This window comes from Pleurodeles waltl, chromosome 8, assembly GCF_031143425.1.
Source record: "Pleurodeles waltl isolate 20211129_DDA chromosome 8, aPleWal1.hap1.20221129, whole genome shotgun sequence".
Lineage (NCBI taxonomy): Eukaryota > Metazoa > Chordata > Amphibia > Caudata > Salamandridae > Pleurodeles > Pleurodeles waltl.
In genome coordinates, this window is record NC_090447.1 from 1,051,230,361 (window position 1) to 1,052,383,793 (window position 1,153,433).

Genomic DNA, 1,153,433 nt, shown 5'->3' on the forward strand with positions numbered 1-1,153,433 from the left:
CTCTTGTTCATTGACAATGACTAGAATACTCACTGCAAGGGGTGTTGATGTGAACCCCTTGGTTTAGCAGCTACAGAGGGGATAAGTTCTTAATGGCCTCTTCTCACTGCAAATCTACAGACAAAAGTTCATAATGAACAGACACTAAAAATTATGGCTTGATGGACAAGCTAATAAAGGATGGCTGGCAAAAAGAAAGAATGGGTGAAATGGTAAATGAGTGTAAGGATCTGTGGGTTGGTGAAAGGAAAGAATGCATTGGTGAGTGATAGGAGATGCATGGGTGGGTGAAAAGGTAGATGAATGCGGTGAAAGAATGCCTCAGTGGGTGAAGGGTGGATGGGTAAAGGATGCTTGGGTAGGGATGGGTGGATGGTAATGAACAATGCATGGGTAAATGGATGAATAGGTAAAAGGGTGGTTGAAAGGATAGATACTGGATGGGTGAATGTATTGGCGGACAGGTAGATATATAGATGGCTGGACTGGAATGGTGAAAGACTGGACAAGAGCGTGTAAAGCTTCAATGGTGGTTATTAAAGAGTCAATAGATGAAAAGAGGAATGGATAATTACTTGGATCAAGAAATAAGGAAATTCTTCTGGAGAGGGATGTATCTGCACATTTACTTTGCTTAGCATGGTTCTCTAAGCTTTGGTTCAAAGTGTTTTATTTTTTATTTTCTGCCTACTCCCTTAACTCACTGTAGTTGTTAAGCAAGGCAGGTATGTATCCTCCCAATCATCATCATACCTCCCTCTGCATTAGTTACCCATGCTGCTATGACATATCTGCAGTGTGGTTCAATTTGGCAACACAATCAAACTGTCTGTGTAATGTACTTCTGTTGCAAACGTCTCCCAGTGTCTACTCTGTCACCTCCTAGTACTTCAGTACTTTATTATTTCCAAAGTTCTGTCCCAGCTACACAAACAAAAATGAAAAATGCCATTTGGCAAGCAAAACATTTATGTACAGGTGAATAATATTTTAGCACTTCCATAACAGATTCATGTGAGTTCTAAACTTTACCCATTTGACATTTGCCAACTACAGTGAGACATGTGTGGGCAACAAAATGGCCCTGTGACTCATAATCAGCCACATCAAATTCCAATGGCCCTAGGGGACCAGCAATTTACTGCTACTGTGCCACTCAACCTTTCATGAAATTGTTTGCATAGAGCACTGTTTATAGTTTGTCATGTTACTTTTTCTTTCTTGCTATAGCTATTCCTAGAAGAGATCGTCCTACTCACCAGACGATAGCAGCCCAGCTACAGTGGCATAGGCTGGAGGCCATGTGTACCAAATATCAGTGGCTGGTGACTCTTCAGAAGGAGGAGCAAGAGGCCCAGGCAGTTTCCAACATGCCCGCCGGTCTGAGCTCTTCCAGCTGGCTGCCAGAGCCTCCAGCCTCCCAGCAGCACTGTCAGTGTTGCCGCCTACAAGCATCATCCCATCAGCATCCCACCACTGCTGCCCCCTCACACTTGGAATGCAATTTCTAGTGAGGTGTCCTGCAACTCTTCATGCACCTGGACCACCAGGTGACACACATTGAGGCAATCCTTCTTGACCTGCATATAAAATGCCATCTTTTGACCCCTTTTTTAATTTTTTATTTTGATGGGAGGGACACTTGGGTGTGGAGAGGTTACGAAAGGGAGTTGGAACAGAGTTTTTAGCACTATGGACTTTTTCTTTTGACTTTTATTGTGGACTTTAATTGTGGACTTTTTTGGACATTGGATGGTAATGTGACAATTTGTTTGGGGAGAGGGCTGGGCCTGTTGTGGGTGGAATGGTTGGGTTTGCTATTTGTAAATAATAAAAGGGGATGATTTATTTTACTTCATTTATCCCCCAAATCTTTATTTTGTTATTTTAGTTTACACTGCTTTCTTTTAGTGTGGACTGTTTTTTAAATCTTCTGAAAAAGTGTATGTCAGTTACTTATATCCTTGCTTTGCTGCCCCCTAAAACTGTATTGACCACTAGGGGTGTGATTGTCACTGCTTATTTTGCCTATAAAACCTACATTCACACAAATACCTTCTTCAGTAGAAGTTAATTACTAATTAAATGAGTTCACTTCAATCCACTGTTCTTCTCTTACCTGAAAAGATTAAGTGAGAGCTGCTACATCAGTCTTCTTACTGCAGGATTTTACCAAGGTGGCATCTCATCTTAAGGTAGTAGTAGTAGTAGTAGCATGCGAGCGCGCTAACAGGGAAGACGCAAGGTGCCACTCCCACCTATGCAAACTCCAACTGCAAGATTGATCAAAGGGTTACCCATCACTGTCAACTGAATTGAAAGAAAACATAGTTAGTGGATTATATACTATATCATAACTTTAGAGAGACTGAGACCAGACTACCATCATGACAGTATGTGACACACAACAAAGAAGACCTGATATGATAATAAAAACTAGCAACATTAACTTCTTCTGAGCAGTAGGGAGCTGGTATTTAATGAAAACTGAACTTAGGAAATTAAATCGTCAAGTAAGTCAGAAGAAGTGGCCTCATAGTCAGGAGTGATTAGACAAGGTTAAGTGTTTGCACTTCAAAAGACCTGAATTATGATGTTTACAAATGAAGCATGGGTGGGTAAATGGGGCCGTTGTGGAATGTTGCTCAGATAATAGAAGGTCATGCAGTGAGTTGGTGTCACTTTCACCACATCCGCCCCAGCAAATGTGTGATCTAGTTATGTTGTAAAGTTAAGTCACAACTCAATAAAATTCACACATAAATGGATGGGAAAGGGTATTTGCGGAAAGGGGTGACAAAGACAAACACTACACAAGTGAATCAACAATAATATTCACCGTGGCACTGAGCAGCACACCATCCTCAATCTGTTGTGGAAGGAAATAAAGGGATGAGTATGACACAGTTCAGTTAAATTAATTGTAAACAGTCCTTCAGCCGTAGTTTGACTCTTGCTCTAGGCATGACTGCTGGTTTAAGGATGACAGTACTTATGTTTGTAGGCAACCATGCCAATCCTACAACAAATCATAACTGTTGCTCCAACCCTCCCGGCTCACAAGCAGCACCTCACCAAAAACCCAAACAGAAAAAGGTGATTTGTGGCAGCCTTTACGCATGGACTCTAGAGTGTGACATCTCAGGGAGTGTCATGGTTAAATGGAGATTACCCCTTTCTCACATGAACAACATGTCTCAATCAAATACAGGCAATGAAGAAGATGCAGTAAGGTTTCAATAGGTTTTATTTAAGAAAACTGCAATCTCCGATAAGTTGAATGGGCTGCAATGATAGAATAATAAATAATGCAAGAAACAGAATGGTAAAGACAAGAGTCATTAATGCAAAGACTCCCACCATCTTGCAATGACATGAAGTGACATGAGATGTGAAATCTGTCCTAATACCCTAATATTGTGAACCTAATCTCTAACCTAAAAGAGAGTTATGTGTGTTAAATCTAATTTGCCAATGCCATGTCCATGAGAAGAGCCCCCCCAACCCTCATTACCTTGGAATGAGGGCTCTAGCTCAGACTCTGTAGGGACATGAGACTGGGTCAGCGTCAAGGCGACGTGCAGCATCAATAGCAGTGATGGCATCTGGTCGGAATCCCTTTCACTATCTGTCTAAGAGAGGTGCATTTATACAGATCTGCTCAGATCCCTGACGTAGGTCTGTTCCCAAAAAATAGATAACAAGACATGCTTGGGACGGCAATTTGTGTAAACAATTCCCTCGAAGGAGTGAATAGGGAAAATACCTAATGTAAACACCTACAGTTTGATTATCTTTGTTGCTTGATATTGACGCCTTAGCGCGGTGACACTGATAACGTGAAACTAAAACAATAGCATAACTAGGAATAAGGCAGCCATCTAAAAGATATAATTAAATACATGCGCTAAAACAGAGCAAGCTAAGTAGGGTAAAAATCACTGGGTGACGGGGGCACGAGTCTACAAGCCAAAGGCTAAGCTAACTCCTGTTTCCCATTAAAACAAGATAGGTTTCACTACACTTCAGCCTCAGAGAGACCCACAATAGTATATCTCTAAATGTTCTCTTATAGGTATGAAAATTCCAAATTATGGAGGACTGAAGATAACTCACCCAGTTCTAAAAATTATGAATGGTAAAAGGAAAATGATACTATATTGCCAAATTTGTTGGTGCATCTCCATTCTTCTTGGAATGTCTGTCACTCTTGATTGCCTGGCTGAACCTGATGCAGTGATGGCATCTGGTTGGAATCCCTCTGACTATCTGTCTAAGATAAGAGAGATGCATTCATACAGATCTGCTCGGACCACTGACGTAGGTCTGTTATTAAACAATAGATAACAAGACATGCTTGGGACGGCAATTTATGTAAACAATTTCCTCGAAGGCGTGAAGAGGGAAAATACCTAATGTGACCACCTACAGTTTGATTATCTTTGTTGCTTGATATTGACACCTTAACATGGTGGCACTGATAACGTGAAACTAAAACATAGGCATCACTAGAAACAAGGCAGCCATCTAAAAGATATATTTAAATAAATGTGCTAAAACAGAGCAAGCTAAGTAGGATAAAAGTCACTGGGTGACAATGGCACGAGTCTGCAAGCCAAAGGCTAAGCTAACTCCTGTTTCCAATTAAAACAAGATAGGATTCACTACACTTCAGCCTCAGAGAGACCCACAATAGTATATATCTAAATGTTTTGTCTTATAGGTATGACAATTACAAATTATGGAGGATTGAAGATAACTCACCCAGTTCTAAAAATTATGAATGATAAAAGGAAAATTATACTGTATTGCCAAATTTGGCGGTGCATCTCCATTCTTCTGGGAATGTCTGTCACTCTTGGGTGCCTGGCTGAACCTGTCTGGTAGATAAGCTGAAGTTTTGAACTTTCACCAATTTTGTTTGTGCCGGAGAGGACTAGGGAAAGGCCTACATATTGAAAAACAGGAAATGTATCATATAGTAAAGGAGAAAGACAGAAGTAAGCAAGGTCAGCTTCCTGAGGAGTCAGGGGTGTACCAAGAAGACTCAGAGGCAGAGTAGGAACATACAAAGAAGTTTCATATTGGAGTCAGCGATACAGCAAACACACACTCAGCAGCATTTTCCAAATCAATACACCTCTCTCCAGTCTACAGGGCTGAGTGAGCACTAGGTCTCAGAGTCTACATCATCAATATCATGGATTCATTTTGAAGTTGATAACTTTCCCTTCTAGCTGTTGAGGTAGTCCCGTTATGAGACTTATCAACCTCCTCCTCCTGATCCTGAATAACTTCATCCCAAACCAAGTGAGGTAGGCCTGTTTTGTGTGCTGCTATTGAAGAACAAATAGAGAAACAGAATTAGAGCAATTTGTGTAGATTTGTGATTGGTAACAAAAGTGACTGGTCTGTCTCTGAAGAACCACAAAAAAGGTGTGGATTCTAAGGCAAAGGTCATTACATTTGAAAGGCCAATCATTTTCAGGAAAAAATGATCCCCCAATTGCCCCCAAACATTGCAAATCATCAAAATCAAGTTTATAAATTAGTCGAACTCCCTCCCTCACTATCACCCACCACATACATCATCAATCATCACTCACACTTACTCAATATATCATCACTCATTGGTGCAATAGTTAGTAGTTATTTCTTCCAATCCAAGCACTGAGGTAGATGCAAAATGTTATTTCCTCTTTGATGCTAGCATCACATTGGGATTTGCCATTGTCCTAAAGGGACTGTGCAGACTTCTTCACTGCACACAGGTCTAAATACAATTCGGCCATAAATGTGACTAAACAATGGTGGGGCAGCATAAAACCAACAAAAAAATGTACCTCAAGCTATTTTTTTTTTGCAAAGAAAGAAGTAAGTTCAATGAGAAATAATTAAAAAGTTATATGGTGGCTCTGGCATACTCAGTCTGGGAAGTAGAGGTCAACTTCTGACTCAGATGGTCCACCCAGACTTTGGTCAGCTAACAAGCTTGATTCTGACCAATCATCCTCCTCCCCTTGTGGTGTTTCGGGAGTGGTGTAATCAGGTGGTATGAAATGTGGGTTCATTTTGATCAAGGTCAATCTTTCCACGTTTTGAGGTGAGAGATTAGTCATTCTCACTATAATAAATGTGCCAGCTATACTTAAAACATGATCAACAGACACACTGGCTACACGACAAGCCATATACTTTATTGCCAGCCTACTTTATTGTTGGCCATTTGCAAATCTTCCCATACCAGTACACCAATGGGTTTTTATCCACATGCACATTTTTTGGGCCATCCAGGTACTCTTGTAATTTCCTCTGAATGGTCATTGGTGCTGCCACTGTATTTAAAACCTGCCACTTGAAACCAAGCCAATGCAGAGGTTAAGTCTGATTCATCTGTTGCTGTTGTTGCCCGATGTGGCAAGACTGCTCTCTATGGAAGTTGAAGGTGCACATCAGAACTGTGGAGTGGGACCCCACATTCCAGCTGTTCTTCTTCCTCGTGTCCGGCTTACTCCACAACCCGTATCTTATATTTTGAAATATCCTTTTTAAAAAAAGGAATGAAAGTGAGAAGAATGTTTTTGTATTGTGGATTAAGTAGAGTGGCACAGATATACTCTGCATGAAATAATATCATTTTGAGCCTTGGATTACCACTCAAACAATAGCTTAAGCTCGTTTGCATATACACCTCTGAGCATGATCCTTTCTGATAACTTCTTTAGCTGGTCCTGTAGAAGATGTAAAATGGGATAGCTTGACCCATTGTACTGTCCTCCTTGCTAACTTCCCATGTGAAAACCTCAAAAGGGTGAAGCATCTGTGTCAGGCATTTGACTAGCCCCCATTTGTCCACATCCATGGTTGTAACTTTCCTAATGGCATCCCCTCCTCTTTAAATGACATAGTCATTGATCTGTCTGTACTGTTCATAAAGACATTGCACCATATAATAGATTGAGTTACAATGTGTTGGCACCTCCTGTATCAAGGCTTTAAGTACTATTCTATTTGCATGCTGAAGAATCTGCAGCTGTTTCTGTAACTTTAAAAGAATGGCTGAAATGGGTGCAGATTCGTCTGCAGGTGGTCAGTATGTTATTGACTATTTCTTCTTTTTTAGAAAGCCTTGCACAACCAGGTTGATGCAGTGCATCAAACAAAGAACCCTGAAATAGCCACTGCCTGCCTTGGCCTTGATTATGTCACTGCCATTATCCATGGCAACAAATTCAATTTGGAGACCTCTGGGTCACAGATATTCAGACACCTTGCTGTTAAATTTGTCCAAGATGTTTGCAGCTGTATGTGACTTCTCCACGACACAAAATGGCTACTGTTGCATGCTGCCGAACTCTCCTAAAACTTTCTTCAGGGCCAAGACCTGCAGATAGCTCTTGCTTTACCCCCGCAAAAGAGATCAGTGTGCAGTGACATTCGCCTTACAACTAGTCCACATGTCTGTCATCAGGTGGATAGTGAGGACAACACTTTGCTACAAAGCTTACCTAACCAATTGCAGCACATCGTGATGCAGCGCTGGAGCAGCAACTATGACAAAATAGATCCAACTTGAAACCTTTTATTTCAGGCAGGTGGCTGCCACAAATTCTAAGAATCCACTCCTTTCACAAAAAAAAAATGGAGGAGGCCCTGTGCTAATATTTCTGTCTGCTTCCCATTGTACAAACGTACCACTGAGTGGTTGCTGTGGTAAGGACCCTCCTGCCTAAACATTCCCGTAATAATAGCCTAGATTTTCTTCTTTTGTGCGGCCACTGATAAAGGCAACTTTTGAGAAGTTGGTGGTGATAGACTCAATGCGTGTCATGGTGCAGTTACTGTATGCCATGGTGTCTCCGTCTGACTTTGAGTCTTCTTGTGCCATTGTGAGCTCACTGAGGGAGGTGATTCTGGCACACTGCTGGGTAAAGGGCTGCTTTGTGTGCTTTCTTCCTCACCTTTCACCATGATTTGACGAGTTTTAGCTAATGTCTCCCGGCTCTCCTCACCTTCACTACCACAACTACGTTCAGCAACTATTTTAATGTGCTTCTCCCACCGGATTGCGTGATGTTTTTTCATACGGTTTATCTGGCCTCCAGTACCTTAATGTTAACCAGACTTACCTTGATGACCTTGGGGACGCGCTTGGAAGGCGGGGGAAGGCGGCGGCGGCAACCTCGTTTTCGGGCAGGAGCCCTTTAAACATTGCAACAGCGCTCCCGCCTCGCGGGACGCTCTTGGAGGCGGGGGAAGGCGGCGGCAACCTCGTTTTCGGGCAGGAGCCCTTTAAACATTGCAACAGCGCTCCCGCCTCGCGGGATGCGCGCGGGCGGCGCCGGGGCGAAGCCCAGGCCAAGGGCGGGCCCGTCCTGCGCCCGTCAGCGACCGGAGGAGGCCGGGCTGGGCCATACCATTTTCATCCTGACTTCCGAGGTTGGTGACCAGCGGACGAACATACTTTAGCCACCCGGATACTTTCCCAATATAGGTGAGCAGTACTTTAGGCCCTCCTGGCCTTTCAGCTTTTCTTAATAAAGCCCCAGTAGAGCAAAAACAAGGTGGGAACAGGAGAGGAAGAGCACCTACGGAAATAGACTGTCAAACTTTGGGGCTGGACTTAAGTGTCCTATTAAAGCGAGATGGGTAGACGGAAAGGGGGGATGCCTTTGGAAAAAGCCGGCAACAATAAGACTCTAGATGGTTTCCTCCAAAAAGCGGTAGGGGCATTAGAAAAATAAATTGAATTGGTGGAGCGCCGTCTGACTGCCCCCGCACCAACGGAGGCTCCATCGAAAACTCCACCACAACCTTTTCACCCACCCGCTTTTCAGCCTGCCCCGGCAACTCTACCTCCAGCTACCCAAACTACCCGAATGTCTGTTGCAGAGCCCCTGGACAAGGTTATATATCCTCCAGAAATTACACAGCCTATGCCAGATAGGCCTGCACCCTCCCCAGAGCATAGCTCTAAGGGCAAAAGGAAACGAGGGGAGGTAAACTTAAAGAATAAACGGGCCCGTGTTTTGAACTCCCCCAATCATGCCGTGCCTACTCGGACCGAGGACTGTACACCTGCCCAAGCTACTAATAATGACAGCCTAGACATAGCCTTCATAATAGATTTTATAAAAGGCGAGCTCTCCAAAAAACTATACCCTATAACAACTCGCCTATCAGCTATTGAGGAGAAACTTGACGTTCTCATTAAACTTAATCAGCCAACTATCTCTTCTGCACTAGATTTACAATATTTGCAACAACATTTTCCCCCATGCCCTCCAGCCAACAGTGCCAGTAGCCTTCCTCTATCATCAAGCACGGTCCACAATTTTCAATCGCCTTGCCCTGATTCTTCGCATCAACCAGTGAAGGCTTCTACTGCTAGACTGGCCAATCCCCCTAAAACTTGGCACTTAAAGAGTGATCCCCACTTCCCAAGGCGGACTGATGAAATTGCTTCTTCCATGAATACGGGCACAAAACTGCACAAGGATCATACCCATCCTTCAGCAGATCGGATGCATAGGGATTTAGGAACCAATATTAGAGCTTTACACCTACCACCGGAAGCTTGCCCTTATGTACTTGTTATCACGAATGTTCCTAAGCTTACCTTGATGAACACTTGCATGGCAAATGGAGCATATTGAAATGGTCTTCTCCTCTTTGCTAATCGTCAAAAAGTCCCAAACTGGGAAAAAGTACTTTCTTACTGGACCACTACCAATGCCTGTAGAAAAACTGAAGGATGGTGGCTGTGTTGATTGCCTCTCTGTTGTGCATACTTCTACTGATGTAGGGGTTGGTGCAGGTCTGAGCGTGAGCCTTACAAACATGGGAGCTGGTGGTGCTACCTGTGCCACATCCTTCTGAGCTGTTTGGATAGTAATGTCAAAATCCTCTTGGCCAGTGTCCTCAATGACTGGCTCATCTTTATCATCCTCCTCATCATCCCCTTCCATGATTCTAAGGCTTTCTCAAACTTTTATTTTCTCTTGCCTCTTCTGGAATCTCCTGAACTCTGTCAAACTCCAGTCCATGCTCTTTTATCATCATTAGAAATTGTGTTTGGAGAAGTTAGGTGGAGCAGTATCCTTCCTTTTCCTTGCTGGAGATATTGGAGTCAATGTTTTTAAAAGAGGAGGTCCTAATTAGGAGAGTCAAAGGGCCATTTTTTTACCCAAAGATGCCTCACTTAAAGGCACTGACTGGCTGGAAGAAATTAAATGTAGACTAGCACCATATTAAAAAAAAAAAACATTTTTCTTTTAAAGGATGCACTAAAAAACTAAGGCCCGTATTTATACTTTTTGACGCTAAACTGTGCTAACGCAGTTTAGCGTCAAAAATTTTTGCGCCGGCTAACGCCATTCTGAAGCGCCATGCGGGCGCCGTATTTATTGAATGCCGTTAGCCGGCGCAAGCAGACCGGCGCTGCCTGGTGTGCGTGGAAAAAAACCACGTACACCAGGCAGCGCCGGCGTAGGGAAAAATGGCGTTAGGGTGTCTTAAAAATGGCGCAAGTCAGGTTGACGCTAAAAAATCGTCTTAACCCGATTTGCGCCATTTTAAACGACGCCCAGACGCCATTTACATGACTCCTGTCTTAGTAAAGACAGGAGTCATGCCCCCTTGCCCAATGGCCATGCCCAGGGGACTTATGTCCCCTGGGCATGGCCATTGGGCATTGTGGCATGTAGGGGGGCACAAATCAGGCCCCCCTATGCCAAAAAAAAAATATAAAAAAAAAAAAATTAAACTTACCTGAACTTACCTGAATGTCCCTGGGGTGGGTCCCTCCATCCTTGGGTGTCCTCCTGGGGTGGGCAAGGGTGGCAGGGGGGGTCCCTGGGGGCAGGGGAGGGCACCTGTGGGCTCATTTTGAGCCCACAGGCCCCTTAACGCCTACCCTGACCCAGGCGTTAAAAAGTGGCGCAAATGCGGGGTTTTTTGACCCGACCACTCCCGGGCGTGATTTTTGCCCGGGAGTATAAATACGACGCCGTCATTTTTTTAGACGGGAACGCCTTCCTTGCATCTCATTAACGCAAGGAAGGCGTTCACGCAAAAAAATGACGCTATTTGCCCATACTTTGGCGCTAGACGCGTCTAACACCAAAGTATAAATATGGCGTTAGTTTTGCGCCAAATTTGCGTCGAAAAAAACAACGCTAATTCGGCGCAAACGGAGTATAAATATGCCCCTAAGCATGCACTTTGTGTGGAAAAAATAAAACTAAATTACCTCCCTTTAAGGAGTAAGGCTTTATGAACTAAGGAGTAGAAGTATTCTTGTAGTGCTAAGTTAATGGAAGCATGCTAGCTAGCTCGTTGGGTACTTTGCTACTCTGCAGTCTGCAACTGGGGCAGTTCTAATGGACAATTATCTTACTTTAACAATAGTGGCACTGCTGTTCTCCATATGCCTTTCAATTCTACTCTGAATCCAATGAATAATAATGATACTACGGCACACGTCTCATATAAAATGTGGATATCCTGTCTGCCATAAGTAGACAATGGAGAAAAAAATGTACTTCAGTACTGTGAAAGGAAACATGGTTTATATATTTTATTTGGCACGGTCATCACGGGGTATCCCATTTGCAATACTTGAAATCAGGCATCTGGTCCCACTTTACTCCCTGGCCTTACCCTCTATCACATATTATTTCCAACAAATACATTTGCTTGGCAGTAAGGAAAGGAAACGTAATTTACTCTGCTGCATGATAAATTAGAGGGATTATGCCAGGTAGGTAGAGTTTTTTTATATAATAGTGGGGCGTTACTGATCATCATCATGTGGCTAAGCTTTGGCTTGGTCAGTCACTGTAGTTGACGAATGTTGAAAATGAAAAAATTTGAACAGGCGTAAATCTGTTATGGGAGCCATGAAATATATGCACACTTGGCCAGAAAATTGTGGCACATGCCAAGAATGGATTTTTCAATTTCTTTGGTAGGAACATAGGAAAGAAAGCAAAGTACTAGGAGGTGACTGAGTGAGAACTGGGAGGAAAGGGACACACACCTTGTTTTCGGTTTGCAATACATTGAAAACTTTGTGAATGCTGCAGTAACTGAAGCAGACTGGCACTGCACAGCCAAAACTGCAGTGCCGATTTGAACCATGTGGCAGTTAGGTCATGGGTGGTGAAATTCCATGTGCAGGGAGGTGATGAATGATGCTGAGTAGTGGGTACATATCAGCCTCACATAACAAATACAGCTCCAATTGCCTCCATGTCTTGAACACTGTCCCTGCTGCTTGTCCCTGAACGTGTTGTCTGTGTGGCTAGAAAAAAGCATTACACATTTTATTAGCCAGATACTCCTCCCCGCACTATTTTTTTTTAACAAAATACAACTGCAATACTTCACCCAGCTCAGTTAGCAGTAACTTTAATTTAAAATATGACTTAGGACATCATGTTGGTTGATTATGTTAGAAAAGCCAGGTAGTGAAGCCAACCAAAACCTTTTCATAATCGAGAGGCAAAGCTATGATGACTCTGAGTCACTGAATAGCAATGAAGGTATGGAATAAATTGATCAATGAAGGAGATATATTCTTGGTTTGCAAATGCAATGGGGCCGTCCTCATACTACTTTCCTGCCATACTGCACTGTCATCAAAACTGCTGTGATACTGAATGATAATAGAGATAACTAAACATTGGGGGGGTCAAACATGACCATGTCCACTTTCTTGTTTTATTGTTTGAGCGTAAGCAAGAAAAAGAAAGCCTTCTCAACAAACATGCATAGATTAGCTTACTTGGGTCTGCAATCTTCACAGTAAAGTACCTAAAATCTGTTTTCTCAGTCTTACAGTACCAGTCTGCTAGATATAAATGGGTAGAGGGACAAGATACTAACACAGTGGATGAAAGCTTCAGACAGGATGAAGTCAGCTACAGAAGCATGAAATAAAACAAAAGGATAATGCAGGGATAGCAAGAATTTTACAAACAATAGAAAGAATGAATAGGAGCTGAAAAAAGAGACTATCACAGGATAAAAAGAATGAGGACAAATTATTCTAAAAGGGGAGAGGAAAAAGTTAGGGAAATATTTGTGTATTAACATGAGGACTTACTGGGACCGAAGATCCGAGGATTATGCAAGAACCAGACACCAATGATGGATTCCTGGACCTGAAGACCTGTGGAAGAAGGGGACCAGGTCCAAGAAGCACTGACGAGTTCAGGGAGAACAGGAGCCCCTGCTAACCCAGATGAAGGTGAAAAAGAAGAACCACCGGCGAAGAAGAACAGTCAGTACTGCACCCAAGAAGACAGATGCATGTTCCTGGTTGGTGCAGATGATGCCCCACCATGGATGGAAGACTGCAGTCTGGTTGTCATCGATGGATTCTGCCAACAAGCCTTGGCACACGCAAAGCTCACGGTTAGCAGAACATAGCACTGCCCGGGACCATGGAGGACCTGGTGGCCTCTACCCAGGAGGGGGAGACAGAGGGGGCTCTAGGCAACTCAGAGAGCCAGCGAAGACCAGGCAGCATCCACAGGAGTCCCACAGCATGGGGACAAAGAAGGTGCAAATGGAGGCCCACAGCACAACAAAAAGGGATTCCACACTGCCAGAGAACTACTCAGGAAGCTGTGCATTGCAGTATGATGTGATGAGGCCTAATCTGTGCTGTGCACGAAGCACTTCATGGAAGGTCACACACAATCCTTGGCAACTGCAAATCATGCTGTGCATGGGGGGTACTGTCTTGCGTGGGGATGCAGGCTCTTACCTCAACCAAAGTTAGACAGCTGGTTCTTGGGACTGTCAGGGTGACTTTAGTCCACCACCTGTTTTACTGGATCCACGCTCGTCATCAGGAGATGGGACCCATGCCACCGGTCGTCACAGCAGAGGGGTGCCTGCTGAAGCAGAGAAGTGACTCCTTCACTTCAAGGGAGATTCATTTGCTTCTTCTGGTGCAGGCTGAAGACAGGCCATCCTCAGAGGATGCACAACCTGGAAACAATTGTAATTGCTGGCAGGAGCTGAAGATACAATGTTGCAGAAGTCGTCTTTGATTCTTTGTTGCAGTTTGTAGAGCTCCTGGAGGGTTCAGCTGCGGTTCCGTCAGTAGAAGATGAAGTAAAGGATGCAGAGGATTCCTGCTGGAGTCTTGCAATCCACATCTGAAGAAGCACCCAGGAGAGAGACTCTAAATAGCCCTGAAAGGGGGATTGGTTGCCTACCCAGGTAAGCACCTATCAGGGGAGGGCTTTGACGTCACCTGCTGGCACTGGCCACTCAGATGCTCCCAGGGTGCCCCACCACCTTAGAATCCAAGATGGCAAAACCCAGGGACACTCTGGAGGAGCTCTGGGCACCACCCCTGGGGTGGTGATGACCAGGGGAGTGGTCACTTCCCTTTCCTTTGTCCAGTTTCACACCAGAGCAGGGACTGGGGATCTCTGAACTGGTGTAGACCGGATTATGCAAGGAGGGCACCAGCTGTGCCTTTCAAAGCATTTGCAGAGGGTCTGGGAGGATACCCCTCCCATGCCTGTAAACCCTATTTCCAAAGGGAGAAGGTGTAACACCCCTCTCCCAAATGGAATCCTTTGTTCTGCCTTCCTGGGCTTGAGCTGCTGAAGCAACAGGAGGGCAGAAACCTGTCTGTGAGGTGGCAGCAGCTGGGTCTGACTGGAAAACCTCAGAAGGCTGGTATGGCAGCACTGGAGGTCCACTGTGGAGCCCCCAGAGTGCATGGGATTGTACAATCATTACTAGAATCAGTATTAGGGTACAATTCTCAATTGTTAGACACCTTACATGGCCATATTCAGGGTTACCATTGTGAAGCTGGACATAGGCACCCGTAAAATGGCGTCCCTGCATTCACGAAGACTGGGAAAATAGTCCTGGAAGACGTGAGGGCACATCTGCTAGTGCAGGGGTGCCCTCACAGACAGGTACTTTGCACCCAGCCTTCAAGGTTGGAAGGCCTGCCATATTAGTGACCTGGTGCAGTGAAAATGGCTGTTAAAGGGTGCATGCACCATTTCACCCTGGCTGCAATGGCAGTCCTCAAGAAGCCTTTGCATCAGCTCCCTATGGGTGGCAAAAGTAATGCTGCAGGCTATAGGGATTCCCTGGAACCCCAATGCCCTGGGTACTTAAGTACCATATACTAGATACTTTTAAGGGGGCACCAGTATGCCAATCTGGGATGAAATACTTAGCTACCAGTATGTAGTGACAAATTTGACAGGAGAGAGAGCATAAGTAATGGGGTCCAGGTTAGCAGGACTCCAGTGACACAGTCAAGCATACTGACATAAGCAGTGAAACATACTGACGAGCAGGCCAAAAACCGTAATCACAGGGGCCTGGCTAGCTGGATCCCAATGACACAGTCACACACACTGAGATCAGGCAGAAATTGGGGGTAACAAGCCAAAAAGAGGGTTCTTTCCTACACTTACTTGAACCATTCAGTTCTTCTGCCTGTCTCTGAATACATGTCTGGGGTGGGTGACAGCTGGGCTTTGTACATTCCCTCTAGCCAGTCACAAATAAAGGGAGCTGAGGTGTGTCTTTTACATCCTGATCATCATCACCAGGCTGAGGAGCCTTCCAGGGCTAGATGGGAGTAAGGAAGTGACACTTACACCTGAATAGGGGTGTGCTTGTCCCCACACAAAGAGCTGCAAACCCCCCTATAGACTGTCCAGAGCCAGGGAAGAGGGGCAGGGACCGTGTGAACTTCAAAGGCTTCCCTTTGAAGTCTCCCCCACTTCAAAGACTCAACTGGGTATAAGAACTGGTCCCCAAAAAAACACAAATCAGTACACTTCTGGACCTGGGGACATTCTGCCAGGAAGAAGGACTGCTGTGCTGTCAGGACAGACTGCCTCTCTGCTGAACTGCTTTGCTGTGTTGGCTTGCTGCCTGCTGCCTCTTCCTTGGAGTGGGATAGACTGGACTTAATGCTTCATCCTCACATAAACCAAGTGACTCCAAGAAGTTGCTGGCTTGCCTCCTGTTCTGAAGTCTCACGACCATCAAAGACTTCCCCCAACTCTGCTATAGCTGCTGGACTCTGCCAACTGTGAGTCTTGTCCTGCCAAGAGGTGTCAGTCCAGTCCTGAGCTTTGAAAGGGGACTCTGCAGCTGTTTTCCAGCAGAAACAAATGCATCAATGCTGTTGCATCAATTTAAACCGCTGCATCTTACTCAAGCTGACGCATTACCGCTGCTGCTTCTGAGGTCAAGGACTTAGCATTACTGACTGTGTGGCTCAGGATCGAAGCTTCTCCACCAACTCTTGCGCATCACCTTCAATGTGCGGGTCTATGATGATGGATCAACTCCATTGCAGAGGTTTGAAACTACACTTCAAGGACACTGCTTTGACAACTGCGTGGCTCTCTGATGACACCCCCCCCGGACAGCGTGGATTGGAACAAATGCATCACATTCATATCACATCCTTGGCGTCAGCACAACCCTCCATCCAAGACATTTTTCAGCAGGCCCTGAGTGGGTCCTGTAGCTGGTCAGTCCTCAATCGTGGCCAGCCTGAACTTTGGATTTACCCTGGTCTAGCGGAATTTCAAGTTATGTTTTAGCACTATCGATTTCTAAGTACTATATTGCAGTTTATTCTTTAAAAATTCATATCTTGAGTTCTATTTATTTAATTTTCATTGTTAAGTCTTGTTTTGCTCCCAAAAATATTCTCTTTTTTCTAAACTTGGGTGGATTATTTTTTGTGGTGTTTTCACTGTGTTACAGTAATGTAAGTGTTACACAAATACTTTTCATATTGTCTATTAAATTAAACCTGACTGCTCTGTGCTAAGTTACTAGAGGGTGAGCACAGGTTAATTTAGGTTGTGCATTTGACTAGGATTGTGTTCCTTACTTGGACAGGGTGCATACCTCTGCCAACTAGAGACCCAATCTTAACACCATCTGCATCTCTAGTTCCATGACCTTGCAAATGAACCATCTACCGCAAATCACGACTACATAAAATCACCATAAAACCCACATGTCTATGATAGCCTACAACTGGCCAGTGAACTACTTGCATTGGACAGCAATTTGGATCCCTGTAGAACTAAATTACAATTTTAATCTTGTTCAGTACACATGCATTACTTGTGAAATTTACTGGCTCAATAAACATGGACAACACCTTGCTGAAATTAACAAAATTTCAATATCAAGATTATAGTCATCAATCTTTCAGGACCTACATACATAAACAAAGCATACTACACATCAAATTCCAGAATGCATGAATTCACAACAATGAAGCTTAGGACCGCATACAGAGATCCCCAGTAACAAGGAGTTTTCTAGCTACATGTATCATGTACGTTTGGCGTTTTCATTACACACCAGGAACCAATGTCAGACAGTTAATCACTATAAACGCCAGAGGAAAATGTGCAATGCATGTTAACTAACATAACATTAATAAATGGCAAAGGAATTACGTGTACATCAATGTGTGAACATTTTGAGTTATGCAATAAAACATTTCAATGAGGTTCTGGTTGTGACTGATGTCAAATGTAGTGCCAGCACCTATTCTGATGATCCTATTCTGAGGAAATTGCTGACACCTATAGCTCTCATCAGAGACCAGATTACATGGTAAAATAAGACAACTCCTTTCATATCAATTATAACCTCCTTTTGGAAAGTCATTTCAGTGAGTTACATGCTGAGATGACAAAACAAATTCGATTCCAAGCAAAACTAACTCAACCTTCCATTTTTCTGATTCAATAAAATAAGTAACATTTAATTACGCAATATAATTGTGTTTACTGTGTGACATGAAAAACTATACTAAATGGCATGGCTTATTACTACATCAAAGCAATATAATTATTTCCATCAGAATATATTTAAGATGGCCCACCGTTTGGCAATTTTAGCCTGTTATCCTGATTCCCACTAGGCTTCTTCATAGGACCTTATTATGAGCTACGTCACAATAATACCAGAAACCCCGTTACAAAAACAGGGGTATCTGTAAAGATAGGCTCCATTATTATTGTGAGATCAGTACTTGATCCTCTAAAGGAGATAGTGGAATGGGAAATAGCTTGCAGGAATATTCGTATAGCTTGCAGGAATATGTGTTTCACACCAGTTCTCACATATGAACAAATACATTTGAGTTTTACTGAGGAGAAAATGCTCCAGGTATGATCTGGTGGATTTATATACAGTAAAATATGTGCAATTACAGTTCCCAAAAATGCAGGATATGGTACTCCTTTACCACTTGTAATTCCCAAATACTCTTTTGGGTGCGATAGAGAATAATGGGCCACTCATAATCAGGGTCTTAGTATCATGGTTTACACTAGTATAAACACAGTAACACCAACCTGTGTGAAGGATAAAAATAATTAGGTATTTAGGAGTCAGTGAAAACATTAAGGGCCAGATGTAGGAAGGAAGCAATTTGCGAGTTGCAAATTGCGAGTCCTTCCGACTCGCAATTTTCAACTCGCAAATTGCTATGCAGTACGGTGTCTCAGACACCGACTGCAACTCGCTATGGGGTCGCAATGACCCACCTCATGAATATTCATGAGGTGGGTCGCAAATTGCGGCCCCATAGCGAGTATAGGCACTCGCTAACATGGAGGCCTGCTGTAGTCAGCAGGCCTCCATGTTAGCGACCTGCTTTTCAATAAAGCAGTTTTTTTTTTTTTTTAAATGTAGCCCGTTTTCCCTAAGCGAAAACGAGCTGCATTTCAAAAAATCCGAAACCTTTTGTTTCGGTTTTTTCAGGGCAGGGAGTGGTCCCTTGGACCACTCCCTGCCCTGAAAAAATATTTTGGGGTCCATTCATAAAGGGGAAGGGGTCCCATGGGGACCCCTTCCCGTTTGCGAATGGGTTACCATCCACTTCAAGTGGATGGTAACTGCGACTCCATTTGCGACCGCATAAGCGGTCACAAATGGAATTGCATACCATTGCGAATCGCAAATAGGAAGGGAACACCCCTTCCTATTTGCGATTCGGAAATGCATTTTGCGAGTCGGTAACGACTCGCAAAATGCATTTCTGCATAGGAAACACGCATTTGCGAGTCGCAAACAGCAAATTTTGCCGTCTGCGACTCGCAAAGTGCTTCCTACATCTGGCCCTAAATCCTTTCCTGGAAAAAGAAACACTGTCTCATAATGACAGCACATAATGCTGAGAAGAATGTCACCACATGGAACTGGACCCACAGCAGAGAAGTCATATTTAATGATTGAGGGCTCCAAGATCATACAACGCTACCTCTGATATTGTCACTACCGACAGGTTATGTGGAAGCAAATGGGTTATTAGATGGGAAGGATGTTAGTCCTTTCTAAGTAATAAATTCAAAATCTCTCGAGCGCCATCCGATAATTTCATTACATAAATCTGGGCCCACACTTTACTAGGTATGGCACAGAACAGAGAGGTCTAACTTAAGGAAAAGAGTGTAAAATACATAGCAGTACAAAAACTGCTATAAAGTCAAAACATTACACAGTACAAATCTGTAGTCAACCTCTAGAACCAGAGAACATTTTAATTCTCAACATGACACAAATAAAAGGAACTAGAACAGATGTTTAGGGGAAAGGTGTCAAGAGAAAATAAAACACTCATAAAAACGTTATTGTTTATGGTTGACTGTGATGTAGGCAGTATTACAGGCTGACCACAATGGAGTGAAGCTTGAGTGCACCAAGCGGGCCATTCCAGTCAAAGATTTTAGCTTCTGACTTAGGGCCTCAGAGTTCAGTAGTTGGAGTTAATCCATCACAAATTTGATGGATATCCTGTCCACCGTATTACTGTCATTATATCCTACTGAGACAGGATATCATGACAAACAGGATATCCGTCATGTTTGTGACAGAATAATCCATCCTCCAAACTCTAAATCAGGCCCTGTGTATCTGAAAAAGAAGCAAAAGTCCTCCAGTTGGGCAAATTTGCAGCTTGTATCAGGTGAAATCCTCTAGAGGTTAAATATCCATTGAACGAGGTCCCACTGAAATCATTGTTTTTTTAGGAAAAGATCCAAACAGGAGTATTTAAAATTAGTGGCTGCTATAATCCTATTGTTGTCAAGATATTTGTTGTGCCTCTATCTGGTGAAGATCTCTACTTTTGTGGTTGGCCTCTTTTTTCTGAGGTCAAAATTCACCAGCTGGGCAAGCCTGAAAGATGCATCAGATAGAGTTCTCTCAAAATAAGACACCTTAGCAATGAGGTCCCTCTGAGCTCCGAAGATCTCTTAAGTCCTAAAAGTTTCAACTTTTCAGTTCTGCTTGACAGTTCTCTTTTGTCATTTCTAAGGCTCACTGCACCTCAAGGACAGTACGGAGGAGGCTGGGCAACACAACAGCAGTGTTCAGTCTGGTTTCAGTTAAAATATTATTTTTTTCAGTTTGTTGAGTCTGTGTAGTCAAACAAGAGGAAAATTCTTAGTCCTGGATAAAAGTGGGAGCAGGTCCAGCTCATAAGTACTTCATACAGGTCACAGACAGCAGGTCCAGTAGCTTTCTACTTTTCCACAGGTCCAGATGTATTCTGATGAGATGGGATGGGGTATCACTTTTATAGGATCCTTTAGTCAGTGTGGCGGGTACTTCCTGGCTTCCTGGGCACTCCCTAACAATGAGAAAAGGTTGCCAAGGGCATACCTTTCCACTTTTGCAGCACATCCGTATGTATTACTGCTAACTATCCCAAAGTGCAGAGTTCGGATTAAAATCCTACATGATAGCACCCTTCTGCCCTAGGAGATGGCTGGTATCCCTGCTAGATGTGTGCCCAGGGAAATAATCATTCCCCTCCTTCTCAACCACACCAGACTGGTTCTGGAACCCGCTCCCAATTCACTGAGCTTGTGCAAACCTGGCTACAGTTGGGTCAGGGAACCAAGGTTTCTCTTCCCCAGGTTTCCCTTACTATAAATGGGAAAGTCTTTTCATGGTCCCTTCCAAGTTAATTGAGTTCTTGACCTCATCTATTTTGCACTTCCTGAGCTGTGATGAGTCCCACACCTCTCACCCAGGACATCCTGCCAAAAGGTGTAAGCTATTGTTTCTGCTCTTGAAGCAGTAAGGGCAAGCACCAGCAGGGGTCAGCTAATACTAGTTAGTCATGAGGAGTTTCAGGCAAAGTCCAACTTCTGAAAAGTTACTTTTAGAAATATTTATCAAAATCCAAATTCACCATTCAAATGGATGTTTAAGAAATATTAATAATAGTAGTTTAATCATTTATGTATGTTATCCTAAGCTAGTCCACAAAAATAGTGTTTTATATGAACTTTAGTTTTTTTTTCCCCATAGGGCCTGCTACAGCTCTTTTCAGTGAAAATAGCTTTTGTTGACTAGTTGCTATAGATACATGTAGATATATGGCAACATTATATCCGTGCAAATAACAGGTAACCTACCTTGTGGGTTATAAGGCCAAGATAGTGGTGACTTATTTGATATTTGAAAATACGATCTTTACTCTCAAAACAGTTATTTACAGGTCTTCCTGCAGATTTAAAAGCAGCAGCAGTCACGTCACATAGGTAGGCCTGAAGCAATTCTTTTGCCAGCCTACTGGGTAGCACAACATGTGCTGCAGTCCACAGGTGATCTTGAACTTTGCGTACCATTTATGTATTTTGCTGCACTACAGACTTTGGCCCTCATTATAACCCTGGCGGTCGTTGTTAAAGCAGCGGTAATACCGCCAATAGGCGGGCGGGAAAAAAAATGGAATCACGCCCACGGTGGAAACCACCAACACAGACAGCCACTTTAACACTCTGACCGCCACGGCGGTAGCAACAAACACCGCAGCGGTAACCGCCAACAGCCAGACGGAACCCACCCCATTACAACCCCCAAGTCGCCAGCTTTTCTGGGGCGGTACCAACACCATCAAAAGCACGGCAGAAACAGGACTTGGAAGGGAAACCACTCACCTCTCGACACTCAATGAAGAACCAGGATGCCATGGAGCCCGTGCTGCAGGTCCTCCCCATGCCGGTCTACCTCCTCATCTACCAGGAGTATGAACGGCAGCGGCGACGACCACAGTGAGTACTGCACCTAGTGCACAGGGGAAAGGGGGAAAAAAGAGAGTAACACACGCATGCAGCACCCCCACCCCCACCCTCACTCTCACTCAACACCATACACACAAAAACATGAATCAACATTACATTTACACCCTGTAAACCCCTGGAAGAACGCAAGGACAAAATGAATAGAGTCAAATCAGTGATATTTTAGAAATAGTCAGATATACATAATAATGTTAAAAACAGTATTTACAAAAACATACAATATGTACATAAGGCAATACATTGTCCACTCAAAATGTTCGTGGGCCACTGGCTCAGGGCAAAACTCAGAGGCCAAGCCCACACTTGACTCCTGCCTCAATACGGAGAGAACACTGCAGGGGCATTAGGTCGAAAACACCCAGACACCTCAGGGGGAGGGTGAAGGGGGATGCACCTCAGCCAGAAGATAGTAAACCGCCACTGTTCCTGGAGGGGGCTCCATGCCCACAGTGATGTCCTGGGGCGTGCAAGGCCACAGTCTCTCAAGTGGGTGGGTTGCCCACTACTTGGTCCTGGGGAGTGCAAGGCCACAGTCTCTCAAGTGGGTGGTTTGTCCACTGCCTGGTCCTGGAGAGTGCAAGCCCACAATCTCTCAATTGGATGCATATCTCCACTGGTTCTGGAGGGGGCTCTGTGCCCAGTGTGCTTCATCCTGCCAAGGATAGCGTGAGTGGATGCATATGTCCACTGGTTCTGGAGGGGGCTTTGCGCCCAATGATGCAACACTTGGGGTGTGGCAGTTCACAGTCCTTCACTTGGGTGTCTGAGGCACGTCATTTGCAGGGACCAGGTTGCATGATAGTCCATGGAGGCAGGGCTAGACTCCATCCTGCGACGGCTACGGCTGCAAATTGGTGGTAGTGCCGGTGATGGACGGGGGTGCTGCCAGTGGTGGAGGGAGGCTCCAGACCTTCTCCTGCAGCCTCGGACGTCTGCCCACTGGGGCTGCTGCTGCTGGTAGTGGTGCTACTGCCAGCGGTGCAGGTGGCAGTGCTAGCAGCGATACAGGTGGCGGTGCTGGCCGTGGTGCAGGTGCCAGTGCTGCCAGTGGTGGAGGGAGGCTCCAACCCTTCTCCTGCAGCCTCAGATGGCTGACGACTGGGGCTGCTGCTGCTGACAGTAGTGATGCTTGCGGCGGTGCAGGTGGCGGTGCTTGCGATGGTGCTAGCAGCGGGGCTGCTGTCGGTGCTGGCCGTGGTGCAGGTTGCGGTGCTGGCGGTTATGCTGGTAGCCACCAGGCTTTCACATGCAGTCTCAGACGGCTGAAGTACCTTGCCTGGTGTTTTTGCCCCTTCCTCACCTTGGCAGATGGTGGTGTGACCTTGGGTCTGATAGCTGGAGTCTTTGAGGTGGCCTTGCAGGGTGGTTGTGGCTCCTTCCCCTTGGCGGATGTTGTCCCCCTCTTCACCTTGCCAGGTGGTGGATTAATTTTGGGCATGGCAGGGGTTGGTGGCACACTGGCTGGGCTGACGGGTGCCTCCTTTGAGCCTCTGATAGCTGCAGCAACCACAGCGGACGTCAAGTTGGTGGCTGAGGTGCTGGGCTGGGTTCTGGCCACCCTGGCTGGAGGGGAAGGACAGGGGGAGAGGTAGGGAAGAGAGCAAAGTTTGTTAGGAAAAGCTTCTTAGTGACACTGGGCCGGAAAGAAGGAGAGGGTTTGGGAGTAGAGGAAGAGGAAGTGGTTGTAGGAGGTGTCTGTCTGCTGAGTTTGGGTGCAGGTGCATGGGCTGGATGCTGTTGTGAGGTAGATGGCTGTTGAGTGGGTGGGTGCTTGCGTTTGTGTACTTTGGGAGGAGGGGTCACAGACACACTGGGTGAGGACACAGGGGACGTGTGCATTGATGTGGGGGTGGTGACTGCCAGTGAGGGGTGTGTTGTGATGGGCATCCTGGTGATGGAGGTAGTGGATGAGGATGTAGTGCATGCAGGTGTGAGTGGAGACGCTACTGGGAGGGAGGTGGACGAGGGGGACACAGTGGAGGCAGTGGATGTTAGTGTGTCTGCATGGGGATGGTGCTTGTGTGATTACCTGTGAGATGAAGTGTGGTGCTTGTGTTTGCCTGAGCCACTTTTGTGTGTTGATTTGGGTGAATGATGGTCTGAAGGTGTGCTTGGGATAGCTTGAGGTTGAGGGGATTGGGACTGGGTAGAGGAAGTTGGAGGAGGGAGTCTAGAGTCAGGGACAATGGCTGCCATCAGTGCTTAGGCCAGAGCTTGAAATGCTCTCTGTTGGGCTGCCACGCCAGAGTGAATGCCATCCAGGTATGCATTTGTTTGTTGCAAATGCCTCATGACACTCTGGATGGCATTCAGAATGGTTGACTGCCCTACAGTGAGGGATCTCAGGAGGTCAATAGCCTCCTCACTGAGGGCAGCAGGGCTGATTTGGGCAGAGCCTGAGGTGCCTGGGGCGAAGGAGATGCCCACCCTCCTGGGTGAGCGGGCACGGGAAACACACAGAGGGGCTGCTGGGAGGGAGGTGCTGGTATGGGGGTGGTGGCTGTACCGGTTGTTGGGGTGGGCACAGAGGTGTCCACCACCACCAGGGAGCTTCCATCGGAGGAGGAGTCGATGACTGTGGTGTCCCCTCCTGTCCCCGTCGTAGTGCTCCCCTCGCCTTCCGTCCCACTGGTGCCCTCACCGTTGGTGGATTCGGCCTCCAGGCCCATAAGGGATGCAGCTCCCTCTGTTGCCGGTGCCTCTGCTCCTCCGCCAGATGATGCTAAAGCACACAAGGACAGGGTGACAAAACAAAAAAGGGGGGGAGTCAGAGGATACACTTAGTCAATGCCAGCAACACCACTACCGTTGGTGTACACAACACACAGGGAGCAGCCCTATGCACTAGGCAGTGCAGTACCAGTTACTAAGATAGTCACCAACCCATATGGTACAATGCCTAATGCCATTAGCTGCACACCTGAAACCCACAGGACCCTGCCCAGTAGTAGATGCCCACTAACAGTATTGGGGGTGGAGTGCTTCAGAGCCTGGCTAAAAAAAGGACCTACCCTTCCATGTTTAACCTGGCGAAGGGGCACCCAGAGCCCACATCCCCCACCCAGGTAAACCTTAATGCGCCCACAGTCATGATTCTGAATCTGTACCCACCCCCTTGTGGCTGCTGTGATGCCTTCAAGCGCCCAGCCAACTCCGGATAGGCCACCGCCAGGATGCGGAACATCAGAGGGGTCAGGGTACGACGGGCACCCTTTCCTCATTGGGAGGCCAGCCCCAGCTGGGCCTCTGCTGTCTTCCATACCCAGCGGCGCAGGTCCTCCCACCATTTGCAGCAGTGGGTGCTCCGCCTGCCAAAGACCCCCGGGGTCCACATCTCCTTGGCGATGGCACACCAAATACCCTTTTTCTGATGGGCACTGACCTGCATGGAAAAGAAAGCAGAAAAGGGAATTAGTTAACCGTCCGGACCGTCACACTCATGGCCCCCCAGATCCCTCCTATCCCCTTACACACATACTTTGACCACCATACACGCAGCACTCTGTCCAGGACGCCTCAGCCCCCCCCCCATATGTGGCTTACACACACAGCACTCCATACATTCATGGCCCACGCATCATGCTCACTGTGTACTCCCCTGTTTGTCTGGAGGACCGTAGAGTAACGTGTATTGGGGTGGGACCCCATCCACCAGTTTCTCCAACTCCTCAGCAGTGAAGGCAGGGGCCCTTTCCCCAGACACATGAGCCATTGTTGCTTCCAGACACAGGTCACAGCAAGCAGTTGCAGTGTAGGTCCTCTCCTGTTGAAGGTCAGGTAGCAAGTGAGTGAATAGATAGAAAATGGCAGTCACGTCCGCGGCAGTGCATACCGTCACCACCGGCGTACATTACCATTGGCTCCTGGAACCCATAGGGCCCAATGATAACCAATGCGCTGTTGCGTGGTGGTCGTCGACCGCCTACCGCAATGTAGCACAACACCAGCGGAATTACCTCAGTTCCACTTGTCCCTCCTCAGAGGTCAGGCAGCCGCCATTTCTGGGAGGCACATGGCATCGCACCTAACTGCGTCACAGCAGACATTGGCACAGCAACTGACTCTCTGATTCACATACAGGTTCTGAAAAGGAAACGATGCATCATTATTTCAATTGATGTGTGAATATGACCCTCTGTTCACCATTTCCCCCCATTGGCTTCGACCGCTGAGGATGAAAATGAGATGGCAACATCCTCCGTTGTACAGACCCCTGGTGGACCTTGCGACAAAGGAGGACAGACACATTATCCTAACATACAGACTTGATCGGGCCACAATTCAAGAACTGTGTGCCCAATTGTGCAGGTCCTGTCAGTGCTCAATCTCCTGGCAAGTGGTTCCTACCAAACAACAGTGGCCATGGCATCAGGGATGTCTCAGCCAATGTTTTCCAACTTGTTGACCAGAGTGTTGTCAGCTCTGCTAAAACACATGCGTAGCTACATCGTATTCCCCCAGGTGGAGGATTTGGCCACAGTGAAAGCTGGCTTTTATGCCCTGGGACATATCCCCAACATCATTGGTGCCATTGATGGTACACATGTGGCATTTCTCCTCACCCGGAGAAATGAACAAGTGTTCATGAATCGAAAAATCTATCACTCTATGAATGTGCAGGTGGAGTGTTTGGCGGACTAGTACATCCCCCATGTGAATGCCAAGTATCCTGGATCTGTGCATGACGCATTTATCGTGAGGAATAGAAGTATCCCATATGTGATGGGCCAACTCCAGAGGCACCGGGTGTGGCTAATAGGTGAGCCCAAGGTCGCCACCCAGTATTAGTTGGTGTCTGGGTATTGGGTTGTCCCTAAGGGTTAGTGTGTGTCTAACAGGTATCCCTCGATATTTGCAGGTGACTCTGGTTACTCCAACCTCTCATGGTTACTGACCCCAGTGAGGAATGCCAGGACAAGGGCAGTCAAACGTTACAGTGAGGCACATGGGCGAACAAGGAGGATAATTGAAAGAACCTTTGGCCTCCTGAAGGCCAGGTTCCAGTGCCTCCATCTGACAGGTGGGTCCCTCTACTACTCATCCAACAAGGTGTGCCAGATTATCGTTGCATGTTGCATATCCTGACCGTGAGATGCCAGGTGCCTTTTCTGCAGGAGGAAGAACCTGGAGATGGTCTTGTGGCAGCAGCGGAGCCTGTGGATAGTGAGGAAGAGGAGGCAGAAGAACAAGATGTGGACAACAGAAGTAATATAATACAGAAGTACTTCCACTGACACACAGGTAAGACACTTTAACTTCACTTTACATTTCAGTTTCCTGTTGGACATTGCACAAGGTAGCATGATTTCCCTATGTCCATGTCCACTGACTGTACCCTTTGGCATCTCTATTTTCAGATCTCCATGGCCTACTCTGGCTCCTGGTATGTTTACTACTGCCCACTAAAGGTCATTCAAATGTAAATTTAACTGTACATATGACTTGCAATGCTTTAATAATGTTGTACTAATACATATTTGAATCATTTGACAGACTCCAGATTTGTATTTGTTCCAATGGTGTTTATTTAGGTACTCATAAGTAGAGGGGGATGTGCAATGGGCTGGGGTGATGGTGGAGGAATGTCCAGTTAAAGTCCAGTCTCTTGGTATCACAGGTGCATTGTCCAATGGGGCATGGGAAGGGGAGTAATGACAGTTCACGGTGGACAGGATGACAGAGTGGGACACAAGGGTGACATTCAGGAGAGTCTTATTTCCTGGCGGGGTCTTGGCAATGTTCTCTGGCTTCTGTCTGGATCGCGGGGACCGTTTGCGGGGTGGTTCTCCTTCTTCCGGGGGTGGGGTGCTGGTGGCCCGTTGTTCCTGTGGTAGGGCCTCCTGTCCACTAGTGCAGGTGGAGGTGAAGGGCTGTTCATCGGTGTGACTAGTGTCAGCGGCCCGTTGGTGTGCCATTGCCTCCCTCATGGTGTTGGCCATGCCTGCCAGCACCCCTGCAATGGTGACCATGATGGTAGATGTGTTTGAGGTCCTCCCTGATCCCCAGGTACTGTCCCTCCTGCAGCCGCTGGGTATCCTGCAACACAGCCAGTATCTGGTGGTGAATGGTGGTATGCTCCCAGGATGTTGGTGAGTGCCTCTTGGAGAGTGGGTTCCCTGGGCCTGTCCTCCCCCTGTCGCACAGCAGTCCTCCCAGCTTCCCTGTTGTCCTGTGCCTCTGTCCCTGAACCGTGTGCCCACTGCCACTGACCCCAGGTCCGTGATCGTCCTGGGTTTGTGGGGTTGCCTGGGGTACCTGTAGTGGTGGACACACTGCTGATTGATGTGTCCTGGGGACAGTGGCCCGCTGGGTGAATGCTGTGCTGGTGTTTCCTGATGGGGGGCTCTGTGGTGGGTTGGGACTGTGGCAGGGTAACCGACTTTCCAGAGGTCCCTGATGTGCCAGGTTGGTCATCGTGATCCAGGCATAGAGATGCTGTCGTCACTGTGGGCCTCTTCTAGAGAGGAGAGGATGTTGCTGGCAACGCCTCTCCGGTGACGTTGAGTATGGGTCCTGTGGGGATGCAAATGCAGTGTTATTGTATCTGCATGTGCCATCTTGTGCATGGATGTGTCGCCCTGTATGGTTGTGATTTCCCTGTCAGCTTTGCCTTGTGTGCATGGTGATTTTGTGGGCTAGGTGATTCTCTCTACTGGACATGATGTAGAGATGGGTGTCCATGCAGGTCTGTGATGGGGGTTGATGGATTGTTGTGTTACGACTCGGTCGTCCCATTTCCAGGGGGCGCTGTAAGGGGACTGTCGGAAGCCTGGGAATCACCTTGAACACCTATCTAGAGTCCCTTGCTGACTCCTGTTTGTTTCTCTTTTCTCCATGGTACACTTGTGTAGGACTACATTTGCTTCTTGGGACTGCAAATCCCATAATGCACAGCTTGGTAGTCAGGAAAACCCGGATTCTGTTTCCCATTGTTTTCAATGGGAGAAGTCCAGTTGCTCCTTTTCACTGGATCCTCTCCTCCAGGACTTGCAAGTGTCCGAAACCACACACACCTGAAACCTCTCCTGTGCAGCCCAGCTTGGAACTGCTTATAAGCAGCCATTCCCTCAAGCTCCCCGTCGTGCATCGGACTTCAATTCCTTTGTGTTACAGACCCCTTGTCGGATGGTGTTCCAGTTTTGTTCCTGTTCCTGTCCTGTTCTGTTCCAGCCTGATCCTGTTTTCTGTTTCTCTGCCCTGCTCCTGATTGTTCCAGCCAGAGTCTGCTCCCTACTTCTTAGCCTTGTACCTGTTTGTTTCTTCCAAAGCCTGCTCCCTGTTTCTCTGCCCTGCTCCTGCCTTGTTTCAGCCTGAACCTTCTCTCTGTTTCCCAGTCCTGTTTACTGCTCATTTCCTACTCCCTGTATTCCAGTCCTGTCCTTGCCTGTTCCAGCCAGAGCCTGTTCTCAGTTTCCCAGTCCTGTCTCTGTCTGTCCCAGACAGAAGTTTGCGCCCCGTTTTCAAGTCCTAGACCCGCCTTTGCTTCAGCCTGAGCCTGTTCCTAGTTCTTGCCTCTGCCTCTTTGTTTGTTCCCTTCTGTTTCTTCTTGGTTCTTTGTGTCTGGTAAGTGTTCTATTAGTCTTCACCAGTGTATACGTGTCCTCCTGTGTACTGGGGTTGGCTCCTGGTTTCCAGGAGGCAATTCCAGCCCCCATCCTTGTCCAGTGTTATACGTTGTATTTCGTGCCTAACAGTGACAGTGTGCTATTGCTGTTTTCTCAGGAATCGCCACTGTGTTTCCAGCTGGACCCACAAGAGCGTGTCCTGTGTATGTAAGTACTATCCTTGTTTGTGCTCTAGGGTCCAGAGACAGAATCACTTCTGCTGCCTCCTTTCTATGGGGCTGGCAGGGTGACTATCTGTAAGAGCAAACTGCACAGAGGCATTGAGATTCCCTGTCACTGTGGGAGGTTCTGCGCCTTACTCTGTGTACAACCCCAGCGTGTTTGTCCACTGGTAATCCGTTTCCTGTTTGTTCACACAAGGGTTTCTCTGCTTTTACTTTCCTGTTTCCTGTGCCTATCCATAGCTGTCCTTTCCGTGTATGCCTTTAGCTGCTCTTCTGCCACAGTACACTACCTCTGTAGGATATTCGGTGACCTCAAGGGGTGTCCCAACCAAAGTCCTGATCAGCCCTGCCCGAAACCGTGACAGAATGCACAACCCAAACATTTCAAGCTCCCCTGGCAGTAAAGGCACACACAAACCTAAAGGGCTTTCCTATCATGTTAAGACACCCCTTTCTAAGCCTATACATTCTCTGAAATCCTCTAAAAAAGACCTTAGTTTAAAGGATAGACTTGTTAAAGAAAACCATAACTTGCAAGTTCAGTACTATACTGAGTGGCTTGCTAATCTTTCAATGATAGACTATTATGTTATTTGTGGCTATGACCCCCAGTCCCTGTCTGTAGAAGAATTACAAGGACGTAATGAGTTTTTGCAGTATCTATTAGCTGAAGCCAGTAAGAATGTTCATAACCGTGGAAGTGCTTTTGCTACCTCTGCACAAGACGTTTACTCTCAAGAAAAGATGGTTAATTCCTCGCCTCATGCTAGTGCATCCCAAATTTACTTCCAGGACTCCGTGAAAACAAAGAACCCTGACACTGTTCAAGAAGCCACACTAGGGATTCCCTTGTTTTCTGTTGAGTGCTTCAGCCCATCTAGGCCAGTTTCTCAGAATTCAAAGTGCAGTGCTGACTCTTATAAAGACCTATCAGTCCCTCAGAGCTTTCAAGTCAGCAGGCTAGACCCTGTATCTAAGGGATCAGTAAAGACTGTGGGATTCCTTATTTCAACTCAAATGGCTTGTGCTCCTCCCAAATTGGATGACAGTACATCAGTCTCAATTCCTAAGTGTTGTGCTGACTCGTGTAAAGATCTACCAGTCCCTCAGTGCTTTCAAGTCAGCAGGATAGAACCTGTATCAAATGGATCAGTAAAGACTGTGGGATTCCTTATTTCAACTCAAATGGCTTGTGCTCCTCCCAAATTGGATGACAGTACATCAGTCTCAATTCCTAAGTGTTGTGCTGACTCGTGTAAAGATCTACCAGTCCCTCAGTGCTTTCAAGTCAGCAGGATAGAACCTGTATCAAATGGATCAGTAAAGACTGTGGGATTCCTTAGTTCCACTCATAAGGCTTGTGCTCTTCCCAAACTAGATGATAATACACCAGTCTCAATCCCTAAAAACTCTGCTAAACCCTTTTCTATTCTGAGTGGGTTTGAAAACAATATGGACATACACACACTAAAAGAGCAGTTTTGGCAGATTAAAAGGCAGATATTGGACTTCTATGATGAATATGTTATAACATACACTAGAAATCTTGCCCGGGGGCTCTTTTCATCAATGCATATTTCACTGTTGGCAGAACCAGACATTCTGTTTATCTGTAAGGTAGAAGAAGTAACAGAGCAGCTGATGGAAACTACTGCAAGGCAATTTGAAAACCTGAAAAAAGAAAATGATCACCAGCTTTGGCTTAAAGAACAGTATGCTACCTCATGTGCCTCTCCAAAGACTGCCATAAAGCAGATTTTCCCTGCTATGAATGAATGTCAAAAGACTGCTCCAGTTATAAATATATCAGCCTCTTCTTCAGACTCTCTCTCAGCTTGTAGTTTTCCAGAGAATATCCCTGTGCAGTTGACTGAATCACTGACATCTGTGAGAGATTTGACACCTCTTGATTCAAAGGATGGATCAGAGTCTTCAGAAGGAAGTGTCTCAGCCCCTCTATCAGAACAAATAAAGCCAAAGGAAGAAGAGAGTTCTGATGCAGACTCCAATAGCTGCATCTTAAGAAACCAATATATGACTTTACTGGAGATTAATGGCAAGTTGCGCAACAGTGTTGAAGAATCTGAATCTAGTGATGACAGTGGTTCCTGCCTTGCTGTGAACAAACCTGCAGATAGTGCTGTTCAAATGGCGCACACACCAGAATTTTCAGATTGTGGGGATACTCCTGCCCTTTCAAACAATATCATAGAATTTTCAGATAATGAAGAGACAGTTCCTGTTTCAAGTGAACTAATGGATTTTTCTGACCGTGAAGAAATACCCGCAGTTACTAAGATTGTAATGGACTTCTCAGAAAGTTTAAAAATCTCTTCTGTGTCAAAGCAAACCGTGGAGATTTCCGAAAAGGAAGAAAGCCAGCAATCTGAAACTAAACAGCCTGTCATAAGAAATGAGAGCCTTCTCCTAGAACTGAACACAGTTGCAGCCTCAACCACTGATCCTGACCTGCTGATCCCTGCCAATGTGTATCCTGTTTTCAGCTCCACAATTAGTGAAGAACAGATCTCTGAGCTACCGGTATCTGATCTTGATGTAAAATCAGCCACACCAACGTCACCTGCTGTGTCCCTGAAATTAAAGACTCCTGAAACCCAGCAATCTGAAACCGAAGCTCAAGTACTGAAAGATATAATATGTCCCACTAAAACTAAAGACTTGAATTTGAATCTTGTATTCGAAGATCTGATGATAAGTACTGTTCTTAGTGTTTTATTGCAAGAAACCATCATCAATTCAAAGGCTAAAGCTGAAGCTTTAGATAACAATGTAGAGGCGATTTCTGAAGAGACTCCAGTTCTATTTCAATTCAAAGAACAACCTTTCAGTGTTAACAGAGCTGAAGATCAACTACCTGTAGTAGAAACGCCTTGCAAAGAAACCATTTCTGATACCACGAATACACCACAGAGCACTTGCAATGAAGAAATCTCAGTCTTGTCAGAAGATCACCCTAAAGAATTAGTTTGTGGAACTTCTACATTTTCATATGTTAATCCAGTCTCTAAAGACATGAAAACCCCTGTTGCTCCTGAATTTGATACTCCAATGTCATCCAAGATGAAAGACAATTCTGACTTTTTCATGTTTACCTTGAGAACACCAGTTACCCATGTCTCCCAAGTCTCTTTGCTTTGCAAGCCTCAGACCACAATCAATGTAAATACAGCTGCAGAAACAGACAAATCCTGCTTGTCAGAAGGTGTTACAGACCTAACAGTTACTAATACACCAATCAGCTCCTCCAAAGAAGACAGTACTGAACAGGGAACTAATGTCCTAAAGAATACTGCCCATAATGCCATTCCAGATCTCCTTGCTCCTGAATCCACTTCACCAGAAACCAACTCCATGCACTCCTCCTGTATCGATCGAACAATAAAGAGGAAAGACATCAGAGCCCATATCGGTATTAGTACATGCCTTGCTCATTGGAATATTCACCTATGGCAGGACTGTAAACTTATCAACCAAGGTTGGTGTTGGATTTTCTTGCTGTGGCTTTTCCTCTTCAACTTTTTTCAGCCAAAGGATCACCTTCTCTTCTTGAGCAGACTGGTGGGAGGGGGTATACTGTTACGACTCGGTCGTCCCATTTCCAGGGGGCGCTGTAAGGGGACTGTCGGAAGCCTGGGAATCACCTTGAACACCTATCTAGAGTCCCTTGCTGACTCCTGTTTGTTTCTCTTTTCTCCATGGTACACTTGTGTAGGACTACATTTGCTTCTTGGGACTGCAAATCCCATAATGCACAGCTTGGTAGTCAGGAAAACCCGGATTCTGTTTCCCATTGTTTTCAATGGGAGAAGTCCAGTTGCTCCTTTTCACTGGATCCTCTCCTCCAGGACTTGCAAGTGTCCGAAACCACACACACCTGAAACCTCTCCTGTGCAGCCCAGCTTGGAACTGCTTATAAGCAGCCATTCCCTCAAGCTCCCCGTCGTGCATCGGACTTCAATTCCTTTGTGTTACAGACCCCTTGTCGGATGGTGTTCCAGTTTTGTTCCTGTTCCTGTCCTGTTCTGTTCCAGCCTGATCCTGTTTTCTGTTTCTCTGCCCTGCTCCTGATTGTTCCAGCCAGAGTCTGCTCCCTACTTCTTAGCCTTGTACCTGTTTGTTTCTTCCAAAGCCTGCTCCCTGTTTCTCTGCCCTGCTCCTGCCTTGTTTCAGCCTGAACCTTCTCTCTGTTTCCCAGTCCTGTTTACTGCTCATTTCCTACTCCCTGTATTCCAGTCCTGTCCTTGCCTGTTCCAGCCAGAGCCTGTTCTCAGTTTCCCAGTCCTGTCTCTGTCTGTCCCAGACAGAAGTTTGCGCCCCGTTTTCAAGTCCTAGACCCGCCTTTGCTTCAGCCTGAGCCTGTTCCTAGTTCTTGCCTCTGCCTCTTTGTTTGTTCCCTTCTGTTTCTTCTTGGTTCTTTGTGTCTGGTAAGTGTTCTATTAGTCTTCACCAGTGTATACGTGTCCTCCTGTGTACTGGGGTTGGCTCCTGGTTTCCAGGAGGCAATTCCAGCCCCCATCCTTGTCCAGTGTTATACGTTGTATTTCGTGCCTAACAGTGACAGTGTGCTATTGCTGTTTTCTCAGGAATCGCCACTGTGTTTCCAGCTGGACCCACAAGAGCGTGTCCTGTGTATGTAAGTACTATCCTTGTTTGTGCTCTAGGGTCCAGAGACAGAATCACTTCTGCTGCCTCCTTTCTATGGGGCTGGCAGGGTGACTATCTGTAAGAGCAAACTGCACAGAGGCATTGAGATTCCCTGTCACTGTGGGAGGTTCTGCGCCTTACTCTGTGTACAACCCCAGCGTGTGTGTCCACTGGTAATCCGTTTCCTGTTTGTTCACACAAGGGTTGCTCTGCTTTTACTTTCCTGTTTCCTGTGCCTATCCATAGCTGTCCTTTCCGTGTATGCCTTTAGCTGCTCTTCTGCCACAGTACACTACCTCTGTAGGATATTCGGTGACCTCAAGGGGTGTCCCAACCAAAGTCCTGATCAGCCCTGCCCGAAACCGTGACATGTTGTGGCATGCAGGACTTGGTATTGGGATGGGTGGGTTGTGATAGTGGGGTATGTGTGAGGTGGTGGAGTGATGGGAGTGAGGGTGAGGGTGGGGGTATGTGATGGCATGCAGGTAGGAGGAGGAAGTAGTAAAGGTTTGACTTACCAGAGTCCAGTCTTCATGCTACTTCTGCGAGGCCCTCAGGATGCATGATCGCCAAGAGTTGCTCCTCCCATGTTGTTAGTTGTGGGGAGGCGGTGGGGGTCCTCCGCCAGTCCTCTGTAAAGCTACCTAGTGTCTTGCAACCACGGAACGTACCTTCCCCTGTAGGTCATTCCACCTCTTCCTGATGTCGTCCCTTGTTCTGGGATGCTGTCCCACGGCGTTGACCCTGTCCACGATTCTCCGCCATAGCTCCATCTTCCTTGCAATTGACATCTGCTGCACCTGTGATCTGAATAGCTGTGGCTCTACCCAGATGATTTCCTCCACTATGACCCTTAGCTCCTCCTCTGAAAACCTGGGGTGTCTTTGGGGTGCCATGGATGTGGTGTGAGTGGTATGTGTGAGGGTGTGTGTGGTGATGTGTTGGGGTGTGTGGTGTGAGGTGCGTGGATGGTGTATGGGTGATGGTGTCTTTGGCTCTGATTGAGTGGGTGCTCCTGGCTTGTCTCTCTCTGTTAGCTATCTTTTTTTTCGTTGTAAGGGGTTGTGGGTAATGTGGGTGGGTGTTTCATATTTGGATTGGGTGTTTGGGCGTGGTGTGTGTATGTGTGTCAGGTGTGTGTAGTTTGAATTGTCAATTGTGGTGTAGTTTTGTAAGTGTGTGTATTTTGAGCGCAGCGGTGTGTACCGCCAATTGTTTACCGCAGTTGAAAGACCACCGCAGTGATTCATGGGTCCTGATACTGTGGGTGTATTCCTGTTGGCATAACAGTGTGGGTTTTGGTACCGCCAATTTATCACTGACCTTTGGGCTGGCAGACTTGTGTGGGTGACTGCATAGTAGCGGATTTCTCACTGGGGGTCAAAATACCTGTAGCGGAATACCGCCGCGGTCAAGGTATGTTGGCGGCCATCAGCACGGCAGTAAGCAGCATTTGCCGCCAGGGTTGTAATGAGGGCCTATATGTCTACTTGAAAGTTAAATATGCCATTTATCAATTAGCCAAATTTACCACGCTTAGGAGTTACATAACATAAAGTGAGCTTGACCAGAAGTATCTGAATCAATCAATCAGGATTCTTATAGTGCACAGCTAATGACCTGTTTGGTTTGTCAGCAAAATCAGGAGTGATCAGGCAAAAAAGGGAGGGATTTACCCACAGTATGGCAATACTTTGCTGTTAGGTTATTTGTCACTAAGAGAATCTCTTCATTAGAGACTGCTCTTAGAAGAAGTACTAAAACTAATTGAATACCTGATATACCACCTATGAGGTTTAGCTCAATGAGTACAAACTATATAAAGGGTGAAATAACTAGTACCTCTCAAAAAACACCCTCACTTCACCTCTGACATGGAAAATGTGATACTTGCCCTGAACTTTCAAGATTATCTACCACCTTAAAAACAGGTGTCATGCTAGATACTCTTAGGACTTTAACTTAAAAGATATTAAGTATGTTTTCATGGTTAACAATTTGCAAGTGGAAGGTGCTATAAGAATTATTAATCATTGTTGTTTTTTCCTTTCTGCTTGTTATGTGAGATTGGTAATTTTAGTATTTGAAAATCTGTGGTCTCTCATGGCATTTTCTTTTGGACAGGTTGTGCATGTGCCCCGATGACTTGCATATATCCTCAATCACCATGAGAAATGTTAAAATAATATAGGTCTCATCATATGCCTACATGTACCTGTAAAACAGAGCCTTCCGAGACACTTAGGGCCTGACTTATAGTTTGGTGTATGGGGTTACTCCATCACAAACTTGACAGATATACTGTCTGCCATATTAGGATCATATTATAGCCTATGGACATGGTAAAATGTTGGAAGGGATAGCCTTCACATTTGTGACAGAGTAAGCCATCTGACATGCTTAAACTTAGCTTTACTCACCTACTCTTCAGTAGATTAAGTACAACTTCACATTAGTGTCCTGATGTTTCCACTCTCCAACAACAATTGCCGTGTGGCTTTGCCTGAACATTCTGCATCTTGGATACATTCAAAGGAGAGCTTAAGGACAGTATACATATTTAATTGATATTAATTGTTGAATTAAATGTCAAAGATTCCCTACTGCATTCCTGATATTCTCTCTCTCAAGAAGGCTAACTGTAATTTGGCCTTGACAGGATGTTTTCCTGATTGGCTCTGTTGGTTAAAGAAGTGATATGGGTATATGATATTTCATTACTGTGAATTGGTGCTTTATAGGTAAAAGGTAGCTGGACCTCTTCCGTCCATTGTCTTACTGTGAAATTGGGCACTTGTTTGACTGGGGTGTGAGCCCTGGTCAAGCAGCAACCACAATTCTTCTCAGAGTGAGGCACAAGCACACCCTAATTTAACCTGTGCTCAACCCTCCACCAGCTTGGCACAGAGCAGCCAGTCTTAACTTGGAGGCAATCTGTAAAGTGTTGTGCAACACTGCAAAACAGTAATAAAGGAAAAATACCACACAAAAATGTTTTGCAGTAGTAAACAAAGAATTTAGGAGTTTTTCACTACCAGGACACATATACCTTAAAAGTACATGTCAAACTTTTAAAAAACTCTCTGGGCCGTCCAGAGCCTACACTATTGGTGACTTACTTGTATTAAAAAGGAGTGCCAGGTAGAAATGGCAGATTAAAACTGCACACATACGGCCTAAAATCGCAAGCCTGAGACATGTTTAAGGAGCTAATTAAGTGAGTGACACAATCAGTGCCACAGGCCCATTAGTAGCATTCAATTTACAGACCTTGGGTACAGGAAGTGCCACTTTACTAGGGAGTTACATGTAAATTAAAGATGCCAATTGGGTATAAGTCAAACTAATATGTTTTAAGGAAAAAACACAAGCACATTAGCACTTGATAGCAGTGGTAAAGTGCACAGGTCCCTAAGGCCAACAAAAACAAATTCAGAAAAACATGGAGGAGTGAACAAAAAAGTTTGGGAATGACAATGCAGAATGCACCAAGTACAGCACTTGTCCTGAATACTATTGAATTGTTACAGGGAAATGTTACTGTTAGTTCAATAAATATTATTATTTATTGATAACTGTGAGAAACTGGTTTGCTGGTTGACTGGGATGTGAGCCCCAGTCAAGTAACAGCCACAAACTTGAGCAGGATGAACCACAAAAAGTCACGAATTTACCTTGTGCTTAGCCCTGGTAGGTTGTTACAAAAATCAGTCAGGCTTAACTTAGAGGCAATGTGTAAAATATTTATGCAGCATACAATCAGTAATGAGTAAAACCACAAGAAAAGTCCAACATCAATTTAGAAAACTCAACTGCATTCAAGTAAATTGTTTATCACCAAAATAACAAATATCTAATCAGTAGAGCTTGGCAGTAACATGGAAGCAAAGGTTAGATTTGGACAAGAGGGAAATTATACTAGCTCATTTAAGGTTGCAAAGGGGTAAGACAAGGATGTGTCTTAGCCCCCGTTTTGTTCACATTTTACATAACTGGCCTTGAGGAAGCCCTGATACCTGAAAAAGCAGACCCCCCTAAGTTTGCTGGCAGATCTCAACTTGTCTTAATGTATGCCCATTAATGTGTCCTTATGGCCAGAACTGTGAAGGGCCTTCAAAAATTGCTAAAACAAATTGTGGAGTTTATGACTGTGCTAGGCTTAACTACTAACAAAGCAAAGATGTACACTATGGTTTGTGGCCTCCCGGAAAGTAGAGCGCCCCAGTTCTACATTTCAGGCTCTTGTTTGAATTGTGTGAATACATTCACATACTTGGGGATACCCTATGATAATGATGGTACATGAAAATATCTCAGAGATTAAGATCATGCAATACAATCAGGCGGCTCTGGCTCTGTATAATTTTGTTTTAAAATATTGGCTGTGCTCCATTAAAGCCCATTACTACCATGTATAAGGCAAGGCCAACATCAGTTGCGAGATATGGTGCAAGGGTGTGGGGTTATATGGGTGTACCTGTGTTGCAAATCAGTAAATATACTTTCTTAAGAAGTTTATTCTCATTTCCCCCAGTGTATCTGCCATTATTCCACACAAAGAATTGGTATTCTGTTTATTGAGGATTTGATTAAGTGGGCCCCTTTATCCCTTTGGATGTCTGTTTGAACAAGACCTAAAGCAGCCCTTACCGAGTCATTTCTCACAGACCTCATGAGACTGGACAGAGTACAGAGGTGCACTTGGGTTATGTATGTTAAAGATGGCCTGGGCAGTTTTAACAGAATAAATCTATTTCTTAACCCTAGGTCTATAACCAAAAAGGACGTTATAGTGGTTAGAAATGAATTTCCTGAAAAAATAATGGATGGTAGATAGAGGCGGCAGGCCGGGTTTGTAGCGAGTACCTAAGGCACTTACACCTTATACCAGGTCCAGTCATCCCTTATTAGTGAAAGGTAGGCAGTGGTCTGGCAGCTTAGGCTGTCTAAAGGTAGCTGTAGCAGAGCAGCTTAGGCTGAACTAGGAGACATGCAAAGCTCCTGCAATACCACTATAGTTACACAGTACTTTTACACAATAAAAGACAATACTCAGTGTTACCAAAAATAAAGGTACTTTATTTTAGTGACACAAGGCCAAAAATATCTTAAAGGCAATACTCCATCTGGAGGTAAGTATTATACTCAATATATACACTATTAACCAAAATCAGGTAAGTAAACAATCATAGAATAGTGCAAACAGTAGAAAAGGTGGAAGCATATCTTCCCCTATGGACTACGACAAAGATTGAACCCTATTTGTTAGTTGTTCCACGCCAGTATGGATTTTCTTTAATGAGGTTTCGTTTGGGTCTGGATCACTTCTTGGTGCCTTATTCATCTAAACTATATCGCTCAAAGGATTTAATACCCTGTCCATGAGATGGACGTTCAGAGCACTTTCAACTGCATATGTTTCTATTTTGTAAATTTTATGAAGAGCAGAGAAGGGCTTTTTTAATTCCAAAACTTTGGCTTTTAAACATCAGGATGTGTAAGGAAACATTTGTCTGATACGATGTGTACGGTTGTACAAGCCTGTTTGTGTGAAGGCGAGTATATCCTATGTAGTTGCAATTGGGGCTGTTCTCAGGTTTGCCCCATCCTGCTAGAAGATGGCCCATTGATGGACACTTAGGCCCGTATTTATACTTTTTGACGCTAAACTGCGCTAACGCAGTTTAGCGTCAAAAATTTTTGCGCCGGCTAACGCCATTCTGAAGCGCCATGCGGGCGCCGTATTTATTGAATGGCGTTAGCCGGCGCAAGCAGACCGGCGCTGCCTGGTGTGCGTGGAAAAAAAACCCGTACACCAGGCAGCGCCAGCGTAGGGAAAAATGGCGTTAGGGCGTCTTAAAAATGGTGCAAGTCAGGTTGACGCTAAAAAATCGCCTCCACCCGATTTGCGCCATTTTTAACGACGCCCAGACGCCATTTACATGACTCCTGTCTTAGTAAAGACAGGAGTCATGCCCCCTTGCCCAATGGCCATGCCCAGGGGACTTATGTCCCCTGGGCATGGTCATTGGGCATTGTGGCATGTAGGGGGGCACAAATCAGGCCCCCCTATGCCAAAAAAAATATATAAAAAAAAAACAAATTTATACTTACCTGAACTTACCTGAATGTCCCTGGGATGGGTCCCTCCATCCTTGGGTGTCCTCCTGGGGTGGGCAAGGGTGGCAGGGGGGGTCCCTGGGGGCATGGGAGGGCAGCTGTGGGCTCATTTTGAGCCCACAGGTCCCTTAACGCCTGCCCTGACCCAGGCGTTAAAAAGAGGCGCAAATGCAGGGTTTTTTGCCCGACCACTCCCGGGCGTGATTTTTGCCCGGGAGTATAAATACGACACATTTGCGTCGCAGTCATTTTTTTGGACGGGAACGCCTACCTTGCATCTCATTAACGCAAGGAAGGCGTTCACGCAAAAAAATGACGCTCTTTACTCATACTTTGGCGCTAGACGCGTCTAATGCCAAAGTATAAATATGGCGTTAGTTTTGCGCCGAATTTGCGTCGAAAAAAACGACGCAAATTTGGCGCAAACGGAGTATAAATATGCCCCTTAATCCCTCTATTGTGTGACTGTCTGGGAATTATTCACAAAGGCAGTTAAACCCAGTCATGTGAACCAGGGGAGGCTGCAAGCACCAAATTGTGGCTAAGGGCAGAACAATGCAAACTTTCTAAAAGGGACATTCTCAAAATTATAATTTAGAATCTAACTTTACCTTTAAAGAGGACTTTAAATTACAACTTCATAGATCCAAACAGGAAGTGCTTACCTGTCCCCATATCAAAGATTAGCATGTTAAAATGTAATAAGGCAACCTAATATTATCCTATGAGACAAATAGGCCTCACAGTAATTAAACACGAATTTGGGGTTTTCACTACCAGGAAATTTGAAACTTAAAAGTACATATTCAACTTTTTAATTCCAATTGTGACTTATATGCAATAAATGGGGGACATAAGGCTTGGCAAGAGGTTATATTGCCAAGCCAGTCAAATTTGGAGTTTAAATTGGCATTCAGTCTGCAGTGAAAGACCTGGAACATGATTTAAGGGGCTATCTAAATGGGTGGCACAATATGTGCTGCAGGCTCAATGGGATCCCAGGTCAGAATGTTTTTGCTAGCCCTGGCATCCTGTGCATAGTTTCCCCTGTCTTTTTGCCAGTGCTTCCTGTATTTTTGATTGTGTGTTGGATTTCATTTTTGATGGCTTTGTTACTCTGGGTACTTTACCACTGCTGACCAGTGCTAAAGAGCAAGTGCCCCTTAAATAAATTGTGATTATGATTCATTATCCATGATTGGCATATTTGATTTACTAATAAAGTCCCTAGTATGAGCACAATGTACTCTCAGGGCCTGTAAATCAAATACTACTAGTGGGACTGCAGCACTGGTTGTACCACCCACAAGAGTGCCAAGAATAGACCCCCATTTCTAATATTGGTGATCAGTGGTGAGGATAGGACTTGAATTTGTACTTGACATACAGTGATTGTTATACACTACTGTCTTATTGGAAACCATTACACAACCACATACTGTTTTTTCTCTTGGATATTTGCTTTTCTTTTCCCTTTTTGGATTTCCTCTGCCTTCTGAAACTTTGCACCTTTGGTGAACCTTATCCAGAAACATCAGTAGTTGCTACAAATGTGGTATTTGAGCTGGAGAAGTTGAAGACCTACGATGTGTCTCAGCTCAAGCAGTTTTGCAAGGAGTTCAAATGTCCAATCAAAAGCTCCAGGAAGACGGAGGAGCAGCAAATGGTGCTAGGGGCCTGGTTGGCAGCAAAAGAGGCTGAGGAGCACACAACAGAGGAGAATATTGTTGTGGGTGAGGCAATACAAAGCTTGCATGATAATTTGGTGGATAACCAAGACCTGCCTGGAGAGAGAGCCTCCAGGGCAAGAAGCAGTGTTTATTCTAAAGGTCTGACCAAGGAGGAACTGGAAGACAGGTGGGAAAACAGGGGGCAGCAACTAGAAATGGAGAAGCTCAGATTCCAGCATGAGAGGGAGCTGTAGCTGGCTAGAATTAGAAGAGAGGAAGAAAAAGACAAACTTGCCACAGAGGAGAAGAGACTAATCTATGCTCAAGAGCTGGGTTTGAAGGAGCTGGATCTGAAGGGTAGGTCCAGGACAGATGTTGGTGGCAATACCAGAGTGTACATTCCCAAAGATCTATTGAAGGATTATAAGAGGGAGGATGACATATGCTTGTGGTTTAAGGGGTGTGAGTCAGCTCTCCACATGAACAAGGTTCCTGAGGTACACTTGGGGGGGCAGGTCTATGAAAGCACTTTGAGGTAGAGGATAGGGACACCTTGACAGCCCTAGGGAATCCTCATGGGCTCACCTACTCTACTATGAAGGATGTCCTACTCACTAGTTATGGTCTCACTTTAGAGTAGTACAAGAAAAAAGTTAGGTCTTACAAGAAGGGGGATTCTCAAACTTGATCAGAATGTGTTCAATCTTTTTGCAGAGCACTGGATGAATGGGTGATGGGGAGCAAAGTAGCAACTTACGAGGGGCTGTGCAATTTGATTCCATGGGAGCACTTGTATAGTGTTTGCTTTCCAGAGCTGTGCCAGAACCTGATTGACAGCAGGTTGACTGACCCCAGGAAGCTTGCTTAGGAGGCAGACCATTGGGAGAGTACCAGGGTCCAAAAGAAGTAAGGGGGAGACTCTGCCATGGGTGGGCAGGGTTCCCATCAGAAGAAGAGGAGGGGAAAGGTAAACAGGGGCCTCCCTCAACCTAACTCCCAGAGTAAGGATTCCCATTCCCCAGGTGAGAAGAAGCCTTGGATCTCTACAGGGAAACCTGCAGAGAAAGGTCCCCATCGGTGTTATACATGTGGTCAGTAGGGTCACATGAGGGGTGATCCCAAGTGTCCCAAGTGGGTACCGGCACCCACTGGTGCTCAGTCACAGGGTTTGGCCAGTGTATGGAAGAGGGTACAACCAGCCTGCAGCCCTCATTAGTAGGAGAATACGCCTCAGGGAACAGAAGTGGAGCACAATTGAGTGAGAAACTTTTGCTGTGGTCTGGGCACTGAAGGAGCTAAGATTCTACTTGTTTGTGACTCACTTCTAGGTTCAGACAGACCACAGGTCCCTCAGATGAGTAATGTAAATGAGGGTGAGAACCCAAAACTGTTGAGGTGGTCCATCACCTTACAGGTAATGGACGTTCTGGTGGAACACCGCTCTAGTACAAAACACACCAATGTTGATAGTCTGACCAGATTCTTACATCTTAGTGATGAGATATCCCATGGGTAGTTCTCCCCACTTTCAGCTGGAAGGGACACATGTTAGACCTGGCATCCTTGGCGTAGATTCCCTTGTCTTTTTGTCTCTGCTTCCTGTGTTTTTGACTGTGATCTAGATTTCACTTTTGCTGGCTTTGGTACTCTGGGCACTTTATCACTGCTGACCAGTGCTAAAGTACAAGTGCTCTCCACCCAAACTGTGATTATGATTGGTTATCCATGATTGGCCTCTCTGATTTAATAGTAAGTCCCTAATATAGTGCACCATGTGTGCCCTGGGCCTGTAAATCAAATGCTACTAGTGGGACTGCAGCATTGATTGTGCCACCCACATGGGTAGCCCTGTAAACATTTGTTAGACCTGCCATTGCAGTGCCTGTGTGTGCAGTTTTAAACTGCCATGTCGACCTGGCAAATGCACCCACTTGCCACACCTAAACCTTCCCTTTCACTACATATAACCCACCCTTAAGGTAGGCCCGAGGCAGCCCCATTTGCAGGGTGCAGTGTATTTAAAAGGTAGGACATGCACGGATGTGTTTTACAAGTCCTGATAGTGAAATACTGCCAGATTATATTTTTACTATTGCAAGGCCTATCACTCCCAGAGGTTAACATGGTGGTTGCCTTTAAACCCGTTCTAAGTGCAATTTCCCATTGGGAGCAGATCGAAATAAGGAGTTTGGATTCTCTGAACTCACAATTTAATAATACATCTTTTGGTAAAGTTGTTTTTTAGATTGTCTGTTTGAAAACCCCACTCATAGTGAGCATTTTCTTACTTAGCCAATCTGTGTCTGCTTGGCTGCTGAATCCACGTCTGGGTCAGGTTGACAGATGGGCTGTTTGTGAATTCCCTCTTGACAGTGACACAAAGGGAGCTGAGTTTTGTCCTGCGGATCCTGATGAGTCTTCCTGGGCTAGAGTGGGAGAGAGGAGCTCACACCTGTACTTGAAAGGGCTATGCCTGACCACTCACAATACAGTCTTCAGCCCCCTCAAGTATGACTGGGGCAGGAAAAGGAAAAGGCAGGATCTTGTGCACTACAAAACCTTTCCTTTAAAGTTTGCCTACTTCAAAGGCAGAAATGAGTATAAGTAGTGGACCCAAAACCCCAGAATTTTAGAACACTTCTGGACCAAGAACAACCTCTGCCAAGGAGAATGGCTGAAGAGCTTTGAGGAGGAGTACTGCCCCTTTGCTGTGTGTGTTTTGCTGGGTGGGCCTGCAGTTGCTGCTTCTGCCTTAGAGAAGATAAAAACTGGACTTTGCTTTATATCCTGCTTTTGAAAATCGTCCAAGGGCTTCGCCTGAGCTTGCCTCCTATTAAGAAGTCTCAGGGACATCATAGACTTCACCTGTCAGCACCTGGGCTTACTTGCTGAGACCCCTGATTTTCCAAATGATACCACATCCAGTCCCTGGGCCTTTGAAGGAGAAGCTGGTAGAACCTGAGTGAAAATCCATGCACCGGAGCTGAGCAGGAGAAAAATCAATGCAGCACCTGCACCGTGGCTAATAAATTGACGCACCACGGGTAAAATAAACGCAGCACCAGCTCAGTGCTGATTCATCATTGCAGTGCATCTGGATTTTCCACACATGGTCCCAGGACATCAAATCTTCAAAATCACTGCACTTGTCTGGAAATCGACACATCCTTCCCCTGAGAGGAAAGAATCAATGCATTGCTTATCTGGAGGAGAAAAAATCGACCCATGGCCTCACTTGCGAGTAAGGAATTGGCGCATCGCTTCTTTTCTGACACACACTCACCCCTGCTGCTTTATTTTTTACGCATACCAGTTGCTTTGTGCTAAAACAATGCATCCATTGATTCTTATGTATTAAGGCTCTTTTTACTTTAAAATTTGATATCTTTACTTGTGTATGTTTGATTTCTTTCATTTTGGTCTCGTTTGATTTAGTCCTTTTGTGGTGTTGTCAATGTGTTATGGTATGTGTTTTTGCAAATACTTTACACATTGCCTCTGAGATAAGCCTGACTGGTTGTGCCAAGGTACCAAGTGGGAGAGCAGGGGTTATCTGAGCTGTGTATCTCCCTTACCTTGACTGGAGTGAGGGTCCCCACTTTGACTGACTGCCAGCTAGAGACCCCATTTCTAACAAGTTTTTATTTTGGCTAGACTGGGTGCACCTCACCCCGGCCCACCGGATGTCCCAAGTACACCTTGTTCCAACTGGTACTTACTGCCCATGATAGTTAGAGCTACTGTGTATGACGGACACCCTGCAGGAGCAAGAGGGATCCTTCCCAGCTTCTGCTGAAGACAACTAGGCAGTACTAAAAGCCTCCATTCCAGTCGAAACCTGGTTCACCAGAATATGGTAGGTGGCAGGGCATTTATCAGCCCAAAGGCAGCAACTTAAATTGAAGCTGGCCTTCTGCGGTTAAAATGCCAACCACTCTTTAGCCCCCTCAGTTAGGGTATTCTGCCAGAACCCTGAAGTGAAATCAAAAGTACCCAGGAACTTTACAGCCCCTAATCAGTCAATGAGATCATCAGCTCAGGGACAGGGTGAACATCAGTCTCTGTGACTGAGTTGGGCCCCTGGTAGTCTATGCAGAACCAAAGGGATGGGGTAGTGCCAGGGGAGGGCAGCTTTTGGTACCAGCTTCACTGGACTGGAAATAAGAAAAGAGGAGGGCTATACTGAGTGTTCCCACATACCAACATCAAACCATATAGAGTTAACAGTAGTCCACACAATGGGTGAATGTGCCCCAAAAGCAACAAAGAAGTATCCCTGGAGTAGTGCTCACATGGTAACAGCACCCAGCCATCTAGGGTGCGTGATTCTATTATGTAAGACTGTCCGGACAGCTTATTCAGAAGGTATTGAAGCACAAACTATGAAGTGTTTCTAGAAACTCCTTGATAAATAAGTACAGATAGTCACAGAGTCAAATTGCTCATATTCATTTGTTTATTCATCCATATCTTCTGTTATAATACTATAGCATTTCCTATAGAAGCAGATGATGTGTTTCGTTCACAGAACATTTTGAAGGCTAATGATGCTTCAGTTTCCAATGCAAAACAAGTCAGAGAAGCACCATTTGAAAGGATCCAACCAACACCCTGTGTTTAATGTAAGTCAAATGTAAACCAAAAGGTTGCAATAGGGGAGATAGATAAATAAGTATGCAGAGAGATGAGCATATGTAAAGCCTTGCAGTCAAAGTGGCAACATAAGTCAGACATGCACTAGTAGAGACCCACATATTGTACATGATGAGAGGAATAGTGATAGTGTGTGACTATGAGCAAATGTTTGGCAACAATTTCAGGATACCATCAAAAGTCTACATCTAAATTAAAGACATAGGAGCAAGGTCATAGGCATGGGGCAAAAACTCTAATATGGTATGTTTATAAGCAAAGATGTAAAACTGAGTTGTTCAATGCTCACTAGGTAGGAGTAGGCAGAAATCATGGCAAAAATGCCACAGAGTACATGGTTGTGCAGATAAACAATATAAACCACAGATAAGTATGATGAAATAAGTGTGTAGTTACAAAGGAAGTATTCAATCATTTTTCTAAAAACAACAATATTTCAGAGTGAAAAAGGTGGATAGTCAAACTCACTGCACCAAGAGTTAAAACGTTCCACAGTTAGCAATGCAAAAAAATAAAAAAATAAAAATACAGGCACTCCATCAGAAAATAAGATTATTTTATGTCATTGAAGTATTACAAAAAGCGAAGCCCACATGGGGCACACATAATATGCACAACTGCGATGGTGTGGGTGAAAAATAGTGTGGGCATCACGTATAGCAAGATTATAAAACACATGTAGGTCTTTTTCCACTTCAAAACCAAATTCCATGGCCCTGAGTTTTATGGTCTATTTACTTTCTAGTTGTGTGAGTGTCAGGGTCCTATTTCCACCTCTGGTCATATTGCCATCCACATCAATGCTGTGAAAGGTAATATTGACAATTTTGTTACCCTTATGTGCAGTGTTGAAATGTGCAGGCAGTGGATACTTAGCAGTATAATTTTTTATAACTCTCATGTGTTTTTGTGTTCTGTCTTTTATTGGTCTCACTGTGCTTCCAATGTAAATCTGATTGCATGTGCACTGAAAACAACCAACTTGGGCCCATATTTATACTTTTTTAGCACCGCATTTGCGCCGTTTTTTGACGCAAAATCGGCGCAAACTTACAAAATACAATTGTATTTTGTAAGTTTGTGCTGATTTTGCGTCAAAAAATGACGCAAATGTGGCGCTAAAAAAGTATAAATATGGGCCTAGGTGTTATAGTTAATGAATTTATTAATGACATGTGCTTGCCTGGTGTTGTAACTGAAGGTCATAATTCCATCCACAGCAAAGGGGCAGATGTTGCACATGCAGCGCTTATAGAAACCTACTGATGGAGATGGTAGTCAAGGGTTAGAGAAGCATGCTGCAATAAAAATGGGACAAATTGATTGTCCGAGTGTTTTGCACCTCCCATGCATGAGTGTAAGGCTGTCATTTATAGAGTTCCTCAAAGTGTGATACCTACGACAGGAGGTGCCAGTGCATGGCTAGAATTTTATATACTTCAAGGCTAAGCACAGAAAAAAGTGCCAGTGTTTGGTCTTTCTAGATTTGCTCGAAGTCACAAGTAACTTTTCTCGTTTGATGTCAGTTAGCTTAAGTCATAAGATGTTAAGTATGTTTCTGTCATAACCTCTCTTGCTAAACCTGTTTCAACATTGTCCAGTTCTGAAGTCAGTTCATCCTCTCTACTGCAATTCTGTTTTATCCTTGTTGGACCTGGCCCTTTTGGCAAGTTCATCTCCTGACTTTTTGCCCCCTTCCTCCTCTTTTCTCTGACCTCTTACTGTTGGCTCTAGGACTCTGAGCACTTTATCATTGCTGATCAGTGATAAAGTGCAGGTGCTCTCCCTCCTAAAGTTGGAATGATTGGCTTAGACCTAATTGGCATATTTAATGTACCTGTAAGTCCCTTGTACAGTGATATCCCTATACCCAAGGCCTGTAAATTAAATGCTACTAGTGGGCCTGCAGCGCTACTTGCCCCACCCACTGACGTAGCCTTTCAAACCTGTCTTAGACCTGCTAGTGCAGGACCTCTATGCGCAGTTTTCTGCCACAGGGACCTGGCATCTAAATTGATTTGCCAGGCCCAGAACTCCCCTTTTACGACATTTAAGTCACCCCTAAGGTAGGCCTTGGCTAGCCCTATGGGCAGGGTGCTATGCATGTAGAAGGCAGGACATGTGTCTGGTTGCATGGCCTGTCCTGGTTGCGACAAACAGACTATTTGGTTTCTCACTGCTGTGAGTACTGAATTCTCATAGGATTGCATTGGAAATGCCCTGCCTCATGTGTAGAGGGTGTTGTCTGATTTAAGAGGGGTAGCGTAGGCATGTTTGGTATGGTTGTAATGGTAGTGAGAAATGCTGACGTAAGTGGATTTTGTATTACTATTACAGAAATACCACTAGGAAGTGAGCATTTCTCTGTGCTTATAACTCTGGTGTTTTGGAACTTGACTCCAATCCACGTCTGGGCAGAGTGACAGTTGGGCTTTGTGCATACTTTTCAGACAGACTGTACACATGGAGGTGTCACAGAGGTGCATCTGCATTTTGAATAGTCTCCCAGGGCTGAGAGAAGGGGGAGGCAGGGCACATATGCATTTGTAAAGGCTGTACCCTCGCCTCACACAAAATGGTTGTTTACCCCCAACTGATGTTTGGAGCCTGTGCTAAAGGAGAGAGGGGGCACTCCCAGAACCAGTTGCAACTGATTGGAATCTCCTCTCACCTTCTTTGTGACACCCTTACAAATATGAGTATAGGTACATGGGAGTTTTCCCCACAATTTGGAGACATTTTGGAACTGGACACAGAATGTTGCTGGAAGGACTCACCAGGAACCGCCTTGGACTGCTGTTGCTGTGCTGACTTGTGAGCTCTGGGTCACTTGGAGGAACTGCCAACTGCTTGCATCCACTTGTACAGGACTGGTGTTGAGCACTGCCGCACTGTGCTCCATTTTTGCTGTTGTCCCTCAGGGGCTGGGTGCTGTGGCCCCTGACCCCAGTCATCATCTGTTATAGCGCCTAGGAGAGCACTTTTCTTCATGCCCCCAAGCACTTTGAAAGCGCTCTGTAGGAGGCTGGCCTGGTTGGTAGTGGGTATCTATGGTACTTACACCTTATACCAGGTCCAGTTATCCCTTATTAGTGAAATGTAGGCAGTGTCTGGAAGCCAGGCTCTCTAGGGGTAGCTGCATCTGAGCAACCAAGGCTTATCTAGGAAACATGCAAAGCTCATGATAAACCACTGTAGTCACACAGTACTCACACACATGAAAGAAAATACTCAGGCGGTCATTATGAACACGGCAGTAACAACCGCTGTGTTCATGCTGGTGGTCAAAACACTGACTGCCAGCATCCCCAGATCCCCGCCGGCCACATAAAGAACCGTCCTGTGGGCCGGCAGGTGTAAACATTGCTTCCGCCCGCCGGCCCACAGGAAGGCCTGGCCGTGACATTGACGGCGGCTCCACATGGAGCAGCCGCCAATGCCTCGGTGTGGCAATCGGGCAGTGATCTGCGCGATGGGGCACTGCACCAGGGCCCCTGCACTGCCCATGCCAAGTGCATGAGCAGTGAAGGGGCCCACAGGGGTGCCCCAGTGCACCCTTTCCGCCAGGCTGGAGGCTGAGGAAACATTATCAGAGGGGTAGCATGTTTCCGCCCGCCGCCAGGCTGCCTGACAGAGGAAGCCTTGCGGTGAGTGAGAGCTGTCGATGGCGGCCCTCACTGGGTTCCTTATGTGGCAGTTTGGCCCGCCATGCCGGCTGCCAGTTTCACCCGCCAACGCCGGCATGGCAGGCCAAACCGCCATGTTCATAATGACCGCCTCAGTGTTACAAAAATAAAGGTACTTTATTTTGGTGACACAAATGCTAAAAATACCATAGAGACTATACTCCCTTAGGAGGTAAGTAATACACAAATTATATACACTAGTATGCAGAAACCATATTGTAGAAGACAGTGCAAATAGTGAAAATCACAAGAGTTAGAAATGGGCCTAGGGGGAACACAAACCATATACTAAGAATGTGGAATGTAAAAAGTGGTTTCCCACCTAGTGTAGAGTGTAGAGGGGCACTGAGAGTCTTAGAAAACACCAAAGGTAAGTAATCAAACCCCCCCCAGAGCCCAGGAAATATTGCAGTCTGGTTTGCGCCGTTGGTTTCTGCCAACAAGCCTTGGCACACGTAAGGCTCGCGGTTAGCAGAAAATGGCACTGTCCGTGACCAGGAGGGCTCTGGTGGACTCTACCTAGAAGGGGGGGTTGGAGGGGTCTCTCAGCAACTCAGAGAGCCCTCAGAAGACCAGGCAGCACACATAGGAGTGCCATAGCATGGGGCAGAGAAGGTGCAAAAGGAGGCCCACACAGTACTACAACAAAGGATCCCATGCCACTGGAGTACCCCTCAGGAAGCTGTGTGTAGCAAGAAAGAGTGCTGGGGGACAGAGCTGCAAGATGCATGAAGAATGTTATGGAAGGGTGCCAACAAGCATTGGCAACTGCAAAACATAAAGGGGCTGATTCCTAGTTGCCAAGCGGGAACCGCCAGAAGACCGTACCGCAGTCAAAAGACTGCGGCGGTCATTCTGGCTTTCCCGCTGGGCGGGCGGGCGACCGCCAAAAGGCCGCCCGCCCGCCCAGCGGGAAAGCCACAGCAACGATGAAGCCGGCTCCGAATGGAGCCGGCGGAGTTGCTTTTGTGCGACGGGTGCAGTTGCACCCGTCGCAATTTCCAGTGTCTGCTATGCAGACACTGGAAATCAATGTGGGGCCCCCAGGGGCCCCACGACACCCGTTCCCGCCAGCCTGGTTCTGGCGGTCAAAACCGCCAGAACCAGGCTGGCGGGAAGGGGGTCAGAATCCCCATGGTGGCGCTGCCTGCAGCGCCGCCATGGAGGATTCTGCAGCCCAGGGGAAAACCGGCGGGAAACCGCCGGTTTCCCTTTTCTGACCGCGGCTTTACCGCCGGGGTCAGAATGGGCCTGGATGCACCGCCAGCCTGTTGGCGGTGCATCCGCGGTCCCCTACCCTGGCGGTCTCGGACCGCCAGGGTAGGAATGACCCCCATAGTGCTTGGGGATACTGTCTTGCGTGGGGGACAAGCTCTTACCTCCACCAAAGTTGGACAGTAGGACTTCAGGACAGTCAGGACCACTTCAGTCCATCACCTGTAATGCAGGATCCACACAATTCACCAGGAGAGGGGACCCACGCAGCCAATCGTCGATGCAGAGAGGTGCCTGCTGAAGCAGGTGAGTGACTCCTTCACTCTAAGGGAGATTCCTTTGTTCTTCTTGTGCAGGCAGAAGGCAGGCTCCACAACCAGGAACCAGTTGCAGTTGCTTGCAGGAGCTGAAGATACAATGTTGCAGAAGTAGTCTTTGCTCCTTTGTTGCACTTTGTAGAGTTCTGTAGGGTCCAGATGCAGTTTCTTCAGTGAGAAGGTGAAGTAAAGGATGCAGAGGATTCCTGCTGGAGTCTTGCAATCCGAATCTGAAGAACCACGAAAGAGAGACACACAAAATAGCCCTGAAATGGGGATTGGTCAGCTACACAGGTAAGCACCTATCAGGGAAGGGCTCTGATGTGACCTGCTGGCACTGGCCACTCAGGTGCTCCCAGAGTTCCTTGCCAACTTGAAATCCAAGATGGCAAAACCCAGGGAACCTCTGGAGGAGCATGAGCACCACCCCTGGGATAGTGATGGACAGGGGAGTGGCCACTCCCCTTTCCTTTGTCCAGTTTCACCCCAGATCAGGGGTTGGGGGGTCTCTGAACCGATGTAGACTTGATTATGCAAGGAGGGTGCCAAATGTGTCCTTCAAAGTGTTTCCAGTGGCCTGGGAAGGCTGCCCCTCCCAAGCCTGTACCACCTATTTCCAAAGGGAGAGGGTGTAACACCCCTCTCCCAAAGGAAATCCTTTGTTCTGCCTTCCTGGGCTTGAGCTGCTCAAGCAACAAGAGAGCAAAAACCTGTCTGAGTGGTGGCAGCAGCTGGGGCTGCCTGGAACTCCTCAGAAGTAAGGAATGGCAATAATAAGGGTCCTCGTCCTTTAAGAAGCCCTCAGAGTGCATGGAATCGTACAATTAATGCTTGCAAAAGCATTGGGGTATGATTCCCACATGTTTGATACCAAACAGACAGGCCTATGTTCGGAGTTACCATTATGTAGCTGGACATAGGTAGTGACCTATGTCCAGTACATGTGTAAAATGGCATCTCCGCACTCACAAATTCCGGGAAAATGGTCGTAGGGCACCTCTGCTAGTGCAGGGGTTTCCTCACACACAGGTACTCTGCACCTTGTCCTCAGGGCTGGAGGGTCTGCTATAAGGGTGACTCATAAGTGACCTGGTGCAGTGTAAATGACAGTGAAAGGGTGCATGCACCTTTTCACACAGGCTGTAATGGCAGTCCTGCAGAAGCCTTTGCATGGGCTCCGTATGGGTGGCAAAAGAAATGCTACAGCCCATATGGGATCCCCTTGAGCCCCAATGCACTTGGTACCTAGATACCATATACTAGGGACTTATAAGGGGACACCAGCATGCCAATTTTGGGTGAAATACTGAGTTAACAGTATGCAGTAACAAAATTTAGAAGAGAGAGAGCATAATCACTGTGGTCCTGGTTAGGAGGATCCCAGTGAACACAGTCAAGCACACTGAAATCAGGCAGAAAATGGGGGTAACCATGGCAAAAAGTGGGTACTTTCCTACACGCACTGCTTAATTGCTTGAAAGCGTTGTGTGCCTAATTGCTTAAAAGCGCTTTGTGCCACCGTGAAGAATTCACAGCTGTGACCCCCGGGCTCTGAAAGATTGGCCCCAGCGCTTTGAAAAGCGTTTTGTTGTGTTGAGTTCACCCCCGCAGTCCAGGTGGGCTGTATTCTTCAAGCAGAGGGATCTGTGCTGCCTGGTGCTCCCAGGGCACAAAGAAAAGGGAAATCGGAGAAAGCATGCTCCTATCGTGCCCCCGGGACAAAGCACGCTCCGAGGAGCGCTCCCCGGGGCACAAGGAGGCACCCATTAAGGTGCCTGCCCTCTGCTGCAGCCCAGGCAGACTCTGTTCTGGTCTGGAGGAGACGAGTGGGGAAGGAAGCCTCATCGGAGGCTCCCCACCCCACCGGGTTCCCTCAGTTATCCTGGAGATTGGCAGGGGTGAAGGAAGCCTCATTGGAGGCTCCCCCTGCACCACCGGAGCCGTAATTTTATTTTTAGAGACTGCAGCACCGCCAGGTCTCCCATTGTTTGGCCTTGCATTGTTGTGCTGGTTTTGCCCCCCCCCCCGGAGGGCCAGTTGCGGCCCAGGTGGGGGCCACCAGAGATCGCTGGCCCCAGGAGGGGCCTGGTATAAAAACAGAGGGGTGCATGCTGCCCCCCCCCACTAAAATCACCAGACAGCCCCCGTTTGCTCAGAGGAGAGCCATGGGCCCCTTTTGTTCTCTTCACAGCACTAGAGATGCCTTTTCATCAGGAAAACAGGTACTCATTATGGACATATGTTTTCTGAATATTCGTGGTATGGACATTATTGATTAGTAAGTTAAACTCTTTTTCTTGTATGATGTGACATAGGTGCTGATGCTCCTTTTATGTGCATTCTATGCTGATTTGCCACATGTTTTATAATGTTCCTGGTATGGGCATTTATGATATTTCTATGACTAGTGCATTTCTTCAGTAATGTGATTCCTGACTACTGCTTATGTTGCAGAATAATAAGTAACCTGTGTGTTATGTGTGACTACTGCTGGTTCCTGCAGAGTAACTAAGGTGTAACATTATAACTACTGCTTGGGTAACGGTATTACTGACATGTAGTGTCTGGTCTAATTGTGTTGTGTACAATACAGTTTATTTTTATTTAACTTGGTGTTGTGTATCCTTTGTGGTGGGAATAGTGCATCACATGTGTTGTGTGTGCTGTGCAATCGCTTTACACATTGCCTCTGAGATAGACCTGACTGCTTGTGCCAAGCTACCAAGGGAATGAGCAGGGGTTCTCTTAGATGTGTAACTCCCTCACACTGACTGGAGTGGGTGGGTTCTGTCTGGCTTATGTGAATACCCTAGCCAACCAGAAACCCCATTTCTAACATTCCTAATCATCTCCCCAAAAGGGATGGCACATATCTGTGAAGGGTGTGTGTGCTAGAAACATGTAGGATCAAGTTGCAGGCCATGGGTTGCTGCACATGGTGGTCTCCAAACGTTGGCTCTCAGCCATGATGCTAACATCCAGGTAATGTATTACTTGCGTGCTATAATGTTGTAAGAATGTAATGTTAGCAGTATTGTTATTGAGAAGTGAAAAGAATCTGTGGAAACCTGACCCTGTGGCTACGTGTACTTACCTATCAAGGAATTTATGGAAACACTTCATAGTGTGTTCTTCGGTACCTTCTGCACACCATTGGACTGGACCAGAGACTAATGGAATGCTCATTCAACTCTAATTTTTACATCTTAGAGACCTCCTCTTTAATGGTAGTCCTCACTTTGTCGCACAGCCTCTGTATTTCATTTTTATTGGGCAGACTATCTCCAGTATCAATATCATGGATACACAAATGTTTGAGCCCAGGACTGAGGGAGAACAGAGAGAAAAACTGGCATAGCAAATTATGAAAGTTTCTCTGCTGTTCTGGGAGAAGGGTAGGGGTTAGATTGACACCCTCAATTCTTCTCTTTAATCACAGGAGTCAGGAAAAGGTATACTTTTTTCCTCCTCCCCATCATCGGTCATCCGCAGCATGGTGACCCCAGATTGCTCATAGTAGGGTTTGAGGCACTTGATATGAAGTACCCTTAATGGGTTTCCAAAGGTCTTGACATCCACCAGGAAGGTGGCCTCCCCCTTCCTCTCAACTACGTCATAGGGCCCAGGACTCCACTGGCTTCATCACCCACATTTCCTGTCCAGTCAGAAGTTCCACCACAGTAGCTTTCTTGTCATACCATTGCTTTATGACTTCCTGGCTGGTCTCCAAGTTCTGAGAAGCTTTCTTCCAGAACTTGACTATCAGGTTCCTGAGGGATAGCATGTAGCTAACTGCTTCCTGTGTGAGGGTGGTTTTGGGAGCTTGCATCCATGCCTCCTTGGTAAGACTGAGAGGTCCCCTAACAGATTGACTATACAGATATTTGGATGGGGTAACTCAAACTCTCTTCTGTGGTACCTTCCAGTAGGCAAAAAAAGGCATGGTAAGAGGTTGTCCCACTTCCACCTCATGGTGTAAAGAAGACCCATAATCCTGAATTTTAAGGGTCTTGTTGAATCTTTCAACATGTTCATTGCTTTGTGTTTGGTAGGGTGTGGAGAACATGTGGGTTACCACACTCCTTCCACATTGACTTCGTCTACACAGAGATGAAAATGATGCCCCTGTCAGACACCACTTCTTTGGGAGACCTCACTCGAGTTAAAATCTCCATCAATGATGATACCCACCCTTTCAAAGGGGGCAAGGGGGCAGTGACAGCTAAATGATTCAGGGAAGCATTCAGCATCTTTACTGTGTTTCCACAGGCCTGGCAAGTGAGACAACTCCTACTAAATGCATCTGACTAAGGTCTTGTCCTGACCCAGCTGTCCTGCCACGTGAATTTTATGAGCCACTCTGGCTGGGTCCAGGCAGGAATATATGTTGTAGTTTGGACTCCTGTGTTTCAAAATTCATGCACTCAGCTTTGTCCTTAACCAGTACAGCTGATCATGATGCAGAAACAAGGGTTATATCATGATGGGCTTCGTGGCCTGTGTTTAAAACACCTGCAATGCATTTAGTATAATCATTTTACCCCAACTTTCTCTAGATTAGTGCATAATTTTCAGACAGTTCAGCTTAAAAATAGTGGGCACGATTTGCCTCTTTCTTTTTCTGAGTTGTGCTGTCTAAAATAATGCACTAACTCTGAGCAATATTGAGTTAAATGAGTTGACATTACACACTGCAGACATAAAAACAGAAGCTCTGCACTGATGCCACGGAGCCCATATATAGCCATGGGACTTTTTTTTTTGGAACAATTGTGATTTTCTGCAGTAGTTGTAACCTTTATAGTGTTTCCACCTAGAGTTCATATAATTATTCTGTTAGGTTCAGTATTTTAAATGAGGAATTGCTTGAAGGGCAAACAATTGGAACCATTAACACATTTTTTTTTTCCCCAGGATTGGATGATGTCTTGCTACACTGTCATCAGGGCAAAGAAACTTGAGGGACCCACAACATTCTGAACAGTGTTGTATTTCACTACCGAAGCAGCAGATAGGGGCCCAGTTTCCTTCCTTGCCCTAGGGCCCTTAGCTCTCTTGCTACATCATGGAACATAATAAGTAACATACTTTTGGTGAGTTTGTTAGTGTACATTATGCAAAGAAAGCAAAGGCTTTATAACACTTTATGTAACTTTGGTCTGATTCCCTAAAACTCTTAGAAGTTACCATATTCAATCTGAGTTGGATGAGAATCTTGCTCTAAGCTGAGGCAGGGAATGTGATCAACTCACTTTTAAAGCTATATTTCTTAAATCTTAACTAGTAAATAAGCACATTGAAAGGTTCACTTTCCTTGTCTACCATGAAGAGGAGGTATTTAGTCAGAATATCAGAAATAGGAATATTGAGGATACAAATATCATGGAGGTAAGATTCTGCAGATAAGCAAGGTTTTACTGTCTGTAACTCCACTTATATGTACTTTGATATTATATAGAAGTATATCTATCTATCTATCTATACATCTATATCTATATCTTTATCTACCTCCCTTCCTCCCTCTATATATAGATAAATATAGATGATATATCTATCTATATATATATCTATCTATCTATATATATATATATATATATATATATAGATATATATATATATATATATATATGTAAAAAAGAATAGAGAACTCTGAGTTGTTCCCAAGTTTAGATGAAGAGCAGCTCTAGTAAGGAGCTCTCTCACTCTAGATTTACTAACCTCAAATATCTGTTTATCTAGCAAAGTTTTTAAGCATTGCATCAGCACAGTGCTATCCACGCCGAGCTAGATAGTCATAAAGTCTTTTGCCATTTGTACAGCAAAGTCTTTAAGCATAGGTTTGACACAGTGCCAACCTTGCTGAGCTGTAAAATGACAAAAGTCATTTACCACTCCAGGCAGAGTATTACAGCTTTGGACTGGTAAAATACCGCCCAAGCCAACCTGGAATGAGTAAAAGTAATCCCTTACACATGTTTCGCTCTCATTAGAGCTCAGCAGAGAGGTTTAACTTTGTCCAGACACAAGGAAGCACCCAGTATAAGTCAAAACAAATCCCTTTTAGGATTAGAGTGACGCATAAATTATGCAAAAAAGAATAGAGAACTCTGCGTAGTTCCCAAATTTAGGTGGAGAGCAGCTCTAGTAAGGAACACTCTGCAACACCAATGGCACTCTAGATTTGCTGACCTCAAATGTCTGTTTATCTAGCAAAGTTTTTAAGTATTGGATCAGCACAGTGCTATCCACGCCCAGCTAGATAGTGACAAAGTCTTTTGCCATTTGTACAGCAAAGTCTTTAAGCATAGGTTTAACACAGTGTCAACCTTGCCGAGCTGTAAAATGACAAAAGCCCTTTACCACTCCAAGCACAGTATTACAGCTTTGGACTGGTAAAATACTGTCCAAGCCAACCTGGAATGAGTAAAAGCAACCACTGACACGTGTCTCACTCTCATTAGAGCTCATCAGAGAGGTTTAGCTTTGTCCAGACAAAAGGGAACACCCAGTATAAGTCAAAACAAATCCCTTTTAGGGTTAGAGTGATGCATAAATTATGCAAAAAAGAATAGAGAACTCTGGGTAGTTCCCAAGTTTAGGTGGAGAGCAGCTCTTACAAACAGACGTTTGAGGTGAGCAAATCTAGAGTGTTGCTGGTGTTACAGAGTGCTCCTTACTAGAACTGCTCACCACCTAAATGGCATTCTTTGTATAGTCTTTCTGTCCTCATAAAGACTGTAAATAACAGATGGTTCTTTCCACATTCAGACAGGAAAGTCCAGAAGCCTAGAGACATTTTATGGCTTGCATCATCACTGAGCTGCCATTTCATTGGAGTCCCATTTTTCCCCGTTTCTGTCAGGTCTCCTAGGAGTTGTGCCTCCAATCTCATAAATCATGGGTCTTTCTTTCCCAGACTAAGAGATTATTTGTCTGTAGATCATGGGGCATCATGAATTGATAGTGTGGCTCATTGAATGTCTTCTAAAGTTACCTGCAGAGGGTGTGCCAGCCTGATGAGTCTCAATTTCACTTACAAGCATCAGGGGTGGAAGATATGCCTGGGATGGAAGATGACACCCATTTTAATTGCATATTGGCTCAGTTATCAGACTAGACTGTCCATGTGTGTCCATTCTATTTGCTGTTGACTCAATTCCTGATGATGAGTAGCTTTCATCTCAGGCTGCACTGTTTGGGGAATGAGTTGTGCATGTGCAGATTTTCATTTCAGCAGTGGGAGCCCTGGACATCTGATTGGTTTTAGAGCATCCAGATACTGTATAAACCATGTGGATTTTTATATACCTGTAGTTCACTGTGTTTGAATGACCTGCAGATACCAAGCGAAAGCACACCTGCACATGCTGTATTGTTGAGGCATTTTTGTCAGCCTCTACATTCCCCCCCATTTGTCAGCACCTATCCATAGACACAGTAGGCATTAGTGGGCTGAGATGTGCAGATTTTGAGCAGACCTTGAGGAATATGTTTATGGAAGTTGCTGTGCTCATGGGGAGATGCCTTCAGGTGGTCTCACACGGGGATGATGAATGTCCTCTGATGCTGTCCACTGTGGATGTTTGCACAAAAGAACCAAAGTCCACACCAGATAAGGAGCGGAGCTGATGAGGAGGAGTCACCAGAGGAACACAGGGCAGTGGAAGGAAGCAGATCCTAATGGGGTCATTGTGAGTAGCAGTAAAATGTGGAACCACGAACACACCCTTTTTTGGGTTGGTTTTGAAATTAGAAAGTTAAAAAACATTAACACCTGATAATTGTCTGATCAGTTGACGTTTGACCGAATAGTTAAATTTCAGCAGGTTAAACCTGCTGAAACTTAACACTGAAAAAATAAGATTAACTTACCATGTTTTATGGTGAAAATCTATCAAATCAGTGGACATGAATATGCTACTGGGCAGGGTTGATTTTCTGGTGGCTAGCTTCAAACACAAAGATATCATATTAAGAATGATACTGAAAAGATGGTGTATTCCTCTATCAAAAGGCTGTAAAAAGTATCTTCTTTGGTCTGGAGTCCATGTGGCCAATATGCCTCAGTCTTAAATTTCAGACTTCAGGGCAGTGGAGAGTTCTGGCAACCTGCAGATATGGAGAACCAGACTTCGATCCTCATGTGTTTCTCCTTAGATGTAGTATGACCTTTTAACTTGCCAATTGGCATGGTATCATTTGTTTTCATTTTGCTAGCACCGCCAACCCTTTCTTTAGTTTTGGTAGCTACGTGATTCTTTTCTAGAGCCATCCACAAGGCAATAACAAAACATCCCTTCCTGAGTGTTGTTTTTTTTTTATCTTGTGAAAGATAATTACCTAGGCAGATTCCTTTGATGTTGCAGTACAGCTGAGGCTCCATGTCACTGCACCTAAAGAGAAGGAAAGAGGAGAAAGACTAGAGTCAACAAAGTTTAAAATATTGAAACAGGACAGACACCAGTGCACAAGGAAACAACAGAGAGGACTTAATTTAGGCATGACAGAGATACTTCCTTTCTCCATCTGTGAGAAAACAGGGCTGATTGCAGAGGCCCCCTAACTTTGGGCCTCCATTTTTCACTTTTTTAAGTTTTTGCTGTTGTTTTCCTGACTCTGATGATGCCATGGGGACTGCTAATCAGTTCCAGGGCCTGTGCTCTGTATAAAATAAGTATGCCAGTTAGACTAATTATAATTGGCTATGGCAACCTACCTATAAGTCCCTAGTTTATTGTAGGGAATTAAGGTTTAGGGACCCCGGCATAGGTAGTGCAACCTTAGGTGAACTGCTGAGGTGCCCAGGGTCATTTTAAAGGCAGACCTGCCTTGCTGGCTGCTATTAACTTAAAGTTAAATGCAAATTCGACTTTGGAATTAAAAGTACTTCCAAAGGCTTCAACTACCTTATTTTTACATATGTCACTCCTAAGGTAAGTAGAGACCTTATAAAAATAGTTTTATAAACCCTGGTGAGGTAAAACAGCCAAATTAGTTTTTCCCTCACTGTAGTGAATGGCCTCCCAAGGCTAAAATTGGGAGACTTTATTTTAATTAACAAAGTCCCCTTAAGTGTCAGATACCTCGAGTTTGGTATCAAATTAATTGTTATAATAAATCCCACAACCTACAATTGTTGGATTTCATATAACTAGTTCAGGTGAAAAGTTTTAAACTCTACCTAAACAGTTGCCAACTTCAGCTCTGTAGTGCCCTTCTCTGATTGGCCAGCCTCTGGAAGGCTGGCCAGGCTTCCTTGATGAGGTGTGAAGTGGCCTGGGCTGAACACAAAAGGTGTGCCTGGGGGAGGAGAACTACCTCAGCCGATGGGGAAGCAGGAAGGGAGGAGGGCTGCCAAAGTGGTCTTCAAAGGCAGGGAAGGAGATTTGGAGCAAACCAGCACCTCTCTCACATCCTGCAACCCCACACAATTGGGTGTCCTCTTGATTAGATTAGGAGAGGGCAGATGTTAAGGATTTTTAGCCGAACCAGTGGGTGGGCTCAGCCAGGTGTAACCTCCAAAAATCAGTTTCAGCATTAAAGGATTTTTGAAGAATGGTGCTCCCTGGGATTGATTTTTGCCACACTTCCCAGGAACTGGACATCAAACAAGGAAGGACCCTGAATCTGATTGGGGAACCAGGACGCCCCTGTTTTTCACTCAGGAGCAAGGATAAAACTGGCAGACCTGCACACACACACCTCAGATCCATACCAGATCCCTACAAGGAAGAACATCAAGAGAAGAAGGAATGCCCTGCTGGACCCCTGATCTGAACCTGGACACTGCACTCTGAAGGACTGCACCAACTGCACACTTGGGCTTCACCACAAGAAGGACTTTGCCGGCCTTCAACTGGTTTAAGGAGGGACTCCTTGACCTCTACAGGTGAAAAATAGCTAACCAGAGTGCCCAGCATCAAATCCTGAAGAAACTGACCAGCTGACCACTGCACAGTGGCCGTTTTGGAGTTTGAGACAGGTGTGTTCTGGGAGTTGTAGTCCTCACCCCCATGGAGCAACTCAGAGCTTCTGGAACCCTGGGTTGAGCTGTGGACCTCTAAAGAACCTTGAAAGAACATCTGGGAGAAGATACAGAAGTTTGGAGAAGATTGGAGAACGTTTTGTAAAAAACTCCATAAAGGGACCGACCCGCAGCGGCAACTCTAGCCAGCTTACCTCAACCCTGACCCGGCCTGACTTGCAGGTTTGTCCCACTGAAGAAAATTCCCCGTCAAGTCGAAGGATTTTCATCTGGAAAAAGTCAGAATGTAGAAATCTTCACTGAGGGCTCTCGCCATGCGCATCCAAGGATGGGCTTCAGGGAGGTCGGATCCGATTGACGACTTCATCCCGCTGAAGAAAATCTTCAAGAAAACAACTGAGTCTGAAGGTAAACATTTGACTAAGGCCTCCCGCTTTCTGTAGCCGAGCAGGGCTCCATTTCGGTTGGTCTTAAATTTTGACTTTGACCCAGTCGAGGTGCGACCAGATGACTAGATTGGTGCTTTTTGTTTCTAGGCACTGAAAAACACAAATTCTTTAAAAAATCATATCTCTGCTCCCCCTTATCTGATTTTATTCATTTTGGTGTAATTTTAAAGATAAGAATATACTGTATTTTTGTAAATTGGTGTTGAATTTTTAGTGGGTTTTGTTTTTTACATATTTACTGTTTTGTGAATTTTAAATGCTGTACACACTTTAGGGGTCATTACAACATTGGCGGTAAAAGCCGCTTACCGCCGTGCAGAAGACCGCCAACACACCGCCGCGGCCGCGGAATTCCACCACAGCTATTATGACCCACATCTCGAAATCCGACAAAATCCAGACACCCACACAAGTCCGCCACACCAAAGGTCAGTGATAAACTGGCGAAAACAAAACCTCCACTGTCACGCCAACAGAAATACGCCCATGCTATCACGACCCACGAATCCACGCGGCGGTCTTTCAACCGCGGTATTCCATTGGCGGTACACAATGCCGTGCTCAAAATACACACACACATACAAAACACCACCACATTGGACAATTCCAAATACACACACCTGATACACATACACACACCACTCCCACACACTCAATATAATATAAAACACACACCCACATCACCCACAAACCCCTACTACAAAAAAATTCAGAAAGAAGGCCAGAGAGAGACACCACCATCCACAAACTAGCAGCCACAGGCACTCAACACCATCACCCACACCACCTCCACGCACAAAACACCACACACCACTACATATCACCACACTTATCACCACACACACCACCCCACACATCACCCACACCACCCCATGGCACGGCAAAGACACCCCAGGTTCTCTGAGGAGGAGCTCAGGGTCATGGTGGAGGAAATCGTCCGGGTAGAGCCACAGCTATTTGGATCCCAGGTGCAGCACACCTCCATAGCTAGGAAGATGGAGCTACGGCGAAGAATAGTTGACAGGGTCAACGCAGTGGGACAGCACCCAAGAAATAGGGACGACATCAGGAAGAGGTGGAACGACCTACGGGGGAAGGTGCTTTCCTTGGTCTCAAGACACCACCTGGCGGTACAGCGGACTGGCAGCGGACCCCCACCTCCTCCCCCACAACTAACAACATGGGAGGAGCAGGTCTTGGCGATTCTGCATTCTGAGGGCCTCGCAGGAGTCGGTGGAGGAATGGACTCTGGTAAGTCAAAGCTTTAACTACCATATCCCCCACCCTACCTGCATGCTATCACAGACCCCCACCCTCGCCCCCTCCCCTATCACTCCAACTCCTCACAAATGTACTAATAACACAAACCACACATCCCAACACCAAGCCCTGCATGACACAACAAAGCATGGACACCCATCACTAAAGAATGCCCACTGCACATACCCATAACACCCCCCTCAAACATCATCACACAAGCCCCCACACAGGAATGCTAACACTGGGGTACACAGTCACCCACCCATTGCACACCATGACACACACAGATGCAATAATCATGCTTTTACACCCCTGCAGGACCACTACCCAACGTCATCAGACAGAAGGGTCCAGACATCTCCACCCCACCCACAGAAGAGGCAGACCTTGATGACAGCAGCTCTGTCCAACTGGATCAAGATGACCAGCCCGGACCATCGTGGGCCTCAGGACAGTTGGTTCCCCTCACACAGGCACAGCCCACCACAGACCTTCCACCCTCTAGTAACACCAGCACAGCACCCACCCAGTGGGCCCATACCTCCGTCCCCCGGACAAGTCAATCAGCTGTGTGTCCACCACTACAGGGAACCCAGGATAACCCACCACCCTAACAACAACAGGGACCTGGGGGCAGTGGCAGTGGGCACAAGGTCCAGGGGACGGAGGCCCAGGAACACAAGGGAACTGGGAGGGCTTCTGTGCGACAGGGGGCGGACCGGCCAAGGGAACCCACTCTCAAGAGGCCCTCTCCTCCATCATGGGAGCATACCACCACTCCCAGGAGACGATGGCAACGGTCCTGGCCAAGTTTCAGGAGACCCAACGCATGCAGGAGGAACAGTATTGGGGGTTCAGGGAGGAACTCAGAACCATCAGCTCCGCCCTGGGCACCATCGTAGGGGTGCTGAAGGAAATACTCAACACCAGGAGGGACACTGTGGCACTACAATGGGCCCCTGACACTAGCCTGGACAATGAACTGCCTACCACCTCCGCCAGCGCTAGTGGACAGGAGGCACCGCCACAGGACCACCACACCAGAACCCCCCCTGCAGACAGAGAACCACCCCGCAAGCGGTCCCTGAGATCCAGGAACAAGACAGAGCACGATGCCAAGACCCCCGCCAAGAAATGAGACCAACCTGATTGTCAAACCACTGTCCCACTTTGTAACCCTGTCCATATTGGAACTGCCCCAGCTCCACTTCCTATGCCCATTTGGGCAATGCACCTGTGAGACTAATAGACTGGACTCTGCCATGGACATTCCTCCACCATCACCCCTCACCATTTTACAACCCCCTCCAATATTGAGCACTTCAATAAACACCCTTGAAGCACAAAACAATCTGGAGTCAGTCTGTGATTTCGAAAATGTGTATTAGCAAGACAGTGACAAAATGCATTTTCAAATTTAATGTCAACATACCTATGTCACACATCTCAAGTCCATGAGGAATCTAAGCAGATGACACACGTTGGAAACCACACCTGTGAAACCGTAAGGGAAATGTACAACTCAGTGACCATATACTGGTGGAAATCGACAGACAGGATAGAGGTAGAAGTGTTAAAGTACTTGTAGTAGGCAGGAATGTTTTCTCACCTGTGTGTCACTGGAAATATTGCTGGATGACTGAGTCCCTGTTGTCAATGTCTTCTTCCTCTGCTTCCTCCTCATCACTGTCCACAGGCTCCACAGCTGCCACAACACCGCCATCTGGACCATCCTCCTGCAGAAAAGGCACCTGTCATCGCAAAGCCAAGTTGTGAATCATACAGCAGGCCATGATGATCTGGCACACCTTCTTTGGTGAGTAGAATAGGGAACCACCTGTCATATGGAGGCACCTGAACCTGGCCCTCAGGAGGCCAAAGGTGCGTTCGATCACCCTCCTAGTCCGCCCATGGGCCTCATTGTAGCGTTTCTCTGCCCTGGTCCTGGGATTCCTTACTGGGGTCAGTAGCCATGACAGGTTGGGGTAACCAGAGTCCCCTAATAGCTACACCCGGTGCACAGAGCCAGGGAACATGGCATTTACCTGGGAGATGTGCTGGTCTGCCAAACATACCATCTGTACATTCATGGAATGATAACTCTTTCGGTTCCTGTACACCTGTTCACTCCTGTGGGGGGGGACCAGAGCTACATGGGTCCCATCAATGGCACCTATGATGTTTGGGATATGTCCAAGGGCATAGAAGTCACCTTTCACTGTAGGCAAGTCCTCCACCTGAGGGAAAACGATATAGCTCCACATGTGTTTCAGAAGGGCAGACAACACTCTGGACAACACGTTGGAAAACATAGGCTGGGGCATCCCTGATGCCATGGCCACAGTTGTTTGAAATTACCCACTTGCCAGGAAATGGAGCACTGATAGCACCTGCACTTGAGGGGGGATCCCTGTGGGATGGCAGATTGCTGACATCAGGTCAGGCTCCAACTGGGCACACAGTTCCTGGATAGTGGCACGGTCAAACCTGTAGGTGATGATCAAATATCTTTCCTCCATTGTCGACAGGTCCACCAGCAGTCGGTACACCGGAGGATTCTGCCATCTCCTAACATGTCCCAGCAGACGGTGCCTAGGAATGACAACAGCGACCACAGAGTCAAACAACTCAGAGGTATGTACCCACAGTCTACACAGAACACCATTCGTACACAAAATGTGGCCTGTATTTGTGTTGTGCGACAAGGCCTAGGTCTGTGGGACGCAGTTGGTAATTAGGGCATGTGGGCCCCTGAAATGGTGGCTGCCTGACCTCTAAAGTGGGACAATGGGATGTGAGGTAACTGCGCTGGTGTTGTACACCGTCGCGGTAGGCGGTCGAAGACCGCGGCGCAATGCTGCATTGGTTAACATTGGACCCTATGGGTCCCAGGAGCCAATGACGAAGTACGCCGGCGGTGATGTTACGCACCGCCGCGGACGTGACCGCCGCGGACGTGACCACCATTTTCTATCTGTTTAATCACTCGATACCTGATCTTCGACAGGAGAGGACCTACACTGCAAGTGCTGCTGTGACCTCGGTCTGGAAGAGACAATGGCTCGTGCGTCTGGGGAAAGGGCCCCTGCCTTCACTGCAGAGGAGTTGGAGAAGCTCGTGGATGGGGTCCTCCCCCAGTACACGCTACTCTACGGTCCTCCAGACCTACAGGTAAGTACAGAGGGAGCATGTTGTATGGGCTATGCCTGTGTGGAGAGGGCTGGTTGTAAGAATGAAGGGGGCACAGTTCTGCATGCATGATGGAATGTGAATGCATGTGACACATGGCAAGGGTAGGGATGTGGGCCACTCACTTAGACGGTGCAGTTGTTAATGACTTCTCTTCTTCCCCTGTACATGTCATGTAGGTCAGCGCCCACCGGAAGAAGGATATTTGGCGTGCCATCGCCAAGGACGTCCGGACCCTGGGGGTCCACCACAGACGGAGCACCCACTGCCGGAAGAGATGGGAGGACATTCGCCGCTGGAGCAAGAAGATGGCAGAGGCTCAGCTGGGATGGCCTCCCAACGTGGGAGGGGTGCCCGTCGAACCATGACCCCCCTGATGTTCCGGATCCTGGCGGTGGCCTACCCTGAGTTGGATGGGCGCTTGAGGGCATGACAGCAGACACAAGGGGGTGAGTACAACATCATTCAGCGGACTTTGCGTGCAGTGAAGGTGTCTGGGTGGGGGAGGAGGGCTGTGGGTTTCCCTAGGCCAGGGCGAGTTCCATAGGCTAGGCCCCTCCGTAATGCAGGCCATTTGGCACCCCACCCCACCTCTGTAGAGTGCCAAGTACAGGTATTCATGCCCCTGTGTCATCTATGTGTGCAGATGTTGTCCATAGCCTTGTAGGCCATATCCCAGGAATTGCATCTGTAGAGCCCAACAGCGCGACGTAGTGCAGGGGGCTGCTGTGTCTGTATTGTCCGCCAATGGTAGCGGTAAGTCATGCACTCAACATGTCTTTCTTCTGTCCCCCCCCTTTTTGTGGTCTCCCTGTTCTTGTGTGCATCAGCATCATCAGGCGGAGGTACAGTGGCACCAGAGCACAAGGTTGCTGCATCCCACATGGCCATGGAGGCCCACACCACGGACTCAGAATACACCAGTGGGACGGAGGGCGAGGGGAGCACCACGGCGGTCACAGGATCTGCAACCAGCAACACGGACTCGTCCTCCGATGGGAGCTCCCTTGTGGTGGCGGCAACATCTGTGCCCCCCACTTCTACAGGTACAGCCACCACCCCCCCACTAGCACCCCCCTCCCAGCATCCCCTCAGCGTGTGCCCCGTGCCCGCTCACCCAGGAGGGTGGGCATCACCTTTGCCCCAGGCATCTCAGGCCCTGCCCCTGTCACCTCTGCTGCCCTCAGTGAGGAGGCCATTGACCTCCTCAGGTCCCTCACTGTTGGGCAGTCTACCATTTTGAATGCCATCCAGGGTGTAGAAAGGGAGTTGCAACACACAAATGCATTCCTGGAGGGCATTCATTCTGGTCAGGCTGCCCTTCATCGAACCCTGCAAACTCTGGCCTCAGCACTGATGGCAGCCATTGTCCCTGTGTCAAGCCTCCCCCCTCCAACTTCCTCCACCCAGACCCAATCCCCTGTACCCCAGCCTACCGCAAGCACACCATCAGACCAGCCTGCACACACCTCACCACACAAGGGAAGTTCAGGCAAACATAAGCACCACACATCCCACAGGCACTCACGCAATCATCACACACATACAGACACTGGTCTGGGCAATGAAGGACCGCATTGGCAAGGACCGCTGAACAGGGCAAAGACTGCCATGGAATGCACCGCTGAACAAGTCTGACACTGGCAACTCAAGCACCGCTGAACAGGCCAAGGACCGCTGAACAGGGCAAAGACCGCCATGGAAAGCACCGCTAGCCCATTTGCGGCAGGGGCAGTGACGAAACTGGGACCGTCATGGGGTGTGTGCTGCACTCTGGGCACCAGTCCCCCTCCAGAACCAGTGGAGAACAGCATCCACTCCATCTGTCCTTGGCAGGATGAAGCACTCTGGGCACCAGTCCCCCTCCAGAACCAGTGGAGACCTGCATCCACTTGAGAGACTGTGGCTTTGCACCCCCCAGGATTGCACAGTGGGCAAGCCACCCACTGTAGAGACTTGAGAGACTGTGGATTTGCACTCCCCAGGATTGCACAGTGGGCAACCCACCCACTGTAGAGACTTGAGAGACTGTGGCTTTGTACTCCCTAGGATATGGAAGTGGGCAACCCACCCACTGTAGAGACTTGAGAGACTGTGGCTTTGCACTCCCCAGGATACATCAATGGGTATGGAGCCCCCTCGTGGATCTGGCGTGGTGCACTCATCCGGCTGAGTTGCCCCCCTTCCCTTCCCCCTGAGGTGCCTGTTGTATTTCGATCTGATGCCTCTGCAGTGTTCTCTCCGTTTGGATCGGGTATGTTGTGTGGGCCTTGCCCATGCATTTTGGGCCCAGTGGTCCACGGACTATGAATGGTGCAATACCTGCACTACTAATCGTGGTGTATATTTTGGTTATTGTGTATATATATATATGTATGTATATATTTGCTTACTGTAATTTGATATATTACAATGGTTCTACTCATTTCCTTTTGTCTTTGCATTTTTCCAGGGGGGTTGGGGGGTGTTACTGTAATGTATAGATATGCATTGGTGTGTGTGTTGTAGAGGGTGAGGGTCGGGGTGGGGGTTGGGATGTTGGTTGTGTGTGTCCCTGTGTTTTTGCCTCCCCCCTCCCCTATGTCGTAGGTGCAGTACTCACCGTGGTCTTCGCCGCCTGTGTTGATGATCCTCGTAGAGGAGCAGGAAGAATAGCACTGGCAGAATATGGATTTCCAGCTCCATGGTGCCCTCCTTCCTCGTGGAGTGTGTAGAGGTGAGCGTTTTCCCTTTGAAATGGCTGTTTCCGCCGTGTTTTTATCCTCCCCGGAAAAGGTGGCGGATTGGTAGGTTGTGATACTGTGGGCGGTACATTGTCTTCCTCCTGTCTGTTGGCGGTGACCGCCGTGCTGTTTGTTTATACCGCCGTGGCGGTCGGAGTGTTAAAGTGGCTGTCTTTGTTGGCGGTTTCCGCCATGGTCATAATTCCAATTTTTTTTACTGCCGGCCTGTTGGCGGTCTTACCTCCTCTTTAACACCATCCGCCAGGGTTGTAATGACCACCTTTGTCTCCTAAGTTAAGCCTTGTTGCTTGTTGCCAAGATACCAAGGGTTGAGCTGGGTTTCATTTATTGAGACCTAACTGGACCTAAGTGGATGTTAGTGACCTATTGCTAAGTGTAGGTACTTACTTACCCTGACCAATAATCCACTTTCCAACACCATCACAGCATGGGGAGAGGAAGCAGCACACTGACAGTTGATTCATTCAAGCCCCTTGGAATCATAAGGACAAGAACAATAGCTAGAGGATAATAAGCTGCACCAGAGTCAACCTGAATCATGTCCAAGGAACGTGAATGGTGTCAATCTTATGAGTCACCACTGGGTCACCTTTGATAATCCATAAGAGGAGTGAATTTGGGCAGACCATTGGGAGATATGAGCGCCAAAGAGCCCTAATTAAGAAAGACTGAGGGGCATATTTATACTCTGTTTGCGCCGAATGTGCATCAAAACTTTTGACGCACATTCGGGGCAAACCTAACACCATATTTATACTCTAACGCCCGTCCCCGCGAACGTTCAAATCCCTCTGTGTGCGTCATTTTCTGGATGCGGAAAACCGCCTTGCATTAATGACATGCAAAGTAGGCTTTTCCATCCAAAAAATGACTTTAAGGCCTGTGCGCCTTATTTATACTCCAGCGTCATTTTGATGCACAGGAGGGGGCAGTCCTTAAAAAACGGCGCACAGCCTGATGTGCACCGTTTTTAAACGCCTGGGTGAGGGCAGGCGTTAAGGGACCTGTGGGCTCACTTCCATGGTCTCTGACCATGGAAGCAGTCCAGAGGTACCCTTCCCTGCCCCCAGGGACACCCCCTGCCACCCTCTCCCATCCCTGGAGGACACCCATGGATGGGGAGACCCATCCCAGGTAAGTACAGGTAAGTTGAGGTAAGTATATATATATATTTTTTTTTAAGTGGCATAGGGGGGCCTAACTTGGGCCCCCCCTACATGCCACTGTCCCCAATGGCCATGCCCAGGGAACGGAAGTCCCCTGGGCATGGCTAGTGGGCAAAGGGGCATGACTCCTGTCTTTGCTAAGTCAGGAGTCATTTCAATGGGGGTTGTGCGTCAATAAATGGCGCAGGTCCGGTTTGACCCATGATTTTTTACTCTAACCTGACTTGCACCATTTTTTGACACAACCCCCATTTTTCCCTTACACCGGCGCTGCCTTGTTTGAGTCATTTATTTTACTCTGACCAGCCCGCAGTGCTGGCTAACGTCAATCCTTAAATAAGGTGCCCGTCTGGCGGGTAGGAATGGCTTTACCCGGCGGTAAATATTTTGACGCAAACCAGCACCGGCGCTGGTTTACCTCAAAGAGTATAAATATGGGCCTGAGTGTAGGGATTCTTATCTCTAAAGACATTACTGTAACAGGCCAAATAAATTCTCAGCCCTGCATTATTGGTGAAAAGAACTTTACAAAGGCTCAGTGCACTTTTTATAAAGGAAACTCTGAAGACAAGCGAGGAGCTAGCTTTATGTTACTTTACTGAACCTTTATTTTTCCACCTTGTTAATACTTACTATTACCCCAAGGTCCATTGGCAAAGTGTGCAGTTTCACTGACCTACATCCTGGTACCGGTACCCAGAGGGGAGAAGAAATGAAGTATTCAGCAGAATAGAGCAAATGCCAATCACTCAGCTCAGATTGACAATGGGAAGGCTCAATCAAATATATCTCTTGTATGGCAAGTCAGCATTTGCATGATATAACAGCAATAAAAATACTTTATGCACCCTACGTAAGTAGTCTTGACAGTTCTGTTGTGGCCCACATCTCACTTAGGCCACTTACTGCCAGTATGGTATGGCATTAGAAACACAATGGGGTGATCAAATAATTCCCAGGTGAGTGACTATGTGCAAGAAAGACATATACAGAAAGGCTCATGATGGACTCATGAAGGAAAACATTTACAGGCATTATAAATTATTGACATTGGTCTTTAGCTAAATCCAGTCCAAGCTAATTATTTTGCAAAAAGGAAAGCTTTGTTTGACTTATATGAAGGTGTACTCTATGTTGACAAAAATGTCCCACATCAACCCATCAAACTACATTTTGAAAATTCACTTACTGATCTACAGATACATTACTATTCGACTGAGAGGGCTGAGTGATTCATAAACCATCAGAGGACCCTTCGAGGATTATTAGATTTAGATTTGATGTGGCCTCTTTGGTCTGTGCTATTAGACTGAACGTTTATGTATTGAAAAAACATGAATTGTTGTGTGATTTAGTATCAGAAACTCTGTGGTAAAATAAACCTATATATGTTTTATCCACACCTTACAAAGAGTATATCTCATTATAAATCAATCAAAGCTTTAATGTTTGTATATTATTTTTACTTGAGTTGGATTCAGGTGACAACCAATCCTCACAATTTATAATTTCTGTAGAATTATTACTTCAGGGGCCTCTCTGCATATGTATGGGAATAGCTCAACCCTCTTGACTATGCTGATGCTTGCCCAGACTTTTGGCCAGAGGAAGCCTCGCCACTGAGTCAAGACTTGGGGGGGCATATGTGTTTAGCGTGATTAAGGAGTGTCATCTGATTGATCGGGCCTCCCTGTAGACTCAGGATACCTTCCAGTTCTTAGTCTACAGCAAATATACAATAAAATGCCAGGATGTGCTGGTCACAGATCCTGTGATGAGCAGTGGATGGGATTTTCTTTATAGTAATTGTGGTCCCGAGAGTTGTACAGAGTTTTGGATTATCCATATACTATATTTGGTCAGTTAGGAGGTGCAACCCATCCTGTACACAAAGTAGATATTGTAGAGGATGATTACCCTGATGACAGAACGCAACTTCTTTATCATGATCAATTTCCACTGTGTGCACTTCTGAAACTTTTGTTGAGTCAGCACTTATTTGTCCTGGTCGTGCCTTACCAAATAAAGGGGTTTCATTCCAGTTTCTTATATTTGTGGCACAACCACTATGGAAGCCTAGCAGGTAGTTTGTTCTTGTTTCAGGCTCAGTGGGTTCCTGCTCAACCTTTCAAAATCTCCAATTTGCCAGTGTAAAACATGGGCGTCTTTTGTCCCTTCTAGGTCTTCAACAGACCCAAGATAATCTATTATATGGCTCAAGATCCAAGGCTTCATTTATGTTCACAGTCTACTAGGCACATTTGCATCATTGGCATCTTCTTTCCATCATGATCACTGTTGTGTTGCTAGAATTTGGCAGATGGAGGTGGATGCAATAGCATGGAATACACTTTATTCACACATTTCATGCTTTCCCTTTTCCAGGCTCAATCCACCTGGTAGGATTGCAACCTGCCTCTGCTCTTGTCTCCTCTTTTCTTGCATCCATGTCCATTAGTTAAAGTTCACAGGGTCAGATTGCAGAACAGTGGCCTTCTCTCAAACTTATCAAAGTCTCTTCAACATTCCAATATACCACCAGCCTTGAAATCTTATTTTAAGCGTGTAGGATTTGTATAATAGATATGTGAACAGTCCCTTCCTCTAGTGAAATGGTGGGTTGAATCACTACTCCAATTCCTCTGGATGGGTTTAACATTGATCTTTCTTTCTCTATAGCTAGGTCATAGTGGGTGATGACTGTAGCTTTTCCTGACCACTGGAGTGTGTTACAGGATGAGTACTCTTTGAGAGCTAGGCTTCTCAAGAGCTTTTCTTTGCTTTGTAATAGTTTAAGCTATGTCGCTTGTCATTTTTTCTGTCTAATCTTCAGGTTCATCCCTTGCAGTCCTTTGCCTTCTGTGTCCTCACATTTTTTACATTAAAAGCATTCTGTTGTGTTGTGACCCTTTATTGTTGGTTTTGGAGGGCAGGATGTTATTTATGCCTTGGTTATTATTTAAGGTAACACCTTTATCTCATGAAGTTTAGGAAGAGATTTCCCTATTCTCTTCTTTCACCATCTTCACTTCAAGGAGGAGTGTCTATATTTCCTCAGTGGACGTGGGGCTATCCATCTGCATTTGGACTAGTTGTGTTCTCTCTGGAAGTCTGGTAACTACTTTGAAACTCGTAAGTTGAGAGGTCATGGTTATAAATAATCCTCCGTGTCCTGCAATAGGTAGATGTGTTCTATGATTGCACTGACTTACTTCTGGGCTGACGATCCATTCCCTCTGAGGATCAATACAGGGGATGTTGATTTTTTTGGCTGGGGTATAGGGTATTGCACGTGCACTAATCAGGAGGATGGTAACTTGGTCCTCAACACATACACTTGTACATCATTGCAGGCTTCAGAATTTGCTTCTTAAATTAGTGAACTGTAGTTATTGGTCTTGTCAGTTATTTTCTTTCTTTTTTCAGCCTAAATGTCACATATGTGCTCTGCAGGAGAAATGCCTTTACATTTTTTTTGGTGTTCTCTTAAGTCGGGGTGTAGAACTTTGGTAAAACATTTTAACAATCATTTCAAACTGTTTGTATGCTACATTCACTGGTTCAGCCTTGAGAGGCGGCTTGGATAAATCAAGAGGAGGATGCCGAATTGGATCTTTTGGAAATTTACAGCATGCTTTTAGAGTTTCCTGTCTCAAGGTTCTGTTCATTTCATTGTGGTGAGAAAAAGTAGGACAATTTATGAAGGTTACTTGTAAGTAATCAAGGCATTGACATTTAATGGAACTAAAGTTACCAACATCAGGAAAATTGTACCTTTGCAGTCTGCAATTCACAGCCAGTATTGCAGTGGTCACTATCTTACTGAGCCAGCTTTCTGGCATCACATGTCAATATGTGAATGTTGGCTCCAGTTAAATTCTAATCCTGAAATTACATGGAATTGCAGCAATTGATCCTGAGGTTAGTACTAAGTGTGCTACCCCGGATGAAGAGCCCCATAAGTACTATAATACAGAGCTCTATGAGAGAGTATTACCATGGAGAACTTCCTATACATATGATTGCATGAAGGTGTTTCTGTGTCTGTGCGCATATGTGTCTACATGTGTTTGTGTGTCTGTTTGTTTGTATTTGTGTATGTGTATAGGCACTGAATATGAATGTTTCAAATGTTTTATTACCAAGGTCTTTCAAACTAGCCTGACAACCTTATTTATTTGCAGGCAACAAGTTATCTCTTGAATATAAATGCGTGCTTTCAGACACAAGGAGGTGATCATAACACATTATATTAATTGTGTAGGATTTTACAAAATAAAGCTGTTTGTTGCCAATTTTTATTCGTGTCTCATCAAATCATGTCTGATTATGGTTGGATTCCCTGGTATTTAACTATTATTGAACACCGTAATGAAAGACAGCATGGAGATATTCAATTATCCACGCAGTAGGGGGGTCCTATGCAGAAGCTTCTTTTCCATCCTTTTCTTTTGTGATGAGATAATTACTGTCTCTTGCAACTGCTACCAATATAAATACTCTCTGATTGCAAACTGAAGCCTGAAGGCTGTTTCTGATTAAAGGTTTCAGTGTAAATCTCTCGGGGTGTCATTGATCATTTCCAAACACAGCTCCATCCTCAAATATCTACATAACTATTTTCTGGAAGTATAATTTTTAGGTGTGATATCTCACTACAATACAAATGGAAAAAAGGGAAAACCATAGTCAGCCTGTTTCCACGGAGATCCAAATTTACGTTTTGCGAAAGAAAATGCAAGTTTGTCTGGTAATGTTGTAAGATGTACATATAATATCATGGTTAGTTCATGTACATTTGATGTCATGGTTAGTTCAATTATACTACAAGCAGTAGTGACTACCTATAGCATCTAATGAAATTTGAAAAAGAAAGACATACAAGCTTCTTTAATGTGTTTTATACATTAGTCTGCAGAAGGGAAGTTTTCATCTCAGTAACTGTTCACAAGAAGTTCATAGATCCTTGTTTTATATTCAGAGCTCTTTTCTCATGGTGCCCCGAAACGGAGTTGAATGGATGAACAACTTCATAGAAGCATTTATGAGTGTCACTTTCTGTACAAAACAATCCTGCCTACAATGCAGGCAGCCTTGTACCATGGTACAAGGATGCCTGAGTTGGCGCTTGTAGCCAAAATTGCACCATCACTAGAAAAGGACAGGAATGCACCATATTTTAATAAACATGGCTCATTTTTGCCCTTTCCTTTCGCGCAGAAAGTAAGGTGGCTTGTGTTGCGCTGACAAAATGATAAATATGGGTCATAGTGTCCAGAGAAAGTTCAAAAACCAGATGTGACCATAGACTAATGTAAAATTCATATAGTATATACCTAGGTATCTGAAACTCATGTTTTTACTTTAACAAATACAATGTATGTTTTTTGTTCAAAAGAACTCGAGATTCCGGCAAACCTTCTTTCCTCCTAGAAGGTCAGGACAATCTTATGAAGAACAATGTTTTTCAGTTTCAAAGAAATGGATGCGTAAATTGATCAATCATAGAGCATAATGGAAATAAAGCTGCAACTTAGTTTCTCACAAACTTTGGGCATTTACAAAGGTCGCATATATCCATATGAACTGGGATTTTTGTGTCAAGATTGGGGCTGTCACAATATTTTGTCTGTAACTGTAATTTGTGCTCAGTCATTCAAATGGAAAAACTGAGCAAGAAATGAGCATGCATACACGAGTCCTTCTTCCAAACATAATTACAGTTTTCAGTAAGATTGCCACTTTTAGATATTCACAAACTACATGAAGAGCTTTAACACTCCGAGCTCCACATACTTATGTGCGAGGAGTTCTCCACATCTAGAGACTCCACAATTGGGGCAGAGAGCTCTGCCACATAAGTATAGGGAGGGCGGAGTTATACTATTAAATACCAAGCTTTTGAATTGCATTTTAACGCACGTTTTGTATTACACAAAACGTACAGCAAGGTGCAGTTTGTGAAACTGGTCCAGAATGTTTATAAGTTAACAGTGCAACAAGGTTTCAGAATACCTTCAAGAAAAGGTTTGCAAGATGTGCACTTCAATGCAGAATGAGCCCACGTTACAGGCCCTGCACAGTTTCTAAGTGCATGTGAGCAAAACCTAAGCGAGGTCTGCATATAGATAGCTAAATTGTATGTTACGAGTGCTAACTAACTCTTGAGAGACAACATATGCTAGTGCTTAAGTATGGGAAAAGCGACAACCATCTTAAAATAGAGGTATGCCAATATTCAGGAACTATGCAATCCAGTAGCGATCTTGTTTGTATCCCATCTGTAAACTTGAGGATAAGCATACACAGGACGTATTGTAATACGAATGTGCAATATGTAAGCAGTGCCGGTGCTGCAATTATTCCCTTTTTATCCTCTAACAAAAATGATGTATTCTATATTTCACTAGGAAGCAACGAGTTCTTCTTCTTTGAAATATTAAACTGCAATGGTAATTAAAAGAGACGTGGTACACACCTTTGTTCTAATAAGAGTTTTATTCTAACCTTTGATATCAGCCCTGCTATCTTTTGCTTCAGTGCTTTGCTTTATTGAACGCTCGAGTACAAGAAAGGCAATTAACACCAATGGTAGAAAAATAAGTGGTGTTAATCATCGATTAAAGATGCGCAGGTAAAGAATAATTGTAATTATCTACTCATCCGGCAACCATAGTGAAGAACCTAGCCACAATCCATTCACATCAACACCTAAATAGCAAGTTCAAGAACCATGTCTAATAAAACAGAGATATTCAGAAACAGAAGGAAATAAGCATAGAACACCAATTTTATGAGTCTCATGTTATTGAATACTTTTTTCTAATTCTAAGTTCTAACCTTTTTAGACCGTGGCAGCATTTGTAAACTTAATTTAGTTTATGCAAGCATTTGCACACTCGGTTAAGACCAACTGTACACAGCTCTCTTCCAGTAACTATGTTAAAAGCATTTATAGAGCTCATTACACCTTAGGGCATAAAAGCACCAGCAGAGACCCGGCAGGACAATAGTAGCTCTCACTCAGGACCGTGATGAGTAAAAAGCCATGTTTTTAGTTGTTTTTTTTTAAAGTAGAGAAGTCTTCCACATTTGCAATGTTGGATGGAAAAGTGTTCAATAACTTGTCCGCTCCCAGAGAAAGCCCTTCCACCCGATCTGACTTTGCGAAATCTAGGAACAACAACCAATTTGCGCAAGGAAGACCTAAGAGGTCTAGGTGGGGTGTACCATCAAAACACACAATTAAATTGTTACGTGTTCTGGAAGTGATGGGCTTTTAAGCACCATGCATAGTGTTTTAAAGGCAACTCTCTTTCTAATAGGCAGCCAGTGTAAGGCATGCAACCCCTCTCTCACAGATACCTGTCTAGGGATGTTCAAAGTGATATGAGCAGATGCCTTCTGGACAACCTACAACCTGTTGACACTAGTACAGTTAGCGTTTAAGTATACAGAATTACAATAATCCAACCAAGATGTGATGAGCGTGATGAGAACTGCCTGACGTAACTCCTTAGGAATAAGAAGAAAATCTTTCCTCAAGATTTCAATAATGTGTAAACAAGTATCAGCCCTGAGGCTAGCATGGTTGTCAAAGCATGAAGAATTGTCGAACAAAATACCCACATTTTTGGCAGATTTCACAGGAGTAGGAAGAGGCCCACACTCCTCAGACCACCATATATTGGACCAGATTGAGTCTGTGGCACCGAAAACTAGGATTGCTGTCGTGCCAGCATTGAGTTTCAACGCACTGCTGTTCATCCATTTCTCACTGCTGGACATACAGTGACTAAAAGACTCAGCAACAGCGGTCACATTGATGGAAATCGACATGATAATTTGGGTGTCATAAGCGTATGACTGAACCTCAAAGCCAAAAGACTGCACCAGGGCTCCCAAAGGTGCTGTGTAGATGTTCAAATGGGTCAGACTCAATGTGTAGCCCTGGGGGACACCACACAGAAGAGTGAAGGCAACTCCTTTAATGTCCCTACAGCTAACCACCTGGATGCTGTTCATGAGAATGGACAAAAGCAGACAGAGAGCAGCACCACCAACCCTAATCTCCTCCAGTCACTTTGTACTACCTGTAATATTGTAATCACAGTAATATCTGTTTATGTGACAAGTGGCACACCAACATAGCAGTTAAAAGGCATTTGGAAATGGAAATATCTGTTACTGGTTTTGGGGAAAGTGGCACACTTCAAGTTACACTTGCAAAACCGGACAGTATCAATCATTGTTGGCTGGAACATAACATTGAATGCAGTTAAAAAGGCTTTTGGAAACTCTGAATACCTATTTCGGTATATTCAAAACATGGTAATAGATTGTCTGGTCATTTAGAAAAAGTCAGTAATTCTCACTGCATGTGTAAAATATTCCAGTTTCCTGCCCGAAATGCATTAAAAGAAAACCTGTTAAACAAGGGAGAAAAAAGCAATATATTTGTAGCTGGCCATTGAGGAGAACCTACCTCCCCCTTGCTGTATTTGTCTTAGAAACCTCCTTCATTTTGACCAATTTTATTGGCTTATCTTTATATCTATTAAATTATGTTGTATCTGTTTCTAAGACACAATGGGAAACAAAGCCAAAGCTTCTTTATTGGGATTAATTAACAATCCACATAAGCATAACAAATAGCTAAAACGGCAATTCACAAAACATCCATTAATAAAAATAGGAAATAAAAATAAATTCAGCACAAAGCAGCCTTATATAAATACATATCAGCCCTCATTTCAACCTTGGCGGAGGCCGCCCACCAAGGTTGAACCACCACACAGCCGCCTATGCGCCCGCAAACCCGCCGGCCGCATTTCAACATCCCCGCTGGGCAGTAGCACCTGTTACGCTTTCCACTGTCTGCGAAGCAGTGGAAATCACAATGGGGCTGTGCCTGGGGGCCCTTCATTGCCCATGCCAAGTACATGGGCAGTGCAGGGGCCCCCAAGGGCCCCGCAAGTCCCCTTACCGCCAACCTTTCCATGGTGGTGTCTACCACCATGGACAGGCTGGCGGTAAGGGGAGTCAAAATCCCCAGGGCAGCGCTGCTTGCCATGGCGTTATACCGCCGGTCCCGGCGGTGTGACCGTGGCGGTACCGCTGCTGTCAAAATGTGGCATTTCGTACCGCCAGCCCGTTGGCGGTACGAACGCCACTTTAACTCTGGCGGTCGGTGGCCGCCAGGTTTAAAATGAGGCCCATAATATCTTCAAAAACGTATTGTACTAAACCATTCAAATAACATTTACATAACTAACTTAGTAGTAACTCATCTTTATAATTCATCAAGGAAACCTAAAAGCTACCTAGCATATAAATAAATAAGAAGGGTCACCTTAAGCCCTTCAGCCACGTAAATGTCTATTCCTCCACCCGAGAGCACCTGACAAAAAACTAGCCACACTGCGACAGACTACCTGTGATTGCAACATTCGCAAATAAAGCCGGACAGGACTGACCTGCCAGATACTTTTTCTTTTAAGCAGTGGTGCAATATAACGCTGTCTCAAATATGTTATAATGATCACGGAAAAAAGTAAAATGCATAGTATCCTGAGCTGAAAAGTTATTGCAAGCACGTGGCCCCAGTGTCTTCAAATTACGGTAACCTTGAGGCTCCGCTAAGAGCCAATGCAGGAGACCTAATCTAAAATGTGCTCATATAAACTGATGATACTCTGAGCTTACCATTCGTAGATAGGGCTCCATACCTTGATCCATTCTCAAAATAGAGTGGGCACTAATTATAGATTTTTGTAATTTCCTCCCTTCTTGCTCCAATTGAGACCTTAAACCAGACCTTATGATTGCCTGATTCAATTCCAGTTCAGTGCTGGGCCGGACCTTGAACCATTCGACAATAGAGAAGAGAGCCAGTGTACATGAAATGTAATCTAAGAACTGCTTTCATGGATTACAATGGTAGCATTCGACTGTGGGAGACATAACAACCTGCTCACTAAGACGTTTTCCATTCTTTGCATTTCTCCTCAATATGACCCCTAAATATGGAGAGTTGGAAACTCTTGTCACCTCCTGACCCCACCAAACATTTTCTTATGTGGTTTATTCATATTCCCCATCACCATGGTATGGGACTTAGAATTGTTTACCTCCATATCGAGGAGGCCATAAACTCAATAAAGGAGTCAAGAAGTCTTTGTAGGCCCACCGCAGTTCTGGCTACCAAAACTATTTCATCTGCATATATCAATACGAGGATTAAGTAAGAACCTACTCGTGGAATATCTTTGGTTGCTGAACACAGAAATGGGATAAGGTTGTTAATATACAAAGTAAAAAATAATAATTCCAGAATACAACCTTGCTGCACCCCATTAGGTATCCGTATTGGTGCAGTCAAGGACCATTCATGATTAAACGTCACTCTGGCCTTTAAATCCTGATGTAAGGCATGCAAAAAATGTACAGTGCTATGGTTCAAACCCATGCCAATTAACATAGATCATAGCTTGGTTCCAGTAACGTTATCAAAGGTTGATCATAAATCTATAAAGGGAACGTACACTTGCTCTCTCTTGGCCACTGTGTATTTATCACTGCCATATGCAGGTTAAGGCATTGGTCAAGAGTCCCTTTCCCTTGCTTGCTGTTAGCCATACTGAAAGCCTGATAGCATGTTCTTTTGCTCAAGCCAGTCGGTTAACCTGGCCAAAATGACTCTGCCCAAAATCTTAACTGAGGAATTAATAAGCAAGATCGGTCTATAGCATATGGGTCCAACCTATCATTATTTTTTAAACACCAGGACTATTACTGAACATCCCCATGAGGCAAAAGGGCCTATCCTCCAAGCTATGTTAAAAACTAGTGTCAATATCTTAACCCAGATGTGAGTATCATAACTAAACTAATCAGCAGGGACCCCATTTGGCCCTGGGAATTTATTCTTTGACATGATCAAAATAGAGACCCCCACTTTTTCTTCTGTGAAGCAGCAGACATCATCTTGGCAAGTCGTGAGAACAGTCCTCCGTAAGCTCCCATAAATGTCTGAAATATGCCTCTCCCAAACATCTGCTGAGATTATGCAATCTCTTGCTCAATTAGCCTCACTGGAAAAAAGAGTGATTTTTGATCTCCCAGAATAGAGCACTATTCTTTTGGGTTTGTGGATTCACCAAATCCTCCCCCAATATCTCCTTTATCTCTTTCTTACTGGCTGGCCTGGCAAGCTTGTAGTCCTTACACCTTCTAGATATCATTGCCCCAACTTGAGGGGTTGCCTTCAGAGCCGCTTTCAAATCATGCAAAGCCTGGGAGCAATTAAGGTCAAACCCCATGTCACCTTTATGTTGGCCATGATCACCTGTGGCCCTGAGATTACAATTAATTTGCTTGCAGATCATTCCAAAAGCAGGAAAAAGCCTTTAATCGTGCTAATCATCTCTCATACATATTTGAAAATAAGAATCACACAGTTCAGAAAGGGAGATAAAAAAGGAATTGTGTGGGACCTTTGTTCCAATTTACCCTTCACCCCTGGTCAAACTCATATCTATAGCAATGATTCTGACTGCCCCATTCCATAGTAAATATTAATGGGTTATGGTCACAAAAAATTGACCACTGCACTTCAAAACTGTGTATAAACTGTACCAGGTATGTAGAGACAAAAAAAGAATATATGATCATTTTAGGCCCTGTCCCCTTAAAGGATGGAATGCTAGGCCCCTCCATACCCTGTATGGAAAGAACCAAATTAAAATCTGCAAGAACATCCTCCATGAAGTTGCCGTCTGCTCTATGCTCAAAAGGGGAGCATTGACCAAATCCATCATCAGGGGTATGTTCCGTGCCAAAACAATTCAGGCCACACAAATGTAAATTAAAATCACCCTTTAGAAAAATAGAAAAGGAAGAATTATACTTCCCCTCAAGGGAGTCTAGCGCGGATCGTAATGTAACAAAATGTTCTGTGGAGCGTGTGTTCTAAAAAATAAGCAGCACAATACTTTGAAGGCCGTCTAAATCAAGTTTGACAGCCTGCATGTTACTTGAAGGAAGCACTATCTGGGTAGATGTAGGGTAATTGCCTAACTTTACCCACCAAAAAAGGCTTAAAAGGGCTTTGTGAGAGGAGTCTCAAAACTGCATTACATCAATCATTGCTTTGAAAATGCCCCAAGGGCTGAAATCTATGTCTCAAATCCAGTGGTGCCAGAAAAACCTTATTACAAACAACAGAACTTGCACTATTGTGGGCAAGCACCTGCCTGCAACCCCTTTGCCTTTTGCTCCAAAGCAGGTGTGTAAAAGGAACCCAATGGGAAGACTTGAATACCAGCTCCCCCCTCCCTTTCGTATCTAAATTTTGAAAAATCAGTCATCTGACTATATCATGCTGCCTAATGTTCAGCACCATATAATCACTTTCACAGTGTGTTTGACCAAAGCCCAGCCAGTCCACCCATTGGGCCATCATAATATTCTCAGTCATAGGTAGACAAACTCCCCTTAGGAAACCTTCAATGTTTAGCTCTCTAAATAAGTTTGAATGTGGATTCTACTACCCCCAATCGCAAAGGAAGGACATTCACCAAAATTGTCACAAAGGGAGTAGAAGCCTGAGGGAGATGGAGCCTAGAACCTGGGGACTGATGTTACCTACAAGAATCGTTTGGGGATGCCCCACTTCTATGACTGGTGTTCTCTGCCCCCAGTGTAGGAAACAAACATAGCAGCTGGTGGAACGAAGTGGGCAAATATTTTCCTCCATTTTACCCTCTCCAACTGTCCCCTGAGTAATTCTGGGAGGGTACTCTGGATCAAGGTTAGGTTGAGTTCTTAACTGACTAAAAAATGTCCCAGGTTCTGATCAACTGCCGGCTATTTCCCTGCTTTTCCCCAGCAACAGTTGTTGACTGATTTGAGCTGCCTAATTGGGAATCATCCGCTTAATCAGTAGGACAATATTTCTTCTGCAGGGACTCCAAACCAGATTCAATCTATTTCAAGCAAGACCTTATAGTACCCAGTTGAGCCTCCATTAGCAACTCAAACTGCTTGAGGAGAACCTCCCAATCAGGGAACCCTGTCCCAACAGGAGCAATCTCTCTCCTGTGACCATCCAAATTTGGCTTGGAATTTGACCCCAAGCACGGGTCCCTATATTCTTCTGGTTTTGTGCAGGTTCAGCAGGGGATACATTGGACTCCACCCTCAATGATGTCGAGAGGGAGCTCTCATATTTATCAAAGGGAGAACTGTTATGCATGGAGTTAGGGTTCTGGGAAGGTGATTGGTTTCCATAGATCCTAATGGGGTTCCCTTTTAGATAGCTGCAACCATGAAAACCATCTTCCCCCTACCCTGAAGTGACCGCTCCACCTAAGGATATCCTGTGTTCAGCCAAGTCGATTTCACTGGCCACTACCCCAATGATGCGCTCTAATATCATATCAATACTAGTGGGCTTGCGCTGCACTACAGGGCATCCAGTCACTTTGCGCTTACCCATGGTGCTGCTACAATGTTGAAGAGTTAGACTACAATCCTAACAAATATCTCAGTCAGCAAAATATGCACCAGTAGATCCATGTCAGGGGGGCCCATCCTCGCACACCTGTGGATGGGTGCAGAAGGGCCAGCTCTTGGCCCAGTCTTTGCCTGGACACAAGCCAGGGCATGTCCTGGGAGTGTCCCATAATGTAGATCTCTTCTGCATGATAATAGCACTATGGATGCCCTACCTCTCAGACGCGATGAAGCATGGGGGATGAAGTTCCACCCCGGGCAGCCACCAGGGTTCAGGATCCAAATGGAGGGAAATGGGGGAACAGATCAGCCACAAACATGCACATGCTTCAGGGCTCTTCGGCATGATTATAGTGCTATGGATGCCCCACCTCTCAGCCAAAATGGAGCCTGAGGGACGACGTCCCACCCCAGGCAGCCACCAGAGTTCAAGATCTAAGCGGAGGGGTGAAAAGTACAACCACAAACACGGCAGTGCTGTGGGTCTCTTTGGCACAATTATATTGCTATGGACACCCCACCTCTCAGCCGTGATGAAGCCTGGTAGATCTAGTCACAGCATCAGAGTTGAGAATCTAAGCGGAGCCACAAACACACCCACGCTGCGGGACTCCTTAGTACTATGGATGCCCCACCTCTCAACCAAGATGAAGCCTGGGTGAAGAAATCCCACCTCAGACAGCCACCAGAGTTCAAGATCAAAACGGAGGGCAGAGGGGTTGGACAGTACAGCCACAAACATGCCAGGGCTGTGGGATTCATCGCTCGATTGTAGCGCTATAGATGACCCACCTCTCAGCCACAATGAAGCGTGGGGTACAAAGTCCCACCCCATACAGCCACCAGAGATCAGGATCCATTCGGAGAGGGCAACAGTACAGCCACAAACACGCCGGACTAAGACACATTTTGGGATATTAATCCCACTTCGTATTAAGTGTTAAATTGTAATAAATATACTTTACAGATATGCTCTAAAATGCACCATTTAATCCTTTGGTAATCACTCCAAACACTTAAATGTTAACAATAATACGTTTTCTGTAATGTTATTAGCGGAATGTGTCTCCTCCACCATCTATGTGTTAACAACTTTTGTTAGAAATTGGGTCTCTAGTTGGCAGAAGTATACACCCTTGTCCACGTAGCGACCACAATCCTAGTCATGGTAAGTCACAACACAAACCAAATGTACACAAGAATGATTAGGAATTTTTAAAGAATAAATCCCACTAAATTTCTTAGAAACACAATAGCTCCAACTGGGGTTATCACGGCATCATTGACGGAGTTGTTCCCAATCGTCCAACGACACAGGTGCTGGTCACTGAGTCACAGGTGAGGCCTCAGTTCTGTGCTGCGAGGCAGTGGAGGTGAGGCATCAGTTCCATCTGGTTGCATGGGGAGCTGGGGTGGTTTCAGTGGTGAAGCGTTGGTTCCTTGTGACCCAGCAGGGTCGATGGATCCAGTTAGTCAAAACTTGGTGTGTCAACCTCACAGTGTTGTGATAACACTGCGGGTGTCAAGAGTGTCACGCCAACTTTGGACTTGTGTTGCAGGCCACAGTCATTGCATGCAGCAAGGTCCAAGGGGTTGGAGCAAGCTGTGGCATCAGTGCTGGCGTCGTTGAAGTCATTACTGACGTCACTGCAGTCAAGGAAATAGCTATAAGCTTGTAGATGAAGTGTTTGCTGGCCCTGACAATTCAGAACAGGAGGCAAGTTAAATCCAAGCCCCTGGGAGCACTTTTGGGAGAAGCTAGAGTCCTTCCAGTACAGTCAGAGGCCAGCTGGCAGCTGGTCAACAAGTAGGGCAGCAGTCCTTTCACAGCAAAGCAGTCCAGATGAGTCCTTTGTGCAGCCAGGAAGTTCCTTTGACAGAGTTCAGGTGTAGATCTAGAAGTGGCTGATTCGGTGGGGTCAGGGACCCAGTTCATAGCCGAAGATGTCTTTGAATTGGGGGGAACTCTACCCTTCATTCTCAGGAAGACCCTTTCAGTATGTAGATGAATGCAGATGTGACTGAGTGTCCTGTAGTTATGGCTGTGTGGGTGGAATTGACAAGGGGAGCTGTCAACCGGCACAGACTAGAAGTGGATTGGAGACAGGCTGTAAAGAACAGATAGGAGTAAGTGCAGGGAAGTGCCCACTTTCTAAAAGAGGCATTTTCTAAAATTGTAATATTGAATCCAACTTCACCAACTTTCAATTACCATTATGGCCATACTAAACATGACAGGGCTACTCTTCCTGATCAGAATCTACCACATAAAAGTGTATAAGGGCAGTTCTAATGCTAGTCTATGAGAGGAGATGGCCTCATAACAGTAGAAAATAAATTTGTGAATTTTTCACTACCAGGACATGTAAAACACATAAGTATATATCCTGCCATTTACTTACTATTAAAAATGGGGTCTTTGGTTGGCAGTAAGGTTACCCACTGTCCAAGCAAGGTCCCTCACTCTAGGGCAATGGAGAAACACACTTAGATAACCCCTGCTTACCCACTTGGTATCTTGGCACAAGCAGTCAGGTTTATCTCAGAAGCAATGTGTAAAGTATTTCTACCAACACACAGAGTAATACAATTGAAACACTACAAAACGTACACCACACCAGTTTAGAAAAATAGGTAATATTTATCTAAATCAAATAAGACCAAAACAACAAAAACACAACATACAAAAATTAAAATATGAATTTTCAAAAGAATAAGAGTTTCTAAAAAAAAACCAATGGAAACGATGATTTTGCACAAAGTACCTGGTTAGCGTAAAAAATAAAGCTGCATGGGCGAGCGTGCATTGGAAAAGGCAGCAATGCGTCTATTCTCACCTTGCAAGGAAGGCAGTGTGTCATTTTTTTCTCTGATAGGGTCGGCGATGCACAGTTGTTCTCCCTCACAGGATAGCAATGTGTTGATTTCTGGATGAGGCACCTCGAATCCATGCAGTTAGGTTGACTTTGACACCCAGGGACGGTGCGTGGAAAATCCGGTCACATGATTTAGCAAAATGTGCTGATGGGGTTTACGTCATCATCAGCAGCTGCAAGTGGGTGTTGTCCGTCATTTCCCCAGCCGCAATGCATTGATCTCCCAGCCGTGATGCAGGTGGAGAGTTGATGTTAGATGCAAAGCCAGCGGCGTGTTGTTTATCAGCCGCATTGCAGATGGTGCTTCGAAAATGTCCCCGCACAGCATTCTATGGGTGGATTTTCAGCTCTTGTTCTACCAACTTCACCTTCCAAGGGCCCAGGGACTTGACAGGACACCACTTGGCAGGGCAGGAGTCTCAGAAAAAAGTCCAGTTGTTAGCAGAGGAAGTCTGTAATGGCCCAGAGACTTCAAAACAGGAGGCAAGCACAGCTCAAGCCCTTGATGGTTCTTCACAAGCAGGAATATACCACAAAGTCCAGTCTTTGTCCCCTTTCACAGGCAGAAGCAGCAACTGCAGGATAGCCCAACAAAGCACAGTCACAGGGAGGGGCAGCACTCCTCCTCAGCTCTCTTCAGCTCTTCTCCTTGGCAGAGGTTCCTCTTGGTTCCAGAAGTGATATTGAAGAAATCTAAAGTATGGGGTTTTGGGTACACTACTTATACCCATTACTGCCTTTGAAGTTGGCCTACTTCAAAGGAAATTTTCAAACCAACAATCTAAAAACCAACTTCACTAACAGTATTTTTAAATTGTGAGTTCAGAGACCCCAAACTCCATTTTTGAATATGCTCTCAAAGGGAATCTGCACTTTAATAATATTTAAAGGCAACCCCCATGTTAACCGATGAGAGATAGGCCTTGCAACAGTAAAGACTGTATTTTAGCAGTATTTCACTGTTAGGAGATGTAACACACATCAGTACTTGTCCCACCTTTAAGATACATTGCACCCTGTCCAGGGGGCTACCTAGGGCCTACCTTAGGGGAACCTTACATGTATAAAAAGGGAAGGTTTGGGCCTGGCAATTCAAACTAGCAGTTTAACACTGCACACAAAGACACTGCTGTGGCAGGTCTGAGCCATGTTTATAGGGCTACTCATGTCGGTGGCACAACCAGTGCTGCAGGCCCAATAGTAGTATTTGATTTACAGCCCCGGGGCACCTCTAGTGCACATTACTAGGCATTACTAGTAAATCAAATATGACAATCATGGATAAACCAATCAACAATACAATTTACACAGAAAGCATATGCACTTTAGCACTGGTTAGAGTCATAAAGCCAACAAAAACAGTTCAGAAAAACTAGAAGGAAGGAGTCAAAATGTTTAGGGATGACCCTGCAAAAAGGGCAATTTCCCACATAACCCCCCACAAGCCTAAAGCCAGGGGAGACCAATCAGTACCTTGATGGGCTTCCCTGATTGGGGCAATAGAACAGGGTCCCAGACCCACCACAGCAGGGGTACGTTCCAATTCTACACCTTCCTGACTCTAGTTGGATCCCTCTGTCCATACTCCCAGGGCCCCACTAAGCTAACCCCTGGGGAACCATTCTCCTCATCTGCAGATATCCTCTTTGCAGCACTTAACCTTACTTTGCTCACAGATGTATCCCAGTAAGCAGATAGTACCACCATCACCAACACAGTGGTGTGGCCCACTCTACCCCAAGGGTGTGATTCCTGCCTCCACCCCAGGGGCAACTCTGTCCACCAGGACAGCAAGCCACAGTGGCCACTGACAACGTCAGGGATGAGAGCCAGACCTCAGGCCTTTCAAGGCTCTCCAACCACTGTGACTGTGAAGAGTGAGGGGCAGTAGCCCTAGGTGCCTGGTACCCTTCAAACACTCTCTCTTTCACCAGGTCAGGGGTGACAGCCTGACACTTGTTCTCACCTCTGGGTCTCTGAACCCTCTTACTAGGAGGAGCACCCCCAGAGTCCAGAATTGTCATCATGCTTGTGGAAGCAGTCCTGCACAATTCTCCCACCAGTGCAGGAATGTTAACCTTCAACTGATCTTCCAACCTGGGGTCTGTACCTTCAGGTTGGACCAGGGTCAGAGGTGAGGCTTCCCTCCCCCTACCATCCTTTCTGAGGTTGTACACCCCCTCACTAGGAGTGACCGCCCAAGAGTTCAGAATTGTCAGGTTGCTTGTAGAAATAGTCCTGCACAATTCTCTCACCAGTGCAGGGGTGTGAATCTGCAACTGGTATTCCAACCTAGGGTAGACCAGGGTCAGGGGTTAGTTTTCCCTCCTTCTACCCTTCCTTCTGGGGTCCTACACCCCCATTAGGAATGCCCCCCCCCAGAATTCAACATGTATGGGGCACTGTTAGCAATAGCCCCTCCATCCAGGCCAAGGGAGACACCCTGAACCCTGCCCTTCAACCCAGGGTCTGTACCCTTGGATTGAACTAGGTCAGGGGTGAGTCTCTCCCTCCCCTGCCTCTACTTCCAGGGTTCTGCACCCCCCTCACCAAGGAGAGTGCCCCTAGAGGTTACACTGGAGGGGGTGTGATTGGACAAACCTCATTCCCATCAGGTCAGAATTTAACTCCTGCACCTTAATCTCCAGCCTAAGGTCTGTAACTTCGAACTGGATCGTTGCCTGGCAAGCCAGGACTTCCTGGTGAGCACACCTGCCCCTCATCAGGCAGAGCTTAGCCCCTGAACCTGACCATCTAACCTAGAGTCACCACCCTCAGGCTGGGCAACTGCGTGCAAATCAGGACTTCCTGGGGGGCACACCTACCCCCCACAAGGGAAACACCTTTCCTAAGGGCCACATGAGAGTCTGGCTGGTGCTGGTCCCCTGACCTCTGCCCACCTGGCAGAGCATGGTTCCCCCATCCCAGAAATGGTGTTCCCAGGGTCATTCCTGGGGGGCTCTAACCTCACTCCACCTGGAGGGGACTGACAAGCTAGAGAGGAGCAAGAGGATGCCAAAAGGAGAGCAGAGGATGACAAAATAGGAGCGGAGGACGTCATTACACAGAAGGAGGGCGAGGAAGTAGAAAAGACCACAGAAGAGCAGCTGGGGTCGAATGAAGACTTCCAAGGGGGTCCAGAAACAGCAGAGAGCGACGAGGAGGAGAAGAAGGACGAAGAAAACAGAGGACCACGAGGAGGGAATATATCATCTGGTTTTGGAGTGGACCAGGAGCCAGCCAGAAAGGAGGACACCATAAAAAGACCACACCATGTTCCTGGAGGGAAGTGGCTACATAAGGTACAGACATTTTTCACATCATGTGTACTTATTGGGGCTAAGGGACATGAGAGGAAGTAAGGAAATCCTAGGGGGGTAGCCTCCAAGATAAAACAGGTCAGGTGGGAACGGAGTATATCAGTTTGTGGCTACACAAGGTACGGACATTTTTCACTTTGAGTGTACCTATTGGGGCTAAGGCACAAGGGGAAGAAAGGGAATCCTAGGTGGGTAGCCTCCTAGATAAAACACATTAAGTGGGAATGGGGTACATCACTTTTTCATTTAAAAACGCACATTCTTCACTTTGGCGTGGCCCCTATTGAGAGAACAGCCATAATGTGCGTACATGGGGAAACCCGAACCTATCCTCTAGCCCAAGTATCCCTTGAGTTGATTGTCAATAGAGAAACTCGTCAGGTGGGGGAAATCCCGGGTCTCATGCAGGACCTTATTATAGGAATGGATTACCCTGAGTTTGTAACTTTATTAGAGAGAGCTACTGCGGAAGAAAAATCCTCACAATAGATGTTGGAGGTACCTTTTAGAGGGGAGGATAAACAGCTGGGTAAGACAAAGATGAGGCTAACTCAGAAACAAAAGAGAGAAAATAGGAAACACTATAGTAAAAGAGAATCTGGTCATAAAAAAAATTCCCCTACAGTCTCATCAACGAGTAAGCCCGCAAGGAGCTTCCGTACCTGTCAGCGAGTGGATCCAACCCTTAAAAATGCATAGGCACAGGTGGTTAAAGAAATACCTGACCAGTTAGGAATTTTTTGTTTTTGAAAAAAAGGCTTACTGTATAGATAAGTGAAAACCCCAGAGCAGATTAAAAGTCAATTACTTGTAGCCCTCCCCTTCACACCTCAGGTATTACACTTGGCCCATAGTCAGTGTGGAGGTGGACATTTTGGTAGAAAAAAAACAGAGACTTATCTATTTGCCTGTTTCTATTGGCCAGGGTCTTCTCTGACATTAGGAAATATTGTGCCTCATGTACCCGATGTCAACTGATGAATTCACCCCAACAACCAAAAGCCCCCTATATCCTTTACCTATTAAAGAAGTTAGAGGTCCTGGGACTCCGTCTCAGGCACCCTGGGACTCAGTCCACGCCCATTCCCTCTCCTTTGAGGCTCAACATGGAATCCCTTACCCATCCCACTACACTGGAATCTACCTGAGACACTGCAATCCTTTCCCATCTCACTTAGTTAGAAAATACCTAGACCACTCCCTTCAGGAGTGCCCCCAAATGCCTCTTCAGACCCTCTGGTACTTACCCAGAGGTCTGCCTCCAGTGTAAGTTCCCTGGGATCAGAAAACTCACACTCTACCTGGTGTTGGTCTACCTCTAAAAAACAAGGACTGGACATATGCTCTCCAGCTATCATCACACAGCCCCTCACATGAGTTTACCAAACTACCCTTCACCCAGCCATCTAGTGATTCAGCCTGGAAAAAGTACCACATATCACTCTTCTGAGACTGGTGAGACAGTACCTGACTGTCCCTGACACTCAACCCACACTCTTCTGGGGTGTCTCCACATTCCACAACCAGGACCTATACATGGGGGAACTCCTCTCCCACTCTCACCTAGAGCCAGTAGAGTGTCCCTCCCACCACTAGGAATATGACTCCATATGCCTTTTCCCCAATCCACCTCAGGGACCCTGCGCACCACAGGAGCTACATCATACCTCTGAAACTCCTGGTGTATGTAAACCCCTTTCTTCAAGATGGGCACCAAGTCTCTAGGCATGTGCATCAGTGTTGGAATTAACACTGTTGCTGCCACCATCTGAACTGGACTCAGCGCTCATGGCTTCCAGCTTCAGCTCTTCACAGCTCAGCTCATGAGCTATAAACATTTCTTTTTCCAAGGTCAAGGATCTCTCAGCCTCAGTCCTCTGAAGCTCTTCATCTAGCTCTCTCAGGCTCCGCTCACAGGCTAGACTCCATTCCTCTCTCTGTGGTTCCCTTTCAAGACCACTGCCCTCCTAATCAGAGTAGTCCTCTTCATAATTATCTGATTGGTCTGCCTGGCAGCAGTTCAACTCATATCAAAACAGGGCTGACTCAAGAACCTCCCTTCTGGACCTCCTCTTCACAGCCAGTCCCCTTTCCTTGAAGAAAACTTTTAGCTCCCTTTTTATAGAGAAGAATATGCGCCAGAAGTTGATTTCCATTCTGCCAAGGCCTCACAGGTGCAACCCCTAACCATAGTCCAAGTATCAACACTATATCGAGGAGGTCACCAGAGAACAAAAAACTAAGAAACAGTATGTGGTTGGGTAATAGTCTGCACTGAAAACAGTAGTGTACACTTAATCACTGTAACCCAAGTACAAATACAAGTTCAATCCCAGTGCTGCCACCCATGTTAGAAATGGGGTCTTTGGTTGGCAGTCAAGTTACCCCCTGCCCAAGCAAGGACCCTCACTTTAGTCAGGGCAATGGAAAAACACACTTAGATAACCCCTGCTTACCCCCTTGGTAGCTTGGCACAAGCAGTCAGGCTTATCTCAGAAGCAAACTGTAAAGTGTTTCTACCAACACAAACAGTAGTACAATGGAAACACTACAAAATGGACACCACACCAGTTTAGAAAAATAGGTAATATTTATCTAAATCAAACAAGACCACAATTACAAAAGTCTAACATAAACAAGTTAAAATATGAATTTTCAAAAGTTTTACTCAATAGAAAATGATGGAAATTATGATTTTGCACAACCTGGTTAGCATAAAAAATAAAGCTGCACGGGCGAGCGTGCATCGGGAAAGGCAGCAATGAGTCGATTCCTTCTTTGCAAGTGAGGCCACACATCGTTTCTTCTCCATGTGGGTTGGTGATGCGTTGTTTTTCTTCCTCGCAGCAAACCGATGCATTAATTTGCTTGGACCAGTGCAGAGTTGGGTTGACTTTGACATTTAGTGACAATGTAGGGGATGGTGTAGTGTCCATTTTAGCTGCGAAGCCAGTGGCGCATCATTTATCAGCTGAGTTGAAGATGGTGCATCGAAAATTCATTCTCAGGGCATTTTGTGCGTGGAATTTAAGCTCTTGTTTTGCCAACTTTCCCTTTCAAGGGCCCAGGAAATGGATAGGGCACCGCTTGGCAGGCAGGAGTCTCAGCAGAGAGTCCAGATGTTAGCAGAGGATGTCTTTGAAGACTGTGAGACTTCAAAACAGGAGGCAAGCTCAGTTCAAGCCCTTGGAGATTCTTCACAAGCAGGAATATACCACAAAGTCCAGCCTTTGTCCCATCTCAGAGGCAGAAGCAGCAACTGCGGGATAGCCCAACAAAGCACAGTCACAGGCAGGGGCAGCACTCCTCCTCAGCACTTCATCTCTTCTCTTTGGCAGAGGTTCCACTTGGTTCCAGAAGTGATCTTGAAGAAATGTAAAGTATGGGGTTCGGGGTCCACTACTTAAAACACTGTAACAGGGGCCCCGTTACAGGCATGCAGCCCACAGAGCAGGTTGCCGAGGTAACCTGGGAAGCCGTTCCCAGAAAGTGGCCCTGGGGCACATCCCAGAGTAAAAACCAGACCGGGAGCGAGCACTTCTGAGTTTTAGAGGGGGGCCAGCGTGTCAAGACACAGAAATGCGAGCCGAGAGAGAGGGGGGACTGGCAAGCTAGAGAGGAGCTACAGGATGCTAAAAGGAGAGCAGAGGACAACGAAAAGGAAGCAGAGGACATCATTACACAGAAGGAGGGCGAGGAAAGAGAAAAGACCACAGAGGAGCAGCCGGGGTCGAATGGAGTCTTTCAAGGGGGTACAGAAACAGCAGAGAGTGATAAGGAGAAGAAGGAGGAAGTGAGGAGGCAACCAATCATCTGTGTTGGAGTGGACCAGGAGCCAGCCAGAAAGGAAGACACCGTAAAAAGACCACACCGCGTTCGTGGCTACACAGGGTATGGGCATTTTTCACTTCGAGTGTACCTATTGGGGCTAAGGGACACAAGGGGAAGTAAGGGAATCCTAAGTGGGTACCCTTCTAGATAAAACACGTTAGGTGGGAACGGAGTATATCACTTTTGCATCTAAAAACATGCGTTGTTCACCTTGGAGTGGCCCCTTCCCCACTTCCCTCACTCACTCCTCTCCCAGGTGAAACCCCAACCACACCACCAATTAGTACACTTACCTGATACATGGTTCTCCTTCATTCCAAGGTACATCAAGGAAGAACTTGAAGGGTGTAGGAAAGTCCTCCTTTTTGCCCTGGTCACCCCCACACTTTTTGGACAGGTACTGGTGGTTACTGACTCTTGGCTGTGCCCTGGGTACTGCTTACCAGTCCCAGGGCCAGTGCTCTGAGTAAAATGGATATGCAAATGAGGCTAATTATAATTGGCTAAGTTAACCTACCTATGAGTCCCTAGTATATGGTAGGGCATGTAGGTTTAGGGACCACAGCATAGGTTGTGCTGCCATAGGTGCACTGCTGAGGTGCCCAGTGTCATTTTAAAGGCAGGCCTGCCTTGCTGGCTGCTTTTAAATTAAAGTTATATGCAAATTCGACTTTGGAATTAAAAGTAGTTCCAAAGTCTTAAACTACCTTATTTTTACATATAAGTCACCCCTAAGGTGTGCGCTATGCGCCGCTAGGGCTGGGTGCCATGTAACTATAAGAAGGGACCTTATAAAAATAGATTTATAAGCCCGGGTGAGGTAAAAACAGCCAAATTCGTTTTTCCCTCATTGTAGTAAATGGCCTTCATAGGCTAGAATGAAGAGACTTTATTTTAATTTTTAAAGTCCCCTCAAATGATGGATATTAAGAGTTTGGTATCAAATTAATTGTTATAATAAATCCCACGACTTCCATTTGTTTAATATAACTTGTTCAGCTAAAGAATTTTAAACTTTACCTGAAAAGTTGCCAATTTCAGCCCTGCATTGTTTTTGCTGCTGAGCCCTGATTGACCAGCCTTTGGCAGCCTGGCCAGGCTGCCTTGCTAAGGTGTGAAGTGGACTGGCTTCACACAAAGGAATGTGCCTGTGGGAGGGAATCTCCCCTCAGCAGATGGTGAGGCAGGAAGGGGGAGGGCTGCCAAACTGGTCTTCAAAGGCAGAGAAGGACATTTGGAGCAACCAGCAACACCCCCACAACCTGCAACCCCAGACAACTAGGTGCCCCCTTGATTAGATTAGGAGAGGGCAGGAGAGGGGTGTGTTTATGATTTTTAGCCACACCAGTGGATGGGCTCAGCCAGATGTAACCTCCAAAAATCTGATTCAGCCATGATGGATTTTTGGAGAATGTTGCCTCCTGGGATTGATTTTTGCCACATTTTCCAGGAAGTGGTCATCACAGGGGGAAGGACCCTGCACCAGATTGGAGAACCAGGACCCCCCTGCTTTTCACCCAAGAGCAAGGATAAAACTGGCAGATCTGCACCCACACCTCAGATCCCTATCAGATTCCAACAAGGAAGAACCAAAGGAGAAGAAGGACTGCCCTGCTGGAACCCTGGCCTGCACCTGGAACCTGCACCCAGAAGGACTGCACCAGCTGCACACTCGGGCTTCACCACAAGAAGGACTTTGCCTGGCTTCAACTGGTTCAAGGAGGGACTCCTAGTTTGCTACAGGTGACAAATTGCTAACCAGAGTCCCCTGCACCAACTCCTGAAGAAAACCACCAGCTGGCCACTTTCCAGTGGCCAAAAAGGAGTTTGTGCCAGGTGCATTCTGGGAGTTGTAGTCCGCACCCCCAAGGATCATCTCAGAGCTTCTGGACCCTTGGGGTGAGCTGTGGACCCCAAAAGAGCCTTAAAAGAACATCTGAGAGAAGCCCCAGAAGTTTGGAAAAGTTTGGAGAACTTTTGAAAAAAAGCTCCATAGAGGGACCGACCCGTCGCTGCAACTCTAGCCGGCTTGCCTCAACTGCGACCTGGCCTGATTTGCTGGTTCGTCCAGGTAAAGAAAATCTCAGAAAAAGAGACTAAGGCCCTCATTCTGACCTTGGCGGGCGGCGGAGGCCGCCCGCCAAAGTCCTGCCGTCAGGTTACCGTTCCGCGGTCGAAAGACCGCGGCGGTAATTCTGACTTTGACGCTGGGCTGGCGGGCGGTCGCCTTCAGACCGCCCGCCAGCCCAGCGGGAAAGAGGCTTCCACGATGAAGCCGGCTCGGAATCGAGCCGGCGGAGTGGAAGCTGTGCGACGGGTGCAGTTGCACCCGTCGCGTATTTCACTGTCTGCACAGCAGACAGTGAAATACATGTAGGGGCCCTCTTACGGGGGCCCCTGCAATGCCCATGCCAGTGGCATGGGCACTGCAGGGGCCCCCAGGGGCCCCGCGACCCCCCCTACCGCCATCCGGATCCCGGCGGTCGGACCGCCGGGATCTGGATGGCGGTAGGGGGGGTCGGAATCCCGACGGCGGTGCAGCAAGCTGCGCCGCCGTGGAGGATTCAATGGGGCGGCGGTACACTGGCGGGAGCCCGCCAGTGGTGCCGGTCCGACCGCGGCTTTACCGCCACGGTCGGAATCCCCATTGGAGCACCGCCGGCCTGTCGGCGGTGCTCCCGCGGTCCTCCGCCCTGGCGGTCTTTGACCGCCAGGGTCAGAATGACCGCCTAAGTCCGAAGGTAAAAAGTTGACCGGGACCGCCCAGCCAGCATATCCGAGGATGGCTCCAGGGACGTCGGAGCAAAATCCAGGTTTACCCCGGTCAAAGGATTTTCACCTCGAAAAAACGACTAAGTCTGAAGGTAAAAATCTCCACCGAGGATTCCCGCGACGCGTATCCGGAGAAGGGCTCCAGGAGGTCGGATTGGACTGGCAGGTTCGTCCCGCTGAAGAAAATCTTCGAAAAAGAGACTAAGGCGATTATTACAACATTGGCGGTAAAAGCCGCTTACCGCCGTGCAACACACGCAGAATTCTGCCACAGCTATTATGACCAACATGTCGGAATCCAAACAAAGTGGGCAGAGTCACCCCAGGGGACTTTGTCATATTGGTTCGGCAGGGGCCAGGAGCTACCTCACTCACAGATTTGTACCAGATATAAATTTGACACCTCTGGATAAACTCTTCAGAACACTAAGGCCCATATTTATACTTTTTTAGTGCCGCATTTGCGTCGTTTTTTGACGCAAAATCGGCGCAAACTTACAAAATACAATGGTATTTTGTAAGTTTGCGCCAATTTTGCGTCAAAAAAAGACGCAAATGCGGCGCTAAAAAAATATAAATATGGGCCTAAAGGACCTGTGAAAGACAGAAAAAGACCTACACCTGCTATTGAGGCCTGTGAGGTAATCACTAAGGAATGGACACGCTTCCACTCACACTCAGGACAAAAAAGTGGACTCGAAGGATCAGTTGGCTAACCTCCTCTCAAGCTACAGGGACACAAAAGATGCAGGAATCCCACTTGTCTGGAAAAACCCAGCTAATCAATTTCAACTGGATCTGCCCCACTCCTGCTGGTGGTTTATATGAACTGAGTCCTAAACTCCAACTGTTGTTCCTGTGGTCCTGAGGCCCTGGATGGGTCAGAGTGCCTTTTTCTTGCCTAACTCTAAAAGCGGAGAATTTGAATTTTTTTTCTTCAAGAGATGCGATGTAGGACCAGGATCTTCCTGCCTGCCAATCTGGCGAGTGTGCATCACCAGTGGGATGAGCCTTCCTGCTCTGTTCTTCACAGGACCAATGTTTGGGCAGCATCTGATGATATGAAACTATTTGCCTGCTCCAGTATGCAGCCTTGCTCTGCTGAGGGAATTTTGAGCTCTAGAGCTGTGGTAATGAACTAATGCAGATGACTTCACCGGAACCAGTTCTGACCATTCACTGATTAATGTTAGGACCAATTTTGGTACAAATTTTGATCTTCTTCTGATCTGATCCTCCTTGTCTTCTTCAACAACTGCATCATGACCCCTTCCTCCAGTAGCCTATTGCCTTTGACCCCTGATTTGGCTTCAGCCTGTTGCCTTTGATGTCAGCAAAGCTGTTAACAACCCATTGATCTCTAAGAGCTGTTTCTAAGAGAAGATGATAACTCTTTGACCAGGACTTCTGACTTTGCTCCAGTCTAGCAAGACCAGTTGCTCATGGTTGGTGTTTTTCACTTTTTGTCACAATTTAAAATTCATATCTCTGAATAGTCTTATTGGATTTCTGTTGTCTTCATGTATTTTCTCTAATAAAATATCCTCTACTTTTATAAATTAGAGTGGAATTGGTATTGTGTTGTATTTTTGACTGTTTTGGTACTCCTAAATCCATTACAAATTGTCTTAAGTTAAGCCTCTCTGCTCTGAACCACAGCTACCATGTTTTGAGCTGTGTTTTTAATTACTAAAATATTTAATACTGGATTTAACCTGAATAGTGACATTATGACTTATGGTAGACTACCATCCACCCTAACTAATAATCCACTTTTTCACAATGCCGCTTCTATTAAATATCATAACATTGGCATGCGTTTTACCAAGGAATATTATATAGTGATAACAATTAATTGAGGTTTGTTCCAACATTAACACATATATAAGTATGTGAAAGAGAATAAGCAGGATCAATACAGGCAGCTTACAAGAGAATGTGAAGTAGTCTGGTAGTGAGAAGGAAGAGCTAATTCTGAGGATGGTTGCTGCAGTTCTTCTATTTCTGGAAAGGTAATTGAAAAAGGGCAAACCTGGAGATAAACATGTTTGTATTTAAAACAAAAATAGGGGACCACAGATCAATACTTTTATACAATAAAGGGTGCTGCAAATTTGTCAAAAACTAAAACTCTTAATAAAAGGCTTGTAAAGCTCATATCTTATATATGCTACAGAACATCATGGGTCTCATTACGACTGCCCTAGTAAATCTGGAAGATCTGTTACATAGAGTTCCAAGAAACAATATATTCCGAGATCCATGAGAACAGCAGGCAACCAATGTTTTTCACCAAGACACTTATTTATTATTACAAATTTTCCTTAGAAAGCAATGTAAGAGAAAACCAAATGCCAAAAACGTGAAGCTGTCTAACTTAACTTAGCCAATCTCTAAATTTGTTTTAGAAAAACTGTGGGGTTAATACTCAATCTGCTCCATAATCAGTGAAATGACCAGTGGGCAGTTGTAGTGAATTCTGTAAGATTCCCATCTGACAGGTGAGTATTTCAAAATATTGCTGGAAATCCTCCCCCAGGGAAATAGGAGCCAAAGTTTACTGATCAGCCAGGCCAGATTGATGCTCAAATGGCTCTAACTGGCCCATTGATACCTTGCCAGCGACTTTATTGGTCTTGTTTTTGTTAAACATCTATAAAGTCAAAAAGCCAACAGGAAACAGGATATGTGGCAACCACCACTCATTATATGTTATAATTGAAAGGCAAGTATAATAAAATCTTTAGGTTGGCCATTTGAACAGTCTGGATGTGACAGATTTGGTACTACACGTGACTATGGAGGGTAGGCTTTACTAGGAAATGTAGTTCTTGAAGGATACAATAAACTTGATCCCTCCATTGAAGCATTGATGTACCACATTTCCAACCAACAGCTGACACTGCAGTTTATGTATTTGCAGCAGGCCCACAGCTGCTTCATCCACATCATCAGGAGTAAGAGATTTGCACAATGAGGTCGATACAGAACTAACCCATCCTGAATTACATTGTTCTCCTGATAAACACAAGTAGGATATGACACTTGGCAGTGTGTTTCCCTAGTTCGCAAACAGTAGTCTCTCGCACATTTGGGATATGACGCACAAAGGGGCATATTTAAGAGCCCCTAGCGCCATTCTAACACCTCATTAGCATCATTTTTTATGCTAATGTGGAGTAAGAAAGCCAAAAACGCTGTCCCATATTTACAAAAGTGGCGCAATGAAGGTATAACGTATGCAAAGAGGGTGTTCCCGGTTAGGGGGGGCGAAAAAATGGTGCAAGGAAATCTAATTGATTTCCTTGAGTTATTTTTTTGGCACTCACAGCAGGCGCTAAAAGGGGGCATGCCATTGAATACAATGGGCCCCTACATACTCTGCAGGACTAGCATCAAAATTTTGGTGCTACTCCCACAGAGTACATCAATAGCAAAAAATAAACTGACACTATTGCCCGCTACCGTGTGTAATGGAGCGCCGTGTTTTAAACATGGCGCACACGTGGTGGTGGTATGGTGGCATTTTAATTTGATTATAATTTTCTGTGCCTCATGATGGATGAATGGTACACTCTAATAAAAATCATTATGCAATATTAGCTCCAGGCATTGCATTTTATAAAACACACATACTTTTGTGATTGGAGACTACAACATGTTCATAAATAAACCTTTAATGCAAAATGTTATAGATTGAAAATTGCTCTCTGTGTTCTCTTTTGTACCATATGTATTCACTAACTTGTGAATTCAGTGATTATTGTTTGGGAAATTCTTGTCAGTGAACACTAGTTGCTGATTGGCTAGCTTTTGAGAACGTATACCAGTTCTGGTTCACACGTTGGGCCTCATTTACGAGGCCCATTGTGCAGGGCAGCGCAGCAAGTGACTGTCAGTGCCTCCCTGCACCACCAGGAAATGGCAGAAATGCACCATATTCACAAGATGTGGCACATTTTCTGTCCTCTTCCTCTTGTTTGAGCACAAACTGCTACCTAGCGCCACTGGAGGCACCTTTGCACCATGGTGCAAGGAAGTCTGTGTTGCGGGGATGATTGTTTTTCTGGTATACCATCCTGCACAAAAACAATCACAAGAGGTGTTTTCCTCTTTCTATGTATGCTGCAGAATGCAGCACACATAGGACGAGGAAAAAACGTGGAGAACTAAATATGTTTCTTCCCGTTTGCATGATTCTTAGGCCACCTCTGAGGTTTAAAAAAAAAAAAAAAACTCCGGTGGCCCAGTAAATAAGGTACATCATTTTATGCCTGCATTCCCTACAAATTGCATGCAAGCAGAAGCCGCCACATAGAAAAATAGCTACTGGCATTTACAAACCTTCAAAATCAGTGGTAAAAATATATATGCTACTTCTTTTGCTGCTTCATTTAGCAGGAAACAGGCAATCATATCACAGTAAACATTTTATTTATTCTATTATTTGAAGGGAAAACATTATTCTCTAGAATAGCACGTGCTTTTTTTCCTTTGTTCTGAACAAGCTGTGACATTGTAGGATATTTCTTTGTACCCCGTCTCTTGCTCTCTTTACTGACCCTAATATTAGTAAAAAACAAGATGCCGATTTGGATTGCACAACATTTGTGAACTTACATTATGAAGGCTTACAAATTATTGGACAAAAGGCTTGTCAACCCAGTGGTTACAAGACTGAAGATGGCTACGGCTACTTGCACAAAACATAGCTGCAGGCAGGCTTCAGCTTTGTAGCTGAAAACGGGACATGAACTAGTTTTCAGATTTATAAACTTTGTAGCTCTGCCTAATATGTTTGTGCACATTTACAACTGACAGCCAGCATTTTAAATAAAAAATACAGCTATTCTTTTCTTTCGAGGTCACACATCTAACCTATACTGCAACGGTTATGTGTGTGAATTAGATGTTTGGGTTTTTTTCCCTGAAGACTTACATCTGTTTTTTTTAAAACTATTTTCGCACATCAGACGACAAAGAATTTGTAAATAGGCCAATGTAAATGCAAAATGTGTTGTCAGTTTTAGGAAAGGGTGCATGCAGTTGAAATCTATTCTGCTGTCCCCTGCAGATATCAAAATAATTAATATGCAGAACAAAATTGTAAACCCATGAAAATGGATGGATTTCCTACATTTATCCTAATACATTTATAATCGCTATTACCGTATTTTCGGTAGTTGAGCCTTGGTTCTTTTTATTAAGGTCATAGTTTTTACCAGGGCGTTGACTTCCTAAACACATCCGTAAGAAAATGATACGAAAGGGCACTTTCAGCTGGAATCTATTCGACAGATCTGATATGGGTTTAGCAAGGAGTGATTTTCTATTTGCATTTTTCAGCTACATGTTCCGTTTTATTAATTAACAACCAGTGTGCAGCTGTCTAAAACAATAAACCTCAAATTTAAATTCCTAAACTACTTACACATAGCATATGGTGTGCACGTTTTTAAAAAATAAAATCTGCTATGTTTAAGATGTCAGTTGGCCCAATTCCCCAGTGAAACAAGGAAAAAGCAAAATATGTTGTTATATACCGGCAAATGACTAACTACATCACAAACGTAAACTTGTCTTCAATGTTCATTTAAACATAATTTCTCCTTGAATTCTGAGAGTAGTAATGGGATAGATGCTTGCCACAATGCACGTGATAAAATGAGAAATATAAACAAGGAAATTATTCACATATGCAAAATTAGTGAAGGGTAAATCAGGAATACTGGAGAACATCACATTTCTAGCTGACTCTACCAGAATGACCATGGTCACACAAAAGCAGTGTTTCAAATATAGCAACGAATGTTAGTAAAACTTAAAGTAGCAGAACTAATAGAACATACATTTTATGGTTAACTTGAAACTGAAATAAGTTGATCCTTGTTGTTCATTTGTGAAATATTTTCCCAGAGCGAGAGAAATTCCACCACTTTTAAATAGATATAAATGCATACCATCATTTTAAGTTTTGGAAGATTAAAGAGATTTAGGGCTACATGTACGAAAGAAGTGATTCGTGACTCGCAATTTGTGAGTTGCAAAACCTTATGTTTAACAGTGTCAATGACACTGCGAATCGCAAGGGGGTCGCAAATGCCCTACCTCATGAATATTCATGAGGTAGGTCGCAATTTGCGACCCCCTTGGGAATGATCGCCCTCACAGGAATGGTGGCCTGCTGGAGACAGTAGACCACCATGTCTGTGACTGCTTTCAAATAAAGCGTTTTTTTTTATTTTTTATGCAGCCCGTTTTCTTTAAAGGAAAACGAGATGCATTTCAAAAACAAAAATTGAAACATTTTTGTTTAATTTTTTTAGAGACCACTACCTGCTCTGAATTTTTTTTTTACTGCCATTCACAAAATGACCCCTTCCCGTTTGCGATTGGGTTAGCACCAGTGTGATACTGGTGCTAAATGCAATTGTTTTGCTACTGTATTTGCGGTCACAAAACAATTATACATGGGACTGCGACTCGCAATTAGGAAGGGAACACCCCTTCCTAATTGCGACTCGAAATCCCTTTTTGAGATTCGGTAAATAGCTTACTGAATCGCAAAAATGGGTTTGAACATACCAAAGTGCATTTTGCACGTCGTATGCGGCCCAATTCGCTGTTTGCGATGTGCAAAATACTACATACACGTGGCCCTTGTTGCTGTTAAAACACGCAATTTAATGCAATTTTTAGATCTAACCGATCAATAGCTTCTTGGTATTGTGATATGTACTTAGTACAGTCGTTGAACCCAATGCACAATTGCTAGATTTACAGGAAAACTGTAACCAATGATAACATCAAATACTTCTGAGATGGTATTACAGAAGCAGTAGATATGAACGTCTCTATGACAGAATGCACTGGGGGTGATTCTCTGCTCATTTATCAAGTGGGAAGGTAAAGGGCCCTTTCAGCTGCAGGTTGGCATGCCGTTCGATTGCATTAGCATAGCACATGTTAAAATAAAGGAGCGTGTATCAAATCAACACAGTTTCTCATAAACAAGCAGAATTTAAAAGTAAATGTGGTGTCTAGATTTTGCATCAGGACTTCATATAACCAGGTGGGGAGAGAGTAAAAGAGGGCTCTCTTCCTTGTAGTGTGATGATGACCAAGACAGATTATTTCAAGCATTAGATACGTTTTTTGTTTCACCTACTAAAATGCTCTATCTGTGATGAATATCCCTAGACATGTGTCTATAGTTTATTCTGACACAGGACTTAAGATGCATCTGTCTGGTCAGGACCAACAAGGCCACAGTGATCTGCGGTTCTTATTATTATGATTCGGAGTGATAGTAAAGGGGGCGTGGCTTGGCACCGTGTGAGAATGGCCACTTTTCAAGGAGCTCCATGATGGCGACTGGAGGCAGGGAGGCAGTTCATTGATTCGAGGCATTAGTTTTTATCACAGACAGCAGGTACATTTAGGGGAATATGTGTGCAGTTAAGTGAATACCTCTAAGACTTTTATGGGGATGTTATTTGGGACATTTTTTCCTAGAAAAGCTTGGCTGTCACCTGAGCAAAAGATTGAGGCCACCATTTTTTGTTATTTTTTTCTCTTTTTTCAACTTTTTCCTGCTACTGGCTGTGTATTAAGTGAAGATTAATTATCATAAATTGGATATTTAGTTTAAGTTTACTCAATTTGTTTTCCTATTTAGTCTCTTCTTTTATAAAATGAGGTCATATGTAAGGTACTTCAATATTTTTACATCATAACATTCAACACATTATTTTTTTTATATATGGCAAAACTAGAAATCACCAATTGACTAACAGTAAATTACAAGTTAACAAGAGCTCTGACAAAATTCCTCTAACTAACTAGTTCTCCCTATTATCAAATATGGACAGTGCAGGTGATAATATCCAGGAATTTGCTTCATTTACACCTTCAATGTCTGCGTCTTCATCTTCGGCTATTAATAAATTATCAGCCAAGCTTCCTGTAACATCAACTGCATCAACCAAGAAAAGGGGTAAGAAAGATCCTCCATCACCTATTAAAGCTGTTAACACTATATCTATGGAGTTACTTCTTGAGGGGATTAGAGCTCTTTAACCCTACTTGAAAAAGACCAATAAACAATTACAATTACTGGATGATAAATGGTCCCATGTGGAGAACAGAGTCTCTCATATAGAAACTAAAAATAGAGGTGCTGGAGGATTCAGTTACGTCCATTAAAACTTTGCAATCTGAAGTTACCTTGCTGAAAAAGCATGGAGAGGACATGAAAAATTGAAATAGAATAAACAATCTCCTTAGTTATGGTTTGGTTGAGGGACTTGAAAGATCAGATCCAACAATTTACTTTCAATCATTTTTGCCCAAGATTCTAGATCTACCTATTTCTCCTGTTTTAAATATACAAAGAGCGCATAGGCTGGGTCACCCCTCTCATATCGCTTCCATGTCCAGGAAACCAAGAGGTGTGATCCTTTATTTTTTTGGAAACTGCCAAGATTAAAGGTTGGATCTCATCGTCAAGATCCATTTTCTTCTATGCGCAGGAATATGCCAAATCGACAGCGAACATACACAAGAAATTATTGGACATGTGTCCAGCCCTTAAAGCTCTTAATGCTCGATAGAGACTCTTTCACCCATGTTTTTTCAAGGTGACTTACAATAATATAAAGATCCGTATTTATTGCAGAAGTTTATTGATTCCTGCAGAGGTGAAAACACGGACATATCCAAAGCAACAGAGATGTGACTATTATCACGTTTTTATAGAACTATAGATATGCTAGTATTGATTCCAATGTTGCTCCAATGACTCATTATTTAAAAGAATTTGTTATTGCTAATCTTACTTATATCCTTCTCTTTTTAGATTTTAATTCATCAAGGTGCCCGTTTCTGTGATAGTGTTTTGTGCGACTTGGTCTTCCTTCCCTTTCGTATTTGCGGTCATGGAGTTACAGTTGTGTCATCTCCCTTTTGTGGCTTCACCACCTCATTTGTTTTGTGTTGTAGGCATGGTTTTATTACTTGTCTTATATTTTTTTATTTTTAATAGTCTCTTCAATGATATTTGTATCCCATCTCTCTCTTTTTTTCTTCTTCTTCAATTGTCTTCATTTCTCTTCTCTTTTACTTTTTCTTGGTCATATTTGTTCTCTCTATCTTTCATATCTTTTTATGGTCCTGTTTCATTAATCCTCTGGTATGCATAGTTGATTTTGTATCTAAAATGTTATGGTTATAGCATAACAAAATGTGTTTTAAACGACAATTAGATTTATTTCATGAAATGTTAATGGTTTAGGATCTCCAACAAAACACCAAAGAGTTTTAACACGTAGGCCCTCATTATGACTTTGGCGGTCTTAGAAAAAGACTGCCGAAGCCGCAGGAGCCAACATACCGCCAGTGCTGGCAGTATGGCTGGCCCCCTATTCTGAATTTTCCGCTGGGCCAGCGGATGGAATCAGCATTTCTGTCTGCTGGCCCAGCGGAAAAGTCACATCAACATTGAAGCTGGCTCGTAATAGAGCCGGCATTAATGTTGATGTGCAGCGGGTGCAGCAGTACCTGTCGTGCATATTTCGGGCAGTGAAATACAAGATGGGGCTGTGCCTGGGGGCCCCTGCACTGCCCATGCTAAGTGCATGGGCAGCGCAGGGGCCCCCAGTGGCACCCGAGTCCCCCTTACCGCTATCCTGGACAGGCTGGCGGTTGGGGCCACATAATCCCTAGGGCTGCGCTGCCCTGGGGATTATGACTGCCCGGCAGAAGCCTGGCGGTATAGTGGAGGGGCTGGCGGTATGGCCGTGGCTAATGCACCACAGTCATAATACAGTGGCGGAACACCGCCAGCCTGTTGGCGGTATTACCGCCAGTGTTCCACTGGCTGTCAGGGTCGTAATGACCCTCATGTTCTAAAGTTAAAAGCTGATGTTGCAGTATTGCAAGAAACTCATATTTCTGATACCGAAGCAGGCAAACTTAAGAGACAATGGGTAGGACAAGTAGAAAAAAATGGAACAATTATATTATGTCATAAAGCTTTAGATATTTCTGTTCTATCTCAAGAACCAGATACTATGGGCCAATGGGTTATTGCTTCAATATCTATTAACCAAATCGCCCTATTGTTAACATTTGTGCACCAACTCAATCAGATATGTCTTTTTGGAATTAAATATTAGCAAAATTATTGGATTTTTCTGATAAATACCTAATTTTTGGAGGAGATTGTAATAAATATTTTTATGGATCGCAATTCTAAATCTAGGTTTACACCATCCACTACCTTTTTACAGTTTGCCTCTACAATTAAACAAAGAGCATTAACAGATCTTTAGAGATTATGAAATCCCACCTTACAGGAATATACCTTTTTCTCACCTGCACATTCTTCCCAATCAAGGATAGATCATTTATTTGTTTCACAACACCTTGTACAACATGTATTGGATGCAGAAATGGGTTCTATATTAATTTCAGACCATGCACCCTTGAGTATGGATCTAGCTCTCATACATCATAGCTAATAAAATAATAGATTGAGATTTAATAACTCTTTACTTCTGAAAACTAAGTTTCTCCAACTTTTTGAAAACTTTGCTGTGCAGTTCTTGTTAGATTATGATGCTATTTAGGTATCTGTTCAGATAATTTGGGATGCTTTTAAAGTAGTATCTAGGGATTTTATTATTTCTTATGTTGCCAATAAAAAGACAATTGCTACTAAAAATTACTTCAATCCAATGAACACATCAAACAATTAGAAAATATGTATTACTCTTCTAAATGTACAACCTGTCTCAATGAGTTTCTTCAGGCTATGTTTACTTTTAATAAGAACTTGACAGAAATTGCTAATTCGTACCTACTTAAATCCAGCGCTAAATATTATGAAGGTCAAAATAAGTCAGGAAATCTTTTGGCTAATTATCTTAAAATCTAATAAAATAGAAGATAGAACCTATTTACCCTTCCAATGTGTTACTACATAAAATGATGACATTTTAAATGAGTTTGTTCATTTCTATTCACAATTATATACTCCAGAATTGAATCCTTCACAGGATCAGATCTTTCATTATTTGGCATCTATTAATCCACCTTCTCTTTCAAACTCTGATTTTTCTGCTCTTGAGAAAGACATTATTATCAAAGAAATTCTCAATGCAATTAATATTATCAAGATGGATAAAGCTCCAGGGCTTGATGGCTTCTCTATAGAATTGTATTTGCATTTTCCTAAAATATTAATTACAAGAGATATACCAACTTTTTTCTTATTTTGTTACATCTAACTCAACTGGTGGATCATTTCAAGATGCTTTAATCTATTTTATACCAAAAGATAACAAAGATCCAAAGATGTGTAAGAATTATAGACCAATTTTCCTAGTCAATTTGGACTATAACATTTTTGCTAATATTCTGGCTCTTCGTTTAGAACCTCTTCTTACATAATTAATTTATAAGGAGCAATCTGGACTTATTAAAGGATGTCTACTATCGGATAGTACAAGATTATTTTTTAATATCTTAAGCAAGTCTGTTACTTATAAAGAGTCTCTCTCAGCAATTGCGTTAGATGCCGAAAAGGCTTTTGATCGTGTTAATTGGCTTTTCATTTTTTCATCTCTTTCTTGGTTTGGTTTTAGAGATAAAGTCATAAAACTAATATCATTATTATAATTTAGAACAATGGTAGTAGACCACCACCAATGAAATTTCAATGTCCAATCCCTTGATGTGTGATTATACAGGTCTTCTCTTTATTCTATTCTCTTTTCCAACAATATGTATATTCATACCAGCAAGAGCCAATGCGTTTCGTCCTCCAACATAGGCCTTTTTCAGGGCTGTAACACAATGCATATAATTCACAGTGAATAAACAAATAACAAATAATAAATGACAACTCCATATATCCACAAACATAATTCTGACATAAAGAAAAACATAAAACACAACATACCTGCATACCCTATTAAAAAAAAAAAAAAAAAAAAAGAGAAAATGGCAAGGGAAGTTATAAAATTTTCTACAAGACTATCAATAATATCCCAAATTAAAAATGCAAAAACATATACATCAGAAAAATATAATTCTAACATCACCAACTATTATTCAACAATTACTCATGTATAGACAAACAACACAATTTTTTTTTTTTTTAAATGTTTAAACTATATATATAAAATATATATGGGCAATATTTAAAAACAGAATCCTCCACTCTATTGGTTATTTTTTGTTATCATCCAGAGTTGGTGCAACATAATACATTCCCCAGTAATTAGACAGTCACAATCAATTGCCAAAAGCCGACAATTACATATTTTCAAAATACCACCACCTTTATATACATACCCACTCATAATCAATTATTTGAATATACTTTCTTGCACGTACCTAGTCAATCGATTTCAAACTGGTTTAGCATATCCTTTTTCCGTGCCATTAATGCATTCAATTATACATCTGATGTAAAAGAAAGAAACTACATCACATTTTTACAAGATCCTCCATAACAAATACCACCCCTTGTGCGTTATATTATTTTATTTTCTCCAATAGCATCAAACTTGAACAATCTGCTCAGGAGGAAGGAGGTAAGATATCATTATTCCTTTTTACATTTTATCATCAAATAACACGTCCTCCCTCCTTTTACCAGCAATCAATGATACAACTCCTTCCGGTCAAAAATTACAAACATGCCACCAGTGTATTTGTAACACAAGTCCGAAGTCGCCATAATTTAAACTTTTAAAAACATTTTTAACCAAATTTCTTTTAAACAAGGTTCTCACTATACCATCTATTCCTCTGCATAGCGGGGGAATCATAGTATTTTTTCCTAGGTATTATTAATTATTGGTCTCAGTACAATATCGTGCAAACTTCTAACCTTGTTCTAAAAACAATATTGGATAAACATTTAAACACATCTCTCGCAAGTGATGCCATTAAAATACCTTCTATTGTTCCACAGATTGATACAGCCATTCCGACACCTCCTGTTTATCCGAAGCTCAGAGGAATGATAATAGTATTCAGTCGTCGACGTGCAGTGTATTCCGACAAACCAAACTACACAGGACCAACCGGATTTTAAATAGTCCGCCTCTTCATTGCCCACAGGTGTATATGTCAGATATCAAAATAGCCATAGCCCGGAACCATGGTCCCATATTCTGGAAGTTGTCCTTCATCAAATTCGGCTATATTTGTGGCAGCCATCTTAAACTATGTCATTTATCAATGTTTTTATATTTCGATCAAATGGAAAACCTAACATTCTCTAAACTCAGCCTTATGTCACTAGATCTAATTACTGATTAAAAATAGCAGGCCAATTATTACAAACCCCGCAATCATCCATATCGAAAAAATCATATTTCTACAAATTCTGTTGTGATTGTGATAATCAAAATGAATCACAATCATAACATAGTAAAGTAATCCGCCTTTCCATTGCCCACAGGTACATGTACCAAATATCGAAACCGCCATAGCCCAAGAAAACAATCATATATGCCGAAAGTTAGCCTTCATTGAATTCGGCTATAATCATGGTAGCCATCTTGAACTCTGTCAATCATCAAAAATCTTTCAATTCAAATCAAATTAAAAAACAGACATTGGTGGTCATTACAACCCTGGTGGATGGTGTTAAAGGTGCGGTAATACCACAAACAGGCCGGCGGACCAAAAAAGGGAATTATGACCATGGTGGAAACCACCAACAAAGACAGCCACTTTAACACACCACCCGCCACGGCGGTACAGACAAGCTGCGCGGCGGTCACCGCCATCAGACAGGCGGCAGACAATGTACCGCCCATAGTATCACAACCCGCCAATCCGCCACCTTTTCCGGGGCGGATTCAATGTGGATAACAACACGGCGGAAACAGTTTCTGCAATGGGAAAACGCTCACCTGAACACATCCCACGAGGAAGGAGGACACCATGGAGCCGGAATTACAAATCCTACCTGCCCTTGTATTCCTACTCATCTACGAAGAGCAGCGCCGGTGGCGGCGAAGACAACAGTGAGTACTGCACCTACGACATAGGGGAGGGGGGAGGCAAAAGTCAGGGGGGAACACACGCAACACCCCCATCCCCACCCCCACCCTCGCATATTACAACACACCCACCAATGCATTTCCAAACAGCACTGTAACAACCCACAACCCCCCCGGAAGAATGCAAGGACAAAACAAAATCAGTGCAAACATTGTGATGTATCAAAATACATGCGTCAAATATATACAGATATATATAAATTCATACAAATGTATATACATTACGAGAAGTAGTGCAGATATGCACATCTCAATGTCCGTGCACCAATAGGCCAAAAATGCATGGGCGAGGCCCACACAAGATACCTGTCCACAAACTGAGAGAACACTGCCGGGGCATCAGAGAGAAAAACAGCAGGCACCTCAGGGGGAAGGGAAGGGGGGGGGGTCACCTCAGCCGTATTACAGCACCACGCCACATCCACGACGGGGCTCCATGCCCATTGATGTATCCTGGGGAGTGCAAAGCCACAGTCTCACAAGTCTCTACAGGGGTTGGTTTGCCCACTGTTCAATCCTGGGGAGTGCAAAGCCACAGTCTCACAAGTCTCTACAGTGGTTGGTTTGCCCACTGTTCAATCCTGGGGAGTGCAAAGCCACAGTCTCACAAGTCCCTACAGTGGTTGGTTTGCCCACTGTTCAATCCTGGGGAGTGCAAAGCCACAGTCTCAAAAGTCTCTACAGTGGTTGGTTTGCCCACTGTTCAATCCACGGGAGTGCAAAGCCACAGTCTCTCAAGTAGATAACAGTCTCCACTGGTTCTGGAGGGGGACTGGTGCCCAGAGTATTACATCCTGTGAAGGACAGAGGTAGTGGATGGATCTCTCCACTGGTTCTGGAGGGGGACTGGTGCCTAGACTGGATTAGTCTCCCCGTGACAGTTCATGTCCCGTCACTGTCCCAGCTGTACATGGGATAACGATGCTTGATGTGGCGGTCTTTTCCTTCTTCAGCGATGCATGCCCTGTTCAGCGGTTTTTGCCCTGTTCAGCGGTGCTTCGCCATGGCGGTCTCAGGACTGTTCAGTGGTGCATGCCCTGTTCAGCAGTGCTTTGCCATGGTGGTGTCAGGACTGTTCAGCGGTGCTTTGCCATGGCAGTCTCTGACCTGTGCATTGGTGTGTGGCATGACGGTCCCTCATTGCCCAGCAGGGCTGTGGCTGCCGGGGCCCTCCTGGGCACTGACTCCGGCGGTGGTCTCCTGACCAGTGACGATACTTGTACCCTCCTGGGCAATGACTCTGGCGGTGGTCTCCTGACCAGTGACGATACTTGTGCCCTCCTGGGCAATGACTCCGGCGGTGGTCTCCTGACCAGTGACGATACTTGTGCCCTACTGGGCAATGACTCCGGCGGTGGTCTCCTGACCAGTGACGATACTTGTGCCCTCCTGGGCACTGACTCCGGCGGTGGTCTCCTGACCAGTGACAATACTTGTGCCCTCCTGGGCAATGACTCCGGCGGTGGTCTCCTGATCAGTGACGATACTTGTGCCCTCCTGGGCACTGACTCCGGCGGTGGTCTCCTGACCAGTGACGATACTTGTGCCCTCCTGGGAACTGACTCCGGTGACGATACTTGTGCCCTCCTGGGCAATGACTCTGGCGGTGGTCTCCTGACCAGTGACGACGGTGCTGGCGGTGGCGTCCCGGCCGCCGGGTAGGATGCCGCCCTTCTCCGCCGTGATGCTCATACCAGGCTGTGCAGACTTTTTCGGGCCCTTCCCCACCTTTGGAGGAGTCACAGCTGACTCTGCAATCCCCCTGGGATCCCTGTGAGTTGTTTTGCCTCCAGGAGTCTTCACCCGGTCCCATCGGCCACTTTCCAACTTCAGAGCCTTTACAGGGGGTAGACTGGCAGTGCCTTGGCTCCGTGTCACACTGCCTGCCCTGGTGGCCGGTGCACTCCACACACCTGTAACACGCACCACTGGTACTGGAGGCTTTTTGGCTGAGGCGCTACGGCGAGACTGATGAATTGGAGGGGTGGGGGCAAAAAGGTCAACTTTGCAGAGGGACAGTTTCTGATGAACACTGGGATGGGTAGCTGGAGGGGGTCTGGGAGTGGAGGAAGAGGAGGTGGTTGTTGGAGGTGTCACTTTAGGTGTTTTGGGTGCAGGTGCAGGTACTGGAGGCTGTTGTGAGGTGGATGGATGTTGGGTGTGTGGGTGCCCGCGTTTGTGTACTTTGGGAGGGGGCATCACAGACACACTGGGAGAGGACACAGGGGACTTGTAAATGGGAGTGGAGGTGGTGAGTGCAGTTGAGCGGGGTGTGGTGTCTGGTGAGAGTGTAGACGAGACTGGGAGGGAGGATGGAGATGACGAGGAGGGGGACACAGTTGAGGCAGTGGATGTTGCTGTGTCTGCATGTGGGTGATGCTTGTGTGTGTGCCTGTGGGTTGTGTGGTGCCTATGTTTGCCTGAGCTACTTTTGTGTGTTGAGGTGTATGCATGCTTGTCTGATGGTGTGCTTGGGACAGGCTGGGGTACAGGGGATTGGGTCTGGGTGGAGGGAGTTGGAAGGGGGAGGCTTGAGACAGGGACAATGGCTGCCATCAGTGCTGAGGCCAGAGATGGGCAGCCTGACCAGAATGAATGCCCTCCAGGAATGCATTAGTGTGTTGCAACTCCTTTTCTACACCCTGGATGGCATTCACAATGGTAGACTGCCCAACAGTGAGTGACCCGAGGAGGTCAATGGCCTCCTCACTGAGGGCAACAGGGGTGACTCGGGCAGGGCCTGGGGTGCCTGGGGCGAAGGTGATGCCCACCCTCCTGGGTGAGCGGGCACGGGGCAAACGCTGAGGGGCTGCTGGGAGGGCGGTGCTGGTAGGGGAGGTGGCAGCTGTACCTGTAGAAGTGGGGGGCACAGATGGTGCCGCCACCACAAGGGAGCTCCCATCGGCAGACGAGTCTGTGTCGCTGGTTGGTGATCCGGTGACTGATGTGTAGCTCCCCTCGCCCTCCGTCTCACTGGTGCATTCGGAGTCTGTGGTGTGGCCCTCCATGGCCATGTGGGATGCAGCTCCCTCATGCCCCGGTGCCACTGTACCTCCGCCTGATGATGCTGATGCACAAAAGAACAGGGAGAGCAGAAAAAGGGGGAGGGGACGACAGAAGAAAGACAGGTTGAGTCCATAGCATACCGCTACCGTTGGCGGACAATACAGACACAGCAGCCCCCTGCACTACGCCGTGCTCTTGGCCTCTACAGAAGCAAATCCAGGGATCTGGCCTACATGCCTATGGTGGACATCTGCACACATGGATGCCACAGGGGCATCTATACCTGTACTTGGACCACTACTGAGGAAGGGGTGGAGTGCCACATGCCCTGCATTACGGAGGGGCCTAGCCTACGTATTTCTGCCTGGCCTAGCTACACCCACAGCCCTCCTCCCTCAGCCAGCCCCCCAACAGCGCGCCAAGTACCCAGAAAGAGCTTGTACTCACCCCCTTGTGTCTGCTGTGATGCCCTCAAGCGCCCATCCAACTCAGGGTAGGCCACCGCCAGGATCCAGAACATCAGGGGGGTCATGGTGCGACGGGCACCCCTCCCACGTTGGGAGGCCACCCCAGCTGGGCCTCCGCCGTCTTCTTGCTCCAGCGGCGAATATCCTCCCATCTTTTCCGGCAGTGGGTGCCCCGTCTCTGGTGGACCCCCAGGGTCCGTACGTCCTTGGCAATGGCACGACAAATGTCCTTCTTCTGGTGGGCGCTGGCCTACATGACATGCACAAGGGAAGAAGAGAAGTCATTACCAACTGCACCGTTGATGTGAGTGTCCCCCCTCCCTACCATAGCCATGTGGCACATTCATTCACATGCATTCATGTTCCCTGAACTCTGCCTCCTTCCCTCTTACAACCAGCCCTCTCCACCCAGGCGTAGCCCATACAACGTGCTCCCTGTGTACTAACCTGTTGGTCTGGAGGACCGCAGAGTAGCGTGTACTGGGGGAGGACCACGTCTACTAGTTTCTCCAACTCCTGAGCAGTGAAGGCATAACCTGTCCTGGCTATTGACCCCAGTGAGGAATCCCAGGACCAGGGCAGAGGAACGCTACAATGAGGCCCATGGGCGGACTAGGAGGGTGAACGAACGGACCTTCGGCCTCCTGAAGGCCAGGTTCAGGTGCCTCCATATGACAGGTGCTTCCCTATTCTACTCACCGAAGAAGGTGTGCCAGATCATCATCGCCTGCTCGATGCTTCACAATCTTGCATTGCGACGCCAGGTGCCTTTTCTGCAGGAGGATGGTCCAGATGACGGTGTTGTGGCAGCTGTGGAGCCTGTGGACAGTGATGAGGAGGAAGCTGAGGAAGAAGACATCGACAACAGGGAGTCAGTCATACAGCAATATTTCCAGTGACACACAGGTGAGAACATGATCATTTTTACCATTACATTCACTGTCTCACGTCTTCCTCTATCCTGTGTGTAATTTCATAGCATTATTTGGTAACTGAGTTGTACCTTTCCATTACAATTTCACAGGTGTGGTTACCAACGTGTGTCATCTGCATGCATCCTTCAAGGACTTGTGATGTGTGACATAGGTATGTGGGCTTTACAGCTAGAAACGCATTTTGACACTGTCATTGATAATACATTTTACCAAATCACAGACTGACTCCAGATTGATTTGTGGTTCAAGGGTGTTTATTTAAGTGATCAAAAATGGAGGGGGGTTGGAATATGGTGATGGGGGACGGTGGAGGAATGTCCGTGGAAGAGTCCAGTCTATTGGTCACACAGGTGCACTGCCCATATGGGCAAAGGAAGTGGAGCTGGGGCAGTTAAGGTATGGACAGGGTAACAAAGTGGACAGTGGGAGGACAATCAGGGTGGTCTCATTTCCTGGCAAGGGTCTTGCCATCTTGCTCTGTCCTGTTCCTGGATCTCAGGGACCGCTTGCGTGGTGGTTGTCCGTCTGCAGGGGGTGGGGTGCTGGTATGGTGGTCCTGTGGCGGGGCGTCCTGTCCACTAGCGTCGGCGGAGGTGGTGGGCAGTTCATCGTCCAGGCTATTGTCAGGGGCCCCTTGAAGTGCCACGGTGTCCCTCAAGGTCTGCTGTATGTCCTTCAGCACCCCTACGATGGTGCCCAGGGCAGAGCTGATGGTCCTGAGCTCCTCCCTGAACCCCAAATACTGGTCCTCCTGCAGGCGCTGGGTCTCCTGAAACTTGTCCAGGACTGTCGCCATCGTCTCCTGGGAGTGGTGGTATGCTCCCATGATGGAGGATAGGGCCTCGTGGAGAGTGGGTTCCCTTGGCCTGTCCGCCCCCTGTCGCACAGCAGCCCTCCCAGTTCCCCTGTGTTCCTGTGCCTCTGTCCCCTGGACCGTGTGCCCACTCCCACTGCCCCCAGGTCCCTGTTGTTGTGGGGTGGCGGGTTATCCTGGGTTCCCTGTAGTGGTGGACACACCGCTGATTGACCTGTCCTGTGTATGGAGGTTTAGGCCCGCTGGGTGGGTGCTGTGTTGGTGTTACCAGAGGGTTGAAGGTCAGTGTTGGGCTGTGCCTGTGCAAGGGGAACCGACTGTCCTGAGGCCCACGATGGTCCGGGCTGCTCATCAGGATCCAGTAGGGAAGAGCTGCTATCGTCACTGTGGGCCTCTTCTGTGGGTGGAGTGAAGTTGTCTGGACCCTCCGGTGTGGTGACGGTCCTTCGTGATCCTGCAGGGGCATAAGAGCATGATTATTGCATGTGTGTGTGTCATGGTGTGCAATTGGTGGCTCACCGTGTACCCCAGTGCAAGCATTCCTGTGTGGGGGTTGGGGGGAGTTCTGGGTATGTGCAGTGAGCATGCTTTAGTGAGGGGTGACCATGCTTAGTTGTGTCATGGAGAGCTTGGTGTTGAGATGGGTGGTTTGTGTTATTAGTACATTAGTGAGGAGTTGGAGTGATAGGGGAGGGGGCGAGGGTGTGGGTGTGTGATAGCATGCAGGTAGGGTGGGGGATATGATAGTTAAGATTTGACTTACCAGTGTCCATTCCTCCACCGACTCCTCCGAGGCCCTCTGGATGCATGATGGTCAAGACTTGCTCCTCCCATGTTGTTAGTTGTGGGGGAGGAGGTGGGGGTCCGCGGCCAGTCCGCTGAACCGCGATGTTGTGCCTAGAGACCGCTGAACGCACCTTCCCCCGTAGGTCGTTCCACCTCTTCCTGATGTCCTCCAGATTTCTTGGATGCTGTCCCACAGCCTTGATCCTGTCCACTATTCTGCGCCACAGCTCCATCTTCCTGGCTATGGATGTGTGCTGCACCTGTAAGCCAAATAGCTGTGGCTCTACCCGTAGGATTTCCTCCACCATGACCCGGAGCTCCTCCTCGGAAAACTGGGGGTGTCTTTGGCGTGGCATGGGGTGGTGTGGGTGATGTGTGGGGTGGTGTCAGTGTTGATGTGTGTGGTGATGTGTAGTAGTGTGTGGAGTTTTGTGCGTGGATGTTGTGTGGGTGATGGTGTTGTGTGCCTCTGTGTGGTGGGATTATCTATTCTGTGCTCTCTCTCTGTCCTTTGTCAATCTGTTTTGGTCGTGGTTGTGTGTTTTTTTATTGCATTGGGTGTGTGGGAGTGGTGTTTGTATGTGTATCAGGTGTGTGTATTTGGAATTGTCCAATGTGGTGGTGTTTTGGAGATGTGCGTGTATTTTGAGCGCGGCGGTGTGTACCGCCAATGGAATACCGCGGTTGAAAGACCGCCGCGTGGATTCGTGGGTCGTAATAGCATGGGCGTGTTTCTGTTGGCATGGAGGTGGAGGCTTTGTTTCTGCCAGTTTAACACTGACCTTTGGTGTGGCGGACTTGTGTGGGTGTCTGAATTTCAAGATGTGTGTCATAATAGCTGTGGCGGAGTTCCGCGGCAGCGGCGGTGTATTGGCGGTCTTCTGCACGGCGGTAAGCGCCTTTTACTGCCAATGTTGTAATGACCACCATTGTCTACAATAAACCTTATTTCAATAAATCCAATTCCTGATTGTAAATGGCAGTCCAATCTTTGCAAGACCCGCAATCCTCCTTATCAAAAAAACATATTTTCACAAATTATTTCGTGATGATGATCCAAATTACTCACAATCATCACAGCCACTATCTCACCGATCACTTGTCACAGGTATTGTGCTGGTGCAAATTTCTTACCCAAATCAGTGTGCGTTTGCTCATAACTATTTCAAATAAATAATCATATTACAACAGTAAATCAAACAGTCAGGCAAGTCACAAAACAATATTCAACAAGTTTGTTAATATTTCTATTAGCCCTTTCAGCATAAAACATATGTCGGTAATATCATCTTTCAAAAGTATCATCTCATCTCTGTTAGTCATTCCTTTATATGTTACAGATGGCTAGTAAGTTTCCCAAGCCTCATAATCATCTACTGAAAAATAGATACTGGCCAAATGTACACCAACAGTAAGTTCTAAAAAATAATGAAGTTCGTCATCCGTATTATGACCCATTTTCACTGCCCATAGATGGCATATCCATGCAGTGTCTTTTTGACATAGAGTTAGCTCTCTATTTATACTGACATGCAGCAAATGAGAGGAACAGACAGGGAAGGTTGTAGCATAGTGAACGAAAAACGTTTCCTCACTGTGCCTCCGTACAACTCTGCAAGCTGTTCTAAAACATGGTTTGCAATGGTCAAATCACCCACCATTATAGTACAATAATTTGCCTGAAACTATATAGTTGAGCTGTGACAGTAATAACTGGGAGTGTAGAAAGCCCCCACACAACAGAGGTGGGAGTTCACATTCAGCTCTCTGTTTTCCAACAGACATAGAAAGTGCAACATTGGCTTTGAACAGAGGTGTTTGTTTACACTTCTCCAAAGCCCCTCACTGCTGAGAATACTCCCATGAAATTGATCAGGATCAGGCTCATTAGCTACACCTTCATAAAAATACCATAGCATGCAATTTTGCAATTAACTCATTTTACGAAGGGCAATGTGAGATCAAGAAGGGTTTTGGGTACGGGGATGTGGACAGAGGGAAAAGCTGGATTCAGAGACCGTTTCAGAGGGGCAGAGAAGTTATGAGGGGTCTGGAAGATGGAAAGGTAGATGAACGAGACCTACAAAAATAATGGGCCCAATTCACAAAGGTAACTTTAGATATTTGGGCCCATATTTATACTTTTTGACACAAAACTGCGCCGGCGCAGTTTTGCCTCAAAAATATTACCGCTGGCTAACACCATTTTGGTGCGCCGTGCGGGCGTCATATTTATACTTTGACGCACGCAACCACAGGTGGGAGTCATTATTTTTCATGCACACCTCAGCGTCAAGTCGTAAAGCAAAACGACGTTAACATGACGGAAATGACTGTGGATCGATTTACTACCCCGCAAACCGGTTATGCGCCGTTTGTTTACGCAATAGCGTAAAAAAAAAACAAGAACACTGCCATTTCACAAGAGGAGAGCCAAAATGTATCCCAGATGCAACTACAGACCCAAGGAAGATGACAGCAGACCAGGAACCAGCCAGGAGGACCCACACAAGAACCAGGACACTTTTAGGAAAAAAAGAACGTGTTGCTTTAGTGCAGAGGAGCAGGAAATTCTGGTTAAAGAGGTGACAGAACACCAGCACCAACTGTTTGTCACCTCATAGTTGCCAATCAGTAGGAGAGAGGCTATATGGCAAAAAATTGTCGACAAGATTAACAGTGTGGCAGAAGTACGCAGAACAGTCATCGAGTACAAGAAACGCTGGCATGACTGCAAGCGCAGGACCAAGGAAAAGATGGCCCGGAACAGGATGGCAGCACTGCAGACTGGAGGTGGGTGTCCAGCACACCAGGAGGCCCTGGACCACATGGAGGAGATCCGCAGCCGTCATCCCTGAGGAAATCGTCACAGGGATTCAAGGACAGGACAGCGCAGACTACCAGGCGACAACGCACATGCAGGGTAAGTCGCATGGGGAATTATAATGTAATAATGTGTGAGCAGGGGGGGATACCGACCACAAAATGCATGGAAGTCATCTCATACATGGAGTGGCATGGGTAAAGGGGCACGGCAGGGGGGCATGGCCCATTCTGAGAAGACCTGGGGACACCATTACACAACACCAACAACAGTCCCATGGTGGCATGCTGTCATGCCAACGATGGAGCAAAGGGAAAGCCACGCCAGGAGGGAAGGCCACAACGTAAAACTGACATCCCGGCACACATCAGCCACCATACCCCTACATTAACTAGGGCCCTCTTAACAACCTCTAGCCATACCGACAACTGGAATGTAACTGCGACAACAGTTGCCACTACCACCTCTGCTCTGTGTGCAGCTCAAGTAGAAAATGGCAGTAACCTACCCATGGATCATACACACCTAAATTAGCGGGTGAGGATGACAACTTCAACAATCCCCAGAAACAAGACAAAGGCCCCAGTACTCTCAAATGTCAATGCCCATAGTTGTCGCAAACATCAGCCAATGTAAACAACAATAGGAGCTACACAGCACTAAGGACACACCCATGCTGCATATGTCAGGGTCCATCCTGTGCCTGGGTAACAATGCAACACCCCAAATGTCATACTGCTCAGACAACAGCATTGAGGGGGGGGGCACATGTAACTGCTCACTGAAATACACCTGCACAGTCAGAGGAGGAAATAGGACACTGATACGATTATCAGGGAAATCCAATGTATCACACATTCCCCAACATCAGCAGTACACATTACCAATGTCAACATCCATATCAGATCATAACATTGCCATGCATAGGATATGCCACATGTCAAATACATTTACGTGGATGTGAAAGATCAGAGATTGGGGCAGGTCCAGATTGTTAAGTGTGCTGCCAGGGCCATCAGTACACCCACAGCCAGTGAAAGGTCTCACCATGAGAATGGATGTAGACGGAGGCTTGAGTAGGAAAAGAAGGTGGCAATTCTCTATTTGGCATAAACCAACACCTAGAGGCGATGAGGCTGACAAGTCTGATAACTCAATAACATACATGTGACATGCAGGTGGGCCATAGGCCTGGAAGAATGCCCATCTGAAGGACTGGAGAAATTAACACAAAACAAGATCACAAAGTGAATTCATCAAAAGGCAGGCACGTCACATCAAAATTGCCACAACACAGACACACTAATTTGTACCCTGTTTCATTGCAGAGGAAGATGGATCTCCTGCGGATATGCCTGTCCCAGATTTCCCTGATGACATGGATGACGAGCCGATAAACATTCCCCAGGAGACTATCCAAAAGGTCCTGGAAACCCTCCAGACCCCACCTTCAGTCACAAGGAGGAGCACAGAACAAGCAGCCATAGCAGAGGATCCACCCACCACCCCAATTGTAAGACCTGCCAGCTCCAATACAGCTGAGGACTCAGACAACACTGGCACCAGCTTTGAGAGAACTGTAGTTGGAGTACAGCGGGAGCTGGCCAAGGAGGTGCGGGTGGGGATGCAAACTATGGCAGCCAGCCTTGAGGGGGTGCGTTCGTGCATGATGTCATCTGCAGATCAGGCAGCAGCTATGCAAGCCCTAACATCCATCCTGCAAGGACTACAAGAAACTGTCAAGGAATTCACCATTGCAGTAAGGAAATTGCCACAACACCTCGCACCCCAAACCTTCCACTGCATGCACGAATGCAATCATGACCCCCTCAGGGCCGACCTGGCTGCCTACCATCATGATGTGGCTGCTATTCTCAAGAACCAGCAGATCCTCCTTGCTGCAGTACTGCCCTTAAGACCTTCACAGGGAGCAGTGACCGGGATGTCTGACTCCACGTCTTCTAACACCGGGGTGTGTGTTGCCCCTTCACAACGAACAACAACAAGGAATGAGGAGGCAACACACACATCAGAAGAAGAAAACATGGAACAGATCACATTCACAAGGAAAATGACCCAGAAGCAGTAGTCCCTGCCACATGGCCCACATTTACCAAGGTCCTGCACTTTGTAACTTGCCAGTCTTGCAACAACTTTACTCAAGCACTGTTCTGCAAACCACTGTATATCTTGTCAGCCAGCCCAGTGATTGTCTCTCTCCAACTCATTGGCAAATTCTGTACCTCTGCACTGTCTGAAAAATCAACCCCAGTATGTCAAAAGCATTTTGGTAAACCCTTGTGTTGGATCACAATGTACGATGTCACTATAATGGACTCACAATCATGGACAATGTGCAGATAGCACTACAGCACTTTTCAATAAATAGCACTTACACAACAAATCTGTCTCTGGGTAATGTGACATATCAACTGTGCAGTAGATAACTGAAATGTGCCTACTGTCAAATTAAGTAGCTTGTCAATACAATTGTCCTGATAATATGTAGTCAGAGAAATCTGCACAGTGCCCATGATTGCATCATACTCTGCCCATCCTGAGAGAGAAATCAGATGAAGTGAGAAACTGTAGGAGGCTGGCCTGGCTTGTAGTGGGTACCAAGGGGTACTTACACTCTGTACCAGGTCCAGTTATCCCTTATTAGTGTAGAAGAGGTGTTTCTAACAGCTTAGGCTGATAGAAGGTAGCTATAGCAGAGCAGCTTAGGCTGAACTAGGAGACATGCAAAGCTCCTACCATACCACTGGAGTCATATGCACAATATCACAAGAAAACACAATACACAGATATACTAAAAATAAAGGTACTTTATTTTTATGACAATATGCCAAAAGTATCTCAGTGAGTACCCTCAGTATGAGGATAGCAACTATACACAAGATATATGTACACAATACCAAAAATATGCAGTAATAGCAAAAGGAAGTAATGCAAGCAATGTAAAGTTACAGTAGATTGCAATAGGAGCACATAGGTATAGGGGCAACACAAACCATATACTCCAAAAGTGGAATGCGAACCACAAATGGACCCCAAACCTATGTGAGCTTATTGAGGGTCGCTGGGACTGTAAGAAAACAGTGAGGGTTAGAAAAATAGCCCACCCCAAGACCCTGAAAAGTAGGTGTAAAGTGCACCTATATTCCACAGAGAGCACAGAAGTCGTGATAGGGGAATTCTGCAAGGAAGACCAACACCAGCAATGCAACCAAAGTGGATTTCAGGACAAGAGTACCTGTGAAACAAGGGGACCAAGTCCAAGAGCCGCGACAAAGTCGAGAGTGGGCAGATGCCCAGGAAATGCCAGCTGAGGGTTCAAAGAAGCTGCCACCAGATGGTAGAAGCTGTAGATTCTGCAAGAACGAAGAGGGCTAGAAACTTCCCCTTTGGAGGATGGATGTACCACGTCGTGAAGAAGCTTGCAGAGGTGTTCCCACGCAGAAAGACCGCAAACAAGCCTTGCTAGCTGCAAGGGTTGCGATTATGGTTTTTGGATGCTGCTGTGGTCCAGGAGGGACCAGGAGGTCGCCACTTGGATGAGGAGACAGAGGGGGCGCCCAGCAAGTCAGGGAGCCCTCACAGAAGCAGGCAGCACCTGCAGAAGTGCCGGAACAGGCACTACAAAGAGGAGTGAACCGGAGGTCACCTGAAGACACAAAAGGGAGTCCCACGATGCCGGAGGACAACTCAGGAGGTTGTGCATTGCAGGTTAGAGTATCGGGGACCCAGGCTTGGCTGTGCATGAAGGAAATCCTGGAAGAGTGCACAGGAGCCGGAGAAGCTGCAAATCACGCAGTACCCAACAATGCAGTCTAGCGTGGGGAGGCAAGGACTTACCTCCACCAAACTTGGACTGAAGAGTCACTGGACAGTAGGAGTCACTTAGACAGAGTTGCTGAGTTCCAGGGACCACGCTCGTCGTGCTGAGAGGGGACCCAGAGGACCGGTGATGCAGTCTTTTGTTGCCTGCGGTTGCAGGGGGAAGATTCCGTCGACCCACAGGAGATTTCTTCAGAGCTCCTGGTGCAAGAAGGAGGCAGGCTACCCCCAGAGCATGCACCACCAGGAAACAGTCGAGAAAGCCGACAGGATGAAGCGATACAAGGTTGCAGTAGTCATCTTTGCTACTTTGTTGCGGTTTTGCAGGCGTCCTGAGCAGTCAGCGGTCGATCCTTTGGCAGAAGGTGAAGAGAGAGATGCAGAGGAACTCTGATGAGCTCTTGCATTTGTTATCTAAAGAATTCCCCAAAGCAGAGACCCTAAATAGCCAGAAAAGGAGGTTTGGCTACCTAGGAAGGAGGATAGGCTAGCAACACAGGTAAGAGCCTATCAGGAGGAGTCTCTGACATCACCTGCTGGCACTGGCCACTCAGAGCAGTCCAGTGTGCCAGCAGCACCTCTGTTTCCAAGATGGCAGAGGTCTGGAGCACACTGGAGGAGCTCTCGGCACCTCCCCTGGGAGGTGCAGGTCAGGGGAGTGGTCACTCCCCTTTCCTTTGTCCAGTTTCACGCCAGAGCAGGGCTGGGGGATCCCTGAACCAGTGTAGACTGGCTTATGCAGAGTTGGGCACCATCTGTGCCCATCAAAGCATTTCCAGAGGCTGGGGGAGGCTACTCCTCCCCAGCCCTGACACCTTTTTCCAAAGGGAGAGGGTGTAGCACCCTCTCTCTGAGGAAGTCCTTTGTTCTGCCTTCCTGGGCCAAGCCTGGCTGGACCCCAGGAGGGCAGAAACCTGTCTGAGGGGTTGGCAGCAGCTGCAGTGAAACCCCGGGAAAGGCAGTTTGGCAGTACCCTGGTCTGTGCTAGAGACTCGGGGGATCATGGAATTGTCTCCCCAATGCCAGAATGGCATTGGGGTGACAATTCCATGATCTTAGACATGTTACATGGCCATGTTCGGAGTTACCATTGTGACGCTATACTGTACATAGGTAGTGACCTATGTATAGTTCACGCGTGTAATGATGTCCCCGCGCTCACAAAGTCCGGGGAATTTGCCCTGAACAATGTGGGGGCACCTTGGCTAGTGCCAGGGTGCCCACACACTAAGTAACTTAGCGCCCAACCTTTACCAGGTAAAGGTTAGACATATAGGTGACTTATAAGTTACTTAAGTGCATTGGTAAATGGCTGTGAAATAACGTGGACGTTATTTCACTCAGGCTGCAGTGGCAGGCCTGTGTAAGAATTGTCAGAGCTCCCTATGGGTGGCAAAAGAAATGCTGCAGCCTATAGGGATCTCCTGGAACCCCAATACCCTGGGTACCTCAGTACCATATACTAGGGAATTATAAGGGTGTTCCAGTATGCCAATGTGAATTGGTGAAATTGGTCACTAGCCTATTAGTGACAATTTAGAAAGTAAAGAGAGCGCATAACCACTGAGGTTCTGGTTAGCAGAGCCTCAGTGAGACAGTTAGTCATCACACAGGGAACACATACAGGGCACACTTATGAGTACTGGGGCCCTGGATGGCAGGGTCCCAGTGACACATACACTAAAACAACATATATACAGTGAAATATGGGGGTAACATGCCAGGCAAGATGGTACTTTCCTACAGAAACCATACACCATCATGCTGTGTTGGACAGAAGAATGCTTCCTCAGGGGATAACTAAGGTGGTCATTACAACCCGGGCGGATGGTGTTAAAGCAGCAGTAAGACTGCCAACAGGCCGGCGGAAAAAAATTTGCAATTACGACCATGGCGGAAACCACCAACAAAGACAGCCACTTTAACACTCCGACCACCACGGGGGTACAAACAAACAGCGGGGCGGTCACCGCCAACAGACAGGCGGAAGACAATGTACCGCCCACACTATTATGACAGGCCAATCCGCCACCTTTTCCGGAGCGGATTCACCACGGATAAAAACACTGCGGAAACAGGAATTTCGAAGGGAAAACGCTCACCTCTACACACTCCACGAGGAAGGACGACACCATGGACCCGGAACTCCAAATCCTACCTGCGATAGTCTTCCTGCTCCTGTACCAGGAGCACGAACGCCAGCGGCGAAGACCACGGTGAGTACTGCACCTACGACACAGGGGAGGGGGGAGGCAAAAATCTGGGACACACACACGCAACACCCTCACCCCCATCCTCACCCACTACAACACACACACTAATACATATCTATACATTATAGTTACACCCCCAATCCCCCCGGAAGAATGCAAAGACAAAAGGAAATGAGTGTAACCATTGTAATCTATTAAAATGCAGTATGCAAAAATATACATATATACACTATTAACAAAATATACACCAAGAATATTAGTCCAGGTATTGCACCATTTATAGTCCGTGGACCACTGGGCCCAAAATGCATGGGCGAGGCCCACACTCGATACCAGATCAAAACAGAGAGAACACTGCAGGGGCATCAGATAGAAATACAACAGGCACCTCAGGGGGAAGGGAATGGGGGCACCTCAGCCGGATGAGTGCACAACGCCAGATCCACGAGGGGGCTAAATGCCTACTGTTCAATCCTGGGGAGTGGAAAGCCACAGTCTCTCAAGTCTCTACAGTGGGTAGCTTGCCCACTGTTCAATCCTGGGTAGTGCAAAGCCACAGTCTCTCAAGTCTCTACCGTGGGTGGCTTGCCCACTGTTCAATCCTGGGGAGTGCAAAGCCACAGTCTCTCAAGTCTCTATAGTGGGTGGTTTGCCCACTGCATTATCCGAGGGAGTGCCAAGCCACAGTCTCACAAGTCTCTCCAGTTGGTGGTTTGCCCACTGCATTATCCTGGGGAGTGCAAAGCCACAGTCTCTCAAGTCTCTCCAGTGGGTGGTTTGCCCACTGCATTATCCTGGGGGGTGCAAAGCCACAGTCTCTCAAGTCTCTCCAGTGGGTGGTTTGCCCACTGCATTATCCTGGGGAGTGCAAAGCCACAGTCATTCAAGTGGATAACAGTCTTCACTGGTTCTGGAGGGGGACTTGTGCCCAGAGTGCTTCATCCTGTGAAGGACAGAGGTAGTGGATGCATGTCTCCACTGGTTCTGAGGGGGACTGGTGCCCAGAGTGCTTCATCCTGTGAAGGACAGAGGTAGTGGATGCATGTCTCCACTGGTTCTGGAGGGGGACTGATGCCCAGAGTGCATCACTCACCCCGTGATGGTCCCAGTTGCGTTAGTGCCCCTGCCACTCATGGGCTAGCGGTGCTTGAGTTGGCGGTGCCCTGTTCAGCGGTGCTTGCCCTATTCAGCGGTGCTTGAGTTGGCGGTGCCCTGTTCAGCGGTGCTTGAGTTGGCGGTGTCCTGTTCAGCGGTGCTTGAGTTGGCGGTTCTTCATGGCCCAGCGGTGCTTGAGTTGGCGGTCCTTCATGGCCCAGCGTGTCTTGTGCTGGCGGTCCTTCATGGCCCAGCTGGGTTGGGGCTGGCAGTCCTTCATGGCCCAGATGGGCTGGGGCTGGTGGGGCCCTCCTGGGCAGCTAGGCTGGGGCTGGCGGGGCATTCCTGGGCAGGTGGGATGGGGCTGGCGGGGCTCTCCTGGGCAGCGGGGATGATGGCGGTCTTCTCCGCCGTGCTGCTCTTCCCAGAATTGTCAGGTTTCTTGTGGCCCTTCCCCACCTTGGGAGGTGTCACAGCTGAGTCCACACTCCCACCGGGACCCCTGGGAGCGGCTTGGGTGGCTGGAGTCTTCCCCTCTCCCGCCGGGCACTGGCCAACTTCTGATGCTTCACGGGGGGACTGGCTGTGCTGTGGCTGTGCCACACTGGCTGGCCTGGTGGCTGGTGCACTGCACATACCTGTGACTACAGGCACCACTGGTCCCGGAGATGTTGTGGCTAAGGTGCTAGTTCGGGACTTATGAGATGGACGGTGGGGAGGTGTCTGAAAAAGGTCAAGGCTGGACAGGAAAAGTTTTTGGGACACACTGGGATGGATAGCTGGAGGGGGTTTGGGAGTGGAGGAAGTGGTGGGGGTAGTAGGAGGTGTACGTTTGGTGACTTTGGGTGCAGGTGCATGCGCTGGAGGCTGTCGTGAGGTGGATGGCTGTTGGGTGGGTGTGTGCCTGTGTTTGGGTATCTTGGGAGGGGGCGTCACAGACACATTGGGAGAGGACACAGGGAACGTGTGAATGGTAGTGGGGGTGGTGACTGCACGTGAGCGGGGTGTGCTGGTGGGTGTGCCGGTGAAGGACGTAGTGGCTGTAGAGGTAGTGCATGCAGGTGTGTGTGTAGATGAGACTGGGAGGGAGGAAGGAGACGATGAGGAGGGGGATACAGTGGGGGCAGTGGATGTTGGTGTGTCTGCATGTGTCTGATGCTTGCGTGAGTACCTGTGGGATGTGTGGTGATTATGTTTGCCAGAGCTTCCCTTGTGTGGTGAGGTGTGTGCAGGCTGGTCTGATGGTGTGCTTGGGATAGGCGGAGGTGCAGGGGATTGTGTCTGGGTGGAGGAAGTTGGAGGGGGAGGCTAGACACAGGGACAATGGCTGCCATCAGTGCTGAGGCCAGAGTTTGAAAGGCTCGGTGAAGGGCCACCTGACCAGAATTAATGCCCTCCAGGAATGCATTTGTTTGTTGCAATTGCCTTTCTACACCCTGGATGACATTCAAAATGGTAGACTGCCCAACAGTGAGTGACCTGAGGAGGTCAATGGCCTCCTCACTGAGGGCAGCAGGGGTGACTTGGGCAGGGCCTGAGGTGCCTGGGGCGAAGGTGATGCCCACCCTCCTGGGTGAGCGAGCACAGGGCGAAGGCTGAGGGGCTGCTGGGAGGGTGTTGCTGGTAGGGGGGGTGGCAGCTGTACCTGTAGATGCGGGGAGCACAGATGTTGCCGCCACCACAAGGGAGCTCCCATCAGAGGACGAGTCTGTGTCACTGGTGTCAGCTCCTGTCCCCGCCGTGGAGCTCCCCTCGCCCTCCGTCCCACTGGTGAATTCTGAGTCCGTAATGTGGCCCTCCATGGCCATGTGGGATGCAGCTCCCTCGTGCTCCGGTGCAACTGCTCCTCCGCCTGATGATGCTAATGCACTCAAGAACAGGGAGACCACAAAAAGGGGGGGGGGGGACAGAATAAAGACATGTTGAGTGCATGGATTACTGCTACCGTTGGCAGACAAGACAGACAAAGAAGCCCCCTGCACTACACCGCGCTCTTGGGATCTACAGTGCAATTCCTGGGAAATGGCCTACAAGGCTATGAACGATATCTGCACACATAGATGACACAGGGGCATGAATAGCTGTATTTGGCACTCTACACAGGTGGGGTGGGGGCCACAGGCCATGCCTTACGGAGGGGCCTAGCCTACCGAACTGGCTAGCTGCCAATCGTACAGCTCAGTTGGGATTTGTTTGTAGCATAGGACACAGATGTTACAATACAAAATTGATGTACACTGAATCCAAACCAACGATCAAGTACCATTCAACACATACTATTAAGGGGTTAACCAAATATTTATTAAATGCTAATCACAGAAGAGGAAACTGAGGGAAAAATCTTACCTACCCTAATCTACCCTGACTACTCATTACCCACAACTGTCCCTAACTAACCTAAGCTACACTTACTTATCACATGTAACGAAATGTTCTAAACATCTACCCCCCAACCCCCTTATGAGACGGGACACATGGTGTGCGCAATTGTTTAAGTGTCTGTAATCTATGACTATTATATAAGAATGGTGTGGTTTTGCAGCAGGGAATAACCAGTTATTCTTTGCAGAGACACAGGGCTCTGTTACTTCCTGGAGCTGGGTGTGGATGTGTATCACTTGAGCTTTGGCCTTGTGCCTAACAGGGTATTGAGGCTGAGGCTGTGGTGTAGACCTGATGGGTATTACATGGAAGGGGAAGTCTGCATCCCCCATGCGTGGTTACAGTATGCGGCGGGTGCGACCGCTAAAGCCCAGTTAACACTGTAGGCTTTTTTTACCGCTTCCAGAACAAGATCTGGGAAAGAAGGCAAAATGACATCTTCTCCATGTGGGAGCTTACGGATGTGTTCAGGTGGCCAGAAAGTTACACTAATGGTACACTCTCAGTCTCCCTCAATCTGGATATTTAAATTATAAACTCTGTCAGGTGGGAGAACGTGCCCGTCTGTAGTCTTGACTACAATGAAGTCATTAGTTGCTGTATCATCGAGATGATCTTTCAGACTCTGGCGATATATCATGACTTCTGCCACGCTGTCCAGCAAGGTCACTGCCCATGTCTTGCTCTTCAACAATTTTCTCAAGTTTGCTGACATGCTTAATTGAAACTGATGTAGTGGTTGTTAGACATTGGTTTTTTAAATTATTTTTTCAAATAAACGTTAGGTTGACAATTTTGATGTTATCACCATTTGGAGTATTGTAGCTATCTCGTCTATGTTGGGGCTGATATACTGTGAAATATGGTTACTGTGTTGAGATCATCATAAATGCCATCAGACTTTAGGCTAGATGCTTTTTTCTTTGTTAATTAGATTATATATATTTTCTCGTATTTTCAGCAATTTTATATATTTGTTCTTAAACAACTATTGATTGTAACCTTTTTTTAAAATTACTGCCAAGGGAATATGATGGGTACGAGTAGTTAAAACTGAATCAGATCTTAGATCTTGAGAGTAGTGATGTGGTTTTGATATTGTTTGAAAAATCATTTAGTCCCTTTCTGTACAAAATAAACAGTACTGTACACATTATCTCCTACAAAAATTAATTGGGCTATAATGAGTTTGATTACTAAGCACTAAAATATGATCAGATGAAATTGACATATGAGTGAGCAAGGGATGATCATTCTCAGAATCATCCTATTCTACATCTTTTGTTTTCTTGTTTTTTGTTCAAGCAATTCCAATTGGACCACAAATGTAAGAAACAAATTGAGAAAGGTATGGCTTAATCAGAAGAAGGAAGAAAGGGAACAAAGGGCTTCCAACTGGCCTAGGACCCAGGCCTAACATTAGAGAGAGAAGCACCTGATTTAGAGTTTTCCAGACAGGGTTCTCCATCACAAATGTGCCAAACCATAGGTCCACTCGCTCAATTATGAGTCGAGCTGACAGTAATTTTGCTTACAGTGGTGTCCATGCAAGTTCTTCCAACGGAAAGCATACTCTGACAGCCCACCAGAGTAGGGGCCATGAAAGTAAGGATATCAGTCTGCCCACAATATTTAAAGCAGATAGTCTCATGTCCTTTCTTTCTGTCCATCACCACCAATTAACACCTGGCAGCTGCAAACAGTTAAAAAATAAAGATCCTAACACAGTGGGTGAAAGGCCTCAGTTGGTCCAGGTCATGATTTATTTGTTTTTTATGATCAAAATCATATTTGGGAGTTTGCACTGAAAGGCTGGTGAGCAGGTTCCTGAGCATTCAACTTTCAGTGTCAGTCACTACAAGGGCCAACAGAGATCATAAGATGGCTAGTGATAGTCCAACTGAGATGACAGGAGAGATGACATATACTACCCTTGTGGATAGTGAGCTGACCACCAAGGTCAAATTCAGGACTGAACCAGAAAGCTAATTTCTTATACCCTTGTATAGGCATACTAATGAAAAAATATGACACTATAAACTATTTCTCCCACGCTATACTACATAAATAAGGGATTAAAATGCAAGAAGGTCTTCTGTTGTGCTTGTCCACCACCAAATGGCCACACAATTATTTGAACTAAGTTGCTTGGGAATGGTTAACAGAGTGTGATGTACCAAAGTACAGGGTTTGGAATGAGAGTTGCAGTGTTCTCTACTGCCCAGATGTTCTCACGGGTTGTAAAATAAATAAATTGTTTCAAAATTCAATGTATTTTTTATGTATTGGGTAGTGGTGGAAATCACACATTGAGGCGTTATGACTGGTGGGTGTTCTGCACTGCTATGTCTCCAGAAAATGTCACTTAAGGTGGTCTTCCAGAGCATTGGATCGTCTGGGAAGAATAGTGTGTTCATTTTTTTGTCATTATTAAATTTGGAACATTGATTTATGATCGACGTTTCCACAGTGTTTAGCATTCCATATTTAAAATGTGTTCTAATTTGTGGATCTGAATTAGGAGAGTGTTAGAATTCAAACATAAATTGTCAGATGCATTGTTTCTTTATGGTTGACTGTGGATATAAATGTTCTTCTGTATATGTTTGGAATGACAAAGAAGGTTTGCTAAAGTGATATCACGTGTGCAGCTTAAAATGGTTCCCTTTCTAATGCAAATATTAGTAGCACGCATATGTGTCAACCATTGAGGATATCCAAGGAGATGCATTTAACCCCTTAGCTGCTGGGCCTTACCCCCCACTAGTACTTTTTTGGCTATTTGGGATAGTTTGTGCTTAGGCCCCCATAACGTTTTTGTCCACATTAGCTATCCACAGCAAATTTGCGTACTGTTTTTCCAGCATTCTGGGGACTGTAAAGGTACCCAGAGTTTGTGGGTTCCATTGGAGTAGAACAAGAAATTAGCCAAAATAAAGCAAACATTTGTTTTTTTGAAAAATGGGAAAAAGTGCTGCAGAAGTAAGCATCTGTTTATTTTCCCTGCAGATGGCATCAACAAAGGGCTTGCAGTGCTAAAGTCACCATCTTCCCAGCTTTTACATACAGGCTAGCTTGAATCAGAAAACCTATGTTTTCAATGCAGTTTTGACATTTTACTGGGACATACCCAAGTTTTATTATTTTTTGTGCTTTCAGCCTCCTTCCAGTTAGTGACATAAATGGGTGTAAAAACAATTGTAAATCCAGCAAGGGGTCATTTAAATAGATCCTTTAAGAATTTGTCTATAGAAAGTATCAGTTGCTACAAAAAACATTGACATTTAGTTGCAAAAAACAGCCCTTTCTGACTATGTTTTCTTCTGCAACTCTTTCCAGCTATGATAGATTTTTTAAAGCAATATACCCTTATGTTTTCTGGACCCCCCTGGCTGCGGGTATATATAGGTCTTGTAGGATCATCAAGAATCCAAGTTACTTAGAGACAATAAATGAGCTGCACCTTGAAATGGGTTTTAATTGTATTCCCGGGTATACAGCAATTCATTTGGTAAAATATAAAGAGTGAAAATTAGGTATCAAGGAAACGAATGTATTTCCAAAATGGGTGCAAGATAAGGAGTTAAGAAACAGCGGTTATTTGCACATCTCTGAATTTGGGGGTCCCCATACCAGCCTGTAAATTACAGGGCATTTCTCAAAATGACTTCTTTTTTACCACTGTCTTACATTTGGAAGGCAAAATGTAGAGAAAGACAATTGGAAATTACACCTGTTCATCTATTCTGTGTGCTCCCAAGTCTTCAGCTAAAAATTATTCCTCACTTGTGTAGATAGGCTTAGTGCCCATGACAGAAAATGCCCCAAAATGCAACATGGACATATCACATTTTTCTAATGAAAAACGGTGCCTTGCTGTGGATTTTGGACTGTAGCTTAGCTGGCACCTAGGGAAACCTACCAAACCTATACATTTATGGAAAGTAGGTATCTAGGGGAATCCCAGCATTCCCCCAAGTCTCCCGATGTGGTTAGACATAGTGCCTGCGACAGGAAATGCACAACGTGGACACATCACATTTTTCTAATGAAAACTGACACGTTTTTTGCAAAGTGCCTAGCTGTGGATTTTGGCCTCTAGCTCAACCGGCACCTAGGGAAGCCTACTAAACCTATACATTTATGGAAAGTAGATACCTAGGGGAATCTAGGATGGGGTGACTTGTAGAGCTCTCACGAGGTTCTGTCACCCAGAATCCTTTGCAAACCTCAAAATTTTCCTAAAAAAACACTTTTACTGCACATTTCGGCAATGGAAAGTTCTGAAATCTGAGGGGAGCCACAAACATCCTTCCACCCATCAATCCCCTAAGTCTCCTAATGAAATTGATACCTCACTTTTGTGGGTAGGCCTATTGACCATGACAGGAATGAATTACACAAAGTTCAATGTTAGTCCTTACATGAGGGCAACATTTGACCCTAGGGTGATCCATTCCTGACGCAGGCACTAGGTAAAGGCAATATAGTGGGGTGGTGTTTTTATCATGAAAGGTTGGCAAACACCGGGCAGTTGGAATTTTGTGGATCCCAGCATACTCCTGTAGTTTGTGTAACATAAATGCAAGTTTTTATTCAACATGTCACCTTTGCAGGGTTTTCTGGGTAAGAAAACATTGGATAATCCACACAAACCCCACCTCCATGGACTCCCCCGGGTGTCTCATTTCCAGAAATGTATGAGTTTGGTACTTTTCCTTATATGGTCACCGAGCCCAGGACCAAAAATGCAGGTGCCTGCCTTACAAAACCAGGTTTTTGATGTCTCCACAATATGATTTGGGCAGTGGAATTTGGGACTGAACTAAATTGGGGAGCTTCTAAGAGAGCACTCTCTTTATGCTTGCTGCCGCATGCGCCTGCTCTCTAGGTTGGGCTAACCCACCATTGTCCCTCTGCACAGACTGTGCTTGGAAGGGACAGCACAACTGTCCTCATTACCTCCCTCAGAATTACTGGAAGAGGAGTTGTCGGATGGGACTCCTCCAACCGAAAAATCACTCCCAGAGTCTGCTCCACTGTCCTCTCCCTCAGATGCTGTCTAAGTCTCTGATCCTTCATCAGAGCTGTCCTCCATAACCCAAGTTAGGACTTAAGCAGCAGTCTTCTAACGAGTTACCATCTCTGTTACTGGCTAAACTGTCCCTCTAAAACACTAGTCTACGTAGACACAAAATTGCTGGTGGATGTGTGTGTGTGATGCGTGCAACAGTAAAGATAGGTCACCTTACCTTTGCTTCTTCCCTCAATCAGCACGTTCTCTCAAGACACTCAAAAAAGCAAAAAACAATTATTATTACTTCACCTTGTCACATACCCATTGTAACTGTCTCTATCACCTGTGTCGCCCAGTCTGACAATCATTATTGGTGCTTCTACTCCAATGACCTCCTCCTCAGATTCCCTCACTGCCACCTAGCAAAAGTCATCTTCATCTTTCCATATCCCCCCTCACACATACATTTTATTTGTATTATTATACTGCTGGCTTTACTAATGCACTCAGCTTTTCACATAAAATACAGATATTATCTTTGCAGCAAGCATATAAACCTTCTGCTCTACTCTATGACATCAAAACTGCCACTAGACACAGTCTGATCCTTCTCTAGCAGAAACATAATCACAAGAGTTAGCTTGACTTTTTTAGTGCTGCCAAAAAGCTACTGTTGAAATGCATTGGTTGGAGTATGTGCATTGCTTTGAAGACGCGCGCTGCAAGACAACTGCAAGACAACTGGTGGTGAAAATATATAAATATATATACATATATATATATATATATATATATATATATATATATATATATATATATATATATATTTATAGAGAGAGAGAGAGAGACAGATATATACACATATATGTATATATAGATATAGGTAAACTACATATTTTAAAAAATATATATATGCCCCCCGGGAGGAAGGGGGGCATTGTCAAGGGGCGGACCCGCCTAAGTGTAATCCCTGGTGTCTAGTGGTGTTTCCTGGCCATGGATCGCAGGGCGGCTACGATCCGCGGCCAGGAACTAATTTCAGGAAGCCCACATTTGAAAGTGGCTGTACCTCTGCTTTCATGCTCCGGTGGGGGAAACAAATTGTGATATCTGCGTGCATTGTGGCTCACTGGCATCACAGAGGGGTTGGGGTCAGCTGGAGACATGGAAGTTCTTTTAAATGGAAAAAAATCCTCTGGTGAATCACATCAGACACTTTTTAAAACCCCTCTCTGGTAGTGTAAATAAAAAACAGTACTAAATGAAAAAAATAAAAATATATAGTGTTTTGAGATAAAGATGGATCTTACCATAAATACATCAGTAGAATGTTGGTTAGAGTGTATAAGTACCTAGTGCGAGGATTATTTTCCACCAAAGGAAAATTCACTTATTATTCTCTTTCCCTCACCTGCCAAGTGAGTTTACCTGCCTTTTTGTAGTTGAATAAAACGTCTGAAAAGCCCTTGCATGTCTTCCCTGGAGCTGCTTACTAAATTAATGCAACTTTCAGTCAATACGTTAACTCTTAGGGGCATATTTATACTCCGTTTGCGCCGAATTAGCGTCGTTTTTTTCTACACAAATTCGGCGCAAAACTAACGCCATATTTATACTTTGGCGTTAGACGCGTCTAGCGCCAAAGTATGAGGAAAGAGCGTCATTTTTTTTGCGTGAACGCCTTCCTTGCGTTAATGAGATGCAAGGTAGGCGTTCCCGTCTAAAAAAATGACTGCGCCGCAAATGCGTCGTATTTATACTCCCGGGCAAAAATGACGCCCGGGAGTGGGCGGGGCAAAAAACCCCACATTTGCGCCGGATTTTAGCGCCTGGGTCAGGGCAGGCGTTAAGGGACCTGTGGGCTCAAAATGAGCCCACAGCTGCCCTCCCATGCCCCCAGGGACCCCCCCTGCCACCCTTGCCCACCCCAGGAGGACACCCAAGGATGGAGGGACCCACCCCAGGGACATTCAGGTAAGTATAATGTTTTTTTTTTTTAATATTTTTTTTTGCCATAGGGGGGCCTGATTTGTGCCCCCCTACATGCCTCAATGCCCAATGACCATGCCCAGGGGACATGGCCATTGGGCAAGGGGGCATGACTCCTGTCTTTACTAAGACAGGAGTCATGTAAATGGCGTCTGGGCGTCGTTAAAAATGGCGCAAATCGGGTGGAGGCGATTTTTTGCGTCAACCTGACTTGCACCATTTTTAAGACGCCCTAGCGCCATTTTTCCCAACGCCGGCGCTGCCTGGTGTACGTGTTTTTTTTCCACGCACACCAGGCAGCGCCGGTCTGCTTGCGCAGGCTAACGCCATTCAATAAATACGGCGCCCGCATGGCGCTTCAGAATGGCGTTAGCCGGCGCAAAACTTTTTCACGCTAAACTGCGTTAGCGCAGTTTAGCGTCAAAAAGTATAAATACGGGCCTGATTGTTTAACATTGACAACAGTTTTGGCATGACGACCTAATATTCAAGAATTTTCAGAAGATACCTGATTGCATTTTCTAGGTTATAAATCTCTAAAATAGATTTCCAACTGTACGGTTTTACAGTTTCCTTGAAAATATGCCATGGAAGAAATCAAGCAAAGGTTAGGCTACAAAATTGCCTGAAGTGTAGTTATTTGTCCATTCAATAGATATCAGCACTTTCCCATCAATCATCAGAAGACACAAATATACTTTAAATGGTAGGGTCATATCATACTTGGAAGATTTCCACTTTAGGACATGGAACGCCTGCCTGGATCATTACTTTACTGCCATGTGCTTGTCTGTAAATCATTTTTATGCGAAAGGACCTGAATATTCTGAGCTTTGAATTAACAATAAATTCTGAAACTATTAAATGCAAGGTAGAGTCTGTCACTAATGTCAATGAACAAAGAAACGAAAAGTAGAAATCGTTCCTGGCATCCAAAAAGATTCACTGTTGAATAGGATATTTTTATCAGGTGAACGCCAGAATAGAATATCATTTATCATTGTCAGTCACTGACAACTCCTGCACAATGGAGAGGACTTTGATTGCAGAATAATGTAGGATAATTTGTATACAGTACCCAACTGTAAAAATATGTTTCATATTAAATTGTTTTGCAATTTCAATACTTTATTTTACTTCATGAATATTTTTCTGGGACGTTTTCATAGTTTCTTTATGTTCCCCAAAAATATTATTAAGGTGATGTAGAGTGTTGTCAAAAGTGCATAACTGAGTTAAGCACATATACAACCATTTTCCATCCACTGTTGAATGATATATCTTTTCTTGCAATATTGTGATGGACCTTCACTGTGTTATTTGTGAATGTGTAAACACTTGAAATATATCAATTAGTTTATGGTCTAGTAACCAGTGTATGTATAATACATAAAATAGCACTTTAATGTGGTGTAATTAGTGACCTAGGGAGCACCCGATTTCCTCAGTTTAAGCGAGGGATGCCACCTGGGTGGTGGACTGGAACCCACCTACTGGTTATGTAATTATTGATTGGCCTACTCTGTCTGCAGGTCTACAGACATCATGCTCATAAATAACACGTTTAGGGAATACCATAGCGTCGGGTGTGGGCCGTAATCTGTCATGCATATTTAAGGAAATAGCGAAAGAGAAATGACGGAACTAGGAAAAATGGTGAATTGCATCTAGAACAACTGAACATGAGAGAAATACAAGAAAGAAAAAAAATTAGCTTGAGAATAACTGATGGGTAAATACAAAGAGAAAGCATGCAATGAAGGAAGGCGGGGTGATGGGAAAGAAGAAAAAAAAAGGCGAATGTAGAATGGAAGAGTGAAAGAAAAGAATGGTGAACGAGGAAGTGCATGGAAGGATGAAAGGATAGAATTATGAAAGAAAAACTGATGAATGAAAGAATCAATAGGTGCGAGGCTTAATAGATGAAAGAAGGGAAATGGACAGATAGGTCAAAAGATACAAGGAAGGGATAAAGGATGGCTGGAAGATAAACGAATAAGAGAGGTGTGTATAAATAGAAAGAAAGGTGAAAGGATGAATGTATAGCTTGATGGCTAGAGGATGAAAGGGTGAGAGGTTCTAAGGAAGGCCGGGTTTGTTCTCTTCACATGCTCGTGTGATTAAAGGCATAGTTCAAATGGGAGGTATTTTAATTTTCTGGCCACTTCCTTTGTTGTAAAAGTTAAGTAATAACACTCTCTTGATATGGTGCACGTTCCTTTAGATGAATACCTTTTTGTGAAATAAAATTTAAATGCTTTTGGTTTTAACGCACAGACATGAAAATACACCAATGGCATCAGAACAGCCAACTGAAGCTCACCCTAAATGGATTTTTTAACTCTATTCATATTTATACTTTTTTAGCGTCGCATTTGCGCCGCTTTTTGACGCAAAAACGGCGCAAACTTTCAAAATACAATTGTATTTTGAAAGTTTGCGCCGCTTTTGCGTAAAAAAATGACGCAAATGCGGCGCTTAAAAAGTATAAATATGGGCCAAGTTTGGAACAAAGAGCTCATCGTCAACTAAACAAAAACTTCCTAAAATTTCCTATTCAAGACAAAGAAATATTGGGCATGTAATATTTAGCTTCTTTAAATTTGTGTATTTGGCGTACCACTGTGACAGAGTTATTTTCAAAATGTATGACATTATGCTGTTCAAAAGTATTTACCTCACTTGCCTTGTTGCATGCCCATACAAGCTCTATATATTTGGGAGCCCATTCATGCTTTTATGTTGGCACAATTGTGGTAGCAGTTTCTAATTGTAGGCTGAATTTACAAAGGACTATATTGAGACTGTATTAATTTTTGTGAATGACTAAATTGTCATAGCTATAAACTCCAGAACGCTAAATACAAAAATGATATACTGAATGTTGTGATTCACACATTCCCAATAATGTGAGTTTCAATGGAAGGTGTGGTCTGCCCAGGTGTCAGAACCACTTTCAGATGGCCACAGGGCATGTAGGAGCTACTGGGAGCAACAGTACAGGTTGAAACATTTTATTCCTGATGTCCCAGGATCCGAACTACTATGAGTCCTGAGCAACTGAGCCAAGTACCCCTTCAGCACCTGACACTCAAAAGTAGTGCTGATCGAGAAGTCCAAGAATTATCAGGGTAACAGAAGGGAAAGAACATAGGCTCACAACTTTAAATACTTTCAGCAGAAGCAATAAATGACTTTCCAGTAATATTCGGCATTCACAAATAATACACACGGTCCGAAGAGGTCAGGGCTGTAGTTTTTTTTCAGGTGAGTTGCTGAGTCCCACTCCCTGCTTACTAGCAGTATGAGTTATTCCCCCTTCACTATAGGTGACATTCAGTTTAAGCCCTACTAGTAGACCAAGTCTCAGGAGTCCCATTCCTACTCCTATTAAAGTCAAAAGTGTTCCAACGCCAAAGAGATATATGGCAGGTGGGTTCCCAGAGGGCCATCTAGCCCACAAATCAGGCTTATCTGCACCAGCAGGATCCGCATAACAGGAGTCTCTGAGTGCTCCCTCTTCAAGGGTGCGGAAGCTGCAGCGGCACTCTCCAGTGAGTTCTTCACACGTGGCCATGGAGCAGCAGTTTATGGTTATCTTTGAGTTCCTAACATTCTGTCCTGTGGAGGGTTTGACCAGGCAGTCCTTGATCTTCATCCAGTGCTGGCAAGTTTCCTGGGATCTGCCTCACATGTGGGCGGATGACACTCCTGGTGCTGGGTCTCTGTCCTCAACCTGCACATCGGCAATCACTCACTTAGTGGAGCATTCCCTCCAATGCTCATCTCTTCCTCACAAGGCATATTGACGCTGGCAAGCAGGCAGGCCCTGGTAGTCCAGGCTCAAGTGGAGGGTGGTCTTGGATTCCCTGAGTGATGCCCCTCACACAGCTGGGAGACTGGTAGGCCATGGCCCCAAGTCCTGGACACAGACATAAGTTTTGCAGCTCTTCTCCTCATTCTGCAGCCTGATTGGCTGCTTGATAGTTGACTATTTTGGCACCCCTGGACTCCCTTACTTATAGTCCATTTTCATTTCCAGACACGTAATGTGACTTAGAGTCTGAGTCTTTACAGTTTATGTTGGAAGTCTGCTTCCTTTTTAAGTATACTCTCTTCTGCCCTGCCACTTCTTCAGAAAGCAGTCAGTCAGACCACAAGCGACTCCAAACCCCACAACACAGGCCATAGGAGTGACTAGAGATTAATACCTGCATGTCAGCCCCAGCCCTCTTCTTAAGTATTCTCATGTCAGCCCCACTGCCTCCCTGAGATGTATCCAGGCCTCTTCCTAGTGACCTCTATCTGGATCAAAGATCACCCTTTGAACTGTAGTGAAGAACCCAGCTCTCTCTTCCTACTGTGTGTCAAACCCAGGTCACAGCAATACAGCAATCCACAAATCTGTCTTGGGGGATGACTCAACCTCCTCATGTTTCTCCTGTTATCCCTGGACCACCAACCCTAGCCCCAGGGTCTTCCATGTATTGTACCATTCAAAGACACACATACACCCAACACATGCCTATAACCCACATGTAGTGTCCAGCACTTCTTCTGCTATGTATTGTACCATTCACAGGCACAGACACCCAGCACATGTCTATAACACACATACACTGCAAAGCACTTCATCATTCTTGTACTCTACCATTCACAAGCACAAAAACACTCAGTTAATGTATAACACACATGTAGAATGCCTGGACTACACACCAAACTGATGTAGGCTAAAGCTGGGTTATGCACAAAGCAGTGGAACTTTAAATAAGTGAGTCTGCAGGCCTCCCTCCAGTGTCACTGGTAAAAAGATCTGTTCAGTACTACTGATTACTACATGGTGTGCTGCCACTACTGCAATTGAGTAGCTTAATTCTTGGCAAAGACAGGAGCCGCTCACCAATATGAGGGTAGCACTGTGGGCAACTCCTAGTCTAAAAAGACCACAGTCCATGAGGCAGACTTTTCTCATAGCACTCACACATGATCCGTCAGCCCATGGCAACAAAAATTAGCATCAGGGATCCAAATATCATTACATTTGGGAACTCGAGGTAAGGGTACACGTCCAAAACCGTGGGAGGGACTTTTCAGTCCCAACAGCTGGTAATCGTGTTTTATTAATGCATCAATAAGTTATGGAATAACAGGGTAATGTTTGAATGTATGCCTTTGCTAAGTATTTGCAACATTACTAAGGCATTGACTCAAGGCCCTATGTACCTCATAGTTTTCCATGAGAACTCACAAAACAAGAATATTTACTTTTCATTTGTAGGTGTATAACAGATAAACGTGAATAAGTAGGGTAATTTCCTGCATTTCCTGTTTACTTGATAAAGGTTTTCAGTGACTTTCCTGCAAAACTGTATAGTATGCCTGATGTTGTGCAGGCAGACGCTTTTTGGTTGAGATGATGTCATAATGCTGATTTTGCCCTTGTTTCTTCTTCAAGGGTGTCTAATCCAGTTGCACATGGAAGTAGAGCAAATGTTACTGAAGTTCAAATTCAGTACACACTATGGAGTCTCAGTTGACACCTGATAGGACTGCCTATCTTTTGTCTATCTTCAGACATTATCATGACAGGTTTCCTTCACTGTGTTTGCTGATGCTGTTCATGGCAAATCAGAAGTTAATCACTAGCCTATCACATAATTACCTTTTTTTTTTTTTTTTTTTAATTTCTGTTTCAATTAAAGTTGTTTTGATTTGAATTGTGTGTGCTTATGGCTTTGTAGGACCCACAAGTTCAGTAAAGAAACTTCTGCCCCTCATTAAAGGCCATATTTATCAATAATTCATGCATCTCACTGCAGCAAGCCACCTTACTGCGTGAAAGGGAAAGGCAGCATTTACCATTATCTGGCTCATTCTTGTCCTTTCCTAGTGGTAGTTTACAAAACTATAAATGATGAATTTCTAAAGTTTTGTGCAAGTAAATTCAGAACCTAACTATCATGTTCCTGTAACCTTTTTAAGTGACTTTCTATGTTTTTAATTCCATTCGCTAACTAAAGCATCCGTGTAACCTTTGTTTTTTTCAGTGAATTTCTATGTTTTATTTAACGTAAAATAATTTTTATTACTGTACGTTAATTCAACCACCGGTGTCCACGGCCCTTGATCTGTCGCTGATTCCTTTGACCACCCAACCACGTGTTGTGCATGCCCTTCAGGTGTGCACATTGGTAGTTGACTGCAGGGCCTGGCCTGCAGTCAGGCCCTGGAGCTAAACCCCATTAAGGGCCCAACCCTGCTCTGCACAAGGCTTTGTGCAGTGCAAGGAAGGGGTTGGCCACAGCTCCTGGCCTGCGACCAACACCTATAAGTACCCAACTGAGTGCCACACACAGCCCTTGGCCATGTGCGGCAGGGGTTGTCTGCAGGTACTGCCACTGCAGCCGAGCCCCTATAACTACACAGAAAGAAATTGAGTGAGGTAGAGGGAGAGAGTTTTTTCAGGCTTTGACACATTGAAGCGAAAAATGCATTTCTCAGAGAGTGGAGTGAAATCACCTTTCGGTATGTACCTCAAATATTTGAAGTTGAAAAGAACTTGTAGTATGGAAATAACCACAGTCACAACTAAGCGAGAATCTTAACCACTAGGCCAAGAGTGACTCCTTAGCATGTGGTGTTTAGACTTACCTATGAAATTGAACCCAAAAATTTGGAGTGGAAAAATATTTCAATGTTACATAACTAGGAATGTTTAACAGTCAAAACACATGAAAAAAACAGAAACACTGCCATGAAATACAATGTTTTGAACCTTTAACCTACTGAGTGACAGTCCAAGACCTTTATCATGGGACCAGAAGTGACCATTGTCTGCTGTCAAGCAAAACGTAACATTTGAACCAAATATCTTGCTAGTGTGACACTTTAATGGTTTTACCTGGAGAGACCATTGCAATAAAAATCTCGGTCTCTTCCATCCCAAGAGTGTGACAGGACCAAGGGGAAGCCTCAAGACCCCCGCAGTCCTAGCTGTCTCTCCATGTCCCTCAGGAGCCAGCATTGCTCCGACAAGCAGGGAGCTACTTTAAAAAGCAGCCACCTGTTTGCTGGAGCAAATGCGTACAGGGAAACAGATGAAAACTCCACTTTCTGCCAATGGCAGCTGTTTGACAGCTCCTTCTGGCAGAAAGTGGTCTTTGTTTGCTTTTGCTTGGTGGGAGCTGTTAGCTCGCACCAAGCAAAGGCAAACAGCTATTTCCCGGGGATGGGCACCCCAGCACATAGGAGGAGCTGGTCCTGGGGCTGGCAGTCTCAAGGGCCATCATTGGCTCCTTCAGGGGAGCTATGTGGCCCCCTTCCAACTTGTATTGCCACTGGGAGGTGGTAGCCCCAGGGGGGTGGGGAGGCCATGCGGTCCCCTGCATGCAGATTAATATTTGTCACAGGGAGGTGGCAGTCCCCAGGCCTGCGGGGGGCTGCGTGCCCCCACATATCATTTAACATTTGCCCTGTGGAGGTGGCAGTCCCTGCAACTGTAGGGGGCCGCACAGCCCACTTCATACATAATTAGTTTAGCCCCAAGGAGGTGGCGGTTCTCAGTGTTGTGGGGGGGCTACACATCCCCTGCATATCATTTAACATTTTCTTTGGGGAGGTGGCGATCCCTGGGGCTCCACGGGGGCCATGTGCCCCCACATACATAATTAGTTTAACCTCAGGGAGGTGGCGGACCCCAGAGCTGCACATTCACTAGTATCTTCTCCCTGGGGAGGTGGCTGTCACTGGGCCATAAACTGCTCAAGGATGGGGGCTCTGTGAGCCCCTCTCCATATACATCACATGCCTCTGGGATCTGATCCACCTGAGGGCTTCTTAAAAATAGTCAAAGGAGCCTGCACTTAGGGTTTTTAAAAATGTTTGGTACTGATTCACAGATCCACAGCAAACCCACTTCAAAAATCGAAAAAAAATATGTTTGTTTTCCAATGGGGTTTCCCTCAGGGACCCCAGGACCAGAGCTAGGGGTTCAGGGTGACCCAATCCTGGCCCCTTTTCTTTTTCTACATTTTTCTGCGGGACTCGGCTCAAACAGAGACCCATGTTGGCAGCCAATTAGAGCTCTGCATTTCCCTGCACAAGCTTGTTATTATTGTTTGCAAACCTTTTTCACCTCTAGATAGCTACATTTCATTTTCTTTTAATATTTTAAAAAATACTGAATGGATTTATGCCATCTGCTTGATTGATCAGCCAAAACTTCCCATGCTCAACAAAAAACAAGGCACATTTGTTGGGGGAAAATATTGTGAAGATTTGACAAATGGTGTCAAAGACATAGCAAGTCAAGAAACCCTGTTTTAATGGAAACATGTTCCTAGCTATAACTACCTAGTGGTGATCATGTTATATATATATATATATGTATGTATTCATGGATAGATAGATAGATAGATAGATAGATAGATAGATAGATAGATAGATAGATAGATAGATAGATAGATAGATAGATAGATAGATAGATAGATGGTGGTAAGTCACCTTGTTTACTAAATGACAACATACTGTACTGGATAAGCAAGGCAGATAGCCCCACATCACCTTCAAAGTCCAATCCCTGCTCTTGGCATCTTTTGCTGCATCTCTCATTACCACCTACAACTGCAGTGCAGTGTAATCTTTGGTGCTGCTGCTGCAGTGAGCTTAGGCTGTGATTGAATTCATATGCATACACTGCTGCACAGTGGCCTGACAGAACCTAGCCTGCAATGCACAGTCCACAGACAGCAGACAAGGTGTATTTCCCAGTGCCCACTCAGTCACCTACTGATGCTTCACTTCATCAAATATATTCTATCTTGGCATGTGATGTCTGTGCCACATTTCTCTGCCCAAGTAAAGTTATCTATCTTCCATTAGGGATTGATGATTCTAATCATTGAGTATATGTGGGTGTATATCAGTGGCTAAATATCAGTGGCTGGTGGCCCTGTAACCAAGGCCCAGGTCCAGGCCAGTACCACCGGCTGCCAGCCAGGCCCGCCATGCCACCACCACATCCTGGAGCTCGGGTCTTCCACTGCCACCCATGCTACCACCGTCTTCCCCTCCTTAGATGTAACACACCACCTCCTCCACTACTGCCTACAATGGCTGGCGCAACTTATTAGTGAGATGGCACTGCTCTGGCACAGACTTGGCCTGTGAACCTGATGACCTCAAGGCTCTTTTTTATTTTTTGTTGTTTTAGTGGGAGGGCATGTTGTGAGTAGCTAGGGTGAGAGCACAAAGTTGGGAGAAGGGTTCTTGCATTGGACATTTTGAGTTTGGAGTTTGGACTTTTTTTTTGAGTCATTTTGGCTTGGGAAGGGGTGGACCTGTTGTGGATGGAGAGGGTGGGTTGTAAAAATAAATGGGTTTTACTTTTCTTTCTTTGCCATCATTATCTGTCTTTCTAATGCCAGTTGGTGTAGTATACTATAATACAGCATTGTTGAGTGCACTGTTGTTCCCTCTAAACTTTCTCTACCTGAAGTCCCTTGCCATGTATTATTCCTCAATAGGTTACTTATCTGCAGTCCAGTTATATCCCGCCACCAGAGTAGCACTGTCTAGGACGGAAAACTGGTTTATTTAATTCTGTTTCACTTGATGAGGTTTTGCAACACTGATCCATCAATTCATTAGTAGTAGTCAGTGTAGTGACTGGTCTTGTCTATCACCTCTAACTATTTACCCAGTAGAGAACTGCCAACATAGAAAAAATTGATTTTTTCTCTCCTTCCAAAGAACAACTTAACTACTAAATAACAAGTTTGGCTAGTTGTTTCTTACCTGCATTGATTAGGTGATGGTACCTATCGGAAATCTTCCCAAACCTTATTGCAGGGTTTGCTAAAAGGGCTTTCTTGCTATGGTGGTGGTATTAGTGTTCTCCTCCTGTGCTACCAGGGAAGACATCACAAGCCGAGGTCCCACTCCCATCTATTCCGAATTTCCAAAGAGATGAACTTCATCTGTCGGATTCATCAGAAAAATTATTTATTCATCACAGGCAACTAGACTGAAGAAAAACAGAGTTAATAGGTCTACTATTAAAGACTAAGACCAGGCAACCATGACAAGAAACTCTTGGACTAGTGTGCATTATTGTGCAACACTGGGACAGATCCAGACACTGTTTTGACTCTTCTACATTATGATGAATTGCTACTGTGTTACCCCTTTAATGCCTGGGGGGGGTAAGTAGAGGTGGTGTTGGCTATTATATTGTTCAGGTAAGACGATATTGCAGTGAGTTGCTGTCACATCCACCACACCAAGTGTGTGATCCATTTTTGGTGTAAATTAAGTCAAAACTTAAGAAATCAAACAGCCTGGGGGAAGATGGTTAAGAGTTTGATGAATGGTTGGGAACAGAGAGTTGGGGAAAGGTGTGACAAAGACAAACATCACACATCAATATAATGAGCAGCACATCATCAAATCTGCTGGGGAAGGAAATAAAGGACATGGTTCAATTAACTGCATTGCAAACAGTCCTTCAGCCCCAGAGGCCCAAGTTATTATGTATCTAAATGTTATGTCACCCACACAATTCTAAAAATTATGATTCTTAAAAGAAAAATAGTACTGTATATAAATGGTAAATTGGGCAGTGCATCTGCATTCCACTGAGGTTGTCCATTTCGGGTGCCTGGCTCGACTGGCCCAGTAAGGTAAGCACTAAGCAGGGGTATTATGGAGCTTTTGCCTTTTGTGTAGAAGAAGAGGCCTGTGGATTGTTAAATAGTAACAATATTGTAGAGTCAGGGAGAAGCCAGGACAGGATAGAAGGTAAGCTTAATGAGGAGTAGACCAAGAGACAGAGCAAAAGCATACGTGGCTGCAATCATTCATGATAACTCATTGTTGGAAAATGGGTTATTGGTAAGGGCAGGTAGGTACCGACACTTAGCAATAGGCCACTAACCTCCACTAAGGTCCAGTTAGGTCTCAGTAAATTAAACCCAGCTCAACCCTTGGTAGCTTGGCAACAAGCGTCAAGGCTTAACTTAGGAGTGTAAAGCATTCAAATATCACAAAACAGTATTTAAATAAAACACAGGAAACAGATTACAAATCCAAAACCAACTCATAGAAATAGATTATATTTTTATCTTTAAAATGACACCAAAACGAATAAAATCGGATAAGGGGAACCGGAGATATAAATTTGTAAAGATTTTTTTTTTTTTTTGCGCCTAGAAACAAAAAGCGCCAATCGGGTCATCTGGTTGCACCTCAACCGGGGCAAAGTTAAAGTTTAATGCCGACCGCGATGGAGCCATGCTCGGCTACAGGCCACGGGAGGCCTCGGTTAAAATGTTACCTTCACACTTAGTCTTTTTTACGAAGATTTTCTTCAGCGGGACGAACCTGCCAGTCCAATCCGACCTCCTGGAGCCCTTCTCCGGATACGCGATGCTGGAATCCTCGGTGGAGATTTTTACCTTCGGACTTAGTCGTTTTTTTGAGGTGAAAATCCTTCGACCGGGGTAAACCTGGATCTTGATCTGACGTCCATGGAGCCCTTCTCGGATACGCTGGCTGGGAGGTCCCGGTCAACTTTTTACCTTCGGACTTAGTCTCTTTTTCGGAGATTTTCTTTACCGGGACGAACCAGCAAATCAGGCCGGGTCACGGTTGAGGCAAGCCGGCTAGAGTTGCCGCGGCAGGTCGGTCCCTCTATGGAGCTTTTTTACAAAAGTTGTCCAAACTTCTCCAAACTTCTGGGGCTTCTCCCAGATGTCCTTTTAAGGTTCTTTTGGGGTCCACAGCTCACCCCAAGGGTCCAGAAGTTCTGAGATGGTCCTTGGGGGGTGCGGACTACAACTCCCAGAATGCACCTGGCGCAAACTCCTTTTTGGCCACTGGACAGTGGTCAGCTGGTCGCTTTCTTCAGGAGTTGGTGCAGGGGACTCTGGATAGAAAATTTTCACCTGTAGCGAACAGGGAGTCCCTCCTTGAACCAGTTGAAGCCAGGCAAAGTCCTTCTTGTGGTGAAGCCCAAGTGTGCAGCTGGTGCAGTCCTTCTGAGTGCAGGTTGAGGTGCAGGCCAGGGGTCCAGCAGGGCAGTCCTTCTTCTTCTGTTGTTCTTCCTTGTTGGATGTGGTAGGGAACTGAGGTGTGGGTGCAGGTCTGCCAGTTTTATCCTTGCTCCTGGGCGAAAAGCAGGGGGGTCCTGGTTCTCCAATCAGGTGCAGGGTCCTTCCCCCTGTGATGACCACTTCCTGGGAAGTGTGGCAAAAATCAATCCCAGGAGGCAACATTCTCTAAAAATCCATCATGGCTGAATCTGATTTTTGGAGGTTACATCTGGCTGAGCCCACCCACTGGTGTGGCTAAAAATCATAAACACACCCCTCTCCTGCCCTCTCCTAATCTAATCAAGGGGGCACCTAGTTGTCTGGGGTTGCAGGATGTGGGGGTGTTGCTGGTTGCTCCAAATGTCCTTCTCTGCCTTTGAAGACCAGTTTGGCAGCCCTCCCCCTTCCTGCCTCACCATCTGCTGAGGGGAAATTCCTTCCAACAGGCACATTGCTTTGTGTGAAGCCAGGCCACTTCACACCTCATCAAGGCAGCTTGGCCAAGCTGCTCAGGCTGGCCAAACAGAGCACAGCAGCAAAAACAATGCAGGGCTGAAATTGGCAACTTTTCAGGTAAAGTTTAAAACTCTTTACCTGAACAAGTTATATTAAATCCCACAAATGGAAGTTGTGGGATTTATTACAACAATTAATTTGGTACCAAACTCTTGGTATGCATCATTTAAGGAGACTTTAAAAATTAAAATAAAGTCTCCCCATTCTAGCCTATGAAGGCCATTTACTACAATGAGGGAAAAACAAATTTAGCTGTTTTTACCTCACCAGGGCTAATAAAACTATTTTTATAAAGTCCCTGCTTATAGTTACATGGCACCCAGCCCTAGGGGCACATAGGGCACACCTTAGGGGTGACTTATATGTAAAAATAAGGTAGTTTAAGACTTTGGAACTACTTTTAATTCCAAAGTCGAATTTGCATATAACTTTAATTTAAAAGCAGCCAGCAAGGCAGGCCTGCCTTTAAAATGACACTGGGCACCTCAGCAGTGCACCTATGGGTGCACCACCTATGCTGTGGTCCCTAAACCTACATGCCCTACCATATACTAGGGAATTATAGGTAGGTTAACTTAGCCAATTATAATTAGCCTAATTTGCATATCCATATTACACAGAGCACAGGCCCTGGGACTGGTTAGCAGTACCCAGGGCACCATCAGAGTCAGGAAAACACCAGCAAAAAGTGGAAAATGGGGGCAAAAATTTAGGGGGCCTCTGCAATCAGCCCTGTTTTCTCACACTCATATTTGCGCAGATAACTCAGAGCAGTTTTACAACTGATCTCAGACAAGTAGCTGCATGCATCTGGCTGATCAATCTCTCAATTGTCCTAACATTTAGCCAAGTGCATCCATCATGTGAGGATTAAAGTAAGTGATATCCACAATGTCTGTCTCCAGCTATTGCCTCCTACACCACAATCATATGATAGAGGAGTTTGCACTTGAGCCAGCACACTAGCTACTCTGTATTTCCCAAATCCGTGTACTTTTCTCCAGTCCATAGGGCTGAATAGGCCTCATCATGTTGGTCTCCCTTTTACGTAGATAACTTCCTTCTTCTAGCTGTTGAGGTAGTCTCACCCTGAGCCCTGACTCCAAATAATGAATCAGTCTGACTCACAACCCAAATGAGATAGAGAGAAATAGACTCGTAGTGCACTGAGCTGATGGACAAGAAGAGCAAAATAATTTGAGCATTTTGTGTAGATTTGAATTTGTAAACTAAACTGACTGGTCTAGAATCTGAAGAACCCCAACAAATCTACAGCAAGGAGTGGACCATGCAAGTGACTCTAGCTAAGTGGGAAAGGGCCAGTCACCTTCAGGCGAAATCACCCATCAGCACCCAAGCATTGCAAATCATCAAAATCACGATTAAAAACTAGTTGAACACCTTCACTGTCTGCCACCACATACCTGACTCATCATCACTCACACTCAATATATATATCACTAATTGGTACAATAGTTGTGTGTTACACTCTAAGCTCTGTGGTACACTATTATCATAGATTTCAAGTTTCAGGTTTATTTATTTGCATAGTTAAATAAAACCATTGCAATCAGCTATGAACAAGCAATTTCTCACTATGTCAAATTCAATCATAATCACAGTTCATCAAAACAGCATCAAATCCTAATCTGAAAAAAAAATAAAGTAACACTGTTAAAAATCTTGAAAATGAGAAGGCTTGATGGCCTCAGGTCTTTTTTGACCCAATTTATAAAATACATTTGAATAGTGCAAGACCAGCCCTCTCAAAACAAGTTGTTAAGTAAGAATACGTTGTGCAAAACCATTTCTGTTCCTTTTTGTGCTGATCATTGTGGTCCTTTGACTAGCGGAAGTTAGATCTGCTCGTAGTACGAGTGACTTGTGCCTAAGGAAGTGTTACTATGATTTTGTCTAGGCTGTTACTTCACCTGTCCAATGCCCCTAATTCCTTTACAAGCAGTTTAAAAAAATTAAAGCCAGAAAGCTCCACATAAATTGAGGTGCCACTTAGCGAGGTCGTTACTGCTTGCCTACTGGAGCAAATTTATAGCCACAAATAAATTGGCTTCAGCAACTTTTTTCTTTGCACCATGGTGACTGGTCGGGCACTAACAGAGGATATGTAATATTGACTCTTGCTTACATCTACATAAGTAACAGCGTGGGTGTTGTGCCAGTTTCTTCCAAGTTGGGATGATATCTTTAGTGACTAAAATCCCAAAGAAATATAACATGAACCGCTGCGTGGAAGCTAAGAAGAAGCATGCTAACAAATACTCCTGGAGACATAAGATCTTATATGAATTGATTACTGAAAAGGAGTTTTTGTCTATTAAATGATACAAGATACAAAATGAGGAGTTGGTTACCTGGCAAAATGCAGCTTTTCACATGCTGGAGGCCCAAGCCTCTTGTATGCCTAATTTCTCAATTGCCTGGCTTAAATGCTCTCCTCATGATCCTTTCTGCTTTGTAGACTGTTGCTCCTTAATTTTAATCCAACAAAAGATATTAATAGAGCCCCTCCCAGAAGCACACAGTTTCCAAGACAATTTGACAAAAGTGTTCAACTTTTGAGGTGAAAACCAAACTCCAGACAAATCTGGGTGGGTGAAGCAGATGTTGGAATGGAAAACACAGTTTTTTAAACTTTTGTTTGGAACTTGTTGAATGTTGCTATTTCACTTTTGTGTATGATTTCCATGCCATAAGCTACCACTGGAATTAACTGTGCCAGCATTACTGTGAGGCGATGTCTGAATAATAGACAGCTTAGTTTTTTTTCAGTAATTTATACCCAAAGGTTAGCAACTGTGCTTTGGTCTTCAATGTTGCTAAATGATGTTTGAAGGTCATTTGCTGGTATACCATGATGCCTAAATATTTGTATACTGTGACAACCTCAACGTGTTTGTCCTCCGTGGACCAGGTGAAGAAGTTGAGTAAGGTCTAAACCAAGTGAACCACTTTGGTTTTGCTTAAGTTTAATTCTAGCCCTTGAGGGTCCATGTAGCTTTTAAGGCATTCATGCTGTGTTGCAAGCCTATTGGTGTTTGACTCAGGAGACCAATGTCATCTGTATATTGTAGGCATCCTATTTTCTCTGTTTCCAAGGATAGAGGATGGCTGTTGGCTTGTGGAAGGGACTGTATGGAGTCTGCTAGGTATGAATGAAAAAAATGCATCCCTGTTTGAGGCCAATCATTGTGGTGATTTTATTTGTGACTCAACTGATGCCTCTTATTGTGACCTGTGCCCAAAACGTTGTGCTCAATGCTACACTTGCCCTCCATAAGTCTCTTGGGATGCCCCATTCTTCTGATTTCGGCCAGAGCCAACTGCGATGGATCTGGTCAATGAAGAATGCAAACAACAGAGTTTTCCTCGATTTGGCTTGCTCTGCTAGGATGTTTTATGCCTCTGAGTTCACGAGGGTACCCATATCAGATCTAAACCCATTTTGAATTTGTGGTATTACATTTTGTTCGTTGGCCCATGCTTGCAGCTGTTGGAGCAGAGAAGCAGACAAAACACATATAATTTTGCTTCCACATCAATAGGAGCAATTAACCTATTGTTGCTTGGTGAGTCTGGACTTCCTCTCTTAAAAATTGCTTAAAATATGCTACCTTTCCATGAGTCTGGGATGATATTTGTATGAACAATTTGGTTAAAGAGCGGTGCAAAATAATGAGCCCATTATAGTATGTCCTAATAAAAGAGGGTATTTGGTGAATCATTCAGCCTTCAGCTTTTTCAATATTTTTGGAGCTGTGTTGTTCTGGGGGGTTTTTGTGTATCATCTTTTTTACAAGGTGTGCCTGGCTGTTCCAAGATGTTGATGCTGCTCTTGCTGCCTAGTGATCACCTTTTTTGGGTTTGACCTGGAAGCCTTCGACTTCAATAGCTGGCGGTGCCTTATATTGCTCGAATATCGTTTTCCCAGGGTTCCGTCACAACCCCTGCATTTTGATGTCTGGTCTTTGCAGTTTTCAAACTTCAAATCACTTTTAAAATTCTTTACTATTTGGCTGTTTGTTGGACTATAAGAGCTTTTTCGTGATATTCTCTTGGTGCATTCTCTTTGTTGCCCAGTGTTCCTTAAGATATTGCAATCTCAAGGTAAACAATGTGGACTTATCTGGCCTCTACCCTTTATTAACTTCTATTGCTATTCTTCTCAGTTCTCCTGTGATCTGAGATTTTAGCTTGTGTTATGCACAGCTCTACCAGCGTTGCCTTACGGAGTCCCCTTTTTTATTTGTGCCGACAAAGAGCTTGATGGTTGCATTATGGCTGGGAATTAGGTGATTAGAGAAACAGTTAGGATTACCCATGCTTTATAACGCTCACCGGCTACTATATTTTCTTCCTCAGGATTTTGTGATACTCTTTTTACCTCTTCAAGTGGCCCTGCACAATAGTAGACTTCGCCCATTTCACGATTGCTGATGCGGGTGATGCTGCTGGCGCACTGTTAAGGACAGGGCTGCTTTGTGTAATGCTATCACCCTTTTCTTCTTCATCACCTCCCACCATGATCAGAGCTGATTCCCCTCTCTCATCACCACCACCTGCAGCAATTTTTTAAGATGCTTCTTTGACTGGATTACATGATGTTTTTTCATATGGTTCATTTGGACTCCAGTACCATAGTGTGAACCAGGCTTACCTTGATGAACACTTGTATGGCAAATGGAGCATATTGCAGTGTTTTCCTCCTGCTTGCAAATCGTAAAGAAGTCCCAAAGTGTGGAGGAGAACTTTTTTAGTATGCCACTAGTGTAACTGCCAATGCCTGAAGTACTAGAGGTAGGTGAGTGTGTGGATGATAGACTCTCTGCAGTGCACATTACGAGTGAGGTAGAGGTTGATACAGGTTTCAGTGGGGGGCGTAGAATTATGGGAGCTGGTAGCGGTGGTGGTGGAAACAGGGCCACATCCCTCTGAGAAGGTTAAATAGGAGGGGTAATGTTAATGTCTTCTGAGCCAGCTTCCATGACAATGACTGGCTCATCCTCCTCACCCCCTTCCATTATTTTAAGGCTTTTAGGAACTTTCTTTTTCTCTTGTCTGTTATGGCAGGTCTCAGCCTGGGTCCAATCCATGTCAAGATCATCAGAAGGGGGACTTGGAGAACATGTTGGAGTACCCTTTCTTTTTTTTTATGGAGATCAGGAAGCCAATGGTTCAAGAAGAGGTACGACTTGCTCATCAAGATATGAATTACTCACAGTATAGACAACAGAATTTAGTGAGGTTATCCTAAATAATTAAAATTGTTTCCAATCCATACCATAACATATTATTTTGATCAGGATAACAACTTACAGAACTAGTTGCTTTATGTACATCTAAGGGGTGTGTACCTATGGCAGCCAAGGGGTGCACGGCAGGTGGAATAATCCTTAAAAAAATTAATGCTGGTGTGAGCCTATGGAAGGCGGGCAATGTAGGGAGAATGGAATAATCCTTAAAAAATTAATGCTGGTGTCTGCCTATGGCATTCAGGGGATGGAGAAAAAATGGAACCATCCTTAAAAAAATGAATGTTGGTGTGTGCCTATGGCAGGCAGAGGAAGCGGGGAAAGTGGAATGATGCTTAAAAAAGGAATGTTGTAATGCATCTATGGCCTAAGAGAGGAAGACCTTTGGCAGGTAGAGGGTGGAGGAAAAACGTAAACAAATATATTAATAATTGCTAGTGTATCACTAGGGACAATGATAAATCCAAGGAGGAGGTGCAGGGTCAAATGCATGTAATATTATAAACACTGTTCATACATCCACCACAATTGTCCTCAAGCACATTTAACAGATATCAGGAAAAAAAGTTTTTAAAAAAATGGCATAAACCTTTCCTATCAATATTTCTAGAAAATAGCTTTGAAAACTGGGAAAAAAGGGATAAATACAGTAGTAAACATACTGAGCATTTCAACCAGCCACATGGTCAAACGACTACAGCCAGCAAGGAGGCATGGAGAACAATGAAATCATGCAGGCCTATGGCAAAAGCACATTGACTGGCTGCATAAAATGGCTGCCAACCACATGGTCAAACAACAACTGCAAGCAAGGAGGCATGGAGAACAAAAGACACATGCAGGCATATGGTAAATACACATTGACATGCTAGGCAAAATCACACTGACTGGCTGCATGAAATGGCCGCCAATCACATGGTCAAACAACGACAGCAAGCAAGAAGGCATGGAGAACAAAGAAATTATGCAGGCCTATGGTGAAAGCACATTGGCTGCAGAAAATGACTGCCAACCACATGGTCAAACAACAGCAGCAAACAAGGGGACCTGGAGAACAGAAAACATGCAGGCCTACAGCAAAAGCAAACCTAGTGGCTAAACAAAATGGTTGCCAGCCACATGGTCAAATACCAACAGCAGGCAAGGAGGCATAGAGAACAAAGTACACATTCAGGCCTACGGTGAAAGCACACTGACTGCCGGCACAAAATAGCCACCAGAAACATGGTCAAACAATATCAGCATGCAAGGAGGAATGGAGAACAAAGAACACATGCAGGCCTATGGCAAAAATACACTGGCTTGTTACACCAAATGGCTGTGGGCCAAATGTTCAAACAACAACAGACAAGAAGTCATGGACAACAATGTACACATGCAGTCCTGTGGACATTGACTGCACAAAATGGTTGCTGGCCACGTGGTTTGGAGAACAAAGACAAAACGGTGGCCTATGGCAAAACGCACAGACATAGACATGCACACATACAAGCCAGACAAAGAAAGCATGGTAAACAATGAAGAAAACACTGCTATTAATTTGGCAACACCAACAATGAAAATTAAGTCAGCTATGATCATCTTCCCAAGGCATGATATTACTGCCACACCAAAATACATTTTTTAGAATAAAAATAGTGAAATAGGGAAAAAAATAATTTAAGCCAATGTCATTCCCATCCTAAATCATTGATTCTTTAAAACAACAATACCACAGAAACATTTGTTTCATGTACCCAATTACTAGAACTGGCTAGATGGTCCATGAGGCAGACTAGGCCACATAGTAAAATAGATGAACAGTGCCAATTTTTTTTTAAATAGAGAAAATGTAGTAACTGTGTTACTTTTTTCCCTTACAAAGGATAAAAAAATTAAATGCAAAAAATTAAACATGAGGCCCCACTGCAACTTCAGCCCACCTACCATAAGCACAATGAAATGTCAAAATTTTTAAAATTGAATAAAAGTACAAATAAATATACTCGTGCATGCCCTCTACCAAATATCACCCTAATCCAAACATTTTTGAACTTACTTGTTGTGATATCGCAAAAACAAAAGGCCCATATTTATACTTTTTTAGCACCGCATTTGTGCTGCTTTTTGACGCAAAAGTGGCGCAAACTAACAAAATACAATTGTATTTTGAAAGTTTGCGCTGCTTTTGCATAAAAAAAATTATGCAAATGCGGCACTAAAAAAGTATAAATATGGGCCAAAAGCCTTAAAATGCAATATTATATTTACAATAGGAATTGCAGACAAAGAATGTCATCATTTCACCGTGACATCCAAATGAAAAGTGACCAGAAGATGGAAAAAGCACTGGGAGGAGCCTTCTGGACAGAAAGAGGAAATTGGAGACTCTGGGGCACTTCCTTCCTGTTGGAAAAAAGTAAAATAAAAAAATACCTTTTGTACTTATAAAAAACAACCTGAACTGTCCATTCAAGTAGAATATCAACTTGGAACGGTATTTTTTAGATGAATTAGCTGCTTCTCGAGTAGAAGATCTACTCGAGAAGCAGACACTTGACCACTCACGACCACACTGTTATGTCGCAAATCTTGTTTGTGCTCAGGGGCACGCATTTACCGAGCCTTGCATGTGCCAACAGGAACATAATTCCGCCATGCACTGGGTGGTGGAATTTGACAGTCACTCTACATTACATGCATAACTAGGAGATACCCGAATTCTCCCAACTTTTGCACATGCCAAACCACAGGACAGCAAGGAACAACAATACTGTTCATTTTTCAGAGTTCTTCAACAAACCAATACATGCCATTTGGCTTTTGCAAGCCCATGATCGAAGAGTTGCAAGGGCTTACAACAATTTCTCTTAAAATTCCTTTTCTCAACATGTCTTTGATAAATTTTGTTATACTTCCCACTGTGTCTGGGGCCAATTTCTAAAGTGGTGTTCTCAGAAAGGCTGTATTGGGCTTCACTGTAATTCAGACTGGCGCTTCACCTTTGATTTGTCCAAAACCTTTTCTTGTAAAATTCCATATTTTGGGGTTTGCAGTTTCTCTCAACTCAGGGGGTAACTCTTCTACTGTACTCACTGGTCCTACACTTGCCTCTTACCAAATACCGCATCTTCATCATGAGTTAGAAACTCAACACCATCTGGTTTACAATAAATTGTGCAATTTAACTTGCACAACATATATCTTTCTTATATAATTATAGGACTTGAAAAATACACTACATTCTGGTGTTTGTTTGAAACTGGGGGCCAGATTTACTAGATTATCATGCAGAACAGCAGCAAAGAAATCTGCATTGCATTACGCTGTGTGAGAAGGAGAGAGCAGGAGAGCCCCATATTTACAAAAATATAACTCTCCTCCCGTCTCCTTGTGCCAGCGCTGATATTAGCTGCAGAACGCCATGCACACACCTTAGGGCCATAGAGCTAAGGTGTGTGAGTGAGTCTAGCATAGATTTTCTACTGGAAAGGTACCCTTCCAATACAAAATACTATACGTAGACACACTTTAAAACGTGTCTTACGTAGTATGTGTGCTGCATAGTGCAACATGCATGCAAAGTCAGAAAAGAAAGGAAAAATGAAAAAAAAATCAGTTTAATGCCTGCTTTTCAACATCATTAATTTATGGTGCTAAACCCTGTCTACTAAAGTTAGTAGATAGAGTTTAGCATTAAAAAGCATGGGTGGGTGCATGGGAATGCCCATGTACCACCCATGTAATGCCCCAATGACGCTAAACAATGCAAAATAGTGCTTTGCTTTCCTTTGCATTACTTTTAGGGTACTTTCCAGCGCAGTACTTGTTTGTGCTAGAAAGTAAATCGATGAAAAGAAGATTTTGTGTTGATATGTGTCACTTTTGTGATTCAAACACAGCGTAAAATCTTAGCAAATATAACCCCCAGTTTGTTATCTGCTTATTAGTAACCCCTACAACTTAGATTTACTTTCCCAAGAGAGGTAAGTCTGGGACCTCTGCTGTTCTATCAGTGGAATGGGTAGCTCATGTGTAAATAAGAAATGACACTTAGAGGCCATTTACCTCACCTTATACAAATGGTCCACTCTGGTCTACTTCAAAGACTGCACCATGTATACAATCTTCTTCCTACCTCAGTCACCATCATTGCAAAATACAGGAGTCAAAGCTCTCGCTGGCCAACATAGGGCTGTGTTGAAATAGGTTATTTTTCAGAGTCTGAAATGTGTTTGGATTTACTCTGGGCATCTGATTCACATTAAATCTAGAGTTGTCCATATTTGGGACCCACATCATTGGACCCTGTGTCTGCGTTGACACTTGCATTTGATGAACAGGTACATTTTGCATCTCCACTTGATTCTCTTCTTGCATTTTACACCACTACTAATTCTGTTTGGATTCAGTCCACACTCCCTATTTCAATACCCAATTGTGTTACTTTGAATGACAAGTGATTGATTTCTTCAGCATTTCAACAGCCAAAGCCAAATTCAGATCAACCAAAACTCCTTCACCCCTACCTGGTGGAACAATCTTACTTCTTTGAACACCTTGAAGATCAGCTTGAAACCCAACCCTTACATTCAACCAGAATTGTCTGCAAATGACTGATTCTGAAATCTTTTTGTGCCATTTTTGTCTTTGCAAGCATCAGTTTCTCCTTTAGTATCTTCAGCTTCATTTCTTTCTCATCACTATAATAGTTTGCAGATCGCAGGATCTCATCTAATAGGTGTAACAAGATTAAGACCCAGATATGACTATGGGTGAATATATGACAATGTTCAGCATTTTGTCCATTATCTTTTGTGTGGTAATTTTTGCCCTCAGTGGGATAGGTATTCCCAGACATAGTTCTTATGGAATAAATCCAGATCTGTGACTGAGGGTGAATGTTTGATTTGTTCCACATTTCATCCATCATCTGTTCTTTTTTGCAATTGCCACCTTAAGTGGGAGGAGTATGTCCAGACATGGGTCCCGTGCTTGCTATGCCACTAGATTCAAGTTAACCTGGCTGATGCGGGGTGATACTCTGAAACCAGGCCCAGGGTGCTTGTTTCTTGTCCAGTGTCAGGAATCCCCAAGGTGCCTCATATGTTATCTGTCAGCATCCCCAGGGATTATGGTTAAATCACATCTCTGTTCTTGGTTAAACCTTCATGTTTCTAAGTAAACATAATGTGCTGTGTTACACAATTGGTTTTTATCAATGCTTGTTTTACCAATGCTTGTTTGGTAATGTGAGCAGTAGGTGTAGACATGTGCTTCTAATTGGGCGTGGTGACTCATCTCAACTGCTTGCCTGATTGGCTATAAATAGTAGAGTGAATCAGGCCTCCCTGCTTGGTTTTGTTTTGCTTCCTGATCTCAGCATCTGACTTGGCAGTCCAGCCCCTGCTGTCATACTCGTATTCAGGACTTTCGAGGCAATTCTTTTCTACAATCCTTTACCAGCTGACATAATGCATTTCTCCAGCACACAAGAAAAGACTGCAGCTAAGTGATTAGTATTCTCCAGGGAGTTTGTTCTTTGAGCGCTGCGCTTTCCTAGAACAGCTGGTGTATTTCAGACCTCGTATTTTGGCAGAGTGCTTATCTTGAAGAGACAAATGCATTTCTGTACATTCAACATTATTATTGTAGTTACTTGCCTAAATGTGCTTCAGGAAATCTGCTTGAGCTCAAGCACTACAAAAAGTGACAGTGCAATTTTAAAAGAGCATTTACGTGACTTTTCTTTCTCTAATAACATAACTCTTGGATTTAAATCGTGTCATTCATGCCTCTGTTTCAAGTTTGAAGAATTTGCTTTTTGAAGGGTTTTTCACACACAGAGTGAAACCAAACCAAACTGTACCACCCTAACTGTTTGAACCCAGAGTGGACATTTCTATTTCTTGGATTGTTTTTGTTCCTTTTAGTTTAACCCTATGAATGCAGGAAAGTTATATGTGATATAATTAATGCCCTTATTTGTCTTTCTTGTGCATGATAAGTGCAACCACAGTTCTAATTGTAGTGTGCAACAGTGAATCTCTGTGAAGTCAGCCCAGTGTTGTACAGTTTATGTTTTCCAGAGCTGCGCCAGCACCTCATTGACAGCAAGCTGACTGACCCTAGGAAGCTTGCGCAGGAAGCGGACCGCTGGGAGAGCACCAGGGTCCAAAAGAGGAATGGGGGAGACCACACCAAGGGTGGGCAGGGTCCCTCTCAGAAGAAAGGGGGGGGGTAAGGGCAAACAGGGGGAGTTCCCTAAAGGGCCCCAAACTGATTCCCAGGGTAAGGATTCCCAACCCCCCAGTGAAAAGAAGCCATGGTTGTCCAAAGGGAAGCCAGTGGCAGGTGGTCCCCCACGTAAGTGCTATGCATGTGACAAGGTGGGTCATGTGAGGGGGGACCCCAAATGCCCCAAAAGTACACCGGCACCCACTGGTGCACCGTCCCAGGGTTTTGCCAGTGTAGCGCTTGGGGAGGAGTTGGTTTCAGGTAGGTGGGAACCAGCAGAAATGACCCTTGTCTCACTAGGGGACAGTGAGATGGTCCAGAGAAACCTAGTGCCTGATAACACTAAGAAGTACAGGCAATGGGTGACCATCAATGGACAGAGGGTAGAGGCTCTGAGAGACACAGGAGCCAGTGTGACTACAGTGAGGAGTCACCTGGTGTCTGAAGAGCAGATTGATCCCCGGGTTCTTCACCAAGTAGTTGCGGTACACAACTCTGAGCGCCTCTGCAGAGTGGTTCAGGTTCCTGGAAAGTAGCTGTGAGTCCAACCATGCCTGTTGATTGTTTGCTAGGTAAAGACCTGGAGGATTCCCCTTGGAAGGAGGTGGAACACAGGTTTCACTTGGAGATGTTGGGTCTACCTGGGTGGGTATGCGTATCCACCCGGTCTATGGCAGCCAATCAGGGTAGTCAAGAGCCCCTGGAGCCTGAAACAGTGGCCCAGGGGACCGCCAAGAAGAGGAAGGGCAGGGGGCGTGGGAAACCGGCCCCAGAAGTTCCCACGGTCCGGGAGGAGGCAGAGCCTGAGGGTGATGCCCTGGAACCTACAGGGGAACAGGTGGTTGAACTGGGGGAGGTCCCTGAGCTGTCGCAGTGGCAGCAGGAAGGGGGACCCACCAGGGAAGCATTCTGCATAGCGCAGAAGGAGTGCCCTACTCTTGAGGGGCTACGGCAGCAGGCTGCAGCCCAGGCGGCTGGCGAGGCGCCAGGTACTCACCTGATTTATTGGGAGGATGGCCTCCTGTATAGTGAGCCTAAGGTTCCTGAGCCTGGGTCAGCTCGTATGCTGGTGGTACCCCAGTGCTTCAGGGCCTTCCTACTGGGTTTGGCTCATGATGTGCCGTTGGCAGGACATCTAGGGCAGGACAAGACCTATAAGAGGCTTGTCTCCCACTTTTACTGGCCCTTGATGCACAAGCAGTAAGCTGCTTATTGTAGGTCTTGTCAGACTTGTCAGGCAAGTGGCAAGAGTGGGGGGAAATGCAAAGCTCCCCTCCAACCTTTACCTGTAGTCAGTACTCCCTTTGAAAGGGTAAGAATTGACATTGTGGGGCCTCTGGATCCCAAGACAGCCATGGGCAACAGGTTCATCCTGGTCATGGTGGACCATGCCACACGGTACCCAGAAGCCATTCCTCTAAGGACGGTCACTGCCCCCGTGGTGAGACGTGCCTTGATGGGAGTTTTCACCCGCATGGGGTTCCCCAAGGAAGTGGTATCTGATAGAGGTACAAACTTCATATCTACTTATATGAAGTCTCTGTGGAAGGTGTGTGGGGTAACCTACAAGTTCACCACCCCTTACCACCCCCAAAGTAATGGTCTGGTTGAGAGATTCAACCGCACCTTGAAAGGCATGATTCAGGGCCTGTCAGAGTCCTTGAGGCGTAAGTGGGACGTCCTCTTGCCATGCCTTCTGTTCGCTTACCGGGAGGTGCCTCAAAAGGGACTCGGCTTTAGCCCCTTTGAGCTCATCTATGGCCACCCTGTGAGGGGACCGCTCAGTCTGGTGAAGGAGGCTTTGGAGAAAGCTCCTAGTAAACCACCCCAGGATGTATTTAGCTACATGCTGGCACTAAGAAACCAGACTGCCCGCTTCAGGAGTCTCGCTTAGGAGAACCTGGAAGCAAGCCAGGAGGATATGAAACGGTGGTACCACCAGAATGCCACTCTGGTTGAGTTTCAGCCTGGACAAAAAGTGTGGGTCATGGCACCATTGGAGCCTAGGGCTCTCCAAGATATGTGGACTGGGCCTTTTCAGGTGGTGGAAAGAAAGAGCGAGGTCACCTATCTGGGAGACTTGCAATCCCCCAGGAACCCTTTGAGGGTCCTAAATGTCAACCGCCTCAAACCACACTTTGAGCGAACTGAGCTATCCATGCTCCTAGCGACAGATGACGGGGTGGAGGAAGAGAGTGAGCCTCTTCCTGACATCCTGTCTGCAGGAGAGAAAGATGGGTCTGTGGAGGGAGTGATCCTCTCCCCCTCCCTGACTGAGGAACAGCAGAGGGACTGTCGCCACGTGCTGGGACAGTTTGCCTCGCTGTTTTCCCTGATCCCAGGAGTCACACACCTGTGCACACATGATGTGGACACTGGAGACAGTACAGCTGTTAAACATAAGGTTTACAGGGTGACTGACAGGGTCAGGGCTTGCATTAAGGAGGAAGTCTCCAAAATGTTAACCCTAGGGGTTATTGAGCACTCCAGCAGTCCTTGGGCCAGCCCAGTGGTCTTGGTCACAAAGGTTGCTGCTCCTGGTGCCACTCCAGAACTTAGGTTCTGTGTGGACTACCGGGGTCTCAATGCGGTCAGCAAGACTGACGCACACCCCATCCCCCGAGCTGATGAGCTCATTGATCGGTTAGGAGCTGCCAAGTACCTCAGTACGTTTGATTTAACATCTGGGTACTGGCAGATTGCCTTAACTGAGGGGGCAAAGGAGAGGTCAGCATTCTCTACCCCAGATGGGCACTTCCACTTCAATGTGATGCCCTTTGGGATGAAGAACGCCCCTGCCACCTTTCAGAGGCTGGTCAACCAGGTGTTGGCAGGACTGGATGAGTTCAGTGCCGCCTACTTGGATGACATTGCTGTGTTTAGTTCCACATGGGAGGAACACCTGCAACACCTCTGGAGAGTGTTAGAGGCCCTGCAGAAGGCAGGCCTCACTATTAAGGCGAGCAAGTGCCAAATAGGGCAGGGTTCTGTGGTGTACTTAGGACACCAGGTGGGGAGTGGCCAGGTGGCACCCCTACAGCCTAAGATTGACACAATTCTGGTTTGGGAGCCTCCCAAGACCCAGACTGAAGTGAGAGCCTTTTTAGGTCTCACAGGATATTACCGGAGGTTTGTTAAGGGATATGGTACCATTGTTACCCCCTTAACTGAGTTGACTTCTAAGAAGCAACCCAAGAAAGTGATCTGGACAGAGGCTTGCCAGAATGCTTTTGATGCCCTGAAGGCTGCCATGTGCACAGCACCTGTGCTGCAGGCACCTGACTACTCCAAGGAGTTTGTTGTGCAAACAGACGCCTCAGAGCATGGTATTGAAGCAGTACTCTCACAGCTTAATGAAGAGGGCCTAGATCAACCCGTAGCCTTAGTTAAAAGGAGGTTACTACCCAGGGAACGTAGGTGGAGTGCCATAGAACGCGAAGCGTTTGCTGTGGCCTGGGCACTGAAGAAGCTAAGACCCTACTTGTTTGGGACTCACTTCCGAGTTCAGACCGACCACAGGCCCCTCAGATGGTTAATGCAGATGAGGGGTGAGAATCCAAAACTGTTGAGGTGGTCCATTTCCCTACAGGGGATGGACTTTACGGTGGAACATCGTCCTGGTACAGAGCACGCCAATGCTGATGGTCTGTCCAGGTTCTTCCGCCTTAGTGATGAGAACTCCCATGAGGTTGGGTAGTTGCTCCCCACTTTTAGCTGGGGCGGACACGTGTTAGACTTTTCATCCTTGGTGTGGTCTCCCTTAACTTTCTGCCTCTGTTCCCTAGGTTGTTGATGTGTGCTGGACTCTGATTTTACTGTTTTTGTTACTCTGGGCACTTTACCACTGCTAACCAGTGCTAAAGTGCAAGTGCTCCTGTTTAAAATGTGTACGTAATTGGATTTCCATGATTGGCATATTTGTTTTACTGTTAAGTCCCTAGTAAAGTGCACTAGAGGTGCCCAGGGCCTGTAAATCAAATGTTACTAGTGGGCCTGCAGCACTGGTTGTGCCACCCACACAAGTAACCCTGTAATCATGTCTCAGACCTGCCACTGCAGTGTCCCTGTGTGTATTTTTACACTGTAAATTCGATTTGGCAAGTGTACCCACTTGCCAGGCCTAAACCTTCCCTTTTTTTACATGTAAGGCACCCCTAAGGTAGGCCCTAGGTAGCCCCAAGGGCAGGGTGCAGTGTATGGATAAGGTAGGACATATAGTAATGTGGTTTATATGTCCTGACAGTGAAATACTGCCAACTTCGTTTTTCACTGTTGCAAGGCCTGTCTCTCTCATAGGATAACATGGGGGCTACCTTTAAATATGATTAAAGTGTAGATTCCCTTATAGAATAGATGGGCATGTGGAGTTTGGGGTCCCTGAACTCACAATTTAAAAATACATCTTTTAGTAAAGTTGATTTTAAGATTGTGCGTTTGAAAATGTCACTTTTAGAAAGTGAGCATTTTCTTGCTTAAACCATTCTGTGACTCTGCCTTGTTTGTGGATTCCCTGTCTGGGTCAGTTTGACAGTTGGGTTGTTTTCACCTCGCACTAGACAGTGACACAAAGGGGGCTGGGGTGTAACCTGCATTTCCTGATTAGCCATCTCTGCTAGGAGGGAGGGGTGAAGTGGTCACTCTCATCTGAAAGGACTGTGCCTGCCTCTGACAATGCCGGCTCCAACCCCCTGGTGTGTGTCTGAGGCCTTGCCTGGGCAAGGCAGGATTTCACTAGTAGGTGTGAGTCCCCTTTGAAGAAAGGTGACTTCAAAGACTAAAATGGGTATAAGAAGGGCACCCAAATCTACAGACTTTAGAAACACTTCTGGAACCAAGAGGAACCTCTGCCTGGAGAAGAGCTGATAGCTGAGGAAGAAGTGCTGCCCTGCCTGTGACTGTGCTTTGTGGAGCTTTCCTGCAGTGCTGTTTCTGCCAGAGTAAGAGGGCAAAGACTGGACTTTGTGTGCCTTCCATCTTGTGAAGAAATCTCCAAGGGCTTGATTTAGAGCTTGCCTCCTGTTGTTTGAAGTCTCAGGGACAGCAAAGACTTCTCTCTGCCAGCACCTGGAGTCTCTGGAGAGACTCCTGCTCTGACAAGTGGTGCCCTATCCAGTCCCTGGGCCCTTGAAAGGAAAGCTGGTGGAAATCCAAGGAAATCGACTTCGGACGACTCCGTACCGACGCCGCTGCTAAATCCGGTGACGCCGCCTGCACCCAACGCCGTGACCTTCGCTGGAACGCGAGGCTCTTCGCAGGCCCGATGCCGCTGCAGCCCCGCTGAAGTCCACAACTCCGTGGAAGTCGCCGCACCACGTCGTGACCGACGCCGCTCGAAGTGCGTGGATTCAACGTTTCGCACAGACACCGTAATCTCGACTTCGCGCATCGGCTTGTTTTCACTCTTCACCAAAGGTACTGTACTTGGGGGTCTACACGACTCCGTGTTCGGCGCCGCTGGTGTCGGCTTGCTGGGAACGACTCCGTCATGACGGCGTGTTAACATCTCATTGAAGCATTTTTGTTTCTAAGCGCTATTTTTGAGTTTAATCTTTAAAAATTCATAACTTGACTTGTGTATGTCGGATTTTTGTCGTTTTGGTCTTGTTTTGTTTAGATAAATATTTCCTATTTTTCCAAACTGGTGTTGTGTAAATTTGTAGTGTTTTCATGAAGTTACTGTGTGTTTTGGTACAAATACTTTACACCTAGCACTCTGAGGTTAAGCCTACTGCTCTGCCAAGCTACCAAGGGGGTAAGCAGGGGTTAGCTGAGGGTGATTCTCTTTTACCCTGACTAGAGTGAGGGTCCTTGCTTGAACAGGGGGTAACCTGACTGTCAACCAAAGACCCCATTTCTAACAGTATTCAGTTTGGGTTTTTTGTAATGCAGTGTTAGTAATTGTGGCAACACTTAATATTATCCAAGAAAAGTGCTGGAGCATCCCAGTGTTCTTCTACTGCTCCTGTGCCCATATCATAAAGAGAGATACAGTTTCAAAGAAGTTGAGTGCACTAACTCTACTATCGCTCTGTCAACAACGACTTGCCCCCCAAAAAATACATGGTGCCTGGCTGCACCACCAAGATGTGGCAGTGTTTTGTCTCTTTCTCTTCCACTCCCCTTTCCTTTTGGGACACCTGCCGGGGTTTCTGTGTCCACCAGGAAGTGCTGAGAGGTGTTCCAGGAGGTCGGGGGCATACCATCGCCCCTACAGACATCCTGCTTTTCAGGTGAGTGTCCCCGTCTCGACATCCGGGGGGACCTGACCTGGCAGTTTGGGAAGAATGTGACATTCTGGGATAGCCATATGCCGCACTTCAGAGGAACATCATCACTAGGTAGGAGGGAACCCAGTAGCCCATTGGCTAGAGACCGCGTGGCCTCCTCAGGGCACTTTCCTGGAATTAATATGACACCCCGGCACATTGCTCTTCAGTACTCACTGGACTTGGAAGGAGGACAAGAGGAACATAACTCTGCACGCATTAGGAAGCACACATAAAGACCTTATGGGCCAGAGTTATTGCATCTGCTGCACTTTGGGCTTGCAGAGTTTGGACTCTGTTCTGTGTGCCTGGTTTGGGGAAAAGCTAATTCCCAGCTCCAGACTGAAGCTGGGACTCTAAAGGTCAGTTGGCTGACCTCCCATAATGGCACTGGGGACATTAATTCTGAAAGAGTCCAAGTCAAATCTCTGATACCCACTACAGAGGCCTTCACCAAACATTTACACCATCAACCTTGTGTTGCAAAAGCACAAAGTCTACATCGGCAGATCTTGGAACCTTGCCAAGAGTTCTTTGTAGGAACCCAAGATCTATGGACAGAGTTGCCCCCACTCACCTGTGGACCAAGAACTCAACCAGACTTCTCCCCCTTTGACCGCACAGCATCAGGAGCATCCTTGAGCCTCTTTAGCCTGCATGCCTCAGCATCAGGGCCACTCCATTGTCATCCTATAAAATTTGGATCTTACCCTAAAAACCCTCTGGTGGCCAGGTAACTGTCCAAAGTACCCTATCTGTCCTGCTGAACTGGGTTACCCAACGCTGGCCAGAGTTATGGAACTAAAACTTTTCAAACATTTCCAAACTTTTTTTGGGCCAATGCTTGTTTGCTAGAAAAAGTTATTTATTATATCTAAAATCTGCATTACTGGAACCCTCAAGTAGATTTTGATGATTAAGGCCTCTAAAAATATATAAAATTCAGCCCTATCTTTATAAATTGATGTCTTGTTTCTTTTGTGTCATGTGACTTTCTTGTGCTGTTGTTTGATGTTGTTAACTGTTTTACACCTTGTTCCTTTGCTAAGCCTTACTGCTCGCAGCAACAGCTATCAATGCTGGGCTAACATTAATTAAACATGCCTGACTAGACCCAAAACAACATTTGCATACGAACTGGCCCTTCAGGTGTCTCTGTAACAATCAAATTGTAGAGCAAAGTGACATGTCTATTTGCATGATGTGAAAGCGCAAGTCAAGAAAGCACATACAACTGCAAGAGCATGGGCCATACATCTATATGGAGTAGCTGTAAGGTACATACCTCAAACTTAACACATGCACAGTCAAATGCAAAGGAAGCTTGTACAATTGAACACACTCCATTTCTGGAGAAAAAAAAAACTCTAGCTTCTACACATGAGACAAATGTGCAATCCATATCAAGGGGATCAAGTATGAGAGGGAGGACTTTGATGAGGAAGAGATAGGTTGGGATGTGGGAGGGGGCCTCTTCGGATTAGAAGAGGTGGTGGAGGGAGAAGGAGAAAGTGGAAGATCAAAAAGGAAATTTTCTTTGGGAACCCCGGGGTAGTCTGCAGAAGGGGTTAAGGATTTGGTGGTTGAGGGAGTCGTTGTCTGGTGTGTGGGTGTAGATGTCTTGGGTGTGTTGTGTGTGAGGTATGCTTTTGTTTGTGTACAAGTGCATGTGTGAGTGTTGGTGTTTGCTTGTCTTGGTGGGCTGGGAGGTGGAGATGCTGGTTGATGGAGTGGTGGATTTGTATGTGCCTGTTGGGGTGGTGTCTGTGGGTATGCTGGATGTTGTGGATATTTGTGTGTCAGTTGGGATGGTGTCTGCAGGTATGCTTGGTGAGGTGGATGTGTCTGTGGGTGTTGTGCTGGTTTCTGCGGGTAGGGTGGGTGTGGTGGATGTGTCATTGGCTATTTGGTGGTGTCTGTAGGTATGCCTGAAGTGGTGTGTGGGTCGATGGGGTGGTGGTGGTGTCTGGTGAAGTGGTGGCAGAAGTCATGTATGTGGGTGTATCTTGAGTGCCTGAGCGCTGGTGTGTCTTGTGGTATTTGTGTCGATGTTTGCTGCTTGTGTGTGTTAAGGTGCGTGCATACAGATGTGTTGCTTGGGATAGGTACGGGTATACGGGATTTGGATTAAGAAGAGAGAAATGGAGGGGGCTGAATGTGGAAGATGACTGGCTGCCATCAGTGAGGAGGCTAGAGCCTGAGAAGATCTCTGTAGGCCAAACATTGCACTATGAATGCTTTACAGGAAAGTATTGGCCTGCTGAATTGGGCTTGCAAACTCCTGAATGGCATTCACAATGGCAATTTCACCCTTAGAGATGCTACTTAGAAAGTCAATAGTCTCCTCACAAAAGGAAGCAGAGGTAACAGATGCTGGGGTAGAGGTGCCTGTGCCAAAGAAGATGCCCACCCTCTTAGGTGAGCAGGAACGGCCAACTGGTTAGGGAGCAACAGGGAGGATGGAGATAGAACTGGGGGTGGCGGACAAGGATGGTACAGGAGTAGGTCTTATGGGTCCACCACCACTTGGGTCTGGCCACTGGAGGTAGAATCTGATGATGAGGATATCGATTTAGTCTTCTCTGTGACAGACACTCCTTCACCCTCTGGGCCACTGAGACCCTCCGTATTGGTGGTCTCATGACTGGAGGTGCCTGGGGCAAAGGAGTCGCCCACCCTCTTGGATGAGCAGGTATGGTCAAGTGGGTAGATAGCAACAGGGAGGGTGGTGATAGTACTGGGGGTGGCACACAAAGAAGGTACAGGAGTAGGTCCTGATGGGTCCGCCACCCCCGCCACCACTAGGGAGTGGCTACTGGAGGTAGAATCCAATGATGAGGGTAAAGATTTGGTCTCCATCATGTCACTGCCCTCACCCTCTGGACCACTGGGTCCCTCTGTGTCAGTGGTTTCATGACCAGATGTTCCATGGCCAGATGCTTTACCTCTTGATTGTGCTCTATCTCCTTTACATGCATGGGGTGATGCTAAAATGCAAAGAGAAAAAGGTTCACCACATGTTCCTGACCATACTTGAAAAACAGCTGTGATTAGAAAACATTGCCCAAAAGACCCCACCAGTAAAATACATCAAAGTGTCTCCTACATTACCATGCAATATGTATGTGTGCCATCTGAACTGTCAACAGTTGCCCACAGGAAAATCATGATCTCACATATCTAAAATTGAATTGCAAGGCTGAAGTGGTGCAATCACAGTAACCATTGAACAAATAGGAGACTACATCACCTTCAATGCTTTGCCTCGTGGAACATTCACCACTGACCTGCTGTCATACATTAGTAGGCCAATGCCAACTTCATTCCCACAGATCCCACACAAGGTCATGCAGACATCTATTTTTCACATACTCAATAACTCAGCAATGAGAAATGATGCTCCTAAAAAGTGCCATGTTGCAGACAATAGTTCAGTAGCCTGGAGAAGGTGGCATGGAAATACTCATGTCACACTGGAAACATATCAACAATTGCTACTGTAGTTTCACATGCCAAAATTACATGTTATGATGGATGAGGGTATGTATGAGCTAACAATCACACATATGTGAAGGAATACAGTAATTATCCAATGAACACAGGTAGACCATGCATGAAACAGCAGTGCACACATTTTGGCAAAAGAGAAAGGAACACATGCTAATGTGGAGGCACAAGGTATGTTGGCAACAGTGATGGCACATAAATCATGTCAATGGACATTCTCCACTCACAAAGGGAATGTTCTGATCTGTGACTGACCCAAAGAACAATGTATGCTCTGTCACATGCATGATGGCCATCTTCACATGACAAACAGTAGTGAGGCACCAGCACTCACTACACACTGAAGACAAGTAGTCTCTTGGGGCAGCTGTCAATTTACTCACTTGACCAGGGACATGGCTGAGGACATTGATACATTGCTTCTTTTTCCATAACATGGATGGGTAGTGGTCTGTAGCATAGAATTTACACCCACAACAACAACATACAGTACTTGTTTGATCAATGTACAGAGCCATGTGTTGTCCCTAGAGAGCAAATTGTTTGTGGAATGCACACAATTGTGTCCTACGTCCCCGGGCCCATAGGCAAGGCACGTCAGTATATACCACATTGCCTGTCTACAAAAACAGTTACTCATCTACTGTGTCACACATAGCTCATCCCTAATCATCATAGTTAGATGTCAGAACCTAACATATTATCTTGGCTATGTGACATGCAGCAATATGTCCTGTACTCATCTCCTTATGGCTGCTATATTCCCATAAAACTTCCATCAAGGTCTGGGTATGCCACTGCGGGAATGCAGGCCATTAGGTGGGTCATGCCCTGGCATGTGCCCTACCCACGTTGGGAGGACAGGCCCAGCTAGACCTCTGCGATCTTCTCTGCCCAGCGTTACAGGCCCTCCCACCTCTTGCGACAGTGGGCACTCTGCCTGCTGTGGACCCCCTGGGTCTGCAACTTTCTAACAATGGCTCTCCATATCTCCTTCTTCTGATGGGCATTTACCTGTATGGATGCAAGAAACAAATCACGTGATTACAATCACAAGTTTTTGCCCAAATAGTTGTGTCACACACATGTCAGAAACACCAAGCAAAAAATGGTCAATTTGTCAACACACCACAAGTGTAAAACACACATGCCAATAAGTACAGAGGAATGACTCCACACTTTTGAATCTATCTGCAGACTACCCACTACCCTGCTCATGGCCTACAATGAATAAACAAGCCTACTCGCATCAGGTAGCCCATGCTCCATGTACTGTAGTGTGAGCCACAATGAAACACTATGCACATATGTGGCTTCTGAAGGGTAAACCCCTTAGGTCTGATTGGACGAACACATTCACAGACTGCAAGATTGACTTATTGCACTTAGGACCATATTGATACTTTTTTAAGCACCGCATTTGCATAATTTTCTGATGCAAAAGCGGCGCAAATTTATAAAATATAATTGTATTTTGTAAGTTTGGGCAGCTTTTGCGTCAAAATATGACGCAAATGCAGCGCTAAAAAAGTATAAATATGGGCCTTAGTCCCTACAGGCAACTTCCATAGTACAGACTTCACCCTTACACTTGAGTGACAAAGAAGGGGCTGGCATGGTGGGTACAAGAGAGTGTCGTCTCTGTGCATGTCTAGACATGTGGCCTACCAAATGCAGACTCATGCCACTTCGGGAGCGGGGGTTCTGTGATATGTACCACAGAACACTCCTTTAGACATATGTGTTTAAATTACAGATATCACAAAACACATATTCCTGTGAACCTAATTTTTATCAATTTGTTTCATTGTGGCAGAAATATCTTACTACTGACTGAATCCCACTGTTCTTGGATAAAGAAGTTGGTCCACTCAGTCCAGTGCCAGAATATATGTAACAACAGAAATGTATTAACGCAGGAAAAAAAAACATAAAATGTAGAAGAAAATAGTGAAACAAATGTGCTCTCTAAGTGAAAAAGAGACACCACGACGAAGTGCAATAAAAGAATTGCTAAAATGTATGTGATTCTAAATGTGTCTCAGCATGGACAGCCTCTTATAAAATTGCAAAATAAATCTGTGTAGGAAAGTAGCCTCTTTCTAGCATGGTTACCCCCACTTTTGGCCTGTTTGTGAGTGTGTGTCAGTGTGTTTTTACTGTGTCACTGGGATCCTGCTAGAGAGGATCCCAGTGCTCATAGATAAAAACCTACATGTCAGTGTGTTTTGCCTGTCTCACTGGGATCCTGCTAGCCAGGACCCCAGTGCTCATAGTTTGTGGGCTAATGTGTATGCTTGTGTAGTGCCTAACTGTGTCAATGAGGCTCTTCTAACCAGAACCTCAGTGCTTATGCTCTCTCTGCTTTTAAATGTGTCACTTTAGGTCAGTGACTTCATTTACCAATTTCAATTAGCATACTGGACCCCCCTTATAAGTCCCTAGTATATGGTATCTAGGTCCCCAGGGCATTGGGGTTCCAGGAGATCCATATGGGCTGCAGCATTTCTTTTGCCACCCATAGGGAGCTCAGACAAACCCTTACACAAGACTGCCACTGCAGCCTGCGTGAAATGATGCACACATTATTTCACAGCTATTTTCACTGCACTTAAGTAACTTATGAGTCATCTATATGTTTAACCTTCACTTGCTGAAGGTTAGGTGCAAGGTTACTAAGTGTGAGGGCACCCTTGCACTAGCAAAGGTGCCCTCACATAGTTCAGGGCCATTTTCCCAGACTTTGTGAGTGCGGGGACACCATTACACATGTGCACTACATAAAGGTCAATACCTATATGCAGCTTCACAATGGTAACTCTGAATATGGCCATGTAACATGTCTAAGATCATGGAATTGTCCCCCATTCCAAATCTGGTATTGGGAAGCCAATTCCATGCATCCTGGGGGCTCCACCATAGACCCCCAGTACTGCCAAACCAGCTCTCTGATGCTTGCACTGCAGCTACAGCTGCTGCCACCTCACATACAGGGTTATGCCCTCCTGAGGTCTGGGCAGCCCAGTCCCAGGAAGGCAGAACAAAGCATTTCCTCTGAGAGCAGGGTGTTACACCCACTCCCTTTGGAAATAGGTGCTACAGGCTGGGGAGGGGTAGCCTCCCACAGCCTCTGGAAATGCTTTGAAGGGCACAGATGGTGCCCTCCTAGCATAAACCAGTCTACACTGGTTCAGGGACCCCTTCTCCTCTGCTCTGGTTGGAAACTGGACAAAGGAAAGAGGAGTGACCACTCCCTTGTCCATCACCACCCCAGGTGTGGTGCCCTGAGCTCCTCCACTGTGTCCCAGACTTCAGCCATCTTGCTTTGCAAGGTGTGGGGGCACTCTGGAGGGCTCTGAGTGACCAGTGCCAGCAGGTGACGTCAGACACCCCTCCTGATAGGTCCATACCTGATAAGGTAGCCAATCCCCCTCTCAGGGCTATTTAGGGTTTCTCCTGTGGGTTCTCTTCAGATTCTGCTTGCAAGTTTCCTTCAGGAATACTGTGCAACAACTTCAGACTCTTCTGACCTCGCATCAACCGCGGCCTGCTCCAAAAAATGCTGTAACTGCAACAAAGTGTCTACAAAAGACACCTTTCTTCAGCAACCTCAGCTCCAAGTCAGCAACTGCAACAGTTTCCACGGTGTGCATGCTCTGGGGACTCCCTGTCTTCATCCTGCACCAGAAGTACCGAAGAAATCTCCCGCAGAGTGACGGAGTCACTCCCCTGCTCCAAGCAGGCACCTTCCAAGGTGACGACCCATACCCTGGGACTCCTCTCACAGTGACAAGCCTGCTCCTAAGGACACAGAGGGTGGACATCATCGACATAGACTGTCCTGAGGTCCTGCTTATGCAATTTGGACGAGGAAGGACCTTGCCTTCCCCGAGAACGATGATACCCCTTTGTATTGTGTCTTCTTCACCTCCTGAGGCCTCTATGCACTCTTTGCAAAATGTATTCATGCACAGCCTGGCCCAGCTCCCCAACACTTTACCCTGCGATGCTCAAGTTGCTGAGTTGTTCTCCGGCGGCGTGGAACCTTCTTTTGTTGTGCTGCATCAACCACATTTTGCACCTCCTTTGAACGCAGATCCTGCAGCTTCTGGGGGTGCTTGCTGGCATCCTGAGGGCTCTCTAAAGTGATGAGAGTCCCCTCTTCCTCCTCACACAGACTTGAAGCCCCAGTTCCCTCCTGGGTCCATCCAGCACCATTTGGTGAAAAATGTACTTTTGCCATAGCTAAGGCTTGTTGGCGCCTTCAAACACGAAATCTCATCTGAAACGATCTTCACGCCATGGGACATCTTTTGCATTACACAGGAACCCCCTGGCATCTTCCTAGGGTGCATTTCTGCAGTCTTCAACTAACTGGGGACTCTTCTTTTGTTATGAAATGCCTTCCAAACTACAGTATTTCAAGGCCAGATGTCAGTTGAAAGTTCTGTGGCACTATGCACATTGTTTACAAGATGCTCAAATGAGTCAGACAAGATACATACACAGCTCATGCTGTCAAGCACAAACACGTCTGACATTTACGCCCATCATAAAGAAAGAAATGTCATTGGATGGCAGTAGTCTCCTTGCCTAATTATGTGCATCTAACACTAAGAGCCCCTAGAACCACAAAAATACATCACACAACACAATGTTAATGAACACAACACATAGTACATTTGAAAATGTGATCACAAAGAATGACCACCAATGTTAACGAAATGTTCTAATCAATGATTTAATAAAATGAGATGTTGAATATATGTTAGACTAATGCAGTAATATGTCATATTAAGGGTTATGAATTAAGCTTAGCTTTACTAATTGTAGGCCTTAATTTAGCGAGTGTCTTGGCCTACTTGCCAGGCCTCATGTAAAAGCTGTATTTCTTAGCGTTTAATAAAATTGCTGACCAAGAAAGTTGAAGTGTGAATTGCTATTGTTTTGTGTAAATGTTCTCATAATGAAAGCTTCTCGTGTGATGCAACATTTTATATATAATGTGTGTGAGACTAACTTTCCCAGGACAAGAACAATGAAGATACTGACTAGAGTAGAAGCTGCAATAATATTGTTACCTGACAAGCTGGATGATGAAGACATCGCAAGACAAACCAATTAACGACGTGTGAACGGAGTAATATTAGAATTCATAGATTTGGGATTTTAGTTTTATTGGACAGAGTGTGAACATAGGATTAACTGACCATTAGGGATTTGGGGGGTAGGTTTAATAGCTTTGACTTAACTACACTGCACAGAGAGAAAAAAGGTCATTCTGAGAGAAGACAGCTTATTGCCCAATTTTCCTGACTGAGAGATTACTACTTTCTTATGCGTCTTGACTAGAGAAATGCTTAACTTTAAGGCCCTTTTAAATTCTGATGTCCTGAGGACGAAGACTGATTCTGCTTTGCTGATCCACCCTGAGCATTGGTATATCCAAATTGTGATTATCATGTATATTTGCTTTTTCTTTGTAGGTACCAACTGCGTTGTTTTGGTAGAACCATAGCTAGATGTTTTCTAAATTTGTGTTACTAAATTGTTTTGTATGAAGCCCAACATGCTGATACTACTCTGGTGTTAGTTAAAGATTCTCACTAATTGAATTTTGATAACAGGGACTAATGCTTGATGAAATTCTCTGCTAAACTTCATGTAGATCATAACGTTGACACAGCTGTCTCTGCTACTGATTTGCACCATAACCTTAGAATGTGTTGTTGTTCAAGCTTTGATTAGATTACGTTTCTTCCGCCGCTTTGGACAGCCAGTGTTGTTTCTGTATGTGTTTCATCTGATTTTGAGATTCATTTACATGACCATTGCATTGTTCATATAGGGAAATAAACATTCTAAACTTTTACTAAAGGTGTCGTTATTCATGACTGAAAGTTCATGGTGCGTGATAATTACTGATTCCATTGATTATTGATATTGTTGATTACTAATGATTATTGATTATTGTGTACTGATTATTGATTATGTACTTGAGCTATGGTAAGAACACCTTAATTGCGAGTCAAAATTTTCATCGACCTATTTGTGTCCCCTTGTAAGTTTACTTATTAAGGTCAGGCGCGCTAACACCACTGCTGTTCGGGAAGCCATGTTGTTACTGTGGGCCTCTATCTGTTCCCTCATGTCCCTATGGATGTACCTCTATAGCTGCTTGATTTTCCAGAGTTTGGTCAACACCTGGCCCATCACACCTGGGGGCTCCTGATAGACCCCAATGTGGCTGATTGTGTCCTAGACAAGAGCAGCCCCATTGGTCTCATCCCGCTAGCCCCATCATCCCTCCCACACACCCAACTCCAACAGGTCTGTGCCCTTGACCCAGGGTGCCCTCTCCAAATTGGTCCTGGACCATAGTTGCCTGAGTATTGCACTGCAACTCAGGATCCAGGACTGGGTAGCATGAGATGGTGGACACTGTGCTAGGGACACAGGTTGGGGGGGCAAATGGTTGCCTGTGATGTTGCTGCAACAGGGCTGGGAAGTGATTTGTGGGCATAGTAAGACTCCCTGGTGCCGTCTGACCAGGTTATCCCTGTGGGTCAGAACTGTCCTCCATGTCCACTAGTCTAGGAGTGTAATCTTCACTGATGGCTTTATCCAGGGGGGTAGTGGCAGTCGGTCCGTGACCTCTGTGTGACCTGTTGATATAAAACGTACAATGTTACTGGTTATATTGTGACATCTACCTCCAAAGATTTAGGGTTACAGTTAGCAGAGACCTTGTACAAAGTTACATTGTAGTTAATCCAGTTGTGGCAAGTAACCATGGTGTTGGGTGTATTGACATGATGTGTGAAACATGACAACCCACTGTGACTCACACAGCTGCACTTCGGTGGATGGTCTGAAAATGACATCTTGCCACCAGTGCTGGCAAAACAGTGGCTAGACAAGATATGGTTTTGACCATTTTAATACCTAGTCGTATATAGGTCTGGAGTCATTGTGTGCACAGTGCCATGACAATGTGTCTGCTGCCAATACCAATCTAGTTGTGCATTTTGAGGCATTAGGAACACTTGTTGTACACAATGGGAAAGGTATCCTCAATAATTTGATCTTGGGTTAGCAAGTCTGGATGGAGCTATGTCGGCAGACACCTCTCTGATTTGTGCATGATCTGTGCTTAATCACCTCCAGTTAATTATACTTCATTTGGGAGTTGGCAAATAGGGGTATTTGGACACATGATCACTATGCTGGTGTTTGGAGTTACAGAAATGTGGCCTGCTGGGAGATGCAGTCATGTCAATCCCTATACTACACACATTATACAAATGTTATCCCCCCAGGTGACTACACTTCATTTGAGAGTTAACAAACAGGGATATATGGACAAGTGAACACTGGGTTGGTGGCTGTAAATACGGACACCAGAACCTGTTGACACCAGGTTCCAGAAGGACCGCTGATCTACCTTTTGCACAGCATCTAAAAGTCCTTCCCACTTTGCAGCCTCCCACATTCCTTTAGCTTGTAAATGGCCCTTATATATGCAACCCTCCTAGTTTTGATCTCATTCCCATCATGTCGCTTGATGGCTTGCATCAAAGAAGCCCTAGCTAGCCTGCCGAAAGGATTAAATAAGGTTGGGGGAGACTGCCTTTTTGGTTTTCACATAAACAATTCTGGGAAGCTCATCAAACATTCTTGAATGGTCTTCTCAAACCTTCTCTTGATAGACGCTAGAGTCTACTGCCCTAACTGGGATAGTTTGCATTCCATGTATTATGCTACAATTTTGTAAGTAGATATTGTTAGTTGTCCTCAGTCATCTATCAAAAGTATCTGGGAAGCGGACTGCCATGTAACAGAGTGGGAAAGCCATAACACTAGAAAGTGGGTTCTGATCACTATCTTGTCTTGAAAGAACTACCAGGTTGGTAAGATAAGGCTACACATTCACCAAAATGTAGTCAATTAGATTGACACTAGAGGGATGATTAAAAGTAAGTTTACCTTCCCTATTTGATGCAGCCCTGCCATCACAGTCTCATAAGACCTGGATCAAGGTTAGCACAGTATTTGAAGGGGGAGTGAGGACCATTTCTTAATTGGAGGAATTGCTAACTTGGAGATGGAAATTACCATGTCTTCTTCCTTGGTTAAGCCCACTAAACTACCCTCTTGGGGTCTAAATTGACGATTGAAGTCTCCTTCAACTAATTTCCAGCCTCCAGTGGGGGCCGATGCCAGGTGTGTGCTTAGCAAATATAAAGTGAGAAAACTCTGTTTTGAGCTCCAGGTTTAAGGTACACCCAAAGGCGTACCAAAACTTGAGAGGGCCAATTATCGTGAGGGGGCCACCTCCCATTTGGACTCAGCCAGGGGCCTGCCGCCCGTACCCAGTGTAGTGTGCTGAGGAGACCCTATGGAGCTTGGGGACCACCCTGCACCTCAGGGGCTGCTGGGCCCTTTGTTATACCACTGGGTACACCTTATAAATGTACAGGTTAAATTGCAGAAAAACCAGGGAGATACACAAGTTATCCGGGGCGGAATTTATAAGTTCCTCCACCTTGCATGTGAGGACTGACTGCACCCATGTAGTTATTCCTCCCGTTGTTCTTCCCTTCCCTGTCGATAGAGCTGCCTAACTAAAGTTGACATAATTCATCCAATGTGCCGCCTTGGTGCACCAGCTCTCCTGGAATAGCCAGAGTTCATATGAGTCAGTGAACTCCTAAGCCTAATCAGGGCAATTCCAGTTGGAAGCAAGTCCGGTATCGTTCGAGGAGGGCAATTTGAAAAGGAGAGCTGCACTAGGCAAGGCTAGAGCATCTGTACTGCTGGGTACTTACCTTCCACCTCTGTCTGAAAATGGAATAGGACACAGGAATACACTAATAGAAGAGGCCAGATTGCAGCTAACAGGATTGAAGCTAGATTGGGACATTTGTATTCTCATTAAGGGAGAGGAATAATTTGGGTCCCCCATGGGTGTAGGTGACAATAATTTATCCGGACTCATACAAAACCCTATGGTTTTTTGTTACTACAGGAGGCCTCATGGTCAGAGAACACCCGTGCTACTAACTTATGTTGGCCAATCATAGTGGCATTGGAACTCCTGCTCCCTGATACAATAGACAGCCTCCTAGAAGCCCTCAATGCATTACAAACACCCTAACTCTTTAAATGTAGTTCCTCAGTTCTTCAGTTGGAACATGTCTATGGAAGCTCACTGGATAGTTTGTCAATCACTTCAGCAAGGACATCAAAGTGATAAGAAGAAAAAAAACTAAAAACACCTTGAGCGCGTGTAAGGTCATTGAGTGCATGAACCCTTGCAGGAATAACCCATGTGCATTTGGGCTGTTCAGGGGCTGCACACCTATAAAAGAGATGGGGTTTATAAAGGTGACCCAATGGGAGCAAGCCAATACCTGAAGAACCCTCCAGTCTATGAAGCTGGTGCAATAATAGGCATTTGACTAGATAGGGGGACCTAAAATTGATAACCACACAGTCTCAGGGGCAATCAGTCTTGCCAGGACCCAGCCACCCCAACCTACGAGTTAGCAAAATGCTATGAGCTTGAAAAAGAGTAAAGTTTCTATTTCTCACCAGCAAGTCCAATACTTTTTTGGAAATCTACCCGGGGCCCCTCTCTGACAGCCAGGCAACTGTGAAACTCCTGCAAGAAACACAACATAGGGGCAGGAGGCTGGTGGTAAGTCAATCACTGGTTGTCTCTGAAGGGGAACATGGGCTTCTGGTGGGGGCACTCAGGGTGTTCGATACTAGGTGCACTTCCCTTATTTACCTTACTGCCCATATGGAACACTGACAGCCCAAAATTGCACGAGAGCTAGAGGATAGTGAAAGAGCTGTGGGGTGTGTACCATGTGTGGAGGAAGGGGTAGATAGGAGGCTATTCCCTGTTGTACCATCTGGCACGGCAGGAACCATAGGCGCAAAGGAAGTTGACTGGTCAGGTGCATTCTGCTGAGTATCCCTAGGGGCAGTGTTTGAGTCATGAGAATGATCTGGCATAAGTGCCCTAAGCCCTTATTCAGACGCCTGCAGTTGATCAAGAATTTTAAACTCTGAGATACAATCCTCCTTTATTTAGGCCACCCAAAAAGGAACAATGGCAGGCCCATCGATTGCAGAAAGATTTTTAGAATGCTTTAAAGGAAGCCCTGTAATCTAGAATAGAACAGGGTTCCCCCTTGTTAGTGGATGTCAAATGGGGACTCTGAGCCTGTCACCTAAGCTGCTTGGCAGTCACCTATTAAGGGGGACTGGCCTTGGGGAACACCTCAATAAGCCAGGGGGCTTGAGCTAAATAAGAGAGGGATAACCCTTTCTCAGCATGATCCGCAAGAGCTGCCAGATAGTTAGTTGTAGACAAAGGGCCTTATTACAAGGCATATTACAAGGCTGACGGTCCGAAGACTGACAGACTCATGGTGGCAGTCAGTGTGCCACGGCTGTGGTGGTCCAACCACCACATTACAAGGTTGGCGGACAGATCTGCCAACATACACCTGTCCCTGCCAGGATCAGTGATCTTGATGGACTGACGGAGTTTCAGGTTCTAGTCAGCCAGGGCGTCACTGAACTCAGCATTGCCCTGCTGATTGCAACCTTGTTCTTTGCCAGACTGACTGCCATGAAAAGGCTGACGGAGAACAAGTGCTCAGAGCCACGGGGGGGTACCCCTGCCCTGCAACCCCGAAATACACACTGTCTGCCTTGCAGACAGTATGCATTTCAAGGGTGTTGGTGCTCCCTGCATGCAACAGCATTTCTGCCGGCTCTATTATCAGCTGGCAACAATGCTGCTGCACCTTTCCCACTCGGTGATGTGTGGCGATCTCCTATCAGAAGTTTGGGGGATGGACATTTCTGTCCTCCAAACTCATAATCAGTCCTAAAGTATGGGTAGAAGGAGGAGAAGAACTCACATCTGGCACCAAAACTTGTGAGGGTCCAGAGTCCAAGGACAATGCCCTCTCTGTAAGTTTGATTTCTGGGGAAATAACCCTTATCGCTCTCTGTAACATCCTATCAATAGACTTAGAAGGGAGAAGGATTGGAGAGCCACCCCTGTGGCTTTCCTTTTGCCCATCGTATATAATTCCCAAAGTCAAAAGCAGGAGCAATGTCGTAAGAACCAAAGGTCCAGCATGGCCTCAAAAGGTCCAAAGGTCCCAAAAAAAGAATGCAAAAATCACTTAAGTCACTTGGAGGCACTTGGAGTCACTTAATGGCCCAGCACTAATAGCCCAAAATACTCAAAGATGATACAAATAACAAAAAAATCCATTGTGAGCGTGCAAACGTGCAAAAAGATAAAAAGGAATAAGATGGATGAAGCAATGGAGCAAATGGGCCCAGCAAAGCCAGAGCCCACAGCAGGACCAGTAAAGCCAACTAGCAGCTCAGTAGTGAGGTACAACAACAGCAATAGCAACAACGAACAGCAGCAGCAATTGTCCACAACAACTGTCCACCTACCCCCTCCGCAGGTCTTGCTGCCACCACCTCCACTCACATAAGCCAGAACTGCAGAGGTTGGAAGAAATGGCAAAGATGATGAAACAATGCCAGATGGGAACAAGGAGATGGCAAGTAATGGCAAGTGATGGTGAGTGCTAGAAGGTAGAAGGAGGTGGTAGCCTGCTGTAAGGCTAATGATCCACTGTTGGGCCGCTCACTCACAAAGTCTAGGTTGGCCCAAGTAACAAGTTCATGTATCTGCCCATGGTGCAATTATACGGCAATACCCTTGTTGCCCCTGTTGGGCTGTAAAAAGCCCCACTTACAGCCAGGAAGGTTACAGTTGGAAAAACTGCAACATGGTGTCCCAAAGGCACCACTGCAGCTCCAACAGTCACTGCCCTAATCGCCTTGCCGCACACCTGCATCTGCTCGCCTCCGCGGGTGGACCAGTGGAGTAGCGACAGTTGGGAGCAGCAACAGCACATGGCACAATAGTGGCAGTGGCTGTGGAGGAGGCCAGCATTTGCACGAGCCTTGCACCAGGTCGAGGTCTTGGGGCAGCTAAAGAACACAGCATCGTGACATGACCAAATGCAGATTCACAACCGCCTCAAAACTTTGCCGGATCTACTCAATGCAGTCCCTGCATCTCATTCCCAGTAGCCTGGTAGCCAGGTAGCAATCACAGGAGCAGTTCTCTCCCTCATGGCCCCCTCTTTGCTTCAATCTCTGCATGTGGCATACAGTGTGTGGGTGGGCACTAGCATGGCTTCAGGGAAAGGGACATTTCTTATCAACTACAATGCTATTTCTCTTAAATATTCATATAATGTATTCCCTTTAAAAATGCTTCATCTCTGTATGTGAACTTGTTTATTACCTCACTAAATAACAAAGCCCTATTCATTAGTTAGCAATGATTTTTGTATAAGTAGAAACATATGCATAATTAAATGAAAACACTTTGGCCCTCATTCAGTACTTAATTTGTAAATAAAAAGGTGCCGGTGCTCAAAGCTCTCCTCTTAAACATGCAGCTGCAGCAATTAAATGTGCAAACACAGAATACTGAGGCGACGTAATCCTGAATTCATCTCAGGCCTCTTCAATCCATATAAAGCCACTCCCTTCCCCCTCAGCTCACAATTGCAGCTTTCTACTTTCTCCCTGTGTGACGCTTTTTCTTTTTTTCCTTCCTCCGTCTTTCCCATATGTGTCTTTTGCTCACAGCAAACGCTTGAGGCAGAAGATTAAGCCCTGGCCCTCAAAAATAAGTGTCGGTGTTCAGCACCAGAAGCAACAAGCACAAATTGAGCACTGCCCTCATTACAACCCTGGCGGTTGGTGTTAAAGTGGCGATAATACCACCAACAGGCTGGCGGTAACTACCTCCAAATTATTACCATGGCGGAAAGATTTCCGATAGACAGCCAATGTACCACACTGACAAACCAGGATGGAAACAACAGCCACCACAGCGGTAGCCGTCTACAGCCAGGCAGAAGTCAATGTTCCGCCCACTATATTAAGACAATCCAATCCGCCAACTTTTCCAGGGCGGTACCAACAACTTCAAAAACCTCTCTGAAACTGAGCTCAGAAGGGAAAGGACTCACAATTGGAGACACAGGGAACAACCTCACTATCGTGGAGCCCGAACTGCATGTCTTCCCCATGATCCTCTACGTGCTGCACTACCATGAATACCAACGCCAGCGAAGACGACGACAGGGAATACAGACACCTAGCACACAAGGGAGGGAGGGAGGGAGTAAAAAGAAAGTGACACACCACACGCATCACACACACACAACCACAACACCATACACACAATCAGCTGCATTACTAAAACATTTTAACTCGTAACTCAGATGAATAATGCAAGGACAAAACTATTGCGAAAAAGTGAATATAATGAGAGAAACACATCAAGAAAAATAAGTTAGGCAAGATAATAGATATATATACATATGTACAGAAAAAGGGACACAGCCCAGTCCACAATGTTCGTAGGCCACATGGCCACAGGCCAAAGTCCAAGGCCACACATGTCACCTTCATCAACACAGAGAGAACACTGCAGGGGCATCAGTTGGTAAATAGGCAGGCACCTCAGGGGGACAGGGGATGGGGGCACCTCAGTCGGGAGATGGAACAAGACCACTGTTTCTGGAAGGGGCAACGTACCCTGTGCTTGGTCCTGGAGAGTGCAAGGGCACAGTCTCTTGAGTGGTAGACTTGCCCACTTGCTCTGGATGGGGCAAAACGCCCTGTGCTTGGTCCTGGGGAGTGCAAGGCCACAGTCTCTCAGGTGGGTGACTTGCCCACTCCTTCTGGAGGGGGCATCGTGCCCTATGCTCTTGATCCTGGGGAGTATTGGGTATGTGGGTGTCTTACCCACTGGTTCTGGAGGGGGCATAATTTCCTGTGCTCCTAATCCTGGGATGTCGTGGGTATGTGGCTGTTTTACCCACTGGTTCTGGAGGGGGCATTGTGCCCTGTGCTCTTGATCCTGGGGAGTCTTGGATATGTGGGTGTCTTACCCACTGGTTCTGGATGGGGCCTCGTGCCCTGTGCTCTTGATCCTAGGGAGAGCAAGGTCAGTCTCTTAGATGGGTGTAATATCCACTGCATTTGCAGGGGGCAGGCCGCACAGCAGCCCATGGAGGAAGGATTACATACTGTCCATCAGCAGTGATGGCTGCTCAGTGGAGGTGGTGGTGCTGCTGGTGGGGGGAGGCTTCTGCCCATCTCCTGCAACCTCCGACGGCTGCTCAGTGGAGGTGGTGGTGCTGCTGGTGGGGGGAGGCTCCTGCCCATCCCCTGCAACCTTGGATGGCTGCTCACTGGAGGTGGTGGTGCTGCTGGTGCGGGGAGGCTTCTACCCATCCCCTGAAACCTCGGACGGCTGAACAACCATGGTTAGTGGTGGGGGTTCCATCACAGTTCCTACCCCAGGCCCCCTGCTCTTCCTGCCTGCTAGTGCAGGCTCCTTGCTCTTCCTGGCAGCTGGGACAGGTTCCTTTCCCTTCTTAGCAGCTGCTGCAGGCTCCTTTGTCTTCTTGGCCGCTGTTGCAGGCTCCCTTCCCTTCTTGCCTGCTGGGGCAGGCTCCTTGCTCTTTCTGGCAGCTGTGGCAGGCTACTTTCCTTGAGGCTGCCTGGTGCAGGCTCCTTCACCTTCAGGACAAGTGGCCTGGATCCTTTTCCACCACAAGTGGGTGTGATGAATACTGGACCCGTGGCCTGGGTGGCTGAGGTGCTTGGCTGGGTTCTTCCTACCCTGGCCATACATGCAAGACGGGGGGAGAGGGAAGGAAGAGGTCAATGGTGAAAAGGAACGTTTTTTTCGGGAAATTGGAGCGGGTAGAGGGAGAAGGAAGGGGAGTGGAGGAAGAGGGATAGGATGTTGGAGGTGTCTGTAGGCTGATTTTGGGTGCAGGTGCATGGGCTGGATGCTATTGTGAGGTGGGTGGCTGTTGGGTGTCTGAGTGCTTGCGTTTGTGTACCTTAGGAGGGGGGACAGACACAGTGTGAGAAGACGTGTGCTTGGCTGTTGTGGAGGTGTCTGCCAGTGAGGTGTGTGTTCTGCTTGTTGTGGTGATGATGCTGATAGTGGATGATGGTGTAGTGCATGCAGGGGTGAGTGTAGATGGAACTGGGAGGGAGGCGGAGGCGGAGTTGGAGGAGGAGAAGGAGGGGTAGACAGTGGAAATAGTGGATGTTGGTGTTTCTGCATCTGGATGGTGTTTGTGTGAGTGCCTGTGAGATGAAGTGTGATGCTTGTGTTCGCCTGTACCACTCTTGTGTGTTGTCTTGTGGGCCTGCTCATCTGCCTGTATGCTTGGAATGGGTCGGGGTTGTGGAGAATGTGACAGGGAAGTGGAAGTTGGAGGGGGTACGGTAGAAACAGGGACAATGGCTGCCATCAGAAAGGAGGCCAGAGCCTTTATCAATCTCTGTTGGGCTCCCAATCCAGTGTGAATGCCCTCCAGGAATGCATTAGTCTGTTGCATCTGGGCTGCCAGCCCATGGATGACATTCACAATGACTCACTGTCCTACAGAGATAGATCTCAGGAGGTCAATGGCCTCCTCACTCAGGGCCTCAGGGCTGGCTCACTAGTGCAGGGCCTGAGGTGCCGGGGGTGAAGGACATGACCACCCTCCTGGGGGAGCGGGCACAGGCAAATCGATGAGGGGCTGCTGGGAGGGTGGTGCTGGTACAGGTAGTGGTGGCTGTACCTGTAGCTGGGGTGGTCACAGAGGTGTCCGCCATTACCAGGGAGCTTCTATTGGAGGAAAACCAGTCTCTGCCGTGGGGCTCCCCTCGCCCTCCATCCCACTGGTGCCCTCACCTTCAATGGACTCTGCCTCCTGGGTTCTGTGGGATGCAGCTCCCTCCGTCGCTGGTGCCTCTGTTCCTCCGCCACATGATGCGAATGCACATAAGGACAGGATGACAAAACAAAAAGAGGGAGGAAGAGACAAAGGATACACTTGGTCAATGGCTGCATCAACACCACAGTTGGCGTACACAGCACCCTCACATACAGGGAACAGCCCTACGCAATATGCCATAGCACTACCAGCATTATAGTTAGCAGCCAAGGCATGGGGAGGGGCACAGACAGCCAAATGTAGCACACCTGGGACCTAAGCAGCCCTAACCAGTAGTTGATGCCTGTGAGCTAGGTTGCAAAATTCTCCCTTCTGAACACTATCCACCAGGGGACCTACGCTGCAATGTCAGGCCTGGCATAGGGGCACCCACTGACACATATCCCCCACCTGGATAGCACCCTACCATGCGTAAGTTGTAATTATGGCCACTGTACTCACCCCCTTGTGCCCTCAAGTGCCCATCCAGCTCAGGATAGGCCACTGCCAGTATCAGCGGGGTCAGGGTTCGACAGGTACCCGTTCCTCGTTGGGAGACTATCCCTAGCTGGGCTTCCGGTGTTTTCCGAGCCCAGCATCTCAGGTCCTCCCACTGTTTCTGACAGTGGGTACTCCGCCTGCCGTAGACCCCCAGGGTCGGCACGTCCTTTGCGATGGCACGCCATATACTCTTCTTTTTTTGATGGGCGCTGACCTGCAGAGGCAATACACACAGGAAATTGAATTCTTCAAATAATCCTGCCTGTTATACTTATGGCCCACCATACCCGTTTACATCACCATTTACACACACATGGCCCAGCACACAACCAATACGTCGCCCAGAGGACATCCACCCAACTCCCTTACACGAGGCTTTCACACACACCACTCCATGCATTCATGCCACATGCATCGTGCCCACAGTGTACTCACCTGTTGGTCTGGAGGCCCAAACAGCAGTCCGTACTGGGGTAGGACTTCACCCACCAGTCGCTCCAACTCTGCCGAAGTGAAGGCTGGGGCCCTTTCTTCAGTCACACGGGCCATGGTAGGTTCCAGACACAGGTCACAGCAGCACATGCAGTGTAGGTCCTCTCCCGTTGAAGATCAGGTAGCAAGTGATGGGTGAGATAGAAAATGGTGCTCACGTCCACGGCGGTGGATACCGGCACCACCAGCGTAGATCACCATTGGCCACCGTAACCAATAGGGCCCAATTTAACCAATGAGGAGTTGCACTGCCTCCCCCAATGGCGCACAACGTCAGCAGAATTACCTCACTTCCATCTGTCCCTCCACAGGACACACGGATGCCATTTCAGGGGGTGGGGGTCAGGCCCTGGAAACTTGCTGTGTCACTGGTGAAATTAGTACATACTGGACACATCACACTTACCCATTACAAGTTAACAGCATACAAAGTTCTGTTGTTGCTCTATTGTTCAGTTTGAGACAGGCTCCTCACTCTTTTGCTCCATAGATTGCCACCTCTGTGAATGAATAGGAGATGGAGACATACACTCGTGTACAGACCCCTGGTGGAATAGGCAACACTGGAGGAGAGGCACATTATCCTCACTTATAGACTTGATAGGGCCACAATCACAGAGCTGTGTGCCCAATTGGAGCCTGACCTGATATCTGCTATCTGTCACACCATTGGGATCCCCCCTCTTGTGCAAGTTCTTTCAGTGCTCCATTTTCTGGCAACTGGTTCTTTCCAAGTGACAGTGGGCTTGGCAGCAAGAATGTCACAGCCAATGTTCTTAATAGTGCTAACAAGAGTGTTGTCTGCCCTGATTAAACACATGTGCAGCTACATTGTATTTCCCCAGGTTGAAGATTTGGCCACATTGAAGGCCGACTTCTATGCAATGGGACATATCCCCAACATAATTGGGCAACTGATAGAACACATATTGCATTTGTCCCCCTCCCTCAGAATGAGGTGTTCAGAAATCATAAGAGCTTCCACTCTATGAATGTACAGATGGTATGCTTGGCGGACCAGTACATCTCCCACATCAATGCTACTCACCCAAGAAGGTCTGCCAGATAGCAGTGACATGCTGCATGTTGCACAACCTTGCCCTGAGACACCATGTGCCTTTTCTGCAGGAGGAGGAGGCAGGAGATGCCCGTGTGCCAGCAGTGGACCCTGTGGACAGTGAGGATGAGGAGGCAGAGGATGAGGACAACAGAACATCAGTGATCAGACAATACTTCCAATGACACGCAGGTCAGACAGTGTTACTTCACATTTCATTTACATTTGTTTGAATTTCTGTGGCTCTGTCATGCTGTTATTTCCCACTTCTATGCCCACTTTACTGTACCCTCTGGCAATTCATTTTGCAGATGTTGCTGACCTGACATACACTCCTGGTGTAATCACTGCAGCCAGCTACAGGTCATTAATCTATGCGTATTTTCTGTACAGTTGAATTGCAAAGTTTGTACCTGTTTCAATGAATACATAATTGAAAATATGACATACTCCAGACTTCTTTTTTTCCCAAGGATGTTTGTTGAAGTGCTAGAATATAGAGGGGCAAATGCAATTGGCTGGGGTGATGATGGAAGAAAGTCCAGGGTATTGTCTATGTGTAGTACAGGTGCATTGTCCAAGGGGACATAGGAAGGGGAGCAATGGCAGTTCAAGGTGGACAAGGTGACTGAGTGGGACACAAGGGGGACAATCAGTAGAGTCTCATTTAAAGGAGGGGGTCTTGGCAAGTGTCTCTGGCTTTTGTCTGGATCGCAGGGAACGTTTGCGGGGTGGTTCTCCTTCTGCAGGGGGAGGGGTGCTGGTGGCCTATGAGCCCTGTGGTGAGGCCTGCTTGCCACTAGCAGCAGCAGAGGTGGAAGGCTGTTCAGATGTCTGGCTAGTGACAGGTGTCCGCTGTTGTGTGACTGCCTCCCTCATAATGTTGGCCATGTCTGCCAGCACCCCTGCTATGGAGATCAGGGTGTTGTTGATGGCCTGCAAGTCCTCCCTGATCCCCTGGTACTGTCCCTCCTGCAGCCGGCTGTTTTCCTGCACATTGTCTAGTAAGTGGCCCATCGTGTCATTGGAATGTTGATATGCTCCCAGGATCTCTGCAAGTGCCTCCTGGAGAGTCGGTTCCCTGGGCCTGTCCCCCCGGCGCACAGCAGTCCGCCCAGAGTCCCTGGTGGCCTGTGCCTCTGTCCCCTGAACAGCGTGCCCACTGCCACTGACCCAAGGTCCCTGATTGTCTTGGGTATGAGGTGTGCCCTCTAGCGGTGGACAAACTGCTGATTGACGTGTCCTGGGGACAGAGGTATGGGTACACCGGGTAGGTGCTGTTCTCATGTTTCCTGAAAGGGGAGGCTCTGTGGTGGTGTGTGACTGGGCATGGGTAGCCAGCTGTCCAGAAGTCCCTGATGGGCCAGGTTGGTCATCCTGATCCTGAAGACCAGAGTTGCTATCATCACTGTGGGCCTCTTCACTTGGGGGACTGGATATTGCAGGCACCTCCTCTCCGCTGACATTGGCTGGGGTACCTGTGGGGATGTAAATGATGTGTTATGGTTTCTGTGCCTGACATATTGTGCATCAGTGGCTTGCCCTTTTTGGTTGTATTTGCCCTAGCAGCTTTCACTTGTGTATGGTGGGATAGTTAGTTCTCTATAGTGTGCATGCTTTAGTGATGAGTGGGCCTGCAGGGCTGTGAGTGGTGTCCATGCAGTGGTACATCATGCAGCGCTTGGCACTGGGATGAGTGAGATGTGATGGTGGTGTGTGTGGGATGGAGTGGAGTGATACAAGTGAGGGTGGGGGTATGTGATGGCATGTAGTTAGGGGTGTAGTAGTAGTAAGGAGTTGACTTACCAGAGTCCAGTCCTCCTCCCACTCTGGCCAGGCCCTCAGGATGCAGGATTACCAAGACTTGCTCCTCCCATGCTGTCAGTTGTTGGGAACTAGGTGGGGGGTCCACCGCCAGTCCTCCTCCTCTGTACAGCGAGCTGGTGTCTTGCTGCTATCTAACGTACCTTCCCCCATAGGTCATTCCTGATGGCCCTGCTTCATGGGTACTGTCCCACGGCAGTGACCCTGTCCACAAATCTCCGCTGCACCTGTGCTCCAAATAGCTGTGGCTCTACCCTGACGATTTCCTCCACCATGACCCTTAGCTCCTCCTCTGTGAAGCGGGGGTGTCTTTGTGGTGCCATGGGCATTGTCTGAGGTGTGTAGGAGAGGGTGTATTGGGTAATGTGTTGGGGTGTGTGATGTGGAGTGCGTGAGTCGTGTATAGGTGTGTTTAATGTGTGGCTCTGGTTGTGTCTGTGGCCTTGATGCCTCTCTGCTGGCAATTGTTCGTAATGGTAAAGGGCTATGGATAATGTGGGTGGGTGTTTTATAGTGATGTGGGTGTGTGGGTGTGGTGTGTGTATGGGTGTCAGGTGTGTGTTGTTTGAATTGTCTAATGTGGTGGTGTTTTGTTTGTGTGTGTCCATTTTAAGCGAAGCCGTGGTGATTTGTGTGTCATAATGTAATGGGCGTAGTTCTGTTGACAAAACGGTGTGGGTTTGGATACCACCAGTTTATCATGGACCTTTGGTGTGGCGAATTTGTGTATGTGGCTGAATACTGACGGATTGGTGTATGTGTGTCATAATATGTTGAACGGATATCCGCCGCTGCAGCGATAAGTTGGCGGCAGTCAGCGTGGCGGTAAGTAGGATTTGCCGACAATGTCATAAATGCCTTTATGTGACTACCATTTATTATGAAAAAACATATCCATGGGAAGCTCAGGAAATGAACATTTTTGGTTACGTCAGCATTCTTTAGACATGTCAGCTTGTCAGTCAATGTAACTTCAACTATTCAGGCATAACATCAGTAAATATGTTAGTCTACTACAATTTTTGCATTTAAACACATTTATTTTCAACAAAGCCCACACGTTAATTCTGCACATTATTGCATCATTTTTATTTGCATTGTAATTCTCTTTATCAATGTGTTCATATATTTGGCCCTTCGTACTTCGATGATTTTATTTATATACTCCACTACTTAAAATGACATCACTTGATCATATGAACGGTCATGTGAAGATTGAGCATATGGTCACCTTTGGACATTCCCTTTTTACTCAAATGTCTCTAGCAGGTATCCATGCTGCAACACCAAGAGCATTTGGAAACTCATCATAGTTTAGGAGATTTGCAAGATTATAAGAGGAACAGAAGCAGAGATGGCATTAATGGGTGTCCATCATAGAAAATGTTTAGGATCATGGATAATGGCTTTCCTTCTATATAGATGTTGCCAGTACTCTTGACCACTTCTGACACTTAGGTTTCAACTTTTTTGGGTTATGACAGGCAGAGTAAAAAGGTGGATGTGTGGTTAAACCAAACTCATTGTTCTTCACCTTAATTAGATATGTGTGAATGTTTGGGCTTTCATGGTGGGATATCAACTACATCCACCGTGGAAACTCTTCACGTGCAGTCAGTCCATCAAGTGGCCAGTGGCTTCAGAGCAACAGAGGGCCCCCATTTAATAAAAAGCTTCTAATGCTGTTTATCCCTTCCTGTGTCTGGCAAGTCAGACACAATAATTATGGTTAATGAAACAAAGCAATGACCCCATTACACACAGAAAGAAAACCATAAAGAAATCCTTGATTAGGGGTTTGTTTCTGTGAAACAAAAAATGATGCTGATCAGTCAGCTAGCATTTTCTCTTGCCAAAAGAGCTTTTAAGGCAAAACAGGAGCATATTCAATAAACTAATCTACACTGACATGCTTTGGCTCTCTAAACAAGACTGCCAGTCTTCTGTCAGATGGGCATGCCACCGTCTGCACTCTCTTTGTGCCCCTCATTCCCTTGGAGAAATTTAAGACTGAATGCTTCCTAGTAGACAGATTTGTGGTAGCCACTTTGACAAACCATAGTCACTAAGGATCTAAGTATGAGAATTTATATATATGAAATCATAGATTTTCAAAATCTAGGCAGCTATTGACTTAGGAGGATACTGCACAGGACTCATGGGGTCTGATGTACAAAGCAATTTTATGGTCATATAGGTCTAATTTGAGCCTTTGCGATAGCAAAACTATGTTTTTAAATGTATAAAACCCATATTGCAATTTAGGAACACATTACTGAATCACAATTTGTATTTCATGATGATTACAGAATCCATATTTTGAAGAGATGTGTAAGAGGCACCTTTTACTAATAAATGTTTGTAAAATTATCCATGTTTTTTTTTATTTTAAACGCATCCCATTTTCCTTTTAGGAAAGCAGGCTGCATTTTAAAAAAAATGGTTTATTTACAGCATTTGCAAACATGGTAGTCTGATGACCCCATGAAGCCACTATGTCCCTGAATGTAACTCCTCCTAGTATGTATCAATTTGCAGCCTACCTCATACATTTTACACTTCTAGAAACTGTTTTTATTGTCCTGCCTAAACCAAATGGCTTTACTGTCAGTGTCTGGTTATCACCTGACCCCTGATGGTCCCCCTTTGGTGAGATGTGTTTTATTCCCAGACAGTGAACAAAGGGCTCTGTATGTGGGAAAGAGACCTCCTCTCTTGATAGGATAACCTGTGGATTGTGACCAGTACTTTCCCAAGCTTAATGGATGCCTACCCTGTCACAGGCAGATGAAATTCAAAACTAGGACTCCCTCTCTTTTGACTCTCTAGTCAAGTTAGCTTCACACCCAGTGGGAAAGGAAATAACTTACCCGCATAGTATTACTGGTTTGGGGGGTGGACAGAGGATTTCCCTTCATCCACAGGCTAACTGGGCATACATGTGAATTATTATGTACAAATGTTCCAGCACACACCTCCTTTTAATAAGTAACAATGGTCCCCTGTTAGTCCACTTCATGAGGCTTGGGTCTACTCAACCTATTTATTGATGAACTTATATAGAAGTCCTGAGACAGCCAGCCTTGTTGGGGTGCACCTGACCGCTGCACTCCAGGCTGTCCGACCGCACATTACTACTCTGACAGTCGGAACTCCAGCGCACTGCCGTTCACGCCAGCAACATGGTTGCCGATGGGCTGACGGTGGTCTGAGTTGTTCTCAGCCACGGTGGCACTGAATTCAGCGCTGCCTCTCTGATCACAAGTCCAGTTTCCATCAGCCTTTTCATGGCCATCAAAAGGCTGTTGAAAACCCAGTAGTGGGGGGCCACAGGGAGGCCCCTGCACTCCCAATGACCATGTTTTGGTCAGTGCAGAGGTCCGCCTGCCCAATATTCTCAAAATTCACACTGTCTCCTACAGCAGACAGTGAGCACTCCAAGGTCCAGGTTTTGGACCACCAGACCTGTAATGAGACTTATAATTGTCCCAGCGGCTTTGAAGTTCTCAATCATAAAATGACACCCAGCAATTTCCTAAGCACATTGATAAAAATGCATCAAAGCCTCCTGCTGGCACTACCCCTGGGCTGAGCTATTAGCTAGGGGGTAGCTATTGGTTGGCACACCAGCCTGGCTAACTTCTGAATTTGACTACCAAACTGGGTCAAGCAAGGTATCAAATCAGCTGGACTGCTACTGAAATGTGAAGAACATCAAGGGACACCAATGATTATGGTCAAAGTTGCCCCACTTCATCTGTGGACCAAAAAGCAACCACAAAGAAACCCCCATCGACCACACCACATCCTATGTGTATTTTTGGCCTGTATCTTCAGCATTAGGTCTCTCCAATGATGTTTATGGCGGTTGTCCAGTAAAATTTTGCACATGCCTTAAAACCTATCTGGTGGCTAGGTAGCTGTCCAAAGTGATCACTTTGGGCCCCTACACCACTGTCCAGTGGGATTGGGCACTCAACCTGGGCTGGAGTAGGCAAACTCATTTCAAACTTTTCAAAACATTAAAAACGTTCTTGACCAATGCTTGTTTCTGATTGCTTTTAAAAATGATAATATATTCTACAATCTTTATCTCTGGAATCCTCTGGTGGACTTTGTTCATCAAGGTCTTTAAAAATCCATAAAATTATAATTGATTTTTAGAACTAGGGAGCTTATTTCTTTCTTGTTGTGTAACTTTCTTCTTCTGAACTGTTAAATGCTTTACACTAAGGGCTTGATTATTAGTACAGCGCTCATAAGACTGCCGTACCTGTGGTGGCAATCCAACCAACACATCTTTGCTGCTCAATCCCCAGATTAGGATGCTGGCATTCAGAAAGCCACAAGACTCCCACAACCACCAGGATCATGGATCCCAACGTGTTGGCGGCAGTGAAAGCCGCGGTCAAGCATGGTGGTGCTGATGTCAACACCGCCGTGCTGATCATGATTTTACTTTCCGCTGGCCTTTTCACAACAGGAATGCCACAGTGAACGGGCTAGCAGAAAGGCAGAGTCAGGGTCACAAAGGGCCCCTGAACTGCCCATGTCATGGGCAGTGCAGTGCCCCCTCCCATTAGCACAGTTGGAATGTGCACTGTCTACTATGGTGGACAGTTCAGACAATGTGCATTCCATAATATGGTAGTCCGGAGGCCATCGGCATGGGGTATTCCTCCAGCAAGCTGTATCAGCCGTCTTACTGACAGACCGCCAATGTCATAATCAGGCCCAAAGTTCCTTGGCCAAGCCTTAGTCCTTGCAGACTCAGCTACCCAGGTTTGGGCCTAAGGTTAAGTAAACTAGCTTGATTGGGCCCAAGTCAGCATTTGAGTGTACTGCACAATAAGGTCCCACAACAAAATCATTTAGAACACCCAAAACTTCATGGATGGGCTGAGTGACCATCCTCAAGGGACTCTATAGATGTATATCTTGGGTTCTGAGGTGTAGGAGGGAAGTCTAACTCATTGAGGTCTGTCCATGAGGAAGGATGATATCCACTGGAGAACCAGCCTACTAATACCCAAGTGCTGAAGCTTTCTGCTGAGTAATTTTATGAGTGGTTGAGAAGAATGAGTGTGGCTGTTTCTACTCGGTTGATAATGCTTCTGATATCAGCAGTGGCCGCAAAGAGGTCTGTTTCTGTGCCGTGGTTGGTGTAAAAGCTGAATTGAGAGTTTTCTATGAGTTGGTGGCATTCCAGGTGGTCTGCGAGTTGGGTATTGATGGCTTTTTCCATGTCTTTAGCTGGAAAAGGGAGGAGCATAATGGGTCTTTAGCTACTGATGTTGTTGGAGTCCCCTATTGATTTCTTCAATGGGGGTTGACTCCTGCATTTTATCAGCAAGCCGGGAAGGTGGCAAGGTTATGGGCATGTTGATGATTGTGGTGAGCACAAGGGAGAGGATGGTTCTTTCAAGGCTGTATATGAAGTGGGAGCATGAGTTTGAGGGGGTTCCTGAGTGGATGGTATTCATCATGCAGTAGTGTCTTGTGATGCTATTGATAATGTTTGACCAATGACTTTGTGTTTCACCACTGCGCATATTAGTTGCTTAATGTTCACCAGTAGCACATTATGGGGGTCATTCTGATCTCGGCAGTAAAAGGCGATTACCGCCGGTCAGAAGACCGCCATAACACTGCCGCGGCCGTGGTAAACCGCCACGGTCATTCTGACCCGCAACTTGCAAACCGCCAAAAACCCGACATCCACAAAAGTCCGCCACACCAAAAGTCAGTGAAAAAATGGCGATGACCAAACCTCCACCGTCACGCCAACAGAAATACGCCCACACTATCATGACACACGAATCCACGCGGCGGTCTTTCAAACGCGGTATTCCATTGGCGGTACACACCGCTGCGGTCAAAATACACACACACATAGAAAACTCAGCCACATTGGTCATTTTGAAACACACACACCTGATACACATACTAACACCACTCCCACACACCCAACACAATATAAAACACACACCCACATCACCCACAAACCCCTACGACCCGAAATTAGTGACGAAGGCTAGAGAGAGAGCACAGAATAGACAATCCCACAACACAGAGGCACACACCACCATCACCCACACAGAATCCACGCACCAAACACCACACACCACCACACGCACCACACTCATCACCACAAACGCCACCCCACACCTCATCCACACCACCCCATGGCACCCCAAAGACACCCCAGGTTCACTGACGCAGAACTCAGGGTCATGGTGGAGGAAATAGTCCGTGTAGAGCCCCAGCTCTTCGGGGCACAGGTGCAGCACACCACAATTGCCAGGAAGATGGAGCTATGGCAAAGGATAGTGGACAGGGTCAACGCGGTGGGACAGCATCCACGCAATCTGGAATAACATAAGGAAGCGCTGGAATAACCTACTGGGGAAGGTGCGTTCCATGGTATCAAGGCACAACATTGCGGTGCAGAAGACTGGCAGCGGACCCCCACCTACTCCCCCAGAATTTACAGCATGGGAGGAGGAAGTCTTGCACATCCTGCATCCTGAGGGCCTCGCAGGAGTAGGCGGAGGAATGGACTCTGGTAAGTAAAATCTTCACTACTGCTTCCAACCCCCACCCCACCTGCATGCCAGCACATACCCCCACCCTCAACCCCACCCCCATCACACCAACTCCTTGCAAATGGCTTACCATCACAACCCACCAATCCCAACACCAAGCCCTGCATGCGACCACAAAGCATGGACACCCATCACCAAAGCATGTCCACTGCACACACACATCACCCCCACAAGCCACCCTCACAAAAGCCCCCACAAGGGAATGCCTGCACTTGGGTACACGGACACCCACCCATCACACGAAATGCCACACACAGAAGCAATAACCATACCTTTATACCCCTGCAGGACCTGAATGCCACCACACTGCCACGGAGGGTACAGAGATGTCCATCCCACCCCCAGAAGAGGCCCCCAGCGATGACAGCAGCTCTGTCTCCCTGGACCCAGATGACCAGCCCGGCCCATCGGGGACCTCTGGACAGTCGGTTCCCCACAGACAGCCACAGGCTACACCAGACCCAACCCCCTCTGGGAACACCAGCACAGCTCCCACCCAGCGGGCCCATGCCTCTGTCTCCAGGACACGTCAATCAGCGGTGTGTCCACCACTAAAGGCACCCAGGTTGACCCACCACCCCAACAACAACAGGGACCTGGGGGCAGTGGTAGTGGGCACACCGTCCAGGGGACAGAGGCCCAGGAACACAGGGGAACTGGGAGGGCTGCTGTGCGACAGGAGGGGGACAGGCCCAGGGAACCGACTCTCCAAGAGGCCCTCTCCTCCATCATGGGAGCTTACCACCACTCCCAGGAGACGATGGGTACGGTACTGGCCAGGTTCCAGGAGATCCAGGCACTGCAGGAGGAACGGTACATGGGGTTTAGAGAGGAACTGAGGAACATTGGTTCCGCAATGGGGACCATCGTCGTGGCCCTTAACCAGATAGTCACCACATTGCGGGACCATGTGGCACCCCAAAGGGCCCCTGTCACTAGCCCAGGCCAGGAACAGCCTACCACCTCCGCCGGCGCTAGTGGACAGGAGGCCCCCACACAACAACAGGCCACCAGAACCCCACCTCCTGCAGAAGAAGAACCACCCCGCCAGCGGAACCTGAGATCTCACAAGAAGACAGAGTAGGATTGCAAGACCCCCGCCAGCATAAGATACCCCCTGATGTCATCCCACTGTCCCACATTGTCACCCTGTCCAACCTTTAACTGCCCCTGCTCCATCCTTCCACAGGCATATGGACAATGCACCTGTGAGACTGAGAACTGGACTCTGACATGGACATTACTCCACCCCCACCCATCACCGTTTTACAATCATGTACCTATATGTAGCACTTAAAATAAATCAGTTATTGCACTTAAAATAACAGGAGTCTGCTTGTATTCTTAACAAATGTATTACACATAACGGTGCAATAATGTCCAGTTACTTTGTGATGACAACATACCAATTTCAATAAGCTTTAGTCCATGGGCAAACAAAGCAGAAGTCACGCAGTGGGTCATACAGCTCTGAAAAGGGAAGGGAAAGTCACAAATCAGTTAACAGGAACTGGGGGGAAACACAGACAGTAGAGACGCATGAGGCCTTAAGTAAATGTAAAATGGCGTGGGTGATTCTTACCTGTGTGCTACTGAAAATATTGTTGTATGACTGTATCCCTGTTGTCCGTGTCGTCCCCGTCGTCTTCCTCCTCTTCACTCTCCACAGGCTCCACAGCTGCTACAACCCCACCATCTGGACCATCCTCCTCTAGAAAAGGCACCTGGCGTCGCAAAGCAAGATTGTGAAGCATACAGCAGGCCACGATGATATGGCACACCTTCTTTGGTGAGTACATTAGGGATCCCCCTGTCATATGCAGGCACCTAAACCTGGCCTTCAGGACCCCGAAGGTCCTTTCTATGATCCTCCTAGTTCGCCCATGGGCCTCATTGTACCGTTCCTTTGCCCTGGTCCGGGGATTCCTCACTGGGGTCAGTAGCCACGACAGGTTGGGGTAACCAGAGTCACCAATTAGCCACACACGGTGTCACTGTAGCTGTTCCATCACATAAATGATGCTGCTATTTCGCATGACATACGCGTCATGCACTGACCTAGGGAACTTGCCATTTACATGGGAGATGTACTGGTCAGCCAAACAGACCACCTGGACATTCATCGAATGATAACTTTTTCTGTTTCTGTACACCTGCTCACTTTCTTTGGGGGGAACCAAAGCCACATGGGTCCCATCAATGGCACCAGTGATGTTGGGGATATGTCCAAGGGCATAGAAATCACCCTTCACTGTAGCCAAATCGCCCACCTCAGGGAAAATAATGTAGCTCCGCATGTATTTCATCAGGGCAGACAACCCTCTGGACAAAACCTTTGAAAACATAGGCTGAGACATCCCAGAAGACATGGCCACTGTTGTCTGAAAAGACCCACTTGCCAAAAAATGGAGAACTGACAGAACCTGCACCAGAGGGGGAATCCCTGTGGGTTGGCGGATGGGGGACATCAGGTCTGGCTCCAGCTGGGCACATAGTTCATGTAAAGTTGCTCTGTCAAGCCTGTATGTAAATATGATATGTCGTTCTTCCATTGTCGACAGGTCCACCAGCGGTCGGTACACGGGAGGATTCATCCTTCTCCTCGCAAGTCCCAGCGGACGGTGCCTAGGAAGGACAACATGGAGCACAGAGTCAAGCAACCCACAGGTTCGTTCACACAGCTTGCACAGTACACGAATCGCTATGCATTGAAAGGCTTGTTTGAGTGGCAATGCAAGGCCTAGGCCTGTGTGACGCAGCAGAAATTATGCCATGTGGGCCCTTGAAATGGCGGCTGCCTGACCTGAGAAGTGTGACAGTGGGATGTGAGGTCAATGCGCTGGCGTGGCACACCGTGGCGGTAGGCGGTCGAAGACCGCGGTGCTAAGCCGCATTGGTTAACATTGCACCCTATGGGTTTCAGTAGTCAATGTGGATGGGCGCCTGCGGTCGCGGTACGCACCGCGGCGGTACGCACCGCTGCGGGCGTGACAGCCATTTTCGATCTGATCAATCACTCAAGACCTGATCATCCACAGGAGAGGACCGATACTGCAAGTGCTGCTGTGACCTCGGTCTGGGAGATACAATGGCTGCTGCGACTGGGGAAAGGGCCCCTGCCTTCACTTCTGAAGAATTGGAGAAACTTGTCGATGGGGTCCTCCCCCAGTATGCGCTACTCTACGGTCCTCCAGACCAACAGGTTAGTACACAGGGTGCACGTTGAATGGGCTATGCCTGTGTTGAGTGGGGTGTATGTAAGATGGTGGGGAGGGGAGCGAATGAGGAGTGCAACGCACGAAAGATGAGAGCATGTGCCACATGGCAAGGTTGGGGAGGGGGGGCCACTCACATTGACCAGGCAGAAAAGTGATGAGATTTCCTTTACCACCCTGTACATGTCACATAGGTCAGCGCCCATCAGAAGATCGACATTTGGCACGCCATCGCCAAGGACGTCTGGGCCCTGGGGGTCCACAACAGACGGGGCACCCACTGCCGAAAGAGGTGGGAGGACATCCGCCGCGGGTCCAGAAAGACCGCCGAGTCTCTGCTGGGGATGGCCTCCCAACGTAGGAGGGGTGCCAGCCGCCAATTGACCCCCCTGATGTCCCGGATCCTGGCGGTGGCCTACCCCGATTTGGATGGGCGCGTGAGGACATCACAGCAGACACAAGGGGGTGAGTATCAGCACATTCTGCTATCTTTGCACGCAGTGAAGGTATCTGGGTGGGGGAGGAGGGCTGTGGCTATCTCTAGGCCAGGGCGCATTCTGTAGGCTAGGCCCCTCCGTTAGGCATGGCCCTGTGCCCCCACCCTCACCTCTGTAGGGTGCCAAGTACAGCTATCCATGGTCCGGCCTCACCCATGTGTGCATTTGTCGTCCATAGACCTGTAGGCCTAGTCACAATAACTGAGTAGTGTACCCCGATTGCGCGGCCTAGTGCAGGGGGCTTCTGTGTCTGTCCTCTCCAACAATGGTGTTGCCAATGCATGCACTCAACCTGTCTTCATTTCTCCCCCCCCCCATTTTCTTTGTCTTCCTGTTCATGTGTGCATTAGCATCATCAGGCGGAGGAGAAATGGCATCGGCGCACGAGGGAGCTGCATCTCACATGGCCCCGGAGGGCCATGCAACAGACTCCGAGTACACCAGTGAGACGGAGGGCGAGGGGAGCTCCACAACGGGGACCCGTGGAGACGTCAGCGACACCAACACGTCCTCGGAAGGGAGCTCCCTTGCGGTGGCGGCAACATCCGTGCCCACCGCCACAACAGGTACAGCTGCCACCCAGCGCACAAGCCCCGCCCTCCCAGCAGCCCCTCAGCCTTCGCTCCGTGCCCGCTTGCCCAGGAAGGCGGGCATCTCCTTCGCCCCAGGTACCTCAGGCCCTGCCCCAGTTACCCCTGCTGCCCTCAGTGAGGAGGTCATTCACCTCCTCAGGACCATCATTGTTGGGCAGTCTACCCTTTTGAATGCCATCCAGGGTGTAGAAAGGGAGGTGCATCGGAGCAATGCATACCTGGAGAGCATTCATTCGGGTCAGGCTGCCCATCAGCGATCGTTCAATGCTCTGGCCTCAGCACTGACGGCAGCCATTGTCCCTGTCTCCAGCCTCCCTCTTCTGACTCCCTCCACCCAGTCCCAGTCTCCTGTTCCTCTGCCTATCCCATCCACACCATCAGACCAGCCTGCACACACCTCTACACCCAAGGGCAGCTCATCCAGACATACATCCAGATGCAGACATGCCAACAGTCACTACCACCTCTGTGTCCTCCACCTCCTCATCTCCCTCCTCCCTCCCTGTGACATCTCCACTCACACCTGCATGCACACCACCATCAGCCAGTACTTCCATCACCAGCACACCCTCCATTACAGTCCGCACACGTGCAGTCACCACCCCCACTGCCATTTACACGTCCCCTGTGTCCTCTCCCAGTGTGTCTGTCACCCCCTCTTCCAAACCACACAAACGCAGGCAGCCACCCACCCAACAGCCATCCACCTCACGACAGCCTCCGTCACAAGCACCTGCACCCAAAGACAGCACACTTGACTCTCCTAAAACCACATCCTCTTCCTCCACTCCCATACCCACTACACCTACCCGTCCCTGTCCTTCCAAAGTGCTTTTCTTTTCCAACCTTGACCTTGTTCCAACCACTGACCCACCCCCTCCATCTGGTAAGAGTCAAAAAAGCACCTCAACCACCACCATCCCTGCAGCTACTAGGACCATAGTGCAGGGCTATTGGAGTCCACCAGCTCCTAGGGCAGGAACATCGGCCAGCAGCAAGGGGACAGCCAGCCCACCCCCTGGGAAGAGGACAAAAAAAAATAAGGGCCGGCGCGACAAGCCTGAGACGGCTGCCACCAAGGACAGTAGCCTTGCCCCGTCACCTGCCACATCATCAAAGGGAGGCAAGGGCCACAGAGCTTCAGCGAAGGAGGGCAAGGGCAGCAGGGCGGAGAAGTCAGGCAGCAGGCGAGCTGCCCAGGAGGGCCCCACCAGCCCCATTCCGGTTGTGACGGACGACACCCACGGGCCCAGGACTCCATCACAGGAGGGCCCGCGACCGCAAGGTCGGATGGCGACTGAGCGGGAAGTCTTGGCCAGGTCTGGCTCCCTAGAAACACAGGACAAGCACCGCTGAACAGGGCCACGCCGTGACAAGAACCGCTGAACAGGGCCCCACCGTGAGAAGCACCGCTGAACAGGGGCCCGCCGTGAGAAACACCGCTGAACAGGGGCCCTCCATGAGAAGCACCGCTGAACAGGGCCCCGCCGTGAGAAGCACCGCTGAACAGGGCCCCGCCATGACAAGAACCGCTGAACAGGGCCCCGCAGTGAGAAGCACCGCTGAACAGGGGCCTGCCGTGAGAAGCACCGCTGAACAGGGGCCCGCCGTGACAAGAACCACTCCACTGTGCCCTTCCTGTCAAGCTCCGCTCCGCTGGGCCCTTCCTGTCAAGCACCGCTCCGCTGGGCCCTTCATCTCAAGCACCGCTCCGCTGGCCACCACCGTCTCAAGCACCGCTCTGCTGGGCCCTTCATCTCAAGCACCGCTCCGCTGGGCCCTTCCTGTCAAGCACTGCTCCGCTGGGCCCTTCCTGATAAGCACCGCTCCGCTGAGCCCTTCCTGTCAAGCACCGCTCCGCTGGGCCCTTCATCTGAAGCACCGCTCCGCTGGCCACCGCCGTCTCAAGCACCGCTCCGCTGGGCCCTTCCTGTCAAGCACCGCTCCGCTGGGCCCTTCCTGTCAAGCACCGCTCCGCTGGGCCCTTCCTGACAAGCACCGCTCCGCTGGGCCCTTCATCTCAAGCACCGCTCCGCTGGGCCCTTCCTGTCAAGCACCGCTCCTCTGGGCCCATCCTGTCCAACACCGCTCCGCTGTGCCCTTCCTGTCAAGCACCGCTCCGCTGGGCCCTTCATCTCAAGCACCGTTCCGCTGGCCACCGCCGTCTCAAGCACCGCTCCGCTGGGCCCTTCCTGTCAAGCACCGCTCCGCTGGGCCCTTCCTGTCAAGCACCACTCCGATGGGCCCTTCCTGTCAAGCACCGCTCCGCTGGGCCCTTCATCTCAAGCACAGCTCCGCTGGGCCCTTCATCTCAAGCACCGCTCCGCTGGGCCCTTCCTGTCAAGCACCGCTCCGCTGGGCCCTTCCTGTCAAGCACCGCTCCGCTGGGCCCTTCATCACAAGCACCGCTCCGCTGGCCACCGCCGTCTCAAGCACCGCTCCGCTGGGCCCTTCCTGTCAAGCACCGCTCCGCTGGGCCCTTCCTGTCAAGCACCGCTCCGCTGGGCCCTTCATCTCAAGCACCGCTCCGCTGGGCCCTTCCTGTCAAGCACCGCTCCGCTGGGCCCTTCCTGTCAAGCACTGCTCCGCTGGGCCCTTCCTGTCAAGCACCGCTCCACTGGGCCCTTCATCTCAAGCACCGCTCCGCTGGCCACCGCCGTCTCAAGCACCGCTCCGCTGGGCCCTTCCTGTCAAGCACCACTGCGCTGGGCAACGCCGTCTCAAGCACCGCTGGCCCATTGACAGTGCCGGTTCTGTGTCGAGCAGGGCTTCACAAAGCACTCTGGGCACCATGCCTCCTCCATTAACAGTGGAGTCGGTAATCCATCTGATGGACTGTGGCTTGGCACTTCCCAGGATGGAACAGTGGGCAAGCCACCCACTGTAGAGACTTGAGAGATTGTGGCTTTGCACTCCCCAGGATAAAGCAGTGGGCAAGCCACCCACTGTAGAGACTTGTGAGACTGTGGCTTTGCACTCCCCAGGATGGCACAGTGGGCAAGGAGGCCCCTTGTGGATCTGGCGTCGTGGACTCATGTGGCTGAGGTGCCCCCCCTTCCCTTCCCCCTGAGGTGCCTGTAGTTTTATCATCTGATGCCCCAGCAGTGTTCCCTCCAAAGGTATCTGATCTCCTGTGTGGGCTTTGCCCATGTGTTTGTGCACATTGGCCCACGGACTATGGAACTTTGACAGAATGGGGAGGACTTATTGCCTATGTATAGATTTTTAACTATGTTAATTCCTTATTTTGTATCTTTCATATTGCATATTTCCCATAACTTCAATGGAGCTATATTATACATATATTTTAAAGATCATTTTAATTGTGTCTTTGCATTATTCCGGTGGGTTTGGGGGGTGTCACTCTGACTTGTTGCTCTGCATTGGGGTGTAGGTATTTGGGGTGGGGGGGTAGGTGTATGGCGTATGTGTGTGCCCGTAAGCTTTCCTCCTCACCCCTCCCCTGTGTCATAGGTGCAGTACTCACCGTTGTCGTCTGCGCCGGCGTTCGTACTCCTGGTAGATGAGCAGGTAGAAAATAGCTGGTAGGATGTTTAATTCGGGTTCCATGCTGTCCTCCTTCCTCGTGGAGTGTGTAGAGGTGAGCGTTTTCCCGTTCGTAGTCTGTTTCCGCCGTGTTTTTATCGGCGGGGCTCCCGCCCCGGAAAAGGTGGCGGATTGGTGAGTTGTGATAGGGTGGGCGGTACATTGTCTGCCGCCTGCCTGTTGGCGGTGACCGCCGCGCTGTTTGTATGTCCCGCCGTGGCGGTCGGAGTGTTAAAGTGGCGGCCTGTGTTGGCGGTTCCCGCCAGGGTCAGAATTCCATTTTTTTGACCGCCTGCCTGTTGGCGGGTTGGCCGCCGCTTTATCACCGACCGCCAGGGTTGGAATGACCCCCTATATGTTTTGTTCAGCCTAGCCACCTATTGGCTTTGACATGGCATTAGCCATTACTTTCTGTATCCAGTTTAGCCGCCTATTGGCTTTGACATTGCATTAGCCATTACATTCTGTATTCTGCCTATTGGCTTTGACGTGATATTATACATTGCATTTTGTATTCAGTTCAGCTGCCTATTGGCTTTGACATGATATTAGACATTACATTTTGTATTCAGCTCAGCTGCCTATTGGCTTTGACATGATATTAGTCATTACATTTTGTATTCAGCTCAGCTGCCTATTGGCTTTGACATGACATTAGACATTGCATTTGATATTTAGGTTAGCTGCCTATTGCCTTTAACGTGGAGTTAGACATTGCAGTTGAGAATCCAAGCTGTATTTTTCCAAGCTGTGTTTTTCCCACAAGATGGACCAAACTGTTTTTCGTACACCAGACTAGACCTGATAAGAGAAGGGTACATTTGGTGTTGTTCCTTTCTGCTCAAGCTTGGGAAGAGGAGCAGTTTAGGAGATCTGGCCAGTCTCCAAAGGCTTGCGTAGTTTTCCCGAGTCTGAGAGGAGGGGGCACACTTTTGTAACGGATGAAACGGGCTTCAGAGAATTAGATTCTTTTCTGCTTGACTTCGGACTGGAACTTGGCGCCAGTTGCCAGTCTCCCGTGTGGGTAGATAATCTCTTTCTCGCAGTTGACCGGAGTCATCAACTTGCAGACCCCAGAAAGATGAAGCTGTAAATAGTTTCTCACACGGTGAAGTATTTGTTTTGCTTTGCATTAAATATATAACCTGCTGTGTACATTGCAAATATATTTTCTTTTCATTGAACGTGTGCTTGAAATCTATTAATTCGTCTCCCACGAACTTGTGGGTGGGGAAGAATTAACAACAATAAAAGTCTTCTTTGAACTCAGAAGTGCATTCTTGATATGTTCTGTAAGCTCTGATTACGAGATAAGAAGGAAAGCAGAACATGTCTTCATTTGAGAGGGGCTTCCAGTTGCTTAGCTGCTGTTTAGCATTAAGGGAAGTGTCCTGCTGGGTGTTCAAATTGGTATGCTGTGGATCAAATGTGTTGCAGGTCCGTTGAAGAAGTTTGAGTTATTGCTGTAGAGTTATTGGGATGGAATAATGTCATTGTTGGCAGCTGCGTTGTTGGAGAATTCCTTGACAATGGTCTAGAGTTCTTTGGCATCATTGGGGCAGATTTGAATATGAGAAATCGGGTATTTTCATAGTTATTTGTGGTAGAGGTTGCTGGTTGATCTTTTGAGTTTACCAGGATCAAACATGACCAAATATCTGTGGTTAATGTTTTCTGCTTTTTGGCACTACTTTTAATTTAAACTTTTAAAATTGATATCTCTGGTTCTACTCTTTGGATTTTGGTTATTTAATAAAAATCTGTTTGTTTAAAAACATTTCACTTAATTACTGTTTCAGTACTGCATAAATAATTTAATATTTGCCTCTATGTTAAGCCTAAGTGTTTAATAATAACTATGAATAATAACTGTGAGTGGGAATTCAGTGAAGGAAAAGAAAGATAATGAATTTCATACCAATAAATTAATTGAGGGCATTGAACATCTCAGAATGCTTAATGGCCTCAAGGGTGTTTGACAATATATTGAATACAAATATAGTGATACAGAAATATAGGGCCTGATTTTAACCTTGGCGGACGGCGGAGGCCGTCCGCCAAGGTTCCGCCGCCAAATGACCGCACCGCGGTCACAAGACCGCGGCGGCCATTCTAACATTTCCTCTGGGCCGGCGGGCGCTCTCCAAAAGAGCGCCCGCCGGCCCAGAGGAAATGCCCCTGCAACGAGGACGCCGGCTCAGAATTGAGCCGGCGTAGTTGCAGGGGTGCGACGGGTGCAGTTTGCACCCGTCGCGTATTTCAGTGTCTGCATGGCAGACACTGAAATACTTTGCGGGGCCCTCTTACGGGGGCCCCTGCCGTGCCCATGCCATTGGCATGGGCACGGCAGGGGCCCCCAGGGGCCCCGCGGCACCCCCTACCGCCATCCTGTTCATGGCGGGTTTCCCGCCATGAACAGGATGGCGGTAGGGGCTGTCAGAATCCTCATGGCGGCGGAGCGCGCTCCGCCGCCATGAAGGATTCCCCCGAGCAGCGGTAAGTCGGCGGGAGCCCGCCGACTTGCCGCTTCTGACCGCGGCTGAACCGCCACGGTCAGAATGCTCGTGGGAGCACCGCCAGCCTGTTGGCGGTGCTCCCGTGGTCGGTGGCCCTGGCGGCCACCGGCCGCCAGGGTCAGAATGACCCCCATAATGTCAGGAATATCGGGATGACAAAAATATATTCAACAGGAATACAGAAGGTAAGAATATTGTTTTAAGTGGTGTTATCAATAGATATATTTTTTAAATCATAGGGAAAATATTTCGACATAAAGTTTTTTTGAGTTGTATTATATGTATTTTTGTGTAATGTGTTTTATTTTAGTTGTATGTTAATTTTTGATAGTAAGTTTTGTAAATAATTTTAAGTATTTGTCTAGAAATACCAATCATTTTTAAAGGTATTAATAAAGTAGTAAAATGAAAGTATACATAATTATGTTTTAACCCTAGGATGTTGGGATAGTTAGGGGATAAGGGGGGATTATTTCAAATGTGTAAACATTATTTTGAAAATATGTTATGTTTTTATAAATATGCTAAGAATTTATCTTAGGTTTTTTATAAGTAATTTTTATTTAAAATTCTACTTACATGTCAAAATAAAATGATTATAATTGAAATAACAAGTTGTGTACTTTTTCTCTATTATTTAAAAAATAAATATGTATTTGTGTCTATGTAATTTATTTTTTTAAGTACAAATAATCTATACATTTTTAAAAATGTAAACAATATAATTTGGAAATGAAATACTTCAATTTTGGTTTTTGTAATGTAATAATCTATTTAAATGTGTAACTTTTTGGAACAAAAATAAATAGTTTTTTCATTTAAGTAAAAATTTACCACAATATATATTATTTTGTTTGAAAAGTGATTAGTGTATAAACATATTTTAGTATCACATTTTATTTATAAGTATATGTAAAACTGGACGTCCAATATTGTCAGGCATTAGTTCTGATCTAGAACCCCTATCTGTGTTTTGTAATAACTTTCTTCAACCATTGGTGAGGGACTCCAGCACATTTCTGAGAGACACAAAAGATGTCCTGAACTTGATAGAATCAATTAATTCCACGGTGCATGTCCATGCATTGATCGCACTTGATGTGGAAGCCCTCTATACCAACATACCTCAAGATGCCACCTTACAAGTGGTGGAGAAGGCTCTCCTACTACATCCTTGGACCTCGCTTACCCCAGTGCATTTCATCATGCAGTGCACCACACTAGCCATGACAATTTGTTTTTTTTTCAATTTGAGGATTTGATCGACCATCAGATTCGGGGAAATTCCTTGGGTAGCACCTTTGTTCCAAGTTTGGCTTGTCTTTATATGTATGAATTCGAGAAACGGTTCATACTACCTACCACTCATCCTTTTCATGACAAGATTAAATTGTGGCAGAGTAACATTGATGACATCTTGATTGTGTGGCAAGGAACCCTTGGAGACGTTGACCCAATTATAGGGTTGGTGAACACCCTGGACCCGTTTTTGAACTTTACTGCTCATGTTTCCTTGACACATCTCTTTTTTGGACCTCTTGATCAGGATTGACAATGGCAAACTGGCTTCCTGTATATACAACAAGAGTACAGACCGCAACAGTCTACTACTTTATGAGAGTCTCCATCCAAAGGCTTTATGCAATAATTTACCCTTTGGTCAATTTTTAAGACTATGTCGCAATTGTAGCACCACACAGTCGTTTGAGACCTTAAGATTAAAGTGTATGAGAGACACTATTCACCGCACGTTGTAAATTCCGTCTAGAAGAGGGCTCATAACAACCACAGAGATGCATTACTGATGCCTACTGCAAAGGAGTCAAACGCTCACTTAACATGTGTCTCAACATATATTTATTTGTCAAAGACTGTGAAACAATTGATTGATATAAGATGGTCGATCCTATTGAGTGGTGGAACACACATTCAAAAACCTGTGTTTGCATTCAAAAGGACTGCTAATATCAAGGATATGGTGGTAAATACCCGCCCACGTAAAAGCCACGAAATGCCTAATCAAACTACCTTATGGATCCTCCCGCCTGTCGTGGGCCACTTCCCATGTGACACATGTAACGTTTGTCCTTTAGATAAATGTTTAGAAAAACGGGACCTCGACCCCATAGGTACATAGCACCTCAATAGGCATACCAACTGCAACACGCGCAATTGTGTTTATATGATCACTTGCCTTTGTGATCTGCGGTACATCGGGATGACCACTAGACCAGTCACAAATAGGATTAACGAACATCGCAGCAACATTAGATGTGCCCGTGCTACTAGCAGACTTAGGCCCTCATTTCAACTTTGTGCCGCCCGCCAAGTTGAAACCACTGGGCGGCCACCGATTTGGCCGCACTCCCGTGGGGTCTATTTTGATATCCCCACTGGGCTGGCGTGCGGAAACCTGGTTTCCGGCCACTGGCCCAGCGGGGATCTAGGCCGCAACACGGGAGCCGGCTCCAAATGGAGCTGGCGGTGTTGCAGCTGTGTGACAGGTGCAGTTGCACCCGTCGTGCTTTTCACTGTCTGCTATGCAGCCCTTCGATCACATAAAGTGAGAGTGTGTTTGAGAATTATCTCTATCAGCACTCTCTATACTGTTTTTTAATCTTGGCCTAAACCCATTTCTGATTTATTAAATATGATGGTTTTGGTTTAGAGACAATTTTATTCTCTATTTTTCTTCTCTCCTGACTACGCCTATAGTTTGTGTTCATCCTCGGCATAACTATACTTGGTCAAAGATCTCCGGTTAAGAGCCCCTCTTTTCTAAGGGGGGCCCGTCAGATATTGCAGTGCTGGTCTGAAGAGGACCTTGCCCAGTGATGACGCTTGACATCCTATTGGGTGTGTTAGGGCTTTCCTGCTCCTGGCAATAGAGTTCCCCTGTGCTTTATTTGTGTGTCCACTCTTTATATTTTTGGAACAGTGTACTTTATGACTTTTATACGCTGTATTATGACCACCACCGGATTTCCACCAGAAGGATGGCAGAAATGCAGCTGTGGCCATGCAAGCGGATGGCGGTGAAGTGGCGCTGCTGCCAGCAGCAGCGCCACGCCAAGAGACCTCCGCCGACCGTATTATGACCAATAATACGGCCTGGCGGTGTTCTGCTGGTGGATGCTACTGCTAGAAGCAACGCCCTGTCCTGTCTCCTGCCGGAGGACCCACTAAACACAGGTAAGTGGGTGCTCCGACAGGGGAAGGGGTGGGGGGTGTTGTGTGTGTGTGAATGTTTGTGCATGCATGTACGCGGCTATGTGTTGCGGGTTGGATGTGTGTGCATTTATGGAGGTATGAGTGCATGTATGTTGTGTTCTGTGAATGCGTGTCTGCTTGCATGTATGAATGTGTGGGTGGATGTGTGTGTGAATGGATGTATGCATGAGGGATTGGGTGTGTGTATGCATGTGTGCGTGCGTGAAGGGGGCGTGAATGAGGGGGTTGTTTGGAGAGGAAGGAGGGGTGGGGGGACTCTCGGAAGGGGGTTGGGGAAGGCCTCTATCAGTAGCCGGGAAGGGATTCCCTGTCACTGATAGTGCTTACCACCATGGATTTCGAGGCGGTAAGGGAGCCACAAAAACCATGGCAGTATGTGGGGTCATAATCCCGCAGGTAGTACAGTGACAGCTGCCGGGCTGGAGATTGATATCTCCAGCCCAGCCGCTGTTACCGTCGTGGCAGTCGGTGTGGTACATTGTGTCATAATATGGTGGAAAGTACCACCAGCCTGTTGGCAGGACTTTCCACCACATTACTGCCGACCGTCAGGGTCGTAAAGAGGACCTATGTTTATTGTCAAAAGTACAATTCTTTTTATTTGTCATAAACCAGGTAATTATGAATATGATTCATATATTCATGTGTGTGATCAGAAATTATTACGGGGTCATTAGGAGTTTGGTGGATGGAAACATCTGTCCGTCAGACTCCCAATGAAGAGACTGCCACGGTACTGGCTGGTCTCCACACTGGCCCCATTATAACTTTCTCACTTTGCTGACCGTCGGAAACCAAGGTTTCCTCTGGACAGCCCAGCGGAAAACGTGTGGCAGCATTGTTCCCAGGTCATAATTGAGCCTATCAGCAATGCTACTGCACGCAGGGTACACCTAGCAGACAGTGAGCATTTCAAGGATGTTAGACGGGGGACCCCTGCACTGCCCATGCCAGTGGCTTGCTCTTGTTCTCCACCAGTCCTGATCTTGGTGGAGATGGCAGTCTTTTGGTGGTCCGACTGCCAAACTCTTAATTTGAAGGTCAACTGTCAAAACTATGGTGGTCCGAACTGCAATCACGAGTCTGGCAGTCTAGTGACTGCCTGTCTCATAATCAGTCCCTAATGTAGTCATTACGAGTTTATTAGTCTCTGGACCATCAAGCCGGTTGTGGCGGTCACACCGCTGCAAGTCTGGTGGAGTAGGTGATCCGAATAGAACACCGCCAATACTCTGCCAGTACCCCCAGTGCGGATGGACCAGAGACCATGTTTCTGCTGAGCATATTATGAGATAGCACACCCCCAGGATTTCTGGGGCAGGCGATCAGCCATGAAAAGCCTGACTGAAATGAACAATATAAAAGGAGACACTCACTTTCAGGAACACGGACACGTCCACAGCCGCCATACAACCTGAACTTGAGGTCTTGCCACTGCTCCTGATGGCCTTACAACTCCAGAATCAGCGACGGTGATGAAGACAACAACTGTAAGTACACCCACCTAGCACACACTGGAGGGAAGGCCATTATTACAAACTCACAAACAACACACACATCCGGCACCGCTAGTGATGGCCACACACATGCAAACAAACACCCTTTCCAACACACACACACCTACATACAGACACACACAAGCAACACACACCACTGCCCACATACACGTATGATACACACACCGTTGTCACTGTCAAACACATTCATACACAACACCACATAGTCACACAGTTACAACAGCATCGCAATCACACAAATTAATTGGCAGAGAGGCACAGCACACACCTCCACAGGACAACATATACTGGTATCAATACATAACAAAAGAACTCAACCAATCCAAACCGGAACACTGCCAAACAACGTGTCAGATCACATGCCACATCCATCCAACATACAAAGCACATGACAGATGTATCACTACGCACACGGACGCAGACACCACTACCACACAATGCTACACAACACCATCACAACACAGCACAAGTCCATAGCACAAGTCACCTACACAACTCATGATGCTACACAAACACATTGCATAAACAGAACACACACCCCTAATCATACAAGTACAACACCTACATATGGAAGGAAAGCCAGGACAAGTATGTTACCCTCAACAACAATAATACACAACATAGGCCTCCTGGCCAGTCCAAAAGGTTACATTGCCCCAGGCACACTGTGTAAAGTATCTGGCCCCAACTTGACTCCTGACTGCAAAGGGGCCTCCACATGGCAGGGGCATCAATGGGGCAGGTTGGCACCTCAGGGGTGAGGGGGATAAGGGGGGTGAGGGGGAGCTTGGGTTTAGGAGGCAGGTTCTTTGGCTTAGGTTTAGATTTGGGGGTTTGGGTTTAGTTTGGGGAAGGACTCTTGGACTTAGGTTTAGGAGGGCTGACCTTCTGTTTGGTGGGGGTTGTAGTTTTTGCAGAGGGAGGGTCATGGGCAGTACCAGGGGGCACGAGAGGACTGGGAAGTGGAAGAACTGGGTTTGGGGAGGGTAACAGAACACTTGGGAGAACCACAGGGTGGGACTGTGGGATGGAACAGGGAACACTCATAAAGGATTTTTTTTTTTGTTAAGACAAGGGCGGTCATGGGAAAAACATTTGGGAGTAGAGGGAGTGCTTGTGAGGTTTGTATTTTAGGTGTCTTGGTGCAGGTGTGTGGGTGGAAGCCATGTGCGTGCTGGGTGTCTGTTGGATGGGTGAGTGCTGGTCTCTTTGGGAGGAGGGGGAGGAGATGCAAAGAGATGCCAGGGTAAATGTATGAGTGTCTCTTTGGGTGTCACCTGCAGGTAAGGTGGATATGCTGCATGTGGGGATGTTGGTAGTCGTGGTGAGTGTGCATGTGGTGTATGGGGTGGATGTATCTGGGTCTGCTATTGTGGTAATGATGGGTATGAGGGGACTTGTGGTTGGATCTGAGAGTGTTGATGTGGTGATTGCATGTTTGAGTGGTGTATTTTCTGTGAGGGAGGAGTTGGTGGGGGAGTGTTTGTAAGGAGTGGATAATGTTGTGTTTGCTTGTGTGCATGGTGGTTGTGGGTCCTGTGGTGCTTGTGTTTGTCTTTGCGAACCGTGTCTGTTGAGGTGGATGAATGGTGGTCTGACTGTGTGCTCTGGATAGGTATGAGGAGATGGGTGTGGGATTAGGCACAAGTAGCTGGAGGGGGGACGGAAGGCGAAGGGGCTCTGGCTGCCATCAACGAGAAGGCCAAAGCCTGACAGGACCTCTGTAGGGCACTCGGGGCACTGTGAATGCTTTCCAGATAGGCACTGCTCTGCTGCATCTGTGATGCCAGTCCCTGGATGACATTCACAATTGTTGACTATCCCACAGAGATGGGCCTTCTCATTGAAGGCAGCAGGGCTGACTCGGGCAGGGGCAGTGGTGCCTGTGGTGAAGGAGACGCCCACCCTCCTGTGTGAGCGGCCACGGGCAACTGGGTGGGGAGCTACAAGGAGGGAGGAGCTAGTAAGGGGGTGGTGGACAAGGATGGTGCTGGGTTTGTCCGAGATGGGTCTGCCACAACCAGGGAGTATCCATCGGAGGAGGAATCCAAAGAGGATGTTGTAGATCTGGTCTACCCCGGGGCACTCCCCTCACCCTCCGTCCCACTGGTCCCCTCGGCTCTGCTGGTGTCCGTCTCCTGGGTCACGTGGACTGCGGCTTCCCCACTCACTGGTACCCCTTCTCCTTTGCCTGATGATGCTGATGCACACAAAGACAGAGGAGGAGAGGGATGGAGTGTGGAAGAGAAAGAAAGGGTAGAATGGGACAAGACCTACCTATCATTCACACAGAGCAGCAATTTAATATTCTGCTGACATACCATGACAGGACATGCCTTGACATTGACATACATAACTATGGGAAATCATAGGGGAAACAAGAGCTATGCTGAAAAAACCTACTGATGCAGGAAAATTGGCATTCATTGACTTCATGAAGGGTCTAACAATACACAGTTGCATAGTACTTGCCACATTCCCTTAGTCGATTAACTTGACATATCCTGCACTTTTTACCCAACATAATCCTGCTTTGGGAAGTAGCATGACCACAAATCCATGTTAAATGTGGTCTGTTAAGTTTTTGGCCCCCTGCAGCCATCTACATATTCAGTAAAAGGCAGCTGATTGAGTACTCAGAAATTACCTTTTTCATTGTGACAGAGTAATACTGATGGCAATGCTTTAACACCTCAGGTATACTGATGCTGATGAAAGGAGCAGGTCTCTCAAAATATGTGAAGGGTGTCCAGACAAACCCAAACATGGAATTAGTCCCCTCACAAGTCACTGTATGCATAGTATTGGCACATGCTCAATACAAATCCTGCCAGAGTGGCTGATACCCATAGTCCATGTGCATCTATCCAATGACCTGCACTACATCATTCCACTAGTAGGCTACCCAAACCCATACAAGCATTAGCAAGGTGTGACTGTGTATTTACCCCCTTGTGGCTGCTGTGCTGCCCTCAAGTTACCATCCACCTCAAGGTAGGCCACCGGCAAAATGTGGGCCATTAGGAGGACAAGGTCTGATGGGCACCCCTCCTTCATTGGGAGGACATCCCCAGCTGGGCCTTTGCCATCTTATTGGCCCAGCGTCCCAGGTCCTCTCACTGCTTTCTGCAGTGGGTGATCCACCGGCTATGGACCCCCAGGGTCTGCACTTGCTTAGCGACAGCACACCAAATCTCCTTCTTCTGATGGGCGCTGACCTGCATGGGTGACACAGACAGAAGGAGAAAGTCATATAGAGTGGCATCACAGAAACAGCAGTGAACTACACACATCAGACACATCTCATGCCCACACTAACGTGTCCTAATGGCACAAAAGCACCAACTCCATTTCCACCTGCATGAATCCACTTCGTGTGAGTCTTTCAGCCTCACACACACCATTATCATCTGGTAGGACCCTGTTCACTAGCTTCTCCAACTCCTCCTGGGTGAAGGCAGGGACCCTATTTCCTGAAGGACATAGCATTATGGCTCCAGAGACAGTACACAGCAGCTCACACAGTGGAGATCTTGCTTGCACAAGTGTCAGGAGTCAAGTGAGCTATGCAACAGAAAATAGTGGTCACGACCACTGTGTACATGATCATCACCACCAGCAGTGATCTTAATTAGCCCCAGTCTCCCATAGGCAACAATGTTATCAATGAGGAGTTGAACGGCAGTTGCGACTGCCACTGCCATAATGACTAATGCCGGTGGAATAAGGTCACTTTCATCTGTTCTGTGCATTCAGGACAGACGGCTGCCATTTTACATATCATCTGTGTATTGTAGGTGAATTATAAGTGTGTCATGGATGATACGTAGTGACGAGTGCATAGATTGACTATGTCCATACATCAAAGCTGGATTCACACATGTGACATTCATGGACAGTGTAGTTAGATGGACTTATGACAATGACAGGACATGTGCAGTCACTTGCCGCCTAATAGACAAACTAACCATATCCGTATGTCACAAAGTTACTTACAGCTAATTACCTGGGAGGATAGGGTGTTGTTAACAGGAAGTGTTACATGGTTAGTTTGTGGCATGCTGTTTGTCTGGGGCTGCAACTGTAATCTAGGATGGAATACACATTCAGTCTACATGCCCAAATGGATTGTTTATACTTCAGTGTTACGTCCACATTACTATAGTGTGTTACAAGTACAGTGTTAGGTGGCATGTGAACTGCCGACATCAACCTGTGGCTTTTCCTCTCTCCTATTCCTAGATAACATGTAATGGTGAGAATGAGACATGCACTGGTGTACCGGCTCCTAGTCGACCTTCTCTACCCTGGAAGAAACACACATCATCAGACCTATCCTCTGAACTGCCAGTTGGACCCGGACCCCTTGCATGTCATGCGTAATCCCTATGCCATTCCTCCCACAGTACACATTTTATGAATGCTACACTTCCTTGCCTCAGGCTCATTTCAGGTTGCATTGGGCTTAGCCGCAGGGATGTCACAGTCGATGTTCAGTATTGTATTGAAGGATGTATTGTGTGCTTTGCTCAAACACCTGGACAGCTACATCAGGTTCCCCCAATGTGCGGATTTATCCTTTGTTAAAGCTGACTTCTATTAAATGGGACGTGTCCCTCATGCGAAAGGGGCCATAGATAGCACCCACATTGCTTTGGTTCCTCCCAGGGTCAATGAACAAATGTACAGGAACAGGAAAAACGTTGACTCCATAAAAGTCCAAGTGGTGTGTCTTGATGTCCAATATATCTTCCAAGTGACAGCCAAGTTTCCTGGATCTGTACATGACTCCTACATTCTGCGGAACAACAATGTCCCACACACAATGGCACAACTACAGAGAGAGTGGGACTGGCTCATTGGTATGAATCCAATAGTATGTGTGCAACTGTAATGTCACCTCTCATCACAATCTGCCCTGTGTCCCTACCGGTATTGTGATAGGTCGTTCCTTTGTGTACACATGTGACTCTGGATATCCTAGCCTTACGTGGCTTCTTACACCAGTGAGATACCCGACAACAGATGGTGAAACCCGTATCAATGAGGCCCACAACAGGACGAGACGTGTCATATAGAGGACCTTTGGGCTAATGAAGGCCAGATTACGGTGTCCACACGTATCAGGAGGTGCCCTGCTCTATAGACCACTAACGGTCTTCCAGATCATTGTTGCCTGCTGCATGCTACACAATCTGGCACTGAGACGTCACATATCGTTACTTGATGTTGAGGAGCTGGCAGCTGGACCAGTTGCTGACAATGGTGACATAGAAAGTGATGAGGAGGCAGATGATGAGGATGCAGCTGACTCTAGAACACAGTTGATCCACCAATACTTCCAATTAAATTCAGGTATGTGTTAACTGTATTGTATATGTACTGAACTCCTGTCTGCCTTGTGACATTGCCCCTCCTGATATGTGCCATCAGGGGAGGTGTTACTTTTCAAATGTCAGAGCTATGTTTACCATGCTGTTGCCTAGCAGCATATCTGCAAAAGATTGGCCATGTTTTATGTTCCCAGTAATGCTATGTCAACTGCAAAATCACTGCCAACCTATGTAATGTTATTAGTTTAGCCACTTATCCTCACTGTACACAATGAATAAATATGGTACATAACTTATACTGACAGTGGAACTTGGTTTTAGTTGTGTTATTTCAGCTGTGGGAGATCGACCATTGGGAATACAAGTTTTGCAAATATGGTTCTGCTATGGTAATTTCTGCTAACTTTCCACTTGCCAATTCGCACTTGGGAGCACAACAATGTACTGCATGTGTGTTGAGTGTGCAATATTGACTCCTATCATGATGGTTGTCCCTGTCTTGGTATATTTGCAGCTCACTTAGGTGGTGCTATTCTGGTTCCTGACTAGAGTGGTGGCTCCCTTGACACAGGATTTAAGTATATGTCTGTTCTACTATCAAACTTGCTGCACATTGCCCCCCTTCTGTCCATCTTACAGACTTTTGCTGGTCAATGGGTTAACTGAAATGACATGTTGTTCTACAGAAAATCTTACTTGTTACAATAAAGACACGTAAGCAGTATCTGTGATCACTGTTGTTTAATTTGATTCTCAATGCAATGGGGGAAGAGCGGGGTCATGGTAGATGAAATCATCAGAGCAGTTGGCCCACCTGCAGGTAGCACAAGTCCAGTATCCAAAAGGCAATGGGTAAATGGAGACATGACAGTGTACAGTCAACAGGGTGTGGCAGTAGCAAACAAGGGAGAATGCTCATTTCCTGGCAGTGATTTTGATCTTGGCATCAGCTCTTGCAGGATGTCTGGATGGATGACCTCGTTTGCATGTGAGTTCCTCAGCTACAGAGGGAGGGGTGCTAGTGGACAGTGGGTCCTTTGACAGGGCTTCCAGTCCAATAGCTGTGGCAGAAGTGGATGGGTCAATTGGCATGTGGCTAGAGTAAGGGACCTGCTAGTGGGTTGGTGACACTTGCAGGATGGTTGTTATTTCTTTGAACACCCCTGCAATGGAGGCCATGTTGGCATTGTGAGCCTGTCACTACTGCATGGCCTCCTGGTGGTATTTCCTGTGCAGTCTCTGGTGCTCATGGAAGGTGTAGAGTGTCAGGCCCATCTTGTCCTGGGATTGCTGGTATGCTCCCAAGACTTGGAAGATGGCATCCTGGGCAGTCGTTTCCCTTGGGGACCCATCCCTTGGCCCACAGGTGCCCTCCCACTACCCCTGGCCCCCTGTCTCTGTGCCCCTGGCACTGTGTGCCCACTCTCAGTTACACCAGGGCCTTCATTGTCTTGGTGTGAGGGGTAGACTCTGGTCCCTCTACTGTGGGCACAGTGCTCATTGACCAGTCCTTAGGGCACAAGTTTGGGGACGAGGGGTTAGCTGTGCTGTTATTGACACAGGGGTGGGAGCTTAGGTGTGGGCAAGATGAGGCTGGTGGTGGTGGACGTAAGTCGTCAATGTTCAGACATCAAGAATAGTAGTCCTAACTGGGAGGGCTGGCTGCCTCTGACATCCTCTGCAGGGTGGTCGTAGCAGGTATACCTGTGGATGGAGAGGGAGTGAGTTACATAGTAGAGGTGTACTTGTTCATATCATTGTCTGATGCATACAGTGACTTGACTTGCTTCCAAGGGATGGCAATGACAGAGGTGGCACTGTAGACATTGTTTGTGGGTGAAGGATTGTGACATTGGTTCCAGGTACCATTGAGGGTTGTGGATAGTCGATAGCATTGCTGTCATTGACATGTAGTAGTATGCAGTCAAAGCATCCAGCTGGTGTAGCTGGTGCGATGGTTTTACGTGCAGGTGTTCCAGTGTGAAGTGGAAATAGAATTGTTTCATGTGTAGAGAGTAATGTATTGTGGGAGTTGTAGTGATTGCCATTGAGAGTGCTACCCATGCACTAGGGAGGGACTGTATGGGGATAATGTCAGTGGGGTTGTGTGGCATGCAGGAGAGGGGCATTAGGTGATTGGGTAGGGGAGTAAGTGTAAGATGGGGAGAATTGGGGAGTGATAGGGTAGTGGGGATGCATTCTGTACAGGTGTCGTTGGTGCCAGGGGAGTAGTAGTGAATTACCAGAGCCCAGTCCTCCGGTTATTCAAGTTAGGCCCCCTGGATGCAGAATGGCCAAGGCCTTTTCCTCCCACGATGTGAACTCTAGGGGAGGAGGCAGGGGCACACCGCAAGTCTTATTGATGGCAATCCAGTATCATGATATCATGGAATGTACCTTCCCACGTAGGTCGTTCCACCTCTTCCTGATGTCTTCCCTTGTGCGCTGATGGTTGCTCACTGAGTTTACCCTGTTAATGATCCACTGCTATAAATCCATTTTCCTGGCTATGGATGGTTCCCTGACCTATGCTCCCAACAGTTGAGGCTCTACCCTGAAGATTTCAAGATGCAAGGGTGGAGTATTTTGTACTTGATGTGGTGTATGGGATGCTGAGGTTTGTGTGCTGGTGTGTTGTGGTGTTTGTGTGCAGTTGTGATGTGTGTATAGTGTTTATGGTGCAGTTGTATGGTGTATGCTGAGTTTGAAGTGTATGTGTGCCTATGGTGTATCAGTGAAAATTAATTGGTTTGTGGGTCCTCGCTGTGTCTGTCTGTGCTTATAGTTGCGAAGGATCCTGGGTTATGTGGGGGTGTGTTTTATAGTGATGTGTGTGGGTGTGTCTCATGTGTATATGTGTCTCAGGTGTGGGATACTCCCACTTTCGAATGTGGTGTGGTGTTCAGGCAGAGGTGTATTTTTGACCGCAGTGATTCAAAACGCCAATGGTTTTCTGCTGTGCAATGACTGCTGAGCTGGTTTGCTCTCTGCCATATTCTTTAAGCCTCCCTTCTTATGATCAATACTCGACTTGGATTCTATCTTAGCCTGCGGCATGCTAGGAGAGGCAAGGAGTGAAAAGGAAGATTCTTGAAAGCATTAGAGTTAGGGATGAAGAAAAGGAGGATGGCAAGTCTGATGATGAGCCAGACATCATGGATGTTAGCCTAGCCCCTGTGGAGTCAAACATTACCCCATCTTCTCAACCTGCTCTGAGGGATGTGGCACAGATACCACCACCTGCACCACCTCCACTTCCACCAGCTCATATATATACAAGGCCATGGATGCGAACTACATCCACAGCCACCTCAGCAGAAGAAGGCACTGCAGAAAGGCAAATGCCATCAAAACAAAATGCACCTACTGCCACTTCTTCAGACATTGGTAGTGGCCAAAGTTGACATTCCCAGTTTGGGACTTCTTTGCAGTTAGTGAAAAGGAGCCAAACATTGCCATATGCTCCATTTGCTAGGCAAGTGTTAGTTGGGGTATGCTTGGTACAAACTACGGAACAGGAGGCCAAACAACCCATTTGAGAAAACATAACGCAATCTACTGGGAATCTCACCTTAGCCGGCAAAAGCCTGCCAGTGGTGTTGGAGCAGGCGTTGAAAACAGGGCATCTGATCCAATCATGGTGAAAGGTGAAGGTAAAGAAGAGGGTGAGATTTTTGTTACATAAATCAGCCCTGTCCCCAACAGTGCAGTAGTATCGTAGCCCACATCAGCAACATCACAATGACACAGGAAGACTCAGAGTCAGGTCGAAAAACATGAGGGCAAGAACATACAGTGATTGCCCCTCTGAGACGAACATTGAGCCTCCCAACCCCTTCTACTTTAAAGTTACCTGCATCAGTGGCACCAGTAAAGAAAAAATCCAGGCTTCTACTACTGCCATGTTTAGGCAGGAGGGGCAGTATGAACGCAACCACCCAATGGCACGTTTGTAATAGGGGTAGTAGGCTAAAAAGTTAGCGTTGGACCTCCTCCCTTTTCCCGGAGTAGGTTTTCTAGAATTTGTGGCAGCCATTTGCCTGAAATGGGAGGTTCCCAGCCAGGCCGATTTCACCAGATTTGCTGTTCCAGTGCTCCATCACGAATTGCCAGAATTGGTTGAACAAGCTTTGCTGCAGAGTGCGGTCCACACAATTCACCTGACGACAGTCATGTGAACCAGTTGCCAAGTCACTGATTACATGTACATCACTGCACACTGGATCTGTTTTGTGGGGGTTAGAGAAATTACATCTGCAGGTGTTGACACTGCTGAAATGTTTAATGGTGCTTGGAAGCATGCAAAAGTAGCTTTGTATGCCATGGACAAATCCAATACAGGTGGCAACAATCTTTGAATGACTGCGCCCCAGGGGGCTTAACATTGGATTTGTTGCCACGGATATGGCAGTTATATAGTTAACGGCATGTCCATTGTTGGCTATTTCAGGGTCCTGTGTTTGGCATACTGCATAAACATCATTGTACAGGACTTTCTCAAAAAGAACCCTGAGTCCACAACTTATTGTCCACCTCCAGAAGAATCTGCACTCATTTTAGCCATTCTTTTAAAGCCCACAAGCTGTTGAGGATTATCCAGCATGATAATAGAATGTCTGGTAAAGCCCTCCTACAAGAGGTGGAAACGCATTGGACTTCAACTTATTACATGTTGCAATGCCTCTTTGGGCAGTACAGACTGATCAATAAATATGTCATTCAAAGAGGGGATGCAACTGTGAGATGGACCAATGGGGCCTGGTCAAATGCCTGACAGAGATGCTGCTTCCTATTGAAATTTTCACACAAGAAGTGAGCAGCGAGGACTGTACCATGGCCCAGCATTGGTGCATATGCTGCAGAATGAGCTAAAGGAGGTGTCTGAAATGAAAACAGGAATAGATGAAAAAACAGATGCACAGGAGTTGATGGAGAGCTTAATCTGTTAATGCATGGCTCCAAAGAGACATTGTGTCATCCAAACATTACATCTGTACCGCACTTCTTGACCCACGGTACAAACAATCACTGGCCATTTTAATTCCTTTTTCAGATGGGGATGTCTCAACATACAAGATGTGGATTGCTGAGCAAGCCAGAGACCTAGAAAAAAGAACAGCTGAAAATTAGAAGCCCACTCATGGGCAGAAGTTCTGGGGTGCAGCCTACAAATTCCATAGAGCCTACAGACAGTGCTGTTGGCTCATTGCAGCCAAAATCAACACCAGCAACAACAACAGGAACAGGAGCTGCAGCCACAAAATCTACATTTGATTGGTTTCTAAAGGCATGGCTTACATCCACTGCAGAGGCAAAGGCAAAAGAGGTTGAGCAAGGTGGAGCACCAATGACTACTGAGAGGATGGTCCAGGCCTACCTGGATGACCCAACGGAGGTCTATCTGGATCAAAGCTCATTGGTGTATTGGTATGGGAAGAGGTGTAGTGACAGCAGGCTGGCAATAAAGTATCTGGGTTGCCATGCAGCCAGTGTGTCTGCTGAGTGTGTGTTCAGTGTAGCTGGTGTGGTTGTCACAGTGAGAAGGACCAGTCTCTTGCCCCAAAATGTTAAGAGAGTGGCCATGAACAAATTGAATCCGTACTTTATACCCCTGAATTACAGCACACCTGAAGTACACCAGGAGGCGGATGAGGATGGCTGGTCATAATCAGGTCATGGTACTATGTTAACTGACTAACGTCTGGGTAAACCACCTGAATTTGAGGATGAACTCTACTTCCCTGAATAGACCTGAGGCACCATAGAACCTTCTACCTTCTTCTATTGATGAAGTACTTTGAGAAAAAAAAGATTATAGCTAGCTGGGGGAACATTATTATTTTATATTATTTGTTTCTGTCTAAATAACTAATGAACCACAACTGTTTTAGGCACATGTTTTGCTGGATTAGAGTTGGATAAGTGTGCATTGAAAAAAGCCCCTGCCCCCAAAATCACTTCAAAGTGACTTGAGAGACAATGCCTGTCTCCATTCTGTGCCTATCCATCCTTTTTGTCTCCTAGCAGGACTGCCCAGATATTTGATTTACAATTCACTAGCCAATGTGTGATTTGTTTCATGAATGAAAGAGGTATGTAATGCTATATGCCCCAAAGAGAGATATGAGGGATACTTGTTTCAATATTGAGATGGCTAAGGTGACTCATGTCTAGTGGTAGCAAATAGTGAGCATGGGTGTTTATTGTTTAGCGATATTATGATGCTTGCTTTTGTTTGTGTTGTGATTGATTTACATTATTTGTGGACTAATAATGAGTGATAATTTTTTTCCTGAAGATGCTTTTTTTTCCTTCCCCTTTGACACTTAGCCAAATTTGTTTGTAGGTGTTTTCACACTACTTTGTTTTCTGGTTCACATTTGTCAAAGAAGACCCGACCAGTCCATTTAGCTAACAAACAAAAATCTAGTCTAGAAAAAAAAGCTACTCAATGTTTCTCTTCTTATTAGACACAGCTATGCCCCTCAGGTTGCTCTATCTCAATTGGGTCGGGAGACTGTGACTCTCAGAAGCAGTTGGTTTGAAGCTGGGCATAATAATCTTTAATCAGAATCTGGAGGATTACGAAAGGAATCAGGGCACTAATTGACAACTTAAACAACTGCAAGAAGAATGAAGTTATCAACTTCATGGAAATCAACATAGATGATGATGGATCTAAGATGCCTACTCCAATGTGTGGACTGGTGGTGATAGGTGTGATGATTACTTGATTTGGGAAATGTAATGCTGCTGCGTGTGTGTGCTGGCTGGCTCAAACTTAAAAACTATGTGGTTGATTGGGGGCCTGTTGTAGAGACAGATATGTGAGGGAAGATGTTGATGTCCCATTATGCACGTATTCTAGGCTAAATGTTATGATGATCATAACAGTTGCGAGTTTGATCATCCTGATACATGCTACCACTTGTCTGTGATTGTTGGTTGTTGTAATTGTTCTCACTTAATTGATTGCATATCAGTCATAAAATGGATGATCGCAAAGACCTTTGCTCTTGCTTTGCACCTATGAGTCTTCTTGGTACACTACTCCTCATGAAGCTTACCTTCCATTCAATCCTTCTTGAATCTACAATATCGTGATAATCATTTCTGTTTTACAATCCGAAGACCTTTTCTTCTCCTGCACTACAATACTCCTTATAGGACCGCTTCAGGCAAGCATCCAAGAAGATTTACAGGGTAATTCTAGAAGAATGCAGATGCACCACATAATTTGGCAATACAGACTAGTATCATTTTTCTTTCATTAATGTTTTTTGTTTTAGAACTGTGTGTGTTTACATTAATTAATAATACTCCCACAATGGGCTGCAGATGAATTTTGTGTTTGTGTAGTGTTTTGTTTTTCCCTAAACCCCTTCCAATCCATTCATCATTTCCCTAACCCTCTTACCCTGGACTGTGAAATTTATTGAGGTGTTACTTAATAATTTACACCATTGATTATTCGCACACTTGGTGAAACGGATGTGGTGGAAGCAACAGTAAATCAGTGTGTAGGATCTTAATTTGAGTTCACCTAGGTGGAGTGGTAACTCCCTTCCGATGACTTTACTGTTAGTGTGCTAACATGCTATTACTACACCACCATGGTATCTTGAGAAACCATGCAGCCCTCGCTTCATCTATTGAGGTAAGAGAATTATGGAGCATTGTTTTACTTTTAGTTATGGCAATATAATTGGAATTGTCAAATCTCTCTGCTCCACTCCTATGGGTCAAATTTTGCAGATTGCACTGCAGAGACTAGGAAAGTATTAGGAATAGGGTACCTAATCGCATAATTAATTGTTATGCACTATCAGCAGATTTTAAAACATGCTGTGCTAAAATGAATACACTATCAGCAGATTTGAAAAACACGCTGCATAAAGGCAGTAAAACACCCCAAAAGAGTTTTTACGCATAAACAACTATAAATATTTATTTTCCCGATCTCTTACAAAAGGAATACATACCCACTCCTTCCACCCACAACTGGCCCACTCCATCCCCAAACAAATGTCCCTTTCTGCAACCAATGTCCCAAATAACTGTCAAGTTTTCCATATAACACAAAACAAAGTTGAAAAGTCCCAAGCCCAATAACCCATTCCCATCCTCTCCACCCACAACAAGTCCCATCCACCAAAATAAAAGGTTAAAAAAGGGAAGAGGAGGGCACTAAAGGCAGGTCAGGAGTCTTTTGAGGGGCCCCTCCGTGCGTGCTTGCTGGACCTCTAATAGTACCAGCCTTCAAAGGATGCTGCATTGAAAAATGGTGTCTGGGGGTGCCAGCAGTGATGGTATGGCAGCGGGTGGCTACCCTGGAACTGCGGCACTGGTATTGCTGGGCTTGAGGAACTGGGGACAGGCTGGGAACCTGAGCACAGGCAGTGACTGCTGCTGCTGCTTCCTCCTCCTCAAGGACCACCAGCCACTGATACGCGGTTGGTATACCTCCAGATTCTGCCACCACAGCTAGGCTTCTATTTCGTGTTGTGATGGTGGACCAGCAGGAATAGCTATGTCAAGATAGAAAACAGAGAAATTATAAACAATGCTCTGAGCAAATCAAGTAGTGTACTGGCACAGTAACAGTACATTTGCTGGTCACCTCGGGCCATTCAATGTTAAGGTGATTAGTGTCACAGCCATTATACACTATAGAGTACAAGAATTCCTTCTCTGTCCTGTTGTGCTAAATCAGTGATGGCATTGCTGGCTCAGCTGAAGCCCTAGTCATACTCGTTATTGTCTGCAGCTGGGGCAACAGTACTAGAAAATTATCTTATTCCAATGGCCCTGCTCTTCTCCTAAATAAATGCCTTTCAATTGTACCCGTACTACAAGGCTGATGAATACTATGGATGAAACATGCCACATAGTATAATAAAATCAGTCATGCAGACATCCTGTCTGCCATAAGGAAAGGGTAGGAAAAGCGATGTACTGCAGTACAGGGAAAGGATTAAGCAATGGGACATATATATAGATTTTATTTGGCGCATTTGTCACAGACTATCCCATTCAGGAAAATCAAGGCACTTATTTAGGAACACTTAACTGACTGTCCTCATCATGACCCTCCTCCACCACATTTTGTAATGACTACTTTTTTCTAAAAAAAATACAATTGCTTTGCAGTAAGGAAAGGAATCTTCTTCACTAACTCAAATGCAGGGTATGGTAGGGAGGATTAGGATGAGTACGTAGAGTACACAATTTACTAATCGATCAATTCCTCATCATCATCATCATATGCCTGAGGTTTGGCTAGTAGTGTGACTGACTGTGGTTGGCAGATATTGAACGGGAAAATGTTGAACAGAAGCAAATCTGCTATGGAAGCCATAATGAATTATCTTTTTATCACTTGGCTAGAAAAATGTGAGCAAGCAAAGATTGGATTTTTCAAAATATTTAGAAGTCTAGGACAGAAGTTAAGAAAGATTAAAGGAGTGAAGTACTAGGAAGCCACTTGAGAGAACTTAAGCAGACAGATGCACATTGCACAGCTCACCTTGCAGTGCCATTTCTGCCGAATTGAACCATGCAGCTGTTAGGTCATCATGGGTGGCACTGGTGAAAGGCCATAGCGAGGGAGAGAGGTGATGGTTAATGGATGATGGGATACATATTACCTGCCTCACTTAAAAACACAGTGAGTTAAAGGAATATTCTGAAAATATCATCCAACCCTTTGAATCAAACCTTGGACAAAAACTATTTAAAGCAAGTAAAGTGGGTGAGAAGAATGCCCATTTCTCTTGTTTCTTCAATCCAAGCTTTTACCCATTCATCATTGCAAAAGTGTTCTTCTAGTACTCGAATTCTTCGCTCTTGGCTTTGATATACACCATTAATGCTTTACATTCTCTCATACAGTCCTTTGCCATTTGAAACCATCCAAATTTCAAACATGGCCCTCAACTAACCTTTCACCAACATCCATTTACCCAATACCCACCCATGCATCCTTTTACCCATTCACCCATCCAAGAGATCCAACCCACCCGAGAAGTCTGTTCACCCATCCAGGCATGTAATCCTATCACCCACCTGGGCAGGCATCCTTTCATCCGTAAACACTTTCATCCATACTTCACCCACCCATATATCCTATCATCCTCTTCACCCACCTATATGATTATTATTCACCCTTTCATCCACACATCCTTTCACTCATATTATATTCCAGACATCCTTTCTCCTTCTATCCTTATTTCAATTTTCCAAAGCACATCATAGTTCAAGTTCATTTTATGAACCTTAGTCTTCTGTGTTGAGGAGAGAAGAGGCTATTAATGCTAACTCCCACTGCATCTGCTAAAGCAGAGTGTAGACGAGGGAGTCAACAACACTAGTACACCCTTGTAGTGACAAAATTACTAATTGTCAATAAGCAAGCAATAGGATTTACCACTGCCCGCCACTGCCACCGCTGAGATTCCCCCCTCATCTGCTCCCGCAGTTACACAATTTAGACTCCAGATACGCCTCCCCTTATTATTTTCTTTTGTATCAAAACACAAACGCAATACATCACTAGCTTTCAGTTACAGACTTCTATCAAAATATCAGGTGGGCAGTTTGTTGGTTGGCAATTTTTTTAAAGCCAGGACGTCAAGTAAAAAATAAATATTTCGTAATGGATGGGGAGAACTAGCTATTGATGAATCTGAGTTTTTCAAGAGAAATAAAAGGGTGTAAGAATTGGTCCATGAAGGACATATGTTCTTGGTTGCTAATGCAATGGAGTACTTCCAACTATGGTGCATGGTCATCAACTGATAGTATACTAATAATACATACACAACATTGCAAGGTACGAACAACCATGTTCAAAAACACCTTTTTTAATGATTGAGCTGGAGCAAAAAAGAGAAAGCCTTCTCATGAAACATACGTAGAATACCTTACATGGGCATGCAATCTTCAGTACATTAGTTCTCTGAACCTTACTCCACTCCACAAGATAAAATTTGAAAGTGGCAAGTAAAAGCTCAGTGACAAAACAGAAGAAAGGAAGCTACAGTCAGACTAGTACAGGCGGGCAGTTTGAAATGAAGAATCTCGAAATATAGAAAATAAGTAAATAGGACAATACAGGGATAAGAAGAATTTACGAAACAGATAAATCGTAGCGGAGTTGGAATAGCATTAGGAGACAGGCACAGTGAAAAAGGAAGAAAATAATTCTAAATGTGGAGCAGTAAAAGTTAGGGAAATAAATATTAATATTAACAACAACAGGAGGACTTACAGTGACCAGCAGAGCCATCTACCGCAGCATTTGTGGAGGGGCCAGCTTCACCTCCATCACCCACCTCACCAGCCCTCTTCCTGTCCCTTGATTCTGGATGATGTAAGAAAATCAATTAGAAAAGATTAGTGGTACTGTTAATAAATAATCTCTCCCAGAATTTTATTTTTTTAAAGGAAAAGGCAAACGCAGTAACATTTCTACATCAGAGGTTCCATGATACTTGTATTAATAATAATACGAGTATCATGGACCATCCTATTCTAAATTTCCTAACCCTATTCCAAATGTCCAAAACTACATTTTGGAATTACTAATATATTGCAATTAATTATTTCTATAGTTCTTATCTCATTCTCTATCTCTCAATGCAGAGATTGAACGCATGCATGCAAAACTCCTACACATCACTGGGAAATTGCTTGGCAGTAGGCACTGTACGAGCGACAAAAAATAAAAGCACAGAGAAGTGAGAGAGAGAACATGCTAACTCACTAATACTAATATTATTTGTGAGTTTTTTAGACAGGAGTCTCAGCATTATTTCTTAATCAGCCCAAACAAGCGCCAAAAACAAGTAAAATTAGGTAGCGCTGAGCACCTGTCTAGATGACAATCAAATAATATTACATATTTGTAACATAAAGTTAGCTTACCTGCGAGTGAGCAGCATGCTTACTATAAGGGAAGAAACTATTAGCATAGAACATAACTAAGAATTCATTATTACTCACCGAGCCCCACAAACCTCTAAGCCTAGCAGGTAGAACAGGTCCATATCATTGGCCAGGATACTGGCCCACCGGTGCGTTATCTGCTGCTGGGTGCGCTGGACCGCAAAGCTGGGGTGCACAGCCCAGCACACCCACAGGCTGTACCCAGATCCCAGGCCTGCCACCTGCTGCCAAGGTGGAGGGGAGGTGGCACTGCATAAAAAACACCAAGGCATCCACCTTCACCTCAGAAAAAATGGCACAGTGCTGCCTCCCTTCATGTCACCACTGCCCACAAGGAAGGCAGCTGATGGAGAAGGTTGGGTGGCTGGAGCTACCGCTACCCTTCCTTCCCATGGCACTGGGGACTTGTGGGAGAAGAAATAAGAAAGTAAAAAAGTCACAACAAATTTTTTTTAAAATAGTTAAAAAGTTAAAATATAAAAACAGAACAAGAAAAGTTAATATAATACACAGTAACTAGGGGAAAATAGTTTTTAAAAGTGTGGGATGGGACAGATATAGATGGATATAAAACTAGGCTCCAGCACCATAACAAGCAAAAAACAAGATGGCCTCGCCCCTGCAAACCACGGGGGTGCCATTTGCGTAATAATTCTAACACGAGGACGTACTTCATGTTGTCAGTGACATAAAACATCCTGTGAATGGGCGTGGCAAGAAACTCCGCCCGCTAGCGGGAGGCTGTGTAACACAAGAGTTTTTTTACAACTTCGCAAAGTTCCACGTATCACGGCCGCATGACCTCCTCCCAGGCCTATTTCTGAGTACTTGGTAGGGAGGAAGATCAGTTGAGTGAAACACATAAGGGGGCCCTGATTGGAAAAGGAGATAAACCCAGGGAACAATACTCTAACACAACATGTAAATCTCTCCTACCTTATTTACAATATATCACATAGATGGTTACTATATAATCATTGAAAAAATACTTTATTCAACATATGCATAATTCAATCAATTACATGTCTTCCAAACAAGACTTCCCTAAACTGACTATGACACCATAAATATGGAACACACACTAATGTTAAGGTGTTGTGTTAAGAAGGAAGATCGGCAGCTACGGAACAGTAAGTTATATTTTAGTTATTGCTTGCTTTTAGGAAATGTTATTTTATGTGATGTACGATCCTAGAGATACTGCAGCACTCATGTACAGTCTTTTTATATGTATTTATCAAGATGAGTCTGATTGAAATCAGATTTTTTATTGGTGTTTGAAGCATTGGTTTAACACATAAAAGATGAAGATAGTTCCACATCCATAGCCATCACATGTTTCGTCAAAATAGTAACTTTTCCAAGGCTTAGCATATCAAGTCGTGCCAATATTATGTACACTTCATTGTGCCCTTGTTTGTTGATGTTAAATACCTCAATAGGCATAGGTGATTATTTTCCAATCATTGACAGAAGGTCGAACCATATATATTAAAGTTAGTGTAACACGTGTTTCATCACAATAGTCATTGTTTAAGGCTGTAAAAAATATACAAATGTACAGACAACATATGATGTGAAAACATGTAGAGGATGATACTAATTGTTGACAAATATGTGTTGAGTTGTAAAATGTTAATTGCAGGTGCCCAGGGACTGGTGGTAAAGCATCCGAAAAGGTGAAATGATTTGGCCATGCATTGATCTGAATGTGTTGGAAAAGAACAGAACAAATGATCCATCAGTTGGTGCAAAAAGGAAGGAAAGAGAAGCCCAAACCACAGCACAATAGCATGACCTGTGCCACAGCATAGGAATACAGCATTTTAGAGCAGAGCAGTGATAAGCTGTCAAAAATGTGCATGAAATTGAGTGGATACAATTGTTGTATAAATAAAATCAGGTATTGTTAGTAGTAATAATGTAAATAGCACATATAAAAAGACCTGAAAGACCGAGTTGTACAATTACAGGTACTTCTGTTATGTGTTTAATGAACAAGCATCTCAGCATATCAAGTTGTGCCAGTAATATGTACACTTCATTGTGCCCTTATTGGTTGACGTGAAGTACCTATTGCGATTAATGGACAGCTGTAGGCATCATAGTGTAGCAGTGGCCTAAAAGTATTGATATATGTACACTCAAACGTCATGGTGCCCACATTAATAGGCATAAGGGATTATTTTCCAATCATTGACAAAAGGTCAAAACTCATACATCAAAGTTAGTATCCAATCCTAACTGTAGGAGTCAGATGACCCTGATAAGTCAATTTCTAAAAACAAGAAAAGAAAAGCCACACCTAAGTATACAAGAACAAAATTACAACTGGTCTAAAGCACAATGTAGCCCATGACAAAGAAAAATTTAACTGAAACAGGACAGAACATGAAAAATTAAATATAAGGGAACATAAGTCAGTCTAGGAACGAAGCAGTGAGAAACTAACTGAAAACCTAGAGTATTATATTAACTAGCAAAGTTATACGTCTGTGAATGGGCTACAACAATAATACAATTAAAATAGGTCACAAAATATTAATTAGTTGTTAAAGATGAACTGAGGCCTGCAGTAAGATTAGTGAGACAAGATTGCTTTGGCCATCTAAAAGACACTCCCAGTCCCATAAAAGCCTAGAACAATGCCCCTGAATTCATAGATATAGGCTGAGGTGTGAAGCCGAACTTACCTGGCAGTACAGATAAACAAGGTGGAATCCTGAGTATGGGAAGACGCCGAAATCCTGCTGTTAGAAATGGGGTCTTTAGTTGGCACTCAGGTTACCGCCTGTCCATGCAAGGACCCGCAATCTAGTCAGGGTAAAGGAGAAACACCCTTAGCTATGCCCCGCTCACCCCCTTGGCAGCTTGCCACAAGCAGGCAGGCTCAACTTCAGAGTCTAGGTGTTAAGTATTTGTACCCACACACACAGTGACTCAGTAAAAACACTACAAAACACTACAAAATGACACAACACAGGTTTAGAAAAATAGGTAGTATTTATCTAAACAAGACCAAAACGACAGCTGTGTTGCGTCAATCTTCCAGCCGCGATGCAGGTGGAGCATAGATTTCAGCCGCAAAGCTTCTCAGCTGTGTCTTGGAAGGTGCATCGAAAATTTTCCCGCACAGCGGTCTGTGAATGGATGTTCAGTCTTTGGCTCCCAGCTTCACCTTTCAAGAGCCCAGGAACTGGATACGGCACCAACTGGCAGGGCAGGAGTCCCAGCAGAGAGTCCAGGTGCTGGCAGGGGAAGTCTTTGATGGCCCTGAGAATTCAACAACAGGAGGCAAGCTCAGGTCAAGCCCTTGGAGATTTCTTCACAAGCAGGAATGCACAACAAAGTCCAGTCTTTGTCCCTGTGGCAGGCTGAACAGTATACACCAGACAGAAATCCGATATTCTGGTAAGTAAAGATTTATTGTAAAGACGTTAAGGTTTGTTAATTCAAGTTTATATCATTAAATGTGGCAGGGCCCAGTAAACAAGTCTCTTCTTTAACTTGGTCTTCTTTCTCTCTCTTTTCTTCCTTTGTCAGGTTTCTCGAGGGGCGCGGCAAGGGTCCAGGGAGGTACCGACAAGAAAACAAAAGAAGACTTGGGTAAGTATAGAGGTATGTACTGGGGCTCTTATTAGTGGAGAGCAAAGGGGGAGTGGATAAGTAGGGGAATAGAAGGCAAAGTGCATTCACCCGGGAAGTGTGCTAAAGCATAATTCCTTCTGTGTTTCAGAGAAGTCATAAGGTGCACCCGAGAGGTTTTTGTTTGTTTTAATTAGACTGTGGCCTTTTCTTTCTCCCTCTCCCCTCTTACCCCTGTTACCCCTCCCCACTCCCTTTTCCTAGCGAAGTTTTAGGGTTCCTGCCCCTTGCCCCTAGGAGGGAGCGTACCTTGGTGAGCCACGACCCTCCAGGGTCGTGGCTAGGCTCCTTCGTCTGGTTGTCCTCCTCTTGGGGAATCTTCGGCTCCTTCGTCTGGTTGTCCTCCTCTTGGGGAATCTTCGGCTCCTTAGGCTTGGTGTTCGGATCCTGCGCGTCCTCACTGGTCTCCGTCCTCCTCTTACTGCCGCCGTCCCGCTCTTCGTCGTTGGTCCTTCCCTGTGGCCGATCCTCGGCCGTTTTGTGTACGAGCGTTTCCCCGGAAACGGGAAAACGCACCTGTGGCGAGTTGCGCGTCCCCATGGTTACATGGGGACGCGTAAATGATGTATCGGGTTCGCCCGACACATCATTTCCTCCGGCTGCTGTCACCGTGATCGGGTTCGCCCGATCACATACCCCTTCCCAAGAACGGTCCTGGTCGAGGACCGGAGTAGGGCAAGGAAACCGGGAGAGGTAATCCGCAGGACCTTGTTGTGTACCAGGAACATGACAAACCTGAAAGGAAAAAGGCTGAAGCTCAAGAAACCATCAGAGAATTCTAGAGTTGGAATCCTTATGGGCAGCAAGCCAGGTAAGCGGAGCATGATCAGTATACAGTACAAACGGTCGACCCAGAAGATAATACTGCAAAGTCTCCACAGCCCATTTAATGGCCAAACACTCCTTCTCAATCGTGGGGTAATGGCATTCTCTGGGAAACAACTTCCGGCTAATAAAGACAATCGGGTGATCTCCACCACCCACCTCCGGTTGAGCGAGCACTGCCTTAATGCCCACATTCGAAGCATCTGTGTACACATGAAAAGGTCGGGAGAAATCCAGACACCGTAAAACCGGTTCTGAGGTAAGGGCAGATTTTAACTGTTCAAAACTGTGTCTCTGAGTGTCTGAAAAAGGGACCAATTTGTTGGGGTGTTTTTTTGACAAAAGATCAGTCAGTGGCGCCGCCACCGTGGAATACCCCGGGATAAACCTACGATAGTAACCCACGAGCCCAAGGAAGGAACGCAAATCTCTTTTTGTCTTGGGGGTTGGGGCATTTTGAATAGCTTCTACTTTAGACATTTGAGGCTTTAGCATACCACTGCCTATCTTATAGCCGAGATACGAGATGTCAGTCTTCCCCAAAACACATTTCTTGGGATTAGCAGTCAACCCGGCGTCTGTGAGAGTATTTAAAATTTGGTGCAGATGGTACAGATGGTCAAGCCACGTATTGCTAAAGATAACAACGTCATCAAGATAAGCGGCAGAGAATGAATGAAAGGGTTTCAACAATCTATCCATCAACCTTTGAAAGGTTGCCGGCGCCCCATGGAGACCAAAAGGTAACACGGTGAATTGATATAATCCAGATTGAGTCGAGAAGGCTGTTTTTTCTTTATCTTCGGGGAAAAGGGGTATTTGCCAGTATCCTTTAGTGAGGTCTAAAGTGGACATGTATTTAGCTGTTCCTAGCTTCTCGAGAACATCATCCACCCGGGGAATAGGATATGAGTCAAATTCAGAGATGGCATTGAGTTGGCGGAAGTCAATACAAAAACGAACTGTTCCGTCAGGTTTGGGAACCAGAACTACGGGTGAGCACCATGGGCTGACCGAAGGCTCAATAACTCCCATGTGTATCATTTTTTCTATTTCGGTTTCGATGGTATGTTTCCTAGCCTCGGGAATACGATAGGGCCGTAATCGAATAATCTGCCCTGGGGCTGTTCTTATTTTGTGCTGGATGAGGGATGTTCTGCCTGGTGTATCAGAGAATACACCTGAGTGTTGCGCTAACAAGTCAGCTAATTGTTCCTTCTGTGCTTTTGTCAACAAGGTGTTGATAATGGGCAAGTTTACCTCCTGGGAACTCCCCGAGGGAAACAACTCTATTCCTACTTCCTTAACGGGGGATACAAGACAACTCGCTGCTACTCTCTCACTGACTTCTGGTTCCTCTTCCCATTTCTTGAGAAGATTCACATGATAAATTTGTGTCTTATGGGGATTGACGCTTAGCTCGATGAGATAGGTGACAGGGGAGATTGCTCTAACAATCCTATATGGCCCTTGCCATCTAGCTAGCAATTTTTGATCAGATGTGGGTCTCATAATCAATACCTGGTCATTGGGAAGGAACGTACGTAGTTTACTACCCTTGTCATAATAGCGTTTCTGCGCTTCTTGGGCCTTTTCCATATGTTGTCTTACATTCTCCCATAAGTCCTGTAAATGTGATTTCAATTTCTGTACATATTCTAACACGGGTCTCCCCTCCTCTTCCTCTTCCTCCTCCCAGGTTTCGACTGCCATATCTAAGAGAGAGCGAGGTTGTCTTCCGAAGACCAGCTCAAATGGACTATGCCCTGTAGAGGACTGTTCGTGGGTGCGAATGGCGTACAACACTAAGGGCAGTTTCTGATCCCAATCTCTCCCAGTCTCATCTACTATTTTCTTTAAGAGAGTTTTTATAGTCCTATTGTATCGTTCTACCAGTCCGTCTGTCTGTGGATGGTACACCGAAGTTTTAATCTGAGTAATGCCCAGTGTTTTACAGATTTGCTTCATAAGATTGGACATGAAGGGTGTACCCTGGTCCGTAAGAATTTCTTGGGGAAACCCGGTCCGCGTGAATACTGTTATCATTGCCTGTGCTACCGTTTTCATCGTCATACTGGAAAGAGGTATGGCTTCGGGATACCGGGTGGCGTAGTCTACTATCACTAGTATATATGTATGTCCCTTAGTTGAAGGAAGTAGGGGTCCAATTAAATCCATTCCCACCCTACTAAATGGAATATCAATGATGGGAAGAGGTAAGAGAGGTGCTTTCCGGGGTCGGCCCGGTTCGGTGAGCTGACACCTAGTACATTGTGAGCAATATTTTCGAATGTGCGTTAACACCCCTGGCCAGTAGAATCGTCGGAGGAGATATTCTTCCGTTTTGTCTCTGCCAAAATGGCCCCCACCCGGTTGATTGTGGGCTAGAAAAAGTACTTGGTCTCTATAGGTCTCGGGGACTACTAATTGGAATTTTCGTTCCCCTTCCCTGGTAGTGGTCACCCTATACAAAAGATTGCGTTTTACAAAAAAATAGGGACCCACCTCGTCAGTTTCTTCTGTTTTTGCTGTTCCCCAAGCATGAGTGAGAGTAGGGTCCTCCCTCTGATGCTGTCGGAAACTGATGTTGTCCCTGTGATTCTCCGCTATAACTTGTATGGTTGGAGATTGGTTATTTGTTTCTCGAAACTGGGCCTTGCCTTCCCTCTTTTCCCAGCGAGATAGTTTTCTACGATATGGGGGACAGTCAATTTCGCTATTAGGGAAAGGAGCCTCTGCACACCATTCGAAGTTCTCCATGTGGGTACTATTTAGTAACTGTTGGAAATAGACGTAATCTGTTCCCACAATACATTCCTCTATTAGTTGTTCCATGACCCCCATGGGAAGAAAGTCTCTGTGATTTCCCCATTCCAGTTGTACTGTGGAGAGAGGATATTGGGCCTTATCACCGTGTATACAGCAAATTGTTACTCTTTGGCAGGTGTTTTCATCTACTGAATCTATTAAATCTTGTCGTATTACGGACTGTGTACAACCTGAGTCTATAAGGGCTGAGAGGAGATGCCCATTAATTCGGAGTGTCTGTTTAAACTTGCTATCCCCTGTTCCTGTCGATAAGACTCGGCGTCGGGTGACTCCTATTTCCATAGGTTCCGTCCCCTCTGTTTTCCTGGGACATAGGCGAGCAATATGTCCCCATTCTCCACAGTTAAAACACTGTGGTCCGGACATCGCATGGGTCTCCCCTTGTTTACGTGAAATAGGGTCTTCTACGGGGTATCTCTGGAGGGGCCGTGTTGGAGGGGGAAGGGTTTTGGGATTAGGCCGCGATGAAGTTGATCTTACGTCCGTGGACCTGTGAAATGCACAGGCCAAATCTATAGCCATGTCTGTATCCACGTTAGGATGTTGTCGTATCCAGCTTTTTGTACCGGTGGGTAGTGAGTCCAAATATTGTTCGAGGATAACCGTTTTAATAACATCCTCTCGACTATTGCCTATAGGACCTAGCCATTTGAGGGCCAAATCCTTAACCCTAAAGTAAAAGGTTCGAGGGTCCTCATTTTGACTCCATCTAACCTTACGGAATCGTACTCGGTAATATTCAGTGTTGTGACCAATCCGTTCCAAAATGCTCTTTTTAATGTCTTTATAAGGTGTAGTTCCATCAGGGTTGGCCGCCTGATAGGCTGCCTGGATAAGCCCGGTGAGTAAGGGTGCGATATATTGTCCCCATCGGTCTTCGGGCCACTGAGCCGAAGAGGCGACCCGCTCAAAGTTTGTAAAGAACGAATCAGGATCTTCCCCTTCCTGATACCGTTGAAGAACCGAACTGGGGACATTAGGGTGCACTTTACTAGCAGCTATGGTCTCAGTTAACTTTTTCATGGCCGTCTCGTGAACCAGCTGATTATTTGCTAATATAGTGGCTTGGCTCTTTAGAGCGGACTGTAATGCTTCCCTATCTTCTTTGGCCTCACGCTGGTGAGCCTCCCAGACCAGCTGTAAATGTCGCTGGCCTTCCGCCAGTTGTTTTATCATGTCCTCAAGGCTCGGATGTTCACTCATGGTTATACCGTTCCTCAGCCGCCGGGATACCCAGATCCCACTTCTGACACCACTGTGGCAGGCTGAACAGTATACACCAGACAGAAATCCGATATTCTGGTAAGTAAAGATTTATTGTAAAGACGTTAAGGTTTGTTAATTCAAGTTTATATCATTAAATGTGGCAGGGCCCAGTAAACAAGTCTCTTCTTTAACTTGGTCTTCTTTCTCTCTCTTTTCTTCCTTTGTCAGGTTTCTCGAGGGGCGCGGCAAGGGTCCAGGGAGGTACCGACAAGAAAACAAAAGAAGACTTGGGTAAGTATAGAGGTATGTACTGGGGCTCTTATTAGTGGAGAGCAAAGGGGGAGTGGATAAGTAGGGGAATAGAAGGCAAAGTGCATTCACCCGGGAAGTGTGCTAAAGCATAATTCCTTCTGTGTTTCAGAGAAGTCATAAGGTGCACCCGAGAGGTTTTTGTTTGTTTTAATTAGACTATGGCCTTTTCTTTCTCCCTCTCCCCTCTTACCCCTGTTACCCCTCCCCACTCCCTTTTCCTAGCGAAGTTTTAGGGTTCCTGCCCCTTGCCCCTAGGAGGGAGCGTACCTTGGTGAGCCACGACCCTCCAGGGTCGTGGCTAGGCTCCTTCGTCTGGTTGTCCTCCTCTTGGGGAATCTTCGGCTCCTTCGTCTGGTTGTCCTCCTCTTGGGGAATCTTCGGCTCCTTAGGCTTGGTGTTCGGATCCTGCGCGTCCTCACTGGTCTCCGTCCTCCTCTTACTGCCGCCGTCCCGCTCTTCGTCGTTGGTCCTTCCCTGTGGCCGATCCTCGGCCGTTTTTGTGTACGAGCGTTTCCCCGGAAACGGGAAAACGCACCTGTGGCGAGTTGCGCGTCCCCATGGTTACATGGGGACGCGGAAATGATGTATCGGGTTCGCCCGACACGTCATTTCCTCCGGCTGCTGTCACCGTGATCGGGTTCGCCCGATCACAGTCCCCTTTCACAGGTAGAAGCAGCAACTGCAGGATAGTTCCACAAAGCACAGTCACAGGCAGGGCAACACTTCTCCTCATCTCTTCAGCTCTTCTCCTTGGAAGAGGTTTCTCTTGATTTCCAAACTGATCTAATTTTCAGGGGTTTGGGTGCCTTTCTTATACCCAGTTCTGCCTTTGAAGTAGGCCCACTTTAAAGTAAAGTCTCTCTTGTTTGTGAGTTCCTGCCTTGCCCAGCCCAGGCCCCAGACACCCACCAGGGGGTTGGAGACTGCATTGTGTGAGGGCAGGCACAGCCCTTTCAGGTGTAAGTCACCACTCCTCCCCTCCCTCCCAACACGGATGGCTCATCAGAATATGCATGCTACACCCCAGCTCTCTTTGTGTCACTGTCTAGAGAGACAACTAACCCAGACAAACTAACCAGACAGTTAATCCACCTCCCCTCCCTCCCAACACGGATGGCTCATCAGAATATGCATGCTACACCCCAGCTCTCTTTATGTCACTGTCTAGAGAGACAACTAACCCAGTCAAACTAACCCAGACAGTTAATCCACAAAAATGCAGAGTCACAGAATGTTTTTAGCATGAAAATACCCACTTTCTAAAAGTGGCATTTTCAGACACACCATCTCAAAACCAACTTTACCAAAGATGTATTTCTAAATTGTGAGTTCAGAGACCCCAAACTCCACATGTCCATCTGCTCCCAAAGGTAATCTACACTTTAATCATATTCAAAGGTAGCCACCATGTTAACCTATGAGAGAGAGATAGGCCTTGTAAAGTGAAAACCAAATTTGGCAGCATTTCACTGTCAGGACATATAAAACACATTATATATGTCCTACCTTAAGCATACATTGCATCCTGCCCATGGGGCTATCTAGGGCCTAACTTAGGGGTGTCTTACATGTAAGAAAAGGGAAGGCTTAGGCCTGGCAAGTGGGTACACTTGCCAAGTTGAATTGGTAGTTTAAAACTGAACACAGAGACACTGCAGTGGCAATTCTGAGCCATGTTTACAGGGCTACTAATGTGGGTGGCACAACCAGTGCTGCAGGCCCACTAATAGCATTTGATTTACAGGCCCTGGGCACCTCTAGTGAACTGTACTAGGGACTTACCAGTAAATCAAATATGCCAATCATGGAAATCCAATTACACATACATTTTACATAGGAGCACTTGCACTTTAGCACTGGATAGCAGTGGTAAGGTGCCCAGAGTAACGAAAACAGCAAAAACAGAGTCCAGCACACATCAACAACCTGGGAAACAGAGGCAGAAAGTCAGGGGAGACCATACCAAGGATGCCAAGTCTAACACCTGCCATCTATTAAATGCAAGTGACACTCACATAGAAAATAGACACAAGTGCTCATGGAGCATAGCATTAACGAGATGTGGCAGCCATTTTGAACATGTTACATAGCAAATTCAGTCTGTAACATCCAGGAACTGGGACCAATTGCATGTAAGTGAAACCTAGCAGCCAGATAGCAAAACTAAAGCCCATAGATAAACGCCATCACGAAAGCCATGTAACGAAAGTCAAAACCAGTATGCAAAGCACCCGTGTAGTGAGATCAGTCTTTAACATTCAAGAACTGAGGCCGATTGTGTGCTTATGAAACATAGCAGTCAGAGAGTAGAACTAAAATCTATGGATTAAATACCAACACAAAAGCCATGTAATGTAAGCCAAAATGAGTATTCAAAGCACCTGTATTCATACTGAACAAACATATGTGGGAGAAGTGTTACACACACACCGACGACATAGGGATATGCATAGAAAGGCAAATCCATCACAAAATGTGAAGTCAAATGAAAAACAGATTGTAACATTAAATAAAACAAATTGGGTCTGCATGGTCAAACACAAAGGATAGAACATACAATTTTACATGCATCAACGTAAATCTACAGTTCATAATCACTTGTGAATAAATATGCTAAGTAGAATGTATACATCATAATGGCAAGAATGATTAATGAAAAAACATGTAACTCCCTATCAGTATTGAGACCTTTATCTACTGCACAGAGTTTGATGATCCATTTTGCCTCACATTTTCTAATTTGGCCACTGTATTTCCACCCCTCACATCATTAGTCACACGTGTGATTCCATGGACCCAGGTCCAATCACCTCTGACCCTGCATGTGCAGAATTATAATGTGTTGCCAAAGAGTAGTTGGAATTGTTATTTCTTATAGCTCTGACATGTTCTTGGATGTATTGCTTTAAAGGTCGAATAGTACTCCCCACATAGATCAGACCACATTTATATACAATAAAGTAAACTGTGAATTTGCTGTTACCGTTGATAAATTGTTGTATAGAGAACACATTTGCAGAGTTGTATGAAAAAAAGAGCTCTCTTATCCATGGCAAATTGGCAAACATTCCAATTCGTACATTTGTACAAACCTGCAGGTTGAGGGGTTAACCAAGTGATTGTCTACTTACATGTAGTAGAACTAATATAGCTAGGACATAGTCTATATCTTAGAGTCACCCCGGCTATAAGTGATCTGAGGTTTCTGATTTACAAATTTTTGCAAAGTTTTGTCCAGCAAAAGCAGGTGCCAATGGCATTTCATGATCCAGTATATAGCGGAGCTCTGTGCACTGAATCTCATGATAAGTGTCATGCATCTGTCTTTGGACTGCTTGTCAGTCTTATGGACCAACAAAGACTCCTTTGAGGTATTATTGATCCTGGTTTTGGCTTTAGGTAGGACAAAATCAGTTTATCCCCTCTGGTGAAAAAGTTGCTCCACAGCAGTCAGTTCCTGAGCAAAGATTTGATTGCCACTACAATTGTGATGTACCCTGGTCATCTATCTCAATGGGAAACCATCAGTGTGAGACTTAGACCATAGCCTTCCTGTGATGTCGAGACATGATTCTGGAACCCTAATGGTACAATATAAGATCAAGGAACTCAATTTGTTTTGAGTTCACATGTTTGGTGAAACTAATGTTGTATTGATTATTATTGAGATGGTTGAACAGACACTCTAATTTAGTTAAACTCCCTGTTCAGATGACAATAATGTCATCAATATATCTGCCTCAATACAAAATATGTTCTGATAACTCATGGTGACAAGATATCCAGATATGGTGTTTTTCAAAATGACCCATGTATAAATTAGCATTAGAGGGGGAAAATGTGTTAGTTTCTCACCCCTTCGTTTCCAGACTGACTCATGTCTCATTTTTTACATATTTTACATAGTATACATATTTTAAATTTTCACCTTGCCTAGTTTAGTTTTTCTTCGCCATGGGTTACACTGTGCTTTAGACCAGTTGTAATTTTGTTCTCGTATACTTAGGGGTGGCTTTTCTTTTCTTGTTTTTAGAAATTGACTTAACTGGGTCATCTGACTCCTGCAGTTAGGACTGAATACTAACTTTGATAAATGAGTTATTTTCCAAAACATTCAGATCAATGCATGGCCAAATCATATCACCTTTTGGGGTGCTTTATCACCAGCCCAAGGGCACCTACAATGAACTTCTTTTTACTACTTAACACATATTTCTCAACCATTGCTATCATACTCTTTATGGTTTCACAACATATGTTGTCTTTATATTTGTATATTTTTTACAGCCTTGAAAAAGTCACTATTGTGACGAAAAGCACATTTTACTAACTTTAATATTTGATTTTTGACATTCTGTCAATGATTGGAAAATAATCACCTATGCCTAATGAGGTACTTGACATCAGAAAATGAGGGCACAATGAAGTGTAGATAATATTGGCACAACTTGACATGCTTAGCCTTGAAAAAGTCACTATTGTGCCGAAACACGTGTTGGCTATGGCTGTGGAACTATCTGATTCTTTTATGTGTTAAATCTATGCTTCAAACACCAATAAAAGAATCTAATTTCAATCAGGCTCATTTTGATAAATGAATGTAAACGGACTGTACATAAGTGCTGCGGTATCTCTAGGATCATATGTATAGTGCCACCTTGGCTGTACACTTCTACATGCTTTTGGGTAGTAAGGCATAAATTACCTTTCAGTACCACGTTATTGTGCTATCACTTAACTATTTTTGTGTACTTGTTATAATCATTTACCACTGGTTATTGTAAGGATATGGACATATTGATACCACAGCTACCTACTGAATGTGTGTATTGTATGATGTATGTCAATTTTTTGTGCATAGTACTTGTTAAGTTGTATTTTATGCGTTATAATTATTTTTTCTATTCCATTCTATTTGTAATTTGAGGTTTGTGTTTGGTTGTATTTTCTTTTTTTTAACATAAATATTATACTCATTTGTTGTATATATAATACATCCTGATTTCCAGGTTCCCCAAAGCTTGAACTGAGGTTGCCTCCTGTTGTGAAGTCTCAGGAACATCAAAGACTTAATCTGCCAGTGCCTCAACTCCTCTGCTGAGAGCCCTGACATGCCAAATGGTCCCACATCCAGGCCCTGGGTAAGTGGAAGATGGTAACCTGAGTGAAAATCCACACATTGAGGCTGTTGCTGGAGAATAAATTACACAGCGCCTATCTCATGGCAGCAAAGTTGACACATTGCCTGCTTTAGTGTGGATCCATTGTTGCTATGCAACTGGATTTTCCACAAATCATGTGTGGGCGTCATTTCTCTACATGAATGATGCTCCGCAGCCAGTAATTGGTGCATTGCTAGTCTGATGAGAAAAGAATTATGCATCAATTGCTTTTCCGACGCACCACCTCCTTTGTGGCCCGCATCGTCTTCTTTTTTGATGTATCCAAGGCACTGTGTGTATAAGGATTCAACCACTGATTTCTCAGGATTATGACTCATTTAAAACCTTTAAAAATTGTTAACTTTATTTGTGTATGTTGGTTTTTTGTAGTCTTGATCTTGGTTTACTCAGATAAATATTGGCTATTTTTCTAAAGTGGTGTGGAGTACTTTTGTGATCTTTTCGCTGAGTCACTGTGTGTGAGTACAAATACTTTATACATTGCCCCTGAGTCAAGCCTTACTGTGTGTGCCAAGCTATCAAGAGGGTGAGCAGTTATTATCTGAGCTGTGTATCTCTCTTACCCTGACTATAGTGAGGGTCCTTGCTTGGACAAGGTGTAAACTGACTGCCAGCTATAGACCCCATTTCTAACAATGGTGATCAGCGATGAGGGTAGGACTTGTATTTGTACATTACATACAGTGATTGGTGTACACTACTATCTGATTGCAGACCATTAGACAACCACATACTGTTTTTCCTTTTCTTTCTGGATTTCTCTTGCCTTTTTTAACTTGGCAACTTTTGAGCCTTATCTACAAACATGTCTCTATCTGGGGAGCCATCAGCAGTTGCTGCAAAGGTAGTGTTTGAGGATAAAAAGGTTGGAGACATACTCAGTGTCTCTGCTCAGAAAGTTTTGTAAGCAGCTCCAGTGCCCTATTAAAGGCCTTAACAAAAAGGGGGAGCTGCAAAAGGCGCTGAGGCCCTGGTTGGCAAAGTGGAACGGTGGGCCCACAGAAGAGGAGGAGAATGTTGTTGTGGAGGGAGAGGAGGACAACCTGTAGGATGTGGTGGATAATCAGGATCTGCCTAAGATGAAGGCACCTAACAGGGCATTTTGCAGTGCTTCCTCCAGAGGTCTGACCCCAGAGGAGCTGAAGGACAGACTGGAGACCCAGAGGCATTAGATGGCGATGGAAAAACTTAAGCTGCAGCTTGAGAGAGAACTTCAGCTGGAGCTGGCAAAGAGCAACAGGGAGGAAGAAAAAGAAAAACTTGCCATTGAGGAGAGGAAATGTTTTTAGCTCAGGAGCTGAGCTTGAAGGAGCTGGATCTGAGGAGCAGGCCCAGCACAGATGATGGCAGCATTTCATCAGTGCAGTCTGAGAGAAGGGTGCACCTTCTCAGGAATCTAGGGAAGAGTACACCAAGGATGGTGACATCCACCAGTGGTTTCAGAGCTATGAGGGGGCACTGCAGATGCATGGGGTCCCTGAGAGAGACTGAGGGGCAGGCTTGTGGAACTACTTCACAGCACAGGGGAGTGACACCTTGTTGGTGCTAGGGGTAGATATTGAGCTCACATACACCAAGATGAAGGATGCCCTCATCACTAGGTATGGCTTGACAGCAGAGATGTACAGGAGAAAGTTCAGGGAGAGTCAGAAACTTGATTCTCAGTCCTGGCTTGAGTGTGTGGATTTTTTCTGCAGAGCACTGGATGGTTGAGCGAAGGGCAGTGATGTGACAAATTATTAGAAGCTGTACAATTTGTTTGTATGGGAACACTTGTCTAGTCTGTGTTTTCCAGAGCTGTGCCAGCACTTAATTGACGGCAGTCTTAATGAGCCCAAGAAGCTTGCTCAGGAGAACTGTTGGAGGAGTACCAAGGTCCACAAGGAGCTGAATGTGGGAGACTCAGCCATGGGTGGGAACGGTCCCCAACAGAAGAAGGAGGGGGGATTCAAAGGAGACACAGACAGGTCCCAAGATAAGGGGGGAGAAAAAGGGTCCCATGTCCCTTCTGACAGGAAGGAGGGAGGTTCTGGTTGGCGGTGGCCCAGGCCACCCCATTTTCAAGCCTTGAGTGTTCCCAGGTAGGACACAAGAAAGCGAACTCTGTCTATCCTAAGGAACCCCCCACTGGTGGCCCCTCGACAGGGGTAGCCAATGTGGCCTTAGGGAAAGGTAGTCCCCAGGGACAGGTCATAGACCATGTCATGATATCCTTTAGTTGGGAGGTGGACTCACAGGGTGAGTTGGTGATCTCTGAGGGTAGGAGTGGCCACTTCCACCGGGTGACAGTGAATGGGGTCCCAGTCACTGCTCTGTGGGACAGTGGGGCTAGTCATAGCATAATGGTGGAAATGTTTGTCTCCCCAGAGCAGTACACTGGCCAGGTGTGTAGGATGACACCAGCATATAGGCAGATGTGTACTGGCCTGTGGCCCTGGTATCCCAAAAGCACACATTTGAAAACACATCATTGTGTAAGAATGTGACTGTGCACATTGTTTTTGATTGTTAAATACAACAAACTCCCTAGAGTGATTTGTAAAGTAGGAGATTTGGAGTTTTGTGTATGTAAACAATTGTCAGGTCTAGCCATACTGAAAAAATGTGCATAATATGAAGTTCGTCTTGCATGGAATTATAGGAAAAGAAATGCAAGTCAGATTTAACAAAGGAATGTGCATCAGCTGGGAATATACATTTGCATATTGCAAAAACTGAATTGCTAAAAATAATTTAAATTAGACTGATAATGATAATCCTTCATTATCATATTACTGTTATAGATGTAGAACACATCCCCGATGAGTTCATTTTTTTAAACCCATGAAACGTAATATACAAAATATATTCAGTAGGATTCAACATAAATACGAGAGTGCTTTACTGTTCAGCATTTTCTGAGGAAGTACTTTTAAGATGAAACACTGAAAATATAATAGGATTTCACGAGAAATACAGTAGATTGCTGTACTATTTTTATTCAAATATCTTTATAGCAGTAACACTATAAATCATAAATGAGACAAGAGTGAGTGAGTCAGTCAGTCAGTCAGTCACACATGAGTTGAACTCCAGGGGCGGGTGCGTGGGAATACCCACGCTCCACCTATGGAATGCCTCCCTGGGTCAGAGTAAGACAATGCAGTGATTTGAGCTGTGTTGCGTTACTCTAGATTTATCAAGCCACACAGGTCCACGCAAGGTGGCCTAGTGAGGTTTTATAAATCTGACCTAATAGCTGCACTGCTCTTACATCCCCTTGCATGGTGCAAGGGGAATGCCACTCAATTTTGAATATGCCCCTTAGTGTCCTGTAACATGCATCAATGAAGGTGCACCAAAGTTTCTAGGGCTTCTTTGGTCTTCTGCACATTTCTTGCAATTGACTTGGTAGATAATACCTTTCTAGTTTTAGTTTAAAGTCCATGTATTCTGATCTACTGGGCTTTAAGGGGTGTGTGTACAGTCACCCACATATAAGATGGTTCTTTTTAACTTCTTTCAACACTGACTGATTACTGTTGCAGGCTTCTGGGAGAATTAGTACTAATTCCCCGACGACAGAATATTATTGGAGCTTAAAGGATTGCCTGCATTGTTTTGAATAGTGTAGGCCTAACAGAAGTGGAGACAGGGCTTTTTGTACACTCCACGCTGCCACAACTAAATCTATTTATAACACACAAGCAGGTTCAACTTATTTTGATGGTGCATTTTCGATAATGCAGGTAAATATTTTGTGTGGACTTAACAGTAGAGAAACATGAATCCCACCGACAACAAAGTCTAATCTCAATTGTTGGGCTCTAGAGCCTTGTGGCATGTGAATTCTGCTGATCTTTGTCCGGATTTCACCTTATAATAAGATCAAACCATAAATCGGGTGCAGTGCACCGGGAAGAAACATGATTACTGCAGGGGACACTCTATGCTATTTTCCTTAACAAAAATAAGACGTTCTTGCGAAATCGAAAGGTTTGTGTGATATATTTACCCCCTTTTGAGCACCTGAATGGGTGAAGCCCAGCTGTTATAACTGAGTTAGAGCTGAAACAAATCACATTCCTTGGTCGAAATCACCTAACAGATAAGATAATCAACTTCAGTTCCTCTCACTTGGAGAATTCTCAATTCGAGAACAAAATAGAAACGCACCTTGACCAATCTCCAGACTACCGTTGGCTGGTGGTATGGGCATTCAAAGGGAAGGGCTACCAAGAAATTGGAATAAAGCAATGTACTGGATGAGCCATGTTGTAACTTTGGTGTTTGGAAAACGAGCGAACACATTTTGAAGTCGCCCATCAATAGTAAGTGTGTGAATTAATAACATTTCCTTTTCAAGAGAAAGAATCTATGTATGCTATTACACAATTTTCTCTGCTTGTGTGCTATTTTAGCATGATTAGTCCCATATTTAAGCTTTTTTAGCACCGCATTTGTGTCATTTTGTGACGCAAAAGCGACACAAATTGGCTAAATACAATTGTATTTTGTAAGTTTGTGCCATTTTTGCTTCAAAAAGCGGTGCAAATGTGGTGCTAAAAAAATATAAATACAGGCCTTAATGTTTTATTGTTGCACATCTATGTTTCTAGGTCATTTTCTTATTTCTAGTTTCTTAAAAACAATCAGTATCATGCTTTCATAAACATCTTTTTCTAAGCAATTTTAATTTGTAGATATTACCTTCATATGACATTTAGGACCTGATTTATGAAAAGTTGGTGCCTCCATTGCGTCTTTTTTTGATGCAAAAGCGGCACAAACTTATAAGTTTGCGCTGCTTTTGCAGCAAAATAAATCAGGCCCTTAAATTTACATATGTTAATTCAAGACAGTACTATTTAATGCAGGTACTGCACACTTCTACACTCCATTGATAACCTAGTTTCACCAGCAAAAAACCTGCTAATGCAGCGCTCCTACCTTGCATTGTGCAAAAACCTAGCTTGATTTTCCTTCAGAGAATGCATATGTTTCTCTTTGCAGCTGAAATCTGTATAGTGTGAATGAAATGTACTAAAGCAAGTGCTCTCTGTGCAAGACAAACGGCGCGCAATAGGAATAATAGGCTGATATCACATGGAAAATGCAACTATCACAACTACAAACCATTTCATTTGTATTGCCCCAACCAGTTTCTTATGACACCAATTAATATTTGCAAATGGAGATTTTTCAACGAAGTCCACGTTCTTTTAATACGTTCACTGTACCTGACATAGGCTTGCATAATGTAAAGTGTTGTGGGTGCAGAGTTAGTGTCAACACACCTGTTCAATTCGTTTTGCCGGGTTAGCGAGAGACTGCCACCCTCAATCATTGTTATTTGGCCTTAAACATGATTCTCCCATGTAAATAGAATTATAGTTTTTCATTAAAACGTTTGATTAGAAATTGTGCTTTGTTCGTGTGTACAGTTGAGGAACCTGCACTGCAGCAATTTGAGCTGGCAGAAATCTTTCAATCGTGTAATTTAAATGTTATTTAAATATTCAATCTTGTTTAAATATACTTCAATACTCAAAATTTAAAGATTCAGAAAAAGCACGCTTCCAAACACTTAAATATATCATGCAACAGTATTGAGCACCCCTACCAACATTGGTACACTTGCACTAATAGTAATTGTAAAGTAAACTGCTTTTATATAGCTCTTACTACCCCTGGTGAGGAGTTGAAGTGATTTTATGGTGGGCAGGACTCTGAGTCCAAGTTTAATAATTAGTTCAGTATATTTTGGTTATTTTTGGCTATTGGCGGGTGTCTCACGTCCAAGCAAACAGTTGCTTGTATTCACTTCAGTTTCCTTGTGGGGGATTAAATTAATAGAAGTCAGTTGTAATTTTTAGTTGGGTTTAGTGAGCCCATGGTGAGATTAATAGATGAGCTAGGAGAATAGGTATTGTTAGATTGGAGGGGTGAGACTTTCAGAGGAGGAAGAGAAGTTGAGAATGAGTTGTTTGAAAATTATAGAAATACAATAGAGATTAGTGGAAACATGATTGTCACAATGTTGGTTGTGCTCAGAGAGATGACACATGAAGGATAGAAACAAAGAAACGTGTCACTTGAAGAAAAAAGGACAGGAGACAATCAGCTGTTTTAAGTAAAGGTTACTTTCCCATGCCAAATGTTAGGAGTGAAGAGGGTGATTTCAGAGACAGCTTGCAATTTGAAGATGCAAGACTGTAGAAAGAAAGATTATTTCAATGTAAAGACTGTGCTGTAGTATATATTTTGATATGCACTAGAGTGAAGCAAACAGTTTGTCAACTACTAGACTACTGTTAGAATACCTGCTGAAAGTGAAAAGTAGTGTTTGAAAAGAGCTTTAGGCTGCTCTCATTGGGAACAGTAAACTCTTTGAGATAATAGCAATGTGAGAGAATGTATAGGCAAAAAATATATACATTGTGTTAGACCTGACAGCCTTAGGGTGGACATTCGTAACTTTTTTCCTGCCTCCCTTGGCTTTTTGGACACTGTTTTTGTTGGTTTTAGGACTCTGAACAAATTTACCACTTCTAACAAGTGCTAAAGTGCATATGCGCTCTCCCTTAAAAAATGGTGACATTGGCTAATACCCAATTGGCTTATTTAATCTACTTGTAAGACCCCAGTAAAGTGCACTACATGTGCCCAGGGCCGGTAGATTAAATGTTACTAGTGGGCCTGCAGCACTGATTGTGCCACCCACATAAGTATCCTCTTAACCATGCCTCAGGCCTGCCATTTCAAGGCCTGCGAGTGCATTTTCACTGCCACTTCGACTTGGCATTTAAAAGTACTTGCCAAGCCTTAAACTCCCCTTTTTCTACATTTATGTCACCCCTAAGGCAGGCCCTAGGTAACCCATAGGGTAGGGTGCTACGTATGTAAAAGGCAGGACATGTACCTGTGTAGTTTATATGTACTGGCAGTGTTAAACTCCTAAATTCCTTTTACACTGCTGTGAGGACTGCTCCTTTCATAGGCTAACATTAGGGCTACACTCATTTTACTGTTTGAGTGGTAGATTCTGTTCTGAAAGGAGTAACAAGGTCATATTTAGTATGGCCAGAATGGTAATACAAAATCCGGCTGACAGGTGAAGTTGGATTTAATATTACTATTTTAGAAATGCCACTTTTAGAAAGTGAGCATTTAAATCCTTCTAAATTGGCTGCCCTTGCACCATAGTGAAGGATGGCTGAGTTGAGGGGATATTGTTTTTGGGCAGGAAGGACACCTTCCTCCACAAAAACAATCTTAAATGGCAATTTTCTCCTTCTATGTGTTCTGAAAAAATGCAGCCCACATAGAAAGAGCAAAAACGAGGAGAAATGAAAGCATTTCTCCTTGTGCCACTCTAATCCCACCCCTAGGGTGGCGTTAGATTTTGGCATTGCCTCAGGTTTACGGAAACCCGTTAATCTGGGGCAGCATCAAAATGCAATTGGTGTTGTTGTGGCATGCCCACAGCAACACCCATTGCACGCCCCTTCCACACAAAGTGTTGCACATGAAGGGGCCGTGTTTACAAGGTGACGGTGCTGTGCATAGCACCACCGAAGCACCACCGAAGCCTTACTTAAAGTGACGCTCCGGTGGCGCTAGGGGCTCTGAATTATGTCCCTTAGAACATAGTGGGGTGCTCACCATTGCACCAAGTCAGTGGAGACCATGGCCTCCACCTCTGGCAGAGGGAATTCTGCCACATTTCATAATCCTAGTCTTTTTGTAAAGATATTTAGGATGAAAATACATTTGACTTAACTACAAATTGAGTTTTGTAATAGCTCAGTGCTGAAATTACTTTGATACTTTCGAGGGCTGCTCAGCATTTTATTTTTATTTTCAGAAGCAAACACAATGAGGCCCAGAATTAAGATGACCCAGCACCTCCTTGCACCACATTAGTGTAATTTTTTATGACGCTTATGTGGCCCAATGAGGCCAAATTCACTGCACCATATAGCAGTGTGCCGCTTTGTACCACCTTGCGCCAAATTATGCCTTCGCCAGGCATTATGTATTCAAGGGGGGGTTTCCCCCGTTAAGGGGAACACAAAAATGGCACTGTGGAATTCAAGAGTTTCCACTGAGCCATTTTCCGCAGCTGTTTTTAATGTCTGCACAGAGCAGGTGTTAAAAGGGGGCATATCATTGTTTTCAATGGGCTCCTGTGTACTCTGCAGGGTTAGTGCCAACATTTTGGAGCTAATCCTGCACAGAACATCAATAGTGTCTAAAATTGAGGTGCTATTGCCCCTACTCTGCCCCATGGTGAGACAGATGTTAAATACAGAGCACACATGGTGGTAGTAGGGGGCGGCGCTAAAGGGTGCAAGAATAGTTGTGTTGCATTGGCTGCAGCACCACTTTTCTTAAATTCTGGCCTAAGTAAGAATGAGTGCCAGAGCCAAAGTTACTCAAATGAGTTTTCTCTCTTGTGGGTAGCTGAAAGGATACTTGTCATCGATGTAATGAAAGACAACAATGCCAGGGAGTATACAGGTGAGCTCTAATGTATCTACACCCATTTACTACTGTAGGACTCTGGCTACTTCGAACTGGGAAGCTCCATTTTCAGACAGTGTGTGGAGTCTGCACTTTACTGCAGTTGCAGGAGAAGTGCATACATACTCCTGAGGCAATTAAACCTTCACAGCTGTAAGAGCTTGCATCCGTCCCCGAGATGACTCATGTAGCAGAGATGGTGGTGTAAGAATAACAGAATGGAACTCAGCAATGTTTCAGCAATACGCACCCACCAGAGCAACTTATCTTTTCAGACTTACTTCCATGTCATGCAGTCCTTAGTAGAATGTGGGAAGAAGGAAGAGACTGGAATTTCAATGCAACAGGACTCATGTTCCTTTACTCCTGGCCCTCCCACGCACTAATTAGAGACAGCCTAGGAGCTTAGGAACTACCTGTTATTGAACAAGGGCAAATGGTGGAGGATGGGACAGATCAAGAAATCAAGAATGAGGAACAGGTCTCTGGTTTCACTACTTAAGCCCCCCTCAGTAGACAGTTCAAGAGCTGTACAGGTAGGACAAAGACTGACACTTTGTTATGCCTCCCTTTAAAGGTAAGTGAAGAGTGCTCAGAAACGAGGAAGTTCATATTCTTTGGGTCTGAAGGGGAGCTGGATAGGAGGACAGAGTCTGGCATCTACCTTATGTCTCTTCTCAGGTATCTGCCCAGCCTTCCCCACAGAATGTTTGGAAGCCAGACCCTAATTGGGACTGTTCCAGGAATGGCCCCTATTTGGTCAATACATAAAAAGGGAAAAGAGCAAAGGGAAAGTACTGTGCACAAAACAGAGGTTATAGCGATCTGACTGGAACATGGAAAAATATTCTGGAGGTCACTGTTATATACAGAGGATTAGGCAAAGTGTGTGCCCTTCTCTGTGTTCCAGTGTGTCACAGGAAGGATGTGTTTCAGGAAAGGAAAATGACAATGGCTCACACACCCAGAGAGATTTCTCCTCACAAGTAAGGGATTCTTTTCCCATCTACAGTGCAGTATGCTTGGCATGGGAGACATTGGCTCGAAAATTGAGTGGCAATGGTCCTACCAGCATGAACCTGAGACTATAAGGCTGATGAGGCCACCGGATCAAAGATGTCTCAAGCAGTGGTGTAACAAAACTTGAGTGGGCCCCCTGCAAAGTACCTTCAGATGTCCCCCTCCCCAGACCCAGTCAGGGGCTTGCCACCCATGCACAGTGTACTGTGCTGAGGGGGCCTCTGGAGGTTGTTCCCCTCCACCTCGGGGACTGAGGTGGTTTTTGTTACACTACTGTTCTCAAAGCTCAATAAACTAGTGCCCAGACATATCATACTTTAACTCAGAACTGCATGCAAGGGAAAGGGCAGTGATGCACATTATTCACCATTATACAGCATATTTGTGTTCTATCCTTGAGCTGTTGCATTTGTGGCTGCCTAGCACCAATGCAGCCACCCTTGCTTCATGGTGTAAGGGCCCCTAAAATGCAGGAAGGATTATTTTTGTTCAGGAAGACCTTTCTGCATAAAAGTAATCCTCAGAGGCATTTTCCTCTTTCTAAATGTGATGCTCTCTGCAGAAATATGACAAAAAAATACTCTTCTCGTTACCACTCCCCTGGAAAAGCTTAGCATTTTGAAGCATTCTCAGGTCTACCACAGTTGGTAAATCTGGGAATACACAAAATCCATGATTGGACGTCTGGGAACACCCAGGCTTCACCCATGGGATACATCCCTCTGGAAGAGTAATGCAAGGAAGCGATTTGCACTGCCTTGAGCTACTCCTGATTAATCAAGCGAGGCAGGGCCATGCAAGGTGGCCTTACATTGCATGATAAACCTGACTTTAGTGTTGCTTTGCCCTTGTGCCCCCCCACACTGTACTGCGCTTCAACAGGAGAATGCATTTTTTAAAGCCTACTGTAAAAATGTATTTTATAGGCACATGCTGATAAAATTGATTTTATGTGAATTGTAGGCTACATGTTGTGATATGAGAGCTTGACATAGAGGGGAAGTGTTTTAAAGAATTGCATGTTAGTACTTTAATCATAGAGTCACCAGTGAGGTCTGTGATCTAGTTTTTTTAGATCTATCAGCATAGATGAAGGCTGGAGTTCAGGTGTGCAGCTAAGACACACGCTGCACCACTCTCCAACAGGAGAACACATTTTTTAAAAGCTGCTGCTAAAATTGATTTTATAGACACGTTGTTAAAATTGATTTTATGTGATTTTGAACCTAAACGTTTTGATGAATGGGGAACTTGACATACATGAGAAGTGTTTTTATGAATTGCACTTTAGTAATTTAATCATAGAGTACTGGCATTATTGAAGGCTGGGGCGTGGGATTGCAGCGGACACACACAGGGTCACCAAAGGCAAGCCCTTCTGCTACCATCTGTGCCCGAATGGGAGCAGGGTCCAGGAACCCTCACCAAACTTCTCCAAATAAGTTAGGCTACTCCTCACCACAGCTACTTGCAATAAGGCCCCTGCCTACTATTTAAGTATGTCCACTCCTAAACTTAGAAAGTAGAGAAAACAATGACAAAATTGCACTTTCCCATAACACACACTTAAAGAAGAACAAAAAAGCTGGGGTCTGTTTTGGGTTAATTGCAGATCCCTACCACATCACACACTTGAGAATTTAACTCTGATTGAGGAAGTAGGACCAGATGTCATCTTCCTCACAGAAACCTGTCTACATTATAGTACCATATCAGACATTAACCTAGCACTCCCTACAGGCTTTCATATATGTAGGAATGATTGTATAAATTAATCGGGAAGAGGAATTGCTATTATATTGAAAGACTCCTATAGATATATGTCTAATCCTCTTCCTGCCTCCAACTGTGAGAACCTTTCTTTTTCCATAAACATGCCCCCTACATACTCCTTTTCAGGGGTACTGAGTTACAGTCCCCCAGTACCTTGCTCCAAGTTTTCTATGTCCCTCTTGGATCTGATTACTGGTCTAGCTATTGTAAAGGCAAATTTTACATTTCTTGGGGATTTTAATATTCACTTTAGACGAGACCAACAATCTGGCATCATGACTCATATTATACGACTTTAGTTTCCTTCATTTAACTCAAAGAGTAGAAGGCCACACACAACAAAGGTCATCTCCTAGATCTGTGTTTTAGCAATGGTCCCAACCTTAGAGCAAAAAAAACCCTGTCCTATGGTGTGGACAGACTACTTTCTGATTCCACTCCTGCTGTAATGTAACTCATCACTAATCCAGCACCAACAATTGACCATAGGTAGTTAAAACTCAACAAAGAGAAATGGAATGCTTCCTTAGCCTCATCTAAATCAGGCCTAGCTGACCACCCTATTCCTGCCAATAAGAAATTTGGGGATTGGATTATGCAATTGCTTGATGAAATCATTCCAATTACCTTGGTCAAAAGAGGTCATAAAGAAAAATGTGCACCTTAATTCACCTCTCACCTCTCACCTATTACTTTAAAACAAAAATGCAAAAAGCTAGAAATGAAAGGAAGGAAAACCTAGGAGGAGCAACAGGAAACCCCTAATGGCTTGCACTTGGGATCTCTCACCTTGAAATTAAAAAGGCCCTAGCTACTTACAATAAAACTAAAATTGTTAAGGCAGCTAATTTCCCAAGGGAACTATTTTACACTTTCAAATCCCTTAATACATCAAAGTCAGGAAACAATTTCCCAGTCCATACAGTAGCACGCTGCAATGAACTTCCAACATTGTTTCAGAAAATAAATTCTGACATAGACTGCACATAACAATAGACTAAAAATGCTACCAAGCTCCCCTCTGAGATACAGCTGTCTAATACGCCCTCCATTTGCTTTTCAAACGTCCCCCCATTTCCAGTGAATCACTCCCAGTACTATTCATCAAGGTGAAATCAGAATACCCTCTCGACCTTACACTACCCCACATACTCCTTAAAGGAGCACACTGTATATTCCCTGCACTACTGGACCTCCTCAATCTCTCCCTTAAAACTGGACTGGTCCCTCCTGCTTGTAAACATGCTGTGGTCAAACCTCTATTAAAAAAGAAATATTGACCCTCATGCCCCAGGAATTATAGGCCCATCTCCCTTCTTCCAGCCATAGGGAAGATTTTGGAAAAACATATATATCAAAGACTTTCCCTATCTCTTGAAGAAAATGCTTTCCCTCACCCAACACAGACAGTTGTCCACCCACAGCACAGCATGGAAACCACCCTCCTACTAGTCACAGATGAGTTAAAAATGCTGTTGGACCAAGGAGGATTCGCTCCTATTATCCACTTTGACTTGAGCACGGCATTTGATATGTTGGACCATAAAATATTTATCAAAAGAATGAGTGAATCTAGATTAAAGAATGTTGCTCCTAATTGGCCCACCTCCTCCTTAAAAGACAGGTTGTTTCAAATCTGTGAAAACACTATTACTTGGATGTTCTTCCCCTTAGGAATGGAGTACTGTAAGGCTTTGTCCTCAGCCCCTCCCTCTTTAACTTATACATGTGGCCGCTAGCTGATTTTGTTCAGGAATTCGGGTTGGTGATTGTCTCATATTTCGATGACACACAACTGGATGTTTCCTTTACACCTGGGAAAGGACCACAATAGCAAAAACTGTCTCTCAGCTTAGAAAAATAGCTAGGTGGATAGCTAACTGTTGTCCTAATTAAATGGGGAAAAGCCTGAATTGATGATTCAGGGTAATAGACAGCTCCCTCAACCATCTCTAGAACTGAGAGAGTGAGCAATCCACCGACCCCTTCCTTCCTCCAAAAAAGCTTAGGTATGTGGCCGGACATTTCTCGTTCTATGGATGCACGAGCAAAAACTCTAGTGACAACTTGCTTTGGCATACTTAGAACTCTTCGTAAAATCTCAGATCTTTTACCATTTCTCCTTCACCTGGATAATGGGAGCTTCCTATACATGGACTCCCTTAAATACATAAGCAAAAGACTCCAGGCTGTCCAAAATGCTGCAGCTAGGACTCTACTCAATGTCCCAAAACATGCCGCAGCTAAAAATGCCTTGGCTTCCCTCCATTGGCTCCGTGTGGGGGAAAGGATGAATTTCAGAACACTGTGGGCCTGATATAAAGTTTGACGGATGGGGTTACTACATCACAAACGTGAAGGATATCCCATCCACCATATTCGGATTCTATTGTGTCCTATGGACATCGTAATATGGTGGACAGAATATGCATTTCATTTGTGACGGAGTAACCTGTCTGACAATCTCTAAATCAGGCCCTATGTCTAGCAGTGAGAGGGCTTCACTTCAAAGGACCATCTTTGATTGGGGCACTACTGACACCAAACACTCCCAGCAGGACATTAAGATCTTTTACTGCCCAATTCCTGAAGCTGCTTTGAATTCACAGAACCAGATGGGGTGGAAGGTACTTTTACCATTTAATTCCTAAACGTTGTAACAAACTGTCCTTAGAATATGTAAAACCTAGACAAGGAGACACAGTTCAGGAAATAGCTTAAAACTTAGGAAACAGCTGAACACCTGGCTCTTTCCCTACTAATAAAGACATCTTCATTTGTCCCCTCTAATCTCATGTGCAATGCTTTGGCTCATCCAGCACTGGAGAGCCTCCAGATAGCTGTGAGCTTTGTAAGTCTGCATACAATAGAATAGAACAGACACAGCACTATGATAAATCTGGTCCGAAGTCTCTGCCAACGAGTACCTGCTATTTTTTGTACCGGAAAATGAGGTGGGGCTACGGGTTCAGAATGACAGGAGCTCCAGATATTTTTTGTAAATCTCACACTCCTCTGAAAACTAAATGGCCTTCTTTGTGTTTAATGTCAACATTGAATTATTCAGAACCTTCGCACTGTGTTTTGGTGTGGGGCTGTCACAATATTAATATTGTATTTGTCCCAATCAGTGTGGCACAGTTTTGACACCTGGTGATAATATGGTGTCTGCAAGTTTTATAACCGAGACCTAATTGTACAACACACATTAAAACACACAACACACATACATGTATGCAGGTACATTGTCTCATGTTGCCCAGCTTCATATCATCTTTCAAATATTTGCCCCAGGATAATTTCTCATTTGAATTAATACTGTTTTTCTAACACATGCAGTGGGTGTGTTTTTTGTGCTTTTCATATATAACTGCTTGCCCTTTTTAGGTTTTGTGAGAGACATCACATTTTGGCTTATAGTCGGATTAGAGACCGCTGAATGCTTAGCTTTGGTTGGCGTCATCATCACTCTAATGTTTTTGCTTTTAATTTGATAATGCCTCTCGATTTCACATCTTTGTTCTGTGTTTGACCCTTCCCTGGAACATGGCCAAAGTACTTGAGTCCTTCTACTGCTTTCACTGTAGGAGCTACGTTTTCCTTTATGTTGAAGCACTCCCACAAAGTGCATGTGCACTGTGAGCTGTCTACCTCTCGCTCTTTCACACCCTAGGCCCACACTTGCGTACGTTCCCCTATTTTGTCTATGTGCTTCTTTCTGCCCATTTCGTGCCCCATCTTTTCACCCTCTGCTCTGCCTATGTCTGCTTCCTTACTGCTGCTTGTTCGTACCTTCACTCTCTCTGTTGTGCTCTGTGTTGTTGCTTGCCAACACCCTCCCTTACTCCATTGTGCTTCCTGTTGTTGCATGCTGACACCCACCCTCCCATTGTGATCCATTATATTGCTTGTCCATACATCCACCCTCCTGTTGTGCTGCATTTTGTTGATTGTCCCCATTGTGATGCATGTTATTGCTTGAACCTTCCACCCAACCTCTAATGTGTACAGCTACCCTCCAGGTTGCACATATCTTTGCATGAATTTTATAGGCAGATGCCTCTACCCTTGCATTCTTTCCCAAGTAGAGCCATGAGGAAGGGATTTGGTACCTAGGCTTATTTGTCTCTAAAAGACCACGCCTGGAGGCAATATATCATGTCTCCATCTGTTTGGAAGATGGCACAGATAGACATTACAGGCTTTAGCCTATAGACCTGACGAGCCAGAGGGGCAGACTCCAATCTTGATAAAATACTGAAAAGAAAATAGAGAAAAAAATAAAAATACTCTTGAGGCAGACAATAGTAGTAACATCTCCCTTAGCACATCCACTGCACATGACGTTGTGCACAGGTATAGAGTGCAACATCAATGTGCAGGATGTGTGCTTTTGGCTGGACCATCTGAAATGCACTCACATACTCACAGAGATCTCAATCAAAAGGAAGTTTGTTCTTGGATGAGTACTGTATTTTCACGATCTACCCTCTCGCTAATCCATGCAGCAGTGAACTACTAGATTCTTACCAACATCCATAAAGAGATAGACACTCATTTATCAATCCTTAAATCACTTTTATACATTCAATTTTCTTGCCTTTGTTTCTTTTTACAGTTTTGTTTGTGAAACTTTTATCATATCCAGTCACAGTCAATGCACGTTTCACAAAATGATTTACGTACAAGATATTTTGCCATGGAATGTACACACTTGGAAAAAGCAGGAATAGGTTGCAGCCATCATCACATCACATGGTGGTGGACCTTGGGTTCCACCAACCAGTGATGCCCACTGTTAGAAATAGGGTCTTTGGTTAGCGGTCAGGTTACCCCCTGTCCAACCAAGGACCCTCACTCTAGGTAGGGCAAAGGAGAAACACACCTGGTTAGCCACCACTCACCCCCTTGGTAGCTTGGCATGAGCAGAAAGGCTTAACCCAGAAGTATTTGTACCAACACACACAGTAATACGGTGAAAAATGACAAAATAGACACCACACCAGTTTAGAAAAATAGATTTTTTTTTATCTAAATCAAACAAGACCAAAACACAAAAGTCCAGCAGACAAGTCAAGATATGAATTTTCAGAAGAATGAGCGTCTTACTTCATAGAAAACAATGGAAAATATTGATTTTACACAGGGTACATGGTTTGCATCAAAAATAAAGCCGCACAGGCGAGCGTGTGTCAGAAAAGTCAGCGATGCATAGACTCCTTGCTCACAAGTGAGGCCGTGTATCATTTCTTCCCTGGTCGGGTAGGCGATGTGTCATTATTCTCCCTCCCAAATGAGTGGTACGTTGATCTCCGTACAAGGAACCTCGGACCAGCACAGGCTCACGATGACCTTGACACCCAGTGACGACAAATGAGAAATCCGGTTGCACAGTGTTAGAAAACCGCACTGCAATGGGTTTGCATCGTTATCAGCAGCAACAAGTAGGTGGAGCATTGATTTTAGCCACAAAGCGGGTGGCATGTAGTTTTTTAGCCGCATTGCAGGTGATGCCTCGAACATTTCCCTGCACTGTGTTATATACATGAATTTCAGTACTTGCTCTGCCAACGTCACCTCTCACTGGCCCAGAGACTGGACAGGGCACAACTTGGCAGGGCAGGAGTCTCACCAGAAAGTCCAAGTGCTGGCTGCAGAAGTCTTTAATAGCCCTGAGACTGCAAAACAGGAGGCAAGCTCAATCCAAGCCCTTGGAGATTCTTCGCAAGCAGGAATGCACAACAAAGTCCAGTCATTGTCCTCTTTCAAGCAGAAGCAACTGCAGGGCACCCCAGCAAAACACAGTCAGAGGCAAAGGGGCTGAACTCCTCCTCCAGCTCTTCAGTTCTTCTCCTTGGCAGAGGTTATTCTTGATTCCAGAAGTAATCTAGAAATCTGGGGTTTTGTGTCCACTTTCTTATATCCCTTTCTGCCTTTGAAGTAGACCAACTTCCAAGGAAAGTCTCTTTTGTTCACAGGATCCTGCCTTGCCCAGGCCTGGCCCCAGAGACATACAAGGGGGATGGAGAATGCATTGTGTGAGGGCAGGCACAGCCCATTCAGGTGTAAGTGACCACTCCTCCCTCCACTCTCAGATGGCCCATCAGGATATGCAGGCTACACCCTAGCTCCCTTTGTCTAACTCTTTAGAGGGGATTCACATTCAGTCTGACCCAGACTGGGAATCCACAAACAGGCAGAGTCACAGAATGGTTTAAGCAAGAAAAAGCCCACTTTCTAAAAGTGGCATTTTCAAACTGACAATTTAAAAAACAACTTTACCAAAAGATGCATTTTTGAATTGTAGGTTCAGAGACACCAAACTCCACATTTCTTTCTGTTTCCAAAGGGAAACTGCACTTAAGAGATATTAAGGGGCATATTTATACTCTGTTTGCGCCGGAATTGCGTCGTTTTTTTTGACGAAATTCCGGCGCAAAACTAACTCCATATTTATACTTTGGCGTTAGACGCGTCTAGCGCCAAAGTCCATGGAGTATGCGTCAATTTTTAGCGTGGACACCTACTTTGCGTTAATGACATGCAAGGTAGGCGTTCCCGTCTAAAAAATTGACTCCAAGGCATGTGCGCCGTATTTACACTCCCGGGCAAAATTCACGCCCGGGAGTGGGCGGGTCAAAAAAAATGACGTACGGCCGCTTTTGCGCCGTTTTTTAGCGCCTGGAAAAGGCAGGCGTTAAGGGACCTGTGGGCTCTGAAGGAGCCCAGAGGTGCCCCCCCCATACCCCCAGGGACACCCCCTGTCACCCTTGCCAACCCCAGGAGGACACCCAAGGCTGGAGGGACCCATCCCAGGGACATTAAGGTAAGTTCAGGTAAGTATTTTTTTTAATTTTTTTGGGTGGCATAGGGGGGCCTGATTTGTGCCCCCCTACATGCCACTATGCCCAATGACCATGCCCAGGGGACAGAAGTCCCCTGGGCATGGCCATTGGGCAAGGGGGCATGACTCCTGTCTTTGCTAAGACAGGAGTCATTTCTATGGGGGTTGGGAGTCGAAAAAAATGGCGCAAATCGGGATGAGGCGAAAAATTTGCCTCAGCCTGACTTGCCCCATTTTTTGACGCCCAAGCTCCATATCCCCCTACGCCGGCGCTGCCTGGTGTACGTCGTTTTTTTCCACGCATACCAGGCAGCGCCAGCGGCTAACGCCGGCTAACGTCATTGATTAAATACGGCGCCCGCATGGCGCTTCAGAATGGCGTTAGCCGGCGCTAATTTTTTTGACGCAAAACTGCGTTAGCGCAGTTTTGCGTCAAAAAGTATAAATATGGCCCTTAAAGTCATACCCCATGTTAACCTATGAGAGTGGCAGGCCTTGCAACAGTGAAAACCTAATTTGGCAGTATTTCACTGTTAGGACGTGCAAAACACATCAGTCCATGTCACACCTTTAACATACACTGCGCCCTGCCCATGGGAATACCTAGGGCCTACCTTAGGGATGCCTTACATGTATAAAAAAGGGAAGATTTGGTCCTAGCAAGTGGGTGCACTTGCCAAGTCGAATTGGCAGTTTCAAAGTGCACAAACAGACACTGCAGTGGAAGGTTTGAGCCATGTTTCCAGGGCTACTAACATGGTTGGCACAACCAGTGCTGCACGCACACTAGTAGCATTTGATTTGAAGGCCCTGGGCACCTCTAGTGCACTTCACTAGGGATTACTAGAAAATCAAATATGCCAATCATGGAAACGCAAATTAAACATACATTTTACACAGGGAGCATTTGCACTTTAGCACTGGTCAGCAGGGGTAATGTGCCTAGAGTACCAAAAACAGCAACAACAGAGTCCAGCACTCAGTGAAAACATGGGAAGCAGAGGGAAAAAGACTGGGGAGAACATGCCAAGGATGCCAGGTCTAACAAACACTATGGTGGTCATTATGAACATTTCAGGAATCACCAACAGGCTAATGGGCCGGACCACCAAATAATGCATCACATGAGAAACATGTAGTGGTCTAGCCACACACCGCCAGCATTGGAGTGGCCACGTAGATGGGGAGGCCACCCACAGGTGGGCCGAAAGGCTAATAATAATGAAGCACAAGACTGCCATCAGTTCCAGGGCGGCAACCACGGAAATGAACTAGATAAAAGGAAACACGCACTGGAGGTACACACAACACGCTGAAGTAGACATGGAGAGAGAGTTGCAAATAATGGCAGTGCTGCTCCTTGCCATATACCTCCACGACCGTGACCGCCGACGAAGATGATGACAGAAAGTGCTGCAACCTAGTGCACGTGGGAAAAAAATGCACAGTTACACAGCCACTCCACCCACCCTGCAACGCACTCCCAACCCCTCACACCATCCCACACCATACACAAAAGAACAAGATGTACTTACCCAACACAAGGCAACGAAGACTGGCACCAAAGTAAACACATGTGCACACCATACCGCCACAACGAAGCGATGAACAACGTCACCATATTGTGCCAACAGCACCACTGGGCACTCAAACTTTAATATAAGTAGAACAATGTAATGTCTGAATAAGACCATTGGCCAGTTCATAACGATTCTCTGAAGGGCCCAAATAGGCTGGACTTGACTCCCACATGTGTACGGGGTGTCTGTGAACGTTTGAATGTTTTGAGAGGGGGGGTGGACTCAGTGGGACAACACAGGCTGCCAGTGTACATGGATGTTGTCTGGGTGTCTGCAGGTCTGGTAAGTGTGCTGCATGTGTCAGTCAATGTAGTTGTGGTGAGTGCAGGTGTGATATCTGGGGTGGATGACTGGATGTCAGATTTTGTGGTGACTTTCAGAGTGGGGCAGCAGCAGTGACTGAGGGTGCAGTGCTTGTTGGTGTGCATGGTGAGGTGACAGACAGGGAGGCGGGAGAGGTGGACATGTTGTTGTGTGTGCCTTTGTATGTTAGGTGTGTATATGCCTGTGGTAGGAAGTGTGGTGCTTGTGTTTGTCTGTGTGCTTCTTGTGTGTTGATGTGTGTGCATGGCTGTCTGGATGTGTGCTTGGGATGTGTGAAGGGAGTGGGGTGCTGGAAGGGGTAGAGGTGGTTGGAGGCGGGACGGAAAGACCAGGGACACTAGCTGCCATCAAAGAGGAGGCCAGAGTTTGCAAAGATCTCTGTAGGCCAGATATGGCAGTGTGAATGCATTCCAGGTATGCATTGCATTGCTGCATCTGGGATGCTGGCCCATGGATGGCATTCACAATGGTTGTTTGCCTTACAGAGAAGGTCCTGAAGAGGTCAATAGCCTCCTCCGTGAAGGCGGAACGGTTGACTGGGGCAGGGGATGAGGTGCCTGGGGCGAAGGAGATGTCCAACCTCCTGGGTGATCAGGCACGGGCAACTGGATGGGAAGCAACTGGGAGGTCGAAGATGGCATGGGGTGGCAGAAAATGACAAAGAGTGGGTCAGCCCACTAGGGTCCGCCACCACCAGGGAGCTGCCATCAGAGGAGGTATCAGAGTCAGTACTGCCAGTGGTAGTTGCCTTCCCCATGGTACTCCCCTCACCCTCCAACCCACTGGTCTCCTTGGTCTCCACGACTCTCACCTCCTTGGAACCGTGGGGTACTGCATCCCCACTCCCTGGTGCCACTCCTCCCTCACCAGATGATGTTGCTGTACACAAAGGACACAAGAGCACAGGAGTGGGGAGACAACACATTGGAGGAATCTGTGAATACCTGAATGAATGTACATTTCTGGTTCACACACATTCTCATCTAGCTCACACACCTACACACAGCACCTACAACAATAGGCATGACTGTGCCCCTGACTAGTGGCCACTACCTCAGAATACTCCCCATTACCCACATGAAATACGGACCTGAGAAACTGTGTGGACTACACACATGGGGGACCATGCCCAGCCAATGCACCCACTAGTCCATGAGCTCACAAAGCATCGAGGAATAAAGGAAGGTGAACCCTCATGGGCCTATTTGGACCATCCACACCTGTCTCACACCATTTCTGTGTCTATGGGGGGCAGGACAGCAGAAACACACCTGTCAGAATGCCTGGCACCAGACAGCATACATACCACAACACCCAAACACATCCATCAAAGTAGTATCAAATAGTGTTGGTACTCACCCCCTTGTGGCTGCTGTGCTGCCTTCAAGCGCCCATCCAAATCTGGTTAGGCCACCGCCAGAATGTGGGCCATTAGGGGAGTCAGGGTCTGACGGGCACCCCTTCCTCATTGGGAGGCCTTCCCCAGCTGGGCCCCGCAGGTCTTTCTGGCCCAGCGCCTCAGGTCCTCCCACCGCTTCCTGCAGTGGGTGCTCCGCCGGTTATAGACCTCCAGGGTCCGCACCTCCTTGGCGATGGCTTACCACAGTCCTCTCTTCTGATGGGCACTGGCCTGTATGGGGCACACAGGGCAGAAAAACAGACATCAGGATGTAGGCATCTTATACAGATGACATGTCGGCCCCTATGTAAAGGACATTTCAAAAAGACATGTTACCAACTCACAAACAGTACATGCCACACAATCTACAGCAGTGCAGTTACAAATCGAAGACACATGCATACAGGCATCCGCCCCATCACACTCATCCAAGCAAGACATCCGCCAACTCACCTGCTCCTCCGGTCACCCATATAACTTGGCATACAGGGGTAGGACCCCGTCCACCAGCTTCTCGAGCTCCTCCGTGGTGAATGCTGGGGCCCGTTCCCCTGTGACTCGCACCATTGGAGTAACAAGAGTCAGGACACAGCAGCACATGCAGTGGAGTACTTGCTTGCAAGGGAATCAGGAGTCAAGTGTCATGGGTTTGATGACATGGCGTACGTTCCACAGCAGTGTGCACCGTCACCGCCGCCGGTGATCATGATAGGGCCAGGATCCCCATTGACAACCATGTAATCCAATGAGTGGGTACACGGCGGTCAACGCCGCCTACCGCCATGACGACTACCGCCAGAGGAATGATTTCACTTCCACTCCCTCAGACCTGGATGGCAGGAGGCTGCCATCTTGCTAGCACCATGTACATATATCCTGGCCATGGGCCCCATTCAGTGCCTCCAAATCTCAGCTCTTAGTCACTTGCTCAAATCAGTGACTGATCCTCACATGCACCCAATTTTTTAAATGTTTCGACACTGTGATGCCATTACAACAGAGTTGACCCGCCACATATGTGCCTGATGTTGTACATAATCCATCGTGTCTGTCTGTGTAACCTATGTATTGCACATCCATTCATACATTTACAACCTGTTTGGGACATGTATGTGTGACCTTCATATGTGTTCTTTCATCCCCCAAAGGTATAGACCAATGTGGCGAGGGAGGGCCCCATCTGTATACAGACCTCTTGTTGATTTGGAAACCATGTATGAATGTCACATCATTGTCAAGTACAGACTCAATCGTTCAACAATCCATGGCCTCTGTGCTTTACTGGATCCTGCATTAAGACCGGCAAATCGGAATCAGCATGCCATCCCTACTGAAGTGCAAGTGCTATCTGTAAAGGCCCATTTCAGGTGACAGTGGGCATGGGTGCAGGGTTCTCACAGCCAATGTTCAGCCTCATTCTGTCCAAATTCCTAAATACATTTGTCCAACACCTGCAGACATATGTCCAGTTTCCCCAAAGGGCTGAACTACCTGCCATCAAGTCTGGATTTTATGCCTTTGCTAACATCCCCCATGTGATAGGTGCCATTGATGGAACCCACATAGCTCTCATACCCCCAAGTGAGAATGAACAGGTGTACAGGAATCAAAAGAACTTCCACTCCATGAACATACAATTGATGTGTACTGCTGACCAGTACATATCACATGTAAATGCCAGGTTTCCCGGATCAGTCTATGATTCCTTTGTCCTGAGGAACAGCAGTGTGCCACACATGATGGAACAACTACAAGACAACAGAGGTTGGCTCATAGGTGAGTGTGTATGACACTGGATCAGTACATAGCTGACAGCCAGGCTGCATGCAAGTAATGGCAGTTTGTTAAAGTCCTCTTTCATCCACCTTTGCAGGTGTTTATGGGTAGCATAACTTGCAATGGCTCCTAACACCTGTGAGGAATCCCAGGACCGATGCAGAGAGGAATTAGAATGAAGCCCAAGGATGTACTAGGAGGGTTATTTAGTGCACTATAGGTCTCCTGAAGGCTAGATTTTTTTGCCTCCAATTTTCTGGGTGCTACCTGTGCTATGGCCCTGAGAAGGTGTGTAGAATAGTGGTGGCCTGCTGCATGCTGCACAACTTGGCTGTGAGGAAGGCTATCCCCCTTCTAGAGGAGGAGGGTGCTGTACAACCAGACATGCATCCTCTGAGAAGGGGTGAGGGTAATGGTGAGGATGAAGAGGGGGAAGATGTCAGCTTCAGGAGCCAGCAAATCCACCTATACTTCCAGTGACTATGCGGTACTGTTCACTGATGCTGTTGTCTTCAATGCATAGTGTAAGTCTGACTTGTGTGATTGGTGATTTGGAGTCTGTAGTCATTGACACTGTTAACTGAAGACTGAAGTGGCATGTGCCAGGGAAACCGAAATGGTGTACATTCTGACTTACTTCAGACACTACAGTGTGAGGGATTCCTTTCCTGCAATAAAGGTATGATTAAGACATTGACTGGCTAATGCATACCCACTTACAATTGTATACTCTTAATGACAGAGGACATATGATTTGGTATAGCTGTGTTTTATTAAGTGTCACAAACTTGTAAGTTCGCTGTACAGTGAAATGGAGTGGGCTCATGGTGCAAATCCATACTCTGGTGCATGGGCTCAGCTGTTAGTGGCAGTGGGTTTTGCTCCGTATCTCTCTTGGTAGATGGTGTATTGGTAATGGCGGGTCAACATGGTAGCACAGTGGCACACTTGGGAGACAGTTCAGGGCAGAGTCACTTCTTAGCAGGGTCCTTGGTCTTGGTAGGTGTTCCAGTGCCATATCTGAGTCTGAGGGCACGTTTGAGTGACTGGTGATGGGCTGCAGGGTTAGGGGTGCTGGTCTCCTGTGTGTCTTCTGGCACTGCCACCAGTCCAGTAGCTGCTGTTGATGTAGATGGCATAGCAGTGTCCTGGCTAGTGGTAGGGGCTTGCAGGCAGATGGGGGCCTCAGGCTGGCTAGGGTAGTGGTGCTGCAGCACCCCTGCAATGGTGTCCATGGTGGCATTGAGTTGTTTCCATTGCTCCATGGCCTCTTTGTGTTGTGATATCTGCAGCCTTCGACTTTGCTCCAGGGTGGCCAGGATCTGGCCCATCCTGTCCTGGGTATGGTGGTATGCTCCCAGGACTTCAGAGATCACCTTCTGGGCTGCAGCATCCATCCTTTGGCCTCCCCCTTGGGCCGCTGATGCCCTCCCACAGGCCCTTGCCCCCTGTGCCTGTATCTCCTTCACAGGTCTAGCAGTCCCACTTGCACTGGGGCCATCATCGTCCTGCCTGTTGGTGGGTGGAGACTGTGGCCTCTCTACATGTGGTCTACCAGTTTGTAGCCTGGAGACACTTGTGTGAGGTCAATGGCCCAGAGCTGATGGTGTTGGCTGGGTAGTAGGGCTGTCAGTGGTATCCTGGGTGGGGCTCCTGGAGGGAGACAGTGCAGTACTGTGTGACAGGCCAGGGAATTCCACATTGTCCATACATCCTTCTCCAGACTCCAGAGTGAGGCCTCTGTCTCCATGTGGGGCACTGGCACTCCTTGGTCTTTCTGTCTGGGTGGCATGGGTGGTGGTGCCTGTGGGGGGGGAATGGACATGTATGTTACATGTACTAATTCGGAAAGGGATGCACAGCTCTGCCCTATTTTGTGCTTTTATTCCCCTGTCGGGCCATGCACGGTCCTTATGTGGAAATATCCTTTCGTTTTGCGTTGGGGGTGGAGGTGCATTGTGAGTGCAGTAGTGCCATTGTGAATCCTTGCAGGGGTATGTGACTGTGCACAGGGGGAGGGATGTGGGCCTGTTAGTGGGTTTGTGGGCATGCAGGGTGACTGGATGTGGATGTTGTGGCCTAGGTGGGCATGTGGTCCTGGTGGTAGTGAGAGGGGTGGGGTGGTACATGCATTACAGGTGTGGTGGATGTGAAGTAATTGTAGTTGACTTACCCGAGTCCAGTGCTCCAGTGAGTCCAGTGAGGCCCTCAAGGTGCAGGATAGCCAGTGCCTTCTCCTCCCAGTCAGTATAGTCGAGGGTGTAGGTGGGGGTCCTCCACCAGTCTTCTGTACCGCAATGTTGTGCCTGGATGCCATTGACTTCACCTTCCCACGCAGGTCATTCCATCTCTTGAGGATGTCGTCCCTTGTGCATGGATGGTTTCCCACTGCATTAACCTTGTTGACAATCGTCTGCCATAACTCCATCTTCCTGGTGATGGTTTTCTCCTGCACCTCTGCCCTGAAAAGTTGTGGCTCAACCTTCAGTATTCGTCCACCATGGTCCATAGCTCCCTAACTGTGAAGCGTGGGTGCTTAGGGGGTGCCATTGTGTGTGTTATGGGTGTGGTGTTCTGGGTATATTGGGAAGGGTGCTGTTGTGTATTTGTGTGTGGGACTTTGGTTATGTTGTGTTCAGTGTCTGCGTGTAGTGTTGTCAGTCTCATTCGTGCATTTGCTGTTGCAAAGGATTCTTGCTGTGGGTGTTTTACAGTGTTGTAGATGTGTGTGTCAGGTGTTTGGGTCTCAAACCTGCCATGTGTTCATTTCTTGTTGTGGGTCCCATTGCTGGCCGTGGCGGTCCGCATCACCAATGGTCGACATGCACTATCCGCCACAGTGATTTGTGCATCATTACTTCGTTGGTGGAGGATTTGTCTGCATGGCGGTGGCAGGGTGAAGTGTGCAGCCTTTCCGCCATCATGGGCCCTGGCAGTGGCTGGAGGTTGCTGGATTTTTTTAGGTTTTAGTTTTTGGCATCATTATACGGTGGCGTGCTGTTCACTTCCACTGGCGGTCTTCTGTTCACCGTCACCACGGCGGTCAGCGGTGATTGACGCCATGTTCATTATGAGGGCCTATATAAGGTTCTGGGGACAAAGAAGTTAGATGTATGTTCCGAAGCAAGACATCCTGTTTGTTATTATAAAGGATGTTATTTCTGTACTAGTACTCTAGAGCACCACCACAGTGAATACATTCTCGAAACACTCGTTGGTTTAGGCTGTGTTCAAAAAAACTTTCAACATTTTCCTTCAATAGGTTGTTGGTGGGGCACTCATCCACACGTAGGCATAGATTGAAAAAGACACATGAATAAATATGTACAGCTACACACCACCTTACTCCTAAATTCACAGAAATGTGGTGTTATACAGTCCCAGAACCACACAACACTCCTTAGGCACACACATACCCACAGAGTGACATACACTGAGGCAGCACAAATACCCTAGCAAGACACATAGGCCTTTATTACGACCCTGGCGGTCGGTGATAAAGTGGCGGTTATACCGCCAATAGGCTGTTGGTAACTACCACCAAATTACGACCATGGTGGAAAGATCTCCGAAAAACAGCCAATGTACCACACCAACCGCCAGGGTGGAAACAACAGGCACCACAGCGTTAGCCGCCTACAGCTAGGCGGAAGTCAAAGTTCCGCCCCCCATATTATAACAACACAATCCACCAGCTTTTCCAGGGCAGTACCAATGGCATCAAAAGCCTGGCAGAAACACTGAACAGAATACAAAAGGACTCACCATTGGAGACACAGGGAAGAACCACGCCACCATATAACCAGAACTGCAAGTGTTCCCAATGATATTCTACGTCCTGCTCCACCATGAACACCAACGCCGGCCGGCGAAGACGAAAATGGTGAGTACAGCTGCCTATCACACAAGGGAGGGGGGAGGAAAATTAGAGTGACACACACACCCACCATACACACCCAAGACACACACACCATACACACAACCAGCTGCCCAAGAAAACAAGTTAATCCCGTAAATCGGCTGAATAATGCAAGGACAATAAGAATTCACTAAACTGATTGTAATAAGATCAGCACAGTATAAATATTAATTTTGCCAATGCAACTGATATGTACAAATTTACAAAATGGGGACACTGCCCAGTCCTCAATTCACGTGGGCCACATGGCCACAGGGCAAAGTCCAAGGCCCCACTTGTTACCTGCATCAATACAGAGAGAACACTGCAGGGGCATGAGTTTGCAAATTGGCAGGCACCTCAGGGGGAGGGGGAGCACCTCAGCCGGATGCAGAAACAAGACTGGTTCTGGAGGGGGCAACATGCCCTGTGCTTGGTCCTGGGACGTGCAAGGCCACTGTCCTTCAAGTGGGTGACTTGCCCACGGGTTCTAGAGGGGGCATCATGCCCTGCGCTTGGTCCTGGGGAGTCTAAGACCACAGTCTCTCAGGTGGGTGACTTGCACACTGGTTCTGGAGGGGGCAACATACCCTGTGCTCTTTGTCCTCTGGAGTGCAAGGCCATAGTCTCTCAAGTGGGTGACTTGCCCACTGGTTCTTGGTCCTGGGGAGTGGAGGGGACAGGCCCCACAGCAGCCCATGGAGACTGTATCGCACTGCTACCGCTGGCGGTGATGGCTGCACTGTGGTGATGGTGGTGGTAGTGGGAGGCCCTTGCTCAGCCCCTGCATCCTGCGATGCCTGCACTGTGGTGGTGGGGGTGGAGATAGTGGGAGGCTCCTGCTCAGCCCCTTCACCCTGCGATTCCTGCACTCACTGATGGCTGCACAGCTACGGTTGCTGGAAGGGGCTCTGTGACAGCTGCTGGTGCATGCTCCTTCCCCTTCTTGCTTGCTGGTGCAGGCTCCTTCCCCCTCTTGCTTGCTGGTGCAGGCTCTTTCCCCGTCTTGCTTGCTGGTGAAGGCTCCTTCCCCTTTCTGCAGGCTGGTGAAGGCTCCTTCCCCTTTCCGCTGGCTGGTGCAGGCTCCTTCCCCTTTCCGATGGCTGGTGCAGGCTCCTTCCCCGTCAGGATTTGTGGCCTGGAATCCTTTCCACTGTGAGTCGGTGTGGATGGAAGTGGGTCCGTGGACTGTGTGGCTGAGGTTATTCGCTCGGTTCTTGATACCCTGGCCATGTGTGCAGGAAGGGGGAGGGGTAGGGAAGAGGTCAATGGTGGAAAGGAAAAGCATTTTAGGGACATTGGGGCAGGAAGAGGGAGAAGTAATGGGAGTGGAGGATGAGGGAGTGGATGTTGATGTGTTTGCTGGATTATGGTGCAGGTGCATGGGCTGTATGCTGTTGTGAGGTGGATGTCTGTTGGGTGTCTGAGTGCTTGCGTATGTGTACCTTAGGAGGGGGGATAGACATGGTGGGCGAGGACACACGGGATATGTGCATGGCTGTTGTGGAGGTGTCTGCCAGTGAGGTGTGTGTTCTGCTTGGTGTGGTGATGATGCAGGTTGTGGATGGTGATGTAGTGCATGCAGGTGTGAGTGTGGACGTAACTGGGTGGGAGGTGGTGGAGGAGGAAGAGGGGGAGACAGTGGAAATAGTGGAGGCTGTTGTGTCTGCAACTGGATGGTGTTTATGTGAGTGCCTGTGGGATGAAGTGTGGTGCATGTGTTTGCCTGTGACACTCTTGGGTGTTGTTCTGTGTGCATGTTCATCTGGTTGTATGCTTGAGATGGGTTGGGGTTGAGGAGAATGGGACTGGGAAGTGGAAGTTGGAGGGGGTACGGTAGAAACAGGGACACTGGCTGCCATCAGAGAGGAGGCCAGTGCCTGAATTCATCTTTGTTTGGGCAGCCAATCCAGTGCGAATGCCCTCTAGGAATGCATAAAATTGTTGCATCTGGGCTGCCAGCCCCTGGATGGCATTCACAATGGTTGACTGCCCTACAGAGAGTGTGTATTGTCCCTTCCAGTCTCCTCTCTGGCTCACTAATCCCCTCAGCATCGGTGGACTCTGCCTCCTGGGTTCTGTGGGATGCAGCTCACTCCATCGCTGGTGCCGCTGCTCCTCTGCCTGATGATGATGCTGATGATGATGCTAATGCACATAAGGACAGGATGTCAAAACAAGAAAGTGGGAGAGAGAGACCAAGGATACACTGGGTCAATGTCAGCACCAACACCACTGTTGGAGTACACAGCACCTTCACACACAGGGAACAGGCTTACACACTATGCATTGCACTAGCAGTGATATTGTGAGCAATCAAGGCATGAGGAGGCGCACACACCGCCAACTGCTGGGACCCACGCAGCCCTGCCCAGTAGTGGATGCTAACAAGCTAGGTGCCATCATTTTCCATTCAGACCCCTAGCCACCAGATTACCTACAGTGCTATGTCTGACCTGGCCTAGGGACACCCAAGGACACACACCCACCACCCGGATACCACCCCACCAGGCATAAGCTGTAAAGATAGCTGATGTACTCATCCCCTTGTGGCTGCTGTGTTGCCCTCAAACTCCCATCCCTTTCTGGATAGACCACTGCCAGTATGCGGGACATCAGGGGGGTCAGGGTTTGGTGATGGCATGCCATATACCCTTCTTTTGATGAGCACTGACCTGCAGAGGCAATACAGACAGGAGAACCCCATTAGACAAACAGTCCAGCCTGTCACACACATGGTCCACCATAGCCTTTTCCATCACCATTGGCATATACATAGCCCAGCTCACAAAATGTACACTGCCAACACTAATTCCCCCCTTACACAATGCCTTCACACACATCTCCATGCATCCATGCCACCTGCATCCTGCCCACAGTGTACTCACCGGTTGGTCTAGAGGCCCATACAGCTGTCTGTACTGGGGTAGGACGCCATTAACCAGTCACTCCAACTCCTCCGAAGTGAAGGCTGGGGCTCTTTTCCCCAGTCACACGTGCCATGGTAGGTTCCAGACACAGGTCACAGCAGCACATGCAGTGAATGTCCTCTCTTATAGAAGGTCAGGTAACAAGTGAGAAAATGGCAGTGACGTCCACAGCGGTGCATACCATCAACATTGGCGTAGATCACCATTGGCCACTGTAACCCATAGGGCCCATTATTAACCAATGAGGAGTTGCACAGCGGTTCCCGACCGCCTCCTGCCACGGCGCACAGCTTTAGCAGAATTACCTCACTTCCACCTGTCCCTCAACACAGGACAGGCGTACGCCATTTCAGGGGGGGAGCCCTATAGAATAATGCTGCATCGCAGGAGAAATAGGCATAAACTGGACAAATCACACTGACCCATTACATGTTCACAGAATGCAAACTCCTGTTGTGGTTCCATTGTTCAATTTGTGACATGCTCCTCACTCTTTTGTCCCGTAGATTCCTACCGCTGCAGATGAATAGGAGATGGAGACATAACCCTGTGTACAGACCCCTGGTGGACTTGGCTACACTGGAGGACAGGCACATAATACTCACCTATAGACTTGACAGGGACATAATCACAGAGCTGTGTGCCTAATTGGAGTCTGACCTGATATTTGCTATCCGTCACCCAACTGGGATCCCCCCTCTTGTGCAAGTGCTATCAGTACTCCATTTCCTGGTAAACTGGTTCTTTCCAAGTGATAGTGGGCTTGGCAGCAGGAATGTCACAGCCAATGTTCTCAATAGTATTAACAAGAGTATTGTCTGCCCTGATAAAACACATGTGCAGCTATATTGCATTCCCCCAGGTTGAGGATTTGGCCACTGTGAAGGCCTAGTTTTATGCAATGGGACATATCCCCTGTATAATTGGTGCAATTGATGGAACACATATTTCATTTTTCACTCCACCAGAATGAACAGGTATTCAGGAATCGTGCTGATCGTGTGCTTGGCGGACCAGTACATATCCTACATCAATGCTAAGTATCCTGGGTCAGTGCATGATACATTCGTCCTAAGGAATAGCAGCATCCCAAATGTGATGGCCCAACTACAGAGGCACAGGGTGTGGCTTATAGGTGAGCCCTAGTTCCCACCCCGTATATGTTGGTATATGGTGTGGTGTGGGCCATGTAGGATAGTGTGTGGCTAAATGTTGTCCCTCAGTAGTTGCAGGTGACTCTGGTTACCCAACCCTATTATGGCTGCTGACCCCTACGACGAATGCCAGGACAAGGGCAGAAGAACGTTATAATGAGGCACATGGGCGAACCAGAAGGATAATTGAGAGAACCTTTGGTGTCCTTAAGGCTAGGTTTTGGTGCCTCCATCTAACAGGTGGATCCCTGTGCTACTCACCCAAGACAGTCTGCAACATAGTGGTGGCATGCTACATGTTGCACAACCTGGCCCTCAGAAGACATGTCCCTTTTCTGCAGGAGGACGAGACTGGAGATGTCCCTGTGGCAGCAGTGGACCATGTGAACAGTGAGGATGAGGAGGCAGAGGATGAAGATGAGGACAACAGAACCTCTGTGATCTGTCAATACTTTCAATGACACACAGGTAAGACAGTGTAAGTTTACATTTCAATTACTTTGGTTGTTTGTTGTGTGGAATTGGCATGCTGGTAATTCCCATTTCAATGCCCACTTACTGTTACTGCTGGATATTCATTTTGCAGATGTTGGTGATATGACAAATACTCCTGGTGTGATCACTACAGCCAGCTACAGGTCACTAAATCTATGCTCATTCTATGTACAGTTCAATTGAAATGGTTGTACCTGTTTCAAACAATACATATTTGATGTACATGACATACTCTAAATCGATTTTTGTCAAAGGGTGCTTATTGAAGTGCTAACATTTAGGTGGAAAGTGCAATGGAATGGGGTGCTGATGGAGGAAAGTCCAGGGTATTGTTGCAGTCTGTTAGTAGCACAGGTGCATTGTCTAAGGGGACATTGGAAGGGGAGCAATGGAAGTTCAAGGTGGAAAGGGTGACTGAATGGGACACAAGGAGGAAAATCAGGAGAGTCTCATTTCCTGGCGCAATCTTGCCAAGTGTCTCTAGCTTGCGTCTGTATCGCAGGGAATGTTTGCGGGGTGGTTCACCTTCTGCAGGGGGAGGGGTGCTGGTGGCCTGTGAGTCCTGTGGCGGGGCCTCCTGACGACTGTTGTCAGCAGAAGTGGATGTCTGTTCAGATGACTGGCTAGTGGCAGGGGCCCGCTGGTGTGAGACTACCTCCCACATAATGTTGGCCATGTCTGCTAGCACGTCTGCTATGGAGATCAGGGTGTTGTTGATGGCCTGCAGGTCCTCCATGATTCCATGTTACTGTCCCACCTGCAGCCGCCTTTTCTCCTGCATGTTGTCCAGGATCTGGCACATCATGTCCTGGGAATGTTGGTAGGCTCCCAGGACCTCAGTGAGAGCCTCCTGGAGAGTTGGTTCCCAGGTGCACAGCAGTCCTCCCAGTTTCCCTGTTGGCCTGTGCCCTGAACTGTGTGCCCACTGCCACTGACTGCAGGTCCGTCATTGTCTTGTATGTGAGGTGTGGCCTGGGGTCTCTGTACAGGTGGACACACTGCTGATTGAGGTGTCCTGGGGAAAGAGGTGTGGGCATGCTGGGTGGGTGCTGTGGTGGTGTTTCCTGAAGGGGGAGGCTCTGTGGTTGTCTGTGACTGGGCTTGGGTAACCGGCTGTCCGGTGGACCCTGATGGGGCAGGTAGGTCATCCAGATCCTGAAGTCCATAGTTTCTGTCATCACTGTAGGCCTCTTCATTTGGGGCACTGGAGAGTGCTGGCACCTCCTCCTCAGTGACATTGGCTGGGGTACCTGTGGGGATGTAAATGATGTGTTAAGGTTGATGTGTGTGACATATTGTACATCCCTGGCTTCCACTCTATGGTTGGTTTTGCCCTGCCAGCTTCCACTTTTGATTGTTGGTGTATGGTGGGATTGTTAGCTCTCTATGCTGTGCATGCTTTAGTGATGGATGTCCATGCATTGGTACAGCATGGAGGGCTTGGAATTGGGATTAGTGAGATGTGATGGTGGAGTGTGTGGGATGCAGTGGAGTGATGGGCGTTAGGGTGAGGGTATGTGTTGGCATGCAGGTAGGGGGGGATGATAATAGTAGAGGGTTGACTTGCCAGAGTCCAGTCCTTCTCTGACTCCGGCCAGGCCCTCAGGATGCAGTATTGCCGAGACTTGCTCCTCCTATGCTGTGAGTTGTGGGGGAGGAGGTGGGGGTCCTCCGCAAGTTCTCTGTATAGCAAGCTGGTGTCTTGCTGCTGTGGAAGATACCTTCCCCCGTAGGTCATCATTCCACCTCTTCCTGATGTCATCCCTTGTTCTGGGGTGCTGTCACACAGCGTTGACCCTGTCCACGATTCTCCACTATAGCTCCATCTTCTAGCTATAGATATTTGCTACACTTGTGCTCCAATAGCTGTGGCAATTTCTTCCACCATGACCCTTAGCTCCTCCTCTGTGAAATGGGGGTGTCTTTGGGGTGCCATGGGTGTTATGTAATGTGTGGTGGGTAATGTGTTGAGGTGTGTGATGTGGAGTGTGGGAGTGGTGTATGGGTGTGAGTGGTGTGTAGCTCTAGTTGTCTCACTGATCTTGGTGTCTCTCTGGTGGCAATGATTTGTAATCGTAAAGGGTTGTGGGTAATGTGGGTGTTTGTCTTATAGTGGTGTGGGTGTGGTGTGTACATGGGTGTCAGGTTTGTGTTGTTTGAATTGGCCAATGTGTTGTTGTTTTGTCTGTGGGTGTCCATTGTGAGTGCGATGGTATATACTGCCAATGGTTTAACACCGTTGAATGTTCGCAGTGGTGATTCGTGGGTCATAATGTCGTGGGAGTTGTTCTGTTGACATAATGGTGTGGGTTTTGATACCACCAGTTTATCACTGACCTTTGGTCTGGCGGATTTGTGTATGTTGCTGTATTCTGTCGGATTGGTGTGTGTGTGTCATAATATGGTGAACGGATATCTGCCACCACAGTGGTAAGTTGGTGGCCATCAGCGTGGCGGTGCACAGGATTTACCGCCAGGGTCATAATGAGGGCCATAGTGCTTTGCACATGAAGACACATGCATACATATAAAAGCATACACCAAATGGAGGCTCCACATACTAAAACTGAAAGTAACACAGACAAATGCTAACACACAGACATATACACTGATACACAACTTCACAAACATTATAATAATACACACAATGGTATTCATCCCAAACCTCAACACACAAACATGTATCAGGGACAGAAATCCATATACAAACATGCTTACACGTGTGGCATAAAGCAACATTTCAACAGGTTTACAGTCACACAATCAATTACAGATAAATAGAATCAGGCACAAACATATGCAAACACACACACAATGAAATACTCTGTCATACATCAATGCAAAAGTACAAGCAAGATATACAAACAAACAAGCACCACAGGCATAAGCAACACACAAACATGCTTGCAACTGTGGCATTCAGTGACATGTAAAACACATAGAGACATGCTCAATCATAACCATACACAATCAGACCCACCCAAAGACACATAAGTGAACAAAATAAAAGCCTGTTTCACACTAGCAAGTTCCATGTTGCTGTGTTTGGGGAGGAGTGACAGAATGGTTTTTCCTTTACAGGACACAAATTTAAATCTTAAGAAAATGAACTCCAAGTATGAAACATCTTAATGGAGCATTCCCTGCATTTCTTGCCCCATTCTCACCCTCATTTCTCTCTCTCAGCTTGCTGGAGCTCCTTCCTTTTTTCTCTTCATTCATTGTATCCTTAAAAGAATCAATTATGTCATTCATTATGTATCTGTGCCACCTTCCCTTCCTGTGTTAGGATTCTGTATGCTATATTGTAAGGGTAGCCTCATTAGGTTTCACCTATCAAAGTTCACAAAGTGCCTGGTTTGTGAAAAGAACTATTGTCTGTTCACAGTGGGCTTAGATCCTGTTGATTACTTACTATTGGTTGGTTTTATTGTCACTGTATTTTTCTTGCTTGCACTTTCATTAGCTTGTGTACAGTTTACTTCCGCTTCTTTTGTGTGTGACTCCCCTGGAGCATGGGCACATTGTTAGTGTTCATCCACTGTTTACTTTTCAGGCACTTCTTTTTTTCTTTTTGTGTAAGCACTCCAGAAGAGGACATGTGATTTTCAGGTGCCAACCTTATGTACTTCTCTTTCCTCCTTTCAGAATGCTCCATGTTGGTCTCTCTCTTGTTTGTGTGTTTCTCCGTGCCCGCTCCACGAAGCGCTTGCTCACATGTGTTTCCCTCAAGGGTTGGCTGTGTACTTTTCCTCGCCTTCAATGTTGCTGTCTCTTCCTCATCTTTTACATGTCTTCCCTGCATTGATCATAACTCACGCTCTCTGTCATTTGCTCCCCCACTCATATCCACTGTTGTGCTTCTCATTGCCCATGCCTCTAGTGTTGTTTCTGTCCCTCACCTGACCCCATGTTGCGTAAACCACAGCATTGCTTCTACCAAACTCGTGTTTAAAGAAATGGTTGCACACATTTTTTTTTTCTATTGACTGATCAATTTGCTTTGGTAAATAAAAAAAATAAAAAACGTGTGTAGCATTTTGTAGGCGTGTGCATGAATGAAGCAGCAGCCTGAGATATAGGAATTTTTAAAATTCTTCTTTAGCTATGCTGCTCAGCATGGGAATGCTGTACAGCATAGCTAAAAACATTGACAAAGACATTAATTCCCAAAATGAGACCTATTCACTTTGCAATGCTTGTTTTACTTTCTGTGTAGGTATTACTACACATTATGTACCTCAGGTACATAATATCTGTATTAATATCTGTACATTACCTCCTTGTCAGTCTTACTCACCACATTAATTACACAGTGAGCTTTAGCTCCCCTACAGAGTCCTCCAAGCAAAAATTAGCACTCTAGCCTTTCCCATCCCTCCCCAATATGGGCGACCACCACATCTCTCAACATAGCCATATACGGAAGGTCTACCCAATCCACTTTCTGTTTTTTTTAGTTCTGCTTTGCAGAGTCTTTAGCAAGTTTTCTGGTAAGTGTGGTAAGGTCACTCTTTAGCCCGCCATAATACCCATTTTAGAGGTCCACCATTACAGACTCACAGTTTTGTTGGATTGGACATGACTGCGGTAATTACACCCTGTGAAGCCTTGTTGTAGCATGTTTTCCACCTCAAATGAGGACCTGCTGTCGTGGGTTCAGGATTATCTGAAGCTGAGCTCCTTCTGCCTTTAGCGGAATCCTGGGCAGTGAATGTGGCCTGCTGCCATGTTTTGGGTAGTCCAGGGATTGTTGGTACACAGCCCTTGCGGATGTTCCATTGCAGCCTGTTTAATTGGCAGAGCGGGATGGTGAGTGAGGATGAGTCGCAGCATTCAGTTGTCAGAACAGTGCCCCCACAGGCAGGACTTGTTATGGTTTCTTGGGTGGCATTGTTTATGCTGCTGCCATTGTGTCAACTTCAGGCACTAACCAGGAGATAGCAGGCTCTATAGGTATGGATCTAAGTTGTCTCTGGCTCCCTCTTTGAGGCCAAACAGCTCCTGTTTCATTATCCAGTGGCTTTTGATTGTATGGGTCTTCTTGTCCTACAAAGCTGCACTTGGTATCTTATACCAGTACAGTTCCAGATGTGGAAGATTATGATTTCAGAGGGGCTCTTCTGATAGGGCCCGGGTGCACAGCCGCCTCGCAGCCATGACCTATAGGCCTTTTCCTCAGAGCCTGCCTTCCCAGATTGCAGGCAGAGTAGCGCATTGGCATCCCAAACCCCTAATGGTGAAGCTTTTAAATGCTGAGGATCGCAGGAGTCATAGGAGGGTCAGACACATTCATGTACAACAAATAGCATTTTCCTTGCCTCTGGTGTTGGAGGAATCTGATGGTTTCTTAATACAATCCCACTGTAAGGAGCCTTGGTTAAATACTTTGCTTTCTTCTATTCCAGAGATGATGGAAGTTGAGTTGCTGGACATTGGATGGCCCATTTACTTTTGTTTCCTGTTAGGTGCCTACATGGTATGCCATTCACAGGTTTGCAAAGCCTTCCCTTGGTCAATGCTGTTGACTCTTTAATGGCAGGTCTTTCCTCCCAGGTCCCATCTGGGCATGCCTCCCCAGCAGATCCTGTGCCCGGAAGGTGGCATTGGCACTTCTTTATCATTTCCTCACTCCATTCAGTCACTATTGAGGTCTGGTGAGAAATTGGAAGACGGAAGCAGCATAGTAGCATTGGTGACGAATGTCCTGTTCTCAGAGATTGAATTGTTGGGCGTGCCATTGGGGCACATGGTGATATAGTCGGTGGAGGCCAGGAGGATGACTTTTTGGTGGAAGTAGTTTGCTTCTATGGTCTTTCAGCTCTTTTGTGGAATTGGACACAGCCAGGACATATCTTCCACACTACCTTCTGGTCTCAGTGGTCAGATAGTGGGGCACTCCAGCAGACACACTCCTCTCTGTCTACATATCCCCACATTCTGGATGCAACGTGGTGGAAGTATGCTAAGGTTTCTGGGTGTTTTGAACATGTCTGTCATAGTTTGGTCAGTGTTGAGATTAATCCAATTATGTTATTGGGTAGTGTTTAATTTTCTATCCCCGATGTTTCTCGTGGACACCTCTCTGTCATCCAATCCTGTGAAGTGAGTTATCCTTCTATATGGTATTCAGAAACTGCTTTCCAGGGGGTTTATAGCACTAGTGTCTCCTCTTCAGTGGGGTCTGGGAGTGTATTCTATTCTCTTCCTGGTAATAAGAGGTCTGGTATTTTCAAACCAGTAATGGCCCTCAAGAGGGTTAACTCCATTCCTTTTCAGTTTGGGGTCTTTACTAGAGATGCTTCCCTTTTCCACATCAAGAGGATGTGGTTTCAATGTTGTATCTGTTGAACCTGTATCTTCATGGTACGATCAATCCCTCATCCCAGAGTTTTTTCAGGGTTGTCATGGAATTTTTCTAGTGAATTTTCATGAATATGTTGGTGCTTTTTGTGAGTTTTTCAGTATTCTGGTCTTTCAATTTCTGGGGGACTGGTGTATCTTGGCATCTTTTTATTCCTAACATCCATGTACAGGAGGTAAACAGGACTCTGGTGGCTCCCAGGTTTCGTCCCAATGTCAATTCTTCTTGTCTGGTTCCCAGGCATGATCTGGTCCTCAGTGGAGGTCAACAACTAAAGATAAGTATGCAGCTTCTACAGGAAACAGAAAGATTGTGTGCAGGCCCTTTGCATGTTGGGCCGGTGCTGCAATGCCCAAAGGGCCTTGTAGAGGGGCTCTTTACAGGAGATCTTTTTTACATTGGTGATGTGAATGCTGAGGTGCATAGAATGTATAGTGTTTGGAAAGTGAATAGATTGGTGCAGCGACAATTATAAAAGACTTGGAGTGATTCAGAATTTGTTTACTATTCAGGGACCCTCATGATTAAAAAGCAAAAGGCAAGTTAGTAATGGGCACATTGATTGTGCTGACTCAAAATTGTGGATAAAAAGGGTCAACATGTGTCTTGCCTATTTTAATGTCCTAAAAGGATCAGGGTAATTCTTGAGGACTGGAAACCTAACCTACTTCCAGGGAGGTAGTTCTTAATGGTATTCCATATACAGTCCACCCCCTTACAAAAAGATATAGCACTCCTATTACCAAGAACACAAACACAATAGTGCCACACAACACAGAAATTCTCATGCAGTGCTCTCATGAAGGTAATTTGGTAGCCAAGTAATTAATCGGGTGGCAGAAGAGACGCCCCTAGGCCGTCTTGTCTAAGAGTTAAAAGAAGAAATCAAATCAAATCAATTTGTGCAAAAGGCTTTTAAAATCCAAATAAACATGCAGTCATTCTCACCATGTGCATCAGGGATAAAATACTCACAGGACTCTTGTGTAGCAGATAGCCAGAGACCTACCCTGTCCTCTTCCCCAGACTCAGGATCCAGCGGCTGGCTTATAAATGCATGTTCCAAACTAATTGTGAACAGCTGCAATTCGGAAGCATGCACACTCATAAAAAAAGGCTAAACTGAAAATCTATGGTTTGGAACCAGCAACCATTTTAGGACATCTGCTGTTTGTGAGCCTTTCTCTATTTTCAGCATATGTGTGCTTGAACATCACCAAGCTGATCTGAGTTATATGGCAGCCATTATTAAGAAGATTAGTCAGTAACTGAGGAGTGTATAGCTGAATAACGGGGTGTCAATCAATTAAGATATCATCCAAATTCAATAACTAGTCAAAACACTAAAACACACTACAAGGAATGGGCAACAGGAATCTTCCAGATGTAGTGCACTAATTATTAATATGTTACACGTACAATATAGTGTGTCGAAGAACATTATAAGACTACAAAATAAAGTCACTCAACAAGGCAGTGATCACAGAAGAGTGAGTGAACCACTAATACTGTTGGCAAGCTATTGTAGTGGTCTTTGGAGGTCACCTGGGCATGGTCAATGGAATGGTATTTCTTCGGGTAGCCAGAAGTTGGATTATACTGAGAGAGATGGGGGACTCTGCTCAGTCAGGGCCCAGCTCCTGTGTCCCTGTGGTTGCGGTTACAGGAGTTGGTGGTGGCAGCTATCTATGCTCTTCCATGGGCACAGTTGTACATGTACCCCTCATCAGTCATAACCTGCCACATCAGACCCCGTGTTCCACCTTTTATGTTCTTCCACCCGGGGTGTTTCCCCTGATCAAGAGGGCCTTGGTATGGTGCTTGAACAGCAGCATTGTAACAGGGACCCTTTTCCATTTCTCATGTCTCCATCTTGGGTGGTTAATGCAAATGTCAGCAAGTTGGACTTGGGGGGCAATCTTGGACTCTTGCTTTGTACAGGGGTCTTGTAACCCTCTGCCAGCTGTTCCTTGGACTACATGGCATTGAAGTCTGTCCAGATGGCCCTGTTTGCATCAGGATAGATGATCAATTGGTAATGGGGTATTTGAACCACCAGGGATGTTGCAGGATTCAGTCTCTCTAGCATCTGCCTCAGGAGCTTATGTCAGGGGCAGAGAACAAGGTGTTGTTACAGGGCAGTGTATCTCCCATAAGGGGTGCATTGGCAGCTGACCGTCTAAGCAGGGGTTCGCCTAGATGAGTGACTCTTTACCTTGGAGGTGTTCCTTCTGTTGCAAAGTAGATTTGGGTTTCTGACTGTGACTCTGTTTGCCATGTGAAAAACTGCTCCCCTTCCACACTTCTGTAAAAAAAAAAATCCCTGTGTGGTGGTGTGGATGGCAGATGCAATGATGTAAAGTTGGCAGGGAGAATGCTATGTGCATTCCATTACATTGCAATGATTGTCAGAGTTTTGTACATGATCAAGCAGGACAAGGTCTGTGTACGTTTAGTGGTGCTGGGTGGGTCAGACGGCATTGATACACACTGCTGAGGACTCTAGGACTACAGGTGCCTTGGGAGCTTCGGGATCATCCTTCTTGACTAATGGGGACATACTCTTTTGGGAGGACTGTTGCAGAGATCATACCTTCAGGTGTGGCTATTGAGAGGGTGACTCTATTGGCTAGGGGTTGTTCTGTGGATATGGTGGCCTTGATTCTGTACCCCCAGTGATACAGTGGTTTTTCTCATGGTCTGGGGGTTTCTTTTCCAGGTGATGGGTGGGACATGATCTGAACTCTGTGACATTTGAACCAGTGAAGTTATTGGATTTTCTGGCTAATGGCTTTACATTGGAGATGGCCCCCTCTACATTACAGGCCCAATGGGTATCTTTGACGGCTTTGGGAAGTCTGCGTTTGGATTTGTGTGGTCCCTTGGTGTTTGACCTGATGTTTGGTTTTTGTTCTGCACCGTCCTGGGATGGAGTGCCCAACTCTGGGAGGGTCCCCACATGTTGTTAAGGGTGCTTCACACTCCCACTTTTTGATCCTTTGCTAGAAGTTGATCTTCAGTTCTTGTCCCTGCCAATGATGTTTCTGGTGGCACCTGTGTCGACTACGTGCTTTTGAAGCTGGGGTCATTCTAAATATCCCCCCTTTTTGTTTTTCCAGTTTTACAATAGGATTGTTTTACGACCAGATCCCAAATTTTGGCCCACTGCCCTGTCTTTGTGTAATATGGCACATAAAGCGGTGCTTCTGGTTTTCTCTATTGTACCTTAGCAAGAGGTGGAATGTTTGCTTTCATCTTTTTGATGGGTGCGGACCATGTTGTTGCATCTGGCGGTGACTGCTAGTTTTAAGGGCTTTAAGGGGGCGAACGGCTTGTTGTGGCTTTTGGTACCATTACAACTTGTCTTATTCTTTCCAGCCCCAAATTGTGTTGATGGATTTTGCAGGCTATTTGTCTGGCTTCTGATGCTCAGTGACCTGAGGTAGTGCATCATGTTCATGGGAGGTCTTCACAAAATCTTTCAGTGTATTGGGCTTCCTTTGAAGGGCTTTTTTGTTTTGGCCATTTCCAATGTGGCCATATGGGCTTTCGCCACATGCTTTTGGACCACTATAGGGTGGTGTTGGGTGGTGAAGCATGCATTGAATTTGCTTCTGCAGTTTTGCATGCCATCTGCTGGCTGTTGAGTTTCATTGTGACAGACATTGTGCCTGTTTCTTGTTTTCCAGGTTTGCTTTTTGATTGAATATTGGTGTGTAAAGGCAGGTTTCTTCTGGCGAACTTTACTTTTGGGCATGAAGCCGATTTCAGCTTTGGTATTACCTCACTGTTTAATGGATGAGGTGAGGAACAGGAAGTGGGGTGGGTTGAGCTTCCTTTTCTGGCAATGTTGAGAGATGGGGCTGTCAGCCATATTGGGGGGGATGGGAAAGGCTAGAGCACTAGTTTTTACTTTGAGGGTTCTGTGTTCTGTGGGGGAGCTAAAGCTCACTACGTAATAGATGTGGCAAGGAAGACTAGACTTGGAGTAATGAAGATTACTGATAATTACTGGGGCATGAGCTATAACCAATGCTTAGCTGGTAAAAGGTTACATACTGGCCCAGGGTTTTGCTCAGTAATCCTTGGCTGGCTCTTTTGAATGACAATGCGCGGAATACACACTTAGGCCCTCATTACGACCTTGGCGGTGGCTTCAGATCGCACCGCCGGGCGGCCGCACCCCCGCCGCGGCCATTTGGAGATCCCCGCTGGGCCGGCGGGCGGAAACCTACTTTCCGGGGATCTCACCCGCAACACAGGAGCCGGCTCCAAATAGCAGACAGTGAAAAGCTGCACAGGGCCCTGTCAGCGGGCCCCTGCACTGCCCATACCAGGTTTCTACTTTTTCCCTCCCACAGTTTTTCTGTCTCTTTCTCCTTCACTCCTCTTGATTGTTTTCCACTATTGCTCTTGGTCAAATTTTTTTGAAAAAAATAGGAAAAAGGAATGCTGATGGACCTCCTCTCTAACCACCAGCTTAACTTAGGCTCTGGCTTTAACTGGTATATGAGTTTCACTTTCAGATTTATTTTTGTGCTTTTTAGATACTAATGGCATTGTTTAATAAAAAGATCTAATCTCGTTTAAATAATCGGTACAACTACATAGACTTTATGATCCACCAATCATTACCTTATTCTACAGAGTTAAAATATGTGTCTATGCACTAAGCTAGATGATAATCAAGGGGCCGTCTTTTATGTAAAATAGCTGAAAGGCTTTAGAGTTAAGATGGAAAGGTGTACAATATTGCGCAGATACTGTATTTCACAAAATCATAAAAGCCCTCTATGGTGCATTACTTCAGAAATGAATGATGATCTAAGAATAAATCTGAGAAATGTTGTAGAGGGAGGCAGGCTCATAATGCAATTCAATCGAAACAAATTAGTCAGAAATATGTATCTAACTCTGTGTTATGTTGGTGAAATCATTAATATTTTCGGTGAAGCTCATTTAAGGTGTGCTTGTGATGGATAGTATTTATTTTCCTAAAGACTCTGTTATGATACAATTAATCTAAATTACAGCTATTGCGCACCCCATTCCTCATTATGTGCCTAATTAATTTTCTACATTAAAAATTCATCTTACTTTGTTCATATCAGCCAAGGCAGAACCTTTAATTCCATTCTGCTGAAAAGATTAATTTGCACTCCAATGGTTAGAAATGATAATCTATTCACATTACTCGAATCAATAAGTAAATCATAGATATCCTCTCAAGGTTTCTTCAAAAGATAAAGAGATTCTATTTGAACAATGCACCCGTTCTTTAAATGAATGTGAAGTTTTCAATTGTGTACTAATTTATACCAATATTGAGAGGTAGGAGACAGTTAAGTAATGTCCCGAACGGAATATTGTTCGATTGCGTGTGCATAACATGTACAGTCAATGTACAAAGTGCAGAGACTGGGTAAGGGTGCATTTAGATATCACATTTAAAAACAACGGGAACCATACCTGATTGCAGACACATCTTTGCTAGAAATTGTCCTCTAACCTTTTATGTTGTTTTACAGCACTAACTTTTTAATAGCACTGCTCCACCATGATGATGCATATATTCGTATTATATGTATTTATTGATTTAGTCATTAAAGCCAAATATAAAAAGCGTTGATGAAACATAGTGAAGAAACCAAACCGAAGTTGCTGTGCTGCATTGTGTTACAGGAAGAGAGAAGAACTGTGCCATATTTACTAAGATTTAGTACCATGTCTCTCTTCACATGTGCTTCCACACATTTAGCTACCTTGGGCCAGGCAAACATCCTTGGACAAAGGTGCAATTGTGTCTGGAGATCATGTGAAGTATAGATTTTGTACTTTGAGGGTACCCTTTCAGAAACCAAATATGATTGGACATAGTTCAAATGTTTTCTAAAGTGTACTATACAGAGCAAAATACGTTTTTAGAAATGAAAAACTGATCTCACACATTACTGCTGTATCGAAGAGGCATAATTTTGTGTTGTAAATCCGTCAACTTTTTTGCAGGAAAGGGCTTTGAATCACCAAACCAATTTTGCTGTATGGGAATCCCCAATGTTCCACGAGTGGTATGCCCCTTTGAAGCAAGATAATGAAATGTAACTCAGAGCTTACTTTAGAGCTACTTTCCAGCACATAAAAAACCTTTGTGCTTGAAAGTTCACACCAAACCAACAATTTGTGCTGGTTTACTTATTGTTGTCATACATACCAAGAACAAACTGAGTCTGTTTATAAAAGGAATTTATTCTTCTACTTTTGAATAACTCGGCATAGACTCACACTTCTGCGCCCTCCAAACCTGGGGGCAGCTACATTTATGAATGAAAATTATCACTGCCAACAAGAAATGGTAATAGCTTCAGCACCATACATGGCCGACCACTGGTACTGGCAATACCCTCCATTAGAAAATAACAGCGGTATGAGCTTCAAAACTATTTCATAGAAAATAATGTTAAATTAAATCATTGAAAATAGTTAAAAATAAACATAATGACATGTTTAAACATATATTTCTTATTTAACATAAAGTACTTTTAATTAATTCTATACATTTTAATCATCATTATTGCAGCATGAAAATACCATGTTTAGTTGAATTTGGAATGATTTTTTTAATTTAAACTTCAGAGAAATAGATGTTATTTATTTCAACATAATTACTAAATATTTATTTCAAAATTAAGATAATGCTGTAGACTTTCTGGTTTTGCTCTCCACTTAAACTAAATACATATCATTAATTTACATTAATATTTAGCACAATATATTTTTAATGATTTAACATGAAGTTAAACTTTTTAAAATGTTGTTCTTATTCTTTACTATAAGGAGATGTTTACACAACTGTAGAGACTCCCTTTGGTAAAGTGTAGAAAAAGAAGAAAGATTTTGATTAAATAAAAAAAAGTAAAATTGCTTCTATATTTTGATTTTTTGATTTTTAATAATTATTTATAAAGGTAAGGGATTCTTTTTATTTAAAATTCAGAAATATATTTTGTTATTAATTTTATTAAAATTATCGAAATATTTCGTAAGTTAATAGTGTTGTACTATTTTAATGTTGGTCTATATTAAATATATATATTTTCCCAGGTTGTTGATGTGTGCTGGACTCAATTTTTCCTGATTTTGATACTCGGGGCACTTTACCACTGCTATCCAGTGCTAAAGTGCAAGTGATCATATGTAAAATGTGTGTCTAATTCGCTTTCCATGATTGGCATATTTTATTTACTAGTAAGTCCCTACAACAGTGCACTAGAGGTGCCCAGTGCATGTAAATAAAATGCTACTAGTGGGCCTGCAGCACTTGTTGTACCACCCACATTAGTAGCCCTGTAAACATGGCTCAGACCTGACACTGCAGTGTGTATGTGTACAGTTTTTAAACTGCCAATTCGACTTGGCAAGTGTACCCACTTACCAGAACTAAACCTTCCCTTTTTATACATGTAAGACACCACTACAGTCGGACCTAGGTAGCCCCATGGGCAGGGTGAAGTGTATTTTTAAGGTAGGATATATACTAATGTGTTTTGTATGTCCTAACAGTGAAGTACTGCCCAATTTGGTTTTCACTGTACAAGGCCTATCTCTCTCATAGGTTAAAATGGGGTCTGCCTTTAAATATGATTTTTAAGATTGTGTGTTTGAAAATGCCACTTTTAGAAAGTAGGCATTTTCTTGCTTGAACCATTCTCTGACTCTTCCTGTTTGTGGAATCCCTGACTGGGTCAGTTTGGCAGTTGGGCTGTGTGCACCTCTTGTAGGAGGCTGGCCTGGTTTGTAGTGGGTACCTTGGGTACTTACACCTTACACCAGGTCCAGTTATCCGTTGTTAGAGAATGTAGTAGTGTTCTAGCAGCTTAGGCTGATAGAGGCAGCTATAGCAGAGCAGCTTAGGCTGAACTAGGAGACATGCAAAACTCATGCAATACCATTTATAGTTACACAGTACTTATGCACAAATAAAGACAATGCTCAGTGTTACCAAAAATAAAGGTATTTATTTGGGTGACACAGTACCAAAAATATCTTAGAGCCAATACTCCTTCTGGAGGTAAGTATTATGCACAATATATACACTAGACACCAAAATTAGGTAAGTAAATAGTCATAGGATAGTGCAAACAAAAGGAAATGCTATAGAATGCAATGGGAGAAAATAGGTCTAAGTGCAACACAAACCATATACTAAAAAAGTGGAATATGAATCACAAATTCCCCCCTAGACAAGTGTAGTGGGTGCAGAATCGCTGGGAGAGTAAGAATACAGTAAGGGTAAGTAAATTACCCCTCCCCAGAGCCCAGAAAAGCAGGAGTAAAGTATTGCAAGTTTCCTTAGGACACGCTACACCTCGTTTTTGGATTAATTTTGATGTAGTAACTGACTGTGAGCGCTGTTTCCTATGTTTTCTTCATTTTCGCTAATCTTGTGCTCGTATACCGTGTATAGGAAGGCTGCTCCAGACACTTTCATTGTATAATATTATTCTGATATTATTTCTCTTAAATATGGACTGGGATAAATTGGCAGCGGATATCTTTGCCAGCCTGGAACGCACAGGGTGTGTACTGAAACCCCATACATCTGGCGCTCAACAAGCCACAGTAGGCTTACGAGATCATTTCTTTAGACTGGGAAAATTGAAAAAAACAGGAGGTCTCCAAGTGGTGGGATGGAGCCACGTTAAAACAATATGTGGAAATGAACAGGATACCCAGGGGACTAAGATCCCATATTTTCCCGACTTTTGATGATCTGGATCCGGATTTATTAGATATCTGGGAACAGGAACTGATTTCAAGCTTAGTAAGACTAATGAATATTTTAATAGAGAACTCAGAGAGAAAGGTTACTAGATTACAAACAGAGATCTCGGGTTTAGAGACAGAAATTAAGAGTATGAATTTAGAGGAAGCAACTGCAAAAAACTATAAGATACTAAATGAGATTATTGATCAACATCAGAATGACATCACACAAAGAAAAACGCGGAAGCTTAGAGGTAATGAATTAGACTATAAGAACGGTAGGGTATTCACATTCTCTCACAAATATGATCACCTAGTGAAAAGGACTGAGCATGTACAAACTCAGGATGTTGGTTCCTCATCCTCCCTAAATAGCATTTCGACTAGCAACAGTGAGATGAGTGGGATATGTAACATATCTAGACAGGATGTTACAACACAACATAGCACTCCCTCTTTTTTAGCGGAGGTTCAAAGGATAAGACAAGGCCAATGGAAAACAAACCGACGCAAGATAGACCCCGGAAAAGAAGGAGGGGCAGGAGAGGAGGAACTCGCAGAAGGAAGAAAGGGAATGAAGACCAGATCATGGAACAAGGAGAAATAGGTAATAGGAGCAATGATTTGATCAATATTATCAACCTCTCTAGTATGGAACTTACAACACATGACTTTACATTACTTGGCAGAGGTCTTGGTTTCTGTCCAGGTGACTTCGGTGACTTTCAAAAGACAAAAATTGAGTTATTTTAATTTATCAGACGCTTAAAACTTAAAAAGCACTTTGCCCACCATCCTGATAGTAGAGAGACTAGTATCCTCTCTGATAGCAATAAGGATCATTACTCTCTGTCCATTAAGGACATTTTTGACACAGCCACCCTATTGTCAATTACAGATTGCGAACAAGATCCTACCACTATATCTCAAATTCTAGCAGACCTTGATGTCCCATCAGATACACAGTATAGTGGTTTAAGGTCCAAATCGAGTTGGACACCCACCCTCGCTAGTGGCAATTGCATTGACATATTCTTTAATTTAGTTTGGCGTGATTTAAATGCTCTAGAATCTAAGAAAAATACACAGCGACACATGGGTTATGACAATTTGAGCTATGAAGAACGCAGTAATTTAAGGCAATTGCAGACACGTACAGACATAATGATCAGGGAGGCTGATAAAGGTGGCAATAACGTGATCATGAATACCCCAGATTATGAACAAGAAATTTATAGACGACTTGATGATGCCACATGTTATGAGAAGATTGATGTAGACCCCATTCCTGTACTTGCGAATAGGATTAATACATTTTTGCATGAATGTTTGGGTCAATCATTATTACCAGAGGATGAATATATGTACCTTCATGTTCTCAAGCCTAGGAATCCTTGCATCTATACATTACCAAAAAAACACAAAAACCCTATTTCTCAACCTGGTAGGCCTATTGTCTCAGGTATAGGTGGCCCCACAGAGAGACTCTCGGAGTATGTGGATATCTTCTTGCAGCCATTTGTGGTTAACCTGCCCTCTTATATTAAGAATACCAAACACATATTGAGTATATTGGCAGACATTACTTGGGAACCAGGTATGACTTTAGTGACATTAGATGTTACTTCACTCTACACGAGCATAAATCATGAGCTGGGAATGATAGCTTTGCGTCATTTCCTTCATAAGAGACCAGCAAGTCTGTATGATCATACTGACATGTTACTGAAAATGGTGGAGCTGATTCTCAATAACAATGTTTTTGGTACTGCCAAAAGCAGGGCGTGGCCATGGGATCCAGATTCTCATCAGCCTATGCTAATCTCTTTATGGGATTTTTTGAACAAAATGTTATTTGGAGCAAGGAGGGAATTACATGGAACACTGATATACTTTTTTGGGGCAGATACATAGATGAATGTTTGATGATTTGGACGAGTGACACAGAGAAACTTAATGACTTTATAACCTATCTGAACACCAATTACTTTAATATTCGATTTACCTCTGCACACAGCACGACCAGTATTGCATTCTTAGATGTGGAACTTTTTATCCATGACAATAAAGTTGAGAGTCGTCTCTATAGAAAGAGCACTGCATGTAATTCCATTCTACATGTGCAAAGTTCACATCCAACACATCAGATAAACTCGATACCATATGGGGAAATGGTACGGGTGAGAAGGAACTGCAGTTTAGAGAGTGATTTTGTACAGTGCATAGAGGACATGGGAACTAGATTTAAATCACGGGGTTATCCTCCTCATATCATTGATAGAGCACGTGATAGAGTCATGCACCTAAAAAGGACTGACACACTCAACCATAAATCTAGACTTGCAAACTATAATATCCATTGCATAGTGAATTACACGAAAACAGCTACACTACTACGTATGTGTATGAATAGACATTGGCATGTACTAATAGCAGGTCCTACTCTCAAGGGAATGATCCCTGATACTCCGGCAATTACATTTCGTAGAGGTAGGACCCTGAAGAACATGTTATTCCCCAGTTGTTGCACCAGACACCAACAGGAAAATTGGCTTACGAGCCGTAATAAAGGTTTTTTTAAATGTGGTCATTGCGGTATGTGTAGATGGGCTAAATCAGGCATTTCAACATTTATGAGTTCTACCGGGGACCATTTTGACATTAGATGCAACATCACATGTGACAGTAATTTTGTCATTTACATGATCACCTGCAAATGTGGTCGTTACTATGTAGGCAGCACCATTAGGACGCTCAGGATCAGAGTGAGTGAACACTTTAAGGCCTTAAGACAGGAGGATGATTGATACCCCATAGTGACTCATATGAGGCATTGTTCTAAACAAGGCCAGACACAAGGGTTTGAATTTTTTGGATTTGACCATGTATCTAAGGATCCCAGAGGAGGTAATAGAGAACTGGCCCTCAGAAAACGTGAGTGCTATTGGATCCTGAAACTCAGAGCCGTAGAAGAGGGTCTCAACACAAACTTCGAAATGGAATACTACCTAGGGGATTAGATGGATTAGCTAATCTTTCGTTTGTTTCACATGTATGTACTGTGTGTGTTTATCGATTGTTAACTTCAATTATGAATGTCCCACATAAATAATAATTATTTTTCCATGTGGGGTATGAGATGACAATGAGACATGGGTGAATTGCCCTCGTTGTAGCTACATAGTAGCTTCTTATCTTCTTCATCTTCTTCTTCTTTTTCTTCCCCCCTGTCTTTTCTAATATGACCCGAGTAATGAGTTTGACATTGCCTTTATTACGGTTTTAGGTACTTATTTTGACCTTTTATTGTTGTGGTTTTTACATTTAATATGGCATCCGTTTTTTCTAGATAGGCATTGATACAATGTGATTATGGCATTCTAAACACGTTACGTATTTCCTCAGGCGGTAATGCTTGATTGTAGATAGGTATTTTCTGTCCCTCTAATTTGTGTTACTTTTATTATCTTTATGACGGTATGTGGCCCTGGGTTATGCCATAGCCCGTGTTTGGGCACAATAGCGAGTAATCACCAACTGCTTTGTAGAATTCTTTTTTTCTACCCAAGATGGCACCCGCGCCGAGGACGCTAGTCCTCTTTTACTTTTACTGTACGCGCGTCGGGAAGGACGCTATAAATCATGTGTTCTCCCCGAGTGCCGGTGCTTCTCGTGGCAGTACGATTAGGAACGCCGCGGGAGGATGGCAACGTGGTTTTCCGCCGATATGAATTAAAGGTGAGCGAGTGGGCTGGCAAAGGGGATTTTTGACAACTTTATAGCTGGTAATTCTGACTTGGGTTGAAATTAACTTGAATACCTTAATTACTTACTTGCAGTGGATTGTCTACTTAACTTAATAAACGGCATGACGTAAATTTTGGACAATAACATATGGGGTACGTAGAAATCCTGTTGCAATTATTGGAGTTCATTATTAAAGGAGCAGTTATTTGCATGTTTATTTTTTTGCCATCAAATTTGGGCTTACTTTGAGATATTGTTGTATTGTAGACACCTGAGTACAGTTTGCTTGTGATGGGGATTGCAGAAGTGTTCTTTGAGCTTACCGTTGGGAAGTCCCCTTTAATTAGTATGGAAGGTATGCCTCATATTTCTTATAGCATATCAGTATTTTGGCACTAGGAGGAGCTGTCAACGATAGGATTTCCTTTAATTCTTCTTTTTAGATTCCGGTTGAATCCTGCATATCCTGATGAGCCATCTGTGCTAGGAGGGAGGAGAGGAGCGGTCACTCACACCTGAATGGGCTGTGCCTGCCCTCACACAATGCAGTCTCCAACCCCCTGGTGTTTGTCTGGGGCCTGGCCTGGGCAAGGCAGAATCTTACAAACAAGATAGACTTTCCTTTGAAGTTTGCCTACTTTAAAGGCAGAAAGGGGAATAAGCAGTGAACCCAAAACCACTGAAAATTAGATCACCTCTGGAATCAAGAGGAACCTCTTCCGAGGAGAAGAGCTGAAGAGTTGAGGAGAAGTGCTACTCCTGCCTGTGACTGTGCTTTGTTGGGTTATCCTGCAGTTGCTGCTTCTGCCTGTGAAAGGGGACAAAGACTGGACTTTGTTGTGCATTCCTGCTTGAGAAGAATCTCCAAGGGCTTGAACTGAGCTTGCCTCCTGTTGTTGAAGTCTCAGGGCCATCAAAGACTTCCCCTGTCAGCACCTGGACTCTCTGCTGAGACTCCTGCCCTGCCAAGTGGGGCCCTATCAAGTCCCTGGGCCTTTGCAAGGTGAAGCTGGCAGACAAGAACTGAAAATCTACACAGAGAATGCTGTGCAGGGAAATTTACTGTGCCCCTTCCGCAACGTGGCTGATAAACGACGTGCCACCGACTTTGCTGCTGAAATCGATGTTCATCCTACATTGTGGCTGGGAGATCAACACCCACTTACGGAGGCTGATAATGACACAAACCCCATGCAGCGCGGTTTTCTAACACAGTGCAACTGTATTTACTATGCATTGTCGCTGGGAGTCCAAGTCAACCCGACTCTGCGCAGACCTGAGGTGCCCCATCTGGAAATCGACTCTCTTGCGAGGAAGAAAAATGACTCATCGCGCCGAACAGACCGGAAGAGGAAACTACACACAGCCTAACTTGCGAATAAGGAATTGATGCATCGCTACACCTTTCCGATGCATGCTCGCCCGTGCAGCTTTATTTTTTATGCTAAGCAGGTGCTTTGTGTAAAAACAACATCCTCACTGTTTTCTAAGGATTAAGGGGGTCATTCCAACCCTGGTGGTCGGTGTTAAAGCGGCGACCAACCCGCCAACAGGCAGGTGGTAAAAAAAATGGAATTCTGACCCTGGCGGGAACCGCCAAAAGAGACCGCCACTTTAACACTCCGACCGCCACGGCGGGACAAACAAACAGTGCGGCGGTCACCGCCAACAGACAGGCGGGAGACAATGTACCGCCCACCCTATCACAACCCACCAATCCGCCACCTTTTCCGGGGCGGTAGCCCCGCCCATAAAAACACGGCGGAAACAGACAGTACGAACGGAAAACGCTCACCTCTACACACTCCACGAGGAATCTGGACAGCATGGAACCCGAATTACACATCCTACCAGCTATTGTCTACCTGCTCCTCTACCAGGAGCACGAACGCCGCCGCAGGAGACAACGGTGAGTACTGCACCTACGACACAGGGGAGGGGGGAGGAGAAAAGATTACGGGCACACACATACGCGACACACCCACCCTCACCCTCACCCACAACTACATACACATCAATGCAGAGCAACAACTCAGAGTGACACCCCACAAACCCCCCAGAAGAATGCAAAGACAAAATAAAATGATCATGAAAATTGAAGTATATTGTACGGCTAAGTAAATAAACATAACAAACAACTATAACTATATATACATATGTAAATTGTCTTGTCCAAATTGGGTATCAGCCATTGTACGTGGGCCAATGGGCCGAAACACATGGGCAAAGCCCACACAGGAGACCCAAATCCATTGGAGAGAACACTGCAGGGGCATCAGATATCAAAACTACAGGCACCTCAGGGGGAGGGGAAGTGGGGGCACCTCAGCCAGATGAGTCCACGATGCCAGATCCACGAGGGGCCTCCATGGCTACTGTTCCATCCTGGGGAGTGCAAAGCCACAGTCTCACAAGTCTCTACAGTGGGTGGATTGCCCACTGTACCATCCTGGGGAGTGCAAAGCCACAGTCTCACAAGTCTCTACAGTGGGTGGATTGCCCACTGTACCATCCTGGGGAGTGCAAAGCCACAGTCTATCAAGTGGATTACAGACTCCACTGGTTCTGGAGGAGGCATGGTGCCCAGAGTGCTTCGTGCAGCCCTGCCCGACACAGATCCGGCCCTGCCCCTTCTGCCAATGGGCCAGCGGTGCTTGAGATGAAGGGCCCAGCGGAGCGGTGCTTGAGAAGAAGGGCCCAGCGGAGCGGTGCTTGAGATGAAGGGCCCAGTTCAGCGGTGCTTGAGATGAAGGGCCCAGTGCAGCGGTGCTTGTCTTGAAGGGCCCTGTTCAGCGGTTCTTGACACGGCGGTGCCCTGTTCAGCGGTGCCTGTCTTGAAGGGCCCTGTTCAGGGGTGCTTGACTTGAAGGGCCCTGTTCAGCGGTGCTTGACACGGCGGTGCCCTGTTCAGCGGTGCCTGTCTTGAAGGGCCCTGTTCAGAGGTGCTTGACTTGAAGGGCCCTGTTCAGCGGTGCTTGACACGGCGGTGCCCTGTTCAGCGGTGCCTGTCTTGAAGGGCCCTGTTCAGCGGTGCTTGACTTGAAGGGCCCTGTTCAGCGGTTCTTGACATGGCGGTGCCCTGTTCAGCGGTGCCTGTCTTCAAGGGCCCTGTTCAGCGGTGCCTGTCTTGAAGGGCCCTGTTCAGCGGTGCTTGACACGGCGGTGCCCTGTTCAGCGGTGCTTGACACGGCGGTGCCCTGTTCAGCGGTGCTTGTCTTGAAGGGCCCTGTTCAGCGGTTCTTGACACGGCGGTGCCCTGTTCAGCGGTGCCTGTCTTGAAGGGCCCTGTTCAGCGGTGCTTGACACGGCGGTGCCCTGTTCAGCGGTGCCTGTTTTAAAGGGCCCTGTTCAGCGGTGCTTGACTTGAAGGGCCCTGTTCAGCGGTGCTTGACACGGCAGTGCCCTGTTCAGCGGTGCCTGTCTTGAAGGGCCCTGTTCAGCGGTGCTTGACTTGAAGGGCCCTGTTCAGCTGTTCTTGACATGGCGGTGCCCTGTTCAGTGGTGCCTGTCTTGAAGGGCCCTGTTCAGCGGTGCTTGTCTTGAAGGGCCCTGTTCAGCGGTTCTTGACATGTGTCTCCAGGGCACCAGATCCGGCCATGAGATGGAGTTCACTCGCCACCCGACATGTGGCTGCCGGGCCCTTCGTGCACATCTGTCTTTTCGCTTGCGGGCCCTCCTGTGCTGCCGTCCCAGGCCCGTGGGTGTCCTCCTTCACACCTGGAATGGGGCTGGTGGGCCCCTCCTGGGCAGCTCGCCTGCTGCCGGACTTGTCGGGCGTGCTGCCCTTGCCACCCTTCCCTGCTCCTCTGTGGCCCTTTCCTCCCTTTGTCGGTGTGACAGGTGGCACCCCACTTCCTGACGGTGCCAGGATGGTGCCATTGGAGCCTGTTGTCTCTGGCCTCTCGCGCCGGGCCTTGCCTTTCTTAGATTTTTTACCAGGGGGTGGGCTGGCTGTCCCTTTACTGCTAGCCGAAGTAGCTGCCCTTGAAGGTGGTGGACTCCAAAATCCCTGGACTATTGTCCTTGTAGGTCCAGGGGATGTGGTGGCTGAGGTGCTGATTCGACTCTTAAGAGATGGAGGGGGTGGGTCAGGTGATGGAAAGAGGTTAATTTTGGACAGGAATTTTTTTTTAGGAGCAGTGGGAAGGGTAGGTGCAGTGGGTATGGGAGTGGAGGAAGAGGATGTGGTTGTAGGTGAGTCAGGTCTGGTGTCTTTGGGTGCAGGTGCTTGTGCTGGAGGCTGCCGTGAGGTGGATGGGTGTTGGGTGCGTGGCTGCCTGCGTTTGTGTGATTTGGAAGAGGGGGTGACAGACACACTGGGAGAGGACACAGGGGACGTGTAAATGGCAGTGGGGGTGGTGACTGCACGTGTGCGGAGTGTCCTGGTGGGTGTGCTGGTGATGGACGTAGTGGCTGATAATGTTGTGCATGCAAGTGTGAGTGGAGACGTCACAGGGAGGGAGGAGGGAGACGAGGAGGAGGGGGACACAGAGGAGGCAGTGGCTGTTGGCATGTCTGCATGTGGATGTTGCTTGTGTGAATGCTTGTGTGATGTGTGGTGCTTATGTCTGGATGAGCTTGCCTTGGGTGTTGAGGTGTGTGCAGGCTGGTCTGTAGGTGTGTCTGGGATAGCCAGAGGAACAGGGGAGTGGGACTGGGTTGAGGAGGTTGGAGGAGGGAGGCAGGAGACAGGGACAATGGCTGCCGTCAGTGCTGAGGCCAGAGCGTTGAACGATCGCTGATGGGCAGCCTGACCCGAATGAATGCCCTCCAGGTATGCATTACTCCCTTTCTACACCCTGGATGGCATTCAAAAGGGTAGACTGCCCAACAATGAGCGTCCTGAGGAGGTCAATGACCTCCTCACTGAGGGCAGCAGGGGTAACTGGGGCAGGGCCTGAGGTGCCTGGGGCGAAGGAGAGGCCCACCTTCCTGGGTGAGCGGGCACGGGGAGAACGCTGAGGGGCTGCTGGGGTGGCGGATCTGGTGCGCTGGGTGGCGGCTGTACCTGTTGTTGTGGTGGGCACGGATGTTGCCGCCACCACAAGGGAGCTTCCTTCCGAGGACGTGTCTGTGTCGCTGGTGTCACCACGTGTCCCCGCTGTGGAGCTCCCCTCGCCCTCCGTCTCACTGGTGAACTCCGAGTCAGTTGCATGGCCCTCCAGGGCCATGTGAGAAGCAGCTCCCTCGTGCTCCGATGCCACTTCTCCTCCGCCTGATGATGCTAATGCACACATGAACAGGAAGACCAACAAAAAAGGGGGGGGGGAAATAAAGACATGTTGAGTGCATGCATTGGCGACACCGTTGGCGGAGAGGACAGACACAGAAGCCCCCTGCACTACGCCGCGCACTTGGTGTACACTACTCAATCCGTGGGACATGGCCTACAAGCCTATGGACGACAAATCCACACATAGGTGACACAGGGCCATGATTAGCTGTACTAGGCAACCTACAGAGGGGGGGCGGGGGCACAGGGCAATGCCTAACAGAGGGGCCTAGCCTACAGAAATCGCCCTGGCCTAGGGATAACCACAGCACTCCTCCCCCACCCAGACACCTCCAATGTGTGCTAAATCAGCAGAATGTGCTTGTACTCACCCCCTTGTGTCTGCTGTGATGTCCTCACGCGCCCATCCAAATCGGGGTAGGCCCCCGCCAGGATCCGGGACATCAGGGGGGTCAATGACGGGAGCCACCCCTCCTACGTTGGGAGGCCATCCCCAGCAGAGCCTCCGCGGTCTTCCTGCTCCCGCGGCGGATGTCCTCCCACCTCTTGCGGCAGTGGGTGCCCCGTCTGTTGTGGACCCCCAGGGTCCAGACGTCCTTGGCAATGGCACGCCAAATGTCGATTTTTTGATGGGTGCTGACCTATGTCACATGTACAGGGGGAGAAATAACATTGTCATAATTTTCTGCATGCTCGATGTGAGTGGCCCCCCATCCCCACCCTTGCCATGTGGCACATGCTCTCATCCATCGTTTGATGCATGCCTCAATCGCTCCCCTCCCCACCATCTTTCATCCACCCAACTCAACACAGGCATTGCCCCCAAAGCATGCTCCCAGTGTACTTACCTGTTGGTCTGGAGGACCGTAGAGTAGCGCATACTGGGGGAGGACCCCATCCACGAGTTACTCCAATTCTTCAGAAGTGAAGGCAGGGGCCCTTTCCCCAGTCGCAGCAGCCATTGTATTATCCAGACCGAGGTCACAGCAGCACTTGCAGTATAGGTCCTCTCCTGTGGATGATCAGGTCTCGAGTGATTAAGCAGATAGAAAATGGCGGTCACGTCCGCGGCGGTGCGTACCGCGACCGCCGGCGCACTTCGTCATTGGCTCCTGAAACCCATAGGGTTCAATGTTAACCAATGCGGCTTTGCGCCGCGGTCTTCGACCGCCTACCGCCACGGTGTGCCACGCCAGCGCATTGACCTCACATCCCATTGTCGCACTTCACAGGTCAGACAGCTGCTATTTCAAGGGCCCACATGGCCTAATTTCTACTGCGTCACACATGCCTAGGCCTTGCATCGACACTCATACAAGCCATTCAATGCATAGAGAATCGTGTACTGTGCAAGCTGTGGGAACGTACCTGTGGGTTGATTGACTCTGTGCTCGCTGTTGTCCTTCCTAGGCACCGTCCGCTGGGCCTTGCGAGGAGATGGAGGAATGTTCCAGTGTACAGACCGCTGGTGGACCTGTCGACAATGGAGGAACAACATGTCATTCTGACATACAGGCTTGACCGAGCCACTATACAGGAACTGTGTGCCCAGCTGGAGCCAGACCTGATGTCACCCATCCGCCAACCCACAGGGATCCCCCCTCTAGTGTAGGTGCTGTCAGTACTCCATTTTTTGGCAAGTGGGTCATTTCAAACAACAGTGGCCATTTCATCAGGGATGTCTCAGCCTATGTTTTCAAAGGTGTTGTCCAGAGTGCTGTCTGCCCTGCTCAAACACATGCGGAGATACATCGTTTTCCCTGAGGTGGGGGATTTGCCTACAGTGAATGGTGAGTTCTATGCCCTTGGACGTATTCCCAACATCATTGGTGCCATTGATGGGACACATGTGGCTTTGGTACCCCCCAGAGAAAGTGAACAGGTGTACAGGAACAGAAAAAGTTATCATTCCATGAATGTCCAGGTGGTCTGTTTGGCTGACCAGTACATCTCCCATGTAAATGCCAAGTTCCCTGGGTCAGTGCATGACGCGTACATCATGCGAAATAGCAGCATCCCTTATGTGATGGAAGAACTACAGAGACACCGTGTGTGGCTAATTGGTGACTCAGGTTACCCCAACCTGTTGTGGTTACTGACCCCAGTGAGGAATCCCAGGACAAGGGCAGAGGAACGGTACAATGAGGCACATGGGCGTACTCTGAGGGTGATCGAGCGGACCTTCGGCCTCCTGAAGGCCAGGTTTAGGTGCCTGCATATGACAGGTGGATCCCTAATGTACTCACCATAGAAGGTGTGCCAGATCATCGTGGCCTGCTGTATGCTTCACAACCTGGCTTTGCGACGCCAGGTGCCTTTTCTGCAGGAGGATGGTCCAGATGGTGGTGTTGTAGCAGCTGTGGAGCCTGCGGAGAGTGAAGAGGAGGAAGACGAAGAGGACGACACAGACAACAGGGACACAGTGATACAGCAGTATTTTCAATAACACACAGGTAAGAATCAACACCGGCATTTTACATTTACTTACAGTCTCCTGCCTCTCTACTGTCTGTCCTTTTCACCCAGTGTATGCTAACAGAGTTGTGACTTTCCCTTCCAATTTCAGAGATGTGGGCCCCACTGCGTGACCTCTGCTTTGTTTGCCCATGGACTACAGCTGTGTGACAGTGGTATGTTGTCATCACAATGTAACTGGTCATTTTGGCACGTTTATGTCTGATGCATATTTTCAAAAATACAGGCAGACTCCAGATTATTTGTGTGCAATAAGTGTGTTTATTAAAGTGCTCAATTTTGGGACATGGTTGAAAATCGGTGATGGGTGATGGTGGAGGAATGTCCATGGCAGGGTCCAGATTCTCAGTCTCACAAGTGCATTGTCCATATGCCTGTGGAAGGTGGAGCAGGGGCAGTTTAAGGTTGGACAGGGTGACAATGTGGGACAGTGGGATGACATCAGGGGGTATCATTTCCTGGCGGGGGCTTGGCATCCTACTCTGTCTTCTTCCTAGATCTCAGGCCCCGCTTGCGGGGTGGTAGTTCTTCTGCAGGAGGTGGGGTTCTGGTGGCCGGTTGTTCCTGTGTCGGGGCCTCCTGTCCACTAGCGCCGGCGGAGGTGGTAGCCTGTTCCTGGTCCATGCTAGTGACAGGGGCCCTTTGTGGTGCCACATGGTCCCGCAATGTGGTGACAATCTGGTTGAGAGCCACAACGATGGTGCCCATTGCGGAACTAATGTTTCTCAGTTCTTCCCTGAACCCCATAAACTGTTCCTCCTGCAGTACCTGGATCTCCTGGAACCTGGCCAGGACCGTCGCCATCGTCTCCTGGGAGTGGTGGTATGCTCCCATGATGGAGGTGAGGGCCTCGTGGAGAGTGGATTCCCTGGGCCTGTCCCCCCCCTGTCGCACAGCAGCCCTGCCAGTTCCCTTGTTTCCCTGGGCCTCTGTCCCCTGGACTGTGTGCCAACTACAACTGCCCCAAGGTCCCTGTTGTTGTTGGGGTGGTGGGTTAACCTGGGTGCCCTGTAGTGGTGGACACACCGCTGATTGACGTGTCCTGGAGACAGAGGCATGGGCCTGCTGGGTGGGTGCTGTGCTGGTGTTTCCAGAGGGGGGTAGGTCTGCTGTGGCCTGTGGCTGTCTGAGGGGAACCAACTGTCCTGAGGTCCCCGATGGGACGGGCTGGTCATCTGGGTCCAGGGAGACAGAGCTGCTGTCATCACTGGGGGCCTCTTCTGGGGGTGGGATGGACATTTCTGGACCCTCCTGGGCGGTGTGGTGTCGTTCGGGTCCTGCAGGGGTATAAGAGTATGGTTATTGCTTCTGTGTGTGCCATAGCGTGCAATGGGTGGGAGCCCATGTACCCCAGTGCTGGCATTCCTTTGTGGGGGCTGTTGTGACGGCGGTTTGTGGGGGAGATGGGTATGTGCAGTGGGCATGCTTAGGTGATGGGTGTCAATGGTTTGTGGTGGCATGCAGGGTTTGGTGTTGGGATGGGTGGGTTGTGATGGTGAGACATTAGCAAGGAGGATGTGTGATGGAGGTGGGGGGGAGGGTGGGGGTATGAGTTGGCATGCTGGTGGGTGGGGGGGATGAAGTAGTTGAGATTAGACTTACCAGAGTCCATTCCTCCAGATACTCCTGCGAGGCCCTCAGGATGCAGGATGTTCAAGACCTGTTCCTCCCATGTTGTAAATTCTGGGGGTTGAGGTGGGGGTCCGCCGCCAGTCTTCTGCACTGCGATGTTGTGCCTGGATACCATGGAACGCACCTTCCCCCGTAGGTCGTTCCACCGCTTCCTGATGTCGTCCCGATTTCGTGGATGCTGTCCCACAGCATTGACCCTGTCCACTATTCTTTGCCATAGCTCCATCTTCCTGGCAATGGTGGTGTGCTGCACCTGTGTCCCGAAGAGCTGGGGCTCTACCCGAACTATTTCCTCCACCATGACCTTGAGTTCTGTGTCTGAGAACCTGGGGTGTCTTGGGGGTGCCATGGGGTGGTGTGGATGAGGTGTGGGGTGGTGTTTGCGGTGATGAGTGTGGTGAGTGTAGTGGTGTGTGGTGTTTTGTGCGTGGTTGTTGTGTGGGTGATGGTGTAGTGTGCCTCTGTGTGATGGTGTTCTCTATTCTGTGCTGTCTCTCTCTGGGCTTCGTCTCTGATTTGTGGTCGTAGGGGTTTGTGGGTGATGTGGGTGTGTGTTTTATAGTTAATTGGGTGTGTGGAAGTGTTGTGTGTATGTGTCTCAGGTGTGTGTATTTCAAATTGTCCAATGTGGCTGTGTTTTGGAGCTGTATGTGTATTTTGAGCGCGGCGGTGTGTACCGCCAATGGAATACTTCGGTTGAAAGACCGCCACGTGGATTCGTGTGTCGTGATAGTGTGGGCGTATTTCTGTTGGCGTGACGGTGGAGGTTTGGTCTTCGCCAGTTTAACGCTGGCCGTTGGTGTGGCGGACTTTTATGGATGTCGTGTTTTTGGCGGTTTGCCTCTTGAGGGTCAGAATGACCGTGGCGGTTTATCGCGACCGCAGCGGTGTTGTGGCGGCCTTCTGACCGGCGGTAAGCGCCTTTTACCGCCGAGGTCAGAATGACCACCTAAGACTCTTAGGCCCTCATTATGACATTGGTGGTAAGTGCCGCTTACCGCCATGCTGACTGCCGCCAACATACCACGACGGTATATCGCTACCGGTATTATGACCCACACATAGAAATCCGCCACGATGCAGATACACACATAAGTTCGCCAGCCCAAAGGTCAGTGATAAACTGGCGGTACCAAAACCAACATTGTTACGCCAACAGAAATATGCCCACAGCAACATGACCCACGAATCACTGCGGCGGTCATTCAACCGCAGTAAACCATTGGCAGTACAAACCGATGCGTCTAAAATACACACCCACAAACAACACCACATTGGACAATTCAAACTACACACACCTGACACACATACACACACCACACCCACACCACTATAAAACTCACAACCACACTACCCACAACCCTTTACGACCCAAAGAATTTGACAACTGAGAGAGAGACAAGCCAGGAGCACCCATTGAATCTGAGCCACAAAACACCATCACTCATACACAATCCACGCACCTCACAGCAGTCACCCCAACACATCACCCCACACACCCTCACACACACCACTCACACTACACCCTTGGCACCACAACAACACCCCAGATTCTCTGAGGAGGAGCTAAGGGTCATGTTGGAGGAAATCATCTGGGTAGAGCCACAGCTATTCGGATCACAGGTGCAGCAGACGTCCATTGCTATGAAGATGGAGCTATGGCGGAGGATCGTGGACAGGGTCAACACCGTGGGACAGCACCCAAGAAAAAGGAATGACATCAGGAAGAGGTGGAACGACCTACGGGGGAAGGTGCGTTCTGTGGTAGCAAGACACCAGATAGCTATACAGAGGAATGGCGGTGGACCCCCACCTCCTTCCCCACAACTAACAACATGGGAGGAGCAAGTCTTGGCGATCATGCATCCTGAGGGCCTGGCAGGAGTAGCAGGAGGACTGGACTCTGGTAAGTCAAATGTTTACTACTTTATTACTTTATTACTTTATTACTTTACTACCTGCATGCCATCACAAACTCCTACCCCTACCCTCACCCCATCACTCCACCACCTCACATATACCCACCATCACAACCCACCCATCCCAATACCAAGACCTGCATGCAACACCAATGCATGGACCCCCATCACAGACCTGCATGGACACCCATCACCACAGCATGCACACTAGTGACAATCACTTAGCCAACCAAATCACAACTCACAAAAGCCAAAGCTGCCTTGGTAATAACAACCATAAAGGGAAACATACCCATGCACAAGATGTAACACGATGAAACAATAACACTTCATTTACATCCCCACACAACATCACCAGAGAGGAGGTGCCAGCAACATCCAGTCCCCCCAAGAAGATGACCACAGTGGTGACAGCAGCTCTGCACGCCTGGATCAGGATGACCAACCTGGCCTATCAGGGATCTCTGGACAGTCGGTGACCCAGCCACAGCCGCAAACCACCACAGAACCTCCCCCCTCAGGAAACACCAGCACAGCATCCACCAAGCGGGCCCATCCCTCTGTCCCCAGGACATGTCAATCAGCAGTGTGTCCACCACTACAGGGACCCCAGGCCATCCCACAAATGCAGGACGATCAGGGACCTGGGGTCAGTGGCAGTGAGCACACGGTTCAGGCAACAGTGGCACAGGACAACAGGGAAGCTGGGAGGACGGCTGTGTGACAGGGGAAGGACAGGCCCAGGGAACTGACTCTCCACGAGGCACTCACCAACATCCTGGGAGCATACCACTATTCCCAGGAGACCATGGACCAGATTCTGGCCATGTTGCAGGACACCCAGCTGCTGCAGGAGGGACAGTACCTGGGGATCAGGGAGGACCTGAGAGACATCCACACCATCTGGTCACCATTGCAGGGGTGCTGACAGACATGGGGAGGCAGTGGCACACCAATGGGCCCCTAACACTAGCCACACCGAAGAAAAACCATCCAGCTCCGCTGACGCTAGTGGACAGGTGGCCCCACCACTGGAACAACAGGCCACAAGCACCCCACCTCCTGCAAAAGGAGAACCATCACTCAAAAGGTCCCTACGATCGAGGCAGAAGTGAGAGAACATTGCCAAGACCCCTGCCAGGAAATAGGACTCACCTGATTGTCATCCTTGTGTCCCACTCTGCCACCCTGTCCACCTTGAACTGGCATTGCTACACTTCCTATGCCCCCTTGGACAATGCACCTGTGATACCAATAGACTAGACTCTATCCTGGACAGTTCTCCACCATCAACCCAGCCCATTGCAATACCCCCTATACATATTATCACATAAATAAACACCCTTGGAACACATACAAGAATGGAGTCTGTCAATTGATTGAAATATGTATAACTTAAACAAGCTGAAAATATTGCAATTCAAATGTACAGTTATATTTGCATAGGTATGACCTGTAGTGGGAAGCAGTAAACACACCAGGAGCCAGAGTGTGGCACAGATATCTGAAAATAGAGATGCCATATGGCACAGTAAGTGGCCATAGAAATAGGGAAATCAGGCTGCCATGTACAATTTCCAACACAAAACTGCAATAGAAGGTGAAGTTACAGTGTCTTACCTATGTGTCAGTGGAAGTACAGTTGGATTATTGCAGTTCTGTTGTCCACATCCTCTTCCTCTGCCTCCTCTTCGTCACTGTCCACAGGCTCCACGGCTGCCACACAACCATCCCCAGGCTCATCCTCCTGCAGAAAAAACACATGGCGTCTCAAGGCCAGGTTGTGCAACATGCAACATGCACCGATGATCTGGCACACCTTCTTGGGTGAGTAATACAGAGATCCACCTGTCAGATGGAGGCACTGTAATCTGGCCTTCAGGAGTCCAAAGGTGCGCTCAATGATCCTCCTTGTTTCCCCATGTGCCTCATTGTAACATTCTTCTGCCCTTGTCCTGGTATTCCTCACTGGAGTCAGTAGCCATGAGAGGTTGGGGTAACCAGAGTCACCTCTAAATATCAAGGGATGCCTGTTAGTCACACACTCACCCTTAGGGACACTCCCACACCCATATACCTATATCAACTGGGTAGGGACCATGGGCTCACCTATTAGCCACACCCGGTGCCTCTGGAGCTGAGCCATCACATATGGGATGCGGCTATTCCTCAAGATAAAGGCATCATGCACAGAGCCAGGATACTTTGCAATGACAGGGGAGATTTACTGGTCTGCCAAACACACCATCTGCACATTCAGAGAGGGAAAGCTCCTTCGATTTCTGAAAACCTTTTCATTTCTCTGGGGGGGGAGGAGGCAATATGTGTACCATTAATAGCACCAATGATGTTGGGGATATGTCCCAGTGCATAGAAGTCAGCCTTCACTGTGGCCAAAACCTCCACCTGGGGGAATACGATATGGCTGCACATGTGTTTCAGCAGGGCAGACAACACTCTGGTCAGCACGTTTGAGAACATAGGCTGTGATATCCCTGATGCCATGGCCACAGTCACTTGGAAGAACCACTTGCCAAGAAATGGAGCAGTGAGAGGACCTGCAGTAGAGGGGGGATACCTGTGGGGTGGTGGGTAGCTGAAATCAGGTCTGGCTCCAATTGGGCACACAGCTCTTGGGTTGTGGCCCTATCAAGTCTGAAGGCTAGGATAATGTGCCTGTCCTCCATTGTCGCCAGGTCCACCAGTGGTCTGTACAAGGGTGGATGTCTCCATCTCCTTTTGTGGTTGAACTGTAGAGTGAAAAACGGTGAGTAGAATGTCATATTCAAACATGTATCCAGATTAATATGCAATGTATGTTTTACAGAAACAGTATGTGAACTTGTGAGTCAGTTGATGTGCCTATGTCTGCTGTGACGCAGTTAGGTGCCATGGCCTGTGCCCCCCTGAAATGGCGGCTGCCTGACCTGTGAGGAGGGAAAAGTGAAAATGAGGTAATTCCGCTGACATTGTGTGCCGTTGCAGTCGGCGGTCGACGGCCACCGTACAAACCCCGCAAATGGTGATGTACGCCGGCGGGGACGGTACGCCCTCTGCGGATGTGACCGCCATTTTCTATCTGTTCACTCACTTGCTACCTGACTTTCAATAGGAGAGGACCTACACTGCAAGTGCTGCTGTGACCTGTGTCTGGAAGTGACAATGCCTCAAGTGTCTGGGGAAAGGCCCACTGCCTTCACTTTGGAGGAGCTGGAGGGACTGGTGGATGGGGTCCTAACCCAGTACCCTTTACTTCATGGTCCTCCAGACCAATAGGTGAATACACTGTGAGCATGGTGCGTGGGGCATGAATGTATGGAGTGCTGTGTGTGTAAGCCTTATGTGGGGGGGTGGGCTGAGGGGTCCTGGGCAGAGTGCTGCATGTATGGTGGTCATTGTCTGTGCGTAAGGGGATGGGAGGGATATGGTGGGCCATGAGTATGACAGCGCGGACGGTATGACTAATACCTTTTTTGCTGTATTTTTCCTGTAGGTCACCGCCCATCAGAAAAGGGTACTTGGCGTGCCATCGCCAAGGAGGTGCGTACCATGGGGGTCTTTGACAGGCAGAGCACCAACTGCTGCAAACCGTGTGAGGACCTGCGCTACTGGGCAAGGAAGACGGCAGAGGCCCAGCTGGGGCTGGCCTCCCTACGAGGAAGGGATGCCCGTTTTACCCTGCCCCCCTGATGTTCCACATCCTGGCAGTGGCCAATCCGGAGTTGGATGGGTGCTTGAAGGCATCACAGCAGCCACAAGGGGGTGAGTACAGATTCTGATTCTTAACTTTGAGCGTGTTAAGGTGTTACCTGGGTGGGGAATGGGGGCTGTGGGTACCCCTAGGCCAGGGCGAACATTGCAGGGTAGGTTCCATGATGGGCAAGTTCAGATGCACTCCAACCACAATAATGTTGGTGGGCATCTACTACTGGGAAGGGTCCTGTGGGTTTCAGGTGTGTAGCTAATGGCGATAGGCATCGTACCCCATGGGCTGCTGACTAGTATTATAACTGGTAGTGCATGGCCTAGTGCATAGGGATGTTCCCTATGAGTTGTGTACGCAAACGGTAGTGTTGTTGCTGGCATTGACCCAGTGTATCCTCTGTCTCTCCCCCCCTTTTTGTTTTGTCACCCTGTTCCTTTGTGCATTAGCATCATCTGGCTGAGGAGCAGAGGCACCGGCGATGGAGGGTGATGCATCCCGCATGGGCCTGGAGGCCGGATCTACCGACGGTGAGGGCACCAGTGGGACGGAGGGTGAGGGGAGCACCACGAAGGAGACAGGAGGGGACAGTACCAACAGCGACTCCTCCTCCGATGGAAGCTCCCTGGCGATAGCAGACACCCCTGTGCCCATCCCAACTACACGTACAACTGCCACCCCCTGTACCAGCACCGCCCTCCCCTCAGCATGCTTCTCGTGCCTGCTCACCCAGGAGGGTGGGCATCTTCTTTGCCCCAGGTACCTCAGGCCCTGCCCCAGTCAGCCCTGCTGCCCTCAGTGAGTAGGCTATTGACCTCCTGAGATACCTCTCTGTTGGGCAGTCAACCATAATGAATGCTATCCAGAGTCTGGCAGGGCATTTGCAACAAACAAATACATACCTGGCGGGCATTCACTCTGGCATGTTGGCACCACAGAGAGCATTCCAGGCTCTGGCCAACTAACTGATGGCAGCCATTGTTCTTGTCTCCAGCCTCCCCCTCCAACTTCTTCTACCTAGACCCAATCCCCTCAACCCCAGCCTATCCCAAGTTCACCTTCAGATCAGCATTCACCCAAATCAACGCACAGAAGTGGCTCAGGCAAACACAAGCACCATCGACATGCAGACACACCAACATCCACTCCCTCCACTGTGTGCCCCTCCTCCTCATCTTCCACCTCCCTCTCAGTAGTGTCTCCACTCACATCTGCATGCCCTACATCCTCATCCACTTCCTCCATCACCAGCACACCTATCACTACACACTCCTCGCTGGCAGTCACCACCCCTACATCCATGCACATGTCCCCTGTGTCCTCTCCTACTGTGTCTGTGACCCCTCCTTCCAAAGTGCACAAAAGCAAGCACACAGACACCCAACAGCCATCACCTCACAACAGTATCCAGCCCATGCACCTGCACCCAAACACACCAGACTGACACCTCTTACAACCATTCCCTTTTCCTCCACTCCCAAACCTTCACCCTCTTCCCGCCCCATTGTCCCTAAGATGCTTTTCCTCGCCACCATTGGCCTATTCCCAACCCCTCCCCGCCGTCCTTCACTTCGGGCCAGGGTGGCCAGAACCCAGCCAAGCACCTCAGCCACCCAGTCCATGGCCACTGTGGTTTCTAGAGCTACTGCAGGTGTGAGGGGCTCCAAAGAGGCACCTGTCAGCTCGGCTAGTGTGCCAGCACCACATGCCAAGGCCAAGAAGGGTCGGCCACCTAGCAAGGGCAAGAATGGGACACCAGCCAGCAAGGGGAAGGAGGCACCACCAGCCAGCAAGGGGAAGGAGGCACCAACAGCCAGCAAGAGCAAGAAAAAAATACCAGCTGGCAGAAACAAGGAGGCACCACCATCTGCCAAGGGCAGGAAGGGGTACACAACATCAGCAATAGCACTTCAGCCGCCACCTGCCCCGCAGACAGCATCACCTCTGCCAGCAGCAGCAGCCACAGTGGGCAGCCCTCAGAGGCTGCAGGTAAAGGGCTGGAGCCTACCACCACTGTGGCCAGCACTGCTACCTGCATCGCAGCCAGCACTGCTACCTGCACTGCGGCCAGCACCGCCAACTGCCCCGCCACTAGCAGCACCACTGCCAGCAGCAGCAGCCCCAGTGGCCAGCCATCCGAGGCTGCAGGTGAAGGGCTGGAGCCTACCACCACCACTGACAGCACCGCCACCTGCAGCGCAACTGCCATCCACTGAGCAGCCGTCACCACCGGCAAGCAGTGTGTAGTAGGGACTACATGGGCTGCAGTGTGTCCTGGCCCCTGCAACACCTGTTGGTGTGACACCCAGGTGAGAGACTGTGATCTTGTCCCATCCAGGATGAAGCACACTGGACACAAAGCCCCCACCAGAACCAGTGGAAGAAGGCATCCACTCACCCCCTCCTTGCAGGGTGAAGCACACTGGGCACAAAGCCACCAACAGAACCAGTGGAGAAGCCATCCACTTGAGAGACTGTGGCTTTGCACTCCCCAGGACCAAGCAGTGGGCAAACCACCCACTACAGAGATTGTGGCTTTGCACTCCCCAGGACCAAGAAGTGGGCAAAGCACCCACTTGAGAGACTGTGGCTTTGCACTCCCCAGGACCAAGCAGTGGGCAAACCACCCACTTGAGAGACTGTGGCTTTGCACTCCCCAGGACCAAGTAGTGGGCATGGAGTCCCCTCCAGGCCAGTAGCATTGTATCATCTTCCAGCTGTGGTGCCCCCCCATTCTCCGTCCCTCTGAGGTGCCTGTGTTTTTTTGACCTGATGCCCCTGCAGTGTTCTCTCCATATTGAGGCAGGAGTCAAATGTGGCCTTGGCCTCTGTGTTATGGCCCGTGGGCCACGGACATTTTGGAGTGGGCATTGTCCCTCCGTTTGTACATATTGTACATACTGTTTATTGTTTAAGGGTTTATTTATCTAAAACTGTACTATTACACTCATTTTAATCCATTCCTTTTGTCCTTGTGTTATTCCTGAGGGTTATGGGGTGTATATGTAATGTTGTTGCATCTGTTTGTGTGTATGGTGTTGGGGGTAAGGGTGGGGGTGTTGCTTGTGTGTGTCACTCTCTTTTTCCTCCCCTCTCCCTTGTGTGCTAGGTGCAGTACTCACCGTGGTCGTCTTCGCTGGCGTTCGTGTTCCTGGTGTACGAGGAGGTACACCAGCACTGGAAAAATGTGCAGCTCGGACTCCATGGCGTCATGGTTCTTCCTTGAGTGTTGAGAGGTGAGTCGTTTCCCTTCAGTGTACTGTTTCCACTGTGCTTTTGATTGCGTTGGTACCACCCAGGAAAAGGTGGCAGATAGGCCTGTTGTAATGCTGTGGGTGGTACATTTTCTTCCGCCTTTCTGCATGCAGTTACCTCTGCGGTGTTTGTTGCTACCGCCGTGGCGGTCGGTATGTTAAAGTGGCTGTATGTCTTGGCGGTTTCCGCCGTGGTCATGATTCCATTTTTTTTGTCGCCGGCCTATTGGCGGTGTTACCGCCTCTTTATCACTGACCGCCAGGGTTGTAAAGAGGGCCTTATTCTTTTGAAAATTCATATCTTGACTTACGTATGTTGGATTTTTTGTCATTTTGGTCTTGTTTTGTTTAGATAAATATTACCTATTTTTCTAAACCTGTTAGGTTATTTTGTAGTGGTTCACTGTATTTTTGTGTGTGTTGGTACAAATACTTTACACATTGCTTCTGAAGTTAAGCCTGCCTGCTTCCACCAAGCTACCAAGGGGGTGAGCGGGAGTTAACTAAGGGTGATTCTCCTTTACCTTGACTAGATTAAGGGTCCTTCCTTGGACAGGGGGTAACCTGACTGCCAACCAAAGACCCTATTTCTAACAGTGCCCATTTATAACATATAAGTTTTGGTCAAGCTTTGACACATGGATTACTTTATTGCATTCACATTGTTACAGCAAGGTCATGGTCAATGGCATGTTAACTAATTCTTTTACTATTTTGTCAGGACTGAGGCAGGTATTCCCTTTGTCCCCCTCTTGTTTGTTTTGGCCATCAAACCTCTTCTTGTTACTCTGAGGACTGATAGGCTGATTAAATGGATCTCTGTTCCAGGAGAAATGGGATGTTCTGTCATTGCTTCTGCTTATATGGATGATATATATCTTTTTTTGTTCAGGTAACATTTCCATCTGACAGTTTTGGTGGCATGGTAGTAGGTTTTCTTTTACATCATCATCAATAATTAACCTGGCAAAGAGTGAATGTTTGTATGTGAACTGGAAAACACACAAAATGGTTTGGGGCCTTAAAGTGGCACAAGATCTCATCTAAGTTCTCGTTCTGTTCTTTGGAGAGGGAGGTAGTTTGCAGAGTTGGTCAGAATGCTTGTCCAAAGTCAAGCAAAAGATTGCACTTAGGGGTCACTTACTATGACCAGTAACATTCTTGTCACAAAGGCAGAATTCTTATCAAGCCTTCTGTATGTTGCAGTGGTTTACCCACCCCCAGAACTGCCTGGCACTCTTAGAAAGATGGGTTTTTCAGTTCATTTGTGGAGGAAAGCAAGCATGAGTGGTTCGTGTGACCATGCTTAAACCTGTGGTTTTGGGTGGCAAGAATGTTTAATACATGGAATTCATTTTACAATCCTTATTTACAACATGATAAAAAGGAACATTTGTCAGGACAAGGAACAAAGGAAATGGTCCTTTTTTGCCTTTTTTGGTTACATTTTCTGGTATGCGGAACTTGGGGCATGGTAGTATCTAACAGCATGCCTCATTCAGGATCTTACCTTTGCCTTACTTTTATGCCAGGAAAAGTATTACTAAACACAATTTACAAGGGATACCTTTGGGCTTGATCTCACCTAAGCTCATTCAAAAATCTGTTACTGGGGAACAGCTACAGGTACAAGACGGTGGATTTTCAGATCAAACTTCAAAGGCATTTTGGGGAAATGTTTCTGTATGGTGCTTGCTGAACATCATTTGTGACATGGCATGGTCCACAGTACATAGTTGCCTGCCTCGCCGCCTTTTTTTGTATAGGAGAAGATGTTCTAGGTCCCCATTTTGTGTCAGGGAGTGCTGTTTGTCAGAAGAATCCTGCAACCACCTTTTTGGTACTGACCTACGGCACAAAAGGTGAGGACTGTAGCAGAAGTTTGTCTATCTTACCTAAATTCTGATGTGGTTTTATCTAAACAGGTTGTGGTATTTGGTCTGATCAGATTCTGCTCTCCTTGTCAGAAATTCTGGATTGTTGCTCTCTGGAGGGCCAGGAATCTCCTTGTTTTGAAAATCTTTATTCTAGCCCCACGGGTGATCTATGCTCTAGTACCTTCTTTGGTCCAAGATTATATGTGCAAAGACATATTGCAGAAGGACAAAGTGAGAACTTACTTGTAGTGGTGTTGGAGGGATCAAGGGCGATGGATTTTTTTTTTGATTTTGAGTTTTTTTCAAAAACAAGAGTTACTGTGTTTCATTGATTGGCTCTTTTTTGGCTTATTACTTCTATTCCCAAGGTTTTAATTTTCATGTTTTTAGTTTCTTTCAATTAAAACTGCAATACCATCTAGATGTAAACCTGTTGTTGAACTTGGCACTGTGTGCAGTTTCAATCCGGTCAAATGTCGTGCCACCTCACACATGGGTTGGCTAACATGTATTTTGCCCTTTTAACTGAACAACGGGTATTAAAACTTAATACTAAAAACGTTGTCTGTTTCTGGTCCGGGGGAAAGTGGCCTGATAGTTCAGGGGAACAGGGTCAAGACTGGTTTTTATATGCATGGGTCCAAACTTGGGTGGCATGGTGAATGGTAAACAAAACTATGATGGATTTAACACAGATTTGTCATAGGGGGTGAGTGTTTGAAAAGTTTGAGCGTTCCGTCCATGTCAAAGTCTCCCTAAGTCACTAGAGTATGCCTAGACATGGGTCTCTTGCTCACTGTGCCACTGCATTAAAACTAGCCTTCCTGATGAGGGGTAATACCTTGAAACCGGTCTCTGGATGCTATTCTCTGGTCAACAGAATACCTGGCCTAGCAGTTCGGGCTGGACTATTCCCTTGGGGAGCAGGGCCAAGACTGATTTGCATATGGCTGGATCCAAACTAGGGGCGCATGGTGAGCAAAAGGGCAATGGATTTAACCCAAAACTGTGACAGTGAGTGAATGTTGGAAAAGTTTTAGTGGTCTGTGTATCATCTTTTTGTGTTTCTTAAGTTGCCCTAAGGGACCAGGACATGCCAAGATGTGTGTCTCTTGCTCACTGTGCCTCTGGATTCAAGTTCAGATCCAGTCAGTTCTCAATACATTAATCACTGCTCAACCCGTGGCAGCTTGACAATGAGCAGCTAGGCTTAATTCGGGAGACAGGTGTGTAAAACATCTAAAAAGCACAAAACAGTAAGTAAGTAAAACACAAAACACAATACAAATCTAACACCACTTTTTAAAAACAGATTTTATTTTTATCTTTAAAATGACACTAAAACAACCAAAATCATGTATAGGATACCAGAGATATGAGTTTTTAAAGAAGAAATGTTTTTAGCGCATAGAAACTGAAAGCACCAACCTGGATATCTGGTCATACTTGACCGTGGCAAAGTCAAATTTTGAGCCAACCACGAAGGAGCCCAACTGAGCTACTGTGAGCGTGTGACCTTGGTCAAAGTTTTACCTTCAGACTCAGGCCCTCATTATGAACACAGTGGTAAAGACCACACCGCCGGTGGTGGCGGTAACTACTGCCAATAGTAAGGCGCTCTGGCCTGCCAAATTATGAACCACATGAAAAACAGGCAGCCTGAAAACCACCCACCGCCAGCAGAGGGGTGCCGACAATGACTGCAGAGGCCGCCCACAGGCAAACGGAAAGGCCCTACCCGCTCATCAAATATAGAAGCACTAGACCGCCGTCAGTTCCAGGGCGAGAACCACCACTACGCAAAGCCAGGTGGAAACAAACCAAATAAAAGGAAACACTCACCGGAGGCTCACACAACACGCCAAAGCAGACATTGAGAGAGAGTTGCAAATCATGCCAGTCCTGCTCCTTGCCATCTACCTCCATCACCAAGACCGCCGACGAAGACGGTAAGTACCGCAACCTACTAAACAAGGGAAGAAAAGGCACAATTACATACCCACCCACTCCACCCACCATGCAATGCACCCACAACCCCCCACAACAGCACAAGCCACACACACCTGAACAAGAGGTACTTACCCAACACAAGGCCAAGACAACCTGCCCAAAGTATCAAATCAAATCAAAATCAAATCATTAACATTTATAAAGCGCGCTACTCACCCGTGCGGGTCTCAAGGCGCTAGGGGAAAAAGAGGGGGTTATCGCTGCTCGAACAGCCAGGTCTTTAGGAGTCTCTGGAAAGCGGAGTGGTCCTGGGTGGTCCTGAGGCTGGTGGGGAGGGAGTTCCAGGTCTTGGCCGCCAGGAAGGAGAAAGATCTCCCACCCGCCGTGGAGCGGCGGATGCGAGGGACAGCAGCGAGTGCGAGGTCAGAGGAGCAGAGGAGGCGGGTGGGGACGTAGAAGCTGAGGCGTCTGTTGAGGTATTCCGGTCCCTTGTCGTGGAGGGCTTTGTGTGCGTGGGTGAGAAGTCGGAAGGTGATCCTTTTGCTGACTTGGAGCCAGTGCAGGTGTCTCAGGTGTGCGGAGATGTGGCTGCTGCGGGGTATGTCGAGGATGAGGCGGGCCGAGGCGTTTTGAATGCGTTGCAGCCGATTTTGGAGTTTGGCTGTGGTCCCGGCGTAGAGGGTGTTGCCGTAGTCCATGCGGCTCGTGACAAGGGCGTGGGTCATGGTTTTTCTGGTGTCGGCGGGGATCCAGCGGAAGATCTTGCGGAGCATGCGGAGGGTGAGGAAGCAGGCGGAGGACACGGCGTTGACTTGCTTGGTCATGGTGAGAAGAGGGTCCAAGATGAAGCCGAGGTTGCGGGCGTGGTCTGTGGGGGTCGGTGCGGTGCCGAGGGCTGTGGGCCACCAGGAGTCGTCCCAGGCGGACGGGGTGTTGCCGAGGATGAGGACTTCCGTTTTTTCAGAGTTCAACTTTAGGCGGCTGAGCCTCATCCAATCTGCGACGTCCTTCATACCCTCTTGTAGGTTGGTCTTGGCGCTGGCGGGGTCCTTGGTGAGGGAGAGTATAAGTTGCGTGTCGTCGGCGTAGGAGGTGATGATGATGTCGTGCTTGCATACGATGTTGGCGAGGGGGCTCATGTAGACATTGAAGAGTGTCGGGCTGAGTGATGAGCCTTGGGGTACGCCGCAGATGATCTCGTGGGTTCTGAGCGAAACGGAGGGAGGTAAACTCTTTGGGAACGGTTTGAGAGGAAGGAGGTGATCCAGTCCAGGGCCTGGCCTTGGATTCCGGTGGAGCGGAGGCGGGTGATTAGGGTGCGGTGACAGACGGTGTCAAAGGCAGCCGAGAGGTCGAGCAGAATGAGGGCGACTGTTTCACCGTTGTCCATCAGGGTTCTGATATCATCAGTGACTGAGATGAGGGCGGTTTCAGTGCTGTGGTTGGTTCGGAATCCGGTTTGTGAGGGGTCGAGCAGGTTGTTGTCTTCCAGGAAGGTGGTCAGCTGTTTGTTGACGGTCTTCTCTATTACTTTGGCTGGGAAAGGCAGAAGAGAGATGGGGCGGAAGTTTTTCAGGTCGCTCGGGTCAGCCGTAGGTCTCTTTAGTAGGGCGTTGACTTCGGCGTGTTTCCAGCATTCGGGGAAGGTAGCAGAAGAAAAAGAAGAGTTGATGACGGTCTGGAGGTGCGGGGCGATGATGTCGTCGGCTTTGTTAAAGATGAAGTGCGGGCAGGGGTCCGAAGGGGCCCCGGAGTGGATAGAGTTCATGATGGATTTGGTTTCTTCCGTGTTGATGTGGGACCAGTTGCTGAGGGTGATGGCCGTGGATGCCGGTTCAGTGGTGTTTGGTTGGGTCTGGTGTCCGAAGCTGTTGTGGAGGTCGCTAATCTTGCGATGGAAGAAAGTGGCGAGGGATTCGCACAGATCCTGTGAGGGTGTGACGGCGTTGGCGTTGGCGCTGGGGTTGGAGAACTCCTTGACGATGCTGAAGAGTTCTCTGCTGTTGTGTCTGTTTTTGTCCAGTCTGTCGGTGAAAAAGTTCCTTTTGGCGGCGCGGATCAGGTGGTGGTGTTCGCGGGTAGCGTTCTTGAGGGCAGTCATGTTGTCAGCGGTGCGGTCCTTGCGCCAGGCTTTCTCAAGGGCGCGACAAGTTTTCTTTGATTCTTTGAGGGTGTCAGAGAACCAGAGAGGTTTTTTGGTGTTGGTCTGTCGATGCGTGCATTTGAGGGGAGCAAGGATGTCTGCGCAGTTGGAGATCCAGTTTGTGAGGTTGAGGGCTGCGTCGTTGGGGTCGGTGGTGAGGGTGGGTTGGTTGGCGGCGAGTGCGGAGAAGAGTTGCTCTTCGGGGATCTTGTTCCACTGTCGACGAGGGATGGGTTGGGTGCGGAGGTGGCGGGTCTCGCGTCGGAATGTGAAGTGAACGCAGCTGTGGTCGGTCCAGTGTAGGGCGGAGGCATGGCTGAAGAAGACGTGTTTGCTGCGGAGAAGATGGGGTCAAGCGTGTGTCCGGCGATGTGGGTGGCGGTGTTCACCAGTTGTTTGAGGCCGAGGTTGGCGAGGTTGTCGAGCAGGGTGGTGGTGTTGGGGTCGTTGTTTTGTTCCAGATGGAAGTTGAGGTCACCTAGGAGGATGTAGTCCGGCGAGGCGAGGGCGTGCGGGGAGATGAAGTCGGCGATGGCGTTGCTGAAAGGGGCGCGTGGCCCGGGAGGATGGTAGATGAGGGATCCTCTGAGGGTGGTCCTCGGATCGGTGCAAATCTGAAAATGCAGGTGTTCAGCGAAGAGAGGGGTGTCTTCGATGGAGGTGGTGACGCTGATGGAGTCTTTGAAGACGATGGCGATACCTCCTCCTACCTGGTTGGTGCGGTCTTTTCTGGAGATCTTGTAGCCTTCGGGGATGGCAGTGGCAATGTCAGGGGCCGAGGAGGCGTTCATCCAGGTCTCCGTGATGAAGGCGACGTCCGGTGCTATGGAGTCCAGGAGGTCCCAGAGTTCAACGGCGTGTTTGTGAACGGAGCGAACGTTGACTAGGATGCACTTGAGGTGGTTGATGGCGCGTGGGCTGGTGGTCATTGTTGTTGCGTGGTGGAAGGTGCGTTTGCAGGAGTTGCAGGCGAAGGGTCCAAGGGTGCGTTTGGGGTGAGCTTGGAAGCAAGTGTTGGAGCGTCCTGGGTTGAGGGCGTGGAGGGTGGTGGGGTCGTAGCGGGTCAGCGGGGCTTGGGAGAGCTGGGGTCCAGGGGTCGTGGCGCTGGGCGCGGGACAGGCGCGGACGGGCGCAGACGGGCTTGCCTCTGGCGCGCCTCCGGCGCGCCAGCGGCGCAGACGCGCAGCGGCCGCCATATGAGGCAGGAGGGGGGGAGGGGTCAGGTGGGGGCGAATGGGAGCTGGGGGGCGGGGGCGTGCAGGAGGTCGCGGCGGGAAAGCGCGAGGGAGGGGGGGACTGGTAGAGTGAGAAGAGCTGGGGGAGGGGGGTTTAAGGGTGGAGGGGGTGAGTGTTAGGAGGTTTAGGAGATAGGGGAGAAAGATAGGAGTAGGGTTGAGAAGATAGGGGAGGGGGGTTGTAGAGGTGGGTGAGGGTGAGAGGTAGAGTGAGATGATAGGAAGATAGGTAATAGAGGGGGTGAGGGGGGGAGAGATAGAGAAATAGATAGAGAAAATAGATAGGGAAATCGATAGATAGGGAAATAGATAGAGAGATAGGAAGATAGGAGGAGGTGGAGAGTGAGGGAGTTAGATAGTGGGATAGAGAGATAGAGAGATAGGTAGATAGGAGGAGTGGGGGAGGTAGATAGTGAACGGGTTAGATAGGGGAGATAGAGAGGGGGATGCGAGTGGGGGAGGGGGATGAGGCAGGAGCAGGAGGGCAGGCGCGGGGAGAAGAGGACGGAGGAGGCAGAAGAGCCGAAGTCAGAAGACAAGAAGAACAGAAGACAAGAAGACAAGAAGAACAGAAGACAAGAAGAACAGAAGAACAGAAGAACAGAAGAACAGAAGACCGGAAGGAGAGAAGAAAGGAAGATCAGAAGACCGGAAGGAGAGAAGAAAGGAAGACCGGAAGAACACAGAAGAACACAGAAGAACACAGAAGACCACAGAAGAAGATGAGGAAGAAGAGAAGTAGAGTGAAGACGGGGGAAAGAAGAGTACAGAAGAAGATTACAGACGAGGAGCGAGGAGGAAGAACAGAAGAACAGAGAAGAAGAAAAGAAGAAAAGAAGCAGGAGCAGGAGAGAGGGTGAGTAGCGCAGGGCAGAGCGAGGGGCTGGGAGGTGGGGGGTACTTACTGTGAGGTGGGTCTCAGGAACTCAGGAACCTGGAGGAGCTGCAGCGGCAGGGGGAGCGACCTACCCTTGGGTCAAGGGTCGCTACCACTGTCGCGCTACGGCCGCCATATGAGGTAGGGGGGGGGAGGGGTCAGGTGGGGGCGAATGGGAGCTGGGGGGCGGGGGCTTGCAGGAGGTCGCGGCGGGAAAGCGCGAGGGAGGGGGGGACAGGTAGAGTGAGAAGAGCTGGGGGAGGGGGGTTTAAGGGTGGAAGGGGGTGAGTGTTAGGAGGTTTAGGAGATAGGGGAGAAAGATAGGAGTAGGGTTGAGAAGATAGGGGAGGGGGGTTGTAGAGGTGGGTGAGGGTGAGAGGTAGAGTGAGAGGATAGGAAGATAGGTAATAGAGGGGGTGAGGGAGGGGGGAGAGATAGAGAAATAGATAGAGAAAATAGATAGGGAAATCGATAGATAGGGAAATAGATAGAGAGATAGGAAGATAGGAGGAGGTGGAGAGTGAGGGAGTTAGATAGTGGGATAGAGAGATAGAGAGATAGGTAGATAGGAGGAGTGGGGGAGGTAGATAGTGAACGGGTTAGATAGGGGAGATAGAGAGGGGGATGCGAGTGGGGGAGGGGGATGAGGCAGGAGCAGGAGGGCAGGCGCGGGGAAAAGAGGACGGAGGAGGCAGAAGAGCCGAAGTCAGAAGACAAGAAGAACAGAAGACAAGAAGACAAGAAGAACAGAAGACAAGAAGAACAGAAGAACAGAAGAACAGAAGACCGGAAGGAGAGAAGAAAGGAAGATCAGAAGACCGGAAGGAGAGAAGAAAGGAAGACCGGAAGAACACAGAAGAACACAGAAGAACACAGAAGAAGATACAGAAGAAGATACAGAAGAAGATACAGAAGAAGATACAGAAAACGAAGAACAGAGGGCAGAAGACCACAGAAGAAGATGAGGAAGAAGAGAAGTAGAGTGAAGACGGGGGAAAGAAGAGTACAGAAGAAGATTACAGACGAGGAGGAAGAACAGAAGAACAGAGAAGAAGAAAAGAAGAAAAGAAGCAGGAGCAGGAGAGAGGGTGAGTAGCGCATGGCAGAGCGAGGGGCTGGGAGGTGGGGGGTACTTACTGTGAGGTGGGTCTCAGGAACTCAGGAACCTGGAGGAGCTGCAGCGGCAGGGGGAGCGACCTACCCTTGGGTCAAGGGTCGCTACCACTGTCGCGCAGCGGCCGCCATATGAGGTAGGAGGGGGGAGGGGTCAGGTGGGGGAGAATGGGAGCTGGGGGGCGGGGGCGTGCAGGAGGTCGCAGCGGGAAAGCGCGAGGGAGGGGGGGACAGGTAGAGTGAGAAGAGCTGGGGGAGGGGGGTTTAAGGGTGGAGGGGGGTGAGTGTTAGGAGGTTTAGGAGATAGGGGAGAAAGATAGGAGTAGGGTTGAGAAGATAGGGGAGGGGGGGTTGTAGAGGTGGGTGAGGGTGAGAGGTAGAGTGAGAGGATAGGAAGATAGGTAATAGAGGGGGTGAGGGAGGGGGGGAGAGATAGAGAAATAGATAGAGAAAATAGAGAGGGAAATCGATAGATAGGGAAATAGATAGAGAAATAGGAAGATAGGAGGAGGTGGAGAGTGAGGGAGTTAGATAGTGGGATAGAGAGATAGAGAGATAGGTAGATAGGAGGAGTGGGGGAGGTAGATAGTGAACGGGTTAGATAGGGGAGATAGAGAGGGGGATGCGAGTGGGGGAGGGGGATGAGGCAGGAGCAGGAGGGCAGGCGCGGGGAGAAGAGGACGGAGGAGGCAGAAGAGCCGAAGTCAGAAGACAAGAAGAACAGAAGACAAGAAGACAAGAAGAACAGAAGACAAGAAGAACAGAAGAACAGAAGAACAGAAGAACAGAAGAACAGAAGACCGGAAGGAGAGAAGAAAGGAAGATCAGAAGACCGGAAGGAGAGAAGAAAGGAAGACCGGAAGAACACAGAAGAACACAGAAGAACACAGAAGAAGATACAGAAGAAGATACAGAAGAAGATACAGAAAACGAAGAACAGAGGGCAGAAGACCACAGAAGAAGATGAGGAAGAAGAGAAGTAGAGTGAAGACGGGGGAAAGAAGAGTACAGAAGAAGATTACAGATGAGGAGCGAGGAGGAAGAACAGAAGAACAGAAAAGAAGAAAAGAAGAAAAGAAGCAGGAGCAGGAGAGAGGGTGAGTAGCGCAGGGCAGAGCGAGGGGCTGGGAGGTGGGGGGTACTTACTGTGAGGTGGGTCTCAGGAGCTCAGGAACCTGGAGGAGCTGCAGCGGCAGGGGGAGCGACCTACCCTTGGGTCAAGGGTCGCTACCACTGTTGCGCAGCGGCCGCCATATGAGGTAGGAGGGGGGGAGGGGTCAGGTGGGGGCGAATGGGAGCTGGGGGGTGGGGGCGTGCAGGAGGTCGCGGCGGGAAAGCGCGAGGGAGGGGGGGACAGGTAGAGTGAGAAGAGCTGGGGGAGGGGGGTTTAAGGGTGGAGGGGGGTGAGTGTTAGGAGGTTTAGGAGATAGGGGAGAAAGATAGGAGTAGGGTTGAGAAGATAGGGGAGGGGGGGTTGTAGAGGTGGGTGAGGGTGAGAGGTAGAGTGAGAGGATAGGAAGATAGGTAATAGAGGGGGGGAGGGAGGGGGGGAGAGATAGAGAAATAGATAGAGAAAATAGATAGGGAAATCGATAGATAGGGAAATAGATAGAGAGATAGGAAGATAGGAGGAGGTGGAGAGTGAGGGAGTTAGATAGTGGGATAGAGAGATAGAGAGATAGGTAGATAGGAGGAGTGGGGGAGGTAGATAGTGACCGGGTTAGATAGGGGAGATAGAGAGGGGGATGCGAGTGGGGGAGGGGGATGAGGCAGGAGCAGGAGGGCAGGCGCGGGGAGAAGAGGACGGAGGAGGCAGAAGAGCCGAAGTCAGAAGACAAGAAGAACAGAAGACAAGAAGACAAGAAGAACAGAAGACAAGAAGAACAGAAGAACAGAAGAACAGAAGATCGGAAGGAGAGAAGAAAGGAAGATCAGAAGACCGGAAGGAGAGAAGAAAGGAAGACCGGAAGAACACAGAAGAAGATACAGAAGAAGATACAGAAAACGAAGAACAGAGGGCAGAAGACCACAGAAGAAGATGAGGAAGAAGAGAAGTAGAGTGAAGACGGGGGAAAGAAGAGTACAGAAGAAGATTACAGACGAGGAGCGAGGAGGAAGAACAGAAGAACAGAGAAGAAGAAAAGAAGAAAAGAAGCAGGAGCAGGAGAGAGGGTGAGTAGCGCAGGGCAGAGCGAGGGGCTGGGAGGTGGGGGGTTCTTACTGTGAGGTGGGTCTCAGGAACTCAGGAACCTGGAGGAGCTGCAGCGGCAGGGGGAGCGACCTACCCTTGGGTCAAGGGTCGCTACCACTGTCGCGCAGCGGCCGCCATATGAGGTAGGAGGGGGGGAGGGGTCAGGTGGGGGCGAATGGGAGCTGGGGGCGTGCAGGAGGTCGCGGCGGGAAAGCGCGAGGGGGGGGGACAGGTAGAGTGAGAAGAGCTGGGGGAGGGGGGTTTAAGGGTGGAGGGGGGTGAGTGTTAGGAGGTTTAGGAGATAGGGGAGAAAGATAGGAGTAGGGTTGAGAAGATAGGGGAGGGGGGTTGTAGAGGTGGGTGAGGGTGAGAGGTAGAGTGAGAGGATAGGAAGATAGGTAATAGAGGGGGTGAGGGAGGGGGGGAGAGATAGAGAAATAGATAGAGAAAATAGATAGGGAAATCGATAAATAGGGAAATAGATAGAGAGATAGGAAGATAGGAGAAGGTGGAGAGTGAGGGAGTTAGATAGTGGGATAGAGAGATAGAGAGATAGGTAGATAGGAGGAGTGGGGGAGGTAGATAGTGACCGGGTTAGATAGGGGAGATAGAGAGGGGGATGCGAGTGGGGGAGGGGGATGAGGCAGGAGCAGGAGGGCAGGCGCGGGGAGAAGAGGACGGAGGAGGCAGAAGAGCCGAAGTCAGATGACAAGAAGAACAGAAGACAAGAAGACAAGAAGAACAGAAGACAAGAAGAACAGAAGAACAGAAGAACAGAAGAACAGAAGACCGGAAGGAGAGAAGAAAGGAAGATCAGAAGACCGGAAGGAGAGAAGAAAGGAATACCGGAAGAACACAGAAGAACACAGAAGATCACAGAAGAAGATGCAGAAGAAGATACAGAAGAAGATACAGAAAACGAAGAACAGAGGGCAGAAGACCACAGAAGAAGATGAGGAAGAAGAGAAGTAGAGTGAAGACGGGGGAAAGAAGAGTACAGAAGAAGATTACAGACGAGGAGCGAGGAGGAAGAACAGAAGAACAGAGAAGAAGAAAAGAAGAAAAGAAGCAGGAGAGAGGGTGAGTAGCGCAGGGCAGAGCGAGGGGCTGGGAGGTGGGGGGTACTTACTGTGAGGTGGGTCTCAGGAACCTGGAGGAGCTGCAGCGGCAGGGGGAGCGACCTACCCTTGGGTCAAGGGTCGCTACCACTGTCGCGCAGCGGCCGCCACATGAGGTAGGAGGGGGGGAGGGGTCAGGTGGGGGCGAATGGGAGCTGGGGGGCGGGGGCGTGCAGGAGGTCGCGGCGGGAAAGCGTGAGGGAGGGGGGGACAGGTAGAGTGAGAAGAGCTGGGGGAGGGGGGTTTAAGGGTGGAGGGGGGTGAGTGTTAGGAGGTTTAGGAGATAGGGGAGAAAGATAGGAGTAGGGTTGAGAAGATAGGGGAGGGGGGTTGTAGAGGTGGGTGAGGGTGAGAGGTAGAGTGAGAGGATAGGAAGATAGGTAATAGAGGGGGTGAGGGAGGGGGGAGAGATAGAGAAATAGATAGAGAAAATAGATAGGGAAATCGATAGATAGGGAAATAGATAGAGAGATAGGAAGATAGGAGGAGGTGGAAAGTGAGGGAGTTAGATAGTGGGATAGAGAGATAGAGAGATAGGTAGATAGGAGGAGTGGGGGAGGTAGATAGTGAACGGGTTAGATAGGGGAGATAGAGAGGGGGATGCGAGTGGGGGAGGGGGATGAGGCAGGAGCAGGAGGGCAGGCGCGGGGAGAAGAGGACGGAGGAGGCAGAAGAGCCGAAGTCAGAAGACAAGAAGAACAGAAGACAAGAAGACAAGAAGAACAGAAGACAAGAAGAACAGAAGAACAGAAGAACAGAAGACCGGAAGGAGAGAAGAAAGGAAGATCAGAAGACCGGAAGGAGAGAAGAAAGGAAGACCGGAAGAACACAGAAGAACACAGAAGAACACAGAAGACCACAGAAGAAGATGAGGAAGAAGAGAAGTAAAGTGAAGACGGGGGAAAGAAGAGTACAGAAGAAGATTACAGACGAGGAGCTAGGAGGAAGAACAGAAGAACAGAGAAGAAGAAAAGAAGAAAAGAAGCAGGAGCAGGAGAGAGGGTGAGTAGCGCAGGGCAGAGCGAGGGGCTGGGAGGTGGGGGGTACTTACTGTGAGGTGGGTCTCAGGAACTCAGGAACCTGGAGGAGCTGCAGTGGCAGCGGCAGGGGGAGCGACCTACCCTTGGGTCAAGGGTCGCTACCACTGTCGCGCAGTGGGCGCCATATGAGGTAGGAGGGGGGGAGGGGTCAGGTGGGGGCGAATGGGAGCTGGGGGGTGGGGGCGTGCAGGAGGTCGCGGCGGGAAAGCGCGAGGGAGGGGGGGACAGGTAGAGTGAGAAGAGCTGGGGGAGGGGGGTTTAAGGGTGGAGGGGGGTGAGTGTTAGGAGGTTTAGGAGATAGGGGAGAAAGATAGGAGTAGGGTTGAGAAGATAGGGGAGGGGGGGTTGTAGAGGTGGGTGAGGGTGAGAGGTAGAGTGAGAGGATAGGAAGATAGGTAATAGATGGGGTGAGGGAGGGGGGAGAGATAGAGAAATAGATAGAGAAAATAGATAGGGAAATCGATAGATAGGGAAATAGATAGAGAGATAGGAAGATAGGAGGAGGTGGAGAGTGAGGGAGTTAGATAGTGGGATAGAGAGATAGAGAGATAGGTAGATAGGAGGATTGGGGGAGGTAGATAGTGAACGGGTTAGATAGGGGAGATAGAGAGGGGGATGCGAGTGGGGAGGGGGATGAGGCAGGAGCAGGAGGGCAGGCGCGGGGAGAAGAGGACGGAGGAGGCAGAAGAGCCGAAGTCAGAAGACAAGAAGAACAGAAGACAAGAAGACAAGAAGAACAGAAGACAAGAAGAACAGAAGAACAGAAGAACAGAAGAACAGAAGACCGGAAGGAGAGAAGAAAGGAAGATCAGAAGACCGGAAGGAGGGAAGAAAGGAAGACCGGAAGAACACAGAAGAACACAGAAGAACACAGAAGAAGATGCAGAAGAAGATACAGAAAACGAAGAACAGAGGGCAGAAGACCACAGAAGAAGATGAGGAAGAAGAGAAGTAGAGTGAAGACGGGGGAAAGAAGAGTACAGAAGAAGATTACAGACGAGGAGCGAGGAGGAAGAACAGAAGAACAGAGAAGAAGAAAAGAAGAAAAGAAGCAGGAGCAGGAGAGAGGGTGAGTAGCGCAGGGCAGAGCGAGGGGCTGGGAGGTGGGGGGTACTTACTGTGAGGTGGGTCTCAGGAACTCAGGAACCTGGAGGAGCTGCAGCGGCAGGGGGAGCGACCTACCCTTGGGTCAAGGGTCGCTACCACTGTCGCGCAGCGGCTGCCACATGAGGTAGGAGGGGGGGAGGGGTCAGGTGGGGGCGAATGGGAGCTGGGGGGCGGGGGCGTGCAGGAGGTCGCGGCGGGAAAGCGTGAGGGAGGGGGGGACAGGTAGAGTGAGAAGAGCTGGGGGAGGGGGGTTTAAGGGTGGAGGGGGTGAGTGTTAGGAGGTTTAGGAGATAGGGGAGAAAGATAGGAGTAGGGTTGAGAAGATAGGGGAGGGGGGTTGTAGAGGTGGGTGAGAGTGAGAGGTAGAGTGAGAGGATAGGAAGATAGGTAATAGAGGGGGTGAGGGAGGGGGGAGAGATAGAGAAATAGATAGAGAAAATAGATAGGGAAATCGATAGATAGGGAAATAGATAGAGAGATAGGAAGATAGGAGGAGGTGGAAAGTGAGGGAGTTAGATAGTGGGATAGAGAGATAGAGAGATAGGTAGATAGGAGGAGTGGGGGAGGTAGATAGTGAACGGGTTAGATAGGGGAGATAGAGAGGGGGATGCGAGTGGGGGAGGGGGATGAGGCAGGAGCAGGAGGGCAGGCGCAGGGAGAAGAGGACGGAGGAGGCAGAAGAGCCGAAGTCAGAAGACAAGAAGAACAGAAGACAAGAAGACAAGAAGAACAGAAGAACAGAAGAACAGAAGAACAGAAGACCAGAAGGAGAGAAGAAAGGAAGATCAGAAGACCGGAAGGAGAGAAGAAAGGAAGACCGGAAGAACACAGAAGAACACAGAAGAACACAGAAGACCACAGAAGAAGATGAGGAAGAAGAGAAGTAGAGTGAAGACGGGGGAAAGAAGAGTACAGAAGAAGATTACAGACGAGGAACTAGGAGGAAGAACAGAAGAACAGAGAAGAAGAAAAGAAGAAAAGAAGCAGGAGCAGGAGAGAGGGTGAGTAGCGCAGGGCAGAGCGAGGGGCTGGGAGGTGGGGGGTACTTACTGTGAGGTGGGTCTCAGGAACTCAGGAACCTGGAGGAGCTGCAGCGGCAGGGGGAGCGACCTACCCTTGGGTCAAGGGTCGCTACCACTGTCGCGCAGCAGCCGCCATATGAGGTAGGAGGGGGGGAGGGGTCAGGTGGGGGCGAATGGGAGCTGGGGGCGGGGGCGTGCAGGAGGTCGCGGCGGGAAAGCGCAAGGGAGGGGGGGACAGGTAGAGTGAGAAGAGCTGGGGGAGGGGGGTTTAAGGGTGGAGGGGGGTGAGTGTTAGGAGGTTTAGGAGATAGGGGAGAAAGATAGGAGTAGGGTTGAGAAGTTAGGGGAGGGGGGGTTGTAGAGGTGGGTGAGGGTGAGAGGTAGAGTGAGAGGATAGGAAGATAGGTAATAGAGGGGGTGAGGGAGGGGGGAGAGATAGAGAAATAGATAGAGAAAATAGATAGGGAAATCGATAGATAGGGAAAAAGATAGAGAGATAGGAAGATAGGAGGAGGTGGAGAGTGAGGGAGTTAGATAGTGGGATAGAGAGATAGAGAGATAGGTAGATAGGAGGAGTGGGGGAGGTAGATCGTGAACGGGTTAGATAGGGGAGATAGAGAGGGGGATGCGAGTGGGGGAGGGGGATGAGGCAGGAGCAGGAGGGCAGGCGCGAGGAGAAGAGGACGGAGGAGGCAGAAGAGCCGAAGTCAGAAGATAAGAAGAACAGAAGACAAGAAGACAAGAAGAACAGAAGACAAGAAGAACAGAAGAACAGAAGAACAGAAGACCGGAAGGAGAGAAGAAAGGAAGATCAGAAGACCGGAAGGAGAGAAGAAAGGAAGACCGGAAGAACACAGAAGAACACAGAAGAACACAGAAGAAGATACAGAAGAAGATACAGAAGAAGATACAGAAAACAAAGAACAGAGGGCAGAAGACCACAGAAGAAGATGAGGAAGAAGAGAAGTAGAGTGAATACGGGGGAAAGAAGAGAACAGAAGAAGATTACAGATGAGGAGCGAGGAGGAAGAACAGAAGAACAGAGAAGAAGAAAAGAAGAAAAGAAGCAGGAGAGAGGGTGAGTAGCGCAGGGTCAGAGCGAGGGACTGGGAGGTGGGGGTACTTACTGTGAGGTGGGTCTCAGGAACTCAGGAACCTGGAGGAGCTGCAGCGGCAGGGGGAGCGACCTACCCTTGGGTCAAGGGTCGCTACCACTGTCGCGCAGCGGCCGCCATATGAGGTAGGAGGGGGGGAGGGGTCAGGTGGGGGCGAATGGGAGCTGGGGGGCGGGGGCGTGCAGGAGGTCACGGCGGGAAAGCGCGAGGGGGGGGACAGGTAGAGTGAGAAGAGCTGGGGGAGGGGGGTTTAAGGGTGGAGGGGGGTGAGTGTTAGGAGGTTTAGGAGATAGGGGAGAAAGATAGGAGTAGGGTTGAGAAGATAGGGGAGGGGGGGTTGTAGAGGTGGGTGAGGGTGAGAGGTAGAGTGAGAGGATAGGAAGATAGGTAATAGAGGGGGTGAGGGAGGGGGGGAGAGATAGAGAAATAGATAGAGAAAATAGATAGGGAAATCGATAGATAGGGAAATAGATAGAGAGATAGGAAGATAGGAGGAGGTGGAGAGTGAGGGAGTTAGTGGGATAGAGAGATAGAGAGATAGGTAGATAGGAGGAGTGGGGGAGGTAGATAGTGAACGGGTTAGATAGGGGAGATAGAGAGGGGGATGCGAGTGGGGGAGGGGGATGAGGCAGGAGCAGGAGGGCAGGCGCGGGGAGAAGAGGACGGAGGAGGCAGAAGAGCCGAAGTCAGAAGACAAGAAGAACAGAAGACAAGAAGACAAGAAGAACAGAAGACAAGAAGAACAAAAGAACAGAAGAACAGAAGAACAGAAGAACAGAAGACCGGAAGGAGAGAAGAAAGAAAGATCAGAAGACCGGAAGGAGAGAAGAAAGGAAGACCGGAAGAACACAGAAGAACACAGAAGAACACAGAAGAAGATACAGAAGAAGATACAGAAGAAGATACAGAAGAAGATACAGAAAACGAAGAACAGAGGGCAGAAGACCACAGAAGAAGATGAGGAAGAAGAGAAGTAGAGTGAAGACGGGGGAAAGAAGAGTACAGAAGAAGATTACAGACGAGGAGCGAGGAGGAAGAACAGAAGAACAGAGAAGAAGAAAAGAAGAAAAGAAGCAGGAGAGAGGGTGAGTAGCGCAGGGCAGAGCGAGGGGCTGGGAGGTGGGGGGTACTTACTGTGAGGTGGGTCTCAGGAACTCAGGAACCTGGAGGAGCTGCAGCGGCAGGGGGAGCGACCTACCCTACATGTGCACAACACCCCCCCACCAAGAAATGATGAGCCACGTATCCAGAGTGTGTCAAAACCAACACTGGCCACACAAACTTTTATTAAGCTCCAGGAGCAACAGAAGTCCAACAGAAGGCCATTGGCCAGTCCATAGTCCAAAGTCCGATGGTCCCAAATGGCTCCAACTTGACTCCCACAAGTGCAAATGGTACTCCACCTTAAAGGGGCAACAATGGGGCATCCAGGCACCTCAGAGAACAGGGGCAAGGGGTGGTGGGGGTGGTGACTTATGACTGGGAGGGGGGGCTTGGGTTTACATTTGGGAGGTGGAGGGGGCTTGGGTCTGGCCTTTGAAGCTGGTGGAGCGGCCTTCGACTGGGGTGCGGCAGATTTACCTGGGCCAGCATGGGGTCTCTTGCTCACAGGGGAGGTAGCACGGGAATGGGAAAGGTGGACAAGGGTGGGCTGTGAAGTGGGAGGGGTGGAAAGGGCAAGGAGGTGGGCACATTTAGGGATGAGACGGGGTGGGCCAGTGGGTTCGAATAGGTCAAAACGGGATATGATTTTTTTTTTAGGGGCAGTCGGGGTGGACCTGGAGGAAGGTTTGGGAGTGGAGGTAGAGGGAGTGGTCATGACAGGTGTAGGTATGTGTGACGTGGATGCAAGTGACTGTACAGTATGCTGAGGTGTGGTGGATGTGTGTTGGGTTGGTGTCTTGGAATGTTTGAGTGTCTTGGGAGGAGGGGGGATAGACACAGTGGGACAAGACAGGCTGCCAGTGTAAATGTATGTTGTCTGTGTGTCTGCAAGTTTGGTGAGTGTGCTGCATGTGTCAACCAAATTCATTGTGGTGAGTGCAGATGTGGTGTCTGGGGTGCAGAAATGGATGTCTGATGTTATGGTGACTGTCAGAATGGGGTCAGCAACAGTGAATGAGGGTGCAGTGATTGTGAGTGTGAATGTAGAGGTGACAGACAGGGAGGCGAAAGAGGTGGACACATTGGGGGAAGTGGATGTTGGTGTGTGTGCCCTTGTATGTTGGTTGTGTGTATGCCTGTGGTGGGAAGTGTGGTGCTTATGTTTTTCAGTGTTCTTCTTGTGTGTTGAGGTGTGTGCATGGCTGTCAGAATGTATGCTTGGGATGGGTGAAGGGAGTGGGGTGCTGGAAGCGGTAGAGGTGGTTGGAAAGGGGACGGAATGACCAGGGACACTGGCTGCCATCAAAGAGGAGGCCAGAGCCTGAAAAGATCTCTGTAGGCCAGACATGGCACCATGTTTGCCATCCAGGTATGCATTGGTCTGATGCACCACAGCTGTTAACCCCTGAATGGCATTCACGATAGTTGTCTGCCCTACAGAGATGGTTCTCAGGAGGTCAATAGCCTCCTCTGTGAGGTAAGCAGGGCTGACTGGGGTAGGGGATGAGGTGCCTGGGGCGAAGGAAATGCCCATCCATCTGGAAGAGTGGGCACGGGCAACTGGGTGCTGAACAACTGGGAGGGCGGTGATGGTGTGGGGGTGGCGGAAGATGACACAGAATGGGTGGGCCCACTAGGTTCGGCCACCACCGGGGAGCTCCCATCGGAGGCGGTATCAGAGTCACTGCCTCCCATGGTAGTTGCCTCCCCCGTGGTACTCCCCTTGCCCTCCAACCCTCTGGTCCCCTTGACATCGCTCGACTCTGCCTCCATGGAACAGTGGTCCGCTACATCCCCACTCGCCCCACTCACCACTGCTCCCTCGCTAGATGATGCTGATGTGCACAGACAACACAAGAGAACATGGATGGGGAGACAAAACAGGAGAGACACTTGTAAATAGCTAAGTGGAGGTACATAAATGTTTCACACATACTCCCACCCTGAAAAAATCCACCATGCAGCACCTACCGCTATACACATGGCTATGCCCTTGAGTATTGGCCACAACCCTGCTCTACAGCGATTTCCAACATCACAGAAGGACCTGAAGTACTGCTGACCTGTCCCTTATAACCTAACTTCCCATGGGGGCCATCATGTAGAATGACATCAGTCAGAGTCCCTGCTACTAGACAGCATACATACTATAGCACACTCACACTTCCATCAAGGAGGCATACGATTGTTTCAGTACTAACCCCCTTGTGTCTGCTGTGCAGCCTTAAGCGCCCATCCAGGTCTGGATACGCCACCACCAGAATGCAGCACATTAGGAGGTTCGGTGCCTAATGGGCACCCCTTCCTCATTGGGAGGACTTCCCCAGCTGGGCCTCGTAGGTCTTCCTCGCCCAGCGCCGCATGTCCTCCCAACATTTCCTGCAGTGGGTGTTCTGCTCGTTGTAAACCCCCAAGATCCACACCTCCCTGGCGATGGCCTGCCAGAGTCCCCTCTTGTGAGGGGAGCTGACCTATATGGGACACACAGTAAAAGTAACACAGAGGTCAGACAATGCCCATTAGATACAGCTGGCCATACGTCCCCTATGGGACAGACACTTACAACAGCATAACAGGACCTCACACTTGCAGCATGTCATGAATCCCACGGCTGTACAGTGTCAAATCGTGTGCACACATGTTTACAGCCATCTAACTCCATTACACACATCCATACCCCCAAACTGCCTACTCACCTGGACCTCTGGTCGACCATAGAGCTTGGCGTAGAGGGGTAGGACCCCGTCTACCAGCTTGTCCAGTTCCTCAGTGGTGAAGGCCGGGGCCCTTTCCCCTGTCCTGTGCGCCATTTCCAGGAGCAGAGTCAGGACACAGCAGCACACTCAGTGGAGTACCTGCATGCATGTACTCCGGGAGTCAAGTGAAATTGGGGTGACGAGATGGCGTACACTCCACAGCCATGTGCACCATCACCGCCGGCGGCGATCATGATAGGCTCATATTCCCCATTGACACCATGTTAACCAATGAATGGTGAACACCGCCTTACGCCATTACGACAACCGCTAGCGGTATGAAGTCACTTCCACTGCAACATATCTGGATAATAGGGGGCAGACATTTTGGCCGTTACTACGCAGTTATTAATTTCTCATTTGCCCCATGCAGGCCCTATTGTCCCCAGCCCCCATCTGCATGAACAAATACACATTTACTCACCCCAACAGTCCAGATGTATCATTGAGGAAATGTCATTCCAGTTTAACATCATACTATACATATGTGTCATCGACTTGTATGCCAGCAGTGCTGAATATTCAACATGTTGGGCAGATGTATGTGTGTTCCTCACATGTGTTCTCCACTCCTCATAGGTACAGACCCATGCGGCGAGGGAATGCCCCATTGGTGTACAGACCACTTGTTGATTTGGAGACCATGGTGGAGCGTCACATCATTATCAATTACAGACTCAACCGTGCTACTATTCATGAACTTTGTGCATTACTGGATCAAGCACTGAGACCGGCTAATCAGATTCAGCATGCCATCCCTACTGACGTGCAAGTGCTCTCCGCACTCCATTTCATGGCCACGGGCTCATTTCAGGTGACCGTGCGCATGGGTGTAGGTTTTTCACAGCCAATGTTTAGCCTCATACTGTCCAGATTCCTGAATGCATTAGTACGACACCTGAAGTCCTATGTGAGGTTTCCACAAAGTGCTGAACTCCCTGCCATCAGGTCAGACTTTTATGCCTTTGCCAACATTCCCCATGTGATAGGTGCCATCAATGGAACCCACATAGCTCTCATCCCCCCAAGAGTAAGTGAACAGGTGTACAGAAACAGGAAGAACTTTCACTACATGAACATTCAATTGGTGTGTACTGCAGACCAGTACATCTCACATGTGAATGTCATGTTCCCTGGATCAGTCCATGATTCCTTTGTGCTGAGGAACATCAGTGTGCCACACATGATGGAACAACTACAAGGGGACAGAGGATGGATCATAGGTAAGCGTGTCTGACACTTTTTAGCACATAGATGACAGCCAGTCTGCAACTGAGGGTTGTCAGTGACAGTCTTGTTTTACCCACTTTTGCAGGTGATTCTGGCTACCCAAACATGCATTGGCTCCTGACACCAGTGAGGAATCCTAGGACAGATGCTGAGAGGAATTACTATGAGGCCCATGGACGTACTAGGAGGGTGAGAGAGCGCACTATAGGTCTCCTGAAGGCTAGATTCCGTTGCCTCCATATCTCAGGGGATCTCTGGCCTATGAGCATGAGAAAGTGTGCAGAATAGTGGTGGCATGCTGCTCGCTGCACAACGTGGCTGTAAGGCAATCTATTCCCCTCTTGGAGGAGGAGGGTTCTGTATATCCAGACCAGTTTCCTCTGAGAGGGGATGAGAGTGATGGTGATGATGAGGAGGGGGAAGATGTACACTCCAGGACCCAACTGATCCAACTGTACTTCCAGTAACTAAGAGGTACTATTCAATGCTGTTGTTGTCTGTCCTGCATATTGTTGGTATGCCTTATCCTATATGGGGGCTTCAGGTCTATAGACATTGTCACTGTGTCCAGGTTTGCATGGGACATGTGATATGATGGACAACATTTTAGACATTTCTGTTGGCACCACCCCATGTTATGCGTGGGGTGTGATTCCTGCAATAAAAATATGAATGAATGATTTCAATTACAATTGCATGCACACCTCAATTTGTTTCAACATACTGACAGGGGACATTTACATTGGTGTTTTATTTGGTGTCAGGGATGACATGGTGCTCTTTACAGTGATGGGAGTGGGATTCTGGTGGATTCTGGTAGATGTCCATATTGTCTACATGGTGTCAGCGATTGTTGGCAGTGGTAATGTGTCTATCTGTTATTTGCACATTTTGGGGTTGCTATTGCATGGTGGGGATGGTGGTTCACTGGCACACTTGGGGGACTGTTCTTGTCAGAGTCACTTCTTAAAGGGGGTCTTTGTCTTGGCAGGTGTTCCAGTGCCATATCTGGGCCTGAGAGACCGTTTGGGTGCCTTGTGTTGGCCTGTACATGTTGAGGTGCTGGTCTCCTGTGTGTCCTCAGATGGTGGCACAAGTGCAGTTGCTGCTGCTTATGTTACTGGCTGGTCTGTATCTTTGTCTGTAGTAGGGGCTTCCTGGTCTGTGGGGGTCTCAGGCTGGGACATGGTGCAGCAGCTCACCTGCTATGGTGGCCATGGTGGTATTGAGCAGTTTCCACTGCTCCATGATCTCTTGGTGGTGGGCTATCTGCAGCCTTTGACTCTGCTCCAGGGTAGCCACAATCTGTCCCATTCTGTCCTGGGTATGGTGGTGAGCTCCCAGGACCTCAGGGATCATGTCCTGGGCTGCAGCATCCATCCAGTGGCCTCCCCCCGGGCCACTGATGCCCTCCCACTGGGCCTAGCCCTCTGTGCCCGTGTCTCCTGCACAGGTCTGGCGGTACCACTTGTACTGGGGCCATCATCTTCCTGCCTATTGTTAGGTGGTGACTGTGGCCTCTGTCCTTGTTTTCCACCAGTCTGTATCCTGGATACACAGGCGTGGGGCCCGTTGCCCTGGGCTGTTGTTGGTGGCTGGGTGGTAGGGGTGTCAGTGGTGTCCTGGGAGTGGCTGCTAGATGGTGACAGTTCAGGACTGTGTGAGGGGCCAGGGTATTTCTCACTGTCCAGGGTTCCCTCTCCAGTGTCCTGGGTGGTGCCTCTGTCTCCATGTGGGGCATTGCCACTCCTTGTCCTGTCCGTCATGCTGGCATGGTTGGTGGTGCCTGTTGGGGAGAATATTACAACTGCAAAATCGGATGGGGTGCAGAGGGCTGGGCTATTTTGTGTAGGTTTTCCACTGTTGGGCCATGCAGGGTGCCTTTGTGAGGTTGCCATTGCATTTTGCTTGGGATGTGGAAGTGCATTGTGGGTGGTGTAGTGCCATTGTGGTTCCTTGCAAGGGTAGGTGGCTGTGCACAGGGGGATGGATGTGGGCCTGTTGGTGGATTTGTAGGCATGCAGGGTGACTGGATGTTTTGATTGTGGCCTGGGTGAGGTAGTGGTCCTGGCTGTTGGAGGGGGGGTGCATGCATTACAGGTGTAATGTATATGGGGTAATTGTAGATGTCTTACCTGAGTCCATTCCTCCTGTGAGTCTAGTGAGGCCCTCAGGGTGCAGGATGGCCAGTACCTTTTCTTCCCAGTCAGTGTAGTCGGTGGTGTTGGTGGAGGTCCTCCGCCAGTCTTCTGGACCACAGTGTTGTACCGGGAGGCCATGCACCTCACCTTCCCGCGCAGGTCGTTCCATCTCTTGTGGATGCCGTCCCTCGTGTGTGGATGGTTTCCCAGTGCATTGACCTTGTTGACAATGGTCTGCCATAACTCCACCTTCCTGGCGTTGGGTGTGTGCTGGAACTGGGCCCCAAATAATTGTGGCTCAACCTTGAGTATCTCATCCACCATGGTCCTTAGCTCTCTTTCTGTGAAGCGTGGGTGGTTGGAGAGTGCCATGGTGTGTGTTGTGAGTGATGTGTTGTGTGGATCTAGGTAAAGATGCTCTTGTGGCGTTCAGTGTCTGCTTGTGGAATTCTCAATCTCAGTTGTTCTATTGGTGATGCACAGGATTGTAGGGTGTGTCTGTGAGTGTTTTATGGTGTTGTGGATGTGTGTCAGGTGTGTGGGTTTTAAACTTGACAATGTGTGCAATTCTTACTGTTGGGTCTCATTGCTGGCTGTGGCGGTCTGAACCGCCAATGGTCGTTTGACTTCCACTGACCGCCACGTTGATTTGTGCTTAATTATTTGGAGGGCGGGGAATTTGTGTGCTCAGCGGTGGCGGGGTGGGGTGTCCAGCATTTTCGTCGACAAGGCCCTGGAGGTGACTGGTGGTAGGGAAATTTTTGTTGGATTCAGATTTTTGCATCTTTATATGGCGGATTTCTGTTCACAGCCAATGGCGGGATTCTATTCAGCGTCGCCACGGGACAAAGTTATATTTCAGATCTGACCTCCCTGGAGTCCTCTTCGGATAAACGTCGCAGGAGACCTTAGTGAAAGATTCTATAATCGGACTTAGATGATTTTTCAGGACAGAAATCTTCATCCAGGATGAAATTGAAATTGAAGCCGACCTGCCTGGAGCCCTCTTCAGATACATTGCACGGGAAGCCTCTGTCAACTTTTTACATTCGAATGTAAAAACATTTTTGGAGCTTTTTCTCTCCCATGCTGGACGACCCTCCACAGCAAGCCGATCTTGAATCAAAGTCAACAGATTACCTTTCCACGAGCCCCCGGTGAGTCTGGGGCACCAGAGCTTTTCAGCGGGATGAACCTGCAAATCAGGCCGGGTTGCGGTCAACGTAGGCCGGCTTCACTCACGATTTTGGGTCAGTCCACTTAAAGAGCTTTTGTCCAAAGTTGCTCCAAACTTCTGGATCTTTTCCCAGAAGGCCTTTGAAGGTCCTTTGGAGTCCATAACTTACCCCAAGGTTCCAGAAGTTCTCAATTGCTCCTTGAGGATTAGGACTCCAACTTCCAGAAGGCAACTCACTCAAATCCAAAAATGGCCAGTGGTCACAGGTCAGTGGGTCAGTTTCTTCAGGGATTGATGCTGGGGACTCTGGTCAGCTATTTTCTACCTGTAGTAAACAGGGAGTCTCTTCTTGAAGCATTAAAAGACAGGCAAAGTACTTTTTGTGGTGAAGCCCAAGTACGCATCTGTTGCAGTTCCTTCGAAGTGCAGTGTCCAGGTGCAGGTCAGGTGTCTAGCAAGGCAGTCCTTCTTCTTCCCTGGGGGAACCTACGCCACACCTTATGGGTTACATCTGTAAAAATAGGATAGCTTACTACTTTGGAAGTACTTTTAATTCATAAGTTAAATTTGGGGTTACTTTAACTTTTAAAAAAAACAGCCAGCAAGACAGGCCTGCTTTTAAAATGGCAGTGGGCACCTCAGCAGTGCACCTGTGGGTGCACTACCTATGCTTGGGTCCCTATACCTACATGCCCTACCATATAATAGAGACCTATAGGTAGGTTGACAGAGTCAATTATAATTTGCATAATCCATTTGACACAGATCACTGTTTGACAGTGACCAGGGCAAAAAGGAGGACTTTCCTGCACACAATTACCAACTGGGATCATATATTGATATCTCATTTATAAGCTGGCCCACAATATTAGTATCTGTTGGACTTTTTTCCTTATGTAGGGTCATCCCTAGGCTTTTTGCCTCCTGCTTCCTATTTTCTGTCCTGTCGCTGTTGACTCTAGGACTCTGAGCACTTTATCACTGCTGACCAGTGCTAAAGTGCAAGTGCTCTCCCATCTTAAGTTGGTATGATTGGCTTATACCTAATTGGCATATTTAATTTACCTATATAAGTCCCTTGTAGAGCGGTATCTCTATACCCAGGGCCTGTAAATTAAATGCTACTAGTGGGCCTGCAGCGCTGCTTGCGCCACCCGCTGAAGTAGACCTTCAAACCTGTCTCAGGCCTGCTAGCGCAAGACCTGTGTGCGCAGTTTTCTGCCACAGGGACCTGGCATCTAAATGTACTTGCCAGGCCCAGAAATCCCCTTTCACTATATGTAAGTCACCACTAAGGTACACCCTAGCTAGCCCTATGGGCAGGGTGCCATGTATGTAGACGCAGGACATGTGCCAGGTTGCGTGGCCTGTCCTGGTAGTGACAAACAGCCTAACTTGGTGTCTCACTGCTGTGAGTGCTGCCTTCTCATAGGATTGCATTAGAAATGCCCTGCCTTATGTGTAAGGGGTATTATCTGTTTTATGAGGGGTAGTGTAGGCATGTTTGGTATGGTTGTGATGGTGATACTAAATGCTTCTTACTGGTGTAGGTGTATTTGTTTTTACTATTACACAAATGCCACTTCTAGAAAGTGGGCATTTCTCTGTGCTTATGACTCTGGTGTTTTGCAGGTTGACTCCAATCCACGTTTGGGCAGAGTGACAGTTGGGACTTTGTGCACACCTTTCATACAGCCTGTACACAGGGAGGGTGGAAGTGTCACAGAGGTGTATCTGCATACTGAATAGTCTTCCTGGGCTGGGAGAAAGGAGAGCCGGGGCACACCTACAATTGTAAAGACTGTGCCCTGGCCTCACACAATAGGGTAATTTACTCCCAACTGATGTTTGGAGACTTTGCTGGAGGAGAGAAGGGACACTCCCAGAACCAATTGTAACTGGTTGGAACCTCCTCTCCCCATCATTGTAAAACACTGTAAGGACTGAGTATAAGTACAGGGGAATTTTCCCCACAAATTGGAGACTCTTGGAATCATCTTGGAACTGGACGCAAAGTGCTAGAAGGACTCAGTCAAAACGAAGGAGGGTGGAGAATGCCAGAGGTGCTCGCACATCAACCAAGGTTAAACTGGTGTCCGTCGAAGATAGTCTTAAAAATTGAATCAGCTGGTGATGGGTGCCAGGCTAGCCATACAACTACCACCACAGGTGTTAGAGGTCCACACACTGGAGGAGTGGGTGGTTGCCTGAACAATGAGAACAAAAAAGGCAAGGGCACACCCAAGATCAAAATGTCCTGTGGTAAATCCAAGTGATATTTCAGGAATTGAGTCGATGTCCGGTGAAGCAAGTGATACTTGGTATTTATTATAACAGCAAGTATATAGTCAAAGTCTTAATCAGATGAAAAAGTCCATACAGTAAAACAGCCAGATGTACGAGAGTGGTCATAGTTCAAATCCAAAGACCACCTGCAACATAAATCCATACAGCACAACAGCCAACACGTGTTTCGTCTTCAAGACTTTGTCAAGGCTGTGAAAATAGATGAACAATATATACAAGTGGATAAAAAGTAATGTACAAGGGGATATCAACCATCAAAAAACCCACTAATAGGAAAAGGGGGGAGATAAGACCAACCAACAGTGTGACTGGGAAGATTACACCAATTGGAGTGAGGGATGGGCAACACAGATGTACAATCATGTACAAAGCAAGATGCATATTATCAAAGTAGTGAGCAAACGAAATAAGAGTTAGAGAGTGAAGATCATCACATCTCCCAGGCATTAACCCGGAGGGTGCACCATGCAACAAAAGAGAGGTGATAGTGCCAGTTGAGTGGGCGCCAGTTGAAAAAGATTCTGTGATTTCAAATAAGAAAGCATAGTTAGAAACTGTAATGGTAAGAGAGTATAGGAAATTTATGTATGAGATAAATAAAATGCCTTAGGCTATGCAGAAAAAATGTATGTAGTAAGGATTAAAGTATTTCCAGAGGATGGTTGCAGTAGAACTCCAAGTGAGTCATTCATGAGTGGTAAAGTTGAAAAAATGGACGTAATAAGCATGGAGTAGAAAAACAGAGCGGGATGTAAGCGTAAGTTTATGCTAATGAACTGTAGAATTGGCCCGAATGAAACCAATGCAACAACACAGTTTTAAAACTTATTGAACTAAACTATGGAAGAGCTCTATTGCTGTAAACCAATGGCTGTTTAAAAGCCACGTAAGATATTAACACTAGGTCGGGTTTGCGTTGTTGTCTAAATAATAAGCTGTCTCGGCATGTGTGCCTAGGCTATTGCATAACCAGGAACATTATATAAATAAAAGCAACAAGTTACGAGCTCACCTGTCCAATTAACAAGTAAACTAGGGAATGCAAAAGAACAGCACAGCGAGAAAATCGCTTGCGGTGTCAACTGCACAAGTCTATTGAGCTGAGTAGTGGCAAAAAGCGTCCGGTTGTAATATGCTAGGCAAGACGCCGTCTTGGCGTGGCCAGTAAGACGTATGGCAAGGCATGCAGAAAGTGAGTAATGAACGTGTAAATAAACAACAGCATGATTTCTTACCTAGCGAAGTGAGGCGCAGAACCGTGCCGGTCGCGTCAGTGAAAATTCAGTGAGCCGTCTCAGCGTATTAGGGCTCGGAATTTAAATGCCGGGCATGGGGGGAAAGGATATGGAAATAAACAAAGGACTAGGTGCTGAATAAACGGCCGCGGTCTAATGACACCCAAACGGGGGACATTTTGAAATGGAGTCAGGAATAGAACAAAAAATCGGTTGAGTAGTAGTGGTGAGGCCAAAGGGTGCAAGAGAGATAGTGTAAGGTATTATAAAAGTATATGGAGGAGAAATAGGGAGCAGTCATAGGGAGCAAAGGCTATTATAAGACACAACCGTGAAAAAACTCAACTCCATGATAAACACAGTAGATGTGAGTTGCATAGGCATTTTGACATATAAGGCAGGCATGTAATCATATGAATCATCAGTGAAAACCAGTAATATAGATACAGAATCGCCATCTTAACAAGGTTTTTACAAACAATTGTTGATGATACATATAACACTTGACCAAAAAAACAGGAAAAAGACAAGGTATTGCATTGCTGTGAGGGCATTTCTGATATACACAATGTATTATAGGAAGGTGTGTAAATCTTTATCAATGTTGATGCCCTCCTCTACAGCTCTGAGCCTAATGATCCAGCTACTTTCTAATTGTCTCAGAAGTAGAGTCCTATTCCCACCTCTGGGTAATGTGTTGACCGCATCAATGCCATGAATGCTAATGTCCAATACCTCTCGCTGCCTATGTTTGGCGCTATACTGAACCGCAAAGGGGTAATTGACATTGTTGTTGCGGATGGCTCTGATGTGTTCTTGTAGTCTCTCCTTAAGTGGTCATATAGTACTACCTGTTATAATAAATACCAAGTATCACTTGCTTCACCGGATGTCGACTCAATTCCTGAAATTTCACTTGGATTTACCACATGACACTTTGCTCTCGGGTGTGCTCTTGCCTTTTTTGTTCTCATTGCTAGAAGGACTCACCAGGAACCACCATGGACTGCTGCTGCTGACCTGTGACCTGCTTGGTCGCTATAAAGGACTTGCCACCTGCTTGCATCCTCTGGGCTGGCCTGTTGCTGGGCCCCTCCCCTTGTGTGCCTTTTTCTCTGACTCTTGTCCCCCAGGGGTAGGGTGCTGCGGTCCCTGACCCCTGTGACTATCTTAAGGCACGAAGAGTGCTTCAACATGTGTCTGTGACTAGCGTTGTGGAAAGCGCTGCTTCTGTAGTGTTGATAGAGCTTGAACAGTGCTTTCTCAGACTGTGGCAAGGAATCACCACCGTGACCCGGGCTTAAGATGATGCCCTAGGCACTTTTGAGAAAGCACGTCGCTGTGGCCCGTATTCACCGCCACAACTGGGGCTTCCCTGAAATTCCGAGTGCGTCAGAGACGCGCTGCAACTTGTGCCCCCGGGGCACCTTCAAGAAGATTATTGGAGCAAGCACACTCCTAGCATGTCCCCGGGGCGAGGTACGCTCTAGGGAGCGCCCCCGGGGCACAAGCAGCGATCTACTTGGGTGCCTGCCGTCGGCTGTAGCCCGGGCGGGCGGCAGCGCGCAACTTTAAATCTTTCAGGGAGAGAAACCTTATCCGAGGCTCCCTGTCCCACTAGGCAGAACCCTCATATGGGCCGCATCCTGATCACGGGCCCCTCATGGCAACATAATTGGCAGAGCGGGCGGGTCTGAAGCCTCATCGGAGGTTCCCGCACCGCTGGGCCTCGTGTTGATGCCCTGGGCCCTTCTGTGGTGCCCCACCTTTGTGGAAGGGCTGGTGGAGGCCCAGGAGGGCCCCCAGTAACCACGGGCCCCAGGAGGGGCCTGTCAGCAATACAGAGGGGGTACGTGCTGCCCCCCTCTAACCCAAAGTTGTCAAGGAGGCCGCCACATTACGCAGAGGAACGCCAGGGGCCCCTTCTTCGTTCTTTGGACATTGGAGGTGCCTTCAGCTTACACAGGTATTTCCAAGAGGAACAATACATATAATCTAAATTCTTTCTAGAGACTTTGCTGATTCATATATCGTGTACCTGTTTATGATGACTCCATATGTGTATGCAAATGTTCCTTCTAGGGGCATAACATGCTAATATGTTTTTATGACTCGCCATACATTTTCTAAGGTTCCTAATATTGGCATTTATGATATTCTTATGATAAGTGGTTTGGTGTAATAACGTGTTATATGTGACTACTGCTAGTTTGCAGAGTAACTAATGTGTAACGTTCTGACAACTGCTAAGGTAGCAGGACACTACTGATATGTGATGTTTGGTCTAATGTTTGTGTTGTGTACAATACAGAATATTTTTATATAACTTGGTATTGTGTTTCCTTTGTGGTGGGGTTAGTGTGTCACATGTGTTGTGTGTGTTCTGCAAACGATTTACACATTGCCTCTGGGATAGGCCTGACTGCTCGTGCTAAACTACCAAGCGGGTGAGCAGGGGTTATCTTGGACGTGTAACTCCCTTGCCCTGACTAGAGTGGGTGGGTTCTGTCTAGGTGAGGTGCATACCCTAACCAACCAGAAACCCCATTTCTAACAGTATCCCACCCCCAAAACGAAAACATTGTTCCCCACCAAATGCAATAATCCATGTCATCCAACTGCAATCTCTCTTTGAGGCCTGGGGAACCTGCAAAAAAATGAGAGCTAATCCACCAGTTCCCGACACTAGTGAATCAGATGTATTAAGAAATAAGTAGTCTATTTATTTGCAAAGTTCATCAGTGTCTAGACCTTTGCCTATTCTAACCCGCATTATTACAGGACTGTCAATATTTACCATTTGACTCTTAATGTAATATCTAAGTTTACCTCCATGCATCTAGGAGAGTCAGCAGGCACCCTATTGGATCCCTGATCAAGGGTCTGTGAGTAGGTGCACCTTGTCTGTGAGCAGCTCATGCACTGAGGCCCCGGCATCCAGACCAACTTTTCAAACAGTCCCAGTCCATCTGCAGTATGGTGAACTTAGAACTAAGATTTGGGGGAAAAGCAGCACATATCCAAGCCCCTCTTCTCACAATTTCACTAATTCCAATTATTTTCTGTTTTGTTCATGCGTCTGGGGTAGTCTGGTTCGATTTGAGTCCTGAGGCCCTCAAAATGAACCGTACCAAGTCATCCGGTTCACTGAAAAGTGGTGTCCCAGTCACACATTTCAGAAAGTTAGCTATGATAGTTCTCGGAAGGCCCCCAAATCTTGGAGGGGTGCCAGTACAATATTTTCTCTTTTCACTGAAAAATGTTTTTGCAGATGCCTTTCGGTTTTTATGTCTGCAGGATCCAGACCTCTAAAAAGATTTCCACCAAGTAGCCATTCGCCTGCCACAGAAAAACAAACAATTTCAAATTACTGTCTTGACATACCATCTGCGTCTTTGACACGTTATTGTAGCATTCTCATTAGTTCCTGTAGTTTAATTGCTGTGCTGCATAGTTCACTTATATTTGCCTGTAGACTCAATACTGCACCCCCGCTGCCATGGTTCTCTCTGTCGCTTCCCTGAGGTCATTTCTCAGCAGGGTCATCACCACTGCCATGGTATCAATCTTCAATTTGAATTCTTTGCAGAGATCTGTATTTGTATATGGTACATCTGCAGGTGATGGAATCAGAATGACTCCCTTCCGAACTTCCATTGACGTAGATGTCACCATCGTCTATGCAGTTATCACCATGCTGATTGGTTTGGGTGCCCTTTCTGGTTTTACCCCTCACCATGGTCAAAAGGATGAGGTCATCTCTGCCCTAGCCTACCACAGGAAGAGAAACTCCAGTTGCAAACCCGGACACAGTTCATTTCAGGGACCAACTATCCATCTCTCCTAGCCCAGTGCAGAGAACTGGTCACATGCCAGGATTTCCAGCAGGTCATCAGAGGGAGCCTTGCCCAGTATTAGGCAATGTCCTTCTCTCTCAGAGTCTCATAGCCCCAGTCATAACATGGGCAGCTGGCCCACAAGGCCTCAGAGCACCTTCGACATCCGTCTCTTGACTGAGATCCTGTCTAACCCCTGTGAGATCACACCAGTTCAATGACCATCCCCGTTCTGGCAAGCAGTGCCACCAGCGGAGGCTATAGTTAGTGTGGAGACCACCATAATGCAAGGGTGCCCGTGTAAGGGAAGGATTGTTTAGTGCAGAAGGGATAACCTCCTGGACAAAAAAAATTCAAGGATGCATTTTCTTCTTCCTATATGTGATGTGAAATGTACATTGAAAGAGGAAATAGCAAAGAGAAAAAAAAGATGTTTCTTCCTGTTACGCCATCCTGTGGGAGGCATCCCATTTAACACAAACCCAGGTGTAAAAATATTTGCAACTCTGTAATCATTTCAAATCCACGGGTGGATGCAAGGGAACACCCATGCTTTACTCATCGAACGCCTTCCAGCTCGAAATGTAAATCTAATCTAATCTAATCTTTGCAACTGTATCTGAAGCCTTTGATGCTCTTGTGTTACCTTAAGCAATGCAAGGACAGTAAATACGGGCCTACGTTTGGGAACAAAGGGCATATATTTGTTTCGTAGTGCTATGGAATGTACTTATATGCACGTTCTCTATAGGTTTTGTATCATTAGTATATCAATTTTATCACAGCAATGAAGTTACAGTGAGGTTAATGTGTTTGCTTGATTTACTGAAAGTATTTATGTGCTAGAAGTTACAGCAGCTTGAATCACTGCTAGGGCCCAAGTGTGACCTACATTAATTTCAGTCTTACTAGAATTCACTTTCTTCACACATGAAAATCAGCCTTTTGATAGCGATGGGAGTGTGCAAATGTTTACAGATTCATAATGTCAATTCTATAAAAGACACAGACACTTCAAATATGTTTACTTTGTATTATATACGTGCATTTTAATGTACTTCAGAATCTTTTCCTGAATTAAATAGTAAAAAGATAATGCATGACTAAGAAGTAATTGTAATGAAGTCAATTGTTGGCTATGCCACGAAGAAAAACTAAAATTGGCCAAATGAGAAGCTAATTTAAGTGTATAGATCGAAAGCAAGCGATTATCAGTACTAATCTGCGATCTAAAATAGTTTACTTTCACATACCAAATGCTTGCTTTCGATTATAGGTGTATTCACTTCCATAAAACGCCATAGACTGTGTGGGTGGCGTCTACTTACATCGAGCTTGCAGAAAGCAATAGTTTTTTTTTCAAGTTAGAAAGGTAAAGTTGAGGACTCTTCTGAAATGGCTTATACATTCACTGGAAATCGAGTTACACTTCCGTGGTTTCAATTGTTCAACAGCTAAGCCCAGCACAGAAGTATTTGTTATTTTCCATAATAATGAACTTGGCATGGCGAATGTATCAATAATGCTCTCTGCAGGCTGAGCTCGTTTCCAGTCATTGTGCTCCGCGTTTGTTTTACTGATGTTTGACTTTGAAAGATCCTGTGTAAAGCAGTAAGTAGATGAATGACTCATTACGTTCGACTTCAGATGATGCCAGAATTGACGAACTGCTCGTAGAAGACACACTCAATTAGAATTATATTTTAAAATGTTTTGATGACAGCCTTTAGCAAAGGAGAATTCACGTGTGTTACTAATCTGAAGTAAAATATGTGTTTAGCTTCTTTTGGATATTATAGTGCATGCAGTTGAAAAGCAAAGTAACTTTTTTTTAACAATCGGCCATCATGCTTTCTTTACCAGTGTTCTTCAAACAGTGGGAAAATACGTTTCCAATGCCATTTTTAAATTATTTTTAAAGTGTACCTTTTAACCAGAAATGCTTTGGCCCATATTTATACTTTTTGATGCAAAACTGCGCCAACGCAGTTTTGCGTCCAAAAAATGAGCACCAGCTAACGCCATTCTGAAGCGCCATGCGGGCGCCGTATTTATTGAATGACGTTAGCCGGCGTTAGCCGCCGGCGCTGTCTGGTGTGCGTTAAAAAAAACGACGTACACCAGGCAGCGCCGGCGTATGGGGAAAATGGCGTATGGGCGTCCAGAAATGGTGCAAGTCAGGCTGAGGGAAAAAATTCGCCACAACCCGATTTGCGCAATTTTTTTACGACGCCCATCTCCCATTGAAATGACTCCTGTCTTAGCAAAGACAGGAGTCATGCCCCCTTGCCCAATGGCCATGCCCAGGGGACTTCTGTCCCCTGGGCATGGTCATTGGGCATAGTGGCATGTAGGGGGGCACAAATCAGGCCCCCCTATGCCACAAAAAATAAAATAAAAAATACTTACCTGGATTTACCTTAATGTCCCTGGGGTGGGTCCCTCCATCCTTGGGTGTCCTCCTGGGGTGGGCAAGGGTGGCAGGGGGTGTCCCTGGGGGCTTGGTAGGGCACCTCTGAGCTCATTCTGAGCCCACAGGTCCCTTAACGCCTGCCCTGACCCAGGCGCTAAAATCCGGCGCAAATGCGGGTTTTTTAGTCCCGCCCACTCCCGGGCGTCATTTTTGCCCGGGAGTATAAATACGACGCATATGCATCGCAGTCATTTTTTAAGACGGGAACGCCTACCTTGCATATCATTAACGCAAGGAAGGTGTTCACGCAAAAAAATTACGCTAACTCCATGAACTTTGGCGCTAGACGCGTCTAACGCCAAAGTATAAATATGGAGTTAGTTTTGCGTCGAATTTGCGTCGAAAAAAACAACGCAAATTCGGCGCAAACGGAGTATAAATATGCCCCTTTGTGTTTTAAAAGCCCAATACAAAATGCACTTCGATCTGACACCATGCCCTTGAATGCAATTGCAAACTAAAGGAAAATATTAGATAGCGACCAAGGAAATTGCAGCGTTGATCCCTAATCTCTCCTGGCGATTTAACACAAACAGGCTGATAGCAAAGGAATGTTTTCCTTACTGGTGTTTATGTTGTTTTAATAATTGAGCAATGGTATATACATGCCTTAATCACAACCAATGCAGAATCACATTCCTCACTAATGTCAGTAGAACAGGGTACAAGTTTGTGTTACCTATGTACGCTATACAATGTTTTACTTTTTTTAGCTAATCAGATCAAATCAAGTGAGCTATCACACTTCTAAGCAAATTAAAGGGGATGTTATGCACTGAAGAGTTTTGAGTGACAAAAAAATTGACACTGAGAGCAACGCTCACGTTGTCTACGAAGTTGCTCAGAACTTTAAGTTAAAAACATCCCATTAATTAAAAGGAATACATGTACACATGTATGCTAAGCATTAAACCCCAACACCACCAGTCTCTGGTGGTAAGAGAAGTGCAGGTACTATATGGGTTGTACATGGGCGTACTCCTGCTACCACCCATGCTTTTTGACACTAAATCCTATTCTCAAACATTAGTAGAAAGAGTTTAGTTCCAAAAAGTTAAGGCAGCTGAAAAGCAGGCGTTAAACATAGTAATATTTTCATTTCTCCATGCCTTTCCAAATTTGCATGTACAGCACAGATACATATTAGGAAAAGCATTTCCACTTGTCTAGGCATAGTAATTTGTACAGGAAGGATATCCTTCCTCTACAAAACCTATGCTAGACCCACACACCCACCTTATAACTACAGCGCTGGAGAGGGGAGGAGAGTGCCATTTCTATGGAATATGGCACTCTTCTGCTCCCTCTCTCTCACAAAATGCAGTGCAGCAACTTTGGATGCTGCATTGCCTGTCTCCTGCCAGAATCTGAGGCCTAGACTGGTAATGTTAAAAAAAACACCTCATACCTCTTTAGGCCACTACCAAGCACCCTCTACCCCTCTGTCTTACTCCTGCAGTTTCCTCCTTTCTCCCTTTGTGACAGGGTTGGAGTCTTTCTCTTCCTCCCTTTTGGAAAATGGTCCTCTCTGAAGGGTCCCATCAAGCTTTCTGCCTTCCTCTTCCTCTTTTTCTGGCCTCATGTTTGTTGGCTTTAGGACTCTGGACAATTTACCACTGCTAATGAGTGCTAGAGCTGATGTGCTGTCTCCCTAAAACATGGTAACATTGGCTCATACCCAATTGACATGATTAATTTAATTGTAAGTCCCTAGAAAAGTGCACAACATGTGCCCAGGCCCATTACATTAAATGCTACCAACAGGCTTGCAGCACTGATTGTGTCACCCACATAAGTAGCCCCTTAACCATGTCTCAGGATTGCCATTGTAGGGCCTGTGTGTGAAGTTTTACTGCCATGTTGAGTTGGCATTTAAAACTACTTGCCAGGCCTTAAACTCCCCTTGTTCTGCATATGTCACCTCTAAGGTAGGCCCCAGGTAGCCCATAGGGCAGAGTGCTATGTTAGTAAAATGCAAGACAGGTTCTTAGGTGTTTTACATGTCCTGGTAGGGGAAAACTCACAAAATTGATTTCCACTACTTTGAGGCCTGCTCATCTCATGGGGTAGCATTAGAATGTCTCTTATATATCTTTAAGTGGGAGTTTCTGATCTGGAAGGAGTAGTCCTGTCATGTATAGTATGGCCAGAATGATAGTAGAGAATCCTGCTTACTGGTGAAGTTGGATTTAATACTACTTTTTTAGAAATGTCACTCTTAGAAAGTGGGCATTTCCCTGCATTTACTGCCATGCTGTCCTTTCAGCCTGTTTCCAATCCACGTCTGGTCTGTACTGATTGACAGCTCCCCTTGTGAATTCCACCCAGACAGCCATAGCACAGGACACTCAGCCACATCTGCATTCATCTGCATACTGAATGGGTCTCCCTGGGTAGGAAGGGTGAAGAGGCCTTCTCTTACACTTCAAAGGCCAGTGTCCTGCCCTCATACAAAGGATTGATAACACCCCACAGGGATCCTGGCAGACAATACTGGGCTGAAAAGGGAACTTGTGCACTTCAAAACCGCTCTTTGAAGTTTCCCCTATGTCTAAGGTATTTTTGGGTACATAAACTGGGTCTCTGACCCCACCAAATCAAGCACTTCTGGATCTACACCTGGACTCTGTCAGAGGGTCTGCCTGGCTGCCCAAAGGACGCCTCTGGACTGCTTTGCTGAGAAGGACTGCTGCCCTGCTGCCTGTTGGCATCTGACTCTACTGGAAGGACTCTGCCTTCCCCACAAGTGCTCTCCAAGGGCTTCGGTTGAGCTTCCCTCCTGATCTGAAGTCTCTTGCTGAAGTAATAATTGGCATTGGTAAGCCAGCCAATTATTTTGCACTTGTGGTGCAATTGAGCCTTGAGTCCAGGGGCACACTGCTGGCACCTTTGCAGCTTGGACCTCATACCTAGCTGAGTGTGGGAACTATGATGCTCACTCTGGTTTCCCTCCCACCAAGAAAAGATGCACTACAAGTACACAGACATAGACAGAGACACAGATGTAACACATACACAAAAAATCTGCATGGAGAACTGGCTTGAGGTTGTGTAAGATGTTGATATGTATGTTACAGATGAAAAGTGGAGAATGACAGTCAGAGCAGAGAGGAGCCACAGGCCACAGTGGTTATAGTGCCCGGCCACCGAATAGAGAAGTGCTGATAGGAGAAGAATGTAAAAAAAACAAAGCAAAACCGTAATAGCTGTATGTATGCCTTCTAAACAACAATCTAAACTGTTAGAGCAAAGCAAGGACAATGAACAAAGGGCAGTAAGCCTTCATCAGAACCAGCGTAGGCAGGATTCTAAACAACAATCTAAACTGTTAGAGCAAAGCAAGGACAATGAACAAAGGGCAGTAAGCCTTCATCAGAACCAGCGTAGGCAGGAGAGGCATAGGCAGGAGAGGCATCCTGAGAGACATTTTCCTCTTTTTGATAGCAGAAAAAAGATTCCTTGAGCTTTCCTCTTTTTGAATGCAGCACACAAAGAAAGAGGAAAAAACAAGTAGATATAAAGATATTTCTCCTTATTATGTCTGACATGGGGAGGCATACATTTTAACATATCCTCAGGTTTACCAGTGATGGTAACCTGGTTATGTGCCAAAATCCATGGGTGAATGCTTTGAAACACCCACTTTCCACCCATGGAATGCCTCCCTGGGGTACAGTAACACAACACAGCAATTTGTGCTGTGTTGCGGAATTCTAGATTTATCAAGCCACGCAGGGCCACATGAGGTGACCCTGTGTGGCTTGATCAGTCTGACTTGCCTGGTGCAAGGGTGATGCAAAACACTGATAAATATGCCCCTGTATCTTCAATCCTGGCATTTTCTTTCAGTCATGGAATGAGTAAATCTGCTAAAAACTAAAATGAAGACTGCAAAAGCTGCCATCTCAAAGCTCATACCAATCAGTGGTGTGTGAACTCTGTTACACCAGAGCAACACACTAAATAGAGTCAGGCAGCAAGCATTGGTAAGAAAGAAAGACTCAGCAAGAACAATAATAGCAGCTCCAAAAACTATGTATGAGCAAATCAACAAATATCATCACACAGTCAAGATGTGACTGTTCCTAAAATCCATCCAGGAGCAGTGATTGAGTTCAGCCTACACCTAGAATGCATCAGCATTTCACGCAACTCCGGAAATAAGCTAACAAAGGACTTCAGTAAGGAACACATATCAAATCTAGGCAAAGCAAATCCTCAGTATTAAGCTTCAGGACCAGCAACTGGAAAATTGTAAGATGCAATACAATACTTGAGGGCGTCAGGCCATGCAGTTGAAATATTGCACAACTCATAAGGGAATGGCCATGGCTGAGCACACAATACAATCCACACCTGATGATTGCATGTGACAGATCAAACAAACACCATATGGCAATGAAACAATTGAACTTAACTCTGGTCCAGACAGGATTTAGGAATGGGAGAGTTCATGTCCTACTATGTAAACCAACAGCACTGAAAAATTCAACGGTATAGAACTGGTGCCACTGATAACCGAGCTAAATATGGAAATGGCAAAACTGAGGAAAGAAATCCATGAGCTTAACAATTGAATACATTTGGGACGTATTATAAGCAGGACAATATGATGATGCCAAATATAGACTGTAATTCCCTGCATAATGTTGAAGCAATTACCAAGCTACCGATGAATATGAGAGAGGAACAAAATGAACCAGATCAGGCAAGTCTTACAAAGGTCACGCATGGATGTAACAGCCCCAAAGCAAAAAGCTGGCCATCGACCAGGAAAATCACTGACACTTTAAAAAATCTAATGTATCTTTTAAAAGATGAATTTGGCCAAATTAGTTGGTCATTTATGTAAGGCATTCCCAACCTGGAAAAGCTCATGTGAAGTGAGTGGTAAAAATGGAAAAAAGTGGAGAAATTTAGCAAATTGCAACGTACAACTGAGTATCATGAAGAGGAAGACTCTCCCTGTGAAGTCTGGAAATGACTCACTGTTAAATTAAGGGCACCACTGTAAAAATGAATGACCACCAAATGGTAACACAATATAAACCATTCTTACGTACAGCAACAAAAGCTTCATTCTCATCAACACAAGTTCTACAAATTTAATAAAATATATGCACAAATTCTGTGGGCCTCATTTACAACAATCGATGTGCTAGTTTGCTTGGGCCACCCTGTCCCCCCTAACGATACCATGGTAGTGCTGTATTTACAATAAAAGACACCATAGCACTCGTTAGCACAGCTGTGTCAGAATTTCTGATGAGTTGCAGCACTTTGCTGGGCTAGCATCAAGCATTTTGTCACTAGTCCAGCAAAGCTCGGGAGGCCCATTTAAAACAACCTAACGTCACTTTAGTGCCTGCTCTTTAGAAGGTGTTAAAAAATGACACAAAAATGACACAGTGAAATCTTGTAGATTTCACTGCACTTTTCATGTGGGCCTCCTAGCGAGGGAAAGACTCCCTGGCATACATTATACATGGTTCATGTATAATGTGGCACAAGGGTTTACAAGCTAGTGTAATAGTCCTATTGCCTCAGTTTGCAAATGCAGCGATATTTGATTGACTGTTTGCACCACTGTAATGTAAAATAAATGACACTACGGCTGTGCCAGGAGCTTGTAAATGAGCCCCTGTGTCTCTGGCCAACCCATTATCATCAATCAGAATCATAATCAACTTGAACACTATGTAAATTATCAACGAGCTCCCTCATTTGTCAAAGTTGTGGGCCAACATGCCAATGAGATGTCTCCTATTCAGATCCAATAAAGCAAACTTTCAGCAAACAACAGTACTAGTAGAACATATGAAATATACAGCCATGCAACAGGGCAGGGGCAGAAATCAAAAGCAACCATAATAAAAGAATAAGTATATTTCCAACTGAAACTATGGACAGTCAAAAAAACTAATCTAGCCTAGGAGAATTTATTTTCCTATGGTCAGATGAGGAAAAACGCATGCTTATATAATCACTGAAAAATGGATTGACTATAAAAAAATCCACATTGACCAAGGAAGCCAACTTAGTAGATGGGAAGCAAACACCTTGATCATCTCCTAGAACATGGCACACATTCCTCAAAAAGCAGGCCATATCAATTTCTTAGACTTTCTAACATCCAATGGCATAATAATACAACAAGAAATATTTCTATTGCTGGTTAGTTCACAGTTATATTAATCACTCAAAATGTGTATTAGAAGTGGCAAAGACAAGAAACAGTGGTGGCCAATAGCTACCATTCAGGACTGACAAATAAACCACATCTAAAGGTTGAGATAACATCTAAGATAATATGCAAAGTTGTAATGTCAAATTGTTGACAATACTGTATTAAAAATAATAGATGACAATGCACAGTAGTAAAAGATGGATAGATTAATGAATATTTTAAGATCCATCAACAAAGTAATGATTAAACTAAGTCAGACTGAAATATGTATCTTAATATGTGAGGATTTAAAATGCCAGATGGGTGAGGTGGGGATCAACAATGACCCAACAACTGAACTTAAGTCAGCAGACAGAATCTCAACTTTAAGGCATGTCTTCATAAAAATGGATGTCACTGGAAAACACCTGCCACATTTCTGTACAAATGAGGGCCTCATCTCAACATGAAATTTGTATGAAAATGATGTCTACAACTTTTCAAGAAACAATGCCTGTAGGGCACAATCTGCACTTGGCTACATCCTGAGTAAGGAAACTGATTGTCATAGCTTTTTAAAACTGTGGCTTCAGTGGAAGCTGGAAAGCAATCATAGCACCCTGATCTTAGTTATAAAGCATGATACATTGACAGAGTATAGAGAAGTTTAAAACTTGATCAACACTTGGGATATCGGAGGACAGGCGTGAAGAAAATACATTCCCAGCCTTGAGTCCAACAATGAAAAAAAGATAATAGAACCAACCACTGCTGATCCTCAAAAGTCCATTCTGGAAGGACCAGCTGAAAATAACAACCAGCTGAGAATTACAAATTACTGCTGTATGATGCAATGCTGAAAGTATCTAGATAATGTACATTCACCAAGCAGCCAGTATTAAAAAAATGTCCAAAGACAGAGATTTTGATGAGGAACTTGTGACAATACTCCATATTGACTCTACAAGAAATGAAATTAGAGCTGCAAGGTCCAGTTAAAAATACTTAATCAAGAAGAAAAATGATGCATTGAATACACAATGGCAAGATCTTGAAAAATCAGTGTTAGAAAGGGATTCACTGGCTTTCTTGCAAAATAACAGAGAAGGACTTGGAGTAAGAAAATACTATCTGCGATTAAAGATCACTGAAGGTGATTTGATAACCCACTTCCTTGCAAATGTTTTGATACCACATTATTACCACATTACAAATGCTTTCAGGTGGCAGAACTGATACCAGCAAAGGGGTCAACAAGCTATGGATCAAGATTCTCTCCAAGGACAAAGTGAAGGAAGCAATATTTAACCTACAAAAAGGAAAATCTCTAAGCCCCATCATAATTCCACCAGAAGTGTTTCTTAGGGACCCAGATTGGTGGGCAGTGTCCCTCCTCTTAGCAAAACAGCATTATCGTTCCAATATACAATAAAGGCGTGAAGAACGACCCAAAGACACAAAGGCTGATCAGCCTAACAGATATTGGTTCCAAGATTTTCTCAAAATTGACCACTAAGGGCTTGCATGATTTGTTTACCAATGACAACATAATTTTACCCCAATCAAAAAAGCATTAAAAAAGGACTTTCAACAATTGATCAAGTCTACACACTCTTGCATATGATCTGCAAATTTATCATAGCAAGAAAAATGCCCCTATTTATGGATTTTTTTAGATTTCACTTTGGTCTTCAATCTTGTTACAATACACCTTCTTTGGGAAAAACCTTCAAAAGTGGGTATCAACCCAATCCTTTTGTCCTAAATCAAACTGCATATACTGAAAGAACATCACAGGAAAGAGTAAATCAGAAAGGACACATTAGCAAAAACAGAAAATCAGAAATGGGGTGAAGAAAGGCTTTCTTTTGTCACCCCTTCTTAAAACTAGCAGACTTTACCATGATGTCCTAAAACCAATGGTGATATTCAAGTAATAAGTGGTTTTAAGACTCTGTTACACAATGATGGTTCAGTCTTAATCTCTAAGATCCGCAAGGGCCTCCAGTCACAACTTACAGCTATAGAAGCAATATATATACTGCAACATAAATAACACTGTAAAAACAAAAACCATGACTTTCAAGACAAATCTTCAAAACATTACGTATTACTCATTTCTCATAAATAACAGAAGATTGGAAGGAGTCACATCTTTCAATATTGGGGCAGTAATTGTTAAATAATGTCAGCTGGAGTACTGACATCCAAACAACAAATAAAACTCTGAGGCCTCAGCCAATGCAATCTTGAGGATGGTACGAGAACACGGACAGTGCTTTTTTGTTATATCAATAAAGTCTTTCAAGAAAAAGTGGGATGCCACATTTTGTAAGGAACAGACCACTGGGGCCTAGACAAGTTAACAAGTTGCATTGGATGATTTGCAAAGTAAACTTTGGAAATCAATGCTTAATCTGCCTTCAAGCTTCCCTGCAGTAACTCTGGAATCAGATGAGAGTTACCTCTCTATCACTGCCAAATGGTCCCCATAAAATATGGGCTAAAACTATTACATGTGTTAGACTCAGCATCCTTACTGTGGTTTTACCCCAGATATTTTGCCTTTTACCTTCCTGTTTTTGCTGTATCTTTTTGTTGGCCTTAGGACTCTGACCACTTTCCCATCACTAACCAGTGCTAAAGTGCTTCTCCTCTAAACATAGTAACACTAGTGTATCCACAATTGGCTTATTTAGTTTACCTCTAAATCCCTTGCAAAGTGGTATATCATATATCCAGGGCATGTAAATTAAATGCTACTAGTGGACCCGCAGCACTGTTTGTGCCAACCACTCACGTAGCTCTGTAAACATGTCTCAGGCCTGCTATTGTCAACACAAATATTTGCGATACAACACATTTGCTTGGAGGTCCTGAAGCCTCTATGTTGAAGGTACTGCACCTACAACATAAGCAAACAATAATAATGAACACACAGATTCTGGAATAGAATGTAGCATCACAAGTGGCTTCAAATATCTATGGAATACTGATGAAGAGTCCCACAAGTCTCTGGAGGCAAAAAATGAACTTTATGACAGAGGCTATGAACAATATATGTGGCTATGTGCAGCAAGTCAATGTGATGAACAGACATACCAAACATCACATGGCAATGTGGCAAAGGGCCTTGTGCAAGTAACCACTGCAGTAGAAAGTTTACAGACCACTCAGATTACATGAGTGGGAGCAGTTTGGCCTGCTGAAAGTGAGCAGCTATCTGGTATTAGCAGTGTCTCTGTGAATGAGTCAATAAAATTGCATCACAATAGATCATGAGGTAGTGTTGCTGGTACTGAAGGCTGCACAGCACCTGTACATCAAAGTTCAGTTTATAGTAGGTGCAAACAGTAATAACTGCATATTGTTTTGTCATATTTTTCTATTTCAATGTTTTTCTTTCATTTAAAAATTCTGAAGAGTGAAAGGGATTTTATGACTACCTTTACAACCTGAAAAATAAAGGTTGTATTGAACTTATTGCGTTTATCTTTGTGCAAAATGTACCAAACATCAACACTGTCATACCTCAAAAGTAATGGTTTGTAATGGCCCTATGTTTGTCTCTTCCTTCTACTGTCAATCAACCTTTCTCTTTTCCCTGTGCTGGTGGATTCTGGTGTTCATCATCCTCTTCAGATTCTAAATCAGACATCATTCGTGGGAAACTTTCTTGCATTGCCGTTTAATGAAGTATTTCACAAGTAGCATGATGATCTTGCAACTTGTTTCTGGAGAATATTGTAAGGCACCCCCACTTTTGTAGAGACAGCAAAATCTATTTTTCATTAATCCAAAAGTCCTTTCAATGACAGACTGGGTTCATTTGTGTGCTGCATTGTGGCGTCCCTCACTTTGGTTGGATAGATGAAGATGTATGTCATACATTTACGAATCAGTGTTAGGGACCTGGTAAAAGCGACTGCCAAACTCTGGTCACTAAAATACTGCTTCACTAACTTGTCAGTTCTGTAAAATGTTGCAACAAATCCTTTTAGTAAATTTGAAAATGCCATTTTAGCAGTCAGTAACCAGTTTACGATTAGTTACCAATCCACTAACACTTCGTACATTCAGCCATAAGTGAGTAAAGCTTTTAACAACCTTTCAGGACATTAATTTCTTTTGGGAAGTTAGTGATTACTGTTGTGCCCCCAGCACAACTCTTTACAGCTTGAAAGTATAATTATCATCTAATTTACTTTAGGCTACATAATAATTATAAAAAAATGGAAATTACATTTTGCTAACCAAGTGTGATTTTTGAGGGAAGGACTGCACCCACAATTGTCAGATGTTTATGCAGCACACTCTAGACAGGTGAGACATTTCTGACAGTGGGGAAACACTGCTGGGGTGGAGACGTCTCCTGAGTGGTAGACAAACATGTTCCCCTCAGTTGAGTTCTCAACTGTGAGTAAACCTGACATTCTGACTTGTATTTTGACCTTGACAACACAATGATCTAAGCATGTGCTCAGAGGCTTAGGCCTGTCCCCAGATCTGAGAGGCCCAGGACCTCACCTGTGACCAGCAGGGACCCATAAAATGTGCCTTCATTGTTAATTTTGAACTGCTGTTCGTGTCACGGTATAGCACATAAAACGGTGATGGTAGCACATTTAGTGAAAATAAATAAATGGTGTTACTAGACCTTTTTCGACCACTAAATGTCACTATCTTTCACCCTCTTTCAATGTTTGTTAGGATCACAAATGGTAAATATTTTCAAACGTGATGCATCACTCATCACAGTGTCTCGTTGGGTTCTACCTACAGCTTAAACACACAGTGGTTTACCAAGGTCCCATAACGATGTTACAAGGAAAGTGTTATTAATTATAAGATTCTGTTTCGATCATGTTTTTTTTTTTTCTCTGGAGTAGGTTCACAAGCTTTAAGATGTAAAAGAACAGCTTCTTTGTCTTAGGTAAATAAATAATAAATACAGCAGTAACATGCATTTTGTCAAGTTTTACTGCCATTGCCAATTTATGATTTTGTTCCAAAAGCAAAACTAAAGCTGTAACAGTCTACTTGTGGCTTATGGCTTCGGTCAGATGGAATTGAAGGATAACTTTGATTATTGTAGGTCCTGCTCTTACCAAGGTAAGGGCTGCCCTTCCTGGTAGCCACAGTGCTGCTGACAATGGTACATCAAAGCCAGCCCGCGCCCTCCAGAAGGAGTCCCAGAGGAAAAACCCCAAAGGGAAAACACCTCTATGACTGGAACTTCCTTGAACAGAAAAACACCAAGAAAAATGTCAGACTTCCAATCAAGGAAAAATAACTGGAAGGAAACTGGAACGAGCAAGGAAAAAAGGCTGGAACTGGAAGAAAGCAACTGGAGCGTGATCAATACCAAAGGAAGTGTTGCAGCGCAAGGAGAGCAAGAATCCAACTCCTTAAATACCCCTAAACAGGAAGTGACATACAGGAAAAAGCAAAGATGCCATGTAGGATTGGGAAAAGACTATGGTGGTCATTACAACATCGGCGGTAAAAGCCGCTTAGCGCCACGCAGAAGACCGCCAACACACCGCCGCGGCCGTGGAATTCCGCCACAGCTATTTTGACCCACAGTACTGAATCTGCCAAAATCTAGACACCCACACTAGTCCGTCACACCAAAGGTTAGTGATAAACTGGTGAAAACAAATCCTCCACCGTCACGCCAACAGGAATACGCCCACATTATCACGACACACGAATCCACGCAGCGGTCTTTCAACTGTGGTATTCCATTGGTGGTACACACCGCCGCGCTCAAAATACACACTCATTTACAAAACACTACCACATTGGACAATTTAAAATACACACACCTGATACACATACACACACCACTCCCACACACCCAATACAATATAAAACACACACCCACATCACCCACAAACCCCTACGACCAAACATTCCGAAAGAAGGCCAGAGAGAGACAGCACCAGCAAGAACAACAGCATTCACAGGCACACAACACCATCACCCACAGAACTTCCACGCACCTCACACAACACCCCACTACATATCAGCACACTTATCACCACACACATCACCTACACCACCCCATGACATGGCAAAGACACCCCAGGTTCTCGGAGGAGGAGCTCATGGTGGAGGAAATCGTCCGGGTAGAGCCACAGCTATTCGGAGCACAGGTGCAGCACACCTCCATTGCAAGGAAGATGGAGCTATGGCGAAGAATAGTGGACAGGGTCAACGCAGTGGGACAGCACCCAAGAAATCGGGAGGACATCAGGAAGAGGTGGAACGACCTACAGGGAAGGTGCGTTCTGTGGTCTCAAGACACCACCTGGCGGTTTAGCGGACTGGCGGCGGACCCCCACCTCCTCCCCCACAACTAACAACATGGGAGGAGTAGGTCTTGGCGATTCTGCATCAGGAGTAGGTGGAGGAATGGACTCTGGTAAGACAAATCTTAACTATTACATCCCCCACCCTACCTGCATGCCAGCACATACCCCCACCCTCACCCCAGCACTCCAACTCCTCACATATGTCCCAACATCACAAACCACCCATCCCAACACCAAGCCCTGCATGCAACAACAAAGCATGGACACCCATCACTAAAGCATACCCACTGCACATACAAATATACCCCCCTAAACCATCATCACACAAGGTCCCACACAGGAATGCAAGCACTGGGGTACACGGTCACCCACCCATTGCACACCATGCCACACACAGATGTAATAACCATCCTTTTATACCCCTGCAGGACCCCTACCCAACGTCACTGGACAGGAGGGTCCGCACATGACCACACCACCAACAGAAGAGGCCCACAGTGATGACAGCACCTCTGTCCAACTGGATCTAGATGACCAGCCCGGGCCCATCAGGGACCTCTGGACAGTCAGTTCCCCTCACCCAGTCACAGGCCACCACAGACCTTCCCCCCTCTGGAAACACCAGCACAGCACCCACCCAGCGGGCCCATACCTCCGTCCCCAGGACACGTGAATCAGCTGTGTGTCCACCACTACAGGGTACCCAGGCTAACCCACCACCCCCAACAACAGGGACCTGGGGGCAGTGGCAGTGGGCACACGGTCCAGGGGACGGAGGCTGAGGAACACAGGGGAACTGGGGGGGCTGCTGTGCGACAGGGGGCGGACAGGCCAAGGGAACCCACTCTCCACGAGGCCCTCTCCTCCATCATGGGATCCTACCACCACTCCCAGGAGACGATGGCAACGGTACTGGCCAATTTTCAGGAGACCCAGCGCCTGCAGGAGGAACAGTATATGGGCTTCAGGGAGGAACTCAGAACCATCAGCTCCACCCTGGGCACCATCGTAGGGGTGCTAAAGGAACTTGTGGACACCAGGAGGCACACTGTGGCACTACAAGGAGACCCTGACACTAGCATGGACGATGATCTGCCCACCACCTCCGCCGGTGCTAGTGGACAGGACGCCCCGCCACAGGACCACCACACCAGTACCCCACCCCCTGCAGAGGGAGAACCACCCCGCAAACGGTCCCTAAGATCCAGGACAAAGACAGAGCATGATGCCAAGAAATGAGACCACCCTGATTGTCATCCTACTGTCCCAATTTGTCACCCTGTCCATACTGAAACTGCCCCAGCTCCACTTCCTATGCCCATTAGGGCAATGCACCTGTGAGACTAATAGACTGGACTCTGCCATGGACATTCCTCCACCATCACCCCTCACCATTTTACTACCTCCACCAATATTGAGCACTTAAATAAACACACTTAAAGCACAAAACAATCTGGAGTCTGTCTGTGATTTCGAAATAGTGTATTAGGAGTTACAGTGACAAAAAGCTCTTTCAATTGTAATGTCAACATACCTATGTCACACAGCTCTAGTCCATGAGGAATCTAAGCAGATGTCACGCAGTGGGACACACATCTGTGAAATCGTAAGGGAAAGTGACAACTCAGTGACCATACACTGGGTGAAAACGACAGACAGTAGAGAGGTAGTAGTGTCAAAGTTCATGTAGTAGGCAGGTCTGTACTCTTACCTATGTCTCACTGGAAATACTGCTGGATCACTGAGTCCCTGTTGTTCATGTCTTCTTCCTCTGCTTCCTCCTCTTCACTGTCCACAGGCTCCACAGCTGCAACAACACCGCCATCTGGACCATCCTCCTGTAGAAAAGGCACCTGTCATCGCAAAGCCAAGTTGTGAAGCATACAGCAGGCCACGATGATCTGGCACACCTTCTTTGGTGAGTAGAATAGGGATCCACCTGTCATATGGAGGCACCTGAACCTCGCCTTCAGGAGGCCGACGGTCACTCTCCTAGTTCGCCCATGGGCCTCATTGTAGCGTTCCTCTGCCCTTGTCCTGGGATTCCTCACTGGGGTCAGTAGCCGTGACAGGTTGGGGTAACTAGAGTCACCTGCAAATGCCGAGGGACAACTGTTAGACACGCACTAAGCTGTAGGGATATCCCCAGACCCAGACAACCATTCCCACTGTCTTGCTTCCAGGTGCTCACCTAATAGCCACACAAGGTGCCTCTGGAGTTGACCCATCACTTAAGGGATGCTGCTATTACGCAGGATGTAGGCGTCATGCATTGAGCCAGGGAACATGGCATTCACATGGAAGATGTACTGGTCTGCCAAACATACCATCTGTATATTCATTGAATGATATCTCTTCCGGTTTCTGTACACCTGTTCACTCCTGTGGGTGGGTACCAAAGCCACATGGGTCACATCAATCAAATCAAATCAAATCATTAACATTTATAAAGCGCGCTACTCACCCGTGCGGGTCTCAAGGCGCTAGGGGGGAAAAGGGGGGTTATCGCTGCTCGAACAGCCAAGTCTTTAGGAGTCTCCGGAAAGCGGAGTGGTCCTGGGTGGTCCTGAGGCTGGTGGGGAGGGAGTTCCAGGTCTTGGCCGCCAGGAAGGAGAAAGATCTCCCACCCGCCGTGGAGCGGCGGGTGCGAGGGACGGCAGCAAGTGCGAGGCCAGCGGAGCGGAGGGGGCGGGTGGGGACGTAGAAGCTGAGGCGTCTGTTGAGGTATTCCGGTCCCTTGTTGTGGAGGGCTTTGTGTGCGTGGGTGAGAAGACGGAAGGTGATCCTTTTGCTGACTGGGAGCCAATGCAGGTGTCTCAGGTGTGCGGAGATGTGGCTGTTGCGGGGTACGTCGAGGATGAGGCGGGCCGAGGCGTTTTGGATGCGTTGCAGGCGGTTTTGGAGTTTGGCTGTGGTCCCGGCGTAGAGGGTGTTGCCGTAGTCCATGATGTAGCTCCGCATGTGTTTCAGCAGGGCAGACAACACTCTGGGAAACACGTTGGAAAACATAGGGTGGGACATCCCTGATGCTATGGCCACTGTTGTTTGAAATGACCCACTTGCAAGGAAATGGAGCACTGACAGCACCTGCACTTGAGGGGGGATTCCTGTGGGATGGCGGATTGCTGACATCAGTTCTGGCTCCAACTGTGTACCCAGTTCCTGGATTGTGGCACGGTCAAGCCTGTATGTGATAATCACATGTCGCTCCTCCATTGTTGACAGGTCCACCAACGGTCGGTACGCCGGAGGATGCCCCCATCTCCTCACATGTCCCAGCGGACGGTGCCTGTGAAGAACAACAGCGAGCACAGAGTCAAACAACTCAGAGGTACGTACCCACAGTTTACCCAGAACACCATTCATACTCAAAAAGTGGCCTGTGTGTGTGTTGAGTGTAGGCCTAGGTATGTGTGACGCAGTTGAAAATAAAGTCATGTGGGCCCCTGAAATGGCGGCTGCCTGACCTCTAAAGTGGGACAATGGGATGTGAGGTAACTGTGCTGGCGTTGTACACCGTCGCGGTAGGGGGCGAAGACCGCGGCACAATGCTTCATTGGTTAACATTGGATCCTATGGGTCCCAGGAGCCAATGACGATGTACACCGGTGGTGACGGTACGCACCGCCGCGGACGTGACCGCCATTTTCTATCTGTTAAATCACTCGATACCTGATCTTCGACAGGAGAGGACCTACACTGCAAGTGCTGCTGTGACCTCAGTCTTGAAGAGACAATGGCCCGAGTGTCTGGGGAAAGGGCCCCTGCCTTCACATCAGAGGAGTTGGAGAAACTCGTGGATGGGGTCCTCCCCCAGTACATGCTACTCAACGGTCCTCCAGACAAACAGGTGTTTGTACACCTGTACACAGGGAGCATGTTGTATGGGCTATGCCTGTGTGGAGAGGGCTGGATGCAAGAAGGGAAGGGGAGAGTGCTACGTGCATGAAAGTTGGTAGGGATGGGGGCCAATCACTTTGACGGTGCAGTTGGTAATTACTTACTCTTCCCCCTGTACATTTTATGTAGGTCAGCGCCCACCAGAAGAAAGATATTTGGCGTGCCATCGCCAAGGACGTCCGGACCCTGGGGGTCTACCACAGACGGAGCACCCACTGCTGGAAAATATGGGAGGACCTTCGCCGCTGGAGCAAGAAGACTGCGGAGTCCCAGCTGGGGATCGCCTCCCAATGTGGGAGGGGTGCCTGTCGCACCATGACCCCCCTGATGTTCAGGATCCTGGCGGTGGCCTACCCGGAGTTGGATGGGCACTTGAGGGCATCACAGCAGCCACATGGGGGTGAGAACACTCTCATTCTGCTGACATTGTGCGCAGTGGAGGTGTCTGGGTGGGGGAGGTGGGCTGTGGGTTCCCCTAGGCCAGGGCGAGTTCCGTAGGCAAGGCCCCTCCGTAAGGCAGGCCATGTGGCACCCCAGCCCACCTCTGTAGAGTGCCAAGTGCACCTAGTCATGCCCCTGTCACATCTATGTGTGCAGATGTCGTCCATAGCCTTGTAGGTCATTTCCCAGGAATTGATCAGTGGAGCCCAAGAGCGCGGCGTCGTGCAGGGGGCTTTTGTGTCTGTACGGTAGCGGTAATGCATGCACTCAACATGTCTTTCTTCTGTTGTCCCCCCCTTTTTGTGGTCTCCCTTTTCTTGTGTCCATTAGCATCATCAGGCGGAGGAGCAGTGGCACCGGAGCACCAGGGGGCTGCATCCCACATGGTCATGGAGGGCCACACTACGGACTCGGAGTTCACCAGTGGGACGGAGGGTGATGGGAGCTCCACGGCGGGGACAGGAGCTGAAACCAGTGACACGGACTCGTCCTCTGATGGGATCTCCCTTGTGGTGGTGGCACCATCTGTGCCACCCCCATCTACAGGTACAGCTGCCACCCCCCCTTCCAGCACCGCCCTCCCAACAGCCCCTCAACCTTCGCACCGTGCCCGCTCACCAGGGAGGGTGGGCATTACCTTCACCCCAGGCACCTCAGGCCTGCCCCAGTCACCCCTGCTGCCCTCAGTGAGGAGGCCATTGAGGCCATCCAGGGTGTAGAAAGGGAGTTGCAATAAACAAATGCATTCTTGGGGGGCATTCATTCTGGACAGGCGGCCCTTCACCGAGCTTTTCAGACTCTGGCCTCAGCACTGATGGCAGCCATTGTCCCTGTCTCTAGCTTCCCCCCTCCAACTTCCTCCACCCAGACCCAATCCCCTGTACCTCATCCTATCCCAAGCACACCTACAGACCAGCATGCACACACGTCAACACACAAGGGAAGCTCAGGCAAACATAAGCACCACACATCCCACACGCACTCACGCAAGCATCACACACATGCAGACACACCAACATCCACTGCCTCCACTGTGTCCCCCTCCTCCTCGTCTCCCTCCTCCCTCCCAGTCTAGTCTACACTCACACCTGCATGCACTACCTCTACAGCCACTACTACTATCACCGGCACACCCACCACCACACCCCGCTCACGTGCAGTCACCACCCCTACTACCATTCACACGTCCCCTGTGTCCTCTCCCAGTGTGTCTGTGACGCCCCCTCCCAAGATACACAAATGCAGGCACACACCCACCCAACAGACATCCACCTCTCGACAGCCTCCAGCGCATGCACCTTCACCCAAAGTCACCAAACGAACACCTCCTAGAACCACCACCTCTTCCTCCACACCCAAACCCCCTCCAGCTACCCGTCCCAAAAACTTTTCCTGTCCAACCTTGACCTCTTTCCCACACCTCCCCCACCCTGTCTGTCTCCTAGGTCCTGAACTAGCACCTCATCCACAACATCTCCAGGACCAGTGGAGCCTGTAGTCACCGGAATCTGGAGTGCACCGGCCACCAGGGCAGCCAGTGTGGCACTGAGCCACAACACAGACAGTCCCCCACCTGTGAAGCATCTGAAGTTGGCCAGTGCCCGGCGGGAGAGGGGGAAGACTCCAGCCACCAAAGCCGCTCCCAGGGGTCCCGGTGGGAGTGTGGAGTCAGCTGTGACGCCATCCAAGGTGGGGAAGGGCCACAAGAAACCCGGCAAGTCTGGGAAGAGCAGCACAGCGGAGAAGACCGCCATCATCCCCGCTGCCCAGGAGGCCACCTCTGGCACAAGCCCAGCTGCCCAGGACCGGACGCCAGCACAAGCCCAGCTGCCCAGGACCACACCACCAGCACAAGCCCAGCCGCCCAGGACAGGCCCACCAGCACAAGCCCATCTGCTCAGGACAGGCCCGCCAGCACAAGCCCAGCTGCCCAGGACCGGACCGCCAGCACAAGCCCATCTGCCCAGGACCGGCCTGCCAGCACAAGCCCAGCTGCCCAGGACCGGACCGCCAGCACAAGCCCAGCTGCCCAGGACAGGCCCGCCAGCACAAGCCCATCTGCCCAGGACAGGCCCGCCAGCACCAGCCCAGCTGCCCAGGACAGGCCCGCCAGCACAAGCCCATCTGCCCAGGACCAGCCTGCCAGCACAAGCCCAGCTGCCCAGGACCGGACCGCCAGCACAAGCCCAGCTGCCCAGGACCGGCCCGCCAGCACAAGCTCAGCTGCCCAGGACCGGACCGCCAGCACAAGCCCAGCTGCCCAGGACCAGACCGCCAGCACAAGCCCAGCTGCCCAGGACCGGACCGCCAGCACAAGCCCAGCTGCCCAGGACAGGCCCGCCAGCACAAGCCCAGCTGGGCCATAAAGGACCGCCAGCACAAGCCCAGCTGGGCCATGAAGGACCGCCAGCACAATCCCAGCTGGGCCATGAAGGACCACCAGCAAAAGCCCCGCTGGGCCATGAAGGCCCGCCAGCAGCTGAGTCCCTGCAATGGAGACCTCCGCCTCAAGCACCGGTGAACAGGGCACCGCCATCTCAAGCACTGCTGAACAGGGCACCGCACCCTCAAGCACCGCTGAACAGGGCACCGCCGTCTCAAGCACCGCTGAACAGGGCACCGCCGTCTCAAACACCGCTGAACAGGGCACCACCGCCTCAAACACCACTGAACAGGGCACCACCATCTCAAACACCGCTGAACAGGGCACCGCCGTCTCAAGCACCGCTGAACAGGGCACCGCCATCTCAAGCACCGCTGAACAGGGCACCGCCGTCTCAAACACCGCTGGCTCATGAGCGGCAAGGCAACTGATGCAACTGAGTCCGTCACGGGGTGAATGATGCGCTCTGGGCACGTAGCCCCCTCCAGAACCAGTGGAGAGATCCATCCACTACCTCTGTCCTTAGCAGGATGTACCACTCTAGGCACAAACCCCACTCCAGAACCAGTAGAGATATCCATCCACTACCTCTGTCCTTAGCAGGATGAAGCACTCTGGGCACAAAGCCCCCTCCAGAACCAGTGGAGACTGTCATCCAGTACCTCTGTCCTTAGCAGGATGTAGCACTCTGGGCACCATGCCCCCTCTAGAACCAGTGGAGACTGTTATCCACTTAAGGGACTGTGACTTTGCACTCCCCAGGATGGAACAGTGGGCAACACACCCACTGTAGAGACTTGAGAAAATGTGGCGTTGCACTCCCCAGGATGGAACAGTGGGCAAACCACCCACTGTAGAGACTTGAGAAACTGTGGCTTTGCACTCCCCAGGATGGAACAGTGGGCAAACCACCCACTGTAGAGACTTGAGAGACTGTGGCTTTGCACTCCCCAGGATGGAACAGTGGGCAAACCACCCACTGTAGAGACTTGAGAGACTGTGGCTTTGCACTCCCCAGGATTGAACAGTGGGCAAACCACCCACTGTAGAGACTGAGAGACTGTGGCTTTGCACTCCAGAGGATGGAACAGTGGACAAACCACCCACTGTAGAGACTTGAGAGACTGTGGCTTTGCACTCCCCAGGATGGAACAGTGGGCAACCCACCCACTGTAGAGACTTGAGAGACTGTGGCTTTGCACTCCCCAGGATTGAACAGTGGGCAACCCACCCACTGTAGAGACTTGTGAGACTGTGGCTTTGCACTCCCCAGGATTGAACAGTGGGCAAGCCACCCACTGTAGAGATTTGAGAGACTGTGGCTTTGCACTCCCCAGGATTGAACAGTGGGCATGTGGCCCCCTCGTGGATTTGGCGTTGTGCACTCAAGCGGCTGAGGTGCCCCCCCTTTCCCTCCCCCTGAGGTGCCTGTTTTCTTGCTCTCTGATGCCCCTGCAGTGTTCTCTCCGTCATGGTCGGGGATCTTGTGTGGGCCTCGCCCATACCGTGTGGTCCCAGTGTTCCACGGACTTTATTAGAGCATTACCTGGACTACTATGCTTGGTATATATTTTGTGCATGGTGTATATATATATTTTTGCCTACTTGCTTTTACTATATTACAATGGTTACACTCATTTCCTTTTGTCTTTGCATTCCTCCGGGGCGGGTTGGGGGGTGTAACTGTTATGTATCATGCTGTATTAGTGTGTGTGTTGTCGTGGGTGAGGGTGGGGGTGGGGGTGTTGCGTATTGCGTGTGTGTGTCACTGTTTTTTCCCCTCCCCGGTGTCGTAGGTGCAGTACTCACTGTGGTCTTCGCCGCCGGCATTTGTGCTCCTGTTAGAGGAGCAGGAAGACTATTGCAGGTAGAATTTGGAGTTCCGGATCCATGGCATCCTCGTTCCTTGTGGGGTGTGTAGAGGTGAGCGTTTTTCCTTCGGAATTCCTGTTTCTGCCGTGTTTTTATCCGCGGTGAATCCACCCCGGAAAAGGTGGCGGATTGGCCTCTCATAATAGTGTGGGCGGTTCATTGTCTCCCGCCTGTCTGTTGGCGGTGACCGCCGCGCTGTTTGTTTGTACCGCCGTGGCGGTCGGAGTGTTAAAGTGGCTGTCTTTGTTGGCGGATTCCGGCTCGGTCGTAATTGCAAATTTTTTACCACCGGCCTGTTGGCGGTCTTACCACCGCTTTAACAGAGTCCGCCAGGGTTGTAATGACCACCTATAAAAAGAAATAGATGAGGATGCCAATTTAGACAGGGAACCTGATGCATGCAGGGAAAGAGATAGGAAGAAAGGCATGCTGGGATAAAGAAGAATTTGGCCCCTACTTGGAAAAAAGGAAAGAAGAAAGAGGAAAGAAGACAGAGGAAAAGAAGTCCAAAAAGGAAAAGCTAGTCACCAGGTAAGTGAGGGGTGTGGGGAGCTACTCCTAAATTCAAGGGCATGCGGTGCTCCGAAATCGCTGAGGCCTGATGCCTAATCCAGGGCCTCAGGCGACATTAGGCCGAAAAAAGGGGCTCCGGCGAGACACGCGGCCGGGAAGATGGACCGCAGCCCCAACCATGTCACGTGCCGGCTTTCCTGCCCGGTCTGCAGTAGCCCGCAGCACAACAAAAGCCAGATGTGTAGCAGGTTTGTATACCAAGGCAGGTAGACAAAAAAGGTTTCAGTAAACAAAGCCACCAAAAAACTCCAAGATTGCAGATATTTTCTTGAAACCATCATATTGCAAATCTCTTGCACATTTCAACTTTAAACAGGAATGAAGTATTGTTGTTAATTATTGGCATTTTTTTTCTAACTGTATCAAAGTTTACTCATTTTCACCTTACATTATTTTACAAGCACCTTTCTCTGGTTCTGACTCTCTGGCTGTACATCTTACTGCGTGCATCTCTCCCCAACTGTGCATTTATCTGCATGTAAACCTCTATACCCACACTTCTGACATTCTGCACCTATCTGTGTTATCATCTTTCTCTGCCTTCACCTCTACCAGGCTATACCATTCCACACCTCTCTCTGCCTGCACTTCTCTTTCTCTATAACTTTCCCTATTTACACTTCTTACATAATCATCTCCTTATCCATGATCTCCCACTCTTTCCCACAAATCAAAGAGGCTGTTTCTCTGCTTCCCAGCACCCCCTCTCTTTCTCTCTCTTTCTTAATCCATCCTTTCACATACGTGCCTGTTCATGAAGTTACATGTCCTCACCTCTCTGAGCCAGCATCCAGACTGCTAATTTCACTGCCCTTACTTCTTCCTGTCTGAGACTCTCCCGCATGTACTTTCCCAGGCACAGGTACAATTTTATTACATTTAATAAAAGCCATAATCATTTTAATAAAATATAGTACAGCAATATATATTCATCAGTGCACAAACCCATCCCCTTGGAAGCAACTGGTACAATGTAAAATATTGTTTCCCTGCACACAGTGATGAATTTTCAATTAAATTAGTAGTGCTACACTGTGTCAGTTTTCCCCCTGCACTGGTGCTATATTGAGCAGCCTGTGCCAAAACAGGCATCTTTGCACCATAGTGTAAGGGTGTTTGTGTTGAGTGGAGAAAGTGGTTCTGTGCAGGAAGCTGTCCCTTCCTGCATATAAACAATCTACAATGGCGATTTGGTACTTCTATGTGTGCTGCAGAATGCAGTACACATGGAAAAAGCAACAAACAAGGAGGAATAAAAGTATTTCTCCTCATTGTCCCATGCTAACGCCGGCCCTCGGGTGATGTTAGTTTTTGGTCCTGCAAAGATTTACACCTTTTAGTAAATCTGTAGCAGCGTCAAAAGCAATGGGTGTTGCTGTGGAACGCAGAAAACTGCTTCTGAGGGGCCCAAACATGATGCTCTGGTGGCACTAGAGCCTTGTAAATCTGGCTTACACATGTAAAAACTATTTGGCCTAGATTTACAAAGTGGTGCAGCATGGAGTTGCACCAAAAATAGTAGTGCTGTGCTGCACCCCTTTTAAAATGCAGACATGTGCTGTATCTATGGGAATAGGGTGCACTCTTGTGTTTCCCCCTGCACTGCCACTGAATTAAGCTACCTGCACCAACGCACCATAGTGCAAGGTTGTGTGCATTCAGGGGAAAGTTTGTTTATGTGCAGGAAGATGTCCTGCACATAGACAATCTACAATGGCTACTTGCAAACTGCAACACACATAGAAGTGTAATGTGGAAATTATTGTTTATGTGCAGGAAGGAAAACAATAATTCATGGCCTTTTGCTTTTTCTATGTGTGATGCATTCTGCAACACGGATATAAAGAGCAATAAATGAGGAGGAGTAAAATTATTCCTCCTTGTTGTGCCATTCTAACCCCCACCACTGGGGTGAGATTAGTTTTTGGCGCTGTCTCAGATTTATGCCTTCTTGTAAATCTGGGGCAGCGTCAAAAGCAATTGGTGCAGTGGTGAACTGCCCACAGCAAAAAACTGCATCAAAGCTGCCCATATTTACAAAGAGGCATTAAGTTACAAAAAGTGTCTTAACATCTCTTTGTAAAAATGGTGCAGTAAAGAGCGCCACCAAAGCGTCACTAAAAGTGACGTTCGGTGGTGCTAGGGAATTGCAAATCTTGCCCTTTGAACCTAAAATGTAAGTGCTAAGGTGCCAAAGTTTAAACCAACATCACTAAACTGCAGAATGGCAAACCTTCACCTAAGCATACACTGCTAAAGTGCAGAGTATCAATACAATTCCTAAGATCATCTTTTGAATTGATCCATAAAGCTAAAGTACTTCAAATCCACGATAGCCTATATAAAGAGAATAAAACATCGTACAGCTAGGCAAATAATTAATACCACAACCACTGGATAATAATTTCATACCTACCTTCCTACAAAAAGCACTGTGTCATCTGTAGGCAAGTACCTTCTGTGTTTGACTGTGTTCACTGGGATCCTGGTAACCAGAATTCTGTATTTCATCCCACAATTGGCACACTGTTGCCCCGTTATAAGACCCTAATTTATGGTACCTAGGTACTGAGGGCTTTGGGGTTCCAGGGGATCCCTATGAGCTTCAGCATATATTTTGCCACCCATAGGGAGCCCATGCAAAGCCTTCTGCAGGACTGCCATTGCAGCCTGCGTAAAAAAGTGCAAGTACCCTTTCACTGTCATTTTTCACTGAAGCAAGTCACTTATAAGTCACCCCAGTGGTAGACCTCCTAACCCAAAGGGCAAGGGGCAAAGTACCTGTGTGTGAAGGGCACCTCTGCACTAGCAGAGTTGCCCCCACAAACTCCAGGGCCATTTTCCCAGACTTTGTGAGTGCAGGGATGCCATTTTACGCATTTACTGGACATAGGTCAATACCTATGACCAGATGCATAATGGTAACTCCGAACATAGGCATGTTTGGTATCAAACATGTTGGAATCATACCCCATTGCTTTTGCAAGCATTTGTTGTATGATTCTGTGCACTCTGGGGGCTCCTTAGAGGACCCCTAGTATTGCCATTACAGCCTTCTGATGGTTTCCAGGCAGCCCAAGCTGCTGCCACCTCCCAGACAGGATTCTGCCCTCATGTTGCTTAAGCAACTCAAGCCCAGGAAAGCAGAAGAAATAATTTCCTTTGGGAGAGGGGTGTTACACCCTCTCCCTTTGGAAATAGGTGTTACAGGCTTGGGAGGGGTAGCCTCCCCAAGCCACTGGTAATGCTTTGAAGGGCACATTTGGTGTCCTTCTTGCTCAAACCAGTTTACACCAGCTCAGGGACCCCCAGTCCCTGCTCTGGCACGAAACTGGACAAAGGAAAGAAAAGTGACCACTCTCCTGTCCATCATCACCCCTTGGGTGGTGCTCAGAGCTCCTCCAGATGCCCCCTAGGTTTTTCCATCTTTGATTCAAGGTTGGCAGGGAACACTGGGAGCATCTGAGTGGCCAGTGCAGGCAGGTGATGTCAGAGACCCCTCCAAATGGGTGTTCCCTCATCTAGATGACCAATTCCTTCTTTAAGGGCTATTTAGGGTCTCTCCTTTGGGTGGTTCCTCAGATTTGGTTTGCAAGGCTCCAGCAGGATTCCTCTGCAACCTCCACTTTGACTTCTGACTGAAGAAACTGCCTCTGGATGTTCCAGGATCTAACAAGCTCCAACAAAGAAGCAGGACGCCTCCTGCAACATTGTATTCATGGCTCCTTCCAGCAACTGCACTATTTCCCGGGTCATGCATCCTCTGAGGACAGCCCATCTTCAGTCTGCACTAGAAAGAAGAAGGAATCTCCCTTAGGGTGAAGGAGTCACTTCTCTGCACCTGCAGGCACCAACTGCAACGGCAACTGGCTGTGTGGGTCCCCTCTCCTGCTGAGCTGCATGGATCCTGCATCTGGGGCTTAGACTGAAGTGGTCCTGACAGTCCTCTCTTCCAGCTATCCAACTTGGGTGGAGGTAAGCCCTTGCCTGTCAACACAGGAAAGTAACCCCATGCACCATGTTCTTTGCAGCTTCCATGTCTTGTTGGCATCTTTTCCAAGGGATCTTCAGGCATCTTGAAGCTCCAGCCCCCAGCGCAGCATTCTGCTAAGCTCCCTGAATTGTTCTCCAGTGGCGTAGGATCCCTTTTCGTAGTGCTGCTTGGGCTCCTTCTTTGACTTCCATGTCCCTATCCTGTGGGATTTCTGTGTTGCTGAGGGCCCCCTCTGACTCCCCCCCTCCTGGGTAGAGATTCCTGGTCCTCCCTGGTCCCAGGCAACTCCACCTTCCACTAACATCGAGTTTTGCTTGTGCCAAGGCTTGTTCGTGGAATGTGAAGATGCAAACCCAACTGCAGTCCTCTGTTTGGCGTGGGATATCACCTGCATCCTCTAAGAACTCGACTTCATCTTCTTGGGTGCAGTACTGACTCTCCTTCCTCACCATCGACTCATCTCTTGCACCTTCAGTCTGGTGGGTATGAGCTCTTGCCCTTCCTGGACTTGGCTGTGCTTGTTGGACTTGGTCCCCTTCTTCCACAGGTCCACCTGTCCAGGAATCCACTGTTGGAGTCTTGCAGTCTCTTCTGGGCTTTGCATTATTCTTCCTTTCTTCCAGGTAGGTGTTCTGGGTAATTTACAGTGATTTAAGCCTGCTTTCCTGGTCACTGTGGGTTATGTGGTACTTATCTTTGGTCTTTCCTAGTACTCCCAGCTCCCCTCTACACACTCCACTTACCTAGGTGGGGGATCAACTCTCACATTCCACTTTTTTAGTATATAGTTTGTGTTCCCCCAGTCCTATTTCTCTCTATTGTGATTTTCTGTAATTGCACAGTTTTCTAACTGTTTTTATGCCTATTTCTGCATACTCATGTATACAATTTGTCATTAACTTACCTCCTAAGGGAGTATAGCCTCTATGGTATTTTTGGTATTTGTGTCACCAAAATAAAGTACCTTTATTTGTGTAACACTTAGGCCCTGATTATAACCCCGGAGGTCTTTGACCGCCGGGGCGAGGGTCGGCGGGAGCACCGCCGATAGGCCGGCGGTGCCCCGCAGGGCATTCTGACCGCGGCGCTTTGGCCGCGGTCAGAAAGGGTAAACCGGCGGTCTCCCGCCGGTTTACCGCTGCCCTCAGAATCCCCCATGGCGGCGCAGCTTGCTGCGCCGCCATGGGGGATTCTGACCCCCCCTACCGCCATCCTGTTCATGGCGGGAAAGCCGCCATAAACAGGATGGCGGTAGGGGGGGTCGCGGGGCCCCTGGGGGCCCCTGCCTTGCCCATGCCAATGGCATGGGCACGGCAGGGGCCCCCGTAAGAGGGCCCCGCAAGGTATTTCAGTGTCTGCGTTGCAGACACTGAAATACGCGACGGGTGCTACTGCACCCGTCGCACCTTCCCACTCCGCCGGCTCGATTACGAGCCGGCATCCTCGTGGGAAGGGAGTTTTTCCCTGGGCTGGCGGGCGGTCTTTTGGAGACCGCCCGCCAGCCCAGGGAAAAACTCATAATACCCTCCCCGGTCTTCTGACCGCGGAGCGGTATTATGGGGGCGGAATTCTGGCGGGCGGCCTCTGCCGCCCGCCAGGATTAGAATCACCCCCTTAGTGTTTTCTTTCATGTGTGTAAGTACTGTGTGATTACAGTGGTATTGCATGAGCTTTGCATGTCTCCTATTTAAGCCTTGGCAGCTCATCCAAAGCTACCTGTAGAGACCCTAGCATCTAGACAGTGCCTACATTATACTAATAAGGGATACCTGGTATAAGGTGTGAGTACCCTAGGTACCCGACACACACCAGGCAAGAATTCTACATTGGTAAAGACGGTTGGATAAGCACTTGCAATGCATTATCACCCTGTCACCTTGTGATTTCCACAGAAAAGACCACTCCTAACCTAGAGGTATACATACTACCTAGTGTAGAAATGTAGGGGGTGATTCTAACCCTGGCGGTCGGTGTTAAAGTGGCGGCCAACCCGCCAACAGGCTGGCGGTCCAAAAAATGGAATTCTGACCCTGGCGGGAACCGCCAACACAGGCCGCCAACTTAACACTCCGACCGCCGCGGCGGTACAGACAAACAGCGCGGCGGTCACCGCCAACAGGCAGGCGGCAGACAATGTACCGCCCACACTATCATAACTCACCAATCCGCCACCTTTTCCGGGGCGGGAGCACCGCCGATAAAAACACGGCGGAAACAGACTACGAACGGGAAAACGCTCACCTCTACGCACTCCACGAAGACGGAGGACAGCATTGAACCCGAATTGAACATCATACCTGCTCTCGTCTACCTTCTCATCTACCACGAGTACGAAGTCCGGCGCAGACGACAACGGTGAGTACTGCACCTACGACACACGGGAGGGGGAGGACGAAAGGTTACGGGCACACACATATGCACCCCCCCCCCCCCCAATCATGTACTCACCAATGCAGAGCACCAAGTCACAGTGACACCACCCAAACACCCCTGAAAAATGCTAGGACATAATCATATTTGGAATAAATATTTATGTACCAAAAAGCTCCTGAAAATTATCGTACAACCATGAAAGATATCCACAACAAAACAAATGACATACACATCAGTGTATAACTGAAGTACCAAGTCCTGCACATCCTACGAATTCAGCATGTCCGTGGGCCAAAGTCTTGAGAAACAAGGGCAAAGCCCACACAGGAGACCTGAGTCCTTTGGAGAGAACACTGCAGGGGCATCAGATGTAAAAACTACAGGCACCTCAGGGGGAAGGGAAGGGGGGGGCACCACAGCCACATGAGTCCACGACGCCAGATCCACGAGGAGCCACCATGCCCACTGTTCAATCCTGGGGAGTGCAAAGCCACAGTCTCTCAATGTCTCTACAGTGGGTGGGCTGCCCACTGGACCAACCTGGGGAGTGCAAAGCCACAGTCTCTCAATGTCTCTACAGTGGGTGGGCTGCCCACTGTGCCATCCTGGGGAGTGCAAAGCCACAGTCTCTCAAGTCTCTGCAGTGGGTGGATTGCCCACTGGACCATGCTGGGGAGTGCAAAGCCACAGTCCATCATGTGGATGACAGTCTCCACTGGTCAAGGAGGAGGCATGGTGGCCACAATGAACCATCAACGGTGCTTGAGACGGCGGGGCCCAGCGGAGCGGTGCTTGAGAGGAAGGGCCCAGCGGAGCGGTGCTTGAGAGGAAGGGCCCAGCAGAGCGGTGCTTGAGAGGAAGGGCCCAGCGGAGCGGTGCTTGACAGGAAGGGCCCAGCGGAGCGGTGCTTAAGAGGAAGGGCCCAGCGGAGCGGTGCTTGAGACGGCGGGGCCCAGCGGAGCGGTGCTTGACAGGAAGGGCCCAGCAGAGCGGTGCTTGAGACGGCGGGGCCCAGCGGAGCGGTGCTTGACAGGAAGGGCCCAGCGGAGCGGTGCTTGACAGGAAGGGCCCAGCGGAGCGGTGCTTGAGACGGCGGGGCCCAGCGGAGCGGTGCTTGAGAGGAAGGGCCCAGCGGAGCGGTGCTTGAGACGGCGGGGCCCAGCGGAGCGGTGCTTGACAGGAAGGGCCCAGCGGAGCGGTGCTTGAGAGGAAGGGCCCAGCGGAGCGGTGCTTGAGACGGCGGGGCCCAGCGGAGCGGTGCTTGACAGGAAGGGCCCAGCGGAGCGGTGCTTGAGACGGCGGGGCCCAGCGGAGCGGTGCTTGACAGGAAGGGCCCAGCGGAGCGGTGCTTGAGACGGCGGGGCCCAGCGGAGAGGTGCTTGACAGGAAGGGCCCAGCGGAGCGGTGCTTGACAGGAAGGGCCCAGCGGAGCGGTGCTTGAGACGGCGGGGCCCAGCGGAGCGGTGCTTGAGACGGCGGGGCCCAGCGGAGCGGTGCTTGAGAGGAAGGGCCCAGCGGAGCGGTGCTTGAGACGGCGGGGCCAAGCGGAGCGGTGCTTGAGACGGCGGGGCCCAGCGGAGCGGTGCTTGAGAGGAAGGGCCCAGCGGAGCGGTGCTTGAGACGGCGGGGCCCAGCGGAGCGGTGCTTGAGAGGAAGGGCCCAGCGGAGCGGTGCTTGAGACGGCGGGGCCCAGCGGAGCGGTGCTTGAGACGGCGGGGCCCAGCGGAGCGGTGCTTGACAGGAAGGGCCCAGCGGAGCGGTGCTTGACAGGAAGGGCCCAGCGGAGCGGTGCTTGAGATGGCGGGGCCCTGTTCAGCGGTGCTCTTCTGCACCGCGGGCCCTGTTCAGCGGTGCCTATCTCCACGGCGGGGCCCTGTTCAGCGGTACTCTTCTGCACCGCGGGCCCTGTTCAGCGGTGCCTATCTCCAAGGCGGGGCCCTGTTCAGCGGTACTCTTCTGCACCGCGGGCCCTGTTCAGCGGTGCCTATCTCCACGGCGGGGCCCTGTTCAGCGGTACTCTTCTGCACCGCGGGCCCTGTTCAGCGGTGCCTGTCTCCACGGCGGGGCCCTGTTCAGCGGTACTCTTCTGCACCGCGGGCCCTGTTCAGCGGTGCCTGTCTTCACGGCGGGGCCCTGTTCAGCGGTACTCTTCTGCACCGCAGGCCCTGTTCAGCGGTGCCTATCTCCACGGCAGGGCCCTGTTCAGCGGTACTCTTCTGCACCGCGGGCCCTGTTCAGCGGTGCCTATCTCCACGGCGGGGCCCTGTTCAGCGGTACTCTTCTGCACCGCGGGCCCTGTTCAGCGGTGCCTGTCTCCACGGCGGGGCCCTGTTCAGCGGTACTCTTCTGCACCGCGGGCCTTGTTCAGCGCTGCCTATCCAGCAGGTCAAGGGAGCCAGACCTGGCCTGGACTCCCTGTTCAGTCGCCCTCGGACCGTGACGTATCTGGACCCTTCGGGGACGGACTCCTGGCCTCCTTAGTGTCCTCCTTCGCAGCTGGGATGTGGCATGTGGGGTCCACCTTCTCTGCGCTCCTGCTGCCCTTCCGCTCCTTTGATGGGGCTCTCGGGCCCTTGCCTCCACCAGATGGTGTGGGTGGTGAAGTGGCCGCACATTGCTCCTTGGGGGCAGCCCTGTCGGTCCTCGCACGGCGGTCCTTGGTTTTGCGGGTCCTCTTGCCGGGGGGGGGCTGGACGTGTCCTTACTGCAGCTCGATGTGTCACTGCTGGCAAAGGGTGGGCTCCAGAACCCAGGCACAACAGTGACACCCGAAGCTGGGCTGGTGGTGGCTGCGGTGCTCTTGGGACTCTTTGAAGATGGATGGGGGAGGTCATCGGGGGGAAAGAGGTTAAGGTTAGCCAGGAAAAGTTTTTTAGGGCCAAGGTAAAGGGTAGGAGTAGTGGAGATGGAAGTGGAGGTAGAGGAGGTGGTTGTAGGAGAGTCAGGTGTGCTGTCATTGGGTGAAGGTGCTGGTGCTGTAGGCTGTCGTGAGGTGGATGGCTGTTGGGTGGGTGGCTGCCTGCGTTTGTGTGTCTTGGAAGAGGGGGTGACAGACACAGTGGGAGAGGACACAGGGGACGTGTACATGGCAGTGGGGGTGGTGACTGCACGAGTGTGGACTGTACTGGAGGGTGAGGTGGTGATGGAAGCACTGGCTGATGTGGGGGTGCATGCAGGTGTGAGTGTAGACGTCACAGGGAGGGAGACGAGGAGGAGGGGGACACAGGGGTGGCAGTGGCTGTTGGCATGTCTGCATCTGGGTGTTGCTCGGGTGAGTGTTTGCGGGATCTGTGGTGCTTGTGTTTGGATGAGCTGCTCTTGGGTGTTGAGGTGTGTGCAGGCTGGTCTGATGGTGTGGATGGGATAGGCTGAGGAACAGGAGACAGAGACAGGCTGGAGGCAGTCAGAAGAGGGAGGCTGGAAACAGGGACAATGGCTGCCGTCAGTGCTGAGGCCAGAGCAGTGAACGCTCGTTGATGGGCAGCCTGACCCGAATGAATGCCCTCCAGGTACGCATTGCTCTGTTGCACCTCCCTTTGCACACCCTGGATGGCATTCAGAAGGGTCGTCTGCCCAACAATGAGCGTCCTTACCAGGTCAATGAGCTCCGCACTGAGGGCAGCAGGGGCAACAGGGGCAGGGGCTGAGGTGCCTGGGGCGAAGGAGACGCGCGCCTTCCTGGGCGAAGCGGCACGGAGCGAAGACTGAGGGGCTGCTGGGAGGGCGGGGCTGGTGCGCTGGGTGGCGGCTGTACCTGTAGAGGCGGGGGGCACGGATGTTGCCGCCACCCCTAGGGAGCTCCCATCCGAGGACGTGTCGCTTTCGCTGCTCTCACCAGCGGTCCCCGTCGTGGTGCTCCCCTCGCCCTCCGGATCACTGGTGCCCTCGGTGTCTGTTCCTGGGCCCACCGGGGCCTTGTGTCCTGCAGCTCCCTCGTGCTCCGATGCCATATCTCCTCCGCCTGATGATGCTAATGCACACATGCACAAGAAGATGAAGAGAAAGTGTGGGGGGAGAAAAAAGAAGACCAGGTTGAGTGCATGCAATGTCAACACCGTTGGCGGAGAGGACAGACACAGGTGCCTAATGCACTAAGCCGCGCATTCGGGGTACACTACTCAGTACTACTGACTAAGACAACAGGCCAAGAGACGTCAAACGCGCACATGGGAGATGCTGGACCTTCAATGGCTGTACTTGTCACCCTACAGAGGTGGTGGCCGGGGGCACAGGGCCATGCCTAAGGGAGAGGACTACACTACAGAAAGCGCCCTGGCCTAATGTCACCCACAGCCCTCCTCCCCCATCCAGACGCCTCCACTGCGCAGAAAGATAGGAGAATGTGCTGATACTCACCCCCTTGTGTCTGCTGTGATGTCTTAAAGCGCCCATCCAATTCAGGGTAGGCCACCGCCAGGATCCGGGACATCAGGGGGGTCATGGTGCGACTGGCACCCCTCCTAGGTTGGGAGGCCATCCCCAGCAGTGTTTCAGCGGTCTTCCTTGTTCCGCGGTGGATGTCCTCCCACCTCTTGCGGCAGTGGACCCCCAAGGTCCGGACTTCCTTGGCGATGGCACGCCAAATATCGATCTTCTGATGGGTGCTGACCTATTAGACATGTACAGGGTGGAAAGGAGGAAATCATCAATGGCCTGCATGTTAGATGTAATTGGCCCCCCCCCACCCACTTTGCCATATGGCACATGCTCTCATCTGTCGGGCGTTGTACTCCTCATTCGCCCCCACCCCACCCCACCAACTTACATCCACCCCAATCCACACAGGTATAGCCCATTCCATTAGCACCCGGGGTACTCACTTGTTGGTCTGGAGGACCGTAGAGTAGCGCATACTGGGGGAGGACCCCATCCACGAGCCTGTCCAATTCTTCAGACGTGAAGGCAGGGGCCCTTTCCCCAGTCACAGCAGCCATTGTATCTTCCAGACCGAGGTCACAGCAGCACTTGCAGTATAGGTCCTCTCCTGTGGATGATCAGGTCTCGAGTGATTAAGCAGATAGAAAATGGCGGTCACGTCCGCGGCGGTGCGTACCGCGGCGGTGCGTGCCGCGACCGCCGGCGCACTTCGTTATTGGCTCCTGAAACCCATAGGCTTTAATGTTAACCAATGCGGCTTTGCGCCGCGGTCTTCGACCGCCTACCGCCACGGTGTGCCCCGCCAGCGCAGTGACCTCACATCCCATTGTCCCACTTCACAGGTCAGGCAGCCGCCATTTCAAGGGCCCACATGGCTTAATTTTGACTGCGACACACAGGCCTAGGCCTTGCATTGCCACACATACACGCCTATCAACCCATTGCCATTCTTTAACTGTGCAAGCTGTCTGTACGTACCTGTGGTTTTGCTGACTCTGTGCTCCATGTTGTCCTTCCTAGGCACCGTCCGCTGGGACTTGGGATGAGAAGGAGGAATCCTCGCGTGTACCGACCGCTGGTGGACCTGTCGACAATGGAAGAACGCCATATAATCCTTCGATACCGACTTGACCGTGCCACTATCCATGAACTGTGTGCCCAGCTGGAGCCAGCCCTGATGTCCCCCATCCGCCAACCCACAGGGATTCCCCCTCTGGTGCAGGTTTTGTCAGTCCTCCATTTTTTGGCCAGTGGGTCATTCCAGACCACAGTGGCCATGTCATCTGGAATGTCTCAGCCTATGTTTTCAAAGATTTTGAGCAGAGTGTTGTCTGCCCTGATGAAACTCATGCGGAGCTACATCATTTTCCCCGAGGAGGGTGACTTGCCCACAGTGAAGGGTGATTTCTATGCCCTTGGACATATCCCCAACATCATTGGTGCCATTGATGGGACCCATGTGGCTTTGGTACCCCCAAAAGACGATGAGCAGGTGTACCGAAACAGAAAGAATTATCATTCGATGAATGTCCAGGTGGTCTGTTTGGCTGACCAGTACATCTCCCATGTAAATGCCAAGTTCCCAGGGTCAGTGCATGACGCGTATGTGATGCGAAATAGCAGCATCCCCTATGTGATGGAGCAGCTACAGAGACAACGTGTGTGGCTAATAGGTGACTCTGGTTACCCCAACCTGCCGTGGCTACTGACCCCAGTAAGGAATCCCCGGACAAGGGCAGAGGAACGCTACAATGAGGCCCATGGGCGTACAAGGAGGGTGATTGAGCGAACCTTTGGCCTCCTGAAGGCCAGGTTTAGGTGCCTGCATATGACTGGTGGATCCCTAATGTACTCACCAAAGAAGGTGTGCCATATCATCGTGGCGTGCTGTATGCTTCACAACCTGGCTTTGCGATGCCAGGTGCCTTTCCTGCAGGAGGATGGTCCAGATGGTGGTGTTGTAGAAGCTGTGGAGCCTGTGGAGAGTGAAGAGGAGGAAGACTCTGAGGACGACACAGACAATAGGGACAGAGTGATACAACTGTATTTCCAGTAACACCCAGGTAAGAATCACCCACGCCATTTCACAATTGCTTCTAGCCTCCTGCATCTATACTTTCTGTAGTTCCCCACAGATGTTTTTTATTAATTTATGCCTTTCCCTTCCCTTCTCAGTGCTGTCTGACTCAGTACCTGACTTCTGCTTGGTTCGCCCATGAAATACAGCGTATTGACATTGGTATGTTGTCATGACTAATTGACAGAACAGAAATTGAACAGTAATATGTTATCCCTTTGTTAATAATACAGCATGACTCAAAACAGGTTTGTGTGCAAAATGTGATTTATTTACAGTGCTAGATACCGGTACATGTGATTCTAAGGGTGATGGGTGGGGGTGGAGGAATATCCATGGCAGAGTCCAGTTCTCAGTCTCACAGGTGCATTGTTCTTTTGCCTGTGGAAGGATGGAGCATAGGCAGTTCATGGTTGGACAGGGTGGCAATGTGGGACAGTGGGAAGACTTGAGGGGGTATGTCCTGCTGGCGGGGGTCTTGACATCCTACTCTGTCTTTTTCTTTGGTCTCAGGCTCCTCTTACGGGGTGGTTGTTCTTCAGCAGGAGGTGGGTTTCTGGGGGGCTGTCGAGGTGTTGGGACCTCCTGTCCACTAGCGCCGGCGGAGGTGGTAGGCTGTTCCTGGTCCGGGCTAGTGACAGGGGCCCTGTGTGGTGCACCATGGTCCCGCAACGCGTCCTCTATCCTGTGGAGGGCCAGGACGATGGTCCCCATTGCGGTCCCGATGATTCTCAGCTCCTCCCTGAAGCCCATGTAGCGTTCCTCCTGCTGTGCCTGGATCTCAGTGAACCTGGCCAGTACCGTCGCCATCGTTTCTTGGGAGTGGTGGTAGGCCCCCATGAGGGTGGTGAGGGCCTCTTGGAGAGTGGGTTCCCTGGGCCTCTCCTCCCCCCCCTGTCGCACAGCAGCCCTCCGAGCTGCCCGGTTTCCCCCGGCCTCTGTCCCCTGGCCGGTGTGCCCGCTCCCACTGCCCCCAGGTCCCTGTTGTTGTTGGGGTGTCGGGTTAGCCTGGGTGCCCTGTAGTTGCGGACACACCGCTGATTGAGCTGTCCTAGAGACAGAGGCATGGGCCCGCTGGGTGGGAGCTGTGCTGGTGTCGGCAGAGGGGGTCGGGTCTGGTGTGGCCTGTGGCTGCCTGAGGGGAACCGACTGCCCAGAGGTCCCCGATGGTCCGGGCTGGTCATCAGGTTCACTGTCGACAGAGCTGCTATCCTCAGTGTGGGCCTGTTCCGGTGGTGGGATGGACACTTCTGGACCCTCCTGGCTGGTGTGTTGTCGTTCGGGTCCTGCATGGGGTAAGAGAGTTTGGTTATTGTTTCTGTGTGTGCAATAGCATGCGTGTTGTGGGTGCCCTTGTCCCCCAGTGCAGGCATTCCCTGGAGGGAGGTGTTGTGAGGGTATTTAGTGGGGGGGAGGGGTTAGTGCAGTGGTCATGCTTAGGTGATGGGTGCCCATGGTTTGTGTTGGCATGCAGGAGTTGGTGTTGGGATGGGTGGGTTGTGCTGGTGAGACATTGTCAGGAAGGATGTGTGCTGGGGGGTTGGGGGTGAGGGTGGGGGTGTGGGTTGGCATGCTGGTGGGGTGGGGGGGATATAGTAGTTGATATGGGACTTACCAGAGTCCATTCCTCCAGCTACTCCTGCGAGGCCCTGAGGATGCAGGATGGTCAAGACCTCTTGTTCCCACGATGTAAATTCGGGAGGGGTGGGTGGGGGTCCGCCGCCAGTCTTCTGGACCGCGATGTTGTGCCTCGAGACCATCGACCGGACCTTCCCCCGTAGGTCGTTCCATCTTTTGCGGATGTCGTCCCTATTCCTGGGATGCTGTCCCACCGCGTTGACCCTGTCCACGATCCGCTGCCATAGCTCCGCCTATACTGGTGTGCTGCACCTGCGAGCCGAAGAGCTGGGGTTCCACTCTTAGGATTTCCTCCACCATGACCCGGAGTTCTTGGTCCGAAAAGCGTGGATGCCTTTGGGGTGCCATGGGGTGGTGTGGGTGAGGTGTGGGGTGGTGTATGTGATGAGGAGTGTGTTGGTGAGTGGTGCTTTGTGCTACTATGTGGTGTGTGTGATGGTGTAGTGTGCCTCAGTGTGTCTTGCTTTGGATTGTCTGCTGTGTCTCTCTCTCCTTCTCTCAGTATTTGGGGTCGCAGGGGTTTGTGGGTGATGTGGGTGTGTGTTTTATAGTTGGTTGATTGTGTGGGAGTGGTGTGTGTATGTGTATTAGGTGTGTGTTTTTCAAATTGGCCAATGTGGCTGTGTTTTGGTGATGTGTGTGTATTCTGACCGCGGCGGTGTGTAGCGCCAATGGAATACCGCGTTTGAATGACCGCCGTGTGGATTCGTGGGTCGTAATGGCATGGGCGTATTTCTGTTGGCGTGACGGTGGAGGTTTGGTCATCTCCAGTTTATCGCTGCCCGCCGATGTGGCGGGATGCAGTGGAGGACGGATTTTTGGAGGTTTGGCCGTTATGGGTCAGAATGACCGTGGCGGTTGACCGCGGCCGCGGCGGTGTTATGGCAGTCTTCTGACCGGCGGTAAGGGCATTTTACCGCCGAGGTCAGAATCACCCCCGTAGTCTCTAAAGTTTAGGTAAGCTAGGGTCTAGGCATAGCCCTTGCTCTAAACTTCTTTCAGAGAGGCTAGGAATTAGGTAGGTTAGGTGCACCCTACGCTATCCTAGCAACACCATGGCCCATATTTATTCTTTTTTTGCACCGCATTTTCGTCATTTTTTGATGCAAAAACCCTGCGAACTTACAAAATATAATTGTATTTTGCAAGTTTGTGCTTCTTTGCGCCAAAAAATGATGCAAAATGTGGCACAAAAAAGTATAAATATGGGCCTATGTCTGGAACTGGACAGACCTCAGAGGTCATGGACTCGCCCTTTGAGACCTGACCTTCAAGGAATTGAAGGGACTGTGTGCAGAGAGAAAGCTAGACATGGGGAGGAACCCTAATAATAGTCTGCTCTTAGGCCTTCTCCTCCAGGATGACCAGGATCAAGCTGGTGGCCAGGAGGAGGAGGAGGAAGAAGTAGACCCTAACCCCTCTGAGTTAGAAAAGGTCATTCTAGATCTAAGGGGGGTACCTTACAGGGTCTTAAGGTTCCTAGCAGACCCATTAGCATAGCTGGTAGTGGGAAGGGAAGTCACACTAATAGGGCTCCCATTACACCCAAAAGGCATATGGAAAGGGTCACTAAACCTAGGAATACATCCACCTTAGCTCACTCTCATGTCACTGCAGTGTCTGAGGGATTACACTGTACAACTCCGGGAGATGACTCTATCGATAGGGAACTCAGGAAACTGAGACTGGAGGAGGCCTGGCTGAGGCTGCAGCAGCAACAGCTAGCCTAGACAGGGAGACCTTGGCAGTGGAGAGAGAGAGAGAGACAGGGGTTAGAGTTAATACCCCATGGTGGCAGCAGCTCAGGCCTCAAGGATTACAGAGTCAGGGAGGACTTTTTAGATTCCAGAAACCTGCACAAAATGGTATTGTTCCCCTATACAAAGGGGTTGCTGCACTTGAGAGGGCCTGTAATGTTAAGAGAGTCACTCAAAGGCAGTGGGCTGATATCCTCTGGCTGTCCTTCTCTGACAAGGGGAGGGATAGACTTCACCTTGTCAGAGAAGAGGATGCAGACACGCTTAGTAAGGGAAACCACTGAGGCTGTTTTAGTCACTGATAGCGGCAGTGACCTTGCCACTCTTATTGTTTGTCCCCTTAATATGGATAAGTATAAGCAACAACCTCTAATCAATGGTGTCCAGGTTGAGGCCTACAGAGACACAGGCACCAGTGTTACCATGGTGACTGAAAAACTGGTGTCCCCTGAGCAACATCTACTTGGTCATCAGTACCAAGTGACTGACGCCCACAACAATACTGTGAGCCACCTCATGGCAGTTGTTGATCTCTGCTGAGGGGGCTTACTGGCCCTAAAAATGTTGTACTGTCCACAAACCTACCTGTAGGGTGTCTACTAGGGAGTGACTTGGAGACTTCAGTTTGGGGTGAAGTAGAGTTGGAGGCCCATGCAGCCCAGCTGGGCATTTCTGGACATATCTTTGCTTTGACCAATGCTTGCACCAAGAAGTGAAGAGAACAGGGGAACTTGGATCCTGAAACTATGCACCAAAGCTTTCCGAAAGCAGAGGTAGAAAGGGTAAGAAATTGTCCCATATCCCTCCCTCTACTGATGATTCTCCTTTTGAGGAGGAGGAATCTTCTCCTTGGACAGAACCTACACTTAAAGAAACTCCAGGCTGACAGAGCTGAGCTCTTAGGTTAAGAGGAGCCTGCCAGGGAGGAGTTAAGTGTGGTTGAAAAGACTTGCCCCACACTTAAGGGTTTGAGACAGCAAGCTGTCAAACAGGAAGCAGGGGATGTCAGTGGCATCCACAAGGTGTACTGGGAAGACAACCTCCTGTTTTTAGAAGCTTGGGAAACCACACCTGGTGCCACCAGGAGAATGGTACTACCTCTGCAATACAGAGAGTTTTTGTTGACCTTGGCACATGACATTGCCCTAGCTGGTCACCTGGAGCAAAGCAAAACCTGGGACAGACTGGTCCCTCACTTTCACAGGCCCCATATGTCAGAAGTCACAAAGGAGTTTTGTCGCTCCTGTGCCACCTGTCATGCCAGTGGCAAGACAGGTGACACCCCAAATGCCCCCTTAATTCTACTTCCAGTGGTTGGGGACCCTTTGAAATGGTAGGGGTTGACAATGTTGCCCACCTAGACCCTCCCACAGCTTCTTCAAACTGCTTTATTCTGGTGGTGGTGGACCATGCTACCAGATATCCAGAAGCCTTACCTCTTAGGACCACCACAGCTCCTGCAGTGGCCAAAGTCCTCCTGGGAATCTTTTCCAGAGTGAGTTATCCAATAGAGGTTGTATCAGACAGAGGTAGAGTTAAAGCAGAAATCTCAGCTATATTTTAGTTATAACAAACTAGATAGTGGATTTTACGCTTAGGTCGATGAATCTTTTGTGCCGCTTCAAAGAAAGCGTCAAAGCAATAAAGTCATTTACTAAACAAAACAATATACATCATTATAAAGTCAATAAAGAACACACCATGATCAATGAGACCATTAATAACCACACCAGTTTATAAAGAACTTAAAAAGTTTATTTCCGTATATTAACAAAGCTAAGGTCACGAATATTAATCTCAAAATCAATTGATACATGTAAAGAAACAATATAGGCTCATTGAGTCAGCAAATTAATCTAAGTTTAATCAACGCAATGAGAATAATTATTTTAATAAAAAATACACAAAATTGATAGCACTAATATTTGAGCAAGAGAAATTAAATACATTAAATAGACAAAGCAAATGTCAATGATCATTCACAAACATTGATTGGCATTAGCATGTTGGGCTTCATGCAAAAGTTTTAATAACCCAAATTTAGAAAACACTTAACTATGACACTATAAAAATAAGCAGCAGATTGGTACCTGTAAAAGAAAAGACAAAGAACAAGACATTGTATTACATAATTACCTATCTTAATACAACAGCAAATGGCTCAGCTTCATCAAGGAGACAGCAAGATCAGGAACAAGGAAAGGGGTAGATGGTTTAATAGTTCGGACTATAATGTGCCTAAACCATCTGACTATTAGTTCATCATACAACAGGAAAGTTAAACTCAGAAAATAATAAAATACTAAAAGTCAGTAGGCTAAAGAATAAATTTAAGAATTGCTACCAAAAATGGCAGGAAATGGCTCCCGTAGGTGACTATGAATGGCTAAGGAATCTCAGAGTTTTCTTGTTAGCTATAAAGTCAGGAGAAGAAAGAACAACCAATTACAAAGACATTAGATACCAACATTACATTCTAAGTCCTACTTTTAGATGTTCACAGGACTAAGGTTGGTTGTGCCTCCATTCACGTATTCCCAGATTTATATAAAAGTATCCTAGTAGGTTTCAATGGTTCCTTTTGTTTGGCATTGCCAGTTATGTTACAAACCTTTCATAACAGTAGGAACAGGATGTAATGTTGTCAATCCTCAAAAGAAAACAAGAGCTAGAAACATGTTTTTACATAGATGAATAGAGCTAGTCTAAGAGCGGACATGAAGTCATAGGTACAGAGTACACTATAACATTTTTTAATACAGATAACATTGCACATTGCCCTCGCTCAGCTTAAGGCCGAGCATAGAGCAAGAAATATTCATATTATTTCTGAAAATAAATTCTACAGAAGACAATTTAACTCCTAACATTTCACTAGCTTTTCATAGTTAGTTTTTATGTAGGCCTCATGTTTGATGGTGGCTAATTTAGCAAGCACATTTTGCGCAATACATAACATTTTACATATAATGATATACTATATTGGAATATAAGTATTATTACGTATGAGGAAAATATTAGTACAAAATGTATGCTCTCACAATCTCTTCTCTGATGACTACATATGTCATTACACAAAAACCCCAAATAAATTTATTTCAATACACGTTTAAATCCTAGTTTCTTGCACATTTCTGTACATTTTCCCCATATAATTTTCCCATTTGGAATTCTACCCTCCTCCGATTCTTTTCAAACCTTCGTCTTTTGATCATTTGAAACAATTTATACATTCCCCATATTTAAATTAGACAAAATACAGTAATTGAAGTCCATTTTACAAATTTTATTATTAGAACTTCACCCAGGCTGCTAATCTAATTTTCCACTGATGCAATTCCCTTGCCAGCCTTTTCCCAAATATTAGTTTGAATTCATTACTTTAGTTCTGATTCATATTTCGTTAAATTACTAATGAAGCTTCTAACTACTTTGCTATTGTCCATATGTATAAACAACAGTGACACAGATGTAGCAATTTACAAACTCCGCCCTCCTTTGCTAAGAGAATGTCTAACGCAAGGCGGTTCTGAAGAGTCATAGCTCTTCTCGCAGCCATTTCAGTGTTTAAGAGGAGAATAGCTCCTGAAGCATCTGTTAACATGCTATCTACTACTGTAGACAACCTCTGTATTTTCATTGAATTCAGAACAACTCCCAGTGAAGGAATTATGGCTCCAAATATGTCACCCGCAATGCTAGAAACTGATTTTCACTTGTGTCTAGGTTGTAATTCTGTCAATATAGGAAATTTACTTTAGTCATCAAGATGGTACATTTTCCCAAATAACATGTGCCATACCATCCTCTAGGAAGGTGGTAATGTACATTTTTCCCACAGATGTAATAAATACCAGGGATTGCTGGATCCTGCCCATTCAACATAAATGTCAATTTACTCAAACAAAAAGACATGCCTACATGCACTCATGCCCACATATATCCTATCAAAATAAGATTGTGGCCTATATATACAAATCTTGCTCACATGTTGTGCATCTAAAGCTAACCTTCCTTGTTTTGTGATGTCAGTGTAAGCATGATCAATTCCAGGATTTCATTTAACCATTTCCTTATCTATCTTAGCCTTTACCGTCCTCCTTCTTTCCTCAGTGTTTTCCAGGAAACTCTTTTCAACAAGTGTTAGTAAGAGGGTTAGATTATTACAGTGTGCATACATCATCCCAAATTTCAATGTAGGTTCAAAGAATCCTCTTACTAAAACAATGTCATTATCCTTAGCTATTTTACTCAATTATCTAATTATGGGGTCATAAGAAAATACAAGGTCGTCATTTGAATTAAACTATTGAATACTCTCTTGATTAAAGAACCTTGTTAGTAAAAGACTGCAAGTTATGTCATAATTTAATGTCAGACTGCAATATGAAATTCTCTCCTCAACATAAGTTGGAATCTGCGTATAGACATAGCAATTTCTCACCTCCATAATGTTAACATACTCTTGCAATAAGCGATAGAAAACATTAGACGAGAGCTGTCTCTCTTCATTTCCAGTAAGTATTTTCCATCTATTTTAAACCTATCTATTGCTGAAGGAGTAAGAATTAATTCTAAAGGTGTAGTAGTTGTATGCATAGCTATGGTATGGTATGGTTAGCTCTATTAGAGTCAAAGACGATCACAGTCACAATCATTTACAAACATACTATTGCACAAATGATTGCCAAACCGATACCTATAAATTTACAGCATCTGTTCTTAGTCTGTTGTTTGCTAAAGTCTCCCATGGTCTTTAAGGAATCAAAAGTGAAAGCAAATACAAATGTATGGCTATGCAGAAAAAGAAAATCAAAACAAAAATAAAAGACAACCATTTTCAATTCTTGAATCTTCCCTCCTAATTTTTTTTTCAAAAGTTTATTTAACTTTTCAGGATCCTTTGTCAATGTTCAGAGGAAGCTGACAAAAATCAGTTTAGCAGTTTGTCACATCAGGTTATCAGAATCTGTTCGGGTAAAATTCAACAAAGTCTCTTATCTCCTTCCAAATTCAAATGTATTAGGTTCCACTAAAGTCTCATTTATCTTCATGTACCAAAATACACACCAGGAATGTCTGTCAAAATAAAAATGTGAAAATTCTTCTTGTCATTCATTGGTAGTTGCAGATGCCCATTCAGGACCGGAATATCTGTTATTGGCAACTCCTTTCCTTTTCAATCTTCGACCACCGCTGGCTTCTTCTCCTTTGGTTAAATCATCTTCTTCCTGAATTGGTGGCTCCACACTAATCTTCCCTGTCTTTGAGTTTGTCTCTGGCCAGTTGTCACTTTTCAGAAGTTTCTTCGTCAATGTTCTCTTCAGTATTTGATACAAATTCTTCTCCATTGCCGTTTCCTGCAACTGGTTCAGAAGGAGTCAAACTCTCTAGGCCTGGGTCTGTGTCAACTCCTTCAAATTGGGGTCAGTCACTCGTTAATTCTGGTTACCCAGACCACTTTCTGCAACCAATGCCCTCCGCTGTGTGGGCTCAGTCTGAAGAGATTCTTGCTCTCTCACTGTTTAATTTGAGGATGATTCGTCCTCATCTTCCAGGCTACCCTCCACTTCATCTGACACAGGAGTGGGTAAGTTGACAGAAGTATGTTAAGTCATAGTCCCCAAATCTTCTCTCGCTCGTTCTTGACCTGGAATACGCTTAGGTGCTGGTAATCTCAACAACTCTTCTTTTTGTTCTTTTGGATTATTCACTATCCGAGTGTGTTGGAAATGGCCTTTCTGTAGGGTCACCCCAAAACTTTCTTTGCCTTCCTCCTTCTCTTTTTCTAACCTCAGTTTTTACTGGCTTTAGGGGATTGCACACTTTACCACTGCTAATTAGTGCTAAAGTGCATATGATTTCTCCTTAAAACATGGTGACATTGGTGCATACTGAATTGGCTTATTTAATTTACTTGTAACTCCCTAGTCAAATGCACTGCATGTGCCCAGGGCCTGTAAATTAAATGCTACTAGTGGGAAGCAGCACTGGTTGTGTCACCCATATAAGTCGCCCCCTAACCATGTTTCAGGCGTGCCACTGCAGTGCCTGTATGTGCAGTTTCACTGCCACTTCGACTTGGCATTTAAAAGTACTTGCCAAGCCTTAAACTCCCCTTTTTCTATAAGTCCCCCCTAAGGTAGGCCCTAGGTAGCCCATGGGGCAGGGTGCTATGTAGGTAAAAGGCAGGACATGAACATGTGTGTTCTATATGTCCTGGTAGTGTAAACCTCCTAAATTAATTTCTTCACTGCTGTAAGGCCTGCTCTGTTCATAGGATAGAATTAAGGCTACCCTCATATACTGTTTGAGTGGTACAGACTGATCTGAAAGGAGTAGCCAGGTCATATTTAGTTTTGCCAGAATGGTGATACAAAATCCTGTATGATGGTGAAATTGGATTTTATATTACTAATTTAGAAATGCTACTTTTAGAAAGGGAGCATTTCTCTTCACTTAAATACTTCTGTCTCTTCCAATCCATGGCTGGCTAGGTTTAGTTGACAGTTCCCTTATGCATTCACTCAGACAACCACAAACACAGGATGCTCAGTCACACTTGCACACATCTTCATATTGAATGGGTGTTCCTGGGCTGGGAGGGTAGAGAGCCTGCCATTTACATGTCAAAGTACAGTAGCCTGCCCTCACACAAAGGACTGCCACACCCCCCTACTGGGACCCTGGCAGACCGGATGGAATTGAAAGGGGACCTTGTGCACTTCTAAGCCACTCTTTGAAGTCTCTCCCACTTTAAAGGCACATTTGGGTATTTAAACAGGGTCTCTGACCCTACCAACTTAGACACTTTTGAGGTAGACACTCTACTTCATCAAGACACTTCCTGGAGAAGAAACCCTGAACCAGAACCTGCAACCTGCCAAGAAGAACTGCCTGGCTGCCCAAAGGATGCACCTGGGCTGCTTCTCTCTGAGAAGGACTGCTACCTTGCTGTTGCCCTGCCGCCTTGCTGCTCTCTGGCTGTGCTGAGAAGTGCTCTCCAAAGGCTTGGATAGAGCTTGCCTCCTGTTCCCTGAAGTCTCAGGACCAAAAAGGCTTTATTGATTCACAGCCTGCAAGAAACGATGCACAGCCTGCATCATGGTGATAAAATCACTGCACGCCAAACCAGAACGATGCAGCCTGACTTCGCAAGGAGAAGATCGACGCAGTTCCAGCATTGCAACCAGAATTACGAGGCACAGCCTACTGGATTGATGCAAAGCCGAGCCGGAACGACCCAGACTTCCTGAGAGGAATCGACACAGCGCCTGCTGTGCAGTAGAAATTTCCACACAGACCCACCGGATTGACGCAGCCCCTGTGACTTCATCCTGCAAGTGCTGGACTTTAAGGCATCGTCCCTGGGGCATCCGAAAATCCCGCAACACAAGAGAATCCCAGTCTACGTGCTGGAAATTGACGCAAAGCCTGCCCTGCATGAATGAAAACTCAACGATGCATTGTCTGTGTGCACCGGAAAAATCGACGCACACCTCCCTGTTTTCCACGCATCTTCTCCTCTGCGGTCCCTTGCGGAGAATTTGAACGCAAACTACGTACTTTGTGCTTGCAAAAGACATTTGTTGCTTTTAAGAGACTAAAGACACTTTTTGTCATTTTTACAGTGATATTTCAATGTATACTTATTGCATCTTGATCGTTTTGACCTGCATCTTATATTATATTATATAATATTATACTATTATATTATAATATATTTTCCTAAACACTTTGTGGTGTATTTTTGTGGTGTTCTGTGTTATTGCATGATTCATTGCACAAAAACGTTATACTTTGCCTTCTAAGTTAAGCCTGACTGCACAGTGCCAAGCTACCAGAGGGTGGGCACAGGATAATTTGGATTGTGTGTGACTTACCCTGACTAGAGTGAGGGTCCTTGCTTGGACAGGGTAACCTGACTGCCAATCAAAGACCCCATTTCTAGCAGAGTGTTACTTTCATGGATCCAGGTCAGAAGTCCTGCATACTTTACAGCCATAGTAATGATCAATATCATCTGGAAAGGTCCTTTCCACTGTGGTTCCGAACACGATTTTCTCATGTTTAAAATTCGTGGATGCACAGACTTTTGCCTATTTCGATTTTAGAGTGCCATTCATCTGTTCTATGAGTCCAGATGCTTCTGGGTGGTAATTACAATGGAATTTCTGCTCAATATTTAAAGCTGACCATAGCAATTTAATCACTTCATTGTTGAAGTGGCTTCTCCTATCTGATGCCAAAGAGGCTGGGAAACCAAAACATGGAATTAACTCTCTAAGTAATAATTTTGCTACTGTAAGACTATCATTTCTCCTTGTGTGATAAGCCTCAATTCAATGACTGAAAATGCACACAATCACCAACACATATTTCAAACCAGCACATGCAGCCATCTCAATTAAATCCATCTGCATTCTGCTAAATGGTCCTCCAGCCATGCCAATATGTCCCATATTGACCACTGTCCCTTTGCCAACATTAATCTGTTGACAAACAATGAACCTATGGCAAATTTCTTCGGCAACCTGTCTAAACTTTGGAATAAACCAGTATTGGTAATCTAATCTACGGACCATAGCATCTCTACCCACGTAAGCTTGTCCATGATAGTATCTGGCCATTTGAATCAGTAGGCCATTAGGCAGAACTACCTTTCCTTCTCCCGTTATACACATCCAATCACCCAATCCCTGCGCTCTTCCTTTCCAACATTGTCTTGAAGAGTCTTCAACTCTTTTAAAGTATCAATTATTTGCTTTACAAAATTCACATACACTTCATCATTTTCAGGCAACAATTCCCAGTTCTCTTTGAAGGATATGCCGTTCAAGGCGCAGAATTTTGCGACCTGATCCGCAAATGTGTTACCTATTCACAGGTAATAGTCTGATCTCTGATATGCACTGCCTTCACCACAGCAACCTTTTTGGTCATTTGAATGGCTTGTAACAACTCATGAATTATCTCACCTTTCCTTATTGGTGAAGCAGAGGAGGTCAGGAAACCTATCTTTGACCATATTTGACTGAAGTCATGTACAATGCCAAATTCATATTGAATGTCTGTATATATTGTCACTTTCATTTGATTTGAGACGTGGCAGGCTCTAGTAAGAGCTACCAATTCTGCCACTTGTGCAGAAAACACTCTTGCAAGCTGTGAAGCTTGCCTATATGCCAGTAATAGTACATACCGCATATCTTGCTCTTAATGTGCCCACAGTATCTCTCAAGTAGGAACCATCAACAAAGATAATCTGCTCATTCTCTTTCAGACAAGTATCACTAATGTCAGCTCTTGGTTTTTTACATAATTCTGTAATTTCCAGACAATCATGTTCTGTATCATCCAATTTGTCAGAGAAAACATGTTCAATCAGAAGTAAGGTTGCTGGTTTAAGCACTGTACATTTTTAATTGTAACATTTGGAGACCCCAGGATTGCGGTCTTATATCTGGTCAGCCTAGAACTGGTCAGATACAGAGTTTTAGACCTAGTAAGCAAAATCTCAATAGAATGTCGAACCTTAATAATGAGAGGATAACCCATCACTATGCTCTCACTCTGTGCGAGGCTCTGCCCAACTGCTGTAACGGACTGAAAACATCCTGGTAAGGCTGCTGCGACCGGATCCAAAATGGCTGAAAAATATGCCACTGGGCGATTTTCACCACCATAAGTCTGAGTCAAGACAGACAAAGAACATGCATCACCTTCATGACAAAACAGTAGAAAGGGTTTAGTGTAGTTAGGCATACCTAACGCAAGAGCTTGACACAAAATTTCTTTCAGATCATTAAATGCTTTTACAAGCTGCATCTATCGATACAGGATCAGAAAGATCTTTATGAGTCAGCTTCTGTAAGTGTTTTGAAAGAACCAAAAAAATTGAGAATACGCTGGCGGTAGTAGCCAACCATTCCTAGAAACATCCTCACATCTTTTTGTGTAATTGATACTTGCATTTGTAAGATTGTACCTACTTTCTCTCTGGAAATCTTCCTAGTTCCTTTTTCAATCATATGACCCAAGTATTTCACCTCTTTCTGACAATACTGCAACTTAACAAGGGACACTTTGGCCCAAATTTACAATTTTTTAGCGCCGCATTTGCATCACTTTTTGATGGAAAATCGGCGCAAACTTACAAAATACATTTGTTTTTTGTAAGTTTGCACCAATTTTGCGCCAAAAACGATGCACATGCTGCACTAAAAAGGTATAAATATGGGCCTTTATCTCCATTGTCTCCCAGGAAATTTACCAAAGCAGTTGTATCATATTTACACCCTCCTTTTGTATTGGACACAATTAATAGATCATCAATGTATTGCACCAGTGTTAACTGATAAAGCATCACTAATGATTCCAAATTAATTGTCAGGATCTGGTTAAAAATGGATGGTGACTCTGAAAACCCTTGTGGAATTCTACACCAACAGTAGACCTTGTTCAGAAATTTAAAACAAAAGAGAGATCTGATTTCTTCGTGTAGAGGCACGGAAAAGAATGCTGGACATAGGTCGATCACAGTAAACCATTCAGCATTGCATGGAATCTGAAACATAATCACAGCTAGATTTGGCACAACTGGACAACATTTGACCACTATTTCATTTATTTTTCTCAAATCCTGGACAATTCAAATTTTCCCACATGGTTTTCGCAGACCCATTATTGGTGAGTTACATGGACTGCTCTGCACTTCTTTTAAAATTCCTTTCTCTACAGACTGTTCTATTAATGGTTTCACACCCTCAATTACATCAACTGACATTGGATAATGTGGAGTCTGAGGGAAAACTGCATTTGACTTAACTGTGACTTTAACTGGCTCTGCTCCTTTTATCAACCCAAGATCCTTTCCTGAAATATCCCAAACTTCAGTCTTAACACTTTTCTGTAAATCAGCAGGAAGATCTTTCGCTTAAAAAACTGGAAAGAAACTAATCAGATGAACTTCCTCATTCACTGGCTCATCGATACTGATCAAAGGAAATTTTTAGGGACACTAACTCATTGCTGATAATAACTGTTGAGTCTTCCTCATCATCACTGTTTGTTTGAATTTAAATACCCTCATCTGAAAAAGTAATTAAGCATCTTGTTTTTCACAATAAATCCCTTCCTAGGAAGGATACAGAACCTGAATCACAAACCACAAACTTGTGCAGACCCTTAAAATTGCCAGTTTTAACCAACACTGGTTCTGTAATTGGGTTCATCAAATATTGATTAGCAACTCCCACAATCTGAACTGTTTTCCCTGATAAAGGTGAGTCTTGAAACTTTGCAGATCTCACTATCAAACGTGTAGCTCCAGTGCCAACCAGGAAAGAGACTTTGTGACCGTGCATTTTTCCCTTAACATATGAACCTTTCTGATCCACTTCTAAAGAGGCAGCCAACACACGTTCTTCCTCATCTCAACTATCTGACATCCAAACATTGTTTATTCCATTCTCAATGTGTAAAGGAAATTGGTGGACTACATTTTTACTCTTGTTAATTTTCTGACCTGGGACCACCTGAGAAAGCACCACCTGTTGCCGATCCATAGGATATGGTGGTACCTGTAATTATCTAGGCATTTGAATTTTTTGTGCAGGCACATTTGCACTTGTGGCTGCATCTGTTGCAATTGGGGTAGTTGTACTTGTTGTACTTGCGGTTGTACAGTTTGCATTGACCTTGATTTATTTAAAGTCTGTCTTATAGGTGAGAGTAACCAAATATTTTCCTTCTGGTTTAGAACTCTTTGGTAATCTGCATTGTCGTTGCCTTGATCAAATAAAGGTACAAGTAAACCAATTGTGATAGGCATCAACACTGCATCTGGATTTAATCGTGTCCCTACGTTTTGTGTTTGAGCAACACAAGTGTTCTGACCCATTAATACAGACATGTCAGTCTGCAGGCTTGCTAAAGGAGTAAACTTCGGATTTTCATGTGGCGGCATTTGTGGCAGCAATAATGGAGTTGTTTCTGTCTGGATCAACATCAGCTCCTGTAAGATGTGTCCTGTGGATAGTAGGTTAGTAGCTGTGTTCACAACCTGTACCTCTGGTTAAATCCTAGGAACACTAGGTTGTGGCAGCTGACACTGCACTGATGACACACTCGGCAGACTGACGCTGCTCTGCATTGGTATTTGAGCAAAAGGACTAGTCTGTACTAAGCTCTGGTTCATGTCAGGATGAACCTGTATGGAACTCTCAGTCACATTATTTTGTATAGGACTCTGCACTAAGGGCAGATGTATCAAGATTCCAATTAGCGATTCTCAAATTGCGATTTTTAAGAAATCGCAATTTAAGAAATGCAAAAAGCAATGTATCAAATCTGAAAATCACTAATAGTGATTTCTTAAAATTTGCAAACGCAATTTGCGAGATGCAAATTCTGAATCGCAAAAAAAATGGTGATTCGGTAATTGAAAATCGCAAATTGCGAAAACGGCAAACCAGAACAGCCTGATGATATCATAACCAGGAAGTGAGTCAGCCCATGCTGTTTCCAGGAGCCACACCCTCAGGAGCAGGGAGAGAGACACAGCCCAGGACCAGGGAGTCAGAATTGTGAGTAAGCCAGGACCAAACTGCAACATGGCCAATGCTGGAAATGGGAAGGAGAAGGGAGACAGGAAGAGGAAGCTCAAATTTAGTGAGGCAGAATTGAAGGTGCTTATTGAGGAGGTTGTTGGGAACCATGATAGACTATTTGGAAAAAACTCACTCCAAGTACCTGAGAGTGAGAAGCGGAAACTCTGGTCTGACATCCAGACAAAAATATGCGCAGTGGATTTTGCGCAACGCTCTGTGGAGGAGATACGGAAGCGATGGTATGACTTGCGGTCCCATGCCAAGGATAGGGTGGCCAGCAGGCTTATGGATGCAAGGAGCACCGGAAGCAGACCATCCACCCAGGCACCATCCACCCCTATGGAAGACCTGGTGGAGTCCACATTGCTGCCAGAAGCTGTCAGTGGAGTAACTGACATTGACACCTCAGGGTCACCCAGCACCAGCAAAGGTAAGGCCAGTAATTATGTGTATCCCCACATGTGTATGTACAAATGCACCTTAGGAGATAGAACGTAGCTTGATGCACAGTGGAAAGTAGTCCATGTCACATCTTACATACAACACAACAGTGGCTTATGGGAGTGGTAGTACACAACCCTAAGATGAATACACAACATAAATAGCAAGATAGTGGTCAGCCACATAGAGAAACACCACAAACGACTCAGGGTGACACAATTTAATTGTACATTTAAAGCAACACTTTGGAAATCTGTGAAAAATGCTAGCACTGACATGCTGCACATTGTCCTTGCAGATGACTCAGTCCCTGCTGCTGCAGGATCAGAAAAAGTGGGGGAAGCAGAAACACAGCCACAGTCTGACTCAAATACCAGTGAGTCCTACAGTATTGTTCTGACTAGATGCAGGGCAAGGGTGTTACCACTGAAAGAGTGTAACCTGGACTCAGAAGAGATGCCAGAACATGAACCCACACCACCACCAGAGGCGAGTCCCACAGGAAGACAGTAGTCCCTGCACTAGCTCCAGCACCAGTCAACTCCACTCAGGAGGTGCCACGATGCAGGCAGACAGTGCACAGAAGAAGGAGTGGGCCCATCAATCTTTGAGGGCCTTGAAGCTTCCATTCTGACGGTGCAGCGCCTTCAATGCAAACAATTGAAGTCACTGCACAGACAGTTTGTGTCTCACATTAGCAATATGAGGTTACTACACAAGCAGTTGGAGACTCTGACTGAGGGACAGCAAACAGCTGCTGAAAACACCAAGGAGTTGGGGAACTCTGCATTGAGATACAGCAGGAGCGCGTCAGCCAGGGCAGGTACCATCACCAATATTTGGGAAGGTTTGATAGCTTCTATAGATCCATCTATCGGCTCGCAAGTTCTACAGCCCTGATATCACGGCGTGCCGTTACCACACAGGTGGAGATGGCACATTGCAGTCGGGACATTGCACAGGGATTGGTGCAAATTACCGACATGCTGGATGCCATGCAAACAGCATGCAGTGCCTCAACCAGTGAACCGATTGTTGGGGACAGTTCGGAGTCCTCTAGCCTCCGAGTGATCCGAAGCATCGCAGTGCCAGACACAGTACTGCATGTGAACCTGCTACTAGAGGTGCCAGTGAGGGCACAGAGCACTCAAGTGGAGTGCGTGGACGTAAGAAGTGATGTTGAGGGCTACAGGGGACCACCTAAACATGTAGAAATACAGTCATGCTATGATGCTAATAGTGTGACACTGAATTGTTCATGTCTGCCCATTGTGAATAGCTTTATCCTAATGACACATTGTTTACCTGAAGTCAAGGGAATAAAGATGCTAACTACAGAAATACCTTTCATTTAAGTGGACTTGTCATTACTTACATAAAAAATGGTTGGGCGTGATGTCAGCACGTCTTTGCCTGCCCTCTGCTGCATTGGTCCTGTCTGCTGGTAGAAGGGGTGGTAAGGGATCAACATCCTCATCTGAGTCTGGCTCCATGAGTTCCACTGGTATGCCCCTGGTGGTTGATATTTTGAGCAAGATAGCACATGTGGCCACAATTTTGCATGTTGTCTCTGGGCTGTACTGTAGTGCACCTCCATTCTTATGGATGCACCTGAAGCGGCTCTTCAGCAGCCCAAAAGTGCACTCCATCACATTGCACATTGCCCTATGCACAGCATTGTACCTTTTCTCTGCTGCAGTTGCAGGGCTCAGGTAGGGCATTAGCATATAGGTGCGCACATTGTAGGCACTGTCTCCTGAACGCACAGAGAGTAAAATGAGTACATGTGCTGTCTGACATCACGCTTACATCAATGCATTATTCTGAACTATCAAATTACCTGGTAGGTATCCTTCACCAAACTCCCCAGCTAGCAGTCTTGTGTGTATCCCGCGGTGGCGAAAGATGTAGAAGTCATGTGTGCTCCCTGGGTATCTGGCCACTAGATCGGTAATGATGTAGGAGGCATTGCATATCACATGTATGTTCACTGAATGATGGTTTTTATGGTTGCGATATACATACTCGCTGACCGATGATGGACAGATTACTATATGTGTCCCATGGCACCAGGGCATGTGGGAACTGTGCTATATGGTAGAAATTAACTTTAGTTTGTTGTAATGCCTGTGGGGTGTTGGGGGATCTTATGTACAGTTGTATTCTTCTCAGCATGGCATTGAGAAATGCATTGAAAAATCTAGAGAGGGCACCCTGTGATACCCCTCCAGCTGCTGCTATGACCCCCTTGATAGCTCCATGAGGCTAGTAGGTGCAGGGAGCATAATACCTGCACATGGTAGGGTATGCTGTTGATCCTGTGTGCTGTGCGCTGCAGCATGGGTTGTAGCTCAGCTATCAGGTCAAGTATCATGGCTGAGCTTAACCTGTACTTCTAATAAATTTCCTCCTCAGTCTGGTCAAAAATGGTTATGCACACTCTAAAAATGCACTCCTTTCTCCTCCTTTCTCTCCTCAAACCTGCCAAGAGCCTCATTCTCCTCGCCATGACGTAGAGTGCAGCCATTGTGGAAGAGGAGCTGAGGCATTCTGGGCCCCTTTATATAGGATGCACTTGGTTACCACCTGGTTTCAATTTGTGGTAAATTGCATGTGCAAACGGACATTCTGCGAATAATTGCAAATTGAGATTTTTTGATGCATCGCATGGCAAATCCGTTTTTGCCGGTCGCAATCTGCGTATCGCAAATAGTGTCATGATGTAGCGGATCGCTATCTGCGATTCACTAATCTGTATCGCAATTAGCATTTCACAAATTGCGATTCAGTAAGTCATATCGCTATTTGCGATACGCTGTTTGCGACACGCTAATTTATGTCTCATTCGAGAATTTATGCGGTTTCCTATTTTCGCACTGCGAATGCCTTTCATTCATCGGAAAAGGCATTTTTGCATTCGCAAACGGACAATGGCACCGTTTGCAAATGCAAAAACGCTTCACAAATCTGGCCCTAAGTTCTGTATTGGACTCTGTGTTACTATAACTGATATTGGTGCAGTAGTGTTTGTATCACTTGTACTTAGACCTTCTTGAGCCGCATAAGGTGACAGACAATTTCTCAATATACATAAAATAAACTCTTCATCGTCCGATTCCTCATTATCAGTCAAATACTTTTCTGGCTCTTTTGATTTCTGCTCTTAATCTGATAAAGAGAAACTCTTTTTAGATTTCTTGGAAGCCTTCTTCCATCTTTTTCACTTTCTTTAGAAATACCAGGAAATAACCTAATAACTTGTAAGATCTCTAATCTCCACTGTCTTTGATCAGTATCCCACCTAGTTTCTGGAAGTAACGTAACTGTTTTTCTCATTGTTCGACCAAATTTCAAAGCCTTTCGTTGTCTAGATACTAGCTCCCAGATTGCTAATGCTTCGAACTGAGCTGGTCTTGGTGGAGGTCTTAGACCATACATCACCTCTCTCAGATTCTCCAAAATTCTCAAATGAAATGTTCTATTTTAAGGAAACACCAAACGCCCTTCTTGCGTTGTAATCTTAGTCCAATGTTTTAGCCAAAGACATGCTCCGGTAGCTTTCTCTTTGATTACAATGTATGTCAGAGTGCCTTCAGGTGGACACATTTCCCCTCGCCTATCCAGAATATACTCAGCTCCTCTAAGTGAACTTTTTAAAGCTTTGAAAAACTTAATTTTCACAATTTCTTTCAAAGATCAAAAATCAGGAAGCTAAAGGTTTAATACCACTATCCTCTTCCTTTCCCTTCTCGACCAATTGTGATTCATGTTTGTCCACCAATCCATGCGCAACCCGTCTCACTAACCAACCTATCCCATTGCCGCACAATATGACGTCACAGTTACACACAGAGGCTGACAAAGTCTTTGAGCTTGTCCTCCTGAACTCCAAACCACTCAAAACTAATGCAAAGTTATTTGCAAACACTTCAATAAAACCAACAAAATACATTTGTCTATTTAATACAGGTAGGGTAACCATAATCGCTTCAGGAACCTTATGGAAATTTTCACTGATGGCTTTACTCTCTTGCAACTATTTCTTTCTTTCTCAGTTCCCCAGAATTGCAAGCAAATTTGACCCGCAAATTTACTCTCAACTGAACAATGGGTCTGTCCTGGTGCACATAGGACTCACAAATCTCATTCGAAAAGACCTTACAATCGACTTGAGTCACAAAGTCAACTTGCCAACCATGCCCGATGGGCCTACTAAACAGACAAATTACAACAAAAACCAAGTGCCTCAATACACTTTTAGTATATTCTGAAGTCTTAAACCTATCCTGCGAGGTCCGTACACCGACAACCACGTGGACAATTTTGAGCACCACACACATGTGAAGTTCAACGACTTCCCTACTCTCACACTTCAGAGTACACCAACTCCTTCTACAACATAATTTGGCATATGCCAACTCCCCAAAAATCTTGCAAACAACTCAATCACCTACAAATTAGCTATAGCTGTGCAAGCACATAATCTACTCCATTCTTTCTGACAATAAAACGCTGAGAACATTCCCCATCAACATAGGCAAACTCCAAGGACAGGGTAAAGTCACTTTGGGTGTTTGGGAACACATTGTCTCCATATTATATAACAATTCAAAGACAATAATCAAAACAAATCAAATTGACTTACACAATCTCTAACATCATTTAAAAAGACACTAACCATCACATTCTGCTACCAAAACTGTTAAAGCAGAAGTCTCGGCTATATTTTAGTTATAACAAGCTAGATAGCCGGTTTCGCGCTTTAGGTCGATGAACCTTTTGTGCTGCTTCAAAGAAAATGTCGAAGACATAAAGTAAATTACTATTCAATACAATATACATCATTAAAAGTCAATAAAGACCACACCGTGATCAATGAGACCATTAATAACTACACCAGTTTATTAAGAACTTAAGAAGTTTACTTCTCTATAATAACAAAGCTAAGGGCATTAATATTAAACTCAAAATCAATTGAAACATGTCAAGAAACAATATAGGCTGATTGAGTCAGCAAATGAATCTAAGCTTGATCAATGCAATGAGAATAATTATTTCAATGTAAAATACACAAATTAATAGCAATAAAATTGGAGCAAGAGAAATTGAATACATTGAATCAACAAAGCAAGTGTCAATGACTGGTCACATATATGAGAGTAATACCTCACTATAACCACTGATTGGCATTAGCATGTTGGGCTTCATGCAAACGTTTTAATAACACAAATTTGGAAAACACTTAACTATGACACTATAAAAATAAGCAGCATATTGGTACCTGTGAAACAAAAGACAAAGAACCAGACATTTTATTACATAGTTACCTATCCTAATAGAACAGAAAACAGCTTGGCTTCATCAAGGGGACCACAACATTAGGAACAGAACAGGAACATGGAAATGGGAAGATGGTTAAATAGTTTGGACGATAATGTGCCTAAACCATCTGACTATTAGTCCATCCTATAATAGGAAAATTAAACTCAGAAAATAATAAAATACCAAAAGTCGGTAGACTATATGGCTAAAGAACAAATCAAAGTATGGCTCCTGAAAATGGCATGGAATGGCTTCCATAGATGGCAAAGAATGGCTAAAGATTCTCAGAGTATTCTTGTTATATTAAAACACTATAAACTTTCTATTAGACAATAAAGTCAGGAGAAGAAAGAACAACCAATTACAAAGACATTAGATATCAACATTACATTGTAAGTTCCTCTTTTAGACGTTCACAGGACTCTAGTTGGTTGTGCCTCCATTCATGTATTTCCAAATTTATACAAAAGTATCCTAGTAGGTTTCTCCTGTCAGGTTTCAATGGTTCCTTTTGTTTGGCATTGCCGCTTATGTTACAAATAACAGTAGGAACAGGATGTAGTGTTGTTAATCCTGGAAAGAAAACAAGAGTTAGAAACATGTTTTACATAGATAAATAGAGCTAGTCTAACAGCGGACATGAAGTCATAAGAACATAGTACACTAGAAACATTCAATACAGATAACATTGCACAGTGGCCTTGGCCAGGTTCAGGCCCAGCAGAGAACAAAAAATACTATATTATTTCAGAAAATAAATTCTACAGAAGACAATTTACTCCCTAACATTTTGCCAGCTTTCCACAGTTAGTTTTCATGTAGGCCTCATGTTCGATGGTGGCCAATTTAGCAAACACATTTTGCGCAATACATAACATTTAACATATAATGATATATATATATATATATATATATATATATATATATATATATATTGGAATATAAGTATGATTATGTATGAGAAAAATATCAGTACAAAATGTATGCACTCACAGTAGCAACTTCATGTCTGCATACTTGAAAGCTATGTGGAAAAAGTGTGGTGTAACTTATAAATTCACCACACCTTACCATTCCCAAACACGTGGGTTGTTTGAGCATTTTAACAAAACACTCAAAGGCATGATTTTGGGACTCCCTGAAAAACTCAGGAGGAGATAGGATATCTTATTACCATGCCTCCTCTTTGCCTACAGTGAGGTACCCCAGAAGGGAGTGGGCTACAGCTCCTTTGAACTCATTTTTGGTCACCCTGTTAGGAGTCAACTTGCTCTTGTGAAGGAGGGATGGGAACAACTCCTGAAGCCCCTTAAACGAGACATAATGGATTATATACTTGGCCTCAGATCAAGGATGGCTGAGTAGATGAAGGAGGTCACCAAAAACCTTCAGGCCAGCCAAGAATTGCAAAAGCAATACCATGACCAGAAGGCTGTCCTAACTGTGTACCAACTAGAACAGAAAGTGTGGGTCCTGTAGCCGGAGCTCCCAGAGCACTCCAAGACAAGTGGAGTGGACCACACACCATTGTGGAAAATAAGGGTGAGGTCACTTATTTGGTAGACCTTGGAACTCCAAGAAGTCCACTCAGAGTACTGATGAGGGACAGGAAGAAGAGAGTGACCCTCTCCCTGACCTCTTCTCCAATTCTGCAGCTGATGGCTCAGTTGAGGGTGTAGTCTTAGCAGATTGCCTTTCTGAGTCTCAAAAAGAAGACTGCAGAAATCTCTTAGGCCATTTCTTAGACCTGTTTTCCCTTACACCTGGACAAACCACATGGTTTGATCACACCATTGACACAGGGGACAGCCTACCTGTTAAGAGTAAAATCTACAGGCATCCTGACTATGTAAGGGACTGCATCAAAGCAGAGGTGCAAAAGATGCTGGACCTAGGAGTCATTGAGCGCTTTGATAGCCCCCTAGGCTAGTCCAGTGGTTCTGGTCCTAAACCCCCCCTTCTCAGAATGGGAAAAGAGAGATGAGGTTTTGTGTTGACTATAGAGGGCTCAATACAGTAACCAAAACAGATGCTCATTCTATCCCCAGGGCAGATGAGCTCATAGATACACTGGCATCTGCCAAGTATCTTAGCACATTTGACCTTACTGCTGGCTATTGACAGATTAAGTTGTCAGAAGAAGCTAAGCACACAACTGCATTTTCAACCATTGGAGGGCACTACTGATTCACAGCAATGCCCTTTGGTTTGAAAAATGCACCTGACGGCTTTTAGAGGCTGTTGAACACAGTCCTCCAAGGTGTGGAAGCCTATAATGTAGCATATTGAAATGTTATAGCTGTCTTTAGCTCCTTCTGGTATGATCACCTGGTCCACCTCTGTAACCACCTCTGTGCAAAATGCAAGACTCACTATCAAGGCTTCAAAGTGCCAGATAGGGCAGGGGAAGGTGGTTCATCTGGTTTGTCCTTAAATTGCTTTATCCTCTATAAGTGTTGCTGATGTAGGATGCTGGCCTGGTGTGTGGTGGGTACCTATGATACTTACACCTTATACCAGGTCAAATTATACCTTGTTAGTGTAGCGTAGGCAGTGTTAGAAGACAGGCTCTCTAGAGGCAGCTGTGGAGGAGAAGCAAAGGCTTATCTAGGAGACGTGCAAGGCTCATGCAATGCCACTGTAGTCACACAGTACTCACACACGAAAGAAAATATTCATGTGTTGAAAAAAATAAAGGTAATTTATTTTAGTGACACAAATGCCAAAAATACCATAGAGACTATACTCCCTTAGGAGGTAAGTAATACATAAATTATATACACTAATGACAAAAATACCATAGAGACTATACTCCTTTAGGAGGTAAGTAATACATAAATTATATAACCTAATATGCAGAAATAGGTATAACAACTGTTAGAAAACAGTGCAATTAGTGAAAATCACAATAGTTAGAAATGGACCCAGGGGGAGCAGAAACCATATACTAACAAAGTAGTATGCAAAAATCGGTCTCCCACCTAGGCAAGTGTAGTGTGTAGAGGGGAGCTGGGAGCACTAGAAAATCCCAAGTACTAGAACCTATCTCAGTGACCAGGAAAGCAGGAGTAAATCACAGTAACTTTCCCAGGACACATACAGAAATGAGGAGAAGAATTACGCAAAACCAAGAAGAGACTGCAAGACACCAACAGTGCATTCCTGGACAAGAAGACCTGTGGAAGAAGGGGACCAAGTCCAAGAAGCACAGAAGAGCCCAGTAAGAGTAGGAGCCCCTGCTAACCCGGATGAAGTTGCAACAGGAGAACCACTGGTGAATAAGAAAAGTCAGCACTGCACCCAAGAAGATGAAGTCGAATCCGTGGAGGTTTCAAGGGATGTCCCATGCTGGATGGAGGATTGCAGTTTGGGTTTGCGCCATCGGAGTCTGTGAACAAGTCTTGGCACACACGAAGCTCGCGATTAACAGAAAATGGTGATGCCCAGGACCAGGAAGGACCAGGTGGACTCTACGCAGGAGGGGGAATCAGAGGGGGCCCTCAGAAACTCAGAGAGCCCACAGAAGACCAGGCAGTGCACACAGGAGTCCCACAGCACGGGTACAAGAAAGTTTCAGAAGAGGCCCATGCAGCACTACGACAAACGCTTCCACGCCACTGGAGAACCACTCAGGAAGCTGTGAGAGTGCAGGATAGAGTGCTGGGGGCCGGATCCACAGGATGCATGAAGGACTTAGAGAAGGATGCCAACAAGCCATGGCAGCTGCAGAACAAGCTGTGCATGGGGGTACTGTCTTGCGTGGGGAGGCAAACTCTTACCTCCACCAACATTGGAAAGTTGGAAGAAAGGACCATCAGGACCACTTCAGTCTACCACCTGTGATGCAGGATCCACGCAGCTTAGCAGGAAAGGGGATCCACGAAGCTGGTCGTCGTTGCCATTGGTGCCTGCAGAAGCAGAGGAGAGACTCCTTCACTCGAAAGGAGATTCCTTCACTCTTCTGAGTCAGAGGTACAATGTTGCAGAAGGCATCTGGCTTCTTTGTTGCAGCATGTAGAGTTCATGGAGGGTCCGGATGCAGTAAGTCGAAGTGGAGGATGCAGAGGTTTTCTGCAGGAGTCTTGCAATCCGAATCTGAGGAACCACCCAAAAGAGAGACCCTAAATAGCTATGAAAGGGGGATTGGTCACCTAATCAGGTAAGCACCTATCAGGGGAGGGCTCTGATGTCACCTCCTGGCACTGGCCACTCAGATGCTTCCAGAGTTCCCTGCTAGCCTTGAATCCAAGATGGCAAAACCCAGGGACCCTCTGGAGGAGTTCTGAGCACCACCCATAGAGTGGTGATTGACAGGGGAGTAGCCACTCCCCTTTCCTCTGTCCAGTTTTGCGCCAGAGCAGGGCCTGGGGGTCCCTGAACCGGTGTAAACTGGTTTATGAAAGGTGGACACCAAATGTGCCTTTCAAAGCATTTCCAGTGGCTTGGGGACGCTACAGCTCCCAAGCATGTAACACCTATTTCCAAAGGGAGAGGGTATAGCACGCCTCTTCCAAAGGAAATCCTTTGTTCTGCCTTTCTCGGCTCGAGCTTTTCAAGCAACAGTAGTAGTGAAGAACCCTGTCTTGTAGGTGGCAGCAGCTGGGGCTGCCTGGAAAACCTCAGAAGGCTGAAAAGGCAATACTGAGGGTCCTCTAAGGAGCCTCCAGAGTGCATGGAATCATACATCTAATGCTTCTAAAGCATTAAGGTATGATTCCAACATGTTTGATACCAAACATGCCTATGTTCAGAGTTATCATTATGTAGCTGGACATAGGTAGTGACCTATGTCCAGTACATGCGTAAAATGGCGTGCCCGCACTCACAAATTCCAAGAAAGTGGTCTTTGAGGTTGTGGGGGCAGCTCCGCTAGTGCAGGGATGCCCTCACACACATGTACTTTGCCCCTTCCTTCTGGGCTGGAGGGCCTGCTATAGGGATGACTTATAAGTGACCTGGTGCAGTGTAAATGGCAGTGAAAGGGTGCTTGCACCTTTTCACACAGGCTGCAGTGGCAGTCATGCCTATGCATGGGCTCCCTGTGGGTGGCAAAATATATTCTGCAGCCCATTGGGATCCCCTGGAGCCCCAATGCCCTGAGTACCTGGGTACCATATACTAGGGACTTGTAAGGGGGCACCAGTATGCCAATTGTAATTGAAACACAGAGTTTTGGGAGAGAGAGTATAATCACTGGGGTACTGGTTAGCAGGATCCCTGTGAACACAGTCAAGCACACTAACATCAGGCAGAAAATGCGGGTAACCATGCCAAGAAAGCGGATACTTTCCTACAGTAAATACAAAGGAGGTGCAGAAGAGTTTATTGATGTTTCAAACACACCCTGCACATATTATGAGGTGCCAAAACTACTCATTTTGGCAAATGGTCTAATAAGGAAAAAGACTCCAACCATAGTTGCAGAAGCCCTAATGAAAAATAGCATCTATATCATTCAGCTAAATAGCTTTAGTTCTACAGCCGCTAATAGATATTAAATGCCATCCAGCATTGGATTATTTCCAATTTTTTTATTATCTCCCAGAAATCAAAGCCACTATAATTGCTTATTCGAAGCAAGTTTAAAGCTATTGTATGGAAGGTTTTGACTCCAAGGGCTTTCAATTTCAGCCTGAAGACCTTTGAGGGCAGAAATCAACCCTGGCCTCCATGCATTCCCTAATGCCCCTATCTGCATCCCCTTCCAAATGTATGCTTTTAATGTACTAGCACCTGCATGACTCAAAGAAATTAGTACTTAATCAAAAAGGCCTTCTAGTCTGTCGGCTGTCAACAAGCCCTTTTTCAGGCACATATTCTCTCTGCCTGCACCCCTCTCAACCTGAACACACTGAACATCTCTCTAAGTTCACCCCCTCCCATTTGACATAACCATCCGTCATTGCAGTAGCACATCCCGCTTCAACACACTAAGGAAGCTGAAGATAATTTGCAAGTGGCTGCCAGACAACACCAGATAAACAATCTCCCAAGCCCTCAGGACCAGCAGACCTGACTATGGAAACACAATGGGGCATATTTACAAGCCCCTTCTGCCTCCTTGCACCACATCAGCATAATTTTTTACTCTAATGTAGCGTATGGGAGGCATTTTTATCGAGCCATATTTCATGCACTGAGCTTCTTTGTTAACCCTTGCACCTTATTATGTCTGCGCCAGGCCTAATGTATGCAAGGGGGGGGGGGGGGCATTCACATGCAAGGAGGCCTAAAAAAACGGTACAGTGAAATATACAAGATTTCACTGCACCATTTTTAGCATAATTTTTAACACCTGCCTTAGGCAGGCATTACATTGACGCTCCCATTGTTTGCAACGGGCCGCCCTTCACTGTGGTGGATTAATGCCATAATTTATGGTGCTAATCTACCAAAGTGCCACAATAGCAACCCCATTCTTGATGCTATTGGCCTAATGTGTGCGTGGTGCATCCATATTGTAAATACAGCACACACATGGTGGCTTTAGGGAGGTGCAATGGGGCGCAAGAAAAGTGGTGCATGATCTATAATGAGCCACTTTCTTGTAAATTTGACCCAATGTGAGCAGGGATTACCAACCAGCTCACAAGAAGACTGTAGATCATCTAAAACCAGCATCCAGATTAGTCTTCAACCTCCCCCACCAACCCCACATCACATTACACATTAGGAAAATCTATTGGCTTCTGATGCACAAGTGTACACACTTTAAACTCCTCACCGAAACCTGAAAAGCTCTCCACAACACTGGCTCAGACTACCTGAAGAGCTTCATTGACTTCCACCAACCTATCAGGCATCTCCGGTTTGTGGGACTCTCACAAGCACACACCCCACGCACATACGAAAGCAGAGCAGACAGCTGTACCTTCTCATACCTTGCCTCTAAAGCCTGGAATTACCTCCCAAAACACATATGAGCCTCCTCTTCTCTTCTTGCCTTTTTCAAGAAGCTCAAGTCCTGGCTTTTTGAACAAGCCCCCAAGGCTGGCCTCCTATATCTGCTACAGAGCGCCTTGATACCCTCATGAGTGAAGGGCATAACATAACACGACATGACACGGAATAACATACAATCACTACACCAATCATCCCCACACTTGTTCCCTAGATGATCATTTAATTTTCTTTCTTCCAGTCTTCACCTCTCTCTGTTTGCACCTCTCCCTGTTTCAGGATTTTTTAAATAAAAGCTCTTCCTGTCCATAAATATCCCTGCCTGTTCCTTTGCCTGCCCCAAGTTCTCTTTGGTTGCATCTCTCCCCACCATTGTTCTTTGCCTGTACCGCTTCCTCTCTGTTCCTCTCCCTGTTCACACCTACTGTATACAGGTAGTATAGGTGTGAACAGGGAGAGGAACAGCGAGGAAGCTGTCCACACCTCTACCTGTCCACACCTCTCCTACCCTGACCTTACCCTGCTACATCTTTCCCAGCCCTCTCCCATACCTCCGAAATCATACCTTTCCCTGTTGTACGGTTGCCTAATACTAACTTTCCCTGCACTTATCTCCTCCAAAGGTTTTTCCTTTCCATACATCTCCCAGCCTGCCCCTTTCCAGTCCATCATATCCCTCTGCCTACACCTCACTTTGTGCACTCCTTTTCTTGCCCATACCTATCCCTGCTCATATTTCTCCCGGCTACTATTTCTCCATGTCTAAACCTCTCAAGGCCTTTTGGCGGTCTGTAAATTTACCTGCCTAAATGTATCCCAGCTGCAACGCTTCCCATACTGCATCTCCAAGCCTTTCTTCAAGCCAACATCTTTTCCTGATCATACCTCACGCAAAGAGTATCCCTCTGAACTCCATTTCTCCACAAACCACACTGCCTCTCCCCCCTATCTATCATTCCCTGACCACATCTCTCTCAGCTTCCATTTCTCTTCCTCGCATCTCACTCAGCTTGCAGGCAGACGGCATGTAACCCAGCCAACAGCTCACATACTCTCTTTGATCATAGCACTTGCTGGTCACACCACTTTCTGCCCTTACCTCTGCTTCACAGCCCAATTGCTTCCCATGTCTGTAAGCATTCAATATTAATTCCTCAGCAGAACGAAAATGACTAAAAATAGAAGCCAGGCATGCTATTTCCGCTAACGCTTGATTATTTATTACAGATCCGATTCTTATTCTGAAAAAAAGGTCGAAGCTAATAATTTGTCCTTGTTTTTTTATTCTTGTTTCTTTAAACGTCACTTTTTATGATCAATACAATGTAAGGACACAAAAAGAAGAAAAGAATATCACTTGAAAACAAAAAGAAAAAGTACCCCTCTGCATTTTAACTAGATATCCTCTTTGTAGCTTATTCCTGAGAGTGTCAATGCGAGGACAACACTCGTTTCTGAATATTTGTGGCGTTTGAAAAGACAGTGACAAAAGTGGGACAATCATTTACATATGACAGATTCACTGTAGCAGAGAAGAAACGGGTCAAAACAAAAACATTAACTCGTCCATTTTCTTCTTTTATGTTTTTAGTATTTAGTATTTAGAGCCTGTTAAAATGTTACCATCCATATGTATAACATTTTAAAAGGCATGTTTGGATTATAAACATATTTCACTGATAATGGCAGTTCTTTTAATGTTTTCAAGTGGGAAGAAATTGTCTCCAATTCGCAATATAATACTTGCAGGTTTCATGAACAGTTTTGATTTGCTTTTTAAAGAATCCACCATGGCTGTAAGCTTTTATTCATCTGATCTATCTTAAATTGAAATGAGTTTCTTATTTGTATGACAATAGTATGTTTTTTAGACACGTTTTGAGTAATCGACTTCGCAGCTACTTTACACTGTAATGGTAGATGTTATTATTATTTATCTAAATGTTAATCATGATGTTTCAAAGTCTGAAAGACACATGACCAGTAGGTTGCTCACAGAAATATTAAGAACGCGCATTAATTGCTAAATAGTTACATGAGTTTAAAACGTACCTAATAAAGTTCACTAATGCGTTGGAAGGTTCATTATTGTGAGTAAAGAGGAGGTTGAGGTGGAGGAGGTCAGAGGAGGTCAAGGAGAGCTAGAACAGGTCAAGATAGAGGGAGCGAGCGGAGTCTGAGCAGATTGTAGGGCGAGGAGATTACGTTGGAGGCAGTGAGATATTAATATGAAAAGAGCAAGCAGAGGTGGAAGCGGTGGGCTAAAAGGAGAGATAGGTGGCCAAGGCAGAGGCAGCCTAGGAGGTCACAAAGGAGTATGTCAAAGTGGACAAGCCGTGTGCTGGGATAGGAAGAGGCTTAGATGGCAGGAGCAAAAGCAGTTAAGGCAGAGTGAGAAGAGAAGGCTAAGGTAGGAGGTATTGGCAGAGCAAGAGATAGAGTTCCAGGCAGAGAAAGAGATGGAGGTTAATGAAAGGGGAGAGGGAAATGGTTGAAGTAGAAGGGGAAGTGAAGGGTCAAATTGAAGGAAGAGTAGAAGGGCCCTTCTGGAGGTAGAGGATGATAGTTGAGGGAGAGGAGAAGAGTGAAGTTAGAAGTAAAGGTGACGTGTTGAGGTGAAATAAGAGAAGAAGATTCAGGTCAGAGGGACCGGAGAATGGAAGTGGAGAGAGAGAGAGTACTCAAGGTGGAGTGAGAGGAGCGGAATGGAGGAGACAAATCAAGGCATACAAAGAGAAGAGGAGAAATGTGAGGCAGGGAAAGGGAAGGGGAGTGCGAGGTAAACGTGGGAGTGAGGGGATTAGGGGATGGTGAGGATGGGGCACACAGAGAGGTATGCAAAAAATGAGTGCAAAAGTTTAAGCGACGAGGGAGGGCAGATCAAGTTGGAGAGAGGGGGACACTCAGGGGGAAAGAGAGCAGGAGGTTGAGGAGAAGTGTGGGGAAGGAATTGGGTGATGTAGGTAAAAGAGGAGAACAATGAAGTGGGGAGAAATGGAGGAGGGTGAGTGTGTAAAATTGGATTGTTGGTTCACTGGCACGTGAGCACCGGTCAAGCAACAGCCAGAATCACTTGCAGTGCGAGCAACCAAAAAGTCACTCAATTTACCTGTGTTTAACCTTGGTTAGCTTGGTATGAAAAGCAGTCAGGCTTAACTTAGGGGCAATGTGTAAAGTGTTAATTCAGCACACAAACAGCAATAAAGTGAAAATACAATACAAGAAAAATCCCAATTTAGAAAAATTGACTGAATTTTAATAAACTATTTGACAATAAAAAACAAAAACCCAGTCATTAGAACAGGAGTTATTTATTTTGATTTTTTGTTGTTGTGAAAATTAGTGTTTGAAAGACTAAAGCATCAACCCTACCATCTAGTTGTGCGCGGCGGGGTCAAAGTAGAAAAATATGATCAACCACGATGGAGCACGGTTTAGATTTGATTGAGCCTGGTCAGCGCTAACCGTGGAACTTAGAAGATTTTCTGAGAAAAGTGTTTCTGAGAAGGCAAATTTAGTGGTTCAAGACAACAGGATGCGTCTGAGGAGGAAGCACCACCATCAGATAGCTTTGGGCTCAAGCTGCGGTGAAGATTTCTTTGTTCAGAATTAACCTCTAAAAATGGAAAGTTGACAAACTACAGCAGGGAGAGGGCTGTAGCCGAAGACAGTTCCACGAGGTCAGATACTCCATTGGCGTAAGACCACAGAAAAGGATTTGCTGCTGAGGAGAAGAACATAGCAGGAGAAGCTGCTCTATCAATCTGACTGGCGATGCAAGTTGGGCGTATAGGAAAGTAGGTCGGATATTGGTCTCCCGATGGTTCTCATAGCAATTCTTGGCCCAATTCTTGGGATTTGGCCATCTGGGTGCCTTTAGAACCACAACCAAAGGCCCAGGACTGGTGCGACACCACTTGGGGTTCAAGACTCACTCAGTCAGGGTCCAGGTGTGGGTTCAAGGTGGTTGGAGTCTTTTGTGTCCCTGTGACTCTGAAGAAGCAAGCAAACTAGCCCTTAGAGTCACTCTTGTAGGCCTGGGTTCAAGTGAAGATGAGGGCTCAACAGCAGTGCTGACCTCTGAGGGTTCAAGGCAGGTTCCAGAGATCAAATCAGCCGTTCCAGGTGCATAAGCAGTCGGCAGAGTACACAGTATCTGAGTACCAGGCAGTTCTCTGATAGACCTTCCATGAGTCCAATAGTGAACTGAAAAGTGGATCTGAAGGTCCTATTTTTATGCCCTGGTGCCCTTCCTTTGGAAGGAGGGAGAAGCTTCTATAAAGGTTTTTTGACATGCTGGGAATTTACTGACTCCCATGCCCTGGCTCCAAGCTGGGTGCAGTGAAAATGCAGAGTGGCAGGTTCTTTGTGTGAGGGCAGAGCACACCATATTCACTTGCAAGTAGGACTGTGCCTACCTCCACCCCACTTCCTGCCTGCAGATGGCTCATTATACATTAAGGCACACCTATTCCCTCTGTTGTGTGAATGTCTGGGAGGAATTCACAAAGTCTAACTGTCAGCTCTCCCAATTGTGGGACCCAAGACAGGCTGCAGGCACAAAAGGGCTGAAAGCAGAAAATGCCAATTTTCTAAAAGTGTTATTTTCTAAATTGTAATTAAGAATCTGAATTCAGCATTAAAGAAGATATTCATTACAATTTCATAAAGACTAAACATTAACTGGATACCTGGACCCAATCAGAAGTGAACACTTATTAAATGTACTAAGGCAACCTAACGTTATCCTATGGGATAGGTAGACTTCACAGTAGTGAAAAACACATTTAGGAGTTCTTCACTGCCAGGAAACCAAAAAATTGAACATAGATGTCCAACCTTTTAATTACAGTGCACTATGCCCTCTGGGCTACCTAGGGCCTATCTTAGCGGTGACATCAATGCAAAAAAGGGGAGTTTAAGGTTGGAAAGGGGGGTTATTGCCAAGTCGAATTGGCAGTTTAAAACTGCTTTCAGGCTCCAATGGCTGGCCTTGGATATATATTGGTACATGGGGCATATATTAAAGAACCGTTTAGGTTTGTGGCACAATAAGTGCTGCAGTGTCACTGGTAGCATTCAATTTTCAGGCCCTGGGAATATGGTATGCTACAACACAAGGGACCTACAAGTAAACTCAATATGACAAAGAGGTGTAAGCCCAATTGGACCATGCTTAGGGGAGTGAGCACAAGTACTTTTGCACTGGTTATCAGAGTTCTAAGGCAAACAAAATTTAACTTCAGCACCAGAAATGGAGGCAAGTAGTCAACATATTTGGGAGAAGGCCACTCTAAGTATGACACGTCTAAAGGTGAGGCAAATAAAGGATGAGAAGCATAGTGAGGAGATTAGAGAGGAAGAGGATAGAGGGTAGGAGGATGACAGTGGTAACTGGAGTATTGTGAGGTGGAAAGAGAGTAGGAGTAGGACAGGAGTACAATAGTGGGAAGAGGGATGAGAAGGGGAGGCACACAGAGGAGCAGCAGAGGGGGGCCATGTAAAGGTATGGGTGTGGCAGGGGTTTGAGTAGAAAGGGAAAAGCAAAGTGAGAAGAAGACAGGAAAAGACGGGGATATGATAGAGGAGAGTGACTCAGAAAGAGAGAGAGATGGGCAAGGTGAAAGTGAGGGAAGAGGTCAAGGAGGAAGGGAGAGAGTGAGGTGGTCAAATGGGAGGAGAAATAAAAGGAAGGAGGTGCTGAGGTAGAGGAGAGTGAAGTTGAGACGGAGAAGGTTGAACCAAAGAAACAAAAGGTTGAGCAGAGAAAGATCACAGCAGTCGAAGCAGAGGCAGAAAGCTAGTAAATGTGGAGTAGGAGGAGAAGTAGAATGAGTTGGGGGAGGGGTTGTGGTAAAGAGAGGGAGAACAATCTTGTGGCATATAGGAGGTCAAAGCAGAAAGCAGAGGGAGCGTGAAGAGCTCAATATGGAGTGAGGAAGAGGAGCTTGAGATAGAGGGAGCAAGAAAATGGCAATGTGAAGGGAGTGAGCTCACATTAGAAGAGGCAGCATAAAAATATTGAGGTAAAGGGAAACAAAGCAGTTTGAGGTGGAATAGGCAAGAGGATGTTGAAGTGAAAAGAACAGGATGAGGTTCAGATGGTGGGAGAAAGATGCAGTGGAAACAGTAAGGGTTAAGTGAAGGATGCAGAACAAGGGTGAGGTAGGGAGTAGAGGAGAAGAGACAGGTATCAGTGGAGGTGAATGAGATGGAGAGTGAAGGAAGGTAATGCAAATTAAGGACGTAGGAAGAGAGTGAGGCAGAAAAATAACAATAGTGAGATGGGACTAGAAGGAAGAATGTAAGACAAAGTCACGAGGTGAAGGATGGGGAGGAAGAGAGAACATTTGAGGCAAGAGGGTAGGTGGAAGTGACTGAGACCATGTAAGGATTAGGGTGAGGTTGAACAGGATTAGAAGTGGCTATGGAAAATGGAGGAGTAGGAAGGTGAATCAAGGTGAAGAGGAATTGGGGTGAGGTGGACACCAGAGGAAGTATGAGTTGGAAAAACAAGGCCAGGCAGAGCAAGAAAACAGGGTCACAATTTAGGACCCCAATCCCCCAGAGCCCAGGGGCCATATTTCTAACTGGCTGGTGCAAGAACTTAGTTCAATGCACCAATGCAATATGAAATCCAGTTGGGCTGCAACTGTACACAACTCACTGAGCAGTACTATGCAGGAAGTGTTTTATGGTCACGATCAGCCCCCTCAGATGAGTTGACGGACAACGTATAGCTCTAAACCTTCTTTCATAAGTAAATAGTATATGACTAATAGCACTAAGAAACAGATAAATATACTGTAAAATGTGTATTTCTAAAATCCAAGTCTAGTACATAAAGCAGCAAAAACAGCATGAATGTTCCTATCATGATTAAAAGGTTCTTAACTTCTGAACATACTAAAGCTACTTGTGAGTACTATGTGTCATAGTCTGTGTGGTTTATAACCCTTCCCTTAGTGCTCCCAAGTTGCCCAATCTCCCTCACACTCTTAACCCTTAACTACTTCCAGATACTTCCTCCAGACTCTACTTGGCCAAAGAGCTTTCCCACTGTGAGCACAAACTTAAGTAGATGTTCCAAACTTATATCCATTGGCTCTTTGGTAGTGCTTATTTTTATATCTGGGACCCCCTTTCTGGCGTCACCGGGCCTACTCCCCTCTTGTCAGAGTCACCAGATCCTCGGGGTCCGTGCACGTTCCCAACACTTCCACCAAAAGACAGCTCCAGTACTCTGATTAGATTTATCACAGAGTCTAAGAGAGTCCAAGTGGGGAAAAGGGGATTAGGATGGGAACAGCTGGGAAGGAGACCTGTAGGAAGCAAAAGGTTAAAACACAACATCAAAATTACATCTCATGAAATCAGTACCATGCTACAACTCTAAGCTTTGTCTTTTCCGAAAAAACATGAACAACCCTGGAATAATCCTAAAACTGACTAGGTTTTAGATGACCGAATACCTGAGGAGGAAACAGGAAAAGTTAAATAGGATTTTCAGATTCAAGTACTTTCTTTAGCATGAGAATCAGGAAACACTCTGAGCAATTTCTAAACAACCATATGAATCTCCTTTTATGAATACATATCAGGAACACACAGCATTACATCTAAAATTATGGTATTGTTGTGTTCATCTCAGAAAAAACATTTGGAAGTAAATTGCGCACATTGCAGATTTTTATATGAGTATTAAACACCATAAAGGTTTGTGCATCATGAAATCACACAACGTAGATTCAAGGAATAAATCACGCGACGTGTCAACTTGAAATGCTACCAATAAAATGTCTTAGAATGGTAGCGCACAGTAACTTACATTATTTATACACGAGGAAAGAATTGCGCGTCTTGCCGATTCAAATGTCACCATACAAATACCAAGAAATAGTAGCACACAATGAACAACATGAAAAGCACTCAGGGAAAGAATTGCACATCTTGTCGATTCAAATGTCACCATACAAATGCCAAGAAATAGTAGCACACAATGAACAACATGAAAAAACACTCAAGGAAAGAATCACACGTGTTGCCGATTCGAATGCCACCATGTAAATGCCAGAAAATGATAGCGCACAATGAACAGCATGAATTACACACGAGAAGTGAATCGCGCGTTTCGCCGATTCGAATGCCACCATGTAAATGTCAAGAAAAGATAGCGCGCAATGAACAACAAAGTTAAATGCTCATGAAATGAGTTGCACGTCTTGCCAACTCATAAAACATCATGTAAATGTCGAGAAATATCAGCGCGCAATTAACAATAATGTAATAACGAAGTCAAATCTTTATGGAATAAATTGCGCGTCCTCCCTATTTGCAAACCACTATACAAATGTCAAAAAATGGCAGCGCACAAGTAATCTGTTATTCATTTAAGAATTAAAAGCAAGAATATGAAGATTCTCAATTACGGTGTTGGGAAATGTCCAAACACCGTCTTACCGCCTGGAAACAGTGATCACCAATGAGAGATGAGTGCAGAAGACTGGAAAATCCAAATAGGTCGCCGGGACAGGAGCTCAGGAAGAAGCTGCTGCTCTGCACCGGGCCCTCTGAATAGTGAGCACTGGAAGTTGGGCTGACTCTCTTTTATAGAGTCTTGGCCCAGCCTAGAACCACGCCCAGGCATGTTGCAGGGAAAGTCTCCAGAAGGCCCTGGAAAGGGACCACACCCTAACACACTCTGAATGTCTGCAGCAATACATTGTAAATGTACAGTATTTATAAGCACCTTAAAATGAATCTTTTGGATGGAATTCTGCAATGCAAAAGGTTAAACAATAACATATCATCACAATGCATAAATTACTTTATCTTGCAAGTGTTGGGTTTTTGCATTCTAGATGGCCGTAGAGCGCGCACTGTCCTGGTGTTGACAGTACTCCCCTCTCCCAGGCGCGCTCTAGGGCCTGGTTTATCTGGATTGAGACGATGAAAACGTCTCACAAGTACTGGAGCATGAACATCAGATGCGGAAACCCATGAATTACTTTCAGGGCCATAACCTTTCCATGAGATTAAGTACCATAGGTTAGGCCCTCTCAGTTTAGAGTCCAACACTTTCTTGACTTCATATTCTTCTTCCCCCTGTACTAGAACAGGAGCTGGATGAGGGCGGACCTTTTGGACTGCCTTTTTTAAGAGGGAAGTATGGAACACTGGATGAATCCGTAATGATTTTGGCAATTGTAGCTTATAGGTCACAGGATTGATTTGCTGAAGAACAGTGTAAGGACCTATAAATTTGGGGTTGAACATGTGCTTCGTCTTGAAGTCTATATGTTTTGTGGAAAGCCACACTTTGTCACCAGGTTGATACTGCGGTCCCTCACACTGTTTCTTGTCATAATGCTTTTTGTATTTCTGTTTGGCTTTTTCTAAATGTTGTTGAATCGATTTCTGAGTTTGATGCAAATTTTGAATGATTTCTGACACAGCTGGAGTGAGAGAGCTTTCTTGAGGAATTGTGATGGGCAAGGTGTCAGGATGATAGCCAAACAAACCAAAGAAGGGTGTAACGCCAGTAGAAGTGTGGAAGGAGTTGTTGTAGGCTAACTCAGCTAACCAGAGCATTGCTGTCCATGAATTAAGTGCTTTTTCAGCGTAAGCACGTAGGTATTGCTTTAAAGCTTGATTTAGTCTCTCCGTTTGACCATCTGTTTGAGGATGGTGGCTAGTAGATAGGGTAGCTGTCACTTGGAGTGTTTTACACCATGTCTTCCAAAAGTTGGAGGCAAATTGCGATCCCCGATCGGAGAGGATCACTTTTGGCAGTCCATGATACCGAACCACTCTATTCAGTAAGATAGTTGCCAGTTCACTAGAGGTGGGTAATTTCTTACAGGCAATGAAATGTCCATATTTTGTGAGACTATCTACTACTACCAGAATTACTGAATGCTGTTGAACCACTAGCAGACCTGTAATAAAGTCTAAAGAGATGTGTTCCCACGGACGACTTGGGGTTGGGAGTGGGTGTAACAACCCTTTCGGTTTTGAATGACTTGTTTTAGTGCGAGCACAGACTTCGCAGTTGTTTACCATTGTTTTTACATCCTTTGTTAAGGTAGGCCACCAAAAATAGCGTTGGATTAATTCAAGAGTTTTAGGAGTACCAGGGTGACCTGCTGTAGGTATAACATGCAACCAATGAAACACTATCTTGCGAAGTTTGGTAGTGGGCACGAACAAACGAACATCGTAAAAGGGTAATCCTTGCTTGATTGATCTTTTCGGATCTGCTTGGGCCCACGCCTGCCATTTTTCAACAGTGAAGGAATTGCGGATGTCTTCAAAGAAATCTTCTGTTTTTATGATACATAGGACCTTGTCAGGAGCAATGATAGCTCTGGAGGTTTGAACTGCAGGCAATGTGGTAGACTCTTGGCACGACAAGGCGTCAGCTTTGCGATTATCTTTACCAGGCCGGGAGGTTACCACAAAATCAAACTCGGCAAAAAACAGCATCCAGCGTAATTGCTGAGGAGTCAAAAGTCTGGCAGAACTCATGAATTGAAGATTGCGATGATCAGTATATACTGTGACAGTATATTTAGCTCCCAACAAATGATGTCTCCATTCTTAAAAAGGCGTCACGAATCGCCAGAAGCTCTTTTTCAGCAATGACATAGTTCTGTTCGGCTTCGTTCAACTTCCGAGACATGTAAGCTACAGGATGAAGCTGACCAGTGTATTTGTTTTGTTGTGACAAGACTGCTCCTATCGCCACATCTGAAGCATCAGCTTCCACTATGAGAGGTCGATCCGCATCTGGATGAGTCAAGACTGGGGCAGTGGAGAAAGCTTCTTTCAAAGTTGGAAAGGCTTGATCTGCTTCTGGGGACCATACTAATTTTTCTCTCTTTCCTAATAACTTAGTAATCGGAGTTACTGTCTGGGAGAAATGATTGATGAACCTCCGGTAAAAAATTTCAAAGCCCAGGAAACATTGTACATCACGAACAGTCTTTGGGATGGGCCATTCAGATACAGCTTTTACTTTCCTTTCTGCCATCACCATACCTTGAGGGGTAAGGATAACCCCTAAAAACTCAACTGTGGTAACATGAAACTCACACTTGGTTAGCTTGCAATATAAATGGTGTTTACAAAGCCCAGGAAACATTGTACATCACGAACAGTCTTTGGGATGGGCCATTCAGATACAGCTTTTACTTTCCTTTCTGCCATCACCATACCTTGAGGGGTAAGGATAACCCCTAAAAACTCAACTGTGGTAACATGAAACTCACACTTGGTTAGCTTGCAATATAAATGGTGTTTACGAAGGGCTGTCAACATTTTCTTGACATGTTGAACATGTTCATTCTCATTGTCTGAGTAGATCAAAATGTCATCAATGTAAACTATGGCAAAGATATCGAGGTACTCTCTAAGAACGTCATTTAAGAAAAATTGAAATGCTGCTGGAGCATTGCACAGACCAAAAGGCATGATGGTGTATTCAAAAAGGCCATATCTTGTTTTGAATGCCGTTTTCCATTCGTCACCCTCTCTCATTCTGACCAAATGGTAAGCACCTCGAAGATCAAGCTTTGTGTAGATTTTTGCTTTCTTTACTTGTTCCAGTAAGACCGGAATTAGAGGCAAAGGATATTTGTTCTTGATGGTGATTTTATTCAAGCCCCTATAGTCCATACAAGTTCGAAGCTCTCCGTTCGCTTTTGGAACAAAAAACAAAGGAGAAGCTGTGGGAGACTTAGAGGGGCAGATGAAACCATTCTCTAAGAATTTATCCAAGTATTTACGTAAATGTTGATTTTCAAATTCTGACAGGGCATACACACGACAATTGGGAAGTATCCCCCCTGGGACTAGATCAATTTGACAGTCATAAGATCTATGAGGAGGTAAGTTCTCTGCTTCCTTCTCATCAAATACATCTTCATAAGACGAATACTGTTTGGGCAACTGAACTTCTTTCTCTGCGGCGGTAGCTATGTAAGAAAGGCGAACTTCCGATTCTTGAGTCCTTTGGAGACAATGTTCTTTACATAGCACTGATGAGAACATGATCTTTCGCTCAGCCCAATTAATCTCTGGATTGTGATGAGTTAACCATGGCAAGCCAAGGATGATCCCATACTGGGGAGCATGGATCACGTCAAGGATGAGTTCCTCTTTATGTTTCTTTCTTTGATTTTTACCTTCACAAATTATTGTCAAGGGGACAGTCTGAAGAGTTATCGGACCTCCAGTCAAGAGTTTTCCATCAACTGCCTGGATGGTTTTTGGAGTCTTCTTTTCAATACATGAGATCCCCCATGCACGAACCAATTGAGCGTCAACAAAGTTTCCGGTAGCCCCAGAGTCGACTAGAGCCTTCTTGAAATAGGTATTTTTCTTGACCTGAACTCTTATTCCCAATTTTAGATGTTTGGATTGTGAAGGATCCACAGTGACACCCAAGAGCAACCCTTCTCTGCAACTTGGGTGCTTTAGATTTTCCAACTCGACTGATGCATTGGTTGCAACTTTCTGAACTGGGCCTCGCTTGCTCTTTGTTTTGATCGGAAAATCTTTGGCGAAATGACCTTTCCGCCCACAATAGAGACATTGCCCATTTTTTCTGCGTAGGTCCTTTTCGTCTTTGGTCAAAGGTCTCCTGATGGTTCCAATTTCCATTGGTTCCGGCGTTCTTTCTCTCGGAGTTCTTGGGTCTTTGTTATCGTGAGCATACCAAGAATGTTTTTCAGTCTTATTACACGTTCCTTTTCGTTCATTTAAACGATGATCAAGCCTCAAGACAAGGTTTATTAAATCTTGACAGTTTGCAGGTTGTGGGTCGATTTGCGCTAAGATGTCTTTTAGCTCCTCTTTGAGTCCCCTGTAAAACAAGACCGCTTGTTTTTCTTCAGGCCAGGATGTCTCAGCGACCAGCCGATTAAAGTTGGCTAAATATGACACTAAGGGGGTCATTCTGACCCTGGCGGTAAATACCGCCAGGGCCGGGGTCGGCGGTAGCACCGCCAACAGGCTGGCGGTGCTCCGCCGGGCATTCTGACCGCAGCGGTACAGCCGCGGCCAGAAGCGGAAAGCCGGCGGTGTACCGCCGACTTTCCGCTGCCCATGGGAATCCGCCATGGCGGCGCAGCAAGCTGCGCCGCCATGGGGATTCTGACACCCCATACCGCCATCCTGTTGCCAGGAACAGGATGGCGGTATGGGGTGTTGTGGGGCCCCCTGGGGGCCCCTGCAGTGCCCATGCCAATGGCATGGGCACTGCAGGGGCCCCCATAAGAGGGCCCCACAAAGAATTTCAGTGTCTGCTTTGCAGACACTGAAATTCGCGACGGGTGCAACTGCACCCGTCGCACCTTCCCACTCCGCCGGCTCCATTCGGAGCCGGCTTCCTCGTGGGAAGGGTGTTTCCCACTGGGCTGGCGGGCGGACTTTTGGCGGTTGCCCGCCAGCCCAGTGGGAAACCCAGAATGACCGCTGCGGTCTTTTGACCGCGGTACTGTCTTCTGGCGGTTCCCGCTTGGCGGGCGTCTCCCGCCGCCCGCCAAGCTTAGAATCAGGCCCTAAGTCCTGATTCCCTTGGCGTAAGTCTAATAATTCACGATCTGCTGACTGTGTTACAGTTCTACGATCGAAAACTCTCTCAAATTCACGAACAACATTTTTTCAGTTGTACAACAGGGGACTATTTTTACGCACAAGAGGAATAGCCCAGGAAGCCGCATCTCCAGACAGATATGACAACAAGAAAGCTACTTTAGACTGGGCATCGGGGAAAGTATGTGGTCTACAGGTGAAGTGAAGTTCCACTTGAACCAGAAACGATTGCGCTTTCAAGGGATCACCTGAGAAGCGTTCTGGGGGAGCTAAAGGAATGGCTGAAGGAACATTGAGGGAAATGTTAGTCGGACTACCTCCAGAAGACTGAGAAGAAGTACCTGGCCAAGACACACCTGTGGGACTTTGTTCTTTCTTCTCAACCTTATTCTGTAACTGACTCACCCTCTCAGCTAGACTATTTGTCAAATCCTTTGATGATACCACTTCTGACTGGAGCTGGGTGATAGCCTTGACTAGCTCGTCCAGTGTGGCCATGCTGAGAACATACACAAACCAGGAGGATAATAATTTGTGGGCTCACTATTCTGTCAGAGTCACCAGATCCTCGGGGTCCATGCACGTTCCCAACACTTCCACCACAAGACAGCTCCAATACTCTGATTAGATTTATCACAGAGTCTAAGAGAGTCCAAGTGGGGAAAAGGGGATTAGGATGGGAACAGCTGGCAAGGAGACCTGTAGGAAGCAAAAGGTTAAAACACAACATCAAAATTACATCTCATGAAATCAGTACCATGCTACAACTCTAAGCTTTGTCTTTTCCGAAAAAACATGAACAACCCTGGAATAATCCTAAAACTGACTAGGCTTTAGATGACCGAATACCTGAGGAGGAAACAGGAAAAGTTAAATAGGACTTTCAGATTCAAGTACTTTCTTTAGCATGAGAATCAGGAAACACTCTGAGCAATTTCTAAACAACCATATGAATCTCCTTTTATGAATACATATCAGGAACACACAGCATTACATCTAAAATTATGGTATTGTTGTGTTCATCTCAGAAAAAACATTTGGAAGTAAATTGAGCACATTGCAGATTTTTATATGAGTATTAAACACCATAAAGGTTTGTGCACCATGAAATCACACAACGTAGATTCAAGGAATAAATCATGCGACGTGTCAACTTGAAATGCTACCAATAAAATATCTTAGAATGGTAGCGCACAGTAACTTACATTATTTATACACGAGGAAAGAATTGCGCGTCTTGCCGATTCAAATGCCACCATACAAATGCCAAGAAATAGTAGCACACAATGAACAACATGAAAAGCACTCAGGGAAAGAATTGCGCATCTTGTCGATTCAAATGCCACCATACAAATGCCAAGAAATAGTAGCACACAATGAACAACATGAAAAAACACTCAAGGAAAGAATCGCGCATGTTGCCGATTCGAATGCCACCATGTAAATGCCAGAAAATGATAGCGCACAATGAACAGCATGAATTACACACGAGAAGTGAATCGCGCGTTTCGCCGATTCGAATGCCACCATCTAAATGTCAAGAAAAGATAGCGCGCAATGAACAACAAAGTTAAATGCTCATGAAACGAGTTGCACGTCTTGCCAACTCGTAAAACATCATGTAAATGTCAAGAAATATCAGCGCGCAATGAACAATAATGTAATAACGAAGTCAAATCTTTATGGAATAAATTGCGCGTCCTCCCTATTTGCAAACCACTATACAAATGTCAAAAAATGGCAGCGCACAAGTAATCTGTTATTCATTTAAGAATTAAAAGCAAGAATATGAAGATTCTCAATTACGGTGTTGGGAAATGTCCAAACACCGTCTTACCGCCTGGAAACAGTGATCACCAATGAGAGATGAGTGCAGAAGACTGGAAAATCCAAATAGGCCGCCGGGACAGGAGCTCAGGAAGAAGCTGCTGCTCTGCACCGGGACCTCTGAATAGTGAGCACTGGAAGTTGGGCTGACTCTCTTTTATAGAGTCTTGGCCCAGCCTAGAACCACGCCCAGGCATGTTGCAGGGAAAGTCTCCAGAAGGCCCTGGAAAGGGACCACACCCTAACACACTCTGAATGTCTGCAGCAATACATTGTAAATGTACAGTATTTATAAGCACCTTAAAAATGAATCTTTTGGATGGAATTCTGCAATGCAAAAGGTTAAACAATAACATATCATCACAATGCATAAATAACTTTATCTTGCAAGTGTTGGGTTTTTGCATTCTAGATGCCCGTAGAGCGCGCACTGTCCTGGTGTTGACACCTCTCCATGTCTCTAGGCATGAGTTTGTGTGAAATCTCATGATATTTTAAGTGAGATTTAGCCTGACCACATGATACGACGTGTTAGAAATGGGGTCTCTAGTCAGCAGAGGTATGCACTCTTGTCCAAGTAGGGACCACGATCCTAGTCAGGGTAAGTCACACACAATCCATATTATGGTTCTTTGTGTGAGGGCAGAGCACACCGTATTCACTTGCAAGTGGGACTGTGCCTACCTCCACCCCACTTCCTGCCTGCAGATGGCTCATTATACATTAAGTCACACCTATTCCCTCTGTTGTGTGAATGTCTGGGAGGAATTCACAAAGTCTAACTGTCAGCTTACCCAATTGTGGGACCCAAGATTGGCTGCAGGCACAAAAGGGCTGAAGGTAGAAAATGCCAATTTTCTAAAAGTGTTATTTTCTAAATTGTAATTAAGAATCTGAATTCAACATTAAAGAAGATGTTCATTACAATTTCATAAAGACTAAACATTAACTGGATACCTGGACCCAATCAGAAGTGAACACTTATTAAATGTACTAAGGCAACCCAATGTTATCCTATGGGATAGGTAGACTTCACAGTAGTGAAAAACACATTTAGGAGTTCTTCACTGTCAGGAAACCAAAAACTTAAACATAGATGTCCAACCTTTTAATTACAGTGCACCATGCCCTATGGGCTACCTAGGGCCTATCTTAGGGGTGATATATATGCAAAAAAGGGGAGTTTAAGGTTGGAAAGGGGGGTTTATTGCCAAGTCGAACTCGCAGTTTAAAACTGCTTTCAGGCTCCAATGGCTGGCCTTGGATATGTATTGGTACATGGGACATATTTTAAAGAACCACTTAAGTTTGTGGTACAATAAGTGCTGCAGTGTCACTGGTAGCATTCAATTTTCAGGCCCTGGGAATATGGTATGCTACAACACAAGGGACCTACAAGTAAACTCAATATGACAAAGAGGTGTAAGCCAAGCGGACCATGCTTAGGGGAGTGAGCACAAGTACTTTGGCACTGGTTAGCAGAGTCCTAACGCAAACAAAATTTAACTTCAGCACCAGAAATGGAGGCAAGTAGTCAACATATTTGTGAGAAGACCACCCTAAGGATGACAAGTCTAAAGGTGACGCAAATAAAGGATCAGAAGCATAGTGAGGAGATGAGAGAGGAAGAGGATAGAGTGTAGGAGGATGACTGTGGTAACTGGAGTATGGTGAGGTGGAAAGAGAGTAGGAGTAGGACAGGAGTACAATAGTGGGCAGAGGGATGAGAAGGGGAGGCACACAGAGGAGCAGCAGAGGGGGGCCATGTAAAGGGATGGGTGTGGCAGGGGTTTGATTAGAGAGGGAAAAGCAAAGTGAGAAGAAGACAGGAAAAGATGGGGAGATGATAGAGGAGAGTGACTCAGAGAGAGAGATGGGCAAGGTGAAGGTGAGAGAAGAGGTCAAGGAGGAAGGGAGAGAGTGAGGTGGTCAAATGGGAGGAGAAATAAAAGGAAGGAGGTGCTGAGGTAAAGGAGAGTGAAGTTGAGACGAAGAAGGTTGAACCAAAGAAACAAAAGGTTGAGCAGAGAAAGATCACAGCAGTCGAAGCAGAGGCAGAAAGCTAGTAAATGTGGAGTAGGAGGAGAAGTAGCATGAGTAGGGGGCAGGGGTTGTGGTAAAGAGAGGGAGAACAATCTTGTGGCATAGAGGAGGTCAAAGCAGAAAGCAGAGGGAGTGTGAAGAGCTCAATATGGAGTGAGGAAGAGGAGCTTGAGATAGAGGGAGCATGAAAATGGCAATGTGAAGGGAGTGAGCTCACATTAGAAGAGGCAGCATAAAAATATTGAGGTAAAGGGAAACAAAGCAGTTTGAGGTGGAATAGGCAAGAGGATGTTGAAGTGAAAAGAACAGGATGAGGTTGAGATGGTGGGAGAGACACAGTAAGAGGCAGTCTAAGTTGTGAAAGTGATAGGCAGTAGGTACAGGGGGCATTCTTGGAGGTAAAGGGAGAAGAAGAGGAGGATGGAATGGAGGGAGTGGACCATATTGAGGCAGAGAGAGGTTAAAAGTTGATTTAGGTAAAACGAGAGGTATAGGTTAACGTGAAACGAGATGAGGGTATTGAGGGGGGAGAAAAGGTGGTTGCTGTGGAAGGAAGCATGGCGGCAGGAGAGGGGGGTTCAAAGTATAGGAAAAGGAAACGGTAGTGGGACAGAACAAATGTCAATACAGAAAGAAATAATTGTTGACGCAGATGGATAAACAACAGGTCAAGGGAATGTTAAAGGGTCAAGATAGTGGGAGAGGAGAAGGTTGAGGAAGAGAAGAAAGGTTGATGTGGCGAGAAAGAGGAGGAGCAGAATGAGGCACTGAGGAGGGGGGAAGTTGCATTGGAGAGAGGAGACTGAGACAGAAAGTGAAAAAGGAGATGGTTTGGAGGGAGCAGATTAAGGAAGAGAGAGAGAAGTTGAGGCAGTGAGGTGGAAGCAGATGAGGTGGAGGAAGAGTAAAAGTTGAGGGTGGCAAAGTGATAAGCTGAAAGAAGGAGGTTGTAGCAGAGAGAGGCAAAGAAATTAGGATGGTGAATCTGAGTGAGGAGTAGGAAGATGGGGATGAGGTGAGAAAAGAGGGTGAAGAGGTGGAGGACAATAAAATAGGAAAAACAGGAAAAATTAGAGGTAAATGAAGGGGAGAAGGCACGTGGAGGAGACTAAAGAGGGGGATTGTGAGGTGATGTGAGGAAGAAGAGGAGGGAGGGGACTAATAGAAGAGAAGGTGTGGTGGAGAGCGGTGATAAAGAGGCAAAATGAAGGGATGGGAAGGAGCAGGAGGCTGAGAGCAGAGGTGAATGTTAAAATAGAGGTGAAAATGAAGGACAAGGAAAAGTAATGTGGAGGAGGGGAGAGGGAGGACGAGTCAAGGTAGAAACAGAAGGAGAAGGCTGGGGTAGAGTGATAGGAGAATGAGGAGAAGAGGATAGAGGGCTAAAGGAGAACAGTATTAACTGGAGTAGGGTGAGGATGAGAGAGAGTAGGCCAGGAAGACAAGGGTGGGCAGAAAGATGAGAAGGGGAGCTAAAGCATGAGTTAAAGGTTAGAGAAGAGAAGAGAGGGGGAAGAGAGAAAGGTGGGGGATAGATTACAAGGGTTCAGTGAAGGATGCAGAACAAGGGGGAGGTAGGGAGTAGAGGAGAAGAGACAGGTATCAGTGGAGATGAATGAGATGGAGAGTGAGGAAAGGTAATGCAAATTAAGGACGTAGAAAGAGGGTGAGGCAGAAAAATAACAATAGTGAGATGGGAATAGAAGGAAGAATGTAAGACAAAGTCATGAGGTGAAGGATGGGGAGGAAGAGAGAACATTTGAGGCAAGAGGGTAGGTGGAAGTGGCTGAGACCATGTAAGGATTAGGGTGAGGTTGAACAGGATTAGAAGTGGCTATGGAAAATGGAGGAGTAGGAAGGTGAATCAAGGTGAAGAGGAATTGGGGTGAGGTGGACACCAGAGGAAGTATGAGTTGGAAAAACAAGGCCAGGCAGAGCAAGAAAAGAGGGTCACAATTTAGGACCCCAATCCCCCAGAGCCCAGGGGCCATATTTCTAAGTGGCTGGTGCAAGAACTTAGTTCAATGCACCAATGCAATATGAAATCCAGTTGGGCTGCAACTGTACACAACTCACTGAGCAGTACTAAGCAGGAAGTGTTTTATGGTCACGATCAGCCCCCACAGATGAGTTGACGGACACAGTATAGCTCTAAACCCTCTTTCATAAGTATGCAGTATACGACTAATAGCACTAAGAAACAGACAAATTTACTGTAAAATGTGTATTTCTAAAATCCAAGTCTAGTACATAAAGCAGCAAAAACAGCATGAATGTTCCTATCATGATTAAAAGGTTCTTAGCTTCTGAACATACTAAAGCTACTTGTGAGTACTATGGCCCTCATTCTGACCTTGGCGGGCGGCGGAGGCCGCCCGCCAAAGTCCCGCCGTCAGGTTACCGTTCCGCGGTCGAAAGACCGCGGCGGTAATTCTGACTTTCCCGCTGGGCTGGCGGGCGGTCGCCTTCAGGCCGCCCGCCAGCCCAGCGGGAAAGAGGCTTCCACGATGAAGCCGGCTCGGAATCGAGCCGGCGGAGTGGAAGCTGTGCGACGGGTGCAGACAGTGAAATACATTTAGGGGCCCTCTTACGGGGGCCCCTGCAATGCCCATGACAGTGGCATGGGCACTGCAGGGGCCCCCAGGGGCCCCGCGACCCCCCCTACCGCCATCCGGATCCCGGCGGTCGGACCGCCGGGATCTGGATGGCGGTAGGGGGGGTCGGAATCCCCTCGGCGGCGCAGCAAGCTGCGCCGCCTTGGAGGATTCAATGGGGCGGCGGTACACTGGCGGGAGCCCGCCAGTGGTGCCGGTCCGACCGCGGCTTTACCGCCGCGGTCGGAATCCCCATTGGAGCACCGCCGGCCTGTCGGCGGTGCTCCCGCGGTCCTCCGCCCTGGTGGTCTTTGACCGCCAGGGTCAGAATGACCGCCTATGTGTCATAGTCTGTGTGGTTTATAACCCTTCCCTTAGTGCTCCCAAGTTGCCCAATCTCCCTCACACCCTTAACCCTTAACTAATTCCAGACACTTCCTCCAGACTCTACTTGGCCAAAGAGCTTTCCCACTGTGAGCACAAACTTGAGTAGATGTTCCAAACTTAAATCCATTGGCTCTTTGGTAGTGCTTATTTTTATATCTGGGACCCCCTTTCTGGCGTCACCGGGCCTACTCCCCTCTCCATGTTTCTAGGCATGAGTTTGTGTGAAATCTCATGATATTTTAAGTTAGATTTAGCCTGACCACATGATACGACGTGTTAGAAATGGGGTCTCTAGTCAGCAGAGGTATACACTCTTTTCCAAGTAGGGACCACGATCCTAGTCAGGGTAAATCACACACAATCCATATTATCCTGTACCCACCCTCTGGTAGCTTGGCACTGAGCAGTCAGGCTTAACTTAGAAGGCAATGTGTAAAGTATTCGTGCAATAAATCATGGAGTAACAAAGTGAAAACATCACACAAATACACCACATGTTTAGAACAAAAGATAGTATATATCTAGTTAAAATAAGGTCAAAACAATAAAAATCCAATAAGCAGAAGTTGCAAGTTTACAAAGAGTCTTAAATCTTAGAATTCAACAGTTGTCTCTTGATTACATAAAGTACCTGGTTTGCATCAAAAATAACATGCATGGAAACCGCAGAGTAGGCAATGCGTGGAAAAATATGGTGTGTGTTGGATTTTCTGATGCGGCACCGACTATGCGTTGTTTCTTTCCACACTGCAAAGCATGTGCATCATTTTTCAGCACACAGACTTGGTTCCTCACTGCGATGCCGGGATCTTTTTGACACCCAGGGACGATGCAGGGAAATCCTGGGTGCGCTGGAAGAAGTCACAAGCATTGTGTCAATCCGGTAGGGCGATGTGTTGAATTTTCTGTCGCACAGCAGGTGCTGTGTTGATTTTCCACTCAGGGAATCGACTGCATCATTCCGGTTCTACTGTGCATCGATCCGTTAGGGCTGTACATCGAATTTTCTGTCACAAGGCAGGTGCAGGTACTTTGTTGAATTTCCACTCGTGAAGTCAAACTGCACCATTCCGGTTCAGCTGTGTGGCAATTCCTCAGTTGTAAGGCAGGCTGTGCGCTATTTTTGATAGGCTGTGCATAAATGTTTGGCGCACAAGGAGTTTCCTGAAGAGATGAAGGGGCATATTTATACTCCGTTTGCGCCGAAATTGCGTCATTTTTTTTGACGCAATTTAGACGCAAAACTAACTCCATATTTATACTTTGGCGTTAGACGCGTCTAGCGCCAAAGTCCATGGAGTTAGCGTCATTTTTTTGCGTGGACACCTACTTTGCGTTAATTATATGCAAGGTAGGCATTCCCATCTAAAAAATCGACTCCGAGGCATGTGCGTCGGATTTATACTCCTGGGCAAAAATCACGCCCGGGAGTGGGCGGGTCAAAAAAAATGACGTACGGCCGCTTTTGCGCCGTTTTTTAGCGCCTGCAAAAGGCAGGCGTTAAGGGACCTGTGGGCTCTGAAGGAGCCCAGAGGTGCCCTCCCATGCCCCCAGGGACACCCCCTGTCACCCATGCCCACCCCAGGAGGACACCCAAGGCTGGTGGGACCCATCCCAGGGACATTAAGGTAAGTTCAGGTAAGTGTTTTTTTTAATTTTTTTTGTGGCATAGGGGGGCCTGATTTGTGCCCCCCTACATGCCACTATGCCCAATGACCATGCCCAGGGGACAGCAGTCCCCTGGGCATGGCCATTGGGCAAGGGGGCATGACTCCTGTCTTTGCTAAGACAGGAGTCATTTCTATGGTGGTTGGGAGTGAAAAGAAATGGGGCAAATCGGGTTGAGGCGAAAAAATTGCCTCAACCTGACTTGCCCCATTTCTTGACGCCCAAGCCCCATAGCCCCCTACGCCGGCGCTGCCTGGTGTACGTCGTTTTTTTTTAACGCACACCAGACGGCGCCGCCGGCTAACGCCGGCTAACGCCGGCTAACGTCATTCAATAAATACGGCGCCCGCATGGTGCTTCAGAATGGCGTTAGCCGGCGCTAATTTTTTTGACGCAAAACTGCGTTGGCGCAGTTTTGCGTCAAAAAGTATAAATATGGGCCGAAGTCTTTTTGGCCCTGAGACTTCAGAAAACAGGAGGCAAGGTCAATCCAAGCCCTTGGAGAGCACTTCTCAGCAAAGTCAGAGGTCAGCAGGGCAACAGCAGGACAGCAGTCCTTCTCAGCAAAGCAGTACAGATGAGTCCTTTCGGCAGCCAAGGATGTTATTTCTATTTTCTATCATATTCCTCACTTGTTTCCTTACCTTTCATAGGAGAGGACCTACACTGCAGGTGGTGCTGTGACCTGTGTCTGGAACCTACCATGGCCTGTGTGACCAGGGAAAGGGCCCCAGCCTTCACTTCTGAGGAGCTTGAGAGACTGGTGGATGGGGCCCTACCCCAGTACGGACTGCTGTATGGGCCTCCGGACCAACAGGTGAGTACACTGTAGGCATGATGCATGTGGCATGAATGCATGGAGTTGTGTGGGAAGGCATCGGGTAAGGGAGGATGGATGTCCTCTTGGTGGTGTACACATTGTGTGCTGAGCTATGAGTGTGCCAGTGGTGATGGAAACAGGTATGGTGGGCCATTTGTGTTACTGGCAGGACTGTTTGTCTAATGGTGTTCTCCTGTCTGTATTGCCTCTGCAGGTCAGCTCCCATCACAAGAAGGGTATATGGCGTGCATCACGAAGGAGATGCAGACCCTGGGGGTGTATGGCAGGTGGAGCACCCACTGTCGGAAACAGTGGGAGGACCAGAGACGCTGGGCACGGAAGACCGCAGAGGCCCAACTGTGGATTGCCTCCCAACGAGGAAGGGGTGCCCGTCGGACCCCGGCCCCACTGATGGCCCGCATACTAGCGGTGGCCTATCCAGAGCTGGATGAGCACTTGAGGGCATCACAGCAGCCACAAGGGGGTGAGTACAGTGGCTATCATTACAACTTACGGCTGGTGGGGTGGTATGCCAATGGTGGTTGTGTGTCAGTGGGTGCCCCTAGGCCAGGCCAGACATAGCAGTGTAGATCCTCTGGTGGCTAAGGGTCTGAAGTGGAAATACAACCTTCCTAACTTGTTAGCATTCACTACTGGTCAGGGCTGCGTGAGTCCCAAGTGTGCTGCAGTTGGCGGTGTGTGCTCCTCCTCATGCCTTGGTGGCTAGCAATATCACTGGTAGTGCAATGCATAGTGTGTAGGCCTGTACCCTGTGTGTGAGGGTGCTGTGCACGCCATTGGTGGTGTTGTCTTTCTCCCTCCTTTCTTGTTTTGTCATCCTGTCCTTATGTGCATTAGCATCATCTGGTGGAGGAGAAGAGGCACCAGTGACAGAGGGACCTGGAGGCAGAGTCCACCTACACTGAGGGCACCAGTGGGACGTAGGGCGAGGGGAGCACCACAGCAGACACTGGAGGGGACAACACAGACTCAGATTCCTCCTCCGATGGGAGGTACCTGGTGGTGGCGGACACCTCTGTGACCACCCCAGCTATAGGTACAGCCACCACCCCATACCAGCACCACCCTCCCAGCAGCCCCTCAGCGAGTTGCCCGTGCCCGCTCACCCAGAAGGGAGGGCATCTCCTTCTCCCCAGGCACCGCAGGCCCTACCCCAGTGAGTGCTGCTGCACTGAGTGAGGAGGCTATTAATCTCCTGCAATCAATCTCTGTAGGGCAGTCAACCCTTGTGAATGTCATCCAGTGGCTGGCAGCCAAGATGCAACAATCTAATGCATTCCTGGAGAGCATTCACAGTGGATTGGCGGCCCAACAGAGATCAATCCACGTTCTGGCCTCCTCTCTGATGGCAGCCATTGTTCCTGTTTCAACCGTTCCCCCTCCAACTTCCACTTCCCAGTCCAATTGTCCTCAACCCCAACCCATCCAAAGCACACAGCAAGATGAGCATGCACACAAGACCACACCCAAAAGTGTCACAGGCAAACACAAGCTCCACACCTCATCTCGTAGGCTCTCACACAAACACCATCCAGTTGCAGACACAACATCAGCCACTATTTCCACTGTCTCCTCCTTCTCCTCCTCCTCCACCTACCACCCAGTTACATCTACACTCACTCCTACATGGACTACATCATCATGCACTACCTGCATCATCACCACACCAAGCAGAACACACACCTCACTGGCAGACACCTCCACAACATCCAGGCACACATCCCCTGTGTCCTTTCCCACTGTGTCGGTTCCCCCCTCCTAAAGTATAGAAACACAAGCACTCATACACCCAACAGCCATCCACCTCACAACAGCATACAGCCCATGCACATGCACCCAAATCCAGCAAACACCTCCAACAACCATTCCCTCATCCTCCACTCCCATTACTCCCCCTTCTTCCTGCCCCAGTGTCCCTAAAAGGCTTTTCATTTCTCAAAATTGACTTCCTCCATACCACTACCCCACCCGTCCTGCACATATGGCCAGGGTATCAAGGACCCAGCCAAGCACCTCAGCCAAACAGTCCACCGGCCCAGTTTTAGCAGCACCTACTCATGGTGGAAAGGATTCCAGGCCACAAATACTGAAGGGTAAGGAGCCTGCACCAGCCACAAAGATGGGGAAGGAGTCTGCACCAGCAGCTGTCACAGAGCCCCCACTGCCAGCCGTGGTTGTGCAGCCATCAGAGAGTGCAGGGGCTGAGCAGGAGCCACCCGCAACCACCACCACAGTGCAGCCATCAGAAGGTGCAGGGGCTGAGCAGGAGCCTCCTACAAACACCACCACAGTGCAGCCATCAGAAGGTGCAGGGGCTGAGCAGGAGCCTCCCACAACCACCACCACAGTGCAACCATCAGAGGGTGCAGGGGCTGAGCAGGAGCCTCCCACAACCACCACCACAGTGCAGCCATCAACACCGGCGACTGCCATATAGTCCAGCCTCCATGGGCTGCTGTGTGGCCTGCCACCACCAGAACCAGTGTATATTCACCCACTTCAGAGACTGTGCGCTTGCACTCCCCAGGACCAAGCACAGGGAATGTTGCCCCCTCCAGAACCAGTGAACAAGTCACCCACTTCAGAGACTGCAGCCTTGCACACTCCCCAGGACCAAGCAAGGGCATGTTGCCCCCTCCAGAACCAGTGGGCAAGTCACCCACTTCGGAGACTGTGGCCTTCCACTCCCCAGGACCAAGCACAGAGCATGTTGCCCCCTCCAGAACCAGTGGGCAAGGCACCCACTTCAGAGACTGTGGTGTTGCACACCCCAGGACAAAGTGATGGGCATGTTGCCCCCTCCAGAACCAGTGGTCTTGTTTCCACATTCGACTGAGGTGCCCATCCCCCTCCCCCTGAGGTGCCTGCCTATTTGCCAACTGATGCCCCTGCAGTGTTCTCTCTGTGTTGGTGCAGGAATCGAGTGGGGCATTGGCTTTGCCCTGTGGCCATGTGGCCCTTGGGAACTATGGACTGGGAAGTGTCCCTTTTTTGTACATTTGAACATATCAGTCGCATTGCCACATCAACTTACTATTTTTAATGTTGATCTTATTACAATCACTGTAGTCAATTCCTGTTGTCCTTCCATTATGTTGCTGATTATCGTGGACTAATTGATTTTCTTGTGCATCAACTTGTGTGTTTGGTGTGTGTGTGTGTGTGGGGTGTGTGTGGTGCGTGTGTCACTCTTGTTTTCCTCCCCACCTCCCTTGTGTGCTAAGCGGCTGTACTCACCTGCATTGGTGTTCGTGGTGGTGCATGACATAGAAGTTCATCGGGAATACTTGCAGCTCTGGTTCCATGGCAGCATGGTTCTTCCCTGTGTCTCCAATGGTGAGTCCTTCGACTTTTGTGCTCTGTTTCCACCAGGCTTTTGATGTCATTGATATCGCCCTAGAAAAGGTGGCAGATTGTAGCGTCATAATATGGTGGGCAGAACTTTGTCTTCCACCTGGCTATAGGTGGATAATGCCGTCATGACTGTTGTTTCTGCCCTGGCGGTCGGTGTGGTACATTGGCTGTCTTTCGGAGATATCACCGCCATGGTCATAATTTGGCAGTAGTTACCGCCAGCCTGTTGGGGGTATTACTGCCACTTTATCACCCACCGCCAGGGTCGTAATGAGGGCCATAATGTGAATTACTGAAATTACTCCAGAGTAATTGAAATTCTGCCTCAACCTAGTCATGAGGTAGGAGACTGAGCGGGGACTGAGGTGGGGGGACCAAGAGAGGGTCTAGGTGGGATGGCGGATGAAATGGTGGGGAAGAAGGTAAGGAGAGAGGAAGAGGAGGTGGATGCAAAGGGAGTATGAATGTGAGCCCGTTGGAGGAGGTGGAATAGAAGGCAGAGGAAAGAGGAGGGAAGTAAAGCAGAGAGAACATGTGGAAAAGGAGTAGGGAGAAGGAAGAGGAGACTCAGGGAGGTGCAGATGAGATGAAGTGAGGAGATTGAAGTTAAGGGGGAGGGCCTAGAGGGGAGGAGAAGAGTGAGGGAAAAAAGGAAAGCATGAAGAAAGAAGTGAAGATGAGGGAGTAGAACAAGGCAGAGATAAATGGATGCAGAGGGTGAAGGAAAAAGGGGAGAACTAAGAGGGGAGAATGTGGCAGAGGGTTAGGAGAAGTGGAGGACAATGAGGGAGAAATCAGGAGAGTAAGGCAAAAGGGAGGACAATAAGGTGGAGGTTTAGGAGAGGGGTGAGGTAAAGAGGAGGTTGAAGTAGAGAAAGCAGAGTGAGACAGAGTGCACAAGAGGCAGTCAAAACTGAAAGTATGGAGGAGGAGGAGGATAAGGTAGGAGAGTTGTGTTGAAGTAGAAGGAGACAGGAGGAGAATATGACTGATGGATTAAGGTCCTGATTTAAATTAGAGTAGACAGCCTGGGGAACCGCCATGGGAAAAGAGTAAACTTCTCTGTCCCCATGGTGGAGATGCCACCCATCTAATTTATAAATGATCATGTTAGACATAGAATCCTTGGCATGGTAACCCTGTCTTTTTTTTGCCTATGCTTCCCATGTTTTGACTGTGTGCTGGACTCTGCTTTTTCTGTTTTTGGTCTGGGCAATTTACCACCGCTGACCAGTGCTAAAGCACAAATGCTCCTGTGTAAAATGTACATGCAATTGGCTTTTCATGATTGGAATATTTGATTTACTTTAACTCCCTAGTAAAGTACATTAGAGGTGCCCAGGGCCTGTAAATCAAATGCTACTATTGGGCCTGCAGCACTGGTTGTGCCACCCACATACCTAGCCCTGTAAACATAGCTCAGGCCTGCCACTGCAGTGTCTGTGTGTGCAGTTTTAACATGCCAATTTGATTTGGCAAGTGTACTCACTTGCCAGTCCTGAACCTTCCCTTTTTATACATGTAAGGCACCTCTAAGTTAGGCCCTATGTAGCCCCATGTGCCGGATGAAGTATATGTTAAAGGTGGGACATGAACTAATGCGTTTTACATGTCATAACAGTTAAATACTACTAAATTCAGTTTTTACTGTTGCAAGGTCTATCTCTCTCACAAGTTAACATGGGGACTGCCTCTAACTAACGTTTAAGTGTAGATTTCCTTTGGGAGCAGACAGAAATGAGTAGTTTGGTGTCTCTGAACTCACAATTTTAAAATACATCTTTTAATTAGGTTGGTTTTTAGATTGTTAGTTTGAAAATGCCACTATTAGAAAGTAGGCGTTTTCTTTCTAAACCATTCTGTGACTCTGTCTGTTTGTAGATTCCCTGGCTGGGACAGTTTGACAGTTGACCTGTTTGTGAATCCCCTCTAGACAGTGACACAAAGGGAGTTAGGGTGTAGCCTGCATATCCTGATGGGCCATCTGTGCTAGATTGGAGGGAGGAGTGGTCACTCTCACCTGAACGGGCTGCACCTGCCCTCTAACAATGCAATCTCCAACCCCCTGGTGTGTGCCTGGGGCCTGCCCTGGGCAAGGCAGGATCTTGTGAACAACAGAGACTTCCCTTTGAAGTTGGCCTACCTCAAAGCAGAAAGTAGTAGCCCCAAAACCCCATACTTTAGATTTTCTTCAAGATCGGTTTTGAATTCAAGAGGAGCCTGTGTGAAGGAGAAAAGATGAAGAGCTGAGGAGAAGTTCTGCCCTGGCCTGTGACTGTGCTTTATTGGGCTAGCCTGCAGTTGCTGCTTCTGTCTGCGAAAGGGGACAACAACTGGACTTTGTTGTGCATTCTTGCTTTAGAAGGATTTCCAAGGGCTTGAACTGAGCTTGCCTCCTGTTTTTAAGTCTCATGGCCATTAAAGAATTCCTCTGTAAGCACCTGGACATTCTGCTGAGACTCCTGCCCTGGCAAGTGGTCCGTTCCAGTCCCTGGGCCCTTGAAAAGTGAAGTTGGCAGAACAAGAGCTGAAATCCACACACAGAACGCCATGTGGGGCAATTTTCAACACACCATCTGCAACGCGGCTGATAAATGACGCTCTGCCGGCTTCACGGCTGAAATTGACGCTCCAACTGCATGGCAGCTGGGAGATTGACTCATCACAGCTGGCGAAACGACATTTAACACCCGATTGCTGCTGCTGATTACGATGCAGACCTCATGCAGTGAGGTTTTCTAATACAGTGCAACCGAATTTCTCATGCATCGTCCCTGGGCATCAAAGTCATCCCGACCCTGCGCGGATCCAAGGTTCCCCGCCCATAAAATTATGCATTGCTTCCTTGTAAGGGAGAAAACCACCCATCGCTGACCTGACCAAAGAAGATACCATGCACGGCCTCACATGAGAGTAAGGAATCAACGCATCACTGACTTTTCCGATGGATGCTCCCTCATGCAGCTTTATTTTTGACGCACACCAAGTACTTTGTGTAAAATCAATGTTTCAATTGTTTTCTATGAGTAAGACTCTTATTATTTTGAAAATCATATCTTGACTTATGTTTGTTGGATTTTTGTCATGTTGGTCTTGTTTGATTTAGACAAATATTACCTATTTATTCTAAACTAGTGTGGTGTCCATTTCGTAATGTTTTCACTGTATTACTGTGTGTTGGTACAAATACTTTACACATTGCTTCTGAGTTAAGCCTGCCTGCTCGTGCCAAGCTACTAAAGGGGTGGGTGGGGGTTAACAAGGTGTGTTTCACCTTTGCCCTGACCAGACTGAGGGTTCTTTCTTGGACAGGTGGTAACCTGACTGCCAGCCAAAGACGCCATTCCTAACAGATCCCCAAGCTGAAGGCTATTTATGAAGACATTGGCAGGAACCATTATCTGGGGGTTCCTTCCAATATATTTTATGGAAGGACACAGCCCTGTAGCAAAATTTATTCTTTTTTTTTTTTTTAAAAACTAAAGCCCCAAAACGGAATTCTTTTTAAGAATAAAACAGTAATGCTCTCTCCCTCTGGGAGCCCTTCTTCCATGGTTGGGGGAGCATTATAATGTTTTCACTGTTACTTAGCACCGGGTTTTACATTGTGATGAGAAACAGTAAAAAAATTAATATGGGCAGCTTTATGAGTTTAGTGGTCCATCAACAGGCATTGCTGCGTTGGTGGTCCATACGATGTGGGGTTAGTGGTCAGACTGCTGTATTATGAGTCATGGGGACCTATGGAGCAAAGATAGCTGTGGCCCTGCTAGCACTGCCAGGCGGCACAGACCACTGCAGTCACAAGGCTACTCAAACAGGCCGGTGGAGCCTGTATTTCTGCCAGACACATTATAAGGTTGCACACCGCCTTTGTGACCATGACTGTCCAGCCACCATGCCTCGACAGGTGGAAATGGCACGTACAAAAAGAGCAACTCACCTGTAGACATCCTAACACCTCACACATCGAGTGCCACCATGGATCCCATCACACACATCCTGCCATTGCTGATGATCATTGATAGAGCACAAAAAATCAACGTCTCTGTGGGCGCAGCAAACCATAAATACTCACATCTACCTGTGTCATTATGCTTAACAATAGATTGTTGCACCATCATCCACATTATATGGGGTCACGCTTCGGGCACCAAGTACACTTGTCATTATATCAGACACATTCAGTCACAATATGACCCCCTAGGGCAGGTCACTCACACTGCACAGCAACCATACACAAATCACACACCTGTTCACCTCATGCACAGGGACAATTAGGTGTACACAACATTGTCTCACACAACATCAACAACACAGCAACATCACATCTGCCAATACAACTCACACACTCACATTCAACACACATATGTATGGATGTGGCATGGAACACAAACACCACTGCCAGTAAACAGCCCTGCAATGGAAACACACATCACCCTCATTGCAACACAACGTGAGGACAATGGGATGCAAAATAGACAGAGAGACAAATGTGCAAAGCTCACTATGCGAACAATACCTGCACAATAGGGCTAGGTCTATAAGGGTCAATCAGGGAAGGAGGCAGCACTTGGACACACATCACTTTGCACATGCCCCTTAAACAACATTTGCATAGGAACTGGCCCTACATATATTTCAGTGACAAACAATACTAGAACCAAATGGCATGCCTAACTGCACAATGTGGAAGTGCAAGTCAACAAAGCATATACAACTCAAACTGCATTGGACATACATCTACATGAAGTAGCTCCAAGGTACACACATCTAAATGGGCATATGCACACACTCCATGTCTGCACAAACAAAACACAAGCTGCCACACATTAGGTAAATCCATAATCTATATCAGGGGGACAAGTCTGTGAGAAAGTAGCCTCTTTCTAGCATGGTTATCCACACTTTTGGCCTGTTTTTGAGGGTGTGTCAGTGTGTTTTTACTGTGTCACTGAGATCCTGCTAGCCAGGACCCCAGTGCTCATAGATAAAAACCTATATGTTAATGTGTTTTGCCTGTCTCAAAGTTACTAAGTGTGAGGGCACCCTTGCACTAGCAAAGATGTCCCCACATAGTTCAGAGCCATTTTCCCGGAGTGCAGTGACGCCATTACATGCGTGCACTACATATAGGTCAATACCTCTATATAGCTTCACAATGGTAATTCCGAATATGGTCATGTAGCATGTCTAAGATCATGGAATTGTCCCCCCATTCCAAATCTGGTACTGGGGAGCCAATTCCATGCATCCTGGGGGCTCCACCATGGACCCCCAGTACTGCCAAACCAGCTCTCTGAGCCTTGCACTGCAGCTACAGCTGCTGCCACCTCAGTCAGGGGCAACCCAGTCCCAGAAGGCAGAACAATGCATTTCCTCTGAGAGCAGGGTGCTCCACCCTCTCCCTTTGAAAATAGGTGTTACAGGCTGGGGAGGGGTAGCCTCCCCCCAGCCTCTGGAAATGCTTTGAAGGGCACATATGGTGCCCTCCTTGAATAAATCAGTCTACACTGGTTCAGGGACCCCTTTCCCCCCTGCTCTGCGGGAAACTGAACAAAGGAAAGGGGAGTGACCACTCCCCTGTCCATGACCACCCCAGGGGTAGTGCTCAGAGCTCCTCCAGTGTGTCCCAGACTTCAGCCATCTTGCTTTGCAAAATGCGTGGGTACTCTGGAGGCCTCTGAGTGGCCAGTGCCAGCAGGTGACATCAGAGACTTCTCCTGATAGGTCCATACCTGATAAGGTAGCCATTCCCCCTCTCAAGGCTATTTAGGGTCTCTCCTGTGGGTTCTCTTCAGATTCTGCTTGCAAGTTTCCTTCACGAATCCTCTGCAACAACTTTTGCATCCTCTGACCTCGGATCAACCTCAGCCTGCTCCAAGAAACGCTGTAAATGCAACAAAGTGTCTAAAAGTGACACTTTTCTTCAGCAACCTCAGCTCCAAGTCAGCTACTGCAACAGTTTCCATGGTGTGCATGCTCTGGGGAATCCCTGTCTTCATCATGCACCAGAAGGACCAAAGAAATCTCCTGTGGAGTTACGGAGCCACTCCCCTGCTCCAAGCAGGCACCTTCCAATGCGACAACCATTACTGCGGGACTCCTCTCACGGCAATGAGCATGCTCCTAAGGACACAGAGGATGGACATCATCGACACAGACTGTCCTCAGGTCCTGCTGACACAATTTGGAGGATGTAAGACCTTGCCTTCCCTGAGAATGATGGTCCCCCTGTGTTTTGTGTCTTTTTCGCCTCCTGAGGCCTCTGTGCAATCTTTGCAGAATTCCTTTGTACACAGCCTGGCCTAGGTCCCCAGCACTCCAACTTGTGATGCTCAACTTGTTGAGTTGTGCGCCGGAGGCGAGGGACCTTCTTTTGTTGTGCTGCATCAAATGCATTTTGCACCTCCTGTGAACCCAGATCCTGCGGCTTCTGGGAGTGCTGTCTGGCTTCCTGAGGGCTGTCTAAAGTGCTGAGAGCCCTTTCTTCCTCCTCACACAGAGTTGAGGCCCCAGGTCCCTCCTTGGTCCATCCAGCAACATTTTGATGAAAAATGCACTTTTGCCGTACCCAAGGCTTGTTGGTGCCGTCCAACACAAAATCTCATCTGCAACAATCTTCACGCCGTGGGACATCTTTTGCGTCATACAGAAACCCACTGGCATCTTCCCAGGGTGTATTTCTGCAGTCTTCAACTAACCGGTAACTCTTCTATTGCACACTCTTATGGGTTGGCAGGAGCTTCTGTCCTTCCTGGAAATTCTTTAGACTTCTAGACTTTGTCTCCTTCCTTCACAGGTCTTCAGGTTCAATAATCCAGCAGTTGTTCTTTGCTGACTTGGTTGGCTGCTGCAAAATCCCCCCACTTACCTCCAGAAGGAGTATTGTCTCTAAGATGTTTTTGATACTGTGTCACCCAAATAAATACCTTTATTTTTGGTAACACTGAGTATTGTCTTTACTTGTGTATAAGTACTGTGTAACTATAAGTGGTATTGCATGAGCTTTCCATGTCTGCTAGTTCAGCCTAATCTGCTCTGCTACAGCTACCTCTATCAGCCTGCTAGAACACTACTTCACTAATAAGGGATAACTGGACCTGGTATAAGGTGTAAGTACCCAAGGTACCCACTACAAACCAGGTCAGCATCCCACAAAGTCCAATACTGTACATGCTCACATTGGACAACACAAGATGAAATACTTACCATACCAAACAGTACACAATGCTATGATATCACCACTGCATTTGCACCCACATATCAATACAGTCAACAAATACCCTTGTCTCGGGGGACACCTACACTGCCCACAAAGTCAGATACTGCAAACATAAGGTAAATGGATCAGCAGGCAGGCTGAAACACATACTGCTGAAAGCAGACAGCACAAGTCAATCAGGAACAATATAAAAGTAGAAAAGTAATTGACGGACAAATGTATACCCCCAAAAAAACAAATGTTTTGCACTTTAAATTCAAACTTGAAAAGTCCAAGGCCTTTGGCCTGTCCACACTTTGTTCCACACAGGTATATCACGGTGCTGTCACTTGACTCCTAACTGCCAGGCAACCTACACAGGAAGAGGCATCAATTGGTCAGTCATACACCTCAGTTAACATCTTTGGGGTTCAGATGTGAGAGGGGTGGGCTTGGGAGGGATGGACTGCTTCTAAGGAGGGCTTGGCTTGCTCTTGGGGAGGAGGGGCATGGGTCCTTATGGGGGGGCAGGTGTTACATGGGAAGACTTGGCAGTGGAAGGGATGGATTGGGAGGTGGATCAGGGCTTCTTGGGTTTGGGACGGGGTGGAGGGAACAGGGGAAAGGTCAAGGTCAAACAAAAATACTTTCTAAGGAGCACAGGGGAGGTCAGCAGAAGGGATGAGAATTTGGAGGTCGAGGGAGTGGTTGTCTGATGTGTCAGTGTGGACGTGTCGACGTTGTGGGTTTGTGCGTGTGGGAGGTATGCTTGTGTTTGGGTGGTGTCTGTTGTGTGGGTCAGTGTGTGTATTTGTGTGTATTTGTAGGTGGAGATGCTGGGGGATAAAGTTGTGAATGTGTGTGTATCTGGTGGGGTGGTGTCCACCGGTATGCTGGATGTGGTGGATACTGTGTCTGTTTGGGTGGTGTCTGAGAGTATGGTGGTTGTGGTGAATGTCTGTGTATCTGTTGGGGTAGTGTCTGTGGGTATGCTGGGTGTGGGGGGTGTCACTGACTGTTGTGGTGGTGCCTGTGGGTATGCTTGATGTCACGTGTGGGCCAGTAGGGGCAGTGGGGATATCTGGGGAAGTGTTTATGGGTGAATGTTGTTTGCTTGTTTGCCCGTGTGTTTTGTCATGCTTGTGTCTCTGTGCTGCTCTAGTGTGTTGAGGTGGATACATGTTGATTGGTCTGTTTTCTTGGGGTATTTAGAGGAATGGGGGATTTGGATTGGGAAGATAGACATGGAGGGGGAAAGGAAGGTTGGGGCTGACTGGCTGCCATCAGTCTGGAAGTCAGAACCTGAAAATATATCTGTAGGCCAGACATTGCACCATGAATGCCTTCCAGATATCCATTAGTCTGCTGCATTTGGGTTGCCGAGCCCTGGATAGCATTCACAGTTGCTGTCTGACTCACAGAGAAAATCCACAAGAGGTCAAAGGCCTCCTCGCTCAGGATAACAGGGCTAACAGGGGCTGAGGTGGAGGTGCCTGTGGCAAAAGGAGATGCCCATCCTCTTGGGTGAGCTGGTGCAGCCACCTGGGTGGGGAGGACAGGAAGGGCAGTGATAGAACAGGAGTGGGGGACAAAGATTGTACAGGGGTATTCCCCGATGGGTCCACCCCCACTGGGGCTTGTACACTGTAAGAAGATTCCAATGATGAAGATGATGTTCCAGTCTCCCCTGTGGCACTCCCTCCGGGCCACTGGTTCCCTCTCTGTCTGTGGTCTTGTGACCCGAGGTCGCATGGCCTTGTGACTGTGCCATGTCTCCTTTGCTTCCCAGGTCCGATGCTGCAAATACAAAGAGAAATAGCGTCATCACTTGTCCATGATCACACTTGAATAACAGCTCTGATTAGCAAACATTACCATGATGCGAAGTAGGCCCACGCAACAAACGCCACCAATGTGGCCCATACATGTGCCATACCATGTGCATGCATTCAATCTGAACTGTCAACTGAAATCAGGATCTCAGACAACTACGTTTGCATGGCTAAAGTTGTGTCATCACAGTAGCCATTAAACTAGTAGGGGACCTCAGCACCCTAAAAGCTTTGCCCCATGAGGCATGCCTCAGTTACCTGTTGTCATTAAATAGTGGACCAATGCCAATTTCATTCCCACTGATCCCACACAAGGTCAAGCACACATCTACTTGTCACATACATAATGACCCATCAATAAAAAATGATGCTCTAAAATCCTGCCATGTTGCTGTAGCTTTGAGAAGGTGACATTGAAATACGTGTGTCACACTGGAAGCAGTTCCACAATGCACATTTCACCAAGTGATATGTGTCCCAAAGGAGAAATGGAGGTAGTACTAATATTGCTCAGATAGGCCACACATGTACCATGGAAATGGACACTGTGCACCTCATGTGGAATATGCCAAGGAGAGATGTTCCTAAAATCAACAACACAATGAATCAGCAAGCCCCGGTGAAATCAAAACTAATGGCTAGCACCACTTACAATGACATTATCACCATTAGTCCTTTGGATGTTGGAGAGGCCCAGAGATTTGCAAGTACTTGTTGAACCCTCAGCATGCTGCCTACTTGGAAACCAAATCATTACCTCCATTATGGTCGTGCAACCCAAATATCTGTGGAAGAATGGTTGTGCCCAAACATGTGTGATTTCACAATAACTGCAAGCCATGCCATGATGCATGCCAACAGAAAGGTTAGAATCCTTACACATTCCACATGTGCAGTGCACTTTGCTACATGATACCACCTAAGTGGCATAGAAATGCACGTTGTTGCTCAAAAGTCTTGGCCTACCTGTCAAGTCCCTCATTGCTACTGCAGTTGTACATGCCAAATGACATGCTATGATGAAGGAGGGTATGTGTCAGCCAATAAACAATGGTGACACACTCCTGTATGTGGCACAACATGAAATGCACCTCCATTGTAAATGTCTTACTCCACACACATATTTGAGGAAATGTAGACTTCATCCCTTCAACAGAGGTAGACCATGCATGAAACAACAGCTTTCAAATGTTTTGCTAATGAGAAAGGGACACAGGCTGACATGTAAGCACAAGGAATGTTGGCAACAGTGATGGCACATAAATCATGTCAATGGACATTTCCCACTTACTAAGGGAAAATATTGATTGGTAGCTGCAACGAAAGTACATTGTATGATTTGTCACAAGTATGATGGCCAGCTTCACAATACAGGCTGTAGTGAGACACCAGTACCCATCATACGCTAAAAATAAGTATCATCTGGGTGGCAGATGGCAAAATACTCATTTACCTAGACACATGGCTGAGGACAGTGATCCATCACTTCTTTACCTTTGGCCTCTAACATTGAGAAGTAGTTTAGATCCAGTACAACAATCAGTACTTGATTGATCACTGTACACAGCCTTATCCCTTCAGAGCAAATTATTTGTGGAGTGTACACAGTTGTGCCCTATGTCCCCGGGCCAATAGGTCAGGAATGTCAGTATACAATACATGACATTGCACGCTACATGTCCACGCATTCACTCACCTACTGCATTACACATGTCTCATCCCTAATCATCAGGGGGAGCTGTCAGGACCTACACATTCACTTGCCAATGTGACAGGCAGGAATATGCCCATTACTCTAGATTTAGATAGGCAACCACCAGAATGCGGACCATTAAGGGGTCATGGTCTGAGGGGCATCCCATCCACATTGGAAGGACAACCCCAGCTAGACACCTGTGATCTTCGGGATCATCTCTGGTCCTCCCACATTTTCTTACAGTGAGCGCCCCCAGGGTCCACACCTTCTTGACAATGGCTCTCAATAGTTCTTTTTTTGATAGTCATTGACCTGCATGGATACAGAAAACTAATTAAGAGATTATAATCACACATTTCATCACAAATCTTTGAGTCCCATACATGTCAGTAACACCAAGCTAAGCCTTTTCTATTTGTTAATACTCCCCAAGTGTGAAACATGCAAACCAATAAGTACAGGGACATGACTACAGACATATGTATTTGCATTTGCAGACTAACCTACTACCCTGCTCATGGCCTACAATGACTAAGCAAGCTTACTGACATGAGGCAACCCATGCTCTAGCAACCTGTACTTTGATGTGAGCCACAATGAAACACTGCACACCTCTGTGGCTTCTGAAGGGTAAACATCTTATGCATGAATGGACCAACACATTCAAACTCTGAGAATGACTTCCCTCATGCGATCCCTTCAAAAAAGATCTAATATCATCCACTCGCCCCCCTTCTCGTCCGAACCCTACCTCACAAAAGCAGGGGTCCCCCAAGGGTCAATCATCTCACCTTTGCTTTTCAACATCTACATGATATCTTTACCAGAACTGATCAATGATTTCCATCTCACATGCTACAACTATGCAGATGACACACAAATACTACTTAAATTAGAATGCCCCAAAAACATTGAAAACTCACAAATCTTCAGTTGCCTCAGAGCCGTTGATCAGTGGATGACCTGGAGCCATCTCAAACTAAATACCTCCAAAACTGAAATACTCATATGTGGTGACTGAAACAATTATGACCCTCTGTGCGTCTGGCCTGATGATCTCGGACCACCTCCTCAATTATCCAAGGAAGTTAAAAAGCTAGGAATCACCATGGATTCCAAGTTAACTATGAATGCCCAAGTAGACAAATTAGCACCCACAAGCTTCATCACCTTGAAGACTTTACGACCCATCTTCCCCTACCTCGGATTTCAACACAAGGTGCAAGCTACTATCTTGCTTGTACTATCCAAACTGGATTATGCCAATAGCCTCTACCATGGATCATCTCTATCTGTTATGAAAAAACTACAACGTATCCAGAATTCCGCAGCCAGGCTACTATTACATATAAAGCCGCAAGCCCACATCTCCCCTGCCTTGAGAGCACTACACTAGTTACCCGTTGCCAGAAGATGAACTTTCAAGCTGCTTTGTATCACCCACAAAGCTGTACATGGAACAGGACCGCTTTTTATCAGAAAGAAAATTACCAAATACATCCAACAAAGAACCCTCCGCTCAAGATTTGCACCCCGCCTTAGAACACCACCATACAAGAAAAAGACTATAGGTGGTACATCCTTCTCCGTCCAAGCAGTCAAACTATGGAATTCATTACCCCCAACTATAAGAGCCACAGATAACTTTCTTGTCTTCAGAAAACTACTCAAGAGTTGGCTCTTTCCTTCATAACCACCATATTCATACAACTATGAACTGCATATGCCTATGTTGATAAATATGTTTTCAGATTATGTGTGTATTTCTATTTATTTATAGATTCTTTAGAAAATATGTATTGCTACTATGTCATAACAATAAAATACACACACACTCTTTAAACCTGTTTGACTAAGTACTTTCTACCCATGGTTCTAATTATGTATTGTATGTGCATATGTGTGTGTATTCATGTGTATGTGTGTGTGTGTGTATATATATATATATATATGTATGTATGTGTATATGTTGTTTCTGTGCTTGGCATGTTCATGGATCATTGCATGGCTCCTGGGTGGGTTGTTATACTAGATATCTATGAATTCCTGCTCTCTTCTTATCACACTTATCTACTCATCATCATATGTCATGTCTCTATCAAACTATCCTCCATTCTCACTCGGACTCATCCCAAATCCCTTCTACTACTTTCATCTCCTAAATAACTCTGCCTAAGCTCTTCCCTCCGCTTCCACATCTAACTCACCAAACCTCACTCTACTACTGTGACCTCCCACACAACCCTACTAAATTTTCCTCCATTTATCTCACCCTGATACTATGCTCTCCCTAACCCTTCCACATACTCTTCCCCCCTCCACCCCCCTTTACTCATCCCAAGCCTTTGGGTTGAGTAAATGAAGGATATACTCCCAATTAACACTTCTGGATTTCTTTCCTCCTCCACCCCTCCATTACTCCAGTCAATCTAACTAACAAACTCTCATATCTGCGGCTCAAATTAACTCAAACCAAATCAAATCAAATCAAATCATTAACATTTATAAAGCGCGCTACTCACCCGTGCGGGTCTCAAGGCGCTAGGGGAAAAGGGGGGTTATCGCTGCTCGAACAGCCAGGTCTTTAGGAGTCTCCGGAAAGCGGAGTGGTCCTGGGTGGTCCTGAGGCTGGTGGGGAGGGAGTTCCAGGTCTTGGCCGCCAGGAAGGAGAAAGATCTCCCACCCGCCGTGGAGCGGCGGATGCGAGGGACAGCAGCGAGTGCGAGGCCAGAGGAGCGGAGGAGGCGGGTGGGGACGTAGAAGCTGAGGCGTCTGTTGAGGTATTCCGGTCCCTTGTCGTGGAGGGCTTTGTGTGCGTGGGTGAGAAGTCGGAAGGTGATCCTTTTGCTGACTGGGAGCCAATGCAGGTGTCTCAGGTGTGCGGAGATGTGGCTGCTCATAATAATGTGCTCATAATAATACTAAATACTAAATAATACTAAAACTAAATACTAAATAACTAAATACTAAATACTAAAAGTGTACTCATTATTTAACAATACTAATCCATCACTAATTCTTGTTGGGTTCCAGAGTAGCGTGCTACTCATCGAAAAGTGATTCGACGCTGCATCAGGGGTAGTAAGCGCTATATAAATACGATTACAATACAATTACAATACAGGAAAGTGCCAGAATATGAACTTCGATGTTACATATGAGTAACAATCAAGGGGCTGGCATAGTGGGTACAGGAAGTGTTTTCCTTGTGCATGTGTGGACATGAGGTCTACAAAATGCAGAGTCATGCCACTTCAGGGGTTGAGATTCGGTGTTATGTACCTGTACCAGAGAACACTCCTTTGGACATATGTGTCTTTCCTACAGAGATGGCACCCAAAAAACCAAGGCGTGCATTGTATAGGTTCTGCTATGTCACCCAGCTACTGAGTCACATATTATGACCTCCCAGGAATCAACACACTGTCTGCACTGTGGGACTGTCATTTATGCAATATGCCTGTACAGGACAAATATGACCTGTGTGAAGGTGATAACAGAGCTGTGGGAGTATTAAAGTGTCATGAGTCTAAGACACACATTGACAATGATGCTAAATGCACATATGGATTAGATTGATGATTTACCTCAGTACCCATTCCTAATCTAGTCAAAGAAATTAGGTGTTCAGGTTGTGCCCCCAGAACCTCATATTGGCCACATGGCAGGATCTGCTGAAGTATTGGGAGTGGGCACTGTGCCCCAGTTGCATAGCCACAGAGACTCTACTACAGCCTAGACTAGGTTCCATACAGGGAGATACATTTGACAGGCCCTGTAGACTAAGATGACAGAGCCTACCTGACACTCCATTCCCATCACTTCCATGCACAACAGTACATCATGTTGCAAACAACAATTTGTCATGTGGTGTGTGTGCCAGCCTGAGGGGCAGAGTGACTCGTGATATGCTTTCCACATAACAGATTAGCAGGAACAGATGTGGTTTGAAGGATCTGTGACACTATATACATTGCTCACATGACTCAACTGTCTCATACAGCATGCACACACAGATCATGCTGTCAATCACATACATTTTGTCTCACATTTACAGCAATCATGAGGAAAGAGATGTCAGTGGATGGCAGTAATGACTCCGTACCAAGTTATGTGCATCCAAGATAAGGAGGATCTAGGACACCAAAAACCTCACACAACAAAATATGATTGAACTTGATATAGGGCAATGGCCCCAGTACCTGCATATTGTCCATCCCATTGTCCATCCCATTCAAGCCCCACACACTGCAAGGCACACAAGTAGTCTAACTGGCACACATGGGCACATTCTAGCCTGTGTGGAAGAAAAGGATGATACGGTGAAAAGTTTGCACATGATGTGCTTATCTGTTCCTCTGTTGAGCCATAGAGCTGTCCATGCAGGGGCAGGACCTCAGTCACTAGCCACTTCAGCCCCTCTGGTGAGAAGGCAGGAGCCCTATCACTTGATGGACTTGGCATGACTGCTCCCAGATGTGGCACACAGCAGCTTAGGCCATGAAGGTGCTGCTGGCAGCAGTGTCAGAAGGCAAGTGAGTGAATTTGCAGAACATGGTGGTCACGTCTGCAATGTAAGCGGTCGTTACCACCGGCGGACAGAGTCATTGGCTCTATGGCAGTGTCTGCCATGGTTGCAACTGCCTATCGCCATGACAACTTCCACCAGCAGTCATGGGCGGATCCTTACACCCAGTGGAGCAAGTCAAGCAGCTGACATTTTGGCAGCCTGAAATGCTGTATTGACCTTTAGAAACTGTGTAATAACTACAAAAAAGATTCATGACCTCACAAACATGATTGTCCTGTCTTGTCACGTAGGTCCTACTACTCAAGCACCATTGTAGTATGTTGCAGGGCACAGATGCCATTTAACAGTAGGGCACAGTCTACCATCACAGACGGTCATTTTGGTGGTCGAGATATTCAGTCACATTTCAAGGGGCTATTGTATTTCACATCTTTGAGTTTGGTCCATATACATGTTGTGGACTTGTGTGGGAAACTATCATGGACAAATGTGATCCTTGTGTAATTTGCAGCTGTGATGTGCTCTGGTTGCCTTGGCTGTCCATTCAGAAATGCCTTGTCACATGATATCATTGACCTGTATCATGTATGTTGCTGTGGACACACTAATTAGTGTTACAAATCATGTCTTGTCATACATAGGTACCCTGTCAGAGGGAGAATGCGACAACCTCCTGTCTACCGTCCTCCTCAAGACCTTAAGACCGTGGAGCAAAGTCACATAACATATTACCGTTTGGCGAGGCAAACAATAGTGGACCTATGTTGCCGGTTGGAGCCAGCTCTGATGCCTGCTATTAGTTATCCATCCTGCATACCACCCATTTTACAAGTAATTTCAGTGTTGCGCGTCCTAGCCAGAGGGTCCTTCCAACATATAGTGGCCCTATATGCTTGTATGGCCCAACCTATGTTCAGTCTGGTGTTGAAGAATGTTATCTCAGCAATGTTTAAACACCTTTACAGCTATATCTGGTTTCCCCAACATGAGGATTTAGCCCATGTAAAGGCTGACCTTTGTGGTTTTGCACACATCCCACATAGTTGGAGGCCATTGATGGCACACATATTGGCTTGGACCCACTGCAAGCCAATGAACAACTATATTGCAACAGAAAGAACTTCCAGTCTATCAATGTGAAAGATGTCTTGTGGATTTCTACATTGTAGATGTTTGTGCCTGTTACCCGGGGTCAGCCCATGATTCCTTTATAATGCAGAACAGCAACATACCCCAGCTGATATCACAGCTGTACCGAGAAAAGGCCTGACTGGTTGGTATCTGATGCTACAATCATGAAGTGAGTGACTCTTTGTTGCACATATGTCCCATTACTTAGCAGGATACTCCACGTATCCAAATCATCCTTGGTTGTTGACTCCACTAAGGAATCCACTATGCCAGGGGAAGTCCGCTTTAATGAGGCCCATGGAAGAACACGGCAGGTAGTAGAACTGGCTTTTGGGCTCCTAAATGCCAGATTTAGGTGTCTGAACAGGACTGGTAGAGCCATCCTCCACTCATCTGGAAAAGCTTGTCAGGTCACTGTGGCTTCACAGCATCACCCTGCAGAGGAATATCTCATATGTCCCAGAGAAAGGGGAGCCTGCAGTGTCACTGGGTGAGAATCTTGAAATGCCAATTGAGGACGACAGAGGTGAAGATGAAGGAGCTAACCTGCAGGAAGATCTCACCAACAGCTACTTTTCATGAGTATAAGTATGTCATGTAATGTAATAACTGTCACTGTACAATGGCCTATTGCTGTGAAAATGTGTGGAGTTGAGTGTTTTAGCAACAACTAGGGAGCTGATACTCTGCAATATTAAGACTAAGGCTGCTAGAAGAGTTGTCCTTTGACATATCCTCCCCTTGATGATGTTGCTTTGTTTGTGTCAGTTTCCTTGCAATGTAATTACATTTCTAGTTGCTTTCTTTTTGAATTTTGTTCTAGGTATGTTTTCAAGCCTATATTCCTGTTACCATAACATCCTCATGCGGACATTTCAGAGTTGTGACATTGACAGATAGCTGATGCTCTTCTGACATACAAAGTAGGACATGGTAATGTAGGTCACAGATTTGGGGTGTGTGAGACCTGTGCAAAGGCAGCTTGTACAGTGTTTGGGTGGAAGGTCAGAGGTGCACATTGGACTTGTTTTGAGTGCTGTGTTGGGCTAACTGTATCATGTGTGTCATCATGGGGGCATGAAATATGTAGTCATCGATTGCAAGCAAGTCATTCACCTTTCACATTGGCTAAACACTATTCTTGTATGACCTGTATGTAGCTGTAGATGTGTCTAGTCATTGCAGGCCACAGTGCATGCACCACGACATTGACATATGTTTGTATCATACCCCCAGATGCATGGTCATTGTATTCTGATGTACCTGTGATCATGGAATGTTGTAATCCAACATCACATAATCCAAGATACATCATGGATTATGTGATGTTGGATTACTTTGGTGTGGAATGTGTTAAGGCTCAAGCTGCTGACATCATCCAGTTTATTGTTTGTCTGTTCTTCAGAACAATGTCTGCCAAATCTCTCCATTCTATGGTCTGGGGGCTGTCCCTTGAATAAGTACTTTGACTTAGTGTGAGTCACATTCTTATGTCAAAAAGTTTCAGACATATGTGCAGCCTATGTGCTGTACAATGGAATGAAATGTTTAATGTGACCAGCCACTTGTACGTATGTGTTTGTATGTAATGGTTGTAATCCTGAGGAGGACACTGTGTACCTATAACATATCCCTCCTTGAGCAAGTAACTTATGTCTTCATCATACGGTTAACATGGTCTTAAATCTCTACATCGCATTGTAGGAAAGAAAGCAAGCAGGCAGTTTGTGATGGGTGGATTTATTAGAGTGATGATGCAGTAAATACAATGTTGACAGAAAAGAAGAGAAAATAGTGAAGTGAAGGTGTCAGTCATGGTGAATGAAATCATTGGAGTAGATGCACACCACTGCAAGTCCAAAGTCCAGATTACTCCTCCCACAGGGAACAAAGACAAATTGGTAAAAGATAATACTGCACATCTCTGTGTAGGCAAGGTGATAAAATATGATCCAAGTCAAGAGTGCTTGATAGGCAACAAAACACTATGCTACCCAGTAGTGTTTACAACAAGTGGACAAAGTCCAAAGGGACAACAGGGCAGAAACACCCACAGCACTTCAAATTTATGAGTGGTCTGCAATGTTGAACAGGTCCAATTTTATTTTAAATGCTTACTTCTTCAGATGGAGTCCTTTTAGTCTCAAGGGTATTACAGCTGACAATTGACAAAAGACAACACAGAGAGTAATCCAGCAAATCCAAAATCAGAATACAGCTGACAAGTGTTTTGTCAAAAGATGACTTTTTCAAGGCTGCAAGTTCAATATTAAACATGATTAAAAACTAGAAAATGAGATTAGGAAGTTAAGTAATAGCATTGTGGTATAGCCTCCCAGAAAATGACCCAATACAGAGCTGTCACCAACAAGCACAATGGGGTGAGAGAAAGTAAAAGAACATGTGTGACATTATTGTCAAGTGATTACATTTTATATAGAACAAGTAATGCACAAAGGATCCAGTTAGAAGAGAGAGTCCCATGTGTTTAGAAATGTGATATAATGAAAAGACAAATTAATAAAAAGGTGTCAAGAAAGAACAAGATGCCATATGTATTATTCCAAGGATGCCAGAGTGCCCATGCCATGCATGGGAGTAAATTATGTTAGGCTGGGTATACCAATAAATACATAGACAAGGGAGTGTTGATGCGTACCTAATCCAGTAAATGAAGAATTGTATCGAGGAAGCGAAATGAGTGCAGGAGTTGGCAAGAGTCCAGAAGTCCTACGTGTATTGGAAGTAGATAACAACAATTAGATGTCTGGGCAAACAAAACTAAAAACCCCAGTGTCCAAGGGTAAGCCAAGTGCATTTATACCAAGAGCAACAAACCTTCTCCCTTGAGGAAAGTTAGGTGTAATCCTGATAACAATCACAAACAGCAGGCATGACTGCCTGCTCTGAAAAAATGAAAAGAAAACTTTTTATATATATTTTTTTAAATGCATCTCCTTTTCCTTTAAGGAAAATGGGCTGCATTAAAAAAAACTGCTTTATTTAAAAGTAGTCACAGGCATGGTGGTCTGCTGTCTCCAGCAGGCCACCATCCCTGTGAGGGCGGCCATTCCCAATGGGGTAGTAAATTGCAACCTCCCTCATGAATATTCGTGAGGTAGGTCATTTGCGACCCCATTGTGAATCACTGTTGTTCATAAGGTTTTGCATCTCGCAATTTGCGAGTCGCAAAACTCGGGGTCTTAGATCTGGCCCAGAGTCTCATCCTAATGGTGCTTACCTCCAAAGTGACAAATCACTCAAGAAAGTGTATTCCATGCTAGAGTACCGAAGACGCTTAAAAGACGTGCAGCGGGAGAAAGTAAAGACGGACTGGCGTGATGGACGCTCATTAGTGAGCGCCATCTTGAAGAGAGTCGACATTCTGTTCCATTCCAGTAGGCTAAACCTGCCTCAATATAAGTATGTAAGTTAAAGCTAGGAAGTGGAGGGCATAAAATGTAAAAACCCCAAGACAAGTGTCAGAGCTACGTTCTGTAATATATTAGAGGCACTGCAAGGCCTCATTAAGCAAAAACAAAACAGGAATGCTAACTCTGTTAAACAAAACAGCACAGTGAGTGCCATCAGCACATCTAAGAAGCCGAGATAGCAATTTTATCAACAGAATAAATGAAGAAAGTGGAGAATATAAGGAATTAGGCCCTCATTATAACCCTGGCGGTTGGTGGAATAGTGGAGGTATAACCGTCAACAGGCTGGCAGTACCTACATCCACTATTATGATATTGGCAGTTTGGCCAAAGCCAAACACCAATGTACCACACCGACCGCCACGGCAGTAAAGACGGCCGGGCTGGAGACATCAGTCTCCAGCCTGGCGCACATCACTAGGCTGCCCATGGCATTATAACCCCGCCCACTGCCATGGTTTCAGTGGTTTCGGTACTGCCACTGAAACCATGGTGGTAGGCACTATCAGTGCCAGGGAACTCCTTCCCTGGCACTGATAGTGGTCTCCCCCTCCCCAGAATCCCCCCACCCTCCCCCTCCCTCTCCCAACCCCCCACACATTTATACACATACACCCACATACATACACACACACATACACACATTCACCCATGCATTCATACATTCATACACACTCACAGCAACACTCACAAACATCCATCCAGGCACACATGCAATCTCACGACACAACATGCTGGTACACTTAAACCCACTCATGCACACATGCATGCATGCATTCACACACAGTCACACATACCCCCACTCATGCACACAACAACCCCTCAGCCCCCTTTCCTGTCGGAGAACCGGACTTACCTGCTTGCAGGGGGTCCTCCGGCAGGAGACAGGACGCAGCGCTGCTGCCAGCAAAACACCGCCAGGCCGCATCATGGAACATGATACGGTAGGCAGTGTTTTGCAGGCATGCAGCTGCTGCTGGCAGCAGCACCACCCTAACTCCATCCGCCGCCATGACCGCTGATGGAATTCTGCCAGCCTTCTGGCGCTATTCCGTCTACGGTCATAATGCCATGGATGGTCAGTAGCCATGGCGATGGTGCATTGGTTTCCGTCGCCATGGCGGTAGGTGGTATTTGCCGCCAATGTCATAATGAGGGCCTAAGTGCCTTAAATGGGGACAAAGGAAAAATAATCCCACAATCAAAAAGTTTAAAAATACAATATAGAGGGGAAAAGAACTGCAACAGTGAGTAGAAAATAGATGAGTAGAAAAATATAAAAAGAAATTAAACTATCCAAAGTTGTGAAAAAGAGCAAAAGAAACAAAGAGGGAGAGAAGCATGGCGGTAATACAAGTAATATAAATTAAAAGAATTTATACAATCATCACCGTGCTGATAGAAAATGTTAACAGCAAAAAAAGTTGAAAAAAACATTGGGGGTCATTTTGAGGCCCAGTAGCAAACCTAGTCACATTAAAGATGTGAACGAAGACAACAAGGTAATGATAAAGTAAATCAGTACACATTGATATCATAAAAGTGACAATGAAATGAAGCAACTTAATTTGAGTTGTTTTCTGACAGCCCCCCCAATCTCAAAATTCAGGTAAGTGAGACTTTGAGAGCACTTATTCATCCAAAAAGAACATAGTTTGTGGTCTGTATTGAGTCCCAGATCTACCACCACTAGTTTGGTGATACAGTTAGTTTCCAATTTTCTTAATATTCAGATTTGATTTCTGCCCCTGGGATGCTCCTTAGTCACACTCAGTGCATGAAATCTTACTTGTGCATTGGATGTGGTCAAGGAACATTGGAACTGGTAGGTAGTTCATGATCAGTCAACAGAGTGAATGTGTGGCACACAAAGGAGTTCCTTTAGGAAGAGGTCACTTGCTGGCAGTGGTGGGTGTCTTGCCATCCACACCTCCTTGATTCTTTGCCAGATGTGGCCACTTGCCTGGTGGGCGGTCTGCTGCTATAAAGGAATGGCTGTCTGGAGCTTGTTCCTCTAGCAGGGCCTCCCTTACAGTGGCTGGCACTGATGAAGAAGGGCCTGGTTTGATGCAACAAAGGAAGGGGGTAGAGGGGTGTTGTAGACCCCTGCTCATGGTGGTATTAATGGGATGCCATGTTGGTATTGTGAGCCTCCCACTGTTCACGCATATTTCTATGAAGGTCCCTCTGTAGCTGCTTGACTTCCCAGAGTTTGGGTATTGCCTGGCCTATCACACCTTGGGACTCCTGATAGACCCCCAAGACATGTCTGATGGAGTCCCGTCAGGAACAGCTCTATTGGCCTCACCCACTGGCCCACAGCATCCCTCCACACACACCCTAGCCCCATAGGTCTATGCCCTTGTCACAGGGTGCCCTTTCCCATGGGATCTTGAAACCCCCAGTGTCAGAGGTGTTGCATTGCAACTCATGATCCAGGTCTTGGAGGCACGAGATGGTAGAGACTGTGCTAAGGACACAGGTTGGGGAAGAATAATTGCCTGTGATGTTGAGGCAACCGAGCTGGTAGGTATTGGTCTGGCCACAGTGAGACTCACTGTTGGTGTCTGACCAGGTTGACCAGATGGGCCAGAAGCATCCTCCATGTCCAGACATCCAGGAGTGTCTCCTTCAATAAGGGATTCATCCAGGGGGTAGTGGAAGTGTCTCCTGCAGCTTACGTGTGCCCAGTGGCAGCTCGACCTATGGAAGTGAAAGATACAATGTTACTGGTTGTATTATGACATCTACCTTCAACAATTTAGTGTTACATTAAGCATTGACCCTATACAAAGTTATTTTGCAATTCATTTTATTGTGGCAAGTAGCCATAATATTGGTTGTAATGACCTCACATTTGCGAAGCATGCAAATTCCATCTAAGTCAAGCAGCTGCTAAAATGAGCAGATCATTAGCACTTGGGAGAATGGCCTGACAATGCTATCTTGCCACCATTGCAGGGAAAGCAGTGGCTTAGCAAGATATGTCTATAGCCATTTTGAGGCCTAGCTGATTGTTATGCAGGTAGACCCAGGACTTTCTTATATATTTTACTGGAGTCATCATGCGATCAGTGCATTGTGAATGTGTCTTCAGCTAATACCACTGTGGTGATGCATCATGATCATTGTTTTGCACACTGGGTAAGCTGTCCGACCTTTCCAAATTAGTTTCATCTTGGGTTTGCGAGTTAAGATAGAGCTAGGTGGTCAAACACATATGAGCATGATCTGTATCTTGGTGCCTCCCAGGTGGGTAAACTTCAATTGAGAGTTCATAAAAAGATAGATTTGGGGAAGTGAACATTGTTTTTGTGGTTCGAGTTAGAGACACAGGGCCTATTGGGCTCCCTCTACTTCCCACCCCCATACAAATGTTATCCTCCTAGATGAGTAGACTTCATTTGAGAGTTAAAACACAGGGCTATTTGGACATGAGAACTCTGGGCTTATTGCTTGGAGTTAGAAGGACAGGGCTTCCTGGCATTAGCAGTCATGTCACTCCTTCTATTTCATTCAGTTGATAAAAGCCATCCCCACAGGTGAGTACACTTCATTTGTGAGTTTCCAAGGAAGGATATTTGGAAAACTGAACACTTGACTGGTGTTTTGAGTTAGTGAAACAAAGCATCCTGGCCTTAGCAGTCATGTAACTCCCCGTACTACACACACTATAGAAATAGCATCCTCCCAGGTGAGTACACTACAATTGAGAGTTTAGACACAGGGGGCGGAGGACAAGAGATCACTGGGCTGGTGGTTGGAGTTACAGAAACAGTGCCTGCTGGGAGCTGTAGTCATGTCACTCTCTCTCATACACACACTTGAACAATGTTCTTCTCCAGGTGAGTAAACTGAATTTGAGAGTTCACCAATAGATGTATTGGGGCATGTTACCACTGTGCTGGTAGTTGGAGTTGCAGAAACAGTACCTCCTGGGAGTTGCAGTCAGGTCACTCTTACTACTCCCCAATACTTGGCAAATGTTATCCCCCAGGGGAGTAAACTTCATTTGAGAGTGAGTTGCCAAACAGGAATATTTAGACAAGTGAACTCTGGGATGGTGTTTTGAGTTACAGAAACAAGGTCTGTTGGGAGTTGCAGTCATGTCACTCTCTCTAGTACACACACTATATAAATGTTATCCCCCCCGGTGAGTACACTTCAATTGAGAGTTAAGACACAGGAGGCTTTAGACAAGAGAACACTGTGCTGGTGTTGGATTTACAGAAACAGGGCCTCTGGCCTTAGCAATCATGTCAGTCCCTGGACTACACACACTATATAAATGTCATACCCCCAGGTGAGTATACTTCATTTGTCAGTTACCAAATAGGAGTCTGTGGAGGACAGGACACTGGGCTGGTAAGTGAAGTAACATCAACAGACCCTACTGGCCTTAGCAGTCATATCAGTCCTTCTACTACACTAACTATAGAAATGGTATCCTCCCAGCTGAGTAAACTTGCATTGGGGGTCTTTTGATGGATGAACACTGTTCTGGTATTTTGAATTGCTGAAACAGTGCCTCCTGTGAGTTTCAGTCAGGTTATTCCATCTAGTTCACATACATTTCCAGTTTTCTTCCCCAAGGAAAGTATACTTAATTTGTGATTGACAAATAGGGGTATATGAGCAAGTGACCACTGTGCTGGTGTTTAGAGTATGAGAAACAGGACCTGCTGGGAGTTGGAGTCATGTCAGTCCCTGTACAACACACAATATACAAATATTATTCCCCCATCTGAGTACACTTCATGCTTGAGTTACCAGACAGGAGTCTTTCGAGGAGATGACACTGGACTGGTGTTTGAAGTGATAGTAACAAAGCCTCCTGGGAGTAACCCCCTGTACTACATACACTATACAACCATCATCCTCCCAGGTGAGTACTTTTCAATTAGGAGTTAAGACACATGGGTCTTTGGACAAGAGAACATTGGTCTGGTGTTTGGAGTTACAGATGCAGGGCCTGCTGGCAGTTGCAGTCATGTCACCCCTTCTAGTTTGCAACACTTGCCAAATGGTATACTCCCAGGTGAGTCAGGAGCATTGGAGGGATTACAAACAGGTGTTTGTGAGCAGCTGAACTGTGTTCTAGTGTTTGGAGTTACAGACACAGGGCTGCTGGTATCTGCGGTCATGTAACTCTCTCTAGTACACACACTATGTAAATGTAATCACCCCAGATGAGTATACTTCAATTGAGAGTTAAGACAGAGGAAGGCATTAGACAAGAGAACACTGTGCTGGTGTTGCGATTTTCAGAAACAGGGCCTCCTGGCCTTAGCAGTCATGTCAGTCTCTGTACTACACACACTATACAAATGTTATACCCCCAGGTGAGCATACTTCATTTGTCAGTTAGCAAATAGGAGCCTTTGGAGGACAGGACACTGGGCTGGTGAGTGAAGTAACAATGACAGACCCTCTTGGCCTTAGCAGTCATGTAAGTCCCTCTACTACACACACAATAGAAATAGTATCCTTCCAGCTGAGTAAACTTACATTGGAGGTCTTTTGATGGATGAACACTGTTCTGGTATTTTAAATTGCTGAAACAGTGCCTCCTGTGAGTTTCAGTCAGGTTATTCCATCTAGTTCACACACTTTTCAAACGTTCTCCCCCCGGGTGGGTACACTTAATTTGTGATTGACAAATAGGGGTATGTGGGCAAGTGACCATTGTGCTGGTGTTTAGAGTCAGAGAAATAGGACGTGCTGGGAGTTGGAGTCATGTCAGTCCTTGTACAACACAAACTATACAAATATTACTCCCCCATCTGAGTACACTTCATGCGTGAGTTACCAGACAGGAGTCTTTCGAGCAGAAGACACTGGACTGGTGTTTGGAGTGATAGTAACAACGCCTCCTGGGAGTAACAGCCGTGTAACCCCCTGTACTACATACACTATACAAATATCATCCTCCCAGGTGAGTACACTTCAATTGGGAGTTAAGAAACAGGGGTCTTTGGACAAGACAACACTGGTCTGCTGTTTGGAGTTACAGATGCAGGGCCTGCTGGGTGTTGCAGTCGTGTCACTCGCCTCTAGTTCATAACACTTGCAAAATGGTATACTCCCAGGTGAGTGAGGAACATTGGAGGGATTACAAACAGGTGTTTTTGGGCAACTGAACCGTGTTCTGGTGTTTGGAGTTACAGACACAAGGGCTGCTGGTAGCTGCGGTTATGTAACTCACTGTAATACAGACACTATACAAATGTTATCCTCCCAGCTGAGTCCACTTCAAATGAGAGATCACAAACATTGGTATTTGGAGAAGAAAACAATGGGCTGATGGTTGGTTTTACAGACACATGGCCTTCCTGGCCTTAGTAGTCATGTCACTCCCTCTACTTCCCACATTTGACAAATGGAATCCTCCCAGCTGAGTAAACTTAAATTGTAAGTTGCCAGACAGTAGTCTTTAGAAAACAGTGACCACTGTTCTGGTATTTGGAGTTGCTGAAACAGTGCCTCCTGTGAGTTGCAGTCAGGTCACTCTATCTAGTACACATACGTGACCAATGCCTCCTCCCCCCCCCCCGGGTGAGTCAACTTCAATTGAGAGTTCATTAACAGATGTATTGTAGCATGTGGCCACTGTACTGGTCTTTGTATTTACAGGAATAGTGCCTGCTGGGAGTTGTAGTCATGTACGTGCCTGTACTACATGCCACAGGTGTGTACCCTTAAATTAATAGGTACAAAACAAGGGCATTTGGAGAAGTAACCACTGGTCTGATGTTTGGATTTATGGAATAGTGCCTGCTGGGAGCTGTAGACAATCAATCAATCAATTGGGAATTTGCAAAGCGCACTACTCACCCATGAGGGTCTCAAGGCGCTGAGGTGGGGAAGAGGGGGAGAGGTGCTGCTACTACTCGAACTGCCAGGTCATGAGAAGTTTCATGAAGGTAAGGAGGTCTTTGGTCTGACGCAGGTGGGTGGGAAGAGTGTTCCACGTCTTGGCCGCGAGGTGCGAGAATGATCTGCCGCCGGGTGTGTAGTTCTGCGGACGCGTGTGATGGTTGTGAGGGTGAGGTTAGCGGATCAGAGATGCCAGGTCGGGGTGTAGAAGGAGAGCCATCTGTTGAGGTATTCTGGTCCATAGTAATGCCAGTACCTGTAGGCATATACACTATACAAATGTAATCTCCCCAAGTGAGTACACTTCAAAAATGATTTGCCAAATAGAGGTCTATGGACTAGTGGACACTGGGCTGGTGAGCAGATTGACAGTAAAAGTGGCAAAAGCAGAGCTGTGAGCATGCATGATATAACATTTTGGTGACTTTTTTGTGTTATAACTTACCAGGCTCCACTATCCAGGTATTCCTGTCAAGCCCTCAGGATGTAGGATGGCCAAGACCTTCTCCTCCCAGGGAATGAGATGTGATGGGGCACTAGGAGGGCAACTGCCAGTCTTCTTGACCTGTTGTTGGTGCCAGGAGACCAGGGAACGGACCTTGCCCTTGAGTCATTCTACATCTTCTTAATGTCCTCCCTTCTGTGCAGGGTGGTACCTAAAGCAATGACTCTGTCAATGATCCTGTCCCACATTTCCATTTTCCTATTGAGAGGAGCATGCTTGACTTGTGCTCCAAACAATTGTGGCTCTACTCTTATGATTTCATCCACTATAACTCTTAACCCATCTTCAGAAACATGTAGATTTTTAAAATGTGCCATAGTGGAGTGTGTGTAGGGTTTTGTATGAGACTGTGAAAAAAGTGCTGCCTATTATCTGTACTGTGTGGAAAAAAGGTTTCTCTGGCTTCTCTGTGTTGCAGCATAAATGCAAAGAATTGTGGTCTGTGTTTTATAGCATCCTTTGCATGTTTGTCCAGTGTGGAAAGGTGTGTCAGCTGTGTTATTTTCAAATTTATCTAATGTGCAGTTGTGTATTACTTTGGTAACCACAGACTGCTGTGGTTCGGACCGCCATTGGCTGACCACCATGCGGGTCCGCCATGGTGACTCTGTGCTTGTAAGATGGTTGTGGTTGGTCACAGTGCTGACTGCGCTGGAGGTCAATCTGCCTTTTTCAATGCCTCTGCATTGCTGCCAGTCTGAATTTTTTAATTTGCAGTTGGCTGTCCTGCCTACGTAACTCGTAAGTGGATGGCCTGAAAGACTGCCAACATGGTGGTCTTTTTAGGACCGCCAACATGATGGTCTTTTTAGGCCTGCCAACTTGGCGGTCTGGCGGTCTGACCGGCAAACTGGTAATGAGGTCCTATATGTCTGCCAAACTAAACTAGGTGGGGAGACATGTAGGCATTTCTCCGATGCCCCTTACTCCCTATAGCTGTTACAGACATTTGGCTATAGCAGAGACAGAGTAATCTTCACCATGGCTAAACTCAGGGTCCACCTGCAATTAGATTTGGTGGCCAGCGCACTATATCTAGGCAGGGATGGAACTCTGCCACCTTTGCAACGGAGTACCCTTTCTGCCAATATGTAAATCAGTCCCTAAGAGTGACTGACTGGCTGAAAGTGAGACTAAGGGTGAGTAAGAGACACAAAGGGCCTCATTTACAAGGCCCGTGGCACAGGGTAGCACACAAGTGTCTTGCTGTGCCACCTTGCTCCACCAGGAAACTGGAAATGCACCATTGCTTCAAGATAAGGCACATTTTAGTCCGCTCCTTCAGTGCTGGAGAACAAATTGCTACATAGCACCAATGAAGGCACCTTTGCACCATAGTGCAAGGATGCCTGCATTGCAGGGATGAATGTTTTTGTGCAGGAAGGGACACCTTCCTACACAAAAACGATCACAAGATGTGAAAGATATTTCTCCCCATTTACGTGTTTCTTACACCATCCATTAGGTAGTACAGGAGTTACACGCATTGCCTGAGGCAAAGTGGCTTTGTGTGGCCTTGTAAATATGGTCTGCCATACTGCCCCACTGAAGCATTAAAAAAAATGACACTCGGGTGGTTCAGTGTGCCACTAGGGCCTTGTAAATGAGTCCCAAAGTGTTTGAAGTTCAGACTTTGCCCTATATTTACCCTAGGGAGACTCAACAGTTAGGGTGGGTACCTCCCTATGTTAAAGTATCGGGAAAATATAAAACATATTCTTAAACTTTATAATAAATTATTTTATATTGTAGAAATATATTAGAAGAAATATTTTTTAGATAAAATATTAATGTAAATGTTTTTATTTATTTAAAATGTAGGACAAAATACAAAATAATTCTACTGCAGTCAACTTAATTTTGAACTGAACAGTACATTAATTTATATACCTTTGATTGCAGTAAGATTATTTTTCTGAAGTTTGAATTAAAAAAACATTTCCCACCAAAAGTAAAAATAAGCTTTTTTGATGAAGTGTTAATAATTATTCACAGAATTGGAAATCAGACTTAAATATTTTTCATGAAATGTATGTCACAAACAATTCAAAAAAGTGTATTAAAATATGCAGCAATAAGATAAAAATATGAGTTATTTTTAGATTTGTTTACTATCACATTGTATTTATTTATATATTTATTTATTTTAAATGATTGAATTTGATGAATCATTTTAAGATTGTTTGCCATGGGGTTCTTTTTAAAGTATTTTCCTTAATTGATATCTGCGAGGGAGAGCTGAAGTACCAGAGGTTGGCCATATTTGATGCTGGACTTACTACTGGTACTTTTTGCCAGAAGTGACTTGCACTCATATATTTGGCTCCACTCCCTTTTTCAGGGGGTGAAGACATGTAAGGTCAACACTTTCAAGTAACTTTGCAATCTGATTTTGTGAATAGCTAAAAGTACTACAGTTAAGCAAAAGTGTAAGAAAGCTTACAGATGTAAATTACTCACAAATGTGTGGTATCTTTGTGAAGAGCCCACATTGTGTTAAGCAGTATCAATCAGAGATAACTAACTACAGTAAAAGGGTGCAATATTGCAGTTGGTGTGCAAGGAATGTAGAAAAAAGGAAAAGAAGGAAGATGTGCTCTACAAGGAAAAGAACTTGTAGATTTCTAGTTGAAGATAAAAGGCTTTCAGCTAACTGAATTCTAAAACTTTATGAAAGGATTTAGGGGCATATTTATACTCTCTTTGCGCGAATGTGCCTCCAAATTTTTGACGCACAATCGGCGCAAACCCTGCCCCATATTTATACTTTGACGTCCGACCCCGCGGGAGTCAAAGTTCCACCATGTGCGTCATTTTTTGGAAGGGGGAACCAGCCTTGCGTTAATTATATGCAAGGTAGGCGTTCCCTTCCAAAAAATGACTTTAAGGCATGTGCGCCTTATTTATACTGTGACGTCATTTTGACGCACAGGAGGGGTCAGGCCTTAAAAAACGGCGCCCAGCCTGATGGGCGCCATTTTTTAACGCCTGGGTCAGGGCAGGCGTTAAGGGACCTGTGGGCTCAGAAGGAGCCCAGAGGTGCCCTCCCATGCCCCCAGGGACACCCCCTGCCACCCTTGCCCACCCCAGGAGTACACCCAAGGATGGAGGGACCCATCCCAGGGAAGTTAAGGTAAGTTCAGGTAAGTATTTGTTTTCGTATTTTTTTTGTGGCATAGGGGGGCCTGATTTGTGCCCCCCTACATGCCACTATGCCCAATGGCCATGCCGAGGGGACATAAGTCCCCTGGGCATGGCCATTGGGCAAGGGGGCATGACTCCTGTCTTTGCTAAGACAGGAGTCATTTCAATGGGGGTTGGGCGTAAAAAAAAATGGCGCAAATCGGGTTGAGGCCTGAATTTTGCCTCAGACCTGACTTGCCCCATTTTTTTACGCCCAAGCTCCATTTTCCCCTACGCCGGCGCAGCCTGGTGTGAGTCTTTTTTTTTTACGCACACCAGTCCGCAGCGCCGGCTAAGGTCATTCAATAAATAAGGCGCCCGCATGGCACTTTGGAATGGCGTTAGCCGGCGGTCAAATTTTTGACGCACAACTGCGTTGGCGCAGTTATGCGTCAAAAAGTATAAATATGGGCCTTAGTTTGGAACTTTAAATGGCACAGCTAGGTGAAATATATTTTCAAGGTCTTAATTCTACAAATTTGGTCAGCATTTGTGTGGCTCCCCCATGCAGTACTACCTGTACCTGCTGATGCCTTACATGTGTGAGACTGCTTCGCTCTGAGTTCAAGGCCCTCCTCCACGTGCAGGTACCCACCGGCACCTAATCCCTGGTGGCCTTCTGTCTGTCTCTGCGGCCTTTCTTCTTCTCTCTGCTTTTTCCAGCCTTTTTTATTCTTCACATCTGTTTTGCCTGTTTTTCCCTTTTTTCATCTTTCCAATGCATGGCTCCCAGCTCATGGCCCTTTTCCATCCACAGGCACTCTACTGTGCCTCATCCCTAGTGGCCCAGTGGTGGCCTCCTGTCTGCCTCTGCAGCCTTTCTGCCTCACTCTGCTTTTTTCTGCCTTTTAATTTCTTTCTTTGCGTGTTTTTCCCTTTTTTCATCTTTCTTGCACTTGCTCCATGCTGCTGCTGGACCTACAGTCCTGCCCCCTCCTTGTGAGGCACTTTCTTGCCCTCCCACCGCCCATCTGATTGACCCCTCCCACGTCCCTCCATTTGTTTATGGCAGTCGCTGCGCAGTGAATGGGCAAACTTACACCAACATTGGTCAACATTTGTGCCGCTACCCACGCACAGCACCACCTATTGCTGCTGCTGACCTGTACGTGTGAGCATGCTCGGCTCCTGGTTCAAGGCTCTCCTCCACCCACAGACACCCGTCTGCACCTCATCCCTGGTGGCCTAGTGGTGGCCCTTGTCTGTATCTGCTGCCTTTCTGCCACTCTCTGCTTTTTTACACTTTTTCCCTACTTTTTTATTCTTCACATCTCTTTTGTCTGTTTTTCCCTTTTTTTTCTTTCCTTTGCCTGCTCCCCTCCACTGCTGCCCCTGTGGCCTCGCCCCTCCTTGTGATGTGCTTTCCCACTGCACAGCTAATCAACCCCTCCTATCTTCCTCCTCTTCTTAATGCATCTGTTGGGTGGCTGCACCACTGGTGCACCAAAGGTGCGCCAAAGGCAAGCCTTTCTGCGCTCATCCGCACCTGAACCATACCCAGCACCAGGTACTTTATTTTAGTGACACAAGGCCAAAAATATGTTAGAGACTATACTCCTTCTGGAGGTAAGTATTATACACAATATATACACGAGAGACCAAAATTAGGTAAGTAAATAGTCATAGAATAGTGCAAACAGTAGAAAATACAATAGAATGCAGTAGGCCTAGGGGCAACACAAACCTTATACTAAGAAAGTGGAATGCAAATCACAAATTCCCCTCTAGGCAAGTGTAATATGTAGAAGGGTGCTGGGAGTTGAAGAAAACACCAAAGGTAAGTAAAATATCCCACCTCAGAGCCCATGAAAGTAGGAGTAAATACTGCAAGTTTCCTCAGGACACACTACGAGTCATGATAAGAGTTATTGCCAGAACCAAGCAAGATTGCAAGAAACAAATGATGGATGTCTGGACCTGAAGACCTGTGAAGAGAAGAGACCAAGTCCAGAAGTCACAGAAGATTCCAGGGAGGACAGGAGCCCCTGCCAACCTAGAAGATGGTGCAAAAGAGGATTCCCCGGTTAGAAGAAGTCTGCCAAAGAGCACCAAAGAAGATGGCGGTGGGTTCCTGTATGGTGCAGGAGATGTCCCACCTCAAGATGTTGGATGCAGGCTGTTTGCATCGCTGGATTCGTCCAACAAGCCTTGGTTCAAGCAAGGTCACTGTTTGCGTCAAAATGGTGCTGCCCGGACCCATTCAGGAACTGGAGGCCTCAATTCGGATGGAGGAGGCAGAGGGGGATCCCAACACTGGAGAGAGCCCACACATGACCAGGCAGGACCCACGGGAGTCCCAGGACATAGGGAAAAAGAAGATGGAAAGTGTGGTTGGTGCAGCACAACAAAAGAAGGTCCCATGAAGCCGCAGAACAACACAGCGAGTTGTGTGTCGCATGATAGAGTGCACATCCCTCCTGGACAACCTTGTCATTCTCAGACACAAGCAACTGGTCAAACTCCACACTCACTCAACAGGACTCACCCTTGATCCCATCTTCTCAGCAGGAAACTCCCTTTCTCACATCTCTGAACACTTCTGGACTGATCACCACTGCGTTCACTTCACAATTACCAAGGCCACCATATGCCACCACGTCCCCCACCCATCCTGCAGGAATTTGAGCAAGGCCACTGAAGCCAAGATCACTGATGAACTCAGCCTCTCCCCTTCACTGGAGACCATGGAAACAAATGACTCGGCTCACAGCTTTCACTCCGGGATCACGGACTGCGCAAACAGTGTATCCACCCTAAGAAAATCCGCCAGAAATCAACACCATATGAAACCCAGCTTGTTCGCAATGAATCTCTAACAGTCTAAATGCACCTGCAGACGGCTCGAACAAAAATGGAGGAACAGAAAAAACATGGAAGACCGAACAGCATACAAAGATTCAGTCACCGTGCATCACCAACACGTCAGCGCCTCCAGAAAGTCTGCCATCCAAGAACACATCAGCACCAATGCACACAACAGTAAAGATCTTTTTAGCATAGTCAAGGAATTCATTAATCCCGGCACAGACACCATAGACACCCCCCCCCCACTCAAGACTTCTGTGATGACCTTACCACATTTTTCCACTGCAATCTCCAAGACATATGCAAAGGATTCGAGAGCCAAATCGCACCTCCACCGCATACCAGTAAGACCATGGACCCCACTGCCCAGCCAACTCTGAGCCAATAGATCCACATCCCCACAGAAGACACCCGAAAGCTCATGAACTCTATCCACTCAGGGGCACCCTCAGACCTGTGCCTACACCACATCTTCAAACAAGCCAGTGCCACTATTGCCCCCAAGCTGTGCCTGACAATCAAGTGTTCCATTGAAATTGCCACCTTCCCGAATGACTGGAAGCAAGCATAGATCAACCCCCTACTAAAGAAACCCACCTCCTTTCCTGTCAAGGTAACTAAAAAGTTATTCCTTTAGTAAAACCACATCCTGGACCCCTCCCAATCTGGATTCAGGAATAACCCCAGCACCAAAACCACCATCCTCACAGCTACGGATGACATCTGCACCATACTGGACCATGACGACACAGCTGCTCTCCTCTCCTCAACCTCTCTGCCACTTTTGACACCGTATCCCACACCACCCTTTGCACCAGACATCATGACACTGCCATACACGGCGAGGCCCTGGAATGGATCTGCTCCTTCCTCACCTGAAGAACCCAGAGAGTCAGACTCCAGTCCTTCATCTCAGAACCAATAAAAACCTCCTGTGGAGTACCCCAGTGCTCCTCCCTAAGCCCAACCCTCTTCACCATCTACATGGCGCTGCCCACTAAAATCGTTAGTCAGCATGGCCTCAACATAGTCTCCCACACCTATGACACACAACTAATTCTCTCCCGCACCGATGAACTATCAACAGCTGAAAGCAACTTCCACAACGGAATGGGAGCAGTTGCCCACTGAATTAAAAACAGCTGCCTCAGGCTCAACTCAGACAAGACTGAGATCCTCATCCTGGGTCCCACACCCTCCGCCAGGGATGACTGCTGGTGGCCAGCTGCCCTTGGAAGAGCCCCCTTAACCACTGACCAAGCAAGAAACCTCAACATCATCCTGGGCTCCACACTGCTCATGACCCACCCAGTCAACACTGTCTCATCATCATGCTTCCACACCCTTCGCCTCCTTTGGAAGATCTTCAAGTTGATCCCCACTGAGGCAAGAAGGATGGACACCCATGCACTTGTCAGCAGGAAACTTGACAACTGCAATGCTTTCTATGCAGGAATCACAAAGAAGCTCCAAGCCAGACTCCAGAGAATTCAGAATGCATCAGGCAGACTCATATAGACCTCCCCTGTCAAAGCTACATCTCAGCCCACCTTAGAGACCTGCACTGGCTCCCCATCAACAAACACATCACCTTCAAACTCCTGACACACGCCTACAAGGCTCTGCACAACATTGGACTGACCTACCTCAACCACCACCTATCTTTCTACACTCCCATGAGACAATTCTGAACTTCCCAACTTGCCCTTGCCACCCCCCTACAATTGAGAGGAGCACAGTGAGAGGCAGATCCTTCTCCTACCTCGCATCGTTGACCTGGAACACGCTACAAATTCACCTCAGTCAGGCCCAATCGCTGAATCGGGTCAAGAAGGACCTCAAGACCTGGCTCTTTCACTCACTGGTTCCCCCTCAGCAGCGCCTTGAGACCCCTTTGGTGATAAGCAGCACTATACAAATTGCTGACTGATTGATTGATTGGTTTTAATCAGAGATCACACATAACCCAGTCCATGTACATTATAAGGAAGGAAATTGACAAACGGAAAACCAAAGTAGGGTATTGGTCCTTTTTATTAATGGATCAGGCTGTACAAACTTGTTTTTACAGAAGCATGGGATCGTATATCGCAAAATATTCCACTTCACATAGTTTGTAGAATTGTTAATTTTTAATTCCCCTATACCCTCATGCCTAGAACTCTGAATTCAAGCCTGCAATAAAACTTACTATATATAGCACACTGGCTTTGTTTTACATTCTCTGTCTGTGCTCTCCTTTTTCTGAAATGTCTAAGTAGCAATTTTAAGATCCGCATTTTGATCATGCATAACATGAGTTACTGTTCCTGATGATGCATATTCAACAATCTCTAGGACAATGCACACAAATTTATGCTAGAGCATAACATGATGCTAATCAGAAGTATATGATAGTAAAAGAGTCAAAAAATAGAGTTTACATATGAAATCACTAAGACAAATATCTTTATAACATTCATGTGCATATTGTGAAAAATATTTGTATGCTGCTAAAGTGTAGGTAGCTTCACGAAAATTACCGCTACCTCATCCCACGACATCATCCCTACAACTCCCTCGCTTCCCCAATTATTTGAAATAATGTAAATGTATTAATTACATTTCCTTTGTGTGTGAAGATTTAATTATAATTCAGTCACATTTGTGAAATGTTCATCCTTTATTAAAAAAAGTGTAGCTTCTTCCATGCCTCATTGTTCTAAGCTATTTATCATTATGTTGTTCGAATCCTTCCCCTTACATAAAAAATATGTTTTTGTTAAAATATGTTTCCTTCACCTAATCCTAATACAAACCCTAACATTTTGTTTAACTTACTTCTCCAATGCCCCATTTACCTAATACTTGTAATGTAATGTAACGTAATTTTATTTGTAAAGTGAAATAATTACCAAAAAGATCTACTGACACTGAGAGAAGTGAGTTGAATAGTTACCGAATGCAGAAGAGATGAAAACAGAATACAAATTAAAATTAGTCAGAGGTTAGTTCCGTCTTTAAAGCATTGTGGAATGAAACAAGATGAGTTAAGAATCAGAGCTACAGAGAGAGTTCGATATCTATACTGCCATCAAGAAAAAGCTTGTCGGCCTGCTCTACATTAACAGTGCCTCGGAATGGAGATATGCCGTGCAACAAAGAAGGTGAGGGAGTGTGATGGAAGACAGCCCTGGAATATCACCTGCAGATAGGTAGGACCAAAGTCATAGAAGTCTCTGAAAAGCACACATAATATGCTTAAGTATATGAAGCTAATGTAAATCAGATAGTCTTGGAGAAGCACATTTTCAGTACGGGAGTTGCACGGTAAATATGAAAGCATAGTTCTGCACCATATGGAGTCAGTGAAGAAAGTATCACGGGATCCCATCAAAAGGGAATTTCAGTAGCCTAGGTGGCTTAGAATAATGGCTCAATTACAGTTGAGTGGGTATGATCAGGTAAAAAGGGAAGGATGTTTTGACGAGAGAGAATCATGTGGATGATATCTTACAGGCACAATCCTATAGAGAAATAATATGTTCTGAAAGAAAGATCAGTTTGTGCATTGTAGTTACATGATCAGACAGACAACCTAATTTTAGGGTGGGATAGGTTTAAAGGAAGAGGCAAAGGAGAATTAAAGCAAAAGACGATCAAAATCTCAGTCACATCAATGTTCATTTAAGGGAAGTGTGGCCCTTCTAATTCACAACTGCAGTTATGCATTTTTTAACATGTAGCTGCAAAATTGATTTGAATCCAGCTCACAAAGGGGCAAGACATACTGCCTGCGACCTGTTAGAGAGATGTTCCTTTGTCCAAGCTAGAGAAAAGGCTTGACTTTCATGTCAACCATAGGCTAGCATTATGCATCTATCTTTTATTGCTACTCCATATGCAGCCATATAAAGCATGTTCTAGCTGTACTCAAAACTCTTGAATAAGAATGCTACCCCATATCAACTAAAGCCAAACCAGAAGCCATCTTTCACCTTTCTTTGCTGCGCTGTGTCAGTTAAGTATCCTGCATACTTTTTTCATGAATAAGTATTCAATGTTTAAAGTTCATTTCAATGTTTAATATTTTAACTTGTTATATATATTTATTTTTTATCCCAATTTTGGGAAAATTTGACTGTAAAGTATATATTAGGTATTTTCCAAGTAATTAGATCTTTTTTTAGTGGGGAGTCACATTTGTAAAAGTCACATAGGCATTGTCAATAAATATTTACAATTTATTTTTGGTGCCTGTACTACTGACTGACACATTTTTATTTTGTGAGAAGGAGTGGCATCTTGTGCAGCTCAAACTGTGCACTGTTTAGTTTGCACTTGGACAGACTGTCAAAGTTTCTTAGGAGCATCACTTATAGTGGTCTTGATGATGTCAATTCGTGGAATGTGTGTGATGATGTTGAGAGAGCGTAGCATTTATTCTCAAAATTAACATGAAATGTTTATGAACTAATGCATAATAATTCCGCATAGAAAATGTATTAATGTGTTATTGCTAAACACGCGCTTGAAATGTGCCCACGGGGAGTGGCCACCAATGTATACAATGATTAATTAAACTGACTAATAATAATGAAAATGAGATGTTACTGTATGATTTTACACTAATATTAGGAGTTATATGTTAAGGTTTTGCTAATAAATCAATAGGCTTTAGTTAGCATGAGCCGAGGCCTAGCTGCCCGGTTTCATATTAAATGTGTTTTTCTAACGTGCAGTGTGCTGATTTGCTGAAGGACATGTACTCGTATTTTCCTGAAGCTAAAGGATGAATGTAACCTTAGTAGATCCGTTCTCATGAAATTCGACTTACAAGAAGAAACATTTTTGCTGAATGCAACACTGTAGACTAGTTACAGGTACAAGGTCGCCTGAACCGGTACAGACAATGGACCTACTGACTAAAGATGTGAGAGGACCACGAGAGTATGAAATCATACCGGACGTTCTGCCCGCTGGAGAAGTCAATCATAAGAACCAATAAACTACATGAGAACTGTTATGGGGTGACAAAATTTGATACTAGCACTGTAAACCCATTGGATGAAGATAGTGGGGTGCCAACCCTAACCAATCAAGAATTAGGGGACTGTACAACGGAAAAGGGATAAAAACCTTTGACACAAGGAGCCATTGGAGAGATGCTGTTGCGAACTTTTGTTGTGAACCAGACACTTTGTCACTCTGCATAGAGACTTTGCTGTTTGGTTCTTCAAACCATCCTTGCCCTTATCTTGCCCGTCTATACTTCTCCTCCTTATGAGGTAAGTGTACCTACTTACCCCGTCTTGCTGAACTCCCTGGCTGATGGCGAATCAACTGATGTCCTGAGGACGAAGACTGAATCTGTATGCTGACCCTTTATGGAGGGTAACTATATGATGATGAAATTATAATTGACTGATTGCCTTTCCTTTCTAGGTACCAACTGCTTCTTTTGACAGAGACCATAGTTAGATGTTTTCTAAATTCGTGTTACCAAATTGTTTTGCATGAAGCCCAACATGCCAATGCTAATTTGAGGTTAGTTAAGCGGTTCACTAAAGCGGATGCAAATAGACGGATGACTGGTTCAATGCTTTGCTGAATAATGCTCTACTGATACTCTGCTAAGGATAACCTATGTTGACGTTGTGCTATGTTCTATTGTTTGTGATCTTTGCTCTGATGAAATCTTATTCGAGCTGCCATATTATGACAATGCTGATGTGTTGCATGGTTTTGAGACTAATAAACTTGCTAGTAGAATTGTAATCATTAGGGAATAAACATCACAAAATCGTACTAAACTGGTTTGGTTATTCATGACTGAAAGGTCATGGTGGTTTCTGAGTCTAATTGATGACGTTATTGACTTGTTGATTGTCATGTTGATTAGTTATCTCATCCTAAGGTGTCTTCAATCAAGGTCAAAAGATTCATTGGCCTAAAATGAGTCCCAGAGAGAGTAAAATAACCAGAGCGCCGGTTACGGCCCTTTGGCCCCTTAGGACGAGGAATCATTGTTTAAAAGTGTTTTTTGAAATAATGCAAATTGGAGGTGTGATGTGCCTCTAAATTCCCCATGACTTTCCCAGAATCTCTGAGCTTGCCTAAGTGAGTTAGGTATGTTCTCAGCGTTTTAGTATGTGTGGTGTAGGATTTGCGCTTGCTCAGCTTAGGCATATTGCAGGTGATTTGTGAAATTTGTGTGGATTTAGGCCAGGTAACGTTGTTTTAGTAGGAGTGGGCGTACTCCGCAGTATGAGAGTAGGGAAGTCGGCGAACTTCATGTGAGTGTGGCGCTTTCTGCTCAAAATTATCCACGTGGTTGTTGGTGATGTACGGACCCGGCGTGGTCTAAGACTCTGGAGTATATTGACAAGTGTAGGAGACACTTGGTTTATGTTGTAATTTGTACGGTTTAATAGGTCAATCGGGCGTGGTTGACAGGTCGAGTTTGAGTCAAATTGTGTGATTGAAACCTTTGATGGAGATTTGGCAAGTTCTAAAGTGCACTAGAACAAACCATTGACAAGTCGAGAGTAGGATTTAAGGGTCGAATTCTGCTTGCGAGTGCGGGAGCTGAGAAGGAGAGAGTAGCAGCCAAGGCTTCAAGTGAAATCTCTGTAAAGTTCTGAAGCGATTGTATTACCCTTCCTGTATTAAAACGGCAAATTTGGGTTTTTGTTGTTAAAGGTGCTTGCAATATAGTGTATTAGTTTTGTGTGAGAAGGACAAGCGGCAAGACTTTGTCAGCCGCAGTGTGTGCGAGTGTGACATCATTTGAGCCGCGCTGGGATAGGTCAGTTGCTGAGAGGGGTCGCGCATGGATTGGCAGCCGTCCGTGAGAGGCAATTGGTGGAGAAGGTAGGCGAAGAGTGTTCTGGGGATTAAAGTCACTTCCTGATTCGATTCTAAACAAAATAAAAGACGCAAAAAATACGTTTTTCAAGGCTCTAAAGTGTGCTTTGAGGGGAGATACATGATTTACAGCGATTGTGGGGGAGCCTACACCGCCTGAGGGTACTCCAGCTTATATCGTAATGGAGGGGAAGGGAGTCGCGCCATGTCTTTGGTTAAAGCAGTGGTGCAAATTGGCAGAAATGGAGGGATGTTTGGCGTTTCCGGAACACGAACGTTTAATATAGGAATTTTGGAAAATTTGCGATTGATGTTCAGTGTGCAAAAACCACCCCCGAGACCAGCTCAGTATGAGGCATTATCGGTCTGGGATTTAATGGCCATACAAGAGAGGCAGCAGAAATGTATGAGGAGAATGAAAAGAGCAGAAAAGACTTTAGCGGAAGCTGAATGGGATAATGAGACCAAGATGTGGAGAAGGGGAATAGTTGACGGAATTAAGATGTTTCCGGCAATAACCCAAGAAGATGAGACACAGGAAAAGAAAGCCACTTGCAAGACAGACAAGGGCTCTAGTAAGCCAAAGGAGACTCAGAAGGTCTTGGGCTGATTCAGATGATTCAGACGATGAAGAGTTTCTTAATCAGTTGTTACATGATCGCCCGCCACCATATGCCATAAATGATAATGTACAGAGCAGTAGTGTGGGTTCTGAAGACCCGGCACAAAATAAGGGAATCACGAGTACAGTGCAGACAAGTGATACAGTTTTGATACAGAATGGTGTCAGTGTACCCACTGCGCCAGATACACAGATACAGTTGCAGCCACCACAGATTCAGAGGCTCTATCCTGATGTTCCAGTATTTGAAACAACTACAAGTTTGATGTTGCCGCCTGATCCAGTATACACAAGATCAAAGTTAGTGCAGATTGAGCCAACTCCGCAATTGCTGCCCCAGCCACAGCAACAGGTGGTTCCGAGTTACACTTCTGTTGCATGATCACAGTCAATAGCTACAGCACCCATGATGAATCAAGCTATGGGAGTTAATGCTCCACAGGGTTTGGGAATTGGACAGTCACCAGCTGCTATATCATTGCCAATTACTGTAGGTCCACCAGTACCGCTGTATGCGCAAGGTAAGCCTGGCGTATGTGACCAGGGAGTAATGACCCAAGAGGCAATAAGAGGAGGGTCTACCAGAAACTTGCAGGGAATGACACAGGGAGGACAGACAGACGAAAGGTCTAGATCCTTGTTGGACTTTAGTCCGATTGGGGTTCCTTTGGAGACGATGAGGCAAGCAGGGTTGGGAACACTAACCCGCAGGTAATGAGTACAAATACGACACAGACGCCAATGATGCAGTCTGGAAATGTTTTGTTGCAAGGCTTAACAGCACAACAATTGAACGAGTGGTTAGATAAGCTCAACACTCCGTAGACTACTACAGTGACCGCAGAAAAGTCAGAAAGGGAAGAATACCTGAATTTTGTGAGACTGGGTGTAGAAGCCACAGAATTAGTAGAAGGAACGATTGGGGTGAACAGATTAGAATCATACACAGAAGCAGAATTGGGGTATCTGTGCCCCAAAATAACCAAGGAAGTGAGCAAGGTGCGTCAGAGGTTGGCAAACCCAACAGACAAATATTGCATAAACATAGAGAGTACTAAGCATTTGAAGAGGAGCTATAGGTTAGACTTTGAGCCTAAAGATTTTGATCATATGAGATCTACCAGAATGAAGGCACACCTCAAAGAGATACTGCAGAGTGCTCACATTTGGAGAGCATTATAGAAATGAGAAGGCATATGGGCAAAGAAGAGAGATAAAGAGAAAGGTGATAGCCCGGAACCAAAGCAGGCAAAAGCTTCACCTGACACAGGGACAATAAAGATGTTACCAATGAGAGAGGCAGCTGGAGGGGTTCTAGTCCATGTACCGTGGTCCAGGGGTGACATCCTGTCATTCACAAATGATTATCCCAGGTTGAGAGAGAAGCCGATAGAGTGGTACCAGCAGACTGACAGGTTTGTGAAGCTTGAAAAATGTCTCTGGGAAGACTTGAATACTCTGTTTGAGATAATAGTTCCAGCTGACTTATGGCTTGAGTGCAAGAGGGGTGTGGATTGGCCGACAGAGGAACCGGCAAGGTACAAGGTTACTGGAGCACCGTCTTCTGAGGTGATGAGGTATTATCACAAAGTGATTGAGTTTTTGAAGCAGAAAGTGTCGCTGAAAGGGACTGATTGGCAGAAAATAGATCGAACATCACAGGAGGGCAAAGAGTCAATACATGCTTACTATGAGAGGTTGTTGAAGGCATTCAAACACTACAGTGGTACTGAGGTCATAGAACCAAAGGATATGAATCACCTTGTGTTCAGGTTTGTTGAAGGGCTGAGACCAGAGATTAGCCAGATGATTAATAATCATTTGATCTGTTGGCAAGCGAAGCCGATTGATGAGGTGTTGCAGTATGCAAAATACTGTAGTGACGAGATTGAATTGAAGCAGAGAAAGTTGAAGGAGAAAGTGATGGTGATGCAAATTAAGTCAGCGCAAGCAGGGATGCAGGGAAACGGGATACAGCAGATGGTACAACAGCAACCGCAGGGAACTGGAGTGTTTCAGGCACAACCGAGAGGTCGAGGTCGAGGAAGTTTTGTGAAACGTGGTCCAGATATGAATACCGTTGTGGTTCAAAATGATGTGCAGGGGATGAAAATGGTGTCACCATATCATGCGTGCAGGGGCGTGGGGCACTGGAAGCGGGAATGCCCAATGGTGGTGCAGGATGGTGTTGTTCAACAAAGCAATTATCTAGGTACATTTTAAAATGTGAGGGGTCCAAAAGTGAGGGGCCAAAATCCGAACTTCCAAAATATTATGGTGCAGATGCAGGGTCTCCAACCCATGCAACAAATGCAAATGCCACGTGTTCAACAAGCACAAATGCAGCAGGTACAGCAGCAGATTCCCATGGTACCTAGACAGCAAATGCAGATACCATTAGCTCCGGGACAGCAACAGCTGATGCTTCCTCAACAGGTCACAAGTCAAGCAATGTGTCAAAATAATACAGTACAGCAGTTCCCATTGCATGGTGAGGATGGAATAAACGATGAATGGTCGGATGATTGTTCAAACAGTGAGGAGTGCAGGCTTGCAGCGTCCCTAGAAGTAGATCAGAGGGGACCTTATGTAGAAGGAAAGGTGATGGGTCATAAGGTTTCATTCCTAGTTGATGCAGTAGCTACACGCTCTACAGTCAGAAGTGCAGAGGTTCCGAAATTGCCACTTTTGGGGCGTACCATAAGGGTGGTAGGAGTAGCAAATCAGTTCCTGACAAATCCAATTAGAGATCCAGTTGAAGTTGAGATTGGTACCTTCCAGGGATTACATAGATTTGTAGTCTGTGACTCGAGTCCCGTATCCCTACCGGGAAGAGACTTAGGGGGTCATTCAAGCTTGGCGGGCGGCTCCAAGCGGGAACCGCCAGAAGACCGTACCACGGTCAAAAGACCGCGGCGGTCATTCTGGGTTTCCCACTGGGCTGGCGGGCGACCGCCAAAAGGCCGCCCGCCAGCCCAGTGGGAAACACCCTTCTACGAGGAAGCCGGCTCCGAATGGAGCCGGCGGAGTGGAAGGTGTGCGATGGGTGCAGTAGCACCCGTCACGAATTTCAGTGCCTGCTAAGCAGACACTGAAATTCAAAGTGGGGCCCTCTTACGGGACCCCTGCAGTGCCCATGCCATTGGCATGGGCATTGCAGGGGCCCCCAGGGGCCCCACGACACCCCTCACCGCCATCCTGTTCCTGGCGGTCGAAACCGCCAGGAACAGGATGGCGGTGAGGGGGTCGGAATCCCCCATGGGATTCCTCAGGGCAGCGGAAAACCGGCGGGACACCGCCGGTTTTCCGTTTCTGACCGCGGCCATACCGCTGCGGTCAGAATGCCCTTAGGAGCACCGCCAGCCTGTTGGCGGTGCTCCCGCCGACCCCGGCCCTGGCGGTCATGGACCGCCGGGGTCGGAATCACCCCCTTACTGTGTAAAACAAGGTGTTCGATTACCTGTTCCAAAAAAGGGTGCAGACAAACAGTGATGATGAAGGGGACGGTGGTCAGATCTCAGAGTTAGAGACGGAGACCGCAAATGAAGAATACCATTTGATAATCCTATTCCCGATGTTCACAGTGACTGACTTACCAGTCGAATTACAGGAAACAATGACAGAAAAGGTGTGGGACCTGACAGGAAAAGAAGTGGGACTAATAAAAGGAGTAGAACCGGTCAAAGTAGAGGTAAAGCCAAATGCAGTGTTTCCCTAGATACCGCAGTACCACATGGCACAAGATGTCCTTATACAGGTGACGCAGATAATTGCAGACTTTATTAAGCAAGGTGTTCTAAAGGAAGTGATGAGCAGCCCGTGTAATTCACCAATAATGGATCTGAAAAAGCCTTGAGGGAAAGTTCAAATTGTTCAAGACTTGAGGAAAATAAATGAGATTGTGGTAAAATGTTGCCCCATAGTGCCAAATCCAGCCGTGATCATGTTTCAGGTTCCGTGTGATGCAGAGTGGTTCACAGTTGTGGACCTGTCTCAAGCATTCTTTTCGGTGCTTCTTCATGAGGATAGCCAATTTCTTTTTAGTTTCAAATTCTTGGACAAGGTTTACAGTTGGTGTCCAATTCCTCAAGGGTTTTCTGAATCACCTTCCATCTTCAATCAGATACTGAAGAAGGATTTGGAATCATTAGAACTGCCTTTCAGTTCGACTCTAGTACAGTATATTGATGATTTGTTAATTGAGTCCAGAACAAAAGATGACTGCAGGTATGACACGATTGCCTTACTGAACCATTTGGGAAAGAATGGACATAAAGGTGGTCATTACAACCCTGGCGGACGGTGTTAAAGCGGCGGTAACACCGCCAACATGCCGGCTGTAAAAATGTTGGAATTATGACCGTGGCGGAAACCGCCAACAAAGACAGCCACTTTAACACTCCGACCGCCACGGCGGTACAGACAAACTGCGCGGCGGTCACCGCCAACAGACAGGCAGAAGACAATGTACCGCCCACAGTATCACAACCTACCAATCTGCCACCTTTTCCGGGGCGGATTCACCGCGGATAAAAACACGGCGGAAACAGGCATTTCAAAGGGAAAACACTCACCTCTACACATCCCACGAGGAATCAGGACACCATGGAGCCGGAACTTCATATTCTGCCAGCGATAGTCTTTCTGCTCCTATACGAGGATCACCAACGCCGGCGGCGAAGAGCACGGTGAGTACTGCACCTACAGGGGGAGGCAAAAACACAGGGACACACACAACCAACATCCCAACCCCCACCCCGACCCTCACCCACTACGACACACACACCAATGCTTATCTATACATTACAGTAACACCCCCCAACTCCCCCGGAAAGAATGCAAAGACAAAAGGAAATTAGTGGAACCATTGTAATATATCAAAATACAGTAAGCAAATATATACAGATATATATACACATTCAACAAAATATACACCACGATCAGTGGTGCAGGTAATACACCACTCATTGTCCGTGGACCACTGGGCCCAAAATGCATGGGCGAGGCCCACACAAGATACCTGATCAAAACGGAGAGAACACTGCTGGGGGATCAGATAGAAATACATCAGGCACCTCAGGTGGAAGGGAAGGGGGGCACCTCAGCCGGATGAGTGCACCACACCAGATCCACGAGGGGGCTCCATGCCCATTGATGTATCCTGGGGAGTGCCAAGCCACAGTCTCTCAAGTCTATACAGTGGGTGGGTTGCCCACTGTTCCATCCTGGGGAGTGCAAAGCCACAGTCTCTCAAGTCTATACAGTGGGTGGGTTGCCCACTGTTCAATCCTGGGGAGTGCAAAGCCACAGTCTCTCAAGTCTCTACAGTGGGTGGTTTGCCCACTGTTCCATCCTGGGGAGTGCAAAGCCACAGTCTCTCAAGTCTATACAGTGGGTGGGTTGCCCACTGTTCCATCCTGGGGAGTGCAAAGCCACAGTCTCTCAAGTCTATACAGTGGGTGGTTTGCCCACTGTTCCATCCTGGGGAGTGCAAAGCCACAGTCTCTCAAGTGGATAACAGTCTCCACTGGTGCTGGAGGAGGACTGGTGCCCAAAGTGCAGCACACACCGCGTGACGCTCCCAATTGCGTCACTGCCCCTGCCGCAAATGGGCTAGCGGTGCATTCCATGGTGGTCTTTGCCCTGTTCAGCGGTACCTGGCCTGTTCAGCGGTGCTTGTGTTGCCAGTGTCAGACCTGTTCAGCGGTGCATTCCATGGCGGTCTTTGCCCTGTTCAGCGGTCCCTGGCCTGTTCAGCGGTGCTTGTGTTGCCAGTGTCAGACCTGTTCAGCGGTGCATTCCATGCCGGTCTTTGCCCTGTTCAGCGGTCCCTGGCCTGATCAGCGGTGCTTGTGTTGCCAGTGTCAGACCTGTTCAGCGGTGCATTCCATGGCGGTCTTTGCCCTGTTCAGCGGTCCTTGGCCTGTTCAGCGGTGCTTGCCAAGGCAGTCCTTCATTGCCCAGCAGGGCTGTGGCTGGCGGTCCTTCATGGGTCAGCTGGGCTGTGGCTTGCGGGGCCTTCCTGGCCAGCTGGGCTGTGTCTGGCGGTGGCCTCCTGGCCAGTGACGATGGGGCTGGCCTCCTGGGCAGTGACTCTGGCGGTGGCCTCCTGGCGATGGGGCTGGCCTCTTGAGCAGTGACTCTGGCGATGGCCTCCTGGCCAGTGACAATGGGGCTGGCCTCCTGGGTAGTGACTCTGGCGGTGGCCTCCTGGCCAGTGATGATGGGGCTGGCCTCCTGTGCAGTGACCTCCTGGGCAGTGACTCTGGCGGTGGCCTCCTGGCCAGTGACGATGGGGCTGGCCTCCTGGGCAGTGACCTCCTGGGCAGTGACTCTGGTGGTGGGCTCCTGGTCAGTGACGATGGGGCTGGCCTCCTGGGCAGTGACTCTGGAGGTGGCCTCATGGCCAGTGACTCTGGGGCTTGCGGTGGCCTCCTGGGCAGCGGGGATGATGGCGGTCCTCTCCGCCGTGCTGCTCCTCCCAGACTTTGGAGATTTCTTCTGCCCCTTCCCCACCTTGGGAGGAGTCACAGCTGAGTCGACACTCCCCCCGGGACCCTTGTGAGCGGCTTTGCTGGCTGTAGTCTTCCCCCTCTCCCGCAGGGCACTGTCCAACTTCTGGTGCTTCACAGGGGGGGGGACTGGCTGTGCTCTGGCTCTGTGCCACACTGGCTGGCCTGGTGGCCAGTGCACTCCACATACCTGTAACAACAGGCACCACTGGCCCCAGAGATTTCTTGGCTGAGGTGCTAGTACGGGACCTATGAGTTGGATGGGGGTTGGTGGTTGGAAATAGGTTAAGGGGGGCCAGAAAAAGTTTTTGGGAGAGACTGGGATGGGTAGATGGAGGGGGTTTGGGAGTGGAGGAAGAGGTGGTGGTTGTAGGAGGTGTAAGTTTTGTGGATTTGGGTGCAGGTGCATGGGCTGGAGGCTGTTGTGAGGTGGACGGCTGTTGGGTGGGTGTGTGCCTGCGTTTGTGTATCTTGGGACGGGGCATCACAGACACACTGGGAGAGGACACAGGGGACGTGTAAATGGTAGTGGGGGTGGTGAGTGCACATGAGCGGGGTGTGGTGGTGGGTGTGCTGGTGCGGGACGTAGTGGCTGTAGTGGTAGTGCATGCAGGTGTGAGTGTAGACGAGACTGGGAGGGAGGAGGGAGACGACGAGGAGGGGGACACAGTGGAGGCAGTGGATGTTGGTGTGTCTGCATGTGTGTGATGCTTCCGTGAGTGCCTGTGGGATGTGTGGTGCTTATGTTTGCCTGAGCTTACCTTGTGCGGTGAGGTGTGTGCAGGCTGGTCTGATGGTGTGCTTGGGATAGGCAGAGGTACAGGGGATTGGGTCGGGGTGGAGGAAGTTGGAGGGGGGAGGCTAGACACAGGGACAATGGCTGGCATCAGTGCTGAGGCCAGAGTTTGCAGGGTTCGATGAAGGGCAGCCTGACCAGAATGAATGCCCTCCAGGAATGCATTAGTGTGTTGCAATTCCCTTTCTACACCCTGGATGGCATTCAAAATGGTAGACTGCCCAACAGTGAGGGACCTGAGGAGGTCAATGGCCTCCTCACTGAGGGCAGCAGAGGTGACAGGGGCAGGGGCTGAGATGCCTGGGGCAAAGGTGATGCCCACCCTCCTGGGTGAGCGGGCACGGGGCACACGCTGAGGGGATGCTGGGAGGGGGGTGCTAGTGGGGGGGTGGTGGCTGTACCTGTAGAAGTGGGGGGCACAGATGTTGCCGCCACCACAAGGGAGCTCCCATCGGAGGACGAGTCCGTGTTGCTGGTTGCAGATCCTGTGACCGCCGTGGTGCTCCCCTCGCCCTCCGTCCCACTGGTGTATTCTGAGTCCGTGGTGTGGGCCTCCATGGCCATGTGGGATGCAGCAACCTTGTGCTCTGGTGCCACTGTACCTCCACCTGATGATGCTGATGCACACAAGAACAGGGAGACCACAAAAAGGGGGGGGACAGAAGAAAGACATGTTGAGTGCATGACTTACCGCTACCATTGGCGGACAATACAGACACAGCAGCCCCCTGCACTACGTCGCGCTGTTGGGCTCTACAGATGCAATTCCTGGGATATGGCCTACAAGGCTATGGACAACATCTGCACACATAGATGACACAGGGGCATGAATACCTGTACTTGGCACTCTACAGAGGTGGGGTGGGGTGCCAAATGGCCTGCATTACGGAGGGGCCTAGCCTATGGAACTCGCCCTGGCCTAGGGAAACCCACAGCCCTCCTCCCCCACCCAGACACCTTCACTGCACGCAAAGTCCACTGAATGATGTTGTACTCACCCCCTTGTGTCTGCTGTGATGCCCTCAAGCGCCCATCCAACTCAGGGTAGGCCACCGCCAGGATCCGGAACATCAGGGGGGTCATGGTTCGACGGGCACCCCTCCCACGTTGGGAGGCCATCCCAGCTGAGCCTCTGCCATCTTCTTGCTCCAGCGTTGAATGTCCTCCCATCTCTTCCGGCAGTGGGTGCTCCGTCTGTGGTGGACCCCCAGGGTCCGGACGTCCTTGGCGATGGCACGCCAAATATCCTTCTTCCGGTGGGCGCTGACCTACATGACATGTACAGGGGAAGAAGAGAAGTCATTAACAACTGCACCGTATAAGTGAGTGGCCCACATCCCTACCCTTGCCATGTGGCACATGCATTCACATTCCATCATGCATGCAGAACTGTGCCCCCTTCATTCTTACAACCAGCCCTCTCCACACAGGCATAGCCCATACAACATGCTCCCTCTGTACTTACCTGTAGGTCTGGAGGACCGTAGAGTAGCGTGTACTGGGGGAGGACCCCATCCACGAGCTTCTCCAACTCCTCTGCAGTGAAGGCAGGGGCCCTTTCCCCAGACGCACGAGCCATTGTCTCTTCCAGACCGATGTCACAGCAGCACTTGCAGTGTAGGTCCTCTCCTGTCGAAGATCAGGTATCGAGTGATTAAACAGATAGAAAATGGTGGTCACGTCCGCGGCGGTAACGTCCGCGGCGGTGCGTAACATCACCGCCGGCGTACTTCGTCATTGGCTCCTGGGACCAATAGGGTCCAATGTTAACCAATGCAGCATTGCACCGCGGTCTTCGACCGCCTACCGCGACGGTGTACAACACCAGCGCAGTTACCTCACATCCCATTGTCCCACTTTAGAGGTCAGGCAGCCACCATTTCAGGGGCCCACATGCCCTAATTACCAACTGCGTCCCACAGACCTAGGCCTTGTCGCACAACACAAATACAGGCCACATTTTGTGTACGAATGGTGTTCTGTGTAGACTGTGGGTACATACCTCTGAGTTGTTTGACTCTGTGGTCGCTGTTGTCATTCCTAGGCACCGTCTGCTGGGACATGTGAGGAGATGGCAGAATCCTCCGGTGTACCGACTGCTGGTGGACCTGTCGACAATGGAGGAAAGACATTTGATCATCACCTACAGGTTTGACCGTGCCACTATCCAGGAACTGTGTGCCCAGTTGGAGCCTGACCTGATGTCAGCAATCTGCCATCCCACAGGGATCCCCCCTCAAGTGCAGGTGCTATCAGTGTTCCATTTCATTGCAAGTGGGTCGTTTCAAACAACAGTGGCCATGGCATCAGGGATGTCCCAGCCTTTGTTTTCCAACATGTTGTCCAGAGTGTTGTCTGCCCTTCTGAAACACATGCGGAGCTACATCGTTTTCCCTCAGGTGGAGGATTTGCCTGCAGTTAAAGGTGACTTCTATGCCCTTGGACATATCCCCAACTTCATCAGTGCCATTGATGGGACCCATGTAGCTCTGGTCCCCCCCACAGGAGTGAACAGGTGTACAGGAACCAGAAGAGTTATCATTTGATGAATGTACAGATGGTATGTTTGGCAGACCAGTACATCTCCCAGGTAAATGCTATGTTCCCTGGTTCAGTGCATGACGCCTATATCCTGCGGAATAGCAGCATACCTTATGTGATGGGTCAACTCCAGAGGCACCGGGTGTGGCTATTAGGGGACTCTGGTTACCCCAACCTGTCATGGCTACTGACCCCAGTGAGGAATCCCAGGACAAGGGCAGAGGAACGCTACAATGAGGCACATGGGCGGACAAGGAGTGTGATCGAACGGACCTTCGGCCTCCTGAAGGCCAGGTTCAGGTGCCTCCATATGACAGGTGGTTCCCTTTTCTACTCACCAAAGAAGGTGTGCCAGATCATTGTGGCCTGCTGTATGCTTCACTACTTGGCTTTGCGACGACAGGTGCCTTTTCTTCAGGAGGATGGTCCAGATGACGGGGTTGTGGCAGCTGTGGAGCCTGTGGACAGTGATGAGGAGGAAGCAGAGGAAGAAGACATTGACAACAGGGACTCAGTTATCCAACAATATTTCCAGTGACACACAGGTGAGAACACATTCCTGCCTTCTACAAGTACTTTCACACTTCTACCTCTATCCTGTCTGTCTATTTCTACCAGTATATGGTAACTGAGTTGTACATTTCCCTTACGGTTCCACAGGTATGGTTTCCAACGTGTGTCATCTGCTTACATTCCTCATGGACTTGAGATGTGTGACATAGGTATGTTGACATTACATTTGAAAGAGCATTGTGACACTGTAATTGCTAATACACATTTTTGAAATCACAGACTGACTCCAGATTGTTTTGTGATTCAAGGGTGTTTATTTAAATATAAAATATTGGAGGGGAAGTTAAATGGTGAGGGGTGATGGCGGAGGAATGTCCATGGCAGAGTCCAGTCTATTAGTTTCACAGGTGCATTGCCCAAATGGGCATAGGAAGTGGAGCTGGGGCAGTTTAAATATGGACAGGGTGACAAAGTGGGACAGTGGGATGACAATCAGGGTGGTCTCATTTCCTGGTGGGGGTCTTGGCATCGTGCTCTGTCCTGTTCCTGGATCTCAGGGACCGTTTGCGGGGTTGTTCTCCATCTGCAGGGGGTGGGGTGCTGGTGTGGTGGTCATGTGGCGGTGCCTCCTGTCCACTAGCACCGGCGGAGGTGGTGGGCAGTTCATCATCCATGCTAGTGTCAGGGGCCCCTTGTAGTGCCACAGTGTCCCTCCTGGTGTTAATTATTTCCTTCAGCACCCCTACGATGGTGCCCAGGGCGGAGCTGATGGTTCTGAGTTCCTCCCTGAACCCCAAATACTGTTCCTCCTGCATGCGCTGGGTCTCCTGAAACTTGGCCAGGACCGTTACCATCGTCTCCTGGGAGTGGTGGTATGCTCCCATGATGGAGGAGAGGGCCTCGTGGAGAGTAGGTTCCCTAGGCCTGTCCGCCCATGTCGCACAGCAGCCCTCCCAGTTCCCCTGTGTTCCTGGGCCTCCGTCCCCTGGACCGTGTGCCCACTCCCACTGCCCCCAGGTTCCTGTTGTTGTTGGTGTGGTGGGTTATCCTGGGTTCCCTGTAGTTGTGGACACACAGCTGATTGACGTGTCCTGGGGACGGAGGTATGGGCCCGCTGGGTGGGTGCTGTGCTGGTGTTACCAGAGGGTGGAAGCTCTGTGGTGGCCTGTGACTGCGTGTGGGGAACCGACTGTCCCAAGGCCCACGATGGTCCGGGCTGGTCATCTGGATCCAGTTGGACAGAGGTGCTGTCATCACTGTGGGCCTCTTCAGTGGGTGGGGTGGAGATGTCTGGACCCTCCTGTCTGGTGACGTTGGGTAGTTGTCCTACAGGGGTGTAAAAGCATGATTATTGCATCTGTGTGTGTCATGGTGTGCAATGGGTGGGTGACCGTGTACCCCAGTGCTAGCATTCCTGTGTGGGGGCTTGTGTGATGATGGTTGAGGGGGGTGTTATGGGTATGTGCAGTGGGCATGCTTTAGTGATGGGTGTTCATGCTTTGTTGCTGCATGCAGGGCTTAGTGTTGGGATGTGTGGTTTGTGATTTTGGGACATTTGTGAGGAGTTGGAGTGATAGGGGAGGGAGCGAGGGTGGGGGTCTGTGATAGCATGCAGGTAGGGTGGGGGAAATGAAAGTTAAGATTTGACTTACCAGAGTCTATTCCTCCACCGACTCCTGCGAGGCCCTCAGGATGCAGAATCTCTAAGACTTGCTCCTCCCATGTTGTTAGTTGTGGGGGAGGATGTGGGGGTCTGCCGCCAGTCCGCTGTACCGCAATGTGGTGTCTACAGACCACGGAACGCACCTTCCCCCGTAGGTCGTTCCACCTCTTCCTGATGTCGTCCCGATTTCTTGGGTGTTGTCCCACTGCGTTGACCCTGTCGACTATTCTTCTCCATAGCTCCATCTTCCTTGCAATTGAGGTGTGCTGCACCTGTGCTCCAAATAGCTGTGGCTCTACCCGGACGATTTCCTCCACCATGACCCTGAGCTCCTCCTCCGAGAACCTGGGGTGTCTTTGCCGTGCCATGGGGTGGTGTAGGTGATGTGTGGGGTGGTGTATGTGGTAATAAGTGTGGTGATGTGTAGTGGTGTGTGTTGTTTTGTGCGTGGAAGTAGTGTGGGTGATGGTGTTGAGTGCCTGTGGCTGCTAGTTTGTGGATGGTGGTGTCTCTCTCTGGCCTTCTCTCTGTAAGGGTGGTCATAGGGGTTTGTGGGTGATGTGGGTATGTGTTTTATATTGTAATGGGTGTGTGGGAGTGGTGTGTGTATGTGTATCAGGTGTGTGTATTTCGAATTGTACAATGTGGCTGTGTTTTGTAAGAGTGTGTGTATTTTGAGAGCGGCGGTGTGTACCGCCAATGGAATACCACGGTTGAAAGACCGCTGCGTGGATTCGTGGGTCGTGATAGCATGGGCATATTTCTGTTGGCGTGACGGTGGAGGTTTTGATTTCACCAGTTTATCATTGACCTTTGGTGTGGGGGTCTTGTGTGGGTGTCTGGATTTTGTCGAATTTCGAGATGTGGGTCATAATAGCTGTGGCGGAATTCCGCGGCCGCAGCGGTGTGTTGGCGGTCTTCTGCACAGCGGTAAGCGGCTTTTACAGCCAATGTTGTAATGACCCCCAAAGTGTCCCCAAAGAAGCTGCAATACTGTCAGAAAGAGGTGAAGTACTTAGGTCACCTGATTGAGAAAGGGTCGAGAAAAATATCTAAAGAAAGGGTGACAGCCATATTACAGATGAATCCCCCGACAACTAAGAGAGATGTCAGGCTGTTTTTGGGAATGGTGGGCTGCTGTCGTCAGTGGATTCCCAACTTCTCGATTATATCTAAACCTTTGATGAGATTGACTGTTAAGGAAATTCAGGATGGCCCGGGTACCATAACCATGTCTGAGAAGGAGATTAAGGCATTTATGGAACTAAGGGAAAGCATGTGCAGGGTGCCAGCTTTAGGTGTGCCTTATTACACAAAGCCTTTTGTACTGTTTTGTCATGAACGTGATGCTTGTTCTTTGTCTGTCCTGACACAGGTCCATGGAGGTGCAAACCGCCCAGTAGCATATTTTTCAGCTACTTTGGACCCAGTCGCAGCAGCCTTACCGGGTTGTTTGCTTGCAGTTGCAGCAGTTGGTCAAAGCCTCACTCAGTGTGAAGGTATAGTGATGGGACATCATTTAACAGTAATGGTCCCACATTCAGTTGAAATCCTGTTGACCCAAACCGAGACGCAGCATATGACAAATGCAAGACTTACTAAGTACGAAACAATTATACTGGGGTCACCCAATGTGTCACTGAAAAGATGTACTGTATTGAACCCGGCAACTTTACTTCCTATTGAAAATGCAAACATCGATGATGATGAGGAGGTAGAATATGATTGTCTTGAGGTAACAGATCTATGCACCAAACCGAGACCTGATATTAAAGATACCCAATTGGAAGACAATGATTACATTATCTTTGTTGATGGTTCCTGCCTGAGAGACGCAGTAAGAGTACTGAGGGCTGGATATGCCGTGTGTACAATCACTGGTATCTTAGAAGCTTCCTGGCTCGAAAGAGTATACTCTGCTCAAGTGGCTGAATTAACTGCTCTTACTAGAGCATGTCACGCAGCTGAAAACCTGAAAGTCACTATTTATACTGACAGCAGATACGGATTTGGAATTGTACATGATTTTGGCCAGTTGTGGTCACAGAGGGGTTTCCTGACCTCTTCTGTTTCACCAGTGAAAAATGGCGAGAAAATTAAGGACTTGTTGCATGCGATTCAGTTACCTCTTGAAATTGCTGTGGTGAAATGCGATGCTCATGTTAAGTCACAAGACTTTGTGTCAATGGGAAATGGATATGCAGATCAAGTCGCAAGATTTTGTACATTGAACTTTATATCGTTTCAAGACCAATGGGAATTGTTACCTGAAACTGAAATTGAAACATGCTCAGGGTATGCATTAAGGGTGGGTGACACACTTGATGAGCTAAAATCATTGCAGGGATGTGCTAGTAAAGAGGAGAAACGTTCCTGGCAGAGAATGCAATGCGTACAGAGATCTGATAACTTATGAGTTTCAGAGGAGGGGAAAATGGTTTTGCCAAACAGTCTTTTGTCACAATTTGCAAGGTTTTACCATGGTCAAGCACATGTTGGGAGAGACGCAATGATCAGGTTATTCAAAATCGATTGGTTCAATCCAAAATTCAGACAAGCTGCAGAAGTCATCTGTCACAGGTGCATCATCTGTCAGCAGATGAATGCTGGGAAAGGGACCGTGGTGAATTTGAGCCACGTTGGGAGAGCAGGAGGTCCATTTAGCAGAATGCAGATGGATTTTATTGAGATGCCTGTGTGTGGAGGTCTGAGATACGTGTTGGTGATTGTGTGCATTTTCAGTCACTGGATTGAAGCTTACCCTACAAGTAGGAATGACAGTCTCACAGCAGCGAAGCTGTTGCTTAGGGAGTTGATACCACGTTTTGGGTTTCTGATCTCTATAGAATCAGATAGGGGAAGACACTTCGACAATGAGGTGATTAAGCTCTTGTGTGCTGCATTGAACATTGAACAGAAGTTGCATTGGAGCTATTGCCCTGAAGCATCAGGACTAGTGGAGCAGATGAATGGTACCTTGAAGTCGAGAATGGCAAAAATGTGCACAGCTACCAATTTGAAATGGCCAGATGCATTACCCTTAGTGCTGATGTCAATGAGAAACACACCTGACAAGAAAACAGGTCTGTCTCCTCATGAGATGCTTATGTACCGAGCTATGAGATTGCCCGCAGTGCCTGCAAATGTTCTTGTGAATATCACGGATGATATGGTGTTGGACTACTGCAAGGGTCTGGCTGACGTGGTCCGCTCTTTCTCTCACCAGGTGGAGGCTACCACATTGCCACCGATAAGTGATCCAGGTCACACCCTGAAAGCCGGTGACTGGTTTGTTGTCAAGAAACACGTGAGGAAGTCGTGTTTGGAGCCACGTTGGAAGGGGCCATATCAAGTAATACTGACAACTACTACTGCTGTGAAATGTGCAGGTCTTCCAAATTGGATACATACCAGTCACACAAAGAAGGTGACGTGTCCAACTGATGAGGAACTTGAAGTGTCCAAAACAACAGCTGCAGAGAAGGAAGTCTCAGGGCCGGAGAGTAATCAAAGGGGAACTGAGACTGAAGGAGAGCTCGCTGAGGACGGCTTAATCATTCAAACAGTAAACAAGATCCAGAGGGGTGACAGTGAGCCTATCTTAGCTGAGGTAACAGGGGAACCGGCACAAAGAGAGGTTCTCCCTGAAGCAGACGGATACAGGTTTGAAGTTGAGCCCATAACTGACCCTGAAGGTGAAGGAGGCGAGGCGGAAGGAGGTCAGAGTGTTCAGACTCCTCCTGAGTCACTTGCAGATCCATCAAGAGAAAACACCATAGTACAAGAGGAGGGCACTGTTCAACATCCTTAAAGGTCGAGCAGAAAGAAAACACTTAAAGGAGATAAATCGCCAGAGCCACAAGTTGCAAAGGAGAGAGTGATCCCTAATGAAACAATAGAGGAAGAAGTTGACACAACCAGGAAAGAAGATCTCAGTGAAGGAGATTTACAGGGTGATCGCAAACTGAAAAGAAAGATAGTTACAAACAGGAGGTACGCAGGTCCTGAATGGGCATATGCAACATCATCTGAATGGCAACAAGAATTTTTGGCATTCTGTTTTGATCAAGAAATTCCAGGTCAATACTACGGCACCTGAATTCAGCCATCGAAAAAGACTTTGTTAAAATTTGAAAATTGAATAAAGAAAGAAATCTGAGAAAAGAGACTGATAAATTACAGGATGTGACACTGATAACCTGAATTGACTCTGAAAAACTGATTATGACAAGCTGCTAACCTGATTTGACAAAGGGTCCTGAGAGTTAGTGAAACACTGTAAATACTTGCTAAGAAAAAGAGACTTTGCACAAAGAAAAAAAAAAAGAGCTTTTGGTCTACCTCAAAGTTGATTGTTTGTTTTATCCTATTCTGCTCTCTGATTCTTTATAGATCATGAGTAACACTAGAGATAATGATAGGGGTAGGATGTGTGGTTGGTTGAGTGCTATTTTGGGTATTGCGTGCATAATAATAATTATAGGTGTGATTGTGGGAATGCCATTGGTGGATAAGAGTGCAATTAGCAATGCTTCAACTCCTGAAACTGCTACACTAACACCATGGGAGAGGTTTGAGTAGGATACAAAGTACTTGCATGAGGGAACTGATTAAAAAAGGGAACTATCTAGTAATGTCTTCTATCGCTTGCTGAATGAGTATGTTGACACAATGGATGCAAAGAATTGTTATGTGTGCACAAAGATTCCTTTGTCAGTACAAAAAGGGGTTACTTACCATAGTCTGCCACTTACATATGGAATAAGCTGTAGTTTGCTATTAACGAGAATCTATTATCAAGGACATGTTCAATACTTCTATTCTAATCTAGACGTAGTGTTTTCTTTAGTGCCTGTAACTGAGTTTCTAAATAAATTAGCTAAAGAACATAACATAAAAATAGTTAGGGGTTTCTTTGAGCCGACACTGACATTTGGAACAGCTTATGCGCACCGCAATAATCTAACCTTCTTACTAATGCCTGTAGAAAAAAGCTTCTTAGATCACACTGATGATAGAAGAAAAGCATTAAAGGAAAGGTTAGAGAAGGGATTAGAAAAACAAACGTTTGCAAATGATTATGCTTATAGTGCAATAAAGACACAGGGCAAATTAGCAATAGATGCATTACACGTAGGAAGGCTTTGTATATATAGGCCAAAATCTGAGCATGACACTTTATTTGTGGGAACGAGTGAGTGCAGGCATGTGTTTTGGTTTCAGAGTAAATGGATGTCGTTGTTAAATGGACAGGATCCAGTGATCCCTTTAATCTATTACATATGTGGACTTAATGCTTATTACCGTCTTCCAATGGGATGGTATGGGACATGTTATTTGGGAATAGTTTTCCCAAAGATCTATCAAATTGATGACTTAAAGCAACTTCCTAAAATGTCTGAATTACATCATAGTAGACAAAAGAGACAGACAGCGGCGGCTGTTGTAGGTGACATATTTGGAGCCATAATTCCTTCAGTGGGGGTTATCTTAAACTCCATAAAGATTCAAAAGTTGTCTACTATTGTGGATAACATGCTGACAAACTTCACAGGGTCTATACTCCTGATGGACACTGAACTTGCTGCAGAGAGTGCTATGACTCTTCAAAAACGGCTTGCTTTAGACATTCTTTTAGCGAGGAGTGGCGGAGTCTGTAAGATGCTTAATGAGCGCCATTGTTGTGCATTCATTCATGATAATAGTAATAAGATTAGAGGTATGCTTACTAACCTAACAAGAGATAGTGCAGATTTGAAGGAGCTGAAGGAACCTGGAGTTTGGGAAAGGGTTGGAAAAGGAATTACTAAAGTAGGGAATTGGTTTAGTAGTATTTGGAATGGGGTACTTGCAAAAGTATTAGTGGGTATATTGATTATTCTAACTTGTTTAATCGGACTGTGGTTATCATGCAAAATTAGTAAAAGAACTAAAAGAAATTTGGCAAAACGCAATAAAAGAAAAGAAGAAAAGAAAAAGGAGAAAATGTTCAAAGAAATTTGAGAAAGATCACACAGGGGAAGAAATTGAAATGCATAGCCTAAGAAAGTGAAAGGTTGTGAAGGGAAAGGTTTTGTGTGATGACAAGTGTCATCAGAGGAGGCACTGAGAGAGTGCAGCATTTATACTCAAAATTAACATGAAATGGTTATGAACTAATGCATAATAATGCTGCATAGAAAATGTTATAATGTGTTATGATAAACACGCGCTTGAAATGTGCCCACGGGGAGTGGCCAACAAGGTATACAATGATTAATAAAACTGACTAATAATAAAGAAAATTAGATGTTACTGTATGTTTTTACACTAATAATAAGAGTTATATGTTAATGTTTTGCTTATAAATCAATAGGCTTTCGTTAGCATGAGCTGAGGCCTAGCTGCCCGGTTTCATATTAAATGTGTTTTTCTAACTTGCAGTGTGCTAACTTGCTGAAGGACATGTACTCGTATTTTTCCGAAGCTAAAGGATGAATGTGACCGTAGTAGATCCGTTCTCATGAAATTCGACTTACTAGAAATTTTTTTTTTGCTGAATGCAACACTGTAGACTAGTTACAGGTACAAGGTCGCCTGAACCGGTAAGGACAAAGGACCTACTGACTAAAGATGCGAGAGGACCACAAGAGTATGAAATCATACCGGACATTCTGCCCGCTGGAGACGTCAATCATAAGAACCAATAAACTACGTGAGAACTGTTATGGGGTGACAAAATTTGATACTAACACTGTAAACCCATTGGATGAAGATAGTGGGGTGCCAATCCTAACCAATCAAGAATTGGGGGACTGTACAACGGAAAAGGGATAAAAACCTTTGACACGAGGAGCCATTGGAGAGATGCCGTTGCGAACTTTCGTTATGACCCAGATACTTTGTCACTCTGCATAGAGACTTTGCTGTTTGGTTCTTCAAACCATCCTTGCCCTTATCTTGCCCGTCTATACTTCTCGTTATGAGGGAAGTGTACCTACTTACCCCGTCTTGCTGAATTCCCTGGCTGATGGCAAATCATCCGATGTCCTGAGGACGAAGACTGAATCTGTATGCTGACCCACTATGGAGGGTAACTATATGATGATGAAATTATAATTGACTGATTGCCTTTCCTTTCTAGGTACCAACTGTTTCTTTTGACACAGACCATAGATCGATGTTTTCTAAATTTGTGTTACCAAATTGCTTTGCATGAAGCCCAACATGCCAATTCTAATTCGAGGTTAGTTAAGGGGTTCACTAAAGCGGACGCGAATAGACGGATGACTGGTTCAATGCTTTGCTGAAAAATGCTCTAATGATACTCTGCTAAGGATAACTTATGTTGACGTCATGCTATGTTCTAATGTTTGTGATCTTTGCTTTGATGAAATCTTATTTGAGCTGCCATATTGTGACAATGCTAATGTGTTTCATGGTTTTGAGACTAATAAACTTGCTAGTAGAATTGTAATCAATAGGGAATAAACATCACAAAATCATACTAAACTGGTGTGGTTATTCATGACTGAAAGGTCATAGTGGTTTCTGAGTCTAATTGATGACGTTATTGACTTGTTGATTAACATGTTGATTAGTTATCTCGTCCTAAGGTGTCTTCAATCAGGGTCAAAAGATTCATTGGCCTAAAACGAGTCCCAGAGAGAGTAAAAAAACCAGAAGGGGATGCGTTAGCAATGTCATCGCACCATGAGCGGCCATTTTAGTACCTGCAATGCAACGCAGAGGAAAATATGCAGCACCCATATTGGTAGAATGGCACGCAATTGAATCAAATGTAATTTGAAGTAAAACCAAATGGTATAAACTGTGTGTACTGTCTCATCAAAGGCAGTCACAGATTGATTGTGTTGATATTGGGCATAAAATTAAATATATAAATGAATAAATAAATATAATTAATATAGAGCAGAAACAAGTAAGAGAGGGGATACTGAGTGAAGGTGCAGAAACTTCATAGTCTATCACGCAAGAGGTCTCTCTGAAGAGGATGTTTCAAAAAGAGGTGGGCCTTCTGTTAAGGAAGTGTAGGCAGGAAAAGGAAAGAAAAGTACCTCTCAGATTTGGAAGAAGAGTTCTAGTGTCTGGATGAGGAGGGGTTTCTGGTGAGAAGAAAGAGGATGGTAAGAATCAATTGGAGAAAAAGTGTGCTAAGAAGGGGCTGAATGATGATACTTCTTCTTAGCAGAAGGGTGGTCTAAGCACCATGGAAGCTGAAGATGTCCTACTTGGCACAATGGATGGTGTCCCCTCTGGCACGAAGAAGATTGAGGCTAGACCTGATGATAGAGATTTGTATAATCAAGACAGTGCTATCTTTGATAATACATTTTAATGAGTTTGTTTGTAATGCATATGGGGATGATTGTTGGGATCTGGAACATGACAAAATATAGGAAGTTCAAAGAGAGAAACGTATTGCAAGAGATCTTCATGGTGAGGAGATGTTTATCCCAGATATGATCAGACATTCAAGAAGTAAAGATTGGTGGCTTTTGTCTCATGTGTTTGATTGTATAAAAACATGGATACATAGAGCCTTAGAGAAAGAGGCCAGGGCTGTGATGAGGGCTGAATGTTCCTGGTCAGTTATTGATATTAAAGCCTGTTTGGTGCCTGATCTACACCATGATCTTATATGTTTTAAAATTATTTTGGGTAGAGACCCTAGGAGAGGTTCAGAAAGAGTGCTTAAGAAGTGTCAAGATAGTCTGCTGGATGTCATTAGTCCCTTAGCAAGGAATCTGGACATTGCAGAGGAAGATAAGTGACTTTTTTAGATCTTGGTGGTATTACCACCAATCTGCTGTGGCAGAGGACTTTAAAAACTCCATTAAGTTGATGGTGTCTCAACTGACATCTTTAGATGTATTGCAGCTGAACCACAGATGACCATGCTGGATTGCTCTACCCAGTTATCATGCTGGTAGGTTGCTGCTGACCCTATTTATATGTTACAGTCCTGCCAGTGGTGTACTGGTGGCAGATTGCTGACAGAAGGAGACCATCGCAGGAGCCATTGAGCATTCTACAATGTCAGTGGCTCTTGCATACAGGTAAATGACACTCAAACACTGTGCTCTAGCCATATGTTTCCAGCTTCACAACACACAACACAACAACTAACATTGACACTATTATCCATTGCCTTTGCACCACAACACAACATCTACAAGAACTAGAAAGTGTTATGTTGGAGCATGGAAGTGTTTCATTTGTTGGTGCCTGGAAATGGATCTAGATCCCCTTGAGGCATCTCCCATAGATTTATCAAACTTTTTGTTAGCGTTGTTTGATAAAGAATTGAGGTTTAGGGCCTATAATTGTTATAGATCAGCTGTTACATCTGCCAAGCTCCAATTAATGGTTGGTCTATAGGGAGGGACAATTGAATTTGGAGGTTGCTTACAGGTATGAGGTTACATAGACCACCTAGGTCAAGGTACAGTCACTTGTGGAATGTAAATTTGATTTTCGAAAAATTGGAGAGTTGGTCTTCTAATAGATGTTTGGCTTTACAGCAATTATGTTATACATTGGTGACTTTATTGTGTTTGATATTCCTGAAAAGAGTTCTAGAGGTTAAAGCCTTGGAGGCAAGTAATAGATTTTATAACCCAGATTGGGTTTTGTTCCAGATTACAAATAGGACCAAGACAATAACATCTTCTATATGTTATCCTCAGTTTGATGAACATCCTAAGTTATCCATAGTGAGATGCCTAAAGGAATATGAACTGAGGTTTCCTGAATTCCAGAGGGATGCAGTGATGCAGTTGGTATTGTCTTACATAGGTCCTCATAATACTGTGAGTTTTGGAACATTGCACAATGGGTCCCCATAAAAGACCAAGGAAAGAACACCTCAATTTGCGAAAAGATACCACCAAGACCATTACCATCTATTCCATTTAATACTAGGCTGTCAGGATATGTAAACCTACCAAAACTGTATTCCATCAATAAGCTCCCCCCTAACCCTCTCTTCCCATCTAGAACAGTTCCCTGCCCGGAATTTGTCTGATTCTGCCAATTTATTAAAAGAGTCCATATGCCTTCACCTGTACACTTGGACGTTTTATCCCTTTTGGCATATAAAGCCATTCCCAGATTAAATATTACCAGAATGCGGGTAAACCATTGTTGAAAAGTTGGAGGTACCTTATTCAGCCATGAGGAGGCAATACAGAACCAAGCTATGGCCTGGAAAATGCAGAAAAAGCTTTGAGTTTGACCAGAAGCCCTACCACCCTGCACCCCCAGCAAAATAAGCCGTTAGTTAGCTCCACCCTTATACCCAAACAAATATTGATGAAATTAGAAATTACCCTCCAATAATTATTTAATGAAGGGCAGCTGAACATATGGATTAGATCAGCCTCAAGAGAGTTTCACTGCAGACATGCAGTGCCTACCGAGCCTCCCCGTTTCACAATTTTAAAAGGCATATAGTGGAGGCTTAATACTGTTTTATAATGTAGGGCTTGCAGATTCGCCGATAATAAAATTGAATTAGCAAAATCCAGAGATTCTAAAAAGAGATGCTCTGCCTGTTCTAGCCCCAGCCTAATAACCCATTTGTCAGCATGCCGTTCTAGATCATCAGCGTTAGTGCATTTGATTCCTTATAGATTTGGGTGATCGTGCAGTTTTCTGTCCCAGTTAATTGATCGCTAAGAGCTATTTCCTAAAAAGCCCAAAGCCCTACCTCTTTTCTTAATTGGAAAGTCGCGCCTCTTTAAATATTTAACAAACTCTTTTCATGACAGATCAAATCATTCCCGTAGCTCCTCATATGTGAATATTACCCTTTGTCTGAAAAAAAGAACCCACCAGCCACCACCCACTCCTGCACAACAGAGCCACTAAAAATGTCCGCCATACAGGGATTCCAATTCATAAAAGTGTAAGAATGCATTTGGCCTAGACCCAGTTTTCTACAGAGCGCAACCCATATCCTATATGCTCCTTTCACCACCTTAAAACATGTTTTTTTGAAAGAGCTAATAGGTTCTACTTGCTGCATGACAAATCAAGTGCTTCCTTTCCCAGCAAAATTTCATAAATAGTAGGCGATCTAGTAACCATCCCGTTACCATCTTAACCCCTGAAATGAAGGACACATAAATTGCAGTGCTTCTGCCCATTAATGCATCTTAAAGTCAGTGACAGCCGAACCACCTCTCTCCCTTGTGAGATTAAGAAATTTAAGTGCTCTTCTATGCTTAGCAAATGCCCACTAAAATCACATTGTAATTGCATTTATGATCTTAAACCAAGAGTTGGTAAATTCTAAAGGAATAGCCTGAAACAAGTACATTACCTTCTGAAGAATTATTTTTTTAATTATGTTGCTCCAACCCACAATGTATAAGTGTAGATTATTCCATCCCTGGAAATCCTTAACGTTTTTCAGAATTACCAGGGTTAAATTACGTTCTACTACTTAATTGAAATCAGCTGTTATAGTCACTCCCAAGTACACTGCAGTTTCAGCCACTCTCTTATCCTGTACTTGCAGATTTTTATTAATAACCACCTGAGTCTTATCACAATTGAGGACTGCACAAAAATTGGCCAAACGCCTTTGCCTCTTGCTCTATTTGTTTAGAGCTACCACGGCCTCTGTCATGACAATGGCAATGTCATCCACATAACTCAGAACCTTTGTTTCCCAGACCCAGTTTTGTATAGGTTTGATTAGGACATTAGGTTCAAGTTTCTGACTTAGCAAATCAATGTAACGGGGAAAAAGTAGTGGGGAGCAGGGGCACCCCTGCTACAAACCCCTAGTAATTTGAATCTCTCCTGATTGGCCCCTCATAAATTGTAGCCTCGCAGTAGGGTTATGATATACTGCTCTTATAGCATCAATATACTGTGGGCCAATACCAAATTGTCCCATCACTCTATTAAAAACAAATATGAGACCCTATCAAAGGCCTTTTCCGCATCTAAAACTATCAGTGTCAGAGGGCTCTCTAAATATCTAACAGGGTAATTACTCGTCAAACATGGCCAGTGGTGCCCCTTGCAGGGATAAACCCATGATGGGTAGTCAAAACCAGTTTCTCTATTACCTGATTTACTTGTGATGCCAAATTATTAGTATAGATCTTAGTTTCACTATTAAGCAAAGTTATTAGACTGTATGGCCCCACCTCCCCTTGAGATTTACCCTTCTTGAAAAAATGCACATCCTCACAGAGAGCCTAGAATCTGGGGTTCCTGAGCCTTTCTACACCTGCTTCAGTAGAAAGCAAGAAATACAATTTTAACTGCTCAATAAAGATTCAATACAATTTGAGCGGGACTTCATCGTCTTCTACTGCCTTCCCTATCAACATCCTCCTTAACTTCTTCTAATGAGAAGTTGGCCTCCAGTAAATTTATTTCATCAGCGCTCAGCAGCGTTAGTGAAAGGCCCACTTTGCCTCCTGGATTTCAGTGGGTCTGAAACTATATTGCCTTGTCCAGCCATAATCTTTTTAATTTCAGATTGCATGCCTCTATCCCTTGCCCAAACTGCCAGCACATGCCCCACTTGTTCACCAAATTCATAGCATTCCCTCCTCCACATAGTATACTTCTCTGCTGCCTTTTTCTCTGATATTTTAATAATTTTATAATTTTGGCTGTGGCCAGCACAACCTTGAGTTGAGCCCCCTCTATGCCCTTTCCTGCAAACACCATTGCTGTGAGCTGTAGCTCAGCTTCCTCAACTACCTTGTACAGAATGTTTAAATGCTGTTTCTGTTTTTTTCTTAACAGCTCCATCTAAAAATTTCTAGTCCCACCCTGCACTCCTGCCTTAAAGGCATCCCAAACCACCTCCACTGGGGCTCTAAGTCAGTAATCCAGCCTTCTATATGAGTTTTGTAACCTTCATCCACCAAAAGAGCCCAATTAAAGGTCCAGTGCTCTGTGGGCATCCTCAAATTCTTCCCTGTTAGCTCTAAAACCAATGGGTTATGATCAGACATGACCCTGGGATACTTTTTTATTTAAGCATCCTTCAGAAGAGAATGAGAAATAAGCATGTAATCTAAACACATATCTGATCAGTGTGGTGATGAATAATAAGTGTAACCTGAATCAGCAGGGTTAAGCAGACCCCAAACATCACATAGCCCATGAGTATGACCAAGACTTATCAGAGAATCACAAAGTTCTGGCTTCCACATAACAAATACTTACTGCCTCTAGGCACACACCAACACAATTGAAATTTAAATCCCCACATATAACTATTGATGTGGGCCAGAGAGCCAGTTCCATATATAGCCATTCAAATAATGATGGTTCATCCAGTACTGACCCATACACTGTTGAAAGGGTGAGTAAGCCATTCAAGTGTGTACACAGAGTAATCACCCATCTACCAAAGCTGCAGTCACTGCCTTTATCATATGATTGGAAATATTGTAAAGTATTTATAACTATGAATTGTGCCTTCGCTGTGCACAGCTAATTACTTCACATATTATGTAATTGATTACATCTTCTATGGCATCTTTCATATTATCACTGCAACATTTGTAAAAAAAAGATTGATAGGAAAACTGTGCATAACAAGGGGGTGAGTTATAGTTACATTAGAGCGCTAGTTACTTAAAATAACTGACTATAACTGCTGAATTCTACGTTTTTATATGAGTAAATTCAAAACCTAACTATAACATCCCTGTAAACTTTGTTTTTCTCAATGAACATTGTTGGAAAGTGGATTATTGACAAGGGAAGGTAAGTGCCTACACTTATCAATAGGCCACAAACCCCCACTTGGTCCAGTCAAGGTCTCAAAAAGTAATCCTGGCTCCACCCTTGTTAGATTGGCAACAAGCAGTTAGGCTTTACTTAGGAGACAGGTGTGTTGAGCATTTAATATCAACCAAACAGTAAATAAGTAAAACTCAAAACACAATATAATTCCAACACCAATTTATAAAAATAGATTATATTTTTATCTTTAAAATTACATCAAAACTACAAAATTGTATATATGATTTTTTAAAGATTAAGGCCCTCATCATGACATTGGCGGTAGGTGATAAAGTGGCGGAAATACCGCCAACAGGCTGGTGGTAATTACCGTTAAATTATAACCATGGCGGTGAGAAATCCTATAGACAGCCAATGTACCACAGCATCCGCCAGGGCATTAACACCACGCACGACGGCGGTCGCCATCAACAGCCAGGCAGAAGGCAAAGTACCACCCACCATATTATGACACTGGAAACCACCAGGATTTCCGGGGCGGTGCCAACGCCATCAAAATCCTGGTGGAAACAGAACACAGAAAACAAAAGACTCACCAAGAAGTACACAGAGGACTCCTCCGCTGCCACGGAACCAGAACTTCAAGTCTTCCCAATGCTCATCTACGCCATGCTCCACCTGGAACACCAATGCGGGCGAAGATGACAACAGTGAGTACAGCCACCTAGCACACAAATGGGAGGGAGGGAGGAAAAGGAGAGTGACACACACAAGTACAACACACACCAGGCACACTCACGCCATACACACAACCAGCTGCAAAAGTAAACCAATCACACACGACACATGGCACAATAAAACAAGGACCAGATTTCGGAAGTACTGAAAATGTATTAGCAAGGGAAAAGACACCACATGAACCTGATATGTACAATTTCCCACAAAGGGCCAATGCCCAGTACAAAGAGCCCACATGGCCACAGGGCACGGTCCAAGGTCCAGCTTGTCTCCTGACATCAACTGTACAGAACTCTGCAGCGACATCATTTTGCAAGTGGGCAGGAACCTCAGGGGAATGGGGGGCACCTCAGCCGAATTCAGAAACTTACCCACTGGTTCTGTAGGAGGCTCTAAACCCATTTCTCAGTGCTGGGTAGTGCAAGCCCACAGTCTCTAAGGTGGATGACTTTACCACTGGTTCTGGAGGGGGCTCCATGCCCATTTCTCTGTGCTGGGGAGTGCAAGGTCCCAGTCCTCCAGTCCCAGGAGGGTAGCCTACATGCCCTCTGCTAGAGGTGAAAGCTACACTGTCTTATCTGGCGGTGAGGGATACACTATGTCAGCAAGTGAAGTTACCTCCTGGGCAGCCTCTGCTGGAGGTGAAGACTGTCATGTCTCATCTGGAGGTGAGGGCTGCACTATGTCAGCAGGTGAAGGTGCCTCCTGGGCAGCCTCTGCTGGAGGTGAGGGCTGCACTGTCTCAGCGGATGAAGGTACAGCGTCTGCAGGAGGAGTGGACTGCACTACCTCAGCTAGAGGTGGGGGCTCTGTGACCACTGGTGGTGGTGGTGTCATTGTGCCAGCCTCTGCTGGAGGTGAGGGCTGCACTGGCTCAGCGGGTGAAGGTACAGCACCTGCAGCAGGAATGAGCTGCACTGCCTCAGCTGGAGGTGAGGGCTCCGTGACCACTGGTGGTGGTGGTGTCATCCTGCCAGCCTCTGCTGGAGTTGAGGGCTTCTTCTCCTTCATGGCAGACATTGAGGGCTTCTTCCCCTTCATGGCAGAAGTCGAGGGCTTCTTCCCCTCATGGCAGGAGTTTAGGGCTTCTTCCCCTTCATGGCAGGAGGTCTGGCCTCCTTCCCCTTCATGGCAGGAGATGCGGCCTCCTTCTCCTTCATGGCAGGCGGTGAAGCCTCCTTCCCCTTCTTGGCAAGAGTTGAGGGCTTCTTCCCCTTCACGGCAGTGGCTGTGGGATCCTTACCCTTCCTGGCTGGTGTAGTGGGAACCATCACTGTCTTGCCTCCACGACTAGGAGGTACATCCACTGTCTGCGTTGAGTGTTTGGCTGAGTTGCTGGGCTGGGTTGTTGGGAATACATCAGAATGCGGGCCATCAGGGGGATCAGGTTCCGACAGGCACCCCTTCCTGATTGGGAGGCCGTCTCCAGCTGGGCCTCCGCGGTCTTACGTGCCCAGCATCTCAGGTCCTCCCGCAGTTTCTGACAGTGGGTGCTCCGCCTTCCATAGACCCCAGACTCCACACTTCCTTGGCGATGGCACGCCTTAATCCCTTCTTTTGATGGGTGCTGACCTGCAGAGGTGATAGAGATGAGAGAACACCATTACACATACAATCCAGCCTGTCACACAGATGGCCCACCAATCCCATTTCCTTCACCATTGGCACATATATCGGCCGGTGCACACCATGTACACCACCACATGAAATCACAACCCCACAATGACACGATGCCTGCACACACATCTCCATGCATCCTTCACACATTCATTGTGCCCAATGTGTACTCACCTGTTGGTCTGGAGGCTTATACAGCGATCCTTACTGGGGTAGGATCCCATCCACTGATCACTCCAACTCCTTGGAAGTGAAGGCAGGGGCCCTTTCCCTGGTCACATGGGCCAGGTTAGGTTCCAGACACAGGTCACAGCAGCACACACAGTGTAGGTGATCCTCTGTTGAAGGTCAGGAAACAAGTGGGGAATCAGATAGAAAATGGCGGTCACGTCCGCGGCAGTGTACACCGTCACCGCCTGCGCAGATCCCCATTGGCCACCGTACTCCATAGAGCCCCATATTATCCAGTGAGGAATTTCACGGTGGTGCAAGACTGCCTTCTGCAATGACACCCACCGTCGGCAGGGTTACCTCATTTCCACCTGTCCCTACATACAGGATAGGTGGTCACCATGTCATGGTGATGGACAACCATCAGATTAACCTTTACTGCATCACTTCCTAGATTTGCACATACCTTGTAATTCCCACTGTCCCATCACATAAATGCAACATGTACACTGAGGTTGTGGCTCTATTGTTCAAATTGTGACAGTCTACTCACTCTTATGCCCCTTAGATACCTAACACTGCGGATGAATGGGAGAAGAAGACAAACCCCGTGTATAGACCCCTTGTGGACTTGGCTACACTGGAGGACAGGTATATTATACTGATTCATAGATTGGACAGGGCAACAATCACAGAGCTGTGTGCCCAATTGGAGACTGACCTGATATCAGCTATCCGTCATCCCACCAGGATCTTCCCTCTTGTTCAAGTGCTATCATTGCTCAATTTCCTGGCAACTGGTTCTTTGCATGTGACAGTGGGCTTGGCAGCTGGAATATCACAGCCAATGTTTTCTTTTGTGCTGGCAAGGATCTTGTCTGCCCTGGTAAAACACATGTGCAGCTACATTGCTTTCCCCCAGGTAGAAGATTTGGCCATTTCAAAGGTAGGATTCTATGCAGTGGGCCATATCCCCAATATAATTGGTGCAATTGATGGTACACATATTGCGTTAGTTTCACCCGCCAGAATGAACAGGTGTTCAGGAATCGTACGAGTTTCTACTCACTGAATGTGCAAATGGTTTGCCTGGCAGACCAGTACATCTCCCACATCACTGCCAAGTATCCTGGGTCAGTGCATGACACCTTCGTCCTGAGGAACAGCAGCATCCCAAATGTGATGGCCCAACTACAGAGGCACATGGTGTGGCTAATAGGTATGTCAGTTTATGCCTTCAAGTGTTATCCCCACAGCATTTTGTAAGGCTAACTATTGTCCCTCAATACCTGCAGGTGACTCTGGCTACTCAAACCTATTGTGGCTGCTGACCCCTACGAGGAATGTAAGGACAGGGTCCGAGGACCATTATAATGAGGCTCATGGGCGAACTAGAAGAATAATCAAGCTGAACTTTTGGCCGCCTGAAGGCCAGGTTCAGGTTCCTCCATCTGACAGATGGATCCCTGTGCAACTCACCCAGATTGTAGTGGCATGCTGCATGTTGCACAACCTGGCCCTCAGACGATATGCGCCTTTTCTGCAGGAGGAGGAGACTGGAGATGGCCCTGTGGCAGCAGTGGACCCTGAGGACAGTGAGGATGAGGAGGCAGAGGATGAGGATGAGGACAACAGACAATCAGTTATACGACAATACGTCTAATGACAAACAGATGAGGCAGTGGAACTGACCATTACTCTGACTATTGATTTATCTGGGTGCCTGTGGCATGATGGCATTCATTTCCTTTGCATCTCAACTTACTATCACCTATGGCTTCTCTTTTTCCAGATGTTGGTGATATGACAACATTGTCCTGATGTGATCACTACAGACCGTTCCAGGTCATTATTTGTTAGCTATGACAGTGTTCAGATCATTTGCACTCAATCTGACTGTTCCCGTAAATGCTCATTTAAGACACATAAAACAGTGTTACACAAATTGTGCTCAAATTGTGCTCAAGGGTGTTTATTGTAGTGCTGTAAAATTGAGGGTAAAGTGCAATGGAATGGGGTGATGGTGGAGGAAAGTCCAGAGTGTTGTCCCACATTTCCAGTGTCTAAGGAGCCATAGAAAGGGGAGCAATGGCAGTTCAAAGTGGACAAGGTGACAGGGTGGGAAAGAAGGGGGACAATCAGGAGAGTCTCATTTCCTGGCGGTGGCTGTGGTCTAGTTAAGTGTCTGGCTTCTGTCTGGTTCGCAGGGAACGTTTGCAGGGTGGTTCACCTTCTGCAGGGGGAGGGGTGCTGGTGGCCTGTGGGTCCTGTGGCAGGGCCTCCTGTTCACTAGCTGCAGTGGATGTTGGGGGCTGGTGAATACAGTGGCTAGTGGTAGGGGCCTGCTGCTTTTCAATCCATTCCCTCATGATGTTGGCCATGTCTGCCAGCACCCCTGCCATGGATATCATGGTGGTGTTGTTCCTCCTGCAGCCTCTTGTTCACCTGCATGTTGCTCAGGATCTTGCCCATCATGTCCTGGGATTGTTGGTAGGCTACCAGGACATTGGTGAGTGCCTCCTGAAAAGTTGTTTCACTGGGCCTGTCCTCCCCCTGGCGTTCGGCAGTCCTCCCAGTGTCCCTCTTGCCCTGTGCCCCTGTTCCCTGAACGGTGTGCCCACTGCCACTGAACCCAGGTCCCTGATTGTCTTGGGTATGAGGTGTGGACTGGGGTCCCTGTACAGGTGGGCACATTGCTGATTGACGTTTCCGGGGGACAGAGGTGTGGGTACACTGGGTGGGTGCTGTGGTGTTGGTAACTGATGGGTGAGGTTCTGTGGTGGACTGGGAGTGGGCTGGGGTGACCAACTGTCCAGTGGTCCCTGATGGCCAGGTTGTTGATCCTGGAGTCCAGAGTTACTGTCATCACTGGGGGCATGTTTTGTTGGGGGACTGAATAGTCGTAACACCTCCTCTCCACTGAGATTGTCTGGGGCACCTGTGGGGATGTAAGTGATGTATTAAGCTTCATGCTTGGGACATGTTGTACATCCCTATCTTCCCCTCTATAGTTGCTTTTGCCATGCCACCTTTGATTGTGTATGGTTATGTATTGTGGGATTGTTAGTTCCCCTATGCTATGCATGCTTTGGTGATGGGTGTCCATGCAGGGCTGGGAGGCTGTCCATGCATTAGTATGGCATACAGGGCTGGGCATTGGAGTTAATCATATGTGTAGGTGCAGTGTGTGGGATGGAGTGGAGTGAAGGGATTGAGGGTGAGGGGGTGTGATGGCATGCAGGTATGGGGGTGATAAGTGGTAAATGTTGACTTATCAGTGTCCAGTCCTCCGGGATTCTCTAGCGAGTCCCTCAGGATGCAGTAATGCCAAGACTTGCTACTCCCATGCTGTGAGCTGTGGGGGAGGAGGTGGGTGTCCAGCTGGATGGCAAGCTGGTGCCTTGCTGCCACTGAATGCACCTTCTCCCGTAGATCATTCCACCTCTTCCTGATGTCGTCCCTTGTTCATGGATGCTGTCCCACAGCGTTTACCCTGTATACGATTCTCTGACATAGCTCCATATTCCTTGCAATGGATATCTACTGTGCCTGTGCTCCAAACATCTGTGGCTCTACGCTGACTATTTCCTCCACCATGACCCTCAACTCCTCATCTGTGAAACGGGGGTCCCTTTGTGGGGCCATGAGTGTTGTGTGGTATGTGCAAGTGTGTGGGTGTTGGGTGGTGTGATTGGGTGTGCGTAGTGGAGTGTGTGAGGGATGTATGGGTATGTGCGTACCTGTTGCAGTGGTCTTGATGCCTGACTGGTGGCAGTGATTTGTATTCATAAAGGGTTGTGGATAATGTGGATATGTGTTTTATAATGGTGTAAGTGGGTGGGTGTGGTGTGTGTATGGGTGTCAGGTGTGTGTTTTTGCTGTTGGCCAATGTTGTGTAGTTTAGTATTTGGGTATCCATTCTAAGTGTGCCAGTGTGTACCGCCAATGGTTTACCGCCGTTGAATGTCCCCTGTGGTGATTCATGGGTCATGATGTGGTTGGCGTTGTTCTGTTGGCATAATGGTTTAGGTGTTGGTACCAACAGTTTACCACTGACCTTTGGGCTGGCATATTTGTGTATGTGGCTGTATTCTGTTGGTTTGGTGTGTGTGTTGTAATATGCTGAATAGATATTTGCCACTGCAGAGGTATGTTGTAATAATTTTTTACCGCCAATGTAATGATGAGGGCAGTGATTAGAAGTCAAATGCACCACTCTGGAAATCTGGTTGAAGTGTGGGGCAGCTTTGCCATATTCATCCTTGCTCCTTGGGGGGGAGGAAGCAGGGTGTGCTCCTCTCCAATCACGTGCAGGCCACCATCCTCTTGAGTGACCATTTACTGGGAAGTGTGGCCAAAATCAATCCCAGGGAGCAACATTCCTCCAAAATCCAAGATGGCAAAAATTCAGAGTGTAGACCTGGCTGAGTCCACCAACTCGTATTGCCAAGTTTCCCTTAATACACCCCTTTCCAGCCCTCTTTTAATCTAATCAGGGGGCACATGGTTGTATGGGGCTGCATGAAATGGGGGACGTCCAGTTGCTATCACAAATTCCTTCCTTCCTTTGCAGTCCAGTTTGGCTGCTCTCTCCCATCCTGTAATACCATCTGCTGAAGCAGACCTCCTCCCACCAGATGCTTCCTTTGCTTCAGCCCAGGCCACTTCACACCTCATCAAGGCAGCCTGGCTAAAACTCTTTCCCTGTTCAAACTATATTAAATTGAATATTGGCAAGTTGTTAGATTTATTATAACTTTTAAATGTGTTATAGTTAGCTCCTTCCCATGGAAAATAAGACTTTATTATTTTTAAATAAAGGGCTGTACTTACATGGCCCTAGTGCCATTTTTGTGACGCTCCTGTGGTGCTAAGCACAGCGCCCAATTTACAAGGTGGCGTTAAGCCACTTTTTTTGGCTTAACCCCACACTGTAAATATGGGCCCTTCCCACGCAGCACTGTGCGTGGAAGGGGCATGCAATGGGTGTTGCTGTGGGCATGCCACAGCAACACCCATTGCATTTCAATGCTGCCTCAGATTTATGAAATCACGTAAACCTGAGGTAGCGTCAAAATCTAACGCCACCCCCATAAATGGCATTAGCAGAGAGCAACGAGGAGGAATACTTTTATTCCTCCTCGCATTCTGCAGCACACATAGAAAAAGCTAAATGCCAGAAATGTCTGTTTATGTGCAGGAAGGTGTCCCTTCCTGCACTTAAACAATCATTTGAAAATGATACTTTGGCACTTCTGTGTGCTGCACTGTGCAGCACACACAAAAGTGCCAAAGCACCATTAGTGATTGTTTGTGTGCAGGAAGGGACACCTTCCCGCACATAAACAATCATATCCCTCAAAACAGACATCCTTGCACAATGGTGCAAGGATGCCTGCGTTGGCAGCTAAATTTAGCGCCAACGCTGGGGGAAACTCAGGGGTGCACTGTATTCGTTAAATATGGTGCATCCCTATGTTTCTAAAATGACACAGTGCTGTCAATTTTGGCACAGCACCACGTTGTGCCACTTTTCAATAAATATGCCCCAAATTATCTCCATGTTAGCCTGTGGAGGCTATTCACTACAATGTGGAAAAATAAATTTGGGTCATTTCCCCAAACCAAGGCTTATAAAACATCTTTTATAAAGTCGCCGTTTATAGTTACACTGCACCCAACCATGGGGCATTCAGAGCATACCTTAGCGGTGACTTATATGTAAACATAAGGTAGCTTAGTACTTTGCAAGTACTTTTTATTCCAAAATCAAGTTTGGGGTTAACTTTAACTTAAAAGAAGCCAGCAAAGCAGGCCTCACTTTAAAATGACACTGGCCACCACAGCAGTGCCCCTATTGGTGTACTACCTATGCTGGGGTTCCTATACTTACATGCCCTACCATATACTAGGAAATTATAACTAGGTTGGTACAGCCAATTATAATTAGCCTAATTTGCATTTACAATTTTAATCAGAGCACAGGCCTTGGGACTGGTTATTAGTGCCCGGGGCACTATCAGAGTCAGAAAAAACACCAGTACTCCAGTGTGAGTATATGTATATAATTGTATGTATATATGACATCATCCTCCATCATCGTGGGAATTGAAGTATGGAATTACAAGAGTCACGTCAAATGCATGAATTTGAAGCACCTGTGATTATGTGCAACTGCTCTACTGTGAACAAGGCATTTTTGCCGAAACACATCAGAAAGAAATAATTAAATTATGCTGCCACTTTGCTATGAATTAAACTTGTGGCTGTTTAGAACAGGCTTCCCTTTTCACTTTTTCTTTTTTGGGGGGATATGTGTAACGGGATGCTCCATCCCTATTGTGAAGCCAGGATGCAGGGTCCAGGGCCCCCGTTGATGGGGGATGATATTGTGTGGATAATTTTGAGGGGGCATGACCCGCTTGCCTTCGTGTCTGAGGAAGGATTTGACCTGTCATTGATGGACACTTGGATGAGAAAGGGAGAAGAGAGGGATTTTCTTCTGCTTCACTTTTCCAGACTTATGCGAGTGAGAAATACGAATGTACTGTTTGTGACAACAGTTATAAAAACGAGAGTTGCTGAACTATGAAAGTTCATTTTTCTTAAAGGAAATGTATCTGACCATTATTAAAGACATTTTGCACCTTATTGAAATCCGAACAGGAATTCATATGTGTTGTGAAGAGATGCTTTTTAAGCAGTATAATGTGATTGCACCACAGAATGATAAAATTAAGATATAAAAAGTGCATTATGGGATTTGAAGCCTGGAATTACCACAGTCACGCCACATGCATACATTTGGAGCACCTGTGATTATGTGCAACTGCTCTCCTGTGAACAAGGCATTTTTGCCAAAACATGTCAGAAAAGAAAGATTAAATCATACTGCCACTTTGCTATGAATTAAACTTGTGGCTGTTTGGAACTGGGCTTCACTTTTCACTTTTTGTTTTTTTGGGATATATATATATATATATATATATATATATATATATATATATATACATACATACATATATATATATATATATATATATATATAGACATAGATATAGATATATATGTGAAATGTCAGCCTAACTATATCATCACTGTAGCCTAGCCTTTGTTTTTTTCTGTGAATTTCTAAGGTTTTTACATTTTATTTCCTAACTCTAATATGCATGTAACTTTTTTCTTTTCAGTGTATTTTAAAGGTTTCTAAATTCTATTTCCTAACTATAACATCCCTCTCACCTTTGTTTTTTTTCTGTGAATTTCTATGTTTTTTTAAATCTATTTCCTAACTGTAACTCATAACCTTCGATGATGGGTGTGAGTGGCTGTATAGATAGCTAAGTGAGTGTTTGAGAAACTGGTTCTCTGACTGGGTGTGTGAATATGTTTCTCTGTGTGTAAGTGGCTCTAAGAGTGTGTTTGTCTCAGTGACTGTATAGGTGTGTTCATGGTGGTGTAAGTGGGTGTAGGAGGGCCTGTATGGATCTGAGAGTAGGTGCATCACTAGGTCACTAGATCAGTGAGTGCTTGCATTATTTTCTTAGGTAATGTGTGAGTGGGTGTGTGAGTTAGTTCCTCAATTGGTCTGGGCTGATGCTGGTGGCTGGGTGGTAGGGGTGTCAGTGGTGTCCTGGGTGGGGCTGCTGGATGGTGACAGTCCAGGACTGTGTGAGGGGCCAGGGTATTCCTCACTGTCCAGGGTTCCCTCTCCAGTGTCCTGGGTGGTGCCTCTGTCTCCATGTGGGGCACTGCCACTCCTTGTCCTGTCCATAGGGTGGCATGGGTGGTGGTGCCTGTTAGGGGGAATGGACATGTCTGTTACAATTGCAAAATCGGATGGGGTGCACAGGGCTGGGCTATTTTGTGCAGGTTTTCCACTGTTGGGCCATGCAGGGTGCCTTTGTGAGGTTGCCATTGCACTTTGCTTGGGATGTGGAGGTGCATCGTGGGTGGTGTAGTGCCATTGTGATCCCTTGCAGGGGTAGGTGGCTATACACAGTGGGAGTAATGTGGTCCTGTTGGTGGATCTGTGGGCATACAGGGTGAGTGGATGTTGTGATTGTGGTCTGGGTGAGGTAGTGGTCCTGGTAGCTGTTGGAGGGGTGAGGTGGTGCATGCATTACAGGTTTGGTGGATATGGGGTAATTATAGATGACTTATCTGAGTCCATTCCCCCAGTGAGTCCAGTGAGGCCCTCAGGGTGTAGGATGGCCAGTAGCTTTTCCTCCCAGTCAGTGTAGTTGGGTGGTGCTGGTGGAGGTCCTTCCCCAGTCTTCTGGACCGCAATGTTGTGCCGGGATGCCATGGACCTCACCTTCCTGTGCAGGTCGTTCCATCTCCTGTGGATGTCGTCCCTCGTGCGTGGATGGTTTTCCACTGCGCTGACCTTGTTGACAATGGTCTACCATAACTCCATCTTCCTGGCGATGGATGTGTGTTGGACCTGGGCCCCGAATATTTGTGGCTCGACCTTAAGTATCTCGTCCACCATGGTCCTTAGCTCGCTTTCTGTGAAACGTGGGTGCTTGGGGGTGACATGATTTGTATTGTGAGTGATGTGTTCTGTGGATCTAGGTGAAGGAGCTGTTGTGTGATTGGGTGTGTAAATCATGTGTTGTGGCGTTCAGTGTGCTTGTGGAGTTCTCAATCTCAGTTGTCCTATTGGCGATGCAAAAGATTGTGGGGTGTGTCTGCGAGTGTTTTATGGTGTTGTGGATGTGTGGATGTGTGTCAGGTGGGTGGGTTTCAAACTTGCCAATGTGTGCAATTCTTACTGTTAGGTCCCATTGCTGGCCTTGCGGGTCTGTACCGCCAATGGTGGTTCGACTTCCAATGACCTCCACAGGGATTTCTGCTTCATTATTTGGAGGGTGGGGAATTTGTGTGCTTGGCAGTGCTGGGGTGGGATTTCCAGCATTTTCGCCGACAAGGCGCTGGCGGTGACTGGTGGCAGGTGAATTTTTGTCAGATTCAGATTTTTGCTTCTTTGTATGGCGGTTTTCTGTTCACCGGCAATGGAGGGATTCTGTTGAGCGTCACCACGGCAGGGAACGGTGTTTACCGCCATGTTCACAATGAGGGCCTTAATGCTGAAACTTGATTTTTTCAATTTGTTTTTAGTACTATCTACTTTTAAATGATGTTTTTGGTGTTCGAGCCAACGTCGGTCAGTGTGATGATGCTGGTCGCATGACGACTTAGTCATGAAGTGACCTTGAAAAAAAGCAACATGATTGAAGCGGATCATTTTCATAATCTTCAATAGGATTTTCCCACCTGTTTCTTTTTCCTTAAAGATCTACAGCATTTTAGTTTTTCCCTTGAGAAGTGATGTACTGTTTATGTGCAGCTCTCTTATCTAGATTGTTTTTGTAATATTTCTTTTCAAAATTGAAACAGAAGGATCTGAGGATCAGCAGGAGGCTGCAAGAGACAGAAGAGCAGCAAGCACAGGTCGTTCCAGAAAAAAGGAGCACAATAGTAGCAAGATCCATGAAGAATCTGATGATGGAGAACAACCAGCCCAAAAAACTAAGGGGGTCATTACAACCCTGGCGGACGGTGTTAAAGGTGCGGCAATTCTGCAAACAGGCCGGCGGACAAAAAAAGGGAATTATGACCCTGGCGGAAATCGCCAACAAAGACAGCCACTTTAACACACCGCCCGCCACGGCGGTACAGACAAGAGCGCGGCAGTCACCGCCAACAGACAGGCGGAAGACAATGTACCGCCCACAGAATTACAACACACCAATCCGCCACCTTTTCCGGGGCGGATTCACCTTGATTAAAAACACGGCGGAAACAGTTACTGCAATGGGAAAACGCTCACCTCAACACATCCCACGAGGAACGAGGACTCCATGGAGCCCGAATTACACATTCTACCGGCCCTTGTATTCCTACTCATCTACGAAGACCAACGCCGGCGCGGGCGAAGACAACGGTGCGTACTGCACCTACGACATAGGGGAGGCAAAAGTTAGGGGGACACACACGAAACACCCCCACCCCCGCCCTCGCATTTTACAACACACACACCAATGCATGTACAAAAATCACAGTAACAACCCACGACCCCCCCGGAAGAATGCTAAGACAAAACGAAATCAGTTCAAACATTGTAATGTATCAATACACATGTGTAAAAAATATACAGATATTTGATAAAATCAGTCAGAAATATATACATTACGAGAAGTAGTGCAGATATGCACATATCAATGTCCGTGCACCACTAGTCCAAAAATGCATGGGCGAGGCCCACATTAGATACCTGTCCACAATCGGAGAGAACACTGTTGAGGCATCAGATAGAAATACTACAGGCACCTCGGGGGAAGGAAAGAGGGGGGCACCTCAGCCGGATGACTGGAAAGCCAGATCCACGACGGGGCTCCAAGCCCATTGATGTATCCTGGGGAGTGCAAAGCCACAGTCTCTCAAGTCTCTACAGTGGGTGGGTTGCCCACTGGACCATCCTGGGGAGTGCAAAGCCACAGTTTCGCAAGTAGATAACAGCCTCCACTGGCTCTGGACGGGAACTGGTGCCCAGACTGGTTTAGTCTCCCCGTGAAAGTTCCTGTCCCATCACTGTCCCAGCTGCACATGGGATAACGATGCTTGATGTGGCGGTCTTTTCATTCTTCCCCGGTGCATGCCCTGTTCGGCGGTGCTTTGCCATGGCGGTCTCTGGACTGTTAAGCGGTGCTTTACCATGGCGGTCTCTGGACTGTTCAGTGGTGCTTTGCCATGGCGGTCTCTGGACTGTTCAGCGGTGCTTTGCCATGGCGGTCTCTGGACTGTTCAGTGGTGCTTTGCCATGGCGGTTCTGGAACGGGCATTGGTGTGTGGCATGACGTTCCCTTGACTGGGCATTGGTGTGTGGCATGACGTTCCCTCATGGCCCAGCGGGGCTGTGGCAGCCGGGGCCCTCCTGGGCAATGATTCCGGCGGTGGTCTCCTGACCAGTGACGATACCTGGGCACTAACTCCGGCGGTAGTCTCCAGACCAGTGACGATACTTGGGCCCTCCTGGGCACTGACTCTGGCGGTGGTCTCCGGACCAGTGACGATGGTACTGGCGGTGGCGTCTCGACCGCCGGGAAGGATGCCGCCCTTCTCCGCCGTGATGCTCACAACAGGCTGTGCAGACTTCCTCTGGGCCTTCCCCACCTTTGGAGGAGTCACAGCTGACTCTGCAATCTCCTTGGGACCCCTGTGAGTTGTTTTGCCTCCAGGAGTCTTCACAGGGTCCCGTCGGCCACTTTCCAATTTCAGAGCCTTTACAGGGGGTGGGCTGCCAGTGCCTTGGCTCCGGGTCATAATGCCTGCACTGGTGGCCGGTGCACTCCACACACCTTTAACAGGCACCACTGGTATTGGAGGCTTTTTGGCTGAGGCGCTACGACGGGACTGATGAATTGGAGGGGGGCAAAAAGGTCAACTTTACAGAGGGACAGTTTCTGACGAACACTGGGATGGGTAGTTGGAGGGGGCCTGGGAGTGGAGGAAGAGGAGGTGGTTGTAGGAGGTGTCACTTTAGGTTTTTGGGTGCAGGTACTGGAGGCTGTCATGAGGTGGATGGATGTTGGGTGTGTGGGTGTGGTGTTTGTATGTGTATCAGGTGTGTGTATTTGTAATTGTCCAATGTGGCGGTGTTTTGGAGATGTGTGTGTATTTTGAGCGCGGCGGTGTGTACCGCCTATGGAATACCGCTGTTGAAAGACTGCCACGTGGATTTGTGGGTCGTAATAGCATAGGCGTGTTTCTGTTGGCATGGAGGTGGAGGGTTTTTTTCCGCCAGTTTAACACTGACCTTTGGTGTGGCGGAGTTGTGTGGGTGTCTGACTTTCGGCGGATTCCGAGATGTGGGTCATAATAGCTGTGGTAGAATTCTGCGGCCGCGGCGGTGTATTGGCGGTCTTCTGCACGGCGGTAAGCGGCTTTTACCGCCAATGTTGTAATGACCCCCTAAGTGTTACATGGGATTTTCTCATTATTCCTTCGTGAGAGTTAAAAACTTTGGCTAAATTGGTGAAATGCACTTAGTGCAACAAAACCCTTTCAAGAGGGAGATTTCAAACAATACTCATGCAGTACAACCAGCATATTGCATCATTTGAAAACATTTAAGCGGAGACAACTTGAGAGGGCAAAGAGGAATAGAGCTGGAGAAACAACATCCACTTCCAGCCATCCAGTAGCTGCTGCTGGAGAGTGAATCCTGGCTCAAGAGAAGTAGAGTCACAACGCCCAGAGACTCATCCAGAATTATGTTGTATTGGCACATATTGTTTAGAGTGCAGCACCAGTCTAACTACTGGAGAATAATCCTTCAAAGTCATTTTGGAGGCTGCAAGAAATCACACTTGCACATTTCTTTTGCTTACATTTTCTCCAGGTTTTCTAACCTATTGTTAGATTTTTTTCTCCTCTTGTTTGCATTTTGTTGCAAGAAAAATAAAAAATAAACTACAACATTGTTGGACACTAAAAAAATAAAAAGCAGTTCTACAAAAAAAGAAGAAAAAAGGTTCCTCTTAGAACTGCATTTCACAGTTTAAAAAGGATAAACTGTATGTCTGTGCTTACATATAAAGATGAGTGATGGGTGATTGGGTGAGAACACGAATGGGAGAATTAGTGTATGAGTGCATGTATGAGTGAGTGTGTGAATGCATGAGTGGTGTATAGGTGATTCTCTGAGTGCATGACTGTATATGAATGAGTGACTGCATGAGTGCATGGATGGTGAGTGAATGGAAGAGCGCATGTATGTGTGAGTGACTGTATGACTACTGTGTGGGTAATTGAGTAACTACATGAGTGCATGCATCGGTGATTTTCTGAATTCTGAGTGCATGAGTGCATATATCATTAAGTAAGTAAATGCATGAGTGTCTCTATGGGTGAGTGAGTATGTGCATGAGTGGTGTATGGGTGACTGAGTGTATGAGGACTTGTATGGGTAAGTGAGTGAGTGCATGAGGGGTGAATGGGTGCTTGATTTAGTGCATGAGTAGTGTATGTGTGATTGAATAAATGCATGAGTCCATCTATGGGTGAGTGATTAACTGCATGGGTGGTGTAAGGGAGATTGACTGATTGTATGAGTGGTGTATGGGAGATTGACTGATTGTATGAGTGTGTGTATGTATGACTGAGTGAATGCATGAGTGGTGAATGGGTGATTGAGTGCATAAGTGGTGTATGGACAATTGACTGAGTTTATTAGTGTATGTATGGGTGAGTGAGAGCATGAGTGGTAAATGGGTAATTGATTGAGTGCGTAAGTGGTGTATGGGTGATTTACTGAGTGGTGAGTGCATATATGGGTGAGTCAGTGCATGAGTGGGGTGAGGGTGACTGATTGAGTGCATGAGTGTGTATATGGGTGATTGACTAAGTGCATAAATACTTATATGGGCAAGTAAGAGAATGCATGTGTGATGTATGGGTGAGTGTGTGTGTGTTTGCATGAGTGCACATATGAGTAAATGAGTGAGTGCATGAGCACATGTATGGGTGAACGAGTGAGTGCACAAGCTGTGTATGGGTGATTGACTGAGGGAGAGAGTCTATGAGTGGTGTATGGCTGATTGAGTGCATGAGTGAATATATAGGTAATTGAGTTGAATGAATGGCTAGGTGAGAGAGTGTATAAGTGGTGTGTAGGTGATTGACTGAGTGCATTAGTGTATGCATGCTTAAGTGAGTGAGTGCATGAATGGTGTATGGGTGATTGACTGAGTTCATGAGTGCATGTATGTGTAACTGAGTGAGTGCATGCATGCTTTATGGATGATTCATTGAGTGTATAAGTAGGTATTTGGAAAAGTGAGTGAGTGTATGAGCGTATGTATGAATGAGTAACTGAGAGCAGGACTGTGCGTAGATGATTGGATGGTTGTGTGAGTGGCTGTATGGGTGAACAAATAGTTGCATACGTCTCTACAAGAGAGTGTGTATCTCACTGTCTCTATGAGTGATTGTTCACAAGTGTGAGCTGCTGATTAGGTGAGTGAGTGGTATTGTGAGTAACTGGTTTACTGGGTGAGTGGGTGTGTAAATGCTTTATGAGTGAGTGAGTGACTGTGTTGGCGTTTGTATGTGTGTGTGAGAGGGTGTATGAATGGCTGGATGTCTGTGATAGTGTCTGTGTGAGTGGCTTTTGGGTTGAGTGAGAGGCTGTATTGGTGAGTGAAAGATTTTGTGAGCAGTTGTAATGGTTGTGTGAGTGCTTGTATGAGTAAGGTGTTGAATGATTGATTAAGGTGTAGTGTGACTACTGGAAATCGGTTTAAGCTGAAATTTTCAGTAGGAAATAAGTAAAAGAAAATATTTGTAAGGTATAGCAAGAGAATGTTTTTGTTTAAAAACAGTCTTTATTGTATCTCTGAGCAATATATCTATGCTTCATAAACTGTTTTGAGATACCTAACATTGTTCAATTGCAGCCGCTAATGGAAAAAAGATAAAGATATGTTAGTATTTAATCTTCATAGAAACACAAATATAACATTAGTCATTGCTTATACTGTAAGACTGTATTACAATGAAGTAAAAATATAATTTTCAAGGTTTTTTTTTACTGTTCACTGCTTTATCCTTCTTTATCTGCAAGTGATATTCTATGTAAAGCACCATCTTTGAACAGTGGGGAAAAAACAATCAAAGGATTGTATAATAAAATCCAAAGCTGCACAGTGAATCACTACAAATATGTGATACTATGCATTGCATTCATTACAATCCATTACTCAGTGGTTTTCTCTATAGTCACTACAGTAATCGAAACAAGCACATTATAAAACTTTTCTTTAATAATTATATCTGGTACAGTATCAGAAATAAATGTGAAGTACTTTTCAATTTTAAAGATGTTTCTGAAAAACATCATCCATGGTAGGCCGAATGATGTAAAGTGCTGATAATCCATCTATACGGAATTCCACACAGTAGTTCTTTTTTTTCTTCAATTTGGGTGTAAAAGTTTGGTTGGGGAAATAAAATGGGATTTTTTTTTTGTTTTGTAGTATTTTTATTCTTTCAACTTTGGCCTGATGTAATTGGGGTATGTTCTTCGATTTCAGACTTTAATTAGAAAGTGGTGTATAGGGTTGATATATTAACTCCTTTATGGAAAGTTACAGGGACTCTTGACATTTGAGCAACTTTTCTAAAGACAATTTCCTTAATAGGCCAAATAATGTCTAAAACCCACATATATGAAACACTGTACACTACTTTTTAAATCATAACTTTTCCTCAGAACTTTCGGTGAAGAAAGAGAAAATATGAGTTTTGTAGTTTGAAGAGAGGTTTTGGTTTGTATTTCAGGTTACTATCATTGTTTTCTCTCCATCCAGTTTCACTTTTTAAATATATAGTGCAGTTTCCAGAGGTTGCATTAACTCCTTCATGAAAGATGATAGCCAAAGTAGTGAAGTTCTTCCTAAAATGTAAATTTGCCCAACTTTAATGTTTTCAATTTGAGTTTCCACTTTAGAACCATCTGGTGTACATCATTGTAGCATTACTACAAGGTGTTTTCTTTTTCTTTGTAGAAATAATGTCAAGATAAGGTCAGATCTGCAATTTGGGTAGGTCATATTTTAGTTTCCATTTCTGTAAATTTTTTCAAAAGCAATAGTTTTACAATCTGGGAATGTTAAGTAGAGAAATTATTCAGAATTAATTTGAGTTCTAGATGTAAAAGAGCACTCTCCACAGTCATGGTTCAATTTGTAATTGAGTCCAAATAGATCTTCAATATTTACTTCTTCTTCATCTAAGTCTCCAAGGATGAGCATAATAAATTATTGTGCATCTTGTTGAGTGTTGAAAGTAAACATTAGTAATCCTGTACATGTATCTAAAATGTGTTTGATCCCTAAAACAGAATGTATTAAAGTTCTTTCACATGTTAAACATTGTATCACATTATACATTCTCTTGTCTGATCTTTGTTCAATTTGGTTTACTACATGTGGTAAATAGAATAGTAAATTGAGAACAAAATTTGCAACTAGAAACCTACAATTTAAAAATCTTTTTCCAGTTTTCTCTAATTAGCTCTGTCTCCGTCGTCCTTTTCCTCTTTTTTTTCTTGAGGGCCCGTGGGAAACTGGCCCCTTGTTTCCATACCCCATGTGGAAAAACAGGGCAGATTTGAATAGGCCTCTCACTTTTTGCCCCCTTTTTTCACCCATACTAGCGTTTTCCTGACTTTGATGGTACCCTACTCACTGCTAAACAGTCCCATGGCCTGTGCTCTGATTTCAATAGTATATGCAAATTAGGCTAATTATAATTGGCTGCACCAACCTACCTATAAGTTCCTAGTATATGGTAGGGCATATAGGTTTAGGGGCCCCAGCACAGGTAGTACACCCATAGATGCACTGCTATGGTATCCGGTGTCATTGTAAAAACATGCCTGCCTTGCTGGTTGCTTGTAATGTAAAGATAACCCCAAAATCAACTTTGGAATTAAAAGTACTTCCAAAATACTAAGCTAACTTATGTTTACATTTATGTCACCTGTAAGTTATGCACTAATTGACCCCATGGTTGGGTGCAGTGTGACCATAAGTAGGGACATTTTAAACTTGGTTCATAAGCCCTGGTGAGGATAAGTAGCCACATTTGTTTTTCCCCTTTGTAGTGAATGAGCTCCATAGACATGGAGAGACTTTATTTTAACATAATAACATCTTATTTTCTGTGGGAAGGAGCTAAATATAGCAAGTCTGGTAGCAAATTAAAAGTTATAATAAATCCAACAACTTGCCACTGTTGAATTTATTATAACGTGGACAGATAAATAGTTTTAGAACTCTTGATAAAACTTACCAGCGTCAGCCCTACAGTGCTCTTCTCTGATTGGTCTGAGGCGGGCTGCCTTGATGAGGTGTGAAGTGGCCTGGGCTGAAACGAAGGACGCTTCTGGTAGGAGGCAGTAGAACAGGATGGGGGGTCAGCAGCCTAACTGGATCTCCCCCATTTCCTATTGACAGGTGCCACCTGATTAGATTAAGAGAGGGTTGAAAGTGGTATGTTAACGGAAACTTAGCCACACCAGTGGGTGGGCTCAGCCAGATCTAAACTCTAAGATTTAATTTTTGTGATCTTGGATTTCAAAGCAATGTTTCTCCCGGGGATTGATTTTGGCCACACTTCCCAGGAAGTGGTCACTCAAGAGGGAGGTAGTCCTGCATGTGATAGTACAGGAACAGCCCCCCTCATTTTGTCCCAGGAGCAAGCATAAATAGGCAGAGCTGTCCCACGCATCAGATCCCTACTAGAAAAAAGACAAGAAACAGAAGGACTGCCCTGTTGGACTCCTGTCCTGCACATGGACCCTACAGTGAGAAGGACTGTAGCAGTTGCACACTTGGGGATACACCAAAAAAAGGGCTTTTCCTTACTTTTACAAGTCAAAAAAGGACTTGTTGTAAGCTGCAGATACAAAGAAGCTGACCAGACTCCTCTGCATTAAGTCCTGCAAAAATAGTCCAGCTGAGCAGTGGCCAGTGGTCATTTTAGGATTTGGACCAGTTGCAGTCCTAAACCGCAAAGAGCAAATCAGAGATTCTGGAACCTTGGAGTAAGTTGTGGACACTTAAAGGACCTTAGAAGTACTTCTGGAAGAATACCCAGAAGTTTGGAGCAACTTTGGAAAAAAGCTCCATGCGTAGACTGACCTGAAGGCAAGAGTAAAGCTGGCCAACGTCGACCGCGACCCGGCCTGACTTGCAGGTTCATCCTGCAGTAATACTCCGGAGTCCCAGACTTCCAGGATGTGCCCAGGAGCTTGTGAAAAGGTAATTGAATGATGTTGCATCAAAACTGGGTTGCTAAGGAGGATTGTCTGACGTCAGGGGATAAACGTTCCAAAAAAGTTTCTAAGTCTGAAGGCCGAGGCCTCCTGTGCAGTGTATCTGAAGAGGGCTCTATCATGTTGGCCTTAATTTTCAACTTGGTCCCAGACGAAGGATTCTGTCCCAAAAAACAATCTAAGTCTAAACATAAAAAACTTGACTGAGGCCTCTCGTACAGTTTATCCAAGGAGGCTTCAGCAATGTCGGCATCAACTTGTGACTTTGTCAAGGTTGAAGACAAATCTTCAACAAAATACCTAAGCGTGAAGGTGAAACTTTAACAGAGATATCTTTCTATCAGTACTTGCCTACATATCTCAGTGAATGTAGATGTCCACCTGTAGTAGTGCCCTGAGACATTTCAGTACATCTGCCAGTATGTGAGTGCCTGTTTCACTACCTTTATGGCTCTGTAAAAGTGTACATAGGTGGCTGACCAAATACCTTAGTGTCCGTATTAGGCAATACAGGGGTATGTGGGTGTATCTGCAATTGCCTTTGATAGTGCTGCATATATATGTACTACGTGGTATAGGGGTTTGCAAGGGCATAAGCAACTTATTCATCTAAAAACACTCTCTTATTTGAAACACAGAGCACCATAGATTAAGAGATACCAACAACATATTTTGGAAATTAATAATGACTATTAAAACATTGGTTTCACAGCTAAAAACACTAGTACATGCATATGAAACTGTCTGTGTGGAACCATAGACAGGATCTGCACTATTAGGGCTGATCCATATTTAAACACCTCATGTTTAAGTATGCTTACCAGTATTGTTCTACACATCTGACTCGGTATTACTTTAAAGAACAAATCTTAGCATCTAAGCACATACAAACCTGTCATATATTTTACCAACACCTACCCAAACCCAAACAAGTATCTACTATATTGCTGTCAACTTCAACAGTTTCAAGTTTCATATACACCTACAGTGCATGATTTCCCCTTTCAATTTTCAGTCTTGGAATCTTCAACTCCCAGAATTCAAAGGATAACATTCTTTCTAAACAGTAGATCATTCATAGACATGTAAAAAAGTTCACATTCAGTAATACATTGTTCAGTATAACTTGAACCTTTAGCATACTGTTTTTTTCTAGCAATTGCACCATGAAACAAAGAAGCATATATAGTATTTGCAGTTCCAACATTCTGTGCACAAACCTCTCACACTCCTAATCTGCACCTCACAGAACTGAATCTTAGTCACCTATAATTACATTTATAAAACCAATCACACCACCACTTATAGATCATCTCACCTACTTATCTACATATTCCATACATATGCATTTGTAATCTTTTTTATCAGAATTAAATATAATTCATATACCTAAAGATTGTTTGTTAGTGAAATAGTTGTTTTTTCTCTTATTAGATAGATTCAAAAGTCTCTTAATCACGATGATTGCTGCAAATTCGTGGAAAAAAATGGGTTTCCAAAAACATATGTAGCTTGATATTTCTAAAACTCAGGAGTACAGTACACTTTATTAGCAATCCCTAACTAGAAAAATGAACACTTATCAAGAAATAATGAGTACAAACACTTTTATCTTTTACAAAGACAGAACTCTCTCATTAATACCCTTCAACCAGCAGAATCTCAGCAGTCTCCCTCGGAATCCCCTACAACCACTAGGTCACAAGTTTATAGAACATTGTAGAAGGGGCATACTAGTTACAAAAGGAATTGCAGTAGGTGTGGTTTACTGAACAGATTGAAAATCATATCCAACACAGTATTACATTTTATTTTTATTTTTACCATATCCAGTCATAGACCAACATAATAATCCTTTCAAGTCACAACGTAATTTTATTCACTAGCAGATTCACAGCATCCAATCATTTTTTTTTAAAACAACTTGAAGCACACCTCTATTTTATCTGCCTTTCATTTTAAATACTACATCATTCACCTCAGCCTTCTTATGTCTGCTACTCCTCCTTCACTTCAAAATGGTTAGAGTTTGGATTGTTGGTCACAGCTTTGATTTGTGGGATAGGGAGGCTGGTAGAAAGAGTGGTATTAACAGGGACTTGAGTTTGGCTAATTTGGACATTAACCGGATTGGCCAGAGAGGGTGACATTAATTGCTCCCTTTGATTAAAAGCATTAGGGATTACTAACTCCTTGACCCCATGATTGTGCACTGTGGTGGTAATGACCCTGGCACACTGACTGGGGAAGGACTGGAAATCAAAATGAAGGATATCTTTGCACAATTAATGACACTTTTCCCTCACACTGTCGAAGTGTATTCCAACATTTGCTAAAGACAGAAATGGAAGTGGTCAAATCAATTATGTCCACGGATTGAAAAAGCCAGGAAACATGTTAGTAAAACTGTTTCTGCATTCCTCACAGACCATAACATGGGCTGTGTCTACCACAACAACCTGCGCTTTCACATATATGGTATCTATAGAAGTTATGGTCTGCACTTCACAGACCAAGGCTTCAGGATGTTTCTTTCCAACCTGAAACTATGCATCTGGTCTTACATGTAGTTGTCACATACTCACAAGGATCTTCTTCGAGCCTACCTATTGCCCAAAATTTGTGTTAATTTTCTTCATTAAAATATTTGTTTTTCAATTTTTCAAAATATTTGTATTGATGTTGCGATGTTTGTGACATATTTGCAACTATGCAGAACAAAAGCAGGCTTTCAATACACACTATACCATTCAAAATTTATAACTATATATAGAGAGAGACATTTCTACAACACATGATGAAGACATAAAAATCACTCTCTAAACCCATATATAACTCTCTGACTGAATCTGTCACTGTGTGTAACAGACTTTCAGTGTGTGTCTTTCAATAAGCAGGAACAGTTTGTCCAAGTGGGTCTGTCAGTAGCTACACAAGTGCCTACGCTATATAAGTGTTTCAGTGAGTCTGTGAGTGGGTATACGAGGGTCTGAGTGGGTTTGTAGTGGGTGCCTCAGTGTCTGAGTGGGTATGTGAGGGGAGCATAAGTGCCTGAGTGGGTCTGTGAGTGGGTGTGTCAGTGTCTGAGTAGGTCTGAAAGTGGGTGTATGATTTTCTGAGAGGGTTTCTGAGTTGCTGCATGAGGGTCTGACTGGCTCTGTGAGCAGGTGCATGAGGCTCAGAGTAGGTCTATGAGTAAATGCATGAGTGTCTGAGTAGGTCTGTGAAAAGGTGCAAAGTGTCTCAGTGGGCAAGTGAGTGGTTGTGTGAGGGTCTGACTGGGTCCTGACCGGGTGTGTGAGAGTCTGAGTGGGTCTCTGAGTGGATGCATGGGTCTGTGAGTGGGTCTGTAAGTGTGTGAGTTTCTGAGTTGGTCTGCGAGGGGGTGCATTAGTGTGTCAATAGGTCTCTGAGTGGCTGAATGGGGGTCTGACTAGCTCTGTGACTGGATTTATGAGTGTCGGCGTCGTTCTGTGAGTGAGTGTGAGTATCTGGGTGGGTCTATGAGTGGTGTGTCCGTGTCTGAGTGGGTGCGTGACAGACTGATTAGGTCTGTAAGTAGGGGCCAGATGTAGGTAAGTACGGGATTGCGACTCACAAATTGCGAGTCGCAATCCCATATGCAGGATGGTGTCCCTGACACCATCTGTGAATCGCAAGGGGGTTGCAAAGACCCACCTCATTAATATTAACGAAGTGGGTCACAATTTGCAACCCCCTTGCGATTCCCTGCACTCACAGGGATGGTGGCCTGCTGGAGACAGCAGACCACCATGTCTGTGACTGCTTTTTTAATAAAGCAGTTTTTTTTTTGTATTGCAGCCCGTTTTCCTTAAAGGAAAACGAGTTGCAATGCACTCGGGAAAATGAAACCATTTGATTTCTTTTTTTCATAAAAAGACCACTGCCTGCTCTGCAAAAATATTTTTGGAGCCATTTACAAAGGGGAAGGGGTCCGATGGGGACGCCTTCCCTTTTGCGAATGAGTTAGCACCCACTTCACATGGGTGCTAACTGCGAATTGCTTTGCGACCGCGTTTGCAGTCACAAAGCAATTCTGCATTGCGTGTGACTCGCAAATAGTTCCTATTTGCAAGTCGCATTCCCATTTGGGAATATGCATCGCGATGCACGTTTTTCATGGCACAAACAGCGAATTTCACAGTTTGTGCCATGCAAAATGTTACCTACATCTGGCCCTAGGTGCATAAGTATCTGTATTGGTCTGTGAGTGCCTGAATCTCTGAGTAGAGCTGTGAGTGAGTGCATGATTCTTTCAGTGTGTTTCTGAGTGGGCGCATGAGGATCTCAGTGGGTCTGTGAGCAGTATATCAGGGTCTGACAATGTGTGCCTCAGTCTCTGAGTAGGTGCATGAGGCCCTGCATTGTTCTGTGAGTGAGTGCAAGAGTGTCAGAGTGGGTCTGTGAGTGAGTGCCTGAGTCTCAGAGTGGGTCTGTAACTGAGTGCGTGAGTCTCCTACTGGGTCTGTGAGTGGGTGTTTCAGGGTCTGAATGGGTCTGTGAGTAGGTGTGTGAGGGTCTGAGTAGGTGTGAGACAGTCTCAGTAGGTCTGCAATTGGCTGCTAAGCATCTCAATGGATCTGTGAGTGCATGCCTAAGTCTCTGAGTGGATCTATGAGTAAGTGCATGAGTCTCTGAGTCGGTCTGGGAACAGATGCATAGGGTGTGAGTGAGTTTGTGAGCAGTTGTGTGCAGGTCTGAGTAAGTATGTAAGTGGGTGTGTGAGTGTCTGATTAGGTCTCTGAGTGGGTGCATAAGTCTCTGAGTGGCACTCTGAGTGAGTGTGTGAATCTTTCAGTTATTCTGTGAATGGGTGTGTCAGTGTCTAAGTGAGTCTGTGAATATGTACACAAGTGTCTGTGAGTGGGTGTGTTAGGGTCTAAGTCGGTCTTTGAGTGGGTGAGTGAGTGTCTGAGTTGGGTTGTGAATGGGAGAATGTGTCCGAATGGTTCTTAACATGGGTGTACAACTCTCTGAGTATGTCTCTGAGTGGACTGCATGAGTGTCTGACTGCTTCTATGAGCGGATGGAATAGTAAATGAATAACTCTCTGGATTTTTTTGTTGTCACTGATATTCACAAATTCATTATGACATTAGATGGGGGGGCACACAGAGCACCAGGACATATTCGTGAATATCACACAGAGTGAAAACAAAAAAATTTTAAGGGCATATTTTGACTCTCAAACACCCCTACATCACAGCACTGTAGTCAGGGTAACTCCTCCCTGACACCATATACCATTTATGAAATGTATTTTGAACCCCAGGTCCCATGTCCCATAACATAAAACGATGTCTGCCACTTTTTGGTCAGGTTGCAGCCAGCTAATCACAGTATTCCTAGTGTTTTGCGCATTTGCAAATAGACTGTGATCACCGTGAAGAGGGGCAATGAATCCACAGCCCTAGATATACAAATATGTTTTCCCTTTAATATCTCCTTAAACTACTGAACAGATTTACACTTAATAGACAAAGCACAAGCTGTGCAATAAAATCTAGCTTTCTGCCAAATTTGGTGTAATTCTGTCAAGAAGTTTGGGCTGTAGTCATGTTCAAAAATACCATGGGAATTAACATTGGAAATACATGTTTTATGAACCCTCCCTTTTTCTCGGCCCCCACTTGATGGGTCATCTTTTAACTTCCTGTGCACAGGGGAAATCACTGGCACACTTTTAAAAAAGAAAATTGTGATGATTCTTCAAACTGTGCCACCGATATAGACAAGTCATAAAACGCTTTTTCCTTGGAAACATTGTCCTAACTATAACTACATAGTGGCGATATATATGATGAGCTGTTACAAGGAAATGCAGAGCTGTGATTAGCTGCCAACACTTCAACCAGGAAGTGTTGGTAGCCATCTTGGGCCCCTACAGAGCAAAAATTTTACAGTGAATTCAATACGTTGTCAGGAATTAATGGTAATAATTTAAAAAAACAAGTGCGGTCAGCTGTGTTTATTTTTTCATAAGCCCCCGGTGGGAAAGCTCCCAGGGGTATTGAAAGTATAAGGAGGGGAGGCACAAGCCCCCCCCGGGCTTATTTTTATCCCAGGGATTAACACTTCTCCGGTGCTCAAATTAAAATTAATGTGGTGGGGGAGCACAGCCCTGGGTACTGCCATCTCCGATGGGCTTTAAAGAAATATGATGAAGGGGCTGCACATTCCCCCCCACAGCCCCAAAGACCACCACCTCCTCTGGACTTTACATAAATATAGTGCAGGGAGGCCGCAGGGAGGCCTCAGGGTGCCCCTGTATTGTCAGAGAACACCACCTTCCCAGAACTGCAATAAAGATGTGAAGGGGATCCATTTCAAACCCCGAGCCCCAGGGACCACCTCCTCCCTGGGGCAATGCTCATTGGAGGGGGCTATACAGCTCCCCTACAGGAGCCAATAATGGCCATGGGGACCATCACCCCCCTGGATCGGCTCCTGCTATGTTCCGGGGTGCCCATCCTCGGGACATAGTTGTTTGCTTTCTGACAGCGGGAGCTGTCAAACAGCACCCACTGGCAGAAAGCAGAGTTTTCATATGTTTCCATGCACACAAATCTGCATGCAGGGAAACAGATGAAAACATTGCTCCTGCAAGCAGGGAGCTGCAGGATGTTGTGAGCCAGCTAGGACCGCAAGAGTCTTGAGGCTCCCCCCACAGTCCTGTCACTCTCTCTCTCTTCCGTCCCATAATGGGATGGAAGAGATGGAGACTGTCATTGCAATGGTCTCTCCATGCAGTGACTTGAAAGTGTTACACTGGGCAGCTGTTAGGTTCGAATGTCATATACATATTTTGCTACTCAGCACAAGAGTGTCACTGATGGCCTGCTGGTACAGCTTGTGGACTGTCTCTCTGTCAGTTGATCGTTCTAATCCTGGAAGCATGTCTGTTTATTTACTAGTTTGTTAAAAATATTAAAGATGCCTATTGATGCAACATTTACATGTTTTCCCTCACACCTTTCAGTTTGAATGTCATAGCTATGTGTGGATACCATGTAGTAAAATGTTGTCTGTGGCTTAGGGGTTAAGGTCTCAGGCCTCTACCTCAAAGGTTGAGGGTTTCTGTCTAGGTATGTTAGAGGTATTTTTCCTTATTTTATATTCCAAATAAAATATTTAAAATACATTCTGAAAGGTGATCTCACTCTTTTTAATTGACAAATATATTTTTCTTCTCATTCTAAGTATATCAACCAGCAAAACCTAAAAAACTGTATAACTCTCTCTCTTTCTCTCTCATTGTCCTTCTCTTCCAATCTCTTGTTCAGACTCACACACCTATTCAGACCCGTATGCACCAACTCAGACCCTCATGCACCCACTCACAGACCCACATAGCCCCTAACACACACACACTCACAGACCCACACAGTCCCTCATGCACCCACTCACAGTCCTATTAAGACCCTCACATACCCACTCACAAATCCATTCAGACCCTAATGGACCCATTCAAAGACACACTCAGAGAGTGTTGCACCCACTCACAAGGCAAATCAGACCCTCACACACACATTCACAGACCCACACAGACACTGACATATCCACTCATAGACCCACTTTGACACTGATACACCTACTCACAGACCCGATGAGACACTGATGCACCCACACACAGACTCACTGAGGCATTCATACACCCACTCACAGACTAGTCAGAGACTCATGCACCCACTCACAGACCCACTCAGACACTAGTGCATCCACTCACTAACCCGCTCGGACCATCACACACCCACTCACAGACCCACTCCAACCCTCCCACACCCAGTCAGAGACCCACTCAGACACTGATGCACTCACTCACAAACCCACTCAGAGACACATCCACTCACAGACCCACTCAGACACTGACACAGCCACTCACTGACCCAATAAGACCCTCATGTACCCACTCAGACCCACACAAGCACCGGCACAACCACTCACATTCCTACTCAGCCTCTGATGCACCCACTCACAGACCCATTTAGACCCTTATGCACCCAGTCACAAATCCACTCAGACTCTCATGCACCCAGTCATAGATCCACACAGACACTGACACATCCACTCACAGACTCACTCATAACCTCATGCATCCACTTACAGGCCCATTCAGATCCTCGTGCACCCACTCACAGACCCACTCAGACCCTCCTGTACCTGCTCTCAGACCCACTGAGAGCCTCATGCACCACTCACATACCCACTCAGACAGTGATGCACCCACTAGGATACTTATGCACAGACTTGCAACCCAAACAGAGACACTCACAGCCACTTCCACCCCATATACCACCTCATACACCAATTCTCACATCAAAAGAGATAGGCTGCGGCCAGCTCCCTTCAGACATACAAGGTAGTGGTTGGATTAATATATATTGCTGAAAATTACTATGTGAAAAAAAATATAGAAATTCACTGAAAAAAAACAAATGTTACAGGGACTTTATAGCTGGGAACTAGAATATGAAAAACCTGGAGAAATTAGGAAATAGATTTAAGAAACCATAGAAATTAACTGCAAAATAAAACCCAAAGGTTACCTGGATGTTTTAGTTAGGTTCTGAATTTACTTCCACAAAAACAGAGAAATTCAACAGTTATAGTTACCTGAGCTAACCCCTGTAATGCATTGCTTATGACATCACATATTACACCACTCATGACATAGTGACATCACTGATGACATCACTGATGTCACTCACAGATCCACTGACAGAAACAGACCCTGTAGCCAACCTGCACTGTGCATGGCTAAAGGACAAAATTAAAATTCCTTTACGCTAAAAAAACAGAAATTCACTGAAAAAAAACAAAGGTTACAGGGACATTATAATTAGGTTCTGAATTTCCTCATACAAAATTATAGAAATGCAGCAAATATAGTTAGAGTTCTTTCAAGTAACTATAACTTGCACCGTGAGGTAAATATAATTTGTGCCTTCGCCATGTACAGCTAATTACTCCACATAATATATAATTGATGGGATCTTGTATGGCATCTTTGATATTATAGCTGCAACATATGCAATAAGATTAGATAAAAAGAAAAAATTGCATTGCAAGGGTTCTGTATGACTAAATTCAGAACCTAATTATAACTTCCCTGTAACCTGAAAATCCTGGTCCTGAATCCACATGGGAGTGTGAATTATCTGATCATGAAGGTGAGGGCAAGTAAGACTTGGATCATAAATGGCAAACCAGTGTATTTATAGAGATTATAGCCAGATGAGGGCAATGCATGCCATATCAAGACAATAGACAATCTTGAGGCAGTGGTGCTGATGGCACAGCTCCTCAGAACACACAAGTCAGAGCTGCAAGAGTGCTCACCTGGCAATCAGTTTGACCACTAAAGACCTGTTAGTAATGTTGATATAGGCAAGCCCATGGCTGATTATTAGAAATTGGGCCTCTTGTTGGCAGAGGTATGCAACCTGTCTGAGTAGGGACCACAGTCTTAGTTAGGGTAAGTCAGATACTCACCCTGAATTAACCTGTGCTCATCCTCCAGTAGCTTGACACAGAGCAATCGGGCTTAACTTAAGAGGCAATGCATAAAGTATTTGTGAAACTCTTCACTTACAGTGATGAAGTGAAAACACCACAAAAAGACTCCATACCAGTTTAGAAAATTAGGGAATCTTTCTCTGAGTAAAACAAGACCAAAATTACAAACATCCAATGAGTAGAACTCAAGATGTGAATTATTAAAAATGAACTTCAATATATTGCTTAGACGTCAAAAGCCTCAAACAATTCCTTGAGATCAGGCTAGACAGGGGTAAATCCAAAGCTCAGGCCGACCATGCTGGAGGGCATGCCGGATATAAGACTCACACAGGACCTGCTGAAAAGCACCTTGGATGGAGAGCTGCATCAACATTGAGGTGGCAATGCAAATGCAATCTGTCGGTTCTGATCCATCCGAAGGATGCCTTGTTTTCAAGCCAGGCAGTCAATTAAGTGGTTCCTAAGTCCTCAACCTCAGCTGCGGCGTTGAGGGAGGATGTGGTGGTTCCGATCCTGGCTACACCATTGATGCATGGATTTTTGCAGAAAAATTACTGCAGAGTCTCCTATCAAGGCTCAGGACTGGATAGGCATCTCTTGGCAGGATAGGACTCATAATTGGTCCAGCAGCTACAGCAGAGTTGGAGGAAGTCTTTGAAGGCCCTGAGACTTCAGGACAGGAGGCAAGCCAGCCCTTACATTCACTTTGTTCTTTTGAGGATGTAGAGAGTAAGGTCTAGTCCTTCCATCTCAGAGGCACAAGGCAGCAGGCCAACACAGCAAACCAATTCAGTAGTCCTTCTTCTTGGCAGAATGTCCTCAGGTCCAAAGTTGACCTTTGAAGTCAGGTTGAGGCCTTATAAGTGCACAAGGTCCTTTTCCTTCCTTTCCTGGCTCAATAAACTCTACAAGGGGTTATGTAGCTATTTGTGTAGGGGCAGGCACAGTCCTATTCTGGTGTAAGAGTAAGTTACTCCCTCCCTCTAGCCAAAAAGGCCTATCAACCTGGTGATAGGCCATCAAGATGTAAATTTCACACCCCAGCTCCCATTATGTTGACTGTCTAGGGGGAAAACATGAGGGCTAGCTATCACCTGCCCCAGATGGGTATTCAGAGAGAGGCACAGGTGCAGAATGGTTAAAGTAAGAACACGAAAACTTTGTAAAAGTGGCATTTTCAGACTTACAATTTAAAATCCAACTTCACCATGAGTTGTGATTTTACATTGTGAGTCCAGAGACACTTAGCTCCACATTTCTATCTTTTCCCAATTTGAAGTTAAACTTAAAGGCTGCTTCAAGGTAACCCCAGTGTTAACATATTGGAGAGATCAGCCTTGCAGTCGTAAAAAATGAATGTAATAGTTTTTCACTATCAGTACATGTTAAACTTACAAGTGTATTGCACAATTTCTTTTAAAAGCACTGCGCCGTTCCCTTAGGGCTGAACAGGGCCTAACATAGGGGGGCTTTTGTGTAATTAAAAGGAATGTTTGGTCCTGGGAAGTGGGTGTGCTTGCCAGGATGAAACTACACAAACAGATTCTACACTGGCAGTCCTAAAACTCCAGGCTCTAATATGAATTGGAAAGTTTTCACAGAGTATAATGGCGCTACCTGCCCTTGATTCACTAAATTACTAGCCCAGACGGTGCACTGAACAGGGTGAACACCTCCAAAATACCCTGTGATCAGCAACACAGTTCCTGATAAATTACCTTTAATTATTTTCAGGCACTCGTCCAGCTAATATCTCACAAATAGTATACTTTGCAATATATATTCTTTTATTTTTTTACATTTGTTAATTCTAACACATCATCTGAAAAGCAGATTACAATATTTTGATGTAGGCGTCCGGCCCTATAATGTCATAGGTAACTTCAATCGTATTATAGTTCTTGTAGTAGTTCTTTACAGTCCATACAAATAACTTCATAGTGTTCACAGGGATCCTGGTAGTTTTTTTTTTAAAGTCCTCTAGATATCCATCCAGGTTCAAATCATGTGAGTTTCGTATCAAATATTCAAAATATTTGGCCTAATATCAGCTTACTCAGCTGTTTTAGATATCCACATAACATCAGCCAACACGTGTTTTGTCAGGGAACGTACTCGCATTATAAGAGAAGACAAGAGAACACACCTCGGCTGGCAATTAGATAAATGAAGAAATAAACAGAGAGGCGTCATGTTGGTTGATCAAATATGAGGAAGGAGAACATAATAATGCCCTGGTGAAGGCTATTGGGAGATTTCCCTGACGAAACACGTGTTGGCTGATTTGTGTATCAGGAGCTGGTGGAGCACCCTGAAGTGTTGTGTGATGTGAGTTCTCTAAAGAAGATTGAGGATGCGTCTGGCTACAGAGTTCTGGATGGATTGCATTCTTCAAGTGAATTGTTTGGTGAGCCTTTCATGGAGGATGTTCCTGTAGGTTAACTTGCTGGTGACTAGGATGTAAGAAGCCATTTTTCTGGTGTTGCACTGGAGACTTTTAAAGATCTTCCTCAGGATGTGGAAACAGGATGCCGTGACTGCAATGACTTGCGCAATAATGTCCAGTTTGCTGTTGATGAAGACTGTGAGGATCCTAGTGTGGGTACTGGGCATGGGTCAGAGTTTGACAGGCCAAACATTGAAGACCAATCACTATGTCTGTCTTGTTGGTGGTGAACATGGGACAGTTGGCTTTCATCTAGTTAACAACTTTGATCATGCAGGCAGTAAACATGTTTCTGGTGTTTGGATACTTGTCTAAGAGAGAGAATATGAGTTGCATGTTTTCGGCTTATGAGACAATGTTGATTTTTGTGTATGCATATGACATTGGCCGGAGGACTCAAGAGTGGTTTGAAGAGGGTGGGGCTTAGAGATGAATCTTGAGGCATTCCACAGATAAGTTTAGAGGCTTTCAAGGAGTAAGTTGCCAGGCTGGGAGCATGTGTTCTATCCAATACAAAGGAGTGGATCTAGTTGAGAGCAGGTCCTTGGATGCCAGGCATGTGCAGGCACCTGTCACTTCTGATCACAACCTACTTACAGATGAATGGTTTTCTAGGAGTCAGATGAGTCTCCAGAAGCCAACTTCCTCTATTTCCCAAGCCCTGCTATATCAGAGAGGAAATGTCACTCTCTAAATCACAACAGCTGTCAGGGGGAAAAAGGAATTGGAGAGCAACATATGAAGAATCCAGGTCCACGCAGAGTGTTCAGCAAACCGGAATAGATTCACAATCTCCTAAGCATCAGTGATCTAAAAGAATATCAAAGTAGCACTATCATTCTTCCAATTATATCTGTAATCAACTGTCAAATTATTCACACAAAATTAAGAACTCTTACCCAAAAGTCCCTCAATCCCTGCTGACACATAATGCGCCCAGCAATACAATGTCCAGGATATTCAAGGACAAGGGCCCTGAGGAACAAAACTTAAGTCCAGTCCTAATACATACATACCTACATACATACTTAAGTACATACATACATAATGCATGTTCCTTCTCTATCAAACTCTTCCCTTCCCAAACTGCAATAACTTGAATAGGCGTCTTACAAGGAATTACTTCATTCACAAAAGGAAAGTAAAAGACTAACCAGAAATTGATTAAGCAGATATCAGTTCAAAGAAATATCCAAAATGTCCATACACCACATTAGTCCATGTTCAACAGTCTCAGTAACTGAATAAAGTTGTTGTCTTCTTTAGGTTCAAGTACAAATTGTATTATTCCAATGTAGGATTAATCACCTAGGAATTCTGAAAAAAACTCCCAGTGAATGATGAGCAGCTTTTGCTAATGATAAGTACATTTGCTCCTTACTAGGATTGGAAGAATAGTTTTCTGCTGGTGAATCTTTTCATTTACCTTTGTCTTTACAGGAGAGGCTAAGCAAAATCACAAAATCTAGGAGGAAAGTAGCTGCCTCTAACCACCTTCGAAGACAGGTAAGTTCAGTGACAAAGATGGGCCTCAAAGGACTAAATGAACTATTAGGAAAAAGCACCCATGCACAGAGGAATTTTGTGGTGGGGCCTCAATTACAGGATGAGGCGGGGGCTCCTGAGTACACTTTTATCCTACCCCTCTGGAGCTCATAATGCAACAATACAACTTACAGGTAGGGGTGCCAATGTGGGAGGCTGATGAGCAATAGAATGCATTCTCATCCTTTAGCTGTGCAATGTGGGACAATGTCAGTGGCACCGCAAGCCCAATATAAGGATGTGTGGTAGCAACCGTTCCAGTACACCTCTCGTCAAAAGTCCTCCCACTGGCTTGAGTTGGTCATGGCAACACAGATTACATTTTCTCACCAACCGGAGTGCATGCAGATGACCAGTAGGCTTCCATGTTTTATTTTCAGGTCTGTAACCTTTGCAGTCAGTAAGATAATGAATTCATCATTTGCTCTCACCTCATATTCAAATTTGTCTCCAAAGGCAACAGGTAGTGGGGCAGATGGCACTTAAGTTCCTTCAACCACTGGTTTCAACAAACAAAATTGAAAAATAGGGTGTACCTTTAAAGTTGCAGGTAAGTTCAGTTTCACAATCACTGGATTAATAAATAAACACAAATTTTATATGGTCCCACATACTGGAATTTATTATTTCACTTCAAACAGACATATTTAGTGGATAACCATACCGAATTACCAGCAGCATAAACCTTGTCAGGGGTTCTGTATTTATCTGCATTTCTTTGAAATCTATCCTCAGCTTGGTGTAGGCTTTCCTGTGCGTTTCCTATTTAAATGTTCTTGAAATTCATGAGCAGGCAGAACAGTCTGCAATGCAGGTATTTCACAGTCTAACACTTTATGGTGAAAACCATAGGTGCAAAAGAAAGGGGAAAACCTAAATATTTATTTACCATGTTGTTCTATGTGAACTCAGAGATCCACCACACTTTCCAACATGTAACATTACATGTACTGCTCTAAACACTTATTTACTGTGAGAAGGTAGCCTCTTTCTAACATTGTTACCCCCAGTTTTAGCCTGTTTGTGAGTATATGTCAGTGTGTTTTTACTGTCTCACTGGGATCCTGCTAGCCAGGAGCCCAGTGCTCATAGTGAAAACCCTATTTGTCAGTGTGTTTTCCATGGCTCACTGGGACCCTGCTAGCCAGGACCCCAGTGCTCATAGTTTGTGGCCAGTATGTGTATACCTGTGTAGTGTCTAACTGTGTCACTGAGGCTCTGCTAATCAGAACCTCAGTGCTTATGCTCTCCCTGCCTTTAAAATTGTCACTATAGGCTAGTGACCATTTTTACCAATTCTAATTGGCACACTGAAACACCCTTATAATTCCCTAGTATATGGTACCTAGGTGCCCAAGGTATTGAGGTTCCAGGAGATGCCTATGGGCTGCAGCATTTCTTTTGCCACACATAGGGAGCTCAGACAAACCTTTACACAGGACTGCCACTGCAGCCTGAGTGAAATAAAGCACATGTTATTTCACAGCCATTTTCATTGCACTTAATGAACTTATAAGTAACCTATATGTCTAACCCTCACCTAGTGAAGGTTAGGTGCAAAGTTACTAAGTGTGAGGAAACCCTTGCACTAGCAAAGGTGCCCCCACATAGTTCAGGGCAATTTCCCCTGACTTTGTGAAGGTGGGGACACCATTACATGTGTGAACTACATATAGGTCAATACCTATATGTAGCTTCACAATGGTAACTCCGAATATGGCCATGTCACATGTCTAAGATCATTAATTGTCCCCCCATGCCTAACCTGCATCCTATTGTTTTCTACAGTGTTTGCACTACTTTTCTAACTGTTTACTTACCTGATTTTGTTTTGTGTGTATATTTTGTGTATTTTACTTACCTCCTAAGGGAGTATATCCTCTGAGATACTTTTGGCAGATTGTCACTGTTAGGAATTGGGTTTTTGGTTGGCAGTCAGGTTGCCCTCTGTCCAAGCAAGAACCCTCACTCTAATCAGGGTAAGTCACACACAATCCAAAATTAGCCTGTGCCCACCCTCTGGTAGCTTGGCACGAGCAGTCAGGCTTAACTTAGAAGGCAATGTGTAGAACATTTGTGCAATAAATCATACAATACCATAGTATAACACCACAAAAATACACCACACGGTGTATTTATCTGGGTATTTGCAGGTCAAAAACGATCAAAGATGCAATATGAATTTGTAAAGATATCACTGAAAAGTGATATAAAGTGTCTTAAGTCTTTAAAAAGAAAACAAAGTCTCTTTCAAGCACAAAGTACCTGGTTTGGAGTGGAAAATATCCGCAAAGGGCCACACAAGAAGAGAAACGTGGAAAAATTGTGTGTGCGTCGATTTCTCCCCAGCACACACGGACTTGCGTCATTATTTTTCACGCGGGGAAGTCGTGCGTCGTTTTCCGGCACACGGACAGTCTCTTTCTATGGGTCGCGGGGATTACCAGATGTCCCGGGTCTGTGTGTGGATTCTCCTGCTTGTTTTCCGGCTGCCCTTCGTTCTGCAGGGCTGTGCGTCGAAGTTTCGCTCTCACAGCAGGCGTTGCGTCGATTTCTACTCTGGAAGTCGGGCGGTGTTGTCCTTGCGAGGCCGTGCGGCAAAGTTCCGGTGGTCCCGAAGGCGTCGCGTCAATCAGCGTCGGTGTGCAGCGTTTTTCTCGCCGCAGAACAAGCTGTGCATCGAAAATTTCGGCGCACGAAGCGTCCAAGTGAAAAAGAGAAGTCTTTTTGGTCCTGAGACTTCAGGGAACAGGAGGCAAGCTCTATCCAAGCCCTTGGAGAGCACTTATACAGCCAGACAAGAGTTCAGCAAGGCAGCAGGCCCACAGCAAGGCAGCAGTCCTTTGTAGAAAAGCAGACAGGTGAGTCCTTTGAGCAGCCAGGCAGTTCTTCTTGGCAGGATCTAGTTTCTGGTTCAGGTTTCTTCTGAGTGTCTGATGAGGTAGGGCAGAGGCCCTGTTTTATACTAAGTTGTGACTTTGAAGTGGGGGTGACTTCAAAGAGTGTCTAAGAAATGCACCAGGTTCCCTTTCAGTTCAATCCTGTCTGCCAGGGTCCCAGAAGGGGGTGTGGCAGTCCTTTGTGTGAGGGCAGGCCCTTCACCCTCTCAGCCCAGGAAGACCCATTCAAAATACTGATGTATGTAAGTGAGGCTGAGTACCCTGTGTTTGGGGTGTGTCTGAGTGAATGCACAAGGAGCTGTCAACTAAACCTAGCCAGACGTGGATTGAAGGGCACAGAAAGATTTAAGTGCAAAGAGATGCTCACTTTCTAAGAGTGGCATTTCTAGAATAATAATATTAAATCCGACTTCACCAGTCAGCAGGATTTTGTATTACCATTCTGGCCATACTAAATATGACCTTCCTGCTCCTTTCAGATTAGCAGCTGCCACTTCAACAATGTATGAGGCCAGCCCCAATGTTAGCCTATGAAGGGAGCACGCCTCACAGTAGTGTAAAAAACGAATTTAGGAGTTTTACACTACCAGGACATATAACTACACAGGTACATGTCCTGCCTTTTACCCACATAGCACCCTGCTCTAGGGGTTACCTAGGGCACACATTAGGGGTGACTTATATGTAGAAAAAGGGGAGTTTTAGGCTTGGCAAGTACTTTTAAATGCCACGTCGAAGTGGAAGTGAAACTGCACACACAGGCCTTGCAGTGGCAGGCCTGAGACAAGGTTAAGGGGCTACTGAAGTGGCACAACCAGTGCTGCAGGCCCACTAGTAGCATTTAATCTACAGGCCCTAGGCACATATAGTGCACTCTACTAGGGACTTATAAGTAAATTAAATAGCCAATCATGGTTAAACCAATCAATAGTACAATTTACACAGAGAGCATATGCACTTTAGCACTGGTTAGCAGTGGTAAAGTGCCCAGAGGTCAAAAGCCAACAACAACAGGTCAGAAAAAATAGGAGGAAGGAGGCAAAAAGTTTGGGGATGACCCTGTCAAAAAGCCAGGTCCAACAGTCACTAAAATAAAGTACCTTTATTTTTAGTAACTGTGAGTATTGTGTTTCTTATGATATACTGCTATGTGATATAAGTGGTATAGTAGGAGCTTTGCATGTCTCCTACTTCAGCCTAAGCTGCTCTGCTATAACTACCTCTATCAGCCTAAGCTGCTAGCACACTACCAATCTACTAATAAGGGATAATTGAACCTGGCACAAGGTGTAAGTACCATCAGGTACCCACTATAAGCCAGGCCAGCCTCCTACACCCACTTGCCACCTGCTTCAACACAGAGAGAACACTGCAGGGGCATCAGTTGATAAATAGGCAGGCACCTCAGGGGGATGAGGGGCACCTCAGCTGGGAGATGAAACCACTGGTTTTGGAGGGGGAAACATGCCCTGTGGTTGGTCCTGGGGAGTGATGGGCCACAGGCTGTCGAATGGATGTCCTGCCGAGTGGGTGTCTTGCCCATTGGTTCTGGAGGGGGCAACATGCCCTGTGCTTGGTCCTGGGGAGTGATCGGCCACAGCCTGTCGAATGGATGTCCTGCTGAGTGGGTGTCTTGCCCACTGGTTCTGGAGGGGGCAACCAGCCCTGTGCTTGATCCTGGGGAGTGATGTGTCACAGTCTATCCAATGGGTGTCTTGCCCACTGGTTCTGGAGGGGGCAATCTGCCCTGTGCTTGATCCTGGGGAGTGATGGGCCACAGTCTGTCGAGTGGGTGTCCTGTCGAGTGGGTGTCTTGCCCACTGGTTCTGAGGGGGCAACATTCCCTGTGCTTGGTCCTGGGAAGTGATGGGCCACAGTCTGTCGAGTGGCTGTCTTCCCCACTGGTTCTGGAGGGGGCAACCTGCCCTTTGCTTGATCATGGGGAGTGATGGGCCACAGTCTGTCGAGTGGGTGTCTTGCCCACTGGTTCTGGAGGGGGCAACATGCCCTGTTCCTGATCCTGGAGAGTGATGTGCCACAGTCTGTCGACTGGGTGTCTTGCCCACTGAATCTGGAGGGGGCAGCCCGCACAGCAGCATATGGAGGCTGGACTACATTGCATCCGCCGGCAGTGATGGCTGCACAGTGGTGGTGGTGCTGGTGGGGGGAGGCTCCTGCACATCCCCTGCACCCTCAAACGGATGGACAGTGGTGGTGCTGCTAGTTAGGGGAGGCTCCTGCACATCCCCTGCATCCTCGGGCGGATAAACAGTGTTGATGCTGCTGGTGGGGGGTGGCTCCTGCACATCCCCTGCACCCTAAGGTAGATGCACAACCATGGTTGGTGGTGGGGGCTCCGTCACAGCTGCTGGTCCAGGCTCCTTGCCCTTCCTGCCTGCTGGTTCAGGCTCATGGCCTTTCGGGTGACAGGTGCAGGCTCCTTAGCCTTTTGGGTGGCAAGTGCAGGCTCCTTGCCATTCTTGCCTGCTGGGGCAGGTTCCTTCCCCTTCAGTACATGTGGCCTGGATCACTTTCAACCACAAGTGGGTGCGGTTAGGACTGGGCTCGTGGACTGTTTGGCTGAGGTGCTTGGCTGGGTTCATGATACCCTGGCCATACATGCAGGATGGGGGGAGGGGTAGGGAAGAGATCAATGGTGGATAGGAACAGCTTTTTAGAGACATTTGTGCAGGAAGAGGAAGAAGGAAAGGGATTGGAGGATGAGGGAGTGGTTGTTGGAGTTGTCTGTTTGCTGGATTTGGGGGCAGGTGCATGGGCTGTATGCTTTTCGGAGGTGGATGGGTGTTGGGTGTCTGAGTGCTTGCATTTGTGTACTTTAGGAGAGGGGGCAGATACAGTGGGTGAGGACTTAGGGGACGTGGGCATGGATATTGCGGAGGTGTCTACCAGTGAGGTGTGTGTCCTACCTGGTGTGGTGATGATACTGGTAGTGGATGATGATGTAGTTAATGCAGGTGTGAGTGTGGACATAACTAGGTGGGAGGAGGAGGAAGAGGGGGAGACAGTGGAAATAGTGGATGTTGTCTCTGCAACTGGATGGTGTTTGTGTGAGTACCTGTGGGATGAAGTGTGGTGCTTGTATTTGCCCATGACACTCTTGGGTGTTGTCTTGTGTGCATGCTCGTCTGTAAGTGTTCCTGGAATAGGTTGGGGTTGAAGAGAATGGGACTGGGCAGTGGAAGTTGGATGGGGGAGCGTGGAAACAGGGACAATGGCTGCCATCAGAGAGGGGGCCAGAGCCTGAATCGATCTCTGTTGGGCCACCATTCCAGTGTGAATGCCCTCCAGGAATGCATTTTATTGTTGCATCTGGGCTGCCAACCCCTGGATGGCATTCACAATGGTGACTGCCCTACAGGGATGGATCTCAGGAGGTCAATAGCCTCCTCACTCAGGGCAGCAGGGCTCACTGTGTCAGGGCCTGAGGTGCCTGGTGCGAAGGAGATGCCCACCATCCTGGGTGATCGGGCACGGGCAACTCAATGAGGGGCTGCCTGGATGGTGGTGCTGGTATGGGGGGGTGGCAGCTGTACCTGTAGCTGGGGTGGACACAAAAGTGTCTGAAATGTCCCCTCTAGTCTCCGCCGTGGTGCTCCCTTTTCCCTCCGTCTCACTGGTGCCCTCACCGTCGGTGGACTCTGCCTCCTGGGTCCTGTGGGATGCAGCTCCCTCTGTCACCGGTGCCTCTGTTCCTCCGCCAGATGATGCTACTGCACACAAGGAAAGGATGACAAAACAAGAAAGGAGGGGAAGAGACTAAGAATACACTAGGTCAGTGGCTGAACTAACACCACTGTTGGCGTACACAGCACACTCACAGACAGGGAACAGCCCTACACACTATGCATTGCACTACCAGAGAAATAGCTTGCCACCAAGACATGGGGAAGGGCACACACCACCAAATGCAGCACACCTGGGACCCACGCAGCCCTGACCAGTAGTGGAAGCCTACGAGCTAGGTAGCAGGATTATCCCTTCAGAAACCTAGCCGCAAGGAGACCTATGCTGCAATGTCAGGCCTGGCCAATGGGCACCCACTGACAAACATTCACCACCCAAATACCACCCTACCATGCGTAGTAATAATAGGCAATATACTCACATCCTTGTGGCTGATGTGATGACCTCAATCGCCCATTCATCTCTGGAAAGGCCACCGCCAGTATGCGGGCCTTCAGGGGGGTCAGGGTTCGACAGGCACCCATTCCTCGTTGGGAGGTCATCCCCAGCTGGGCCTCTGCTGTTTTGCGTGCCCAGCGTCTCAGGTCCTCCCACCGTTTGCGACAGTGGATGCTCTGCCTGCCATAGACCCCGTGCTTGCTATGCCACCGTATTCAAGCTAGCCTGGCTGATGAAGGGTGATACCCTGAAACCGGTACCAGGATGCTTGTCTCTGGTCCAGGGAAGACCTGGCCTGGCAGTTCGGGCTGGACTGTTCCCATGGGGAACAGGGTCAAGACTGATTTGCATATATCTGGGTTTACACTAGAATGGCATGGCAAGCAAAAATACTGATGGATTAAACCCAGATCTGTGACTGGGTGTGAATGTTTGATTTGCTCTGCATTCCGTCCATCATCTGTTGTTTTTGCATTTGTCGCCCCAAGTTGGAAGGGTATGCCCAGACGTCGGTACCATGCTTGCTATGCCACCAGATTCAAGCTAGCCTGGCTGATGAAGGGTGATACCCTGAAATCGGTCCCAGGATGCTTGTTTCTGGTCCAGGGAAGACTTGGCCTGGCAGTTCGGGCTGGACTCTTCCCATGGGGAACAGGGTCAAGGCTTATTTGCATATGGCTGGGTCTAAACTGGAATGGAAGGGCAAGCAAAAAAACTGATGGATTAAACCCAGATCTGTGACTGGGGATGAATGTTTGATTTGATCTGCATTCCGTCCATCATCTGTTGTTTTTGTATTTGTCGCCCCAAGTGGGAAGGGTATGCCCAGACGTGGGTCCCGTGCTTGCTATGCCACCAGATTCAAGCTAGCCTGGCTGATGAAGGGTGATACCCTGAAACCGGTCCCAGGATGCTTGTTTCTGGTCCAGGGAAGACCTCACCTGGCAGTTCGGGCTGGACTGTTCCCATGGGGAACAGGGTCAAGACTGATTTGCATATGGCTGGGTCTAAACTGGAATGGCATGGCAAGCAAAAAAACTGATGGATTAAACCCAGATCTGTGACTGGGGGTGAATGTTTGATTTGCTCTGCATTTCGTCCATCATCTGTTGTTTTTGCATTTGTCGCCCCAAGTTGGAAGGGTATGCCCAGACGTGGGTCCCGTGCTTGCTATGCCACCAGATTCAAGCTAGCCTGGCTGATGAAGGGTGATACCCTGAAACTGGTCCCAGGATGCTTGTTGCTGGTCCAGGGAAGACCTGGCCTGGCAGTTCGGGCTGGACTGTTCCCATAGGGAACAGGGTCAAGACTGATTTACATATGGCTGCGTCTAAACTGGAATGGCATGGAAAGCAAAAAAACTGATGAATTAAACCCAGATCTGTGACTGGGGTGAATGTTTGATTTGCTATACATTCCGTCCATCATCTGTTGTTTTTCCATTTGTCGCCCCAAGTGGGAAGGATATGCTCAGACGTGGGTCCCGTGCTTGCTATGCTACCAGATTCAAGCTAGTCAGGCTGATGAAGGGTGATACCCTGAAACCGGTCCCAGACTGCTTGTTTCTGGTCCAGGGAAGACCTGCTCTGGCAGTTCGGGCTGGACTGTTCCCATGGGGAAAAGGGTCAAGACTGATTTGCATATGGCTGGGTCTAAACTGGAATGGCATGGCAAGCAAAAATAACTTATGTATTAAACCCAGAGCTGTGACTGGGGATGAATATTTGATTCGGTCTGCATTCTGTCCATCATCTGTTGTTTTTGCATTTGTCGCCCCAAGTGGGAAGGGTATGCCCAGACGTGGGTCCTGTGCTTCCTATGCCACCAGATTCATGCTAGCCTGGCTGATGAAGGGTGATACCCTGAAACCGGTCCCAGGATGCTTGTTTCTGGTCCAGGAAAGACCTGGCCTGGCAGTTCGGGCTGGACTATTCCCATGGGGAACAGGGTCAAGACTGATTTGCATATGGCTGGGTCTAAACTGGAATGGCATGGCAAGCAAAAACACTGATGAATTAAACCCAGATCTGTGACTGGGGTGAATGTTTGATTCGCTCTGCATTGCGTCCATCATCTGTTGTTTTTGCATTTGTCGCCCAAAGTGGGAAGGGTATGCCCAGATGTGGGTCCTGTGCTTGCTATGCCACCAGATTCAAGCTAGCCTGGCTGATGAAGGGTGATACCCTGAAACCGGTCCCAGGATGCTTGTTTCTGGTCCAGGGAAGACCTGGCCTGGCAGTTTGGGCTGGACTGTACCCATGGGGAACAGGGTCAAGACTGACTTGCATATGGCTGGGTCTAAACTGGAATGGCATGGCAAGCAAAAAAAACTGATGGTTTAAACCCGGATCTGTGACTGGGGGTGAATGTTTGATTTGCTCTGCATTCCGTCCATCATCTGTTGTTTTTGCATTTGTCGCCCCAAGGTGAAGGGTTTGCCCAGATGTGGGTCCCACGCTTGCTATGCCACCAGATTCAAGCTAGCCTGGCTGATGAAGGGTGATACCCTTAAACCGGTCCCAGGATGCTTGTTTCTGGTCCAGGGAAGACCTGGCCTGGGAGTTCGGGCTGGACTGTTCCCATGGGGAACAAGGTCAAGACTGATTTGCATATGGCTTGTTCTAAACTGAAATGGCATGGGAAGCAAAAAAACTGATGGATTAAACCCAGATCTGTGACTTGGAGTGAATGTTTGATTTGCTCTGCATTCCGTCCATCATTTGTTATTTTTGCATTTGTCGCCCCAAGTGGAAGGGTATGCCCAGACATGGGTCCAGTGCTTGCTATGCCACCAGATTCAAGCTAGCCTGGCTGATGAAGGGTGATACCCTGAAACCGGTCCCATGATGCTTGTTTCTGGTCCAGGGAAGACCTGGCCTGGCAGTTCGGGCTGGACTGTTCCCATGGGGAACAGGGTCAAGACTGATTTGCATATGGCTGGGTCTACACTAGAATGGCATGGCAAGCAAAAAAAATGATGGATTGAACCAAGATCTGTGACTGGGGGCGAATGTTTAATTTGCTCTGCATTCCGTCCATCATCTGTTGTTGCATTTGTCGCCCCAAGTGGAAGGGTATGCCCAGACGTAGGTCCAGTGCATACTATGCCACCAGATTCAAGCTAGCCTGGCTGATGAAGGGTGATACTCTGAAACCCGTCCCAGGATGCTTGTTTCTGGTCCAGGGAAGACCTGACCTGGCAGTTCGGGCTGGGCTGTTCCCATGGGGAACAGGGTCAAGACTGATTTGCATATGGCTGGGTCTAAACTGGAATGGCATGGCAAGCAAAAAACTAATGGATTAAACCCAGATCTGTGACTGGGGTGAATGGTTGATTTGCTCTGCATTCCGCCCATCATCTGTTGTTTTTGCATTTGTCGCCACAAGTGGGAAGGGTATGCCCAGACATGGGTCCAGTGCTTGCTATGCCACCAGATTCAAGCTAGCCTGGCTGATGAAGGGTGATACCCTGAAACCGGTCCCATGATGCTTGTTTCTGGTCCAGGGAAGACCTGGCCTGGCAGTTCGGGCTGGACTGTTCCCATGGGGAACAGGGTCAAGACTGATTTGCATATGGCTGGGTCTACACTAGAATGGCATGGCAAGCAAAAAAACTGATGGATTGAACCAAGATCTGTGACTGGGGGCGAATGTTTAATTTGCTCTGCATTCCGTCCATCATCTGTTGTTGCATTTGTCGCCCCAAGTGGAAGGGTATGCCCAGACGTAGGTCCAGTGCATACTATGCCACCAGATTCAAGCTAGCCTGGCTGATGAAGGGTGATACTCTGAAACCCGTCCCAGGATGCTTGTTTCTGGTCCAGGGAAGACCTGACCTGGCAGTTCGGGCTGGGCTGTTCCCATGGGGAACAGGGTCAAGACTGATTTGCATATGGCTGGGTCTAAACTGGAATGGCATGGCAAGCAAAAAAATAATGGATTAAACCCAGATCTGTGACTGGGGTGAATGGTTGATTTGCTCTGCATTCCGCCCATCATCTGTTGTTTTTGCATTTGTCGCCACAAGTGGGAAGGGTATGCCCAGACCTGGGTCCCGTGCTTGCTATGCCACCAGATTCAAGCTAGCCTGGCTGATGAAGGGTAATACCCTGAAACTGGTCCCAGGATGTTTGTTTCTGGTCCAGGGAAGACCTGGCCTGGCAGTTCGGGCTGGACTGTTCCCATGGGGAACAGGGTGAAGACTGATTTGCATATGGCTGGGTCTAAAATGGAATGGCATGGCAAGCAAACAAACTGATGGATTAATCCCAGATCTGTGACTGGGGGTGAATGTTTGATTTGCTCTGCATTCCGCCCATCATCTGTTGTTTTTGCATTTGTCGCCACAAGTGGGAAGGGTATGCCCAGACATGGGTCCCGTGCTTGCTATGCCACCAGATTCAAGCTAGCCTGGTTGATGAAGGGTGATACCCTGAAATCGGTCCCAGGATGCTTGTTTCTGGTCCAGGGAAGACCTGGCCTGGCAGTTCGGGCTGAACTCTTCCCATGGGGAACAGGGTCAAGGCTTATTTGCATATGGCTGGGTCTAAACTGGAATGGCATGGCAAGCAAAAAAACTGATGGATTAAACCCAGATCTGTGACTGGGGGTGAATGTTTGATTTGATCTGCATTCTGTCCATCCTCTGTTGTTTTTGCATTTGTCGCCCCAAGTGGGAAGGGTATGCCCAGACGTGGGTCCCGTGCTTGCTATGCCACCAGATTCAAGCTAGTCTGGCTGATGAAGGGTGATACCCTGAAATCGGTCCCAGGATGCTTGTTTCTGGTCCAGGGAAGACTTCGCCTCGCAGTTCGGGCTGGACTGTTCCCATGGGGAATAGGGTCAAGACTAATTTTCATATGGATGGGTCTAAACTGGAATGGCATGGCAAGCAAAAAAACTGATGGATTAAACCCAGATCTGTGACTGGGGGTGAATGTTTGATTTGCTCTGCATTTCGTCCATCATCTGTTGTTTTTTTGCATTTGTCGCCCCAAGTTGGAAGGGTATGCCCAGACGTAGGTCCCATGCTTGCTAGGCCACCAGATTCAAGCTAGCCTGGCTGATGAAGGGTGATACCCTGAAACTGGTCCCAGGATGCTTGTTGCTGGTCCAGGAAGGCCTGGCCTGGCAGTTCGGGCTGGACTGTTCCCATAGGGAACACGGTCAAGACTGATTTGCATATGGCTGGGTCTAAACTGGAATGGCATGGCAAGCAAAAAAACTGATTAATTAAACCCAGATCTGTGACTGGAGTGAATGTTTGATTTGCTCTACATTCCGTCCATCATCTGTTGTTTTTGCATTTGTGCCCCCAAGTGGGAAGGGTATGCTCAGACGTGGGTCCCGTGCTTGCTATGCTACCAGATTCAAGCTAGTCTGGCTGATGAAGGGTGATACCCTGAAACCGGTCCCAGACTGCTTGTTTCTGGTCCAGGGAAGACCTGCTCTGGCAGTTCGGGCTGGACTGTTCCCATGGGGAAAAGGGTCAAGACTGATTTGCATATGGCTGGGTCTAAACTGGAATGGCATGGCAAGCAAAAATAACTGATGTATTAAACCCAGAGCTGTGACTGGGGATGAATATTTGATTTGCTCTGCATTCCGTCCATCATCTGTTGTTGCATTTGTCGCCCCAAGTGGAAGGGTATGCCCAGACGTGGGTCCAGTGCTTACTATGTCACCAGATTCAAGCTAGCCTGGCTGATGAAGGGTGAAACTCTGAAACCCGGCCCAGGATGCTTGTTTCTGGTCCAGGGAAGACCTGGCCTGGCAGTTCGGGCTGGACTGTTCCCATGGGGAACAGGGTCAAGACTGATTTGCATATGGCTGGGTCTAAACTGGAATGGCATGGCAAGCAAAAATAACTGATGTATTAAACCCAGATCTGTAACTGGGGGTGAATGTTTGATTTGCTCTGCATTCCGCCCATCATCTGTTGTTTTTGCATTTGTCGTCACAAGTGGGAAGGGTATGCACAGACATGGGTCACGTGCTTGCTATGCCACCAGATTCAAGCTAGCCTGGCTGATGAAGGATAATACCCTGAAACTGGTCCGAGGATGCTTGTTTCTGGTGCAGGGAAGACCTGGCCTGGCAGTTCGGGCTGGACTGTTCTCATGGAGAACAGGGTGAAGGCTGATTTGCATATGGCTGGGTCTAAAATGGAATGGCATGGCAAGCAAACAAACTGATGGATTAATCCCAGATCTGTTCCTGGGGGTGAATGTTTGATTTGCTCTGCATTCCGCCAATCATCTGTTGTTTTTGCATTTGTCGCCACATGTAGGAAGGGTATGCCCAGACATGGGTCCCGTGCTTGCTATGCCACCAGATTCAAGCTAGCCTGGCTGATGAAGGGTGATACCCTGAAACTGGTCCCAGGATGCTTGTTTCCGGTCCAGGGAAGACCTGGCCTGGGGGTTCAGGCTGGACTGTTCCCATGGGGAACAGGGCCAAGTCTGTTTTGCATATGGCTGGGTCTAAACTGGAATGGAATGACAAGCAAACAAACTGATGGATTAAACCCAGATCTGTGACTGGGAGTGAATGTTTGATTTGCTCTGCATTCCGTCCATCATTTGTTATTTTTGCATTTGTCGCCCCAAGTGGAAGGGTATGCCCAGACATGGGTCCCCTGCTTGCTATGCCACCAGATTCAAGCTAGCCTGGCTGATGAAGGGTAATGCCCTGAAACTGTCCCAGGATGCTTGTTTCTGGTCCAGGGAAGACCTGGCCTGGCAGTTCGGGCTGGACTGGTCCCATGGGGAACAGGGTGAAGACTGATTTGCATATGGCTGGGTCTAAAATGGAATGGCATGGCAAGCAAACAAACTGATGGATTAATCCCAGATCAGTGACTGGGGGTGAATGTTTGATTTGCTCTGCATTCCGCCCATCATCTGTTGTTTTTGCATTTGTCGCCACAAGTGGGAAGGGTATGCCCAGACATGGGTCCCGTGCTTGCTATGCCACTAGATTCAAGCTAGCCTGGTTGATGAAGGGTGATACCCTGAAATCGGTCCCAGGATGCTTGTTTCTGGTCCAGGGAAGACCTGGCCTGGCAGTTCGGGCTGAACTCTTCCCATGGGGAACAGGGTCAAGGCTTATTTGCATATGGCTGGGTCTTAACTGGCATGGCAAGCAAAAAAACTGATGGATTAAACCCAGATCTGTGACTGGGGGTGAATGTTTGATTTGATCTGCATTCTGTCCATCCTCTGTTGTTTTTGCATTTGTCGCCCCAAGTGGGAAGGGTATGCCCAGACGTGGGTCCCGTGCTTGCTATGCCACCAGATTCAAGCTAGTCTGGCTGATGAAGGGTGATACCCTGAAATCGGTCCCAGGATGCTTGTTTCTGGTCCAGGGAAGACTTCGCCTCGCAGTTCGGGCTGGACTGTTCCCATGGGGAACAGGGTCAAGACTAATTTTCATATGGATGGGTCTAAACTGGAATGGCATGGCAAGCAAAAAAACTGATGGATTAAACCCAGATCTGTGACTGGGGGTGAATGTTTGATTTGCTCTGCATTTCGTCCATCATCTGTTGTTTTTTTGCATTTGTCGCCCCAAGTTGGAAGGGTATGCCCAGACGTAGGTCCCATGCTTGCTAGGCCACCAGATTCAAGCTAGCCTGGCTGATGAAGGGTGATACCCTGAAACTGGTCCCAGGATGCTTGTTGCTGGTCCAGGAAGGCCTGGCCTGGCAGTTCGGGCTGGACTGTTCCCATAGGGAACACGGTCAAGACTGATTTGCATATGGCTGGGTCTAAACTGGAATGGCATGGCAAGCAAAAAAACTGATGAATTAAACCCAGATCTGTGACTGGAGTGAATGTTTGATTTGCTCTACATTCCGTCCATCATCTGTTGTTTTTGCATTTGTGCCCCCAAGTGGGAAGGGTATGCTCAGACGTGGGTCCCGTGCTTGCTATGCTACCAGATTCAAGCTAGTCTGGCTGATGAAGGGTGATACCCTGAAACCGGTCCCAGACTGCTTGTTTCTGGTCCAGGGAAGACCTGCTCTGGCAGTTCGGGCTGGACTGTTCCCATGGGGAAAAGGGTCAAGACTGATTTGCATATGGCTGGGTCTAAACTGGAATGGCATGGCAAGCAAAAATAACTGATGTATTAAACCCAGAGCTGTGACTGGGGATGAATATTTGATTTGCTCTGCATCCATCCATCATCTGTTATTTTTGCATTTGTCGCCCCAAGTGGAAGGGTATGCCCAGACATGGGTCCCGTGCTTGCTATGCCACCAGATTCAAGCTAGCCTGGCTGATGAAGGGTGATACCCTGAAACCGGTCCCATGATGCTTGTTTCTGGTCCAGGGAAGACCTGGCCTGGCAGTTCGGGCTGGACTGTTCCCATGGGGAACAGGGTCAAGACTGATTTGCATATGGCTGGGTCTACACTAGAATGGCATGGCAAGCAAAAAAACTGATGGATTGAACCCAGATCTGTGACTGGGGGAGAATGTTTAATTTGCTCTGCATTCCGTCCATCATCTGTTGTTGCATTTGTTGCCCCAAGTGGAAGGGTATGCCCAGACGTGGGTCCAGTGCTTACTATGTCACCAGATTCAAGCTAGCCTGGCTGATGAAGGGTGATACTCTGAAACCCGGCCCAGGATGCTTGTTTCTGGTCCAGGGAAGACCTGGCCTGGCAGTTCGGGCTGGACTGTTCCCATGGGGAACAGGGTCAAGACTGATTTGCATATGGCTGGGTCTAAACTGGAATGGCATGGCAAGCAAAAAACTGATTGATTAAACCCAGATCTGTAACTGGGGGTGAATGTTTGATTTGCTCTGCATTCCGCCCATCATCTGTTGTTTTTGCATTTGTCGTCACAAGTGGGAAGGGTATGCACAGACATGGGTCATGTGCTTGCTATGCCACCAGATTCAAGCTAGCCTGGCTGATGAAGGGTAATACCCTGAAACTGGTCCCAGGATGCTTGTTTCTGGTCCAGGGAAGACCTGGCCTGGCAGTTCGGGCTGGACTGTTCTCATGGGGAACAGGGTGAAGGCTGATTTGCATATGGCTGGGTCTAAAATGGAATGGCATGGCAAGCAAACAAACTGATGGATTAATCCCAGATCTGTTACTGGGGGTGAATGATTGATTTGCTCTGCATTCCGCCCATCATCTGTTGTTTTTGCATTTGTCGCCACAAGTAGGAAGGGTATGCCCAGACATGGGTCCCGTGCTTGCTATGCCACCAGATTCAAGCTAGCCTGGCTGATGAAGGGTGATACCCTGAAACTGGTCCCAGGATGCTTGTTTCCGGTCCAGGGAAGACCTGGCCTGGGGGTTCAGGCTGGACTGTTCCCATGGGGAACAGGGCCAAGTCTGTTTTGCATATGGCTGGGTCTAAACTGGAATGGAATGACAAGCAAACAAACTGATGGATTAAACCCAGATCTGTGACTGGGAGTGAATGTTTGATTTGCTCTGCATTCCGTCCATCATTTGTTATTTTTGCATTTGTCGCCCCAAGTGGAAGGGTATGCCCAGACATGGGTCCCGTGCTTGCTATGCCACCAGATTCAAGCTAGCCTGGCTGATGAAGGGTAATACCCTGAAACTGGTCCCAGGATGCTTGTTTCTGGTCCAGGGAAGACCTGGCGTGGCAGTTCGGCTGGACTGGTCCCATGGGGAACAGGGTGAAGACTGATTTGCATATGGCTGGTTCTAAAATGGAATGGCATGGCAAGCAAACAAACTGATGGATTAATCCCAGATCTGTGACTGGGGGTGAATGTTTGATTTGCTCTGCATTCCGCCCATCATCTGTTGTTTTTGCATTTGTCGCCACAAGTGGGAAGGGTATGCCCAGACGTGGGTCCCGTGCTTGCTATGCCACCAGATTCAAGCTAGCCTGGCTGATGAAGGGTGATACCCTGAAACCGGTCCCAGGATGCTTGTTTCTGGTCCAGGGAAGACCTCGCCTGGCAGTTCGGGCTGGACTATTTCCATGGGGAACAGGGTCAAGACTGATTTGCATATGGCTGGGTCTAAACTGGAATGGCATGGCAAGCAAAAAAACTGATGGATTAAACCCAGATCTGTGACTCGGGGTGAATGTTTGATTTGCTCTGCATTTCGTCCATCATCTGTTGTTTTTGCATTTGTCGCCCCAAGTTGGAAGGGTATGCCCAGACGTAGGTCCCGTGCTTGCTATGCCACCAGATTCAAGCTAGCCTGGCTGATGAAGGGTGATACCCTGAAACTGGTCCCAGGATGCTTGTTGCTGGTCCAGGAAGACCTGGCCTGGCAGTTCGGGCTGGACTGTTCCCATAGGGAACAGGGTCAAGACTGATTTGCATATGGCTGGGTCTAAACTAGAATGCCATGGCAAGCAAAAAAACTGATGAATTAAACCCAGATCTGTTACTGGGGGTGAATGTTTGATTTGCTCTGCATTCCGCCCATCATCTGTTGTTATTGCATTTGTCGCCACAAGTAGGAAGGGTATGCCCAGACATGGGTCCCGTGCTTGCTATGCCACCAGATTCAAGCTAGCCTGGCTGATGAAGGGTGATACCCTGAAACTGGTCCCAGGATGCTTGTTTTCGGTCCAGGGAAGACCTGGCCTGTGGGTTCAGGCTGGACTGTTCCCATGGGGAACAGGGCCAAGTCTGTTTTGCATCTGGCTGGGTCTAAACTGGAATGGAATGACAAGCAAACAAACTGATGGATTAAACCCAGATCTGTGACTGGGAGTGAATGTTTGATTTGCTCTGCATTCCGTCCATCATTTGTTATTTTTGCATTTGTCGCCCCAAGTGGAAGGGTATGCCCAGACATGGGTCCCGTGCTTGCTATGCCACCAGATTCAAGCTAGCCTGGCTGATGAAGGGTAATACCCTGAAACTGGTCCCAGGATGCTTGTTTCTAGTCCAGGGAAGACCTGGCCTGGCAGTTCGGGCTGGACTGGTCCCATGGGGAACAGGGTGAAGACTGATTTGCATATGGCTGGGTCTAAAATGGAATGGCATGGCAAGCAAACAAACTGATGGATTAATCCCAGATCTGTGACTGGGGGTGAATGTTTGATTTGCTCTGCATTCCGCCCATCATCTGTTGTTTTTGCATTTGTCGCCACAAGTGGGAAGGGTATGCCCAGACGTGGGTCCCGTGCTTGCTATGCCACCAGATTCAAGCTAGCCTGGCTGAAATAAGGATGATACCCTGAAACCGGTCCCAGGATGCTTGTTTCTGGTCCAGGGAAGACCTCGCCTGGCAGTTCGGGCTGGACTGTTTCCATGGGGAACAGGGTCAAGACTGATTTGCATATGGCTGGGTCTCAACTGGAATGGCATGGCAAGCAAAAAAACTGATGGATTAAACCCAGATCTGTGACTCGGTGTGAATGTTTGATTTGCTCTGCATTTCGTCCATCATCTGTTGTTTTTGCATTTGTCGCCCCAAGTTGGAAGGGTATGCCCAGACGTAGGTCCCGTGCTTGCTATGCCACCAGATTCAAGCTAGCCTGGCTGATGAAGGGTGATACCCTGAAACTGGTCCCAGGATGCTTGTTGCTGGTCCAGGAAGACCTGGCCTGGCAGTTCGGGCTGGACTGTTCCCATAGGGAACAGGGTCAAGACTGATTTGCATATGGCTGGGTCTAAACTGGAATGGCATGGCAAGCAAAAAAACTGATGAATTAAACCCAGATCTGTTACTGGGGGTGAATGTTTGATTTGCTCTGCATTCCGCCCATCATCTGTTGTTTTTGCATTTGTCGCCACAAGTAGGAAGGGTATGCCCAGACATGGGTCCCGTGCTTGCTATGCCACCAGATTCAAGCTAGCCTGGCTGATGAAGGGTGATACCCTGAAACTGGTCCCAGGATGCTTGTTTCCGGTCCAGGGAAGACCTGGCCTGGGGGTTCAGGCTGGACTGTTCCCATGGGGAACAGGGCCAAGTCTGTTTTGCATATGGCTGGGTCTAAACTGGAATGGAATGACAAGCAAACAAACTGATGGATTAAACCCAGATCTGTGACTGGGAGTGAATGTTTGATTTGCTCTGCATTCCGTCCATCATTTGTTATTTTTGCATTTGTCGCCCCAAGTGGAAGGGTATGCCCAGATATGGGTCCCGTGCTTGCTATGCCACCAGATTCAAGCTAGCCTGGCTGATGAAGGGTAATACCCTGAAACTGGTCCCAGGATGCTTGTTTCTAGTCCAGGGAAGACCTGGCCTGGCAGTTCGGGCTGGACTGGTCCCATGGGGAACAGGGTGAAGACTGATTTGCATATGGCTGGGTCTAAAATGGAATGGCATGGCAAGCAAACAAACTGATGGATTAATCCCAGATCTGTGACTGGGGGTGAATGTTTGATTTGCTCTGCATTCCGCCCATCATCTGATGTTTTTGCATTTGTCGCCACAAGTGGGAAGGGTATGCCCAGACGTGGGTCCCGTGCTTGCTATGCCACCAGATTCAAGCTAGCCTGGCTGATGAAGGGTGATACCCTGAAACCGGTCCCAGGATGCTTGTTTCTGGTCCAGGGAAGACCTCGCCTGGCAGTTCGGGCTGGACTGTTTCCATGGGGAACAGGGTCAAGACTGATTTGCATATGGCTGGGTCTAAACTGGAATGGCATGGCAAGCAAAAAAACTGATGGATTAAACCCAGATCTGTGACTCGGTGTGAATGTTTGATTTGCTCTGCATTTCGTCCATCATCTGTTGTTTTTGCATTTGTCGCCCCAAGTTGGAAGGGTATGCCCAGACGTAGGTCCCGTGCTTGCTATGCCACCAGATTCAAGCTAGCCTGGCTGATGAAGGGTGATACCCTGAAACTGGTCCCAGGATGCTTGTGTCTGGTCCAGGAAGACCTGGCCTGGCAGTTCGGGCTGGACTGTTCCCATAGGGAACAGGGTCAAGACTGATTTGCATATGGCTGGGTCTAAACTGGAATGGCATGGCAAGCAAAAAAACGGATGAATTAAACCCAGATCTGTTACTGGGGGTGAATGTTTGATTTGCTCTGCATTCCGCCCATCATCTGTTGTTTTTGCATTTGTCGCCACAAGTAGGAAGGGTTTGCCCAGACATGGGTCCCGTGCTTGCTATGCCACCAGATTCAAGCTAGCCTGGCTGATGAAGGGTGATACCCTGAAACTGGTCCCAGGATGCTTGTTTCCGGTCCAGGGAAGACCTGGCTTGGGGGTTCAGGCTGGACTGTTCCCATGGGGAACAGGGCCAAGTCTGTTTTGCATATGGCTGGGTCTAAACTGGAATGGAATGACAAGCAAACAAACTGATGAATTAAACCCAGATCTGTGACTGGGAGTGAATGTTTGATTTGCTCTGCATTCCGTCCATCATTTGTTATTTTTTCATTTGTCGCCCCAAGTGGAAGGGTATGCCCAGACATGGGTCCCGTGCTTGCTATGCCACCAGATTCAAGCTAGCCTGGCTGATGAAGGGTAATACCCTGAAACTGGTCCCAGGATGCTTGTTTCTAGTCCAGGGAAGACCTGGCCTGGCAGTTCGGGCTGGACTGGTCCCATGGGGAACAGGGTGAAGACTGATTTGCATATGGCTGGGTCTAAAATGGAATGGCATGGCAAGCAAACAAACTGATGGATTAATCCCAGATCTGTGACTGGGGGTGAATGTTTGATTTGCTCTGCATTCCGCCCATCATCTGTTGTTTTTGCATTTGTCGCCACAAGTGGGAAGGGTATTCCCAGACGTGGGTCCCGTGCTTGCTAGGCCACCAGATTCAAGCTAGCCTGGCTGATGAAGGGTGATACCCTGAAACTGGTCCCAGGATGCTTGTTGCTGGTCCAGGAAGGCCTGGCCTGGCAGTTCGGGCTGGACTGTTCCCATAGGGAACACGGTCAAGACTGATTTGCATATGGCTGGGTCTAAACTGGAATGGCATGGCAAGCAAAAAAACTGATGAATTAAACCCAGATCTGTGACTGGAGTGAATGTTTGATTTGCTCTACATTCCGTCCATCATCTGTTGTTTTTGCATTTGTGCCCCCAAGTGGGAAGGGTATGCTCAGACGTGGGTCCCGTGCTTGCTATGCTACCAGATTCAAGCTAGTCTGGCTGATGAAGGGTGATACCCTGAAACCGGTCCCAGACTGCTTGTTTCTGGTCCAGGGAAGACCTGCTCTGGCAGTTCGGGCTGGACTGTTCCCATGGGGAAAAGGGTCAAGACTGATTTGCATATGGCTGGGTCTAAACTGGAATGGCATGGCAAGCAAAAATAACTGATGTATTAAACCCAGAGCTGTGACTGGGGATGAATATTTGATTTGCTCTGCATTCCATCCATCATCTGTTATTTTTGCATTTGTCGCCCCAAGTGGAAGGGTATGCCCAGACATGGGTCCCGTGCTTGCTATGCCACCAGATTCAAGCTAGCCTGGCTGATGAAGGGTGATACCCTGAAACCGGTCCCATGATGCTTGTTTCTGGTCCAGGGAAGACCTGGCCTGGCAGTTCGGGCTGGACTGTTCCCATGGGGAACAGGGTCAAGACTGATTTGCATATGGCTGGGTCTACACTAGAATGGCATGGCAAGCAAAAAAACTGATGGATTGATCCCAGATCTGTGACTGGGGGAGAATGTTTAATTTGCTGTGCATTCCGTCCATCATCTGTTGTTGCATTTGTCGCCCCAAGTGGAAGGGTATGCCCAGACGTGGGTCCAGTGCTTACTATGTCACCAGATTCAAGCTAGCCTGGCTGATGAAGGGTGATACTCTGAAACCCGGCCCAGGATGCTTGTTTCTGGTCCAGGGAAGACCTGGCCTGGCAGTTCGGGCTGGACTGTTCCCATGGGGAACAGGGTCAAGACTGATTTGCATATGGCTGGGTCTAAACTGGAATGGCATGGCAAGCAAAAAACTGATTGATTAAACCCAGATCTGTAACTGGGGGTGAATGTTTGATTTGCTCTGCATTCCGCCCATCATCTGTTGTTTTTGCATTTGTCGTCACAAGTGGGAAGGGTATGCACAGACATGGGTCACGTGCTTGCTATGCCACCAGATTCAAGCTAGCCTGGCTGATGAAGGGTAATACCCTGAAACTGGTCCCAGGATGCTTGTTTCTGGTCCAGGGAAGACCTGGCCTGGCAGTTCGGGCTGGACTGTTCTCATGGGGAACAGGGTGAAGGCTGATTTGCATATGGCTGGGTCTAAAATGGAATGGCATGGCAAGCAAACAAACTGATGGATTAATCCCAGATCTGTTACTGGGGGTGAATGTTTGATTTGCTCTGCATTCCGCCCATCATCTGTTGTTTTTGCATTTGTCGCCACAAGTAGGAAGGGTATGCCTAGACATGGGTCCCGTGCTTGCAATGCCACCAGATTCAAGCTAGCCTGGCTGATGAAGGGTGATACCCTGAAACTGGTCCCAGGATGCTTGTTTCCGGTCCAGGGAAGACCTGGCCTGGGGGTTCAGGCTGGACTGTTCCCATGGGGAACAGGGCCAAGTCTGTTTTGCATATGGCTGGGTCTAAACTGGAATGGAATGACAAGCAAACAAACTGATGGATTAAACCCAGATCTGTGACTGGGAGTGAATGTTTCATTTGCTCTGCATTCCGTCCATCATTTGTTATTTTTTCATTTGTCACCCCAAGTGGAAGGGTATGCCCAGACATGGGTCCCGTGCTTGCTATGCCACCAGATTCAAGCTAGCCTGGCTGATGAAGGGTAATACCCTGAAACTGGTCCCAGGATGCTTGTTTCTAGTCCAGGGAAGACCTGGCCTGGCAGTTCGGGCTGGACTGGTCCTATGGGGAACAGGGTGAAGACTGATTTGCATATGGCTGGGTCTAAAATGGAATGGCATGGCAAGCAAACAAACTGATGGATTAATCCCAGATCTGTGACTGGGGGTGAATGTTTGATTTGCTCTGCATTCCGCCCATCATCTGTTGTTTTTGCATTTGTCGCCACAAGTGGGAAGGGTATTCCCAGACGTGGGTCCCGTGCTTGCTAGGCCACCAGATTCAAGCTAGCCTGGCTGATGAAGGGTGATACCCTGAAACTGGTCCCAGGATGCTTGTTGCTGGTCCAGGAAGGCCTGGCCTGGCAGTTCGGGCTGGACTGTTCCCATAGGGAACACGGTCAAGACTGATTTGCATATGGCTGGGTCTAAACTGGAATGGCATGGCAAGCAAAAAAACTGATGAATTGAACCCAGATCTGTGACTGGAGTGAATGTTTGATTTGCTCTACATTCCGTCCATCATCTGTTGTTTTTGCATTTGTGCCCCCAAGTGGGAAGGGTATGCTCAGACGTGGGTCCCGTGCTTGCTATGCTACCAGATTCAAGCTAGTCTGGCTGATGAAGGGTGATACCCTGAAACCGGTCCCAGACTGCTTGTTTCTGGTCCAGGGAAGACCTGCTCTGGCAGTTCGGGCTGGACTGTTCCCATGGGGAAAAGGGTCAAGACTGATTTGCATATGGCTGGGTCTAAACTGGAATGGCATGGCAAGCAAAAATAACTGATCTATTAAACCCAGAGCTGTGACTGGGGATGAATATTTGATTTGCTCTGCATTCCATCCATCATCTGTTATTTTTGCATTTGTCGCCCCAAGTGGAAGGCTATGCCCAGACATGGGTCCCGTGCTTGCTATGCCACCAGATTCAAGCTAGCCTGGCTGATGAAGGGTGATACCCTGAAACCGGTCCCATGATGCTTGTTTCTGGTCCAGGGAAGACCTGGCCTGGCAGTTCGGGCTGGACTGTTCCCATGGGGAACAGGGTCAAGACTGATTTGCATATGGCTGGGTCTACACTAGAATGGCATGGCAAGCAAAAAAACTGATGGATTGATCCCAGATCTGTGACTGGGGGAGAATGTTTAATTTGCTCTGCATTCCGTCCATCATCTGTTGTTGCATTTGTCGCCCCAAGTGGAAGGGTATGCCCAGACGTGGGTCCAGTGCTTACTATGTCACCAGATTCAAGCTAGCCTGGCTGATGAAGGGTGATACTCTGAAACCCGGCCCAGGATGCTTGTTTCTGTTCCAGGGAAGACCTGGCCTGGCAGTTCGGGCTGGACTGTTCCCATGGGGAACAGGGTCAAGACTGATTTGCATATGGCTGGGTCTAAACTGGAATGGCATGGCAAGCAAAAAACTGATTGATTAAACCCAGATCTGTAACTGGGGGTGAATGTTTGATTTGCTCTGCATTCCGCCCATCATCTGTTGTTTTTGCATTTGTCGTCACAAGTGGGAAGGGTATGCACAGACATGGGTCACGTGCTTGCTATGCCACCAGATTCAAGCTAGCCTGGCTGATGAAGGGTAATACCCTGAAACTGGTCCCAGGATGCTTGTTTCTGGTCCAGGGAAGACCTGGCCTGGCAGTTCGGGCTGGACTGTTCTCATGGGGAACAGGGTGAAGGCTGATTTGCATATGGCTGGGTCTAAAATGGAATGGCATGGCAAGCAAACAAACTGATGGATTAATCCCAGATCTGTTACTGGGGGTGAATGTTTGATTTGCTCTGCATTCCGCCCATCATCTGTTGTTTTTGCATTTGTCGCCACAAGTAGGAAGGGTATGCCTAGACATGGGTCCCGTGCTTGCAATGCCACCAGATTCAAGCTAGCCTGGCTGATGAAGGGTGATACCCTGAAACTGGTCCCAGGATGCTTGTTTCCGGTCCAGGGAAGACCTGGCCTGGGGGTTCAGGCTGGACTGTTCCCATGGGGAACAGGGCCAAGTCTGTTTTGCATATGGCTGGGTCTAAACTGGAATGGAATTACAAGCAAACAAACTGATGGATTAAACCCAGATCTGTGACTGGGAGTGAATGTTTGATTTGCTCTACATTCCGTCCATCATTTGTTATTTTTGCATTTGTCGCCCCAAGTGGAAGGGTATGCCCAGACATGGGTCCCGTGCTTGCTATGCCACCAGATTCAAGCTAGCCTGGCTGATGAAGGGTAATACCCTGAAACTGGTCCCGGGATGCTTGTTTCTGGTCCAGGGAAGACCTGGCCTGGCAGTTCGGGCTGGACTGTTCTCATGGGGAACAGGGTGAAGACTGATTTGCATATGGCTGGGTCTAAAATGGAATGGCATGGCAAGCAAACAAACTGATGGATTAATCCCAGATCTGTTACTGGGGGTGAATGTTTGATTTGCTCTGCATTCCGCCCATCATCTGTTGTTTTTGCATTTGTCGCCACAAGTAGGAAGGGTATGCCTAGACATGGGTCCCGTGCTTGCAATGCCACCAGATTCAAGCTAGCCTGGCTGATGAAGGGTAATACCCTGAAACTGGTCCCAGGATGCTTGTTTCTGGTCCAGGGAAGACCTGGCCTGGCAGTTCGGGCTGGACTGTTCTCATGGGGAACAGGGTGAAGGCTGATTTGCATATGGCTGGGTCTAAAATGGAATGGCATGGCAAGCAAACAAACTGATGGATTAATCCCAGATCTGTTACTGGGGGTGAATGTTTGATTTGCTCTGCATTCCGCCCATCATCTGTTGTTTTTGCATTTGTCGCCACAAGTAGGAAGGGTATGCCTAGACATGGGTCCCGTGCTTGCAATGCCACCAGATTCAAGCTAGCCTGGCTGATGAAGGGTGATACCCTGAAACTGGTCCCAGGATGCTTGTTTCCGGTCCAGGGAAGACCTGGCCTGGGGGTTCAGGCTGGACTGTTCCCATGGGGAACAGGGCCAAGTCTGTTTTGCATATGGCTGGGTCTAAACTGGAATGGAATGACAAGCAAACAAACTGATGGATTAAACCCAGATCTGTGACTGGGAGTGAATGTTTGATTTGCTCTGCATTCCGTCCATCATTTGTTATTTTTGCATTTGTCGCCCCAAGTGGAAGGGTATGCCCAGACATGGGTCCTGTGCTTGCTATGCCACCAGATTCAAGCTAGCCTGGCTGATGAAGGGTAATACCCTGAAACTGGTCCCAGGATGCTTGTTTCTGGTCCAGGGAAGACCTGGCCTGGCAGTTCGGGCTGGACTGGTCCCATGGGGAACAGGGTGAAGACTGATTTGCATATGGCTGGGTCTAAAATGGAATGGCATGGCAAGCAAACAAACTGATGGATTAATCCCAGATCTGTGACTGGGGGTGAATGTTTGATTTGCTCTGCATTCCGCCCATCATCTGTTGTTTTTGCATTTGTCGCCACAAGTGGGAAGGGTATGCCCAGACGTGGGTCCCGTGCTTGCTATGCCACCAGATTCAAGCTAGCCTGGCTGATGAAGGGTGATACCCTGAAACCGGTCCCAGGATGCTTGTTTCTGGTCCAGGGAAGACCTCGCCTGGCAGTTCGGGCTGGACTGTTTCCATGGGGAACAGGGTCAAGACTGATTTGCATATGGCTGGGTCTAAACTGGAATGGCATGGCAAGCAAAAAAACTGATGGATTAAACCCAGATCTGTGACTCGGGGTGAATGTTTGATTTGCTCTGCATTTCGTCCATCATCTGTTGTTTTTGCATTTGTCGCCCCAAGTTGGAAGGGTATGCCCAGACGTAGGTCCCGTGCTTGCTATGCCACCAGATTCAAGCTAGCCTGGCTGATGATGGGTGATACCCTGAAACTGGTCCCAGGATGCTTGTTGCTGGTCCAGGAAGACCTGGCCTGGCAGTTCAGGCTGGACTGTTCCCATAGGGAACAGGGTCAAGACTGATTTGCATATGGCTGGGTCTAAACTGGAATGGCATGGCAAGCAAAAAAACTGATGAATTAAACCCAGATCTGTTACTGGGGGTGAATGTTTGATTTGCTCTGCATTCCGCCCATCATCTGTTGTTTTTGCATTTGTCGCCACAAGTAGGAAGGGTATGCCCAGACATGGGTCCCGTGCTTTCTATGCCACCAGATTCAAGCTAGCCTGGCTGATGAAGGGTGATACCCTGAAACTGGTCCCAGGATGCTTGTTTCCGGTCCAGGGAAGACCTGGCCTGGGGGTTCAGGCTGGACTGTTCCCATGGGGAACAGGGCCAAGTCTGTTTTGCATATGGCTGGGTCTAAACTGGAATGGAATGACAAGCAAACAAACTGATGGATTAAACCCAGATCTGTGACTGGGAGTGAATGTTTGATTTGCTCTGCATTCCGTCCATCATTTGTTATTTTTGCATTTGTCGCCCCAAGTGGAAGGGTATGCCCAGACATGGGTCCCGTGCTTGCTATGCCACCAGATTCAATCTAGCCTGGCTGATGAAGGGTAATACCCTGAAACTGGTCCCAGGATGCTTGTTTCTAGTCCAGGGAAGACCTGGCCTGGCAGTTCGGGCTGGACTGGTCCCATGGGGAACAGGGTGAAGTCTGATTTGCATATGGCTGGGTCTAAAATGGAATGGCATGGCAAGCAAACAAACTGATGGATTAATCCCAGATCTGTGACTGGGGGTGAATGTTTGATTTTCTCTGCATTTCGTCCATCATCTGTTGTTTTTGCATTTGTCGCCCCAAGTTGGAAGGGTATGCCCAGACGTTGGTCCCGTGCTTGCTATGCCACCAGATTCAAGCTAGCCTGGCTGATGAAGGGTGATACCCTGAAACTGGTCCCAGGATGCTTGTTGCTGGTCCAGGAAGACCTGGCCTGGCAGTTCGGGATGGACTGTTCCCATAGGGAACAGGGTCAAGACTGATTTGCATATGGCTGGGTCTAAACTGGAATGGCATGGCAAGCAAAAAAACTGATGAATTAAACCCAGATCTGTGACTGGGGTGAATGTTTGATTAGCTCTACATTCCGTCCATCATCTGTTGTTTTTGCATTTGCCCCCCCAAGTGGGAAGGGTATGCTCAGACGTGGGTCCCGTGCTTGCTATGCTACCAGATTCAAGCTAGTCTGGCTGATGAAGGGTGATACCCTGAAACCGGTCCCAGACTGCTTGTTTCTGGTCCAGGGAAGACCTGCTCTGGCAGTTCGGGCTGGACTGTTCCCATGGGGAAAAGGGTCAAGACTGATTTGCATATGGCTGGGTCTAAACTGGAATGGCATGGCAAGCAAAAATAACTGATGTATTAAACCCAGAGCTGTGACTGGGGATGAATGTTTGATTTGCTCTGCATTCCATCCATCATCTGTTATTTTTGCATTTGTCGCCCCAAGTGGAAGGGTATGCCCAGACATGGGTCCCGTGCTTGCTATGCCACCAGATTCAAGCTAGCCTGGCTGATGAAGTGTGATACCCTGAAACCGGTCCCATAATGCTTGTTTCTGGTCCAGGGAAGACCTGGCCTGGCAGTTCGGGCTGGACTGTTCCCATGGGGAACATGGTCAAGACTGATTTGCATATGGCTGGGTCTACACTAGAATGGCATGGCAAGCAAAAAAACTGATGGATTGAACCCAGATCTGTGACTGGGGGCGAATGTTTAATTTGCTCTGCATTCCGTCCATCATCTGTTGTTGCATTTGTCGCCCCAAGTGGAAGGGTATGCCCAGACGTGGGTCCAGTGCTTACTATGCCACCAGATTCAAGCTAGCCTGTCTGATGAAGGGTGATACTCTGAAACCCGTCCCAGGATGCTTGTTTCTGGTCCAGGGAAGACCTGGCCTGGCAGTTTGGGCTGGACTGTTCCCATGGGGAACAGGGTCAAGACTGATTTGCATATGGCTGGGTCTAAACTGGAATGGCATGGCAAGCAAAAAACTGATTGATTAAACCCAGATCTGTAACTGGGGGTGAATGTTTGATTTCCTCTGCATTCCGCCCATCATCTGTTGTTTTTGCATTTGTCGCCACAAGTGGGAAGGGTAATGCCCAGACATGGGTCCAGTGCTTGCTATGCCACCAGATTCAAGCTAGCCTGGCTGATGAATGGTAATACCCTGAAATTGGTCCCAGGATGCTTGTTTCTGGTCCAGGGAAGACCTGGCCTGGCAGTTCGGGCTGGACTGTTCCCATGGGGAATAGGGTGAAGGCTGATTTGCATATGGCTGGGTCTAAAATGGAATGGCATGGCAAGCAAACAAACTGATGGATTAATCCCAGATCTGTTACTGGGGGTGAATGTATGATTTGCTCTGCATTCCGCCCATCATCTGTTGTTTTTGCATTTGTCGCCACAAGTGGGAAGGGTATGCCCAGACATGGGTCCCGTGCTTGCTATGCCACCAGATTCAAGCTAGCCTGGCTGATGAAGGGTGTTACCCTGAAACCGGTCCCAGGATGCTTGTTTCTGGCCCAGGGAAGACCTGGCCTGGGGGTTCAGGCTGGACTGTTCCCATGGGGAACAGGGCCAAGTCTGTTTTGTATATGGCTGGGTATAAACTGGAATGGAATGACAAGCAAACAAACTGATGGATTAAACCCAGATCTGTGACTGGGGGTGAATGTTTGATTTGCTCTGCATTCCGCCCATCATCTGTTGTTTTTGTATTTGTCGCCACAAGTGGGAAGGGTATGCCCAGACATGGGTCCCGTGCTTGCTATGCCACCAGATTCAAGCTAGCCTGGCTGATGAAGGGTAATACCCTGAAACTGGTCCCAGGATGCTTGTTTCTGGTCCAGGGAAGACCTGGCCTGGCAGTTCGGGCTGGACTGTTCACATGGGGAACAGGATAAAGACTGATTTGCATATGGCTGGGTCTAAAATGGAATGGCATGGCAAGCAAACAAATTGATGGATTAATCCCAGATCTGTGACTGGGGGTGAATGTTTGATTTGCTCTGCATTCTGCCCATCATCTGTTGTTTTTGCATTTGTCGCCACAAGTGGGAAGGGTAATGCCCAGACATGGGTCCAGTGCTTGCTATGCCACCAGATTCAAGCTAGCCTGGCTGATGAATGGTAATACCCTGAAATTGGTCCCAGGATGCTTGTTTCTGGTCCAGGGAAGACCTGGCCTGGCAGTTCGGGCTGGACTGTTCCCATGGGGAACAGGGTGAAGGCTGATTTGCATATGGCTGGGTCTAAAATGGAATGGCATGGCAAGCAAACAAACTGATGGATTAATCCCAGATCTGTTACTGGGGGTGAATGTATGATTTGCTCTGCATTCCGCCCATCATCTGTTGTTTTTGCATTTGTCGCCACAAGTGGGAAGGGTATGCCCAGACATGGGTCCCGTGCTTGCTATGCCACCAGATTCAAGCTAGCCTGGCTGATGAAGGGTGATACCCTGAAACCGGTCCCAGGATGCTTGTTTCTGGCCCAGGGAAGACCTGGCCTGGGGGTTCAGGCTGGACTGTTCCCATGGGGAACAGGGCCAAGTCTGTTTTGTATATGGCTGGGTATAAACTGGAATGGAATGACAAGCAAACAAACTGATGGATTAAACCCAGATCTGTGACTGGGGGTGAATGTTTGATTTGCTCTGCATTCCGCCCATCATCTGTTGTTTTTGTATTTGTCGCCACAAGTGGGAAGGGTATGCCCAGACATGGGTCCCGTGCTTGCTATGCCACCAGATTCAAGCTAGCCTGGCTGATGAAGGGTAATACCCTGAAACTGGTCCCAGGATGCTTGTTTCTGGTCCAGGGAAGACCTGGCCTGGCAGTTCGGGCTGGACTGTTCCCATGGGGAACAGGACAAAGACTGATTTGCATATGGCTGGGTCTAAAATGGAATGGCATGGCAAGCAAACAAATTGATGGATTAATCCCAGATCTGTGACTGGGGGTGAATGTTTGATTTGCTCTGCATTCTGCCCATCATCTGTTGTTTTCGCATTTGTCGTCACAAGTTGGAAGGGAATGCCCAGACATGGGTCCTGTGCTTGCTATGCCACCAGATTCAAGCTAGCCTGGCTGATGAAGGGTGATACCCTGAAACTGGTCCCAGGATGCTTGTTTCTGGTCCAGGGAAGACCTGGCCTGGCAGTTCGGGCTGGACTGTTCCCATGGGGAACAGGGTCAAGACTGATTTGCATATGGCTGGGTCTAAACTGGAATGGCATGGCAAGCAAAAAAACTGATGGATTAAACCCAGATCTGTGACTGGGAGCGAATGTTTGATTTGCTCTGCATTCCGTCCATCATCTGTTATTTTTGCATTTGTCGCCCCAAGTGGAAGGGTATGCCCAGACATGGGTCCCATGCTTGCTATGCCACCAGATTCAAGCTAGCCTGGCTGATGTAGGGTGATACCCTGAAACTGGTCCCAGGATGCTTGTTGCTGGTCCAGGGAAGACCTGCCCTGGCAGTTCGGGCTGGACTGTTCCCATAGGGAACAGGGTCAAGACTGATTTGCATAATGGCTGGGTCTAAACTGGAATGGCATGGCAAGCAAAAAAACTGATGAATTAAACCCAGATCTGTGACTGGGGTGAATGTTTGATTTGCTCTACATTCCGTCCATCATCTGTTGTTTTTGCATATGTTGCCCCAAGTGGGAAGGGTATGCTCAGACGTGGGTCCAGTGCTTGCTATGCTACCAGATTCAAGCTAGTCTGGCTGATGAAGGGTGATACCCTGAAACCGGTCCCAGACTGCTTGTTTCTGGTCCAGGGAAGACCTGCTCTGGCAGTTCGGGCTGGACTGTTCCCATGGGGAAAAGGGTCAAGACTGATTTGCATATGGCTGGTTCTAAAGTGGAATGGCATGGCAAGCAAAAATAACTGATGTATTAAACCCAGAGCTGTGACTGGGGATGAATATTTGATTCGCTCTGCATTCTGTCCATCATCTGTTGTTTTTGCATTTCTCGCCCCAAGTGGGAAGGTTATGCCCAGACGCGGGTCCTGTGCTTGCTATGCCACCAGATTCATGCTAGCCTGGCTGATGAAGGGTGATAGCCTGAAACCGGTCCCAGGATGCTTGTTTCTGGTCCAGGGAAGACCTGGTCTGGCAGTTCGGGCTGGACTATTCCGATGGGGAACAGGGTCAAGACTGATTTGCATATGGCTGGGTCTAAACTGGAATGGCATGGCAAGCAAAAAAACTGATGGATTAAACCCAGATCTGTGACTGGGGGCGAATGTTTGATTCGCTCTGCATTGTGTCCATCATCTGTTGTTTTTGACTTGTCGCCCAAAGTGGGAAGGGTATGCCCAGATGTGGTTCCTTTGCATGCTATGCCACCAGATTCAAGCTAGCCTGGCTGATGAAGGGTGATACCCTGAAACCGGTCCCAGGATGCTTGTTTCTGGTCCAGGGAATACCTGGCCTGGCAGTTTGGGCTGGACTGTTCCCATGGGGAACAGGGTCAAGACTGACTTGCATATGGCTGGGTCTAAACTGGAATGGCATGGCAAGCAAAAAAAACTGATGGTTTAAACCCGGATCTGTGACTGAGGGTGAATGTTTGATTTGCTGTGCATTTAGTCCATCATCTGTTGTTTTTGCATTTGTCGCCCCAAGTGGAAGGGTCCCGTGCTTGCTATGCCACCAGATTCAAGCTAGCCTGGCTGATGAAGGGTGTTACCTTGAAACTGGTCCCAGGTTGCTTGTTTCTGGTCCAGGGAAGACCTGGCCTGGCAGTTCGGGCTAGACTGTTCCCATGGGGAACAGGGTCAAGACTGATTTGCATATGGCTGGGTCTAAACTGGAATGGCATGGCAAGCAAAAAAACTGATGTATTAAACCCAGATCTGTGACTGGGGGGTGAATGTTTGATTTGCTCTGCATTCCGCCCATCATCTGTTGTTTTTGCATTTGTCGCCACAAGTGGGAAGGGTATGCCCAGACATGGGTCCCGTGCTTGCTATGCCACCAGATTCAAGCTAGCCTGGATGATGAAGGGTAATACCCTGAAACTGGTCCCTGGATGCTTGTTTCTGGTCCAGGGAAGACCTGGCCTGGTAGTTCGGGCAGGACTGTCCCCATGGGGAACAGGATGAAGACTGATTTGCATATGGCTGGGTCTAAAATGGAATGGCAAGCAAACAAACTGATGGATTAATCCCAGATCTGTGACTGGGGGTGAATGTTTGATTTGCTCTGCATTCCGCCCATCATCTGTTGTTTTCGCATTTGTCGTCACAAGTTGGAAGGGAATGCCCAGACATGGGTCCTGTGCTTGCTATGCCACCAGATTCAAGCTAGCCTGGCTGATGAAGGGTGATACCCTGAAACTGGTCCCAGGATGCTTGTTTCTGGCCCAGGGAAGACCTGGCCTGGCAGTTCGGGCTGGACTGTTCCCATGGGGAACAGGGTCAAGACTGATTTGCATATGGCTGGGTCTAAACTGGAATGGCATTGCAAGCAAAAAAACTGATGGATTAAACCCAGATCTGTGACTGGGAGCGAATGTTTGATTTGCTCTGCATTCCGTCCATCATCTGTTATTTTTGCATTTGTCGCCCCAAGTGGAAGGGTATGCCCAGACATGGGTCCCATGCTTGCTATGCCACCAGATTCAAGCTAGCCTGGCTGATGTAGGGTGATACCCTGAAACTGGTCCCAGGATGCTTGTTGCTGGTCCAGGGAAGACCTGCCCTGGCAGTTCGGGCTGGACTGTTCCCATAGGGAACAGGGTCAAGACTGATTTGCATATGGCTGGGTCTAAACTGGAATGGCATGGCAAGCAAAAAAACTGATGAATTAAACCCAGATCTGTGACTTGGGTGAATGTTTGATTTGCTCTACATTCCATCCATCATCTGTTGTTTTTGCATATGTTGCCCCAAGTGGGAAGGGTATGCTCAGACGTGGGTCCAGTGCTTGCTATGCTACCAGATTCAAGCTAGTCTGGCTGATGAAGGGTGATACCCTGAAACCGGTCCCAGACTGCTTGTTTCTGGTCCAGGGAAGACCTGCTCTGGCAGTTCGGGCTGGACTGTTCCCATGGGGAAAAGGGTCAAGACTGATTTGCATATGGCTGGGTCTAAACTGGAATGGCATTGCAAGCAAAAATAACTGATGTATTAAACCCAGAGCTGTGACTGGGGATGAATATTTGATTCGCTCTGCATTCTGTCCATCATCTGTTGTTTTTGCATTTCTCGCCCGAAGTGGGAAGGGTATGCCCAGACGTGGGTTCTGTGCTTGCTATGCCACCAGATTCATGCTAGCCTGGCTGATGAAGGGTGATAGCCTGAAACCGGTCCCAGGATGCTTGTTTCGGGTCCAGGGAAGTCCTGGTCTGGCAGTTCGGGCTGGACTATTCCGATGGGGAACAGGGTCAAGACTGATTTGCATATGGCTGGGTCTAAACTGGAATGGCATGGCAAGCAAAAAAACTGATGGATTAAACCCAGATCTGTGACTGGGGGTGAATGTTTGATTCGCTCTGCATTGTGTCCATGATCTGTTGTTTTTGCATTTGTCGCCCAAAGTGGGAAGGGTATGCCCAGATGTGGGTCCTTTGCTTGCTATGCCACCAGATTCAAGCTAGCCTGGCTGATGAAGGGTGATACCCTGAAACCGGTCCCAGGATGCTTGTTTCTGGTCCAGGGAAGACCTGGCCTGGCAGTTTGGGCTGGACTGTTCCCATGGGGAACAGGGTCAAGACTGACTTGCATATGGCTGGGTCTAAACTGGAATGGCATGGCAAGCAAAAAAAACTGATGTTTTAAACCCGGATCTGTGACTGAGGGTGAATGTTTGATTTGCTGTGCATTCCGTCCATCATCTGTTGTTTTTGCATTTGTCGCCCCAAGTGGAAAGGTATGCCCAGACGTGGGTCCCATGCTTGCTATGCTACCAGATTCAAGCTAGCCTGGCTGATGAAGGGTGATACCCTGAAACCGGTCCCAGGATGCTTGTTTCTGGTCCAGGGAAGACCTGGCCTGGGAGTACGGGCTGGACTGTTCCCATGGGGAACAGGGTCAAGACTGATTTGCATATGGCTTGTTCTAAAGTGGAATGGCATGGCAAGCAAAAAAAAGGATGGATTAAACCCAGATCTGTGACTGGGGATGAATGTTTGATTTGCTCTGCATTCCATCCATCATCTGTTATTTTTGCATTTGTCGCCCCAAGTGGAAGGGTATGCCCAGACATGGGTCCCGTGCTTGCTATGCCACCAGATTCAAGCTAGCCTGGCTGATGAAGTGTGATACCCTGAAACCGGTCCCATAATGCTTGTTTCTGGTCCAGGGAAGACCTGGCCTGGCAGTTCGGGCTGGACTGTTCCCATGGGGAACATGGTCAAGACTGATTTGCATATGGCTGGGTCTACACTAGAATGGCATGGCAAGCAAAAAAACTGATGGATTGAACCCAGATCTGTGACTGGGGGCGAATGTTTAATTTGCTCTGCATTCCGTCCATCATCTGTTGTTGCATTTGTCGCCCCAAGTGGAAGGGTATGCCCAGACGTGGGTCCAGTGCTTACTATGCCACCAGATTCAAGCTAGCCTGGCTGATGAAGGGTGATACTCTGAAACCCGTCCCAGGATGCTTGTTTCTGGTCCAGGGAAGACCTGGCCTGGCAGTTTGGGCTGGACTGTTCCCATGGGGAACAGGGTCAAGACTGATTTGCATATGGCTGGGTCTAAACTGGAATGGCATGGCAAGCAAAAAACTGATTGATTAAACCCAGATCTGTAACTGGGGGTGAATGTTTGATTTCCTCTGCATTCCGCCCATCATCTGTTGTTTTTGCATTTGTCGCCACAAGTGGGAAGGGTAATGCCCAGACATGGGTCCAGTGCTTGCTATGCCACCAGATTCAAGCTAGCCTGGCTGATGAATGGTAATACCCTGAAATTGGTCCCAGGATGCTTGTTTCTGGTCCAGGGAAGACCTGGCCTGGCAGTTCGGGCTGGACTGTTCCCATGGGGAATAGGGTGAAGGCTGATTTGCATATGGCTGGGTCTAAAATGGAATGGCATGGCAAGCAAACAAACTGATGGATTAATCCCAGATCTGTTACTGGGGGTGAATGTATGATTTGCTCTGCATTCCGCCCATCATCTGTTGTTTTTGCATTTGTCGCCACAAGTGGGAAGGGTATGCCCAGACATGGGTCCCGTGCTTGCTATGCCACCAGATTCAAGCTAGCCTGGCTGATGAAGGGTGTTACCCTGAAACCGGTCCCAGGATGCTTGTTTCTGGCCCAGGGAAGACCTGGCCTGGGGGTTCAGGCTGGACTGTTCCCATGGGGAACAGGGCCAAGTCTGTTTTGTATATGGCTGGGTATAAACTGGAATGGAATGACAAGCAAACAAACTGATGGATTAAACCCAGATCTGTGACTGGGGGTGAATGTTTGATTTGCTCTGCATTCCGCCCATCATCTGTTGTTTTTGTATTTGTCGCCACAAGTGGGAAGGGTATGCCCAGACATGGGTCCCGTGCTTGCTATGCCACCAGATTCAAGCTAGCCTGGCTGATGAAGGGTAATACCCTGAAACTGGTCCCAGGATGCTTGTTTCTGGTCCAGGGAAGACCTGGCCTGGCAGTTCGGGCTGGACTGTTCACATGGGGAACAGGATAAAGACTGATTTGCATATGGCTGGGTCTAAAATGGAATGGCATGGCAAGCAAACAAATTGATGGATTAATCCCAGATCTGTGACTGGGGGTGAATGTTTGATTTGCTCTGCATTCTGCGCATCATCTGTTGTTTTTGCATTTGTCGCCACAAGTGGGAAGGGTAATGCCCAGACATGGGTCCAGTGCTTGCTATGCCACCAGATTCAAGCTAGCCTGGCTGATGAATGGTAATACCCTGAAATTGGTCCCAGGATGCTTGTTTCTGGTCCAGGGAAGACCTGGCCTGGCAGTTCGGGCTGGACTGTTCCCATGGGGAACAGGGTGAAGGCTGATTTGCATATGGCTGGGTCTAAAATGGAATGGCATGGCAAGCAAACAAACTGATGGATTAATCCCAGATCTGTTACTGGGGGTGAATGTATGATTTGCTCTGCATTCCGCCCATCATCTGTTGTTTTTGCATTTGTCGCCACAAGTGGGAAGGGTATGCCCAGACATGGGTCCCGTGCTTGCTATGCCACCAGATTCAAGCTAGCCTGGCTGATGAAGGGTGATACCCTGAAACCGGTCCCAGGATGCTTGTTTCTGGCCCAGGGAAGACCTGGCCTGGGGGTTCAGGCTGGACTGTTCCCATGGGGAACAGGGCCAAGTCTGTTTTGTATATGGCTGGGTATAAACTGGAATGGAATGACAAGCAAACAAACTGATGGATTAAACCCAGATCTGTGACTGGGGGTGAATGTTTGATTTGCTCTGCATTCCGCCCATCATCTGTTGTTTTTGTATTTGTCGCCACAAGTGGGAAGGGTATGCCCAGACATGGGTCCCGTGCTTGCTATGCCACCAGATTCAAGCTAGCCTGGCTGATGAAGGGTAATACCCTGAAACTGGTCCCAGGATGCTTGTTTCTGGTCCAGGGAAGACCTGGCCTGGCAGTTCGGGCTGGACTGTTCCCATGGGGAACAGGACAAAGACTGATTTGCATATGGCTGGGTCTAAAATGGAATGGCATGGCAAGCAAACAAATTGATGGATTAATCCCAGATCTGTGACTGGGGGTGAATGTTTGATTTGCTCTGCATTCTGCCCATCATCTGTTGTTTTCGCATTTGTCGTCACAAGTTGGAAGGGAATGCCCAGACATGGGTCCTGTGCTTGCTATGCCACCAGATTCAAGCTAGCCTGGCTGATGAAGGGTGATACCCTGAAACTGGTCCCAGGATGCTTGTTTCTGGTCCAGGGAAGACCTGGCCTGGCAGTTCGGGCTGGACTGTTCCCATGGGGAACAGGGTCAAGACTGATTTGCATATGGCTGGGTCTAAACTGGAATGGCATGGCAAGCAAAAAAACTGATGGATTAAACCCAGATCTGTGACTGGGAGCGAATGTTTGATTTGCTCTGCATTCCGTCCATCATCTGTTATTTTTGCATTTGTCGCCCCAAGTGGAAGGGTATGCCCAGACATGGGTCCCATGCTTGCTATGCCACCAGATTCAAGCTAGCCTGGCTGATGTAGGGTGATACCCTGAAACTGGTCCCAGGATGCTTGTTGCTGGTCCAGGGAAGACCTGCCCTGGCAGTTCGGGCTGGACTGTTCCCATAGGGAACAGGGTCAAGACTGATTTGCATAATGGCTGGGTCTAAACTGGAATGGCATGGCAAGCAAAAAAACTGATGAATTAAACCCAGATCTGTGACTGGGGTGAATGTTTGATTTGCTCTACATTCCGTCCATCATCTGTTGTTTTTGCATATGTTGCCCCAAGTGGGAAGGGTATGCTCAGACGTGGGTCCAGTGCTTGCTATGCTACCAGATTCAAGCTAGTCTGGCTGATGAAGGGTGATACCCTGAAACCGGTCCCAGACTGCTTGTTTCTGGTCCAGGGAAGACCTGCTCTGGCAGTTCGGGCTGGACTGTTCCCATGGGGAAAAGGGTCAAGACTGATTTGCATATGGCTGGTTCTAAAGTGGAATGGCATGGCAAGCAAAAATAACTGATGTATTAAACCCAGAGCTGTGACTGGGGATGAATATTTGATTCGCTCTGCATTCTGTCCATCATCTGTTGTTTTTGCATTTCTCGCCCCAAGTGGGAAGGTTATGCCCAGACGCGGGTCCTGTGCTTGCTATGCCACCAGATTCATGCTAGCCTGGCTGATGAAGGGTGATAGCCTGAAACCGGTCCCAGGATGCTTGTTTCTGGTCCAGGGAAGACCTGGTCTGGCAGTTCGGGCTGGACTATTCCGATGGGGAACAGGGTCAAGACTGATTTGCATATGGCTGGGTCTAAACTGGAATGGCATGGCAAGCAAAAAAACTGATGGATTAAACCCAGATCTGTGACTGGGGGCGAATGTTTGATTCGCTCTGCATTGTGTCCATCATCTGTTGTTTTTGACTTGTCGCCCAAAGTGGGAAGGGTATGCCCAGATGTGGTTCCTTTGCATGCTATGCCACCAGATTCAAGCTAGCCTGGCTGATGAAGGGTGATACCCTGAAACCGGTCCCAGGATGCTTGTTTCTGGTCCAGGGAATACCTGGCCTGGCAGTTTGGGCTGGACTGTTCCCATGGGGAACAGGGTCAAGACTGACTTGCATATGGCTGGGTCTAAACTGGAATGGCATGGCAAGCAAAAAAAACTGATGGTTTAAACCCGGATCTGTGACTGAGGGTGAATGTTTGATTTGCTGTGCATTTAGTCCATCATCTGTTGTTTTTGCATTTGTCGCCCCAAGTGGAAGGGTCCCGTGCTTGCTATGCCACCAGATTCAAGCTAGCCTGGCTGATGAAGGGTGTTACCTTGAAACTGGTCCCAGGTTGCTTGTTTCTGGTCCAGGGAAGACCTGGCCTGGCAGTTCGGGCTAGACTGTTCCCATGGGGAACAGGGTCAAGACTGATTTGCATATGGCTGGGTCTAAACTGGAATGGCATGGCAAGCAAAAAAACTGATGTATTAAACCCAGATCTGTGACTGGGGGGTGAATGTTTGATTTGCTCTGCATTCCGCCCATCATCTGTTGTTTTTGCATTTGTCGCCACAAGTGGGAAGGGTATGCCCAGACATGGGTCCCGTGCTTGCTATGCCACCAGATTCAAGCTAGCCTGGATGATGAAGGGTAATACCCTGAAACTGGTCCCTGGATGCTTGTTTCTGGTCCAGGGAAGACCTGGCCTGGTAGTTCGGGCTGGACTGTCCCCATGGGGAACAGGATGAAGACTGATTTGCATATGGCTGGGTCTAAAATGGAATGGCAAGCAAACAAACTGATGGATTAATCCCAGATCTGTGACTGGGGGTGAATGTTTGATTTGCTCTGCATTCCGCCCATCATCTGTTGTTTTCGCATTTGTCGTCACAAGTTGGAAGGGAATGCCCAGACATGGGTCCTGTGCTTGCTATGCCACCAGATTCAAGCTAGCCTGGCTGATGAAGGGTGATACCCTGAAACTGGTCCCAGGATGCTTGTTTCTGGCCCAGGGAAGACCTGGCCTGGCAGTTCGGGCTGGACTGTTCCCATGGGGAACAGGGTCAAGACTGATTTGCATATGGCTGGGTCTAAACTGGAATGGCATTGCAAGCAAAAAAACTGATGGATTAAACCCAGATCTGTGACTGGGAGCGAATGTTTGATTTGCTCTGCATTCCGTCCATCATCTGTTATTTTTGCATTTGTCGCCCCAAGTGGAAGGGTATGCCCAGACATGGGTCCCATGCTTGCTATGCCACCAGATTCAAGCTAGCCTGGCTGATGTAGGGTGATACCCTGAAACTGGTCCCAGGATGCTTGTTGCTGGTCCAGGGAAGACCTGCCCTGGCAGTTCGGGCTGGACTGTTCCCATAGGGAACAGGGTCAAGACTGATTTGCATATGGCTGGGTCTAAACTGGAATGGCATGGCAAGCAAAAAAACTGATGAATTAAACCCAGATCTGTGACTTGGGTGAATGTTTGATTTGCTCTACATTCCATCCATCATCTGTTGTTTTTGCATATGTTGCCCCAAGTGGGAAGGGTATGCTCAGACGTGGGTCCAGTGCTTGCTATGCTACCAGATTCAAGCTAGTCTGGCTGATGAAGGGTGATACCCTGAAACCGGTCCCAGACTGCTTGTTTCTGGTCCAGGGAAGACCTGCTCTGGCAGTTCGGGCTGGACTGTTCCCATGGGGAAAAGGGTCAAGACTGATTTGCATATGGCTGGGTCTAAACTGGAATGGCATTGCAAGCAAAAATAACTGATGTATTAAACCCAGAGCTGTGACTGGGGATGAATATTTGATTCGCTCTGCATTCTGTCCATCATCTGTTGTTTTTGCATTTCTCGCCCGAAGTGGGAAGGGTATGCCCAGACGTGGGTTCTGTGCTTGCTATGCCACCAGATTCATGCTAGCCTGGCTGATGAAGGGTGATAGCCTGAAACCGGTCCCAGGATGCTTGTTTCGGGTCCAGGGAAGTCCTGGTCTGGCAGTTCGGGCTGGACTATTCCGATGGGGAACAGGGTCAAGACTGATTTGCATATGGCTGGGTCTAAACTGGAATGGCATGGCAAGCAAAAAAACTGATGGATTAAACCCAGATCTGTGACTGGGGGTGAATGTTTGATTCGCTCTGCATTGTGTCCATGATCTGTTGTTTTTGCATTTGTCGCCCAAAGTGGGAAGGGTATGCCCAGATGTGGGTCCTTTGCTTGCTATGCCACCAGATTCAAGCTAGCCTGGCTGATGAAGGGTGATACCCTGAAACCGGTCCCAGGATGCTTGTTTCTGGTCCAGGGAAGACCTGGCCTGGCAGTTTGGGCTGGACTGTTCCCATGGGGAACAGGGTCAAGACTGACTTGCATATGGCTGGGTCTAAACTGGAATGGCATGGCAAGCAAAAAAAACTGATGTTTTAAACCCGGATCTGTGACTGAGGGTGAATGTTTGATTTGCTGTGCATTCCGTCCATCATCTGTTGTTTTTGCATTTGTCGCCCCAAGTGGAAAGGTATGCCCAGACGTGGGTCCCATGCTTGCTATTTTACCAGATTCAAGCTAGCCTGGCTGATGAAGGGTGATACCCTGAAACCGGTCCCAGGATGCTTGTTTCTGGTCCAGGGAAGACCTGGCCTGGGAGTACGGGCTGGACTGTTCCCATGGGGAACAGGGTCAAGACTGATTTGCATATGGCTTGTTCTAAAGTGGAATGGCATGGCAAGCAAAAAAAAGGATGGATTAAACCCAGATCTGTGACTGGGGGTGAATGTTTGCTTTGTTCTGCATTCCGTCCATCATCTGTTGTTTTTGCATTTGTCGCCCCGAGTGGGAAGGGTTTGCCCAGACATGGGTCCCATGCTTGCTATGCCACCAGATTCAAGCTAGCCTGGCTGATGAAGGGTGATACCCTGACACCAGTCCCAGGATGTTTGTTTCTGGTCCAGGGAAGACCTGGCCTGGCAGTTCGGGCTGGGCTGTTCCCATGGGGAACAGGGTCAAGACTGATTCGCATATGGCTGGGTCTAAAATGGAATGGCATGGCAAGTAAAACAAACTGATTGATTAAACCCAGATCTGTAACTGGGGGTGAATGTTTGATGTGCTCTGCATTCGGCCCATCATCTGTTGTTTTTGCATTTGTTGCCACAAGTGGGAAGGGTATGCCCAGACATGGGTCCTGTGCTTGCTATGCCACCAGATTCAAGCTAGCCTGGCTGATGAAGCGTGATACCCTGAAACTGGTCCCAGGATGCTTGTTTCTGGTCCAGGGAAGACCTGGCCTGGCGGTTCGGGCTGGACTGTTCCCATGGGGAACAGGGTGAAGACTGATTTGCATATGGCTGGGTCTAAACTGGAATGGCATGGGAAGCAAAAAAACTGATGGATTAAACCCAGATCTGTGACTGGGAGTGAATGTTTGATTTGCTCTGCATTCCGTCCATCATCTGTTATTTTTGCATTTGTCGCCCCAAGTGGAAGGGTATGCCCAGACATGGGTCCTGTGCTTGCTATGCCACCAGATTCAAGCTAGCCTGGCTGATGAAGGGTGATACCCTGAAACTGGTCCCATGATGCTTGTTTCTGGTCCAGGGAAGACCTGTCCTGGCAGTTCGGGCTGGTCTGTTCCCATGGGGAACAGGGTCAAGACTGATTTGCATATGGCTGGGTCTACACTAGAATGGCATGACAAGCAAACAAACTGATGGATTAAACCCAGATCTGTGACTGGGGGTGAATGTTTGATTTGCTCTGCATTCCGCCCATCATATGTTGTTTTTGCATTTGTCGCCACAAGTGGGAAGGCTATGCCCAGACATGGGTCCTGTGCTTGCTATGCCACCAGATTCAAGCTAGCCTGGCTGATGAAGATTGTTACCCTGAAACTGGTCCCAGGATGCTTGTTTCTGGTCCAGGGAAGACCTGGCCTGGCAGTTCGGGCTTGACTGTTCCCATGGGGAACAGGGTCAAGACTGATTTGCATATGGCTGGGTCTAAACTGGAATGGCATGGCAAGTAAAAAAACTGATGGATTAAACCCAGATCTGTGACTGGGAGCAAATGTTTGATTTGCTCTGCATTTCGTCCATCATCTGTTTTGTTTTGCATTTGTCGCCCTGAGTGGGAAGGGTATGCCCAGACATGGGTCCCGTGCTTGCTATGCCACCAGATTCAAGTTAGCCTGGCTGATGAAGGGCGATACCCTGAAACCGGTACCAGGATGCTTGTTTCTGGTCCAGGGGAGACCTGGCCTGGCAGTTCGGGCTGGACTGTTCCCATGGGGAATAGGGTCAAGACTGATTTGCAAATGTCTGGGTCTACACTGGAATGGCATGGCAAGCAAAAAAACTGATGGATTAAACCCAGATCTGTGACTGGGGGTGAATGTTTAATTTGCTCTGCATTCCGTCCATCATCTGTTGTTGTTGCATTTGTCGCCCCAAGTGGAAGGGTATGCCCATACGTGGGTCCAGTGCTTGCTATGCCACCAGATTCAAGCTAGCTTGGCTGATGAAGGGTGATACTCTGAAACCTGTCCCAGGATGCTTGTTTCTGGTCCAGGGAAGACCTGGCCTGGCAGTTCGGGCTGGACTGTTCCCATGGGGAACAGGGTCAAGACTGATTTGCATATGGCTGGGTCTAAACTGGAATGGCATGGCAAGCAAAAAACTGATGGATTAAACCCAGATCTGTGACTGGGGTGAATGTTTGCTTTGCTCTGCATTCCGTCTATCTTCTGTTGTTTTTGCATTTGTCGCCCCAAGTGGGAAGGGTATGCCCAGACGTGGTTCCTGTGCTTGCTATGCCACCAGATTCAAGCTAGCCTGGCTGATGAAGGGTGATACCCTGAAACCGGTACCAGGATGCTTATTTCTAGTCCAGGGAAGACCTGGCCTTGGAGTTCAGGCTGGACTGTTCCCATGGGGAACAGGGCCAAGACTGTTTTGCATATGGCTGGTTCTAAACTGGAATGTCATGGCAAGCAAAAAAACTGATGGATTAAACCCAGATCTGTGACTGGGGGTGAATGTTTGATTTGCTCTGCATTCCGTCCATCATCTGTTGTTTTTGCATTTGTCGCCCCATGTGGGAAGGGTATGCCCAGACGTGGGTCCCGTGCTTCGCTATGCCATCAGATTCAAGCTAGCCTGGCTGATGAAGTGTGATACCCTGAAACCGGTCCCAGGAGGCTTGTTTCTGGTCCAGGGAAGACCTGGCCTGCCAGTTCTGGCTGGACTGTTCCCATGGGGAACAGGGTCAAGACTGATTTGCATATGGCTTGGTCTAGCCTGGAAGGGCATGGCAAGCAAAAAAACTGATGGATTAAACCCAGATCTGTGACTGGGGGTCAATGTTTGATTTGCCCTGCATTCCGTCCATCATCTGTTGTTTTTGCATTTGTTGCCCCAAGTGGGAAGGGTATGCCCAGACGTGGGTCCGTGCTTGCTATGCCACCAGATTCAAGCTAGCGTGGCTGATGAAGGGTGATACCTTGAAACCAGTACCAGGATGCTTGTTTCTTGTCCAGGGAAGACCTGGTCTGTCAGTTCGGGCTGGACTGTTCCCATGGAGAACAGGGTCAATACTGATCTGTATATGGCTGGGTCTAAACTGAAATGCCATGGCAAGCAAAAAAACTGATGGATTAAACCCAGATCTGTGACTGGGGGTGAATGTTTGATTTGCTCTGCATTCCGTCCATCATCTGTTGTTTTTGCACAGACCCCTAGGGTCCGCACCTCCTTGGTGATGGCATTCCATATACCCTTCTTTTGATGGGCGCTGACCTGCAGAGGCAATACACACAGGAAAATACCATTAGACAAACAGTCCTACCAGATACACATTTGGCCCACCATACCCGCTCCCATCACCATTCCTCACACATGGCCCAGCACACAACCTGTATGCTGCCAAGAGTACATCCACCCACCCCCCCTTACACAAGGCCTTCACACACACAACTCCATGCATTCATGCCATATTCATCGTGCCCGCAGTGTACTCACCTGTTGGTCTGGAGGCCTATACAACAGTCTGTACTGGGCTACGACCCCATCCACCAGTCTCTCCAACTCCTCCGACGTGAAGGCTGGGGCCCTTTCCCCTGTCACATGGGCCATGGTATGTTCCAGACACAGGTCACTGCAGCACATGCAGTGTAGGTCCTCTCCTATAGAAGGTCAGGTAGCAAGTGAGGAATCAGAGGGCAAATGGCGGTCACATCCACGGTGGTGCATACCGTCACCACCAGGGTAGATCACCATTGGCCAGTGTACCCCATAGGGCCCGATGTCAACCAATGAGGAGTTGCACGGCGGTAAGGGGGGGCAGGCCCTTTAATAATGCTGCTTCACAAGAGATATTAGCACATATTGGGCAAATATTGTATTTTTGCACTCTTTTGAGAATCACTGCTGACAGTCATTTGGTGAATTGTTGTCATATAGGCCCGTATTTATACTCCGTTTGCGCCGAATTTGCGTCGTTTTTTTCGACGCAAATTCGGCGCAAAACTAACGCCATATTTATACTTTGGCGTTAGACGCGTCTAGCGCCAAAGTATTGGCAAATAGCGTCATTTTTTTGCGTGAACGCCTTCCTTGCGTTAATGAGATGCAAGGAAGGCGTTCCCGTCTAAAAAAATGACGGCGACTCAAATGCGTCGTATTTATACTCCCGGGCAAAAATCACGCCCGGGAGTTGGCGGGTCAAAAAACCCCGCATTTGCGCCACTATTTAACGCCTGGGTCAGGGTAGGCGTTAAGGGGCCTGTGGGCTCAAAATGAGCCCACAGGTGCCCTCCCCTGCCCCCAGGGACCCCCCCTGCAACCCCTGCCCACCCCAGGAGGACACCCAAGGATGGAGGGACCCACCCCAGGGATATTCAGGTAAGTTCAGGTAAGTATTATTTTTTATATTTTTTTATTTTTTTTTGGGTGGCATAGGGGGGCCTTATTTGTGCCCCCCTACATGCCACTATGCCCAATGACCATGCCCAGGGGACACAAGTCCCCTGGGCATGGCCATTGGGCAAGGGGGCATGACTCCTGTCTTTACTAAGACATGAGTCATGAAATGGCGTCTGGGCGTCGTTAAAAAATGGCGCAAATCGGGTTGAGGCGATTTTTTTGCCTCAACCTGACTTGCCCCATTTTAAGACGCCCTAACGTCATTTTTTCCCAACGCCGGCGCTGCCTGGTCTACGTGGTTTTTTTCCACGCAAACCAGGCAGCGCCGGTCTGCTTGCGCCGGCTAACGCCATTCCATAAATACGGCGCCCGTTAGACGGCGCTAAATTTTTTGACGCTAAACTGCGTTAGCGCAGTTTAGCGTCAAAAAGTATAAATATGGGCCATAATATCTATTAAGTTATGCAAGTTGTTATAATTTTATTTTGCACTCTTGCCCTTTCGTCTACATGAATTTGATCCTTGACATTGAGATGTATTACTATTTGTTAGATATTTCACTTGTTGTCAGGAACAGTTATGGATTTAGTTATGCAGCAATTACCTTTTATGGTGTCTATCTGTGATTCTGGTTTATTTGTATTGCTTTTATAGTTGTATATCATATTTTTAATGAATATTTATGTGATTTGTCTGTATGTATTGTAACTTTTAAGCATATCTGTGACTTAACTAAAGGAGTTAATGAATAAATGAATAAAGGAACTGATGAGAGCTTGGTGTTTCCAGATCATATTTGCTGATTTATTGGCTGTTATCTTGGAGATCGTTGCAGATTAAGCAAAAATGAGGTCCAGTGGGTTCCATGGTGTGAGTGAGTTCAGTAACATGCTAGGTTAGGCTGCGGTTTCTGAAGTTTTCTAGAATGCCATAGCATTTGGGTCAGTCTTCTAGGTGAAAGTTAAGGTCTCCGATGGGGGTGAAGGTGCTGGTGCTCATGATAAGGGGTGCAAGAAAATCTGTGATGTTGCCGGAGAAATCGGTGTGATGTCCTGGTGGTCTTCATATGAGGGTTCCACCAGGGAGAAGGTAACTGTGATGCATATCTGGAACATGAGGTGTCCCATGTATCTGGTATCAGTGGAAGTGGTGCAGATGATCGCGTCTTTGAAAATAATGGCCACACACTTGTGTTGATGGTCTTGCCTGGTGATCTTGTCGCTGACAGGGATAGCTGCACCCATGTTCATTGCAGTGGTTGGGTTTAACTATATTTCTGCAAGGGAGATCAAGTCCAGAATGTGGCTGTGCTATGGGTCCCACTTCTCCGGGGCATGTTGGGTGAGCAAGCGGGCATTAAAGAGCATGCATGCGAAGGTGGCACGTTGAATGGATGGTGGTTGGTCTGTGTGAGCAAGAGAGGCTTGCTAGTTGTGTGAGTGGCAGTGAGTGAGGTACTGGGTGCTGTAGGTGCAAGAGTGAGGGATACGGGGTGTCAGAAAGTGCATGAGTACTTGCAGGAGGCACATATGAATGCTCCATCTCTGCTGTGTGGAGTGGCAGCGATGTGGAGAGCAGCAGTCGAAGGTGAGATCATGGAGGTGCAACAGGGTAGGTTGGGTATGGCAAGCATCAAGGTTCCTGGCATTAGAGATGGGCTTGCCTTTGGTGCACCTTCTGCACGCCATGCTCCGTTCACACATGTTTTGAAGCCATCATTAGGTAGAATCTAGGATGGGGTGGAGCACATGGGGGAGTGGGTGGTGTGCAGATGGATGAAGTGAAATGCAGTTCTCTTGGTTGACTTCTTCTATCATAGATGGTTTTGGCAGGAAACCTGTAACCACTTCCTGTGTGGCAAATTGTTTCACAAGGTCAACTGGAGATGCCATTGCCATTGTTTTCAACACCAATAAATTGATAACTTTGAGTATTTTCACAAACATTTGCAGTGAAACCTTTCATTTTCACTGAGAGAGAGGAAATGCCATTTTCCAGAGGGCTAGTGGAAGGAATGTCTTGACATGGATATTGTTTTTAATACGGGTAATAAACTGAAAGGTGATTGAATATTTACCCTAAGATGCTGCTTGTGGATTTTCGGCTTCATTGACAATCTGCAGAGAAGGTTAAAGGATAGAACATTGCATACTTAAGAAACTTTGAAACTAATATCTCCTATTGGATTGTGCATGCCAGATTTCGGAGTGATTAGAATTAGCAGTTAAAAACAACTCATCAGTGAGCCTACGCATGCATTTACTTACTCATTTAGGCTTTTAAATTCACCCATTCTGAAATTCACACAACAGGGACCAATAGACTATTATTCTCTTTAATAAAATTTATGTTCGTGGTAATCTGTAAGTGTTATGATATTTCCACATTCACACATTTATGGCTAGGCAGGGTTTCATGGGTATCCCTGGCATGTATTAGCATGCGTTCGGAGAAACCCACAGAGTGTACGTATGCCTGCATTCATGTAGCTGTTCCAGGTAGTTTCACACTATGGAAACACATGTAAACTTTCCTATGTGAAGTGCAAAATGAAGTGCATTTTTGGCGGGCAATAGAAATATAATATGTTTAGATTTAAAGGGATGTAGAGAAAGAGGTTTTTGTGGGATTTGTATTTCCACATGGAAAATAGGGTCCCAATTTAATAAAAAAAATCATTCAGTGCAAAGCATCAAGTAAAGTTGCTGTGCTGTGTTGCATGAACAGGAGAGAACAGAAGACCACCGTGCCTATTAAGATGTGTGCTATTCTTCTCTCTCAATGGATAACAGATGTAACTAAATACCACCTGATCTACTAGTTTCGAAGCAAAAGTGTAAACTTTCTTTTGGTGGATGTGAAGCCTACACAAAGTAACCGTGTTCAAAGAATGTATGCAATGGATCTGAGCCTCTTCACTTGCATTTGCATAATGTTAAAAAAAAACTGTACTGCATTAACATTATTTGTGATGTTTTCTATTTTCCAAAGAAACTTGAAATAAATGCATGCAACTTAACCTAATAATTATTCTCTGGGACAGTGGCGTAACTTAAACAGATGGCTATCGCTGCAGAATGTGAAGAGGGGTTTCTGAGTCTCCCATATCTCACAAAAGTAGTCTAGCCTTGGGCAAAATCGGACCTATCTGATGTTTTTGCGGGCTTTAAGGGTTGTAGGCCCCAATGCAACCCAGGAATTGCAGGGATATGTGTTATGCCACTTCTCTAGGCTACAGAAATATAAAAGGTGCACCCAGTGATTTTAGATAATGTCTGTGATAAACCATATGTGTTAGCACTGCACTGTATATTATCTTGTAGAAGGAATAGTGGAGAGGAGGAAATAGTCCGATCATTAAGCTCACGCACGGCCTCATTTTAAGATCCTCCTAATTGCAAAATGGGGAGATCATATCATGGTGGGGATTGCTAGCACAGCACAAGCAGAACGCCTCTTTTACATGAACTGAAATTACTTAACCTGATATTTCACTGGGTTATTGCTTTATTATCAGACAGCACAGCTCAGAAACACACAAGGTTCGCACACTATTGCTGAGCTGTACTCTCGGAAAATAAAGCACTAACACACAGAAATGTCAGGTTAAACCAATTCACTTTATGCCACACGTGTATAAAACAGGTACTTGCATCTGAGGTGCTGCAGAAAAGCCGATCATGATTCGGTCCCATAGTTTTCGCATTCCATATCTAGGCCTATACGAAAAGTGCATATTGTCACAGTACACCTTTAAAGAAGTACGCCAGGTGCAAACAGAGACAGAGCAACCTCTTACAAATAATGCAGCTGCGCTGGAGGCCGTGCATTCAGTGAAACTCATAGAGGCTCCTTGAAGCAGTTGCTCTGTGTTTCACAGTGCAGATGGCACCAGCTGCATTTTAATGAGGGGACACAGAATCCCCTCCTCCCTTTTGCAGACGAGCTCAATGATTGACTGCACCTACCTGCAGGGGGATGTCGAAGGGGTTCTTGAGACCTTTTTGCTACTTTTTGTAGAGCACTTTCAGCGTGCCTCCTACCAGCTTGTTTGCGTGTTGGCCGTGTAATAGGCTGCAGTGCAGAAGCGAGATATTCCTAATTTACACGGGCGACCCCCCATTCAAATTATTGAAATGCCCTCTAAAGACATCACTGGCTTGCATGCGCACCAGAACTACCGGCATTACAAAAGGGGTCGCACAAGCTTCTGCTGCCCCCACTGTAATTCCATAGTCCGCAAGTTATGCACAAAGTAAGTGCACGTCTCTTCCACGCCCTGGTAACAATACATAGTACAGCACCTCACATTTAAAAAAGAAATTAAAATCAATCACGTTCATATACCTTCCACAACATGTAGTTGTACTAAAGTAGCCAGCAACTATGTTTTGCAGTTTTTTGACTGTTATCTCAGCCTGCCATGCTACAGAATAAGAGAACGTTCTTGAATTGCAGTACAGTCTCTATGCAAATAAAAAGGCAGATAACATAGTGATGTACTTATAGAACATACAGTGTTGTGCTTCGATTATAATAATAAAAACGGCAATGAAAAACAATATTAATGACCAGTCTGTAAGCACAATGTGTACTATTTGAGTACTTAATTCTATCATAAAATAACTGTGAAAAAGCGAAGGGTTCAGTGTTAACATAAAATTACATTGCATGATCATTTATATTGTGATATACTGAATGGTTGGAGTTACCCGAGCGTTTGAGTATCATGAAATTTCTTGCTCAATTTTATGAAGCATTAAAGGTGTTCGAAAATAACTATTGCTTCGAGATGTCATCCATAAATCAAGTCAAGCCAATGGCAACACATTGATGGATGTCCAGCCATTTTAAAAATGTGATCATAAGACAGAAGCTAAAATGGAGACAAGGCAGAGATAAATGTTTGTGTTCAGATTAACACCACAAGGTCACAGTGCCCGAGCATCTCAATGAGAAATTTTCAGCCAACACTGTTAGAATATTAATACAAGCAGGAATACGAGCTAACTGGAAAAAGAAATTGAATTTTAATGAAGTTGTCTATTTGGAATGCCCAAAATTCCTACCCAGGCTAAATTAATCACAGTGCTTTCATTGCACTGTTATACATAAGCTTTTTAACCTCTACTCTTAGTACAGAAATGTATCAGCAAGGTATGTTGAAATCTCACAAGTCAATACCTATATATAATGCTTGAGCAGTCCGTTTGTGACATATAATTTAATACTAAAATGATGGTAGCCTCAAGGGTCCTAAATCCCAGTACCAACCTTCAAGTGTTTCTCTACTCCTTATTTCATCCTTTCGATTGACACTGAGTTCATTGAAGGTGCACCCCATGTTATAGTGTGTTGCTATCTGGAAGACTGTTACACTGGGGCGGCCCCTCCATGGGAGTGGAGGAGCATCGCTCGCTAGAAATCAGGCACACAGAACTGAAAAATAAAATAGTAACAAACTTTCTTTATTACCATTTTATATTTCAGCACCCCATCCTGAGCCAAGTGTCAAGACAAGGCGGGGCAATTGCTGCCGAAAAGGAGCAGGGACTTGTGCAGCTATTTAAAGTTAAAAGTGTTTATGTCCCTTTGACCGGCCCTCTTGCGATGGCCAGCCTGACATGCACACTTTAAACTTCTCTAGCTCAGCTGTGTCAAGACAGCTTGGTTAGAGAAAGCACAGGCCTCTAGAGCTCTTGTGAGCACTGAGAGAGGCCGCTCCCACCAATCCGGCTGCTGATTTTTTGCAGGTTACCAGCATGAAAGCAGCACCAGCATTGGCTTGTGCAGTTTCCTGGGTTCCGTCGCACGTTGGAGCCAGGAGAGGAGAGATGCAAAGAGGAGGGGAGGGCGTCCCAACATAACTGTCTTTTTTAATTTGATTATTATTGCAACCCTCTCCTGCCCCCCATTGTAAATACGAGCCAGCCGCCACTGCTGTAATACTCTGCTGAAGATTTGGTACATGCCGGGGTCCAGATTACAAAGAATTTCCATCAGAACAGTCACACTCTTGCAAAGGTATTTTATTTTTGTTATATGTGTCAGCCTTATGGTAGTCCTCCTCCAAATGGTTTGCCTTATTCCTACATATTTGCCTGTCTCATTTTTGTTGGCTTTAGAACAGCACACTTTGACACTACTGGCCAGTGCAAACATGTGTGTGCTTACTCTTCAAAACATGGTAGCAGTTGTTTACACTGAATCGGCACATTGAATTTACTTGTAAATCCCTAGTAGAGTGGCACTACATGTACCCAAGTTCTGTAAATGAAATTCTACTGTGGGTCTTGCAATGCAGATTATGCTACCCACTTAAGTAGCTCTTTAAACATGTCTCAGGCCTGCCATTGCAACCTTTATGCTATGTTTAACCTGCTATTTCGAACTGGCAAAATAAACATTTTTCCAGGGATAAATATTTCTTTTTAATACCTGGCAATCCTAGGGTAGTCCCTAAACAACCCAAAGGGGAGGCTGCAGTGTATTTAAAAAAGTTAGGCATGTACTTTCAAGTTTTGCATTTCATGGCAGTAAAAGACTCCTAAATTAGTTTTTCATAAATGCTAGACCTACCTGTCCCATATGATAACATTGTGTTGCCTTGTTACATTTAATAAGTGCTAACTTTCAATTAGGAGCAGTTAAGAAGTTTGAGTTTGGTGTGTAAAGAACTGTAATTTAAAACTCTCTTTAATTCTGAAAATTCCACTTTTAGAAAGTTGGCAAATTATTGTCCTAACCTTGTGGTGCCTGCACCCTGTATACTGGGTCAGATGACTAGGTGTAGCTGGCAATTGGTCTTTGTGTATTGCTGTCAGACAGTGAGATAAAGAAAGAATAGGTGTTGTCAGAATGGGCCATCTCTGATTTGATGGGGAAGGAACTGTTACCAACACCATTTCCACATCCACAAAGCCTCTAGCTAAGCACAGTCGCAAAGTGCTTGACACTAGTCTTTTGTGACCCCAGACAAGCTGGTCACAGCAGAGAGGCAGGGAATTCAAGCACCTCTGGAGGTGGAACCTCCAGGACCTTATCCTACTTCAAAGTGGGCACCAGGTATATAAATGGAACCTCATACACAAATCTTCAGTACACCTCTGGACCTGTGGAAGATTCAGAAGGATTGTGTGCTACTTTGCAAGTGGAACTTCTACTCTGTTGCCCTGATGCGCTGCTGCTTGAGTGAAAGGACTGGACCTGCATCTTGGGACCAGGATTCCAAGGGCTAGTTGGCTGACAACCAGATCAAACCCCCTGAGACAAAAAAGTTTCAAATCATGTTGAAACCAGCACATGGACTCTGTCTGTTGTGTGTCCTACTCCCTGTGTGAGGCCACCCCAGTCCTGGACCTCTAGGAGTGAGCCTACAAGTACTCTGCCAGCACAGCTGTGGTCCAGTGGTTGGAACCATTGTAGCTTGACCCAACTCCTCACAGCTTCGCCTCAGAACTAACAAAGAGCGACCCATCCCTGATGCCTGCATCTCGCATCACAGCCTCCTTGCATCTGCCTCTGTACAGCGCTTCCTCAAAGAATCCTCGCAAGACCCTCTTCCACACCATCCTCAATGACTATGCAGGACTTCACATCATGGGCCTGCAGCTTCTTCAGACCCACAACTGTGTAACACATTTGTGACTCACGCATTCACATGGCATTCTTGTAGCAGGCCTGCAGCTCCTCGTAACCACCACTCAACAACTCGTACTTGAATCAGGCTCTCACAACGCTCCACAACCAGGATTTAAGGTGCTTTTTTAAATGGGCCTAACTTGGGCCATGTATCTGGCTAATGACACTTTGTGGTCAACCTGATCATGTGACTTTGTCACAGTCTGGCATAACCAGATAGCTACAGTTGAAGATTTATGGTTCTAAGGACTATTTTTAGTCTAAAAAACAGATTGCATTTTGTTCAATTCTAATTTAGGGTGGGATATTTCTTGTGTTGTGTTTTCACTTTTTTGCTGTTCTAAGTTCTGCCTACATGCTTTACACATTGCCTCAAAGGTAAGCCTGACTGCTTTGCATCACACTGTCAGAGTACAGGTTAATTTAGGGTTTGCTTATTTTTCACACTGGCAGAAATTGTGATTGCTGCTTGAGTAGGGTTTCACACCTCTCATCCAGTAACCCAATTTCCTGCATTTTCCAATGCCAATAAGGGACAATTTAGTGTAATACAGTGCATCAACCAAAGTTGCTCTTTAGTGCCAACGGGAGAAAGTAACACAGAGCCCTATTCATTAAGAATGACCTGCTGCTGTCATGCTCCATGCTAGAGCCACACACAATATTTGGATCATTGGGTTGAGATGTGTGCATGCTGGTTACCACAGGAATTGTACTGGAAGCACACACTTACAGTATAAAATAATCTCCTGAGCCACATTCTGAACCATACCACATTTTGTATGTGTGCTGTGCAGTGCAGCACAAATGAACTGTTTGAATGATTGAAGAAATTAAACCGTATCTCCTCATCAGCACCAGCTGTAAGGAGGTATTAGTTTTGATGCAAAGGGCTGGTTATCTTTGTGTGTTAGGCTTTGTTTAAAAAAATATGGGTGCTTTCTCACATCCACGAAGGCCCTCTCTGCAGGGTCACCGCCAAACATTTTGCCTTCACCACTCCTATTATTCAGAATTTGTTTTTGCTGCCCTTAGGACTCTGTGCATTTACCACTGCATCAATGATGTTATCAAAGATTTCATGAGTGCCGTAATTTGTGGGATAATTAGCAGTGTATGGCAATAAAATGAATTATAGTCACCTTAGGGCATGAGGTATAGATACTTGAGATAACTCTAACTATTACTGGTAAATTTCTGTGGTTTGGTACATTTAAAATGTGAGCCTAACTGTAACATCCCTGTAGTCATTGTCAATGTTATTGTTCAGTTATTTAAAACCATTACAAAAAGACTCAGTGAATAATATTTGCATTAGAATGTGGTCATGTTACAATATCATTTTTTCTAAGAAAAACGCGAAAAAAAACTAAAACGTGTGCAATGCTGTTACGCAGCAGTTTGTGTTTGTCTCAGTTTTCATCAAGATATACTTAGACTTCTGTTCCTTCCTGCTCCATGCAGGCTACCCTCATTGTTTGGGCAAGCTGCTGCCTGAGTGTTGTAACATATTTTGCACATCTAGCCAAGGCCCAGGCCACCAAGTTTGAGAAGCAGATATGGGACGCCCCCAATGGAAGTAGGCGCCCCCATGGCCAAAGTTACTGGTATGATTAACCGTCTTCTGTAAGCGGCTAAAGTGGGGCAGTAGCAAAGAAGGTGTAGCCAACTTTTGTGTTGGTAGGAGCAGAGTCTGCAGGCTCTTTTGTTCCTGTATACAGTCCAGGAGGGATTAAAGTCCTTAATTAGCAAGACTAATGTTCTCATATAAAGAATACAGTGTTGAGTTCCCACGTTTATTGATTCTGAGGAGCCCCAATCAAATAAGAGTAATTTAACACTGGCAGTGCTGATGATGATTTGACTAGCAGTAGTACATGCTCCCTTGAGATTTCTTTTGCTCTTCTGTTAATTTTTTTTTTTTTCCAAGCACCGAATGTCATACTTTTTGTCAGCTGGATGGAAACACCCATTCCAAAGGTCTTCACTGCTTTGCTTTACTGTGTGTTCCACGGCTTACCAGGAGTTTCAAAAATGGTTCTCAGGCAGTGTTTTAGTGAGAGCATGTTGGCCTTCTTGAGCCTGATGTAATATTTCAGGATGGCTGCTTGGCAGTCTAACTGCTGCGAAACGAGGCCCAGGTCCACTCTGAGCCTAGAATGATGGGTATACTTTGTATGTGGGAAGATTCTTAAGTAAGCTCTATAGTGGGATTGTTCTAAGGTGACTTCTAGTGATCCAGGAAATTCCAAGTCACCATATTGCAAAGGAGGAATTAGGGTTGCCTTTATTACCCTCACTATTGGGGCTTCCGACCTGCTTCTTACTTGTTTGCTTAGTTGGGAGATCCCATATGAGATGGCAGCAGCTTTCTGTCTGATAGCGCTTTTCTGTCTCCCTGCCACATTATGTTTGGCGAAGCAGACGCCAAGGTAATTATATTTCCTGGCTGTATGGATGGTCTGGTTTCAGGCTGCCAGGTTATGATCTTTTTGTTCCTGTACCTTCCGAATATAAGGACTTTTGTTTCATCCTGGTTTACTTGAAGCTGGTTGGCTATGTTGAAAGTGTTCAGCGTGTGTAGTGTTTACTGTAGGCCGGTTTTTGTGCAGTCCATTGTCACAATGTCATCAGCGTATTGGATGATTTGGAATTTTGTGCGGCCGATCTTGGTAGGGCCAGATTGCTAGCTGCAGGTGTTTCCCTAAATCTGCTGTGTACAAGTTAAACAGCAGTGAGGCCAGGACTCAACCCTGCTTTAGGCCTCTGTTGGTTTCTAGTTTTTGAGACATTGTGCCTGGGTCAGTTGAAACTCAGACTCATGTGTTAGAGTTGTGTTGGAATGCCACATGTTGACAGCTCCCTCCATAGGGTTTTACGGTCCACCCTGTCAAAAGCTGGACTGTAATCTATGAAGCAGCAGAGTAGCAGCTGATGATTGGTACAAGCCACTTGCTGCTGCAAGTATTAGAGCGCCACAGTGTTGTCCACTATTGAGGACCCGGGTCTGAAGCCAGATTGGAAAAACAGCAGGATTTGAAACTCCTGGGTCCATGCTTCCAGTTGGTCCAGCAACAAGCGGGCATAAAGTTTCGCCTCCACGTCCAGGAGAGCTATTAGGCGATAGTTTGATGCTACTGAGCCATCTCGCTTTTTATAGATTGGGCAGAGGAATAGACCCTCTTCAGGAATCTGGGACTGTTGCCAGCTGATACACACTGTTAATAGCCATGGACAAGTATGTAACATGAGAAACCCAAGCAGCTTCTGCAACACCATTCTCCCTAGACACGTTGCAGTTGCTTAACGTGTTTACATGCTCCCAGAAACAGGCATGTGTTCGGTCCTTTAGAAGCTGGAATAGGGTTTCCCATTCTTTTTTATCTTTTGCCACCTTGCGTTCCCATATTTGTTTCTTGATAGATCTTCTAACATTTGCTACCAGAGCTGCTGTGTCATGTGTGGGCTTTTGTTTGTGCCTGCATAGAGCTCTCCAAAACAACTGTCTTGCCTTGAGCACGGTTTTATCAAGTTGTAATGTGTTTCTCAGGGCAGGGTGAGGTAGGTAAGCACCTGAAGGCTTACCATGCAGCAAGGAGATTAGATCGTCCACTGACTTCTCCCACCATTCGAGGTTCAGGTTAGGCTCTTGAGGCTGAATTTTTAGCCATGAAGCAATTTTGGATGTATGCTCTAGTCTCCATTTGATTCCTTCTACCAAAAATACCTTCTCTGTACCTGTTGATGCCCCTATCATGGTGTTCAGTTCTGCCACCTGAGGTTGTAAGTTTATGGAGCAATTTAGCGGTTTATGATCGCTCTCCGCCCATTCGGAGACTTCAAAGTGGCTAAGTCTCTGAGTGAATTTTTCTGAACAGTACACACAGTCAGTAGTTTAGCCTCCCTTGGAAGTGGGAGGAAAGAGGCAGCCTTTCAGTTTTTTCACGCACTTCTGGTGAGTTGAAGTTAATTTGAAAGATCTCAGAAAATTTTGTAGTAGTTGGCGGCCTCTGTCCAGGGGAGTGTCCTCTAATTGGGTGTCTAGCTCACTTACGTTGAAGTCTCCCATTATGACTATTTCATGGTTGGGGTGACTGAAGATGGCAGATTCCAGGTTCTCCAGGAGTTCGAGGGTTTGAAGCGTTTAAGTAGCAGTATCAAATCTACCTTTTCCCAATCGATGATCACACCGCTAATTAAATTTACTTGGGCCATTATGCTGTTGATTGTCAGCTCAGAGGCTGACAGACAGACTGCGTGCTTGATGGAGATGGATAAGCAACCAGAGGGCTGTCCAAAGATACTTGAGCGAGTGGCTGGCTGGAAGATCTCATAAAAGCCTGACAAGTGAGATGGAGTGCATTCCCAAGTTTCTTGCATACAGATGATGTTGCTTTAAATAGGACAATGCCTCGGTGGATCAAGTCATGCTCCTGAGACCTGCCACGTTCCATGACAAAATTGACAGGAATTTAAATGAGAGCAAAGGTTTGTGCTCTACATCCTGCATGGTGCTAGGACCTATACTTTAATCCTTTCCAGTCCCTCAGCTTACTTTGTAAGAGTTAGTGTGTGGCCGTGAGGCTTCTGTTTTGCGAGCAGACTATAGTTATAGCCGGTGGAGCCTCTGTTGTGGGGGACTGACAATTCCTCCCCCTCCTTGAGCCTCTTAAGATGGATTTCAGTCTGTTTCTGGGGACAGTGTTTAATAAAACAAATGGATATTTGTCAGGCGTGGATGTATAATACAGTGCCCCAGTCATCAAAGGACTCTCTTGTGGCCCAAACTGCAGCCCTCAGAGCTGAGCTTTTCCAAGTTGTTTTTGTGACTTCTCTGCTTGCGTTTAAGAAGGATGGCTCTTCCAAGGTGATGTGCCTGAGAGCCGGCACTTGGTTGAAGAGCCGTAGTAGGATCCTCCTGCTTAAAATGTCTGTAAGGCCTTTTAAGGAGTAGCGAGGGATGAAAGTAAGTTCCAGAGAGTCCTGTTCTACTGGTTCAGGTGTGGCTTGTCTAATAGGCAGCGGATGCTTGGAGCTCTATTCCGAAGGGAGTCGTCTGCGCCAGAAGAGACATGGGGAGCTGCATTTGCCTCTAAGCAGTAGGTCAACTCTCTGCTATTTGTGTAGCTGGATACGCCTGCTGTCTCTGTGACCTGTGGTTATTGCTCGCTTCTTGCAAGTGTTTGCGGAGCGGGATAATTTTCCTGTGCACTTTGTGGACTGGAGTACTCCCTTGCTCCACCTCGCTAAGGGGGGGGGGGGTTATTTGTCTTTGTTGGGATTACTTTTGGGCGAGCACTTATTCCTTAGGTGCTCTGATCAAGAAAGGCTTTCTGGTCCCCCGGGCTCTTTGGGTGAGCCTGCTGATCCTCTATTACTGAATTTGGGTGGTGGGGGGAGGCCCAGTGGTTTTCAGTGCATTTTGCCCCCTGGAGGGAACCAACTTTCTCGCTGCTGAACGTTTTTAGCATTGAGCTGGCTGTGATGTCCTGCCTGTGTCAAATGATGGGATTTGAGCTTTGGATATGGCTTCCTCTTCTCTCCAAAAGGGGGCTGGCAACAATTCTGCCACTTGTTCTTGTGACTGGAATTTTGTGGTAATCATGTCTGAAAAATTGGGAGCAGCTTTGTTGTACCACTGTCTTCCAGGGCTTCGGATGCAGTGTTTATTTTGTGCCTTTTGTCCATCCTACTGTAGCATCTTTGTTTCTGAGCTTGCTTTTTTAACCTTTTCTTCACTCTCCTTGTGAGGCCAGTAGTTAAAACTTGAGTGGCCCTAGCTGGAAAGTTGCTAGATTTTATTATGTCTCCTGGGTAATTGGTGACTATTTCAATGTTTAGTTCAGATTTTTCGTACTTAACGGTCTCTGTTTCCCCACTTGGGGTGGGGAAGATGTCTACGATTAGGCACTTCACCCTGGGAGGTGGTTGGGGAGGGTTGCCAGGTGTTGCCACTGATTCTGCTGAATCTGGACCTTGGTCTGTCTGGCACATTTGGAGGGAAAGTGTTACTACTGCGGTTTCATCCATTTTTCCCGTTGCCTTGACCATTCCAACTAGTTCGCTCAGTATGTTGGGTAGGGAACTTAGGGCCAGATGTAGGAAGCCTTTTGCGCCTCGCAAACTGCTAAAAACGCAGTTTGCGAGGGGCAAAAGGCTTAACGCGATGCACAACCTCAAATTGCGAGTCGGTACCGACTCGCAATTTGAGGCAGCGACTCGCAAATAGGAAGGGGTGTTCCCTTCATATTTCCGACCGCATCGCCATGCTGAGTTGGTTTGTGACCGCGAATGCGGTCGCAAACTAACTCGCAGTTACCATCCACTTGAAGTGGATGGTAACTCATTCGCAAAAGGGAAGGGGTCCCCATGGGACCCCTTCCCCTTTGTGAATGCCATTAAAAATATTTTTTCAGAGCAGGCAGTGGTCCTATGGCCACTGCCTACTCTGAAAAAAACGAAACCAAATGGTTTCGGAATTTTTCTTTTTGCAGCTCGTTTTCCTTTAAGTAAAATGGGCTGCAAAAAGAAAAAAAAATGCTTTATTCAAAAAGCAGTCACGGACATGATGGTCTGCTGTCTACAGCAGGCCACCATCCCTGTGAGTGCCTAGACTCGCTATGGGGTCACAAACTGCGACCCACCTCATTAATATTCATGAGGTGGGTCTTTGCGACCCACCTCATTAATATTCATGAGGTGGGTCTTTGCGACCCCATAGCGAGTCGCAGAAGGTGTCTGAGACACCTTTCTGCATTACATTTTGCGAGTTGCAAATTGCGAGTCGCTAGTACTCGCAATTTGCAACTCGCAAAATGTATTCTTGCTACATCTGGCCCTTATTGTGTTAATAATTGGCGAGCAAGGACATTGAGCTCCCTTCTTTGTTCTGTGAAGTGACTCTCCATAAGTGTTACCTTTGCTCTGAATTCGAGTAGGTGCATTGCCAGGGACTGAATTAGGTAAAGTTGCAACTCCATCTTGCTTGACTGCCTGAGGAGGGCCCTTGCCATAGTGTCCGGCAAGGATCTGCTTGCCACAAGCACTTGTGTTTCTGGGGATCAACTAGGAGTTGATCCGCCCTCCTCCCCACTCGAGGCTCTCTTTGCTGTTGTGTTGCGACTGAGTGTATTGTAAATCTACTCCTATATCTTGTTGAGGAAATGTTCAGACAGCACTCTGAGTTCCTAGTGTGTGAGACTAGTCCTTCCCAGGTTGGAAGGTAAAGTATTTGTATCTTCCTTAAGAGTGTATGATGTCTCCAAGGAATTAGTTCCTGCCACTGATTGCCCTTCTACCGGAGACCACTCAAGCTAGCAAACAACTTGGGTGATGGGTGTCATCTTATGCATTTGATATCCGACCCTCAAGGTGGGGAAGCAGGCAACGGGTGAGTTTGGTCACTGAGCAACTTTATCCTCAGTTATACTATTCTCTCTGTGATGCGGTAGTGGTGTTACTGACCCTGCTTGGGAAGTAGATTTGCAAGTGGTGTGGGGATCATTGTGGACTGTTGTCAGTGCAGGGCAAGAAAGTGTTCTTTGTGCTTTAGGGCCCCCCAAGAGTGTCTCTGCTTGGGCAGTGCCATTTGCTGGGCTTGGTCCCGTTTTTTTTGATTGGGTGTCAGATGCCCTATTGCTTGCAACTCTGCATGTAACCCTGTGTGAGCACGACCATGCTCTGGTCACTCTGCTTCTGGTTTGCAGAGGTATCGTATTATAGAGTCCTTTCCTTTGGGACAGACCTGCGTTGCTGCATAGTATAGGTGGTCTCTGCTGTTTCCATCAAGCGACCTATCCACTGGGGCTAGATTGCGGGGTTGAGCAGTCTCCCATCCCTTGCCGTCATGTATTATATTTTCTTTTGGGCCCCCAAGAAGGGACTCGGAGGGAGCTAGGTGCCTCTCTTCTCTCTCACTGTTTGCGTTTTGGTTGCAACGCTTCCCGCTGCTCATGCTGCTCCTGTCGGATCTGTGGTTTATGCTTTGGGCATCAGGCTCTGGGCTCTAGGCTTTGTCTCCTGACAATTGAAAGCACAGCCACACCTCCAGGCCTGCTGGCCTACAGCTCATGCTGTGCAGAGATAGTGCAGGGGTACGAGCACGCAGCCTAGATAGGTGGGGTTGTTGTTGAGATTCTGAATGTCTAAGAGTCTGGAAGTCTGGAAGTGTGGAAGTATGGAGGACTGATTTGTGGCCTCAGGAGCATCATGCGTGAGCATAGTTACTATCCAAGGCTGAACTGTCTCACCTCCTTGGTTGTCCCCTGGAGGTTGGGAGAGCAGAGGGCCACAAGCACGCAGTCTATGCTGAGGTCGACTGGTGGTGGCTTGTAGGCGTGGGGGCTTGGCAATTGATGGTCCAAATGGTCCAGATGGGACCACCAAGTCTAGGCAGGGTCTTCATGGGGTCTTGGTCAACCTTTGGTCAGCTTTGTGTGCCTGGAAGGGGAGGGTGGGTGAGAGGATCAAGCCTCAGGTCCAAGGCCCATATGTATACTTTTTTACTGCCGCATTTGCGTCAGTTTTTGACGCAAAAGCGACGCAAACTTGTATTTTGCAAGTTTGCGCCGCTTTTGCGTCAAAAAGCGGCGCAAATGCGGCACTAAAAAAGTATAAATATGGGCCCAAGTGTCCACAGTGGGTCAGGGGCCCAGTGTGCCTACTTTGCTACCACTTCGCTCCCCCTGCTTCTCCCTGTGTCTCTGTGCCTCTGAGTCTCTGTAAGTCTGTGCCTCAGTGTTCCAGTACCAATATGAATCTTTACCTCTGTGCCTCTATGATTCTGAGGGCCCTGGACACCTTATCCTCCTCCATGGATCCCCTGGTTTCCCCTTCACTCACTGCACTCACCACTAACCATTCACCACTGGTCTGTGAGGGATTGCTGAGGCTGTGTAGGTGGCTCTGCAGCGGGAGCTGCGGGGTCTGGATTTACTACTGCCACTGATGCTATTTATGCCACGGCCCCCGGAGCCTGCAGTTTTGTGCAGTTTCTGACCACTCAGGACACGGTTAGAAGATGCTTGGGAGAATGCTTGGGATACCAGGTGGTCAGGGCATAGTGAAGGAGGCCGCCGGGGGTGTCGGCCGTGTCGGTGGAGTGTCGAAGTCAATGTCGAGGGGGATTTGGGAGGTCCTGGGAGATCCCATCAACCACCCTGGCCTGGTGATTCTGCTGCAATCCTACCACGATCCTGAGGTCAGCCCCCAGAACCTCCGGCTCCTCCGGCGGTGTCTCAGCATCCTCTGCATGCGTGATACCTCATCGACGTCCCTGTAAACTTTGTTTTTTTAAGTGAATTTCTATGTTTCTCTAATTTTATTTCCTAACCATAACTTCCTTGTCCCCTTTGTTTTATTCATTGAGTTTCTATGTTTTTTTAACATACACTAATTTTCATTACTATGTGTTAATCCAACTACTGCAACGCATGACCGAAGTAGCAGTTGGCCACAAGGAGTGGGTGTATGAGGGTATCAGTGGGTCTCTTAGGTGGTGTGTTAGAATCTGAGTGGGTCTTTAAGTGGGTGTGTGAGTGTCTGATTGGGTTTGTGAGAGGGTGTGTGAGAGTCCCACTTAAACTGTAAGTGGGTGCGTGAGGGTCAGACTGAGGCTGTGTGTGTGCACGATGGTCTGAGTGGGTCTGCGGGTAGGTGCATGAGTGTCTGTGTGAGTCTGTAAGGGGGGGTGTAAGGGTCTGAGTGGGTGTATGAGTGGGAGAAAGAGGTTAAAAGAGAGAGAGAGTAAGAGTGAGAGGGAGAGAGAGAGTTTTTGGCTGTGATGTTTAATACACGTAAAATGAGATAATTCTGCACAATTTGAAAAGAAAAAATGTATTTTTCATATTCTTAAAAATAGTAAGAACACTTTTCAGTATGAGTCTTAAACCTTTGTAATTGAAAAATATTAGAGGAGGGAAACAACACCAGCTAAACCTGTAGTCAAACCCTTAACTCTCAGTTTGAGGGTCTGTGACCTTCACTACTACTCTACTTCTTGTTTTCTTTTTTAGTTTAGTTTATCTTGCCTTTATTGGGCCTCAAGGCCTCCCCCCAGTCCCTGCTTCTTTTTTTAATTTTTAGTTATTTGTAGCCCTTTATGGGCTATCTGGGACTGAGGGAAGCCTCAAGGCCTCCCCCGCCATCCCATTGCTCCAGCAATGAAGGAGCCGCATTAAGTCTCAGCTCCCAGTTTGGTGAAGCAAAGCTTTTATCTCTGTTCCCTGCACACATATCAGTGTGCAGAGAACAGAGATGAAAACTGTGCTTTTTGACAGCAGGACCAGTTTGACAGGTTCCACTGGCAAAAAGTGGAGTGTTTGCTGTGACTTTGCCGCAGCTGTCAAAGCTGAGGCCAAGCCACAGCAAACAGTTATGTCCAGGGGGTGGGCACCCTGGGACATAGCAGGAGCCAGCCCTGGGGGGTGGTTGTCCGCAGAACCATCAGTGGCTCCTCAAGGGGGGCTGTGTGGCCCTCCTTTAATGTGCATTGTCCCCAGAGGTGGTGGTCCCCTGGGCTTAAGGGTTCAAAACAGAACCCTTTTAATTTTTTGTTACTATTTTCCCCAAGGAGGTGGTGGTCCCTGGGACTGTGGGGGGGGTGAGCACCCCCCATAATATTTGTACACAGCACCAGGGAGGTGGTGGTCCCTATGGCAGCAGGGGAGACACGTGCCCCCCTGCACCATAGATAATCAAAGCCCCGGTGAGGTGGTGATCCCCGGGCAGTGCGGGTGCATTTCCCCACGCATGTTAGCTATGAGCCCCAGGGAGGTGATGGTTGTCGGACAGTGGGAGGGGGCCAGACACCCCCTGCATTATGATATAAATGCCCCCAGGACTTGGCCCAACCATGGGCTTTTAAGAAACAAAGCACAGGAGCCCTCAATTAATTTTTAATTGTTTTGAGTGGATTCACAGATCCACCACTGCTCCCACCAATTTTTTTTTTTTTAATGCTTTTTAGCCCTGGGGTCCATCTGGGACCCCACCACCAGAGCTAATGGGTCAGAATGTTTGTACCCTGGCCCCTTTTCTTTTATTTTTTTACATTTTTTTCTTGGACTCGGCTGCCGAGTCCCAAGATGACTGCCAACACTTCTTAATTGATGTGTTGACAGCCAATTGGATCTCAGCATGAGATTCAGAGGGGTTGAAAATTCTACACATCCCTACATATATAAGTTTGTTTTCCTCTTAATTTCCCCAAAACGACTGAACTGATTTACAGCAAAGCAAAAAAAGATTGCTTTCAGGGCCAGGAACTACATTTCTGTCAAATATGGTGTCATTTTGTCCAGTATCTTTGGTGCTTTTGCTGTTCAATTTTTCCAATGGAAAAGTTAATGGGGAAAAGGTGTTTTAGGAGCACTCTTTTTTCTTGGCCTCCCCAGACTGATCATCCTGAAACTTTCCAGATAGTAGCTGACTTAATTGGAATTTATTTGGGGAAAGTTTTGTGAAGATTCACCAAGCTGCGCTAAAGATAGAGGGAAGAAAAACACTTTTTATATAGAAAGTAGGTCCTAGCTATAACTACCTAGCGGCGACGGCCTCTAGGTAATATATATACATATATATATATATATATGTAAATATGTATGTATCTAAAACCCAACAACTTCCACCAGCCGGAAAATGCAGACTTCAGAACAGACAGGACAGCTTAGTTGCCAGGGATTCCCCTCAAGAAGAAACAGCCTCGGGAGATGGGGAAAAGCTTCCCCATCTCCTGAGGCTGTTTCTTTTGTTTCAGTGAAATACAAATCAGCATTTGTGGTGCACTGATGTCCTTTCACTGAAACCAAAAGTGAAATAAGCTGATTGTCTCATTTCACTTTCTCTGCATCGGTGAGGCTATCCCAGCCCTCCAATCACTGATCCAGATGGGAAAGGTATTTTTGGAAAGGGAGAATCTCCCCTTTCCAATGGCACTTTCCCAAGTAGATCCCTACTTGTGGATTGCCCTCCTTGAGATCCACTCCACTAGACAACAGGGAGAGGGAGCGGCCTTTTGCTCCCCCAATATTTGAATGGCACAATGGATTCTTTATGCCCTCCGGAGGGCAGATGGGGCAGTAGAAATCTGACTAGCACACCAGGTAATATTTTATTTACTTAGCGTTGGGGTAGGAGTTGTCCATTCTGCCCCAGGATGGGCCTGTCAATGCCACCCACCACTAAAAAAGTGTGTAACTCTTTCTGCTTCAGGTGGAGGCAATAGCCCAGTTCTGCCCCCTTCAGGGGGGAAGAACACTCATTAGGCACCAGGGATTTATTTTAAAATTAGTGTAGGGGTGGGGCTGACCAGAAAAGGCATGAGACTGCCCCACCCTCTAAAAAAAGAGCACAGAATGTCTGCCTGTCCTTGGGGGGGGAAGATAGGAGTGATAGTCCTCATCTCTCCACCCCAGAGGGCAGAAAGCCTGCTAGGCACCAAGATTTTTTTTATTAGTGTAAGGGTGGGGGTTACCCCAGAAGAGGGATGACAATGACCCCACATCCCCAAAAAATGACCACAATTATTCAGCCCCACCCCTTAGTGGGCAGTAGACTCAATCTACCCCACCTGAGGAACAGAACGCCCACTAGGTACCCAGGACTAATATGAGTGGGGAATGCCCAGAATGGGCATGGCAATGCCCCCACTCCTCAAAATGAACACAGTCTTTCTGCTCCCCCCCCCTGCAGACTAAAGCATCTCATTCCTATGGCTAGCAAAAGGAGATTTGACTCCCTGTTTGTGACAGCATTGCCGGCTCCTGCAGGAGGCAGGCAGCCAGCTGGGAACGTGGTAACCTTGAGCCTCCCCTGCTATCAAGTTGCATACTGGGTGCCATGGAGGGCACACAGGAGAAATGGCTGGGGCTCGGGTGATTGGGTGTCCAGGGCTGATATCGGCCTGAGGAGGGGGGCCATGTGCTCCCCAATTGCATTATAGTGGGCCCTGGGATGATGTCCCTGGGTCTGAAATCGGCTGGGGGAGGGTAGTTGCACTGCCCCCTCCCTCACAATGACCATTAACTAAACAAGTTAGCACTTACTAACTAACCAGTAGAAAGTGCTCCAGTTGTATAAAAAATTTGTATAAAATGGTGGTCTCTTGTTGGATAAAGCAGGTGAGCTTCCATTCTGGTCATGATGCTCATTTCACAGAATTTAAACCTCAAACGGAAGTACTTACAAATATAAACATAGCAGGTGCCCCAGTTGATGTTACACTTTTGGAATGGACAACTGATCCGAACTCCTGGGCTTGGCAAAAGCAAAGCAAGTGTGTTTACTCTGCGATTCCATATTGAAAAACGATCTGAAATCCTACATGTATGTGAATGCTCCTTTCATCTATTGGAGCACAATCAGACTCTCTCACACCTACTCTCACACCCAGACAGACTCTCTCACGGCCTCTTTCCCACCCAGAAACACCCTCTCACACCTACCCTCACACCCATAAAGACAACCTGTGTGACCATCTCCCACTGTGCATAGCCAAAAGATGTGAGCAGTGTGGAGATGGGTGGTTAGGTGGTCAACCCCCACCGTGCAAAGATAAAGGCTGTGCCCGGTAGTAGTTGGATTAACATATAGCAACGAAAATTACTTTATGTTAAAAAAAATAGAAAATCACTGAAGAAACCAAAGGTTACGGAGACATTACAGTTAGGAAATGAAATTACAAAAAATTAGCAATTTACTTAAAAAAATAAAAAATACAGGGATGCTATAGCTTCCCCTAATATCCATCACTCATGCAACTTTTAAAGCATCAATAAAAATTTAAATGAAACATTAGAAGTCAAATTATTAAAGAACAACCTGTGCATGGTGAGGTCATAAGTATAGTTACCTTAGGCTGCGGGTTACAGTTACTTGAAATAACTATAACTATAACTGCTAAAAACTTTCTGATTTTGTGTTAGTAAATTCGGAACCTAACTATTACGCCTCTGTAACCTTTGTTTTTTTAAAGTTTATATACATATTTTAAGTTTTAAGTTTATATATATTTATATATATATATATGTATATATATATATATTTACATTTGTAAAGCAGGCTTAAAGAGTATGTGGGTGTAAATTGTAAGAAAAAACATAGGGCCAGGTGTGCAAAGTACATTTTCCTTTCTTAACGGTCTGAATTGGTATTTCAGGCCATTAAGAAATGCAAAACAGACTTTCTGATTCCAGAATAGGAAATCACAAACAGGAATTTTATATTTGTGATTCCTATTCTGATGTGGAAAGTATTTCCTAAATGCGACTTGGGCATGAATCCATTGTCATCTTTTCATAGTAGCTAGAGATGATCCATAGTAGAGGCCATTGGCGTACTCCAGTTTTAGACAGTACAACAGTGATAGTAGCCTGTACCTTGTGTGGAAAACCCAGGTAGAGGAAGATGCATTGCAGAGTTTTCAAGGTGATAAAGTTAGATCTTGCTAATTTGTCTGCATTATTAGAATGGAGTCCATGGTAATTCCAAGGATTCTTCCTTCCTTTGATACTTTAGGAGTTGATCCTAGATCGTCTGGCCTGGTGCAGAGTGGGTCATACTTTTTCCAGTCGCCTCATGTGAGTATTTCTCCTATGGAAGCATTCAGTTTGAGATGGCCCCATGTCATCCACTAATCAAGGTCCCTGAGGCAACTGAAGTTTATGAGTTTCCACTGCCTTTGGAGCATTCCAGTTTAAGGAGTAAGTGTGTGTCTTCTGCATAGTGGTAGCATGTTAGCTGAAATTCAATGATCATTGCCGGTAATGAATTAATGTAGAAGTTGATAGGCATGGGTGAGATGATCGAGTCTTGAGCGAGTCCTGCTTTTGTAAGTAAGATTTGGATGGGAAAGGGGAAGCACAGATGATATTTGTTCTGTTTTGAAGGTAGGATGTGATCCAGTCAAGAGCAGTCCCCTCTATGTCGGCATCGTAAAGTCTTTGTATTAGGGTATCATGGTCAAGTGTGGCAAAGGCAGATAAGAGTAGTGGAGCAACTCCATTGTGCTCTATTGTGTTTTCAAGGCCATCCCAGATGACAATGAGTACAGATTCTCTGCCTCTTCCTGGTCACAATACTGTTTGGTAGTCTGAAAGAATGGAGTTATCTTCAATTAATTGTAACGTCTTGGTGAATGCTGCTTTTTCTACCAGTTTTCCCAGGAATGGTCAATTTGTAATTGGTCTGTAGTTGCTGGAGTCATACGGGTCTAGGTTTGTTTCTTTTAAAAATGGCCATATGTATGCCTTTTGTAGGTCTTCTGGAATGATTCCTGTAGTTAAAGAATTATTGATGATTCTTCTTACTAGTCAGCAAAAAGACCCGCTCGTTTTGACAAAATACTTACATTCACTTTGTGATATTTGTTTGAAGCAATGCAGAGGGTGGGATAGCTTACTCTTCGAGGGGATATGTGGAAATGTTGGTAGTTTTCCTTTGCTTTAAATATGAGCCCAGTGTGTCTGCTTTGGTTGTGTAATAATTTGCCAGTTTGTCTGTGAATTCTCAAGTAATGGGATGAGTTTCTTCTGTGCATTTAGCTTTACAAAATTCAGAGAGAATTTCATAAAATTCTTTATTTGTAGATTTAGCATTTTTACTCCTGTCTGAGTAGTACTGTTTTAACCTTTTTTGATTGTTGAACTGTACATTCTGTTCGATTCGCATAGGTGAAGTTTATCTTCATTGCTTCTTGTTTTGAGCCAGGTTTGTTGCAGCTTCCTGATTTGTTTTATGTTTTTTAGTTTGGCATTTCTTCAATGTGCTTGTTTTCTTTTGTCTTGTTTAGTTGTTGTCACTGGTATTACAATATTGAAGCTTCCTATAGCCACTCATTCATTTTTTTAACAGAAGGTATTGTGTCTAGATCTCTGTTGGCTGTTAGTTGTGCTTCTAGGTGTTCAAAATTGAGTTTGTTTTGTGGTCAAAAGGTTGATGCATGTAATTTGATCCTAGGTGTGTTGATTTGTGGTGTTTTATGTTGGAGAGCTAACAAATGGTGATCTGACCATGTGACAGCTGTCATCATTTGAAAGGTAACTAGTTCTGGATTTGCAAAAATTACAATTAGGATGTGTCTAGCAATGATTTTTGAGAATGTGTACAATCTGATGTAGGTTCAGGGTGACTAAGCAATGGATGATAGTTTTGGGATAGGGCATATTGAGTTTGTCTAATCAAATGCATTCGTTGGAGCATATTGTTACAAGGTTTGAAACTGTGTCTAGAAAAGTACCTGGTAATGTTGCATTGCTAGGTGGTGATCAGTAAAATGGGGAGGAAGTTGGTTTATGGTTATATCTGGTGATGAAGGCCTCACAACGTTGTATGGAAATGTCATCCATTTTGGTGCAGTTTATTGTTTTCTTGAATATAGCATCTAGTCCAGCTCCTCTTTTGCCTATACTGTTTTCTGTGATAGTTTGATAGCCTGGAGGAATGGTTTTATGAAACATTGGGGCCATGTCATCTCCCAACCATGATTCAATTATGAAGAGTAAGTCAGATTGTGTGTCAGTGAGTAGGTCGCAGATGTAATGCTTGTTTTTAGAGAGCGATCAAGCATTTATTAGAGGGCAGTTTAGAGATTGTGTTTTAGTGGTGGTGTGACTTCATGTTCTAGACGATTAAGCAGTGTATTTTGAATTTACAGCAGGTGTGTTATTAGTGTTGGTATTAAGTATAAGAGGGTTGTTTCCCTATATTGTGTTCCTCTTCTAGAAGGCTAAGGTGGCATTTTGTAGGGTCTGCATATGTCGACGATGTAGATGGTCGTTAAGAGTGAGAGGGTGAGTTGTGATGTTTTTGTAAAGTAGTCTTTTTGTGTAATAGACCCGGGGGTACCAAGTTGTGAAGAGTGGCATGTTGTTTATTTTGTGTATCTCTGTTTAGGGTGGACATAGTATGGGTTATGGGGTTGTAGTGAGTATGTGGGTCATAGTCTAAGGCTTTCAATTGTGCATTGGATGAGAGGTGGGTGAATGAGAGTTGGTATGTTGGTGTATTTGTTGTTGGTGAAGATAGAAAATTTGAGAGTAAAGATGGATTAAGATGTGTGATATTTGTGTAGTCATAAGGAAGGGAATGGGTGTATGCTTCTAATTTATGACGGAAACTATTATGAAAGTGTGTATGATTTTGATGTGCTGGGGTGTGTGTTTTGTTTCATTTTTGTGTAGCAGTGAGAGGAGATATTGATATAGTGGTTTTCTGATAAGGATTTATATATAAAGTACTGCTGGTGAGTGGTACTTGAATTGTACAGTGGGTGGTGATGCGCTTTGGAGAAGAATGTATGTGGAGTGTAAGAGGAGATGGATAATAATTATGAATGTTTGTGTTTGATTTGATCACTGGAAAAGATAATATTAGTGGTGGAATGGCATATTAGGATTTTTGGTTCTGTATCTTTGGTAAAAAGAGGAGGACGGTATTGGTGGATAATATGGTGGAATGCTGAGTTTAGGCTTTATTGTGATAAAAGGGGTCTTATAGGAGAAAACAGAGGATAGATGGTGGTTAGTATGAATAGGGAGTGTATGTCTAGATACATTAATGTTATGTATAATGTGGCTTTGTGTTGTGATACCATAGTGTAGGACAGAGTCAAATTTTGTGTGAAAATGAAGGTGCTATAGTGTTAGAAAGTTGTAGTTTGTGGGGTTTTTTAGTTGTTGTTGAGACACTGAAATTTGTATGAGGTATGTTTGTGGTACATGAGGAGAATGCCTTTGCTGATAATGTGTCTGGATATTTGAGGATGTGGAAGCATGAAGGTGGTTGTTGGTAAAAGAAAAATTGGGCAGCATCTCTTGCCCTAGGGCTGACCTGGCCTGAACATGCCCAAAAAGGTACCTGCCCTTGTCCTCTCTGCCCTTAGCCTTGATGCTTAGTCTGTGACGCGCCAAACTCTAGGCTTAAATAGCCCTATTGGTCATTGGAACCCAGCCCTAACTCTAATCAATCTGTAGCCTAATCCTAAACAGTAAAAACCAAAGGGTGATTTTACCCTACTAACCAATCACAGCCCTATGACCCAATCAGAATGCAAACCCTAAGCCCGGAGTCCAATGGGAAGCCAAGACCTAACAGCTAATCAGAACTTAAACACTAACCCCATAGGCCAGTGGAAACTCTAGCCCAAGCAGCCAATCAGAACTTAAACCCTAAAGCCTGAGCCCTGTAGAAAACCTAGCCCAATAAACCAATCGGAAAACCTATCCCAAACAGCTAATCAGAACTCAAATCCTAAGCCTCTAGTCCAATGGAAACCCTACCTAGCCTTTGCAACCAATCAGAGCACAAGATGCAACAACCACTAAACACTTATATGAAGGGCAAGAGGCCTTAAGCATGGACTGTTGGTGCAGGGGACAGGTTCAGAATCTCCTTGCATACAGACAGGCTCAATCCATATTTTCTAGCTTCCCAATTCACCTCGTCAGGTAAGGCCCAATTCTGAAGCCACTAAAATACTGCTTTTCATGTACTTAAACAAATCACTTTTCAAGCCAAAAACAAGTGCTACACACATTTTCCAAAGATAGTTTATTTAACTATAAAGCAGATTAAGCAGTCTCTTACACACACTCTGGTTAACCACTGAGGTGTGTGTTGCCTATGTACTTTGTGTGTGGGGGACCTAGTACAGTCTACGGTAAAACTGGGACATAAATTCATATAGTCACAGGCAGAAACAAAACTGGAGTTTTAAAGTAAAAAAATCGCAAAAACTGAGAGGTAAATTCAAACAGTCATAGGTAGGGGAAAAAAGCACTTTTAGAAAAACAAAACTACACAGAAAATCTGTGTTCTTATCACCTTCTTTGCGTCTTGTGCAGTGGGCTGTTTAGGGCACAGAGAAGCTGGGGTTACAAAATGATTAATTCAAGCATTCCATCCATCACCCTGTTATTTTTGCCTTTGCCACCCTACGTGCCTGGGTATTCCCAGTCTTGGGTCCCTGGCTCACTGTGCCAGTGGAACTAAGCTATACCTTGCTGAAGAGCCCTATCTAGGGTGAAACTGGTCATAGGTTGCTTGTTTTCTGGTTCAGGGAGAACCTGGCCTTGCAGTTCGGGCTGGGCTGTTTCCATGAGGCGCAAAGGCAAGACTGATTTGCATATGGCTGGTTTCAAATTGATCTGGCATTTGGGCAAAACAATGATGGACTGGCATGCAGCCTGAGAAATCACCAGGGGGTGAGATTAATCTAAGCATTCTATTCATCACTTTGTTGTTTTTGCATTATCTTCCCTAAATTCACTGGGTATGCCCAGATGTGGGTCCCAGGCTCACTATGCCACTGGAACCAAGCTATAGCTGGCTGAAGAGCTCTAACAAGAGTGAAACCAGTCCTAGCATGCTTGTGTTCCAGTTCTGGGAGGCCTAGTCGGCCAGTTCGGGCTGGACTGTTTCCATGAGGAGTAGGGTCAAGACTGATTTGCATATGACTGGATCCAAACTAAGGTAGCATAATGGGCAAACAAAATGATGGCTTGGAATGCAGCTCAACAATTGCCAGTGGCTGAGATAAATTTAAGCATTCCATTCATCACCTTGTTTGTTTTTGCCTGTAATATTTCAGTTGCTTAATATGCAGAAGAATGCAGCAGATATTTCCCTCTACAACATTTCATAGTAGACCTGAAAGACCCACAAAACCCCATTGAGGCCCCTCTCAATTATTGTATTTGTGTCTCAAATAAAGTTGATGCCATTCTTATTTGTCGTCTCCATTGCTTGCAGTGTTAAAATCCCCGCATTACCTCACTGTTTTCAAAAGTGTTTAACAAAATAGACATGACTAATTTCTCCCTTACTAACATCTGAATCTTAGTTTTGGCACTCAAAATTCTATGATAGATACCCCTCTCTTTGACATCTGACATATTAAGTATTAGAGAATCTGTGTGTGCATATCAATCAATTGAAGGATTTCATGTAAAGAAATTCCTCCTGCATATGCATAGCCTATACTGGTGTGAGACAAAACTGAACGTGGCCCCACTACCATGACCATGGCTTTCATGATATCTCAGACCACAGCTAGGGAAGTGGATCCTAGATTTTTTTTCAAGACTTTGGACAGAGTCTCCTGCATACACTCACAACTGTCAACTAGCAGAGAGCGATCAAATGTTTAACTTTTATCCCCCCACTTCTGTGCTCCCTGAAATGCAAATGTAGACAATTGACATGATCTGAATGTATTCATGGGAAAAGAAGGGTTGAAAAATCCCTGGCCAATTCCTGTGAAGAAAACATTATATACAACCTAGAGGAATGCCTATGGGTAGGCGTGTAGTCTTTGTACCCTAGTACTGCTGCATGTGTGTAACTCCAGCTGTCGATTAACTCACACGTATTCACAAAGTAAAGCAAAACAGCATGTGTACCTATCTTCCAGGATGCACCATTACTGTTTGAATGTCCACGTTAGGCAACATAGGGCCTGATTTAGATCTTGGCCGACGTGGTTACTCTGTCACAGACATAATAGATATCCTGTCCACTGTAATATGATTCCATTATTTCCTAGGTACATTGTAATACAGTGGACACAATAACCATCAGGTTTGCGGCAGAGTAACCCATCTGCCAAGGTCTAATTCAAGTCCTTAGTCACAATGAAACTCCCATATGTAATAATTGAGTTTTCCTAGATGGCTAGCTCTACCAGACAATGCTGCTATGATTACTACCCCTCTTACTAGCTTGTCATGCACAGATGCCTCCATTACCTGATACCCTAAGCCTTCCAGCCTTCCAGCCTCTGTGATTCTGCCTCCATTAGCAGAGTTTCCTGAAGACAGGCCAATGATGTACTTATCATCATACGCAATTCTTGCTTAAACTTTTGAATTTTAGAAGAAGAAAGTAAGCCAATAGCATTTCAACTTAATATGCTCTCTTCTTGTGTTAGTAGTATCTGAATTAACCTGCTTATTCCAAAGAGTATTGGTAGCTTAATTCACCTTCATGAGCAACATCTGGCAAATATAAGTAAACCAAAACATCTAGACCCGCCACCACTCCCCTACCGACCCCTCCTGCCCATCGCCCTCTCATCAACCCAGACTTTGAGACTGCATTCTTCCCCAGACCCAAACCAGGCCAATGACTTAATAAGTAAACAACCTGCGTAAGCAGCCTACACTCCCCCTCTTCCCTCCTGATGTAAATGACTCCAACCAGTAGAGGGCTGCATTACCACCCCAATTCCCACAATGCAGGCATCAGAGTAAGTGCCTTTTTTTAGATGAAAATCTATATATCTATAAATAGAACAAGTAATCCCTAGCAAGAAACCAACATAGCAAGTAGATATATGATTGTCACCTGTGAACGTTGAGTCTGAGCTATGTACTGACTCCATTAGGGTACCCTTCTAATCTTTATTTATTGCAGCATTATTGCAACATTATTTTCTACTGCTTGAGACCACAGATCGATGAGGCCTTTGGCCTGCTGTTCTGAATTGGAAAAGAAGACCTGCTGTTTGTAGATGATTTTGATCTTAACTGTCTCCTCTAAGGAGACCTGAGCCCCCAGGGACTGGAAGCGAGCACTCAGGCTCCTGAGCTGACATCACCAAGATACTGTTGGGAGCAAAAATTGGATCACACAAAGAACCTAGGGCCAGATTAATGGAGCTTTGTGCCGTTCCAATGCCACATTAGCTAAATGTTTTATGCTAATATGGTGTTGGAAGGGAAAAAACGCTGTGCCATATTTACAAAGTGCTGCAATGCATGCATTGCACCACTTTGTAACCCCTTGAGCCATATTATGCTTGTGCCAGGCATTATGTATGCAAGGAAGCGTTCCAGCTCTATGGGGGCTTAAAAATGGCACAAAGGAATCTATGAGATTCTTTTACACCATTTTTATCAGCATTTTTTAACAGCTGCTAAGTTCAGGCATTAAAAAGAGGCACCCATTGATTACAATGGGCCGCTGGGTGCTTTGCAGGATTAGTGTCATAATTTTTTACTCTAGTCCTGTAAAGCACCGAATGAGCATAAAAAAGTATGACACTAGTCACCCTAACTACCGCTATGGTGCACTGTATTATAAACACGGCGCTACCATGGTGGCGTTAGGGGGTTGCTAAGGGGTGCAAGAAAAGGTGTGCTGTACTATGTGCAGCACTACTTTTCATAAATATTTCCCCTAATGTTTTCAACTTGCATTGTTTTATTCGGACATGCTGTGTCATGAAGAAGCTGTGAAAATAATAAGGCCCATATTTACACTTTTTAAGCTCCGTATTTGCACCGCTTATTGACGCAAAAGAGGCGCAAACTTCCAAAATACAACTGTATTTTGTAAGTTTGCGCCGCTTTTGCGTCAAAAGGTGGTGCAAATGCGGCGCTAAAAAAGTATAAATATGGGCCAAAGTTCCCCACATATATTGGAATTATCCTAGACTTGTTTTTTTGGTCTGTGGAATGAAAATCAAAAAGCCCTCTGAATACAACAATCAATATCACAGTCTGACAAGCTAGAAAAGGCCTGCCTGAATAACTGAACAATAAATCCACATGGATCATCTGGCTCGGCATCTTTGGGGACATAACTGTTCGGTCGCATCCTATTTTTCCAGGTCCTCAACCTTCTATGAAACCTCCTTTATAATCTTCTCATGGTCTTTCAGATGCTCCACCACCTCCTTGGCCTTATCCTCAAGCTCTGAAATCCTTTGGTCAGCTTCCATTATTCTTGTGCACATGGTGCTCAACTGTTTAGATAAGTTAAGCAGAAATTATTGTGTCTTCAAACAAGTTAGCTTTACTATGGCTGAGTTTTTTGTATTCCTCTCTATGAGTACTTATAAGATCATCTATAGACACCGGAGGGAGGGGGGGGTCGTGTGGAGGAGGTTGACTCTTTTGACCCTCTTCTGTATCCTGAAAAAAGGCCAGTCACTCCTAACAGTGATAAACTGTATCCTCTAGTAGCTAGTTAGTGGAAAAATCCCAGTATATCTGTCTCTTAGGCTCATTTTCCCCAGTCTCAGCCCAGCTCTTATCATCCTGGGCCCAGTTGATTGCCTGTTTCTGTGGGTTAGTGAGTGTAGCCACCCCAAAGTCTTAGCTCTGCACCTCTTTGGTCTACCCCCTGTTCTTATCCTTCTTATCCTTCTCAGGATCTGATAGGTCATTGAATAGTGTGGAAGTGAAAAGAAAGACTTCTGATCAACCACACAATATGACAGGTTGATCATTCCTCCCAACCACTACCACCCTGAGTCTTCGCTACTTGGTGTTATGCATTCTGCAGTAACTACCCTTGTAAGCCCTATATTAGGGGTCAGACTACCAACAAGCTTTCTCATGGCCCTGAATGCACTGATTCCCCCATGGATGAGTCAATCTGTGGAATCTTACATGAGCCGTGATGAGTGACTACCTGATTTGGCCAGGAGGGGGTGGGAACCATTCCAGAGATTGAACCGAGTTTTGCTGTGTTGCATGTGAAGGTACTTTAGTTCAAACATCCAGTGTTTTAGGCATGAGACTTTATCTTCAGTGGCAACTATAACCATAATATAGGTTAGTTCTGCCAGGCATCGCTGCTCCTGCGAATCCACCTCTGCTGTGAAGCTGTATCTTTGAAGCTCCCAGCTGTTACTTCTGCCACAACTCCCATAACCTTCAAGAATGAGGTTTCCCTGTGTACTTCGGCTACTGTTAAAAGAATACCAGAAGATAGCTCTGTCTCCTTAGAGTTGGGCTCTACCATTGTAGGAGAATATTGTGGCCGCTCATGTTTGGACTATTTGGCAGAGATGGGGGCACTTCTGACCTAATGGAAGCTGGCCTACCAATTTTGAGGTCCTGGTATGGGCCACTATTCCATTGCAGCTGGTGGCTACTGAGTCCTTGCCCATGGCTCTCCTGATGCAGCCTGTGTATGTATGCTCATTCTGCTGCTGCTGCTGTTGCTGCTGCTAAAAGCAGCCACTAAAGGCAGAGCACAAACAAAATCAATCTGGCTGTAGAAGACCAAGGAAAAAGACGGCTTGTGAGCTTGTCCCAGGGACCGATCAGGCTTGGGCACCTCAGACATCACAGTATCCTCTACGAACAGAATATAGGGGTTCATCTAGTGCAGCACTGCTAGTTAGAATCTATCTTTCTTTATACCGCTAACAAGTTCAAAAGGGCATGTGCCCACTTCCTAAAAAATTGTAAATTTGGCTTGCAGCTGATTGGCATACTTAATTTACTTATAAGTCCTCAGTAAAGTGGCTTACCATACAACAAGGGCCTGTAAATTAAATTATTTTAATGGACCATCAGCACTTATTGTGCCAACCACTTAGGTAACCCTTCAAACAATGTCCCAGGTCTGCCATTGCAGTCTAGATGCAGTTTTAAACTTCTAATTCAATTTAGGAAAACACCTCCTTGCCAATTCTAAAACTCCCCTTTTGTTACATATGTCACCCACTATTTAGGCTGTAGGCAGGGCATATGGCAGGGTGCATTCAAATGTAAAAGTTGGACATGTACTTTTAAGTTTTACATACATTGGAATTAAACAGTTGGATGTGTACATTTATGTTTTACATGTTCTGGTATTGAAAAACTCCTAAAAACATTTTTCACCACTGTGAGGCCTACCTCTCCCAGAGAATAACATTGGGTTGCCTTATTACATGCTTAGATTTGATTGGAAACATGTAGGTAATTTATGTGTAGTGTCTGAGAAATTGTAATTTAAAATCTTCTTTAATGGTAAAGTTGAATTTGAAGTTAACATTTTAAAGAACCCTTTTTTAGAATGCTGGCATTTACATTTTTCTTCCCTAGCTATTTGATGCCTGTAGTCTGATCCTGGGTCATATGATTGGTTGACTGATGGACTTTGTTTAATCCTTCCAGGAAGCCACACACTAGAGGGATTAGGTTTGCCTGGTTGGGCTATCACTAGCAAGATGGGGACGGAGCTGGGCACGGCCCTGCTTCCAAGCCAATAGACTGTGTCTTGCCTTCATACAAAGGTCTTCATACTAGTGCATTGAGCCTGTAGCCAGGCTGGATCCAGGGTACAGGATGCAGGAAATTCCAAACACATCAAAGGGATTCTCTAGAAATGTCTCCCAACTTCAATGAAGTCAAAACACCAGGTATAACAATTGGATCCTCACACCCACTCTTCAGTTTGCTTTCTGGACCAGTGAAAGCACTCTCAGAAGACTGCCCGCTGCTGTGGCCTGCTGTGTACTTCTGAAGATTGCTTTTCTGCTTCTAGAAGGACTGCACTGCTGCCTGAAGCCTGCCTTTAACCTTCACAGGCCCGCTCTGCTACTTGTGCCCTGTTTCACTGCTTGAACCCAGGACTACCATAGTAATTCCAAGGGCTATTTGTCTGGCCGCCTGATCTAATCATCAGTGACAGAAAAGGCTCCAACCATCTTGAACTCTCGGGTCCTTGCCTGAGTGAGTCCTGACCCTCCAAGTAGTACCTCTCCAGTTATTGACCCTTGGGGTACACCTAAAATCCTAAACTTGGCTCAAACGTGCTCAGAAATCCCAGAGGAGACCAGGACCTACCTGTTCATCTATCTAACCAATGTGCATCACTGGTAAGCCTGACTTCAACACAGCTTCTGCAACATTCTTCTACACAGCAGCAAATCCTGTACAGTGGTCCTTCAGAGAAGGGGTTTACAGCATTTTGGACCCTCATGCAATACACCTTGCAACTTCATACCGCTGGAGGTTTTTAACTTTCAAAAAAGATACAAAGTCCACACATAGAAATCTTCACTGCAACTTCCTCCAGCGGCTTCTTGAGAATGACACCTCCACTTTGCACAATACCTTTAGCCTTGCCCCTACTGAACATTACCTTCTCTGACATTTTTCAACAAAATATCTGAAGCTAATCGACAAACAGGCCCAATCCATTTCTTGTATCCAGCCTGGGCTTCATCACGGTCAGCCATATTTTTCCACTTTGATGACTCGATATCCATAGTTGGTACCTTGATCTTTTAGGAGCTCTTTTTTACTCTAAACTATAGAAATTCATAACTGTAGTTCTACTAATTAGATTTTTGTTGTTATGGAGTCAAATGCTTTATTAACATGTATTCTATTTTGTTTGTGTTTATTACTGTTTGTGTACTGCATAAATATTTTACACATTGACTGTAAGGTAAGCCTGACTACTTTTTTGCCAAGCTTCCAGAAGGTTAAGCACAGGTTAAATTAGTGGCTATAATGGTTCAGCCTGACAGGGATTCCAACTGTTGCTTGAGCAGAAACTCTACCCCACCTTACCAACTACCCAATATCTCAAAGCACCCAAGTAATGCTCATTAACATAAAATGACACAAAGCAATGATAAGCACCTCCCAAGCGTAAAATATATATTTTTCACTGGAAAGCAAAATACCTTTCAAAGTGTTTGTATCATTTTGCATGACTTTTCTCAGGTGCAAAGTTTTTGCAAATCTTGGTTAGGCCTGGGTGAAGTAAACATAGCCACACTAGGCGGAACTTCGCAAAGTCGCAAAAAACGCTGTCACGCTACACGGAGTTCCACTAGCGGGTAGAGTTTCTTGCTGCACCTGGTTACATGGTAGTGAACGTCACTGGCAACCTGAAGTACGTCCTCGTATTTCCCCCCAAATGGCACCATGCGGTTCGCATACGCACTACCATCTTGTTCTTTTTGCTTGTTATGGTGATAGGGACTACTTTCACATCCATCTATATCTGTCCCATCACACACTTTTAAAATCTATTTCCCCCTAATTTCTGTTTATTATATTACCTTTTCTCGTTTTTTTTCTATAGTTTAACTTTTCCCCTAATTTTGTGTGTTTTTTGTGAGTTTTAAGCATTTTAACTTTTTTTGCTTTACTTCCTTTTTTTCCCTTCCTTCTTCCTTATCCCCCCCCAGTCCCCAGCGTCATAGCAAAGCAGGGAAGCGGCAGCGCCATGCCCCAACCACCACCCTCAGCCACTATCCTTGTGGGTGGCTGCCTTTGTGTTTTATGTACAGCGCCACCTACCATCCACCTTGGCAGCAGGCGGCAGGCCGTGTCTGGGTACAGCTTCTGGGAGCACCAACAATGCTGGGAGAGGGTGCGCTGGGCTGTACAACACAGCTCTGGGGTCCAGCACACCCAGCAACAGCTTACGCACTGGTGGGCCGATTTCCTGGACTGTAAAATGGAAATGCTCCTCCTGCTAGGTGCAGAGGTTGCGCGGCTCGGTGAGTAATAATTATTAGTTGTGTTCTATGCTAATAAGTTCTTCCCAAATAGCAAGCAGACTGCTCACACACTGGTGAGTTAACTTTATGTTACAAATATAATATTATTTGATCGCCATCTAGGGAGGTGCTCAGTACTTCCTAACTGTACTTGTTTTTGGCACTGGCTTGGGCTGATTAAGAAGTAATGCAGAGACTCCTCCTATGCCCTGTTGAAGATAGTTATAGTTAATATTAGCATTAATGAGTTAGCATGTTCTCTCACTTCTCTGTGCCTTTATTTTTGTGGCTTGTACAGTGCCAACTGCCAAGCTATTTCCAGTGATATGTATTAGTTTTGCATGGATGCATCCAATCTATGAGTTGAGAGATTGAGAATGAGATGAGAACTGTAGCAATCATTCATTGCAATGTATTAGTAATTCAGTATTTGGAATAGGGTTAGGAAATTTGGAAAAGGATGATCAATGATACTAGTATTATTATTACACAGGTCCTCTGAACCTTCAATGTAGAAATGTTACTGCATTTTCCTTTTCCATTTAAAAAAATATTCTTGGAGAGATTATTTATTAACAGTACCACTAAAAGTTTTTAATTTTATTTCTTACATCATCCAACATCCAGGGGCAGGAAGATGGCAGGTGAGAGGGGTAAGGTAGCTGAAGGTGGCCCCTCCACAAGTGCCGGAGCAGATGGCTCTGCTGGCCCCTGGAAGTCCCCCTGTTGTTATTAATATTAATATTAATTCCCCTAACTTTTACCGCTCCACATTTAGAATTATTATTTAACTTTTTTCTTTGCATAATTCTTTTGAACTCCACTTCAATTTATCTGTTTCGTAAATTCTTCTTATCCCTGCATTATCCTATTTACTTATTTTCTATATTTCAAGTTTATTTACTTCAAACTGTCTCCCTGTATTAGTCTTTCTGTAGCTTCCTTTCTTCTGCTTTGTAAGTGAGCCTTCCCTTCCCTCATTTGTATCTTATCTTGTGGAGCCGTAGTAAGGCTCAGAGAACCCATGTACTGAATATTGCATGCCCACATAAGGTATTCTACACATGTTTCGTGAGAAGGCTTTCTTTTCTTGCTCCAGCTCAATCAATAAAAAAAAGGGAAAAATTGTGTTTTTGAACATGGTTGTGTAATTGTTTGTACCCTTGAAAGTTGTGTATTACCATAGTTGCCGTTTATGAACGCGCACCATGGTTGGAAGTAGTAGGTGGCTGGCCCCATTAGATCAGCCAGCCAAAACCATATGTCCTTCATTGACCAATTGTTGCACCTTTTTATTTCTCTTGAAAAACACAGATTCATGAATAACTAGTTCTGCCCCTCCATTACCAAAAGCTTTTTTGTTTGTTGTACTCGACCTGGCTTTTAAAAAATTGCCAGCCAACAAAATGCCCACCTGATATTTTGTTAGAAGAGAAGTCTGTAGCCTAAATATATTGATGAATTGCGGTTGTATTTTGCTATTAAAACAAACATAAATAAGGGGAGGCGATTCTGGCATCTAAATTGTTTTATGATTTTTCTATCCACACCAACCACCAGTGCAGGGGCCAGCAGCGACAGCACCAGAGTGGACATGGCTGCGGGAGCAGATGAGGAGGCAGTCTCGGCGGTGGCAGTGGCGAGCTGTTGTGAGTCCTATTGCTCTATTGCTTGCTTATTGACAATTAGTAACATAGTCACGACAAGGGTGTAATAGTGTTGTAATAGTGTTGTTAATTCACTCATCAAAACCCTGCTTTAGCCTTTTCTATCGGCAACTCAGCAGACTAAGGTTCATAAAATGAATTTGAACTATGATGTTTTATGGAAAAGTGAAAGAAGGATGGAAGGAGAAAGAATGGGTGAAATATAGGATCAGTAAAAGGATGTGTGGATGAAAGAGTGCATAATAATCATACAGGTGGGGGGTGAGGATGATAGCATCCATGGCTGGGTGAAGAATGGATGAAAGGGTTTGCATGAAAGGATTCCATGTCTGGATGGGTGAACAGACTCCTCAAGTGGTTAGATCTCTTGGATGGGTGAATGGGTGAAATGATGCATGTGTGGTTTAGGGTAAATCAATGTTGGTCAAAGGTTAGTAGAGAGCCATGTTTTGAATTTGAAATTGTTTTAAATGGTAAAGGATTGGAGGAGAGAGTGTTAAACTTAAATGGTGCATATCAAAACTGAGGGTGAAGACTAAGAATACTAGAAAAACACATTTGCAATGATGAATAGTTAAATGGTTGGAATGAAGAAACAAGGGAGCTCTTCTATTAAGGGGTTTTCTTTTCACCTACTTTACTTGCTTGGAATGTTTTTTTTTTTTATCAAGGGTTTGATTCAAAGGGCTGGATGGTATTTCAGAATATTCCCTTGACTCACAGTATTTTTAGTGAGGTAGGTAATACGTATCCCAGCACCCATTAACCATCACCTCCCTCCCTAGCTATGGCCTTTCACCAGTGCCACCCATGGTGACCTAACAGGTGCATGGTTCAATTCAGCAGAAATAGCACTGCAATGCTGGCTGTGCATTATGTGTCTGTCTGCTTAAGTTAAGTTAATGTGTCAAACACTTTTTAAAAGCATGGCAATGCAAAAACAAGGTATGTATCCCTTTCCTCCCAGTGCCCACAGGGTCAGACGTTCCCTAGTACTTCACTCCTTTAATCTTTCTTAAGTTCTGTCCCAGACTTCTGAATAATTTGAAAAATGCAATCTTTGCTTGCGACATATTTTTCTAGCCAAGTGACACAAATATATTTTATGGCTTTCATAATGGATGTTCTTCTGTTCTAATGTTTCCCTTTCATCATTTTCCAACCACCACAGTGAGTCACACTACTAGCCAAACTTTAGGCACATAATGATGATGATGGGGAATTGATTGATCAGTAAAGTGTGTAGTCTACCTACCCATCCAAATTCATGTCACCATACACTGCAGTTGAGTAAGATATTTATCCTTTCCTTACTGCAAAGCAAATGTATTTTTTGGGAAAACAGTAGTTATTACAAAGTGTGGTGGAGGAGAGGCATGAGGACAGTGAGTCAAGTGGTACTTGTTTTGGGGGTATTTGGGGGTATTTTACTTCACACTACTACCATTACACAGCGTGTTTTTCAAATCTGGTGCTAGTGTATTCCTTTTAGCACTATGGCCCTCATTACAACCCTGGTGGTCGGTGTTAAAGCGGCGGTAAAACCGCCAACAGGCCGGCGGCAAAAAAAATTGAATCACGACTGAGGAGGAAACTGGCAACATAGACAGCCACTTTAACACTCCGACCGCCACGGCGGTACAAACAAACAGCATGATGCTCACCGCCAAAAGACAGGCGGAAGACAATGTATCACCCACAGTATCATGAGAGGCCAATCGGCCACCTTTTCCGGGGCGGATTCACCGCGAACGAAAACACAGCGGAAACAGGACTTGTAAGGGAAAAAGCTCACCTCTACACACCCCATGGGAATCCAGGACGCCATGGAGCCGGAATTCCATATTCTACCTGCCATTGTCTTCCTGCTCCTCTACCAGGAGCACGAACGCCGGCAGCGAAGGCCACGGGGAGTACTGCACCTACGACACAGGGGAGGGGGGTGGGAAAGAGAGTGACACACACACGCAACACGCAACATGCAAAACCCCCACCCCCACCCTCACCCACTACAACACACACACAAGTACATGTTGATACATTACATTTACTCCCCCCAAAGCCCCCGGAAGAATGCAAGGACAAAAGGAAATGAGTTGAACGATTGTAATCAATAAAAATCCATTACTCAAAAATATATATGCACTATTAACAAATATATACACCAAGAATTCAAGTCCATGTATTGCACATACATAGTCCGTGGACCATTGGGCCCAAAATGCATGGGCGAGGCCCACACTTAATACCCGATTAAAATGGAGAGAACACTGCAGGGGCATCAGATCGAAATAAAACAGGCACCTCAGCAGGAAGGGAAGGTGGGGCACCTCAGCCGGATGAGTGCACAAAGCCAGACCCACAAGGGGGCTCCATGCCCATTGATTTATCCTGGGGAGTGCAAAGCCACAGTCTCTCAAGTCTCTCCAGTGGGTGGTTTGCCCACTGCTTTATCCTGGGGAGTGCAAAGCCACAGTCTCACAAGTCTCTCCAGTGGGTGGTTTGCCCACTGCTTTATCCTGGGGAGTGCAAAGCCACAGTCTCACAAGTCTCTCCAGTGGGTGGTTTGCCCACTGCTTTATCCTGGGGAGTGCAAAGCCACAGTCTCACAAGTCTTTCCAGTGGGTGGTTTGCCCACTGCTGCATCCTGGGGAGTGCAAAGCCACAGTCCCACAAGTGGATAACAGTCTCCACTGGTTCTGGAGGGGGCTTTGTGCCCAGAGTGCTTCATCCTGCCAAGGACTAAGGTGAAGGATGCCTTTCTCCACTGGTTCTGGAGGGGGCTTTGTGCCCAAAGTGTTTAATCCTGCCAAGGACTGAGGTAGTGGATGTCTTTTTCCACTGGTTCTGGAGGGGGCTTTGTGCCCAGAGTGCTTCATCCTGCCAAGGACTGAGGTAGTGGATGTATCTCTCCACTGGTTCTGGAGGGGGCTTTGTGCCCAGAGTGCTTCATCCTGCCAAGGACTGAGGTAGTGGATGTGAATCTCCACTGGTTCTGGAGGGGGCTTTGTGCCCAGAGTGCTTAATCCTGCCAAGGACTGAGGTAATGGATGTGGAACTCCACTGGTTCTGGAGGGGGCTTTGTGCCCAGAGTGCTTCATCCTGCCAAGGATTAAGGTAGTGGATGTGATACTCCACTGATGGTGGGCCTACATGGAAGCTGTCCAGGCCCCTGAAACTGACCACCAGCTTCGTACGACTGACCACTGGGGATTGCAGCCATGTCAGCGGTGTGCCACTGGCACATGATGTAGCGTGGCCGCTGGCGGTGCTTGCGGCGGCCTCAGTAGCGGCAGTGCTTGCGGCGCTCATTGGCCTGCGGTGCTGGTGGTTAGCTCAGGGAGCGTGCTGGTGGCGGCGGTGTCCTTGGCAGCGGTGCTGGTGGTGGCGGTGTCGTGGGAAGTGGTGCTGTTGGTGGCAGTGTCCTTGGCAGCGGTGCTGGTGGTGGCGGTGTCCTTGGCAGCGGTGCTGGTGGCGGCGGTGTCCTGGGAAGCGGTGCTGGTGACGGCGGTGTCCTTGGCAGCGGTGCTGGTGGCGGCGGTGTCCTGAAAAGCAGTGCTGGTGGCGGTCTTGTCTGCCGTTCAGGTTGGCGTCGACTTCCCTTTCTTTCTCTGCCCCTTCCCCACCTTGGATGGTGGCGCAGCTGTCCTGCCACTCCCAACTGTAGTCCTGGGAGAGCCCTTGGTGGCAGGAGCTTTGCCCTTCTCCCTTCGGGCTGTGGACAACTTCTTATGTTTCTGAGGTGGGGGACTGTCCGTGATCTGGCTCCTTGGCACACTGGCTGCCCTGCTGCTTGGCGCACTCCAGAAGCTGGTTACTGCTGGCACCACTGTTCCCAGCGATGTGGTGGCTGAGGTGCTTGGTTGGGACCTGGAAAGGGGTGCCCTAGGGGACGGAAGGGGTGGGGGAGGTGTAGGGAAGAGGTCAACATTTAAGAGGAAAAGTTTTTTAGACACACTGGGATAGGTAGATGGAGGGGGTTTGGGAGTGGAGGAAGAGGTAGTGGTTGTAGGAGGTGTACGTTTGCTGACTTTGGGTGAAGGTGCATGGGCTGGAGGCTGTCGTGAGGTGGATGGCTTTTGGGTGAGTGTGTGACTGCGTTTGTGTACTTTGGGAGGTGGGCTCACAGACACATTGGGAGAGGACACATGGGATGTGTGAATGGTAGTGGGGTGGTGAGTGCACGTAAGCGGTGTGTGGTGATGGGCGTGCTGGTGAAGGATGTAGTGGCTGAAGATGTAGTGCATGCAGGTTTGAGTGGAGACGTAACAGAGAGGGAGGAGGGAGATGAGTAGGAGGGGGACACAGTGGAGGCAGTGGATGTTGGTATGTGTGCATGGGTATGATGCTTGTGTGAGTGCCTGTGGGATGTGTGGTGCTTATGTTTACCAGAGCTACCCTTGTGTGTTGAGGTGTGTGCATGCTGGTCAGATGGTGTGCTTGGGATAGGCTGAGGTACAGAGGATTGGGGATGGGTGGAGGAAGTTGGAGGGGGGATGCTGGACACAGGGACAATGGCTGCCATCAGTGCTGAGGCCAGAGTCTGAAAAGCTCGCTGTTGGGCTGCCTGACCTGAATGAATGCCCTCCAGGTATGCATTTGTCTGTTGCAACTGCCTCTCTACACCCTGGATTGCATTTAGAATGGTAGACTGCCCAACAGTGAGGGATCTGAGGAGGTCAATGGCCTCCTCACTGAGGGCAGCAGGGCTGACAGGGGCAGGGGCTGAGGTGCCTGGGGCAAAGGAGATGCCCACCCTCCTGGGTGAGTGGCCACGGGGCACACGCTGAGGGGCTGCTGGGAGGGCGTTGCTGGTAGGGGGGTGGCGGCTGTACCTGTAGATGCGAGGGGCACAGAGGGGTCCCGCTACCACAAGGGAGCTCCCATTAGAGGAGGAGTTTGTGTCACTGGTCTCAGCTCCTGTCCCCGCCGTGGAGCTCCCTTTGCCCTCCGTCCCACTGGTGAATTCGGAGTCCGTAGTCTAGCCCTCCAGGGCCATGTAGGATGCAGCTCCCTCCTGCTCCGGTGCCACTGCTCCTTCGCCTGATGATGCTATTGCACACAAGAACAGGGAGACCACATAAAGGGGGGGAAGACAGAAGAAAGACATGTTCAGTGCATGCAATACCGCTACCGTTGGCGTACACTACAGACACAGCAGCCCTCTGGACTACGCCATGCACTTAGAGTTCCCTAATTAATCACAGGGCCATGGGGTACAAGGCCTATCCCGATTGCTGCACACATGGAAGTCACAGGAGCCTGACTAGGTGTGGTTGGCTCTTAACACTGGTGTAGTGGGGTGCCACATGGCCTGCCTTACGAAGGGGCCTTGCCTACAAAACTCACCCTGGCCCAGGGGTACCTACATCCCACCTCCCCCACCCAGACACCTCCAATGCGTGCTGATTCAGCTGCATGAGAGTGTACTCACCCCCTTGTGGCTGCTGTGATGCTCTCAAGTGCCCATCCAACTCCGGGTACGCCACCGCCAGGATCCGGAACATCAGGGGGGTCATGGTGTGACGAGCACCCCTCCCACGTTGTGAGGCCATCCCCAGCTGGGCCTCCGCCGTCTTCTTGCTCCAGCGGCGAATGTCCTCCCATCTTTTCCAGCAGTGGGTGCTCCGTCTGTGTGGATCCCCAGGGTCCGGTCTTCCTTGGTGATGGCACGCCAAATATCCTTCTTCTGGGCGCTGACCTACAGGAATTGTACAGGGGAAAAGGAGAAGATATAACCGTCCGGACCGTCACAGTCATTGGCCCGCGTTCCTACCCTTGCCATGATGCACATACACTCACCGTCGTTTCATACACGTCTCATTCTCCTCCCGTATCTTACATCCACACCACTCTACACAGGCATTGCCCATACAGCATGCTCACTGTGTACTTACCTGTTTGTCTGGAGGACCGTAGAGTAGCGTGTACGGGGGGAGGACCCCATCCACTAGTTTCTCCGCGGTGAAGGCAGGGGCCCTTTCCCCAGACACATGAGCCATTGTTGCTTCCAAACTGAGGTCACAGCAACACTTGCAGCGTAGGTCCTCTCCTGTTGAAGATCAGGTATCAAGTGAGTGAACAGATAGAAATTGGCGGTCACGTCAGCGGCGATGTGTACCGTCACCGCCGGCGTACATTGTCATTGGCTCCTGGGACCCATAGGGCCCAATGTTAACCAATGCAGGATTGCGCTGCGGTCTTCGACCGCCTACCGTGATGGTGTCCAACACCAGGCAGTTACCTCATATCCCATTGTCCCACCTTACAGGTCAGGCAGCCGCCGTTTCAGGGGGGCCACATGGCATTATTTTTAAATGCGTCACACATATCTAGGCCTTGCATACACACTAAGACAGGCCAATAGCGGATTGAAAAATGTGTGCAATAAAGTTGTGTTTTCTTACCTCAGTGTTAGCTGACCCTCTGCTCGCTGTTCTCCTCCATAGAGCACGTCTGCTGGGGCAGGTGAGGAGATGGCGGCATCCACCGGTGTACAGACCGCTGGTGGACCTGTTGACAATGGAAGAGCGACATGTAATTGTCACCTACAGACTGGACCGTGCCACAATCCATGAACTGTATGCCCAGTTGGAGCCGGACCTGATGTCAACTATCCGCCATCCCACAGGGATACCCTCTCTAGTGCAGGTGCTGTCAGTACTCCATTTCCTGTCAAGTGGGTCTTTCCAGACGACAGTGGCCATAGCATCAGGGATGTCCCAGCCTATGTTTTCCAACGTGTTGTCCAGAGTGTTGTCTGCCCTGCTGAAACCCATGTGCAGCTACATCGTGTTCCCTCAGGTGGAGGATTTGCCTACAGTGAAAGGTGACTTCTATGCTTTGGGACATATCCCCAACATCATAGGTGCCATTGATGGGACACATGTGGCCTTGGTCCCCCCGCAGGAGTGAACAGTTGTACAAAAACCAGAAGAGTTACCATTCTATGAATGTGCAGATGGTGTTTGGCCGACCAGTACATCTCCCATGTGAATGCCAAATTTCCTGGCTCAGTGCATGACACTTACATTCTGAGGAATAGCAGCATCCCTTACGTGATGGAGCAACTCCAGAGGTACAGTGTGTGGCTATTAGGTGAGGACATAGACCCTATACAGTGTGAATAGTTGTGTTGGGTCTGGGGTTGTCCCTAAGGGTTAGTGTGTGTCTAACAGTTGTCCCTCGACATTTGCAGGTGACTCTGGGTACCCCAACCTGTCATGGCTACTGACCCCAGTGAGGAATCCCAGGACAAGGGCAGAGGAACGCTACAATGAGGCACAAGGGCGAACTAGGAGGGTTATAGAGAGGACATTCGGCCTCCTGAAGACCAGGTTCCGCTGCCTCCATATGACAGGTGGTTCCCTATTCTACTCACCAAAGAAGGCGTGCTAGATCATTGTGGCCTGCTGTATGCTGCACAACTTGGCTTTGCAACGACAGGTGCCTTTTCTGCAGGAGGATGGTCCTGAAGGAGGTGTTGTGGCAGCTGTGGAGCCTGTGGACAATGAAGAAGAGGAAGCAGAAGAAGAGGATATCGACAACAGAAACACCATGACATCACTGCCTGCTACATCTGATACACTTGTTCTACCTCTCATCTGTCTGTCACTTTCACCCAGTGTGTGGACCCTGATTTGTCACTTTCCCTTTCGATTTCACAGATGTGGGTCCCACTGTGTGACCTCTGCTATGTTTCCTCATGGACTAGAGCTGTGTGACATAGGTATGTTGACAATACAATGGATATTGCTATTTTCCTCAGTTATTGCAAATACACATTTGTGAAAGCACAGACTGACTCCAGTTAGTTTTGTGATTTATGGGTGTTTATTTAAGTGCTAAATAGTGGAGGGGGTTGTAATATGGGCAGGGGTGATGGTGGAAGAATGTCCATGGCAGAGTCCAGTCTATTTGTTTCACAGGTGCATTGTCCAAAGTGGCATAGGAAGTGGAGCTGGGGCAGTTGATGGATGGACAGGGTGACAAAGTGGGACAGAAGGATGACAATCAGGGTGGTCTCATTTCTTGGCAGGGGTCTTGGCATTGTTCTCTGTCTTTGTCCTGGATCTCAGGGACCGCTTGCAGGGTCGTTCTCCATCAGGAGGGGGTGGGGTGCTGGTGTCGTGGTCCTGTGGCGGTGCCTCCTGTCCACTAGCGCCGGCAGAGGTGGTGGGCAGTTCATCATCCAGGCTAGTGTCAGGGGCCCCTTGTTGTGCCACAGTGTCCCTCCTGGTGTTCACGAGTTCCTTCAGCACCCCTACAATGGTGCCCATGGTGGTATTGATGGATTTGAGTTCCTCCCTGAACCCCAAATACTGTTCCTCCTGCAGCCGCTTGGTCTCCTGAAACTTGGCCAGTACCGTTGCCATCGTCTCCTGGGAATGATGTTGGAGAGGGCCTCGTGGAGAGTGGGTTCCCTGGGCCTGTCCTCCCCATGTCGCACAGCAGCCCTCCCAGTTCCTCTGTGTTCCTGGGCCTCAGTCCCCTGAACTGTGTGCCCACTGCCACTGCCCCCAGGTCCCTGCTGTTATTGGGGTGGTGGGTTAGCCTGGGGTCCCTGTAGTGGTGGACACACTGCTGCTTGATGTGTCCTGGGGACAGAGGTAGGGACACGCTGGGTGGGTGCTGTGCTGGTGTTTCCAGAGGGGGGAGGCTCTGTTGTGGCTTGTGCCAGTGTGAGGGGAATCGACTGTCCCGAGGTCCCAGATGGGCCGGGCTGGTCATCTAGATCCAGTTGGACAGAGCTGCTGTCATCACTGTGGGCCTCTTTTGCGGAGGGAGTGGACATGTCTGGAACCTCCTGTCCGGTGACGTTGGGTAGGGGTTCTGCAGGGGTGTAAAGGCATAGTTTTAGTATCTGTGTGTGCCATTGTGTGCAGCGGGTGGGTGACCCCGTACCCCAGTGCTTGCATTCCTGTGTAGGACCTTGTGTGCTACTTGTTTAGGGGTCTGTGTGGGTATGTGCAGTGGACATGCATTGGTGATGGGTGTCCATGCATTGGTGTTGCATGCAGGGCTTGGTGTTGGGATGTGTGTTTGTGATAGTGGACATATGTGAGGAGTTGGAGTGATGGGGGTGAGGGTAAGGGTGGGGGTATGTGTTAGCATGCAGGTAGGGTGGGGGATGTAGTAGTTATGATTTGACTTACCAGAGTCCATTCCTCCTGCTACTCCTGTGAGGCCCTCAGGATGCAGTATAGCCAAGACCTGCTCCTCCCATGTTGTTAGTTGTGGGGGAGGAGGTGGGGGTCTGCCGCCAGTCCTCTGAACCGTGATGTGGTATCTTGAGAAGACGGAACACGCCTTCCCCGTAGGTCATTCCACCTCTTCCTGATGTCATCCTGTGTTCTTGGGTGCTGTCCCACTGTGTTGACCCTGTCCACGATTCAGCGCCATAGCTCCATCTTCCTAGGTATGGTGGTGTGCTGCACCTGTGATCCGAAAAGCTGTGGCTCTACCCGGATGATTTCCTCCACCATGACCCTGAACTCCTCCTCAGAAAACCTGGGGTGTCTTTGCAGTGCCATGGGGTAGTGTGGGTGATGCGTGAGATGGTGTGTGTTGTGATGTGTGGGGTGATGTTAAGGGGTGTGTGGTGTTTTCTGCGTGGATGTGTATGTGTGATGGTGTTGTGTGCCTCTGGATGGTGGTGTTGTCTTTGCTGAGCTGTCTCTCTGGCCTTCGTCAATATTTTAGGTAGTAAGGGTTTGTGGGTGATGTGGGCGGGTGTTTTATAGTGGTGTGGGTGTGTGGGACTGGTGTGTGTATGTGTATCAGGTGTGTGTATTTGGAATTGTCCAATGTGGTTGTGTTTTGTAAGAGTGTGTGTATTTTGAGCGCGGCGGTGTACCGCCAATGGTTTACCGCGGTTGAAAGATCGCTGCGTGGATTCGTGGGTCGTGATAGTGTGGGCGTATTCCTGTTGGCATGACGGTGGAGGTTTTGTTCTCGCCAGTTTATCACTGACCTTTGGTGTGACTGACTTGTGTGGGTGTCTAAATTTTGGTGGATTCCGAGCTGTGGGTCGTAATAGCTGTGGTGGAATTCCGCGGCGGTGTGTTGGCGGTCTTCTGCACGGCGGTAAGCAGGATTTACCGCCAATGTTGTAATGGCCCCCAAAATGTTTTAAAATCTGCTGATAGTGTATAATGATTATTTATGCGGTTTTGGTAACCTTATCCAAATATTTTCCTAGTCTCTGCAGTGCATTCTGCAAAATTTGATCCATAGTAGTGGGGCTGAGAGATTTCCCATTGCCAATTATATAGCCTAATCTAAAAGTACAACAATGCTCCATAATTTTCTTACCTCAATAGATGAAGCTACGGCTGCATGGCTTCTCAAGGCACTATAGTGGTGTACTGGTAGCATATTTGCACAATCATATAGAAGTCATCAGAAGCACGGTCCCACTCCACCTAGGTGAACTCAATTGAAGATCTTGCACACTGAGTTGATGTTGCATCTACCACATCCACCCCACCATTTATGTGAATAATCAATGGTGTAAATTATTAAGTAACAACTCAATAAATCACACAGCCTAGGGGAAATGGGTTGGGGATTTGATGAATGGATGGGAAAGGGATTTGGGGAAAGATGTGACAAAAAGACAAACACTACACAAACACAATATTCATCTGGGAAATTATCAGCAGCCTGTTGTAGGAGGAAAAGAACAAAAATGATCATGTATGACATAGATAACTTTCTATTCTGTCAGCTCCAGTGACAGCCAAGTCATTATATATCTAAAAATGTTTGGTCACCTAGGTTTGCAAAATAGTGGATATAATTAATGTTGGGTAGAAGCAAGCACACACAGTTCTAAAAAAAGATTACTGAAAACAATATACTAGTCTGCATTGCTAGATTGGGTGGTGCGTCTGCAATCTTCTAGAGTTTCCCCCTGTCAATATTCTTGGGTGCCTGCCTGAAGCGGTGAGATAGTGTAAGCATGAATGCTATGGTGCAAGAGAAGAGAAGGCCTGCGGATTGAAAAACAGAAATGATTGTCATGATGTGGCAGAATCAAGAAGGATTGAATGGAAGATAAGCTTCATGAAGAGTAGTATACCAAGAAGACTCCGAGGTGGCAGAGCAAGAGCAGAGCAGAGCAAGAGCAAACACCTTTGTAATCATTCACTTAATGATGATGGGCAATCAATTAAGTGAGAGCAATTACAACAACCAACAATCATAGACAAGTGGCAGCATGTATCGGGATGATCAAACTCACAACTGTCATGATAACATTTAGCCTAGAGCATGCGTATAATATGACTGTATCAATTATCTATCACAAGTCTGTCTCCTCCAGTTTCTTACAACAGGCCCCACCTAACCACATAGCTTCAAGTTTGAGTCAGCTATCAGACACATGCAGCAGCATTGCATTTCCCAAATCAAGTAATCAACACACCTCTCACCAGAAGTCCACAGATTAGAGTAGTCCTCATAGACTCATCATCAAACATGTTGATTTCTGTGAAGTGGATACCTTCCTTCTTCTGGCAGTTGTTTAAGCTGTCAATTCACGGTTTGATTCCTTCCATCATCCTCCAGACTCTGATAAAAGATTAGTATGTCCAGCCGCATACCAACTTATCCCAAAGATCACAGTTTCCTGACCCAATCGAGATAGAGCGGCATGTTTTGCAAATCTGTGCTTAACAACAAGAGAAACATTGAGTAGTTTTATTTTCTGGACTAGAACTTTGTTAGCTAAACGGACTGGTCGGGTCTTCTTTGACAAATGTGAAATAGAAAACAAAGCACCAGAAAACTAAGCTGTGTGAGAACGCCAGAAAACAAATTTTGCCACGTGTCAAAGGGGAATGAAAGTATTATCACCCATTATTATTATGCCACCAACATTGTAAATCAATCATGATACAAACACAAGCAAACGTAATAATATAGTTAAACAATAAACATCCACTCTCACTATTCACCACCCCTAGACATGCCACATCAACCATCTCAAAATTGAAATAAGTATCCCTCATGTCACTTGTTGAGGCATGTAGCATTACTTACCTGTTCCAATCAAGCATAGTGACACATTGCTGATCCTCTTAAATTCAAGAAATGAAACGCACATTGGCCAGAAAGTTGTAAATCAAAAATCTAGGGCAGTCCTGCTAGAGGACAAAAAAGAAGATTAGGCACAGAATGGAGGCACGCATTGTCACTCAAATATCCTCGAAGTGATTTTGGGGGGCTTGAGGGCTTCTTCCATACACACTGGTCCAATTCCAATCCGGCCATACCTGTCCCTAAAACAGTTGTGGTTCATTAGTCATTTAGACAGAAACAAACAATATAAAATAATAAGGTTCATCCAGCTAGCTATATTCTTATTTTTTTTCCTCAAAGCAGTCATCAATGGAAGAAAGCAGAAAGTGTTATGGAGCACTAGGTCTAGTCAGGGAAGTAGATTTCATCCTCAAATGTAGGTGGTTTACCCAGAAGTTGGTCATCCAACACACTACCATGACCTGACTCTGACCTATCACCCATATCCACCTCCTGTCGTACTTCAGGTATGCTGTAATTTGGTGGTAAAAAGTGCTGGTTTGTTTTGATCATAGTCAATCTCTTGATGTTTTGTGGCGAGAGACTGGTCCTTCTCACTGTGACAACCACACCAGCTGCACTGAATAAACGCTCAACAGATACACTGGTTACAGGGCAATCCAGATACTTTGTTGCCAGCATGCAGAGCACTGGCCATTGGCGCCTTTTCCCATACAAATAGACCAATGGGTTTTGATCCAGATAGACCTCCGTTGGGTCATCCTGGTGGGCCTGGACCATCCTCTCAATAGGCATTGGTGTTCCACCTTGCTCGACCTCTTTTACCTGTGCCTCTGCAGTGAAATTAAGCCCTGTCTTTTAAAACCAATCAAATGCAGATTTTGGGTCTGCTGCTCCTGTTCCTGTTGTTGCTGGTGTTGATTTTGGCTGCTGTGAGCTAACAGCACTGGGCACAGGCAATATGGAAATTGTAGGCTGCAATTTCCAGCAGTTCTTTTTCTAGGTCTCTGCCTTGCTCAGCAATCCACGTCTTGTAGGTTGAAACATCCCTGTCTGAAAGAGTAATGAAAGTGGGCAGTAATTGTTTGTACCATGGGTCAAGAATTGTGATACAGATGTAAGGTTTGTATGACACAATGGGTGTGTTTATGACCCCGGCGGTAGGTGCTAATGTGGAGGTAGTACCACCAACAGGCTGGTGGTACATACCGCCACATTATGACATTCGCAGGCTGGATGCAGCCAACCCACCAATTTACTATTCCTACCTCCATGGCTGTAGCAGCCTCTGGGTCGGAGATAACAATCTCCAACCCGGCAGCCACTATGGTATCGGCGGCATTTTGAGCCAGCCTACCACCATGGTTTTTGTGGCGTCAGCAACACGACGAAAACCATGGCGGTAGGCCCTATCAGTGACAGGAAATTTGGTCCCTGTCACTGGTAGGAGGCTCACCAACCGCCCAAACGCTCCCCAGATGCACCCCACACCCCTCCATCCACACTCCTCCTTCCAATTCCCCATTCCCCCATACATGCACACACCCGCAGACACGCACCATGCATACACCCACTCACTCACACTGGCATACACACATTCATGCACGCATAACTCCAGTCATGCTCCACATATCTGTACACACATTCACACTGGCATACTTAAATGCATTCACACACATGCATACACCCACACCCACACAAACTGGTACACATGTCTGTCATAAGGTGGATTGTGTGGACAGCACTCTGCTGCAAAGCTTGTCCAACTAATTCCAGCACATTGTGATGTAGCGCTGGAACAGCAACTCTGGTGAAATAGGTGCGGCTGGGAACCTTCTATTTTGGGCACTTAACCACCACAAATTCTAGAAAAAAGGGAGGTGGTCCAACACTAACATTTTAGCCAGCTTCCTGGTGTACAAATGTGCTGTTGGGTGGTTGCGTTCATACTGCCCCTCCTGCCTAAACATGGCAGCAATAGTAGCCTGGATCTTTTTCTTTGCTGGTGCCACTAATGCAGGTGGCTTAGAAGGTGGTGATAGGCTCAATGTGCATCCAAGAGGGGCAGACACTGTGTGTTCTTGCCTTGGTAATGCGACCTGAATCTGAGTCTTCCTGTACCATTGCGATGTTGCTGATGTGAAGATGATACTACTTCACTGCTCAGGGCAGGGCTGATTTGTGTAACTAAAATGTCACCCTCTTCTTCACCTTCACCTTCACCATCACTGGATCAGATTCCCTGCTTTGAACACCTTCACTAACACCACTTGCATGCTTGTGGATGCTAAGGTATTGCCAGGGTATTGCGTGGTGTTTTCTCAAATGGGTTGTTTGGTCTCCTGTTCTATAGTATGTACCAGGCTTACTCTGACTAACACTTGCTCAGCAAATGAAGAATAAGGCAATGTTTAGCTTCCTTTCACTAACCATGAAGAAGTCCCAAATTGATGAGGTCAACTTTCCAACTGTGGGGCCAATGAAAATGTCTGAATAAGTGTTTGTAGGTGGATGTTGTTTTAATGACATTTACCTCTTTGAAGTTCCTTCTTCTTATGAGGTGGCTGTGGATGTAGGTTGCACCTGGGGTCTTGTAAGTATGGAAGCTGGTGGAGGTGGAGATGGTGGTATCTGTGCCTCATCCCTCGGAGCAGGTTGAGAAGATGAGGAAATGTTTGACTCCACTGGGGCTGGGCAAACATCCATGATGACTGGCTCATCATCAGACTCCTGATCCTTCTCTTCTTCATCCGTAACTCTTAGGCTTTCAGGAACCTTCCTTTTCTCTCCTTGCCTCTCCTGGTGTGTCTCAGACTGAGGTGCCATCCAGGTGGAGTCTTGGTCATCAGGAGGAGGGCTTGAAGAAGAACATGGTGGAGATCTGGAATACAGTGGATTTGTGAAAGTGGGGCTTATTTAGCTTCGTCAGCATAAAGCTCAACATCCTGATGCTCTCCTATCTCTGGAGTAATTGCTATTGCTGGCTGTGGCTGTCATAGTTCACAGGCCTGAGTTTCCGGCAACAATTGGGTACTACTTTGAAAAGGAGATAAGTCCATTTCAATGTCACTGCTCGTCTGCCTTAATGTGATTAGAGAGGCTGCCTCTGTGCCAGACATTGGCTTGTGCCTAGTTTAGATGTGGGGTGCTGCTCCCAGCTTGCTCCACAGAGACTGGTGAGGCAGGCAAACATTTTTGGCCAACAAATATCTGGGACGACACATTAGTGGTGGGAAGCTCCTTCTTGTCACTGGCTGCTTTCTTGATAGCAGCTTTCTTTGGGGCCATCCTGAAGCTGTCAGTTGGCAGTAGCTCTTAGCTTCACAAGCTGAAGATATGTCCATGTGGTCATGAGTGTGGTCACTCGTCACATCATGCACAGGCCCTATATCTGGCAGTACTGTGGATGATGTTTCTTTCTTTTCGTCCACCTGAAAGCAAAGATGCAAGAAGGATCAGTGAAACGTGGCATTGTTGCAGTTGCATTAGTAGTAGAAACAATGGGCCAGATGTATGAAAATATTTTGCACTCGCAAACTGTAAAATCGGCCGTTTGTGAGTGCAAAATAGTGGTCTGCAGTGCATGAAAGGCATTTGCAGACCACAAAGTAGAAATCGCAAACATTTCGATTTTTTTAGTTGCGACCTGGATTTTGCAAATTGCAATTTTTCGCAAAATTGTATTTTGCACATGCCAACAGGCCCATAGCTGCGAATGGGGCCGGTATCGCAATTTGCGATTCGGTAATAGCATTTGCGATTTTTAAGAAATCGCTATTACCGATTCGCAAATGTGATACATGGCCCTTTGCGAGTCGATAATAGCGATTTCATAAAAATCGCTATTACCGAATCGCAATGGGCCGTGATCATACATCTGGCCCAATATCATTTAATGGTTAGTTAACTAAACTTATAAATATGCATGAAATAAAACAGTGTATCCATTTCTAAAACCACACAAGCATTAACTTTCATTATCATGTACACTCATGAAGGATAAGAAAGAACAACAACTACAACATACAGAATGGATCAAGTTAGCATGTGGCACTCAGGGAGGAGCTGTTGATAAATGGAATGATAATCCTTGACTAATGTAATGTAGTGGAACTGAACACCTATGGCAACATGGGGCTAATAGGGAAAATGGGAAAAATGGATTCATTTAAAAAAACAAGAAAAAAAGAATAACATAAAAAAATAGAATTCAATTGCTGATGTACTAGGGGAAGGGGACTACCATAAAAAAAACACAGGGATTTGGGAGGCAAGGACGGGTGGAGGTGAAGAAAAAGTATACAATAAAATATAAAACACTACTCATACAGTACATTTAGTAATAAGCAATGACCTACTAGGCCTGAACAACACACAAAATGGCCGCCAGCCACATGGTAAAACAATAACCAGCAAGGAGGCATGACCACCTCTACAAAGAAGAACACATACAGGCATACAAGCACACTGGCTGGCTACACAAAATGGCTGCCAGCCAAATAATCAAACAACAACCAGCAAGGAGGCATGGCCACCACAACAAAGAAGAACACATGCAGGCCTAAAAGCACACTGGCTGCCTATACAAAATGGCCACCAGCCACATGGTCCATCAACAAGCAGGATGAATGGAAAACAAAATAGACACATAGGTATAGGACTATGATTGACTATACAAAAAGGGCCCTTGGCCACATGGCATGGGGAAGAAAGACACATGGTGGCCTATGACAAGCACTGTCATGCACTGGCCAGACAAAGAAGGCATTGGTACTGGAAGAAAAAAAACAGCATTAAGTCAGTAATTCCAAAAGTGAAAATTAAAAGGGGTAAAAAGTTTACGACAACACACAACATACAAAGGCATCAAGCACTATTACCCCACAACACACTATTTGCAGAAAACAAAATGTGAAATACCGCCTAACAACATTTTGTTATCTTTAATCCGATGCCACCCATGGTGTTTCAGTTCAATAGACACCACAAACAGTTGTTTCATCATTCCCCATGACTAGTACTGGGCCCACAGCTGGAAGGCCTATTCTATTAGCTGAGTAGGCCACTTAACATTAACATAGTAAATTAAATGAATATTGCAAATTTATGAACCAAAACATGGAGAAAATGTAATGAACTACAAAACAGTTTTCCTCTATAGAACAAAAATTACAAGTAAAACTGTAACTAGACCCCAAATGCAGGCCACCCACCACAATAAATTTAAAAAAAGATAAATCCTGGTGCATGTTCTCTATCAAACAAACAAGTTGTACAATACTCTTGTACAAGACTTTTTTAAACCTATGTGTGAAATCTCAAATACAACAAAGTCAATGTATTGAATGATACATCCAGGAGGCAAAGAAAGTGATCAAAGAAAAGAAAGTGATCCTTCTAGCTCGAAGTCCAAGTCAAAATTGATCATAATGATGGAAAAAGCACTGGAAGGAGACAGGAACAGGAAGTTGGAGTATCAGGGGCATTTTCTGCTATTGAAAAAAAATAAAGTAGTCCTCGTACACAAATATCCACGCAAATGGTCCATTAGAGAAGATTTTTAACTCAAGGTTGTAGATTTTAGCAGCTTCAGCTTTGAAAGGTTGCAGCAGCAATTGATCGTGCTCACTCGTGCTCGCCTACTTCACAAAAGTCGCACCTGAAGTTGCTGGTGCGGAGCTAACTCTCACGAAAGGGTAAACAATCATGTTTGTGCTCATGAGAGACTGGAAGTGTATGCAAGATGTGAATAGCAGATTGTCATATAAAAATTAGGTCTTCTTTGATCAGTTTGGGGGAAATATGTGAGCTCATGCTTGTGGCTGCATTTTCCTTCGTAGTGACCACTGTCATCAGTATGCCCCCTGGGATGACTGTGGATTTTACCTAGGACCGCCAACCTCTCCCTTCACTTGTCTTCCTACCTTCCTTTGCTGATTGCATTCTAGAGTGAGCTGGTGTATAGGGTGGTCTCCAAGTGGCATTTTTTTATACCAATAATATAGAAAGGAGGCATGAGCAATCCTCACTGTCAAACTGCTAAAGTGTACTCCACACACAATAAACTAACACACAGAAGGTTACAGGAAAGAAAAGAAAAAGCATGGTGGTCTACCCCAGTGGACTACCCCTTCTCAGGTGCCATAGAGAAACAATCAAACAATGCAGAGACACAAGGAGAGGTAAGGGGTATTACTATGTGAGCTCAGGCAGTGAGCTGCCTTGTAGCTATGCTTCCAGGAGTCACATTGATTCTAATTGTTTTAATGATTAATCACTCTCCATCCTAAATATATGCAGAGCATTTCTAGAGATCACATTTACTCACAATTTTTACATAATCATTGCTAATTTCTTTACATATTTCTATCTCACACTCTGCCATGTGTTAATTTTTGGCCTACTACTAATTAGCTTACTTTATTAATGTCTTTTAATACCGAAATGTATGTATATTGCACAGGACTCAATGAGATTACAAAGTTGGCAGTGGTCATGTTAACTGTCATGAGATTCACTGATATCGCCAGATTTTACAGACAACTTGGTTGGAGACCCTAGATTAAAGGAAACCCCACCTGGAAAATATCACTTGTCAATGTGATTCTTCAGCAGAGCATCAGAAAAACTGTTAGCACCAATAGTGGGATACAAGACTTGAGCCTACGGTGACAGTGCATACATGGCATTGGGCCTACCATCGTAGCCTGATTGGAGCATTATAAAACTGCAATCTACCTGTCAATATAAATACTTTTGATTAGTGGTGAGCAGTGAACTCCGCTCCACTGGTGCAAGTTGCAGAGTTTTGCCACTCTAGCTCATTCCCTTTTCAACATTGTTGAATTGGCATAATCCTAACTGGCATATTTATCTTACCTAGTCCAAAGTACGTAGTTCATGGTTTACCAAGGGTCTGCACATCACATGCCACTAGTGGACTGCAGCACCTCTTCTACCTTTCATTACAGTGACAGTGCAAACATGGCTTTAGGCCTTCCACCGTGGCCTAATCAGAGCAGTTTAAAACTGCAATCTTCCTGTCAATATAAATAATTTTCACTAGGGGTGGGCAGTGAATTCTGCTTCGCTGGCACAGTTTGCAGAGTCTTTCCACTCTAAGTTGAGCTTGAAGCACAGAGTTTGGCAGAAAAAACTCCTCCAACCTTCCACAGAGCAAGTTTACCAGCATACTCAAGCAGTGCACGCCAAGGAAGTTGTCATGTGTACCCACTGTTGTCTCACACTGCTCAGTGCATTTAGAGAGTTCTGGTAGTAACTACTTTAACCTTACATAGCCCAAGTTGTCACATATCAGCTCCTCATCCCTCTGGGTCATGGGGGGGTCTAAAAAAGGCCAAGTCTGATTGTGTGCTTTTCTGTGTGCAGTTGGGGGCATTGCAGAAGTTGGACATTGTAGGCCATTGTGTCCCATGGGTTTTGGAAAAAGAAATTGAATGCTACTAATCATAAATAGGTCTCTGTTTACACCACATCTCTATCGCCCCCTCAGGTGTAAGGAGCTCCACAGTGGTCTAAGCAGCCTGGAAGAATGAGTGCTTCAATTGGAGGAAAGAGGCTTACATATATAGAAGATGGACTGAACCTGCAAAGATAAAAACCTAGATAGACAAAGATGAAATACTTTTTTCATGCTGCTGACATTCACAGTCAAAAACAAGCTTCACAAATCAATGTAACCTCGGCTACACACTGGCTGTATTTTTCCTGGTAGTGACAGTTTTGGGACAGGAATGAGACGGATGAGGCCGGGGTGCCACCTCGCTGATTATGGAATGAGGAGGTGGAGAGGCAGCCACAGGAGGAAGAGGAGGCTGCTGCTGGCATGGTGCTGGAGGCAACCTGTGCTCCCATCACCGCCCCCACCACCACGAGAGCTGAGAATGGAGAAGAAGATGCTGCTTGCAGCAGAAGAAGGAATGGGGCAGTGTAGGGGGATGACTGCTGTGCATGCACCTTTAAAGTGTTTATTAAAGTGTGTCTAAGTGTATGTCTGTCCAGAGGGCTGAATATGCAAGTCAAATAATTGAATATATAGCTGTGTTGGGGAAAGAAAGGTGGTAGTATGTATGCACCATTCCTAATGAGTTCAATGTAAATGTTTCCGATCACTACAAGTGGGAGTTTGACCCTTGACCTTTCCAGTGGGCAGAATTTTGTTGTGCAATTTGATTACTGAAGGCATTTAGAAGTGAAGGATTGGATGAAAAAAAACATTCCTGTGCTTGGAATGTAGCTCTGCCAGTCTAAATACAGAATTTTTCAAGTGGTCTTTCACAGCAACAGGAGTTCAAATAATATGTGCAACACAAATCGAAAAGTGGGGCATAACATACTCAGAAATGCACCCCTTCACATCTTAAACTTGGTTGGAGTAGATAGCAAAGTAGAGATAATCAAATTTTATGGTCTTTTGGGGGGACGCGCAAGGTAAGATTGTTACTTTTTGGCCCAAATTGGGATGGGTTGTCTTGTACTGTTTGCTGAATGGTAAACATTTAGGCCCATATTTATACTTTTTGACGCTAAACTGCGCTAACGCAGTTTAGCGTCAAAAAATTTAGCGCCGTCTAACGCCATTCTGAAGCGCCATGCGGGCGCCGTATTTATGGAATGGCGTTAGCCGGCGCTAGCAGACCGGCGCTGCCTGGTGTGCGTGGAAGAAAACCACGTAGACCAGGCAGCGCCGGCGTAGGGGGAAAATGGCGTTAGGGCGTCTTAAAATGGGGCAAGTCAGGTTGAGGCAAAAAAATCGCCTCAACCCGATTTGCGCCATTTTTTTCGACGCCCAGACGCCATTTAAATGACTCCTGTCTTAGTAAAGACAGGAGTCATGCCCCCTTGCCCAATGGGCTGACGAGCTCTGGAGCAGGCACCAGCATGCCAGGGAAGAGGTACTGAAACCGGGGGATTTATGGCAGCATTCCCAGCACCCCGCAAATATGTTCTCTGCTGAAGAAGGGATTAACCCAGAAACACATGTGTCCAGAGATGCACAGTAAAGGCTGTACCTACTTAAAGGTGAAATATTTAAAAATTAATGGAGTTCGTTTTTTGAAGATATTACATCTACCATGATGCAATGGGGCAGATTAATTGCTGGGATGTCAGGCAGGTGCGCTCCTAACTGTTTGTGACTTTAAAGGCTCCCTTGAGCTACTGGGCTGACGAGCTCTGGAGCAGGCACCAGCATGCCAGGGAAGAGGTCCTGAAACCGGGGGATTTATGGCAGCATTCCCAGCACCCCACAAATATGTTCTCTGCTGAAGAAGGGATTAACCCAGAAACACATGTGTCCAGAGATGCACAGTAAAGGCTGTACCTACTTAAAGGTGAAATATTTAAAAATTAATGGAGTTCGTTTTTTGAAGATACTACATCTACCATGATGCAATGGGGCAGATTAATTGCTGGGATGTCAGGCAGGTGCGCTCCTAACTGTATTATGTGTTTCATTCATATATGGAAAATGTCGGATATGAGGGCTAATGGTGAGTTGAACTATCTCTCATGCTTTTCTTTCTGTGTGGCTGTGCAATAATGTATGGAATTGCTCTTAAGGGACTGTAGCTAAGCTGAGGGCTAGATTTCCTTACAACTTTGTGGGCAAGCATCACTCCATTTGCATACGGAACTCCACGGAATTCAACAGTTTTTTTATAACTCTTGGAATTCCGCAGAGTGAAAATGTGTGACCTCTGCCTAGGCTTACTTTTGACAGGTCCAAACATTCTGTCTACATATAAAAATGAATCAGTAAGTATGCCTTATAACCCATTTGGCAGTGTGCATGGTATTAAAAAGTAGGACATGTAGAAAGTTAACATTAAACATGTCCTTTGAGTGACTAACACATAACAGACACTTTTACTGTGGCAAGGCCGTTATATAGAAAAAAATAAACTCATGCACTATTAAATTTAATTCAGCTTTTTTGGCCAGATAAACCCTAGAAATATCATTAAAATACCAATGTTTGTTTATTAGCAGTCCTCTGTAATGGTGAAGACAAAATAGTTACATAAATCCATCTTCTTGTCACAAAAAGATGTCAGATAACACCTGGACAGGCTGCTTCTTTTGTAGTTCCCGTAGTCAGACAGGCATCAATCCTAGTGTGGGGGAATCTGCCCCAGAACTGATTTGGAGTGACCACAGAGGGTTGCTCATTACCTGGGCACACCTCTGGGGTGAACGCACAGGCTCATCACAATCACATTTATGCAGAGAGGGACACTGTGATATTGTTTATGCTATGTCAAACAGGAAATGCTGTAAAACTAAGGGACTGATTCACAAACTGTACTTTGCAGAATGGTCTGGAGTACTACAGTAGTACTACAAAACTTACTATAAAGTGCTACTGAGAAATTACACTTTTGTGGTAACATGCACCTTTAAGTAAGTTTATTCCTTTTCAATATGGTATGAACAAACTGCACTTTTGTAGAAATGTGCATTTATGTATTAATTTACACTTTTGTAGTAAGTCTCTACCTCTATTATTTTCTAAAGGCATAAAATTGCAGTTAAAGGGTAGCCCATGTGTACCACAAAAGTGCAGTTTGTGTATACTGAAAAGTAGTAAATGGACTCAAAAGTGTAAGTTACCAGTGTGAATCAGGCCCTGGGTTAGGTAACACCTAGGAACTTTTAATCCATTGGTTAGGGAGGAGCCAGGAGTCACCCCACCCACAAACTGGTGCCAGATTTAAATGTTGCAACCCAGTACCTTCCTCAGAATACTACTGGACCTGAGGAAGGCCCTAAGAGGACTGAACTTGCTGTCTAAACCTTTAGAGCATCCTTGAAGGACTGGACCCCTCTTGTAACTAGGAAATAAAGAGGACTCTATGAATCAGAAATGCTGGCTTCCTTTTCAAGCTACAGGACTACATCAAGCTCACCCTTGCCCAGGTGACTAGTTCCAAATACACCTACCATAGGCTCTGCTTATGGCCTTTGTTATGAGTTCTGGACAGCAAGTGTTTTATCTGAGATCCAGGACCCTGTACTACATCTGGCTGGACTTTTCCAACCCTCCTTAAAAAACATGGAATCTTTTGGCTCCAAAGACCTCAGAAGGAACCAGGACAAACCTGCCAAGTAATCCGATGAACGCTTTTTGCTGCTAGGCTGAAGATTCAGGTTTTTCCAACTTGGATCTATTTTGTGACTGCAAATTCTCTGCAGCAGGACCTTGTGGAGACATTGGTGGTCATTCCGACCTCGGCGGTCTTTTCTTCAGACCGCCGAGGCCGGGGGAGACAGAATACCGCCATTGCCGGCGGTATTCATGCCTCCCTATTCCGACATTTCCGCTGGCACAGCGGAAATGGCACATCAACATTGCCGCCGGCTCGTAATAGAGCCGGCGGCAATGTTGATGTGCAGCGGGTGCAGTAGCTACATCAAGCTACATCATCCCCCAAGTAGCACCCGTCGCGCATTTCACTGCCCGAAATTCGGGCAGTGAAATGCGCGATGGGGCTATGCCTGGGGGCCCCTGCACTGCCCATGCCAAGTGCATGGGCAGTGCAGGGGCCCCCAGGGGCACCCCAGTCCCCTTACCGCCAGCCTTTCAATGGCGGTGTTTACCGCCACAGACAGGCTGGCGGTCGGGGACTCATAATCCCCAGGGCAGCGGTGCTTGGAAAGTGGATGGGCCGGCGGTCTGACCATGGCTTTTCCGCCACGGTCAGAATTGCTGGCGGAACACCGCCAGCCTGTTGGCGGTGTTACCGCCAACATACCGCCAGGGTCGGAATGACCCCCATTATTTGGCTAAAGCCTTCACCGTGCACCATTGGAGGAACCCAACGTCCAAAAAAGCTCAAAAAGGTGCCAACAAAGAAATCTTGACCAGTCAACCAGGCAAATGCACTAAAAGTATTTGGCCTATTAGAGAACTTTCCCTTTGGATGAAATTCAAATTCTCACACTCTGAGCTTTTCCACCAAAAGCATCAGCTTCACCAGGATGCCATCAAATGGCTGAAGACTTTGGACTTTCAATTTTGAAATGAAAGGCCATATTTACAAGCAGCATGCACCACCAATGCATCACTTCCTGCACAAAAAAATTCATTCTTGCAATGCAGACACCCTTGCACCATGGAGTAAGAGTACCTGCATTGACGCATTCCACCCCATTGTGCACCATTGCAGGGGAAAAGGACAGCATGCATGTTATCTTGTAGATACAGTGCATCCCTGCCCTTTTCCTTTGATAAAGGGCAGCGCAGCAAGAAGGCTTGCAGCGCTGCCCTGCATCAAGAGATTTTAAATATGCCCCGAAGGCCCATGGTAAATTCTCAGACTTGGTCGAACCTGATTCCTGTATCTGACATGCGCACCTGCCTCAAAATGTGCCTAGCTCCATGTGCACCTCAACCAGGTGACCATGGTTGACACTTAATGCTTTTTGACACTATTTTCATTAAAAAATCATATCTCCATTACACCTTTTTGGATTTTTGTAATTATGTAGTTGTTTTGCTTTTTAAGATCTACTCTTTTTTTCTGCACAAGGTCACCCTTACTCCCCTTTCCTCACCCCATTAACAAACCCTAAAGTCATCCTTTCCTCCTTTTACCTCTACCCATCTCAAAGCCATAACATCACCTTTAACTTCCTTTACCTTTACCTAAACCTAAAAGTAAACCTGGAGCCAAAAAATCTTCCTCACTGTCCTTTATCTGTACCCATTCCTGAACCCTTGTGATTTGCTTGATTACTGTTTGGCACTGTACAACTGCTGTCTGCATTGTCTTGAGTTACGCTCAGGTGTATTTAATACTAAAATCAACCTTACCCCCTTTATCTCAATCTACCCTAGAACCCTAAAATGACCCTTACTTCCCTTTATCTCCACCCACCCCTCAACGGAAAAATCACTCTTACCTCTCTTTGCCTCTGCCCACCCCTAAACGCTTGTCTTTGGGCTTTCATACTGTTTTGGTACTGTTTATATTTGTTTGTGCCATAGCTACCAGGTATTTGAGCTCAACTTTATTGTGTAGCTGTAGTGGTTTACCTTGGTTAAGTTTGTGGTTGTTAATTGAGGTAGGTAGTAACTTGTGTGTGGTGTGCCCCCAGATTTTTTCTTTAAGTTTTTTTTTTGGGCTGTATTACTTTGTGCACTTTACACATGCTAGCCTGTGTTCCTCCTTTCAACATCAGGAAATTGGTATACCTCATATTAGCATTATTAACTTACCATTAAGCCTCTACTAAATGGCATACAGTGTAATCAGGGCATGTTAGATAACTGCTGTTAGTGAACTGCAACACCAATGTTATTGTCTACCACAGTGATATTGTAAAACATGGCTTGAGGCACACCAAAATAGCCTGACTAAAGGAGGTTTTGAAATTGCAATTCAACATGTCACAATAAACCTCTGACAGATGTAAACCTTTGCTTTAAACATTAATAAGTTACCCAAAGTAGCCCTTACTGACCATAAGGTAGGGTCCATGGTATTTAAAAGTAGGACATACAGAAATGTAGCCTCAAAGCGATTTTCACTGAAGCACAGCTGGCTGTTTCATAGAAAAACACTGGGGTGTAAGTTAATAATACTATCTCCAACTATGAAACCTGTCAAAATTTCATTCTTGGATTCTTTGTCATATTTATTAAAAGTCCAATGCACTGATGAAGACAGATCTTCAAGAAATATAATAGAAAATGTACTGTAAAAAAGTTATCTTTTTCACTGCTTAAAGCCTCTGGAGGCTAATTAGCATTAGATCCCAGCTACAGCCCTCTGATTGTTTAACCACAAATAAGATATGAAAACTACTCCAAGAGCAGAAAACAAAGGCTGAGTTTGGGGAGGTATTTCTGTTCCTCTGACAGGATGGTCACTTGGGCTGTTCCCACATATTTAATTACTTTCAAAAGAATCTCCTTTTTCACAGGCAGTTATCAGATAACACCTACACAGGGTCTTCTTTGTTCCCCCAATCAGTCGTGCCCCTCTGTACAAGGGAAAAAATATTTCACCATGTTGAATTTAGGCAGAGATGGGCACTGTGGGATTGTTTTCAGTAGGGCATACATGAAATGCTGCCAAACTGAGTAAAGCTACCCCTGGGAACGTTTATACCATTGGGACGGGGGGGACAGAGGACTCCAAGGGTCATAAGGCTGACACTCTGTTCAAGATACAGAACTACAACAGGCTACACAATGGCTTTTCAACAAGGCCGACTCCGTCATCGCACCCCATCTCCGGGACATTATCAATTGCTCCTTCAACACCGCTACCTTCCCGGAGAGCTGGAAGCATGCCGCACTCAGCGCCCTCCTGAAGAAACCATCAGCAGACCCTACCGACCTCAAGAACTACCGCCCCATCTCGCTCCTCCCGTTTCCTGCCAAAGTCATCGAGAAGACCGTCAACAGACAGCTAGCCGCCTTCCTCGAGACTAATGGATCCCTCGACCACTCGCAGTCCGGCTTCCGAGCCAACCACAGCACCGAGACCGCCCTCATCTCAGCCACTGACGACATCCGAGCCCTGCTCGATAACGGGGAAACAGCGGCCCTCATCCTCCTGGACCTCTCCGCAGCGTTCGACACTGTCTGCCACCGCACCCTAGTGCAGCGCCTCAGAAACATCGGAATCCAAGAGAAGGCACTAGAGTGGATCATCTCGTTCCTCGCCGGAAGAACCCAGAGAGTCCGCCTCCCCCGTTCAGATCCGAGGCCACCGAAGTCATCTGCGGCGTACCACAAGGATCATCACTCAGCCCCACCCTCTTCAACGTCTACATGAGCCCCCTCGCAGCCATCGCACGCCATTACAACCTCAACATCATCTCCTATGCCGACGACACCCAGCTGATCCTCTCCCTCACCAACGACCCAGCCACCGCCAGAACCAACCTGCACGAAGGGATGAAAGACGTAGCCGAGTGGATGATGAACAGCAGCCTGAAACTGAACTCAGACAAGACGGAAGTCCTCATCCTTGGATCATCACCCTCTGCCTGGGACGACTCCTGGTGGCCCCCTGCCCTGGGCAGCGCACCCAAACCATCGGACCACGCACGCAACCTGGGCTTCATCCTGGACTCCTCCCTCTCGATGACCAGACAAGTCAACGCCGTCTCATCATCATACTTCAACATCCTACGCATGCTCCGAAAGATCTTCCGATGGATCCCCACCGAAACCAGGAAGACGGTCACCCAGGCACTCGTTACCAGCCGACTGGACTACGGTAACACCCTCTACACCGGAACCACGGCCAAACTACAGAAAAGACTCCAACGCATCCAGAACGCCTCCGCACGCCTCATTCTTGACATCCCCCGACACAGCCACATCTCCGGACACCTGAGAGACTTGCACTGGCTCCCCGTCAGCAAGAGAATCACGTTCCGCCTCCTCACCCACGCACACAAGGCCCTCCACGACCTGGTCCCCAGGTACCTCAACAACCGCCTGACCTTCTACACTCCCACCCGCCAGCTACGATCGACCAGCCACGCCCTCGCTGCCGTGCCACGCATTAGAAAAGCCACCATGGGAGGAAGATCCTTCTCCTACCTGGCAGCCAAGACTTGGAACTCCCTCCCCATCCACCTCTCTCTGACCCAAGACCACCTCTCCTTCAGGAAGCAACTCAAGACCTGGCTGTTCGAGCAGTAGCGGTCCCCCCTCCCCCAGCGCCTTGAGACCCTCGGGGTGAGTAGCGCGCTATACAAATTTCTTGATTGATTGATTGATTGATTCCTGCAACTGCCCAGCTGAGCATTTTAGCTGAATGTGCTTTGAGTCTACTGGTGGTTCCTTCTGGAATGAGTCTTGACCGCCAAATGCTTTTCCTTAGTTCCTGGAACTCTGGGCTCTGTCAAATATACTCCTTCTATCATCCTGTGTTCTTGGGTCTTAGAAGCTTTTTGTCTCCAAAGACCTGTGGAAGACTAGGACAAAAGTGCCAAGACAATCTTATGAAGGAGTGTTGTTGCTGGGCTAAAGATTTAGGTTTCACCTGCTCAAAGCTTTTCCCCAGCATAAATCCTTTTCAGCTGGACCAACTAAGGAAGGTATCTGAGCTTGTGGAGCCCTCTTTAGCCACAGGCTACAGCTTTATTTCACTGGACAAATCCAAAAAAGTGACTGACTGCAAACCTAATAATCTTCACCAGGAGAAGGAGCTAAAAGTATCTGACAAGCCAGGGACCTTTCTTGAGCAAGAAATTCAAATTTCTACTGCTGGGAGATTTCATGCCAAATGTCATTGGTTTTAACTGGACCTTGGCCAATGGCTGTCTGACCCCACTGAGTCCTTCTCAGCTGTAGTCTGCTACCTTCCCTCTCTGAAGATTTATTTTTTTGATTTCAGATACTGAATTCAAAAGTAAAACTTCCAGCTGGAATAAACCTGGATTATGTGTTCAGCTTGTGTTCCATTGTGGTTGGACTCAGTTTGCCCTACTTTAAAAATGAAAAACCTCATATCTCCTGTTTTTCCTATTTGATTTTTTAATTTTGGTGTCATTTTGATTAATTAAATAGCTCTGCAATCTTGTATAGCGTTTTGACTTTATTATTGTTTTGGTACTGCATGAAGACTTTACACATTGCCTCTTAGTGAAGTCTATTTGCTCTGTGCAATAACTATCAGGAAGATAGCTCAGGTTTAGTTTGTGGCTTTAGAAGTTCATCTTGACAAAGAATGTGATTATTATTTGAGGCTGGTAGCTACCACCTCATTCAATGCTTAAATGTCTTACATCCCCATTGACTAATAACACAGTTTCTCACACTGATTAATAAAACAGGGGATTAATGTAAAGCCAGTATGCAACATTCATATTGTTTATAAAAGGATTCAGCTGCACCAAAAATATCTGAGCACCTTGATTCATTGCTGAAAATAGGTACTGGCACATTGTTTTCAGGAGGAGGCAGGCCAAACCAATCTTTGAAGGCAGGGATTAATAATTTAGTGTATTGCTTTGGCATTGACATTACAAGAAGAAAGACTGACCTCTCAACAGGATCTGCCCAACTTCATCCCATTCCTAACCAGCTCCTCACCTTTTGTAATACTTTGTCATGTGAGACCACTGCATATCTTCTACTCCAAACTGAGGATAGTGAATGGTTGAATTGTGCATAATATAGGGCACTTACAATTGAACAGCCTCAAATTTGAAAAAACTATAACACTTGAGATCCATCATGAGATAGATGCCTGGACTAGAGATGCTAATTAAGATGTAAGACCCGGCATTCATAATTTATGTGTCAATATGTGTGGGTGGATAAAACCATTCTGCTGTGTAAGAAGGGGCAAACATCCAAAGCACACAATGTAAACAATCCTTGCAGAATAGGTATGGCGGCCTTAGAGGGACCCCAGGAAGGATGCTGCCATGGGACACATTTCACTTTACACATGCCTCAAAAATAATATTTGAACAGTGGCCTGATGAATCAAAGACAACCAATAGTATAACCAAGTGTCATGCCTATGTGCAAATGTGTAAGTGCAAGTCTAGAAAGCAAATACACCAGTAACAGCAAGGATCACACATTTAGATAACATAGCTGTATGGCACAAACTTTAAAATGGACACATGTCCATTCAAATGTATAGGAAGATAACACAATTTAACACCCTTCATGTGTGGACAAAGAAACCCCTAGCTTACACACATTAAACAAATGTCCATTCTACATCAGGGGGAGAAATGTAACCCAATAGTTGTTGACATTGGCCAATAAGAAATACTGACCATATAAAACAACACTCTATGCAATGCCCATCCAATTGGATTACATCCCAAACATCCATCCATTGAACATTTCCCCTTGTCCTGGGTTACTCCAGCGCTGGTTCCACAGTCAGATCTTAACAACCACATCAAATGGATCATCAGTCAGGGTGAAACAGACACAACTGTAGTCATTACACATTTTTCATGAACATCAAAAAGATAGAAAACTAATGGCAAGACCAATGTGCAGCAAAGCGTACAATTGAAATTTATTTATAATGTTTCAAAAATGGAGAAAAGGCCAATGGCTAGTCCTTGGTAAAAAGTGTGCTGAGTATACTGCTGTGCCCCACAACTTGCCTCACAAATCACTGCCACAAGAATCTCCACCGTAAGGGGCATCTAGTAGGTATTCCAGGCACCTCAATGATCCCCTTTGAGTGGGGTTGAGACAGGTTTTGGATGGGTGGGTTTGGTCTTGAGATGGGTGGGCTTCTTTTTTGGATTTTGTGGGGTATGGCTGGGTCTGGGGTGGGGAACAAGTGTCAAAGGGGAGAACTTTGACGTGGAAGGGATGGGTTGGCGTGTGGGTGCGGTCTTTTTTGCTTTTTGAGGGAGGTTTCACAGGAGTAAGGGCAAGGCAAACAGGAACTTTCTTTGGGAAAATGGGGAGGGTCTACCACAGGGATTAGGGGTTGGGAGGTTGAGAAGGTACTTGTGTCATCTGTGGATTTGGGTGTTGTTGGTGTGGATGTGTGTTGCCGAGGACACTCTCACAGATTCCATAAATGGCCCTGCAATCAGCAAATGTTCCTATACACAATACCACATCATGAATAAATGATGGGGAAATAAACCAGCCATGGTGCAGTAAGAAGTATAGCAGCCCAAAGAAGGTGACATGGAAATACCCATGTCACACGGTAAAAACTCACCAATCAATCAATAAATAATTTGTAAAGCGCGCTACTCACCTGCTAGGGTCTCAAGGTGCGGATGGGGGAGGAGGAAAGATGGCTACTGCTTGAATAACCAGCTCTTGAGGCGTTTCCTGAAAGTCAGGAGGTCCTGAGTCTGTCGTAGGTAGACGGGGAGGGAGTTCCAGGACTTGGCAGCGAGGTGGGAAAAGGGTCTGCCGCCGGCTGTAGTTCGAAGGATGCAAGGGACGGTGGCGAGGGCAAGGTTGGCGGAGCGGAGTAGGCAGATGGGAGTGTGGAAGGTGAGTCCCTCGTTGAGGTAGGGAGGGCCCGTGTTGTATAGGGCTTTGTGGGCGTGGATAAGGAGTTTGAAGGTGATCCTCTTGTGGACGGGAAGCCAGTGTAGGTCTGTGAGGTGGGCTGAGATGTGGTCACGGCGTGGGATGTTGAGGATGAGGCATACAGAGGAGTTCTGTATACGTTGCAGTTTCATCTGGAGATTGCCCGTGGTTCCTGTGCAGCGCGCGTTGCCGTAGTCCAGTCTGCTGCTGATGAGGGCGTGGGTGACCATCTTTCTGGTTTCAGTGGGGATCCATCTGAAGATCTTGAGAAGCATGCGGAGGGTGTTGAAGCAGTAAGATTAGACGGCATTGACTTGCTGGTTCATGGTGAGCGATGAGTCTAGGATGAAACCTAGATTGCTTGCGTAGGTGGTGGGTGTTGGTGTGGTTCCTAGAGTGGGTGGCCACCAGGAGTTGTCCCATGCAGAGCGGTTGGAGCAGAGGATGAGGATCTCTGTCTTGTCCGAGTTGAGTTTAAGGCAGCTCTTCTCCATCCAGTTGGAAATGGCATGCAGTCTGTAGTGGAAGTTGGTTTTGGCGGTGGCGGGGTCTTTGGTGAGTGAGAAGATCAGCTGGGTGTCATTGGCATAGGAGATTATGTTGAGGTTGTGGGATCAAACAATGTTGGCGAGCGGTGCCATGTAGATGTTAAAAAGGGTTGGGCTGAGAGAGGATCCTTGAGGAACGCCGCAGATGGTCTTGGTGGCTTCAGACAGAAAGGGAGGGAGTCAGACTCTCTGAGTGCTGCCGGAGAGTAAGGATGTGATCCAATCCAGGGCCTTGTGGCAGACCCCGGTATCGTAGAGGAGAGTGTAGAGGGTGTGGTGACAGACGGTGTCGAAAGCAGCTGAGAGGTCCAGGAGAATGAGGGCAGCGGTTTCACCTTTGTGGAGCATGGTCCTGATGTCGTCGGTTGCGTCAATGAGGGCATTCTCGGTGCTGTTGTTCCTGAGGAATCCAGATTGGGAGATATCCAGCGTGTTGTTATCCTCCAGGAAGCGGGTCAGTTGGCCGTTGACTATCTTCTCGATGACCTTCGCCGGGAAGGGAAGGAGGGAGATGGGCCAGTAATTCTTGAGGTCTCTGAGGTCTGCTTTGTTTTTTTTAGCAGGGTTTTGACTTCAACGTGCTTCCAGCTCTCCGGGAAGGTGGCGGTCTTGAAGTAGCTATTGATGATCATACGGAGTTTGGGGGCAATGATGGGGCTCGCTTTGTTGAAGACATAGTAGGGGCAGGGGTCAGAGGGTGATCCGGAGTGGATGGTGCTCATGGTTTTGATGGTGTCCTCGTCGTTGTTGTAGGTACAGGCAAGCAGGAGGTTGGTGCGGCTGGGTGCGTTGGGGTTAGTGGTGGGTGCGGTGGTCATGGCAAGGGAGTCGAAGAGGTCTTGCAAAGGAGGGGGGTCGATGGAGCATGACCTGGGGTTGGTGAGTTCTTTGACGATGTTGAAGAGCTCTTTGCTGTCGTGCGCATTGTTGTCGATGCGATCCTTGTAGAAGGATCTTTTGGTGGTCCGGATGATCTGGTGGTTTTTGCGGATGGCTGTCTTGAGGGTGGCGTGGTTGCTCTCCGTGGTGAACCAGATGGCCTTGGTGCTGGTGTAGTTGTTGGGGGATTTCCTGAGCGGAACAAGGCTGTTGGCGCAGTCGTCTTTCCAATGTCTGAGGTTGAGGGTGGCTGTGTTGAGGTCAGTGGTGCTGGGTGGCGGGGCACGTGCGAGGGTGGAGATCAGCAGGTCTTCGGAGATCTTGTTCCAGCTGCGGCGGGGGATCTGTTGTAGTTGTGGTGAGTGGCGGTTTTCTGGAAGGTGAAGTGGACGCAGCGGTGATCGGTCCAGTGGAGTTTGGGGTATGGCTGAAGGTGACGTAGCTGCTGGTGGAGAAGACGGCGTCGAGCGTGAGGCCGGTGGAGTGGGTGGGTGTTGTGACTAGTTGTTTGAGACCGAGGTTGGCAAGGTTGTCGATCAGAGAGGTGGAGTTGCTGTCGTTGGTGTTCTCGGGGTGAAAATTCAAGTTGCGGAGGAGAATGTAGTCAGTAGAGGCAAGGGCCTGGGTGCTGATTATGTTGGCGATGGAGTCACTGCACTGTGGTCGGGGCCAGGGGGCCTGTAGACATGTGTTCCTCTGAGGGTTGTGTTGGTGTTGATGTGAATCTGGAAGTGTAAGTGTTTGGCGGCATCGAGGGTGTCATTGGTGTTGGTTGTGATTCTGATGGTGTTCTTGTGGACTACGGCGATTCCTTCTCCCGGTCTGTTGGTGCGGTCTCTGCGGGTGATCTTATAGCCTTGCGGGATGGCTATGGCGATGTCGAGTTCCGAGGAGGGTGTTCATCCAGGTTTCGGTGAGGAAGTAGATGTCTGGAAAAGATGAGGTGAGTAGGGCCCAGAGTTCTATGGCGTGCTTGTGGACGGAGCAGGCACTGAGGAGGATGCAGCTGAGGTGGTTGTGTGTGGTTCTGTCATGGTGCATGGCAGTTTGGGGGCAGGTGAAGCTGCAGATCTGACAGGAGAAGGGTCCATGGATGTGTCTCGGATGCTGGCTGTGGAGCAGCCTGAGTTGAGGGCGTGGAGTACGTTGGCACTGTAGCAGTGCCTGGCAGCGTGGGGAGCTCGCATGCCAGAGGGTATGGCGCTGGGCACGATCCATGCACAGACGGGCGCAGACGGCCGCATTGAGAAGGGGAGGTGAGAGGGAGGAGCAGATGGGAGGCGGGAACGGAAGGCGAATCCGGGCACGAGGGGGGCGGGGCCGCAGGGACGCAGCAGCGGGACAGAACAGCTCAGAAGAGCCGAAATAAGGGCGGGAAGCGAGCACAGAGGCACAAAAAAGGCAAAAAGGCTAAAAAATGAGGAAAGGGCAGAAAATGGCAAAAAACAAAGACAGATACAGACCAAACACATAATACTTACAGAAAACCATTAGACACCAGGGATGAGGTGCAGGCGGGTGCCTGCGGGTGGTGGAGGGCCTCAAACTCGCGGCAGCAGCGAGGCCGTGGTTAAGGGCATGGGCACAGTCTGGTGGAGCTGCACGGCATGTGGAGGGATCTCTGACCTTAAAGCAGGTCAGGGGTCACTCTGCGCACCACGCAGCAACTGCCATTAAGAAGGGGAGGTGACAGGGAAGAGCAGCTGGGAGGCAGGAGCGGTGGGCGACTGGGGACGTGAGGGGGACGGGGCTGCAGGGATGCAGCGGTGGGACAGAACGGCTCAGAAGAGCCAAAAATGGGCGGGAAGCGAGCACAAAAAAAGGCAAAAGGGCTAAAATAATGAGGAAAGGACAGAAAATGGTAAAAAACAAAGACAGATACAGACTAAACACACAATGCTTACGGAAAGCCACTAGACACCAGGGATGAGGTGCAGGCGGGTGCCTGCGCACGGTGGAGGGCCTGAAACTCGTGGCAGAAGCAAAGATGGGGTGAAGGGCATGCGGTCAGTCTGGTGTAGATGCGCGGCATGTGGAGCGAGCTCTGACCTTAAAGAACAATATGAACATTGTCTAATTAGTGGAAATGAAGATGTACTAATGCTAGAAAACACCTCTTGCACAGAAAAAAATTGATCATCAGTTTGGGTGAAACAGACACAACTGTAGTCATTACACATTGTTCATGAACATCAAAAAGGTAGAAAACTAATGGCAAGACCAATGTGCAGCAAAGCGTACAATTGAAATTTATTTATAATGTTTCAAAAATGGAGAAAAGGCCAATGGCTAGTCCTTGGTAAAAAGTGTGCTGAGTATACTGCTGTGCCCCACAACTTGCCTCACAAATCACTGCCACAAGAATCTCCACCGTAAGGGGCATCTAGTAGGTATTCCAGGCACCTCAATGATCCCCCTTGAGTGGGGTTGAGTCAGGTTTTGGATGGGTGGGTTTGGTCTTAAGATGGGTGGGCTTCTTTTTTGGGTTTTGTGGGGTATGGCTGGGTGGGGTGGGGAACAAGTGTCACAGGGGAGAACTTTGACGTGGAAGGGATGGGTTGGCATGTGGGTGCGGTCTTTTTTGCTTTTTGAGGGGGTTTCACAGGAGTAAGGGCAAGGCAAACTGGAACTTTCTTTGGGAAAATGGGGAGGGTCTACCACAGGGATTAGGGGTTGGGAGGTTGAGAAGGTACTTGTGTCATCTGTGGATTTGGGTGTTGTTGGTGTGGATGTGTGTTGCCAAGGACACTCTCACAGATTCCATAAATGGCCCTGCAATCAGCAAATGTTCATATACACAATACCACATCATGAATAAATGATGGGGAAATAAACCAGCCATGGTGCAGTAAGAAGTATAGTAGACCAAAGAAGGTGACATGAAAATACCAATGACAAATGACACCCACAACACAAAACAACATGAGATGATTGAATACTGCACTTAGCCATGTATCTGCTTAAAAGAGTAAAATGGGAGTGAACTGTACTCTGTTGAGTCCCTGGTCATTAGGGCAAGAGGAAAGGCAAATTAGCATGCACCAACTATCATACCTACACATACAATTTCTCATCTTGTGTATCGCACATTGGCCATCTCCAGTATTCATGGGGAGATGGCTGCCTCTAAAACATCAACCTGGCAATGTAACAGGTTTGAATCTGCCCAGGACTCCCCCCTCCCCCTTTGTAGCTGCTGTGCTCCCCTCAAGGGGTCATGGTCAAGACATGCTCCTCGCCCAAGTTGGAGGACAGCCCCAGCTGTACCTCCACAATCTTCTGGGCCCAGCGCCTCAGATCCTCCCACCTTTTTCAACAGTGAATGTTATGCAGCCAATAGACCTCCTGGGTCCACACCTTCCAGGCAATGACTTTTCAAATCTCTTGCGTCTGATGGTTGTTGACTTGTACAGATGCAATAGACAAATGAAGAGGTCCGAATTTGACGTCTTTAGGGTAACTGGTTGTTTAACACACATTTAGGAAACACCTATCACAAGCACTTTGTTATTTTCAATACACATGCGTGAAACACACATGGTGATAAGTACAGGGACATAAATGCACACTTTTGGAGTCATCTGCTAACTAGCCAGAAACCTGGTTATGCCTATACTGTCTAAGCAAGCCCACTGAAATCATGTAGCCCAAGGCCAAACAGCATGCACCGCGATGTGAACCACTGGGAAACACAACACGCCATTGTGACCTTCTGAAGGATAAACTACTTGTGCATGACTGTATAGACACCTTTAAATTCAGGCACATTGACTCGCTGCATACGGTCCATACAGGCAACTATTATGGTACAGACCATACACCATAAGACATAGGTGACAGTGAAAGGGCTGTCATGGGTGTCACTGAAAGCTTCTTCCCTGTGGATATTTGGAACTGTGGGCTACATATGGGAATATCTTACCACTTCTGAGTAGGGTTGTGTGGTATGTACTAGTGTCACATGAAACACCTCTTACCATATGTGGCACTCCTACAGAGATGATATTTAACATACCAAGGTATGTTTGGTCTGATTGGTCAAAGCTAGTGATTCACATCATGATCTCCCCTACATTAACCGACTGTACTGGATCTGTACTGTGGGTTTGTCACTTGTGCAATAGGCCTGTACTATACAAACATGACTTCTGGAAAGGTGACAACAGTTGTGTGGGAGTAAGGGGCCTGACATAAGACAATGACATACACTGATGATGAGGGTCAATGAAATAAGTGCCAGGTCAGGTGAATACCTCTGTCCCGTTCATGATGCAGTCAATGTAAAGGCATTCAGGCCAAATCTTGCTTCTGAAAGCTCATTTTGGCCACATCCAAGGATCAGAAGATCTACATGAAGTGGATCAAGTGCCTCGGTTGCATAGCCACAGTGACTGTGGACCAGCCTGGTTCATGTCACATACTGTGAAAATGCTTTGACCAGCCTGGCTCTCTGTGGGCTGAGCAAAGAGAATCTACATGAACAGCAAATTTCTATTATTTCCAAGCATGACAGTACTTCCTGTGGTCATCCTATATGTGCGTTCAGGGCTGTGTGGCACTGTGAAGGGCTCAGTGAGATTTACATTCGTCCCATACTACAGTTTGCCAATGCCTGATCTGGGCTGAGTGATTTATAGAACTTTACAGATTGCTAACAACACCCTCAACTGACTCAAACAGTGTACATACACAGCTCATGCTGTAATGCTAATACATTTAGGGATTCATTATGACTTTGGCGGTCTTACTAAAAGACCGCTGAAGCAGTGGGCACCACTATACCGCCAGTGCTGGCGGTATATGTGGCTCCCTATTATGACTTTTCCACTGGCCCAGCAGAAAAGTCACATCAATACTGTATTGCTGCCGGCTCATAATAGAGCTGGCGGCAATGTTGATGTGCAACGGCTGCAGCAGCACCTGTCGTGCATTGAAACACGTGATGGGGCTGTGCCTGGGGGCCCCTGACCTGCCCATGCCAAGTACATGTGCAGTGAAGGGGCCCCCAGGGGCACCCCGAATCCCCTTACCGCCAGCCTTTCCATGGCGGTGTTTATCGCCATGGACAGGCTGGTGGTTGGGGACATCCCTAATCCCCAGGGCAGCAACGGTCAATTGGAGGTGCCGGCGGTATGGCCGTGGCTAATGTGCCACGGTCAAAATTCAAAGCTGGTACACCACCAGCCTGTTGGCGGTGTTACCGCCAGTGTATCGCCAGCCTCCAGGGCCGTAATGAGGCCCTTAATGTTTTATTTACCATCATCCAGTCATCAGGTATATCGTTGTTTGGCTGTAAAGTTTGATTGCATAGATATATGAATGCAACACAAGATGGATCTAAGGCACGCATTATATATCAATGTGTCATATAAAGAGAGGTGATTATGCTAACAGGTTTGCACATCTCAACAGTCCGTAAAGTAGCTGGGAAAATAATGCTTGGACTGTCATAAAGAATCTTCAATTAGGTGCCACACTGGTATGCACATCCAACCACCCAGGGTGTGCGTTGTGTTGATTGGAGAGCTAGCCAACAGAAGTTACTTCACGGGATCACCAGGGCACACAAAAGAGTATGCGTAGAGGTCCATCTATGATATCAAGTAATTGGAGTCTAAGACACGCCACTGTAAATACTTGAAATTTATTACTTCCAAAGCATGAGATGTCCAAGAATGCAGTTGACACCTGTTTCGTCATTCAGACTTTCTCAAGGCCGCGAAGATCAATATACATATTTAGACAAAAGGTAAGAAATATTTACAATAACAGGGATGTGAACCCTTATTAGATACTAGATATGTTGAATTTGCACTAAAGAAAGAAGCAGAGATATGTGAGTGACCAAAAATGCAAGAGGAGAAGTCCCATAATGTCTGAAAAGATATGAACCACAAAAACCAAAAAGGTGGGTTGTAAGTGAGGAAAGCTGAACAACTGAAAATATAGTTAGGTTATTAAAATAAGTGAAACAAACACCATATAAAATGGAGGATAATGTCAAAGTCTAATAAAATAATTATTATTTTTGGTACTTGATTTGTTCTTTAGGAGAAAGGGGTAAGAAAATACGCCAGTAAACCTTTGTGTCAAGCCAAATGCTGTTATCCGAATCCAAAGGCATGCCAAACATTAAAGCCAAAATATAGATACGGGGTGAAACATGCACACTCTGTTGGTGAACCATGTTCAAGCTTAGAATTGAGGAAAAAACAATGCTATCAACTAACAATGATCCAAGAAACCCAGTGTCTTACCTCCCAGCCTCTGTGAAACTATCGAGAAGTTTAATGTAATTAGTAAAGGAAACGGGCCATGATAAGCCTATAGTAGAAAGTTACCAGGAAACAAGGTTAGGAATATGTGTATATTTCGGTTAGAATAAAAGGTTACAACAATCATAAATATTAGTTAAAGGAGTATATAGACAGTAGTAACTCTGTAAAAGCAGTACAATCATTGTTATATCTATTGCGACAATTACTCGCAACAATTATTCGCTTCATAAGAGCACATACAGTCACCGCTAACTCCAATTAGTATAAGACATACTGCCGTCAAAATCGTGCTCAAAAAGAGAATGTACTTTTAAACACAAAGATGTTGTTGCCATACATTAAGAGATAAACTGCCAAAAAAAAATACAATGAAACAGACTAACTTGTCAAGTCCATGCCGAATGTTGCAATAATGTCATTGTTAGTACGTAAAAGTGGCTCAGCAAACGAGTGTGTCATATGAGAAAAGCAGGCTAATGAAAATAGAAAACAGATTACCCAGTGAGAAAAAAACAATAGAAAAAAGGGAAAAAGAAAAAGAGGGCTCCATCTTGGAATGTAATAGGTGATAGCTGAAAAGAGTATACATAGGCAACTAAATGAAGGGATGCTTTAATACATATTGGATATTGGATAAAAATATTAACCTGTATATATGGAAATACACAATTATCTAAATACTAGGATAAATGCTCTAATGAGCAATACAAAATGGCTAAAGTGGAAAAAACAGATCACAGAAATAACCTTGTATATAAAAATGTCAAAGTGATGAAATAAGCAAACATAAAGTAGAAAATGAATGCAGTTGATCGCATTTCCTAAATTCAAAAATAACAAATATGCAGAGATTATATAGACATGTAACAGCATGTGAGATGCAGATAAATAAATCTAGAAGTGGTTACAATCCACCATAACTCAAAGAGTCAACCAATAATAAGAATCAACTAATTTTGGCATGCATACTATTGTTGAATCACAGTTCTCTCATCATTGCAAAATATAATTTTATAAATGTATAAAAAAGCACTGGCTTTGAATCTATGACGCTTCAAGAATAGCAATTGCTCCTATTGGTTAAGATGACAATATATGGTCCCAGATGCATCATTAAAGGAACACGTGTAGGTCTTTGTCAGTGTTGAGACCCTCCTCCCTGAGTTTGATAATCCATTTGCTTTCCATGCGTCCTAAAGAAAGGGCCATATTTATACTCTGTTTGCACCAGATTAGCGTCATTTGTTTTTACTACAATTTGATGCAAAACTAACTCCATATTTATACTTTGGTGCTAGACCCGTCTAGCACCAAATTTATGGAGTTAAATTCATTTTTTAAACGTGGAAACCCACCTTGCCTTAATGAGATGAAAGGTAGGCGTTCCCATGCAAAAAATGACTCTATGGCGTTACGCCAAATTTATACTCCTGTGCAGAAATGGTGCAGAGTAGTGGTCAGAAAATGTGGCAAAGCTTGATTTGCCCCATTTTTTAACACCTGGGTCAGGGCAGACGTTAGGGGACCTGTGGGACTATTTCCATGGTGAAACACCATGGAATAAGCCCACAGGTGCCCTTCCCATGCCCCAGGGACACCCACACCAGAGGGACGGTGGAGGATGGAGGACACCATCCCAGGTAAGTACAGGTAAGTACAGGTAAGTATTTTATTTTTTAAAGTGCCATAGGGGACCCTGAGATGGGCCCCCATACAAGGCACAGGGTGCAATGGCCATGCCCAGAGGACCCTGGGCCCCTGTTCTGGCCATTGAGGTGGTGGGCATGACTGCTGCCTTTTCTTAGGCAAGAGTCATGTGGTATGAATGATTTTGCTTCAGAAAATGACTCTAGGAAGGTTAGAGTCATTTTTTTAACTCTAACCTTCCTAGCGTAAATTTTTTGGTGTAAAACCCCCTTCTTCCGTATCGCCAGTCCCACCCGACTAACGTCATTTTTTTGTACACTAGTCTACCCTTTGCATTGACTTGCACCATTCCATAAATATGGTGCCCAGCTGGTGCACAGAAATGGTGCAAACCGGTGCTAAACCTTTTGGTGTAAAACTGCATTAATGCAGTTTTGCCCCAAAAAGTATAAATCAGGGGCTAAGTGTCTTATCCCCTCCTCGTGGTAGGATACCAACAGCATCTATATAATGCGCCTTAATGTCCAAAAATTCTCTTTGTCCGTAAACAGAATTTTAGTGTATAGCAAAAGGATAATCTTTATTGTTAGTACGGATAGCTCTGACATGTTCTTGAATTCATTCTTTTAGAGGCCTGATAGTACTGCCAACATAGATCGGCTTGCAAACACATAGTAGCCAATATACTACATATCTAGAATTACAGTTAATGAATTTTAAAATTCTATGTGTTGCCTTGGTGTTGTATTGAAAAGGAAATGGGCAACTTTTAGCCTGTGAAGAAGGAAAGGATAGCTTAGAACATAGTCAAATATGTATGTGAGATAGTTACCTGTTCCTCTGGTGAGCCATAGAGCTGATCATACAGGGGAAGGACATCTTCATCAAGTTTCTTCAGCTTCTCTGGAGAGAAATCATTGACCATTTCACCTGCTTGGCCTGGAATGAATGCTCTCAGAGGTGGCACACAGTAATTCAAGTGGTGGAGGTTTTGATGGCAGCAGTGTCAGGAGGCAAGTGAGTTATTTTCCAAACTGTGGCGTACATGTACATGTATGCCACATACACAGCCATCACCATTTACGGGCACAGCTATTCGGTCATGACCGTCACAGTCTACAATGTTAGCCTACGGCCGTGTCTGCCGCGGTTGGGAGCTGAAACTACCGTTTTTGGTGACTTATAAAAGAGTCAGAACATCTATTAATGTGTAGTAACATCTCAACAGATGTGGAGCTCCCTTGATATATAGATTTTCCTACACAATCATCAGTTTAGTGTGTTGCTGGTCACAGATGCCATGTAACTGGGGTACACTATACCCCACCGATGACAGTATTTATGATGGTTGGAACATACTTTACAATATCAAGGGGCACAAGAGGAGCAGATAGGTGTGTTATGTGCACATATATGTTATAGACACATGTCTAGACAACCATGGGAATCATAGCTGGGCCTTTGAGTGGAAGACAGTGTTGATGTATACTGGGTGTAATGTATTTCCAGTGAGTAATGATTTGTCACATGACTTTGATCTTACTCAACAGATATGTTGGTCTAAACCTAATGCTCCAACTCATTTCATTACACAAATAGATCCCGGGAGAGGGAAGATGTGACAACCTCCAGTCTACCATCCATTTTCAGACCTTCAGACCATGGAAGAACACAACATAATCAAACAGTGTCATTTGAAGAGGCAAATAATCCAAGATCCGTGTCATCAGGTGGAGCCAGATCATGCCTCAAAAGAATAATTCAATATGTTACCACTCATTGTGAGACTAATGGCAGTATTACATTTCCTAGCCACATACTGTGGCTATTTCTCAGGTGTTTTAAAAGAAGTGCTGTTAGCAATGATGAAAGACATTGACAGGTGTATCAGGTTCCCCAGACGTGAGGATTTAGCCAATGTGAAGGTTGACTTCTATGGATTTGGTTGCCTCCCACATGTTGTGGGACCCATTGACGACACTAATATTACATTGGTGCCACCACAGGCCAGTAAACAAAACCATCACAACAGGAAGCACTTCCATTAGATCAACATGAATGTTGTCTGCTTGTCAGATCTGTACATTTTAAATGTCTGTGCCTGGTTCCCAGATTCAGCCCATGATTCCTTTGTTATGCAGAACAGGACCTTACCCTAGCTGATGTCACAACTGCAACCGAAGATGACCTGGCTTGTTTGTAAGTTACATCTGACATGATCTTCTGTGTACAATGTCAGGTACTACAATCAGGAAGTGTGTGACTCATTGTGGCACTTATGTCTCATTACAAAACAGGAGACTCAGCATATCCAAACAGTCCTTGATTCCACTGAGGAATATAACCATGCAAGGGAAGTTCACCTCAATGGTGCCCAGGGGAGAACACAGAGACAGTTGAGCGGGCTTTTGGAATCCTAAAGGCCAGATTTCACTGTCTGGACAAGACTGGGTGAGCCCTCTTCTACTCACCTGGGAAGGTGTGTCAAATCACTTTGACATGCTTCATGCTCCATAACGTCGTCCTGTGAAGGAATATCCCTTACATCCCAGAGGAGGGGGATACTGCGATGCCATTGCGTGAGAATCCAGAAATGCCAAATTAAGATGTTAGTGGTGAAGAAGAAGGAGCTGACTTGTAACAACAGCTTCTTCTCATGAGTGTAAGTATGTCATGATATTTCACGACTTTGACTGTACAATGAACTCTTGTTGTGATGATGTGAGGAGTATATTTGTTGGAAAAGGTTGGAAGCTGAAGTTCTGGCAAGTATTAGCAAAGTGTGTCTGATGAGGAAGCTTTTGACACAATCACATTTTAGAGATGTTCCTTTGTTTGTGTGAGATCAATAACATGGACTGCATTCTCCAGACGTTTGCTATGTGAATTTTGTCATATGTATGGTTTTATTAATATACTCCTTGTTTTTGGGTTTGTTCGGATACCTTCACCATGACATCTTCATTGCAACATTTCTGAGTCATGACATTGACAGGTATATGATAATGTTCGGACAAACTAAGTGGACATGGATTGTTCCTGGGAATGTAGGTCACACACTTTGGATGTATAAGACATGTGCCAAGACAGCTTGCTCAGTGATAGGGTGGAAGATTTGAAGACTCCATTGGACTTCTTCCTTGTCCTGTGGTAGCCCTAAGGCATTATGGGGTCATTCCGACCCCGGCGGGCGGCGGGCACCGCCCGCCGGGCGGAGACCGCCAAAAGACCGCACTGCGGTCAAATGACCGCGGCGGTCATTCTGACTTTCCCACTGGGCCGGCGGGCGACAGCCAAAAGGCCGCCCGCCCGCCCAGCGGGAAAGACCCAGCAACGATGAAGCCGGCTCTGAATGGAGCCGGCGGAGTTGCTGGGGTGCGACGGGTGCAGGGCACCCGTCGCGATTTTCAGTGTCTTCAAAGCAGACACTGAAAATCATTATGGGGCCCTGTTAGGGGGCCCCTGCACTGCCCATGCCCGTGGCTTGGGCAGTGCAGGGGCCCCCGGGGGCCCCACGACACCCGTTCCCGCCATCCTGTTCCTGGCGGTAAAAACCGCCAGGAACGGGATGGCGGGAAGGGGATCGGAATCCCCATGGCGGCGCTGCAAGCAGTGCCGCCATGGAGGATTCCCTGGGCCAGGGAAAAACCGGCGGGAAACCGCCGGTTCCCCTTTTCTGACCGCGGCTTTACCGCCGTGGTCAGAATGGCCCAGGAAGCACCGCCAGCCTGTTGGCGGTGCTTCCGCGGTCGTTGGCCCTGACGGTCGGTGACCGCCAGGGTCAGAATGACCCCCTATGTATGTAATCATGTGGTCAGAAAACATGTAATCCTAGGCAGAATCCATGTTTATTTCCCTTCACATTGGCTGAACATGCTTTTTTTTGCATGAACTATAAGTATCTGTTGATATGTTTCAGCAATGTAGCCCAAAATGCCTGTGGCATATCACTTGCATATGTTTGTGTCATACCACCAGATGCAGAAGCACTGGATTGTAATGACCCTGTGATCAGAAACTGTTGTACTGCCATATGTCTGAGTCTCAATTTATATGATGTTGGATTCCTTTTGTGAAGTAGGCAATATGGCTCCAGCGGATGACATTAACCAGTTTCATTGTCTACAAAACAATGCCTGATATATTTGTTTCTTTTGTGGTCTAGAGGTCTGTACCTGACTTGCTGGGTCATGGATAATGAGGAGTCCAAGATGAATCCTAGGTTGCGTGCGTGGTCGGTGGGAGTCAGAGTAATGTGATACATCAATTCATTGATTCCTTACTCACAAGTGAGGTTGTGTGTTGATTTTTTCTTGCCAGGTAGGCGATGTGTTGATTCTTTCCCCGTAGGAAAAAGATGCATTGATTTCCAGACTTGCAGCCTCTGTTTCTTGCGCTGATGTTGAAGATTCTACACCCAGGGATGATGCATGGAAAATCCGGACACACAGCAATGATGGATCTGTGCTGAAGCAGGTGATGCGTTGATTTGACCAGTGATGCGTCCATTTTTCAGCTGTGGTGCAGGTGCTGCATCAATTTTTCTGCTGCAACAGCTGCGGTGCATGGATTTTTCTTTAGATCTCCAGCTTCTACTACCAAGGTCCGAGGGAATGGATTTGGCCACACTCTGCATACGAGGCCAGGCACAAGCAGATAAAATGGATGATGTCCCTGAGACTTCACAACAGGAGGCAACACAGTTGAAGCCCTTGAAGAAACTTGGAATACAGGATGCAGAAAGAAAAGTCCAGTCCTTTCTCTGCCCAGGAAGCAGCCAGTATAGCAAAGCAACAGGCAGAGTGGCAGGTAATCCTCCAGCATCTAGGTCTTCTCCCTGGTAGAATGTCCTCAGTCCAGGCATGTTCTGAAGTTGTGGGGTCAGCAGTCCAATGCTTGTACCCATTCTGCCTTTGAGTAAACAAACTTTAAAGGAAAGTCTTTGTAGTGCACAAGAACCTGCCTGCCCCTGTCCAGGCCCCAGACACACTCTTTGGGGTTGGAGACTGCATTGTGTGTTGACGGGCATAGTCCTATGCAAGTACAGGTTTCCACTCCTCCCACTACTCTAACCCACGAAGACCCATTAGGATATGCGGGACACATCTCATCTCCATTTGTGTGAGTGTCTAGAGTGAATTCACAAATAGCCCAACTCTCATCCTGACCCAGACGTGTATTCAGCAGCCAAGCAGAAGCACACAATGGGTAAGGAAGAAAATGTCTATTTTCTAAAAGATTTCACAATCAGGGCATGTACAACACCAGTATATGTCCTAACATTTAAATACACTTCACCATTACCCAGGAGCTGCCTTGGGCACACCTTAAGGGTGACTTACATGTAGTAAAAGGGAAGGTGCGGGCCTGGAAAGTGGGTGCACTTGCCAGTTCGAACTGGCAGTCAAAACTGCCCTATCAGACACTGCAGTGGCAGGTCTGAGACATGTTTACAGGGCTACTCATGTGGGTGGCATAATCAGTGCTGCAGGCCCACTGCTAGCATTTGATTTACTGGCCCTGGGCATACCTTGTGTACTTTACTAGGGATTAACTGGTAAACCAAGGCCCATATTTAAACTTTTTGACGCAAAACGGCACAAACGCAGATTTGCGTCAAAAACTTTAGCCCTGCCTAGTGCAATTTTTTTGTGCTACCCAGGTGTCATATTTATACTATGATACAGGATGAGGGGAAGCTAGTCTTTGTGCATGGAGGGACACCTTCCAACACATACCTATTCTACAAATGGATTCTGCACTTTTGATGTTTGGTGCCAAATGCAGCACCCATTGGAAGAGCAAAATATGGAAGGCACGGCAACATATATGTTTGCCTGTAGAGCCTACTAAGGCCACACCTTGATGTGTTTGCAGGATTTGCTACAGCCTCTAGTGTTAGGAAATGTGTAGGTATGGGACACCGTCTGACGGGTGTGGGTGTTGCTATGGCACAGCCACTGAAACACCCATTGTGCACTGTGTCCACGCAAAGTACTGCATGTGAAGGGGCCGTATTGACAAGTTGATGTGAAGCCACAAAATGTGTTCTAAGGCCACCATGTATACATGGTGCAGGGCATAGCTTCCCTGGATCCTCTCAAATATTAAGGCTGCAGTGATGCATGGGCCTGTTACACATGCCCCATGATATCACCATCCATCTTCCTATGATTTCCTATCATTGGTCCAGACAACAACATCACTCATTGCATTCCACTCTTCTAACTGAATCACACCAAACCCTGGAGTCGGTAGCAGGAGCCACAAAATGGCCTTTACTGTATGCATCAGGGTCTTCAAATCTCGCCACCTCTCCGATGGTGAAAGGGGCAGGTCCACCTGTGAGGTATGTATGTATAACATGGCTTAGTGTAAATCCTACTTAATGCAAATGAATTACATAGTTCAGTGTACAATACTGTCTCTGGTACACAAAACTACAGGTCAAATGGAACTGCCAGCGGTCTGGACCCCGTGCATGGGCAGGCACCATAACATGGCCTTGAAAATTTACACCAAGAGCCCGATAGCACTACGAAATAGTATTGCGGGACCTATTTTATCCATACTGTCCTTGTGGGCCTTAGTGCACCCTTTACTCACATCCATGTATATGTGCAGTCTTTATTAAGTCACAGCATGCTGGCAGTGAGGGCCAACATCATGTTTGCGTGTGAAAGCCAATGGTGCACTCAGTAGGAGCTGCTAGAGATCATGGACCCACTTGCTTAGTACATAGGGAGCCTTCTCAAGCATTTTCATACACAGAAAGCACACCTCCCCCCAGCTGCCCTACAGAGTGTTGGGAATTCATACTTTGGACCATCTGTCGTGACACTGAGGCCTGGATTCTGCTCTCCCTAAATAATTGTTTGACACCCTTTCATGCCTTTTTAATGGCACATGCGTCATTCCTAGGTATATAATTGGAAAGGTGCACTGTGCATGCATCACAACAATTGGGGCCAAAGATATGAAAGTGGTGCAGCACCTAGTGCTGGGCCTGTTGGCTGCGCCAGTTGAAGTGCAGCCCTAGTGCACTCCTAATACCACCATGTGTGCGCCGTCTCCAATAGACTATCGTAGTTTGGGGGAGTAGGGTCAAAATATGTGACAGTAGTGTGGCACTTTGCAGGATTACCATCATAATTCACATACCTGAGTCCTGCTAAGCACCCAGGGGCCCATTGATCATCATGACAGCTTATATGTAATGGCAACAAAGAGCAGGCTTTAGGAAATCCACCAAAAGTGTGGTGCAGCGGTCCCATTGACATTTCTTTGCCAACATGGAGACCACCTTTGTGGCAGAACGCCCCTTTGCATAAATTGTGGCTGGCAAAGCCATGATGTGTGTCAATCCTTGCAAAAGTGGTACAATGCATGCATTGCACCACTTTATACTGACTACACAGACAAAATGGTTGGTCAGTGCTGCATTACCATCACTCACATGATACTATGGGAGGGCAAAGGTTGCACTTGGGGAACTAACATATGCCCCTTTGTGATGGTTATGCAGGGTTCATCATACATGAGGCCTGCATGGTATAACTTATATGACATTTGATCTGCAGGCCTCAAGCGGGCCAGGGACTCCTCATACAGGTTGCATGTGACATGTTCACAACCATTACAGTCAGCACTCCGACTTATCTGCTACTGTCAGCCATTTGCTGCATGCAGCCAACTGAATGGCAATGGGTGACTTACAAACAGTTACGCCGATTTCGATCCCCAAATGGTCAAGCAGATCCTGCCCCCTAGACACCAGATCTGCCCACTGATGTTTGAAATGGTGCTCATTGCGTACAGTTTGGAAGATCCTCCCCAGAAGGTACACAACCTTGTCCCACCGCAGACTCCTTTCCCTGGTGGGGTAGTCCAGGATCACCCAGACACCCAGTTGCAGCATGAGGGGCAGGTAATGGCCCACCAACCAGATGAACCCCCCCAGTTCATCAGGAGACATTCTGCCCATCCGACCTTTCCCAGACATAACAAAAAAGTAAAGTATGTGAAAATAATAAATATATGAGAAAGGAAACTTAAACCCAAAACCTACCCCAAATTCCCCAAATTACACCATAAACTAAGGGCTACATGTACGAAATACAGGTTTTGTGAGTCACAACTTGCAAGTCGCAAAACCTGATGTACAACAGTGTCAATTACACTGTTTGCGATTCGCAAGGGGGTCGCAAATGACCTACCTCATGAATATTCATGAGGTAGGTCACAATTTGTGACCCCATTGGGAATGGCTGCCCTCACAGGGATGGTGGCCTGCTGGAGAGTAGCAGACCACCATGTCTGTGACTGCTTTTAAATAAAGCAGTTTTCTACAAAAATGCAGCCCGTTTTCCTTTAAGGAAAACGAGATGCATTTCAAAAACAAAACATGAAAAGTTTTCTTTTCCTTTTTTGAGAGCAGGCAGTGGTCCGTAGGACCACTGCGTGATCTGAAAAAATGTTTTTACTGATATTCACAAAGGGGGAGGGGTCCCATGGGGACCCCTTCCGGTTTGCGAATGGGTTAGCACCAGTGTGAAACTGGTGCTAACTGTGATTGTTTTGCGACCCTATTCACGGTCACAAAACAATCATACATGGGTCTGCGACTTGCAATTAGGAAGGGAACACCCCTTCCTAATTGCGACTCACAAACCCTTTTTACAATTCAGTAAATAGTTTACCGAATCGCAAAAATGGTTCTGAACATACCAACATGCATTTTGCACATCGCAAACGGCCAGATTTGTTGTTTGCAATGTGCAAACTGTTACGTACATGTGGCCCTAAGTTACCCCAGACAGACACCCCACAATGCAATGACAAAAAACAGTACACCAATAATACATATGACAAGTAAATTTACAATGTTTTCTACAACAACACAGGACACAGCAAAAGGGACACGATAAGAATTCCAAACACACCACTGATCCACCAGCACCTCCTAAACACAACCGCAAACAGTACAGGGGATCAGACTGTGAAGTGAAAGTGAAAGTACACTTACTGTACTATGCTTGCAGGCAGGATATTCTTGTACATCACTTGCAAGGCGTGTGAGTCATGTTTTTTGAACCATGCATGTATTTTTTTTGATGCATGGTAGTCATGCGTCAATTTTTATACATGGTGCACTGAGAGTAGTGGTAACATTGAATTGCCAATCAGGGCCCAGGCGTCATTTTCGCAATGTTGTGGTGTGGTGTTGATGCATTAGCGTCATTTTTTTTACTCATATTAGAATTGCATAATTTTTTACATTGAAGCCCTTGCATGCACCCTGAGTGATTTCACATGTTACATGGCCTGTACTACTATGTGGTATATGTTTTTTGGCTACATGTGGAAGTCTATGCATAAATGTAATTGTGCTCTCACTGGTATGTGCAACCAATATGTGTTATCATGACACAGCTGTAGGCACTCACTCATGATTTGAGCATATGTTCATGTGTCCTACACTATGTCCGCATGTATATTGGCACATGTGTGCTGTGTGTATGACGAGTGAGTAGCAGGTGGAGTACATAGTTATGTCTGTGGGCAAAATATGTCTACATACCTACATACATATTGTTGTAATGGCACTATGGGGGTCATTCCGACCCTGGCGGTCCATGACCGCCAGGGCCGGGGACCGCGGAAGCACCGCCAACAGGCTGGCGGTGCTTCCTGGGCTATTCTGACTGCAGCGGTAAAGCCGCGGTCAGAAAAGGGGAACCAGCGGTTTCCCGTCGGTTTTCCCCTGGCCCAGGGAATCCACCATGGCGGCGCTGCTTGCAGCTCCGCCATGGGGATTCCGACCCCCTTCCCGCCACCCTGTTTCTGGCGGTTCTTACCGCCAGGAACAGGATGGCGGGAATGGGTGTCGTGGGGCCCCCTAACAGGGCCCCACAAAGATTTTCACTGTCTGCTTAGCAGACAGTGAAAATCGCGACGGGTGCCACTGCACCCGTCGCACCCCTGCAACTCCGCCAGGTCCATTCGGAGCCGGCATCCTTGTTGCAGGGGCTTTCCCGCTGGGCCGGCGGGTGGGCTTTTGACGGTCGCCCGCCGGCCCAGCGGGAAAGCCAGAATGGCCGCTGCGGTCTCCTGACTGCGGAGCGGTCATTCGGCGGTAACCGCATGGCGGGCGGCGACCGCCACCCGCCGCGGTCAGAATGACCGCCTATGTCATTCACATGCTAAGGCATGTGTCAACCATTACATCATATACTCAGAGTATGCAGTGGACTGTGACTTCATTGTCATCACTTATCCCCTGTGACGCTGAGTGTGCATGTGTGCCTACTCACTGATTACTTCTCATAATTACCTCGTTATAGGACAGCTACACTTGTGCCATGTATTTTCCTATGCTTCTTAGTTGCTGCAGATGTTCTGGACACATGTGTTGGTGGAGAATGCTATATGCCATGTGTCTGTATGGACGTTTGTGTCATATGTCACAACATTGCTATGTCAGTGGACTTGCAAGCTCACATTGACATTTCCTTGCATAGACAGAAGTTGTCCTTTTCACTATTGCCTGTGTTGTCACATCACTGTCACACATGTACTGTATGCAAGTGCACAATTTATGGGTACATTCATACTCTCACAGTTTTTGTGACACCTATACCATTATGTTGCTGCTAAGTTAGCTTTTGAAGTGAATCCATTCACATTACCCTGGCTGGCCCATGATGATTGTACATGTGTGGTGTGATCTTTGGGATATGTGTGCCTGCCTCCATTTGTGTTTTCTGATCTGTCAACATCATATCAGTCATGACTGTCACACACAATGCCATACCACTGTGTTGCAGTGTTGCAGTGTAGCATAGATAGCAGGCCTACGCATCTACATCACTATGTTAGTGTGTGTGGCAACACAAACTCATGGTTACATGTGGAGGTGCAGGTTGATGTTGGTCCACCTCACTCTGCCCCCTTTACATGTGCATCAAGCATCTGACATTATCATACATTGATGTTGTCAGAGCAGTGGTGTGTGGGTTTATGGAGTTGGTGTCTGTTCCATTTATGATGTCTAATTTCCAGCCTGTCCACACTCCCTAGTGGATGGAGACTTGCACAATTGTGGACAGACAGCCCTGGATTTATGAATTCCAATGGAGTACGAAATGTCAGACTCCCCCTCTTAGGTACAGAGGTCATGTGCTTACACATGTAGGACATTTATTGATATTTAGTAGTCCAAATTTGTGTCCATGTTCACCCCGCCTGGGGTTGCATGACTGCTGTGACATAAAGGTTGGACAAATTATATGGTTAAGATTGAATTGTATGTGACTGTCTCCTGTTCTGGTACCATGCAAAGGGCAATTACCATGGTTTGGTGGTGGCACACATGTCATGGTCATTTACTGACCCTCCCTTTCTGTCCATCAATTAGAGTTTGACTTGTAGACATTGGAGTCTAACATTGTCTGTTTTGGTGTTTGTCTGGTCAGTATCCCTTTTGTCTGTTGACTGGTGAGATATGTTTGTGTCCTCCATTGCTCCCAGTATTTTTCTGCTAGCTCTTTGTATACATCTTCTACAGCAACATTGCTAGGTGATATTGGGACAGGATACTAGATGTTACTTGTGTTACATGGGAATATTCTCTTCTCTCCTCCTACATCTGTCAACTCGGTTGTCATTGGCATCATCAGTGAGATGGAATGAGTGCGAGACACCCATGACAATGGACATGCCACAACACTTTAGTAGTGTCCACGTGACATGGCACGTAGTATCAGCATACTATGTGGGTATCTCAGAATTGCCATCCACATCCACCGTTGAACATGGCAATGCAATTCTCCCAGCATGCCACAACCTAGATGACTCTTACCATGACTGACTGATGTTGAGGTGTATAATCTCCTTAGTGCTGTATTCATCCTTTGCCAGATGCTGACAAAATGGCTGTGTCTACTCCCACTCAGTGTGATGTGGGTCCCTGACTGTATAGGAGAATGCTGCACATGGACACACATGCCACACCTGATTGTGAAATTGGAGGCCATCACATGTATGAGCAAGTTAGTTATATTTGGTACCATGCAATGGATCTGTCATGTAAGTGACAATGAGTAGTTTGTATTGCTTTGTGCTGTGTTATGTTGTAGTACGGGTCATACTGAGGACATTCAAACACAGGTCATTCATTGTGGACAATGGCATACCCGTTGCTACCTAGGATGGACACCCATACTTTTGTCAACTTGTATTTATCACTATTATGTGTGGGCCTGTGTGAATCAAGCCTATTTTTGTGGCTGTTGTGCATCCTATGTAGAAGGGTGTGTCACACATTCTTGTCACGACTTACGTGCTGCTTTACCATGGAGGTCGCAGAGCGAGTGGTGTGGATCCTGTTCTTGAATGTTCGGCCTTGACCCAAGTAGGGGCGACTCTTTCTGGTAGCCACGGTGCTGCAGGCAATGGGTACGCCAAGAGCAGGCCGTGTCCCTCAGAAGTAGTGCCAGAGGGAAAAAAACCCTGAAAGGGGAAAAAACCTCCAAAACAAAAAAGATAGGTTCCTGCAAAAGGAACAAAAAGAATAGGTAACAGCAGGAGCAAATACAGAAAAATACACTGGAACCGACGAGAACCAGCACAGGAATACAAGGAAGCAGGAGCGAAGACACCATCCAAACAGAAAGGGTTGCAGCGCAAGAAGAGAAAGAATCACAGCCCTTAAATACCAGGAAACAACTAACAGGAAGTAAAAGGACACCATCTTAGATAGGGAAAAGCACATAGAACAGAATGGACTAGGAACCATAGAGAGTAGGGAGCAAGGAATGCTGGGAAGAGAAGGGTAATATGGGAAGGGGAAAAAACATAAAGGAAGGCACAACCAGATGTCCAGAAAAAAGAAGAAAAGAAAAAAACAAGTGAGTGGGGGTCAGACCTGCCGAGACACGCAGTGCGCTAAAAAAGAACTGGGCATGGGGCCTCGTAAGGTACAGAGCAGGCTGGGGGCGCGGCGCATCTTAAGACTGCGTGCTGCGGCCCGAGCAGAATGTTCGGCTCGTACCGCGCGCAGCGGCGCAACAATTCTGCCTACATTCCAGCCAGACTATAATTTAGCAGATACATTCTCCCATTGTAATCATGATCCATACAATCTGTAAATGTGTTTGTATATGGATTCAACACCCCTAGCTGCTTCATGTCACCTCCAAGCATTTGGTTATTCCCCATCCAATGTGTATGTGCCATACATGATTTACAGTCCTTAATGTGTCAGGTATGTGGCCTATTGTAGTGCCAGTACATATTCACATGGATTTGTCGCCCTAAGTGGGAAGGCTCGGCATACAGAAAATTATGTTTACACTGAAAGGCCCAACAGTGTACTCCTAATTGGGCTGGCAGGGTTTAGACCACAATGGAGGTCTTACTGAGGTGAAAGTTTGACAAGTGGCCTCTGCCGGTCAACAAACTCATGATGAGTGTCCAGGTGTCCAAGGGTGTGTATCATATTTTGGCATTATGATCACATTTGGTACCTGTGAATGTCCTATCTTCATAGTAATTTGATTTTCTACCAGAATTACTACAAATACACATTGCAGACTTTAGTAGGGGGACCTGCTATATTTCTGTGGGGTCACTTAGTACAGTGCATGTATGGCCAGTCATGTCCTCCATACTACTACAGGGGTCTACTACGGCATTCATGTACATTCTAGTTTAGCAGTGAATCTGCGCCATGGTGTACAATTGTTAGTCTACAGTACAGGCATGATGTGGTTATGGGCCACTAAGTGGGGCATGTGAAGTGTCAGTTGAGTAGTTGTGTCATCATTTCTCATGATTCTGCCCCATTGTCTATGATGGCAGGTACATTAGTCTTCTGATGTGTGCAATTCAATGCATTTGACAGATGCATGTGCAGCCAGAGGAATGTCAGGCATGTGTAGATGGGATGTAGTTCTGGTACGCACCACTTGGGTGTGATTTTTATGTGGATTGTGCCTGAGTCTTATACACCATGAATGGGGTGGGGATGTGCCAAGGTGTGACTTTATTTCCATGCACATGCAATAGGCCATTGACATAGCAGAGATATTGATGGTTTGGTCTATTGTGCAGTTCGGGCTGGACTGTTCCCATGGGGAACAGGGTCAAGACTGATTTGCATATGGCTGGGTCCAAACTGGAATGGCATGGGCAGCAAAAAAACGATGGATCTAGGCCCAGATCACTGTACTGGGGGTGAATGTTTGACAATGTTCAGCATTCCGTCCATCACTTGTTGTTTTTGCTTTGTCGCCCTAAGTGGGAAGGGTATGCCCATACGTGGGTCCTGTGCTTCCCATGCCACTGGATTCAAGCTAGCCTGGCTGATGAGGGGTGAAAACTTTGAAACCGGTCCCAGGATGCTTGTTTCCAGTCCAGGGAAGACCTGGCCTAGCAGTTCGGGCTGGACTGTTCCCATGGGGGACAGGGTCAAGACTGATTTGCATATGGCTGGGTCCAAACTGGAATGACTATGGCAGTAAAAAAACAATGGATCTAGGCCCAGATCACTGTACTGGGGGTGAATGTTTGACAATGTTCAGCATTCCATCCATCACTTGTTGTTTTTGCTTTAGTAGGGGGACCTGCTATATTTCTGTTGGGTCACTTAGTACAGTGCATGTATGGCCAGTCATGTCCTCCATACTCCTACAGGGGTCTACTACGGCATTCATGTACATTCTAGTTTAGCAGTGAATCTGTGCCATGGTGTACAATTGTTAGTCTACAGTACAGGCATGATGTGGTTATGGGCCACTAAGTGGGGCATGTGAAGTGTCAGTTGAGTAGTTGTGTCATAATTTCTCATGATTCTGCCCCATTGTCTATGATGGCAGGTACATTAGTCTTCTGATGTGTGCAATTCGATGCATTTGACAGATGCATGTGCAACCAGAGGAATGTCAGGCATGTGTAGATGGGATGAAGTTGTGGTACGCACCACTTGGGTGTGATTTTTATGTGGATTGTGCCTGAGTCTCATACACCATGAATGGGGTGGGGATGTGCCAAGGTGTGACTTTATTTCCATGCACATGCAATAGGCCATTGACATAGCAGAGATATTGATGGTTCGGTCTATTGTGTGTGAAGTATACTTAGTAGTCAACCAGTGGACACTTGTAGTGGTTTGTGGTCCTCTTCTGTATGCAAAGTGTACATATCTCTTCCTGTCCTTCACGTGGTTTGTGGCAGTGTTAGGTACATATGGGTGTCTGCGTTTTTGATGTCCAATCATTGTTGTGTACTGCGGCATGTTGCATATGTGTTGTTGCCAGTAAGTCTGTGGTCCCATGCATGTGCGTCTTTGTTGTGGTGTGTATGTTGTTTGTACCACAGGGTTTGTGTGCTGTGTTTGTATTCCTTGGTTTGTTGACTTACTGACAAGTAGGCCATTGCCATATTGTCCATCCTAGAACCGCTGGTTGATGGTGGAGTGACAGAATATGTAAGCATCATAGATGCTGCCGGGGGACTTGGCTGAGATGTTGAAGAGGCCACAGTGGTCCACAATAGCCTGTACATTTATGGAATGTGTGGGCTTGCGGTTCCTGTAGATGTGTTCCGTAGCTGCAGGTGGCACCAGTCGCACATGGTTGCAGTCCATTGTACCTAGCACATGCAGACAGCCAGCAATCAGGTAGAGTCCTTGCTTGGTCTCCTGCTGCAGTTGGTGGGTGTTTGGGAAGCAGATGTGGTGGTGTGTAAGGTGGATGATAGCATCTAGGACCTTAGGCAGGTAAACAGATATTGATGGCTGTGAGACACCAGCCACTAGTGCCTCTGTTGTCTGAAATTATCCAGAAGTCACTATATGCAATACAGTGAAGAACGCTCTGATGGGTGGTATGTTGTTGGGAGTTTGCAGTCTTGCTGTGATGTCTGGTGCAATGTGGTTCAGCAGGCGTAGAATGGACTCCCAGTTGAGACAGTAAGTCCTGATGATGTCTTGCTCCCTGAGGCCAAGGAGGTTTGTTCTCTGTCGAAATATCCTCTCCTGCCTCTTGCGTTGCCTTTGTGGGTGCCGTTGTGGTGTTTGGGGTTGCTGTTGTGGAGGTGGAGGGATCAGCTGCCAATGCCACATGTGCCTAGCTGGAGCAGTAAAACTTCCATGTTGTCCTTGAGGAAGAAAACGTTCCTTAGGTGAGTTTTCCTTATGTAGTGGTGTATGTGCCTCATTTTAAGGCCTGGTCAGATACAAAACGGGATTAACATCATTTTTTGAGTCCACCTTCCCCCGTGCATCTTTTTTGCATGGATGGATAAATATGGTGCTAGGGGCTTAGTGTAATTTTTTGAATGGCAATGCATACCTTGCATCTCATTGACACAAAGTGGTTTCACGCATCCAAAAAATTACGTTAACTCCTATATTTTGACATTAGACGCGTCTAACGTCAAAATATAATTATGGAGCTAAGTTTGTGCTGAATTAGCATCAAAATAAATGACCCTAATTCAGTGCAAACAGGGTATAAATATGCCCCTAAATATTCCAGTCACTAATCCAATTTAGACAGACAGCATTTGCACTTTAGCAGTGGTCACCAGTGGTGAGGTGCCCAGAGACCTAAAGCCAGCAAAAAGGAAATTCAGCACATGATCAAAACCAGAAGGTCAGAAAAGATAGGAGGAAGAGTGCAAAAAGTTTGGGGATGAACCCGCAGAAAGGGCCAGGTCCATAAATGGTGCAAGGGTGCCTGCATTGGCGCTATGCAGCACATTTTAAGCCAGTGGTGAGAAAAGCTACTAATGCACTTTGCAATGTTATATACAGCAAATTTGCCTACCATACAGAGTAGCAAGGTGACTTTCTGCACTGTGCTGTGTGATTTATTGATAAATATACCCGTTGGGCCCTCATTTAGTAGGAAATGGTGCAGCTCGGTGCTGCAAACAATATTGTTGTGCCACTTTGCATCATTTCCAAATTGTAAGGATGCACAATATTTACAAGAATACAGCACATGCATGTGTTTTCCCTGCGCTTGTGCTAAATCAGCTGCTGGCACCAAAAAAGCCACCCTCGTGCCATGGCTCAAAGATGCATGCATTGCAGGGATGATTGTTTATGTACAGGAAATGACACCTTCCTGCATATAAACACTCCCTAATGGAGATTTGCTCCTTCTATGCTAAAAGTGATGCTCCAGTGTTGCAAGGGCCTCGTGAATGAGGCCCTTGTTATTTTGGGTGTCAGGAAACAAGAGTGCAGGCTCTTCATGGTGAGGTCCACATCAGTAACTTGCACATAACTGAGTCTGTTTCTGAAGACAGTTTGTTTTGTACACATACACATTTTATTTTTTTCATTACAGTGAGTTCTCATCAATGAGCATAGAGCTGCAGCTTTAGCTCGAAGTGGAAGTATAAACAAGAGCCTGCCACCTTGTCTCACTTTGGGCCGAAAAGTTGTGCTGCATCCAATACAGTGCCAGTTTTCTTGTGCCCCTTAGCAATCCACCTAAAGCCACTATGTGTGCGCCGTAATTAACATTCAGCGCACCATGACGGTAGTAAGGGAACTAGCATAAAAAATTGTACACTAATTAGGCACTTTGCAGGATTAGAACCAAAAGATTTGGGGGCATATTTATACTCCGTTAGTGCCGAATTTGCGTCGTTTTTTCCGACGCAAATTCGATGCAAAACTAACTCCATATTTATACTTTGGCATTAGACGCGTCTAGCGCCAAAGTTCATGGAGTTAGCGTCATTTTTTTGCGTGAACACCTTCCTTGCGTTAATGATATGCAAGGTAGGCGTTCCCGTCTTAAAAAATGACTGCGATGCATATGCGTCGTATTTATACTCCCGGGCAAAAATGACGCCCGGGAGTGGGCGGGACTAAAAAACCCGCATTTGCGCCGGATTTTAGCGCCTGGGTCAGGGCAGGCGTTAAGGGACCTGTGGGCTCAGAATGAGCCCAGAGGTGCCCTCCCCTGCCCCCAGGGACACCCCCTGACACCCTTGCCCACCCCAGGAGGACACCCAAGGATGGAGGGACCCACCCCAGGGACATTAAGGTAAGTCCAGGTAATTTTTTTTTTTTGTGGCATAGGGGGGCCTGATTTGTGCTCCCCTACATGCCACTATGCCCAATGACCATGCCCAGGGGACAGTTGTGGCGATTTTTTTGCCTCAGCCTGACTTGCACCATTTCTGGACGCCCATACGCCATTTTCCCCCTACGCCGGCGCTGCCTGGTGTACGTCGTTTTTTTTAACGCACACCAGACAGCACCGGCGGCTAATGCCGGCTAACGTCATTCAATAAATACGGCGCCCGCATGGCGCTTCAGAATGGCGTTAGCCGCCGCTAATTTTTTTGACGCAAAACTGCGTTGGCGCAGTTTTGCGTCAAAAAGTATAAATATGGGCCTTGATCCGAGTCCTGCATCGCACATTGAGACCCATTGAAAACAATGTGGAGGTGTTAAAAATGCCTCTAAAAATGGCACAAAGAAGCCTTTTGGATCTCATTGTGACATTTTTGCAGTACCCCTAATGGGGGAATCTTCCCATTGTATACATTATGCCTGGCGCAGACATAACATGGCACAAGGGGTTACAAAGTGGCACAATGCATGCATTGTGCCACTTTGTAAATATGGCACAGCATTTTTGTCAACATATCGCCACATTAGCATAAAAAATTACAATAATGTGGTGATATATGGCACTAGGCCTTTCTTAAGTTCGAGCCTTTGTGTTGTATGTGAGCAACAGAGAGGGGGCACTTTCTAATAACACCAATTACTGTTGGTAGGACCAAGTACCCACCCTGTGTCCCTCATCAGTAGGAAAAGTCTTCTACCAGGAGCGGCAGATCCCTTTATGGCAAACTTAATGACCCTCCACTGAGACTTTGCAGCAGTTGTATCCCTGTGAGGTCACAGCTTGTGCCTTTTTAGAAGAAACGTGCTTCACTGAAGTGGTGACCATCTTAAAACGCAGAGCTTTAAATACAGTTAAGGCCAGAAACAATTACGACAGCCCCAGTGAGGAGATCACGTTGCGCATGATCATGGAAAGTCCAAACTGTGCCACACTCTGACAGTCATCTCATACCTCCAAAACGATCCTGCTCATGACTGGTCATATATGGCAAGAACGTGTAGGAAAGTGAGATAGTGGGGGCACCTTTTTGTTAGCTACAAAAAATCGTTATCAACACAAACACATTGACAAGAAAATGATAATGTTCAAAGGAAGATCCAGAACACAGATATGTAGAGAACAGTTATGCCACACATTTTTTCTACAGTTCATTCAGAAATGTAAGAAACTCATAGCTAATTTATTGTATATAATTTCAAAAGATTAGTCCGTTTAATGGGCACAGCCATTTAATGAACACAGCTGGCACATTTCATTGAGCACTTTTGGGGGCATATTTATACTCCGTTTGTGCCGGAATTGCGTCGTTTTTTTTGACGCAATTTCGACGCAAAACTAACTCCATATTTATACTTTGGCGTTAGACGCGTCTAGCGCCAAAGTCCATGGAGTTAGCGTCATTTTTTAGCGTGGACACCTACTTTGCGTTAATTATATGCAAGGTAGGCGTTCCCGTCTAAAAAATCGACTCCGAGGCATGTGCGTCGGATTTAAACTCCCGGGCAAAAATCACGCCCGGGAGTGGGCGGGTCAAAAAAAATGACGTACGGCCGCTGTTGCGCCGTTTTTTAGCACCTGCAAAAGGCAGGCGTTAAGGGACCTGTGGGCTCTGAAGGAGCCCAGAGGTGCCCTCCCATGCCCCCAGGGACACCCCCTGTCACCCTTGCCCACCCCAGGAGGACACCCAAGGCTGGAGGGACCCATCCCAGGGACATTAATGTAAGTTCAGGTAAGTATTTTTTTTTTTTTTTTTGTGGCATAGGGGGGCCTGATTTGTGCCCCCCTACATGCCACTATGCCCAATGACCATGCCCAGGGGACATACGTCCCCTGGGCATGGCCATTGGGCAAGGGGGCATGACTCCTGTCTTTGCTAAGACAGGAGTCATTTCTATGGGGGTTGGGAGTGAAAAAAAATGGCGCAAATCGGGTTGAGGCGAAAAAATTGCCTCAACCTGACTTGCCCCATTTCTTGACGCCCAAGCCCCATATCCCCCTACGCCGGGGCTGCCTGGTGTACGTCGTTTTTTTTAACGCACACCAGACTGAGGAAATTCGATTTTTAATACGATCGTATCGACCCGCCATTTTGTGGCCCGCCGCCATTTTATGTTGCCTTCACTCAGGCAGCACAGCGAACGAAGTCCATTCTGCCTTTTCTGCTTATTCTGCAACATGGTGTTCAAAACAGTCTTCTGCCTCTATCTTTACAAGGCTGGTATTAAGGTCTGACCGAGTACACTAATCCCTGTCTGGTTTTCTAATCCTTGTTTCAACTATCTGTAGGCTCACACTATTCTCCGCCGATCTTATCTTATCGTCTGGCCTTCGCTGTCCTTTGCTAGTATTCTCTCATTTCACAACTGTCCTCCAAACGCACACAAACTTATCGCACCACATGCAACTTCGTTGTGGATCGGTTAATGAATTAGTTCAAGGGAGGGGTGACAAACACAGCTGGAGGGGAGGCAACCTTAAGTCACTTGATACTTTGTTCTGTCTTGTTTTCCGACATTTCTATTGACTCTGTTCTATCTTTACATCATTCTTACTGGCTCCTTTCTATGTGTTCTGGGAGTGTATGTAGTTAATAAATGTTTTTATACGGTATATAAGATTGTGCGCCACAAAGTAAAGTGGCAGTCTCCTGAGAACATACCTTGTGTACTTCTTGGACAACTGTACTAGCTGCAGCTAATAAAATCTGATCTTTTACGCCTGACAGAGTGTCCCGTGTCTCTGTTAGTTGAGGCAGGTGAATCCAAGGAGATTTTAGGCGTACCCTGCGCCGCCAGGCCCAAAAGGTTCTGGTTCTTCAAGACGGCGCCGGAGGCTAACGCCGGCTAACGTCATTCAATAAATACGGTGCCTGCATGGTGCTTCAGAATGGCGTTAGCCGGCGCAAATTTTTTTGACGCAAAACTGCATTGGCGCAGTTTTGCGTCAAAAAGTATAAATATGGGCCTTGATTTGTCAAGATTATAAAGCAAAAACAAAATAACAATTCACAATCGCATCGAATGCAATCCTAAGTAAAACACGATCTTGCGTTAAATATAGCTAGGTCCGTTCATTACTATCAGAAACAAATTAAATATTGTACATAATTTATAATGTTTCATACTATTTCCATAACTTCAGCAATAGTAATATCAACAAATATTATGACATGATAGCCACAGAACAGCAAAATGCCACAAATAGGCATTGCAAAACAAAACACATCAAACGAAAGCACAGTAATTTAATGGTGCTGTATTTTTTTCTCCTTTAGATTGTGTTGTCTGCTTGTCATGCACTGTTTTGTATAATTGTGTTGTGGAAGTATGATAATGTGACATGCTGTTGTATTGCTGAGTTGGCTGATGTATTATTGCCATGTGTTGGGTCCTAATTTGGGATTTTTAGTGCATTTTGAAAAAAAGCATAATAATCCAGGCACTCTATGAGGGATGGTAGTGCCATGAGGAAAGAGGAGCAGTGGATAAGTCAATGCATGTGAAATACTGTGAAAATCCAAGACATGATGGCACCCACTCCTGATTTAATGCTGGCCCTGCCATAATGGCGGTAATCTCTTCAAAATAATGCTATAATCTTGACAGGATGTGGCAATCCATGGCACGTTCGCTCCGCCATATGTACAGTATTCACTGTTGTATAATGGTGGTGATACTTGAGATACTGCTGACACCTACGGCACTGATAGAGCCCAATCCTGTGCAATGTTTTTACTGGCAGAATATTAGAAATGTTTAGGGGCATATTTATACTCTGTTTGCGCCGGAATTGCGTAATTTTTTTTGACGCAATTTCGACGCAAAACTAACTCCATATTTATACTTTGGCGTTAGACGCGTCTAGCGCCAAAGTCCATGGAGTTTGCGTCATTTTTTAGCGTGGACACCTACTTTGCGTTAATGATATGCAAGGTAGGCGTTCCCGTCTAAAAAATTGACTCCGGGGCATGTGCGCCGTATTTACACTCCCGGGCAAAATTCACGCCCGGGAGTGGGCGGGTCAAAAAAAATTACGTACGGCCGCTTTTGCGCTGTTTTTTAGCGCCTGGAAAAGGCAGGCATTAAGGGACCTGTGGGCTCTGAAGGAGCCCAGAGGTGCCCTCCCATGCCCCAGGGACACCCCCTGTCACCCTTGCCCACCCCAGAAGGACACCCAAGGCTGGAGTGACCCATCCCATGGACATTAAGGTAAGTTCAGGTAAGCGTTTTTTTTTTTGTTTTTTTTGTGGCATAGGGGGGCCTGATTTGTGCCCCCCTACATGCCACTATGCCCAATGACCATGCCCAGGGGACATAAGTCCCCTGGGCATGGCCATTGGGCAAGGGGGCATGACTCCTGTCTTTGCTAAGACAGGAGTCATTTCAATGGGGGTTGGGAGTCGAAAAAAATGGCACAAATCGGGTTGAGGCGAAAAATTTGCCTCAGCCTGACTTGCCCCATTTTTTGGCGCCTAAGCTCCATATCCCCCTACGCCGGCGCTGCCTGGTGTATGTCGTTTTTTTTCATGCACACCAGGCAGCGCCGGCGGCTAACGCCGGCTAACGTCATTGAATAAATACAGCGCCCGCATGGTGCTTCAGTATGGCGTTAGCCGGCGCTAATTTCTTTGACGCAAAACTGCGTTAGCGCAGCTTTGCGTCAAAAAGTATAAATATGGCCCTTAGTTTTTTAATAACATCATCTTCTCAGCCCTGGCTCATAAATATTGTATACGCTTTCAGCATCTACACATGTACTCATTCACATATCCATTGAGCCAATTATCAATTCATCTACCCATTGAGCCAGTCCATTCATGCACTCACCAAATAATTACAGATGCATTTAATAACCCACTCACTCTTCCAGCCACTTCCAGCTCCATATAAGTGTTTACACATCCTCATATTCATCCATGTATTCTTTCACACACACACTGGTCAATCAGTGAAGCAGTGTCAGTCAGTAAATAGCTATAACTATTAAATGTATCAGTGCTTTTTCAATATGTAACATCTCTTGCTGAAGAGCTGCTTGTCTTGGATAATAAGATAACATGAAATCTATATTGGGTAAGGTGTCTAGCAGATAGACATCTTCTGAGATAATCTATGGCTTTGGGATACAAAACCCAGTCTACACAGATTTGACAATGCAAGCTGAAGTTATTACCGACATTCTATATATTTTGGTGCCAAATGGTGTCTGAGGATCATTGTACCTTCACCAGTTCCTTATGTGCAGACAGAATTTAGGGCCAGATGTAGCAAACGTTTGCGAGTCGCAAACGGCTCGCAGCACTATTTGCGACCCCGCAAAATGCGAAATGGGATGTTCAAATCCCATTTCGGAGTACCAAATAGCGATGCGACCCATTACCGACTCGCAAAATTTGCGACCTGATATTGCGACCCACAAGTAGGAAGTCGCAATTTGCGAGTCGCTAACCGTATGCAAAAGCCAGTCGCAAATTGCTACTAGTCGCAAAAAGCTTGTTTTGCACACCCAGATTACCACTGATTCAGAGCAGGTGGTAATCAGACCCAAAGTATAAAAGGAGACCCAGAAGGCATATGGGCTACTCAAAATGGCTGCACTATACGTGAATGCATGGAGGAGGAGAGTCCAGGCTGCCCAGCAGAGGAGGAAGAGGCAGAGACAGGAGAGGATATACCGAACCAGGCAGACACTATTTCAACAAACTGAGGAGGAGATATATGATAAATACAGACTGAGCAGCACTGTTATCTTAGAGATAATTGAACTGCTGAAACCTCAGCTTGAACACCAGACAATGCGCAACAGCACCATCCCCACACATGTGCAAGTGCTATGCTTGCTGCACCTCTTGGCCTCGGGTAGCTATCAGGGGGTAATTGCTGTGGCAGGTTGGGTATCCCAAAGTGCACTCTCACGATTCTTCAGATGTTTCCTAGATGCCATACTCGCACACATGCCCAGATATATATACCTTACCAGAAATGAGGCAGAAATGAACAGCACCAAGTTGGACTTCTACAGAATTGCCAACTTTCTCCATGTAATAGGGTGTGTGGATGAAAACACATATACCAATTTGCCCACCAGCAAATCTGGAATATGTGTTCCGCAATAGGAAATGTACCCACTCACTAAACATCCAGGTGGTATGTGACGCCCATAATATCATCACTGACATCGTGGCTAAATATCCAGGGAGTACACATGATGCATACATATTCAGGCACAGTGGGATACACCAACGCCTAGAATGTGGGGAGTTTGGAGAAGGATATTTATTAGGTACTGGTGAGTACACTCTGAAGCCTTACATACAGGTCACTGTGCAACCCTGTGATGCCCTACTAAATTTGCCTCTTTCGTCAATGAGGTGACAGTGCATATGCCCTGAGACCATGGATACTCACCCCACACCTAACACCTGGCAATCAAAATGAGAGGCGATACAACATTGCACATCGGCGGACCAGAACTGTAGTCAAGAGGACGTTTGGCTTGTTGAAGTCAGGATTCCAATGCCTCCACAAAAGTGGAGGAGCACTTCAGTATGCCCCAGAAACAGCATGCAAGATAATTGCCACCTGTGCCATCCTACACAACATTGCCACCAGACGTGGGCTATATCTCACCCGTGAAGACACAGTTATGGAGGATGAGGAGCAAGAGCTACCACACCGACAGCCTGGGGATAGAAGCATCGCAATGGAGGGCAGACAGAGACGGAACCACATTGCAACCCACTACTTTGGCAGGTACGTAGCAACCATGACAAAACTCACTAAAGTAAGACACACATAGCCCAGTTGTGTAGTCAAACAAACTAACCCTTTTATTGCATGACCATAATGTTGAAATCATTGTGAACTATGCTGCAGTATGGAAAACAAACTGTCAAATCGGACAAATTATGTCCATGTGCCTCTGTAACAGTACGTGTAAGTAGCTCACAGCCTCCTATGACTGAAGCCACCAGGGATCACTCTAGCTTGGTCCCCTGAGCCCTGCTGTGCACTGCTACTCCGCAACACACCTGCATCAGTGGCAGACACACTACTCACAGTGGAGCCCTCTTCACTTTCCTTCGGGGTATCCCCAATGCCCCTTGCAGCCTGTCTGGTCTCCAGAAGATCCACCACATGGCTGATGCGGCTAAGTCCACGTGCCACACCTCCTGCAAAATGCCCCAGTTCCACTTGCAGGCTGACAGTGCGCCTTGACAGGCAGGTTGTATTGGTTGCCAAGCACCCTATGGACACACATAGCCTCTCTAAACGGGCAGCAGTGTTGCGTTCCCTGAGCATGCCTGTGCCCTGTCAGCTACCAGTTCCCTGACCAAATTGTCTATGGAGGTAGTCAGGTTACCCAAGTGAGTGTTCATTGTTGTGAACTGGTTGTTCACATTTGCCAGCCCATGCGTGATAGTGGTCTGCAGTCCTGAGAGGTTACGGTTCATTAACCTCATTTGTCTATTTTGCAGGCGCTGACTCTGCAATAAGGATGCCTCAATTCCCACAAAATCTACATCGGACAGATCCTCACTACGATCGGACTCCATTGTGCGGCGATGTCTACGCCTTGCACCTGATGATCCATGTGTTTGCCTTTCCATAGGCATTGGCCCTGGTGTTCCAATGGCTGCCTCCATACCCCGCGCAGGATCGTCCATGGCCTCCTGTGCCAATTCCAAGGGTGGTGTTGTCCTGCACTCCCCTGCGATGTCTGTGGCAGCCTCCTCCTGTCTGTCTGTGCCATGTTCCTCTCCCTGCACAGGGGCGCTGATGGGGAGGCCTTGTGGGAGACCTGTGGGACAATGGGGATACAGTGTCAGTCTTGCACATATGTTTGATGCCTCAAAATAAACATTTGCCTTTATTTTGACTACTGTACTACATTGCCTATAATGCACTATTATATAGGTTGCAAAACAGGTGCCTGCTGATGTGTACTGGGATTGTGTGCATAGTGCATATGCGGGTGTGAATTAATATATTTTGGTACTTACTTTTTTATGTTCCTGGTGCAGAACTGTCTATTTCTCCAATGCCCAGTACAGCCTCTGGCTCCAGAGTGGTCTCCACCATGCTTTCGATTGCTGTAGGGGGTGGAACAGTAGATGGCCCTCCTCCAGTGCCATGCATCTCCCTCCGCCACCCTCTCCTTGGTCCTGGAGCGAAGGTCATACCACCTTTTGCGTATTTCATCCAGGGTGCAGTGGCTTACACCAATGGCATTGATCTTGTTCTGGATGTCCTGCCAGATCTTCTTTTTTTGGGCGTCAGGGACACTCATTGCTGCCTTGACAAATAATTCTTCATGGTGCAGGCAGCACTCCTCGGTTAGCACCTCCAACTCCTTGTCAGAAAACTTGATTTAGCGTTTTCTGCCTCCACTGGGTGACTCCTTCTCCTGTGTAGCCATTGTTGCTGCAGCTCCTCTCACCTGGGTGTGGCTCTGCAGTTTGGGCTGGGTGGGTTCCTCCCTCCTCCCTGTTCCATGTGGTTACTTCCTGGTTCTGATGTCATTACTCACAACCAGGAAGTGGGTATTTCAAAAGTTTAATTCCACCTGCATGCAATTTGCGAGTCAGTCGCAATTTGCGACACCGGATCACACCCTTCGTGCAATTTGCGACCTCGCTTTTTGCGAAAATGCAAAATGTGGTGTGACTCCACTGCGACTCGCTATTTGGAATAGCGATTTTTACTAGAATATCATTTTGCGAGTTGGAAATAGCGATTCGCATGGAGTTGCTATTTCCGACTCACAAATTTTTTCATTCCTACATCTGGCCCTAAGAGTCATATATACTACAGAATTCTTCACATAGCCATGCACGTCTAATAAAAAAGACTTGTTTTTTCTTATCAAAGTTTTAAATTGGACAAATCAATCCATCAAAATAGAATAGCAGTTTAAAAAGAATTAGTATATTTACAGTGACCCAAATAGATATGATTGATCAAAGTTTCATGCAACGTGGCATGCCACATTGCTCTGCTGCAATGTATGAAAGGGCAGGAATGCACCATATTTAACAATTTATGGCACGTTTGTGTCCTCTCCTTCTGCTGGTGTGCATTGTGCTGCCCTGCGCCACTGCAGGCACCCTTATGCTATTGTGCAGGATTGTTTTTGTGCAGGATGGGGCACACAGGAATCCATAGAACATGAGGAAGAAAAAGACCCGGACTTGGACAACACTGGCAACTACACAGGGGCCAGCTGGAAGGACAAGCCCCCTGATGCCCTGTAAGGCAAATGGCTCTATCTGAAGATGACCCCCCTCCAAACAAGATGGGCATCTCCAAGGTCAGTGGCACTGCCACCCATATAGTCCCTAAGGACAATGTAGGGGAAGACCTGGGCTTCACTGCTTCCCTGGGTGCCCTCCAAGATGACCAGGAGGGCATGGAACCTGGGGTGGGCAGGGAGATGAGAAGTCTGGTATGGGGGAGCCAGTGAAACCAGCTCCCCACAACTTGTACCCTTTAGATGCTTGCTGAAATGTAGAGCTCACCTCCAGGAGTAAGACGGGTCCAAGATCATATAAATTAGGCCATCTGGGCCTGAGTTATGCACATTTAAACTTTTTACTACCCTTTGAATAAACTGAGCATGTGGGGCTCCTCTGCATTTCTGAAATGTACCTCTTGGTGGCCCAGTGCCCAGGGGTCACCACAACTTTCCACTTTAATTAGTTACTTTGCCCTTGGAGGGCACATGATGAGGAACTGCTCTACAGATTCCTATGAGGTCTCGGACCTCATCCCAAGGGATGACACTTTCATGAATGAGGTCTTAAAACCCATCAATGGGTTCAGAAGACAAGGGCAGGGACCCAGGACCCCACCCAGGGGATCCAGCAGCACACTCACCCTCTGTGCCTGAGTTTGGGGTGTGGACGCATCCTGTCTGAGCCTTGTGGCACAAAGGGGCATATTTATACTCCGTTTGCGCCAAATTAGCGTCGTTTTTTTCGACGCAAATTCGGCGCAAAACTAACGCCATATTTATACTTTGGCGTTAGACGCGTCTAGCGCCAAAGTATGAGGAAAGAGCATCATTTTTTTGCGTGAACGCCTTCCTTGCGTTAATGAGATGCAAGGTAGGCGTTCCCGTCCCAAAAAATGACTGCGACACAAATGCGTCGTATTTATACTCCCGGGCAAAAATCACGCCCGGGAGTGGGCGGGGCAAAAAACCCCGCATTTGCGCCTCTTTTTAACGCCTGGGTCAGGGCATGCGTTAAGGGACCTGTGGGCTCAAAATGAGCCCACAGCTGCCCTCCCATGCCCCCAGGGACCCCCCCTGCCACCCTTGCCCACCCCAGGAGGACACCCAAGGATGGAGGGACCCATCCCAGGGATATTCAGGTAAGTTTAGGTAAGTATAATTTTTTATTTAAAAAAAAAAAAAATTAGCATAGGGGGGCCTGATTTGTGCCCCCCTACATGCCTCAATACCCAATGACCATGCCCAGGGGACATAAGTCCCCTGGGCATGGCCATTGGGCAAGGGGGCATGACTCCTGTCTTTACTAAGACAGGAGTCATGTAAATGGCGTCTGGGCATCGTTAAAAATGGCGCAAATCGGGTGGAGGCGATTTTTTTGCGTCAACCTGACTTGCACTATTTTAAGACGCCCTAACGCCATTTTCCCCAACGCCGGCGCTGCCTGGTGTACGTGTTTTTTTTCCACGCACACCAGGCAGCGCCGGTCTGCTAGCGCCGGCTAACGCCATTCAATAAATACGGCGCCCGCATGGCGCTTCAGAATGGCGTTAGCCGGCGCTAAACTTTTTGACGCTAAACTGCGTTAGCGCAGTTTAGTGTCAAAAAGTATAAATACGGGCCACAATATTTTACTTCCCCTGCTAGAGGCAGTGCAAGCATAAGCATGAGGGATGCCACTTTCTGCATGGGTAACTGGCTAAGCCGCGGGGTCATTATTTACTTCCTATTAGCATTGATTACCCCATAATGCCCTGTGGGGCACAATTGTCCTATGTGTTCTTCCTTGTAGTGCTCGAAGGCAGGGCAGGACACAACCAACATTCATTTACCTAATTGTTGGGGGCTGCAGGAAGTGCTGCAATACCTCAGAAATACTTTGGAGAAAATTGACCTTATGTCTACCAGGCCAGAGGAAATATAACCTGTTGAGACTTTCTGACTTATTTTCAAGCACATTTTACACCAGAGATTTTGCTGTACAGCTTGGGAGTGCAGCACCTCTAGTGGTTTGTTCTATAGCTGCATTTTATGTCACATAAATGTGTATAAGAAAAACTCAGGCAAGTTATGTTGATAAACATTGCAAAGCTCAATTTGTGATAATGATTGTATGTTAACATGATTATTGATTCCAGTGATGCCATGGTGCTTTTTAACATGTAATCATTGGTCTTTTAATGGTAATCCCTTTACAACACCACTAGGCTTGTGTTAGAAATGAGGTCTTTGGTTGTCAGTCAGGTTACCCCCTGTCCAAGCAAGGACCCTCACTCTAGTCAGGGTAAGTCACACACAATCCAAATTATCCTGTGCCTACCCTCTGGTAGCTTGGCACTGAGCAGTCAGGCTTAATTTAGAAGGGAATGTGTAAAGTATTTGTGCAATAAAGCATGCAATAACACACAAATACACCACACAGTGTTTAGAAAAATATATAATATTTATCTGGTAAGATGCAGGTCAAAACTATTAAGATGCAATAAGTATATGTTGAAATATCACTGTTAAAATGATATAAAGGGCCATATTTATACTTTTTGACGCAAAACTGCGCTAACGCAGTTTTGCGCCCAAAAAATTAGCGCTGGCTAACGCCATTCTGAAGCGCCATGCGGGCGCCGTATTTATTGAATGGCGTTAGCCGGCGTTAGCCGACCGGAGCTGCCAGGTGTGTGTGAAAAAAAACGACGTACACCAGGCAGCGCCGGCGTAGGGAAAAATGGCGTTTGGGCGTCCCAAAATGGGGCAAGTCAGGCTGAGGCAAAAAAATCGTCTTAACCCGATTTATACTCGTATTTATACTCCCGGGCAAAAATCACGCCCGGGAGTGGGCGGGGCAAAAAACCCCGCATTTGCGCCTCTTTTTAACGCCTGGGTCAGGGCATGCGTTAAGGGACCTGTGGGCTCAAAATGAGCCCACAGCTGCCCTCCCATGCCCCCAGGGACCCCCCCTGCCACCCTTGCCCACCCCAGGAGGACACCCAAGGATGGAGGGACCCATCCCAGGGACATTCAAGTAAGTTCAGGTAAGTATAATTTTAAATTTTGTAAAAAAATTTTTTTAGCATAGGGGGGCCTGATTTGTGCCCCCCTACATGCCTCAATACCCAATGACCATGCCCAGGGGACATAAGTCCCCTGGGCATGGCCATTGGGCAAGGGGGCATGACTCCTGTCTTTACTAAGACAGGAGTCATGTAAATGGCGTCTGGGCGTCGTTAAAAATGGCGCAAATCGGGTGGAGGCGATTTTTTTGCGTCAACCTGACTTGCACCATTTTAAGACGCCCTAACGCCATTTTCCCCAACGCCGGCGCTGCCTGGTGTACGTGTTTTTTTTCCACGCACACCAGGCAGCGCCGGTCTGCTAGCGCCGGCTAACGCCATTCAATAAATACGGCGCCCGCATGGCGCTTCAGAATGGCGTTAGCCGGCGCTAAACTTTTTGACGCTAAACTGCGTTAGCGCAGTTTAGTGTCAAAAAGTATAAATACGGGCCACATTATTTTACTTCCCCTGCTAGAGGCAGTGCAAGCATAAGCATGAGGGATGCCACTTTCTGCATGGGTAACTGGCTAAGCCGCGGGGTCATTATTTACTTCCTATTAGCATTGATTACCCCATAATGCCCTGTGGGGCACAATTGTCCTATGTGTTCTCCCTTGTAGTGCTCGAAGGCAGGGCAGGACACAACCAACATTCATTTACCTAATTGTTGGGGGCTGCAGGAAGTGCTGCAATACCTCAGAAATACTTTGGAGAAAATTGACCTTATGTCTACCAGGCCAGAGGAAATATAACCTGTTGAGACTTTCTGACTTATTTTCAAGCACATTTTACACCAGAGATTTTGCTCTACAGCTTGGGAGTGCAGCACCTCTAGTGGTTTGTTCTATAGCTGCATTTTATGTCACATAAATGTGTATAAGAAAAACTCAGGCAAGTTATGTTGATAAACATTGCAAAGCTCAATTTGTGATAATGATTGTATGTTAACATGATTATTGATTCCAGTGATGCCATGGTGCTTTTTAACATGTAATCATTGGTCTTTTAATGGTAATCCCTTTACAACACCACTAGGCTTGTGTTAGAAATGGGGTCTTTGGTTGTCAGTCAGGTTACCCCCTGTCCAAGCAAGGACCCTCACTCTAGTCAGGGTAAGTCACACACAATCCAAATTATCCTGTGCCTACCCTCTGGTAGCTTGGCACTGAGCAGTCAGGCTTAACTTAGAAGGGAATGTGTAAAGTATTTGTGCAATAAAGCATGCAATAACACACAAATACACCACACAGTGTTTAGAAAAATATATAATATTTATCTGGTAAGATGCAGGTCAAAACTATTAAGATGCAATAAGTATATGTTGAAATATCACTGTTAAAATGATATAAAGGGCCATATTTATACTTTTTGACGCAAAACTGCGCTAACGCAGTTTTGCGCCCAAAAAATTAGCGCTGGCTAACGCCATTCTGAAGTGCCATGCGGGCGCCGTATTTATTGAATGGCGTTAGCCGGCGTTAGCCGACCGGAGCTGCCAGGTGTGTGTGAAAAAAAACGACGTACACCAGGCAGCGCCGGCGTAGGGAAAAATGGCGTTTGGGCGTCCCAAAATGGGGCAAGTCAGGCTGAGGCAAAAAAATCGTCTTAACCCGATTTGCGCCATTTTGTTTGGGGCGACCAGACGCCATTAACATGACTCCTGTCTTAGCAAAGACAGGAGTCATGCCCCCTTGCCCAATGGCCATGCCCAGGTGACTTATGTCCCTTGGGCATGGTCATTGGGCATAGTGGCATGTAGGGGGGCACAAATCAGGCCCCCCTATGCCACAATTTTTTTTAAAAAAAATACTTACCACAACTTACCTTTTCTTCCCTGGGATGGGTCCCTCCATCCTTGGGTGTCCTCCTGGGGTGGGCTAGGGTGGCAGGGGGTGTCCCTGGGGGCAGAGGAGGGCACCTCTGGGCTCATTCTGAGCCCACAGGTCCCTTAACGCCTGCCCTGACCCAGGCGTTAAAAAGAGGCGCAAAAGCGAGGTTTTTTGCCCCGCCCACTCCCGGGCATCATTTTTGCCCGGGAGTATAAATACCACGCACATGCCTGGGAGTCATTTTTTAAGACAGGAACGCCTACCTTGCATCTCATTAACGCAAGGAAGGTGTTCACGCCAAAAAATGACGCTAACTCCATGAACTTTGGCGCTAGACGCGTCTAACGCCAAAGTATAAATATGGAGTTAGTTTTGCGTCGAATTTGCGTCGAAAAAAACTACGCAAATTCGGCGCAAACGGAGTATAAATATGCCCCAAAGTGTCTTTAGTCTCTTAAAAGCAACAAATGTCTCTTGCAAGCACAAAGTACGTGGTTTGCATTGAAAATCTCCACAAGGAACCGCAGAGGAGGAGATGAGTGGAAAATGGGAGGTGTGCGTCTATTTCTCGGGCTGCACACGGCGATGTATTGTTTATTTTTCACACAGGGAAGGCTTTGTGTTGATTTACAGTACTCGGTCTTGGATCCTCTTTGGGTTACAGGGTTTTCAGATGAACCGGGGACGATGCGTTGAAATCCGGTGCTGACAGGACGAAGTTACAGGGGCTGCGTCGATCAGGTGGGCGTTGCGTGGAAACTACTACCTCATGCCAGGCTCTGCATTGATGACTCTCTGTAAGTCAGGCTGCGTCGTTCCGGCTCAGCTGTGTGTCGATCCAGTGAGCCGTGTGTCAAATTTACGGTTGCCACCCTGGCACTGCGGCGATCTTTTCCTTGTGTAGTTGGGCTGCATTGTTCCAGTTCGGCGCGCGGTAAATGTTTCACCGTGATGCAGGCTGTGCGTCATTTTCTGCTGGCTGTGCGTCGATTTCTGATGCACAGGGAGTCCCTGTTCAGCAGTGCTTGAGGTGGCGGTTCCCTGTTCAGCGGTTCTTGAGGCGGCGGTGCCCTGTTCAGCAGTTCTTGAGGCGGCGGTGCCCTGTTCAGTGGTGCTTGAGGCGGCGGTGCCCTGTTCAGCAGTTCTTGAGGCGGCGGTGCCCTGTTCAGCGGTGCTTGAGACGGCGGTGCCCTGTTCAGCGGTTCCTGAGGTGGCGGTGCCCTGTTCAGCGGTGCTTGAGATGGCGGTGCCCTGTTCAGCGGTGCTTGAGACGGCGGTGCCCTGTTCAGCGGTGCTTGGAGCGGCGGTCTCCATTGCAGTGACTCAACTGCTGGCGGTCCTTCATGGCGCAGCGGGGCTTTTGCTGACGGTCCTTCTTGGCCCAGCGGGGCTTTTGCTGGCGGTCCTTCATGGCCCAGCGGGGCTTCTGCTGGCAGTCTTTCATGATCCAGCGGGGCTTCGTGCCACACTGGCTGCCCTGGTGGCCGGTGCACTCCAGATTCTGGTGACTACAGGCACCACTGGTCCCGGAGATGTTGTGGCTGAGGTGCTAGTTCAGGACCTAGGAGACGGACGGAGTGGGGGAGGTGTGGGAAAGAGGTCAAGGTTGGACAGGAAAAGTTTTTTGGGACACACTGGGACGGGTAGCTGGAGGGTGTTTGGGAGTGGAGGAAGAGGTTGTGGTTGTAGGAGGTGTTCGTTTGCTGACTTTGGGTGAAGGTGCATGCGCTGGAGGCTGTCTTGAGGTGGATGGTTTTTGGGTGGGTGTGTGCCTGCGTTTGTGTATCTTAGGAGGGGGCGTCACAGACACACTGGGAGAGGACACAGGGGACGTGTGAATGGTAGTGGGGTGGTGACTGCACGTGAGCGGGGTGTGGTGGTGGGTGTGCTGGTGATGGTAGTAGTGGCTGTAGAGGTAGTGCATGCAGGTGTGAGTGTAGACAAGACAGGGAGGGAGGAGGGAGACGAGGAGGAGGGGGACACAGTTGAGGCAGTGGATGTTGGTGTGTCTGCAAGTGTCTGATGCTTGCGTGAGTGCCACCTGACCAGAATGAATGCCCTCCAGGAATGCATTGGTTTGTTGCAACTGCCTTTCTACACCCTGGATGGCATTCACAATGGTAGACTGCCCAACAGTGAGGGACCTGAGGAGGTCAATGGCCTCCTCACTGAGGGCAGCAGGGGTGACTGGGGCAGGGCCTGAGGTGCCTGGGGCGAAGGTGATGCCCACCCTCCCAGGTGAGCGGGCACAGGGCGAAGGCTGAGGGGCTGCTGGGAGGGCGGTGCTGGAGGGGGGGTGGCGGCTGTGCCTGTAGCTGGGGGGGTACAGATGTTGCCGCCACCACAAGGGAGCTCCCATCAGAGGATGAGTCTGTGTCACTGGTCTCAGCTCCTGTCCACGTCGTGGAGCTCCCCTCGACCTCCGTCCCACTGGTGGAGTCCGATTCCGTAGTGTGGCCCTCCATGGCCATGTGGGATGCAGCCCCCTTGTGCTCCGGTGCCACTGCTCCTCCGCCTGACGATGCTAATGCACACAAGAACAGGGAGACCACAAAAGGGGTGGCGGTGCCTGTACAGTTGAGGGAGGTCCCTGGACACGGGAGTGTTAATGCGTGTAAATGTGGGGAGCTTCCTGGTGATGCCTATATGGGGCGGAATGTGACTGTGCAGTGGGGGGCATGTGCAAGGGGAGTTTTGGCATTGAAGTTTGGTGAGGGCCCATGTCAGGTTTGGTTACCATGGGCTGGGTGTGACATGGTGCAGGTGGAAGTCTATGCTCCCTCCCTACCAACTTAAAATGTAATGCTAAAATGGCCATATCAGCTTATGCCCTTCTACAAGGATTTGGTTATTGTTCATGGGTAGGATATCAATTGTCTACAACACTACAACAACAAATCATATCTATGAGGCCACACCCAGCCACTTTACATGGTTTGGAATGGGCTCCTAGCTATGGATTGAAGCAAGGCTGCACAAATGACTGTGTTGCCTCACTCAGCACTTGGGTGACGTTCCATCAGCCGGGGGGGTTCCCATGAAACACCCATGGGTTTTGAAACTTCCCCAGAGTGACACAACCATCTACACATGGAGAGGCACAAACACCTTACACCCCCTGAGGTGAGACATAATGACTTGCAATGTTTAGACTTTCTGCACTAATCTACACAAAATCCACCCATATGAGGGCCAATATGAACACTATGTACACATACATTTTGAGTCAACCTTTTATTAGCCAACATGTTAGGATGTGGTATACTGTTATGAGCCATATGTGAGCATATGGAGATGAGTGACAACAGTAATATTGGGCACACTCTACATACTACTGTGTTAACCCCTTCACTGCCAGGCCTTTTCCCCCTCCTGTGTCAGGCCTTTTTTTGGCTATTTGGGGCAGTTTGCGCTTAGGCCCTCATAACTTTTTGTCCACATAAGCTAGCCAAGCCAAATTTGCGTCCTTTTTTTCCAACATCCTAGGGATTCTAGAGGTACCCGGACTTTGTGGGTTCCCCTGAAGGAGGCCAAGAAATTAGCCAAAATACAGTGAAAATTAAGTTTTTTTTAAAAAAATGAGAAAAAGTGGCTGGCGAAGAAGGCTTGTGGTTTTTTCCCTGAAAATGGCATCAACAAAGGGTTTGCGGTGCTAAAATCACAAGCATCCCAGCTTTCAGGAACAGGCAGACTTGAATCAGAAAACCCAATTTTTCAACACAAATTTGGCATTTTACTGGGACATACACCATTTTTATAATTTTTTGTGCTTTCAGCCTCCTTCCAGTCAGTGACAGAAATGGGCATGAAACCAATGCTGGATCCCAGAAACCTAAACATTTCTGAAAAGTAGACAACATTCTGAATTAAGCAAGGGGTCATTTGTGTATATCCTACAAGGGTTTCCTACAGAAAATAACAACTGAAAAAGAAAAATATTGAAATTGAGGTGAAAAAAAACAGCAATTTTTCTCTACGTTTTACTCTGTAACTTTTTCCTGCAATGTCAGATTTTCAAAAGCAATATACCGTTACGTCTGCTGGACTCCTCTGGTTGCGGTGATATATAGGGCTTGTAGGTTCACAAAGAACCCAAGGTACCCAGAGCCAATAAATGAGCTGCACCCTGCAGTGCGTTTTCATTCTTTACAGGGTATACAGCAATTCATTTGCTGAAATATAAAGAGTCAAAAATAGCTATCAAGAAAACCTTTGTATTTCCAAAATGGGCACAAGATAAGGTGTTGAGGAGCAGTGGTTATTTGCACATCTCTGAATTCCGGGGTGACCATAATAGCATGTGAATTACAGGGCATTTCTCAAATAGATGTCTTTTTTACACACTCTCTTATATTTGGAAGGAAAAAATGTGGAGAAAGACAAGAGGCAATAACACTTGTTTTGCTAATCTATGTTCCCCCAAGTCTCCCGATAAAAATGATACCTCACTTGTGTGGGTAGGCCTAACGCCCGCAACAGGAAATGCCCCAAAACGCAACGTGGACACATCACATTTTTTTAAAGAAAACAGAGGTGTTTTTTGCAAAGTGCCTACGTGTAGATTTTGGCCTCTAGCTCAGCCGGCACATAGGGAAACCTACCAAACCTGTGCATTTATTAAAACTAGAGACCTAGGGGAATTCAAGATGGGGTGACTTGTGGGGCTCTGACCAGGTTCTGTTACCCAGAATCCTTTGCAAACCTCAAAATTTGGCTAAAAAAACACATTTTCCTCACATTTTGGTGACAGAAAGTTCTGGAATCAGAGAGGAGCCACAAATTTCCTTCCACCCAGCGTTCCCCCAAGTCTCCCGATAAAAATGATACCTCACTTGTGTGGGTAGGTCTAGCACCCGCGACAGGAAATGCCCCAAAACGCAACGTGGACACATCACATTTTTTTAAAGAAAACAGAGGTGTTTTTTGCAAAGTGCCTACCTGTAGATTCTGGCCTCTAGCTCAGCCGGCACCTAGGGAAACTTACCAAACCTATGCATTTTTTAAAACTAGAGACCTAGGGGAATCCAAGATGGGGTGACTTGTGGGGCTCTAACCAGGTTTTGTTACCCAGAATCCTTTGCAAACCTCAAAATTTGGCTAAAAAAACACATTTTCCTCACATTTTGGTGACAGAAAGTTAAAGAATCAGAGAGGAGCCACAAATTTCCTTCCACCCAGCGTTCCCCTAAGTCTCTCGATAAAAATGGTACCTCACTTCTGTGGGTAGGCCTTGCGCCCACGAAAGGAAATGGCCCAAAACACAACGTGCACACAACACATTTTTTCACAGAAAACAGAGGTGTTTTTTGCAAAGTGCCTACCTGTGGATTTTGGCCTCTAGCTCAGCCGGCCCCTCGGGCAGAAATGGCCTAAAATAAATTTGCCCCCCCAACCCCCACCTCCCCCCGGGAGCGACCCTTGCCTACGGGGTCGCTCCCCCTGCGTGACATTGGCGCCAAAAAACAAATCCCCGGTGCCTATTGGTTTCTGCCCACTTGGGGGCAGATTGACCTAAAATCGGCCAATCTGCCCCCAAGGGGGGCAGAAATGGTCTAAATACAATTTGCCCCCCAGGGGAGCGACCCTTGCCTAATGGGTCGCTCCCCATCTTTAAAAAAACAAACAAACAAAAAAATTAAAAGGATAAAGGAATCATGCTCAGACCCAGGATAATTTCCATTGACGTGGGAGATGTACTGGTCCGCCAGGCACACCATCTGGACATCCATGGAGTGAAAACTATTTCGATTTCAGAACAGCTGTTCGTTTCGCCGGGGGGGGACAAATGCAATATGTGTTCCATCTATTGCCCCAGTGATGTTGGGGATATGTGCCAAGAAGTCAGCTTTCACTGTGGCCAAATCCTCCACCTGGGGGAAAACGATGTGGCTGCACATGTGTTTAATCAGGGCAGACAGCAGTCTGTTCAGCACTCTTGAGAACATTGGCTCTGACATTCCTGCTGCCAAGCCCAATGTCACTTGGAAAGAGCTCCTTGCCAGGAAATGGAGCACTGAATGAGTAGCTGGTCACTATCTCTACATTCCAACCACTACAATTCAATGCATTTTGTGATTGTAACATTATTTTGTTGCAGATGTCCAAATAGTACATTTGTGTACTGTGACGCAGTTAGGATCCATGGCCTGCACACCCCCTGAAATGGCATCCACCTGTCCTGTATGGAGGTACAGGTGGAAGTGAGGTCATTCCGCTCGCTTTGTGAGCCATTGTGGGAGGCAGTCGAGACCCACCGTGCAATTCCTCATTGGTTATCATTCGGCCCTATGGGGTCCAGTGGCCAATGGTGATGTCGCCGGGAGTGACAGTACGCACCACCGGAGACGTGACCGCCATTTTCTAGCTATGCACTCACTTGCTACCCGACCTTCAACAGGAGAGGACCTACACTGCAAGTGCTGCTGTGACCTGTGTCTGGAACCGACCATGGCTCGTGTTACTAGGAAAAGGGCTACTGCCTTCACCTAGGCGGAGTTGGAGCGACTGGTGGATGGGGTTCTACCACAGTACAGGGGGGCATATTTATACTCTCTTTGCGCCGGAATTGCGTCGTTTTTTTTTACGCAATTCTGATGCAAAACTAACTCCATATTTATACTTTGGCGTTAGACGCATCTAGCGCCAAAGTCCATGGAGTTTGCGTAATTTTTTAGCATGGACACCTACTTTGCGTTAATGATATGCAAGGTAGGCGTTCCCGTCGAAAAAATTGACTCTGAGGCATGTGCGCCATATTTACACTCCCGGGCAAAATTCACGTCCCCGGGAGTGGGCGGGTCAAAAAAAATGACGTACGGACGCTTTTGCGCCGTTTTTTAGCACCTGGAAAAGGCAGGCGTTAAGGGACCTGTGGGCTCTGAAGGAGCCCAGAGGTGCCCTCCCATGCCCCCAGGGACACCCCCTGTCACCCTTGCCCACCCCAGGAGGACACCCAAGGCTGGAGGGACCCATCCCAGGGACATTAAGGTAAGTTCAGGAAAGTGATTATTTTTTTATTTTTTTTTGGCATAGGGGGCCTGATTTGTGCCACCCTACATGCCACTATGCCCAATGACCATGCCTAGGGGACAGAAGTCCCCTGGGCATGGTCATTGGGCAAGGGGGAATGACTCCTGTCTTTGCTAAGACAGGAGTCATTTCTATGGGGGTTGGGAGTCGAAAAAAATGGCGCAAATCGGGTTGAGGCGAAAAATTTGCCTCAGCCTGACTTGCCCCATTTTTTGCCGCCCAAGCTCCAAATCCCCCTACGCCGGCGCTGCCTGGTGTACGTCGTTTTTTTTCACGCACACCAGGCAGCACCGGCGGCTGACGCCGGCTAACTTCATTGAATAAATACGGCGCCCGCATGGCGCTTCAGAATGGCGTTAGCCGGCGCTAATTTTTTCTGCGCAAAACTGCGTTAGCGCAGTTTGGCGTCAAAAAGTATAAATATGGCCCAGAATGCTTTATGGGCCTCCAGACCAACAGGAGAGTACACCATGAGTACAATGCATGTGGTGTGAGTGAAGGCCTCATGTAGTGGTGGGTTGGTCGATGGGCCCTGGGCAGCATAGAGCATGTATGTAGGGCCATGTCTTTGCTAATGGGGATGGGAAGGGGCATGGTGAGCCAGGAGTGTAACAGGCAGGACGGTCGGACTAATACCTTTCCCTGTGTCTATTTCCCTGCAGGTCAGCGCCCATCAAAAGAAGGGTATATGGTGTGCCATCGCCAAGGACGTGCAGACCCTGGGGGTCTACGGCAGGCAGAGCACCCACTGTAGGAAATGGTGGGAGGACCTGAGATGCTGGGCACTGAAGACAGCAGAGGCCCAGCTGGGGGTGGCCTCCAAACGAGGAAGGGGTGCCTGTCGGACCCTGACCCCCCTAATGGCCAGCATACTGGCGGTGGCCTATCCGGAGCTAGATGGGCACTTGGGGGCATCACAGCAGCCACAAGGGGGTGAGTACAGTGCCCTAATTTACAACTTACGACTGGTGGGGTGGTATCCGGGTGGGTGGTGTGGGCCCTGTTGGTACCCCTAGGCCAGGCCTGGCATTGCAGAATAGATCCCATGTTGTGCAGGATTCTGATGTGAAAGTCCTCCAACCAAGCTGAAAGTCATCCACTACTGGGCAGGGGTTTTTGGGTCTCAGGTATGCTGCAATTACCGTTAGATGTCCCTATCCATGGGCTGGTGACTAGCACTGTGACTGGTAGTGCATTGCCTAATGGGTAAGGCTGTTCCCTCTGTGTGAGTTTGTTGTGTATGCCAACAGTGGTGTTGGTACCGGCATTGACCAAGTGTATCCTTTGTCTCTTCCTCCCCCTTTTTGAATTGTCACCCTATCCTTATGTGCATTAGCATCATCTGGCGGAGCAGCAGAGGCACCGGCAACAGAGGGAGCTGCATCCCACAGGACCCAGGAGGCCGAACCACTGACGGTGAGGGCACCAGTGGGATGGAGGGGAGCACCACGGCAGAGTCTGGAGTGGACAGTTCGGACAAGGATTCCTCCTCCTATGGAAGCTGCCTGGTAGTGGCGGACACCTCAGTGCCCACCCCAGCTACATGTACATCCGCCACCTCCTGTACCAGCACCGCCCTTCCAGCAGCTTCTCAGCGAGTTTCCCGTGCCTGCTCACCCAGGAGGGTTGGCATCTCCTTTGCCCCAGGCACCTCACGCCCTGCCCCAGTTAGCCCTGCTGCCCTGAGGGAGGAGGCTATTGACCTCCAGCAATCCATCTCTCTTGGGCAGTCAACCATTGTGAATGCTATCCAGGGGCTGGCAGCCCAAATGCAACAGTCCAGTGCATTTCTGGAGGGCATTCACACTGGCTTGGCGGACCAACAGAGATCAATCCACGCTCTGGCCTCCTCTCTGATGCCAGCCATTGTCCCTGTTTCCACCCTCCCCCTCCAACTTCCTCCACCCTATCCCATTCCCCTCAACCCCAACCTATCCCAAGCACACAGGCAGACAAGAAGGCACTCAGGACAACACACGTAAAGTGGACATGGCAAACACAAGCAACACACATTATCCCATAGGCACTCACACAAACAACATCTAGAGTCAGAAATACCAACATCCACTGCCTCCACTGTGTCCTCCTCGTCCTCCACCTCCCTACCAGTTGCGTCTACACTCACACCTGCATGCACCACATCCTCATCCATTACAACCATCAGCAGCACACCTATCAGTACACACCCCTCACCGGCAGTCACCACCCCCACATCCATGCACACGTCCCCTGTGTCCTCTCCCACTGTGTCTGTGCCCCCTCCTCCCAAAGTACACAAACGCAAGCACTCAGACACCCAACAGCATTCTACCTCACAACAGTATCCAGCCCATACATCTTCACCCAAACACACCAGCCTGACACCTCCTACCACCACTCCCTCTTCCTCCACTCCCAAACCATCCCCTCTTCCCACCCCAATGTCCTTAAGAAGCTTTTCCTCGCCAACATTGACCTCTTACCTATCCCTCCCCCTCTGCCACAGTCTCTCGAATAGGTGACTTTATGACTGGTTCTGGAGGGGACAAATCAGACAGCAGCCCTGGAGTGTGGCCTACATGGCATCCGCTGGTGGTGACGGCTGCACTGTGGTGGTAGATGGAGGAGCCTCCTCAGCAGCCTCTGTACTGTCTGATGGCTGCACTGCGGTGGTGGATGGAGGAGCCTCCTAGGCAGCCTCTATGTAGTCTAATGGTTGCACTTCCTCAGCTGGCAGTGGGAGCACCGTGACAGCTGGTTGTGGTGTATGTGTCAGCCTGACAGCCTCAGCTGGTGTAGAGTGCTTCGTCTCATCCAGTACATGGGGTGTGGATCCCTTACCCTTCCTGGCAGGGTTGGATGTGCTCTTCCCCTCTCTGCCTGGTGGTGCAAGCTCCTTCTCCTTTACAGGTGGCGCAGGCTCCTTCCCCTACTTTCCAGGTGGTGCAGGCCCCTTCCCCTTTTTTTCTGGTGGTGCTGGTATCGTCCCCTTCTTCGATGGAGGTGCAGTATCCTTACCACCATGAGTAGGAGGTACTACCAGTGTCCCCTCAGACTGTTTGGCTGAGGTGCTGAGTTGTGTCCTTGGTACCCTGCCCATACAGGCAGGATGGGGGAGGGGTAGGGAATAGGTCAAATTGGGAAAGAAAAGGCTTTCTTGGGGACGGTGGGACAGGAAGAGGGAGGAGTAATGGGAGTGGAGGATGAGGGAGTGGTTGATGGAGGTGTATGTCTGCTGGACTTGGCTGCAGGTGCATGGGCAGTATGCTGATGTGAGGTGTATGATTGTTGGGTGTGTGAATGCTTGCATTTGTGTCCTTTAGGAGGAGGGGACAGACAGGGTGGGAGAGGACAGAGGGGGCGCGTGCATGGCTGTTGTGGAGGTGTCTGCCAATGAGGTGTGTGTTCGGCTTGGTGTGGTGATGCTGGAAGTGGATGTTGATGTAGTGCATGCAGGTGGGTGTGTGAATGTGACTGGGAGGGAGGTGGTGGAGGAGGAGAAGGGGGAGACAGTGGTGGCAGTGGATGTTGTCATGCCTGCAACAGTATGATGTTTGTGTGAGTGCTTGTGGGATGAAGTGTGGTGCTTGTGTTTGCCTGTGCTACTCTTGGGTGTTGTCTTGTGTGCATGCTCGTCAGTATGTGTGTGCCTGGGATGGGTTGCGGTTGAGGAGAATGGGACTGGGAAGTGAGAGCTGGAGGGGGGACAGAAGAAGCAGGGATAATGGATGCCATCAGAGAGGAGAGGATGACAAAACAAGAAAGGGGGGAGACAAAGGATACACTTGGTCAATTACTGCACAAACACCACCATTGGCATGCACATCACCGTCACACACATGGAACAGGCTTAAACACTATCCAGTGCACTACCAGTGATATGGCTAGTCACTAAGGCAAGATGAGGATCACACACCGCCAACTGCAGCACACTAGGGACCCATGACGTCCTGCCTAAAATGGACTGCTAACAGGCTAGGTTACCTATATTTGTCATGCAACCATTACCCTAGAGATGACCCACGCTGTAATGTCTGACCACCCCACAAGCCAAAATATGTAATAACACCCACTGTACTCACCCCCTTGTGACTGCTGTGATTCCCTCAAGAGCCCATCCAGCTCAGGGTAGGCCACCGCCAGTTTGCGTGCCATTAGGGGGGTCAGGGTCCGAAGAGCACCCCTTCCTCATTGGGAGGCTATCCCCAGCTGGGCGTCCACGGTCTTCCATTCCCAACGTCTCAGGTCCTCCCACTGTTTCCGACAGTGGGTGCTCCACCTGCCATAGACCCCCAGGGTCCACACGCCCTTGGCGATGGCACTCCATAATCCCTTCTTTTGATGGACGCTGACCTGCAGAGGTAATACATACAGGAGAACTCCATTAAACAAACAGTCCAGCCTGTCACACAGATGGCTCACCATACCCGGTTCCATCACCATTGGCACACACATAGGGCATCTCACAACATGTACACTGCCAACAGACAATCCCTCAACCCCCCCACCCACCTTACAAGATGCCTTCACACACATCTCCATGCATCCATGCCTCATGCACCGTGCCCAAAGTTTACTCACCTGTTGGTCTGGAGGCCCATACAGCTGTCTGTACTGGAGTAGGACCCCATCCACAAGTCACTCCAACTACTCCAATGTGAAGGCTGGGGTCCTTTCCCCGGTCAAACGGGCCATCGTAGGTTCCAGACACAGGTCACAGCAGGACACGCAGTGTAGGTTTTCTCCTGTTGATGGTAAGGAAACAAGTGAGGACTGAGTTAGAAAATGGCGGTCACGTCCACGGCGGTGTACACCTTCATCGCCTGCGTACATCTCCATTGGCCATGTACTCCATAGGGCCCAATATTATCCAATGAGGAATTGCATGGCGGTGCAAGACTGCCTGCTGCCATGACGCTCAACATCGGAGGAATTACCTAACTTCCACCTGCCCCTCTACAGGACAGGCGGTTGCCATTTCAGGGGGGAAACAGGCCTATTGACAGTTACTGTGCCACAGGTTAAATAGGCACATACTTCGACATTTACACTGCCCCAATACATAAGTGTACCATGTGGACTGATGTTGTGGTTTAGTTGTTTAAATTGTGACAGCCTACTCACTCTTGTGTCCCTCAGATACCTTCCGCTGCAGATGATTAGGAGGTGGAGACAAACCCCCGTGTACAGACCCCTGGTGGTCTTAGCTACTCTGGATGACAGGCACATAATCCTCACCTATAGACTGAGCAGCTCCACAATCACCGAGCTGCGTGCCCAGTTGGAGCTTGACCTGATCTCATCTATCCGTCATCCGACAGGGATCCCCCCTGTTATGCAAGTGCTATCAGTGCTCCCTTTCCTGGCGACAGGTTCTTTCCAAGTGACAGTAGGCTTGGCAGCAGAAATGTCACAGCCAATATTCTCAATCAAGTTGGCAAGAATGTTGTCTGCCCTGGTAAAACACAGGTGCAGCTACATAGCTTTTCCCCAGGTGGAAGATTTGGCCACTGTGAAGGACAGATTCTATGCAGTGGGACATATCCTCAATACTATTGGGGCAATTGACGGGACACATGTTGTGTTTGTTCCTCTCCACCAGAATGAGCAGGTGTAAAGGAATTGTGAGCGTTTCCACTCCACGAATGTGCAGATGATGTGCCTGGTGGACCAGTACATCTCCCACGTCAATGCTAAGTATCCTGGGTCGGTGCATGATGCCTTTGTCACGAGGAGTAGCAGCATCCCAAATGTGATGGCCCAACTATAGAGGCACAGGGAGTGGCTAATAAGTGAGCCATGGTCCCAACCCAGTGTATGCTAGTGTATGCCTCTAGTGTTAACTTTATAGCATAGTGTCTGGTTAAATGTTGTCCCTCAATACCTGCAGGCTACTCAAACCTATTGTGGTTTCTGACCCCTGTGAGGAATGCCAGGACAAGTTTTGAAGAACGTTATATTGAGGCACAAGAGTGAACCAGGAGGTCATCGAGAGAACCTTCTGCCTCCTGAAGGCCAGGTTCAGGTGCCTCAATCTGACATGTGGATCCCTGTGCTACTCGTCCATCAAGGTCTGCCAGATAGTCATGGCATGCTGCATGTTGCACAGCCGGGCCCTCAGACACCATGTACCTTTTCAGCAGGAGGAGGAGACTGGAGATGTCCCTGTGGCTGCAGTAGACCCTGATGACAGTGAGGATGAAGAGGCTGAAAATAAGGATCAGGGCAACAGAACCACAGTTATCCATCAGTACTTCCAATGACACACAGGCGAGTCAGTACAACTTCACATTTCAATGACTATTGGAGTATTCTGTGTGTGGTTGTGGCATGATGGCATTACACACTTTTACCTCTACCTACTGTCACCTATGGATTATCATTTTACAGAGGTTGGTGCAATGACAACTGTGTAGTGATGTGCTGACTACAACAGCTACAGGTCATTATGTCTATGCTCTAACACTGTACAATTCATTTGCAACGGATGTAACTGTTTCCATTAATACACTGTTTCAACACATGACATACAAGTATTTGAGTTGTGTTCAAGGGTCTTTATTGTAGTGCTAATAAATTGAGGGGAAAGTGCAATGGAATGGGGTGATGATGGAGGAAAATCCAGGGTATTGTTCCAGTCTGTTTGTACCACAGGTGCAGTGTCCAAATGGCCATAGGAAGGGGAGCAAAGGCAGTTCAAGGTGGGCAAGGTGACAGTGTGGGACACAAAGGGGACAATCAGGAGAGTCTCATTTCCTGGTGGCGGTCTTGGCAATTGTCGCTGGCTTCAGATTGAGTCGCAGGGAACGTTTGTGGGGTGGTTCACCTTCTGCAGCGGGAGGGATAGTAGTGGGCTGTGGGTCCTGTGGCGGGGCCTCCTTCCCACTAGCGGCAGTGGAAGTGGAGGGCTGTTCAGTTGACTGGCTAGTGGTAGGGGTTCGCTGATGTGCTGTTGCCTCCCTCATGATGTTGGTCATGTCTGCCAGCACCCCTGCTATGGAGATCAGGGTGGTGTTGATGGTCTGCAATTTCCCTCTGATCCCCTGGCCCTCCTGCAGCCACCTGTTCTCCTGCATGTTGTCAAGGATCTGGTCCATCGTATCCTGTGAATGTTTTTAGGCTTCCAGGATCTTGGAGAGTGACTCCTGGAGAGTCGGTTCCCTGGTCCTGTCCTCCCCTTGGCGCACAGAAGTCCTCACAGTGTCCCGGTTGGCCTGTGCCCCTGTCTCCTGAACGTTGTGCCCACTGCCACTGACCCAAGGTCCTGATTGTATTGGGGGCGAGGTGTGGCCTGGGGCCCCTGCACAAGTGAGCACACTGGTGATTGATGTGGCCTGGGTACAGACGTATGGGTACGCTAGGTAGGTGCTGTGGTGTTGGATCTTGATGGGGGAGACTCTGTGGTGGACTGTGATTGTGCTTGGGTGACCTCCCTTCCAATGGACCCTGATGGGCCAGGTAGATCCTCCAGATCCTGAAGTCCAGAGTTACTATTATCACTGTTGGGGGAATGGATAGTCGTGGCACCTCCTCTCCACTGAGATTGTCTAGGGTACCTGTGGGGATGTAAATGATGTATTATGCTTCATGTGTATGATGTATTGTACATCCCTGGCTTCCCCTCTGTCGTTGGTGTTGCCCTGCCACCTTTTGCTTGTGTATGGTGATACATTGTGGGAATGTTAGTTTCCCTATGCTGTGCATGCTTGATGGGTGTCCATGCAGGGCTGGAAGGGTGGTCCTTGCATTGGTATAGCATGCAGGGCTTAGCATTGGGGTTAGTCATATGTGTAGGTGCAGTGTGTTGGATGGAGTAGAGCGATGGGATGAGGGTGAGGGGGTGTGATGTCATGCAGGTATGGGGGCGATACATGTTAAATGTTGACTTACCAGTGTCCAGTCTTCCAGATACTCCAGTGAGACCCTCAGGATGCAGTAATGGCAAGACTTGCTCCTCCCATGCTGTGAGCTGTGGGGGAGGAGGTGGGGCTCAACCGCCAGTCCTCTGTATGGCGAGCTGGTGCCTTGCTGCAATGGAACGTACCTTCCCCCGTACGTCGTCCCACCTCTTCCTGATGTCATCACTTGTTCTTGGGTGTATGATGTGGAGTGTGTGAGGGGTGTATGGGTGTGAGTGGTGTGTGTGTGTAGTTGTCTCTGTGCTGTTCGTGTCAATCTCCTGGCAGTAATTGCTATGTGGGTGGGTGTTTTATAGTGTTGTGGGTGTGTGGGTGTGGTGTGTGTATGGGTGTCAGGTGTGTGTTTTTGGTATTGGCCAATGTAGTGTTGTTTTGTTTGTGGGAGTCCATTTGTAGCGCAGCGGTGTGTACCACCAATGATTTGCCACTGTTGAATGTCCATTGTGGTGATTTGTTGGTCATAATGTGATGGGTGTTGTTTTGTTGGTATAACGGTATGGGGTTGGGTCCACCACTTTATCACAGACCTTTGGTCTGGCAGATTTGTGTATGTGGCTGTATTCTGTCAGATTGGTGTGTGTGTTTCATAATATGGAAACAGATATATGGCGGTGGTATGTTTGCGGCCGTCAGCATGGCGGTAAGCGGGATTCTCCGCCAAAGCTCCATCTCCTGGCAATGGATATTTGCTGCACCTGTGCTCCAAACAGCTGTGGCTGTACCCTGGCAATTTCCTCCAATATGACCCTTAACTCCTCCTCAGTGAAACAGGGGTGCCTTTGTGGTGCCATGGGTGTTATGTAGTGTGTGCTGGTGAGAGTGTGTTGAGTAATGTGGTGGGTGTATGATGTGGAGTGTGTGAGGGATGTATGGGTATGAGTGGTGTGTGTGTCTAGTTGCCTCTGTGCTGTTCGTGTCAATCTCCTGGCAGTAATTGCTGTTGGTAAAGGGCTGTGGGTAATGTGGGTGGGTGTTTTATAGTGTTGTGGGTGTGTGGGTGTAGTGTGTGCATTTTTGGTATTGGCCAATGTAGTGTTGTTTTGTATGTGGGTGTCCATTCTGAGCACGGCGGTGTGTACCACCAATAATTTGCCACCGTTAAATGTCCATTGTGGTGATTTGTTGGTTGGCGTAACAGTATGGGGTTGGGTCCACCACTTTATCACAGACCTTGGTCTGGCAGATTTGTGTATGTGGCTGTATTCTGTCAGATTAGTGTGTGTGTTTCATAATATGGAAAACAGATATCCGCCACCTTGGCGGTATGTTGGCGGCCGTCAGCGTGGCGGTAAGCGGGATTTACCACCAATGTCATAATGAGGGACTATGTCTCTCACACTGTTTAGCCTATACATAAAAATATATACTCAAACGCAATCTTGATTGGCACAGAAATATCAGACAATTTTTGTTAGTGTAAGACCAAAATTAAGTTCATCCTTAATTAATTGTCCCTACTTTGTAATAGTGTTGATGCTGTAACCCGTTGAACTCATGACTGTTTCCCTTTGTTTATCCTATTCGGTGAATAACAACTTTCACCCCAAATACGAAAGACATATTCACAATGTAGCAAACATAGAGAATGTGTTATTTCATAGCCAGTTGCTCTATCCAAGAACTGTAAGGACTTCTGCTTGCAATTGTAGTTGTTTCCACTCTGAGGTTTGTTGACCCCCTTCACCACGTGGAGCATCTTCAAGCTCATAAGGTATTACCTTATCATTAACCAATCACTATATAAAATAGATGCAGCCTATTGTAATGTTTATAATCAATGTTCAAGTACTTCAAGTGGCATCATTAGCCTTTAATTCAGTGTGTCAAAGTAGGCTTCCCACCGGAAGCTGGCTAAATTCGGAAAGAGAGACAATACCAGCCAGTTGTAAGATATGTGGAGTCCAGGGTGTGGATGGCATACATCTATTTGCCAGTTTCCTTGCTCTGAGAAGTTTCTAGCTGAAAGTGTGTAAAACAATATTAGACCTGTCGGGAGTAAAAGCGGAGGTAAGCTCCATTACAACTGTATTCGGTTTGACGTAAAAAGATGGAGACGTGGAGAAAATTACATAAGCTCAATCCAAATGTATCTTTTTTTTTCTCCTGGCGAGGAGAGAAATATGTAGAAAATTGTGGCAACCAGGGCCTCCTGAGTGGCTTGAATGGTGGAGGTCCTTTCTATAAAATGGGTATGAAAATTGAAGGGAAAAGTGGAGGTGCACATTTCTTTTAGGGACCGGTTTAGCGCTGGTTAGGTATAAAGGATGAGTCCATTGGCTAGACCTCCTAAGTCAGTAATGGTGGGAGGTAAGGTACAAAGTCCTCATTTATACTAGAGACTGTCGCTGAGGTGGGGATAGATCACTTAGTACAGCCACACTCATGAGATTGTGCTCTTTGAGGTGAAATGAGGACAATTCTTTTTTAAAGTTTCAACATAGGGCCTTAAGCTTGCCACCGTGAATTAAAATGTGAATCTGTATTCCTTCTAAATACATTTTGTTACCAGAATGACATGCATATGAAGTACTTCCATTGACTTTTAGCATGACAAGTGCTAGAGTCAGGTACATTTCCTAATGTTTTCCTCAGTAATTTGATTTGTAATACACACCGCATATGAAACTTTAATTATTACTACATGGATCTCTCTTATAACAGTGGCCCTTCCATTTTCCTTTTCCCACACCACCTGCAAAGTTTTCTTTTTATCTTTCTGCTACCATTCTCCAGAACTCTTCCATTGTTTTGGTAGAAGAGTGGTATTAAATGTGTGTATGATTATGCAGTGAGCCATGATGCATTGGAGCCAACAATATTTAGAAAGCAAAGCTGTGTTTGGCTTTATTAGCTGGCCTGCAATACTCTAACCTTCTCTTTATCCTATTTCTGTATTATTTTTTAAATGTGCATTACCATTTTTTATTGGAGGAATGCTGCCACTTCCTTCAGTTTTCTTGCGGTGCCCCCATACCCTTGACTCTCTCCCCTGCCTTGTGTTTACTTTACACACTTGTACGAGCCACCATGTACATTCTGCCTGCTGGATGCAGTTAAACAATACACAGATAGGTGTGAAGCAGCGTTCAAAATCCCACATATCCATTTATGGCATAGAGCTGGTACAAAATAAAGAAGGTGCAGCCTTGCATATATTCAGCGGTGTGGAGGCAGCCTCTTTTGATGTAAAGTTGCACAATTGATAAATTATTGATGTTCAAGAGACACTTCACTTACAGCAAAGCGCCACAATAGCATCATTAACTATGACACTATTGTGGAAACAAGTGCCATGGTGTGCTGCATTGTAAATACGGCGCAACCATTGTGGGGTTAGGTGGAGCTGAGGCAGCGCAAGAAAAGTGGCACATCGGGACCGATGCGCCTCTTTCTTGTAGATCTGGCCCTTAGATTTTTCAGTAAATTTATAAGGTTTTTAATGTTGTTTCCTAACTATAACATCTCTAACCTTTGTTTTTTTAAAGTGAATTTGGAAGGTTTTTTGAATTTTATTTCTTAACTGTAGCTACTAACTTTTGATGATGAGTGTGTGAGCGAGTGCTTAAGTGTCTCAGTAGGTCTGGGAGTAGGTGTGAGATTGTATGAGTGGGACTGTCAGTGGGTTCCTGAGTGTCTCAGTAGGTCTGTAATTGGGTGTGTGAGTCTATGAGTGGGTCTGTGATGAGTGCATGAGTGTCTAAGTGGGTCTGTGAGTGGGTGCATTAGTGCCTGACTAGGTCTGTGAGTGCTTTCATGAGTCTCTGAGTGGGTCTGTGAGTGACTGCATGAGTCTCTTGGTGGGTCTATGAGTGAGTCTGTGAGCCTGAGTGGGTCTGTGAGTGCATACATGAATGTCTGAGAGAGTCTGTGAGTAGGTGCATGAGTGTCTAAGTGGGTCTATGAGTGGGGCTGTGTTTGAGCACATGAGACTATGAGTGGGTCTGTGAGTGGGTGCATGAGTGACTGAGTGAGCGTCAGAGTGCATCTGAGAGATGGTGTGTGAGTGTCTGTGTGGGTGTGTCAGTAGCTGGGTAAATGACTCACTCACAAAGGAACCACACTTGCATGTTTAGCCAACAAGAGTCCACAGTTCTGCACGTATGTCCTCCAGAATTCTGTGTTAACATGAATTGTCCTATAGAGAGGCAAACAAGACTAAACAGATGTAAATCTTCACCAAAGCAGGGTCCTTCCTCTTAGCTACATGACGTAAGTGCTTTTTTGTTTGGTGGGCATATCCTCATATTCCTTAGCATCAAAAATGCACCACCAAAATTGCAGAGAAATGCACTTGGCAAGCTTGCCTTCATCCTGGGAAAAGGCAGGAAGACCTTTGCAAGCTACCAAGGTGGACGAGGTGGGACCTACTGGACGGAGCTTCAAGGTGATTTGCACATTTGCATACTCATAGCAAGTCAAAGGGAGAACCATGGACTTTGCTCTCATAGGAGAGGACAAGAAAGAACCCACTTGTTACAGTTACATACAGATTGCGCTCCAATAGATAAAAAATGCATTCACCTCCACAAAGGATTTCAGATCATTTTTCAATATGGAACCACTGACTAAACACAGTTGCTTTGCCTTTGTCAAGCCCAGGAGTTTGGATCATTTGTACTCTCCAGAAGTGGAGTTCAACTGGACCACCTGCAACATTTGTATTTGGAAGTACTTCCTGTTGAGGTTTAATTTAGATGAAATGAGCATCATGGCCAGAATGGAAGCTCACCTGCTCATTTATCCAACAACAGTCCACAGTTTTGCACACAATGTCTACCCTACTGAAGTTCTGTGTAGTGGTTAGTTAGTAAGTGCTTTCTTGCTGGGTAAATAGCCAGTGTCCAAGAGGGAGAATGCCTGGCCCCCCCAGTCAGTTTTGTCCCCTGGGACCCCATCCCTCTGGGCCTGGCCATGTCTCCTGGGTGCCCCTAAGGGCAACCAGTGTGCAATAGGACTGCAGAAGGAGGCTCAATGCCCCTTGTGGCTCCAGTTGGCTCACCGCCACCTGTGAGAGGTAGCATTGCTCTTGCACACAGGGATCTGCTAAACATGGAGCTCCCTATGTGCAAAAGCAATAGTATCAGCTCTTTCCCTGCCCACATCTCTGTGTGTAGAGAAAGATATGAAAGATGCGGGCAGGAAAGAAGATTAAACCTCTGCTTCCAGGGGGTGGGAGCATTATGACAGCTCTCGCCTGCTGGAAGCCGAGTGTTTGCCTTGACTTGGTGGGAGCTGTCAAAGCTCCCGCAAAATCAGAGCAAGCAGCTATGTCCGGGGTGGGGAGGGTGGGCACACCTGGACATAGCAGGAGCTGGCCCTGGGAGGTTGTGGCCCCCAGGCCCATAATTGACTTCACAAGGGGGGACCGAGCGCCCCCCTTCCAACATTTCAATTTACCCCCTGGGACAGACCCCTTTCACTATTTTATTTAGTAGCCTGGGGGAGTTGGTGGTACCCATGGCCTGGTGGGTTCTGCAGGAACCCCTGTTATAGTTATACCATTTTGCCCTGGGGAGCTGGTGGTCCCCGGAGGGCAGCAAAGCCCCTTGCATACTACTATCTTTAAGTTCTGGGAAGGTGTCAGTCCCAGGCGCATGTTGCGGCCGTGTGGCCCCTGCATACTATTTACTTTAAGTCCTGAGGAGGTGGTGGTCTCTGGGGCATAAATAAGTAAGCCCTTGGAGGAGGTCTAAATGCACCCTCTCTCAATTTAAAAAAAAAAAAAAGCACAACATGCCCTGGGGCATTACCCACCCAGGGGCTTAATTAAAAACAAGTGCTGGAGACCATACTTATTTTTCTTTTCATTTATGCAGTGAATTCATAAATTTTATGAATCTGTGGCAAAAATGTAAAAAAAATCATTTTTTCCCTGCTAGGGTCCCCCTGGGACCCCAAGAACAAGGCTTGGGGGTCAGGGTATTTCTACTCTGCCCCCTTTTCTTTTTCATACTTTTTTGTGGGACTCGGTTGAAGCCGAGTCTTAAAATGGCTGCCAAAACTTCCTGGTTGAAGTGTTGGCAGCCAATCAGGGCTCTGCATTTCCCTTCACACGCCTGTTATTCTTCACCAAGTCGTTAGGAAGTATCCGTCGCCCTAGATAAACAAATGTAGATTTCCTTAAATTTCTCAACAACTGCCAAACTGATTTACACAAAATAACATAAAGCCCGATCTGCGAAAAAACTTTTAGCTTTCTGCCAAATTTGATGTAATTCCGTCCTGCGGTTCAGGCTGTAGTCGTGTTCAAAACTTCTAATGGAATCAACATGAACTTTTTTAACCTCCCCTTTTTCTCGTCCCCGCTTGACAGGTCACCCCAAAACTTTTCAAGCGCAACAAGAATTACTAGCACACTTTTTGGGAAAATTTTGTGATGATCCATGAAGCGGTCCCAAAGATATAGGCATGTCAAAAAAACACTATTCCTATGGAAGTTTGGCCCTAGCAATAACTACCTATTGGCGATCCCGGACAGGATATCCAGCACGTTCGTGAAAGAGTATTCCCTCCGCAGATATCTAAATCAGTCCCGCAGTGTTTTATTATCATCTGTGGGAATTTACGAAAATCGAAAAATGTGTAATATATGCAAAAAAAAAGAAAATAATCATGCCAGTTATTGCAAATGTTAACAGTGGAAAGAACACCACACAATAAAACAATATAAGTGCCCACATTTAAATAGAACATTTGAGCCATATATTCTGCAGTGATTTTGAGGATTAGGCAGAAAGTGATTTAAAACTTTGTTATTAATCTTTGTCTTCTTCAGATCAACTTATGTCGCCCAAAATGTAAAAACTGTTGCCAAATAAAGCCTGAATCAAACTATGTAAGAATAAACACAATCTCTGGAACATTCTACCAGGAAATGATGTCTTTGATATGCAGAATCACTCTGTACAAAAATGAATAGAATAATGCACAATGTTCTTAGCATAATTTACTGTGCTCATGAATATTAAATGAATAAAATATTTTACACTTCACATATCTAAATTTAATGAAACCATATTAATTTACCTAGAACATATTTATGACTGACAGTGTTGATTCCAATTTTATTTGTAAACTGGACATATTATATGCAAGTAATTTCCTCCCCATACATATTCAAATTGAATATCACAATAAAAATTCTCTGGTCGGTGAAACATTTCAATATAAAGAGCTCCTGCAGTTCTGCTTTTGTCAGTAATGTATTTTATTCACAATTATCAGGGACATATTTATTGTGCAGAATCACATTGCAGTAGCTAGCATCATTCTTCCTGAAAGCCTGTTATGTTTATTCTGGGATAGCTGTTTGGTTTTAAAGGCAACAACACTTTGTGGAAATCCTAAAGAGACCCTAGAGGGTAACTCTTTTAGCAGAAAAATAATGGTGAGTTTCCAACACTCAGGTCATTGCATACAGTGCTTAGTGCAGGTGGTTGCAGGTGCGTGGCATTCATTATTGCCTCATTTGCTAATTACTTCATTGTAAGGGCGTTTGCATCATTATGAGCACTTTTAATTTTAGTGACGGACCATTGTAACTTTTGCTCTGACACCGTGCAAATGCTGTGACGTTTATCTTCTGTTTTTCTTTTGTTTCAAGTCAAACGTTCACATGGGGTTAATTAATATTGTATCTTTAAATAAACATTAATGAGAGACTGTAAAAATGTTAGAAAAACTACAGTGTTTCTCTACACCTCGGTAACATTTCGAACTGAGGTGATGCTTAGCAGTGAGTATACACGATAACCATGCATCGTTTTACCTTCGTAACATACGTATAAAAAATACCAAGCATATGTAGAATTGTGTGATGCTGAAGGAGATATCTAAACAGTCTTTTACACGTCTGGTAAGTCTATACCTTCTTATAGCCGAAGTGTGATCACAGGGTACTTGAAGTTCCTAATTTCTTCCCTATGAGAATTCTGGGTGGCAACGTAAATTATCCAGGGGGAGGACCAAGGGCCTCACTGCAGTTTATGGAATTCACACTGACCATGTTTTTGAAGTTGTATTTCATCCAAGCAGAATAAGGGACTTTCTCGACCCTAAACAGTTATTTAATCGAAAGGATGAGTGGAACAGGGTGATCTATATCCTACGACTGATGTCTCCAAAGAGATAACAAATTCTCCGTTTGTATAATTACTGTTCCATAGTACTGGAGTCTAGTCTCTCTTTGTGTCCCACACTAGCTCCCTTTCCCTGGACCTTTTTAAGCTTACAGAACAAATGAGTGCTGAAGCAAATGTCATACTTGAATGATGTTTAAGAAACCAAAGTGTGGACACAATTGCAATATCTCCTGTTCTGGATACACTGTCGATTTTTCCTGAGACAATGACTCAATGATCTTAAGAGTATGGCTAAGAAAGGCCCTTTAAGGTCATAGGACACACACAATATGAAGTAACAAGGGCTCACACGCTTGCAATTGAGCATGATTCTGCCACAAATGAGGTGAAGTCAGGGAGGCTGTGGATATGCTTTGTAGACGCTCTTGGGGTGGAACCAATGAAGGTATAAACTGTAGTGTGGTAGCTGCTGGAGCTGAGCCCATGGAGGCACTAGCACTAACAACATGCACACAAAGCTTTGGCAGTGACCATCAGTTGATGGGTGATGCATCAAAATCTAAGAGAGACAAAAAAAGGAAGGGTTGTACCAAAAAATCTTCTCTGGCAAGCAGTTTAATAGGCAACCCTATTTTCAACACAAGAAACAAGTCACCCCCACCCACTCATGAACAAAAGTCTTCCATGGATGGGGGTGAAGAACTGGAAGCAACTGGCACAATACAGGAAGTTCGCAGTGAGATTAAAATGTTCATCAGTACAGGAACTTCCCAGGAAGCACCCTCAATGAATACAGAAGATCCAGTTACGGTTGATAACTGGCCTCTAGACTTTAATCCTTCCTTGACCATCTGCCTGAATGGGTCAGTTAAATCACAGACAGACACTGTCATGGACTTTTATCTAACACCTAAGGGATGGACACTGCAATGAAAAAGAGGCTGTAGTCACAGGCATTAGGGTTGAGGTCAACTCCATCAAACACAAATGGCTTACACTAGTTTTTGGGATCTCATCCCTACAAGGGATAGTGCAGCTGCTATCTCCCAGGGGAGCAGAGAGCAATTACTATCAATGTCATGTACTGGGCCTGAGAAAGAATTAAGACATTAACACGAAGTAGTCTGCATGGTACTACACCCAGAATATATATGCTATTTTAAACAGGAGAAACATTCTCAAGCGTATTCGCTCCATGGATATGCTTGGAGAGGTCATTTCAAATGACATTGTTTCAATAGAATGTATTTGTGAAGGACAGTGTAATGAATTCACCAGAATCACTTGGGGCTCGGTCAAGTTGACTCAGGTTTTCAAGCAGCGTGAAACTCTTAGACGTTGGGGGATTTTAATTATCCCATCAAGGGTTATGGGATATGTCTGCACGTCCTGGAGGCTACAAGGATGGGCAAAACATCTCTAAGTCGACTTAGAAATGTCTATTCTTTTTAAGAAATGCATTGAGCTAATCCCCAGGCCCTCCAATGCAACATGCTTGAAAGTCTTGGGCAAAGCCTGCTTCAGGCTGCAAGGTATTAACAAACTAGGGCTGACTGTCGAGGGCTCTGAACACAAGCAGACTATTAAGATGACAAAAAATCCATCTTGTTCTTCATACAGACAAAGGGATCACAAAATGTTTCATGAATATCAATGGACTGGTTCACAAGTTGAAAGACCCAGAAACTCTACAGTATCTCTGTTATTTTCAAGTAGTGCTTTTATAAGAGACTTGGTCACAGGTGGCACTCCATCTGGAGGGCCTCGTTAATTTCTTTATCCCCGCGATCAAAGCTTGTAGCACGGGCACTGTAAGGGAGGACTTACAGTGTATGTATCAGCTAGTAGTGCAATTGAATACTTTGAGCAGGAAATCAATTATGATGACCTACAGGTAGTAGACATGGCCCTCAAAAATTCAAAAGGCTTGGTTGAGACAGTGGACAATGATGCTAAATACTTTGCAGGAGTATTGCTGGAAGAACCACAGCACTGGGTGAGGCAAACACTATCATACAGCTAAACCAAACAGGTTTGACCAAACATTCAGGGACCTAAATTAACATTGTGGCTCTTTTCTTGTTGAATGACTCTGCAATGACTAACAGGTATCTGTTTTTTTTGTGCTTTAGAAATTATAAGTAAGCATTAGACTGGGTTGAGCTGGGGAGGCTCTGGGGGAAACTGAGTGGCGTGTTAAGGGCCCTGGAATGACTGCATACTGATACATGGGTCACAGTTAAACTCGGGGACAGCTCCCACTTGTAATGGGTAGATAAGACAATGCAAGGCCTGAAGCATGGCTGTGTGCCGGTCCTAACCTTGTTTAATTTGTTTTATCTGACCTTTCACCTGTCTGAAACACAATTACTGCCGATGCTTCCAAAGCTATTAAGGTATTAAGCTCTCAAACCTTCTGTATGCAGATGATTTAGTCGTCATCAGCAGAACAAAGGTCAGGCTGCAGTGACTACTTAAAGCAGCCTTGGAATATTCAGCAAGTAATGATCTGACTATTAATAGGAAGGAAACCAAAACACTAGTAATTTAAGGCTAAAGGGCACAGAAGCACTCCTGATTTTTGGGAAGTGGATACAAAATAATTGGTGAAATGCTTCAAGTACCTTGAGATTTATTTCAACATGAATGGAAGGTACAGTGATCAACTGGAGTATATAAGAAAGAAGGGTCACACACTGGCTTTTGTTCTGGAGACCCTTTACGAGAGGACCCTTTACAATAAGTTGAAAGGGCCAACGCTCACACTGATTTTGCAGGTGGCTCAATAAAAAGTCCTTCCATCACTGACCATTGGAAGTGAGGCCTTGAGAGGTCAGGCAGAGTCATTTTGGATAAAATTATACTTAAAGTGTACAGGTCAATCTTCCAATAACCATCATATAATCATAGCCCCAAATTAGGTTGGAGTTTGCTATTTTCAAGCAATCATTGGCTCAGAAAGTGGTACTTCACACTTTTTTTCATTCATCCTATACATCATGTCTCTGGCTGGTTCTGCAAGTGGAGTCATGGAGTTTGAGCTGGCTAAGCAGGAAGATTACAGTGTTCACCAGTTGAAAAACTTCTGCAAAAGGATGGGGGTACCTACCCAAGGGGCCACCAAGAAGGTGGAGTTCCAAAAGGCTCTGGGGCCCTGGGCAGGGTTCCACACCCGGGGGGATGACGAGTTGGAGAAGCATGCGAATGGTTCTTCTGAGGTGCTACCTGCAGCAGTGGAGGGGGCACCCATGGATTTGCGCTACATGTGAGAGCAGGGAGCAGTGTCCCAAGTCACAGCCTGACTAAAGAGGAAAGGAGAGAGGACAGAGAATTTCAGCTGCAGCTGGCAAAAATAAAAATAGAGGCACAGGAGAGAACATCTGAACGAGCCTTTGCAGAAAGGAAACTATACCTGGCTCATGAACTGAGTCTGAAAAAGCTGGGCATCATGGCTTGGCAGTCTGAGTCCAGCAGTGATGGTAGCAGCATACATACAGTACCTAATGGAGACAAGAATGTTCATATACCCAAGGATCTGGTGCCCAGTTATGTGGTGGGAGATGACACTGATGAGTGGTTTTCTTCCTATGAAGTGGCACTGAGGGTACATGGGGTTCGGGAACAGCACTGGGGGGTGAGCCTGTGAAAACACATGCCAACACTTAAGAGGGATGCACTTCTAACAGTAGAGTGCAAAATTTGGACTGACCCCTGAGAACTGTCGCCAAACATTCAGGGATAGAAACAAGCTCCCAAACCAATCCTGGGTAGATTTCATTGATTACTCCAGTAAGGCACTAGATGGCCGGGTGCGGGCCAGCAAAATCTTTGATTATGTTGGGTTGTACAATTTAATCCTGAGAGAGCACATGCTCAGTATTTGTTTTGCAGAGTTGTGTGAGCACCTAGTTGACAGTAAGATGACTGATCCAGGAAGCTTGCTGAAGAATCAGACCTCTGGGATAGCACCAGAGTGTCCAAAAGGTATCTTGGGAGGACACCTACAAAGTTGGGCAGGGTTCCCAACAGGAGACAGGGGGAGGAGAAAAACCTAAAAATAAGCAGTTCTCTAAAGGCCCCCAAAATACTTCCCAAGGGAGTAGTGGTAACCAGTCCCAGCATGATCCTAAGAAGAAAGGGTTCTTTGAGCACAGGACAGTGAGGTTGGTATCCAGGGTGCAGACTGCTTCAAGTATGGTCACTCTAAGGGTGACTCCAAATGTCCCAAGAGGGCACAGCCCCACTGGTGGACAGACACATGGGTTGGCTAGTGTATATCTCTGGGAGGAGACGGACAGAAGTAGCCCTAGAGGTCTTTGGAGGATGCAGATATGGTGTCAAAAGCCCACATGCCTGCCAATACTTCCAAGTATAAACAGTGGGTCATCGTTAATCGGCAATAGGTGGAGGCTCTGTGTGACACAGGAGCCAGCTTGACAACTCTCAAGCATTAGCTGATGTCAGAAGAGTAGGTCCTACCAAAAACATTCTACCAAGTCATAGTTACTGACATTTGTGAGAGTCATCTACCTGTGGCTCTGGTTCCCTGTGAGTGAAGGGGAGTTCTGATACTTTCAAAGTAGCTGTGAGGCCTGCCATGCCTTTAGATTTTCTGTTAGGCAATGACCTGGAGCAGTCTACCTGGAGGAAGGTGAAGCTCAGGTCTCACTTGTAGATGATGGGATTGCCTGAGTGGGTCTGTATGACCACACTGTCCTTGGATGCCCAGGAAGGGAGTTAAGGGCATCTGGAGCCTGCAACAATAACCGAGATGTCTGCTAAAGAGAGGAGGAGGGGGTGCAAGAAACCGGTCCCTAATGTTCCTGCTGTAAAGGTTGACAGGGTCCCTGGGGAGGTAGCCCCTGAGCCAACCAGGGAGGACATAGCTTACCTAGGTGTCCTACCTGGGCTTGCTTGCTGCCAAATGGAGGGTGGGCCCACCAGGGAGGAATTCTGCAAAGTATAGAAAAAGCATCCCACTCTTGAAGGCTTGAGGTGACAGGCCTTAGCCCATGCAGCATGTGAAGCTTCTGTGATTCACCTAATCTACTGGGAGAAAGATCTCACGTAAAGTGAGCCAAAGGCTCCAGTTACTGAGGTATTGTGTGTGCTTGTGGCCCCCCAGAGTTACCAGACCTTCCCACTGGGTCTAGCTCACAACATGCCTCAGGCAGGACATTTAGACAAGACAGGACCTTTGTCAGGCTTGCTACCCACTTCAATTAGCCCCAAATGAAGACAGCCTCAGACACATTCCTTAGGTCCTATCCCACCTGCCAGGGCAGTGGGAAGTCAGGGAAAATGCTGAAAGCTCCCCTGATCCTACTTGCCATCACTGGCAACCCCTTTGAAAGGGTGGCCATCAATGTCATTGGTCCATTGGACCCCAAGACAGCCCTGGCCACAGGTTCATCCTGGTCCTAGTAGAACATGCCATACGCTACCCAGAGGCAACCTGTAGGAGGCTGGCCTGGCTTATACTGTAGTGTGTACCAATGGTACTTACACCTTGTGCTAGGTCCAGTTATCCCGTATTAGTAGATTAGTAGTATTCTAGCAGCTTAGGCTGATAGACGTAGCTATAGGAGAGCAGCTTAGGCTGAACTAGGAGACATGCAAAGCACCTACTATACCACTTATATCAAATAGGTACTATATCTTAAGAAAGACAGTACTCAGAGTTACTAAAAATAAAGGTACTTTATTTTAGTGACAATGTGCCAAAAATATCTCAGAGGATATACTCCCTTAGGAGGTAAGTAAAATACACAAAATATACACAGAAAACCAAATCAGGTAAGTAACACAGTCAGAAAGTGGTGCAAACACTGTAGAATACAATAGGATGCAATAGGCCTAGGGGCAACACAAACCATATACTAAGAAAGTGGGATGCGAACCCCGAATGGACGCCTAGGCTAGTGTATTGTGTAGAGGATCGCTGGGAGTGTAAGAAAACACTAAGGGTGCCCAAGATACCCCATCCCAAGACCCTGGAAAGTAGGAGTAAAGTAAAGTACTATTATTTCCCCAGAAACACTAAAGGCGTGATAGAGGATTTTGCAAAGACCACAACAGACTGCAACACACTGAAGACAGATTCCTGAACATGAGGACCTGCAAAGGAAGGGGACCAAGTCCAAGAGTCAGAGGCAGGAGCCCACTAAAACCTGGATGAAGGTGCAAAATGGCTGCCTCTGGATGGAATAAGCTGGAGATTCTGCAACAACCAAAGGCGCTCGGAACTTGTCCTTTGTGCAGAAAAGTTCACAAAGCGTGCTGGAGGATGCAGAGCTGTTTCCTTGGCAAAATACCGCAAACAAGCCTTGCTAGCTGCAAGAGTCACAGCTGAATAAAAAGGATGCTGACTGGGCCCAGAAAGGATCAGGATGTTGCCACTTGGGAAAGACGACAGAGGGGGCCTTCAGCAATGTAGAGAGCCAATGCACAAGAAGGTAGCACCCGCAGAAGTCCTTAAACACGGGTTCAAGAAGTCTGAACACAGCAGTTATCTCAACACTGCAAAAGAGGGACCCACAACACCAGAGATCAACTCAGGGAGCAAAGCATCACAGGACAGAGTGCTGGTGACCTAGGCTTAGGTGTGCATGCAGGATTTCATGGAAATGTGCACAGAAGCCCTTCTAGCTGCAGTTCACGTGGTGCACAGGATTACTGTCTGGAGAGGAGAGGCAAGGACTTACCTCCTCCAAATTTTGACTTTTGGACCACAGGACAGTCTGGTTCACTTGGGTCCACCACCTGTGTTCAAGGGGCCACACTTGTCAGGATGAGAGGGGTCCCAGAGTACCGGTGATGCTGAAGTTTGGTTCCTGCTGAAGCAGGGGGAAGATTCCATCGACCCACAAGAGATTTCTTCGTGGCTTCCAGTGCAGAATGAATGGCAGGCAGCCCCCAAAGCGTGTACCACCAGGAAACAGTCAAGAAAGCCAGCAGGATTAGGCGATACAATGTCGCTGGTAGTCTTCTTGCTACTTTGTTGCAGTTTTGCAGGCATCCTGGAGCAGTCAGCAGTCGATCCTTGGCAGAAGTCGAAGAGAGAGGTGCAGAGGAACTCTGGTGAATTCTTGCAAGTCGTTATCTGAGGAAAAGCCAACTGGAGAGACCCTAAATAGCCCTTAGAGGAGGATTGGCCACCTAGTCAGGTAAGCACCTATCAGGAGGGGTATCTGATGTCACCTGCTGGCACTGGCCACTCAGAGGCTTCCAGAATGCTCTCACACCTCTGGAAACAAGATGGCAGAGGTCTGAGACACACTGGAGGGAGCTCTGGGCACCACCCCTGGGGTGGTGATGGACAGGGGAGTGGTCACTCCCCTTTCCTTTGTCCAGTTTTGCGCCAGAGCAGGGACTGGGGTTCCCTAAACCGGTGTAGACTGGCTTATGCAAGTACAGCACCATCTGTGCCCTTCAAAGCATTTCCAGAGGTTGGGAGAGGCTGCCGCTCCCAGCCTTTAACACCTATTTCCAAAGGGAGAGGGTGTGACACCCTCTCTCAGAGGAAATTCTTTGTTATGCCTTCCTGGGACTGGGCTGCCCAGACCCCAGGAGGGCAGAACCCTGTCTGTGGGGTGGTAGCAGCAGTAGCTGCAGAGAAAACCCCAGAGAGCTGGGTTGGCAGAACCGGGGGTCTATAGTGGAGCCCCAAGGATTCATGGAATTGGCTGCCCAATACCACATTAGGAATTGGGGGACAATTCCATGATCTTAGACATGTTACATGGCCATATTCGGAGTTACCATTGTGAATCTACATATAGGTTTTGACCTACATGTAGTGCATGTGTGTAATGGTGTCCACGCACTCACAAAGTCCGGGGAAATGGCCCTGAACTATGTGGTGGGGCACCTTTGCTAGTGCAAGGGTGCCCTGACACTTAGTAACTTTGCACCTAACCTTTAACAAGTGACGTTAGACATATAGGTGACTTATAAGTTACTTAAGTGCAGTGAACATGGCTGTGAAATAACATGTGCTTTATATCACTCAGGCTGCAGTGGCAGTCCTGTGTTAAGGATTGTCTGAGCTCCCTTTGGTTGGCAAAAGAAATGCTGCAGCCCATAAGGATCTCCTGGAACCCCAATACCCTGGGTACCTAGGTACCCCATACTAGGGAATTACAATGGTGTTCCAGTGTTCCAACTGAAATTGGTAAAAATGGTCACTAGCCTATAGTAACAAATTTAAAGGCAGAGAGAGCATAAGCATAGAGGTTCTGATTAGCAGAGCCTCAGTGACACAGTTAGTCACTACACAGGTATACACAATCAGGCCACAAACTATGAGCACTGGGGTCCTGGCTAGCAGGATCCCAGTGAGACAGGCAAAAACAAACTGACATACATGTAAAAATGGGAGTAACATGCCAGGCAAGATGGTACTTTCCTACGCAACCCCTCTGAGGACGGTGACTGCACCTGTGGTGACCAGGACTTTGATGGGGATCTTTACTCATGTGGTATTCCCCAAAGAGATAATGTCTAACGGAGGCACTAAATTCATGTCTACCCATATGAAGTCTATGTGTGATGCGTGTGGTGTAACTTATAAATTCACCACACCCTATCTTACTCAATCCAATGGTCTAGTTGAAAGGTTCGACAAACCCTTGCAGAGCATGATTGCTTGCCTATCTGAGGCCATGAGGTGTAAGTAGGACATCCTCTTGCTATGCCTTCTCTTTGCCTATAGGGAGGCCTCACAGAAAAGAGTAGGGTTCTGTCCCTTCACACTCCTCAATGGCTACCCTGTTAGGGGACCTCAGAGTATTTTCAAGGAGGGGTGGAGAAAGCTTCCAGGAAACCCCCTCAGGCTATGGTCAGCTATATGTTGGGCCTCCAGAACCAGGTGCACCACTTCTGGAATAAGGCCAAGAGAAACCATGAGTTCAGTCAAGAGGTAATGAAACACTGGTATTATCAGCCGGCCATTCTGGTGAAGTTTCAACCTGTCAGCACAGTGTGGGTCATGGAGCCAGTAGAGCACATAGCTCTCTAGGATCACTAGACTGGCCTATATGAAAACAAGGAGGAGGCAACCTATTTAGTGGGCCTCCAGAGCCATAGGAACCCAATAAGGAACTCCATATCAACAGACTAAAGCCTCACTTTGAGAGCTCTGCAATGAGCATGCTCCTTGTGACAGATGAGGGTGTGGAGGAAGAGAGCTAGCTTCTCCCTGACCTCCTCTCTGCACAGGAATACGAGGGATCAATGGATGGTGTCAAACTCTCTGCCACCCTGACCACAGAACAGCACGGTGACTGTTACCAGTTGCTGGCTCAGTTTGCCTCACTGCTCTCCCTCACCCCTGGACTAACACGCTTCTGCATCCACGATGTTGACACAGGAGACACTCCCCATGTAAGGAACATCATAACCAGTTGTCAGACAGGTTGAAAGCCAGCATCCAGGAGGAGCTCTCCAAGATGTTAGCACTATGGGTGATTGAGCTCTCTAACAGTCCATGGTCCAGCCCCATGGTGTTGGTACCAAAGAATGCCACACCTCTCACCAAATCAGAACTTTGGTGTGGTGTGGACTACAGGGGACTCAGTTCAGTCACCAAGACTGATGTGCACCCCATTCCCAGAGCTGATAAGCTCATTAACAGGCTAGGTGCTGCCACATTCCTCTGTTCTTTTGATTTCACATCAGGGTATTGGAAGATCACCTTGACTGAGGGAGCAAAGAAGAGGTGATCTTTCTCAACCCCGGAGGGCCATTACAAGTTCTGGGTGATGCCCTTTGGCTTGAAGAATGCCCCTGCTACCTTCTAATGGTTTATTAACAGGGTCCTGGATAGCAACAAGCCTTTCTGTGCTGCCTACTTAGAAAACATTGACATCTACACTGCCAGCTGGGAGAAACACCCACATCACCTGCAAAAGGTGTTTTAAGCCCTGCAGCAGGCAGGCCTGACAATCAAGGTCAGCAAGTGTCACTTTGGGTTCTGAGGTGTATTTGGAACACCTGCTAGGTGGTGGCAAGGTGCAGCCTCTCCAGGCCAAGATTTAAACCATCATGGCCTGGCAACCACCTAAAACCCAAACAGAAGTGAGAGCCTACCTAGGCCTCACTGGCGGCTTCAGAAGATGTGTTAAGGACTATGGCACCGTTGTTTCCCCTTAACTGAGCTAACTTTTAAGAAACAGCCCAGGTTGGTGATCTGGACAGAGGCTTCTTAAAAAGCCTTTGATTTTCTCAAGGAAGCCAAGTGCACAACACATGTGCTCAAGGCCCTGATTACTCCAAGGAATTCATTGTGCAGTTGGACACCGCAGAGCATGGCATAGGGGCAGACTTAGCACAGCTGAATGAGGAGGGCCTAGAACAACCAGTAGCCTTCATTAGCAGGAGGTCACTTCCGAGTGAACCGAAGTGAAGTGTCATTGAAAGAGCAGCATTTGGGAAGGTCTGGGCACTGATGAAGCTAATACCATATTTGTTTGGCACTCATTTCCGGGTTCAGACAGGCCACAGACCATCAGATGTCTCACGTAGATGATGGCTGAAAATCCTAAACTCTTGAGGTGTTCCATCTCCCTACAGGGAATGGACTTTATGGTGAAGCATCACCCGGGGACTGACCATGCCAATGCTGAGGGTCTCTCTAGATTCTTCTGCCTTAGTGAAGAGTTCTTCCAGTGGGTTGGGTAGCTCTCCCCACTTTCAGGTGTGGGGAGGGGGCACATGTTAGACCTAACAACCTTAGGTTTGTCTTACCCTAACTTTGTGCCTGTCTCCCTCCATTTTTCTGATCTCATTTGTGCTGGTTTTAAGACTCTGTTCACTTTACTACTGCTGAACAGTGCTAAAACGCTTGTGCTCTTCCCCTCTAAACACGGTAACATCAGCTCATACTCAATTGGCATATTTAATTTACCTATAAATCCTTAGTAAAGTGTACTAAATGTGCCAAGGACCTGTACATTAAATGGTACTAGTGGGATTGCATCACTGATTGTGCCACTCTCATAAGTAGCCACTTAGCCATGTCTCAGGTCTGCCATTGCTTGGACTGGATGTGCAGTTTCACTGCCAACTTGATATGGCATTTAAAACTACTTGCAGAACTTCGAACTCCCCTTTCCTCCCATATAAGTCACCCCTGAGGTAGGCCCTAGGTAACCCATAGGGCAGGGTGCTAGGTAAGTAAACAGCAGTACATGTACTCATAAGTTTTCCGTATCCTGGTAGTGAAAAACTTCCAAAGTCATTTTTCACTACTGTGAAGCCTGCTCCTCTCATAAATCAGCATTAGCGATTCCCTTATATATTTTTAAGTGACAATTTCTGATCTGAGAGGAATAGATGTATCATATTTAATATGCTTGAAATGGTAGTGCGAAATCTTACTGGTGAAGTTGGATTCTATACTAATACTAATACTCATTACTAAAAGATGGAGCCATCCAATTTTCCATTGGAACTGAACAATGTAATGTACAAAAAGCCAGTATTCCAAAAGGAATTATTTGTATGGAATTTTTTATAATATTGTTAATTGTTGGTCAACATAAAGATCCAACCAGAACCATATTAGAAGTTATCTATTAGAACATAGGCCCTCATTATGACATGGGTGGTAAATGCTGCATACGGCCATGCTGATGGGCGTAAACAAACCGCTGCAGTGGCAAATATCCGTTCACCATATCCCGACACACACCAGTCCGACAGCATACAGCCACATACACAAATCGGCAAGACGGAAGGTCAGTGCTAAACCGGTGGTCCCAAAACCCATACCGTTTCGCCAACAAAACAACACCCACCATATTATGACCCACGAATCATATGGTGGACATTCAACAGTGATAAACCATTGGCGGTACACACCGCTGGCTCAGAATGGACACCCACATACAAAACAACACTACATTGGCCAATAACAAAAACACACACCTGGCACTCATACACATACCACACACCTACAGCACTATAAAACACACACCCACATTACCCACAACCCTTTACCAACAACAATTACTGTCAGGAGATTGACATGAATAGCACAGAGACAACTAGACACACACACCACTCACACCCATACATCCCTCACGCACTCGACATCACACACCCCACCACATTACTCAACACACTTTCACCAACATACACCACACAACCCCCATAGCCCCACAAAGGCACCCCCTTTTCACTGAGGAGGAGTTACGGGTCATGGTGGAGGAATTTGTCAGGGTAGAGGCACAGCTGTTTGGAGCACAGGTACACCAGAATTCCATTGCCCGGAAGATGGAGCTATGGCGGAGAATCATAGACAGGGTGAACGCAGTGGGACAGCACCCAAGAACAAGGGACAACATCAGGAAGAGGTGAAATAACCTATGGGGGAAGGTACGTTCCATTGCAGCAAGGCACCAGCTCACCATACAGAGGACTGGCAGTGGACCCCCACCTCCTCCCCCACAGCTCACAGGATGGGAGGAGCAGGTACTGGCAATACTGCATCCTGGGGGACTCGCTGGAGTATCCAGAGGACTGGACACTGGTAAGTCAACATTTACCACTAATCACCCCCATACCTGCATGCCATTACACCCCCTCACCCTCACTCCCATCACTCCACTACACTCCACTCACTGCATCAACACATATGACTAACCCCAATGCCAGGCCCTGCATGCTATACTAATGTATGGACACCCCTCTCAGCCCCCTCTCAGCCCTGCATGGACACCCATAACTAAAGCATGCACAGCATAGGTGTAGGAAGTTGGCTCTGTATGCACTATTTCAAAGTAAGGAATAGTATGCACAGAGTCCAAGGGTTCACCTTAGAGGCAAAAAAAGATAATACTAATGCTCTATTTTGTGGTAGTGTGGTCGAGCAGTAGGCTTATCAAAGGAGTAGTGTTAAGCACTTGTTGTACACACACAGGCAATAAATGAGGAACACACACTCAGAGACAATTCCAGGCCAATAGGTTTTTGTATAGAGAAATACATTTTCTTAGTTTATTTTAAGAACCATAGGTTCAAGATTTACATGTAATACTTCAAATGAAAGGTATTGCAGGTAGGTACTTTAGGAACTTTGAATTAGCAAAATAGCATATACAGTTTTCACATAAATGACATATAGCTATTTTAAAACTAGACACTGCAATTTTCAACAGTTCCTGGGGGAGGTAATTGTTTGTTAGTTTTTGCAGGTAAGTAAACCACCTACGGGGTTCAAGTTTGAGTCCAAGGTAGCCCACCGTTGGGGGTTCAGAGCAACCCCAAAGTTACCACACCAGCAGCTCAGGGCTGGTCAGGTGCAGAGGTCAAAGTGGTGCCCAAAACGCATTGGCTTCAATGGAGAAGGGGGTGCCCCGGTTACAGTCCGCCAGCAGGTAAGTACCCGCGTCTTCGGAGGGCAGACCAGGGGGGTTTTGTAGGGCACCGGGGGGGGACACAAGTCCACACAGAAAGTACACCCTCAGCAGCGCGGGGGCGGCCGGGTGCAGTGTGCAAACAAGCGTCGGGTTCTCAATAGATTTCAATGGGAGACCAAGGGGTCTTCTTCAGCGATGCAGGCAGGCAAGGGGGGGGGGCTCCTCGGGGTAGCCACCACCTGGGCAAGGGAGAGGGCCTCCTGGGGGTCACTCCTGCACTGGAGTTTGGATCCTTCAGGTCCTGGGGGCTGCGGGTGCAGAGTCTTTACCAGGCGTCGGATCTAAGAAGCAGGCAGTCGCGGTCAGGGGGAGCCTTGGGATTCCCTCTGCAGGCGTCGCTGTGGGGGCTCGGGGGGGGCAACTCTGGCTACTCATGGTCTCACAGTCGCTGGGGAGTCCTCCCTGAAGTGATTGTTCTCCACAAATCGAGCCTGGGGCGTCGGGTGCAGAGTGTCAAGTCTCACGCTTCCGGTGGGAAACGCAAGTTGTTTCAATGTTGCTTCTTTGTAGCAAAGCCGCAGTCTTGGGTGAACAGAGCCGCTGTCCTCTGGAGTTCGTGGTCCTTCTAGATGCAGGGCAGTCCTCTGAGGCTTCAGAGGTCGCTGGTCCCTGGGGAGAGCGTCGCTGGAGCAGTTTCTTTAGAAGTGGGGAGACAGGCCGGTAGAGCTGGGGCCAGAGCAGTTGGTGTCTCTGTCTTCTCTGCATGGTTTTTCAGCTTAGCAGTCCTCTTCTTCTTAGGTTGCAGGAATCTGAGTTCCTAGGTTCTGGGGAGCCCTTAAATACTAAATTTAAGGGTGTGTTTAGGTCTGGGGGGTTAGTAGCTAATGGCTACTCGCCCTGAGGGTGGGTACATCCTATTTGTGCCTCCTCCCGAGGGGAGGGGGCACATTCCTATCCCTATTGGGGGAATCCTCCATCTGCAAGATGGAGGATTTCTAAAAGTCAGAGTCACCTCAGCTCAGGACACCTTAGGGGCTGTCCTGACTGGCCAGTGACTCCTTCTTGTTTTTCTCATTATCTCCTCCGGCTTTGCAGCCAAAAGTGGGGCAGTGGCCGGAGGGGGCGGGTAACTCCACTAGCTGGAGTGCCCTGTGGTGCTGTAACAAAGGGGGTGAGCCTTTGAGGCTCACCGCCAGGTGTTATAGTTCCTGCAGGGGGAGGTGTGAAGCACCTCCACCCAGTACAGGCTTTGTTACTAGCCACAGAGTGACAAAGGCACTCTCCCCATGTGGCCAGCAACATGTCTGGTGTGTGGCAGGCTGCTAGAACTAGTCAGCCTACACGGATAGTCGGTTAAGGTTTCAGGGGGCACCTCTAAGGTGCCCTCTAGGGTGTATGTTACAATAAAATGTACACTGGCATCAGTGTGCATTTATTGTGCTGAGAAGTTTGATACCAAACTTCACAGTTTCCAGTGTAACCATTATGGTGCTGTGGAGTTCGTGCATGACAGACTCCCAGACCATATACTCTTATGGCTACCCTGCACTTACAATGTCTAAGGTTTTGCTTAGACACTGTAGGGGCATAGTGCTCATGCACTTATGCCCTCACCTATGGTATAGTGCACCCTGCCTTAGGGCTGTAAGGCCTGATAGAGGGGGGACTTATCTATACTGCATAGGCAGTGTGAGGTTGCCATGGCACCCTGAGGGGAGTGCCATGTCGACTTAGTCTTTTTATCCCCACTAGCACACACAAGCTGGCAAGCAGTATGTCTGTGCTGAGTGAGGGGTCCCCAGGGTGGCATAAGATATGCTGCAGCCCTTAGAGACCTTCCCTGGCATCAGGGCCCTTGGTACCAGGGGTACCAGTTACAAGGGACTTACCTGGATGCCAGGGTGTGCCATTTGTGCAAACAAAAGTACAGGTTAGGGAAAGAACACTGGTGCTGGGGCCTGGTTAGCAGGCCTCAGCACACTTTCAAATCAAAACTTAGCATCAGCAAAGGCAAAAGGTCAGGGGGTAACCATGCCAAGGAGGCATTTCCTTACAATAGGGAAAGTAATAATCCCACAATACCTCACCATACACAAGCAAAAGGTGGCAGGGCAACACCAATGATAAAGGGGAAGCCAGGGATGTACAAATGTCTCACACATGAATCATAGCACATCACTTACATCCCCACAGGTGTCCCAGCCAATGTCAATGGAGAGGAGGCGCCACAACTATCCAGTCCCCCCAACAGAAGATGTCCCCAGTGATGACAGTAACTCTGGACTTCAGGATCTGGATGACCTACCTGGCCCATCAGGGACCACTGGACAAGCCCACTCACAGAACACCAGAGAGCCTCCCCCATAAAGATCAAACACCACAGCACCCACCCAGCGTGTCCACACCTCTGTCCCCAGAACACATCAATCAGCAGTGTGCCCAACTGTACAGGGACCTCAGGCCACACCTTGCCCCCAAGACACTCAGAGATCTGGCATCAGGGGCAGTGGGCACACCATTCAGGGGACAGAGGTACAGGCCAACAGGGACACTGGGAGGATTGCTGTGCACCGGGGGTATGACAGGACCAGGGAACCGACTCTCCAGGAGGCACTCTCAGAGATCCTGAGAGCCTACCAACATTCCCAGGAAACGATGGGCCAGATCTTTGACAACATGCAGAAGAACAGGCGACTGCAGGAGGTACAGTATCAGGGGATCAGGGAGGACTTGCAGGCCATCAACACCACTCTGATCTCCATAGCAGGTGTGCTGGCAGACATGGCCAACATCATGAGGGAGGCAACAGCACACCAGCGGGCCCCTACCACTAGCCAGTTAACTGAATAGCCCTCCACGTCTGCTGACGCTAGTGACCAGGAGGCCCTGCTACAGGACCCACAGGCCACCAGCACTCCTCCCTCTGCAGAAGGTGAACCTCCCCTGCGACCCAGAAAGAAGCAAGATACACTTGCCAAGACCACCGCCAGGAAATGAGACTCTCCTGATTGTCCCCCTTGTGTCCCACCCTGTCACCTTGTCCACCTTGAACTGCCTTTGCCCCCTTCCTATGGCCACTTGGACACCGCACCTGTGGTACAAATAGACGAGAACAATACCCTAGACTTTCCTCCATCATCACCCCATTCCATTGCACTTTCCCCTCAATTTATTAGCACTAAAATAAACACCCTTGAACACAACTCAAATATGTGTATGTCATGTGTTGAAACAGTGTATTAATGGAAACAGTTACATCCATTGCAAAAGAACTGTACAGTGTGAGAGCAGAGAAATAATGACCTGTAGTCAGCGCATCAGTACGCAGTTGTCATTGCACCAACATCTGTAAAATGATAATCCATAGGTGACAGTAAGTAGAGGTAAAAAGTGGTTAATGCCATCATGCCACAGCCACACTGAATACAACAATAGTCATAGAAATGTGAATTTGCACTCTCCCACCTCTATGTCATTGGAAGTACTGACGGATAACTATGGTTCTGTTGTCCTCATCCTCATCTTCAGCCTCTTCATCCTCACTGTCATCAGGGTCTACTGCAGCCACAGGGACATCTCTTGTCTCCTCCTCCTGCAGAAAAGGTACATGGCATCGGAGGGCCAGGTTGTGCAACATGCTGCATGTCACTACCATCTGGCAGACCTTCTCGGGTGAGTAGCACAGGGATCCACCTGTCAGATTGAGGCACCTGAACCTGGCCTTCAGGAGGCTGAAGGTTTTTTCGATGATCCATCTGCTTCACCCATGTGCCTAATTATAACATTCTTCAGCCTGTGTCCTGGCATTCCACACAGGGGTCAGCAGCCACAATAGGTTTGGGTAGCCAGAGTCACCTGCAGGTATTGATTGACAACATTTCACCACACACTTTCCTATGAGGTAAACACCATAGGCATACACTAACATACACTGGGTGGGGACCAAGGCTCTCCGATTAGCCACACCCTGTGCCTCTGTAGTTGGGCCATCACATTTGGGATGCTGCTATTCCTCAGGACAAAGGCTTCATGCACCAACCCAGGATACTTAGCATTGACATGGAAGATGTACTAGTCCACCAGGCCCACCATCTGCACATTCATGGAGTGGAAACTCTTACGATTCCTTTGTACCTGTTCATTCTGGCGGGGGGACAAACGCAATATGTGTCCCATCAATAATATTGGGGATATGTTGCATTGCATAGAATCCAGCCATCACAGTGGCCAAATCTTCCACCTGGGGGAAAGCTATGTAGCTGCACATGTGTTTTACCAGAGCAGACAACACTCTTGCCAGCATGATTGAGAACATCGGCTGTGACATTCCTGCTGCCAATCCCACTGTCACTTGGAAAGATCCTGTCGCCAGGAAATGGAGCACTGATAGCACTTGCACAAGAGGGGGGATCTCAGTCGGATGACTGATAGATGAGATCAGGTCAGACTCCAACTGGGCACCCAGCTCTGTGACTGTGGCCCTGTCGAGTCTATAGGTGAGGATAATTTGCCTGTCCTCCAGTGTAGCTAAATCCACCAGGGGTCTGCACACGTGGGTATGTCTCCACCTCTTATTCAGGCGCAGTGGAGGGTATCTGAGAGACACGTGAGCAAGTAGGCTGTCACAATTTGAACAACTAAACCACAACATCAGTCCCCATGGTGCACTTATGTATTGGGGCAGTGTTAATGGCGAGGTATGTGCTAATCTAGACTGTGACACAGTTAATATTCGATATGCCTGTACCCCCCCTTAAATGGCGACCGCCTGTCCTGGATGGAAGGACAGGTGGAAGTGAGGTAACTCTGCTGAGGTTGGTCCTCTCGGCAGAAGGCGGTCTTGCACCACCATGCAATTCCTCAGTGGATATTGTGGAGCTCTGTGGAGTACAGTGGCCAATGGGGATCTATGCTGGCAGTGATGTCGTACACCACCGCGGGCGTGACTGCCATTTTCTAACTCAACCCTCACTTGTTTCCTGACCTTCAACAGGAGAACACCTACACTGCGTGTGCTGCTGTGACCTCTGTCTGGAACCTACCATGGTCCGTGTGACCGGGGAAATGGCCCCTGCCTCCACTTCAGAGGAGTTAGAGCGACTGGTGGATAGAGTCTTACCCCAGTACGGACAGCTGGATGGGCCTCCAGACCAATAGGTGAGTACACTTTGGCCATAATGCATGTGGTAAGGATTCATGGAGATGTGTATGCAAGCATTGTGTAAGGGTGGGTGGGGGGTGAGGGGATTGTCTGTTGGCAGTGTACATGTTGTGCGCTGGGCTATATGTGTGCCAATGGTGATGGACCATTTGTGTGACGGGCTGGACTGTTTGTTTAATGGTGTTCTCCTGTCTATATTGCCTCTGTAGGTCAGCACCCATCAAAATAAGGCATTATGGCATGCCATCGCCAAGGACTTGCGGACCCTGGGGGTTTATGGCAGGCGGAGCACCCACTGTCAGAAACGCTGGGAGGACCTGGGACGCTGTGCACTGAAGTCCGCGGAGGCCTAGCTGGGGATGGCATCCCAATGAGGAAGGGGTGTCTGTCAGACCCTGACCCCTCTGATGGCCTGCATAGTGGTGGTGGCCTACCCTGAGCTGGATGGGCGCTTGAGGGAATCATAGCAGCCAGAGGGGGTTAAGTACACTGGTTATCAATACATATTTTGGCTGGTGGGATGGTATCTGGGTGGTGGATGTGTGTCAGTGGATGTTCCTAAAGCCATGCCCTACATTGCAGCGTGGGTCTTCTGAAGGGTAATGGGTGTATGCCAAATACAGGTAACCTAGCTAGTTAGCAGTCCATTTCAGGCAGGGCAATGTGGGTCCCAGGAGTGCTGCAGTTGGCGGTTTGTTGTCCTCATATTGCCTTAGTGACTAGCCATATCCCTGGTAGTGCAATGCATAGTGCTTAAGCGTGTTCCCTGTGTGTGATGGTGATGTGTATGCCAACTGTGGTGTTGGTGCAGTCATTGACCCAGTGTATCCTTTATCTCTCTTCCCCCTTTCTTGTTTTGTCATTCTGGCAGAGGAGCAGGGCCACCGGCGACTGAGGGAGCTGCATCCCACATGACCCAGGAGGCAAAATCCACCAACATCGAGGGAACTAGTGGGACGGAGGGCGAGGGGAGCACCATGGCAGAGAATGGAGAAGACAACACAGACCCAGATATCTCCTCTGATAGAATCTCCCTGGTGGTGGTGGTGGACACCTCTGTGACCACCCCAGCTGCAGGTATACCTGCCACCCCATACCAGCACTGCCCTCGTAGAAGCCCCTCAGTGAGTTTCCTGTGCCCGCTCACCCAGGACTGTGGGCATCTCCTTCTTCCCAGGCACCTCATTTCCTGCCCCAGTGAGCCCTGCTGCCCTGAGTGAGGATGCTATTGACCTCCTGATATCCATCTCTGTAGAGCAATCACCATAGTGAATGCCATTCAGGGGCTGACATCCCAGATGCAGCAATGCAATGCATTCCTGGAGGGCATCCACAGTGGATTGGCAGCCCATCAGAGATCGATTCAGGCTCTGCCCTCCTCCCTGATGGCAGCCATTGTCCCAGTTTCTACCATCCCCCTTACGGATTCCACTTCCCAGACCCATTCTCCTGAACCCCAACCCATCCCAAGCACACATACCGACGAGCATGCACACAGGACAACACCCAAGAGTGTCACAGGCAAACACAAGCACTACAATTCATGCCACACGCATTCACGCAAACACCATACATTTGCAGACTTGACAACATCCACTGCCCCCACTGTCTCCTCCTCCTCCTCCACCTTCCTCCCAGTCATGTCCACACTCACACCTGTATGCACTACATCAACATCCACTACCAGCATCATCACACCCAGCAGGACACACACCTCACTGGCAGACACCTCCACAATAGGCATACACGCGTCCCCTCTGTCCTCTCCCGCCCCGTCTGTCCCCCCTCCTAAAGAACACAAACACAAGCAATCACACATCCAACAGTCATCCACCTCACATCAGCATACTGCCCATGCACCTTCACCCAAGTCCAGCAGACATACACCTCCAACAACCACACCCTCAACCTCCACTCCCATTACTCCTTCCTCCTCCTCCCCCAATGTCACTAAAAAGCTTTTCCTTTTCCAAATTGACCTCTTCCCTACCCCTCCCCGTCCTGTCTCTATGAGCAGGGTACCACGGACACAGCCCAGCACCTCAGCCACACAGTCCACGGGGACAGTGGTAGCACCACCTACTTGTGGTGGTAAGGATACCACTCCTCCATCGAGAAGGGGAAGGAGCCAGCACCACCAGGCTAGAAGGGGAAGGTGCCTGCACCACCAGGAAAGAAGGGGAAGGAGCCTGCACCACCAGGAAAGAAGGGGAAGGAGCCTGCACCACCAGGAAAGGGTAAGGGATCCACGCCCCATGTACTGGAGGAGACAAAGCCCTCTACTCAGGCGGAGGCTGTCAGGGTAACACCTCCACCACCACCAGCTGTCACGGCCCTCACCGCCATCTGATGAATTGCAGCCGTCAGACAGTGTAGAGGCTGCCCAAGAGGCTCCTCCATCCACAACCACATTGCAGCCATCAGACAGTGCAGAGGCTGCCCAGGAGGCTCCTCCATCCACCACCACACTGCAGCAATCAGACAGTTCAGAGGTTGCCCAGGAAGCTGCTCCGTCCACCACCACATTGCTGCCATCAGAAAGTGCAGAGGCTGCCCAGGAGGCTCTTCCATCCACCTCCACACTGCAGCCATCAGACAGTGCAGAGGCTGCCAAGGAGGCTCCACCATCCACCACCACACAGCAGCCATCAGACAGTGCAGAGGCTGCCCAGGAAGCTCCTCCATCCACCACCACACTGCAGCTGTCACTGCAGTGGATGCCTTTTGGGCCACCCTCTAGGGGCTACTGTGTAAGTTGCCCCCTCCAGAACCAGTGGGAAAGTCACCCAATGGAGAGACTGTGGACTTGCACTCCCCAGACAGAGCAATGGGCATGGTGGCCCCTCCAGATTCAGTGGGCAAATCACCCACCTGAGAGACTGTGGCCTTGCACTCCCCGGACAGAGCAATGGGCATGGTGGCCCCTCCAGATTCAGTGGGCAAATCACCCACCTGAGAGGCTGTGGCCTTGCACTCCCCGGACAGAGCAATGGGCATGTTGCCCCCTCCAGAACCAGTGGGCAAGTCACCAACCTGAGACACTGTGGCATTGCACTCCCCAGGACAGAGAAATGGGCATGTTGCCCCCTCCAGAACCAGTGGGCTAGTTCCCGCATCTGGCTGAGTTGCCCCCCTCCCCCTGAGGTGTCTACATATTTGCAAACTGATGCCCCTGCATTGTACTATCTGGATGTGGTCAGGATCCGAGTTGGGCCTTAGACTGCACCCTGTGGCCATGTGGACCCTTTGCAGTGTCCCTTTGCGTACATGTGTACATATCTGTTCCATTGACAAATTGAATTACTGATTTTGAATTTGATCTGATTACAATCACTTTCTTCCATTCCTGTTGTCCTTGCATTCTTCTGCCATTTTTCGGGGACAAATTGTTTTTCGTGTGCAGCTAGTTGTGTGTGTGGTGTGTATGTGTGGTGTGTGTGTGTGTCGGTGTGTGTCGTGTGTGTGTGTGCCACTCTCATTTTCCTCCCTCCCTCTTGTGCTAAGCGGCTGTACTCAGTGTCATTGTCTTGGTCGGCGTTGGTGTCCCAGGTGGAGCATAGCGTAGAAGATCATCGGAAAAACTTGCAGTTCTGGTTCCATGGCGGCGTTGTTCTTCACTGTGTCTCTGAAGGTGAGTCCTTTCTCTTCTGTGATGTGTTTCCACTGGGCTTTTGATGGCGTTCGTACCGCCCCGGAAAAGGTGGCGGATTGCAGGGTAAAAATATGGTGGGTGGTACTATGTCTTATGCCTGGCTGTTGCCAACTACCGCTGTGGTGAGTGTTGTTTCCGCCCTGGCGGTTGGTGTGGTATATTGGCTGTCCATGGGAGTTATCACCACCATGGTCATAATTTGGCAGTACTTACCGCCAGCCTGTTGGCCGTATTACCGCAACTTTATTACTCACCACCAAGGTCATAATGAGCGCCATAGTCGTACATGCATACAAAAATCCAAACATACTCTATTATATAAATAAATAAATATTTACTTATAGTTTTTTGACATATACAGCATTTTGCTTGGCTCACAGAACGGCCCAACATTTACAATATAGCACTGACACTTCCCATTTTACAATCAATAGGTTCAAATGATCTCAGGAAGTGCGCAGTCCTCCTAACCATGTTAGTCCAAAAAGGTCAATGTTGTTGTCTTCCAGCTTTACATCACTGGAATGTCCCACCATGTGTAGCAGTGATCGATGTTAGAGAGGACACATTGTCAACATTTCAGTCTCTAACAGCCAAAGTGTCCACTAGGCCATTATCAGGACTCAGTGCCAACAACAGTTTTTTAACCTGGAATGCTGAACCAAACAATACGCTGTTAATCAGACACAAACAACCATTAAAAACAATACACCACCAAACACCAGTGTGCCGCCTGCCCTAAAGCAACCATGAACATGCATAGAACACCACACCACAACACCTGGTGAATAAACCTTGTGAAAACCAAACCAAATTACTAACAACTCAGACCATGTCAACCACCTATAAAAAAAAAGACCTATAAAAATACAGAATTGAACAAAGACCAAGATGGATTGACACAGCGCCTGCTCATTCTTACCAGCGTGTCAAGGATTTTCAAAGCATCATCCCTGGGCATCAAAATATTCCTGCATCACAGTGAGGAACCAAGGCTGCGCTTCTGGAAATCGATGCATCACCTTGTAGTGTAGAAAGAAACAGCACATCGTCTGAACAGCACCAGAAAATCTGAAGCAGCACCTTATTGTTCTACCCATCTCCTACTCTGTGACCCTGTGTCATTATTTTTGATGCATCCCAAGTACTGTGTGTAAGTCATGACACAACCTAAACTATCGTGCTCACCCTCTAGTAGTTTGGCGCAGAGCAGGTGGGCTTAACTTAGAAGACAATCTATAAAGTATTTGTGCAATAACTCATAGAGTAAAACAGTGGAAACACCACAACAAAATTAGGTAGTTATGTAGATAATATTTATCTGACCAAAATGACAAAAGTTAAACATGCACAAGTCAAGATGTCACTTTTTAAAGGTTTAAATGAGTCTCAATCCTTAAGAATCAGTGGTTGCATCCTTTTAACAGAGTACCTTGGATGCATCAAAATAAATGACACAGAGGAGCCGAAGAGGCGAAGATGCTTCAAAAAGGAAAGCAATGTGTTGATTTATCTAGCTTAGCAAAGGTGATGCATTGTTTCTTTCCACGCTGCAAGGCAATGCACAGTTTTTTTAACAATGCATCGGTTTCCAGGTTAACAGCCTGGGCTGCTCACTGCAATGCAGGATATTTTGATGCTCTGGGATGATACATAGAAAACCCAGAAGGCGTTCAGAAAAGGCAACAGCCACTGCATCGATCTGGCAGTAGATGCAGTGAGTTTTCAGCTGCAAAGCATTTGCTGCTTTGATCCAGCAGGTGTTTCTTTGAATTTTGCAGGTGTTGCATAGATTTTCAGATGTGCTGGATTTTCTCTTCTTTGTTGAAGTCTTTGATAGCCTTGAGACCTCTGAACAGGAGGCAAGCTCAATCCAAGAGGTTTGAGAGCACTTGTGGGGAAGGCAGAGTCCTTCCAGCAGAGTCAGGGGCCAGCAGGCAGCCCGGCAGCAGTCCTTCTCAGCACACAGTCCTCTTTGCAGCCAGGCAGTCCCTCTGACAGAGTACAGGTGTAGGTCCAGAAGTGTCTAGTTTTGGAGGGTGACATACCCCTCATATAAAACCCAAAATGCCTTTAAAGTGAGGGAATCTTTGAAGAGTGGTTCTGAAGTGCACAGTTTACATTTTCGACTCAGCCCTGTCTGTCAGGATCACTGTGGGAAGGCCACTGGTATTTGAAGTGTAAGAGAGAACGCTTCCACCCTTCCTGCTCAGGGAGACCCATTCTTTATGCAGATGAATGCAGATGTGACTGATTGTCCTGTGTTTATGGCTGTCTGGGTGGAATGCACAAGGGGAGCTGTCAACCCGCACAGACCAGATTGGAGACAGGCTGTAAGGCACAGATGGCAGTAAGTGCAGAGAAATGCTCACTTTCTAAAAGTAGCATTTCTATAATAATAATAATAAATCCAAATTCACCAGTAAGCAGGATTTTATATTACCATTCTGGCCATGCTAAACATGACGGGGCTGCTCCTTTAAGATCAGAATCTACCACTTAAAAGTATGTAAGGGCAATTCTAATGCTGGCCTATGAGAGGAGCAGGCCTCACACTAGGTGAAAACAAATTTGTGAGTTTTTCACTACCAGGACATGCGAAACACATAAGTACATGCCCTGCCTTTTACTTACATAGCACCCTGCCTTATGGGCAGGGCCACTGGAATTATGCGACAGGGGAGGGCCAAATTATACGGCAGGGTTAACTAAATGATGTGGCAAGAAAAGACAAATCATGTAGCATTATGTGGCACATTTTATGAAAGTATTACATCATTATTGTGTTGTTTTAAAACTTTTTATCACTGTCTGGGCATTAGTTGCACCTCATTAGTACCAGTTTAACACCTAAATATAGCAATCAGCTGCAGAATGTTGACCAGTCAATCTTTGTAACAGGTCTTCCACTGCGCATCAACATGTGTTGCTGCAATATTAGTAACTTTTGAACCGTTTGAGATAGGAACAATTTTGTTTGTTAAAATCTGCAGATTATGCAACAGACAATGAATTAGGTGCAAAATGCGGCAAATCTACAATGATGCGAAATCACTGTGGCCACACAGTCGCATAATTCCAGTGGCCCTGCCTATTGGTTACCTCGGGACTACCTTAGGGGTGACTTGTATGTAGAAAAACTGGAGTTTAAAGCTTGGTACGTAGTTTTAAATGTAAGGTCAAAGTGGCATTGAAACTACACACACAGGCTGTGCAATGGCAGGCCTGTGACATTGTTAAGGGGCTATGTATGTGGGTGGCACAATCAGTGCTGCATGCCCATTAGTAGCTTTTAATTTGAAGGCCTTGGGCACCTCTGGTGCTCTTTACTAGGGACTTGAAAGTAAATTAAATATGTTGATTGGGTAGGCGCCAATGCTGCCATGTTTAGAGGAGAAAGCACATGCATTTTAGCACTGGTTAGCAGTAATAAAGTCCTAAAGCCAACAAAAACAGGTTCAGAAAAATGGAGGGAGGCAGGCAGAAAGTTGGGGGATGACCACCCTAAGGCTGTCAGGTCTAACAGTGCCACACTTAAATTAGCTATGTGGGTGACCCAACTACTAGGATTCCGTAAACCACCTTCATGTTTTTATGGGCATTTAGAATAGTGGTCCAAGGAGTTAAAATTAAACACATTTTCTGTAAATTGTCAAATATTTCCACATTTATGAGAGAAAATTATATAAAATGGCGAGTGAAACATTCATTTCCCACAGCAACAGCCTTTTAGTTAATTGCATGAGTTTTAATAACCAGTTAGCTAATATTTTAAATTATGGACAGAATTGAATTAAACCTGAAAGTCATGTTGTCAGAACGCAATTTGTTGAATTTAAGTGATTTTCTATTGGGCAGGCTGCAGTAAAAGTAAAGTGAGCCTAAATTGTACTTTTTATTGTTGATGCAGATATTAACTCTTGCTAACATGCACAAGGCAGTTTGAATTTCAGTTACTTATGCAATGATATATTTAGAAAGGCTGTTCTCTCTCTAATTATCACTCTCTACACTATACTTCCTTAATATTACAGTAGTAAAAAGGAGCTTTTTTTCAGTATTTTTTTTTATAGCAGAGGGTATATATTTTTATATGGGCAGGGGGTTATTTGCAGACAGGTATCATGTGCAAAGTAAAAAGCGTTGTGCTCAAATTGGTAGTTTAATTCTTCAAAAGAGTGGTTATTTGGACATTTTACTTTTTTGATTATCACAGAGCATTTTGGATACCCCTAGAGAGTGGAATGACAGTTTGATAACCACTCATAGGGGTTACTGAAAAAAGTGGACAAAGGTGACAATGGCATATTGTCGGCACAAATTGTTCTCCATGAGTGCTAGTGAGCTTTAGATTTGTCTCAGGAATGCCTCTATGGGCAAGGAGGTACTTTGGGCTTCATTTACAAGACCCGAGCACCATGTTACCAGGGTGCCTGTGTTGGCACAAGGCAGCAATATGTGTGCCAGCACAGTGGGAGAGGACAGAAATGCACCGTATCTTGTAGAAACTGTACATTTCTGCCTTTTCCTATTGGCGCAGGGCGACGGAGTGAGGCACTTACTGTGTCACCCTGCACCACGGGCCTTGTAAATGAGTCCCTTTGTGCCTTTAGCAATATACAAATCAGGGTGGGCAATCTTGTGAGGGTACTCTGTTCTTTTTCCACAACTATTTCACCCAGATAATTTGACAGTAATTGCTCAAGGGCCCATCAGGACATACAGAAGGCTCCTAGGGACAGAAAACTGGTCTTCCTGTATCACCAGAGATAGAAATCCACGATCAATTTACATAAAATGTATTTTGAAAGATTAGGCCTGGGACCAACTACTTCAGGCCAGTTGTCTCTTCAATATCTCTCTATTTTCAGATGTCATCGTAGGCCTTTATTCACTCAAGTGACACAGTGACATTTATTTCCCATATTCCTTCTCAGTTCTTTGTCTAGCATATCTCTGCAATTTAAGAAGAAACTTTAGAAGTTGTTCTCCAGGACCTCAGAAGTCTTGATTCCATCTGATGGGATCTCAATTTTTTTTGCTTGAGGAAGTAAACAATGCTATACTGTAGTTGACTAAAAGTAGAACTCCTACTCTAGATGGGATACTCATTTATATTTCTCTGAACCCCAGGCCTGGGCTCCTTTTCTCACTGAAGTTATAAATGTTTCTGTTATGCAGCAGTTCTGATATTGTGGTCTAGATCTACCATAATTCTAGTTCTGAAGAAGAGAGATAGGAGCAATCCCAGTTGCTGTAGACCCATTTCCTTATTGACTCAGTAGTTAAGGTAATTGAACAGGCTAACTACTTGGGCAGAGTAAATTTCATTCTTTTGGACCTACAATATAGGTTTCAGTTAGGGTTGAACAACAGTGACTGAATCTTCTTATGAATAAACATACAGTTGGAACATTAGGTTTCATCCAAAAGTCCTTCTTGGATCTCACTTTTGCATTTCATTGAGTAAACTGGGAGAAATTATTAACAATTGTATTGAACATGGGAGTTGAAGCTGACATTGTTTATTTCTTATAAAACCTTCAAACAAATATATCAGGTGTTGTGAGAGGCAACACTGATGGTTCTTGATCTGAGTCCTTTTTGATTAAATGTGGTGTGAGTCAAGCCTGCATTTCACTCGTTATATCAGTACCCTAAAATTGGTCTTACTGACTGATAGTATTGATTTTCTATGTGGTGGGATCTGCTTTATACCCATTTTGCTGTATGGATATGATGCAGTTAGGTTGGCAAGAGCCATCTCCGATCTTCAACTGCAGAGACATAACTTTGTTAACTTCATGGACTCACTGGAGATTTCTGCCAGCAATTCTAAATCTTTTGGTCACAGGTCCTCTAAGTCCAAATTGTTCTGTGTCCCGGGAAGAGTTATTTCCAGGGTGGATTATTTTTCTTATTTGGGGGGAGAAATGTCTTGTAGGGGGTCATTGTCTCAGTTTTTGACCTTGCCTCTAAATTAGGGAGTAATGGTCTGATTTAGATGTTGGTGGTCATGGGTCCACTGCCACATTTCCAATGGAAACCTCATCCACTGGCCTGGCGGTTCCCACGCCCAATTTAGATGTTGGCGGTCCCATAGAAGAGAACACACCGGGTCCTGCTGACTCCACCAAGGATTCTCATTCACTGCTACAGTGCGATAGGAAAGAGTGTCTGGCACTGGGACTCCAACTACACTTACCATTGAGCAGATTTGGATGTGCCTTACCACCAAGCAAAATGTTGTAGTCTTAGCTCTATGTCTGAGCTGGCGGATGGGGGGGATGAAAACTCACCATTTTTCCTGATCCCACTTCTGTTTCCAATTGGACATGACTGAATAACACCCTCCATTGCTGCAGCTACTAGGCCATGGAGAAAGTATGACCCCCCATTGCTGGACAGAAAGGTAGGGAACCAGCATTAGCTGTATATATTGGGGGCGCACTGCACATGAGCTGGGACTACTGCAGACATGTGTCACAGTAATGTCTTAAACATACTGTGAAACGCTTATGTCTGGGACACAGAACAGTAATACACAGCTGAGGACACACTGGCACACAACACATATTGCACACATTCACAACTATCACTATGGTGTCAATATCCAATGCCAAATGAATGCTAGCACCACAATGATGGTACTATCACACCTGTCAACTGTGCACATTGCCAATGGACCTGTACCTGTTATGTTGTGCTTCGAGTTCTGTGTGTGAGTCAGTACATGTATGTGTGTTTGCAATGCAATTGGCCCGGTGAGGTGAAGGGAGCTGGAGTGGGTCAATATGTGTGCCACTTTCATATGGCATTGAAGGTCCGGGGGTGTGGTATGCAACATTCAGGTTGGTGTTATTGTGCGGCAGTTGTCGTGATGTGTGTAGTTGTAATATTGCGTCATGTGTAGGCACAGTGTCAACAGTGTGTGTAGGTTGTGTCATTGATGCACCTGAATGTCTGTTAGAGACATGTATGTGTTGTGTTGTGGTATAATGGAAATGGCTAATACTGTGCATGTGATGTGGTGTGTTGTGTCGTGTGTGATGCAGGAGGGCACATATGGCAAAGGTACAGTGTGTGTGTGCCCGTCTGCGCCCGTCCGCGCCTGGACCCCGCCCAGCGCAATCCCCCCTGGTCCTCACGCCCCCGCATCCCCAGCCTTCGCTACTCGGCCAGCAAACTCCTCGCCCTCAACCCTGGCCCCTCCACAGCCTGCTTCCAGGCCACCCCGAAGCACACCAAAGGACCCTTCTCCTGCCGCACCTGCAAGTTCACCTGCAACAGAACAACGAAGCCTACAACAACCAACACCAACCACCTGCACTGCATCCTCCTCAACACACGCTCCGCACGAAAGCACGCCATCCAGCTCTGGGACCTGCTCGACACCACCACCCCAGACGTAGCCTTCCTAACCGAAACCTGGTGGAACGACTCCTCGGCCCCAGACATCGCCATCGCCATCCCTGACGGTTACAAGATCACCAGAAGAGACCGCACCAACGGAATCGGTGGAGGGATAGCCATCGCCCATAAATCCACCCTCAAGATCCACACCCACACGGACGACACCCTCAAGACAGCCGAACGCCTCCATTTCCAGATCCACACGGACCCCAACACTACCCTCAGAGGAACCCTCATATACCGTCCTCCAGGACCAAGAGCCCCCTTCAGCGACACCATCGCCGACCTCGCAAGCACCCACGCCCTCGCCTCAACAGACTACATCCTCCTGGGAGACCTCAACTTCCACATGGAGAACAACAACGACGCCAACACCGCATCTCTGACCACCAACCTCTCCAACCTCGGACTCCGACAACTGGTCAACACACCCACACACGTCACCGGTCACACCCTAGACCCACTCTTCACTGCAAGCAACCACATCGTATTCAACCACACCACCGAACTCCACTGGACCGACCACCACTGCGTCCATTTCACATTCAAGAAAAACACCGAACACCACCGCACCCCTCTACCGCCACTCCGCCGCTGGGGAAAAGTCACCGAAGACCAACTAACCAGCACCCTCGCCAAGAACCCACCAACCGACCCCACCGACCCGGACTCCGCCGCCATCAACCTCCAACAGTGGATCCTCAACTGCGCCAACAACCTCGCACCACTCAAGAGGCCCACTGTCAACCAAGAAAAGAAAAAAGCAGCCTGGTTCACAGACGAACTGATCACCTCCAAACGCACCTGCCAGAAACTCAAGAAAAAATTGATTCTCGAGCGCACACCCGACAGCCTAGCAACCCACAAGGAAGCCAACCGCAAGCACCACCAACGTATCCGTCTCGCCAAACGCTCCCACTTCACAGAACGCCTAAACAACAACGCACACAACAGCAAGGAACTCTTCTGCATTGTGAAGGAGCTCTCCAACCCCAACGCCAACGTCAACGACGTCCCACCATCCCAGAAACTCTGCGACACACTCTCCACTTTTTTCTACCAGAAAATCGCCGCCATCCACGACAGCTTCATCACCACACCTCCGCCAGACCCCACCCCCAACAACTCCTCCCACGCCGACCGCCTCACCACCTGGAACCACGTAGACGACGCCGAAACCCTAAAGACTATGAACTCCATCCACTCTGGATCTCCCTCTGACCCCTGCCCACACCACGTCTTCAACAAAGCCGACTCCACCATCGCCCCCCAACTCCGCAAGATCATCAACCTATCCTTCGACACCGCAACCTTCCCGGACAGCTGGAAGCACGCCGATATCCAACCCCTCCTCAAGAAACCCAAGGCTGACCCCAACGACCTCAAAAACTTCAGACCGATCTCCCTCCTCCCCTTCCCAGCGAAGGTCATCGAGAAGATCGTCAACGCACAGCTCACCCACTACCTCGAAGAAAACTCCATCCTAGACCCCTCCCAGTCCGGTTTCAGATGCAGCCACAGCACTGAGACTGCACTCCTCACAGCCACAGACGACATCAGACAACAAATGGACAACGGCGAAACCTCAGCCCTCATCCTTTTAGATCTATCCGCCGCCTTCGATACGGTCTGCCACCGCACCCTACTTACTCGCCTCCACGAAGCCGGAATTCAAGACAAAGCCCTCAACTGGATCTCCTCTTTTCTCTCTGGTAGAGCCCAGAGAGTCCGACTCTCACCCTTCCGCTCCGAAGCCACCAACCTCATCTGCGGCGTCCCCCAAGGTTCCTCGCTAAGCCCAACGCTGTTCAACGTATACATGGCACCCCTCGCACAACTGGCCCATCAGCATAACCTCAGCATCCTCTCCTACGCCGACGACACACAGCTCATCCTCTCCCTTACTAAAGATCCACACACCGCCAAAGCCAACCTCCACGAGGGACTGAAATCCATCGCCGAATGGATGAGAAACAGCCGCCTGAAACTAAACTCCGACAAGACGGAAGTCCTCATCCTCGGTCGCTCCCCCTCGGCCTGGAACGACTCCTGGTGGCCCACCGCACTAGGCCCCCCTCCTACTCCAGCCAACCACGCACAAAACCTCGGCTTCATCCTCGACTCCGCGCTCACCATGTCCAAACAGGTCAACGCAGTCTCCTCCTCCTGCTTCAACACCCTCCGCATGCTCTGCAGAATCTACAAGTGGATCCCAACGGAAACCAGAAAAACGGTGACCCAAGCCCTCGTCAGTAGCAGACTTGACTACGGCAACGCACTCTACACAGGCATCCCAACAAAAGACATCCAACGACTCCAACGCATCCAGAACGCATCTGCCCGCTTGATCCTCGACATACCCCGCCGATGCCACATCTCCCACCACCTGAAGGACCTCCACTGGCTCCCCGTGAACAAGAGGATCAACTTTAAACTTCTCACCCACGCGCACAAAGCTCTACACAACGCCGGACCCGCCTACCTGAACAACAGACTCAACTTGCTAATTTTAGGACACTGTACACTAACCAGTGCTAAAGTGCATATGTTCTCTCCCTCAAACATGATAACATTGGTTCATACCCAATTGGCATACTTGATTTACTTGTAAGTCCCTAGTAAAGTGCACTACTTGTGCCCAGGGCCTGTAGATTAAATGCTACTAGTGGGCCTGCAGCACTGGTTGGGCTACCCCCATAAGTAGCCCCTTCACCATGTCTCAGGCCTGCCATTGCAAGGTTTGTGAGTGTAGTTTCACTGCCACTTTGACTTGGCATTTAAAAATACTTGCAAAGCCTTAAACCCTTTTCTACATATCAGTCACCCCTAACATAGGCCTTAGGTAACCCATAGGGCAGGGTACTATGTAGGTGAAAGGTAGGAAATGTGCATGTGTGTTTTATGGTAGTGTAAAACTCCTAAATTTGTTTTCCACTACTGTGAGACCTGCTCCTTTCATAGGCCAGCATTAGGGTTACCTTCATATACTGTTTGAGTGGTAGATTCTGACCGGAAAGGGGTAACCTGGACATAATTAATAGGGCCAGAATGGTAATACAAAATCCTGCTTATTGGTGTAAGTGGATTTTATATTAATATTTTAGGAATGCCACTTTTAGAAAGTGTTACAATACACAGAGGGTAACCCATTAGTAACCCAAAGGAACTGCGTAAATCATAATACATAATTACAGTAGTCCAAACAGCAAAAATGTTTCTTCAAACACAAAAGAGAATTTTCTCAGCATATAAATTACATTATTTGCATGCAGCACAAACCAACATTCATTGTCTCAAATCATATTCATAAACCAAGTCATATAAAAATATACAATTTATTTCTTGTTTTAAGATTTAACACTTTTTTTAAAAAGATCATTGCCCTAGAATACCAAAAGGAAATATGTATGAGAAAGGTGCTTGTGAGGTAGCAAAGAAAAAGAAAAAGTTAAAGAAATCAATCTTATTTATTAGACACAAATTATGTACATCAGAGCCTGTCAATTGACAATTCTACAACAAACAGAATATGTATCACATACCATTGGGGTAAAGTGTCCCAATCACTATTGCCCCCTGGTGGTACCAAAACCAATCTAGGCTCAATCCAAATTGTCGACATTTCGACCCGGTGAAGTAAATAGGGCCAACTCTCACCTCAATTGAGGGTTTTCATTAGGACACAAAACATATTAGAAGCAACCTATCAAAAACGGAAACACGATCCTTAATACACTATTCCTTGCAATGTCATATATGCTGCATGATAACAATAATTGCTTTCCACTCCCCTAAAATATTTCATCATATGGTGAGAAAATGGTAACATTCATCAAAATGATGCATCAATCACTTAATTCAAAACATCCATATCCCCATACCTGGGAAAATAAAAAACAATCAGACTATCCTTACTAAATTTACTTACACGCTTAAATAGGTGAGGAAAAACGGTATGGAATCACTCACCTCCGTATTAATAGAGCACATGCAATTTTCTCATTGTTCTCTCCAAACAAATTGCAACAATTGATTATTTAACGTCTATCCATGAAAAAATCTTTATGGCCATCAGACGCATTTATTCCAAAACATATGTTTACTAAAATACCCCCAAAAAAACAAATCACTAACTAATTCAAATCTCCTTACTCTAGTCAGAAGAAAAGCGGCTAGCTCACCTTCACATACAGAGGAGGTACAACAATTCCACTCTCCTTTGGACGTGGAATGAAAACCCCCTGCATAAATAGATTCACCTAACGTCAACGCGAACATAGACTAGAAGGGGAAATGATGTAACTATGTTCCACCGGAGGATTATTAACCCTCTCTTCGCCAAAGGAGGACAAAACGTAGAAAAAAACACACTTCAACAGCGCAGTAATGAATATAACATAATTCAAACAAACATACGAAAGATCAAGGAGGATTATTAACACTCTCTTAGCCTAAGGAGTACCAAACATTAAAAAAACTATTTGACGAGGACAATAATGAATGTAACATAATTCAGACAAAATTAAAAAACAAAAATCTCACACTCTCAAATCCGAAAACAAGAAATACACTCACATGGCCACACAACAAATGAATACAACCATAACCCTAAACATAAAAATGATTTAATTGCTAAACACTAAACAATATCCTAACAGTCTTCAAACTAAAGATCTATATTATCCACTGTTCAAACTGGCCACCTGTCTAGCTATTTCCTCGTATTCATTCACACCCTGGACTACTGTATTAACCCCTTCGCTGTCAGGACTTTTCCCCTCCTGTGCCGAGCCTTTTTTTGGCTATTTGGGGCATTTCGCACTTAGGCCCTCATAACTTTTTCTCCATATAAGCTACCCACCCCACCTTTGTGTCCTTTTTTTCCAACATCCTAGGGATTCTAGAGGTACCCAGACTTTGTGAGTTCCCCTGAAGGAGACTAAGAAATTAGCCAAAATACAGCGAAAATTTCATTTTTTTTTTTAAAAATGGAAAAAAGGGCTGCAGAAGAAGGCTTGTGGTTTTTCCCCTGAAAAAGGCATCAACAAAGGGTTTGCGGTGCTAAATTCACCATCTTCCCAGCTTTCAGCAACAGGCAGACCTGAATCACAAAACCCAATTTTTAACACAATTCTGGCATTTTACTGGGACATACCCCATTTTTACTATTTTTTGTGCTTTCAGCCTCCTTCCAGTTAGTGACCAAAATGGTGTGAAACCAATGCTGGATCCCAGAAAGCTAAACATTTATTAAAAGAAGACAAAATTCTGAGTTCAGCAAGGTGTAATTTGTGTAGATCCTACAAGGGTTTCCTACAGAAAATAACAGCTGAAATCAAAAAATATTGAAATTGAGGTGAAAAAAACAGCAATTTTTCTCCACGTTTTACTCTGTACCCATTTCCTGCGATGTCAGATTTTTGAAAGCAATATACCGTTACGTCAGCTGGACTCTTCTGGATATATAGGGCTTGTAGGTTCATCAAGAACCCTAGGTACCCATAGCCAATAAATGAGCTGCACCTTGCAATGGGTTTTCATTCTATACCGGGTATACAGCAATTCATTTGCTGAAATATAAAAAGTGAAAAATAGGTATCAACAAAACCTTTGTATTTCCAAAATGGCCACCAGATAATGGCCCTCATTCTGACCCGCCGTCAGGTTACCGTTCCGTGGTCGAAAGACCGCGGCGGTAATTCTGACTTTCCCGCTGGGCTGGCGGGCGGTCGCCTTCAGACCGCCCGCCAGCCCAGCGGGAAAGAGGCTTCCACGATGAAGCCGGCTCGGAATCGAGCCGGCGGAGTGGAAGCTGTGCGACGGGTGCAGTTGCACCCGTCGCGTATTTCACTGTCTGCGCAGCAGACAGTGAAATACATTTAGGGGCCCTCTTACGGGGGCCCCTGCAATGCCCATGCCAGTGGCATGGGCACTGCAGGGGCCCCCAGGGGCCCCGCGACCCCCCCTACCGCCATCCGGATCCCGGCGGTCGGACCGCCGGGATCTGGATGGCGGTAGGGGGGGTCGGAATCCCCTCGGCGGCGCAGCAAGCTGCGCCGCCTTGGAGGATTCTATGGGGTGGCGGTACACTGGCGGGAGCCCGCCAGTGGTGCCGGTCCGACCGTGGCTTTACCGCCGTGGTCGGAATCCCCATTGGAGCACCGCCGGCCTGTCGGCGGTGCTCCCGCGGTCCTCCGCCCTGGCGGTCTTTGACCGCCAGGGTCAGAATGACCGCCAATGTGTTGAGAAGCAGTAGTTATTTGCAAATCTCTGAATTCTGGGGTCCCCATACTAGCATGTGAATTACAGGGCATTTCTCAAATAGACGTCTTTTTTACACACTGTCTTACATTTGGAAGGAAAAAATTTAGAGAAAGACAAGGGGCAATAACACTTGTTTTGCTATTCTACCAAGTCTCCCGATAAAAATGGTACCTCACTTGTGTGGGTAGGCCTAGTGCCCGCGACAGGAAACACAAAATGGACACATCACATTTTCAGAAAGAAAACAGAGCTGTTTTTTACAAGTGCCTAGCTGTGGATTTTGGCCTCTAGCTCAGCCGGCACCTGGGGAAACCTAGTAAACCTGTGCATTTTTGAAAACCTAACACCTAGGGGAATCCAAGATGGGGTGATTTGTGGGGCTCTGACCAGGTTCTGTTACCCAGAATCCTTTGCAAACCTCAAAATTTGGCCCACAAAACACTTTTTCCTGTCATTTCGGTGACAGAAAGTTCTGGAATCTGAGAGGAGCCACACATTTCCTTCCACCCAGCGTTCCCCCAAGTCTCCCGATGAAAATGGTACCTCACATGTGTGGGTAGGCCTAGCGCCCGGGACAGGAAATGCCCCAAAACACAATGTGGACACATCACATTTTCCCAAAGAAAGCAGACATGTTTTTTGCAAAGTGCCTAGCTGTGGATTTTGGCCTGTAGGTCAGCTGCCACCTAGGGAAGCCTACCAAACCTGTGCATTTTTTAAAACTAGACACCTAAGGGAATCCAAGATGGGGTGACTTGTGGAGCTCTCACCAGGTTCTGTTACCCAGAATCCTTAGCAAAACTCACAATTTGGCCAAAAAAGCACTTTTTCCTCACATTTCGGCGACATAAAGTTCTGGAATCTGAGAAGTCTCCCAATAAAAATGGTACCTCACTTGTGTAGGTGGGCCAAGTGCTTGTGACAGGGAAGAGCCAAAAACATGTCGAAATTGAGGGGGAACCAAAGCGGGTCCAAAAGGGCAGTTTGGGAAAAAAACATTTTTAGGCTGACAAGTGCAGCAGAATTTTAATCAGTATAGATAAGACGATGCTGGATGGTAGGAATTTTGTGGATTCCTGCAGATTCCGGAACGTTCCATCACAAAAATGTATGAAAAATTTGTGATTTCCAGCAAAGTTGGAGGTTTGCAGGGCATTGTGGGTAAGAAAATGGTGTGGGTGCATGTGAAACACACCACCGTGGAATCACCCAGATGTTTAGTTTTCAGATGTGTCTAGGTCTTGTGTATTTTTCTACATGGCAGCGTCCCAAAGTCCATAAAGTGCAGCCCTCACCATTCCAAGTGGGATGATTTTGAGAGTTAGCAAAGCTCTCATGGCCCAAATGTAAAACGAAAACCCGAAATAATAAAATGTCCTCTTGCTTGCTGTGGGATAAGATGTTTTAGTGTGCGGGCCAGAGCTGAAAGACTGTTACCCCCTTCAGTTGGGGTGGGGCCATAACCAGGCCCATACTGGTTGGTAGCCACCACCCCACCATTATTTTTTTTTTTTCAAGTCCCTGGCATCTAGTAGACTTTCTGCCCCTCCCAGGTTGTGGATCGGGGGTAATTGCACCATCTGCCCACTGGTGGGCAGAACAACTTTGTCCCCATCTATTTGGGGTGGGGGTATGGCCATACCCCCACCCTCTTATTTTGAAAAAAAAAATCTTCCCTGGTCTCTGGTGGGCTTTCTGCTCCACTTGGGGGCAGATGGGCCTTCCAAAAATAAGCCAATCTGCCCCCAAAGGGGGCAGATATGGCCAACAGTAATGTGCCCCATGGGGAGCGACCCTTGACCAAGGGGCTGCCCGCCAAACAAAACACAAACATACACACACACCAATTCCTGGTGCCTAAGTGGTTTCTGCCCCCAAGGGGAGGAGAAATGGCCTAAAATAAATGTGCCCCCCCCCCCAGGGGGAGCGACCCTTGCCTAAGGGGTCGCTCCCCTTGCGTGAAATTGGTGCAAAAAAAAAATCCCCGGTGCCTAGTGGTTTCTGCCCCCCTTGGGGGCAGGTCGGCCTAATAAAAATAGGCTGATCTGCCCCGCAGGAGGGAGAAATGGCCGAAAATAAATTTGCCCCCCAGGGGAGCGACACTTGCCTAAGGGGTCGCTCCCCTCGTGTGAAATTCACGTAAAAAAAAAAAAAAAGTCCCTGGTGCTTATTGGTTTCTGTCCCCCTTGGCGGCAGATTGGCCTCATAAAAAAATGCCAATCTGCCCCCTCATGAAAAAAGGCCAATCTGCCCCCAAGGGGGGCAGAAATGGCCTAAATATAATTTTCCCCCTAGGGGAGCGACCCTTGCCTAAGGGGTCACTCCCCACCTCTAAAAAAACTAAAACAAAAAAAATATGATCCCTGGCGCATAGAGGTTTCTGCCCCCCCTCGGGGCAGCTCAGACTAATAATAGGCCGATCTGCCCCCGGGGGGGGGCAGAAAAGGCCTTTAAAAAAATGCCCCCCTGGGGAGCGACCCTTGCCTAAGGGGTCGCTCCCCTTGCGTGAAATTCATGTAAAAAAACAACTCCCTGGTGTCTAGTGGTTTCTGTCCCCCTTGGCGGCAGATTGGCCTCATAAAAAAAGGCCATTCTGCCCCCAAGTGGGGCAGAAATGGCCTAAATATAATGTGCCCCCTACGGGAGCGACCCTTGCCTAAGGGGTCGCTCCCCACCTCTAAAAAAAACAAAAAAACAAAAACAAAACAAAAAAAAAAAGATCCCTGGTGCCTGGAGGTTTCTGCTCCCTCTGGGGGCAGATCAGCCTAATAATAGGCCCCGGGGGGGGCAGAAAAGGCATTAAAAAATAATTGCCCCCCCCGTTGAGCAACCCTTGCCCAAGGGGTCGCTCCCCGTATGCCAATTTCTTATAAAAAAACAAACTCCCTGGTGTCTAGTGGGCATTTTAGCAGCCAGATCGCTTCACAATCCGGCTGCTAAAATGCTCAGAGAGACTTCAAAGGGAAGGAAATTCCTTTCCTTCCCTTTGAAGCCTCTCAGGCCTCCTCCATGCGATCGGAAGAGAAATGCTCAGCATTTCTCTTTCGATCGCGCTGGAAGCACGGGAGGAGGCCTCTGTGAGGTCAGTGCGCGATCGCGCGCTGACGTCACAGGGGGGTTAGAGGAGTCAGGGGGCTGTTGGGGATGGAAGGGGAAGGGCTTCCCCTTCCATCCCTGCCTTTAGTGGGTGGGAGGGAACCCCCACGGAGGGCGCGCTAGAGCTCCCTACGGGCTCCGAGCCGAGTACGTAATGGTAACATCCTCGGCACAGGAGCACTGTGCCGCAGGACGTAACCATTACGTCCGCGTCTCAGAAGGGGTTAAGAAGATGAATCCATTTACATTCCCATAAATTGAGGACCTTTGGTGTATAACCCTGCCCCGTTGGTTCATGATATCTTTCTCAGTCACCAACCAGCTCATGGTGATGCCTGTCTTTGAAGTGGAGGTGATATCCTGGCTCAAATCTGGTTCTAGAAAGTTCTTCCCTCCACCTGCTGCAAGGCTCCAATTAGTCTGGGATGAAAAAAAGACTGGTGTCAAGTTCCTTTGTGAGAGTGCTGGAGGCAGACCTTTAAATTGTAAGTGGAGCAGGGAACAGCTTCATCCCTCCCTTCCTGGCCGGATGGCCCATCCTGCAATCTCTTAGTCCCCTTTTGTCTCAACATCTTGGAAAAAATATACGATGACTAAGAGCCAAGCTGTTCACAGTCATGTGATCCTGGATAGGGGATGTAGGCACCAAATGGTTAGGGCAAGAAAATGGCAACTTTCTGAATTTTGATTTATAATCTGCCTTTATCATTAAAGAGGGTTTTAAATTACAATTCATTTAATTCCAAACCTGATATTCTCAACTTATACCAATCGAAATCTAGCACTCATTAAATGTAATAAGGTAACCCAGTGTTATCAAATTGAAGCAATAGACCTTACAGTAATGAAAAACACATTTTTGTTTTTTTACTGTCCAGACATGTTAAACATAAAAACACATGTCCTATCTTTTAAACATACTCTATCTAGACCTGTTTAGGATCTACCTTAGGTATCCCTATCCCCTCGGGTTCCAGGGATGTAGTCCTGGGCAGCACCGCTCAGGTGCCCAGGACGTAACTGTTAGGTCCTGCACCCAGCCCTCAGGGGAAGTGCCTGCGCTCCCCTCGAGGGCCTCCCTTCCACCCCCCAGGGCAGGGCTGGAAGGGGAATCGCTTCCCCTTCCACTCCCGCACCCTCTGCCCACTTCTAATGACATCAGCCGTGATCACGCGCTGACGTCATTAGAGGGCGCCCGACGCACTGGAAGCCATTTGCTTCCAGCGCATCTACAGAAGAGGAGGTAAGTTTCTCCTCCGGCTGGGGGGGATTTCTTCAAAAGAGGCATTGGGGGAAAGGAAAGGTTTTCCTTTCCCTCAGTGCCTTTTGTAGCATTCCTGCTGCCCCATTACGATGCAATCGGTCACTAGGAATGTCCACTAGGCATCAGGGATTTTGTTTGTGTGCGTGTGTGTGTTTTTTGTGTGGGGGGGGCGGCCCCGTGTGGGGATAACCTTTTGCAACATTTCTGCCCCCCCTGGCAGATCATCTCATTATTTTTAAGCCGATCTGCCCCCGGGGGGTAGAAGCCACAATGAACCCAGGGATGTGCTGCTGTTTTTTTTTTTTTTTTGTGGGGGCGGCCCCTTGGCCAAGGGTAGCCCCCCAAAGGGGGAGAAACACTTTTGGGCAGTTCTGCTCCCCCTTGGGGGCAGATCCACCTTTTTTCTTAGGCTCATCTGCCCCCAAGGGGGCAGAATCCACTTCGCACCAGCGATCTTGTGTATTTGCTTTGTGTGGAGGGGTGGCCCTTTGGGGAAAGGATTCAGCACAGTACTAGTGGCCTAGTTTTTTTTAGGCCCATCTGCCCGGGAGACCACTAGACACCAGGGAAAATTTCTGAATGTTTGGTTTTTGGGTGTTTCTCAATTGGCAAAGTATTTGCATTTATGATTATAACAGTTTAATTCTCTTTTTTGTTCTACTTCAAAGTTTTTGCTTCTTTTGTTGTGGCTCGTTTTGGCAGTGGTTGAGCTTCAGTTTGTGTAGTTGCATGTTTTAGGTAAGTAAATGTAGTCTAAAGGAGTCTTGTTGCCATGCATAAATGACATGTTTGTAGGTGGTGTACTAAATGCAGGATTGTGTGTGAAATTATCCTTAGATTTGTGCACAAAATGTTTGTGTTGTCTTATGTCTAATATGCTTTTCTTTTTTCTTTTTAGTGGGATATCATTGGTGATTGTTGTGTCTGTGCAGATTAGTTGCTGGTGAGTCTAGTTTTTTCAGGCAAGTGAGTCTGTATAGTTTGTGAGTACAGAACTCTTTGTGATAAAGCCACACTTTGGTTATTACTTATTTTAGACAGTGATGGTTGTTGTTGGCGCATTAGTCATGTTACACTTCTTAGAAAGGATCATGGCTAGCCGCATAGTGATCGCTCAGCAGGTTGTTGGTATGCTTTTTGAGTCATCTTCTGACCATGATTATGAGACGGACTCTGCATCTGAGGCAGAGGAGAAAGAGAGAGATTCTGACAGTGAGATTTCTGTCCAAGAGTAGTCTTTTGATGAGGAAGCCACTCTCAGTGCTAATCAAGGGCCTGTTTTTTAGAAGGACATTGATGTGCCAATGGTGAAGCAGCCAGAGACTAAAAGGCTTTCCATTGGAAGACCTTACACCTGGCTTGCCCCAAACATGGAGCATCCACGGTTGCCTGCCTTTACTAGTCTCCCAGGGTGTAGAGTAAATACGGAAAACATTTTGCCCGTCATTTTCTCTGAGTTGTTTATGGACGATGTCTTTTTGGAAGAGATTGTTGAGCAGACTAATTTGTATGCGGAGCAGTATTTGAGGCACATTGCTGCCAGACGTAGGCCTCAGTCTATAGCTACCCATTGGATTCCTACAAATTTGGAAGAGATTAAAAAGTTCTTGGGTTTGACTTTTTTGATGGGGTTAATAACAAAGCCGTCACTGGCTTCTTATTGGTCTACTAGTCCCTTGATGGCAACAGCTATATTTCCTGCAACAATGAATCTTAATCAGTATTTGCTTCTTCTTCGCATGTATCATTTTTATCTGGAGACTTGGGGGAACGCTGGGTGGAAGAAAATATGTGGTTCCTCTCAGATTCCAGAACCTTCTGTCACCGAATTATGAGGAAAAAGTGTTTTTTTGGCCACATTTTGAGGTTTGCAAAGATTCTGGGTAACAGAACCTGGTGAGGGCCCCATAAGTCACCCCGTCTTGGATTCCTCAGATGACTAGTTTTAAAAAATGCACAGGTTTGGTAGGTTTCCCTAGGTGCCGGATGAGCTAGAGGCCAAAATCCACAGCTAGGCACTTTCCAAAAAACAGCTCTGATTTCTTTGGGAAAATGTGATGCGTCCACGTTGTGTTTTGGGGCCTTTCCTGTAGCAGGAACTAGGCCTACCCACACAAGTGAGGTACCCTTTTTATCAGAGACTTGGGGGAACGCTGGGTAGGAGGAAATGTGTAGCACCTCTCGGATTCCAGAACTTCCTGTCTCCGAAATGTGAGGAAAAAGGTTTTTTTTGCCAAAATGTGAGGTTTGCAAAGGATTCTGGGTAAGGGAACCTGGTGAAAGCCCCACAAGTCACCCCATCTTGGATTCCCCTAGGTGTCTAGTTTAAAAAAAATGCAGAAGTTTGGTAGGTTTCCCTAGGTGCCAGCGTAGCTAGAGGTCAAATCCACAGCTTGGCACTTTGCAAAAAACAAGTCTGTTTTCTTTGGGAAAATGTGATGTGTCCAAGTTGTGTTTTGGGGCATTCCCTGTCACAGGCACAAGGCCTACCCACACAAGTGATGTACCATTTTTATTGGGAGACTTGGGGGAAGGCTGGGTGGAAGGAAATTTGTGGCTCATATCAGATTCAGAACTTTCTGTCACTGAAATCTGCTGAAAAAGTGTTTTTTTACAATTTTTTAAGGTTTGCAGAGGATTCTGGGTGAGAGAACCTGGTGAGAGCCCCACAACTCACCTCATTCTGAATTCTCCTAGGTGTCTAGCTTTCAGAAATGCACAGGTTTGGTAGGCTTCCCTAGGTGGCAGCTGAGCTAGAGGCCAAAACCACAGCTAGTCACTTTCCAAAAAACCCATCATATTTAAATTAAAAAATGTGACGTGTCCATGTTGCGTTTCCTTTTGCAGGCATTAGGCCTACCCACACAAGTGAGGTACCATTTTTATTGGGAGACTTGGGGGAACGCAGAACAGCAGCAGAAGTGTTATTGCCCCTTGTCTTTCACTAATTTTTTTCCTTCCAAATATAAGATATTGAGAAGATGATGCTAGTATGGGACCCCCGAATTCAGAGAATGTGCAAACATTCACTGCTTTTCAACACCTTATCTTGTGCCCATTTTGGAAATACAAAGGTTTCCTGGATACCGATTTTTCACTCTTTATATTTCACCAAATGAACTACTCTATACCTGGTATAGAATGAAAACCCATTGCAAGGTGCAGCTTGTTTATTGGCTCTGGGTACATAGGGATCTTGATGAAACTACAATTCCTATATATCCCTGCAGCCACAAGAGTCCAGCAGACGTAACGGTATATCACTTTTGAATATCTGACATGGCAGGAAAAAGTTACAGAGTAAAACATGGAGAAAAATGGCTGTTTCTTTACCTCAATTTCAATATTTTTTTATTTTAGCAGGTATTTTATGTAGGAAAACCTTGTAAGATCTACACAAATGACCCCTTGCTGAATTAAGATGTTTGTCTTCATTTCACAAATGTTTAGCTTCCTGGGATCCAGCATTGGTTTCATACACATTTCTGTCACTAACTAGAAGGAAGCTAAAAGCACAAAAAATAGTAACAATGGGGTATGTCCCAGTAAAATGCCAAAAGTGTGTTGTAAAATGTGGTCTTTTGATTCAAGTCTGCCTGTTCCTAAAAGCTGGGACAATGGTGATTTTAGCACAGCAACCCCTTTGTTGATGCCATTTTCAGGGACAAAAATCACAAGCCTTCTTCTGCAGTCCTTTTACCCCATTTAAAAAATTTAATAAAAAATGTTGCTGTATTTTGGCTAATTTCTTGTGGTATCCTTCAGGGGAACCCAAATACTCTGGGTACCTCTAGAATCCCTAGGATGTTAGAAAAAAAGGACGTAAATTTGGCATGGGTAGATATGTGGACAAAAAGTTATGAGGGCCTAAGCGCGAACTGCCCTAAATAGCCAAAACAGGCCTGGCACCTGAGGGGGAAAAGGCATGGCAGCGAAGGGGTTAAACACATTAAAAAGAATGTTTTTGATCTGGCAAAAGGTTTATTTTGCTAGGTGGATATGGCAGTCCAAAACGGATGCAAAGTCAGACCAGTGACATGTTTTAATGTGCTAGTTTAGTGAGTAGCACAATGTGTGCTACAAGCCCAGAAGTAGCATCCATTTACAGGCTTTGGGTACATACAGTACTGCTTACTAAAGACATGCAAGTGCCTCCTTGTGCCACATGTGCGTAATTAATTTAGACTAATGTGGCCAAATTGGGCCAAAGTTGCCATTTATTATTTACAAAGTGGCGCAATGCATGCATTACTTCACTTTGTAACCCCTTGTGCCCCATTATGCCTGTACCAGGCATAATGTATGCAAGGGGAGCATTCTCCCATTACAAAAATAGGGCATTGAAATCAGATTCCACTGCCTAATGGTTTGCTGCTACTTTTAATGCCTGCACAGAGTTGGTGTTAAAAGGGAGCACACCAGTGCTTTCAATGGACCCATATGTACTGTGCTGGCTTAGCACCAACATTTTGTGTGAATACTAAATGAAGGAGAAATCTAATTTTCTTGACAGTAGGTGTGAATGCCAAAGTTAACTAATAGGATAATATTAGAAGTAACCAAATGAACATAACACTAAGGCCCTCATTATGACATTGGCGGTAAGTCCTGCTTACCATCATGCTGACTGCCTTCAACATACTGCCAGCACGGCGGTTTACCGCTACCCATTTTATGACACACACATAGCAATCCGTCACTATGCAACCACTCACACAAGTCCGCCAGCCCAAAGGTCAGTGATAAACTGGCAGTAGCAAAACCAACACCATTACGCCTACAGAACTACACCCACAGCATTATGACCCAGGAATCACTGCGGCGGACATTCAACGGAGGTAAACCATTGGCGATACATACCACTGCGCTCAAAATACACACACACATACAAAACAACACTACATTGGACAATTCAAACTACACACACCTGACACACATATACACACCACACCCTCACAACCACACCAATATAAAACACACATCCACATTACACACAACCCTTTACGACTAAAAAGAATTGCCATCAGAGAGCGAGAGACATTAAGAGCACCCACAGAACCAGAGCCACAGAACACCATCACCCATACACCATCCATGCACCTTACAGCATCACCCTAACACATCACCCCACACACCATCACACACACCACACACACTACACCCATGGCACCACAAAGACACCCCAGATTCTCTGAGGAGGAGCTAAGGGTCATGGTAGAGGAAATTATCCGGGTAGAGCCACAGCTATTCGGATCACAGGTGCAGCAGACATCCATTGCTAGGAAGATGGAGCTATGGCGGAGGATCGTGGACATGGTCAACGCCTTGGGACAGCACGCAAGAGCAGGAGATGATATCATGAAGAGGTGAAACAACCTACGGGGGAAGGTGCATTCCGTGGTAGCAAGACACCAGATAGCAGTACAGAGGACTGGAGGTAGACTCTCACCTCCTCCCCCACAACTAACAACATGGGAGGAGCAAGTCTTGGCAATACTGCATCCTGAGGGCCTGGCAGGAGTAGCAGGAGGACTGGACTCTGGTAAGTCAACTGTTTACTGCTTTTACCCCACCTACCTGCATGACATCACATACCCCCACCCCTACCTTCACCCCATCAATCCACCACCTCACATACACCCCAAAATCACAACCTACCCATCCCAATACCAAGCCCTGCATGCACCACCAATGCATGGACATCACTCACAGCCCTGCATGGACACCCATCACTAAAGCATGCACATTAGAGAGAATCACCTAGCCCACACAATCACTACTCACACAATGCAAAGCTGACAGGGCAATCACATCCATAGAGGGCAACACACCCATGCACAAGATGTCACATGCAGAAACAATAACACTGCATTCACATCCCCATAGGTCCCCCTCACAATGTCACCAGAGAGGAGGTGCCAGCAACATCCAGTCCCCTCACAGAAGTGGCCCACAGTGATGACAGCAGGTCTGGACACCTGGATCTGGATGACCAACCTGGCCCATCGGGGATCTCCGGACAGTCGGTTACCCAGGCACAGTCCCAAACCACCCCAAAGCCTCCTTCCTCAAGAAACACCACCAAAGCACCCACCCAGCGGGCCCATACCTCTGTCCCCAGGACACGTCAATCTGCAGTGTGTCCACCACTACAGGCACCCCTGGGCACACCACAAACACAGGACGATCAGGGACTTGCGGTCAGTGGCAGTGGGCACACGGTTCAGGGCACAGAGGCACAGGACAACAGGGAAGATGGGAGGACTGCTGTGCAACAAAGGGAGGACGGGCCCAGGAAATCAACTCTGCAGGAGGCACTCACCAACATCCTGGGAGCATACCACCATTCCCAGAAGATGATGGGACAGATACTGGACAAGTTGCTGGAGACCCAGCGGCTGCAGGAGGGACAGTACCTGGGGATCAGGACCTGACGGACATCCACACCACCCTGGTCACCATTACAGGGGTGCTGGTAGACATGGCCATCACCATGAGGGAGGCAGTGGCACACCACCGGGCCCCTGACACTAGCCACACCGATGAAAAGCCCTCCACCTCTGCTGCCACTAGTGGACAGGAGACCCCGCCACAGGAACAACAGGCCACCAGCACCCCTCCCAATGCAGAAGGAGAACCACCCCGCAAACTGTCCCTGCAATCCAGGCAGAAGCCAGAGAACATTGCCAAGACCCCTGCCAGGAAATAAGACTCTCCTGATTGTCACCCTTGTGTTCCACTCTGTCACCCTGTCCACCTTGAATTGCCATTGCTCCCCTTCCTATGCCCCCTTGGACAATGCATCTGTGATAAAAATAGACTGGGCTCTATCCTGAACTTTCCTCCACCATCAACCCAGCCCAGTCAACTAACCCCTCTACTTCTTAGCAGTTAAATAAACACCATTTAAAAAATACAAAGTCTTCATTTAACAACCTTTAAACACTGCAATACAACTGTCCAGGATTAAATACATAAGTATGACCTGTAGTAGGCTGCAGTCTACATACCAGGTGCCAGAGTAGGGCATAGATATCTTAAAATAGAGAAGCCAAAGGGTAAAGTAAGTGGCCATAGAATTGGGAGAATCTGCCTGCCATGTACAATGTCAAACACAAAACTGTCAGTGTAAAGTTAAGTTACAGTGTCTTACCTGTGTGTCACTTGAAGTACTTTTGTATAATTGCTGTTCTGTTATCCTCATCCTCTGCCTCCTCATCTTTACTGTCCACAGGGTCCACTGCTGCCACACGCCCATCTCCAGCCTCATCCTCCTGCAGAAGAAGCACCTGGCATCTCAAGGCAAGGTTATGCAACATGCAGCATGCCACGATTATCTGGCAGACCTTCTTGGGTGAGTAGTACAGGGATCCACCAGTTAGATGGAGGAAAAGAAACCTGGCCTTCAGGAGGCTGAATGTTCTTTCTATCATTCTTCTTGTTCGCTCATGTTCCTCATTGTAACATTCCTCTGTCCTTGTCCTGGGATTCCTCACAGGGGTCAGTAGCCATGAGAGGTTGGGATAACCAGAGTAACCTGCAAATATCGAGGGATACCTGTTAGCCACTCACTAACCCTTATGACCAACAACATACCCATACACTAACCTACAAAGGGTGGGACCAGGGCTCACCTATTAGACACACCCGGTGCCTCTGGGGTTGAGCCATCACATATGGGATGCCTCTATTCCTCAGGATAAAGGCATCATGCACAGACCCAGAATACCTTGCATTGACGTGGGAGATGTACTGGTCCGCCAGGCACACTATCTACACATTCAAGGAGTGAAAGCTCTTTCGATTTCTGAACACCTTTTCATTTCTCCGGGGGGGACAAATGCAATATGTGTACCATTGATTGCCCCAATGATGTTCGGGATATGTCCCATTGCATAGAAGTCAGCTTTCACTGTGGCCACATTCTCCACCCGTGGGAAAACAATGTAGCTGCACATGTGTATAATCAGGGCAGACAACACTCTGGTCAGCACTATTGAGAACATTAACTGTGACATTCCTGTTGCCAAACCCACTGTCACTTGGAAGGAGTCAGTTGCCAAGAAATGGTGTACAGATAGAACTTACACAAGAGGGGGGATGCCAGTGGGGTGACGGTTAGAAGATATCAGGTCAGGCTCTAATTGGGCACACAGCTCTGTGATTGTGGCCCTGTCCATTCTAGAGGAAATTTGTGCCTGTCCTCCATTGTTGCCAAGTCCATCAGGGGTCTGTACATGGGGGGATGTCTCCATCTCTTATTCATCCTCAGCGGTTGTAATCTAGGGGGCAAAACGGGGAGAAGCTGGTCAGTATTCCACATTTCTAAACACTATACTGCATTGCATGCTGTGACTGCAACAGTATTGTGTTGGATAGGCCCAAATGGTGCCTGTGTGTACTGTGATGCAGTTGGGTGCCATAGCCTGCCCCCCCCAAAATGCCGTCTACCTGCCCTGTGTGGATGGACATGTGGAAATGAGGTAATGCCGCTGATGTTGTACGCCGTTTCGGGAGGCGGGCGAGTATCGCCGTGCAACTTCTCATTGGTTGTCATTGGGCTCTATGGGTTATAGTGGCCAATGGTGATGTCCGCCGGCGGTGACGGTACGCACCGCCACGGACGTGACCATAATTTTCTATCTATTCACTCACTTGCTACCTGACCTTCAACATGAGAGAACCTACACTGGAAGTGCTGCTGTGACGTGTGTCTGGAACCGATCATGGCTTGTGTCACTGGGGAAAGGGCCCCTGACTTCACTGCTGCAGATTTGTAGAGACTGGTGGATGGGGTCCTACCCCAGTACCCAATGCTGAAGGGGCCTCCAGACCAACAGGTGAGTACAATGAGACCACGATGCACATGGCATGAATGCATGGAGTGGTGTGTGTGAGGGCCTCGTGTAGGGGGAGGTTGGTGGAAGGGTTCTGGGCAGCGTGATGCATGTATGGTGGGCAATGTCTGTGCATAAGGGGCTGGGAGTGCTATGGTGGGCCATGACTGTAACAGGCCGGACGGTCTGACTGATACCATTTTCTATGTTTATTTTTCTGCAGGTCAGCACCCATCAGAAAAAGGATATATGGTGTGCCATTGCCAAGGACATGTGGACCCTGGGGGTCTACGGCAGGCAGAGCACCCACTGTCGCAAACAGTGGGAGGACCTGAGACACTGGGCAAGGAAGACGGCGGAGGCCCAGCTGGGGATGGCCTCCCAATGAGGAAGGGGTGCCAGTCGAACCCTGACCCCCCTTATGGCCCGCACACTGGCGGTGGTCTATCCAAAGCTGGATTGGGCACTTGAGGGCACCACAGCAGCCACAAGGGGGTGATTACAGCTTCCCTATATACCACTTGCGCGTGGTGGGGTGATCTCCGGGTGGGGGATGTGGGCCTGTGGGTGCCCCCAGGCCAGGCCAGACATTGCAGGGTAGGTCCCATGTTGGGCAGGGGCTGATGAATACCACCTCATACCAAGCTAGTAGGGATCCACTACTGGGCAGGGGTCTGTGGGTGCCAGGTATGCTGCTATTGGTGTTCGGTACTCCTGTCTATGGCCTGGTGACTAGCATTGTGACTGGTATTCGATTGCCTAGTACGCAGGGCTGTTCCGTGTGTGTGTGTGTGTGTGTGCCATGTACGCCAACGGTGGTGTTGTTGGCACCATTGCCCAAGTGTATCCTTTGTCTCTTCCCCCCCCTTTTTGTTTTGTCACCCTGTCCTTATGTGAATTAGTGTCATCTGGCAGAGGAGCAGAGGCACTGGTGACAGAGGGAGCTGCATCCCACTGGGCCTGGGAGGCCGAATCCACTGACGGTGAGGGCACCAGTGGGACGGAGGGTGAGGGGAGCACCACAGCAGAGACAGGAGAGGACAATTCGGACAGTGATACCTCCTCCAATAGAAGCTCCCAGATGGTGGCGGAAACCATTGTGCCCACCCCAACTACGGGTACGACAGCCACCCCATACCAGCACTGCCCTCCCAGCAGCCCCTCAGCACGTTTCCCATGCCTGCTCACCCAGGAGGGTGGGCATCTCCTTCGTCACAAGCACCTCAGGCCTTTCCCCAGTGAGCCCTGCTGCCCTGAGAGAGAAGGCTTTTGACTTCCTGCGATCCATCTATGTTGGGCAATCAACCATAGTGAATGCCATCCATGGGGCTGGCCGGCCATTTACAACAAACAAATGCATTTCTGGAGGGCAGTCACTCTGGCCTGGCGGACCAACAGAGACCAATCCAGGCTCTGGCCTCCTCCCTGGTGGCAGCCATTGTCCCTGTTTCTAGTCTCCCCCCTCCAACTTCCTCTACCCAGTCCCATTCCCCTCAACCCCAACCTATCCAAAGCACACAGGCAGACCAGCATGCACACAAGACAACACACAAGAGTGGTTCCGGCAAACACAAGCACCACACATCATCCCACAGGCATTCACACAAACACCATCCAGGTGCAGACATACCAACATCCACTGCCTCCACTGTGTCCCCCTACTCCTCGTCCTCCTCCTCCCTCCCAGTAGCGACTCCACTCACACCTGCATGCACTACATCCTCATCCATTACCACCATCACCAGCACACCTATCCGAACACACCCCTCACTGGCAGTCACCACCCCCACATCCATGCACACATCCCCTGTGTTCTCTCCCATTGTGTCTGTGCCCATCCTCCCAAAGTACACAAATGCAAGCACTCAGACACCAAGCAGCCATCCAACTCACAACAGCATCCAGTCCATGCACCTGCACTCGAAATCAGCAGACATACTCCTCTTACAACCACTCCCTGTTCCTCCATTTCCAAACCTTCACCCTCTTCCCACCCCAATATCCCTAAGAAGCTTTTCCTCTCCACTGTTTACCTCTTCCCTACCCCTCCCCCATCCTTCACGTCAGGCCAGGGTGGTCAGAACCTAGTCGAGCACCTCAGCCACCCAGTCCATGGCCACAGTAGTGTCAACAGCTACTGCCGGTGGGACAGCTCTAGGGAACCAGCCATCAGCACTGAAAGAGTGCCTGCACCTGTTGCCAAATGGATGGCCAGGAGGCACCACCAGCTGCCAAGGGGAAGGGCAAGGAGGCACCACCAGCAGCCAAAGGGAAGAGCAATGAGGCACCACCTGCTGCCAAAAGGAGGGGCAAGGAGGCATCACCAGCTGCCAAGAGGAAGGGGAAGGAGGCATACCCAGTTGCCAAAGGGAAAAGCAAGGGGATTGCACCAGCATGCCGGAAAGACAGGGGGCCTAGGGCTGTGACTAATTCTGAGCCCCCACCACCAACAATGGCATCCGAGGCTGCAGGGGAAGGGCTGGAGCCCCCCTACCACCACCAGAACCGCCAGCATCACCACTGCCAGCATCAGCAGCCCCAGTGGGCAGCTCTCCGAGGCTGCAGGGGATGAGCTGGAGCCTCCCCCCACCACCACCAGCACCGCCACCCGCACTGCCAGCATCACCACTGCCAGCATCAGTAGACCCAGTGGGCAGCCGTCTGAGACTGCAGGGGAAGGGCTGCAGCCTCCCCCCACTGCCACCAGCACCGCTAGCATCACCATTGCCAGCATCAGTGTAGGAGGCTGGCCTGGCTTATAGTGGGTACCTGATGTTACTTACACCTTGTGCCAGGTCCAGTTATCCCTTGCTAGTAGATTAGTAGTGTTCTAGCAGCTTAGGCTGAACTAGGAGACATGCAAAGCTCTTCCTATACTACTTATATCACATAGGTACTGTATCATAAGAACACAATCCTCAGAGTTACTAAAAATAAAGGTACTTTACTTTAGTGACAATGTGCCAAAATATCTAGGAGGATATACTCCCTTAGGAGGTAAGTAAAATACACAAAATATACACACAAACCAAAATCAGATAAGTAAAACAGTCAGAAAGTAGTGCAAACACTGTAGAATACAATAGGATGCAATAGGCCTAGGGGCAACACAAACCATATACTAAGAAAGTGGAATCCGAACCACAACTGGAGTCCTAGTCTAGTGTAGTGTGTAGAGGGTCGCTGGGAGTGTAATAAAACACTAAGGGTATCCAAGATACCCCACCCCAAGACCCTGGAAAGTAGGAGTAAATTACTACTATTTCCCCAGAAACACACTAAACTCGTGATGGAGGGTTTTGCAAAGATCACAACAGACTGCAAAGCACTGAAGATGGATTCCTGGACCTGAGGACCTGCAATGGAAGGGGACCAAGTCCAAGAGTCGTGAAAGTGTCCAGGTGGGGCAGGAGACCACTAAACCCCAGATGAAAGTGCAAAATGGCTGCTGGTTGGAAGAAGCTGAAGATTCTATGACAACGAAAGGTGCTAGGAACTTCTCCTTTGTACAGAGGATGTACCACAGAGTGCTGGAGGACGCTGCGTTGTTTCTTTGCAGAAAGACCACAAGCAAGCCTTGCTAGCTGCAAGAGTCACGGTTGAAGAAAAAGGGTGTTGCCCGGGCCCAGCAAAGACCAGGTTGTCGCCACTTGGGAGAGGAGACAGAGGGGGCCCTCCACAATGTAGAGAGCCCAAGCACAAGAAGGTAGCACCCGCAGAAGTTCTTAAACACGGGTTCAAGAAGACTGATCACGGTGGTCATCTCAACACTGCAAAAGAGGGTCCCACGAAGCCGCAGGTCAACTCAGGGAGTTGAGCAATGAAGGACGGAGTACTGGGTACCTGGACTTGGCCGTGCACAAAGGATTCCATGGAAAGATGCAGAGAAGCACTAGCAGCTGCAATTCACTTGGTGCACAGGATTACTGTCTGGAGGGGGTATGCAAGGACCTACCTCTTCCAAATTTGGACAGTTGGACCACTGGACAGTCTGCGTCAATTGGGTCCACCACCTGTGTTCCAGGGACCACGCTCGTCAGGATGAGAGGGTCCCAGAGTACAGGTGACGCTGAAGTTTGGCTCCTGCTGGAGCAGGGGGACGATTCCGTCAACATACGGGAGATTTCTTCATGGCTTCCAGTGCAGGATGAAGGCAAGCAGCCCCCAAAGCATGCACCACCAGGAAACAGTAGAGAAAGCCAGCAGGATTAGGTGCTACAATTTCGCTGGTAGTCTTCTTGCTACTTTGTTGCAGTTTTTCAGGTGTCCTGGAGCAGTCAGAGGTCGAACCTTAGCAGAAATCAAAGAGAGAGGTGCAGAGGAACTCTGGTGAATTCTTGCAAGTTGTTATCTGAGGAATAACCCACAGGAGAGACCCTAAATAGCCCTCAGAGGAGGATTGGCCACCTAGTGAGGTTAGCACCTATCATGAGGGGTCTCTGACATCACCTGCTGGCCACTCAGAGGCCTCCAGTGTGCCCTCAGACCTCTGGATTCAAGTTGGCAGAGGTCTGAGACACACTGGAGGAGCTCGGGCACCACCCCTGGGGTGGTGATGGACAGGGGAGTGGTCACTCCCCTTTCCTTTGTCCAGTTTCATGCCAGAGCAGGGACTGGGGGTTCCCTAAACCGGTGTAGACTGTCTTATGCAAGGAGGGCACCATCTGTGCCCTTGAAAGCATTCCCAGAGGCTGAGAGAGGCTACCCCTCCCCAGCCTTTAATGGTATTTCCAAAGGGAGAGGGTGTAACACCCTCTCTCAGAATAAATCCTTTGTTCTGCCTTCCTGGGACTGGGCTGCCCAGACCCCAGGAGGGCAGAACCCTGTCTGTGGGTGGCAGCAGCGGTAGCTGCAGAGAAAACCCCAGAGAGCTGGTTTGGCAGTACCAAGGCTCCATAGAGGAGCCCTGGGGATGCATGGGATTGGCACCCCAATGCCAGATTTGGCATGGGGGGACAATTCCATGATTTAGACATGTTACATGGCCATATTCAGAGTTACCATTGTACAGCTACATATAGGTATTGACCTATATGTAGTGCACGTGTGTAGTGGTGGCCCCGCACTCACAAAGTCCGTGGAAATAGCCCTGAACTATGTGGGGGCACCTTTGCAAGTGGAAGGGTGCCCTCACACTTAGCAACTTTGCACCTAACCTTCATCAAGTGTAGGTTTGACATATAGGTGACTTAAAATTTACTTAAGTGCAGTGAAAAATGGCTGTGAAATAACGTGTGTGTTATTTCACTCAGGCTGCAGTGGCAGTCCTGTGTAAAGGTTTGTCTGAGCTCCCTATGGGTGGCAAAAGAAATGCTGCAGCCCATAGGGATCTCCTGGAACCCCAATACTCTGGGTACCTAGGTACCATATACTAGGGAATTATAAGGGTGTTCCAGTGTGCTAACTGGAATTGGTAAAAATGGTCACTAGCCTATAGTGACAATTTTAAAGGCAGAGAGAGCATAAGCACTGAGGTTCTGGTTAGCAGAGCCTCAGTGACACAGTTAGTCACCACACAGGTACACACATTCAGGCCACAAACTTTGATCACTGGGGTCCTGGCTAGCAGGATCCCAGTGGGACAGGGAAAAACAAACTTACATACATGTAGAAATGGGGGTAACATGCCAGACAAGATGGTACTTTCCTACAATCAGCAGCCCCAGTGGGCAGCCGTCCGAGGCTGCAGGGGACGGGCTGGAGCCTCCCCCCATCACCATCAGCACCGCCACCAGCACTGCTAGCATTACTACTGCCAGCATCAGCAGCCCCACTGGGCAGCCATCCAAGGCTGCAGAGGAAGGGCTGGAGCCTCCCTCCACTACCACCAGCACCGCCACCAGCATCAGAAGCCCCAGTGGGCAGCCGTCTGAGGTTGCAGGGGATGGGCTGGAGCCTCCTCCCACCACTGCCAGCCTCGCCACTGCCACCACTGAGCAGCTGTCACCGCCGGCTGGCAGGGTGTAGTCCTGGCTCCATGGGCTATAGTGCGTCCTGGACCCTGCAAATCCTGAAGGTGTGACACCCAGGTGAGAGACTGTGACCTTGCACTCTTTAAGTGCTGCATCACAGGGCACAATGCCCCCTCCAGAACCAGTGGAAGAAGCCATCCACTCACCGCATCCTTGACAGGATGAAGCACACTGGGCACTATGCCCCCTCCAGAACTAGTGGAGAAGCCATTCACTCACCACATCCTTGCCAAGATGAAGCACAGTGGTCACAAGACCCCCTCCAGAACCAGTGGAAGAAGCCATCCACTCACCGCATCCTTGCCAGGATGAAGCACACTGGGCACAAGGCCCCCTCCAGAACCAGTTGAAAAGCCATCCACTCACTGCATCCTTGCCAGGATGAAGCACACTGGGCACTATGCCCCCTCCAGAACCAGTGAAACAAGCCATCCACTCACTGCATCCTTGCCAGGATGAAGCACACTGGGCACAAGGCCCCCTCCAGAACCAGTGGAAGAAGCTGTCTACTCACCGCATCCTTGCCAGGATGAAGCACACTGGGCACAAGGCCCCCTCCAGAATCAGTGGAGAGCCACCCACTCACCTCATCCTTACCAGGATGAAGCACAGTGGGCACTGAGCCCCCTCCAGAATCAGTGGAGAAGCCATCCTCTCACCTCATCCTTGCCAGGATAAAGTACACTGGGCACTGTGCCCCCTCCAGAACCAGCGGAAGAAGCCATCAACTCACGCATCCTTGCCAGGATGAAGCACACTGGGCACAAGGTCACCTCCAGAACCAGTGGAGGGAGCCATCCACTCAATTCATCATTGCCGGGATGAGGCACACTGGGCACTATACCCCCTCTAGAACCAGTGGAGTAGTCAGCCACTTGAGAGACTGTGGCCTTGTACTCCCCAGGGCCAAGCAGTGGGCAAACCACTGACTTGAGAGACTGTGGCCTTGCAGTCCCCAGGACCAAGCAATGGGCAAACCACCCACTTGAGAGACTGTGGCCTTGCACTCCCAGGACATTGCACAGGGCAAGTAGCCTCCTCCAGAAACAGTGGTGTTGTACCATCTTCCGGCTGAGATGCCCCCCCCATTCCCCATCCCCCTTAGGTGCCTGTGTATTTTCGACCTGATGCCCCTGCATTGTTCTCTCTGTGTTGTTGCAGGAGTAAGGTGGGGCCTTGGCCTATGTGTTGTGGACCTGTGGCCCACCGACATTGAGGACTGGACAGTGTCCCTCCATTTGTATATATGTATATGCTGTTTTGATTTAGAAGCACGTATTTCTACTATTTCATCTTATTACACTCTCTTTAATCAATTCCTTTTGTCCTTGCATTATTCCTGAAGGGTATGGGGTGGATATGTAATGGTATTGCATCTGTGTATGTGTATGGTGTTGGGGTGGGCGTGGGGTTGTTACGTGTGTGTGTCACTCTCATTTTTCTCCCCCCTCCCTTGTGTGCTAGGCGGCAGTACTCACTTTGGTCGTCTTTGCCGGAGTCCATGCACATAATGCAGGAAGAGGTAGACGAGCATGGGGAAAATGTGCAACTCCGGCTCCATGGCGTCATGGTTGTTCCCTGAGTGTCCAGAGGTGAGTCCTTTGACTTCTGTTTTCTGGTTACGCTGTGCCTTTGATGTCATTGGTACCACCCCGGAAAAGGCGTCGGACAGGTCTATCTTAATACAGTGGGTGGAACATTGCCTTCTTCCTGGCTGTTGGCGGTTACCGCCATGGTGCTTGTTGCTACCGTCGTGGCAGTCGGTGTGTTAAAGTGTCTGTCTCTCTGAGCGGTTTTCGCCGTGATCAAAATTCAATGTTTTTTACTGCTGGCCTGTTGGCGGTATTACTGCCGCTTTATCACCAACCACCTGGGTTGTAATGAAGGCCTATATCTTAATGTAAGCACAACATTGAGATCTCATTGGCAGGCAGAAGTTCATTTAACTCAACAGCATGAAGAATTTGTGAGGTGATGATGGTTAGTTAAAAAATAATTGAATATCTAAATATGAAAAATTCTATATGTTTTGGCTTTATGTTTGAGAACCAATATGTCTAGCAAGTAACCAAAGCTCAAGTAATTTGTGAGCAAGTGTGTCATATTGAAGCCGTATTGAATACTTGCAAACTATCAATTAAGGGCACTCTTCTGAGGCACTTACACTTTGAAATGGATCAGACTTAAAAGCCGTTAGTGTGCTACTTATAGAATAAATAACTCTTCTTTTCCTCCTTAGATGATTACTGCTGCAAACACAGTGGGCCTGATTCACCAAGGTAAACGTATACTTTGTAGAAAGTTTAGTACTTTTTGCTATAATACCAGTGTAATTGTACTACTAGTAATGTTATGATGTGGAAACTCTATGCTCAAAGTGGAGTCTTCACCGTCAGAGCAGAGCCTCCACTATTGGGGCTGAGGACTGTGCATCACAGTCAAGCAGGGGCCTACACATGACAAACTAAATAGTAAATAGATACACGAGAAAATATTTAATTAGATCTCACCTTTGTTTATTTCTAACCACATAAAAACTGTATACAACTATTCTTCTTTTTCTTCACTATTCATCTTTTCAGTAGTACTGGCTTGTTCCTCCCTTGGGATCCTGTTGGAAACTATGCTGCTTGTGCTGAAGAGGAAGCATATTTTTCTATTGCTGAAGCTGAAATGAGTGTCTCCTTATTTGTGTGTAGCTACACACAGTTACAAAGTCTGCTCCCATACGATATCTGTGGGGCACGGAAGGCAGGCTTATGGCAGCAGTTTTTCTGACAGGCTCAATGCATTGGGGAGTAGATCTGAACCATTAGGATATCAATAAGAAGTGGCAGGTGGAGAGCAGACAAGTGAAGGTGAGGTTCACCATGTTAGAGGTAGCTAGAGCTCTTCTTGGAGGAGCAACGGGATCCCATCTCCTCCACAGTCTTCTTGAGAAGGGTGTACTCTCTCCTACGCACCCTCACCTGCTACATGGACTGCCTATTACAGAAGACAATAATCTGGTGCCAAGTAATACATTAAACAACAACATCCTTACTCTATGTAACAATTATTTTTCTTTGTGCCATGTGCGACTATGCAAACCACGTCATGCTGGATCTTTAGCATATAGTGAATATTAGTATAATTTGATATATTTTTTCATAATTGCACAACACTTCTCAGAATTCCTTGTAAACAGCAAACAACACCTAGCTGATCATGTGTGAAATTTGTAAATGTGATAGCTGTGAGTTGATCTATCAAGAATTAAATGTAATGGCATGTATACTTGTTGTTTGTGTCTTGTTTGTGTCTTAATCCTAGCCTCATCCTTTCTCCTACACCATACTGCCAAAGTGAATCCTTCAGCTGGGGCAGAAGTTTATGTACCACAAGTAAACGTCAAGGGCAACTTCACCACCAACAATCAGCAGCAACTGGTATGTCCATATGCTAACAAGAAGTGATTCTGTTGTAGTATAACAATTATAATCATTCATAATATATATAAATACATATCCATTGCTTAAGGCCTCATTATGAGTTCGGCAGTTGGACAACCAAAACCCCATGTTGGCAGTCCTAAAAAAACTGCCATGTCGGCGGTCCTTCAGACCATCCTATTACGAGTTATAGACACAAGGACCATCAACCTCCACCCAAAAAGGCAGACCCCAGCAGCGTGGCGGCCTTGAAATAGGTGACCCAACCTCCAGCTCTGACAGCACAGTGACCAACCACTGACCTTATTAGAAGTACAAAGGTGCCGTGGAAGACCCCCATGGCAGTCTCAACCATGGCAGTCCACGGTCAGCAAAGTATCACACAACAGCACATTGGATGAATTTGAAAAACAGCACAGCTGACACAAATTGCCACACTGGACATCCCTGAAAAAGACACTATAAAACACACCCCTTCACAGACCACAATCCTTTATATTTACACAGCAAGACAACAAAAGCAGAGCACCTTATTTTGTAGAATACATAGATTAGGCACTTTTTTTTTTGCACCGTCCCATTGAACACCCTGAACAAACATTTGTCAATTCACAACCTTTTACACTTCGCCTGTATAGTAAGTCACTAACCCCCTTATTTCCTTTGCGCCACCATCTCACGTTCCACAAATCTCTGTTTTATAGAAGATGAGTTAAGAGTCAAGGTGTATGAAATCATAAGAGTAGGGCCACAGTTGTTTGGAGCACAAGTCCAGCATACTCCTCTCAGTTGGAAAATGGAAATTTGGGACAGGGTAGTTGAGAGAGTGAATGCTGTAGGCACCACCCTGCACACAAAGGAGGACACCAGGAAGAGGTGGGACAACCTCAGGGGCAAGGTATGTTCCCTGTTCTCCAGGCACCAGCTGCAGGCCAAGAAGAATGGCTGTGGCCACCCCAGTGTCCCATTATGTCTCTTTCCTTGGGAGAAGAAGTTCTTGGCCATCCTGCATCCTGAAGGCTTGACAGGAATACCTGGAGGAGTAGAATCTGGTAAGTCACAACACAAAAATTTTCATTAAAATGCTATGTCTTGCATGCTCACTTTTTGTCTCATTTACTGTTACTCCACCCACCAATCCAGTGTTCACCTTTCAAAAACCTCTATTGGACAACTCACAATTGATGAGTACTCATATGGGGAGATGACATGTGTATAGTGTGTTTGGTTCAGGGACTGACATGACTCCAACTCCCAGCAGACACTGTTCCTATAACTGCAAACACTAGACCAGTGTTTACTTGCCCAAATGCCCCTGTTTGTTAAATTTCAATTAAAGAGTACACACCTAGGGAGATAACATTAGCCAAGTATGTGTAGTAGAGGGACTGATATGACATGGTTTCTAACTCTCAATTGAAGTTTACTCACCTGGAAGTAACAAGACACAGATCATGCTGAACTTCTAAATATGTCTGGCCACCTAGTTCTAACTTGACCTGCTAACCCAAGTTGAAACTATTGAGGACAGGAAGAATACCTTACCCATTGTGCAAAACAATTATCCCAAAGGCCTCAAGATGCATAATGAGAATGGTATTGGCAGCAGACTCGTTCACATTGCACTGACCACATAATGACTCCAGTCGCATATCGAGCAAACTCCTGGGCCTGCCTGCATTACAATCAACTAGGCCTGTATATGGACAAAGACATATCTTGCATAGCCACTCTTTTGCCTGTACTAGTGGCAAGATGGCATTCTCATGCCATCATCCCAAAGGCTAAGGATCTGCACATTTCAGCAGCTGCTTCTTTCAACAAATCTTGCATACTCACCAAATGTCATGTCAATACACCCAATACCATGGCTATTTGCCACAATAGGCCTAAATGCAATGTAACTTTTTAGAAGTTCTCTGCTTAATGTAACACTAAACTTGTGACAGAAGATGTCACAATACAACCAGTAACATTGTATCTTTCACATCAACATTTTGTACTGCCACTGGACACACTGAGGCCACAGAGGAGACCGCCACTGCCCCCTGGACGAAGCCCTAAGTGAAGAAGACACTCCTGGAGGTCTGGACCTAAAGGACGGTTCTGGACCATCTTAATAACCTAATCAGACACCAACAGTGATTCTCTCTATGGCCACATCAACAGCTCCCAAACCAGTTGCCTCAACACCACAGGCAACTATTCGCCCCCAACATGTATATCAAGCACGGTGTCTACTATCTTGTGCCCCCTAGTCCTGGATCCAGTTGCAGTGCAACACTTCAGACAATGAGGTTCTAGGACCCAGTGGAAGAGGGCACCCTGTGGCAAAGGCACAGGGCAGTGGGAGTAGGGTGAGTGGGAGGTATGCTGTAGGCAAGCAGGGTGAGCCCACTCGGGCTGCTCCTGACAGGACACCATCAGCCACATCTTGGGGGTCTATCAATTGTCACATCCAAGCTGTGATGGGCCAGGCCTTAATGAAACTCCGGGAAATCAAGCAGCTTCAGATGGACATGTGCAGATATACGAGAATAGATGGAGGCCCAGAATACCAACATGGCCTCCGTAACAGGAGTGATGAGGGACATTTCACATCAGCCTGAGTAGAGCTTTTCAAAACCTATCTTCCCCTTCCTTTGGCTCATGAACACAAGGCATATCAACATTGGTGCAAGCCACAGGAAGTGAGGCCCTGCCAGAGGCAGAACACACCCCAGACCTTCCTGCCTCTGTTGCAGCAGATCCCCCCCAACCAAGCGTGGACATGTAGCAAAGAATTTAGGACGTGCGAAAATCAAGAAATCTACCACTGCCAGCAAGTGACCTTTTCCTAAAGGACCTCATTTGTGTGCCACATATTCACTGATCATCAGCCACCTACCAGTTCTAGTTCCAGTACCAGCTCTGGACTTTGGACTCCCAACAGCGTGGCATCTAATCCCATGATTTCATTTACCATGACTGACATATTCACTTTAGTTTTTGTTCTTTTCTGTCCAAATTTTATTTTCTGCATCAGCATTTTAATAAATTCACCTATCACAAATTCATTGTCTGCTTGCTTAATTTCCACATTTTGCTATGCCGAGGTGTAAGACCATGTGAACCTTATAATGAAGACACAAGCTACTTGTGCAAGTAGGGATTAGTTAGAGCAACACACTGTCCCGCTCAGGGTTACAAACATTGCACACAAAAGCATTAGTACAAGTGTCTGGTCACACCAAACATTTTATTCCAATGTGCAGCACATATTCTGCCTACATGTCTGGACTTCTTGAAACATGAATGTGTGACTCGAGTCAAAGTACATATTCCAGGGTACAGCACCCCAGAACAAGAAATTAAGGGATTTGCCAGACTGCCCTGTAGAATAGGCAAAAAATGTAAGTGATTGTTGTCAGCAGCTTGTGCCTCATGGCATACCACACCACATAAATTCAATATCACATGATCCGAGATACAGACAGATGGGAGTAAAAAGGTCCCTGATCACAGGCCCATTTTAATCCAATGACCATACATCTTGTGGTATGACACAAACATATATCAGTGTTTTGTCAGAGGCACTGTGGCCTGCAATGATGAGAAACACAGCTACATACAGGTCACATAAGAACAGTGTTCAGTCAATGTGAAGGGAAAATGACTTGGGTTGTAATCTATGCCTACATCTTTCATGCCCACATGATGACACACATGATGCAAGTGTCCCACCACAGCACACAAAACAAGTCCATTGTGTACTTCTGACACTGTGTAATTTGTCTTGCTTCAGTTCTCATATATCCCAAATGTCTGACCTATATTACCTGGAACAATCCATGTCCACTTCGTATGCCAGAAAGCATCAGATATCTGCTAATGTTACAACTCTGAAATGCCCACATGAGGATGTCATGGTGAAGGAGTATAGGCTTGAAAACATACCTATTAAACAAATCACATAGCAAGCATCTAGAAATGAAATTACATTGCAAGAAACTGATAAAAAGCAAAATCATCAAGGTGGGGAGACTTCAAAAGCTAACTCATCAAGTAGTCTTTGGCTGAATGTTGCAGAGTATCAGTTCCCTTCTTGTTTAAAAAAAACTCAACTCCACACATTCTCACAAATACATTTTAATGTACAGTCATAGTCATGACATCACAAGACATACCTACACTCATGAAAAGTAGATATTGATGAGATCTTTCTGCAAGTCAGCTGCTTCCTCTTTACCACTGTCGTCCTCATTTGATATTTTAGCAGTCTCACCTGGTGGCACTGCACACTCCACCTCCTCTGGGATATATGAGATATTCCTCTGCAGGGCGATGTTGTGGAGCATGCAGCATGCCACGTGATCTGACCTACTTTTTCGGGTGAGTAGAGGAGGGCTTCACAAGCCATGTCCAGGCACCTAAATCTGGGCTTCAGTAGGCCAAAGCCCACTCTGTTACCTGCCGTTTTCTTCCATTGGCCTCCTTGAAGCAGCCTTTCCCTGGTGTAGTAGGATTTCTTAGTGGCATCAACAACCAAGAACGGTTCAGATATACTAATTCTCCTGTCAAGGAATGGGACATAAGTGCTTCAATGAGTCAATGACTCCATGATTATTGCACCTGACATTGCACACACACAAACAGGACAGATGTGACTTACCAACCAGCTGACCCTCTCTTGGTACATCAGCTTGGGTATGGTGCTGTTATACATTATGAAGGAATCATGGGCTGAATCTAGATAACAGGCACAGATCTGTGAAATGTGGAGATCTGCCAAACAAACAAAATGCAGGTTGATGAAATGAAAGTAATTTCTGTTATGAAAAAAAAAATTAATTGGTGTGCGGTGCACCATGCCAACATGTGTGCCATCAATGCTCCTCACCACATGTGGGAGGATGGCAAAACCATAAAAGTCAGCCTTCACATAGGCTAAATCCTCAAATTGGGGAAACCGGATATAGCTGTCAATGTGTTTCAAAATTGCTGAGAGGACATCCTTCAACACCACACTGAATATAGGTTGGAACATACCAGTAGATAGGGCCACTGTATTTTGGAAAGACCCTAGAAAGTGGAATACTGACATGACTTGTACAATGGGTGATATGCTGGTTGGATAACTAATAGCTGGCATCAGATGTGGCTCTAACTGATGACATAAGTCCACTATTCTTTGACCAGGCAGTAGTACATGATGATGTGTCTTTGCTCCATGGTCTAAGGTTCTGGCAGTAGGCGGTAGACAGGAGGTTGTCACATCCTCCCTCTGCCAGGGTACCTATGTATGACAAGACATGATTTCTAGTATTAGCCAGTGTGTCAACAGAGACATACATGATGCATGTCATTGATATACTGTGACAAAGCATTTCTGACTGTAAAGACATGATATACAGTACACATCACAGCTGCCAACTACACAAGGGTCACATGTGACCACCATGATTTTCAACACATGTCCGCAACATGGATTTGGATGAAACTCAAAGATGTGAAACACAATTGCCCCTCCAAATAAGACTATATCTCAATCGTCCATATGATTGTCGGTGGTGGTGGACTGTGCCCTGCAGTTAAATGCCATCTGTGCCTTGAAACATACTAGAATGGTGGTTGAGTAGTAGGACTTACATGACAAGACATCATAAGGATGTTTGTGATGTAAAAAAAAACATGTTTCGAGGGTGTGACACTGTTTATAAACCACAATATAGCATTTCAGGCTTCCAAAATGGAGAATGGTTGACCTACTCCACTGGACATTCGGAACCTCCCCCGACTGCCAGCAGAAGTTGTCATGGGGGTAGGCAGTTGCAACTGTGACACTCAGAACCATAAGCTAACATTGTTGCCAGTGGTGGTTGCTGGCTTATGACTGTATCTGCCTGTAGTGATGACTGCATACAGAGGGGGAATGACCGCAATATTCTGAAGATTCACTCACTTAACTCCTGACACTGCTGCTAGCAATGCCTTCACAACCTGAGCTGCTATGTGCCACCCCATGGAGCAATCAAACCACACCCAGCAGGTGATAGGGCTCCTGCCTTCTCTCCAAAGGAGCTGAAGAAGCTAGTTAATGAAGTCCTACCACTGTATGAAAAGCTCTATGGCTCACCAGAGGAGCAGGCAAGTACCTCATGTGCACAATTTTTAATGTACTTCACCATCCTTTTCCTTTTCACATGCTACAATTTGTCCCTGTGTGTCAGTTAGATGTCTTGTGTGCCTGTTGTTGCAGTTTGTTTGGCATTAATGGGATGTGAGATGTGGAGGTATTGGTGGCCAATACCACATGTTCAGTCACATTGTTTTCCGTGAGGTTTTCGGGATTCTAAATCATCCTTTTGTTGAATGCCATGACTAGGTAAGGAGACATTACTGCCCTCCATTGACATCTCTTCCTTCATGATTGCTCTACATAATGGACAACATGTATGTCCATTACAGCATGAGCTGTGTATGCATGTTGCATGAGTCATTTGAGAATCATGAGAGAAATGTGTATAGTGCCACAGATCTTTCAAACAACATTCGGCCACCTTGTTAAACTGTTTTATGGAAGATATATCATTACTCACTGTACCCTTCAGGTTGCCACACACACCACAGGCCAAATTGCTGATGGCTACATGATGTACTGTCATGCATGACAGTGATGGGAATGGAGTGTCATGTAGGTTCTGTATGCTCAGCATGCAGAGACCAGGGCCTGTCAAATGTATCTCCTAGTATGGGACCATGTCCAGGCTATGCAACTGTGGCATTGTGCCCACTTTCTGTACCCCGGCAGATCCTGCCATGTGGCCAATATGATGCTCTAGTGGCAAAACTTGCCCTGAATACCTCATTCCTTTTTCTACATTAGAAATTGGAACAGATGTAAACCATTCATCTAGTCCATAAGTTCATTTTGTATCATTGTCAATGTGTCTCTTGGACTCATGACAGGTCTCCTACTCCCACAGCTCTGTTGTCACCTTCACACAGGTCATTTGTGTCCTGTGCAGACATATTGCTTAAATGACAGTCCTACAGTGCAGACAGTGTGTTCAGTCCTGGGAGGCCTTGATATGTAACTCAGTAGCTTGGTCACGTAGCAGAAACTGAAGAATGCATGCCTTTGTATGTAGGATGCCACCTCTGTGGGATAGACACATATATCGAAAGGACTGTTATGTGGTAAAGGTACATACAACAAAACCCACCCCCTGAAGTAGCATGAACCTGCATTTCTTTTCATCATATCCACACATGGACAAGGAAGAAACTTTATGTATCCACCATGACAGCCTCTTGATTGTTATTCAAAGGCAATAGTGATGTTTGTACTATGCCAATTGCCTGTAGTTACTGTATGCAGTGAGTCAATCTCACAGATTATGAATGTGTTGGTCCAGTCAAGCATAAGGAGTTTATCCTTCAGAAGCCATGCAGATGTATGATGTTTCATAGTGTCTCTCATCACTGTACAGGTTGCTGGAGCAGAGGCTACCTGATGTCAGTAAGCTTGCTTAGTCATTGTAGGCCATGAGCAGGGTAGCGGGTTATTCTGCAGATGTAAGTACATATGTTTGTAGTCTGGTCCCTGTACTTATGGTCTTGTGTGTTTCACAATTGTGGAGTGTTAACAACTTAAAAAGTTCTAGCTTGGTGTTTCTGACATGTATTTGACACAACCATTTGTACCACAACTTGTGATTGTAATCTCTTGATTGATCTTTTACATTCATGCAGGTCAATGCCCATCAGAAAAAGGAACTATGGAGAGCCATTGCCAAGAGTGTGTGGACCCTGGGGGTCCACAGTTGGTGGAGCATCCACTGTTGCAAGAGGTGGGAGGACCTGAGAAGCTGGTGCCAGAAGATTGCTGAGGTCCAGCTGGGGATGTCCTCCTAAAGTGGGCGGGGTACCCATTGGACCATTACCCCTTTATAGCCCCCATTCTAGAGGTGGCCTACCCAGACCTTAATGGGCATTTGAGGACAGCACAGCAGCCAGAAGGGGGTGAGTACATGGCATTTTCCTGCCTCTCACATTGTGTTAGGCTCTGAGAGCTCCCCCTGACAATTAGGGATGAGCCATGTGTAACACAGTAGATGAGTGATTGTGTAGACATAACATGTGTTACATACTGATGTGCCTTGCTTTTTGGCCCAGGGACCAATGGTCTAATGGTGTCTACTGATATACTCATAGTACGTCATTGTAAGGTGTGCCAGACAGCAGTGGTGATTTCCCTGGGACATGGCATGTTACTTGAGTCTAGTAGTGTTTGTCCTTGAGATACCCAAAGGGACAGTTACTATGCAAGTCTTATTGAATGGGCATGTGCAAAGTGATATGTGTCCCAGGGCAAACTCCTTCCCAGGGTGCTCCTGATGCCCCATACCTATTGTGCAGGTATTGTTTGCATAGGGAGCTTTGTATAGCTGCCTTTCTATTGTGCATCTAATTTTTCCTTCATTGTGTTGCAATTTAGGTGATATGTGTGTCCATCATAGGGCTGTTTAATGGGTATGGTGTTTTTTTTCCATGATACATCCATGGAATGTGAAAGCAGTCCAAGGCATGTGTGCAATATGAGTGTGTGAGTTGTATTTGTAGGTGTGATGTTGCTGTGCTGTTGGTGTTGTGTGTCTCAATGTTGTGTACACTTCACTGTCCCTGTTCCTGATATGTATGTTTTTTGTATTGTTATGGCGCAGTGTGAGTGAACTGCCCAAACAGGGTATTTGGTGACTGTGAATGTGTCCCTCTTTGTGTATAGTTCTGACCGGACCAAAATGACAGTGTACTTGGTGCCCATAGCATAACTCTCATATGATGTGGCTTATGACATGAAGATCTGTTGTTGAGCATAATGACACAGGTAGGTGTGTGTACATACAGTTGGTTGTGTCCACTGTGGCGTGGATTCTGTGCACCTTCGATGATCAGCAGCAGTGGCAGGAATGTGTGATGGGCTACATGGTGGCACAAGATGTGTAAGGGTGCCTGCAAGTGAGTGTCTCCCTTTATACTCCCCATTTCTGTCTGCTAAGATGTGTACCACCACAGTCACATTGGCGATGTGCAACCTTATAATGTGTCTGGCAGAAACACTGTCTCTACCGGCCCGTTTGTACTGCCTCCTGACTGTGCTGTCTGTGCTCCCTGTCGGTGCCAGCAGGACCACTGTGATCTTTGTTCCATAGGACCACATGACTCGTAATATAGCAGTCTGACCGCCAAACCGATGGCGGTCGGACTGCCAATGCTACCATGGTTGACCACAAAACTCATAATGAGGACCTTAGTTTTTTCCATAAAAATTAATTGTATATAGTTTTTGTTTAAGTTTAAATGTAGTTCATAATTAGAATTGCATTCTTATTATGATACACCTCATAAGGTTGCCTATACGCCCATCACAGTCAAGAGTGACTTATTTTCCTTGCAATGAGATCACGCCTGGACTGGCACCACACAGCTGGCAGATGTAGACACTGGTAAATTGTCTAGTTTTTTACATCTCAAATCAATAATCTCTTGATAAATTATTTGACATGTCAGCAGTATGTGTTTTTGCATATTTTCCTATTGCCAACAAGATCAATATGGAATTTCAGATAATGTTTTTAATTTTTTTTTTTTTTTTTTTTATCAGGTGTTCTCCAGTGTGAATGTATGACCTAACTTTCCATTCACATATTTTACTCTGTTAGCCAAATAATTAATAGTGTGTGTTTTCAAATGGGAGTTGCTCAAACTTTTTCATAGTGTATTTTATTTTCACTTACACTTAATTGCTCAAATATGTATGAATCTCTTTCATATCAGCTTCTGTCAGCACAAGGTCATTGCTGATAACATGTCAAAAATCAACATCAAGGTCATCAGGAGAGGTACAGGCAGCAGCAGTCAGGCTCTCTAGCATCTGTCCATAAGGTAATTGTTCTAATGTATATTTTTGTCAAATACTGTATAATGAACACGCTAACTAACATTTTAAAACTTATTTCAGAGTGTGTGCAATTTTTTTTTAATCCTGTTATTTTAGTTGGTATTTCTTGTTTTTTTGTGTTATGTGTCTGATATTATCTTCATGTTAATATAGTAATGAATCACAAAGTTAACAAACCTACAACTTGATTTTCAAGCTGATAGCTCAAGGAAGTCTTTGTCCAGTACAATCTCAAGGACCCAGGTTCAGCAGCTAACCTCAAAGGGGATATCCAAACCACAAGTCTATGCCTGGAGCTGGTGAGTTTGATTTTGCATTCAATATGTTTAATGATCTCATTCCTGCTACTACCTGTCCTAACATATAATGTGTTGGACTAGCCTCATATTAAATGTAACTTAATACATAGGTGAAGATATATTACAATAATTTGTTTTTTATTAGTAAGTAAACTTCATTGTGATGTACTTCATCAGTTGCTATCTCCTCCTTTCAGGTACTGAAGACACAGATTTGGATGATGATGCTGAATCATCTACTAGTGGGAGATGGCAGGCCTTCTTCAGATAGAAGAAGCAATATCTTCAGCCAGCACTGTTTAAGTAGAAGAGGGTGAGGAGGATGAAGATGAACAGGAGCTGGTTGAGGATACAGTGGATGAATAGGAGTGCATTGTTGCCCCTTGCCTAAAAACTGAAGGCAAATTCAAAATACACACACCTGATACACATACACACACCACTCCCACACACCCATTACAATATAAAACACACATCCACATCACCCACAAACCCCCATGACAAAATTACAGAGAGAAGGCTAGAGAGAGACACTACAAACAACTACCAAGCATACACAGGCACACAATACCATCACCCACATAACTTCCACGCACCTCACACAACACACCACTAAATATCACCCCACTTATCACTACACACACCACCCCACACATCACCCACACCACCCCATGGCACGGAAAAGACACCCCAGGTTCTCTGAGGAGGAGGTCAGGGTCATGGTGGAGGAAATCGTCCGGGTAGAGCTACAGCTATTCGGATCACAGGTGCAGCACACCTCCTTAGCTAGGAAGATGGAGCTATGCCGAAGAATAGTGGACAGGGTCAACGCAGTGGCACAGCACCCAAGAAATAGGGATGACATCAGGAAGAGGTGGAACGACCTACGGGGGAAGGAGCATTCCCTGGTCTCAAGACACCACATCGTGGTACAGAGGACTGGCGGCGGACCCCCACCTCCTCCTCCACAACTAACAACATGGGAGGAGCAAGTCTTGGCGATTCTGCATCCTGAGGGCCTCGCAGGAGTAGATGGAGGAATGGACTCTGGTAAGTCAAATCTTTACTATCACATCCCCCACCCTACTTGCATGCACCCTCACCTTCACCCCCATCACTCCAACTCCTCACAAATGTCCCAACATCACAAACCACACATCCTAACACCAAGCTCTGCATGCAACAACAAAGCATGGACACCCATCACCAAAGCATGGCCACTGCACATACCCGTACACCCCCCTAAACCACCATCACGCAAGGACCCACACAGGAATGCAAGCACTGGGGTACAGGGTCACCTACCCATTGCACACTATGGCACACACAGATGTAATACACATCCTTTTATACCCCTGCAGGACCCCTACCCAACGTCACCGGACAGGAGGGTCCACACATGTCCACACCACCAACAGAAGAGGCCCACAGTGATGACAGCAGCTCTATCCAACTGGATCTAGATGACCAGCCCGACCCATCTGGGACCTCTGGACAGTCGGTTTCCCTGACACAGTCACAGGCCACCACAGAGCTTCCCCCCTCTGGAAACACCAGCACAGCACCCACCCAGCGGGCCCATACCTCTGTCCCCAGGACACGTCAAGCAGCAGTGTGTCCACCACTACAGGGAACCCAGGCTAACCCACCACCCCAACAACAACCGGGACCTGGGGTCAGTGGCAGTGGGCACACGGTCCAGGGGACGGAGGCACAGGAACACAGGGGAACTGGGAGGGCTGCTGTGCGACAGGGGGAGGAAAGGCCAAGGGAACCCACTCTCCACGAGGCCCTCTCCAACATCATGGGAGCCTACCACCATTCCCAGGAGACGATGGCAACGGTACTGGCCAAGTTTCAGGAGACCCAGCGCCTGCAGGAGGAACAATCCATCAATTGCACCCTGGGCACCTGTCATCGCAAAGCTAAGTTGTGAAGCATACAGCAGGCCACGATGATCTGGCACACCTTCTTTGGTGAGTAGAATAGGGATCCACCTGTCATATGGAGGCACCTGAACCTCGCCTTCAGGAGGCTGAAGGTCCACTCTATAATCCTCTGAGTCGCCCATGGGCCTCCTTGTAGCGTTCCTCTGCCCTTGTCCTGGGATTCCTCACTGGGGTCAGTAGCCATGACAGGTTGGGGTAACCAGAGTCACCTGCAAATGGCGAGGGCAACTGTTAGACACACACTAACCTGTAGGGATATCCCCAGACCCAGGAAACCATTCCCACTGACTTGCTTCCAGGTGCTCACCTAATAGCCACACACAGTGCCTCTGAAGTTGACCCATCACATAAGGGATGCTGCTATTCCGCAGGATGTAAGCGTCATGCACTGAGCCAGGGAATTTGGCATTCACATGGGAGATGTACTGGTCTGCCAAACACACCATCTGCACATTCATGGAATGATAACTCTTCCAGTTTCTATACACCTGTTCACTCCTGCGGGGGGTACCAAAGCCACATGGGTCCCATCAATGGCACCTATGATGTTGGGGACATGTACCAGGGCATAGAAGTCACCTTTCACTGTAGGTAAATCCTCCACCTGAGGGAAAATGATGTAGCTCCGCATGTGTTTTAGCTGGGCAGACAACACTCTGGACAACACGTTGGAAAACATAGGCTGGTACATCCCTAATGCTATGGCCACTGTTGTTTGAAATTACCCATTTGCAAGGAAATGGAGTACTGACAGCACCTGCACTAGAGGGGGGATTCCTGTGGGATGGCGGGTAGGTGACATCAGGTCTGGCTCCAGCTGGGCACACAGTTCCAGGATTGTGGCACGATCAAGCCTGTAGGTGATGATCAGATGTCTTTCCTCCATTGTCAACAGGTCCACCAGCGGTCTGTACACCGGAGGATGCCACCATCTCCTCACATGTCCCAGCGGACGGTGCCTGTGAAGGACAACAGCGAGCACAGAGTCAACCAACTCAGAGGTACGTACCCGCAGCTTACACAGAACACGAATCATAATCTGAAATTTGGCCTGTGTGAGTGTTGAGGCAAGGCCTAGGTATGTGTGATGCTGTAAAAAAATTAAGCCATGTGGGCCCCTGAAATGGCGGCTGCCTGACCTATAAAGTGGGACAATGGGATGTGAGGTAACTGCGCTGGCACTGTACACCATCGCGGTAGGCGGTCGAAGACCGCAGCGCAATTCTTTTTGGTTAACATTGGACCCTATTAGTCCCAGGAGCCAATGACGATTTATGCCGGCGGTGACGGTACGCACCGCCGCAGACGTGACCGCCATTTTCTATCTGTTCAATCACTCGATAACTGATCTTCGACAGGAGAGGACCTACACTGCAAGTGCTGCTGTGACCTCGGTCTGGAAGAGACAATGGCTCATGCGTCTGGGGAAAGGGCCACTGCCTTCACATCGGAGGAGTTGGAGAAACTTGTGAATGGGGTCCTCTCCCAGTACACGCTACTCTACGGTCCTCCAGACAAACAGGTAAGTACACTGGGCTATGCCTGTGTGGAGTGGGGTGGATGAAAGATGGGGGGGAGATTGAGGCGTGCATGAAACAATGGTGAGTGCATGTGCCACCTGGCAAGGGTGGGGATGTTGGCCAATGACTGTGATGGTGCAGTTGGTAATAACTTTTCTTTTTCCCCTGTACAGTTCATGTAGGTCAGCGCCCACCGCCAATGACGTTCACACCCTGGGGGTCTTCCACAAACGGAGCACCCACTGCAGTAAGAGATGGGAGGACATTCGCTGCTGGAGCAAGAAGATGGCGGAGGCCCAGCTGGGGATGGCCTCCCAATGTGGGAGGGGTGCCCATCACACCATGACCCCCATGATGTTCAGGATCCTGGCAGTGGCGTACCTGAGTTGGATGGGCGCTTGAGGTCATCACAGCAGCCACAAGGGGGTGAGTACACTCTCATTCTGCTGATTTTGCATGCAGTGGAGGTGTCTGAGTGGGGGAGGTGGGCTGTGGGTTTCCCTAGGCCAGGGCGAGTGCGCTAGTTAGGTCCCCTTGTTCTGGCAGACCCTGTGGCACCCCACCCCACTTGTGTACAGTGCCAAGTACACCTAGACAGGCTCCTGTGACATCCATGTGTGCAGATGTCAGCCATAGCGTTGTAGGCCATGTCCCAGGGATTGAATAGTGGACCCCAAGTGCGCGGCGTAGTGCAGGGGGCTTCTGTGTCTGTCGTGTCCGCCAACTGTAACGGCAATGCATGCACTCAACATGTCTTTCTTCTGTCGTTCCCCAGCATCATCAGGCGGAGGAGCAGTGGCACCGGAGCAGGAGGGAGCTGCATCCCACATAGCCCTGGAGGGTGACACTACAGACTCGGAATTCACCAGTGGGACGGAGGGCGAGGGGAGCTCCACGGCAGGGACAGGAGTTGACACCAGTGATACGGACTCGTCCTCTGATGGGAGCTCCCTTGTTGTGGTGGCCACATCTGTGCCCCCGCATCTACAGGTGCAGCCGCCACCCCCCTACCAGCACCGCCCTCCCAGCAGCCCCTCAGCCTTTGCCCCGTGCCCGCTCACCCAGGAGGGTGGGCATCACCTTCGCCCCAGGCACCTCCTACAACCACAACCTCTTCCTCTACTCCCAAACCCCCTCCAGCTACCCGTCCCAGTGTTCCCAAGAAACTTTTCCTGTCCACCCTTGACCTATTTCCCTCACCTCCCCCACCCCGTCAGTCTCCTAGGGCCCGACTCTCCAGGTCCCAACCTAGCACCTCAGCCACAACATTTCCGGGACCAGTGGTGCCTGTAGTCACTGGAATCTGGAGTGCACCGGGCAGCAGGGCAGCCAGTGTGGCACGGACCCACAGCACGGACAGTACCCCACCTGTCAAGCATCAAAAGTTGGCCAGAGCCCGGCGGGAGAAGGGGAAGACTCCAGCCACCAAAGCCGCTCCCAGGGGTACAGGTGGGAGTGTGGAGTCAGCTGTGACACATTCCAAGGTGGGGAAGGGGCACAAGAAACTCAGCAAGTCTGGGAAGAGCAGCACGGCGGAGAAGACCGTCATCATCCCTGTTGCCCAGGAGGCCACCGCCATCATCCCTGCTGGCCAGGAGGCCACTGCCAGCACCAGCCCTGCTGCCCAGGAGGGAACCGCCAGCACCAGACCAGCTGCCCGGGGCAGGACCGCCAGCACCAGCCCAGCTGCCCAGGACAGGATCGCCAGCACCAGCCCAGCTGCCCAGGACAGGACCGCCAGCACCAGCCCAGCTGCCCAGGACACGACCGCCAGCACCAGCCCAGCTGCCCAGGACACGACTGCCAGTACCAGCCCAGCTGCCCAGGACACAACCGCCAGCACCAGCCCTGCTGGGCCATAAAGGACCGCCATCCCCGCTGGACCGTAAGGGACCGCCAGCACCAGCCCCGCTGGGCCATAAGGGACCGCCAGCACCAGCCCCGCTGGGCCATAAAGGACCGCCAGCACCAGCCCCGCTGGGCCAGACAGGACCGCCAGCAGCTGAGTTACTGCCAAGGACCCCGCCGCCACAAGCACCTCTGAACAGGACACAGCCGCCACAAGCATCGCTGCCAAGGACACCGTCACCACAAGCACGGCTGAACAGGACACTGCCGCCACAAGCACCGCTGCCAATGACACAGCCGCAACAAGCACCGCTGGCCCATGAGCGCCAAGGGCACTGACGCTACTGAGTCCGTCACGAGCAGGATGAAGCACCCTAGGCACAAGGCCCCCTCCAGAACCAGTGGAGATTCACATCCACTACCACAGTCCTTGGCAGGATGAAGCACTCTGGGCACAATGCCCCCTCCAGAACCAGTGGAGATTCACATCCACCACCTCAGTCCTTGGCAGGATGAAGCACTCTGGGCACAATGCCCCCTCCAGAACCAGTGGAGACTGTCATCCACTTGAGAGACTGTGGCTTTGCACTCCCCAGTATGGAACAGTGGGCAACCCATCCACTGTAGAGACTTGAGAGACTGTGGCTTTGCACTCACCAGGATTGAACAGTGGGCAACCCACCCACTGTAGAGACTTGAGAGAATGTGGCTTTGCACTCCCCACGATGGAACAGTGGGCAACCCACCCACTGTAGAGACTTGAGAGACTGTGGCTTTGCATTCCCCAGGATGGAACAGTGGGCAACCCACCCACTGTAGAGATTTGAGAGACTGTGGCTTTGCACTCCCCAGGATTAAACAGTAGGCATGTGGCCCCCTCGTGGATTTGGCGTTGTGCACTCAACCGGCTGAGGTGCCTCCCCTTTCCCTTCCCCCTGAGGTGCCTGTTTTATTGCTAGCTGATGCCCCTGCAGTGTTCTCTCCGTCATGTTCGGGGATTGAGTGTGGGCCTCGCCCATGCCGTGTGGGCCCAGTGTTCCACGGACTTTACTGGAGCACTACCTGGACTACTGTTCTTGGTGTATATATTTGTTTATAGTGTGTATATATATTTTTGCGCACTGGATTTTAATATATAACAATGGTTACACACATTTCCTTTTGTCTTTGCATTCTTCCAGGGGGTTTGGGGAGTGTAACTGTAATGTATCATGCTGTATTAGTGTGTGTGTTGTAGTGGGTGAGGGTGGGGGTGGGGATGTTGCATGTGTGTCAGTTTTTTCCCTCCCCCCTGTCGTAGGTGCAGTACCCACATTGGTCTTCGCCGACGGCGTTCGTGCTCCTGGTAGAGGAGCAAGAAGATAAGGGCTGGCAGGATCTGGAGCTCGGGTTCCATGGCGTCCGGATTCCTCGTGGGGTGTGTAGAGGTGAGCGTTTTCCCTTCAAAGTCCTGTTTCCGTCGTGTTTTTGTTCTCAGTGAATCCGCACCGGATAAGGTGGCGTATTGGTAGGTTGTGATACTGTGGGTGGTACATTGTCCTCCGCCTGTCTGTTGGCAGTGATCGCCATGCTGTTTGTTTGTACCGCCGTGGCGGTCGGAGTGTTGAAGTGGCTGTCTATGTTGGCAGCTTCCGCCACGGTCATGATTCCATATTTTTTTTGCTTCTTTAACACCGACCTCCAGGGTTGTAATGACCACCAAAGTCTAAAAATATAGCAAAGAGGGATGGAGCACAGGTTGGATACAAGAAGTGGATTGGGTATGGGTGCACTTATCCTCAGACTACGAAAAATGTTCAAGAAAATTGTTCTAAGAAGATAGAGCTCTGCGGGGCAAGGATGTAGGAGTTGTCCAAGGAGGGAGTGTCTTTGAGAGCCACTGTATAAAGCTGCAGTGAAGATTTCTATTTTTGAACTTATTCACTTTTTTGTAGTTTAAAAATCTCCAGTGGGATGGAGCAGGAGGTTGTAGCTGAAGACAGTTTGAGAAGGTTGGATGCCCCTTTGGCATAGGACCACTGAACAGGATTTGCTGCTGTGGAGGAGAACTTAGCAGGCTGACCGGTGATGCACCTTGGGTGGATTTATGAGCAGGCTAACCCCATTCTTCCCTATGTTTTCAGAGCAGATTTTAGACCCAAGTTTTGGATTTTTGCTATCTGGGTAATTTTAGCACCACAATCAAGGGCACAGGACTGGAGAGATGCCACTTGGGGGATCCTGTAAAGATGCTGGAGTGAAACAACAAGGCTGGCCTGTGAGAATTCAAGGCAGATTCCAGAAAAACAAAGTAGTATTTCAAGGTACAGTGAAGCAGTCTAGTGGAGTACACAGTAGCCCACAGCAGTAGGCTGTCCTCTGAGTGACTTTCTGCAGGTGCGGAAAATAAACTGAATAGTGGGCCTTAGGAGCCTATTTTTACACCTGATGTCTTCTTTGAAGGTAGTAGCTGTTCTCTTCCTCTTTGAATTGCTGGCAATTTCATGACTCTCGTGCCTTGGCTTCAAACGTTTTTCAGAGTCAACGTAGAGATGACAAGCCTTATATATAAACGCAAAGCACAGCCTTTTCATTTGCAAGTGGAGCTGTTTGCATCTGTGTCTCCAATCCTGTCAGCAGATGGCTCATTTAGGCACACATAAGCCCTCTATTGTATGATTGTCTGGGAGGAATTCACAAAGTGTAACTGTCAGATACACCCAGTCATGTGACCCAAGGGAGTTTACAGGCCCCAAATGGCTAAGGGCTGAAAAATGGCAACTTTCTAAAAGTGGCATTTTCAAACTTGTAATTTAAATTCCAACTTTCCCATTTAGGAAGATTTTTAATTACAATTTACTAGTTACCAAACATGTAGTACTTATCTCCTCCCAATCAAATGGTAGCGCTCAAATGTAATAAAGCAGCCCAATGTTATCTGTTGGACAGAGAGGCCATGCAGTAGTGAAAAAAATGTTTTTCATTATCAGGACATGTACAATCTGTCATTTCTACCTGTTCCCAAGCACATATTATCACTTAATTATGTAACCCAATGTTATCATATGTGAGAGGTAGGTCTTGAAGTAGTGTGAGAAACTGAATTGTTGATTGACTAGGTTATGAGTTTTGGTCAAGCAGGGTGACCCACAAAAGTAATCAGTTTAACCTCTGCTTAACCCTGGGTAGCTTGGCTCAAAAAGCATTCAGTCCTAACTTAGAGGCAAGGTGTTACGTAGTTATGCAGCACACAAACGTTAATACAACGAAAACACAACACAATGAAATTCCTAAAAATTTAGAAAAATAGAGAAAATGTTAATACATTATTTGACACCAAAACGATCAACATCCAAATAGTAGAACTGGTGTTACAAAAATTAACAGGTCCTCCATTTTGGAAAATGGCCACCTGGGAACATTTAGCACCACAGCCAAGGGGCTGGGAGTGGATGGAGATCACTTGGGGGTTCAGAACTCACTCAGGTGGGGTCCATGTGTGGGTTCAAGGTGGTGGGAGCTGGTGGGAGCCTAGTATGGCCCTGTGGCTTTGAACAGGGGGCCAGCTAAGGTAGCTCTTGGAGTTACTTTTAAAGTCATGGGTGCAGGTAAAATTGCAGGGCTCCACAGCAAGGCTAGACTATTAAGGTTCATGGCAGGGTCCAAATATCTAAGTAGTCCTTGGAAGCACAGCAGAAGTCTGGTAGAGTGCACAGTCAGTCACAGCAGTAGGTAGTCCACTGAGAGTCCTTCAGCATGTTCAGTAGTGAACTCAAGAGTAGGTCTGTAAGCCATATTTTTATGCCCTGATGCACTGCTCTTAGAAGTAAGGAGCAGTTTCCAGAAGGGTTCTCTGAAGTTCCAGTAGTTTCCTGCCTACCCTGGCTCCTAGCTGGCTACACTGACAATATAGCATTGTTAGGCCTATTGTGTGGCAGCAGAGCTCAGTCTATTCAGGTGTAAGTGGGGCTGTGCTTAGCTCCACCCCCATCAAGTCAGTTAATGGCCCATTCAAGCTCAGCTAATCCCACTATTGTGTGACTGTCTGGGGTGAATTTGTTATGTCTCAACTGTGAGTTACACTCAGTCATGTGACCTAAGACAGGCTACAGGAATACAGGGCTAAGTGCAGGAAAATGCCAACTTTCTAAAAGTGGCATTTTCAATCTTGTAATGATAGATCTGACTTTATCACTAAAGATGATTTGTCATTACAAGTTCATAGATACCAAACATGACATATCTACCCCCTCTAGGTTAGGATTTACACCTTATTAAATATATAAAGTTATCCCCAATGTTATCCTACGGGGGTAGGTCTCACAGTAGAAAACACACTTGGGAGTTTTTGACTACTAGGACATAAAAAACGAAAAGGTACATGACCTTTTAAATACAAAGCACCCTGCTTTACGGGCTACATAGGGCCTACCCTATGGGTGACATATGTAGTAAAAGGGGAGATTAAGGATTGGCAATGGGTTTTAAATACCAAGTCGACCTGGCAGTGGGACTGCCCTGGGTATATACTATACCACTTTGCAAGGGACCTACATGTAAATTAAATATGCTAACCAGGTATATGCCATTCAAACCATGTTTTAGTGAGAGAGCACAACTACTTTAGCACTGGTTAGCACTGGTCAAGTGTGCATAATCCTAGGACTAACAAGCAAAAAGCCAGCAAAAGTAGAAAGAGAAATACAAAACAATTGCTCATATCCCTGTAGAGAGGGCCATTTCCAACACAAAACATAAAGCGAGGGTAAACTAATCAATACCTTGATGGACTTCCATGCTTAGGTAATAGACTGTGGACTGTCAGACTTCTACCTGTTTGCAGGGGTGAAATGGTAGCAGCAATAATACCCTTTCTTACAAGTAATCAAACCCACTCTGAAAATTGGATTTGACCTGGCCCGCCGGGTTAAATGGATGAACTCTGATAAAACCAGGTTGCCACTTGTTACTTCAAACTTGTCTTGCTCTTGTCTTCATCTATAAAAATAAATGCCAATGTAAATATCGCCTATAGTCTTGTGGAAGACCAAACAAATATGTGAATTTAGTGGATTTACCTAAATCCCTTCTCACTTTGTTCAGTAATTAACACATTTATTTGGCAGGCTTAGCCCCTTAAATCTAGAAGGGAAACTTATAAGGTGAGTGTTATGATTACTAAGTACAAAATAGTAAATGTGTGTTAAAATAGATTACTTTGCATGCCTAATATCTCAGCAGGAGGGAACCAACAAATGTGCAGAAATCCAAAGAGTGCTTCCATCACTTAGATCACACAGTACTGGCAATGTCACAAATTCCGTTTGAAATGTACTGTATAAGCATTGTCCAACAATTTATACTTCACCAGGACTATTTCTTCACACCTTTGTATTATTCTGATAATAGAAGTTGTCATAGTCCCACAACATAAATGAATTAAAATAGATCATATTCAGAAACAACCCTTACAGTTTTAGAGTTCATAGGTTATAGATATGACAGAGATCCATACATTCATTAAATCAGTTCCAGAACGAATAAGGTGACTGGTAACTCCCAGTAAATATGCAACAGTTTCTACTTTGGGTAAATAGTCTTTGTTTATGCAAATATGATGAAAAATACATCCACTAAGCCAGCAGCATTTTATATATCCTCAAAGTTCAAATATGGTGCCGCAGGCATGATTCCTAAAGAAGAAAAGACAATAAAGGTTATTCCATAGTAAAGCTTAAGGTACCAAAGGCGCGTCATCCAGGAGACAATTGCAAAGCTTCACAACCACCGCAGCCCAGGGGAGCCCGACATGAGAACCGCAGAAAAAGCACTCTGTGATGTCAGCAACATCTCCAAGATCACAGAAAGAATAAACCTAGAATACCGCGTTTGAATAGGTAAGTGCAGAGCAGGAACTCAGATGAGGAGCAGAGCCTGTGGTGCAATGTATAGCCTTAAAGGCTATGCATTCCCCCTCCTCAAAGGGCCCACTTTCCATGAACGCCTCAGAAAGGGTGCACTCAGCATGGACATTAACCAGGCCCCACGCCATCCAGGGGTTTCTGTGTGCTTTCTCAGGGTGGGGGGCAGTAGCCCCAGGTGTTAGGCATAATTTCTCCACTCTCCCTCCCACCATTTCAGGGGTGATAATCTGGGATGTGCTCATTCAGCCCAGGATCTGTATCCTGAGGCTGAACAGGGATCATGGTGAGTCCTTCTTCCTTCTTCCTCTCTAACTGGGATTCCCTCCCCTTTGTTTGGTTGTGGTATGTCATAGGGCCCTGGATGGCCACCCTTCGTGACTTTTCTATCACCAGGGGCAACTCATTCCCAAGAATGTCCCTTCAATGAGTCACCTCCCCACCCCTTCCAGGGATTCCAGGGTCATCGGATGGACAAAGACCTACCTGTGGGCCTAGGTTTCCCTACACACCTGACAGGTATACTGGTCTGTGGAGACCAGCCTTTCCGCTGCCATGATCTCTCTGGCCCCAGTGTCCTTCAGAGCAGTGACAAGGACCCCCTTCACTTTCACTGCTTGAGTCCATCATCCAACTAAGGGAGATTAAGGCTTCTTCTAGCTCTTGCTGTTGGGGATTACCTCCCCCTGAGGTCTCGTGGGCCACTCCCGTAGAGTTCCCACCCGTAGATGGTTTAGGTGGACAGACAGGGTCCCCCTGCTGGTGTCCTAGTTGAGAACAATCAAAGTAGTGGGGTTGGGGGCACCCTGGGCCACCACCCATCAGAACCTCCATTCTTCTTCTCAGAAGAGACATGAAAACCCTTTCCTTCCCCCTTACTCTGAGACTTGTCTGGGTCTCCCTTGACTTCCCCCTACTTCTGCTGAGGTGACCCTCAGTCATCCTTTTGGGAATCACTCTCAGGTACCTTTTTGGATACTCTGGTGCTGACTCAGAGGTCCACCTCTTTAGCAAGCTTCCTGGTTTCAGCAAGCTTGTTACCTACTAGGTGTTGGTGCAGCTCTTAAAACAGATATCAAGCATGTGCTCCTTCAGAATCAGGTTGTGTGGCCCATTGAAATAATCTGTGTTGCTGCCCATCAACCAGTCCTTTGGTGCCTTGGTGACATAATCTATGGAGTCCATCTAAGACTGGTTTGAGAGTGGGTGGCTCTCCCTGAGCCTTTGCCTGTATATTTCAGGGGACAACCCTAATTTGGAAGGAAGAATGGTTTCCATGAGGGCCTACTTGGTCTAGTCTTCTACCTCTAGTATCAGGAGTGTGTCCCTCCCCAGTACGGGCATATACCTTCACAAGTGACCCCTCCAGTATTCCTCTGGAACCCTATGTACTCCTAGGGCTATGTCTTAGGCTGAAAAACAAGTATCTATGTCACACCCACCACATAATTGGGCACCAGCCCTTTGAGTATGCAGAGTTTTACCTCTCCAGTAAGCACTAATGATTTGCTGCCATCATTACTGCTGAACTCCACTTGCTAGGCTTTAATGTCCAGCTCCTTGAGGTTGAGTTAGTGTTCCATCAGAAGTTTCTTTTCAGCCAAGGACATCTCAGCCTCCGCTTTCTCCTTCTCCAACTGCAGTCTGGCTAGCTTCAGCTTCCTTTGCTCCCTGTTATTTTCCAACTCCATTTGGCACAGGTCTCTGGAAGACTCACGGCTCCCTGCCCATTGTAACCATCCTGATTCTCCTCCTGGGGGCAGGGTGGTCCTCCCATCAGCTCTGGGTTCTAGTCCTCATCCTCACGTGGTCTTAGATTCCCCTCATCATCCTCCAGAGCTGCAGCTTGCATCCTCTTGACCTCCTCATAGGCAAGTCCGCTTTGGAAGTTTTCTTGCTCACATTCAGCCTTTTCTTCTTGCGGGGTCTTTGTAGTTCAACCCTAGTGAGGTTGTCAATACCCATCAGCTCCATCTCCATGAAGGTAGAGCATGTTAGGCTTAATTAAATTTAGAAACAAAAAACACCAATAGAGACAAAGGACAATTAGAAATATATATATATCGGTTATGATGCCAAATTATTTATCTGTGTTTTTTGTGTAACATATCACTCTATGCTACTGCACAAACAAAAGTCCTTATCCGCATTGCTGAACATCACTGTGAGAAACTGGGTTGTTGGTTGATTGGGGTGTGAGACCTGGTCAAGCAACAGCCACAAACCCTTCCAGGGTGATCCACTTTAGCCTGTGATCCCAATTTAGCCTGTTCTTAACCCAGGGTAGCTTGGAACGAACAGCAGTCAGACTTTACTCAGAGGCAATGTGTTAAGGGTTGTATGAGGGAACCCCACATGCATTTACCCCACATGCCTTTACAACACAGTCACTACCCCGACTGTAGGGAGAGGGAGCTGGACTTTGGAATAGTATAAATGACTATTTCAACCCCAGTCTATGAAACAGTAGGGAAGGAGCCCTCTAAGGTCATGGTAATGGCCTGCAGGTTAAAGGAATGTGTGGTAATGTCGCAATAGTGACTGCACTGTAAAGGCAGGTCTTTTTTGTGACTGCAGGGTAAAGGATGTTTCCCTATGTCAAGTATTTATGCAACACACAAATAGCAATACAATGAAAACAGAACACAATAAATTTCCCAAACCAATATAGAGAAAAAAAGAAAAGTTTAATACATTATTAGTCACCAAAACCATCAATATCCAATTAGTAAAACTGGAATTATACATTTTTAAAGTTTAAGGTTCAAAGTAGCGAGTTCTCAGTTTTGGAAAATGGCCACCTGGACATGTTTATAACCACAACCAAGGGTCTAGGAGTAGATGGAGACCACTTGGAGGTTCAAGACTCACCCAGGCTGGGTCTAGGTATTCTTCTGTTATGTCCCTGTGGCTCTGAACAGGGGGGCAGCTAAAATAGCCCTTGAAGTCACTTTGAAGTCCTGGGAGCAGTTGAAAATGCAGGGCTCCACAGCAGGACTGAACTCTGAAAGTTCAAGGCAGGCTCCAGGCAGCAAAGTGGTCCTTGCATGTGCAGCAGCGGTCTGGTGGAGTGCACTGCTGGTCACAGCAGCAGGCAGTCGTCTGAGAGCCTTTCGCAGGTCCAGTAGTGAACTGAAGACTGTTCTGAGAGCTCTATATTTATACCCTTGTGCCTTGGGGTGAATTCACAAAGTCCCAACTATCAGTTAGACCCAATCATGAGAACTATGGCAGGTTATGGGCACAGAGGGCTAAGGGCAGGAAAATTATAAATCTGACTTTACTATTGAAAAGGGTTTATCATTACAAGTTTATAGATACCAAACATGACATATCAACCACCTCTGGGCTAGGAATACAGATTATTAAATGTAATAGGGAATTCCCCAATTATATCCGTTGGGAGGAGTGGGCACCTGGGGCCAAACTTAGGGGTGAAATATGTCATAAAAGGGGAGTTTAACATTTGGCAAGTTTTTCTTTAGGACAAGTTGACATAGAAGTGGGACACTACCTTCAGGCTGCATTTGCAGGACTGGGACAAGTGTTAACATGCTACTTAAGTGGGTAGCACAAGTGGTAGTGCTGCAGGCCCACTGGTAGCATTTAATTTATTGGCCCAGGGTATATTTTATTCCACTCTACAAGGGATTTACATGTAAATTAAATATGCTAATCAGGTATATGCCTAATCAAACCATGTTTTAGGGAGAGTGCACAATCACTTTAGCACTGGTTAGCAGTGATAAAGTGCACAGAGTCCAAGGGCAAAAATACAGTAAAAACTAGGAGAAAGAAGTCAAAACGTTTGGAGGTGTTACTGTAGAGAAGGCTGTGTTAAACACAGTGAAAACTAATTTAAGAGTTTTTGACTTCCAGGACATGTAAATCATAAAAGTAAATGTCCAATCTTTTAATGACAATGCACCCTCTTCTATGGGTCTACCATAGGGGTGCCCTACATTCAATAACAGTGGAGTTTAAGGCTTAGCAAGGGGGTCAGGTTAAATTGGCAGTTTAGAACTGCATTCAGTCTGCAATGCCAGACCGTGGACATGTTTTAAGGGGTTCTTTGAGTAGGTGGCACAATAAGTGTTGCAGGCCCATTAGTAACATTTAATTTAAGCTAAGCATATTCTGTATCATTCTATAAGGGACTTATAAATGAATCAAATATGTTAATCAGGTTTAAAAGTATTTAACCATGTATAGAGGAGCGATAATAAGTACTGGTCAGCAGTGGTAAAATGCACAAAGCCCTAGGGCTAACAAAAAAAAAGAAATTCAGCAAAGATGGTGGGAAATAGGTAAAAGGTTTGGGGGAAGACCACGCTAAGGCTGACAAGTCTAACACCCCTTTTATGAATCTTCTCCCCAGACCCACCCAGGTGCCACCTGTCTCCATGTTGGTTGAATTCTGGTCAAATGGAAGGGCATTACATGTGGGGGAATTGTCATAGGCTTTTTAGGGTCACTGAGAGGATGGTTTTATCCAAAAACAAAGTAATTAATGACACAATATTAATTGAATAGGGTCTACTCTTTCAGACATTTCAGACTTACTTCAAAGACTCCCTTAGATAATTGACAGGCAGGCTCAAGCCTTAGGTGATGTTGGAACAGACACCTGTAGATAAAATCTACATACCCACCTGCCTCACCATCATAGCCACCTGTCTTACAAGCTCAACCACCTATGCCACCAGTACACCCACCTGCCCCCTAGCACAGCTACCTTCCCCCCAGCACATTCACCTGAGTCACCAGCACAGACAAATGTCCCACCAACACAGAACAAAATACAGTTTCTGAATTAGGTGCTATGTGTATAGTCTTATGCCTCCATCTGTCCTATATTTGTGTGTGTAGAAGTGTCTACAGTGACTGTCAAGTCTATGTCATGAGTGCAGATTCCACACAATTATAAACTCTCTACTTTAAAAATTGCACTTGTAGTTTGTGAATAACTAAAAAGTAGTAAACTTGCTACAAAGTGTAAGTTTAACTTTGTGAATCTAACCTTTTGTAGTGACCAAAGTGGATAAAGAATTCAGCTTTAAGCTTTAAGGGAAAAAGGAAGATGAACGAACAAAGAAAGATCAAACTATTTATCTCAAGACCAAGTGCAGAAAGAAGTGGGAAGGGGTTATACCATCTCTTGAAAATCCTCTCTTGGCTATAACTTAACACTTATCCCAACTCAAAAGGAGTTAATAAGAAAACGCTATTTAAATACATGTTGTGTTCAGCTATATTAGTGAATGCAGAGAAGATGTCACTCACCTACAGGGTCAGGGCTTTGACTGATAACGCAAGGGTTTCATTTCTGTTTTCAGGTCTTGGAAGAGACAAAGAAGACTAGCATCAAAAGAAGACCACAGCAAGAGAACTGAGGACCTGCTGAAAAAGAAAAGGCATCAACCCCTGTATATGACAGTGTCTTTGGAAAATTCCTGGTGTTTGAAGATATTTGCCCCAAATGTCATACCTCCTTAAGGAGCCTGATCGGATTCCTGATCACTGTTATTTGTTAATATTTTATGCTTTTAAAAATAATGCATGACTATTGTAGCCCCATATTAATTTTACAGAGTTCAGAGAGAGCATTTCCTCTTTAAAACAGCTTAGTGCATGATAGGTTTACAGCGTCTTTTAAGAATTCCTCCTAGGTTAATGTTTTCCACCTTTAACTCCTTCTTTCAGAACAAGGATACAAAGAATATGCGACCTGTTTTGTCCCTTCACGTCACTTGTTGAAGCCTTATACACCAGGATGATGTCAGCAGTTGGTTTTTATTTCATCAATTGCTTTATTGTTATTTTTCAGTTTTGTTCTTTGATCGGAGACTTACATTATGAGCTGAGGCATCTCTATTTTCATTGATCATCATCTCAGTCATTATCTAGTTTATGTTGTCATTAATGATTTTTATCTGAGTCAGTATGAATTGTGTGGAAGAATTTTATCAGTTTCAGGTTTGGATTTCACTGAGGAGACTGGGGGAAATGACGTTCCTGGTGTCTCTTGTGGGAGTCATTTGGGAAATTGTTGTGTTTTGATTGAGACATTTTAAACATTAAACACTTAACATAAAAGGTGCTTAGGCTACTTTCTGCCTAGATATGTATCAAATACATCACCACAAATCAATAACCTTAAAGTAAGGGAAAATCAGTATAAGCCACACAAAGTAAGCTGCTCCAAAAGCAAGCAGAGTCAAAATGAGCACCAGCAGGTTTCTAGAGGAAAATGTGTGGGTGGTGGTTTAATTGATTGGGTTATATCCCTACAAGGCCACCAATGACATAATCTTACATGAACCTTCAGTGTAAATACAATATAAATAATACAAAATTAAGCTGTCTAGGGTTAAGATTTCTGTACACCATTGGCACACCAAAGTTTAAACTTCATTGCTACTTTGTGTTTACTTAACCTTTTCATTAGCCAACAGTTTGTAGTTTTCAGCTAAAAAATACTTTTCGTAGCCATTCTCACACCATTCTTTTGCTGAGCCAAACCATAAGCCTTTTTAATGTAAAATCCTGTGTGGTCTGTAGGGGCCGATGATGAAGAAGCTGTGTGAACCTTGCTGGACTAGACTGCTTTAAAGATAATTATGAGTCAAAGCAATATTGAATTTTAAAATTTTAGAATTTACGTTAAATTTATGAACACAGGATGTAGTGGATACTAAAATCAATTATAATGGCAAGAGCTGGCAGTGGTATCCAAAGCACTGATCCTGTCTCTGACTGGGTAATGGAAATGCAAATCAGCATACCTTTTTGCACAAGTCTTGAAGAGGGAAGGCTACTCAGGTTTGATATTATCATCTCACCAGTCCAAAATAGTTATTTTCTTTGTGTAAGTCACAATCATTTGATGCGATGACCGAGCAATGGCTGGGGTGTCAGAGGCATTGCTGTCTTCAGTCCAATGCCAACTTGTCTGGCATATAGAAAGGCTCCTATTGAGTTGATGGAGTTTTTTCACTCAAAGTGGCTCTTATCTTAATGGTTGGAGACTGTTTGAAATGACCATCTTGTGTGCGCTAATTCCCCAAATCTTTAATTTCTGTTGCTGTACCCGTGCTGAACCTGTGCTCTATGCACTTTACTCCTGCTTACAAGTAGTAAATTGCTTGTACTCTCTCATTAAACATGATAGAATTGACCTACATATACCCAAGGCATGTGGATTAAATACAGCTAGTAGGCTGCAGCACTTATTGTAATATCCAGTAATGTGCTCTATAAAGCATGTCTCCAGGCATGCCCCTTCAGCATAGGTATGCAGCTTTCAATTGCCATTTTGACCTGGCATAATTAACCATTTGTCAGTCCCAAACCTTCCTTTTTAATAACTATGAACCTGATTTAAATCTTGATGGTAATACTGCCATCCTGCTGCTTAAGCAGTCCCAAGTCCTCCGTCAAGATGACAGTGTTCCGACCACCGTATTTAGATCTATGGCTGTTCAACTGCCACCTGTGGAGACGGAGTGTACTCTGTCGAACTAGCTGCATTCCACAGCCAATGAGGCGGACTCCAAAAGTAATGAGTATTACTTTGTCACCATTAGGATGGTGGATTGTGCTGATCATATTTAGATAACACAGTCATGCTGACAGTGTACCAGCAGCAGTCCCATGAGTCCATCGTGGGCCCCGTTCAGCCTTGGACTAAGGCTGTGGCTATTGGATGGATATTAGCAGCCCACACCAGAAGTATATTGGACAATTGTGAACATCTGCAAAACACTCTATAAAACACACTCCATTCCAGTCTATGATCCTTTGCCATTCTACTTCTGACCACCAGTCTGAGGAAGACCTTGCCACTAAACTGCCAAGTTATGTTTTTTTCCTGTTCTCCCTCTATTTTCTTTCATTTATTTGTTTTTATATCATTTTTCAAATCACTGTCGGGACACTACTATACATTTTTTTCATCACAATGGCAGAGAGAAGAAACCCATGTTTACACCGGGAGACTTGTCTGTCATGGGGTGTGAAATTACTACAGTAGAGCCACAATTGTTTAGTGCATAAGTACAAAATACTACCATATCTCAGAAAAGGCAAATATGGGACAGAATAGTCAAAAGAATGACAGCTGTAGTTTGCAATCTGTGCACACACGAGGAAATTAGGAAGAGGTGGAATGACCTGCCAGGGATAGTCTATTCCCTGGCCTACAAGCAACACTTGGAGACCCAGAGGGCTGGTGGTGGTTCTTCCAGCCTCATTACAACTCTTTCCCTAGGAGAAGAAGGTATTACAGATCCTACAGTCTGAAGGCTTGACAGGACTTCCTGGTGGAGCGGAGACTCATAAGTTATACCTATGTATGTCTCACTAATCACAAATCAAGTCCTCCCCTTAACTTAGCTGTTCAGAATGTTTCCAGACACCTATCAAAACATGTTATCCAAATTAGAAGCATCATGGCAGTTTCTCCCTATTTAACAATGACCAATGTGCTTTGTCAGACTGTGTGTTGTTCTCCTTGGCTCATCCATTGCATTTGCCTAGTGATAACGCGTCCCTTACTGGCTATTTTACTTATACTGGGACTCGTTTTAGGCCGATGAATCTTTTGACCCTGAATGGAGACACCTTACAACGAGGCAATTAATCAACATGACAATCAATAAGTAAATAACGTCATCAATATTCACCATAACGAATCAATTAGATTAATCAATAACATTAATAAGACTCGGAAACCACCACGACCCTTCAGTCATGAATAAACACACCAGTTTATCACGATTTTATGAGGTTTATTCCCTATTGATTACAATTCTACTAGTAAGTTTAATAGTCACAAAACCAAAATATGGCAACTCAAATAAGATTTCATCAAAGCAATTTTCTTGACAGTCAACCTCACCAAAGGTTTGGAGATAATCGAGAAGTTGGGAATCCACTGGCGACAGTAGCCCACGATTCCCAGAAACATCCTAACATCTCTCTTGGTTGTCGGGGAATTCATCTGCAATATGGCTGTCACTCCTTCTTTGGATATATGTTTCTCGACCCCTTCTCAATCAGGTGACCTAAGTACTTCACCTCTTTCTGACAGTACTGCAACTTCTTTGGGGACACTTTATGTCAGTTTTTTCCCAAATGATTCAATAAGGCAATAGTATCGTACCTGCAGTCATCTTTTGTCTTGGATGCAATCAACAAATCATCAATGTACTGAACTAAAGTTGAACTAAAAGGCATTTCTAATGACTCCAAGTCCTTTTTCAATATCTGAATGAAGATGGAAGGTGATTCAGAAAACCCTTGAGGAATTCGAAACCAACTGTAAACCTTGTCCAGGAATTTGAAACTAAAGAGAAATTGGCTGTCCTCATGAAGAGGCACAGAAAAGAACACTTGAGACAAGTCCACAACTGTGAACCACTCTGCATCGCATGGAACCTGAAACATAATCACAGCTGGATTTGGCAGTATTGGGCAACATTTGACCACAATTTAATTTATTTTTCTCAGGTCTTAAACAATTTGAACTTTCCCACAAGGCTTTTTCAGACCCATTATTGGTGAATTACACGGGCTGCTCATCACTTCTTTCAGACCCTCTTGCTTCATAAAATCTGCATTTAGGTGTGTCACCTTTATAAGGACATCTTGTGCCATGTGGTACTGCAGTACCTGGGGAAACACGGCATTCAGCTTCACCTCTACTTTGACTGGTTCTACTCCTTTTATCAGTCCCACTTCCTTTCCTGTCAAGTCCCACACTTTTTCCTTCACTGTTCCCTGCAATTCGTCTGGCAAATCGATCATTGTAAACATCGGGTAGAAGGTTATTGAAGGGTACTCTTCGTCTATGTTTTCCGTCTCAGGATCTGAGACCTAACCATCCTCCCCTTCATCATCACTGTTTGTCTGCACCTCAATTCCCTCATTGGAACAGGTAATTGAACACCTCGTCTTACACAGTAAGTCTCTACCCAGTAGGGATACAGGACTCGAGTCACAGGCTACAAATCTATGTATTCCCTGGAAGGTACCAATCTCATTTTGGCCCGGATCTGTAATCGGATTTGTCAGGAGCTGATTTGCTACTCCTACCACCTTTATAGTACTCCCCGAAAGTGGCAATTTCGGAACTTCTGCACTTCTGACTGTAGAGCGTGTAGCTCTTGTATCAACTAGGAATGAAACGTTGTGGCCCATCACCTTTCCTTGCACATAGGCTCCCTTATGATCTACTTCTAGGGATGCTGCAAGCCTGCACTCCTCACTATCTGAACAATCATCCAACCATTCATCGTTTATTCCATCCTCACCACGCAATGGAAACTGTTGCACTGTATTATTTTGACTCATTGTTTGACCTGTGACCTGTTGAGGAAGCATCACCTGTTGCTGTCCCATTGGAGCTAATGGTAACTGCATTTGCTGTCTAGGTACCATGGGAATCTGCTGCTGTACCTGCTGCATCTGTGCTGGTTGAACATTTGGCATTTGTATTTGCTGCATAGGCTGGAGACCCTGCATCTGTGCCATATTATTCTGGAAGTTCGGATTTTGACCCCTCACTCTTGGACCCCTCACATTTTGAAATGTACCGACATTGTTGCTTTGTTGAACAACAGCATCCTGCACCATCATTGGGCACTCCCGCTTCCAGTGTCCCACGCCCCCGCTCGCGTGACATGGCAACACCTTTTTCATCCCTTGCACATAATTTTGAACCACAACCATATTCAAATCTGTACCGCGGTTCACATAACCTCCTCGACCTCGGCCTCTTGGTTGCGCCTGAAACATCCCATTTCCTTCCGATTGCTGCTGCACCATCTGCTGCACTCCATTTCCCCGTATCCCTGCTTGAGCTGCTCTGATTTGCATCACCATCACCTTCTCTTTCAGCTTTCTTTGCTTCAGCTCAATCTCATTGCTACAGTATTTTGCATACTACAACACTTCATCAATCGGCTTCACTTGCCAACAGATCAAATGATTCTTAATCATCTGGCTAATCTCTGGCCTCAACCCTTCAACAAACCTGAACACAAGGTGGTTCATATCCTTTGGCTCTATGACCTCTGTGCCACTGTAGCGTTTGAACGCTTTTAACAATCTCTCATAGTAAGCATGTATCGATTCTTTGCCTTCCTGGGCATCGGCTTTTCTCTCAACCTGGGATAATCATTTGTGAATGACAGAATGTCACCTCTAGACCCCTCCAGCTGTTTCTCTCATTGGTAACATTTTTATTGTACTCGCATCTGGCACAGCTTTTGTCTGTTGCGGTCCTATGCCATCACTCTTCCCCTTATCTTTCTTCTTTGCCCATCTGCCTTCCCACTTTTCTAATGCTCCCCGAATTTGAGCACTCTGTAATATTTCTTTGAGATGTGCCTTCATTCCAGTGGATCTCATGTGTTCAAAATCTTTAGGTTCGAAGTCTAACCTATAACTCCTCTTCAAGTGTTTAGTATTGTCTAAGTCTATGCCATATTTATCTGCTAGGTTCGCCAACCTCTGGTGCACCTTACTCACTTCTTTAGTTATTTTCGGCACAAAAACCTCAACTCTCCCTCAGAGTATGATTCTAATCTGTTCACCCCCATAGTTCCTTCAACTAACTCTGCTGCTTCGACACCCAACCTCACATAGTTCAGGTACTCATCTCTTTCTGACTGCTCTGCTGTTGCAGAAGTAGTCTGCAGAGCGTTAAGCTTGTCTAACCACTCGTTCAACTGTTGCGCTGTCAAGCCTTGCAACAAGGTATTTCTAGACTGTATCATTGATGTCTGTGAGGTATTTGTACTCATTACCTGCGGGGTTAGGGTACCCAAACCTTCTTGCCTTATTGTCTCTAGAGGAACCCCAATTGGACTGAAGTCTAACAAGTATCTAAGTCCCTCTTCTGTCTGTTCTCTCTGTGTCATCCCTTGGGAACTTCCTGTGAACCCTCCTCTTATTTCCTCTTGAGTCATTACTCCTTGGTCACATACGCCAGGCTTTGCCTGCGCATACAGCGGTTTTGGCAGACCAACGGTAATCAGCAATGAAATAGCAGCTGGTGTCTGCCCAGTTCCCAAACCCTGTGGAGTATTAACTCCCATAGCTGACTGCGGTCCTGTGACCAAAGCGTAACTCGGAACCATCTGTTGCTGCGGCTGGGGCAGCAATTGTGGAGTTGGCTCAATCTGCACTAACTTTGATCTCGTGTATATCTGATCAGGTGTCACCATTAAATTCGTAGTCGTCTCTAGTACTGGGACATCAGGATAGAGCCTCTGGATTGGTGGTGGCTGCAACTGTATCTGTGTGTCTGGTGCAGTGGATACACTAGCACCATTCTTTATCAAAACTGTATTACTTGTCTGCATTGTACCCATGATTCCCTTATTTTGTGTTGAATCCTCAGGACCTGTACTAGCACTCGGTCTATTATCATTCGTGGCATATGGTGGCGGTCGATCATGTAACAACTGATTGAGAAACTCATCATCGTCTGAATCAGCTGTATCTGCCCAAGATTTCTGAGTCTCTGTTAGCTTACTAGAGCCCTTCTCTGTTTTACGAGTGGCCTTCTTTCCCTGTGTTTTGGCTTCTTGAGTTATTGCCAGAAACATCCTAACTCCATCCACTATTCCCCTTCTCCACATTTTGGTCTCAAGACATTGCGCGACTCCCTTCTCCTCCATTACGGTATAAGCTGGAGTATCCTCTGGTGGTGTAGGCTCCCCCAAACTCACTTTGATGTATGTATCTCCCCTCAAAGCACTCTTTAAAGCCTTGAAAAACTTCATTTTTACGTCTTTTATTTTGTTTAGAATATAATCAGGAAGTGACTTTAATTTCCAGAACACTCTTTGTCCACCTTCTCAACCAATTGCCTCTCACGGACATCTGCCAATCTGTGCGCGACCCCTCTTGGCAACTGACCTATCCCAGCGCAGCTCCAATGACGTCACACTCACACACACTGTGGTTGACAAAGTCTTGCGGCTTGTCCTCCTTACTCTAAATCCACACACAACTAAATGCAATATATTGCGAGCACCTTTAACAACAAAACTCAAATTTGCCGGTTTATTACAGGAAGGGTAACTCAATCACTTCAGACATTTTCACTTGAAGCCTCGGCTGCTACTCTCTCCATCTCAGATCATGCATGCGCAAGCAGAATTCGACCCGCAAATCCTACTGTTGACTTGTCAATGCCTCGTACTAGTGCACTTTAGAACTTACCAAATCTCCATCAAAGGTTTCACTTACACACTTTGACTCAAACTCGACTTGTCAACCACGCCCGATTGACCTATTAAACCGAACAAATTACAACATAAACCAAGTGTCTCCTACACTTATCAATATACTCCGGAGTCATAGACCACATCTGGTCCGTATATCATCAACAACCACGTGGACAATTTATGAGCACAAAGCGCAACACTCACATGAAGTTCGCCGACTTCCCTACTCTCATACTGCGGAGTACGCCCACTCCTACTAAAACATTACCTGGCCTATAATCTCACAAACCTAACAATTACCCTGCGATATGCAAAAGCTGAGCAAGCGCAAATTCTACACTATGCATACTATCACTAGAATGCCGAGAACATACCCAACTCACTTAGGCAAGCTCTGAGATTCCAGGAAAGTCATTGGGGACTTAGGGGTACATCATACCTCCAATTTGCATTATCTCAAAACTAATGTTAAACAATGGTCCCTCGTCCTAGGGCCCCAAAGAGCCCAAACCGTCCTCTGCTAACAGAACTGATAACGCGTCCCTTACTAGATATTTTACTTATACTGGGACTCGTTTTAGGCCGATGAATCTTTTGACCCTGATTGGAGACACCTTAGAACGAGGCAATTAATTAACATGACAATCCATAAGTCAATAACGTCATCAATATTCACCATAACAAATCAATTAGATTAATCAATAACATTAATAAGACTCGGAAACCACCATGACCCTTCAGTCATGAATAATTACACCAGTTTAGTACGCTTTTATGAGGTTTATTCCCTATTGATTACAATTCTACTAGTTAGTTTATTAGTCTCAAAACCATGAAACACATCAACATTGTCATAATATGACAACTCGAATAAGATTTCATCAAAGCAAAGATCATAAACATTAGAACATAACATGATGTCAGCATGGATTAATCTTAGCAGAGTATCATTAGCGCATTATTTAACAAAGCATAGAGTCAGTCATTTGTCTATTTGTGTCCGTTTAGTGAATGCCTTAACCTACCCTCAAATTAGCATCAGCATGTTGGGCTTCAGGCATAAAGTTTTTAGTAACACAAATTTAGAAAACATCTAGCTAAGGTCACTGTCAAAAGAATCAGATGGTACCTAGAAAGGAAAGGCAAACAGACAATTACAATTTCATCATCATATAGTTACCCTCCGTAATGGGTCAGCATACAAAGTTAATCTTCATCCTCAGGACATCAGTTGATTCGCCATCAGGCAGGAAACACAGCAAAGTTCAGCATGACGGGGTAAGAAGGGATACTTCCCTCATAAGGAGGAGAAGTATGAAACGGGCAAGGTAAGGGTGAGGATGGTTTGAAGAGTCAAACAGCAAAGTCTTTAGGCAGAGTGACAAAGTGGCTGGGTAATAGCAAGGATCGTTAGCAATGGCATCTCTCTTGACTCCTCGTGTCAAAGGGTTTTATCCCTTTTTCCATTTTACAGTCCCCTAATTTTCCACTGGTCAGGTTTGACGCACCATTATCTCCTTCCAATAATTTAGCAGTCGTACTATGAAAATTTGTCACCTCATACCAGTTCTCACGTAGTTTATTGGTTCTTCTGATTGACATCTTCAAGGGGTAGAATGTCCGGTATGATTTCATGTTCTCGTGGTCCTCTCGCATCCCCAGTCAGTAGTTCCATTGTCTGTACCGGTTTGGGTGACCTTGTACCTGTTGCAAGTCTACACTGTTGCGTTCAGTAAGAATGTTTCTTTGAGCAAGTCGAATTTCATGAGAACGGATCCATTACAGTTACATACATCCTCTAGCTTTTGAAAAAGTACGAGTAAATGTCCTTCAGCAAGTCAGCACACTGCATGTTAGAAAAACACATTTAATATGAAACCGAGCCGCTAGGCCTCAACTCAGGCTAACTAAGGCCTAGTGATGTATTATCAAAACCTTAACATATAACTCTAATACTAGTTTAAAATCATACATTAATTCTTCATTATTAGTAAATTTTATTAATCATCGTATATATTGATGGCCACTCCCCGTGGGCACATTTCGAGCACACGTTTAGCAAAAACACATTAATACATTTTCTATATGACATTATTATGCATTAGTTCATAAACATCTCATGTTAATTTTCATTATAAGAGCTACGCCCTGACACTAGTCCCTTGCTTTATCACAATGTAGGTTGTTCTACTTCAAAAAACAGGTTCCAAACTCTATCAATATGCACATGAAAGTACAATGCTTGTAAGGGGTATTTTAACCTATTCACATTATGCATATATGTGTGCTCTTTTTCACCATAGTAATTTATATAAGTATGTTTTACTCACTTTTTCACCAGTATTGTCAATAGTGTTTACAAATTACTACAACTACCATGATGCTTCTGCAAAACAATGTGCAATGTGATGTAGCCCAATCTCCCTTCCCTTCCACATATGTACAAAATCACAGCTTTATGTAGCTGTCATTCATCATTTCATGATATGCACTAACATTTAATCTGCTGTGTTGATCTAGTACGTTGTCACCTTCTTGTCACTAAATTGAATGGATCTACTTGGTTGTACAAATCATAGTTTTTGGATTCAAGGGTTTCCGATCATGTTCAGTAGCATACTGATGAAAAGTAGTGTTAATACACAATTTACTTTGCAGTGTTCATGTGATGAGCAGTGCTGTTTAATCCAATAATGTGTACCATGGTTTGTGTTTGAGGCTGCCAGGACTTGAAATGGCTCTCAAATCTCATCTGTGCTGTGCTGAGTGGCATGTCTGATACATGTAATGTACACTTTCTAAATATCATTTTACATTTCAGGACATCTCTCCATCATTGTCACTGAAGTCTGCATCCCTGTACATAACCCTGCTTTAGTAAAAAGTTAAAAATCATACAAATCCCTAAACATTCCATTAAGCATATAATTTCTTTTTTTAGGTTGCTTCATTTGTAGCTGAAGACGTATTTGAGGTACAATAAAGACCTTTAATGTAATTATTTTTGTAATTCATATTAGCTCCAAAACCCAGGGCCAGTGGACCAAAGTTTGCAACCTGAAGACACATCCACTCCAGGCCAGGATCAAGACTTTAGTGAGACACTACTCCTGCAAGTCTGGATGATGAGGGAATGCCTGGCCAATTTGGTCTGTCTAGGCAGACAGCTCCAGTGAGTCACACTCAGGACACATCTATACCTCCCACACCAGCTGCTACAACAACTCAGCCTATGGATACTTCCATTTCCTGTGTCCAGAGTAGTGGTGGGCAGTGAGCTCCACTCCGCAGGCAGAGTTTGCAGAGTTTTGCCAAATGTGCACTCAACTTGGCGTGCAGAGTTTGGCAAAAATTCTGTGGGCCACCATGTAGTGAAGTTTGCCATCCACCCGATTAAAAATGTGTCCCAGAGCCAACCTTTTCGCCCTTATAGTAACTGTATTACTGTCTATACAGAGTTGGAGTGTTTTAATTGCAGCACAGGCTGCCTTGGGCTGCGCTGCTCTAGCCACTCTTCTCTCTTTGGTCTGACTGTGAGGCAATGCTCTATCCTCTGGTCCGTGACACCACTGTGCCAACATACCTCAGTTGAAAGTGAAACAGAAGTAGCAGATGAAGATAGGAGAGGAGGGGCAGAGGGTCATCAACATCTGAAAACAGAACAGGAGCCCTGGACCGGGCCTTAGGGGGAATCACCTGCAGCTCATCCTGGGTACCGTGAGTTGTGGTCTACTTATGCTTAATGCTTGGTACAACAATGGGTGCTGTGGCAGAGCTTATTTAGTTGAATGTTTAGCTCGGATCTGATATGGGAGTGGGACCGACTGCAGTCCAGCCCAGGTATTATGCTCTTTATTACTGGATGGTACTAATGCCTATATCCATTTGTACTCCTCCTCCCTCAGTTCTGCACTGCCCTCCATCCCACAGACTATACCGCCAAGCTCTGTCACTTCTTGCAAAAAAGGATGTAGTGGAGACGCAGAATTAACATTTACAGCTTTCCACCCTCCCTCATCCTTCCTGGTAACTAGATGTGTATATTAATCTCTGCTTCATAGGTAACAAGTTACATTTAACATGCAGACATCATGAGATGGCCCTGTTTCAAAAGACTGCCCGCATCAGCTCAATCAGTTTGATGTTTGCTAAAAGACTCACAGCAATAAATGGGACCTGCTGTAGCATACTGCACATGTGTAACAAACACAATAGGGCATGCTCATGCGCGTTTCCAAAAAACAAACAAGGTCCCAGCCTACTGTACATGTAATAGATGAACTGGTCAATATTCCAGGATAGTACGTGCGCACCCTTGTAATAAATAAACAATCTTATAGCTGACCATGCATGTTACTCTTTATCTTTGTATGTTTGTGTGAAAAAAACAATATTCCAGAATATTACAGGATATGTGTGAAATCATCCTGAATGCACAATATTGCATGGTTGTGCATGTTTGTAATAATAAATGAGAAATATTTTGGGAACCCAGAACTCATGCCTTTGTGCCCCAGGGCTGATCTGTCAATTCTGCAATGTGTACGTGCTGCACATTTCCACACCAAAGCATGAGGCTTCAAAGGCAGAGCCTGGATGGGACTAATGGGGAAAAGGGGCAGGAGGTGAAAGTAGAGCAGAGAAGACATCAGCCTATGAAACTGAAAGCCCATACCTCTCGAAATAAGCTTTTGGCCGGTCAATGTTAAGGAAAGACTGTTCTCTTTGTATAATGATGTCTGCCTAATGTGGTCCCACAAATGAGTGCTTCTGTTATGAAGACACACCTTCCATTAGGTAGAGGCACAGAGCAGGATGATATTTACAGCGCAAGATGGGAGTCGTGAGAAAGTGCCCCAGTGCCAGTGGAACTCAATGGAGTCAAGCAGAGCTTTTATTCAACTCTGTGGAATTCTGTGGAGTAGAACACTGTGAGGTCCATCCACCCCTAGACCAGATGAACATAACTCCCATCTTGTGCCATCTAGTCCTGCCTACTGTAAAGCAAGCACCACCACCACTTCCAATTGTACCAGGACCCAATGGGATGGACCACACTATCTCGAGGACACAGTAAAGTGGGAGTAGAGGTCATGGGAGTGAATCAGTGACCCAGAAAAGTGAGGCCACTGGCATTATTGTCACCTAGACCACTGTTGACTGAGTCTTGGGTTCACTATAACAGTCCCAAGACGTAATGGTCCTTGTCCTACAGAGGTCCGGGATCTTAAGCAGGTGCAGAGGGAGCACATTGTTGAGCTGCAGAATCACAACTCCAATTTGAGCTCCTTGACTGGGGTGATGTTGGACATGTATCGCCATATGTGCAAGGCTTTTCCTATAACATCAACCCCTATTTGTGTTCCTTCAACATCAGGACATCTTTCTCAGCCACGGACAAGAAGGCCCTGATACAACAGGAAACTGCTCGACCCACCACAGTCCCTACACCTATGCCCACCCACCGCCAGGAGGGGATGCTTATTCGGACCACCAGGAGAGGCTGTCAAGACCTCCGCCAACACCTCCAAGAGATGCTGAACCTAATTTCCTCCAGTGTTAGTCTACCATTCGCTCTGTGTACTAATTCATGAACACATTTCCCTTTTTTGAGGAGAGTTGTATTTTGTACATTAGACTTCAAACAATTTGTGTTCAGCAAATAGACGGCTAGAGTCACAAGATGTACTAGATTGACAAGGATCTAGCCCCTCCGGTAGTGCCATTCACTGTGCCGTATGTACAAGGTGGGGTTAAGCCACTTTTTTGTTGCTTAATGCCACTTTTAGATATGGCCCCTTTACACGCAGCACTTTGCGTGAAAGGGGCGTGCAAAGGGTTTTGCTGTGGGCATGCCACAGTAACACCAATTGTATTTTGATGCTGTCCCAGATTTATGAGTTTTCGTAAACCTGAGACAGCGCCAAAATCTAACGACACCTCAGGGGTGGCGTTAGCATAGCACAACGAGGAGCAATGCTTTCATTTTTCCCCGTTTTTTGACCTTTCTATGTGTTTTGCATCATTCAGCACACATAGAAAGAGCAAATCACCATTTGTCCCTTCCTGCACAAAAACAATCTCCCCAACAATGCAGCCATCCTTGCACCATGGCGCAAAGAAGGCTTCATTGGCAGCAAATTTATCACTGACGCAGGGGGAAACACAGGGGTGTGCTGTATTGCTGTTAATAAAGCGCATCCCTGTGTTTTGAAAATGATGGAGCTTGGTGCTGCCAAATTTGGTACAACATTGCACTCTGTCATTTTCTTGTAAATCTGGGCCATAGTTTTATCCACTATGATAGCCTTTATTTTTTTCTTCGTCTTCTTTTTTTATTCTGATTTCAGAGACATTGCACTCATTTTCTATTCAAAATAAATGCAAATAATACAAAATCAAAGAATGGTGTAGTATTTATTTAGGTATTTCCTTCTTTATGTCTTCCATATACCATCACTTTTTTTTCCTATCAAACAATAAGATTCAAAAACAAATGATAGATACCAACTTAGTTATGTGTTTCCCATTTTAAAAAAGATGGAAAAAGAAACCATGAAAATATAAGGGGTGATTCTAACCCTGGCGGTCGGTGTTAAAGCGGCGGCCAACCCGCCAACAGGCTGGCGGTAAAAAAAATGGAATTCTGACCCTGGCGGGAACCGCCAACACAGACAGCCACTTTAACACTCCGACCGCCACGGCGGTACAAACAAACAGCGCAGCGGTCACCGCCAACAGCCAGGCGGCAGACAATGTACCGCCCACACTATCACAACTCACCAATCCGCCACCTTTTCCGGGGCGGGAGCACCGCCGATAAAAACACGGCGGAAACAGACTATGAACGGGAAAACGCACACCACTACGCACTCCAGGAGGAAGGAAGACAGCATGGAACCCGAATTAAACATCCTACCTGCTCTCGTCTACCTTCTCATCTACCACGAGTACGAAGTCCGGCGCAGACGACAACGGTGAGTACTGCACCTACGACACACGGGAGGGGGAGGACGAAAGGTTACGGCCACACACATATGCGAACCCCCCCACCAACTATGTACACACCAATGCAGAGCAACAAGTCACAGTGACACCACCCAAACACCCCTGAAAAATGCTATGACATAATCAAATTTGGAATAAATATTTATGTACCAAAAAGCTCCTGAAAATTATCGTACAACCATGAAAGATATTTACAAGAAAACAAATGATATACACATCAGTGTATAACTGAAGTAACAAGTCCTGCACATCCTACGAATTCATCATGTCCGTGGGCCAAAGTTTTGAGAAACAAGGGCAAAGCCCACACAGGAGACCTGAGTCCTTTGGAGAGAACACTGCAGGGGCATCAGATGTAAAAACTACAGGCACCTCAGGGGGAACGGAAGGGGGGGGCACCACAGCCACATGAGTCCACGACGCCAGATCCACGAGGAGCCACCATGCCCACTGTACCATCCTGGGGAGTGCAAAGCCACAGTCTCTCAATGTCTCTACAGTGGGTGGGCTGCCCACTGTACCATCCTGGGGAGTGCAAAGCCACAGTCTCTCAATGTCTCTACAGTGGGTGGGATGCCCACTGTACCATCCTGGGGAGTGCCAAGCCACAGTCTCTCAATGTCTCTACAGTGGGTGGGCTGCCCACTGTACCATCCTGGGGAGTGCCAAGCCACAGTCTCTCAATGTCTCTACAGTGGGTGGGCTGCCCACTGTACCATCCTGGGGAGTGCAAAGCCACAGTCTCTCAATGTCTCTACAGTGGGTGGGCTGCCCACTGTACCATCCTGGGGAGTGCAAAGCCACAGTCCATCAGGTGGATGACAGTCTCCACTGGTCAAGGAGGAGGCATGGTGGGCACAGTGAACCATAAACAGTGCTTGAGACGGCGGTGCCCAGCGGAGCGGTGCTTGAGAAGAAGGGCCCAGCGGAGCGGTGCTTGAGACGGCGGTGCCCAGCGGAGCGGTGCTTGAGATGAAGGGCCCAGCGGAGCGGTGCTTGAGAAGAAGGGCCCAGCGGAGCGGTGCTTGAGACGGCGGTGCCCAGCGGAGCGGTGCTTGAGATGGCGGTGCCCAGCGGAGCGGTGCTTGAGAAGAAGGGCCCAGCGGAGCGGTGCTTGAGAAGAAGGGCCCAGCGGAGCGGTGCTTGAGAAGAAGGGCCCAGCGGAGCGGTGCTTGAGACGGCGGTGCCCAGCGGAGCGGTGCTTGAGATGAAGGGCCCAGCGGAGCGGTGCTTGAGACGGCGGTGCCCAGCGGAGCGGTGCTCGAGATGGCGGTGCCCAGCGGAGCGGTGCTTGAGAAGAAGGGCCCAGCGGAGCGGTGCTTGATAAGAAGGGCCCAGCGGAGCGGTGCTTGAGAAGAAGGGCCCAGCGGAGCGGTGCTTGAGACGGCGGTGCCCAGCGGAGCGGTGCTTGAGATGAAGGGCCCAGCGGAGCGGTGCTTGAGACGGCGGTGCCCAGCGGAGCAGTGCTTGAGATGAAGGGCCCAGCGGAGCGGTGCTTGAGACGGCGGTGCCCAGCGGAGCGGTGCTTGAGATGAAGGGCCCAGCGGAGCGGTGCTTGAGACGGCGGTGCCCAGCGGAGCGGTGCTTGAGATGAAGGGCCCAGCGGAGCGGTGCTTGAGACGGCGGTGCCCAGCGGAGCGGTGCTTGAGAAGAAGGGCCCAGCGGAGCGGTCCTTGAGATGGCGGGGCCCTGTTCAGAGGTGCTCTTCTCCACGGCGGGGCCCTGTTCAGCGGTGCTCTTCTGCACGGCGGGGCCCTCTTCAGCGGTGCCTATCTTCACGGCGGGGCCCTCTTCAGCGGTGCTCTTCTGCACGGCGGGCCCTCTTCAGCGGTGCCTATCTTCACGGCGGGGCCCTGTTCAGCGGTGCTCTACTGCACGGCGGGCCCTCTTCAGCGGTGCTCTTCTGCACCGCGGGCCCTGTTCAGCGGTGCTCTTCTGCACGGCGGGGCCCTCTTCAGCAGTGCCTATCTTCACGGCGGGGCCCTGTTCAGCGGTGCTCTACTGCACGGCGGGGCCCTCTTCAGCGGTGCTCTTCTGCACCGCGGGCCCTGTTCAGCGGTGCTCTTCTGCACGGCGGGCCCTCTTCAGCGGTGCTCTACTGCACGGCGGGGCCCTCTTCAGCGGTGCTCTTCTGCCCCGCGGGCCCTGTTCAGCAGTGCTCATCCAGCAGGTCAAGGGAGCCAGACCTGGCCTGGACTCCCTGCTCAGTCGCCCTCGGACCGTGACGTTTCGGGACCCTTCGGGGACGGACTCCTGGCCTCTTTAGTGTCCTCCTTCCCAGCTGGGATGTGACATGTGGTGTCCACCTTCTCCGCGCTCCTGCTGCCCTTCCGCTCCTTTGATGGGGCTCTCGGGCCCTTGCCTCCCCTAGATGGTGTGGCTGGTGAAGTGGCCGCACATTGCTCCTTGGGGTCAGCCCTGTCAGTCCTCGCACGGCGGCCCTTGTTTTTGCGGGTCCTCTTGCCGGGGGGGGGGCTGGACGTGTCCTTGCTGCTGATCGATGTGTCACTGCTGGCAAAGGGTGGACTCCAGAACCCATGCACAACAGTGACACTCGAAGCTGGGCTGGTGGTGGCTGCGGTGCTCTTGGGACTCTTTGCAGATGGAGGGGGGAGCTCATCGGAGGGAAAGAGGTTAAGACTAGCCAGGAAAAGCTTTTTAGGTCCAAGGTAAAGGGTAGGAGAAGTGGTGATGGGAGTGGAGGAAGAGGATGTGGTTGTAGGAGAGTCAGGTGTGCTGTCATTGGGTGAAGGTGCTGGTGCTGTAGGCTGACGTGAGGTGGATGGCTGTTGGGTGGGTGTCTGCCTGCGTTTGTGTGTCTTGGAAGAGGGGGTGACAGACACAGTGGGAGAGGACACAGGGGACGTGTAAATGGCAGTGGGGGTGGTGACTGCACGAGTGTGGACTGTACTGGAGGGTGAGGTGGTGATGGAAGCACTGGCTGATGTTGGGGTGCATGCAGGTGTGAGTGTAGACGTCACAGGGAGGGAGGAGGGAGACGAGGAGGAGGGGGACACAGAGGTGGTTGTGACTGCTGGAATGTCTGCATCTGTGTGTTGCTTGGGTGAGTGTTTGTGGGATCTGTGGTGCTTGTGTCTGGATGAGCTGCTCTTGGGTATTGAGGTGTGTGCAGGCTGGTCTGATGGTGTGGATGGGATAGGCTGAGGAACAGGAGACAGAGACAGGCTGGAGGCAGTAAGAAGAGGGAGGCTGGAAACAGGGACAATTGCTGCCGTCAGTGCTGAGGCCAGAGCAGTGAACGCTCGTTGATGGGCAGCCTGACCCGAATGAATGCCCTCCAGGTACGCATTGCTCTGTTGCACCTCCCTTTGCACACCCTGGATGGCATTCAAAAGGGTCGTCGGCCCAACAATGAGCGTCCTCACCAGGTCAATGAGCTCCGCACTGAGGGCCGCAGGGGCAACAGGGGCAGGGGCTGAGGTGCCTGGGGCGAAGGAGACGCGCGCCTTCCTGGGCGAGCGGGCACGGAGCGTAGGCTGAGGGGCTGCTGGGAGGGCGGTGCTGGTGCGCTGGGTGGCAGCTGTACCTGTAGAGGCGGGGGGCCCGGATGTTGCCACCACCGCAAGGGAGCTCCCATCCGAGGACGTGTCTGAGTCGCTGGTGTCACCACCGGTCCCCGTTGTGGTGCTCCCCTCGCCCTCCGGATCACTGGTGCCCTCGGTGTCTGTTCCTGGGCCCACCGGGGCCTTGTGTCCTGCAGCTCCCTCGTGCTCCGATGCCAAATCTCCTCCGCCTGATGATGCTAATGCACACATGCACAAGAAGATGAAGAGAAAGGGTGGGGGGAGAAAAAAGAAGACCAGGTTGAGTGCATGCAATGTCAACACCGTTGGCGGAGAGGACAGACACAGGAGCCTCATGCACTAAGCCACGCATTCGGGGTACACTACTCAGTACTACTGACTAGGACAACAGGCCAAGAGATGTCGAACGCGCACATGGGTGATGCTGGACCATCAATGGCTGTACTTGTCACCCTACAGAGGTGGGGGCCGGGGGCACAGGGCCATGCCTAAGGGAGAGGACTACACTACAGAAAGCGCCCTGGCCTAATGTCACCCACAGCCCTCCTCCCCCACCCAGACGCCTCCACTGCACAGAAAGATAGGAGAATGTGCTGATACTCACCCCCTTGTGTCTGCTGTGATGTCTTAAAGCGCCCATCCAATTCAGGGTAGGCCACCGCCAGGATCCGGGACATCAGGGCGGTCATGGTGCGACTGGCACCCCTCCTAGGTTGGGAGGCCATCCCCAGCAGTGTTTCTGCGGTCTTCCTTGTTCCGCGGCGGATGTCCTCCCACCTCTTGCGGCAGTGGGTGCCCCGTCTGTTGTGGACCCCCAAGTTCCGGACTTCCTTGGCGATGGCACACCAAATCTCGATCTTCTGATGGGCGCTGACCTATTTGACATGTACAGGGTGGAAAGGAGGAAATCATCAATGACCTGCATGTTAGATGTGATTGCCCCCCCCACCAACTTTGCCATATGGCACATGCTCTCATCTGTCGTGCGTTGCACTCCTCATTCGCCCCCCACCCCACCAACTTACATCCACCCCAATCCACACAGGCATAGCCCATTCCATGTGCACCCGGTGTACTCACTTGTTGGTCTGGAGGACCGTAGAGCAGCGCATACTGGGGGAGGACCCCATCCACGAGCTTCTCCAACTCTTCAGACGTGAAGGCAGGGGCCCTTTCCCCAGTTGCACCAGCCATTGTCACTTCCAGACTGAGGTCACAGCAGCACTTGCAGTATAGGTCCTCTCCTGTGGATGATCAGGTCTCGAGTGATCAATCAGCTAGGAAATGGCGGTCACGCCCGCGGCGGTGCGTACCGCGGCGGTGCGTATCGCGACCGCCGGCGCACATCGTCATTGGCTCCTGAAACCCATAGGGTTCAATGTTAACCAATGCGGCTTTGCGCCGCGGTCTTCGACCGCCTACCGCCACGGTGTGCCCCGCCAGCGCATTGACCTCACATCCCATTGTCCCACTTCACAGGTCAGGCAGCCGCCATTTCAAGGGCCTACATGGCTTAATTTTGACTGCGACACACAGGCCTAGGCCTTGCATTGCCACACATACACGCCTTTCAACCCATTGCCATTCTTTAACTGTGCAAGCTGTCTGTACGTACCTGTGGTTTGCCTGACGCTGTGCTCCATGTTGTCCTTCCTAGGCACCGTCCGCTGGGACTTGCGAGGAGAAGGACGAATCCTCGCGTGTACCGACCGCTGGTGGACCTGTCGACAATGGAAGAACGCCATATAATACTTCGATACAGACTTGACCGTGCCACTATCCATGAACTGTGTGCCCAGCTGGAGCCAGCCCTGATGTCCCCCATCCGCCAACCCACAGGGATTCCCCCTCTGGTGCAGGTTTTGTCAGTCCTCCATTTTTTGGCAAGTGGGTCATTCCAGACAACAGTGGCCATGTCATCTGGAATGTCTCAGCCTATGTTTTCAAAGATTTTGAGCAGAGTGTTGTCTGCCCTGATGAAACTCATGCGGAGCTACATCATTTTCCCAGAGGAGGGTGACTTGCCTACAGTGAAGGGTGATTTCTATGCCCTTGGACATATCCCCAACATCATTGGTGCCATTGATGGGACCCATGTGGCTTTGGTACCCCCAAAAGACGATGAGCAGGTGTACAGAAACAGAAAAAGTTATCATTCGATGAATGTCCAGGTGGTCTGTTTGGCTGACCAGTACATCTCCCATGTAAATGCCAAGTTCCCAGGGTCAGTGCATGACGCGTATGTTATGCGAAATAGCAGCATCCCCTATGTGATGGAGCAGCTACAGAGACAACGTGTGTGGCTAATTGGTGACTCTGGTTACCCCAACCTGCCTTGGCTACTGACCCCAGTGAGGAATCCCCGGACCAGGGCAGAGGAACGGTACAATGAGGCCCATGGGCGAACTAGGAGGATCATCGAAAGGACCTTTGGCCTCCTGAAGGCCAGGTTTAGGTGCCTGCATATGACAGTGGGATCCCTGATGTACTCACCAAAGAAGGTGTGCCATATCATCGTGGCCTGCTGTATGCTTCACAATCTGGCATTGCGACGTCAGGTTCCTTTCCTGCAGGAGGATGGTGCAGATGGTGGTGTTGAAGCAGCTGTGGAGCCTGCGGAGAGTGAAGAGGAGGAAGACTCAGAGGACGACACAGACAACAGGGACAGAGTAATAGAACAGTATTTCCAGTAGCACACAGGTAATAATCACCCATGCCATTTTACATTTCCTGAAAGCCTCCTGCATCTCAACTTTGTCGATTTCCCCCCAGAACTATAAACATGATGTTTGATTTTCCCTTCCCTTTTCTGTGCTGTATGAGCCACTGCGTGACCTCGGCTTGGTTGGCCCATGGACTAATGCTAAGTTACCTCGGTATGTGTAATTCACAATGTTAAAAATACGTAATTGATATGTAATGTGTCATACATTTGTAAATAAGACAGGCTGAGTCCTGATTGATTTCAGTGCAATGTGTGATTTATTATTAGTGCATAGATATTGGTACATGATAGTGAAACAGTGATGGGTGGGGGTGGAGTAATGTCCATGGCAGAGTCCAGTTCTCAGTCTCACAGGTGCATTGTCCATATGCCTGTGGCAGGATGGAGCAGGGGCAGTTCAAGGTTTGACAGGGTGGCAATGTTGAACAGTGGGAGGACTTCAGGAGGTATGTGATGCTGGCGGGGGTCTTGACATCCTACTCTGTCGTTTTTTTTGATCTCAGGCTCCTTTTGCGGGGTGGTTGTTGTTCAGCAGGAGGTGGGGTTCTGGTGGGCTGTCGTTGTGGTGGGGCCTCCTGTCCACTAGCGCCGGCGGAGGTGGTAGGCTGTTCCTGTTCCTGGCTAGTGACAGGGGCCCTGTGTGATGCCACATGGTCCCGAAACGTGTCCTCTATACGGTTCAGGGCCTGGACTATGCTCCCCGTAGCGGTCGAGATGTTGGTGAATTGGTCGCTGAACCCCATGTAGCGTTGCTCCTGCTGTGCCTGGATCTCCTGGAACCTGGCCAGTACCGTCGCCATCGTCTCTTGTGAGTGGTGGTAGGCTGCCATGATGGTGGTGAGGGCCTCTTGGAGAGTGGGTTCCCTGGGCCTCTCCCCCCCCCCCTGTCGCACAGCAGCCCTCTGAGTTGCCCTGTTTCCCTGGGCCTCTGTCCCCTGGACGGTGTGCCCACTCCCACTGCCCCCAGGTCCCTGTTGTTGTTGGGTTGGTGGGTTACCCGGGGGGCCCTGTAGTGGTAGACACACCGCTGCTTGACCTGTCCTAGAGACAGAGGCATGGGCCCGCTGGGTGGGAGCTGTGCTGTTGTTCCCGAGGGGGTTGGGTCTGCAGTGGCCTGTGTCTGGGTGAGGGGAACCGACTGCCCAGAGGTCCCCGATGGTCCGGGCTGGTCATCAGGGTCCAGGTCGACAGATCTGCTGTCATCACTAGGGGCCTGTTCCGGGGGTGGGATGGACATTTCTGGTCCCTCCTGACCGGTGTGTTGTCGTTCGGGTCCTGCATGGGGTAAGAGGGTATGGTTATTGTTTCTGTGTGTGCATTAGCTTGCGTTTTATGGGTGCCCTTGTCCCCCAGTGCTGGCATTCCCTTGGGGGAGGTGTTGTGAGGGTGTTTTGTGGGAGGGGATGGGTATGTGCAGTGGTCATGCTTAGGTGATGGGTGTCCATAGTTTGGGGATGGCATGCAGGGGTTGGTGTTGGGTGGGTTGTGCTGGAGAGACATTCTCAGGGAGGATGTGTGCTGGGGGATTGGGGGTGAGGGTGGGGGTTAGCATGCTGGGGAGGGGGGTGAAGTGGTTGGCCTTGTACTTACCAGAGTCCATTCCTCCGTGTACTCCAGCGAGGCCATCAGGATGCAGGATGTTTAGTACCTCTTGCTCCCATGCTGTGAATTCGGGTGGAGTGGGTGGGGGTCCCCCGCCAGTCTTCTGCACTGCGATGTTGTGTCGCGAGACCATCGATCGCACCTTCCCCCGTAGGTCGTTCCATCGTTTGCGGATGTCGTCCCTATTTCTGGGATGCTGTCCCACTGCGTTGACCCTGTCCACGATCCGCTGCCAGAGCTCCGCCTTCCTTGCTATGGTGGTGTGCTGAACCTGTGAGCCGAAGAGCTGGGGTTCCACTCTTATGATTTCCTCCACCATGACCCGGAGTTCTTGGTCCGAAAAGCGTGGGTGCCTTTGTGGTGCCATGGGGTGGTGTGTATGAGGTGTGGGGTGGTGTATGTGATGATGTGTGTGTTGGTGTGTGGTGCTTTGTGCTTCTATGTGGTGTGTGTGATGTTGTGGTGTGCCTCTGTGTGTCTGGCTATCTATTCTCTGATGTGTCTCTCTCTCCTTCGTCTCTGGTTTTTGTTGGTAGGGGTTTGTGGGTGATGTGGGTGTGTGTTTTATATGGTATTGGATGTGTGGGAGTAGTGTGTGTATGTGTTTCAGGTGTGTGCCTTTCAAATTGTCCAATGTGGTAGGGTTTTGTAAAGGTGTGTGTATTTTGACCGCGGCGGTGTGTACCGCCAATGGAATACCGCGGTTGAATGACCGCCGCGTGGATTTGCGGGTCATAATGGGATGGGCGTATTTCTGTTGGCGTGGCGGTGGAGGTTTGGTCTTCGCCAGTTTACCGCTGGCCGCTGATGTGGCGGACTGCAGTGGAGGGCGGATTTTTGGAGGTTTTGCAGTTGTGGGTCAGAATGTCCGTGGCAGCTGACCGCGGCCGCGGCGGTATTGTGGCGGCCTTCTGACCGGCGGTAAGCGGCTTTTACCGCCGAGGTCAGAATGACCCCCATAGTGTATTGGTGTCATACATTTGTAGGTAAGGAAAAAATCAAATATGCTTTTCAAAAACCAAGCAGAAGCCAAACAGTCTGTGTCATGTAGAAGTTGACACTCCAGAACCTTGGCACAATGGAAGAAAGGGAATATTTCATGAAACTGAATCAGATTGGCATACTATTATTGATTCATGACCTCAGCTGGAACCAGATATCCTGCCATCACAATAGAAATCATACAGCAATAACACCTATAGTCTACATCATGGCAGTAACAAAACTTGAGGCCATATGACCACTTCAGGATACTGTAACAATATGGGGTGCAATGTCACAACCACTATTTAGTGGAGTGCTCCAAAAATGTCTTTCAACTATGAGGAGACACATCAACAGCTGACTATACTTAACAAACAGTAATGATTTAGCAAATATGAAGGGAGACCAGTATGCTATGGCTTGATGTATACCTGTAGGTAGAGCAAGCTAAGCAGCATATATTGCCTTGGTGGCAAAATTTAACAGAAAAGGGGTCTGTTACAATCTCAGGAACTTTCATTCAATCACAGAGCAAACTGTCTCTGTACAAGATCTGTACATCCAAAGATGGGTGTCTGTCCCAGGATCAACCTATCTTCCCTTTGTACTTTCCAATAGCAGGATATCTTTACTAATGTTACAACTTTAAAATGTCTAAATGAAGATGACATGGTGAAGGATCCTAAACCAAACAAGGGACAAATAATGATTTCTCATAAGGAATTTGACCTCAAATGATAAGTTAGGAGGACATATGTATTTAGCACAAGCAAAGAAAGTAGTCAGTGTAGGGAAACATTCATCTACAACCATCATTACCTTTAATTTTCATGAACTGACCATTTCTACTTAATTACCATCACAGACTCATATGTTCAATATGTCACAAGTTGTTCTGACATTGGATGTTACAATATGTAAGGATACACTGAGACTCAAGTGAAGTAGTCAATGACACCTTGACGTAGGTCAATTCTTTCTTCTTCACCATTGTCATCTTCATTGGACATTTTGTCATTCTCACTCTGTGGCTCTTCACGGTCTCTGTCCTCTATGATGATTGGGATGTTCTGGCACAGGATGATATTGTGCAGCATGCAGCAGGCAACTGTGATTATGTATACCTTATCAAGTGAGTAGAGGGAGAATCCATAGGTCTTGCTGAGACACCAAAACGTTGCCTTCAGGGGCTCAAAAGCCTGCTCCACTGGCCTCCATGTTTTTCTATGTGCCTCATTGAAGCAGACTTCCTCTGGCATTGTTGGATTCATCAGATGTACCAACAAACTGTGGTAGCTTAAGATATGCTGAGTCTCGTACATGGCAGCAATACATTGACAGATTTAAATCATATCAATCCATTGTATATTCTAAAAATAGTATTAAATCAAATGATCCTCAAGTCATATTGTACTTACCAACAAACCCCTTCCAGGTCTAAATTTTGATATTTGCAGGGGTATGGTGCTATTCTGTAACACAAAGGAATCATGTGTTGACCTTAGAAAGTAGGCACACACACTTCAGATGGAAAAATCTGGCAAGCAGACAATTAGCACATTGGTGGAATTTAAGTTTTCCCGATTGTGGTTGACATGTACCCTTGCGTGTGGTGGCACCAAGGCAATAATTGTGCCATCAATTGCTCCAAACACATGTGGTAGGCGAGCCAAATCATAAATTTCTCCCTTCATATTGGCCAAATCCTGAGCTCTTGGAAACTGGATGAAACTGTTTTTGTGTGTCATCACTGAAGCAAGGATTTCTTGTAACACACTACTGAAAGTTGACTGTGACATGCCTTCAGATACTGCTGCAGTGTATTGAAAAGGTCCAATGGCCACAAAATAAAGTACTTCCATGATTTTCACTATTGGTGCTATTGGTTTTCTATTCCAATTGTGAGGCAGGAAATCAGTCTCCAGCTGCTACCATAAATCCTGTACAGTTTGCCTATTTATTTAGAATTTCTTTATCGTGTCCCTAGCCTCCATGGTTGCAAGGTCTGGAAACAGTCTGAAGGCTTGAGGATGTCTCCTTCTACCCATCCTGGGTTCCTATGTTTGCATGTAAGGATTTACAATTGTCACCCAATACTTCCACAATCAACACTCATCTTATGTCTTTGTTAGATTAGTGATCTTAATGTGTAATATATGTCATATCATTTTAAAGCATTTTTTGCAACTTCGAATGTCTGGCATTTTTTACAAACAATGTGCAACTAATACATTTGAAATGTATTATTTGCATATTATTGCTCTCATTTTTACTTTGGCAGCCTTTTTCTCAGACCGCCGAAGTCTGCCATATTATGACTGCTGGCTGCTCCCCACCAATATTTGGTGGGGAAGCCACCAGCAGACATACTGGTGGCCGGCGGTCTAGTAGAGCATGATCCGTTGCCACCGCCACGTCACCACAATATCGCCTACCGCATTACTATATTGTAGCCTGTGTGACAGTGTTGTGTTGGCTGGGCGCTGGTGGTGGAGCAAGCTCCATGGACCCCGTTCCCTCCCGGACGACCACCGCAACCACCAGGTAAGGTGATTGACTGACAGGGGAGGGAAGTGTTGAGTGTTGTGCGCATGAATGGGTGTGTGTGTGTGTGATTGGTGGGGGTGAGGGTGTTCTGTGTGTTTGTGTGCATATGTGTGCAAGTGTCTGTGTGCCTGTCTGACTGCTTGTATGCAGGAGTGGGGGGAGTATGTGTGCGTTTATGTGGGGGGAGCGTTGTGGTGTTGTGTGAATAAGTGAGCGTAGATGTGTGCGTGTATGTTGTATGTGTGGTGTGTGCATGCATGTATACAGGTGTGGTCTGTGCGTGTGTGGATGGGGGTACCGACTGGGGATGGGGGTGGGGGTACAGAACGGGGATGGGGGTGTCACTGCTTGGGAGGTAGGGGGCTTGTGATGGGGGTGGGAGAGCTCCTACATGGGGGATAGGGGAGTCCTGTAGTGGCAACAGGAATGAGTATTCCTGTCGCCAGTATCCTTACCACCATAGTTTTCATGGTGCTGCTGCCGCCACTGAATCCATGGTGATAAAGATACTCAAAATACCGCAAGAGGTGTTAGGTGGACTGCTCGGTCGAAGGTCGTCAAACCTTAGTCCAGGCATCCTACCCCACTGGCGGTACAGGTGGTGAACTGGCTGTTGTCATAATTTGGCAGTCCTGCACCACCACGATATCAGTGCTCTGGCCACGACCGCCCGCGTGGTGGAGCAGGACCGCCAGGGACATAAATACCCCCTATGTTTCTTGAATTATTTTTTTACAATTACCATCAACGGAACTATAGGATACACCGCAGCACTATTGACAACAAAACAGTAACCAGTCACTCTTTAATGGGTCATATTTTGTCTAAAACAGTGTCATACATATATGAGAGTGGTATATAAAGTTCTGGCGCTGGTGACGCACAAACTATTTAAAAAACTGCTTCACTTACCAAAATACAGTAGTAGATGCCTGACCTTGCCGTTTGGATGTTAGCTATTCGAAGGCCATTTACGGAAGTTGAGCACATTTTAGGTGTCACACTCCATGACGGACACTGTCATAGGCCAACATGTGTGATGGCTATACACGAAGGCTAACGGCTGTGTCTGTCTGTTCCAGAGTGCTTATGCCATATACTTTTAGGTGGAATCTTGCAAAAAGCTCACTTGCTCCTAAAACTGCAGCCTACAATAAATCCTCAACTTTTGACGCTGTTACTTCTGGGAGCCAGAATGCTGAGCAAAGCAGGTGACAGGGGCCCTGCCTTCACCCCTGAGAAATTAGCACATCTCACCAGGGGAGTCCTGTTCCTGCATAGCCAGCTGTATGGGAACCCAGAGGAACAGGTACATGTTTGAGTGGGAAATCTTTGTCAAAGTAACTTGTTCCTCCTTTGTACACAGGCTAATTTGTCCCTTTTCATTCATGAGTGCAGTGTTGTTATGGAAGATTAGAAAATTGAATGATTTAGCTGGGTACAGAATGTTTTGTGACAATGTTAGAATTGTTTGTACATTGAAATGACTAGTCACCTGGAAGAACACGCTCAATTTTCAGTTCATGTTACTCACAATTCCAGATTTCATTAGACAAACTGCAGGCCCTTTACTTCCAATGGCCAATAGACACCATACCACTATTATATGTGAAAACATACAGCCCATGTTGAAATGAGCGAAATGTAAAGGGTAAGAAAAATCTTCAAAATTATGGAATCTGATGCTGTTCTGTCAAGTGAAATTACATCTCATATTTTGAAATAAGAGTATCTGTATGTGTTAAACATGTCATGGTGCCACATATCGGGAAAGGTACTGCCTGTGCTGCAAGTCTGCATGTCAGAGGCTCTCAATCATCCACACAAGTATGTCCCATTACTACACACATGTGTTCATACATCTTCCAAAGTCATGCTCTCGGTGACACATGGCAGCCCTTCCATACTTCCCTTAGTCACTGTATGTGGTGCAAACCTTAGTGTCCGACTCTCAGAAGACTAGGCATGAAGTCAATGTAGCTGTGTGTGGGGTATAAGCAAACAATATACAGGTTGTATGGCTTTTAGGAGCTCACAATGATTTGCAGTAATCAGGAGCGGATCTCACTACAGGAAAGGTTTCCTAACCCTCGCCTAGATGATGTTTGAGGCCTGGATTGGTAACATGAGAAGATATAATGTGCTTACGGTATCCAACAGCTCACTGCAAATTAGTATTTCCTAGCAACTTTTAAATGTTTGAAAATATTCTGTAATGACTGCTTTGGGAATGCAAGTGAGAGATGCAACAAAATTGTGTTGTACTTCTACAAGCAAACAAAATCGCTCAAAACTTCTTCTGGTGTTATTTTTTCCCACCCATACAGGTCAATGCCCTTTAAAAGTTAAACATATGGAAAGCCATCACCAAGAAGGTGCTGACCCTGGGGGTCCATATGTGGCACAGCCTGCATTGCAGGAAGCGGTGAGAGGACTTTCGACGCTGGACGAGAAAGTCGGCAGAAGGCCAGCTTGGCCAGTCCTCCCAATGAGCTAAGCATGTGTGTCATACCCTTACACCCTTTATTGGCCTGTATCGTTATGGTGGCTTACACAGAGCTTGATGGGCAGTCGAGGGCCCAACAGCAGCATCAAGGGTCTGAGACATTGTGTGAAGCTATTCTTGTTGTTTAACCTTTTTTTTTACAGTAATGTTATATGGCATCAATGTGATGGTTGACACACATTCAATGAACACGAGGATTTCTGGAGGTGTAAGTTTCTCAGACAGTGTCTGATGCTGTGTTTGGTGCATTGATTTGTGCTAAAGGTTCCCGCTAGAGTCCTCATCACAAGCCAAGTACTGTTTTAAGTAAACACAAGGCTGCGTGCAAAAAATAGAGCTACCTGCATTTTTTCTCTGTTATGAGGGACAATTGTTACTAACTTGCACCATTTGAGGATTGGTTCAGGTGTAATGCTCCATCACAAATGTTAGTAGATAATGTAGGCCTCATTACCAGTGAGATGGCATGCAAAGCACTTATGATACCGTTGGGCCCATATTTATACTCTGTTTTCGCTGCATTAGCGTAATTTATTTTGACGCTAATTCAGTGCAAACTTAACTCCAAGTTTATATTTTGACGCTAGATCCGTCTACCTCAAAATATAGGAGCTAACATAATTTTTTTGGACTGCCTGAAACCACCTTGCGTTAATGAGATGCAAGGTAGGAGTTCCCATCCAAACAATGACTCAAAGCCGCTAGCTCCATATTTAATCACCCGTGCAAAAATGATGCAAGGGTGGGATGCGTAACCAAAAATTGACGTTAACCCCGTTTTGCATTAAATTTTAACTTCTGGGTCTGACCAGGCATTAAAATAAGGCACATACACCACTATGTAAGGAAAATTCACAGAAGGAACATGGATGTTCTACTGCACATCACATCAAGGCTGCAAACTCCGTACCACCCATCCCAAAGCTCCTCACTGTATTGCATATGCAGGCGTCCAGATCATTTCAGACAACAGAGGCACTAGTGACTGCTGTCTCCCAGCCATCAATATCTGTTTTCCTGCCTAAGGTCCTAGATGCCATCATCCACCTTACACCCATCACATCTGCTTCCCAAACACCCAGCAACTGCAGCAAGAGACCAAGCAAGGATTCTACCTGATTGCTACCTTTCGGCATGTGCTAGGTACAATGGACTGCAAACATGTTGGACTGGTGCCACCTGCAGCTACAGAACACATCTACAGGAACGGCAAGCACGCACATTCCATAAATGTGCAGGCCATTGTGGACCACCGTGGGCTTTTCACCAACATCTCAGCCAAGTACCCCGGCAGCGTTCATCATGCTTATATCTTCCGGCACTCCATCATCAACACGCAGTTCTAGAATGGACAATGTGGTAATGGCCTACTTGTCGGTAAGTCAACCAACCAAGCAAAACACACACAACACACCAACCCTGTAGGACAAGTAACATATACAAGACATCAAAGACACATGGGCATAGGATCACAGATTTACTGGCAACAACACCTATACAACATGCCGCAGTACACCACAATGACTGGACATATCAAATGCAGACACCCACATGTACCTAACACAGCCAAAAACTAACAGCCACACCATGTGGAGGACAGGAAGAGTTATATACTCTTTGCATACAGAATAAGACCACAAACCACTGCAAGTGTCCACTGGTTGACTACTAAGTATAATTCACACACATTAGACGTGTAAAGAAAGTCACACCTAGGCACATTCCCACCACAATCATGGTGTGCAAGACTTCGGCATAATCCACATCAAATCACACCCAAGTGGTGCCAACCACAACTACATCCCATCTACACATGCCTGACACACCTGTAGGCTGCACATATATCTGTCAAATGAATCAAATTGCACACATCGGAAGACTAATGTACCTGCCATTATAGACAATGGGGCAGAATCATGAGAAATGCCTGTACTGTAGACTAACAATAGCACTCGATGGCGCAGATTCACTGCTAAACTGGAATGTACATGAATGCCATAGTAGACTCATGTCGGAGTATACAGGACATGTCTGACCATACATGCACTGTACTGAGTGACCTTACAGAAACAAAGCAGGGCCCCCTCCTAAAGTCTGCACTGCGCATGTGCAGTAAGACTGGCAGAAAATCCAATTACTAAGAAGATAGGACATACACCGGTACCAAATGTGAACATCATGCTAAAACATGATACACACCCTTGGACACCTGGACACTCATCATGAATTTGTTGTCCGGCAGAGGCCGCTTGTTAAACTTCCACCACAGTTAGACCACCATTGTGGTCTAAATCCTGCTGGCCCAAGTAGGCGTTTACTGTTGGGCACGTCAGTAGAAACATACATTTCCATACGCTGACCAAGCTGGGAAGAGGCCCAAAACATTGCAGCCGGTTTGTAAATGATCCGTCTGCAATGTAGTGCTGTAGTCGGTGTAGCAGCACCAGTACTTTTATTACTTCATATAATTTGTGCATTGCAAAGTGCTACAGGATTGTCCATGTGGGACCAGGCACTGCTCATATCAAGTGCATGGCCAGTGCAGGGGCCTCCAGGGGGCACATGACACCCCCATTCCACCAGCCCTTGCACGTCGGTGGCACCGCCATGCAAAGGCCGGCAGATTTTGGAGTCAAAATCCGGAGGCCTGGACTGCTTGCAGCGCTGCCCTGGTAGATTAATACCGCTGGGGATGTCAGGCAGTTGGCTGGTGGCAACTTGGCAATGTTGGTGGTCCAAACGTGGTAGGTCCACCAATGTCATAATGTGGGGGTCATACTGCCACGACCACAGTGGTTCAGCTGCTACTGTGAGTCTGGCATACTTGAGAACACCAGATATGTAATGAGGGCCACGATGGTTGACACAGCCACCATCTGCCACTTAGGCCCACTATGTGTTGCAGTGCATGCATAATGCCACATGCCTACATCAATGGAATAGGCTGGCTTTGTAGGCTGGCCACACACCAGACACCATTGTGCTGCAAATAAGTAGTAGCCTTTATCTAATATGAGGACCCTGCCACTAAATGGACTACACATAACATGTTACAAACATGATGAGCACACGTATTGGAATCCAGATGCTCACATAGAGGTCCTTGAGTCAGTACACAAGAATGACATGTACATCAACACAGTCAAATTGAACCATATTACAAGACCTGGAACATACACAACACCACAAACACCTCTCAGTCACCACTCAAATTGCAACCAACTAATGCCATGGAATATTCCTGGTTCCTCTCAACTCTTCACTAAATGTCTCCCTCTTATCTTTGCAGCTGAACAAGGTTATGGCATACAGCCGTGGGCCATGACCCCATTTGCAAATCCAGATACCAATGAACAGCGTGCCTACAATGAAGCACACCGGAACACACGCAATGTGGTGGAGAGGAGCTTTGGCCTTCTCAAATTCTGATTCAGGTGCTTGGATATGATAGGAGGAAGCGTCTTGTATGCACCCTGCTGGTATGCAAGTTCATACTGGTATATGCTATCCTGCACAACATGTGTGTCAGAACCAATGTCCCCTGGGATGGACAGGTAGATGTCCACAATGAAGAGGAGGAGGATGATGGCAATAAGGACCTTGAGGGGGACCTACCAAGCACAGCAGCAGGAGTCCACAGGAGACAGACAATTGATGACAATTTTCAACCAAAAAAATACACTGTAACCACGTCAAATAAATTTTGCTCAACAACACAATTCCTGGTCTCCTCATTGTCCAATACATATATTAAGCTCAGGGAGTAGGTCAGAAACACAGAATCAACAAGTATGGTGCACACATCTTTGGTGATGCAGGGGGTTCTACAGGCTCCATCTCACATATCAGTGACAAGCAAATCCCTGGAATGTGACTTCTGAAGGCCAGGATCCTTGCACCACTATATACAATGTTACATCATGTGGGCAATGTGCAATTTCATGGGCCATTCACCAACACAACACCATCCCTAACAGGTAGCATACAAGGGGGCCAGAGTAATGTCAGAATGGAACACAGTCCCAACACTGTTTGAGAGTAGCTTGGCCTACACCGTACATGTGTGTCAAGGGGGACATCATAGGTAAAGTTGCTTATACAGTAATTGCCCATGGTAATTAGTCAATGTTGGAAGCTGGGCCTGTACAGTGTGTCCATGGGAATATGTGCTGGCACTACAATAGGCCACATCCCTGACATATGGAGCACTGTGAATCATGCATGGTGTTGGAAAATGTGTTATTGGTAAGGGCCGGTAAGTACCTTCACTTAGCAATAGGCCACTAACCTCCACTTAGGCCACAATAAATTAAACCCAGCTCAACCCTTGGTAGCTTGGCAATGAGCGTCAAGGCTTATCTTAGGAGAAAAAGTGTAAAGCATTCAAATATCAAAAAACAGTAATGAAATAAAATGCAGAAAACAGTTTAAAGATCCAAAACCAATTTATAAAAATAGAAAATATTTTTTGCTTTAAAATGACACCAAAATGAAAAAATTGGATAAAGGGAACCAGAGATATGAATTTTTAAAGAATTAATGCTTTCTAGCGCTTAGAAATGAATAGCCTCAATCTGGTCATCTGGACACACCTCGACCGGGGCAAAGTCAAAGTTTAAGGCAGACCGCGATGGAGCCCTGTTCGGCTACAGCCCCAGCCCACGGGAGGCCTTAGTCAAAAGATTACCTTAGCGTTTAGTACTTAGTCATTTTTCTGGAGATTTTCTTCAGTGGGACCAAGTCGGCAGTCCAATCCATTCTACTGGATCTCTTCCTCGGATACGCATTACAGGAGCCCTCGGTGGAGATTTTTACCTTCAGACTTAGTTGGTTTTTTTAGATGAAACTCATTTGACCGGGGCAAACATGAATCTTGATCCGACGTCCCTGGAGCCCTCTTCAGATACACTGCCTGTGTGGTCCTGGTCAACTTTCCATGTTCGTACTTAGTCACTTTTTGGGAGATTTTCTTCACCAGGACGTACCTGCAAGTCAGGCCGGGTCACGGTTGAGGCAAGCCGGCTAGAGTTGCTGCAGCGGGTCGTTCCCTTTATGGAACTTTTTACAGCCTGATTTGCGCAGGTTTTTAACACCTGGGTGAGCGCAGGCGTTAAGGGACCGGTGGGCTCATTTCCATGGTCTCTGACCATGCAAGCAGTCCACAGGTGCCCTTCCCTACACCCAGGGACACCCCCTGCCACCCTCGCCGACCCCTGGAGGACACCCATGGATGGGGTGGCCCCATCCCAGGTAAGTACAGGTAAGTAGAGTTAAGTATTTTTTTTTGGTAAGTGGCATAGTGACCTAACTTGGGCCCCCCTACATGCCACTGTGCCCAATGACCATGTCCAGGGGACAGATGTCCCCTGGGCATGGCCATTGGGCAGGGGGGCATGACTCCTGTCTTTCCTAAGACAGGAGTCATTTCAATGGGGGTTGTGCGTCAAAAAATGACACAAGTACGGTTAGAGCCATGATTTTTTTACTCTAACCTGACTTGCACCATTTTTTGACGCACAACCTCCATTCTTCCCTATGCCTGCGTTGCCCGGTTAGAGTAATTTTTTTTACTCTAACCAGGCCGCAGTGCCGGCTAGCATCAATCCATAAATGAGGTGCCCGGCTGGTGTGTTGTAACAGCTGGTTTGAGTCAAAAAGTATAAATATGGGCCTGAGTCTTTCACAAATGTACATGTAAGGCAGTCTGTGCTATCCAACATGAAATAATAAGCCAAACCATATTGATTGAAACAAACAGAAATGTGTTCACATTGCTGACAGAAATACAGGCGCTCCAAACAACATTTTAGTGTGCTTAGTTTTGTCCAGATGAGACCTCAATGACAGTGAAAAATGTGATACTTAAAGGCACATTTGCAAATGAAAGGTTACATCACATAGATGTTAAAGTATCACATCTTGAAAAGTCAAAATCAGGACCAAAACATAACTCTTTTGGAAATATGAATATGTTTTTGCTCTGCAGTGAAGTAGGTTAGTAATGTATCAAGGTCTGTGTCTTTACTCATGTTGCTGAAGCCATTAGCCAATCCACCAAAAAAAAATATTTTTAGATACCTTCAACAGCATGGGTATGTACATAGTGCTAAATACATTGCTAATCTAGTTCAGGACAGATTCCACATGATATGTGGTACCATTAAAATATAATTGAGTTACTTGAAGTAAGTGTTACCATTGTGAAATGACCAGACAAAGGAAACAGGCATCTAGTCCATAGATATTTTCCTATGACATTGCAGTATTCGTGGACACATATTGATACCAATGTAACTTTTGGTGAATGTACGTGATGCAAATTATTTGACCTTGTAAACACACTGTACAGATTTATTTATTGTTACTGTGAGTTTTAGGTTCCCTGAGGAGCAAAGCCCTAGCAATCAGAGGTGTGAAACAGTTCATAAAGAGAAATAAAAGTGGATAAGAGACAAGGGCATACATGATATATGAGCTATCATAAAAAATGTCTAGACTGTGAGCAAATAGTTTGAGGAATTCTGGCCTACATGTATGAGATACTGATAATAAAGAAGCCAAGTTTGGGAGCCTTGAAGCTGGTAAAATATGTAGACTTGGAAAGCAAAGTTCATGTTCAGTTTTATTACACAGATACACTCACACTATTGTATCTGTGTTTTCAGCATCATCTGGGCAAGGTGAAGGTGACTTTGGCCACATCGGCAGGGAAGAAGTAGGGCACTGTGGTTCTGGTGAGGCACCACTGACATCAAGGGACCTATTGCCACAAAGGGTGGGAGGAATGACATGGAGGCCACCAGTGATTCATCATTATCTTTGTAGGCCTTCACAGAAAAGCAGTCCCTGCATCACTGTTCACTTCCCATGTTCTCATCTCTACCCTCCCTCTTGCTCCCCCCAGTTGACCATAGCTGCCCCTCTAAAAGATGTGGTATCACCTTCACTGTAGGCACCTCATCCCATGCCCCTGTCTCCTAGTCTATGCTCATTGAGAAGGCTACTGACCTCCATGGCATCCAGAGGCTAACTAGCCAAATGACATTCAGGCTAGCTTATCTGGATGGCATTCACAGTGCTATGTCTGGCCTACAGAGGTCGTTTTTAGTTCTGGTCTCTTCACTGACCCTAGCATCCCACCAATCCCAACTTTGTGCCCCAACTTCTAACCCTTCCCCCCCAAATCCCACTTCCCTGCCCTATCCAAAGCATACCCAATACTTTATGCACACACTTCAAAACACAAAAGTAGCACACCCACACTGAAACACAGACACAGCAAAAAGCATAGATACACACACACAAACAAACAGACACCAAACTCACCACTACCACTAATACACCCCCATGCACAGCCACCACTTTCACACCTGCAGACAACACATCCACAGCTATCACCACCACACCCACAGGCACCTCCCTCCAGCACAGAAACATGTACAACTACCACCACCACACCCGCAGACACCACACCCATCACCATAAAAAATCCACAACTATTACCACACACACATGGGTCAGCACATCTACAGCAACTACAGCCAAAGAGAGCACCTCGACAGCACACACATCAACATACACATATACATTAAACATTATACACACTATACACAAATGCCCACATTCATCTGGAAAAGACACCCAGAAAGACACACAAACCAAAACTTATACCAGACTTACTGTCAACTGCACCATCAACAAACACACGCACATCACCCACTGTCACACCCTCAATCACCCAATCAAAACTCCCAGTTAACCACCCTCCCCTACCCATGTTCCCATGGAAGCTGTTCTATTTTCACTGACCTTTTCCACATCACAAACCCCAGCTCCCCCCCCTCACAAACCCCACCCACCCCTCACAAGCCCCAACCCACCCATCCCAAAACCAAACCCACCTCCCAAATCCAAACCCACCTCTACTAAATCCAAACCTACCCCTCCAAAAATCAAGGCCTACCCTCCCAAACACAAAGACCCCCCCCCCCCAAGAAAGATCATTGAGGTGCCTGCTCTCTGCCAAATACATGCCCCTTCCTGAGGAGGTCGTATTTGGCAGTTCAAATAGGAGTCAAGCTCTGGGCATGCATCCTAGAACTGGGGCTTTTAAAAAATATTTCTCTGTTATGACTTTTTTTGTATTCAATATATCTACTGAGAGAGTTATCTAAATTTTCAATAACAAAATAGTTTCTTTACAATACCTTTCTCCTGGCATTATTTTGGCAATTGTTGCTAATTGTTTTCTGATATTGTAATTTCTGCTGATGTGAGTGCCATGCATTTACCCCCATTTCTGATAGTGATAAGCACAGGTGTTTTACACATTTTTTATAATGCATACATTTGTGTTGTACCCTTCTGATGGACATGTTATTTTTGGATCAAGCTTTCATCATGTTGCTGGGCACTTACACCAAAATTATAATTGTTTCTGTTATTTTGCCTGGAAAATGCATGTGTTTTTATTTAAACATGATGTGTTACTCATATATATATATATATATATATATATATATATATATATATATATATATATGTATTACACAGGGTAAATGAAACTTCAGAGTTTTAACAGATCTAATGTTTGACATAAATTACACATATCAAGGGGACATGTGACTTTCATACATCTCTGATGCTTTTGGAGTTTAAAGCTAACATGAATTGCACATTGTGTGTACACTCACTTGTAGCATTGTGTAATGCAATTGCTAATGTATCTTGGGTATGTCATTCAAATTAGGTGTCGTGTTTATGTACAGGTTATCGTAGTGTTGAGTAAATTATTGAACACACCTGTGTGCACACATTTTCAATTGGGGATTGATGTGCTTTTTTAAGTAGGTGTCCATTGCCAAGAAGGCAGTTAATACCAGATCGGTGAGTATTACTAATATAGTGAGGTGTATTTTTTAAATTTGTATCAAACAACAACATTACAGACACCTGTACTGCACATCATTGTATTACTGTTTGCAAATATTTTTCAAACATCCACTAGTCTAGTGCTCATGTACACCTACAATTCTAAGGGATGACAGGTAATACAGTGAATTACCTTCTGTTCTGGTGATGGTAGGGTTGATTTTTGTATTGGTCCAGGAGCAGCAGCAATGGCAGGACTTGCCTGACCAGGTTCATGGTGGCTGGAAACGACAAACCTCAGACGAAATGTAAGTTTCATGCTTTAATCCCTCCCAATCCACCAACTTTGGTATGGAGGTTTACCTGCCACAGTTGCAACAGAGGTAAGGTCCTCCCTGATTGGATTGGTGGTAACACTGGCTGGGTTCCCGCTGCCAGCCACTTTGCCTATGGCACCATTGACGCGGGTGAAAATTCATGATGATGACGGTGGTTCATCTGCAGTCTTTTGTCTATGGGACCCCCAACATCAAACTTGATTGGACAGACTGCCAAGGTGGCTGATGGACAAATCGAAAGAAAAAGCAACAGCGGAACTGGTACCTCAAAGATCTAAATCAGGCCCTGTGTTACCTCTAAGTTATGCCATAAGTGCCTATAGGCCAGGATGCATTGCATTTAAAAAATGTAGGACATGTATATTTAATGTTTTATGTGTCCTGGCATTGAAAAGTCATTTTAGCAGGGCTGAGTCTTCAACAGGAAAACACTTTGTTACATTATAAAAAAGTATAGGGTTTCATTTCAGTTCAGTCAAGTCAGATTTTATATTACTATTTTAGGAATGACATTTTGAGAAAGTTGTAATTTTCCTGCTTAAGACAAATGAGCCTTTCTGCCACAGCCTGGTGGCACCTCACTGCTGATGGTCCCCCTCTGTGGTGAGATTTGGATTGTTCACTTATAGCGCATAAAGGTCTTAGGTGTAAAGAGTGTTTTTTCCTTCTTGTACATGATGCTGAGGAGAACGGTGAGCTTCAAATTATGCCTATCCTCTCATTGGCAGAATTAGTTTACACCTAGGCTTTCCTTCCTTTTGTCTTGCTAGTCAAGTTGGCTCCAAAACCTGGTGGACAGGGATGTTGCCCTAGAGCTGGCTTGGAGTGACCAGAAGGGATGATTTGTTAGTTTCCATAGCCACACATCTGGATGGGCAAAGGGAACTCTACCATGGGAAGAAGGGTTGTGTGTTTTGATTTGAGGGAAACAGAGGTAGTGTGGAACTTAATGGGAATGTAAAAATCTATTCAATCAATCAATCAATCATTACATTTGTAAAGCGCACTATGTACCCGTCAGGGTTTCGAGGCGCTGGGGGGGGGGTGAGCTGTTAGCGGGCGAAGAGCCAGGTCTTGAGGAGTCTCCTGAAGGTGAGGAGGTCCTGGGTCTGGCGTAGTGAGGTGGGGAGAGAGTTCCAGGTCTTGGTGGCGAGGAAGGAGAAGGATCTGCCGCCGGAGGTCTTGCGCTGGATCCTGGGGACGATGGCGAGGGCGAGATTGGCAGAGCGGAGTTGATGAGTGGGGGCGTAAAAGTTGAGTCTGGAGTTGAGGTAGGTAGGTCCGGTGTTGTGTAGAGCCTTGTGAGCGTGGGTGAGGAGTTTAAAGGTGATCCTCTTGTCCACGGGGAGCCAGTGGAGGTCCTTCAGGTGAGGGGAGATGTGACATCGGCGGGGTATGTCGAGGATCAGGCGGGCGGATGCATTTTGGATACGCTGGAGTCGTTTGATGTCTTTTGTTGGGATGCCTGTGTAGAGTGCGTTGCCGTAGTCAAGTCTGCTACTGACGAGGGCTTGGGTCACCGTCTTTCTGGTTCCTGTTGGGATCCACTTGAAAATTCTGCGGAGCATTCGAAGGGTGTTGAAGCAGGAAGAGGAGACGGCGCTGACCTGTTTGGACATGGTGAGGGCGGAGCCCAGGATGAAGCCGAGGTTTCTTGCGTGGCTGGCTGGGGTGGGTGGGGGTCTGAAGTCGGTGGGCCACCAGGAGTCGTTCCAGGCCGAAGGGATGCGCCCGAGGATGAGGACTTCAGTCTTGTCGGAGTTGAGCTTCAGGCGGCTGTCGTTCATCCACTCGGCGATGGCTTTTAGTCCCTCATGGAGGTTGGTTTTGGCAGTGAGTGGGTCTTTGGTCAGGGAGAGGACGAGCTGGGTGTCGTCGGCGTAGGAGATGATGCTGAGGTGATGTTGGCGGGCCAGTTTAGCGAGGGGGGCCATGTAGACGTTGAACAACGTAGGGCTGAGGGAGGAGCCTTGGGGGACGCCGCAGATGAGGTTGGTGGCTTTGGAGCGGAAAGGGGAGAGTCGGACTCTCTGGGTTCTGTCGGAGAGGAAGGATGAGATCCAGTTGAGGGCTTTATCTTGGATGCTGGCTTCATGGAGGCGGGTCAGTAGGGTGCGGTGGCAGACTGTGTCAAAAGCGGCTGATAGGTCGAGGAGGATGAGGGCCGAGGTTTCGCCGTTGTCCATTTGAGTTCTGATGTCATCTGTGACGGCGAGGAGTGCAGTCTCGGTGCTGTGGTTTCGTCTGAAACCGGATTGAGAGGGGTCTAGGATGGAGTTGTCTTCGAGGAAGTGGGCGAGCTGTGTGTTGACGATCTTCTCGATGACTTTTGCTGGAAAAGGGAGGAGAGAGATCGGTCGGAAGTTTTTGAGGTCGTTGGGGTCAGCCTTGGGTTTCTTGAGGAGGGGTTGGATTTCTGCGTGTTTCCAGCTGTCTGGGAAGGTGGCGGAGTCGAAGGAGAGGTTGATGATCTTGCGGAGTTTGGGGGCGATGATGGCGTTGGCTTTGTTGAACACGTGATGATGGGCATGGGTCCGTGGGGGAGCCTGAGTGGATGGTGTTCATGGTTGTTATAGTTTCGGTGTCGTCCACGTGGGTCCAGGCGGTGAGGCGGCAGGCATCTGTGGAGATGTCAGGGGTGGGGTCTGGCGGCGGAGTGGCGTTGAAGCTGTCGTGGATGGTTGTGATTTTCTGGTGGAAGAAGGTGGAGAGGTCGTCGCAGAGTTTCTGGGAGGGCGGGATGTCGTTGGAGTTGGCGTTGGGGTTTGAGAGTTCCTTCACGATGCCGAAGAGTTGTTTGCAGTCGTGGGCGTTGTTGTTGATGCGTTCAGTGAAGTGGGCGCGCTTGGCGACTCGGATCCGTTGGTGGTGTTCACGGTTGGCGTCTTTGAGGGAGGCGAGGTTGTCGGGTGTGCGCTCTAAGATCCACTTCTTCTTGAGCTTCTGGCAGAGGCTTTTGGAGGCGGTCAGTTCGTCTGTGAACCAGGCTAGTTTTTTCTTTCCTTGGTTGGCGGTGGGTTTCTTGAGTGGGGCTAAGGTGTTGGCGCAGTCGAGGATCCATTGATGGAGGTTGATGGCGGCAGTGCTCGGGTCGGTTGAGTCGGGTGGTGGGTTTTTGACGAGGGTGCTGGTTAGTTGGTCTTGGGTGATTTTTCCCCAGCGGCGGTGAGGAGGTAGAGGGATGCGGTGGTGTTCGAAAAGTTTTGCTCCTGGAATTTTGGAAGAAAGAAATCCAGCAGCAGTTAATATCAAGGGCTATGGACACAGGTTCATACATACTCATATATAAGCACATGAAGAGATAGTCACAGTAACACGTGCATATATATGCACGCACACACACACACACACAGTCACATACGCACATACACAAATAGTCATACCCACAGTCACACACTCACAGTTACACACACAATCAAGAACAGTTTATCTTATTCTAGGCTTCTTATTGGCCAAAGTGCCCACGTCTTGGTCACTGAGATACATGAAGAGTAAGCTCAGGCATAATGTTAATTATGCCCTTGCAGTCTCCAACATTTGTGCTATGGAAATTATGCATATTGCCTTGCAAAAACTTTATTCGTTGAGGGAGAGCAGACACTATGATTTTCATGCTTTTTTGGGGATTATTTTCTGTTTTGATTGTTTCCGAATGTCTTGGAGATTGATGTAGGGGGTGCAGGCAGGATCATGAGGGAGTGACAAAGCAAGTAAGGGCAGTGGACATTTTGGGATGGTGAAGAGCTGTGCTTACGTGTATTTCCTCCATTTTCTAGTATTTTTTTTATTTATTTTGTCCTTATACTGTAGACTGTCGATAACTATTGTTCACATTCTCAGTACAGATGTGCAAGAGACATTTTCTATTATTTGAAGGGCTGTTGGATGGCCTTCAAATTATGCCAAGTTAAGTTTGTGTTTGTCTCCGTGTGACTTTTGGGGGCTAGATTAGTGATGGTTCCAGGAGTCCAGGTCCAGGAATTTCCTTTGTTCCACACCACCTTTTTTCCCAGGTGCTTACTAGTCATTTTGTGTTTGAGTTTGTATCTCTGTAACATGGTTGATGAATTTGTTTTCATGTAAGTTTTAAAAGTATTCTTTGGGGAATTCCTTTAGCTTAAGGCATTTTTAAAGTTTATTTTACTATTTCCCAAACGTGTCCACGTTGTTGTGTTGCTATTATCAATTTTATCTTGGTTGTTTTTTGCATTACTTTTGCTGTATTATTGATGTGTGTGTAGGCCTATGGATAGGGTCAGGCACATTGTCTCTATATGTTTGTGCAATCCTCTTCCTTAAAGCTGCACATTTATGGTGAAGGAGGCTAGGGCTCCAGCAAGAGATGTGTAGCTATATATTCTTTGTTCTCTCCCTCAATCATTTTATGCTACCTCTGAAAGCCTTTTGCTAGCAATATTGAGTTCTATGACTCTTTATAAGACTATTTTATTTTCTATTCTTTTGTTTTTCAAAATATGTTTCCTGTTGTGTTTTTTGTTTGCTGATGATTGTACTAGTCTGAGGGATATTATGTTATCAACATTTATAGAGCGCACAAAGGTATCAAGGTGCTGGCAGAACCCGCACATGGTGGAAAAACGCTTATTTATTCAAGCCGTTCAATCCAAGTGTTCAGCCATTTTAAAAAAATGTTAACGATTTCCCCATCTGTCATGTCAGGTGGCAGAGAGTTCCATAATTTGGCAGCTGTCACTGAAAAGGTCTTTCTTCCCCATCTAGCTCTACGAAATCTAGGGGCAATTGCCAGTCTGCGAGAAGAAGATCTGAGAGAACTTGTAGGCACATGCCAGTGAAAGATGGCATTAAGCTGTTCAGTGTTACTAAGATAAAAGGCTCTATGAACCAAACATAAGGCCTTGAAATCAAACCTCTTTTTAATGGGAAGCCAGTGAAGACTCTTCAAACCTTAACTAATCCAGAGTGGATAAAACTCGGTGAACTCCACAGGCAGATTTAAGTTTATCACCCACCCCTAAAGACTTCATGGAATGCAGCAAGTCATCTTGCTGTGCCACACAGTGCTGCAGTAAAGGGCAGAAATGTGCCATATTAAACATGATGCTGCACATTCCTGTCCTTTACTTGTGCTGGCGCCTAATGTGCTGTCTTGCACCAATGCCTCTTTCTAAGTGTGCTTCAGAATGCCCCTAGTTGGTAGTAAGGGAGATGAATCAGATATTTTTCTTGTTTAGAAGGTCAGATTAGTTTTGTTCATTCTGTTGTGAGTCATTAGCTCCACCAAAACTACATGCTTCCATCTTTTTAAAACCCAAAAACCTGCACCAACTCCATCTGACTGTGGTTGCAACCTGCCTTAAGAAAAGGCAGCGATAAATGCTTAAATCCACCACCTATTCCTCTGGGTTTTACATTTATCACCTGCAGCAACCTCTGCATGGCAGAAGAAAAAGAGGGATATAGTCACTTCAAAGCATCCAAGAATCCTACCTGTTCCCTGTAAGTCAATTCAGGCGGGATTGTCACAAAGAAAAAAAAAACATAACTATCACTTTTATGATTCACACTAGCCTATGATGTAATCCATTTATGCAATAGGAAACTTATCAAATTGTTAACATTTGACATCTTCTTTTATATTTTATGTAAGCAGAGGGGTTTCTAGAACTTGTGGAGACATTCTGTCCTAAAAGGAATAATTTGTGCTGAACTTTCAACAGTTCAACATTATTTAATCAAGTTTTAGAATTGGTCAAGGAAGCAATAAAGGGGAGCCCTGTTCAATCTGTGTATCGCATGACAGACATGTGAACCAGCTGTCAAACTAGAGACTACAGGGCTTATTTCCAAGTCCTGTGAGCCGCCGGTGCGTCACTTTTTGTGACTCACCAGTAGTGCATAGTTCAGGCCCATATCTACAAGGCCACGAAAAGCCACTTTGCATGGCTTTTCGTAGTCTTGTAGCTGTGGTGTAAGGCAATGTAGCACAAGTCACTACATTGCCTTACTTTGCATTAGGGAGGCATTATATGGGCATTGTGGTGGGGTTTTCCATGCAGCACCCATGGGTTTGGACTCATTACACATTTATAAGAATCTGTGAACCTTGGAATGCATCAAAACTGTACATCTCCCCAGGGCAGGCACAATATGGGAAAATATATTTATTTCTCTTCATTGCTTCCTCTTTCCATGTGTGCTGCAGAATGCACAAAGAGGTAAATGCCTCCTAGGAGTGTTTGTGTGCAGAAAGGTACCCCTTCCTTCACAAAAACAATTCTGCTGAAAGCGCAGACACCCTTGCATCATGATGCAAGTGTGCCTGCATTGGAGCTAAGCAGCAATTTGTGCACAGCACAGGGGTAATGACAGAAATCCACCATGTCTTGTAGATTCAGTGCATTTCTGCCCCTGCCATGAGGTACAAGCTGGTGCAGCAAGGTTACTTGCTACCCTGCACCAAGGGGGCTTGTAAATATGCCCATACATGTGTATCAATACATATGGTGTCTCTTTCAAAGGGGTTAAACAAAGGGCTGGCCACTGATCTCACTGTTTGCTTGTTGCTGATGCTTTTCAAGGTATTGCCAGCATGCAGCAGTTGTGATATTCTCAAGGAGAAAGTCCATTTAGCTTCCAGCATCCTCCAATGATTCAGTACTAAAGGTTACAAATAGCTTTAACCCAGAGGTCTCAGCACTGCATTTGTTGTCACTGGCAATGGCAGTAATAGTGCCATGGCTGATGGAGGATTTGTCAGTGTTCTAATTTTGCTCATTGCTTCAACCTAATTGTGACAGGCTTCCCCCAAAAAATAAAAAAACAGTCAACCATGTACTGGTAGCAAGTTGAACAATTTTGAAGTTAATTGTTTCAATTACTTAAAGTTGTTATAAGTGCACACACACAAGAGTATAACATTTCATTAATCGCACCTGTAAGACAACACAGAAGGTAGGAGAGGATATTCTGGAAAAAGACAACCCTCCTTGGCCTCAGGAAACAAGGCCTCATCAGGACTTACCATCTCAACCGGCAAGCCATGCTACGCCTGCTGCACCACATTAAACCACAGATCACAGCCAGTCTGCAGACACCACATAACAAACCACCCGTCACAAAGCTGCTAGCTCTCCTGCATATGCTGGCAAGTGGCTCATTCCAGACAACAGGTGCACTGGTTACTGGTGTGTCACAGCCATCTTTCTTGGATTTCCTGCAGAAGGTATTAGATACAGTTGTCTCACTGACACCCTGTCACATCTGCTTCCCCAACACCCAGCACATGCAACAGGAGATAAAACAAGGTTTTTACCAATTTGCTGGGTTTCCGCAAGAGCTCAGTGCAATGGACTGCACCCATGTCCGACTTGTCCTACCTGCAGTAACAGAACATTTATACAGGAACCGGAAACATAGGCATTCCATAAATGTGCAGGGCATAGTGGACCACTGTGGACTATTTACAAACGTTTTAGCCAAGTATCCAGATAGTGTCCATGATGCCTTCATATTCAGTTACTGCAGGACACTTCCAGAATGGCCAATATGGCAATGGCCTACTTGTGGGTAAGTCAACAAACCTGGCAATATACACACAACACGCCAACCCTGTAGGACACACAAGACATACATCACTCCAAAAACACATGGCCATGGTAGCATAGATGTTCAGTAATAATACATGTGCACCATGGTGTAGTATCGCACAATCAGTACACAGCACAAACACATACATTCACATGTACAGAACACACACATAACTTGACAGGCACACCATGTGAAGGACAGGTGGAGCTATGTACCTTTGCGAACAGATGTCTACAAACCAATACAAGTGCCCACAGGTTGGATACTAAATACGCATCACACACACACATTACACCAAACAAATAATAGCACAGCAATGTCAATGGCATGAACAATAGTAATCTAAAGAAAGTCACACATAGGCACAGCCCCCTTAAATTATGCTGTGCAAGTCTCCGGCAGAACATACATCAACTGCCAAACAACTGGTGCCAATATCATATATCTCATCAATACATACCTGACTTACGTGTAGTGTGTATATACATCTGCCTGATGCATTGGGTCACATACATAGAATCCCAAATTAATGGATATCACATACCATGTGCCAGATTTGTGAGAAGTGGCACCACACCTACTGTAGTGCCACCTCACATGCACCACTTACTGACCCCCAACACCATCATGTCTGTACAGTAAATAATAAATGACCCACCATGGGGAAGAATCACTGTTAGACAGTACAGATCATGGATGCTATAGTGGGACACTGTAGGAGTATTTAGGACATCACTGACCTTATATGCACTGTGCTAAGGGACACATTTGTACAGTATCTGTACCCCATCCCATAGCCTGCACTGTGCATGTGTTGACAGTATAAATGCTGATTCATCTATTGGAAGGTAGGAGAAACAATGGGAACATCCTGAAACAATGGGAAACACAACCTTGTAAACCTTATGGCTGGCATAAACATCAGTTGCCACCCAAGATCACTAAGGGCCATATGCAAGATCCCCATAGTGTGATCGTCATGCCCTGCACTATATGTACAAGTTGGTAGATGACCACTTGTTTTTGTCTTGATACCACAATGTAAATAGGGCCCCCTCCCACATAGCACTTTGCGTGGAAGGGGCGTGCAGTGTGTGTTGCCATAGGTGTGTCACTGCAAGACACATAGCATGACGATGCTGACTCAGATGTAGGTGTCACCTAAAACCTGAGACAGTGCCAACATCAAACACCACCCCAGGGGTGTTGTTTCAGGTTGCAATGAGGAAATTGACTGTGATTTGACCTCATATGAATGTGCCACCTCCACGTCCTGCATACTGTGGCACACACAGAAAGAGCAAATTGCTCATGAAAATAGTATATGTATAGGAAGGTGTCCCTTCCTGAACAGATTTATCCTCCTCCACAGGACAGCTATCCAAGCACCCTGTTGCAAGGTTGGCAGGTTTGGTGCATGGCTGCATATTTGGAGCCAGTGCAGGGGACAACAAAGGGTTGTCTTGTAACATGTCACACATGGTGCATTCCTGCATAGTGCAAATTATGCAGCACAGCGCTGCCAATTTTGGAGCTGAATTGTGCACTGTCATTTACTCTTTAAAATGGGCCTAAGTGTTGCACTTCATCTGCACTGACACATGTCAAAATGGCTGGCATATCCAGGCTTTGTAGGGCTACCATGTTATCACTACATTTGACCCCATTCTGTTGCAAGGCTGTGTCATGTCCCCTCTAGTAATACCACACTGCTACAAAGATGCACTACAGAACACATGGTACATACATACTGAGCATCAAGTAGGAATCCAAATGAAATGCCCCACGTCCTTGAGCCAATACCCAAGATTGTCATATACAACAACACAGTGCTAGTAAAACTTAGCACAAGGCCAGGAACTCACATCATACCACAAACACATCTGAGTCACAAACAACTCCAACTGACAACTACCATGCTACATACTAAACCTGTTACAAGCTTTAACAACAACTTCAGTCTCTTACCTATGCAGCGGATAAGGGTTACGGAATGCATCCGTGGGTGATGATCCCATTTGCAAACCCTAACACAGCAGCAGAGTGTGGCTAAAATGATGGACACCGTCAGACATGCAATGTGGTGGAAAGGACATTTGGCATCCTCAAATCCAGATTCAGGTGCCTGGACCTGACAGAATGGTGGCCTCCTTTATGCCCCACCTATTGTATGTAAAATAATCCTCTCTGTGCCATCCTGCACAACATATGTGTGCAAATGAGCGTGCCATTGTACGACCAGGTTGCTGACCTGCCTGAAGAGGAAAAGGAGGATGCTGTTTAGGATTTGGAGGGGAAACAGCACAATACAGTTGCTGGGGTACACCAGAGACAACATATTGTTGACAACTTTTATACATAAGAACCACAGAAATCACCATGTAAAATTTGTAAATAAACAGTTCACAGTTTTCCAACAATCCTGCCTTTGTCTATTCGATCTTTACTACACAAACCATAGGAATGTGACTAACCTCAGGGAGCATGTAACAAGCACTAAACTGACAAGTATTGTAGCGACATCATATGTGATGTTATAGATCAAACTGCCACCATCACACATATCAATTAAAGTTTTATTACTGGTATGTAACAACTGACGGACACAATCCATGGACCTCTACATATTTTGTGTATTCACGTTGCCAACTTGCTAATTAATAGACCATCACACACAACTACATCATGTCCTAATAGGATGTATGCAAGGGGTCCACACATGAGGTAGGGGATATAAAAAAATGTAACTTAAGTAATGTTAGAAATGAACACTGTCACAACTCAATGTGATAGTTGCAATGGCAGCATGGAATATATGTGATGAGAGGGGGGACTTCATCAGTAACTATGGTCATCATGATTTTTCCAGGAATAGTAACCAATAGAAGAAGTCAAGCCTGCACAATCTATCCATGGTAAACTGTTCTGCCACTACCATGGGGCACAGCCATGACACAGGGCAAGCATGACCACACTCATTGCACAAACAGGTCTGTGGAATCACATTGGTATGTGTTGAAAAATGGGTTATTGGTAAGGGCAGGTAGGTACCTACACCTAGCAACAAGCCACCAACCTCCACTTAGGTACAGTTAGGTCTCAGTAAATTAATCCCAGCTCAACCCTTGGTAGCTTGGCAACGAGCGTCAAGGCTTAGCTTAGGAGACAGTGTGTAAAGCATTCAAATATCACAAAACAGTAATTAAATAAAACACAGGAGACAGTTTAAAAATCCAAAACCAATTTATAAAAATAGTTTATATTTTTATCTTTAAAATGACACCAAAACGAATAAAATCGGATAAAGGGAACCGGAGATATGAATTTTTTAAGAATTATTATTTTTCTAGCGCTTAGAAACAAAAAGCGCCAATCGGGTCATCTGGTTGCACCTCGACCGGGGCAAAGTCAAACTTTCAGGCCAACCGCGATGGAGCCCTGCTCGGCTACAGGTCGCGGGAGGCCTCGGTTAAAAAGTTACCTTCTGACTTAGTCTTTATTTTGAAGATTTTCTTCAGCGGGACGAACCTGCCAGTCGAATCCGATCTCCTGGAGCCCTTGTCCGGATACGCGATGCTGGATTCCTCGGTGGAGAATTTTACCTTCGGACTTACTCGTTTTTTCGAGGTGAAAATCCTTCGACCGGGGTAAACCTGGATCTTGATCCGACGTCCGTGGAGCCCTTCTCGGATACAATGGCTGGGAGGTCCCGGTCAACTTTTTACCTTCGGACTTAGTCTCTTTTTCTGAGATTTTTCTTTACCGGGACGAACCACCAAGTCAGGCCGGGTCGCGGTTGAGGCAAGCCGGCTAGAATTTCCGCGGCGGGTCGGTCCCTCTCTGGAGCTTTTTTACAAAAATTCTCAAATCTTCTCCAAACTTCTGGGGCTTCAACCAGATGTTCTTTTAAGGTTCTTTTGGGGTCCACAGCTCACCCCAAGGGTCCAGAAGTTCTGAGATGGTCCTTGGGGGGTGCGGACTACCACTCCCAGAATGCACCTGGCGCAAACTCCTTTTTGGCCACTGGACAGTGGTCAGCTGGTCACTTTTCAGGAGTTGGTGCAGGGGGACTCTGGATAGCAATTTCTCACCTGTAGCAAACAGGGAGTCCCTCCTTGAACCAGTTGAAGCCAGGCAAAGTCCTTCTTGTGGTGAAGCCCAAGTGTGCAGCTGGTGCAGTCCTTCTGAGTGCAGGTTCCAGGTGCAGGCCAGGGGTCCAGCAGGGCAGTCCTTCTTCTCCTTTAGTTCTTTTCTTCTTGAAATCTGGTGGGGATCTGAGGTGTGGGGGCAGGTCTGCCAGTTTTATCCTTGCTCCTGGGTGAAAAGCAGGGGGGTCCTGGTTCTCCAATCAGGTACAGGGTCGTCCCCCTGTGATGACTACTTCCTGGGAAGTGTGGCAAAAATCCATCCCAAAAGGCAACATTCTCTAAAAATCCAACATGGCTGAATCTGATTTTTGGAGGTTACATCTGGCTGAGCCCACCCACTGGTGTGGCTAAAAATCATAAACACACCCCTCTCCTGCCCTCTCCTAATCTAATCAAGGGGGCACCTAGCTGTCTGGGGTTGCAGGATGTGGGGGTGTTGCTGGTTGCTCCAAATGTCCTTCTCTGCCTTTGAAGACCAGTTTGGCAGCCCTCCCCCTTCCTGCCTCACCATCTGCTGAGGGGAGATTCTCTCCCACAAGCACATTCCTTTGTGTGAAGCCAGGCCACTTCACACCTCATCAAGGCAGCTTGCCTAAGCTGCTACAGGCTGGCCAATCAGAGCACAGCAGCAAAAACAATGCAGGGCTGGAATTGGCAACTTTTTAGGTAAAGTCTATAACTCTTTACCTAAACAAGTTATATTAAATCCAACAACTGGAAGTTGTGGGATTTATTACAACAATTAATTTGATACCAAATTCATGGTATGCATCTTTTAAGGAGACTTTAAAATTTAAAACAAAGTCTCCCCATTCTAGCCTATGAAGGCCATTTACTTCAATGAGGGAAAAACACATTTGGCTGTTTTTACCTCACCAGGGTTTATAAATCTATTTGTATAAAATCCCTGCTTATAGTTACATGGCACCCAGCCCTAGGGGCACATAGGGCACACCTTAGGGGTGACTTACATGTAAAAATAAGGTAGTTTAAGACTTTGGAACTACTTTTATTCCAAAGTCGAATTTGCATATAACTTTAATTTAAAAGTAGCCAGCAAGGCAGGCCTGCCTTTAAAATGACACTAGGCACCTCAGCAGTGCACCTATGGGTGCACTACCTATGCTGTGGTCCCTAAACCTACATGCCCTACCATATACTAGGGACTTATAGGTAGGTTAACTTAGCCAATTATAATTAGCCTAATTTGCATATTGATTTTACACAGAGCACAGACCCTGGGACTTGTTAGCAGTACCCAGGGCACCATCAGAGTCAGGAAAACACCAGCATAAAGTGGAAAATGGGGGCAAAAAGTTGGGGGGCCTCTGCAATCAGCCCTGTTTTCTCACAGTATGGATGTGAATTTATGCAGCACGGGCTGCAGGTCCACAATACATAAACAACAACTATTGACAAAAGCAATGAGTTGAATCAAAAATGTGTGATCAAAGCATATTCTGAATGGAATGTAGGCAAAGCGTGTCACACACATTATGTACCGAAGATGCACACATGTCAGACAAATAAGTTATCCTCACACGTCACCAGAAAATATATATCTAAATACAGAGACAGATGTGTGGTTGTATTTCCTAGGTAGCAACAGTTTGCCCATCATCAACAATGCCTGACCTGTGTATGCACCTTTAAATAGTATGCTCTGTATGACAACTACACATCACATACCAAAACACAGTACACAATCACAATACAGAACAATTGCATGGTACTAAATGTTAAAATGTGTCCCATACATGTTTTGGACTTCAAAAGCACAATCTGGAGAGGGTGCACTACTATGTGTTGCAATCTCCAATATGATCAGATATCCAACATCACATTGAGTCGGAGTATACCTAGCCATGTAGGTAGGTTGTTTCAAGAGATGAAAACAGACCTGAGATGATTTCTAACTGGTACATCATACAGTCATGGTTAGAGTCAGCTAGCTTGTGGGATGCTGGAAGAATTGCATGACCATGTTCCATAGAGGGTGTGGATGGACAGCACATGTACACCCACTGATAGTTCCAAATAGTACTCGCCATGTCACCTGGAGACTATACAAGTACTATACAAGTGCTCTACCGTAAGTCATGATATGTGTGTGTGGCACTCATGACATCTCACAAATACCACTAGTGGTACAGGAACTAACAAGTTGCCAGAAGGAGGAGGAGGCAAGATCCAAACATCACCCAAGTCATATGTTGAATTCTGTCCCCACATTACCACACAATGTAGTTGTAGAAGATGCTTACAAAGCAGTAGCCGCCAAATATCTGTGATTGATGGAGGACATAATATATAACTACACAATAATGCCAGAAAAAAAATAGGGAAATAAACAGAGAAACTCCAAAACTGGCAGTGGTACACATCAATGATTGCAGGTCTATCCTTTACATATATATATATATATATATATATATATATATACATATATATATATATATATATATATATATTGTGGGTGGCCAGGTACGTAATGACCCAGGCATCTTTGGCACTACTGTAACATGACAATTAGCCTACACCTTACAGCATGACGTGAACCTCTTAGGTACAACAGTTAGACTTGGCACACTGAGGAAGCTAAGACCCTATTTGCTTGGGCTCACTTCCAGGTTCAGGCAGACCACAGGCCCCTCAGATGGTTAATGCAGATGAGGGGTGAAAATCCCAAATTGTTGAGGTGGTCGTTCTCCGTATAGGAAATGGACTTTATAATGGAACAATGCCTATGCTTATGGTCTGGCCAAATTCTTCCACCTTAGTGATAAGAACTCCCATGAGGTTTGGTAGTTGCTCTCCACTTTCAGCTGGGGTGGTATGTGTGAGACTTGGCATCATTGGCATGGCTTCCCTAATTTTTTGCCTCTACTTCCCAGGTTGCTTCTGTGTGCTGGACTCTGTTTTTCCTTTTTTTGTCTGCTGACCAGTGCTAAAGTGTAAGTGTTACCTGTATAAATTGTATGTGTACATTGGCTTATCTGTGATTGGCATATTTAATTTACTAGTGTGTCCCTAGTAAGGTACACTCGAGGTGCTCAGGGCCTGTAAATCAAATGCTACTAGTAGGCCTGCAGCACTGGTTGTGCCACCAACATTAGTAGCCCTTTAAACATGGTTCAGCCCTGCCAGTTCAGTTTCTGTATGTGCAGTTTTAAACTGCTAATTCAACTTGGCAGGGGTACCTACTTTCCAGGCCTATACCATCCCTTTTTATAGATGTAAGACACCCCTAAGGTAGTCTCTAGGTAGCCCCATGGACAGGGTGCAGTGTATGTTAAAAGTGGGACATGTACTTATGTGTTTTACATGTCCTGACAGTGAAATACTGCCAGATTTGTTTTTCACTGTTGCAAGGTCTATCTCTCTCATAGGCTAACATGGGGGCTGCCTTTAAATATTATTAAATTGCAGATTCCCTCTGGGATAGACATGTGGAGTTTGGGGTCTCTGAACTCACAACTTAAAAATACATCTTTTAGTAAAGTTGGTTTTTAGGATGTGTGTTTGAAAATTACACTTTGAAAAAGTAGGCATTTTCTTGCTTAAACCATTCTGTGACTCTGCTTGTTTGTGGATTCGCTGTCCAGGTCAGTTTGACAGTTGGGCTGTTTGCACCTCTCCTCTTGACACTGACACAAAGGGAACTGGGGTGTAGCTTGTATATCCTGATGGGCCATCTGGGCTGCGGCGGGGGGAGAGTTGTCACTTACACCTGAAAGGGCTATGCCTGCCCTCACACAATGCAGTTTCCAACTCCCTGGTGTGTGTCTGGGCCTGGCCTGGACAAGGTAGGATCTTGAAAACAACAGAGACTTTTCTCTGAAGTAGGCCTACTTCAAAAGGCAGAAGAGGTATAAGAAAAGCACCCAAAACCCCTGAAAATCAGATTACTTCTGGAACCAAAAGGAACGTCTGGCAAGGAGAAGAGCTGGAGAAGGTGAAGGAGGAGTACTGCCCCTTTGCCTGTGACTGTGCTTTGCTTGGTTGGCCTTCAGTAGCTGCTTCTACGTGGGAGAAGACAAAGGCTGACTTTTGTGTGACTTCCTACTGGTGAAAAATCTCCAAGGGCTTGAACTGAGCTTTTCTCCTTTTGTTGAAGTCTAAGGGACAACAAAGACTTCTCTCTGACAGCACTTCAGCTTTCTGCTGAGAGTCCTACCTCCCAAGTGGCGTCCTAACCTGTCTCTGGGCTCTTGAAAGGTGCAGCTGGTAGAAAAGGACAGAAATCCATACAAAGACTGCCGAGCAGGGAAAGTTTTGACGCACTACCCACCTCGCGGCTGATAAACGATGTGCCACTGGTGTTGCAGCTAAAATCAATTCTCCACCTGCGTCACGGCTGGGTGATCGACGCTCAGCGGCTGAAGAAATGACGTGTAACACCCACAGTGGCTGCTGTTAATGATGCAAGCCCCCACACCGTGTGGTTTCTTGACACGGTGCAACCAGATTTCAACACAACATCGCTGGCCTGGAAAATCAATGCAAAGCATGCCCAGACCCGAGGTGCCCATCCGGATCAATGCTTCACTCTTTTGCAGGAGAGAAGAAACTACGCACGCCAGCCTGACTGGATCAGGAATGACACATGTTCTTGCTTGTGGGTGAGAAATCAACACTACCCAGGTACTTTTGTGAAATAACATTGTTCACACTGTTTTCTGAGGATTAAGACTCTAATTATTTTTGAAAATTCATAACCTGATTTGTGTATGTCAGATTTTTATTGTTTTGGTCTTGTTTTATTTAGATAAATACTGTACATTTTTTAAACTTGTGTTGTGTTCTTTTATAATGTTTTCACTGAGTTACTGCATGTGTTGGTACAAATACTTTACACATTGCTTCTGAAGTTAAGCCTCCCTGCTCGTTCCAAGCTACCAAGGGGGTGAGCGGGGGTTAACTGATGGGAAGTCTCCTTTACCCTGACTACAGTGAGGGTCCTTGCTTGGACAGGGGGTAACCTAATTGCCAACCAAAGACCCCATTTCTAACAAACACCATCTGTACCATGCCATTGGTTGATAGTTGAGACCACTACACTCATACAACTCCTACACATGCTGCACATGGAAACAGATAATGTGTGCCATGAATGTGAGATGTCCCACATGTGCAAGCATCCGAGCACTGTTCCTGAGAGGGGAAAACCTGACATCAAGTGCTGCATAACAAAGCAGCACATCCTGGTCTGTATGAACACATTTGTGCATGTGTTGAACCACTAGGGAATCAGCATAGGCTGCTGAGTACCCATCATTAATGGCTGAGATCCCAGCTTTCTTAAGCCACAGAACACTGTCCTGACTACATCAACATATGACATAGTCAGGTGCCTGTTGTAGCTGCACAGGAGCAAAAACAAATTGGAGCACCAGGAACCTGCAGCTTCCCAAACAAACATAGGTTTCTGTTGCTGTTCATACCCACACAGTGGTAAAGGAGGGTAGCACTGCAAACTATGCCACACTGCAATAGTGGTACCCCGTGGTACAGCAGAGTATGTGACAGAAATGACAAACATGAACAAGACAAATCTGAGAGTCCATTTGGAGGCTAGCACACATATACGACATATCACTGCACATTTTCAACCATAATGGCCCTGGCATTGTAACGTGTCAAGATTCAGGACAGTAAACAACCTAGCAGTAAAATGAGGGGATAGGTAGCAAAACACCTGTGACATCTTTATATGTTCTTCACCTGTGAACTCACATACAAATTGAATAAGTGCCAGTGATGTGACTGCATAAGCAACAGTCAAACTCCAAAATCTGCCCATGCTGAAAATTTGTAATGTAACCTTGAACATCCCATTCAGACACCAATCTCATAATATGTTACCAATATGCACTTACACTTGCTTCTACACACACAGGGCATATAACATATATCACTAACACTGGTATACATGGCATCACTAGCAACTGAGAGGCATGGGTATCCACATGGCAAACGTGTACCTGAGCAACAAAATGGAACATCCAAATACAAACCACACAGTCAACACACAATGCCACGTAACTATTAAGTGGAAATGTGATGTTAAAGCAGTTCAGGTACACTGCATACTCTGAGTCCAAATTGTAATGGGTGACACATGACAGAGCATGTGTTGGACTCAGGCCATCTCATATCATTAGTCATGGGTATGTATAAACACTATTGTCACAGAGTTTACTATGTGGTACACCCACACATTCAGATACCTACACATATCTACACATAGAGCACACATGTGCCAAACATGTGGACACACTGTAGGTACACATCCATATATATGCACAAGGTGCAAAAGATTGCATGCTGTAGACTCCGTAACACACTTATTGGTGGAACATACCAATCACAGACCATGTCATATGTTTGGTGAATCAGGGTGCACTCAAGGAAAATGCATAAAACCATGCAAACAAGACATGAGTCAAACATTATGCTGCAAATGCATCAAAAACATCCTCAAACGTGAAGAAAATGACACTTGGACTCAGTGTGAATTATACTTTCACACTCCTCTTAATGCAGCCTTCTGTGAAATCGATGCATAACCGTCATGTGGCATTGTAAATGACGCATGTGTGTTATGCGTCTAATAAAACTACGCATAAGCCTAATGAGTCAAATAAAAACACACATAACTGAGAAACATGACGCACACGCCCAGGGAATAAAATATAAATATATTTAAAAGTTTGCGTCGCTTTTGCATAAAACATATGATGCAAGGGCGACGTCGACTTTATATTAATCAGGCCCTTTGTCTTTTCTGGAATGTGTGTTGGAGTGCATGTATAATGAGATGTAGGAGTGTAAACTAGTAATCTGTACAGACTCATAATGCTGACTCTCATGGCTGCTTGTCTTCACATAACAGCTGCCAACATGACAAATGAGGAGAGGCTTGAGTTCCAGCACATCCTGCCAGGCTCAGCATGGTTCAGGCTCTTCAGCAGTGCAGGGGGGGCACAACTTGCACCACCCCAATGACATTGGCTGCAGCATTCACTACACCCGCACAACAGCCCACACCACCTGCTGCCATTGCAACACAGTTGCTGCAGGATCTGCAGAGGGACGTATTCTTCATTCTTACTCGTTTAAACAGATTGGAGGAGAAATTTGCAGGCAACAAAAAGATTTTAAAATACATCAAGTGAAAGCTCAAAAAGACAAAACTGTGACTTCATTGTGACCTGCAACCTCCCTGTTGAGTCCCCTACCTTATGGAGTTATTTGATATTTTATGGTGGGCTTTAGAGGGTTGGATTAGTGAAGGCTTATAGATTAGTTAGGATAAGTGTATTTGGGGGTGGGTTTTTTCTTCATGTGTTTATTTGTGGCTGGTTGAGTGGGGGTCATGTTGCGTTATCTATGTATTTATAAAAAACAAAATGAAAAAATATACAAACAATATATATTTGTTTAGCATTAGTTAGTAAATGTGTAGTATTAGTATTTGTTGTCCTGCATGTGTCTTGTAAATTAAGGGGGCTGGGGGAGTCAATGTTTAGAGTGTGGTGTTCAATGTATAAGTTAAGTTTAGCATAGGGTAGATAGCTGTAGTTGTTGGATAAGTATATATAGTATAGGTTTGTTTAGGATAGGGTAGGTTTTAGTCTTTTTTGGGTTACTGGAATTTATAATAAACATGTTTGCATTCTCCCATACAATTTTTGTAATACATATGAGTCTTGGGGCCTTCCCATGAGTGTACAGGGCAAATTGGGGGTTGGCATAGGGATTCCGTCCTGCCCTCAAAATATGTGTGTCACCTATTGACAACTGAACTGTTACATTTGCAGCAGCATCACATCTACTAGTCCATGCATCTGCCATCCATGGTACCTACCACTCATGATGACTATGTTTACTTTGTATTGGACAGGTAGGTCTGGTACTTCAGCTGTCAATGTTGGGGTCCTATATAGGAATGTTAGGAAATGTGTCACATCTGACAACAGCCTTTATTGGAACTCTATTCTGCAAAACTGACCGGTGGACATCACTAATGAGGTTAGCTACCTCTGTATCACATCAATGATTTCTTCTGGTACTCCCAGCTAACGATATTGCCCTAGACTTGCTTTACCGCCATACCTGCGGTATATAGGGAGGGAACCATATATGTGTTCTTCATTTGTGACATACTCAGTGAATTGCCTCTAGGTGATAACACCAGCACAACATTTTTATGTTAGGAATCCTATGTGTAGCTTTGTGCCCCCACAGTCCTGCACTCTTGTACTGACATTCTGTGACCAATGACACAGATTCACACATTACAATCATTTAGCTGAGTCAATGGATCACAAAAGACGTAGACATGCTGATTGTGTACAAGGTGTTTATTTACATGAGGAAGTGTAATGAGACATATACAATATCCAGGTCAGTGACCTCATTTGTGAAATCCATACATTTGAAACACAGCACAAGTCCAGGGTTGAGGGACATGTCATGGAACACGCTTGGGAGTAGTGTTGATAACAGCAGAGGAACAATAATTGCCTATTGGTAAGTGAGAGACAATGACCGTCCATAGCAGACAGGTCAACAGTGTGTGGGTGAAGAGTGCACATATCCAACTGTGCTAACACTGACATGATCTTAAACAAAGAACAAAGGAGAGCACTGCCCATGTGGCATAGGCTGGTGCTACTGTGTACTCTTCCGAGTAAAGGTGATCTGTTCCACATCTTCATCCTCTGATGTGTGTGGTGTCTCCTGTGTACTTGGTCGCGGTGGTGGTGAGGTAGAGGGGGTCACACACACTTCAGTGGTTGAAGATTTGGAATCCCAATTCCTGGCAGCTGCCATATGTGGAACAACATATGGCATCACTGCAACAAAGAAGAGCTGCTGATTTTTCAAGATAGCAGCAACATCCTGGTGGTAGGCAGCTGTGTCTACCCTGAGGGAGGCCCCTTCACAATTAATGGAGTCCACCTTGTGTCAAACACGCTGCTGCCAGTTTGGAAGGGCAGTAGTTGTGACTTCTCCCTCATGGCAGCAGCTATGTCTATCAGACAATGCTGGACTCCACGCAGTCGGGAGTGTGTGCCTTAGTTGGCAGCTATGTGTTCATTAGCCGTCACAAGGCATTCTCTCTAGGCTGGCTGCCACGGTCTCCATCCCCACTGGCACCTGCTTGATCAGCTCCCGCTGGACTCCTACCACTGCCCTTTGGAAGCTTGTCCCTGGGTCCTCTGAGTCATGAGTTGTGTTGGTCCTGCCAGGCTGTAATATTTGGGTGTTGGGTTGGTCCTCTGGGATGGCTGCTACATTGGTTGCAACTCCTTGCAACTGGAGGTGGTGTCTGGAGGGATATCAGGACATCCTGGAGGCGCAATAGTCTGTGTCATATTCACTAGTTGTGATGTATTTCCTGTTGGTGGCTAGACACCATCTTGTTATTGTGGCCTCTTCCTATGCATCCATTTGCATGGAAAGGCCTTGCAATGGGTGTTGCAGTGGTCAAGCCACAGCAACACACATTGCAATATACCCCTGTCCCAGTTGTACATATTTTACATACACCAGGGTGGCACCAAAACCTTACCCCCACTGATGGCATTACCAAGGCGCTATGTTGTTGTTTCCTGTGATTGTCCTCATGTTGATGTATGTGTATATGTGCTACACTGCACAGCACACATGGACCTAGCAGATTGCCATTTCAGATTTTGGAAGGTGTTCCTTCCTACACAACTATGATCTCCCCCCCAATGCACCCATCCTGCACTATGGTGCAACAGATGCAAACATTGTGGCAGTGCAGCTAATTTAACACAGGCACAGGGGTGAACCCAGGAATGGCCAGCATGGGTATCATTTAATGATATGTACATCATTCTCTATATGACAGTGACTGATGCCACAAAATAATGGGCATACGTAGTTGACTAATGTTGAACTTAGATCAGGGCCTCAAGCTAGCTTGATGGAAATGTTGCAGGTAATTGTACTGGTGCCTACATGGACCCTCATTACAAGTCTGACAGTCCCATAGTTTATGCACCTGGCCCTTTGTACTTTCCACTGCCTGATTTGCAGTGCTAAGAACAGCGTGTCCAGTCACACTCAATGCACTCCAAGATTGGCGCTGACTCTATTTGATCTATCAACAATGTAGTGGTAACTGCCCCACAGAGCTGACATGAGCGGATACATTTCCACCCATCATCCCAGCATATAACTAATACTGCCAGGGTACACTGCACTAGCAGTCTTACCAATGCCAGACTTGCCCAGGCACCATCCCCCGACTGTCAGTGTGAAATTGTACACCATGGATGTGCATGGAGATACACCATAAGTTGTGTTTGTGTGGTTAATTCCCCATTCCTATGTGTCTCAAATTGTCATGTCAGAGTAGTTGTGGGCTCAGCCTATATGTGTTGTGGCATACAGATTGCAATTTTAGTGTATTTTTTCTCTAGTGGCACAGTTCTGATCAGCGTCAATATGTGTGGCTCCACACTACACCAGTTCAGTTATACTGGGTAGTACCATGTTTCCTGTGATACAGGAACACCCTGCATCTCCTCCAGCGGCTGCCCGGATTACTTTTCCCTGTACCCAGAGAGTCATCCTCACTGCAAGATGAAGAAGTGGCAGCCTTATGAGGATGTGTTGTGTATGAGTGGGTGTTCGTACTTCAGGCACATGTCTGAGTAATGTTGGCTAAGGTTGCATTTTATTGTGTGCTATAAGATGCAGCACACATGTGTTTTGGCAATGGGACAAGGCAGTCCGAGGTGTTTCTGTAAGGGACACCACCATGACCTAACCCCAGGAATGGTATTGGCTGACTTCCTAGTCTCTGATGTCTTGGTCGTGTTGGTAGGGTTTGTTTGACTATATGCAAGGGTTGTTGTGATGACACAAGCACAGTCACAGTAATTAGACATGCCTTCAATTCTATGTGCTGCATATGTACATGTTGTATGTAGCCCTGGTGATAAACATATGTCTAGATTGTGTATGTGTTGTGCATGGCACAATCAAGGCGCATGTACATGTGTTGCTTATGTTTGAATGGTGCAACTTGATTCATATGCAATGTGTCTCTCTGCGCTCCTTTCATATGCATTTAGTGTGTCCTATGTGCCCCCCTCTTGCATTTGACAATTTTGCATTAATTTTCCCCATGCAACTTACCCTGCATTTATAGTGGTTTCTGGTAGTCTGTGCTGTCCTATCCTGTGATTCCAGTGACCAGGATGACTGCTGCAGCCATATCCTCCATCTCGTCCAGGTCCTCTTGTGGTGCTGGACTTCCACCTCCAGTTTGCAGTGTTACCTTCCTGTTCCTTGCCATTTTCTCCTTTGTCCTTCGCTTACCATCTTGCCAGTGTTTCTTGCTTTCGATCACGGTTCTCCTCACTTCTGCCACATTGTTAATCTTATCAACTATCTGCTGCCATATTGCCTCTCTCCTGCCAATTGGCTATTTGGAGGTGATGAATAGTTGTTGTTTGTGCTCTGTCAACTCTCTCACAAGTATTTCATGCTCCTCTGCACTAAAACAACACTTGCACTTTTTCTTCTCCCTCCCTGGGACTTGTGTGAGTCCTCCTAGAGGGTTCCTGGTTGCATGGGGTCACCCTGGGGCCTCTCCTCGCCTGCTGGTTCCATTTTGTCTCTCCTTTGCAAACTTTACTGTATTAGCATCTAAAGCTGATGCTAATTTGGGGTTAAAATGGTGCATATCCATTTGCGACATGTCTAGGTGCCATAAAATGGGTTAGCGTCATTTTGCCTTACGACAGGGCGCAAGCGCTAACATCACATTTTTTTACTCTAACCAGTTTTTTGCACCACTGTGCATCTTAGTATAAATATGATGCCCGAGTGGTGAAAAGAATGGTGCAAACCTGTGCTAAACCTTTTGATGCAAAACTGCGTTTGCACAGTTTTGTGTCAAAATGTATAAATATGGGCCCTTGTTCCCAATTTCTTCCTCACTGATCTCTGCCTGAAGATAGGCAGACCTAGGTAGCCCCTTGCTTAACAGCCAGTTTTTAATTTCATGAGGGTTTGGTTTGATATGTTCTCAATACACTGCACACAGAAACTTAAAAATTCAGCAGTAAGATCTTTCTTCAATACCCTCTGTGTTCCCAACTCCCCCAATTTATTTCCTAGCTAGATCTGTCTCAGTTTTCCATTCTACGAGTGCTCAGCTCTTCTTAGTGAATTCAAAGGGATGCAGCTGACTTGTGCTCCACTTATCATGTGTCTTGTGTTCTACCAGCCCTGTATTCTCCCTCCAATCCTCTAGCTCATTCCTCGAGTTAAAATTGCATCCTGCTATATCCTGCACAGGTGCTTCTATTTCTCTTTCTTTCTGGGCAATACTGGCAATCAGTTCCTTCTCCTGGTTCTTAGTTTTTGAGTGCTTTAAATGTGCTGCCTTTATTATGCAACCCCTCAAATATCCTTTATAGGAAACTGTCTGCTAGTACTACCTATGTTTTTTAGAACTCATTCAATTGCTCATATTGCAACAAAGTTCCATCCTAGGTCCACTTAGCCTAGTCTTGCTCATGGATAACTCTAAAACAAGCTGCACTGCTGCTTGATCTGAGACGGTTACCAGGGAATGGGCTACTGATTTAACTGGTTGGACCAATGCTCTGTCTAGGAGAAAATTATCTATACTAGAATAATGCCTGTAATTCTTGCTATGGAATGTATGGCATCTCTGAGTTCCTGCCTTCTCTTGCCCTATATCAATTAACCCTAGGTCCTGCATCATGTCTCTAATTCTAACCTTTCCTTTTGACATGCTGGAATAGTCTTATATGTCCTATGTAGCTCATTGTCCAAAATCACAGTAAAATCTTCTCTTACCACGACGTGTTGCATGGGCACAGTCCGCCCGTTGTGCTGACAGGTAAGAAGGCATCGCCGGCAGTAGCTTCAAAATACTTCCCCCTGCCTCCTCATGTCAGCCCCATGGAGAAATTTTAATCCTGCTTTCTTGGGACTGTCGGCCTGGTGCGTTCTTGCGATCACCACCATGGTGGTCCAGCGCTCCAACTGCCAAACCCGTAATGAGGACCTGAATCTTTTTTTACAGCAATTGTGTAAGAACTGTGTGGTTACTTTGTTTGTTCCTGTTGAGATCGATTCAGATCTGGAAGTTCCTTTGCATTGTTGGACCAGTTGCCCTATTTCAACCCTTCTGAGTGTTCTTTGTTGTGGGTTTTTAGCTGCCCTGTGTCCGATGCTCTGGCTCATTGATTTGAATTTCCATGCTGCATTGTGCTGATTTTTCACTTAGGACTTGCAACACATGCATGGAGGACGTACAGGGAACAAATATTGATGCTATATTGGTGAGAGTTGAGATGTTTAAAATTGATTTCCAATGGTAATCTCAATTTGGTAATGCCTTAAAGAGGGGATGGGTTGTAGCAAACTCAACCTATTTGCCCTATGTAATGTGCTGCATGTGCCTCGTATTGTTTATACAGGGGTGAAAATGAGTTTGGATAGCGTGCTTTGACTGTCTGGATATGTCATTACTCATCTGTATCTCCCCTCCAGTAATTATTAATGGCGATTGGTTGGCAACTGTCATAGCTGGATCGATCACCACTCAGTTTTGCCTGTTTTTGTTGTATTTTATGATTTAGTCCACATTGCTTTAAGTTGAGTCTATAAGGGCAGATGAGCACTTGTTATATATGGTGTGTGAAACTGGCTGGAAGATCGGTTAACGTATCCGTCCAAGAAGTTTGCTCCTTTTGATAGTTTGTTACAGTTGACATGATTGGAGTCACAAATCAGCAACTTTTTGTGTTGGATCTGTCAACTCGAGGAGTGGGTAGCCGCACTGTTTGGCCATGGTGGGTCCTCCAATGAGACATGCTCTATTTCCCAGCAATATTGATCAGAGTCATATGTTTCATTTGCAATTTCTTTAATAGTAATAATCTTAGATAATGGTTCGTTCTGTGGTTGCCTGGACTGCTTCTCATGAAATATTGCAAAGAGATTGAGTTGTGGAGAGTCTCCAGAAGCACCACAGTTTCCTTACTGGGAAGCGGTCTATCAGATTGAAGTATGTCTTTTTCTAAATTTCTTTTTTTTTCTTCAGTCTTTACTCTTCTTCATAAGGGATTGTCTGTTAATTAAGTGACTTGCAGTGTGGAAGGGCTTTTCAGTGTGTGATCTGCAGGCTCCTCTGTGTCTACTTCAACAACTGTGTTTTGAAGTGCATGGCCTTAGTAAATCTCCAGTTCAGTTGTTTGCTAAGTCAAGGGTTTGGCCGAATAGTAAACAGGAATTATATTTGTATCCACAATGGTAAATGCCATGTTTCCAGAATTATTCCTTTTCTCATTACTCAGGGTATAAATAGACAATGATGCTGGAAATGTACCATAGTGCCAGACCTCTTCTATAATTCCCAACACCTTTTTGTGGGAACAATGAAGTTTTGCTGCAGTCTCTTTTGTTCAGTGTTGGTGAACAGCTGGCAAAGAATTAGTGACATTTAAGGTTGCTGGTGTTGGCACTGGTAAAAATGGTCTGCCTGAGCTAGTGTTGAGGAGAGCTCAATGACTGAGGTGCTAATTCTGAGTTTGGCGGTAACCGAACTGCCACGTTGATGGCGGTCTTGTGACCGCCGGTAGGGTGGTGGTGCAGACCACCAAATAACGAGTAAGGTGGTGAACCCAACGCAATACAGACAACTCACCGCCAGCCCCACCACCACCAACGAGCAGCATCCGCCGGCGGAAGACAACTTCAGGCACGAGGAAGCCAAGGTCCCACCCTCCATATTCTGAGTAACCACTCCGACATGATATCTGGTGGGGCCTTACCACCATAAAAAAGCTGGTGGAAACAGAAAGTATAAATGGAAACACCCACCTCCAGGCACAGAGACGCCGCCGAGGCCGCCATGGCAAATGAACTGCTGGTATTTCCAGTGTTGTATCTCGCCATACATCTTCAGGACCACCGACGACGAAGAAGGCGACAACCATAAGTATACCTACCACAGAGGGAGGGAAATGGCAGTGTTATACTCCCACACACACGGTGAAGGCCACACACATGCACACACAACATACGTCAATGCCAAATACCAAATACACACACCAAGCCATGCAGATACATGCCAAACACAGCACAACACACAACAACACCACCAACACACCCCATAACCGCACAACAACTACCCCACAAACACCTCAAGGATAGCATAGACGGGCACGATGTGTGACACCACACATACACAAACACCATGAACTCCATGTAACAATGACACACAATCAATAGCTGTGAACACACATCCAAACAATCATACAGGTGAAACAACACATTCAACCAACAATCAAGGAAATACACACATGAAGCACTAGACAGCCGGATGCACACAACACCCCATACAAACACGCAAGCACACTAGCAAGCAGACACACACATCACAACATCCCCATGGCCCAAACCATCTTCCAAGCGCATGCATCAACACAGACACAATCCACCATGTAGAAGGAAACTAGGACAAGTATCTTATCTTGCCAACCACAGCAATGTGGGCAGTTGTAGTCAAACAATAAACTATATACAAAATGTGCCAATGGCAAGTTCAATGTCCACTTCAGCAGGATACATTGTCCACTAATATGGTCCCAACTTGACTCCTGATTGAAGCTAGGCCTCCACTTCATAGGGGCAGCAATGGGACAGGCAGGTACCTCAGGTGTGTGGGGATGGTGGGGGAGGCTTGGATGTGGAAGGGGCACGTTTCGGCTTGGGCTTGGGAGAGGTGACCTTGGCACTGGGAGGGGTGGCTTTTTTGCTGGGTAGAGGAGCAGGGGAAGCACCAGAGGGGGACCCAAGGAATGGGAGGTGAAAGGGCCTGGGAGGGCCAGGGGGGCGTGCTGTTTACAGGAAAGACAGGGTGGGAGAGTAGTAGGGAAGAGGTCAGGGCGGCAAAAAAAACTCTCTTAGGTACACAGGGAGATCACATGACTGAGGGTTAGGAGTGGAGGTAGAGGGAGTGCTCGTCTGGTGTGTCTGTGTGCTGTACATGGATGCTGGTGTGTGCAGTGTATGGATGTGTGTGGTGGCTGAATGTTGGGTGGGTACGTATGCATTTCTTGGGACGGGGCAGAAATGCAGGGAGAGGAAATAGTGATGTGTGAGTGAATGATGTGGTGATGTGTGCAAGTGAGGTGGATGTGCTGCAGGAGGCAGAGGTCGTGGTGAGTGTGGATGTGGTGTGTGGGTTATGTGACTTTGAGTATGCTGTTGTGGTGATTGAGGGGATGACAGGAATGACAGCAGGACCAGTGTGTGATGATGCTGTGCTGGCAGGTATAAGTGGAGATGTGACTGTATGGGAGGAGGTAGTGGGAGACGTGTCTGATGTTGTGTCTGCAGATTTGTGTTGTGTGTGTGCATGCCTGTGGGAACATTTGTGATGCCCATGTCTGTCTTTGCACACCTTGTCTGTTGTACTCATCCATGCGTGAGTGTTGATGTGCCATGGATGGGTGTAGGGAGAGGGCTTGTGGATTGGGAACAGGTAGCTGGAGGGGAAATGGAAGATGAAGGGACACTGGCTGGCGTCAATGAGGAGCCTGAAACAATCTCTGGAGGCCAGACAAGGCACCATGAATGCCTCCCAGGAATGCATTGGTCTGCTGCATCTGGGATGCCAGTTCCTGGATGGCTTTCATGATCATTGTTTCTCCCACAGACTTGGTCCTCAGGAGGTCAAGAGCCTTCTCATTGAGGGCAGCAGGGCTGACTGGGGCAGGGGCAGAGGTGCCTGCGGCGAAGGAGACGCCCACCCTCTTGGGTGAGCGGGCACGGGCAACTGGGTGGGGTGCTACAGGGAGGGAGGTGTTGAAAAGGGTGGTGGTGGACAATGATGGTGTTGGTGTATTACCAGAAGGGTCCACCACTGCCAGGGTGCCACCATCGGAGTAGGAATCTGAGTCAGCTGTTGTGGTAGCATCAGTCTCTCCTGTGGTGCTCCCCTAACCCTCCGTCCCACTGGTCCCCTCGGCTTCACTGCTGGGTGCCTGCTGGGTCTCATTGGCTGCAGCATCCCCATTCCCTGATGCCTTTCCTCCCTCGCCAGATGATGCTAATGCACACATACTCAGAGGAGGAGAGAGAAAAGGAGGGTGGCAGAAACAGAAAGGGAGGAAAATATTAGAACCCACATATCCACTTCACATACACACAATGCAGATAACATTTGCTACCTGCAAAACAATAGACCGATTAGAAGTCTTTCCCAAATAGAGTCATACAAGCTATGTCCAAACCCATCCCAACCCTGCAGACCAAACTCCTGCATGAAGACAACTACATACCCATCAATGACTACTCCTAGAATCAAGCCCAGGAGCACATGTCATCCATTACAGGATGATACTAATCTAAGCAGAGAGGGACTCAGGACACTAACTAACTTATAGGAATGTGAGGAGTACATGTGGTACAGAGGATCCATTGAAGTAGGAAGTAATGCAACTGCAACTTTCATATAAAATGCCGATCATTACCCATATGCAGTGCTATCATGACCACTTAAACTACTACAGTACACGCAGAGATGGAGAATGGAGCCTTTGACATGATAGCAGACTTGAGAGACCCATACCTAAAGCTGAACAGGTATCACTGTACCACCACTAAATGGCTCAACATAGCGACCATCACACACTCCTACTGGATGGGTGTGGCAACCAGAATGCGCAGCCCATGATGTTACAACCCATAATCCAGAAAAAATAAGGGACTTATTTTCTCCATCACTGCTTGACGCTATAACTGTCAAAAATCTAACCATCTGTAAAATGCTGTGCAACAGGTAACAGCCGAAGAAGAATGCTCCAAAGCCCCTTTCTTTATACAATACGCTGTATAGTGCATCTTATTGTGTATAGTGTTGACATAGTATTCCTTGCCCTTATATAGACTACAGTGACTAAGGTGTGACAATATTTTAGTGATGCCCATACTTAACTTCCAACCTACATTTGCAGCAATAATGTAAGTGATTTCTTGGGGGACATGGCAACTTAACAGAAGATCAGAATACAGTATGTTTTCTCTATAAACTAACACTGGCTCACTGACCACAAACTCAGGCCATAATGAATTTAGATAGGATGACGGCTGGCCCATTATTTTTAATATAATTGGGAGAGAACATGGCGGCCGCTAACTCTGGCCGCAGAGGGGCTCCTGTGCCGTTCTGGTCTGCGTGTACATGTTGCGCTCCCGCTTTTTTAAAAATGCAGCTGAATTGGGAGGCATAAAGAAATAAAAAATAACTTTTCTGGACGCGGGCCACCTACGAGTTTCAGCACAGTAGGTGCGCTGCAGCTAGAATTCCCCTCCAGGGGAGTAAGGGAAGAGTCAGCACAAGTTACACTGCTGAAGGGAGGAAGACGTTTTTGCTGGAGAGGAAGCCTTGGGGAAATTTGGTCCCTTGCTCCAACTGCGCCATAAAAAGAGGTACTTGGTCCTTGCAGGGGGGGCTGATTGTTTCTCCTGAGCTTCCACTTTAATTTCCCCCTGTGATGGAAATAAATATAATTTTAGTATGCAGAGCACAAGGGGACTGAATTTGAACAAGAGGAAAGGAGGAGGTGGAGCCGGGAAGAAAGGAGACTCGTCCCATTCATTAAGAAGTGGTAAGAAGAGCCCTAGTATGAAGGGGAATTCGGTCCCCCAGATTGGGGCCCCCCTCATAAAAGGAACTGGAGATCTAGCAAATCTTCTGTGGTGGATAACCAGGAAACAGGAGATAAAGATAGCACCAGGCACACAGGGGTGGCTGTGCTGAACTCAAGACACTGAGAATCTGTTGTTAGGAAAGCAAGGATTACCCCATCTCTAAGAACATATTTTAAAGTTTTGCCCTGTATGCAGGCGGAGGAGATGGAGGCTGAAGGGTACAGGAATCCTGATTTTTCAGGAAGGAGAATAGAGGACAGCCAGGTTCTGCAAATTGAGCATTCTCCTAATAGGTTCCAGCTGCTAGAAGTGGATAACCAGCACCAGAGTAACAACAGTGGGACTTCTAGTCAAGAGGATGGAACAAATGTCTCCAAAGGGGTTTCTACCACTCATTGGCAGGATTCAGAGATAGGGGGGAGGCATGGTGGAGAGGGGGATCTACAACAGGAAGAGGTCACTACCCCCCACGGGCAGGCTTTAAATGATGTACCTCTTGCTCAGTCTATTGCAGGGAATTTACAAGACTTACTGGTGGAGGTTAGGGGAAGCTTTGAGTTTTTGAATAAGAATCAGAAAGAGATAAGAGGCTTATGTGAAACTATCGGGCAGAAATTTGACGATCTTGTAGAACGAACGGCTGCCCTGGAAATTGAAGTTTCTGATCTAAGGAGAGCCACGGAAGAAAACAGGGAGGCAATTCATCAAGTGAAATTGGGGGAGGTAAAACCTACAAGTAAAACTTGAAATGATGGAAAATAAATTGAGGAGGAATAACTTGAGGTTTTTAAAAGTCCCGGAAGCTGGGGATCCAAAGCGTTTGGTCATTTGTCTGATTAAACAAGGTGCTCAGGTCGAAGATGAAGAAGAAGACTTGCTAAAAGATATTCAGCGGGTGCATAGGGATCCTTTTGGGAAAAACTCTAATAGGAATAAACCTAGAAAAATGTTGGTCTGCTTCCATACTTATGCCATCAAAGAGCGTATTTTAGCTGCTGCACTAAAGAAAAAGACTTTAACTGTTCAGGGTATCAACTTTGAGATCAGATCAGATCTATCTACTGTGACTCTGAACAAATAGTGGGAGTTAGAGAAAAGAATTGATGTTTTGAAGCGGTTAGGGGCTCCGGCCCAGTTGAAATTCCCTGCTTCCTTGAGGGTGATGGCAAAAATACAATGTATACATTTAGTGATACTAGAGAGGTAGATGGTCTGATTAAGACAATGGATAAGGATTACCAACCGCTGGGTTAAGGAGCATGGTATTTTTACATTTGAGTTTGGACCGGGAGGAGCCTCCCACAGTGATTTCGCCGTGTGAGGAGATAAGGTGGGTTCTCTCAGGGAAATGGTGGTGGGGTTGAGGGATCATAGAGGGGAGCAGGAGTTTGGGAGGAGGGGGATGTGCACAGGGTGGGGAGCATGGGGAAAAAAGCAGAAAAAAATGGTCGTTATTCTGGTGTACTTGTTATGAAATGGTTGTCTTTGTCAATCTCTAGGGGTGTGGGCAGATCGTGTGGGAAAGCAGGAAAAGAGGATGAAGGACAATGAACTAAGGCTTCTATCTTGGAATGTTAATGTTTTAAGGGTAAAGGGCAGGCAAAAGAGGTTAGTCCAATATTGTAGGGATGTCCAAGCTATGGTTCTTATTTGCAAGAAACACACTTATCTAGTGAGAATTGCAGTAACTTGTTTAAGCCACCTGGGTGGATCCAGCACATCTTATGTTCTACTCAGGAGGGGGGCAGAAAAGGGGTGGCTATATTAGTTTAAAAACACCTGAGATCTCTTTTCAGGGAGGACTAGTGGATTAAGCTGGCAGGTGGGTAATAGGGAGGTTGCTGGCTTTCAATCAGGCTTTTACTTTTGTGGGTTATTACGGTCCTAATAGGGATGATGTTCGGCCCCTGCGAGAGCTGTATCAACATGTTACAGCACAGAGACCCAATAATATGGACTGGAGATTTTAACATAGTGTTGGATTATGACCTTGATAGGTCAAAGGGGAGTAGGGCAAAAATGAATGAGAAGATGCGATCTCAGGTGATTAACATGATGTTCCATTTTGGGTTAAATGACATTTGAAGGGAGGTGATGGGAACAAGGCAGGGGTATACCTATAATAATAAGAAGTATGAACATCATTCCAGGATTGATTATGTGTTAGTTGATGGGAGGGTGAGAGAGAGTGTTGAAAAGATATTGCATGTTGGAGCACACTTATCAGATCACTCAGAAGTGAGCGTGAGCTTTAAGCCATGAGGGAATAATGTGGGGACTAGATGGACGTTAGATAGAACTCTCCTCCTAGATGAAGATATTGTGGCAGATTTGAAAAAGGATACAGAAGAATTTTTCAAGTTAAATGTTGGATCATCATCACCAGAGGTGGTTTGGGATGCTTACAAAGCCTTTCACAGAGGTAGACTGATGAGAGCAGCACCCTTTAAAAGGAAAACATATAAGAACAAGATGAGCGTCTTGGAAGAACAAATACAATCAGTAGAAAAGGAGTTGATAGGTTAAAAAAGGTTAGGAAGAAGAAAAGGAACTAGCTAAGGAACTCCAAGAATCTCGAAATTAGCTTGTAGCTGAATTAGATAAGAGAATCAAGGAAAGATGTGAACCTAATAGGATGACCTTTTTAGAATATGGGGACAATTGCGGGAAAATATTAGCTTGGCAAATAAAATCACAACAGATGAGGAATAAAGTGGTGGAGATCCAGGGGGAAAACATAGGGGGTCCCTGTAAAGGGAAGAAGGAAATAGAAGAGTAATTTTGGGATTACTTTAGGGATCTCTAAACAGAGAGGGTAGAGGGACCTTTAGGATCGGTTTGGACCTGGCTACAAGGTATAGATCTCACTGCCCTGGGAGATGAGGATGAGGATAGAGATATTTTGAACAAAGGAATTAATGGGGCCAAAGTAGAAGATGTGATTTGTTCCAGGAAATTAGGGAAGGCGCCGGGTCCAGATGGGTTACCCCTTGAAGTATATAACATTTTAGGGGCTAAATAAGGTTTATGTAGGATTGTGCGATAGTATTTGTAAGGAGGGGGCAGTGCTCCCTCCCTCTTGGAGAGAGGCAACGATTACCCTAATATTAAAGCCAGTGAAAGACCCCACACACTGCGAGTCACATAGGCCAATCTCCCTATTGAACAGCGATTATAACATTTTTGCAAAATTTTTTGCAAGAAGATTGGGTACGGTGGTGGGGATATTGACCCAAGTAGATCAAAAGGGGTTTATAAAGGGTAGATATCTACATGAGCTAACTCATGGTTTGATAGGGGCTATAGATTTGGCAAGTAAATGCCAGGTACCCCTTGAGGTGGTGATGATGCTGCCAAGGCTTTTCACATAGGTAATTGGGTTTACTTGACTACACTTTGTGAGTTTCTCAATTTGGTTAGTAGGTTTCTAAGGGTATTACTGTTGATCTATCATAATCCTGTGGCAAGAATTTTAGTTAATGGCTCCCTAACTCGTCCCTTCAGGATTGCGAGGGGAACAGGACAGGGATGTCCTCTGTCCCCTCTATTATTCAACCTAAATATAGAACCCCTGGCTTGTAAAATTAGAAGTAATTCGATGATGCTCCCATTTCAGTGTGGGAACATGGCATAGGAATTTGGGAGAATTGCGGGTATGTGATTAATAAAAGCAAAACGGAAGTCATGGCTTGGAAAATGCCCAAGAATATGCTTGTGGGAGTGTTAAGATGAGTAATGAGTTGAAATATTTGAGCATTACAATAATAAATGATCTGGGGGTATTGCTGAAATAAATTTTGGGAGAGTGATGACTGAGTCCTGTAAGCAGATGAAGAAGTGGGCTAATCTGCCTAGGAAGGGTCAATTTGGTGAAAATGACGCTTCTGCCGAAAATTGTATTTATCTTTAATGCTCTACCGTTGAGATTTGATAACGAATGGATGAACAAATTTCAAGGCAAGATTATTAGTTTCATATGGGGTAATAAGGGTGCGCGTATAGCATGGAAAAAGTTGAGGCGGAGGAAAGAGAAAGGTGGGTTAGAACTACCGGATTTACAACTGTATGCATAGGCAACTTTCATAAAAAATATGAGGAGGGCTTGAGGTGGAGCTATAACCTCTGAATTGGGGCTGATTTTAGAAGTAAAGATGAAATCTGGTAAGGTCGTAGAGGAGGGATTTTTGTATAAATTTCGAGATCCAAAATGTTTCAAGAAGGTGAGATTCAGATTATTGGTGGATTCAGCAAAAATTTGGTACGAGATGAGAAGGGGCACTAATTTGCCATATTAAAGTAAATATGCCCCCCATATGGAACTCACCGGGTTCGCCCGAGTGGACAAAAGATGTTCTGACTGTTCCTCTGAGGGAGGCAGGGTTGTGGCAATGGGGGCAGCTGTGTACTGTAGAGGGCTTGATTCCTTATAGTGACCTCCTAAGAGACACAGCAGGAAATGTATCCAAATTTAAATATTGGCAAATGAGGAGCTGGGTAAAAGAAACCAAAGGAGGAGTGGGTGCCACAAATCCGGTGGAGAGGCTACTGCAGAAGGGTGATATGGGAAAAAAAGAACTAGCAAGATGGAATTGGAAACTCCTGGATACGATAGACGGTGAATCTCCTATGCTGGATGACTTCAGGAAAGAACATCTTCCAGGAATACAGACAACAGCGTTGTGGCAAGTATCTATAGCTTTGTTGTACTTTACAGATAAGCCGTCTTGTATAAGAAGAAACCATCTATTTACAATTCACGTGGTTTTCTGGACCCCCCGAAAAACTGTCAAGACTGAAAACGGGTAGTAAGATTTGCTGACGGAAATGTTGTGTCGAATCTGTAGGTGATTGCATATGTTTGTGGAATGCCCGCTTCTCCTCCGGTTTTGGACAGAGGTTGGTGAATGTATTAATCAGATTCTATCCTTGAAATGTAAGGTAAGCCCCTCTCTGATTATTTTTGGTTGTATACAGGGAGATAATAGGATAAAAAAAGACAGTGCCAAGTTGCTGTTTTATATGATACTGTCGGCTAGAAGAGAGATATATAGGAAATGGATTGCCCGTTGCTTCCAACAATAGTGGAGTGGAAAGCCTCATTAATGTACAACCTAGTGACACTACAGGGAGAGGAATCAGTGAGAAGAGTTCTGAGTTCTGGAAGCCGTTAATAAATTGGTTTGCTAAGTAGTAAAATTGGTCCTATAATTACACATTCAAGAGTCCAAAGGAACGAGATGATCAGCTTTCCAGAGGGTTACCCTGCCCAGAGATGGACTGGTCCCTGGTCTCATAGTCTTATTTACTGACCAAAGTAGAAGAAAGCCACCTTGGTACTTTATTTTTTAGAAGCCTCAGACCATGGGACTAAGAGAATGAGGACTAAAAAAAAAAAAAAAAAAAAGGATGACGGCTGGCCCAGTTCTTCAGCTTTGTAGGGTAAAAAAGATCAAACATGTCAAAGTTGTGTCACTTCATGAAGGACTGCTCCTTTTGGACAGTTATTTATGGTTGTTGACTGAAGCTAGAAAGAGGAACTCTCGGTCATAATATGATGTTTGCTAACAGAATAACACAGGACATAAAACATGCTTTAAGAAGTGATCTCCTTCAATGCCAGAATTCACACCCCTCCAGAGACCCATGTCATACACTGTCTGGGAGAAATGTTCTACTATTAGCTCATGTGCTATACCCATCCAAGCACAGTACTAGAGAACACATTCTCATTTAATCTAAAAATAATGGGAAGTATAGGCTACAAAGTCATCACCTCGCTGAAGGTAAATCCTCCCTCCACTTGCATAGGAGGCATCAAGTGAGAGTCTTAAATGGAACTTGTAAAATACTTCTACTACCTGCATGCTTCACAGTGGTTTGTGGTTCCTTTTTCTATCAACAAATAGCATTTCCCTCCTCTTACAATCATCTGATCTTTAAGCAAAACATACCACCATAGAAATAGTATTCGCTGTTTAATACTTTGAAAAGCTATTTGCCACATGTACGAGGCTGGGAAACTACAAGTGGAAGGTTCTTTTTCTTCTAATATCATCTTAAGAGTTTTACTCAATGGGATGCATGATCTTAAAAGAGTTTTTAAGAAGGAGGAAGTTTGAGACCCTTATGATGACTTTGGTGGTCTTCCTTGAAGACTGCCAAAGCCACGGGCGCCAGAACACCACCAATACTGGCAGTCCTCCCAATACCATATTATGGGTAGTGCTGGATTTCTGCCACACTTTGGGTGGAAATCCAGCATTAGCCCTGTTGGTGGGTGGAGATGCTGGGGTGGTTCCACCACCAGCCCCGCCTTGCCAGAAGGACACCGCCTGCTGTATTATGTAAAATAATGCAGCCTGGCGGTGTCCTGCTGGCAGAGCAGTGCCGGAGGTGAAATCACCTGTTCCCTGACAGACAAACCTCATTCCCAGACGAGGTAAGTTGATCGTTTGACAGGGGAAGGGGATGGAAGGGTGGGGGGTGTTTTGTGTGTGTGTGTATGAGTGTGTGTTGTCTGCATGTGTCCATGAATGTGTGTATGCATGGTTGTAAGCGTTTCTGAATGTAGAAGTGAGTGCGTTTATGCATGTAAGTGTGTCTGTGTGTGTGAATGCGAGTATGAGTGTTGTGGGGAATTCATGTTTGTCTGAATGTGAGTATGCGTGTATGGATGAGTGTGAGTATGTGTGTTTGGATGGGTGTGAGTATGCATGTTTGGAAGTGTGTGAGTATGTATGGTTGAATGCGTGTATGAGTGCTGAGGTGAATGAGAGTATGGATGTGTGTGAGGGAGGGCTGTGTCTGGAGGACGGAAGGGGCGCTATGTGTGGGGAGGGTAGGGGTGTTTAGTGCTTGCTGTGCGGGAGTCATCTACCAGTGACAGGAAAGATATTCCCTGTCACCGGTAGACCTTTCCGTCAAAGTTTTCGTGGCAGTGCTACCGCTGCGGAAACTCTGATGGAAAGGGGGCTCCTAATACCACTGTCAGTTTTCTGTGGACCACCGGTTTAGAGAGGCACATCTCTGGCTCAGTGGCTCCGACTACCATGGTGGTATGAGTGGAGATGTGGCGGGTTGACAGAGACCAACCTGCCACGCTCATAATGTGGCAGTCTTCACTGCCAGCCTGTTGACGGTGAAACTGCCACCTTTTCCCTGGTGGTCAAGAGACCACCAGGGTCATAATAACCCCTTGAGTGTCTATTAAGCCTTCCAAGCTGACTTTGTCACCGTGAAGAAAACAATGCTTTAGCAGTATCTTTCTGACCTCCCTCCTGTAAACGATATGCTGCAGTTTCTGGCTGACAAGGTATGTTTTTTAGTTCCCAAAAATGTATTGTCTGTGGGAATGTGTAAGTCATTATTTAAAATGTACATTACAAACAGTAAAACATAGGCTGAGTGTAATATTTTGTGTAACTGTCCATTCAAGTAGTCACTCCAAGTTTCAGCTAGGAACAATAGCTCTTAAAAAGATTAAGGGCCTCATTTTGAATCTGGCGGTCCATCAATCATCATGGTGGTGGCTGCAGTGGTCCGACCTCTGTCGGGTTGGCGATCAGTCTGCTAGATTATGAGTTATGCAGGCCTATGGAGCAAAGACTGCTGTGGTCCCACTCGAACCGCCAGGCAGCACAGACAGCTACGGCCAAGCGGTAACGCAAACAGGTTGGTGGAGCCTGTTTTGCTGCCGGACACATTATGAGGTTGAACACTGCCAAAGTAACTGTGGCAGTCCACCTACCACATCCCAGGTGGACCATAAAGAGGGACACTCACCTGGAGGCAGTCTTACATGTTCTGTGCCACAATGAAGCCCGTCATGCACATCCTGCCACTGTTGATGATCATCGAAGGTGCACAAAATCCATGTGCACCATGTGCAACTGACCAGTAGAACACACACCTACCTGTGTCATCAATCGTTCCAACATATTTTTTGGCATCGCCCACATGATATGGGGCTCATGCTACAGGCACCAAGTACACGTGTCATTGTATACACAGACAGAATCATACATAAAGATGGACACATTCACAGTCACAATATGCCCCCTTTGGGCAGGCCACTCACACTCTATGGCAACACTACACAAAAACACATATCTGATCATCTGAGGCACAGTGAAGTGTACATAACATTGTCTCACACAACACCAACAGTAAACCAACATTACCTATACAAATACAACTCACACACTTGCATTCCTTACAGTACATGGACTGTCATCACATTCAACACAAACTTGTTTGAATGTGGCATGGCACACAAACAACATTCCCAGTAAACAGCCCTGAAATGGACACACACACATCACACATATAACAGCACAATGGAAGGACAATGGCATACATAATAGACAGAGAGACAAATAGATAAACCTCACTATGCTAACTATACCTGTACAGTTGGGATGGGGCCATCAGGAGCACTCAGGGAAGGAGGCTTCTCCTAGGACACATATCACTTTGTACATGCCCCTTAAACACTGTTTGCACAGGAAATGGCCCTGCATGTTTCAGGGACAAAAATACTATACCCTATCTCCACAATCTTGAAGTGCAAGTCAATAAAGCACATTCAATGCCAGCTGCATGAGACAAACATCAACAGAAACTAGCTGCACGGTACACACAGCTAAATGGACACATGCACAGTCAATTGCAAAGAAAGTTAGCACAAATGAACACACTTCATGTTTGCACAAAGAAAACTCAAGCTGACGCACATCAGATGAATATTTGATCCATATCACAGCAACAAGTCTAACACCATACATGCTCACATTGGACAACGCAAAATGAAATAATTACATACCGAACAGTAGATAATGCCATGACACCACCATTGCATTTACACTTACATATTCATACAGTCAACATATATCCTTGTCATGGGGGACACCAGCACTACCCACAAAGTCAGATACTACAAACAACAGCAAAAGGAATGGCAAGCAAGCAGAAACCCACACAACAGTGAGCAGACAATGGAAATTACTCAGGAACAGCAATAAAGTAGAAAAGAATTTGTAGGACAAATGTGCACCCAAAAAAACCCAACTATTTGGTTTTTCAAATTCAAATAGTCCAAGGCAATTGGCCAGCTTATGCATTTTACCATAATAGCACAGTATGCTGCCAACACTTGACTAATAACTGCCATGGAACCTCCTATGAAAGGGGCATCATGTGGTCATTCAGGCACCTCAGGGATCATCCAGGGTAGGGTTGTATTTGGGAGGGGAGTTGGTGTTAGGTTTTGGGGCGGTCTGCTTTTTGGGAGCTGTTGGCTTCTTCTTTTGGGAAGAGGCATGGGTGCTTGCGGGGGCAGGTGTGACAGGGGAGGATTTGGAGGTGGAATGGATGGGTTTGGGATAGGATGGAGGAAACAGGGGAAAGGGCACGGTCAAACATAAAAATGTATCAGGGACACGGGACGGTCATCAGAAGTGGTCAGGATTTGGAGGTCGAGGGAGTGGCTGTCTCCTGTGTTGGTGTGGATGTTGTAGATACATGCTTCTAGGAGGTATGCTTGTGTTTGGTGAGTGTCTGTTGGGTTGGTGAGTGAGTGTTTGTTTGTCTTGGGGTCTGGGAGGTAGAGGTGCTGGGGCATGGAGTGGTGGATGTGTGTGTGTCTGGTGGGGTGGTGAATGCAGGTATGCTAGATGCAGTGGATTACTGTGCATCTGTTGTGATGTTTGCGGGTATGGTGCTTGTGGTGGATGACTATGAGTCTGTTAGAGTGGTGTCTGTGGGTTTCCCCGATGTTGTGTATGTAATACTGTAGGTGGTGGTGGTGTCTGGGGAAGTGGTGATTGTTGCTGTGTCTGTGGGTGGATGTTGTTTGCTTGCATGCCTGTGTGTTTTGTGGTGCTTGTGTTTGTGTGCTGCTCTTGTGTGTTGATGTGTCTGTGTGCTTTTAATATGTAGGAGAAGGGGGATTTGGATTGGGAAGAGGAAAGTGGAGGGGGATGAAAGGTAAGGGGTAACTGGCTGTCATCTGTGAAGAGGCCAGAGCCTGAAAAGATCTCTGTAGGGCAGCCATTGAACCAGGAACATATTTGTTTTTTGTAGCTGTTATGCCAGTCCCTGGATGGCATTCACAATGTCTGAATGACCCACTGAGGTCAATAGCCTCCTCACTGAGGGCAGCAGGGGTAACAGAGACTGAGGTGGAGGGGCCTGCTGTAAAGAAGATGCCCCCCCTTCTTGGGCGATTGGGCATGGCCAACTTGGTGGAGAGCAGCAGGGAGGGCAGCGATAGAATAGAGGGGGTGGACAAAGATGGAAAGGGGGATGCCCCGATGGGTCCGCCACTGCTAGGGAGTGTCCACTTGAGGAAGAATCAGATGATGCTGAAGATGCTCTGGTATCTCCGTGGCACTGTCCTCACCCTCCAGGCCGCTGGATCCCCCCAACACAGTGGTGTCTTGGCCAGAGGTCCCATGATGAGATGCTTCCCCACTCGGCTGTGCCCTGTCTCCTTTGCTTGCCAGTGCTGATGCTGCAATTGGAAGGAGAAATAGGGTCACACATGTCCATGATCACACTTGAACATCAGTTCAAGCAAATATTACAATGGTATAAAGTAGGCTGCAGAAACAAACTCCACCTAAGTGGCCCATACGTGTACCATACCATATGCATGCATGCCATATGAACTGTCAACAGTTACCCACAGGAGATTCATGATGCCAGACAACTACAATTGCATGGCTGAAGTTGTGCAATCACTATACTCATTCAACAAGTAGGAGACACCATCACCCTCAATCATTTGCCACATGGACCAGACCTCAGATACCTGTTGGTATACAATAGTAGGTCAATTCCAAATGCATTTCCACAGATCCCGCAAGAGGTCATGCACACATCTATTTTTCACATACATACTGACTCAACAATAAGAAATTATTATACAAATTCCTGCCATGTTAATGACAAAGATACAGTAGGCTGGAGAAGGTGACATGGAAATACCCATGTCACACTGGAAACACATCAACAATGCACACTTCACAAAGTAATATTTCATGGAGGTAGTATAAATGTTGCTCAGTTAAGCCACACATGTGGCATGGAAATGGACACAGTAGACATCATGTGCAATATGTTAGGGAGAGATGTCCTCAAAACCCAGAATACAATGAATCAGCAAACCATAGGCTAATCACCACTAATGTTTGTCACCCCTTACAATGACATGCTCTGAGTGCATCACAAGACACCATTAGCCCCTTGGATGCTGGAGAGACCCTGAGATTTGCAAGTAATTGTTGAAGGCACTCAACATGTTGTGCAATTGGAAGCTACCCCATTGTCTCCATTATGGTCATACAGAACCAGATGTCTGTCTGTGGATGAATGCTTCTACCCAAACACATGTGATTTGAAAATAACTGCAAGTCACTCCATGATGCTGACCAACAGGTGGGGCACAAACCTTACCCATTACACATGTGCAGTGAACTTTTCCTCATGATGCCACATCAAGGGCATAGATATTCACATTGTGACTCTAACCTCTAGGCCTACCTGTCATGTCGCTCATTGTTACTGTCATTTTACATGCCAAATGGCATGCTATGAAGGGTGAGGGTATGTGTCAGACAATAAACAATGGTGACACACTTCTGTCAGTGGCACAACATGAAATGTACCTCCATTGTAAATATGCCATTCCGCAAACCGTTTTCCATGCACACATATGTGAGGAAATGTAGAAATTATCCCATCAACATAGGTAGACCATACATGAAACAGCAGGTTACACATGTTTTTCAAAAGAGAGAGGAACACATACTGACATGTAGACACAAGAAATGTTGGCAACAATGACGGAACACAAATCATGTCAATAGACATTCCCTACTTACCAAAGGAAAGAGTTGACCATTTGCTGCATCCAAAGAACAATGTAAGCTCTGTCACATGATATTTGGACATTTTCATAATACAGACAGCAGTGAGGCAGCAGCACACATCATACGCTGAAGACAACTAGCCTCTGGGTGGCAGATGCGGTTATACACATTTACCCAGACACATTGCTGAGGACAGTGATCCATCACCTGCTTACCTTTGGCCTGTAACATTTAGGAGTAGTGGTCTGTTGCATAGAAGTTACACATACAACAGGAACAAACAGTAGTTGTTTGATCAATGTACCCAGCCATATGTTGTCCCTACCGAGCAAGTGGTTTGTAGATGCTACCCAGTAATGTCCTAGGTCCCTGGGACAATATGCAAGGCACATCAGTATGCACCAGATGACATGTCTACAAAAAAAATCTCTCATCTACTTTGAGACAGATTGCTCATTTCTATTTGTCAGGGGGAGCATTCACAACCTAACTCATTCACTTGCCAATGTGACTTTCATGAGTATGCCCTGTACTCACCCCCCTTGTGGCTGCTGTGCTGACCTCAAATGCTCATCAAGCTCTGGATAGGCAACCACCAGAATGCAGGCCTTTAGGGGGATCATGGTCTGACAGGCACAATGCCAACAATGAGAAGACATCCTCATCTAGACCTCAGCGATCTTCCGCGTCTATGGTCTCAGGTCCTCCCAACTTTTCCTGCAGTGGGCAATCCACCGGCTGTGGACCCCCAGGGTCCGTACCTTCTTGGTGATGGCTCTCCATATTCCCTTTTATTCGATGGGTGTTGACCTGCATGGATGTAAAAGACAAATCATGAGATCATGATCACAAGTTTTATCACAAATGGTTCAGTCATATACAGGTCAGTAACATCAAGCTACGACTTTCCTATTTGTCAATACTCCCCAAGTGTGACACACGTAAGCCAATAAGTACAGTGACATGACAACAAACATATATTTCTCCACAAACTACCCTGACCGTCCAACAGTGACTAACCAAGCTTAATGACATCATGTAACTCATGCTCTAGCTACCTGAATGTGATGTGAGCCACTATGAAACACATCACACCTATGTGGCTTCTGAAGGATAAACTCCTTAGGCATGAATGTACCAACACATTCACAGTATGTGAGAACGACTCTCTGAATACCGTCCCTACAGGCAACTGCCAAAGGCTGCTTGAAAAGCTACCCTTTGCTATATCCCCATCTTGATGTTGCTACTTTGTTTGTGTCAGTCTCATTTCAATGTAATTTCCTTTCCAGATGCTTGCTATGTAATATGTGCTATACTTATGTTTCCAAGCCTATGCTCCTTGTTTTGTCTTTGTACAGGTATCTTCACCATGATATCCTCATGGGGGCATTTCGGAGGTCACACTGGCAGGTATCTGATGCAATTCTGACATATGAAGTGGACATGGATTGTTACAGGTAATGTAGATCACAGATTTGGGGTGTTTGAGACCTGTGCCAAGGTGGCTTGAACAGCATTTGGGTGGATGGTCACAAGTGAACAGAAGACTAGTTTAGTGTGCTGTGTTTGGTTGATTGCATCATGTGTGTGATCATATGGGCATGACATATGTTGTCATCAATTTTAAGCAAGACATTCACCCTTCACATAAGCTAAACACTATTCTTTTATGACATGTATGTAACTGTAGATATGTTTTATCATTGCAGGTCACAGTGCCTGTGCCATAACATTGGCACATGTTTGTGTAATACCACCAGATGCATGGTCAATGGATAATAATGGGTCTCTGATCAGAGACTGTTCTACTACCTTCTGTCTGTACCTCGGTTTATGTGATGTTGGATTGGTATGATATGTGATAAGGCTCAAGCAGGCAACACCATCCACTTTTCTGTTTGCCTATTCTACAGTCAATTTCTGACAAGGCCATTCCTTCCATGTTCTAGGGATGCTCTACCTTGGTATGTGCACCTTGACACAATATGAGCTATACATTCTTGGCAATGGCAGTCAAGACATTTCAATACCCTATGTGCTGTACAGTGCAATAACATATTTGGTGTGACCAGACAGTTGAGGCAATGTGTTTGTGTGTGTTGGTAGTGATATTTAGCAGGATACTGTGTCTGTAACATGGTCCTCCTTGTGTTAGTATCTTGTGTCTTCCTCATGTGCTTCACAGGGTCTTACATATGTACATAGCAAAAGGTGGAACAGAAGCAAGTAAACACAGACTGTGAGATAGGTGAATTTATTGAAAATGTGTGCATAAAATAAAATTGGGGCATGATGGAAAAGAAAAGTGAACAGCATAGTCATGATGGATGAAATCATTGGAGTAGATGCCTCACCATTGGAAGTCTGAAGTCCAGTGTATTCCTTTCATTGGAAATGAAAGGTTGTTGTCTTACCAGGCGAGTCCACTTCAATTGAAAGTTCACAAACAATGGTATTTGCACAAGAGAGCACTGGGCTGGTCTTCATTTTACAAACGAAGGGCTTCCTGGCTTTACTAGTCATGACACTCTCTCTACTTCCCACATTTGACAAATGATATCCATCAAGCTGATTAAACTTAAATTGTGGGTTGACTGTAGCCTTTGTACTAGTGACTACTGCTATGGTGTTTGGGTTTGCTGAAACAGTGCCTGCTGGGAGTTGTAGTCATGTAGCCTGTACTATACACACTTGACAACTTGTATCCTCCCAGATGAGTACACTTCAACTGGAAGTGAACAAACAAGGGTATTTGGTGACATACTCTGGGCTGGTACTTTGAATAACAGTAACAGTTCCTCCTGATAGTTGTAGTCATATAACTCCCTGTACTACACCCACTATACAAATGTTATCCCCACAGATGAGTACACTTCATTTGTGAGTTGCCAAACAGGTATATATGAACAGATGAACACTGGGCTGGTGAGTGTAGTGACAATAAAAGTGGCAAAAGGTGAGTTATGGGCATGCATGACATTGCATTTAGGAAACATTTTTAGTGCTGTGACTTATCAGATTCCACTCAAGCCCGCAGGATTCAAGATGGCCAAGATCTTTTCCTCCCAGAGAAAGAGATGTAATGGAACACTAGGAGGGCAACAGGAAGTCTTCTTGGCCTGGAGACCAGGATACGGACTTTGCCCCTGAGGTTGTTCCACCTCTTTCTAATGTCCTCCCTTGTGCACAGAGTGAAGCCCACTGCATTTACTCTGTCATCCATCCTGTTCCACATTTTCATTTTCCTCCTGAGTGGAGTGTGCTGGATTTGTGCTCCAAACAATTGTGGCTCTACTCTTCTGAGTTCATCTAACATGACTTTCAACTCATCCTCGAAAAACCATGGATTTTTAGAACTTGACAGTAGAATTTGACAAAAACAGTGCAAGAGGGTATGACTGGACAAAAGTGTGTGCTGGGTGTGAAAAGAGATGTGAGAAAAAAGAGGTACCTAGTATCGGTGCTTCTGAGTTGAATTATTAGCTCTGGCGTCAGTGTGTTTCAGTTTAAATGCAAAGGACTGTAGTTTGTGCAGGGGTGTGCTTTATAGTGTGCTTTGCAGGTGTGTCTGGTCAGGCAATGTGTGTCAGCTGTCTTGTTTCCTAATCCATCCAATGTGGGGTTGTGTAATACTGTGGTGACTGCAAACCAATGTGGTTAGAACAGCCATTGACTGGTCGCCATGGGACCCTGCCACTGTGACTTTGGCCTTATAATAGGGTCAATGGTTTCTCGCTGTGCTGCGGGGCAGGAGGTTGGACTGCTTTTTTCAGGACCTCCGCACTGCTGCCAGTCTGCCTTTTTTTGGTTGGTGGTTGGCGGCCCTGCCTGTTTGACTCCTTGGTCTTTTTAGGACCACCAACATGGTGGTCTGGTGGTCAGGCCGCCAAACTCATAATAATCCCTAAGGGGCATATTTACAAAAAAGTGGTGCATCGGCCCTGATGTGCCACTTTAATTGTGTCACCCCTGCCCTACCTAACAACACACCATGGTGCTCATTAGAACAACAGTGTCAACAATGTTGTTGCTAGTACACCAAAGCACAAGGAGGCTCATAGATTAAAATGGGGCGTAAAGTTTAATGTCTGCTAGGGCAGCACAAGGTGTTACTAGTGACTTGTGAATGTGCCCCTAAATGTTTGTCTTTAGTGACTTTATCAGCTAACACAAAAACGACCTCCAAGTGGCCTTTACATGTGCAGATTAGCAGTTGCACATTTGTGCATTTGTTTAGCCAATCAGCACCATGGCAAGAAGGCTATTTGCAGCCTTCCTCCTCCCTTGGCCTCACAGGAGGCTCAGTGTCTGAGTTAACCTTTCTCTTTGAAAAAAAGACTAAAATTACAGACAAATGCTGTCCGTTTAAACAACCCTCATGGAGAACAGACAAGTGGGCTAATTTACGTACAGTCTGTGTAAATTATGGACGGCTGGCCACCCTATTCTTTAATGGTATCTGTCACGTGGTTTATCAGGCTGCAGGTCAACTGGAGCAGAATTCCAAGGCACTGCTGTGTGTAGGATTACTGGGTATGGGAGGACACAAGCTCAGCACGAAGGAGTGTGTTATGATGTCTTGTTGTGCCGCTTACTTCTGACAGTCAGCCTCTCTGGATTTCCTACTCTGCAACCTGAAGGGGAGGTACTCTGATGGCAACAAGAGATTAGTAAATGCTATCCTTGAACACTGGGGATGCCAGCTATGGTGCAGATGTAAATGTCCTAAAAAGCTGGTTAAGGGTGGGTTCCTGGCAGTCTTGAGAGTGTGAAAGGAGATTTGTAGGTCTCCAAAAGTCACTCAGCAAATGGCAAATAGCATGCAGTGCTCAGTCCACCAGCTCTCTTCCCAATGTTTATCAATCAAAACTGTCTGCTGCCTGATTTGTGGGTTTGTCTCCGGTAATTTTAAAGTACTGCTTCCACCAGAAGGGGAGTATCCACATTCCAATTAAAGTGGTGGTGGTGGTCCCAATGGGCAATTGATCTCCGGATCTTGCAGAGATAGAGGGCAGACATGGCTGTCAGGAGCTGGTGGCTGGGGAAGACAGGGGAATAACAGGCATGCCTCAGACATAAAAAGCACCCGTCGCACAGCTGCAACACCACCGGGTCCATTTGGAGCTGGCTCCCATGTTGCGGCCCACATGCCCGCCGGGCCAGCGGGGATGTCGGAATGGGTACGGCATAAGTGGGGCTGCAGTGGCGGCCACACGACGGTTACAACCGCCGCCCGCCAATGTTGTAATGAGGGCCTTTGTGTGAATGCAAATGAAAGGCTGTACCAAGAGATTGTTTCCTCCCAAGAGTACATCTGTACCACTATATTGGATCCATGATAAAAAACTGATGAAACACCACAAACCTGAGAGCATAGAACAAATTAATTGCTGTCTTCAACTTCTGCATAGCATGGGGATGGCTACAATCCTATGTGCATTTTCCATTTGCAACAGCAGCATCTTTCAGTGGTAACATAACAACCACCATTCCATGACACACCTGCTACTAAACCTTCAATATAAACATGACTTTGTGAAAGTTGCACCAAAAGCAAGCCTTTCTGCACACGTCCATGCCCTGCCCACAGCCACCATCTCGACCCCTGGTCCTCTGACTATCAGTACACTACCACAAACTTCAGAGTCATGAATTCCAGTTCTATTTCCCAGCACTGCTACTTCACGTCGCTGTCCAACACTGAAGGTGCATTCTCCTGCAACACCTGCCATTTCACATGCACCTTCCTGTACCTGGATCACTTACATGATATTGATGCAAACAATACCAAAACAGTAAATAAATATTGTTAACAAAAATATTGCCTTCCCATACTTAACTAATAAAACTACATATATCAAGAACACAAATATCATTCTTAAATCTATTAATTTTTACTTTTGTTGAAAAGAAAAATATTGGAAACAAGAATATTTTCACATTTAATGAAACATAGCATAAGTCAATAATATAGATTCACACAATAGCAACTACAATAATATCACCAAAATAATTCCATTAGCACTGATATTATTTTTTTTAACATAAAATATTTATTTGAAATCAACATGACACATTTTATGCACATGTTTCAAATAACAATAAATATATTACAATATTACATCATCAAAATATTTACAATTCACACCTATAAAATAAACACCTATATTTTTTTTGTTTTGCCAATAACCGTGGTGCAGTTTGGGGACTCTTTACAAAACTTTCATAATTAATGCGCCACTCACTTCAGCTGCTGTCTTGAAAGTTTTGGGGTGACTTATTAAGGCGGGCAGATAAAGGGGGTCCCAATATGCATTTTACCCATGTAATTTCCCATATGGATTTTGAACATGACTACAGACTGAACTGATGGACTGAATTACAACAAACCTGGCAGAAAGCCATCTCTTTGTCCAGAAAGAGCCGTTTTTGTAATTTGGTGTAGACCTGTTCCTAGTTATTGAAGGAAAAAGAAATGTAGATCTGACAGATCTCATGCTGAGATCTGGTTGGATGCAAACACTTCAACGAGGAAGTGTTGGCAGACATTTTGGAACTTGGACTCAGCCTAGTCCCAAGAAAAAAGTTAGAAAAAACAAAAAAAAGGGAGAAGGGTAGGAATACCCTGGACCCCAAAGGCTTGGTAATGGGGATGTAAAGAGACACCACATGGGGCCCAAAACATTTATTTTAAATGTTACCACAGGTCTCTGAATTCATGATAATAAAACAAACAAGCATGAGCACCCCCATTTGTTTTTTTATAATGCCTTCTAGGCAGTCCAGGTCCAGGGGGATGATTTGCATCTCACACAGTGTTGCTGGGGGCTTTGCAGGCATCAAAAGTGGAAGCTGGAGAGCAGAGCTGGAGCGAGGTACAGCGTGAAAAGGTGAGTGCTAGAAAGGCAACCATCATCTGCCTCTCTCTCTTTGCTCTATGTTTACGAACCAATCTGCACCTTCATTTTTTAGTTTTGGATCACCTAACATGGCTGTTGGGGGAACTGGGATTATAAATAGAAGCTCTGTTTACATCTATGCATGTTCACCATCCTTTGTATTCATTTTGGAGTCTGTGACAATCAAGAAATTTCTGGTGAGCAAATATTTGGTTGGGTTAGAAGGAGACCTTGTTTACAACCCCAATTTCCCCACCAGCCACATTGTGGAATCCTGAGCATGTTCCCATACCTTCTTTGTTTTATTTGCAAATAAAATGGACATACAAGAATGGTCCAAGCACCAGTTGTAAAGAGAGTGTCAGTGTCAGTTGTTCTACAAAGAGTGAAGCTGTCGAAGATTGTATGTTGTCACCTGGTGCTCTGCATGAACTGCACTCTGAGAGTGTAGTGAACTATACCATGTGAAATATCCTTATATTTTCATTTTTATATAGGCTCAGCCTCTATGTGACTAAATCATTTTATTTTTGTACACTAAAATCCTTTTATTGAAGCTGTGTTCTCCTCCAGTGGTTCCTTGTTTCATATGTGGCAAACATTGCAGATTGTTATTTTTTATGAAAATGTTAGTGTGTTTCACATGCATCACTTTCAGTGCAAACCAGAACCATGAAGCACACCTCTTACATGAATTTAGGGGCCAGGGGGAGGCTGGTCACAGACCAGTCCTTACCGGGGAAGTATTGTAAGAAGCTGTAGGGAGGACAGGATTGTCTGGGATGGGGGAGGGAATCACGTCGAGAGCTACTAGGGTAAGAGAACCAGAGGGGGAAGTGACGTCCTCTTCCGGCTCTGGGGTGGTTTTTAGCTTCTGCAGTACCTTGTGCCTTTATGATAGGCACAAAATGCAATCACATGTCCGCGACATGAGCCGTGGGCGAGTCCAGGATGGATTTGACCACAGAGACATGGCTTGACCACTTTGCAGTATATATTGCACTATGCACATTAGGGGCAGGCCGATCCACTGATCTTCTATGGCCTGGCATGCTCACGGAGGCCTTAGATGGAATGGAAAGGCCAACACAGGCAACATCGCAGGGCGTTGAGGCTGAGATTGCAGCTTGAAGCTCCCTCCAGGGAATAGGTGCCTCCAGGGAGATAGAGGGAGGCGGAGGTCTGTTGCTCCTGGGGTGGGTGGCCCAAGATAGCTGAGAGGCATAAAGGCCTGGGTGGGTGGGTGGGCCCAAGAGAGCTGAGAGGCATAAAGGCCTCAGCTTGGATGGTGGGAAAGGGGTGGCTGGGCCTAGCAGAGAAGGCAGTCAGGGACCTGGTGGGGAGAGCACAATGAGCCTATAGAGGAGATTAGAGGTAGGCAGGGGGGTGGCTGCAGAGGATGTGGGGGCCACAGAAGGGGAGGATCCACTGTACTTGAGTATGGGAGGCATTCCTAGTCTGCAGGGTCAAGGAGCTGATGCACAGAGCACTGGGGACAAAATTAAACAGTTAGGAGAGGGTGTAGGTGGTGCCTGGCAGGGTGCTGACAAGACAGTGAGCAGCGGCAGGTGAGGGGGTAAAGGGTTGGCGATGGCCGGGCAAGTGCTGGGGGTATCTGGGAGCCAGAGTAGCAGAGACCAGGTTGGCCCAGGGAGTGGGCTGGTGATGGATCTGAAGGCCAGGATCAGGGAACAGCATTGGGCCATCGAGGAGACGGAGGCCTTGTGGGAAAAATTGTGTAGGCTAGGGAACAAGGGGCCAAGCAGGTGCGGCCAGTTAAGAAGGTGAAAAGGGCGTCAGCCAAGGGGGGGCTAAGCGCTATGCAGAGACTACAGGCCCCAGAGGCCACTGGCTGTGGGTACTGGCTGAAGCAAAGAATGGGGTGCGGGCACAAGGCACTGGTGGTGTGTTTGGAACGGTTACTGGTGGTGACACCCCTGGTTGGAGCGGCTCGGTGGATAGTGGCCCAAGGAATTCAGGGGAGACAGGAAAGAGGATGGCAACACCAACGGGGAGCATGACTGCCCCAGGGCGTTTATCCAAAGAAATAAGGGGGTTTAAGGTGGCCCACCCTGTAGTGCGAGATCATGTGAATTCTGCTGCACCCAAAGACAGGACAGCATCGGAAGAGGCCTCATGACCTTCCATGACGGCACAGGCTAGAGTGGTAGATGCACTCAAAATGTTGGGATGAGCTAGAGCTTGACTATGTGGATGAGAGTGATGCATGAGAGGAAGGTGAGGTGTGCAAGTAGGTTGAGGACGGTCAGACGACCAGGCCAGGGCTTGCCAATTAGACCCAGGTAGTATATGTGGCCACAGAGCAGGACAGGAGGGTGGACATTGGAGGCATGCAAGGGCATCGGAAGCAGGCAGGTCTGGCTGCCAGACAACAGAAGAAAGAGGCCGGAATGCCAGCAGGTAAGGAGGATTGGTGGGCTATGTGGGTGATGCAAATCCATTGGTGCGGGGAATGGGGTTATTGAGAAAGAGGTTGACCCTCAGAGGGTGTCAGGGGACATGGCAGAAGGTGGTAACAAGGAGGGCCAGATGGAGTTGGTGTCAGTGGGGATGGGGGTGGTAGGAAATGAGGAGGACCAAGAAGATGCTGGGCTCAAGATGTTGTTAACTTATACTGTGCTGGCCATGCCGCCGAGATCACATCGGTCAGACAAAATGAAAGGCAGGATTTGGAACCACGAATAGGTGGATGTCTTTAAGCCCCTGAACAGGGATATTGAGACAAAAGAGTGGTTGAAAGAGGAGGAATGGGAGTTAGGCAGAAGGCCCAGTGTTCCCATTACCATGGAGATTTGGACTTCAGCATTTTTAATATACACCAGCGTCTTTTGTGACAGGTACCCTGACAGGGCAATTGGTTTGTTTAAATACATGGACATCATTAGGAAGGTCCAGATGCACTTTGAGGGGTTTTCTTCGTCTAGCTAAGATGAGGAATTGCGGCTCGAGTTAGGGTCAACCCTGATAAGCCATTGGGGGACCCGGATTCTGAACTATGGATGCAGTGGATGTCATCCACCCAATCTATGGCATGGACTCATACGGCGAGCTTATTGCTTATCACTTATAAGTTCGTTTCAACCATGCCATGCCCAGCAAGGGGCAGGTAGTGTACTTAACACTGGGGCCAGAGGCATTTTGGCCCGGAGGTCATCCGAGGCACGTTGGAATTATAGCAAGAGTTTCTGCAGCAGGAAACCGGGCAGCTTCAATCATGAATGCTCAAAGTGCAGAGGCAGACATCCCATAACACAATGGTTTTACGCTGGCCATCCAGGCAGAGCAATGAGGGCCGGACGGGGTAGAGGACAATAGGACCCTGATGGTCCAAAGACCTCCTACGCCAATTAAGTTAGAAGCATTATTGCCTTGGTTGGCCTGATATTGGAAGGTGGATGTAGCATTGACACTAGAATGGGAATTTTGGAAAGGTTTTCAAGTGTGTTATCAATTTCCTAGGGATCGCAGATGGGCTGACAATTTGTGGTCAGCAAAAGAGCTGCCAAATGTAGTGAAGGTGAAATCGTCCAAGGAAATGGAGGAAGGGAGGATTGTGGACCCTTTCTTCGAATGGCCACTGTCGGATCTCAATATGTCTCCTTTGTGGGTGGTGCCATTAGAAGCAGGAAGAGGATTACTAGTTGATTCAGCATCTGTCAAGGTGGGAGGGGATATCGGTCAATGACTTCATAGCTACCGAAAATACTAGAGCTGTGTATGCCTCAGTTGATGATTTGGTGGGGTTGGTACTAGAAGGCGGGCAGAGGGCTTACTTGGCTAAATGTGACATCAAATCTGCATTTCGTTTACTACCTGTTCACCCAGGGGAATTTGTTGGGAATGCAGTTCGATGGGGCTACTTACGTGGACAGAGCATTGCACATGGGTGCACTATTTCATGTGCACTATTTGGGGCTTACAGAGGTCATGAGTGAACGACGGTTGGAGCTTCGGAAGGCACAGAAACAGAGAGAACGTTTTTGCAGATGGCTTGGACTGTTTTTTTCTGGTGCAACGCTTCCACATCACATAATTTAGATGTCCAAAGCAATGAGGGCTTGTTTTGGGATTGCAGGTGGTGTGCCGAATGCTAGCCACAGCAATTGCTGCATCAAGGGTGCAGCATTGTATTCTTGGATTTTTTTCCTCTCCTGGCAGCATTGGCAGTGTGGGGTGATGAGTTGCAAAACAGGATGATATTGTTTCACGTGGACAGCATGATGCTGGTGGAGCTGGTGAACAGGCAGAAGGCGTGGGACTGGAATGTTTTGAGGCTTCTGCAGCAATTTATGCTGCTGTGCTTGCGTAAGAATATAATTCTCAAGGTGGCTTAGATGCCAGGAGTAAACTATGTTATAGCTGACTCGTTATCTTGTTCACAGTGGCATCGCATTCGCAGCATCGCTCCGGGAGTGGAGGAGGTCAAGATGGTAGTCCCTATGGAAGTTTGGGAGTGGGGGGTTTGAGAGTTCTTAGGCTGGTGAAGAAGTCTTTAGCTGAGTCTACCCAGAAGAGTTATCAGCTAGGTTGGATCGACTTTCAGAAGCTCCTGGAGAAAACATGGCAGACAGAGATGATGGAGCTCATGGACACGGAAGGATCTGTGATTCTTTATGTATTAGAATTGATGGGTCAGTGTTTGTCTTCGTCCACTATTGCGGACAAACTACCTGGTTTGCTTTTCTATGGAAAGCCGTTGTGGGGTTTTGACCCGGCTGGTGATTAAATGTTGGGGAAGGTCCTGAAAGGTTGGAGCAGAGAGAGACCAGGTTTGGGAAGGGGACTGAGGGAAGCCATTACATTTGAGCTGTAGGGCTTTTTTGGGTTGTTTGGGAGGCTGCTGTTATGACAAGTTGGAGGTAGCTTTGTTTCGCTTGTGTATGATTTGGATGTTTTTTGGGGCGTTCAGAGTGTCAGAAGTTTGGGATTTGGGTTGTGATAGAAGCATTCTGAGCAACAAGGTGCCACTTTGGAATCTGGCTGCATGGGGATATGGTGAGGAGGTCTAAGATCGATCAGGTGGGGAGAGGAAAGTGGATTTGGTTGAATGAAGGGGGTGTGAGTTGGCGTGCCTGGTGAGAAAATAGAATGCATTTTTAGTATGGCCAGGGTGCCGGCAAATAGATGTTTTTTGTCATTAAAATGGTAACCAGGCCACAGTTTTTCAGCTTTTGGCAGTGCTACTCAGGGCAGTTGTGGCGGCAGACCAAGATCCTGCTGCGTTTAGAACCCGTTCTTTTCAGATTGTGGCTGCGATATTGGCAGGGCGATTGGGGTGGGGAAGGTCTAGGATTTGTCCAATTGGCAGATGGAAGTCAAAGTGCAGTGAGAGATATATGCAGAAGTAACACCATGGCTGGGAGTTTTGGGGAGGTGCTTGTGCTTGACGTATGTTCATTAACCTATTTCTTTACTTCCTAGGATGTGTGGGAGGCCAGTCGAGTCACAAGGCTATGACATGGATAGTGGGACATTCCTTTGGTCATTAGGTAGAAAAGTATGCTGAGCGGCAGAATTATGGATGCAAACTAGGACGGCCAAGCAAACCGCATGAGGTGCTATGGTGGGGTAAAGAGCGTATGAGATAGAGAAGTTTGCTGCTTTTTCTGGCCTCCATGGTGCCCCAGAGAGGCTGTATGGACATGCTGCTAGTGCATTTGTAGGAGAACGACTTGGTGCAATTGTAAGGTCTGCCACTGCTGCAAGACATGCAGCAGGAACTGGAGATACTAAAAAAGTAAGCTGCATGGGACTTGTGTAGTGTGGACGGAATTTGTGCTATGCAGGAAGTGGAGGGGAATGGTCAAGCAGGCAGCAATTGACAGGGCTCACAAAAAAGTGAACAGCTCAATGAGGGATTTTTGTTTGGGGCATGGAATAAAGGTGGAGGCTCATGGGGGTATTCATGAGGAAGAAATGGTACTTTTTCATGATGATAGGGTACACATTTCTCAGTTGGGTTAACCTTACTATATGATGGAACTTAGGGAAGTGATGGCAAGTGTCTGGAATTAGAAAGTCTGGTGTTGGAACAGCCTGTTCTGTTGCAGCAGTGAGTGGAGCAAGAGTAGGGCAGAAAACACCCTTTGGGGGTTTTCTGAGTGGATTTACATTGAGGGGTGGAGAGTCAGATGCGGATGGATCCACCCTTGGGATTATGGTGAGAAAATGGCATTATGGGGAAAGAATAGTGAAAGGGGGGACATTAGAAGACACAGCTGAATTGTTAAGAAGTTCAATTTGTTGTTTTGTTACATGTTACAATGTTTATTGCAATCCTGTTTTTTAAAATGGTCTTTTTGCACAATAATGGAGGTGTTATGCTTTCCCATGAACTCTTTGCAGATTTGTTTCAACTTGTCATGAAGGGTTAGGGCTTGTTTCCTGTGTTCATGAAACATCAGTGTGTTGTGCTTTGTTTCCAAATGACACCGCCGTCCCCCCTTGAATCCAATTTAAACCCAACTTTCTGCAGGTTAAGATCTCAGCATTTGGGCACTGGGGTAGAAAACTGATTTCCTTCAAGCACATACGCAAAAAGTGACCGCTAAACGAAGCTAAAAGAAAGACTATCTCCCCTTATAATTGGATAGGAAACAAGTACAAATGTTGAATAAATGTATTAAAAAATGTTAAGACATGTAAAATATGTAAAGAATATTATTACACATGTTACAAAACTTTAAAGTATATATTAAAAAATAAATATATATATACAATTTTTATCTATATTAAACTGATATCAAATATGTAGGTAAAACATTTAAACAAATGTTAAAAACATGCTAAGCAATGGCAAACAATTGGGAAAAACAAGCAATACAGTTTAAATATGATTTAATGTTTTATGTAATACAAAAACTGTATTAAGGTTACATTTATGTATCTATACATACATGTTATTTTTTAAGTTGTGATTAATGTTTAAAATGTAAAAATATGCATTAATACATTAAATAAATAAATACATTTTGAAAGCATAAATAACATTAGAAAAATGTGTTACATGTCTTTGTTCTCTAAAATATGTCAATAATAATATTATTTCTTACACCTATATAAATAGATTTCTTTAATTATACTTCTAAACAACAACAATATTAATTAAATTACACAAACTATTTCAGCTGCATACAAATAGAATTTAAACAATGCATTTCACAATAACATTTAAAAAAATCAATAATCACACTCCAAAGGAAAATATTTTTAAGAAAGTTTTGGACACTAAAGGGATGATACTTACTATTCCCACTCACATTTACACCAAGTTGGGGAAGGTGCCAGGCACTAAAAGGGTGGTATTTACTATTCCCAGTCCAATCTATATACATTTGGAGAAGGTGCTGCACACGCAAATGGGTGACATTTACTACTCCCACAATTTTGAGAAGGTGTCACACACTAAAGTGGTGAAATTTACTATTACTGTGCAAGGTGCTACAGCACAGTAACAGTAGTTAGGGAAACTAGCATTCAAATTTTTTATGCTAGTTCGGTGCTTTGCAGGACTAGTATAAAAAAATGTTGCCGCTAATCCTGCAAAGCCCATTGAGGCCCATTGTAAGCAATGGTGTGTTTTCTTTTTAACACCTTATCTGAGCAGGAGTTAAAAGTGCTAAAACAAAATGACACAGAGAAATCTCTTCTATTTTTTTGTGCCATTTTTTCGTTCCTCCTAAGGGGGGAATGCCTCCTTTGCATACATTATGCCTGGTGCAGGCATAATGTAGTGCAAAGTGTTACAAAGTGGCGCAATGCATGCAAGATAAAATCATATTTTTTACACTTTAAATAATTAAGATTTTTAAGTACTTACTTCCATTTCTAAAACATGAACCACAAAATAAAAAAATAAAACATCATCCAAATTAACTACTGTCAAATAAAACGATATATAAAACTGATTTTTACATTACAACTTTAAAAAAATATATTTTTACAACGTTATTATAATTTTCACATACAAAATTAAAAAGAAAATGTAATTAGGACATTTTCACAAAATTGTAAAAGTTAAATAATTAACATAAGTTCACAAATCTTATTTCATATATCTTTAATTTTTGAAAATATAGTGTAAATATAACACACTTTTAAATAGTTACAATAAAAGGATTTTTTTATGCATTACAATTAATATATATTTTAATTATTCATATATCATATCACTATTATTCAAACAAAATACTTTTTTAAATTTTACAATATTAATTATCACATTATTACAATAATTATTAACATTATATGTGCATTAAAATCTCTGCTATTTGAGAAATCTCCCACCCATAAAAACTCAATATATCTCTGCTTAAAACTGATAAATCCATAATTTTATAAAATAATTATATACAAAATAGGATTCAACCATTTCATAGTTACTAAAATACAAACTAAAAAATGAATAAACATATAGGGCCAGATGTAGGTAGGTTCTGATTTGCGACTTGCAAATTGTGAGTCAGATCGTACCGTAGGATGGTGTCCCTGACACCATCTGCGACTCGCAAAGGGGTCGCATAGGCCCACCTCATGTATATTCATGAGGTGGGTCACAATTTGCGACCCCCTTGAGACTCGTGGCACTCACAGGGATGGTGGCCTGCTGGAGACCGCAGACTACCATGACTGTGACTGCTTTTAAAGAAAGCAGTTTTTTTTGTAATGCAGCCCATTCTCCTTAAAGGAAAACGAGATGCATTACAAACTAAAAAATGAAACGTTTTTGTTTCATTTTTTCAAAGCAGGCAGTGATCCTACGGAACACTGCCTGCTCTGGAAAAATGTTTTTAATGCCATTCACAAATCCTGTTACCAGGTTACCGAATCGCAAATCGGGGTTTGGGCATCGCAATGTGCTTTTTGCACGTCGCAAACAGTAAAATTCGCTGTTTGCGACATGCAAAAAGTTGAGTACATCTGGCCCATAGAAACCAACACTCTACAATGAAATGTCCATACAAAATTACACTTACAAATGATATTACATACAATGACATTTTTTAAATCAATATTTTTTCCCAGCGGTATTAAAAATAACCCTTAAAACAATACTTGTACCTTTCAATATTTCTGATGTTAATATTTTATGCATCCTGATATTCCTGACAATATTTTTGTATCACAATATTTGTATTCAATATTTTGTCCAAACACCCCACACTCACCTCATTCCCCCTTGACTCTTGCGCACCCAACACACTCAACACACATGACCACACAATGATGCATCTTCAACCCTAATACACCACATCCCTCCCCTCCTTATCCTCCATAATCCTCAACACTTTCTCCTTCACTAAAATGCCACTGAAATTCGGCATCTGCTATAGAACCGCTCACTGGACCTGCTCTTTTTGACTGAAACCTGTTTGACTCTCCTATCAGCCTGTCATGGCCACTATATTCCCTCCTGAAAACAAGATAATAAGGCAGTACAGGACAAACAGACCTGTTGGCAGAATCCTTCCAATGCTCCACCACAGTGAAAGCACCACCAGCAACATTGAGTGCCTGATCTTCAAATCCCTCATTGCCTCCAATTACATCCTTAAGTGCTGTTGGCCCTGATTACCCCCATTTTGTAACTGATACTGGTGGTTAATGACCCTGAATGTGTGTAGGTTAGGGACCCCAGTTTAGTTAATGCAAATTTGGGTCACTGCTTTGGTGTCGGTTGTTATTGTAAAAGCAGCCCTGCCTTGTTGGCTGCTTTCAAAATAACATTAACCCCTTCGCTGCCAGGCCTTTTCCCCCTCCTGTGCCGGGCCTTTTTTTGCCTATTTGGGGCAGTTCGCGCTTAGGCCCTCATAACTTTTTGTCCACATAAGCTAACCAAGCCAAATTTGCGTCCTTTTTTTCCAACATCCTATGGATTCTAGAGGTATCCAGACTTTGTGGGTTCCCTTGAAGGAGGCCAAGAAATTGGCCAAAATACAGTGAAAATTTCATTTTTTTCAAAAAAATTGGAAAAAGTGGCTGCAGAAGAAGGCTTGTGGTTTTTCCCCTGAAAATGGCATCAACAAAGGGTTTGCGGTGCTAAACTCAGCAGCTTCCCAGCTTTCAGGAACAGGCAGACTTGAATCAGAAAACCCAATTTTTCAACACAATTTTGGCATTTTACTGGGGCATACCCCATTTGTGCAATTTTTTGTGCTTTCAGCCTCCTTCCAGTCAGTGACAGGAATGGTCATGAAACCAATGCTGGATCCCAGAAACCTAAACATTTCTGAAAAGTAGACAAAATTCTGAATTCAGCAAGGGGTCATTTGTGTAGATCCTACAAGGGTTTCCTACAGAAAATAACAGATGAAAAAGAAAAATATTGAAATTGAGGTGAAAAAACCATCAATTTTTCTCTACGTTTTACTCTGTAACTTTTCCCTGCAATGTCAGATTATCGAAAGCAATATACCGTTACGTCTGCTGGACTCCTCTGGTTGCGGGGATATATAGGGCTTGTAGGTTCATCAAGAACCCGAGGAACCCAGAGCCAATAAATGAGCTGCACCCTGCAGTGCGTTTTCATTCTATACCGGGTATACAGCAATTCATTTGCTGAAATATAAGGAGTAAAAAATTGCTATCAAGAAAACCTTTGCATTTCCAAAAAGGGCACAAGATAAGGTGTTGAGGAGCAGTGGTTATTTGCACATCTCTGAATTCCGGGGTGACCATAGTAGCACGTGAATTACAGGGAATTTCTCAAATAGATGTCTTTTTTACACACACTCCTATATTTGGAAGGAAAAAATGTAGAGAAAGACAAGGGGCAATAGTACTTGTTTTGCTAATCTATGTTCCCCCAAGTCTCCCGATAAAAATGGTACCTCACTTGTGTGGGTAGGCCTAGCACCCGCGACAGGATATGCCCCAAAACACAACATGGACACATCACAGAAAACAGAGCTGTTTTTAGCAAAGTGACTACCTGTAGATTTTGGCCTCTAGCTCAGCCGCCACCTAGGGAAACCTACCAAACCTGTGCATTTATGAAAACTAGAGACCTAGGGGAATCCAAGGAGGGGTGACTTGTGTGGCTCGGACCAGGTTCTGTTACCCAGAATCCTTTGCAAACCTCAAAATTTGGCTAAAAAAACACATGTTCCTCACATTTCTGTGGCAGAAAGTTCTGGAATCTGAGAGGAGCCACAAATTTCCTTCCACCCAGCGTTCCCCCACGTCTCCCGATAAAAATGATACCTCACTTGTGTGGGTAGGCCTAGCACCCGCGACAGGATATGCCCCAAAACACAACGTGGACACATCACAGAAAACAGAGCTGTTTTTAGCAAAGTGACTACCTGTAGTATGTGGCCTCTAGCTCAGCCGCCACCTAGGGAAACCTACCAAACCTGTGCATTTCTGAAAACTAGAGAACTAGGGGAATCCAAGGAGGGGTGACTTGTGTGGCTCGGACCAGGTTCTGTTACCCAGAATCCTTTGCAAACCTCAAAATTTGGCTAAAAAAACACATGTTCCTCACATTTCTGTGGCAGAAAGTTCTGGAATCTGAGAGGAGCCACAAATTTCCTTCCACCCAGCGTTCCCCCACGTCTCCCGATAAAAATGATACCTCACTTGTGTGGGTAGGCCTAGCGCCCGCGACAGGATATACCCCAAAACACAACGTGGACATATCACAGAAAACAGAGCTGTTTTTAGCAAAGTGACTACCTGTTGATTTTGGCCTCTAGCTCAGCCGCCACCTAGGGAAACCTACCAAACCTGTGCATTTCTGAAAACTAGAGACCTAGGGGAATCCAAGGAGGGGTGACTTGCGGGGCTCGGACCAGGTTCTGTTACCCAGAATCCTTTGCAAACCTCAAAATTTCGCTAAAAAAACACATGTTCCTCACATTTCTGTGGCAGAAAGTTCTGGAATCTGAGAGGAGCCACAAATTTCCTTCCACCCAGCGTTCCCCCACGTCTCCCGATAAAAATGATACCTCACTTGTGTGGGTAGGCCTAGCGCCCGCGACAGGATATGCCCCAAAACACAACGTGGACATATCACAGAAAACAGAGCTGTTTTTAGCAAAGTGACTACCTGTAGATTTTGGCCTCTAGCTCAGCCGCCACCTAGGGAAACCTACCAAACCTGTGCATTTCTGAAAACTAGAGACCTAGGGGAATCCAAGGAGGGGTGACTTGCGGGGCTCGGACCAGGTTCTGTTACCCAGAATCCTTTGCAAACCTCAAAATTTGGCTAAAAAAACACATGTTCCTCACATTTCTGTGGCAGAAAGTTCTGGAATCTGAGAGGAGCCACAAATTTCCTTCCACCCAGCGTTCCCCCATGTCTCCCGATAAAAATGATACCTCACTTGTGTGGGTAGGCCTAGCGCCCGCGACAGGATATGCCCCAAAACACAACGTGGACATATCACAGAAAACAAAGCTGTTTTTAGCAAAGTGACTACCTGTAGATTTTGGCCTCTAGCTCAGCCGCCACCTAGGGAAACCTACCAAACCTGTGCATTTCTGAAAACTAGAGACCTAGGGGAATCCAAGGAGGGGTGACTTGCGGGGCTCGGACCAGGTTCTGTTACCCAGAATCCTTTGCAAATCTCAAAATTTGGCTAAAAAAACACATGTTCCTCACATTTCTGTGGCAGAAAGTTCTGGAATCTGAGAGGAGCCACAAATTTCCTTCCACCCAGCGTTCCCCCACGTCTCCCGATAAAAATGATACCTCACTTGTGTGGGTAGGCCTAGCGCCCGCGACAGGATATACCCCAAAACACAACGTGGACATATCACAGAAAACAGAGCTGTTTTTAGCAAAGTGACTACCTGTTGATTTTGGCCTCTAGCTCAGCCGCCACCTAGGGAAACCTACCAAACCTGTGCATTTCTGAAAACTAGAGACCTAGGGGAATCCAAGGAGGGGTGACTTGCGGGGCTCGGACCAGGTTCTGTTACCCAGAATCCTTTGCAAACCTCAAAATTTCGCTAAAAAAACACATGTTCCTCACATTTCTGTGGCAGAAAGTTCTGGAATCTGAGAGGAGCCACAAATTTCCTTCCACCCAGCGTTCCCCCACGTCTCCCGATAAAAATGATACCTCACTTGTGTGGGTAGGCCTAGCGCCCGCGACAGGATATGCCCCAAAACACAACGTGGACATATCACAGAAAACAGAGCTGTTTTTAGCAAAGTGACTACCTGTAGATTTTGGCCTCTAGCTCAGCCGCCACCTAGGGAAACCTACCAAACCTGTGCATTTCTGAAAACTAGAGACCTAGGGGAATCCAAGGAGGGGTGACTTGCGGGGCTCGGACCAGGTTCTGTTACCCAGAATCCTTTGCAAACCTCAAAATTTGGCTAAAAAAACACATGTTCCTCACATTTCTGTGGCAGAAAGTTCTGGAATCTGAGAGGAGCCACAAATTTCCTTCCACCCAGCGTTCCCCCATGTCTCCCGATAAAAATGATACCTCACTTGTGTGGGTAGGCCTAGCGCCCGCGACAGGATATGCCCCAAAACACAACGTGGACATATCACAGAAAACAAAGCTGTTTTTAGCAAAGTGACTACCTGTAGATTTTGGCCTCTAGCTCATCCGCCACCTAGGGAAACCTACCAAACCTGTGCATTTCTGAAAACTAGAGACCTAGGGGAATCCAAGGAGGGGTGACTTGCGGGGCTCGGACCAGGTTCTGTTACCCAGAATCCTTTGCAAATCTCAAAATTTGGCTAAAAAAACACATGTTCCTCACATTTCTGTGGCAGAAAGTTCTGGAATCTGAGAGGAGCCACAAATTTCCTTCCACCCAGCGTTCCCCCACGTCTCCCGATAAAAATGATACCTCACTTGTGTGGGTAGGCCTAGCGCCCGCGACAGGATATGCCCCAAAACACAACGTGGACATATCACAGAAAACAGAGCTGTTTTTAGCAAAGTGACTACCTGTAGATTTTGGCCTCTAGCTCAGCCGCCACCTAGGGAAACCTACCAAACCTGTGCATTTCTAAAAACTAGAGACCTAGGGGAATCCAAGGAGGGGTGACTTGCGGGGCTCGGACCAGGTTCTGTTACCCAGAATCCTTTGCAAATCTCAAAATTTGGCTAAAAAAACACATGTTCCTCACATTTCTGTGGCAGAAAGTTCTGGAATCTGAGAGGAGCCACAAATTTCCTTCCACCCAGCGTTCCCCCACGTCTCCCGATAAAAATGATACCTCACTTGTGTGGGTAGGCCTAGCGCCCGCGACAGGATATGCCCCAAAACACAACGTGGACATATCACAGAAAACAGAGCTGTTTTTAGCAAAGTGACTACCTGTAGATTTTGGCCTCTAGCTCAGCCGGCACCTAGGGAAACCTACCAAACCTGTACATTTCTGAAAACTAGAGACATAGGGGAATCCAAGGAGGGGTGACTTTTGTGGCTCGGACCAGGTTCTGTTACCCAGAATCCTTTGCAAACCTCAAAATTTGGCTAAAAAAACACATGTTCCTCACATTTCTGTGGCAGAAAGTTCTGGAATCTGAGAGGAGCCACAAATTTCCTTCCACCCAGCATTCCCCCACGTCTCCCGATAAAAATGATACCTCACTTGTGTGGGTAGGCCTAGCGCCCGCGACAGGATATGCCCCAAAACACAACGTGGACATATCACAGAAAACAGAGCTGTTTTTAGCAAAGTGACTACCTGTAGATTTTGGCCTCTAGCTCAGCCGGCACCTAGGGAAACCTACCAAACCTGTACATTTCTGAAAACTAGAGACATAGGGGAATCCAAGGAGGGGTGACTTTTGTGGCTCGGACCAGGTTCTGTTACCCAGAATCCTTTGCAAACCTCAAAATTTGGCTAAAAAAACACATGTTCCTCACATTTCTGTGGCAGAAAGTTCTGGAATCTGAGAGGAGCCACAAATTTCCTTCCACCCAGCGTTCCCCCACGTCTCCCGATAAAAATGATACCTCACTTGTGTGGGTAGGCCTAGCGCCCGCGACAGGATATGCCCCAAAACACAACGTGGACATATCACAGAAAACAGAGCTGTTTTTAGCAAAGTGACTACCTGTAGATTTTGGCCTCTAGCTCAGCCGCCACCTAGGGAAACCTACCCAACCTGTGCATTTCTGAAAACTAGAGACCTAGGGGAATCCAAGGAGGGGTGACTTGCGGGGCTTGGACCAGGTTCTGTTACCCAGAATCCTTTGCAAATCTCAAAATTTGGCTAAAAAAACACATGTTCCTCACATTTCTGTGGCAGAAAGTTCTGGAATCTGAGAGGAGCCACAAATTTCCTTCCACCCAGCGTTCCCCCACGTCTCCCGATAAAAATTATACCTCACTTGTGTGGGTAGGCCTAGCGCCCGCGACAGGATATGCCCCAAAACACAACGTGGACATATCACAGAAAACAGAGCTGTTTTTAGCAAAGTGACTACCTGTAGATTTTGGCCTCTAGCTCAGCCGCCACCTAGGGAAACCTACCAAACCTGTGCATTTCTGAAAACTAGAGACCTAGGGGAATCCAAGGAGGGGTGACTTGCGGGGCTCGGACCAGGTTCTGTTACCCAGAATCCTTTGCAAATCTCAAAATTTGGCTAAAAAAACACATGTTCCTCACATTTCTGTGGCAGAAAGTTCTGGAATCTGAGAGGAGCCACAAATTTCCTTCTACCCAGCGTTCCCCCACGTCTCCCGATAAAAATGATACCTCACTTGTGTGGGTAGGCCTAGCGCCCGCGACAGGATATGCCCCAAAACACAACGTGGACATATCACAGAAAACAGAGCTGTTTTTAGCAAAGTGACTACCTGTAGATTTTGGCCTCTAGCTCAGCCGGCACCTAGGGAAACCTACCAAACCTGTACATTTCTGAAAACTAGAGACCTAGGGGAATCCAAGGAGGGGTGACTTGTGTGGCTCGGACCAGGTTCTGTTACCCAGAATCCTTTGCAAACCTCAAAATTTGGCTAAAAAAACACATGTTCCTCACATTTCTGTGGCAGAAAGTTCTGGAATCTGAGAGGAGCCACAAATTTCCTTCCACCCAGCGTTCCCCCACGTCTCCCGATAAAAATGATACCTCACTTGTGTGGGTAGGCCTAGCGCCCGCGACAGGATATGCCCCAAAACACAACGTGGACATATCACAGAAAACAGAGCTGTTTTTAGCAAAGTGACTACCTGTAGATTTTGGCCTCTAGCTCAGCCGGCACCTAGGGAAACCTACCAAACCTGTACATTTCTGAAAACTAGAGACCTAGGGGAATCCAAGGAGGGGTGACTTGTGTGGCTCGGACCAGGTTCTGTTACCCAGAATCCTTTGCAAACCTCAAAATTTGGCTAAAAAAACACATGTTCCTCACATTTCTGTGGCAGAAAGTTCTGGAATCTGAGAGGAGCCACAAATTTCCTTCCACCCAGCGTTCCCCCACATCTCCCGATAAAAATGATACCTCACTTGTGTGGGTAGGCCTAGCGCCCGCGACAGGATATGCCCCAAAACACAACGTGGACATATCACAGAAAACAGAGCTGTTTTTAGCAAAGTGACTACCTGTAGATTTTGGCCTCTAGCTCAGTCGGCACCTAGGGAAACCTACCAAACCTGTACATTTCTGAAAACTAGAGACCTAGGGGAATCCAAGGAGGGGTGATTTGTGTGGCTCGGACCAGGTTCTGTTACCCAGAATCCTTTGCAAACCTCAAAATTTGGCTAAAAAAACACATGTTCCTCACATTTCTGTGGCAGAAAGTTCTGGAATCTGAGAGGAGCCACAAATTTCCTTCCACCCAGCGTTCCCCCACGTCTCCCGATAAAAATGATACCTCACTTGTGTGGGTAGGCCTAGCGCCCGCGACAGGATATGCCCCAAAACACAACGTGGACACATCACAGAAAACAGAGCTGTTTTTAGCAAAGTGACTACCTGGAGATTTTGGCCTCTAGCTCAGCCGCCACCTAGGGAAACCTACCAAACCTGTACATTTCTGAAAACTAGAGACCTAGGGGAATCCAAGGAGGGGTGACTTGTGTGGCTCGGACCAGGTTCTGTTACCCAGAATCCTTTGCAAACCTCAAAATTTGGCTAAAAAAACACATGTCCCTCACATTTCTGTGGCAGAAAGTTCTGGAATCTGAGAGGAGCTACAAATTTCCTTCCACCCAGCGTTCCCCCAAGTCTCCCGATAAAAATGATACCTCACTTGCGTGGGTAGGCCTAGCGCCCGCGACAGGAAACACCCCAAAGCGCAACGTGGACACATCCTAAATTTTGGAAAAAAACAGAGGTGTTTTTTGCAAAGTGCCTACCTGTAGATTTTGGCCTCTAGCTCAGCCGGCACCTAGGGAAACCTACCAAACCTGTACATTTCTGAAAACTAGAGACCTAGGGGAATCCAAGGAGGGGTGATTTGTGTGGCTCGGACCAGGTTCTGTTACCCAGAATCCTTTGCAAACCTCAAAATTTGGCTAAAAAAACACATGTTCCTCACATTTCTGTGGCAGAAAGTTCTGGAATCTGAGAGGAGCCACAAATTTCCTTCCACCCAGCGTTCCCCCACGTCTCCCGATAAAAATGATACCTCACTTGTGTGGGTAGGCCTAGCGCCCGCGACAGGATATGCCCCAAAACACAACGTGGACACATCACAGAAAACAGAGCTGTTTTTAGCAAAGTGACTACCTGGAGATTTTGGCCTCTAGCTCAGCCGCCACCTAGGGAAACCTACCAAACCTGTACATTTCTGAAAACTAGAGACCTAGGGGAATCCAAGGAGGGGTGACTTGTGTGGCTCGGACCAGGTTCTGTTACCCAGAATCCTTTGCAAACCTCAAAATTTGGCTAAAAAAACACATGTCCCTCACATTTCTGTGGCAGAAAGTTCTGGAATCTGAGAGGACCTACAAATTTCCTTCCACCCAGCGTTCCCCCAAGTCTCCCGATAAAAATGATACCTCACTTGCGTGGGTAGGCATAGCGCCCGCGACAGGAAACACCCCAAAGCGCAACGTGGACACATCCTAAATTTTGGAAAAAAACAGAGGTGTTTTTTGCAAAGTGCCTACCTGTAGATTTTGGCCTCTAGCTCAGCCGGCACCTAGGGAAACCTACCGAACCTGTGCATTTCTGAAAACTAGAGACCTAGGGGAATCCAAGGAGGGGTGACTTGCGGGGCTCGGACCAGGTTCTGTTACCCAGAATCCTTTGCAAACCTCAAAATTTGGCTAAAAATACACATGTTACTCACATTTCTGTGGCAGAAAGTTCTGGAATCTGAGAGGAGCCACAAATTTCCTTCTACCCAGCGTTCCCCCAAGTCTCCCGATAAAAATGATACCTCACTTGCGTGGGTAGGCCTAGCGCCGGCGACAGGAAACACCCCAAAGCGCAACGTGGACACATCCTAAATTTTGGAAAAAAACAGAGGTGTTTTTTGCGAAGTGCCTACCTGTAGATTTTGGCCTCTAGCTCAGCGGCACCTAGGGAAACCTACCAAACCTGTGCATTTCTGAAAACTAGAGACCTAGGGGAATCCAAGGAGGGGTGACTTGCGGGGCTCGGACCAGGTTCTGTTACCCAGAATCCTTTGCAAACCTCAAAATTTGGCTAAAAAAACACATGTCCCTCACATTTCTGTGGCAGAAAGTTCTGGAATCTGAGAGGAGCTACAAATTTCCTTCCACCCAGCGTTCCCCCAAGTCTCCCGATAAAAATGATACCTCACTTGCGTGGGTAGGCCTAGCGCCCGCGACAGGAAACACCCCAAAGCGCAACGTGGACACATCCTAAATTTTGGAAAAAAACAGAGGTGTTTTTTGCAAAGTGCCTACCTGTAGATTTTGGCCTCTAGCTGAGCCGGCACCTAGGGAAACCTACCAAACCTGTGCATTTCTGAAAACTAGAGACATAGGGGAATCCAAGGAGGGGTGACTTGCGGGGCTCGGACCAGGTTATGTTACCCAGAATCCTTTGCAAACCTCAAAATTTGGCTAAAAATACACATGTTACTCACATTTCTGTGGCAGAAAGTTCTGGAATCTGAGAGGAGCCACAAATTTCCTTCTACCCAGCGTTCCCCCAAGTCTCCCGATAAAAATGATACCTCACTTGCGTGGGTAGGCCTAGCGCCGGCGACAGGAAACACCCCAAAGCGCAACGTGGACACATCCTAAATTTTGGAAAAAAACAGAGGTGTTTTTTGTGAAGTGCCTACCTGTAGATTTTGGCCTCTAGCTCAGCCGGCACCTAGGGAAACCTACCAAACCTGTGCATTTCTGAAAACTAGAGACCTAGGGGAATCCAAGGAGGGGTGACTTGTGTGGCTCGGACCAGGTTCTGTTACCCAGAATCCTTTGCAAACCTCAAAATTTGGCTAAAAAAACACATGTTCCTCACATTTCTGTGGCAGAAAGTTCTGGAATCTGAGAGGAGCCACAAATTTCCTTCCACCCAGCGTTCCCCCACGTCTCCCGATAAAAATGATACCTCACTTGTGTGGGTAGGCCTAGCGCCCGCGACAGGATATGCCCCAAAACACAACGTGGACATATCACAGAAAACAGAGCTGTTTTTAGCAAAGTGACTACCTGTAGATTTTGGCCTCTAGCTCAGCCGGCACCTAGGGAAACCTACCAAACCTGTACATTTCTGAAAACTAGAGACCTAGGGGAATCCAAGGAGGGGTGATTTTTGTGGCTCGGACCAGGTTCTGTTACCCAGAATCCTTTGCAAACCTCAAAATTTGGCTAAAAAAACACATGTTCCTCACATTTCTGTGGCAGAAAGTTCTGGAATCTGAGAGGAGCCACAAATTTCCTTCCACCCAGCGTTCCCCCACGTCTCCCGATAAAAATGATACCTCACTTGTGTGGGTAGGCCTAGCGCCCGCGACAGGATATGCCCCAAAACACAACGTGGACACATCACAGAAAACAGAGCTGTTTTTAGCAAAGTGACTACCTGGAGATTTTGGCCTCTAGCTCAGCCGCCACCTAGGGAAACCTACCAAACCTGTACATTTCTGAAAACTAGAGACCTAGGGGAATCCAAGGAGGGGTGACTTGTGTGGCTCGGACCAGGTTCTGTTACCCAGAATCCTTTGCAAACCTCAAAATTTGGCTAAAAAAACACATGTCCCTCACATTTCTGTGGCAGAAAGTTCTGGAATCTGAGAGGAGCTACAAATTTCCTTCCACCCAGCGTTCCCCCAAGTCTCCCGATAAAAATGATACCTCACTTGCGTGGGTAGGCCTAGCGCCCGCGACAGGAAACACCCCAAAGCGCAACGTGGACACATCCTAAATTTTGGAAAAAAACAGAGGTGTTTTTTGCAAAGTGCCTACCTGTAGATTTTGGCCTCTAGCTCAGCCGGCACCTAGGGAAACCTACCAAACCTGTACATTTCTGAAAACTAGAGACCTAGGGGAATCCAAGGAGGGGTGATTTGTGTGGCTCGGACCAGGTTCTGTTACCCAGAATCCTTTGCACACCTCAAAATTTGGCTAAAAAAACACATGTTCCTCACATTTCTGTGGCAGAAAGTTCTGGAATCTGAGAGGAGCCACAAATTTCCTTCCACCCAGCGTTCCCCCACGTCTCCCGATAAAAATGATACCTCACTTGTGTGGGTAGGCCTAGCGCCCGCGACAGGATATGCCCCAAAACACAACGTGGACACATCACAGAAAACAGAGCTGTTTTTAGCAAAGTGACTACCTGGAGATTTTGGCCTCTAGCTCAGCCGCCACCTAGGGAAACCTACCAAACCTGTACATTTCTGAAAACTAGAGACCTAGGGGAATCCAAGGAGGGGTGACTTGTGTGGCTCGGACCAGGTTCTGTTACCCAGAATCCTTTGCAAACCTCAAAATTTGGCTAAAAAAACACATGTCCCTCACATTTCTGTGGCAGAAAGTTCTGGAATCTGAGAGGAGCTACAAATTTCCTTCCACCCAGCGTTCCCCCAAGTCTCCCGATAAAAATGATACCTCACTTGCGTGGGTAGGCCTAGCGCCCGCGACAGGAAACACCCCAAAGCGCAACGTGGACACATCCTAAATTTTGGAAAAAAACAGAGGTGTTTTTTGCAAAGTGCCTACCTGTAGATTTTGGCCTCTAGCTCAGCCGGCACCTAGGGAAACCTACCAAACCTGTGCATTTCTGAAAACTAGAGACCTAGGGGAATCCAAGGAGGGGTGACTTGCGGGGCTCGGACCAGGTTCTGTTACCCAGAATCCTTTGCAAACCTCAAAATTTGGCTAAAAATACACATGTTACTCACATTTCTGTGGCAGAAAGTTCTGGAATCTGAGAGGAGCCACAAATTTCCTTCTACCCAGCGTTCCCCCAAGTCTCCCGATAAAAATGATACCTCACTTGCGTGGGTAGGCCTAGCGCCGGCGACAGGAAACACCCCAAAGCGCAACGTGGACACATCCTAAATTTTGGAAAAAAACAGAGGTGTTTTTTGCGAAGTGCCTACCTGTAGATTTTGGCCTCTAGCTCAGCGGCACCTAGGGAAACCTACCAAACCTGTGCATTTCTGAAAACTAGAGACCTAGGGGAATCCAAGGAGGGGTGACTTGCGGGGCTCGGACCAGGTTCTGTTACCCAGAATCCTTTGCAAACCTCAAAATTTGGCTAAAAAAACACATGTCCCTCACATTTCTGTGGCAGAAAGTTCTGGAATCTGAGAGGAGCTACAAATTTCCTTCCACCCAGCGTTCCCCCAAGTCTCCCGATAAAAATGATACCTCACTTGCGTGGGTAGGCCTAGCGCCCGCGACAGGAAACACCCCAAAGCGCAACGTGGACATCCTAAATTTTGGAAAAAAACAGAGGTGTTTTTTGCAAAGTGCCTACCTGTAGATTTTGGCCTCTAGCTGAGCCGGCACCTAGGGAAACCTACCAAACCTGTGCATTTCTGAAAACTAGAGACATAGGGGAATCCAAGGAGGGGTGACTTGCGGGGCTCGGACCAGGTTATGTTACCCAGAATCCTTTGCAAACCTCAAAATTTGGCTAAAAATACACATGTTACTCACATTTCTGTGGCAGAAAGTTCTGGAATCTGAGAGGAGCCACAAATTTCCTTCTACCCAGCGTTCCCCCAAGTCTCCCGATAAAAATGATACCTCACTTGCGTGGGTAGGCCTAGCGCCGGCGACAGGAAACACCCCAAAGCGCAACGTGGACACATCCTAAATTTTGGAAAAAAACAGAGGTGTTTTTTGTGAAGTGCCTACCTGTAGATTTTGGCCTCTAGCTCAGCCGGCACCTAGGGAAACCTACCAAACCTGTGCATTTCTGAAAACTAGAGACCTAGGGGAATCCAAGGAGGGGTGACTTGCGGGGCTCGGACCAGGTTCTGTTACCCAGAATCCTTTGCAAACCTCAAAATTTGCCTAAAAAAACACATGTCCCTCACATTTCTGTGGCAGAAAGTTCTGGAATCTGAGAGGAGCTACAAATTTCCTTCCACCCAGCGTTCCCCCAAGTCTCCTGATAAAAATGATACCTCACTTGCGTGGGTAGGCCTAGCGCCGGCGACAGGAAACACCCCAAAGCGCAACGTGGACACATCCTAAATTTTGGAAAAAAACAGAGGTGTTTTTTGCAAAGTGCCTACCTGTAGATTTTGGCCTCTAGCTCAGCCGGCACCTAGGGAAACCTACCAAACCTGTGCATTTCTGAAAACTAGAGACCTAGGGGAATCCAAGGAGGGGTGACTTGCGGGGCTCGGACCAGGTTCTGTTACCCAGAATCCTTTGCAAACCTCAAAATTTGGCTAAAAATACACATGTTACTCACATTTCTGTGGCAGAAAGTTCTGGAATCTGAGAGGAGCCACAAATTTCCTTCTACCCAGCGTTCCCCCAAGTCTCCCGATAAAAATGATACCTCACTTGTGTGGGTAGGACTAGCGCCCACGAAAGGAAAGGGCCCAAAACACAACGTGGACACATCACATTTTTTTATAAAAAGCAGTGCCTACCTGTGGATTTTGGCCTGTAGCTCAGCCGACACCTGAGGAAACCTAGCAAACCAGTGCATTTTTGAAAACTAGAAACCCAGGGGAATCCAAGATGGGGTGACTTGCGGGGCTCTGACCAGGTTATGTTACCCAGAATCCTTTGCAAACATCAAAATTTGGCCCAAAAAACACTTTTTCCTCTCATTTCGGTGACAGAAAGTTCTGGAATCTGAGAGGAGCCACAAATTTCCTTCCACCCAGCGTTCCCCTAAGTCTCTCGATAAAAATGGTACATCACTTCTGTGGGTAGGCCTAGCGCCCACAAAAGGAAATGGCCCAAAACACAACGTGGACACAACATATTTTTTCACAGAAAACAGAGGTGTTTTTTGCAAGGTGCCTACCTGTGGTGTTTGGCCTGTAGCTCAGCCGGCCCCAGGGGGGGGGGGCAGAAATGCCCTAAAATAAAGTTGCCCCCCCAACCCCCACCCTCCCCCGCCGGGAGCGACCCTTGCCTACGGGGTCGCTCCCCCTGCGTGACATTGGCACCAAAAAACAAATCCCCGGTGCCTAGTGGTTTCTGCCCCCTTGGGGGCAGGTTGACCTAAACTTAGCCAATCTGCCCCCAAGGGGGGCAGAAATGGCCTAAATACAATTTGTCCCCCAGGGGAGCGACTTTTGCCTGATGGGTCGCTCCCCATCTCTAAAAAAAAAAAACAAAGAAAAAAAAGAAAAATTCCCCTGGCGCCTAGAGGTTTCTGCCCCCCCCCCCCCGGGGGCAGTTCGGCCTAATAATAGGCCGATCTGTCCCCCGGGGGAGCAGAAATGGCCTAAAATAAATTTGCCCCCCCAACCCCCACCACCCCCCCGGGAGCGACCCTTGCCTACGGGTTCGCTCCCCCTGCGTGACATTGGCGCCAAAAAACAAATCCCCGGTGCCTAGTGGTTTCTGCCCCCTTGGGGGCAGATTGACCTAAAATTTGCCAATCTGCCCCCAGGGGGGCAGAAATGGTCTAAATACAATTTGCCCCCCCAGGGGAGCGACCCTTGCCTGATGGGTCGCTCCCCATCTCTAAAAAAAGAAACAACAAAAAAAAAAAAACACAAAAAAAAAATTGCCCTGGTGCCTAGAGTGTTCTGCCCCCCCCCCCCAGGGGCAGTTCGGCCTAATAATAGGCCGATCTGTCCCCCGGGGGGGGCAGAAATGGCCTAAAATAAATTTGCCCCCCCCAACCCCCATCCCCCCCCCCCCGGGAGCGACCCTTGCCTACGGGGTCGCTCCCCCTGCGTGACATTGGCGCCAAAAAACAAATCCCCGGTGCCTAGTGGTTTCTGCCCCCTTGGGGGCAGATTGACCTAAAATTGGCCAATCTGCCCCCAGGGGGGCAGAAATGGTCTAAATACAATTTGCCCCCCGAGGGGAGCGACCCTTGCCTGATGGGTCGCTCCCCATCTCTAAAAAAAGAAACAACAAAAAAAAAAACACACAAAAAAAGAATTGCCCAGGTGCCTAGAGTGTTCTGCCCCCCCCCCCCCCCCGGGGGCAGTTCGGCCTAATAATAGGCCGATCTGTCCCCCGGGGGGGCAGAAATGGCCTAAAATAAATTTGCCCCCCCAACCCCCATCCCCCCCCCGGGAGCGACCCTTGCCTACGGGGTCGCTTCCCCTGCGTGACATTGGCGCCAAAAAACAAATCCCCGGTGCCTAGTGGTTTCTGCCGCCTTGGGGGCAGATTGACCTAAAATTGGCCAATCTGCCCCCAGGGGGGCAGAAATGGTCTAAATACAATTTGCCCCCCCAGGGGAGCGACCCTTGCCTGATGGGTCGCTCCCCATCTCTAAAAAAAGAAACAACAAAAAAAAAAACACACAAAAAAAAAATTGCCCTGGTGCCTAGAGTGTTCTGCCCCCCCGGGGGACAGTTCGGCATAATAATAGGCCGATCTGTCCCCCGGGGGGGCAGAAATGGCCTAAAATAAATTTGCCCCCCCAACCCCCACCCCCCCCCCGGGAGCGACCCTTGCCTACGGGGTCGCTCCCCCTGCGTGACATTGGCGCCAAAAAACAAATCCCCGGTGCCTAGTGGTTTCTGCCCCCTTGGGGGCAGATTGACTTAAAATTGGCCAATCTGCCCCCAGGGGGGCAGAAATGGTCTAAATACAATTTGCCCCCCCCAGGGGAGCGACCCTTGCCTGATGGGTCGCTCCCCATCTCTAAAAAAAGAAACAACAACAAAAAAAAACACAAAAAAAAAATTGCCTGGCGCCTAGAGTGTTCTCTGCCCCCCCCGGGGGCAGTTCGGCCTAATAATAGGCCGATCTGTCCCCCGGGGGGGGGCAGAAATGGCCTAAAATAAATTTGCCCCCCCAACCTCCACCCCCCCCCCGGGAGCGACCCTTGCCTACGGGGTCGCTCCCCCTGCGTGACATTGGCACCAAAAAACAAATCCCCGGTGCCTAGTGGTTTCTGCCCCCTAGGGGGCAGATTGACCTAAAATTGGCCAATCTGCCCCCAGGGGGGCAGAAATGGTCTAAATACAATTTGCCCCCCCCAGGGGAGCGACCCTTGCCTGATGGGTCGCTCCCCATCTCTAAAAAAAGAGACAACAAAAAAAAAACACAAAAAAAAAAATTGCCCTGGCGCCTAAAGAGTGTTCTGCCCCCCCCCCGGGGGCAGTTCGGCCTAAAAATAGGCCGATCTGTCCCCCGGGGGGGCAGAAATGGCCTAAAATAAATTTGCCCCCCCAACCCCCACACCCCCCCCGGGAGCGACCCCTTGCCTACGGGGTCGCTCCCCCTGCGTGACATTGGCGCCAAAAAACAAATCCCCGGTGCCTTGTGGTTTCTGCCCCCTTGGGGGCAGATTGACCTAAAATTGGCCAATCTGCCCCCAGGGGGGCAGAAATGGTCTAAATACAATTTTGCCCCCCCCAGGGGAGCGACCCTTGCCTGATGGGTCGCTCCCCATCTCTAAAAAAAGAAACAACAAAAAAAAAAAAACACAAAAAAAAAATTGCCCTGGCGCCTAGAGTGTTCTGCCCCCCCCCCGGGGGGCAGTTCGGCCTAATAATAGGCCGATCTGTCCCCCGGGGGGGGCAGAAATGGCCTAAAATAAATTTGCCCCCCCAACCCCCACCGCCCCCCCGGGAGCGAACCTTGCCTATGGGGTCGCTCCCCCTGCGTGACATTGGCGCCAAAAAACAAATCCCCGGTGCCTAGTGGTTTCTGCCCCCTTGGGGGGCAGATTGACCTAAAATTTGCCAATCTGCCCCCAGGGGGGCAGAAATGGTCTAAATACAATTTGCCCCCCCAGGGGAGCGACCCTTGCCTGATGGGTCGCTCCCCATCTCTAAAAAAAGAAACAAAAAAAAAAAAAAACACAAAAAAAAAATTGCCCTGGCGCCTAGAGTGTTCTGCCCCCCCCGGGGGGCAGTTCGGCCTAATAATAGGCCGATCTGTTCCCCGGGGGGGCCAGAAATGGCCTAAAATAAATTTGCCCCCCCAACCTCCACCCCCCCCCGGGAGCGACCCTTGCCTACGGGGTCGCTCCCCCTGCGTGACATTGGCGCCAAAAAACAAATCCCCGGTGCCTAGTGGTTTCTGCCCCCTAGGGGGGCAGATTGACCTAAAATTGGCCAATCTGCCCCCAGGGGGGCAGAAATGGTCTAAATACAATTTGCCCCCCCAGGGGAGCGACCCTTGCCTGATGGGTCGCTCCCCATCTCTAAAAAAAGAAACAACAAAAAAAAAAACACAAAAAAAAAATTGCCCTGGCGCCTAGAGTGTTCTGCCCCCCCCCCGGGGGCAGTTCGGCCTAATAATAGGGCGATCTGTCCCCCGGGGGGGCAGAAATGGCCTAAAATAAATTTGCCCCCCAACCTCCACCCCCCCCCCGGGAGCGACCCTTGCCTACGGGGTTGCTCCCCCTGCGTGACATTGGCGCCAAAAAACAAATCCCCGGTGCCTAGTGGTTTCTGCCCCCTAGGGGGCAGATTGACCTAAAATTGGCCAATCTGCCCCCAGGGGGGCAGAAATGGTCTAAATACAATTTGCCCCCCCAGGGGAGCGACCCTTGCCTGATGGGTCGCTCCCCATCTCTAAAAAAAGAAACAACAAAAAAAAAAAACACAAAAAAAAAATTGCCCTGGCGCCTAGAGTGTTCTGCCCCCCCCCGGGGGCAGTTCGGCCTAAAAATAGGCCGATCTGTCCCCCGGGGGGGCAGAAATGGCCTAAAATAAATTTGCCCCCCCAACCCCTACACCCCCCCCCGGGAGCGACCCTTGCCTACGGGGTCGCTCCCCCTGCGTGACATTGGCGCCAAAAAACAAATCCCCGGTGCCTTGTGGTTTCTGCCCCCTTGGGGGCAGATTGACCCAAAATTGGCCAATCTGCCCCCAGGGGGGCAGAAATGGTCTAAATACAATTTGCCCCCCCAGGGGAGCGACCCTTGCCTGATGGGTCGCTCCCCATCTCTAAAAAAAGAAACAACAAAAAAAAAAAACACAAAAAAAAAAATTGCCCTGGCGCCTAGAGTGTTCTGCCCCCCCCCCGGGGGCAGTTCGGCCTAATAATAGGCCGATCTGTCCCCCGGGGGGGCAGAAATGGCCTAAAATAAATTTGCCCCCCCAACCCCCACCCCCCCCTCGGGAGCGACCCTTGCCTACGGGGTCGCTCCCCCTGCGTGACATTGGCGCCAAAAAACTAATCCCCTGTGCCTAGTGGTTTCTGCCCCCTAGGGGGCAGATTGACCTAAAATTGGCCAATCTGCCCCCAGGGGGGCAGAAATGGTCTAAATACAATTTGCCCCCCCAGGGGAGCGACCCTTGCCTGATGGGTCGCTCCCCATCTCTAAAAAAAGAAACAACAAAAAAAAAAACACAAAAAAAAATTTGCCCTGGCGCCTTGAGTGTTCTGCCCCCCCCCCCCCGGGGGCAGTTCGGCCTAAAAATAGGCCGATCTGTCCCCCGGGGGGGCAGAAATGGCCTAAAATAAATTTGCCCCCCCAACCGGCACACCCCCCCCCGGGAGCGACCCTTGCCTACGGGGTCGCTCCCCCTGCGTGACATTGGCGCCAAAAAACAAATCCCTGGTGCCTTGTGGTTTCTGCCCCCTTGGGGGCAGATTGACCTAAAATTGGCCAATCTGCCCCCAGGGGGGCAGAAATGGTCTAAATACAATTTGCCCCCCCAGGGGAGCGACCCTTGCCTGATGGGTCGCTCCCCATCTCTAAAAAAAGAAACAACAAAAAAAACAAACAAAAAAAAAAAATTGCCCTGGCGCCTAGAGTGTTCTGCCCCCCCCCCCGGGGGCAGTTCGGCCTAATAATAGGCCGATCTGTCCCCCGGGGGGGGCCGAAATGGCCTAAAATAAATTTGCCCCACCACCCCCCCCCCCCGGGAGTGACCCTTGCCTACGGGGTCGCTCCCCCTGCGTGACATTGGCGCCAAAAAACAAATCCCCGGTGCCTAGTGGTTTCTGCCCCCTTGGGGGCAGATTGACCTAAAATCGGCCAATCTGCCCCCAGGGGGGCAGAAATGGTCTAAATACAATTTGCCCCCCAGGGGAGCGACCCTTGCCTGATGGGTCGCTCCCCATCTCTAAAAAAAAAAAAAAGAAAAAAAAAAAAAAACACAAAAAAAAAATTTGCCCTGGCGCCTAGAGGTTTCTTCCCCCCCTGGGGGCAGATCGGCCTAATAATAGGCCGATCTGCCCCCAGGGGGGGCAGAAAAGGCCTTCCCAAAAAATTGCCCCCCCTGGGAGCGACCCTTGCCAAAGGGGTCGCTTTGTTGCGTGACATTCGCGCGCAAAAACAAACTCCCTGGTGTCTAATGGTTTCTGCCCCCCTTGGGGGCAGATTGGCCTTATCAAAATAGGCCAATCTGCCCCCAAGGGGGGCAGATATGGCCTAAATATATATTGCCCCGTAGGGGAGCGACCCTTGCCTAAGGGATCGCTCCCCACCTAAAAAAAAAGAATTCATCAAAAAAAAAAAAAAAAAAAAAAAAATGGTCCCTGGTGCCTAGAGGTTTCTGCCCCCCCTGGGGGCAGATCGGCCTAATAATAGGCCAATCTGCCTCCAGGGGGGGCAGAAAAGGCCTTCCTAAAAAAATGCCCCCCTGGGAGCGACCCTTGCCCAAGGGGTCGCTCCCTTTTGCCAATTTCAAGTAAAAAAAAAAAAAACCCTGGTGTCTAGTGGGGTTTCAAAAGCCGGATTGCAAGCAATCCAGCTTTTGAAACCTGTGAGAGACTTCAAAGGGAAGGAAAAACATTTCCTTCCCTTTGAAGCCTCACGGGGCCTCCCCCATGGGATTGAAAAAGAAATGCAAAAGCATTTCTTTTTCAATCGCGCTGGAAGCTCTGCTTCCAGCGCGATGGGGGAGACCCTGTGACTAATCAGCGCGCGCTCGCGCGCTGACGTCACAGGGGGGGTTGGGGGGGGTCGGGGGTGGGAGGGGAAGGGCTTCCCCTTCCATCCCTGACTTGGGGGGGGGGGGGGGGGAACCCCACAGAGGGAGCGAGAGCGCTCCCTCTGGGCTGTGTGCCGAGGATGTAGTGGTTACGTCCTCGGCACAGCAGCACTGTGCCGCAGGACGTAACCACTACGTCCGCGGCACAGAAGGGGTTAAACCCAAATTCGATTTTGGAATTCCAACATCTTAAACTACCTTATTTTTACTTATTTTACCCCTAACGTCTATGCTAGGTGACCCAAGTGTAGGAATCTGTGTAATTATAAGCAGGGGGAATATTAAAGTTGTTTTTATAAGCTCTGGTGAGGGAAAAACTGTCAATTTTGATTTTCCCTATTGCAGTTCATTAGCCCCATAGGCTCACAGGGGAAGGCTTTATTTTTTAGCATAACAAAGTCTGACTTTTGATAGGAGTGACCTAGAAATATATTTTAAGTTATCAAAATAATAGTTAGACTAAATACAACAGCTTACCAATGTTAGATTTATTTGAACTATTATAACTATGACAGGAAAAGAGTTGTAGAACTCTTTCTTAAATCTACCTAATGTCAGCCCTGTAGTGGCCTTTCCCGATTGGTCAGCCTCTTGCAGGCTGCGCCAAGCTACCTTAATGAGGTTTGAAGTGGCATGAGCTGAGATAAAGGAAGCATCCTGTGGATGGAGAACTGCAACAGCAGATGGCAGAGCAGGAAAGGGGCTGTGTGGCCAAACTTGTCTTCAAAGGAGGGAACACCAGTTGGGGCTGAAACCAGACTTCCCCCATTTTCTACACTCCCAGCCAGATGAGATCCTCTGTAATTAGAATAGGAGAGGGGCTGGAAGGGGAGTGTAGGAAAAAGTTAGCCAAAACTGTGGGAGGGCTTAGCCAGACCTGATCCTCCAGGAGAGATTTTCTCCATTTAGAATTTTTAAGAAACAGTGTTTTCTGGGATTGAAATGTGGTCATCACAGAAGGTGGCTGATGGAAAGTTGATTATTGGTAAGGGCAGGTAAGTACCCACACTTAGAAATAGGCCACAAACCTCCACTAGGTCCCGTCAGGGTCTACCCAAAGTAATCCCAGCTCAACTCTTAGTAGCTTTACAACGAGCTGTTATGCTTAACTTAGGGCACAGGTGTGTAAAACAATAAAAAAACTCAAAATGGTAAATAAGTAAAACACAAAACCCAATAAAAATCGAACACCAATTAAAAAAAAAAATGATTATATGTTTACTATAAAATGAACTTAAAATGACAAAAATCCAACAAAGGGAATTAGAGATAGATATGAATTTTAAACATTAAGGGCCTTATTAAGAATACAAGGGGCCGAGGACTGCCATGTTGGGGGTGGCGGTCTGACCACCAACAGGCTGATGGAGAAGGCTGCCCAAATTAGCAGTATGTCGGTGGTCACACAGAAGACTGCCAAAGATCCACCGGAAGACCAGTGCAGACAATTGGAGCCACCACCAGCCCAGCTGAGACCATATATCCGCCAGACTCATTACGAGATTGCGTACCACCAGCATTTCTTCCACGGTCAGACCACCACGGGACGCCAGGGGGAAACTAACAGTATAATAGGAGTCGCTCTCCTCCAGGAAGCCATATTTGTCCGGAGCCGCCATAGAATAACAACTAGACATCATCCCGCTGCTCTTGCTTGCAGAAAGACAAAGGAATCAATGCTGACGAGGATGACAACAACCGTAAGTACACACACTCAGATGTTACATTTGTGAAATGTAAAAATTTGAACTGTAACATAACAAACCATAGGGAGGGGGTGCTAGGGCTATACTCATACATAATAGTACTGTGACACACACACAGTCACACACAGCAACAAATACCAAGAACACATACACAACACACACACAGCAGCCAGCACACACACACACACCAAATGTCAAGAACACACAGTTATGCACAGCAATACAGCACAAGCCCGGCCTCACAAATACACATATAGCATACAGACTCGGTACAACAACACCCCAACCTCACAAATAGAAACTCATGTCAAACACTCACTTCCGACTTTGGCCAGGGACTTTACACACGTATAAAATAATGTACACCTTCATGGCAAGTGGGTAGATGGCAGTTGTGTCAAGTCATAATTGATGTAATCGGAAGACATTGCAATAAGAAGTCATTGTTTCCCTAGTTATTGCTGTGTGCCATGTATAATCTTTTGGTTATGGTATGTCCAAGCATTATTTGTGACATATGTATTTTAATACTTACAGTGGACACAATGACTGATAGACATACTTTCTTATATACTTTCATCTAGTTACCCTGAAATAAGAAGGTTCAGACAACCTCCAGTGTACCGTTCTCTAGAAAACTATGGAGGCTCGACATGTCATCCAGATCAACCGTCTGTATAGGCAGATAGTCATGGATCTCTGTTGTCAATTGGAGCCATATCTGATGTCTAACATATGTCATCCCAGTAGTATTCCATTCATTGTACAAGTCATGTCAGTGCTGCACGTCCTGGCCAGAGGATCCTTTCGAAATACTGTGGCCCTAACTGCAGGGATGTCACAGCCTATGTTCAGTTTGGTCTTGAAGAAAGTCCTCTCAGCACTCTTGAAACACTTGGACAGCTACATCTGATTTCCACAATGTGAAGATTTGGCCCATGTGAAGGCTGATGTTTTTGCATTGGCACACATCCATATGCGGTAGGGGCTATTGATGGTACCCATTTAGCATTGGTTCCCCCAAAAGGCAATGAACAGGTTTATCGAACAGGAAAAACTTCCACTCCATTAATGTCCACGTAGTCTGTTTGGCAGACCTATAGATTTCCCAAGTATGTGCTTAGTACCCTAGTTCAGTCCATGATGCCTTCATCATGCGGCACAACAATATCTCACTGCTGATGACACAACAAGATCTGGTTGGTTGGTAAGCTACATATGTGATGTGTGCCAATATCATATGTCTGCTGCTAAATGTAAGGATGTCCAAAATTTATGTATGCTGACATTTAACAATTGCTTATAGGATACTCTGGCTACCCAAACCATCCCAGGTTGCTGACACCAGAGAGGTACCCAACCTTGTCAGGAGAAGTTTGCCTCAAGGATGCCCAAGGAAGGACAAGGCATGTTGTGGAAGGGAGTTTTGGGCTCCTAAAGGCTAAATTATGTTGCATTGATATGTCTGGTGGAGCCCTCCTCTATTCATCTGCTAAAGTGTGTCAAATCATTGTTGCCTGCTGCATGCTCCTAAACCTTGCCTTGAGATGTCAGATATTATATTTACCTCTTGAGGTGGAGCCAACAGTTCCAGTGGGTGAGCATGCCGAAATGCTAAGTAAGGATGACAGTAATGACAGTTTTTTCTTTGCAGATTTCTTCACATGTGGCAGGTGGGATTTGCAGGTCTGACATGTAATGTGAACATGGATAGATCCAGGTACTGTATGCCATCATGTTGGTGGTGTCTGAGTTCCATGCCCAGATTGTCAGGACAGTGGGATGGTTGTATTCTGCTCCACACAATAGACCTGTGTGCTATGTCATCTGGGTCCAATGGTGTCATGTGTGTCTGACAAAGCTCATCCTTTGTAATCCATACCCTCAACCTTCTCATTGGTATGACAATTATAATATTTAACTGAATCCTTCCCAGGAAAACATATTGCAAGGGATGATGGGATGTTAAATGGGCCATTTTAGCCGAGGTCAGAATTGTAGCTGTGTGTTAGTAGTATTTTAGTGGCAGATGCCCATTGCATTGCTGTCATTTCCCTTGACTTGGGGATCATTCGGGTGGGTCTAGTCGATTTTGTAGTTGACATGCAAGGCTATTTGGTGCCAGTGCCTGTTAGGAGTTGTAGTGCTGTCAGTCTCTGTACTACCTACGCCATTCACATACACTGTGCCCTCAGGTGATTTTATTTGACATGTTGAATGTCAGGGAGGGGTATTTGGACAGTTTGACACAGGGTGGTTAGTGTGTTGCCTGTTAAGATGTCAAAAGGTGAGCAGGCAAGACAGAACTTTAAGGTGACATTTTTAGTGTTGTGACTTACCCGACTGCACTCCCCCAGGTAATCCTGTTGGGCCATCAAGATCCATGATGTCTAAGACCTTCTCCTCCCATGATGTAAACGTTGGGGTAGGAGGTGGGGCCCACAACTAGTCTTTAGGTGCCTGGCAGCCATGGAACATATCATCCCCCTGAGGTCATTCCACCTCCTCCAGATGTCCTCCCTTGTGAGTGGATATTTACCTACAGAATTCACCCTGTTGACTATTCTTAGCCACTTCTCCATTTTCCTGGACGTTTTTTGGACTTGGGCTCCATATAGGTGTGGCTCTACTCTGATGATTTTGTCCATCATGACCCTAAACTCATTATCTGTGTAGGGGGAATGTTTTTGTGGGGACATGGTAGTGGTTGATGACATGAAAAGGTAAACAAAAAGAATGGTGTGGGTGCTGTGTTGTGAGTGGGTGATGGGTGGTGTCTGATGTGTGGATACAAATTTGTGTGATGTGTATGATGTGCAGGTGTGAGATGAGTGGTATTTCAAATTTAGAGAAGTGCCTATTCTATGGTATTGTATTTTAAATGGTGCTCTGTCCTCTATGTGTGGCATTCTGGTTGCAAAGGCTTGTGGTGTGTGAAGGGGTATAATTTATGGTGCTGTATGTATGTCTATCGTTTGTGTGGATGTGTGTCAGGTGTGTGGAATTCAAACTATCCAATATGGTATAGTGTTTTACTGTGGTGACTGCCGACCGCCACGGTTCGCACTGCCATTGGTTTATTGCCATAGAAGAACTGCTATTGTGATCTGTGGGTCGCAATTGGTTCGAAGGATCTTTGACGGGCTGACAGTGCTGGTGGTGAAACTGATTCTCTCCCCCCCCCTCCTGAGTCCTGGCGGTGTCAGGATTTTGGCTGGGTTTTTGATGGTCCTGGCTGTGTAACTCATAATATGGCAGTCTGTATGAACACCAACATGGAGGTCTTTTGGCGACCACCACTATGGCGGTCTTGCCAATAGACTGCCAAAGTCATAATGAGGCCCTAAATATTTTCTGGTGCACAGAAATCAAAGAGCCAATCTGAACATCTGGTCACACACGACTGGCGGAAAGTCAAAATTGAAGCAGACTGCGATGGAGCCCTGCTCAGCTACAGGGGGCGGGAGGCCTCATTAATTTTATGCTTGCACTTGGGGTCTCATTACAAGGTTGGCTGTTCGACCCCCAAATTAAGATCCTGGAGGTCAGAACGCCAGTATTCTGCCATATCCACTGGGATTGGTGATCCCGTTGGGTTGATGACAGGTGGAGATCACAATCAGCTGAGTCGGCGCCAACCAGTGCCAACCTCCTGGTTATAACCTTGTTTTCAGTCAGCATTTTCATGATGGATTTACCACCCTGAAAAGGCTGGCAAAGAACAGGTGCAGGGAGCCACGGGGGGCCATGCACTGCCCATGCACTTGGCATGGGCAGTGCAGGGGTCTCCCTGCCCAGCACCCTCTCAATGTTCACTGTCTGGTGTGCAGACAGTGAACATTGCAAGGGTGCTGGTACACCCTGTAGTGGCAATATTGCCGCCAGCTCAATTTTGAGCCAGAGACAATGCTGCCATCAGTTTCCTGCTGGGCTGGTGAATGGAAACCATGGTTTTCGGCGTGCCAGCCCAGGGGGAAACTCTTAATGGGTTCAGCCGGGAGGTAGCCAGTGTGGCAACAACCTCCCTGTCGGAACTTTGGCCAACAGTGCAAACCATCTGCCGTACTCCTAATGAGGCCCTCAGTCTTTTTCTTGAAGATTTTCTAAACTGGGATAAAGCGAAGTCATCTGTTGAAGCCAACCTCCCTGGAGCCCTTTTCGGATACGTGTCACAGCAAGCCTCAGTCAAATTTTTACCTTCTAAGAAACTTTTTGGGGAGCTTTTTCTCTCTGATGTCAGAAGACCCTCCACAGCAAGATGATTTCAATTCGACATAGGCAGATTGCCTTTCTACGAGGCCCCAGTAAAATCCTTGAAGTCTGGGGCCTCCGAAGCTTTTCTGCGGGATAAACCTGCAAGTTAGGCCGGGTTGCAGTCGACGTTAGCTGGCTTCACTCACATCATTGGTTCGGTCCACTGAAGGAGTTTTTTTTCAAAGGTGCTCCAAACATTCTTGATCTTCTTTCAGAAGGTCTTTTAAGGTTCTTTGTCCACAACTCACCCCAAGGGTCTAGAAGCTCTGAGTTACTCCTTGAGGGTCGAGACTTCAATTCTCAGAATGTACCTGGCTCAAATCCAAAAATGACCACTGGCCACTTTTCAGCTGGGCTATTTTTGCAGGAATTGTTGCAGAGGACTCTGGTCAGCTCCTTTCTACCCGTAGCTTACAGGGAGTCCCTTCTTGGAGTCTTAAAAGCCAGGCAAAGTCCTTTTCTTGGTGGAGCCTAAAGTGTGCTGCTGGTGCAGTCCTTCTGAGTTCAGAATTCAGTTTCAGGCCAGGGGTCCCGCAGGGCAGTCATTCTTTTCCTTGTGTTGTTCCGGTAAGAATCTGAGGTGGGGTGCGGCTCTGCCGATTTCATCCTTGCTCCTGCAGTAGCAAGCAGGGGGGCCTCTTGTCCAATCACTTCCAGGCCACCACCCTCTTGAGTGATCTCTTCCCAGGAAGTGTGGCAAAAATCTATTCCAGGGAGTAACATTCCTCCAAAGATAGAAACAATTCAATCTTAGAGTTTAGAGCAAGCTGAAGCCACCCCTTTCTTAATCTAATCAGGGGACACCTGGCTGTCTGTGTGCTGCGGCGGACCGCAGCGCGAGGCAAGCGTTCGGGTTGGGGCACAGCTGCAGATCCTGATGGCCAGGCGTGCCCTGCCCCTTTTGTTCTTTATTTCTTTGAACTAGGCCCCAAATTGGGCTTTGGGCCTCGGTTAGACTTGGGCGCAGCGCACCCTCAATATTAACTATGGACACCTTCCCTCCCAGCCCCTCACTTACCTGGTGCAGCTGGTTCCTTTCTTCTTTTTCTTCTTTTTCTCTTCATTCTCCTTTTCTTCTTGTTCTTATTTTCACACTTAGTAGCCATGTTCTTCTTTCTCCCAGCATGCCTTTCTTTTGCCCTGCATGCCTTAGGACCCTTTTTCAAAATGGTGTCTTCTCTATATATGTTCCTATGATTTTTTCCCAATCCAATATGGTGACTTTCTTCTTCCTGTTGGTTATTTCCTGTTTTAGGTTATATAAGGTGTGTGATTCTTGTTCTCCTTGTGCTGCAACACTTCCTTTGGTGGTGATCTTCGCTCCTGTTATTTTTCTCCAGTTTTTACCCTCGCTTGCTCCAACTTCATTCAAGTATTTTTTTTTTCTTGTTGGAAGACTTACCTTTTTGCTTCTTTTTTGTTCCAAGGAGTTCCTGCTATAGAGGTTTTTCCCTTTGTTTTTTTTTCCTCTGGGACTCCTTCTGGAGGGCACGGACTGCCTTTTGGCTTTCCTTCATCAGCAGCACTGTGGCTACCAGAAAGGGCCTCCCTTACCTTGGTCAAGGCAGAACCTACAAGAATCAAGACCACTCTGCAGTTCCAGTGGGCCAAAGACATAAACGACGAGTAGCCCGTGACGGTCTGGGTTTGTAGAAAATGGGGTAGCTACAGTTATTGTCCCAAATATCCTTCCCTCCTTTTAAGACCAGTTTGGCTGCTCTCCCCCACCTTCATCCCATTCTACCATCTGCTGAGGCAGATCTGTTTCCACCAGATTCACTTTACACCTCATAAAGGTAGCCTGTCTCAGGCTGCCAGAGACCAAAATGATAAGGGCACTACAGAGCTGAAGTTGGTAACTGTTAGTAATAGTTCAAAAACTCCTTCAATTTACAAGTTATATTAAATTCAACAATGGCAAGTTGGTTTCTTTATTATATCTTTGAATTTGATACTAAACATGCCATATTTAGCTCCTTTCTATGGAACATAAGAATGTATTAGTTTAATATAAAGTCTCTCCATGTTAGCTTATGGAACCCATGTGCTACAATGGGGAAAAACGAATTTGGCTATTTTTCACTCACCAGGGCATATAAAAGATCATTTATAAACTCCCTGCTGATAGTTAAAATGTACCCCACCCTGGGGACACTTAGGGCACACCTTAAGAGTGAATTATATGTAAAAATATAGTAGCTTACAACTTTGGAAGAACCCACATTTGGGGTTAACTTTGACTTTAAAGCAGCTAGCAAGGAAGGCCTGCCTTTAAAAGCACCACAGCAGTGCACCCATGGGTGTGCTACCTATGGTGGGGTCCCTAAACCTACATACCCTACCATGTACTAGGGACTTATAAGTAGATTGGTACAGCCAATTATAATTAGGCTAATTTGAATATCCATTTTAATCGGGGCACAGGCCCTGGGACTGTTTGGCAGGGCATCATCATAGTCAGAAAAACACTAGTATAAGTGAAAAATGGGGGCAAAACGTTAAGGGAGCCTTCTGCAATCAGCCCAGTTTTCCCACAGTGGCACCATTCACCACATTGGTCAGGAGTGCCCCCCTGCTTGCAAACTCAGAAACCTGCATAAGTATAGAAGAACTGCCTGACAGCTCAACCTGAAGGATTTACGAAGGGTCCCTTCGTAAACCCTTGGTCTGCACGAAGAAGGACTGCAACTTAAAGAACTGCATCTCCTGCATATTCTGGGCTTCACCACAAAAAGGACTTTGCCTTGTTTCTCAAGATTCAGTGGTGGACCTCCTGGTACAAAGGAGCTACCAAGAATACCCTGCCTCAAGTCCTGCAAGATGACCAGCATCCAGTTTGCTTTTAAGGATTTGACTAGGTGCATTGTAGGAATTGTAGTCCCAACTCCCAAGCAGCAACTCAGAGCTTCTGGAACCTTAGATCAAGTTTGTGGACACTGCAAAACCCCAAAAAAGGCTTCTGGACGAAGAGCCAGAATTTTTAAGAATTTTGGAGTAATTCTGGAAACACGCTACATAAGGCGACAGACCTGTTATCGAGATTCAAGCCGGCAACGTTGAACCGCGACCTGGCCAGTATTTCAGGTTTGGCCAGCTAAAGCTCCACAGTTTTTGACAGTCAACAAGACTTCCAGGAGCTGATCGGGGTATAGGGCTGAGCCAAACCACCGTCATCGAACTGTAAGGTGGCCTGAGGTGTGGACCACCTCAACCTCAAGGGAATAAGGTAAAAAAAAAAGACTAAGGGCCTGATGAGGAGTTGGACAGTTGAACCTACAATACGGTGTTGGTGAGGCGGCCGTAACTCCGGCAGCCTCACTGTTGCCGTATTACGATGTTTCCATCAGGCTGACTGGCAGAAACGTCATATTACAACATTTCCGCCTGTAAGCCTGGTGGAAACAGTGCAGTGGCATTGGCTCCTTAGGGAGCCAAGGCCAATGCCAGCACACACAGCACCTTCAAAATACAGTGCCCATTCCGAGTGTTCTGGCAGAGGGGCCCCTGCACTGCTGATGACATGATCATGGGCAGTGAAGGGGTCCACCTTGTTGCTCCCAGCACTGCCTTTCCACCAACCTCTTCATGGCGGGGACCCCACCATTGAAAGGCTGGCAGAAAGGGAAGTCAGCACCCACATGGCTGACCACAACTTTGATATGTGGAAACTTACAGGATCCCTGATCCTAAAGGAGGCAGTTGTCTCGCAATCTAGCAGCCATAAACGTTCAGACTTGTAATTAGGCCCCAAATCTGAAAGTAAAATTTTGACTGAGGCCTATCACTCAGTGTATCTGACTTGGTCTCCATTGAAGTCAGCCTCATACTTTGGCTTTGTCCCAATCAGGAGCGACCAGATGTCCGCAGTTGCTGTATTTTGCTTTTAAGCACTAGAACACTCATTTTTACATTTAGGCCCTCATTACAACCCTGGCGGTGGGTGTCCAAGCGGCCGTAATACCGCTAACAGGCCGGTGGTAAAAAAATGGGATCACGACCACAGCGGAAACCGCCAACACAGACAGCCACTTAAATACTCTGACTGCCATGGCGGTAGCAACAAAGACCGTGGCGGTTACCACCAACAGACAGGCGGAAGACAATGTACTGGCCACCACATCACAACCCGCCTATCCACCAGCTTTTTCCGGGGCGGTACCTACGCCATCAAAAGCACGGCAGAAACAGGACTTGGAAGGGAAACCACTCACCTCTCGACACTCAATGAAGAACCAGGACGCCATGGAGCCCGAGCTACAGGTCCTGCCCATGCTGGTCATCTACCAGGAATACAAAAGGCAGCGGCGACGACCACGGTGAGTGCTGCACCTAGCACATAGGGTATGGGTGAGGAAAAAAGAGTGACACACACACACAACACGCAACACCCCCACCCTCACCCTCAACACCATACACACAAACACATGCATCAACATTACATTTATACCCCGTAACCCCTGGTAGTACGCAAGGACAAAAGGAATTGAGTTAAATCATTGATATTTTAGAAATATGCAGATATACGTAATAATTTGAGAAACAGTATTTACAAAAATATACAATATGTACATAAGGCCGTATATTGCCCATGCAAAATGTCCGTGGGCCACTGGGCCAAAAATCATGGGCCAAGCCCACACTTGACTCCTGCTTCAATATGGAGAGAACACTGCAGGGGCTTCAGGTCATAAACACAGGCACCTCAGAGGGAAGGGGAAGGGGGGACACCTCAGCCGAAAGATGGGACAACGGCACTACTCATGGAGGGGGCTCCATGCCCACAGCAATGTCCTGGGGAGTGCAAAGCCACAGTCTCTCAAGTGGGTGGTTTGCCCACTGCTTGGTCCTGGGGAGTGCAAGGCCACAGTCTCTCAAGTAGGTGGTTTGCCCACTGCTTGGTCCAGGGGAGTGCAGGCCACAGGCTCACAAGTTTCTCAAGTGGGTGGTTTTCCCACTGTTTGGTCCTGGGGAGTGCAAAGCCACAGTCTCTCAAGTAGGTGATTTGCCCACTGCTTGGTCCTGGGGAGTGCAAGGCCACAGTCTCTCACGTGGGTAGTTTGCCCATTGCTTGGTCCTGGGGCATGCAAGGCCACAGTCTCTCTAGTGGATGCCTTTCTCCACTGGTTCTGGAGGGGGCCTTGTGCCCAGTGTGCTTCATCCTGCCAAGGATACGGTGAGTGGATGCCTTTCTCCACTGGTTCTGGAGGGGGCCTTGTGCCCAGTGAAGCAACACTTGGGGTGTGGCAGTTCACATTCCCTCACCTGGGTGTCTGAGGCATGAGATTTGCACGGAACAGGTTGCACAATAGTCCATGAAGGCAGGGCAAGACTCCATCCAGCGGCTGCTGAGGCTGCAAATTGTTGGTAGTGCCGATGCTGGTGGGGGTGCTGCCAGTGGTGGTAGGAGGCCCCAGCCCTTCTCCTCCAGCCTCGGATGGCTGCCCACTGGGGCTGCTGCTGATAGTGGTCCTACTGTCAACGGTGCTGGTGGCAGTGCTTGCAACGCAGCCTGCGGCGGTGGTCGCGGCAGTGCATATGGAGGTGCTGGCCGTGGTGCAGGTGCCGGTGCTGTCAGTGGTGGAGGGAGGCTCCAGCCCTTCTCCTGCAGCCTCGGACGGCTGCCAACAGGGGCTGCTGCTGCTGGTAGTAGTGGTGCTAGCAGCGGTGCAGGTGGTGGTGCTTGCGGCTGGCCTGCTGGTGGTGCTGGCCGCAGTGCAGATGGCAGGGCTGGTGGTTGTGCTGGTAGCCACCAGGCCTTCACCTGCAGCCTCTGATGGCTAAAGTGCCTTGCCTGGTGTTTTCTGTCCCTTCCTCACCTTGGCAGATGGTGGTGTGACCTTGGGTCTGGCAGCTGGAGTTTTTGAGGAGGCCTAGCTGGGTGGTTCGTGCTCCTTGCCCTTTCTGCATGCTGTCCCCATCTTCACTTTAGCAGGTTGCAGAATGGTTTTGTCCTTTGCAGTGGTTGGTGGCACACTGGCTGGACTGACAGGTGCCCCCTTTGAGCCTCTGTGAGTTGCAGGTACCACAGCGGACAGCAACTTGGTGGCTTAGGTGCTGGCCTGGGTTCTGGAAACCCTGGCCCGAGGGGAAGGATGGGGGTAGGGGTATGGAAGAGGTCAATGATTACCAGGATAAGCTTCTTAGACACACTGGGGAGGGACGAGGGAGAGAGTTTGGGAGTGGAGGAAGAGGGAGTGGTTGTAGGAGGTGTCTCTCTACTGAGTTTGGGTGCAGGTGAATGGGCTGGATGCTGTTGTGAGGTGGATGGCTGTTGGGTGGGTGGGTGCTTGCATTTGTGTACTTTGGGAGAAGGGGTTACAGACACACTGGGAGAGGACACATGGGAAGTGTGCATAGATGTGGGGGTGGTGACTGCTCGTGAGTGGTGTGTTGTGATGGGCGTGCTGGTGATGGAGGTAGTGGATGAGGATGTAGTGCATGCAGGTGTGGAGACGCTACTGGGAGGGGTGTATGACGAGGAGGAGGGGAGCACAGTGGAGGCAGTGGATGGTGGTGTGTCTGCATGGGGATGGTGCTTGTATGAGGGCCTGTGAGATGAAGTGTGGTGCTTGTGTTTGCCTGAGCCAGTTCTGGGTATTGATTTGGGTGAATGTTGGTCTGAAGGTGTGCTTAGGATAGGCTGGGGTTGATGGGATTGGGTATGGGTAGAGGAAGTTGGAGGGGGAGGCTAGAGACAAAGGCAACGATCAGTGTTGAGGCCAGAGCCTGAAATGCTCTCTGTTGGGCCGCCATGTCAGAGTGAATGCCCTCCAGGTATGCATTTGTTTGTTGAAAATGCCTCTTGACACCCTGGATGGCATTCAGTATGGTGGACTGCCCAACAGTGAGGGATCTCAGGAGGTCAAAAGCCTCCTCACTGAGGGCAGCAGGGCTGCCTGGGGCAGGGACTGAGGTGCCTGGGCGAAGGAGATGCCCACCCTCCTGGGTGAGCAGGCATGAGAAACACGCTGAGGGGCTGCTGGGGGTGGTGTCTGTACCTGTTGTTGGGGTGGGCACAGAGGTGTCCGCCACCGCCATGGTTCTTCCATCAGAGGAGAAGTCGCTGTCTGTGGTCTTCCCTCCTGTCCCTGTCTTTGTGCTCCCCTCGCCCTCTGTCCCACCGGAGCCCTCAAAGTCGGTAGTTTCGGGCTCCAGGCCCATGAGGGATGCAGCTCCCTCCGTCACCGGTGCCTCTGCTCCTCCGCCAGATGATGCTAATGCAACAAAGAACAGGGTGACAAAGCAAAAAGGGGGGGAGAGACAGAGGATACACTTGGTCAATGCCTGCAACAACACCACCGTTGGCATACACAACACAAAGGGAGCAGCCCTCAGCACTAGGCCATACACTACCAGTTACTAAGATAGTCACCAGCCCATGTAGCACAATTCCTTCCGCCATTAGCTGCACACTTGAAACCCACAGGACCCTGCCCAGTAGTAGATGCCCACTAACACTATTGGGTTTGGAGTGCTTCAGAGCCTGCCCAACAAGGGACCTACCCTGCCATCTTCGCCCTGGCCTAGGGGCACCCATAGCCCACATCACCCACCCAGGTAACCCTTAACGTGTGGAAAGTCAGGATTCAGAATCTGTACTCCCCTTCTTGTGGCTGCGGTGATGCCTTCAAGCGCCCATCCAACTCCAGATAGGCCACCACCAGGATGCGGAGCATCAGGGGCGTCATGGTGCGACGGGCACGCCTTCCTCGTTGGGAGGCCAGCCCCAGCTGGGTCTCCGTCATCTTCTTTGCCCAGCGGCACAGGTCCTCCCATTGTTTGCGGCAATGGGTGCTCCCCCTGTCAAAGACCCCCAGGGCCCACACCTCCTTAGCGATGGCCCACCAAATACCGTTTTTCTGGTGGGTGCTGACCTGAATGGAAAAGACAGCAGAAAAGTGAATTAGTCAACCATCCGGACTGTCACACTCATGGCCCACCAGATCCCTCCCATAACCTGACGCACATACATTGACCACCTTACATGCAGCACTCTGGGCAGGACGCGTCTGCCCCCCACTACATGTGTCTTATGCACACAGCACTCCATACATTCCTGGCCCACGCATCATGCTCACAGTGTACTCACCTATCTGTCGAGAGGACCGTAGAGTAAAGTGTACTGGGCTAGGACCCCATCCACCAGTTTCTCCAACTCCTCCACAGTGTAGGCAGGGGCCCTTTCTTCAGACACATGAGCATTGTCGCTTCCACACACAGGTCACAGCAGCACCTGCAGTGTAGGTTCTCTCCTGTTGAAGGTCAGGTAGAAAGTGAGTGAACAGATAGAAAATGGCAGTCACTTCCGCAGCGGTGCGTACTGTCACTGCCGGCGTACATCGCCTTTGGCTCCTGGAACCCATAGGGCCCAATGATAACTAATGCGAAGTTGCCCTAGGCGGTCTTCGACCGCCTAGCACGACGGCACACAACTCCAGCGGAATTTCCTCATTTCCACTGGTCCCTCCTCACAGGTCAGGCAGCCACCATTTCAGGGGGGCACAGGCAATGGCACCTAACTGCGTCACAGCAGACATTGGCACAGCAACTAATTGTCGGATTCACATACTGCTTCTGTGAAGGAAAAGATTTATCATTAGTGCAATAGATGTGTGAATATGACCCTCTGCTCACCGTTTTTTTTCCATAGGCTTCAACCGCTGGGGCTGAATATGAGATGGTGGCATCCTCCGGTGTACAGACCCCTGGTGGACCTTGTGACAATGGAGGACAGACACATTATCATAACCTACAGACGTGATCGTGCCACAATCCAAGAACTGTGTGCCCAATTGGAGCCAGACCTGATGTCAGCTCTCCACCAGCCTACAGGTGTCCCCCCTCTAGTGCAGGTCCTTTCAGTGCTCTATTCCTGGCAAGTGGTTCCTTCCAAACAACAGTGGCCATGGCATCAGGGATGTCTCAGTCAGTGTTGACCAGAGTGTTGTCAGCCCTGCTGAAACACATGCACAGCTCCATTGTATTCCCCCAGGTGGAGGATTTGGCCACAGTGAAAGCTGACTTTTATGCCCTGGGTCATATCCCCAACATCATTGGTGCCATTGATGGTATACATGTGGCATTTGTCCCCCCCCCCGGAGAAATGAACAAGTGTTCAGGAATAGAAAAAGCTATCACTTTATAAATGTGCAGATGGTGTGTTTGGCGGACCAGTACATCTCCCATGTGAATGCCAAATACCCTGGCTCTGTGCATGACACCTTTATCTTGAGGAATAACAGCTTCCCATATGTGATGGGCCAACTTCAGAGGCATCAGGTGTGCCTAATATTTGAGGCCAAGGTCCCCACACAGTATAAGTTGGTGTCTGGATATGGGATTGTTCCTAAGGGTTAGTGTGTGTCTAACAGTTGTCCCTCGATATTTGCAGGTGACTCTGATTACCCAAACCTCTCATGGCTACTGACCCCAGTGAGGAATGCTAGGACAAGGGCAGAGGAACGTTACAATGAGGCACATGGGCATACAAGGAGGATTATTGAAAGGACCTTCAGCCTCCTGAAGGCCAGGTTCCGGTGCCTCCATCTGACTGGTGGATCCCTGTACTACTCACCCAAGAAGGTGTGCCAGACCATCATCGCATGTTGCACAACCTGGCCTTGAGACGTCAGGTGCCTTTTCAGCAGAAGGATGAGCCTGGAGATGGGCCTGTGGACAGTGAGGAAGAGGAGGCAGAGGAAGAAGATGTTGACAACAGAAGCAATATAATACAGCAGTACTTCCAGTGACACACAGGTAAGACACTGCAACATCACTTAACGTATCAGTTATCTGTTGGACATTGCACATGGCAGTCTGATTTCCTTATGTCTATGGCCACTTAATCTACCCTTTGGCATCTCTATTTTCAGATCTATGTGGCCCACTCTGGCTCCTGCTATGTGTACTGCTGCCCACCAAAGGTCATTCCAAAGTATATTTGACTGTACATTTGACTTGCAATGCATTGATAATGTGGAACTAATACATATTTGAATCATTTGACAGACTCCAGGTTTGTATTTGTTCCAAGGGTGTTTATTTATGTGCTCATAAGTAGAGGGGGATGTGCAATGGGCTGAGCTGATTGTAGAGGAAAGTCCAGGGTAGAGTCCAGTCTTGGTATCACAGGTGCATTGTCCAATGAGGCATAGGAAGGGGAGCAATGGCAGTTCAAGGTGGACAGGGTGACAGAGTGGGACAGAAGGGTGACAATCAGGAGAGTCTTATTTCCTGGTGGGGGTCTTGGCAATGTTCTCTGGCTTCTGCCTGGATCGCAGGGACCATTTGCGGGGTGGTTCTCCTTCTGCAGGGGTGGGTTCCTGGTGGCCTGTTGTTCCTGTGGAGGGGCCTCCTGTCCACTATGTCCGGCAGAGGTGGAAGGCTGGTCATCAATTTGGCTAGTGTCAGGGGCCCGTTGGTGTGCCACTGCCTCCCTCATGGTGTTGGCCATGTCAGCTAGAACCCCTACAATCCTCGACCATGACCCTTAGCTCATCCTCTGAAAGCCTGTGGTGTCTTTGGGGTGCCCTGGATGTGGTGTGAGTGGTATGTGTGAGGATGTGTGGGGTGATGTGTTGTGAGGTGTGTGGATGGTGTATGGGTGATGATGTATTTTGCCTCTGATTGAGTGGATGCTCCTGGCTTGTCTCTCTCTGCTTGCTATTTTTTTTTCGCTGTAAGGGGTTGTGGGTAATGTGAGTGTGTGTTTCATAGTGGTGAGGGTGTGGTGTGTGTATGTGTGTCAGGTGTGTGTAGTTTGAATTGTCCAATGTAGTGTAGTTTTGGAAGTGTGTGTGTATTTTGAGCATGGCGGCAATAGTTTACCGCTGTTGAAAGACCGCTGCAGTGATTCGTGGGTCGTGATACTGTGAGCGTATTCCTGTTGGCGTAACAGTGTGGGTTTTGCTATCACCATTTTATCACTGACCTTTGGTCTGGCGGACTTGAGTGGGTATCTGTATAGTGGTGGATTTCTCAGTGTGGGTCATAATAACCATAGTGGAATACCGCCACGGTCACGGTTTGTTGGTGGCGGTCAGCACGCCGGTAGGCAGCATTTGCCACTACTACAATGAGGGCTACTTGTAATGAGGGCCTTACTCTTTTCAAATTCATATCTCTGGTTGCCTATATTGGAGTTTTTCTATTTTGGTGTCATTTGAAAGATAAAAAGATAAAAGATAAAAATATTTCATAAATTCATACATTGTGTTGGATTTTTATTGTGTGCTTGACCGATTTATTGTTTTATTGATATTATATTCTTTACATACATATCTTCTAAATTAAGCTGAACTGTTCATGGGCCGTGCTACCTCAGGTTGAGCAACAAATATTTTATTGAGACCTTAACTCGACCTTGTTTGAGATAGTAGCCTTATTACTAAGTGTAGAAACCTGCCTGCCTTTATTAATAAACCACTTACCAATCCCAATACGATCAACCTCATACTGCCTGACAACTACTAGACCCTTTCTTCACTGCTCCACCAACATCACAGTAGACAATCCCATACCAATCACCTAGTCATACCAAACCTTCATTAACTTCATCATACTTTTCTCACACTTCCACAGAAACACCATCACTAAATCTCCAATAACAAGCCTAGAACAAGATCTCTGAAGTATCTTGGTCTTCCAAACACCTACACTATTGGCCTTGACAAAACAACAACCTACCTGAATCCATCTCCTGTTTCAATGCCTAGATCACCACCTGCCCAAATGCCTTGGCTTCTCTCGAAGCCAACAAAGCCTCAAGAACCAAACTCCAAGAAAACTAGTACCTGGAAGAGCTCAAATTGACCATATGCCACTGCAAACAACTTAGATGCAGATGGTTATAAATCCACATTGACACTAACAAGAGCACCTACAAATCTGCCCTCAGATGCTGCCATCAGCAAATGAGAAACATAAAATGCTCTGTGCTCCACTAATTGCATCAAAACAGCACCAACAGCTCATAGGAAATGATGAAGGTCCACTCACCAGAAAAGCAGGTTCCACAGGAACAAAACTAGTCTACCATCAACCCCTAATGCTAACCCTCAACACTCTTTTTAGGGTGAATTGTTGGTGAATAGCCTTTGGGGAAATGGGGTTGGAATAGAAAGAGGCAGGAGGACCAGTGTGTACTACTGCGATCTGGCAACCTGTGTGTTGGTATCCTCTACTGGTTCTAAATCTTAATGTAGAGTTCCATTCATCAATCAGGATATGATTGTGATTTCCTATGTATTCATGTAGTAAAGCTTGGAGACAGAGCCAGTGACTAAGAGACCACAATCACAGCTTTTATAGGTAAGTACTTTTTCTAGAACATATGCCATTTCTCATAGCATTGTAAAGTGGGCATTAAAGTCAACATATTTCATATTTAAAGCATAGGGTTAGACTTACCCTTCGGTCCTGAATATTTTCCTCTATGTTTGTTAGTTTGCCTTCAGCAAAGTCTTGGTTAAATAGGATGCAGTACACTGACCTTGTCTTCTTTGTTGCTTTTACCTTGGAATCCTATTTGTGGATGAGTGTTCCTTATCTTTTGTAGAGATTCTGGAAGCCAGAATGTCATATACTGGACGTTGTTCTTTTATCCCAGTAGACGATGCCTGCTGGAGTTGGGGTGTTGCACAGGGAGCCAAGGAGGAGAAAGCGTGGAGGAGATCCTTTTTCCAGATAAGAATTTAGCCAAGTGGGAGCTGGGTGATTGAGTGTGGTATAGAGCGGCTGTGTCCAAAGATGGCTGCCCCATCTCATGGGTACTCAAGGTCTTGCAAGATCTTAAGTCCTGCTTATTTCATGAGTTTGGTGGAAAGAAGCCTACATGGAAGGGGATGTGGGTGCGGTGGAATCATACTCAAAGGTTGTTTGGCTTTTAAATCCTTCAGAAATATGGAACCAAATAAAAGGGTGAAACATTTATACAATATAATGAATGTACTCGGTTGTGGTGGGAGTGTCTTCGGGGCATTTTCTCAGCACCTGCTTGATTCTGTCTTCGGCAAAGAGTGCATAAAGTGTGTATCTTAATAGATATATTTGTTATAGTGAAAAACATCACCTCTTTGGCAGTAAGCTCCACCAGAATGTCACTCTCTCAGGACCTCTGCACCCGTCTTTCCCTATTCTTCAGCAACATGATCATCAGCATATACAAAACAATTAAGCAAAAACTGGAACTTTCCACACTTGCAGTCTTCCTTCCAATCTCTAACAACAGCCAAACCACCACTCATACTACCTGTCCCACCATAACCTCTCAGGAAACTGCAATGAACATGCAGTCCATATGCTCTGGGCACCCTCAGACCCTTGTTCCCAGCACATCTTCATGAGATTACTGGGCCCCTTCAGCATAGCCCTCAAACTATTTCTGAAATACTTGATAATCACAGCCACCTACCCAGAAAACTGGAAACATAGCACTATCTCTCTTTTCACAAGAAACCCTCATCATACCCGAACACACTAGCTGACTACCATCCTATCTTCCTGCTACTCTAACCAGCAAAAGTCATTGTAAAGATCATAGACATCTAACAACCCACCCTACTGACAACCGCCTCCTCCACACCATCCACTGTGGATTCAGACCCAACCACAGTACCCTCATTACACCATGGATGACATTTGGATAATCATGGACAGAGGTGACACCATGGCATTCATCCTACTGGATCTTTCTGCAGCCTTTGACACTGTCTCCCACACCATCCTTATTGAGCAATAGCACAAAGTGAGCATCTAAGGTCCCACACTTCACTGGATTTGCTCCTTCCCAATAGACTGCATCCCGTCATTCCTTCCCGACAGGCTACACCCAGTTTACCTCTCTCATTTCCTGTGGATTTGACCAATGATCAAATCAAAGAATCAGTTTTGATAACACTATGAGCTGACATTATGGATTTGGTTAAGAAAACAAAGGACTTAAGGGATTTGAATATATTAAAAGAAAAATGGAAGAGGAGGGTTACTAAGAAAAAGAAAAGTTCAAAAATAAAAAAGAAAGCAAAAACGTCATGAGTTAGAGGCCTTTTCAAAATTTCCCTTGAGAGAAGTACACAAAGGAAATTATGTGCCTGTTCCTGGACGAGCGTTTATCTTTATATCTTGACAACAAATTTCCAATATTGAGAGAAGAACCAATTAAGTGGTACAAGGAAGTTCATAGATTGACAATTCTGTAATCGATGTTGGCTAAATTGAATGCTGTGTTTGAGATTGATGTTCCTAGTAATGTATGGTCCAAGTGTAAGGTTGCTATTGTTTGGCCAACTGAGGAACCAGTTAGGGTTTCACCAAATAATGCTACATTTGAGGTGGTTGTTAACAGGTACAAGGCAGTGAGAGAACATTTGAGAAAGAAGTTGCAGCTGAAAGAAATAAACACATCAAAAACGTTGATATATACACAAGAGTCAAAATAGTCAATGCATGCCTACTGTGATATGGCTCATGCAGATTTTTAAGAAACACAGTAAAGTTCAGGATTCCGAGGTAGATGGTGCTTGTGGTTTCATGAATGCTTTTGATATAGTTTTGTGACCTGAGCTGAGTTCACATATGCAATAGACTGTGATACTCTGGCAGAATAAGGGTATTGATGAAATTGTAGAGTTTGCAAAGTAGCAATTGTTTTGAAACAGGAAAAGATGAAGGAGACTTTGATGGTTGCCCAGATTAAAATGTTTTAAATGGCAGGATTCAGTTGTTGCATTCCAAGCTGGGTGATTGTCACCTGAACATGCTGGAATGAGTTTGACATCTTGACTGCAAGGTGTGAAAATGGGAACTGATATGGTGCTAATAAAAGATTGTGAAAGAGGGGGTTGTGAATGATTCCAAAATGAATGTAAATATTGATATGCTAAAGACAATCACTGCATGTCATTTCTGTGGTAAAATTAGCCACTTGAAGAAGTATTGATGAATAATATCCACTCAAATTCAGAATTATTTTGTTTTCCAGGTGAAGTGAAATGGGAATCGGAGCAGGCACTGTCATTATCCCCAGTCTATTTAGCTTCGGTGCACAATATGCAAAAACAGGGACATTTTCACATGTGTATGCTCATGTTCCTAGTGTTGAAGCAAAATATAAAAAAGAAAATGCCATACAATCCAGGGCACATAGAATCCATTGATTCTGATCAAATATTTTCCTCAGTTTTCTCCAGAAAATGTATTCCCAATGACAGTGCCCTCCTCAGGCACAGGAGGATTGCTTACTTGGACCAAAAGGTAGACTAAAGTGGCTCATACATTGACAATAAAGTAAATGGAGATCCCATTTCTTTCATAATGGATACAAGGTCTACTGGTTCAGCTATTTATAATATGGAAATTCCAGGCCAAACCATTGAGAGAAGAGAAGGTATCCTTAATAAACAGATATTTTACTAGGATACAGCAGATGTACCTGTTCAAAAAGAATCAATGGAAAATATTAATCAAGTTATATTGTGTGATTCATGTCCTATCAATCTGTGTTATTTACTGCACATCAGATGTGGTAACTATTGAAATCTAGGATGAGGATTCAGTATTTAAAATTAACTCACTTTATTGAAGAATTCGGTTGTTTTCAGACTTTATCAAAGATGCTCTGCCTGTGGATTTAAAACATACTGTCAAAAAAGAGGTATAGGATTTCTCTGGTAAAGAGATAAGATTAATTAAAAGTACAAAGCCTGTTAAAGTAAATGTAAAACCAAATGCAATTTGCTAGAATTAAACAGTACAAACTTTAAGGAGGCAGCGGAATATAAAATAGAAAATAAATAGAAAATAAATGGGAGTTCTTCAAAAAGGGCTCAACAGTGTTCACAGTCTCCTGTGATGGGAATTAGGATACCGAGACATAAATGGAGAATTGTACTGGACCTGTGGAGAGAAAATAATGTATTGATTCCATGTTGTCTGATGGTACCAAATCCTGCAATAATTTTCCTCAGATGCAGAATAGTTTACAGAATTGCTGACTGATGCCAAGTTTTCCTTTTCATCGCTCTGCACGAGGACAGCCTGTATCTTTTTTTTTTTTTTCAATTCCAAAATAGAGTGTTTGTTTGGTGTCAAATTCCACAAGGGTATTCAAAAAGTCCTTCAATTTTCAAAACTTTGTAAGTTTGCTAGATTTCCATAGGTGTTATGGCCCAAAATCAACAGCTACCCTCTTTAAAGAAAAGATTCAATTTTGAGAAGAAATATGTGATGTATCAATGTTGCTTATTGGGCCATTTCCTGAGAGCACTAGGCCTACCACTCAAGTGAGGTACCATTTTAATTGGAAGACCTGTGGGCCCTTAAAAAAGCAGAATCCATATTAGTACCAATTGGATTTTGCTGCATTTTTGCCTTCCGAATGTAAGCCAGTATGAAGGAAAGAAGACATTTTGAAAAATATCCTCTAATCATACGCTAGTTTGGGTACGCACACATTCAGAGATGTAGGCAAATAACCACTGTTCCTAATCTCCATATCCTGTACCCATTTAAGAAATATATGTTTCCATCACACCCATTTTTGACTCTACATATTTCACTATATAAATTAGTCTGTACTTGGTAAAAAACATTTTGCTTTGCAGCTTAGATGTTGGCTCTGGTTACCTTGGGTTCTTGGAGAACCTACAAACCCTATATATATATATATATATCCTCACAACCAGAAGGGTCTAACGGACATAATGGTATTTTGCTTTTGAAAATCTCCCATTGTCAAAACGTTACAGATGAAAACATTTTCACTGATGGCCATTTTTTCTACTCATTTTCAATCTTTGTTTATTTCAACAGTTAGTTTCTTTAGGAAATTCTTGAGGGATCTATACATATGATACCTTGCTGAATTTGGAATTGTGTCTACTTTTAAAAAATCGATGGATATTCTGGATCACCCATGGGTTTCATACTGGTTTCCACTATAAACTGGAAGTAGGTTGAGAAATGCCAAATGTGTGGTAAAAGAAAACATTTTATTCAGCTCTGCATGTTCGTGAAAGATGGAAAGATGACTTTGGCACAGCAAATTGTTCATTGATGTAATTTTTAAGAAAAAAAAAACACTTTTATCTGAAGCACTTTTTCATATTTTTTTTTCCCAAAATGGAAATTTAGCTATATTTTGACTATTTTCCCGGTTTCCTAAAGAGGAATCCACAAACCCTGGGTACCTTTAGAACCCCAGGATTTCTTTTAAAAAAGGATGCTCATTTAGTGTGGATGCTTTCTGTGGAAAAACAGTTATGCAGCCCTAATCAAGAACCTCCTCAAATAGCCAAAAATGCCTCATCAGACATGGTGGGAAAGATCCAGCAGTTAAAGGGGGTTAAGATATTATCATGGAGCACTAAAGGATACCTATGCAGTATGTTCAATTTCTGAAATTTTTGAAGCTTCATACCTTTCCAAAACAATTTTAGCAAAAGTGGCAGAGTTGATTGCCCTGTCAAAATCCTGCTCCTAGTCACCCAATTTGAATGCAAAAATCTATGCAGACAGAAGGTATGGTTTTATAGTGGTCCATGACATTGGAAAATTGTGGACAGAAAAGGGATTTATGACGTCCTCTGGAACTCCCATCTGGAATACATCCTACGTACATGGGGCAATATTAATGAACCCATTTGCAACGCACTTGCACAACACAAAATGGTACATGCACAGCACAAGCCAAAAAGAAGATATATGAAGGCATGCAAGGCATCCCTGTGTGGCCTTTAGTGGCTTCATAAATCCTGAGTAAAACAATGTAGCTCAAATTGCTTTGATTGCTTACTCTACACCAGGGAGACATTCCATGGGTTTTGCGTGGGTGTTCCCACAAAACACCAATGGATTTTGAGGAGTTCCCAGATTTACCAGAAGTGGTAGACTTGGGAATGTGCCAAAAACCTATGCTCCACAGATGAGAGATAACAAGGAGAAATATTTATATTTTTCTTTGTGTTTCCTCTTTCTATCTGTGCTGCATTGTGCACACTCTGACTCAGTGTCATTTCACATGTTGTTACTGAGGATTACAAGAAATTGCAAATTGCCCAAAACACTCACTTTGCCCACAAAGGATAGGTAATGTGTAAGGTTTCGGTAACAATTTAGGCCACCACAGAGAATCAAAATAGCCTACCTGAAGAGTTTGGTGAAGTAATCTCCTCCTGACTTTATGCCAGTCTCTGTCTTGGCTTTTAAACACACTTTATTTTTCTTTTAGATTCATGTTTCAGAATAAGAATCATTTTCCAGTTTTGCTTGCTCCATTTAGAATAAGAAGTAACTTCCCTGTTTGGGCCAGTTACAGACACCAGCAGTAAGTTGATATGGCAAAATCCTTCTATTAAGATTTGATTATAGGTGTTGGCCTAGTGGGAGAGATGGCAGACAATGCATTTATGCTTAGGTAAGCACTGCAAGGAGGACGTTGTTGGGTTTCTGGGGGGCCGGGATGCATAATGTAACATCTCTATTCCTTGAGATATAAGTATTCCAAAGTGATGATGTAGGGAACAGGGCAACACATAGCAATATCAGATGGAAGGGTGAATGCTATAGTGGCACATGGAGTTGGCAAGGGTTGGGCATGGACAGATTTCAGCACTGAGAGTCAGGAGGTGGAATGGAGACCCGCCTTTGAAGCAGCCTGATAATGGAGCTCAGATATAGAGAGACTAAAGAAAGAACAAAAGGAATAGACAATTGGGCAATTTCTTTCTGTTGGGCTAGGTTCAGGGCTCATCCTCTTTTGGTAGGTATGTGAATAATCCTGGTTGTAATTAACTGTGATGTTACAGTTGTAAAACACATGATCAATAATAATACACTATTAAAAACAAATCTATAAAAAAAAGTATGTAGTTAATCTAAAAAGTGGCCACCCACTCCACACACAACCAATACAATGCACAATTATTCGAAAAATGCCCCTACTCTAAATGTAACCAAAAGACGCTCACTTTTTCCCAAACACTATAAAACACTAAACCTATTTCGTACCCCTTTCCCCAAATTACAGTATCCACTCTATCTGGTGCATAGCAACCCACTTTCCCTGAACCCAAGGGAACCACAAAAAAACTGAAAAATCTCCCCAACTGTCCCCACCAAAAAAAATACACAAAAGACCCACTCTAGCCTTATTGAAAACAACCCTCAAACTAACTTAGATATACTTTTGGGTCCTATTTAATTTGTGCAGGCCCTTCTTTAAAGTCTCTAGGCCTTTGAGGACAGCGGTCTTCTAACTTTGGGCCACTTCCCCTCAAAGGAGCATAAGAGCACATCTGGGAGGGTTTCTTGTTCTCCGCTAAAATGGTATGCTGTGTGCTCTCAGGCAGATGCTCGAAAAGTTAATTAACTGGCACACGGCCAGGCTCATTCTACTTAAAATGTAAGAAAGCCCTTTCTCTGGCTCAAAAAGACTTAAATACAAAACTTATGACAAAATATTTAAACTTGCATCCTGCAAAAACACAGGGGTGTATAAAATATAAATACAAAAATCTGAGGTTAGTCACCACACACAAGAAAAGCAATTTTTGAGTGGTATAATTTCATTCTTAAAGTTTGAAAGAGCTTTGTGGGCTGCATTTGAAAATGTAACATCTGACATGCAAATTCCAATGCATTATATGCCCTGGTGGGTAGGGTGTGATAGAGAATGTTTTTCCAATTAAATTACATGGAAGTTTTATAATTTGGAGAAAACAAAGATAGCACGTTATTTAGTCTGCACAAGAAACATACAGTAATTCCTTCACATAAGTGGCACATTACCATAATGATGGACAGTTTGAGACAACCTCCTTATTTAGCAAATGCATGCAAATTTGCTTAGAATTCTGCTTTTAACTTTTTCAAATTATATAAGGGAAATTCTACATAACTCGGAGACATTTACTTTGTAAAGATCCTACCAATTAATGTTTGACTTAGTCTTGTAGAAAAATATTCCACATTTCTATCTTCCAAGATCAGACTTTGGGACATTGTGAGGTATTGTGTTCACACCTACACATACAAGAGTAATCCTGGACAAAACCAAAAATGCAAAATAGGTTGTTCAATTCCTTAAAGTGTCCCGAAGAGGTAAATGGATGACTCAGCAAAAACACACTTTTTCACTATGTCTTCATGCAGAGTTGTTGAGTTTGTCTAGGAACGCCCTTGTATGTATAAGTGGGACCATTCTCTCCACACAATATAAAGGTGAAGTTCTCTTAAGTATTTTGTTTACCTCACCAGAACTGTCAGACTAACCGCACAGCCTGTTATACATGTAGACTCTGTTTTTAAGTATTATTGCATACATTGCTTACATGATGCCTTATTGAATGTCCTCACATTCCACAGTTTCCTAGGAACTTTAGATTGCTGACATTTGTCGTGATGACATCTGAAGAGAAAATACAGGTGGAAACATTGACATTCCCTCCTAAATTGCTTTCAATACCTTATGACTCACCGGAGTATACAATGTTTAAACAGACAGGATCTTTGCTTAGTTGATTTGATATGAAATAATATGCATCTTTTGAATCTGTTCAGTGTCCTTTTATTTGTTGTTGTACACAAATTAGTTCACTGTTTCAGCACTGCTTTGTTTTCACTAATGTTGATACATACTGAAAAGTATATTGTCCTTATACTAAAAAAGTTAAAATCATCATCATACAATATATTGTGTCCTGAATCCTTTTTCAATAACTATGATACAAGTTATTAATTGAGCTTAAAAGTAGAAGTGTTGGGAAATGAGCCCCATGGGACAATTTTTTGACTTATGACAGTTACTCTAGTTCTTGGGGGTAATCATGTTTGTCCTTGTGCTGCATACATAAGTTCCCTAAAAGCACTTTCAAAACCTTCCAATTTGTATTGTTTGTGATAAATTGTGTACCCCATGACAATGTGGCTTATGTCCTGTCCACCACTGTTTTCAGTTTAGGGTCTTTAATGCACTCACTCATCGGCAAACAGCAACTACCATATTCAGTTTACAAATAAATGTGTCAAGTAGGCCATAAGGAAGTCAATGATTTTCTTAAGTACAGGAAAACAAATCTACAGCTGTTCTTCTAAAGAAGTAGTGGCCAATGGAAGTTAGGTATCCATACACAGACATTGAAAGGTTTATCTTATGGCAGCTCCACCTCAGTTAATTTCCCCATACTTCACTTTTGTATGATACAACATAAAGAAAGTAGGAAAACATAAGCACTGAGGAGAGTGGGTATAACTCTCCTGGCTCTTTCCTTGCTTAGAGAAGAATCTACAACAGCAACATAGTCAAGACTTTCAGCTATTTTTGGGAATGTGATCAGCAAAGGCTTGACACCTCCCCTAGATCATATGAAGTGGATGTTCCTGCTTCTGTAGCAGTGTGGCTTTCAATGACGGTCAACTGAAAGTCAAGGAAAGAAATGAGTCTTCCTATGGTGGTCTGGCAACAGTTAACATACACATTGTATGCTGCCATCTGGATCAGGTAGGTAAACAGCTTCTTATGCCAAGTATGAGTTTTATGACTCGCATTGTATGGCTGAAGGACCTAGTCATTCCTATCCACTCTGCCCAGGTACTTGTTGTAATCAAGTATAAAGGAGGACTTGTGAACTTCAGCCATCTGGCCCTAATCATGACTGGGGATGTGCTGGCATCATAAATTGTAGTGAGCACGCACACATCATGGTTGTTTTAGAACTTGACTGTGAGCAGTTTGTAAGACCTCAATGCAGTGCTCTAGGATTTTAGAGCTTCTGACAAACAACCACCTGTGGGAATCCTTTGGAGGCGACAACTAACTGTCACAGTGCCAGCATTGTACAACTCACTGAACAGCTCCACTCCTCTGTAGAAGTTGTCTGCATATAGGTTATAACCTGAGTGGCTGGACAAGGTCCTATACAATCTTTCATATGACTCCTAGTGGGGGAGGGCAACCCACAGGGTTTGGAGTGGAATCCTTCCATATATACAGTCTCAGGCTGTACACATAGCTAGTAGAGCTGTCACATTGCATATACAGCTTGATGACATAGTGAGTTCCTCTACTCACAATATATTGCCTGAACATTGGCTGCCCTTTGTACAGGATCAAGGACTCATTAACTGCTATATTCTTTCTAGGAGCGTATACCTCTGGAATCCTGGCAGACAAATATTCCATGACTGATAGAATTTTGAACAACATGTCATGGTCTGTATAGTCTCAGGGGAATGGAGCAGAATTGTCATTGAAATGCAACATACTCTTAAATAGCAAAAAACGACCTCTGTTCCTACATGGTGTGTAGATGAGTGCTCCCAAACCATGGGAGTAGACCAGTTGGCCTGCAAGCTTGGTTTGTAAACTAACCCCATTTTGAGCATAGGGCACAAAAGTATATTTTTCTTCTCAAGTAAAGTAGGAGTCTACTGGTGTGCCCTAGTATGAATCACTACGGTGCCTCCATGGTCCTCAGAAGTTGTTCAGCACGCACATTTGTTTGCTGCACATTTAGCTTGAAGAAGCAAGCATCCAAAAAGAAATAGGCATCCTCAATTGGCAAAAAATTGCCTGTATAAACTTTACATTGAGTGTTGCCAGTGAATAGCAGAATTTGGGTCTGAATTAAATTGGGGAGCTGCCAAGAAACCACTTTGAGGGTCATTATGACCCTGGCGGTCAGGGTTAATATGACGGTAGTACCACCAAGAGGCTGGAGGTACATACAGCCATATTATGAGATTTGGGGGTTGGTCTTTGCCAATCCGCCATTTCTCCACTCATACTGCCATGGCGGTATGAGCTGCCAGGCCAGAAATGTCTATCTCCAGCCCAGCGGCCTACGTGGTACCACCAATGGCATTATGAACCGGCCAACACCCATGGTTTCCATGGCGTTAGGAACGGCACAAAAACCATGGCGGTAGGCCCTCCCGGTGAAAGGAAATTCCTTCCCTGTCAGCGGTAGGCAGCTCCCCCACCCCCCAACACTTACCTGACATCCCTCACCCCCATCCAAACACCCCCCCACCCACCCCATTATACACACTAACCCCCACCCTCTGATACACAGATTAACCACTCACACCCAACCCCTCCGATCCTCTCACTCACCCCCACCCCCTCTGATACACAAACACCCACCCACCCCCAAACACGTAAACACCCACAGACACACACATACCACATAGCTGACCCCACCTCCCACAGCCACACACACACACATCACCCCCTCCCCAATCCCAGTACAGTCACAGCACCGCACACCCCTCTCCCCGCATACATGCACACAGACACCCACACGCACCACGCATACACCCATTCACCATCACTGTAATATACGCATCCTTACACACAATGCATACACGCATTCATACACACACTGTATACATGCATTCATACACACACCTCATGCACCATACATACACACACTGCATACACACATTCATACACACACTGCATAGATGCATCCATACACACACTGCATACACACACTGCCATACATGCATTCATACACACACTGCATACACGCATACTTCCAGACATACTCACACACATACTTACACAATCACTCTGACATGCAGACAGGCACTCACTTCACCATTCTTACGCACATTCACTCACATGGATACAACCATGCAAACAACACAACACAGCACACACTGACCCATTCACACACACACTCACATACTCAGACACACACACACACACACACACACACAACAACCCCACCCTCTCACCCCCTCTCCTGTCGGACGCCTGGCTTACCTTGTCCGTCAAGGAGGTCATCCAGCACGGAACGGGAAGGGGCGCTGCTACCGCCAGCAGCTCCCACCAGCAGAAGAGTCTGTCCGGCAGGGAACGAGAAGGTGCGATGCTACCGCCAGCAGTGCTCCACCAGCAGAACACCACCAGGTTTATTATTGGGGCGGAGCTGGTGTTAGCTGCACCAGCTTACCAACATCCACCACCATGAGCACTGTAGGATTTCCACCCTTATTGTAGTGGAAGTCATGCAGTGCTCATATTATGGCGGACGGGTGGTAGCAACAGTGGCGGTATGTTGACAGCTGTCACGGTGTCGGTAGGCGGTTATTACCGCCAATGTTAAAATGAGAGCCTTTGCCTGGTTTGGTCTACCCTGCTATGGCCACTATGCTACAGAGAGTATGCTTGTGAAAGGACAGCACAACTGCCATCATCATGTCCCTCACAATCGCTGGAAGAGTCATGGGATAGAACTCTGAGATTTTGCTGTATTTTCCTCATCTTCAAATGCTATCCGATTATACCAGATCTCAGCCTCTGATTCTGCCTTGGAGCTGTCCTTCATAACCCGAGCTAGAGGCTGGGCATCAGGTATCCACAGAGAATCCATCTAAGTTATTCAGTGTACATGTGTGTGTGATGTGTGCAACAGTAAATAAACACAAAATTATTTCTCTGGTTCCCAGAATCTGCAGATTCTCCAAAGACATTAAAAAATGCAAACAACCAGTATTTCTTCAGCTTGCCCCACATCTAATGCCACAGCATACTGTTTGTAGTTTTTTGCATGATTTAGAATAGAAAGTGTCTGACTCCCTGCAGACTATGTATCAGTTTTGCATAATCGCTAGACTAGAATGTAATGAAGCCTGGTTTAGAATGAAGAAGTTCACAGGTATAAGCAGAGGAAAAAGACGTGTGATATACAGCAACATATGAGGCCAAGTAATTTAGCAGATACCAGGCTGGGAAAGGCGCTACAATTAGCAACAGGATAGGGAATAAGTAACCTGAACAAGAAAGTGCTGTGCTGGGGAGTTTACTGTGGTCCAAGCAAACTGCTTGACCGTGCCACATATGCCTTCATCGAAGTGCAGAGGTGACGGTTGGGGCATGGGAGTTAAAGCAAAACTCCAGATGGTATGAAGTGTGTGAGGAAAGGGAACTTAACGGAAAAGTCTATGCATCGTTGGTTAAGAATTTATAACCAAGATCATACTAAAAGGTACTGAGCTGCCACATAAAATAAAGTTATACATATATGGAGCGTTAATGAAGAAGGCAGACACAACCAGGCCTATAAAGCACAGATTAAGATAATCCTAGGTTACCATACATTGCTTTGAATAATAGTGCTGGCTGACAGAAGAAGCAAAATAGAATCATATTGCTCTTACCCTTACCTGAGTCGTGATAATTGGAGCATTTTGCCCTCAGCACAGGGCAGGGAGACCCAAGACAAAGCACTGCGGTTGTGCTTACTGAGCTGTCCAATACCTGAAGCAGAACACCATCAAAGCTCAGAACAACCCCAGAGGTCTCCATGATGCTGATTCTCAGGGACAATCAACAGCATGTGACAGAGCTCCACCCTCGATGTCAGCCACTTACATGAGAAGTTACAATAATGCTTCCTTCTCGAAACCACTACCACCATTCAATACTGTAAAAAGCAAAAAAATAGTGAAGGGTGAACTGCCTGGGCAGAGACATTTGAAGATTTAATAGATGAACTTGAAGAAACTGATAACAGGAAGATTAAGTATCTCAAAAACCCTGATGGTGATTCTGTGAAATCATAAGGAAAATGGCAAGAGCTGATGAAGAAGTTACATGCCATGAGATTAGGTATGCTTCTGATTTCAATTCAGTACAAAATGTTGACTATGAACAATATGTTTTCAGTAAAGAGTGTTAAAGAGTTAATGAAGCAATCGATGAATTTGTGCAAAGACTCAGCACCCTCATCAAACACTGTACGTTCAATTAATTTAATGATGAAAAAATCAAGTCGCTTAGAGTTATTGATGGATACTTGTCTGATTCATTCAGAAGATGAATGCTGAGAGAAACGGCTGGTCTGGAGCAAGTCTTGATGGCTGCCAGAGCTGAGAAATGTTTTGAGAGGCAAGCTGCTGACATAGAGGCCAGAGGTGCCCAGAGTGAATCAGTAATAAGTGTGAAAAGTAATTCAAAACATAAGACTGAAAGATATTAAGGCCCATATTTATACTTTTTGACGCTAAACTGCGCTAACGCAGTTTAGCGTCAAAAAGTTTTGCGCCGGCTAACGCCATTCTGAAGCGCCATGCGGGCGCCGTATTTATTGAATGGCGTTAGCCGGCGCAAGCAGACCGGCGCTGCCTGGTGTGCGCGAGAAAAACCACGTACACCAGACAGCGCCGGCGTAGGGGGAAAATGGCGCATGGGCGTCTTAAAATGGGGCAAGTCAGGTTACGTCGAAAAAATCGTCGTAACTCGACTTGCGCCATTTTTTTTCGACGCCCATCCCCCATCAACATGACTCCTATCATTGTAAAGATAGGAGTCATGCCCCCTTGCCCAATGGCCATGCCCAGGGGACTTATGTCCCCTGGGCATGGTCATTGGGCATAGTGGCATGTAGGGGGGCACAAATAAGGCCCCCCTATGCCACAAAAAAAAAATGAAAAATAACAAAAATTATACTTACCTGAACTTACCTGTACTTCACTGGGATGGGTCCCTCCATCCTTGGGTGTCCTCCTGGGGTGGGCAGGGGTGGCAGGGGGGGTCCCTGGGGGCAGGGGAGGGCACTGTGGGCTCATTTTGAGCCCACTTGTCCCTTAACGCCATCCCTGACCCAGGCGTTAAAAAGCGGCGCAAATGCGCCGTTTTTGGCCACGCCCACTCCCGGGCGTCATTTTTGCCCGGGAGTATAAATACCACGTAAAGGCCTGGGAGTCATTTTTTTAGACGGGAACGCCTCCCTTGCATCTCATTAACGCAAGGAAGGGGTTTACGCAAAAAAATGACGCTCACTCCGGGCACTTTGGCGCCCGAAGCGTCTAACGCCATAGTATAAATATGGCATTAGTTGGCGTTAGTTTAGCGTCGAATTTGCGTCGAAAAAAACGACGCAAATTCGGCGCAACCAGAGTATAAATACGGCCCTAAGTGACACAAAAAAGAAGTTGTGTTTCAGATATGTATTTGAGTGTTATCACCAAGGAATGTGTCCCAACATTGTTCAGATATGCAAAGGCTGTTGTAAAGAGAACCATTTTGTGACGATGTGTAAAGTGAAGGAAAAAGTATGTGTGTCACAATGCAAAGACAAAATGTTCACCAGAATGTTCCAGAAGCAAGCGCACAAGGCCAAGCAGCGGCATGAGTTGAGATAAATTGATGTTAAACAAAGTCAATCGTCATTTAAATCATTGTCAAACTGTTTTTCTGGCTCAATAACAAGTGAAAGTGAAGAAAATGATTGTACCATGTCAATGTTTACCTCAGAAAAACATACATGTTGGACTGGTTGCTTGTGAAAGATAATGTCAGTCTCATAAAATCTGACATTTGAATGCAAAGAAATCATACAAACACTGTCCAAAGATTACATTAAAAATAAATGGATGTTCCATACCTTTATTTGTCAACAGTGGGGCATCGATAAATATAATGCCTGAAGAAAAGTACAATGAACTGTCTTGGTTACCGTGGCATCCACTGTCAAAGACCAAAGTTTATACTTAAGCTGCTTCAAAGCCCATGAAGATTCAAGGTTCATTTATAGTGACAGTGAAACATAAGAATACAAAGGATCAAGCACTAATCCATGTGCTTCAAGTTAGAGCAGCAAGTGCCTGTAAGGGGAGTCAGTTATACATTTAGTTACCTTAGCGCCTCAGGTGATGTTAATCAGAGTCATCAGCCCCCCACTTCTGCACCTGACAGGTTTTCGCCCAGAGGGAAACTAAGCATCCATCTAATAGAGCTGAATCTGAATCTGGTTAGGAACGTCCATTCCCAAGAATGGGAAAGCAGATCCAGAGAGTGCTCCATACCAAATTTGGCAGACAGTGCTCCATACCAAATGTTTTTTGGATCGTAATGTATTCCTTTACAGATAGTTTTGTTAATTCCCAATTTTCCTGGTCTGTCTTTTCGACCATTCAGGAAACACTCTTTGATCCACCCTTTTTCTTTTTTCCAATTCAATGGGATTGTGGAAAAAGGATGGCCTGCCATGAGCAAGGGTGGTTTCCATAATGTAATAGAGCTGGGGAATTCTATCACCTGATTCACAGGCAAGACAGTCTTTGCTTATCTATTTGTTCAGAGAAGTTTGATCATTTGATGACTCCACATCAAGCAGCACAATAGCAATGGAGCTAGCTTTATGAGGTCCGTCACATAGTCCAACCCCAATTTCCGATGATCCACAAAATGTAAACTACTCATCAGGGCACCCAATAGGCCTCAATAGATCCTATTAGCTTCCACTTGAAGCCAAACCCAAATCCTTACATACCCCAATGCCCAGTCCCTATCTCAGTATAGGATTGGATTTCCTCTTGCATATTTCCAATAATAGGCCAATGGGCTTTTTCCCTATATTCAAAGCAAGGTTGAAAATATTTCCAACTGCTTTAAGGAACTGTGGGGCATATTTATACTTTTTGATGCAAAACTGGGCTAGCGTATCAAAAGATTAACGCCAGGCACCATATTTAAGGGAGTGGCACGAGCCTGCGCTAAGCTTGGGCTAGTGTCAAAATAAACGCTTAACTTCATTACTTGGGTCTGCCCTCCCACTTGTGCATCATTCTAGCACAGAGGGATAAACATGGCACGAAGGGGATAGCTTCATTTTTTGCATGGGAATGCCTACCTTGCATCTCAAGAACGCAAGGTGGGTTCATGCATCCAAGAAATGACACAAACTCAAATATTTTGATCCTAGATGGGTCTAGTGTCAAAATTAAATATGGAGTTGTTTGCACTGTTTTTGCATTAAATACAATGATGGCCATATGACGCAAACAGAGTATAAATATGCCCCTGTGTTATACTATTCAAAACACAGGGAACCCAGGAACAAGCTAGATCAAACGTAACCCCCAAGTAGGGAAACTGACTTACTCTTTCTATAGATCTTTACTTGATGTTTAAGCTGTGTGTCTTCAAGTTTTTTCTGCCATATGCTGTAGATTTTTTTTTTACTACTTAGTTTTTTAATTCAAGCCTTTCATAAAACTTACAAAGGCCTCAAGAAATAGTTTAAGGCAATTGGATGTTCTTAAAAGTAGAATTGCATCATCATCATATCAGAGTACAAGAATGACCTTATTATTCACAGTTGGTATATCCTGCCTGTTCTTGGCTAAAACATTGTTCACACCATTGACATAGAGGAGGAACAAAATTGGGGCCAGGTCACAACCCTCACAGATATCACATGATGAAGGGAAAGGGTTGGGACAATCAGCCCCCTCCTGTATCTGATAGAGGCAGCAACATCAGTATGAAGCGCACGTGAGACATCTCCCAAAACCATAAGGCCAATTTTTCTATAAGCGTTCACATAACTTTGACCTATTTACACTGCAAAATGCACGATCAGTAAATGCTAAAATGAGTGAACTGCATTTTGCAACCTTTTATTCACTAACCAACAACTGCACATTTAAACACTGCTCAAGTGTACCCAAGCATTTCCCAAATCCATAATGGACATCAGGTAAAACATTATTTCGTGAGGTCTATAACAGCAACCTGTCCAAAATTATCTTTCCTATTATTTTCACAGTCAAATCTATTATAGAGTGTGGACAATAACCTCATGCATCCTGGCAATTCCCCTTTCTTTTTAAAAAAAATTGCTTCTGTGCACCAGAGTAAACCAGTTTTACATGCTGCATTGATCGTAATAGTGAGTTGAACTGCCCAGTACTCTATGTTATCCTTGTATAGATCCTTAGTAATCCCTTCTGGTCCCAGAGCTTTTTCCAATGGACATACCTCTTCTAAAAATGTATTTATCAGAAAAGAGGAAAATCCCTGCTGGCAGAATGGCAGAATCACAAGAGCTGTGAGATGGACAATAAATGGTTTAAAAGTGAGTTACCCAGTTATCAGGTCTGATATTTAGGCACAGAGTGTTCCTAGAAGCTCTGGAAAATATATATGATTGAACGAGCTTCCAGAACACCTGGGCATCATTCGGTTTACATGATTATACCAACTTTTCCCAGGTCTCTGTCTGCAACTCTTTCCTAATTTTTTCAGGGCAAGCTTGTACTCCCTTCTACATTGTGCTATGATGTTTCTACTTTAAAATTTAGTTTGAAACTCTTTTCACACCACCTATAATTTGCCGCTCTTTATGACCCATCAAACAGCCACAAACAAAGGGAGCCTAGGTGTAACTTATAGGCCATAAACATCCGGAAGGGCCCTCCTATTACCAGGATTGAAGGTAGGGGCTGACACTTACACCTGAATGGCAGTGTCCTGCAGCACATGCATGTACTGAAACCCCTCCACTCGCATGAAAAATCAGCCTGAGCTGCTTGCGAACATGTGGTGCCAGCTTGCCCGTCTGTAACGCCTGTCCAACTCTTTGCGCACGCAGACCACCAAGAGCAAAGCTCTCCTTGCTCCCAGCAACATTCTTTCCTATAAGCGGGACTCAATTCTGAGTAAGTAAAGCTTCAGCAGACCTTACGTGGGACTGTATCTGACCCACGCTCAATTGTGGTCAGCCTCAACTTTTGGATTTAACCCACTCTAGCACAACCAGATAGCCCCGGGTGGAGCATTATTCTTTTAAGCACTGTACTACATTTTATTCCTAAATAATTCATATCTCGACTTCTGCTTATTGGATTTTTTTTATTTTCATCATGTTTCACTCCTAAACTTATGCTCTACTTTATTAAGCAGCTGTGGTGTCTCTTTGTGTGGTGTTTTCACTGTTTTCCTGCTTGAAGTGTTGCACAAATACTTTACACATTGCCTCTGAAGTTAAGCCTGTCTGCTCTGTACCAAGCAACCAGAGGGTGAGCACAGGTTAACTTTTAGTGTGTACCTGATTTACCCTGAGTAGGACTGTGGTTCCTGCTTAGACACGGTGTATACGTCTGCCAACCAGAAACCCAATTTCTAACAGGCAAGATAACTTCGGTGATTAGTGTTACTGCTGATGAGAGATCAGAATTTTGTCCAGTGGCAGTATTAAGACATCATAAATTAGCTCAGAGGGTTAATGTGCTTGCTGCAAAGAATGTGTATCAAGCAGATCACAAAAGTGAGTGTGAGTGAACTATGAGTAGTGCTATAAAATAAAATGTATGTCAAAGAGAGGCTATGGAGACATAAGGTGAACTGACGGAGAGTGTTAGGAGAGAGTTCATGGAGAATGAGGTCAGGGGATGCAAAATAAAATGCTTTACCAGGTGCCATCAGCACTGAAGCCCACCCTGTGCAAAATCCAGACAGGGTAAAAAACTTTACCCATAGGTAGCAGACAGGTTCAGCCATAATGTAAAATATTTCTAAGTCTTCTCTGACAAAGCTCTGAAATGTTCATAACAATGTCAGATAGTGTGTGAAAAGAATCAAGGGTTATGATACACTTCGCATACTTGTCATACACTATGGCATACTACTCGGTTTTCCCTCATCCAATCATTAATCCCCTGACCATTTCTTGATTTGTCCTAGAAACATGACAGTGCATATGTTTGGTTTTGACCCCACTTCGATCTAACCTAAAGGGCCCAGTGACCTATTCTGCCATAGGCCAATCCAGTTCCACCAGGGCAGCTTGTATGTATGAATGTATGTATGTATGTATGTATGTATGTAGGTATTTATGCACATTAAATTTGTACTGCAGAAATCCAAATAAAAGGCAGTCAAAGCTTCTACAGTATCAAGGGCACAAACACAGTCAAAAAGTGATTGGAGTGTAAAATGGGTTCTGAGAGCTGAATTGTACTGTTACTTCATTATGATGATGTTTTTCTAAGAGCGGTGTCTGCAGCTCTTACTGGAATCGGTTCAGCAACCTGTTGGGTACCGGCAAATCATTCCAGATCCTCATTTCATAGTAAGAGAGGGCCAGGAACCTTATTCTTCTCTTTTTCCACACATCTGTGTTTCCAGTATGATGATATCCTGACTGCGGATGATCCAAGAGTCGCTGGTGTTGGTGAATTTGCCAGCCAGATAGGCTTGGGTGGCAGTTGTGGTGGCTTTGCAGATTACAGATGTTTTGGATGATGCAGGCCAGCAAGGAAACCAGTGAATTGCAATCATTGTCTGGGGATGATGTTGTCATATTTCTTTAGGTCCATTAAGAAACATTCTATGGAATGTAGGATTGAATTAAAGGGATGAGGGAATGTGCAGTCTGTGAAGCCATGGAGATCGATACTGCACAATCCAGAAGTGAGAGTACAATGCCTAAAATGGCTGAAGTCACTTTCTTCGGGGGAATAGTATAGGATAGAGCTGTGCCAGGCAGTTCTTGGCAATATAATATTTGAGAATGAGGTTGGTACCCAGAGTGAATCTGAGTAATTTGGTGCTGAGTAAAAGACAGGGCATGAATCCATCAGCATTCATGCCATTAAGCAAGATTTTAGTTAGTTGTTGATGGTTGAGGTGAATAGCAGGGATTTTATTTTGGTTGGGTTGCATCCAATGTATATGCTCGACCTCTAAGTCTGGATTAAGGGTGGGAACTGTTTGAGGAACAGGACATTTTTAGAGGAGTGGAACTTTCAGGCATTTTAGCAAACTTTATTTTGAGTAGAGTGTAGAATTGATCAATGTAGAGATTTAAGATTATGGAGGACACAATGACAACCTAGGGAACTTTGCGGATCACAAGGATCTTCTGGGAAGGAGAGATGTCCACATAAATAACTATTGTTGGCTGGAAAGGTAGGAAAAGAATCAGTGAGGTTTGTTGTCTTTGAAGCTCATTCCAGATGTTACGGCATGGATGAGGGTGGAATAGATGACTGTGTCAGAGGAAGTTGAGACATCCAGCAGTCTCAGGAGACAGGGAACATCTTTATTTTTGGTCAGGGGTGGGTTGTGCATAACTTGTAAAATCTTCATGCTTCAGCATGATTTGAAGCTAGGTTGATAGTTGTGAACGAGATTGTTGGCTTTTGTGACCTGGAAGTTACGCATGGACTTTTTTTTTAAATAATGATGCCACTCTGGGTATTTATTAAATGATGGGCTGGTAGTGGGCAGTGCTATCATGGTCTAGTGTGAATTTCCTAATGAGTGGCAGTAACTGCCTTGAAAGCTCTGGGGAGAGTAATATGCTGCAAGTGATAAGTGAGAACATCCATCAGAAAAGGTGATTAGTAGACTGTAACTTGAGGAGAGGAACAAATGTATCTTTGAACCTACCAACATAAAAGGAATGTTCTTTCAAAGCTATACACCTATTCTATTTGCTATGTACCACTTGCTAATTAGTGTTCCCAAAAATCTAGGTAGAACTCCTAAAAGGTCAAGTGACCACTATTCTCCCACATACAAATTCTGCTGATAGGAACCAAACTCTCCACTGTGTTACTACTCAGACATGTAGAAGAGATAACAAAAGATGAGTATTGTTATACAACTTCAGAGAAACTTTTTGGCACATATAAAGCATTGGCCTACATCTGTATGTGCCACTAGTTCTCGGGATGGGGCTCTCCACAATATGTCTGTCACTACTTTTTATGTGTATCATAATCATAGTTTGACATTCTTAGTTTTAGAATAAGTGAAGTGAACACACCTAAATAATTTAAAATGTAGAGGTGACGTTTACCATTTTACTAACACTAGCCCATACATATTTAAAAACATTGATAGCATCGCCTAAACCTTTTCTTAGTTATTGATAATCCCTATTTCAACTCATTTTAGCTCATGTTGTCTTTCCAAATCCCACAATTTCTGTGGTTGAAATAAGGTGTATGTTTATAAGTCATGAGTTGACAGTTGATACCAAGGGCCTAATTTATAATGTCCTTGCACCACTGGAGTGTCTTTTTTAGTGATGCTTGGGTGGGGCTGTGCCCTTCTCCATATTTACAAGGCAGCGTTAAGCTACTTTTCATGGTGTAATGCCATCTTGTAAATATGGGCCGTCCAACAGAGTTTTCTGCAGCAAAGGAGTGTGCAGTGGGTGTTTTGCTGTGGGTGTACCCATGCAACACTCGTTGCTTTTTGGCACTGCCCCAGGTTTATGAGAAATAGTAAAGCCTGAAGCAGCTAACTCCACCCCAGGGTTGCAGTACAGTAGCGCAACGAGGAGAAATACTTTTATTTCTACTCATTTTTTTTATCTTTCTTTGTGTGCTGCATCCTTTAAATCACCATTAATGATTGCCATTAATGATTGTTTATGTGCAGGAAGGAGACCCTTCCTGCACATAAACAATCATCCCCTGCAAGGCAGGCATCCTCACACCATGGCATAAGAGTGCCTGCGATGGTGCTCGGCAGATGATTTAGCACTAGGGCAGGAGTAATCACAGGGATGCACTATATCCTTGAAAATGTGGCACATTCCTGCTTTTAGGAATCAAGGACACTTGGCGAGGCAATGGTGCTTGCAGCATCGCACTGCACCATTTCCTAATGAATGAAGCCCCAAGTAAGTCTATTTCCATTTTTACTTACAGTCTCATACAGGAACCACTATACATGCTTCCTTGAGTCCTTTATAATTTAGGACACCTGCATCTTAATTTAACTGTTTAACTGATATAAAGGAACAGTTATCCATTCATAAGCATTTAAAAGTGAGCATGATTTATTCTTTTTTTTTGGTTTAATAAATAAAACTTACCTAAACCATGTTTCAGAATTAAATATATTTAGGATAAATCATATCCATTCCTGAGAGATGATATCAATAAGCTTCTTTGGTGCATGAGTCACATAGAATATGGCCCTACAAAGCACTTCAACTATATGCAAAAACACAGCATAAGGTGCTTGTTCAAGACAACTCCAAAGCTACGATAGTGCATGTCTGATATAGTGTGGAATACCGGGCACTTGTTCACAGCACAAGATAGAACATTAAATACTACCATAAACAAACAGTGGCCTTGTGCCCAGGAAGCCTGTGTGGTTCATTCTGGGTAGTTCACTTGACCGGGGAATGCTTGCCCAACAAAGAAACATGTCCTCTTTCGAAATTTATCACAAGTAAGATTTGTGAAAGTACCAATAACTGCCAAACAATCCTCGAGTAAACTCTGAGGCAAAACAGCCCTACAGTAAACCATGTTATTATGTGCGGAGTTGTCTTTACCCTCCATAAAAGCTGCATCATACCATCTAGTTATTCTCTAACAAACACAAGAATTGTGCATCCTCACTATGTCCCTTTCTACTCCATTGAATGCTTGATTTTGAGTAGTCTTATTAGTAGCAACAGCTCTTAATGAATCTTTTCAACAGTTGTATTTGTTTCAGAAAAGCCAAGCCCATGCAGCTACACCAAAGACATTTGGGAACGGGTTTATCATTATTTGATGCAGTGCAACACAATAGGAGAACTTGCTGTGCTGCACTGTGCCAAACAGAGAGAACAGAAATGTCCTATATCTATTAAGATATGGTGCATTTCTCCTCTCTTCCTGCACTGGTGCAGTGTTCTACTTAGTGTGAATGCAGGCACCCTTGCACAATGTTGTTGGGGTATGTGCTGTGCTTGAAGTATTGGTTCATTGCAGGAATGTACATCTTCCTAAAGAAATTCAATCCTTATAGGTTTTTTCCTCTTTCTAAGTCTGCTCAGAATGCAGCTCACCTTGTAATATGAAACAATGAGAAGTAAAGATGGTTCTCCTCATTGCACCTCTATCAGGAAAGCGTATGATTTTGAAATATTTCTCCATCAATAGAGCGTACGATTTTTACATATATACACAGTGTAGTGACTTGAGCTGCCTTGCATTACTCCAGATTTTAACAAGCAAATCAGGGCCATGCAAGGTAGCCTTGAACGGCTTGGTAAATCTGACTTAAGGATTGTGTTGCTGTAAGGGCAGAGCAATCCTTTCATAAATCTGGACCCTTTGCTCTAGGACAATTTGCCCTGAGTTGGACCTTTCCTTTCCACAACTTTACATGTGTGATATATTTCAACATCTTCTGGCACTGCCACTGCAGTTACTACTTTGTCACTTTTCCACCAGTTGCACAAGTTAATTCTTCAATGGTCTTCTACATTAAATTCTTTGTCAAATATCAGCCTATTTGAGCAAATTGAGCCTCTCCCTTTTAGCTTGCAAGTATCACCCATGTGAGCAGGCTCCCACTAGGGATTTGTCACACTCCTTTCTTAGGACCCATAAGCCAAGTACTGAACATTCATTCTTCTGCATGGATTCAGCTCAATTCCTTTCTCCCTGTGCTGATTTCCTTTTGTTATTTCTTTTTCAGTCTTAGAGGAGGGAGAGCTGACGAATGCTAGTGTTTTGGATCGCAGAGAAATGAGTAGTGCGTGTTGCGGGTAATCTTTTTCTTCTAAAGAAAGGGACTGAAAAGTAAATATTGGTAAATATTCATCACAACATGAACAAGGGTTAAAATGCATCTTACTTGGAACCCGAATCAGGTCATGAACAATTTAATGGTTCACATAGCTTTATGAAGTCTTAAAAGTTTAACTTTTTGTTTTGCTACAGCTTCGCTTGACTACTGATGTTGACTGGGTGCCTGAAAAACAATGGAGTTAAGAGGTACTTTTTTTACTTTATTTGGAGATGCCACTCAAAGGATGCACCTTTGCCATAATCTATGTATGTGGCTGAAAGCAGAAGACAGTCTCTAATATAAATGTCGTGTTTTCGATGCTAAGGGAGAAGGGAGCATGAACAAAAGATATGAGTGATAATGTACCGAATGATGTTCACCTTTATCAATTTGTTTGCTTCTTATAGCTACAAGGAGCTGTATCATGATGGGCCCTGCGGGATCAGGGCACAGCCAAATGCCTGTTTTTAGGCGCTTTCTTTCCATAAAGTAAATTCATTTAACCAGATATTTCTCTATGTTACTGCATTATTTTCAATAATTGGTTTAAAAGGATTCACTTTATGCACTGCAGGTGCATAAAATGTGGTGTTCAGCATTGCACTGCGTCGGCACAGCCTATAATGATAGGGCCCAAGGTTAGACTTTAATGAAACTTTTATGTGTGCATGTTTCATTTTCCCAAGTTTTGAGGCTGTGTCATGATGGACTTGTCAAGCGCAGAGCAGAACAGATCTACTCCACTATGTGCCTGCAGTGCTTAAAGTGAGTTCATTTAGCTCGATATTTCTCTATGCTTGGCCCAGATTTTCGAAGCTCTAGTACCACATTAGCGTCATTTTTTATGCAAATGTGACGTGAGGCTTCAAAAATCACCACACCATATTTACAAAGTGGCACAATCCATTCGTTGTGCCACTTTGCAGCCCTTTGCACCACATTATGCATGTGCCATGCATAAAGTATGCAAAGGTGTCATTCCTCCACTAGTGGGACCGCACAAATGGGGCAGTGGCATCAAAGAGATTCCACTGCGTCATTTTGTGCGGCTACTTTTAACATCTGCTCAGAGCAGGCGATAAATGGGGGCACACCATTGGTTACAATGGGCCCCTATGTGCTGGTCAGGGTTAGCACCAACATTTTGGCACTAACCCTTAACAGTACACCAATAGCGGCAAGAATGTTGACGCTATTGCCCCCTACCCTGCGCTACGGTGCACCATATTTTAAATATGGCATAGGCATGGTGGAGGTAGGAGGGCGCTAAGAGGCACAAGAAAAGTGGCGCTGCACTCTCTGCAGTACCATTTTTAATAAATCTGCCCCTTAGTGTTTTATTTTCGGGCAGCAAAGCTCAGAAACAGAAAGGTGCAAACAGTGCCCACTGTTTCAGAGCTGTACTAGCAAAACTTAAATCTCTAGCTCAGAGAAATATCAGGTTAAATAATTCCCTTTACTAACTGCAGGGACATAAAACAGGCATAGGGTTCTACCTGTGCCACAAAAGCACATCTTTGCACAGTTCCTGATTTTAAAATAAAAGAACTAACAGTGGAAGCAGCCATTAACACATGGAATAGATGACTAAGTAGTGTTTTTACAAGCCTCTTGTGCCTCCCTGTCCCACACTAGTGTCATTTTTTTTTTTTACACCTATGTGGTGTTAAGGAGCTAATTTCCCACTCCATATTTACAAAGTGCCACAGTGCATACTTTATGCCTATTTGTAAACCCTTGCGCCACATTATGCCTGTGCCAGGCATGAAGTATGCAATGGGGGGTCTGCGCAGGGAGGCCCAAGAAAATGGCATGGTGAACATTTCAGTGCGTCACTTTTTCCACCATTTTTAATGCCTACTCAGAGCAGGCGTGAAAAAGACGCATCTTTATATGTAATGGGCCTCCCTGTTCTTTGCTGCATTAGCGTCAGAAATGTTGACCCTATTGTGCTAATGACCGCCATGGTGCACCGTATTGTAAATATGGTGCAACCATGGTGTTTTTAGGTGAAGGTAGTGGTACGCAGGAAAAGTGGAACATCAACTATGATGCACCACTTTCTTGTAAATATGCCCCTAAATGCGTGACATGCTTTACCAGCACAACTCCGTTAACTGAATGGGTTCGAAGAAATAGGTTGGTTAAGAAAGCAAGTTATAAATTACTTTTTCTCGAGATATTGTGCGATAACTTTATTTTTACTTCAACCATAGTTTGCTAAAAATGGATTTTATACATACATATAAAAACGCGCCAGTAGATGAGATGTGATTGTACTCGTCTCGCAACTCGTTAATTTCTTCTCAAATGCTTCTTAGACTCATCCGATTTCATTTATTTCTTCATGTTTGTATATGTAAAGGTCATGACTTTCAGTGATAATAGGTGAGATATTATTGGAATTTCTGTCACCGAAAGGTAATTACACATTTCTTTATCAGTTTAATCATATGCCTCATAAGGGATAGATTAATTCAGCTATCTTTAAAAAAAATGGTTTGAATTGAGCCATTATTTTGCAATCTGACGTTGAAATATATACCTGACATTTTTCAGTGGTTCTCATGTGTTATATGTGGTTTGTTTAAATGAAATCACACAAAAATAAAAAGTATTTAAGAAGCTATTTATAGAACTTTGGACAAGCAATTTCGTTTTTTTTAAACAGCTTCAGTATTAAGTAGTTCCGCAGAGCAGTCCTGGTGTGTGCCAGAGTGCAGCTTTAAGTGCATCCACCCAGAGCAAAGCAGGACTTACAAATGAAATAGATGCCCAAACTCTCTCTATTAGTGCACGCACTGTTTAGTGCACACCCTTGAAACCATTCAGCGTTACCCCCAAACTGGTGCGCGATGTTTATCTGACGTATTCTAGCCTTCCTTTGGCGGGAGACTGTGACGACACTCAGCACCGGGGAAGATGGGTGGACGAGGGACCCTTGGGACATTGCTAGTTCTCCTTCTTCACGGCATTCGCATTTGCTTGCAGCTGTAACATGGTGATACACATTGGCAGAGGTCCTCGCTAATTTGCATGCAATCACAGCCACATGCAAGTTAGGGAATGCCAGTATTGCACTACACAGCTGTGACATGCGCACCAAGATAAAGCGTGTCACAGTGGAGGTTGTGCAATCGTTGTCAGCCCATTCTGTAATATGCAATTGTCGTCAGAGCTCAATTAGTGGAAATGGAAATGGTATTTTACTTGTCAGGTTATGTCATATCTAATCAAAGTGGCCTTTCTGTGTTCTTTGAAGACAAACAAGGTGATTAATTGCACGTGGTTGACTTGTAGCAATTTGGGAACGTACATATCAAGAAGCTGTGAATTTGTAGTGATTCACAGGGAGCTAGGCGACATTGCAAGCCCATTTTGCTATGCACAACAACCTCTCTTGCAGTGAAAAGAAATGCTGCATTTTTCAGTGCAGTAGTCTATGCCTATCAAGCTAGCATTGTAATGTAACCACAGTATTGTCACTGCCAAGTAATTATGAATACAAAAGCATTTCCAAGGAGACATGCACAGAAAGAAGCCGATAAAGTTTAAAGACATACTCTGAATGGGTTGCCTCGGTGAATTAAAGGTTTCAAGCTAAACATATTTTTTTGATGAATAATGTATCTAAGAGAAGGTTTGTGACTGTTACAAGCAGAGAGAAATGCGGCCTGTATAAATGGGTGTAGGAACATGAAAGAGAAAAAAAACAACACCGAAGTGAGCAGTGTTGTTTTTTCCATTGACTTGATTCTTCAGCAGTATTTCAAAAATGCACCGTGGCAGGGCTTTGCTCTATTGGGGCCTTAAGCTTCTCTTACAAGGCAATTGATAGAAGGCATTTGAGGTATCTAATTAATATCTATAAGGCTGAAATCCTCTATACAGCTATTTATAAACTGAATATATACCTTTCACATTCACAGTATAGAAAGGGACATATTATCCAAGCTCTTCTCCTTGGACCCTCAGTTCTGATCAACTGATATGGCGAATGTGAGCTGTTGTGTATCTTAATTGGGATTTCAATGGAGGGATCCCTATGAACTTTTAGAAAAAACTTTGCTCGAGGCACAGGAAATGCAATATGTTTTGTAAGAATTCTAAACGTGTTTACAATTTTGTGAAATGTCTGAGGAGTGCTTACAGAGATTGCAGAGATGATCTGTTGACCTTCTGAAATTAGCCCTCAATGGACAATCCCCTAAGTGAGTTTTAAATTGGATATGGAGAATGAATTTCATTGAATTTTTATCAATCTGTATCAGAAAAAGGCCACTGTTAATGGAATGCAGCCCTTTTAGAATTTGCTTTAGAAAATAATAGCAGATAAAAACTATTTTTATTAGGATTAAAAAGTGAACAGGGCCCCGTGCTATCTTACTCCAGTATCGGAATCTCTGCTCTCTCTCTGATGATGATGTAGAAGATTATAGCAATGTCTTTTTTCATTGCGCATGATCTCTTGGTTTTGTAGGGGGCTTGGTGTCGGGTGCTGGCACCCCTGATACGCAGGACAGTCCTTGGATGTATGGGGCACCATATCCAGGGTGTGGTAAACTCCTTGCAAGCTCTGAGGGCGGCACTCGTTTGTTGAGTGGTGCAAAGCTTAGGCCCATATTTAAACTTTTTTAGCGCCGCATTTGCGCCGATTTTTGACGCAAAAGCGGCCCAAACTTACAAAATGCAATTGTAATTTGTAAGTTTGCGCCGCTTTTGCGTCAAAAAATGACGCAAATGTGGCGCTAGAAAAGTTTAAATATGGGCCTTAGTGCCTATCTATACGTGGCTATCCCTGAGCCTTTATTGTTTGTGTATCTTTGTTGCATACTGCATCATTGATTTCGGTATTAGAATTGTCCACAGAGGAATCCAGGTATGGCGGCACAATTCTAAGCGATCTGGTTATCAGCCCTATACAGACTGATACTTTTTCCATTGCGTATTTATAAACTTCAACGTTCTTCCGTCGCAGGGTGTTGGCACGTTTTGACATAGCCAGGGGTCACCAGTGATATTCTGCCCCAAAGGGATGGAAAACAAAGTAAAATATACCTTGCGCTAGATCGGGATTTTGTTGAAAATGCCCAATTGCTACCCCAAACAGGAAGATTAAAATGATTACATTGTGGCATTTGTAAGAGACCGGTATTTATGTACCTTATGAGCGATCTCTACAGTGCTCTTATAGGACATGCATGGGGACAAAATATTAAGTAAAAAATACAAACGCATTTGAGGTTTATTTAACACCTGCACAGCGTTTACCCACTGGAAAATAAATATGAAAAGATTAAAACAAAATAAAGAGTGAGATGTGTGGTAGTTTGTCTCCCTGGATTTGTATTGGTTGGTAATAAATACATGTGTGCAGAAAATCCCGACTACTCTGGAGAGTTCATAGGTTTTAGGCCGTGAGCAGCTCCTTCACAATGAGCACTGTACAAAACCACTGACACTCCAAATCTCCATGCCAGTCAGAAAGTACAAAGCCTTTTGTCATTTTTATAGCAAAATCTTTAGGCATAGTATTAGCAAGTGGGATACATGCTCAGATGAAAAGTGACAAAAACGTTTCACCTTTACAGGAACTGTAGTATAGCTTTCCATTGGTAAACCACATTAAAGCAAACCTGTAATTTATAAAGGTCTTCCTGAAACACATTGTTCTCCTACATTAGAACTTATATCCCATCAGAGAGGTATAGCTTAGCTCAGACACAAGGGAGCAACCAGTGTATACAGGAATAGCAGCCAGGCTGTTTGCCCAATCCTAGTGTCTACAAAGTAATTGATATAGAACTATCTTTGCACGCACAATTTTGTTTTTCTATATCCTTGCATCCCAATTTTAAATGCATTATCAAATACACCCTCTATGTCTCTAAACTTTGGCATGAAAAGCTTCTGATTATCACCTATTTTTCTTTCAAATGGCTCTCACCTTACTTCCAATCCTCTGCATGCCTCCTATACTCAACCTACTTTGACACATGCATTTTTTCTTAATCTCTTGTACTGTATTTCTGCATAGCACCCACAACTCATTTACAAGATCACATTTCCTTCTTCCTCTGAAAGTTAGACCCTGCAACCTAACAATACCTAATCACCTCTAGCTGTTCTATTAAAACCACCAACATTGTGCATGAGCTGACCTACCCACTAACTAACGGTTACACCCAAGAACTGTTAATTTAATCCACGACAAAGAAACTGGTGTGAATGCATGCTTGGGCATCAGACACTGATATCAATTGTCAACTATAACCAATAGTGCTGGACTAACCACTAACCGTGGATCTAAAAAAGTGTGCTGCCAGCTGTAAAGTGCTCCAACACCTCTTTAGGGATAGCAAGTGCTATATAAATCCAATTACAATGTGGTATTGAGAGTTCTATCGTGAGCTACAGTGTAGCAAATATCTTATCCCTTTTTAAATATGTTAGAAAATCATCAAATGGCACTCAAATTCAAATGATGTTGTCTCATTGAGTATGTTTGCTATTGTATTTTGAAATGTTTAAAAATAGTTTAACTTATAATAATACAAGCTGCAGTAAACTCCTCCTTTTTGCCCTGGTCAGCCTCAAACATTTTGACTGATATTGGTGGTTATTGAATCGGACTGTGCCCTGGGTACTGCTAACCAGCCCCAGAGCCAGTGCGTTGTGTAAAATAGATTATGCAAATTAGGCTGGTTATAATTGGCTGTGTCAACCTAACTATAATCCCCCAGTTTATGGTAGGGCATGTGGGTTTAGGGACACCAGCATAGGTAGTACACCCATCTGTGCAGTGCTCTGGTGCCCAGTGTCATTTTAAAGGCAGGCCTGCCTTGCTGGCTGCTTTTAATTTAAAGTTAACCCAAATTCAACTTTGGAATTAAAAGTACTTCCAAAGTCCTGAGCGACCTTATTTTAACATATGTCACTCCTAAGGTATTCCCTAAGTGCCCACAGGGTTGGTTGCAGTGTAACTATGAGCAGGGACTTTATAAAATATGTTTTATAAGCCATAGTGAGGGAAACATAGCTAAATTAATTTTCCCCACTGTAGTGAAAGGGCTCCTTAGGTTGACATGGAGAGACTTTATTTAAAAATAATAATTAAGTCTTATTGTCTATGGGAAGGAGCTAAATATAGCATATTTAGTATCAAATTAAAAGTTATAATAAACCCAACAACCTGCCACTGTTGAATGTAATGTAACTTGTACCTAGAAAGAGTTTTAGAACTCTTCCTAAAAGTTACCAGGTTCAGCCCTCCAGTGCCCTTCCCTGATTGACCAGGCACTGGCCGCCTGAGGCAGGCTACCTTGATGTGGTGTGCAGTGGCCTGGGCTGAAAGAAAGGAAGCATCCAGTGGGAGGAGATGTGCCTCAGCAGATGGTAGAACAGGACTGGGGGAGAACAGCCAAACTGGTCTTCAAATGAGGGAAGGACAGTTGGGACAGCAACTGTACCTCCCCCAATTCCTGCAAACCCAGACAGCCAGGAGCCCCCAGATTACATTAAGAGAGGACTGGAAAGGGGTGTGTTAAGAGAAACTTAGCCACACCAGTGAGTGGGCTCAGTCAGATCTAAACTTTGATATTAACATTTTGCAATCTTGGATTTTGGAAGAATGTTGCTCTCTGGGACAGATTTTTGCCACACTTCTCAGGAAGTGGTCACTCAAGAGGGTGGTGGCATGCATGTGAGTGGACAGAGGCCCCCCTTACTTGCCACCCAATGAGCAAGGATAAAAATATGGCAGAGATGCACCCTACCATGGATCCCTACTGGAACAAGACAAGAAGAAGAAGGACTGCCCTGCTGGACCCCTGTCCTGCACCTGGATACCGTACTCAGAAGGACTGCACTATCTTTGTACTTTGGACTTCACCAAGAAAAGGACTTCGCCTGACTTCTAAGACCTCAAGAAGGGACTCCAAGTAAGCTACAGGTAGAAAGGAGCTGACCAGAGTCCTCTGCAACAATTCCTGAAAAAATAGCCCAGCTGACCAGTGACAAGTGGTCATTTTTGGATTTGAGCCAGGTGCATTCTGGGAGTCGAAGTCCCAACCCTCAAAGAGGAACTCAGAGCTTCTGGACCCTTGGGGGTGAGTTGTGGACAACTAAAGACTGTTGGACCTGGCTTTTTGACAGGGACATCCCCAAACTTTTTGCCTCCTTCCTCCTATTTTTTCTGACCTGTTGTTGTTGGCTTTTGACCTCTGAGCACTTTACCACTGCTAACCAGTGCTAAAGTGCATATGCTCTCTGTGTAAATTGTACTATTGATTGGTTTATCCATGATTGACTATTTAATTTACCTATAAGTCCCTATTAGAGTGCACTACATGTGCCTAGGGCATGTAGATTAAATGCTACTAGTGGGCCTGCAGCACTGGTTGTGCCACCCACCTCAGTAGCCCCTTAACCTTGTCTCAGGCCTGCCATTGCCAGGCCTGTGTGTGCAGTTTCACTGCCACTTCGACTTGGCATTTAAAAGTACTTGCCAAGCCTAGAAATCCCCTTTTTCTACATATAAGTCATCCCTAATGTGTGCCCTAGGTAACCCCTAGAGCAGGGTGCTGTGTAGGTAAAAGGCAGGACATGTACCTGTGTAGTTATATGTCCTGGTAGTGTAAAACTCCTAAATTCGTTTTTACACTACTGTGAGGCCTGCTCCCTTCATAGGCTAACATTGGGGCTGCCCTCATACACTGTTGAAGTGGCAGCTGCTGATCTGAAAGGAGCAGGAAGGTCATATTTGGTATGGCCAGAATGGTAATATAAAATCCTGCTGACTGGTGAAGTCGGATTTAATATTACTATTCTAGAAATGCCACTTTTAGAAAGTGAGCATTTCTTTGCACTAAAAACTTGTTGTGCCCTTCAATCCACGTCTGGCTAGGTTTAGTTGACAGCTCCTTGTGCATTCACTCAGACACACCCCAAACACAGGGTACTCAGCCTCACTTGCATACATCTGCATTTTGAATGGGTCTTCCTGGGCTGGGAGGGTGGAGGGCCTGCCCTCACACAAAGGACTGCCACACCCCCTACTGGGACTCTGGCAGACAGGATTGAACTGAAAGGGAACTTGGTGCATTTCTTAGAGACTCTTTGAAGTCACCCCCACTTCAAAGGCACAACTTAGTATAAAACAGGGCCTCTGCCCTACCTCATCAGACACTTGCTGGAGAAGAAACCTGAACCAGAAACTACATCCTGCCAAGAAGAACTGCCTGGCTGCTCAAAGGACTCACCTGTCTGCTTTCTCCAAAGGACTGCTGTCTTGCTGTTGCCCTGCTGCCTTGCTGAACTCTTGTCTGGCTGTGAAAGTGCTCTCCAAGGGCTTGGATAGAGCTTGCCTCCTGTTCCTTGAAGTCTCAGGACCAAAAAGACTTCTGCCTTTCACGTGGACGCTCCGTGCGCCGAAAATTTCGACGCACAGCTTGTTTCGCGGCGAGAAAAACGCCGCACCCCGACGCTGATCAACGCGACGCCCTCGGGACGATCGAGACTTCGACGCACAACCTCGCAAGGACAAAGCCGCCTGACTTCCAAGGAGAAATCGACGCGACGCCTACCGTGAGTGCGAAACTTTGACGCACGGCCTCGCAAGGACAACGCCGCCCGACTTCCAAGGAGAAATCGACGCGACGCCTGCCGTGAGACCAAAATTTCGACGCACGGCCTCGCAAGGACAACGCCGCCCGACTTCCAAGGCGAAATCGACGCGACGCCTACCGTGAGATCGAAACTTCGACGCGCAGCCCCGCAGAACGACGCGCAGCCGGAAAATAAGCAGGAGAATCCACGCACAGACCCGGGACATCTGGTAATCCTCGCGATCCACAAAAAGAGACTGTCTGCGCGCCGGAAAACGACGCCCGACTTCCCCGCGTGGAAAAGAACGACGCAAGTCTGTGTGTGCTGAGCGGAAAACGACGCACACCCCCCTTTTTCCACGCATCTCTTCTCCTGTGGCCCTCTGAGGAGATTTCCCACCAGAAACCAGGTACTCTGTGCTTGAAAGACACTTTATTGCTTTTTAAAGACTTAAAGACTCTTAATATCACTTTTCAGTGATATCTTTACAAATTCGTATTGCAACTTTGATCGTTTTGACCTACAAGTATCCAGATAAATATTCTATATTTTTCTAAACCCTGTGTGGTGTATTTTTGTGGTGTTATACTATGGTGTTGTATGATTTATTGCACAAATGCTTTACACATTGCCTTCTAAGTTAAGCCTGACTGCTCGTGCCAAGCTACCGGAGGGTGAGCACAGGCTGATTTTGGATTGTGTGTGACTTACCCTGACTAGAGTGAGGGTTCTTGCTTGGACAGAGGGCAACCTAACTGCCAACCAAAAACCCCATTTCTAACATTGGTGATCAGCGGTGAGGATAGGACTTGTGTTTGTGCAGTGACATACAGTAGCTAAGTATTTCACTACCTACCCACAGTTGAAGGTCAACTTGATTTTTTATCTCTTTTTTGACTTTTGGTCTCTGATGTCCTCCTGGATATACTATTGATATTTTGGACTTTGGATTTTGGTTTTTGCTGGTAAGATCCTATCAGAATGGGATCGCTTACCTACTTATTCTTTTTGCCTACTGACCACCTCACTAAGGCTGACCTAAGGAAGCTTTGCAGAGAATGTGGCCTTCCTGTAGCAAAGAGATCTACTAAAGCAGAGATGCTACATGCCTACATAGTCTGGGAGGAAGACAGATGGGCAGAGAGAGAGGCAGCAAGAAACCAAATGACTAAGTACCCCTCAGAGGAGGAGGAGGACGACTCAGATGAGGAAAGAGACCCAGTGAAAAAAGAATGGCTCATGGCTCAAGCACGGTGGATGGAAGAGCTAGATGAGTTTATGGAAAGGGCTGAGGCAGCAAGTCTCTTAGCCCTGGAAGAAGAAAAGATTGCAGCTCAAAAGCTGAGCTGTAAAGAGCTGAAACTGGAGGCCGGAAGGGCTGAGTCCAGTTCAGATGGTGGCAGCAAAAATCTTGCACCTAGTACTGCCGAAGAAGGGCACAAGCCCAGAGATGTGGTACCCAACTTGAAGAAGAGAGTTGACACACCCCAGGCGGTTCAAGGGTATGAGGTAGTTCCCGTTATGCACAGGGTCCCTGAGAAGGATTGGGGAACTGGCACAGGGAGTCATATTCCTTCTGGGGGGAGGGACACTTTACTGACTCTAGCAGAGAGTGACAGAGAAAAGGGTTCCCCCCTGGTGGACGTCCTGGATATAGAGTGTAGAGACATCCCAGAAGAGTTTGGGTTGAGTGTCAGGGACAGACAGATACTGTCTCACCAGTCTCAGGAGGGTGAAGTAGAGTGCTTTTCCAAGGTTGAGTTACTGGGTGGTTGGGTGAAGGGTACTGTGGTTAATACATGTGAAGGGCAGAGTGATGTAATTGCTGGAGAGCATATGTCTGGTCCTTATTTTCCAGAGCTACACCAACACCAGGTGGAGTGTGAGTTCTCTGACCCCAGGGAACTTACAGTGGAGGCAGACTTTTGGGTGAGTACCAGAGAGTCTGAAGAGGCATTTGGGGGTGCTCCTGAAGGGAGTGGTCTAGGTGGTTCCCGACCAAGTGAGGTGGGAGAGGATTGTAGTGTCCCAGGTAGGTCTCAGAGCCTAACCTGTACCGTAGGGCTACCTTTTGAGGGAAGCCCCGCAGTGTCAGAAGAACTTGGGGGGATGACTGTAGACAGCATCCCAACAGTTCTGGTGTCTGGCAGTACCACTCCTAGTGAGGGGGTGCAGAAGTCCAGACATAGGGTTGAGAGGGGGTGGCCGACCCCAGTGGAGGATCTTGAAAGTCAGGGGTCAGCTCTGAGAGCAGAGCCCCCCAGGAATGACCCAGGTGAAACCGTTTCTGGTTTGGGGGAAACCCAGACTCTGCCGGATGGGCAGAGGTCGGGAGACCTGCGCCAACCAGACTCTTGTGTGGCCCTTGGGGACGGCGTGTCCCTTGGGGGGGGTGAGAGTGCCCCCCAGGAAGTCCTGGCATGCCAGGCAAAGATTCAACCTCAGGGTGGTGACTCTGGGTTGGATAACCGGGTTCAGAGGTTAAACTTTGACCTGGTGGGGGGTAGATGTGCCCCCCAGAAAGTCCTGGAATGCCAGGCAATGGTTCAACCTCAGGGTGGTGACTCTGGGTTGGCTTACCAGGTGAAGAGGTCAAACTCTGACCGGGTGGGAGGTAGGTGTGCCTCCCAAGAAGTCCTGCTGTGCCAGGCAATTGTCCAACCTCAGGGTGTTGACTCTGGGTTGGATGGTCAGGTTCAGAGGTTAAACTCTGACCTGGTGGGGGGTAGGTGTGCCCCCCAGAAAGTCCTGGCGTGCCAGGCAGTTGTCCAACCTCAGGGTGTCGACTCTGGGTTGGATGGCCAGGTTCAGAGGTTAAACTCTGACCTGGTGGGAGGTAGGTGTGCCTCCCAGAAAGTCCTGGGGTGCCAGGCAATTGCCCAACCTCAGGGTGGTGACTCTGGGTTGGCTAACCAGGTTCAGAGGTCAAACTCTGACCTGGTGGGGGGTAGGTGTGCCCCCCAGAAAGTCCTGGTATACCAGGCAATGGTTCAACCTCAGGGTGGTGACCCTGGGTTGGAGAACCAGGCTCAGAGGTTAAACTCTGACCTGGTGGGAGGTAGGTGTGCCTCCCTGAAAGTCCTGGCCTGCCAGGCAATGGTTCAACCTCAGGGTGGTGACTCTGGGTTGGATATCCCGGTTCAGAGGTTAACCTCTGACCTGGTGGGAGGTAGGTGTGCCTCCCAAGAAGCCCTGCTGTGCCAGGCAATTGTCCAACCTCAGGGTGTTGATTCTGGGTTGGATGACCAGGTTCAGAGGTTAAACTCTGACCTGGTGGGGGGTAGGTGTGCCCCCCAGAAAGTCCTGGCGTGCCAGGCAATTGCCCAACCTCAGGGTGGTGACCCTGGGTTGGGGAACCAGGCTCAGAGGTTAAACTCTGACCTGGTGGGAGGTAGGTGTGCCTCCCAGAAAGTCCTGGTGCGCCAGGCAATTGTTCAACTTCAGGGTGGTGACTCTGAGTTGAATGGTCAGGTGCAGAGGTTAAACTCTGACCTGGTGGAGGGTCAGTGTGCCCTCCAGGAAGTCCTGGTGTGCCAGGCAATTGTTCAACTTCAGGGTGGTGACTCTGAGTTGAATGGTCAGGTGCAGAGGTTAAACTCTGACCTGGTGGAGGGTCAGGGTGCCCTCCAGGAAGTCCTGGCGTGCCAGGCAATTGTTCAACTGCAGGGTGGTGACTCTGAGTTGAATGGGCAGGTGCAGAGGTTAAACTCTGACCTGGTGGGGGGTAGGTGTGCCTCCCAGGAAGTCCTGGTTTGCCAGGCAGTGATCCAGTCTGAGGGTACAGACCCTGGGCTGGAAGACCAGGTTCAGGGTGTCCCCCCAGACCTGGAGGGAGGGGCTACTGATAACAGTGCCCCTACCATGTTGTCTTCTGAGGAGGCCACTCCTAGTTGGAGGGTGCTGGACCCCAGAAGGGAGGGCAGGGGGAGGGAAGCCTCACCCCGGGCCCTAGTCCAACCTGAAGGTACAGGCCCCAGGGCGGAGGGCCAGTGGCAGGTTAACAGCCCTGCACTGGTGGAGGAATGGTACAGGGTGACTTCTGTAAGCACCCTGACCATGTTGGACCCTGGGGGTACCGCTCCAGGAGGGAGGGTACAAAGCCCCAGAGGGGAGGACCAGGTTCAGGCTGTCATCCCTGACCTGGTGGAAGGGAGAGTGGTTAAAGGGTGCCCAGCACCTGGGGCTACCGCCCCCCACTCTCCACAGCCACAGTGGTTGGAGAGCTTTGAGAGGCCTGGGGCCTGGCTCTCATCCCTGACGACTGTCAGTAACCACAGTGGCTTGCTGTCCGGGTGGACAGAGTTATCCCTGGGGAGGGGACAAGTGTCACACCCCGGGGATAGAATGGGCAACACCACTGTGTTGGTCCTGGTGGTACTATCCTGCTCCTGGGATACATCTGTGAGCAATGTAAGGTTAGGTGCTGCACAGATGGGATCCGCAGGAAAGGAGAAAGGTTCCCCATGGATGGGCTTAGTGGGCCCTGAGAGTATGGACAGAGGGATCCAATTGGAGTCAGGAAGGCGAAGAACTGGAGCATGCCCCTGCTGTTGTGGGCCTGGGTCCTTGTTCTGTCGCCTCAAACAGGGAAGTACATCAGGATAGTGATTGTTCTCCCCTGGCTTTAGGCTGGTGGGGGGTCATGTTGGACCTGGCTTTTTGACAGGGACATCCCCAAACTTTTTGCCTCCTTCCTCCTATTTTTTCTGACCTGTTGTTGTTGGCTTTTGACCTCTGAGCACTTTACCACTGCTAACCAGTGCTAAAGTGCATATGCTCTCTGTGTAAATTGTACTATTGATTGGTTTATCCATGATTGACTATTTAATTTACCTATAAGTCCCTATTAGAGTGCACTACATGTGCCTAGGGCATGTAGATTAAATGCTACTAGTGGGCCTGCAGCACTGGTTGTGCCACCCACCTCAGTAGCCCCTTAACCTTGTCTCAGGCCTGCCATTGCCAGGCCTGTGTGTGCAGTTTCACTGCCACTTCGACTTGGCATTTAAAAGTACTTGCCAAGCCTAGAAATCCCCTTTTTCTACATATAAGTCATCCCTAATGTGTGCCCTAGGTAACCCCTAGAGCAGGGTGCTGTGTAGGTAAAAGGCAGGACATGTACCTGTGTAGTTATATGTCCTGGTAGTGTAAAACTCCTAAATTCGTTTTTACACTACTGTGAGGCCTGCTCCCTTCATAGGCTAACATTGGGGCTGCCCTCATACACTGTTGAAGTGGCAGCTGCTGATCTGAAAGGAGCAGGAAGGTCATATTTGGTATGGCCAGAATGGTAATATAAAATCCTGCTGACTGGTGAAGTCGGATTTAATATTACTATTCTAGAAATGCCACTTTTAGAAAGTGAGCATTTCTTTGCACTAAAAACTTGTTGTGCCCTTCAATCCACGTCTGGCTAGGTTTAGTTGACAGCTCCTTGTGCATTCACTCAGACACACCCCAAACACAGGGTACTCAGCCTCACTTGCATACATCTGCATTTTGAATGGGTCTTCCTGGGCTGGGAGGGTGGAGGGCCTGCCCTCACACAAAGGACTGCCACACCCCCTACTGGGACTCTGGCAGACAGGATTGAACTGAAAGGGAACTTGGTGCATTTCTTAGAGACTCTTTGAAGTCACCCCCACTTCAAAGGCACAACTTAGTATAAAACAGGGCCTCTGCCCTACCTCATCAGACACTTGCTGGAGAAGAAACCTGAACCAGAAACTACATCCTGCCAAGAAGAACTGCCTGGCTGCTCAAAGGACTCACCTGTCTGCTTTCTCCAAAGGACTGCTGTCTTGCTGTTGCCCTGCTGCCTTGCTGAACTCTTGTCTGGCTGTGAAAGTGCTCTCCAAGGGCTTGGATAGAGCTTGCCTCCTGTTCCTTGAAGTCTCAGGACCAAAAAGACTTCTGCCTTTCACGTGGACGCTCCGTGCGCCGAAAATTTCGACGCACAGCTTGTTTCGCGGCGAGAAAAACGCCGCACCCCGACGCTGATCAACGCGACGCCCTCGGGACGATCGAGACTTCGACGCACAACCTCGCAAGGACAAAGCCGCCCGACTTCCAAGGAGAAATCGACGCGACGCCTACCGTGAGTGCGAAACTTTGACGCACGGCCTCGCAAGGACAACGCCGCCCGACTTCCAAGGAGAAATCGACGCGACGCCTGCCGTGAGACCAAAATTTCGACGCACGGCCTCGCAAGGACAACGCCGCCCGACTTCCAAGGCGAAATCGACGCGACGCCTACCGTGAGATCGAAACTTCGACGCGCAGCCCCGCAGAACGACGCGCAGCCGGAAAATAAGCAGGAGAATCCACGCACAGACCCGGGACATCTGGTAATCCTCGCGATCCACAAAAAGAGACTGTCTGCGCGCCGGAAAACGACGCCCGACTTCCCCGCGTGGAAAAGAACGACGCAAGTCTGTGTGTGCTGAGCGGAAAACGACGCACACCCCCCTTTTTCCACGCATCTCTTCTCCTGTGGCCCTCTGAGGAGATTTCCCACCAGAAACCAGGTACTCTGTGCTTGAAAGACACTTTATTGCTTTTTAAAGACTTAAAGACTCTTAATATCACTTTTCAGTGATATCTTTACAAATTCGTATTGCAACTTTGATCGTTTTGACCTACAAGTATCCAGATAAATATTCTATATATTTCTAAACCCTGTGTGGTGTATTTTTGTGGTGTTATACCATGGTGTTGTATGATTTATTGCACAAATGCTTTACACATTGCCTTCTAAGTTAAGCCTGACTGCTCGTGCCAAGCTACCGGAGGGTGAGCACAGGCTGATTTTGGATTGTGTGTGACTTACCCTGACTAGAGTGAGGGTTCTTGCTTGGACAGAGGGCAACCTAACTGCCAACCAAAAACCCCATTTCTAACAAAGACCTTAAAAGAACTTCTGGAAAAGATACAGTTGTTTGGAGAGGTTTAGAGAAACTTTGGAAAAAAACTCCTTACCTGGACCGACCCGACGTTGTTAGTCAAGCTGGACAATGTCGACCACATCCTGGCCTCACTTGCAGGTTCGTACCGCTGAAAAGCTCTGGAGCCACAGACTTTCAGAATTTCACCACAAAGGCAATCCAACGATGTTGCATCCAAATCGACTTGACGTGAAGGGTCGTCTGACGTCAGAGGGAAAAAGCTCCTAAAAGGCTTCAAAGTCAGAACGTAAAAAGTTGACCATGGCTTCCTGTGCAGTGGATCCGAGGAGGGCTCCAGGGAGGACAGTTTCAATTTCAACTTGGTCCCAGACAAAGGTTTCCATCCCGAAAAATCATCTACGTCAAAACGTAGGATCCTTGAAAGATGCCTTCTGCAACCCATATTCGAAGAGGGCTCCAGGAAGATTGGCTTTGACTTGTGACTTCGTCCCGGTCCAGAAAATCTTCAAGAAAAAGACTACAGGACACATTATGGTTTTGGAGATGGACGGTAAGACCGCCACTGTGGCAGCCACCAAAAGACCACCATGTTAGCAGTAACCCGACTGCCATATTAAGAGTTACACTTAAAAGTTTGTCAAAAAACACCTACATTTCTGAAACTGCCAGGACATTGGAGGACAGAAAAAAGGTGGTCTCACCACCACTACCACCAGCCCATCAGAAATCCACCCATCAGATTACGATCCACAAATCACAACAGCGGTTCTTCCATGACGGAAAACCATTGGAGGTGAAAACTGTGGCAGTCTCAACATCATAATGAGCACAGCACCACATTGGATAGTTTGAATACCCCACACCTGGCACACATCTACACACAGGACACATTTATAAACTGCACTATATACCCCTACACAACCCTCAATCCTTTGTAACGTGAACACCACACAAAGCCACAGACAATCTAAATTGTTCATAGAAATAGAAAAAACAACATTAGGCATTCACATACATATAACTACTCACACATCACAAACCTGCACAACATGCACAACACACATTTTGCTACCACACATATAATCCACAAAAACCGTCACCCACCATCACAACTCCTACATCTCACCATTTACCATTTACTGCAGCCTTTTTTCATTGAACACTACAACACTGTCCTCACAACCACTATCATGTCCTCAGAAAAACACCTACGTTTCACAGATGAGGAGTTGAGGGTCATGGTGGACAAAATTGTCAGGGTAGAGCCACACATGTTTGGAGCACAGGTCCAGCAATCATCAATTGCCAGGAAAATTGAGTTGTGGCAAAGAATGGTCAACAGGGTCAATTTTGAAGGCAGCTATCCACGCACAAAGGAGGACATCAGGAAGGGGTGAAACAACCTTAGGGGCAAGGTACATTCCATGGCATACAGGCACCAGCTGGCAGCTATGAAGGCTGGCTGTTGGCCCCCACCTCCTCCCCCTTCTTTCACGTCTTGGGAGGAGAAGGTCTTGGACATACTGCATCTTGAGGGCCTGACAGGAATACCTGGGAAGTGGAGCCTGGTAAGTCCCCACAAAATCCATGTCACCCAATTGTCAAGTCCTGCGTACTCCCTCACCACCTTAACCCACCCCAATTCACCTACCACCCACTTCGCCTCTATCCAAATGTTCCAATCCCCCTCTCTGGCATGCCACATGTCCACTAAACACCTGGCGCCACAGCCTTTGAAAATGACATGTGAAGTATTGACAACTCATAGCCCTACAATTCCCAAAATGCAGTATCCCACCACTGTGAAAATCAGAAGAGTGCATAAAGTGTGAGATGTCATGCTTGTGAAACTTACTACGAATATAAGCCATCTTGATTGTACAAGTGTGAAACAGTGACTGTCAATGACAACAATGCAGTGGCCCACTCCCACTACCATCACAAGCAAAACACAGCTATAGCTGAGTGCCCAAACACAACGCCCTTAGAATAAAGATTCCTAAGATTGAAATATACCCACCTGGGGTGAAAATCTAGATGCCGATGTGGATGAACATAGAGTACATCCAGTTACAGGTAAATGTCTATTGCTTACTCCCGTACTGTGTCACTACTCTGACCCTATTGTGCATTGTACACCTCTTTGTGTGCCATGTATCATGTTAGACACTTAGGAGGGCCCAAATATGAATACTCATGTCAATAATCAGACAACATAAAATGGTATTAACAGTCCAATCTCTAACTACATAGTTTAATAGCTATAAGCATGATGTATGTTATGGAAATTACAGAGTATCATGTTGTACAAAGAAAGATTGTGCAGCAGCTGTCATTGTTATTTCTGGTGATCATGTTAAGGCACTGTCTGTATCTCACACACCATCAATAATACACTATATTGTACAGCAACTCTGTGTTTCACTTCTCCCACAGGTAACCTTACCAATGTCACCATGGACAGGATACCAGAGTCTGCCACAACCCCTAAGGATGAAGGCCCCAGTGAGTACTACACCCCTGGATGTGCAGACACTGAAAAGGAAACTGGCCCATCAGAGATGCCTGATCAGCCAACAACTGTCAGCCTCACCCTGCTCACATCAACTCCTCCCAGCTCTATTGCATCATCCATTGTGAGCCCCACAGTACAGGTACCTGAGTATCCTCTTGTGACCCTGGACAATGATGGACCTATCATCACTGGGAGTGGTCCCACTGTGCCGGGGCACAGGCAAGTGGGGTTAGGGTATGTAGGAGGAATGGTGTTGGCCAGAAGATGGGGGCTCAAAGGGACAATACTGACCAGGAAACCATCTTCTAAGTCCTGGGAGCATACCAAAATTCCCAAGGCATGATGAGCCAGGTAATCCCCATGATGGGGGAAAACCAACAGCTGCAGAGGGACCACCACCTGAAAGTCATGCAGCAGTGGCAGGTACAAAATGCCTGCCTGGCTTCCATTGCTAGGGTGCTGAGGGACATCAGCACTACCCTGAGTAGGACTGCAGCACAACATCAGGCTTCTTCCACTAGCAGTGAGTCTTCAGGCCTTTCAACATCTGCAGCTGCTAGTACAATTGAGGCCATGCCAGGGGAAGGACATGCCTCAGACACCCCAACCTCTGTAGCAGAGCCCCCACAAACCTGGATGTCCACCCAGACTTGCAGGAGGAGCAGATGCTAAGACCAAACCTCTCCTGACTTGATCCCCTTGTGTGCCACAGATACAACCTGTTGCCTTTTCTTAAATAAAGCTCAATTTTTTATGGTAGAAGGACACTGGACTTGTATATCCAGACGTTGTATTTTTGTTAGTCACTAGTCACACATATTGTTTTAATGTTCACAATAAATCACAGTTGAATACAGGTCCTATGTATGTGTTGTTTATCAACCATGTACAACTGTTATGCATGGCGACTCTGCTATCAATATATTCCTCCCTATTGTAGAACATATGTTATGGACATCACATGCAGACTCTTTCAGCAGGAAACTCACTCGATTAGGATTCCAACACTGACAGATTCAAAAACTGTTGTTTGCTGCAACCACACACATTTATTGGTAGACACGCAAACAGCATATAGAGTATTACTAATAGTAATATACGGATGTTTGCTAAGGTGTCAGACACTGCTAATCCACAGGATACAGAAGTTAGGGACATTTCAGTCTGCCTACAAGCCAAAAGGCATACAGATTTCCTAATATACATACACAATGGTTCAGACAGATATCAGTACTGATGTCCCCAGTCCAGGGATCTTTCACTTACATTGGTCACATACCTGTAGGCTTGCTACTCGCCTATGTCAGTCCATAGAGACATGCAAATTAGTCTCCAAAGTAGGAACACACTGACGGCTAGGTCCAGGGTAGGTTGCATACAACAAAAACCATTGTGATGGTAGAGGCTATGGTCCTATATTTTCACATCTGCCAGACACATTTCGACACACAAATAATAACATTTGACCACCTCCAGTATCCTACTGGTAGTTTTGATGGATAATTTCACTCCGGTGTCCTGACAGTCTGTCCATGTTACTTATACTCCACATGCTCATTGCAAACTTAACTTGGTTTCAGCCATGTCCACTTCTCTTGTGTGCCTGCAATTCCCATTTGCTTATGACACTGTCTGTGACTTGACAAGGATGATGAGCCAAACTGGACCACAGCAAATTTGTGATTGAAATAGATAAGACATAGGACATTGAAGAAAACATTCATCAATTCAGACAACTCATATTCACAAAAGTAACTTTGCAGGTGCATTCACAAAACATGACACTGTAGACCAGCCTGTTCTGTCCACAATACCAAATTACAGTGTGCATGCTAAAATCTTTCATAGGCATTGCAGCTACCTAATACCTCATAACTGATGGTAAAAATGAGGTGACATGCTACCCATCCACCCTAGCTTACTGATATAAATGACTGCATCATGAATACATCACATACCTTGAGTCAGTGGAAGTACTGATTGATGAGATCTGCCCTGGTGTCTCCTGCTTCATCTTCATCTGGCTCATCATCACTTGGCAAATCTGCATTTCCAACCACAGATTCTGGTGGCTTGCTCTCATCTGGTAGGAATGGTATCTGACGTCTCTGTGCAAGATCATGGAGCATACAGCAGGAAACAATTATTTGACACACCTTGATGAGTAGAGGATGGCTCCTCCTGATCTGTCCAGGCAGCGAAATCTTGCCTTCAGGAGCCCAAAAGTCCACTCCACAACACGCTTTGTCCTTCCATGGGCCTCATTGTAGTGGATTTTCCCTGGCATGTTTTGGTACCTCACTGACGTCAACAAACAAGGACGGTTTGGATAGCCAGAGTCACCTGTTTGCAAATAGGTAGAAATACACAAACATATATCGAGGACATGCACAATTGTGAAAGCAGGAAATAAACTTTGAAAACACAAACGTCAAATTTTAATTAGCAACCAGCCATGCCCTCTCTTTCTTGATTTGAGCCATCAGCAGTGGGATATTGATGGTCCACATGATGATGGAATCTTGGACTGATCCTGTGATTTTTGCACTGACTTGTGAAATGTACTGGTCTGCCAAACACACAACTTGAACGCTGATGGAGGGGAAGTTTTTCCTTTTCCTATATACCTGTTCATTGGCACTGGGGAGAACCAAGGCTACATGAGTGCCATCTATGGCTCCAACCACGTGTGAAATGCGTCCCGTTTCTTAAAACTCTGTCTTCACATAGGTCAAATCCACACTTTGTAGCTGTCCAGGTGTTTCAACAATGCTGACAGTACATCCTCCAAAACTAGCCTGAAAATGGGCGGGGACATTCCTGCAGTTATGACCACTGTGTTCTGAAAGGACCCAGTGACCAGGAAGTGTAGCACAAACATTACTTGAGCGATGGAAGGTATGCTATAGGGATTGCGAATGGCAGGCATCAGATCAGGCTCCAATTGATCACAAAGATCCATAACAGTATGCCTATGCAACCAATGTGTTGAGATTGTATGTCTCTCTTGCATGGTCAGCAGGTCTAGTAGTGGGCAATACACTGAAGGTTGTCTTCCTCTCCTCATGCCTGGGGAACTATGTGGAACAATATGAACTTTTTATGAAACATGAACAATGCACACTTAATCAACATGTAGATATACAACTCACACATAACTGCAATTGAGGTTTGTCACCACAAATTGCTATGGATTCTATGACACTACCCTTGGTGCACAGTCCCTCAAATATCTAATGTAATATACATTCATATTAATCTGTGATTGTCAGTGTTTGTTAGTCCAAACAATTTTACATGTGTAACACATTTTTAGCACATTATCTACATTACCAACGCACATAGTATGTTGATGATAGGTGTACATTCATATCAGCACATATCCCTCTGTTACACTGATTTAACTACTCACATGCACAAATAGTCTAATAAATCTGAAGTTAGTACTTACTGATAATTAACAAAATATAGGGATTCATTAATGACGCAGATTCAAAACCTTTTCCATACATGATGAGCTCAAAATGGCGTCTGCCTGACCTACTGTACTGGACATGTGGAAGTGACCTAACTCCGCCGATGGATGACGTCATGGTGGCAGGCGGTCACAACCACCATGTAAATCGCCATTGGAACACATTGCTGCCTGTGGTGGACTTGTGCCAATGGCGATGTCTGACGGAGGTGACAATCCTGTATTTGGCAGATGTGACTGCCATTTTCTTCAGTATTGCTCACTTGACCCCTGATATTGCTGCCAGCAGGACCTCCACTACCTGAGCTGCTGTGTACTGCCTTTAGGAGCAATCATGCCATGTCCTGCAGGTGATAGGTCCCCAGCCTTCACCCGAAGAGCTGGACAAGCTTGTTGAGGAGGTACAGCCCCTGTATGAACAGCTATAAGGTACACCAAAGGAGCAGGTGAGTCCAATGATATCCCAATGTGTGTATGTTGGAGTGTATGATGGTATGCCTGAAATGTGAAGTTGTGTAGGTGTTGAAGCATGTAGATGATAAATTGAGCATGAGTGTGAACTGAGAAGATGGTAATGTTTGCCTACTTGCTGTCACTGACGTATTCTGTCCAATTGTGTTGGTATGGTGCATGTGGAACTGACTTTTTGCTTTTGTCTGTGTCATCCATGCAGGTCAACACCCATCAAAAAAGGGAATCTGTCTGCTATTGTCACGCAAGTGCAGCTGAGCACCCACTGAATGAAACAGTAAGACGACCTAAGATGCTGGGCCCGTAAGATCACAGAGGCCGTGGCACCCTGACCCTCTAATGGCCCACATTTTGGCAGGGGCCTACGCTGAGGTGGATGGGCTTTTGAGGGCTGCACAGCAGACACGAGATGGTAAGTACAGACTTAACACATGTTTATGCCTATGCCAGTTAGGTATATGATGTATAAGTATCAAAGCTGTGACAATCTGGTATGTGGTGCAGGTAAAGGGCCAGCCAAGGTGACATAGTACTACAGCTGCCAACTTTGATACACAGATGTGGACATAGTATTGTGTATAGGGACATGTTACTCACCAATGTCAACCATATAGTATGACAGCATGTGACAGTGTCATATGTGTACCGCTACACTGCTATACATATGTGTAGCCTGTAGTGTCACCCTTTCCCCCTACTGTTCCACAGTCCATATACCCTATTGATAGATTTTCCAGCTCTTTGGTCTCTGACCAGTCTTGTTCTACTGGATCTAGCTCTATGTTCAACATAGGGCCTCATAGATGAGTAACAGGCCCAAGATATCATGTGTCCTGATATCATTGGGAACTTCATGTACGGCTGTCACCCCAAACAGGAATGTGACATGGCATACTTACTAGACTCTCTCCGAGGTATAAGGAGGTGTCCCCATTTTTATGTCTGAACTATACATTGGCAATTGTGATGTTTGATCAGGGTGGATAACCTACATTGTGAAAAGCATGGTGGCAATAAAGCATTAACAGTACTAGACATATAATTGACATAGGTTTACAAACATTTTGTACCATGTATATGGTGTTGAGAAGATAAGTGGGTAGCCTGCTGATCTCTTAGATCATGTATTTTGTCTGTGCTACATAGTGCTGTACCATACGTACATTGGTGCAACATACACTGTTTTGTGCCTACATCATGTGTCATTTGTTACTTCATGCCTATTGTTATGTTGAGGCCTTTACTTTGCCAGACTTACCTTTGCTAATCTGAGGTAGTCGAGACTGATTTGGTAATTGATCAGCTCATTTCTGCCTCACTTAATAATGTAGCTGGGGTTCCATTTGACATACACATGTTGGATGCAATGGGATATGTTGTCAGTAAATTTGCTGCACTCTAGGTGTATGTTTCAATCATGGTTACATTAGCAGTGGATTATGTCAGTGTTATTTCAGTCCTGAAGTGTTAGGTTACACATGTCTGGACATTTGTTAGTGATGCAGGTATTTATATAGATTCATGTTGAAGTTTATACTCGGTATGAACAGTGGAATAGTATGTAGCTTTTTTGCACATGATTAGTGTCCATTGCATTAAAGGTATTGGTATGCTCCCTGTGGTTATCTGTGGGTGTATCTGTGGGTGTATCCTGTGTGCTAAATAGGCCCCTATTGTTGGACATGTAATTTTTGTCAATATGTCACTGAGTAATATTAGTGTGTTGCCAAACTCTTTCTAACCCTTTTAAGATACTTTTGATAGATGTTTGAATGATATGCTATGTTATTTTAAGAGGCTCACAATTTGGGTATGCCACATGTAGTGATTTAATCTGAGGTAGTTGACATTGTGAATGTTCTGGGCAGTGCCACATGTTAAGTATGTGATTGCAAAGCTACAAGCTGTGTAGTATTAGAAGTGAGATGAGTTTACTTTCATGTAACATGACTACTGGTTATGGGCTGGCACGTGTTGATTAGGGGAAGGCATGATATTGGGTTGTCACCATTTTTTAAGGGTGATTTGTGGATACACAGTGATGCTCTATATGGGGAGAAGCTTTTGATGTAGCCATTTCATCTTGTGCATAAATAGTTTGTGTTACAGCTGATTTGATGGGATGATGATATAGTGGTCAGATGGTTGCTTTATGTTGTGGTGATACTTTTGTCATTTGGATTGTTGGATGTATGTAGTTGTGACATGATGAAGGCTCTAAATGGTTCCAAACGGGGGCTTGTTTAGACATAGATGTGTTGTTGATGTTGTGTATTGTGCAATGTATGTGCATGTTAAGAATGTGATGACCCGCTCTCTTCTCTCTTTCTCTGCATCAGCATCGGTAGGCAAAAGAGACAGGGCGCAGCTGAGAGGGGAAGCTGCTGGCCAAGGGACCTGGAGTGTTGATAACACTGACACCGAGGGACCCAATGGACCAGAGGGCAAGGGGAGGCCCAGTGAGGAGGCAGGATCCATGTCTTCATCTTTGGAGTCCTCCTCCATTGGATACACCTTGGTGGAGGTGGGACCACGCTGACACCATCTCCGTTTACCACCCCCTTTACTACCACTGCCCTCCCTGTAGCTCTCTACCCAGTTGGCAATGCCTGCTCACCTAAGAGGGTGGTTGTCTCCTTTGCCACAGACACCTCTGCCCCTGTCTGCCCTGCTGCCCTCAGTGAGGAGGCTATTGACCTCCAGATGTCAATCTCTGTGTGTCAGTCAACCATCGTTAATGCCATCAAGGGACTAGAACATAGTAATGCATTCCTGGAGGACATTCACGGTGCACTGGCTGGCCTACAGAAATCCTTAAGGGCTCTGGCCTCTACACTGACGGCAGCCAGTCACCCTTTGTCTACCGTACCCCCACCTACCTCTTCCCAATCCCAAACCTCTTTTCCCAGACCCAGCCAAAGCACACAGACAGAGAAGCATGCATCCACCTCAACATCCAAGGGTAGCTCTGACAAAAACAAGTACCACAAGACACACCACTGGCATGTACATAAGCAACTTACACCTGCAACCTGCCCTGACATCCACACTACCCCCCAGCATCACAGACAGCACACCTTACCCACCTCCACACACCACATCAACAGTCACAGATCTATCCACTACACCTATCCTATCCACAGACAGCACAACAGCAGACCCTCAGACATCCACCCCAGTCACCACACCTGCAGACATCACAACCACAGACACACCTACAAGCACCACAACCACCATCTCTGCAGTCATTGCCACCAACACTCACCCACCCACCACAGCATCCCCCAGCACCTCCACCCCTCCTCCCAAGACACATAAATGCCCTCACTCACGTACCCAACACACACACAAACACACACACCACCCACAAGCATACCTCACAAAAATATGTACCCAAGACATCCATCCCGACACCTCTTACAACCCCTCCCTCCACACCCAAAACCTTTTGCTATGACCATCCCCATGTGTTCAAGAAAGCTTTTCTTTCAGAGTATGCCCTTTTCCCTACTCTTTTCCCACCCAACAAGACCACTAAATGTGCTGTGTCCCTCCCCAAGTCTATCCTTCCACCTCAAGGTCCTTCCCTGCCCCCAAAGGTTCCCATGCCCCTCCCCCCAAGAAGTCTACTGATCCACCTAAAACCCAACCCTCCCCTAAACCTAAGTCCGAGCCCACACCCGCCCAAGCCAGATCTCAAAGGCCTCCCTCCAAGACCTAAACCCAAACCTCCCCTCTGCCCCCCCAGCAGATAACCCCTGAGGTGCCTGCCTACCCCATAGATGCCCCTACCTGTGGAGGTTACATGGCAGTCCAGAGTCTAGATTGGGGCACATATCTGTGCACTTTGTGCATATGGACTGTCTGAATTAAGGACTGCCCTATGGCCTTTGTTTTTCCAAATACTGTGCTTTATAATAATTACTTAAACCAACCTGTTGTTGGTTTCCTGGTTACATCTTTTTCATGCATTTCTTTTCCTAGTATGGAGTTGTTCCAGGCTGACATTAGTTGTGTGACTGTATGTGTGTGTTCTGCTTGGTCTAAGTGTGTTGTTTATGCAGTATGTGAGGTTAGTGTAGTTTTTAAAGTTTTAAAGTTTAAGTTTATTGACATGGTTAATTAAAACCATCGCAATTCCAAAATACATAATGACATAAAACGTTGCCTTCTCATTATATTAATAGAGACCCATAAAAACATAAAAGCTTATTTAAAACTGAAACATGGCATGGTAAATAGTTGTGCATATCTAAAATGTTCACCACAAATTCCAAAACTTGGTCTTAAACTTAACCTTAGGACTTTCTTGCTCTGTTACGAACACTGAAGCTGAGCGAGCATCCTAAATAGTACCTAGGGCTGTTTCCTGGCTTGAAACTAATCATAAAATGATGGCCCTTGCACACTCGGCTTCAGCTTTATTCACTAATTATTTCTGGGACTATACCATGACTTTGGTCCCATAACAAGAAAACAGGATTGAAAGTCCGCTAAGCCAGCTAATAATGGCCGGTCTACATGAGCGTATGTTCAGTGTCTTAAAAATGTTTTTCAGATAAAATGTTCTGTGGCTTAGCAAAGCCAGGCACACACAACAAATATGTTCTAATGACTCTTGACTGTACCCACACAATAGACAGGAATGTGTCAGGTCCTGCTGTTTCCATGAAGGGACCATATCCTTTGTTTCCATCAACCCAAAGCGGAAAAGCATGAACCGATGTTTCAGCGACTGGTTGAAGGTTGCTGCTAGATATTTCTGTGCCCATAAGGTTTTGTATGATGTTATTATAGTCCAGGCGTGCTGTCTGCTTGCCAGTTTTTGTTTGTCAGAATTTAAAGATTTCTTCTTAGTGACAGCATTTGCCTTCCGAAAAAACTCATTTTTTTCCGAGTTCAGGTCCCAGGCTTCTAGCAAACCTAGTGCTGTAATGCAGTTGTTTAAGTGATGACCCCAGGTGCTTTTATCATTGTGACGCTGTTGCTCCTCAATTTCCATCCAACATAAGTTGTTTAGTGTACCAGTCTCAGCTGCACGCACCCTCCAGCATAGTTTAATGAAGGCACATCTACTCTGAAATTCATAGTTTTTCATACCCAATTCTAAACGAACCTGAGCTGGAGATACTGGTCGTGGTATCCGAAAAACAGTTTTGTAAGCCTATATCTGAACTTGATTGATAAAAACTGCCTCCTTCCCCAGCATGATTTCGGCACCATAAGTGATGGTGTGCATTAGCCTCTCTGCCATGACTGAAAGCAGGGGAGTGTATGAGGGGCAGCTCAGTTTTTGTTTTAGTACTTTAAAACCGTAGGTCAATGAGAGGGCTTTTGCTTGAGCGACAGCAAGCTGCGGCTTGAAAGTCAAGAGACGGTCCATAGTGAATCCCAAGTACTTGTATGTGGGTGCAACCTCCACCTGGGATCCATTTATGAACCATGAAGCAGATTCGAACTTCCTGTCAACTAGGCGGACAATCTTAGTTTTACTCAAATTCAATTCTAGTCCTTGTATTGTTATATATGTGTAAAATGCATCAATACTATGCTGTAGCCCAACAGGTGTTTGACTGAGTAGATCTATGTCGTCTGCGTACTGTACCCATGCAATTCCTTTCTTGGCCAACACTGGCGGGTGGCTATTTATGGGAACTAGAGCCTCGGCTAGGTCTGCAAGATATAAGTTGAACAGCGTGGGAGCCAATACACACCCCTGTTTAAGTTGTTTTGCTGTTAATGTTCTGTTGGTGAGGTGGCTGCCCTCTCCGATTTATATTTTTGCCCACGTACCTGTGTACAAGTCCATCATTGCGCCAAGAAGGCTGCATGGTAGGCCCCAACCTTTCAGTTTCTCCCATAGGCGGGATCTTGGTACGCAATCAAAAGCTGCCTTTAGATCAATAAAGCATGCAAGTAGCCTTTTTTCTTAAGCCTGGCTTTGTTTCCCAGCAGGGCCAGGGTTGCCAGGTTGGTGGAAGCACCCATACCAGCTCTGAAACCTGTCTGGCATTGTGGAATTAATTGTCTGTCATGAATCCATTCTGCTAGTTGTTGCAGTAGACAGGATGCATAGAGTTTTGCTTCCCCTTCTATCAATGCAATTAGCCTGTAGTTTGAAGGATTTGCAGGGTTACCTGTATATAGGGTGAATAATGCTGCCTTTCCATGCATCTGGAGGACCCGTGGTGCCTTGGAGGCCGTTAATAAGCAACGCCAAATAGTGCGCCCAGAATGAAGGCTCTCCTCTAAACAAGGCGTTCGGAATACCGTTCTGACCAGCTGCCCTGTCCATTTTTTGTTTCTTTATAAGGTTTATCAGCATTTCTATGTCAATGGTCATTTATGCGCGCTTTCCTTCGTTTCCGTTGGAGATGAGTCTGTTTGCGTTGTTACTCTAAAGCCAAAATTAATCTTGCTTAAGTCGTTGGCTATCTGTGAGGCCTCCTCCTTCACATGGTGCTCTGGAAGTGAGAACATTGTCTGTACTTGGGCTTCCCATGTGGATGCATCAATACCTGCATGTGTGTGTTGATTTTTTCCCTTAGTTAGTCCATTTATTAGTTCCCAGAACTTTTTGTTATTTTTCTGTTTGTTGAACATAAGCAGCTTGGTCCACAGATCCTCGGGATAACTCTGTTTTGCCATCCAGCAGTTTTTCTAATATTTGGCTCTTAGTTCAGAAGGCCTTGTGTCGCAGGTTTACTCTCCCAGTGTATGTCCTTTAGGTCTTTTTTTAATTCTCTAGAGACTTTATTTTTCTGATAGCGCAATGTCCTGTTGAACAATGGCTTTTCTTCTGTGCGACTCTTGACTTTGTTTTTTGGCTCTATGACCGAAATTGGGAGACGTTTTTTGATGGAAAATGTATTTATTAAGGAGTCACACAAGTACCTCCAAGCGATCACTCGTTCTCCTTGGGGGTGGGCTTCTAGTTCCTGCACTCTTAGCAACTATCTTTAGTTGTGCCTGCACTGCGGTACACTTCTTCCATTACTTTATCGAGTCCTGGCCCCTTCCATTTCAGTTTTTTTGTAACATAAGTCACTCGGGCTGAAATTATTATATTGGCGGTGGGGAGCCGATTCCATTCATTCCGGACCTTGATAAGTTGTGGAAAGTGATCGCTCTCTGTGCGTTGTTGGATCCTATATGCTGAGACCAGTGGCAATACGATTTAATTTATTAATGTAAAGTGAATGTTGGATTTTTTTGTGCTGCTTTAAAAGGTTACTTGTGCGGATGAGGCATCCTGAGGGAGAGGCATCAGGAAGCGCAAACCCAGGGTTTCCAACTTTGTATTTGTGCATGTTCTGTTAGGGTATTTTGTGCAGCCTTTTCTCAAATCAAGGTTGAAATCTCCAGACAAAATGAGGATTTTGTTTCTGCAGCATTTTAAAAATACTGGTCAATGTTTCAATGTTTCCACTGTTTTGGGTTTTGTTAGGGTGTATGTATACGTTGATCAATAGCAGAGTTCTGTTGTTGCCTAGTGGCGCCCGGTGTTCCAGTATTATTGGTAGCAGCCAGTCGATTCCCAGGTCGATCTGTTTGATCAGCCAGTTGATTTTTGTTGAGCAATACGTTGTGATGCCCCCCCCTTGTGGTGTCCATGTTTTTGAGGTTGTTTAGCAGAGACGTCTATCCCAGAATAACCCAAAATTTGTATCGGCTCCATGCACTATGTTTCCTGCAACATGACGATTTCAAACTGCTGAAGGAAACTCAGAGCGGCCCTGTCGGTAACCAAATCTTTTAAGCCGTGAGTGTTCCAAGAGCAGATATGGATATATTCTGGGTTTTCTTCAGGACCATTTATGATTGTTATCTGTTAGAATTTGCCTTCCAGCCTGTTTGACTGTTGAGGAAGTACCAGCAAAGATCTGTTGGCGTGTGCCAGGATGGAGCATGCTTTGGTGTTTTACAATTGTTATGTGGTCCCACGGCCCCTTTTAAGATTGAGCCGCCCTTCTTTTGTTGCGGTACCAGAAGGTTAGGGTATCTGGGTGGTTCTAGTTTTTGCAGAACGATGCCCCATGCGCTAAACATATCTTGATGTACTCGAATTTTATCAATAATGGCGGACGAGGCCCAGGATGTCAGCGTTCTTCTCTTTATTATTTGGATGTGGAGTGAACTCCACAGTCATCAATTCTGTTGTTGAAATGTGAGCCAGGGGCAAAATCGCATTTATTAACTTCAGTATGGTGCCTCTATTTAGAATGTCAAAAGCCCCCTTCGAATTATAGAAAGGAATTAAAAGTAATTTGTTGTCCTCTGAGGCCGCATTGTCCTGCGTTATCTGGTGTCCTGGGGTTCTTTCTTGTACCGCACTGTTTGTGCAGTCATATGACAAAAGATGGTAACCATGATCTAGAATTTGTTTGTTGTTGCCTGCAGGTTGACTTGTTACGATCATGTTATGTGCGGAGCTTATGCGTTGAGGGATGTGTTCCCAGGGTTTGTCAGTTTCCTGTGTGTCAGTAAACCGCTGAATTGCCTGTTCTGGGCACTGCCTGGTGGTTGTTCTATTTCCCTGGAATTCTCTTAAGGCCATATCTCCGTGCAAAAGGCTGCTACCCTGCTTATTACTGGGACAGGGTTTTTTCTGAGACTGTTGCTGTGATGTTGATTGATTAACTAACGCACTTGTTTCGCCCGTATAATTGTCCTCGCTGGTGAGCCTTTCTGACCTGATCTGTCTTGATTGGCAGCTCTTGTTTCTGTTTTCAGTCCATTCTGTTTCTTTAGACTGCATACCATTTAATTTAGCAAATGATTTCCATATGCAGCTTTGCTGGACCCCCTTTGTTTTTTTCCATGCCTTCCTTTTTTGTTTCTTTTCCCATTTCGTGAGGGATGTTTCCTCCGCTATTGAGTTGTTGAGAGTTAAGTCCTTTGATCCACCCGTGGGGGGTCCTGTTTCTTGCGTACTAAGGCATGATCTGCCCTCTGTGTTGCTCTGAGGCGTTCCCTGTTCGGGTAAATGAGTATCCTTGATATTATTGCTTTCCTCATAGGATTTCTTTGGGTTTTGTGGGTGTTCACTATTCGTTAGGTTTTTGGGGATCTTCTCGCCTCTACTGCTAAAATGCTCTTCAGTTCTAAGGGTCTGGGCTTTTACCTCTTTCAAGATGTCATTTAGGATGTCCAGAGATCTTTGTGAGTTATCACCTTTGATGGAGCACTGACATGTCACCTGCTGGGTGTATGAGTGGCTTTGAGCCCTCTTTATCAGATCATTCAAGGATTGTAGCTTATTGTCAATGCTCACAATGTGGATGGCCAGGATGTTAAGTAAATATACCTGAGTGTCTTGCTTGTCTGCTTGAAATTGGATGGCTGCTGACATCGCGTCCATTGTTGCTAACAAGGCCTTCCACGAGTCTCCAGGTGTTTATGGCACTACATTTACTTTAGCACCCGTTGTGTGGTCTAGTGAGACTTCAAATTCCTCTAATTGCTCTGGTTGCTCCATTGCCATGACAGCTGGGGATACATGCGTGTCAAGTGTTGTTGTGGTAGTTATATTACAAGGTGAGAGATCTTTTCGTGTTGAACTAGTACTACAGGTAGTTCTCATTTGTATTTTATTGTTTGCAGTCTGAGTGCCCCAAGGTGCATCTGAGCAAGTATCTGATAGGTCTATCAGCGGAAATTCCTCAATTATGATACAGTCTGTGTCGTTCTCTACTTGCGAGGGTTGGTTACTGAGGTTTAAAGTAGAAAAAGTGTCATCTAGGTAACATCTGCGGATTTCTGCGCTGATCGTTAAGCCGGTTTTATTTGGCTGGGAAATTGGCATGTTGATTTTTCCCAGGTCTGCACAGGTTCTTTCAATGTCCTGCGCAGTCTTCACTTCAGCTGTACATGTTGTTTGGAGTCGTTGGCAGGAGCTATATCCGTTAGGGCGCTGGTGGGATCCAATTCCCTTTTAGTGAGCAAAAAGTCTGTGATTTTATATTCCGCTTTTTTTCCCTTGCTTGGAGTTTGCAAGGCGATTTCTTTGTTTGTGCCGGATTTGGGTGTACTTTCCTTTCTGTTGATTTGTTTTTTGACTCATGCTGGCCTTCCCCTGGGGAGCCTTGCCTTTGCCTCTTTACTGCTTTTTTCCTTCCACGCTTTTAATGTCATCCTTGCTGCCACCCCTGGTTTAATAGGCAATATCTGGTGCTTTGGACTGGTGATTGATTTAAAATTGGGTGCGTGCTAGTCCAGATTAACTATTTCTGGCTGTTTCAGTGCTGGAAGGGCGGCGTGCAGCCAAGTGCTTTAGGTGATTTGGGATCACTGGCTTGCTGCTAGTTTGTCAGTTCCCACACAGTCTCTGAGTTTCACTGTGTTTATTGTGTGTTCTTTGTCCTGGAGTCAGGCAGCTCCAATCTAGCGGGGAGGTCCGGTGAAGAAGGGGGCCTTCTGCTCCTTGCTGGCAGCAGTTTGTGGATTTCTTCTCTAGCGCAGCTGCGCTTCGTACCCCCGCAGAAGGATGCAGCGAAACCAGCGGGTCCCCACACCCCGCTCCTCTGTGATCTTTCTCGCATTGCTGTGCCCTGCGGTGGTGTGTTCCTCGCGGCACCTCTGTTTTTTGCGGCGTACTTCACTGCTGCTTGCTGCTCTGTTTTTCCCCTTGACGCACTGGGGTGGAGACAGATGCCCCCACGACGGCTCCCCGGTCCTCTGGTCCTCCAGAGCTCCTGCAGGCCACCGCCGCCGCTGCCGCCGCTACTGCGAACTTCCGCTTTGCTCTTCCCCTGCCCCCACCTCGCTTCTGCGGCCGCCTGCTGTCAGAGCGTCCGCGCTGTAATCCGGGTGCTCTCTAGGCCGGCTCAGCTGTTCCCAATCCCAGCCCTGGTCCTCTTACTGCTACCCTTAGGCTCTTGGATTCCTTGGGCTCAGGGAACTGCCAGCCTGATCCGAGTCTCCAACGCCTACAAGCTCCGGCTCGCCCACCTCCGGCTTAGCGGGCTGCTGCGGGCTGCCGCCTCGAAGCCTCGGACAGGCTCGGACCACTCAAACACTGGCTCCAGGGCCCTGGCCATTGGATTTCCAGATTGCTGGGCCGCTGAGCCACCGGCCCAATGAAGCCGGAAAAACGCTGTGTGGATGCTGAGACTGCTGTCCGCTCAGGCAGTGACGTTCTGATTCCGGTTCTGCTGCTTCCGCTTCCGTCTTCCGCACTCCGATTTCTGTCACTAACTGGAAGGAGGCCACAGACTTCAATAGGTCAAATGCTCTGCTGACTTTGGTCACTCTCCAAAAACTGTTGCCTTTAATTATTCAAAGTGATCAGGTTCCACGAGTACCTTACTTCAGTCTCCTTGATTACTCAATAAAGGTGGAGCAGTATAAATTATGCAAAGACGTTGATTGGCTTATTTCTTTATCGTGTATCACGAAGACGAGATCACAGTCTGCAGCAAACCGGCAAGAACACTTTAAAAATGTCTTTCATTCGAAGGAAAAACAGAAACGTTGTGTGTAGTGTTTTTGTATTAGAGTGGTATGATATCTGTTGTGTGATGGACTTTGTGTGTCCACGAGGTTTTGTTGTGTTGGTACTGCGTGTTGTTTGTGTTGAGATGTGTTTGTTGGTGTGCTGTGTGGCCTTGTGTGCTTTGACTGTGTGTGTGTTATGTGCATGAAATGTTAGATACGATGTTCTTGGTAAATCGATCTGTAAGTCATGTGATTGTGTATTTTTATGTATTTTTTTGCCTGTTGTTGTTACGTTGTGGTGTATGTGTAATGTGTCCCCGGGTAGTGCCCCTTAGGGTTCCTGCCAAGTGATTGGAGATGGTGCTGTTGTGTTTGTGACTTGTTGTGTTGTTGTGTGGTACTGTGTGAGTGTGGGCCTGTGCAATTTTTCTGTGCATACCTGTCCTGTGTGTGTTAGTGATGTCTGTATATGTGTATGTATGTGTTTGGTGGCCATGAAATGTTTGTTGTGTATGTGTGAGTGTGTGTGTGAGACTGTATGTGAGTTTGCATGTAAGTGTGTATTTACATGTGTGCGTCACACCCCCTTCACGAATTTCTGTTGTGTAGGTGTACAAAATTTGCCAATATACAACAGCACCAGGAAAAGTGTGTACTTAGGTTTCTGTCATTGTCGCAGATTCCTGAGTCTTTGGGCAAGCAGGAGCACCAGGAAGACGTGTAGTTCTGTTTCCATGGCGGCTGCAGATGACTACGGCTTCCTGAAGGTGAGTGTCTCTTTTATGCAGTTGGTTTCCACCTGGGTTTCCATGGAAGTGGGAGCATAGTGGAAACCTTGGCAGTCTGCAACCTCATAATCTGTCTGGCGGAAACATGGTCCCTGCCGGCCAGCAGGAACCAACCGTCATCTGAGACGGGCAGACCGCAGTGGCGGTACTGGCGGTGCTTTGGCTGTGTTCTGTTGTGAATACCGCCATGGTCATAATGTGGTGGTCTTCTCCGCCAGCCTGTTGGCAGTATGACCGCAAGGGCGAACATGGTGGTCCTGAGACTGCAAAACTCATAATGAGGCCCTAAGTCTGAAGGTAAAACTTTAACTGAGGCCTCCCGCTCACTGTCGCCGAGCAGTGCTCCATCACAGTCGGCCTCAAATATTGACTTTGCCTTGGTTGAGTGTGATCAGATGTACAGATTGGCACTTTTGATTTCTATGCACTAGATAACATTTAGGTCCTAATTACGAGTATGGCGGTCACTGGACCGCTGCAGTGAAGGTGGAGGTCGGAATGTCGCGGTCCCGGCAGTGAAGACTGCCATATTACGCGTCAGGGGAAGGCAACTGCAGTTAAAAGCCATGTTTCCTTTCGAACTGCCAGTGTGGATGGACCGGCGCAGGCGGCAGCACACATTTCCAGCCCTGCAGTCAGGCAGTTTCCCACATCCGTATTATGAGGCTACACACCGCCAGAATTTCTGGGGAGGTCTCACCGCCACAAAAAGCATTGTGGAAATGAACATTATAAAGGGGAACACTCACCCTCAGGAACCCAGGCACGTCTGTAGGCAACATGGCATGCAAATTTCAAGTGTTCCTAATGCTCCTGCTGGCAATTGACTTCCAGGACCAGTGACATTGGCCAAGACACCAACTGTAAGTACCCCAGCCTAGCACACACTGGAGGGAAGGACATTAGTACACACTCACATGGCAAAGCAAGCCACACCCACACACTCAAACACCCATACCAACACACTCACACATACACACATGCCACATCACATAACTACAACACATATATGTGGAAGGAAAGTCAGGACAAGTTTGTCTCCATCAACACCAACGGGAAGTGGTGCAGATATAGGGGGTCATTACAACCATGGCGGACGGTGTTAAAGCGGCGGTAAGACCGCAAACAGGCCGGCGGACAAAAAAAGGGAATTATGACCCTGGCGGAAACCGCCAACAAAGACAGCCACTTTAACACACCGCCAGCCACGGCAGTACAGACAAGCAGCGCGGCGGTCACCGCCAACAGACAGGCGGGAGACAATGTACCGCCCATAGTATCAGAACACACCAATCCGCCACCTTTTCCGGGGCGGATTCACCGCGGATAAAAACACGGCGGAAACAGCTTTTGTTATGGGAAAACGCTCACCTCAACACACTCCACGAGGAACGATGACTCCATGGACCCCGAACTCCATATACTACCTGCCCTTGTCTTTCTGCTCCTCTACGAACAACAGCGACGTAGGCGCCGAAGATACCGGTGAGTACTGCACCTTCGAAACGGGGAGTGGGGAGGCAAAGGTTAGGGGGACACCCACCAAACACCCCCACCCTCGCATATCACAACATACACACCAATGCAGTAAAAAATATCACATGAACAACCCACAATCCCCCCGGAAGAATGCAAAGACAAAGCGAATTGCGGTCGAACATTGTAATGTGCCAATATACATGTCATTCAAAAATATACTGATATATATCTCGAAATCTGTCATAATTATATATACAATACAGTAGTGCAGATATGTACGCAACAATGTCCGTGCACCAACAGTCCAAAAATGCATGGGCGAGGCCCACAATAGATACCTGACCAAAATCCGAGAGAACACTGCCGGGGCATCAGATAGAAACACTACAGGCACCTCAGGGGGAAGGGAAGGGGGGGCACCTCAGCCACATGAATGCAAAGCTAGATCCACGAGGGAGCTCCATGCCCATTGATGTATCCTGGGGAGTGCAAAGCCACAGTCTCTCAAGTCTCTACAGTGGGTGGCTTGCCCACTGTGCCATCCTGGGGAGTGCAAAGCCGCAGTCTCTCAAGTAGTTGCAGTTCTCTACTGGTACTGGGTGGGACTGGTGCCCAGACTGGATGAATCTCCCCGTGAAAGTTCCTGTCCTGTCACTGTACCAGCTGCACATGGGATAAGGATGCCTGATGTGGCGGCCTATTCATACCTACGTGGTCATTGCTATGTTCAGCGGTGCTTTGACATGGCGGTCTGTGCCCTGTTCAGCGGTGCTTTGCCATGGCGGTCTGTGCCCTGTTCAGCGGTGCTTTGCCATGGCGGTCTGTGCCCTGTTCAGCGGTGCTTTGCCATGGCGGTCTGTGCCCTGTTCAGTGGTGCTTTGACATGGCGGTCTGTGCCCTGTTCAGCGGTGCTTTGACATGGCGGTCTGTGCCCTGTTCAGCGGTGCTTTGCCATTGGCGGTCTGTGCCCTGTTCAGCGGTGCTTTGCCATAGCTGTCTGTGCCCTGTTCAGCGGTGCTTAGACATGGCAGTTCTGATACTGACATTGGTGTGTGGCATGACGATCTCCACACTGGACATTGGTGTGTGGCATGACGATCTCCACTCTGGACATTGGTGTGTGGCATGACGTTCCATCATTGCCCAGCGGGGCTGTGGCATCCTGGCCCCTCCTGGACTGTGACTCCGGCGGTGGTCTCCTGACGAGTAATGATACTTGGGCCCTCCTGGGCTGTGACTCCGGCGGTGGTCTCCTGACCAGTAACGATACTTGGGCCCTCCTGGGCTGTGACTCCGGCAGTGGTCTCCTGACCAGTAACGATACTTGGGCCCTCCTGGGCTGTGACTCTGGCGGTGGTCTCCTGACCAGTAACGACGGTGCTGGCGGTTGTGTCTGGACCGCCGGAAATGATGGCGCACTTCTCCGCCGTGACACTCACAACAGGCTGCTGAGACTTCCTCGGGACCTTCCCCACCTTTTTTGGAGTTACAGCTGACTCACCAATCGCCTTCGATCCCATTTCAGTTGTAGTCCCACCAAGAGTCTTGACACGGTCCCGTCGTCCACTCTCCAATTTCAGAGCCTTTACAGGGGGTGGGCTGCCAGTGCCTTGGCTCCAGGTCCTACTGCCTGCCCTGGTCGACGGTGCACTCCAAAAACCTGGAACACGCACCACTGGTAATGGAGGCTTTTTGGCTGAGGCGCTACGACGGGACTGATGAATTGGAGGGGGGGGTGGGTGCAAAAAGGTCAATTTGACATAGGGACAGTTTCTGACGGACACTGGGATGGGTAGTTGGAGGGGGTCTGGGAGTGGAGGAAGAGGAGGTGGTTGTAGGAGGTGTCACTTTAGGTGTTTTGGGTGCAGGTGCAGGTACTGGAGGCTGTCGTGTGGTGGATGGATGTTGGGTGAGTGATTGCCGGCGTTTATGTACTTTGGGAGGGGGCGTCACAGACACACTGGGACAGGACACAGGGGACATGTAAATGGCAGTGGGGGTGGTGAGTGCAGGTGAGCGGCTTGTGGTGCTGGGTGTCCTGGTGCGAGTCCTAGTGCCTGTAGATGTGGTGCATGCAGGTGTGTGTGTAGACGACACTGGGAGGGAGGAGGGAGAAGAGGAGGAGGGGGACACAGTGGAGACAGTGGTTGTTGCTGTGTCTGTATGGGTGTGATGCTTGTGTGAGTGCCTGTGGTGTGTGTGGTGCCTATGTTTGCTTGAGCTACTTTTGGGTGTTGACTTGTGTGCACGCTGGTCTGTAGGTGTGCTTGGGATGGGCTGGGGTACAGTGGATTGGTTCTGGGTGGAGGAAGTTGGAGGGGGGAGGCTGGACACAGGGACAATGGCTGCCATCACTGCTGAGGCCAGAGATCGCAGGGTTCGCTGAAGGACAGCCTGACCAGAATGAATGCCATCCAGGAATGCATTACCGTGTTGCAACTCTCGTTCTACACCCTGGATGGCATTCACAATGGTAGACTGCCCAACAGTGAGTGACCTGAGGAGGTCAATGGCCTCCTCACTGAGGGCAGCAGGGGTGACAGGGGCAGGGCCTGAGGTGCCTGGGGCGAAGGTGATGCCCACCCTCCTGGGTGAGCGGGCACGGGGCGAACGCTGAGGGGCTGCTGGGAGGGCAGTGCTGGTAGGGGAGGTGGCGGCTGTACCTGTAGAAGTGGGGCGCACAGATGGTGCCGCCACCACAGGGGAGCTCACATCGGCGGACGAGTCAGTGTCACTGGTTGGTGATCCTGTGGCCGACGTGAAGCTCCCCTCGCCCTCCGTCCCACTGGTACATTCAGAGTCTGTGGTGTGGCCCTCCATGGCCATGTGGGATGCAGCTCCCTCGTGCTCCGCTGCCACTGTACCTCCGCCTGATGATGCTGATGTACAAAAGGACAGGGAGAGCAGGAAAAGGGGGGGAGACAGAAGAAAGAGAGTTTTAGTGCATGGCATACCGCTACCGTTGGCGGACAAGACAGACGCAGCAGCCCCATGCATTACGCCGTGCTCCTGCCCTCTGCACATGCAATGTCTGGGATATGGCCTACATGGCAATGGTAGAAATCTGCACACATGGATGGCAAAGGGGCAACTATACATCAACTTGCCACTGTTCTGATCTGGGGTAGAGTGCCACATGGCCTACATTACGGAGGGGCCTTGCCTACCTAACTCGCCCTGGCCTAGGGACACCCACTGCCCACCTCCCCCACCCAGACACCTCCACTGCACCCAAAATCCACAGAATGAGGTTGTACTCACCCCCTTGTGTCTGCTGTGATGTCCTTAAGCGCCCATCCAACTCCGGGTAGGCCACCGCCAGGATCCGGAACATCAGGGAGGTCATGGTGCGACGGGCACCCCTCCCACGTTGGGAGGCCATCCCCAGCTGAGCCTCCGCCGTCTTCTTGCTGCAGCGGCGAATGTCCTCCCATCTCTTACGGCAGTGGGTGCCCCGTCTCTGGTGGGCCCCCAGGGTCCGGACATCCTTGGCGATGGCACGCCAAATGTCCCTCTTCTGGTGGGCGCTGACCTACATGACATGCACAAGGAAAGAGGAACAGTCATTACCTACTGCACCGTCAATGTGAGTGGCCCCCTCCCTACTCTGGCCATGTGGCCCATTCATTCCCATGCATTTATGTTCTATGAACTCTGCACCCTTCTCTCTTCCAACCAGCCCTCTCCACCCAGGCATAGCCCATACAGCGTTCTCCCTGTGTACTGACCTGTTGGTCTGGAGGACCGTAGAGTAGCATGTACTGGGGGAGGACCCCATCCACAAGTTTCTCCAACTCCTGTGCAGTGAAGGCAGGGGCCCTTTCCCCAGACGGAAAACAGCCATCGTCGCTTCCAGACCGAGGTCACAGCAGCACTAGCAGTATAGGTCCTCTCCTGTCGAAGGTCAGGTATCTAGTGATTGAACAGATAGAAAATGGCAGTGACGTCCGCGGCGGTGACGTCTGCGGCGGGGTGCATCATCCCCGCCGGCGCACCTGTTCATTGGCTCCTGGGACCCATAGGGTCCAATGTTAACCAATGCAGCATTGCGCCGTGCTCTACGACCGCCTACCGCGACGGTGTCCAACTCCAGCGCAGTTACCCCACAATTCCATTGTCCCATTTTAGAGGTCAGGCAGCCGCCATTTCAGGGGCCCACATGGCTTCATTTACTACTCCGTCACACATAGCTAGGCCTATAATCAACACACATACAGGAAGGGGTTTTGTGAGTGGTGTAGTCTTGTGTGTAACTGTGGGTATATACCTGGAGGAATAGTGACTGGTTCTTCGCTGTTGTCCTTCTTAGGCACCGTCAGCTGGGACATAGGAGAAGATGGCGGAATCCTCCGGTGTACCGACCGCTGGTGGACCTGTTGAAAATGGAAGAACGACATTTGATCGTGACCTACCTGTTTGACCGTGCCACAATCCAGGAACTGTGTACCCAGTTGGAGCCAGACCTGATGTCACCAAACCGCCATCCGACTGGAATCCCCCCTGACGTGCAGGTGCTGTCAGTGCTCCATTTCCTTGCAAGTGGGTCATTTCAAACAACAGTGGCCATGGCATCAGGGATGTCCCAGCCTATGTTTTCCAACGTGTTGTTCAGAGTGTTGTCTGCCCTGCTGAAACACGTAAGGAGATACATCATTTTCCCTGAGGAGGAGGATTTGCCTACAGTGAAAGGTGATTTCTATGCCCTTGGACATATCCCCAACGTCATAGGTGCCATTGATGGGACCCATGTAGCTCTGGTCCCCCCCCAGAGGAGTGAACAGGTGTACAGGAACAGGAAGAGTTATCATTCGATGAATGTCCAGATGGTCTGTTTGGCAGACCAGTACATCTCGCAGGTAAATGCTATGTTCCCTGGCTCTGTGCATGACGCCTACATCCTGCGGAATAGCAGCATCCCTGATATGATGGATCAACTCCAGAGGCACCGTGTATGGCTATTGGGGGACTCTGATTACCCCAAACTTTTGTGGCTATTGACCCCAGTGAGGAATCCCAGGACCAGGGCAGAGGAACGGTACAATGAGGCTCATGGGCGGACCAGGAGGGTAATCGAACGCACCTTCGGCTTCCTGAAGGCCAGGTTCAGGTGCCTCCATATGACAGGTGGGTCCCTATTCTACTCACCGAAGAAGGTGTGCGACATCATCATCGCCTGCTCCATGCTCCATAATTTGGCATTGCGACGCCAGGTGCCTTTTCTGCAGGAGGATGATCCAGATGACGGTGTTGTGGCAGCTGTGGAGCCAGTGGAGCCAGTGGACAGTGATGATGATGAAGCTGAGGAAGACGAAAACGACAACAGGGAGTCGGTCATACAGCAATATTTCCAGTGAGACACAGGTGAGAACATTTTCAGGTTTAACATTACATTAACTTTCACACGTCTACCTCTATCCTGTACCTGCATTTCACTCATTAAATGTTAATTGAGTTGTCCCCATCCATTTCAGTTTCACAAATGTGGTAACCTACGTGTCAACAGCTTGCACCCTTGAAAGGCTTGTGATGTGTGACATTGGTATGTTGGCCTTCCAATGGGTAACCCTTTTTGACACTGTAATTGACAATACAAAGTTCAAAATCATAGACTGACTCCAGTTTTATTATTAGTTTCAAGGGTGTTTATTTATGTGCAGAAAAATGAAGGGGGTTGTGAAATCGGGATGGGTTATGGTGGAAGAATTTCCATGGCAGAGTCCAGTCTATTAGTCTCACAGGTACATTGCCCATCTGGCCATTGGAAGTGGAGCTGGGGCAGTTCCAATCTGGACAGGATGACAAAGTGGGACAGTGGGGGGACAATCAGGGTAGTCTTATTTCCTGGCGGGGGTCTTGCCATCTTGCTCTGTCCTGTTCCTGGATCTCAGGGACCGCTTTCATGGTGGTTGTCCGTCTGCAGGGGGTGGGGTGCTGGTGTGGTGGTCCTGTGGCTGGGCGTCCTGTCCACTAGCGCCGGCGGTGGTGGTGGGCATTTCATCGTCGTGGCTAGTGTCAGGGGCCCCTTGGAGTGCCACGGTGTCCCTCAAGGTCTTTTGAATGTCCGTCAGCACCCCTACGATGGTGCCCAGGACGGAGGCGATGGTCCTGAGCTCCTCCCTGAACCCCAAATACTGCTCCTCCTGCAGACGCAGGGTCTCCTGCAACTTGTCCAGGACCGTTGCCATTGTCTCCTGGGAGTGGTGGTATGCTCCCATGATGGAGGAGAGGGCCTCGTTGAGAGTAGGTTCCCTTGGCCTGTCCTCCCTCTGTCGCACAGCAGCCCTCCAGTTCCCCTGTGTTCCAGTGCCTCCGTCCCCTGGACCGTGTGCCCACTACCACTGCCCCCAGGTCCCTGTTGTTGTTGGGGTGGTGGGTTAGCCTGGGTGCCCTGTAGTGGTGGACACACCGCTGATTGACCTGTCCTGGGTAGGGAGGTATGGGCCCGCTGGGTGGGTGCTGTGCTGGTGTTACCAGAGGGTGGTAGTTCGGTGTTGGGCTGTGGCTGGGCAAGGGGAACCGACTGTCCTGAGGCCCACGATGGTCCGGGCTGGTCATCAAGATCCAGTAGGGCAGAGCTGCTGTTGTCACTGTGGGCCTCTTCTGGGGGTGGAGTGGTGTTGTCTGGACCCTCTGGTGTGGTGACGTTCCTTCAGGGGTATAAGTACATGATTATTGCATCTGTGTGTGTCATGGTGTGCAATGGTTGGGTGTGCGTGTACCCCAGTGCAGGCATTCCTGTGTGGGGCCTTGTGTGCTGATGGTTGGGGGGTGTTCTGGGTATGTGCAGTGGGCATGCTTTAGTGATGGGTATCCATGCTTAGTTGTGTCATGCAGGTCTTGGGGTTGGGATGGGTGGTTGGTGTTATGGGAACATTAGTGAGGAGTTAGGGTGATAGGGGAGGGTATGAGGGTGGGGGAGTGTGATTGCATGCAGGTAAGGTGGGGGATATGAAAGTTAAGATTTGACTTACCAGTGTCCGTTCCTCCAACGACTCCTGCGAGGCCCTCAGGATGCAAGATGGCCAAGACTTGCTCCTCCCATGTTGTTAGTTGTGGGGGAGGAGGTGGGGGTCCGCCGCCAGTCTGCTGTACCGCGATGTGGTGCCTGGATACCGTGGAACGCACCTTCCCCCGTAGGTCGTTCCACCTCTTCCTGATGTCCTCCCTATTTCTTGGGTGCTGTCCCACTGCGTTAACCCTGTCCACTATTCTTTGTCATAGCTCCATCTTCCTGGCTATGGATGTGTGCTGTACCTGTGATCCAAATAGCTGTGGCTCTACCCGGATGATTTCTTCCACCATGACCCTGAGCTCCTCCTCAGAGAAGCGGGGGTGTCTTTGGCGTGACATGGGGTGGTGTGGGTGATGTGTGGGGTGGTGTATGTGTTGATGAGTGTGGTGAGTGTGGTGGTATGTGGTGTTTTGTGCGTGGATGTTGTGTGGGTGATGGTCTAGTGTGCCTCTGTGTGATGGGGTTCTCTATTCTGTGCTGTCTCTCTATGGCGTTCGCTCTAATTTTGGGTCGTAGGGGTTTGTGGGTGATGTGGGTGTGTGTTTTATATTGTGTTGGATGTGTGGGAGTGTTGTTTGTATGTGTATCAGGTGTGTGTATTTTAAATTGTCCAATGTGGTGGTGTTTTGGAGATGTGTGTGTATTTTGAGCGCAGCGGTGTGTACCGCCAATGGAATACCGCGGTTGAAAGACCGCCGCGTGGATTAGTGGGTCGTAATGGCATGGGCGTGTTTCTGTTGGCGTGGAGGTGGAGAATTTGTTTCCGCATGTTTATCGCTGACCTTTGGTGTGGCGGTGTTGTGTGGGTTTCTGAATTTCGGCGGATTCCGTGATGTGTGTCATAATAGCTGTGGCGGGCTCCCGCGGCCGCGGAGGTGTGTTGGCGGTCTTCTGCACGGCCGTAAGCGCCTTTTACCGCCAATGTTGTAATGACCCCCATAATGACTAACTTAATACCAATAAAACTATGTACAATGAGGCCCAAATGCCAGTCCAAAATTGTCCATTGTGTCCCAACAACACGGGGGGGGAGTGGTTTGGGCCTAGCCCTGGAAGTGGGGGCAGTGGGCTTGGGCTTGGCTTTGGGAGGGGTAACAGTGGTCTTGCAGGGGGTGGATGTCTTAGGAAGAAGGGGCATGGCGATGACCACTGGAGGCATTGGAAGTTGAAGGCAGGGTCTAGGAAGGGTGGCAGGGCGCATTGGAGGAACAGGGACGGGGCCAGTGGCGGGGAACAGGGAAAACTCTTTTAGGAAACACCTATTTGGGGCACAAGGTGGGTCGTGGGAAGCACGTTTGGGAGTGGAGGTAGAGGGCATGGTTGAGAGGTGTGTACGTGGAGGTGCCTTGGGTGGAGGCAGTGTGTGTGTGGCATGTTTGTGGTGGGTGAGTGTTGGGTGGGTGAATGTGGGCATTTAGGTGTACTGGGAGGAGGCGTGCAGGAGATGCAGGGAGATGGCAGGGAGATATGTGAGTGAATGTTGGGGTGCTGGCTGTAGTTAGGGTGGATGTGCTGCATGTGGTGTTGATTATCTTGGTGTTTGCGCATGTGGTGTTTGGGATGCAGGTATTGAGGTCTGTTATTGTTGTGACGGGACAAGTGACGGCACATGTGGCAGGATCTGTGACTGATGAGGTACTGACGGCAGGTGTGAGTGTTGTTGTGACTGTGATGGGGAGGTGGTGGAGGAGTCGGTGAAGGGAGTGGCTGATGTCATGTTTGCATCTGAACGTTGTGTGTGTGAATGGTTGTAGTGGCATTTGTGGTGCTTGTGTCTGTCCTTGCGTACCATGTCTGTTGATATGGATGCATGTGGGTCAGCAAGTGTGCCTTGGATGGGTGAGGTGTGTGGGTTTTGGAATGGGTAGCTGGAGGAGGGATGCAGGGGGGACGGAAAAAGAAGGGACACTAGCTGCAATCAAGGAGGAGGCCAGAGCCTGAAACAATGTCTTCAGGCCAGACAGGGCACCCTGAATGCCTTCCAGAAATGCATTGGTATGCTGCATCTGGGATGCCAGTCCCTGGATGACTTTGATGATGGTCGTCTGCCCCAAAGAGATGAACCTCAGGAGGTCAATAGCCTCCTCATTTGGGGCAGCAGGGCTGATTGTGAAAGGGGCAGAAGTGTCAGTAGCTAAGGAGATGCCCACCCTCCTGAATAAGCGGGCATGGGCAACTGGGTGGGAATCTACAGGGAGGGTGATGCTGGTAAGCAGGGTGGTGGACAGGGACGGTGCTGTGATGATCCTAGATGGGTCCTCCCCCACCACCAGGGAACATCCATCGGAGGAGGAATCTAAAGATGGTATTGCCAATCCCGTCTCGCCCATGGCACTCCCCTCACCCTCCGTCCCTGGTCCCTTTGGCTCTGCTAGTATCAGCCTCCTGGGTCCCATGGACTGCAGCATCCACACTCACCGGTGCACCTTCTCCTTCACCATATGATGCTGATGCACACAAAGACAGAGGAGGAGAGGGAGGAATTGTGGGTGGGAGAGAGAGACAGGGTGCAATCGGTCAATGCCAGCTCATCAGTCACACAGAGTACCTAAAACATCTACCGATGCCATGTCATGACACACCATGCCCTAACCCACACATGCTACAACAATGGAACACCATGGGGGAAACCACAGCAATGCACATCTATACTGCTGATGCAATCATGTACATGATGAGAGGCATACCTGCCACACCTGCCCAGTACTTCCCCTCTTCACATGTCCGTAGAGACACACTATTCCTGGTCTACAGAACCAACAGATTCCTGCATGGCTAGTTGGCATGCTATGTAGCCTATTGTCAAATTGCACAGTAACATCTTGGCCCACCCTACCTCACTACACATACAGTACCTGGCAGCAGATTGATGTCTCAACAGTCACCCCTGGCAAAGTGGTTGGCATCAACTGATTACAATGGCCTGACACCACAGATGCTATAATCTTGTTGGCATGTGCTGCCTAGCACATTTTGGTAGTAGGTGACAACAGATACCACATTGGAGCTAACTGCATCTCCATTCACATACTGCATGGCCACAAGTCCACAATGCAAATCCTGCCTGGCTGGCTAATACCCATAGTTGACATCAATCCACCTAGTACTCACGCTGCAGCTTCCCAATAGTGAACACCCAGAGCCACAATGGCAACACACATCATAAATGTAAGAGTGCATACTCACCCCCTTCAGACTGCTGTGCTGCCCTCAGGTGCCCATCCAGCTCCTGATAAGCCACCACCAGTTTGCGGGCCATCAGGGGGTTCAGGTTTCGACCGGCACTCCTTCCTCATTGGGAGGCCATCCGCGGCTGGGCTGCTGCTGTCTTCCGTGCCCAGCATCTCGGGTCCACCCACCGTTTCTGACAGTGGGTGCTCTGCCTGCCGTAGACCCCCAGGGTCCGCACGTTGTTGGTGATGGCAAGCTATATACCCTTTTTTGATGGGCGTTGACCTGCAGAGAAATACAGACAGGCAAAGGTATTAGTGAGGCTGTCCTGCCTGTTACACTCCTGGCCCACCATACCCCTTCACATCACCATTTGCACACACAGGGCCCAGCACACAAGCTACCCGTCACCCAGGGGCCATCCACCAACCCCCCCTACACGAGGCCTTCACACACACACCACTCCATGCATTCATGCCCCATGCATCGTGCTCACAGTGTACTAACCTGTTGGTCTGGAAGCCCATACAGCAGTCGGTACTGGGATAGGACCCCATCCACCAGTCTTTCCAATTCTGCTGAGGTGAAAGCAGGGGCCCTTTCCCCAGTCACACAAGCCATGGTAGATTCCAGACACAGGTCATAGCAGCACATGCAGTGTAGGTCCTCTCCTGTTGAAGGTCATGTAGCAAGTGAGTGATCAGTTAGAAAATGGTGGTCACGTTCCCGGCGGTGCATACCGTCACCACTGGCTTACATCACCACTGGCCACTGTACCCCATAGGGGGCCAATATTATCCAATGAGGCATTGCACGACGGATCCCGACCACCTCCCGCAACGGTGCACAACGTCAGCAGAATTACCTCACTTCCACCTGTCCCTCCACACAGGACAGGCAGATGCCATTTCAGGGTTGGGTGGCAGGCCCTGGATTATAACTGCATCACAGTACACAATTGGACATACAGTACAAATGCCACTTATACATTAAATATTGACATCATGCATTGTACTGTTGTGGCTACGATGTGCAGTTTATGACCCTCTCCTCACTCTTTTGCCCCATGGATTGCTACCGCTGCAGATGAATAGGAGATGGAGACATACCCCCCGTGTACAGACCCCTGGTGGACTTGGCAACAATGGAGGATAGACACATTATCCTCACCTATAGACTTGACAGGGCCACAATCACGGAGCTGTGTGCCCAATTGGAGCCTGACTTAATATCTGCTATCCGTCATCCCACTGGGATCCCCTCTCTTGTGCAAGTCCTATTTGTTCTCCATTTCTTGGCAACTGGTTCTTTCCAAGTGCCAGTGGGCTTGGCAGCAGGAATGTCACAGCCAATGTTTTCAATAGTGCTGACCAGAGTGTTGTCTGCCCTGATTAAACACATGTGCAGCTATATTGTTTCCCCCCAGGTGAAGGATTTGGCCACAGTGAAGGCTGACTTCTATGCCATGGGACATATCCCCAACATAATCGGGGCAATTGATCAACACATCTTGCATTTGTCTCCCCCTCCCACCTGGCAAAATTAACAGGTATTCAGAAATCAAAAGAGTTTTCATTCCATGACTGTCCAGATAGTGTTCCTAGTGGACCAGAACATCTCCCACGTCAATGCTAAGTTTCCTGGGTGGGTGCATGATGCCTTTATCCTGAGGAATAGCAGCTTCCCAAATATGATGGGCCAACTACAGAGGTACAGGGTGTGGCTAATAGGTGAACCCTGGTTCCCACCCAGTGGATGTTGGTGTATGGGTATGGTGCGGGCCAATTGGGATAGTGTGTGGCTAATTGTTGTCCCTCGATATCTGCAGATACCCAAACTCTGGTTACCCATACCTATTATGGTCACTGGCCCATGTGAGGAATCCCAGGACAAGGGCAGAAGAACATTACAATGAGGCACATGGGCCAACAATAAGGAAAATCAATTGTACCTTTGTCCTCCTGAAGGCCAGGTTTTGGTGCCTCCATCTAATAGGTGGATCCCTGTGCTACTCACCCAAAAAGGTCTGCCAGATAATCGAGGCCTGCTGCAAGTTGCACAACCTTGCCTTGAGACGCCATGTGCCTTTTCAGCAGGAGGAGGAAGCTGGAGAGGGCCATGTGCCAGCAGTGGACCCTGTGGACAGTGAGGATAAGGAGGCAGAGGATGAGGATGAGGAAAACAGAACTGCAGTGATTTAACAATACTTCCAATGACACACAGGTAAGACAGTGTTACTTAATTTTCATTGACATTTTTTTGTTTATCTTTGTCACTGGTATGCTGTTATTTCCCACTTATATGCCCACTCACTGTACCTTTTGGCAACTAATTTTGCAGATTTTGGTGCCCCCCTGTCATTCCTGGTGTGATCACTGCAGCCAAGTACAGGTCTTTCCTATGTGAACATTACTGTACAGTTGACGTGCAATGTTTGAACCTGGTTAAACGAATACTTTGACATACTCCATACTTGCATTTACTCAAAGGGTATTTATTGAAGTGATAAGGTGGAGTGGGGCAAGTGCACAAGGATGGGGTGATGATGGAGGAAAGTCCAGGGTATAGTTCCAGTCTATTTGTAGCACAGATGCATTGTCCATGGGGACATAGGAAGGGAAGCAATGGCAGTTCAAGGTGGATAGGGTGACAGAGTGGGAGGCAAGGGTGACAATCAGGAGGGTCTCATTTTCTGGCAGGGGTCTTGGCAATAGTCTCTGGCTTCTGCCTAGATCGCAGGGAATGTTTGCAGGATGGTTCATCTTCTGCAGCGGAAGGGGTGCTGGTGGCCTGTTGGTCCTGTGGAGGGGCCTCCTGTCCACTAGTGGCAGCGGAGGTGGAAGGCATTTGAGATGTCTGGCTAGTGGCAGGGGCCCGCTGGTGTGAGAATGCCTCCCTCATAATGTTGGCCATGTCTGCCAGCACCCCTGCAATGGAGACAAGGATGGTTTTAATGGCCTGCAAGGCCTCCCTGATCCCCTGGTACTGTCCCTACTGCAGCCGTCTGTTCTCCTGCACGTTGTCCAGGATCTGGCCCTGCGTATCCTGGGAGTACTGGTATGCTCCCAGGATCTCGGTGAGTGCCTCCTGGAAAATCAGTTCCCTCAGCCTGTCCTCCCCCTGATGCACAGCAGTCCTCCCAGTGTCCCTGTTGTCCTGTGCATCTGTTCCCTGAAACGTGTGCCCACTGCCACTGACCATAGGTCCTTGATTGTCCTGGGGGCGAGGTGTGACCTGGAGTCCCTGTAGTGGTGTACACACTGCTGAATGACGTGTCCTGGGGACAGAGGTATGGGTACGCTGGGTGGGTGCTGTGGTGGTGTTTCCTGAGGCGGGAGGCTCTGCAGTGGTGTGTGGCTGTGCCTGGGTAACCAACTGTCCAGAGGTCCATGATGGGCCAGGTTGGTCAATCAGATCCAGGCGACCAGAATTGCTGTCATCACTGTGGGCCTCTTCTGTTCGGGGACTGGATAATGCAGGTACCTCTTCTCCGCTATCATTGGCTCGGGTACCTGTGGGGATGTAAATGCTGTGTTATTGTTTCTGTGTGTGACATATTGTGCATTGGTGGGTTGCCCTCTTTGGTTGTATTCGCCTTGGCAGGTTTCACTTGTGTGAGTTGTTATGTGGTGGGCTAGCTGATTCTCTCTAGTGTGCATGCTTTAGTGATATGTGTCCATGCAGGGCTGTGAGTGGTGTCCATGCATTGGTATGGCATACATGGCTTGGCATTCGGATGAGTGAGATGTGATGGTGGAGTGTGTGGTAGGTGGTGGAGTGATGGGAGTGAGAATGAGGGTGGGAGTATGTGATGGCATGCAGGTAGGGTAGTGATAGTAATAAAGAGTTGACTTACCAGAGTCCACTCCTCCTGCTACTCCTGCCAGGTCCTCAGGGTGCATGATCGCCAAGACTTGCTCCTCCGATGTTTTTAGTTGTGGGGGAGGAGGTGAGGGTCCACCTCCAGTCCTCTATAGAGAGAGTTGGTGTCTTGCTGCACTGGAACGTACCTTCCCCCGTAGGTCATTCCACCTCTTTCAGATATCATCCCTTGTTCTGGGGTGCTGTCCCACGGCGTTGACCCTGTCCACAATCCTCCACCATAGCTCCATCTTCCTAGCAATGGATATCTGCTGCATCTGTGCTCCAAATAGCTGTGGCTCTACCCTGATGATTTCCTCCACCATGACCCTTATCTACTCCTCTGAAAATCAAGGGTGTCTTTGTGGTGCCATGGGTGTTATGTGAATAGTGTGGGTAAAGGTGTGTATGGGTGTGTGATGTAAGGTGCGTGGGTGGTATATAGGTGATGGTGGTGTGTGTGTTGTCTGTGGTCATGGTGTCTGTCTCGTGCCAATGGTTTGTAGTCGTAAAGGGTTGTGGGTACTGTGGGTGTGTTTTTTATAGTGGTGTGGGTGTGTGGGTGTGGTGTGTGTATGGGTGTCAGTTGTTTATAGTTGGAATTGTCCAATGTGGTGCTGTTTTTTTTGAGTGTGTGTATTTTGAGTGCGACGGCATGTACCGCCAATGGTTTACGCTATTGAATATCCACCGTGGTGATTCGTGGGTCATAATGTGATAGGTGTTGTTCTGTTGTTGTAATGGTGTGGGTTTGGATGCCACCAGTTTATCACTGACCTTTGGTGTGGCGGAATTGTTTATTTGGCTGAATAGTGAATGATTGGTGTGTGTGTGTCATAATATTGTGAACGGATATCCGCCACGGCGGCGGTATGTTGGCGGCAGTCAGCGTGGCAGTAAGTGGGATTTACCACCAATGTCATAATGATGGCCTTAATCCTTAGAAAGCATTGTGAATGCTGTTAATTCACAAAAGTACCTGGATAGCGTCAAAATTAAGCTGCACTGGCAAGTGTGTGTTGAAAAATGACAGCGATGCTTCAATTTCTCACTGCAAGTGAGAACATGCACAGTTCCTCCTCCTGTCCAGTGGGCATGCTTCGTTCGCTCTCTCCCACAAGAGAGTGATGCGTTGATCTGAACGGGCACGTCGGGTCCAGGCAGGCTTTGCGTTGATTTTCTGCAACGAGTGATGTTGTGTTGAAATCTGGTCGGACTGTGTTAAGAAACCGTGCTGCATGGGAACTTGCATTGCTAACAGCAGCCACTATGGGTATTGAGTGTCGTTTCTCCAGCTGCTTTGCGTCGATGCAGGTGGAGCGTCAATTTTAGCCGTTTAGCTGTTATATGTTCTAACAGTGAAATACTGTTAAATTTGGTTTTAACTGGGCAACGTCTATCTCTCTCATAGGTTAACATGGGTGCTGCCTTTAAATATTATTAAAGTGCAGAATCCCTTTGGGAGCAGATACAATTATGGAGCTTAGGGTCTCTGAACTCACAGTTCAAAATTCCATCTTTTGGTAAAGGTTGATTTTGGACTGTAAGTTTGAAAGTGCTACTTTTAGAAATTTGTCGCCCCAAGTGGGGAGGGTATGCCCAGGCATGGGTCCAGTGCTCACTGCGACACTGGATTCAAGCTAGCCTAGCTGATGAAGGGTGATACCCTGAAACCGGTCCTTGGATGCTTGTTTCCGGTCCAGGGAGGACCTGGCTTGATAGTTCTGGCTAGACTGTTCACATGGGGAACAGGGTCAAGACTGATTTGCAAATGGCTGGGTCCAAACTGGGGTGACGTGGGGAGCAAAAATCAATGGATTAAACCCAGATCTTTTTGACTGGGGGCGAATGTTTGCATTGTTCAGCATTCCATCCATTATCTGTTCTTTTTTGCATTTGTCGACCCAAGTGGGAAGGATATGCCCAGATGTGGATCCCATGCTCACTGCGCCACTGGATTCCAGCTCGCCTTGCTGATGAAGGGTGATACCCTGAAACCTGTCCTAGGATGCTTGTTTCCGGTACAGAGAGGACCTGGCTTGTAAGTTCAGACTGGACTGTTCCCATGAGGAACAGAGTCAAAACTGATTTGCATATGGCTGGGTCCAAACTGGGGTGGCGTGGTGAGAAAAAGAAATGGATCTTTGTGACTTGGGTGAATGTTTGCATTGTTCAGCATTCCTTCCATCATCTGTTCTTTTTAGTTTTAGAAAGTAGACATTTTCTTACATAAACCATTCTGTGACTCTGCCTGTTTGTGGATTCCCTATCTGGGTCAGTTTGACAGTTCGGCTGTTTGCACCTCTCCTCTAGACAGTGACACAAAGGGAGCTGGTGTATAGCCTGCATATCCTGATGAGCCATCTGGACTGGAGGGGAAGGGAGGAGTGGTCACTTACACCTGAATGTTAAGTGCCTGCCCTCTCACAATACAGTCTCAAACCCCTTGGTGTGTATCTGGGGCCTGAGCTGGGCAAGGCAGCATCTTACAAACAAGAGAGACGTTCCTTTGATGTTTGCCTGCTTCAAAGGCAGAACAGGGTATAAGTAGTGGACCCAAAACACCAGAAAATTAGATAACTTCTGGAATGAAGAGGAACCTCTGCCAAGGAAAAGAGCTGAAGGGCTGAGGAGAAGTGCTGCCCCTGCCTGTGGCTGTGATTTGTTGGGCTACCCTGCAGCTGCTACTTCTGCCTGTGAAAGGGGACAAAGACTGGACTTTGATGTGCATTGCTGCTTGAGAATAATATCCAAAGGCTTGACTTGAGCTTGCTTCCTGTTGTTCAAGTCTCAGGCCATCAAAGACTTCGCCCTGCCAGCACCTGGACCCTCTGCTCAGACTTCTGCCCTGCCAAGTGGTGCCCTATCCAGTCCCTGGGCCCTTCAAAGGTGAAGTTGGCAAACAAGAACTAGAAATCCATGCATAGAACATCGTGCAGAGAAATCTTTAATGCAACGTGGCTTATAAAATACTTTCTGACGGCTTTGTGGCTGAAATCAATGCTCTACCTGCATTGTGGCTGGGAGATCAGTGCATTGTTGCTGGAGAAATGATGCGCAACACCCACTTACGAAGGCTGAAAACGCTGCAAGCCCCATGCAGCACGGTTTTCTGATACTGTGCAACCAGATTTTCCACGCGTCGTCCCTGGGTGTCAAAGTCAACCCGACTCAGTGCAGATCCGAGGTGCCCCATCTGGAAATCAACGCTTCACTCTCTTGCGAGGGAGAAAAACGACGTATCGCCAACTCGACCGGAGAAGGAAAGGACACACAGCCTCACTTGTGGATAAGGAATCAACACATTGCTACCCTTCTCTGATGCAAGCTCGCCCGCGTGGCTTTATTTTTTACACTAACCAGGTACTTTGAGTAACAACAGGATTCTTACTTTCTTTGAAGGATTGAGGGCCGCATGTACGAAATTCAGGTTTTGTGACTTGTAAATTGCGAGTCAGAGTGACTCGCAATTTGCTAGTTCCAAAACCTGGTGTACAACAGTGTCAATGACACTGTTTGCGATTCCCAATGGGGTCTCAAATTACCGGATTGGGAATCGCCGCCCTCAGAGAGATGATGACCTGCTGGAGACAGCAGGCCACCATGTCTGTGACTGCTTTTCAATAAAGCATTTTTTTTAAATGCAGCCCATTTTCCTTAAAGAAAAACAAGATGCATTTCAAAAACAAAAAATGAAAAGTTTTCTTTTCATTTTTTCTGAACAGGCAGTGGTCCGTAGGACCACTTCCTGCTCTGAGAAAATATTTTCACTGCCATTCACAAAGGGGAAGAGGTCCCATGGTAACCCCTTCCCGTTTGCGAATGGGTTAGCACCAGTTTGAAACTGGTGCTAACTGCAATTGTTTTGTGACTGCATTTGCGGTCACAAATCAATCATACATGGGATTGCAACTCGCAATTAGGAAGGGAACACCCCTTCCTAATTGCGACTTGCAAACCCTTTTTGAGATTCGGTAAATAGATTAACTAATCGCAAAAATTGGTCTGTACATGCCAAATAGCATTTTCCAGTCGCAAACGGCCCGATTCGCTGTTTGCGACTTGAAAAATGCTTCGTACATCTGGCCCTACAACTCTTATTCTTTAGAAAATTCATATCTTGACTTGTGTATGTATTAGTTTAGTTTTTTTGGTCTTGTTTGATTTAGATAAATAGTACCCATTTTTCTTAACTGGTGTTGTTTCCATTTCGTAGAGTTTTCACTGTATTACTGTGTGTGTTGGTACAAATACTTTACACATTGCTTCTGAAGTTAAGCCTGCCTGCTCGTGCCACGCTACCAAGGGAGTGAGTGGGGATTAACTGACGGTGATTCTCCTTTACCCTGACTACAGTAACGGTCCTTGCTTGGAAAGTGGGCAGCCTGACTGCCAACCAATGTCCCCGTTTCTAACAAGCATCTAATCAAAACAACTTATATAATATTATATATGTAATTAGCCTTAGCACGACATATATAATTCTGGTAAGCAGGCCTAAAGAGTATGTATGTATTATAAGAGAAAAAACATAGCTATTACACCTATTTGTTTAAAGAAATACATCTCTAAATATATACCCTACCAAGCGTTGTCAGAAAAACTCACTAGGCATACACCTCAGAGTATAACAAACAACGTGCTGAGACTCTGGTGCAGATGCGTGTTTATTGAAAATTCCACAAAGCAATCTTGACGCGTTTCGGAGCCTCCGCTCCTTGCTCACAGGTCAACACTTACTCCTTGTTTTGTGAATATTTAAATATGTACTAATTTCTAAATTATACACAAAAACAAACAACAGACTACTACTGACCCAAAAAGGTCAACTCAAAACGTGTCGGCCATATTGGAGTGGTCATAATACTTCCTAATACATGCTCTGCAACATCTAAAGTTTATCCCAAATTTTTATAATATTTATAAACTACCTCAATTACTCAATTGGCAACAATTAAACTGTTACACTGAACAGATAATCAGTATTTCTACATCTTATTACTGCATACAAATTCTTTAAAATTTTAAATTATAAATTATAATATTTGAGTACTCATCTTCTGTTATTTTTATGTGCAACGAACATCCTCATTCTAATGTCAAAATGCAACTCCATGATATAATAGCTCTTTGCTTCTCATAGGTACATATCCATTATCACAAAGTTATACCTGATAACAAAACACAAAACAGAAAAAAGTCAATAAACAACATTATGAACTCCAAACATATTACATGATTATATTGACTTGTTGTACAAGGTCAGACAGATAAACCCCTTTGTATTTAATCCAAATGATAGTAGAGAAAAATGTTAACACACATGAACTGAGGGTTCCTCAGCCTGACTCAGTCCTACCGGAAAAATTGCTGCATATTTAATGATGAGCTTAGACTCCAACTGTCTTAATTCCAATTCTCTATTCCCACCCCTCACTTGTACAGGAATATTGTCTAATACACAGAATTTAAGTAAATCCCTGTTTTTCGATGAAAAAGAGCAAACTGTCTTGCAACAGGGCACATTTTGTCATTATTAACAACAGCCCTCATATGTTCCAGCACTCGTTTCTTTGCTTTATGAATTGTACTGCCTATATAGTACTTATTGTATGGGCAATTAAGAGCATAAACACAATATTCTGTGTTACAATTAAAGTGCTTCTTAATAATGAAGGGACGTGTGTTTTGCGATAGCTGGATCTCACAGCAATTATTACTGCCCGTACATGCTTTGCATTTGCCACAAATGAAAAAGCCCTGAATGGGAGAATCTCTACACTGTTGTGAGGGCTCTATCAGACTCTTACATAATTTGTCTTTCAAAGAGGGACATCTTCTAAAAGTGACCTGAGGTTTCAGTCCAATCAAATCTGATAGATGTTCATCGGTCCTCAATATATTCCCATATTTATTCAGAATCCGTTTCACCTCCCACCCTTGAGTGTTATAGTTGGTAATGAACCTGATGGATTGATCATCCTTTGCCTTATTAAGATTGTGTGAAACCAATAATTTCTTACAATCTTATGCTAGCACTTTCTCCCAGGTATGTTCTGTGAGACTATGAGGGTATCCTCTCTCAAGAAATCTATTCCTCATTGTTTCTATTTCCAAAAGGAAATCAGTATTTTCACTACAATTCCTTCTGACTCTCAATAGTTCTCCATAGGGTATACGGCAAATGACATTTTTTGGGTGACAACTATTCGCATGAAGAAGACTATTACCTGCTGTTTTTTTACAAAACAAAGTGCTAGTCAATCTCACTCTTTTGACCTGCAATTTCAGGTCCAGAAATTCAATTTCCTAGCGATGTACATGTGCTGTGAATCTGTTAGGACTGAATCAGGATGAGGAACTCTCAGTTCATGTGTGTTAACATTTTTCTCTACTATCATTAGGACTAAATAGAAAGGAGATTATCTGTATGACCTTGTATGACAAGTCAATATAATCATGTAATATGTTTGGGGTTCATAATGTTATTTATTGGCTTTTTTCTGTTTTGTGTTTTATTATCAGGTATAACTTTGTGATAATGAATATATACCTATGAGAAGCAAAGAGCTAATATTTCATGGAGTGGTATTTTGACGTTAGAATGAGGATGTTTGTTGCACATAAAAATAACAGAAGATGAGTACTCAAATACCATGATTTATAATTTAAAATTTAAAAGAAATTTTATACAGTAATAAGATGTAGAAATACTGATTATCTGTTCAGTGTAACAGTTTAATTGTTGGCAATTGAGTAATTGAGGTAGTTTATAAAAATTATAAAAAAAATTGAGGAACTTTAGATGATGTATTCTGTATAGTATTTTGGCCACTCCAAAATGGCCGATACATTTTGAGTTGACCTTTTTGGGTCATAATGTGTATAATTTAGAAACGAGTACATATTTAAATATTCACAAAACAAGGAGTAAGTTTTGACCTGTGAGCAAGGAGTGGAGGCACTGAAACACGTCAGGATTGCTTTGTGGAATTTTCAATAAACACGCATCTGCACCAGAGTCTCGGCATGTTGTTTTTTATACTCCGAGGTGTATGCCTCATGAGTTTTTCTGACAATTCTTGGTAGGATATGCGAAGGTTTGCCACCCTGCCTGGACTCACCGCCAACACAAAGTGGCTGGAATGAAGGCGCAAAACTGAGGATGGGTCTAAATATATACATATAATCAAATTATAAATCTTTACATACATGGGGATATGCATTACATTGCTGTTTGAGTAAGGATGTTATGTAGGAAAGTGGCAACTCTTGAGTAATCTTATGAAGATAAGATAGTTATCTGTGGATCTTATATTTGGGGGTAAAGAATTCCATAGTTTGGCCGCCTGAACAGAGAAAGATGTACCTTGTATTGTCTTTTTCTTGTATGGTGGGGATTTGAGGCGAGGTGCCAATCTTGGGCAGAGGTTCCTTTATTGAATGTATCCAGTGATTTATTTCCCGGTGAAAAGTGGTCCTGTTCCATGTATTGCTTTGTGGGTGATGCAAAGCAGCTTGAAAGTGGATCTTCTGGCAACCGATAACCAATGTAGGGCCCACAAGGCAGGGAAGATGTGGGCTTCTGGCTTTACATGTAGAAGTAGTCTAGCAGAAGAGTTACAAATCAGTTTTAGTCTTTTCATAGTAGATCAAGATTATCTTTGGTAGAGGCATTGGCGCAATCCCTTTTAGACTGTACAACGGAGAAAGTATCCTGAAACTTTTGTGGAAATCCCAGGTAAGGGAAGATGCATCGCAGAGTTTTCATGGTGATAAAGCTTGTTCTTGCTAATTTATCCATTTGGGCATTCATTGTTAACTTGGAGTCCATGGTAATTCCAAGGTTTCTTACTTCCTTAGACACTTTAGGAGATGGTCCCAGGTCGTCAAGCCAGGCTCAGAGTGGGACATAATTTTTCCAGTCACCACATGTATTTCCCTTTTGGAGCATTCAGGATGAGATGACTCCATGTCATCCATTGATCAACGGCTCTGAGGCAACTGAAGATTTGTGAGTTTTCAATGTCTTTACGCATTCTAGTTTAAGGAGGATTTGTGTGTCAACTGCATAGTTGTAGCATGTGAGCTGAAATTCACTGATCATTGTGGGTAATTACTTCATGTAGATGTTGAAAAGCATGGGTGAGATGACTAAGCCTTGGGGGACCCCTGATTTTCTGAAGTACAGTTTGGATGAGAAAGGGGGAGTATGGCTAACATTTGTTCTGTTTTGAAGGTAGGATGTGATATAGTTGAGAGCTGCCCCCTCTATGCCAGCTACATAGAGTCATTGTAGTAGGGTGTCATGGTCCGCTGTGCCAAAGGCAGCTGAGAGGTCCAAGAGACGTAGTGCAGCAACTCCATGGTTGTCTACTGTGTTTTTAAAATCCTATGACAGCAGAATATGTGCCTCTTCCTGGGAGGAATCCAGTTTGGTAGTCTGAAAGTAAGGAGTTATCTTCAAAGAATTGTAACATCTGGACGAATGCTGCTCTTTCTATCAGTTTGGTCCATTTGTGATTGGTCTGTAGTTGGTGGGGTCAGGTGGGTCCAGCTTTGTTTTCATTAACAATTGGTGTATGCAGGCCTTTTTTGGTCTCATGGAAAGATTCCTGTAGTTGAAGAATTATTGATGATTTTCTGAGCTTTGTGGCATCAGAGGTAGATAAAAGAATATTCTTGAAAATGTGGTGGACAAGGGTCAGTAGGGCAGCCGGGAGGCCTACTTGCTTTGACCAGATTCATAGATTCACATTGTGATATTTGTTCAAAGGAATGCAGAGGCTGGGTTGGGCTACTGTTGGAGGGGACATTTGGAGATGGGTTGGTGCTGGTGGTTTTCATTTGTTTTAAATAAGAGTCCAATGTGTCTGCTTTGGTTGTGTAATAATTTGCCAGTTTGTCTGTGATTATGTGAGTAATGGGATGAGTTCGGACTGCGTGTTTAGGTTTACAAAATTTAGGGCAAACTTTATAAAATTCTTTATTTGCATATTTAGCAATATGAATTCTGTTTAAATAGTACATTTTTTAGCTTTTTTGATTGCTGATGTGTATATTCTGTTAAGTTTGTGTAGGTGAGGTTTGTCTTGATTGCAGTTTTTTCTAGCCTTCAATTGTGGACATTGTGGCACTGCAAACATGATTGTACTAATCTGCCTTCTGGTTAGAACGAACAGATTGAACAACTTGAGTTTATTCAGATCCCAGACATTCATACCCAACATTGTAGGACACTGCAAGGAGAGTTGACTGTTAAGTGAATGCTCTAATCCCCATAGATCAAAAGGAGCCTTGTGAATGATATGTGATTAACAAAAAGGCCATGTGAAACATTATCAATACTGGCCTGCACTGAAAACGTCTGAAATCTCTTCCCTGCCTCTCTTACAACAACCATTGATGGAGCTAGCATTTCTGAGTAATGTGTTTCTCATTACATCACAAACCTATGTCTGTTTGGTTCTATCACTTTTCATCATGCTTTCCCTTAAGTCTTACTTCAGCTGCCAACATTCTAGGAACTGTACTTGTGATGCTGTCTATTCAAACGTGCTTATGGAAAAAGAAAACGCTGTTTTGCATTAATTAAATGAGCTGTGTGAAGATGATATTGTTATATCTCCATGTCAATCGATGTCAGAGCAACTTTCTTCTTTCTCATGGGCTGGACATGTGGATTGGACCAAGGCCAGCAGTGATGATTTTGCCAGTGCTCATTGGATTTTTAGAAGAGGTTTTGTTCTCGGCCTCATATCTGACATTAAGTAATGGAGGTCAGACAGCAGCAGCAGCGATATAAAGATGGTGACTAGTCTGTGAACAAGGGTAAATGAACGTGACAAGACATCCTGCAAACTTCAATTAGTGATATATTACAAACAAAATGTGTGCACACACAGTATGTGCATTCCCTACTCTGCACTTGCAGGGAAAGTGAAATAATGTTTGCAAATCCAGTGCTAAGCTTCTTTACCTCCAGGTTCTCTGAAATAATTTAAAAAATTTCAGTAGCAGCTCCTCCGCTATGACAGAGTAGCATCGCCCCCCTCCAGCAGCAGCAGCTGCAAAAATAAAAACAATAATAAACATTGCTTCTTAACATTTTTATTTTTCAGAGGGTGGGCCGCGGCCAATGTCAGAGACAGAGGAGGAGTGCACAGCACCTCCCAGAGTGCAGATTTGTGTTTGGCAAGCTGTCCCGGCCCGGCCAAACCCACATGCGCACTGCGCTCTCTCCAACCCAGCACTTGAGGAACCGTGAGAGAATGACGCTGATTCTCTCTCAGCGGTGGAGGGACACCCTAAGTCCTTAGGGTATATAGTAATATATTACACAAACCAGATGGAGTCACCAACTGTAGGAGAAAAAATACGTTTTATTAGATGGTTTACTAGCCCGAGCCAGTACAGAGTCCCAGGACAGTCATAGAGACTTTCCTACGGAGACTGCCCCTTCACTCTGGGCACCCAACCTTATATACACACAAAACTGCTTAGTCAGAGGACAACTCCACCCCTAGTGTATTCAAGGTCCTCTGCGGCCTTCAGAATATTTCAGAGATACACATGTGGTGGGAGAAAGTACAGATGCAGCTGGCAGGAGGTGGCAACGACCTGTATGAACCTGTTCTGGCAGTTACTGATTAAGCACAAACATTCTCGGAACTACAGTTAGAACAAGTAAATTACAGCGATAAGCAGATTGCAGCCCAAGGCTGCAAGCACAAGGTCAATTATCAAAGTTCAGGAGGTTTGTTGAGCACATGGCAACATAATAAAGATAAACAGATGCCTAGCAGCTATGGTGTATGATTAACTTTATGTACATTTTCTCAATCCCTCCTTTTGCCATTGTGAGGCAAGTTTGAACGTCATTCAGTGTCTATGTTAATGGACATAAGGTCTTTTATCTCCTGCTCAAGGGACAGCATAGCTGTGTGTTGAGGAGGGCGAACAGGCCAGGGGGCAAGGGATGCCATACAGCAACCGCACAAAGCAGGTAGGCACTGTACACAAAGACAACAGGTGAGGAATACAGCAGCGAGCACAAAAAGGAATATTTGTATCTTCCAGCCCCATTGGGAAATCAAACCCCAAAACCAGTCGGTCAAGGACCATGTTCCTTCGTCTTGGTGTATTGTGGAAGCTATCGTGTGCAACCTTTGAATAGCTTTATACACTGAAGGGGCATTGTCTGGTATATAAACGCAGCAGCTCGATCCGATCAAAGTACAGACTCCACCATGGTCTGCTAGTATGATGTCAAGTACCATTCTATTTTGAAGTGTAACAAGGCGGTCAGCAGCGAGTTCTGCAGTGATGTTGCTCAGGGCCCCAGCAGTCTCGTTAATTGTTGCCTCCACAACTCGTGTGAGATAGCTGATATCCCTACTGTTCGTCATAGGGCCCCAAAATGGAAGGACTCCTTTAAAGTAGTCCAATGCTTCCTGTGCTGAGGTATCTTCTGCAGATATTACCCCTCTCCGAGTCCTGTGGTGTTGAGGGCCAGCTGTGTAAGTTGGTGGTAGTAACCAAGCAATGTAACACGAACCGGTCTAGGTGGGTACCAAGGAGGTGTAGGCATTATTACCACAAACAAAATACGTGTTTCGTGACGGTATCATGGTAGGCCAATCAGTTCCATTCAATATTATTGTAGCATTACAGTTGCTGGCACCTACACTTCTACTACAATTTTTCTGAAAACAAAGTGGAGCCTTGACCTGTGTTACAAAAAATCTTCGGCCAATCTAGGGTGCGGTATTAAAGGATAAAAAATATATGTCAGTAGACCTATTTCGTCTTTCAGCATACTCTGACTTTTCTTCCTTTGTTCCATAGACTCTCGTTCCAGTAGGCCAACATAACCGGTACAGGTGGGTGACCATTAGTCCAGAATTAGTAGCATCCATTGAGGTAGCCCAGATGGCTGATAGTTCATACCAGGCGCTGCAGGAGCCATCGAAAGAAAAAGGAAATGAAATATATAGCAACCCTTTTTGCACGGAACTTGGTAGCAAGCCACATACCCAACAATTTGTTCTATTTACAGCCAGCTGATGTTGATGTAACATAGATATGAAGGTATTTTTTTTTCATATTCCTTGCGTCGTCCTTCCTCATTGGGTGGTAAGGAAACATGCCTGTGTTCTGGAGGCGGTGACAGAGTTGGAGAGACCTTTGAGTCAGAATCATGTATCAACCATCCAATGCAGGCCAGAAGTACCAGACATAGCACTGTTATGGTGAGGCAAGCGATACGCTGGCCCAGTAGTCTTTTCCGATATTTTATTTTCTGCATTTTCCTCTTGTCTTCCTGTATAACGCCCATTTCTGTTTATTGCTTGTCCCACTAGCAGTTCAGTCCAACCTAGGTGCTGCCCGTGACTGTTGGTTTCTTCACTGAGGGGTGATTCCAGCAGTCCTATTGACACACTCTGGTCCGCCCCAACAGACAAAATCACAGCCCTGCAGCTATTGTCAGACTTAGTACAGGGGACAAGCAATTAGTTCATGTTCTTATTTTCTAATTTTTCATTGGCGAAAATTGTTTCTGGTGGAATTCGGTATGGTATGGTCAGGAAACAACTGTTCAGTGGGACCAGGATCTGGAGAGGCCCCCTGCAGGGCACTGTCGTTCTGTTCTTTATTTCTTTCTGTATTTCTATTGGAACTGTTCTTCCTTGTTGGGCAGTCACCACCTTTTATGCCTTCACAGGATATAAACAGAGGTATTTTCTTGCAGTGTGAAGCATGTATCCAGTTCTTGGCTCCCTCGACTTTGACTGCTGTTCGAGTAGCCAGGAGGACCTGTTGCGGACCTTTCCAGCGGGGCTCAAGACTCTTTTTCCGTTGAAAATTCTTCGTGAGGACCCAATCACCAGGTTGCAAGTTGTGGCCTGGATCGGTGGGCACAGAGGGTAGTGCTTTGTGTACCTGCTGACGAATCAGACGTAAAGAATTAGTAAATTCAGCGAGATAATCCAGCAAGACAGGATGCTCAATGTCAGAGTATTTACGAGGACGTGGAACACCCCAAACGTTCGCCGGCCTCCCCATCACTATCTCGTGTGGTGACAACCCTGACCTAGAATGGGGTGTCATCCTAACAGATAATAATGATAGGGGCAGTGCGTCTGGCCATGTAATACCGCGATCAGCACATATTTTTGATATTTTCAACTTGAGTGTACCATTATAATTCTCTACTAAGCCTGCTGATTGGGGGTGATTGGCTGCGTGAAACTTCTGGCGGAGACCTAGAACTTCGCAGACCTTCCTCATGACCTGTCCAGTAAAGTGACTTCTGTTGTCTGACCATACACATCAAGGGATCCCGAATCGGGGAAAGAATTATTTCAAGAGTATTTTAGCTGTAGTAATAGCAGTGTTGTCTTTAGTTGGGTAGGCCTCCACCCTTTTTCTAAACATACAAACGACGACCAGGACGTATCTCAAATTGTTAAACCTTTCCATTTCAATATAATCCATTTATAACACTTCAAAAGGATAATCTGGGGGGCCAAAATGTCCGGGTGGGACTGGTGTACCTTTTCCTGGGTTATGTTGTAAACATATCATACATGTTCGAACCAGATGGTCTGCTGTCTTCCTGATACTATCATTAGCCCAAACAGGGTCAAGTATGTCACAGATACTTTTGGCACTTATATGGGCTGGACCATGGGCCCTCGTTACTACTGGTAAGATAAATGCATCCGGGAGCATCCATCTTTTGTTTTGCAACAGATCTGTCCAACACTGTATGTCCTCGTCAAAGTCAGCCTTTCTTCCCTTCCATGAAATTAGCTCTTGATCAGTAGCCTCTGCCTGAATCCTTTGTACACTTTTCAGTGTGTTCCCAAATATCTCATGCTCAGGACCTCCTTTCTATTTTCCACTATGTACATACATCCTATCTTTTCACGTGCTGTTTCTTTCGCTATCTGGTCAGCAAAGGCATTGCCTCGGCCGACATCATCGGTCACCTTTTTGTGTGCGCTACACTTGATGATGGCCATGGTCTGGGGAAGTGCAAGAGCGGACAAGAGGTTTGATATCAGTGTCCCATGTTGAATATGGGTACCGTGTGAGTTTAGAAAATCTCTTTCTGCCCATAATCGACCAAAATTGGGTACCACCCCGAATGCATACTGGCTATCTGTGTAGATGTTGACATTCAGTCCCTTACTCAGCTCACAAGCTCGAGTCAGAGCTATCAATTCTGCAGCTTGAGCCGAATTCTTTGGTATCCTAGCAGCTTCTATTATCTTTTCCATTGTTGTTACAGCATAGGCTGCAGAGGTGGTACCATCGGGTAATTTAAGGCATGAACCATCCACATATAGTGTTCCATCAGGATCATTTAATGGAGTATCTTGCAAGTCTACTCTGCCTTTTGTCTCATCTTCTGTACGAAGGATGCAGTCATGTAGATCAGTGTGGTATCCTCAAGCTCCTCCGTGAGGGGCAGCAGGGTGGCAGGGTTGAGTGCGTTACACCTCTGAAGTGTGACATGGCTAGCCAGAAGTGTCAATTCATACATGGTAAAACGGGCATTTGTGAGATGTTGCGTTTTTGTCTTATTCAGTAATGCATCAACAGTATGTGGAACCAGTAACATGAGAGGGGAGTCCATTACTATCCCAGGAGACTGGTGCACCGCAACTGCAGCCGCAGCTACTGCACGCAAACATCCTGGGTGAGCAGGGGCAGCAGGATCTAACAGGGCCGAAAAATAGGCACACGGGCTGTTTGCCCCTATGTTCCTGGGTCAATACTGACAGGGAACATCCGTCCTTCTCACAGACATTCAACTGGAAGGGCTTACGACAGTCAGGTGTGCCTAGCACAGGTACTGTACTTAGTGCGTGCTTAAGGTCGTCAAAACTGGATTGGAAATCATCATTCCACTCGATGTTCTCAGAACAATCCTTACGTATGAGAGACAAAAATGGTTTGATGAGAAGGGAATAAGTTGCAATCCACTGACGACAAAAGGAAGTGATGCCTAAAAAGGCTCTCACATCTCTCTGAGTCCGTGGGACAGGTATGTTTCGAAAGGCTTGTACTCGTTCAGCAGTCAAGGTACGTCCCTCCTTAGACAGGAGGTGACCGAGATAGGTGACCTGCTGTCTACAATACTGCAATTTAGGGAGAGAAACCTTGTGATTATGGTGAGCAAGGTGCTGTAGTAGGGCCACTGTGTCCATTAGAAAATTACGAGGAGTACCGTTGACTTGTACTTCAAGGTGAGGGCCATTCTGTTTAACGGGGATAGAGACCGGTCCCACCCCCCTCTGTCCTACGCTGTCCTAATCAAAAGAGGAACCTTGTCCCTCCAATGGGTCATAGTCATCATTAAAAAATTGGCGCTGCGGAATTTTGGAGGAGGGATTGTCAAAATAGTTCTGTTCCGGAGTACTGTGCGAGCGCGGTCCCACTCTGTCAGTATTCTGTGGGGAGGGGCCTGCGCGCCCGCGTACTCTATTATACAGGTGGGCGATATTTCGGGAGGGGTCATTTTTATTTGGGCAATCATTTTTCCAATGGCCCTCCTCTTTACAGTACGCACATTGGTAATACCCTAGAGACGGGCGAGATGGTGCTAGTAGTTGTTTGTTGTTAGATGGGCCCTAGGAATGGGACCTAGAGGGCTGTGGACAGGATGGCGGATATGCCAGTTGAATTAATATTTTTGACTTCAAATCTTTAGTCTTTTTGTCCGCTTTCTCTTGCTCCTCTATTTCCCTATTCTCGTAATATTGGGCCATTGTCAGAATACCAGTGGATGTTGGCACTGGCCAAGTACTTTCACAAAGTTTCAATTTAGCGTTTATGTCAGATGACAGGTTAGCAACAAATTTGTCCACAAACAATCGGAGTCCACCTTCGGTGGCCATATCCTACCCACTAAAGTCACAGAATATATTCTCAAACCTAGTGAAAAAGTCTGAAACACTCTCACCCTTTTTCTGCTTACAAGCTGACAACTTATCCCAGTTTATTCTATGCGGCGTTAACATTGTTTTCATGAAATCTACAATGCGATCTGGGAGAGCTAATATTATTGGTTCAGGTTTTGCTCCCCCTGTTTGTGCACCCTCAGCTCCTTCAAATGCTGCCCAAGTATCCCCGAGTTCAGTAACATGGTCAGCATGGCGTATACGTGTCCAAATGTCGGGGGGAACTTTCGCAGCCATCAACATGTCAATATCGGACAATGTAATTACACAGGAGTCTAACGTCTGTTTCAACTCCTTATAATAGCCTGCTGGATTCTTTCGGGGGCGGGTAACGCTGCTTTGAATGCATAAGTTTCGGTCCTCTTCCATAGGGTATGTACCCATATTTGTTGGAAGTGGCCAGGTACTGCTGCGTTGTTCCCAACCGCCGGTACTGGTGCGTGCCAGACTGGTGGGACCTCCCTCATTGGGAAAGTACAGATGCAGCTGGCAGGAGGTGGCAACGACCTGTACGAACCTGTTCTGGCAGTTACTGATTAAGCACAAACATTCTCGGAACTACGGTTAGAACAAGTAAATTACAGCGATAAGCAGATTGCAGCCCAAGGCTGCGAGCACAAGATCAATCATCAAAGTTCAGGAGGTTTGTCAAGCACCTGGCAACATAATAAAGATAAACAGATGCCTAGCAGCTATGGTGTATGATTAACTTTATGTACATTTTCTCACACTGTGTTGTCAGGTTGGAGAGAGCAGACAGAGGCTCTAAGTCTTCCTCTGAGAACCAAGCCAGGGCACTCGGGCCAATTTGAACACTGCTTTCATGCTGCCAGCAGCATAAGAGTATTTTCGATTGTACCCAGGGCAGGCTGGAAGCCAGTGTCTGCAGTGGAGGCACAAGAGTGACGTAGCGTGGTGGCGGAGAATGCATTTTTCTAAATTTTATGTTTATGTTTGACATTGTCCCCCAGTCCCCTGCCACGCACTGCCCCTTCCCTTTTCCGCACCACAGGCTGCTCCTACCACTTGCCAGATGACTACTTCCAGACTCGCAATGTGTGTGCGTGCATGTACGTGTGTGTGTTTATGTCTGTCAGTGCTTATTTTGAGCTGGTAGTTTCCAATGCGGGCACATGCACTTATTTTTTAGGGCCGGAACTTATTTTTCTGCTTCAACCATTTACTGCGAGCAAAAGACACATATGGGAAAGAAGGAGTAAGAAAAAAACGAAAAAGCATCACAAAGAGAGAAAGCAGAAAGCTGCAAGTGAGCTGAAGGACCATGAAGTTGCTGTAAATAGATTGAAGAGGGCCAAGATGGCTTCAAGATTACACTGCCTTGGTATTTCGTGCTTGCACATTTAATTGTAGGAGCTGCGTATTTCAGAGGAGACCTTTGGGCACCGGCACGTTTTTATTTACACATTAAACACTGATGCCTGTGTGTGTGTGTTAGAGAGATTTCTGCACTGTACAAGCCTGTAGCTTTAAAGCCCAAAATCTTAACATGGTCTTTCACATCATGACCTGCTGGATTAAGAGCCTTCGATCAAGCTATAGCTGGTATTTTAAGCACTGGATATTAGCACGTACTATAATTAATTGCGGGGGCGGCATGACTCTATAATGTTTAAGACCATCTAATCACTATGATATGCGAAAATCCAATAATTCACTTTAACTTTCACACTGTGGATCATTTAAAGAAGTAGATTGTTTTCTGACTTCTCTTCCTACCTATATGAGTTAATGTTAGCTGTGTTTTAATCTAGCCTAAGGTCAAATTCATTATTGCTTCCCTAAATCACCAATAAATTACAGCTTTTTACGATCATTTAATTAAAGTCAGTGTGTCTTACTTGTAAATGTAACCTTTGGTAGCTAGCTGCCTTGTTATGTCATGGTGGCATTTACTTGCTTTGGACTTAAGAATTTAAATTATTAAGACATGCCAAGGTCTCTAACAGGCAATGAAATTGAACGTACAGTATAATTATAACGTGGTTTTCGCAGTCCTTGTGACTGTACTGTCGTTATTCAGGGCTTTCTGTAGCAGAAGCTACAATCATCTAAATCTGTGGTTTTCTATATGATATTCAGTCTGAGTGTAATTAAATGTTCAGCTATAGAGAAATGATGGCACAATGCTGGTGGTCATTACTCCAAGTGCTGAAGAGTACATGTAGTCCACGGATGACTTTGAATGATACTTGAAGTTAGGGACCTGATTTCAAGCAATGGGTATATGACCGTTTTGCTGACCTGAAATGTAAAGTATAGATGTGGAGAAAAGGTGCCTTTTGCAACACAACTTTTTTATAAATATTCTGAATACCATTGTCACACATGGAGCATAATTAAATAGTTCCAAATGTAATGTTGTGCCAAACAGATCTGACCATTCACAATACAATGTTGAATCGAGATCCAGGGCCATATCAAATAAAGTAAGTACTGCAAGTGCTAATTTAGGAAAGTTCATTGTTGCAGTCTTATGCTGACTACAGTCTTTAACAGCGGAACAGCTCGAGCATTGCTATTTTGCTACTTTACACGGTGTTAAATTGTTGCCAGTTGCAGGCTCCTTAAAGGCATAGGCAACTTTTTGCTAGAATCGTAGCATCACATGGTGATTTATCTAAAATAAATAATAAATACAAAAACAATAACATACACAGAGCACCATGCCAAGGCAAAACACACCAAAATGGTCACAGCAGAACGTAACAACCACAGTACACAAGAACATCACATTGCAATAATGCAGGACAAAACGCAACAGAGCAAGCAAACAACAGAACATGTCACTACCATAATAAAATGCAATACAATGACTATGCGCAAACATTCTTGTTACACATTACCACACTATAGTGGCAAAAGGTGTTTGCATTAAAAGTGCCTTAACTTACTACTTGGAAGAAACTAGCGCCAGTCAACAAGTTTTGCCATCTGCTCCCAGAAGCCAGTTTGCTCCCTAAAAATTCAATCTTAGCAGTTCGTGCACATAAAAGCACAAAACAATTCTAAAGTGAATCACTTTGGCCGTATGGAACTTCACCATTTGAAGAACGTGAACATATTTTTTTTTTCTGAAAATATTGCAGAATATATGGCAAAAGCAGAGAACTACACTTCATTCTCTAAAGAAACAGCTTGGTCTTGAATTGTGTGCCAGGTGGTTTTAAAAAGAATAGAAACACTAGTTTTCATGCATTGATGATGAGCTACGATCTTATAACTCCTCTGATGGAGATTAATACATGTATTTTATTTTATTATGGGTCAAATTTAAGAAAAGTGATGTTGCATCATATGCAGTGCCTCTTTTCCTGCCCCCATTAGCGCCCACCCTAACGCCACCATGTGTGCGCCACATTTAACATACTGCACACCATGGCGATAGTTAGGGAACTAGCATCAACATTTTTCCCATTGAAAATAATGGGAGTCTCAATTTAACATCTGCTTTGTAGGCATTAAAAATGCAGTAAAAAATGATGCAAATAAATATTTTAGACTTTTTGCGCCATTTTTACGGCCCTCCCTAACCGGGGAACGCCCCCCTTTCAGACAAGAGAGAGCCCAGATATCTCTAGCAGAAGTAACCCGAATCAGGAAAACCAGAACAGGAGGACGCTCCTTCTCCTTCCTCGCAGCCACCGCCTGGAACACCCTACCCAGTCACATCAGACAAACACACCTCTCTCACCAGCTTCACGAAGAAACTGAAGACATGGCTTTTTTAAACCACCTCAATGGTATACGCTACACCCCCCCAGCGCCGTGAGACCCTAACAAGTGAGTAGCTACGCTTTAAAAGCACTGATTGATTGATACATTATGCCTGGCATAGGCATAATGTGGTGCAAGGGGTTACAAAGTGATGCAATGCATGCCTTGCACCCCTTTGTAAATGTGATGCATGGAACAAGCCGCTTTAGCGCCGCCTTAGCTTAAAATATGCCACTATGTATTTAGATCTGCATGCTTCCGTTTTATGGAATGATGTTGCTTTGTGCAATGGTTATAATTAACCAAGCAAGAAATAAGAAAAAGATAAAACAAAACGCTCCACTGATATCATTGATGACGTAAGTAATGATGTCATTTGGGATCCCATCCACAATTCTATTTTTTTTTTCAGTTCAGATATCATCATTGTTCATTGTTGCTGTTATGTGTGAGGTTGTGAGCAATGCGTTGCGAACGAGCATTTTATATATATATATTTTTTGTTACACTTGTTTTCCAACCTGCGCAGTGCATCCGCCCTCGGCTAGCAGCCAATCTCCACTGCATTTGGCCATCAACCATGTACAACAGGGGTTGGGAGAAAGCCCTGTCAGTCTCCAGGCCCTGTTCCTACTAGTTGCCATCACCCAAGCCAAGCCAGCCCAAGCCAAGCTGCTCATGTCTTTAAGTCAGGCACAGCAAGGGTTGAGCTCAGGGTCTGGCTTGTGCCCAGGCACTGTAACCAACACTCTTCCAGCAGCCAAACCCGGCCACACAGGAGTATGGCATAGTGGCCAGGTTCTATGTCTATCCGTCTTTGGCCAGCAAACCACTAAAGGCATTGTGTAGCAGTGGTTGGATGCAGTGCTTGATCTGCGTACAGGTTCTGCACCCACAAAGCTGCCAAAAGCCTTGTGTTTTCCATTCCACAAGGTCTCTACCACCAGCACCTCAGGGCCAAGTATCTGTTATAGTGTCTCACTTTGCCTTAAGATTTTTTTTCCACTGCACAAATGTTGTGATTTATAATTGACTTATGAATCATTCATGCAATGTTAGTCAAATCTAGTAACTAAAATGGCTGCTTATGAATCACATTTGCTTTTTCGTTCTTGAACTACATACTGGTTTCTATGGTTTTCCTGCTGTAAGATACACGTTTTCCTTGACTCTACTTACCTGTCAGCCCTGCTCAAGGATCAGACACTTCAGTGGATGTCCACTCTTCGCTGTGGATTTTTTTTCACAGCATCGATTTGGAATCAATTCATGATTTTCAAAATGGCAGTAAAAAATGCATCAGAGCATTTCTCCAGCCAATCACATTAGCTGAATATTTTGAGACTTTAAATTACAACGATATGCAAAAGTAATAACCCTTTCCGGCCACCTGGCACCTTTTTAAATGACTATAACTCAAAAACTACAGACACAATTTAGGCCAATCTAACAAAAGCTAGCCTTCTCAGTAAAAGTCTATATTTCCATGCCAATTTTTGTGTAAATTCATTTAGCGGCTTTGTCTGTAGGTGCGAGCTCCACAGAGTACTTGAAGAGCTTCTATGTAACCAGAGCTGGTTTCGGCATGGGAATCAGTCTCCAAGACTTTAGAGAACGTCACCTGTGACTGTGCAACTTGCTGGAGAAGTTGTGGGTCTGCATAGTGCCTGGAAGTCTGCCCATCTGCTCAGAGTGGGAAGGAAAGTAGATTGCCCAGCAGAAGGAGAGACTGTCTAGGAGAAGAGGTTCATTCCCAGCATGTGGAAGATTCTAAACAAACCAGTGACATCACTAGGACTGACCTGTCTTGTGAATGCATGTTTGGTCACCCAGACAGTGTTAATTATGGTAAAGTATGTAAGGGAAACTTGTATCAAGCAACAACGCGCCAACAGCAGCATGCCCAAAGGTTTGGTGCTGCCCCTGCTGATGTGTAGTGCACACTATAGTTGTTGGTGCAGGCAAAGCAAGATATTTATCTTGACTTGAAGGCTGCAAATGCTAAAGATGAGAATCTTCCAGTCTGACATGGAAGGTGAAACTGCCAAAGAGGTGCACCCACCAGTCCCTTCTGCTGCTCTGATATCTTCAGTGGTCCGAGAGAGGAACAAAGCTTCTGTAGAGACTCACAAGTTCTAGATGTGGCAATTGTATCTAATCATGTCTAACCTCAAATTGCTGGAATGCCACCATAGAGATTGGAGGCACCATAAAGCAGGGGGGGGGCACTGTAAAGGTTACAGTGCTTCTTTAAGAGCCTGTGAGTGAGATTCTTTAACTTTGTAGTTGTACCCCCAAATTAACAGTGTAGCATACGGTTCTGCTGTCATATTAAATAATTTTTACTAAAAGACAAGCACTGGGCTGGACAGTGATGTATTGTGTCTGTTGTTTGAATGTTTGAGTTCTGTGTGTCTGCCACCCAGCTCACTTAGATGCCTTTGACTTACTTCCCTTGCTACTATGAGAGTCAAGTATGGAAACAGTGTATTTGACCCAGTTTGCAAAGACATAGTAAGTCGGGCCCAAGACACCAGTAGTAAACAACCACAAACACCACAGTTACAGTCCAATAGCCCTTTTCTGCCCAGTGGGTCATGGATATGGTCTTCTAGTTATCTATTTGTAGTGTTGCATGCAGTGAATACACTTTTATTCCTATTGTGTTGTCCACATCCCACAATATGCCCTCAATATTCATAATTATAGTAAGGGATTTGTCTCTTTTTATCCCTGTTACTTAAGATAATTTCACTTTATTTGAAACGTCTATAAGATGACTGAATACGCGAATCCATAATAAAAAATAAAAAAACATGAACATACTGGTTCCTAAATGCTGATCTGCTTATTCCATTTGAGATGAGGGAATCATGTTTTGCAACAACATGATTCCCACGTTCTGATTAGAGACGGGATGTCCATCCCACTGCCGGACTCCTAGTATCGATCTGTACTGTCACCAAGGGATCCTGGTGATGGCTGAGTGGTTGGAAAATGTCCCCAGAAGCACAAAGTGGCACTATCAGTATGTTACCGACTAGGTTTTTGTATTTTTTATTTTGATAAGCATTGCGTTCAATGAGGGTGTTGTGGTTTGCATGACTGTTAGGCAAGTTTTGGATTGTGAAATAACCCTTAACTGAGAATTTAAATGATAATTCTGATTTCATTTGCGACCACAACTGTACATTAATATCTTGTTTCAAATGTAGCGAGTTTTTGTAAAATCAACTTATGGTTTCATCCAAAAAGCTCTCTTTAACTTTGTTTTTCTTTAAGGATTCCTGTAGTTTTATCATTGACCAAATCCAGAAGTTGGATGCAGTGCCAGGCACATGTCCCAGACCCTTAGCCAACCATCCAGGGCTTTGAACGATCTTCAGCAGTGCATGGCAGTGGATGACAAGAGGGCCTAGTCCGAGTCTCAGAGATGTGCTTAACCAACCGAGGGTGGCCAACCCCCATTGTGCATGACCCTCAATTGTGTGCAGAGGAGGTTGGACAGAGACCCAGTGCCTATTCGCTTCAGGTGTCTAACTCTCTCGGGTGTTCAACCTCGACTGCACATGAGGGGTTGGGTTTAGGACTTGACCATACTGGGACAAAATTATGTCTATACCTAAATTGAGGCATCGTAACAAGGATCAGAAAAACTCAGTTCTACACATCTTAGAGAATTAGTTTAAAAAACAACAGTTCTTTATCAGTGTGTACATGTGTAATTGACTGTAAAAATACATTCTGTTCATTGTTTAGTAATCCACATAAATATAAACGCACACACATCCCCATCAATCCTCACTTTGCATAATTACGCACCTCATGCAGTAAAGACTTAGGCCCGTATTTATACTTTTTGACGCTAAACTGCGCTAACGCAGTTTAGCGTCAAAAAAATTTGCGCCGGCTAACGCCATTCTGAAGCGCCATGCGGGCGCCGTATTTATTGAATGGCGTTAGCCGGCGCAAGCAGACCGGCGCTGCCTGGTGTGCGTGGAAAAAAACCACGTACACCAGGCAGCGCCGGCGTTGGGAAAAATGGCGTTAGGGCGTCTTAAAAATGGCGCAAGTCAGGTTGACGCTAAAAAATCGTCTTAACCCGATTTGCGCCATTTTAAACGACGCCCAGACGCCATTTACATGACTCCTGTCTTAGTAAAGACAGGAGTCATGCCCCTTGCCCAATGGCCATGCCCAGGGGACTTATGTCCCCTGGGCATGGTCATTGGGCATTGTGGCATGTAGGGGGGCACAAATCAGGCCCCCCTATGCCAAAAAAAATATATATAAAAAAAAAAAATTATACTTACCTGAACTTACCTGAATGTCCCTGGGGTGGGTCCCTCCATCCTTGGGTGTCCTCCTGGGGTGGGCAAGGGTGGCAGGGGGGGTCCCTGGGGGCATGGGAGGGCAGCTGTGGGCTCATTTTGAGCCCACAGGTCCCTTAACGCCTGCCCTGACACAGGCGTTAAAAAGTGGCGCAAATGCGGGGTTTTTTGACCCGACCACTCCAGGGCGTGATTTTTGCCCGGGAGTATAAATACGACGCATTTGCGTCGCCGTCATTTTTTTAGACGGGAACGCCTTCCTTGCATCTCATTAACGCAAGGAAGGCGTTCACGCAAAAAAATGACGCTATTTGCCCATACTTTGGCGCTAGACGCGTCTAACCCCAAAGTATAAATATGGCGTTAGTTTTGCGCCGAATTTGCGTCGAAAAAAACGACGCACATTCGGCTCAAACGGAGTATAAATATGCCCCTTAGAGTGAACATACAATTCACAGCAAAAATGTTGCTGCAAGCCAGTAGGAACAACAGAACGCTAGCAGTTGTGGTTCAAAGTGTTTTTATTTAAATGCGTCCTCCCACCACAAATTTACATATACATGTACATAAATAATACATAATGGGGAATCTTCTTTTCACAAATTAAAGCTTAATTTCACATAATTTTGCTGTATTTTCACATAATCATGCAAAAAACGTTACACTCATCATTTCTACAAATAGCACCCCGCCTTTCCTTATAGTATTTGCTCTGCCAAATAAATGTTTCTGCATTGAGAGGGATTTTCTGTTTTGAGTCTGCAGTCTTCAAATGTTAGCAAATGTAGAAAGGTTCAAAAAGAGGTTTGTGACTTTTAGAATGTGTGAGAAAGTAGCCTCTTTCTAGAATGGTTACCCCCACTTTTGGTTTGTTTGTGAGTGTGTGTCAGTGTGTTTTTACTGTGTCACTGGGATCCTGCTACCCAGGACCCAGTGCTCATAGGGAAAACCCTATATGTCAGTGTGTGTGCCTGTCTCACTGGGATCCTGCTAGCCAGGACCCCAGTGCTCATAGTTTGTGGCCTAATGTGTGTGTTGTCAGTAGTGCTTAACTGTGACACTGAGACACTGCTAACCAGAACCTCAGTGCGTATGCTCTCCCTCCTTCCAAATTAGTCACTATAGGTTAGTGATTTCATTTACCAATTCCAATTGGCACACTGGACCCTCCTTATAAGTCCCTAGTATATGGTACCTAGGTCCCAGGGCATTGGGGTTCCAGGAGATCCTTATGGGCTGCAGCATTTCTTTTGCCACCCATAAGGAGCTCAGACAAACCCTTTCACAGGACTGCCTGTGTGAAGTAGTGCACACACTATTTCACAGCCATTTTCACTGCACTTAAGTAACTTATAAGTCACCTATATGTCTAACCTTCATTTACGGAAGGCTAGGTGCAAAGTTACTAAGTGTGAGGGCACTCTTGCACTAGCAAAGGTGCCCCGGCAGTCCAGGGCCAATTCCCCAGACTTTGTGAGTGCGGGTACTCCCTTACACGCATGCACTACACATAGGTCAATACCTATATGTAGCTTCACAATGGTAACTCCAAATATGGCCATGTAAGGTGTCTAAGATCATGGCATTGTCCCACCATTCCAAATTTTGTATTGGGAGCCAATTCCATGCATCCTAGGGGCTCCACCATGGACCTACAGTACTGCGACACCAGCTCTCTGAGGCTTGCACTGCAGTTACAGCTGAAGCCACCTCACAGACAGGGTTCTGCCTTCTGGGGTCTGAGCAGCTCATCTCAGGAAAGCAGAACAAAGTATTTCCTTTGGGAGGAGGGTGTTACACCCCTCCCTTTGGAAATAGGTGTCACCAGCTTGGGAGGGGTAACCTCCCAGAGCCTCTGGAACTGCTCCTTGCATAAGCCAGTCTACACCGGTTCAGGGACCCCTGCTCTGGCGTGAAACTGGATAAAGGAAAGGGGAGTGACCACTCCCCTGTCCATCACCACCCCAGGGGTGGTGCCCAGACCTCCTCCAGTGTGCCCCAGACTTCAGCCATCTTGTTTTCAAAGGTGTGGGGACACTCTGAAGACCTCTGAGTGGCCGGTGCCAACAGGTGACATCAGAGACCCCTCCTGATAGGTGCATACCTTGTAAGGTAGCCAATCCCCCTCTCAGAGCTATTTAATGTCTCTCCTGTGGGGTTCCTCTTCAAATTCTTCTTGCAAGTTTCCATCAGGAATCCTCTGCAACTACTGCTTCATCCTCTGACCTCAGATCACCTTTAGACTGCTCCAGGAACTTCTGTAACTTCAATAAAGTATCCAGAAGGGCTACTTTGACTCTGCAACTTCAGCAAACTGCAACAGTTTCCATGGTATGCACGCTCTGGGGACTCCCTGTCTTCACCCTGCACCAGAAGGACTGAAGAAATCTCCTGTGGAGTGACAGAGTCACTTCCCTGCTGCAGTGGGCACCTTCTAAGATGATGACCGCTTCTCTTGGATTCCTCTCCTGGCGACAAGTGTACTCTTTGAAACACAGGTGGTGGGCCCCTTCAACACAGACTGTCCTAAGTTCCAGCTGTCCTAATTTGGAGGAGGTAAGACCTTGCCTTCCCTGTTTTCGACAGTACTCCTGTGCATCACATCATCTTCACCTCCTGAGGCCTCTGTGCACTATTTGCAAGAATCCTTTGTGCACAGCCTGGCCCAGGTCCCCAGCACTCTATCCTGCAAAGCTCAACTCGTTGAGTTGTTCTCCAGTGGCGTGGGAACTTCTTTTGTAGTGCTGCATCAACCGCAGTTTACAACTTCTTTGTCCCAGGGCCCTGGGACCTCCGTGAGTGCTGCCTAGTCACTTGTGGGTTCCCTCCAGTGTTGGGAGCCCCCCTGCCTCATCAGTCCACGTTGAGGCCCCCAGGTCCCTTCTGGGTCCAGGCAGCGCCATTTTGATGTAATCTGCTACATTTCTTGAACCAAGACTTGTTGGATGAATCCAGCGCTGCAACTCACCTGAATCCAACATCTCCATGTGGCACATCCTTTGCATCATGCAGGAACCCACAGCCTTCTTCTTTGGTGTTCTTCTGTAGACTTCTTCCAACTGGAGAATGTTGGTGCAGTGGTGGGATAATTACTTGCAATTGCTTTACCACTTTGTTACTAGTGCTTTTCACAAGAAAAGCTTGCTCCAGTACTTACAGTTATACATAATTGTACCTAGAAGTAATTTCTAACTTTCTAAGAAATTCTTTTAAACTTTGCAAAAGTTTTTCAAAGTTTTTTTTCTTTTTTCTCTAAAACGTTAGGCCTACTAGTCTTCTAACGTTTTACTCTTTTTCCTAAACACTTTCTCTCAACATGTCTGGTGTAGAAGCTACGCCTAGAGTTGTGAAAACAACATATGAAAGTTTAAACTTTATAAGTTTGAGGGGTCTCTGCAAAGAAAGAAGTTTAAGGATTGGGAAGAAGCCCAATAAGGAATGCCTCTTAAATCTCCTTCCTAAGGATGACCAGGGACTTAGCACTGGTCAGGATCAGCAAGAGGAGGAGGTAGAGGAAAATTCCAACCAGGTAGACTCAGATGGACTCAGAGGAGCATTCTGATAATCTTGGGGAGCATCCTTCCACTGATCTTTCTGTCAACAAACACCCTAGTGTAGCTGGGAGTGGAAGGGATCACACACTGTAGGGATCCATTCACTCCTAGAGGCCAGGTCACTAGGGTGGATCAAGTTAGGGAAAGATCTGACTCTGCCTATTCCCATGTTACTTCTGTTTCAGAAGCATCCCACACTTCTAACCCTTAGACCAGTCCCTAGATAGGGAACTCAGAAAGCTGAGGTTAGAGGAGGCGAGACTGAGGCTACAGCAGCAACAGTTGGCCTTAGACGTGGAATCCCTGGCTGTGGAAAGGGAAAGGCAGTGGTTGGGGTTAGTTCCCCATGGTGGCAGCAGCAGTTTCAGGAATTCCAGTGTTAGGGAACCTACACTTGATTCCAGAAATCTGCATAAAGTTGTTCCCCCTTACAAGGACGGGGATGACATCTATAAGTGGTTTGCTGCACTTGAGAGGGCCTGTAATGTTCAGAGGGTCCCTCAAGCACATCGGGCTGCTATCCTTGGTTGTCTATCACTGGCAAAGGGAGAGACATACTCCATATTGTCAGGTAGGATGACTCAGACAACTATTACATTCTCAAAAGTGCACTCTTTGGTGGTCTGGGCTTAACCACTGAGCAATATAGAATAATGTTCAGAGAGACCAGAATAGAGTCTTCACAGGACTGGATAGACTTTGTAGACTGTTCTGTGAAGGCCCTAGAAGGTTGGTTAAATGGCAGTAAGGTGACTGACTCTGAAAGCCTGTATAACGTAATTCTGAGAGAGCATATGTTGAACAAGTGTGTGTCTGATTTCTTGCACCAGTATCTGGTGGACTCTGATCTGACCTCTCCCCAATAATTGGGAAAGAAGGCAGACAAATGGGTCAGAATAAAGGTGAGCAGAAAAGCTCATACAGGGGGTTTCAAAAAGAAAGATGGTGAAAAACCTCAGGACAAGCATGGGGATAAAAGTAAGCACAAAGATCCTTCTTCAGGTCCAAAACACTCCTCTGGGGGTGAGGATACATCATCTTCTTCATCTTTGTCTCACTCTGCACACACTAAAAAGCCTTGGAGCTATGTGTACAGAGGTAAGGGCCATTGGCCAGGGGATAAGTCCTGCCCAGGTAAAGCCCCTGAGCCTACCACCAATAATACATCAAAATCTAGTGCCCCTAGCAGTAGTGGTAATAGTGGTGGGACTACTGGCAATAGTCAAACTAAGGGTTTAGTTGGGTTCATTTTTTTGGACCATAATAGAAACTGGGTAGACAGTCCCAAGACAGTTTCTGTCACACCTGGTGGCATTGGCCCTGTCAATTTGGCTACTTGTCCCCTTAAAATTGATAAGTACTAGCAGTCAATTTTAATAAATGGTGTTGAGGCCCAGGCTTACAGGGACACAGGTGCCAGTATCACTTTGGTGACTGAAAACTTGGTGTCACCTGCACAACACCTCCTTGGACAGAAGTACCAAGTTACTGATGGCAATAACTCCACTCAGTCTCTCCCCTTAGCTATATTTCAACTTAGTTGGGGTGGAGTTACTGGCCCAAATCAGGTGGTGGTATCATATAGCTTACCTGTAGATTGACTCTTAGGGAATGACCTAGAGGCCTCACGTTGGGCTGAGGTAGAGTTTAGTACCAATGCATCCATCCTGGGTATACCTGAGGAATTGCTTCCTCTCATTTCTGGTGAAATGAAAAAGCAAAGGAGAGAAAAAGGCCTGAAATCTCAGGATCCCTCTCCAACAACAGGAAAGAAGGGTATCAAAGTATGCTTTCCCCACCCTGCTACTGAGGATACCATTCCTGTGGTGGGAGAAACCTCTCCTGGGGTGCAACCTGTACCAAGGGAGCCATCGCCTACCACAGCTGAACTCCCAGATGTAAATGTAGCTCTCTGTGGAACCACTAAAGCAGATGTGCAGAATTGCACCATTTTAGTAAATATGGAGCATCCCTGCAGCCCTCCCACAAAAACTTTAGTGCACCAGCCCTGTCCTAGTGTGGAGCTTATAGGACAACAGTCCTGCCCTGCTCCAACTCATGAGAAACAGCAACTCTCTTCGCTCATACAGCCATATGGACAAAGTGTTTGCCCAGCTATGTCTTTGTTGAGACAGCATCCCTGTCTAGCATTTTCTTCATTTGACATAGGCCCAGTGGTCCAATACCACTGCACAACTTTGAAACATACTAATAGGAACTCTAAGAATGCACACTCACACTGTTTGTTAGGTGAAAATCTCCAAACAGGGTGGTTTACATACCCACAGGGAAGTAACCATACAGTGGATGATAAAGGGAGTAACCACTCTATTGCAGATCGACTCTCCACTTATCACCACTTAGACAATAGAGCCTCAAATGGACAAGGTTAGCCTTATTGTCCTTAGTTTGTGGGGGGGGAGGGTCAGTGAGAAAGTAGCCTCCTTATAGCATGGTTACCCCCACTTTTGGCCTGTTTCTGAGTGTGTTTCAGTGTGTTTTTACTGTATCACTGGGAACCTGCTACCAGGATCCCAGTGCTAATAGTTTGTGGCCTAATGTCTGTGTTGTCAGTAGTGCTTAACTGTGTCACTGAGGCTCTGCTAACCAGAACCTCAGTGCTTATGCTCTCTCTGCTTCCAAATTAGTCACTATAGTTTAGTGACTTCATTTACCAATTACAATTGGCACACTGGACCCCCCTTAAAAGTCTCTAGTATATAGTACCTAGGTACCCAGGGCATTTGGGTTCCAGGAGAACCGTATGGGCTGCAGCATTTCTTTTGCCACCCATAAGGAGGTCAGAGAAATCCTGTCACAGGACTGCCACTGCAAACTGTTAGAAATAGTGTACACACTATTTCACAGACATTTTCACTACATTTAAGTAACTGAAAACAACTATGTGCCGTCTAACCTGCCTGGTTAGAACTGGCACCACTCTCTCACTGGAAAAGCCAGTTCGCAACCACCTTCATTCAACCAAATCCATTTTCCCCTCCCTGCTTCACCTGTTTTTGAATTACACAACCATATCCCCACTAGCCCAGTTCCAAACACACCTCAATGTAACAATCTCTGTACTACCCCCTAGCAATTTAAACACTCTGAAAGCCCTAACAAACATCTATATCATGCACAAACAAAACAATGGTACCTCAAATGCGTCAAAACAGTAGGTCCTCAAACATCCAAAGATTTCAACCAACAATTCAAATGTAACAGCTTCACTCAATACCCTACCCATCCTGCCCCGTCTTCTACCCCAACCTTTAACCATTCTCCCCACCATTTTGTCCCCTGCTGGGTCAAAACCCCAAGATATTTTAACATAAAAGGACAAGCCAGCCAGCCAGCTTATCAATCAAAGACAGAACAAAAAGCATCACCTTTCCTTCCCTGTAACTTTGATTTGGACTCAACATCCTCCCTGATCCCTCAACAAATGCCTGAAATTATCTCCACGCAAGCTGATAAGTCCTTCTTGTAGATTCAGCTAATGACAACTCCACCAACCTAAGCAAAGCGCTCTCATGCCCCCACTCTCTGACTTCTGAAGGGACCGGTGTCTTGTCATCTTGTCCTCCAGGTGATAGACAGTAAAAACAGTGCAACTGTGAATGAGACAATGACTTAGCTATGGCATTGTTCAATCATGGTACATGTGAAGCCTTGAAAACAATATTCTTACTCAAGCACAGCATGAAATGCTGCAGTAGCCTCAGCACGCTCAAGTCCCGTGCCCTCTGCCTGTCACCAGGTCAACCATCGTCATGTTGCTCACGTGAAACATTACTGTCCTGTTCCCCAATTCATCCCACCACACTGTTGAGGCCACCAGCAAAGGACAAAATTCCAAGAAGGCCATGCTCCATCCCTGCTGCAGCTTATAACAGGGCAATCACTCCATGCACCATTGACCATCCTTGAATAAGCCAGAGCCATGAGTTCCTGCTGTACCTGAGAATGGTTACACCTGCCACACTGTTCTGTCCTCTTGAAACTGCATCACCAAACCATTGAAATCTGCAAGAAAAGAGTGCCACCCCCCCCCAAGTCTGCCCTCACCACCATAAAAATCCTTACTCTATGATGGGGTAATGTGGCGCCACACATAGCCATGCAAAGCTGTCTACAAAAAGTCTGACACTCCGCACCATTCTACAAGCAAAATTAAGGAGTCCCAACAATTTTTTAAGTCTTAGAAGCTACAGCCATCTTTCCTCTATCACCTCTTAGCAACAAAGTCATTGGCAGACGCACCTTCAGGCCAAGACAGATAATTAATCAATCTACATACCCCTTCTTCCTTTTAAAGTACAATGCCCAATGGAGATATTATCAAGTCTGCCAAAGGTCACTCATAGTGAGGACCCACAGTCCTACCCTCCTTCACCTCCTTTTTACAATTTTGCTGCCACAACTTCAGAGCGTTATTTCGCTGACTGCAAAATGTGAGCCCACCTGCAGCTTTTTGGACACTGATACCCAAGCCTGGATACCCTTACAAAAACCCCACTCCAATCTCAGCGCTGTGTCTTTTCAGGGATAGTGACAATCAGAGCAACACAGCCTCTAACCTAAATGGCACAGGAGCCCTAAGGCCCAAAAGAACCTGAGTGTCCCCTACCTTTATCAGCCTTCCACTGTTCTACGGGGCTGGCCAATGTGAAGCATTGGGTAATGGCATTTAAGCCTCCACACTTGGCGAATTCATGCTTGAACTCACCAGGTTTTCTTGAACAGAATCCCCTATCCAACAGGCCCCCAAATTGTTCTTGGTGGTGGAATTCTTTGAAACATTACCTGGTCCCATTTGAGCAGGACGTGGTTGAAAAGCCTTCTAAGTAATAGGCAAGCTACTCATCATATGGGTCAAGGAAGACATCCACTGCACCCAGAGTTCAGAATCCATATCCCTCCAAGGCTTTTCAGGATTTACGCTGGTTCAAAATTCCTCATCGTAACTGAGCCATGCAAACCCACCAAAGTGCATTTGGGCCTTCCTGATAATGTCCATTGTAGTAAAGTACCATCTTGCCTGGCAGGTTACCCTCATTTTTTACTTGTGTGTCAGTTTGTTTTTGCCTGTCTCACTGGGATCCTGCTTGCCAGGACCCCAGTGCTCATAGTTGTGGCTTGAATGTTTTACCTGTGTGGTGCCTAACTGTGTCACTGAGGCTCTGCTAATCAGGACCTCAGTGCTTATGCTCTCTCTGCCATTAAAATTGTCACTGAAGGCTAGTGACCATTTTTCCCAATTCTAATTGGCACACTGGAACACCCTTATAATTCCCTAGTATGTGGTAACTATGTACCCAGGGCATTGTGGTTCCAGGAGATCCTTATGGCCTGCAGCATTTCTTTTGACACCCATAGGGAGCTCAGACAATTCTTACACAGGACTGCCACTGCAGCCTGAGTGAAATAACGTCCATGTTATTTCACAGCCATTTTACACTGCACTTAAGTAACTTATAAGTCACCTATATGTCTAACCCTCACTTAGTGCAGGTTAGGTGCAAAGTTACTAAGTGTGAGGCACCCTGGCATTAGCCAAGGTGCCCCCACATAGTTCAGGGCAATTTCCCCAGACTTTGTGAGTGCGGGGACACCATTACAGCATTCACTACATATAGGTCAATACCTATATGTAGCTTCACAATGGTAACTCCGAATATGGCCATGTAACATGTCTAAGATCATGGAATTGTTACCCCATGCCAAATGTGGTATTGGGGTGCCAATCCCATGCATTCCCTGGGCTCCAGCATGGACCCTGGCTACTGCCAAACTAGCTCTCTGGGATTTTCACTGCAGTTACCGCTGCTGCAAACCCACAGACAGGCTTCTGCCCTCCTGGGGTCTGGGCAGCCCAGTCCCAGCAAGGCAGAACAAAGCATTTCCTCTTAGTGAGGGTGTTACACCCTCTCCCTTTGGAAATAGGTGTTAAGGGCTGGGGAGGAATATCTTCCCTCAGCCTCTGGAAATGCTTTGAAGGGCACAGATGGTGCCCTCCTTGCATAAGCCAATCTACACTGGTTCAGGGATCCCCCAGCCCCTGCTCTGGTGCGAAACTGGACAAAGGAAAGAGGAGTGACCATTTCCCGGTCCATCACCACCCCAGGGGTGGTGCCCAGAGCTCCTCCAGTGTGTCCCAGACCTCTGCCATTTTGAATGTAGAGGTGTGAGGGCACAATGGAGGCCTCTGAGTGGCCAGTGCCAGCAGGTGATGTTAGAGACCCATCCTGATAGGTGCTTACCTGGTTAGGTGGCCAATCCTCCTCTGAGGGCTATTTAGGATGTCTCCTGTGGGTTTATCTTCAGATAACGAATGCAAGAGCTCACCAGAGTTCCTCTGCATCTCTCACTTCAACTTTTGCCAAGGATCGACCGCTGTCTGCTCCAGGACGCCTGCAAAACTGCAACAAAGTAGCAAAATGACTAGCACCAACATTGTAGCGCCTAATCCTGCTGGCTTTCTCGACTGTTTCCTGGTGGTGCGTGCTCTGAGGGCTGTCTGCCTTCACCCTGCACTGGAAGCCAAGAAGAAATCTCCCATGGGTCGACAGAATCTTCCCCCTGTTAATGCAGGCACCAAACTTCTGCTTCACCCATCTCCTGGGTCCCCTCTCATCTTAAAGAGAATGGTCCCTGGAACACAGGAGCTGGACCCAAGAGACCTCAACAGTCCAGTGGTCCTTTTGTCCAAATTTGGTGGAGGTAATTCCTTGCCTCCCCATGCCAGACAGTAATCCTGTGTACTGCGTGAACTGCAGCTGCTAGGGCTTCTGTGCACTCTTGAAAAGAATCCTTTGTGCACAGCATAGCCCAGGACCCCAGCACTCCGTCCTGCATTGCTCAACTCACTGAATTGACCAGCGGCTTCTTGGGATCCTCTTTTGTAGTGTTGAGATGACCGCCATGCTCAGATTTCTTGAATGCCTTTTCAAATGCTTCTGTGGGTGCTGCCTGCTTCTGCATGGGCTCTCTGTGCTGCTGAGCGCCCCCTCTGTGTCCTCCTCCAAGGGGCGACCTCCTGGTCCTTCCTGGGCCCGGGAAGCATCCATTTTCTTCAACTGCAACTCTTGCAGCTAGCAAGGCTTGTTTGCGGTCTTTCTGCATGGAAACAACTCTGCATCCTCCAGCACGCCGTGGGACATCTTCTGTGCAATGGAGAAGTTCCTGGCATCTTCTGTTGTTGCAGAATCTTCAGCTTCTTCCAACCAGAGGCAGCCCTTATTAAAACTCTCACAGGTATGATAATGGGACTCCCTGAAAAACTCAGAAGGAGATGGGATGTCCTGTTACCTTGCCTCTTTCTTGCATACAGGGAGGTACACCAAAAAGGAGTGGGCTTTAGCCCCTTTGAACTCCTCTTTGGGCACCCTGTGAGAGGTCCCCTTGCACTTGTGAAGGAGGGTTGGGAATAACCTTTAAAAGATCCTTAACAGGACATTGTGGACTATGTACTTGGCCTAAGATCAAGAATGGCTGAGTTCATGAAAAAGGCCAGTAAAAACCTTCAGGCCAGCCAAGAGCTGCAAAAGCAATGGCATGACCAGAAGGCTGTCCTGACCCAGTACCACCCAGGATAGAAGGTGTGGTTATTGGAGCCTGTGGCCCCAAGAGCACTCCAGGACAAATGGAGTGGACCCCATCTCATTGTTGAGAAAAAGGGTGAGGTTACCTACTTGGTAGACCTGGGCACTGCCTGGAGTCCCCTTAGGGTGCTCCATGTCAACCATCTAAAACCCTACTATGACAGGGCTTATCTAACCCTGCTCATGGCAACTGATGAGGGACAGGAAGAAGACAGTGACCCTCTCCCTGATCTCTTCTCCACCACTGAAGCTGGTGGCTTAGTGGCTTAGTGGAGGGAGTAGTATTTGCAGATTGCCTTACTGCTGAGCAGAAGGACAACTTTGTAAATCTCCTAAGTCAATTTTCTGAACTCTTATCACTGATATCAGGTACAACTACCTGGTGTGAGCAAACAATCAATACTGGAGACAGTTTACCTGTCAAAAGTAAGATTTATAGGCACTGTGACCATGTCGGGATTGTATTAAAAAAGAGGTACACAAGATGTTGGACTTAGGAGTAATTGAGCCTTCAGAAAGCCCATGGGCTAGCCCAGTGGTGCTTGTCCCAAAACCTCACAGTAAGGATGGTAAAAGAGAGATGAGGTTTTGTGTTGACTATAGAGGTCTCAATCAAGTAACCAAGACAGATGCTCACCCTACACCCAGGGCAGATGAGCTAATAGATACACTGGCTTCTGCCAAGTATCAAAGCACTTTTGATTTAACTGCAGGGTATTGGCAGATTAACTTATCAGAAGATGCTAACTTGAAAACTGCATTTTCCTCCATTGGAGGGCACTATTAGTTCACTGTGATGCCCTTTGGTTTGAATAATACACCTGCCACTTTTCAAAGGTTGGTGAACACAGTCCTGCAACGTTTGGAAGCTTTTAGTGCAGCATATCTAGATGATATAGCTGTCTTTATTTCCACCTGGCATGAGCTCCTGGTCCACCTGTGGAAAGTGTTGGAGGCCCTGCAAGAGGCAGGCTTCACTATCAAGGCTTCAAAGTGCCAGATAGGGCAGGGGAAAGAGGTTTATCTGTGCCACCTGGTAGGTGAGGAACAGATTGCACCACTGCAGGGGAAGATCCAAACCATTATGGAATGGGCTCCCCCTACAACTCAAACCCAGGTGGGAGCCTTTCTAGACCTCACCGGGTACTATAGGAGGTTCATCAAGAATTATGGCTCCATTGCAGCACCTTTTAATGACCTCACTAGTAAGAAGATGCCTAAAAAGCTACTGTGGACAGCTAGCGCTCAAAAAGCTTTTGATGAGCTCAAACAGGCCATGTGCTCTGCACCTGTCCTAAAAAGCCCTTGCTACACCAAAAAGTTCATAATCCAGACTGATGCTTCTAAATTGGGGGTTGGGGCAGTGCTATCACAGCTTAATACTGAGGGCCAGGATCAACCTGTTGCTTTTATCAGCAGGAGGTTGACCCCTGGAGAAAAGCGTTGGTCTGCCATAGAGAGGGAGGCCTTTGCTGTGGTCTGGGCACTGAAGAAGTTGAGACCATACCTGTTTGGTACTCACTTTATTGTTCAGACATACCACAAACCTCTATTATGGCTTAAACAAATGAAAGGTGAAAACCCTAAATTGTTGAGGTGGTCCATATCCCTACAGGGAATGGACTATATAGTGGAACATAGACCTGGCAGTACCCAGTCCAATGCAGATGGACTCTCCAGATCTTTCCACTTAGACAATGAAGACTCATCTGGGCAAGGTTAGCCTTATTGTCCCTCGTTTGGGATGGGTTGTGTAGGAGAAGGTTAGCTGAAAAGTTACTAAGTGTCAGGGCAATTTCCTCAGACTTTGTGAGTGCAGGGACACCATTACACGCGTGCACTACACATAGGTCAATACCTATATTAGCTTCACAATGGTAACTCCGAACATTGCCATGTAACATGTCTAAGATCATGGAATTGTCCCCCCATGCCAAATCTGGTATTGGGGTGCAAATCCCATGCATCCCAGGGGCTCCAGCATGGACCCCGGGTACTGCCAAACTAGCTCTCTGGGGTTTTCTCTGCAGCTACCACTGCTGCCAGCCCACAGACAGGCTTCTGCCCTCCTGGGGTCTGGGCAACCCAGTCCCAGGAGGGCAGAACAAAGGATTTCCTCTGAGAGAGGGTGTTACACCCTCTCCCTTTGGAAATAGGTGTTAAGGGCTGGGGAGAAGTAGCCTCCCCCAGCCTCTGGAAATGCTTTGAAGGGCAAAGATGGTGGCCTCCTTGCATAAGCCAGTTGTTAGAAATGGGGTCTTTGGTTGACAGTCAGGTTACCCCCTGTTCAAGCAAGGACCCTCACTCTAGTTAGGATAAAAGAGAATCACCCTCAGCTAACCCCTGCTTACCCCCTTGGTAGCTTGGCAGAGCAGTAGGCTTAACCTCAGAGTGCTGGGCGTAAAGTATTTGTACCAACACACACAGTAACTTAATGAAACCACTACAAAATGACACAACACCAGTTTAGAAAAATAGGAAATATTTATCTAGACAAAACAAGACCAAAACGACAAAAATCCAACATACACAAGTCAAGTTATGATTTTTTAAAGGTTTAAAATAAAAAGAGTCTTTAGGTAGTTGTAACACCACACTAGCGCTGCTAGCGTGTAAATGTACCTGGTTTGCGTCAAAAATAACCCCGCACGGGCGGTGTGCGTCGAAAATAACCCTGCACGGGTATATGCGTCGAAAACAGCTCGGCGAGGCGAGGCGCGTCGAAAAAGCCAGCCACGCGACGGTCCGAAGTCCCGCGGCGCTGGTTGCGATCTCTCAGCCTTCGTCAGCGATGCTGCGCGTCGTTTCTCCTGCTCCGGGCGTCGATTCTCCGGTCGCGTTTCCAGCGGCGTCGTTTCTCAGCTGCGGAGCCGGCGTCGCGTCGTTTTCTCAGCCGCGATCGGATTCGCGTCGATCTTTTCTCCGCACGGTGCTCGGTGCGTGTATTTTTGTCCTTAGGCTGCCAGCCTCTCCTTTCAGGGTCCCAGGAACTGGAAGGGCACCACAGAGCAGAGTAGGGGTCTCTCCAGAGACTCCAGGTGCTGGCAGGAAGAAGTCTTTGCTATCCCTGAGACTTCAACAACAGGAGGCAAGCTCTACATCAAGCCCTTGGAGATTTCTTCTTCAAGATGGAAGGCACACAAAGTCCAGTCTTTGCCCTCTTACTCTGGCAGAAGCAGCACTGCAGGAAAGCTCCACAAAGCACAGTCACAGGCAGGGCAGCACTTGTTCCTCAGCGATCAGCTCTTCTCCAGGCAGAGGTTCCCCTTGATTCCAGAAGTGTTTCTAAAGTTTGTAAGTTTGGATGCCCTTCTTATACCCATTTTAGTCTTTGAAGTCACCTTCCTTCAAAGGGGACTCACACCTTCTTGTGAAATCCTGCCTTGCCCAGGCAAGACCTCAGACACACACCAGGGGGCTGGAGACAGCATTGTCAGAGGCAGGCACAGTCCTTTCAGATGAGAGTGACCACTCCACCCCTCCCTCCTAGCAGAGATGGCTAATCAGGAATGCAGATCACACCCCAGCTCCCTTTGTGTCACTGTCTGGTGTGAGGTGAAAAACAACCCAACTGTCAACTGACCCAGACAGGGAATCCACAAACAAGGCAGAGTCACAGAATGGTTTAAGCAAGAAAATGCTCACTTTCTAAAAGTGGCATTTCCAAACTCACAATCTCAAAATCAACTTTACTAAAAGATGCATTTTTAAATTGTGAGTTCAGGGATCCCAAACTCCACCTGTCCATCTCTTCTCTAGGGGAATCTACACTTTAATCATATTTAAAGGTAGCCCCCATATTATCCTATGAGAGAGACAGACCTTGCAACAGTGAAAACGAAATTGGCAGTATTTCACTGTCAGGACATATAAACCACATTACTATATGTCCTACCTTATCCATACACTGCACCCTGCCCTTGGGGCTACCTAGGGCATACCTTAGGGGTGCCTTACATGTAAGGAAAGGGAAGGTTTAGGCCTGGCAAGTGGGTACACTTGCCAAGTCGAATTTACAGTGTAAGAATACACACACAGACACTGCAGTGGCAGGTCTGAGACATGATTACAGAGCTACTTATGTGGGTGGCACAACCAGTGCTGCAGGCCCACTAGTAGCATTTGATTTACAGGCCCTGGCACCTCTAGTGCACCTTACTAGGGACTTACTAGTAAATCAAATATGCCAATCATGGATAAACCACTTACATACAATTTAAACAGGAGAGCATATGCACTTTAGCACTGGTTAGCAGTGGTAAAGTGCTCAGAGTTGAAAAGCCAACAGCAACATGTCAGAAAAATATAGGAGGCAGGAGGCAAAAAAGTCTGGGGATGACCCTGCAAAAGCAAAAGTCCAACACGACCCCCTACCAGCCTAAAGCCAGGGGAGAACAATCAATACCTTGATGTACTTCCCTGATTGGGGCGATAGAACAGGGACCCAGGCCCACAACAGCAGGGGCATGCTCCAGTTCTACGCCTTCCTGACTCCAGTTGGATCCCTCTGTCCATACTCTCAGGGCCCACTAAGCTAACCCATGGGGAACCCTTCTCCACATCTACAGACACCATCTGTGCAACACCTAACTTTACTTTGCTCACAGATGTATTGCAATGGGCAGATAGTACCACCAGGGCCAACACAATGGTGTTGCCCACTCCACCCCTGGGGTGTGACTTTCGTCCTTCCCCCCCCCAGGGGCAACTCTGTCCACCAGGACAGCAAGCCACAGTGGCCCCAGACAACTGTCAGGGATGAGAGCCCGACCTCAGGCCTCTCTAACCACTGTGACTGTGGAGAGTGGGGGGTGGTAGCCCCAGGTGCCTGGCACCCTGTGACCACTCTCTCTTCCACCAGGTCAGGGATGACAACCTGACCCTGGTCCTCCCCTCTGGGGCTCTGTAACCTCCCTGCAGAAGCGGCACCCCCAGAGTCAAAAACTGTCAGGGTGCTTGTAGAAGCAGTCCTGCACAATTCTTCCACCAGTGCAGGGATGTTAACCTGCAACTGATCCTCCAACCTGGGGTCTGTACCTTCAGGTTGGACCAGGGCCAGGGGTGAGGCTTCCCTCCCCCTGCCCTCTCTTCTGGGGTCCTGAACCACCCAACTAGGAGCGGTCCCCCCAGAAGACAACATGGTAGGGGCACTGTTAGCAGTAGCCCCTTCCTCCAGGTCAGGGGGGACACCCTTAACCTGGCCTCCCAATCCAGGGTCTGTACCCACAGACTGGATCACTGCCTGGCAACCCAGGACTTCCTGGGGGGCATACCTACCCCCTACCAGGTCAGAGTTTACCCTCTGAACCTGGTCATCCAACCCAGGGTCACCACCCTGCGGTTGAACCACTGCCTGGCACACCAGGACTTCCTTGGGAGCACACTTACCCCCCATCAGGTCAGAGTTTACCCCCTGAACCTGATCATTCAACCCAGAGTCACCACCCTGCGGTTGAACCATTGCCTGGCACACCAGGACTTCCTGGGGGGCACACCTACCCCCCACAAGGGAAACACTTTCCCCAAGGGCCATACAAGAGTCTGGCTGGCGCAGGTCTCCTGACCTCTGCCCATCTGACAGAGTCTGGATTCCCCCCAGCCCAGAAATGGTCTCACCAAGGTCATTCCTGGGGGGCTCTGCACTCAGAGCTGACCCCTGACCCTCCAGGTTCTCCACTGGGGTCCGCAACCCCCTCTCAACCCTCTGTCTGGACTTCTGCAACCCCTCACTAGGAGTGGTACTGCCAGACACCAGAACTGGTGGGACGCTGGCTACAGCCGCCCCCCCAAGTTCTCCTGACACTGTGGGGTCTCCCTCAACAGATGGCCCTATGGTACAGGCTAGGCTCCCCTCCTGGGGTTCCCGCAGGGAACCCTCCAGGACCTGGGACCGGATCTCGGGCACCTTGGGCCTCAACCCATCCCCATTCCCTCTCCTCTGAGACTGGACATGGGGTCCCTCACCCATCCCACTACACTGGGACCTACCTGGGACACTACAATCCTTCCCTACCTCACCTGGTTGGGAACTACCTAGACCACTCCTCTCAGGAGCACCCCCAAATGCCTCTTCAGACTCTCTGGTACTCACCCAGAAGTCTGCCTCCATTGTAAGCTCCCTGGGGTCAGAGAACTCACACTCCACCTGGTGTTGGCATAGCTCTGGAAAATAAGGACTAGACATATGCTCTCCAGCAATTACATCACTCAGCCCCTCACATGAATTAACCAAAGTACCCTTCACCCAACCATCCAGTGACTCTGCTTTGACAAAGCACCCCACATCACCCTCCTGAGACTGGTGAGACAGTACCTGACTGTCCCTGACACTCAACCCACACTCTTCTGGGATGTCTTCACACTCCATAACCAGGACTTCTACCTGGGGGGAACCCCTCTCCCTGTCACTCTCAACTAGAGTCAGTAGAGTGTCCCTCCCACCAGTAGGAATATGACTCCCCATGCCAGTTCCCCAATCCACCTCAGGGACCCTGTGCATCACTGGAGCTACCTCATACCCCTGAACCTCCTGGCGTGTGTTAACTCCCTCCTTCAAGTAGGGCACCACCTCTCTGGGCATGTGTACTTCTGCAGCATCACTGGATATACAATTGTTGCTGCCACCATTCCAGCTGGACTCAGCCCTCATGACTTCCAGCTCTTTCAATTTAAGCTCGTAAGCATAAATCATTTTTTTAATCTCTAAGTCCCTCCTCCTTTCTGCCAGGGCTAAGGCTCTCTTCTCCTCGGCCCTCTTAAACTCTTCCAGACTCCGGATTCGAGCTAGGAGCCTATCATCTCTTTCTGTTCCCTCCTCAGGGCCACTGCCCTCCTCTTTGGAGTAATCCTCCTCCTCAGAGTAGTTATCCTCCTCAGACTCATTTGGTGGTGTTGCCTGACAACGTTTCAATTCATCCTGAAACAGGGCTGACTCAAGATCCTCCCTTCTGGATTCCTTGTTCACAGCCAGTCCCCTTTCCATGCAGAATGCTTTAAGCTGCCACTTTTTATACATAGATAGGTGCCAGAAATTGACTTCCATTTCTGCAAAGGCTTCACAACCAAAAACCAAAGTCCAAAAATATTAGCAATACTTCCAGGAGGACATCAGAGAACAAAAAGCAGAATCACAAGACAAGTAGTATGTGGTCACGTAGTGGTCTGAGATCAAAACAGTAGTGTACACTTAATTACTGTATGTCAAGTACAAATACAAGTCCAAATCCCGACCGCTGGTCACCAATGTTAGAAATGGGGTCTTTGGTTGACAGTCAGGTTACCCCCTGTTCAAGCAAGGACCCTCACTCTAGTTAGGATAAAAGAGAATCACCCTCAGCTAACCCCTGCTTACCCCCTTGGTAGCTTGGCAGAGCAGTAGGCTTAACCTCAGAGTGCTGGGCGTAAAGTATTTGTACCAACACACACAGTAACTTAATGAAACCACTACAAAATGACACAACACCAGTTTAGAAAAATAGGAAATATTTATCTAGACAAAACAAGACCAAAACGACAAAAATCCAACATACACAAGTCAAGTTATGATTTTTTAAAGGTTTAAAATAAAAAGAGTCTTTAGGTAGTTGTAACACCACACTAGCGCTGCTAGCGTGTAAATGTACCTGGTTTGCGTCAAAAATAACCCCGCACGGGCGGTGTGCGTCGAAAATAACCCTGCACGGGTATATGCGTCGAAAACAGCTCGGCGAGGCGCGTCGAAAAAGCCAGCCACGCGACGGTCCGAAGTCCCGCGGCGCTGGTTGCGATCTCTCAGCCTTCGTCAGCGATGCTGCGCGTCGTTTCTCCTGCTCCGGGCGTCAATTCTCCGGTCGCGTTTCCAGCGGCGTCGTTTCTCAGCTGCGGAGCCGGCGTCGCGTCGTTTTCTCAGCCGCGATCGGATTCGCGTCGATCTTTTCTCCGCACGGTGCTCGGTGCGTGTATTTTTGTCCTTAGGCTGCCAGCCTCTCCTTTCAGGGTCCCAGGAACTGGAAGGGCACCACAGAGCAGAGTAGGGGTCTCTCCAGAGACTCCAGGTGCTGGCAGGAAGAAGTCTTTGCTATCCCTGAGACTTCAACAACAGGAGGCAAGCTCTACATCAAGCCCTTGGAGATTTCTTCTTCAAGATGGAAGGCACACAAAGTCCAGTCTTTGCCCTCTTACTCTGGCAGAAGCAGCACTGCAGGAAAGCTCCACAAAGCACAGTCACAGGCAGGGCAGCACTTGTTCCTCAGCGATCAGCTCTTCTCCAGGCAGAGGTTCCCCTTGATTCCAGAAGTGTTTCTAAAGTTTGTAAGTTTGGATGCCCTTCTTATACCCATTTTAGTCTTTGAAGTCACCTTCCTTCAAAGGGGACTCACACCTTCTTGTGAAATCCTGCCTTGCCCAGGCAAGACCTCAGACACACACCAGGGGGCTGGAGACAGCATTGTCAGAGGCAGGCACAGTCCTTTCAGATGAGAGTGACCACTCCACCCCTCCCTCCTAGCAGAGATGGCTAATCAGGAATGCAGATCACACCCCAGCTCCCTTTGTGTCACTGTCTGGTGTGAGGTGAAAAACAACCCAACTGTCAACTGACCCAGACAGGGAATCCACAAACAAGGCAGAGTCACAGAATGGTTTAAGCAAGAAAATGCTCACTTTCTAAAAGTGGCATTTCCAAACTCACAATCTCAAAATCAACTTTACTAAAAGATGCATTTTTAAATTGTGAGTTCAGGGATCCCAAACTCCACCTGTCCATCTCTTCTCTAGGGGAATCTACACTTTAATCATATTTAAAGGTAGCCCCCATATTATCCTATGAGAGAGACAGACCTTGCAACAGTGAAAACGAAATTGGCAGTATTTCACTGTCAGGACATATAAACCACATTACTATATGTCCTACCTTATCCATACACTGCACCCTGCCCTTGGGGCTACCTAGGGCATACCTTAGGGGTGCCTTACATGTAAGGAAAGGGAAGGTTTAGGCCTGGCAAGTGGGTACACTTGCCAAGTCGAATTTACAGTGTAAGAATACACACACAGACACTGCAGTGGCAGGTCTGAGACATGATTACAGAGCTACTTATGTGGGTGGCACAACCAGTGCTGCAGGCCCACTAGTAGCATTTGATTTACAGGCCCTGGCACCTCTAGTGCACCTTACTAGGGACTTACTAGTAAATCAAATATGCCAATCATGGATAAACCACTTACATACAATTTAAACAGGAGAGCATATGCACTTTAGCACTGGTTAGCAGTGGTAAAGTGCTCAGAGTTGAAAAGCCAACAGCAACATGTCAGAAAAATATAGGAGGCAGGAGGCAAAAAAGTCTGGGGATGACCCTGCAAAAGCAAAAGTCCAACACCAGTCTACACCGGTTCACGGGTCCCCCAGCCCCTGCTCTGGTGTGAAACTGGACAAAGGAAAGGGGAGTGCCCACTCCCCTGTTCATCACCCCCCCAGGGGTGGTGCCCAGAGCTCCTCCAGTGTGTCCCAGACCTCTTGAATGCAGAGGTGTGAGGGCACAATGGAGGCATCTGAGTGGCCAGTGCCAGCAGGTGACGTCAGAGACCCCTCCTGATAGGTGCTTACCTGGTTAGGTGGCCAATCCTCCTCTGAAGGCTATTTAGGGTCTCTCCTGTGGGTTTCTCTTCAGATAATGAATGCAAGAGCTCACCAGAGTTCCTCTGCATCTCTCTCTTCAACTTCTGCCAAGGATCGACTGCTGACTGCTCCAGGATGCCTGCAAAACCGCAGCAAAGTAGCAAGTAGACTACCAGCAACATTGTAGAACCTAATCCTGCCGGCTTTCTCGACTGTTTCCTGGTGGTGCATGCTCTGAGGGCTGTCTGCCTTCACCTTGCACTGGAAGCCATGAAGAAATCTCCTGTGGGTCGACGGAGTCTTCCCCCTGCTAACACAGGCACCAAACGTCTGTTTACCGGTCCTCTGGGATCACTCTCATCTTGGCGAGCATGGTCACTGGAACACAGGAGATAGATCCAAGTGACCGCCACAGTCCAGTGGTCCTTCTGTCCAAATTTGGTGGAGGTAAGTCCTTGCCTCCCTACGCCAGACAGTAATCCTGTGCCCTGTGTGAACTGCAGCTGCTAGGGCTTCTGTGCACTCTTGCAAGGAATCCTTTGTGCACAGCATAACCCATGACCCCAGCACTCTGTTCTGCATTGCTCAACTCGCTGAGTTGACCAGTGGCTTTTTGGACTCTCTTGTAGTGTTGAGATGACCTCTTTGCTCAGATTTCTTGAATGCCTATTCAAGTGCTTCTTTCGGTGCAGTCTGCTTCTGCGTGGGCTTTCTGTGGTGCTGAGCGCATCCTCTGTTTCCTCCTCCAAGGGGCGACCTCCTGGTCCTTCCTGGGCCCGGGCAGCACCCATTTTCTTCAACTGTGACTCTTGCAGCTAGCAAGGCTTGTTTGTGGTGTTTCTGCATGGAAACAACTCTGCATCCTCCAGCATGCCGTGGGACATCTTCTGTGCAAAGGTGAAGTTCCTGGCATCTTCGGTTGTTGTAGAATCTTCAGTTTCTTCCACCCAGAGGTAGCCCTTTTGCACCTTCATCTGGGGTTTAGTGGGCTTCTGTCCCCCCTGGAGACTTGCGTGACTCTTGGACTTGGTCCCCTTCCTTTACAGGTCCTCAGGTCCAGGAATCTGTCTTTAGTGTTTTGCAGTCAGTTGTTGCCTTTGCAGAATCCCCTATCACGGCCTTAGTGTGTTTCTGGGGTAGTAGGGTAACTTTACTCCTACTTTTCAGGGTCTTGGGGTGGGGTATCTTGAACACCCTTAGTGCTTTCTTACACTCCCAGTGACCCTCTACACACTACACTAGGCCTGGGGTCCATTTGTGGTTCGCATTCCACTTTCTTTGTATATGGTTTGTGTTGCCCCTAGGCCCATTGCATCCTATTGTATCCTATTGCATCCTATTGTATTCTACAGTATTTGCACTACTTTTCTAACTGATTTTGGTTTGTGTGTATATTTTGTGTATTTTACTTACCTCCTAAGGAAGTATATACCCTGAGATGTTTTTGGCACATTGTCACTAAAATAAAGTACCTTTATTTTTAGTAACTCTGAGTATTGTGTTTCTTGTGATATAGTGCTATATGATATAAGTGGTATAGTAGGAGCTTTGCATGTCTCCTGGTTCAGCCTAAACTGCTCTGCTATAGCTACCGCTATCATCCTAAAATGCTGGAATACTACTAATCTACTAATAAAGGATTACTGGACCTGGCATAAGGTGTAAGTACCATCAGGTACCCACTATAAGCCAGGCCAGCCTCCTACACACATGTGCAAGGATAATCAGAGGCAGAGCATAGTTCAATTTGATTGAAGTAACTTCATCTTAGATAATAAAGCGTGTATTGCAATAACTAGGACGATGAAGCATGACAAGTTTAAAATTGTGACAAGGAGAGTGAAACATAAAAATAACGCTATCATTTTGTCACTAAGATTGTTAAGAATAGCTCCTATCTAGGCTAAGTTAGAGCACAGCGTGTTAAGCTCTAATTCTGATCTTCAGGTTCCCCTGGGAAGACATCATCCCTCATAGCTGAGCAAGAAGCCTGTAGTCTACATAAGCAGCAAAGCACTCAGCAATCAGCATACAGTTGTGGTCATCTGGCTGGAATCTCCCTCTAACATACATGGGTCAAAGTAGTATTTTTATAAGAAAACAGCTGATGTTCCAAGGAAGGATCCCCAAGTAAGAGTGTGTATGTTTCTGTGAACATTAGAGACAAAGCGTACCTCTTTTACCGGCATCCTATCTTATTGCAGCCTTGAGAAAAGCACAGAGTGAAATAAATGTCTTGTTTAAGAACACAGTGCTGGCCTAGGCAAAGAACAGCTAGATAAAGAAAATAAAACAAGACTGCAAATGTGTTAAAATAATGAAACCAAAGCTGAATAATATATATCTAGGTTAAAGTGCAGAGCGGGAGACCCAGTTTGCTAAAATAACGTGTATAAGACTGTAACTAAAATAGCTACACAACAGGACTGATAATTTGAACAAATGTTTTGAACGTCTGGCATCTGCTCAACATCCTTTTATAATCATCCTTCGAACCCCAACCTTGTGTAATGTGATTTTGTGCTCATGTAAAGCACTCCAGTGCCCTTGGGCCAAGTTTTCCTCCATAAAATCTGAAAAAAAAGGCTGTATTGATCACCCAGTCGGTAACAGATGTGGGTGATACTCCAAACAAACAGGGAGACCCAAGCCAGAGCTGAGTCAAGGTTTGGCTCCGGCTCTAAGAGCCTTTGGATGAGCCAAGCTCTGAAAATATTTGGCATGTAAAACATGCACCAAACATCACATTAGAATATGATAGGTATTCTCAAAATTTAATAAAGTCTATTTCTTTAACACACAAAGCATTGAAACTTAGTACATCACATTATTTAAAAGGCTTTATTAAAAGTCTTTGCTTTTTAATGTTTCCTACCCTGGGCCTGAGTGCAGTGCTATTAGTGAAGCAAGGCATGTGCGTTGTCATGTGAGTTGTAATGTACACCTTAAATGTTGCCTAGATTATAGATTGAACATCATTGTAGGCAATTAAATCAAATACAATGCAGCAACCTTTAGCTTGTTTATTGAAGTTGCTCTGTTAGTCCTGACATCCTTGGCATAGTATTCCCCAACACATTTTGCCTTTGCGCCCTGCTTTTGCTGACGTCAGGACTCTGTGCACTATACCCCTGCTAACCAGTGTTAAAGTACGTGTGCTCTCTCCTTAAAACATTGTGAACTTGCCCTACATGTAATCATAACATTTAATTAACTCATAATCCCCCAGTATATGGTACTACCTGTACCCAGGGCCTGTAAATTAAATTCTATTAGTGGACAGCAGCACTCATTGAGCCACACCTACTAAAGTAGCACTGTAAAACATGTCTCAGGCCTGACACTTCAGTTTGTATGTGCAGTTTTAAACTGTGAGTTCGACCTTGCAAAATAAACCATTTGCAAATTAGACCATTTGCAAAATAAACCATTTATTAGAACCCTTTGCTAGAACAAAACCTTTTTTTAATACTGATAAGTTACCCCTAAAGTAAGCCCTAAAGGCTCAAAAAGGAATTCAAAAAGGTGGACGGACATGTACTTAAGTTTCACATGTTTTGGCAGTGAAAAACTCATAATGTACTTTTCATAGTTGTAAGGCATGTCTCTCCCATTGACTAACACTGAGGCCCTCATTACAAGTATGGAGGTCTGTGAACGCCACAGTGGAGGTGGCGGTTGCACCGTTGTGGGCCCAGCGCTGAAAATCATCATATTACAAGTAGGGGGAAGGCAAGTGCAGAACACAGCCAGGTATCTGTCCAAACTGCCAGTGTGGATGGACCACGGCAACCGTGGACAGGCATCTCCAGGCCGGCTGTCAGGCAGTTTCCCACAACTGTATTACAAGGCTGCCCACCGCCAGGATATCGGTGATGGTGTCACCACCACAAAACGCATGTTGGAAATGAACATCACAAAAAAGAAAACTCAACCTCAGGAACACGGGCACGTCCGCAGGAGCCATGGCACGCGAATTGCAAGTCTCATTCTGGCCTATGACCTAGAGTACCAGCAACACTGCCAAGACACCATCCATGAGCATACCAGCATAGCACACACTGGAGGGAAGGACATTAGTACACACACACACAATACACACATCAATGGGGTATGCAGAAACCTCGGGGTGGAGGGGGTTTGGGCTTGGAGGGGGGGTCCTTTGGGCTGGGCTTAGATGGGTGGCTCCTTAGGCTTGCCCCTGGAAGTTTTTGGTTTAGCTGGGAGGGGTGGGGGTTTGGGCTTGGCCTTGGAAGAGGAGGGAGTGGGCTTGGCCTTGGAAGTGGATGGATTGGGCTTGTCCTTGGGTTTAGGAGCGGTAACTGTGGACTTGGAGGGGGTGGAAGTCCTAGGTGGGGGAGGCGCATTGCGATGACCAGGGGAGGCCTAGGAGGTGGAAGGCAGGGGTCTGGGAGTCGTTGCAGGGAACATGGGGAGAACAGGGACTGGGACAGTGGTGGATAACAGGGAAAATTCTGTCAGGAAATGTTTCTTAGGGGCACAAGGTAGGTTGTGGGAAGGACATTTGTGAGTGGAGGGAGAGGGTATGGTTGTGAGGTGTGTACATGGAGGTGCCTTGGGTGCAGATGCGTGGCTGGATGCCATGTGTGTCCTGGGTGATTGTTGGGTGGGTGAGTGTGGGCGTTTAGGTGTACTGGGAGTGGGGAAGGATACACAGGGAGATGGCAGGTGGGATGTGTGAGCGAATGTTAGTATGGTGTCTGCAGGTAGGGTGGATGTGCTGCATGTGAGGGTGTTGGTAGTCATGGTGTGTGCGCATGTGGTGTATGGGGTACATGTATGGGGGCCTGATATCGTGGTGGCAGTGGCAGTGAAGGCACATGTGGCAGGATCTGGGACTGATGAGGAGCTGACTGCAGGTGTGAGTGGTGTTGCGACTGGGGAGGTGGTGGTGGAGTCAGTGAAGGGAGTGGATGTTGGCATGTCTGCATCTGATTGTGGTTTGTGTGCATGGCGGTGGTGGTGTTTGTGGTGTTTGTGTTTGTCCTTGTGTACTGTGTCTTTGATGTGGATGCATGTAGGTCAGTAAGTATGCCTTGGATGGGTGAGGGGAGAGGGATGTGGATTTGGGAGCAGGAAGCTGGAGGGGGATGGAAGAAGAAGGGACACTGGCTGCTGTCAAGTCCATCAAGGGGTGCCAGGGTCAGATGGGCACCCCTCCCACATTGGGAGGAAGTCACCAGCTAGGCCTTCTTGGTGTTCTGGGCCCAGCACCTCAGGTCCTCCCACCTCTTGCTGCAGTCAGTGCTCCACTGGGCATGGACCCCCAGGGTTGCAACTTGCTTGGCGATGGCTTGCCATATCCCCTTCTGATGGGCGCTGACCTGCATGGATGACAGAGACAGAAGAAAAAAGTCATGTAGAGTGGCATCACAGGGACAGCAGTGGACAGCACACATCTTACAACCACACTCACATGTCATCAATCCACGTAGGCTCAGACTCCTCACCCATGTCCATTCTCCAATCACTCTGCCTCGTCCCAAGCCCCCCATCTCCATTCACACCACTCACTTACAGGACAGTCACATTGGCCTCACCTGTTGCTCTGGTGCCACATACAACTGTCCATACAGGGGTAGGATCCCCTCCATGAATTTCTCCAATTCCTCCTGGGTAAAAGCTGGGTCCCTATCTCCTGCAGGACATGCTATCTTGGCTACCAGAGTCAGAACACAGCAGCACATGCAGTGGAGGTCTTCTGTGCATGATTGTCAGGAGTCAAGTGAGCATGAGCACATGAAATGGCGGTCACAGCCACCCCGGACATCACCATCAATGCCGGTGGGGATCACCATTGGCTCCTGTCTCCCATAGGCAACCTGATATTCAATGAGGAGTTGCACAGCGGTTAAGACTGCCCACCACCATGACGTGTTACGCCGGTGGGATGAGCTCACTTCCATCAATCAATCAATCAATCAATCAGGAATTTGTAAAGTGCACTACTCACCGTGAGGGTCTCAAGGTGCTGAGGAGTGGAAGGGGTAGAGGGGTGGGGGGGGGTACTGCTACTGCTCGAACAGCCAGCTCTTGAGAAGTTTCCTGAAGGTAAGGAGGTTTTTGGTCTGGCGCAGGTGGGTGGAAAGAGTGTTCCATGTTTTGGCAGCAAGGTGCAAGAATGATCTACCGCCGGTTGTAGTTCTGCGGATGCGTGGGACAATTGCGAGGGCGAGGTCGGCGGAGCGGAGATGCCGGGTCGGGGTGTAGAAGGAGAGTCATCTGTTGAGGTGTTCTGGTCCAGTGTTGTGCAGTGCTTTTTGAGTGTGGGTGAGGAGTTTGAAAGTGATTCTCTTGTTGACTGGGAGCCAGTGCAGATTTTTCAGGAGGTCTGTGATTTGGCAGTGGCGGGGGATGTCCAGGATGAGGCGTGCGGAGGCGTTCTGGATGCGTTGCAGCCTCTTCTGGAGTTGAGCCATGGTTCCTGCATATGGGGCATTACCATAGACCAGCTTGCTGCTTACAAGGGCTTGGGTGACTGTTCTTCTGGTTTCTGTGGGTATCTGTTTGTAGATCTTTCGGAACATGGGGAGGGTGTTGAAGCAGGAAGAGGAGATGGCTGGGTCATGGATACTGAGGAGTCCAAGATGAATCCTAGGTTGCGTGTGTGGTCGGTGGGAGTCAGAGTGTTTCAGAGATTGGCAGGCCACCAGGAGTCATCCCATGCGGAGGGGGTGGAGCCGAAGATGAGGACTTCAGTCTTGTCAGAATTGAGTTTGAGGCAGCTGCTCTTCATCCATGTGGCGACGGCCTTCATTCCTTCGTGGAGGTGGGTCTTGGCGGAGTCCTTGGTGAGGGAAAGGATCAGCTGGGTGTCGGCATATGAGATGATTTTGAGGTTGTGGGATCGCTCGATGTTAGCGAGCAGGGCCATGTAGACGTTGAAGAGGGTCGGGCTGAGGGATGAACCCTGGGGTAAATGCAGGACATGCAGGACATGCAGGACAGGTGGTTGCCATTTTACATGTGCAATGTGTATTGATGATGCATTTAATGTGCGCCATAGGTGACATTTTTGTGAACTGTGCACAGCTCAACTACGTCCATACAGTCAATGCTGCACATCATGATTACTACTCACTCCTATTTGCAGGTACAGTGGAAGAATGAGGAATGTTCTGGTGTACAGGCCCCTAGTCGACCATGCCACCCTGGCAGAGTAACATATCATACAGACCTATCGTCTGAACCGTCAGACCCTAATGGAGCTAGTGACCCAGTTGGAGCTGGATCTAATGGCTGCCATTCGTCATCCCAATGACATTCCTCCCACAGTAAAGGTGTTGTAAGTCCTCCACTTCCTTGCCTCAGGGTCCTTCCCAATGACAGTGGTTTTGGCAGCAGAGATGTCACAGCCCATGTTCAGCAACTTCCTGAGGGACATCTCATGTTCCCTACTACAAAATATGCACAGTTACATCGGGTTCCCACATCTTGCAGATTTAGCCACTGTCAAACCTGCCTTCTACGATATTGCACATGTCCCTCATGTGATAGGGGCCATAGATGGCACCCTCATTGCCCTGGTACCACCCAGGAGGAGTGAACAACTGTATAGGAACTGTAAAAGCTTCTATTGTACCAATGTGCAGGTGGTGTGTCTGGCTGACTAATATATCACACAAATGACGGTCAGGTTCCCTTGATCTGTGCCTGACTCCTACATTCTGTGGAACAGCAACATCCCGCACATGATGGCACCACTACAGAGGAACCGGTCCTGGCTCATTGGTATCTATCCTTTAATATGTGTGCTCCTCTACTCTTAGCACTCCTCACAAACTGCACTAAACCCTCATCGTCTTCACATGGCGCTTGCCTCTGTGCACACATGCAACTCTGGCTATCCCAACCTTCCCTGCCTACTGACACCCGTGAGGCATCTGACTACAGCTACTGAAAACAGTTACAATGAGGCCCACAGTAGGACAAAGCGGGTGGTTGAGCAGACCTTTGGCATGCTGAAGGCCAGATTCTGGTGACTGCACATCTCCGGGGGTGCCCTAATCTACAAACCACAGAAATTGCCTCAGATCATTGTTGCTTGCAGCATGCTATGCAATCTGGCCATAAGACATCACATCTCATTGTTGGATGCAGAGTAGGTGGCAGTTGTATCAGTGGCTGATGAAGGGGAAATGGGGAGTGCTGAGGCGGAAGATGATGAGAATGAAGCTGCCTCCAGTGCAGACCTGATACAACAATAGTTCAGGTGAGTAACAGATATGTGTCTGATGTATGGTATTTGTCCTGATCCACCGTCTGCCTTGTGTCATGCTACCACCTACTGTCTGTAATAATTGGAGATTTTGGAGCTCTGACTTTGTGTGGGTGGGGGGGGTTACATGTGGCCATGATTTGGGTTCTTAGTCACTAGTCTTTTTTTTAACGCTAATTCAGCCCAAACTTAACTCCATATTTATACTTTGGCGCTAGACACATCTAGTGCCAAAGTTATGAAGTTAACATCATTTTTGGGACATGAAAACCTACCTTGCATCAATGGGAAGCAAGGTATGAGTTCCTGTCCAGAAAATAACGGTATGGCCCTTGCGCCATATTAATCCCCCATGCTGAAATCTAGCACAGGGTATGGGAGCCTTAAATAATGGCACTAAGCTTGCTTAGCACCATTATTTAAAGCCTGGTCCAGGGAAGCCTTTAGGGGAACTGTGGGCCTCTTTCCATGGTCAGGGGCACCCTCACCCACACCCATCCACACCAGAAAGACATCTAATGATCGGGAGACCACATCCCAGGTAGGTAGAGGTGAGTATTTTCTTTTTTCGAAGTGCCATAGGGTGGACTAACTTGGGCCCCCCTACATGGCACTGTGCCCAAAGGTCATGCCCAGGGGACATAAATCCACCGGGCATGACCATTGGTCTGGGGCGCATGACTCCTGTCTTAACTGAGATAGGAGTCATGACCATGGGGTTTTAACTTTTTTTTTGCCTCTTCCTGTACTAGCGTCATCCTCTGAAGTTAAACCCACTGTTCCCCCTACACCTCCCCCACCCGGCTAGCGTCCTTTTCTTTGAGGCTAGCCAGGCCTTACCGCCAGCTAGTGTCATACCATAAATATAATGCCCAGCTAGCATCTTGGTATGGGGCTAGTCGGCGGTAAACATTTTGACGCTGAACTGCGTTAGCACAGTTCAGCATCAAAAAGTATAAATATGGGCCTTACTGTGCACAGGTCAGTGTTATTCTCATCTTGCTGTTGAGTTGCTGCTCTTGTGATATCTATGTGCAGGGCCATTATTCCCTCAACTGCCAGATCCAGGGCAATTTGTGTGCTACACCACGTGGTTTCCTCTGTATTGCATTCTGTCCTGGGATTCAACATTGGGAGGCGGGACAACATTTCTGTTCATGGCAGAATGAACTGCCTAACATGTGGTCCTTTTAGCTGTGAGGGAGGGCCCCTTTGGGAGGTATGTTTTGGGAATGAGGGTTTGATGTGGCCATATGTTTTTGAACTTGACTTGCCATGTCAGCCTTGGCTTCTTGTAGTTACAGTGCATGTGTGTTAATTTGTCATATATGAGGCTTATAGTGGTTGATGTCCCTGTCTTGATCTACTTTCAGGACATTGTTGTGGTGCACTCTGGTCTGTGACTCACCTGTTGCCTCCCTTGACCCATCTCTCCAGCCACTGCCTGCTCCACTGTAATTCTAGCTACAAATTGCTCCACCTCTGTCACTCACACATACAGTTGCAGGACACTGGGTTAACTGTTGCACATGTGATAGCAGCATCTTTCGCATTCATGACAGTAAAAATGTAGATAGTAACGGTGCTCAATGGTGTTTATTTGGGAGGTAGAATTGAAAGGGGTGATGAGTGAGGTCATGGCAGGTGGGATCATCAGAGTACTTGAGCCAGCTGTGGGTAGTTGAGGTCTAGTGTGGTGGCCATAGGAGAACGGAGAGACAGTGAACAGTCAACAGGGTGCCTCAGTAACACACAAGGGAGAGTGTTCAGGAGAGACTCACTTCCTGGCAGTGGTCTCGGTCTTGGCATGATTTCCGGCTGGATGTCTGGTTGGACGTCCTCACTTGCGTGTGGGCTCATAAGCTACAGGGGTATGGGTGCTGGTGTCCTGCGGGACCTGTGGCAGGGCCTCCATTCCACTAGCTGCTGCTGACATGGAGGGTTCAGATGGGATGTAGCTAATGGAAGGGGCCTACTGGACGGTGATGGACTCACACAGGATGGTGGTGAGTGCATTCAGCACCCATGCCATAGAGGCCATGGTAGCATTGTAGGTCTTCCACTGCTGCATTGCCTCCTGATGTATTACATCTGCAGCTTCTGGGTCTTCTTAACAGTGGTGAGGATCTGGGCCATGGTGTCCTGTGTTTAGTGGTATGCACCTAGGATTTGGGTGAGTGCCTCCTGGGCAGTCAGTTGTTGTGGCTGCCTTGACCTTTGGACCCCTGCGTCTGTGCCCCTGGCTCAGTGTGCCCACTCCCAGTAGCACCAGACCCTTCATTGTCTAGGGTGTGTGCCCTTGACTCTGGACCCTGTACTTTGGGGCACACTTATGATTGTGTGGTCCCCCGGGCACAGGTTTGGGGAGGAGTGGATGGCTGAGGTGTTTTGTCCACATGGGAGGGGGAGTCCTGTGTGGCCAGGGTGAGGCTGGTGGGAGTGGACTGACCAGTCAACCCAGATGGCCCTGGCAACTCATCCCCATTTGGACATCCACTGGGTCCTTCAGCACAGGAAGGGCTGTCTGACCATGGCATCCTCTGCTGGGTGGTAGTGGCAGGGTTACATGTGGATGGAAAGAGGGAGAGTTTGGATGTGGATATTTAGGGGCATATTTATTCTTTTTCACGCACAACTGCGCCAATGCAGTTGTGTGTAAAAAATTTCACCACCGGCTAACGCCATTCCAACGCGCCATGCAGGCGCCTTATTTATGGAATGACGTTAGCCGGCGCTGCGGACTGGTCTGAGTAAAAAAAAAAAGACTCACAACAGGCATTGCCGGCGTATGGGAAAATGGGAGTTGTGCGTCAAAAAATGCTGCAAGTCAGGCCTGAGGCAAAAATCAGGCCTCAAACCGGACTTGCACCATTTTGTTTGATGCACAATCCCCATTGACATGACTCCTGTCTTAGCGAAGACAGGAGTCATGCCCCCTTGCCCAGTGGCCATGCCCAGGGGACTTATGTCCCCTGGGCATGGTCATTGGGCATAGTGGCATGTCGGGGGTTCCAAATCAGGCCCCCCTATGCCACTTAAAAAACCGTTAATAAATACTTACCTGAACTTACCTTTAGTTCCCTGGGATGGGCCCCCACATCCATGGGTGTCCTCCAGGGGTGGGCAAGGGTGGCAGGGGGTGTCCCTGGGGGCAGGGGAGAGTACCTCTGGACTCCTTCCGAGCCCACAGATCCCTTAACGCCTGCCCTGACCCAGGCGTTAAAAAACGGCGCACATCAAGCTGTGCACCGTTTTTTAAGGCCCACACCCTGACGCTGGGGTGTAAATAAGGTGCACAGGCCTTAAAGTCATTTTTTGGAAGGGAATGCCTACCTTGCATATCATTAACGCAAGGCAGTTTCCCGCTTCCAAAAAATGACGCACATGGTGGAATGTTGACGTCCTTGGGGTCGGGCGTCAAAGTTTAAATATGGGCAGTGTTTGCCCCCAATGTGTGTCAAATTTTTTGACGCACATTCGGTGCAAACAGAGTATAAATATGCCCCTTGGTTGTCATTTTCATGGTGTAGTGCATGCAGTGGCTCGATCTGCTTCCCAGTTATGGTAATGACAACTGCAGCACTGCAGACATTGATTTGGGTATGGGGATTGTGCCATGGTTTCTATGTGCCATGGTGGGCTGTGGATGGTGGTTGTCATTACTGTCATAGCCATGTGTTGGGAGGCAGTTGTATCAACTAGTAGGTGCGGGCTGTGACATGGTTGTCCATTCAGGTGTTCCACTGTGAAGTGGTACAGTCAATTTTAGCTGTGTGGGGTGTGATGCATTGTGTGAGTTGTGGTTCTTTATATTGTGATTGTTATCCGTGCATTAGGGGGGACTGTTTGGGGATGGAGGTAGAGGAGTGATGTGGCATGCAGGGGAGGGCTGTGGGGTGATTGTGGGATTGCAGTGGTTTTGGATGGGGTGGATAGGCGAGTTGGGTTTGGGATGATGGGTATGAGTAGTTAGTGCTTGGGGGGGTATTGTTGACTGACCAGTGTTGAGTCCTCCGATGATACCACTGAGGCCTTCCGGATGCATGATGTTCATGACCTTCTCCTCCCAGGATGTTAAGTCAAGGGGAGGAGGTGGGGGCCCACCACCAGTCTTGTTGAGGGCTATCTGGTGCCTGGATGCCATGGAATGGACCTTACCCCTGAGGTCATTCCACCTCTTCCTGATATCCTCCCTTGTACGTGGATAGGTGCCGACTGCATCAACCCTGTTGACGATCCTTTGCCATAACTTTGTTTTCCTGGTGTTGTGTAGCCATTTTAGCTATAATTGTACACGTTATTTTAGCAAACTAGGCCTGCCACTGTGCACTTCAACCTAGATCTATTTTATTCAGCTTTGTTTTATTATTCTAACATTAGCCACATTTGCAGTCTTGTTTTATTTTTTTCTGTCTAGCTGTTCTTCGCCTAGGTCAGCACTACATTCTTAACCAAGACATTTCTTTCACTCTGTGCTTTTCTCAAGGCTGCAGTAAGATAGGCTGCTGGCAAAAGTTGTACGGTTTGTCTCCAATGTTCACAAAAACATACGCACTCTTACCTGGGGATCCTTTCTTGGAACATCAGTTGTTTTATTATAAAAACACTACTTGGACCCATGTATGTTAGAGGGAGATTCCAGCCAGATGACCACAACTGTATACTGATTGCTGATTTTATTATAAAAACTACTTAACAACAGAAACCTTTAGATGGCCGCACTTTCCTACAGTATGAGGTATTGTATTGGTGCTCATACACTCTAAACGTACCTGTTGTCATTCTTTTGTGTATTAGGGTGAGAACTTTTAGCATTCAGCAGTGCATTACAAGCAGTGGGTTTGCGATATAAATTTGAATGGACATGTTCGTTTTCTTCAAATATTTCCAAATCTAGAAAGTATATTCGATTCTTGTTATATGCATGTGTCATCTTTATGTTGAAATCAATCGTATTGATGTAATTTATGAATTCCAACAGCAGTGACTCATTTCCAGTCCAAATCATTCATATATCATCGATATACCTTCCCCAAAAGAAAACATGTTCTGTTAAGTTGGAGGGACCATTCAACCAAACGTGTGTTTTTTCAAAAAGACCCATATATAAGTTTGCATACGATGGTGAAAAGCATGAGAGCCCATAGCGACTCCTTGGGCCTGTTTGTACCACCCTCCATCATGAATAAATACATTATTTTCAAGTATAAACTCAATCATTGCCAATAACATGTTAGTATGTTCTAGATATGAAGCAGATCGATTTGAGAGAAATTGTCGAATAGCTTCTAAGCCTTTATCCTTAGGTATGCAAGTATATAGGGAGATGATATCCAAGGTTACCCAGATCATTTCAGGAAAACAAGTGATGTCTTTTAATTTCATTAACACTTCCCGTGTATCTTGCAAATAGGAAGGTAGATTTCTCACAATAGGTTGCAGATAGCTATCAATGTACTCTGAAAGTGCTTCAGTGGGCGAACCTATGCCTGATATGATGGGTCTCCCCGGTGGTGATGTCTTATGTTTGTGAATCTTTGGAAGTACATAAATACATGGAGCCTTAGAATGCACATTAAAGATGTATTTATATTCTAAATCAGAAATTAGGCATTGTTCCAACCATCCATGTAGTAATGTATTTAAGTCACGGACAATCTGAGATAATGGATTGTCCTTCAATTTCGTATATGACGTGTTATCCGCCAATTGGCGGTTGATTTCACTGATATAGTCTGATCTATTTAGGATGACTATATTACCTCCCTTGTCAGCTTCTTTTATAACTATAGTCTGATTATCACTCAGGTTTTTTAGTGCAATTTGTTCTCTTTTGGTTATATTGTATGAGATACGTGATTTACCATCATCGATCTCTTTTGCTAGTTTGTTCAGATCATCCACAACTAGTCTATGAAAGATATCTATGGCATTATCACTGGATAGTACAGGTGTAAAGATGGATTTTGGTTTGAAACCACTATTGAGCGATAAATCCTGTTCGATGTTTAGATCCCTCAAAACTTGTTGTGTATTGATTATATCATTATCCATAGCATTTAGGGAAAGTAAGGTTTGGATGTCTTCTATATCTTTTTATTGTATGGGTACTGGGTAATGTGTTGAGCAGATCCACATGTAATCTATTATCCTTTTCTGAAAAATATTTCTTAAGTTTCAATTGCCTTGAAAATTTAAAGAAATCCATATGTACCTAAGTCATATTACAATGACTAGAAAGACAAAACCCCAAACATTTTCCCAACACGTTTAATTGTTCTTCAGATAGTACATAATCAGACAAATTGACAATGGAAATACCCTCATTACACGCATTATTATCGATTGTATGTGCATCCTGAGAATACTCTGTTGTCAGATCTTTGAATGTTTGTTGTTGGATGCTCTGGTTTGTACTCCCATTGTGTTGTTTCCCCCGACCGCCCCTTTTTCTCTTCTCTACGTGTTCTTTTTGGTTTGGTTGTATTTGTTGGGGAAACTTTATCCTGTTGCCTAATCGATATCTCTTGTCCTCCCGTAAAAAACCTGAGGAAACATTTGAATCTGCATTGGAGGCTAGACTAGAGCTATCACTTAATACTTCTCTTTCCTGTTCACCTGATGTGATGGAAATTTCTGATTCACTTTCTGATACCTGTCTATTCGTGTTGGTATCTTTGTCCGTAGACTTTGTTGAGATACCATTGAATCTTTTAGCAAAGGTATAGATTCATCCTTCCTTGTAATCTCTCTCGTCCTTATGTATCTTTGTCAATTTTTTTGTTCTTAACATATGACTGATGTTTATCTAGGACATCTTTTAATATTTTATCATTTTTTTCTTTTACTTCCGGTAGGTTGAGATTGGTTATCTCTAATTCTAGATCTTGTATTTCTTTAAGTAGATTTTCTCTCTTTTGGTCCGCATGTTGTATATCATCATCATTCCCTTGGATGCTTCAAAGAGCAATTGTTCCCACTCTTGTAGATGTCTGGGTGATAAATCATCAAATGAGGGAAATATTACTATTCTAAGTCCTCGTGGTACTTTTTTATCCCTAATATACTTTTTCAAAACTGTGGCATCCCACCAACGAGACAGCTCTTGTTTACGTAATTTCTCTAATCTGATGTATTTTCTCTTCATCCCTTCTGTTTGATTAGATCCCACTGATGCACTAGAGACTGATTCTGATTGTTGTGTGAACATTGTTGAGAAAATGTGTTCTCTATCATCACCAAACAGATCCATTTGAAAGACTATAGTATTTTTCAGTCCTACCCCAATTATTTATGATTAACCTCTCTCAGGAAGTGCTGGCCGGTATATAAAAGTTATTATAAAAACTATTTGACAGCAGAAACCTTGAGATGGCCGCACTTTCCTATAGTATGAGGTATTGTATTGCTGCTCATTTACAATACCGAATTTGTCATTGAATTATTTGTAAAATCACTTTAGCTTTTTTGAACTTTGTGTATATGGAACGATAAGTCGATACAGACTGTATTTTGTGTTATGTGTATTAAAATTCATAACTAAAGAAGATTTATTTACATCTGACACATAACAGTTCTACTTTGTATGTTAAAATATAATAAGCACTTTTGCTTATTTTATATTACAGCTTAGGGGTTTGTGAATATAGTACAATTGATAGCCCATGTAACACATATGTATGTGCTTCACTTTTGTCTTTTGTACTGATTGCTGATTGCTTAGTTACATCTGCTTATGTAGACTACAGGCCTCTTGCTCAGGTTTGAGGGATGATGTCTTCCCAGGGGGAACCTGAAGGACAGAATTAGAGCTTAACATGCTGTGCTCTAACATCGCTTACGTAGGTATTGTCCCTACAAGCCTTAGTGACAATATGGTAGCGTTATTCTTGTGTTTTACTCTCCTCTTCACAATTTTAATCTTATTGTGCTTCATCATCCTAATTATTGCAATACGTGCTTTATTATCTAAGATGCTGTTACTTCAATAAAACCTTATTGAACCTTATTCTGCCTCTGATTATCCTTTCATATGTGAGACTAATGTAACTGAGAGAAACAGATGAGATCTGAGTGGCCACGATTCCTTTGAGGAGTCATGTATGTCATGGGCCCGTTGCCCCAATCATCCCTGCTCTTGGGTGGAGATGAGGCACTGCTAGTTAGCCGAAACACCCAGATTAGTCCGACAGGTGTCACCTGGGACGGGATCAGACTCAGTCCCCCTCAGTACCAATGGTTCTGCGGCCCGAATCCAGTAGTCTCATTAGGATAATGAGAACCTATGCAACATGGCGCCACCAACGTTTGGTCAGGCACTAATTTTCAGGTCCTGCTGAGTATCTCTCTCTCACTACATGCAACAACACCTCAGTACTATATACAGAGACATCTGTGGTACTGAGGATTTTTGAGGAGTACCTAACTAACTCTGCAGGTTGTTTAAGCTTGGGCCCTAAAAGGATAATCCCCATTTGGTGTACTTATTTCTGAACAAAATTTACCATTCACCATGGCAAACCCACAACGGGTAGCAATTGCAGTCAATATGAAACCTGCACTTACTTCACATTTATTGGCACATGGCCGAATGGCCCAGGGGTGTCCAGTTACATTTGTTTTTGAAGCTGATGCAGCCTACAGAGCAGAAATTCTCTATTCTTGGGTCACATTTAATGCAGTTGATGGGAACAAAAATACATTTCACCATTATACACCTGCAAATACACCTGCACAATATAGAGCTTATGCATATTTAGAAATACCTCTATCTTATCAAGACCATAGTAATTGGCTTGACAGCACCCTACCACACACAATCCTTCATGTTAGGGTAGGTCCTCTTTGTAATGATGGTCCTACCTGGCCTTTATTGGCCACCCTTATGCAGCAACCTTGATGGTAGCTGAGGTTCGCCACTTATATTCTGAGGTTACGGCAATATACAGACTATGAGTACAGTTTGTAATGCAAACATTAAATACAAACCCAGCACATGCTGCCCCGGTGCAACCACATGCAGCAACACCAGGCATTAATCCTGCGACTGTACATTTGATCATGGGTAAGGTTCCCACCAAAAGGGAAGAGATTCCAATTTTGTTAGCTCAAAAAATAAATGCACTGGAAGAAGTATTCCCCAACTGGGACCACAGGCTAAACATTTAATATTACCTATGTGCTTGCCATTTGGGATGGTTCCTACAGTAGATAACTGCAATACTTAGGGCACGGTATTTGCCACGCTCTATACTACCGCATGCAGTACACTAACAATTGTCAATCTGCCGGAAGTGTTAAAACAAATTCAAGATGAATATGGGGCTGCCCTGGCATTGGACTTGGGGATGCAACTTATGGGCAATTATGCCACTGTATCTTCCATTATACTGAGTAACCTCAAAGGGGATTCAGTAGCACTAGCAGTGCCTATGCAGGTCTGGGACATTCTTGTACAGGATTAAGAACGTGAGATGTCAAATATTATTGCGGAGACCTATTCTAGTATAGGTCGAGATAGTCTGGGGGCCGGACCCATGAAACCACAGTTGCAGGGTAAATCTAATAAAGATTCTACCAAACAAGCACCTGAGGGTTCTAAAAAAATTCTTGGATAAAAAGCAACAAACACCTAAAAAAGGAAGGGGAGAACCTCTGCATTCGGACACCCCACTGAATAGATATAATCTCAGAAATAGAGATAATATAAAAACACCTCACAGATGTCAATATACTGATAAACTCCAATCTCGTTCCTTTCAGGACTCACTGGAAAAACGCAGTGAGAGAGGTGGCAGTCAGAGCGGAGAACTGAGTACGTGAAACCGAGACAGGAATCACAACACTCAACAGAAGTTTCTAATAAAAAGGAAGAGAAACTTCCACAACAAAAAACCCAATTTAAAAAGAAAAACCTGGCAGCTGTTGTGATTCGTCATGCTACTCAAGAAGAGAGCTCTATTGAAGAACAAGACATGGGCACTAGCTCTGCTAGACAGTGCAGCAGAGGCCACAATAGTTCGCCGGAATCTTCAAGAGCATCTGCAGGTGAAAGCAACTGATGACTTCTTACAAGTTGAAACTGCAGACATGCATGTATCCATGCCTGACAGGGTGTACAAAGTAACAATACAGCTAGAAGGAGACAGTAAATGCACAAAAGACGCAATCTTTTGGTACTGCATTGTTAACATTTATGATATTTTACTGGCTGAAAAAGATCGGCCACCTGAATTTGTCCGCACTTGCCCATATGGGGAAGAGATTATCAAACCTTCCTCGCCTCTTGTTCCCAACGAACTCATAGAATCCTACACCATTGATTGGGCATTGGCGCAGGCACCTGTGTTATACCGCAACCAAGTAGGGTGGGATAAAGACTCCCCCTATCATGTAATTCCAATTAAAAATCAACCCCAACCTCAACCCCAATACCCAATAAAACATGATGCTAAAACACCTGTGAGGGAAATCCTCACACAACTAAAGTACTAGTGCATAATCGAACCCTGTGTCTCACTTATGAACAATCCTTTATTCCCTGTAGCCGGACCATTCATACAGATTAGTCTTAGACTACAGACACTTAAATAGTTATGGTATACAAAATTCTCATAGCACGGCACTTATGAAAGACATAGTGCACAAAAAAACTAAACATTATTGGATATTTCCAATGGTTTTTTCTGCCAAAATATAGTGCCTGAAAATAGAGACTTAACGAATTTCAGTACACTAGGCTCCCAGAAAAATTCTGTTGTTTACCACAGGGGTAGAAGAACAGTCCAGGACTGTTTGCGGCTCATGAAACTTCAAAATTGCACAGCATTGACCCCGAAGCATGTCCTTTGTAGATGACATCTACCTTAAAGACGATAATGGGTAGCCCACATTGTGGTAGGATTTGCCAAATTCGACTATAAATTAAACTTTAAAAAAACAAACATAGCCTTCCTTTGTGTCCTGTTTCTGGGATACGAATGATCAAGTATAGGATCAAGTACTGTATAGGAAAGAGCCTAGCGCCACAATTCTTAGAAAAGCGCGCACAGTTACAACCTCCAAATACCATTAAAAAACTCCAATTGCTATAGGGTTGAAAATGTTTTGGCAGAACATACATTCCAGATCATGCATCACGCATAAAACCCTTACATGGCTTGATACGTCCTGACTTTTCGGGTAAATTCTGGACAGTCTCACACACACACATTCTTAGAGCATTGCAAGAAGACATGCTTGCAGCACAATACCTACACATAAGGGACCATAAAAAGCATCTGGTCTTCAGAGTGCTTCCTGGTGCCATTGGTTTAACCTATGTAACATTCAATGAGGGTGAGACAGTCCTGAATGCATACAAATCACATTTGTATTCAACAGCAGAACAACGTTTTGCTCCCACTGAGAAAATTCTCACTGCTGTTCAGATGGCTGTGATTAAAGAAAGACCATTAGCCCAGGGGAAACACATTATTGTTGTATCACCAATCCCAGTCCTTGAAGCTGTTACCAAAGCCAGCGTTCCAAATGGGCAATGTCTTTGACAGCGACTGATGTTGACTATATTTTTGACCCAAAGTTACAAACTCAAGAATTTTTGCAATAAGAACTAGATGTTAGGGTTTGTACACAGCAAAGAGCATGTCCCCTCTCACTGCACTAGTGGGTTCTGTAATAGCTCCCTTTTAAACTTACTATTGAAAGCCTTTCTTGTTATCTCACCTTCCCCCCCCAAGGCTTCTGTGTATGTTGTTTAATGTGCTGTTTTGTTTACACATTGGGCCTTGCTTTTACCAAGGCTTCTTTAAAATACTCCTCCCTAGGCCATGTGTTAATCCAACTCATTTGTATAATAACTGAAACTCTGCACACCTTTCAAGAACATGTGCAGCATGTGAGGACCACACCCAGCTCTTCAAACCACACCCAGCTCTGCACACCTTCCAAGAACATGTGCAGCATGTGAGGACCACACCCAGCCCTTCAAACCACACCCAGCCCTGTCTATAAAAGGCATCCCCTGAGCCTCACCCAGTGCTTGTGCTCGTCTACCTCCCGCTTACCTGAGAACAGATCCCTCGGCGCTGGCACTCCTGCTCTTTACAGACTTTCATTGACTTCAATGGGCGCAGCTTCTGGCTCTTCCTTCTTCCGGTTTCTGGTTCCTCCTTGCTTCAGCCTCTCTCCTATGAGTAACCTGCAAAAGAGAAAGAAGACAAGGTTAGACTGATCAGTATCTCTTGCCAGCAACAAGTAAGTGCAAAACCTTTTATTACCTGAAAGAACTTTGACAACAATTTCTGGATTCGTGTATAGACAGTTTGAAGCGAAATACCTTCCACGAACATTGTGATTCAAACTCTTTGTTACAAGAATATTTTGCAGAACTTTGTGAAGCAAACATTGTTTTTTCTCATGGAACTTTTAAGAATCGAACAGTGGAAACCATTAACAGCAAGGCAAACAGTAAATCAAGGACTTGCACAAATTACATGCTGTATTTTGATGTAAAAGTACAGTATTTGTTTTATAAAAGATTCTGGAAATATGGGAAAAGTGAGTCTGCTATTGGGAATTTAGGCTTTAGTTATATTATGATGAATGTTTGATATTGGTAATTCTGATAACGGTATTTGTTTAATGTTTTAGAAGCTTTACAGTAATAGAAAACACATCCCAGAGCAGTAACACATTCCAAACCTGGAAACTAGAGACCAGGATCCAAGAGGTACTTTTAGAAGAGAATTTCTAATAAATAAAGGGATAGTCAGGAACCCATTTAGGAATAGGTTGCACTTATCTGTTCTTTGTTTATGTTTCATTAGGCACCAGTTTCTACAGAAGTCAGAAAGGGCCGCAGATTTGTGCAGCACTTCAACAGTGGAAACGCAAGAACGGTGTTGTCTCTCTTTTTTATTTTATCCACTTCCCCCCTTCCCTTGAGCTTCTGTTCTTAGTGCACTGTTTTAAAAACTAGTGTGCTGGAACAAGCAGTTTCAGGGTGGGGTCGGATTGTCTTCAACCTCCATCAGAACTGAACAAGAACTCAGGTGAGCTGGGCTTTGACACTAGAATACCCAGTTCCTACAAATATATTGCCTATTGACCAGTATCAAAGAGACATGTATACCGATGCCTCAGCACAAGCTGCAATAGGCAAAAAGCATCAATACTCTGCTGCTTGCGCAGTTGTAAGCGGCTATATGGAGGATAGTAAATTCTATCCACAACATACTTTTACACAAACCCTAGGGATTGCACTGCAAAACTAGCAGAATTAAGGGCTCAAATGTGAATTTTGACAAGTTGAGCAGACTCAAGGCTTTATTGTTTTAAAAACATGTGGCGCTTACATCTGCATGCAAGATCTATGTGCCTGAGGTTGCAAGGTCATCCACAGAGATGCAGTCCCTTTCAAGCCCTAACTTTCCGAGACACTTTGGTGAACTCGTTGGAGAGATATTTAATGTGTCCAGTACTACTGGAATTGCACATTTCTTTAAGGCTGTTGTTACTGGTTTCATTCATACCTTCTCCTCTTTACTTTGCTTAATAACTTCAGCCACCCATTCAATATTTTCCAGTATTTTCGGGGGATGTTCGGTAACTTTGGCTATAATAGGTGGCATCTTGTTGTTGCTACTTTTTGCGCCATGGCTGTCCCTTTACAACAAGGAGGACTGAAAGTGCTTCCACCAGTGCAAATGTGTTGTGAACGCATGATGCACTACTTTGGAGCACCACCCCTGAGCGATTGGAGTGTGACTGGTCTCTGTCATTCAGACTGTTTTTTTGTATTGTGTGCAGCCCATGTTTCGGTGGCTTTTGGTGCCCTTTAAAATGTGCACTCAAAGTTTATCTTTCTATGCAGAGCTTGCGTTCATCGGACACTGATCTGTTGATGTTCTCACTGAGGGCTCATTACCAGACATGCGCGTTGAGGGTGTGTTTGCTACAGGAAGCCGTTTATGAGTTGCCCTTTGTGGTTCATGCAGCTCTAAACTCACTGTTGGGCACACCATGGAATGCTGCTGCCGCGTTTGGAGTTCAGGCTTTTGAACACAAATGCTCCTTGGTTTTTCATGGCAAGGATATTTCTACTTTACCTCCTGCCGAAGTGGAATATTTCCCATCTTCAATAATCCCAGATTCAATTGGTGACTTTAAAAATTACTCTGACTTTTGAAATTTGGCCTTTTTGACACCACACATAACATCTTAAATTGTCCTTTTAATACATGCTCATGTGTCATTTAACTTGTCATCATTGACATTCCTATATATGTGCCTTAAGATGCATTTTTGTAGTTTTTATATTTTCAATTAGGCTTTGAACGACCTTTGAACTGGCAAGGGTAGGGTGTTGTGTAGCCATTCTAGCTATAATTGTACACGTTATTTTAGCAAACTAGGCCTGCCGCTGTTCAATTTAACCTAGATATATTTTAACCAGCTTTGTTTTTGGGCGGAACCGCATCAGGAGCTCCCGCCATGCTCCGCAGATAAATGCCGGAGAGATGAAGGCATTGGGTGAGCGCCACGGTGCAGGAGGACACAGTATCGCTGCAGTTTCAGTGACTGAAGCCCGCAAGTAGTGTGAATGTGCTGGGAGTTTTCTGGGGCACTGAAGCATGGCTGTAAGATGTCAGCTGAAATTTACGGCCTAGAGGAGTCCAGAGGGGGTGAAGCCCGCAAACCCACCCCCTTACCCACCTCAGAGTGAGAGCTCGGCCTCACTGTGACTCAGAAAGCCTGGGAAGGCTAAGAGAAGTGACATAAATGCAGACAGAGATGATGGGATGAGGAACAATGAAGAGGGTAGCTTTTATTTTTTAACCCTCATGTCAGACTGTATGGATAAATCAATGCAAATCAATGCATATCACACTGTATTAGGTGCTCAGTCCATTTTTCTAGCATCACTAGAGTTTAACACCTGCCCTTGGCCATAACGGAAATAGACATGGAAAACGTGATTTGATGGACATTATTATAGTGCACAGAGGCACAGCGGAGAGAGCTAAAATGTGTAACCTCCCGGAAAGAGTGGTATTAGACCCTCTTCTGGCTTTCCGATGGGTTGGTGTGCTACAGAAGCGGCATTCCTAGGCGTGGGTGTGGTTTGTGGCAACTAGATTGCTGTGGAAGAGAGGGGGCCACTACACCTTCAAAAGAACGATGACGGACATGATGAAGAGGATTACTCTGGAATTTCAGCCTAAGGCTCATTTAACAGGAAAAAGCATGAGGGCACTGCAAAACTCAAAAAACAAATCCCTTGATCTACCGGAAAAAAAAGTCTAGCCTAAGCACAACCTTCCCAAAACTACAACTCCCTCTCAAGCTTCACTCACCTCTGTCCTTCCCCAAACCGTGTCTATAGAAAAAAGAATGATAATGGAATCTGGCAACGAGCACACAACTGATGGTCAGATAGAGAGCAATCCCCAGAACTTCAGTGTCAATCGTAGCCATCCACAAGACTCACTCTCAGCCGAACCGTCAGGGCAAGGTCAGGCCAACTTCCAACAAAATAGTAAGGGGCAGATACAGAAATATCCGTTATTTGTCACAACCGGGTCCAATGAACCCAAAGAACCATTTAAATCAGTATTCCTGGTACAGCACTTAACCGAGGGGGGGCAGATCAGATGAAATTCAGTACCTACCCACCAGTCCCCATCTGTCTATAATGTATCAAATATGCAGAGATGTTCAGACCCCTGTATCTTTCCTGGGTTAATAAACTATTTCTCAATGCCTGACCCAATTCAGATGGGGGCCACAGCAGGACATCAGGAGGATGGCAAAATAGGAGGAATCATAAGCTTTTGGGTTGCCTTTGAAGTTGGTTCTGAACATCCCGGGCTGCCCTCTCACAATTAGACAGGTAAGATACAAGGTGGTCAAAGCTCCTCAGCTATAGATACTATGCTTCTCCAGATCCTTACTGAACTTAAGGCTCTAAAACTATCACAGGAGGAGGCAAATCACAAGACAGAAACCCAGCTTAGTCTCATTAACAAGAATATGCAGCAATTGAATACATGTGTCAAGGAAGTCGAACAATGGGTATCAGATCTAGAAGATAGTGGATCTTATATGGAGGCATCAATCACCAGGTATCAAACTAAATTGACTGACTTACAGATCGGGGTCGATGATGCAGAAAATCGCTCCTGCTGCTCCAACTTAAAGCTCAAAGGGATACCGGAAAGGAGAGAGACAGGCCAGACGGTCACTAAGCTAATTTCAGATTTGATCAAGCAGTATGTTCTATCGGAGCCAGCTGATAATAAGATTGATTTTACCATTACATGTGCTCATTGAGTTCCAGCGGTTCAGTCCTCCAGCGAAAAATATCCACAGGCGATAGTGGCTAACTTTGGAGACTACTGCATCAAAGAAAGAATTCTTACCTTGGCCATCAAAGCAAGGGCTTTTGCAATTCCGGGGGATTATTCTTTCAAAATTTTCTCTGACATGTCAGCACTTGCAGCACGCAGATGCCAGAAGTTTAAAGAGCTGCTCCCAGTTTTTCAGAAAATAAGGACAACAGTTGGGCTTGTACAGCAATCAAAATTGAAAGTCTTACATAACAGTTGTGTTAATATGTTTCATATGGTGGAGGTGGCAAAAACGTTTTTGAGAAATATACAGCGTACAGATGGGTGGTGTAAAAAGGGGGGAAAAAATAGTGCACTGAGTTTTAAAATCATTAGATATTTGATTGTTTGCTCACATGGAGCAGCAAGGTAATGGATGGTGGATTGGGGTAGACGTAGGACTTGTACGTGCTGACAGAAAGGGAATGTCTGACATATGGAGTGGGGGTTATGAGAGACAATGTGTCCATGCAAAGATATAAGCCGGAAAAAAATGAGTGTTCAAAGCTTGCTATAGTCCGAGAGGAGGAAAACTATGATGCCTCCTGGATGCTCCGGTGTAAATTGTGCAATGTCAAGGCACCACAATAGGGGAAATGGGATGGGTCAACGTGCAGGCTAGTGGAGACAATGCAGGACCACTGGATAGGGTTAAGGGAGGGGAGTGTTTTAGGAGCCCGTAGGCGGGTGGGCCTCAAGTCCAGATCAACCAGGGAGGGACTGAGGGATTCAGGGGGCAGAATGTGGGAGGGGGGATTAAAAGGTTGAGGAAATTTAGGTGTTTCACATAGTAGCAGATACTAGGTACGGCTGGAAAAAGGCTATAGGTAACCCAATTAAAAGATATGATGAAGCTTAAGATTATTTCCTCTAATGCAAATGGAAACTCAAACAGGCAGAAATATAAGGCAATGCTAAAATGGTTGATATCATTTAATCCCAAAGTAATTTATTTACAAGAAACCAATTTAAAAGTAATAACCCCAAATTATATATCCCAAAACAATACTCAGCAACTCTATTGGCTTCACCTTGGCTGGCAGTAAGAGGGGTGGCAATGTATTTAAGTAACAGAGTTGACTGGTTCATAAAGGAAGTTATTAGAGACCCTAAAGGGAGATGGCTCTGGTTGAAGGTTATGCTATCAGGAATTCAAATTAATCTGGTCAATTATTAAGGGGCACTTATGGATGAAGTTGAACCATTAGTTCAGCTACATAATATAGCAATAAACACCATAGGCCCCTTTAATACTGGAGGGACTTTAATTATATTCAAGACATTATGGCCCTCATTACATCCCTGGCGGTCAGTGTTAAAGCGGCAGTAATACAGACAACAGGCCAGCGGAAAAAATTTAATCATGACCATGGCGGAAACCGCCAACATAGGCAGCCACTTTAACACTCCGACTGCCACGGCGGTAGAAACTAACACCGCGGAGGTTACTGCCAACAGGCAGGCGGAGGACAAAGTACCGCCCACCCTATCACAATAGGCCTACCCGCCACCTTTTCTGGGGCGGAACCAACGCCATCAAAAGCACGGTGGAAACAGTATACAGAAGGGAAAACACTCAACACCCAAAGAGGAACCAGGACGCCATGGAGCCCGAACTACACGTTCTTCCTATGCTGCTCTTCCTCCTGCTCTAGAAGGAGCAGGACAGACGCCTTCGACGACCACAGTGTGTACTGCGCCTACAACATAGGAGAGGGAAAAGAGAGTGACACACACACACACAACACGCAATACCACCACCCCCACCCTCACCCACAACAACATGCACACAAATACATGCAGCAACATTACATATACACCCCCCACCCCCCAGAAGAACGCAAGGACAAAAGGAAATGATTGTAACGATTGTAATCATGAAAAACCTGATAGTCAAAATTCAATATTCAGTATATACAAATATGTACACCAACTACACAAGTCCAGATAGTGTACCAAACATCCTCTGTGGACCACTGGTCCCCAAATGCATGGGCGAAGCCCAAACAAGATACCTGACTGGAAAAGGAGAGAACACTGCTGGGACATCAGATCGAAATTAAACAGGCACCTCAGGGGGAGGAGGAGGGGGGGCACTTCAGCCAGATGAACGCACAATGCCACTGCTGCACGATGGGGCTCCATGCCCATTGCTGTATCCTGGGGAGTGCAAAGCCACAGTCTCTCAAGTCTCTCCAATGGGTGGTTTGCCGACTGCCTTACCTGGGGAGTGCAAAGACACAGTCTCTCAAGTCTCTCCAGTGGGTGGTTTGCCCACTGTTTTATCCTGGGGAGTGCAAAGCCACAGTCTCTCAAGTCTCTCCACTGGGCGGTTTGCCCACTGCTTTATCCTGGGGAGTGCAAAGCCACAGTCTCTCAAGTGGATGTCATTCTCCACTGGTTCTGGAGGGGGCTTTGTGTCCAGAGTGCTTCATCCTGCCAAGGATTGAGATAGTGGATGTCATTCTCCACTGGTTCTGGAGGGGGCTTTGTGCCCAGAGTGCTTCATCCTGCCAAGGACTGAGGTAGTGGATGCTTTTCTCCACTGGTTCTGGAGGGGGCTTTGTGCCCAGAGTGCTTCATCCTGCCAAGGACTGAGGTAGTGGATGTCATTCTCCACTGGTTCTGGGAGGGGCTTTCTGCCCTGAGTGCTTCATCCTGCCAAGGACTGAGGTAGTGGATGTCATTCTCCACTGGTTCTGGAGGGGGCTTTGTCCCCTGAGTGCTTTATCCTTCCAAGGAATGAGGTAGTGTATGCTTTTCTCCACTGGTTCTGGAGGGGGCTTTGTGCCCAGAGTGCTTCATCCACGCACAGTGTGGCTGATACCATTCTCTCACCTGGGTGTGTGTGCCACAAGAGTGCTGAGGAACAGGTAGCATGATACGCCGTGGAGGCAGCGACATACCCCACACTGCTGCGGCTTCGCCTTCCACCTGCAGGTGCAAACAGTGATGGAAGTCATGCCTCATGGAAGCTGGGCAGGCTCCAGGAAGTCCCCTCCAGCCTCGGACGACCACTGGGGATGGTAGCCATGTCAGCGGTAGTGCCACTGTCCGAACACTTCACGGGGCTGGTGGCGGCGCTGGAGGCGGTGCTTGCGGCGGCATCTGTGGCGGCGGAGCTGGCGGTGCTGTCGGTGGTGCATGGGTCAGCACCTGCTGAGGGACACTGCAGGACGTCTCTTGCAGCCTTGGACGGCTGCCCACTGGGGAAGATGCTGTGGACTGTCGCTAAGGCTGCAGTGGTGCCGGTGGCTGTGCCGGTGGCGGTGCAGGTGGCGGTGCTGGTTGTGGTGCTGGTGGCGATGCAGCTTGCGGTGTTTGCCGCCGTAAAGGTTGGTGTTGTAGTGGACAGAAGGGGTGACACTGGTCACTCAGTCGGTGCCACCGTGCCCTGTCCTGAAGAGGTCAAGGTTTGTCAGAAAAAGTTTTTTTGACACACTGGGATGGGAGGATGGAGGGGGGTTTGGAGGTGGAGGAAGAGGTAGTGGTTGTAGGAGGTGTGCGATTGCTGAATTTGGGTGAGGGTGCATGGGCCGGAGGCTGTTGTGAGGTGGATAGCTGTTGGGTGGGTGTGTGCCTGCATTTTTGTACTTTCAGAGGAGGGCTTACAGACACACTGGGAGAGGTCACTGGGGATGTGTGCATGGTAGTGGGGTTTTTTGAGTGCACGTGAGCGGTGTGTGATGATGGGCGTGCGGGTGATGGAGGTAGTGGATGAAGATGTAGTGCATGCAGGTGTGAGTGGAGACGAGACAGGGAGGGAAGAGGAGGACGTGGAGGAGGGCGACACAGTGGAGGCAGTGGGTGTTGCTGTGTCTGCATGGGGATGGTGCTTGTGTGAGTGCTTGTGGGATGTGTGGTGCTTATGTTTGCCTTGTCCACTCTTGTGTGTTGATGAGTGTGCATGCTGGTCTGATGGTGTGCTCGGGATAGGCTGAGGTACAGGGGATTGGGTCTGGGTAGTGGAAGTTGGAGGGGGAGGCTGGACACAGGGACAATGGCTGCCATCGGTGCTGAGGCCAGAGCCTGAAATGCTCTCTGTTGGGCCCCCTGCTCAGAATGAATACCCTCCAGGTATGCATCTGTTTGTTGCAAATGCCTCTCAACACCCTGCATGGCATTCACAATGGTAGATTGCCCAACAGGGAGGGATCTCAGGAGGTCAATAGCCTCCTCACTGAGGGCAGCAGGGTTGACTGGGGCAGGGCCTGAGGTGCCTGGGGCGAAGGAGATGCCCACCCTCCTGGGTGAGCGGGCACAGGATACATGCTGAGGGGCTGCTGGGAGGACGGTGCAGGTTGGGGGGGTGGTGGCTGTACCTGTTGATGTGGTGGGCACAGAGGTGCCCACCACCGCAAGGGAGCTCCCATCAGAGGAGGAATCGCTGTCACTGGTGTATGCTCCTGCCCCGTCGTGGAGCTCCCCTCGCCCTCCGTCCCACTGGTGCCTTCAGACTCCATACATTCACCCTCCAGGGCCAAGTGGGTTGCAGCTCCCTCCTGCTCCCGTGCCACTGCTCCTCCGCCTGATGATGCTATTGCACACAAGAACAGAGAGACAACAAAAAAGGGGTGGGAAAGACAGAAGAAAAACATTTTTAGTGCATGCAACACCACTACCGTCGGCCGACACCACATACAAGGAGCAGCCCTCAGCACTACGGCATGCACTTCCTAGCAAATTCACATGCCCATAGGGAACGAGGCCTAAGCCGAATTGCTGCACACCTGGAAGTCACAGGAGCCTGACTAGGTGTAGCTATTACCACTAGTGGGGTTGGGGTGGGACAGAGCCTGCCTCACAATGGACCTTGCCTACCAAGTTTGCCCTGGCCAAGGGAAACCCACTGACCACCTCCCACACCCAGACACCTCGTAATGCACGCAGAGTCCGCTGAATGAGAGTGTACACACCCCCTTGTGGCTGCTGTGATGCCCTCAAGCGCCCATCCAACTCCAGATAGGTCACCGCCAGGATCCGGTACATCAGGGGGGTTATGGTGCGACTGGCACCCCTTCCATGTTGGGAGGCCATATCCAGCTGGGCCTCCGCCGTCTACTTGCTCCAGCGGTGCAGGTCCTCCCATCTTTTCCGGCAGTGGGTGCTCTGTCTGTGGTAGACCCCCAGGGTCCCGACATCCTTGGCGATGGCATGCCAAATACCCTTCCTCTGGTGGGCAATGACCTAGAGGAATGGTACAGGGGGAAAGGAAATTATTCACCCGTCCGGACCGTCATACTCATTGCCCACCAGTTCCCACCCATGCCCTGACGCACATACACTCAACATCCTCACATGCAGGCCTCAGCCCCCCATGTATCTTCCATCCACACCACTCAAAACAGGCATTGCCCATGCAGCATGATCACAGTGGACTCATCAGTTTGTCTGGAGGACCGTACAGTTGCGTGTACTGGGGGAGGACCCCATCCACTAGTTTCTCCAACTCCTCCGATGTAAAGGCAGGGGCCCTTTCACCAGACACTGTAGTCGTCGTCGCTTCCAGACACAGATCACAGCAGCACTTGCAGTGTAGGTCCTCTCCTGTTGAAGGTCAGGTATCAAGTGAGTGAACATACAAAAAATGGCGGTCACGTCCCCGGCGGTGCGTACCGTCACCGCCGGCGTACATTGTCATTGGCTCCTGGGACCCATAGGGCCCAATGTTAACCAAAGCTGAATTGCGCCGTGGTCTTCGACCGCCCACCACGACGGTGTACAACACCAGTGCAGTTAACTCATTTCCCCTTGTACCACCTTACAGGTCAGGCAGCGGCCATTTCAGGGGGCCACATTGGATGGATAAAAACTGTGTCCCACCTATCTAGGCAAGGGAATACAGACAGATACCGGGATATTGCGAATTACAAACGTTTCTGCAAATAACACATTGTGATACCTCAGTGTTGGATAACTCTCTCCTCGATGTTATCCTCCATAGGGCACGTCTGCTGGGGCAGGTGATGAGATGGCGGCATCCTCCGGTGTACAGACCCCTGGTGGACCTGTCGACAATGGAAGAGAGACACATCATAATCACATACAGACTTGATCGAGCAACAATCTAGGAACTGGGTGCCCAGTTGGAGCCAGACCTGATTTCAGCTATACCCCATCCCACAGGAATCCCCCCCTCTAGTGCAGGTCCTGTCTGTACTCCATTTCCTAGCCAGTGGTACTTTCAAACAACAGTAGCCATGGCATCAGGGATGTCCCAGCCAATGTTCTCCAATGTGTTGTCCAAAGTGTTATCTGCCCTGCTAAAACACATGAGCAGCTACATCGTTTTCCCTCAGGTGGAGGATTTGCCCACAGTGAAAGGTGACTTCTATGCCCTGGGACATATCCCCAACATCATTGGTGCCATTGATGGTACATGTGGCATTTGCCCCCCCCCCCCCCCCCCCCACAGGAATGAGCAGGTGTACAGAAACCGGAAAAGCTACCATGGTAGAACAGTACATCTCCCATGTGAATGCCAAGTATCCTGGCTCAGTGCATGACGCTTACATTTAGAGGAATAGCAGCATCCCTTATGTGATGGGGCAACTCCAGAGGCACTGTGTGTGGCTTATAAGTGAGCCCAAGGTCCCAATACAATTGACATAGGTGTCTGGGTCTGGGGTTGTCCCTAAGGGTTAGTGTGTGTCTAACAGTTGTCCCTTGACATTTGCAGGGGACTCTGGTTACCCCAACCTGTCATGGCTACTGACCCCAGTGAGGAATCCCAGGACAAGGCCAGAGGAACGTTACAATGAGGCACATGGGCGAACTAGGAGGATTATACTGTAGAACGCACCTTTGGCCTCCTAAAGGCCAGATTCCTGTGGCTCCATCTGACAGGTGGCTCCCTATACTTCTCACCGAAGAAGGTGTGCTAGATCATCGTGACCTGCTGTATGCTGCACAACCTGGCTTTGCGACGCCAGGTGCCTTTTCTGCAGGAGGATGGGCCAGATGGTGGTTTTGTGGCAGCTGTGGAGCCTGTTGACAGTGAAGAAGAGGAGGCAGAAGAAGAGGACATTGATAACCAAAACAACATCATCATTCAATACTTCCAGTGAGATACAGGTAAGAACATGTAACTGCTTCCCACATCTCATACTATTGTTGGAGCTAGCATAAGTCTGTCATTTGCACTCAGTGTATGGACCCTGACTTGTCACTTTGCCTTTCCATTTCACAGATCTGGGTCCCACTTTGTGCCCTCTGCTATGCTTACTGCTGGCCTACAGCTGTGTTACATTGGTATGTGAACAAGTACATTGACATTGCTATGTTCCAGAGATATTGCAATTACAGATGTGTGAAAGCACAGACTGACTCCAGATTGTTTTGTGATTGAAGTGTGTTTATTTCTGTGCAAATAAGTGGAGGGGGTTGTAAAATCGGCTGGGGTGATGGTGGAGGAATGTCCATGGCAGGGTCCAGTCTATTTGTTTCACAGGTGCATTGTCCAAAGGGGCATAGGAAGGGGAGCAATGGCAGTTTAAGGTGGGCAGGGTGACATAGTGGGACAGAAGGGTGACATTCGGGGGGGTCTTATTTCCTGGCGGAGGGTCTTGGCAATGTTCTCTGTCTTGTTCCTGGATCTCAGGGACTGTTTGCGGGGTGGTTCTCCATCTGCAGGGAATGGGGTGCTGTTGTCCTGTTGTTCCTGTGGCAGTGCCTCCTGTCAACTAGCGCCGGCGGAGGTGGAGGGCTGCTCAACGTCCAGGCTAGTGTCATGGGCCCATTGGTGTGCCACTGTGTCCGTCCTGGTGTTAAGAAAGTCTGCCACCACCCCTGCAATGGTGACCAGGGTGTTGTTGATGGACTTCCAGTCCTCCCTGATCCCCAGGGAGTGTCCCTCCTGCAGCTGCTGGGTCTCCTGAAACCTGGCCAGTACAGTGACCATGGTCTCCTGGGAATGGTGGTAAGCTCCCATGATGTTGGAGAGTGCCTTGTGGAGTGTCGGTTCCCTGGGTCTGTCCTCCCCCTGTCGCATAGCAGTCCTCCCAGCTTACCTGTTGTCCTGTGCCTCTGTCCCCTGTCCCCTGAACCGTGTGCCCACTGCCACTGCCCCCAGGTCCCTGATTGTCCTGTGTTACTGGGTTTGCCTGGGTTCCCTGTAGTGGTGGACACACTGCTGATTGACGTGTCCTGGGGACAGAGGTATGGGCCCGCTGCGTTGGTGCTGTGGTGGTGTTTCCTGAGGGCGGAAGTTCAGTGGTGGTTTGTGACTGTGTCAGGGGAACTGACTATCCCGAGGTCCCTGATGGGCCAGGCTGGTCATCTTGATCCAGGAGTGCAGAGCTGCTGTCGTCACTGTGGACCTCTTCTTTGGGGGGACTGGATATGTCTGGCACCTCCTGTCCGGTGACATTGGGTAGGGGTCCTGTTGGGGTGTAAATGCATAGTTATTGAATCTGTGTGTGTCATCTTGTGCAATGGGTGAGTGATCCTCTACTCCTGTGGTTGCATTATTGCCATGGCCCTTGTGTGGTTGGTGATATTGGGGCATGAGTGAGTCTCTCTACTGGACATTCTATGGTGATGGGTTTCAATGCATTGGTGTTACAGGCAGGGCTTGGTTTTGGGATGTGTGGGTTGCGTTAGTGGGGTATCTGTGGGTTGTTGGGGTAATGGGTGTGAGGGTAAGGGTGGGGGTATGTGATAGCATGCAGGTGGAGTGGGGGGATAAAGTAGGAAAGATTTGCCTTACCAGAGTCCAGTCCTCCTGCTACTCCTGTGAGGCCCTCAGGATGCAGTATTGCCAAGACTTGCTCCTGCCATGTTGTTAGTTGTGGGGGAGGAGGTGGGGGTCCACCCCCAGTCCTCTGTACAGCAATCTGGTGTCTGGATACCATGGAACGTACCTTCTCCCGTAGGTCGTTCCACCTCTTCCTGATGTCATCCTGTGTTCTTGGATGCTGTCCCACTGCGTTAACCTTGTCGACAATTCTGCGCCATAGCTCCATCTTCCTTGCAATGGATGTCTGCTGCACCTGTTACCCGAATAGCTGTGGCTCTACCTGGACGATTTCCTCCACCATGACCCTGAGCTCCTCCTCAGAGAACCTGGGGTGTATTTGAGGTGCCATGATGTGGTGTGGGTGATGTGTGAGGTAGTGTTGGTTGTGATGTGTGAGGGACTGTGTTGGTGTGTGTTGTTTGAGGTGCGTGGATGTTGTCTAAGTGATGGTGTTGTGTGTCTGTGTATGCTGGTGTTGTTCTAGGTAGTCTCTCTCTCTGGCCTTCTTCCAAAATTTTGGTTTTAAGGGTTTGTGGGTGATGTTGGTGTGTGCTTTATATTGGTTTGCGTGTGAGGGTGTGGTGTGTGTATGTGTATCAGGTGTGTGTATTTTGAATTGTCCAATGTAGTTGTGTTTTGTAAGTGTGTGTGTATTTTGTGTGCGGCGGTGTGTACCGCCAATGGTTTACCGTGGTTGAATTACCGCCTCGTTGATCCATGGGTTGAGATACTGTGGGCGTATTCTTGTTGCCGTGACGGTGTAGGTTTTGGGATCGTCAGTTTATCACTGACCTTTGGTGTGGCGGACTTGGGTGGGTGTCTGTATTTTGGCGGATTACGAGATGTGGGTCGTGATACCTGTAGCTGTATGTTGGTGGTCTTCTGCACGGCGGAATTCTGCATTTACCGCCAGGGTTGTAATGAGGGCCTATGTTAGAAACCTCTAATAGGGAGAAAAGACAACTAAAACCCAAAACTAAGAGAATTTTGAATGCAATAAAAAGCGAATTTCAGCTAGTCAACCCTTAGCGAGAAGAATATCTAGTAGCCGCTCAATATACCTGTTTCTCATACCGTTATAAAACAGCTTCAAGGATAGATCTTTTTCTAGTTTCACGTACACTGAAGGAGGTTCAATCACACATATGGTTTAATGCTTTCTCTGATCATTCAGCGGTCATGGTGATGATAGAATTGGAGGTAGCTAGTAAGGACAGACCCAGATGGCAGTTCTATAGATCCTTACTTTAGTAATCAAGAAAGGGTTACAGTTATGAGAAAATTCATACAGGAGTTCTTTCGGCGTAACCAGAATTCTGCATCCTTGTTTAACATATGGGAAGCATTTAAACTACAGATAGAGGTCAGATTATTTCTTGCAAAGCATCACAGACTGGACAGCGAAAACTTGAAATCAAAAAACTTAATATGACTATAGATAAGGCTACAGATGATTATATGAAAGTAGGGGGGCAGGAAGCTGCAAGATGAAATCTCAGTCAAGCAAAAGCACAATTGAAAGATTTTGTTATTTTTGAAGAAATAGCCAGCTCAAGGGCATACCAGCAGCAGGTTTATGAAGAAAGCCAACAAATCAGGAAATACCTGGCTTGGACAACTCATGTAAAACAGAAAAGTCAGACAATACATCAAATTCAGGACCCCGTGACAAGTGTAATCATGACTCATGAGAAGGATGTAGCTCGGGCACTTCAGTTGTATTATTCTAGAATCTATGAGACCAATTATATAGTTTCACCTGACGAGATAGATCAGTACTATATGCCAATTAGGTTACCAAAGATGCCGTTGAATGTCCAGAATGATATAACACAGAAGATGACACCCTCTGAGATTAAGGGAGCTATTCAGAAAATGTCAAGTGCAAAAGCGTGTGGTGGAGATGGGTTTCCCATAGAGTTCTATAAAATCTTCAGTGAGGAGCTAGTACCAATCCTAACTGACTTATTTAATGCACTATTCATGGATGTAGAAATACCTTCAACATTTAAAGAATCAACAATAGTCAATTTAAAAAAAAAAGATACAAATCTGGTGAAGCCAGATGCATATTGCCCAATCAGCCTGCTCAACGGAGATCATAAAATTTTAACAAAAGTGTGGGCTACCAGGATCAGACCGGTAGCCCAAAAACTACTACATAAAGACCAAAACTGCTTTTTAGCCAGCAGACTGATGGCATCTAATACAAATCTCCTAGTACAGGCAGTCGAGTATTTTTTGGCCAGTGCTATTCCTGTGGTAATGATAATGTTAGATGCAGAGAAAGCCTTTGATCTTGTGAACTAGGAGGCCTTGCTATATAGTTTGACCAAATGTGGCTTTCCCCCGCAATTTACGACAATGATAAGGCTGCTGTATCAGGGTGCCCATGCTACAATTCTTATCAATTCAAAAGTCAGAGGTGCAATCCAGATTAAAATAGGCACTAGACAGGGCTGTCCCCTTTCCCCTATACTGTTTGCTTTATTTATCGAACCTCTGGCCCACATAATTCGCAGCTCGAGCGAAATTATCTCACCAATAGTAGCTGTGCCAAAAATTAAGCTCTTTTCTGATGACATAATTTTATACTTAAAACCAGAGATCGATAACGTGCTAACGGTGTTGGATAGAATTCATGATTTTGCTCAAATGGGTGGCTATAAAATTAACGAAACAGAGGTTCTCTTATTTAGACAGGAGCAGAGCATAGGTATCTGGGAATATATGTCATTAAGAACTATGCTCATTTATTTAACCTTAACTATGCCAGGATGCTTGCAAAAGTGCAGGCACTTTTGGACAGATGGATGGCTCTCCCGTTGAGTTTGATAGGGAGAGTCTCTTTAATCAAGATGTATTCTCCCGATCCTTCTGTTTTTATTTAATAATGTGCCAATAAGAGTAAATAGCTCCTATTTTTGTGAATTGGATTCCATGATATGAAGTTGTATATGGAGGAAAAAAAAAAGGGGCGAGGCTTGCAGTCCTTCAGCTCAACAAAAACCAAGGGGGTTTGGCACTTCCTAATTTTCAAGTCTATTATCAGGCTGCATTGCAGGACACACTGGCACATTATTGGGATAGCAGAGAAACCCTGGAAACATTCTTAGTCAATAGGATGGTCGCAGAATCAGCAATAAGTCTCCCAGCATTTATTAAAACCACTAAACCTAAAGGAAAAACTTGATTTAAGTATATTCGCGATCTAAGTAAAAGAGCAGAGATATTAGGTAAAACACATCAAATAACATCTGGCTATGTTTATTTGCAGCTCCAGGGGTGCAAATATTTTGGCCTACACCTTCCAGAAACGGTGATAGCTCAATGGAATAACAAAGGGTTCAAATAGATTGGGAACTTTCTGCTAGGAGGCAGATACATTACTTGGGAAGAGTTCGCAATAAGACTGGAGAACATGGCAATTAAACTGTTTTTGAGGTTTTTTCAGGTCTCCCATTTTCTTAGTACTGATATTTCCATGACAATTACCCAAGAACACCTGATAGGGAGGGCTCTAACCAGGAGTAAAGTACTGGGGACAGGAAATTGGTTCAGATTGTTAGCTGGTCAATCCACCTCTGAATGAATTACGGACTTTAGGTATAACATTTTCAGAACAATACAATGTGTAATTACCAGTGAAGATTGGAGAATTATTTCAGAAGTTGGGTATACATCTTTGAGGGCAGCTAATTACAAAAGAATATCTTTATTCTCCAGATAGATGGTTTATCACACCCCTGATATGATACATAAAATGTTTCCATACATTTCTGATCAATGTTTTCGCTGCCATCAGGAGGGACAGGGGAATTGGTTGCATAGTTTTTTGCACTGTCCCAAACTAACTATTTCTTGGTCAGAGATAAACAAGGTAATAAACTACAGCTCTAACTTAAGGTTAGAGATAGAGCCAAGCTTAGTTCTGTTTGGAGTATCTCAGAAAACAGGTCAGTTAGCTAAATACATTACAATATTTCATTATGATTGTTTTTGCAGTAGCTAGATTGTTGTTATTACAGATATGGCGGACCCAAAGTATTCCCGGACTGCAGAACTGGTGGGATAAAATTTTAAGAACCAAGAAATATGAAGAAACAAACTCAAAAGGTGTCTGGCATATAAAAAGGTTTACAGCTATATGGCAGTATTTACTGGAATTGTGAGTTACGTAGCCAGTAGGAATATTGGGAGTGAAAGTAAAACCTCCTCTTTAATATTATGGTAATTTTACACAAAATGATTGAAATTAGGAGGTGTCTACATATCGTGTAGTGATTAAAGGGTTGCTCTGAGTGCGCTGTGGATTCTACAATCAAAGGAGACACAGTAAATAAAATTGACCGATCAAGCTGAAGGGATTATAGGAGGATATTTTGAAGTAACCAACTGAAGAAAATGATTTGTTATTGATTTATGCTACCTATTTATAGTTTTTGTTTTATTTTTGGTAATAGTTGTACCTGAAATGGAATATAAATTGTTTAAGAAAAAAGAAAAAAGCTTTGTTTTATTATTTTAACAGTAGCCACATTTGTGGTCTTGTTTTATTTTATCAATCTAGCTGTTCTTTGCCTAGGTCAACAGTGCATTCATAAACAAGACATTTCTTTCACTCTGTGCGATTCCCAAGGCTGCAGTAAGATAGGTTGCCGACAAAAAGTGGTACGCTTTGTCTCCAATGTTCACAGAAACATACACACTCTTGTGTGGGGATCCTTTCTTGGAACATCATCTGTTTTATTATAAAAACACTACTTTGATCCATGTATGTTAGAGGGAGATTCCAGCTAGATGACCACAACTGTATGCTGATTGCTTCGCTACAGCTGCTTATGTAGACTGCAGGCCTCTTGCTCAGGTATGAGGGATGATGTCTTCCCAGGGGGAACCTGAAGGGCAAAATTAGAGCTTAACATGCTGTGCTCTAAAATAGCTTAGGTAGGAACTATCCCTACAAACCTTAGTGACAATATGGTAGCGTTATTCTTGTGTTTTACTCTAATTGTCACAATTTTAACCTTATTGTGCTTCATTGTCCTAGTTATTGCAATACATGCTTTATTATTTAAGATGCAGTTACTTCAATGGAACCTTATTGAACCTTACTCTGCCTCTGATTGTCCTTGCATATGTGAGACTAATGTAACTGAGAGAAACAGATGAGATCTGAACGACCACGATTCCTTTGAGGAGTCATGTATGTCATGCACCCAGTTGTCCCAATCATCCCTGCTCTTGGGTGGAGATGAGGCACTGCTAGTTAGCCAGAACACACCCAGATTAGGCCTACGAGTGTCACCTGGTGTGGGATCAGACTTGGTCCCCTGCAGTACTGGTGATTCTGCCGCCCAAATCCAGTAGTCTCATTAGGATAATGAGAACATACGCGACACTGGAAAATTATGTTTGCTGAACCTGGACTCCTATCAGTTGCGGCTCTACTCTGCCAATCTCGACCACGATGACTCTCAACTCATTGTCTGTGAAGCGTGGGCGCTTCTGGCGTGATATGTTGTGGGTGTGCTGTGCAAGTATGGTGCAGTGTGGGGTAATTGGTGGTGTGGAGGTGTTTGGATGTGGGTGGTGGTGGGTTGTGGTGGTGTAGTGTGCAAAGTGTGCAATGTGCAGTTGTTTGTAGTGTATGGGGTGTGCTTGGTGGCTCGTGTCTCTGTGGCTGGTCGTGGTACTCACAAGGTATTGTGGGTGTGAGGGGGTGTGTTATATGGTACCATAAGCAGGTGTGTGTGGGTCTGTGTCTCAGGTGTGGGGAATTTGAGCTGTCCAATGTGGTGTTGGCTACTATTGGCGGTGCCTTTTTGTACCGCAGTGGTGCGGACCACCATTGGTTTACCGCCATGCATGTGCCGCTGTGCTGAAAATGGACTTGTAATAGGGTGGTCAGAATGGGGTCAGTGTTGCAGGGCTGGCAGTAGATCAGTCACCATTTTGCTGTTGGGCTGCCTGGCGGTGTTAGTTTTGTGGCTCTTCTTGGGTGGTTTGTTCTTTGTGACTCGTAATACGGCGTACTGCGGCGGTCACTGTTCTGCCACCACTGGCCGTATGGTGGCGGAATTTTGCATGGCGGTCTTGCCCAGAAACCACCAATGTCATAATGAGGGCCTGAGTTTCCTTATTACATTTAATTTGTGCAAAGTTCAGGTAGGTAGAGATATGCTGTTTTCATTCAAATTAATTGTGGGAACAGTCCAGCATGAAATGCTAGGAAAAGGTCCTCCCTGAACTGGAACACTATCAACCTAGGACAGGTTTCACTCTTGTTAGAGTTCTTCAACCAGTTATAGGTTGGTTTCTGTGAAACTAGTGAGTTTGGGACCAATGTCTGGGCACACTTAGGGGGATATTTATAAGCCCCTAGCACCACCTTGTGCCACATTAACGTCATTTTTTTTACACTAATATGGCCCAACAGGCCCAAAATCCTCGTTCCATATTTACAAAGTGTCGCAATGATGCATTGCACCACTTTGTATCCCTTTGTGCTACATTATGCCTGTGCCAGCCATAATGTTTGCAATGGGGGCATTCTCCCATTAGGGGGGCAAAAAAAATTAAACAAGGAAACCCATGAGATTCCCTTGTACCATTTATTTTGACACTATTAATGTCTGCTCCGAGCAGGCATTAAAGGGGGCTTCCATTATTTAGAACGGCGCTACTCCTGCAGAGTACATCAATAGCATCACATAGAATGATGCTATTGCCCTTACCCTGTACCATTTATTTTGACACTATTAATGTCTCCTCCGAGCAGGCATTAAAGGGGGCTTCCATTATTTAGAACGGCGCTACTCCTGCAGAGTACATCAATAGCATCACATAGAATGATGCTATTGCCCTTACCCTGCGCCGTAGTGCACCGTATTTTAAATTTGGTGAATACATAGTGGTGGTAGGGGGCACTAAGGGGTGCAGGCAAAGTGCACTTATGGTGTCAAAAGCAAAAACAACAAGATGACAGATAAAATACATTAATCCCAGCCACTGGCAATAGCTTATGGTTTATCCCAATCCCTCATTTTCCCGGTCCGGAGTTACTTGTTTTCTGGCTCAGGAAGGACTAGGCCCTGCAGTTTGACTGGTCTGTTCCCCTAGGAGCAGGGACAAAACTGATTTGCATATGACTGCATCCAAGCTGAGGTAGCATGGTGTCCAAAATAATGCAAGACTGGGATTCGAGCCTTAGATGTGAGAAACTGACATCTTGTTGCAGTACCCCCCACTTTTTGCCTGGTTTCTGAATGCAACTTTGAGTGGAGTGCACTGGGATCCTGCTAACCAGGTTCCCAGTGCAGTGTTCTTTCCCTAAAAACATTGTAAAAATAACTGGATACAACTGTAGCTACCACCGTAACTCCCTAGTAAAAAGTACTAAGGTACCCAGGGCATGGGGTACTATGGGTATGCCCATGGGGGCAGCAGCACTGATTGTACCACCGTCTAGAGCTATGCATCCAGATGCACCCAGCACTGCCATAGCAGGCTGAGTGTCCTGGTGTAAACCTAAAATACAAACACAACATGGCACTCTCCCTGTGCGCCCTGTCCACCCTACACTGCATATGTTTTGGGTAAGTCACCCCCCAAGCAGGCCTTCCAGTCCTAAGGGTGGGTGCACTATACTAATTCTGGGGGCATAATTGCATGAGCAATATGCCCCCACTGTGTCCTTGCCAAACATGGGACATAGTGAGTGAACAGAGCAGCCATTTTAATACATGTGCTGGACACTCGTCAACACGAGTTTCCCAGCTACATAATTGCTACTGGTGCCAGTACTGGATTTATTATAAAAAGTACCCAGGTGCCCCCTGCAAAAACTAACTATCCTGGCATGGTTGCTGACTGGTTCCAGCAAGCCTAACACATCCAGACAGCCAATACACAAACCCTGGGGGAGAGCCCTGTCTCTCTGGTTTGTGAAACAAAGCCCTTCCTGGGTGGAGGAGCTATCATCCCCTCCCTCAGGAACGTGCATTGCCCTGGCAGTGTGCTTCAAAGGGCTACCCCCCTTGAAACTCAACCCCCAGGCCTGCTGCTATCAGCAGATGGCCTCCCCCTTTGCAAACCCCCACTGTTGGAGGGAGCAAAGATGGGATACCACATTAAGGAGGAGGGGCCTCACTGAGCATGCACCACCCCTATGGGCCTGCAGGCAAAGTGGACCCTTGATTTAATTTTCCTTCATGTTGGATGGCAGGAAAATAGCCAATTAGGTTTAGGAAGTGACCCTTCCCACAGGAAGTGGTCACTGTAGTGGGTGTAGCCACCCAAGTGTAAGTGCCCCATTGGACACTACCTGGTTCCCCCTAAAACACCCACTAAATTCAGTATTTAGTGGGCTCCCCGAGACCGAGAAAGCAGATTTGGAAAAGATTGGAAGAGACAAAGAAGAGAAGACAACAGCAAGAGAACTGAGGACAAGCTGCAAGAACAAAAGGTGCCAACCCCTGCCTGCTGCAGCCAGGACCCGAAAATTGCAGTTGGGGAGGAGCTGGACATTGGACTGACCACGAGAAACCCAGGGGACCTCCAGGCTTCAAGAATCACCTCAGATCTCCCTTCTTATTGGAGACACCACTCAAAAACCAAGCAAGAAACAGCAAACGGTGAACGTCACTTCACAGAATGGCCGATATCTCCGCAACCGGAAGTTGTGGCCAGACCCAACAACACATAAACAACCACCCAAATGTGCCCTACAATTGTGCCAAGTTTGGTGGCACTCTAGCAGCCGAATTACATTAATACCCTGGTTACTAGTGTACTAGTCAGCTGACGTCGGACAACCAGAAAAACGGCTCCCCCAGAGCTGTAAAAGGATCAGGAGGAAGCCCAGTCAAGGGACTTCAGGAACACCCCAGATCTCTGACTAGAGCACCCCTGTTGTCCAGTATGCCACCCTCAAGCAGACTCACCTCCTGCTCAAGGGGACTCAGTTGCACCCAGCCTCAAGGACCTCTAAAACGCCCTGCACCTGGCCGCCCTGGGCCTTGCATCCTGGGATCTGCTGTGTGCCCTGAGTCCCCAACCCCTTATGACCTCAACAGTCCAAAGGGGCCCCCAGGCACCATCTTTAAATCTGCAAACCAACTCCTTTTCCAAGTGGCCCCCGCAGGTGGCCCTATGCCTGTGCAAGAACCTCTCCAACGCTGCTCACGCCAGAAACGGAAGCCGCCCGAGACTCTCCAGCTGGCACAGTGTGCCCACCAACCACTCCAGCCACCCTGCAAGAGAAGATACTGGTCAATCAACCCTGTGATTTTTGCTGCATTTTTAAAGGTGACTGTGCATTGATTCCAATGGTGCGTAATTATGCACAAAAAGACTAACTTTGCCAAAAATTTAAAAAGCTATAACTTGAAAAGTACTTAACATTTTCAAAAGAGCTTGGTCTTAAAATGTATATAAAAGTCTGAAGTATTTATATAAACTCTGGTCAAAAGTTATTAATTGAAAGTGTGTTATGCACGATTGGATTTGTGAGTACAGCAAATACTTAGAACATCTCCTGGATTGGCCTAACTGCTCGACCAGCTACCTTAACAATTAGAGCATTAGGTGGTCTACTTTTTACCTCTGGAAACCAAGGTGTGGTTGCCCGGACCCTCTGCATAGTGTACTCAATTTTCTAGGTCACAATTGTAAATGGCTCTGCTGTTGGGATTTGTAGATTGCTTTCAGACAGTGAGACAAAGGGGGCTCAGGTAAGGCAGGATGGACCATCCTGACAGGATGGCTGGGATGGTGCTGTATCCATTTACACTTCAAACAGTTTCTCCTGCTGCATACACAAAGGAACCTAACACTAGGCCTACCCTACCATTTGTCAGCCCGAACTGTTTGGAGCCTGGCCAAAGGAAGTGGAAGAATTGATAAGAAACAGGTTGAGGTTAGGCCAGGGGATTTCCAAACATAATAGCTGGCACCATGGAATAAAAAGAGGACCCTCAGAACCACTCATCAGTACATTCTTGGACTTGTGGAACATTCAGATGATAGGCTGCCCTGCTGCCATATGGACTGTCCTGCTGACTAAAGGACTGCCTGGAGAAGGAGTTTCAGATCTGCTACCTTAATCTTAAACTACTCAGAGTGACTCTGATGGTTAGTTGGCTGATATCCTGTTAGAGCTGTAGGGATACAACAAGCTGTAAGTGGCCTGCCCAACAACTGACTCACTGACCAGCACCATCCGGAAAAGCATGAGCCCTACTACTGGCCTCTGCTGGAGTGTACTGTTTCCTAAGATGTGCCCCCCCGGCCATTTACCCTTCGCTTGCAGCAAAGAGACTTCCACCCTGCCTAACTGAAGATTCCACGAGATCCAGCACAAAGTCACACAGAACCCACAAATCCACAGCTTCAAACTGAACTTTTCATCTGAACTGAAACCAAGTGACACAAAGACTTCCAGGGTCACGCCATGTGGATCTTTTCCGAAAGCTGCACTGGTTACAACACTGAGCCACATTAAGACCCATAAAGCATCAACACACATCTGAGTCCTTCATCGAAACCGAAACTGAGTGGCCCAAACCCTGCGAATCTTCACCACACAGCAGAAAGCTTCACCGGAACTAAAGCTGAGTGATGCAAAGCCTCACAAAGCCTCGCCACACAGCAAAAGCTTCATCAGAATTAACGTAAAGCAACATGAAGCCTTGAAAAGCACTGGTGCGCAAAACACGCACCAAGGACATAAAGTACAACTCTCAGTGGTCCATACTCAGTACTATGTCTAGCCTGTGCTCCATCACAGTCTGCCTGAACTTATGACTTTGTCCCCAGTCCAGCACTGCCCCATGATTGGAGCCTTGCACCTTTTTGTGCTATTCTTTAGCTGGGATTTTTCTTGTGTTGTGTTTTCACTTTATTACTGTTTTTGTGCTGTATAAATACTTTAACACTCTAAGTTAAGCCTGACTGCTTTAGTGTCAAGCTACCAGAGGGTTATGCACAGGTTAATTAAATGGCTCTTTGCGGTTTACCATAACAGAGTGTTTGGCTGTTGCCTGAGTGGGGTTTCCACCCCTCTCCAGCTCTAATATGTGATATTGAACACAATGAGGTACAGTGAAAAAAACTATTTGTCTATAGTCACCCAATTTTGTTAAACGTTGAAGCCGGTATTAGCCTCAGATTTTCTAGTTTCAGACTGTGAAATTTAACCACTAGATATCTTTCTGTCATTAAATGTTGTGTTATTAAATCTTGGAATTTGAGAATATACTGCGTGACAGGCAGAATTCACATTCTGGCACAGAGGGAACTTTGCACAAGGACATTTGAATGCTTTATAACAGACACTGACTACATTACGCTGTTTGTCTTCAGCAGAGGGAGATTTGCCAGGATTTGTCTGGATTCACTGGATGCTAAATCAAGGGCAGGATTTGAACCCAGTGATACATGGTTTGCAGCAATAGCCACTAGGTCACTTTGCCTCCCGTGAAAGTTGATCTGGTTTTGAGACCTCGGGCTCAGCCAAACCCAGGCAATCTTATTTGTGCCTAGCTCCATCTTTAAGTGGCTTGATCACATCTAGTCTGTAAGCTACAACAAACTTATTTAGAGGTGATTTGATAATGGTAATGCAAATCGGACACCTGCACTGCTTTTTCCTATTTTAGGGTTGAGCGCTCAAGCGCTCGGTCCCTGTTGCAATATTCTCTGTGGACTTTTAACCACGCCCATGTGACATGACGCCCATCCTTTTGTTGGTTTATGGGCTTGCCTTTTAAAATTCACTTGATTTCATTAATGAAAGCCATGCATACGTTGTACCTTTTTCAGTGTTTAGCCCTCCTCGAGAGCACCTATCAACTACTGAAAACATACGAGGCTCCATGACTTTTGTAATGTTTCTGGACTACTTTTCTCTTTATTTTTTAGATAGTGCAATCCCACTGGGCAGTAATCTAACGCTTTTCATGGCTACCCATTTAATTCTATTGTTTATCCTAGCACTCCTTTGTGAATTCAAGGTTTTACACAGCGCAACCGTGCTCGTTTTTTTTTTATTACTATGCAAAGATGAACCAGGTCTGGTCTTTTTGTTCTGATTAGTCACTTTCACACTCATGTCATGGCACTTTAAATCAGCTCACTTATGTGAAATTGTATTACTTTTCATTTTCAGTTGATGTGCAAAGAAAGTTCGTTTAGGAGTTTACAATGCTAATAGCTCTAACTCGAGCAAACGCGAGACCCATTGCATTACAAATGCTTGTTTAGTTTTCTCAACAAATGCAGAGCCAAACAGGGCAGTGGGTTTCTATTCTCTTTTCAGACCAAAATGAAGGACAATTACAAACTTAAATCTTTTCCTCCAAAAAATCGACACAAAAGAGGTGTATTTTTCCTTAGTGACATATTTGATTTTAAAACGTTATAACCATGCCTCCTGTATGTGTAGTGAGCAATTACACATTCAATATTTGTGTTACTTATAAAATATTTAGTTGTTCTGAAACAAACATTACAAAAATTTAGAGTTTGACTCAATATTATACAGTAATGCTGATAAACATCACTTTTTGAAAAATATACAAGATAATCGACAAATAAAACGTTAACAAAATTATCAAACAGTAGTTGCAACCACCTTTCCAAAATGTATTCGGTTTGGCAAGAAATCAAGGCACAGGTTTACTAACAATTCACATAAAGTTGCAGAGCAAGGCAAGCTGCTGCACTGCATTGCGTGAAAGGAAGAGATTACCTGTGTGATATTTACAAAAGTATACTGCTGTTCAGCTCTCTCCCTATGCTGGCTCACTTGTGACTGCCTAGCACCAATACTAGGCCTTTTCCACCATGGTGCAAGGGTGCTTGCATTGAGAGCAAGATTATTTTTGTGCAAGAAGGAAACCCTTTGTGCCCACAAACAATCCTTAGAGGCGTATTCCTCTTTGCATGTCAGCTGCAGAATGCAACAAACATGCAAAGAGGAAATAAATATTTCTCCTTGTCACACCAAGGTCGGCTAAGTGCACCATTTTGGTTCAAACCCAGGTTTACTGACAAGGTTTGTGTAAAAATTCATGGGAGGATACATAGCAATACCCATGTTCTACCCATATTATGCCTGCCCAACGCAGGGTAACACGAGGCAACTCACGGCACTGCTTGTATTACTTCATAGTAAAAAGTGACGCAAGACCATACAAATATTGATTTGCTGTGGCTTTGCAAATGTCACTTAAGGACTTACGTTGCCGTGCATGGACTTCGGTAATACAATCTGGGTGTTAAGCTTCAGCTCACTGAGCTCTGTTACTGATAAGGTATATTATGCAGGTTGACAGTGTTCAAAGACAATGGAAAGTGTTTAAACAATGTTTCTTCAAATGCTTCAAATGTTTCACTGAAACAAAATAAGAGGGATTCGTTTCAAAACATGAGTTGGCAAATATTTTAACCGTTTTCATGGAAAATAAACTTTCTAACTGGATTATCGGATGGATTTCTTGTGGTTATCACTTGGGACACTTTACTCACACTGAATTTTATATGACTAAAGTAAAGTTTACTTCTGTCCTTTAAATATATTAAAAATCTCGTGTTCTTCCAGTGCTCATTATTTATTTAAAAAAAAAGTTTCACATCGAAAAGAAACTTTAAGGATTGGGATGGGAGTTGGCAGTTTCAATTATTGAGACAAACAGATTAGTTCAATTTAAAGAAACGACAATGTGCACATCCTCTTTTCAGACTTGCAATGATTTTGTCAGATAGACTGACAGAGTGCAAAATATATGTTGTCCTCTAAAGGCCAACACTACAACTTAAACATATAAGCTATTTGTGTTTGCTGAAGAGTGATGTGATAGTAAGTAAATGTGCGAAATCCGTGTGGCACTAGCTACATCGGCAGTCCAATTTGGGAACAAGGGAGTCGACTTTTGAAGCAAGGTAACACGCAATTATTGATTTGCAATTTATGTAAGAATAAATGGCTGCCGTGTGATGTGGGCTTTGATTTCGAAGCTTGATATTTTCTCATTTAGTAAAATATTGGTTGATAAGCATGTTGGTTCAATTAAATAACCTGTCGGCCTGATGCACAAAGTTTTTTGTAGTTACTTTTTCGTGTTGTACTCCTAAAATTCAGTAGTAAGTGAGGAATAAGCCACAAGTATACTGAGCTTACTACTGAAATTTATGAGTAACCAGTACTAAGACAGTAAGGTTTCCATTAAGAGGTCTACAGAGTAAAATATGGCCACACAAGGTTTGATTTTATTGGGTGTGTTAACAGCAACTCTTTCAAGATTTCGGGGACTAACATGTCGATTTTAATGTTTCTAGCACCAAAATCATCATGGTCGTTGACTGCCTGGCATTTGTTCCCAACTAAATTTCAGCAGACTTGGCTTATGTCTTACTAGCCATCTTTTGTAAACTCTCAGGTTAATGATCTTCTCATGGTTGTGACATTTCACAATTTACTGATTCCTTCACACATCTACAATTTTTCTTGGTAATAATTGGTACAAAGTGCAAATATTGTGTACTCAAAACTTCAAAACGTGCCCTCTTAATTGTGATTGGACTGATAACAGTGGTTACCTGATCCATCAGAATTATGAGATCTGGGGGAACACTGCAGATCTCTTCATTTTCACAAAGAGATTGTGGCTGCTATAAGCAGCCAAATCTCTGGGCAAATACCTGACCCAAAGTGAGGAATTACTGGGGGAATCAGATTTTGCAGTAATGATTCCCCCAGAAATTCCTCATTTCTTAGTGGACCCTCAGTGTCCAACTCATACTGGGCCTGATTTTCCCTGCCCCATAGTTACCGGTACCCAAGCTATTAGTAACATCAGGACAGGTGATTGGGGAAATCCCTTCTATTTACCAGACCAGGCATAAGGAGGACCAAAGTGGCTGAAACAATTTTTCGAGGCCCTACATGTGCACTTGTTTTCCTCATAATTGCTGACCATATGTTTTCCACTGAAACTGGATGTATGCAATCTATTCTTTCACGTGTCCAGTTTTGCTCTAAAGCCCAATGTGTTGCAAGTTTTATGCATTGTCCTGCTATTGGATGTGATATATTTTCTTGGACGTTTACTGTAAATGTAATTTTCACTAGGAAAGCATTACAGTATCCTTTGCCTGCTTTACCATGATTTTCTTTGCAAAATCCAGTAAGTTGCTCTTTATTTGAAACATAATGCTTTTTAATGGCATGATGGTTGAAGCAAACACTTCATTTTGTATGTGTTTATGTAAAGCGAGTTAGATGTTGCTTTCTGTCATAGTTATCACAGCTATAACTATCAAGTTATCACAAAAAATACAGTAAAGAGACAGGAGCGTTAACTCTACCCCTCTTGGATGTTCCTCTTTCTGGGCATTTAATTGAGCAGGAGTTGTGTTAGTCCGCCTATGAATTTGTTCCACTGCTTAGAACTGTTCGAGACATTGTTAACAAAGTGCTAGTGCCAAATAGTGTAGGGATAACCCTATGACACGTAGAGTACGAACAGGGTTTACAGCTAGAGCTAACTTACAGAAAACATAGGATCTCTCTGACAAACACAGGAGGTACTGGACCTTCTTAAACAGATTTCTTGTTGAGGATCAAAGCACAGGAGTGTTTTCACAGTACATTTGCCATTTACTGTTTAGTATTTAGTTGTATGTAATAAAATAAAAATATTTTAAAAAATAAAAGTACTTCGTAGACACTTGTTGAAGTGCATTGTTTGTTTGTGTTTGTGCAGCCCTGCTTTACTACCATGAAGCTGGAGTGCTAACGGAGAATACTTGGTGCTCAGTTTGAGAGTAAAAGTAATGTGGCCATAGAATCTTCCTTATTAGCTGTTTGCTGTAGTACTGGAAGTGGTAGGTATTCTGGATGGCCACTGACATTTTTGTTGAGCTGTTTGCCATTTGTTCCTACTGTCTTATGTTCTGGGATCGTTTAAGGACCTGTGCTACCCACAAATATTTTTCATTGATAGTTCTGCATTTTTGCAACATGACTGCAAGAGAGCTAGGAATGGTATACTCCATGGGTGGGCCACAAGTATTTTCCATATTTTTTCCACAATTTATGTGTTGTCCCTGTTATAGTCCTTAGGGTGGTAGAGTTGCTGGAATGGGGTCCTTATTTTTCCTAAAAATGTTTAGCAGACTTTTTAGGGTGTCTGCAGGGCTGCTAAAAACAGCAGTAAAATGAAAGAGATATGCCTCAATTTTATACCACGTTTTACCCTATCTGCCAGGACCTTAAGAATGAAACTGGTCCGACCCATCAGTTTGAGTAATGGTTCAAGAGCAGATTTAAGTCTCCTATCACAAAGGACCAGATTTAAGTGGGCCTAGCGCCATCTAAAGACATATTAGCACCATTCTTTTACGCTAATGTGGCGTTAGATGGCCAAAAATGCTGACCATATTTACAATGTGGCGCCACATTATGCCTGCGCCAGGCATAATGTATGCAAGGGGGATGTTCTAAGAGATTTCTTTGCATCATTTTTTTTTGCATTTTTAACGCCTGCTCAAAGCAGGCATTAAAAGAGGGCACACCATTGGTTTCAATGTGCCCTGTGTACTGTTCAGGGTTAGTGCCAAACTTTTGGTGCTGACCCTGAACAGTACCTCAATAGCGTCAAAAATGTTGATGCTATTGCCCCCTACTCTACGCCATGGTGTGCCGTATTTTAAACACGGGGCACAAATGGTGGCTTTATGGGGGCGCTAAAGGGCACAAGGATTGGGGTGCTGCACTGGGTGCACCTCCATTTTTCTTAAATATGCCCCTAAGTGGATACCAGAAGGATGTTGTCATGGGTCCACTCAATTTTTCAAAAATAATGTGACTACTGAAGAGCGAGTGATGGTGAGAGCAAAATGTTCATCTGCAGTCATTTGAGCATTCAAGGGCAGGTATTCATGGTCTGCATTTGTGGATATTTGCTTCTTCGCCATCAACCAAGTTTACCTATTGCAGCTACTAATGTTATTGCCCATGACAAGAATAATATCTTTACATGGATGTGAGATAGTCATATTTCAGTCAAATTAAAAATGTTAGAATTTTGTTCCATTGTACCTCCTAGGGTGGTAGGGTGTCCCAGAATTTGGTACGGATATTTTGCCCAATTGTTTCTGTAATTTTTAAAATGTTTTCAGTGGGGTTGTTTTAGACAACACAGCTCCACACAGGCATTCAATATATAGGTTTTCCCAAAATATTCAAGTAGAAATGATAAAAGATATATAATTTCAAAAGCTATATTATGTTTTTTAGCATTTGTTTCTTTTATACTTGTGACTCATTTTGGCTTATTGTACAATCAAACTTGTGCAGATTCACTGAAAAATTTAAGATGATGTAGCACATTAAATATTCAAAGGTTTATTGTATTTATTGTATTTTGAAGGATTCATGGGTATACTTAATACCACTTGCGTAGAAAGCCTGAAGCTTACATTGACAAGCATGATTTAAAAAAATATGTTGATGAGCATTATGTAGAAGAATATTTTGGTAGATAAAATTATTGTAAATGTTAATGTTGCAAACACGTTTGTGAAAAACACACTGTTGGAAATTGCTGCAGAAAAGGTTTGTGTTTTTGCAGGTTTGCAGGTCATGTTTTTATGTTTCACATAGCTTAGGTAAAAACTGTTGCATTAAGGATGGTCACCATATATCTACTACATCCAGAGCTCCTTATGTGGGTCACTATATATATATATATATATATATATATATATTTATATATATATATATATATAAAGATATATGTCAATGACACACACAGATCCTCATGCAAAGTTTGGAGAATCCAAGTGGCTCTGACTACTGATTTCAATTCTGTATGAGGGAGCAAAATATAGGCTGAGCATTGGCTCAAGTTGAATTCAAACATAACTGAAATCATATTAATTAGTGGCAATAGCAGCTAGACAAACGTTTCCTGGTCCCTGTACAGGGAGCCTATGGCCCTGCCGCATCAAGGATGTTTCTAACAATGTAATCGGTAACAGTAGTGATCGTTCCCTAATTGCATAAGTACGTCTGGTGCCAATATTGTTAATCTAATGTGAATAGGAAAAATGCCTGTGATAACAGGCTTCTACATGCTTTGTAGTAACTTCCTATATTTTATCATGCTGCATTTTTACTGGAAATGACCTAACTCATCCAGACTTCCGGCATTAACTCTTAAGGAGAATGAAATGGTTTGGGCATGAATCTCCCTTTCTGTATCATCTTCGCAGCAGATTCACTTCAACTCCTCCCCCCAATTGACCAACAGGGATTTCTCACTAAAAATTAGCTACAGACCTTAGAGGTAGCACTAAGTTAAATGTGATCATATAAATTCGTAATTTTTAATATGATTATAAAACTATCAATCACACTATTTGTTTCAGGCAATTTACACTTCTAATTTCATGCTAAATCCCTGCAAAGGAGAAATTCGAAATACAAGGATAAACTACCACTTTAAGGAATAAGAAAGATTAAAAAGGATGTCTTGTTACTTGGCATTTGGTAAAAGGAAATAATTATTTCTATCACGTTTATGTGGATGGATGGGATGATCGCAGCTCTTGTAAAGATAAGCAGCTGCTTTCAGATGTCTTCTGAAGCATCTCTATTGAACCTCAGGCATTGCTTTATCTTATATGGGGGTATCTATCTATAGGTAGTCTGGTATGTTCTCCAGATACAGTAGAACAGGGGCAGCATTATCTCAGCAGTTTTCTTAAGAAGAGTGACTTTCCGGTGAAGTGGTATAAAGTTACAGCTAGTGCCATCCTTGGCACCCACGTTCATCTTTGTTCACTCATTTTTATTGTTCTCAATCAGATCAATCTTCTGCCTATGTGGAATCATCAGCAAATACCGCAGGAACTATGCTCACGGACCTAATACAACATTTTTCTTTTATCACATAAATATAGCTCAGCTATATTGGTGTCTTGCATAATCCCATTATTATATCGTAGTTTGGCTCCCAACCCCATATTATCATTTGTTTGCTAATTTATGGGTTGCAATTTTAGGATCTATGAGTGCCCAGGGTCATTAGTTCTGTCAAGATCAGATGATTTCATTAACCTTAAATTAAGGAAAGAAGTATTTCTGGCCTGAAAAATGTAACATTTATGCAGACCGTAAGATGGTAATGTAAACCAGAGAGGGCACGATCAGGGATTCTGCCTAGTTGAATGTTCATTGAAGCCTTTGAACAGAAAATGACCTATGTTACTCTCTGTCTTTACATTTAGATGGCAGATATGTTCACGGAAAATATTTAGGTAGAATTACCTTTCTTTTCATAAAACAGGGTTTTGCCTAGGGACCTTTTCTTGTATCTACATTCATCATGCATTGCAGTGTCTCAAGACTTGATGAACAAACACTGACCTCCATTAGAAAGAGCTTTCCTTCTGTGTGCTCATTCCTAGTTTTCTTGGGTCTTTGAGGTTCATTTTTATGTCGTCTGTTGGAGCTCCTTAAAGTCTAACAACCTGTACAACTTTAATCTTTTACTTGGTCAAAATTTGTATTACGACACATCCTTTCACTGAGCAGACAGACTTCCTTTGAGTTACCTCCGGTATTCCAAGATAACCAATTCCTTAGAAGAGTTTTTAAACATAAGAGGATATTGGAATTCTTATTTTTCTGACTCTTTGGTAGCAAATTTTCCGACGCTGGATTGGGTAATATGCCTTTCTTTAGTCAAGCATGTCTATTACTCTGGGAGAATTAATGCTCTGTCTCTCTCCCCCCCTCCCTCCCTCTCTCTCTCTTTCTATAGAGAGAGAGATTTGGCAGTAAGTGTGGTTCATACTCAATATTTTTTAATGTATTTTTCAGCTAGGATATGATGTTGACATTTTGACATTATTAAGGGATTACAGGATTATACTGTTTTCTGCACTGGGTGGCAAAATTAAGTATTTTCTCGGATCTAATTATTTGCATGGTTTGGGAGTTTATAAGGCTAAGGGCCTGATTTAGAGTTTGGCTGAAGAGGTTACTCTGTCGCAAACATGACAGGTATCCAATCTGCCTTATTACGATCCAGTTATATTGTAAGGAGATCAAAATACAGCATATGGCATTTCAGTCACGTTTGTGACAGAGTAACCTGACCGCCCAAATATAAATCAGGCCCTAAGCCTCTCAGGGGAAAGATAGCATTGTGGACTGATGTTCATTGATTTCTTATGTTTTTCTTTCTCAGGCAGGAATGTGGGCCTATGCCACGACTATGTGGATGGAGACCATATTATTGGTGTGAGAAGTGACTGAGCTTTCACACTGCCTAAGTAGAAGGATGGTCAAGAGTTTATTATTTTTTCAAAAAGTATCATATTCTCTTCAGTGGTTGTTTGGCTTAGAAACAAGGCAAACCTTGTAAGAAATGTGAAGCTTGTGATGAAACAAAACAAACAAACCACAATTTTAATTAATGAAAGTTGCTTTTCAAATCAGAAACAATAAATAAGAAAAAAAGAGGAAATCACTTACTGGCTTCAGAAGTTACTAAGGTTACTTACAATCCTGCATGCAATGCAGACACCCTTGCACCATGGTTCATGGGTGCCTGCATTGGTGCTAGGCAGTTCATTGTGTGCCAGTGCAGGTGAAAGGGCAGGAATGTGCTGTATTGCCTTAAATACTGTGCATGCCTGCCCTTTCCTAGTGACACCTTGCCACTGATGCTCTGGAGGTCTTGGAAGTCTACACATTTTCTAAGGCATAGCTCTTCAGACTTTCTTGAGCAGTTTTTCTTAGCCTCTTCTGAAGTTTTGTGGAACTCTGGGACAGCATTTATGGGCTAGCACTCACCCTAATAGAGGCCACCAGTAGGGTTCAGTTGGAACTTGTCAATTAGTGATGTAAAAAAAGCCTCTTGCACCTTGTGTCTCTTTGTAGCTAAACAGAATATCAGTCGACTGACCCGTGCAGTCCACTTCTACTCCTGGGTACAGGTGGGAGCAGGCTCAACCCTCCAGGCCTCCAAATACTTTACAGACAGAAGGTCTGATCAACTTCTGTTCTTGGACACAGTAGCAACGGCTTCTTTCTTTACACTATCAAGGTCTCACCTTACACACTTTCAAGTTAATGATGTTGCAGAACCCTGAACCCTCCTAAAAGGCCCTTCATGAGCGGAGAGTAGTCACATACCTCACAAACAGGTTTACACACAGAAACTCTTGTTTAAATACTATGTAACCTACTTTGTGGGTTGTAGAGCATATTAAAATGTGGGATTCTTTCACATCCAAAAAGGTTTACTTTGACAGGTTCCTCTATAGGTTTGAAAGCTACAGCAGTCAGGTCACACAAGCAGCCCAAAAGCCATGTTTTATTTGTCAGTCTAGTGGATGGCACAACATGTGCTGAAGTCCAAATGCAACAGTTCACTTTCATTCCATTAATATATTTCCTTATACCATATTATATGGCCTCACTAGAAAGTTACATATGCCAAATGGGGATTGGACCATTTCACTATGACTTAGGTTCACGTCACATGCACTAGGGACTGAGCAGCAGTGCACAGTGAATACCAGTTAGAAAAATGTGGGGTGACCATGCAAAAAATAATTTTCTTACAGAGCCAAACTATTGTTAAATATAGTGGCTAGTGGTAAAATCGAGATCATCACAAGGAGTTTCTTGAAAATATTTAGGACTTATACCAATTAACAGAACTGACTCACATCCTTTGTGGGATTTCCTTAAGTTTTGGCACAGTCACAAAATCTACCGTATTTTGGAAGTCACGAAGGCAATCAGGATTGTTCAGTTGTTCTGAAGATAATCTGTTGTGGAAACCATCACTCCCTTGTCACTTTGATGATCACAGGGCACACTCTAGAACTGGATGCAGACTAATGCAGTCAAGAGCCTCCACAGTCTGTGGCATTCACATTGGGAAACTGTCTTCTGCCATCTTGGGACACACGCTTTTGCTTTAAAAAAAAAAAGAAAATATTCAGTCTATTTAGAAGTCATTGTTATTTTATTTCGGTTTTAAAATTTATTTTCAAAATAAGAAGCCATTTGAAGAGTAAATGTGAATTAAAATGACTAGTAGGCTTGGATTAGGCAGTAGCCTTGATCTAAATACCTTTTTGCTCATGGTCATGGGGAATTAATCTTCTTCCCAGTCCATTTTTATTCTTGAAACACCATGCCACATCAGTTTTAATTATGCCATATGAAATCAATCTTGCCCCTGCTCCAATAGAAACTGTCCAGCCAGAACTGCCAGGTCAGTTTTGCCCTGACTGGGACTTTTCAGTCAGGTGTAGCTTGGTTCTAGTGCAGCAGTGACCACAAGTCCCACTCCTGGGCATACCCATTGAGCTTGTTCTGAATTATATCCCAAAGTGATGGGTAGAATGCTTGATTTGATCACAGCCACTGGTAATTTATTGGCCTGAATCCCAATCCATTGTTATCTTGCACATAATTCCACCACAGCCATATGCGAGTCAGTCTTGACTCAGCTCCAATGGGAAGCAGAATCCAAGTAACCCAATACTGTTTTCCACCCTGGTTAGGCCTCTTTATTTATGAGTACGTTGGTTCCAGCGGTACAACAAGAATGTGACCCACCTCTGGGCATAACCTTCACAATTAGGGCAGCCCATTGAACAACTCCGGTGGCATCCCAGTCCATCATTATTTTGCAACTCCAAGCCACCTCAGTTTCAACTAAGCCGCATCGATATCAGTCTTTACTGTTCTCCAATAGGCCCAGTCCTGCCTGAATGGTCACACCGTTCCTCTCTCTGAACTGGAACACAAGAGGCCCTAGACCATTTTCACTCATGATTGTCGCCCTTTAGTTGGATATATCTTGGTTCCAGTGGCAAAGTGAGCACTGGGCCCATGTATGGCCATACCCATCATACTGGATTATACAGAAAGTGAGACTGGTCTGGGTTTGCTTGCTGTCCCTTCTGAATGGGAATACATCTGCCAGTTTGGAATGGATGGTTCACACATTGAACATGAGCTGTAATAATTTGCATAAGTCAGGTCTGTGTCTAGAGAGGCATGGTGGGCAAAACACAATGGTATAGAAAGCAACCCTGAGCAATTGCCAGTGGCTGAAATTAATTCAAGAATTCCATCCATCACCTTGCTTTTTTGCAGTAAAAATGTATCTGGGCATTCAGAAAGAAATACCCTCCAGCTCTTTTGAATATATGGTGAATCTGTCATGCTTAATTGTAAGACTGTATTGAATTACTTTACTCACAGTGTGGGTAAAAACTATCACCTCATACATGTGTTCCTTCACCAGGTTCACAAGGGTCCTGAGTAGAAATATAATATTATTTTGCCCATATTTATGTTGTTCCCATACTTTCTGTTTTTGTCATATCTTCCTGAGTCAGCCCTCTCTGGCTAGCAGGTAGATCAAAGGTTCCCACACAATAGGCCCATTCGGAGGCAATTAAGCCTGTTCCTATCAATGCAAGTGGGTGTGGGTGGAATCTGCACAGATCAATTACATTCATACTCACTGACAAGCCTGGGCATGCTTTTCACAGAGAAAGACTGTTGCCTCCATTCTATTCAGGGGGAGTCTGAACTTTTTTGTTAAGTGAACAGTTTCACAATGTCAGATCCATCTAAAAGTATGAAGGGCCTTTTCACATGTATGATAACCAGAACAGAAGTAAACTTAAATTCACCCCTCAGTTTCATTAACTGGTGTCCAGAATGAAGAAAACCCAAACTTATTGCTAGGCTTCAAGCCCCAGCTAACCCCCCCAGCTCTGAGGAACTTGATAAGCGCTATATTGCACTTCCGTCATAAAAAACATAAAACATTTTTGTGTGCTCGTTAAATGCTCCAACTGGCCCTGATGGAGTGAAAGAGGTAGAAAGGTTCTCAGAGGATTTTAAATTTACCACTGGAATCAGAGGTATTGTGGGGGCAGCGTATTACATAAGCCACAGCCATATTGACAGACCTCACCTGTTATTGAGGTCCATTGAAGAGGGAAGAGTTTTCTTCCTGCACTTCACTGCCTACCTGATTTCTCAGGTTTTCTCAGTCTGGCTGCAGTGGTGTTGAGATGTAATGAGGGTATATAAATACCTACCATAGTTAAGATTTGGAACATAAAAATTGGAAATGTACAGTCTTTTTCTTTAAACATTTAGCTTTATATGTAGAATAAGTATGGTGGAATATAATCTCTGTGTTGCTTATGTTTATTTACAGCCTTGGAAAAGAGGTGAACCCTCAAAACATGTATGTACCAATTTCTTGAGTAAAATAGCAAATCAACTAAAAAAGAAATAATTTGGACTGGAGCACAAATTGATTGATCATAAATTGAATGGGATTATTGATTGAAAAGTAACCCCCTTGAAGATACAATGGCATTGAGATCCAGAGCATCATAAACCTGTCTGAAAAAAATAACATTTTAGAAGGCAGTCTTTGGTAATTCAAATGAACCTTATGAAAGCAAGGCACTAGAGCCACCTTTCAGTTTGAAGTAGTTTAGGAAACCTGAAGTAAGGAAAAATATACTGCCTATTGCACTAGCAAGCAAAGCTGAATTGTTTATGAACTGTGTTTATGTTATGTAAGGTTTTACAGGAGACATGCATTGTTACAAAAAATATTCTGAAGTAAGGAAATTGCAGTGTTTGTGAACTAGCAAGCAAAGGTTAATTAGTATTGACCTGAAACCCAGCTATTCTAAGATTTTGTGCCAGTGTATTTTTAATTTGTGTGCCTTTGCATTGTTTGTTAAATCCAAAGAAACACAACATAGTGTATAGCGCCACCTTGCTTCACTTTACATCTGAAAGGCATTCCTTGAGTGGAGCATGGGCATTTCTGCGCATCCACATATGTATTTTGACACAAAAATAAATCACATAGATAACCTAGAAAGACTTGTAAACCTGGGATTGAGCCTAAGTGGTGCGCTTAACCCAACAGAGGCATAATGAGGGGAAATATCTTTATTTCTCCTTGTGACTTCCTCTTTCTGTGCATGATCTTTTCTGCATCACACGATCTTTTCTGCATCACACAAAGAAAGAGGAAATTGCCTTTTAGATTGTTTTTACACAGGAAGGTAGTCTTTTCTGTCCAAAAATTATTCTACCTGTAAAGCAGGCACACTTGCAGTATTAAGCAAGGATGTCTGCATTGGCGCTAGGTAGCACACAGTGCACCAGTGCTAAGAGAGCAGAAGTGTGGCATATATCAGTAGATATGATGCATTGATGCGCTCTCCCTTTCATACAAAGCAACAGAGCAAGCTGCCTTGCTGCATTGCCTCAAATAGTAGTAAATTGTCCCTGAATTCACATTGTATTAGGTTTCACAGTGAAATTGTTGTATTTGGATTCACATAGTTGCCAAGACTATTTAGGCAATGTTGGTATTTTTATATTTTGTTCAAACAAGCCACTGTGGAAGGACTGAAGTTCGGGGGTTTGAAGATAGAAACAGATAAATAGTTGAATAGTCAAAAAACTGGTGGGAAGTATAACAGGTCATACATCTCCTATTATATGAATTTCCCATTTCCCTTTCAATGGAGGAAAGTAACCAAAAGCTCCATATTATTTGAGCTACAAGCAGGGATATGGGGAGTTGCAGGCAATAAGCCTCAGTTAAACACATATGCCAGCACTGTCATGTCTTAATATATTTGCATAAACAAAGGAACCATGTATGATTACATCTTGTTACAGCAGTGCCCTTTAGAAGTTAGTATTAAGCTGCTAGAATAGTAAAACTGAACTGAGCAAGTGGCTCAAGGACCTCTGGGAATGGCAGGTCCATTTAGAAGATAACTCATCACTCTCACAACAGAACACTCTCTCTCTTTCATCCCTTTTTCATCCTTTCCTCATTCCCCATTTCTGACTTCCCCAGACTTCTACAGGACATCACACTAGGTAAATGCCTTCGGATTGCAACAGCCAGCAGCAGTTAGTGGTGGGGTTAAGACAGTCATTGTGCTATGACCACTGAAACATGAAAGTGATCATATTTAAAAGTCCCAAGATGCTGTGCAGGAGGGGTAGGATAGTGGTGGATTGATGATGTTTCATATTTGTATTGGGCAAAGGTATCCAAATTCTGGAAACCTCAACACCAGTTAAAACACCTCTTCACAAGAGCTACTCTCTTGGATGGGATGGACAGCCAATGACTCTTCTTCGATGAACATCTTTCTGGAATCAGTCACGGCTTGTGGCGTGGAAAAGTGGTGGGGCGGCGTGTGACATGGAGGGGAATGACAACAAAACAAACAGACAGAAAAATTAAATTAAAAAAATAAAACGTACTTGACTCCCTGCTGATGCCCCGCTCTTCTGGCTCCACTGCAGGCACAGACTCCCAGCCTGCCCTGCAGCCAATCCTAATGCTGCTCCCATGCTGCTGAAAGCAGCACTAGGATTGGCCGGAGCACCCTGGTTTGTTGCTCCCAGGCAGAGTTGGAGCGAGCTCAGTGTGCATGTGTGTTTGGCTGTCCTGAGATGGCCGGCTAAACACACATGCACACTGAGGGGCGTTCACACCACTCCTCTCTGTGCTTGTCACTGCCCCTTTATAACTAAAATGATAATAAACATAGTTTATTATCATTTTATTTTTTAAGTTTTGCCGCTGGAGGTGACTCTCCTCCACCCAGTGGAGGAGCGGTCTCTGTCAGGAGTCACTCTGAGACACTCTGGTCTGGTACATATTTGTACTTTCTTGTCCCGTCTCTCCAGGGACAGTCGTGGTGGCCATCCCACTTCATCTGACAGCAGTAGAGGTCCGACTTCCTGGGGTCCTGGAGGAGAGGGTCCCTTGAAGCTTCAGGAGACTATTCCTGTTGAAGGTACCTATGAAGTGGAGACCCCAGTCTCCTGCAGAAGGCCCAATTGCCCTGGAAGTAGCCAGCAGGCAATAGGGCCTTGCTAAAACAGTGTATCCTGCATTGTGAGGTTGTTAAAAGAAGGCCACGTGCAAAGGAGCCCTGACAGAAGTGAAGGTCCTGGGTTCTACACTTCAGCTCCCCACTCCTAGAAGGGGCAATGGGGTGTTGGAGATACAGCGGAGGCTTAACCTCCACCCGAGGAGCTAAATAGCAGGATGGAAGGACCTATGCTCCCTCATTGAGGAAATAACTGTAGATAAGTCAGCTCCAAGGCAAGAAAAATGAAATAAACACTCCTAGTGGCTCTAGCACACCAATAAGATAAAATAATACTACATTGTAATAGGTTCATGAGGGAGCCGGGCAGAGTTAATTTCTACCTTGCTTGGTGGTTTATAAACTTCTTTCCTGGACAGAATCAGAGTCCCAAGTGATTGAGTGGTGAGGGGAAAAGTGTGTAGCAACTCCACAAATCGAGGGCGTTAACTTTCAGTGCATCAGGGATTTTATAAAAAATAATGAGTGTTGCTGCACTGTATTGGCAAGGGGCCAGTGCACCTGGGGTATCACTGCATGCACTGTGATTCATCATCCAGGTTCCCATGGTTGGCCAAAGTCCAGGAAGCATTCTGGTGAGACTCTCCTTCTGCACATGGAGGTGTTTGATGGGGTTGCACTGAATCATTGTCCTGATCCAAAAAGACACGGGCAACAATCTTTACTACTCTCTACACCTAGTAGTTTTTTTTTAAACCCTTCTGTGCCGGAGACGTAGTGGTTACGTCCAGCGGCACAGTGCTCCTGTGCCAAGGATGTAACCATTATGTCCGTGGACATGAAGGGAGCCCTCCATGGGCTTCCCTTCCACCCCCCCAAGGCAGAGATGGAAGGGGAAGACCTTCCCCTTCCACCCCCGACCCCTCCACCCCTCCAGTGATGTCTGATGACGTCAGCGTGCGATCACACGCTGACCTCATCACAGGCCACCTCCCCATTGCCCTGGAACCTCAGCTTCCAGCGCCATAGGAAGAGAAATGCAAAGCATCTCAAATCATGTGATGGGGGCCTGAGAGGCTTCAAAAGGAAGGAAAGGAATTTCCTTCCCTTTGAAGTCTCTCAGAGCATTTCAGAAGCCAAATAGTGAAGCGATCCGGCTTCTGGAATGCCCACTAGACACCAGTGATTTATTTATCAACAGAAATTGGCATAAAGGGAGCGACCCCTTGGGCAAGGGTCGCTATTCAGGGGTGCAATTTGTTTTTCAAGGCCTTTTCCTATTGTTATTCGGCCGATCTGCCACCGGGGGGGTTAGAATCCTCTGGCTGCAAGAGATCATTTTACTTTATTTTATTTTATTGTTTTTTAGAGGTGGGGGAGCTACTCCATTTCAGGGCAGATCAGCCTATTTTTATGAGGCCAATCTGACCCCACGGGGGGCAGAAACCACTAGACACCATGGAGGATTATGTTTTAGGCAAATTCATGCAAGGGGAGCAACACTTTAGCAAGGGTTGCTCCCCGGTGGGGGGAAAATTTATTTTAGCCCATTTCTGTCCCCCCTTGGGACATATCGGCCTATTGCTATTCGGCCGATCTGCTCCCGGAGGGGCAGAAACCTCTAGGTGCCAGATATCATTTTTTTTTTGGTTTCTTTCTTGTTTTTTTGTTTTTTAGAGGTGGGGAGCAACCCCTTAGGCAAGGGTCGCTCCCCTAGGGGGCAAATTATATTTAGGCCATTTCTGCCTATTTTTATGAGGCCAATCTGTCCCCAAGGGGGGGCAGAAACCACTAGACACCAGGGAGTTTTGTTTTTTTAAGGTGAATACATGCAAGGAGAGTGACCCCTTAGGCAAGGGTCATTATTCTGAGGGGAGGGGATTTATTTTAGGCCATTTCTGCCCCCCTTGGTGGCAGATTGGCCTATTTTTATTAGGCCGATAGGCACAGGGGATTTTTTTTTGTGCCAATTTCACACAAGGGGGGGGCGACGCCTTAGACGAGGGTTGCTCCCCTGGCGGGGCAAATTTATTTTAGGCCACTTCTGCTCTCTTTGGGGGTAGATCGGCGTATTTCTATTAGCTCCCCATGAGGACACATTAGTGTTGGCCATATTTTGGAAGGCCCATCAAGCCCACCAGAGACCAGGGAATTTTTGTTTTCCAAATAAATGGGGCCAGAGTTGTTCTGCCCACCAGTGGGCAGATGAGGCAATTACCCCTGATCCACACCCCGGGGGCAGAAATTCTACTAGATGCCAGGGAATTAAAAAAGAAAATTGGGGTGGTGGCTACCAACCGTATGGGCCAGGTTGTGCCCCCACCCCGACTGAAGGGGGTAACAGTCTTTCAGCTCTCCCACACACACTAAAACATCTTATCCCACGGCAAACAAGAGAACATTGGATTATTTTGGGTTTTGGTTTTACATTTGGGCCATGACAGCTTGGCTAACTCTCAAAATCCTCCCACTTGGAATGGTGAGGGCTGCACTTTAGGAACTTTGGGATGCTGCCATGTAGAAAAATCCACAAGACCTAGACCCATCTGAAAACTAAACATGTGGGTGATTCCAGGGTGGTGTGTTTCACATGCACCCCGCACCATTTTCTTACCCACAATGCCCTGCAAACCTCCAACTTTGCTGGAAATGACACATTTTTCCCACATTTTTGTGATGGAACCTTCCAGAATCTGCAGGAGTCCACAGAATTCCTACCACCCAGCCTTGTCTCAACTATACCAATAAAAATTCTAAAAAGCCTAAAAATGTTTTTTTTTTAAACTGCCCTTTTGAACCCCCTTTGATTCCAACTCAATTTTGACATGTTTTTGGCTCTTCCCTCTCACAAGCACTTGGCCCACCTACACGAGTGATGCATCATTTTTACCAGGAGACTGAGGGGAACGTTAGGTGGTATGAAATTTGTCCCAGTGTGGTGATCCCACATAGAAATGTGGGAAAAATGTGATTTGGGGGATACATGCAAGTCACTCCTCCCTAAACTCCCTCGGTGTCTAGTTTTCAGAAATGTCTGGGTTTGGTAGGTTTCCCTAGATGGCTGCTGAGCCCAGGACCAAAAACTCAAGTGCCCCACAAAAACAGGTAGTTTTGTATTTGATAATTTTGATGTGTCCAGATAGTGTTTTGGGGCATTTCCTGTCCCGGGCGCTAGGCCTACCCACACAAGTGACGTACCATTTTTATCAGGAGACTTGGGGGAACGCTCGGTGGAAGGAAATTTGTGCTCCTCTCAGATTCCAGAACTTTCTGTCACTGTACTGTGAGGAAAAAGTGTTTTTTTGCTAAATTGTGAGGTTTGCAAAGGATTCTGGGTAAAAGAACCTGGTCAGAGCCTCACAAGTCACCCAATCTTAGATTCCCCTAGGTGTCTAGTTTTCAAAAATGCGACGGTTTCCAAAGTTTCCCTAGGTGCCGGCTGAGCTAGATGCTAAAATCCACCCCTAGGCACTTTGCAAAAAACATGTAGATTTCAATGTAAACATTTGATGTGTCCATGTTGTGTTTCCTGTCGTGAGCATTAGGTCTACCCACGTAAGTGAGGTACAATTTTTATCGGGAGACTTAGGGGAAAACAGAATACAAAAACAAGTGTTATTGCCCCTTGTCTTTCTCTATATTTTTTCCTTCTAAATGTAAGACAGTGTGCAAAAAAGACTTCTATTTGAGAAATGCCCTGTAATTCACATGCTAGTATGGGCACCCCGGAATTCAGAAATGTGCAAATAACCACTGCTTCTCAACACCTTCTCTTGTGCCCATTTCGGAAACACAAAGATTTTCTTGATACCTATTTCTCACTTTTTCTATTTCACCAAATTATTTACTGTATGCACAGTATACAACGAGAACCTGTTACAAGGTGCTTCTCCTTTATTGGCTCTGGGTACCTAGAGTTCTTGATGAACCTACAAGCCTTATATATCCCCGCAATCAGAAGAGTAAAACGTGGAGAAAAATGGCAGTTTTTTTCACCTCAATTTCAATATTTTTTTATTTCAGCTGTTATTTTCTGTAGGAAACACTTGTAGGAAATTACCCCTTGCTGAATTCAGAATTTTGTCTTCTTTTCAGAAATGTTTATCTTTCTGGGATCCAGCATTGGTTTCACACCCATTTATGTCACTAACTGGAAGGAGGCTGAAAGCACAAAAAATTGTTAAAATGGGGTATGTCCCAGTAAAATGCCAGAATTGTGTTGAAAAATTGTGGTTTTCTGATTCAAGTCCACGTGTTCCTGAAAGCTATGAAGATGGTGATTTTAGCACAGCAAACTCTTTGTTGATGCACTTTCAGGGAAGAAAAAAAACACATGCCTTCTTCTGCAGCCCTTTTTCCCCATTTTTTTGAAAAAAACAAATTTGTCACTATATTTTGGATAATTTCTTGGTCTCCTACAGGGGTACCCACAAACTCTGGGTACCGCTGGAATCCCTAGGATGTTGGAAAAAAGGGACGCAAATTTGGAGTGGATAGCTTATGCGGACAAAATGTTATGAGTGCCTAAGCGCAAACTGCCCAAATAGCCAAATAAAAGCTCACACAGGAGGGGAAAAGGCAGTGAAGGGGTTAAATAAAACCACCTTTATCAATACATGTGGTTCACTGTGGAGGATAATGTGCATCATTTTAAAAGTGTGGACAACAAATTCCCTTCTGCACTCTACCAAGCAGAAATAGGAGAAATTAAATGAAACAGTGGTCTGCCCTTCAATTCACAGATGTGGTGCAGAAACAAATGTTTGGCTGACAAAAGTGAGAACTGTACGGACACCTGAAAAATTCAATTTCAAATGACAAATATAAGGACACCTGAAAATAATCTCAAGCAACTGGAATATTTACTGAGGAAAAAAAATCATCAGAGTCTTGTACAATTTCAGAAACATGAGGAATCCCAAATTTTATTGAAACCTTTTTTATGACAAAGGTACAAAAGATTGGAGAAAGGTGACACACTGAATAGATGTTCATTTGATCTAAACCCAATAACTAGGGAGGATCTTTAGAAAGTACAGAAATAACTAGACAAAGAAAAACCACACTTGAAGCATTCAATACAAGGACAAATAATACCAGAGAAATGATGTTATGAGAATATACAGAAACAGACAAGGTACAAAATATTAATTCTATAACTGTAGTTGGTGAACTAATATCATCAAGGGTAATAAATTATCACACATACTAAGAGGAGAAACTGTTAAAATGAGTGACAGATCTACCTGGAACATGCGCTACTGCACTAACTGGTTGAAGTACCCCTTTAGATTAAGGGGGTCATTACAACCCTGGCGGACGGTGTTAAAGGTGCGGCAATACCGTAAACAGGCCGGCGGACAAAAAAAGGAAATTATGACCCTGGCAAAAACCGCCAACAAAGACAGCCACTTTAACACACCGCCCGCCACGGCGGTACAGACAAGCAGCGCGGCGGTCACCGCCAACAGACAGGCGGAAGACAATGTACCGCCCATAGTATCACAACCTACCAATCCGCCACCTTTTCCGAGGCGGATTCACCATGGATAAAAACATGGTGGAAACAGTTACTGCAATGGGAAAACGCTCACCTGAACACATCCCACGAGGAAGGAGGTCTCAATGGAGCCGGAATTACACATTCTACCAGCCCTTGTATTCCTACTGATCTACGAAGAGCAACGCCGGCGTGGGCGAAGACAACGATGAGTACTGCACCTACGACATAGGGGAGGGGGAAGGCAAAAGTTAGGGGGACACACACGAAACACCCCCACCCCCACCCTCGCATATTACAACACACACAGCAATGCATTTACAAATATCACAGTAACAACCCACAATCCCCCCGGAAGAATGCAAAGACAAAAGGAAATCAGTTCAAACATTGTAATGTATCAATATACTTGTTTCAAAAATATACAGATATATTATAAAGTCATTCAAAAATATATACATTACGAGAAGTAGTGCAGATATGCACATATCAATGTCCGTGCATCACTAGTCCAAAAATGCATGGGCGAGGCCCACAAAAGATACCTGTCCACAATCGGAGAGAAGCCTGCCGGGGCATCAGATAGAAATACTACAGGCACCTCAGGGGGAAGGGAAGGGGGGGCACCTCAGCCAGATGAGTGGAAAGCCAGATCCACGACGGGGCTCCATGCCCATTGATGTATCCTGGGGAGTGCAAAGCCACAGTCTCTCAAGTCTCTACAGTGGGTGGTTTGCCCACTGTACCATCCTGGGGAGTGCAAAGCCACAGTTTCTCAAGTAGATAACAACTTCCACTGGCTCTGGAGGGGGACTGCTGCCCAGACTGGATTAGTCTCCCTGTGAAAGTTCCTGTCCCATCACTGTCCCACCTGCACATGGGATGACGATGCTTGATGTGGCGGTCATTTCATTCTTCCCCGGTGCATGCCCTGTTCAGCGGTGCTTTGCCATGGCGGTTCTGGACTGTTCAGCGGTGCTTTGCCATTGCGGTTCAGGACTGTTCAGCGATGTTTTGCCATGGCGGTTCTGGACTGTTCAGCGGTGCTTTGCCATGGCTGTTCAGGACTGTTCAGCAGTGCTTTGCCATGGCGGTTCAGGACTGTTCAGCGGTGCTTTGCCATGGCGGTTCAGGACTGTTCAGCGGTGCTTTGCCATGGCGGTTCTGGACTGTTCAGCTGTGTTTTGCCATGGCGGTTCAGGACTGTCCAGCGGTGCTTTGCCATGGCGGTTCTGGACTGTTCAGCGGTGCTTTGCCATGGCGGTTCAGGACTGTTCAGCGGTGCTTTGCCATGCCGGTTGAAGACTATTCAGCGGTGCTTTGCCATGGCGGTTCAGGACTGTTCAGCGGTGCTTTGCCATGGCAGTTCTGGAACGGTCATTGGCGTGTGGCATGACGTTCCCTGGACTGGGCATTGGTGTGTGGCATGAAGTTCCCTGGACTGGGTATTGGTGTGTGGCATGACGTTCCCTCATTGCCCAGCAGGGCTGTGGCAGACGGGGCCCTCCTGGGCACTGACTCCGGCGGTGGTCTCCTGACCAGTGACGATACTTGGGCCCTCCTGGGCAATGACTCTGGCGGTGGTCTCCTGACCAGTGACGATGCTTGGGCCCTCCTGGGCACTGACTCCGGCGGTGGTCTCCTGACCAGTGACGATACTTGGGCCCTCCTGGGCACTGACTCCGGCGGTGGTCTCCTGACCAGTGACGATACTTGGGCCCTCCTGGGCACTGACTCCGGCGGTGGTCTCCTGACCAGTGACGATACTTGGGCCCTCCTGGGCACTGACTCTGGCGGTGGTCTCCTGACTAGTGACAATACTTCGGCCCTCCTGGGCAATGACTCTGGCGGTGGCAGTGGTCTCCTGACCAGTGACGATACTTGGGCCCTCCTGGGCAATGACTCCGGCGGTGGCGGTGGTCTCCTGACCAGTGACGACGGTGCTGGCGGTGGCGTCCTGACCGCTGGGAAGGATGCCGCCTTTCTCCGCCGTGATGCTCACACCAGGCTGTGCAGACTTCCTCTGGCCCTTCCCCACCTCTGGAGGAGTCACAGCTGACTCTGCAATCCCCCTGGGATCCTTCTGAGTTGTTTTGCCTCCAGGAGTCTTCACAGGGTCCCTTCGGCCACTTTCCAATTTCAGAGCCTTTACAGGGGGTGGGCTGCCAGTGCCTTGGCTCCGGGTCACACTGCCTGCCCTGGTGGCCGGTGCACTCCACACACCTTGAACAGGCACCACTGATATTGGAGGCTATTTGGCTGAGGCGCTACGACAGGACTGATGAATTGGAGGGGGGGGCAAAAAGGTCAACTTTACAGAGGGACAGTTTCTGATGAACACTGGGATGGGTAGTTTGAGGGGGCCTGGGAGTGGAGGAAGAGGAGGTGGTTGTAGGAGGTGTCACTAGGTGTTTTGGGTGCAGGTGCAGGTACTGGAGGCTGTCGTGAGGTGGATGGATGTTGGGTGTGTGGGTGCCCGTGTTTGTGTACTTTGGGAGGGGCCGTCACAGACACACTGGGAGAGGACACAGGGGACGTGTAAATGGGAGTGGAGGTGGTGAGTGCAGGTGAGCGGGGTGTGGTGCTGGGTGTTCTGGTGCGAGTCCTCATGCCTGTAGATGTAGTGCATGCAGGTGAGAGTGTAGACGACACTGGGAGGGAGGAGGGAGACGACGAGGAGGGGGACACAGTGGAGGCAGTGGATGTTGCTGTGTCTGCATGTGTGTGATGCTTGTGTGTGTGCCTGTGGGTTGTGTGGTGCCTATGTTTGCCTGAGCTTCCCTTGTGTGTTGACTTGTGTGCATGCTGGTCTGTAGGTGTGCTTGGGATGGGCTGGGGTACAGGGGATTGGGTCTGGGTGGAGGAGGTTGGAGGGGGGAGGCTAGACACAGGGACAATGGCTGCCATCAGTGCTGAGGCCAGAGATTGCAGGGTTTGCTGAAGGACAGCCAGACCAGAATGAATGCCCTCCAGGAATGTATTACCGTGTTGCAACTCCCTTTCTACACCCTGGATGGCATTCACAATGGTAGACTGCCCAACAGTGAGTGACCTGAGGAGGTCAATGGCCTCCTCACTGAGGGCAGCAGGGGAGACTGGGGCAGGGCCTGAGGTGCCTGGGACGAAGGTGATGCCCACCCTCCTGGGTGAGCGGGCACGGGGCGAACGCTGAGGGGCAGCTGGGAGGGCGGTTCTGGTAGGGGAGGTGGCGGCTGTACCTGTAGAAGTGGGGCGCACAGATGGTGCCACCACCACAAGGGAGCTCCCATCGGCCGACGAGTCCATGTCGCTGCTTGGTGATCCGGTGGCCGACGTGAAGCTCCCCCCACCCTGCGTCCCACTGGTGCATTCTGAGTCTGTGGTGTGGCCCTCCATGGCCATGTGGGATGCAGCTCCCTCCTGCTCCGGTGCCACTGTACCTCCGCCTGATGATGCTGATGCACAAAAGAACAGGGAGACCACAAAAAGGAGGGAGGGGAGACAGAAGATAGACAGGTTGGGGTCATGGCATACCGCTACAGTTGGCGGACGATACAGACACAGCAGCCCCTTGCACTACGCCATGCTCCTGGCCTCTGCAGATGCAATTTCTGGGATCTGGCCTACATGGCTATGGTGGACATCTGCACACATGGATGCCACAGGGGCATCTATACCTGTACTTGGCACTCTACTGCGGTGGGGTGGAGTGCCACATGGCCTGCATTACGGAGGGTCCTAGTCTACGTTTTTCTGCCTGGCCTAGGTACACCCACATGCCTCCTCCCCCACCCAGACCCCTCCACTGCGCGCAAAGTCCGCAGATTGAGATTGTACTCACCCCTTGTGTCTGCTGTGATGCCCTCAAGCGCCCATCCAACTCCGGGTAGGCCACCGCCAGGATCCGGAACATCAGGGGGGTCATGGGGCGACGGGCACCCCTCCCACGTTGGGAGGCCATCCCCAGCTGAGCCTCCGCCGGCTTCTTGCTCCAGCAGCGAATGTCCTCCCATCTTTTCCGGCAGTGGGTGCCCCCTCTCTTGTGGACCCCCAGGGTCCGGACGTCCTTGGCGATGGCACGCCAAATGTCTTTCTTCTGGTGGGCGCTGACCTACATGACATGCACAATGGAAGAAGAGAAGTCATTACCAACTGCACCGTCGACGTGAGTGGGCCCCCTCCCTACTCTAGCCATGTGGCCCATTCATTCACATGCATTCATGTTCCCTGAACTCTGCCCCCTTCCCTCTTACAACCAGCCCTCTCCACCCAGGCCTAGCCCATACAACGTGGTCCCTGTGTACTAACCTGTTGGTCTGGAGGACCGTAAAGTAGCGTGTACTGGGGGAGGACCTCGTCTACCAGTTTCTCCAACTCCTGAGCAGTGAAGGCAGGGGCCCTTTCCCCAGACGCAGCAGCCATTGTCTCTTCCAGACCGAGGTCACAGCAGCACTTGCAGTGTAGGTCCTCTCCTGTCGAAGATCAGGTATCTAGTGATTGAACAGATAGAAAATGGCGGTGACGTCCGCGACGGTGACGTCCGCGGTGGTGCGTCTCATCACCGCTGGCTCACCTGTTCATTGGCTCCTGGGACCCATAGGGTCCTATGTTAACCAATGCAGCATTGCGCCGCGGTCTTCGACCGCCTACCGCGACGGTGTGCAACGTCAATGCAGTTACCCCACAATCCCATTGTCCCAGTTTAGAGGTCAGGCAGCCGCCATTTCAGGGGCCCACATGGCTTCATTTACTTCTGCGTCACACATAGCTAGGCCTACACTCAACACACATACAGGAAGGGTTTTGTGTTTGGTGTCGTCTTCTGTGTAACTGTGGGTACATACCTGGAAAAAAATTTACTTGATCGTCGCTGTTGTCCTTCCTAGGTGCCGTCAGCTTGGACATTTGAGAAGATGGCGGAATCCTCTGTTGTACCGACCACTGGTGGACCTGTTGACAATGGAGGAGTGACATTTAATCGTCACCTACAGGTTTGACCGTGCCACAATCCAGGAACTATGTACCCAGTTGGAGCCAGACCTGATGTCACCAATCCGCCATCCCACTGGACTCCCCCCTGACGTGCAGGTGCTGTCAGTGCTCCATTTCCTCGCAAGTGGGTCATTTCAAACAACAGTGGCCATGGCATCAGGGATGTCCCAGCCTATGTTTTACAACGTGTTGTCCAGAGTGTTGTCTGCCCTGCTGGAACACGTAAGGAGATACATCGTTTTCCCTGAGGTGGAAGATTTGGCTACAGTGAAAGGTGACTTCTATGCCCTTGGACATATCCCCAACGTCATAGGTGCCATTGATGGGACCCATGTAGATCTGTTCCCCCCCACAGGAGTGAACAGGTGTACAGGAATCGGAAGAGTTATCATTCCATGAAGGTACAGATGGTCTTTTTGGCAGACCAGTACATCTCCCAGGTTAATGCTATGTTCCCTGGCTCAGTGCATGACGCCTACATCCTGCGGAATAGCAGCATCCCTGATATGATGGGTCAACTCCAGAGGCACCGTGTGTGGCTATTAGGGCACTCTGGTTACCCCAACCTGTCCTGGCTATTGACCCCAGTGAGGAATCCCAGGACCGGGGCAGAGGAACGCTACAATGAGGCCCATGGGCGGACTAGGAGGGTGATCGAACGCACCTTCGGCCTTCCTGAAGGCCAGGTTCAGGTGCCTGCATATGACAGGTGGTTCCCTATTCTACTCACCGAAGAAGGTGTGCCAGATCATCATCGCCTGCTCGATGCTTCACAATCTTGCTTTGGGACGCCAGGTGCCTTTTCTGCAGGAGGATGGTCCAGATGACGGTGTTGTGGCAGCTGTGGAGCCTGTGGAGCCTGTGGACAGTGATGAGGAGGAAGCTGAGGAAGAAGACAACGACAACAGGGAGTCAGTCACACAGCAATATTTCCAGTGACACACAGGTGAGAAGATTTTCATTTTTACCATTACATTCACTGTCACACGTCCTCCTCTATCCTGTGTGTAATTTAATGGGATTATTTGGTAACTGAGTTGTCTCTTTCCATTACGGTTTCACAGGTGTGGTTACCAATGTGTGTCATCTGCACGCATCCTTCAAGGACTTGTGATGTGCGACATTGGTATGTTGCCTTTACAACTAACAACGCATTTTGACACTGTCATAGATATTAAATTTGACCAAATCATAGACTGACTCCAGATTGTTTTGTGTTTCAAGGGTGTTTATTGAAGTGCTCAAAAATGGAGGGGGGTTGTAAAATGGTGATGGGTGACGGTGGAGGAATGTCCATGGCAGAGTCCAGTCTATTAGTATCACAGGTGCACTGCCCATATGGGCATGGGAAGTGGAGCTGCGGCAGTTTAAGTATGGACATGGTAACAAAGTAGGACAGTGGGGGGACAATCAGGGTGGTCTCATTTCCTGGCGGGGGTCTTGCCATCTTGCTCTGTCCTGTTCCTGGATCTCAGGGACCGCTTGCGTGGTGGTTGTCCGTCTGCAGGGGGTGGGGTGCTGGTGTGGTGGTCCTGTGGCGGGGCGTCCTGTCCACTAGCGCCGGCGGAGGTGGTGGGCAGTTCATCGTCCATGCTAGTGTCAGGGGCCCCTTGGAGTGCCACGGTGTCCTTCAAGGTCTGCTGTATGTCCTTCAGCACCCCTACGATGGTGCCCAAGGCAGAGCTGATGGTCCTGAGCTCCTCCCTGAACCCCAAATACTGGTCCTCCTGCAGGCGCTGGGTCTCCTGAAACTTGACCAGGACCGTCGCCATCGTCTCCTGGGAGTGGTGGTATGCTCCCATGATGGAGGATAAGGCCTTGTGGAGAGTAGGTTCCCTTGGCCTGTCCGCCCCCTGTCGCACAGCAGCCCTCCCAGTTCCCCTGTGTTCCTGTGCCTCTGTCTCCTGGACCGTGTGCCCACTACCACTGCCCCCAGGTCCCTGTTGTTGTTGGGGTGGTCGGTTATCCTGGGTTCCCTGTAGTGGTGGACACACAGCTGATTGACCTGTCCTGGGTGCAGAGGTTTGGGCCCACTGGGTGGGTGCTGTGCTGGTGTTACCAGAGGGTGGAAGGTCAGTGTTGGGCTGTGCCTGTGCAAGGGTTACCGACTGTTCCGAGGCCCACTATGTCCGGGCTGGTCATTAGGCTCCAGTAGGGCAGAGCTGCTATCGTCACTGTGGGCCTCTTCTGTGGGTGGAGTGGAGTTGTCTGGTCCCTCCGGTGTGGTGACGGTCCTTCGTGATCCTGCAGGGGCATAAGAGCATGATTATTGCATGTGTGTGTGTGATGGTGTGCAATGGGTGGGTGTGTGTGTACCCCAGTGCAAGCATTCCTGTGTGGGGGCTTGTGTGATGATGGTTAGGGGGTTGTTATGGGTATGTGCAGTGGCCATGCTTTCGTGATGGGTGTCCATGCTTAGTTGTGTCATGCAGGGCTTGGTGTTGGGATGGGTAGTTTGTGTTATTAGTACATTAGTGAGGAGTTGGGGTGATAGGTGAGGGGGTGAGGGTGGGGGTGTGTGATAGCATGCAGGTAGGGTGGGGGATATGTTAGTTAAGATTTGACTTACCAGTGTCCATTCCTCCACCAACTCCTCCGAGGCCCTCTGGATGCATGATGGTCAAGACTTGCTCCTCCCATGTTGTTAGTTGTGGGGGAGGAGGTGGGGGTCGGCCGCCAGTCCGCTGAACCGCGATGTTGTGCCTGGAGACCGTTAAATGCACCTTCCCCCGTAGGTCGTTCCACCTCTTCCGATGTCCTCCCGATTTCTTGGGTGCTGTCCCACAGCGTTGACCCTGTCCACTATTCTGCGCCATAGCTCCATCTTCCTGGCTATGGATGTTTGCTGCACCTGGGAGCCAAATAGCTGTGGCTCTACCCAGACAATTTCCTCCACCATGACCCAGAGCTCCTCCTCGGAAAAGCGGGGGTGTCTTTGGCGTGCCATGGGGTGGTGTGTGTGATGTGTGGGGTGGTGTGAGTGTTGATGTGTGTGGTGATGTGTAGTGGTGTGTGGTGTTTTGTGTGTGGATGTTGTGTGGGTGATGGTGTTGTGTGCCTCTGTATGGTGGGGTTGTCTTTGCTGTGCTGTCTCTCTGGCCTAATTTTTGGTCGTAGGGGTTTGTGGGTGATGTGGGTGTGTGTTTTATATTGTGTTGGGTGTGTGGGAGTGTTGTTTGAATGTGTATCAGGTGTGTGTATTTGGAATTGTCCAATGTGGCGGTGTTTTGGAGATGTGTGTGTATTTTGAGCGTGGCGGTGTGTACCGCCAATGGAATACCGCGGTTGAAAGACCGCCGCGTGGATTCTTGGGTCGTAATAGCATGGGCGTGTTTCTGTTGGCGTGGAGGTGGAGGATTTGTTTTCGACAGTTTATCACTGACCTTTGGTGTGGCGGAGTTGTGTGGGTGTCTGAAGTTCGGCGGATTCCGAGATGTGTGTCATAATACCTATGGCGGGATTCCGCGGCCGTGTATTGGCGGTCTTCTGCACGGCGGTAAGCGCCTTTTACCGCCAATGTTGTAATGACCCTCTAAGTTGCATATGTAAGCTTGTCTTATGTAGTTACTATTACATCTTTAATAATAGTAGTAGCACAGGAGGATTTTCTTTGAACAAAAGTAGCTCTTGTTACAGAAAAGACTGGAGATCAGTGGTCAATGCATTTCATGTGTAGTATTTAGCACATGTATGAACATAGTTAAACAATGTGTGGTATGTAAAACATATCACATGTGCAGCATCCAATATTTTTATCCTATCCCCATGTTAAGTTTGAAGCATCTATCTGGATGTCAGTGCAGCCTCACAAAAGCACTGTGGCCACCTATACTAGTGGGGAGTGGGCAACACCCCAAAGGTTTGTGAGCTACGTATAACCTCCAAGATATCCAAGGTAATCAAATAATGGAAGCTGATTTATTTTCAATATGGCAAGAAAGAACAATGTGCTGATGTGCAAGAATTTAAAGAAAGGGCATTTGAGTTATAAGGAAGTGTGTTTGGGTGTAGGTGCTGGGAGACTTTTAAAATTTTGACAACATAATAGATGTTGAGGAATCCAGGTCTGAGGCATTGATTGATGATGTGAGCTTAACAGTGTTGGTTGATGCAGTGTTATAATATACTGTTATGACTCTTAAGGAATTATTGAGAGCGTGAAGGAAGAGTTTGATGGGACAGAGAGTGAAGCATATTTAGTTCTTGGAGTATTTTCAGATGAAGAGAGAATGTAACAAACTTCATAGGAAATATTATGTGGTCAAAAACACAGTGCAGAATTTGAGCTCCATGCAACACAGAGACCCCTTACCTTTCGGCCGGAGCTCGCTCCCCTGCGTCGTCATTCTCACCTTGCTGCGACGCCTCTCCCCAACCCCGCCCATGCGACCGATCGCGAGTTCGAAGCCCCCCTCCTCTTCCCTGGTGTCCAGCGTCACTTGTAAGTGTCTACCCTGTGCTTTGAGTCTTTGCTATTTGTGCCGTCCCACTGTTCTCTGACCGATCCCTCCACCTTCTGTCTTCTGCTTTACTCTGCTATTCTCTGCGTCTCTGTGTCTTTATTATTGCGCTTTCCCAATGATCCTGCACTTTCTGTCTTCCGTTTTTCTCTGCTATTCTCTGCGTCTCTGTGTTGTTGTGACTGTGCCCTCCCACTGTCTCTGACCAGATCCACTTACATTCTATCTCCCGCTGTTCTCGTCTACTCGGTGCAGTGTGCTCTCTGATAGTGCCTTCCCACTGTTTCTGACTTTATCCTTTTACCTTCCTGTATCCTTTTACCTTCCGTTGCTCTTTTGTGCATTGTTTTTGTATTTTTTGCCTTTTTTCCACTGTTTTCACCTTGCCGGGCCATCTCGACACTTGTGCGATCCCCCTGCTCTGTTTATTCCCCGTCCCCTCCTGCCCCCATTCGCTGTCCCGTTCCCGCCCGCCTCCCGCCTCCCAGCTGCCCCTCCCTCCCACCTCCCCTTCTTAATGGCGGTCGCTGCGTAACGCAGGTGAGAGACCCCTGACCTTTCGGCTGGAGCTCGCTCCCCTGCGCCAACAGCTCCACCTTGCTGCGAAGCCTCTCCCCAACCCCGCCCACGTGACCAATCGCGAGTTCGAAGCCCCCCTCCTCTTCCCTGGTGTCCAGCGGCGCTGGTAAGTGTCTACCATGTGCTTTGTGTCTTTGCTATTTGTGCCGTCCCACTGTTCTTTGACCGATCCCTCCACCTTCTGTCTTCCGCTTTACTCTGCTATTCTCTGCGTCTCTGTGTCTTTATTATTGCGCTTTCCCATTGATCCTGCACTTTCTGTTTTCCGCTTTACTCTGCTATTCTCTGCGTCTCTGTGTTGTTGTGACTGTGCCCTCCCACTGTCTCTGACCAGATCCTCTTACCTTCTATCTCCCGCTGTTCTCGACTACTCGGTGCAGTGTGCTCTCTGATAGTGCCTTCCCACTGTTTATGACTTTATCCTTTTACCTTCCTGTATCCTTTTACCTTCCATTGCTCTTTTGTGCATTGTTTTTGTACTTTTTGCCTTTTTCCCACTGTTTTCAACTCGCCGGGCCATCTCGACCCTTGTGCGATTCCCCTGCTCTGTTTACTCCCCGCCCCCTCCTGCCCCCATTTGCTCTCCCGTTCCCACCCACCTCCCGCCTCCCAGCTGCCCCTCCCTCCCACCTCTCCCTCTTAATGGCGGTCGCTGCGCGGCCACGCCGCTGGCGCGCTGGAGGTGTGCCAGAGGCAAGCCCGTCTGCGCCCGTCCGCGCCCAGACCGCGCCCAGCGCCAGTCCCCCTGGCCCTGCCAGCCAAAATCCCCACAGACTACACTACCACCCCCACTCTCTCCTCTCCCTCAACCCCGGAGTCTGCCCCAACTGCTTTCAAACCACCCCCACACACACACAAGGCCCCTTCTCCTGCTGCACCTGCCTATTCTCCTGCTCCACCCCCCACTCATCCCACACCAACACCAAACACAACAGCCCCCACATAACAACACCCTCACCCACCAACATACCCCACAACCCACACAAGCCCCACGCCAAGGCCACCTCTACCTTCAACAACACCACAAACATCCCTGCAAACACTATCACACACCACAACAACCACACCTCAATTGTCTACTACCGAACACCCGGTCCCTACACAAACATGCCATAGAACTCTGGGACCTCATCACATCACACTCACCCGACATCGTCTTCCTCATAGAAACATGGACAAACCCCACATCCGAGCCAGATATAGCCATAGCCACCCCGGAAGGATACAAACTCCAACGCAAAGACCGCCTCAACAAACCAGGAGGCGGCATCTCCATCCTTCACAGAGACACCATCAAGGTCACCACCAACACCCTCGACACCCTCAACAACACAGAACACATGCACTTCCTCATCCACGTCAACAACACCACCACCCTCAGAGGGACACTCATATACAGACCCCTGGGACCACGCCGCCCATTCTGTGACACCACCGCTGACACCATCAGCACGCACGCTCTCACCTCCACAGACTACATACTCCTCGGCGACTTCAACTTCCACCTGGAAAATCCTCACGACCACAACTCCTCTTCCCTCCTAGACAACCTCTCCAACCTAGGACTCAAACAAGTGGTCACAGCCCTCACCGACTCAGCTGGACGCACACTCGACGCAATTTTTACCTCAAGCCAACACGTCACCTACACCCACACCACCAAACTCTAATGAACGGATCACCAATGCGTCCACTTCTCCTATAACAAACCACCCACACACCACCACTATCACACCACCCCCTACCACATGTGGGACAAGATCCCCACGGAGAGCCTGATCTCCCAACTGACACAAACCCCCCCCCAACACCATCGACCCCAACACCGCTGCACACAACCTCAATGAATGGATCACCACCTGTGCTGACAATCTTGCGCCCCCCAGAAATAACATCACCACCTGCAATGTCAAGAGAGCCCCATGGTTCACCACTGAACTCCACGAATCCAAACGCAAATGCCGCAAAGCAGAGAGAACCTGGAGACAAGAACCCACCACCACTAACTTTGCCACCCTCAAAACCACCACACGCATCCACCACCAACTCATACGCACCGCCAAAAGAGCACACTACAAGGAACACATTGACAACAACTCCCAAAGTAGCAAAGAACTCTTTATCATCATCAAAGAGCTCTCCAAACCCAAATCCAGCAACCAAGACCCCACGCACACACAAACCCTCTGCAACTCCCTCCCAGATCACTTCCACCGCAAAATCCTGGACATACACAACAGCTTCACACCACACACATCCTCCACACACACCCCGCACCCACCCAACACAAACCCACCACACCCCCCCAACCTACTCACCGCCTGGGCCCCCACCACCGACGAAGAAACTGAAACCACTATGAACTCCATTCACTATGGCTCCCCCTCCGAACCATGCCCCCACCGTATATACAACAGAGCCAGTCCCGCCATCGCCCCCATACTCCGAGCCACAATCAACAGATCATTTGAAACCGCCACCTTCCCAGACCTCTGGAAACACGCAGAAGTCACTGCGCTCCTAAAAAAAAACAAAGCCGACCCAGACGACCTCTCCAACTACCGCCCCATCTCCCTCCTCCCATTCCCAGCCAAGGTCACGGAAAAAATAGTCAACTCCCGCCTATCCCACTTCCTCGAGACAAACCACACACTCGACCCTTCCCAATCTGGGTTCCGCAAGAACCACAGCACAGAAAACGCTCTCATAGCATGCACCGACGAAATCAGATCCAGAGTTGACATGGGCGAGACCGTAGCACTCATACTCCTGGATCTCTCCGCAGCCTTTGACACTGTCTGCCACCACACACTCAGCACACGCCTTCACGACGCCGGGATAAGACACAAAGCCCTGGACTGGCTCACCTCCTTCCTCACCGACAGAGCCCAAAAAGTCCGTCTCCCCCCTTCCAATCCTCCACCACCAAAATCACCTGCGGAGTCCCCCATGGCTCCTCCCTCAGCCCCACACTATTTAACATCTACATGACCCCACTAGCCAACATCATCAAACCCCACGGAATCACCATCCTCTCATACGTTGATGACACTCAACTCATCTTCTCCCTCACCCACGACCCCAACACCGCCAAATCCAACCTACACACTGCACTCCTCGACACCGCTGCATGGATGACAGCCAACCACCTTAAACTCAACTCCAACAAAACCGAAATAATCCTCTTTGGCCCACACAAAAACACTCATGGTGGCCCACCACGCTAGGCCCCGAACCCACCCCAGCAAACCACGCACGCAACCTCTGCATCATCCTGGACTCCTCCCTCTCGATGACTCAACAAATCAACGCCCTCACCTCCTCATGTTTCATCACACTCCGCATACTGAAAAAAACATTGAAGTGGATCCCCACAGAGACCAGAAAGACAGTCACTCACGCACTCATCAGCAGCAGGCTTGACTACGGAAATACCCTCTACGTCGGCACCACACTAAAACTCAAGCGCTAACTACAGCGAATCCAGAACTCAGCAGCACGACTCATCCTCGACCTCCCCCGACACGGACACATCTCACCACACCTCAGATCCCTCCACTGGCTCCCCATAGACAAAAGGATCACCTTTAAGATCCTCATCCTCGCACACAAATCACTCCACAACACCGGCCCTGCCTACCTTAACGAAAGAGTGACCTTCCACACGCCCACATGCCACCTCCGCTCCGCCGACCTCTCTCTCGCCTCTGTCCCTCGCATCAAACACACCACCACCGGAGGCAGATCCTTCGCCTACCTAGCCCCCAGGGCCTGGAACTCCCTCCCAACCCACCTCCGCAAGACCCAGGACCTACTACATTTCAGGAAGAGCCTCAAGACCTGGCTTTTCGAACAGTGATCCCCCAGCTCCCCACCCCTTTCCCACCCCCCCAGCGCCTTTAGACCCTCACAGGTGAGTAGTACGCTCTATAAATCTCTTTGATTGATTGATTGATTGACATGGAAGTTGATAATTGGTTGAGATCAGAAGCAGATGAAAAATGTAAGAAGACAGGGTGAATTCAAGGACTACTTAGAAAGACTGTGTCCCAAAGTGTTCACTATTTGACTCAGGAGGCTAAGATGGTTCCTGCCATAAGGTTATTTTGAAGTGTTGGTGCATAAAATACGTAATCCATCTTCAGGGCGATGAAGTAAGTGAAAGAAGAGGTCATCGTTTTATGTAAATCCAGAGAAATATAACATATTACAGATTTCAGGTATGTTTCTTACATGCACAGTAAATGATGAGATTGATATGGACTGCTCATTTGAGAAACCTCAAGCGGAAATTATGGGCTGATAGTCCTCCAACCTGAACATTATTAAACTGTTTGAGGCAGTTGGAAACTTCAAGTGGTTTTTCACTCTTGGATATAATTTGGCGCCCAATCAAAATATACTGCTACCATTATCCTATCACCTTACATCTTTATGTATTAAGTACACCCATGATAATACTGTGATTTATGTATCAATAGAAGGGGGGATATAATGATTGTGTGCACTATTATAGACTGCAGTAATAAATGTATTCAAACACATATGAAGGTCGCCATGATCGCAGATGATCCACACCAAAATAGTGAATGATAATGACACAGCTGTGAATTCTTGTTAACCCAGTGTACTAGAGAGTGAGGGCCTCATTATGAGTTTGGCAGGTGGTGGAGGCCGCGGCCAGACTTTGAAGACCCACTCCGGTATTCCGCCCACTGGCCCTATTATGAGTTTCCTGCTGGGCCATTGGGAAACTCACCACAACATTGACGCCGGCTAGTAAGCAATGTTGCGTGCGTCGGGTGTGACAGCACCCATCATGCTTTTCACTGCCTGTAATTCAGGAAGTAAAAAGTGCAATGTGGCTGTCCATGGGGGCCCCTGCGCTGTCTATGCCAAGTGCATGGGCTGTGCGGGGGCCCCCATGGGGCCCCCTGCACACGTCTCCGCCAGCCTTTGCATGTCAGTGGAACTGCTGTTCAAAATCTGGCATATGTGGGGGTTGTAATCCCCCGAGCAGTGCTGCCAGCAGTGCTGCCCTGGTGGATTAAGACCACCAGCACCGCCAGCACCGCCAGCACCTCCAGCACCGCCAGGCTGTCAGCCAGCCTAAAAGTTGTGGTGCCAGCGGTCTGATCATAGATCTTTTACCACAGTCGTAATGTGGAGATCGACGGCCGCTTTGGCAGCGGCCTGATAGCGCCACACTTATAATGAGGGCCTGAGTGTGTAAACTGAACATTTTTCCAATCTTCTAGATAAGGGCTGAAAAACATGTTGTTATACATAAGTAACCTTAATTCCTCATTAAAGGAAAGGTGTGAAATGTTCATTATATCACATAATGGAAAATGTACGCTTTTGATCTTTAGTAGAAAGTGTTTTGTGAGAAACTTTCTTCTCAAATGAGGAATTTTCTCTTTAAAAGTTTTGCAGTGGTATCTTGCGTGGTTTTTGTGTGTAAGGGATATCCTCATGGAAATGTTACTCAAGAAATTGGAGCTTTGCACATTTAAGTTCAGGAACAAATTTATTGTGTGGAGAAATCGATAAATTTTCAACATCTCTAGTATAAACTAGAAGATGACTGTGTCAAAATCAATGTTAGAAACACAACAGGCAACTCAACAAGATTCAATTTTAGTTTGGAGACATTGCTCCAACATCAACATGTTGAAACATGATACGTATTATTGAGTTGTTGGGTCAAACCATCTGAAATGGTGAGAAAGCTGTGAAAAATGTGCTTTTTTTGTGTGCATCTTTTGTTTTATGACTGAGGGAGGGTGATTTTTTCATTTGCTATTGTGGGTACATTGAAGTCTGCTTTCTACTGTCAAGACAATGTTATTTTGTGATTGATGGAGAGAACACCCAAAAAGGGACAGCTGGAGAAGGAAACTGGGAGAGAATACCAAACATTTCTGTACTTCACAATACTATTGTACTGGAGTGTCTCATCCATATGGTCTTCAATGAAATAGTTTTGCATTCCTTCATGTTATGTACTCCTTTCCTCAGTGAGATTGGAAGGGCGATCAGGACAGCTTTAGAACTGAACTGGGGATAAGTGTACTTAGCATGCATTTATAAAGAGAGCATGCCAGTATGTAATGGTATGCACCTCTGAACCAAGCATTCCTGTGAGTCAACACTCCCCTTAGCAAAAATGATGTACACAAATTCTATAATAATTAACTTATGGTAAGGGGAGGCATACAATTCAGAGTCCATCAACAGAATGGCGGGACTCGCTGCTGCCACTGGCACCACCAGGAAGGGGACTCTTGGTCTCAGTAATCACTGCACCAGGAGGCACTGACAGTGGGGTAGGAGCCTAATACATTGCGCTACAATGCACTAACAGGGCTACCGCAGTGCGGGACTTGCTGCTGCCACCGGCACCACTAGGAAGGGGACTCTTGGTCCCAGTAATCACCGTGCCAGGAGGCGCTGACAGTGGGGGAGGAGCCTGACACATCCCGCTACAAATCACAACAGTGCTTCCGCAGGGCAGCCGTGCCCGGGTGATGCCCAGCCCAAAGGTGTGCCCGTTGCGGCCCGGAGGAGGCTGGGCTGGGCAACTCCCCTAAGACTTGCCATCTTTATTTAAGGTATTGGTAGTTATTGACTAACGAGCCAGTTGACCATTGTGCTTGTGGTTTGCTTCACATATGTAGAAACTAAGGGTAACATTTATAGGCCCCTAGCACCACCTTGTACCACATTAACATCATTTATTTTTAAGCTAATGTGGCCCAACAAGGCTAAAATCCCAGCGCCATATTTACAGAGTCGCGCAATGCATTCATTGCGACACTCTGTAACCCTTTGCACTACATTATTCTTGTGCCAGGCATAATGTATGCAAAGGGGGTGTTCCCCCATTAAGGGATCCGGAAAAATGGTGGAAGGAAATCAAGAGCAGGCGTTAAAATGGACTTCCATTCCTTAGAATGGGCTCCTACGTACTCTGCAGGAGTACCAATATATTTGGTGCTACTCCGGCAGAGTACATCAATTACGTCGTAAAAAAATTACACTATTGCCCCCTACTCTGCGCCATGGTGCACCATATTTTAAGTACGGTGCACATATGGTGGCGGTAGAGGGGTGCTAAGGGGAGCATGGAAAGTAGCTCTGCACTCGGTGCAGCGCCACTTTGCATAAATCTGCCCCTAATGACGGTTTGTTTGTGTAGTTTGTTTTAATTTACATTTATCTCTTCTTACATTCTTTTTGACAAGAAACCACTTCCCTGGGCTTTAGGGAGCCCCATTAGTATTAAACACATGCTAAATAACTGGGAGCATTCACCAGACTTTCTGTACGAACAGGCCTTAGTTTGTACTCTTTACAGGCAATATCCATATATTTATACATTTATATATTCATGTTTGAAACATGTTTAAGAGTGAAGCGCAAGGATGGGTAAGAAAAAGCATCCTAACAGAAAACCTATATCTCCCCCTAAAACACACTCAACTATGCTGAAATATATTTCAGGAGACATGGGGGCTAGTAAGCAAATATCTTGTGTGGAAGAAAGTATGCTGATGTGTTAAGACCGTTTACTGACTCCATCAACGCATACTTGTCTTATTACTTGTGATTGTGCCTGCCCAGATGATGTAATTGAAAAAACAATTACTGATAAAGATAGCAATGGGTGCATCCAATTTACTCCAGATACAATTTCAGTTTCTGACATAGACTCACCACCTCCATCTAAGCACACCAGAAAGCTTCGGACACATCTAGTGGACATCGACCCAATCAGAGGGAAGGTCGAGGTTGAGAAGGGGAGGGAAATAAATAAACCATCTGGCAGACTGGCTTCAACTAACCTCACTAAAACCAACTAAAAACACTTCAGACTCCCTTGCAAATATCCATAAAATCGTTTAAACTTTGGTTAAATTGTTTTTGGACTCTTTGTCCAATGGATTAAACCAGGTGGAAAATAACGTTGCTAATTGTCTGAACTTATTAAAAACTTATCCTCAGGGTCCTTAAAGACACCCATCCAAGAAAATGGCAAAAGGTCTTCAAAGTCAGCTCACACAGCTGACATACAGTATTTGCCAATATGTTGCTGGAGTAATCTGGAGCTTTTAGAACTGGTGCTGTGCACATTGCTTGTTTCAGGGTGCCAAAGGCCTGTTGGCATTCTACAGTCCAGTTTACCTTCTTGGGCATTTTCTTGGAGGTAAGTTCTGTGAGGGCTGTCACTATGGATCCATATCCCTTCACAAACCTCCTGTAATACCCAGTCAAGCCAAGGAATGCCCTGACTTGAGTCTGGGTATTTGGAGCTGCCTAGTCCAGAATAGTCTGGATCTTAGGCTGGAGTGGCTGAACTTGGCCTCCACCTACAAGGTGTCCCAAGTAAACCACAGTTTCCTGCCCTATCTGGCATTTGGATGCCTTGATAGAGAGGCCTGCTGATTGCAGAGCCTTCAAAACCTTCTTCAGGTGGACCAGGTGATCCTGCCAGCTGGAGCTAAAGACAGCAATATCATCAAGATAAGCTGCACTAAAGGACTCCAAACCAGCAAGGGCTTGATTCACCAACCTTTGGAAGGTGGCAGGGGCATTCTTTAAACCAAAGGGCATAACAGTAAACTGATAATGCCCATCAGGTGTGGAGAATGCTGTCTTTTCTTTTGCTCCAGGGGCCATTTTGATTTGCCAGTACCCTGCTGTTAAGTCAAAGGTACTTAAGAATTTGGCAGCACCTAATTTGTCAATCAGTTCGTCAGCCCTAGGAATGGGATGGGCATCTGTCTTGGTGACAGAATTAAGTCCTCTGTAGTCCACACCAAACCTCATCTCTCTCTTTCCATCTTTGGTGTGAGGTTTGGGGACTAAGACCACTGGGCTAGCCCAGGGGCTGTCAGAGTGTTTAATTACTCCCAATTCCAGCATCTTGTGGACTTCCACCTTGATGCTTTCCTTAACTTGGTCAGACTGTCTGAAAATTTTGTTTTTGACAGGCATGCTGTCTCCTGTGTCCACATCATGGGTACACAGGTGTGTCTGACCAGGGGTTAGGGAAAAGAGCTCAGCAAACTGTTGTAGGACCTTCCTGCAGTCAGATTGCTGTTGGCCAGAGAGGGTGTCTGAATAGATCACTCCATCTACTGAACCATCTTTAGGGTTTGATGAGAGAAGATCAGGGATAGGTTCACTCTCAGCTTCCTGATCCTCATCTGTTACCATCAACAGATTCACATCAGCCCTGTCATGGAAGAGCTTAAGGCGGTTCACATGAATCACCCTCTTAGGGCTCCTGCTAGTGCCCAGGTCCACCAGGTAGGTGACCTGACTCTTCTTCTCTAGCACTGGGTAAGGGCCACTCCATCTGTCCTGAAGTGCCCTGGGAGCCACAGGCTCCAGAACCCAGACTTTCTGCCCTGGTTGAAATTCAACCAGTGCAGCCTTTTGGTCATACCAAAACTTCTGGAGCTGTTGGCTGGCCTCAAGGTTTTTACTTGCCTTTTCCATGTACTCTTCCGTCCTTGAACGAAGGCCAAGTACATAGTCCACTATGTCTTGCTTAGGCTCATGAAGAGTTCTCTCCCAGCCTTCTTTCACAAGAGCTAGTGGTCCCCTTACAGGGTGGCCAAACAGAAGTTCAAAGGGTGAGAACCCTACTCCCTTCTGAGGCACCTCTCTGTAAGCGAAAAGCAGGCATGGCAAGAGGACATCCCATCTCCTTTTGAGTTTTTCTGGGAGCCCCATGATCATGCCTTTTAATGTCTTGTTGAATCTCTCAACAAGGCCATTAGTTTGTGGATGATAGGGTGTAGTGAATTTATAAGTCACTCCACACTCATTCCACATGTGTTTCAGGTATGCTGACATGAAGTTGGTACCTCTGTCAGACACCACCTCCTTAGGGAAGCCCACTCTGGTAAAGATACCAATGAGGGCCTTGGCTACTGCAGGGGCAGTAGTCGACCTAAGGGGAATAGCTTCAGGATACCTAGTAGCATGATCCACTGCTACTAGTACGTACATATTTCCTGAGGCTGTGGGAGGTTCAAGTGGACCCACTATGTCCACACCCACTCTTTCAAAGGGGACCCCCACCACTGGAAGTGGAATGAGGGGGGCTTTTGGATGTCCACCTGTCTTACCACTGGCTTGACAGGTGGTACAGGTGACACAAAACTCCTTAACTTTCTGGGACATGTTGGGCCAGTAGAAGTGGTTGACTAGTCTCTCCCACGTCTTGGTTTGTCCCAAATGCCCAGCAAGGGGAATATCATGGGCTAAGGTCAGTATGAACTCTCTGAACTCCTGAGGCAATACCACTCTCCTAGTGGCACCAGGTTTGGGATCTCTTGCCTCAGTGTACAGGAGTCCATCTTCCCAATAGACCCTATGTGTTCCAGTTTTCTTGCCATTGGACTCTTCAGCAGCTTGCTGCCTAAGGCCTTCAAGAGAGGGACAGGTTTCTTGCCCCTTACACACAACTGCTCCCTTGAGGGTCCCCCTGGGCCAAAGAGCTCAACCTGATAAGGTTCTAACTCCATAGCCTCAGTTCCCTCAGAGGGCAGAACTTCTTCCTGAGAAGAGAGGTTCTCTTTTTGTTGTTGTGTTGCAGCGGGTTTCCCAGTTGTCTTTCCTTTCCTCTTGGTAGGCTGGGCCCTTTTTCCAGACTCCAGCTCTACTTTTTCACCCTGAGCCTTGCACTGTGCCCTTGTCTTGACACACACCAGTTCAGGGATAGCCAGCATGGCTGCATGGGTTTTCAGTTCTACCTCAGCCCATGCCGAGGACTCCAGGTCATTTCCAAGCAAAGAGTGTACTGGGATATTTGAGGAGACCACCAACTGTTTCAGGCCATTGACCCCTCCCCACTCTAAAGTTACCATAGCCATGGGATGTACTTTAGTTTGATTGTCAGCATTAGTGACTGGATAAGTTTGTCCAGCCAAGTATTGACCAGGGGAAACCAGTTTCTCTGTCACCATGGTGACACTGGCACCTGTATCCCTCAGGCCTTCTACACTTGTCCCATTAATTAAGAGCTGCTGCCTGTATTTTTGCATATTAGGAGGCCAGGCAGCCAGTGTGGCTAAATCCACCCCACCCTCAGAGACTAATGTAGCTTCAGTGAGACACCTGATTTGCTTTGGGCACACTGTTGATCCCACTTGGAGACTAGCCATTCCAGTGTTAGCTGGAGTGGAGTTGGAAGTGGTACTTTTCTTGGGACAGGCCTTGTCTCCAGTTTGGTGTCCAGGCTAATTACAGCTACGACACCAGGCCTTTTTGGGATCAAAGTTTTTACCCTTGTACCCCAAATTGTTTTGTGAAGAGGCTCTGGGCCCACCCTCCTGTGCAGGTTTTTGGGGGCCTGAAGAAGACTCTTTACTATTTGTGTTTTTGGATGTCTCAACACCTTTCCCCTAGGGAGGCTTTGTGACCCCTTTCTTTTGGTCACCCCCTGTGGAAGTCTTGGTCACCCTAGTCTTGACCCAATGGTCCGCCTTCTTTCCCAATTTTTGGGCAGAAATTGGTCCTAGGTCTACCAGATGCTGATGCAGTTTATCATTTGAACAATTACTTAATAGGTATTCTTTCACAAATAAATTGTACAGCCCATCATAATCATTTACACCACTGCCTTGAATCCAACCATCCAGTGTTTTCACTGAGTAGTCCACAAAATCAACCCAGGTCTGGCTCGAGGTTTTTTGAGCCCCCCTGAATCTAATTCTATACTCCTCAGTGGAGAATCCAAAGCCCTCAATCAGGGTTCCCTTCGTGAGGTCATAAGATTCTGCATCTTTTCCAGACAGTGTGAGGAGTCTATCCCTACACTTTCCAGTGAACATTTCCCACAGGAGAGCACCCCAGTGAGATCTGTTAACTTTTCTGGTTACACAAGCCCTCTCAAAAGCTGTGAACCATTTGGTGATGTCATCACCATCTTCATATTTAGTTACAATCCCTTTAGGGACTTTCAACATGTCAGGACAATCTCTGACCCTATTTATGTTGCTGCCACCATTGATGGGACCTTGGCCCATCTCTTGTCTTTCCCTTTCTATGGCTAGGATCTGTCTTTCCAAAGCCAATCTTTTGGCCATCCTGGCTAGCAGGAGGTCCTCTTCACTGAGGCTATCCTCAGTGATTCCAGAGGTGCTGGTCCCTCCTGTGAGGGAAGCAGCATCTCTGACTATCACAGTTGGAATCAGGGATTGAGGGTCCCTGGGTTCCCTAGTTAGTACTGGAAGGTGGGAATTCTCCTCCAGGTCACTAACATCCTCCTCTGGGTTGTCATCCTCAGAGAGGTTGGCTTTTTCAAACTCTGCCAAAAGCTCCTGGAGCTGTAGTTTGGAGGGTCTTGAGCCAATTGTGATTTTCTTTAGGTTGCAGAGTCACCTTAGCTCCCTCATCTTAAGATGGAGGTAAGGTGTGAGGTCGAGTTCCTCCACATTCATCTCTGCACTAGACATTATGGTGGTCATTCTGACCTCGGTGGTAAAAGGCGCTTACCGCTGTTCAGAAGACCGCCATAACACCGCCGCGGTAAACCGCCACGGTCATTCTGACCCGCAACTGGCAAACCGCCAAAAACCCGACATCAACAAAAGTCCGCCACAGCAACAGCCAGCGAAAAACTGGCGATGACCAAACCTCCACCGTCACGCCAACAGAAATACGCCCATGCCATTCCGACCCACAAATCCCCGCAGCGGTCTTTCAACCGCGGTATTCCATTGGCGGTACACACCGCTGCGGTCAAAATACACACACCTTTACAAAACACTACCACATTTGACAATTCAAAATACACACACCTGAGACACATACACACACCACTCCCACACACCCAATTAAATATAAAACACACACCCACATCACCCACAAACCCTTACGACCACAATTGCGACTGAAGGACAGAGAGAGACAGCACAGCATAGAGTAGACCATCACACAGAGGCAAATCGCAACATCACCCACACAATTTCCACGCACAAAACACCATACACCACCACACTCACCACACTCTACAACACATACACCACCCCTCACCTCATCCACACCACCCCATGGCACCCCAGGTTCTCTGACGCAGAACTCAGGGTCATGGTGGAGGAAATAGTTCGTGTAGAGCCCCAGCTCTTCGGGGCACAGGTGCAGCACACCACCATTGCCAGGAAGATGGAGCTATGGAGCAGAATAGTGGACAGGGTCAACGCTGTGGGACAGCATCCACGAAATCGGGACGACATCAGGAAGCGGTGGAATGACCTACGGGGGAAGGTGCGTTCCATGGTATCAAGGCACAACATCACGGTACAGCGGACTGGCGGCTGACCCCCACCTACTCCCCCAGAATTCACAGCATGGGAGCAGGAAGTCTTGCACATCCTGCATCCTGAGGGCCTCGCAGGAGTAGGTGGAGGAATGGACTCTGGTAAGTCAAATCTTCACTACTTCATTCCCCCCACCCCACCTGCATGCCAAATCATACCCCCACCCTCACCCCCACTCCCATCACACCAACTCCTTGCAAATGGCTCACCATCACAACCCACCCACCCCAAAACCTAGCCCTGCATGCCTCCCCAAAGCATGGACGCCCATCACCAAAGCATGCCCACTGCACATACCCATCTCCCCCACAAGCCACCGTGACAAAAGCCCCCACAAGGGAATGCCAGCACTGGGGTACACGGCCACCCACCCATTAATCGAAATGCCACACACAAAAGCAATAACCATACTCTTATACCCCTGCAGGACCCGAATGCCACCACACCGCCCAGGAGGGTCCAGAGGCCCACAGTGATGACAGCAGCTCTGTCTCCCTGGACCCAGATGACCAGCCCGGCCCATCGGGGACCTCGGGACAGTCGGTTTCCCACAGGCAGCCACAGGCTACAGCAGACCTAACCCCCTCTGGGAACACCAGCACAGCTCCCACCCAGAGGGCCCATGCCTCTGTCTCCAGGACACGTCAATCAGCGGTGTGTCCACCACTACAGGGCACCAAGGTTGACCCACCACCCCAACAACAACAGGGACCTGGGGGCAGTGGTAGTGGGCACACGGTCCAGGGGACAGAGGCCCAGGGAAACAGGGGAACTGGGAGGGCTGCTGTGCAACAGGGGGGGGACAGGCCCAGGGAACCCACTCTCCAAGAGGCCCTCTCCTCCATCATGGGAGCCTACCACCGCTCCCATGAGACGATGGCTACGGTACTGGCCAGGTTCCAGGAGATCCAGGTACTGCAGGAGGAACAGTACATGGGGTTCAGAGAGGAACTGAGAAACATTAGTTCCGCAATGGGGACCATCGTCGTGGCCCTTAACCAGATAGTCACCACATTGCGGGACCATGTGGCACCACAAAGGGCCCCTGTCACTAGCCTGGACCAGGAACAGCCTACCACCTCCGCCGGTGCTAGGGACAGGAGGCCCCCACACAACGACAGGCCACCAGAACCCCACCTCCTGCAGAAGATGAACCACCCCGCAAGCGGTACCTGAGATGTCACAAGAAGACAGAGTAGGATGCCAAGACCCCCGCCAGCAAACGATACCCCCTGATGTCATCCCACTGTCCCACATTGTCACCCTGTCCAAACTTAAACTGCCCCTGCTCCATCCTTCCACAGGCATATGGACAATGCACCTGTGAGACTGAAAACTGGACTCTGCCATGGACATTACTCCACCATCACCCATCACCGTTTTGCAATCATGTCCCTAAATTTAGCACTTTAATAAAATCACTCATTGCACTTAAAAAATCTGGAGTCTGCTTGTATTTTGAACAAATGTATTAGACATAACGGTGCCAAAATGTTCAGTTACATTGTGATGACAACATACCACTGTCACACAGCTGTAGTCCATGGGCAAACAAAGCAGAGGTCACGCAGTGGGGCCCACAGCTCTGAAATTGGAAGGGAAAGTCACAACTCAGTTAACAGGAACTGGGGGGAAACACAGAGAGTAGAGAGGCAGGAGACTTTAAGTAAATGTAAAATGGCGGGGTTGATTCGTTCCTGTGTGCTACTGAAAATACTGTTGTATCACTGTGTCCCTGTTGTCTGTGTCGTCCCCGTCGTCTTCCTCCTCTTCACTCTCCACAGGCTCCACAGCTGCTACAACACCACCATCTGGACCATCCTCCTGCAGGAAAGGCACCTGGCGTCGCAAAGCCAGGTTGTGAAGCATACAGCAGGCCACGATGAAATGGCACACCTTCTTTGGTGAGTACATTAGGGATCCACCTGTCATATGCAGGCACCTAAACCTGGCCTTCAGGAGGCCGAAGGTCCGCTCTATCACCCTCCTAGAACGCCCATGGGCCTCATTGTACCGTTCCTCTGCCCTTGTCCTGGGATTCCTCACTGGGGTCAGTAGCCACGACAGGTTGGGGTAACCAGAGTCACCAATTAGCCACACACGGTGTCTCTGTAGCTGTTCCATCACGTAAGGGATGCTGCTATTTCGCATGATGTACGCGTCATGCACTGACCCAGGGAACTTTGCATTTACATGGGAGATGTACTGGTCAGCCAAACAGACCACCTGGACATTCATCGAATGATAACTTTTTCTGTTCCTGTACACCTGCTCACTGTCACTGGGGGGAACCAAAGCCACATGGGTCCCATCAATGGCACCAATGATTTTGGGGATGTGGCCAAGGGCATAGAAATCACCCTTCACTGTAGCCAAATCGCCCACCTCAGGGAAAACAATGTATCTCTGCATGTATTTCATCAGGGCAGACAACACTCTGGACAAAACCTTAGAAAACATAGGCTGAGACATCCCTGATGATATGGCCACTGTTGTTTGGAATGATCCACTTGCCAAAAAATGGAGTACTGACAGAACCTGCACCAGAGGGGGAATCCCTGTGGGTTGGCGAATGGGGGACATCAGGTCTGGCTCCAGCTGGGCACACAGTTACTGTATAGTGGCTCGGTCAAGTCTGTATGTCAGTATGACATGTCTTTCTTCCATTGTCAACAGGTCCACCAGCGGTCTGTACACGTGAACATTCCTCCATCTCCGCGCAAGTCCCAGCGGACGGTGCCTAGGAAGGACAACATGGAGCACAGAGTCAAGCAACCCACAGGTACGTAACCACAGCTTGCACAGAACACGATTCGCTATGCATTGAATGGCTTGTATGAGTGGCAATGCAAGGCCTAGGCCTGTGTGACACAGTAGAAATTAAGCCATGTGGGCCCTTGAAATGGCGGCTGCCTGACCTGTGAAGTGTGACAATGGGATGTGAGGTCAATGCGCTGGCGTGGCACACCGTGGCGGTAGGCGGTCGAAGACTGCGGCGCAAAGCAGCATTGGTTAACATTGAACCCTATGGGTCTCAGGAGCCAATGACGATGTGCGCCAGCGGTCGCGGTATGCACCGCCGCGGTACGCACCGCAGCGGGCGTGACCGCCATCTTCTATCTGCTTAATCACTCGAGACCTGATCATCCACAGGAGAGGACCTATACTGCAAGTGCTGCTGTGACCTCGGTCTGGAAGATACAATGGCTGCTGCGACTGGGGAAAGGGCCCCTGCCTTCACATCTGAGGAATTGGAGAAACTTATTGATGGGGTCCTCCCCCAGTATGCACTACTCCACGGTCCTCCAGACCAACAGGTAAGTACACTAGGACCATGCTTTGTGGGCAATGCCTGTGTTGAGTGGGGTGGATGAAAGATGGTGGGGAGGGGAGCGAATGAGGCATGCATCGCACGAAAGATGAGAGCATGTGCCATATGGCAAGGTTGGGGAGGGGGGGCCACTCACATCGACCATGCAGAAAATGATGATATTTATTTTCCCACCCTGTCCATGTCACATAGGTCAGCGCCCATCAGAAGATCGACATTTGGCGTGCCATCGCCAAGGACGTCCGGACCCTGGGGGTCCACAACAGACGGGGCACCCACTGCCGCAAGAGGTGGGAGGACATCCGCTGTGGGAGCAGGAAGACCGCGGAGGCTCTGCTGGGGATGGCCTCCCAACGTAGGAGGGGTGGCTCCCGTCAATTGACCCCCCTGATGTCCCGGATCCTGGCGGTGGCCTACCCCGATTTGGATGGGCGCGTAAGGACATCACAGCAGACACAAGGGGGTGAGTACCAGCACATTCTGCTATGTTAGCGCACAGTGGAGGTGTCTGGGTGGGGGAGGAGGGCTGTGGGTATCTCTAGGCCAGGGCGACTTCTTTAGGCTGGTCCCCTGCGTAAGGCATGGGCCTGTGCCCCCGCCCCCCACCCCTGTAGGGTGCTAAGTACAGCTATCCATGGCCCTGGGTCACCTATGTGTGCAGTTGTCGTCCATAGGCTTGTAGGCCAAGTCACAATAAATGAGTAGTGTACACCGAGTGCGCGGCGTAGTGCAGGGGGCTTCTGTGTCTGTCCTCTCCACCAACGGTGTCGCCAATGCATGCACTCAACATGTCATTTTTTCTCCCCCACCCCCTTTTTTGTGGTCTTCCTGTTCATGTGTGCATTAGCATCATCAGGCGGAGGAGAAGTGGCATCGGAGCACGAGGGACCTGCATCTCACATGGCCCCGGAGGGCCATGCAACCGACTCTGAGTTCACCAGTGAGACGGAGGGCGAGGGGAGCTCCACAATGTGGACCCGTGGAGACGTCAGCGACACAGACACGTCCTCGGAAGGGAGCTCCCTTGTGGTGGCGGCAACATCCGTGACCACCGCTACAACAGGTACAGCCGCCACCCCGCGCACCAGCTCCGCCCTCCAAGCAGCCCCTCAGCGTTCGCCCCGTGCCCGCTCGGCTAGGAAGGCGGGCATCTCCTTCGCCCCAGGCACCTCAGGCCCTGCCCCAGTTACCCCTGCTGCCCTCAGTGTGGAGATCATTGACCTCCTCCAGACGCTCATTGTTGGGCAGTCTACCCTTCTGAATGCCATCCAGGGTGTAGAAAGGGAGGTGCACCGGAGCAATGCATACTTGGAGGGCATTCATTCGGGTCAGGCTGCCCATCAGCGATCGTTCAACGCTCTGGCCTCAGCACTGACGGCAGCCATTGTCCCTGTCTCCTGCCTCCCCCCTCCAATTTCCTCATCCCAGTCCCACTCCCCTGTTTCTCTGCCTATCCCAGCCACACCTACAGACCAGCCTGCACACACCTCAACACCCAAGGGCAGCTCATCCAGACATAAGCACCACAGATCACACAAGCATTCACACATGCAACATCCACATGCAGATATGCCAACAGCCACTGCCTCCTCTGTGTCCCCCTCCTCTTCGTCTCCCTCCTCCCTCCTTGTGACGTCTCCACTCACACCTGCATGCACACCACCATCAGCCAGTACGTCCATCACCAGCACACCCACCAGAACACTCCGCACAGGTGCAGTCACCACCCCCACTGCCATTTACACGTCCCCTGTGTCCTCTCCCAGTGTGTCTGTCACCCCCTGTTCCAAACCACACAAACGCAGGCAGCCACCCACCCAACAGCCATCCACCTCACGACAGCCTCCGTCACAAGCACCTGCACCCAAAGACAGCACACTTGACTCTCGTACAACCACATCCTCTTCCTCCACTCCCATACCCACTGCACCTACCCTTCCCACTGCTCCTAAAAAGTTTTTCCTCTCCAAAATTAACCTCTTTGCATCACCTGACCCACCCCCTCCATCTCGTAAGAGTCCAAACAGCACCTCAGCCACCACAAGCCCTGCACCTACAAGGACCATAGTCCAGGGCTATTGGAGTCCACCAGCCTCTAGGGCAGCAACATTGGCCAGCAGAAAGGGGACAGCCAGCCCACCCCCTGGGGAAAAAACTAAAAAAGGGAAGGGCCGGCGCGAGAGGCCAGAGACGGCAGCCCCCAAAGGCAATACCCTGGCACCGTCACCTGGCACATCCACAAAGGGAGGCAAGGGCCCCAGAGAATTGGCGAAGGAGGGAAAGGGCAGCAGGGCGGACATTTCCAGCAGCAGGCGAGCTGCCCAGGAGGGCCCCACCAGCCCCATTTCAGGTGTGAAGGAGGACACCCACGGGCCCAGGACTCCGGCACAGGAGGGCCCCGCAAGCGAAAGGTCGGATGACGACTGAGCAGAAAATATTGGCCCGATCTGGTTCCCTGGGAACACAGGTCAAGCACCGCTAAACAGGGCCCCGGCGTGACAAGCACCGCTGAACAGGGCCCCACCGTGACAAGCACCGCTGAACAGGGCCCTGCCTTGACTAGCACCGCTGAACAGGGCCACGCCGTGACAAGCACCGCTGAACAGGGCCCCGCTGTGACTAGCACCGCTGAACAGGGGCCCGCCGTGACAAGCACCGCTGAACAGGGCCCCGCCGTGACAAGCACCGCTGAACAGGGCCCCGCCGTGACAAGCACCGCTGAACAGGGCCCCGCCGTGACAAGCACCGCTCTGCTGTGCCCTTCCTGTCAAGCACCGCTCCGCTGGGCCCTTCCTCTCAAGCACCGCTCCACTGGGCCCTTCCTGTCAAGCACCGCTCCGCTGGGCCCTTCATCTCAAGCACCGCTCCGCTGGGCCCTTCCTGTCAAGCACCGCTCCGCTCGGCCCTTCATCTCAAGCACCGCTCTGCTGGGCCCTTCCTGTCAAGCACCGCTCCGCTGGGCCCTTCATCTCAAGCACCGCTCCGCTGGGCCCTTCCTGTCAAGCACCGCTCCGCTGGGCCCTTCATCTCAAGCACCGCTCCGCTGGGCCCTTCATCTCAAGCACCGCTCTGCTGTGCCCTTCCTGTCAAGCACCGCTCCGCTGGGCCCTTCCTCTCAAGCACTGCTCCGCTGGGCCCTTCCTGTCAAGCACCGCTCCGCTGGGCCCCTCATCTCAAGCACCGCTCCGCTGGGCCCTTCCTGTCAAGCACCGCTCCGCTGGGCCCTTCCTGTCAAGCACCGCTCCGCTGGGCCCTTCATCTCAAGCACCGCTCCGCTGGGCCCTTCATCTCATGCACCGCTCCGCTGGGCCCTTCATCTCAAGCACTGCTCCGCTGGGCCCTTCATCTCAAGCACCGCTCCGCTGGGCCCTTCCTGTCAAGCACCGCTCCGCTGGGCCCTTCATCTCAAGCACCGCTGGCCCATTGGCAGGGCCGGATCTGTGTCGGCCAGGGCTTCACGAAGCACTCTGGGCACCATGCCTCCTCCAGAACCAGTGGAGTCTGTAATCCACTTGATTGACTGTGGCTTTGCACTCCCCAGGATGGTACAGTGGGCAAACCACCCACTGTAGAGACTTGTGAGACTGTGGCTTTGCACTCCCCAGGATGGTACAGTGGGCATGGAGGCCCCTCGTGGATCTGGCGTCATGGACTGAACTGGCTGAGGTGCCCCCCTTCCCTTCCCCCTGAGGTGCCTGTCGTTTTACTATCTGATGCCCCTGCAGTGTTCTCTCCAATGGAATTGGGTCTCGTGTGTGGGCTTTGCCCATGTGTTTAGGCCCATTGGCCCACGAACAATGGATGATAGCCAATATGGGCCGGACTTTTGACCTATGTATATATTGTTCATGATGTAATATATTTTATTTATATTTTCATATTTCACTGAACTTCAATTATGCTATAATATACTTCATTTTTAATGATCATTTTATTTTGTCTTTGCATTCTTCCGGGGGGTTTGGGGGGTGTCACTCAGACTTGTTGCTCTGCATTGATGTGTGTGTTGTAGTGAGTGAGGGTGGGGGTGGGTGTGTGGTGTATGTGTGTCACCGTAATTTTTTTCCTACCCCCTCCCCTGTGTCGTAGGTGCAGAACTCACCGTTGTCTTCTGCGCCGGCGTTCGTGCTCCTGGTAGAGGAGCAGGTAGACAATAGCTGGTAGGATGTGTAGTTCGGGTTCCATGCTGTCCAGATTCCTCGTGGGGTGTATGGAGGTGAGCGTTTTCCCGTTCGAAGTCTGTTTCCGCCGTTTTTTTATCGGCGGTGCTCCCGCCCCGGAAAAGGTGGCGGATTGGTGAGTTGTGATAGAGTGGGCAGTACATTGTCTGCCGCCTGTCTGTTGGCGGTGACCGCCGCGCTGCTGTCTGTACCGCCGTGGCGGTCGGAGTGGTAAAGTGGCGGGCTGTGTTGGCGGTTCCCGCCAGGGTCGGAATTCCATTTTTTTGTCCGCCTGCCTGTTTGCGGGTTGGCCGCCGCTTTAACACCGACCGCCAGGGTTGGAATGACCCCCTATGTTTCTAAAAGTTGGAATACTTTTTAAGAATCTAAAACTAGTTCTAGAATCTAATTCAAACTTTCACAAAACTTTTAAACTCTAAAAGAAATGCTAACAGTGACTAACACAAGGCCCTAGCAGGACTTTTAAGAATTTGGAAAAATAGCTCAAATTGCAAAAATCAATTTCTAATGACAATTTTTGGAATTTGTCGTGTGATCCGGAATTGGCTGAGTAGTCCAGCAAATGCAAAGTCTTGTATCCCACCGCTGCCACCAATGTAGGAAGTTGGCTCTGTATGCACTATTTCAAAGTAAGGAATAGTATGCACAGAGTCCAAGGGTTCCCCTTAGAGGTAAGATAGTGGCAAAAAGAGATAATACTAATGCTCTATTTTGTGGTAGTGTGGTCCAGCAGTAGGCTTATCAAAGGAGTAGTGTTAAACATTTGTTGTACATACACACAGGCAATAAATGAGGAACACACACTCAGAGACAATTCCAGGCCAATAGGTTTTTGTATAGAAAAATATCTTTTCTTAGTTTATTTTAAGAACCACAGGTTCAAATTCTACATGTAATACTTTGCATGAAAGGTATTGCAGGTAAGTACTTTAGGGACTTTGAATAATCACAATAGCGTATATACTTTTCAAATAAAACACATATAGCTATTTTAAAACTAGACACAGTGCAATTTTCACAGTTCCTAGGGGAGGTAAGTAATTGTTAGTTCTTGCAGGTAAGTAAACCACCTACAGGGTTCAAGTTTCTGTCCCAGGTAGCCCACCGTTGGGGTTCAGAGCAACCCCAAAGTTACCACACCAGCAGCTCAGGGCTGGTCAGGTGCAGAGTTCAAAGTGGTGCCCAAAACACATAGGCTTCAATGGAGAAGGGGGTGCCCCGGTTCCAGTCTGCCAGCAGGTAAGTACCCGCGTCTTCGGAGGGCAGACCAGGGGGGTTTTGTAGGGCACCGGGGGGGACACAAGTTAGCACAGAAACTACACCCTCAGCAGCACGGGGCGGCCGAGTGCAGTGTGCCAACGCACATCGGGTTTGTCGTTGAAATCAATGGGAGACCAAGGGGTCTCTTCAGCGATGCAGGCAGGCAAGGGGGGGCTCCTCGGGGTAGCCACCACCTGGGCAAGGGAGAGGGCCTCCTGGGGGTCACTCCTGCACTGGAGTTCCGATCTTTCAGGTCCTGGGGGCTGCGGGTGCAGGGTGTTTGCCAGGCGTCGGGATCTGGGAATCAGGCAGTCGCGGTCATGGGGAGCCTCGGGATTCCCTCTGCAGGCGTCGCTGTGGGGGCTCAGAGGGGACAACTTTTGTTACTCACAGTCTCGGAGTCGCCGGGGAGTCCTCCCTGCAGTGTTGTTTCTCCACAAGTCGAGCCGGGGGCGTCGGGTGCAGAGTTGCAAGTCTCACGCTTCTGGCGGGAAATGCAGTTGTCTTTAAGTTGCTTCTTTGGAAACAAAGTTGCAGTCTTGGGTGAACAGGGCCGCTGTTCTCGGGAGTTTCTTGGTACTTTTAGAGCAGGGCAGTCCTCTGAGGATTCAGAGGTCGCTGGTCCTGGGGAAAGCGTCGCTGGAGCAGTTTTCTTCCGAAGGGGGGAGACAGGCCGGTAGAGCTGGGGCCAAGGCAGTTGGTGTCTCCGTCTTCTCTGCAGGGTTTTTCAGCTCAGCAGTCCTCTTCTTCTTTAGGTTGCAGGAATCTGAGTTCCTAGGTTCTGGGGAGCCCCTA